Consider the following 1,057,859-nt stretch of genomic DNA (forward strand, 5'->3'; position numbering starts at 1 on the left):
AATTTAGAAGCGATATAACTGCGTGATTTTTGCTTGGGAATTCTCATAAGGTTGCAGTCAGTATATCGGCCAGGGCTGCTGTCTTCCAAAGGCTATACTGAGCTGATGGATCCCACTCCAAAGCAGTTTACTCACATGTGTGGAAAGATGCTGTGGGTTGTTGGCAGAAGGCCTCAGTTCCTCACCATACTGACCTCTCCATAGAGCTGCTTGAGTTCCCTCACAATATGGCAGCTGACTTTTCCAAGCAAATTATCCAAGAGAAAGAAGTGGAAGCAGCAATGTCTTTTATGACCTACCCACAGAAGGCACAATCCATCACTTCATTCGCATTTTGTTTGTCACATGGATAAACCCAATAAATATAGGAGGGCACTACAAAGCATGACTACAGGAGCAGGAATCATTGGGGACCATCTTGGAGGATGGGTACACATGCGGCAAGTAGAGGTGTAAGGAGGGGCAGCTGGTCTGGTATAAGGGAACCTAGGAAGGCATCCTTGAGGAAATGATATCTGATTAGAGATGAAAAAATAAAACTATCTCAGCAAAGAGGAAGAGGGAAGAGTGTTCAGCAGAGGGAACAACCTGTGCAATGGCCCTGAGCTTGGTGCATGGGAAGCCAGGCAACTAAAACACAGGGTTCCATTTGGCTAGAGCTTAGAAGGGGCTTTGAATACCAGGCTTCATCCTGAGGGCACTGGGGAGCCTTTGGAGGGTGAAAGGAGAAGATAGCCCTGTGGGTGTGGTGGGCCTCAAGTCTGTTACATCCCTTCAATAGTGGGCGAGTCTGGGTAGGTTTGAGATAATGCTCTGGAGAGATGAAAACAGAACCCCAAGTGAGCCCTGGGATATACTGTACTCTAGAGAGGATTCAGTTTAGGGTTAGAGTTAAGTTAATGTTAGAGTCAGAGCTAGAGAACTGGAGAGAGGTCACCAGAGGCAGCAGATCTGTCTCAAAGGTCAGCCCCCCACTCACTTGCTGGCTTATATGATCTTGGGCAAATCACTTACCCTCCATGGGTAACAATCAGTGGGCCTCCATTTTCTCATCTGTAAAGTAAGAATAATAGTAGCACCAGCCTCATAAGGTTGTTGGGGGTGTTGACTGAGAAAAGACATCTGACACATGTATCCACTCAGTAAAGTCTAGTGCAGTGAATGAGGCCTCCATCTGTGTCAAAGATCTTCTCTCCAGGACCTGGGATCCCTTCACCCCCTTCTTACTACAAACCTTCTCCCCTACTTTTCAACACTACCTGAGATTCTGCTCCTGAGGGTCTTACTGCCTCCACCACATTGGAAGCCCCAAGGAGTGGGCAAAGCCAGACTCATTCCCCGCTTGTGGATGGACCATCCCTCTGACAGCGCAGTGCTAAACCCGGTGAGTTTTCTGACTCCACCATTCTCATTCCCATCATGCTGTCATTTTCATTCCTAGAAATTATTACAACTTGTATATTTTATTTAGCTAGTTGTGTACTTTATAGGTTTTGTTGTTGTTGTTTTGTATTGCTTTATATTTTCTTCTTGCTCTTTTTCCCCCAGAATGAACACTCTATGAGGTCAGGAACTGCCTGCCTTCTTTACTTCTGTAGCTCCAGCACCAGCACAGCACTTGACAATAAAACCCAGCAGATAAAAGCAAAGAGTCTGGGCCAGGCTTCCTGGGTCTGAATCCCAGAGCTGGTGCTATCTAACTGTAGAGAGACAATTTGGACAACACAGTGTCTCAGTTTTCCCCTCTGTAAATGGGGCCAATAATAGTAGCGATCCCATGGCTGGGCGCAGTGGCTCACACCTGTAATCCCAGCACTTTGGGAGGCCGAGACAGGTGGATCACTTGAGTTCCAGACCAGCTGGCCAACATGGTGAAACCCCATCTCTACTAAAAATACAAAAATTAGCCAGGTGTGGTGGCAAGCGCATGTAATCCCAGTTACTCGGGAGGCTGAGGCAGGAGAAGCAGTAGAACCTGCAAGGCGGAGGTTGCAGTGAGCCAAAATAACGCCATTGCACTCCGGCTTGGGCAACAAAAGTGAAATTCTGTCTCAAAAAAAAAAAAGTAGCAATCTCATTAGGAGGATTAAATGGTACTATGGGTAAAGCACTCAAGAACAGTGCTGGAACATAGGAAGTGCTATATAAGGGTTTGTTTTATACGTAGATATAGGTAGATGTAGCTAGAGATAAAATGGTAGGTGTTCAAGAAATATTTGCCAAATTAATATGCTAAGTCTAGGAACGGGACAAAGTCCTAACTGGGGCAGAGCCTCAGATAGGGACAATGACACTCCCAAGGGTAAGTTCCTTGATCTGAACAGAGAAAAACTTGGAAAGCTTGGAAGCCAGAGGCAGCTGGGAAGGGCAGCTGTAAGCAAAGGCCTGGTGGGGTGGGGCAGGGGCCACAAGAGACCCTCCATGGAACCCCCACCTGGAATAGCCAGACCGAGTACTAACACACACTGAACAGCTAAATCATACATTATTGATTTGTCAAACGTATTTGCATATAAATAAGCATGATCATTCATGGAGGCCCGAGCAGTGGCACCTCCCCTCAGTGCCATGATTACAGATGGATGGCCCTAGTTAGACACGAACCAGGGACGCTGCTACCCCTGCCGCAAAGTCAGCGGCTGATTTAAAACTACATTTATTGGAGCATGTAAGTGTGACAGCCTAGTGGTGAGTTTGGGATAATTAGTCTAAAAGACAAGATAAACGACTCCTAAAACTGGTATTGTGACGAAGATCCCACCCTACCCCCCCGCCACAGCCAGCTCAGCCCTGATGCCAAAAATACAGCCGAAGATAATTAACTAGGAAATGTTAACAGGCAGGATTATGTTCCAATTGCATTTTCCAGAGGACTTTAGAATTTTACACCCAAGTTGATTGTGTTCCCCTCCCCCTGGTGATTAGGCAGGAGAGGCGGATTCTTAGCTAGAAGCAGAGGCTGGGTGGGGTGGGCAGACAGGCCCAGACAAGGTCTCTAAGGCCAGGCAAGCAGGTGGCTCCAGTCAGCCTTCCCCGAGCCTGAACCGAGATGGATCTGCTGGGTGAAGCACGTTGACCCGGGTAAATTATATCTGCCATGTTAATTCATTCCACGTGGGAGATCAGCCATGAGCTCAGAGGCTGGCATCGGCTGCCTCTGATGGATCAAGGGACCCAGCTGCTCAGACACAATGCTAGAGACTTGTCATTGCGGGGGAAACACGGCTTGCTAATGCTTTATTTTAATTGTCCTAAATTACACTTGAAGATGCACAGCCCAGGAGGCCAGCCAGCAAATATCAAACGTTACCTTGAGGATCTGCTTGGCCTAGAGAGGAATCTGCAGTCCTAGGACTGGGGCCTCACCGCTTTGCTGATACAGAAGAGAGAGCCACTGCCTTTTGGTTTCACCACCTGCCTCCCTGCTCCCAAGGAAGGGGTAGAGAATGCCCTGAGACCTCTGACGCATCCTATCCATAGGTTTGAGGGTTCCTTCTCTGAGAGTTAAGTCTAATGGACCTAGACAGAAAGAGGGGGGTGGGCCTTTGGAGTTTGTTTGAGGCAATCAAAGAAGAATCTAAAAGGAAGGCAGCACAGCAGAGGAAGCCATGGCAGAAGATGTCCTCGTCCTAATCCCCAAAACCGTACATGACAAAGGGGACTCTGTAGATATGATTAAAGATATTGAGATGGGGGGAGTGAGTGAGAGTGATTGCAATGTCATTGCAAGGTCCTTAGAAGAGGGCCAGGGAGAGAGATGAAAATGCTATTAGTCAGCTGGCATTGAAGATGGCACTGAAGGTGCAGGTGGGCTCCAGAAGCTGGAAAAGGCAAGAAAACAAAGGGTGCAGCCCTGCCAACACCATGAAACAAATCCAGGAAGACCTATTCTGACTGCTGATCTCCAGACTGTAAGATTATAAATTTGCATTGTTTTAAGCCACTTAGCAATTTGTCACAGCAGCAATAGGAAACTAACATGGAATCTCATTGTTCTCAGCCTGGCCTCACCACATCCTGGCTGTGTGACTTTGGGTAAGTGGCTGAACTTCTCTCAGCCCCAATTTCCACATCTGTAAAATGAGGATTATAGAAGAACCTAATTTGTGGGGCCATTGTGAATATTAAATGAGCTAATGCCTGGAAAGTGCTGAGCTCACTGCTCAGCATATAGCAAGAGCTCAGTAAGTAGCACTTACTGTCGTGGCTGTCGTTGTCGTTATTGCCCCTTGCTGCTCTTTCTGAGACCCTGCAGTGAGGATAAAATTAGTAAGATAATACACATCACCAAACTAAAAGTTTCTTTATTCATCTAGTATTTATTGATCGTCTTCTATATGAAAACTATTCTATCAGGTATTAGGAATAAAATAGTGAACAAAAAGGGACTTAGCCCCTGCCTTCATGGAGTTTATAATATTGTAGGGGAGATGGACCTTATCATATAATTATATTATGAATAAAATATAATGTTATATGTTATATTTATATTGAATAATCTCCCAAACAAGTGCTAAGATTGAGAGATGCTAAATAAATACATATGGAGAGATGTGTCTCATCAGGGAATTCATGGAAAGCTTCCTGGAGGAAACTGACCTCAAAAGTTTGAGTAGAGTTAGTGCTTTGAGAAGACAAGGGTGTGGGAGGAAGGACTCTGCCTACATGTCTGGAGTCATGATCCAGCTTCTGGGGTATCTGGGAGGAGTTTAGTCCAAATAGAATGCCTGCAGATGCCCACGATGGCAAGTCCTGGGAAGGTAGAATGGCCCTCGCCACAGGCAGTCCAAATAGAGGTGGCATGATCAAGTGTGGCCTTGAGCTGTATAAGGTGAGTCTATCCCTTAGGTGCTGAATCCCTGTGTGATTCCGAATACCAGGCTGGAAATATCACCTCGTACCTTGTATGTGGGCCCTGACCGTGAATGCAGGGGTATATTCTGCCCTTCATCAGTCCAAAGCAAGACACATGGCATAGTCTAGTTCAATGGAGCAGGTAAGTATACCTCTCTCATGGACATGGAAAGGAGGGAGGGAAGAAGGAAATATTTTCCTGACCACCGTGTAATCTATCACATGCCTTAAAATTCTGCCTGGGCATAGTGGAGTACTCCTCCCTCCTTGGGATAGACGGGAAGGTCTAAGGACCACTCCTCATTCATGCACAAGATTCTAGGCCTCGGACCTCCACTCTGTGTATCTATCAGCCTTTCTGCATACCACATCATTTAGATAATGACTCAGGATTAGCCAGATCCCAAATCCCCTGGTCAGTGCTTGTTTCTAGGTGTGGATGTTCACCACCTAAAAACCTAGGCCTAAGCTGGACTGCCAGGCACATAGCAGCTATGCAAGAATGATTTGTTGAGTAAATGAATGAATGCATGAATGAATGAACAAATGCCCAGCCCACCCCTTGGACATCATTCGTTGGTTTATTTGATGCCTTCTATCTATCAGACCTCCATTTCTGCTGTACACGCAGCTTGGGCAGAGATATTGTGACATAATGTAAAACCCACCCACCCCAGACAATGACTGTGCAAGCTCCAGACCCTTTCTTTCTCGGCTTTCACAACAGTGGCCACGGCGTTGGCAGAAATTCCAAAACAGCCTACAAAATGTGGATGTGGGAGACCATATCCCCAGAATGTTTTGCAAAAAGCAAATATTGTGACAAACAATTGGAAACATGGTACATTTATCTGCACTTGCAGTAGCTGCTCATATGTTCACATTAAAACAGTTGAAAATGTATAATTAAAAATCTGTTTCAAAATGCAAAGAACATGTAAAAATAGTTTATCCATTCACAGATTAAAAACAAAAACAAATAAGTGTGAGTCATGAAAAAAAAAAAGAAAGAAAGAAAGAAAAGAAAGCAAACTCCAACAGGATGCAGGCCCCAATGAATGGCGGCTGAAACAAGTCTCACAGTATACATATGCCCCATCACCCCCAGTACAGAAACCAGGGGATCTGAGTTGAACCTGTATCCTTTTCAATTTGCATAATTTGATGCTTTAGTTTCTCTATGTGAGAGGAGTTGTGGGAAAGAATAGTAAGTGAATATCGGGTAAAAAGTCCTCTGCACAGAGCTCAAGACCTAGATGAGGCACACGGATCCAACCTTCTAGCAGTAGATACAGACAAGCATCATGGGGAAAGCAGATATTAAATTAAAAGCATTTTTACAACATCTCCACCTCCCAGACTGCTAAAATTAGGCTTATCTTTGGCAATTCTGATTCTCTTTCTCTCTTGCCATCAGAGGGAGGTTCTGAGTCTGCCTGTAATTTCCCTGGCATTTTTTTTTTTTACTTACATTTGGGAAGGAAGGAAACACCACTTAAGAGAAAAAGAAGGACTTGAGAGAGAAAGGGGAGTAACTAGAAAGCCAAGAGCCATGAGTGGTTTGGCCTTGAGAGAATTTTAGTTGGGAGTTAATTATAAGAGAAACAAAGAGAAGCCTCTAGGCAGCTATGGAGGGAAGGAGAAGTTAAAATCCAGAGAAATGAGGAAAGAAAATCTTAATGTTACTGTGAATTATGATTTGGATCTTCTTTGACATTCTTTAAGAGATACCAATAAAAGATTTAAATTGCTCTAAATTCCTTTGATTGCTGTATGTGATTCTTTGAATATGACACCATGCTGGCACTGGACCACATGGGGCCTTGGTTTTATTTGGGTTACATGAGTAAATATGCATTTAATCTACCCTGTGAAACACGCTCTGACAGAGGTGTGGACACAGTGCTTTGAGAATATGAGAATAAGGGAGTCCCAGAAGAGAAAAGAAGGTTTCCCAGAGGAAGTCATGTTTGAGTTGAATGCAAAGGAATATGTTCACCTTATAGGCATGAATTGCAAGGGCATTTCTGGTAGAAGAAATAATATCTGCAAAGAAACAGAGTATTCGGGAGAAAGTGAAAAGTCTAGTGGGGTGAAGAAGAAACCAGAAAGCTCTGTGGGTAGACAGGAGCTGTATGGTGAAAGGGCTCAAATGCCATTAGCAGAATGGCCTTTATTCTGTAATCCACAGGCCTTTATTCTGTAGTCATGGTTTTGAGTGTGGACGTGACATGTTAGAGGTTTTACATTCATTTAACACTCTTGCCAGAGACACTGGACCCCTAAAGCAGCCTGACCTCTTCTGAATCCCATCCCCAGGAGTCACCAGGAGAAATGGAATCAAGAGTGGAGCTGACTCCAGAGGTTACAAAGGCACTGGCAAGAAGTTCACAGTTCCCATTGAAGAGAAAGACGCACTGAGGAAAATAACGAAGCCATTTGTCATCATCTGAATTCATGTGCGGGAAACACATTTGTTTCCAAGGAGCGTGTTCCACAAACTTGTTTAAATGGAAATGGACTTGATTTCAACAGCAATGCAGCCTTGGTGGCAATATGATGTTTTATTTTATTGTTTGCAATTAGTGACAAGTGAGGAAAATATCCAAATCACTCCACATCGCACAGGGTGTGTGTTATCCAAGTACTCAGCTCTGATGAGAGGATGGGGGCTGGGGAGATGTAACCATGAAGAACTTGAACCTCCAGAGAGGAAACTGAATGAAGTGCGTGGAGTCTTCAAGCTCTTAACCAGTGCAGAGGCATTATTGAAAGACAGGAAGTACAGCTGACTTTTGGGATGTAGAGAAAACCAGTGAAGGAAATTTCCCCCAAAGACAGGACAAGCCAGGAGTCAAGGGAACCCAGATCAGCTGCAACACAGGAGGAGCTTTGGGAAGAAATTTCCTATGGTTTGAAAAAGAGAGACCTCTGACTTCTCCATTCACCAGCTGGTAAAAAGGCCAGTGGTCACTGTCCAGTATTGCCTAAGGCAGAGTTCCTCAGCCTCAACACTATTGGCATTTAGGTTTGGATAATTCTGTGTGAGGGGTGCTATACTGTGCATTGAAGGATATTTATCAAAGGACATTTTGGCCTCTACCCACTAGATGCTAGTAGCACTCCTCTCCAGTTTTAACAATCAAAAATGTCTCCAGACACTGCAAATGTTCCCAGAGGAACAAACCACCTCCCACTGAGACGCTCTGGCTTGACTTCAATTACCAGTTCTGAATCTTGGTTGAGTTGGAAGAGGAGTCCAGGATTTTCAAGAGAAAGTTTTGTCCAGCTTAGAAATGCTTCATTCTGAGGAATCTGAAGATCCTCAGCCTACCTCAACAAAGCCCACCATTGCCTTCCCAAAATGGACCTGGGGAGCAGGAGAGCTCATTGTCCCTTAACTTTGATCTGCCCAGGACTTCAAGAAAAACTAAAGAAAAACTATGAGATGCCATGGGGCCATGGAATGAGCCTGGACTTACAGTTCTATAGGCCTGGGTTTGAGCCCAAGCTCCTCACTTTGTCACACGTGGTCTGTCCTTTGCTGACCTGGACACTCCCCTTCTCTCCATGCTCTAGCCACACTGGTCTGCTGAAAACTCCTCATATATCTCCCATCCAAGTATTAAATCAGGCCTGACCCTGCCTAGCTTCCAAAATCAGACAAGATCAGGTGTGTTCAGGGCGGTATGGCTGTAGGCTTCTCATACATCTCACGTGCCACCTCAAGACGTTTGCACATGCTGTTACCTCTATCTAGAATACTCCCCTCTCCCCTATTCCCCACACTAGACACACACACACACACACAAACATACACACAAAAACACACCCTAGCTCATTCACTGTACTCATTCTTCAGGTCTCAGATTAAATGTTACCTCCTCACAGAAGCTTTCCCTGATTCCCTGGACAATTCGGTACCCATGATACACACTGCACCTGTACTATTCACGATTAAAGAACTATTGGTGGGGGGAAAAGTTGAGGGAATTTGGGGGAAAGAGAAAAAGAAGTAAGCCTAAGAGAACCTGCCCAAGAAAGAGCAAAGGAAATAACTCCACTTTAAATTTTAAAACCATAGAGATTAAAAGACAGATCAGCGGCAACAGGAAGGTTTTTCCTTGTTGTCTGGCATCTGTGTATGTTCATAACTGCTTTCCTTCTGGTATGGAAATAGACCTGCCTAACCTTCCAGATGCGAAAGGGGGATGGCATCTGCATAATCTTATTTCATGCTTGTATCAGCCCCAAGTGATAGGGGCCATAATATTCCCATTTTACAAATGGAGAAACTGAGACCTCAGTCTGTACTCTCATTCGGAATGTATGTAATCTTCCCAGAACTGTATCACTCATGAGCTGAAATTTGGATCCAGGTGCATGAAGTTCCAGAGCCTGTGCTCCTGGCCACCTATAGTGTGAGCCCAATGAACCTGGCAGCCAGGAGGGAATTGGCCCAATGCTGGGCTGGGGCACGAAGGTGACTTTCAATAAATATTTACTGAATGAGCAGAGGCAGCAGTGGGATTCACTTCGGGGAAAGTTGAATCCAGCCTGTGTGCAGCGGAGCTCAACCCCCGCCTACCCCACCCCACCACCACCGCCCCACCCCCGCTCACTTATCACCATGTAATTGAAATAATGCCTATCGACAGAAACTCACAAACAACTGCTCAATTTTCCTCAAAATTCAATTAAACTTCGTTTATTCTGGGGATCGATCCAATTAAAAGAAGGAAAATTTCAGATGGTCTGAGCAACACCATCCATCTTCAAACACAGTGTCTACCCCAGTGATGTAATAATTTGCCCAATCAATGCTTTAAAAGCATTTAGCAGTCTTGATAATGAACTTTTGTCAAAATAGCCTTGCAGAGCAATAAGTGCCTGCAGATTAATATGAAGTCATAAAGGGCTAATGCCTTGGGGTGGAAGGGGGATGACGACATGAATCAGTGGGAGCTGTGGGCTGGGGCATCATCCTTCCACACCTTCTCAGAACTAGGTATGAGCAGTTAGCAGGACCCAGAAAATGCTGAATGTACTTCCTTGTTTCTGCTCTGTCTGCAGGTTCCTCTCCCCTCCACAGTCTCAAGACCCAGACTCCACCAGCCAGGTCCTGTGATGCTCAGATCACCCTCAGGGCATTTCAGGCACCCCACTGTATTGGAGAAAATGTCCAAAGGGAGGAAGCTTTGCTTGGAAGAAAGTCTGCCTCTTGGCCATCTACCATCTCTGAAAGCTCTGGCTTCAAAAATGGTCTTTGAGCTGCAAGAACTTTCTTTTCTCTTACCCTTTTTCTTGGGGTATTCAACTTACTAGCTGTGTGACCTTGAGCATGTTACTTAAGGTCTCTGACCTTTTGTTTCTTCATCTGTAAAATGGTGATGATAGCATTTGTTGAAGCTCAGAGGAGGGAGGTTGGGTTGGATTTCTGGGTGACAAAGATGCAAAGATTAAAAAGACCCAGGCTTTATCTGTAAAGACTTTAGAGGCACCAGGGGAAAAGCAGGTGAAAACAACTACAAGGCAAGAAGCTAGCACTGTTAAAGATGTCTGAAGCCAGTACTAGAAACAGTGCCCAAGAGAGGGCTTCACCAAGGCACTGCAGTTTGAACAGCTTTTGACCAAAGAGCAGGTATTTGCCAGGTCAAGAAGAGAAAGGAAAGGTGTATAAGCTGAGGGGGCTGCAAGTTCAGAGGCCCAGAGTCATGACAAGGCTTCCTCAAGGTGCACAGAAGGCCCAAGTCAGAGTCAGGAAACAGAGAGGAGCAGGCTAAGCTAGAGCTTTGAAAGTCTCATCAGCTAGGCTAAGGAGCTTGTCCTTTATCCTTAAAGAAATAGGGAGCCACGGAAGGTGTTAATCAAGGGATTGATATGAGGAGAACAGCACTTGGAAAAGTTCAATCAGGCGACCTTGAGAGGGATGGGCTGGTGGGGATGAGACAGTCAGAATGGTTTAGGTGAGCCATGATGTAGCCAGGGTGGTGGAACCACACAGCTCCACTCCCCTAGGAATTCCCCCAACCACCCTCTCCCCACACTGAACACACCCACCCCAAATTCCCTGTTCCCAACCAGTGTCCACATGCCCCCAGACAGGAAGCCCAGGAGTCCCTCTACACACCTTCCTTTTCCATTCCCCGCAATTTCTAGAATTTCCTCAGAAATCTTCTGCCTGAATGCTAGATCCTGTTTGGACAAACATGGTTTCTCATCCCAAAAAGTTAAGCTCACTTTAGTCCCCCACGAGGCCCCCTTCACTCTTTCAGAGGAAGGTCAGGGTACAAAGTTCCTTGCAACCAGACAGGGGCATGCCCAGAGTTGTCCATGGTACTGGTTGTGTTGGTTCCAGAAGAGGAAGGGAAAGGTGTTTCCCAAGATAGGTCAGAAACCTTCATGTGGAGTTCGAGGCATTCCCCTCCAAAATCAGTCACTTCTGGGGAAGCTGGGCCAGTCTGAGCTGGGACGGCCAAGATGGGCTGAACTGGGTGATATGGTTCGGCTCTGTGTACCCACCCAAATCTCATCTCAAATTATAATCCCACATGAAGAGGGAGGGACCTTAATTCCCACATGTCGAGGAGGGGAGGTGATTGGATCATGGGGGCGGTTTCCCCCATGGTGTTCTCGTAATAGTGAGTGAGTTCTCACGAGAGCTGATGGTTTTATAAGGGGCTCATCCCCTCTCACTCTCTCTCCTCTGTCTCCTGCCACCTTGTGAAGAAGGCGATTGCTTCCCCTTCACCTTCCGTCATAATTGTAAGCTTCCTGAGGCCTCCCCAGCCATGGAACTGTGAGCCAATTAAACCTCTTTCCTTTACAAATCTTGAGTCTTGGGTATTTCTTTATAGCAATGTGAAAATGGACTAATATACTGGGCAAGTCCCTGGGCCTTGAAGTGGTCCACAATTCATCAGAGCCTGCCCCGCCTCTCTCACTCCAGCCCTCTAGGCTGGGGCTACCTTGCGGGGTCTGTGCACTGATGTGGAGAACAGGATACAGCTCCAGCCTCCAACACCAGCAATTCCTTCAGCATCTCCTCCCCACGCCTGAACTAGCCCTTTAAAAACCAGAAGAAAATATCAGGGGCTGGCTGGTGCTTTAAAAGCTGGGGATCTGGGTGGCCAAAGGAATGAAACTCCTGCTCCACTCACCGGAAGTCACTGCTCCCCTACGGGATGCCAGGCCCTGACCTGCCATCACAGAGGCTCCAGATTTGGAAAGAGGAGGATTAAGAATTAAAGGGGGGAGAGGGAAGGGAACTTGTGCTGCTAGATCACGGGGAGTATTAAATGATCCCAAGTCCAGAAATGCCTTTTCAAAGACTTCTGCCATTAGGACTTAATATTAAATTTACTCCTTCTGTGCCTTAAAAAATAGCTAATTTTTTTTTTCAAAAGGTACTTTTGATGCCAAAGGTATGGCTTAGGCTGAAAGGCACCAGCACATCAAACATCATTTGGGGGATTTCAAAGGGCTGTTTCAGCAGGATCCTGTTCTCTTCGTCCCCCTCCTCGGCTGATGAAGTTTCTGAGCCCCCTGAAGTCGGATCTTGTGTTCTTGGCTATCAAAGGCCCCAGCAACATTGCGTCTGTCTGTCTGTCCCAGTGAAACTTTTGCAAAGAAAGCCTCCCTTTTACACAGAGATCTGAGGGCAGAATAAAAAGGATGCTGATTTGCGAGGAAACAGGAGGGAAGCCCTGCTGGGCCGATAGGAATCTTTTGACTTAACCGAGGCCAGATTTGAATACATTTGGCCCAGACAAGGGGGTTTGGGATGGAAATCCATTACTTTGGAGAAAAGCTTCACAGGGTTTCAAAAGGAAATATGTTAATGTTGGGAGAAATCATTTGTGTGGGTTTGTGTGTGAGTGTTTCAGATGCCCCCAAGTTTAACATCGCCAACCAGGAGCAAAAAGCAAGAGCCGTGGAATTGAGTCGCCGCTGTTCAGGGGAGGCATAAGGAGCTGGAGGACTGGGTGGGCTCGGCAGCTTCCCTGGTCTTGCCCCTGCACTCCTCACCCAGCTGGGACTAGGGTCTGAGACTCAGACCGACGGGGAGCCCCAGCCTGAGGCACAGTGCTCAAAGGGCTTCCCTTTCCTTAAGATCCCACTCAGAGTCTCAAGGCCAATGCTCACAGAGATCTCCCAGATCATTCCCAGTGTCCAGAAGCAAAGACCAGAGCCTGAGAGGGGAAGGGCATTGTCACAGAGGCTTTGCGGGTCAGGCCTCTGGACTCGAGTCCCTGGCCCACATGGCTTCTCCCCATACCTCTTGCTCAACAAGCATTTGATCTGCTCTCTGAGGACTGCACCTGGGTGACAGTTTATACTTCTACTCATGGCACTCCGGAAATGAAGTGCCTGTCACACCCAGCCCTGAGGACAGGGATCCCTGTGGCCTGCCTTGTTCAAGGCCCCATAAAAACAGAATAATTACTATCAGATAATTAGTCAGAAATTTCCCCCTGTGGTTTCAAGAGACAGTAGCCCTGGATTCAGGAGCCGTGAGTCCTGGGCTCAGTTTGGTCTCCCTCTGGTCCTCACTTTCTTCCTCTGCCAAATGAGGACAACTCCAGCAGTCCCGTCTCTACTTTGTAAGACCACTGAGAAATTCCACTTAGGTCAGAAATAAATGCTGTGAGCAGGGAGTCCCCAGAGCAGGGCAACAGGAGCCTCTCCCACCCTCCAGTAGGCTCAGACACAGCAGGAAAAACGGAGTAGGTTGTTTTAAAGGCTGTTCTGTGTGGTTGTAGCAAGTGCACCTGAGTCGCTAAGAAGCCTTGCATTCTCACATCAGCCCTGGAATTTCACCACAGTTTCAGGGCTCTCTTCTTCATTAGGAAAATGGTTGATAGAATTTGCAGATGAAAAGAAGCCTAGGGACTTGTTTGTTTGGGTGGAGATGAGGGATGCAGTGGGAGTTAGAATCTGGGGCTGCCTGATTTGGACTCCCATCTGAGCTTATTTTACCCAAGGAAATGGGGGCCAGCAAAACTCAGCACTTGAATCGGAGCATTGTCCTCCCGCTGCAAAAGAGAAGAGAAAAAAGAGAGACGATAGCTCATCGTTAATGGTCTTGAATTAAATTAAATTAGTTGAGCCCATCTTGGCTGCTTCCAGCCAGGCAGAGAACGGGGCTGCTGGGGAGGAGCCTGGAGGTTCCTTTTGCCTCACAGTCCAGTGGCCACCCATAAAGCCATTGCTGACCGTGCACTCTTCCCTCCCGCCGATCGCTACCCCCTCCCCACCACTACCAGCAGCTCCAGGCTGCAAAGTGTCAAACAGGATGGTGATGGGACCACTGGGATAGGGGCGGCTCCCCAGAGCCTGCAATCTTTGGAACATTGTCATCGAGAAGGTCACCATTATCAGGAGAAGGAGGGCATCCTGAGCTCAGCCACAGGCCAGACTCCCATATTTCCCTTTCCACCTTCTTGCCCTGAGCCAGAGAGGTAGCAAACATGCACATTGGTGCCCGAGTCAAACTCACAAACCAGAGTAATGCCTGATAACATGGTATTTGAGTATAGCAGCCCTGGGCAACCCAGAGCTACCAGAGTATTGTTTGGGTTCATGGGCTGTCCAAGGCTCTACCATGTTTGTTTGAACACACAGGACTATGAATTCTCTCTCTGCAAGTAGTCCAAGTCAGGCTGTGGCCTTCCATGACCACATCAGTTCAGTTATCATTCAAGGGATGCAAACTTCCCATCAGGTAGCACAAGGCAATTTAATACCAGCAAAGGGGCACAGGGCTGAGAATCTGCGGGGTGCGGGGGGCATGGGTTTCCTGTCACAGGATGGCCCACTTAGCCATATGGGACCCTGTGGCTCAGGACTGACCCCCCAGAGACATATTGAGCTCCCTGACTCAGGATTGTCACACTGGGGCATGCTAAGACTTCCTAACTCAGGCCTGGGCCCCCAAGTCACACTAGGACCCTTCACTCAGGGCTGGCCCACTACAGCGAGCTGGGACTTCCCCAAGACCAAGCAGAACATTGGCTGCTCAGCCCAAGGCTCGGAGGCCAAAGAGCATCCCCAGAATCCCTGCGAGATAGGACTTTTAAATCTATTTATAGATAAGGAAGCTGATACTTGGAGAGGTCAAGTAGCTTGCCAAGAGGACACAGAGCCTAAACAGCTTTCAAGTAATGCCAAGAGCTAACCTCAGAATGCGGTGACTAAAGCTTTCCATGAGATTCCTCCTACCATCTTCACAACTTCCATGAGGCAGGACTAGTTTTGTCCAGTTTTGTACACACAGCAGTTGAAACTCAGACCGGTCGAACCACATTGCCCCGTCGCACAGCTGGAGCTGGAATCACAACCCACAGCTGCAGAGCCCCAGCAGCCAGGCATAGTGGTTAAGAGCCCAGACTTTGGAGCCAGCCTGCCTGTGTTCAAGTCCTGCCTTTATCCATTTCCCAGAGATGTGACCTTGGATGAGTTCTTCGACAGCTTCTCAGTTGCCCTACCTAATGGAAATAATCTTTGTAATATAGCAACGGTCAGGATCTATAATTGATATTCACAGAACACTTCCAACAGGGCCTGCTAGGTACCAAGTTGTGAGTTTGTTAGATGAATCTTTCTTCTGTACAACCATGATTTCACTCATTCTGTACATAGGAGGGTTAAAACTGGCAAACTGGAGGTCCCTCCTCTCCAGGCTGCCCCCTGTCCTCTTGGGTCCAAGGTCCAGCAGAGGCACACTGCCAAAAGGTGCCCCAGACCCAGCACCTGTAATGCTTCTGTCAGAGCAAACGAGGCTATTAACTGACGAGCTCTGTGATAGAATTGTCCCGTGTGGTATTTATTATAGGGTCCTTTCCCTGAGACCCCCCAGGGAGAGAATATTAAATATTTAATGCATGCGATGCTGCTCGTTTTTCATCCCCACTTCAGCACTCAAGTCAGCTCCAGTCTGGGGGAGAGCCAAAGTCCACCAGCCTGGCCCCCTCATGCCTTCCCTCCTCCCACCCACTGCCCCTCTCTCTAGGGCACAAAGCCAGACACAGCCTGGGATGGGAATGTAATGAGACCCCCACCCCAGGGACGTGCAGCTGAGTCCCACGTGAACCCTGGGAAGGGCTCCTCCATCAGTCACCCTGGGCTGGGGGGCCTGCGGAATGTCAGGGGAAGCAGCGCATCTCATCTGAAGAGTTGCGATTTGTTGGTCACCAGAGCTTAGGAGCCTCAGAGCACCCTGCCTGCATCTCCTCCTCTCCTCTGCACACATTTCTGACTCCCCCACCCACCTGCCAGTTCTCACTCACCACATGCACGTCTGCCAGAGGCTGCTTCTGGCTGCGGAAGCCTGCTCAGCCAGCAGGCATGAGCCAGAATGGCCAGAGAGACCAGAGCATACCTGCTGTCGACCAGTGATATACAACGAGATGGTGTATGAAAACCCCAGCGTCCCATGCCTTTCGTGTGGGATAACTCAGGGATGTGTTCTATGCTGATCCCTGAGGTCCCTGGTAGAGCCCCACAGCGGCCACTGCCCATTAACACACCCTATCTTCGTTCCTTTTCCTCTCGGCTCTCATTTCCCCTCTCTCCTATACATGCATCCTGGGGTCACCTCCCAAATAAACTTCTGCACTCAAATCCTTGTCTCAGGGGCTGCTCCTGCAGGAACCTAAATGAAGACAATGGCTTGGTCGGGTTGGGGACTTACTAGAGAACATAGGAGGGTACATCTCAGGGGAGGGTACATCTCAGGCATGTACTTATTCTCTCATTGAGCATCTACCTGCTCAGGGTCAGGCCCCGTGCTGGGGCTGGGGACACAGCAAGGACTCAAATCTGGCTCTTGGACCCCATGTGCTCCCAAGATGACTGGGGCACTGTTATGAGACACTAGCCACAGTGCAGTGTGATCAGCACGCTCTACCATCACCCCTGGCCATGCAAACCAGCCCAAGTGATGCCACATGAAGATAAAGTCGTGTTTTCATCTCAGCTCATCCCTTAGTGGAAACATCAAGCTCCTGTACAAATGAGTACATTGACCATCGTGGTCCAAATACTGAAAGGGATCCTGTCAATCATATTCATGTGAATTTTCCAGCTTTCCTTCTTCCTGTCTTTCTTTTCTGGGTGACCTCCACCCATCTGTGTTGCACATGGGTGCTGGTGGCTGGAACAGTGTGATCTCGGGTGAGAGGATAGGGCATTTTATAAGCATCAAGGCCTGAGGGTGGGTGCAGGGAGGTGAATTTTCCATTCCCGGAATGTTGACCAAAGGTATGCTCCCGGGCATCAGGCCTTGTGCTTTGGACTTCACTGTACATTAAGGACAGGGTGGCTGAGGGGGTCCAGCATCTGATGGGAGAGGGAAGGAAGACCTAGTGATCAGGGGAGGGTAGGAAGCTCAGCATTTTACCTCCATGATCTGTAATCCTCACAACAGCCATGTGCAGGGCTATGGTTTCCTTCCATTTTACAGATAAGAAAACTGAGTTCCAAAGAGATTATGACTTATCCAAGGCTACTCAGCTAGGTATGCCTCAGAGTTCATTACATACCTTCTTCCCTCCTCTGCAGCCTGGGGAAGAAGAAAAGAAGCCCATCTTGGATTTTGTCCTGAGGACAATGGGTAGCCATGAAAGGACAAGGTCAATGTTGCATTTTGGAGCCATCATGATCTATTTAGCCCATCCCCGCTGCCAGGCTAGGGGTCTATATAGACCCATCCACTCCTCACCCCTGCCCTGGTCAGGACAGGCTCTGGGTTGAGAAGCTGAGGCCTGCAGGGGCCACTACTAGGATGGAGAGCACAGCCTCGCTCTTCCTTTGGCAGGGATTTGATCTTGCAGGGACTCCTGCCTGGAGCAGTCTTCCTCCCTCTTAACCCCTTTCCCTATGGCTGGCTCACTATCAAGTTTCATTATCAGCTTAACTGTCACCTCAAAGAGTGTTTCCCTGACCCCTGTTGTGGGTTGAATTATGTCCCCTGAGAAGGTTTGTTCAAGTCCTCATTCCCCCCACCCCCTGAACCCATGAATGTGACCTTATTTGGAAATAGTCTTTGAACATGTAATCAAGTTAAAATGAGGTCATATGGGGTTAGAGTGAACTCTCATCCAATGACTGGTGTCCCTACTAGGGGAGGGAAATCTGGGTGCAGAGACACAGTGAGAACACCCTGTGAAGATGGTGACGGAGAGCCAAGTGATCCTGCCACAAGCCAAGGAAGGCCTGGGGCCACCAGAAGCTGGAGGAGGCAAGGAGTCTCCCCTAGAGCCTTCAGAGGGAGCATGCTGACTCCTTGATTTCAGACTTTCCGCCTACAGAACAGTGAGGGAATCAATTTCTGTTGTTTTAACTCACGCAGTTTGTGTTACTTGGTTAGAGCAGCCCTAGGAACTAATACAGCTGCTCACTAAGGCCAGTCTCCCTCATCTTCCCCATCACACATGTTCCTCTCTTCCCTCCTTCACCCCTGTAATAACAATCTACAATGATCATTATTGCTGTGTTATGTTTATTATCCATCCTACTCACTAGACTGGGAGCCCTAAGAGGGGAGAGGCCTTGCCTGTCCTGTTCTCTGCTGTATTCCTAGTGCCTAGCCCTGCGCCTGTGACATATAGTAGGTGCTAAATAAGTGTTCACTTATTAACAGAGATTTAATGAATGTCTATCATGTGCTAGCACTGCTCTAGGTGAACAAAATAAAGAGTCCTATCCTGGCACTTACATACCATATTCAACAAGGAACATAATAAGTAAGTAAGCTTATAGGCTATTAGAAGATGATGAAGTTCCATGGACAGGGAGAGGAAAAGTAGGGTGGGATAAGGGAGATGGGGCATTGGGGTGGAAGAGAACAACCTGCAAAATTAAACAAAGTGGTCTAGAAGGCCTTGCTGACAGGTGGCACTTAAGTAGATTTTGAAGGAGATGAGGGAGTTGGCCATGTGAGATTCTTGAGGAAGAACATTCAGGCAAAAGGCACAGTCACTGCAAAAGCTCTCCAGCTATGGGAATATGCGTAGCACTTCAAAGAACAGAAAAGAGGAAAAGAGGTCAAGGAAGGTGGAACACAATGAGAAAAGGGGAGAATAGCAAGGGAGGAGGTCAAATATCTGTTGGCTGAAGGAAGGGATGGAGGGAGGGAAGGCAGGAGGGATGGGTATAGGGATGGGTATAAAGATGGGTGGATGGATGGATGGATGGATGGATGGATATGGACAGATGGAAGGAAGAATAGAAAAAGGGAGGAATGCTTCATATCTGGGAATCAAAAGCAGGGACTAACTCTGTCTTCTGGCCATATGTTAAGTCAGTAACTGACAATAAAGGGGACCCTACCCAAGAAAAGTGGCCAATTGCAGACCAAAAGAAGTCAGTTCTCCACACCCTTTATAGCCATAACACAGCACTACAGAACAGAGATGAGGATGCCTAAGAAAATTGACTTTAGTTTCTTGGGGACCCAGGATCCCCAACGAGGGCTCCTTCAGAGCCTGGGATCTCACCCACCCAGATGGCTGGAGCCCCCACGTACAAGGCCTCAGGCGCTCCCTTAGAGCCACAAACCATGAGGCTGAGCTGGCTGAGACTCCTGACAGCTAAAAGTGGATTTATTCCAAATGTATCACTAATGAGGCACTTTTTGATACAGAGGCCCTGAAGGTTGCCCATAAAATTCATGACAAACCACTGAGATATGAAATGGAATCAAGTTGGTTTCTAAAAATTAGGAATTTCCCCTTCGTCCTCCAGCTGCAGCTCCAGCTGGATTGGGTCAGCTCCCCAAGGGGCCTGCAGAGCAGGCCCATTGCTAAGAACCCCCTGGGTGAGGCCCAGAGGCCCGGAGTCAGAGGAGTCCTTTGTCCGCACAATCTGCTCCTTATCTTGCTCCACCCATCCCCATCCTGCCTGTTCTAGGAAACTTTCCCAGCCCTCCAGACAGGGCACATTGAATGTGTACAGACTTTAAGGCTCATGGTTGCTCTTTCCCTACCTGTCTCATCTGTCTCCCCCATGGGACACTCTGGCTCTCTCCCCTGCCCTCTCAGCAGCACTCGGCCCAGCTTGCCGCTTGGCCTTGCAGCCTCTTCTTTTCTTGCTTTGTGTGGCATCACACAGGCCTGGTTCTCCTCCTGTTTCTCTGGCTGCTCCTTCTCCACCTTTGCCAGTGCTCTTTGTTCTACGATGCAACTTCCAAGTGTTGGAGCACCCAGGGCTTCACCTTCAGCTTGCTCTCACTCTCCCTCCATAAATTATCTCATCCATTCTCAAAGTTGAAATATCATCAGTATACTGACAACTTCTTTGTTTTTGTTTTTGTTTTTGTTTTCCATCTCTGGTTCCAGCCTCTCCCCTGAACACCAGAATTCCATCTTTATGTGGACTTCCAAAAAGCATTTCAAACTTAACATGGCCAACACAAAACTCTTGATCTTCTGTTTCCTATCTCAGTAAATGGCACCACCCTATCCACCCAGTTGCTCAAACCAAACACCAAGGAATCTTCCTCAATTCCTCTCTCTCATTTTCCCTTAGCCCTCACATCTGCAGGTCTTCTCTGCTCTTGTTCTACCACTCACCTTGAATCTGGTTGCTTCTATTCCACGGCTTCCACCCTGAGCCAGGCCTCCTTCCTTCTTCCACTCCAGCTGCCTCCAATTCACTCTCCACCCACCAGCCAGAGAGCTCATCTAAAAATGTGGACTCTGCTGCTGGCAGAAGAAACAGCAGCAACTGTGCACATGCACAGAGCCCCAGGGACCCTCTGGGAAAGGCCAGATGCAGGCTCTCCAGGAAGAGACCCAAGCAGCAGTCCAGCAAACAGCCTGCCACCTCCACACTCTCTATATGCTAAGAGGCAGGAGCTGGTGCTGCCCAGAGCCCAGCACATCCTAACTGCTGATTACCAATGACAGGTTGAAGATCCCTAATCCAAACATCTGAAATCTGAAATGCTCCAAAATCAGAAACTTTTTGAACGCCAACACCACACTCAAAGAAAACGCTCTTGGGAGCATTTTGGATTTCAGATGTTAGGTTAGGGGTGCTGAACTGGTAAGTATACTGCTAATATTCCAAAATCAAAAAAAACAAATCCAAATCTGAAACACTGCTGCTCCCAAGTCAGATAAATGATACTCAACCTATAGTTTCATGTTCACTAATAATAATATAACTCTGCCTTTTGGCTCCCTTTGCAATTTGCAAAGTAATGCCAGGGGCATTACCATCATGACTCCTTCAGCAACCCCCTGGGATCAGTGTGATACCCCCAGTCACAGTGGGGGTCCCCACAGTGTCAGAACAGGGACTGCATCCCAGGTCTTCCAAACACAGGTTCCAGAACCACTCCCACCAACCCACCCATGGGGTCTTCTTGAAATAAACACTTCCATTACCATCATAAAACGTCCCAGAAATTCCACTGTTCTGACACTCAAGTGGCAGCTTCCAGTTAACACGGGGAATATGGGCAAAAATCCTTTGTCAGTTAGCGGGTCCCAGTTTGGGTTTGGGAAAATCCTTAATGTCCATCATTCTGCCCAGTGGTGCTATACTCAATCACACTGTTCTAGAAGAGTCTTATCTGAGCGAAAGCTGTATTTTGAGTTCAGCAGTGGAGCCCCTGTTTCACTCACTCATTCTCATCATTCTTAACCTTGATTACACCTGAGAATCTTCTGGAGACCCCATGCCCAGAGGCCACTAATCTGTTGGCCTGTTGTGGGGATGGGCTTTTATATTTTCTAAGTACCCCAGGTGATTCTAAAAGACAGCCATAGTTGAGAACCACCAACAGTTGATCCATAAACACATATGGAACACTGGTTGAAGGCTAGGCACTGGGTGAACAGAGATGTCCTCCAAAAAAAGCTTCTACCTAGTATGGAAAATATAAAGGTAAACAGATGATTCAAATGAGCTCATTTCAAGTGTTTGTTTTTGTTATTTTTTTAATTTAACAAACGTTTATATCACTGTCCAGTTGCTAGGCAATGTTCTAGGCACTTTATAAATTTACAAATTTAACCAGTTTAGATCTCAGACCTTAGAACAGTGGTGAAGGTATTATTACTATCCCCATTCTCCAGATGATGTAACTAAGACACATGGAGCTTAAGTAACTTAGATAAAGTCACAACATCTCATCAGTGACTGAGCCAGGGTTCTGACCCAGAGAACTGGACTTCATGTTTCTAACCACCATTCTCTGAAGGCAGTAGTTCCCACCTCATAGTAGAATTTGTGCAGGACACAGATTCTTGGCCCCATTCACCTCCCCTCATACCCCCTCCACCCTTAGGTTTTGGTTCAATCAGCTGAGATGAGACATGGGAACATACATTTTTTTTTCACATGTCCCAGGTGATTCAGACACAGGTGTCCTGGGGACTATCCTCTAAGAAACTCTCTTATTAAATAAGGTGTGGTGGTTTTAAATTGTGTCTACAAATGCTATGACACTCCCTCTAAAAAAATGAACCCTCCCCTTAAGAATCAGCTGAACTTAGTGACTTGCTTCTAACAAACAGAATACAGAAGAAATGATATTAAATAATATGTGATAAGTGGCTTCCAAGAGGAAGGGGCAGAACAAGGGCCAGCCCTTGAGCCAGGTGAGATATGAGAAGCACCAGGATGTACCATGCAGAGCATAAGAGACACTGCGGCTTCCTCGTTGCCCTCTCTTAGGCCACTCATTTTGGGGGAAGCCAGCTAGCTGCCCTGCTCTGAGGACACTCAAGCAGTCCTATGAAGGAGCCTGCATGGAGAGAAACTGAGGCCTCTTGCCAATAGCAGTACCATCTTGACACCCACATGAGTGCACCGTCTTGAAACTGGTCCCTCCAGCCCATCTGGCCTTCAGATAGAGTGACCATACATCCCAGCTTGCCTAGAACAGTCCTGGTTTATCCTGTTGACTGTGCATTCCATGCAATTTACCATTTGTCCTGGATAAAACTATCCTAGTTTAACCAATGGTAAATGATATAGTTATCCTGTTGAGGAACCCAAATTGCAGGCTAAGGCATTTGGACTTCACCCTGGAGGCTGTGGGGAGCCATGGAAGGGTTTTAAGCTTAGGAGTGATCTCATTCCAATTGTGTTTTAGAAAGATCCATTTGCAGAAAATGCACCAGTGTGCGGGAGGAACTGGTATGGAGGGTGGACTGGTTTGGAGAATGGGTGTGGAGGCTTGACCAGGGGAAAACAAGATGAGAAGCCAGGGAGGAGATAAACACAGTCCCTCAGCCAGAGTGGTCAGTGATCATGACCGCCTATATGAAGGCTGGAGCAGTGGAAGATGGGGTCACAGTAAGTTTAGGAAAACTTAGGAGATATTAAACAAACTTGGCTGCGGTAAGAGACAGAGAAGCAGCAGCCAGGGGTGATTCTGAGGCTATCAAGGGGGTATGGCCCCCACATTTCAGAGCCCAGAGCTCTGTCTAAAAATAGCTCTCAAATGAGTCACCTCAATTGCAGCCAACAAGGAATTGGCTGGTTTGTTATTGAATTGCAGGATGTTTGGCCAAACGGACTGAAACCATGTGTAGCCTTGGCTCGAGAAGTTCCCACTGGACCCAGTCTCTTGCTAGGGGCAGTGCCATAGCCCTGATGCATGCATAATCTCACTTTCTTCTCACAACAAATCAGCGAGAATGCCATAATTTCTTCTCATTTATCAGGCCTGATAGAAGCTGCCAAATGCTTCTAGAATGTAGGCTCTGTAGGCGGCGCAGCCAGAATTCAAACCCAGACCTCCTCAGATATTTGGTATCAGCTGGAAAGAGGTTTTTTTGGGTAAAATCCCTAGAAACATTCTCTTGCCTCCTTCCAGCTGGGATACATTGGCTGAACTCGAGTCACCCTCCTAATAAAAATTCCATGTTCCATCAGCAGAATGCTTCCATCCCAATTAGATCAATTTTCTCTAAGTAGCAATAAATGTGCTTTTCTTTCAGAGGCCAGCCCGACACATTAAGTAGGCTTGGGGCAGCCATTCCCCAAGCCTCTGGCTACGAGTGTGTGGGGTCAGGGGTCACAGCACCACCACCTCCAGCTCATTAGTGGGGCCCATTCATCTTTGCTGGGACACCAGCACTCAACATGGTGGCAGGGCTCAGGGTGGGGGTGTGTGGGCAATTCATCAGGGACTCTGGTTCGCCAGAGACAGGAGCAGAAAAGCAGGCCTGCTCACAGGCCGGCAGGAGCCCTAGGCCCAAGAGCTGAGAACCGGAGCTGCCTGGTTAAAGGTTAACCTGGTCTAGGATGTCTGTCTGTAAGGACTCACAGCCAGCTTGTAGGGAAGGAAGGGCCCAGGGCAGGCTCCTTTCAGATGCATCCGGCTCCTGCCTGCTAACAGTTTCCCTTCCGGCCAACTCCCCAAGCCGATCCTTGAAATCCATCTAAGCAAGGCCTACAGGGGCCTGGAGAATGATACTGTCACTCTCCTGTGGTGCGGGGACCTGCCTGGAATAGGCCCTTTGATTTGCAAATCCAGACACTGGAAATGGGAGCCTAAGAGAGCCCCACTCTATCCTGCCCTGCCTGGGCCACTGGGCCTGGTAGAAGCTTGACCAAAAGAATGAGACCTCTCAACTTCCCCAGGACTAAAGCTCAGCCTGCATCAACCTGTGAACCCACACACACAGCCCAAGTCACCCTGAGCCAAGCAGAACTGCAGCTCTGGACATGGGATTCTCAGAGTGGCATGGTAGTAGTTTGCTACGGATGCTGTATTGATGTACCACAAACTAAGTGGCTTAACAGATATTTATTCTCTCCCAGCTCTGGATGCTAGAAGTCCCAGATCAAGGTGCCAGCAGAACCATGTTCCCTCTGAAGGAGCTAGGGAAGGTTCTGCTCCAGGCCTCTCTCCCAGCTTCTGATAGTTCCCTGGCCTGTGACAGCATAACTCCAATCTTCACCTGGCGTTCTGCATGTGTGTGTATGCACCTGTGTTCAGATTTCTCCATGTGTGGTGTGTGTGTGTATGTGCATGTGTGCAACAAGGTCTTGCTCTGTCACCCAGGCTAGAGTGCAGTGGCACAATCTCAGTTCATTGCAATCTCTGCCTCCCAGGCTCAAACAATCCTCCTGCCTCAGCCTCCTAGGTAGCTGGGACTACAGGTGCATGCCACCATGCCTAGCTAATTTTGGGGGTTTTTTTGTTTTTTGGTTTGTTTTGTTTTTATTTTTTGTAGAAACTGAATTTTGTCATGTTTCCCAGGCTGGTCTCCAACTCTTGGGCTCAAGTGATCTGCCCACCTCCGCCTCCCAAAGTACTGGAATTATAGGTGTGAGCCACTGCACCCAGCCCAGATTTCTCCTTTTTCATAAACACACCAGTAATACTGGATTAGGGGCCCAACCTACTTCTGTATAACCTCATCTTAACTAACTACATCTGTAAAGACCTTATTTCCAAATATGGTCTCATTCTGGGGTACCGTGGTTAGGGCTTCAACATATGAATTTGGGGGTACATACAGCCCCAAAGAGCCCCATTAACTCTTCCCCCTTTGGGCCATGTGAGAGGCAAGCCTCGGGGATCCTCATTCATTTGGCAAATGTGTATTGAGCACCCATCAGGCCCAGTGCAAGGTACTAGGGGTACAGTGGTAAGCTGGTGTCTGCTCTGTGGGTTCACAGGTGGCAGGGGAGACAGGGACAATCAATTACAAAAGCAACTGTACAATTACAAATTGTGCTAGGAGCTCTGAAGCAGAGGTGTGAGCAGCTACAAAAGTGCAGAACCAGGTCACACTCCAGGTAAGAAGTCGAGCTGGGGCTGGCATCACAATAGTGTAAGCATCCTCAGCTTCCCTGGGCTGTTCTGCAGTGCAGCTGACCCCCACCCACAGCTCCTCCTCTCCTGGCTATCTGGCCCCTTGGTTATCTGGCCCCAACCCCTACCCAGCCTGAGGTCTTTCCTAGAAGCCAGATTCATGGCATCTGAGCAACCTGCCCAGGAACCACCGCTGGAGGTAATCTTTCTGCAGAGCCCACGGGCCTGGCAGAGGTCTCCCTGATTGACACTCACCCTGGATGAGCCATCCTCTCAGCAGCAGCTCATCCTTCAGCCTTCCAGGCTCTTGCAGCTCCAGCGGCATCTCAGTTCAGCCCTGGGACTCCAGCACAGAATACACATTCAGATAATGACCAGTAGGTCTTGGACCCAAATGTCACCTCCTCATGGAAGCTTTGCTGACCTGACTCCTCCAAGCCCAAACAACTCCTCAACATCCCCACCTCAAATGAAACTAAACAATGGATTACAGAATTAGCTGTTCTGTATCTGTCTCCCCTAGAGACTGTAAGCTTTACAAGAACTGAGACAACTTTCTCATCCACCTCCATATGCCCCAAATCCACCCTGTGCCTGTCACATCATGGTGTTTTGTAAACGTGAGCTAGGTAAATAAACAAAATAATTAATTATTTAGTCAACCTCCTACTTCTTTCTACCAAAACCACAAATTGAGCCACGGGCTTGATGCAAGTCCACGGAACTCCTGACAGTACCAGGAAAACAAAGACATGGAATGAGAGAGATTGTGTTCAGGATGGAGGGAACAGCTTGAGCAAAGACAAGAGAGGGAGGAAATGCTAAGTGGGTTTGGAGTGAGTATTTGGTTTGGCCAGAGCAAGACTCAACTGTGCATGGCCTTGAATGCTGGACTTAGGTGGTGGTTACAGGGTGCCATGAAGGTTTTTGAGAGGTTGTGGCATGATCAGACTTGGGCTGTGCTGATGCGGAGAGCAGGTAGCTCCACAAGAAAGTACAAAACGTGGGGCCAGAGATCAGGAGAGAAGTTTGGGCGAAACCAAGGTTCAAGAGCTGTCCCACAAAGAAGGCAACTGAGGTCACTGAGGGAGAGCAAAAAGAGGGGTGAAATTGTACAGAATCTGGGGACAACTGTAGTGCAGAGAAGATGGGTTCAGGAAGGGCAATATGATCAGGAAAGCAGAGGAGTGACCAGAGAGAGGGGAAGAAAGCCAGGCCTGCCCAGCATGCTTGGAGGGAGGCCCCACCTTTCCTCATGTCCTTCTGTCTGCCCACTGTACGGGGCAGGGAGAACCAATTTCAAAATCTGACCCCATCAAGAACCAGCTGTAACACCTGGGCAAGTGGATGTACCTCCAGAAGTCTGTTTTCCCATCTGAAGATTGGAGCTGGACAAACTCAACCTGCTGGGGTATAAGGAATGTGACACATTGAAATATTATTGCCAGTCCCAGCACACAGCTGCCTCCTGGGTTTTCCAGCAACACGGTCCTGGTCCAAATCAGCAGCATTTCCCAACCTTTGCATTGTAGACATTTTGTGCTGCATGAGTCTTTAATGCCCACATGCATTGTAATCTTTTTTGTTTTATTTTTGTTGTTGTTGTTGTTGTTGTTTGTTTGTTTGTTTTTGAGACGGAGTCTCGCTCTGTCCCCCAGGCTGGAGTGCAGTGGCACGATCTCAGCTCACTGCAAGCTCCGCCTCCCAGGTTCACGCCATTCTCCTGCCTCAGCCACCCGAGTAGCTGGGACTACAGGTGCCCGCCACCATGCCCGGCTAATATTTTTTTTTTTGTTGTATTTTTTAGTGGAGACGGAGTTTCACCATGTTAGCCAGGATGGTCTCGATCCTGACCTCGTGATCCGCCCGCCTCGGCCTCCCAAAGTTGCTGGGATTACAGGCGTGAGCCACCGCGCCCGGCAATGCCCACATGCATTGTAGGGTGTTAAGCAGCCCCCCTTGGAACAAAAAATGTCTCCAGTCATTACCAAGTGTCTGACCCCTAGGGAGCAAAATTGCCTCCAATTGAGAACCACTGGTGTAAACCATGAAAGCTGTAGGCAAGTGTCTCCTACTGCCTCTGTTTCCCAGAGGAGGTCCTATGTGCCCATGCCCTCATGCATTCAATCAACAAACATTCTCTGAACCCTTTTTCTATGCCAGACTTGTGCCTATGTGCTGGGCCGTGAAGACGGCACTGCATAGAACAGTGATCCTGCTTGCAGGGATTTTACAGTTACTGAAGGAAACAATTTTGATACAATGAGATCTCTCAGCAGGGTAGGCAGGATAATGGCCCCCAAAGATGTCCATGTCCTCATGCCCAGAGCCTGTGAATATATTACTTTTTATAGCAAAAGGCACTCTACAGGCGTGATTAAATTAAGGAACTTGAGATGGGGGATTATCCTGGATTATCTGAGTTGGCCCAATGTAATCGCAAGGTCCTTGTAAGTGAGAGGGAGACAGGAGAATCAGAGTCAGAGAAGGAGATGTGATGGAATCAGCAGTTGTCCGAGTCAGAGAGATGAAGCTGCTATACTGCTGACTTTGAAGATGGAGGAGGGGCCATGAGCCAAGGAATGCAAGTGGCTCTAGAAGCAGGAAAAGACAAGGAAACAAATTTTCCCCTAGATCCTCCAGAAGGAAGGCATCCCTGCCAACACCTTGATTTTAGCCTAGTGAGGCACACTTCAAATATGTGACTCCAGAACTGTAGTCTGTGGTCATTTATTACAGCAACAATAGGAAACTAGTATTCACAGTCACACCATTAAGCACAGGGAACTGTAGGATCTCAGGGAAAGCAACAGGGCTGCCACGTATAATTATCCAGGTAGCACACTGCCAAAAATTTGCCAGCTGAGGAGATGAACGCGGCTGAAATTTGGCCCACACTCCACTTGCCAAGCCGTGAGCCCTTATGAGGACTGTGTTTCTGAGACAAGGAGCATCTTTTTCCGATGTACATACAGGCATTTTTCATTTGCTAAAAGATGTGTCCACCCAGGCTTGGGGAGGAGGTCTTTCCTAATTTGCACAAAGGAGCTACCCAGATAACTATGGCCCTGGCAAGAGACTCTGACTCTTCCTGGGATAGTCAGAGAGGCCTTCACAGAGGAAGTAACATCTGAGCTAGATCTTAAAGAACAAACATGGAGCCTGTAATCCCAGCACTTTGGGAGGCCGAGGCAGGCAGATCACTTGAGGTCAGGAGTTCAAGACCAGACTGGGCAACATGGTGAAATCCCGTCTCTACTAAAAATACAAAAATTAGCTGGGTTTGGTGGCAGGCACCAGCAATCCCAGCTACTCAGGAGGCTGAGGCAGGAGAATCACTTGAACCTGGGAGGTGGAAGTTGCAGTGAACCGAGATCTTGCCACTGCACTCCAGCCTGGGTGACAGAGCTAGGTGACAGAGTGAGACTCAGTCTCAAAAAAAAGAACAGACGTGGAAAGAAAGTAGAGCCATTCTACGAAAGAGAATAGCACAAAAGTCTGTAGGGGCCTGATTCACTTAGAGGAAGAAGAAGGAGCTCCACCTGGCTGGAGCATCAGGTACATGGAGGAGATGATTGGGAGATGCAGAGTTCAGCTTGGGATGTGCAGAGTCTGAGGGGACTGCGGAACACTCATGGAGTGATGTCTAGGAGGTGGCCAAATGCCCATGCCTGGAGCTCTGGCAACAGGGCTGAGCTGCTCCACACCACCCTCCTGATGCCATTCCAGGGAGCCCACCTTGGACCAGACTAAGGCCCCCATCCCACCAGCCCAGCCCCAGGGACTTCTCCCTGGCTCTCGGGGATGCCTGGCTGTTCAATGACTTGCTTTTAGGGTCTAGTAGTGTCTGTCCCTGCAGTGGCTCCACTTCCTAGCACTTAACTCTAAGACAGGTATTTATGGTGCCTTGACCTTCCCTAATATATTGCTACAAGGTAACGTGGGCCAGTCCTGCAGTTCTGGTCATCCCATGGCCCCTCCCTGGGCCTGAGCAAAGAACAAGAAAAAACCATCAAGCTGGTCACGAGGTTTGCGATACAAATGGCAGTGAGTTGTTTTCAGGAGGCAAATGGGCCCCCACAGACTAATGGCTTTCAGTGGCTCCCTCCCCCTCCCTCCCTGAGCTTCCCCCGCCCCGGTCCAGAGCTGGCCCAGCTGGGAAGCTGCAGTTGCTCCAGCCACCCCCACCCCCCAGCCCTTTTGCTGACAGTATAACCTTCAGGAACCTGAAATTCCTGAGTGGTCCCCAGAGCTCCATGCATCTTGAAAGAAAATTTGTGTAATGTCATTTCAGGCTGTCCCTAATCCAGAATTATTGAGGGGGGGCTGGGACCTGGGAATTGCCTCTGACACTTGACAAATACTCAGCTTTGTGTAAATGGACAGGCTCCTGAAATAACTGCCTTTGGATGTCATATGAAGAGAAATTAATTCTTTATTAACTTCCGCAATGATAATCTAATAAACCCATCAGGCCTCCAGGCCCCAACATTTAAAGAGCTTGGTAGTTTGGATGCAAATGTCTCCTGACCCCATTTTGTCGGGAATATGTTCATGGAGAGGAGGAATAATTGACTCTAGAGGTCAGATGTCAGCTCAGAGTCAAAACGAGTGACTTTCATGGCTCCACACAGACCTGAGACTCAGGAGGTTTGGCCTTTCCTGTGGCCACCAGCTGTTCTGGATTTTCTGCGATGGCCCTTAATTTCAGGTATTCTGTCCCTTTGTTCCCCAAAGAGCATTTGTTCTGGTCAGACAACAGTCTCTGGTTTTTATTCAGATTGTGAGGTCACCAGAGCCCTCACCCGCCAGTACCAAGGGGCCGTTCATATATTCTTTAACTCTTAGGTGCGGCCAGGTGCTGGAAGGAGGAATGCAAGGCTTCTGTCCCTGGGGCTTATGGTCCAGTGGGTCCGGGGGAGGGAGGAGCAAATAAAAGAATTAATTGAAGTTATAAATTGAGGGCACAGTGGCTCATGCCTGTAATCCCGGGAGCTTTGGGAAGCTGAGGCAGGAGAATCACTTGAGGCCAGGAGTTTGAGACCAGCCTGAGCAATAAAGCAAGACCCAATCTCTACAAAAAAAAAAAAAAAAAAAAATTAATTGGCCAGGAGTAGAGTAGCTGTAGTCCCAGTTAATTGGGAGGCCAAGGTGAGAGGATTTCTTGAGCCTAGGAGGTAGAGGCAGAGGCAGCACTGAGCTATGATCAAGCTACTGCACTCCAGCAGCCTGGGTGACATAGCATGACTCTTTATTCTCTCAATTAAAAAAAAAAAAAAAAAAACTAGGGGAAATGGTATGAGGGCAAAGGATATCTCCACTTCTCCTTAGAGCTGAGCCTGGATCTCAGTCACCACGTGAGTCCACAGTGTGAGCAGGCAGCCTGGCCAAAAGGGCTCTTGGGTCCCTCAGGCCAGGCCTTTCTGGTGAAGTCCAGGCTCCATATCCCTACCATCAGCACTGACAGAAACAGAAATCTGCACGTCCATCCTGGAGGCAGGAGAAGGTGACAGGAGGTGCAGGGGCCTGCCAGGGCAGAGAAACCAGAAACCCCCAGAATGCCAAGGGCAGAAGACCCCAGCCTGATCTGGTGTCTGACTAGTCCCTGTTTGCACACCTCCCACAATGGTGCACTCATTACTGCTCAAGGAGGCCCCCTGGGAAATGAGTGACTGCACAAGTTCTTCTTGAACAGACCAATGTGTGTGTGTGTGTGTATATATATCTTATATGTAAATATACATATATGTAATTAGCACATAATAAAGCTATATCACAAACTAGTGAATAAATGAAGAATTATTCAATCTGTGATACTAGAACCAATGGTTTAACCATACGGAATCCCACAGAGATTTAGAAACTCAGTAAAAATGTAGCAAAAAAACTAGAAAAAGAAAATGTATATGAATGACATTTGAGAGTAGAAAAAGGATTCTCTAAGCATTAAAACACTCGAAGAACTCACGAAAGAAAAGATAATGAATGTGACTACATAAAAATTTAAAATTTCTCTCTTATAAACTTGAGCATGATAATCAATACCACTTCTTAAAAGGGGCAAAGGTCAAAGCAGATAATTCACAAAAGAAGAAATACAAACAGCCAATATACATGTGAAAAAAATGTTCAATCATGCATATAATCACAGAAATGCAAGTCAAAACAGCAATAAGATGCCATCATTCACCTATCAAATTGATTTTTTCTTAATTGCAATGATATTCAGTGCTGGGGATGACAAGATGTGCACTCCCTCACATTGCTGGAAGAGGCGCAAATTGTTACAACCCTCCTGGAAATCAGCTTTCTAACATGTATCAAGGACTGTAAAATTCTTTCTACTAGACTCTTTAATATACAAAGAGCATGGTTTCAAAAGGAGGGAGAAATGGTATAGATTAAGAGAGACTTGCAAGTTGCATCAACCAAATGAAAAACGTGGACTTTCATTTGGATGCTGATCCAAACAAGCTGGCTCTAAAGAGACATTTTTTGAGATAATTGGAGAAAATTGAACATGGCCTGACATTAGATAATATTCAGGAATTATTGTTCATTTGTGTAGGTATGTTAATAACATTCTGGTTATGTTTTTAATAAGTTATTTTACCTATGGAGAAGTAAAACAACTTTTGCAGGAGAAATGATACAACATCTGGGACTTGTTTTAAAATATTCCAACAAACTGGGGAGGAGATGGATAAAACATGATTGTCAGAATGTTAGTAATTGTTGAAGCTGGGTGATCCATGATGGGGTAGGAGGGCCCATTATACTATTCTCTCCTATGTATAGCCAGAGCTTTCCTGTAATAAAAGATATTTTGAATATGTCAGTTGAGCCAGCCATCCTTCTTTGAGATTCTATCCTCAAGAAATTATCAAAGATCTGCACATAATTTGCAATTTTAAAAATATGGAACCAGCCTAAATGCCCATCAATTCATGAGTGGATAAAGAAATGTGGTGTATACCATGGAATACTATGCAGCCATAAAAAAGGATGAATTCATGTCCTTTGTAGGGACATGGATGAAGCTGGAAACCATCATTCTCAGCAAACTATCACAAGGACAGAAAACCAAAAAACGCATGTTCTCACTCATAGGTGGGAATTGAACAATGAGAACACCTGGACACAGGAAGAGGAACATCACACACCAGAGCCTGTTGTGGGGTAGTGGGAGCAGGGAGGGATAGCACTAGGAGATATACCTAATGTAAATGACAAGTTAATGGGTGCAGCACACCAACATGGCACATGTATACATATGTAACAAGCATGCACATTGTGCACATGTACCCTAGAATTTAAAGTATAATAATAAAAAAAAAGAAAAAAAGAGATGTGGTGTATATGTGTGTGTGTATACACACACACACACACACACACACACACACACACCATGGAATGCTACTCAGCCATAAAATGGCGTGAAATAATGGCATTTGCAGCAACCTGGATGGAATTGTAGACTATTATTCTAAGTGAAGTAACTCAGGAATGGAAACCCAAACATCACATGTTCTCACTCATAAGTGGGAGCTAAGCTATGAGGATGAAAAGGCATAAGAATGAAACTTTGGGGACTTGGGGGAAAGGGTCAGGGGAGGTAAGCAATAAAAGACTACACATTGGGTACAATGTACACTGCTCAGGTGATGGGTGCACCAAAATCTCAGAAATCACCACTAAAGAACTTATTCATGTAACCAAACACCACGAGTTCCCCCCAAACCTACTGAAATTTAAAAAAAATAAAATAAAATGTTAATTTCACAATAAAATGTGAAAAAATATGCAGAAATTTTTTAAAAATGTGCACAAAGATTTATGTACATAGATACAAATGAGAAAACTGGTCATGAAAGCAAAAAAAAAACAAAAAGAATCAGTTATAAGCAAAATATCCCATAACAAGTTATGGTACAGACAAAGAGCTGAATATTAAGCCACCATGATAAAAAGATATTTTTAAAATATCAGAAAATGCTCATGTGTTAAGTGGGGAGGAAAAAAGCAAGATACAAAATTGTATATTCACTATGATCCCAATTACCTTTAAAATGAATATAGTTGTGCATTTTTTAAAAGGCCAAAATGTTAACTGTGGTCATCTTTGGGAGGTATAATTACAAATGATTTTTATTTGCTTCTTTAAACTTTTCTCTATGCAATAAGGTGGAAAAAATGTAATTATCTTAAGACATGGTGCCAACATTCCTCTTAGGAAAGAAACTAAGTTGGAGAAACGCTTTGATGAGCACATGGGCTAGAAGCTGAATCCCTGAGGCCTGGACCATGGGGAAAACTGATGCCAGGCCAAGCTTTGTCTCAGGGTAATATTGGCAGGGGGGACCCTAGGAAGAGGGGAAAGCTTGGAGAACATAAACCACCAGGAAATGCACAGAATTCCTGGCAAGTACACTGAATACCCTCCCCTTACAGAACGGAGCAGTCTAGCTCATTTCACCTGGAACTCTGAAAGGTAATGTCTCTCTCTCTACACCTTAGCTGACATCTCAGTAACCTGGATGTTCCAAGTTCTCTACAATAAGCAGGCATTGCTTCTACAATCAGAAGAAAGCAGTGTTTTATTTTTCTTTTTGAAGGAAAACAAAGTTTTCTTTTTCCCAAGCTGGAACTTGCCTTTCTGGAGCCACCCCCTATTGTTATTACCTGGAACTATCCAGACCAAGTCAGCGCTGTCTCTCACCTGCAGCCTCAGTAGTTTGAAGACAACATTCGCTTCTTCTGTCTACTCTAGTTCCTCTGATCATGTGTTGCTAATATTGCTGTGGTTCTGAATCTCCTCCCGAGGTTAAGTTATCTTCTCTAGGTGAGCTCTAGGAAACCTGGATCCTGTTTAAATTCTAGTACATACACCTGAATACAAGACATCTGACCAGTTCAAGGTAAAAAGTAACTATCACCTCCCTCAAACTAGGCTCTATACTTCTAATGATACATCCTATAGCTATATTACATTATTACTGACTCATATTATGTCAATTATTAAGCTACTGTCTACCAGCTTCAAACCTACCCTTCCAAGCTCTGCTTTCTGATGCTAGAACTGAGACTCTGTAAACCACATTTTTTCTTGGCCAGAAGGCTTCATGTCAGGCTTAGCCAACAGGGGCACTAGAGGGAGACTGGAAGGCTGAAAGAGGAAGAGGCATGCTCCTTCATGCTTCCTCTCTGTTCATGGTTTAGCTCCTGTTCCAGGTAGCTTTGTCTCAACGTGCTACTTTACCCTGGCAGCAGCATTTAGTTCCAGCAACTGAAACTGACTTCAGTTTTCAGTTTTTCAACCCTTGCAGAACCAGTCTCATCACGTCCCCCAAAAGACACCAGCACTTGCCAGCTGGCATTTCCTCCTCAGAGGTCTGAGTCCCAGCTCCTTGAGGCTCTTCCTCCCAGTTTCTAACTTTTAATAATACCAACCTCTTCCCTTTGTTCCCTCAGCCCTCAATGGCTGCTTCCTGCAGTTGCTCTCTCATAATATCTCAATGTGCAAACGTTTTGCCTTTTCAGCTTTCTGATGACAAATGGTCTTTACACAAAATTCTTCCTGTTAAGATACCTGGTGTGGTTTCTGTCTCCTGATTGGACCCTGACTGATACACTGCTGCTGAGTCTCATCTTCCCCCACTGTATACCTAGTGGGTGATTTTCTAGATGCAACTGTTAGATTTCCTCCTGGTAGGTTTTAACATAGCTTCAGCCTGTCAAGAGATGGTCAGATCCTAATCCTGTCTTCCAACGTGTTTACTATCCCTTCCAGTATCATGTCATCTACCAGTGTGATTAACCTATGCTAGAGCCCTGATCCACATCACTAATTAAAACACCACCTAGGGTGTTTTAATTACAGGCATGGTGGCTCATGCCTGTAATCTCAGCACTTTGGGAGACTGAGGCAAGTGGATCACTAGAGGTCAGGAGTTCGAGACCAACCTGGCCAACATGGTGAAACCCCATCTCACAAAAATTAGCGGGGCCTGGTGGTGGGTGCCTGTAATCCCAGCTATTCTGGAGGCTGAGGCAGAAGAATCACTTGAACTCAGGAGGTAGAGTTGCAGTGATCCAAGATTGAGCCACTGCACTCCAGCCTGGGCAACAGAGCAAGACTCTGTCTCAAAAAAAAATAAAAAATAAAATAACACCCAGGACAGAGGCCTCCGTAAACTGAAGAACTCCCTCACTTTCCCCCAAAGCACCCCCCAAGAGGCTTTCCTCATACCTGGATACTAGTGAATCACATCAGAGCTGAGAGTTCTAGAAAGCCTTGTGTGTGTGAATCTTCCTGACACTGCAATGACAGTGAGTAGGGCCTGGCTGGTGTCAGCTGTCATGGCCTAGGCTCCCTCTGGAGAGGATGGATCTCTACAGTGAGAACCTGGTGCATCACCTGGAGAGCCACACCCTAGATCTGGAACAACTAGGCCCCCTTCTCTTGGAATTCACTGACCCAGGTCCAGCGTTCATGCTCCTCACTAATTTCACAGCAAAGCAGCAGTGCAAATAATAGCAAAAGTCTGTTTTGTAAATTGCATCAATTATATAATTTTCCCAGGAATGATTTTTACATATAATTAGCTCAAATTGTCTTACAAAAACTAAAAGGAAGTTGCATCCAAAAATAGCACATGGGTTTTGGTTTACCTTAATTAGAAATGCTTCCTTTAAAATGGAAATAAGCAATCTTGCAAATCAAAGAGGCTCCAAGGTCAGGTTTGGGGACCCCAGAATCTCTTGGGGAATCCAGGTGGTTCTTGGAGGATAGATCTTCTTGGAAAGAGGTTTTTTATTTAGTCAAGAGACGGTCACTCCAGGTGGTCTCACCTCTGGTGTTGGGGAGCAAGACTCTCAGAAAGAAAAGAGACATAAATCATTAGCACACACGCCCTTTCTTCCAAGCACTATGCTTGGTCTAGACCCCTCCACGTGGCTTATATGGTCCTCACAAAGACCCTGCATGCCTTAAAACTGAGGCAGCTGAGTTTTCTGGGGTTGCCATGTTTGCCTAACACTACAAAGGCAGGAAGTGTCAAGGCCTAGAGCGCAACCCAGCTTTCCCCCATCCTTCCTCTCTAAACTGCCGTGATAACCACAGAATATCAGTGGCTTTGCAAAATGACATTTATTTCTCCCTCAACAAAAGACTCCCAAGGGTATAGCTGACTGAGCAGCTCTCCAGGAAGTTATCCCCAAGCAAGGACTCCAGGATCCTGGCCCCAAGTCCCTCTTTTTTTCTTTTCTTTTTTTTTTTTTTTTTTTTTTGTGCGTGTGTATGTGAGACAGGGAGGGTCTGGCTCTGTTGCCCAGGCTGGAGTGCAGTGGCATGGAGTTTACTGCAACCTCTGCCTCCTGGGCTCAAGCAGTCCTCCCACCTCAGCCTCCCAAGTAGCTGGGACTACAGGCACATGCCACCAAGCCCTGCTAATTTTTGCATTTTTGTAGAGATGGGGTTTCGCCATGTTGTCCAGGCTGGTCTTGAACTCCTGGGCTTAAGACATCCTCCTGCCTCAGCCTCCCACAATGCTGGGATTACAGGCGTGAGCCACCATGCCCAGCCTCCAAGTCCCCTTTATGTCAAGGCTGTGTTCTCTGAGTCCCATCCACTCAGCCAATTAGACAGGAAAGGAGACAAAGTGTGGAAAGGGCACATTCCCTCTTAACTACCTCTGCTCAGAGGCAGCACCAATCTCTTCTCCTTACATTCCATCAGCAAGAACTAGTCAGACAGAAGGGGCACTTGAAACAAAGCTAGACAACATTCCCAGAGGCCCCTGAATCTGAGTAGGTCCATATGACTAGTTTTTGCTAGTGGAATATAAGCAGAAGAGATGGTCACTGGTGAGCCTCAGACATCTCTGCTCTGAAGCCCACCATAATAACCAGGTCTTACCAGTTCCTTCCCCCAAGACTGCAGCCTGCTTCCCTTCCCTTCAGTTCCCGGCTGGATTCCTGGCCCAGAGCCAAAGATAACTCATCCCTGTGACGGCATGTCATCTCTGTCTGTGACAAGACCTCATTCACCCTTGGACAAAGATGGCTTCTGGCTTGGCCCAGACCAGGCCTGCCACCAACCACCCTTGGGCATTTGGTGGGGCCAGGTTCCTGGTCCTCACCCACTACCTCTCCACTCCTCTGCCCTGCTTCCATCCCACCACTGAGTTCTGTATCTCTTTACTAGGGCTACTGTAAAAAAGTACCACCAATTGAGTGGCTAAGAAACAGAAACTTACTGTCTCACAGTTCTGGAGGCTAGAAGTTTGTGAACCAGGTGCTGGCAGGGTTGACACCTGGAGTGCAGTGAGGGGGAATCTATTCTGTGCCTCTCCCCTGGCTTCTGGTGGTTTGCTGGCAATTTTTGGCATTCCTTGGCTTGTAGATGCATCACTCTGATCTCTGACTTCAACGTCACATGGTGTTCTCCCTGTGTCTTTGTCTCTGTGTCCAAATTTTCCCTTTTATAAAGACACCAGCCATACTGGACTAGGCCACCCTAATGACTAATGATAATAATTTTAACTTGATTATCTGCAAAATCTTTATTTCCAAATAAGGTCACATTCACAGGTACTCTGGGGCAGGACTTCAATATCTTTCAAGGGGTATAATTCAACCCATAACAAGACCCCGGAACATAGTAGGGTCTTGTCTGAAGATGCCTTGACAGTCCTGGGCAACCTTACCTACCTAATAACCAGACAGGAGGAAAAAGTGTTCCTCGGACAGAAACACTCCCAATCTCCTATCCCCAGGCTTGGAATGTGAGTGGTATGGACAGCAGGCACATGAGAAAAGGAATGCAATAGCCCCTCAGAGCCCTGCAACATCATTAGCCTCATGATGATTAATAAGTATTAATAAGTTATTAATAAAGATTAATCAGGACCTTTCCCAAGAGCTACAGAGGAGGCTGGCTAATAGCACAAAACAAATAAATGAAAACAACTAGGAGAAAACCTGAGTTTTCACCAGCCTGAGAACCAAGTGGCTACTTCTCACCTCCTGGAGCATGTGAGCCCCAAAGCAGACTGAGATATAAATCCTGCTTTGCCACTTTTTGGCTGAAACATTTTGGGCAGGCTCATCTCCTCCCCCAGGGTTGGGTGAACATCATATAAGAGGTGTTGCACCACATGAGTGCTCTGTAAGCATTGGTCAAGTCTTGGAGGCAAGGCCTGAAGCTGGAGCCTTGCTTGCTACAGCCGATCCCTGAGCCACGGCCACCCCAGGCCCAGCTCAGCCTGAACAGCTAAGCAGAGGAAGCAAGCCCCAGATGGGGAGGGCAGCCTCAGAGGTCTCCATCCCTTAGAGAATCTGATGGTGGTGACAGACCCAAATGGTCAGCAACAGCAGTGACAATGATGGCTCAACCCACTCTCCAAGAGATCCCTATGTGCCAGGCACCACAGGAGGCAACTGCTGTTATCACCCTCACTTTACAGAGGAGGAAATTGAGGCTCAGAGAGGTTACAAGGCTTCTCTTAGATCACACAGATGGGGAATGATAGAGTCTTAGGATATGACTTGACACAGAGGCTGGACAAGACTTCTTTCTGCTCACCCATGCCTGCCAAGGCCTGAGCCAGTAACACCTATAATGGACACAACATGGCGATGGAGTTGATAACACACACACATGCACACCTGGATTTCAGAACATCTTTAGGGACTAGGACCACATCCCTGCTGTATCCTGTTTCACTTTTCTCCTGATGCTCCTAGAACCTCCCCTTTTGAGGTTCTCAGCAAGTTTATATTTGGGAATAATTGTAACATAATTTGATAGATAATTAGAGCAGAATTAAGTTAAAAAATGAGTGTTTTTAACTACTCATACATCCCCATGTCATTTAAATAATTCCTAATATATCCAAGCCACTTGCTTCGTGCAGCACTGATGTGTATTGAACTGAGGATAATGAAATACGGGATGGAAGAGGGAAAATGCTATTTCAGAGTCTGAAGATCACCAATTAATGACATGAAAAACCAAGAGGGACTCTGTTCACTTAATGTCCCCTGTGTAGGACACAAATGCAGGACCCCCTAGCAGGCTCCCTGTTCAGTGCCTCCAAGGCAATCATGACAGGCCAGAGGGACCAGGTGGAAGGGAAACGGCAGGGGCAGCTCCGAGAGACCGAGCTGCCTCTGTGCTCCCCCGACCCCCCAGCAGGACCAGCCATTCTTGACATCCCATCCCTCTGCAGTTCTGACACAGCTCTTCCCATAATGCCTCTACTCATTATCCAACACACCTACTGTTTTATGCTAACACTGAGATCTTGTAACAAACTCAGAAGCCTTGTCCTACTAAAATAATGCATCCACTCAACCCCTCTATTCATCACGGTGCTGGAGCCCTGAAGGATCTGGTCTCCATCTGCACTTCCATCTAAGGCCATTTGCCACTCACTCACTCTCACCTCACAAGCTGTCTTTTAGTTCTTCAAAGACTGGAAGCTCTAGGGCCTTTGCATGTGCTGTCACCTTCCAACCCCCTCCCCTATATAGACACACACACACATACACACAACATCCTCCTCTTGTTTTCCCACTTTGGCACCACAGCCCAAGTGCTGGGTATGAACTTGGTATCCAGAAAATTCTTTGCCCTGAAGTTCTCCAACAGCACAGTCCCCAAGAAAGACAGTTCAAGTTTGGATTTTCTCCCAAATGACCTCTGAAGAGGGGATTTAACTCATAGGATCTGAATTGGCTTCCTCTCCCTGGAGAGAGCCTGGCTCAGGGACAACTGGAGCACACCACAGCCCAGGATGGTAAACCAGGCAAGTGGTTCCTGCCCAGGAACACTACTGTAAGCCCTGTGCTGCCTCATCTGCCATCGTCCAGGTGCCTGCCCATGGCTAGGGTGTAGCACCTTCTTGCAAAGCATCCCACACTGCTCCCCCTCCTCCCCAGCTCTCTGAACCCTGCTGAGGTTTGGAGTCCCAACACGATTGTCCTCACTGACCTTCCCCTCTGGTCCTTATTGGCCTAGGAGTTCTGGCAAGGACCTCGGGGTTCAGTAACCACATTCCTGTACAAGCATCAGAGCCCGGCTCACACTCAAAACACTGCACACCTTGAGGACAGGCTGGCTCCTCCATTGCTGGCCCCTCTGTGCACCAGAGAGACCAAGGACTTGGAGACAGGCCCTGTCTCAAATGTTGGGTCCTAAAGACCAATGAGCACATCAGACCTCATTGTCCTGATTCTTGGTTCAGAAAATCTCACCACACTGGTGTTCTCTCCAGGTTTCCAGGCAGCAAAGTGGAGAGGCTGGGAGCTCAGACTTCCAAACCAGACTTCAGATCCAGGCTCTCCCACTTACTAACTTTGTGTCCTCCGGTACATAACTTTACTCTTTGTGCCTGTTTCCTCACTGGTAAGTGGAGGTACATGGTAGTGCCTGTGTCCAAGAGTTATTGTGAGATTAAATGAATTCACATTAGGGTCATCAACTGTTCTGTTTTGCCCGGCACTGTCCCAGATTTAGCACAAAAAGTCCTGAATCCCAGGAAACTCCTCAGTTCCCAGGATAGCCACCTGAGATAGAGAGAGAGAGTAAGAGAGAGAGAGAGAGAGAGAAGATACAGTGCCCGACACATGGTAAATACTAAATAATTTTCTTTTTAGTTTGAGCTAAATGTCAATATACCACTTAACAAAATGTGCCCCTCCCTTGCCCCACATCCCAGCAGCCTCACAAGATTGATTTGGGGACTAACCCAGTGCCTGAAGCTGGCTTTTCCAGGTCCCTGTGTGAGGCAGACCCCTTCCCACTGGCCCAGGATGCCTGGAGGGGTCCCCATGCCCAGGAACATCCTGGCCCATGGCTCCCCTCCCCTGGTACCAGAGTCTTTCTGCTCCAAACAGATGGGCCCCTGCGGGGACGCCTCCGCACCCTCGGAAGGGCCGCTGTTTGGCCAGGCCCCAGCCCCTTTCACACTCAGGTAAAACTTTAACCACAGGCCTTTGGCGGCATTGCCGGGCCCTGCGCTCCCATTCAGGGCATGATAAATGACTGCTGTCACCGTGACATGAATGCTCATATTGAAAAGCCCTGCTTTCTGTCTTCCTCCCTTTCAGGCCGCCAACTTCTCCTCTCTTAAGTCGCCGGGCGTCACTCACATGTCACCCTGTCCTGAATGCCTCCCAATCTGGCACCCCTGCTCCCTCTGCCCCTCGATTCCCACCTGCCCCACCCCTGCCCCTTCCTCTCTGGTCTCCTGCCCCCCCCCCGCCTCCATTCTCTCATTGCTCCTCCCCATCCTGCAGAGCCCCCACCCCACCATTTCCTCCTCCTTCAGTCCTGATTTGCCCATCCCCATCTCCGGACAGGGGAAGCTCACACTCTTTTCCCCATCACTGTCCCCACAGCCGATAACCACACACAAGCCCTCCACCACCGTGTCTCACCATCACTCTCCATGCTAGAGTTGCCTTGGCACTGGCACCGCTGATGCCAACCTACAGGGAAGGAAAGTGACACCCAAGGGGACCCCTAAAAGTAAGTAAGAGAGCAGATTCACAGTGCCCTAATACAGTGTCAAGACAGTGTGCTATTGTGTCTGTGTGAATCCGTGTTGTATTTCTCTGGGAATAGGAAACAAAGATTCCATCAGATCCCCCAAAATGGACCAAGAATCACTTCTCAGAGGCTCTGCTCATCCCATAAAGGCTTGATGAACACCTATTGGCACTGGAAACACCAAATTAACTCCACATCGTGGGGATCAAAGCCATGCTGTTGGGACAGGGGACACCACAACTCTGATGCCTCAGCCCAAGGGGTTTCTTTTCTTCACCAATGAGTTCAGCTGCCGTAAGAAGATCCACACCAGTACAGCCCAAGACAGCTGGGGACAAAACCCACTACAGAAGGAAACATTGTGTGGCATTGTTGAAGCCAGGAAAAACTGCTGGGTTTTTTGTGGGGGGGGGGTGTGGGCGGGGTGGAAAACTGAAATTTGGGGGTGGGAAATGGCTGAGTGTAGTCTTGTCTGAGCCAGTGTCCTGAAAAGCTCCAGCATCCATCAGTCTGGCAGCCAAGGAAGCTAAAGATGGTTCTGCCTGGCAGAGTCTGCCCAGTAAGCTACCTCATTTGGCATGTTAAATATAAAGGTGTATTTTGGCCAGGCATGGTAGCTATCACCTGTACTCCCAGCACTTTGGGAGGCTGAGGCAGGCGGATCACTTGAGGTCAGGAGTTGGAAACCAGCCTGGGCAACATGGTGAAACGCTGTCTCTACTAAAACAAAACAAAACAAAAATTAGCTGGGTATGGTGACACATGCCTGTAATACGAGCTACTCAGGAGGCTGAGGCACGAGAATCGCTTGAACCTTGGAGGTGGAGGTTGCAGGGAGCTGAAATCGTGCCACTGCACTCCAGCCTGGGTGACAGAGTGAGACTGTGTCTCAAAAAATAAAAAAATAATAATAATAAATAAAGGTTTATTTCATTCCGTAAATTGCTGATCATTTCATCATGGAGATGACTTTCAAGTGGCTTTCACTGTGGTAACAAATGGAACAGCAAGGCACTGGGTATCAGAAGAGCATGGTAGCCTCCTGTATGCCAGGGTCCCTCAGGACCACCTTCCAAGTGCATTTCCAATTCCACACCTACCCTGGGGGCCCAATGCCCAGGGCTGTCTTGAGACATTTTCATGTTAGGAACCCCTGTGCATTGTGAGAAATGCGTGCGAGCATACAGAAGGCCATTGCTAAGTCTTCTGTTTCCCAGAATTCACTGAGTGTGGGAGGAAAGGCAGAGCTCCACTCATTCTGCATAGGATATCCCCTCTACCTCAAAGAGAAGAGCCACCCTAAGGTTAAGGAAGTACCAGACATGGGCCTACACAGGACATGGGTAGCCACACCTGGCTTGCCAAATGCAGAGCTGAGGCAATGGATTTAGTTCCATGAGAGGCTGTATTAGTCTGTTCTCAAGCTGCTAATAAAGACATACCTGAGACTGGGTAATGTATAAAGGAAAGAGGTTTAGTTGACTCACAGTTCCACATGGCTGGGGAGGCCTCACAATCATGTCAGAAGGCAAAGGAGGAGCAAAGTCACGCCTTGCATAGCGGCAGGCAAGAGACAGAGCATGTGCAGGGGAGCTCCCCTTTATAAAACCCTCAGATCTTGTGAGACTTATTCACTGTCACAAGAACAGCACAGGAAAGACTTGCCCTCATGATTCAACTACCTCCCACTGGGTCCCTCCCGTGACATGCAGAAGCTACAATTCAAGATTTGGGTGGAGACACAGCCAAATCATATCAGATGCCCTCCAAATAAGACTCTAAGGTCAAATATACTAAGGAAGCACCACTTGCTAATATACCTTTCTTAGAGGGTCACAATGAACATTATTGTTCAGAACTTATTCAGAGTTCTGAGGGATCCTGCAGTAAATAAACCTGGATGACCCAGGGTTTCCCTGATTTACTTGACTCTCTTTGTGCAGAATATCCATCGATATTCCTAGAAATATTGTCTTCTCCAAGGCGCATTACCTACATGACCTCACTCTATACTGATAATACCTCTAGGAGGTGGATATAATTATTAACCCATGAGACAGATGAAGGTAGTGAAACTCTGGAAGATTAAGTAAATTACATAAGGTTCCACAGCCACTAACTAGCAGAGCTGGGATTTTTCTGATTGCTAAGCCGATTACCTGACCATTTGATTCTTGAGGCATGTGAGGATGAACTTACAAAAAGTAGACACCATCCTAAATTAGAAGCAATGAAAGGAAGTAGCATTTTCTCAATTTGGTGGCCTCTGTGGTGTAAGACAAACATAGGATGTGCTCAGTGTCAGAAAGGGAGAGAAGGTGGGAGAGGAGGAAAACTCCACTGCTGGGTCCTGAATACTATCATAATCTCCCCCAAGGATTTCTGAATGCAGTTGTCCCTACCAACAGTTTCCTCTACTGAGCATATTCCCAGGTTGCTGCAGCCTAGGGATTTGCCTAGCTTGTGATATATTTCATGCACTGGTTTATTCAACTTCCTGATGAAATCTGAGGACCTCCAAACATAGACCAGCTTCCCTCACCCAGCAGCAGAGGAGACAGGAGGAAGTCAGAATCAGAAGGAGCTAGAGTCAGCCATCAGGGGACAGGAGGGTTGGGTTGGGCCCAATCTCAGAGACACTACAAGAATCATCTCTCAAGGTTTCCACCTAACGCACCTCCAGAAAGAGATACCAAGTAGCCTGCGCCAATCAATACGTGGCAATCTATCCTTACTTTAAAGCCACCACCTCCTCTCTCCCTTTTGATGATACCACTCAATCTCAGAGACAGAGTCTAGCTGCTTTAGGCTCTTTGGTCCTTGACATCATTAATTTCCCCACTGAATAGGCCACTTTGAATTTGATCATTTATTACTTGCAGCCAAAGGCTTTCTGACAGACACAGATTTTTAAACAGATTGTTATGACACAATGTGGCAAGTGCCATAATCAAAGTATTCACACAGTTTTCTGCTGAGACAGCAGAAAAAGAGAAATTTGGCTTACTTGGTTTGGGGAGGATCAAGAGAGGTGATCCCTGAACAGAATCCCCAAAGAAGGTTTGTTCACAGGCAACAAGGCAAAGAGGCAGGAACTAAGAAGGGGATGTTATTGAGCACCTACTACATAAGACCTTCAGGTACATTCTGCCACTGAGAAAACAGAGAGTATGTACCCTCCCAAGGGGTCATCACTATTAATTGGCTGAGCCAGAATTTGAGTCTGCTTGATTTTGAAGTCCCTATTCCTACATGCTGTCTCAATACTGCCGACCAACAACAAAATGGACATTCACTACTACTGTGAATGGGTCTTTAGTAAAGAGACTCTCACTCTGATAGCATCAGGAACTGCGACTGAAAGAGGAAAGGTCCTTAGAACCTTCTGGAAGTTCTGCAATTGAGCCTAGAAGGTGTTTTCTACAAGCACAAATTCCTTGGGCTTCTAGGGACTTTGAGATCCTCAATTCCAAGTATTACCTTAAAAACTTCTGTGATTTTTTACTTCATTCTCAATGCCCAGTCTCCTGTAGAATTTTACTGTGGAATTTCAGTGTTTTCCTTTAACTCTTTGTGCTAGAATAAACAGGAGCTTTGGGGAAAACAGATCTATTTTGAAGTTCTGCTGTACCACTTGATAGCCTGGGTAACCTCTTGACATTGGGTAACCTCCTGACATTGGGTAACCTCCCTCAGGCCCAGTGAGTTGGTCACTTGATGCTGCACAAATTATTTTACCAGCTTTTTATTTCCTCAGCTGGGAAATGGGGATAATACTCCCAATCATGTAGGACTTGGAGAATTAAATGAGATAATGACTGGCCCATAGAAGTTTCTAGATACATATTAGCTTCCATCTTCAGTCTACAGTCTTTTCTGCTTACCTTCTTGAAGAATATGTCAAATCAAAGCAAACAATCTGCCCAGTTTGGCTCATCAGGATATCCCCAGGCAAGGGCAATGTTAAAAACATTTAACAACCAACACCCCCGAGGCATCAATCAATCGTACTGTACGCCATTGGTACAAGGCTACAATAAACACTGCTTAAATATTTCCCCTTTTCCTAAATAAAAAGGGAATTAATTCTCTCTCCTAACTACACATTCTCTGCCTAGAAATGAAAACTGGCCACCCCAGGGCTGCTGACCAGGCTAGTGTCATGATTATAAATCTGGGATGGAGCTCAAGCCAAAAAATATTAATACCTTGAGCCAAATAATAGTAATAGCTAGCATGCACTGTGCTCATGCACTTTACATGCATGAGAATGTAAATGTATGTATACATTACATACATTCCTTCTTCATCCCCATAACCATCTCATGGAGTAGCTATTACCATTATCACTATTTTGCAGAGGTAAAAATTCAGGCCCAGAGATGTAAAGCAAACTGCTCACAGCCACAGAAAGCATGTCAGTGACAGGTCTGTCTGGCACTAAAGTCCATACTCGTAAAGGTGGGGCACTATTGTCTAAATTTCTCCATAATTGAAAGTCCAGCCCTTCAATGCCCCCCATTCTTTACCCCATAGCTGTGTACCTGGTTCTCAAGTCACACAAACTCTTCAGAGGCAGCACCCATTTCTGTAGATGTTCATGTCTTAGGTCACATTCTGCACAAGCAGACTCTGAGATCTGAAACAAACACTTGGGTGCAAGTGATGTATTAGAGAAGTGCTCCCCAGACATACTGGTAAGGGATTGACAGAAAAACATGATAGGAAAGAGGAAGAAGCCAAGCAAGGTGTAGTCCCAGACAAAAATCCCACTGAGGGTAGCTTCAGCCTATTCACAGGGGAGCTCTACAGAGTAGGTTACACAGCAGGGTGGCCCTGATCCAAGGCAAGAGAGCTCCAACAAGAGAATAGGTGGAGATGAGGGTGAGGACGGAAACTGTAAACTCCCGGGAACATTCTGGCTCTCTGTTTATGTGAACAAAGTGACTCTAATAGCCCAAGCCAATTTTCCAAAGAAAAGAGAAGACACAAAGGCTAGCCATTGAGAACATACCCAAGTCAGGACAGCAGGTGGGGATGTGCACTGAAACTGATGACCTGTACAGAGCATCAGCATTGCTACAGTCAAACAGCCTGAGGATGCACACTGCTGTGTTGAAGTCCTTCTGCTTTCATGACTGCAATCCTTGAGCTGAGTTGACAGCATAAATTGGAACATGGGCTCAGCTCTCAAACACCAGAAAGAGTGGGTACTTTCTCGGACAGGCTAGAACTTTTCCTCCTTCTGGATCATGACAGCAAATGGGTCTCCTCAGAGAGTGACCTGGTGCTAAAGGGTGACCCAACGCCTAGACTGATCATTGTGGGTAATTTTATAGACTTTGCAAGACCCCCTGCAACTGAAGTCATGATTGCAGTGCTGTTATTGCTGATTTTTATATTATTTTATTTAACAAATTAACTTCTATTTCCAGAGTACAACCTCAAAAATGAAACCTTCAGCCTTCTCTCTTGCCAAGTAGATCTAGATTTCTATTACAAAAACATATCTTGCATCACTGGGGAAAAAAAAGCCTTGACAATTCTGCTGTGTGTTTTCAATGCCATGTTTTTGTACATTCAGGTATCAGCTTTTAGGAAAATCAATGCAAAAAGGGGGAAGACTTAGCAAACTTGAACCTAAAATGAAAATTTCTTCTTTATTATTAGTGAGTAATCACTCTCACATTAGTGAATTAACTTTAAACTATCAGGCTTAAGTACTGACTAACCCTCAATTGATACTTTAAGTTGTATTATAGTTACTTTCAAAAGTAAAAATATAAGTAATAACATATATATTCAATATTATATATCTTGCATATACCATGATTAATAGTATTTTTTAATTTTTCAAGCTTGCTGTTTTTAAATGCTAGTCAGGGACAAGGTCAGGGGTGGGGTAGGGTGAGCAGGCATCAGATTGCAAAGGTCCAGCCAGGTCACTTAGATCCTGGGCAATATCCCAAGGGTTGAGTCTGGTAAACACACAGCATCTATCCTGTTCAATAGAAAAAAAAATCATTTTGGGATGTGTTAGGTTTAGGGCTCAAATAAGCATTCCTGAGTTCTTCCTGTTCCCTGACCCAGCTGCCACAGAGAGATAGCCAGAGCCCCAAATCCAGATGGAATGGAACCAGGCACTCAGTTCATGTCCTGGTTACCAAGAATCTTGACCAATCCAGCTCCCTGTCTTCTCCAGGGCCTTCTTCCAAGAGTGGAGAGGGGTCCTCCCACACAATCGCAAATCCCAGCCACTCAGCATATCCCTGAGGCTTGGAGAACCATGGGTTTCATTATGAAAGAGTTACTATGTACCAGATCCTCTAAAAAACAGCTTCCAGACATTATTTTATTATAATTGCATAGTGACCCTGAGAGGCAGGTATGGCAGGGACTGTAGTGCAAAATTCATGTGCTCCTCTACATTTCCCACCCTCTCTTGCAACTAGTGTGGGATCATTAGACTGAGTTGCAGCCTGTGAACTGCAATGGAATTGATGTCCACTTCCCTGACCACTCTCAGGCCTAACCACAGACTTAGAGGTCAGGAAACATTTTCTGTAAAGGACTAGTTGGGCAATATTTCAGTCTTTGCAGTCCGTATGACCTCTGTCACAACTAGTCAACTCTACCACTGTCATATGAAAGCAGCCATAGATAATATGTAAACAGGTGGGTGTGACTGTGTACCAATAAACCTTTATTTATAAAAATAAACTGGAGATTCAATTTGGCTCATGAGTGTAGTTTGCTGATCCCTGCCTTAAAACCTGGCTGGCTTATTTCACAGGATACAGTGGGGAAACCTGAGGGGGCCCTATGGAAAGACAGAGCCACAGAATTAAAGGGCCTGGTTCCCTGAGTCACTGCTATAAAGTTGCCTAACCCGTATTATACTGCCACAGAAGCAAGAAATAACATATTGTGTTAAACCACAGGGATTTGGGGACTGTTTGTCACAGCAGCTGCACTGATTAACCCGACTAACAAAATAGGTTAACTGTTCCTTTTTGACAGCTGTGGGAAATGAGGTTCAGAGGGGGAAAGGATCCATCCAAGTTTACAAAGCAAAGAAAGAGTAGAGCCAGGGCTTAGGACGATCAACTCATCCTGGCATGCCAGCATTTGCCTGGTTTTAGCACTGAAAGCCCACATCCTGGGCAAACAAGGTCACCTAGCTAGTCACCCAGCCAGGACTCAAACACAGGCCTGTCTGGCTCCAAAGCTCGTACTCACAGACCATGAGGAGGGCTGCTTTCTGAAAGGAGGTGGAGTGAGGCTCAGCTTGGCTCAGCATGATTCCTGCTGGGAGGCCCCCCACCCTGGTGTCCGCTCCAGGTGTGCTAGAGCTTGCAGGTGAGCATGGAGCCTGTCATCTTCTCCCTGCAGGCCTCAGGCTTTTTCCCCAAAGGCAGTAAGTCAGGCATGAATTTTAAATATATACCAGCTTGAGTATAGACGTCAGGCCTGACATCTATAAAATGGCACTAAATCCTGCTTTTATGAGCTCTTGCTGCATTCTGCTGAGTGTTTTATCACACTCACTGGAAGTCTACTGAGGGGAGTTAATAACCCAAAAACTCTGGGGCCTGCCTGTCTCTGGATTCAGAAGTGGAACCCCCAGCTGTGGATTTTCGAGATGTTAGCACTTGCACTAAAGATGCCAGCACCTCCAGATACCTGTGCTCTGCCCTGCCTAGGTCCTTCCTGCTGCTCAATTTTAGCCCCAGGCTGGTGACTTAGGTGGTTGGGGAAGGACTCTCTGAGAGGGCAACCTTTGGGCTGAAACCTGAAGGTTGAAAAGAAGATGGTCATGCTAGAAATGAAGCGGGAAAGGCCAGGCACAGTGGCTCATGCCTGTAATCCCAGCACTTTGGGAGGCCACAGCAGAAGGATTACTTGATGCCAGGAGTTTGAGACTAGCCTGGGCAACAAAGTGGGACCCCCATCTCTACAAAAAATCTTTCAAATTAGCTGGGCATGGTGGTGTGTACCTGTAGTCCCAGCTACTCGGGACGCTGAGGTGGGAGGATCACTTGAGTCCAGGAAGTCAAGGCTGCAGTAAGCCTGCGCTCCAGACTGGGCAACAGAGAAGACCCTGTCTCAAAAAGAAAAAGAAATGAAAAGTGTCCCAGAGACAGAACAGCAAAGGCTAAGGTCCTGAGTCCCGTGACACCTAATCCAGACAGAGAAGGCTTTCCAGTAGAGGACTGCAGAGAACCAGGACACATCCCTGAAGAACCACAGCCTATAACAGATGTCCAAAAGGGAGACCTCAGCAGAACAGTCAGAGAAGTGGGAGGGAAGCCCAGAAAGCCAGGAATCATAGGTGCTAAGAGAGGGGAGCATTTCAAGGAGAGAGAGTTTGGTGGCATCAGATGCTATGAAAAACCTAATTTAAAAAGCACAGAAAGAGGTCCCTTGGCTTTGGCAATGCCAATGTCACAAATATTTAAGTGCTTACTGTGTGCTCCAGGGTCCAAGCTCCAGGGAAGCGACGGTCAAATAAAGCAGTAGTTTGGGGGCAGGGAGGGTAGGACAGAAAATCTACAAGTAATTCCAATGACACATGTTCTGTTCTGTAGGATCCCAGAAGTGGGGCAAAGTAACTCTACCAAGGAGTTGAGAAGATTTCTGAAAAGTCAGACATCTGAGTTGGGCTGTGAAGGTTGAATAGTTTACTACTAAGGTGATGAGATAGAGGAAATATCATGGGCAAAAATATCAGAAAGATATGTTTAGGAAACCAAGGAAGTCCCTTAGCCTAGGGGAGATGAGGCTGAGATAATTGGGAGGAGATAAAGGACCTCCAGCCCTGCCAAGAAGTTCGGGTTTATTCTCCAGGCAACAGGGTGGCATGGAGGGAGACGTCAGATTTACACTTTAGAAAATAATTTCTAAAACCCTGCACACTATGGTGTGTGCCTGTAATCCCAACTACTTGGGATGCTAAGGTGGCGGGATCACTTGAGCCCAGGTGTTCAAGTCCAGCCTAGGAGAGCTAGTGAGGCCCTGTCTGTGACAGAGAGAAAAATAAAAGAAAAAAAATAGTTTCTGGCTTTGAGTCCCATCCCCAGCTCTAACACTAAGCGGCAGAGTGACGCTAGACGCATCCCTTCCATCTTCTGGGCCTCAGTTTTACCCACTTTGAAGTGAGAAGATAAGACTATCCGTTCCAGTTCTTATGATCTGAGGGTTCTGTGGTCCTTCCCCAACCACCTGGGCACCCATGTAAGAGTCAGCTGTTCTGAAAGAGCCTTTTGTTTGTCTGCATCTGATACAAATAAATTCATCGCTTAGGTTCCAATTTCAGAGTCATAATTTGCCCAGCACTTTTCAGAAGAGCAAAATGACTCTCAGGGTCAACCATGCCACCAGCGTGTCTAAGAGGCTTTTTCCCAATTCCCTGGTGAGGATGAGAAACAAGGACTCCATCGTGACCCAGGGGAAAGGCTGACATTTGGTGAGATGTCTGTATTTAACTCCCACTGCTTGACATCTGCTTTCAATTAATCTGCCTGTGTTAAGAGAGATGCTGCCCAGAGCATGCGATTCAACCTCAGTTCTGGAGGGGCAGAGAGAAGCAGTCACAGAGAGTGAATGCAGATCCTAGCCACCCACTGCCCCCAACCCACACCCTCAGGGGCTCCCTGAACCCCCAGGACCACCTGGCCTGCAGGCACCTGAGGGCCTACTTCACTCCCACTTCACAATTGACACTTCAGCAATACCAACCGGGACACATTTGAAGGACTAAAAGAAAGTCAAACTGAGGTCACTGGAGACACTGACAAGAGAGGACAGTGGCTTAGTGAGGGAGGCAGGGGCCAGGTCACACAAAGCCTTATAGAGCATGTGAAGGAGTTTCTGTTTTTATCCTGGGTCTGATTAGAAGTGACATTGTTAATTTGCATATTTGAAATATGTCTCCAGGTGCTTCATGGAGAATCGGTTGGACAGAGGAAAGATTGGGAGAGGAGATGGCTTCAAACTGCACTGTCCAACTCAGCAGGCACCAGCCACAGTGAGCACTTGAAAGGTGGCCAGTGCAATTGAGGAAATGAAATTTTTTGCTACAGGCTTCATTTTTTATTTATATTATTTTTGCATGTATGTAAAGAGGCACAAGTGTAATTTTGTTACATACATACATTGCATCATGGTGAAGTCAAGGCTTTTATGGTGTCTGTCACCTGAATAATGTATATTATACCCATTAAGTAATTTCTCATCATCCACCCCCTCCCACCTCCCAACTCCTTTGAATCACCATTGTCTATCATTCCACTCTCTACATCCACGTGTACACATTTAGCTCCCACTTATAAGTGAAAACATGAGGTATTTGACTTTCTGTGTCTGAGTTGTTTCACTTAAGGTAATGACCTCCAGTTCCATCCATGTTGCTGCAAAAGACATTTATTCTTTTGAATGACTGAATGGTGGAACTGAATATTATATTTTATTTAAATTAATTAAAGTTAAAGTAAAATACTTAATTCAGCTATTTTAAAACTTTGAAGTATGTTTGGAACAACCTAGGTACATAATTCTACTTTCTCCAACAGTAAATGTTATGAAATCTAAATACGAATAAAGTATTTTCAATGGAAATTTATCATCCAAATTGAAATATGCTGTAAGTGTAAAATGCACAATGGATTTCGAAGACTTAGGACACAAAAAGCAAAAGAACAAGTATTTCAATCATAGTGTATATTGGCCATGTTAAGATGGTAATAGTTTGAATATATCATGTTAAATAAAATAGATTATTAAAACTAAATTAACTTGTTTATTTTTACTTCTTTAAAATTTTGTCACAAGAAATGTAAGCTTTTATGTGTGGCTCTCGTTGTGTTTCTATAGGACAGCACTGAGTTAGGAGGAAAGATGGTGATTTAGACTACAGTAATGATAGATCCGAGATATGTTTTGTAGGTCACATTGGCAGATCTTGCTGATAAATTGGATATTGGGAACGAGTGAAGGAAGAGGAAGTACCAGAGATGATGGCTAAGTTTCTGGCTCCAGCACTTAATTGGAAGATGGTGTCATTTTCTTGAATGAGGAAGACTTGGGGAGGAAAAGCTGGGGTAGGGGTGGGGACTAAGGGTTCCTATGGGACATAGTGAGTTTCAGATGCCTGTAAGATGCCAAGCGGAGAGCCGGGCATGGTGGCTCATGCCTGTAATCCCAGCACTTTGGGAGGCTGAGGTGGGTGGATCACCTGAGGTCAGGAGTTCAAAACCAGCCTGGCCAACATGGTGAAACCTCGTCTGTACTAAAAATACAAAAATTAGCTGGGCATGGTGGCATGCACCTGTAGTCCCAGGTACTTGGGAAGCTGAGACAGGAGAATCACTTGAATCCTGGAGGTGGAAGTTACAGTGAGCCGAGATCTTGCCACTACACTTCAGCCTGGGCAACAGAGAGAGACTCCATCTCAAAAAAAAGATGCCAAGTAGAGATATAAAACAGACAGTTGGATGCAGGGGCCTAGTATTCAAAAGCAAAGTCTGGGGAGAAGATCTAAATTTGGAAGCAACCACTTGGAAAAACTAGGTTTCTCCTCTGTTTATGCATTTCACAACAGACAGACAGACAGACAGATGGACAACAATGTTAATGCACTCCCCTGCTCTCCAGTTACAGTAAAATCCTTCTGAATATTCAAATGTTCCCTGGAGCTTTGAGTCTTCTCTGTATTTCACGAGCCACCAGCTCTCTCTTCTTCACTCCTCCCTCCCACCCCCCTGACTCAGATAATCCCTTCCTTGGCTCGCCCACCCCCAAAACTTGCTGGGCAAAACACTGTGGCAAAGACACCCATTGCAGACAGTCAGTAGCAGCAAGCTATGGGTCAGGATGTTTGCACAAATGCTTCACAGCATCATTTATCTTGAGGGATGTCAACTCGAAAAATGTTAGTTCATGTCACTGTCAGGGTAAATGCCAAAAATTAGCTTTCTTTCATCAGAAAACGGAATAATTAACTTTGCAACTGTTTCCAAAACTGCTAATTAATGGGTTTTACCCACTTGATTTGTCAGGCTACATTGCGAGCTGAACAGCAGCCTGAGCCCCTGGAGGATTCCCATCCTCCCCTTCTCTCTGTCCCTGCAGAAGTTGGAAGAAGTTACAGGTAAACAAGTAGAGAAAAGCAAGACCAGAGGAAAACGCTGCTATTTTGGAGTCGAGAGTTTTCCTTTGCCTTTCAAAATCGGTCTCCTACCACTTTTCTTTCCCACATCACTCCAATGGGAGGTCAAAATTCCCCAGTTGATCTCAAAATTGTGTTGCTCAGCCTTAGCGGATGGGGCAACCATCTACCTGTCCCCAAATCTGGAGGTCAAATCAGATTCCTGCCTGTCTCCCTCCACAAGGTGGTGGGCACAGGGGTTAAAGACAGGCCTTGGAGGCAGAGGGGGCTTTGAATGCCAGCTCTGATTCTCACCAGTTGTGCAAACTTAAGCAAGACACTTCCCTTCTCACTATCTCAGTTTCCTCATCTGTAAAACGGGATTCATGGTAGAGTGATGTCATTGAGTGGGTGAACGCTCCCAAATCTTACTCCACTATACCAAGGCTATATATCCACACCTTTTGCCTTTTAACTTTGCAGGGCATCCCATTGTGGGAAGTGTGGGGTACTTCCCTTTGATTTTTTTTTAATTGTGGTAAAACACACATAACTAAATTTACCATCTTCTTCTTCACCAGGCTGCTATAATATTGGCTACTAACAGTGTTCACCTTTTCTGTGGAATTGCCATTGGCTAAACAGGATCTGTCAGCTTGGGGCCAGTGATGGATTAGCAAGGGAGGAGTGTATCAAAGGACTTTAAGGTGGCACCAATGTTGGGGTGCCATCTTTCCTCCAGAGCTCTCCATGGAACCAGGCTGAAGCTTATGTCAGGCTAACACCTCATCTTTACTCAACTTTCTTCTGCTTGATCATGCTTTCTTAACTTCCCTTCTCTTGAGAGCAGAGCCCAGTAAAATATTTTCACAATAATCCTCATGAGCAGTAATAAATAGTTACTGTCTTCTTTGTTTTTGTTTTTGTTTTGTTTGGGGTTTTCTGAGACAGGGTTTCCTAGGCTGGAATGCAGTGGCATGATCACAGCTCACTGCAGCCTTGACCTTCTGGACTCAATCGATCCTCCCACCTCAGCCTCCCTAGTAACTGGGACTACAGGCATGTGCCACCATGCCCTGGTAATTTTTATATTTTTTGTAGAGACAGGTTCTTACTATGTTGCCTAGGCTGCTCTCAAACTCCTAGACTCAAGCGATCCACTCACCTCAGCCTCTCAAAGTGCTGGGATTATAGGCATGAGACACCACACCCAGCCAATGGTTGTTGTTGTAAGCCACTGAATTTTGAGGTGTTTTGTTACAAAGCATTATAAACTGACACAATTAGAACACATGAAATATGAAATACTATCCAGCCATTAAAAATGATGGGAGCCCTATGTATTGACTACAAAACATGTCAACAGGCAGTTTTCTGGGGGAAAAAAATGATCACAGGAAAGTTTTATAGCAGCATTCTTTTTTTTTTTTTTTTTTTTTTTTTTGAGATGGAATCTCACTCTGTCACCCAGGCTAGAGTAGAGCAGCACAATCTCGGCTCACTGCAACCTCTGCCTCCAGGTAAAAGTGATTCTTGTGCCTTAGCCTCCTGAGTAGCTGGGATTATAGGCATGCACCACCACGCCCAGCTAATTTTTGTATTTTTAGTAGAAACGGGGTTTAACCATGTTGGCCAGGCTGGTCTCAAACTCCTAACTTCAAGTGATCCACCCACCTCGGCCTCCCAAAGTTCTGGAATTACAGGCGTGAGCCACTGGCATCCGGCCTATAGCAGCATTCTTTTTGTTAAAGAAAGTTAACACATGCTTCCATGTGGATATTCAGTGTCTAGCAGGGTCTTCAAAGGATGAACAGTGTTTAGTCCCTGTGTGGTGGGACTATGGACAACATATTACTTCTATCTTTGCATTTATTTTATATAATTTCATGTTTAAATGGAACTTCGGTTTTATTTGAATTAAAGTTGTTTAAACAAAAAAACAAAAAAAAATTTTTTTTTTTTGAGACAGAGTCTTGCTCTTTCGCCCGGGCTGGATTGTAGTGGTGCAATCTCAGCTCACTGCAACCTCCGCTTCCCGAGTTCAAGTGATTCTCCTGCCTCAGCCTCCTGAGTAGCTGAGATTACAGGTGTGTGCCACCACACCTGGCTAAATTTTTTGTATTTTTAGTAGAGGTGGGATTTCACCGTGTTGGTCAGGCTGGTCTCGAACTCCTGACCTCAAATAATCCACCTGCCTCTGCCTCCCAAAGTGCTGGGATTACAGGCCTAAGCCACTACACCCAGCCACAGTTTCTAAGTGTATAGTTCAGTAGCGCTAAGTATATTCACACTGTTGTGCAACAAATCTCTAGAACTCTTTATCTTACAAAACTGAACCTCTATACCCATTAAACAGCCCCTTATTCCTTACAGGCTTTGCTGATGAAAATCCATTCTTTGTTTCATTCAGTGTACATTTGTCACACACCTCCTACATCCCAGGCATTCTTGTAGGCCTCGGGGATATAGCAGTGGATAACACAGACACCATCCCTACCCACCTATCACTTGCTTTCTTGTCAAGGAGATGGGCAATAAAACAAACAGATACATAACAGAAACCAAGTTAGAAGATAAGTACTATGAAAATAACAAGAAGAGCTAGTCATATTGAGTCCTCACTAGGTACCAGGCATTATTTGAAGTGTTTTAAGTGAATTATTTGGTTTAATACTCACCACAGTCCTAAGAAGCAGTTAGTATTATTATAATCCCCTTTTGACAGAATTAAAAGAAACAGGAGGGAAAAAAAAGATTAAGCAATTTGCCAGTCACACAAGTGGGGACCAGCAAAGCTGGGATTTGAGCCCCAGAAGTCTGACTCTGGCACTCCCCTGCCAAACAATTAGCCATGCCGTCTTGCACTTATTCATTTACTAATGTTTGTGAAGTGCCTATTCTGTGCCAAGCCCTAGAGATCTGTGTCAGTGAAGGAAACAGGCAAAAATCTCTGCCCTTCATGATCTTCCATCCAATCAAGTGTGGGAAGGCAGACATTAAGAAAATTCAAAGATTAAATTATGTGGTATATTGTAATACTGCAAGGGGACAGTCTGTGGAGAATAATAAAAGGAAGTCACAGGCACAGGTGCTGCCTTTTTCTTTTTTTTTTTTTTTCCGAGATAGAATCTTACCCTGTTGCCCAGGCTGGAGTGCAGTGGCGCAATCTCGGCTCACTGCAACCTCCACCTCCTGGGTTCAAGTGATTCTCCTGCCTCAGCCTCTGGAGTAGCTAGGACTACAGGTGTGCACCACTATGCCTGGCTAATTTTTGTATTTTTGGTAGAGATGGGGTTTCACCATGTTGGCCAGGCTGGTCTCGAACTCCTGACCTCAAGTGATCCACCCGCCTCAGCCTCCCAAAGTGCTGGGATTACAGGCGTGAGCCACTGTGCCCGGCCAGGGCTGCTCTTTTAAGTTGGTCAGGTTGCTACTTAGGATGTTCCAGGAGGGCCTCTCTGTGGAGGTGGCTTTTAAAGAGACTTGAAGGAGATGAGGGAATCATTCATGCAAGTCCTGAGAGAACAGCATTCCAGAAGGAGAGAACAAACAAAGGCAAAGACCCAGAGGCAGGAACATGCCTGGTGTGTTCAGGGAATAACAAGGAAGCCTGCATGGCTGGAACAAAGTGATCAAGAAGATAACGAAAAGAAATGAGGTCAAAAATAGTGCAGGACAATTTATGAAGTTTTAGGGCCAAAGAAAATGACTTTGATACATGGAGAAGCCTTAAATGTACATTACTAATTAAAGGAAGCCAGTCTGAACAGACTACACACTGTATGATTCCAACTATATGACATTCTGGAAAAGGCAAAGCTATAGAGACAGTAAAAAGATCAGTGGTTGCCAGGGGTTCGGGAGGGAGGGAGAATTAGGTGGAGCTCAGGGGATTTTTAGGAAACTCCTCTGTATGATACTGTCACGGTGGATACATGACATTACGCATTTGACAAAGCCCATACAATGCACAACACAAAGCATGAACCCTAATGTAAACTATGAACTCTAGTTAATAATAATGCATCAATATTGGCTTATCAATTGTAACAAATGTACCACACTAATGCAAGATGTACGTAATAGAAGATGTGGGGAGGGAAAGTGGAAATTGGTATACGGGAACTCTATTTTCCACTCAATCTTTCCATAAATTTAAAACTACTCCAAGCCATGAAATCTATTAATTTTTTTAAAGGACTGGATTTTCTGTGAGTGAGATGGGGAGACATTTGAGGCCAGGAAGCAGACTGACAATGGACTTTGCTCTAACAGGATCCTCTGGAGGATCCTGCTATGCAGAGAGTACACTGAAGGGGCCAAGACTGGGGCAGGGAGACAAGGAGGAGCTGTTGAAATAGTCCAGGCAAGAGACAAGGGTGTTTTGGACCATGGTGGTTACTGTCACCAGGTCAGAAGTGGCATGGATAGAGCCAACAGGATTTTCTGAAGGAATAGAGGGTTAGAGGTTAGGGTGGAAGCCCCCACCCGCAGTGGCCTGTGGCTTACCCAAGGCAAAATGAACACGTACTTATGGTGCCCAGACAAAGTGGAAAATAGCCTGGATGAATTTATCTCTAATTGCATATTTAAAAGGGCTATTAAAAAGCTTTTTTAATTTCCACATGCATGTGAGCTTTGAGGTTTTGAGTTCATTATTGTTTTTACTCTGAACTGCATATGAACAGGGGCTCTTCCATCTCTCAGTGCATTGGACCTCTAGAGGTCCCAATACCACACTGCCTAAGGGGTACAATCCAGGAAAAGCCACCACAGTCACCATCATGGCTGAGGAGGGGCCATGAGTGGTTGATTGTCTCATCCTGAATGCAGAAGGCTTCCACACAGGTCTGTGCCCAAGAAGTCAAGGTTCTGGGGTCTCTGTGAGCCCCTAACAGTCATCTGGTCCAACCCTGCATTGTACACGTGAAGTAACTGAATCCCAAGAGGTGCAAGTCACTCTCCCAAGTTCCCTCAGCCAGGTAAAGGCCAGAGTTGGGGCCTCCTGATGCCCAGATGAGAGCTCTGTCCTCCTGCAATTTGCTGTGTTCATTTCCTGTGGCTGCCATAATAAAATACCACAACCTGGTGGCTTAAAACAGAAATTTCTTCCCTCACAGTTTTAGAGGCCAGGAGTCTGAAACCAAGGTGTTGGTTAGGGTCCCACTCCCTGCAGAGGCTGTAGAGAAGGATCTCTTCCTCACCTCTTCCAGTTCATGGTGGCTGCAGGAGTTCCTAAGCTTGTGGCTGAATCACTCTGATTTCTGTTTTCATATTCTCTTCTCCTCCCTGTGTCTCTCCTCAGGGTATCCCTTATGGACACTTGTCATTGGATTTGGGGCCCACCCAGATAATCCAGGATGATCTCATCTCAAGATCCTTAATAATATCTGCAAAGATCCTTTTTTCAAATAAGGTCACATTCACAGGTTCCAGGGATTTTACATGGATATCTTGTTGGGGAGGTAGGTCATTTTTCAGGCTATGGTTGTCAATGCCCATAACATGGATTAAGCTCTCTAGCTGCCAGTAGCCACCCACATCACAGGAGGGAGAGAATGGCTCATGTGCCCCCAAAGACCTAGCCTCAGAGCAGTGAGACCCGGGCTCCTTCCTCACAACTGAATGTGTGGTACACAGATTCTTGGGTGGCCCCATGATCCCCCCTCTTAATGTTAAGGACTTTGTGTGATCTTATCCCCTTGAGTGTGGGCAGGACTCTGCCTTGCTTCTAACCAACAGGATACAGCAACGGTAATGGTATATGTGTGATTGCATGTGCATGACTGTGTTGCATCAGATTGTAATGCCTATCTTCCTAAGAGACTCTCTCCCCTGTGGGATTTGAAGAACAAGGCTGCCATGTTATGTGCTGCCTATGGAGAGGGCCACATGGCAAGGAATTAAAGTAACCTGTAGATGACAGCCAGCAAAGGGGCCAGCAAGAAACTGGGCCCTCAGTAAGCAGCCTGCAAGGAACTGAATGTTGCCAACAAACACATGAACCCAGAAGTGCATCCATCCCCAGTCAAGCTTCACATGAGACCACAGCCCTAACCAACCCCTTGATTGCAGCTTTGTGAGACCCCAGTGTAAAGGGCCCAGCTAGGCCATGCCCTGACTCCTGACCCAGAGAAACTCTGAGATAATAAATGTATTGTTTTAAACTACTAAGTGTGTAATAATATTATAATAGAGCAACAGATAACTAATGTGGAACCTATCATGGTCTCCCCAAGCCAACTCCTTCAGATGATTGCCATTCCACTCACCCATATGCCAAAAACCTGGGTATCACCTGGGGCTCTTTCTCCTCCTCTCAGCATTCCCCCTCCACATCCAATCCATCAGCAAGTCTTGGCAAGTCTTCCTTCTAAATGTCTTCCTGTCTCATGGAAAATTACCTTGATGCAATGGTGACCCCTAAGAACACCATCAGGTAACTAAATCAGAGGCCATGGAACTGAAAACCTCACAGACTAAATTGAGATGCTCAACTCACACCATTCATTAACCAATTAAAACCCAAAGTCAAACAAAATCAAGGAGGCAGGGCATGGTGACTCATACCTGTAATGTCAACACTTTGGGAGGCTGAGGCAGAAAGATCACTTGAGTCCAGGAGTTCAAGGCCAGCCTAGGCAACATAGTAGAGACCCTTTCTCTACAAAAAAAAAAGAAAAATTAGCCAGGTATGGTGGCACATACCTGTAGTCCCAGCTACTCAGAAGGCTAAGGTGGGAAGATTACTTAAGCCTGGGAAATTGAGGCTGCAGTGGGCTATGATCACACCACTCCACTCCAGACTGAGTGAAAGAGCAAGACCCTGTTTCAAAAAAAATCAAGAAAAAAATGATAAGGTTGGTTGGCTCATTTAGAATTGGGTACACACAAGTAAGTGGAAGGAACAAATGATCCTGGATCCCTGGGGTATGCAACATTCATGTGTCCTGTTTCTCTCTCTCCCTCTCTTTCTTTGTCCCCCTCCCCATACACACACACACACACACACACACACACACACCAGCCTGCCCTGCTGAAGTATGGATTTGGAGGAGCAGTGTTGAGGTTTGAGCAAGGGAGCATCCAACAGATAAAGATGCCCGGGGCCAATCACACACAACTCTACTGGACTGGAGAGACCTAGAAAAATACACAGTCTTGGCCACTGCTGTAGTTTGATCACTAGCCTGCCATACAGCCAAGGGCTTTATCTGCATTTCTTGGATGGAACATACGTAGGGCCAGAATGAGACTAGGATTGGTGACTCCAGTGGGTGGCCAATTTAGGGACGACCTAGCTGTCAGACTAGCAGTGACACCATCACAACTTGGTCTTTTCACCCATTTCTATTTACAACACTCTTATTTGTTTTGCCATAGAAGTCATTTAATCTATCTATGATTAGTAAGTTACTAACATTCTTACTATCTATCAACACATTTAACATACCTTATGAATTCTGCCTGAGTTGTGTATGCTTAACACTTCCTCTAAATTTTGTCTCTATTTCATAAGCTCCTAGCTTATGAACCATCTATGCTGAACACTTCTTAGGAGGTTCATCCATCCTATTTGCTTTTCTTATCCTTTATAAAAGAATTACATATTATCATGTAATGCAGCAAACGCGTGTTACACTTCCCAAACCATCCACTTTCTTGCAACTCCTCTGCCTCCACCACAGTCCAAGCTGCCACTTTCTTTCAACTGCAACCTCTTAATTGGTTTCCTGCTACTACACTGACCATCCCCACAGTATCCGGAAGGTGGCTTCTAAAAGGGAAATCTCTTTCTGTCCAGCCTGGCCATAAAGCATAAACTCCTGAATGACATTAAAGCCTATGATGATACAGTCACAACGCCCTCTCCTCTCACTTCAAGTCCCGCTATTGCCCACCTCCCACACCATGCACTCTCAGAACCAGCCCTGCCTCTGCACATGCCCTGCCTAGAATGAGCTCTTTCCAATGTTCCTGCTCAACTCCTACACTCCAATCAAGACCCAGCTCAGGCATCACCTCCTCTGGGAGCCATTCTCTGATTCTCTCCCCAGTAAATATTCAGGGAGGAGACAGGCAAGGAGAAGAGAGGACGAAGAGAGAGAAGGAAGAATGGAGGAAAGCCATAACCATTCCACTATTAAATGGAATAAATCCAGAAGTAATAATTGCCCTCCCCCTCAAGGTATTTAAATAAGACTGAATGACATCTAGGAAAAATAATTGCAGAAATTGTTCAAACACAGAATATGCACTTGCACCAGAAACAATCCACAATTTTTCCTTGGAGTCCGGGTGTTCCAATTATCTTTTGGGGCAAAGTAAATGACCCCAGTGCTTACTGGCTTAAAACAACAACCATTTATTATGTCTCATGATTTTTAGGCCATTTTTCTCCTCTGTGGCACTGACTATGCTCACTCAGTGGTATTTAGCCAGCAGCTGGGCTGGGCTGAAGTGTTCAAGACAGCATCATTCACATATGTGCCTTTTGGCAGGAGCCAGGAGTCTAGGCTCAGCTGGGTGTCTCCCCTCTGCATGTAGACTCTGGTCTGTCCAGCATATCCAACAGCATGGTCAGACATCACATGCGGCATCTCAGGCTCCAGGAGACCAAAGTAGAAGCGGCCAGTCTTTTTAAAAACGGCCGAGTGCTGTGGCTCATGCCTATAATCCCAGCACTTTGGGAGGCCGAGGTGGGTAGATCACAAAGTCAAGAGATCAAGGCCATCCTGGCCAACATGATGAAACCTCATCTCTAATAAAAATACAAAAATTAGCTGGGCATGGTGGCACACACCTGTTGTCCCAGCTACTCGGGAGGCCGAAGCTGGAGAATAGCTTGATCCCGAGAAGCGGAGGTTGCAATGAGCCGAGATCGCACCACTGCACTCCAGCCTAGGCGACAGAGTGAGACTCTGTCTTGAAAAGAAAAAAAAAAAAAAGGCCCAGAACTGGCATGGCATCCCTTCTTCAACACTCTATTGGTCAAAACATTTAGGGGCCAGCCCAGCTTCAAGGAAGAGGGGAAACAGACCCCACCTCTTAATGAGGACTGTCAAAAAATCTGCAGCCATCTGTAAATTCCTGATGTGGAACTGAAGACCACATCTCCAGAAAGCCTCACCAGGCCTGGGAACAGTCCAGACAAAACAGCCACTGAACCCCTGACAACAGTAACTATGAGATAATATATGTTTTTTGTTAGTTAAACCCATTTCATTTGGGGATAATTTTTTTTTTTAATGGAGTCCCTTTCTGCCACCCAGGCTGGAGTGCAGTGGCGCAATCTCGTCTCACTGCAACCTCCACCACCCAGGTTCCAGTGATTCTCCAGCCTCAGCCTCCCAAGTAGCTGGGATTACAGGTACCCGCCACAATGCCCAGCTAACTTTTGTATTTTTAGCAGAGATGGGGGTTTCGCCATGTTGGCCAGGCTGGTCTCGAACTCCTTGTGTCCGGAATTGGTAGGTTCTTGGTCTCACTGACTTCAAGAATGAAGCTGCGGACCCTCGCGGTGAGTGTTACAGCTCTTAAGGTGGCGCGTCGGGAGTCTGTCCCTTCTGATGTTCAGATGGGTTCAGAGTTTCTTCCTTCTGGTGGGTTCGTGGTCTCGCTGGCTCAGGAGTGAAGCTGCAGACCTTCGCGGTTAGTGTTACAGCTCTTAAAGCAGCGTGTCTGGAGTTGTTCGTTCCTCCTGGTGGGCTTGTGGTCTCGCTGGGCTCAGGAGTGAAGCTGCAGATCTTCGCGATAAATGTTACAGCTCATAAAGGCAGCATGGACCCAAAGAGTGAGCACTAGCAAGATTTATTGCAAAGAGCAAAAGAGCAAAGCTTCCACAGTGTGGAAGGGGACCCGAGTGGGTTGCCAATGCTGGCTCGAGTTGCCAATGCTGGCTCGGGCAGCCTGCTTTTATTCTCTTATCCGGCTCCACCCACATCCTGCTGATTGGTAGAGCCAAGCGGCCTGTTTTGTCAGGGTGCTGATTGGTGCGTTTACAATCCCTGAGCTAGATACAAAGGTTCTCCACGTCCCCATCAGATTAGTTAGATACAGAGTTTCGACACACAGGTTCTCCAAGGCCCCACCAGAGCAGCTAGATACAGAGTGTCGATTGGTGCACTCACAAACCTTGAGCTAAACACCGGGTGCTGATTGGTGTGTTTACAAACCTTGAGCTAGATACAGAGTGCCGATTGGTGTATTTACAATCCCTGAGCTAGACATAAAGGTTCTCCAAGGCCCCACCAGAGCAGCTAGATACAGAGTGTCGATTGGTGCACTCACAAACCTTGAGCTAGACACAGGGTGCTGATTGGTGTGTTTACAAACCCCAAGCTAGATATAAAGACTCTCCATGTCCTCACCAGACTCAGGAGCCCAGCTGGCTTCACCTAGTGGATCCCGCACTGGGGCTGCAGGTGGAGCTGCCTGCCAGTCCCGTGCCATGCGCTCGCATTCCTCAGCCCTTGGGTGGTTGATGGGACTGGGCACCGTGGAGCAGGGGGTGGTGCTCGTCAGGGAGGCTCGGACCGCACAGGAGCCCATGGAGTGGGTGGGAGGCTCAGGCATGGCAGGCTGCAAGTCCCAAGCCCTTCCCCGAGGGAAGGCAGCTAAGGCCCGGCGAGAAATCGAGCACAGCGCCGGTGGGCTGGCACTACTGGGGAACCCAGTACACCCTCCACAGCCACTGGCCCAGGTGCTAAGTCCCTCATTGCCTGGGGCCAGCAGGGCTGGCCGGCTGCTCCGAGTGCGGGGCCCGCCAAGCCCACGCCCACCCGGAACTCCAGCTGGCCCGCAAGCGCCGCACGCAGGCCTGGTTCCCGCTCGCGCCTCTCCCTCCACACCTCCCTGCAAGCTGAGGGAGCGGGCTCCAGCCTTGGCCAGCCCAGAAAGTGGCTCCCACAGTGCAGTCGGGGGGCTGAAGGGCTCCTCAAATGCCGCTAAAGTGGGAGCCCAGGCAGGGGAGGTGCCAAGAGCAAGCAAGGGCTCTGAGGACTGCCAGCATGCTGTCACCTCTCAATCCCCCCTCTAAACAGGACACCCCAACTGCTGTTGGGAATTTGGCTGATGACCGCTCTAGCTACTTCCTGCTGCATAGGGGCGAAGGAGGGGCCCTGCACTTGTGGTGTCCTTCTGAGGGAACTCAGCTTGCAGGGAGGTGTGGAGGGAGAGGCGCGAGCGGGAACCAGGGCTGCGTGCGGAGCTTGCGGGCCAGCTGGAGTTCCGCGTGGGCGTGGGCTTGGCGGGCCCCGCACTCGGAGCAGCCCACCAGCCCTGCTGGCCCCGGGCAATGAGGGACTTAGCACCCGGGCCAGTGGATGCGGAGGGTGTACTGGGTCCCCCAGCAGTGCCGGCCCACCGGCGCTGTGCTCGATTTCTCCCCAGGCCGTAGCTGCCCTCCCGCGGCGCAGGGCTCCAGACCTGCAGCCCGCCATGCCTGAGCCTCCCACCCACTCCATGGGCTCCTGTGTGGCCCGAGCCTCCCCAACAAGCACCACCCCCTACTCCATGGCGCCCAGTTCCATCGACCACCCAAGGGCTGAGGAATGCAAGCACATGGCGCGGGACCGGCAGGCAGCTCCACCTGCAGCCCCAGTGCGGGATCCACTAGGTGAAGCCAGCTGGGCTCCTGAGTCTGGTGGGGATGCGGAGAGTCTTTATATCTAGCTCAGGGATTGTAAATACACCAATCACCACCCTGTGTTTAGCTCAAGGTTTGTGAATGCACCAATCGACACCCTGTATCTAGCTGCTCTGGTGGGGCCTTGGAGAACCTGTGTATCCAAACTCTGTATCTAACTAATCTGATGGGGACGTGGAGAACCTTTGTATCTAGCTCAGGGATTGTAAACGCACCAATCAGCACCCTGACAAAACAGGGCACTCGGCTCTACCAATCAGCAGGATGTGGGTGGGGCCAGATAAAAGAATAAAAGCAGGCTGCCCGAACCACCATTGGCAACCTGTTTAGGTCTTCTTCCACACTGTGGAAGGTCTGTTCTTTTGCTCTTTGCAATAAATCTTGCTAGTGGTCACTCTTTGGGTCCGCGCTGCCTTAAGAGCTGTAACACTCACCGCAAAGGTCTGCAGCTTCACTCCTGAGCCCAGCGAGACCACGAGCCCACCGGGAGGAACGAACAACTCCAGACGCGCTACCATAAGAGCTGTAACACTAACCGCGAAGGTCTGCAGCTTCACTCCTGAGCCAGCGAGACCACGAACCCACCAGAAGGAAGAAACTCCGAACCCATCCGAACATCAGAAGGGACAGACTCCAGACGCGCCACCTTAAAAGCTGTAACACTCACCGCGAGAGTCCACGGCTTCATTCTTGAAGTCAGTGAGACCAAGAACCCACCAATTCTGGACACATCCTGACTTCAGGTGATCCACCTGCCTCGGCCTCCCAAAGTGCTGGGATTACAGGCATGAGCCACGGTGGCTCCCTGAGGATAATTACATAGCTGTAGATGCCAAATACATTCACCCTTTCCAAAGCTGTCCTTCCATCCATATTCAAGACAGTGTCCTGGAAGGGAAACATCCAGGGACAGGATGTGTGATGGATTTCAGGATAAGAGCCTAAAGTTAAAGAATTTAAGAAAGTTATGAGACCAGATCTTCAAAATCTACTATCTCGGAGCCAATTCTCATTCATATACGCACGTAACAAATATCTCTGAGTTCCTACTCTGTGCTGCGCGTTAAGCAAAGTGCTGGAGATAGAAGGGTAAGCAAAACAGACATGGTCTCTCAAATCACAGGTCTCTTTAAGAATACCCCAGTCTGGGTCCTTTCTATATCCTGTAAGTTTCACTCCCAGGGCAGCTACTGCCGGATGAAAATGGGCTCTGGGCCAGGCCTGTAATCCCAGCACTTTGTGAGGGTGAGGCAGGCAGATCACCTAAGCTCAGGAGTTTGAGACCAGCCTGCCCAACATGGTGAAACCCTGTCTCTACTAAAAATACAAAAAATTAGCTGGGCGTGGTGGTGGGCACCTGTAATCCCAGCTACTCAGGAGGCTGAGGCAGGAGAATCTCTTTAAACAGGGATGCAGAGGTTGCAGTGAGCCGAGATCACGCCACTGCACTGCAGCGTGGGAGACAACAGCAAAACTCCGTCAAAAAAAAAAAAAAAAGAAAGAAAAGAAAATGGGCTCTGGGCACCTCTAATAATTCACAGCCCCTGTCCCTAGCCCAGCCTGCTCACTAGTCTTGCTTTCCTTCTTGGCTTCTGACTTGGCTCATTTCATGTTACCCATTGCTTGGACCTAATACGCTGGCTTTGGGCTTTTCTAGCAAACCACATTCCCATTCACTTTCACGTTCCAAACCAGGGCCAGGCACAGTAGCCGCGACCTTAGCATCGGCCCTAGGAGTGACCCGGAAGTCCATGCCACCAGTCCAGAAGTCATTCCGGACTCTTCTTTCCTGTGTCTCCCGGTCCAGTTCTTCCTTCCGCTGAACGCTGAGAAAGTCGTCCCTGGGCGGGGGAAGCTGGCTCTTTGCTTCCCCTCGGGCCCATGAGCCATTGTCCCCAACCAGCGAGGCGCATCTTAGAAGCACCATCTCCTCGGGCTCTTTTCCTGCTCTGCCTGGATTGGGCTCATTTACTAAAAATTAGTTGGGAATGAAAAAAGCCCTTAGTTTATTAGCGTGCTATTATTCCCCTCCCACCATGCCCCTGCAGCATGATGGATTGCCTGGTGAGGGGACGCAGCCCCAGCCGGGGAGTGAGCAAGCTCTGCTCGGTCCCCGGCGCAGACAGATGGGGAGGCCGAGTCCTGACCATGATTGATTAGCTCCGCAAAGCCTGTTGAGCGGAGTTCCATCAAGATTGATGCTTTCTCCTCATAACAGCATTTCCAAAAAGTTTCTATTACATTTTGATTATGTTTATAGAATCTCGCTGGTCCGGGGGAAGATGCAATCTCGTTCGTTCCCAGTATGTGTCTGCGTGGGCCGCCACAGCGCCTCACACAGCCCTGCTAGCTTGGCCTTTGCAGAGTGACCTCACTTTCTGGTCAGGAGGAAGGACTTGGGTTGCCTCCCACCATCAAGGTGGAAGAAGCTAATGTCCACTCTCCCAGTGCCCAGAGTTCAGTCTCACGGCAGTTCTGGTTTTCGAAGCCCAACCATTTCAGGTGTTCTCAGGCCTGGGCCTGAAGGTAAAAGAGAAAATCAGAGCAAAGGCATTTCCTGAGATCGGCAGGCTGTTGCGGAAGAGACTGGGCAGCCCTCATTTTTCTACGTGGTTCCCAAGGACACAGTAAGACCACGTCAAATGCGTGGCAAAATATATGTTTAAATATTTATGCAAATGCATTTATTTATGTGTGTCTGTGTGCGTGTGTCCCATTTTACCCCACAAAGGATTTGAATGATGTACAAGAAATGTGGAAAATGAATAAAGAACAAGAATTCGGACCAGGGAAATGCAAATCAGGCTAGAATATCAAGACCAAAAGGAAAAACTAAATATATATGCAACATGTAAGATGCCACAGTCTTTATGCTTGGGCCTTTAAGTTGGTCTGAGTTTCCTGATAGTCAACGTGAAAAGGGAAATAAAATTGGTTACTTAGTTCTTTTCTAGCTGTTATTAATAAAAGAATTTTCAGAAATGCCAGTTCTTTGGGGGAATCTTAGGGTTTCTTCCAATTTTATTCTAAAGGAAATTTTGTACTAGAGAGTTGTAAATAGAAGACTACAATAAATATGTTAAACCAGTACTGACATTTTGGGCTAGATAATTCCTTGTGTGGGGGCTGCCCTATGAATCATAAGATATTTAGCAGCATCCTTAGTCTATACTAACCAGATACCAATAGCGAACCCTCTTCAAGTTGTAATAACCAAAAATGCCTCCAGATACTGTCAGATGTATCCTGGGGTTTGCTATTGCTAGATTTAACAAGAATTCAGAATGCCCAGTTAAATTTGAATTTCACATTTTTTAAAATGAATAATATTTTAATGTAAGTATTTCCCAGGCAACATTTGGATATACTTATACTAAAATTATATTCTTTTTTATCTGAAATTCAGATGTAACTAGCCATCCTGGATTATGTCAAGTAACCCCACCTGATGGGCCACATCCTCAGTGGGAAGATCTCCCAGGAACCTTTCAAACATGATGCACTGCAAGGGGCTTACTCTCCACATCATGTTTTTTAAAGTGTAACAATGTGAAAACATGTTTTTCTTCAGTGCTTCTTTTTTTATTTATAGATAACAATAGTTTGCCTTCTGTTTTATATCTTTTTAACTATAAAATTTAATTGTGATCTATCTTGCAAATAAATGATATACTTTTGAAAAAATAAATAAATAAAAATTTAAAACTCCAGGCCTTTTGCAGTGGCTCACACCTATAATCCCAGCACTTTGGGAGGCCAAGGCACAAGGATGGTTTGACCTCAGGAATTCAAGACCAGCCTGGGCGACAGAGTGAGACCCCATCTCTACAAAAAAAAAAAAAAAAAAAAATCTAATTGAGCACCACTATGTTAAACAGTGCCCTCAAAACAGCCCTTTGGGGTAATAATGTAGCCAGAGAATTCCATAAGACTGGGTCTTGTAGTATCCACAGAAGAAATCAAGGGCATAACTCTACAATATAACTTTAAAAGAGCAATTCTGCACAGTTCTAAACAATATTATCCTTCCACAATATTTTTGACGATCCTGCTTGATCCAGTGTTAAAACCTAGAGACACTTTGCTGCAACCTCCCCCTAGTCTAACTGCCCAGATTCCCTTTGCAAAAGGCAGTGAGGTGAGTCTCACCTGATGGTCCCAAATGATCCCATGCTGGTGCTGCTAGTTTCCTTTGGCCACTGGGATTACAAAGTAGACTCAAGCAATCTCTAGAAATTACCCATTCTAGGGTTACTCGGTTGTAAAAACTGGCTAGACATTTGGAAAATAGCAGTTGGATCCCTTCCTCATCCTTTGTACCAAAATAAATACCAGATGTATCAAAATTTTTAAGCATGAAACAATGAAATCAGATTAGTACTAGAAGAAAATGTGGGATAACTTTTTGGAATTGCCAGGATAGGAAAGGGCCTTTTGTGTCACCTTCGGGACACAAAATCCAGAAACGATGGAGTAAAAAAAGATTGAGAGATTTTACCACATTTTTTAAATGTAAGTCTCTGCATGGCAGACAGAAAAACGAAGACTAACGAAGTTGGGGAAAAATACAGGCCATATAAAGGAGGACTAATGTCTCCATTACACAGAAAGTTCCCAGAAAAAGAAATTCAAATGGCTTTTAAAAACATGAAAGAGTGATCAACCTCACTCAGCTACAAATTAAAACCACAATTAAAAATCTATTTTTATCAATCATATGGGCAAAGATCAAAACGTCTAATAACATGCCATCAGTAAGAATGGGGGGAAACAGACACTAAAAGAGTTGTTGGAAATACATGCTCACTCTTGGAAGGCATTTTGGCATTGTGTATTCAATTTTAGCTGTGCAGTTTCACTTCTGATATTTACTCCACAGATATGTATGAGTGCAAAGATGTATATATAAAGTTAGTCATTAAAGTGTTTGTTAGCAAAATTTGTGAATAAACTAAATATCCACCACTACAAATTTTCTTAAATAAATTATGGTACATTCATGCAAAGAAATGCTATGCAGCAGTTTTACAATATAGAGTGGCTATAGAACAAGAAGTAGTAAGGAATGATCTCCAAGATATAATGTGAAGTGAAAAAAAAGAAAGTGCTGAAGATGTATAGAGGATAGTAAGACAAAGTAGATAGATATATAAACGTGCTTTTCTTATTCATATATGTGTGCTTATGAAGCAATACACAAGAAATTGGTTATATTGATTGCCTCTGGGAAGTGAACATAAGAAACTGGTATGAAGAATGAAAACAAGATTTACTTTTAACGAATACTTTTTTGAATCATTTGGATTGTTTTAACCATGTGTATGTATTAACTTTTCAAAATGACATCAACTGATCTTTGACAAGAGCACCAAGAATACACAATGAGGAAAAGATTATCTTTCCAATAAATGGTGTTGGGAAGACAGGATATCCATGTGTCAAAGGATGAAATTGGACCCCTATTTTATACCATAAAAAATAAACTCAAAATGAATTAAAGATTTAAACATAAAGACTTGAAATTGTAAAACTACTGGATTAAGAAAATGTGGCACATATACACCATGGAATACTATGCAGCCATAAAAAATGATGAGTTCATGTCCTTTGTAGGGACATGGATGAAATTGGAAATCATCATTCTCAGTAAACTATCGCAAGAACAAAAAACCAAACACCGCATATTCTCACTCATAGGTGGGAATTGAACAATGAGAACACATGGACACAGGAAGGGGAACATCACACTCTGGGGACTGTTGTGGGGTGGGGGGAGGGGGGAGGGATAGCTTTAGGAGATATACCTAATGCTAAATGACGAGTTAATGGGTGCAGCACACCAGCATGGCACATGTATACATATGTAACTAACCTGCACATTGTGCACATGTACCCTAAAACTTAAAGTATAATAATAATAAAATAAAAATTAAAAAAAAAAAAAACTAGAAGAAAACATAGGGGGAAAGCTTCATGACATTGGTCTTGGCAATGACTTCATGGCTATGACACCAAAAGCGCAGGCAACAAAAGCAAAAATAGAAAAGTTGGACTACATCACATTTAAAACTTCTGCCCAGTAAAGGAAACAACCAATGGAGTGAAAAAGCAATCTATGGAATAGGAGACTATATTTCCAAGCCATATATCCGAGAAGGGGTTTATTTCCAAAATATATAAAGAACTCTTATAACTCAACAGAAAAAAAATAGTACAACTGAAAAATGAGCAGCAGCCGGGTGCGGTGGTTCACGCCTGTAATCCCAGTAATTTGGGAGGCTGAGGAGGGCAGATCATGAGGTCAGGAGATCAAGACCATCCTGGCCAACATGGTAAAACCCCGTCTCTATTAAAATACAAAAAAAAAAAAAATTAGCCAGGCATGGTGGCGCGTACCCGTAGTCCCAGCTACTCAGGAGGTTGAGGCAGGAGAATCGCTTGAACTCAAGAAGCAGAGGTTTCAGTGAGCCGAGATTGCACCACTGCACTCCAGCCTGGCAACAGAGTGAGACTCCATCAAAAAAAAAAAAAAAAGGTAAAGGACTTGAACAGACATTTCTCTCAAGAAGAAATACAAATGGCCAACAGGTATATGAAAAGGTGCTCAACATCACTAAGCATTAGGAAAATACAGACTAAAACCACAATGAGATATCACTTGACACCTGTTACAATGGCTATTATCCAAAAAATTGAAAAAATAGCAAGTATTGACAAAATTGTGGAGAAATTGGGCCCTTGCACTCTATCGGTGGGAATGTAAAAAACAATTTTTAAATTTAAAAATGCCCAGCTTAACTTAAAATAATTTATCTTATGGAAATAACCAGACAGTTGCTAACATTTGTACTCCAAAATATTTATTGCAATATCGTAATAAAAAATTGGAGATGACTTCAGTGTCCAATAATAGACAATTGGTTTAAATGATATATGATATATACATGCAGTAAGACCACTTTGTAACCATTAAGAATCACCGTCATAAAGAATGATTTAGGGGCCAAGCATGATGGCTCACACTTATAATCCCAGCACCTTGGAAGGCTGAGGTGGGAGGACCACTGGAGCCTAGGATTTCTAGAACAGCCTGGGCAACATAATGAGATTACAACTCTACACAAAATTTTAAAATTAGCCAAGCATAGTGTTGCATGCTTGTAGTCCCAGCTACTTGGGAGGCTGGGATGGGAGGATTGATTGACCCTGGAAGGATGAGGCTACAGTGAGCCACGATTGCACCACTGCACTCCAGTCTGGGCAACAGAGCAAGATTCTGTCTCAAAAAAAAAAAAAGGGAATGACTTAGGATATGAGAAAATGATCATGATATATTATTAAGTGAAAAAAAACAAGCACAAAATCATATGTACAATATGATCATGATTGTTTTCAAACACACACAGAGATGTTTATGGGATAGGAGAGATGTTTTCCAAATGTTAGTAGCCATGTTCTCTGGGTGGCAGATTTGCAGGTAATGTGTATTCTCTTCTTCATACTTTTCTATATAGTCCATAATTTCTGTGAAAAAATATTAATTTTATAATTAAAAAGCATTCAATATTATATGAAAGGGAAATAAATTCCCACTGGCCCTATGCTGAGATGAATGCCAAGTTCCTAGTCCCTCCATGACGCTTAGGGTCAGCTTTATTTTTTTAAAAAAAAAGGGCTAGGGCTAGATTCCAGTGGGGGGACTATTTGGGACACAGCATAATTTTGGCTATAAGAGTCAGTGATCCCAATTGGAAGGCCATATTTCAGTCCCATAGGATCCACATGATAAAGAACATGGAGGGCAGAGGTCCTGAATCCTTGATACTACCTGGAATTCTTTCTACCTATTTTTGGCTAAAACCACTCTTTATTTCCAGCAAAAGCCTCTACGACCTCCTCCAAATCCACCAAACCTTCAAAGCCTGCCACATCCAGGAAGCCCTGTCTGATACCATCCCCTCTGCCGACATAGGACATAGTGTGGACATCTCTCCCCAGCCCCTAGTTATTTACTATACTGTAAAAATATTTTAAAATTATTAATCACAGCTGTGGCTGGGCACGGTGACTCACACCTGTAACCTGTAACCCCAGCACTTTGGGAGGCCAAGGCAGCCAGATCACGTAACGTCAGGAGTTTGAGACCAACCTGGGCAACATGGTAAAACCCCATCTCTACTAAAAAACAAAAATTAGCCAGGTGTGATGGCAGGAGCCTGCAATCCTAGCTACTCAGGAGGCTGAGACAGGAGAATTGCTTGAACCCAGGAGGTGGAGGTTGCAGTAAGCCAAGATTGCACCATTGCACTCCAGCCTGGGGGATAAGAGCAAATTTCCCTCTCAAAAAATAATAATAATACAATAAAATAAAAGTATTAATCACAGCTACCATTTACTCAGCACCTCATTTTGCACCACATGCTATGCAAAACTCTTTACATTTATTAGGTCATTCAACCTTTATAACAACCCTACGATGAAGCCTCTATAAAGTGTATAGTTGAGCAAAATGAGGCACAGTGGGACCTAGTTCCTCACTTAGGGTATCTCAAACAGTAATGGCACTACCAGGATGCAAACTAAGTTCAGTGATTTCAAAGACCATAACCTCAACTACTATGAGATGCTGACTCTTTCATGGTGTGCCTCTCAGAATCAGAGATATTTTTCTACTGGACAGGCCCTGCCAAGTACCCATTTCTCTTGACAGCAGCAACCAAACTTGCCTTGGGAAATCGTCCTCTTTTTGTGCAATATTTCCGGGACTGTCATTCAAGATGTCCCACCTGTCCTGGTCACATGACCCCACCTGAGCCAATCAGGCTTATTGTCAGAACTTTGAGCCTAGAATAGGTGATGCAAGAACAGAAAGGTCAGTGGACCCTTGAGCCAATTGGTCATTAACCCATGATTAACTGGACTCTATCCCCAGAACCAAACCTATTGACCTCACATGCTGCAAAAAATTCCTGGTTTTGTTTAGATTAACCAGAGTTTGCTCAGTTTAGCTTGGAATCAAAAACCCTACCTAAAAGGACTAGTGTCTGAAGTATATAAAGGACTCTCAAAATTCAACCATAAAAAACAAAAATTTTCAACAAAATACTAGCAAACCAAATTCAGCAACATGTAACCAAGTGACATTTATCTCAGAAATGCAAGATTGGCTTAATGTACAAAAATCAATCAGTGTAATACACCATATTAGTAGAATAAAGGACAAAAATCACATGATGGTCTTAATAGATACAGAAAAGGCATTTGACAAATCCAGTACCTTATTATGATTTTTAAAAAAATACTTCACAAATTAGAAATACAAGAGAACTTTCTCAACCTGATAAAGGCCATCTATTTTTTTTAATAATCCACAGCTAACAATATATTTAATGATACTTAATGGTGAAAGATTGGCTGGCTTTCTCCTAAGATCAGGAATAAAATAAGAATTTCCACTCTTGCCACTTCTGTTCAACATTGTTCTACAGGTTCTAGCCAGAGCAATTAGACAAGAAAAAAAAAGACATCCAGATTGGGAAGGAAGAAGTAAAACTATCTCCATTCACAAATGACATGATCTTATGTAGAGAGAAAATTCTAAGGAGTCCGCTAAAGAAATTGTTAGAGGCTGGCCACAGTGGCTCATGCCTGTAATCCCAGCACTTTGGGAGGCCAAGGTGGGAGGATCATCTGAGTCCAGGAGTTCAAGACCAGCCTGGCAACATAGTGAGACCCCCCCACACACAAGAAATAAACAAAATTGGCCAGGTGTGGTGGTGCATGCCTCTAGTCTCAGCTAATTGGGAGGCTGAGGTGGGAGGATCAATTGAGCCTGGGAGCCAAAGTGGCAATAAGCCAAGATTACACCCTTGCACTCTGGCCCAGATGACAGAGTGAGACCTTGTCTCAAAAAAAAAGAAAAAGAAAAAGAAAAGAAAGAAAGAAACTGTTAGAACTAATTAAGGAGTTCAGCAATCTTGCAGGTTACAAGATCAGGATACAAAAATCAACTGTATTTCTACACACTTGAAATGTATGGTCCAAAAATGAAATTAAGAAAACAATTTCTTTTACAATAGCATCAAAAAGAATAAAATACTTAAGAATAAATTTGACAAGAGAAGTTACACCAAAAACCACAAAACATCATTGAAAAAAAGATGTAAATAAATGGAAAGATGTAAAAAAAAAATGGAAAGATACCTGACATTCATGTATTATAAGAAGTAATATTGTTAAGATGACAATACTCCTCATATTGATCTCTGGAATCAATGTAATTTCTATCAAAGTCTCAGTTGTCTTTTTGCAGAACTTGACAAGATGATTCTAAAAAAATAAACATGGAAATGCAAGAATAGGCAAAACAATCTTGAAAAAGAAGAACAAAACTGGAGGACTCACATCTCAATTTCAAAACTTACTATACAGTTACAATAATCAGGACATTATGGATCTAACATAAGGATAGAAATATAGACCAATGAAATGGATTCTGAAATTAAGAAATAAACTCTCACATTATGGTCAACTCATTTTCCTGAAGGGTACCATGACAATTCAATGGGAAAAGAATAGCCTTTTCCAAAAATGGTGCTGGGATAACTGGATATCCACATGCAAAAGAATGAAATTGGGCCCCTACCTCACACCACGTGAAAATTAATTCAAAATCAATTAGAGACCTAAATGTAAAAGCTAAATTCATAAGAGTCTTATAGAAAACATAAGGAACAAATTGTGTCCTTGGATTAGGCAATGGTTTCTTAAATATAACACCAAAAACCCAAACAACAAAAGAAAAATAAATTGGAGTTCATCAAAATTTTAAACTTTTGGCCAGGCATGGTGGTTCATACCTATAATCCCAGCACTTTAGGAGGCCAAGGTGGGTAGATCATGAGGTCAGGAGTTCAAGACCAGCCTGGGCAACATGGTGAAACCCCATATCTACTAAAAATACAAAAATTAGCTGGTCGTGATGGTGGGCACCTGTAATTTTAGCTACTCAGGAGGCTGAGGCAGGAGAATTGCTTGAACTCTGGAGGCAGAGGTTGCAGTGAGCCAAGATTGTACCACTGTACTCCAGTCTCGGTGACAGAGTGAGACTCAGTATCAAAAAATAAAATAAAATAAAACTTTTGCACATCAAAGGACACTATAATTAAAGCAAAAAAATCCCCATAAGATGGGAGAAAATGTTTGCAAATCATGTATCTGACAAGGAGCTTGTATTTAGAATGTATAAAGAACACTTACAAATTGAACCCCCAAAAGCCAAATAAGCCAATCTAAAACCAGGCAACGAATTTGAATAGACATTTCTCTAATATATGCAAATGGCCAATAAGCACATGAGAAGATGCTCAGCATCATTAGTCATTAAAGAAATGAAAACCAAAACTACAATGAAATACTACTTCGTAACCACTAGGATGACTATAATCGAAAATGTGAAAAACAACAAATGTTAGCAAGGCTCTGGAGAAATTGGAACCCTCATACATTGCTGGTAGGAATGTAAAATGGTGCAGCCACTCTAGAAAATATTTTGGCAATTCCTCAAAACATATGGTTATCATAAGACCCAGTAATTCCACTCCTAGGTATATAAGCAAAAGAATTGAAAACACAAAAATTTGGCCAGGCACAGTGGCTCACACCTGTAATCCCAGCACTTTGGGAGGCCAAGGATGGTGGATCACCTGAGGTCAGGAGTTCAAGACCAGCCTGGCCAACATGGTGAAACCCCATCTCTACTAAAAATATTTTTTTTAAAAATTAGCCGGGCATGGTGGCAGGCACCTGTAATCCCAGCTACTCAGGAGGCTGAGGCAGGAGAATCACTTGAACGTGAGAGGCAGATGTTGGAGTGAGCCAAGATCATGCCATTGCACTCCAGCCTGGGGACAAGAGCGAGACTTTGTCTCAAAAAAAAAAAAAAAAAAAGAGAACCCAAAAATTTAAACATAAATGTTCATAGCAGCATTATTCATAATAGCCAAAAAGTGGAAACAATATAAATGTCTACTCACTGGTGAATAGATCAACGAAATATGGTATAGCCACATAATAGAATATTCATTCATCAAATGGGATGAAGTTCTGAAACATGCTACAACATGGATGAAACTCAGTGAAGAAAAGCAGATACAAAAGGTCATGTATTGTATGATTCCATTTATATGAAATGCCCAGAACAGGCAAATCCACAGAGACAGACAATAGATTTGCAGTTGCCAGGGGCTGCAGAAAGAGAGGGATGGAATTTGACTACTAGTGAGTATGAGGCTTCATTCTGGAGTGACAAGATGTTCTGAAATTAGATAGTGATGATAGATGCACAACTTGCTGAATATACTAAAAACCACTCAGTCATACACTTTAAAAGTTCATACATGAACTTTATGGTATGTAAATTATATCTCAATAAAGCTGTAATTTAAAAAAAAAGAGGGAGAGACTGCTCGAAAAAATAAAAAACCTCACCAGTAAAAAAGTAAACAATCAAATTAAAAAATAGGCAAAAAACACAGAGAGACATTTCGCCATGGAGTACATATGGGTGGCAAATAAGCACATGAAACAATGTTCAATATCACTAGCCACTGGAAAATGCAAATTTAAAACACAATGAGATATCACTACACACTTATGAGAGTGACTAAAATAAAAAATAGTGGCAACACCAAATGCTGGCAAAGACGCAGAGAAACTGGATCACTCACATATTACTAATGGGAAGATAAGATGGCACATCCACTCTGGAAAACAGTTTAGCGGCCTGTTATAAAAACTAAACATACTGCCAGGCACGGTGGCTCACACCTGTAATCCCAGCACTCTGGGATTACAGCAATCTTGCACGTTACAATATCCGCCAAGGAGGGTGGATCACTTGAGGCCAGGAGGTCGAGACCAGCCTGGCCAACAAGGTGAAAGCCCGCCTCTACTGAAAATATAAAATTAGCCGAGTGTGGTGACGAGCACCTGTAGTCCCAGCTACTCGTGCCACTTCACTCCAGTCTGGGTGACAGAATAAGACTGCACCTCAAAAAAAAAAAAAATACAATGACCATACGACCCAGCAATTACACTCTTAGGTATTTATCCCAGAAAAATGAAACTTTATGTTCACATATAAGTAAAACTGTATAAAAACCTGTACTTGAATGTTCATAGTAGCTTTATTAGTAATAGTCAAAAACTGGAAACAACCTGGATGTACATCAATAGATAAATGGTTAAACAAGCTCTGGTATATCTGTACCATGCAATAGTACTTAGCAATAAAAAAGGAATTAATTATTAATAAACACAACCTCAATGAAGCTCCAGATAATTATGCTAAGTAAATAAAGCCAATCCCAAAAGGTTATAACTGTACAATTCTATTTATATAGGATTTTTGAAAAGACAAAATTTTAGAAATGGAGAGCAGATTAGTGGGGGCTGGAGAGCAGGAGGGAGGTGGGTGTTGGTATTAGAGGGCAACATGAGAGATCCTCATGGAAATACAACTCTTATGTATAATATTTTGACTGCAGTAGTGGATACACGAACCCATACATGTAATAAAATGGTATATAACCAAGTACCCACACACACAAACACAAGTAAAGCTGGGGAAATATTAACAAGTGCTTTGTATTGTATCAATGTCAATATCCTAATTGTGATATTGTATTAAGTTTAATAAGATGTTACCACTGGGGGAATATGGGTAAAGGATACACAGGGTCTCTGTTACTTTTTACAACTACATATGATTCAACAATTGTCTCAAAATAAAGTTTAATTTTAAAAACCTCTACCTGGCTGGCTGGCTGGGTGTGGTGGCTCACACCTGTAATCCCAGCACTCTGGGAGGCCAAGGCGGGCGGATCATGTGGTCAGGAGTTCAAGACCAGCCTGACCAACATGGTGAAGCCCCGTCTCTACTAAAAATACAAAAATTAGCCGGGCTTGGCGGTGGGTGCCTGTAATCCCAGCTACTCAGGAGGCTGAGGCAAGAGAATCACTTGAACCCAGGAGGCAGAGGTTGCAGTGAGCCAAGATTGCACCATTGCACTCCAGCTTGTGCGACAGAGCAAGATTCTGTCTCAAAAAACAAAAAACAAACAAACAAACAAAAACCTACCTTATATATGATAGAAAGAAGGAAGGGAGGGATGGAGGAAAGAAAAGTAAATTCATTTACTATGGATTTACCTTGTTTCAGAATCCAGGCTCTTTAACATGTGGCTGGAGATAAATATTATCATCCCCATTTTATAGATGATGAAACTGAGTCTCAGAGAATAACTGTCTCATTCTCAAAGATATCCTTTGAGAAGTCAAGAGTCAAGCCCTGCTCTCTGTCAGTCTGCTGTCATGCTTTAGCCAAACACAGCCATCAATCAAATGTAGGCAAAGACTGCTTTACTCAAGAGGAAATTGAAGCCAGACTGTAAGATGCAGTCCACAAAATTCATGATTTCTTCCCCCACCCCGGCTCCATCTACTTGGTCCCTTTTTCATATGGATTGGGTTTTTATTTCTGCATTTATTGCACACACAAATTACAGATGAGAGCATCGACTACACAAGTCATTACTCAGAGTAGCATCTTCCCAACTGCCACTGGACTAGGACCGAACAGCTTGTGGTTAATTTGCTATATAATCACTGCCTGTGACGGGGGGCAGGGCTGAGCCTGTGCTAATATTAGGAAAAGGGAAGCTGAGTAGAGAGGACTCCTGGGGCATGAAGAGTGAGGGTGGTATCAAACCAGGGAAAAAGGAAGAGTGCTGGTGGGGAGCAGGAGGAGGGGGCCCTACCCCACTGAGAGACTCCAAGAAGGATCTGCTCCTCTGCCAAGGAATAGAAGTGCTCCGTCCCATTCATCACGTCTGCATGGAAGAGCTAACCAGAATCCCAATTCTCCTAACCCCTGCCATTTCCTGGCCGCTGCCACTGCTGCCTCCTCACCTCAGAGCAGGGATATTTGTATACCACGCTGCATCTGCTGGGAGGGACACTTATAGAATGGTTCATGGGCAGGAGGAAACTTACCAACAGGCGGGAGTTACAGCCACCATACTAGCGTTCTAATAACTCAATATGAAAAATGGCCAACAATCCAATAAAAAATGGGCAAAGGATGTGAACAGGCTTAGGAAACTTAACCTCTAAATAGACAAAAAGACGTTCAACCTTCATCTTAATAAAATGTAAATGTCAATTAAAACTACAATGAAATACCTTTATTTTTACCTATCGGATTGACAAAGATCAAAATGTTTGATCACACACTGTGCTGGCCAGACTGTAGAAAAACCAGCAGTCCCAAAGGTTGGTGGGAGTGTAAATTGGCACAGTTTTCATGGATGGCAATTTGGCACTCTCTTTCACAATTTTTGATGCACATACCCATTGACCCATAAATTCTACTGCTCTAAAATGTATTCCACCAGACATACTTGCATATATGTATGCAAAGTTGGATGTACAAGGCTATTCAGTGCAGCACGGCTTATAATAACAGAAGATTGGAGACAGCCCGAATGTCCATCAAGAGGGGACTGCTTAAATAAATTGTAATAGAGTCATACAATGGGAATCTTTATGGCTGTTAAAAAAGAATGAGGCAGCTTTCTATGTATGGATATGAAACAATCTCCAAGATATATTGTTAAGTGAAAAAAAAAGCAAAGTGCTAAACAGTGTGATTAGAATGCTGCTATTTGTGAGAGTTTTTTAAGAATACATACACATATACATCTATGCTTATATATGCAGAGAATCCCTCGGAAGGATGACATTATTTGCAATATTTGATTCTGTAGAAGGAAAAGGGTTCTCAAGGCTGAGAACAAATAGAGAGGGAGGCTTGTTTTTCATCATTTGCCCTATTTACTAATTTGGTCTGTAGTGAATAAGCACATGTCACCAATTGTAATTAATTAGTAAGAGTTGTACTTTTAATCCTCTCTTGGTTCCTCCTGCCCAAGAATCAAATCTTGGCCTAACACCCAAGGCCCTTCACAGTTTGACTTGAGCCTCTTCCCCTTCATTTCCTGACATGCCACACCTAGCACACTCCCCTCTAAGCACACTGAATTTCTCAACTTCCTCCAAATGCACCTTGCTTTTTCACACCGCCAGGACCTTTACACCTGCTGTTTTCCATGTCTGAAATGTCCCTCCACACCCCCACTTGCTTTTTTTTTTTTTTTTGAGATGGAGTCTCGCTCTGTCGCCCAGGCGGGAGTACAGTGGCGCGATCTCGGCTCACTGCAACCTCTGCCTCCCACGTTCAAGCGATTCTTCTGCCTCAGCCTCCCGAGTAGCTGGGACTATAGGCATGTGCCACCATGCCCAGCTAATTTTTGTATTTTTAGTAGAGACAAGGTTTCACCATATTGGCCAGGCTGGTCTCAAACTCCTGACCTCGTGATCCACCTCCCCTTGGCCTCCTAAAGTGCTGGGATTACAGGTGTGACCCACCGCACCTTGCCCCCCACTTGCTTTATACAATCTTACTCATCCTTAAAGACCCAGAACAATCATGACCCCCAGAGTGTGGCCTTCCCTGACCTCACCAAAGAGAGTTAATCCCTCTCCTCTGCACTCCCACAGCACCCTAGACAGGCCTTCATAACTGGCGTGGCACCTGGACAAGAATGAACTTACCTCTGACCTATTTGCAAAAGAGGGCTGCTGATTTGGTCTGTCCCCACTGGGCGCCAGCATCTGCCAGCAAGGGTCTGCACAATGTATGTATACGATGTGCCCACCTCCCCAAAGAATGAGAAACAGAGCAGACTCTCACAGCATGGTTCAGGAAAAAAAGGTCCCCTGGACCCACAAGTGGAGACCTCAATGCACATCAACTTATTGAAGGCTCTGAGCAACTATCTTAGTTTGAGCTACCATAACAAAGTTTCATAGACTGGGTGACTTATGTACAGCAGAAATTTTTTCTCACAATTCTGCAGGCTGGAAGTCCCGGATCTTCCATGGTGCCAGCATGGTTCTGGTGAAGACTCTTCCAGGGTGAAGACTGCTGACTTCTTGTTGTATCCTCACATAGTGGAAAGGGCAAAAGAGCTCTCGGAAGTCTCATTCATTCAACACTAATTCCATTCATGTAGGCTCCACACTCATGACCTAATCACCTCCCAGAGGCCCAACTTCCTAACACCATTGCTTTGAGGATTAGGATCTCCACATATGAATTTTGGGGGGACATAAACATTCTGTCCATAACAGTAGTTCTGCAAGGAAACCAAAGCTGTTAAATGTATTTAGCCAGCATACTTCTCACTTTCTAACCAAGAATTTATTCCCTTGGAATGCCTATTAACATCCCATGGAGCTATTGTTCTATGGGCAAGAAAACTTTTGTGAAGTGTTGATCTATAGAAATGCCTACAGGACTTCTCTAATTCAGAACTTTTGGCCAGGTGTTGTGGCTCACGCCTGTAACCCCAGCACTTTGGGAGGCTGAGGATCACCTGCAGTCAGGAGTTTGAGACCAGCCTAGCCAACATGGCAAAACCCTGTCTCTACTAAAAATACAAAAATTAACCAAGCGTGGTGGCACACACCTGTAGTCCCAGCTACTCGGGAGGGTGGAGCACGAGAATCACTTGAGCCCAGGAGGCAGAGGTTGCAGTGAGCCAAGATCGCACCACTGTACTCCAGCCTGGGTGACAGAGCAAGACTCTGTCTCCAAAAAAAAAAAAAAATCAGAACTTTACATGGACAATAATGGGATCTGGAATGTTGAAACTCATCTTGAATGAGATCTCCATGCAGTCTGCTAACCAGTTAAACTATAAATCCCACAGTTTTAATAAATGCAAAGTGTTTCCAGTTTAGTAGCCCAGTTGCTCCTTTCTAAGGAATTGGTGACTTCCCAAGAAATAGAGGTTAGGGAATGTCTCCACTGGTTCAGGACTTCTCTGACTCTTGTTTGCCATTAAGGATGTTCGGGATCTGGTGTTGTTTAGTAAATATCCCATCCCACCTCTTGCATGGGAATAGTCTCTGCCTTGCATCAGGGCTTTTAACTCCATTAAATCCAATTGCAGAAAATTCTCAGACTCAGCTACTCATCACACTCACTCTTGGCAGAGTTTTATCTCTGTGGCTCCAGTTATATCTACTCTCAATGTCAAAAGGGTCAAGAACAATCTCTTCCATCAGACACTGAACAGGACCTGCCTCCAGTTTCATTCACTCAAAAATGGGGTCTCTCTTCTTCCTTCCTTTTGATCTGTTCCAAGTGTCTCCCTGCTGAGTGTCATGGGAAGGGACTTGGTGCCCCAGTGTTTTGGTTGGAAGATTCACTTCCAAACTGAATCCAACTTGAAGAGGCTTCCCCACTAGGCAGAGAGGGTGAACCTTAGGTGCGTTGAGGGTATCACTCCCTTTCCATGCGTCTTCAACCTCAGCCTCCATTCTTAACTATTCACCCTAACCACATGCACTCCACTTCTCACTGCACCCAAGTCTCCTCTGGACTCACCATCCTGGCTATGGTCTTGCTAAGCTTGTTAGAGTTAACCTTTGGCCTTTCTTTTCAGCTTCCTCGCCAAGCCCCCTTTTTGATAACTCTGGGGAAATGCCCCACTTGGCCCAGCCATCCAGGCATACAGCTCCTCAGTGCAGACTCTCATGGCTTCAGAGTACTCTGCTTCTAGACAGGAGGTGGAAGAAGAAAGGGTGGAGAAGGTAGATTCACTTCTTAATCTCCTCAGCCTAAAATCAGCCCAAAGTCTTTCTGCTCATAGTTCACCAATGAAAACTAGTCATGTGATCCCTATGATATGAAAGGGAGTCTGAGAGGTATAGGTCCTGTCTGGGTAGCTGCCAGCATGAACCCTATTCTATTAAAGGGGAAGCATGATCTTTTGGAGGTCAGCTAGCCACCTCTTCCTCACTATGTCATTCCTGATGTTGATGATAGAAGTAATAATAACCAATGCTATTGGCAATAATAATAACTGCTCTTCTGCATTAAGCACATCCTCTGACACAATCTTTGTGCTGAGAGTTTTCCAGGCATCATGCTACTCACTCTTCCATCCTTCCTGTGAGGTTAGAAGACTTCTGCTTCAGATTCTCTAAGAATGAGGTCAGATCCTGTTCCACTCTGCACTCAGTAGACATACTCATGCCATGGTCAACTCTCATATCTATGCCGTAGAGGCAGTCATGCTACCTGCCCCTCAGACCCTGAGAAAGGAACAGAGGCCATCAGAAGGGAGTTTCTGCTCATTTGAATTATATGTCACAGAGGCTAAGACCCCACCAGGTTGACAAGCTAGGCCTGGGTTCTGAGTCTTTTGAAAATTCCCTGTTGGGGAAGCGTATCCTCAGCCTGCTTGAACTCACCTACTGTGTGCACCCCTGCAACTGGGCTAACCATCAAGAGCCCCCCCCCAGACAGGGGAGATCCAGCCAGAAAAGTTGTTACCATCTTCACTCTCTGTGGCCTCCTCTTCCTATATCAGGAAGTCGCCAAATGGTGACCATAAAAATACATCTCCCCTTTTTCTACGGCTTATCATCAGGGGAATGAATGAGGACCCACGTCATCCAAAGACCTGAAGGCAGGTGGGAGTTTGCCTTTATACTCAAAAGCAAGAGCTGATTCCCTGTGTCTGCACTTATTGGGCCAATGATGCACACAAATATTACTGCATTTTACAGATGGAGAAACTAAGGAGTGACTATGTTAAAGTCAAGAGTATGCAGTAGCGGAGCTGGGAAAGATGGCTGAAAGGTGGGTTTGGCTCAAGATAGGGGCTCTCAAAGCACTTTGCCTGAGTACCTTGAGCTTCCTACTCAGATGTGTTGAGTCCACACCAATACACAAGTCTTGGGCTTGAAACCCTTCCCAGGCAGATCAGAGGAAGTGGGGGAGTGGTCTGCAACCTAGAAGCAGCTGCACAGGCAGCAGATGGTAACGGCTGCCTCTCAGATGGTTTTTTGTCACATAGCTTTTTTTCTTTCACATTATGAATTTTTTTCTGAAATCCTCTAAAAACATTGTTTTTATAGTAACAGAGGTGGCTGTATGTTTCTGAGAGATCCAGATCCCACACTCAGTCTGTCAGCCTGCTGGGATCTTTGCCTTTGTGACATATGAATAAAGTAAGTTCAAGCTCGCTGCTGCAAACAGTCCCTGGAGGTGGGCTGCCTCCTCTTCCCAGTAGCTAGAGGAGCCCTAGGATTCTGGAGAACCGAGCCCCAAGACCATCTTGTCCCGAGTCCCAAAGATAATGGGCAGTAATCCCAGGAGAGCAAGGATACAGAGGGACAAGGCCCCTAGAGTGGGTGGGAGTTCTGGGCTCCAAATATGTGTGAGTCTTCATAGGAAGGAACCAAGAGCAGCATAACCTCAAACAAGTATTTAACCTCTCTAAGCCTCAGTTTCCTCATCTGAGCATACTGATGCTGTCTACCTCCTGAGATTGCAGGGAGAACTGAATTATGCTTATGAAAGGGCCTAGCACAGCACCTAGCTCCCACTGTTTTCTCAATAAAGACTGGCTTTGATAATTATTTTGTTTGATAATTATTTGGTAATTATCCTAAGCCACAGGATAGGAAAAATAAGCAATAATGCAAAGACCAGAGATGATGAGAGCCTCAAGCCCAGATGAAGGGGTCATGGGTAGACAGACTGAGTCAGAGAGGTCCTTGACCTTACCCAGCAGGAAGGAGGGGCTATTCCCAGGTGAGCCAAGGCTGTGAAGAAGGACTTTGGCCTCTAAACCTCATGCCCAGTTTGGCCCCCACCTCAATTCTTGTTCCCACTGCAGAGAAATCTTCTTGCACAGCCTGGCAGGTTGTACCTTTTAATAGAGGAAATACTGGAAACATAGGTGTGACATTTCCTATCCTATAAATATGCCCTCTACTCAGAGCCAGATGATACTGAGAAGGACATCCTTCATGCTGCTACACAGCATGTCTGTAGCCTGTACAGAGGGAGTGGGGGTGAGGGGGCCCAGTGAGGCATGATAGTTGACCTCATAAGCAGATACTTTTCATGGGGATCAAGCTGTCAGTTTTGCAGGGGGACCTGGGAACTCTCAGACTGGGGGCATTGATTCCAGGAGCCTGGATGCAATCCACTGACCTACAGACGGACCACAGGATGTGCTGCTCCCTGGTGAGTGGGCTTGAGGGTATGCTGGCCCCTTACATGACCCTTGGGTCAGGATACGACCCTCAGCTTGTGCTGGACTTTGAACTACCAAATCCTATGGGTCTTCCAGATGATAAAGCCTCATTTAAACAGAATCTTTCCAACATCCCAATGATTGGAAGATGATGATTCTCATTTTACAGAGATAGAAAAGAGGGAGGGTGAAAGACGGAAACATTCTTTTTTTTTTTTTTTTTTTTTTTTTTGAGATAGAGTCTCACTTTATTACCCAGGCTGGAGTGCAATGGCATGCTTAAGAATCACTTCAGCCTCAATGTCCTGGGTTCAAATGACCCTCCCACCTCAGCCTCCTGAGTAGCTAGGACTACAGGCATGCACCACCAGGTCTGGCTAATATTGTGTTTTTTGTAGAGATGGGGTTTCACCATTTTGCCCAGCTGGTCTCGAACCCCTGAGCTAAAGCAATCCACCCATCTTGGCCTCCCAAAGTGCTGGGATTACAGGCATGCACTACCATGCCCGGCCTCATTCATTCCTTTATTTATCCAACCAATTACTTCAATATTGATAATCTAATATATTCCAGGTACAGTGCATACACTCAGTACAGTACACTGAGGCATAAAGAAGTAAACAGGGTAGGCAATGCCCTGCTCTCATGGAGCAGGGAGATAAACAATTAAATAATCAAATAAGAAATATGTTATTCATTATTTAATGTGACTGTGCAAAGGATATGGGGTAGGTTGAATGACTGGCTCCAATTCTCCACCCCTCTATGTATCAAGCTTTTTCAATATAACATTGCAATCCCTCCCATCCATGGACTTTGGCAAATTTGGGCATTGTTTTGGCCCATGAGATGTGAGTAGTCACGACATAAGCAAGAATCTTACATGAGCTTGTACAAGGAGGCTTACCCTCTTACACTTTAGCCATAGCCATGAGAACATACCCTGCCTAGCCTGCTGATCCCAGGAGATGAACAAGAAGTGGATGAGAGCTGAGCCACCAACCCATGAATGAAATAAATACTTACTATTGAATGTCACTGAGATGCTGTGCTATTTTTGCTGTTGTTACACAGCAGTAGCTTAACAATGTGGAGCATGATTAGAGATAATGAGACAGGAAGGTAGGCAATAGAGAAAGACTGAATTTAGATGGAGGATAAGAGATGAGTCAGTTTCGCTGAAAAAGAAATATTGAAACAGAAATATGAGTAACTCATAGATACACAAGAATGCAAAAGTGGGGAGAAGAGCTTCACAGGCAGAGGGAATAGCATGTGCAAAGGCCCTGAGGTAAGAAGGAGCAGGATGCATTCCAAAAATTCAAAAAAGGACAGGGAGCAAGGAGGCCAGGGAGCAAGGGAGAATGTGGTAGCAGATGATGAGATCAGAAAGGAAGTTGAGTAAAGGACCATGCAGACATATAGCATGACATAAAGTTTGCATTTTATCTAAGGGCAGTGGGAAGCTAATGAAGGGTGTTGAGCATACCAGCACCTGATAAAAATTCCTTCCACTGCTGAGTGAACAATGGATTAGGGGTAAGACAAGAGTGGGGAAAGGGATCCAGGGAGGAGGCTGCTGCAGCCACCAAAGTGGCAGGTGTTGGCCCAGGATTGGCAGGGTACTGTAGAGATAGAGAAAAGGGGACAAAGGCAGGGTGTGGTGGCTCACACCTGTAATCCCAACATTTTGGGAGGCCAAGATGGGAGGATTTATTGAGGCCAGGATTTCAAGACCAACCTGGCCAACATAGCAAGACCCTGTCTCTATAAAAGAGAGAGAGAGAAAAGGGAAAAAATCTGAAAGGTACTTTGAAGGTAAAGGTAACAGGACTTTTTCCAAAAATAGGCCTACATACACATGTCAGTTGACTTTTGAAAAACGTGCCAAGTCAATTAGATGGAGAAAGAAGGCAGAAAAGAGAGAAAAATCAATCCATAGTTTGTACCATAATTAAAAATTAATTCAAGCCCAGGCTTGGTGGCCCACACCTGTAATCCCAGCACTTTGGGAGGCCGAGGTAGGCGGATCACCTGAGGTCAGGAGTTCAACGCCAGCCTGACCAATGTGATGAAATCCCATCTCTACTAAAAAAAAAAAAAAAAAAAAAAAATACAAAATTTCGCCAGGCATGATGGCACACGCCTATAATCCCAACTACTGGAGACGCTGAGACACGAGAATCACTTGAACCCTGGAGGTGGAGGTTGCAGTGAGCCAAGATCACGCCACTGCTCTCCAGACTGGGTGACAGAGCAAGATTCCATCCCCCAAATATATAAATAAATAAATAACTCAAAGTTGAGCATAAAGTTGACTTCATTGATATTGTTTAAATTTCTACTTCAGAAAACACTATCAAGAAAATGAGAAGAATTAGAGTGAAAGCAAAAAGACTTCTCTACAGAATGAAAGAAAATATTTGCAAATCATGCATCTCATAAGGTTCTAATGTCCAGAATATATCAATAATTCTTACAACTCAATAATAGAAAGACAAACAACCCAATTTAAAAATAGGCAAAAGATTTGAATAGATATTCTTCAAAGAAGATATACAAATACCCAAGAAGCCCATGAAAGCATGCTCAACATCATTAGTCATTAGGGAAATGTAAATCAAAACCACAACAAGATACCATTTCACACTCATCAGGATAGCTATCATCGAAAAGATGAACAATAACAAGTGTTGGTCAGGATGTGCAGAAATTGGGACCCTCATACATTACTGGTGAAGCTGCTTTGGAAAGCAGTTTGGCAGTTCCTCAAAAAGTTAAACATTGAGTTACCATGTGACCCAGCAATTCTATTCCTTGGTATATACACAAAAGGAAAAAAAAAAGTTCTCACAAAACTTATATGCAAATGTCTGTAGCAGCAATTATTCCTAATAGCCAAAAAAAATTGAAACAACCAAAATGCCAACCAATTGATGAATGGATAAACAAAATGTGATTTATCCATACAATATTCCTGAATTTAATATTCAGCAGTAAAAAATAATGAAGTATTGACACATGCTACCACGTGGGTGAAACTTTAAAACATCATGCTAAGTGAAAGAAGCCAGTCACAAAGGATGACATGTTGTATGACTCCATTTCTATGAAATATCAAGAATGGTTAAATCTATAGAGATACAAAGTAGATTAATGTCTTCCAGGGGTTGGAAGAAGAGGGGAATGGGAAGTGCTTGCTAATGGGAAGGGAGTTTCTTTGTATTTTTTATTATCTCATAGTAAAGCTTTAATAAACATCAGTTTCCATCCTCCCAGTTCTAGCCAAATTACTTTAATAAAATATATCTGTATATACAGTTTTTTCAGCTTTTATTTTGGATTCAAATTTGGTACATGTTCAGGTTTGTTACATGGGTATATTGCATGATGCTGAGGTTTGGGATATGGATGATCCCATCACCCAGAAAGTGAGAGGTAGAGAACCAATAGGTAGTTTTTCAGGCCACATCTCCTCTCTACTCGAGTGGTCCCCAGTGTCTATTGCTTGTGATGGCATTTCATCGGGGGCGATGAGAATGTTCTGGAATTAGAGAGTGATGATTGTACAACTGCATGAATATACCAAAAACCACTAAATGGTATGCTTTAAATGGGTGAACTGTATGGTACATAAATGTATGGTACATAAATTTTATCTCAATGAAGCTGTTAACCAAAAATAAAAGAGCATAGACCTAATGTAAAGCCTAAAACTATAACTCTTCAGAAGAAATATAGGAGAAAATCCTTGTAAGTTTGAGTGAGGCAAAGATTTCTTGTATATGACATCGAATAAGAAAAACAAGTGATAAGTTGGACCTCATTAAAATTAAGAACTATTATTCTTTCAAAGAAGACACTGTTAAGAGAATGAAAAGGAAAGCCATAGGATGGGAAAAAGTGTTTGTAAATGACATATATGATAAAGAATTTATATTCCAAATATACAAAACTATCAAAACTCAATAATAAGCAAAACAGCCCAATATTTTTTAAAATAGGCAAAAATTGTGAATAGACACTTCCCCAAAGAAGATATTGGGATGGCAAATAACCACATGAAAACAAGGTTCGACATCATCACTCCTTAGGGAAATGCAAATTAAAATCACAATGAGATAAAATGAAGTATTCTGTCCCCCACAAAGACTTGTACACATATTTCCACAGCAACATTGGTTGTAATAGCCAAAAGCTGGAAAAAATACAAATGCCATCAACAGGTGAAAGAATCAACAAGAAGCGGTATACCCATACAGTGGGATACTACCCAGCAATTAAAAGGAATGAACTACTGACACATGTAACAATATAGATGAGTCTCAAAGTAATTATAATGAGTTTAAAAGTCAGGCCAAAAATGCATACTGTATAATTTCATTTATATAAAATTCTAGAAAAAGCAAACTAATCTGTAGTGACAGAAAGCAGAGTGGTGGTTCACTAAGGATGAAATACACGGGAGAGGTGGGAGGGGCAGGAGGGAGAATATCAAAGGATCATAAGGAAACATTGGGAAGGGATGGATATGTTTATTTATTATCTTCTGTGTGGTGATGCTCTCCCAGGGGCATAGGCATGTGAAAACTTTTCCAGTTGTGCATTTCAAATACGTGTATTTTATTGTATGTCAATTGTACCTCCATAATGCTATAAAAAAATTAATAGGACTTGTTGATGAACTGGATATGGAGGTGAGAGGGGGAGAAATGTCAGGGATAACCTCCAGGCTTCTGGCTTGAGTCAACTGTTGGATGGAGGGGCAGTTTCCTGACGGGAATGTTCAAAAGAGGACACGGTTAGGGTGCCTTAGCACATGGCAGAGAGGTCAAGAACAGAGTTTTTGAGATGTGAAATTTGATGTCCCATTGAAAATGTACAGAATGTGGTTGTGAATCTGAGCCTGTGGCTGAAAAGAGAGATCATGGTTCAAGAAAAGGAAGAAGGGGCCAGGCACAGTGGCTCACATCTGTAATCCCAACACTTTGGGAAGCCGAGGCGGTCAGATTGATTGAGGTCAGGAGTTTGAGACCAGCCTGGCCAACATGGTAAAACTCTGTCTCTACTAAAAAATACAAAAAATAAAAATTAGCCGGGTGTGGTGGCGCTTGCCTGTAGTGCCAGCTACTCGGGAGGCTGAGGCGGGAGAATTACTTGAACCTGGGAGGCGGAGTTTGCAGTGAGCCAAGACAGCACCACTACACTCCAGCCTGGGCAACAGAACAAAACTTCATCTCAAAAATAAAGGGGGCGAGGCGGGGAGAGGGAACTCATGCAGGGAAAACCGTGAGCCAAGACATGGAGGATGGGAACAAGGGGGAGGAACAGAAAGGGAGTCCTTCACTGGGGTGGGGTTAGGGCAAGAAGCAGTGAGCAGAGAGGGAGCCCCCAGGTGGCTGTGTTGGGACCTGCTGGATTCACAGGGCAGGGAGGATGACAAGCTCTGGGAGTCCTAGAAAGGGATTTGATTTGAGGTGTTGGGACAGGAGAAATGAAGCCATCAGCTTTAGAGCTGCCACATCCCGTTGGGACATTCCACAGGGAGCTGGATCCTGGGATCTGGATGACCAAGGAGAGATGTGGTGCAGAGAGGGATCTAGGGCTTCCCTGGCAAGAGTATGTTGGCCCAGGAGGAGTGGGGGTGGTGGAAGAGAAAGATAGAGATGCAGGAGCTCTCAGAGAAGCCCCAGGAGAGTACGTGAGAATGGAGACGGCATCAGGCTAGGGGCAAAGTAGGGTGACAGCCAGACCCACGAAGTCCCCAGAGGTCTTACAGGAACATCTCAGGGCAAGGACCCAGAGCAGTGTGTGCCAAGGGCTGGTCACCAGAGCTGAAAAGGGAGATAGCCTTGGAAGGAGGGAGATGTGCTGGTCCCTACAAGGCTCTGGCATATACATCTCCTCACTGAGTGCTCACAACTCCTTTATGAGATCACCGTAATCATCTGCATTGCACAGACAAGAAAACTGAGAATCAGAGAGGTTAGGAGACTTCTCCCAAGGCCACGAACCTTGTATCTCATCCACATCTGGGGGCTCACACGCTCTTTTTAGGCACTAGGGTGCCCAGAAAAAGGTTCACAGGGGCCACCAAGCACCAACTAATGACCCCCAGGGTGGCTGTGCACAAGCATGTCTGAGGCAGTTAGATGAAGGAGGGAGCGCAGCTAATTGCCCGTACAAATTAACTCTAATGTGGTCGGCATCGACATACTTATCTTTCTTTAATTACATTAATCAATTAATGAAGAAGATGGCTTCCTCTTATTATGATTTCCAAGGCCCATATGTTCTCGGGAGTCCAGCTGGAGTTGGGCTTCTTCTCTGTCCCTGGCTTGAATGGAGAACTGAGTGACATCAATAAGAGAAATTGTCCCCCAGGCCTTCTCCACCCTGAAGCTGATCTTCAAGATGGGAGAGGTAAGAAAACAGAAGCAATGATCCCCGGAAATGGTAACCAATGGGAGAGGCCTAAACTCCTTGACTCAGCATTCAAGGCCCTTCTCCAACATTGTTCATGGTTCCTTTGACCCAGGTTTATCAGCCTGGGCAGACTGATTTTCTCTGAGCTGCCCTTGCATCCTCCAGCGTCCAATGCATTCATGCCATTTCCTCTACCAGGAAGGCCAGCTCCCATCAGTCAGGGTCCAGGTCAGTCCAGTGGGTTTGTCACCTCCTCATGAGAACCCTATAGAAGGCCTACCCTGCAGTAATCTCCTTCACTTGTTAATTTTTTTCAGCTTTATTTAGGTATAATTGACAAATTAAAATTGCATACTTTTAAGATATATAACTGGATGTTTGATATACATACACATTATGAAATGATTACCACAATCAAGCTAAGTACCATACCCATCACCTCACTTGGTTACCATTTTCTTTTCTTTTTTTTCCTCTGTGTATGTGTGTGTGGTGAGAACACTTAACATCTACCCTCCCAGCAAGTTTCAAATATGCAATATAGCATTGGTCACTATAGTCGCCCGGCTCTACATTAACTCTCCAGAACTTGTTCATCTGGCATAACTGAGACTTGGTACCCCTTAACCAACATCTACCCCCAGCCCCGGGCAGCCACCATTCTACTCCCTCCTTCTATGTGTTCGGCTGTTTTAGATTCCACATGTTAGCGAAATCTTACAGTGTTTGTCTTTCTGTGTCTGACATTTCACTTAGCATAATGCCTTCCAGGTTCATTCATGTTGTTGGGAATGACAAGATTTTCTTCTTTTATAAGTTTGAATAATAATTCACATTTATTATTCACATTTTCTTTATCCATTTATCTATTGACAGACATTTAGGTTGTTTTCATATCTTAACTACTGTGAATATTGGTACAGCCATAATGGAAGACAGTATGGAGGGTCCTCAAAACATTAAAAATAGAGCTACCATATGATCCAGCAATCCCACTTATGGGTGTATAAGGAAATAAAATCAGTATTGCAAAGAAATATCCTCACTCCCATGCATTCATTTTTCATTCAACAAATATTTACAGTCCCTCCCCTTGTGTAACTTCTAAACCTTCGGGACAGACAGACACTAAACAGACAAATAATTACATAGACTGGTGGTTCTCGTCCACTAGAATCATCAGGGGAGCTTTTAAAAATATGCTGCTCACGTGGGCCCAGTGGCTCACACCTGTCATCCCAGCACTTTGGGAGGCCAAGGCAGGTGGATCACTTGAGGCCAGGAGTTCAAAACCAGCCTGGCCAACGTGGCAAAATCCCATCTCTACTAAAAATACAAAAATTAGCCAGGCGTGGTGGTGCAAGCCTGTAGTCCCAGCTACTCGGAGGCTTGAACCCAGGAGGCAGAGGTTGCAGTGAGCCGAGATCACACCACTGCACTCCAGCCTGGGTGGCAGAGCGAGGCTCTTTCTCAAAACACACACACACACACACACACACACACACAGAGACACACAGACACACACACACACAAAGTGTGATGCTTAAGCTTCATCCCAGAAAAACTAAAGCTGAATCTCTGAGGGCACAAGCTGGGCATCAATTATTTTTTTAATTGCCTAGGTAATGCTAGTGTGCAGTCAGGCTGACATGCTGGCATGGGGGATAAAGGAGGGTAATTGTAAGGAGGGTAATCTGCAATGCTGCCACCCGGGCTTGCTTTCCCTAGAGGTTTTGAAAGTATGATCAGTCAATTGTGTTTTTTGTAATTATTTATTTAAATAAGATAAACTTATATTAGCCACCCCGTCTTCCATGTATAAAGAAGTCACAAATTACTTAGATCAGTGCTTCTCAAACTGTAGCAAACATCGGAATCACCTGGAGGGCTTGTTGAACCAGATCACTGGGCACCACTTCGAGCCCAAGAATTTGCATCTCTCACAAGTTCCCAGGTGACACTGATGCTGCTGGTCTGGAAACTCCACTTTGAGAAACACTGAATTGGAGCAAGGTTTAAAGAAATTCAAGTGGTTGAGCACCTTCCTTCCTCACTAAACATCTGCTGTTCACAGACTCTGTTTAACCAAACTCTGCTGCTTTCTCGCAAGCTGATGTAGAAAGCCTTCAGATCTCCTTTGTTAGGAGAAGAAGCTGTGAAAAATCATACCTCTCCATCATACATGTGCCTGTTTTCACTGCAGGATGTTTCACAACCACATTGCTTCAGAGCAGGCAACTTCTCTTCTTTAACTGCCAATTTCTCATCACAGCAGTGGCTGTCAGCATCAGCATCACTGGACACCTGTTAGACATGCAAATTCCTGGCCTACTCCAGGCCCACTTAATCAGAAACTCTGGGAGTGAAGCCCAGCAGTCTGTGAACTAGGAAATCACACAGGTGATTCTGATGTACTCTCAACTATGAGAACCACTGGCCTAGAAAAAAACGTGTTAATTGCCCCTTCGAATTCTTCAGGATCCTATTCACTCTGATTATTTGTATCATTTCTTTCATAAAAATAATAATAATTTGCTTCCATTTGTCAAGTCTTCCTATGTGCCAGGGACTGTGCTAAGTACTTTACATTAAAGATCTTATTTAAACCTTGGAACAACCCAATATTCATTATACTATTTTATAGATAAGGAAACTAAAGCTTGGAGAGGTTGAGAGTTCGGCCCACCTGTTAAGTGGCAAACCCAGGAAAACACTGCTCTCTGCCCCACCCCGGTTCATCTTTTCCAAACATTAGGCATTGTATTAAGTGTGTTCTCACACTGCTATAAAGAACTACTTGAGACGGGGTAATTTATGAAGAAAAGACGTTTAATTGACCCAGTTCTGTAGGCTGTACAAGAAGCATGGCTGAGAGACCTCAGGAAACACAATCAAGGCTGAAGGTAAAAGGGAACAAACATGTCTTACCATGGCGAGCAAGAGAAAGAGAGTGAAAGGGGAAGTGCTACACACTCTTAAACAACCAGATCTTATGAGAACTCACTATCACAAGAACAGCAAGGGGGAAATCTGCCCCCATGATCCAATCACCTCCCACCAGGTACCTCCCCCAACTTTGGGAATTACAATTCGACATGAGAGTTGGGTGGGGACACAGAGCCAAACCATATCAGGCACTTATCACACCCATATGGCTGTGGTTTATACCTCCATTGTAGTGCTTTCCCCCAGTCATAAGATTTGTTTAATATCTCACTACTTTTTTCTACCCAAATACCTGCTTTTTAAAGCTAGTGTTCATTTTCTTAAAAAAAACTAATTGTTGAAATGTTTTAAAATCATCTGTTTGCTGCCCTAACTGATATCATGCATTTTTCTTTTATGAAAATTGTAAAGCTCAGTTAAATGTTTAAAATGCAAAGAGCAGACACCCAAGTTTCCTTACTGGAATGAAATGTAAATGGAAAGTGGCACTCCACAGGTACAACTACCTTAAGGTCCATATTGCTTAAAAGAGTGGAACTCAAGAGCCAGGAGCCATGACTTGCACCAGTAGTCCCAGCTACTTGGGAGGCTGAGGTGGGAGGATTGCTTGAGACCAGCTCAAAGCCTCAGTGAACCATGATCATACTACTGCACCCCAGCCTGGGTGACAAAAAAAAGAATGGAACTCAACGTGAAAAGTATGTGACCTCAAGTCCAAACAGTCATTCTCCAATACATTGGAAGCCTATTACTCACATCCGAAGGTGTTTTAATCAGCCAGTCAACCCGTTATCTACCATGTGGATGAAGTGGTCAACGTGACTCACCTGGAAATGTGCTACGGGATAGAGATTATTCCAAAACATGGCAATAACTACCTGGTGTCTTCAGCAGGAGTAATGTGCAACTACTCTGTGTTACAATCACAGACAGCCTACGGTGACCAACAGGCCCCAGTTTGCCCAGGACTGTCCCAGTTTTGACACTGAAAGTTCTGAGTCCCAGAAAACAGTTGGCCACCCTAACAGCACCATGCTTGACTCACATCAAGGTGCATGAGAAGGAGTTTCTGTTTCCCTTTGGCCAGCCAGGGGCCTGGGTCTAGGGCTCCCATGGGGCAGGACACTCTGGCCAGGATCAGTGTCAAAGAACTGCCTAGCAGAAGGAATATGTCTTAGTTCCAGCTGCTCTAGCAAAATACTGTAATCTGGGTGGGTTTAAACAAGTATTTATTTCTCACATTGCTGGAGGCTGGAAATCCGATATCTCTCTTATACCCTCAAAGAGAGAGCTCTGGTGTCTTCATCCCTTCATAAGGGGCAATGAATCCCATCAGGATATTTTTCTCATGTCCTAACTACTGCCCTAAAGCCCTGCCTCTTAATACCATCATATTGAAGATTTAGTCTTCAACATATAAATTTGAGGGGACCCATTCAGTCCATAGCAGGGTACTTGGGGACAGAAGGGAAACTAGTCTGAGCAGTGACCACATTTCCTCCTAACTGCCCTCCCCTCCCCCAGGTAAACTCCAGATGATTCTGGGGCAGGAGCTCCACCCCCACGTATCAACCTCTTCCTCCAATAGAAACAAAGCCCAGGCCAGTCCTCTGGGATGGGAGGGAGGGGACATCAACAGAGGACAGAGACAGCTGAAGACTCCATTCCTGGCTTCCTCTCGGCTCTCCTGTGCCACAGAAGGCAGAGAAGGTGGGAGAAAATGTCCATCCAGCCCTAAAACCCTGGGCCTCCTGAGCTGGCTGGGCCACCCTGCTGCCCACAGTGGGTCCACAAAAGCAGGGGCTTGGCAGCTGAGACGGTGAGCTGATGAGGCCACCCATGATAGGTGGGTGCTTAGTGCACACCTAGACAATGTGTAAGTGCTCAGTGAATCTGAGCTGTTTTTAAGCAGCTATCGCCCACTGGGACCCAGGACGTGCAGAATGGGCTCATCCTCCCTCCCTCCGCCTCTCCTGTTCCCATTGCAGCCCCACCTCTTCCATTGCTGTGTGGCTGAGAGTTACCCTGAGTGTCAGTTTTCTCATCTACAAAATAGAAAGAGTAATAGTCCCAACCTCACAGAGTCTCCCTGGGGAGTAAATGAAACAGGGTGTGTAGTAGCCTACTTTGGACGTAGTAAAGGCTCAGTGAGATCATCATTGTCATTCCTCTTATCACCAAGGGCACCCAGGGGTTGGGGAGGCACTGAGGCAGGAAGAGGAGGGGAGGGTCCCACATCCTTCCTCAGCCTCGAAGCAGGAGGCCTGAGCTCCATATCCTATTTGTTCTTTCCACAACACCAGTGCCGACTTCTCCATTAGGCATTGTAGCAATTCAGTGTCCACAACATTTTAGAGACCCACAGAATGTTCTCATTTCCTTCAAAATCAAGTAAAATATAAACTTTTAGGTTAGACAGACATGTTTCATTTTCTTCTTTCATCAGAAACAAATAGAATTTTTAGGACCCATGAAAATCTATTCTTGTGGGAGGGGCCCATGAAGGCAGAAGCGTCTAGGGCCCACAAAAGTCACAATGCAGCCCTGCTCAAAAGACAAAAACAAAAAACTGTGCCTGGGCCGGCCGCGGTGGCTCATGCCTGTAATCCCAGCACTTTGGGAGGCCGAGGCAGGCGGATCACTTGAGGTCAGGAGTTCGAGAACAGCCTGGGCAATATGGTGAAACCCCGTCTCTACTAAAAATACAAAAATTAGCCGGGCATGGTGGTGGGCACCTGTCCCAGCTACTCGGGAGGTTGAGGCACGAGAATCGCTTGAACCCAGGAGGCGGAGGTTGCAGTGAGCCGAGATCATGTCACTGCATTCCAACCTGGGCAATAGGGCAAGACTCAGTCTCAAAAAAAATAAAAAATAAAAATAAAAAAATCCTGTACCTGCCTTTTTTTCATCCCCACTGCTGCACCCGTCCTAACTCAACCCATGTCCACCTCTCACCTAGACAATGACCAGAGCCTCCCAGCAAGTCTCCCAGCCTGTCTCTGAAATCCTTGTATCTGTCCTCCACAGAGCAGCCAGCATGATCTGTCGAAATCACAAATCTGACCTTGCCTCCTCCCTCCTGAAAACCTGCTGTGCCTCTGGATTGCCCTCAAGACAAAAGTCCAAACTCCCCTGCAAGGCACACAAGTCCCCAGGGGGCACTCAGCTGCACTCTCCTGCACGCGCCCAGCCTTCCTGCTTTCACACCTCCACACCTTTGCACTTACAGTGCCCTCTACCCAGAACACCCTTTCCCCCGCAAACTCCTAACCATCCTTCAAAGCCCAGCTCCTCTCAGAGAAATTCCACTCATTTGTCATATTGTGATTTTGAGTGAATATCACCTCGAGGTCAAGGACTATGTTTTCTTCCTTTTCATCCCCCCAACCACCTCCCCAGTGCCTAGCTTACAGCGACTGTCTGGCAGTGTTTATTGTTCCCCTGAGGTCATGGTCAGCATCGGGGTGCTCCTCTAACCCACTGCTCCCTGCCCCGGCACCGCTGCAGTCCTGTGATTTCCAAATGCCAAGGGAAGTTCTGTGGTCCTATTCATCTTTTCCTTGTCTGGCAGGCTGGGAGTGCAGCCCCTCTGGGGCGCACAGACAGCAGAGTAGCCCTGAATGGGTCAACCTTTCACCAACAACACCCACCTCAAATAAAAGCCATCAGCTTGCCAGGATTGGAGAGGAAGCTTCAAGTCCCCAAGAAAAACCCAAGGGCCATGTTCAGAGACTTGGCCAGAACTGAGCCCTGTTCAGCCTTTGTCTGTGTGTGACAGTGTGCCTCTCTGTGCCTCAGTTTCTCCATCTCATAACAGTGAATTGGTCTAAAGCCTCGAAAGAAAGGGTTCTTCCAACTCCGGCTGCACAGCCTCTTCCAGGGCCTCCCATCAGCCCAGACCCAGTTACCAACGCAGAGGGAAGAGTGCCACCTACTGACTCCCAGCCTCCCTCCAAGACACTGAGCCACCAAAGGAGTCAGCGGAATGTGCAAAGCTCAAAGTGAGCAGTTGTCTGCATTCTCCCTTTGCAGAGCCGCAGCAACCTCCCCTTTCATGGGGCCAAGGGGCACCCCTCCAGCCTGGACAGAGAGCTTTAGCTGCACTGCTCACCCCTGTTGTCCTCTGCTCCAAGCCCTGGAAAGCCAGGCGCCTCCACGCCATCCTGCATCTGTGCCAGGCCCAACAGCACGGTAGCCCCCGGCTGCCAGCCCCCCTCACACTGGGCCGGCGGCTAGAGGTGGAGAACAATGATCCCTATTGTGACTAAATTTCCCCCTGAAGATCTCATTCAAGATGTTAGAGTGAGCGATCATAAAAGGAATTAATAGTTGATTCGCTGTATAATTTCCTAGTTCAATATACTTTAGTGCAGCAACTAAATGAGGCGTCCCGGCCGTTCAGTGGGGCCAGATAGCGACTTTATCACTGGGATCTCAGGCTGAGGAATAAAAGCAATTCTTCTGAAGTAATTGCGTCTAATTAAAAGAAACATTTAAAAAGTGTAACCAAAAGGAATTCATTTCAAATGGAAAATTAATGCTGAAAAATAGCCCTGAGCTCTCTTGTCGCAGCTAATAGCCAGGCAGCCGCAGAATAATTAAACTGTTTTGAAATGTCGATACCATCCTCATCGGGAGAAGATGGGCACGGCTGAGCACATCCCGGGCATCAGCAAAGAGGATGGCTTCCAAAGACATGGCCAGCAGTTGGACTTGAGGTCAGCCACAGGCTTCCAGGTGGGGTGAGGCCCAAGTCACCACAGACAAGGCAGGAAAAGGTTTGTAATACGGTATTTAATGAAGGAAACCCCACTTCCTGGATATCTGAGCACCCCACTGACTCTTCAGAACAACCCTGCAAGTCAAGTATCATTAGTAGTATTATCATCATCATCATCATTGCCATCATCAGTTCAAAAAGGAGACTCCTTGTGACTAGCTACCTTGTCTAAAATCACAGCCAATATGTATTAACAGCAATCAGGATTTGAACTCAGGTCTGCCTGGCTCTGAAGTCCACATCAATTCCACTACACTGGATGTTAGGATTCAGCATCAGGAAAAAGGCTGTGTGTTTTCTAACACTGTCATTCTCAGTTCTGCCTGCATTAGACTCACCTGACACCCCCCTGAGGAGCTTTAAAAAACAGTCCCAAGCCAGGCGCGGCGGCTCACGCCTGTAATCCCAACACTTTGGGAGGCCAAGGCGAGCAGATCACAAGGTCAAGAGATCGAGTCCATCCTGGCCAACATGGTGAAATCCCGTCTCTACTAAAAATACAAAAATTAGTGGGTGTGGTGGCACATGCCTGTAATCCCAGCTACCCGGGAGGCTGAGGCAGGAGAATTGCTTGAACCCAGGAGGTGGAGGTTGCAGTGAGCCTTGATCACACCACTGTACTCCATCCAGCCTGGTGACAGAGCAAGACTCTGTCAAAAAAAAAAAAAAAAAAAACCAGTCCCAGACTCTGCCCTCAAAGACTCTGCCTTTATTGATCTGGGAACAGCATGGGGATGAGCATTTTTTTTTCGAGATAGGGTCTCGCTCTGTTGCCCAGGCTGAAGTGCAGTGGTATGATCACAGCTCTCTGTAGCCTTGACCTCCTGGGCTCAAGCGATCCTCCCACCTCAGCCTCCCAAGTAGCTTGGACTACAGACACACACCACCATGCCTGGATAATTTTTTTCTTTTTAAAGATGGTGTCTCACCATGCTGCCCAGTCTGTGGACATCAGTTTTTTGTTTTTTTTTTTTTATGTTTCCCAGGTGACTTAACTGTGCAGCTCGGGTCTAGAACCATTAGTCTAAATCCCAGTCATCAGGCACCCTTCACCCCATGAACATTCCCTGAAATTTTCCTGCTCACTTCCCCCGGGGAGTTTTGCCTCGTGAAAAATCGAAGGGTGAACACTTCCCTTACAAGTTTGCAGCCAGGTTGAAATGAACTAAAAGAGACTAATTGAGAACCAGCACTTAGTACATGCTAAATAAATGTTAGTTTTGAAATGGGGGGCAGCAAGAAGTAAGAACCCAAGATGAAATCGTCCTAAAGGAGTCCTGAAGCAGACCCCAAGGGAAGGTTCTTGGACCTTGAGCAAGAAAGAATTTGAGGCAAGTCCATAGGGTAAATTTAAAGCAAGTTTATTAGGAAAGTAAAGAAATAAAGAATGGTTACTCCATAGGCAGAGCAGTGGAATGGAATGCTTGACTAAGTATACTTATAGTAACTTTTTGGCTATATGTTTAACAAGGGGTGGATTATTCATGAGTTTTCCGGGAAAGGAGCAGGCAATTCCTGGAACTGAAGGTTCCTCCCCTTTTTAGACCATATAGGGTAACTTTCTGAGGTCCCATGGCATTTGTAAACTGTCATGGTGCTGGGGAGGCATGTCTTTTAGCATGCTAATGCATTATAATTACCGTATAAGGAGAAGTAAGGACGACCCGAGGTCACTTTCATGACCATCTTGATTTGGGTGAGTTTTGGCCTGCTTCTTTACCACAAACTGTTTTATCTTCAAGGTCTTTATGACCTATATCTTGTGCCAATCTTCTATCTCATCCTGTGACTAAGAATGTCTAACCTCCTGGGAATGCAGCCTGGTAAGGTCTCAGCCTTATTTTACTCAGCCGCTATTCAAGATGGAGTTGCTCTGGTTCAAATGCCTCCGAGAAAATGTCTACCAAGCATTAACTATAGCTTCTAACTCCGTTAAAACCTGGGGCCAGGTGTGGAAAACTAAATCTGAAAAGTTTAACAGTGAAGATGATCTGGCCAGAAGGTTTATATACCAAAGTGAATTCAGAATGGGGGAAGATCACACTAGCTTTAGCACCAAATCTTACAGTTTTGTTTACAGTTACTTGAACTAGGCTAGGAGTTGCCTTCAATCAGTGATTATGGAGCATGCTTTAATGAACTAGAAGAACAATTCGTAATCCATGAGTTGTTTATTATGCTGAAAGACACTCCTAAAGACCTTGAGAATGTTCCCTAAAAGTTTGTCCCCCAAGTAGATTTAAACATGCACCTAAACCTTATTTACACCCTTATGATTTTCAGAAAACACCTTCTTTACACATATGCAAAGATCCCAGTGCCCCTTTTCTGAATTGCAAATACAACCCAATTTCCAAAGATCATCAGCAAGCACCATCTGCTTCATTATGGCTAAACCCCTTAAAAGGGAACCCGGGGTCTCTAAGGGTGATGGAGGACTTGGGATGAACCACTCATAAGAAAAGCATCATCTTACCTTCTGATGAAATGGTGCTTATAGTGACCACAGGGGATTGGCCAAGGCTGAGGGATTTTCCCAACATTCTGAGGTTTTTTTTGTTATTTCTTTGCCTGAGGACTTTCTCTGTCCACAAAAGCCACTTTGTCCACCTCTGTGGCATGCCAGAAGTGCCACACACACACCCAAAGCAGCTCTCAACCAATGCATGGTGAAAGTCGGTGGACAAATGCCCCAGCTCCCTCACCTCATGGGTGGAATAACTCTATGGTGTAGTCCATACAGACTGCCACAGTTCCCCAGCACGATTAAGCCTCAACCACCCCGGGAGCGCTAACAGGATGATGGCCTCTTTATTGTCTGCCTTCTCCTCCCTGTCTCACTTCCTCACTCTCTTAGCTGTATTGCCTTTTATCTCCAAGATAAACTGCTTGCATTTGAGTCAATATCTGCTAGGACAGGGGTAAGAACAATACCTTTGGGACCATTGGGTTAGCAGTTGTGGTGGAGATCCACTCCAGTATGGCCCCTGTGCCTGCTGCATGAAAAGAGGATGGGCTTTTGGAGCAGAGATGCCTAAGCTCCAAATCTGGTCCAGCTATTTACCAGCTGTGTGACTTAGGGAAAGTCAGAGAGCCTCGCTGAGCCTCTCTGTCCTCTAGTAAGATATGGGAATAGTAATGGGAGCCACTGCAATCAGTTGTTGAAAAGATGCATTGAAATTCTGCAGACTAAGCCCATGGCACAAGCAGGTGTTTATTCAAAAAGTATTAGTAGATTTATTCCATAATGGGCTCTGAGTGTGGCACAGTGAGGTGTGCAAAGGATGAGGCCAGATCCCCCTTCCTGGAGCTCCCAGGGAGATCAGATGTAAGGAGATTAGTCATGATGTTGCCATTTATGCTGGGAAACTCACGGGCTGGGGGCAGCTGGGGAGCTGCACCAAGGTCTCCAAGAGTCTAGCTGTGTGGTCCAATAGGAAGCCACCAACCACATGTGGCTATTTAAATTTACATTAATTAAAATTAAATACAATGTAAAATTCAGTTCCTCAGTCTCACTAGCCACATTTCAAGTTCTCAGTAGCCACATGTGGCTCGTGGCTACCATGTTGGGCAGTGCGGATCTAGAACATTTCCACCATCGTAGAAAGTTCTGCACTGGCCTAGTATTGACCCGGAATTCAGATCTAGCACTGTCCTTGCTGGCTGTCAGATTTGGGCATAGGTCCTTTCCTCCTTGAGCCTCAGTTTCTTCTCCTGTGAAATGGGCTGTACTAATCATGTCACTCTAAGCAGCGCGGTTATTGCAAGCACCAAATTAAAAGTTTTCGTGAAACCACTAGACAAGCACCTTGTCTGGAAGACTCTAGAAGCATAAATAACGTTGACCAAATCTACTTCAGCATTTGGTCTTGCCTTTCTTCATCTTAGATCCCGGGGTCCCGAACCTCCCTGTTTTTCTACCTGGGCCCTCACCACACTCCACTTCCATCCCCACTCCCCAATCCATCCTCTGTGATCACTGTCCCTCTCATCTCCAACTCTGCCCACGCCTTCAGGCAATCAGCACATAGACTAAGTCCTTACTGGGGTCTGCACAGACAGAACCAAAGGCTTGGACACATGAAGAGTGGAGATCAGGGAAAAGGCTTTCCTGGGCTCTAAGAGATGAGCTTGGAAAAGGGATGTCCCTAAAGGCATGTTACTAAGTGGAAGAAGCCAATCTGAAATGGGTACACACTGTATGGTTCCAACTATGTAACATTCTGGAAAAGACAAAACTATGGAGACAAAACAATAAAAAGACCAGAGGTTGCCAGAGAGGGATGAATAACAGAGCATGGAAGATTTTTAGGGCAGTGAAACTATTGCATATGGTACTATAATGGTGATACAAGTCATCAGACATTTGTCAAAACCCATAGAATAGCCAACACCAAGAGTGAACCCTCGTGTAAACTATGGGCCCTGGGTGATACTGATGTGTCAAGGTAGGTTCGCTGATTGTGACAAATGTCCCACTCCCAGCAGGATGTTGATCGTGAGGGAGCTTCTGGGTAAGGGTGGGGGTAGGGGAATGTGGGAACTCTGTACTTTCCACTTAATTTTGCTATGGACCTGAAAATGCTCTAAAAGAATAAAGTCTTCTTTAAAAAAAAAGATGGAACTGACTTTCAGTACCTTGGTCCAGTGAAGATGCCAACAGCAGTAACCAGTTAGAGGATGGACGAGCCATCATTTGGGGGGCAAGTGAAAAAGACACATTCCAAGGCTCAATAAAAAATACATTTTTTTAAGAATGCAAAAGAAAAGATCCTGCCAGAGTGGAAGGGAGCAGCACTTAGCTTAGATCTGTGGCACCCAGGATGCCCTGGGACCCTCCTGTTCTTAGCCACACCCCAGCCTGACCCTACAAAGTCAAGCCTTGCAGGGTAGAACCTTCATAATCTTCCAGCCATCATAGCCCCTGTGCCTGACACTTTCATTTCTCTTTATTTGCTCATTCTCTTCCTTCCACCACACCATGCTCAAATCATCCAAAACTTTCCCTTTATCACTGAGCCTCCCTAATTAAGCTAACATTATTAGAAGGTTGGGAAAAAAAGAAAAAGAAAACCCTCCCAAATTCTCTTTGCGTTTCAGTAGCTCTTTAATATGCGAGGCAACGAGAGATGAGCTGCTCCTAATTGCCAGTCCCTGGAGTAGCCAGTCAGAAAATGAATTGATGCGTTTTTTCCTTATGAACAATGCATGTAGCACAAATTGCAGTGGCCGTCACCAGAGATTTAATTACAAAATATCATTACTTTCACACATCATTTCAGATTTGGCCTGATCAAATCAAAGTTAGGGCGAGAGGGAGAGAAAACTGCACTCTTAGCAGGGACATTCATTCAGGGGTGGCTGCAACGCGGGTGGGAATTGGCATTGTCGAAACTTCCTCGGGGCCATTGCAGGGGAAGCAGCTGCCAGAGATGTCTATGCAAAGGGACGTTTCTGGGATTCAGGGTTTCAGCAGAGTGGAGGCTGTGGGCCTGCAGGAGGGGCCCCAGGGCGTGAGGAGCATCCCTCAAGGAAGAAATCAGGCTGCAGAGAGTCTTAGGACCCTGCAATTCAAAGGAGCTACAGAAAGTCCCTTCATCAGTGGCTCATGTCTCCAGTTCATTCATTCCACAAATATTTGTTGAGCACCTAGTGTGTGCCAGATGCTGCGCCAGACCCTGGGGAGGCAAAATTGTCAGCAAACAAACGTGGTCTCTGCCTTCAGCAGGTTCACACTCTGGTTGGGAAAACAGATTTGAATCGAATAATCACAGCATAGTGAGAGACAAGAGGGGTAGTGGAGCCCAGACTCTCTGGAATTTGAATTCCTGCTCCATCCATCCATCAGCTTACACTCTGAAAATGGAAAAAATATAAATAACACGAATCCCTGTTCCATCCTTTAACAGCTGTGTGACCTTGGCTTGGTCACTCAGCCTCTTGGTGCCTCAGCTTCCTCATCTGTGACATGGGGAAAATAATAGACTGGGTGCAGTGGTTCACATGTAATTCTAGCACTTTGGGAGGCTGAGGCAGGAGGATTGCTTGAGGCCAGGAGTTTGAGACCAGCCTAAGCAATGTAGCAAGACTCTGTCTCTACAAAAAAATTTAAAAATTAGCTGGGTGTGGTAATGTGTGCTTGTAATCCCAGCTACTCGGGAGGCTGAGGCGGGAAGATCACTTGAGCCCAGGAGTTCAAGACTGCAGTGAGCAGTGATGGTGCCACTGCACTCCAGCCTGGGTGACAGAGCAAGACCCTGTCTCTAAAAATAATAATAATAATAGTACTTGCCTCAAAAATGTATTGAAGATTAGATGACTTAATATTTATAATACACTTGGAGTAGTGCTTGGTATATGGTAAGCTCCATGTAAGTGTTTGTTAAATGAATACAAACTTAAAACTGCAACTGTAAAAAGCAAAGTATGTCATATTCTGAGAGTCTATAATAAAAGGATTCAACCTAGCCAGGGAAATCAGGAAGGGCTTGAGCTGAAATGCAAAGGAGGGGGTACATTAATTAAGGGAAACACTAAAGTAGAGTAGTCTTAGCAGAGAAACCAGCACATGCAAAAGCTCTGTGGCAGGAGGAAGCATTTTAAGGACAAGGCACTGGAAAAAAAGGCCAATGTGGCTGGAACGTGGTGCAAGCTAAGGATGAGGAAGTTGGTAGGGCTAGTCCATATAGGGCCTTGTAGGCCATAGTCAAGAGTTTGGACTATAAAAATTACTCGTGAGCTTTAGAATCTTCTCTCAGCTAGCTTTAGTTGAGATAGATTTATTGCAAAGGTGGCCCAAATTTTTTCCTTCCCTGTACCCACATCCCTTCCAATGAGACTTTACAGCTCCTCCCATCAAGAGGTGAAGTCTATTTTCCCATCCCTTGAATCTGGGCTGGCCTGGTGACTTGCTTTGCCTGATAGAATGTGCTGGAAATGACACCGTGCCAGTTCCGAGCGTGGGCCTCGAGCAGCTGGGCATGATTCTGCTGCTTTTCCTGGAACCCTGCTCAGTCACCATTAGCACAAGTTTGGCCTAGCCTGCTGGAGGGTGAGAGACCACGCAGAGCATAAATGAGTCATCCCAGTCAAGGCTGTGCTAGATCAGCCAAAAATCAGTAACACATGAGGGATCCCCAGCTGAGAGTTAGTAAAACTGTTCAGCCAAGCCCAGCAATGATCAGCAGAACCACCCAGCTGACCCACAGAATTATGAGTTACATACACAGCCATTGTTTTTAACCACAAAGTTTTAGAATGGTTTGTTACACAGCAGTAGCTAACTGATACACACATTGAGGGGTCAGGAGCATGGTAAGAAATGAGGGGGGTGGGGACAAAGAAAGGAAGAAGAATTAGGAGGAGGAGGAGAAGGAGGGAGAAAGAGACTATAGCAAGGTGTAATGCTGACACATCCAAGATGTGCACAGAGCTCTGGGAGCACCTAGGAGGAAGAACTTAGTTCTGCAGGGAAGAACGAAGAGCCACAGTCAGGAGAGGCTTTCCAGACGACAAAAAATGAGCACATGTCTGTCCAGGGAGGACAGGCGAGAGAAGAAAGAACATGGGCAAAGGCATGGAGTCATGAAAAGAGAGGAGGCTTGGTCAAGAGCAGGGAAAATGGTTGGGGCAGCCATGGGCCCTGGGCACGTGAGCATCAGCCTTCTATAGGCCATGCTAGGGGCAGAGCTAAAGGTGTAGCACCAGCTAAGGAGCACCCAGCTAGGAGGAGGCTGGAAGGACCTGATATGAACACTTGCTGTGGTTGCAGAAGATGGGGTGAGGGATTTGGACAGAGAGTTCCAGGATAGATACAACCACAGCAAGGGGGGACCAGGAAGCAGGGATCCTCAAGACCCACATAGCTCTTGGAAGTGGTGTAGGTCACAAGGGCATCTAGGACCCCACAAGCCAAGATCATTTCACGACTGTGTGGCCTTAGGCAGGTCTGTCCTCTCTGAGCCTGGCCTCTCGGAGGTTCTACCGAGGAACTCATAAATGAAGGCTGGGAAGGCACTTTGTAAACCAAACCGTGAAGCCCATGCAATTGGATGGGGTGGAGTTACTCGCATTCCTCATTCGGTGTATTTCCTCCGGTTTTATCCAAAAACGGAAGTTTTCCCAGAAAACCATGCATCAGTCAGAATCCCAAAGGAAACAGGTAGTAATTGAGGAGGGTTTAATTTTTTTTTTAAGTGAGCAAAACACCAGGATGGTGCCACACTCCATGAACAGCAACAGTGGGGAACCCTTACCACACCAAGGCCTGCAGGGACAAGGAGGAGAGCAGTTAGTGGGGGCTAGGGAGAGAAGGGGCTGCCAACAGCAGCTGCAGCTTCAGCCACCAACCTGGTGGGGAGGGAGCTGGAGAAATAAATGTCCCAAACCTCACTGTCCTCCCACCCTCCAGTCTCCGGCTAGAACCTCCCATTGGTTGAACCCATTCCAGAAGTTGGAAGCTTGTAATACACTCATAAGTCAGACCCCAGGGCCAGAGCAGGGGGAGGAGGTGGGCAGAGGACCTGGGTGAGCACAGAAAGACATCAGCACTACCTCCATAGAGGGTGTGTGGGAGGAGAAGAAAATAGGCTCTTTAAGACCTAGCAAGACATAGGCCAGGGACAGGATTCAGCGTCTCCAGAAGACCACCTCTGTGTCCAGGCCCTTCTCCAGGCTGTCTCCATTTCAGTGGTTCTCACATTGGAGTCTGGGGACCCTGGAGGCCCCTGGAACCCTTTCAGGGGGTCCACAAGGTCAAAACTGTTTTCATAATAATGCTAAGATATTATTTGCCTTTTGACTCTCATTCTTCCATGGATATATGGAGGAGTTTTCCAGAGGCTACTTGATATAGCCACAATTACCTGAAAAGACTATTAAAATCCTTCCTTCTTTTTCTAACTGCATATTGGAATGAGACCGGATTTTCTTCATACCCTTGAACCAAAACAACTTATCAGAACTTATCAGATTGAATGCAAAAGTAAATATGAGGCCAGGTGTGGTGGCTCTTGCCAGTAATCCCAGCACTTCGGGAGGCCGAGCGCGGCAGATTGCGTGAGTTCAGGAGTTGGAGATCGGCCTGGGCAACGTGGTGAAACCCCATCTCTACTAAAAATACAAAAAAAATAGCCAGGCTTGGTGGTGCATGCCTGTAGTCCCAGCTACTTGGGAGGCTGAGGCATGAGAATCACTTGAACCCAGGAGGCAGAGGTTGCAGTGAGCCAAGATCAAGCCACTGCACTCCAGCCTGGGCAACAGAGTGACACTGTCTCAAAAAAAAAAAAAAAAAAAAAAAGTAGATATGAGACTCTAAAGATTTGCAAAAAATAGAGTACAATGACACTCTTCTCACATTCTTCTTACTTTAGAAAATAGTTATTTTTCAATAAAAATGTTATTTATGTTGATATGTATTGGGCTTATGATTGTTTAAGTCAGTAAGTAAATTTTTTTTAATTTCTAATATAATAAATATTGATAGAGCTCACATAGAGAAAAAGTTCATGGTGGGGGGGGTCTTTGACAATTTTTAGGCACATAATAGGGTCCTGAAACCAAGAAGTTTGACACCACAATGCTCAGAAAAACTCTCTAAGGAAGTTCCTGGTGTCACGCTCTTGTTCGGGAAGAGGAAGCTGAGGCCAAGAGAGGGGATGACAGCTAGCCGGGGTTACACAGCTGGTTGGTGGCTCAGCTGGGATTCAAATCTGGGCTGTCTGGCACCAAAGCACGCTCACACTCTCCCCATTGCCCCTGCGGCAAGAAGCCACAGGAGCAGTGGATGGTGGAACAGCACCTGGCTTCTGCCACCTCTTCTAAGAAGGGAACTTGACAGGGATTGATTGATCTCAATGATCAGCTACAAATGGTCTCTACACGTGGCCATGTTAATCAGCTCCTACCAGCCAGGATCTGACCAGTTTGAAAGGTTTATAGCAACAATGTGGTGCTGATTTATTTCTCCTTAATAAAAAAGTGATCAAGTGAAACCTGCATCTATCATTCTATTTATCACTCGGGATGATTTATTGACTAATTACACTTGCAGTGGCCGCTGGCTCTAAGTATGGACGATGGGGGGAGGTGGGGTCAGTCCGGCCATCAGTGCTGCCCTGGACACGTCTGCCGCCTTCCGTTCCAGCCTTGCCATTCACATGTAGGCAAGAACATGCTCTCGAATATGGATGTTCAGACTCTGAAGGAAGCGGGAGAGAAGGGAGAAAGGGGTAGGTGAGAAATGGAGAGATTGTCTGGTCCCAGCCATTTGCCCCTTCCTGCCCCTTTATCCATGGAGAAGACACGGTGCAGAGAGCAGCAGGCAGGGTCGCCAGGTAAACACGGTTGCTCAGTTACTTTCAAATCTCAGATAAACAATGAACAATTTTTTAGGGTAAGAATGTCCCAAATATTGCATAGATGTCATGTAAAACCTGGCAACCCTGGCCCCAGGGCCATGAGGGACCTGGTAGAGTATTGAGCTGATGTCACTATGAGAAGTTCCAGTGTCCATAACCATAGCCCAGTCTCACTCTGCACGCTGCTCTCCCCCTGCTCAACCCATGGGCGTCCCACTAGGGGCTCTGGGAAGATGTGACTTCTCGGAGCTGGTGGGCAAATCACACAGCCTTGCTGAGCCTTATCTGCAAAACAGAGGCTCCCAGCCTGTCCCAGTTCTTCCCCTTCATGCTGCACAGGGCTGATGGGGATGGACAAGTCTGTCCCTTGCCAGCTACATGGTGGAGGGCCTATGGCAAGGGCTGCCATTGGGGCTGGCAAGACTGGGCCCCCATCCACCCTAGGAAGGTTGAGTTTCCTTTAGTCCTCTTGAAGACATAGTAACTATAACTCAAAACTTTTGTTTGTATCATTTTCCTTGAAACCTTGGCTTTGAGCTAGGAAAGGACAGAGGGTCAGCTGGCACAGCCTTTGTGGAAAAGCGCAGTGTATCTATCAAAGTTAAAAATAAGTGGATGTTGTGGCCTGTAATCCCAGCACTTTGGGAGGCTGAGGCGGGCGGACCACCTGAGGTCAGGAGTTTGAGACCAGCCTGACCAACATGGCGAAAACCCGTCTCTACCAAAAATACAAAAAAATTAGCCAGGCGTCTTGGCGCGCGCCTATAATCCCAGCTACTCGGGAGGCTGAGGCAGGATAATCGCTTGAACCTGGGAGGCAGAGGTTACAGTGAGCCAAGATTGTGCCACTGCGCTCCAGCCTGGGCAACAGAACAGGACTCCATCTCAAAATAATAACAATAATAAATAAGTGCCTGTTGTATTTAAAATAGAAGCACTATATGAGGACTTAGTAAATCAATCAACCAATAACTACCCCTTTGACATAGCAATCCCACTCCCAAGCATCCAAACCAGGGAATAACAAGGATGTTTCTATTAATACCGCCAAGTCACAAACAACCTGAAATCAATCTAAAGGGGATGAGATGGATGGACTGTGATGTAGTCAAAAGAAGACACAGAAGTCATCAGAATGAGAGAAAGATATTGCCTAACCTGCAAAGATTTCCAAGATATATTATTATTATTAATCATTATTATTATTAGAAAAAAGCAAGTTGAGAACGTTCCAGACCAGGATTCCTCAACCTTGGCACTACTGACATTTTGGGCCGGATCATTCTTCGTGTTGGGGGCTGTCCGGGGCAAGGCAGGCTGTTTAGCAACACTCCTTTAGCACTCTACACACCAGATGCCAGGAGCACCTCCCTCCCCAGCCATGATGATCAAAAATGTCTTCAGATGGTGTCAAATGTCTCCTGGGGAGTAAAATTCCCTCCCCATCCCGCTTTCCCACCCCCCACAGTGAGAACTGGTCTAGACAGCATTGTCAGGAATGTTTACATGAACCAAAGTAAACACCTAACTAGAACTTCTATAGGAACTTAGGTAAATGTATGAATGCATAGCAGAAAGTCTGAAGGGAGTCTCCAAACTGGGAGCTGGGGTTGTCTCTGAGGAGGGAATTGGGAATTTGGGTGGGGGGGAAGAGAGGGATCTGGGGAGACCTTTGCTTTTGTTGTATGATCTGCATGTTTGACCATGAGAATGCATGCATCTGTTCAGTACTTTTTTGTTCTTTGTTTGTTTTCTTTGAGAAGGAGTCTCACTCTGTCGCTCAGGCTGGAGTGCAGTGGCGCCATCTCGGTTCACTACAACCTCCACCTCCCGGGTTCAAGGAATTCTCCTGCCTCAGCCTCCCAAGTAGCTGAGACTACAGGTGCCCACCACCACGCCCAGCTAATTTTTGTATTTCTAGTAGAGATGAGGTTTCGCCATGTTGGCCAGGCTGGTCTCAAACTCCCGATCTCAGGTGACCCACCAGCCTCAGCCTCCCAAAGTGCTGGGATTACAGGCCTGTGCCACTGCACCCAGCCATCTGTTCAGTACTTTCATTATAAGAGAGAAAGGAGGAGAGGGAAGGGAAAGGGAGGGAAGGGGAGGGGAAGGGAATCAATGGGAAAGGAGGGTCAAGAAGGAGAAGGAGAGAAGGAAGGAAGGGAGGGAGGAAGAGAGGAAGGAAGGAAGGAAAGAAGGAGGGAAGGAAGGAAGGAAAGAAGGAGGGAAGGAAGGAAGGAGGAGGGAAGGAAGGAAGGAAGGAAAGAAGGAAGGAAGGAAGGAAAGAGGGAAGAAAGGAAGGAAGGAAAGAAAGAAGGGAGGAAGGGAGGGAGGGAGGGAGGGAATGAGTGGCAGAAGCCAAGTCTGCAGTTGGGAAATCATGGGACGTGCTGGCTTTTCCTCTCTGATCCTCAGTGTCCTCAAAGAGAAAGGCACAGCATAAACAGGTCTCTAAAGACCCCTCCTGCCCCGTCCACTGTTGAAGAGAGCCCCAAGGTGACCTGGCCCCCTCCCTCCCGGCTGTCCCTCCCACACAACCCAGTTGTTGCACAAAGAAAAGAAGTGCTTGGGGCTTCTCCTCCCTCTCAGCATCTCTGATTATGCCTCCCTGCAGGAGGAGGGGAGGTTGGGGCCTGGTCAGCAGCCCAGCTCCACACCGAGGACTTGAGGACTCGCTGGAGCTTGATTAAATAATTACACAGAATCTACTGAGTAATCATGCCCGTCTCAAGAAGCAAGGAGCACCTTCAGAGGGAGGTCCCATTAGTGATTTGGGGGCGTGTGAGTGTATTTGTCTACTGCCTATGATAAAATTATCATCAGAAGGCCTCATTTACAAAATGCATCCCTTTCCCCCATCTCCTTCCATCACCTCCCAAACCCAGAGATGTGTATAATGTAATCCCCATTCCACGGCAGAGGACAGGGACTCACGAGCTTTGGGGCTGGCTCAAGGTCCCAGCAGCAGGGGCTGGTGGCAAAGGTGGTCAAATACCAGAAAGTGCACACAGAGTGGGGACAAGGCTCAGGACTGAAACATTTTAGAAGAGGTTTTGTTTGTTTTTTATTGTTTTGTTTTGTTTTCTCGCTAGGATTATTTCTCTCCTTTCAGTTTTTGAAAACAAATCTAAAATCAGCCATGGGAGCCTCCCTAGGTCTTGCTGCCAAGAAAACAGCCGAGCATGGAGGGTGAGGGCTGGGACTCACTGCGGCCGCCCTCATTTCCGATTTACCCAGGCCAAAGGGGACTGCCAGGTGGAGAGGGGGAGCCCAGGCCATCCTGGGGCTCTGTTCTCAGGCCTAGGGGCCAGGATCTTCTGTAAGCCACCCACCCCCCAGCTCCAGGATAAGGACACCCCTTCCAGCCAAGCGCCTGGTTTAATTGGGAACGGAAATAAACGGCTTACAAGAGGCTACACCAGGGCTCTCTGTGGCCCACAGGGCCTGGTCCTGAGATTCCTGCTGCCTGCATGGCTTGGCCAGCTACCCACGCCAGGCCCCGTTGACTCATTTACACTGGAGCAGTCCAAATTCATCAATAATGATTTGTCTCTCTTCAAGAAGAGGCTCGCAATCAAAAGGCCATTAAAATTAAGTACTGGAGGAGCGGGGGCCAGGGAAGGGGGAGGGGGAAGAAAAGGGGGAGGGGTGGGGCCAGGCGGAGCTGAGTGTGAATCTCCACTGGATGTGGACACTTTCTTGTTGCGGGACCTTGGATGGGTCACGTCTCGTCCTGGTTTCCTCTTCTCTGAAACAGAAGGGCAGATATGGCTACAGTATCAGTGACACTGTGTATGGAAACACCCAGCAGGAAGAAGCACGAAGTGACCCTGCTATGAGGCTTCCAGCATTGGGACACATGGGGAAGGTGATGGATACTGAGCAGGGGTAATGCCAGCCTGCTAGGTCAGATCCCAGGGCAGCTACCCCTCACTGCCCAGCTGTCCTAACTCCAGCCCCTGAGTAACTACCCATTGCCACCTCAACTGGGCTCAACACCCCAGGGCAGGGCCACAGCTCGGCCCTGCTCTAATCTCTGGGCAGGAGCAGCAGAAGCATCAGGACACCCAGGACAGCCCTAGACCTTGGAAGAGGCTGGACCAGACAGGGCTCCCCAGCCCTCAGCAGCCTCTCAGCCCTCAGCCTTCCCCCTGCCATCTGGAGCATGGCATCTCAGGATGCCTCAGGCACAGAGAGGCGACCCCAGTGTCCCACACCCACCAACTGACCCTCCTACTGCCCTGGGTGTTAAGAGGCCAACGTGCAGCCTTCTTTTGGGCACCCAGACAGCTAACATGGAGTCCTATGCATGGGTGGCTGAGAAATGCACCACTGTCCCCACCCTGCCTTTCTCAAGAAATAAAACACAAACAAGAACAAAGAAAGAAAGCAAAAGGAAAAAAAAATGGAATTCTGCAGCCCATCCCACAAGGTCCAGGCCTTCCTTGGGAGAAGGGGAGGTGCCAAGAACTCCAGATGTGTTGATCCCTGGGTTTGCACAGCCATCTGATTCTTCTTGAGGACAGGAAATGAAATTTTACAAAGGTGCCCATTATGTGCCAAGCGCTTGTTACTTCATAGAACAACCACAAGGATACCACAAGGTTGGTATTAGTCATTCTTGTTTTTAAGGGAGAACTCAGAAAGATGAAAAGCCTTGCCCAAAATCACGAGTCTCAGACCCTCACGGTGCCAAAGCCAAGATTCAAGCCCAGGAACAGCAGATCCTGACTCGATTCTTCCTCCACGCTTCCACATGGCCACCCGAGCACCTGACTCTAGGTCCAGTTCCAGTGTGGGCTGGAAGGAGCCTCTCCATGCTGATGCCAATCACAATCATGGCCACTACTTCCCATGCGCCCCTGGGTGCCAGGCTGCAGCTCCAAAGGTTGGAGTCACTCCATCCTCCCCAAAACTTAACGAGGCCAGGATTCTCATTCCCATTTCACAATGAAGACGCTGAGGCACAGCGATGTTAAATGACCTGTCCAAGGTCACAGGATAAAGTCATGGCAGAGCCAGGTCTCCACCTGATGGGCTGAAAACCGCACAAGGGCCAGGGTAGTGCCCAGCTTTGCTCCCACCTGGGCCCCACAGAGTGACAGCTCAGCAAGTGTGTGCTGGATGGGGAGACTGGTAGAGGGAGGGAAGGAAGGATGGACAGGTCAGCACAGCCGTGGAAGAGAATGGCTAAGAGGTGACACTCAGAGCCAAACTGCCAGGGCTCAAACCTCAGCTTTGCCACTTTTTACCTGCAAGTTTCTTAATTTGTCCCTACGTCAATTTTCTTATCTGAAAAATGCAGATAATAATAGTTCTTACTAGCTAGGGTTCTTAAGAGAAACAAGTGAGTTCATATGGAGCCTGGGACATGGTGGGTGCCCTACACTATTGTGGATTAGTGGAGGACAGGCAGGTCTAAAGCCGTGGACTGGCGGCAGCCCAACCACAAGGTGTCCTCATGAGGCCTCCAGTGAGGTCAGCCCCACCCTTGCACACTGAGAGTGAGCGCCTCCTGAGCACCTCGCTGGCCTCACCTAAATCCCTTCCAACCCTGGTCAGCCCATGACTTTCCATCTGGGCTTCCCCAGTCCCGCAGGGTCCAGTTGCCCCAACCCAGAGGACAGAGACGCTCAGACCAGCCCCGAAAGCGTCTCCAGCCTGGTAACAGTGAGCACCCCATCTCTGAGAGGTTAAAGCAGAGTGGGACGGCCACCTGGGGACCTGCAGACAGGCTTCTGGCTGGGAAGGAGACTGGAAGCCACTTTGAAGCTTTGTGCCGGCTGAGCATTACCGGCGCGAATGGCCACAGCGCCACCTGGTGGAAATATAAGAAATGACCTAAGGGGCCCCAGAGGGTGGAACACAAGCAGCATCCTCTCCGAGTGGGACAGGCCCCAGCCCAGGTGCTTCTCACAACAGGGGTACTTGGACATTCAACAAATAAATGAGGCCCCAATACCAAGCACTTTGGTGCGTTGTTTTCACGCGCTATACCATTTAATTCTAACAACACTCTAAGGAAGGCATCCTTACCCTTTTTACAAATAAAGACATTGAGCTCGGAGATGCAACGTTTATTTGACCAAGGTCACACAGCTAGCAGTGGCAGAGTCAGGATTTGAGCTCTCGAATTCTGACTCCACAGCCTGCCCTCCTAATTGCTAAGCCTTGGGGGATTCCATGAGAAAGAAAACCAGCACCCCTCCCCTGTCCCACCCCTTCGTTTCATGGAGCTTACACCTAGTCAGGGGAACAGACAGAAATCAGAAATTCACTGACTAGGTACCGTGTGTCAGGCACTGGGCTAAGTTCTAGCAATACCGTGGTGAAGAGGGTGGTCAGGGTCCCTGCTCAAATGAATCCTGTGGGGAAGAAGGACATTAACCAAATAATCACACAAATATGCGACTATAACGGGAGACGTAAAGGAAAGATTTGGGTTCTGAGACCCACTGACCAGGCACCTACTGCGCTGAAGCAGTAACATACTGAGCTGAGAGCTGAAAGGTGACCAGGACTTACCCAGGAAAAGACGCACTTATTCATTCTTTGACAAATGAAAGCACTGTGTGTTCCCCATGGTGTTTTCCTCTTTTGTTACAATAAATAAATAGACTGTATATACGCTATTGCAACTTGCATGTATAAATAATAGACTGTATATATGCTATTGCAACTTGCTTTCTAAGTCTACATAGTTTTTTGGTTCTTTGCATGGCAATACACAGAGATCATTTGTTTTAACTAAGGAGGCTGTCACACAACTGACATCTGCCTTATGCACCACGATGTATTTATCTGTGCCCCTGCTGATGACACTTGAGTTGTTTCCAAATTTTAACTCCTACAAACTGCTACAGCCACATCCTCCAAGTCCATAGTCTCTCAAAGTGCATGCATATGAGTTCCCCTGTGGTAAGTGCCCATGTTCCCTTTAATACTTGTCAACATCATTTTGCTGGAGAAGAGAAGAAAAAAAAATTTTTTTTTTTTTTTTGAGATGGAGTCTCACTCTGTCACCCAGGCTGGAATACAGGGGCGTGATCTCGGCTCACTGCAACCTCCACCTCCCGGGTTCTGGCGAATCTCCTGCCTCAGCCTCCTGAGTAGCTGGGATTACAGGCACACGCCACCATGCCCAGCTAATTTTTGTATTTTTGGTAGAGATGGGATTTCACCCTATTGGCCAGGCTGGTCTCAAACTCCTGACCTCAAGTGATCTGCCCACCTCAACCTCCCAAAGTGCTAGGATTACAGGCACGAGCCAGTGCACCTGGCCAAAAATAATTTTCTATTACTAATAAGTTTATACAAAAACAAATTCATTCACTAGTTCATTTACCCCAGCTGAAGCCAAGTTAAGGATCTAAAACACATTTGCCAAAATGCTTCCCACTTTTCTATAGGCCTTATTCTTTCTTCGGTTTTCTTTTATAATTTTTCTAAGACACTACTTCTTAAGAGATACATGTAAAGGGTTCTAAATTTCATTTCTTAAAAAAATCACCTGTCTCATAAACATTTTGCATTCCTAATTTCAGGATTTCAGCTGACCACTCCATGGCCTTCAGGCTGGCTCATCTGAGGGTTAGTGGCACCTCCATAGTTACACCATATAACTTGCAGACACATACCTTCTTACAGATAGGTGAGGACTGGGAGGAATGGCCTACATTTCTTTTTTTTTTTTTCAACTTTTATTTTAAGTTCGGGGTACATATGCAGGATGTGCAGGCCTGTTACGTAGGTAAACGAGTGCCATGGTGGTTTGTTGCACAGATCATCCCATCACCTAGGATTAAGCCCAGTATCCATTAGCTATTCCTCCTGATGCTCTCCCTCCCCCCACCCCATCGCATAGGCCCTAGTGTGTGTTGTTTCCCCCCAAGGTGTCCATGTGTTCTCATCATTCAGCTTCCATGTATAAGTGAGAACATGCGGTGTTTGGCTTTCTGTTCCTGTGTTAGTTTGCTGAGGATAATGGCCTCCAGCTTCATCCATGTCCCTGCAAAGGACGTGATCTCGTTCCTTTTTATGGCTGCATAGTATTCCTTGGTGTATATGTACCTCATGTCTTTGCTGTTGTGAAGAGTGCTGCAATGAACATACGTGTGCATGGTCTCTTTATAATAGAATGATTTCTATTCCTTTGGGTATATACCCAGTAATGGGATGGCTGGGCCAAATGGTATTTCTGCCTCTAGGTCTTTGAGGAATTGCCACGCTGTCTTCCACAATGGTTGAACTAATTTACATTCCCACTAACAGTGTAAAAGCATTCCTTTTTCTCTGCAATCTCGCCAGCATCTGTTGTTTTTTTACTTTTTAATAATAGCCAGAATGATTTAAGTCGATATCCAAGGGTGGACCAGTTCCCATGTTTCCCAGCCTGTGAGGAGTCTCCTGTGAAAATCTGAGCTAGCCAGCACTATATTTCCCATCGATGCCCATCATGTGTTATGGCCCCTGACCTGGGCTGCAGGTGCCCGAGTAAACTGAAGGTTTCCAGGGTGTCAGGTCTAGAGGAGACATCGTCAGCACTGACCTTGAGGCCTGTGAAGCCCATGGTGGTCTCTTTGGAGGAGGATGAGGGTTAGGGCAGGGTGGCTGCCCAGTTCCCAATAACAGCCCTTTTTCTGGAATTGCCCTTGATTCTCAGAACTATGGTGAACCTGGCCAGTGCTAGGATAGTGAAAGGCAAAAGGGACTCTATGGCCCAAACTTGCCACCATCTCTACCAAATTTATTCTCTGGGCCCTCTCTATTGTCCACTTTGTCAGGAGCTGAGATGAGCTGAGCTAAACAGGGTGGAACTGAAAGTCGAGACCCCAAGAGAGGAGGCATCTGATCCAACAGCAGTTCCGAAATCTGCCACCAGGTAACAGCAGAGCTCCTGCTCTGTCTCTGGTCTCTCACTGGCATGGGGTCCCCTGGGACTCTGATCTGCACCCAGGCTTGGCCTTGAGGGTCCTCTGCTTGTCTCAACTCTGCAATTCATTGTGAGCCTCCAGTCCCCATCAAAAAGCACCACTAGCAGGATAAGATTCTGTGGTCTGTTGGGGCACAGGGACTGTCTTGTGCCCCCTGGAAGTCTGTTTCCAAAGGATCCTGTTCATTTCACAGGAGGCCTAGGGCAGGGCTACCAGGCAGCTCTGGAAAACCCAGGAGACAACACAGGGCAGCTCAGGTTGCCACTAGAGAGAGGATTCTAGAGCCCAATAAAGTGTCCCTGCTGCTGTCCCCTCATCTGTGGCCACAAGGCCTTGAACCCCGACTCAGATTCACTCCCTGCAGCCACAGGCCTGAGCCCAGCCCAGCCTGGTAAGCCGTATTCTGAAATTGTTAAAGAAAAAGATGAAGGCCTGAGGGCTCGCAGTCTGGGGCCATGTGCCAAGCCCTGCCTTCTCCCGTGCCCATCATTCCAAGCAGCTCTGACCTCACTGAACTCAAACAAGGACTCCACACCCCAACACCCAATGTACCAGCACAGGAGTCTCCCTGTAAGGCCCCAGATTTCTGGATGAGCATAGACCCATCTGATGGCCCCTAGGAGGCTGTTTGTGGCCTGAGTTCTGGTTTGGCACCCTATCCATGATCAGGGCGGACCAGCCTAGGTGGGAAAATGAGACCTGGAGAGGTTGGAGACCCTGCCCAAAGCCTGGGGCCTGAAACCTGAGGTCTGGCAGGTTCCTGGCTCCACACTCTCACAGCTCCCTGTGACAATCCCTTCATTGCGCACATCACAATTATAATTCCGTGATGCATATGCTTGCATGGCCTTTTAATGTCCTGCTACCCGCGTGACCTGTAAGCCCCATGAAAGAAGGGACTATGTTCACTCCTGTAACCCCTTGCAACTAGTGCAATGCCTGGCACACAGTAGATGCTCAGAAAATAACTGGAATAAGTAAAATAATAAAGGGACATCCTCCTAAAGGAGACCTTAAGACATTTATAAAATGTTTTACAATTTACAAAGCACCCCCCACAGTTTTCCAGTTTCATTCTCCCCACCACCCCGTGAAATAGGTACTATTAGGCTGGGTGCAGTGGCTCACACCTGTAATCCCAGAACTTTGGGAGGCTGAGTGGGTGGATCACCTGAGGTCAGGAGTTCGAGACCAGCCTGGCCAACATGGTGAAACCCCGTCTCTACTAAAAATACAAAAATTAGCCAGCCATGGTGGTGGAAGCCTGTAATCCCAGCTACTCTGGAGGCTGAGGCTGGAGAATCGCTTGAACCCGGGAGGTGGAGGTTGCAGTGAGCCAAGATCGTGCCATTTCACTCTAGCCTGGGCAACAAGAGCGAGACTCTGTCTCAGGAAAAAAAAAAAAAGAGAGAGAGAGAGAGAAATAGGTACTATTATTGCCCACATAATGCAGTGTACTCATTTCCTATCTCTGCAACAACGAATTAACACACACAGTGGCTAAAACAACACAAGTTTATTTTCTGACTGGAGGTCAGATGTCCAACCCAGGCCCTATGGGCTAAAATCAAGGTGTCAGCAGGGCTGTGTTCCTTCTGGGAGCTCTCAGGAAAATCTATCTCCTTCCTTTCTCCAGCTTCCAGAGACCACCCATGTTTCTTGGCTCATAGTCACTTCCTCTAGCGTCGAAGCCAGCAATGTCACATCTCTCTTACTGAAGCCAGAAGAGGTTCTCTGTATTTAAGGATGCCTGTGATTAGGTTAGGCCTACCTGCATAATCCGGGATAATCATACATTCCAGACATTAGGATACACACATCTTTTTTTTTTTTTTTTTTTTTTTTTTTTTGGTGGTGGTGAGCGGGGAGAGATGTTATCCTGCCTAACACACAGAGATTCACAGAGATTCATAAACGGAGAGGTGAATTAACCAGCCCACCTCGCCCAGCTTGTGACTGAAGTGAGATTTAAAGCCAACATTTTGGGGCTACAGAATCTGAGCTCTTTCTCCCCTTTTCCAGAGCCAGAAGGGAAGGACACAGGGGCCCAGTCTCCATACAGTAAATACACATTTTATTTTATTTTATTTTATTTCATTTTTTGAGACAGGGTCGCACTCTGACCCCCAGGCTAGAGTGCAGTGGTACAATCACAGCTCACTGCGGCCTCAACCTCTGTGGCTCAAGTAATCCTCTCACCTCAGCCTCCTGAGTAGCTGAGACTACAGGAACACACCACCACACCTGGCTAATTTTTTTTTATTTTTTTGTAGAGACAGGGTCTCACTTTGTTGCCAACACTGGTCTTGAATTCCTGGGCTCAAGCACTCCTCCTGCCTTAGCCTCTCAAAGTGCTGGGATCACAGGTGTGAGCCACTGTGCCAGCCCACACTTTTATTTATGATTAAAGAGAAAGAAAAAAAAAAAGATGCGCTTGTCTGGAGGGTGAGGCCGTGTGGGAAAACTTTTTATTTGCTTGCCTTTATTATCATTACTTTAACGGTGTATTTAATAAATACAACGTTTTCAGCTAGAGGGAAAAAGGAATTAACCCAAGTCATTGGTTGAGTATGAAGGCATGGAGCCCCCACGGCCCTCCTCGCTGCAATTAAGCAAATGGCCAGCAGATGGCGGGGCATGCTCACAGCAGGGCCTTGCTCTCCGGACCATCTCTTTTACGGGCCGCCGAGCAAAGGTCTTTCTTTTCTCTTCTTCAAAACCCACTCTACAAGGAAATCTTCAGAAACATTCCAGCAGGCAAGACAAGGGCATAAAGGCCAGGGGGTCCCCCAGCCTCAGGACAGCAAGTGTGGGGACGTGCCCTACTGCATGCCCCATCCCCTGAGCCAGGAACAAAGACCAGAGGTCAAGCCGGCAGCAGTTGAGGAAGAGGGTCAGGCGTGGCTGTGTGTCCCGAATTGGTGGGTTCTTGGTCTCACTGACTTCAAGAATGAAGCCGCGGACCCTTGCGGTGAGTGTTACAGTTCTTAAAGGCGGCGTGTCCGGAGTTTGTTCCTTCTGATGTTCGGATGTGTTTGGAGTTTCTTCCTTCTGGTGGGTTCGTGGTCTCGCTGGCTCAGGAAAGAAGCTGCAGACCTTCGCGGTGAGTGTTACAGCTCTTAAGGCGGCACGTCTGGAGTTGTTCGTTCCTCTCGGTGGGTTCGTGGTCTCACTGGCTTCAGGAGTGAAGCTGCAGACCTTTGCGGTGAGTGTTACAGCTCATAAAGGCAGTGTGGACCCAAAGAGTGAGCAGCAGCAAGATTTATTGCAAAGAGTGAAAAAACAAAGCTTCCACAGTGTGGAAGGGGACCTGAGTGGGTTGCCACTGCTGGCTCAGGCAGCCTGCTTTTAGCTGCAGGGCAGCGGAAGGCAGGATCAGCTGGGTTACAGGACACTTAGGATGACCGGACACTTTACACGCTTTTACACACATTTATCATTACATCTCCTCTTCCTTGTGGCCCAGTATGGCACCTGGCATCAAAAATACTGAACTGGCTGGGAAGATGGTTGGTAGCAATGCCAGCGCAGTTTTTGAACCCCTCCAAATTTCTACATAAAAATAAGCAGGTCAGGTCAGGCGCAATGGCTCACACCTGTGATCCCAGCACTTTGGGAGGCCGAGGCAGGCAGATCACCTGAGGTTAGGAGTTTGAGACCAGCCTCGCCAACATGGCGAAACTCCATCTCTACTAAAAATACAAAAATTAACTGGGAATGGTGATGCACGCCTGTAATCCCAGCTACTTGGGGGGCTGAGGCAGGAGAATCCCTTGAACCCGGGAGGTGGAGGTTGCAGTGAGCTGAGATCGCACCACTGCACTCCAGCCTGGGCAACAGAGTGAGACTCTGTCTCAAAAATAAAAAATAAAAATAAGCAGGTCAGATTAGCAAAAGCAAAACCTACAGACAATGTTCGCTTAAAATTAGATGATAAGGTATCCCCATGAACACCAAAACACAAGCGGGGAAGCACAGCCCTCCCATAGCCACCTACATGTCATCAGGTCCCCCTACGTTCCCCCAGGGAGGCTTCCTTGGTTTAGATTCTGGCCCTTGGTGCCCCATCCAGCAGCCAACAGAGGGAAACAAGGAGCCCTCTGATGGACTTAAGAACAGGAGAATCCCAAAAGAGCCAGCAGGTATTCACGAGGAAGCAAGGAGGGACAACTGGAGACAGCAGCAGAAGCTGGGAGGGTCTCGCCCAGTCCGGGAGCAGGTGAGAGTCAGCAAGGACTAAGGGACTGCAGCGGTAGAGCCTTGAGAACCCTCAACACTGACCCACTTGGCTTCCCTTCCAGGACAGGATCACATAGCACTGAGCATGGAATCAAAATGGAGCAGGATCTGGACAATCAAAAGGAAGGAAGGAGAAGGCCAGGCGTGGTGGCTCATGCCTGTAATCTCAACACTTTGAGAGGCCGAGGCAGGCAGATCACTTGAGGTCAGGAGTTCAAGACCAGCGTGGCCAATGTGGTGAAACCCTGTCTGTATTAAAAAAAACAAAAATTAGCCAGGTGTGGTGACAGGTGCCTGTAATCCCAGATACTTGGGAGGCTAAGGCAAGAGAATCGCTTGAACCAGGGAGGCAGAGGTTGCAGTGGGCTGAGATTTTGCCATTGCATTCCAACCTGGGTGACAGAACGAGTCTCTGACTTAAAAAAAAAAAAAAAAGGAGAAAATTCAGATAGAAGCAGAGGGAGGAAATTAAGTCAAGGAACCTCAGGAAGCAAGCCATCACATTTTTGCACATGAAAACCACAGGAGAGGGTACTCTTGAAGTTGGAAACGCCATTCTGATCATCTCTTTCTTCAAGTTTGGGAACACTAATTCCACATAAAAACTAACAATGGAAAAGTCTTGAGGCCAAATCCCATGCAAAGTTAATTTAAGCAAAAGGAGAATAGGGAGCAAAATGACATTCCCACAAACAGAAAAGGCATGCCAGCAGGACATATCTCGGAAGAGATCAAAACTGTAACCTTCTATTTTAAAATGACCTAAAATTTCAATTATGCACAATGTGAAAGAACAACATAACTGAGAATTAGAAACTCATATAAATAAGGTGACACAAATCAGAAAAGAATTAAAAACTTAAGAAAAAAAATTTCAGGAATGAAGACTAGAAGGAACATAAGAGCAAACTGATGCAACTTTAAGATAATGCCTTAAAAGAAAAAGGTGAAAAGGAAGAAATATTTTAAATCAGTAGGAAATGAACGCTATTTTCTAAAATCGTCTAGAGAAAGTGGCAAATATTGAAATTAGGCAAAGAAGTTCCAACGTATCAATAATAAGAGTTCTTGAAGAAGAAAACCAAAGCAAGAGGACAAGTAATAAAAACAAAATCAAGAGAACTTACTGAAATTTTTAAAAATTGAAGTTACATATTGAAAGCACATACTGCATACCTGAAAATATCAACTCAGAATAATCAGACATATTCAAATAAAATTACAGACTTTGAGAAAAGTGGGGTGGTGAGGGGAGAATCCTTCAGCATCTATGTAAATAATTGACTTATAAGGAAAAATCAATTATTATCAGACTTCTCAAGAGCAATGCTTTATACCAAAAGAAAGATGTTACATGTTTAAGATGTTCAAAAACAAAGAATATGTTAATAATTTTATGTCCAGCAAAACTGACTTGAAAGTATAATGGGCAGAGGCAAATTGTTATTAGCATGAAATAGAGGATATTGTTCTCATGGGCTCTTCCTGTAAACGTCTTAGATCAAAAGCTTCAGACAAGCAAAATGACTAGGAAGACAAAAAATGAAATTTAAAAAACTGGTAATGAACGTTAAACATATAGTTACTTATGCAACTAAGACTAAATGAGAATTGTAAAGGAGAAAATATAGCAGGTAATGGCTATACACCCTGACAATGTAGCTACAAGACCACTTTTTTTATTTTTAATTTTTGTGGGTACATAGTGGTTTGGTTTTGTTTTGTTTTGTTTTTGTTTTTGTTTTTGTTTTTGTTTTTGTTTTGAGACAGAGTTTCACTCTGTTGCCCAGGCGGTTGTGCAGTGGCGCAATCTCAGCTCGCTGCAACCTCTGCCTCCTGGGCTTAAGGGATCCTCCTGCCAAAGCTCCCAAGCTGGGACCACAGGTGCACACCACCATGCCCAGCTTATTTTTTAAGGTTTTTTTGTGTAGAGACAAGGTCTCACTATATTGCAGGCTGGTCTCGAACTCCTGGGCTCACGTAATGCTCCTGCCTTGGCCTCTCAAAGTGCTGGGATTACAGGCGTGAGCCACTGCACCGGGCCATAAGTGTATATATTAATATTTGTGGCTTACAGAGATATTTTGATAGAGGCACACAATGTGTAATCGTCAGATCAGGGTAAATGGAGTATCCATCACCTCAAGCGTTTATCCTTTGTGTTACAAACAATCCAATTACTCTTTTAGTTATTTTTAAATGTACAACTATTTTTTATGATAGTCACCCTGTTGTGCTAGCAAATAGTAGGTCTTATTCATTCTTCCTAATTTTTTGTACCCATTAACCATCCTTCTACTCTGTGTCTCCATGAATTCAATCATCTTAATGTTTAGCTCCTACAAATAAGCAAAAACATGCAGTCTTTTTTTTTTTTTTTTTTTTTTTTTTTTTTGCAGCAGAGTCTCTCACTGTGTTGCCAGGCTGGAGTACAATGGCATAATCTTGGCTCACTGCAACCTCCGCCTCCCAGGCTTCAGCGGTTCTCCTGCCTCAGCCTCCAGAGTAGCTGGGATTACAGGCACGCGCTCCTGAACCCAACTAGTTTTTTTTTATTTTTAGTAGAGATGGGGTTTCACCATGTTGCCCAGGCTGGTCTTGAACTCTTAACCTCAAATGATCCAAATGATCCACTTTGGAAGCCTCGGCCTTCCAAAGTGCTGGGATTACAGGCATGAGCCACCGCACCTAGCCCGAAGTTTGTCTTTCTGTGCCTAGCTTATTTCACTTAACATAATGACTTCCAGTTCCAACCATGTTGTTGCAAATGACAGGATACCATTCTTTTTATGACTGAATAGTATTCCATTGTGTATATGCACCACATTTTCTTTATCCACTCATCTGTTGATGGATTGCTTCCAAATCTTGACTATTGTGAATAGTGCTGCAGTAAACATGAGAGTGCAAATATCTCTTTGATATACTGATTTCCTTTGTTTTGGGTATATACCCAGCAGTGGGATTGCTGGATTGTACGGTAGCTCTATTTTTAGTTTTTTGAGGAACCTCCAACTTGTTCTCCATAGTGGTTGTACTAATTAACATTCCCACCAGCAGTGTACAAGAGTTCCCTTTTCTCCACATCCTCACCAGCATTTGTTATTCCCTGTCTTTGGGATAAAAGCCATTTTAACTGGGGTGACATGATAACTCATTGTAGTTTTGATTGGCATTTCTCTAATGATCAATGACTTTGAGCACCTTTTCATATACCTGTGTGCTATTTATATGTCTTCATTTGGGAAATGTCTATTCAGATATTTTGCCCATTTTTAATAGAATTATTAGGTTTTTTCCTATAGAGTTATTTGAGCTCCTTATATATTCTGTTATTAGTCCCTTGTCAGATGGGTAGTTTGCCAATATTTTCTCCCATTCTATGGGAGGTTTTTTGAGGGTTTTTTTTATCATGAAGGCTGTTGAATTTTATCAAATGGTTTTTCAGCATCAATTGAAATGATCTTATGATTTTTGTCCTTCATTCTGTGATTCTATGATTCTATGGGTTGTCTATGATTCTATGGGATTCTATGATTCTGTGATTCTGTGGGTTTCTCTTCACTTGTTGATTGTTTCCTTTGCTGTGTAGAAGTTTTTTTTAACTTGGTGTGATCCCATTTGTCCATTTTTGCTTTAGTTGCCTGTGCTTGTGGGTTATTATTACTCAAGAAATCCTTTACCTCTCCAATGTCCTGGAGGGTTTCCTCAGTGTTTTCTTTTTGTGGTTTCATAGTTTGAGGTCTTACATTTAAGTCTTTAATCAATTTGGATTTGATTTTTCTATGTGGTGAAAGATAGGAGTCTAGTATCATTCTCCTGCATGTGGATATCCACTTTTCCCAGCACCATTTATTGAAGAGAATGTCCTTTCCCCAATGTATGTTATTGGTACCTTTGCCAAAAATGAGTTCACCCTAGATATATGGATTCATTCGGGAGTTCTCTATTCTGCTCTACTAGTGCATGTGTCTGTTTTTATGCCAGTACTATGCTGTTTTGGTTCCTATAGCTATGTAATATAATTTGAAGGCAGGTAATGTGATTCTTCCAGTTTTGTTCTTTTCGCTCAGGATCGCTTTGGCTATTCTGGGTCTTTTGTGGTTCCATATAAATTTTAGGATTGTTTATTCTATTTCTGTGAAGAATGTCATTGGTGTTTTGATAGGGATTGCATTGAATCTGTAGATTCCTTTGGGTAGTAAGGACATTTTAACAATATTGATTCTTCTAATCCATGAATATGAAATATCTTTCCATTTCCTTGTGTCCTCTTCAGTTTCTTTCACCACTGTTTTATCATTTTAATTGTAGAGATCTTTCACCTCTTTGGTTAAGTTAATTCCCAGGTATTTTATTTTATTCGTGGCAATTGTAAATGGGATTAATTTCTTGAATTCTTTTTCAGGTTGTTCGCTGTTGGCAAATAGAAATGGTACTGACTTTGGTATGTTGTTTTTGTATCCTGCAGCCTTATTGAATTTGTTTATCAGTTCTAATAATTTTTTGGTGGAGTCATTGGATTTTTTCAAATATAAAGATTATATAATCTGAAAACAAAGATAATCTGAATTCTTTCTTTCCAATTTCGATGCCCTTTATTTCTTTCTCCTGTCTGATTGTTCTAGATAGGATTTCCAGTACTATGTTGAATAACAGTGATGAAAGTGGCCATCCTTGTAGTGCTTCAGATCCTAGAGGAAAAGCTTTCAGTTTTTCCCCATTCAGTATGGTACTAGCTATGGGTCTGTTGTATATGGGTTTTATTATGTTGAGGTATGTCCTTCTATACCCAGGTTTTTTGAGGGTTTTTATCATGAAGGGCTGTTGAATTTTATCAAATGCTTTTTCAGCATCAATTGAAATGATCTTATGATTTTTGTCCTTCATTCTGTGACATGATGTACCACATTGATTTATTTGCATATGTTCAACCATCTTTGCATCACTGGGATAAATCCTACTTAGTCATAAGGAATGATCTTTTTAATGTGTTGTTCAATTTTGGTTGCTAGTATTTTGTTGAGGATTTTTGCATTAAAATTCATCAGGGATATTGGCCTGTAGTTTTTGTTTTTTGTTGTTGTTGTTTGTTTGTTTGTTTTGATGTGTCTTTGTCTGGTTTTGCTATCAGGGTAATTCTGGCCACATAGAATAAGTTTGGAAGTATTCCTCCCTCCTCTATTTTTTGGAAGAGTTTGAGTAGGATTGGTATTAGTTCTTCTTTAAATGTTTTGTAGAATTTAGCAGTGAAGCCATCTGGTCCCAGGATTTTCTGTGCTGGGAGACTTTTTACTACAGCTTCTATTTCATTACTCATTACTTGTCCATTCAGGTTTTGTTTTTTGTTTTTTGTTTTTGTTTTTGTTTTGAGACAGAGTCTCGCTCTGTCACCCAGGCTGGAGTACAGTGGCATGATCTCAGCTCACTGCAAGCTCCCCCTCCCAGGTTCACGCCATTCTCCTTCCTCAGCCTCCTGAGTAGCTGGGACTACAGGTGCCCGCCACCACACCCAGCAAATTTTTTGCATTTTTAGTAGAGATGGGGTTTCACCGTGTTAGCCAGGATGGTCTCAATCTCCTGACCTCATGATCCGCCCACCTTGGCCTCCCAAAATGCTGGGATTACAGGCATGAGCCACCGTGCCTGGCCAGGTTTTGGATCCTCATGATTCAATCTTGGTAGGTTGTATGTATCTAGAAATTTATCCATTTCTTCTAGATTTTCTAACTTATTAGCATATATTTGCTCATACTAGCCATTAATTATCCTTTGAATTTCTGCAGTATCAGTTGTAGTATTTCCTTTCTCATCTCTGATTTTATTTCTTTGTCTTCTCTCTTTTATTCTTCAATTGTCTGTCTAAAGGTTTGTCAATTTTGTTTATCTTTCAAAAAAACTTTGTTTTGTTGATCTTTTGTATTGTTTTTTGTTTGTTTCAATTTCATTTATTTCTGTTCTGATTGTTAATATTTCCTTTCTTCTACTAATTTTGGGTTTGGTTTGCTTTTGCTTTTCCAGTTCTTTAAGATGTATCATTAAATTGTTTATTTGAAATTTTTCTTCTTTTTTGATGTAGGTGCTTGTAACTATAAATTTCCCTCTTGGTACTGCTTTCACTGTATCCCATAGATTTTGGTATGTTATGTTTCCATTATCATTTGTTTCAAGAAATTTTCTGATTTCCTCTTTAATTTCATCATTGACCCACTGGTTATTCACGAGAATATTGTTAATTTCCATGTGTTTGTATAGTTTCCAAAATTCCTCTTGTTATTGATTTCTAGTTTTATTCCATTGTGGTCAAAAAGATACTTGATATATTTTTCAAATTTTTTTAATGTTTTAAGATTTGTTTTGTGATCTAACATATGGTATATCATTGAGAATGATCCATGTGCTGAGGAAAAGAATGCATATTCTGCAGCTACTGGATGAAATGTTCTGTAAATATCTATTAAGTCCATTTGGTCTACTGTACAGATTAAGTTCAATGTTTCTTTGTTGATTTTTCTGTCTGGAAGATCTGTCCAGTGCTAAAAGTGGGATGTGGAAGTCTCCAGCTGTTATTGTATTGGAGTCTATCTCTCTCTTTAGGTCTAATAGTATTTGGTTTATATATCTGAGTGCTCCAATGTTGGGTGCATGTATATTTACAATTGTTATATCCTCTTACTGCATTAACTCATTTATCATTATATAGTGACCTTATTTGTCTCTTCTTATAGTTTTTGTCCTGAAGTCTATTTTGTGTGATATAAGTATAGTGACTCCTGCTCTTTTTTTGGTTTAAGAGGCATGGAATATTATTTTCCATCCCTTTATTTTCAGTCTGTGTGTGAAGTATGTTTCTTGTAGGCAACAGATCATTGGGTCTTATTTTTTTAATTCATTCAGCCACTCTGTGTCTTTTGATTAGAGAATTTAGTCCATTTATATTTAATGTTATTGATAAGTAATGGCTTACTCCTGCTATTTTGTCATTTTTGTTCTGTGGTCTTCTCTTCCTTCTTTCCTTTTTTTTCTGTCTTCATTTTAGTGAAGGTGATTTTCTCTGGTGATATGATTTAATTTCTTGCTTTTTATTTTTTGTGTATGCATTGTATGCTTTTGATTTGAGGTTACCATGAGGCTTGCAAATACTATCTTATCACCCATCATTTTAAGCTGATAGCAATTTCATAGTGCTTGCATAAACTAATAAGCAAAAAGAAAACTAATAAAGACTCTACACTTTAATTTCATCCCCCTGCTTTTAACTTTTTGTTTCGATTTATGTCTTACTGTACTGCCTATGTCTTGAAAAGCTTTTGTAGTCATCATTTTTACTGGTTCATCTCTTAGTCTTTCTACTTAAGAGCAGTATAACACACTACAGTTACAGTGTTATAACATTCTGTTTTTCTGTGTACTTACTATTACCAGTGAGTCTTGTACCTTCAGATGATTTCTTATTGCTCATTACTGTCCTTTACTTTCTGACTGAAGTATTGCCTTTAGCATTTCTTGTAGAACAGGCCTGGTGTTGATGAAATTCCTCAGCTTTTGTTTGTCTGGGAAAATATTTCTCTTTCATGTTTGAAGGATATTTTCATCTGATATAGTATTCTAGGGTAAAAGGCTTATTTTTCTTCAGCACTTTAAATATGTCATGGCATGCTCTCCAGTCCTGTAAGGTTTCTACTGAAAAGTCTGTGGCCAGACATATTGGAACTCCATTGTATGTTATTTGTTTCCTTTCTCTTGCTGCTTTTAGGGTCCTTTATTTATCCTTGACCTTTGGGAGTATGATTATTAAGTGGCTTGAGGTAGTCTTTGGGTTAAATCTGCTTGGTATTCTATAACCTTATCATACTTAGATATTGGTATCTTTTTCTAGGTTTGGGAAGTTATCTGTTATTATCCTTTTGAATAAACTTTCTACACCTATCTCTTATCTACCTCCTCTTTAAGCTCCGTAACTCTTAGAGTTGCCCTTTTGAGGCTATTTTCTAGATCTTGTAGATATGCCTTATTCTTTTTTATTCTTTTTTCTTTTGTCTCCTCTGACTGTGCATTTTCAAATAGCCTGTCTTCAAGCTCACTAATTCTTTCTCTGCTTGATCGATTCAGGTATTAAGAGACTCTGGTACATTCTTCAGCATGTCAATTGTATTTTTCAACTCTAGACTTTCTGCCTGATTCTTTTTAATTATTTCAATCTGTTTGTTAAATTTGTCTGATAGAATTATGAATTCCTTCTCTGGTTTTTCTTACATTTCTTTGAGTTTCCTCAAAATAGCTATTTTGAATTATCTATCTGAAAGATCACATATCTCTGTCTCTCCAGGATTGGTCCCCACGGGCTTATTTAGTTTGTTTGGTGATGCCATGTTTTCCCGGATGGTCTTGATGCTTGTGGATGTTTGTCAGTGACTGTGCATTTAACAGTTAGGTATCTGTTGTACTCTTCACAGTCTGGGTTTGTTTGTACTTGCCTTTCTTGTGGACAGGTACAAACAAGCCCAGACTGTGAAGGACAAGTATTGTGGAAGGACAAGGCTTTCCACGTATTCAAAGGGACTTGGGTGTTGTGATCTAAGTGTTTGGTCACTGCAAATGCATCTGCATTAAGGGACACCCCAAGCCCAGTAATGCTGTGGTTCTTGCAGAGTTGCAGAGGTACCACTTTGGTAGCCTTGGATAAGATCCAGAAGAATTCTCTGGATTACTAGAGATTCTTGTTCTCTTCCCTTACTTTCTTCCAAACAAATGGAGACTTTCTCTCTCTCTCTCTCTCTCTGTGCTGTGCTGCCTAGAGCTGGGGGAGAAGTGACACAAGCACACCTGTGGTCACCATCACTGGGACTGCGCTGGGTCAGACCTGAAGCCAGTGCAGCATTAGGTCTTGCCCAAGGCCTGCTGTAACTGCCACCTGGCTACTGCCTATGTTTGCTCAAGGCCCTAGGGTTCTACAATCAGGAGGTGGCAAAGCCAGCCAGGCTTATGTCCGTCCCTTCAAGGCACCCAGTTCCCCCAGGCCCCAAGCAGGTGCAGAGATACTGTCTGGGAGCCAGAGACTGGAGTCAAAAAGCTTAGAAATCTACCTGCTGTTCTATTCTACTGCAGCTGAGCTGGCACTCAAACCACGAGACATAATCCTTCCCACACTTCCCTCCCACTTCCATAAGCAGAGGGGCCTCAACCTGTGGCCATCACCACGACAGGCCCATAGGACTACTGCCAGTCTACCACCAACGTTCACTGAAGACCCAAGGGCTCTTCAGTCGGCTTGTAGTGAATGTTGCCAGGCCTGGGACTCATCCTTCAGGGCAGTGGGTTTCCTTCCCACCCAGAGCAGGTCCAGAAATGGCATCTAAAAGGCAAGGCCTGAAACCAGGGACCCCAAGAACCCTCTTTATGGTCTAGTCTACTGTGGCTGAGCTAGTATCTAAGGTATAAGACAAAGTCCCCTTTACTTTTTCCTCTGCTTTACTCAAGCAAGTGTTCTCACTATGGTTCTCACCATAGCCACCACAGCTGGAAATGTGCTGGGTCTCACCTGAAGCCAACATGTCTCAGAGTCTCAACCAAGGCCTATGGTAGATACCAGGGTATCGCTGCTGGTTCTTCAAGGTCCCAGGACTCTTTAATCAGCAGGTAATGAATCCTGCCAGGACTGAGTCCTTCCCTTCAAAGCAGTAGGCTCCCTCCTAGCCTAGGGTGTGTCTAGAAATATCATCCAGGAGCTAGGCCCTGGAATGGGGACCTTATGACCCTAACTGGTACCCTATCCTACTGTGGCTGAGCTGGCATCCAAGATGCAAGACAAAGTCCTCTTTACTCTTCCCTCTCCTCTCCTCAAGTGGAAGGAGCTTGCACAGCTGCAAGCTGTGCTACCTGGAGTTGGGGGGAGGGTGGTGCAAGTACTCCCTTAGCTGCCTCAGCTAGTGTCTCAGTAGGTCATGTGCCCCCACCATGTCCACTGACTCTGAGCCCAGCTCAGCACTAGGACTTGCCTAGGAACTGCAGTCCTTGTGACCTTGACTGCCATTCAAGTTTATTTACAACCCAGAGCATTTTACCCCCATGGTGGTAAGGCTTGCTGAAACTCAAGTTCCATCCACTGGGTTGGGCAATTCCCTTGGGCAATTACCCTCTGGCTAGGGCTGGTCTAAATACTCTCTCCATCATCAGCTGTCAGCTGAGTTCAGTTCGGTTTTGCTTTCACTGTGACAAAGCAGCATCAAATTCAATGCAATGTCTCACAATAGCTGCGCTCTCCCTCTTCCAAGCACAGAGATTCTCTCTCTACGCCACAAAGCCACTGCCATGGGATGGGGACAGGTGGCATCAGCAACTCAAGACTGTCTTCCCTACCCTCTTCATTGCCTCTTTCAACAGTATGAAGTTAAAATCAGGTACTGTGAGTGCTCATCCAATTGTTGGTTCTTATGATGAAGGTGCTTTTTTGTGTGTAGATAGTTGTTAAATTTTATGTTCCTGTGGGGGATGGGGAGATGGAGCCTTCTATTCAGCCATCTTGCTCCACCTCCTACAACGGCAGTCCCCAACCCCCTGGCCATGGACTGGTACTGGTCTGTGGCCTGTTAGGAACCACGCTGCACAGCAGGAGGTGAGCAGCAGACAAGCAAGTGAAGCTTCATCTGTATTTACAGCCACTACCCATTTCTCATTACCGCCTGAGCTGCACCTCCCATCATATCAGTGGCAGCATTAGATTCTTATGGGAGTGCGAACCTTATTGTGAACCGTGCATGCAAGGGATATAGTTGCGGGCTCCTTGTGAGAATCTAATGCCTGATGATCTATCACTGTCTCCCATCATCCCCAGATGGGACCATCTAGTTGCGGGAAAACAAGCTAGGGCTCCCACTGATTCTACATTATGAAGAATTGTATAATTATTTCATTATCTATTACAATGTAATAATAATAGAAATAAAGTGTATAATAAGTGCAATGTGCTTGAATCATCCCAAAACCATCCCTTACCCCAATCTGTGGAAAACTGTCTTCCACAAAACCGGTCCTTGATGCCAAAAAGCTTGGGGACCACTGCCCTACAAGACCACTTTTAAAATAGGAATAATGGGAAGACCATATTCAAAAAAAAAAAAACTTTTTAAACTGTTTCCAGTAATTATTTTGTTGATGCTATTACTGCTGTCATTTTGAGACCATTGCGTGTGTAATGTGGGATAAGGAAAATAAGCAATTACAGACTGTTTTAATTCTATCATCTCCTGTATTATTGAGGATCTGATTCTCAATATGGAAGAAAGGAGAGATGTAATATAGAAAAGATTAAGTGAAAAACCTAAGTGTGAATTGGAATTATTAGTATGAACACAGGGTGCTATCCTCCTGGTTTCTGGCTGAAAGGTGTGTGTGTGATAAAATATATTTCCTAATGACCAAATCAGTAGCCATCTGCATCCCTAGCATCCAGACAGTGGTCATGAAACCCTATTTTCCATTTAAAAATAAAACGGGGCCCGGCACAGTGGCTCACGCCTGTAATCCCAACACTTTAGGAGGCCAAGGTGGGTGGATTGCTTGAGCCCAGGAGTTCAAGACCAGCCTGGGCAACATGGAGAAACCCCTTCTCTACAGAAAATACAAAAATTAGCTGGGCATATTGGTGCATGCCTGTAGTCCCAGCTACTCAGGAGGCTGAGGTGGGAAGATCAACTGAGCCCAGGAGGTCAAGGCTGCAGTGAGCCGTAATGGCACCACTGCACTCCAGCTTGGGTGACAGAGTGAGACCTCATCTCAAAAAATATATAAAAATAAAAGGACTTGTAGTCAGTTAATATTTATTCAGTATTTCAATCTTGTAAATATAAATATTTACAAGTAGGTTTCACTGTCCTCTCCTGATGGATGACAAAGGGAAAACACAGAGAAGAAAGCAGTTTTCTCAGGGCCACACAGCTGCTAAACTGCCCAGCTGGGCTTGAAACCCAAGTGAGGTTCATCTGTTCATTCAACAAATAGTTGCTGACACCTGCTGAGTTTACTGCTAGGGAAACAGCTAAGTTAAAACAGCCTGACTTCCCATCCACCTGCCCTTCCTGTGAGAAAGGGGAAGATGGACATGCAAGGGACACTTGCTGGTCTTGGTACCCACTTGGGCACAGCCCCAGCACCTGTCCCCTGTGCAAAGCCGATGTGCTGCTCTCAGAAGTGGTAGCTAAGCCCACGCCCTTTCACCCCCAGCTCTGAAGATGACAATGCATTCAAATTCACCAGATCACCCCCAGCTCTGAAGATGACAATGCATTCAAATTCACCAGATCACCCCCAGCTCTGAAGATGACAATGCATTCAAATTCACCAGATCACCCCCAGCTCTGAAGATGACAATGCATTCAAATTCACCAGATCATCTAATGAAGTTTCACTTCTGTTTCTTAGCACCTCCCTGACTCTTCTGTTCCCTAGAGTGGAAGGAGGGTCTGGGAAAGGACCTTTGCCTGAAACTAAGAAGTCAACATGATACCCCTCAATATCCCACCTGGGAAGGGAGCTGCCAATGAGCCGAAGCAGATGGGGAGGAGATGAAACTGGGCTATCAGCTTTGCAGGCTGGAGCCCCCTCCTGTATCTGCCTTATCTTCTGGTATCCCCAGCACTTGGCCCTTGGCCTTGTAGAAAGCAGGAATGTGATACATGTTTGGTGAATGAATGAGTGAATTAATTAATTAATTTAATATATTAATTTGTATCTATTTCAAATAGAGTCTGAAGCTCAATTAATACTTTAAAAATACAGCTGGGCATGGTGGCTCACACCTGTAATCCCAGCACTTTGGGAGGCCAAGGCGGGAGCATCGTCCAAGAGTTTAAGGCTAGCTTGGGCAACATGGTGAAACCCCATCTCTACCAAAAATTTAAAAAAAAAAGAATTAGCTAGGCATGGTGGTATGCGCCTGTAGTCCCAGCTACTCAGGAGACTGAGGTGGGGGAATCACTTGATCCTGGGAGGGTGAGACTGCAGTGAGCTGAGATCACGGCACTGCCCTCCAGCCTGGGTGACAAGGTGTGGCCCTGTCTCAAAAATAAATAAAAATAAAAATACTATATAATCATTCATTCTAAAACAGAAGTTATAATCATGCCTATCCCTAGGGCCATTGGGAAGATTAAATCCATGAATAAATGTAAAACACTTAGACCAGCGCCTGGCACATACCAATCCCGCAATAAGCTATTCATGTAAACTGAGAGTAGGTTGTCCCACTCCATGTGGGATTAGGGGTCAGTGTAGGACCAGGGTCAGAGATCAAGGGGAGAATCACGCAAAAATTTAGTATGAAGTTAGGATTAGAGGACCAGTTTGTGTCCACCCAGCAGTCAGATTTTTTAGTTACCATCTATTTGTTTATTTATGTCCCACATTGTTCCAGGAGGAGTCAAGGCAGCTTTCAGGAATTCTAACTACAGAAATCAAGAAAGAGAAAGATCAAAGTTACTATGGACTGAATGTTTGTGTCCTCCCCAAAATTAATATGTTGAAGCCTAATCCCTAATGGGATGGTATTAAGAGGTGAGACCTTTGAGAGGTGATTACGTCATGAAGGTGGGGCTCTCATGAATGGGATTAGTTCCCTTTTAAGAAGAAACATAAAAGGAAAAAAAGAAAGAAAGAAAAAAAGAAAAAATAATAAAAAGAGAAGAAACGTAAGAGAGACCTCTCTCTCTCTCTTTCAATCAATCAATAGCTAGATCTCCCCCTCTCTACCATGTGAGGATACAACAAGAACACAGCCCTCTGCAAAGCAAGAAGAGTGTCCCCACCAGATACTGAATCTTCCAGCACCTTGAACTTGGACATCTCAGCCTCCAAAACCATGATAAATAAAATTCTGTTATTTCAGCCACCGAGTATGTGGTATTCTGTTATAGCAGCCTGAACTAAGACGAAATGGAGGTGTTACTCCCCAAGGGTACTCATGCTGGCACCCTGAGGCCTTCTCAGCACAGAGCTGCAAATGGGCAACCAAATCTCAGGCCTTGCTGGTCATTCTGAAGGTCACACTGACAGCCTATGGTCAAGCAGAGCCAGCTGCACGAAGTCCTGGTAAGAATTCCATGAGATCCCCCATGCAAAGTGTTGGCACAGAGTAAGTTCTCAACACATGTTGCTATTGCTATCAGTGCACAGGCTGAGGTGAATGCGCAGCGAGCAGCAGGGACCAGCATTTTATCACTGGCCAGAGCAGTGCATTCTCTCCCCATGAGCAGCCCTGGATTCAGAGCCAGAAAAAGTGGATGTTCAATGGCATCAGATTGGGGGAGCCAAATAAATTCCACGGGGCCACCCTGACCAGCAGCTGTAGAGATACTGGAAGTCTGTTGGCTACAACCCTCTCTCCTCGGAATGTGCCTGGACAGGCTCTGGCAGCTCTGGGCTCTGAATGACCAAACCCCAGCCCACCAGACATGACTTTTCCCTATATAGCTGGATATATTTGGCTAGATGAGGACAAGTCCACAAGGCATATTTCAAATGTGGAGTGTGTGTGTGTGTGTGTGTGTGTATGTGTTGGGGGGTTGTATTCAGTTCCCATTGCTGCTGTAACAACTTAACCACTTAAACAATACATAGTATTTTACAGTCCTGCAAGTCAGAACAGGGCGAAAAATCAAGGTTTCCACAGAGCCGCATTCTTCCTGGAGGCTCTAGGGTAAAATGTGTTCCTTGCCTCTTCCAGCTTCTAAAGGCCGCCCACATTCCATAGACTTGTGGCCCTTATCCATCTTCAAGCCAGCCATTGAATCACTCTAACCTTTGATTCTACTTTTTGTTGTTGTTGTTGTTGTTGTTGAGACAGGATCTCACTCTGTCACCCAGGCTGGAGTGCAGTGGCGCAATCACGGCTCACTGAAGTCTTGGCTTCCCGGGCCCGTGTGATCCTCCCACCTCAGCCTCCCAAGTAGCTGGACTTCAGGCATGCACCACCACACCCAGCTAACTTTTTGTATTTTTTGTACAGACAGGATCTCTCTGTTTTGCCCAGGCTGGTCTCAAACTCCTGGACTGAAGCAACCCACCTGCCTCAGCCTCCAAAGTGCTGAGATTACTGGCATGAGCTACCATGCCGAGCCTTGACCTCTGACTCTATCATCACGTCTCTTTCTCTGACTTTCATCCTGCCTTCCTCTTATAAGGACCTTGTGATTACACTGGGCCCAGCCAGATAATCCAGGATCATCTTCCCGTCTCAAGATCATTAGCTTAATCATGTCTGCAAAGTCCCTTGGGCCATGTTAAGGTTAAAGTGTTTGCAGGTTCCGGGAGTTTTGATGCAAAATATCTTTGGGGGCCAAGCTTCTGCCTGCCCCAGGGGCCTAGTGTTATAAACTCTTAAGATGCTGTGAATCTCCTGCCCTCTGCTCTCCCAAGAGAGGGACTCTGGAGCCAAAAAAACATTTCTAAGTCCAGAAAGAATTTTGGCAAAATGTCCCATCAGAAGATAAAGGAAAGGGGTGAATTATCTCTTTGGGTCTTTCCAGACTGAGCAAGATATTATTCACCTGTGTTGCCCATCCGGGGTCCAGGGTAAAAGACAGCAGCCAGTATCCAGCTTCACCTGCTGGGAGTAACCCAGGCCACGAAAGACTTCTTACCTCCTTGCTCACTTGTGATTCAAAAGGCCATTTCTTTACCTCCTGAGATGGCCCAAAGAAGCAATGGCCCAGGGACCATTTTGGGGAGCTGCCTTCTAGATCTGCAGAAAGTATAAAATGGTTCCAAGCAAAGAAACACTGGACTTCCCGGGGTTCCAGATCCACCTTCCACATCAGAGCCCCAATTCCCACTTTAACTGACTTGCTGGCACTGTGTCTCTCTGTGTGCCCCAGAAGAAATTTCTTCCAAATCTTAATAATAGGAATAGGCATTTTCTCTGGGGGGAAACTGTTCTGCTTTTTACCTGACAAGCTTTATGAATCATGTGATGGATTACATTTCCCTTTTCACAATGGCTGCTAGGAAGCTCAGAGTCAGATTTGTGGCCCATGGTTTCCAACTACCTAGGAGTCTATAAACTGCATTGCTTGCACTAACCTCTCCCTTGATTGCTCTTAGCTTTCTTCTCCCATTTCCCCTTTGTCCCTGTTTCTTCATCCCCCTATTTTTTACTTTTTACTCTTGAAATTGTTAGTCCTTGAGATGAAATAGAAATGAGGGTGACAAGATTGCCTTTGAGAGTTAAATGCAGTTAAATGTTGTTAAATGCTGGGATCAGCCAAGCCTGTCCAGAGCAAAGAAGTGAAAAGTCTCCAGGTGGAGACAGAACAGCTTTCAGGTACCAATGTTTGATTGTAACCTGGGTTTGATGTGGTCCCTAGCAGGGTCTCCATTCCCCAGTCTGTCTTCCTCTACACACTCCTGCCTAGTGATTAATAGACCAGGTTCTGATCTTGGTATTTGACCACTTCCTCCTTCAGACTATGAAGGTTGACCACTTCCAAGGTATGTGTTTCCTGTAAGCAGAGACAAAAATCAGCCTGTCATTTAAATAAGAGAAAATGTATGACTTTTAGCTAAAATAATTGTTTTGGCCAGGTGCGGTGGCTCACACCTGTAATCCCAGCACTTCAGGAGGCTGAGGCAGGTGGATTACAAGGTCAAGAGTTCGAAACCAGCCTGGCCAACATGGTGAAACCCCGTCTCTACTAAAAATACAAAAATTAGCCAGGCATGGTGGCAGGCGCCTGTAATCCCAGCTACTTGTGAGGCTGAGGCAGGAGAATTGCTTGAAATCGGAAGGTGGAGGTTGCAGTGAGCCGAGATCAGACCACTGCACTCCAGCCTCGGCAACAAGGGTGAAACTCTGTCTCAGAAAAAAAAAGAATTGTTTTACAAGTATGATACTTGATTGGTTGCCAGTTGTGGAGGCTTCTGCACACTGGCAGCTGGAGAGTCTCCTGGTCATTTCTGCCTCATCCATCCTGCATGGTCTCCATGCCTCGGAGCCCAGACACAGTGCCAACAAGTCAGGTAAAGTGGGAATTGGGACTCTGATGTGGAAGGTGGATCTGGAACCCCGGGAACTCCAGTGTTTCTTTGCTTGGAACCATTTTATACTTTCTGCAGATCTAGAAGGCAGCTCCCCAAAATGGTCCCTGGGCCATTGCTTCTTTGGGCCAAATAAACAAACACTGTGCTCAGCAAGATCAAGACAAAATTCAGCAACTAGTTTCCTAAAGCTGTGTCTTATAACTCTCTTCAATTAATACTCTGTGTGTGTGTGTGTGTGTGTGTGTGTGTGTGAATATAATATAAATGTATGTGTAGGTATATACACACTTCTAGGCACAGAAATGCCTACCTATGTTCACCAATGGACATATGCTACAAGAGTAGTACACTAGTATACTCTTGTATATTACTCATGTATATATATATATATATATATATATATACACATAGATATAAAACAAATAATGCTAAATCCCAATTTAGCAAAAAAATTACTTCCTATTGAATCTTCCAAGCTTAAGTGCAACAAAATGTCTGATCAGATAAGAGTTTTTGGCTGGGCACAGTGGCTCATGCCTGAAATCTCAGCACTTGGGAAGGCTAAGGTGGGTGGATCGCTTGAGGTCAGGAGTTCAAGACCAGCCTGGCCAACATAGTGAAACCCCATCTCTACTAAAAATACAAAAATCAGCCAGGCGTGGTGGCATATGCCTGTAATCCCAGCTACTCGGGAGGCTGAGGATGGAGAATCACTTGAGCCCATGAGGCAGAGGCTGCAGTGAGCTGAGACTGCCATTGAGCTCCAGCCTAGGCGACAGAGTGAGACCCTGTCTCCAACAAAAAAAAAAAAAAAAAAAAAGAGTTACTAAGAATAAGCAGTTAAGTGATAGAAGGAGTCCCTTATGAGTTTATGAATTTGAGAGATTTACAAATTTTTGCTTAAATGACTAAAATCTTTTATTTGGGTTTTAGAAATGTTGAGCTGGATCCCTTTTCAGTGTCAATTATAAGATAGCAGGGCCAGTTCCATTAAAATCCCTTCCATTTATTAATAATAAAATCAATACATCTGCACATAAGCTCATCTGCATTGCAGGCCCATCCAAGAGTGATATCATCAGTACACATCATCCAGAAAGTCTACAGTAGAAAAGACAAAAAGTCTAGAATGAATACTGTAATGGTATGGAACAACTGGAATTGGCATACCCTGAGTGGGGCATGTAAATCGGTATAACTACTTCGGAAAACTATTTATTAGCAACTAATGAAGCTAAATCAATACAAAACCCATAACCCAGCAATTCCACTTCTAGGTACAGAGATGCCTAAGCTCTGTTCACCAAATGACATATGCTACAAAATCCATGGCAGCACTACTTACAATAACCTTCAAATGGAAGTACCCAAATGCTCATTGACAATAGAATAGATAACTAAGTTGCAGTATAAATTCACACAGTAAAATACAGCTATCCCTCAATATCCATGGGGGATTGATTCCGGGACTCCCACAGATACAAAAATTCAGGAATTCTCAAGTTTTTTACATAAAATGGTGTTGTATTTGAATATAACCTATGCACATCCTCCCATAAACTTTAAATCATCTCTAGATTGCTTATAATACCTAATACAATGTAAATGCTATGTAAATAGTTGTTATACTGTGTTTTAAGAAAATAATGGGCCGGGTGCAGTGGCTCATGCCGGGTGCAGTGGCTCATGCCAGCACTTTCGGAGGCCGAGGCGGACGGATCACGAGGTCAGGAGATCGAGACCATCCTGGCTAACACAGTGAAACCCTGTCTCTACTAAAAATAGAAAAAATTAGCTGGGCGTGGTGGCGGGCTCCTGTAATCCCAGCTACTCGGGAGGCTGAGGCAGGAGAATGGCGAACCCGGGAGGCAGAGCTTGCAGTGAGCCGAGATGCACCACTGCACTCCAGCCTGGGTGACAGAACAGGACTCTGTCTCAAAAAAAAAAAAAAAAAAAGAAGAAAGAAAGAAAGAAAAGAAAAGAATGACAAGGGCTGGGGGTGGTGGATTATGCCTGTAATCCCAGCAACTTTGGGAGGCCAAGGCAGGCAGGTCACCTGAGGTCAGGAGTTCAAGACCAGCCTGGCCAACATGGTGAAACCCTGTCTATACTAAAAATACAAAAATTAGCCAGGCATGGTGGCAGATGCCTGTAATCCCAGCTCACTGGGAGGCTGAGGCAGAAGAATCACCCAAACCTGGGAGGTGGATGTTGCAGTGACCCAAGATTGCACTACTGCACTCTAGCCTGGGTGAAAGAGTAAGACTCCGTCTCAAAAAAAAAAAAAAGAATGACAAGAAAAAAGTCTACATGTTCAGTATAGATGCAACTTTTTTAAAAATGTTTTTAATCTGTGGCTGGTTGAATCCATGGATGCAGAATCCATGGATACGGGGGGCTGACTGTGCACACCAAGTATAACCAATCAACAAGGACGCATATCAATGTGGATGAATTTCACCAACATGACATTGGGCAGAAGAAGCCAGACACCGAAAAGAATATACACAGCGTGGCCAACATGATGGAAACCCTGTCTCCACTAAAAATACAAAAAATTAGCTGGGCGTGGTGGCGCACACATGTAGTCCCAGCTACTCAGGCACGAGAATCACTTGAACCTGGGAGGCAGAGGTTGCAGTGAGCCAAGATCATACCACTGCACTCCAGCCTAGGTGACAGAATGAGACCCTGTCTCAAAAAAAAGAAAAGAATATACAGTATGATTTCAAATATATAGAAGTTGTTACCCTTGGGGAGGTAGCGAGTAGAAGGAAGTATGAAGATGAAGGTGTCTGGGATTGCCAGCAATGAGCATTGGTTGCATGGATATGTTTAGAATGGAAAATTCTGAATATATGTGAACCTTCCAAAAAAAAGTTTTTAAAGTTGTATCAGTTCATTACAGTACAAATGTAAAATTAGGGGAATTGTTTAGGAGTACCCCTCTTAGACCCCTAATTAGGAGTTGGAGGTCTCAGTCTGTGACCAGGATTAGAGTTCGTTCTATGGCTGGAATCTGGGCTCAGCCAGGATAAGGTTCTGTGTGGATCCAGTACTAATCATCGCTGCATCAGGGCTCTGCCTGGCAGGAGGGCTCGGGAGCCTTTGCTCTGTGTCCACAGCTCGACTGCTGCCGTTCCAGGATCTGACCACTTGATGTCTCCACTTCACAAATTGCCAAGTGAGGAAAGAGCTGGATAGAGCTGCCTAGACACGTACCGGCCCTGAGCTGGGATAGGTTGGAGGCCATAGCTCAGGGAAAGACTTGGAAACTGCAGAGAATGAATCCAAGTGGCAGCAAAGCTGGCTGGGCTGGGGCTGGGGTCCAGGCCCCATGCAACAAGGGCAGCCATGGGGACCACAGAGGCAAGTCCAGCTCAGAAGCCCCCAGCTTTGCGCCTATCTCAGCAGCACTGGTCGGTCATTCATTCAGTGCTTCATGAGCTCCCGCTCTGAGGAGGAATCAATGGAATCAATGGAAGGAATCACTGAGGAATCAATGGAAGGCAAATAGGGCACAGTCCCTGGCTTAATGGAGCTCACAGTCAGGCATACACCTCCTTTCTCCTTTCCATCTTGTCCCTGCCTAGCACGCCCAGCTCCCTCCAACCCAAAAGAACCTCCAATATTAGAATCTGCCCCCCACCAACTCCTCAACCAGGATCCCATTTTTCTTCTTTGTTGTCTGTCTCCCCGACTAGGGCAGATGTCTAAGGAGCAGGGCTTTCATCTGCCTTGTAGACCCTGGTGATCTCAGGGTCAGGCCCAGATGACCAACAAATATTCATTGAATGAAACTTGGATAGCAGTGAGGTGTTCACATCATCTCTACAGAAACAAACAGAACAGAGCAGGGAAACTTCCTCTGGGTCTGTGGCACCCAGCTCCCCAGACCTTGCAATTCTGGAGGAAGCCTCAGACAAGGCTTTTTGTGGGGTGGGTGTGGGAACCTGAGTAGGACTGAGAGCTGGAGGTTTCAGGGCTGGGAGGGCTGCATGACAGAAGGTGCTATTAGCCCAGCTCATGAACACTGAGCAGTTCCACTTCCCCCTTTTCAAAGTAAGCATGGTGGGGGAGGGAAGAGACAGGCCTTGTATCACCCCTTGATAGGCCCAGGGACCTAGCTATTAAAAACAGGAAATATGAGCCAGCAGAGAGTAAGGAGGAACTAACTGGGGGTGCCCTGTCTGCCTCCAACTACAGGGAGCCTGCCAGCTACCTTAATTCAGTCTAGGCAGATGACAGAGAACGAATAGACCAGCTTGACTGAAGCCTCCTGAGAGCCTGGGAAGGAGACCCAGGACATGAGTCTGGGCATGACTTTGGAGGAGCAGGTTGTAAGAAAGGGGATAAAGAGCTAGAGCTGCAGGCAGCTACTCCCTAGAGGAAGGAGGAAGGAGCAGAAGCCTGAGACACAGACTTGGATGGCCGTGTGGATGTGAGCAGCTGTCCAGGACCTTCAGAGGACCAGTTTGAGCCCATTTATTGGGAACCAAAAATGAGGATATCAGGATGGACCTCCAGCACCAGGGTTTACACTCTGCCACCCACTATGCACGGCCAATCAACATTCCCAGCACTGTCCAATAGAACAGTGCAATGCTGAAAATTTCTATAGCTAGGTTTTCCAATTTGGTAGTCATCGGACTCATGTAGCTAGTGGCTACCATATTGGACATCAGAGCTCTAGCCCCATGTGTAAGGTGAACAAAGAGCTGCCTTCCAATATTTCTTTTATTCCCTCCCACTCCTTCCATTCTTTCACACCCTCCTCTTGTGCCTCAGGCTATCAGTCAATAATTATATTGTAACGAGTTGAATTTCATAGGCCATAAGCTCATGTAAAATGAATATATAAAGTAACTTATTTTTGTATAACTGAATTTCATTTCTATCCCAAGTGCCCATCCAACCTAATGGCAGAGATTTACTGTAAATAAGTTCAGGTTAAATGTGGTCAAGTGACTGCTTCCTCCCTCTCTTCCTCCAGAGTGCATCTAAGTCTCTAGACAGGTCAGAGTGTGTAGCCAGCACTCAAGCATTGGGAAGAGGGGCATTTGGAGCCTTAGGGCCCACTGTCTATGCTAGGATTAAACTATCAGTCCTTGTCCTATTCATTTAATCTTCAAACTTCATTTCTGGGTTCTTCGATTCTTCCCTTTCCTGCAGGGGCAGTAGGAAGAGCTCCAGAATCCCTTCTTAAAAACTTATAGCAGCATCTAACTCTACTGTTCCACCTGTCCACATATTCCCATACTTTCTATCCCTTTGCTAATAAAAATAAAAGCAGCTAACATTTATTGAACATTTTCCATGTACCAGGAAAATTCTAAGCACTTTATTTATTTATTTATTTATTTATTTATTTATTTATTTACTGAGATGGAGTCTCACTCTGTTGCACAGGCTGGAGAGCAGTGGCACCATCTCAGCTCACTGCAACCTCCACCTCCTGGCTTCAAGTGATTCTCCTGCCTCAGCCTTCCAAGTAGCTGGGATTATAGGCACCCACCACTATGCCTGGCTAATTTTTCTTTTCTTTTTTTTTTCTTTTTTTTTTGGAGACAGGGTCTCCCTCTGTCGCCCAGGCTGGAGTGCGGTGGTGTGATCTTGGCTCACTGCAACCTCCGCCTTCTGGGTTCAAGCAATTCTCCTGCCTCAGCCTCCCAAGTAGCTAGGACTACAGGTGCCCGCCACCATGTCCAGCTAATTTTTTGTATTTTTTTTAGCAGAGACAAGGTTTCACCCTGTTGCCCAAGGTGGTCTTGAACTCCCAAGCTCAGACAATCTGCCTACCTCAGCCTCCCAAAGTGCTGGGATTACAGGCATGCGCCACCATGCCTGGCCCTAATTTTTACATTTTTAATAGAGACAGGGGTCTCACTATGTTGGCCAGGCTGGTCTCGAACTCCTGACATCAAGTGATCCGCCCACCTTGGCCTCCCAAAGTGCTGGGATTACAGGCATGAGCCACCATGCCCAGTCTATTCTAAACACTTTAAAACAACTAGCCCATATAGTCTTCCCAACAACTCCCTGAGGTAAATACTGTTATTATCCCCATTTTGCAGATCAGAAACTGAGGCACAGAGAGGTAGTGTGAAAAAAGCTCACACAGATAGTATTCTTATTGAGGCTGTGGATGTGTTAACTAGCTTGACTTAATTCTTCCACATTGTATTCATACATTATAACATCACTTTGTACCTCACAAATTTATACAGCTATAAATTGTCAATTTACAGTGAAAAGAGTTTTGATAGATTTTGCTATTTAAAAAATAACTAATAAAAAAGAAAGCATTCTTGGGCTAGGATCTCAAAAGCCAGTATTACAGATGCATTTACTTAGCAATACAACTTCCATGAGTCAATCCCAAAAATACTCTGGCAAATGTCTGACACAAGCCTCTTTGTTACAGCACTCATTGTAATAACAAGGGGCTAGAAACTACCCAAACATCCATCAACAGGGGATTATGTGAATAAATTATGATATATTTACACAGTGGAATACTATGAAGCCATAAAATGGAATGAGAGCTATCTTTGTATACTGTAGTAGAGTGATCTTCAGAATATATTGCTAGGCTGGGCATGGTGGCTCATGCCTATAATCCCAGCACTTCAGAAGCCTGAGACAGGAGGATCACTTGAACCCAGGGGTTCAAAACCAACCTGGCCAACCTAGTGAAACCTTGTCTCTGCAAAAAAAAAAAAATTGAAGGAAAATTAGCCAGGCGTGGTAGTGCACGCCTGTGGCCCCAGCTGTTCAAACGGTTGAGGTGGCCAGATTGCTTGAGCCCAGGGGATTGAGGCTGCAGTGAGCCATGTTCACAACACTGCACACCCGTCTGCGCAACAGGGCAAGACCCTGTCTCAATAAATAAATAATAAATAAAATATAAAATGTATATACATATATTATATATATATAGTTAAGTAAAAGAAGAAAAGTGTATGGCTGCTAGCATTTATGTACAAAAGAGGGGAAATCAATATATATATTTGCTTATATTTTTTAAATAAAAGAAAAGAACTTTTTAAAAAATGACTCTCGATGAGAAAGGAAGACATCAGAGTACAAAGAACAAGTATAGAAGCTAGAGTTACCTGAATATACTTATTTTGAAGATTTGGCTATGGAACGATGTAAATGTTCCACATAATCATTAAAACAAAATGGAATTTTAAATAAAGTAACCCCTAAAATGAAAGCAAAATGAAATGAATGTATCAAACTATGTATTAAATTGATGGTATAAGTGCTCAGAGAAGAATTATTTCAAATGACTTTAAACATAGTAATTTGTACATTCCCATCAGGATATACCCAAAGGACAAGAGGAACTGCCAAAAAAATTAAAGTTTTTAATTTTTTTTTTTTTTTTAGATGGAGTTTCGCTCTTGTTGCCCAGGCTAGAGTGCAATGGTGCGATCTCAGTTCACCACAGCCTCTGCCTCCCAGGTTCAAGTGATTCTCCTGCCTCAGCCTCCCGAGTAGCTGGGATTACGGGCACGTGCCACCATACCTGGCTAATTTTTTTTGTATTTTTAGTAGAGACGGGGTTTTTCCATGTTTGTCAGGCTGGTCTCGAACTCCCAACCTCAGGTGATCCGCCCCCCTCGGCCTCCCAAAGTGCTGGGATTACAGGCGTGACCTGCCATACCTGACCAGTTTTTAATCTTAAAATGTTTTCCATAATCATATTATTAATATAAATTGTTATTTTATACATTATAAGATAAAGCAAATAAATCTAATATTATTGCCACTAAAACCAACATTTTCAGCATAAGAAAAAATATAAACATAAAAGAAATAAAAATGCTATACCCTAAATTGAAATTTAAAATATCAGTATGAACTCAAGATCTCTTAAAACTTTTTTTCTCTAGCTCTACCCACTAAAAAGGCCTAGAAACAATTACCACTGCAATAACTATGAGCACCCCTAGAGAAAAGGTTGCAATATCAAAATACCATTTCCCACAAAAGAACCAGGGCTCCTAGGAGAAATAGCTGATTCAAGGTCTGGAGCAAAAAATATACAAGATGAACCAAGAAGACTTTTTCATTCCAGAAAGCAATAAAGCTATAGTGTCATGTCAAAAGGGCTCAGAAGCCAATGTCTTGAAGAGGCTCTTGTTGACCAAAGATGAGGCAATTGAAGCATCAGTAGGATCTAAAATAAAACAGATTCAAAATCCATAAGTTTATAATGATACTCAAAAAAAGAGAAGTGATAGATTGGCTAATTATCCTGATTTGATCGTTACACATTGTACACATGTATTGAAATATCATACTGTACCCCATAAATATGCACAACTATTATGTGTCAATTACAGGCAACTTATTTGCTATATTTTCCTTGTTTTTCTGAATTTTTTTTCTGAGCTGGAGTTTCATTCTTGTTGCCCAGCCTGGAGTGCAATGGTGCAATCTTGGCTCACTGCAATTTCTGCCTCCTAGGTTCAAGCAATTCTCCTGCCTCGGCCTCCCAAGTAGCTGGGATTACAGGCATGCGCCACCACACCCAGCTAAATTTTTATATTTAGTACAGACAGAGTTTCACCATGTTGGTCAGGCTGGTCTCGAACTCCTGACCTCAGGTGATCCACCTGCCTCAGCCTCCCAAAGTGCTAGGATTACAGGCATGAGCCACTGTGCCCAGCCAATTTTTTTAAATAAGTAGGTATGGAGCCATTCTTGAGTCAAGACAGTAACAGCAGTAGCAATCTTTTTATGATACTTATTATCAAATTATATACTTTAAGAATGAGCAGTTTATGTTATGTAATTTCTTTTTCAATAAAGCACCTAAGAAAGCAAGAAAGAAAAGGGAGGGAGGGAGGGAAGGAAGGAAGGGAGAGAAAGGAAAGAAAGCAAGAAAGAAAGAAAGAGAGAGAAGGAAGGAAAGAAAGGAAAGGAAAGGAAGAAAAAGAGAGGAAGAAAAAAGAAAAAAGAAAGAGGAGGGAGAGAGGGAGGGAAAAGGAAAACTTCACTGGATTCCCTTTGAGCATGTTAGGACACCAACTCATTATTTTGAAAATAGGTAAATAAAGGGAAAGAATCAAGCACCTTTTCTACTTTTTCTGTATGAACCGTATCTCCTTGTAACCAAATAATTGGTGAGAGAAAATTTCTCCTTACAGAATTATTTCAGCTAAGTAATGAGGAAAAAATCTAAAGAATTTGAATTTTGCATTTTGTACTTTACACACTTTAAGGAAACAATGGATCTAGGCCATGATCGTCAATGCCTAGGAATCGCACAGAATGAGACAAATATACTCAATGTGCCTCCTGGTATAGGTACACAATATTACCTATGAAGCATTCTTGCTAAAAACACTTAACCTGACTTTATTAAGATACTAGTCACATGAACTAGAAGTCAGAGGAATGTGTTAGATCAGCGGTCCCCAACCTTTTTGGCACTAGGGACCATGCCGTAGAAGACAATTTTTGGGCTAGAAGACAGTTTTTCCACAGACAAGGGAGGGAGTCAGGATGAAACATAGAAGACGATTTTTCATAGACTATTTTTTCCACAGACAAGGGAAGGGGTCAGGATGAAATTGTTCTAACTCAGATCATCAGGCATTACTTAGACTCTCATAAGAAGCATGCAACCTAGATCACTCACATGCGCAGTTCACAAGAGTTCGCACTCCTATGAGAATCAAATGCTGCTGCTGATCAGACAGGAAGCAGAGCTCAGGTGGTAATTCGAGCGATGGGGAGCAGCTGTAAATACAAATGAAGCTTCGCTCAGTGGCCCACCACTCACCTCCTGCTGTGTGGCCTGTTAGGAATCAGGCCGAGGACCAGTACAAAGGATTGGGGACTCATGTGTTAGATGACACCACAGGGATGCAATCCACAAACCAGAAGATAGAAGACTCTACAAGATAAATGCCATATATATATATATATATATATATATTTTTTTTTTTTTTTTTTTTTTTTTTTTGAGACAGGGTCTCACTCTGTGGCCTAGGCTGGAGTGCAGTGGTGCAATCTCCGCTCACTACAACCTCCACCTCCCAGGTTCAAGTGATTCTCCTGCCTCAGCCTCCCAAGTAGCTAGGACTACAGGCATGTGCCACCACACCTGGCTAATTTTGTTGTTGCTTTTGTTTGTTGTTTGGGGGGGGGGGTGTTGGTTGTGGTGGTGTTTTTATTTGTTTGTTTGTTTTTTGGTAGCAACGGGTTTTCACCATGTTGACCAGTCTGGTCTTGAACTCCTGACCTCAAGTGATCCACCAGCCTCAGCCTCCTAAAATGCTGAGATTACAAGCATGAGCCACCCTGCCCAGCCTCTTATTTCTTCAATAAACGAACTGAAGACAGAGCAAGGGAAAATCTCTCCAATCCTGCTTATTCCACCTTCCACACTTAAAAAAGAGAGAAAGGGAGAGCCTAAAGGGTAAAAGAGACTTAATTATTACCAATCAGTGGATTGTGTGGACCTTGTTTGGATCTTGTTTCAAATAAACACATTACATGCAACAATTGGGTATACACACACACACACACACACATAGACATATATATATATATATATATATTTTTTTTTTTTTTTTGAGACAGAGTGTAGTTCTGTTGCCCAGGCTGGAGTGCAGTGGCACCATCTCGGCTCACTGCAACCTCTGCCTCCCGTGTAGCTGAGACCACGGGTGCATGCCGCCATGCCCGGCTAATTTCTGTATTTTTAGTAGAGACAGGGTTTCGCCATATTGGCCAGACTGGTCTTGAACTTCCGACCTTAAGTGATCCTCCCGTCTCGGCTTCCCAAAGTGCTGGGATTACAGGCATGAGCCACCGTGCCTGGCCAATTCAGTATATTTAAACATGGACTGGATATTGGATTATATTAAGAATTGTTGTTGGTTTTTTTTGGTGTAATAATAATAATTGTGGCTACATGTTTAAAGTTCCTTTTTTAGAGCGACATGGAGAAATGTTTACTGATGAAATGATATGATGTTTGAGATCTGCACAGAAATTATTCCATAAAGGAGAGAGTAGATGGGCATATAATTAAAGAAGTTTATCTGGCCGGGCGCGGTGGCTTACACCTGTAATCCCAGCACTTTGGGAGGCCGAGGCAGGTGGATCATGAGGTCATGAGATCGAGACCATCCTGGCTAACATGGTGAAACCCCGTCTCTACTAAAAATACAAAAAAAAAAAAAATTAGCTGGGCATGGTGGGGGGGCGCCTGTAGTCCCAGCTACTCAGGAGACTGAGGCAGGAGAATGGCATGAACCCGGGAGGCGGAGTTTGCAGTGAGCTGAGATCGCACCACTGCACTCCAGCCTGGGCGACAGAGCAAGACTCCGTCTCAAAAAAAAAGTTTACCCATAAGTTGATCACTTTAAGTTGGGTGATGAGTATGTAAGGGTTCATTACATTATTCTCTTTACTTTTGTAAATGCTTAAAATTTCCCATACTAAAGAGGAGAAAAAGCTAATATTTGCTTATTTTCATACTTTCTGCACTTCTGCTATAAAAACCACCTCCAAGGCCAAAGGAACCAGAGAAATGTGATAAGATAAAAGGCATTATACAAAAAAAGAAATACATTGGCTAGTACTTCAAACTACTTAGAAACAGATGTATAGACCAATGAAACAGAATAGAGAGAACAGAAATAAATCCCTACAACTACAGCCAACTCATTTTTCAACAAAGGTGCAAACAACACACATCGGGGGAAAGGACAGTGTCATCAATACATGGTGCCAGGAAAATTGGGTATTTATATGCAAAAAAATTAAACTAGACCCCTACCTTTCACCATATACAAAAATCAACTCAAAATGGATTAAACACTTAGATCTAAGATCCAAAACTATGAAACTCTACTAGAAGAAAACATGGGGACACATTTTTTGACATTGTTTTGGACAAGGGTTTTTTAGATAAGCCCTCAAAAGCACAGGCATAGGCTGGGTGCAGTGGCTCATGCCTGTAATCCCAGAACTTTGGGAGGCCAAGGTGGGCGGATCACGTGAGGTCCGGAGTTCGAGACCAGCCTGGCCAACATGGCGAAAACCTGTCTTTGCTAAAAATACAAAAACTAGCTGGTGGTAGTGACATACACTTGTAGTCCCAGCTACTCTCAGAAGGTTGAGGCAGGAAAATCGCTCGAACTCGGAAGGTGGCGGTTGCAGTGAGCTGAGAGCACACCACTGCACTCCAGCCTGGACGACAGAACAAGACTCTGTCTCAAAAATAAAGTACAGGCATCAAAAGCAAACATAGACAAATGGAATTACATCAAACTGAAAAGCTTCTGCACAAAAAAACAACGCATGAAGAGATAACACACAGAGTGGGAGAAAATATTTGCAAACTATACATCTGGTTAATATCCAGAATATATAAGTAACTCAGACAACTCAATAGCAATAAACAAAAACAAAAACAAAAAACAAACCAAATAGTCCAATTTTAAAGTGGAAAAAAGACCTGAATAGACATTTCTCAAAATAAGAGTTACAAATGGCCAACAGATATTTGAAAGAATGCTCAACATCACTAGTCATCAGGGAAATGCAAATCAAATCCATAAACAGATATCATCTCACTCCAGTTAGAACCATTATTATCAAAAAGACAAAAGACGAGTGTTGGCGAGGATGCAGACAAAAGGGAACCCTTACACGCTGTTGGTGGAACTGTAAATTAGTACAGCTGTTGTAGAAAACAGTATGGAGGTTCCCCCCAAAATTAAAAATGGAACTACCATATGATCCAGGAATCCAACTACTAGGTATACATCTAAAAGAAATAGGCTGGGCCCAGTGGCTCATGCCTGTAATCCCAGCACTTTGGGAGGCCGTGACAGGTGGATCTTGAGGCCAGGAGTTTGAGACCAGCCTGGCCAACATGGTAAAACCTTGTCTCTACTACAAATACAAAAGATTAGCTGGGTGTGGTGGCACGTGCCTGTAGTCCCAGCTATTTGGAAGGCCGAGACAGGAGAATCACTTGAACCTGGGAGGCAGAGGTTGCAGTGAGCCGAGATGGCACCACTGCACTCCAGCCTGGACAACAGAGTGAGACCCTGTCTTGAAAATAAAATAAAATAAAGGAAAGGAAAGGAAAGGAAATCAGCATGTCAAAGAGGTATCTGTGCTCCCATATTTATTACAGCATTATTCACAATAGCCAGTGTATGGAATCAACTTAAGTGTTCATCAATGAACGAATGGATGAAGACAATGAAGTACATGTAAACAATGGAATACTATTCAGCCATAAAAAAGGACTAAATCCTGTTCATTTGTGACTACATGGATGAATCTGGTGACTTTATGTTATGTGAAATAAGCCAGACACAGAAAAACAAACTGTATGTTCTTATCTGTGGAACCTAAAAAAATCGATCTCCACTTGGCACAGTGGCTCAAGCCTGTAATCCCAACACTTTGGGAGGCCAAGAAAGGAGGATTGCTTGAATCCAGGAGTTCAAGACCAGCGTGAGCAACATACGAAGACTCCATCTCTACAAAAAATTTAAAAATTTTTCTGGGTAGGCGCAGTGGCTCATGCCTGTAATTCCAGCACTTTGGGAGGCTGAGGTGGGCGGATCACAAGGTCAGGAGTTCGAGACCAGCCTGACCAATATGGTGAAACCCCATCTCTACTATAAATACAAAAAAAATTAGCCGGGCATGGTGGCAGGCACCTGTAATCCCAGCTACTTGGGAGGCTGAGGCAGGAGAGTTGCTTGAACCCGGGAGGCGGAGGTTGCAGTAAGCCAAGATCGCGCCACTGCACTCCAGCCTGGGCAACAGAGCAAGACTCTGACTCAAAAAAAAAAAAAATTCTGGGTGGGGTGGTACATTCCTGTGGTTCTCAGCTACTCAGGAGGCTGAGGCAGGAGGATCACTTGAGCCCAGAAGTTCAAGGCTGCAGTGAGCTGTAATTGCACCACTGCACTCCAGCCTGGGTGACAAAGACCCTGTCTCAAAACAAAAAAAGAATTTTTGTTTTAAATCTCATAGAAGCAGAGAGTAAAATAGTGGTTACTAGAGGCTAGGGAGGGATTGGTAGAGGGAGGAGGAGGAGAGGTTGGCCAATAAGTACCACGTTACAATTAGGTAGGAGAAATAAGTTCTGGTGTTCTATTGCACAATAGGGTGACTATAGTTAAGAATAATGTACATCTCAAAATAGCAGAAAAGAGGATTTGAAATCTTCTCGCCACAAAGAAACGATAAATGTTTGAGGTGATGGATTTTTTAATTACCTTGATTTGATTATCATAGTGTATATACGTATTGAAACATCACATTGTACCCCATAAATACAATCATTATGTGTCAATTAAAAATAAAATAATTACAGGTGTGAGCCACCATGCCCAGCCTGAAGTGCCCTATTGAACATATGAGTCTAGAGCTCAGACTATCTCCCTCTCAGATACCAAACAACCCTTATTTATTTCACACTGGTCTTCTCTTTATTTTATTTTATTTATTTATTTTTTTTTTTGAGACGGAGTCTTGCTCTGTTGCCCAGGCTGGAGTTCAGTGGCATGATCTCGGCTCACTGTAAGCTCTGCCTCCCGGGTTCACACCATTCTCCTGCCTCAGCCTCCCGAGTAGCTGGGACTACAGGCGCCCGCCACCACGCCCAGCTAATTTTTTGTATTTTTAGTTGAGACGGGTTTTCACCATGTTAGCCAGGATGGTCTCAATCTCCTGACCTCATGATCTGCCTGCCTCAGCCTCCCAAAGTGCTAGGATTACAGGCGTGAGCCACCATGCCTGGCCCCACACTGGCCTTCTTTCTTTTCCTGAACAGGCCAAGTTTCCTCCAGCCTCAGGACCATGGCATTGCTATTCCTGTTGCCTGGCATATTTCTCCCCTAGATGGCCACATGACTAGCTCTTAAACATTCAGATCTCAGGTCAAATATCATCTAATGAGAAAATCCTTGCTCGGTCGGGCATGGTGGCTCACGCCCGTAATCCCAGCACTTTGGGAGGCTGAGGCGGGCGGATCACCTGAGCCCAGGAGTTCTAGACCAGCCTGGCAAACATGGTGAAACCCCATCTCTACTAAAAATACAAAAATTAGCCAGGTGTGGTGGCAGGCCCCTGTGATCCCAGCTACTCGGGAGGCTGAGGCAGAAGAATTGCTTGAACCAGGGAGGCGGAGGTTGCAGTGAGCCGAGATCGCACCATTGCATTCCAGCCTGGGTGACAGAGTGAGACACTGTATCGAAAAAAATAATAATAATAAAAAAGAAAAAAAAAGAAAATCCTCGCTCAAGACCCAAGCTAAAATCAATATAAGGAGTGAGCCAGGGATCCACATTGGTCAGATTTTGCTGTGACAATGATGCATAAAAGACAACTTCCAGAAGCCTGGTGCTTACAGCAGTAAACATTCACTTCTTGCCCAGGGGTCTGTGGGTCAAGCTGGGGCTCTGCAGGGCTTTCTGGGGCTAGCTGGGCTGGGCTCCAGGCTTTGGGGTGAGTAGGTGGCTGTCTCATATATCTTCTCATTTGGAGTCCAGGCTGAAGGAGCCTCCACTGTCTGGGACTTGTGGTTCTCATGGCCGAGGACAGTTGCTCAAAGGGATGAATGGAAACACTTTGTGCCTTGGGCCTGGCCCCTGTGACTTCCACACATATTCTCATGGCCAAAGCAAGTCACGTGGCCAAGTGCAATATCAACAGGGTGAGGAAGTATATTCCTTCCGTGGTGGTGGGGGCTGGGGAAAGTAAATATTTGCTGAACAGTAATACAATCTACCAAATCACCCAATTCTTTTTTTCCCCCAGATGGCTATGTTTATTGAGTCATCCCTCCACATTCTTATGAAATACCATCTTTTACAAACGAATGAATGAATGAGAAATGTGCCTTTCAAGGCAGGAGGAGCCTCCCCATGCTTCAAATGAGAAACCTGAGGCTCAGAGAAGGGAGTGAGTCACCCAAGGTCCTAGAAACCACCTGTGGCAAGCCCAGCCTGTCGGGCTCCTCAGTTCACTTCTCTACATACAATAAATGAGGCAGGAAAGTGCAATTTTCTGGGCAGTGAGGACACATCACCCGTCCTGCCCTCCCACTGAGGCTTGTTGACAGGCCCATAATCAGGAGGCAAGTATACCAAAAGGTTTCCTTGCTGATTCAATCTCGGGGCTCACTCTGAAACCAAGTAGGACCTTGATTTGTCATTTCCGGGTCTCCGAACCACAAATGTTAAGTACGTATTAAATGAGTGAGTCACTGGTCCTGTGGACATTTTAATTGCTGATTAAGTGTTCCATGAATTCTGGGTCCCGCCCCAACTGTGCCTGCCCCTAAGGTACAGACAGTCACCTCTACTTCTTCGGGGACCTGCAGTGTCTAACACCGACTAGGGTACACAGTGACACTCAAAAATGAGGCATAGGCATATAGGCCGGGCATTGTGGCTCACGCCTATAATCCCAGCACTTTGGGAGGTCGAGGCGGGCAGATCACTTAAGCCCAAGAGTTCAAGATCACCGTGGGCAACATGGCAAAACTCTGCCTCTACAAAGAAAAAAAAAAGTCAGGTGTGGTGGTGTGCACCTGTGGTCCCAGCTACTTGGGAGGCTGAGGTGCTAGGATTGCTTGAGCCCAGAAGGCAGAGGTTGCAGTGATCCAGGATCACATGCCACTACACTCCAGCCTGGGTGACAGAGTGAGACCCTGTCTCAAAAAAAAAAAAACAAAAAAAAGGTATAGGGCTTAGGCAAATTCTGGAAGGACATGCCTCAGATAAACAGTGGGCAACCCTTTTGAAGCAAGTTTACTTAGAACTTTAACTCTCTGCTTTCGGTCTTTATGTAGCATTTGAACACTCCACAATCAGTATAGATTGCTTCTATAGGCGTGAGTATAGGTATGCTTCTGATTGCACAGGTAGCATTCAGAGAACCAATCTGAAACTGGTCTAAGTCCATACTAGTGTGCAAAAAGCAATTACTTGCTGATTGGTTGGGAAACTCCTGAAAATCATCTTCCTCCAGAATCCTTCTCCCACACATTATCAGAAGCCTGCTTTCAGAAACACTGAGTCAATTCTCAACCACTCCTTCAGTCAGTAAGCCCGGGAGCACCTACAGCACGCCAAGTGATGAGTGAGCCACCAGGGTGACAGGTGATAGGCAGGGAAACAGGTGGTAGCCAGAGTCAGTGGGGCCTGCATTCAAACCATTGCTGACATAGATGGCACTGGACCATGGGCCAGACACTGTGCTAAACGCCCCACAAGGATTATCACGTTTAATCCACACGACAAGTTGATGAGGCAGGCACTATTATTATCCTGTTTGACAGCTGTGGAAACTGAAGTGCAGAGAGGCAAAGGAACTTGCCCAAGGTCACATAACTAGCAGATGGTGGAACCGACATTTGATTCCAGAGTCTGTGATCCCCACTGTGACCCAAAACTGCTTCCCACTAGGAACTTGTCCAGATTCCACAGGCAGTAAGTGACAGTCAAAATTCAAACTCAGAAAGGTTCATCAGCCTCCAAAGAATATTGTCTTAACTGATAAGACGTCCTCCCTTCCAACTCCCTCCATTTCTGGATCCAACACCAACATGCTGGGTGACCTTGGGGAGCCTCCCTGACCTCAGTTTTCATGGCTGCAAAATGGAAAGAACACTGCTTACCTTAAGGAGCTGCAGAGGGGCTTTTATGCGAAGACAGTTCCTCCTGTAGAAATATGGTAGGCACTCAGTTGAGATACATCTGTGTTCTTTCTGGTTTCCAGGAGTTTGGGGCAGTTGGACAAGTGGGCACTGGAGCAAGTCTGTGTGATAAGCTCTATGACTGAGAGTGGACTAAGTGCTGGGCCAGAGGCTGCACATGGGATGGAAAGCCAAGGGCTGCTGTGTACCCAGAAAACTCAACTGAAGGAACACTGGAATAAACAACCCTCAGAAGGAGGGAAGCTTTGTTCGTCATCTTTCCTGTTTTCCTAGTCTGGCCCAGTTCCAAAACCTCTTCTTAATCGTGTCAGGAGTTTGGCCCAGTGCCCCAGGAAGGAGCCGCCAGGAGGCTTATAGTGAGCCAAGTCTTCAAGGAAGTGATGTCTTCTGTAAGTCAAGAGAAGGCAAGAAACTTTCTGGGAGAGAGAAGGAGATAGGGACAGAAACAGGGAAGCGCTCAGCTGGAAGACCCTTCCTTGAAGAAGTGGAGAAACTGAGGCTTAGAACAGAGCAAGGTTTACTGATTGTGCTGGTGGCACGGTTGGGGCAAGTAGCTTGTCTTCCTTCCTCCCAGGTCAGAGTCCTCTCCACTGCATGTATTGACTGTTCACCCCCTTCCTATTCTAGGACTACCCAGGCAGGGGGAGCTGCCTTCACTCACCCTTTCCCACTACTGCTTCCAGAAACATCTCCCCATCACTACACTAGGGACTTTGTAAGCACAGATGTGGGACCCATGAGTACTACAGAAGGAAGCAGAAGCTGCAAAGACCTTGGTAAGTTCGGCCATGCGGGAAACGAGGATGACAGACCCTCTGAAAGAAAGAACCAGTGCTTCCCAACACCTACTGTGTGTCTGTGCAATGCCAGGCACATCCAACATGTCATTATGGGATCCTTGGGCTGTCACTTCACCAGCCAGAAACCTCTGTAGCCAGTGGTGCCTTTGCCAGAGTTTTGCTCAGGCTCATTGCGCCCACTTGGCCTGGCAGGCTATGCTCAGCTCGTGCTAATGGCCTGGATCCCCTGCCTGCCAAGGGCGAGCGGAGCAGCGAGGATATGTGTGAGCAAGCAAGCGTGGGGTCCAGCCACTGTGCACAGCCAGGAACAATGGCTGTGGTGGAGTGGGCAGCTCCAGGTGCCAGCATGAGTGCTGGCTTCTTACGAGGCTGCAGCTGGAACAGGCATCCTGCAAGCAGCTTCCACTGCTGCCACTGGGGAATGCAATGGTTCCTGGGGGCTTGGATATGTCAGGAACCAGACCCCCAAAGAGGGTGTCACAGCCCTGGCTCAGGGAGCTCCTAGGTCTGGGGTCCCCGAAGGGCCTCAGCTCTTCTCCCCTTCTTCTTACCCACAACGTGGTGAGCAAGAGGTGTGTTTCAGCCGTGTTTGTGTTACAGCGCTTTCAGCCCTGCCATTCAGGAGGTCCTGAGTTCTTGTCCCATGCCCGGGAAGAATGAGGTACACAGACAAGTGGAGGGTGAGCAAGCTGAAGAGCTTTACTGAGCAATAGAGCAGCTCAGAGGAGACTCACAGTGGGTAGCTCCTCTCTGCTGCCAGGGTGTCCCATTAATGTTCAACTTTAATGTTCAGCTCTCAGCAGAGAGGAGCTACAAGACCCTGGAATGGGTAGCTTCTCTCCGCAGCTGGTCATCCTGATGTCTGCTGAGCTCCCAGCAGAGAGGAGACTTCAGAGGGGATAGCTCCTTTCTGCAGCTGGTTGTCCCAACATCTCTCTGAGTCTGGCTGAGTCCAGGTTCTTATGGGCTTCAGAGGGGAGGAAGTGTGTGCTGATTGGTCCATGGTTGGCCATGGGCAGGCCCAGAAAAGGCACCATAAGTTCCTACTCCAATCTGCAGGACTGGCAGCCTGGCCCCCAGGCTTCAGGCCTTCCCAGGATTGAAGGTGGGGCTTCACCAGGGACCCACCCCTTTTTGTCCAGAGCCTATCTGCCTCCTGCCACTGTTCATAGCACCCAGGCTGTTCAGGCAGAGGGGCACCTGCAGGCCAGTGCTGAGCTGCCCTCAGCCCTTCCTTGGTCTCCCTTCCATGTTAGTTTGTGCCCAAAGTCTGAAGTGGGCCAAGGTGGCAGGGGGCTGGTGTGTCAGTGCTGCCCCAAGCATGCACACACCCAGCTGGGTTGCGACAGTGCCTGGGATCAGCCTCAACTTTGCTCTGAAATCGAAGCAGGTGCCAGGAGCAGGGAAAGGCCAGGCAGTGGAAGCAGGCATTTCTGAGCCTGCAGGGGCAGGGGGGCCTTCCTGGGCCCCCAAGAGTGCAGAGATGCCTGGGTCTGCAGCCCTGGCTTGGGCAGCTGCAGCTGCGCCCAAGGAGCATGAAGCTTCCACCCTGTCAACTCAGAAGACGGCAGGGCTTCTGCCTGTTCCCGGCTCCTGCTGGTTCTGTGGAGCACCTCCCCCACTGCAGCCTGCATCATGGCAGTGGCCACTCTAGACAGGCCACCACTGCCATCAATGTTACATAATCTAATCATCACACTAACTCTGGGAAGTAGATTACATCCCCATTTTGCAGATAAGGAACCTAAGGCTCATAGGGGAGACATTTCCTGCCCAACTCTATCTCCAGCCCATAACTGTCTTCCAACCTCTAAACCTGGCTATCTACTTTGTCTCAGATATTCCTACTTATAACCCCACATGCTTCTCAAAGTCACCTTGAACTCATCCTCTTCCCCTCCCATAGATTTCTGGTCTCCCATCATAGCCTTACTACTCAGAACCCCAGATACTAATGTTGACTCCACCCTCTCCCCTATTTCTATCTCCAAATAGCCTGGGATTAGTGGTCCCCATTCCAAGTCTATTTCCTAGACATTGGCCTTCAATTCAAAGGGATGTAGCATAGTCCAGACTTTTATCATCTCCCTCTTAGATAACTTCAACAGTTTCTGTAAAAGCTCCTCTGCCTCCAGTTTATCCTTCCATCCATCCATACCCCACTCAAAATGTCAGGGGCAATCTTTCTAAAATGCAAATCTGTCTAGTCTCAACCAGCTGAAAACTCTGCCATGGCTTCACAGTGCCCTCAGGATAAACCCTTTACAGAGGCTTGCCTGGCCCTAAAAGTCTTGGCCCTTGCTGCCTTCTCTGGGGTCAGGTTGGGTCACTGTCTACCCTCTGCCCCTGAAGCCTTGGACGTCCTGGAATACATACAGTTCCTCTTTCACTTCAAGGCTTTGACCCCTGCTGTTTTCTCTGCCTTCCTCCAGCTAACTCCTTCTCATCTTTCAGGTCTCAGCTTAGTCACCACTTCCTGACCACCCTGCTCTTAGGCTTCCTGAGCTGCCCTTCCAGTGAATCCCGCAGTTCCCTTATACTTCCTACACTGGGTTACCCACCCCCTCCTTCTCACATTCCCCTGTACAGCCCAAAACAGCCTTCCCCAGCAGCACAGAACACTGGGGCAGCACTCTCCAATGAAAATACAATGCATGCCACGTGCATAATTATAAATTTTTGGGTTGGGTGCGGTGGCTCATGCCTGTAATCCCAGCACTTTGAGAGTCCGAGATGGGTGGCTCAAGTGATCATGGTAAAATCCTGTTTCTTTTTTTTTTTTTTTTTTTTTTTTTTTGAGACGGAGTCTCGCTCTGTCGCCCAGGCTGGAGTGCAGTGGCGGGATCTCGGCTCACTGCAAGCTCCGCCTCCCGGGTTCACGCCATTCTCCTGCCTCAGCCTCCCAAGTAGCTGGGACTACAGGCGCCCGCCACTACGCCCGGCTAATTTTTTGTATTTTTAGTAGAGACGGGGTTTCACCGTTTTAGCTGGGATGGTCTCAATCTCCTGACCTCGTGATCCGCCCGCCTCGGCCTCCCAAAGTGCTGGGATTACAGGCGTGAGCCACCGCGCCCGGCCGTAAAATCCTGTTTCTACAAAAATACAAATATTAGCCAGGCATGGTGGCATGCATTTGTAGTCCCAGCTACTCAGGAGGCTGAGGTGGGAAGATTGCTCGAGCCTGCCGTGAGCCATGACCATGCCACTGCACTCCAGCCTGGGTGACAGGCTGAGACCCTGTGTCTAAAAAAAAATAAATAAAATAAATCAATTTTCTAGTAGCCTCTGTCTCCCAGGCTCAAGTGATTCTCCCACCTCAGCTTCCAAGTAGCTGGGACCACAGGTGCACATCACCACACCCAGCTAATTTTTTGTAGTTTTGATATAGATAGCATTTCGTCATGTTGCCCAAGCTAGTCTCAAACACCTGAGCTCAGGGGATCCACCTGCCTCAGCCTCCCCAAATGCTGAGATTACAGGTGTGAGCCATTGTGCCTGGTCTCTAGTAGCCACATTTTAAAAAGTAACAGTAAATAGATGAAATTAATTTTAATAACAAATTTTAACCCAATATTTCAACATATATCAATATAAAAAGTATGCATATTTCATTTTATTTTTGTACTAAGAATCTGAAATCCAGTGTATATTTCACACTCACAGCACATCTGAGTTTGAACTAGCCACATTTCAAGTGCTCAGTAGTCCTGGGTGCTAGCGGCTATCAGATTAGACAGTGTAGTTTTAGAGGATGCTTACAGCTAACTGGCCTATGTCCTGTACTGGAGGACATTCATTCTGAGAAAAATTCATAGAAATTTTCCTCTTTGGAAAAAAGGATTCTAAGTCAGACCGGTCACTGACAGAGTGAAACAGGGTTTTTAATTCTTTAGGACCTCAAGAGTCTTCTCTGTGCTAGTGTGAGATGTGATACAGACCAGAGAACATGTAACATCTCCCCAGCTTACTTGAGCTCAGAGCTCTGTTTTCATAAAGATTTCTGGGGAATGAGATGTGATAAAGACCAGAAGAGCGATATAGCATTTCCCCAACTTATCTGAGCTCAGGGTTCTGTTTTCATAAGGCCTTTCGGGGGATTAGTGTCCAGTGGAATGTTCTTTGGCAAATGTTGATACAGCCACATGCCTGACTCAGTAGATCCCAGGATCCCCACAGGAAGAATGTAGAGTTGAGGAAGTCTGCCTCAAGTGCCTCAGCACCTGAGACTCGATTACTGAATTGACTAAACTAATTATGGGAGGCCATATAGGGCAGGACTAGAATTAGTGAGCAAAAATTGCAGCATATTTCAGCTCAAACAAGGATTTTTTTTTATTGTGTGTGTATGTGTGCGCACACATGCGTGTTTTTAAAAATTTAAATCTAAGTTGCCAGATCTGTCTAAAAAATGCAATATGTGGCCTTGTGAGATGATGATTTCTCTGTCACTCATAATCAAGGAGTGATGAAGGCTAGAGTTCTTTGTGGGGTAGGGGGCTCCTAACCAGAGTCTCTAATTTTTTTTTCCAGAACTTAAAAAAGGTAAGAAAAAAAGCAACAATGGGCAGAGAACTTGAGCATCAGAGGAACTGATCAGACATGCTCTGGACCATTTATTAAGAGCACACTTTGGGATTCTGGAGCCTTCAGTGGAAGATTGGTTTATAGCCAAATCCCTTTTGAGGCTACAGATTCTTGGTTCAGTTCAGATGATTTTTTTTTTTTAGACAGTCTCACTCTGTTGCCCAGGCTGGAGTGCAGTGGCCACCATCTCAGCTCATTGCAACCTCTGCCACCCAGGTTGAGTGATTCTCCTGCCTCAGCCACTCTAGTAGCTAGGATTACAGGCATGTGCCACCATACCTGGCTAACTCTTTTGTATTTTTAGTAGACATGGGGTCTCACCATGTTGGCCAGGCTGGTCTCAAACTCCCATATCTGCCCACCTCAGCCTCCCAAAGTGTTGGATTACAGGCATGAGCCACTGCACCTGGCCTATATCACACTTTGATAAAAGGTTTTAAGGCTGGGTATGGGCTGGGATTACACCTGTAATCCCAGCACTTTGGGAGGCTGAGGTGAGCAGATCACAAGGTCAAGAGATTGAGACCATCCTGGCCAACATGGTGAAACCCTGTCTCTACTAAAAATACAAAAATTAGCCAGGCATGGTGGCACACGCCTGTAGTCCCAGCTACTCAGGAGACTGAGGCAGGAGAATCGCTTGAACCAGAGAGGCAGAGGTTGCAGTGAACCAAGATCGTGCCACTACACTCCAGCCTGGCAACAAAGCTAGACTCCTTCTCAAAAATAATAATAATAATAAAAAAAGGGTTAGCCATGCTACCGAGAGGCCCCTAACCACCCACAGACAGACAGACAGACTGCAGATGGAATCAGACCAATCATCTCAGAGCCTCCAGGTGCCCATCAGTAAGATGCCTGGAAGGACCTGGAAGCTGAGGCCTTTAAAGGTTGGGCTCAGTGTCTCTATGTCAAGCACGGGGCCTGGTACAATGTAGGTGTTCAAATAGTTGTCTCCTTCCTTCCTCATACCTGGATTTTAGGTGTGGCAGTTCCAGAAATGCCATGGCCTGCGTAAGAAGGGTCTGGAGTGCCTCATTTAAAGCTCACAAGGATCACAGAGGCTGGCACAGCTGGGCTGAGAACAGAAGGGGAAACGAAACCCTTTCATGGCTCACATATGCTCAAGCAACTACAAAGAAGCCACCTGTGGTCAGCTGAAGAGTGGATGGGGGAGAAAGAGGGAGCTTCAGAGAAGTGGGGGTGGTGGTGAGGAAGAAGGTTTTTAGGTGGTAGAAGTGGAGGAGGTCAAAGAAAACAGCAGTTAAGAATCATAGGCAATACACCATAGGGTGAGGGTAGGGGTGGGGAAGGTAGGTTTTGGGTGGTGGAGATGGGAAAGGTTAAAAAAAAACCACAGTGGTTAATAATAGGCAACACACCATCCATCGTGCGGAGGAAGAAACCCTGGACTTAGAATTATGTGATTTTGGCAAAACATGTAACCAAGCAGCTCTCTCATCTGTAAAAATGGGACAATAATAGTTCCTTTCTCTTGGGGTTATTGAGAGGTTGAAATCAGTTGATGCATGAAAAATGTACAAATCTTGCTGTTGCTGTTAATAATAACAGTATTGATAATACCGTAGGAAGAAGCTTCTGCTTCTGAAAGGAGACCAGGTGGACTGATTTGGGAACCAAAAACAACCAGAAATCTAGAGGGAAGGGGAGAAGGCAAGGAGAGATCTTGATCTAGGTGCACCAGAACTTATATGCAAAATGCTGTTTTTAAGTGCATAGGTATTAATATTTATTAGAGGAAGAGATACCATAGCCCACATCAGCTTCTCAAAGGAGTCTATCTCACACACACACACACACACACACACACACACACACAGACACACACACACAATAGTTTAAAAATGACTGATCTAGAGAAATTAAGAGCCAAGAGAAAGAAGCAGATGAGACAAGAGGCCCACAATCATCCATGGTTGGAATGAGCCATCTCCATGGACCTAAGACTTGGGATCAGGGGTGGCGGAAAGTATAAACAGAAGAGGCAAAAAAAAGAGTTTGTTGGAATGAAGACTTAAAGAACCAAGTCAGCTCACAGTGGGAATGGAATGGGGGTTAGTTCAGCTATCACATGGCCCAGAGCAGGCTCACAGAGGCTGTTGGCTGAAGGCTGGGTGAGTGGATGGATGGGCAGGGAGCCCGACCCAGCAGCTGAGGATTGGGGAAACTAGGGAGGCAGACTGCAGATCAGGAGGCAAGGCATAAGAGAGACCTTGACTCTAGAAGACTGGCAGGGATTGACTGGAGAAATGATTTCCGTTTGCCTGGTGTGATGGGAAAGAACTGTCAGCCAGTGTATACTTCTCCCCATCTAAAATACTTCTGATTCTGTGGGTGAGGATTTGCAAGAAGGCACTCTGCCAGGGGGAGGGACTTAACTGTTGGCTCTGTGGCTGTTTCAGGAACACTCTAGGGCAGAGGGGGGTGGGGTGGGCAGAGACTTTTCTTTTTGAAATTTGTGAGTTTGTACCCTGACTTGCCCATTTCATTCATGTATTCATGCAACAAATATTTCTTAAGCACCTATTATGTGCCCACCTTTCTGCCAGGTGTTGGAGATGCAACAATAAATAAAAGATAGAATAGTCCCTGAACTTAAAAATCTTACATCTAGCTGGGTGCCATGGCTCACGCCTGTAATCCCAGCACTTTGGGAGGCCAAGGCGGGCAGATCATGAGGTCAGGAGATCGAGACCATCCTGGCTAACACGCTGAAACCCCATCTCTACTAAAAAATAAAAAAAATATTAAAAAAATTAGCCAGGCGTGGTGGTGGGTGCCTGTGGTCCCAGCTACTCAGGAGGCTGAGGCAGGAGAATGGCATGAACCCAGGAGGCGGAGCTTGCAGTGAGCCGAGATCGCACCACTGCACTCCAGCCTGGGCGACAGAGCAAGACTCCATCTCAAAAATAAAATAAAATAAAATAAAATCTTACATCTAGTTGAGGAAATGGATAATGAGAGTGCAGTATGATAGGTGCTGAGACTGGGGCCATGCGCAAGTTGCTATAGGAACAGAGGAAAAGGGCACTCATACTTCCCCAAGCCTGTCTTCTTTTTATTTATTTATTTATTTATTTATTTATTTATCATTTGAGACAGAGTTTTGCTCTTTAGCCTAGGCTGGAGTGAATGGTGTGATCTGGGCTCACTGCAACCTCCACCTCCCAGGTTCAAGCCATTCTCCTGCCTCAGCCTCCCAAATAGCTGGGATTACAGGTGTGAACCACCACGTCCAGCTAATTTTTATATTTTTAATAGAGACGAGGTGTCGCCATGTTGGCCAGGCTGGTCTCAAACTCCTGATCTCAGGTGATCCACCCGCCTTGGCCTCCTAAAGTGCTAGGATTATAGGCGTGAGCTACCACACTCAGCCTTAAGCCTCAATCTTCTTATCTGCAAAGTGGGAATCATGGCCGGGTGCGGTGGCTCACACCTGTAATCCCAGCACTTTGGGAGGCCGAGGAGTGTGGATCACCTGAGGTCAGGAGTTCCAGAACAGCCTGGCCAACATGGAGAAATCCCATCTCTACTAAAAACACAAAAAAATTAGCTGGGCGTGTTGGCTCGCACCTGTGATCTCAGCTGCTCGGGAGGCTGGGGCAGGAGAATCACTTGAACCCAGGAAGCAGAGGTCACAGTGAGCCAAGATTGTGCCATTGCACTCCAGCCTGGGCAACAAGAACGAAACTCCATCTCAAAAAAAAAAAAATGGGAACCATGTTATTCACTATAAGGAGTTTTCTGGTACATTCCAGGCCTCTGCTTGACACATATTAGGAGCCCGTTGCAGCCCATAATTCATTTATTCAACAAATGTTAATTGAGTATCTTATGTGTGTCAGGCACTTCTGTGGATGGTAGAAATGTGGCACTAAATAAACTGAGAAAGCCGGGCACGGTGGCTCATGCCTGTAATCCTAGCACTTTGGGATATCAAAGCAGAACACCTTTAAGCTCAGGAGTTCGAGACCAATCTGGGCGACATAGGAAGACTCTGTGTCTACAAAATATAAACAATTAGCTGAGCATGTTGGTGCACACCTGTAGCCCCAGCTGCTCAGCAGGCTGAAGTGGGAAGATTGTTTGAGTCTAGGAGGTCAAGGCTGCAGTGAGTCATGGTTGTACTGCTGTACTCCAGCCTGGGTGACAAAATAATATTATTTTTGTCTCAAAAATAATAAATAAATAAATAAACTGATAAGAATTGCTGCTGTCATCAAGATTACATACTACACGGGGAAAACAATAAGTAAAATATTCCGTAGGCCAAATGGTGACAAGTGCATTGGAGACAAATAAAGCAGGGATGGAAAGAGGGAAGAACTGAGGGAAGGGGGTTGTAATTTTAAATAGAGTAGTCAGGGCCTGTCTTAGTTTAGCAAGGATCTGAAAGAAGAGAGGCACTAGGCCATGGAGATATCTGGAGGAAGGACGTTCGAGGTAGAAAGATCCACAAATGAAAGGGCTAATGCTGGAGAATGAGTGGTGTGTGATAGGCTTTTACAGAGCCCAGAGTGGCTGGAAAGAGGTGACCAAGGTGTACAGCACCAGCAGATGAGGTCAAGGGAGGCCTTGGAGGGGAGCAGGTGTGGCAGAGCCTTGGGGCCATTGTAAGTCTTTGACTTTACCCTGAATGAGATGGGAGCCACTGGAGAGTTTTGCGCAGAAGAGTGACAGGATCTTACGTTTTGTTTTGTTTTGTTTTGTTTTGTTTTGTTTTGTTTTGTTTTGTTTCAGGAAAGAGTCTCACTCTATTGACCAGGCTGGAGTGCAATGGTGCAATCTTGACTCACTGCAACCTCTGCCTCCTGAGTTTAAGCAATTCTCCTCCCTCAGCCTCCCAAGTAGCTGAGATTACAGACATGTGCCACCATGCCTGGCTAATTTTGTATTTTTAGTAGAGACGGGGTTTCACCATGTTGGTCAGGCTGGTCTCGAACTCCTGACCTCAGGTGATCCACCCGCCTCAGCCTCCCAAAGTGCTGGGATTACAGGCATGAGCCACCGCACCCGACCTTCTTCTTTCTTTCTTTCTTTTTTTTTTTTTTCTTGAGATGGAGTCTCACTCTGTGGCCCAGGCTGGAGTGCAGTGGTGCAATCTCTGCTCACTGCAGCCTCAGCCTCCTAGGTTTAAGCAATTCACCCTGCCTCAGCCTCCCAAATAGCTGGGACTACAGGCGCCCGCCACCACGCCTGGCTAAATTTTTTGTGTATTTAGTGGAGATGGGGTTTCACCATGTTGGCCAGGCTGGTCTCGAATTCCTGACCTCAGGTGACCTGCCCACCTCAGCCTCCCAAAGTGCTGGGATTACAGGTGTGAGCCACTGTGCCCAGCCCTTTTTCTTTTCTTTTCTTTTCTTTTCTTTTTTTTTAACTGACAAGGTCTCCTCTGTCACCCAGGCTGGAGTGCAGTGGTATGATCATAGCTCACTGCAGCCTCAAACTACTGGGCTTGAGATCCTTCTGCCTCAGCCTCCTGAATAACTGGGACTAGAAGCATGTGCCACCAGGCCCAGCTAAATTTTTAAAAATGTTCGTTGAAATAGTATCTCACTGTTGCCCAGGATGATCTTGAACTCCTGGCTCTAAGTCATCCTCCTACCTTGGCCTCTGAACGTGCTGAGATTACAGGCGTGAGCCACCATGCCTGGCCAGGATCTCAAGTCTTAAATAGGACCACTCTGTTTTAAAGGATCACTTGTTCTGACTATATACCATGAGATGACAAACATAGAGCAGAGGACACCAGTTAGGAGACTCCCACATTAAACCAGGTGGAGATGATGGCAATTTGGGCTAAAGTGAAAGCAAAGGGCATGGTGAGAAATGGTTAACATCAGGATATTTGAAGGTGAAGTCAACAGGATTTGTTGACAAATTGGATAAGGGGGAGTAGGCAGGCAAAACAGAGTCAAGGATGCGGGGCGTGGTGGCTCACGCCTGTAATCCCAGCACCTTGGGAGGCTGAGGTGGGCAGATCGACAGGTCAGGAGTTCGAGACAAGCCTGACCAATATGGTGAAACCCTGTCTCTACTAAAAATACAAAAATTAGCTGGGCATGGTGGTGTGCAACTGTAGTCCCAGCTACTCAGGAGGCTGAGACAGAAGAATTGCTTGAACCTGGGAGGCGGAGGTTGCAGTGAGCCGAGATGTTGCCACTGCGCTCCAGCCTGGGCAACAGAGTGAGACTCTGTCTCAAAAAAAAAAAAAAAATAGTCAAGGATGACCTGAGCCATTAACTATGATTGGGGAAGACCAAAGGAGGAACAGGCTTGAGAGGAAAGATAGAGGGTTGATTTGGGACACATTATGTTTAAGAAGCCTGTTGGAAGTCCAAATAGGAATATTAGGTAGGCAGCTGGATACATAAGTTTGACACCTGGGGGCAAGGCCCTGATTTTAGGTATGAACTTAGAACTTCTCAGTATATAGTTGGTATTTAAAGCCACAGGAGTGAATAAGATAGTGAATCAAGAGGACAAAGGAAAAAGGTCTGAGGATTGAGCCCAGGGGCTATCCAACATCCAGCAGTGGGGGCCTCACCTGCTTTTAATTTGGGGGTTCGAAGGCTAGGTTTGAACATTCTGTAAGGACTTGTGCAAATATTTTCCCTAAGTTCTGTCTCCCCCTTTGAACCCAAATGCTCACCATGAAGGGAAAAGTCCACAGAAGAAAAAAAAAAAGTTTTAAATAGATTGTTTAAATTATTAGGTTATGTTTTCCAAAAATAGAAGGAAAGCTAAGTTCTGGGTCAGTGGGAGAATTTAGAGTTTTTAGCATTATCTTTCTCCCATCAAACCCTTAAGGCTGGGCTCCCAAGGAAGAGTCTTCCTGGCTTTCCAGCCCTGAGGGCTCTCTCACAAGGTCCCAGAACTCTGTATTGTAATTGTCTATTTTCTCTACCTCCAGGTGGAAGCCATGTTGAGTTCATCACAGAACTACTAGCCGGGCCTGGCACCAAATAGGCATCAGGGAATGTCAGTGGAACTTGACTGCAGAATCTGATGAGGAACTTCCATCTTCCTGGGCTCTGAGTGTCTTTCTCTAGTTCCACCACCAGAGCTGGTGTCTGTTCTGCCAGGCCCCTTTCCAGGCACCCATAGCTGATCCTGGAAAGGTAGGGACAGACCCTGTAGGCCTGGACTCTGTCCTTTGGGAGGAGAATATCCTCAGGGGCCTGCATGAGCCATCCTGAAAAACTAGTTCTGTGAGTCAATCCTCAAGTGAGTTCCTGTGGGAAAGGTACCAGAATCTTAGAGGTGAGGTTGGAAGCAGCTTGTCACCTCTTAGAGGCAAAGAGGGGTGTCTCCTCCGAACGGACCTCACTCTTTATCTGACCCAGAGTTCCTGGCATATCAACTGTGCTAGTACTTTGTCAAGGGTGCTGGCATGAGCCAAAAGGCCCTGAACTGGAAATTGCAGACCCTCCTATTAGACATGAGTGTGTCATGTCCATCATAAACAAAGAAACAAAAACCCTCTCTTAACGCAGGCTACTTTAGTTGCTGCATTATATTCTGCCTACTGTTTGTAGCTAAATCTCTTGAATGACTTGTTCAAACTTGCTATCTCCACTTCCTCACCTTCTATTTCATTCTTAACTCAGGTCCATTCCTAAAATAAGGCTGTCCTTCCAGGCCCTCCCAAATGATGTCATCTAGTGTAATTAACTCCAGGTACTACCATGATACTAATAACCTGCAGTCCCTCTCCTGAGCTCCAAACTCACGTATTCAGCTGCCTATTAGACATCTTGACTCAGCTAACCCACAGACACTTCAAACTCAACATGTACAGAATGAACTCATCATCTTTCCTTAAAACAGATCCCAAGTGTTCCCTGTCTTTGTGAATGCACTGCCATCCTCATCCTTGACTCCCCCACTCCCTTTCCTTTGTATATATAATCAGTCACTAATACATCAACCCTATGTCATGAATATCCCCGAAACACATACACTTCTCTCCATCCTCATGGCTTTTTTGCTGATCAGGGCCATCATCATCATTTTTGCCTCAATGATGACAATAACCTCTTAACTGTATTCTAACAAGCTTTGTGTAGTGTTTTGTTCTGTTTTAGAGACACGGTCTCACTCTGTCACTCCGTAGAGTGCAGTGGCATGATTACAGCTCACTGTAACTTCAAACTCCTGGGCTCAGGTAATCCCCGCACTTCAGTCTCCTGCCTAGCTAGGGACTACATGTGCATACTCCCATGCCTGACTAATTTGAAAAACATTTTTGCGGGGAGAGATGAGGTCTTGCTATCTTGCCTTGTCTGGTCTTGAACTCCTGGGCTCAAGCAATCCTTCCACCTTGGTCTCCCAAAGCATTGAGATTACAGGTGTGAGCCACCATGCCCAGCCAAGCCTCAAGTCTTGAATACTTTAAATCCATTTTCTTTCTTTTTTTTTTTTTTTTGACAGCGTCTTGCTCTGTTGCCCAGGCTGGAGTGCAATGGTGCAATCTCAGCTCACTGCAACCTCTGCCTCCCAGGTTTAAGCAATTATAGGTGTGTGCCACCACACCCAGCTAATTTATGTGTGTGTGTGTGTGTGTGTGTGTGTGTGTGTGTGTGTATTTTTAGTAGAGACGGGATTTCGCCAAGTTGCCCAGGCTGGTTTCACACTCCTGAGCTCAGGCAATCTGCCCACCTCAGCCTCCCAAGGTGCTAGGATTACAGGCATGAGCCACCATGCCTGGCCTGTAGGTAATATTTTCTAAAACACATATTATGTTCCTCCATTGCTCATAGCAACTCTCAGTGACTTCCCAGTGCTATGAAGATAAACTGCAAATGCCTTAGAGACCCTGCATGAACTGGGCCTTGCTTACCTCTCCAGCTTCATCTCTCACTACTCCTCTTCACCCTCTACCCCTTAGCCATACTGAATTACCAGCAGTTCCCCACATAAACCCTGCTCTTTCCAGTTTCCAAATTTTTGCCCATCTGTTCTCTTGGCCTTGAGTGCTTGTCTCCCTCACTTGCCTTCTTTATTCTCCCCAACCTTTACCTGGCTGACTTCTGTTTCCATTTTGAGACCTAAGTTTAAGTGCCATTTCCACTGGAAATCCGTGCCTGACTCTGTAATTCTGGATGGCAGTTCTTCTAAAGGGCTCCTACCGCAAACACACTGTACTTTATCCTCGAGGCACTCATCACAGTAAGTGACAATTACTTGTTCCCTTCTCTGTCTCACCCACCAGACCTGAGCTCCTTGAGAGCAGGGGCCTTGTCTTTCTAGTTCACGGCTGAATTCCTAATACTAGCTTAGTACCTGGCTTATAGTTGATTGTGTGTGTGTGTGTGTGTGTGTGTGTGTGTGTGTGTGTGTGTGTGATGCAGGGAAGCCAAAGAAGGGTCAGGATGCAATGATAACCTGGGGAAGGAGGGACAATTACAAAGGAAAGTCTTGGGCAGATTCCATACAGGTAGTAGCCACCAATGGGATGTGGAGGACAGGATCAAGGGTTAACTCAAGAGGCTTCAAGGTTCTGAGCCTGAGTGACTGGGAGGAATAGAGCTATTCACTAAGCAGAGACCATAGAAGCGAAGGGCAGTTTCAGGAGAAAAGCTGAACCCAGGACCAAAGGGCTGTGGGGGTCATCAAGTGGACACATGAAATAGGCATATGGGTAAATATTTCTATGGTTCTAAAAAGGAGTCAAGGCTGGAGACATTCATTTAAGAAGCTACCTGGCCAGGCACGGTGGCTCACGCCTGTAATCTCAGCACTTTGGGAAGCCAAGGTGGGCAGATCATTTGAGGTCAGGAGTTTGAGACCAGCCTGGCCAACATGGTAAAATCTCGTCTCTACTAAAAATATAAAAATTAGCCAGGTGTGGTGGTGGGCACCTGTAATCCCAGCTACTCGGGAGGCTGAGGCAGGAGAATTACTTGAACCTGGGAGGTGAGGTTGCAGTGAGCTGAGATCACACCACTGCACTCCAGCCTGGGCAACAGAGTGAGACTCCGTCTCAAGATAAAAACAAGGCTACCAAGATGGGGGCATATAGAGAGAAGACAAGTGTGATGATATAATCTTGGGGATCCATTAAATTGTGCTGAAAGAAGAGAGGGAGAGAGAAATGGTATTTGGACAGGTAAGAAAAAAGCCAGGAGAATTAATGGTCATTGGATCCAAATGCAAAGGACCTCAAAGAATGTGCTCATCCACCTCATTGAGTGTTGCAGGAAGGTGGAGAAGAATAGGCTACTCTACTTGGAAACTAGGAAGTCCCTGATTAGAATAGAAGCCAGACCAACAGTGTTAAAGGAATGAAAAATAAAGCAGAAAAGGCAGCACATGTAGACTGTCCTTTCTGAATCTTTCAAACACAGGTGAGGGCAACAGTGACCTAAGGACAACTTGGGAAGCAGGTTAGGGGTTCTAAGACTGGGCTCCATACACACACTGCTTAAGTTCAAATCATAGCCCCAACACTCAATAGCTGTGTGACTTTGGGCAAGTTAACTTACTTAACTTTCCTAAGTCTCAGTTTCCTTGTCTAAAACGGTGGGACAAGTAGCCCCTGTTTCATATGGTTATTGCAATGATTATATGAAAATGTATGTGAAGCACTCAGCACAGGGCAGAGACGTGGTAAGCAACCAATTAACGTGAGACATGAATTTTAACAGGGTCAAGGAGGAAAACTGGGAGGAGGAGAAGTTGCCATGCAGGAGGGAGAGAAGATGCTCGGGTGAACTAGGCTTTGAGGAGGTGGAAGGGAGGGGACTGAGGACTTGGAGGGCTTGTGGAGAGGGAGGATGGGGAAGTAGGCCTTTTCAAAACCCAACTTTGGCTAAAGGATCACCTGCTGGTTACTGAATGAAGCAGCTACTTCTGTTCCATTTTCTTGGGGAGTCATGCTGAGGCATCTCTAGGAGCTTCTCTCACTCCTAGAATCTTCCAGTGTTTCCTGGAGCCTGGTCTCTGCCTCTATGCCTCCCACTGCCTGCTGGTTCTCTAGCTGGAGGCAGCTGGACTCAGGCAGCCGCAGGATGTCCCAGCAGCACACATTGGGAGAGGGGGATTCAGAGAGAGCTGCTTCACAACTTCTCTTTGGGCTATACCCTTGACACAGGCCAAATCCTTCTGTCCCCGTCACAGGTACAGATACTTTCTATCTTCAGGTATTCCAAATGATCTTCCATGATTAAGGTTGCTTCTGAAACACAATGGTCTCCCTGGACCTCCGAGCTAATCTGCCTATTTCCAGTGTCAGTTCCACCAAACTGTTCCCCCTCTGCTGCCTGTGATTGTTCTCATACCTGTTTAAAACCCTGTCATAATTCACCTTGCAGTATCTCCACCAGAACTGGGAGGGCCTCTCCCACCTGCCCAGCCTACATTGGTTATATCTTCACTTTTACCCTCTGCTCCATCCTGACCAAAGCTATGGCTCTGCATATATTGCCTCTCTTCTTGCAATATCTTTTCTTCTCTTCCACGGGCTAGCAACCCCTCATCTTTCAAGAATAGTGTCCAACTAGAAACCTTTCCTAATATTGCCCCCACCACCACTGGTGAGTTGGATGTGCTCCTTTACTCAAGAGTTCCCACAGCAACTGGTGGCTGGCCTCCTCTTCCCTATTATTCCTTATACCTTAGTGTTACAGCTGGAGAATACCTCTGTCTCATTATCAGACTAGGCACTCTTCCAAAATGAGGATTAGGTCTTATAAATAGCTGTATCTCTAGGGCTTAGTATAGGACCTACCAACCTCAAATAGGTAAGTAGTACCTATTTGCCTTCATTCCTCAGGGAATACTGGTTGAATGAATAAATGTCCTCATTTAGGATGTATTCTGGCAGGAAGACAATGGAGATGCAAGTGGACTACTTTTCTTGCCCCAAGCCACATGGCCAGGATCCTACATCTTTGTTGCTTGACTGCCTCTCATTTCATAATTCAAGAGTTGCCAGCTTTCTTATTGATACTGACCTTTTTTTTTTTTTTTTTTGAGATGGAGTTTCCCTCTCGTTGCCCAGGCTGGAGTGCAATGGCGCAATCTCGGCTCACTGCAACCTCCACCTCCCAGGTTCAAGCAATTCTCCTGCCTCAGCCTCCCTAGTAGCTGGGATTACAGGCGTGCAGCACCACGCCTGGCTAATTTTGTGGTTTTAGTAGAGAGGGGTTTCTCCATGTTGGTCAGGCTGGTCTCGAACTCCCGACCTCAGGTGATCCTCCCGCCTTGGCCTCCCAAAGTGCTGGGATTACAGGCGTGAGCCACTGCGCCCGGCCTGATTCTGACCTTTTTATTCCACACATCTCAACTGTTGCTGAGCTGTTTCATTCTAGGAGGCAAAGAGCTTTTCTGGTTGTTCCTGAGATCACCAGCCTGAATCTCCTTTCTTGAGCACCCAGCAGTTTCTTTTCCAAGGGTATCGGAATCTTGAAAGGGCAGCAGATTCTTAGGCATGGGCGGGGAGAGCTGCTAGAAGACATCACTGTCAAAGAATTGGCAAAGTCAAGAATGTGCCAGCATCCAAGGGTCAAAACGTCAGGTGGGACATCCTGTTCCACAGCATGATAGCCCCAGAGGGGGTGCCAAAAGGATGACAAAAGCCTTGTGAGTGCCCAGGAATCAAGTAGAGATTAGGACCAACCCATCAGAGTGCAATTAAGCAAAAGGGGGAATCAATTTAAAGGTGCCAGAACAGGAACCATGCAACCAGGCTTCAGGAGAAAGTAGGAACGAGGGTCCTGAACTTCATTCATCAGGGTCCTCTCTCTCTCTTTTTTAAGACAAGGTGACACTCTGTCACCCAGGCTGGAGTGCAGTGGCACGATCTTGGCTCATTGCTGCCTCAGCCTCTCAGGTGTTCCTCACCTCAGCCTCCCTAGTAGCTGAGACTGCAGGCACACACCACTATGCCCAGCTAATTTTTGTTTGTAGAGACAGCATTTTGCCATGTTGCATAGGCTGACTTCAAACTCCTAGGCTCAAATGATCCAGCCGCCTCAGGCTCCCAAAGTGTTAGGCTTACAGGTGTGAGCCATCTGGCGGGAGGGACTTCTATCTCTTATCTCTTCTCTTCCTCCACCCACTTTCTCCTATATCCTCCCCCACTTCCAGGTTTCTCTGGCCCTTCCAACAGCAAGTATCGCCAGGAGCAGCTCCCTAATCTACATACTACAGATCTATCCACAAGAAGACAGATGGAACCACTCTTTTCTTCTGAATTCTAGAACCTTAAGGAAGTTAACCTGAGTGGCTCAGCTTGGATCAAGTGCCCATCCTGGTCCAAACAACTGTAGCAGCACATCTGTGTATTTGTGTATCTTGTTCCTCCATAATCTTGCAGTCCGGGGAAAGTGTGCAGATGGATGGGTCCCTGAAAAGCAAGAGTTGTTTAGACAACGCTAGAGGTGTTCAGTTCTGGGAGACAAGAGTTGGGCCAGGTTGATAACTAGCCTAAGAGAGTCGGAATCAGATGAATAAGAACTAGATCTTGGGTGACAACCTAGATCAAGAGTCTTGAGGTTCAGTCATTTCAAAAAGCTCAAGTCTCATTGCTTCTTGGCCTTCTGGCTAAGATCATGTGCAGTATCTGTTCTTACCAGTTTAATATCTGATACATCCTCTATCTGAGGATAATATAATAAATAGATTTTTGGAGCAAGGAGATGGAATAGGAGCTTGCTCTGTCCACTCTACACATTGGCCTGGATTGCAGTACCTCCAGGAATGGTGCACCCTCTCTACCACCCCCAAAAAGCCCAAGTCTCAAGAGGTAGTCTGGAAAAAAGTGTTTTTGGATTTACCTACATTTTTTTTTCCAAGATGGAGTCTCGCTCTGTCACCCAGGCTGGAGTGCAGTGGCGCCATCTTGGCTCACTGTAACCTCTGCCTCCAGGATTCAAGCAGTTCTCCTGCCTCAGTCTCCCAAGTAGCTGGGATTACAGGTGTGTGCCAACCATGCTCAGCTAATTTTTCTATTTTTAGTAGAGACAGGGTTTCACCATGTTGGCCAGGCAGGTCTCAAAGTCCTGACCTCAGGTGATCTGCCTGCCTTGGCCTCCCGAAGTGCTAAGATTACAGGCGTGAGCCACTGCGCCCGGCCTAATTTTTGTAATTTTAGTAGAGACGAGTTTTCACCATGTTGACCAGGCTGGTCTCGAACTCCTGACCTCAGGTGATCCACCCCCGCCCTCGGCCTCCCAAAGTGCTGGCACTACAGGCATGAGCCACCGCTCCTGGCCGGGTTTGCCTACATTTTGGAGATGCTGCACACCATGTCCCTCTTTTCAAGAGTCACGTAAGTATTTACATATGGAAGACCCTGAGAAGGCACCTGGGAAAAAACCTGTTTAACTGTAAATATAATAATGTATGTATTTGTATGTGGAGCTCTTCTTTTAGTGGATTATCTATAAACCGTCCACTGTTCCCAATGCATACTTTGGAGACAGACCTACACTACCAGTTTTCACCTGCTAGTTATTTTTATAAGGGTTGGGATGGTCCATGAGTGAACAGTCTTGATTTAAAGCAGTGTTTCCCAAACCTCATTTATTTGCCTATAGCCTTCCTGGAGTTTGTCTTATATGTCCGCTCTGTGCACTATTCCTATATGTTTTTATGTAAATCAATCACTTTTTTAAAAAGCCTCATCCCAGTTATATCCTTAAAACAATGGTTATTTTTTCTCATACACATCGAAATACATATCTATTAGAATTAAAATGCTTGTCCATGCACTATCAATAATCTCCTCAAGTACCATATGGTGGGGACATGTGTTTGAAGTGTTAGGAGTCAGGAGTGGTCTCTGTAAGACAGAGTAAGTCAGTCAACCTCTGAGCACTGCCAGCCACACATGCTGGCAGAGAAGTTCAGCCTGTGACAAGACTGCCCGGATATTTCCATGTCTGTGCACGGGGATGTCCTCGGTCTGCCATTGTGAAGTCTGTGCTGTTTTCATGCCTACCTAGTCTTCTTTGGAGGGGCCTGGAAAGCAAATGCAGGCTGGGTACAGTGGCTCATGCCTGTAATCCCAGCACTTTGGGAGGCAAAGGTGGGCAGATCACGAGGTCAGGAGTTTGAGACCAGCCTGACCAACATAGTGAAACCTTGTCTCTACTAAAATTGCAAAAATTAGCTGGGTGTGGTGGTACGTGGCTGTAATCCCAGCTACCCGGGAGGCTGAGGCAGGATAATTGCTTGAACCCAGGAGGCGGAGGTTGCAGTAAGCCCAGATGGCACCACTGCACTCCAGCCTGGGTGACAGAGACTCCATCTCAAAAAAAAAAAAAAAAAGAAAAAAAAGCAAATGCAGATTCTCCCTGGGAAACGGGGGGTTGGGAGAGTGGAGTAGTGTGGATGCATTGTTATTCCTGAAGGCCGTCCTCAAATTATCTTGGACTCACTGCAGCAAGCAGATGCCTCATCTTCTGGCCAGGGATTGATCCTGAGATGGGAAGAGTATGAGAAGAGACACCAACAGCAAGGCAAAACTGGCTCTGGCAGCTTGCTTCAGAGAAAGAGTATAGCTTTGGAGTCAGGCCGACCTGAGTATGAATCCAAGACTCAGCACTTACTAGGTGCCTGCCCTCAAACCATTATTTTTTGATAGTCATTACATACCCACAATGATCACCATGGAGTGGATGAGGAAACAGGGACTCAGAGAAGTTAAACAACTTGCCTGATATCACACAGGTAACAAACAGCAGAGCAGAATTCAAACCTAAGTTGATTTGACTTCCAAATGTGTGCTCCTAACCAAAGCAGGGTAACCTGCTTTGATTTGCCCATTTCTTGAGCACCTCTTCTGTAGGAGGGCCTGTTGCTGGGTGCTGGGAATTCAGTGGTAGGCAAGATGGACAAGATTCCCCCCTCTCACAGACCTTGCTTGCTATAGGGGAAATAGACAGGAAACCAATTACTACATTTGTAACTTAATAACAAGTGTCATAAGTGTTACAAAGGAGATAGATACTATAAGGCACCTTTTATTTTTATTTGTTTATTTATTTTTTGAGACTCACTCGCTCTGTTGCCCAGGCTGGGGTACAGTGGTGCGGTCTCGGCTCACTGCAACCTCTGCCTCCCAGGTTCAAGCGATTCTCCTGCCTCAGCCTCCCGAGTAGCTGGGATTACAGGTGTGAACCACCACACTCTGCTAATTTTTGTATTTTTAGTAGAGACAGGGTTTCACCATGTTGGCCAGGCTGTTGTTGAACTCCTGACCTCAAGTGATTGATCCACATTGACCTCCCAAAGTGCTGTGATTACAGGCGTTAGCCACCGCGCCTGGCCTATAAGGCACCCTTGGTCAGCCAGTGGAAGCAGGGTCAGTAGTGCGCCGGAGAGTCACTTTGAAAAAGTGATATTTAGGTTGATCTTGAAGCATTCACAAGATGTGGTAAACACATCTAATGGTAAACATGTGATGGTAAACATTAGATGTGATAAAGATACTGATGGTCCACTGGATGAACAGTTTTCATATTTACTTCCAAATGATTTCATAGATATTATTTCACAGATAACACTTAGGATGAAGGTAAATAAAAAGGAGATCAATTAAAATATGAAATAATAATAGTGAAAGTGGTAATAGATGTGGCAATATCCACAAAGGAGTAATGGTTAGATTAGCATATTGAGAAGATCACTTTGGCAATTGTTGGAATGCAGTTTACGAGAGGGCCAAGAATGGAAGCAGCAATCCCTGTTAGAAGTGTAGTGTTTTGGAGTGCGGTGTTTTTTGTTGGTTTGTTTTTTGTTTTTTTTAAACCAGGTCTCACTCTGTTGCCCAGGCTGGAGTGCAGTGCAGCCTCGACCTCCTCCTCGGGCTCAGGTGATCCTCCCACCTCAGCCTCCCGAGTAGCCGGGACTACAGGCACATGCCACCACACCCCGCCAGTTTTTGTATTTTTTTGTAGAGTCAGGGTTCTGCCATGTTGCCCAGGCTGGTCTTGAACTCCTGGGTTCAAGTGATCTGCCAGCCTCGGCCTCCCAAAGTGCTAAGATTACAAGTGTGAGACACCACCCCCAGCCAGCACATTGTATTAATCCAAGCAGGAGAACGCAGACTTCAAAGGCTTATGGGCAGCAGAGAGAAGTAGATGAAGCAAAGAGATGCAATCAGCGGGACTAGTGGGAAATGAGGGAAAGGAAGGTGTCAGGATGGGGCTTTTTCTAGCTGAGTGGAGTTCAGTTCATTCCCAGAGAAGCTTGAGAGGTATCCAACTATAGATGCAAGGTAGCTGGCTGTTGGTCCCTTGTCTTTAGGACAGTTTGACTTTTGTAATACAGGCGACCTCACAGAGCTATTGTGAGAATTCAGAGCTGGGCACAGAATAGATGCTCTATAAACGGTAGTTCTATTCCCCATTTGCCCCGTCCTCCCAGCATGCCAGGGATACAGGGGCGGATAGAGACAGGTTCAGTTCCCTTTGGTCTCTTGCATTCCCCCTTCCCTCAGCACAATTCCTGGGCTCATAGCGGATGCTCAATAAGTATTTGTAGAATGAACCAAAGAAATCAGACCCTTGGTGACCCAGGGCTACATGTACTCGGCGGAAAACTGGGGTTAAACCGGACCCTTGGTTGGTTGAAAAATTAAAATAATTTTTAAAAAGTGGGCGTGAAATAATCCAGAAGTTGGAGGGCCTGGACAAAGGCTGGGGAGGGGACTCCTCCCACCAGGCGGCCTCAGGGTCGGCTTAGCAAGAAAGGAGGCGCTGGGGAGACCTCTGGGGTCCCAGCTGCCAAGGTACTCGCCGCTCCAAGGAGATGCGGACGCCGGATACCAGCTCTGCCCAAGATTGCTGGGTCCCGCCGCGGCCTTTAAAGGCCCACCACGTGGCTGCGCGGCCAGCCCTGGTCCGGAGGCGGTGCCCGGGTGGCGCCTGCGCACTGCCTAGCAGAGGGGCTGGGGTTCCGAGAAAAAGCGTCTGGAGAGGAAGGGGAGGCTGCTTGGGGTGGGACGCCGTGGGAGGAGTCGGCTCCTTATGCAAATCACAGCGGAGCGCGCACGGTCCGGAGGCGGGGCTTGCGATGCAAAGACAGGTCCGTCTGGCGAACAGCGAGGGGGCGGGCCGCAACCCTCTGCCTCTTTCCGCGAGCGCTGACGTCGCCGACGTGTTGTTTAAAAGCGGCCGCGCAGGCGCAGTGAGCCCAAATGCGAACTTAGGCTGTTACACAACTGCTGGGGTCTGTTCTCGCCGCCCGCCCGGCAGTCAGGCAGCGTCGCCGCCGTGGTAGCAGCCTCAGCCGTTTCTGGAGTCTCGGGCCCACAGTCACCGCCGCTTACCTGCGCCTCCTCGAGCCTCCGGAGTCCCCGTCCGCCCGCACAGGCCGGTTCGCCGTCTGCGTCTCCCCCACGCCGCCTCGCCTGCCGCCGCGCTCGTCCCTCCGGGCCGACATGAGTGGGGACCACCTCCACAACGATTCCCAGGTACGGCCCGGCCTGACCCTGGCGGCCCCGGACCCCGGCCTGGCCGTCCCGCGACCCCCGGCGCAGGCCCCGACCCCAGCCCCGGCCCGGCAGCTTTGACAGGCCGGAGCCCCCGGTGAGGGGCCGCCTGCCGGAGTAGATCGGCTCGCTAGGCCGCGAGCGAGGGCCGCGAAGTTACAGTTCGAGGCAGGGATGGCTGCCCTCTGTGGCCACCCCCGGGTCCCCGTCCTCCCCGGGGGCGCAGGGTGAGCCAGACCCCGGCCGCGCGCGCTCGCCGCCGGAGGGGTTAAAGTGGCTGTTGTTTGATATTCTCTCCTTTTCTTTTTCCAGATCGAAGCGGATTTCCGATTGAATGGTGAGTGTGCCCCCTGCGCCGACTCCGGGGCCCCCCAGCCGCCGGCCGCCTCCCCCGCGCCCTGCCGGTGCCGGGCAGAGGACAGACATGGCGTCCCAGAGACTAAGTCCCGGCTCCTCGCTCACCGGCCCCATTGTTCCCATCGGGCCGCCTCTTGACCCCCTTTCCGGGGACCCCAGCTCCTCCAGATCCCGGCCCTCCCAAGAGGGGACAACGGAGACCCCGTGTCGTCCGCCACCGGGCCTCGGGCGGTCTTTCCGGGCCGGGATTCCTCCCGGGAAAGTCGCCTTGTCGACGGTCGGGACTTAGTCTCTGCGCCATTTTCTTTTTCTCTCTCCTCTCCTTTCTGTGCCTGTGTCTCTTTCTCTCCCTCCCTCGGCTCTTTCCTTGAGCTGCCCAGAATGAGCTTTCTGCAGAGCAAAGCCGTATAAATCACATACTTCACCAGAGAGGGAAGGCTGGGGGACTGAATTATTATTTTTTAAACTTTATTTTGGGGGTTATTCCCTTTATGCTTCATGTTTGTTTCCTTTTCTGCTTCCAGAATGAAAGATTTCCTTAAGCAACTGTTAATTTTTTTTTTGATAGGCTGTTTATGATAGGAATTATGGCTCTAAAACTAAAGCCACGCTTTGTGGAGTTCTTTATATTTCCAGGTTGTTTTTCCCAAGTTACGTTCTTTGCAAAGGTAGCAGTACCTCCCTAAAGAAAGTTTGCAAGTTCTCTGTGGGTCACCCAATGTAAATGTTGGATTTTTAAAAAATTATGTTAGTCACTGGAACTTTTCATTGTGGTCGAGGTTCCCAATGCAGTGTTTTTCTGGAAACGCAGTTTAGTGTACTTGTTGGAAGGAAAGATTGTTGAGCATCTCTTGTGGACCTGGTGTGTTGGCCTTTTCGTTTGGGTTGTAAGGAGGAAAAAAAGATTTTATTTATTGAAGCAAAGAGTGTCCAGTACCCACCCCTGCTTCCTGTTCATTCTTTTTCACGAGCCACTGTTTTTCAGGAATCAAGAACTGGCTTTTTTTTTTTTTCCCAATTCTTTATGTTTTTGAACCCTTTTCAGCCAAATCAAGGCATTTATTCTTACTGTATTTCCACTTCAGTTACCCAGGGAAGAGTCCTCCAATAAAAAGCTCATCCTTGCAGGCTTTCGAACAACCCTGTTGAAGGAGAAGTTACCTTCTGTAGTGTGCTGGGAATTCCCACTGATTTTGATGGTACATAATCCTGCTCAATTGAGTTTGGGTTCCGGGAACCTCTCCAATGGGAGAAGTTGATGAGTAGGTTTTCTAATGTTGTAATCAGCAGTCCATCATGTTAGCCTGCTCTACTGAGAGCAACCTTATGTTCAGAGTTTGAAGTGGGGCATCCAGCAGGAGATGGTACTCAGCCAGGAGAGAATCTGGTTTAAAGTATGGCATTTCTTGAGCACCAGATATGTGCCAACCACTGTGCTTGGTGCTAGAGCTGATCCTGTAACCATAACACTCCCTTGCTCTCAATTCAGTCTATTGGGGGAGACATAATTAGTTAATTATAAGGTAACTACTGGGGCATATGTGTACCCAAAATGCTTTGAAGTATAGGGGAGTTAATTTTGTCTGAGGGTGGGGAAATTTCTCAGAGGAGGTGACTTCTGAGCTGGGGGTTGTGGAAGACTGGGCGCAGAGAATTGTCAGGGGTTGGAGTGTTTCTTAAGTACGTTTAACCAACCTATCACGATTTTAAAAGAGGGAGGAGGTGAGGCCTGCAGTTTAGAAAGCCACAGTATAGACATGTTTCTTTGGGATACAGGAGCAAAGAAAGGATGTGCAGGTGAGGATGTAAGAAGTCCTTTTGACCTTGCTAGAGGAAGGTGGGATCTTTAATATGGAATGTGTTCTTTTGGCTGTCAGGCTGGGCTGAGTAGGTAATGTAAGTAATGAAACAAAGTTTAGCCCTTTCTTGTGAGAAAGTTAACTTACATGGTTCTCACCTAAGTCACGTGAATGATTGTGAGCTGGCTAGGTTATTGATCTTTACTGACATTTTTATAGAGGCTGAAGTAATCTGCGTATGTTGACTTTTAGAATGTGTTGGCTCACATTTAATAGCAATAATAGCTAATATTTATTGAATACTTACTGCCAGGCATGAATCTCAGCTCTTTCCATGGATCATCTAATTAAATGTAATCCTTGGAAGGACCCTTGTGAGTTAGGTCCTGTTATTTCTGTTTTGTAGATGAGGAAACTGAGGCTTCAGTGTATTTACTAGCTTGCCCAAGGGCTGTGAGTTGGCCACTCTAAATCCCATGAGCTGAGCCACTATGCTAGAGTGATACTATATGATACTAGCATGAAAAAATAAAAAGCCACAAATCTCTATTTTCTTACAGAGCTGAAAAAGGAGAGAAGGAAGGATTTGATAATTTGTCATTTGCTTTTTATCTAAACATGCTTTTTGAAGAGAATCTGCCACCATAAAGTTCTGACATTGGTGTAATTATTCTTTGTGAATATTGTCTGGAAGATGTGGTGTTGGTAACTATGCTTGCTATCTCAAGTAATACATTGTTAACCAGTGATTGATTTATGTAACTATGAAAAAAACTTTAAAAAAAGTAGAAATCAATGTTTAATTATGCCCAGACATGTCATTATTGAACTTTGTATTAAGAGATTGTTTAAGCGTGATTTTAAGAGGGCCTAACCCATCTTACAGATTAACTGTACAAGTTCATATATTAAAATCAAACGTCTCTCATTTTGCCTGCCCTCATCCCCTAAGATATAAAAGATTCCCCCCCGTCCCCCCACTTTGGAGCTCATTCTTCGCAATATTTAAAATTGTAGCTCTTTGCATGTAATTTAGAACATTCTGACCCATACTCAACTGCTGGGAGACTCTGTTATTTATATTTAAAATGTTGACAGTGAGTTAGGAATTTGGAGCAGAAACCATATCTAAGTCTAAGTGAAAAGACTTCCTAAGTATTGGTAGAACTAACTGTAGTGGGGCTGAGTCATTATTACAGTACTGTACAGGCTGCGTAGCTATCTGTAGAATTGATAATGGTAATACCAGGTTAAAGTGTTAGCGATTCTTCTGCTGTTTCAGAGGTCTTGAAGTTTTTGCCTGTCTGCTATGGAGATAGGGAGTTCTCCCCCATTTGACCCCCTTAGCAAAGCACAATACTTGGCTCCATCAGTCTTTAGTCTAAGAAGTGATATATAGGATCATGGTTTGACATCATCTTGTGCTGATTCTGGTTGGCTTAATGGAATCAAATTGGATGAAGGTAATTAAATATGAATTGTTTCTGATGCTAATAGATAGTTGTACTTCTGTCTGTTGGGTATGGGTTGGGATGGGCGGTAGCATAGCTGATTGCGGTGGGGGAATTTCAGATAGCTGATGATGTGGCTATCTGAAAATTGCCACTACATTTTTAAAACTGAAAAGTGATGGTACCGCCAAATGAAATCTGCAGCATCCTCAGACTCAATCAGGAAATACTTAAGCATTATGCTCCAGGGTGGTTTTCTTCCCTTACATTGCAACTGGACTCCTTGAGGCACCTTTTTAGAATTAGTGAGCCGCTAGGATTTTTATACTATGCTTTGACATAAAAGAAAGTTGCTTGTCAATATGTGTTTTTTTAGTTTACCAGCATATCAGATCTCACAAACAAATTTTAGGCTCGGATTGGATGTTTCTAGTAAAAACAAGAAAATCCAGGCATCACTAAAAGAATCAGAAATACGTTGTGGCTTGAAAGGTGCAAACTAAATAATATAGCTAGCAGTAACGGTCACCAACTCCTGCTTTTCTTTGGTTCAGTAGATAGAGTAAAATGGAAAATAGGAAACCAAGGTCAGTCCCCAAATCTCATTTTAACCAATAGCAGCAAAAAAAAAAAAAAAAAAAAGGAATTGAGTCTGACTTTTTCCCCTTGCTGTCAGCATAAAGATGGGGAATTGAGAGAGTTGGAAAGACATTCATTAGTTTGTTCAGATTATTAAATAACATGTCTTAAAGTTTATATTCCAAAATTGGGCTGTGAGGTTTTTTTGTTTTGCTTGTTTTCAGTGCATGTGTGGGGTGGGGAGGTGCAAAAAAATGTTTGCCTTCTAATATACAGCTTTGTTGTATATTAATTATATAGTAACAGTTGTCCCTGCTGCTAATGGTATGGAAAATGATTCTGTTGTGCTTTCTGAATACATATCATTTTAGAAGTTTCAGATTATACTAAAACCATGTTATTTCATATTAGTTGGACATGAATGCATATTTATATGACACATCATTATCAACTTTTGCCTTTTGCCATCTTTTTAGTGCAAAGTAAAACTGATATTCTTCAAATCCAAAGTCGTTTCCTCAGAAGTGTGTTTTGTGAGGGATTGCATCTTTCCCATGTGAAACTGTGTCGAACTCCAGTAAACTGTGTTTGCTTGGGAAAATGAATTCAAATGTAATTAGTTTGAATGAAGCTGTGGAAATGTTTGAAATGAGTATTTTGACATTGGACCTGGAGGTTTAAAAAAAAAAACCCTATTGAAAGAATAGTAAAATATATTGGATGTGGAGGTGAGAGTCAGTTGAGTGAATTTTCTGTGTTGTATGGTTTAGATTATCTGACTATCCCTTAATTATTTTGAAACCATTAACTTTGGATAATAAGGGCATTTAGGCAAACAGTTGACACATGGATTTCTTAAGGTAAAAAGTTTAGAGACTTCCAAACTAGTCCTTAAGAGGCGAATGGGTATTGTGTTTAAAGGAAGCTTTCAGATTGTGTTTAAACTTCGAGTAGTAATATTTGGAACTGTCTTTTCTCCCTATTTCCATGCCTCATACATCTCAAGTTTGAGCAGCAGCTTTCCATCCCCATGGCTCCAGGCCAATAGCTGCAGTAGAAAATCTAAAATAGAGGCCAGGGTTGGAATAATTAGCATTTTGCCAACCCCCACCCTCCCTGCCACCTGCCTATCTAGATGTGGACAGTATGTGCTGTGTTGATAGCATAGGGCCTGGGAAGGGTGGAGAGGGATGTAAATGAGGGCAGGGTGGACAAAGTTTGATTGGGGGTTGCGGGGAAGCTTGTAGAGGAATGTCTGTTAGATATTGATGGTATTTTGGTGGCGTTATGAGAAATGGCTGATAGTTTGCTGAAATGATTTAATAGTAAATAGATATTGTTGAACATTTTCTGTGTGTATAGGAAAGATCCTAGATATTTTTCACACTGGGAGAGAAGTGATGTTACTGGTATCTCATGCATATCTCTGGAGTATATAGATCGTAATATCAACTTTGGCTATCTGTATCGAAGTTTGTATTAACTGTCTTTATGTGTGTCATTTATGTCTCTTAACGTTTAGTAAGAAAGAAATTCCAAGGAAGGTAGGCAACTTTTAATTTTAACTTCTTTCCTTTACTTTTTTTTTGGGCGGGGTGGGGGGCAGACAGGGTTTCTGTTTGTTGCCCGGGCTGGAGCGCAGTAGTGTGATTGCAGCTCACTGCAACCTCTGCCTCCTGGGCTCAAGCGATCCTCCTACCTCACCCTCCCAAGTAGCTGGAACTACAGGTGCATGTCACCACGCCGGGCTAATTTTTGCATTTTTTGTAGAGACGAGGTTTCTCGCCATGTTGCCCAGGCTGGTCTTGAACCCCTGGGCTCAAGCAGCCTGCCCACCTCAGCCTCTCAAAGTGCTGGGCATGAGCCACTGTGCCTGACCCTTAATTTCTTTTTGGTAGGTATTCATTTTTCATTTGTTGTCTTAAGCTTCTAGTTTCACTCACTTACCTGTCTGCTAAATTTTTCTGAAATGTGTAATAAATGTTTTAATTTACCATCTCCCTTCTACCCTTCCCATCAGATTTGGGGTGGGGAGGCATCTCTACCAGGCAATTAATTCCCCTCTGAGCCTTTGAAATTAACATTTTTGTTTCTGTGGATTCAAGGAGCCTAAAGAACACAGTTCATTAGCATTCCTAAGAAACACCTAGGTAAGCTCCAACAAAAGATGTTAAAGCAATCAGTATTTTTAGGGACTTCAGATCTCCTGTATTTGTTGTTGTAAATGATGATGTTGGGAAAAGAATTTAACAGATCCCTGGGTATTCTGACGTTTTCCTATATTTTAAGAACGAAACCGACCCAGCCAGCTTGTGGTCCCATTATTCTTTATATTGTTTTTCTTAGCACACGCTAGCAAAGATAGATGCCTAGGACTTTTCTTGGCTATTGGAGTTTATAGAAAAAAAGTTCTTTGTTGAAGGTTAGTCCTCCACCAGAATAATACACCCTTTTTCCCCTTAGTAGAAGTCCAAATGTTAATCTTGCTATCATATATGTATGAATGCCCAGATTTATAAAGCTTTGTAGGTATATTACTGATTGTGCAGGAGACTAATCTAGGAGGCTTCAGGATCATTGTCATTTGTGGATCTCATTGGCTAAGACCTTTTACTTAACCTGACTCCAGTAAGGTAGCCCCTTTGTTTCCTTGTAGTTGACTATGTGAGCTCTTGCCAAGCAGCAGAAGTGGGATGAAGGGAACTAATTTTGAAAACTTATTAGGCACCACATTTTTATGTGCATTAAATCTGAATTGAATAAAGATAATATAGATTGCATAGGCTTATGGGGAGAACCAGAGACCAGGAAAGGAAACGTTTTTTTCTTTTTACCCTTTATGCCTTTTCATGTCCCCTTTTTGATAACATGCTGCCTTGGTCCAGATTCTGGAAACCCCACTCAGGCTGTAATTGGTAAGCTTCTAGTACAGATGTCAGAACCTGCCCTTGATTATCTGCTGTTAGAGATAGCTTGGACCCTTTGTATGTGGAATGTTAGGTCTAGGGGAAGAGTGGGGGTGTGAGGAGACAGCTGTGGTAAAATAGAAAATTGGTGTAGGATTCCGAAAAATCGAGATAAGTCCCTGTTCTTCCTATGAAACATGATCTGACCACTGAACCTTGTTTTCTTATCCATAAGCAAGGATAATATTTATGTTTCACAAACTGTTGAGAATTAGATAAGTATATGAAGGTGCCTCTCTGTCCTCATTGTAAAATGTAAACTTTGATGAGACAGCCTCTATTCTCAACTGGATCTTTATTTTGAATGTTAGGTTTGAAATAGTGATTGATGTTGGGGAGTCTGTCTTTCATTGGTATTCCCTGTTAAAGTTTTAAATCTTCTTGACATTTACACAGTGAATTGTAACATGTAACTAGTGTTGTTGAGTCTTTACCTAATTGAATCAGCAGAGCCTACACTGATGTCTTCCAGTTACAAAGCGGTCACTGTAAAGTAAAAGGTGTCTTCATATCTAGGTTTGGGCTGAGAAGGATCCAATTGTATATCTAGTTCCTACTTTTCTTTTTTTTTTTTTTTTGAGATGGAGTCTCACTCTGTTACCCAGGCTGGAGTGCAGTGGCGCAATCTCGGCTCACTGCAAGCTCCGCCTCCCAGGTTCACGCCATTCTCCTGCCTTAGCCTCCTAAGTTGCTGGGACTACAGGCGCCCGCCACCACGCCTGGCTAATTTTTTGTATTTTTAGTAGATACAGGGTTTCACCGTGTTAGCCAGGATGGTCTCGATCTCCTGACCTCGTGATCCACCAGCCTCGGCCTCCCAAAGTGCTGGGATTACATGCATGAGCCACCGCGCCAAGCCTAATTCCTACTTTTCTAAGAATGTTTACAGCAAAGTGGTCATTGCCAAAGGAACTTGTAGCAGTACAGAAGATGGGCTCAGAAATGAAAGAAGTCTATTGATGTGACTAATTTCTCAACCATTTAATAGAATTATGGATTTTCTATTAAAAATAACTTGACCCTTTTCGATGCATTTAATAAAATGCCAAGTTCATTATTTGTTAATTTTTTAAAACCACAAAATTCAATATGTCTTGTGTCAGCATATTTTTTCAAAGGCCACTATTTTACTTCTCCCCCAAAACGTTTTTAAATTAAACAGAGAACTCTCAAAGCACCTGAGAATTACTTCAGTTTTTCATTTATTCAAATAGTTGCTTAAAGTGACCAACTTGGTTTTCTTTGAAATAGTAATTCTTGGGAATAAGAATACCTTAAATAATATAATAAAGCTTATGTGTGAGAATTTAGTACCAAATGCCGTGTTAACAGTTATGCGTGAGTATAGGCATTTGGGAGATTCCATGAAAAAATTTGATAAAGTCAGTAGAAATTTCAGTAATGGCTCATAAGTCTAGCTAATGCTGAATATTGAATTGCCTTGAATTTGTTTTTTTGGAAGTGTTACTTAAAGGAAATAAACAAAAGTCATTTAAGGATGTGTTCACTAGTGTTCATTAGGTTTAAGCCAAATGGATCTTAGTAGAGATCTTACGCCATTCAGCAAAAGGATTATCACAGAAGCATCACAACAGGCGCAGACTTAAATTCAATTAAAAGTAGGCAGGAGGACATAATTTTGTTGTATAGAAATTATGGAATAGGGCCTAATTTTAAAGAGTCTTCAAAGATAAACATATCAGGAAAAATATAGCTCATAAAATATGGGGAAAAAAATCTGGGAAGATGAGTATTTGTTAATGCTCTGTAGCTCCATTGCCCTCAGTATACAAGGAATGTGCCCACAATAGGGTTGGATTTAAAAGTCTTCAAAGCTTTGGTCTCTTTTTCTTTCGTTTTCCTCTGATACAGAATGCGAATAGTCTCCCGGCCTCCAACCCCCTCTACATCCCCACCACCCCATAATAGAGACTTAAAGGGAATTTAAATTCGAGTTCTTGAGCTTCTGCTCAATGGCTAGGTCTTTGAACAAGTTAATATCAGAGCCTTAGTTCTTCACCTATAAAGTAGGTTTAATACTTACCTTACAACATTGAGGATTAAAGAGCATGAGAGGATTACTTTATGAAAGGTGAAGCTTAGAACAGAATTTTTAGTTCCTTGCCAATGCTAAAAAACAACAACAACAACACCTTTTTCAGAAATTGCTTTATTAGGCTTTTGTACAAAGGGAACATCTTTACTTTCTTTAAATTTGCACATATATCTATTGTGAAATTTTAACCAAGCTGGAGGGGTCACTAGGGAGCATTGAGTATGATACTATTGCTGTAAATCATAGAAAGGCTGGCTCAGGAGGGTACTGACTTGCTTTGACTTTGCGGCAACTTCAGTTGTCCAGTGACAAGGCTTGCTGCATACACACCACTTTGTTTGTTTCTCATACCTTAAATTGTGGATTAAAAATCTTTGGGGCAGGCCTGGAGGCTCATGCCTATAATCCCAGCACTTTGGGAGGCCGAGATGGGCAGATCACTTGAGCCCAGGAGTTCAAGATCAGCCTGGGCAACATGGGAAAAACCTGTCTCAACAAAAAAAATACAAAAATTAGCCAGGTGTGTTGGTGCATGCCTGTAGTCCCAGCTACTTAGAAGGCTGAGGTGGAAGGATTGCTTAAGCCCCGGGAGGTGGAGGTTGCAGTGAGCCGTGAGCATGCCACTGTACCTACCCCGTTTTGGGCAACAGAGTGAGACCCTGTCTCAAAAAAAAAAAAAAATCATCATCATCTTTGGCAGTGATTAACTTTCTCCTTTCACACTTGGGATGGTGCAATATTTGGCATCTACTTAGGAAGCTAAAATTTTCACGTTTAATTGTAAATGGAAAAGTTTAAGTTGCCATATTCATTCATACAAACATTCAGAAAGTGAATATTGTGACTAGACACAGATGAACAAGACAAACCCACATGCCTATCAGGATGAACTTTGAAATTAGTACGTTGTAGGTATATACAGTCACTTCCTCTGTTGAGATTTTTCATTAGGCCTCAGTACAAAGGCTGCTGTCATACAACATGAATGGGGACTGGAGGTACTTTCTGGCAGTTAATATTTCACTATCAGTGCAAGAGAGTGACGTCTCCATTTAGTCCTAATCGTGAGTTTTTCCCCCCTTAAAGAAATTGGAGACCTAGGACCTTGGATTTCCAAAGATTTCCAAACTCTTATTTCTTAAAATGTTACAAAAAATGGTTTTTTTTTGTATACCTATATACCCATTAAACTTTTTTGCCTGAAATAGGCAAAAAGATTTAAGTTCTGTGTATTTATTTCCTGTTATCTTTTTGTATCAGACATCCATGTTGCATGAATTTTAGAAAAATAGTTTTCAGCTGGGCTTGGTAATGGCTCATGCCTGTAATTCCACCATTTTAGGAGGCCGAGGCGGGCGGATCACGAGGTCAGGAGATCGAGACCATCCTGGCTAACACGGCGAAACCCCGTCTCTACTAAAAATACAAAAAACTAGCCGGGCGTGGTGGCGGGCGCCTGTAGTCCAGCTACTTGGGAGGCTGAGGCAGGAGAATGGCATGAACCCAGGAGGCGGAGCTTGCAGTGAGCCGAGATTGCGCCACTGCACTCCAGCCTGGGCGTCAGAGCGAGACTCCATCTCAAAAAAAAAAGAAAAATAGTTTTCACATTTCCTGAGCAGGTAGGTTGTCGGAATGGCTAGAGATGGTCACATTCTGTGTGAGAAATCATGTGACAATAGCTAATTCAAGTATTTGAAATAATTTAAATCCTTGAACTGAATTGATTGAAATAAAGTATTTAAAATCACCATCTTCACATATTTGAAGAACTAAAATCTTAGAGAATAAACTCTACTTAAAGTCCTGGGAAACTAATTTTATGAAACTATTGAAATATTATTGCCCCTTCCTAATCCATGAAGTATCTTGATATGGGTAATACATAAAAGCTGTTAAAGCTCTTCAGAGAAAGATGCAGAGTACATAGTGGTATTACTTACAGTGGTTTGAATACTAGAAAAGTGATCGGGACAAAATGTTAGACTTACTGTGCCTTAATCATACAGTCAGTGCATTTTTGCAGGAATGGATGCAATGTAAGTAGTTCTTACTATTTAATACCAGAAATGAAGAAACAGTAGCTTCTTAGGAATTGATTGTGGCTCAGGATCTATTTCTTAATTTTTAATGCTTCCACTTAACCAGGAGAGGAAAGGGAGGAGAAGGAACACAAATTTGTTAGTCTTTATAACTACTGGCTTGTTACACTTGATTTCCAAACCACAAGTGCTCCAGGGCCAGGCACCCCACACTGAGAAGTCCCTAAGAAGTGCATTTATTGGAAATTTGATTTTTAAAAAAAACCTCATCTCTACTAAAAATACAAAAGATTAGCTGGGCCTGGTGGCGCATGCCTGTAGTCCTAGATACTCAGGAGGCTGAAGCAGGAGAATCACTTGAACCTGGGAGGCAGAGGTTGCAATGAGCCGAGATGGCACCACTGCACTTCAGCCTGGGAGACAGCGAGGCATCGTCTCAAAAAAAAAAAAAAAAAAAAAGACCATGTTAGGTTCTGTTTAAGTAGTATTTCTTATACCCTGGAATGAATGAATGCCTCTTAGTCTTTAGAATTTCATAAGGTTTAGCTAGGTATACTCAATACTTCTCCATTTTACTACATATTTTTAGGAAGGCACTAGGTATTGTGAACTCCTTGAGAGTTCTAAACATCTCAGAGCCTGTTTGAGTATTGATGGCATAGTCACAGATACTCCATTTCCTTTCTAGGGAAGTCTGCCTGCATTACCACGTAACCCCAAGCCAGAAGTGTAACCACTTTTCTCTGACTTGCATTGAGCTTTTGTTATCCTCTTTTAATATTTCATTCTGTAGTAGTCTGTATTTATGTGTTTTCCTTATTAAGAAGTGGCCAGCACTTTGGGAGGCCAAAGTGGGTGAATTGCTTTAGCCCAGGAGTTCTAAAGCAGCCTGGGCAACATGTCGGGACCCCGTCTCTACAAAAAAATAACAAAAATTAGCCAAGCATGGTGGTGTGCACCTACAGTCCCAGCTACTTGGGAGGCTGAGGAAGGAGGATCAGTTGAGCCTAGGAGGTTGAGGCTGCAGGGAGCCATGTTTGCCCTACTGTGCCCCAGAACGAGACCCTGTCTCAAAAAAAAAAAAAAAAAAAAAATTAAGAGCACTGTTTCATCCTGTATGGTCAATACAGATGCTTTTACCAAATGTTTCAGTTGTGAAGTGCAAACTCCTTTCTCCCCCCAGCTGGTTGAAGATCAAGTGGGAGACTTTTGAGAGCTTAACAGTAAGTTTTCCTTGTTTTTCTCAAGCTGATATGCCTAAAAGTCACCTGGGGATGATTGGTGAAAATACATATTCCTACTCGTACACCTTGAAGTTGATTCTATAGTGGAAGGTACTGAAAATCTGCATTTTTAATGTATCTTCAACAATCCCAAATGATTCTGACTAATGCAGGTGACCCATAACCTCCTTTGGAGAAGTTGATCTATCTGAACTTTACTATCTTATTTGGCTAAAGATCTATATTTTGCTTCATTCAATTACGATACTCCACAGGTTAAGGTATAAAGCTTACAGGGTGATGATGATGATGATGATGATTATTATTATTATTATTTGGAGACAGAGTCTCCCTTTGTCGCCCAGGCTGGGGTGCAGTGACACGATCTGGGCTTGCTGCAACCCCCACCTCCTGGGTTCAAGCGATTCTCCTGCCTCATCCTCCTGAGTACCTGGGATTACAGGCACACCACCACCACACCTGGCTAATTTTTGTATTTTTAGTGGAGACGGAGTTTTGCCATGTTGGCCACGATGGTCCCAAACTTCTGGCCTCAAGTGATCCGGCTGCCTCAGCCTCCCAAAGTGCTTAGATTACAGTAGTGAGCCACCGTGCCCAGCCAAGATTACAGGATATTTTTAAAGGACCAGAACAGTATTTTTTAATATATGTTTATAAAAGCTTGATACTTCACTCTAAGTTATAGTTTCTACCTTTCAGTGAGCATTTACCAAATAGCAGATATAGTTAACTGCCTTTGCAGCTGTTTTACTGTGTGTCAGAATCCTAATCCTTTCTCCTACTTCAGTGTTTAACAAGCCATTTAATTCTGATGTTACTTTTTCGGATTGGGTGACAAGCAGAGCACAATGAGCAGGGTTTGTTTTCATACTAATACTAGGATGGTTAAATCAGGACTTTAGAAAGTAAGTGGAATAATTTAGTGGAATACTGAAAATCCAGTCTGTGGAGCTCACTGCCTTTAGATTAAATTAGTTGGGGACTTCAGCTCCTGATGGTACTGATTGAAATGGAAGCATTTGAATAAAGCAGTATAGTTGACGCTTGAACAACACGAGGGTTAGGGATGCTGACTCCTATGCAGTCAAAAATTCGAGTTATAACTTTTGACTCCTCGAAAACTTAACTAATAGCCTACTGTTGACCAGAAGCCTTACTGATAACAGAAACAGTCAATTAACACACATTTTGTATGTTATATGTATTATATACTATGATCTCACAATAAAGTAAGCTAGAGAAAAGGAAATATTAAGAAAATTGTAAGGAAGAGAAAATATATTTACCATTTATTAAGTGAAAATGGATCATCATAAAAGCCTTCATCCTCATTGTCTTGTTGAGTAGGCTGAGGGGGAAGAGGAGAGTTTGGTCTTGCTGTCTCAGGAGTAGCAGAGGAGAAAGAAAACCCTCATGTAAGTGGACTCAAGCATTTCAAACACATATTGTTCAGGTGTCATCTGTGGTTCTCAATGTGTGGTTTCCTGATCAGCAGAACTGCATTGTTTGAAAACTTGTTGGACATGCAGATTCTCGGGCCTCACCCATACCTACTGACTCTTAAACTCTGGGAGTAGGGTCTTAGCCATTTGGGTTTTAATGAGTGTCTACCAGGTGATCAGATGTGCACTGAAGTTTCAGAACCAATAGAATAGAGCAAGATACCAGTTTTGTAGTAATTCAACCTCTTAAGCAGTATTCCTTGTTCTTTCACAAGGAACCATGTATGGAGTTCATTACTTGTGCTTTCTTACAGTTGTGAAGTTGGAGTAATTCATAATCGGGGGAGGATCTTCTGGAGTATAAAAAAATTTAAGGAGCAGTTATATGATTAACACCAGAAAGGTTTCTTGTATTTCTACTGAATATATGCCACTTCAGTAGGAGAGGTGTGTTCAGTCTTATTCTTTCTACAGCTAGTGGCCCAGAGAATGGCCTGCGCATTTCAAGCCCTGTCAATGAGAATTGTCTAGACAAAGAAGGTCCCTTGGTTGAATTAGTAATAGGATACATGAAACAATGTGTCAGCACACTTAAAGTCTTTATGGCCAGACAAAGTATGGTCTTAGTGTGTTTGGAGGCCCCTGACCATTGGAAACAAAGGCAGTTTAGGCTGAGCTGTGGATCCGCACGTAGGCCAGAGGTTTGTAGTCACTCTCACTCTTCCCAGGCATTAAGCGTTCCTTAATGGAAGCAAAGGAGGACAAGCCTACAGGAATGGGCCTGCCCTAATTGAGCTGGCCTGAGAAGATACATTTTCAGGTTAGACAAGTCCTTTTTCCCTTTTAAGTTCTGCCTCTTGGGAAAGAAGATGCATTTGTAGTGCAGGGATGTCCTTGTGAAAATGTGACTTGTTATAGAGCAGTATTTGAAATGCAAGTGCCCAGCCGGGCGTGGTGGCTCACGCCTGTAATCCCAGCACTTTGGGAGGCCGAGGCAGGCGGATCACCTGAGGTCGGGAGTTTGAGACCAGCCTGACCAACATGGAGAAACCCCATCTCTACTAAAAATACAAAATTAGCCAGGCGTGGTGGCAGACACCTGTAATCCCAGCTACTCGGGAGGCTGAGGCAGGAGAATCGCTTGAACCCTGGAGGCGGAGGTTGCAGTGAGCCAAGATCATGCCATTGCACTCCAGCAGGGCAACAAGAGCAAAACTCCTTCTCAAAAAAAAGAAAAAAAGAAATGCAATTGCCCATCTTAAGGGTCTTGTACTAGTTAATTACTTTCAGAGATAAGTAAAAAAATTCCAGTGTTGTCTTCTATTAAGAGAGCAAAGGTAGTTAGTAAAAATGGGATTTGTTTGCCCTGCTCCCGAAGCTTAAAATAATTGCTCTATCTCAGTTTTGTCTTATGCTTCGGCAGACTAATAACTTCAGTTGAAATGTTTTCTGGGCAGGTGTTCATTGAGGGCCTGATTCTCCAGAGGTTCTGTGCAGAAGCAGGCTGCTTTGAGATAGCCAGCTTAGCCAGGCCTGGGAACCACACAGAATAGTGCAGTACCATGTAGGGAAAAGTCCTTGACTGGGCTGCAATAGGCAGAGTGGAGAGTGCTAGGAAGCAGAGTATTTTCCTGGATAATTTCATCCAGTAGAACTTTTTGTCATGATGGAAATGTCCTATATTTGTGCTGTCCAATATGGTAGCTATTAGCCATATGAGGTGTGTCTGTGTGTGTGTGAGTGAGAGAGAGAGAGAGAGACAAGAGTCTTGCTCTGTCATTCAGGCTGGAGTGCAGTGGCGCGATCTCAGCTTACTGCAGCCTCTGCCTCCCAGGCTCAGGTGATTCGACCCTCAGCCTCCCGATAGCTAGGATTACAGGCGTGGGCCACCACGCTCAGCCAGTTTTTTTGTATTTAGTAGAGACGGGGTTTTGCCATGTTGACCAGGTTTGTGTCAAACTCCTGGCCTCTAGTGATTCACCTGCCTCAGCCTCCCAAAGTGCTGGGATTACAAGCATGAGCCACTGCACCTGGCCTATATGAGGTTTTGAGCCCCCTTGAAATATGTGGTAAGTGGGACCAAAGAACTTAATTATTTTATTTTATTTTATTTTAATTTAAATATAAACTAGCCAATAGTGGCTACCATATTGGACAGCTCTAGATAAAATTTAGGTAAGACCCAAGAGATTGTGGTTTAGATTCTGCTTGGAATATGAGTGATTGGGGCTCTTGGAATTTAAAAATCCAAAGACACGTGTGAATTTGATGTTATGAGTTTGAATAACAGCCTTCCTTCAGTATGTCTACATTGTTTTATCCTGACTGACATTGTAAGTCCTAAGAGGACTTACAACTGGTAAGTAAAGTTGTGTTTACCAAAGCAGTTGGAAGTTCAGGCAGTTGTACGTTTTATTTGACCCCTTAGAGCTAAACAGGTGAAAATTTCAGGTCCTTTGGATGAAGTAAGTTCTCATTTTATCTCAGCAACCCTATGAGGTAGGTTATGTCTGTTGCGTAGTTGACAAAACAGATGAACTTATATTTATGTACACCTTTATGGATTAGTAGCCTTTAAAATGGTTAGTTTTATCCCACAACTTCATTTGAAATTGTAAGTTTCTAGCATGTTGCCTATAACAAGAAGGTAATTTATTTCTATTTGTTAAATTGTTATCAGTAATAAGTCAATATCCTACTATAAGTGGTAGAGAATCAAAGATTGTAGACTACCAAATAGCACCCAAGAGGCTAATTCATGCAAGGTGTTGCTTATAGTAAAAGCAGATCAGAACTCAGCTGCTGTATGCCATCTGGGGTTATCTTCTCACTTGCACGCTCATGACCAGTGTAGGCTGCATCTTATAAGTAATCTGGCTCACAGTTAGCTAGACATATATTAGTCTGATGGAACAAAATCCGATTGTAGCTTTGACCACTATGAGGACCACTGTCATATAAGGTCTTAGATACCAACTTGAGTAAATTGCTTAAGGACTGGGAATAGATCCAGATTCCTCCAGGTTTAGCTTCAAGTTGTGATCAGTTTTCGTGGGATGCAAGGAGAAAATGAATAGGAATGAAATAAATAGCTGATATTTGAACATTTTTAATGCCCTAGGCAGCGTCTTAAGAATTCTAAGCTTTCATTTATCAATCCTGAGGTAGTTAACATTACTATTTCCAGTAATGTTCACTGGGCCAGTTTACTTTTGAAGAAATTGAATCTCACGGTTTAAGTAAAGTAACTAGCTCAAGGCTATATAGTTATAACTAAGCCACAGAGCAGGGAGGCTAATCTAGGCCTACCTCATGCCACAGCCTGAGTTCTTAGTTGTGATACAAAACAAGGTAAAGGGGGACCTGGGGTGACTTAGTTGCCTCCTGAGAATTCTGGGCTGTGGTGGAATTACCCATCAGACTGGGGGCGCCCATCTCTTCACTTATGATGTGTCCTTAACAGACTAAATGCAGGCTCTGCTGCACTTTAATGTAATTCTTTCCCTATTAAGGGAAGCTTGCTTGCCTTTGCAGCAAAGCCCCCTGGATAGTTTATTTTTTAGCAGTTCAGCTTGTGCTTGGACCCAGTTGTTCCAGAAATCAGTAAAACCTATTTGAGTATTCAAGAAAAAGGATCTTTTTGTTAACTAAGGATTAACTAGAAACCTTATTTTATAAGGGTTCCTGAAGTCTGCTTATTTACTAAGGAATTTCATCAGAGGTGGTTAGCATTTTGTGAACAAGTATGATGTTGTTCCCACTTCAAGGGGAATAAATAACAAATTTAACCAGCTTGCTGCTTAAGAAGCAGAATTAGCAGTGGGCCAGTCATTGGCCTCTCTTCAGAGTTCTCATGTGACTCACTTAGTTTTGCAGAGTGAGGTAGATTTTAACCACTTTCAAGTCAAGTTGATTGGCCATTCATGAGCTGTGTGCAGGGAGAGAAGAGAGACGAGAACAAGTTAGCAGAAAGCTGAGGTGTGTTAGACGGGAGTTGTAGGTAAGTCAGGGAGGATATTCTTCATTTAGACCCTGAGCTTGAGTAAGACACCTTTCTACAGGAGACATTGCGGATACTTTCTAGTTAGTACTAGCGCAGTGTTCTGCAAACTACACCTGCTTTTGTGTGGTCCACGAACTAAGAATGGTTTTGTATTTTTAAATTTAGGCATGTGCCACATAACAAGATTTCTGTCAACAATAGACCACTTATATAATGATGGTCCCATAAGATAGAAGGTGGTATTTTTACTGCCTCTTTTCTGTGTTGCAGATACGTTCAGATACACAAATACTTAACACTGTGTTACAGTTTCCTACAGTACTGTAACATGCTGTACAGGTTTGTAGCCTAGGAGCAACAGGCTATACCATATAGCCTAGGCGGTAGTAGGCTATACCATCTAGGTTTGTGTAAGCACACTATGATGTTTGCATGACAAAATCGCCTAATGACACATTTCTCAGAATGTAGTTGGAGGAAAAAAATTGAAAGGAGAGTATTACTTCATGACACAGGAAAATCATTTGAAATACAAATTCCAGTGTCCATAAATAAAGTTCACTAGAATGTGGCCATGCTCATTCATTTACATGTAATCTGTGGTAGTTTTTGTGCTACTGTGGCAGAATTGAATACTTGCAGTGGAACTTGAATGGGCTACAAGGTGTATTTAGTACCTGGCCCTTCACAGAAAAAGTTTGCTGACCTGATTGAATGTGCTTGTGTGTATCACAGGAAGCTCACCAGGACTCTTGGTATGTAGCCTCTAGCTCCCAAAGGCATCTGAGCCCCACTGGCAGGACTCAGTTACCTGTCTCTGTCTAAGCATGACTCCACCCATTAGCGTCCAGACAACGAAGAAAACTTCTATTTTAAAGAGCTTGACTAACCCCCTCCTTATTATCTAAGTTAGAGTAGCTGTGCCACCCCTTAAGTAGCTTTTCCTTCTTCCTTTCAAATAGGGGTTGGAAGAGTAGCAGGTGAGAACAACCTCTTTCTTCCTCAATTGTAGAGACTCAATAGTCTAGGCTATAAATTAAAAAAAAAAAAAAAAAATTCCCCAGAGGCTGACTCAGCACATGCCTGCCTTTTAAAGGAACAGAGAGACCCAATTGGAATAGAAACTGAAAATAAAATCAGCAGCACATGAATTTTTGTAGGTGGCTCGTATTTGCTATTAATATTGCTCAGAAGACTCAGGAATAAGAAATAATAATGCAGGGTTTCTTCAAAATATGGTTCTGGACAGTGGATTATAGTTACCTGGAGAGCTTGTGTTAAAATATCTGAGGATGATTCCAAGTACCAGGGCTTATACACAGGAATACTTGAGAACCACTGCACTCAAGCATTTAAAATTTTCCTTTTACCTAAATCCACATGGGCCAAGACAATTTTTAAAATTCATAGAATTCATGTGACCAGACGTAAGGGGTCAATAAAGGTCATTTTATAGATCAGAAAACTGAGACCCAAAGCTGAGAAATAAGTTATCTAAAACCCCACCAGGACATTGCATTAAAGGAGTTGCTCTAAGCGTGTCTTCTTACTATTAGAAAGTGAAATTGACTTTTAAATCTGTCACTTAGTTTTTGGCATAATAATAAAACAATGAACAGTCTGTTCTGGCTCTAATTGCGCCTAGAATCTCCAGATCAGAAGACCTTCTTGTAGATCAAGTAACATACTTCTCTGAAAGACAGTTTGTCGGTCCTATCACTGAAGTCTGAATTATTTTTTTGATTTTTAAATATAATTAATTGGTCCCTGGAAATGAGAACCAGAGGAAGATAAGAAGATGAACTTGAATTTAAGGACCATAATGGAAGGAGTGGGATGGGAAAGAAGGCTGTAAAATAAGACAGTGGTTGTGGAGAGACAGATTAAGGTAAGGAGAGAAGGTTGTAAAATAAGACAGGAAGGGGTTGTGGAGAGACAGATTAAGGTAATTGTGGTGTTGTAAAGCCATAAAAGAAATTTAAATGCGGAAGTGGCCTGGAAGAGAAAACATTCTCTGATCATTTAACCCTTTTGTGTGTGTGTCAGTTTGAGGCGTAAAGTAGACGAATAGCCTCCTTCTTGTGTGTCTTTTCCATGGCAAAGCCTTTAAGGATAATAGCTGACCACTAATCTCACACAGCTGCTGATGTTTAAGAACCTAATTCTTGAAGTGTTTTTAAGTCAGTTTGTGGCATTTCTTCTGAACACTTGGGCACTTTGGAAATTGTAGTGACAGGTTTTAGAAATTTGAAGTTGTGTTGCAGAGGTGATAACAAAATTGGGTCTTTGAGCAACTCTGAGTCTTTTAATGCAGTGCACTTCTAAGTTTCCGATGGTATTTCCCCAAGTTTTGAATATTGAAAAGAAAGACCACACTTTGCAAAATAATTGGCAACTTTCATTTAATTCAGTTTGACCCTGTCTTGAACTTGGTCTTTGTAACTTCTTATGAGGGTCTTTTCCAACGGTAACATTAGAGGCTGATTCTGGAACTTCATGGAGGCAAGTCCAGTGAAACTTGGGCAGTTAGGGGGACCCTTTCCCTCTCCCTTTTCAAAGTTACTCAGTCAGCAGCTGCTACTGTTGGGATGGCGCGGTCAGGTGGGTATTATGCTTATTATGAAACTTGATGAGGGCAGGGACTCAGTTTTGGGGCTGAGTTGTATTTCAACACTTAAGTGGCACTCAGTAAATACTTGAACAAATGAATATTGTGAATCCCAACTTCCTTAAGGACAGAAGAACTATTTATACTTGTCTGCCATCTTCTTAGCTAGAGATTTTTTTTTTGTTTGTTTTGTTAGCTTTCAAGTTGAGGTCCCTAACAGGGGAATCCCATAGTTTCAATGATGAACAGGTCCATGACAAAAATTCTTGTTTATATGCAATACACATTTAGGGAGAATAAATGGTCATGTGGACTTTAAAAATTGGAAATGTTACTAGTCTCTTCTCTCATTCTTTTGTTTTGTTTTATGTTGAGGCAGAGTTTCACTCTTGTTGCTTAGGCTGGAGTGCAATGGCACGATCTTGGCTCACTGCAACCTCCGCCTCCGGGTTCAAGTGATTCTCCTGCCTCAGCCTCCCAAGTAGCTGGGATTACAGGTGTGCATCACCATGCCCGGCTAATTTTTGTATTTTTTAGTAGAGATGGGCTTTCACCGTGTTGGTCAGGCTGGTCTTGAACTCCTGAACTCAGGTGATCCACCTGCCTTGGCCTCCCAAAGTGCTGGGATTACAGGCATGAGCCACTGCTCCCAGCCCTCATTCATCAGTTTTTTAAGGGTTTCTTTAGAGCTGAATCCTCCCAGCAGTTTTCTTTCCTTTTGAATTCCAGAGCTCTTTGGGCCTTTAGCCAGAAACAGTCTCTGTCCTGCTTACTTTGAAAGGCTGTTAACTATGCCCTGGAATTTTGGAAATGTTCTCCTTGAGAATTGCTGTAAAGTAGTGATAAGGACTCTTCTGTAGGCTACAAATTGAAACCAGCCACCATTAAGATGGCTCACAGACAGGGTGTCCTGGATTGAAACTGGACCAACGTTGGTATAGTCTGAATTTGAGGAGTAAAAAGAAATATGCCCTTCCCTCTCCCCTAACAGTTGGGGAATACTTGTTTTTACTCCTCAACCATTCCCCTTTTAATGATGACAAGTTTTCAGGCTTTTTCACTGCCTTTAGTTTTGCATTAAGTTCCTGGGAGATTCACACACCCCTGATATTTACTGCACTCCTGGATGCCAGTTTTTTATCACTCAAGACCAGCTTGTTATCTGTCCTAGACAGAAGCCATCTTCTTTTAAAAGTATTAGAACATACTGGGTATAGAGTGTTAAAGAGAATGTTGATTTTTTTAAAACTTCTGCTTTTGGGGATGTGATATGGGTTTGAAAGTCAGGGAGGAAGTAGAAGATGTAAGGGTTTGCCCCAGTACAAGAGTTTTAATAATGAGGTGATAAATATTTTCTTTAAATAATTTATTCACCCATTGTGTTCACTCAAGTGGTTCTAGTGTTCACTTTCCTTATGCGCTAGTTGTATATTTGTATGTCAGAGAAGAGCAGAGATTATCTTTGACAGAAGTTATATTGTGAGTGTCTTTTTGGAGAAGGTAGGTTTTGATTGTGTAACTATGCCACACCTCCATTCCCCATACACTTGACTTGATGATTATCTTTGAAGGAGGAGCCCATCATATTATACAGCTGCCCTAAGTCTCAAATCTATCATCAAAAGGCAGTGTAAAGGGGACTGGCTCAAAACATGGCAAAGAGTCTCCTTTATATCAGAAAGCTCTCTGCCTTTGCTTATAAGGCAGCAAAGGACTCTTCTTCCTGCCCTGATCTGATTACCCTAAAAGCTTTAAGATCATGGAATAGTTGATAAAACAGTCAGTATTCTGTGCTGATGACTTATCCTTTTCTCCCTTAAGAAAGAGTAAATGTTTTTGCTTGGATTGAGTTTAGAGACACCAGATAGAATAAGATTGGCAACACTGTTAGCCACCTGCTGACCACAGCTAAACAGGCATATGTGCTTCTGCATGGGGAATGCTATGGCGTTAACAGTGCCTTCCTTAAAACCTGTAAGTTCGTTAGGCTTCCGGGTACCAGGGTTGTTAGAGTAGGCCACAGTTTACTTCCTTTTTCATAAGTGCTTTTCTTTCCTGGATCTCAGTATAGGAAGGAAAATCAGACAGCATTTCTCAGTTGTTGGCTCGGTGGGCATTGTGAATGGGTATGGTTGCTGCCTCAAATGCACATATACAACCTGAGCTAAGTTGTATGAAATGATTGAGTAGGCTGACTTCAGTTCTATGTAAATTAATCAAGGAGAAGGTTTAGGAATGGTTGTACCGCATTGACAGTTGTTAACATGTTTATAATTTCTTGGAGATTAGCCAGGAATTCTGTTACAACTACACACAAATATTGATTGACTTTCAAAATAAAATTCTTTAAAATCACTGAAATTTTCTGAGCCCAAGTTTCTTCATCTGTAAGATAAGCAAATTTACTAAGGTCATGGGTATCTAGTACATGATGGACAGAGATTTGAAGCTCTTTACCACTGATTTATGCTACCTTCTCATAGATCTAGTAGTTAAGTGACTTTTACCCAAGGTCATACACTGAGTGATAGAACAAGGATTTTGAATAAGATATTTTTCACTGTTGCACTGGTCTGCTTTCTCCAGCTTCCTTCAGAGGTCCCTAAAGGGGACCTCTGTGCTGCTCTGCAGTGCCTCTATCACATTAGGGTTTGGTCATGGTCTTTTGTGCTCATCATGTTTGAACATGTTTATCAAAGTATTTTACAGACTTGGTTATTTCTTCCCCTCATGTAATTTGTGTATTTGTCTGTTTTCCCTATGGAGAATGAACTTTTTATCTTATATATGCCTGATGTGACATTGATTTGGCCACTTGGGGTTGACCTTGTACTTGGTTTCCATATCTGCAGCTTCATTGTCATTTTGGGTTTAGGCCAGCTTTCAGGAACTTTTTAACAGTTGGATCAAATTTTGTTGGATTCATTTGATACTGAGTTTCTTATTCCTGTATATTTTGTTTCCTTTCTATCTAAGCAGAGAACTAGGACTCTAGAGTTACAAGAAGTTAGAGTATATCTATAACTTTTTTAAAAGAAAAAAAAAGGACCAGGCATGGTGGCTCACTCCTGTAATCCCAGCACTTTGGGAGGCCAAGGCAGGTATATCACTTGAGGTCAGGAGTTCGAGACCAGCCTGGTAAACATGCTGAAACCCTATCTCTACAAAAATACAAAAATTAGCTGGCCATGATGGTATGCACCTGTAATCCCAGCTACTCGGGAGCCTGAGGCAGGAGAATCTCTTGAACCTGGGAGGCGGAGGTTGCAGGGAGCTGAGATTGCACCACTGCACTCCAGCCTGGACAGTAGAGTGAGACTCTGTCTAAACAAACAACAAAAAAAAACTCTGTTTTGGACACATGACTTTAGGGAGATAAACATAACTCTGGGATTTTATTTTTTAATATGCTCCTGAAAACAGTCAACTCTCCCATTTCCTAGCTGGGAGAAGTATGTCTCACTTAATTTTGCTCATTCAGGAGAGGATGAATTTTTCAGCAATGATAGTAATAGCTGGCTGTTGCAACTCATTTCTTGCTGCAGCGTAGCACATCCACCAAGAATGCCCTTTCACCTTCCTTTGTCTTGCCAACTCCCTCTTAGCTTTCAGTAAGACTTGGCTCAAACTGCATCCTCCAGGAAGCCTATGTTAACTCCTAACTGCCACTCTTGGATCCAGGGTTTTTATTTCATCTTGTTCGCTGGTGGAACCGGGCTGTTTTATCTCATTATATTACTCTTCACTTTGAAACAAGGAGGCAGTTAACCTAGATTCAGTATTTTTACTCTTAGACTTTTTTTCCCCCAAAATGCCCATAAATTAAGCAATCTTACTGCCTTACTGCGCTTACTGAAAAATAGCAGCACAGCAGAAAAATAGAAAATCTTGCTATCATGTAAGAGATGTGGAAGTAATGGTGCCCACATGCTTCATTTGGAAAATGTCTATTACCTTTATAAAGAGTTTGTATAGTTTCTAAATACAGGAGCATTATGATGCGATAGAAACTGTTACTTTAATGTTAATTGACGTTCGAAAATTTGAGTTTCAAATGTTTCCTAAAACATTTTTTCTTAACCCTTTTGCTATTCCATTGATCTGCCATTCTACATTCTGCCTCCTTTGTTTCCCTGTCACTTATTAAAAATACTGCCTCTTAACTTTGTTGTCATCCACTTATTTCTCTAGATACACCTTGGAGTGTTTTTTCAGGCTGAATTGTTAGGCATGGGATTGCTGGGTTTAAAGAGGGAGTGTGTGAGTTTGTTTGATTTTGCCAAATTCTTCCTTCATGGGGGTTATACCAACTAGATGCACCTTATTTTCAGAGATGGTAAAATGAGGCAAAAAGTATCTTAGATTTGAGGAAATCGTTACCACCCAGAGTTGTGAAACTTAGAGGTGATATATGTAATACTGCCTTGCACAAAATATACATTTAGTAAAGGATACTGATATGGTTTGGCTGTGTCCCCACCCAAATCTCATGTTGAATTGTAGCTCTCATAATCTTCCTGTGTTGTGGGAGGGACCCGGTGGGAGGTGATTGAATCACCCGGGCAGTTACCTCCATGCTGTTCTTGTGATAGTGAGTTCTCATGAGGTCCGATGGTTTTATAAGGGGCTTCCCCACCCCGCCCCCGCACCTGCCCCACTTTGCTTCACACTTCTCCTTGCTGCCATCATTTGAAGAAGGACGTGTTTGCTTCCCCTTCCACCATGATTGTAAGTTTCCTGAGGCCTTCCCAGCTCTGCAGAACTGTGAGTCAATTAAACCTCTTTATAAATTACCCAGTCTTGGGTATGTCTTTATTAGCAGCGTGAGAATGGACTAATACAGATACCTAGATACCCATTATTATCTTTTGTGAACTGGGACTATTTCTCTATCGTAAGAGTGGTAAGAAACTTGAGTTGAGATAGTGTTTGAAAGCACGCTAGCATGGTGCTGGCACCCGTATTAGTGCCCTTTTCTCTTGTGTGCCTTGGGCAGCCAGCTACTTGAGATTATATCTTAATTACCTTAATGGATTGTAAACTCCTTGAGGGCAGAGTCCTTGTCTGGTGAGTCTTTAGCAGGAAGCTTTGGACTTGAATATATTTGGTTTTAAATTGAATTAGTCTTCAGAATATATTTCTGAAACAGTAGGAAAAGGATTTCTTTTTTTTCTTTCTTTTTTTTACACATTAGCCCTCAACTCCTGTGTAATGCTACCTAACATCTATTCCTACAGTAGGAAAAGACAGAGACACTTTCCTTTTGTCTGTCGGAAGCTTCTTTACTTAAAAGCTTTTTAAACCCCAGGGAATACGTTAGGTAACAATAGCAAAAGATGTTGATTCCTGTTCTATCTGTTTAACTTATCTGTCCTTAGGGAGTAACTCCAGTTAAATTACAGTGAAAGGAGTTAGTTGCCATAAGTCTTCTGTTTTATCAAGATTGCTTTATTGCAGGGGGCTTCCTCCCATGTCTTCATCTAGAATTTTCACTAGGAATTAAAATATTTGTTACTAGAAAGCATTAGTTGGCCTGAATTCACAGTGAATTAGGTTTTCTGATGATTTAATGTGCACTGGTTTGCATCTTTCATATCTGTCAGTTAAATTCAACACATTTCTTTTTGCACTTAACAGGTGCTTGAAGTGGCAGGGTCCTTCCTCTAAAACATTTTAAATAACACTAGTAGATGAATTCCAGTTAAGGGGAAAAGGTATGTGCTGAAAGTAATCTTCAAGGCCACAGTATGTTCTCTCCAAACACATGTTTTCACCACGAGGGATGTAGATCTGTGTGCCCTTATTGGCTTTACTTTTTCACTTACTGGCATCTCTTCTGACCAACATCTTTAGTCAGATGTCCCACTGTTACCTTAGATACAATATGGCTCAGGCTGGTCCATCATTTCTCCAGTATTTTTCACCATCTTTATTCTGTACAAGTTTCTTGTTTTTGCCAAGGCCCCTTGTTCCCCCAGTCACCTGGACGTAAAGACTTTCTCTGACTCTTTATTACACTGCATTTATTACACATAGTAGTGAGTTCCTGGAACTGGGTTCTACTTCCATTTTCCCAAATGTGCTTTTACATTTTTTCCTTCCTTCTTAGTTCCTTTGCTGTCACTTTTTTTGTAGATTGCTTCAGAAACCTCTAACTATTTATTTTGCTTTTACTTTTATCTCTTACTATGCCTTAACACAAACCCTCTCTTGGAACTAGGCCAGTCTTCTTGCCATGCCCTCACATAATAACACAAAAATGAAGGGTTGGAAAGGAAGAAGCTTAAAGATAATGTTTAACTTATGAAAAGTTTCAAGCATACACATAGAGAAATATAATGAACTCCCATGTGTCTGTCACTCAGCTTCAGTAATTACCAACCTTTTGCCAGTTGAATTTTGTCTATCCCCGTATCCCTTGGTGCTCCCCCAACCACCACCACCAGAGAGTATTATAAGCAAATTCCAGGCATCGCTTACATGGAAGTACTTCAGTATTCATCTTTAGAGATTCTTTAATCTGTCAGTTTACCTACTGCAGAATATCTCTACAGTTTCCCTTTCAGTTGGTTATTTAGTTTGTTTAAATGCTTTTGGCGTTCAGAAGGCATCCCATTCTTTTAGTGGTTAGTTCTTTTGTACTGACCTCAATTTGCCTCCCTATCATTTCTCAGCAGTAATATAAATTTATATTTACTCAGAAATTACAAATTTACTGAGTAAATTTATATAATACAATATAATAGTCATTAAGATATTTGAAGAAGTTGCCATGTAATACACTTTTTGACACACCTTTCACAGCACACATAGCACATGTAATAACTTTTATTTGTGTTTTAGAGAGAGGGTCTTGCTCTGTAGCCCAAGTGGAGTGTGGTGATGTAATCATAGCTCCATCCTTGAACTCCTGTGCCCAAGCAGTCTTCCCACCTCACCCTCAGAGCAGCCAGTATTACAGGTGCACCAAGATGCCCAATTAATTTTTTAAACAGTTTTCGTAGAGACAAGGTCTTGCTATGTTGCCCAGGCTGGTCTCAAACTCCTGGCCTCAAGTAAGCCTCCCACCTTGGCCTCCCAAAGTGTTGGGATTGTAAACATGAGCCACCGTGCTCAGCCATTCCTTTAAAATAGGAATACTTGGGGTTCAGATCTTTGACCTAGGTCTTATTTGTATCAATGAGATTAATGAGCCACAGCCCCGAGTTTCTCACCAGACATTTTTGATTTGCATTTTTAGACAGCAGTTGCTTTAAAAAACTTGGGGACCTGGCTTAAAATCAATTTTGAAATTTTGTGCATTAAAAAAAAAATGTGGCCGGGCGCAGTGGCTCACGCCTGTGATCCCAGCACCAGACTTTGGGAGGCTGAGGCAGATGGATTGCCTGAGCTCAGGAGTTCGAGACCAGCCTCGGCAACACGGTGAAACCCCATCTCTACTAAAATACAAAAAATTAGCCGGGCATGGCGGCATGCACCTGTAGTCTCAGCTACTCGGGAGGCTGAGGCAGGAGAATTGCTTGAACCCGGGAGGCTGAGGTTGCAGTGAGCCGAGATCACACCACTGCACTCCAGCCTGGGTGACAGAGTGCACCTGTAGTCTCAGCTACTCAGGAGGCTGAGGCAGGAGAATTGCTTGAACCCGGGAGGCTGAGGTTGCAGTGAGCCGAGATCACACCACTGCACTCCAGCCTGGGTGACAGAGTGAGACTCTGTCTCCAAAAAAAATAAAAAAAAAAAAGTTATTGGCAGACTGTTATCTGAAACCTGCCTGGAATTACTTTCAATTTATCCTTTACTTAATTTCCTTTTTAAGTTTAGAGCTTTTTAGTGATTTAAGCAAATTTTCCTATGTACACTAGTATTTGTCAAGATAAATTTTTAAAGCTTGGTCCATTTTTTACTATAAAAGTAATTGTGGGGAAAACTAGAAAACAAGATGAAGTATATGCACAAAAACTCAAGTTACTCATAAATTGACTACCCTAAGATAACTGCTTTTAATATTTTGATGTCTGTATTCCAGTCTTCTTCATATGTATTTATGCGTTTGTTGAATTATACACAGAGTAGTTTTTTTTAATGTGATGTCCTTTCCATACTCTAGGGCTGTATTAGCAGATCTTGATGTTCTGAAGCTTGTTTATTGCATCTGGCCTGCAAACAAAATTAATTGACACACATGCTTTATTCCAGATTGTGGTGCTATTACATGTATTGTCATTATTATGATTTTAGCCATAAGTGTTTGGTTTGAGGCAGAAGTAGTGGGATATTGCTGTCAAGTAAACTGGGGCCACTAACCTTGTGGGAATCAACTTAGCATTTTAAAATTATAGACTCGAGGTTTTTAGAAGAAGCTGAAGGGTTCTGTATGCTGCATGGAAGATTGAGTTCAAATCCTACTTCTGACACCATATGATATTATTTTTCCCATCTCTGTAGGATGGGAATTTCTTACAGTTAGTACTACGGTCATGCAGATTTCTATTTTCCCAGGGCCTGACACAGAATAGATGCTCAGCAGATTATGACACATGTGGCTTCTTTTGCTGTGAGCCAGTCATGGGATGAAGACACATTGCCTATGCATTATTAATTGATTGCTATAAAACATGTTGCCTCAAAATATAATAGCTTAAAACAACAGACACTTATTTTCTCATGTAGTTCCTGTGAGTCAGGAATCCAGACATAGTTTATCTGGGTGGCTTTGGCTTACCATCTGTAGATTGCAGTCAGTATGTCAGCCAGGGCTGCAGTCATTTGAAAACTTAATTTAGGCTAGAAGGTCCACTTCCAGGATGGCTCATTCACATGGCTAATTGGCAGGAAGCTTAAGTTTCTTACTACATGGGCCTTTCCAGAGGGCTTCTGAGTGAGTACATGACAGTGTGTCACTGGCCTCCCCCAGAGCAAGGAGAGAGCAGGAAGGAAGATCTAATACCTTTTATGGCCTAGTGTCGGAAGTTGCCCCCTCACAATTCCACTTCATCTTGTTTGTTAGGAGTGAGTCACAGTGTCCAGCCCACACTCAAGGGGAGGGGAATTAGGCTATACCTCTTGAAAAGCGGAGTAACAAACAATCTTATAGTCAAGATTGTGTTTGTGTAAGGTTAGAATAGAGGGTCCGGAAATAGACCTATAATTATATGACCGCTCGAAAACGCCAAGACAATTTAATGGGGAAAGGGCCATCTTTTAAAAAATAATGCTAGGCTATTCACAGTAGCAGAAACATGGAATCAACCTCAATTTTCATTAATGGTAGACTGGATTAAAAAAAAGAATGTGGCGCATGTACACCACGGAATACTGTGCAGCCATAAGAAGAACGAGATTGTGTCCTTTGCAGGAACATGGATGGAACTAGAGGCCATTACCCTTAGCAAACGTAACAGAGGAACAGAAAACCAAGTATTGCATGTTCTCACTTATAAGTGGGAGCTAAATGATGAGAACACATGGACACATGTAGGGGAACAGCAGATACAGGGGCCTTTTGGAGGGTGGAGGGTGAGAGGAGGGAGAAAATCAGGAAACATAATTAGTGGGTACTAGGCTTAATTCCTGGGTGATGAAATAATCTGTACAACAAACCTCCATGACACGAGTTTACCTATATAACAAACCTGCACATATACCCCTGAACTTAAAAGTTAAAAAAAAATGGTGTTAGAACAACTTGACGTCTTTATTGATTAGAAAAAAATGAACACTGGCCCTTAACTCTGCAAAACTGCTAGAAAATAAATAAATAAATAAATAAATAAATAAATAAATAAATAAATAAATAAGGTGGTGGTGGTGATATGCCCTTGTAATCCCAGCCATTCCAAGGGCTGTGGCAGGAGGATTGCTTGAGCCCAGGAGTTCGAGAGGAGCCTGCGTAACATCGTGATATAAGAAAATGAGACTCTTTCCCTGCCTTTCCCTGCAAAAGAGAGAGAGAGAAAATCTGTGTAGCCCTTGAGTAGGCAACGATATCTTGGGGCACAAAACATACAGACCCTAAAAGAGAAAATTGATGAAGTGGACTTGATCAAAATTTAAAACTTTTGCTCTTTGAAAGACACCATTAAGAAATAAAAACAAGAAAATGATGGGGAGAAAATATTCACAGTTCGTATAGCTAACAAAAAATTGGTAATCCAGAATGTATAAAGAGCTCTTACAACTAGGTAGTAAGAAGACCAAGAAAGATTTGAGCAGATACTTCACCAAAGAAGGTATATGAGAGGCCAACAAGCACACCAAAAGATGCTTGTCATTAAACATCATTTAATCATCAGAAATATGTGAATTGAAACCACAGTGAGGTACCACTCCACACGTGCTAGAATGGCTAAAATTAAAGACTGATAGCAGATATTGGTGAAAATTTGTAGCAATTGGAATGCTAATGAATTTTTGATGGAGATATACAATGGTACAATTTGGCAATTTCCTGTAAAGTTAAACATACATTTTTTATATTACCCAGTAACTTTTCTCCTAAGTATGTACCCAAGAGAAATGAAAACATGTCTATAGAAATATTTGTATATGAATGTTTGTAGCAGATAAATAATAACCAATGCCTGGAAACAACTAAATTGTCCAGCAGGTGAATGGGTAAGTTACAGTATATCCACACAATGTAACACCACTCAGCAATAAAATGGAACCAACAACTGATATATCCAACAATGTGGATGAATGTCACAAATGTTATGCTGAGAGAAAGACATCAGACACAAAAAGAATAAATCCTATATGATGTTATTTACATGAAATCTAGAAATCTAGACAAATCTAATATACAGCACGATCAGATCAGTGCTTCCTTTGGGCAAGGGGTGGAAGATGGGGAATGACTGGGAAGGAGCACGAGGGAAACTTTCTGAGATGATGGACTTGTTCTAAATCTTTATTGTAGTGGGGATTGCACCTGTGGGTGTCTTTGAAATGTTTATTATTACAGTTATTTCTTAATATTTGTAGGGGATTGGTTCCAGGACCACCCCACCCCCTGTCCCTAGTATACCAAAATTTGCAGATGTTCAAGTTTTTTTGTATATAAAATGGCACAGTATTTGCATATAACCTACACAATCCTTATATATACTTTAACTCACCACCACATTACTTAGATTACCTAATACAGTGTAACTATATAAATAGTTGTTATATTGTGGGGGGATTTGTATTTTTTTGGTTGTATTGTTATTACTATTTTTATTTTTCCTTGAATATTTTCAGTCTGCAAATGGTTGAATCTATGGTGCTGAACCTGTAGATATGGAGGGCTGATTGTATTTTATTGTTTAGACATTACACCTTATTAACATTCATTTAAAAACATCTGTTGAGGTTTGGATTTTTCAGAAGTTATAACATCTGATCTTTAGAGTCAGTGTTCAATACTATCCCTTTGTTATCATTTATAGGTCAGGCTTAATAGTATTATGTCTAGGGAGAAAAACGCCAAACTGTGGCTTCTTTCCACAGAATAATTGGCTCTCATTTCCTTATCCTCCCCATATTAGTAACTTGTCTTGATTGTAGAAGCAGGCTAATGGGAGCTTTGTCTGGGCTTCTTTGTGAAAGCTTTTTTTTTCAGTGGCATGTGCTATTATGCCTACCATGCCATTTGAATCCTGTCATTGTACTTCTTGACCAGCTTGTCAAGGTAGGCATACAGAAGATAGCTCATGACTCCTGTTAACTGACTCATCTCTTATGGTTGCAGATTCTCATAAACACAAAGATAAACACAAAGATCGAGAACACCGGCACAAAGAACACAAGAAGGAGAAGGACCGGGAAAAGTCCAAGCATAGCAACAGGTAAGGGTGGAATCAAGCAAGTCCCTCATCATTCAGCAGTGGGTTGGCCATTGCTTGGCTTACCTGGAATAGGTCTTAACTTGAGCTACATGTAAAGATAGCAAAGTAAGTAGAAACTGTATTTGATCCTAGAGTTGCTATGAGGATGGCCATGATTTAGGCCTTAAATGGGATGCCATTGTTCAGATCAAGATGTATAAAGCAAGTATGTTTAATTTTCTTTTAATATATACCTCATTAAAAATACAGTTGTTCACTAAGATAGGTAAGGATTCATTGTGACACATGATGGCATTTAATCAAGTCTGTAGCAAGCTTGCCTTGATAAAAGGTAACTGGATTGGAGACCTGATTTTTTTTCTTCTTTCTATATTTTAAAGAGTTTACATTAAAAATTCTTAACTTGGGCTTCCATGGTCTGTTAGCCCCTGAAATTATATGCAAATGGTTGAGTATATGAGATTTCCTGGAGAGACTATTTGTAGCTTTCATCATGTTATCAGAGGAGTTCGGCTCCCACAAAAGCCTACAATCACCAATATGAATGAAACTCAATAGTGCTGCCTTTTGGGATGCAAGCCTCAAGAAGATGTTTCTTTTGTTCATTTTGCTCCCATTTTTTTGGTGTAGGAGGCAAGTGGTTAAATCTAGTTATTGAAAATGAGGACTTGTACTTCCATTCTGATTTAAAGACAGTTGTTGGTGAGAAAGCCATATGGTATTCCCATTCCCATAGTGGCCTGAGCTAGGTTAGGGAATGTAAAGATCTGTCACACATTAGAACAAGTGTCTCCATTGTAGAGTTCTTAGAACTTCTTTATTAACTTGTCTGATTGTCTGTAGACAAGTTAAAGTGAGAATTGCTTTCTAAGTCTGTTCTTTTTCGCGAATCATTAAAATAACCAGATTTAATTTTCTCTATTGGGGACATTTCTTTGGGAATCATGTATCATGCCTGTGGCCTTTTTTCCCTATCCCTCACTTATCTCTTATCACTTGATCATCTAGTTTCCATTTTCATTATTCTGGTAAATTTAATCTCAGTAGTTGAATCTACTCTACATCTTTTCTAGTTTATAGTTGTCTAGCTTATGTTAATATCTACCGTACAGCAAAGAATATTGCCAAGGATAAAGAAGTTCATTGCATAATGATAAAAGGGACCCATTAGGAGAACATAGCAGTTATAAATGTTTATCCACTAACGTCACAGCCTCAAAATACATGAAGTAAATCTGATAGAGCTGCAAAGAGAAATAAACATTCATAATTATGGTCAGAGATTTTACTATCTTTCTCAATAATTTTTAGTCCAAATAGAAAATAATTAAGGATATGGAAGACTTGAACAGTATCAACCAACTTGATCTAATCGACATTTATAGGTTTTTCCCATCCAACAATATTAGAATTTTCTCTTTTCTTTCTGTCTACTTTTCCGCTTTTAATTTTTTTCAGGTTTTATTTTAGATTCAGTGGGTACATATAGGCAACTTTGTTACCTGGGTATATAGCTGTGATGCTGAGGTTTGGGTACAAATGATCCTGTCACCCAGGTACTGAGCATAGAACCCAACAATTAGTTTTTCAACCCTTACCGCCCTCTCTGCTCTAGTAGTCTCCAGTGTCTATTATTGCCATCTTTATGTCCATGAGCACCCGATGTTTAGCTCCTGCTTAAAAATGAGACCATGTGGTATTTGGTATTCTGTTCTTGCCTTAATTTGCTCAGGATAATAGCCTCCAGTTGCATCCATGTTGCTACAAAGGACATGATTCAGTTCTTTTTTTATGACCGTATAGTATTCCGTGGTAGATATGTACAACATTTTCTTTATCCAATCCATCATTGCTGGGTACCTAGGTTGATTCCATGTCTTCCCTATTGAGAACAGAGCTGCAGTGAACATGTGTGTACATGTGTCTTTTTAGTAAAATGATTTGTTTTCTTTTGGATACATACCAAGTAATGGGATTGCTGGATCAGAAGGTAGTTGTTTTTTTAAGTTCTTTGAGAAATCTCCAAACTGCTTTCCCTAGTGGCTGGACTAATTTACATTCTCATCAACAGTGTATAAGTGTTCCCTTTTTTCTGCAGCCTTGTGAGCCATCTGCTGGTTTTTGATTTTTAATAGCCATTGTGGCTGGTGTGAGATGATATCTCATTGTGGTTTTGATTTGCATTTCTCTGATGATTAGGGACGTGGAGCATTTTTTCATACATTTGTTGGCCATTTGTATGTCATCTTTTGAGAAATGTCTGTTCATGTCTTTTGCTTGTTTTTTAATGGGGTTACTTGTTTTTTGCTTGTTGAATCATTTAGGTTCCTTATAGATTCTGGATATTATACCTGTTAGACGCATAGTTAGTGAATATTTTCTCCCATTCTGTAAGTTGTCTGTTAACTCTGTTGATAGTTTAATTAGATCCCATTTGTCAATTTTTGCTTTTGCTGCAATTGCTTTTGGCATCTTTGCTATGAAATCTTTGCTCGTTCCTATGTCCAGAATGGTATTGCCTAGGTTGTCGTCTAGGGTTTTTAACAGTTTTAAGTTTTACATTTAAGTATTTGATTCATCTTGAATTGATTTTTGTATGTGGTGTAAGGAAGGGGTCCAGTTTCAGTTTTCTGCGTATGGCTAGCCAGTTATCCTAGCATCATTTATTGAATAGGGAGTCTTTTCCCCATTGCTTATTTTGGTTGACTTTCTTGAAGATTAGATTGCTGTCGGTGTGTGGTTTTATTTCTGGGTTCTCTGTTCTGTTCCATTTGGTCTATGTGTCTGTTTTTGTACCATTACCATGCTGTTAGTGTTTCTGTACCATTACCATGATGTTAGAATACATTCTTTTTAAGTGCACACGAAATGTGCCAAAATAGCTCATACTTTGGACCCCACTCTCCTTAAACCATCTTCTTTGGCTTTAATGCTTCCATGCCTCTCCATCTTTCTGGCCACCTTTTTCACCTCTTTCTAATGCACAGTCATTCCTTAACAGTTTTTGGCTGTCTTTTCTCTGCTACCTGTTTTGCTGTTTATCCTTATTTCACATTCCATATTTGGTCTTGTGAACTTCTTTTCAGTTCCTTAAACATAGCATGTTTTCTGATGCCGCTAAGCCTTTAAACATGCTGTTGGTTCTGTAATACTCTCTTGCCCCTTTGCTGTCATTCTTTTAGTTGCAGCTCAGACTTGACTTGTTCCAGGTATCCTTTCTACCCTCCTTCTCATATTAAATGCCACTTTTGTGTGCTCTCTGGTGCCTTGAATATATTCCTAGTGTAATAATTATTATATTTAATTGTGTCTTTACTTTTCCCTATGGCCTCCTGGACTCTAAAGTCCCTGAAAGCAGAATTGGGATCTTTTTTGTTTTTTCTGGGGTGGGGCGGGGGGCTGGTTTTTTGTTTGTTTGTTTGTTTGTTTTTTGAGACGGAGTCTTACTCTGTTGCCCAGGCTGGAGTGCAGTGGTGCCATCTCAGCTCACTGCTATCTCCACCTCCCAGGTTCAAGTGATTCTCCTGCCTCTGCCTCCCAAGTAGCTGGGATTAAGGTGCGTGCCCCGACACCCAGCTAATTTTTTGTATTTTTAGTAGAGACAGGGTTTCACCATGTTGACTAGGCTGGTCTCAAACTCCTGACCTCAAGTGATCTGCCCACCTTGGCCTCCCAAAGTGCTAGGATTACAGGTGTGAGCCACCACGCCCAGCCTTTTGTATTCATTTTGCATCCTTCAGGCTTAGTATGGTACCTGGCAGATAGCTGGCACTTACTAGTCTATATTTATTGAATTAATGAGTGGATGATCTATGGGTACATTAATTCCCATCTCTCTTTCTTCTCACGTACTCTTAATCTTCTATAGGATAGTTATTAAGTCACTTTGGCTTATCTCATTTTTCACACAATTGTGTGTGGTAAAATAAACATAACAAAATTTACTGTTTTAAAGTAGCATTTAGTACATTGACAATAGTATGCAACTGTCACCACTATCTCCAGAACTTTTCATCATCCCAGTCTTTGAATTCACTAAATAATAACTTTTCATTCTGTTCCCCTGTCCCAATATCTTTCTACTTTGTCTTTTTTTCTCTTTCCCTTCTACCTTTTATCTTTATGAATTTGCCTATTCTAAGTACTTCATATAAGTGGAATAATACAATATTTATCTTTTTTAAATCTGTTCTATATTCCCTTAATATGTTTTCAAGGTTTATCCGTATTGTAGCGTATCAGAAATTCATTCTTTTTTATGACTGAATTATATTCCATTGTATGCCTGTAATCACATTTAAAAAAATCCATCTGTTGATGGACACTTGGGTTGTTTCCACCCTTTGGCTACAAATACATGTTTGAGTTCCACTTTCATTCTCCGGGGTGTATACCTAGGAGTAGAATTGCTAGATCATGTCCAACAATGGGTGGCTGCCTGCTATGTTTTTACTGTGCTAATTGATGTGGTGTGAAAAAAAAAATTAGATAACCTTTGACCGTGAACAGTATCATCTGAGGAGGTGAGAGACCTGCTTACAGATCAGATGAAGAATGTTGATTTTTATATTACTAGGCTGTAAGAAGAAATTCCAAAAGACTTTAAGAAGAAAGAGGTTAATATTTAAAACATAAGCTTTTGAAAACTTATCTTCTCTAACACATTCTACTTTGTTTTGGGAGGAAAGATACAGTAAAAGTGACATAAAGGGCTTTGAGACATATAAGTTTGGCCCTGTCCTGTTTTACAAAAATCTTCTCTTAAAAAAAAAAAAGGGATGTGATTTTTTTAGAAGAAATCCTCATCCTTGTACATCCATTTAAGTCTCGTGATCTTGGCTAGGTTACTTAACCTTCTTCAACTCAGTTTCTTCATCTTCATCTTGATACATGCTTCACAGGGGAACCATGGGAGTCAATAAATATAGAAGCTCTTCAGTTGTGAACTGCTCTACAGATGTGCAGAGATGACACTTTTACATCTATTTAAAAGCATACTTTTCCAAGATCATATTGTAGGTAAATTCAATAATTTGTTGTATGTACTTTTGTGCCTCTTTTCTTTTCTTTTTTTTTTTTTTTTTGAGACAGTCTTGCTCTGTCGCCCAGGCTGGAGTGCAGTGACACAATCTCGGCTCACTGCATCCTCCGCCTCCCGGGTTCATGCCATTCTCCTGCCTCAGCCTCCCGAGTAGCTGGGACTACAGGTGCCCGCCACCATGCCCCGCTAATTTTTTATATTTTTAGTAGAGACGGGGTTTTACTGTGTTAACCAGGATGGTCTCAATCTCCTGACCTCGTGATCCACCTGCCTCGGCCTCCCAAAGTCTTGGGATTACAGGCGTGAGCCACCGCGCCTGGCCACTTCTGTGCCTTTTAATATTTTCTTCATTCCTATAAAAATAGAAGCCTTTTTGCCAAGAGCTATTGGAAAAACCTGGCCCGAGTTTCTGTTTACATATGACATGACTAAATCTAGCCCTTGGTTTCTTATTCACATGAGTAAATTTTAACAGTTTAATCAGATGATCTGTTGTAAGCAAACTTTTAAGTACTTCTTGTTTTGATGTCTACTGACACAGTACCTCTTTGCAACAAAGCAAGGATATTGGTTATATTCCAGTAAAATTATTTTATTATTTTTTTTGAGATGGAGTCTCACTTTGTCACCCAGGCTGGAGTGCAGTGGTGTGATCTCGGCTCACTGCAACCTCTGCCTCCTGGGTTCAAGCGATTCTCCTGCCTCAGCCTCCCGAGTAGCTGGGACTTACAGGCGCCTGCCACCACGCCGAGCTAATTTTTGTATTTTTGGTAGAGACGAGGTTTCACCATATTGGCCAGGCTGGTCTCGAACTCCTGGCCTTGTGATCCTCCTGCCTCAGCCTCCCAAGGTGCTGGGATTACAGGCTTGAGCCACCACACCCGGCCTCCAGTAAAATTTTATATACACTGTGATCCTTTTAAAGTACCTCTGATCTTTTTAAATAGTTTAGGGTTTCTTCGATTTCTTCTGTAGCAGATTAAAGAAATCTGGGGGATTATTTAATCACATCTGAACCCCAGAATAATTAGTATTTAGCATGTTCTGTTCCAAAATGCTTTCATTTATTCCAATCCTTGCTAATCAATTGTAGCTAATTTTGTGGCCATTTGTTAGGAGAAAACAAGTGTTTCAGATGTGTTTCTGTGTCCCTTCCTTCTCTGCTAGATATTAGCACCAATCATTTGTCATCAGGCTATACTTAGGACCCAAGCCCAGGAGGCATTTACTGTCCTGTGCAGTAGCAATACTGCAGACTTGGAGTGGGAGAGTAGCCATTATGTGCAGAAACAAAATGGGGCTATGGATCCACATCCCAGAAGATGCCATTTGGTTTCCTCTTTATTGTCCTCATGCAAGGTGCAAAACAAGGGAGTAGGTATTAAGAATCATTTCATCTTGTCTTCTCTTTGTGTGGACAGGAGTCTGAGGTCACATGCTCTAAGTCCCACAGTGATGTGGTAGCAGAAAGAAGAGGATGTGAGACCAAGGATCCTGAGTCCCCACTACATTATTCCTTCCAGTGAAAAATACCTCCCTGTGTAAAAAGAGTTAGTTTTGTAGCTAAACTGTCTGTTTAAATACAAGCACCCCTTACTTGTATGCATATGGTAGGCAGCTCAGGTTTAAAAATGTCAGATCACCTCAGGCACTGCCTTTATCTCTCTTTGTCCCCAAATCCCTGAAATCTTTGGCACTGAAAGTATTAATGTCATCAAATTCTGAACCTATGAAAACTTCATCTCTGTCTTTCTCTTGTCTGGCCTGTAACATGACAAGAACAGCTCACACCAAAGTTAGAAGATAATTTCATCAGTCATCACTTATCTCTTGACACTGCTTCTTTCTGTTAGCGTTAATATTTTGCTCCTCAGATCCTTTTTCTTTTTTTTTGGAGTCAGGGTCTCATTGACTGCTAAGCTTGGGCGCGGTGGTGTGATTATAGCTCACTGCAGCCTCCCTGGGCCCAAGGGGTCCTCCCACCTCAGCCTCTTGAATAGCTGGGACAATAGGCATGCACCACCATGCTTGGTTAATTAACTTTTTTGTTTTTAATAGAGATGGCGGTCTTGCTATGTTGCCCAGGGTGGTCTGGAACTTCTGGGCTCCCACATTGGCATCCCATAGTGTTGGGGTTACAGGCATGAGCCACCATGGCCGGCCCTCTTTTAAAAAATACATAAATAATCTCAAAAGGAATACTCTTCTAGATGCCAAGGAATTACGTAGCTTGTAGGATCTCACGAGCTACCTTTCTTAAAGGGTTACATTCTTATCCATTGTTTATCTTTAATAGTAGATCTCTTGTATAAACAGAATATTATTAAAAGCAATTTGGGAGGGGGGCTTGATTTTAGAAAATAAGAGAATCGTGTGAAATGAAATTCCTCCTAGTTTTCGACTCTGTGCATCTCTTGCCAATTTTAAACCTGGCATTCACACTGGAGTGACAAATTTGTGGAAAGCAAGGGAAGACAGAAAACTGCTGTAAAATAGCAAGGGAAGTACTTTTCCAGCCATATTGGCAGTGCTATTCTGTACTGTCAGTGTGAGAAACATCTGAGAATAAGGATGCTTTTGGCTTCTGCTTTCCTTTTAGTTCCAAATCCTACCTGAATTGTAATTGAGAGAATGTAGGATTTTAGGAATATGCACTTGAATTACGCATCTAGTTCTCAGATTAGGGGAGATTTTTCTGAAATTAATAAAATTTAAAAGATATGTTTGCTGCTTTCCTTGTGAGTGGTTTGCCAAAGCCCTCCCTTTGTCTACACATCACTATATCATCCTGTCTGTGGGAAATGGACAACTAACATGGGTAGGCAGAGAAGATTGAACAGTTTGGAAATGAGGAAACTCAGTACCACCACCATTCACATGGGAGTCAGTATGATATATTGAATAGCACACTAAGATAAAAGTTAAGAGGCTGGGTTCTGTCATTTATAAGCTACGTGTCGTGATCCAAGGTGCTTAACTTCTCTGGGTCTCATTTTCTGTTTTGGTCAAGGGTTGATAACAGTACCTGCTTTATCAATCTTTCAAGTTTGTTTATGCACATGACAGCTCTTTGGGAACTGTAACATACTAAATAATTGAGATAATGATGGTGATGATGATAATTACCGCAAAGCCTAGTATAATATCATGCAGATAAATTGGAGCTCTTGAGTTTGGTAGTTGAATCTAATTCAGTAGTTATTGATAGCATTCAATTTGGAGCCCTGATATTTTCAATATTATATTTATCCCTATCATAGTACGCCATAATCATTGTTTTTAAGATTTCATGGTGGAGACAGCATTTGAGCTAGCCATTCAAAGATGGTTAAAATTTTGCTAACGGAAAGTAATGGTTAGAAAGAAAAACATAAGCAAAACATAGAGGCATTGTAGTATATGCTTTGTTCTGGGAGGAATCTAGTTAGGTGGGTTACACAGGGTGGAATAGTAGAAAATGAGACCCAAAAAAGTGGCTTGAGGCAAAACTATTAAATGCCATTTCAAAAAGTTGGAACTTGTTACTTACACTAACTAAAAATCGGGGGGAAATGTTGGGACTCGATTCTGAGCTGAGCAAGAAGCCACTGGAAATACTTGAGCAAAGTGGATATAAGACTTAGCTACAAATGACATGAAGGGTCTAAGAAAAAGGGTTCCTGTCTTGGATAACTGGGTGGCTGTTCACGCTATTAATAGAGACAAAGAACTTAAGGGAGGAATGGGAGTTAGAATGGGTATCGGTTTTGCCATCTTTGGGCACATCCTTTTATCCTCTCTGGCCTGAAAACAAAGGATTAAATAATTTCTAGGAAATTACATTTACCTTGAAGTTTTGATACTTCTATAATATAAAACGCCGGAGTCCTTGTGATTTTGTTTAGAGATATATAATCGGCATTGTAGTGTGTAATGATGATGGACATTAAGGAACCCTTGTTTCTTAGTGCCTTTTGGAAACTGGCTCATTTCAGAAGCTGCGCTCTTTTCCCAGAGGCAACTTTTGAAGTTACTTAAATATTTAATTTAACAAATATCATTTAAGATTTAACTGTCTACTATCCTTGAAAGGGTCATGAGTTTCCCTCCTAAACCAAGACTTTGAAGCTCTCTGTGCTGTCTCACAGGAATCCCCATGATCCAACTTCATGTGACCTGCAGAGGTCTGCTGCCTTGAGGAGTAGACAGGTAGCTGGGCTGTTAGTGGCTAAGTCCTTTTCTCAGAATATGTGGAGGCTCCTTCTACCTTTAACAGTGCTTTTTTGCTTTGTTTGGGAAGTAACAGAGTAGTCAAGTGCATGACCCTGGAGCCAGACTGCCTGAGTTTAAATCCTGTTTCTCTCTTTAGAGGTAGTTCCTTGGGTGAGTTACTTAACTTGTCTGTGCTTCAGTTTCCACATCTGTGAAATGAAGATACCAGTAGTTACCTGAGTTTTGTTACCGATATCAAATGTGCTTAGATGAGTGCTTGGCACTGGGTGCTACTCAAGTATCTGTTAAATACTTTTATGGGGGATAGAGGACAGATTTAAATGGTTTCCCATAGCCAACATTCTAGCTTTCCAGAATATCAGTATTTTGTTGTGGTAGCGGTGGTCTTTTTTCCTAAAGAAACAGTGCTTCGCCAGAAGGGAGACATTGTTCCCTACTGGCTCCCTACTTCCACCGTTTCTCCCACTCTTCTATATAAGTGCCTTAGAGAAACTCTGGTCACCCTTTTCTGTGGTCTGCTTAGCTCCAACAAGAATCATAGACCAAAGGTTTTGCTGTCATCACTTTAAAAATAGTGTAAGTTATTTTTTTCTTTCCTTTTTTTAAATTTTTTTTTTTTTGAGATGGAGCCTCAGTCTATCGCCAGGCTGGAGTGCAGTGGCGTGATCTCGGCTCACTGCAGCCTCTGTCTCCCTGGTTCAAGTGATTCTCCTGCCTCAGCCTCCCCAGTAGCTGGGATTACAGGCATGTGCCACCACGCCCAGCTAATTTTTGTATTTTTAGTAGAAATGGGGTTTCACTGTGTTGCCCAGGCTGGTCTCGAACTCCTGACCTCAGGTGATCTGCCCGCCTCGGCCTCCTGAAGTGCTAGGATTACAGGCATGAGCCACCACGCCCAGCCAGATTATTTTTTCTTTAGTGGAATTCAGCCAATTGAAGCATAACACATGGCATGAACACTCTGGAAAGGTGGCTTTGGATCTTTCCATTTGTTCTCTTTAGCGCTGACTTTTGCTTTCTAGTCCCTGCTAGTGTGTTGGAATCTTACCCCATACAGATGCAAACTATGAACCAAGAAGTCAGCATCTATGCCTAGCCAATAATTGGTTGTTTTCTCGTTCAGAGTTCCTCATGCCCATGGGGTAAATTCATATTTCATCCATAAGTGTGACCATTGCAGAAGTTCTAGGACTGCTACTGTCTGTATTTTTGTCCTTCAGCATATCCCAGACTAAACTTACTCTTAAAATATGTTTGTCCAACCTTTGGTTTCCTTCCTATGGTTGATATTAAGCCTTTCTTCTACTCTTAGAAGACAAAATGGGGAGACAAAAAAGGCAACCCTGAAGGTTTTTATCCTTTCAGGGTATCTAGCATTTTTCTAATTTAGCCCTACTGAAGTTTCTTCAGTAATTAATCATCTGTTTTTCAGCCTCTAACCTGGCTAATATTATAGCCTACAATTGTACTTTTAAAGCCCTTTTGTGACTTTGACATATTGTGTCTATTGTGTATGGAAAAGTAGCAGGATCAGTATGAAGATAATACAGTATCTCTTAAAACAGGCAGCCAGCAAATGAACTTTCTGCATTGGTCAGAATTTCCATCATTTCACTGTTAATGAGGAAAGTACAGTTCTTTAGCTACCATGAAAGTCAAACATATCCTAAGCCTTTTGGAAAAAGACATACATGTTAGAAAATCTCAAATGGATGAGTCAGCCTGACTGACCCCACATTGACTCCATTTTATATGCTGGCCAAATCCTGTTTCTGACTTTCCTGGCACAGCCCTGGACATGCTTCTGTATCATAGGACTTGTTCCCCAGCGCCTTTGCTACTTCCTTCAGGCACATTCCTAGGAAAGATTGGCAGTGGGGTTTGCTCTTTGCCAGCACTCCTGCCGGTTTGGGGGTTATGGATGCCAGGTTGGGCTCCAGGCACTCTGCTCTCCATTTGTGGAGGCAGGGACGGTAACAGCACCTGACAAGTAGGGATGATCACATTGTATTCAGAAGCCTGGTGGAGCTCTATAAACCCAAATTTCTAACAGTCTCCAATGTAATGCCCTGTAATAGAAGCTGTCCTTAACCCTCAATCATCTGTATTCAGCTAGTATAAAAATGCAAATCTGCTCTTATGCCTAAACAGTTAGGAGTAGAGGAGACTTGGCTTCCTTTGGAAAGTCAGGATGATAGCTTCATCCCATTCTGGTTTTTGTGATTAATTGTGACCTACAAAGGGGTTTACTACTCTAGCAGGAACTTTGAATTTCCTATATACATCTCTTTCTGGTTAGCAGGCAGAGGAAATATCGTTGACTTTTGGCTTCCTGGCAAATGTCTCATTTGCCTTGTCATTTGTTGATTCCTTTTCCCTGATCTCTGTTTGGTGTGATAATGTACAGCAAAGCTGAAAACCGCAGGGCTACATGTACACTTGTAGGTACCTATGTTGTGATTGCCAAAAGGCTCAGAAAGCCAGTTTTCTAGTGAAAATGGCTAACATTCTAAGAAATGCTTTCACTGAGAAAGAGAACGGGTCAGGGGAAGGTGGAACTTAAAGGAAGATGGAGTGTTCCTGAATTCAGATTCCTGAATTAGCCATTTATAGTTTCATGGGAAGACAATGAAAAAAAAAAAAAAGAAAGAAAGAAAAGAAAAGAAAAGAAACAAGCAACCCCAAAGGTTTTTATCCTTTCAGGTATCCAAACATCTTTATTCTAGAAAGTTTCTCCTCGATGGTAAAATAAAGCTAGGACCTTATAGCAAGTCTCAGACTCACCATGGCTGTTTCTTAACACCAGTATACCTTAAGCAGTAGGTATCAATTTAGTGGAAATATAAGGGTATTGATATGTAGTGGAGGCTGCTCTGAACTTGGAGGTGGAAATACTAAGTTTAAATCCCAGCTTTTCTTTTAACATTGCAACTTTGAGAAGTCTTTTAACCATTGTCTCCTGTTTGTATCAGCATGAGGGGATAGATAATAAAACCTGCCTCACAGGAGTGTTGTGAGAATTGAGTGAAATAATGTATGTGAAAATACCAAGTACAATGCTTGCTTAGAAAGTAGAATTTTGTTTTGCCATCCCCTCCCCCACTATAGTTGGCAGGGCAGGGGGAGGCAGTATATTCATCCATCAATATTATAGATGCAATTGTTCCCAGATGTTTTGCTTTTAGGCAAAACCTTGTATAGATGACTGTATACCCTCTTACAGTTGATGCTTAATAAAACAAAACTACCATGGTTTTATAATGGAATGGTAAGCTCAAACATTTTGCTGGTAGTATAAAAACCAAGTGCCTGTGATTACCTATACATTAACTCCTGAAGAATCAATTATAATCTCAGCAACCTTGCTCTTTGACCATTCATTCTAAAGCTTGGCGAAGTTAATGAGAACAGATAATAGGAGTGCTAATGCAATTGGAAGACTTTTTTTTTTTTAAACAAAGTAAGGAAGGGATACATTTTTAAATAAAACATTGCATTTTGGTAAAAAACACAGATTATGAGAACACATTGAGTTAGAGGAACATCATATTGATTCCAAGAACAAAAAGCATGGTGGAGAAATTTTGTAACCATGCAAATCCAGTGTGCTCTGTTCTCATGAGTTAAAAAGAATTTTCCTCCTATAGAAACTTGTTATTTAAATGTGTGTCACATGTAAATAACAGTCTAATGAGAGCAATATAGAGGGAGAAATATGTAAGCAAGGGAAAGTGGGCATTGTTTTGTTTTTTTTTTTCTCCATCTATTTCAATACTTGGGTCTTTCCTAACCTATAGTGTGTCCTGTTTCTCCCTGGCTAGATTTCTTAAAGTTTCTGCCTATTCATCACTCAAGTACCTATCTCAAGTTGTAGCTACTTTTGTGTGCAGGGTGTAATAGCAGATGTTCTCCTGATCTAGATTTTGTTGCTCTGCCTAACTGCATGCCATCATTTGTTTCTCCCTTTGTGATCTTCTACTGTAGTCAAGTGTCCCTTTAGAACAAACTTCATGGGATGGACATAGCCTAATGAGCTCATTGCTGATGAAGTCTTTTTTTCCTGTGCATTGGTTAGTGCAGTAAGCAAGGCTCCTTAACTGCCTGTCCCAGTGTACTGAAAAATAATAGTGTTCTCTCACCTTAAACTACAACTTGTGGTTTTTGCTTATTGCTTCTTTAGTCTTTGACCACATGCATGTTTTTACATAGTTGCAGTTATTTTATTATATTCCTTTTTCTGTCATAAACACTTTCCAAATGTGTTTGTGGTACTCAAATTATAGCTTAGCAGTTAAATAATTTGATATATTACAGTTTCCCCTCTTGTTAGGTGTATCCAATTTTGGGGTTTGTTTGTTCGTTTTTGTTTTTTTCTGTTGTTGTTGTTGTTGTTTAAGGGAAGCACCAAAATAAACCTCTTTTTAAAATTAATTAATTAATTTTTTTGAGGCAGAGTCTCGCTCTTTCGCCCAGGCTGGAGTGCAGTGGCACTATCTCGGCTCACTGCAAGCTCCGCCTCCTGGGTTCATGCCATTCTCCTGCCTCAGCCTCCCGAGTAGCTGGGACTACAGGCGCCTGCCACCACGCCCGGCTAATTTTTTGTATTTTTAGTAGAAACGGGGTTTCACTGTGTTAGCCGGGATGGTCTCAGTCTCCTGACCTCGTGATCCGCCTGCCTCGGCCTTCCAAAGTGCTGGGATTACAGGCGTGAGCCACCGCGCCCAGCCCAAAATAAACATCTTTATATGTAATGTTATTTCCCTAAGATAAATTTCCAGGAGCTTGATCCCAGGGTAAGAAGCTATGAACATTTTCATGGCTCTTGCCTTATAATGTCATATTTTGCTTTTTAACCTTTAACAAAGAACATTCCTATGCCCTTGCTTTCAGATGGGTCTTTTCTTATTGTGAGGAAAGGGCTAACGTAAGTCCCATCTAGAAGTGACTAACTTGCCTAGTTAAAACTAGAAGGAAATATCCACTGTATTGGGCTGTTTACTCCATAAACCCTGGCTTGGCTACATGTGTGGTATGTTTCAAGTCTGGCACAAAGCCACCAAACACATTTTTGGTGAGTTGGTTTTAACCTGCTCACATCAGATATGAATGCTGAAGTTGGAGCTTTCATTATTGTTTTTGTGCTGGTAGAATGTTGCAGAAATACACAGGGCTGGCTGTGTATTCTTAGTCACTTTAAAAAAAATGTCCTGGTGTGTCTAGAATGATGGTTTCTGTTCTTTGCAAAAATAAAAACATCAAACAAGATAAAGTCCGATGTAGCCAAGACCCTCTACTTGAACCTTCTGTCGGTACTGTTTGTTTAAGTACTGTAAGTTTCCACGGTTCATGTTATCTTAGGATATCTTGTGAAACGAATCCTTGTGGTCCCTACTCTGGGCTAACGCTTTGTGACTTAACTTTTTACAGTGAACATAAAGATTCTGAAAAGAAACACAAAGAGAAGGAGAAGACCAAACACAAAGATGGAAGCTCAGAAAAGCATAAAGACAAACATAAAGACAGAGACAAGGAAAAACGAAAAGAGGAAAAGGTACAGAGTTTTCTAGTAGGGGAGGAAGGAACGTGGATGCACTTTTGTTTACCTTTGAAAGCAGATATCTTAATTGCATAGTAAGATCCCTTGGTCTTGAAGTGAAAGGTTTCTTGTCAGGAGAATTTAGAGCAAACTGTAGTCTTAAACTATAAAAACTAAGCCTTTTACCACCATATGTTTCACAGTGGCAGATCTGTCCATATCATTACCTTTTTTACTTTATATTGCCAATGAATACATTGAGAATGCATTAGGGAAAATTAATTGTTTTTGGGAGAAGGCCTAATGCCTTGATGGTCTTCTGTTCATTAAAGGTTCTTCCCGAGTGAAAATTTAGTGATGCTGGTGTCTTTTGTGGCATTTGGTTCCAGCATAACCAGTGCAAGCCTTCTAAAAATGACTAGGCTCACCCAGCTGAGAATGAATAGTACTCTGTATAGTTTTAAAAAGAGATTGTTTTTATTTTAGCTTTGAAAAAGTAATTTTTGTACTTGGTAAATTCAGATACTATGAAATAAGGAATATGGTGAAGAAGACATCTCTTCACCCCTGACTCACTGTCTCCCATCCTTCTCAGAGGCAACCGCTATACTGATTATGTTTTGTATTCTTCCATAGATACTCTGTATATCTGTATGTGTGTGTGTATCCCTTTGTGTGTATATATGAAGATTTTTTTGAAAGATAAATTTTCTGACGAATCTAGAAAGCAGGAAGTCAAAGGGGAGGGGGTCATGAGTATACTTTGCCTAAGTAATAGAAGACAGGGCATAGACTACTTTTTTGTTTGTTTGTTTTTTAAATAAAGATGGGGGTCTCACTGTGTTGGCGGGGCTAGTCTCGAACTCCTGGCCTCAAGCAGTCCTCCAACCTCATCTTCCCAAAGTGTTGGGATTACAGGCATGAGCCATCACATCTGGCCCAGTTTATATGTTTTGTTTGTTTGGTTTTTGCTTTTGTTTCCTCTCTGCACTGCCAATGGCAAATTCTTGAGTAGTGGAATGTATTTATTGGGGAAAAGAGACCTGCCACCACTTAAAAGTAAAAAGCTGCCATTTTTAAGGGAAACCTTTCTCAGTGAGTTGGACAGTTTCACCCAGAAGAATTGTTAAAAACGAGTTTTGGACACATTTCAGGACCTTTAGTTCATCTGTTCAGTTTTGGTAACATAAGAGCCAGCTTGTGATCATGATGTCCCAGGAACTGATGCTACATATTCTCAAAAAGAGGTTTCTTCAAATTTAGTCCTTTCAAGGTACTAGTTACTGTTGTTTTACTTTTCAGGTTCGAGCCTCTGGGGATGCAAAAATAAAGAAGGAGAAGGAAAATGGCTTCTCTAGGTAAGACTTTGCTGCTGCGTGGGCTTCCCTTTCTCTGGGTGGACAGCAGGCCAGCTGCCTGTGTTGTAGTGTTGTCTGAGTTAACCCAAAACCCACTGACCTGGCCATCTTGATGGTTCCCAGAAGCTCAGCAGTGAGAAGACTCGGTCTAAGCCAACCTGAGCCTTTCTACAGTGCCATATAGTGAGACTGACCAGCACATTTTCCAGAAGGTTATTTCGAATAGAGAAGGTTGACAGGAGAGATTTTTAAAAATTGAGATTTGACTTGCATATCACAAAATTTGTATTTTAATGGTATACAGTGTACCATTTTTTTTTTTTTTTTTTTTTTAGTATATTCACAAGGTATTGCAGCCTCTTCACTAATTCCAGAACATTTTCATTTCTCTAAAAAGAAACTTCATATTCAGTAGCGATTATGGAGTTTTCTGAAAAATCACTTAGTCTGATTTCATCATTAGTAATATTGGGAGGCTTATATATAAAAGATCATTTGACCTACATGTTAGGGATGAGTGTAGATTTGGGTAGAATTATGTTATCTCTTTTCTAGAAGGAGAGGAAAATGCGCAAAATCTAGAGGTTACTTCCTATACTGTTTTTACCTTTATAATTTTGTTTTCCTCAGCCTCAATTTCCTAAAATAAGCCCAGAGGTCCCCTCTAGTTTCGAAACAACTAGATGTTTATTGTTACATATTCTCACTTCACTGAATGACAGAAAGGATTTATTAGAAATGGTTGTAAGTGTTTGCATTATTGACTGGGACAAAACACTTTGAGAGTTTTGCTTCCTTGAATCTTTGAACTTTCAGTTTCATTTGTTAAAATTTTTGACAATTGTGCCTGGTACTCTGGGGTCCTTTAGACAAGGAGAAAAGCAGGTGCCCTCTTCAGGCATGTTTCATAATTGTTCTAGGAATGCAGAATAATACAATTCAGGAAGCATTAGAGCTGCAAGCTGCCCTAGGAATTTTGATTTCTGAGATAAAGTGACTGAGGAGGCACTGCTGGGCTAATCTCTGCCAAGAGACTGCCTTGGATTTTTATTAAACTGATATGAATAAATTTTTTGGACTTGGTGCATAGTCATGAATTCATTTTCAGACTTTTTGGGTTAGAAGATTAGGAACACAGCCTTCTTTGAGGCAGTGGTCTCTATGTTCACTTTGCTGGACTCCTTGCTGGCTTGTGTATATGTCTTTGTAGAGAATCCAGATGCTTCACTGGAATACAGTTTTCAGGTAAATTGTTTTAGGACTTCTTCCTTCAGACCTAAGTAACCCTTCCCACAGTTTTTGTCTTCAGTGTGACAAACTTAGGATCTAGCATTTACTTAACTAGTTGGGTAAATGATAGGCTTTCTTTCCTTCTGGACCCTAGGGTCTGTGTCAGTATTCAGGCAGGAGGGGGAACAGCTGTAGAAGCTGGCATTTGGTTAGGGTGCTAAAATAAGTTCTTTAAACATTCAAATTCTATCACAAGCAAGGGGACCCAGTATGCTTTTTTTGGTCGGAGGTACTCTTGAAACCCTGTGAATATACTTTGCAGTGGGGTCGGGATTCTTAATCCTTGGATCCCTCCACAGGGGGCAGCTGCATGTAAGGAGGCCATTTCTTGTACTAAGTTAAGGCAGTGAGGTTCTGAAGAGATGTGCCAGGCCAGGGAGCATCCCATGGCTGCAGTGATTGCTGGGCTCTATGGTGTTTTTTACTTGTTCCTTCTCTGTTTTGGTTCAAGATGTTTGTCTCAAAGGATTGTCTTTTTATATTTATATTTTGAAGGTAAGATCTTAACAAATAGTAGTGAGACACTCTTCTGTATATAAAGTAAACCTAAGTTAGGACGTTGAACAATGAATAGATTTGGCATAGGATACCTTCTGTTTATTCTGGTTTAACACGTGCCCTACTTTTGTTGTAATGTTGTCAGCTTGGTTATTTTTCCATGTAGCTAGATATACATGTACGTTATTGCCACATTTTTAGAACTTTAAGGTACTAAGTTGGGGAAATCAATGTTTATTCCTTTCCTTGTAAAAGCTGTACTTTAGCTTTTAGAGTACTGGAACAATCAGTTCAGATTGTGGGGTCAAATATATGGTAGGTTTCCATGTAAGGCAAGAAAACACCTTAGGTTTATTTCTGGAGTGGTTCGTGCCATGCTGGCAAAGATAGCTAAGAAATAGTGAGAAAGAATTCTGACTTAGAATAAAGAGTCTTGATCCCAAATCCTGATATTGCCCATTCACCTGTACAATGAGGACAAATACTATCTACTTCACAGGATTGAAGTGAGAAAAAGTGCTCACAGAACATCTTCATGATATGTACGTGGTTATCCTTATTTCTGTTAGCTTCTTTTCAACGAAATGACATATTCCTTCTTTGTATTAATAGAATACAGATGTTCTAGCACTCTGACCAGCAATTTTTTTTCTCTTTAGTCCACCACAAATTAAAGATGAACCTGAAGATGATGGCTATTTTGTTCCTCCTAAAGAGGATATAAAGCCATTAAAGAGACCTCGAGATGAGGATGAGTGAGTATTTTCTTAAAACTTTGACTTTTGAAAACAAAAAGGAGGAGTTTAAAGAATAAATGTGATGTGTTTCTTTATAATACATATAGAAACTGCATTAATTGGCTTTTACTCATTTGGAATTTGTGATTAATGGACTGATTTCTCTGAACTATGAGAAGTAGAGTTTGCTAAACAAGTAGTATACCCAAGGCTTACATGAAGATTATATAAATTTTTATTACTGAAAAGGCAATAGATATTTATTGTAGAAATTTCAAATAATACAGAATTCATGAAGAATAAATTATTTAAGTTACTTAAAATTTCTTATTGCCTACCACAGATAACTTAAAGCAGTTTCTCTTAGACCTATTCCTGTCAGACATTCTAAGTGAAGTTTCAGTGTGTAAAAATAATAAAACTGCTCATAAAACGGTCGAGGCTTACATGTATCTCTTTCCCCAGATTCAATGAGATTAAATTATATTCATTATTTTCACTCTTATATAGCTTACTATGCTATTGTTATAGTAGAAATTGGATGGAAAGGGAGAAGGGAAATACTTAGTGAACTCATTTGTATTCATTCAATATAGAATTTCTTTCCTCCACATTCCAGTGAGTTACTGCTATGTGGTAGCTAGTGTGCTGTGTGTTTGGTTCCCAAACTTTCATCTTTTATTTTTATTTATTTTATTTTATTTTTTTTCCCAGACTTTCATCTGATAATGATATTTATTTCTGCATATATCCCCCCACCCTATTTTGCTTCCAGGCCGGTGTAAGTGGTTTGTTTTGTTCTATATAGGGCTATAACTATTACTCTTTGGTCTGACCTTCATTATTTTCTCTATTTCTGTTAGTCTTGACCGTAGAATGCCCAGCCAAGAATAACAGTGATTACTCTTGCCATGGAGGCATCCAAGAGTTTGTAGGTCTCCTATGAGTGAGAACTCCTGAATCATAATTATGTTAACTGTGTATTCATGTTCCCCTTTCTAGTGCTGATTATAAACCTAAGAAAATTAAAACAGAAGATACCAAGAAGGAGAAGAAAAGAAAACTAGAAGAAGAAGAGGTTAGTAAAGAGACTTAGGTCCTTTGGGGCTTGAGTTTGGAAGTGGGAGTTTTCCAGTAAGCAACTTCTTAAGACAAATGAGTTTTAGATATTTATTGGCTTGTTATAACATTAGGGAAAACAAATTTAATAAGTGGTGGCTGTGGCACTGGTAGTTTTAAGATCTCTGTGAATCCCCACAGTGTCTTAAGTTAACCACAACCAGCAGTGATTCTGCTCTCAGCCTTCCTGGGTGTCTGTCTACCCACAGCTAGGCTGCCAACAGATGTTCTTCCAAAAACTATGTCATCTTCATATATACAGAGGCAGTGTTAACAAGAAACCACATTTTGGCTTATAACCCTGAAGAAATTTCCCTAAGAATTTTTTGCTGATCATTCACTTTAGGTAACCATTCCTATCTAAAGTTCTTTAATGGGTACCCCTTTGACATATAATTGACACCCAAACTCTTTACTGCAGCTCCTCCCAATCTGGCCCCTGCATCTTGTGTCTCTCTTCATCTTGTGCCTCTTCTCTAGCTTACTTGTACCAGTCACACTAGCCTCCTTTGTTTCTTTTCCACACCAGATTCTTTCAAACTTCCGAGCTTTACGTAGCACCTGCTGTTCCTCTATCTGGAACACACATGCTCCCTTCTTTATCCTTTTGGCCTATAACCTTCCTCAAAAAACTCAGTTCCGTTTAAATGCTTTCCTAAATGTTCTTGTTGATGCTTGTGGTAGATTGAAAATAGAATCATATGCTTCCTCCTTTTGACACTTTTGAGTTCTTGTACCAAAAAATTGTTAGCAGGTAATTCAAGAAAAGATGTCAGAAATTCACAGGGGTCTTAATGATGCCCTCCCCTAAGACAAGAAGGGGTTGGGTGAGTTCTTAGCTCTTATGCTACATTTGAGGTTAGCCACTGTCATGGGCAAAATGGGATCACAAATGTAAAGTGGACAGTTTGAAGTACCAGCAGTAAAGAGAATGATAGTGAAGGGGCAGGGAGTCTTAAGAGGATAATCTATCATAATAGAATGATGTTAATAATCACAATTAAATGTAATAGGTGCTTACCATGTGCCAGGCACTCTTCTATATATGTATCATTTCATTTAATCCTTACAACCTGAATAGGTTGTTACATCCCTATTATCATCTCCATTTTGCAGATGCAGAAATAGAGTATAGAAATATTTAATCATTTGCCTGAGGTCACATAGCTACTAAGGTGGAAAAGCCAGCATTTGATCCCATGCAGTCTGACTTCAGTGCCAGCACACCAGCTACTATATTATCCTACCTCCCCTGGGACTTTGCTGATGCTCTAATTCTGCAAGGAGGGAGAAGAAAGGTCTTTAATGAAATCATATGAAGACCATTAGTGAGTGAGTTGAGCCATAGAGAGATGATCAGGTCCTGAATTTAGAAGGTTGCCGTTTTTTTGACAACTAGTCTATTCTTGGCCGAAGTTCAAATTAATAAGCACTAATTCAAGGAATTGAGAGTGAAATGTTAAGTAGTGATTATGGTAGCCAATCACTCCACTTGCATATACCAAATCAGTACAGACTAGTCAGTAAAGGAATATAAAACTTGAGTTCTCCAAGTGTTTTTTTTTTATGTTTATATTGCATTTATGCAAAAATAATACTCTGAGTTTGTTAAACCATTGGGAAAAAAGAACAGTTGACTTCATTTGTTATTATTCTATTTAGCAGCCCTACCACATAGGGGGAAAAATGCTGGCTGAAAGACTGAATTAATACAATCTTACTGTGGCAGGGACCCCAGATGGCAGAATCTGTCATTAAACCTCACTCGCCAACTATAGTTTTTTTGTTTTTTGTTTTTTTCTCTTGTTTTTGAGAATTGTTCTGAGGTCTCTTAGTGACTGACACCCCAATTTGAGGCTTGAAAACATACAATGTAGCCAGTAGTTTCCTGATGGGACCAGCTGGATGCCTGCTCAGAAGCTGTTTAGAGTATCTTCACTGAAAAACATTTCCCTTTCCTGTGGTGTGTTTCACCCTAAATAGTAAACATTATCTGAATTAATGTGATCCTGTAGTACCTTCTCCCAAACATACCCACATATTTATATTCTCCGTGCCTGTTTTAAAATATGGATGGTACTGTAAGCTTTCCTCTTTTTTCTATTCCTATCTTGATTGCCATCCTATTATGAGGATCTAAAATGTTTATTCCAGTTATTCCCATAAGTCACATTCTGTTATTTTTCTCATAAAGTTAGGCTCTTATCATAGTTAATAACAGCTATATGACCTTGATCAAGTGACAAAATATGTTTCAAAGTCCTTGATTGTAACTGGAAGTGGTTAAATGAACCCATCCATACACTTTCCAGCTGTGCCACTCTTTAATTGATTTTAAGATGGTTCAAAACCACCTTTCATTGCTATATAAAACTTGTTGAATAAAGACTGAATAAGTAGTTAAATTATGTTGAATAGGCAGGACAAAGGAAAATATTCTTCAAAAGAGTTCAGATTCTGAGTGGGATCTTCACTTGTTGAATATTACATTTTTGTTTGGGTTTTGTGTGTATGTTTTGAGATTCATCTCCTGTATTGGTGAATTGTGCCTGTTTAGGTTTGATGCCCGTTTATTGTGTCACTGTGATCAGCTCATTTACATTCAGAGTTCAAAGAAGAGCCATAAAGAAATACCACCATAGGAATTGGTGTCATTTTAGAACCTATCAAATACTTGCTTACTGCATCATGACTTTGTGTATACAAGCAGCAGCGATAGTACTATACTCCACTAAATCAACTGGGAATTTTCTTTCATCCTGAATACTAAATATCTAATGCAAAGCCCCGTCTAGCCGTTATTTGATTGTACTGGAAGAGGTTTAAAGATGAGTAGGATTAAACATAAGTGAGGAAAATACACTCGGATTACTCTCTAGAGCAGTACTTTTCCAAACTCCTTTGAGGTTAAAAAAAAAAAAGTTTCCCAGTCTCTTCCCCTGCAGAGTGTTTTTTAACTACTTTCTCAAGTAGTTGTTTGTCAGGAAATTTTAGGAAATACTGCTGTAGAACAGAGCACCAGTACATTGTTATTCATCTGTCAAATGAGAGGAGTACTAAGATCTTCTTTAGTTCTAATACTCTATGATTACAATTTTTCTTCCTCATGGCTCCCAAAAACTGCCTCCAGAAGTGTGATCAGTCTTTATTTAAGTGCTTTCTCACCATGTTTCTTTGTAGGATGGTAAATTGAAAAAACCCAAGAATAAAGATAAAGATAAAAAAGTTCCTGAGCCAGATAACAAGAAAAAGAAGCCGAAGAAAGAAGAGGAACAGAAGTGGAAATGGTAACATCTCAGCACTGGGTTAAAATGCCACCTTTTTTATTGCATATCCTTACGAAGCAAGAGTATTGAGTTATTAAAATTAATATCCTGATATTTGGGGGGAAATACTTTAAACAATTTCTCTAGAGTAACTTTCTGAAGTAAGTTTTCCAACTTCTAGTGAAATCATTAACTGGTTCTAAATCTATTGGATCTCAAACTGGTTTCCACCACTGTGAACAGAATGGACTGTAGAAGCAGACCTATGTATAGGTGGGAATTTAGCATACGAAGAGAGTACAGATGCATTTAAAACCATACGGAAAGGACAGATTATTATGTAAGTCGTGTTGGGAAAACTGCCTGTTCAACAACAGAAGAAACCTCAACAAGAAAACGTGGGTGAATATTTTTATAATTGTGCAGTAGTGAAGATCCTTTGAAGCAAGACATAACCAGAGCCATAAGGAAAGGTGTTTTACATTTGATACATCAAAGTTCAATTTATGGCAGGTGGACACCTTCATGCCATTTAAAAAAAAAAAAAAAACTCAAGGCAAAATATTTGCAATACAAAGGGCTGATATTCCTAATATGAAAAAAAGCTCTTTTAAAACAAATATGAAAGGAATGATCTAATCAGAATGTGAGGAACAGTCAGTTTAGTAAAATAGTTAATAAGCATCTAAAAATGTGATCAACTTCATAAGTAATCAAAGATGCAAAAAAAATGATAAATCTTTTTGTTTAATGCCTCTCAGATTGGGAAAGATTAATAAGTGAAAATATCTAGAGTTGCAAATGTAAGAAAACAGGCATTCGCCTTCCCTATAGGAGTGAAAATTCAGTCTTTATGAAGGACAGTTTAGTCATAGCTGGTTGCTCTTGAGAAGTGTATTTAGGTGGAGAACTTTTCTACTTTTGCTGTTTAGAATCTTGAAATAAACATGTTTTTAAAAAATACTTATTTCTGTTAACATGTTCTATTTAACTACTATACCAGCAGTACATGATTTTGTGTTTATGATGAAAAAACTCAAATGATTGACAGATTTAATAGTTAGAATAAAAATCAAAGTCACCTTTACCTGTCTTCTCCCATTCTCATTTTCCTTTCCAGCTTTCCAGCTTTGAGGTAATCACTGTTCATAATTTGATGTATAGCCTTCCAAACCTGTTTATGTGCCTTTATGGCTTTTGTAATTTAGAACTTTGATGTCCACAGCACCTCTGAGGAAAGGGAGAAAGAGCACTGACCAGGAAGGTGGCAGAGGGAAGGAGAGCCACAGTGGCAGAAATGTGGCCACACGGTGACAGCTATGTGATTCGCATGTTGCTATGGCATCATGGGATTAAATGGGAAGTATAGAAAAGGAATATCACAGAGCAGAGCAACCCTGCCTCTTTCTAGAGGTCAGAGTCAGAAAGTAAAAGGCCAGGCACAGTGGCTCGTATCTGTAATCCCAGCACTTTGGGAGGCCGAGGCTGGTGGATCACCTGAGGTCAGGAGTTCGAGACCAACCTGGCCAACATGGCGAAACCTCATCTCTGCTAAAATTACAAAAATTAGCCGGGCGTGGTGGTGCGCACCTGTAGTCCCAGCTACTTGGGAAGTTGAGGCAGGAGAATTGCTTGAACCTGGGAGGCGGAGGTTGCAGTGAGCTGAGATCACGCCACCGCACTCCAGCCTGGGCGACAGAGCGAGACTCTGTCTCAAAAAAAAAAAAAAGAAAAAAAACCCCACATGGGTTTATTTTCCTCATTTTTATTTCACTTTTCTTAAGAACTAATACATTTTCAGTGATCTTGACCTTTAAGAAAATGATTTTTAGAAATAAAGTGATTGTGTAAATTAGAGGTTATTATTGGGAGTTAAGAGAATGGTAGGTTAGTAATTCATCAGTCAGGGTTCTGTGGTAGTTACTCAATAAATGCTTGTTAAATGAACAAATACATTTCCTTATCAGGAGCTCCCTGCTGTCTCCCCTTTACTTCGGAGCTTTGGCTCTTTTTGGGATCCAGGCAAGTGCGCTGGGTCCAGCCTTGTATGTGTAGAATTAGGTGCCCTTGAGGGGTTTAGGAGCCTAATTTTGCTTTTGTGGTTGAAATCCTTATCAGTGTTGCCACACATTCACTCTGACAGACCATGACTTTTGGTTTTTATTCTTATTTTGGGTTAAAGGGGAACTGGCTAGTCTTTAACTAAAAGTTGTTTTTTGAGGAATGAGCAGACTTTGCTACAGCTTCTAACGCATGCATTTCTCAGGTGTGATGGTTAAACCTTGCACATTCTTTTCAAGCACAGTGCTTGAATGGCACACCGAGTTTTTGGTGTTGAAAATATGAATGAAGAGCCTCTTAACTGATAGCTAGAGGCTGTGTATCATACTCTGAAGTCAGTTATCCAGTCCTCAGTGACTGCCACTGATGACCTAGTCGGGGAGTTAAATGGCAGATACCCTTATTTTTACTATTCCTTATGCTATCCTACTAAAAGAAGTACACACTTTACAAGCTTGACAAATTTGCAGATCTTTTTCTTCCCTCGTAAGTCCGCAGACCTGTTTGTCTTTACCAGAAAAAACCACTTACTCTGATCTTTATCTCCCTCCTTTGGTAATTGTTCAGTTGGAAAAGGTCCAGGTCCCTCAGGGTTTCTTTGCTATATCACGTTATCTCCATAGAAACATTGTTATAAGTGGTGGCAGTGTGCTTGGGTTCATACATGAAATCCTGTTTATCCCAGATGTCCTGATTTTTAACTGTTGGCCATTGTAGCTGAACAGGGTTTCAGCACTGTTGGGTTAATTAAGTACACTTTTGTGTCAGGGCTGACCTGGGAATATAAGTTGCCAGTTAATTCTCAACAGATGATTCTTCATAAAGAATTACCTGGCGAGTTTATTGCAGGTGTTAGGTGTGACTTTAAATGGAGTTTTCAATCTCTTAGCAAAGGTAAAATGCTGTGATGAGTCAGGACTATAATGTTTTAAGGAATTAGTGTTGCAAGACCAAGACTCATAAATATATGGTCAATGATAGTGGTAAGAAATTTATGGAATATGGATTATTGACATTTTGCTCAAACCAGAAAAACTTCCCTTAATTTCAAGGATTAGCATTCAGAAGCTACAGCATCTGACCTTTATTTCTAAATTTAAAAAAATTAAATATGAGTTTTATAGCATACTGTGAAGTGCTTGTTAACTGCAAGGGAACTTGATATCAAACAGCACATGGAGTTTACTTTCCTGTCTTTATATTTCTAGCACTTTTCCACCTTTCCCCCTTCAAGCAAATTTTATTATTAAATTGGTACTTGATTATTCAAGTCAAGCTGCCAAAGGGAAGCCATTTCGATGTCTAAGTACATGTTTTTGTTTGTTTATTTGTTTTTAAATTGCGGGGGGCGGATATATGCACTCATGGGGAGGCTAAAAGGACAGAACTGTTTGCTTTTATTTGTATAATAATAGCTGTCAGCCCAGTCACATGAGCTTACTGAAACAGATATTCTGTCTTTCTGTTTAAACTGAAGTTTAGTGTTGTGATTTGCTGAATCTCTTAATTTGCTTAAATGGTAAAGAAGTTGCTGTGGGTCTTCAGGATACACATGTTGAAATAGGAGTCGTAAAAACAGTTTGGAGTCTTGATTTAAAAACACTGTAGGGCCGGGCGTGGTGGCTCACGCCTGTAATCCCAGCACTTTGGAAGGCCGAAGCGGGCAGATCACGAGGTCAGTAGATCGAGACCATCCTGGCTAACATGGTGAAACCCTGTCTCTGCTAAAAATACAAAAACAAAATTAGCTGGGCGTGGTGGCGGGCACCTGTCGTCCCCAGGTACTCAGGAGGCTGAGGCGCGAGAATGGTGTGAACCCTGGAGGTGGAGCTTGCAGTGAGCGGAGATCACGCGACTGCACTCCAGCCTGGGCGACAGAGCGAGACTCTGTCTCAAAAAATAAATAAATAAATAAAAACACTGTAGTCGATGAGAAGAATGGTGCCAAAGTCCCAGGATAAGGGAAAGGGTGGCGTTCGGAATCTCCTCACGGTTACTCTGTGACTGCTGCAGACAGGCTCCTTGCAGATGCTCTCATACACCTACATATATATATATTTTCTCTATTTGGAGAGTAATAGACTGTAGGATTGGGTGGTTTCCTGCATTGAGATCCTTCTATTAATATATCAATGACTCTGCCAATTTCATACCTGAAAAAGTGGTAGGTTAGTTATAGAAGATCTTTAATATTCCTTTGAGGTCTAAGATTCTGTTAAATATTTTTGTTTAAATTGTGTAAAATACATATGACATAACATTTATCATCTTAACCATTTTTAAGTGTACAATTCGGTGGCATTAAGTACATTCATATTGTTGTGCACCATCACCATCTCCAGAACTCTACATCTTGCAAAACTGAAACTCTGTAGTTATTAACAATTCCCCACTTCTCTGTTGCCCCAGTTCTTTTTTTTTTTTTTTTTTTTTTGAGACAGAGTCTCGCTCTGTCGCCCAGGTTGGAGTGCAGTGGTGTGATCTCAGTTCACTGCAACCTTCGCCTCCTGGGTTCAAGCAATTCTCCTGCCTCAGCCTCCCAAGTAGCTGGGATTACAGGCTCCCACCACCATTCCCGGCTAATTTTTTATATTTTTGGTAGAGACGGGGTTTCGCCATGTTGGCCAGGCTGGTCTCAAACTCCAGACCTCAGATGATCTGCCCGCCTTGGCCTCCCAAAGTGCTGGGATTACAGGCGTGAGCCACCGTGCCCAGCCTATTCCCCCAGTTCTTGGTAAGCACCATTCTACTTTCTGTCTCTATGAATTTGACTACTTTAGGTACCTTGTATTAATAGTCATACAGTATTTGTCCTTTGTGACTGACTCATTTCACTTAACAGAATGTCAACGCTCGTCCATATTGTAGCATGTTTCAGAATTTTCTGACTTTTAAAGGCTAAATAATATTCCATTGTTTGTCCTGCATTTTGTTTATTCATTCATCTTTTGATGGACATGGGTTATTTCTGCCTTTGGCTGTTGCAGATAGTGCTGCTGTGAAACATTCGTGTACAAGTATTTGTTTGAATATTGAGTATATTCCTGGGAATGGAATTGCTGGGTCATGTGGCATTTCTGTGCTTAACTTTTTGAGGAACTGCCATACTATCTTTTCCACATTGGCTGCACCTTTTTACGTTCCTACCAGGACCACACGAGGGTGCTAGCTTCCCTACACCTTCACCAACACTTGTTATTTTTTGTTTTATTGCCATCCTTATGAGTATGAATGGTATCTCATTGTGGTTTTGATTGGTATTTTCCTAATGATTATTGATGTTGCATATTTTTGCAGGTGCTTATTGGCCACTTGTATATCTTCTTTAGAAAAATGACCATTCAAGTTCTTTGCCCCACCCCCACGTGTTTTTTTTTGTTTTTGAGATGGAGTCTTGCTCTGTCGCCCAGGCTGGAGTGCAGTGGCGCAATCTTGGCTCACTGCAACATCTGCCTCCCAGGTTCAAGTGATTCTCATGCCTCAGCCTCCTGAGTAGCTGAGATTACAGGCGTGCACCACCACGCCTGGCTAATTTTTTGAATTTTTAATAGATACAGAGTTTTGCCATGTTGGCCAGGCTGGTCTCGAACTCCTGACCTCAAGTGATCCCTCCGCCCGCTTTGGCCTCCCAAAGTATTGGGATTACAGGCGTGAGCCACTGCGCCCAGCCCCTATTTTTAATTTTATCTTTTTTTTCCCCTCCACCTTAAGACTGAGACTTTGCCCATTTTTTTAATTGGGTTGTTTATTGAGATGTAGGAGCTGTTTATATATTTTGTATGTTAACCCTTTATCAGATACATGATTTACAAATATTTTCTCCTATTCTGTGAGTTGTCTTTCACTCTCTTGAAGTGTCCTTTGATGCACAGAAGTTTTTAAGTTCAGTGAAGTTCAGTTTATTTATTTATTGAGACAGAGTGTCTCTCTGTTGCCCAGGCTGGAGTGCAGTCACGTGATCTCGGCTCACTGCAACCTTCACCTCCCAGGTTCAAACGATTCTTGTGTCTCAGTCTCCTGAGTAGCTGGGATTACAGGCGTATGCCCCCATGCCTGGATAATTTTTGTATTTTTAGTAGAGACGGGGGGGTCTCGCCATGTTGGCCAGGCTGGTCTCGAACTCTTGTCCTCAAGTGATCCGCCCACCCCAGCCTCCCAAAGTGCGGAGATTACAGGTGTGAGGTACTCTGCCCAGCTGCAATTCATTTATTCTTTTTGTTACCTGTGTTTTACGTGTCATATCCAATAAATCACTGTCAAATCCAATATTGTGAAGCTTTTCCCCTATGTTGTCTTCTAAGAGTTTTATATTTTTGCTCTTATATTTAGGTCTTTGATCCATTTTGAATTAATTTTTGTGTATAATGTAAAGACCCAGTTTGATTATTTTGCCAACACTATTGTTGAAAAAACTGTTCTTTCTCCATTGAATGGTCTTAAGCATCTTGTTGTAAATCATTTGACCATATATGTTGACTTTGGTTTTATAGTAATACCATTGTTACAATATGGTTTGATACATGTAATTTTTATTTGATGTTTCTGAACTTTGTTTAAAATATTGGACTTGTTCCATGGCTGAATGATTGATAATAAAATAATAAATAAAATATTGTACTTGGAAAGTAAATATGAGGGTAGTAAGTTAGTTATCTATTCGAGTAAAAGAAACTTGAGGCATAGCCAGTTGCAATTTGTGAGCCTGAGTTGGATCCTGGTCTATAAAATAAATTTAGATAAAATAGGGAAGTTTTTAATATGGACTGGGAATTAGAATTATACTAGGAGATTATTTTGTTAGATGTGATAATAGTTTTGTGGTTATGTGGAAGAATATTATTTTTATAGAGATACTTGCTGAAATATTTAGTGGTGAAGTATCAAATCTGCAACCAACTTTGAAAATGGTTCGGCCAAAATAGGAAATGTAGCAAATTATTAACCTTTTTTTTTTTTTTTTTTTTTTGAGATGGAGTCTCACTCTGTTGCCCAGGCTGGAGTGCAGTGGCACAATCTTGGCTCACTGCAACCTCTGCCTCCTGGGTTCAAGCAATTCTCGTGCCTCAGCCTCCTGAGCAGCTGGGACTACAGGTGCGCGCCACCATGCCCAGCTAATTTTTGTATTTTTAGTAGAGACGGAGTTTCACCACATTGCCCAGGCTCCTGACCTGGATCACGACCTCCTGACCTCGTGATCTGCCCGCCTCGGCCTCCCAAAGTGCTGGGATTACAGGCGTATATGGTGTTTATTGTATTACTCATTTTTTTCTTATGTTCGACCATTTTAAAAATACATTTTCAAAAAGTTGTTCCCACTGAGCTTTAGATTCACTTATCAGTGTTTGCTAGATAGTTCCAGGTAATGCGTAAGTACCTTAAACTCAACATGCCCCAGTTAAGCTATCATTTCCTAGTCGTCTTCCTTTATGTCCTTTCTCATAGGGTTGTTTTCTCCTCTACCTTCCATCTGACGTCACCACTCTGAGGAGGCCTTTTCCTTACAAACAATGTAAACAATCCCTCTGTCATGTATGCCATTGTGGTAAAACAACTGTTTACATTTTCAAGTCCCTCACTTGTTACTGAGCTCCTTCATTGTTGATCTCTTCTGTCCAGTATTCTTAAACTGAGCTGTTGAAATGTATTTTCCTTTATTCACCACAGTATTTCATCTTACTTGTGAGCGTTGGCTTTTTCAAAATGAGAGACACTGGTTCTTTTGATCCAGGCCTTGAATGTGAGGCCCAGAAGTCATTCCAGAGCACTAATCAGTTGAGCGGATAATTATTTGGCATTTAATCAGTGATGATCCCCATGTTAGACAAGGCGATCACTAAATGAGGCTGTGCTTTGTCTTTTAAAGGTGGGAAGAAGAGCGCTATCCTGAAGGCATCAAGTGGAAATTCCTAGAACATAAAGGTCCAGTATTTGCCCCACCATATGAGCCTCTTCCAGAGAATGTCAAGTTTTATTATGATGGTGAGTTGTTTCAAGGTTCTTGATTCTTGGCCAGGAAAAGAAATCTGCTTCTATTTAGGGATAGAAAACAAGGAAGGATCCTATGTAATAGATAATCCTTTTTATTTCATTTTGTTTTATTGCCATGCAATTTTGAGGAAGGGGCATCAGGTGTTAACTCTTAAAGGCTCATTTGCTGCTGAAAAAGTGCCATGGAAAAGGGGCTATTCATGTCTTCCCTACATAGTCCAAAAAAGGTTTGTCAACATGGCTAACAGTGTGTGGTCCACAAGCTGAAGGTTTTGATCTGAACTTCATTTCTAGGGAGCAACTCTTCGCAAGAGTTATTAGAAAAGCCTCACTTGAATGGTAGTATTTTATGTTAGCAATATAACAATGCAATCGGACAAGCTGCTCATCACTAGAAACAGTATTAGTATATGGTCGAGGATTAATAGTCTGCCATCCATCTCTAGATAGGGCTGGTAGGCATCTGTCACCTATTCTGTGTAGCATAACACTATGCCTTTGATATATGTGCAATCAAGTCTGATGAGCTGCTTTAAAGAAATGCCCTGCCTGGGTCTCTTAGAACCCTCAGAATTGTCCCTTATCTGTCGTTGGTATTTGTATCCTTGGGTTTGAAGGATTTGAGGGTAGCCTTTGACATGCCTCCTGTTGGCAGTGTAGCAGTATGTAGATGGTAATAACTGATTTTCTTCATTCCATGAGTTTTATCCAGAAATGGTTAGAGCATTGTTCCTCATACCCTTATGTGCTTATGACTCACCAAAGTGGATCTGAGCCCATTTAACAGTTGTGGGGTGGGCTTCTTTTCCCTTTCCCCACCGTCCCTCTTCTTCTTTCCCCTTTCCCAACCATCCTTCCCTCTTCTGTCCCCTTTCCTGACAGTCCCCCTTCTCCTTTCCCCAGCATTCCTCTTCCACCTCCACTTGTCTTACCACCGTCTTTTGGCCACTGTTATTTCACCACCCCATTTCTCCACCATTTTTCCCACCCTCAGCCCCCCACTGTTTTCTTCTCACCCATCCCACCGCCCGCACTGAAAAGAAAAAGTTCTGGGGTGGGATTGAGTACTTCTGAACCAAGTGGTCTGCTGACCAAACTTTGAGAAACACTGGGCAGGATAACTGCTGAAAAGCATCAGTGGTGAACACTCAGGCATTCTGGTGCATCTCTCTTCCCACCAGTAGTGGCCTTAGGTCCACCAATGCTTGTAGGCCTAGGTAGTAGTTTACACTAAAGGGCTGGGTCTGCAACTGAAGAAAGTGCCAAACTTGGCAAGCTGAAATTTGTTTTTTAAAATGCCATATTTATTAGCCAAGTGTGGTGGTGCACGCCTGTAGTCCCAGCTACTCGGGAGGCTAAGGTGGGAGGATTGCTTGAGTCCAGGAGGCAGAGATTGCAGTGAGCCTAGATCGTGCCACTCCCCTCCAGCCTGTGTGACAGAGTGAGACCCTGTCTCAAAAAATAAAATAATAAATAAATAAATAAAACATATTTATTGAATGTATTTGTGGTCAGACACCAAGACCCAGCAGTGGATAGTACTACTGACTTAGACCCTGATCTTGGGGAGTTTGCAGCCTAACAGGACTCCATAATCTCAGAGGCAAATGCTTATGTTATGTAAACATTTTGACCTGTTGACCAGAGAGCCTAAGACAGTTCTTTCAGCCCTCACGCTGGTCATTCCTGGAGACTCTTAACTATAACTCAAAGCCAAAACTCCTAATTAAGAGAAAGGGCCTAGAACCTTGAAGAGCACCATCTCAAAGCGTAGGTATTCCGTAGGCCTGGTCTGGACTTACCAAGAGCTTTAGGATGCTCAGCTGGTAAAGCCTCACTTTGAGGTTCAAAGTGATGGGAGGGAAAGCTAGATTCCCTAGTCCTGTGGTTTCTCTTCCTTTTCAAGATAGGAAGCAGAGGCCTGGTCTAGTTCACAGGTTGCCATAGTCCTTTCCTCCCATTCTTGCCCAGTCCTCCTTTACAGGATCCTGCTTTAGGGCTCCAGCATTTTCTCAGCTGGTCCTCTGCTGGGATTTCTTCTCTTTGATTGTGTGAACTCTTACTCTGCAGTAAGTCAAGAAGTCATATTTGACTTTACTTCAAACTGATACAGTAAGTGCTGCCTACTCTCTGGGGAGGAGAATTCTTAGACTCCTTTAGAACTTGCCAGGGAGGTGGGGCATGGGCTAGCTGAAGCAGTGAATTACTGCCTTCTCTGAGGACCTTCAGTTTACAGCTTTGATTCAGCAGTTTCCTTTTCCTGGAGCTCAGCCTTTTCCACAAAGTGTTAACATTGCCAGGAACCTTCCAGTCATCCTCCCACTACTCTGATGCAGGGAGCCATCATTTCATCTTTTGACAGCTCATCTAAAATAGGAGGAGTCACAGTTGCTTCTCCCTCTATTAGGACAGAATTCAGTAAAACAGCCCAAAATCTCATTTTTTTTAAATTTATTTTTATATTTATTTATTTGAGACAGAGTCACACTCTGTCACCCAGGCTGGAGTGCAGTGGCACAATCTTGGCTCACTGCAGCCTCCACCTCCAAGGTTCAAACGATTCTCATGCCTCAGCCTCCCAAGTAGCTGAAATTAACAGGCACGTGCCACCACACCTAAGTTTTGTATTTTTAATAGAGACAGGGTTTTACCATGTTGGTCAAGCTGGTCTGGAACTCCTGACCTGAAGTGATCCTTGCACCGCCTCCTAAAGTGCTGGGATTACAGATGTGAACCACCATGCTCAGCCACATTTTTTTTTAAATGGTGTTAACAGTTTACATTTTTTTCTTGCCATTTTATTTCATTTATTTTATTCCTAATGACTTAATGTTTTCCTTTATATTGGAAACATGTTACAGTTTTCTAAAGAAGTTCAGGGAATCTTTTAATACACAGCCTATCTTCCCCGAAGTGTCTTTCTTCCAAAGCAGAAGCTTGGGGGTTGATGGGGGCAGCTGCGCCACCTGTTGGCCTTTTAAGTTAATGGCGTCCAAAGTGGGTTCTTTCTATTATAACTGTTTCAATATTGTGCTACAGTTCTCTACACCCCTGCAAAGTCAGATTGCATATCATTATGAGATAAGATGTCTTCTGAGTTTTGAAATAAATGGATTTCTGGTTAAATTTTAGTTTTCTATAAAGAATGTGGGCAGCCTTGGTGAATTATTAATACCTGTGTAATAGTAAGGTGGTGGAATTATAGTTAACCTCATTTTAAGTATAGCCAAATGCTCTTAGTATAGCATGGATTGGTTCGAGGTGATGTTGTAAAGTTGGATTTTTAAGAAAGAATGGAAATTGGCACTAAGAGTACTGTCAAAAGCATTTGTTTGAAAAGTGGATTAAATTCCCAAGTACTTTTCTTTCATTGCTTTATTAACTAAATCAGGTATATAAAACCCATAGGCCCTATTCAGATTTTCTTTACCAGTTAGCAGCTTTCATTGTGAAAACATCTGAGTCCCTTTAGACAGCTTTTTGTTTATTTGAGACAGTCTCAGTCTGTTGCCCAGGCTGAAGTGCAGTGGCGTGATCTTGGCTCACTGCAACCCCTGCCTCCTGGGTTCAAGCGATTCTCATGCCTCAGCCTCCTGAGTAGCTGGAGTTACAGGCTCCCACCACCACGCCCGGCTAATTTTTTATATTTTTAGTAGAGATGGGTTTTCGCCATGTTGGCCAGGCTGATCTGGAACTCCTGACCTCAAGTGATCTGCCTGCCTCAGCCTCCCAAAGTGCTGGGATTACAGGCATGAGCCACTGCTCCCAGCCCCTTTAGACAGCTTTTACATAAACAATTGGATACACCAGGAACCCCAGTCATCCCTTGTGCTGTGGATGCATCCTGGTTCCCTGAAAGAGGCAGCATCATGGTACCCATGTTCCAGAGCAGTGTGTCGCAAACTCTAGTGTGCATCCAAGTCTTGTTAAAAATGCAATTTCTGTATAGGATTCAGTAGGTCTAGGAGGGGGCCTGGGATTCTGCATTTCTAAACTCCCACATGATGCCAATGCTGCTGGTCTGTGAACCACTTGTTGAATAGCAAAGTTCTAGAAGAAGGTCTTATTAGGCTTTTCATATGGGAAATCTGGGCTTGCCTAGTATGGATATATATTTTTTTATTCATATTCCACCCACCTAACTTTGAAGAAGAAAGATGCCTATTTCTTTTCCCCACAATTCCTTTCTTCCACTCCCTGCCCTATCCCTTCCTCCCCTTCTTGAACAGAGGCTGCTTAGCTTAGCAGTGGCAGGAGTCCCTCTGAGGATTTGATTTTTAAAAACCATTGAAGAGGTGTAAAGGACCCTGCTTGCTGAAAGGAAAAGGAAGAGTGACTGGGCCTCCCCCAGGTCATCCCTGTCCTGAGCAGGCACCTGGGAACAATTAACTGGCATAGTCTCCAGAGAATGACCCAGGTAAATATATGCTAAAGAGAAGGAGAATTTGTACAAGTAGATATAAATCAGTATGTTGTCTTTGTTGTTGTTGCTACTATGTGTCACCAGACCTTTATATACCATGAGAAGGCAAACCATTATTAAAGAGAATTCGCTAGCCCTGGGTATTTATGCTTAGAACATGAATACTATACCTCACTTTTTGGAACCACTTTTTTCTCTAGGTAAAGTCATGAAGCTGAGCCCCAAAGCAGAGGAAGTAGCTACGTTCTTTGCAAAAATGCTCGACCATGAATATACTACCAAGGAAATATTTAGGAAAAATTTCTTTAAAGACTGGAGAAAGGTACTGTAGCCCATGTGTTAATATCCTAGTACCTTGCAAAACAATCAAGTACTAAGTAATAAATTATCATTTTGCAAAACATTTCCTGATGTAAAATTTGAGTTGTATGGATTTTGTTGTATTTAAACTTGCGTATTTTTTGTCTTCATTTACTATATTATGTAGGGTTTCTGTCCAACAAGAGTACTTGTATATCTTTGCTATTGGCTCTCATGTGATGGCAGGTAGGTGGGGGTTATCAGATTAGGCCAAACAGAAAACCTCAACTCCAGTTGCGCACAGGAAAGTTTGTCGCTGCAGGACTGCCCCGTGTCTGCTGTTGCAAAGAGAAATGTTAATCTGATGTCCCTCTCGCTGTTAATTCTTGCTCATTTATTTTAGGTACTTTCTACTCTTGAAACCACATATACTATATTTGCCTAGGTGATTTTTTAAAATCTCATTATTCTCAATTTGGATAATGTGGACAGAGGCAGCAGTAAAGTTTACTTCCTGAACTAGCTCAGAAAAAGCAGACTTAATAAATGAATAGAATAGGGGTAATGTTTCCAAGAGAGAATCAGTATGGGATTTCAAACTTGTATTCATAATGCCTGGGGGCTGTGTGCCACGGAGTCTAAGAAACCACATAAGAATTCATTTTTTTCCATGATAAGTCATTTTAAAACATTTTAATATTAGTAAGTACATATTTTATAATAAAGTAATACAACTGTATTTTTTTGTTTTTTCAAAATTCATTAATTGAGATTGGCTACTTCCAGAAACCTTTGACTGAAAAAATGGTGCTTGGGTGTATTTGCAAAGAAACCCAAGGACTTATTAGTGTATTTTCGTTGTTTTTCTTTCATCTCCCCATTTTCTTTTGACTAGGAAATGACTAATGAAGAGAAGAATATTATCACCAACCTAAGCAAATGTGATTTTACCCAGATGAGCCAGTATTTCAAAGCCCAGACGGAAGCTCGGAAACAGATGAGCAAGGAAGAGAAACTGGTACTACAGAATTTATTAAACCTCTGGAGAATTCTGGAATTGTGATTGGTTCATTTAACTTTCTTCTTGGTTCTTATGACACAACATTAACATCAGTAATTTCACATCATTCTATGCTAAAGACTTAGAGTTCTCAAAGTCTAAATTTTCTTAAAGGTTTTAGTTAGACTGAAAATTGTGAACAAGTACTTTGCTCAGTAGCTCTGTACAGGAATCTTGGTGCTTCAGTGACCTAAAAACCAGTCAGTAACTCCAGCCAATAATATAGTAATTAAGGATGGGCAGACCTGTCCCACAGTGGCTACTGGATATTAAGGATTTAAGACAGATGAAATCATATTGGCCATGTACCTCCCTGCTCTTTGATCTATTTTACTCTGGAATCTTGTGATGCTCATCCATCTCCATCTTCCAGCCTTGGCCATCCTCATTACTGAAGGATCTTTCTGGTATCCAGCTGGGATGTCATTTTTCTTCTACAGGCTGCCTGTTTTTGTAAAAAAAAAAAAAAAAAATTTATTGGAACCAGCTGCCTCTACTTGTCTACATATTATCTACGGCTGTGTTTATGCAACAATGACAGAGATGAGTAGTTGCAAAAGAGAGTAGTTGCAAAAGAGACTGTGTGGCACTCAAGCCTAAAATATTTTCTATCTAGAAAAAGTTGTCAGCCCCTGAACTAAAGGAATCCAGGCTAGAATTTCATTTTTACCAATCGGAAGTCCAGAAGTTAAGGATTTTAAGGAATTCTTTGCACTTCAAATTCCTGTAGTTTCAGTATTTTAAAGGACTTGCGTGTTTACGTAATTCAGACCATTGTATTGATATAACTCATTGTTTCATGGTACTTATTTGGTCACTAGTTTAAAAATTAATGCATTACTATAAGAATGTTAATTGCATCAGACTTTGTGTCTCAGGTAAATCTTATCCTCAATATTCCAAGTTAGTGAAATTTAGTATATTATTTACTTCAGGGGCATTTTGAAACTTAAAAGATCACTTTGGAGCTTTGTTCTTAGAATATTGATCCAAAGATAGATTTTATAAACATCCCCTTGTCAGAGCCTCTGCCAAGGACACCTGCTGCCAGCAAGGTCTGAATCTGTTCCCACCCACAAGGCAGCACAACTTAGTTAAACTGAATCAATAAGTATATAAAACGCAGAGTCAATAGAGGGTAAGGAGGCTCAAAATCTCCCCCACCATCCCTCACCTTTTTGGAGCAAGGATCATAGTATAGAGTGTATATACCTGTATACCTACAAAAAAATTAGTGACAGATCTGTCTGAGCTTAAAAACCCACGTTTTTAAGCTGTTTAACTGCTGTTTAATTAAATGGCTTGAGCTATTCTTTTATGAGGCTCTATCAGAGACTCTTCTCCATTTCCTGTTTTGATAGTACTCAGTAAAACAGTATGAATTTTTAAAGTACATTTAAAAACACCCAAATAACATTTACAAACATATATCCTTTAAGACACAAGAATCAGTTTTGAATCTAGTTGAAATCAATCCTTATAGGCAGATCTTTTTGGGGAATTTTATGATATTTAAGTTTGAGAAAACCACTAGAGGTTTTCCTTTATTTGAATTTATTTTTTAGTGATTTTTCAGACTTTCCTCTACCTTGACTTAGTCTCCCACAAGAGATAAAATGCATTAGTAGAGAACAGCAATCTGAATCTATTTTGAGTACTTTCTTGCTGTCTTCCAGAAAATCAAAGAGGAGAATGAAAAATTACTGAAAGAATATGGATTCTGTATTATGGATAACCACAAAGAGAGGATTGCTAACTTCAAGATAGAGCCTCCTGGACTTTTCCGTGGCCGCGGCAACCACCCCAAGATGGGCATGCTGAAGAGACGAATCATGCCCGAGGATATAATCATCAACTGTAGCAAGTGAGCTCGCACTTCATCCTATGGGCCAAAAAGGGGGTGGAGGGCGTCCTTTATTGTACTTGGGAATATTTCCCAGGTTACACAGGACTGTTTGGGAAGGGAGATACTTAAGAGCAGGACAGTATTTCATGCGTAGGTCTCCAGATGTTTTTGAGGTACAGTTGTCTCCCCTCATCCACAGGGGATATGTTCCAAGACCCCCAGTGGATGCCTGCAACTTCGACCCAATTGCTGTCACTTGGAACACATTTCTGTTGATGTCTTCCACCCCCAAATTTAATGTCTTTTCCATGTTTATTAAGTACTTATCACATAGAGTGGCTATAACTTTTGCAGTCTGAGGCACAACAGCAAAACTAGCACGACTTTCTTTTTCCTTCTTCACAATTTCACAGATGGAAGGTTAATTCTTACCTTAGATCTTAGCAACTTCACCATACAGTTTTTTTTATTAAGTCGATAATTTCCACCTTTTCATTTAAAGCACTCTGTGCAGCTTCTGTATGGCATATCCAAATTGCCAACATCACCACTTTCACACTTTGGGGCCTTTATTAAGTAAAAGAAGGATTACTTGAACACAAGCAATGTAAAACCATTAAAGTCAACCTGATAAATAAGGCAGCTACTAGGTTACCCATGGGCAAGTGACATATACAGCATGGTATGTTGTATATATGGTTCACGCATCCCAGGTGGGACTACAAGAGATTTCATCATGCTCCTCAGAATGATGTGCAATTTAAAACTTACAAAATGTTTATTTCTGGAATTTTGTATTGAATATTTTCGGATGACAGTTGGCTGAGGGTAAGTAAAACCATGCATAAGGTGGGACTACTGTATTGACTGTTAAGAAGGAAACTTGGAAAATTATGCTCAGCAGATAGGTCCACTTGGGGTCATGAAAGGTGAAATTATTCCTCACATCTTATTTCACTATCCTCGTGCTCTGTTATTTCCAGAGATGCCAAGGTTCCTTCTCCTCCTCCAGGACATAAGTGGAAAGAAGTCCGGCATGATAACAAGGTTACTTGGCTGGTTTCCTGGACAGAGAACATCCAAGGTTCCATTAAATACATCATGCTTAACCCTAGTTCACGAATCAAGGTAAGGGGATAGTTGAGAGCTGCACTGGTTCATGGTGCTGATAACCTTTTTTTGTTGAAATGTAACGTTCTCGTCCTCTAGAATCACTTTGACAAATTAAAAATCCTCCCCATTGAAAGAAGGCAAGTACTTTCATAGTTAGCATTATGGTGATCTTCCTACAGTGCCTCCATTTTTTTGGTCACATTGTAATCTTATTTATTAATTCACAAATATTTACTGAAATCCCAAATGTGCCCCACACAGTATACATTTGATGCTAGGAATTATGTTGGTAAACAAGATAGACGTAGGCCCTGCCTTCATATTGCTTAACGTCCAGTGGTCAGAATGTGTTGAAGTATGGTGATTGTATATTGGCCTCTGCAGATGTCTTCTACTTCCTCACCTCTCTTGGTTATGAGAAGGGAATGTAGTTTCTGTATATCCTGAAACAAGTTGTAAAATCTAATGTCTTACATACTTCTGGCTTCCTGCAGTCTCATCTGGGTAGGTTCACCAGGGCCAAATGAAATGTGTGTGAAAGCACATCATAAAACTGTGTTACATACCTATGCACTGTTATTTATTGATAGTGTTATTGCAAGGAGATAACTGCCTTGGGGGAAATCAGTTTTTGTTTGCCAGATAGCTATGTATATCTAGCTTTGGAGAGTCCCACGAACTTCTTCCCTCCAACATACTATGAAATATAAACCTAACAGAGACAAAAACACAGTCAAGGAATTAGTTCTATGTAGACTGTTAACTGTTTTATGTGCAGGAGACCTGGGACTAAAGACCTTCTTGATCCTCGTTCATAGGTTATAACATCTGTTAAAATGTGAAAGCCACAGCTGAAAAGGCTATGTGAATAGGCAAGACTAAACTGTACATTTTCTGGCTTGTAGCCCTGTGTTCTTCTGTATATCACTACTTTTCTAATGAAAAATACCTGTTTATATATTTTCTCCAATTATAAAATATACTTTTCTGGCTGGGTGTGGTGGCTCAAGCCTGTAATCCCAGCACTTTGGGAGGCCGAGATGGGCGGATCACCTGAGGTCAGGAGTTCGAGACCAGCCTGGACAACATGGCGAAACCCTGTCTCTACTAAAAATACAAAAATTAGCCAGGCGTGGTAGTGGGTGCCTGTAATCCCATCTACTTGGGAGGCGGAGGCAGGAGAATCGCTTGAACCTGGGAGGCAGAGGTCGCAGTGAGCTGAGATCACGCCACTGCACTCCAGCCTGGGCAAGAGACTTAGACTCTGTCTCAAATAAATAACTAAATACATAAATAAAAATAAAATGTAGTTTTTGTAGTTTAGATAAGTACAAAATCAGAAAGCGAACACTTATGTTGAGCAGACTAGTCATTTAAAGAAACATGTATTCCTCTTCTGAAGTATCGCAAAGCTGTATATATGGCTACAAAAGCAGAAAAATAATAGTTTTAGCCCTTAAGGAACTTATAGGCTGGTGGGCAAATCAGGTAAGAATTCAGTTGTATTAGAAGAAAGATAAAAGTAAAATGCATTAGATAAACAGAGGAGTTATTTGCAGCACCTTAGAGATCAACAATAACTTTATGAAGAAAAGTAGGTTATGGTTGGGTCTTAAAAGTAGTATTTCAAACAAGAGAGAACTGTGTCGTGGACAAAGGGGAGGGTGGTAAGCAGAGTATGTTGAGGATAGGGGTTGAGAAAAGGTGTGATAAAAAGAATTATCAAGTGGTGACAGTTGCACAACATTGTGGATATACTACTAAATGTCACTAGTGGTAAATGGTATCAATGCATATTTTACCACAACTTAAAAATGATCAAAATAACAGAGTTACTATTAAAAACATTTGCACATAAGTTAACATTTGGATCTTCTAAGCATACCGCACATACATATACTAATGCCACCATTTATAGATGAGTAAATTTAGTCTCTGGGAGGCCCAAAAATTTGCCCAAGATTCAGTGGCTAGTAACTCTAACTTAGATCTTCTTAGAATGTAACTTAGATCTTCAGTCTCTGCATGCTTTCCTGTGACATCCACTGCTAAATGTGGCCAGCTTTAAATGCCATGTTAAAGAGACTGAGCCCTTAAAGGACTTTGAACAGTGGAGTGTCTTGAACACAGCTTCACTTCAGCAAGATTTACAGGCATTATATGTAAATCACATCAGTAAATATGAACTGTTATAAATGCTGCAAAGGAAAAAGTACAGGGTGCCATCTGAGAGTATACCAGGGTACCTGATCCAGCCTCTGGGGTTCAGGGATGGCCTTTCTGAAGAGGTAACATTTAAAGGATAATGTAAAGAAAAAATTTTTTTAAATTAGTACCTGAAGATCTGGCTGGCCTCACTATATAGCTTCCTCTCCTGCCTCTTTCTTCCCTCAGAACGACCAAGCTCTTGCTCACCTCTGGGATTTCAAAAGGCTACTTTATTTTCTCTATTAGAAACACCCATTCTCCTATTCTTTCCAGGGATACAATCCTATTCATCCTGTAAATCTCATCTTAAATGTTAACTCTTCAGAAAGGCCATCCCTGAATCCTAGAGGCTGGATCAGGTACCCCGGTATACTCTCAGATGGCACCCTGTACTTTTCCTTTGCAGCATTTACAGCAGTGTAAATCTACTGGTGTGATTTACATATAATGCCTGTAAATCTTGCTGAAATGAAGCTATGTTCAAGACAACTCCACTGTTCAAAGTCCTTTAAGGGCTCAGTCTCTTTAACATGGCATTTAAAGCTGGCCACATTTAGCAGTGGATGTCACAGGAGAGCATGAGGAGCATACGCTCTAAGAAGATTGAAGAGTTACTAGCTGTTGGATCTTGGGCAAGTTTTAGGGCCTTTAAGTTTAAAAGGAAGCCACCAACCTGGGATTTAAAGAGGGAAATGACACCAGATTTGTATTTTGGAAACTCGTTACATAATTGATCATTCTGACTGCTGCTCTGCGGAGACTGGATTGGACACAAACAAGAAGTAGAGAGATCAATGGGAAGCTGTTGCATACTCCAGGCAAGAAACAGCGATGACTTAAGACAAATGATGGCAATGGGGATGGAGAGAGGTGACAGATACATAATGTATGCTGAGTACTTGTACAGGTAAGGATTAGAGTTAATTAATTGTTGGAGCCTCTCTGAGGGCTGAGATCCTTGTTAGATAGACCAGGTGAAATGCCTCAAGAGCAGAGAGCCAGTCAATTTTATTCCAGACAATATCCAGCTAACTGCTATACACAATAGACATTTGTGCAAGTTTCTGGATGATGATCATGGTAGTGAACCTAAAAGTCACCCAGAGTTAGACTCTGAACCTTATGCTCAGGAGAAAGTGCCTGACTTGAACTGCAATGGGATCCCAATAGGAGTCATTAAAGGCCTGGAAAAGTGGTGCCATTAGGAGAAAAAGAAATGATTTCTTGAGCTTGCTCTCAGTTCTCTTTTAGGCTGTCTTGTACTCAGCAGAATAGTGAGATCTTCAAAGGTTGGGGTTTGATAGTGCCTTGAATAATTTTTAACTTTATATTGCCAGCGGAAGAAGCATTCTCTTTTTAGATTTAAAAAATGTAGATACAAATATTAGGGGTTTTATTTTTAGTGAAACATTTCAAACATACAGGAATAGATAATTATGTAATGAACACTCGTATGTCCACCATCTGGCTTTGTAAAATCTTAAAATTATGTCTTATGTGCTCAATTGTTTTATTTCATAAAAGATACTGATAAACATAGCTGAAGTCACTTGTATACCATTCACCTTCTTCCCTGTAGATTACTATGAACTCGGTCTTTTTATTCTCATACATATTTTTTGTATTTTTGCAGTATATTTATGTGTTCATAAACAATATGTAATTTTACAATATGTAACACACTAGTAACATACTAATTTAAAACTTGTTTTTAGTTTACAATATGTTGTAAACTATTGTAAGCTAAAGACATATTGTACAACCTATTGTAAAATAAAAACAGGTTTTAGTTTTAAATTAGGTATGTTACTGGGATCATTCTGCAACTTGTTTATTCCTCTCCAGCTTTGATTTTGTGGTTTTATTATCTTAACCTACACTTTTAATTAATCCATTTTATTTGTTACATGGTATTCTATTATATCATAAAAACTTATCTATTCTGTTGGTTTTTGTTGTTGGTCATTTGAGACCATGTCTTCGCTCTGTCACCCAGGCTGGAGTACAGTGGCGTGATCTTGGCTCACTGTGACCTCTGCCTCCCGGATTCAAGTGGTTTTGGTGCCTCAGCCTCCTGAGTAGCTGGGATTATAGGCGTGTGCCACCATGCCCAGCTAATTTTTGTATTTTTAATAGAGACGGGATTTCACCATGTTGGCCAGGCTGGTCTTGAACTGACCTCAAGTGATCTGCTCACCTCAGCTGCACAAAGTGCTGGGATTACAGGTGTTAGCCACCATACCCTGCCTCTATTCTCTTGTTAAGAGGCATTTAGCATGGTTATACAGTCTCTTGCCCTCATAAACAGTGCTGGAAGAAACACATGTTTCTTGTGTATATGAATGAAAATTTGTTTTATACATTAGATATTTCCAAATTGTTCTCTTAAGTACTTCAGTTTACATCATTACTCTCCTCCTCCCTCCCCTCCCACCCCCACCCACAACAGTATTCCTCTTTTTCCATATCCTTGCTAATGTTTCTAAAGTTTTGCTTTTTACATTTGGGTCTTAGATCCACTAGAATGTATTTTTGCATTGGGATGAAGTTGAAACCTAATATATTTTCCAAATGAGTAAACTGTTGTCACAGAACTATTTAGTTGTATTACCTCCTCTCTTGTATATCAGATATATCTACATATATGTCAGACTGTTTCTGGGCTGTCTGTCCTCTTTAATTAGTTCGTGTATCTGTTTCTGCATCAGTAGCATACTGTCTTAACTACTGTAGCTTTATAAAGTCTATTGAGTAGGACAAGTTTGTTTCATTCTTCAAAATTGCTTTGGCTATTCTTGGCCCTCTGCTGTTTCATATTAACTTTCAGATAAACTTGTCAAATTCTAATGAAAACTGTTGATAAACTTGTTGATTAACAAATTCTAATAAAAACTGTTGAGATTTTTATTGGAATTGCAATACATTTATAGATTAACGGAGAAAGATATTGACAATACAATTGAGTTTCCAATTCACGAACATGTTATACCTCTCCATTAATTCATGTCTTTTGAATGTATCCACCAATATGGTTTTGTAATTTTCTTCATAAAGGTTTTACATTTAAAAAATTCTTATTTTTAAGTGATCTTATAGTTTTTATTGCTAATGTGAATGAGATTTTTTTCCATTATGTTTCTGTTGGTTATTCCTGAAGTGGTAATGCTTATAATTTTGGGGTGTTGGTCTTGTATCTGGCAGCAGATACAAGAGGTGCTCAGAGTTGTTCAGGGTTGCTGAACTCTTAGTTCTAAAAGTGTCTGTCATTTGGGGTTTCTATGTAGATAATTTAATTATCTATAAAAACAGTTCTTCATTTTCAGTTCATATATTTCATATTTCTTTAAGTTTTAATTTTTATTTTTAAACACAATTATCCATAAAACCCTAACCCTTTCCCTAGTCAACAGCAGTCACAGCCAAATGTTTTATTAATTGCTATACTCAGTGTTTCTTGTATCTCATACCTTCTGGGGTTTCTTGTCTTGTTGAAATACACCCTTTAATGTTTCTTTAGTGAAGACCCAACAGTGGCACTCACTCACCTTTGTTTACCTGAAAATTTCTTTATTTTCATCTTAATTCATAGTCTGTCTTTTCTCCAGTCAAGGAAGTGTCTTATAGGGAAGATTCTGGTTTCACTATGCTGTATCCAGGGATATATATGTATTTATAGATAGACTTTTAATCTGAGGACTAATGTATTTTATCCTACAGTATTACCAATCATTATTTCTTCCATAACTTCTAGACCATTCCTTTTGTACTTCTTTTTTAGAGTCCTATTAGATGAGTGTTGACACTTTTCAATCTAGACATCTTTTTTAAACTATATTTTCATACTCTTTGTCTCTTTAGGTCTGATTTTTTAAGTTCAGGGGAATATTTCATTTTGGGTGAGTTGTAGCACTCACTTCCAATTCACTAATTCTAATTATATTTAATCTACAAGTTATTCCATCTATAATTTATTTCAATTACCACTTTTTGTTTTCAAAATTTCTAATTTTATATCTGATTTTGTTTCATTTTTGTTTTATAATTTCATGTTCTTTCTAGATTTTACATCTTTTTATGCATACTAAACATACTCACTTGAAAGTCTTTGTAAGATTGTTCTATAAAATGTTACCTGAAGTGAATTCATGTGCTAATTACTGTTGGCAGTTTTTCTGAGCCATTTTCCTTGTGTCTTTTGAAATTTCTGTTTGTAAGCCCTTTTAACTGGGAGGTGTTTTTTGCTTATGTACTGTTCTCTTTTCTTTCCCTTCTTCTCCTTCTCTGTTCATTACTTTTTGTCTTGGAGGGAGTCTCTTAGCCCAGCTCAGCCCAAGCTAATAAGGCCCCTGACTTCAAGTCCCCCCTTCTTGCATGGAGCAAGAAGTGATCCTCCTGTCTCAGCCTCCCAAAGTGCTGGGTAGGCGTGAGCCACCACATCCAGCCTAGAGCACTTACATTGCTACATATTTGGAGCAAACATAATTAAAGTATGACTTACTGTGACCCAGCAGTCAATAACAGATATGTTTTTGTAATAGAATGTTGAAGGGTGGTAACTGGTGGTTTTACTTCATGGAGGGCTTTAGGTCGGCTATATGGGAAGCTGCCATCATGATGCTTTTGTTCTACACATTTCTGCTCAGCCTCCAGAGATGTCTCCTATTCTAAGAGTCGTCTTTGTTTACTCTTGTGTCTATATTTTACTTACTTAATTCCCTCACATAATAGTGTATCATTGTATCCCATCTGTGCTCTATCAAGAAATGTAGCACAAGCATGATGTGAACTATGAATTTTCGACAATTTAAAAAATTAAAGGAATCATTCAGGGGTAAAAAGCACAAAGTTGTAGAACAGCTGAAGTGTGTTCTTTTTATGTATCCTGTCTTTGCCCCCTTTCTGGAAACTTGGATTGGCCTACTTGCAGTCACTGTCACAGTTACACTACTTCTAGCCTCAAAGGTCATTGAAAGGATTGGGATTTTTGAGAACCACAATAACACTTGCTCTAGGTACTGAAAAGGTTGTCCTGAACTCATTCATATCTTTTTATGTTCATCCCAGTTTGTTTTTGCTTTTCCCCCCAGGATTTTGATTACACAGACATCTTGCAAGCATATTTCCATTCTTTCTCTCCCACTCTGTGCCTGGTGCCCGTAGGATCTGAAATAGCATTGGAATGACAGCTAGCCTTCTGGAACCTGCAGTTTCAACCAAAGAAACTCTGATTCCAGATAACCCAGGAGTTTCTTATCCTGCATAATCTAGGAGTTTACAAAAAGGCTGCTTATGGGTACTCACTGCTAAGTACAATCCACTGCCAAGTTTGGAAGCATTACCTGCTCTCACAACCCAGGGAAAGTAGCCCTTAGTAAAATTCAGGTTTTTTCAAACCAGCCTTAACCTTACAAACAGAATTTATCATCATGATTTTTCTTTCAAATGCAGTACAGCAAACTTTAGGATCAATGTTGACATCGTATTGCGTTTAGTCCTGTTAAAATACTCTCAGTGCCAAATACACACTTCTGCCTTTTTTCTCTTTAGAGTCTAGAATTCTGTGGGGTTCCAAAAATGTATGTGCTTACAACCTTTTATATGTAACCACCTAGGGATTAAAGGGCTAAATGTGAAGGAAAGTATCTTTACAATATTCATCTTGGGAAGCTCTCATTTTGGTGAGTTCTATTAGAGAAAATAAGACACAAGCTCATTAAAAATATATATATATTCTGAGCCTGGCATCTTGGTATAAAATTCAAAACGTTTTAAATCTATTTATTAGTAAGACTAACATAGACCTAAGTGTGAAGACTAAAATATTAAAGCTTGTAGGTGATATCATGGTTGAATATGACCTTAGAGTAGATTCCTTAGGACAGAAAAACACCAACAAGAGAAACAATTGACTAAATGGACTTCATTAAAATTAAAAATTTATGTTCAACAAAAGACACTGCTAAAATAAATACAGAATTTACAGACTAAAAGAAAATATTTGCAACATGTTTATCTGAAAGGGCTTATATCCAGACTATACAAAGAATTCCTGTAGCTCCATAATAAAAAAACAGACATCCCATCCGCATAATAAAAAGAGCAAAAGACTTGAACATATACTATACAAAAGAAGATACAGGAATGGTCAATAAATAAGCAAATGAAAGAGTGCTCGACATCACTAATTATCAGTGGAGTGAAGATTTAACCACAGGGAGATACGAATTCCAGTTCTAGGTATTTTTACCTCAAGTGAAATAAAAACATTTATCCATGAAAAAACTTGTACAAGAATGTTCATAGCAGTGCTCTATTCATAAGAGTGCAAAACTGGAAACATCCCAGAATAGATAACACATTATGGTATAGTCATAGAATATACTATATTTATCAGCAGTTAAGAAGGGAACTACTTATGTATTCAACAACATGGATGAATCTTAAAAACATGGTTAAGGGCCAGGTGCGGTTGGTGCATGCCTGTAATCCAAGCACTCTGGGAGGCCAAGGCGGGTGGATCACTTCAGGTCAGGAGTTCGAGACCAGCCTGGCCAACATGGCGAAACACCGTCTCTACAAAAAAATACAAAAATTAGCCGAGGGTGGCGCACACCTGTAATCTCAGCTATTCAGGAGGCTGAGACATGGGAATCGCTTGAACCTGAGGGGTAGAGGTTGCACTGAGCCGAGATTGCATCACTGTACTCCAGCCTGGTGACAGAGCGAGACGCTGTCTCAGAGGGAAAAAAAAAAGTTAAAAAGGCAGACAGAGGAGTCTATATTGTATGATTCTATTTATATAATCTAGACTAGGCAAAATTTATCCATGATGATAGTAATCAGATTGAAGGATCAGTGGTTGCTTGGTGGAAATTGACTGAGAAGGGAAATAGTCATGTAAGAATACTGGCAAATGTCCTCTTCCCCATTACAAACGTCTGAGAAAGTTACTAGAAAACAGAATCCAATTTGCCTTCTCACCCCCAACTTTGTAATCTTGAATCCAGATCCTGATTCCACCCAACCACTCTGCTGAATGGATAGCAGCTATATTAGAGAGACAATATAGTGGGCCTACTAGTTTTAAAAAGTCATCCAAAGAATGTCATCTACAATCAGTTAAATTAGATTTTTACCCATTACTGAAGTGTGATTGAATTAGGGAAAGAGGAGAGGTGGTCAAAGGCAGCCTTCTCCAGTGGATTCCTTGTCTTCTTGAGATGGTTTTGTGAGACCTTGCCTGGAAGACCTAGGTGGATAGTTTATTTTCTAAAAGTAGTCAAGAAAGCTTGTTCAGGGCATTGAACACTGCAGGGACAAGCATACTTCTTGGAGGCCAGCCATCTCCTGCTGGATCTAAGCGGGGTGGCTTCTGCCTCCACCTCCATCTCAGCTTATTTGAGAGAATCCTAGATCCTTGGTGCAGAAGCCCAGCCAGCCTGTGAAGAAAAGTTGGTCTGGTAGTATCCTGTGAATGACGTGCGGGTTGGGTTTTTCTAAATCTCGTTTACCTGACTCCTACCTTACATTCCAGTGGTGTGACTAAGGAACTGAGCAAACGTAACCCTAGGGGACTTTGAGACAGGCTTTGGTAGTCCATGTGCACTAGAGTGAGGGGAAAGAGGCCACTCCAGAGTTGGGTACTCTACTGTTGAAGGTGAGCCTTTTGTGTCCAATTTTTCCGTGCATGTGTAAGAACAGTTGTCATGGAGATTTACTACTGACTTGTGCATGAGGACAGCTTATATCTCACCTTTTCTTATTCACCCTGTTAAATGTCAAAATGTACTAAGACTTAGGTATTTTTTCTGTGTCACCAACTACTAAATCACCCACCCATGATAGCAGGTAGTTACTGAAACTCTTGTAGCCAAACAAGTGCATAACACTGGTACACATGATGTGAGAGTGCAGATGACTCCTTAGCTTAACTGTGTAAGCTTTTAATTTCTGAGTACTTTTAGGATTGAGAAGTGGAAGACATTCTTGCTCTAGGTATCTCATGCTTCTGCACACCCAGAAGGCTGGTTGCGCCCCCACCCCACCCCCCGCCCCCTTTTTTTTTTTTTTGATAGGGTCATGCTCTGTTGCCCAGGCTGAAAGGCTGGTTATCTTCACCACAGGTCTTATGTCTCAAGGACCACGGGTCCACGTCATAGTCAGGAACCAGGCATGTGTGGGCAGAAATCACTACCACTTTCCTTTGTTGCGGGTGGGGAAATTAAGAGCAGAGATTCTTGGATTCTTAAATTCCTTCTCTATGTTTATGTCATCTAGTCTGTTTTATGCTGTTTTATGTAATTCCCTGCTTCTGGATTTCTTGAATTTTTTTCCCCTTCTCACTTGTCATAATTGGCTCTTGCTTGTGAGTCTATTTTCATTCAGCTTGGTAGCAGAAGTCTTCTTCACTATTGTTTAGATTCAGTTTTCACATGGTTTTAGTAACCCTTCATTGGGTTTAGAATCAACTTTTAACCCTTCCACCAAAAGCTCTTATTTTTTTAAAGGCTTCCCAGAAACATAGTTTCTCTCAATCTCATCAAGAAATGCTTTTAAATGCAGAAGTTAGAAAATGGTGAATAATTATGGCTGTTCCTGGAAGTCATTGTGTCCTTAGTAATTACATGTTGTAGTCTTTGGTTCTGCTTCTTTGACAGCTCCACCACACTGTAATTTAATGGAATTCACTTAGATTTAATGGAATTCAGTCCTGGTAGAAAACTGCTATTGGGTCACAGAGTTGGCAGCAAGGCTGTGAAATTGATGTGGGAATGGGGGTGATTATGTGCTTTGTGTTGACAGAAGTTAGTTTTTGGGACATCCCATGTGGGTTTTTCCCAGGAACATAAACATTTTAGAGAATTAGAGCTAGAAACTTTCTTCTGGGAAAGCCTTAGAAGTCAGTTGTGCTTGGCAGTGAGATGGGACAATGTGCATTCTTAACAGGTTAAATGTGCCAAACTCTCTCTTCAGTACTATTCTTTTTTACGTTTGCTTAAGGTCAAGTTCCTGCTCTTTTGTTCAAAGTCTTGCTTTGTCACCCATGGTGGAGTGCAGTGGCGTGATCTTGGCTCACTGCAACCTCTGCCTCCTGCGTTCAAGCAATTCTTGTGTCTTAGCCTCCCTATTAGCTAGCTGGGATTATAGGCTTGCGCCACCTTGCCTGGCTATATTCAAAGTCTGTCTTTACTACACTGTCCCAAAGTAATCTACATTTGGGTTTGGGTCTTTACAGGGTGAGAAGGACTGGCAGAAATACGAGACTGCTCGGCGGCTGAAAAAATGTGTGGACAAGATCCGGAACCAGTATCGAGAAGACTGGAAGTCCAAAGAGATGAAAGTCCGGCAGAGAGCTGTAGCCCTGTACTTCATCGACAAGGTGAGAGCATCTTCCCATCGGCATTGTCTAGTGTTGAGCTTAACAAAGGGAGTTTCTGCTCTGCCCCAGGCCCTGTGCCACATACTGTATATCACAACTCAACATACATATATTTGTATGTAAAACTGAATCAAAAGTTGCACAAAACAATGCTTAGCCTTACTGTGAGCAGTAGATTCTGATCTTTTTTTAACTCTATTTCATTCCTTTAGAAAGTTGGTTATAACTTATAAAATTGTTTAAATAAACCATGCAGGTATCACCATTATATAGTTTTAAAGACCACGCTCTAGAGGAGATCAATTTCTTGGTACTCACGAGAAGAAAAAAAAGTTCATGTTTTTCCCCCAGTCTTGTATTTTAACATAAGTTCTGAATTGTCTCAAAATTCACACTAGCTTTTTGAGTTTGATTGCCCAGAGTAGCAGCACTCCCTCATTTGCTGCCTTATTTAATTTTTTTTTTCCTTTTCTCCATCCCTATTTCAGAGGACAGAATAGAAAGAAAAGGAGCATGAATATTTAACATCCCTATAGATTTCATAGTGAGTGGGGGAGGAAGTAACACTGCAGAATCCAGAGTTCCCAGGCCATGCTGACTGATGCTGTGGCTTCAAACAGAATTGGGAGGCTTCTGTTTTGGATGCCTAGAAATTGCATAAGGGTCAAAAGGCTGGGCGCAGTGGCTCACGCCTGTAATCCCAGCACTTTGGGAGGCCAAGGCAGGTGGAACACGAGGTCAAGAGACCATCCTGGCCAATGTGGTGAAACCCCATCTCTACTAAAAATACAAAAAAAAAAAAAAAAATAAAAATTGGCGTGGTGGCGGGCGCCTGTAGTCCCAGCTACTTCGGAGGCTGAGGCAGGAGAATGGCATGAACCCGGGAGACGGAGCTTGCAGTGAGCCAAAATTGCGCCATTGCACTCTAGCCTGGCGACAGAGCGAGACTGTCTCAAAAAAAAAAAAAAAAAAAACACAGAACGAAATTGTGTAAGGATCATGTCTCTTCCATTCATGCTCATCTTTTCTTTCTTTCCTGGGCAGCTTGCTCTGAGAGCAGGCAATGAAAAGGAGGAAGGAGAAACAGCGGACACTGTGGGCTGCTGCTCACTTCGTGTGGAGCACATCAATCTACACCCAGAGTTGGATGGTCAGGAATATGTGGTAGAGTTTGACTTCCTCGGGAAGGACTCCATCAGATACTATAACAAGGTCCCTGTTGAGAAACGAGTAAGTTAATGTACCTGTACTGTCTGACTTGTTTTCCATTATTCAACAAGCATGGGTTGACTGCTTTTTTGTGTGCTTTGCACTTTGCTGGGCACCAGCAAAAGTGACTTGAGACAGGCAACATGGCACATGCCTGTAGACCCAGCTATTCAGAAGGCTGAGACAGGAGGATCACTGGAGACCAAAAGTTTGAGGCTGTAGTGTGCTGTGATCACACCTGTGAATAGCCACTGTACTCCAGCCTGGGCAAAATAGTGAGACCTTGCCTCTCATATTAAAATAAATAAAAATAAATGACTTGAAAGAGGGGAGAGGTATTATTTGATATCTTGTGTACCTCCTTTTAGTCACTGTTCCGCCCTGTGCTACCTTCCTGGTAAGGAGTGGCCTTCTCCTATAGCAGTATTCAATGGAGCATGCTGTAGAATAGGCCCTTAGAGCAAACTCAGCATATGATTTAACTATATCTTAGTATCCCCTGGTCATGTGGTACATTTGTCACTTTTCATCTTTGCTCAGCCTTTCTCCAACTCCTGACTGAGTGAAAGGTTAATGTTAGTCCCCAGATCTCTGAGCCCATCACTGAAGAGGGTACTATAGCTCTGTAGTCCCAACCTAATCTTTTCCATAGTATTGGGCTTGAACCAGAGACTTACAGTGTGCAGGATCCTAATAATCCAGCCCACCAGCAGTCCTCTTCTTATAAAGACACCTCTTCTCATAAGGACACCATAATCAGTAATCAGGTTTTGCTGGCTGTGGAAGTACTCTGGACAGATTAGATAACAGTATGTATCAATGTAAATTTTTGAAGCTGATACTGTGTAAATGTAAGGGAATATCTATTTTTAGAACATACACACTGAAATGTTTAGGACCATATTATAAGTAAGTACTTATAAATGTACTTTAGGACCATATTATAAGTAAGTACTTATAAATGTACTTTAGGACCATATTATAAGTAAGTGCTTATAAATGGCTCAGAACAAACAATTATGTATATATATCTGTAAATATACACATGGAGAGAGTGAGCATACATGCACACTGTGCAAATGATGAATGGGGTAAAATGTTAACAGTGAATCTCGGTGACGGATGTATGCGTGTTCCTTGTGCCTTTTTCTTTGCAAGTTTCTTTAAGTTTGGGGTTATTTCTAAAGTTAGGATTTTTTTCAAGAGTAATAATTAGGATTCACTTATATCTTTTAGGTTTTTAAGAACCTACAACTATTTATGGAGAACAAGCAGCCCGAGGATGATCTTTTTGATAGACTCAATGTGAGTAGATGAAGCACACAATGTTGAAGGGAGTCCCAGCCAGAGCCTCACAGTACCTAAAGGGGAGGGTTGCTGGCAGATGACTTGGGCTCTCCCTTTAGCCTGGCCTGCTCTGTGGCATCCCATACACTCTCTCTTCCTCCCTCTGAGTCCACGGTGAATCTGTAGTCAAGAGAAGACACATCTGCTGCAGAACAACTGCTAAAGCACTCAGGGTGGGGGGTAGATGAGCCCTACCTTTTATCCTTCCCTGCTCCTGCAGAGCTTTCCCTTCACTGAATGCCCAGCCACCCCTGCTGGAGACCCAAAACCTGTCCCTGATATCTTAATAGGGAAGGAAAAATTTGCTTTATTGGTTTGTTAAGCCCACCAACCTGGGCCAGGCTTGGTGGCTTACGCCTGTTATCCCAGCACTTTGAGAGGTCAAGTAGGGCAGATCCCTTGAGGTCAGGAGTTTGAGACCAGCCTGGGCAACATGGCAAAACCATTATCCAGGTGTGGTAGTCCACACCTGTAGTCCCAGCTGCTTAGGAGCCTCAGAAGGATTGCATGAGCCCGGGAGGTGGAGGCAGCAGTGAACCGAGATTGTACCACTGCACTCCAGGCTGGGTGTCAGAGTGAGACCCTGTCATACACACACACAAAGATTGAAATACTTCATAGAGAGGCATCATGTAACCCTGTATTCTGGAATTCTTTTCCTCTTTCCCTAACTTCCCACTTGTAGGGCAATAAACTTGACAAGATTGTGACTGCACTGGCATAAATTACTCCTAGGGCTGCCAGAAGGAGCAGGTAGTATAGCTTTGACCTAAATCTGTTGCTTTGTCTCCTCCAGACTGGTATTCTGAATAAGCATCTTCAGGATCTCATGGAGGGCTTGACAGCCAAGGTATTCCGTACATACAATGCCTCCATCACGCTACAGCAGCAGCTAAAAGAACTGACAGCCCGTAAGTATTGCTTGGCCAGATAGGGCCCACACCCCTACTAATGGTATCCGGTGACCTTGCTTATCTAAGGCCTAGAGTCAGTTCTACTTTTTTTCCCTACCATTGTGGTCAGACACTTTTTCCCTTTAGACCTCTAGTAGCGAGATAATGCTTTGTTGTATAAACATAGGATCAATGCTGTTTCCCCCTTCCCACCCCAACTTCAAGATTAATTTCATGGAATGCTGACAGCTTTTCACCTGCTACAAAAATGCCTGCATTTGTGTTTTATACATATATTACTTAAAAGCCCACAGAGTGAAGACAGTGCTGTGATGTTCTGTTAAATTGGAGAGAGTAAAGTTGTCATGGTTACCAGAAAAATACAGGAACAAGTCCTTTCCTTGAGGTTTCTGTCATTTTTTTCCCATAAGAGAGTAGATACTTTCTATAGCTGATTTTTAGAATATTATCACCAAGATCCACGGGCTTTTTTTTTCCTGGAGCCCAGTCACTATTGAATTTCCACTGCCCTCTGTAAATACATCAGATGGCCTTAGAATATGAACCAGAAAAGCCAGAGGTAGGTATGTTGAGGGTCAGTATTTTAAGGTGGTATAAAGAATGCCACACTATACAAATAAAAACAATTTTTTTGGATGGCATTTTTAATTTTTCTTTTTAAATAAGATACTACCAGGCCATGTGCAGTGGCTCACACCTGTAATCCCAACACTTGGGTAGCCGAGGCAGGAGAATCACTTGAACCCAGGAGTTCCAGACCAGCCTGGGCAATGTAGTGAGACCTTGTCTCTACTAAAATTTCTAAAAATTAGGCAGGTGTGGCGGTGTGCACCTGTCATCCCAGCTACCTGGGAGGCTGAGCCCAGGAGTTTAGGGCTGTAATGAGCTACGACCATACCACCGCACTCCAGCTTGGGTGACAGGGTGAGACGCTATCTCTAAAATAATAATAATAACCATAATAATACTACCAACTGTGGCTTAATTTTTTTTTTTTTTTTTTTTTTTTTGAGACGGAGTCTTGCTGTCACCCAGGTTGGAGTGCAGTGGCGCGATCTCGGCTCACTGCAAGCTCCGCCTCCTGGGGTTCACGCCATTCTCCTGCCTCAGCCTCCCGAGTAGCTGGGACTACAGGTGCCCGCCATGTCGCCCGGCTAATTTTTTGTATTTTTAGTAGAGACAGGGTTCACCGTGTTAGCCAGGATGGTCTCGATCTCCTGACCTTGTGATCCGCCCGCCTCGGCCTCCCAAAGTGCTGGGATTACAGGTGTGAGCCACCGCGCCCGGCCAAAATTTTTAAACTTTTAACGTCCCTTCAATTCCTCGTTCTGTTCTGGCTACATTGGGTGGAGAGGTGGGGAGGTAGGAAGTGGCCAGTATAGAACTTATGAATATGGGCAACAAACCATAGTAATATCAGCAGCACCTATGATGAGCATATGGGTGGGGAGGAAGCAAGGAGATGAAGGGTCCCTAGCCAAGTTCCCTGAGTAAAAAGAAAGGTGTAGATTTTATTATATTACCTAGACTCAGAGTTCCTCTTGTGATAGGAATTTACCCAGGCCAAGCTTACATATAAACTTCCTACTATCATTTTCTTAAGACTGTTGACTCAAATTTTGACCTTAGTCCTTGGGGGCAATTTGAATTAATCATCTGAGTAAGATAAGAGCCAGCAAAATCATGGGGACGAGGCACTGGGGGAAGACATACTGTGTGTTCACTTTTGGTGTACAAACTGACCCTCTTGCTACCATGTTCCTTTCTTTACAGCGGATGAGAACATCCCAGCGAAGATCCTTTCTTATAACCGTGCCAATCGAGCTGTTGCAATTCTTTGTAACCATCAGAGGGCACCACCAAAAACTTTTGAGAAGTCTATGATGAACTTGCAAACTAAGGTATCTTGGATAAAATGAAGGGAACTGTGTCTGCTGTGGGCAGATTATCTGCGAATGAGAGGATTCAGGGCTGAGATATCAGCAGGCCAGTGCTGGGTCTGTTGTAGAAGGTCTATGCTAAAGATAAACAAATGGAAATATGATAGTAGTTAATCTCTGATCAAGATACTGAATATCAGAGTATCCATTATTCAAGAAATCTTTATTCTACGCATAGAAGTTCTATACTGGCCACTCCCTATTTTGAAAAACTAACTTTGGTGTACATTCTAATTGCTAATTACTGTCCTTATTGTACATGAGGAAAGTGGATTTAAAGAGAGTCTTCATAATTCCTTGCTACAGCCCAGAAATACAGCCATTTCCAAATTAGATTGTTTCAAATTGAAAAGATGATGAAACAATTATATATTTAAAGTCTTTCAAATCCTAGCATAGCTATTTTTATTTTTACGCATTCCACATGAATCATATTTTTATATAGTTCATCATCAAACATCTGTTGAATACTGGCCGTGTGCCAGACAACTTGCTGCCCTAAAGGGAAAGACTGGTGTGCAAATAGGTGCTATTCCTTGTCCCTGAGCCTCTTTCCTCCTCCTAACTCCGCCTGGTACTGAGCTTTTAAACCATAAGGCACTTAACATTTGATGATGAACATTTTTGTGTTAGCAGTGACTTCATAACTAATTCATCCTAACATGGTGGTCCACAGTGAGAATTTGCAGATATTTCATTATAGAACAGATACACAGGGTTAAAAAGGAAACAAATTATATTGAAATACAGTTATCAAAATACATTTTAAAGTCCGATAATAGATGTGCTTCCTTATTAAGGTCTTGAGGTGGCCTGTAGTAAATTTCAAGGTAGTAATTAATTAATATCAATGATACTTTAAGATTTCTGCAGCAATTCAAATATGAAATGAAGATGTCTAACATCTATTGATGATAAAGTCATAAGTGCTGCTGCTATTACTATGGTTTGTTCCCCATATTCATAACTGAAGAAGAAATACTAAATTTCAGCTAGAAGCTGGGTGCAGTGGCTCACACCTGTAATCTCAGCATTTTGGGAGGTTGAGGTGGGAGAATCACTTGAGCTGAGTAATTCAAGACCAACCTGGGCAACATAGTGAGACCCTGTCTGTATTAAAAATTTAAAAATAAATATAAATAAGTTCCAAAAAGAGGTTATTGAAATTATAGATTTTTTCTCATCCAAGTTCATGGAATTCTATACTTGTACAACTGGAGTTTAAGAACTACTACTGTGGAATGAGACTGCATTTTAAGGCCCAGAATATTTTCCATTTGTTGAGATTTCCTTAAGATAAGTACCCATGAGTAATATAGCTGGTTCAAAAGGTACACACAACTTATAATTTATGCTACAGATGCCATCTGGCTTTCTTGAAGAGACGTACATGTCCACAGTGAATGAGTATACATCCATAGACCTTTGATTCCTTGGATCATATGATTGGCAGGCAAAGAACTCTATAGACGGCCCATCCTAGCAGCTCACATTTGCTGCCACTCTGTTAAATGCTGGTCATCTGGAATTGTTTATTCTCCTCATGTTATCATTACAAGCCAGAAATAAAAGCATGAATATTCAGGTGCTGTTTACCTAATTCAGGAAAACCCCTCCCAGGAGCATGAGGAGGTCTTTTGTTGCTCTCGCTCTGGAACCGGGTTTGGGCAGCCCAGGCTGCCTGCCAGATGAGCCCTCCAAACCCAGGATTCCTCTCCTGTGTGCCCACAAAGCAAACACACGCCCCTGTTTGCCAAGTGAATCAATGGAGTCTTTGATGCTTTGAGAGAATTTGACATAGCCTGCCAATTTAGCATTCACAGAAATGGTTAAAAGATCATGGTTTGCTACATTTCTATCCTAAAAAGAATCTGGCTAGTGGTGTCTGTGATGCTTTTGTATATAGAATCAGTCCCCTCAGTTTGGCTTTGGACAACATAGATGTTGGAAGTAAGCCATTCATAGTAAAACATATTTAGTGATCCTCTCACAATGGTGGCCTCTGTTTCCAATCTTGGGCTGTGTGTATCTAACAACAAACAATTCCAGGTTCAGTGAGCAGCCCAGTGTGTGTCAGACATGTTATTTACTCCGTAGAGGTTGTCTTCACCTCACATAGATGACCATAGGTATGGGGTTCTCCTGCCCTCTGAGTAGCGTGAGCTCAGTGACAGGGGCTCTAGCTCCATGTTGTTATCCACTGCTGTCTCTAAGCAGGAATCTGAGAAGAACTTAGATTCACCAGGGGTGCTTCAAAGATTCTAACAAGCAAGAAAGGCTGAAACTGCCCTTGTCTCTTCCCTTATAGATATGGATTCCATGAGAGTTCACATGGGGAAAAAAGCTCCACAGCTAAAAGTGTTTTCACATCCATTGAGTGACAACTAAGGTCCTTCCCACCTCAGACTTCTCTCCTTTTTTTTTGAGACGGAGTCTCGCTCTGTTGCCCAGGCTGGAGTGCAGGGGCATGATCTCGGCTCACTGCAAGCTCTGCCTCCCGGGTTCATGCCATTCTACTGCCTCAGCCTCCCGAGTAGCTGGGACTACAGGCACCCACCACCACGCCTGGCTAATTTTTTGTATTTTTAGTAGAGACGGGGTTTCACCGTGTTAGCCAGGATGGTCTTGATCTCCTGACCTTGTGATCCGCCCTCCTCAGCCTCCCCAAAGTGCTGGGATTACAGGCGTGAGACACCGCGCCTGGTGACCGCTCTCCTTTTAAAAACAGAATGCCAAAGCTAAGCCCTGCCATGTCCTGGTTTGGGACAGACTGGCTGAGCTGTTTGGCTTCCTGGGTGTCTTTTAATTGCCAGTTTGTAGCCCCTTGAGTACTCTCTTCAGTGCATCCATTTTCCTTGAGAAGCTGGCACCGCCTTCCCAGAGTACTGGTGGGATCTGAGGAACGAGCTGGGGTTGCCCAGTAGATGCAAGTATCCTGCTTCAGTTTCCTAAAGAGGAGCTCCTACAGTGTTCTTAGAATGAAAGCTAAGAACTGGCACAGGATCTATTTGATAAACAGCTGTCATTTGTAGCCATCCTCCCAGATGTATGACAGCAGAGTGTTCTCTGATGGAAAGATCAGCACCCAGATTCCCAGCCCCAGCGGGTTCCTTTCCCTGAGCCCCTAGGTTACTGCCCTGTAAAACCCTTGTTTCTTTCCAGATCACTGAAGAACAAATAGTTGAATTCACTAGTCCTTGTGCATCTTCTCCCTGCCTTCATGAAGCCACCCTTGTTTTTTTTTATCTGACAAACCACTGACAGAGACAGCCTGGTCCAGATAACATCTTGGTTTCACCTTCTCAGGTGGAGCCATTTTTCCTCTACAGCTCATAACCTTACCACTATTATTTCCCCTAGATTGATGCCAAGAAGGAACAGCTAGCAGATGCCCGGAGAGACCTGAAAAGTGCTAAGGCTGATGCCAAGGTCATGAAGGATGCAAAGACGAAGAAGTATGTACCTGGTATTGTGAAAGTTGGGGCTGGTAGAGAAAAGTGTGCAGCATCTGTCAGGGCCCCTGGGGCCCTGGCTTTTCGATGGTTTCTGAGAAATGTCTTTTGGAAATCTCTATACTAGGGCTTTTATTGACTCAAAGTGGCAGGATGGGTACAGTGTGCTCTTGTCTAGAGCCCAGGCCTGGTTCTTGAGGACTTTGCTATTCTTCTAGGGTAGTAGAGTCAAAGAAGAAGGCTGTTCAGAGACTGGAGGAACAGTTGATGAAGCTGGAAGTTCAAGCCACAGACCGAGAGGAAAATAAACAGATTGCCCTGGGAACCTCCAAACTCAATTATCTGGACCCTAGGATCACAGTGGCTTGGTAAGTGTTGAGCCCTCCTTGAGCTCCTGCTGCTAGCTTAAGAAAGGTGGAGGGGGTTCCGAGAGCACTGGTGGCCTTCACATGCCATTCCTAAGCTACACACTTTAGTCCTCTGGGGAAACTTCTGGCTTCAGCTGTGTACAAGTTACTCTGGTTGCTGAACCTTGTCTGTAAATGCATTGCAACATTCTGGTTGCTCCTAAATGGTCAGTGCTGTTACACTGCCTTGTAGTGTATATTTTTAAGAGGCAGGTGCCATCCCTATTCCTAATGGAACTTTAGGACAGGAATGGAAACTCTTAGCTTCTGGAAGAATAGGAAAGAGCCCATCCATCTCTACACTTCAACAAAACTTTTCGTTGAATTTTTTTGCAGTTGAAGGTAGGAACAAGAGATAAAGATGAGAATACAGATCTGAGCAACTTACACAGAGAGGCAGAGGGACCTTTAACAAAAGCAGATAAATACTAGGTTTCTCTGTGTGTCACACACAGTGTCACATAACATCTGAAACAAGTGGCTTTGTTATGGAAGATGTTTAGTTTGAGCTGTTAAGTTCTGAGCATAGGTGGAGATATCCTCCCCTATGGCACTTGCTAGTCCGGGCTAAAGTTTCCATCTAGGTCTTTTGTACCTCTTTCTGCTCGTTTTGCCTTGTTTGGTGCTAGAGATTTGGTTAGCTCTTAAAAGGCAATATAGTATAGTGGTTAAGAACATGGAGAAAAACTGCTTGGGTTCAAATTTCAGGTCACTTACCAGCTAGCTGTGTGAGAAAATCAGTAAATTACCTAACGTCTCTGCCTCAGTTTCATCTGTACGTTTTTCACTTGTACATCTGCAGAAGCACCTACTTTAGAGATCACTGCCAAGATTAAATGAGTTGATCACATAAAACCTTTAGAACATGCTTGGTGCACTATTAATTTGCATCCTCACTAGACAGATGTGAAAGAGAAGATGGAACATCTGACCCTGGGCCTCAGATATGGGCCATTGCTGAGTCACCCTAATCCCCCCCTTATTTCTCCTTTGTTTGCAGGTGCAAGAAGTGGGGTGTCCCAATTGAGAAGATTTACAACAAAACCCAGCGGGAGAAGTTTGCCTGGGCCATTGACATGGCTGATGAAGACTATGAGTTTTAGCCAGTCTCAAGAGGCAGAGTTCTGTGAAGAGGAACAGTGTGGTTTGGGAAAGATGGATAAACTGAGCCTCACTTGCCCTCGTGCCTGGGGGAGAGAGGCAGCAAGTCTTAACAAACCAACATCTTTGCGAAAAGATAAACCTGGAGATATTATAAGGGAGAGCTGAGCCAGTTGTCCTATGGACAACTTATTTAAAAATATTTCAGATATCAAAATTCTAGCTGTATGATTTGTTTTGAATTTTGTTTTTATTTTCAAGAGGGCAAGTGGATGGGAATTTGTCAGCGTTCTACCAGGCAAATTCACTGTTTCACTGAAATGTTTGGATTCTCTTAGCTACTGTATGCAAAGTCCGATTATATTGGTGCGTTTTTACAGTTAGGGTTTTGCAATAACTTCTATATTTTAATAGAAATAAATTCCTAAACTCCCTTCCCTCTCTCCCATTTCAGGAATTTAAAATTAAGTAGAACAAAAAACCCAGCGCACCTGTTAGAGTCGTCACTCTCTATTGTCATGGGGATCAATTTTCATTAAACTTGAAGCAGTCGTGGCTTTGGCAGTGTTTTGGTTCAGACACCTGTTCACAGAAAAAGCATGATGGGAAAATATTTCCTGACTTGAGTGTTCCTTTTTAAATGTGAATTTTTATTTCTTTTTAATTATTTTAAAATATTTAAACCTTTTTCTTGATCTTAAAGATCGTGTAGATTGGGGTTGGGGAGGGATGAAGGGCGAGTGAATCTAAGGATAATGAAATAATCAGTGACTGAAACCATTTTCCCATCATCCTTTGTTCTGAGCATTCGCTGTACCCTTTAAGATATCCATCTTTTTCTTTTTAACCCTAATCTTTCACTTGAAAGATTTTATTGTATAAAAAGTTTCACAGGTCAATAAACTTAGAGGAAAATGAGTATTTGGTCCAAAAAAAGGAAAAATAATCAAGATTTTAGGGCTTTTATTTTTTCTTTTGTAATTGTGTAAAAAATGGAAAAAAACATAAAAAGCAGAATTTTAATGTGAAGACATTTTTTGCTATAATCATTAGTTTTAGAGGCATTGTTAGTTTAGTGTGTGTGCAGAGTCCATTTCCCACATCTTTCCTCAAGTATCTTCTATTTTTATCATGAATTCCCTTTTAATCAACTGTAGGTTATTTAAAATAAATTCCTACAACTTAATGGAAACTTAAGTGTCTGCCTCTTTGTTACAAAGGGCCTCAGGCCAGAGTTGGGGCTGGGACTTAGTGTGGGATGAGGTCTCACCACTCAGGTCAGCAAGAGTAGATTCCTCCCAGGAGCAGATGAGGCAGGGCCTGGCCTGGAAAGGAGTGTTGTGTGCCTGTCCTGCTGCTGTGGGTGTGGGTTAAAGAGGATCCAAAGTCCATATCCTTAGATAAAAGACAGGAAAGGAAGGAAGGGTGCAAAAAATCCACAGTAAGAGGTGTGGTGCAAAGACAGCATCGGAGGCCTAGCGTAGGTAAAGTATATTGAGCAGGATGTTGCAGCTGTATTTGAGTCAAAAGTTTTGGAGAGCTTTCCATGTGTACTGGCCAGAAGCAGAAGGGAGCTGCTTTAGGTTTTTTCACGTGGCTAAGCTTACAATCAGGATGGGGAGAATTAAGGTTCCAGATCCCAGAAGCCCCTTCCCACATGGGATGCAAACTTCTCCCTGCATTGACTGCTTAATTGAAAAAGGCAGTGTGGTGTGGTCTCTGACCACTTTCTGGTGCTCCAGTTACCCTAGCTGGCTATGGTCTCTACAAAAATTGTTCCTTTGCTCATCCTAAATTATAGGTAAGTCTGGAATTCAGAATGAAAGTGAGGTCTCTGTCTAGGTCAAATGGACTGCAGGGAGCAGGAAGGCCAGAAGGGTCAAAATTGGTAAATTAATGGAAGGGCCCTGGGCCCTCTAGCTTGTTAGCACGAGCAGGTAGGTGTCTTCGGGGAGGCGAACCCATAGTCTCTGTTCTCCCTGAGGCTGGAGGCAGGGCTGGTACTAGGCCCACAACAGAGAATCCTGGAGGTCCTTGGCAGCCTGTATTTTTATTAACCAGTGAAAGAGGCAGCATTCACCCCAGGGAATAAGGGAGGTTATGTAGCCATCACTGCTTTGGAGCAGAGAGACTCCAGCCAGGTGTTTTTGAATTCTGTGTTGAGGTAGCTGGGCCACTGAATGTAGGGAATACAACAGAGAGGCTCTTTTGGTACCCATTTGATACACTGTGGCTGGTAGGTAAGTAGGTTGGTGTAAGTGGACCTCAGATGCCACAGCTAGGGGACAACCTTTGGTCCAAAACTAGAAGTCAGGTAAGGAGGCCTTGCAGGCAGAAGACCTTGCTGATGAACAGGAAGTAATGCCTACCTCTCTGGCAAGGACCTCTCTTGCAAGTCTGAGGGCAGATGCTGGGCAACAAGATGCTGCTCAACACAACTAAGAAGGGCATCCCAGACAGTGGCAGCAGGCCTGGGAGACCAAAGCCAGAGAATGGGAAGCTGACCTGGCCACTGGGGATGAAAGAAGAGGCTGAACAGGTAAGTGGGGGCCAGATGTAAAGGACCTTGAAGGATGCTTAACCCAGGAGTCAAGAATAAACTTATCCACTTGCCTAGTCCAGTAGGTTTTACTTCCAGCCACGTCCAAGAACAGGCCAGATGGGCAGGGTCTGAGAAACTCCCTCCCATCAGGCCTTTCTATGATGCCCGAGTTCGGTGTGGGCAAAGGGCTTCCACGTGCTACCCAAGCCAGATATCTCTGTGCTGACTTGGCTTTTCTCCTCTCTTACCTCACCTTCATCTCCCATCCCCCAAATCTGGCCAGCAAGTCCTGTCTCTCCATTCTCCCTGCCAAAAGCTGTCAAATTTCAGACCTCTGCTACATTAAAACATGAAAAGTAAAAAACCTTCACAACCCTCAGCCCTTTCCAGCCACTACCTTTCCCTTTTTTCCCAAACAAGCACCTGCAATAAGTCATCACCATCCAGTCATTCCCCCACCCACTGCAACTAGCTTCTGTCCCATGAGCCCACAATTCCTTCTCTTCACTCTGACCAATGTCGCCAATGACTAGATAACCAAACCAATACATGGGCTCTCCATTCTGCGTCTTAGAGTCTTTGTGGCACTGGACACTGTTGACCACTCCTTCCATCATTTTGAGGGTACGATGATTTTTAGCAACTTTGCTGAGTGGTGCAACTATTAACCATGTCAGTTTTAGAACATTTTCATCTCCCTGTAAGATCCCTTATGCTCATTTACAGTTAATCCACATTCCCACTCCCGGCCTCCACTAACCTTTCTAAATTTGCATTCTGAACATTTCATGTAAATGGAATCATTCAATAGGTGACCACTACCTTCTCTCTGATTTTCACAATGCCACCCTCTCCTGGTTTTACTCCTGTCCCTATCAGGCTTTTTCTGAGTCACCTTTTCTATCAGGTCCTAAGTGCCATGATTCTTACTTCAGCATAGCTGATTTCATTTGCACCTAAAGGTGATGACTTCTCTTTCTCTCTAGCCTAGAGCCCTTTTCTAAGCTCCAGACTCACATTATCAACTACACCTCTGCAGGGCATGTCTACGGGCACCTCAATCTCAGCGTCTCTAGAACTGAGCTCAGTACCCACCACCCCAAGCCTGTTGGGCCTGGGCTTCACATCTCAGGGAAAGGCACCAGATCCTCTGTCCCCCAACCCAGAAACTAGGGTAGCCACCATCCTTCACTCCTCTCGTTTCCACACCCAGTAAATTACTCCAAAATCATCTCCTCAATACCATAAAATTTATTTTCTGAAAAAATTTTACTCCTTAGAAATTCTTCAAATAATGAGACACTATCAACTTGTTTTGAACCAAAAAGCACTTTTTAGAGAAAACACATTACCCTGAAATGACCTCAGTCAGGCCAGTTTTGGATGCTTATAAGTAGTCCCCTGACAAAAATCAGTAAACAAGGAGACAAAGAAATTTAACACAGACTTAGTAATTTTCACAATCCCAAGAATTCCATTCAGACAAGCCTCTTAGAAATCACTAAATAGCAAAGACTTTTTTAGATTTTATAATTGTACTGTGTGTGTGTGTGTGTGTGTGTGTGTGTGTGTGTGTATACACACACAATTTTTTTTTTTTTTTTTTGAGACGGAGTCTAGCTCTGTCACCCAGGCTGGAGTGCAGTGGCGAAATCCTGGCTCACTGCAACCTCTGCCGCCTGGGTTCAAACCATTCTCCTGTCTCAGCCTCCTGCCACCACGCCCAGCTAATTTTTGTATTTTTCGTAGAGATGGGGTTTCACCATGTTGGCCAGGCTGGTCTCGAACTCCTGACCTCATGATCTTCCCGCCTCAGCCTCCCAAAGTGCTGGGATTACAGGCGTGAGCCACCGTGTCTGGCCCACACAAATGTTTTTAAAGGAGTCTTTTAGGCCAGGAGCAGTTAGCTCATGCCTGTAATCCCAGCAGTTTGGGAGACCAAGGCAGAAAGATCACTTGAGCCTCGGAGCCCAAGGCTGCAGTGAGCTATGACTGTAACTGCATTCCAGCTTAGGTGACAGTGAGATTCTATCTATACACACACACACCACACAGTCTTTTAGAAAAATTGAGATAGTAATGGATAATAAGAGTTGAGGTTTGGGTCAAAATAATATGGGAGGGGTTAGTGGGTAGAATTTGGCATGAAACAAAAGTGGCCACCAATTCATTATTGAAGCTAGATGATGGGTATGTCGGCATTCACTATACTATACACGTAGACACATTTGAGATTTTTCTTTTTTTTTAATTTTATTATTATTATACTTTAAGTTTTAGGGTACATGTGCACAATGTGCAGGTTAGTTACATATGTATACATGTGCCATGCTGGTGTGCTGCACCCATTAACTCGTCATTTAGCATTAGGTATATCTCCTAAAGCTATCCCTCCCCCCTCCCCCCACCCCACAACAGTCCCCAGAGTGTGATGTTCCCCTTCCTGTGTCCATGTGTTCTCATTGTTCAATTCCCACCTATGAGTGAGAATATGCGGTGTTTGGTTTTTTGTTCTTGCGATAGTTTACTGAGAATGATGATTTCCAGTTTCATCCATGTCCCTACAAAGGACATGAACTCATCATTTTTTATGGCTGCATAGTATTCCATGGTGTATATGTGCCACATTTTCTTAATCCAGTCTATCATTGTTGGACATTTGGCTTGGTTCCAAGTCTTTGCTATTGTGAATAGTGCCACAATAAACAAACGTGTGCATGTGTCTTTATAGCAGCATGATTTATAGTCCTTTGGGTATATACCCAGTAATGGGATGGCTGGGTCAAATGGTATTTCTAGCTCTAGATCCCTGAGGAATCACCACACTGACTTCCACAATGGTTGAACTAGTTTACAGTCCCACCAACAGTGTAAAAGTGTTCCTATTTCTCCACATCCTCTCCAGCACCTGTTGTTTCCTGACTTTTTAATGATTGCCATTCTAACTGGTGTGAGATGGTATCTCATTGTGGTTTTGATTTACATTTCTCCGATGGTCAGTGATGGTGAGCATTTTTTCATGTGTTTTTTGGCTGCATAAATGTCTTCTTTTGAGAAGTGTCTGTTCATGTCCTTTGCCCACTTTTTGATGGGGTTGTTTGTTTTTTTCTTGTAAATTTGTTTAAGTGCTTTGTAGATTCTGGATATTAGCCCTTTGTCAGATGAGTAGGTTGTGAAAATTGTCTCCCATTTTGTAGGTTGCCTGTTCACTCTGATGGTAGTTTCTTTTGCTGTGCAGAAGCTCTTTAGTTTAATTAGATCCCATTTGTCAGTTGTGGCTTTTGTTGCCATTGCTTTTGGTGTTTTAGACATGAAGTCCTGCCCATGCCTATGTCCTGAATGGTAATGCCTAGGACCTCTTCAAGGAGAACTACAAACCACTGCTCAATGAAATAAAAGAGGATACAAACAAATGGAAGAACATTCCATGCTCATGGGTAGGAAGAATCAATATCATGAAAATGGCCATACTGCCCAAGGTAATTTATAGATTCAACGCCATCCCCATCAAGCTACCAATGACTTTCTTCACAGAATTGGAAAAAACTACTTTAAAGTTCATATGGAACCAAAAAAGAGCCCGCATCGCCAAGTCAATCCTAAGCCAAAAGAACAAAGCTGGATGCATCACGCTACCTGACTTCAAACTATACTACAAGGCTACAGTAACCAAAACAGCATGGTACTGGTACCAAAACAGAGATGTAGATCAATGGAACAGAACAGAGCCCTCAGAAATAACGCCGCATATCTACAACTATCTGATCTTTGACAAACCTGAGAAAAACAAGCAATGGGGAAAGGATTCCCTATTTAATAAATGGTGCTGGGAAAACTGGCTAGCCATATGTAGAAAGCTGAAACTGGATCCCTTCCTTACACCTTATACAAAAATTAATTCAAGATGGATTAAAGACTTAAACGTTAGACCTAAAACCATTCTTTTTCTTTTTTTGAGATGGAGTCTTGCTCTGTTGCCCAGGCTGGAGTGCAGTGGTACAACCTCGGCTCACTGCAACCTCTGCCTCCCAGGTTTAAACAATTCTCCTGCCTTAGCCTCCTGAGTAGCTGGGATTACAGGCATGTGCCACTTGTAATGCTAATTTTTTTGTAGTTTTAGTAGAGACCGGGTTTCGCCATGTTGGCCAGGCTGGTCTCGAACTCCTGACCTCAGGTGATCTGCCCACCTCAGCTTCCCAAAGTGCTGGGATTACAGGTGTGAGCCGCTGCACCCGGCCCAGCCACCGTACCTGGCCAAGATTTTTCTTTAAAAATGTCTTTTTTATTTAGACACAGGGTCTCACCTCTGTTGCCCAGGCTGGAGTACACTGGTGTGATCATAGCTCACTATAGCCTTGAACTCCTGGGCTCAAACAATCCTCCGACTTCAACTTCCTGAAGAGCTGAGACTACAGGTGCATGCTACCATGCCTGGCTAATTTTTTTATTTTTATATTTTTAGAGACAAGGCCTCACTATGTTGCCCAGGCTGGTCTCCAACTCTTGGGGTCAAGCAATCTTCCTGTCTCAGCCTCCCCAGATACTGATATTATAGGTGTGAGCTACCATGCCCAGCAGAGATTTTTCATAACATGTTTAAAGCAATACAGTAACTGGTTATTTTGAAGATTATTAGTATATATCCATAGAGGAATTGAGGGGGGAAAAGCAACATCTTAATGTTATACTAAAAGGTAATTATGCTTAGGTTACAATTTTCAGTGATAACATCACATACTAATTCAGAAAGTATTCCCTTTGCAGCAACATGGATGAATCTAAATAACATTATGCTGAACGCAGACACAAGAGTACATACTGTATGATTCCATTTATGTGAAATTCCAGAATAGGCAACACTAATCCGTAGTGACAGAAAGTCAATCAGTGGTTGCTGGATGGGGACAGAGGAGACTGACTGCGAAGGCGCACCAGGAAACATTTTGGGGTGGTGGAAATATTCTCTATCTTGATTGGGTGGAGGTTACATGAGGGTATACATTTGTCAAAGCACAAATTTTACACTTAAAAATGGATGTATTTTATATGTAAATTATTCCTCAACAAAAATTATTTTTTAAGTAAAAAAAAAATCTAAGTAAAAAAAGTTGGCCGGGCACGGTGGCTCACACCTGTAATCCCAGCACTCTGGGAGGCCAAGGTGGGTGGATCACCTGAGGTCAGGAGTTCAAGACCACCCTGGCCACGGTGAAACCCCATCTCTACTAAAAATATAAAAAATTAGCTGGGCGTGGTGGTGCGGGCCTGTAATCCCAGCTACTCGGGAGGCTGAGGCAGGAGAATCGCTTCAACCCGGGAGGCGGAGGCTGCAGTAAGCCGAGATCACACCATTGCACTCCAGCCTGGGCAACAAGAGCGAAACTCCGTCTCAAAAAAAAAAAAAAGTTGTTTGCTCTCTCTCTCAACTTAGAAGGGAGGGAAAGTGATGATATGCTTTGAGAGATTCTATTAGATGACTCAAAAAGCGACTCATGGTGAAAATACAGAAATCCAAGATTCATGTGAAGAGTTGAATATAGTTTACTGAAAATGTGAGTGTGGGGAAAATCAATGTTCGTGAATCAATATATTGTTTTAAATATGTGATTTAAAGTATGTACCTGTAGCTAAATAAACTATTATATGTGGACATTTGCATCTCTAAAAAGTTTATATTTTAGTTGCAAAAAAAAAACAACCCACAAAACAACTTGGAGTGACCCTATGATGAAAATGAGTGTTTGCCTTGTATCTGGAGTGGCCATCTCTTTCAGGCATATACAGTCTCTCACTTTGCTCTATCTCCACAGACACTAACAGGTTTCAGTAAAGCCAAGTGTCCCTTCTCAGTGCTCCAATGGCCCCCATCACACTGAATTGTCATGGTCTGTTGGCATTTCTGTACCCACTGCTGGAGTGGGAACTTGTTCTGACTCAGCTGTGCTGTCTTAGTGCTCTAGAGGATGCATCCGTGAAGCGTGTTGCAAGGAGGAGAGAGAAAAACAGAAAAGTGCAGGTCTGCCCTGGCCTGGGCTTTCCCCTTCTCTTCCTTTATTGCCATATGTTGCCTCAGTGATGCAGTCACAGTGTCCCTGCCACCTTTCAGAAGAAGATACATCTGCAGCCCAGCTGGAGAACCTCAACATCTGGGTCCCACTATGGGGGCCAATCAGCAGAGATACACCAAGGTCAATGGAGACAGCAGTCCCTGGGAGCAGCCGAGCCAGGTGTGATTTTGCCTTGAGAGAGAACACGAGGCTCTTGAGGGACAGATAACACAACCCAGGTGAGGAGGAAAGCAGGTGGACATGACCTAAGAAGTGTGAGGCCTGATGACTAAGTTGGAGCCACAGATAGATTTGGGGGCCAGGGGTCAGGAGCCTAAACAGCAGGTTGTGGGTGGAGTTCAAGGTGCACTGAGGTTAGTTCTTAGCAAGTAGTACTGGCTGTGTGCTGAGGTGCAGGCTGGCTCACAAACCCAGAGGAGGGGCTGTTCAGATGTCTAACACGAGAAACTGAGTAAAAATTAAAGAATGGTTTAGGCCAGGTGCAGTGGCTCACGCCTGTAATCCCTGCACTTTGGGAGGCTGCAGTGGGTGGATCCCCTGAGGTCAGGAGTTCGAGACCAACCTGGCCATCATGATGAAACCCCCGTCTCTACTAAAAATACAAACAATTAGCTGGGCATGGTGGCACGCGCCTGTAATCCCAGCTACTCAGGAGGCTGAGGCAGGAGACTTGCTTGAACCCGGGAGGCAGAGGTTGCAGTGAACCGAGATTGCGCCACTGCACTTCAGCCAGGACGACAAGAGTAAAAAAAAAAAAAAAAAAAAATGGTTTAAAGAAAAAGGACAATGTTTTACACATGGATCAAATTAGACACTGCAAGACTATAAATCTGCACCCTTCTAATGTGAAAAGGGCTTCACTGAGCTATACTTGTATATTATGCCCTCGATATTCACTCAAGGCCATTACAAGGAACAAATGAAAACGGCATCAGCATTTGCTATTAACCAGTTGAGAACATTCTCCACTATTTCAACTAAATAAGTATCCAGGTGAGAAACTTCTTTTATAATTTAACCCCAGAAATTTTTTTTACTCCAAAGAACCAGTTAACAGAATAGAAAGTGTTATTGTTTTGGCTATCAGGAAGCTCAGCCATGTTTAATTCTCAATCACATCAGCTACATTAACCCATAAACCATATTATCGTCCTCCTCCTTATAATCTCATCTCCTATTTCTATATTTTATTCTCTATTTTTAAGTACTCAAAACATTTTTAAAGGGCTGAAAAAGAATACACTTGTGGTAGACATAGCAACGTGCCACCCAGATCCCCTTCAAAGAAGGACTTGTTGACCCAACTATTGGGAGAGCTGTCAGCAGAAAATCTTCAGCTGTCAGCCCCTCGAAGATCATCTTGGCTGCAGAGTGCCATCTGGCCCAGGCTAGGCTCTTCCCAGGACATTACAACTCCTTTCCAGGCTAGTGCCAGACAACAGAGATCCTGGGAGTTGGCTGAGACTGTCATCAGGCCTGCATCTCAGTTTAGTTTTCCCTGTGCCCACTCCTGTTTCTTTCCAGTACCTCCCAGAGTGTTGATCCCAGGGCCACTCCCCAATAAACATACTGCACACTAACCTGTCACAGAGTCCACATCCAAAGAACCCAACCTGTGACAGCACCAAATCAAAAGAGACTCAGGAGGCTGAGGCAGGACTGCTTGAACTCGGGAGGCGGAGATTGCAGTGAGCCAAGATTGTGCCATTGCACGCCAGCCTGGGCGACGAGAGAGAAACTCTGTCTCAAAAAAAAAAAAAAAAAAAGAGAGAAAACATATCAGGTAGGGGTATTTTACAAAGGAGAGAGGATATACAATAAAGTGTTCATACATACATGGGAAGCAAAACAGCACTGACTCTGGGGCCAGACTACCTGGGTTTGAATCCTGCCTTTTAGCTCTGTGCCTCAGTTTTTTCATCTGGAAAATGGGGATAATAAGAGCACTTATAGGGCTGTAATGAGGAAGAAATGAGACAATGTGGATAAAGCAGTTCCATAGTGTTTACTATATGTCAACCACTGTTCTAAGTGGTCATTTAATAAACAGCTGTGAGGCCAAACCCACAGGTCCCGAGGGGCAGTTGGGCTGGGACTCTCCCCAGACTCTGGGCATGGGCACAGGTACAGTGTAGGCCAGGGCATGCTGAAGCATGCATGTTCACAGAAATAGGCCTGAGCAGGGCTAGCATGGGTGACGTCACAGGCGTGTGCTTGTGTGGGTGCTGGGCTGCTCCTCCCAGACAGCGCAGCTGCACGTATTGCCATTCACACCCACGCACCCATATATATGCTGAGCTGGGGGAAGCCCACACAGACCACACCCTCTGCATGCCCTGTTTTTCCTGCACCTCCTTTGGTGGAAGGAGGCACCTGAGGCCTGGGATGCTGGCCCAGAAGTCCCAGGAGGAAATGGGTCCTGTTCCCTGATTACAGGCCTGGCAACGGGCTGAAAACTCAAGCTCTTGTTGGCAGGGATTTCTTGAGCCCCTAGAGGTCCAGACCCAGAGGCAAAAGTAAAAGCAAGGAAGCCTTACCCTGCATGTTAGGAAGCTCCCAAAAAAATGGAGAAACGGATGTAAAAAGTGCATCAGAGCCCACAGGCTGCCGGAGTCAGCACAGTAAGCTCAATGAGGGCTGCAGCACTTAAGAGGGTGCCTCCTGTACAAAACAGGATCAGACAGCCAGAGAGGGGCCCCATTCAGCCCCCGTCTGCCTTCCTGGTCTCATCACTCCCTGTCCCCTCCTCAGTCAGGAAACTCTAGCTTTGTAACCCTAAATTCAACAACCTCTTCCTGGCCTCAGGGCCTTTGTACATGCTGTTACCTCTACTTGGAATGTACTTTTCTCCAACCCACCTTTAATAATTCACCTCGCCATCGACTCACTTCCTTTAGACCTCTGCTGAGGTCTGAAGAGATCTCGACCCAATGTTTTTCCTTCTAGCCCTCATCATAATTGTCTTTATGTAACAGAGTGTTTATTTAATGTCTGAACTCCCAGAGAGCTGGCGCTGTGTCTCTCTTGTGCTCCTCATGTTGTCAATGCCCAACACAGAGAAGAGCAGGGTCCACAGAACTTCAAGCCTAAGCCAGTTCAAGCCACACTCTGTGAGCACTCACGTTCTGCTGGATTCCCTGTGCCCAAGGCCAGCGGTGAGCATGCCTCCCCTCACCCATGCTGATTAACCAGATAGCCTCCATGCCCACTGACTACTGACCACCAGGACTTACCTAAGCCAGTGGATCTCCTGTGAGGCAGAAAACTCATGGAGTCAGGCCGACTTGGGTTCTAGTTCCCACCTAGTCATGTTATGTGGCTTTGGGGCAAATTGTAGAACTTCTCTGAATCTCTGTTTCCTCATCAGTAAATTGTGGACCATCATTCCTGATTAGAAGATAATTATGAGGATCAGGTGTGACCACAGGTGCACACCTTCAGCACAGGGTCTACGCTAGCTCCGTCCCGCCCACGTAAAGACCTGCCACTAGGTGGCAGTCCATCTCAGCTACCCCACCGCTCCTTACTCCACAGAGGCTGGCTAGGACAAAGGGTCTCAATGTCATGCTGAATTCTGAGCTTCTTAGGGGACGCACTTGAGGAAATCAACGTTAACACACAAGTTTCCACTACAGCAAGACAAAGTCAGAAGCAGCAGCCCCAGGTCACTATCCAGCTGAGTGGGTTGCCTGAGCACACGCTCTTACAAACTCTAGTCTAGTCCTACTATCTCACAATTCCCAGGAAGCCTGGCTCTTTCTCTGGCATCAGCTGGAAGCTCTGTTGGGCTTCTCACCTCTGAAATGCAGTAAGTTGTCCTGCTGTGCCTGGCAGCCGACCCACTGCCTGGCTCAACATGTCAGACAGGCTCCACCGCGACCGTGGGTGTCCTCAATTTTGGCGGTGCTGACAAGGGTAGATAGATTGCAGGGGTGAGTTTCAAGAATGGCTTCAGAAAGACAAAGAGTATGAATTATATTCCATAACCAGAAAAAGGCCTTGTGGCTGGAGAATGGAGAGTGAAGGATCACTTGTGAGAGATGAAACTGGTGAGATGGGCAGGTCATATAGAACCTGCTAGGCCAAGCAGGGAGTGTGGATTTTAGGTGCAATGGGAATTCACGGAGGGTTTTAGCCTGGATGTAGGGGATCATGATTTAATTTCATTTTAAAGATTTAAAGCATGATAAATCCAGGCAAAACCAAACTGATAGATCCAGGCAAAACCAAACAAGGTGAGTAGTCTGGGTGACAGGAGATGGGGCCTTCAGCTTGTGGGCTGAGTGACAAGGTCTTGATGGATTGGAGGTGAGGCAAAGGGAGGAATCAAAGTTAGCTGCAAGGTTTTTGACCTTCCAACTTAGAGAAGTTTAGCGCCGCGTTCTGAGAAAGTGAAGACTGTGGAAGGAATCGTTTGGGGAGGGAAGGCGAGCTGTCTAAGGGGGGGGGATGTGGAACATGCAGTGGGATGCTGGGGCCTGGAACGTAGGGGAGATGCAGGTTTGGAGTCACCGGTGCCTGTGTTGTTGGGCAAAGCCAGGGGAAAGGTCAGGTCGCCTTGGGATCTGGCCTAGCACTGAGTGCAGAGGAAGAGAAGCTTCTGAGATCGAGAGGCAGCGGCTACAGGAGGAGGAAGAAAGCAAGGCGGGGAAAACCAAAGTTCAGGAGAGCATTTGCAGGAGGGCGCTGCGGGGTAGGGTCTGAGTCGGAGCCCCGAATCGGACTCGAGTCCTGTCGCGTGGGGACGGAGCGTGCAGAGGCCCATGCGAGGGACAGACACAAAGGCCCTGGGAGCTGCAGGTCAGACCACTGGACAGCGCGGCCGCGGACCTAACGCCCCTGTAAGGGGTGCTCACGCTTGGGGGGAACTCTCCGAAAGAGAGGACCACTGAAAGCCACCCTGGCAGCAGGGGCGGAACAGACAGACGTGGGTCTGGCCGTCGCCAGAACTGCCTGCGGACCAGCCCCGCGCTGCCGGGGGGGCGGGACATGTCGGCTGTCCATCAGTGCCCGCGACCAATCCGCAGGCAGCCCCGCCCCCGCCCCTCCCGGGAGAGGGCGCGCGGAGGACCCGCCGCCGCCGGTGTGAGGCGGCCCGTCCTGGCTCCCTTGTCCGGGAAGCCCGCCCAGGTAACTGAGTTTGGCCGGGCATTCCCGGAGGACGCGCCATCCCCTCACGTCCCGTCCCGGTCGCTGCATGGGCGGTGTTCGGGACGCGGGGGCTGCGTCTGTGCGGGACCGCGGGGTAGCGGCCGCCCGTGCGAGTACGCCTGACTGACGCGCCGGCCGCCGGGCCTGCGGCCTGTGGGCGGGGCTGCCGTGCGTGACAGGGCCGCTCGTGGCCGCCGGGCTGTGTCCGGGGCCGCGTGAGAAAGCTCTGCGGGACTGAGGGCTGGGTGGGTCGACCGGGAACGGCGCGCGCTCCCGCCGCCATCGCGCCTCCGTCCCCGCCTGCGGCCTGTCTGGGGGTCGCGGGGCGCAGGCGCGGCGGGCCGACGGGCGGGGGTCCTCCCCACGGGTGCGCGGGCGCCTTTGTTCCCGGCGCCGAAGCGGGGTGGGGCCTCAGGGCAGCCCCGCCCCGCCGCGCTGAGGCCCCGCCCCGTGTCCGCCTGCAGGAGCCGCCGCCGGGTCCCGCTCGTCTGCCGCCTCAGCCTCAGCCCCAACCTCAGCCGCCGCCGTTGCGCTTGCTCCCGGGCGGTCCTGGCCTGTGCCGCCGCCGCCCCCAGCGTCGGAGCCATGGCGGGCGCCGCGTCCCCTTGCGCCAACGGCTGCGGGCCCGGCGCGCCCTCGGACGCCGAGGTGCTGCACCTCTGCCGCAGCCTCGAGGTGGGCACCGTCATGACTTTGTTCTACTCCAAGAAGTCGCAGCGACCCGAGCGGAAGACCTTCCAGGTCAAGCTGGAGACGCGCCAGATCACGTGGAGCCGGGGCGCCGACAAGATCGAGGGGGCCAGTAAGTGCGCCCACTTCCTGCCTGGGCCCGCCCCGCGCGGGGGTCGTGGGAGCCCGGCCCGACTGCTTGCACCCCGGCCGGCCGCCCCAGCGACTTGGGCAAACTTTCGGGCCCTCCCAGACTCCCTCCGGGCCCCGCCCCCGCTTCGTCTCGGGTGGTCACTGGGGGCGGGGGGCATCCGGGTCCTCGGTCACCTGACAGGACACCCCCCCTCCCCCAGCTGGGGGGAGTGTTCCAGGCGCTTTGCCCTGAGGCCTAAAAATCCTCGCGGGCTGGAGACCTGCGGTGCAGGCATCGGGCCCCCCAGACCCTGGGAGTGGTGGCGGCGTCGGCGAGGGGAGCTAAGGCAGTGGCCCCCACCCTGCACGGGAACCTGGGGCCTGACCAGACGGTCCCCGCCCACTCTTTATCCAGAAAGAGCAGTCTGTGAAACTCTCCGGGCCCCCAGGCTGGGCTCTTATTTGCAAAGGAATCTTTGGGTTCCCTAAGTAGAACTTAGGCAGATGTTGGGTAGGGCTGGTCTTGGAGCAGAGCTGGGCCTACTCATCTCCCTCTGGGGGAGAGGGAGGAAGGTGGTCTTGTTTGGTTTGGAGAAGCCTGAGAGAAGCCAGTGGCTGGAATTTTTTTTTTTTTTTTTCTGCTACTTTTGTCCCAAAGCTGGGTTTTGGAGGCCTATGTGGGTGGGCAGACACTCAATGCCAGGGCAGGGACTCCCCTTGCCCTGGGAAGCACGTTCCCAGGAGATGGGCCCCATAAAGGCCTGCCCCAGCGCCTTGGAGTCAGGTATTCTTCTCAGGAGTGCAGCTAGTTTGTGAGTCTAGCCCTTTGTCCTCTGTCCGGTGGCTTCAGGGAGCGGGAGCGGCTTCTCTTAGTTTCCTGCCTTTTCGCCTTCCCAGGCCTGAGCTTGGCTGCTTTTGCGCTGGTCTCTAGTGGGAGGAGGGAGTTGGGGGATTTTGAAAAACCCCAGATCTTTGAGAGTTGTTCCACTTAGCGCGTGCCTGTGCTGTGGTCGGATGGGCACTCTGCTCTGCCCTCCATTCCCCCGCCTCTCAGTGTGAAGAGATGGTGTGTCTGCAACTCTAGACTGGGTTGCTTCTTGCAGGGACCCCCGGAGACTAGGGTTAGAGAGACCCAGGCTCAGAACCAGGTCTGTGTGAAGGAGGGAGATCAGGAAGTGACACCCCAAGGGGGGGTCCCACAAACCTTCTTGGGTATGGTGTGCATGTGTGTAGATAGTTGAGGAGATTGGGAGGAAGGAAGGTCTTGTGGTGAGGCAGCCAACCATCCTCAGCTACAAACTCCAGATCTGACACAGATCTAATGCAGCTGCTCAACTTAGAAATGGCAGCCCCCTTCCTCAGTGCCCCCACTGACCCTGTCAGCCATTGGGAGAACATTTTAGTGACTTGAGAGCCTGTGGATTCCAAAGTAAAGGAAGAATCGACACTGCAAAGAGCTGAGATAACCCTGGGAACATCACTCAGGCATCAGGCTCCAGGCATGGTCCCCTTCCTTACTCCCTATGCTGTGTTGAGTTGGTGGCACTGGCTGGAAGTTCTCAGAGATCTCCTGGGTAACAGACTGCATTTTAAACCACGCATATTAGCAGGCAATAAATGTAGCACAGTGGTTGATGGCAAGTCTGGATTTGAAGCCCATATATTCATTGTGTGTTTCCCGGCCAGTTACTTACCTTCTCTGAGCCTTGATTTCCTCATGTGTAAAATGGGGGTAATAATATATCCAGTATATATGGTTGCTCCAGGATCAAATGAGACAATTCATATAAAACATCTAGCATTGTCTGACACATAAATGTTTAATAAATATGAGCTGTTATTAGCAATAACATTAACAATAGACCGTGGCTGCCCTTCAAGACCCTGAACTGGGAATGGTGAGGGGGTGAGGTGTGGCTATAGGTGAGGATGAAGGTGCAGGAAGGGAGGAGGACGGTGACCAAATTCACATTTCACTTAGATTGCTACTCAGAAAAAGGCAGGAAACAGTTTTGTTTTGCCCCAACCCATGTGCCCACTCACCCACCCACCATGTAGAACAGTGTTTCTGTAGAGAAAGTGTTTGCAGTTGTGCACATTTGACTCCTGGGTGTGACCTTTCTTGTTTGTAAGTTGGGGCCTGAACAGAAAAGAGGGGTGCAGAGAGGGGATGATTTATCATGCCTCATGTATTTGGGGGATGGAGGCAGGCATACAGAGGACCTGATAACCCCCTACCCAGGGGTGAGCAGGTGGGTCAGCCAGAGGTGTACAAATTCAGTGATCTCATCAGTTAGCTGGGATTTAACAGGCCTGGAGAGTAGGCAGAGGATGTAGGAGGACCCTGGCTTTTGGATTTTGGGGGCTCAGATTGAAAAGAGCCTGGATGAAAAGTCTGGTCGATGCTTGTGTGTTCAGACTTAACTAATGGAGGCTTCCACTGAAGCCGTGCCCTGCTTCTACCCATTCGTGGGCTCTCCTTGTTGGTGGGTTCTGATCCCTGCGGCCTCTGAGGAGGTTGGACTGCCAGCCGGGTTTTCTGCCACCTGGACTCTTGCCCAAGCACCTCAGGTATCTGGCCTTTCCTGCTGACCCTACCAGGGTACCAGCAGTGCCTGAAGCCTGGCCTAAGAGAGAGACACTGTGCTACCTTCAGGGTGTTGGTAGACCTGAGGGAGAGACAGTGTGGTTTAAGGAGCACTCATACTGATATGTAAGACCTTCTTCTGCCCTGACTCTGTGCCCTCTCTTGTCAGCAGTTGTGAAATGGAGCTGACACCTCCTGATTTCTAGGGTGGTCATTTGGCTCAAAAGCGGGGTGGGGAAGTGCTTAGGTGTTGACAAGTTTGGTTGTCCTGGTGGTATGACAGGAACCAGGTTGGTGTTTGGCCTTTTATGTTGCAGATACTGACATAAATGAATAAAATGCAGTTATGTAGAGTTCCAGCTGAGTGCTATTGAGACCTTTCGTCCCATTTTACAGATGAGCAAATGGAAATGGAGAATCGTTTGTGCCCAAGGTGTTGTGTCAGTGTGTGCCAGGGCCTCAGCTGGGGCCAGCTCACTAGTCAGAGGCTGACTAGCAACCCCAAGCCCATGTTCCCTGTGGTCCACGTGGCTCCTCTGTGAGACACCTTTGTGCTCAGACCATGCATTACAGGGCAAAGACCACTTTGGCTTTTGTATCCCAAGACAGCCTCAGCCTCTCTAGGCTCTGGCTCCACACTTTTTCTTCTGGTGTTTTCTGAGTTGAGATGGTTCAGACTCGTGTTTAATGAGGTTGTCCATTTGAGGGTCTTTGTGGGCCCAGTAAACACTGGTGTAGACACTGTGGAGGTACTCTGAATACTGGCTGAGCATGTCCATGGGGACTTCTGAGGCCCCAGGCTTCTGTCTTTGGCTGATCCTTCACTAGATACTTTTCTAGATGCCAGGCCCTCTGAGGTGAAGGAGTATGGGTGCTTGCTTTTAGGGAAATGAAAACAGGCAATGACAATTGTGAGCAGTACCTTTGATGAAGAGGGTGAGGGTGGCGGAAGAAAACAGCTAACTGCCTTGATGAGGCAGGCGGGCTCAGAAGGGAGGTAGTAGTGGAACCAGCTGGCTGGGGCTTGACCCCTGTGGCTGGGGAGCAGACCACACCAGGAGGCCTGCTCCGAGGGCTAGGCCCACAGCACGGGAGAGGGCAAGGCCCAGGCCGGTGTCATCAAGGGTTTTCTTTGTACTGGCTGTTACTCCCAGTGGGAGAGGGGCAGGAGCACATGTCCGGATCTCCAGAGCTAGCCATCCCTGCCTGTGTATTTCCTGTCTGATGTAGTTTTTTCCAAGGGAAGTCAGACCTTTTAGTGTTTCCTCAGCACCCCAGGCTTGCCCCGATGTGTGGGTTTCCAGGCCCCCCCGCCCAGCTGGGATCCTCTGTTTCCTGTGAACCTAGGAAAAGGGCCTGCTTCACAGATAACTGGAGGAGCTGAGCACACCCAGTCCTGGGACCCACAACACCTCCAGCTTCTCTCCAGACTCTTGTGTGTGTGTGTACACAGATGCACAGGATTCAGTTGGAGTTTAGAGATCTTGGCTACCAGCTTTGCTCTGGGTAGCTTCTTGGAATGAGGCACATTTATTAATATTTGCAATAAGTATTATTATACCTCCCCATTTGCCCAGTGCTAGGCACCAAGGATTCAAAAGTTTATTGAGACATGGTTTGTGCCATTGATGAACTCTTGGAAAAGACAGATGTAGAGGCATATGATTATAACCCTGTGTGTTACATACCATAATATAAAGGCCTCTACCAAGAACTGTGAGGAGCTCTGCCAGGAAGGCATTAAAGGAGAGGTGACCTTTGAGGTAGGCCTTGAATTACTGAGGCACCTGTCTGTGCCGAGGCTAAGGAACTGGGAATCACTCTGTGCAGGGGTAGGGAACAGATATGGTGTGGTAGAGAGGAAGCTGGGACTGGTTGGAGACAGCTATAGCCCTAGTGTGCCATGTCCAGCAGATTACACTCAGTCCTGGAGGCGACGGGAGTCAGCGGAGGCTGTTGTGGGACTGACTTGCCTCTGCCTGGGAGACCACAGTGGCAGTGGTTTGTCAGGCAGGTGTTGGGGAGGGAGGCCAGTGAGCTCCTACGGTTTGCACAGTTTGCAGGAGAGAGCTGCTGAGGGCCCAGACAAGACCTTCTTGCTGAGGCAGGGTGGGGATGCCATGGTGGTAGATGGGAGAAGGGCTGGGTCTTGAGGGGTGAGACAGAGCTTAGTAGTTAAGCATTTGGGCCCTAGACTCTGCTTGAATTAAAATCCTGTTGTGCAGCTTACTTGCTCTGTGACCTTAAAGCATATGACTACCTCTCTGGGCTGCTTATCTGTAAAAAGGATAGTATTAAATGGCATTTATTTTATAAGGTTTTTGTGAGGATTTGATGAGAACCTGTATAAAGTGCTTAGCACCTGTATAAAGTGCTTAGCATGGAGTGTGGCACAGTGTAAGTGCTTACTACGTAGGATCCCTGACAGGACAGAGATGAGGATTAAGTTCTCAGGAGGACCTGGTGGGGAGGAGTTCGAATGCACCTGCTGTCCTAAGGGGCTGGTGCCTGGCCACCAAGCCCTTTGATTCAGAGGCAAGGAGGCCCGCCCATCCTCTCTTGCAGCTCTCAGCAGTCCCTCTATTGTCAGGGCTCTTTCCCACTGCTGGTTTTGCAGGGAGACAGGGCAGTTGGCTGGAAGCAGCTGCTTTGGGTGGTAACCCCTTCTGTAGAGTGAAGGTATGATATTGTCCTATTTCTAAGTGCCTAGCCCAGGACGCTATCTGGAGAGATCTTGTCTTTGAGGAAGTGCTCTAATGCCACAGCCTCGATGTGGTAGGGCCTGCCTCTGCTGTCACTGTTCTGTGTCAGTCTCCGTTAACTCACAGCATCTCTTCTTACTCTGTGCCTTTTCCTGTGGGATGTGGCTTCAAGGAGACCACAGATGATAAGTTGGAGGAAGGGAGTGAGGCCTGAGATTGCAAAGGTGTGATATTAGGAGACTGATTTTTCCCCCTTTCCACTTGCTTTGTTAGAACTAGAGAAGTCACTGCAGACTGTGAGGAGAGTCCTAGGAGAGATGGGTGTGGGATAGGAGGATGGGAATGTTCTGGTGCCCCTTGTAGAGTGCCTTGTTGAGAGGAGCATGGGAACAGTGCGTCCTTGGAGGGAATCTCTGAGAGCAGCATGTTTACAGGTGGCAAGACTCAAGGTGGAGCCACGGGTGAGGAGTGGCTTCAGGCTACCATTGACCAGATAGTCCCACCTTGCTGGTAATTGAGCTGAAGTGCCTGGAGATTTGTGGCTAGAGCTGGTCAGATTTGGGTTCAGGTCTCAGCTCTTACTGTGACCTTGGGCAGATTACTTTTCCCTGTCTGAAATTGATCTTTAGCTGTAAAAGTAATTTCTCCTCACAGAGCTGTATATTAATAATAAGGGAGATTATATATAAGAGTAAGAGATTTTATGTGAAAACTACCCAGCACAACATTTGTCACTTAGTGGCCACTTAACAGTATTCATTTCCTTTACTCTCACCTTTGTTAACCACAGAGCTCCAATCTTTTCCACCACTAAGCTCGGCCACAAGTGGCTGCTCCAACAACCTGGGCTAGGAGTCTGTTTCCTACTTGCTTTCTGTGTTCCTTCCCTGAGTCTGTACACAGAGGACTGGGGCATCAAAAAACTCTGGAATTGGAATAGCATATTGGGAGTTCATGGAACATTTTCTCACCTGTTGTATTGTTTGAACTTCACAGCAGCTCCATGAATCCATGGAGGGCAGGAGTTACTATCCCTCTCTTACAGAGGAGAAAACCAAGCCCTAAGGGTAAGGTCACATAGCAAGTTCATGGCAGATCCTAGGATTTCAGATTCCTGCTATAGTATTCAGTTTATTCTCCCATTCTGGGGAAAATGATAATAGGATGGACCGTTCTATAGGAACAGAGGGTTATTTTGTTTTGTTTTGTTTTTCTTCCCTCTGGCCACATGTGTTTGACCAGCCTAGACTTCCATCTGTGGACAAGCTGGACTCATTGCCTCAATTTCAAAACCCGTCCTGCACTCATCCTTGCCACAACACCGGTGTCGAGATGCTTGGCCCACCCAGACCTTTCCCACACTCCTACATGGGGGTGAATGTAGCCGCTGATTGGGGGTGGGACACAGAAGAGCCTCACCCTCTTGACTTTCTGGTTTGTGGTGACACTTCCGCCTAAGCTTCTACAGAACATGGGAACCTGGGGCTCCATGCCCCAAATATCCTGAGAAGGGCTTTTCCAGGATTCTCTATGACAACTCAAGAGCATGCATTCATTCATGTGCTCTTTAATTTGTCATACATTTGTTGTGGGCCTTGCTACTGTGTGTTGGGCACACTGAGCTGGATGTGATTACTCCAGCCTCTGACTTGTTCATGGTGGCAGTAGATCTCTAGCGTGGTTTGTGTTCCATCTCACCATACCTACTCTCCTTAAAAAAAAACAAAAAACTAGCTTTCTTGGGCCTCAGTGGCTCATTGAATAAGTGAGAGACGACTTGTGCTTCCCTGGCTTTAGACTCTGGCATTTGCTAACTGTGCCAAGCACTGTGGAGACCAGTAGTGGACATAAGGTTAGGGTAGATACAGCCAGAAAGGAGATAAATAGGCAGACAGATAAAATTCTTATAGGATTTGGTGAGTTCTATGAAGGAAATAAGGCAAGAGGCTGCTCTGTCAGGGTAGGTGAGGGTGTGCTGTGATAACAAATGATGCCCACATATCAATGGCTGGCAACAAGGAAGGTTAATTTCCCCTGTTTGCTATGTGTGCTAACCTACACCACCGTCCCTGGAGAGTGGCCTCAGTGGTTCTGGGTGAGGCCTCTAGTACAGAACCTGAACACCCTGGGCAAACTAGGCTGGAGAGGGATTTGGAGTATGGAGGTTTAGAAGGAATTAATTTCTATGACTTAGGATGCATGTGGTGAGTGTGGCTTTGCTGTTGTGGTAGAGTAGAGTGCTGCCTGTGTGGGTCAAGAGACTGTCTTGGCTGACATCTTTGAAATAGGTATATTTGTGTGGCCCTTGCCTAATTGTCATCTCTGCCATAGCTGCCCCCGCCTTCCCCACCAACCCATGGCCCTACTTGAGCTGCCTGCTGAGCCTACTCTGTTGTGGCCACAGTATCCTCCTGCTGCCCAGAGTTTGAGTTTCTCGCTACTTCTGCCACTCATCACACTTGCTTCCCAGAGCTTTGCTGGGTGTGCTGAAGTCTCCAGAGAAAGTGGGGAATATGGGTGCCTAGAGACTTCTAGGGGGTGTTTTCAGCCCCTAGAGAGTAGAGAAGTGTGAGAAGGGGTTGGTCCCCGAATATTCTGTAGTTTTGGGGAAGAAGCAATGGGGACAGTGGAGTTGGTTGCCTTAAGAGAGGCTATGGTCCCAAGAGATGGGACTTGGAGAGTCTCTACTTGCATTCCTGGCTAAGCCCTTAATATTCTCGCACCCCTCCTTGCAAGACTAGTTCCTTTTGAGGTGGTTCTTGGCTAGCTTTTGAGAGGCTGCAGTGGCTGTGTGCCCAGGCTTAAGTCCTAGCTTTCTCCCCACTCTTTACCTCCTAGGAACCGGGCCCATCCTGGGGGAGGCAGGGAGGAGCTCCTTTTTATAGTCCACATGTAGGCTTTGTGTATAGGCTCTGCTGCTTCCTTCCGGCCCTGGCCCTTCCTGGTGTTGGCCGGTGGCCCTGGCTTCAGCAAGACTCAGGATGCAGAGTAAACGGGGCAGGGCGTTCTCCTACAGAAGACTGGCATCCCTTTTTACTGAGCCCAGGCCTGGCACAGAGGAGGCTGGAGTTAGGAAGCAAGAAAACGAGGTGACCCAGTCCTTGATCCTGAGAAGCTTGTGATCTGGACCATGCAGAAAACCGCTAATGCCCAGGGCTGGCAGGAGACAGCTGTGCCTAAAGTGCTGTAGGCTGGGCCTGAGGGCCAAGATGGAATCGCTTTTCTCCCTGTAGCAGCCCATCCTACCCCCTGGGGTCCCTCCACCTGCCAGCTGGCACACAGGTGTTGGGTAAAGCATCTGTACAAAGGCTGTGAGGGGCCTGGGCGCAAGGCAGCAAGGCTTGGGTACGGAGGAGAGTGGGTGGTCTTACTGATGTTCTGGGCCCTGACAGTGAACAGCTGGCCAAACTGGTGAGGAGTTGGGCCATGGCGAGTTTGGCCACTTGTTTGTGTGTGTTTAGTTCTTCCTGGGCACAGGTGGGGAGTTCACTTTGGGGTTGGCTTCCTGTTTTCTTGGACACCTGGGGATATGGTTGAGTTAAAATGTTCTGAGGGAAATGATTGTTGAGGGCATGGGCTTGGGTCATAGTGTCCTTGGCTTGGCCTTGCCCATGGTAGGAGTCGGGTATTGACCACACTGGGTTCTGGCTGTGTAGGTGTGGATGTGTGGTGGGAGAATTCCAACCCCACCTTGACTTCAGCCTAAGGCCCAGAGAGTGTGGGCCTGAGTTCACAGGGTGACTAACCCTAGGAAGGAGTGAAGGAGAGCTCCAGTTGGCCATAGGTCCCACAGGTTTCTCAGCTTACTTGGGGGCAGGAGGTGAGCTAAGGAATACAACTCCATTCCCTCAGTTGGGAGGTTGGGCAGCGATGGGGGCAGGGGTGATGGTCCTTCTCTGAGGCACTGAAGACCCACTTTATGGTCACCCTATTCTGCCTGATAGTCCACCACCTGTTTGGAGGCAGCTCCCCTCTTCCTGCCCTAGTCACTTCCTCCACCTTCAACAGTAATTGAGTATAATGTGCCTGTGTTAGCTTGTCCATCCTAACTGGGACTGTGGCCTTTTCTTGGGCGTTCTTAGCATATCTACCAAGGAGGTTGGAAAAGGTAACATATGTCACTTTGTTAAGGATTTTGCTGAGGGCCTTTTGAGGCCAGCAGTGAAACACAGAGCATTCCCTCCAGTGAGAACAGAATGTCTGTTGCCAGACTGATCACAAGAGGATGGCCTGGTTCTGGCCTGAGAACTGGTCTACACCGGAAGCATGAAGCTCCATACAATCATGTGTGCTAGTAAAGTTTGGGCAAGCAGCTGTCCTAAGCAGGTAAAACGATAGGTTATTCAACTTCAACTTCAGAGAAAGAAATCCAAGGTAGCCATCTCTCTCAGTAGGGGAGGTGAGTTCAAAGAATTTAAGCTGGGCTGGGCACGGTGGCTCACGCCTGTAATCCCAGCACTTTGGGAGGCCAAGGTAGGGGGATCACGAGGTCAGGAGTTCAAGACCAGCCTGGCTAAGATGGTGAAATCCCATCTCTACTAAAAATACAAAAATTAACCAGGCGTGGTGTCAGGCGCCTGTAACCCAGCTACTCAGGAAGCTGAGGCAGGATAATTGCTTGAACCCGGGAGGCAGAGGTTGCAGTGAGCCAAGATCGCGCCATTGCACTCCAGCCTGGGTGACAGAGCAAGACTCTGTCTCTTTAAAAAAAAAAAAAAATTTAAGCTGGGCTTTCTGGGCAGGCAGTGAGTGAATGAGATCCCTGGCACCTTGGAGTGAGATCAGAGTCTAGATCACTCACTGGGGCCCTGTTTCCCAGGAAGCAAAAAGGGAACAGGAGAGTGGCTTGGCTTGGGCTGGCATGGCGCAAAGGGAGTGCAGCCAGATGCTGTGGCGGCTGGGTCAAGTAGCTCTAAAACAGGAGAGCCTAGTGGGTTCTGCTGAAGCAGGATGTCTCAGCAAGCAGGCCTCTGACCTGACGACTTCCGGTCATTATTTAGAACGTCTCCAGCCCCACAGATTTACTCTGTTGGAGGCTTAAGGACTAAACCAACATTTACTGTCCAAGAGGTGGCAGTAACACAGAAACCAAAGAGGCAGGAACCAAGGTTGGGGTGGTGAGATGTCATGGGGTTCAGGGAGTGGCAGAGGGGAAGGCCTCTATTCTCCCTTTCCCACTTGTCTCCCTACCTCAGCCCCTGTTGCTCTGACGCTTCCCCCACCACTATGAGTCCTAGGCCCCTGTTGTTTCCTTGTAGGAGGGAGACCCCAGATTTTTATTTCTTCTCCCAACCCATTCCATTTCCTCTCCCTTGTGAGAGGGCTCTGCAGAGACAGGGCAGCAGAGAGAGACTTGGAGATATGCTGGGCTGTGGTCAGGAGGGCCTCATTTATCTAGTGAGCAGGAACAGGTTATATAGCAGTGATGCTTTCATAGTATTTTTCTTGAATAAGGTCCCCAAAACCTTATTAAGTTCCTGGTAGGCATGGAGCATTGAAGATGGCAGACATGGTGCAGTCTCTCAAGGAGTTTACGCTCTAGTGGAGAAAACAATCAGACAGCCTTAAAATACATGTATGGCTACTATAATAAATACTGTGAAGCAGGAGTGCACCACGAAACCTGGAGTCCTCTCCATCCTCCCCTTCTGTCTGTGCTGGCCCTGCTTGGCCACTTCCAACAAGGATTCTGAGGCATTACAGAGCACACGTCTAGGGTACAGGCAGTCTTGGCTTTGAAGTATTGTTGGCTTTGCCACTCACCAACTGCCACCTTAGGTAAGTTAATTAACCTCTTTGTGCTCAATTTCCTCACTCGGGAATTGGGGACCCTAATACTTACTTCATAGTGTTATTTGCAAGTATAAAATATAAGGCAGTTTTTATCGTTGTAAGGCAGTCTTATCAAGAGCTTTATGCAATGTCTATGCAAAGTAAATATGCAAGAAATTAGTGTTAGGATGCCAGATGCTGCTGTTGCTCATCGTCTCTTCCCACCCAGCAGAGGTAGTAACTACTTCATCCTCTACTTCTCAGCTTCTTATAGTATTTGTCTGTGGACTCTAACGTAAGCTATCTAGCATAATACTCATATCTAATTTTTCCTTCCACATTCAAGCTCCTTGAGGTACTTGTATTCCAAGTATCTAGTTTAATGTCTCTCATGTAGGTGCTCAGAACGTATGGTTAATTTTGAATAATAAAGCCAGTGGGACTTCTCAGAGGGCTGGATTGGGGGCTGGTGAGAGAAAAGGAGATGCGAAGGATCATTCTGAAGTTTGGAGTTTGGGTACCTGTTTGAATGGTGATGCTCTTAGCTGACCCAGGGGGTATGGCAAGAGGCCTTGGTTCTGGTGAGAGAGAGAAGACAGTGTTTGGTTTTGAGGAGTTGTCTTTGAGACGTTTTGAGATGAAGAGTGGGGATAGCAAGTAGGCAGCTGAATTGAAGGATCTGAAGCTTAAGAGGAGAGGACTAGGCTAGAGACCTGTTTGTGAATTATCTGTACATAGGAGGTAATTAAGGGTGTGGGCATGGCTGACACTGATGAGGAAGAAGGCAGAGCACCGGAAGAGAGGACCTTGACCTGAGCCTTGACCAAGGCCATTGCTAAATGCAGGTAGGCCTGTAGCGCACAAAGAAGCATGAAAACCAGGCAAGGTTGTGCAGGAGAAATCAAGGGCAGAGCTTCAAGGAGAGAGGGCGTGATCAACCATGTTGATTGCTCTGAGGTGTCAGGAAGGAGGACCATAGATAAGTGATTTATGGGTCAGGCACGGTGATTCATGCCTGTAATCCCAGCTCTTTGGGAGGCCAAGACTGGCGAGTCATTTGAGCCCAGGAGTTCAAGAACAGCCTGGGCAACATGGCAAAACACCATCTCTGCAAAAAATATAATCAGCCTGGCGTTGTGGTTTGCCTGTAGTCCCAGCTACCTGAAAGGCCAAGGTGGGAGGATCACCTGCACCTGGGGAGGTAGAGGCTACAGTGAGCCCTGTTGGTGCCACTGCACTCCAGCCTGGACAACAGAGTGACTTATGGGCCAGGCATGGTGGCTCACACCTGTAATCCCAGCACTTTGGGAGGCCGAAGTGAGAGGATCACTTGAGGCCAGGAGTTTGAGACAAGCTTGGGCAACATAGTGAGACCCCATCTCTATAAAATATAAAGAAAAATTTTAAAAGTGACTTATACCCATTGCTCTGGTTCTCCAAGTAGCCTGAGTGTACTATGTGGGGGAGCATTTTATGAGGGACTTTTGAGGTCCTGGGCATCCCTGAGACATGGCCCTGGTGGGTCCCCAGTCTCTCTCCTGTAGCTAGGAGCCTGGCATACACAGGCCATCTAGAAAGAACTTAGGCAGCATCAGTCTGCAAGGGAGGCAGAGTTTGGAGCACACTAGACTCCTGACACAGAGGCTGACCCATGGCTGCCTGGAGAATCTTCTGGGCTTGTGCAGAAAAGTTGGGGAAAGCCACCTTTCCCTACTGTGGCAGTCAAGGCTTGGTATAGGCCATCTTCCCTCCCTTCTCATCCATGATACTCTGAATGCCCTGTTTGTGGAACTTAGTGGACTCCTGCACCTCTGTCTTGGTTTCCATGAACCCCTCTGCCCAATGTGTGCTTGTCAGCCCTCCAGACCTGGCTTTTACAGAGCACTCCAAGACATTGCTCTACACACACTCAGCTCCACAGACACCTCCCTGTTGTTCTACTCGTTGCATGACCTCATAGTTATCTGCTTCCCCATCTGTTTCCTCCATCAGGCAGGGGTTTTCTCAAAGGCAGGAACTCAAATGCCTTATTGATCTCTGTTTCCCTAGGACCCAGCCCAGGGCCTGACATGGAGTAGATAGATGCCCGATAAATGTTTGATCAGATGATGGAATGAATGACTGCATAAGCCGAATAGATCACTGCTGAGTGCTCTTCCAGCTTTAATTTCTCTGGGTGGGACCTCCTTTCCCTTCCTTCCTTTGGATTCTGTTCTTACCTCTGAAATAGGTGAGATTAATTTAGAGTCCTAGGGAAGAGGGCTGCCTGCCTGGATGGTACAAAGGCTGGCTGTGGCTGCTCTGTGTTTCTCTGTATACCCAGTGTCAGGGATAGCAGCTGCTGTGGGGACACTGCAGAGTGTCCCAGTTCTGCCATGACTCACCATATGACCATGACAAGACCCTTTGGACCCTCTGTTTCCTCATTGTTTCAAAGAGATTTGTCTAGAATCTAGACCAAGCTTGTCCAACTCGCTGCCCGCGGGTCTGGTTTGAAGGCAGCTGCTGCACAGTAATGGGAAGGACAGTAAGCCCCACCATCGCCTTCCCTTTGCCATATAACCCTGTGACCTCAGAAGTCCCTGAACCCAGATCCTTGTTTGTAAAATGGAAAGGGATAGCTACCCACCCCTCCACTTTGACCTTCCTTTGGTGGCAGCCAGATGTGCTCAGGGAAACCTCAGATTTGTGAGTATGTTTCTACTGAGAGGCAGGAGGAGGAATATTATAGTCTCAGGAAGAGGGAGGAATGAGAGGGAGAGGAGAACTCTCACCCTTTCCACAGGCTTTGGGCATATGCAGCCAGCTTGGAAATGCTGACCATCCTGTGACCTGGCTACTATTGCATCAGGCTTCCTTCCCACCTGTGTCCAGGTCCTATCTTTGTCTCTTCTTTGGCTACCTCCATCCTTTTCCTTCAGAGCTGCAAAAACCTTGCCAAAGCCGTATGGTCCTGATGGGTGCAGAGCCCCTGTGCCTCTGGCTGCCTGTGAAGGGGGATCTGCAGTGCAGTGCCTGCCGTACCCCACAGGGAGTTGTATAGGAACCTGGGGATGGGGTGACTGAGGTAGGGGGCCAGAAGTGGCCCAGATGATACTCACTTCTGCTGGAACTTTTCTTTGTCCATCTTTCAGCATCCTCTGGTGGAGAAGGCTTAGCTCCATTAATGCTCTCCTAGGTCCTGGCTGTGTATTTTCTTTGGTATGGGAGTGGGGAACTGGGAGGGACTCATCTGTTTGCCACAGACTACATGTGGAGAGGGTGATTGGTGAGAGGTCATTTTGGAGATCTACACACCTCTTCTGACCCCTGGGACCACTCTCCTGAATCTCCTCATGGTCTTGGCTTCGGGCCCAGCAGGGCGTGGGTGCTCGGCATCCTGCTGCTTTTACTGTTTTTCCCAAAGCTCTGTTAGCTTCCCGTGGTTCCCACTGGCTATAGGAATCTTTATGTAAGGACTTCCCAGTGTTTCCAGACTGTATTTGCCCCCAGGGGTCACATTCCCCCCAACTATGCCTGCTGCTGCTTTTTCTGTTCCCGTTGTTACCTCACTGACCACTGCATTTTCAGTATTTGTTGTAGCCCCTCAGCCTCTGTGGCCCACTGTGCCACCTCTTCCAGGAAGCCATCCTTGATACCATCTTTCTGGTACCATTTTTGAGCATCTGTGGCCTTTGCTGCCTGTTAGATAATTAGCTCTGGAATCTAACTCCCATGTGTTTACTCCTGCTCTTAAGTACTCTGAACATTTTGAGGCCTCCCCAGGCCCTGGGTTTGTGTTGGACTGGTAGGGAATGGAGAGAAGAGTCAAATGTGGTTTCTTCCTTGGAGGAGCTCATAGGCCAGTGGCCTAAGACACCAGGGAAGCACCAGCAGGTGTGACAAGTGGTGACACACAAGAGAGGAGGGGGCACCTAGTGTGCCCCTGGCCTGGGCCTGGTGGGGGCTTAAGTGAGGAGGTAGGAGTGGCTTGTGCAAAGGCTGAGGCAGGAAGGAGTATGGGGAGACATGGGCTGGTGTCTGTGTTGTGTTAATTGGACTTGGACCCTTTTGAGGAGGGCTGGGCTTTCCCTGCCTTCCTCCAGTGCCCTCTGCAGAGTGGGGCACACAGGCCTTGAGGGGTTCTGGGGTCCACAGGCCACAGGTGGGGGTAGTAAAAACCCCCAGAAGGGAAGGAACCTGTCCAGGAAATCTTCGCTTACCTCTTTCAAGCTCTTTAGATTTTAAAGAGACCTTTCATATTTACTATGAGTTGCAGTTTTTTTAAGTTACAAAATTTCTTTACTCCATGCATGTTTAAATGGATAGTTTTTGCTACCATTTACATCAATTAGCTTACACACTTTGGGTTTTGTGTTTTTGTTTTGTGTTTTTAGAGAAAGGATCTCGCTTTGTTGGCCAGGCTGGAGTACAGTACTGTGATCATAGCTCATAGAGCTTCCTACTCATCTGCAGCCTCAAACCCTTGGGCTCAAGTGATCTTTCCCACCGCCTCCCAAGTAGCTGGGACTACAGGCATGTGCTACCATGTCTAGCTAAGTTTTTTTAATTTTTATTTTTTGCAGAGGTGGGGTCTTCCTCTGTTACCCAGATGGGTCTTGAACTCCTGGCCTCAAGCAGTCCTCTTGCCTCAGCCTTCTAAAGTGAGCGTATGCACTTTATAAAGGGAAAACCCTCTCTGAAGAGAAATATTTCAGACAGGGCATGGTTGCTCATGCTTCTAATCCCAGCACTTTGGGAGGCCGAGGCAGGCGAATCACTGGAGGTCAGGAGTTTGAGAGCAGCTGGCCAACATGGTGAAACCCCGTCTCTACTAAAAATACAAAAATCAGCTGGGCATGGTGGTGTGCATCTGTAATCCCAGCTACTTGGGAGACTGAGGTATGAGAATCACTTGAACCCCGGAGGCAGAGGTTGCAGTGAACCGAGATTGCACCACTGCACTCCAGCCTGGGCAACAGAGCGAGACACCCAGACCCAGAGAAATATTTCAGTGAAAGCATGTTTCATGTTCAGAAATTTGGGGTACTTTTGGTTATGGTTTTCTTGGCCATATCTTCATCATTTGGTGGGTTTAGTTTTCAATATGTCCTCCTGTCCCTTTCTGATTAAATCACTTCTGTATCTCTTACCTCATTGGCATCTCACTGTAGTCCAATGAAGGAGGTGCCAGGAGTGGTGATTCTATTTTGCAGATGAAGAAAATGAGGCTCAGAGAGATGGGTCCAGGCCTCCTGCCCACCTTGCCAGTGCTTTTGTTCATAATACCTCTCTACACCCTTTTTGCCTGCTGAGCGGTTAACAGGCTTATAAATTTGGGGGACCTCTGTCTGTTGGGCTATTTGGAAGTGGCTTTTTTGAGCACAGGGGATACTAGGACACAGGTTCCAACAAGAAACTTAGGTCTAATTTAGGGTCTTGGATTTGATGATTGGGCTCCCTCTCCCCCTTCTAGGGCCTGCCATGTGTCTGCCCCCTAGGGCAGGATTGGCTGGCTCTCACTGGCTGTGCTCTGAGGAGCCCTGCCTTTGCTCTTCTCTTTCTCTTCCCTAGGGTTCCTGCTGTCCTTGAACTCTGCCGGGGCAACAGGAATACTGCCCTTATGCACATCCTCGTGGTGGCCAGACAGGGTGGTTATCCCACTTTACTGGACAGGAAGAGAGCTAGTGGCAGGCCTGTGACTTGGCCTGATGTCTCGGGGGAGTCGGGGTGGGAGCAAGAGTCAAAGACAGGAAGCAGCCCTACCTTCAGAAGAGCCAGGCACACAGATGGGTCCTTTGTGGTTATTGTCTTCTCCCTTTCCCAGGTTCCAGACTGGCTGCCCGCCATATAGCTTGTCCCTTCGACAGCACCCTCTCTCCCCACTCAGTGGATTGGGTGCTGTCCCAGGGTGGGGGCTTACTCTCCTGCAGAGGCAGGTTCTCAGCTGGCCCTGAGGGTTGTATAGCTTCACAGCTCCCAGAGTGCTTGGGCATAGGGTGGCTCAGATGAGGAAACAGGCTCCTCTTTTAAAGGGAAAGCAACTGCCATTACTGGCATGTCCAAAAGGGGGATGCTGTCCAGGACTGCATGGCCCAGAAGCTCCGCTCTGAGTAACTGCTGGTCTCTAATCTCTGTGGTCTCAGGCCAGGAGTCTGTCCCTGGGCTGAGAAGGGAGGGGAGAAGAGGGAAGAGATGGAAAAGGAACATTGCTCTTCCCAGTCTCCCTGGCCTCGTCATATAACCTTTTATTTTACAAATTCAGTCTTGTGGCATTTTGCTTTAATGCTTAGAGCTGGCCCCAGGTGCCAGGCAGCAGGCACATTTCCTTCTGCCCAAAAAACAAAACACACATGAATCTGAGGTTGGGCGTGGTAAGGGCAGGCCAAGGCTGACCGTCCTATGTGGATATCTGTGAGGTAGTGTGCCTACATGTAAGGGTCTGTTGTGGGTCTACTCCCACGAAAGCCTTCATCTTACGATGAACCAGAGAGGACTGCAGACTTGCCAAGGCCTAGCTATATGCTTGGAGCCAGGATTTGAAACTTGATCTTTGGGGATGCACGTGCCTCAGACTATTGGTGAGTGTGCTGGTGGGGCACTGCAGGCTCAGGAAGCAGCGTGTCTGCATATGCTTATCTGTACACAAGTCTGTAAGAGTCCCCCTTCTCCCCATACAATGCCCCCATCCCTGCCAGGCTTCTTTTTGAGCTGGCGAAATAGCTGCTTGTATTCTTCTCTTCATGGATCATCTTTATTTCACCCAAGTTTGGGTTTGCACCTAGTGGAGCCTTGGCAAGTGGCCTTATTTGTCTCCACTACTGCCAGCTTTTGTAGGCTCCATGTCAATGGCACTAGGCACACAGGTAGACAGGTGGGCTGTCTCCAGACTTCTCTATTACCAGCACTTCCCAGCATGGCCCTCACAGCAACCATGTGAGGTAAGAGGAATTTCCAGTTTCCTGATGGGGAAACTGAGACCAAAAGAGTGAGGGACTGCCAAGGCCTCATAGCTAGAATTTAAGAGCTGTGTGGTTCTCCTCACTAAGCTGGGAAGGGGATGGTCAGGGAAAGCTTCTTGAAAGAGCAGGAGAAGGCAGATCTCCATCAGGGCAGGGAGCAGAGCAAGGCCCCAGGATTCTGCCTGGGGCACCAGGAAGCCTGGCTTATGAGAAGGTTCTCAGTCCTCAGAGCTGACATGTGATATACAGTCCAGGCACAGGTGTGTGTGGTCCCTCATTACTTCAGAGCCCCTTAAGAAAGACTGAATCTATTTCTTCATCAGAGTTTGTGAGCGATTCAATATAAGGGACTAAATCCCCCTCACTGCCCCAAGCAGCTTATCTTGTCACTGTCTACCATAGCCACATTTGGAATGGTAATGCCCAGGCCATTCCTGAAGCCCAGGCAGCATTCACTGTGGGCTTGGGGACATGGTGCCATTCCTGAAGCCTGGGCAGCCATCACCATGGGCCTGGGGACGTGGTGCTGGGCAGAATGAATATGCTGCAGCCCTGATGGGCTGTGCTGGCTGGGCTTTGCCTTCTTGGGTCAAGGCGAGCCTGGGCATTAGGCCTTTGTCATTATGCTATACATCAGGCTTCTGGGCTGCTACTTGTGGGATCCTGCCCTTGTTCTCAAAGAGTTCCTCCTTCTCACTGCCCCATCTTCTTCATAGTGACGGCCTCTTCGTACCCCTGGCTTTTCTTTTCCCCAGAGTTCCCCTGAATGTTGTCCTCTCATGGTTCTGAGTTGGGGAGGAGTGCTAGGTCATGGATTTTTGGGTATAACGTGTGACTTTCCTACTCCCCTAAGTAGTTCTCCCCTTCTCAAGCTCCTAAGTTCTGGGAAGGTCTCTTTTCCTGCCCTCCTGACTAATGGCAGAGAGGTCTGACCCAGACTGTGCCAGACTGGATCATTCGCTCTGTCACCTGCCACCAGGGCAGAGGCCATTCCTCTCTGGGGAGTCTCCTTGTGAATTTCTGGGGACCAGCTCTGGCTCTCTCAAGAAAGAGGATGCTGCCATATTTGTTCTGGGAGGCAGGAAGATGAAGGGTGAGGTTGGGAGGTAGCACAGGATGTGGCTTTCAAGAACCTAGTAGAGCATCTCACTGTGCTGCCAGGGCCAGGCTGGTGCCTTCTTACGGAAGACAGTACAAGGGATCAGGTGTGGCCAACAGGAACTTGGGAGCATTGGATGCCTGGCGTGGAGCTGCGCTATGCTTACCTGGTTCCTATCTCAGGCACCTGTTCTGCCTTCAACTGATCTCAATGGAAATATGTGCAGGAGTGCAGGCCTGTTGACTCTGTGTGTGTGTGTGTGTGTGTGTGTGTGTGTGTGTGTACAGTCACACTCACCTTTGCAAGAAGGTGTGGGAGGGGGATGACAGCAGCTCCACACCGGAAGAGCAGACTGGTTTCTGTTTCAAAAGGCAGAGTTTGTGGTTGTTCTGCAGTTTCTGATCTAGCCATTTCCCCTGATGGAAGCTCCTCCTTCTGTCATTGGAAGCCCTGTGTTCTCGGTTAGGTCTTTTATGGCCCAGTTCTCCCTGCCCCTGTTTCTACCCGAGTATAACTGTTCATTTTTGTTCCCCATCCCTATTTGGTTTTCCCTCCTTCTGCCTGTGTACCTGCCTTTTTCATTTCTTCAGTCATTAAGCAAGCCCTGGAGGGGCCCTGCCTGGCCTTAGGTATGTGAGCATGTATGTACGTGTTTGTATGCACGAGGCATCAAGTGTATTAGTACCACAGGAAGGAGCTTCTCAGTTGGGCCCTTGGTGGAAGAGAAGGGAGCCGGGGAGGTGGACATTTCCAGACTAGGAATCAAGATGAAATAGGGATGGGAAGCAACAGCTATTCTTGCCCTAGGTGTGGCTTAGTGTGGATGGAGCAGAGAGGGTGAGAGGGCAAAAGCTGGGGAGGTAAATTCCTGAGCCCTGTCACAAAGAGCCTTCAAGGCCATAGAAGGTGTTTGTTGTTTGTTCTCCTTAGACTGGCAGTGGGCAGCCTCGGGAGGGGCTTGAATGAGGTCTAGGGGGGTCAGAATAATGTTTTATGAAGAGCCAGAAGACTGGGGAAGGATGGCTGATGGGTGAGAACCAGGGGTCAGGGAAAACAGCAGAAAAGGCAGGACTCTCAGCTGGAGGACAGGCTGGAGGGGTTTGCTGAGGGGACAGGTGGTTCCAGGTAGAACCAGAAATGTGTCGGGGAGCTAGGGTTAGGGCCAGAAGCAATGCCCACTGTTCCAGGTGGGATAGATGTGGAGTTTTGTGACAGTTGCTAGAGGGACAGGACAGGAAGAGAGCATCTGGGGGAGTTGGGCCGTTAGGACATTCCAGGCAGGTTGGTGTGCAGTTCGGGCTGGAAGGGCTCCTGGGGTGGGGGCTGGCCAGGCAAATGCTGGCACTGCATCTGGCTCCGAAGTTACCAGGCCAGTCTGGGTTTAGAGGATTTTAAGAGGCTTCAGAGCTTGGGGAGTACTCAAAGAAAGTCATAGCTGTTGGCTAAGCCAAGCTTTTTTCCTTTGACCTAATCTACCTTAAATCGGTGATTTCTGGGCTGGAATGTCTGCCCTCCAGCCAGCAGGCAGCCCCTCCCTGTGCTGGAGAGTGTGTCAGAGCCTGTGCACCTTTGCTGAGGGAGCAGAGGAGTCCATTGGATGGGCCCCCTCCATGTCCCACATATAGTGCTGGGTGTTTCTAGCTGTTACGACTTTTGATCTTACCAACATCTTTCTGATGCTATTGTGTTACTCTTATGTTACTCTCTTCACAGGTGTAGCAGTGAGGTCAGAGTGGCTGTCACTTTATTGAGATCACATAGCTAATGTGAGGTAGAGCTAGGATTTTAGTTCAGCCAGTCTCACCCAGAGCTCGTGCATGTTTTTTCTACCACCCTGCCTTCTAGAGAAACTCAGTCAAGCCCTTTGCTTTACACATGGTAAAACTGAGACTCTGAGAAGTTAAATAAATTATTCATCATTGCCTCAAGTTTTAGTGGCTGAGGGCAGGTCATCTGCTATTCAAGCCCGTGTACCTCTCTGACTATGCCTTGTGAAGGCCACGGGAGCATGCAAGGGCCTTGGATAGCTAAGATAAGGAAATGGTCCCAGGCAAAATGGTGGTCTGGGTCCAGGATGGTTGCTGCTCTTGGACAGCCAGTGCCTTGGTCAGGGGATGGGGTGGGGATTAGGCCCCTTGCTGAGACTTGTGTGGGGATGGCTTTAGCAGTTAGGCATTTCAGGGATGCACCAGTCCTCTGGGCCAGAGCCTACTTTCTCCCAGGGATCCTGAGGCCCATCTTGACCTACCCAGCCCTGCCTCTGGGACTTTATGATTTGATTTGTGTGTACCTTGTGTCAGGAAGTGGTCCTCATGAACAGCCTTGGGTCCCTATTTCTTCTTCTGGAGTCTAGCTCTTTTGCAGGTCAAAATGTCTCAGTGAGGGAACAAAGATAGGGAAGGGACACCCCACAGAACCACCTTTCCCCCATATAGCCCTCTCTGACATCTCAGCCCTTACTTAGCAAAGGCCTATCCCTAGACTCAACCCAGCCCTCTTATTACCAGAGTGACTGAGTGGTCTTGGCTCTGCCTCTGGGGTTCCTCCCTGAGAGAGAGTGTAAGAATGAGGAAACCAGGCTGCCCTCCTTTCGGTGTTGACTCTGGGAGACCCCAGCTTGATCTTGGCCTCTTTGCTACCTTCCTAGTTGACATTCGTGAAATTAAGGAGATCCGCCCAGGGAAGACCTCACGGGACTTTGATCGCTATCAAGAGGACCCAGCTTTCCGGCCGGACCAGTCACATTGCTTTGTCATTCTCTATGGAATGGAATTTCGCCTGAAAACGCTGAGCCTGCAAGGTGGGAGTTAAGGGGGTAGAGGAGGTAGAGGATAGTTAGGGGAATGCCTGCTGGCTCCTGCCCAGTGGGAGGTATGTGCCCTCGGGGCAGCTATTGATACCTTGCTCACAGCCACATCTGAGGATGAAGTGAACATGTGGATCAAGGGCTTAACTTGGCTGATGGAGGATACATTGCAGGCACCCACACCCCTGCAGATTGAGAGGTAAGAACCACTCCTGAAGGGGTTAGGGCTGGGAGCATTAGGGACCAGGGGGACAGGGACAGCAGACCTTTGTGTGCCCAGACATCTCCCAGGCCTGACTGTAGATGGAGAAGTGGCCCTCACCTCAGGCTTCTCTCTCCAGGTGGCTCCGGAAGCAGTTTTACTCAGTGGATCGGAATCGTGAGGATCGGTAAGTACTGAGCTGTGGCTGTAGCCCAGCAGGGTGGGGATGGGCATCCAGAACCTTAGCCAGGCCTCTAAGTAGCTGCCCGGAGAGCCAGAGGACCCAGGGGACCTTAAGTGGGGCCAGGAGGGTGGGCAGAAGGTTCTGCCACGTGTAGCTTTCTGCACAAAGTCCTCTGGTGGCCTTGGTGTGAGCTGGTGAGAGGAGCCAGCCACATGCTGTGTGCCCTGCCACTATGGGCAGAGACTGGATGTGTAGAACTGGCTTTGGGTGTCCTGGAGGTGAGGGTGGCCAGTAGCGTGTGAAGGGTGCCCTGAAACTCTGGCTCTGAGACCTGGTATGGCAGCCAGAGGGGCCAAGGAGAGAAGGGGGAGCAAAGACCAGATAGTGTGGGTGCTGCACCATGGTGAGGTCCTTTGACCTGAAAGAAATGGGAAGCCATGGAAGGGTTCTGAGGAGAGGAGTGATGTGACCTGACTTGGGTTACTCAAGATCACTCTGCCTGCTGTGTGGAGAGCTCAGTTAGGAGCTGTTTCCACACTCCAGGTGAAAAATGAGAGGGCTTGGATCATGATGGTAATGGTAGGAAGTGGCTGGATTTTGGCCATGTTGTATTTTGAAGATAGCGCCAGAAAGAATGTCCTTAACAGATTGATTTTGGGGTGTGAGAGGCATTGAGGATAATAGTATGCTGTTTGGCTTGAGCAACTGGAAAACAGAGTCACCATTGACTGAGATGAGAAGATCATGGGACTAGCCCATTTGGAGGGAAGCTTGGGTTCAGTTCGAGGCATGTTAAGTTTTCTGATGCCTATTAGCTGTCCAGGGAGAGATGTTGAGTAGGCAGGTGGTTAGAGTGAGTTTAGGTACATACACAGTAGGGGCTACAGATTTTAACTTGGGAGTATGTAGATAACACTGAAAGCCACAGGGCTGGGTGAGATCACCTAGGGGGCAAGCAGACCAAGAAAAGGGCAGGGTCCAGTGGCTGATCCCAGACCACCCCCATATTAGAGATTGGAGGGGTCAGGGACAACTAGTGCGGTAAGAGGAGAACCCCCAGAGTGTTGAGTTCTGGCAGCCCAAGGAAGAAGACAGTGGTGAAATCTGACCGTTGACCCTTGGATTTAACATGGTGAGAAGAGCGGTGTCACCCTAGCGGTGAGGGGCTCAAGGGAATGAGAGGGAGCAAGATGACTCTTGCAAGGAGTTTTGCTATGGAGGGGAGCAAAGAAGAGGGCAGTAGCTGGAGAGCTAAGCAGGGGCAAGACAGGTGTTTTTGGTGGAAGAAGTAACAAGCTGTTCGTATGCTGATGGGAAAGAGACCACAGAGGGCAAGATCGGTGATGCAGGCAGTTGCAACCAGAAGGCCTCTGTTTCCTCACTGGAAAACAAGGACCCTGATAGCACCTACCTCCTGGGTGACTGAGGATCAGAGGAGGGGGCGCCTATATAGAGCCAGCCCTCCCTCCGCAGTGCTTGATCCACTCAGTGTGGCGCTCAGCCCCCTCGGGGAATTTTGGTGCCTCCTCCCAGGCTCTTGGGGCCCAGAGGAGGTGGTCCCACCCTCCCCTCCCCTCCTTGACACCACCTTCCAGGAGAGAAAGCCCCCCCCTTCCCCCTTCTTGTCCATCCTGTTGCCAGGTCCAGCAGTGTCCCCAGCCTCACATCCTGGGCAGGACACCCCTGGAGAGCAGGGGCGCTTGTTCTCTCAGTTTCTTTCCTGGAGCCAGGCCCTGTCTAGCCCCAGGAGGTGCCCAGTTGCCAGTCATTGTATTTGGTGGAGCATGCACCTCCTCCTTCCTCCCTCTCATGGGTTAGTGGGTTCTGAGGACCAAACTCCCAGCATCCCAGTGGGCAGCAGGTAGGGACCTGCTGCCATGCTGCCCCCAACAGGGAAGTTGTGAGTGAGCCCTGCCTTCTGTCTTGGATAGGCTGACTGCCACCTTGGCACAGGCCTCAGCAGTGCCGGTAGGAGGGGAGGCCTGGAGTGTGGTTTTTCTTCCTCCCATGCCTGACCCACTTTACTGAATCTGTTCACATCTTCCTTGCCAGAATTACAGGTTTTTTTTGTTTGTTTTGTTTTTGTTTTTTTTTTTTTTTTTTTTGCTCAGATGAGGAACTGAGGTCCAAAGAAAGGAAGGGACTAACCTCACCCCATGGGTTCTGATCCAGTCTTGCCCTCAGGCCTCCAGGTTCCCAGAATAGTGTTGTTTACCTGTCCAGCCCCAGGTGGGCTCGACCCACAGGTCAGAGGTCATGAGAAGCTGGATGAGACCACTGGGGATGTCCCTGTTTTCTCAGTATATCAGCCAAGGACCTGAAGAACATGCTGTCCCAGGTCAACTACCGGGTCCCCAACATGCGCTTCCTCCGAGAGCGGCTGACGGTAAGTGCCACCCAGGGCTGTCTGTAGATGGGGGCAGGGGAAGCCAAGAGCCCTTCAGCTGGGGGCCTGACTGCCTGACTGGCACTCCTGCTCTATACCATGCAGGACCTGGAGCAGCGCAGCGGGGACATCACCTACGGGCAGTTTGCTCAGCTGTACCGCAGCCTCATGTACAGCGCCCAGAAGACGGTGCATGAGCCACCTGCCCTCCCTCAACCCCTGCCCCTGCTCTTCCACCCCACACCCCAGCTCTGCCTGCCTCAGCCCTGCTGCCCTGCTTAGGGGCTTTTGGGTGCCATTTCTCCAGTTCTTCTCCTCTTGAGGCCTGCCCCCATCTGCTGCTCTAGCCTGCCTTCTTACTAGCCCATTTCCCACATGGCCTCCCAGGGGTCTTGCCCTGACCAGGTTCTGTTTCCTGCAGATGGACCTCCCCTTCTTGGAAGCCAGTACTCTGAGGTTTGGTTTGGAGTGGGGAGGTGGGGTTTTCCCTGGGCCCCCTTCATCTCTCCACTGGGCGATTCTTGATCCAGGTGGGAGGCAGTGGGAGTAGGGAACCATGCTGGACCATTCTGGGAAGCTGTGCTGGCTGGGAGTTGGGTTCTGCCTTCCGTGGGGCACCTTGTTGTCTGTTGACCATACTAGCTAGCTTACCTTCTCTCCCTGCAGGGCTGGGGAGCGGCCGGAGCTTTGCCGAGTGTCCCTTCCTGAGTTCCAGCAGTTCCTTCTTGACTACCAGGGGGTATGGCTGGGCTGACATTGGCCCAGGCTGGTAGGTTGTGGGGGGCTGGGCTCATCCCTGACTGGAGGCTTCTCTCATCCCCTGCCCTCCCTACCCCATCAGGAGCTGTGGGCTGTTGATCGCCTCCAGGTGCAGGAGTTCATGCTCAGCTTCCTCCGAGACCCCTTACGAGAGATCGAGGAGCCATACTTCTTCCTGGATGAGGTGAGCCCGATGTTTCACCCATTTTTTGTCAAGAGAATGAGTAGGGGTGACCAGGACCCCACCCGGGCTCCAGGAGCTAGACGCTCCTTAGGGATGCCACCTTGTTTCTACCTACTGTGCACCTTGCCCACCCCCAGTTGGGACAGAGCACTCTCTCTCCTACCCCCAACCTACCATCTTGGGTTGGACAGGGCAGGGACTCACTGTCTCTTCCCTTCCACATGTTTCTGGACAGTTTGTCACCTTCCTGTTCTCCAAAGAGAACAGTGTGTGGAACTCGCAGCTGGATGCAGTATGCCCGGACACCATGAACAACCCTCTTTCCCACTACTGGATCTCCTCCTCGCACAACACGTGAGTGTGGCTCCTTCAGGCCCACCCAGCTTCTTCCCCAGGAGGGCCCATCTGACCATACCTACCTGCCTCTCCTTGCCTATCCAGGTACCTGACCGGGGACCAGTTCTCCAGTGAGTCCTCCTTGGAAGCCTATGCTCGCTGCCTGCGGATGGGCTGTCGCTGCATTGAGTGTGCGTGGGGTCCAGGGCTGGGGGAGGGAAGATGGGAGGCCTGCCCGCTTGACCATGGTGATGTTGCTCCCCAGTGGACTGCTGGGACGGCCCGGATGGGATGCCAGTTATTTACCATGGGCACACCCTTACCACCAAGATCAAGTTCTCAGATGTCCTGCACACCATCAAGGAGCATGCCTTTGTGGCCTCAGAGTGAGTCGGAGGCTGGATGACCCAGGGGTTAACTTGGCTCCAGGTCTCTCGTTCTAGAGGGACAGAGGGCAGAAAGACTCCTCAAATGCCCTGTCCCCTCTCCCTCAGCCTTTCATCTTTGTCCTTCCTCTTGGCCTCTCCTCGTCACCTGCTCCCTGCTTGAGCTGTTGCTTCCCAAGTTACACTTTCTGTTTCCTACGTGTTGGGCCCACTCTCTTCTTCATGGGTCCTTTAGACTGTAGAACACATGCTCTTCTCATCTTCAGAAAACATGCCCTGGTTTCTTTAGGCCAGTGTCCTGCCAACTCCTTTGCCCTCACAGCCCAGAAGATTGTCTCTGTTCCCTGTGTCCCATTCCTTCAATTCTGTTTACTGCTTAAACTGTGGTCACTGGTCTCCCTTAGCTCACCAGGGCTCTAACAGCTAACTTTGGAGGCTTCTCCTCTCTCCTGGCCTCTTTGGTGTGAAACATTTTTCTTGCACTGCTGAGCAGCCTCCATAATTGGGCCAGCTCGGGACTGCATCAGTTGCCACCCTTTGGTTTCCACTGCTGCCACAGCTGTAGAACCCCTCTCTGCCCCACCAGTGGCTATGGCCTGCCTCTTTTCTGGGATAGTTTTTACAGACAAGAAGCCCCCAGGCCCTTGGCTTCCAACAGCTCACTGTGAGGGGCTACTTAGACCCAGAGAATTGCAGAATCTGTTTCACTGTGCTTGTCCCCCATCCCGCAGGTACCCAGTCATCCTGTCCATTGAGGACCACTGCAGCATTGCCCAGCAGAGAAACATGGCCCAATACTTCAAGAAGGTGCTGGGGGACACACTCCTCACCAAGCCCGTGGAGATCTCTGCCGACGGGCTCCCCTCACCCAACCAGCTTAAGAGGAAGATCCTCATCAAGGTGGGGTGGCGGGCTTATTGCGGAAGCCCCACACTTCTCAGTGCCTTGCCCAGGCCATGGCTTCAGCTGTTGGGCCTAAACCTGGGTGAGGAGGTGGGGTGAGGACTGGGGTCTGCATTGCCCTGTTCTGGTTGCCCCTACAGCACAAGAAGCTGGCTGAGGGCAGTGCCTACGAGGAGGTGCCTACATCCATGATGTACTCTGAGAACGACATCAGCAACTCTATCAAGAATGGCATCCTCTACCTGGAGGACCCTGTGAACCACGTGAGGACTGGGCCAGGCTGGGGGTGGTAGGCCAGTGGGTGTGAGGACCCTGGCTCACAAGTCCCTCTTTGGTCTGTTCCAGGAATGGTATCCCCACTACTTTGTTCTGACCAGCAGCAAGATCTACTACTCTGAGGAGACCAGCAGTGACCAGGGCAACGAGGATGAGGAGGAGCCCAAGGAGGTGAGGAACCAGCTCAGGTCTGGGGGCTGGGCCAGGTCAGGCCTGGGCCAGGGTCACAGTATCTTTGCTGTTGCCTTCCCCTGACAGGTCAGCAGCAGCACAGAGCTGCACTCCAATGAGAAGTGGTTCCATGGGAAGCTAGGGGCAGGGCGTGACGGGCGTCACATCGCTGAGCGCCTGCTTACTGAGTACTGCATCGAGACCGGAGCCCCTGACGGCTCCTTCCTCGTGCGAGAGAGTGAGACCTTCGTGGGCGACTACACGCTCTCTTTCTGGTAACACTTCCCATGCAGATGCGTATGTTCAGTCAGCGTGTGTACACAGACATCACATCACCCAGAGATAATCAGTTAACATTTGAGCCTTTGATCCAGGACAATAATTAGGCTTTACATGGAACATAATTTCACCTACATACACACACACACTCTCTGTCTCACCCCCCCCCCATACCCCTCCCTTTTCGGTTCATTTGAAGCCCACACCTTTGGTTCATGTGACTGCCCACACCTGAGCTCCTCAGGAGATTGGCCTCCCTCCTTGAGGCTCCCTCCTTGAGTTCCACCCTCATTTGGGGTGGAACTTGGTCTTTGGGGCCCTGGCCTGTTTTCCCCAGCCTCCCTCACTCTGTGTCTTCCACAGGCGGAACGGGAAAGTCCAGCACTGCCGTATCCACTCCCGGCAAGATGCTGGGACCCCCAAGTTCTTCTTGACAGACAACCTCGTCTTTGACTCCCTCTATGACCTCATCACGCACTACCAGCAGGTGCCCCTGCGCTGTAATGAGTTTGAGATGCGACTTTCAGAGCCTGTCCCACAGACCAACGCCCACGAGAGCAAAGAGTGAGGGAAGGGCCTGGGGGCGGACAAGGCAGGGCAGGGCCATGGGTGGTGCTGGCCGGGCCTGACTCTGCCTGTTCTCAGGTGGTACCACGCGAGCCTGACCAGAGCACAGGCTGAGCACATGCTAATGCGCGTCCCTCGTGATGGGGCCTTCCTGGTGCGGAAGCGGAATGAACCCAACTCATATGCCATCTCTTTCCGGTGAGGGGTGTGGCACTGGGTTGTGGGGCCTTGCTTGGGTCTGAGCTGCCCTGACCCTGTGTGACTGTTTTGTCCTTGTGAAGGGCTGAGGGCAAGATCAAGCATTGCCGTGTCCAGCAAGAGGGCCAGACAGTGATGCTAGGGAACTCGGAGTTCGACAGCCTTGTTGACCTCATCAGCTACTATGAGAAACACCCGCTATACCGCAAGATGAAGCTGCGCTATCCCATCAACGAGGAGGCACTGGAGAAGATTGGCACAGCTGTGAGGGGGCTGTGGTAGACGGGGCATGGCAGGGGAGGCAGGAGAGACCCAGAATCTTACCAGTCTCTGGATGTGTGTAACAGCAAGACCTGGTGTGTTGTAGAAGTTCGTGGGAGGGCCCCTGACTCCAGCTGGGAGCCACAGTGTGGGTACCAGGAGGGTGTCTGCAGGAGGGGACATCTGAGCAGCATCTTTAAGGATGGGGACAGGCACATAAGCAGAGGGTTCCTCATGAGTCAAGATGTGGAGTGAGGAGGTTCTGGGGCTCACACTGGGAGAGGTGCACACAGTGGAAACTCATCCACCTGGGCTTGGCCTGGACTCTGTCCTAGGGCAGATGAGATGAGGCTACCCAAGAGTGGTTGTGGAGCCTCCGCCTGGTGGATGGTATGGAGGGCAGAGCCACAGGAGGTGAGACCAGTGAGGGAAAAAGTCAGGACCCATGGCAGCACAGCTGGTGATAAGGGCCCTGGACAGAAGGAAGGGGTCTAGGACCAGAAGATCAGTTGAGAGACTGCTGTCGTCAGTAGACAGGGCTGGCTGGGGAGAGAGAGGCCTGTTGTCCACTGGCACCTGGGACTCAAGTGATGGAGAGGAGCGGCAGGAGGAATGTGGGGAGTGGGAAGGCTTTTCCTGACTTTGGGCTCAGCAGTGAACCAACAAGCCACTGAACTAAAGCACTGAATATGGGTAGTCTGTGAAGGGCCCACCTGCACATAGCTCAGAAATACTTGGGAGTTTGGGCATTTAGGACCTGAGAGATTTTAGAATCCTGGGCTGGGCCTTACATGTAAGAATGTGAAGAAAGGAAAGGGAACAGTGAGGCCGGGCCTGAGGCCTCTGAAGCCGTCTCTACTGAGGTCGAAGGATCCCTGTGGATCAGGTGCAAGTTTGCTGCACTGGGGGAAAGGGAAGCTGCTCCAGAAACCAGTAGCTGCTTTCTACCTCTGGGCTCTGGGGCATTAACATATCCCATTGTGTCCTGTTTCCAGGAGCCTGACTACGGGGCCCTGTATGAGGGACGCAACCCTGGCTTCTATGTAGAGGCAAACCCTATGCCAACTTTCAAGGTACAGCTCAGGCCTCTGGGCATAGGAAGCTGGGGAGGGTCCCCAGCTGCTTGGGGCTTCATTTCTGTGTTCTGGGCCATCTGTGGTCTTTGTGGAGAAGTGGTGGTTGTGGTTTTCCGAGGCCCAAGAGGTTGTGAGAGATGTGTGGTTGGTGAGCGACCGCAGGTCTCCCAGGGCCGACCCACTCCCTAGCCCCTACCCCTTAAGTCAGCAGTGACCCTTTAAACTGCTCCTGTGGGTGACCCCTGTTTCCTTCCTGGGCAGCAGCGGGGTAGGAGCTGGGAGGCACACTGGCCACTCATTCCCCGGCCTCATGGAGCCCTGTTACACAGGTTCTTTTTTGTTTTGCCTTTTTCTCTAAAAAGGCCTGGGCCCTATTTCTCACCCCCTCCCCTCCACAGCCAGGGGACCTGGAAGGAAGTTTTTCTTTCCACTTCACAGATGAGTGGTAGGGTCCCATCCAGGCCCCATATGCTTCCAGGTCCCGGGGAGGCACTCAGGGCCACTGCAGACCCTGCCTTCTTGGCCTGCCAGCCCTGACTCCTGGGAGCGGATTCAAGGTTCTCCCTGTGGCCCAGGGTGGGGCTTAAGGTTCCACCTGGGTCCCGAGGTATTTCACTGGCAGAGGCCCTGCCTCTCTGATCATATCTGTCCTGGAGCTTCCCTGCAGGGCAGTAACAAGAACTATAACTAGGGCCTGTTGATGGCAGTGTCATCTCCCACTGGCCTGACCCCAGGCAGGGAAGCCCAAGCACATGTGTGTGTGCACATGAAGCCCCAGGTTGGCAGTGGCAGGGAGAGCCTTTCTGCTCTGACTGGTGCTTCTCACCTCTGCAGTGTGCAGTCAAAGCCCTCTTTGACTACAAGGCCCAGAGGGAGGACGAGCTGACCTTCATCAAGAGCGCCATCATCCAGAATGTGGAGAAGCAAGAGGGAGGCTGGTAAGCCAGTGGTGTGGTAGGCCCAGAGTCCAAGGGCCCCAGTGGAGCTGGGGCCCCAAAGACATGCATTTGTGATGTGCTTGTCTCCTGTGTGCACCAGCAGTGCCTGCCTCACCCTGGCTTAGGCATGGGAACCCCTACCAAAGGATACCCTCCTCATGGGAGTTCGGGGTGGTTGCTGGAGGTCAGCACCCTGTGGCTCCCACAGGTGGCGAGGGGACTACGGAGGGAAGAAGCAGCTGTGGTTCCCATCAAACTACGTGGAAGAGATGGTCAACCCCGTGGCCCTGGAGCCGGAGAGGGAGGTAAGACCAGAACCACCTGAGTAACAGCATTCCCTATTCCCAGATTCTCCTTGGCATGCCCCCATCACACAGTCCCAAGCACGCACGTGCATGCACAGACACCTGTCACATGGGCTGGTCGCACAGCCCATGTGGCCATGCACGTAGTCTCCCATATACCTGTGCTACATTTGGCAGTCACAGGTACACCCACAAGATGTATTTGTCCCATGCACACGGATATCCCCTCACACACATATGCAGTAGCCATGCTGACCATTGGTGGGCTTTGCTTCCCACAGCACTTGGACGAGAACAGCCCCCTAGGGGACTTGCTGCGGGGGGTCTTGGATGTGCCGGCTTGTCAGATTGGTGAGCTCCCATCTGTTTCTCTTGCCCACTGTTCCCTAGGGTGAGATTCTTCTTTGTATCTCTTTCCTGCTCCTAGGGAGGAAGCTGATGGCTGAACCCCAAAGTCTGCCCTCACTCCAAGCTCTCCCCATGCTCTGGACATCCCCTTGACACCCTGGGCTCCCTTTGTCACTGTCAGCTTTGACCCCTGCATGTTTACCTATGCCAGGCACTGGGGAACCCGTCAGAATCAGCAGAACAAAGTTGATGCTGCTGGTTGGCTGACATCCCCAGGCCTAATGGGTTGTACCACAGGGATGTGACAGAGGCTTGGAGATGGGGTGGAGAGGGAGACACGGCCTGAGGAAGAAGCATGAGTCAGAGCTGAGTTGGAACACTGGCTCCACCACAACCAGCAGTGACTTGTTTGAGTTGTAGCGTCGTCATCTGTCAAATGGGCCAGCAGAGTAGTCCTTCCCCTCATGGGGTGTGGGAAGGAGGAAATGGGATGAGATAGAACTCATTTGAGCCAGTGCCTGCGGTGTGGAGTGGGGTGGAGGGGGTGAGATGTCTATTCCCAGCTGTTATCTGCTCTCGCCCTCCCAGCCATCCGTCCTGAGGGCAAGAACAACCGGCTCTTCGTCTTCTCCATCAGCATGGCGTCGGTGGCCCACTGGTCCCTGGATGTTGCTGCCGACTCACAGGAGGAGCTGCAGGACTGGGTGAAAAAGATCCGTGAAGTGGCCCAGACAGCAGACGCCAGGGTGAGATTCTGCTGGAACCTTCTGGGGGGCAGTGTGTGGGCCCGTCAGGCAGCTGAGGCCTCCAGCTCCCAGCACAGGCCCCCTCAGAGCAGTGGGGCAGCCGATGGCCTATGCTAGATAGGCCACAGCCCCTGCCTTAGCTAGGGATTGAGAAGAAACAGACACATAAGATGCAATGTGGTGTGTTTAGGTTGTGTTGAGTTTGAGATACTGATGGGTCGTTGAAGTGGGTCTGCTTAGTGGGCAATTGGATACACAAGACCAGAGGTAAGAGGAGAAGTCCTGGGCTGGAAGCAGGAGTGGAGTGGGGGCTGAGGCATAGAAGGGATGAGGTGGTGTCGCATAGGAAGAGAACTTGGGATGGATTGAGAAGCTCCATATGAGAAGGCATGGGCGAGGAAAGGAGCCCAGGAAAGGCAGGTCAGACAGACTGCAGGCCACTGGTGAGGGAGAGGGTCTGCTGTGTTGAGAGCTACAGAGGTAAAGACAGGAACGATAAGAACTTGCAAGTGCCCTTTGGATTCAGCAGCAGCTAATAGCCCTTGTGAGACTTTTGAGCTGCATCAGCAGCATGGCTGGCATTAGATGGCAGTGGGCAGCAGGGAGTCTGGAATGGCAAAAGCAGAGCCTTTGTAGGGCCTGTCCTTGAGGGAGAGAACAGGTGACTGGGGTTTGAGCAGGCTCTCATGCAGATGGCTGAAAGGAGCGAGCAGCGTGTGGGAGGAGATGGAGCCCAAGCTTAGCTGGTAGGACCAGCCTTCTGGAGAAGGTGGCCTCTTCCCCTGAGCCTGGGGGAACAGAGAAGTATTCTCAAGGGTTAGGGAATTCCTACTTGGTGGCCCTTTCACCAAGTGCATTTGGTAGATGGGTCTGTAGCTGCTTTGGAGAGGGCACCCGCAAGCCAAATAGAGAAGGGATAGGGTGCTTGCCAGGCTGTCCCCTAGAAGGAAAAGGTGCTGGCATACCAGGTGGTTGAAGGACTGGATCTGGGGGTCTAGGCTGAAAAGGGAAGAGTCTGAATGTAAGAGCCACTGAGGCCGGGCGTGGTGGCTCACGCCTGTAATCCCAGCACTTTGGGAGGCCGAGATGGGCAGATCACTTGAGGTCAGGACTTCGAGACCAGCCTGGCCAATATGGTGAAACCCTGTCTCTACTGAAAATACAAAAATTAGCCGGGCATGTTGGCCGGCACCTGTAATCCCAGCTACTCGGGAGGCTGAGGCAGGAGAATCGCTTGAACCCGTGAGGTGGAGATTGCAGTGAGCCGAGATCACGCCACTGAACTCCAGCCTGGGCGACAGAGCAAGACTCTGTCTCAAAAAAAAAAAAAAAAAAAAAAAGCCACTGAAAGAAAGTCCTCCAGGAGAGGATGGGTTGGGGTGCTTGTAAGTGGGCTTCTGTAGAGATTTGGCATGGAGATTTGCCATGAAGAGTGGGTGGTTATATTTGAGTTGGGGGCGCTGAGGCAGTGAGGATCATCCTTAGGACACAGATGGAAACCAAGCCAGGGGCCTGTATCCCCAGTGCAGTCACAGGTAACACAGAAGAATCATTTTTACCCCAGCATGAGGCTGGGTAATAAATGGTCAGAAAGTGTCATTTGGGAGTGTGGCCAATTCCAGGATCCCTGGAAGGTCACTGGGAACATGGGTGGTGATGAGGAGTCTGTATCCCCCACCCCCCCTAAGAGGGTTGGAGGGCAAATGTGTCCTCTGGGACAGAAAAGAGGAAAGATGATTTCAGGATGAGGCTGAGGACAGAGCTCCCTCATTTACTGTTGGGTGTGGTGTCTGGAAGGTACAGGGGAAGGTGGGAGAGGGGCCCAGAGCACCTGCAGTGTGGGCATGCCCAAGGTTGGCAGGGGCTTCCTTCTCCTGGGCAGGGCTGTAGCCTGGGGCTACAGGGCCTTGTGTGTGTCACCAGCTCACTGAAGGGAAGATAATGGAACGGAGGAAGAAGATTGCCCTGGAGCTCTCTGAACTTGTCGTCTACTGCCGGCCTGTTCCCTTTGATGAAGAGAGTAAGGGCCAGGGCCCAGGCGGGGTGTGCATGTGCCTGGAGGGCCTGGTGGGTGCAAAAAGAGTATTTAGGTATCCCCCCAACACTTCCTGGGTGGGCGGGCTCTGTAAGTGTTTTCCCTGTTTGGCCCAGAGATTGGCACAGAACGTGCTTGCTACCGGGACATGTCATCCTTCCCGGAAACCAAGGCTGAGAAATACGTGAACAAGGCCAAAGGCAAGAAGTTCCTTCAGTACAATCGACTGCAGCTCTCCCGCATCTACCCCAAGGGCCAGCGACTGGATTCCTCCAACTACGATCCTTTGCCCATGTGGATCTGTGGCAGTCAGCTTGTGGCCCTCAACTTCCAGACCCCTGGTGAGGAAGTCCCCTGTGAGGAGGGTGAGGAGGGGCACTGTGGGGCAGCTGGACTGGAATACACCATAATCTGCCTCTTCCAGACAAGCCTATGCAGATGAACCAGGCCCTCTTCATGACGGGCAGGCACTGTGGCTACGTGCTGCAGCCAAGCACCATGCGGGATGAGGCCTTCGACCCCTTTGACAAGAGCAGCCTCCGCGGGCTGGAGCCATGTGCCATCTCTATTGAGGTGGGTGCTGCTCATCTGGGCTTCAGGGTAGGAAAGGGGCTGCTTGCCGTTGGAGTCTGTTTATGTTGAGTTCTCCAAAAGTAGGTATTTTCAGGCATCAAGGTGGTCAGGGTGGGTGGGGCCTGAGCTGAGTCTTTGAAGGGGTGAAGATAGCATGCAGTCACTGTATGCATCTAGGACGTGCAGAGCCATGGTGTGACTTGTTCTGATGACTTGTTTTGTTCTGATGAGATCTTTTTTTTCCCTAAGGGGAGGTCATTTAAAAGATTTCTGTGTTAAAATAGTAATGGATTTAACATGAAGTAGATTGCAAAACTCACATGGAAATTTTGGCTAAAGCTCAGACTTCAGATAAACTACAGGCAGCAGCTGCTCTGGACAGCTTAGGGTCCCTGATGTCGTGAGGGACTCCATGGGCAGTGTCCCGGGGGCCCAGCAGAGGGCGCGCTGCCTCCACTCCACAGATGCTGACTGAGCCTCCGCAGTGGGGAATTGGAGGGAGCAGGAAGGACAATCCCAGGCCCTTCTTTGTCTGCCTACAGGTGCTGGGGGCCCGACATCTGCCAAAGAATGGCCGAGGCATTGTGTGTCCTTTTGTGGAGATTGAGGTGGCTGGAGCTGAGTATGACAGCACCAAGCAGAAGACAGAGTTTGTGGGTCAGTCTGTCTTCCCAGTCATCCTCCTCATCCTGCTGGGGCACTGCAAGCCTCTCCCCACCAGTCATCCCATCCTCTCCCACGGTGACCTGAAGCCTTTTGTCGTTGCCTTCACAGTGGACAATGGACTCAACCCTGTATGGCCAGCCAAGCCCTTCCACTTCCAGATCAGTAACCCTGAATTTGCCTTTCTGCGCTTCGTGGTGTATGAGGAAGACATGTTTAGTGACCAGAATTTCCTGGCTCAGGCTACTTTCCCAGTAAAAGGCCTGAAGACAGGTGAGGACCATTCCTGGAGGCAGTGCCCCTGCAATCTTGCTGGCAGGGTGGGGCTGGGCCCCTTGCTCTGTCCCTCGTGGGCTGAGGGCCAGGCTTTTCCTCCTCCTAGGATACAGAGCAGTGCCTTTGAAGAACAACTACAGTGAGGACCTGGAGTTGGCCTCCCTGCTGATCAAGATTGACATTTTCCCTGCCAAGGTATCTGCAGCAGGGGTGGGCTGGCCTGGGGTAGGTGGGAGGAGAGCCAGGCAGCAGCCTCTAGAAGTGCAGAGGAGTCATTGACCCTCTTGTGCACCTGGCTTCGTTGAAGCAGGAGAATGGTGACCTCAGTCCCTTCAGTGGTACGTCCCTGCGGGAGCGGGGCTCAGATGCCTCAGGCCAGCTGTTTCATGGCCGAGCCCGGGAAGGCTCCTTTGAATCCCGCTACCAGCAGCCGTTTGAGGACTTCCGCATCTCCCAGGAGCATCTCGCAGACCATTTTGACAGTCGAGAACGAAGGTGAGGAAGATGGAGGGGTGCTAGAGCCAGGAAGGCAGTGGCTAGGTCCTCCTTCTTCAGTGTTTCTTTCTCCTGGGTAGAAAAGTTGTAATATTGTCTGGCATTGGGCTGCAAGGCCCTGCCTGCCAGTAAGGACACTCTTCCCTTCTGTCCAGGGCCCCAAGAAGGACTCGGGTCAATGGAGACAACCGCCTCTAGTTGTACCCCAGCCTCGTTGGAGAGCAGCAGGTGCTGTGCGCCTTGTAGAATGCCGCGAACTGGGTTCTTTGGAAGCAGCCCCCTGTGGCGGCCTTCCGGGTCTCGCAGCCTGAAGCCTGGATTCCAGCAGTGAATGCTAGACAGAAACCAAGCCATTAATGAGATGTTATTACTGTTTTGGGCCTCCATGCCCCAGCTCTGGATGAAGGCAAAAACTGTACTGTGTTTCGCATTAAGCACACACATCTGGCCCTGACTTCTGGAGATGGATCCTTCCATCTTGTGGGGCCAGGACCATGGCCGAAGCCCCTTGGAGAGAGAGGCTGCCTCAGCCAGTGGCACAGGAGACTCCAAGGAGCTACTGACATTCCTAAGAGTGGAGGAGGAGGAGGAGCCTTGCTGGGCCAGGGAAACAAAGTTTACATTGTCCTGTAGCTTTAAAACCACAGCTGGGCAGGGTGAGAAGCTAGATGCCCCTGCAGTTTGGCCCTGGAGCCAGGGCAGAGGAATGTAGGGCCTGCATGGAGAAGGGTTCTGCCCTGCCTGAGGAGGAGGACACAGCACAAGGGCACATTGCCCATGGCTGGGAACATGACCCAGCCTGAAAGATACAGGGGATCATGTTAAAAATAGCAGTATTATTTTTCGTCTCAATGGTATTGTAACTAAGTTATTTACTCCTCCTGCTCCTCACCCCTGTAGGGAAACCTTGGAGAGGAGAGTGGCAGGTGGGCTGCCTGCTGTGTTAAGAGGACTTAGTTTGTGATGTAAGGCACTGTCAGGAATGGGGGGCGGGCCAGGGTGGGAAGAGAAGAAATAGCAGAGCCTATTTTGGTGAGGTTTTTTGTTTTTAAGTCAAAGAAGACTCAGTATGCTTTCCCTGAGGAATGAAAAAGGGATTGAGGAGTTGCCTGACTCCTGGGTGGGTGGGGTACAGGCAGTTAGGTGCTGAATGAAGCTGCCATCCTTGCTGCAGCTTCTAACTGGTAAAAAGATCCAGGGATGGAGATGGGAAGGTTAGAAAGGCAGCCCTCACCTCTGAGGACAGAGGCCGGGGTCCAGGCCCGTGGGCGCAAAGGTGCCTCATAGCATAGCCAGCATTCAGCACACACAAACCTACTGCCCACATTTGGGCTCAGGGTTGGCCATTTGCTAGTTCTGCTGCCCTCTTAAGATCTGACTGCCAAATAAATCATCCTCATGTCCTTTTTCCTTTGACTTGTATGCTCTTTCGGGGGCTCAGGAAAGCCTGTTGCATGGGACATGCTCACTAGAAACAGTCGCCAGATGATTATTCTGCAGTAGAAGCAGGTAGGAAATTTCTGGAAATTTCTCAGGTTAAGCAGCAAGAGCTGTAACCCCTCCTCTGGGCTAACAGGAGTTGTGGGTCCACTCTCTCCTGCCCACCCTCTGAGGGTGTGTCTGAGCAGAGTACATCCTGCCTGGGTTCTTTGTGGCCAGCCAGTTTTGGTGGTGAGCTGGAAACAACCAGAGCCCCTTTCCAGTTCCACAGAAACCTCTCCTTTCAAAAATGTTGCATTCAGTTCGTTAACACTGCCAGGTGCCATTCTGATTGCCTCTAGGACTTGGCAGCTGAAATCTCTGGGCCCTTTCAACACAGTTGAAAGGCCCTTCTCTTCCTGAAGCTCTGTTTCCATAGTTGGCTGTGCTGGGATGGAACAAAAATGACGCCACACAAAAAATTTAAGATAGATCCGGTTCCGTGGATGACATGAACTGATGATAGCCAGTATCAAACAGCGATAGTGCTCAGGTTCTTGTGTGACTTTCTTTTACAGCTTCACAGTCCCAGTTCATAGAGAGGAGGGTGGCTTTTTCCCATACACAAGAAGGTGGTGGGTGGGAATTCACCTGGGCCCTCATGATCCATGTTTCCTCTCTAGGTTTTTATGGCCTGGAGAGAAAGGTTTCCTATCAGAGAAGGAAGAGGACTGTGTAGGCCCTTCTGTTAGGGCCCATCCACGTTGGTTAGGACGTCCTTGGCGTGTTTGTTAGTGTTGACCCTTTTAGTTTTCATCAATACGTATCTCTATTTGCTGAACAAGTGTCTTTCTGGAACACAACCTGGGGAACAGACAGCTCTGCCTTTCTTAAGGCAGCTTTGTAGACCTGAGGCTCACCTCTCTTGGGCTCTGTAAGACATTGCCTTTGCCTCACTGCAAATGTTTTGATTGTTCTTCCTAGTGGAAAACGTGCCAACTCTCAAGCAAATTTAAAGATCATTTTCACTTCAAGATTCCTCCAGACCTGACAAATGTTGATTGACCCAGAAGGCAGAGTGTTTGTTGGTGGGGAAGACCCTTACTTGGGGCCGAATGCTTTGGCATCAGGAGTTGTTTGCCCCATCCCATGCATGCAGGCCGTGTCCCTACAGTGCGACAGCTCAGGGTTATGACCTGTGGAGTCTCAACCCTAACAGCACATTAGCACCACTTGGGGAGCTTCTGAAAAATACTGGTACCCGGGGCCTTAGCATAGGTATTGTTCAAAACCTCTCAAGGTGATTTAAATGAGTAACAAGGGTTGAAAAACCCTGATTTTGGCAGCACAAACCAAAAGAGCAGGCAGGGCCGGGAGAGGGAAGTCAGTGGTACCAGAAGGTAGATGGGCTCCCTTGCAGGCTCCTTGTTCTCCTGCCATCACCAGTAGAACCTTCTGGCTGACAGACCAGGGACAAGTAGACTGGGTTCAAAGTGACAGACCTTTCACTTTCAACAGCTTTGGCTCAGCAGACATGTACACATACAAAGTAGAGCCTACAAGGTCAGGGGCATTCTGCCCCCGCCACAGGACTAAAGACTGCCCTGCGGGAAGATGGCAGGAGCAGTTTCTGACCTCAGTTGAGTATCTGTGGCCATGAGCAGAAAAGGCAGGGGTCTGCCTCCTGACCAAGCACATCTTGAACATCACCTGAGAGCTTGAACATCACTAAGGACCTAGACACTCACTTGTCTTTCAACTTGAGCCCATCACTCACCATGTGAGTTCTGTTGAGGGTGGGTAGAAAGCAAATAGGTTCAGGTTATCCCACCAGACTAACTCGGTGAATGAAAGGATCATGCCTTCTTCACATTTTAATTAAATGGATCAAGCACAGTCTCAGACTGCAACTCCTGTCTTCTCTGGGTACTTTAGTAATTCCCAGGGGACTTGTGCTTAGGGGTTAATCTAGGCATTCTGTTCCCTGCCTGGAGGAACCCCACAGCAACCCCCCTGGCTGGCCGCTCCTGCGAATTCCACCCATAGTATCCCAAGTGAGTCACTGCCTGAGTCTACCCACTACAGCATTCAGCTGATTGGCTTTGCCAGTTGCATGCCAGTTTGGTCTAGTTTCCAAGGACCTGGTTTTTGGGATTCAACACACACAGCTGCTTCCCCATGACATAAGCTGGACTCCTATTCTGGTGTCCAGAATCACTGCCTGGCTCCACTGTAGGTGATTTCATTTCAAAGGACCCTTTTTCCTTCTGTCCCAGGCCTTCAGGGCCACCCCAACAAAATTCAAATGCTTTGGGTCTTAGAAGCTGGGGCTTTAGTCTTTTTCCTCCAGAAAGCCCCTGGGTCCTTATGCATATTCCCTAACCCCCGACACCGCCCCAGCAAATGACAGGCTATGCTTTTCAGCACTCTCACAGGAAACAGAAAAGAACTTGCCAGTGTCCTCTCACCAGATGATACCAGGTTTGACTGTTTGCCTTTGTCTATTTAGCATAATTTCTAAAATATCATAGTTTTCTCATGTAGAAGCCAGTGTGGTGATCTCAGCAATGCAGAAGACAGTGAGTTGGAACTTCTCTGGTGAGCTGAGGGAAACTGCCCCACTCATCCACTGGAGTTTAAGATCCACAGAAGTGGGCAAGAACAAGTGAAATGTTTTTGGCTTTTTTCCTGACTCCCCCACAAAATAAGTCAGCAGATGTGAAATATATTTATGTTTTTATTTAGGAATAATCAAAAGGTTTGAAGTACCATTGAGGCCCATTTCAAATTGTACAAGCAATTTGTCCGTGTTCCCCTCCCTTATCCAAATCCACAGATACAAAATCTAGGAAATGTGCAATTTGCATCTTAGAAATAGCAGCATCCCCACAGGGGACCTCGTGAGGCCTGGAGATTCAGCCCCAAGAGGGCAACCCCACTCCTGCCTCAGCACGACCACAGTCCAAACCGAAGTTAAGTTCCATTTTTTTGTTAAAACGTTTACCCAGGGTAAAGAATTCCCATTCTACCCAAGGCTTAAGTGATAGAGTATGCTGTTTTCTCGGTTTGGTCTCTCACACCTGGCCATGGCAGGAGATGGGACCCTCTTGCAGAGTTTGGCTAAAGTTTCATTGTGCCTCAAAACAAACAAAAACAGGGCAGTTGCCTCTTACTTGTTTAGCACCAAGATGATCACCTTTTCAGCCATCTCTCCTGACAGCAGACTGCTCAACAGTCACTCCCCAGTCTTATTGCCCAGAAGTCCGGCCACAGGGAACAAGGCTTTGTGCTGAAGACCAAAATGCAAATGGGTGCTAGAAAACCAGGAATCAAGACCTTGTCAGGAGGCATCTACAGGCCTTTGGCAACCTCCCTGACTTCCACAAAGGCTGCCCTCAGTAAAACTCAATGAACAATGGCCAGCAGGGGAGAAAGGAAGGTGGGCGTGTTTTCTCTTTAATAACAATTATGGCACAATCTGACCCTCCTAACACTTCTGAACAAAGCAACTGCTCAGAAGCACAGCGGGAACCCTCTACACAGGGGTGACTGCTTCTCCCCTGGCCCCGACCCAGTCTAACCGAGAACAACCGGATTGCTGTGCTGGGTCCCTGCTGAGGAGTAGGGACTGGCGCTCCTCACTCCTGCTGACAATCTCATGTGGGGCTCTGGCCCTGTTCCAAGCAAACTGCAAGAACGAGACCAAACAGTATGGGCAGGAACCAGGGATGAGTGACAAGATCTCCCTAAACAAATTACAGGATTCATAGGTACCATGTAGATTTTTCTTTTAAATGTATTTCTACTCAGGTTTGATTCTTGGGAAAGACCAAGCACTTGTAGCTCTCTATTCAGTGACTAAACAACCTGACATTTCACTTTTAACTCCAGTCACATTAAGTTTTTTTTTTTTTTTTGAGACGGAGTTTCGCTCTGTCGCCCAGGCTGGAGTGCAGTGGCACGATCTCAGCTCACTGCAACCTCCACCTCCCGGGTTCAAGTGATTCTCCTTCCTCAGCCTCCTGAGTAGCTGGGATTACAGGCGCGCACCACCACGCCCGGCTAATTTTTGTATTTTTAGTAGAAACGGGGTTTCACCATGCCGATCAGGCTGGTCTCGAACTCCTGACCTCAGGTGATCCGCCTCCCTTGGCCTCCCAAAGTGCTGGGATTACAGGTGTGAGCCACTGCGCCCAGCCAAGTCACGTTAATTTTGAATCATCCACTTACGGAAAGGAACAGAAGTTAAAAAGCATTAACCAAGAAAAACTATTCATTAACACATACAGGTGCTCATGTGTGTGTGTGCACGCGCACATGAACACACGTTTCAAGCCAGTCTCCTGAAGGAAGAGGCACTAATGGCAGGTAAATGCTCAGGCTCCTCTCAGTACCCTGGGGCTCACCGCCTATCCAAGTGGACAGCAGGGAAGGTGCCTAGAGTCCCCACCAGAGCGGCTGCCTTCCTCCCTTCGCTCAGCTGCCAGAGCAGCCACGAAAGCCAAATTCTCAGGGCTGTGGAAGCTTTGGACCAGCAACAACAAGCTAGTACCTATATGTTCTTTATCATCCTCAAAGTCCTGCGAACCCAAAGATAGAACTTTCAGAAATTGAGGAAGGGGGTGCTTTCCCCTGTCCTTGTCCATATGGTAACCAGGGTCTGCCTAGTCTCATCCCCAGCCTCTGGGTTCCCTCCCCTGCTCTAGACTTCAGGGCAGTTAGAATGGATGACTCTGCTGGATCTAGAGCTAAATAGAAACTTCTTTGCCATAGAAACTTCTCTGTTGAAGGACTGCGTCCCCATTCAAAGAGGTCAGATTTGTGGGCAGGCAAGAGCTCAGGAATGAAGAACCAAAAAGGAGGCTCTCAACCCCTCTCCAAGGCCAGACGCTCTCTGTACTCCCATTAACTTCACAACCAAGTGCAGACGCTCGGTGAGTTCAGAGACCACTTGGTTAGCCCTGCCCCACCCCTCCTGGTGTGACCTGGCACTGGGAACACACAGATTGCAGCAGAAACCTGTTGGTTCCATTTGCACTCAGAGCAAACCAAGCAGCACCTTGATTGCCACTTTTCCTCCAGCCACTCTGTCAAAATCAAAACTGGTTGCCTCACCAGCCCTGGTGTGGCATGGCCCAACCATGTCCCTGCCGCCCCACTTAAATGGCCAGAGAAAACTACATGGTGGGTAGATGAGGTTGAAGCCTTGCTTGGGGAAGGGACTTGAGCACAGGAGAAAGGCTTGAGCTCCACAACTGCCCATTTGCTCAGACAATGGAGCTTTTCTGAGATCAAGTGCTCCCCAAACTACATGGGAGTAGCCCCCCGTGGTCTGGGCAGGCTGGCTGAGAGAGGTCTGTGCTCTCAGGTAAAAGGAGAGAAGGAAGCTGGGTCAAGAGACCCTGAAGAGGAGGGTCCGTGTCTGGAGTGAGGGGAACTGAGCCCTGCTGGCTACCTGACCTGGGTGGGCTGCTGGCTTTGCCCTGGAAGACTTGACTATGTGGGCCTTCATGTGTCTAGAGGATTTTTCTTCTCCAGCATATAACTACCTTGAGAATGGATGTGATATGTGAAAATTTAAATTTAATACAAAAGCACATCTGCAAATGGTGAGTCAAACTGGTGAAATCTCCCAGGTAAACTCTGAGCAAGAAAAAAGAGAAGATGACTTTAGGAAAATCCTAAACGAGGTTTGGTTTTAAAATTTTCTTCTTGGCTGGCTCTCCTCTCCTGCAAGTTGCCTTTATCCACTTGGGGTGTGATATCTGAACTGAAAAAGCTGCACCAATCTGAGGATATTGGTCCAAAAAGAGACAAGAGACCACGAGGCTCAAGCAGAGAGCATCCACACAGCATCCAACCAGAAAGGCCAGTGTCCTTCCTCCATGAAAGGCAGCCAGGGACAGATGTCCCAGAGCCAGGAGAGAGAGGGAGAGAACACAGGACCTGCCCCTAGGCCACTGACTGAGCAGGATAAAACCCACAAGGGCACATCTCAGGCTACGGAATAGAGAGATTTCCTGGTGGGACGGCCTCCCAAGGCTAGCTGGAGATGAGACCACTAGTACATGTGTGAGCCCGCAAGGCACTACCCAATGTTCTGTCCAACTTCCTCCTTGTGCTACTAGAGAGCACAGTGTGGAGTCCTTGTGTCAAGGTGCTTTGGTCCACCTGAACAGCCACCTGTCACTCAGCCAAGAGAAAGGAGCTTTAAGTTGTACAATCACTACCAAACCCCAAGGCCCTGGCAAGCCATCCAACTAGGGCGTTCTTTTTCAGGAACCCAAGATTCTCAAAAATGACACTCCTCCCCTCCCAAAATAAAAAAGCTCCTTTATAGTCAAAAACGAAAACAAGTAATCAAAATATACAAAGCATATGTATCAAATTTAAATTTCCTTTATCAGAATGATCATCTGGTTTCACCTTTGAGAACTCGATCTACAACCCCATGTAAAAAACAAATGGGTACAAGACATCAGCAACAAAAAAACACTAAAAGATGATTTTACTATCTCTGACGAGTCCAACTGCATACAGAGAAAAGGGATAAGATTAGCCACTTTTTATAGGCTTTTTCTTCAGGAGAGACTAACCTCACCCAACTCTCAACTCTGCAGCCCACAAATGCCTTCTACTGAAGGCAACAACACAATTTAACCCTTAGGCAGTGTGCAAAACCACAGTGAGCTGTCCTGTGACAGGGCTACATACCTGGCTGCTGCCATCCCACATCCCCCACTGCCACTGGGCTAGTGTGGGTGTGTCTCTGTGCACGACTGGCTGGATTCAGGGTTTTGCCCCCAAACCCTTGAGTACCTCCTACAATGTCCCTTTAAGCACCTGCGTGATGACTGCCTCCCTCATCATCGCTTTTGATCATCTTTCAAGGATAAGGTCCAGAGCATACTCACTCACTCTCATCCAACAGCAGAGGAAGAAGGATCTGTCCAGACTGCTGGGCTCCTTACATGGGCATTCTTGCCTTTTGTAGTGTAGCCCTGGCTGTTGGGCAGGGCTAACATCTATAAGAAAAACATACCAGGGCAGGCAGCACTGTACTTTTCCACCTGAAAGATGAGCTAGTGCCCATGGCTGGGTCACTGTAGGTCCTGCATGAACTTGTCCACCAACTGTGTTTTGCTGTTTGGGTTGTAAATTAACCGTGAATACAAGTAACCAAGAAAATCCTCTCCACAGACCAACTCTTCAGCCAGTGCATGCAGGGCTCTGGAGGTGATGCCAGCAGGATCTGGAGGTGAGGCACTGGGTGGTTTCTCAGACACCCGGAGATGGCTTCAGCCTGGGCCGCCCCAGCTGCCTAGTGCACTGGTGTCCCTCCAACACAGGCTACTCCCCCAACACCCATGTGCCACCAAGTTTCTCAACTGCACACGCCAGATGCGCGTTTTACGAGAATCAAATGAGTATTTATACTGTATATGTGTGTGTGTATATATATATATATAAATTAATCTGCACGTATATAAACACTAAAAGGAGAAATTCCAAGTGTCTGTTCTCTGAAGGAAAGCAATCACTCGCCATTCTTGGCAATTCCTCAAAGGTTTTTGAGACCAAACATCTTTACTCCCCAAATTAAGAATACAAAAATAGGCTGCAAAACTTGCCAAGTACTCACAAGTCCCTGTTTGAGACAAATAAGATGTGGTCCCTATTGGGACAGGGAGGGCAGAAGATGACACTTTAGAAGAACATGATTTTGGTTTCAAAAGCAAGACCTCTCCTGGAAGGCAGAAGGGGCCACCGCCATGCTTGTCCTTGGAGCCACATGAGCACGGTGCCCTGCCAGGTCCAGTTCCCTGGGTAGGGGAGAAGGACGGTCCCTAAAACACCACCAGTGCTTCTTGCCCAAAGCCCTTGCCCTCTCTCTGGGGTCTTCTAGCACTGTCACTCTGCCCAGCCCAGGAGGTGTCTGTGCCCACGAAGCCTGGTACTTGTGGCTTGGCACTCTGGGAAGCAGGTGGTTTCTAAGAAATGAGCGGAGCTACAGGTGGACAGGTCTTTAGTTCGCCCCTCTTTACCAGCTACTCTCAGAGCAACCGGTCTTGGGGAAATTGAGGATTTACCATTTAGAACAGCTCTGTAAGCAAGTTTTCTAATTTTCAAAGGCACCATTTCCTGTAATTTTCTCAATTCAAAAAAGGACATGAGGGTTAGGCTAAAGTAGAGTTCTTGTTTCCAAGTTTGGGGACATAAATATAAAACTTTAAAAGCATCCTCACAAGGACCAGTGATGCCCAGCACCCTTGGGCATGCATCCAGCACACCGGCCAGACCCTGGGGTGGGAGCCACGGGCACTCTGGGTGTTCTGCCAGGGATCTCTGCATGCAAGTCTTTGTGCTAAAGACCACCCTACCTCTGATAATTCCAAGAAGTCAACAAATCCCTCCAGCCTTCACCCTTACTAATGGGCCAGTGTGTTATTCCTTCCCAAACCATAGGAGGCTCTGAAATGAGTGTGGAGAAAGGGCTCTGAAAACCGCAGTGGTCAAAGCTTCAGGCTGTGGCTATAGATTTCCACTTACGTCCCTACCCCATGTCTTTTTTCCATCTTTCTCTCACTCCAAACATGTCTAGATTAAAAAAAAAATGCAGGCACATAGGTCAGCACATTAGGCTTAACAACAAATGTTTCTTTAGTTGATCTGATAACTGAAAAGTTATGGTCCATGATTCAAACTCCCATGAAAAAGCAGAATTACGGTAACAACTAAAGAGAATGGTAAAGCATCCAACGCTAATCACATTGCCAGTCCATTTTTTGAACTGAGGGTTACAGCAGGTTCTGCACTGAGTAGCCCACAAGGCAAAGCAAGCCTGACATGAAACGTAGCCGGTCATCACTTAATGCAGCAGAGATCTCTTCAAAGGTACTGCTTCCTTGAGGAACACAAAGGGGGCACAAAGGGGTTCCAGACGTAGCTTTGTGCCTATAACTTCCCTGCCTGACTGTGGAAGGTGAGGGGCACCTGTGACCCAGCAATCCCCAGAGAACAGACACAGGTCATTTTTAGAGATGACGTAACTGACAATGCACTGCTTGGCTAACCAAAGTTTCTACGTAATGACAGTGTTGATAATCTGATGTTTTATTTAACATATAGAGGTGGATGTATATGTTAAAAGCTTGATTCTGTGTCTATGAATATGACTATGAACTCTGAACTATTTTATCCATTGGAAGGTAAAGGAAAGGTCCTACATTGTGGGAGGAAGAACTGATGAGAACCCCATCTTGCTTGCTGCTTGCTTGGTGGTGGGCAGGCCGAGGGTAGCGGCAGGCTCTGGGCTGTCTGCGAGGATTCTGGAAGCTCTCCCAGGTGCCCAGCAGCCGGGCATGGGAACGGCATGTGGCAGCAGAGAGTCGGGTTTGGCTCTTCCACGTGGCAGGCGGTTTCCCAGACTGGCCAGTCCTTCACATTAATCAGATCAAATTCAGTCTGTTTCTGAGAAGAAAACACATGCCTGTCACTCTACGGCAGCTGCCACCACCTGCCCCCCAGGCAGCCTGGTCCTTGCTATACCAGGGTGGCATCACTGGCTTTGAGGACCTCTTAATTCCATGAGCAATGAATGGCCTTCTGCCACCCACTCCCCCACCCTCCAGCCTGAGGGAATGTGGGTTAAGGACAGGATGCTGGCTCAACCTTGTAAGGCCATCAGACTCTCTGAGAGACCCTGCTAAACCCTAGGCCTAGCAGCAGGAGCAGTGGTTTGGCCTCTCCAGGCCCACTAAATCCCCCTAGCTCCCCAGGCTTCCGCCACCACCGTCTCTGGAGTCCTGTCCTAAAATGCTTCATCCTGCCCTCTCCTTCCAGGCTCTCCAGAACATACTGTTCCAATATAATAGCAGCTGGGTCTAGTTCTGATATGTATTCTACTGATGTCTTCACTTCATTTGTAACTTGCAACCCTAACATCAAAGTCAAAGTAAGGCTGATATCAGAGAGGTTCATCATCTGTGATTCATAAAGAAATGGTCCTTAATTGCAGCTGGCTGAGAAAGCCATGAGAAACCAGGTACAGATAAACAGATTGGCCCTTCCTGTACCCACAGTTACCTGTCTCAGACAGAAGAGAACAATGCCAATGGCAATGGCCACCCCCTGCCATTCCTGCTCTGTCCCACAAAGGACAGCAACATGTCACTTTGTGTTGGATTTAGTAGCTGAGGGGAGCCAATGCTTGTCATTCAAATCCACTCATCACATTTCCATGTTGACTTTAAGAAAAAAACCATGGTAAAATATAAATAACATAAAATTCACCATTACGACAATTTTAAGTGTACAATTCAGTAGCATTAAGTACATTTACAATGTTATAAAACCATCACTCTATTTCCAGCAATTTTTCATCATCCTAAACAGAAATTATATATCCATTAAACAACAACTCCCCATGTCCTCCACCCCTTAGGCCCTGGTAACCTCTATTTTACCTTCTATCGCTATGCCTTTGCCTATTTTAGATACCTCATGTAAGTTGAATGGTACAATATTTGTCTTTTTGTGTCTTGACATCTCACTTAGCAAAAATGTTTTCAAGGTCCATCCATGTTGTAGGATATATCAGAATTTTATTCCTTTTTTGGCTGAATAATATCTTACTGTATGTACACACACATTTTCTTTATTTATCTGGTGGTAAGTACTTGTTTCCGCCTTTTGGCTACTGTGAATAATGCCACTAAGAACACTGATGTACATGCATATGTGAGTCCCTGTTTTCAGTCCTTGGGGCGTATACCTAGGAGTGAAATTGCTGGATCACATGGTAATATTCTATATTCACCTTCTTGAAGAACCACAAAGTCGTTTCCCAAGGAGCTGTACCATTTTATATTCCCACCAGCAATGCACAAGGGATCCAGTTTCTCCACATCCTCCCAACACGTTGTTTTCTCTGGGTGTGTGTTTGTAACAGCCATCTTAAGTGTGAAGTGGTATCACGCTGTGGTTTTGATTTGCATTTCCCTAATGCCAAAGGTTCGTCTTTTCATGTACTTATTGGCCATTTGTATATTTTCCTATGAGAAATGTCTAAATCATTTGCCCGTTTTTGAATTGGTTTTGTTGTTCAGTTTTAGGAGTTCTATACATATTCTGAATATAAATCTCTTATCAGATGTATGATTTTCAGCTCTTTTCTCCCATTCTGTGGGTTCTTTCATTCTTTTAACAGTGTTCTTTGAAACACAAAAGTTTTAGATTTTGACGTAATCCAAATTATTATTTTCTTTTGTTGCCTATGCTTTGAGTGTCATACATAAGAAATCATTGCCTGGCCAGATGGGGTGGCTTGCACCTGTAATCTCAGCACTTTGGGAGGTTGGGGAGGAATGCTTGAAGTCAGGAGTTCAAGACCAGCCTGGGCAACATAGCAAGATCCTGTCTACACACACACCCACACACAAAATAGTAATAATAAAATTAGCCAGGTGTGCACACTTGTAATCCTAGCTACTCAGGAGGCTAAGGTGGGATGACTGCTTGAGCCCAGGAGTTTGAAACTGCAGTAGGTTTGATTGTACCACTGCACTCCAGCAACAGAGCAAGAACCTGTCTCAAAAAAAAAAAAAAAAAAAAAAAAGTAATAATTGCCTAATCAAAAATCTGGAAGGATTCTATTTTCTTCTAAGTATTTTATAGCTTTAGCTTTTTTTAGTTCTTTGATCTATTTTAAGTAAATTTCTGTATATAGTACAAGGTAAGAGTATAATTTCATACTTTTGCATGTATATATCCAGTTTCCCAGCACCTTTTGGTGAAAAGACTGTCTTTTCCCATTGAATGGTCTTTGCACCCCTGTCAAAAATCAATTGACCATTACGTGGGGATTTCTGGGCTTTTTATTTTATTCCATTGGTTTTGTATGTCTCTCCTTATGCCAGTACCACACTGTTTTGATTACTGTAGCTTTGTAGTACAATTTGAAATCAAGTGAGTGTGACTCCTTCAACTTTGTTTTTTCTCAGTTTGTCTATTTGGGGTCCCCTGAGATTCTATATAAACTTTAGGATGGATTATTCTTTTATAATTGATAGTTTACATATTTATGGGGTACATGTGAATATTTTTTACATGCACAGAATGTGTAATGATCAAGTCAGCATATTTAGGGTATCCATCACCTTAGTATTTATTATTTCTGTGTGTTGGTAATATTTCAAGTCCTCTATTCTAGCTACTTTGAAATATACAATATGTTGTTGCTAACCATAGTCACACTAGTCTGCTATTTAACATTAGACTTTGTTTCTTCTATCTACTATAAGTCTATACCCATTTACCAACCTCTTTTCATTTCCCCCTTCTACTCTCACACCCTTCCCAACCTGTGCTATCTATCATTCTATTCTCTATCTCCATGAAATCAAGATTTTTAGCTGCCACATATGAGTAAGAACGTGTATTTGTCTTTCTGTGCCTGGGATATTCCAATGAACATAATGACCTCCAGTTCTATTATTTTTTGTCTTTTTAATAATAGCCATTCTAACTGGGATAAAATGACATCTCATTGTGGTTTTGATTTGTATTTCCCTTTTGATTTGTGATGTTGAGTGTTCTTTAATATACCTATTGGCCATGTGTATGTCTTCTTTTGTGAATTGTCTATTCATGTCTTTTGTCCCCCCACCCACCCCCACCTTTTTTTTTTTTTTTTGGACACAGGATCTCGCTCTGTAACCCAGGCTCTGGAATGCAGTGGCACAACCACGGCTCACTGCAGTCTCAACCTCCTGGGCTCAACTGATCCCCCCACTTCAGCCTCCTGAGTAGCTGGGACTACAGGTATGTGCCACTACACCCGACTAATTTTTGTAGAGATGGGGTTTCACCATGTTGCCCAGGCTGGTCTCAAACTCCTGGGCTCAAGTGATCCACCTACCTCGGCCTCCCAAAGTGTTGGGATTATAGGTGTTAGCCTCTGTGCCCCACCTTTTGCCCACTTTTTAATATGATTTTTTGTTGAATTCCTTATATATTCTAGATATTAGTCCTTTGTTGGATGAATAGTTTTGCAAATATTTTCTCCCACTCAACATATTGTCTCTGTGCTGATTATTTCCTTTGCTATGCAGAAGATTTTTAATATAGTTCCCTTTGTCTATTTTTGTTTTAGTTGTGTTTTTGAGGTCTTAGCCATAAAATCGTTGCTCAGACCAATGTCCTGAAGTGTTCTGCACTGTTTTCTTCTAGTAGTTTCATAATTCAAGGTCTTATATTTAAATCTTTAATCTGTCTTAACTTTTGTATATGGTGAGAGATACAGGTCCAGTTTTATTCTTTTGCTTATGGATATCTAATTTTCCCAGCATCATTTATTGAAGAGGGTGTCCTTTCCTCATTGCATGTTCTTGGCACCTTTGTTGAAAATCAGCTGGCTGTAAATATGTGGCTTTATTTCTGGGTTCTATTTTCTTTTCCTTTGGTCTGTGGGTCTATTTTTATACCAATACCATGTTGTTTTGGTTACTATAGCCTTGTGATATATTTTGAAGTCAGGTAATGTGATGCCTACAGCTTTGTTCTTTTTGCTTAGGATTGCTTTGACTATTTTAGCTCTTTCGTGGTTCTGTACAAATTTTAGGGTTTTTTTCTACTCCTGTGAAAAAATCACATTGGTATTTTGATAGCAATTGCATTGAATCTGTAGATTGCTTTGGACAGTGTGGCCATTTTAATATTAATTTTTCCAATCCATAAGCTTGGGATGTCTTTCCATTTGTGTCCTCTTCAGTTTCTTTCATCAGTGTTTTACAGTTTTCCTTGCAGAGATCTTTCACTTCCTTGATTAAATTTATTCGTAAGTATCTTTTTTTATTTTTGGTAGCTATTGTAAATCAGATTACCTTCTTGATTTCTTTTTCAGCTATTTTATTATTGGTGTATAGAAACTCTGATTTTTGTACGTTAACTTTATATCCTGCCACTGTGCTGAATTTGCTTACCAGCTTTAAGAGTTTTGGTGGAGCATTTTTGGTTTTTCTAAGTATCAGATCATGTCATCTGCAAAAAGGGACAATTTTTCTCTTTTCCAATTTGGATGCCTTTTCTTTCTCTTGCCTGATTTCTCTGGCTAGAACTTCCAGTACTATGCTGAATAGGAGCGGTGAAAGTGGGCATCCTTGTCATGTTCCAGTTTTCAGAAGAAGGATTTTCAGCTTTTCCCCATTCAGTATGATGCTAGCTGTGGGTTTATTTATGGCCTTTACTATCTTCTTTCTATGCAGTTTTCTGAGTGTTTTTTTTTTATCATGAAGCAATGTTGAATTTTATCAAATGCTTTTTCTGTTTATTGAGATGACCACACGATTTTTGCTCTTCATTCTGTTGATGTGATGTATTGCATTAACTGAATGGTGTATGTTAAACCATCCTTGCATTATAATTTTTTGAGACAGAGTTTCGCTCTTGTAGCCCAGGCGGAAGCACAGGGGTGCAATCTTGTAGCCCAGGTGGAAGCACAGGGGTGCAATCTCGGCTCACTGCAACCTCTGCTTCCTGGGTTCAAGCAATTCTCCTGCCTCAGCCTCCTGAGTAGCTAGGATTACAGGCATGTGCCACCATGCCTGGCTAATTTTGTATTTTTAGAGATAGGGTTTCACCATGTTGGCCAGGCTGGTCTCAAGCTCCTGACCTCAGGTGATCTGCCCACCTTGACCTCCCAAAGTGCTGGAATTACAGGCATGAGCCACCATGCCCAGCCAAGGATTATTGATATGTGAGGTTTTGTTATTGTTATACTGTTGTTTTCTAGTTGTTTTATATATTTTTTTCCTTTTTCTTTTGTTTGGCATTGTACTCTGGTAGTTTTCTGTAGTGGTAGCATTTGAGTCTTTTCCTCATCTGTGTGTTTGCTTTGCCAGTGAGTTTTATACTTTTGTGTGTTTTACATAGTGTTAAATGTCATGTTTTCACTTCCATGTTTAGGACTCTTGTGAGCATTTCTTGTAGGGCCAGTCTAGTGGTGATCAATTCTCTCAGCTTTTGCCTGTCTTGGAAATACTTTATTTCTCCTTCATTTATGAAGGATAATTTTGCTAGACATAGTATCCTTGGCTTACTTTTTTTCCCCTTCAGCCCTGTCAACATATTATCTCATTTTCTCCTGATCTGTAAGGTTTCTGCTGAAATCCACTGTTAGTCTGATGGGGCTTCCTTTATAGTTGCTTACACACATTTCTCTTGCTGTCCTTAGAATTATCTGACTTTAGAGAGTCTGACTATAATGTGCCATAGAGAATACCTTTTTGCACTGTATCCATTTAGAGGCTATCAGGGCCTCCTATATCTAGATGTCTAAATCTCTTGTGAGATTTGGGAAGTTTTCACCTATTAATATTATTTCATTAAATAGGTTTTCTCACTCTTTCATTTTCTCTTAACCCTCTGGGATCCCAATAATTTAGATATGTAGTTGCTTTATTGTGTCCCATATGTCACAAAGGCTTTGCTCATTTTTTATTCTTTTTTATTTCTGAGTTATGTCAAAAGACCTGTGTTCTAGCTCTAAGACTTTTTTTTCTGCTTGATCTAATATATTGTTGAAGCTTTCAATTGTATTCTGTACTTTGTTTCATGAAGTCTTCTATTCCAGCATTTGCTTTTTTATGACATATATCTCTTTGATAAAATTATCATTCATTTCCCAAATTGTTTTTCTTTTTCACATTCTCTTACATCTCATTGAGCTTCCTTACACTCAATAATTTGAATTCTTTTTCTGGGATTTTGTGAGTTTATTTTTTATTGGAATCTATTGCAGGAAATTTATTGTGTTCCTTCTGAGGTGTCATATTTCCTTGCTTTTTCATGTTTGTGTCCTTATGTTGATATCTGCACATCTGGTGTAACAGTTGTTTCTTCTAATTTTTTGCATTTGCATTTGTAAGGGAGGACTTTTTCCTAGACGTATCTATGGTGTTGTTTGGGTAGGACACTTTGGCTTTGATTCTTGGTATGTGCAGTAGTGTAGTCTCTGTATGATTTCTTTGGCTATAAATAGCATCAGTGGTATCTGTGATTTCCTCAGTGGCTGAGTAGTTACTAGTGGAAGCTATGGTAAAATTTTGCTAAGGACTGGAATGCCAGGTGGGCCATTCTCCAGGCACCAGTGGTAGCAGCAGTGGACAGAGCATGCCTGTCTTTGGACCTCAGAGGAGCATACAATGGCACCAGTGTTAGTGGGTTCAAGCAGGCTGATTCTTGGGCTTTCGGGTGGCTTACTCAGATGTCAGTAGTGGCAGCAGTTCCCAGGCATGTGATCAGGTTCTCAGGCCCCTGGGCAGCTGGCGTGGCATGGGAGATGGCAGTGACAGTGTTGAAATGACCCTCTGGGTCCCAAGTGATATGTGCTTGTGTTGGCAGTGGCTGCAACAGGCTGGGCGGCCCATTCTGCAGGCCCACAAGTGGTACATACAGGTAGTAGTGGCCAAGTGGGTAAGCCCCAACCTCAGGTACCCAAGAGGAGTATTCAAGTGCCAATGGTGGTGGACTAGGCTGGACAATCCCCCAGCCCCTAGACTGTGTGCTCTGGCCACGGAGGTGGTGGTGTAAAGCCAGGCTGGGCAGTCTCATCTTCAGGCTCCCTATGATGTGTGCAGGTGCCAACCAAGGTGGGCAGGTGCAGGGCAATCCCTAGGCCACCTTCAGAATGCTTGGATAGGGAGTGGCAGTGCTGTACTACTACCTTCCATTGGAGAGCACAGGGTTGCTGGCCAGTGGGGAATGCATGTGCCACTCACACCTCACTCAGCTCCAGTGGCACTTGTGCCTCAGCCCCTGCTATGGTAGCTGGCACCATAGTTGTACCTCAGCCACAACAACAGGAGCACATGCCTTGTAGTGCTTCAGCCCCAGCTGCAGTAACCCAGTCACTTATGCCTCAGCTCTGGGGAAAACAGTCTGCAGTTCTCTTACACCTCAGCCCTGGCACTCAGGGACTCCAGGACAGTGTACAGTCTTTTGGGGGGTGGGCTTTAAATGGCATCTTGCTGTAGCTGTTTTGTTCTCAGGAAGTGTGGGGGACCCAGTGCGAGCTCCGTTCTGGAGCAGTTCCATTGAACAATCTCCTGGCACCTCCTATGTTAAGTTTCAGGGACTGCAAGGGCTGAGGAGCTCTCCCGTGGCTAGAACTGCAGAATCCTTTCATGGTGGAAATGTGGACCACTGAGGGTCTCTCACTTACCTTTTCCCCATGCTGGGGGGTCTCTCTCAGTTCCCAGCCAATCCCAGCTGAACAGGCTGCCTTGCTTCTTTTTCCTTCCTTACTTTGTTTCCTGTCTCTTTTCCGTGAATTCCAGTGTTCTGTCTTGGATAATCTATTCAAAGTGTGATTATCTACTCTCTATTTTTGTTCTTAATGGAAGAGGCGAGTACAAAATGCCTCTAGTCAGCCATTTTGGTTGGGTCTTCCTGGATTTTCTTATTTCTGTAAAAATGCGACTATGCTTTTGATAGATTTTACATTGACTCTGTAGTTTGCTTTGGGTCACGTCTACATCTTAATATCAATCCATGAACATGGGATATCTTTCTATTTATTTAGGTTATCTTTAATGTTTTTCAGCAACATTTTGTTGTTTTCAAGATACACTTCTTTGGCCTCCTTGGTTAAATGTATTCCTAAGCACTTTTTCTTTTTGATGCCCTTGTAAATGATACCATTTTTAAAATTTTCTTTTCAGATTGTTCATTGCAAGTGTATAAAAATACGACCAATTTTTTTAGACAGATAGGGTCTCACTATGTTGCCCAGGCTGGCCTCCTTGAATTCCTGCCTCAGCCTCCCAAGTAGTGGGACTACAGTTATGTCACTGTGCCCAGCTAAATACAAATGATTTTTTTTGTTTTTATATCCTGCAGCTTTGCCAAGTTCATTTATTAGCTCTTAACTATTTTTGTGTGTGTGTGGATTCAAGTTTTTTTTTTGTTGTTGTTGTTGTTTTTGTTTTTTTTTTTTGAGAAGGAGTCTCGCTCTGTCACCAGGCTGGAGTGCAGTGGCATGATCTCGGCTCACTGCAAGCTCTGCCTGCCAGGCTCAAGTGATTCTCCTGCCTCAGCCCTAACCCTGAGACTAAAGGCACATGCCACCATGCCCAGCTAATTTTGTATTTTTAGTAGAGACGGGGTTTCATCATGTTGGCCAGGGTGGTCTCGATCTCTTGACCTTGTGATCCACCTGCCTTGGCCTCTCAAAGTGCTGGGATTACAGGCGTGAGCTACCACAACTGGCCTCAAGTTTCTACATATATGATCATGTCATCTGTGAACAAAGATAATTTTACTTCTTCCTTTCGAACTTGGATCCTTTTATTTATTTTTTTTGCCTAACTGCTCTGGCTAGAACTTCCAATGCTGTTTTGAATAGATGTGGCAAAACTGGGCATCTTTATTTTATTCCTGATCTCAGGGGAAAAGTTTTCGGTCTTTCCCCATTGTTGAGTATGATGTTAATTGTGGGCTTTTCATATATGGTCTTCATCATATTGTCATATTCCTAGTTACTGAGTGTTTATTGTCATGAAAGCAAGTTGACTTGTTAGATGCTCTTTCTGCTTGAATTAGGATGATGTGTTTTATTCTCTTTATTCTTGTAATGTGGTGAATTACATTGATATTCATGTGCCAGGCAATCCTTGCATTGCAGGGATAGATCCCTCTTGCTCATGAGGTATAATCCTTTTAGTATGCTGCTGAATTTGGCTTGCTATTTTGTTGGGGATTTTTGTATCTATATTCATAAGAGATATTAGTCTGTAGATTTCTTTTCTTGTAGTGCCCTTGTCTTGCTCTGGTGTCAGGGTAATGGTGACCTCATGAGTTAAGAAGTGTTTACTCCTCTTCAATTTTTTTGGAGGAGTTTGAGGAGAACTGGTGTGTTAATTCTTCTTTCAATATTTGGAAGAATTCACCAGGGGTCCTAGACTTGTCACTGTTGGAATGTTTCTGATAACAATCTTCTTACCAGTTATTGATATATTTTGGTTTTTTATTTATTTGTCAGTTGATTTTGGGAGAGTGCGGGTTTCTAGGAATTTCATCTAGGTTACCCAATTTATTGGCACATAACTGTTAATAGTAGTCTCTTATAATATCATATTCATGTGAAAATATCTTATATTCATGTGAAAATGTAACATCCCCTCTTTCCTTTCTGATGTTAGTAATTTAAGTCTTCTCTTTCATTCTTATTTAAAGGTTTGTCAATTTTGTTTTTTCAAGAACCAACTTTTGGTTTCATTGATTCTCTATATCTGCTCTAACCTTTATTTCCTTCCTTCTGGTAACTTTGGGTTTCATTTGCTCTTTTCTAGTTCTTTAAAGTGTACATTTAGTTTACTGATTTGAGATCTTAAAAAAAGTTTTTTTAAGACATGGGGTCTTACGCTGTCACCCAGGCTGGAATGCAGTGGTGCAAGTATAGCTCACTATAACCTCAAACTCCTGGTAAACAATCCTCCCACCCCAGACACCTGAGTAGCTGGCACTACAGGAACATGCCACCACACCTGGCTTATTTTTTACTTTTTTGTAGAGACAGGATCCCACTTTGTTACCCAGGCAGGTCTCAAACTCCTGGCCTCAAGTGATCCTCCTGCCTTGGCCTCCCAAAGCACTGGGATTATAGATGCAAGCCACCATGCTCGACTGAGATTTTTTATTTTTTGAGAAGGAGTTTCGCTCTTGTTGCCCAGGCTGGAGTGCAATGGTGCGGTCTCAGTTCACTGCAACCTCTGCCTCCTGGGTTCAAATTATTCTCCTGCCTCAGCCTCCCAAGTAGCTGGGATTACAGGTGCCTGCCACCATGTCCACCTAATTTTTGTATTTTTAGTAGAGACAGGGTTTCACTATGTTGGCCAGGCTGGTCTCGAACTCCTGACCTCAGGTGATCCACCCACCTTAGCCTCCCAAAGTGTGGGGATTACAGGCATAAGCCACTGCGCCCAGCGTAAGTTCTCTTTTAATGTATGCATTTACAGCTACAGATTTACCTCTTAGGATTGCTTTCACTATGTGTCATAAGTTCTGGTATGCTGTGTTTTCATTTGTCTCAAGGTATTTTTTACTTTCCCTTATGATTTCTTTGACCCATTAGTTTTTAAATAGTGTGTTAATTTCCACCTATTTGTGTATTTCCACTTTTTTATTTTCAATGTCTAGTTTCATTCCACTGTAACTGGAATGTACTCTGTATAATCTCAGTTTTTAAAAATGTATTAACACTTGTTTCATGGCTTAACATACGGTTTATCCTGGAGAGTATTCCATGTGAATTTGAGAAGACTGTGTATTCTGCTGTTGTTGGGTGGTATTCTGCTTATGTCTATTTGGTCTAATTTGCTTAGAGTGTTGTTGAAATCCTCTATTTCCTGATTGATCTTCTGTCTGGTTTCTATATCCATTATCGGACATGGAATATTAAAGTCTCCAACTATTTTTGTCTTTCTCCCTTTAATTCTGTCATTTCTGTTTCATATGTTTTGGAGCTCTGTTAGGGGTATATATATATATAATATATATAAATAAATATATAAAAATAAATATATATTTATAATAAATATATTTTTATTTCATATATAAATATATATCTTATAAATATATATATTTATATAACATAAATATATATTTATATATATTATATATTATATATAATATATATTTATATAAATATATATATTATATATAATATATTTATATATAATATATATTTATATATTATAAATATATATTATATATTATAAATATATATTATATATTATATATTATATAAATATTATATATAATATATATTATATATAATATATATAAAAATATATATATTTATATATATAAATATTTTATCAATATAATATCCTTGTCTCTTGTAACCTTTCTTGATTTAACATTTATTTTGTGTGCCTTTTTCAAAAGAGGACACTGGAGGTGAAGAAGGAAGCTCTTGACTCTCCTAAAGCTGATCCCAAAGTGAAGGCTTTGAAGGCCAAGAAGGCAGTGCTGAAAGGCATCCACACAGCCACCAAGAAAAAAAAAAAAAAGATTCACACATCACCCACCTTCCTGTGGCCCAAGACATTATGACTCTGAAGACAGCCTCAATATCCTCAGAAGAGCACTACCAGGAGAAATAAGCTTGACCACTATGCCATCATCAAGTTCCCAATAACCAGTGACCACTGAGTCTGATGTGAATTAGATAGAAGACAACAATACACCTGTGTTCACTGTGGATGTTAAAAGCCAAAAAGTACCAGGTCAGGCTGTGAAGCAGCTCTATGACACTGATGTGGTCAAAGTCAACACATTGATCAGGGCTGATGGAGAGAAGAAGGCGTATGTTCAACTGGCTCCTGATTACAATGCTTCTGAGGTTGCCAACAAAACTGGGATCATCTTGGCTGAGTCTTGCTGGCTAATTCTAAATTATATATATATAACATGTTATACATATATTTTATATATAATTGTATATATTTAAAATACATATATATTTTATATATAATTGTATATATTTAAAATACATATATATTTTATATATAATTGTATATATTTAAAATACATATATATTTTATATATAATTGTATATATTTAAAATATATATTTTATATATAATTGTATATATTTTAAATATATTTTATATATAATTGTATATATTTAAAATATATATATTTTTTTTCTCCAGAAAAAACAGATTATTTTGTCTGGTGATAATATAGCCACCTCAGCTGTCATATGGTTACTATTTTCTAGGTGTATCTTTTTCTATCCTTTTACTTTCAACCTCCTTGTGTCCTTATATCTAACATGAGTCTCTTAAGACAGCATATAAACACTATTTGTTTAACTCCAATCTGCCAATCTTTGTTTTTAATAGAAGAGCTTAATCCCTTTACATTTAATGTGATTACAGATCAAGGATTTACTTCTGCCATTTGGCTATTTGTTTTTAATATGTCTTATATGTTTTTGATTCCTCAATTCCATTACTACCTCCTTTTGTATTTATTTGATTGTTCACAATGTACTGTTTTGATTCTGTTTTTACAATGCACTAATTTGTTAGTTTTACTATTTAGACAGATTACATCTTACATTCTATGCCCATTAATATAGATTTATAATTTTTTAATGAATTTGTCTTTTAAATTATAAAGCACAAAGAGAAAAAGTTATAAACCAAAAGTACAATAGTACTGGCTCTTATATTTACCTCTAAAGTTATCTTAACTAGTGCTCTTTTTTTTTTTTTTTTTTTTTGTGATGGAGTCTTGCTCTGCCCCACCCAGGCTGGAGTACAGTGGTGCGATCTCGGCTCACTGCAAGCTCTGCCTCCCAGGTTCAAGCGATTCTCCTGCCTCAGCCTCCCAAGTAGCTGGGATTAGCACCACCAGGCCCAGCTAAGTTTTGTATTTTTTGTAGAGATGGGTTTTCACCATGTTGGCCAGGCTGGTCTCAAACTCCTGACCTCGTGATCCACCCGCCTCGGCCTCCCAAAGTGCTGGGATTACAGGTGTGAGCCACGGCACCTGGCCTATTTTTTCTTATGGCTTCAAGTTTCTGTTCAGTATCCTTTCATTTCAGCATGAAGGACTCCCTTTAGCATTTCTGGTAGGGCATGTCTACTAATAATGATCTCCTTCAATTTTATTTGGAAATGTCTGGATTTCTCTTTCATTTTTGAAGAATAGTTTTGCCATATACAGAAATCTTGGTTTAGAGGTTTTTTTTTTTTCTTTTTTTCACGACTTTAGATATGTCATCTCACTGCCTTTGGGCTTCCAAGATTTTTGATGAGGAATCGGCTGTTAATCTTGTCAAAAATTCTGTGTGACGAGTTGCTTCTCTCTTGCTGCTTTCAAAATCCTGTCTTCAGGTTTTGACAATCCTAATATAACATGTCTTGGTGTGGATCTGAGTTCATCCTGCTTGGATTTTATTGAGCTTTTTGGATGTGTAGATTCATGTCTTTCATCAGATTTGGGAAATTTTCTATCATTATTTCTTTAAATATTCTTTCTGTCCCTTTTCTTTTTCTGCGATTCCTATATGAGTATATGAGTATGAATATACTAATGAATATAATAACTATATGAATATATGAGTACATTAGTATGCTTGATGATGTCTCACAGCTCTCTCAGGTTTTTTTTCCTAAATATTTTTTTTCTTTCTTCTCCTTTGGATAATTTCAATTATTTTCTCTTCAAATTCACTGTTCTCTTCTTTTGCATGCCCAAATCTTTGTTGAATCCCTCTAGTGGGTTTTCCATTTCAGGGATTATACTTTTTAGCTCTAGAATTTGTTTGGTTCCTTTTTATAATTTCTATCTCTTTATTGATATTCTCATTTTGTTCATGCATGGTTTTCCTGATTTCCTTTAGTTCTTCGTCCATGTTTTCCTTTAGCTCGCTGAACATACTTAAGATAGTTGATTTAATGTCTTTGGGTAATAATTCCAATGTCTGGACTTCCTCAAGGATGGTGCCTGTCAATTTTTTTTCCTGTGAATGGACCATGGTTTTCTATTTCTTTTTATGTTTTGTAATTTTTTGTTGAGAACTGGACATTATGAGTATTACATTGTGGTAACTGAGAATCTAATTCTGTCATGCCTCAGAGATTGCTGATTTTTGCTTATTGAGGGCTGGAGCCAACTATTTGTGACTTTTCCAACTATTTTTGTGAAGTGTGTATTCTTTGCAGTATGGGGTCAGTGAAGTTTCTGTTGTGATATCTCTGTGGTTAACCAGTGACCTAAGATTTCCTTAAATATCTGGCTTGCCAAAAGGAGGAATAAAGAAAAAAAAAAATAGGTACTGTCTCTTTAAATCCCCTTGTGGCTAGAAAGCTCCCTCTGCCCAAGGGCATTGAGACAATGATCAGCCTCTGCACTGGCCCCCTCAGTGATTAAATGCAGTAATCAGAAATCAAAAAACTCTTTTTTTTTTTTTTTTGCAATGGAGCCTCACTCTGTTGCCCAGGCTGGAACGCAGTGGTGTCATCTTGGCTCACTGCAACTTCTGCCTCCCAGGTTCAAGTGATTCTCCTGCCTCAGCCTCCCAAATAGCTGGGATTACAGGCACTCACCAACATGCCTGGCTAATTTTTGTATTTTTAATAGAGACAGGGTTTTACCATGTTGGCCAGGCTGGCCTCAAACTCCTGACCTCAAGTGATCCACACCTCAGCCTCCCAAAGTGCTGGGATTACAGGTGTGAGCCACCACACCTGGCCACAAAAACTTGACTTTTGGAGGACAAAGTTGTTATTGCCTACCCTGGCACCAACAGTCTGCACCAGGAACATTTTCCACAGTTGCCTGCTGCAGAGCTTGCGGATGCTGAAACAAAAAAAAACCATCAAAATTTGTAAGCCTCTCCATCAAGCTCTTCCCTGGATGTTGCAAGTGTTCAACTAGACTTCTGAGTCCCAAAACAGTTGCTTGAGACAATTACTGCCAGCTCAACTGCTTTGGTGGAGGAAAAGATTCCTGGTGCTGCTACTGCCATCTTCCATAACATCATTCTCCATGTCAGCTTTCGTAATCAACTTGTTCAAACATCCTCATCTCTCTTGAGCATGACACCCTGGCCTACTGGTATATTACAAGAAGCACAGAGCTGGGTATAATATAAGGACCAACTTACAAACTTGGACAAAGACTTGTAGGAGAGACTACCTGCTCTGCATTATAAAAAAGTTAAACTAGCCATAAAAACCTGTTGTTCTGACTCCAGGGTGTGCCATCAGCTACTTTATAAAGCAGGCTGTGAGCTGTGGGCCCCAAAGGAGGGGAGTGTTTTGTTGTTGCCGTATTGAAAACATGGCTGGAGTTGGAGGAGGCTGTAAGGGAGCCAGTGGCCCTTGTACTCCTACCCTAAGTGCTGACCAGGGCTTTGGGCTCCACCAGGTGTTTGCTCTCACTGTGGGCTTTGTGGAACTGGATTTTGCCTTAGTATGTTAATATGAGAAGAACAGGCTTTCTGCAAATGCTAAACAGATGGATGACATGGTACTCCCCGCCCCCAACCCACCAAATTATGGGCCAAAAAGGAAGTCTCTTTTTCCTTAATTCAGTAAAGAAACAATAGCATAACTATGTTTCAAACTGTTGTGTTCAAATGAATTTAAAATATTCAGAGAAAGAAAAAGAATTTTGTCCTTTTTAAGACATCCTAAGTAGAAAGCAACTGGGGTGGAGGAGCTGGGATTTGCCAGGCCAAAATAAACAAACAACAATGGTTGGCTATTGTATGGAAACAATGCAACACCATCCAGGAAATTCTGTGGGATTTCTGAGGGATAGGCCACTATGGTTGGCCCTGGGGATGAGGTACCAAACACAAGGCCCCACACTGAGGCAGCTCATGCCAAAGTCACCACGGAACCATCACATTGCCCAACACCACAAATAGTGTCTCCTGTACCCCCTCCCACATTGCCAACTCAGCTAGCAATGCTGCCATTTTGGAACCCCCAATCCCTTCAGCTTCTACAATACTCCGCCCTCCTGGCTCTCACCTGAGCTTCTGGCTGCCCTCTGATGGGGTCTCTAATGAGAACACAAATGTCAAAGGGTAAGGAGGGAAGGGAGAGGCTGGGAACTCAGTGACCAGGAACCTAGAAAATCAACACGTAATAACATGACTTGTCTGTGGCTTCAAAACTATGTCTTAAATAAAAATAATCTTCTATGATACATTTTGCTTTCGAGTACAATCCAGAGAAACTGAGGAACAAAATTCAAGCTTTTGATTCCATGTATGTCAAAGAAGGAAGGTGATTTTCCATTATACTAAACATTTCTTCTACATCAGGCATAACCAGAGAAACACAAGACTTTCATCATCAGAAAAAAGCACATTATGTATCTAAGGACAATTAAAGGCTCTCTTTCCTTTTCATCAATTTGAGCTGAATTTCAACTCATGTCCTGTTGCTGTCTCCTACCCAGTGGCTGTGGATCTGCCCGACTCAGAGGATGTTTTGACCTGTTCTCCTATTGCTAAGAAATGGCTAGAAAAGCTTGGACCCCTTTAGGGTCACCATGTTCCTTCCCCTGCGCAGGTTTTTAAAAACACATGAAACAAAAAACAGCTCTCAACCGTTTATCATATTATATTCCTATGGCTTCTGCTGCTAGTTGTCCTCTGAAGCAGCCAGGCGGTTAATGCTGCTGCCAGGCAGCCTTAGAGACAGCAGATGCCCCTGTGCAGTAAATTCAGTGCCCAACCATAAGTGCCTCCTCCCCTTACCCACACAGGATAGCCATGGCCCCTGTGGACTCCTTACCGAGCTGACGTCCAGCCTGGGGACTCGATGTGTCAAAGGGCTCTGAGCTGGCCTCAGGGACACGGGGCTCCCACGACTCACTGTTCTCAGACACCTCTGAATAGGTGTCACCCATCCCTTTGTGAACTGCTGTGAGCTCACCAGTACCAGGGCCCTGGTCCTCACTGCCTGTGTCTGCCACGGCTCTGGTCTCCTCCCCCATTTTCTCAGCAAACCACTGCTTGACCTGCTGGGAGCTCATCTGGGTCTTGTCACAGAGGTTCTGCAGGTCCTCTTCATACAGCATCTTGTGTGTCATGTAATAGTCCTGCAGGAGCTCCCGGTTGCCAGGGGCAATGACCAGTAGCCCTGGTGGGAAGTTGCCTCGCTTATAGTCTTCGTACCATTTGAGTTGGCCGTTCTTCAGTGCGTACCTGCTATCTCCAAACCAGCGCACCACCTCTGGCCGTGGCAGACCCGTCTGGGCCATGATGGAGTCATAGTCCTGGTTGCTTGGCCACTGTGTCTGGACAAAGAGCTGCCGCAGCAAGTGCCGCTGCTGGGCAGTCTTTTTGCAGCTCACTTTGCCTGGGAGCTGCTCTGCCAGTTTGTTTGACTCATCATCCTCAGGGTCACAGGCACCCAGCCCTGGAATCTCGTTCCTGCCATTGGCTTCAGTGACCCTCAGGTTCTTCAGGTTGATTTTAATGGGGCTGACTTTGCGCTCTGCCAAGATATGGCTGCTGGGCATTTCCAGAGAGCCATTTTCACCAGAGACCCTTAGCTCACTGGCCAAATCCTCTTCTCCACCCTCATCCTCAGCAGCCTCCTCTTCCTCCTGAGAGGCATTCTCCTCAGCCTTCTTGGTCTCCTCAGCATTCACTTTTTTCCGTCTCTCTGAAAACCAGCTATCAATTTCTCGTCGGGTCATTTTGGTTTCACTTCTCAGGCGGTCCAGTTCCTCATCAAGAGGAAGAGGGTTTTGTGCAAAACTGCTCTCCAGGGCTCTGAGCTGCTCAGGGGCTCTCTCCTTGTATTTGGTTGGTGTGAAGTCAGGAGTCTGGTGCCAAGATTGTCGTTTGGCAGAAGGGTGGGTTGCTAGTGTGGCTGTTGTCGGAATGCAGGTTACCTCAGGGACCTTGGACGATGGGGAGAAGGACACCTCTGGCACAGAGTCAATGATGATGGAACTGTGATCTCCAGGTATCATCGCTCTGGAGCCCTTCAAGTTCCGGCAGTGGTATCTACGATCACTGAACCATTTCCGCACCTCTCTGGTACTGAGGCCCGTCACTTTTGTGAGATGTTCAACTTCGCTCTGCCCTGGGAACTGGTTCCGACAGAAGCTCCCTTTCAGAGCTGACAGCTGTTCATGAGATTTCTTATTTTTGTAGATGCTAGCATCAAGGAAGGCTTGGGAGGTTATGCTGGGGCAGGCCGTGAGGAGCGACTGGGCCGCATTGACCACCTTCACAGCTGACGTTGTATTTGAACACACAGTGTTAATGGGTGCCACACCTGGCTGCTTGGGGACGGATGTCACCGTGAGGGGGAGAGGGGAACTTGTTGCTTGCAACCCATTGGCCATCAATGGCTGAGTGACCAGAAGTCCCCCTCCTGTACCCTCTGGCTGCCCCACAACGTGACCTGGAAGAGCGGCCTGGATGAGATGCTGGACATTGCCAGCACTGGCGACGAGTGGGGTATTTAGAACCGTAATTGTGGGCTGAGGCACAGACTGGATGACTGTATTGAACATCTTTTTCCGGGCATCCTCAATCTCCTCAGGGGACCAGCTGATCCCCTGCTTCAGCCTTTGGGCTGTGAACCAGATCTTGAGCTGTTCTTCTGGATACTTGGTCACCACAGTCAAATAGCAGAGCTCGGCTTTGGTGGGGTAGGGGAACTTGTGGAAGGAGTTCTTCAGGAAGCTGTTAGAGTCCATGGCTGCATTGTACGTTGGAATGCTGCTCAGGGGGATCATCACTTTGGGAAGGGCCTTGGCCGTGGGCAGTGGCTGGTGGACATGGTGTTGGGCATGCACTGGGGGCTGCTGCTGGAGGGAGAGGAACTGTGCTATGCCAGCTGGCAAAACTGGCACTGTTCCTATCAGGGGCCCGTTGGCGGCATGGGGGTTTTTTGCAGAGCTGGCAGATGCCTGGCTGACTGGAACTGCCCCATTGATGAAGGAATGGTCCCCCTCTCTCACCTCCATTTCTCCAGTCGACAGCTTTGGTAAGGCCTCACCCACAGGCTGGCTAGGGACATTCTCCTTGAGTGTATGAATTTTTTTGGCTTCAGCTTTGCCTTTCATTATCTTCATGATTGGAGTTTTGGTAATGATGATTTCTGCCTGTCCATCAGCCCCTTCAGCACTGGGCTCACCCGCTAGGTCAGGAGTGCTGGTGCTCTCAGGGATGCTCTGCTCCACAACCACATGATTGTCTGGCTTGGCCACGTTCCACACAAAGCTGGCTTCCCCGGAGTGACATGTGGCATTGTGCAAGGAAAGCCCCTCAGGGGTTTTTGCCAGAAAACTGCACCCACTGCATACAAAGGTTGGGTCTTTATTAAAGTCTGTGTGCTCTGAGTTCATATGTCCCACAAATTGGGTCATGTCATGGGATCTGAAATCGCAGTATTTACAGGAATATAAATAGCCATCTAAAGTGCTCCGATGCCCATTGGCCAGTGTAGAGCCATCAGTACTGCTGGGGTTCTGTGCTGCCTCACTGCTGGCAGCAGATGCTTCTGGGGGCAGATCCTGCTGGGGTCCTTCAGGCAAGGTCTCAGCGGGCTGGGCCTCCATGCTGGCATCTTGCAACACCACAGTCTTCACTGGGATCATGCATGGTGTGGTGGATTTCCTCTTGCTGGCCATGGTGACAATCACTGGGTGATCAGCAGTTGAGAGCTTGTCCCATAAGGGGCCTAACAATACAAGTTCCAGCTTCTCGATGAGGGCCAAAGAAACAGTTTCTAAATGCAGCTTTTTCAGTTGTTTGCAGAAAGCAGGTTTTCCCTATTCAATCTAAGGAAAGGGAGAAAAAAATGATTAAGTTCTCTTAAGTGCTTTCTGTATATTTCTCGGATACCCAGACACATTCCACTGCTTGCCTTCTACCATCTAGGTCTTTTCACAGTAAGTTTAATCAGCAACTTGGATATGAAGTCTAAGTTAGGAACCCCCTAATGACAAAAACTGGACCCTGAAGAATGACCTGGGGATGGTCCAATACCAACTGATAGACTTAAGCAACGTATTTTTGTTTCTTCCCCACCACCCCCTACATATCCCTGCATTAAGTAATTCAGATTAAAAAACAAAACGCCCTCTTTTTGGACCTCCAAATTAATTCTGACCATGTCAGAGTGAGAACAAAAGATCCTAGTGTAATTCTTGTTTACATTTTGGACCAACACGCGGTTTTCTTTTCATAGCCTTCCCGCATATGAGAACAAGATGACGCCTCTGTCTGTCCCAAGCCAGGCCCAGGGACCAAGTTAGCTGCAGTGTGTGAACGGAAGGGGTGGGGTGGGCGGGGGTGGCTAGGAAGACCGGCTGCTGTAAGAGCCAGGCCTCTGTAGCCTTTCCTTGCCTGCCGCACTTATTCCAGGCCACAGAAAAGCGATCACCTTACAGTTACTGGCTGTTATGTATCCCGGACCACTGTTACTGAGATGAAACCAAAGGTCAGAGGGTCAGGGAATCCACAGAACCAGTTTGTGGCCCAGCAAGCTATACATTTTCTGTGTACGACCACTCAAAGGGTGGTCTCACCTTGAGATCTGAGAACAGTTGGACTGCCTCCCCAAGTGGGTCCCTGACCCCTGAGTAGCCTAACTGGGAGGCACCTCCCAGTAGGGGCCGACTGACACCTCATACAGCTGGGTGCCCCTCTGAGATGAAGCTTCCAGAGGGAGGATCAGACAGCAACATCTGCCGTTCTGCAGTATTTGCTGTTCTGCAGCCTCCATTGGTGATACCCAGGCAAACAGGGTCTGGAGTGGACCTCCAGAAAACTCCAACAGACCTGCATCTGAGGGTCCTGACTGTTAGAAGGAAAACTAACAAACAGAAAGGACATCCACACCAAAACCCCATCTGGACGCCACCATCATCAAAGACCAAAGGTAGATAAAACCACAAAGATGGGGAGAAACCAGAGCAGAAAAGCTGAAAATTCTAAAAATCAGAGTGCCTCTTCTCCTCCAAAGGAACGCAGCTCCTCACCTGCAATGGAATAAAGCTGGATGGAGAATGGCTTTGATGAGTTGAGAGAAGAGGGCTTCAGACGATCAGTAATAACAAACTTCTCTGAGCTAAAGGAGGATGCTCGAAGCCATCACAAAGAAGCTAAAAACCTTGAAAAAAGATTAGATGAATAGCTAACTAGAATGAACAGTGTAGAGAAGACCTTAAATGACCTGATAGAGCTGAAAACCATGGCATGAGAACTACATGACGCATGCACAAGCTTCAGTAGCCGATTTGATCAAGTGGAAGAAAGAGTATCAGTGATTGAAGATCAAATTAATGAAATGAAGCGAGAAGTTTAGAGAGAAAAGAGAAAAAAGAAACGAACAAAGCCTCCAAGAAATATGGGACTATGTGAAAAGAACAAATCTACGTCTGATTGGTGTACCTGAAAATGACAGGGAGAATGGAACCAAGTTGGAAAACACTCTTCAGGATATTATCCAGGAGAACTTCCCCAACCTAGCAAGGCAGGCCAACATTAAAATTCAGAAATACAGAGAACAACATAAAGATACTCCTCGAGAAGAGCAACTCCAAAACACATTAATTGTCAGATTCACCAAAGTTGAAATGAAGGAAAAAATGTTAAGGGCAGCCAGAGAGAAAGGTCGGGTTACCCACAAAGGGAAGCCCATCAGAATAACAGCGGATCTCTCGGCAGAAACTCTACAAGCCAGAAGAGAAGTGGGGGCCGATATTCAACATTCTTAAAGAAAAGAACTTTCAATCCAGAATTTCATATCCAGCCAAACTAAGCTTCATAAGTGAAGGAGAAATAAAATCCTTTACAGACAAACAAATGCTGAGAGATTTTGTCACCACCAGGCCTGCCTTACAAGAGCTCCTGAAGGAAGCACTAAACATGGAAAGGAACAACTGGTACCAGCCACTGCAAAAAACATGCCAAATTGTAAAGACCATCAATGCTAGAAAGAAACTGCATCAACTAACGAGCAAAATAACCAGCTAACATCATAATGACAGGATCAAATTCACACATAACAATATTAACCTTAAATGTAAATGGGCTAAATGCACCAAGCAGACCTAACTGACATCTACAGAACTCTCCACCCCAAATGAACAGAATATACATTTGTCTCAGCACCACAGCACACTTACTCCAAAATTGACCACATAGTTGGAAGTAAAGCACTCCTCAGCAAATGTAAAAGAACAGAAATTATAATAAACTGTCTCTCAGACCACAGTGCAATCAAACTAGAACTCAGGATTAAGAAACTCACTCAAAACCGCTCAACTACATGGAAACTGAACATCCTGCTCCTGAATGACTACTGGGTACATAACGAAATGAAGGCACAAAGAAAGATGTTCTTTGAAACCAATGAGAACAAAGACACAACATACCAGAATCTCTGGGACACATTTAAAGCAGTGTGTAGAGGGAAATTTATAGCACTAAATGCCCACAAGAGAAAGCAGGAAATATCTAAAATTGACACCCTAACATCACAATTAAAAGAACTAGAGAAGCAAGAACAAACACATTCAAAAGCTAGCAGAAGGCAAGAAATAACTAAGATCAGAGCAGAACTGAAGGAGATAGAGACACAAAAAACCCTTCAAAAAATCAATGAATCCAGGAGCTGGTTTTTTGAAAACATCAAAATTGATAGACAGCTAGCAAGACTAATAAAGAAGAAAAGAGAGAAGAATCAAATAGACACAATAACAAACAATAAAGGGGATATCACCACCGATCCCATAGAAATACAAACTACCATTAGAGAATACTATAAATACCTCTACGCAAATAAACTAGAAAATCTAGAAGAAATGGATAAATTCCTGGACACATACACCCTCCCAAGACTAAACCAGGAAGAAGTTGAATCCCTGAATACACCAATAACAGGTTCTGAAATTAAGGCAATAATCAATAGCCTACCAACCAAAAGAAGTCCAGGACCAGACAGATCCACAGCTGAATCTACCACAGGTACAAAGAGGAGCTGGTACTATTCCTTCTGAAACTATTCCAATCCACAGAAAAAGAGGGAATCCTCCCTAATTCATTTTATGAGGCCAACATCGTCCTGATACCAAAGCCTGGCAGAGACACAACAAAAAAAGAGAATTTTAGACCAATATCCCTGATGAACATCGATGCAAAAATCCTCAATAAAATACTGGCAAATCGAATCCAGCAGCACATCAAAAAGCTTATCTACCACGACCAAGTTGGCTTCATACCTGGGATGCAAGGCTGGTTCAACATATGCAAATCAATAAATGTAATCCATCATATAAACAGAACCAAAGACAAAAACCACATGATTATCTCAATAGATGCAGAAAAGGCCTTTGACAAAATTCAACAGCCCTTCATGCTAAAAACTCTCAATAAATTAGGTATTGATGGGACGTATCTCAAAATAATAAGAGCTATTTATGACAAACCCACAGCCAATATCATACTGAATGGGCAAAAACTGGAAGCATTCCCTTTGAAAACTGGCACAAGACAGGGATGCCCTCTCTCACCACTCCTATTAACATAGTGTTGGAAGTTCTGGCCAGGGCAATCAGGCAGGAGAAAGAAATAAAGGTTATTCGATTAGGAAAAGAGCAAGTCAAATTGTCCCTGTTTGCAGATGACATGATTGTATATTTAGAAAACCCCATCGTCTCAGCCTAAAATCTCCTTAAGCTGATAAGCAACTTCAGCAAAGTCTCAGGATACAAAATCAATGTGCAAAAATCACAAGCATTCCAATACACCAATAACAGACAAACAGAGAGCCAAATCATGAGTGAACTCCCATTCACGATTGCTTCAAAGAGAATAAAATACCTAGGAATCCAACTTACAAGGGATGTGAAGGACCTCTTCAAGGAGAACTACAAACCAGTGCTCAACGAAATAAGAGGACACAAACAAATGGAAGAACATTCCATGCTCATGGATAGGAAGAATCAATATTGTGAAAATGGCCATACTGCCCAAGGTAATTTATAGATTCAATGCCATCCCCATCAAGCTACCAATGACTTTCTTCACAGAATTGGAAAAAACTACTTTAAAGGTCATATGGAACAAAAAAAGAGCCCACATTGCCAAGACTATCCTAAGTCAAAAGAACAAACTTGGAGGCATCATGCTACTTGACTTCAAACTATACTATACTACAAGGCTACAGTAACCAAAACAGCATGGTACTGGTACCAAAACAGAGATGTAGACCAATGGAACAGAACAGAGCCCTCGGAAATAATACCACACATCTACAACCATGTGATCTTTGACAAACTTGACAAAAACAAGAAATGGGGAAAGGATTCCCTATTTAATAAATGGTGCTGGGAAAACTGGCTAGCCATATGCAGAAAGCTGAAACTGGATCCCTTCCTTACACCTTATACAAAAATTAATTCGAGATGGATTAAAGACTTAAATGTTAGACCTAAAACCATAAAAACCCTAGGAGAAAACCTAGGCAATACCATTCAGGACATAGGCATGGGCAAGGACTTCATGTCTAAAACACCAAAAGCAATGGCAACAAAAGACAAAATTGACAAATGGGATCTAATTAAACTAAAGAGCTTCTGCAAAGCGAAAGAAACCACCATCAGAGTGAACAGGCAACCTACAGAATGGGAGAAAATTTTTGCAATCTACCCATCTGACAAAGGGCTAATATCCAGAATCTACAAAGCACTTAAACAAATTTACAAGAAAAACATCAAAGAACCCCATCAACAAGTGCACAAAGGATATGAACAGACACTTCTCAAAAGAAGACATTTATGCAGCCAAAAGACACATGAAAAAATGCTCATCATCACTGGCCATCAGAGAAATGCAAATCAAAATCACAATGAGATACCATCTCACACCAGTTAGAATGGCGACCATTAAAATGTCAGGAAACAACAGGTGCTGGAGAGGATGTGGAGAAATAGGAACACTTTTACACTGTTGGTGGGACTGTAAACTAGTTCAACCATTGTGGAAGACAGTGTGGCCATTCGTCAAGGATCTAGAACTAGAAATACCATTTGACCCAGCCATCCCATTACTGGGCATATACCCAAAGGATTATAAATCATGCTGCTATAAAGACACATGCACACGTATGTTTATTGCGGCACTATTCACAATAGCAAAGACTTGGAACCAACCCAAATGTCCATCAATGATAGACTGGATTAAGAAAATGTGGCACATATACACCATGGAATACTATGCAGCCATAAAAAATGATGAGTTCATGTCCTTTGTAGGGACATGGATGAAGCTAGAAACCATCATTCTGAGCAAACTATCACAAGGACAGAAAACCAAACACCACATGTTCTCACTCATAGGTGGGAACTGAACAATGAGAATACTTGGACACAGGGTGGGGAACATCACACACCACGGCCTGTCGTGGGGTGGGGAGAGGGACAGCATTAGGAGATATACCTAATGTAAATGACAAGTTAACGAGTGCAGCACACCAACATGGCACATGTATACCTATGTAACAAACCTGCATGTTGTGCACATGTACCCTAAAACTTAAAGTATAATTTAAAAAAGAATTATAAGTAATCTTCACATATGCTTTTAAGTATTTTTTTAAAAGAAAGGAAAGAAGAAAGAAGAGGAAACCAGAAACAAATAATCATTACACTATCCAGACATTACATAACATCCCTTACCTGTGAATTTAGATGTATTGAACTTTTAATAAAATAGATTGACTTCACACTTTTAAAATGCTAAGAAAGAAAACAGCTAAGGCAGAAAACTAACCTGAAAACAAAACCAATGGTTTTATATATAAAAGACCGAAATTAAACAGTTGATAACTCAAAAAGAAATAATAATAATAATTGTTTCACAGGATGCCATGAGAAAAGGGATTCTGTGAGCCCTATTACTAATATAGAATGATAATCATCATTATTACTTTTCGTTTTAGCAAATCATAATGCTCTAATGACTAAAACAATAGTAATTCTAATACTAAAATCAAGTTATCAGTATTTGGATTTGATACAAAGATGTAAAGAAAATTAAAATATCTCTATTCAAATTCTCAGTAAATAAACACGGCTATTTTATGATGAAAATAATTTTTAAAACTTTGAAGGTGAGGGTAAACATAAACCCACTCTAACAACTTCTCACCCCTTCCCCCACCAATTTGAACTGGCATGCACACTTTTTTACTTAATTTTTAATTATAAAGATAAAATGTAATTTAAATAAATTTAATGTCTATAATTTGGTATACCTTCTCATTTAGTCCAGATATTTTATTCATATTTTTATCACAATGAGCACACATTTGTGCTTTTTTCACCAAACATTACGTTATAAACCTTTTTGTTACACAAGCTTCATAAGTTTAACATTTAATAGCTACCTAATAATGTACCACAATGAATTTGACTTATCCACCCCTGCTGTTGAAAAGCATGCCAATCTCATGGGTGACAGTGAAACAAACATCTCTGGGCATACAGGATGTTTTTCTTCTATCAAATTATTTCCTGAGGTTAAGTGCACAGGAATGGGCTTACCATCTCAAAGAGCATCAACATTTCTAAGCTCCTTTGTATATATCATTGGCAAACATTTTAAATCAAGTGCTTTATGATCCCAAATCAGGGAAACTAAAAATAATACAGTTATGGACCCAGTGAGCAAATCAGATTTTCAGACAAGTTATGGAAGACATCAAGTAGAATATCTGAAAGCACAAACGACAAAAGAAAAAACAGATAAATTGGATGTCATCAAAATTAAAAACTTGCATTCTTCAAAGGTCACCATCAAGAAAGTGAAAAGATAGACAATCCACAGAAAGAAAAGGTTTGCAAATCATCTATCTGGTAAAGTATATCCAGATTATATAAATAACTTACAACTCAACCATAGAAAGATAATTTTTAAACGGGTAAAGGATTTGAATAGACACTTCTCCAAAGAAGATATACAAATGGCCAGTAAAGCACATAAAAAACTGCTCAACATCATTAGTTATTAGGAAAACACAAATCAAAACCACAATGAGATACCACTTCACACCCACCAAGATGGCTGTAATTACAGCGACAGATAACAAGTATAGATGAGGATGCAGAGAAACTGGAGCCCTCACGTATTGCTGATGAAAATGTAAAATGGTATAGCCACTTTGGAAAACTGTTTGGCAAACAAAATGTTAAATATAGAGTTGCCATAAGATCCAGCAATTTGGCCGGGCGCAGTGGCTCACACCTGTAATCCTAGCACTTTGGGAGGCCAAGGCGGGCGGATCACCAGAGGTCAGGAGTTCAAGATCAGCCTGACCAACATGGAGAAACCCCATCTCTACTAAAAATGCTAAATTAGCCAGGCATGTTGGTGCATGACTGTAATCCCAGCTACTCAGGAGGCTGAGGCAGGAGAATTGCTTGAACCTGGGAGGCGGAGGTTGCAGTGAGCCAAGATCATGCCATTGTACTCCAGCCTGGGCAACAAGAGCTAAACTGTGTCTCAAAAAAAAAAAACCAAAAACAAAACAAAACAAAAAAAACAAAACACCAGCAATTTAATTCCTAAGTATATACACAGTATAAATAAAAACATGTCCACCCCAAAATATGTACACAAATGTTCACAGCAGCATTATTCAAATAATGGCCAAAAGGTGGAAACAACCCAAACATCTATCAGCTGGTGAATGGGTAAGTAAAATATGATATATCCATACGATGAATTCTTCAGCCATGAAAAGGAATGAAGTTCTGATGCATGCTGCAACATGGATGATCCTGATGCTAAGTGAAAGAAGTCAGACACAAATGTCACATACTGTATGATTCCCATTTATATGAAATATCCAGAAAAGGCAAATCCATAGAGGCAGATAGTAGATTAGTGGTTGCCAGGGACTGAGAGTAGGGGAGAAGGGGGAGTGGCTGCTAATGAGTCACCAGGCAATGAAAATTGTTCTGAAATTAGATAGTGGGGATGGCTGCACAACTCTGAATATGATAAAAACCTCAGGAAGGACATCGAAACCAAGAAAGGTAGAGGACAGTAAATTATAGCACTCAGTTCTATAGAAGAGGGTCAGCATTTACATTTCTAAGGTTTCAATATAGGTGACACAGTTCTGTGCTACTTCCTGACTCACCTTGGTAATATTTACTGTGGCCCTAGAGAAGCTGAATGGCAGTGCCTGTGAACATCAGGTTTGCCAGAGGAGAGGGAAGAGAGATGCAGACCTACTACCTGGAAGTAGCAACAACACAAAGGAAAAAGAGCATGAGCACACCAGAAGGCCAGGCAGCAGAACTCAGGAGAAGCTAACTGCAGAGCCCTAGCAACACAACACAAGCACTCCAGGCACAGGGCCAGAACTGCTATTTGTAATGGGGACTGGGATTCACTGAGGAAAAGGTATATAGTGTTCCTGGTATTTTACTTACTAAGGCTGAGAAGTGGACAACATGAAGATGGATTTGATTTTTGGCAATAGTCCCAATGTCATTCAAAATTAAGTCTTGGCCAGGCACAGCAGCTCACGTCTGTAATCCCAGCACTTTGGGAAGCCAAGGTAGGAAGATCATTTGAGGCCAGGAGTTCGGGATTAGCCTGGGCAACATAGAAATTGTAAAAAATTAGTCAGGAACAATGGTGTGTGCCTGTAGTCTCAGCTACTCAGGAGGCTGAGGTGGGAGGATCACCTGAGCCCAAGAGTTCAGAGTTACAGTAAGCAAGGATCATGCCACTGCACTCCAGCCAGGATGACAGAGCATGACCTTGTCTCTTAAAAAAAGAAAAATTAAGTCTCAAATTAGCCCTAAATTATCATTCGAATAAATGACTAAGAAGGGTACCACTGCTAACCATGTTCTGGGTAGATGGACCATTGACTATAAGCAATTACAAAAAAGCAGTAGTGGCAGCAGTGGCAGCCACAGCCAGTGTTTACTGAGTGTTTCATATTGTTGGAAGTGCTTTTATACACATCCCCTCATTTCACTCATAATAAACCCAAGAAAAGGCACTATAATTATTCTCATTTTACAGACAAGAAGGACAAGGCTCAGAAAAGTGCAGTGACTGCCTGGAGCGCACACAACTGGGAGACGACAGAAGCTGAATAAGAACCCAAGCAGTCTCGCTCCAGAGCCTGCAACTTCAACCACTCCACACAGTGAGCTCTCTGAGAAACCTCCAGATTGTTGCAATAAGGGCTACAGACCTCTTGAAGTAATATTTTCCTCCAGCATTTATTAAGAAAAAGTTCAAACAAATGGCAAAGTTGAAAGAGATTGACAGTGAACACCCATATCCCCACCACCTGGATGCTTACTAAGGTGGCTGTTTTTAGCAACATTACCCATTTAGGTAAGCTTGGGTTTATTTGTTATGTATTTTTAAAGGGGTTAAAAATGGTGCTTAAACAGCAAAGTTCTAATTATCTAGAAAATCATTCATCCAAAAGACACTCATGGAGCATGTCTGATAAATGAGGCACTACCATGTGGAAACATGCTATTGTCTAAGTCAAGCCCTAGTGAAGTGAGCTGATAGAAATGTAAGGTGCGGCCAAAAGAGATTCAGAAGGAAAGGCCAGGTGATGTTTGCATTTTGTCATTTTTGTACAATCCTTTACATGCCCCATCTTGAAACCTTCTGCCTTGTAAATGGATCTTTAAATGGGGCCAGAGCAGTGGCTCACACCTATAATCCCAGCACTTGGAAGGCCGAAACGAGTGGATCACTTGAGGTCAGGAGTTTGAGACCAGCCTGGCCAACAACATGGTGAAACCCCGTCTCTACTAAAAACACAATAAATTAGCCAGGTGTGGTGATGTGTGGCTATAATCCCAGCTATCGGGAAGCTGAGGCAGGAGAATCACTTGAACCCAGGAGGCAGAGATTGCAGTGAGCCAAGATCGCACCACTGCACTCCAGCCTGGGACACAGAGTAAGGCTCCGTCTCAAAAAATAAATAAATACAAATAAAAATAAAAATAAATAAATGGAAAAATAAAAACAAAAGTGCATAACTTTTTTTAAAAATCTGTCTTTGGGAATTGGTAATTGCTCAATTCACTAAATTAGCAAAGCTATAGTTAATAGCCACTATATTTCAGCACTGCAGTATACATATGTGAGTTTTTTAGATAAAAATCTTAAAGTGTTTATCTTTAAATTATAGACTGAATTAGGAACTTTAAAAAATTCTGAGGAATGAATTGGAAGAACAGTAAGAATTCAATGAAGGAATTCAAATACTTAGAAAGTAACTCTTGACAGACTCTTCCAAGCGTTATGATAGTCAGCCTGCAGCCCTCTTGAACATATCACCCAGTATTTATCATTAAAAACGGAAATAGGCCAGGCGCGGTGGCTCACGCCTGTAATCCCAGCACTTTGGGAGGCCAAGGAGGGTGGATCACAAGGTCAGGAGATCGAGACCATCCTGGCTAACACGGTGAAACCACGTCTCTACTAAAAAAAAAAAAAAAAAAAAAATACAAAAAAATTAGCTGGGCATTATGGCGGGCGCCTGTAGTCCCAGCCACTCAGGAGGCTGAGGCAGGAGAATGGAGTGAACCCAGGAGGCGGAGCTTGCAGTGAGCAGAGATGGCGCCACTGCACTCCAGCCTGGGCGACAGAGCGAGACTGTCCAAAAAAAAAAAAAAAGGAAATAATGGTAGAAGTTGACAGAATTACAGAAACATAACTATAGTGGGAGATTTTAAGATAATATTCTAAAGATCAAGTGGACAAAGAAAAAAGATGTAAAGAATGTGACTACTATGAGGTTGATCTGACAGACATGAATATAGTCTTGAGTATTCTATAGTAATTGACTTCACATTCTACACCATGAAACACATTTAAAAGTTACTCGTGATGTATAACAGACCATAAATAAACCTCAACCCATTCCAAAATAAAAATTCATAGGTAGCATTCCACTATTTAGTGCTAGCAACAAAGACTTACTTTGAAATTTATCCTTTTTACTTTGTTTCAAATTATGCTCTAAGTGGAAATTTCTCTCTCGGAAAGAAAGAAAAGTGAAAATCCTTCCTATTCACCCCCAGAGATAAACCATTGTTAACAGTGCAGTATATATGATTTCAGGCATGTTTCCTAGGCATAGCTTACTATAATTAATTCTTTTAAAAAACCAAAAATGGAATTGTATTTTTACATCCTATTTTGACCCTGAGTTTTCGTCTCACAATTATTTAATTTCAATATCTTTCCATGTCACCATCTCTAGTTTACCTCAGTCTTTTAAACAACTTCAGCATTCTAGGTTATGGATGCATCATAGTTTATTTAACCATTCTCCTGATAAGAGACATTTGCATTTCTCCAGGTTTTTAACTATTACAATGACTCGGTGACCATCCCTGCACATATTTTTATACATTTGAGAATTTCTGAAATACTGAATTTCTTACAAGTAAAATTGCAGTAGCATTTAAAATATTGTTAGCAAAATACAAAATTGTCTTTCAAGTAAACTGTACTGATTTTCGCTGTTACCACCAAAGAACTGAGGATGCACTCACTATCACTGCATATTCTTGCTATTTTCAGTCTTTGTTAATTTGATATATAAAACACTAATTACTAGTATTTGGAATCTACATTTCTTTATGAGCAAGGCTGAATATCTTTTCACATGTCATTGACGATTTTGTATAAAATTATCTTTTGTCCATTTTCCTATGGGATGTCAAGTGTTCTCCATATATTAAGAAAATGGGCTATTCTTTACCTGTCATAGATGAAACTGGGGTTTCATCTCCATTTTTTGGAGCCCATCTACCACAGGAGGCAGTAAATGACATTAAAGAATTACTGTTAATGTTGCTATGTATGATAATGGTATTTCAGTTATGTTACAAACAAAAGTCTTAATCAGTTGGTGATGCACACTCGAATATTTATGGGTAAAATAATTTGTTATATAGGATTTACTGGGAGGAAAAACCCAACCCCCTAGAAAAAAATGAGGGATGGGTAGAAATACATGAAATAAATTTGACCATGAACTTATAATTGTTCAAGTTGGGTTGGGATATATATGGCTCATATATATGCTCTTATGTACATTTGACATTTTCATAATTAAAAAAAAATTAAAAGCTCGAGACATATTTTAAAAAGAAATCTTGTATCATAAATGAAGCTTAAATTTATATTTTTAAAAAACATTCTGTTTTAAATGTTTCTCTCTTCCCTTCCTTTGGAAAATGCTGACCTTGGAAACAAAAATCAGATGCAGCCACCCACCCTACTGCTGCCCAAGCCAATCCTAAGTAAATCAGTTGGCTTGCTGGGAAGTTTCCATGACCGAAAAGAAAACAGAATTCACTTCAATTTCATCATCAAAGTCCACGAAAGCTTGCAAAGCACTTCCATATCCTTCTCAATCCATCCTCATAGTCTCCTGAATTGGTTATTATTGGCCTTCCCTCATTGTAGTATTGAGGAGCTATCGAGCAAGAAAGGGGAGGTGATATGACCAGTCACACACGACATATTTTTGGCAGAGCCAGATATTCTGATTCTAAATTCAGTGTTCTCTTTTAGACTATATTCATTCTGAATACCAACTAAACAATACATCCACTACCTGTAACTATTTTGACATTTTTTTCTTACAGAGGGTTCGAAGATTTTACAACCTGAACTATTCTAGTGTTTTGTTTTGTTCTTTAAAAAGGCTTGACAATGTAGTCCTAGCTACTTGGGAGGCTGAGATGGGAGGATCTCATGAGCCCAGGAGTTTGAGGCTGAAGTGAGAGCTATGGTTCCGTCATTGCATTCCAGTAATGTGGGCAACAGAGCAAGACCCTGTCTCCTAAAAATGAAAAAAGAGGCTGGACCAGTGGCTCATACCTGCAATCCCAGCACTTTGGGAGGCCAAGGAGACAGGATTGCCTGAGCCCAGGAGTTTGAGAACAGCCTGGGCAACATAAGGAGACTCCGTCTCTACAAAAAATTTAAAAAATAGCTGGCATGGTGACACGCATGCTTGTAGTCACAGCTAATTGGGAAGCTGAGGCGGATGACTGCTTAAGCCTGGGAGGTCGTAGCTGCAGTGAGTTGGGATTATGCTACTGCACTTTAGCCTGGGCAACAGAGCAAGACCCTGTCTCTAAATAAATAAATAAATAAATAAATAAATGGTAAAAAGGCTTGACAGTTATTATGATCCTTAGTATTTATAACACTTTTATACCGTCAGAAGAGGGTCTGTATTGCTTACTCTTATGTATTAATAGAGAACTCTTTTAACATGAGGCTTGGTGATTAGACCACGGTAAGTCAGTAGGACTCTATAACAAAAAGAACATGTGGAAAACTGTCCTTCCTCAGGAATGTGTGTGGGCAGGACCTTGGCAGTCCAGTAAGTGGATGTGCTGGTTGCAATTGTCAGATTTCTGCTGAAAACAAAAAAGTTACAAAGAACTCAAGTCTAAATCCTCAAATGTCAAAGCAATGTCAAGCCCAGAGCTGGCCTCAATTTGCCCTCTGGTTACTTAAGGGTCACAATAATTTCTGCATTTAGTAATCACCATCAGCCAAGGGCTCAAGGCTAGAGCTCTCTACTTGTTTTTCCCCCTCAAACAGTGCTGTTTTTTTTTTTTTTTTTTTTTTTTGAGACGGAGTCTCGCTCTGTCGCCTAGGCTGGAGTGCAGTGGCGCGATCTCGGCTCACTGCAAGCTCCACCTCCCGGGTTCACGCCACTCTCCTGCCTCAGCCTCCCAAGTAGCTGGGACTACATGTGTCTGCCACCACGCCCAGCTAATTTTTTGTATTTTTATTAGAGACGGGTTTTCACCGTGTTAGCGAGCATGGTCTCGATCTCCTGACCTCGTGATCCACACGCCTCCGCCTCCCAAAGTGCTGGGATTACAAGCGTCAGCCACCGCACCTGGCCTTCCCCCTCAACTCTTATTTTTGTCTAATCACCAACAGAAATAGCCCACTCTAGTCAGATATTATCACCTCTAAAGTAAACATTAATTTGTTCTTTCTCAAGCTCAGAAGGTGATTGTGATATAAATACAAAGGCCTCAGAATTAAAGAGACTTTAGAGATCATATATTCTAACCACTCACCTTTGCATGAATTTTACCTTAAGTACCACTACCAGGTGGTTAGGATGGCCTATACCTGAAGATCTCCAAAGATAGGGAGCTTGGCACTTATTGACACTAGAAAGATGTTTGAAATGGTTCCTTGTAGTAAGCACCAAAAACAACAAAACCTTCCTATAAGTTTTATTTGCTAAATTTGTTTTTTCTCTCAAATAGAGTTGAGGACTTACTATGTGCTAGGCACTGGGTATACAAGGATTTTTGAAAAGATGCTAGCTAGCCCTATAACTCAAGAAGCTAACAGTCTGTTGTGGTTATTAAGCTATCCACCAGGGCTCTGGGCCTTGCCCTCCACTGGATGCATTGAATTTCCCTGCCTACCTGAAGTTAGGTGAAACCAATGAAACGTGAACAAATGTGTCACCTCCAGGGGAAAAGTTTTATGAGAAAGTATAGGCTTTGCCTCACTATTTATTCTCTGGCCTGCAACTGGTTATGTTCCAGATGGCGGCTACTCTATCAGCCTGAGTCCTAAAAGAAGAACAATAGCTGACCTGCCATGTACATGCAGTATGAACAAGAAATAACCTTTGTCACTTTAAGCTACTGAGGTTTTTGGAGTAGCTTGTTACTGCAGCCCATCCTCACTGATACAGAGTCTGAAGACAGACAAACAAAATCATCAGCAAAATGATCAACAAAGTCATCAACAAAATGATCAACACCAATCAGACAATAAGCTGAGTGTTGTAGTGGAAGCATGCACAAAGTTCTGTGGAGCATAGGAAAAGACTTTCTACCCACCTCTGTCTTCCGGGGAACTTGGGGTAAGGCCTCATAGAGGAGGTTGCTTTTGGATTAGAGCTCGAAGGATGAATAAATACTGCCAAGTAGATAAGTTGAGAAAAGAGTGTTCTAGACAAAGGGAACACTTTATACAAAAACCGTAGAGGGAGGAGAAAACATGGCATGATTGGAGAGCTAGAAAGGATTCAGTTTTGCTATTGTACAAATCTGAATGTGGTAGATTTCCTATGAAGCTACTACAGCCGAAGCTTTGGGGACCCTCACTTCACTTGCACAGGCACCTTCCAAAGCCTCTATCTAACTTTATATCTTTATAATTTTATTCTTAGATTTTTTTCTTAGGAGGGTCCCCTTTACTAATGTTCAAGTTCCACAAAAGCTGGATCTGCTTGTGATGGATCAGGTTGCAGGAATAGGAGGTGATTCTAGGTATACAAACAAGATATTTGACTTTCTATATGATACAGTTTTTTTTGGTTTTTTTTGTTTTGTTTTGTTTTTGTTTTGTTTTGTTTTGAGGCAGAGTCTTACTCTATCACCCAGGCTGGAGTGCAGTGGTACAATCACGGCTCTCTGCAGCCTCGACCTCCCAGACTCAAGTGATCCTCCCGCTTCAGCCTCCCAAGTAGCCAGTATTACAGATGCGTGCCACCATGCCCAGCTATTTTTTTTTTGTAGAGATGAGGTTTCGCCATGTTGCCCAGGCTGATCTTGAACTCCTGGACTCAAGTGACCCACCCGCCTTAGCCTCCCAAAGTGCTGGGATTACAGGCATAGCCACTGTGCCCAGCCGACACATTTTTCAATTGGAAAAACGTGATTTTTTGGAAAAAAAGAATCATGTTCCCTAAAAGTCTTCTTTTCCCCTAAACCAATAATCCTCAGTTCCTGTACTTTGTGTGACTGGGACAGAGACTCCACACCACTCTCCACTGTTCTTCTCTGAATGTGCTCTTATTTGTCTATAGCCTTCTCAACAGTGGCATCTAAATCTAAATCTAATTCTCCAGATGTAGTCTGAGCGTATTTATCACCTTCCTTAAACTTACTCATGTCATATTTAATCTTTCACAAAAGTTTTTACCCAAACGATGCCACATTATTTATAATGTGAGATTCCCCTGAAAAATATGGATCAATGCTCTTGGATTTAATCCACAGCACCAGGACTTGTACCAAAATACAATACCTGCTTGTTTCAATTTAGGTTTGGCAGAATTTGAGGAACAAGTTTGCAGAGAAAAGATAGTCAATTCATTTAACAAATGTTTACTAAATGCCTTTTCTATGCCAGACATGCCAGAATATGGGGAAGACAAAAAAAAATAGATAGAAATCTCTGCCTTCCTGGAATTTACATTCTAGTTTGGGGGAGAGAGATAATAAATAAAATAAGAAAATGAAATTATGTGTCAGAGCAAAAAGTGGAAGAAAAGCATAGCAGTGAAAGGCTGAAGAAATGTGGAGCATGGCAGGGGTGAGACTGCAATTTAGATATACAGTGGTCAGAAGAGAACTCACTGAGAATGTGACACTGGAGCCAATACTCAGAGGTGTGGAAGTGAGCCATCTGGGTAAGTGAGGAAGCACACTCCAGGCACAGGCATCAGCTGGTGCAAAGACCTTGAGGTGAGAATGTGCCTGACATGTTCAAAGAACAGCAAGGAGGCCAGCAGAGCTGGGCGGCGGTAGTAGAGAGACAGTAGTATGAGACAAGGTCAAAGAGGCTGTGGTAGGGGGCAGGGAGGGGATCCATGCAGGTCCACTGCCATGATCTGAGTCTCTCTGAAATGGGCAGTGCCAAGAGAGGGCTTTGAGCAGAAGGTTGGCGTCATCCGACACGTGTCCTTCAGCATGGCTCTGCTGGCTATGTTGAGAACAGACTGTAGGAAAACACAGTGGAGAAGTAGGGAAACTTGTCAGACATCAATCTAGGCAGGAGATGACAGCAGCATGGACCAGGATGGTAGAGATGGAGGTAAGAAGAAGTGGCTGGATTCTGGATATGTTTTGAAAGTAAAGCCGAAAAGACTTCCTAAAGGAATGGATAGGAGGATGTGAACATTGTAGCCACGGGAATCAAGGATGACTCCAAGATTTTTGATCTAAGCAACTAGAAGGATAGTGTTGCCATCAACCAAGATAGGTTTAAACCTGGGAAGCTTTGTGAAAAAAGCAAAGCAAATCTGTGCTGCTAAAACTAGAAGGTCCTTTTCCAGGGGAAAAACTGGATTGAACTGGTTTGGTCACAAGTGTTGTAGGAAATTAATGGGTCAGACTGCTAATGAGCAAAGAGGCTGTGTAGTGCCAATGTTCCCAATGAAAAGACTCTGGTCTTTGCCAAAAGCTGCTCAAATCTACAGAGAAACTACAGAAATGGGGGTTGGGGGGAGGCTGGGACCAAATCTAGGGTATTATAAGAGCCAAGTAGTTAGAAATTGCACTCTCTGAGGTGTGAGACAGCGCCTTTCAAAGTTAAACATGTTACTTTAAATGTACTTGCATCCTAAATGTTGTTCCAAGTACTAAGTAAATTACTTTATTAAATTTAAAACTAAACAGTAAAAAAGAAATTGTTCTGGATGTGGTTTTACTTCTGAGATTACATTTGTTTTGTTTTAATTGAAATTTTCCAGTGTGGGCCAGATAGTTTACAGGCTGAATAGCTTGCAGGCTGGTGAGCTCACTTGAATTTCTCAAGAACATTTGTTAAAAAAAAAAAAAAAAGAAAGAAAGAAAGAAAAATTCTCTCTGGCTGACCACTGTGGATAAGATGTTCCTTTTACCTCTTCCAGGCTTAGTCTGTATTGATGATTTTCTTCAATGGCCTCACTACAAAGTCCAGCAAGATCTTACACACAAGAAAAAATGCTCAATTTCACTCACAGTAAGAGAAATACAAATTAAAATTACTCTGATTATTTTTCTTTCACTTACTTTGGAAAGGCTTGAAACATTGGATAATAATATCCTGAGTTGGCAAGGGTTTGCAGAAATAGGCACTCTCATACACTGCTTGCTGGAGTGAAAATTGGTAAGACTTCTATTAAGAAGTATTTAACAAGAACAAAATTATAAAAGCTCATTCCCTGACTCACCAGATTCTGCCTCTAGGAAGGCAGCCTGCTGATATACTTTGCACAATGGTAAGTCATACATGTATAAGGTAATCTACTATCAGCATGGTAATGGCAAAGGACTGGAAATAACCTAATCACTCATCAACAGGAGATAATCAAATCAATTATGGCACACTTATACAATGGAGTAACACACTTGTGAAAAAGAACAAGGGAGGTGCTTTTTATGCTGCTATGGATTAACCTTCAAGCTATCTTGATATATGTTAAGTTTTTTAAAAAGCAAAGCACAGAATAAAAATTATACGCTAGAAATACCTCGAGAAAAATATGTGAGAAACTAATAATAGTGTTTGCCCCTGGCGAGGGGAAGAGGGAGATGTGTTTGAGGGAAGCTTTTCCCTGTAGCCCCTTTTAAATTCTGAACAATGTTAATGTGCTATGTATTCAAAACAAAAAGTTAAAAATTGAATAAATACATAAGTGGAAAAAATGTTAGCATATTTCCCAAAATACATGGGTTGTTACAAATAACAAGTGAGAAAGTGAGAAGCTAATGGCGTCAGAGTAGAGGTCCTTACAGAGTATGTAACTGGGTCAAATACCAAGTAGTGCTCCTTTACATTTCAAACTTCTAATAGCTACAGATGAGCTTTTGGTGTAACTTCTGTAGGGGTGCATGTGAGCACTTCACTTAAAACTATATATTATATATTGCATTTGCCTCTGGCCATAAAGCCATAGTTCAAAAATAACTTAGAGATATCCAATATACAAAACAAAAAATAAATAAATAAAAGAACAAGCAAAACAAAAAAAATACCCAAAATGGAGGAGTGGGACAATATATGCAGTCCAACTTCTTTCCTAATTAAAAAATCCTGCAGCAATCTGTTATCCAGTCTCCAACTGAGTATCTCCCAAATGTGGGAGCTAATTATCATTTATGACAATTTATTACAAAGCCCCTTTCTTAGTTGGACCTGGTTCCCAGCTTTTAGATTTGTCTTTTGGACATAAATCAACTCTTTTTACTACATGACGCATCAACTCTCTTTTCTATATATCAGCTTTTCACACAGTTGAAGATCATTTCCTCTTTTAGTATTTACTTCTGCAGCTAAGTGTCCTGAATTCATTGCACATTCTCTCTATACATTCTAATTTGTCTGCATTTCTCACAAAATGTGGCAATTAGAACTGAACAAAGCATTCAAGATGTAGCCCAACCAGAAGAGAATTAAATGGAAGCTGTGTTTTCATCATCCTATTACCATGACTAATACAACCAAAAACTGAGCTAGATACAAGTTCTATTCTCCCCCTCACAGAGGAGGACTTTGAGGTGAAGTGACCCAGTGGGACAAGGAAACACTGCTAGAATTAAGGAGGATTAGGATTCTTTCATCACAAGGCCATTTGGATACACGTTTTCAGACACTCATTTATAATTCCAACAGAGGACTTCTGAGCTATCTTCCCCTTTGCCTCTTTGAAATCTACCTTCTTAAGAAAGGAATGTTAGACTTTCTCTGAACATCCTATCTAAATGTCTTTGGGGGCTCCCCCAAATCCAAGCTGAATTATTCTCTATCACAGCATCCTAATTGTTTCTTTCATAACATTTATCAAAATTTGTCTGGATCTTCATCTGATTCTTTTCCTGCTTATTGTCTTTCACTTTGGCTAGGCTGTAAGCTCTGTAAGTAAGGTCAGGGCCTATATCCACTGTTTCCGTAGCATATAGCACAATGTCTGGCACATAATAATCGTTTTCAGTGAGTGAATGGGTGAATAAACGGTAGCTGATAATGGAGTTAAGACTCTAACATCAGACAGAGCCCTAACACTGTGGACTGTGTATTCCTGGGCAAATGACTTAAGTCCTCACAATCCATTTCCTCATTGGTAAAATGAGGAGCTATTAATACCTACCTCATAGACCTGACATGACATTCGGTGAATTGATAGGAAGTACACAAAATGATTTAGCATGCTGTCTGATATACAGGAAACACTCAATAAATCATAGTTACTGCAGCTACTGCTACTGTTCTAATTACCACCACATCCCACTCAGAGGCTGGCCACTGAAGGATGACAATTAACTGTAACAGCTAGAGGTACATCAGCTGTTTTACCCAGCCTACCTTTCTTTCTTTTTAAAAAATTGTGATAAAAAACACATAACATAAAATTCATTGTCTTAACCATTTGTTTTTTTCTTTTGAGATGGAGTCTCACTCTTGTCGCTCAGGTTGGAGTACAGTGGCGTGATCTTGACTCACTGCAATCTCCGCCTCCCAGGTTCAAGCGATTCTCCTACCTCAGCCTCCTGAGTAGCTGGGATTATAGGCACCTACCACCACGCAGGGCTAATTTTTGTACTTTTAGTAGAGACAGGGTTTCGCCATGTTGGCCAGGCTGGTCTCGAACTCCTGACCTCAGGTGATCAGCCTGCCTTGGCCTCCCAAAGTGCTGGGATTACAGGCGTGAACCACCGCACCCAGACTGTCTTAACCATTTTTAAGTGTACAGTAAGGTAGTGTTAAGCACATTCACATTGTTGACCAACAGATGCCCAGAACTTTTTAATCTTGCAAAAGATGCAAATACTATACCCATCAAATAACTATTCCCCTTACTCTCTTCCCCCAGCCCCTGGCAACTACCATACTACTTTCTAAGAGTTTGACTACTTTAGTTACCTCATATAAATGAAGTTATATTTCAAGATGTAGCCCAACTAGAAGAGAATGAAAAGCAAGCTGTTTTCATCATCCTACTACCACTACTAATACTACCAGAAACCTAGCTAGCTAAAAAAAGTACTTATCTTGGGCTGGGCGCGGTGGCTCACACCTGTAATCCCAGCACTTTGGGAGGCCGAGGCGGGTGGATCATGAGGTCAGGAGATCGAAACCATTTTGGCTAACATGGTGAAACCCCATCTCTACTAAAAATACAAAAAATTAGCCGGGCGTGCTGGCGAATGGCATGAACGCGGGAGGTGGAGGTTGCAGTAAACTGAGATCGCGCCACTGAACTCCAGCCTGGGTGACAGGGCAATACTCTATTTCAAAAACAAAAGAATTTCCTTTCATTTTAAGGCTAAGTAATATTCCATGATATGTATATATCATATTTTATTTATCCATTCATCCACTGATGGACATTTAGGTTGCTTCCCCCTCTTGGTTATTGTGAATAATGCTGCAGTGAATATGGGTGTGCAAATATCTCTTTGGGATCTTATTTTTTATTCTTTTGGGTATACACTTTTTCTTGTTTAAGCTCTCCACAATCCTATGATGCTGGCAGAGCAGCAGAAATCACAGGAGTCATCAATTCGTCTTTACCTTTTTTGATCCTGTCATCAAATTATCTTCCTCTCAAGCTCACTCCCTAGTCCTTTCTGATAACCTCCTGGTTCCTCTATTTTCAAGTGAATTCAACAGGTCAAATTTAAAATTTATTTTACTTGTCCAAAAGGGAAGGAAGCTATTATACCTTTCCTATCCCTTTCTGTTGGAAGAACTCTAGGTTCCTCATCCAGAGAAGGGTACTGCCCCAGGTCTGAGCAGAATGAAGCTGCAGGTACTCAGGGTCTAAGCCCCCTGGAACAATAGAGGGCTATGGCTCTACCTTAGTCGGCCCAGGACAGTTTCTAAAATGTTTCCTTTATGAGTACTGTTTTGAATGCTGTTAATATTTCATCAGGAAGTATCAGTTTCCCTTGACAGGTAAGATTAAGTCCTATTCACTGGGTTGATCAGCCTTATCATTACAGCCAGGATATTTCTCTGCAAATCCCCTTCCAATCTTATGCTGCCCAACTAATGGGACCAACTGGATTTGCTCAATAAAGTTCTGTATTTTCCCAGAGCTCTTCATTTTCACATTATTGTCCTGGGGTGGGGGGCAGCAGAACAGAGATGTTGACAGCCAAATGGAAGATGCATTGGGAGGCTTCTGAAGATACTTGTTCTGTCTTTGAGAAACCTTAGAGCATCAAGGTGAAGCAAAAGGAAAGGAGAGGAATAGTGCTCAGTACCTGAGCCTTCTCTAATCTAAAACGCAATAAAGTCAATCATAAATCCTGAAAATGAGAGTGGCTGTGATGGTGCAAAATATAAAACTCCAACAACTATTTATCAGGAATGAAGTACATATATCTCCCTATTCGCATCTCAGCCTTCCTCCTGCAATATGTGAGTGAGTGTGCATGAACCCACACTCACCAGTGATACACTCAGGAGAGTACTGGGGAAGAGTTAACTTCCGCTGCAAGATAGTTAGCATATTTATTTCCTTTCCATGAGACTTCAGGAGCCTAAATCAGAAGTTTCTAAGAGCTTCTCTTGATGTCATATATTCTGAGAATGGATACATCTAAGAACTGATGTAATGTGTCTGCCATTATGAATTTGGTAAAAGTTCTATTTATCTGTTTTTAAACAAAAGGACTGCTTTAATGTTACATATTGGTTTGTTATTACATATTGGCTGGTTATTTGTTATTGGTTGTTTCTATGACACACTTGGACAAGAAAATTTCTAGTCCAAGTATATCATAGTGGTATTACTTGAGACACCACTTAAATCTCATAAAAATAGAAAAGATCCCCTAACTGGCCTCTCCCATCTTCCCCCTCCCCCATGCCAGACTGCCTCTGTCCCACTTATTCAACTTCCTTGCTCATCAATCTTTGGTGCATTGCAGGCCCCATTCCTTCCTCTCCTTCTGCCCAAACCACTTGCACCAAGGTCATCAGTCAAGTGGCTCTTTCCTACTCCTTCAAGTCTCAAACCACTCAGGACCCAAAGGAAGTTAAGACCCACACCTCTATAACCTCTCCAAAGGGAGCAAACTCATGCCCAGGACTTTGCAATCTCCTCTACCCAAGAGATTTCCAAATCACCCTTGCCAGCCCTGACCTATCTACCAAGTTCCAAATCCATTACTTCCAACTGCCATTGATCCCTGCAGGTTTTAAAAAACTACATGCATAAATTTCTGGCTCCGTTGACCCTGGCACTCACCCTTCCAAAAAACGAAACAAGCAAATAAAAAATATAGCCTAGGTCTACTTCCTAAATCTTCATTTCACCTCTCACCATTTGTCTTAGTCCGTTCGGGGTGCTATAACAAAAACATCATAGACTGGATGGCTTATAAACAACAGAAATGTATTTCTCACAGTTCTTGAGGCCAGGAAGTCCAAGATGAAGGTGCTGGCATATTCAGTGTCTGGTGAGGGCCTACTTCCTCATAGACAGACAACTTCCCACTGTCCTCACATGGCAGAAGGGACCAGGGAGTGTCTGGGGTCTCTTTTATAAGGCCACTAGTTCCATTCATGAGAGCTCTATCCCAGTGACCTAATTACCCTCCAAATGCCTCACCTCCTAAGACAATCACATTAGGGATTAAAATTTCAACACGTGAATTTTAGGAGATACATTCAGTCCACTGCACCATACATCCAGATTTCCAAGCATACTTATTTTTTTCCTAGTTTCCTTTATTCACATCTCTCTTTTCTCTTTTCCCACATGAAATGTTAATGGTCTCGGAAGCACTTAACATCTTTTCTTGGTAGAGGGACTTTTAGAAATTGTGGTAAAATACACATAACATAAAATTTACCATCTTAATCATTTTTAGGTGGAGAGTTCAGTAGCATTAAGTATTAACACAGTCACATTGTTGTACAACCATCATCACCATCTGCCTCCAGAACTCTTTGCCTTATAAAACTGAAACCTTACACCCATTAAACAATAACTCCCATTTCCTGCCCACCCCTGACTCCTGACAACTACCATTCTGCTTTCTGTCTCTGTAGATTTGGCTACTCTAGGTATTTTACATAAGTGGACTCATATAGTATTTGCCTTTTTATAACTGATCAATTTAACTTAGCATAATATCCTCAAGTTTCATCCATATTATATGTCAGGATTTACTTCCTTTTAAAGGCTGAATAATATCCCCCTGTATGTATATACAACATTTTATCCATCTATCAATGAACACTTGGGTTGCTTCTACCTTTTGCCTATTATGAATAATGTTGCTATGAACATGGACATACAATCTCTTTGAGTCCCTACTATCAACTCTTCTGGGTAACTACCCAGAAGTGGAATTGCTTAATCACATGGTGATTCTATTTTTAATTTCTTGAGGAATTGCCATACTGTTTTCCATAACAGCTGCACCATTTTACATTCCCACCAACAGTGCACTGAGTTCCCAAGAGTTCTCCACATTCATGGCAATATCTGTTATTTTCTTTTTTTTTCTTCAGAGTTGCCATCCTAATGGGTGTGAGGCTGTATCTCACTGTGGTTTTGATTTGTATTGCCTAATTATATTAACGTTGAGTATTTTTAATGTGCTTATTCATTTGTGTATCTTCTTTGAATAAATGTCTATTCAAGTCCTTTGACCATTTTAATCAGGTTGTCTGGGGTTTTTTGCTGTTTTTGTTGGGTTGTAGAAATTCTCTATATGTTCTAGATATTACCCCTTTATTAGATATATGGTTTGCAAGTGTCATGAAGCTTTTCTCCTCTGTCTTCTTCTAAGCATTTTATAGTTTTAGATCTTTTGTTTAGGTCTTCGATTCATTTTGAGTTAACTTTTATATATATGGTGTAAGGTAAGGATCCAACTCTATTATTTTCCATTAGATAGCCAGTTTTCTCAGCACCATTTGTTGAAAAGACTGTCCTATTCCCATTGAAAGGTCTTGGCATCCTTGTAAAAAATCATTTGACCTTATGTGTGAGGATTTGTTTCTGGTCTCTCCATTCTACTCCATTGGTCTATATGCCTTCATTAACAATTTTTAATATTAAATAGATGTTGAAATAATATTTTGCATATATTGGGTTAAATATATTCTTAGATTTTTTTTTTTTACTGTTTCAATGTGGCCCATAGGACACTTATCACGTATTGGCTCTCATTGTATTTCTGTTGGACAGCACTGCCTAGATGCTTCAGACTGGAGCCACCGGGCAGTGTGGAGAGCAACAGCTAACGTCATGGGATTAGATGATCATCTGAAAGCTCCTCTCCTCTTGTGTTTATCATTATAGTACTTAGGGAGCAGGATATCACTGTGGCTGAGAATTGAGGCTTCTGAGTCAGGCAAGTCCAGGTTTCAAGACCTGCCCTGTCCAACACAGCAGCCACTAGCCATAGGTACTCATGTATGTACTGAGTATCTGAAATGTGGCTAATGTGAATTGAGATGTACTGTAAATGTAAAATACAGACCAGATTTCAAAGACTCAGTACCAAAAAAAGTAAAATATCTAGTTAATAACTTTTATATCAATTACATGTTAAAATATTAGTATTTCTGATAAATTGGGTTAAATAAAATGTATTATTAAAATTAATTTGACTTGTGTTTCTTAGTAGGCTATTTTTTAGATCAAGTTCACAGCAAAACTGACCAGAAGGTATAGATATTTCCCATATACCCACTGCCCCACACATGCATAGCCTACTCCATTATCAACATTCCCCACCAGAATGGTACATTTGTTACAACTGATCAATCTACACTGACACATCATTATCACCCAAAGTCCACAGTTTACATTAGAGTTCACTCTTGGTGTACATTCTATGGGTTTGGACAAATTTATAATGATATGTATCTACAATATTATAATATCATACAAAATAGTTCTACTGCTCTAAAAATCTTCTGTGCTCTGCCTGTTCATCCCTCCCTCCTCCCTAACTCCTGGCAACCACTGATCATTTACTGTCTCTATAGTTTTGCCTTTTTCAGAATGTCATATAGTTGGAATCATACAGGTATGTAGCCTTTTTGGATTGGCTTCTTTCACTTAGTAATATGCATTTAATCTCCCCCCATTGCTTTTTATTTTTTGACTTGTTAATTTTGATTTTTTAAAAATGTGGCTCCTAGAACATTTTAAATGACATATGCAGCTCACCTTATGTTTCTGCTGAACATTTCTCAGCTTGGCATGGGCAGTTTTTCTCAGCATGGCATCTTCCTGTCTTTCCAGTCACTCAAGTCCAAGCCTGGTTGTACTTGGTTTGCTGCAACCTAAACACACCAGCCTCCTTGCCTTCACACATACTAGAGTTCCTTCATTAGAGTTTTCTTTAACCCCCTCCCTCACCTGAAGACTAATTCATGCTCAGACCCAATTCAAATACGACATCTTTAGTGAAGCCTTTCTAAACTTCCACTGTACCTAAATCATTTTTTATAGCACATTCTACCTTATAATTTTTTTGTATGTGGCTGACTTTCTCTCCAGATTGTGAAATCTTTGAATTAGGCCCCATGTTTTGTTCATCTTTGGGTCCTCAATCCTTAGTACAGAGCCTGACACATGGTAGGCAATCAGAGATGTTAAGTTAATAAATGAATAAAATGCAGGAAAATTAACATATCCTCTAATAAGAGATAACATATTCACTTAGAATCAAATAGCTTAGAAAAGAACCTCAAATGCCATAAACAAGGGTGTAAAATTCTATCAGCCAACAGCTAAAATTATTCACAAGCTAAAATTTGTATTCAGTCAAAGCAACACATTAATCAATAATATTTATAAAGTATATCACAGTGAAAAGATGGTAAAGCACCTCCTAATGGTTAATGATAGTGATTGGCCTGGAGATGTGGAAACTAGCTATGGAAACTAGATGGTTAAAACAACCACATTCCGTACCATTAGACGCTGACAGCCCAGACCCCACCAAAATAGAGGCAGTGAAACAGCCTTTGAAGTTGTTTTCAAAGGAAGCCACCAAGATGATTAAAGGGTTGGAAAATGAGATTTATGGGTAATGGCCACAGAAACGAAGACAATTTTGCCTAGGCAAGAGAAAAGGCCGAAGGGTGACTTAATAACCATCTTCAATCATTGTTATTACACAGAGAATGATGACCAGATGGTCTCCATTTTCACCAGAGAAAGAATATTGAAAATGGACTTACGCTGCAGCATAAAAAAAAAAAAAAGGTCTAGTTTTAAACAAAGAACTCAATGGTTAAGAACTAGTATACAGCAAAGCAGACCTGGGGAGTGTGTGGTGTAGCCATGTCTGAACTCATCTGTTATGCTGGGAAAGCAGCAAGTGGGTAGGGTGTGTTCAGGTCTTCAACAGTCCTTTGTTGAGGGCAAATTCTCAACTGGCTAGTCCTCAAATGAATCACGTAGCATACAACCACAGGAGTGGAAAAGAAAGAGATATGAAAATTGAAACACAGCACCCTCTGGTGTACATAGCTGTCTTCTAATCTAGGAAAATTCTTCTTTTTTTTTTGAGACGGAGTCTCGCTGTCGCCCAGGCTGGAGTGCAGTGGCGCAATCTCGGCTCATTGCAAGCTCCGCCTCCCGGGTTCACGCCATTCTCCTGCCTCAGCCTCCCGCGGGGGACTACAGGCGCCCACCACCTCGCCCGGCTAATTTTTTGTATTTTTAGTAGAGACGGGGTTTCACCGTGTTAGCCAGGATAGTCTCGATCTCCTGACCTCGTGATCCCCCCGCCTCGGCCTCCCAAAGTGCTGGGATTACAGGCATGAGCCACCACGCCCGGCTGGAAAATTCTTGATATGTATCAGTATTTTTCAAAATGTAAGCTCCAAACCATGACAGAGTCAGGAGAAACTTACACAAGGCTGGTCTTAGGGTTCGTTTAATCGCTACATCCATCTTTATCAAGCACCTGCGATGCATTTCTCCCTGTTACCAGGAGGTACCAGGAAGCCTGTTACACAAGCAACCTCAACTTCTGCCTATAGCAAACTTGGATTCTTCCCAATCACCTTTTGAATGCTGAATTCAGACTCTGATACAACTAGCTGGCACATGACCATGCAATGCTGAGACATGATAACATCTGCCAGATAATGTGAATTTTGCCCTGTGTTCAGGAGTACATTACATATAAAAGTTAAGCAACACCTAAATGGGGGTGTTCCCTTAGACATTCTCCCTGCTATGTTGTGGTGTATACACCCTTCTTTACTGATCTCTGTCTGCCAAATCCCAGCCGGCCACTTTTTACATCCTCCTAGGCTTTATGCTGCAAAACCTTCCTAATATCCTTTTAAGTACAAAAGACATTCAATGAGCTCAAAAAGTTTGAGACCCAATCAAGAATCTTTTGCAGCCCTCTCAGTATCTTTAGCCATCTTGTTGCCAGATGGGAACTTCATTCACATGACACACATACTTCCTTCATGTGACTCACCATTGCTAAGCAACTGGTATGTCCTAGGTGAATAAAACATATGCCCTGTGTCTGAGATTCACAGTGCAGTAGGGGAACATGGATAGATACGGGTGTAAATAGATCAGCTGAAGCATGAGTTGAAGCTCAAGGCTCTACATGCCAAGAACAGAGGAAAAAGGCAATGGAGAGACCGGACAAGAACTATCAGGACATCAGAACAGAACTTACATCCTGTGAGAGCAGGACTTATGCTAAAAACAAGTCTTAAAGGATGAAAAGAAGTTGTCCAGGCAGACAAGACAGGAATATGTATCATCCTAGGCATAAAGTCCCAAGACATGTCACCTTTTGAAGAATGGAGCCATGTGGCACACTGTCCTCCAGTCCCAAAGGTCTCCTTGAAGAGACATGAAAATCCCACCTGAAGAACTCACCCTTGCAGATTGTACATAGCACAGACCTAAATGGCAACAAACAAGCAAACAAAAAACGCAGTACAGACTAGGCACTGATCTGATGGAAGCGAGACAGGCTGGAGTAGCAAAGGGTCTGACTAAGAAGCTTAGGAGGAATTCCTCTGATACCCTTCTTGGTGCCCCCTCCCCAGCAACATCTAACAGCCTCACTCGGGCCCAACTTCCCTGTTGCACTGGTGGCACTGCATTGCAATTGTGGGTACAAGATTCCTCCCCCACAAAACTGTGGGCTGAGGCAAGAGTTCTACCTTTTTATTACTACGCCTCTGACACTCAGCACATATGAAGCACAAGCAAAATTTGATGACTAAGCTAAGTAATTAGTTCATATGTGTGATTAGGGTTTGAAAGGGCAGAACCTTGGACCTATGATCCCAAATACCTTTGTCTATCTAGTTCACCTGGTTTTGTTCCTCCTCAGAAGCCATCTATCCTCCTTACCTTGGTTCATGTTTTCCTATCTCTCCATTTTATACACATAAACCAACTCCTACCCTCAAATCAGGGAAAAGGGACAGATATTCCTGTCCTCAAGTTAAGAGTGACCTATGTCAAAGTGAAAAACAACTAAGCCAAAAAGGTAACAGGGAACTGGCTTCTTGAGCACTCAGAAGAATTTGAGATTACTGCCTCGCGAGGGAAAAAGGGAAACCCAACCCGATTACAGTGTAAAAATAGGTCACTGCTTGAATACAGCCCTTTGGTTACTGGCTGCAAGCCCCTTTTTGCTTTTGACTCCAGTGTCACAAGAAAGTGGCAGCATAGTCTTAGAATAAGGGCTCCACAGCCAGCTGGCTGCTCGGCCAGGCCTTCCTGCTGGCATTCTAGAAGCAGCATGCAGGGCCAGGCACCTACTGGGGAGCTCAGTAAGCCTTTGTCACTGCTGACATGAAATACAAGAGTTGGTAAGTTTCTTTGGTTTTGTTTTGAACAAACTGGCAGATAGTTCAAGGTTGTCCTTGTAAGTCTCTCTCACTTGCATTCAGCTATACATTGTTTAGTAGGAAATGAGTATAGTTCAGCTAGTTCACTTATCCCCATGCCAAACCAGCAGGCAGCCTCTTTTCCATGAGAGACAGTTATAATTTTGAATTATTGTAATGCTGTACTTGCAGCAAACTCGGTGTGTGTGTGTGTATGTGCACACATGGCTGGGAGTGGGGGGTAGTGCCAAAATGTTGGTTCTATGGCAAACAACAACAACAAAACAAACAAACAAAAAAACCGGCTGTGTATAGCTAAAAAACATGGCCAAGAAAAAGGTAGAATAGAAAACATGTTTTATTATCCTGATACTAAAGCCTGGCAGAGACACAATAAAAAAAGAGAATTTTAGACCAATATCCCTGATGAACATCGATGCAAAAATCCTCAATAAAATACTGGCAAACCGAATCCAGCAGCACATCAAAAAGCTTATCTACCATGACCAAGTTGGCTTCATACCTAGGATGCAAGGCTGGTTCAACATATGCAAATCAATAAATGTAATCCATCATATAAACAGAACCAAAGACAAAAACCACATGATTATCTCAATAGATGCAGAAAAGGCCTTTGACAAAATTCAACAGCCCTTAATGCTAAAAACTCTCAATAAATTAGGTATTGATGGGACGTATCTCAAAATAGTAAGAGCTATCTATGACAAACCCACAGCCAATATCATACTGAATGGCAAAAACTGGAAGCATTCCCTTTGAAAACTGGCACAAGACAGGAATGCCCTCTCTCACCACTCCTATTCAACATAGTGTTGGAAGTTCTGGCCAGGGCAATCAGGCAGGAGAAGGAAATAAAGGGTATTCAATTAGGAAAAGAGGAAGTCAAATTGTCCCTGTTTGCAGATGACATGATTGTATATCTAGAAAACCCCATCATCTCAGCCCAAAATCTCCTTAAGCTGATAAGCAACTTCAGCAAAGTCTCAGCATACAAAATCAATGTGCAAAAATCACAAGCATTCCGATACACCAATAACAGACAAACAGAGAGCCAAATCATGAGTGAACTCCCATTCACAATTGCTTCAAAGAGAATAAAATACCTAGGAATCCAACTAACAAGGGATGTGAAGGACCTCTTCAAGGAGAACTACAGACCACTGCTCAATGAAATAAAAGAGGATACAAACAAATGGAAGAACATTCCATGCTCATGGGTAGGAAGAATCAATATCGTGATAATGGCCATACTGTCCAAGGTAATTTACAGATTCAATGCCAACCCCATCAAGCTACCAATGACTTTCTTCACAGAATTGGAAAAAACTACTTTAAAGGTCATATGGAACCAAAAAAGAGCCCGCATTGCCAAGTCAATCTAAGCCAAAAGAACAAAGCTGGAGGCATCATGCTACCTGACTTCAAACTATACTACAAGGCTACAGTAACCAAAACAGCATGGTACTGGTACCAAAACAGAGATGTAGACCAATGGAACAGAACAGAGCCCTCAGAAATAATGCCACATATCTACAACCATCTGATCTTTGACAAACCTGACAAAAACAAGAAATGGGGGAAGGATTCCCTATTTAATAAACGGTGCTGGGAAAACGGGCTAGCCATATGTAGAAAGCTGAAACTGGATCCCTTCCTTACACCTTATACAAAAATTAATTCAAGATGGATTAAAGACTTAAATGTTAGACGTAAAACCATAAAAACCCTAGAAGAAAACCTAGGCAATACCATTCAGGACATAGGCATGGGCAAGGACTTCATGTCTAAAACACCAAAAGCAATGGCAACAAAAGCCAAAATTGACAAATGGGATCTAATTGAAGAGCTTCTACAAAGCAAAAGAAACTACCATCAGAGTGAACAGGCAACCTACAGAATGGGAGAAAATTTTTGCAATCTACCCATCTGACAAAGGGCTAATATCCAGAATCCACAAAGAACTCAAACAAATTTACAAGAAAAAAACAACCCCATCAACAAGTGGGCAAAGGATATGAACAGACACTTCTCAAAAGAAGACATTTATGCAGCCAAAAGACACATGAAAAAATGCTCATCATCACTGGCTATCAGAGCAATGCAAATCAAAACCACAATGAGATACCATCTCACACCAGTTAGAATGGCAATCATTAAAAAGTCAGGAAACAACAGGTGCTAGAGAGGATCTGGAAAAATAGGAACACTTTTACACTGTTGGGGGGACTGTAAACTAGTTCAACCATTGTGGAAGTCAGTGTGGCGATTCCTCAGGGATCTAGAACTAGAAATGCCATTTGACCCAGCCATCCCATTACTGGGTATATACCCAAAGGATTATAAAACATGCTGCTATAAAGACACATGCACATGTATGTTTATTGCGGCACTATTCACAATAACAAAGACTTGGAACCAACCCAAATGTCCAACAAAGATAGACTGGATTAAGAAAATGTGGCACATATACACCATGGAATACTATGCAGCCATAAAAAATGATGAGTTCATGTCCTTTGTAAGGACATAGATGAAGCTGGAAACCATCATTCTCAGCAAACTATCGCAAGGACAAAAAACCAAACACCGCATGTTCTCACTCATAGGTGGGAATTGAACAATGAGAACACACAGACACAGGAAGGGGAACATCACTCACCAGGGCCTGTTGTGGGGTAGGAGGAGTGGGGAGGGATAGCATTAGGAGATATACTTAATGTTAAATGAAGAGCTAATGGGTGCAGCACACCAACATGGCACATGTATATGTAACAAACCTGCACGTTGTGCACATGTACCCTAAAACTTAAAGTATAATTAAAAAAATAAAATAAAATAAAGAAAATATGTTTTATTAACAAACAGCATATTTTATAATGGCGGTGATCAATATTTATTAAACACAAGGTTCTAGAGGGCTCTTCTGGTAGGATAATTCTAAGAAAGAGGTTCCAGATGTCAACTTACATATTCCCTTATAAAACACAGCCCTGGCTTACACAGTATCTGGTGTACATGTCTCTTCTCTCCAATGAACTATAAGATCTTTGAGGTAAGGGTTCAGTGCTGCACCACTCAGCTACACTAATGGCAATGTGCACACAGTGAGCACTCATTAAATACATCAGTTACAGTTCACTTGCAGTTGCTTGCTTACTACCAAAAACCGGGGTCAATCATTATAAGCATTCCCATCCAACACCCAATTTGTTGCATGGGGAATGAACTTCAGTTTGGGTCCCTTGCTATTAAAGCACTCAATACCCATTATTTGTTTGCATTTATGTCGAACTCATAGATGCAGGATCTGAAAAGTTAAATGAAGCTTAACATAGGCATCCAAATAAAATTAATTAGAATTTATATCTCAACTATTTCTAACAGAGTTTGAGTAACAAGACTCAACAGAAGGAAAACAGGGTAATAACAGAGACTAAGAGGGAAAAAAAGGAAGGCAGCAGGGAGTGAAGGCTGGAGAAGAGAAGAAGGAAGGAAAAGAAGGAGGGACAGAGGGTGGAAACATCTATCTAAGCAAGAGCTTCTTCCTCAAGTCAAAAATTTCTGCAAAAAACAACATCTTTTTGGACAAATTTACATGATGCTTCTAACATCTGCTCATTGTGAAAAATGCAGGATAAAAACCTACAAATTCAGTATTTTTAGTATTTTTATCTAAATTTATATTTCATCAAAACAAGATAAATTTGAAAAATATTAATACATATATAGGCAAGACATTTCCTTACTTTGCGGAAATATGCTCACATAAATAATCCATTCTTTGCCAAAATAGAGCCCTTCCAACACCTGTTCCCCAATCTCCAAGGCAGGGTCTTGGTCCATGGGTTAGAATCACTAAAACACACAAAATACAAGGAAATGTATCTATTAAGCACCATTTGGATTCTAAGATGCAAGTAAGAAACCTAATTTGAAAGGGCTTACATAATAAAGGTGGTTTGCTGGCACATGCAAATGGAAAGTTCAGCGGCTTCAGGTTGAGTTTGAGTCAGTTGCTCTATGATGAAAACAAGGGCCTATTTTCTCTCTCTTTTTTTTTTTTTTTTTTTTTTTTTTGGGAGACGGAGTCTTGCTCTGTCGCCCAGGCTGGAGTGCAGTGGCATGATCTCGGCTCACTGCAAGCTCCGCCTCCTGGGTTCACGCCATTCTCCTGCCTCAGCCTCCCGAGTAGCTGGGGCTATAGGCGCCCACCACCATGCCCCGCTAATTTTTTTTTTTTGTATTTTTTAGTAGAAACGGGGTTTCACCATGTTAGCCAGGATGCTCTCGGTCTCCTGACCTCGTGATCCGCCCGCCTCGGCCTCCCAAAGTGCTGGGATTACAGGCGTGAGCCACCGTGCCTGGCCAATAAGGGCCTATTTTCTTTCTTTCTACTTCGTCAACCACATCCTAGGGGTAGCTTCCCTCGTGACAGCAAGGTAACTCCAGCAGCCCCAAGCTTCATGTCCCAAACATCCAGAAGGACACAGAGAGAGGGCCGTCTTGGGGAGGTCTATCAGAAGACTGAAGAGCCTTCTTCCCAAAGTCCTCAGCAAGCATGCTGGTGGCCTGCACAGGTCACATGCCCAGCCATGAACAAACCTCTTGGCATGACTGCCACTGGGTTAATCACTGTGCAACAGGTGTGGGGTTTACCTGACTGGGCTTAAACAATCAAGATCCATCCCTGGAGCTGGGGGTGGGACCAATCCTTCTCCTACCAGAAGACAGAAACAAACATTCCCTGTTTCCTATGGAAGGGACTGGGGAGGGAGGGAGAAGAGACATTGTGAGAAGGGGAACAATTAGAATGCCCTCCACCCTTCACCTGGCACTGAATTTGACCCTGTGATTCCCAGTATCAAGGGAAAATATGGAAATGTATTTTAAGTGACACTATTTTTATCGTTTAACAAAGACAAATGTTTATTCTTATACAGAGATAAATTCTTTTGAAGGGAAACCCAAGGAGAAGAATGTCTTGGAACTGTGTTTAAGAGAAAATAGGTAAAGCAGGAGGCTTAGTTTGGAAAGATGCAGTCACACTCAATAGGCCATTCCTTTTTTTTTTTTGAGACAGTCTCTTGCTCTGTTGCCCAGGCTGGAGGGCAGTGGCGCCATCTTGGCTCACTGCAACCTCTGCCTCCCAGGTTTAAGCGATTCTCCTGCCTCAGCCTTCCAAGTAGCTGGGACTGCATGTGCATGCCACCATGCCAGGCTAATTTTTGTATTTTTTTAGTAGAGATGGGGGGTTTTGCCATGTTGGCCAGGCTGGTCAACAGGCCATTCCTACATGGATCCTCCAGAAGGCAGAGCATGGGACAGTAAATCATATCATAATCCAGTGAAGTTACTTTGGCAGAGGGCTGAGATGATATAGCTCAGATGCTTTCCCTTCAAATCATCGAACTTACTGCAAAGAGTAGTAACTCACATATCTTAGAACCCCTTTTTTAATGTTTATTTTTGTAGGTACATGGTAGGTATATATATTTATGGGTTACATGAGATATTTTGGTACAGGCATGTGACGCATAATAATCACATCAGGGTAAATGAGGAATTCATCGCCTCAAGTATTTATCCTTTGAATTATACTGTTATTTGTAAATGTACGATTATTTTCTACAATAGTCACCCTGTTGTGCTGGCAAATACTAGGTCTTATTCAATTTTTTTGTACCCACGAACCATCCCTATTTCCCCCCCGTCACTCACCCTACTACCCTTCCCAGCCTCTGGTAACCATCCTTCTACTCTGTATCTCGATAAGTTCAATTCTTTTAATTTTTAGCTCCAACAAATAACTGAGAACATGCAAAGTTTGTCTTTCTGCTCCTGGCTTATTTCACTTAACATAATGACCTCCAGTTCTATCCATGTTGTTGCAAATGACAAGATCTCATTCTTTTGTATCGTTGAATAGTACTTCATTGTGTATATGTACTACAGTTTTCTTTATCCATTCATCTGTTGATGGGCACATAGGTTGCCTTCCAAATCTTGGCTATTGTGAATAGTGCTACAATAAACATAAGTATGCAGATATCTCTTCGATATACTAATTTCCTTTTTGGGGGTATATACCCAGCAGTGGGATGGCTGGATTGTATGATAGCTCTATTTTTAGTTTTTAGAGGAACCTCCAAACTGTTCTCCACAGTGGGAAATTACATTCCCAGCAACAGTGTACAAGGTGTCCCTTTTCTCCATATCCTCACCAGCATTTGTTACTTATTGCCTGCCTTTTGGATAAAGGTCATTTTAACTGGGGTGAGGTGATATGTCCTTGTAGTTTTGATTTGCATTTCTCTGATAAATGATGCTGAGCACTTTTTCCTATGCCCGTTTGCCATTTGTATGTCTTCTGAGAAATGTCTATTCAAATCCCTTGCCCATTTTTAATGGGATTATTAGATTTTTTTCCTATCGAGTTGTTTGAGCTCTTTATATATTCTGATTATTAATCCTTTGTCAGAAAGGTAGTTTGCAAATATTTTCTCCCATATTGTGGGTTGTCCCTTCACTTTGTTAATTGTTCCCCTTGCTGTGCAGAAGCTTTTTAACTTGATGTGATTCCATTTGTTCATTTTTGCTTTGGTTGCCTGTGCTTGTCCAGGTATTACTCAAGAAATCTTTGCCCACTTCTGTTTCATGGGTCTATGTGTCTGTTTTTATGCCAATATCATGCTGTTTTGGTTACTATAACTCTGTGTATAATTTGAAGTTAGGTAATGTGATTCTTCCAGTTTTGTTCTTTTTGCTCTGGATAGCTTTGGTTATTCTGGGTTGTTTGTGGTTCCAATAAAAATTTTTGAATTGTTTTCTCTATTTCTGTGAAGAATGTCATTCATATTTTGATAGAGATTGCATTGACTCTGTAGATTGCTTTGGGTAGTATGAACATTTTAACAATATTTATTCTTCCAATCCATGAATTAGACCCCTTATGTATCATATTTATAAAAGTAAGCTCAAGCACTTTAAAATCATGACCTCTAGAGTGTTTTAAATTACTGTCATTATCAGATTATCCTCTGAGTGTGCATGTGTGTGTGTGTACATGTGTGCACCTGTCATTATTTCAAATTTTAAAATATTTGAGTGCTACTAGATGCTCAGCTCTAAGAGACAGGGTACAAGGAGGAAGAGTTCAAAACTATAGTTGTCTCTGCCCTCAAGAAGTGTAACAACTACTACTACCATCAACTGGATAAAATTATAGGATGTCAGGCACTGTGCTTTACATTTATTTTCTCATTTAATTTGATCCTCACAATAACCCTATGAGCTAAATATCAACTTGATTTTCCAAATTGGGAAACCAAGGCTTGAATGGCTAAGTCATTTGACTCAGTCACACAAGCAACAGGCAACAGCAAGGATTCAAAGCCAGGTACTCCCAATTCCAAAGCCTAGATTCTTAACCACAGCACATCTGGCTGACAAGAAAACACAAACATCCATTAAGGGTGAGGAGTAGAAAGAGTATATTTACAGTGAAGAGCTAAGTCCTGAGATATGGAGTAAAGTGGCTTAGGAGAAATCAAAGAATGCAAATAGGGTGAGGAGGAGCCACATACACAGCTGTTAGCTTTGTGAACCCTGTGAACACTGATGCCTAACTGATCAAACACAATCTGTCTGCTGGCCTCTGACCCATGATCTACTAGTGTACTATGTCTTTAGCCACTGACAGAATGGAAAACCAATGACGTTTTGACAGGCCTTAAGACCTTTCAAAGTTATCTCCAAGGATGGAATCAGCTCTTTCCCTGATGTGGACAGACTTCTATTCTGTTCTAGACATAAGGCCATATATGGAGGAAGTTTGAAATCCTCTGGCCAAATACTAGATAGTACTTCCATTGTTTAATAATTAAGTGATTTTTATAACCCTATCCCTAAGAGCATATGGCAATTGTCTTTGCCCACAGGATCAACTGTCACTAACCTTTTAGCTTGGTGGAAAAAGCTAAATGTCTTATAATGTCTAAAAAAATGTAATACCACTTCCTCTGTGCTTGTCTCCATGTACCAGGAAGTCGTGGGTCTAAGTGGATGTGGTGTCCCTCTCATGCCTCAGCAGTCCCTTTACAAAGCAGCAGACTTCTGGGTACCCAGGTCGGGGCAGACCTCCCAACCTTCAGGGTATGCTTCTAGGTTCCCAGTGCTCCAAGAGAGGGAGAAATACTTCCTCTATAAAATAATGGGGAGTCAGAGGCATATGGGATTTCCCTTTGCTTCCATGAAATTAGGAGAAAGCACCAACACTTTCTAGTAATTCCACAGTGAATAGGATGTGCTACCAGCCCAGCATCAGTAGGGCTTCTCTTCATTCTCAAGAAGTGTAATTACCTGACGTGGCTGCCTGGAATTAAGATTGCCGCTATCAAGGTAATAAGAAACAGTTCCATTCTTCCCCATGAGCCAATTATTATCAGGGTCACATCTGGAACCTTGGCTTCATTTTCCCGATTCAATCCATATTTGAATGACCACTATGGACCAGGTTCTATGCTAACATCTCACTGACTCAAACAGTCTTAGGAAATGGATATTATTTCTGTCTTACCTATGTGGAAGCTAAATAAAGCTCAGGAAAGTTATATCTTTTGTCACAGAGCTGGACAATTATAGTTGGATACCAGACTGAATCTCCTGACACTATGTTCTGGGCTGACTCCACTATGTGCCACTGACTCCCGTAGTGCTGAGGTTTGGGGCCTTATAATATTATTATTATAATAACAATACATGGGATTTCAATGGTCATCCTCATAATCAAGCTCTTACTCTACTCTCAAAGGAGAAAGAACATATCATGTTGAAGGGGGCTATTAGAAGGCAAATGTGGTAAGTGCTGCAATGAATGGACACAAGCAGTTTAGAAACCCTATGACGAGGATCAACTCTGACTGGAGTGAGGATGAAGGAAAACTTAAGAGATGTGAAGCCATCCACTGGGGAGGAGATGCTTTTGAGGTTAACAGAAGCTCTTAAACACAGAGTTGGAAGCAGGCAAACACTAAGGGATTCGTGGACCACCTCTTACATCAGGGTTTCTCAATCTTTTTATTGACATTTAGGGCTAGATAATCCTATGTGCTGGGGGGCTGTCCTGTAAATTGCAGGATATTTAGTAACATCCCTGACTAGATGCCCACTAGATCCCAGTAGAGCACACTGTCCCCAGGTCATGACAACCAAAAAGTCTCCAGACACTGCCAAATATCCCCTAGGGGACACAGTTATCCCTAGTTGAGAACCAGTGCCTTTGGTGAAGATGTGCCAGAAACTGGGGATTGGCTAAATGCGGAGGCTGGGGAGGTGCAGAGCAAGAACAGGAAGCCATGAACCAGATAGGAAAGAGGGACAGATGTGTGACTCAAGTCCTCTCAGCAACTCCCTCAGGTATGGACTCTGACTACCTTAAAGCAAACGGAGGGTCAGGCACAGTAGCTCACGCCTGTAATCCTACCACTTTGGGAGGCTGAGCCAGCAGGATCACTTGAGCCCAGGAGTTCAAGTCTAGCCTAGGCAATAGAGTAAGGCCCTGTATCTGTTTTTTAAAAAACACATATTTAAAAAAAGACAAATGGAGGCAAATAAGATCCCATGATGAGGGCCCTTTGATGAATGTCCAGTAGGACCCTGATTGGGAGTAGGACATTTATAAGTGGAGAGGATGGATTCTAGACCCACGCAGCTTGGAACAGAAAAACCCTTACTCTCTTTCTCCTTTCAGTAAATCAAAGAAAGAGAAGACAACCAGGGGGAATGCTAATAGAATAGTCATAATGAACCTGGAATTCCCACGCCCATTTGGGAGGATTGGAGAGGAACTGGATAAGGAGAAATACTGATGTGTGTTGTGTCTGTGACTGCAGTGCCATCCTTACCTTCTCGGCCATCTCCTATTCCCTCACCTCTCACCCTTGGAAGGGTTTTGGCCCAGGAAAAGCAAAAGGAGTTGGGATACTTACTTCAGGGAGGGAGGAAGGAAAGAAAAGAAGGGAGTAGAGATGAGAGAATTCTGAGGTTCAAAAGATATCTATTGACAGTGTTCACAAAAAGGACCATGTTTCCCAGTAAAAAGAAAACAAGGTAAAGCTGAGGCTGGGGATGGGGGTTGAGGAAAGGGAAGGGGCCTACAAGTAAATGTTTACAAAATGCCCACTGAGTGTCAATTCTGGGCAAGGCACATTGCATGAGTCACCACCTTCAATTTTCACAGCATCATGTAATACCTATATATGAAGTGGTTATAACAAGCTCCTTTCTATAGAGAAGGAAAGTGAGGTTCAGAGGCATCTTCACAGACTGAGGGGACTCCCAGCGTGGCCAGGGGCTTGTTTGGCAGACTCCTCCATGCTGTGCCTCCTCACACTTCAGCACCCACAGCCTCTTGCCTCATGCAAGCTGTAGCTGCCTGCTTGTCTGTTTGCTCTGCAACATTAGAGCAGAGGGGCTCTAATCTGTGTCAGGTGCTGTGCTTTGAGTTCTGTGACTCTAGTATTTCCTTATGTGCCAGGCACAGGCCCCAGTGATACAAAGAAGGGAGCAAGAGTTAACGCTGAGGTGAACAAAGGACCCATGGAAGCCCAGCTGTGTGAATTTACAGCACAACTAATGAGCACACCCAGTTACATAACTGCCTCTCCTGCTCTGCTCCTATGCTCAGCAGCCACTAGAGGAAAGCAGGGCTGTCTTTCTTTTCCTGTGCTATATATAATTCCAACTGTTTGGGCAGGGAAATGTGCTACAGCTCCACAGCTCAGTTACATTAGATCTTAATTTTTTCTTAAAAACCTAGCAATTTCTAACAGTGATGCCACAAAGATAATAATACAGTAATCTTAAGATTGAGATACTTTACCCACATTTCCTGCACTTTTCTACCTTGAAAACACTCATTATTTCTGGTTCCACTTTGAGAAGCAGCAAGCAAGGAAAGGGTGAAAATGTGAGATGCTGAAGAGACAGCTTGCAACATTCCATAATTACAGCCTTCAATGCTGGAACCTCAAGTCTCCAATATCAAATGGAACAGTACTTCCCCTTGGTATCTAACTAGGAGCTGATCCATTAACCAGGAATATATTTTTGATATAGAGTAGGCCAGTTTTGTTTCTGGTTCTTTTGCATCTCCTTTCCTAGGCCCTAAACACAGACTCCATGACCTCATGACAGTAGAATGAATGCTGCATAAAGAGAATCATTCATTCGTCCTGGGACTTCACTGAAGATGATTTTTGCTTAGTAAGCCTCTTCTTCAGATATAATACTAAAAGGTATGTTTTCTGAGACCTATTAAAGCACACATTTACTAAAATTTACATTAAGTTCATGTCAGTCCTAAAAGGTTCTCTAATTTCTGAAAGCCATAGTCTGTTATTCTAATGTGAATTGTTACACACACATACAGACACACCTTGAACATTTTAAAATTACATTTATTTAAGCATACTCACTCACTCATACTTTTTGCCAATTTGGTTGGGCTTTCCCCTAAACCAATTCTTCTAAAATGGTGAGACTTTAACAAATAAAATGATATAGCTGATATTTTCATAGGGTAATAGGTTAAGAAGAAAAAAATCCAGGCTTTTGAAATACTAATTGTATTAGCATTAATACTAATACCTAGGCCAGGCGCAGTGGCTCACACCTGTAATCCCAGCACTTTGGGAGGCTGAGGCAGGTGGAACACTTGAGGTCAGGAGTTTAAGACCAGCCTGGCCAACATGAGGAAACCCCATCTCTACTAAAAATACAAAAATTAGCCAGGCGTCGTGGCACATGCCTGTAATCCCAGCTACTCGGAAGGCCAAAGCAGGAGAATCACTCGAACCCAGGAGGTGGAGGTTGCAGTGAGCCGAGACTGTGCCACTGCACTACAGCCTGAGGGACAGAGCAAGACTCCATCTGAAAAAAAAAAACCAAACAAACAAACAAACAAACAAAAAAAACTAATATCTAAATATTAGCAGTACTATGATTTATAGACATGAACTCTTATAAAGAGTATGTATATGGCTGGGCATGGTGGCTCATGCCTGTAATCCTGGCACTATGGGAGGCTAAGGCTGGCAGATCGCTTGAGCCTAGGAGTTTGAGACCAGCCTGGACAACATGGCAAAACCTTGTCTCTACAAAAATACAAAAATTAGATGGGCATTGTGGCGTGCGCCTCATGCCTGCAGTTCCAGCTACTTGGCGGGGCTGAGACAGGAGGATTGCCTGAACCCAGGAGGTCGAGGCTGCAGTGAGCCAAGATCATGCCACCGCACTCCAGCCTGGGTGACAGAGGGAGAACCTGTTTCAAAAAAGAAAGACTTGCTTAATACTGGGCAGCTCAGTTATAGCAAGTACTAGTCAAGGGTGGCATGTCACTGTGTTCAGAGTTGGATGAACCTGGGTTCTAATCTGGACTCAGCTACTTCCTAGTGTAGGTCATTTGGGTCTTGGGCAAAGTATTGAACCTCCCAAACCTCAGTTCTCTTTTGCACAATGGAAATCATCTGAATATAGACAAGATAGGGCCCACTATAAAAATTAAACAAGATAGTCTGTGTGGAAGTATCTTTAACAGGCATTAAGTGCCTGTTAAGTGTCTTTAACAGGAGAATTAAGTAGCATGTTCAGGCTTTTTGCCTCCTTCCTCTTCCCCTCCACTCCCCAGTGACCAACTTGCACCCTGAGTAAGGTTTTGCAGCACCATCCTTCTCCTGTGGCTTGTAAACCTCTGCAGTAACTTCAGCAATCTACACTGCCTGCACCCTGCCCTCCCTGTATGCTCCCCTGAATCACAACCATATTTGCCTTTCTAGAGCACATATCATTGTCTTCAGTGATTCCCTGCAGGACAAAGTCTGCCCACTTCAGCCTGGTATCATGATCCTGTCTTAGTCTGGTCCAACCCACCCTTTCTGAACAGTTCCTTACAAACCCACATCTTCCTACCTCAACTCTGCCTAGGCCATTCCCCTGCTTCAAGCTCTTACAGAGCCTCCCATGGCCTACAGTATAAATTCCTAACTGTTTCAGGTGGCATTTGAGACCGATGGTATCAGGTCCCTGCGCCTCTCCAGTTTCACTGTCTGCTACTCGTTTCCCTCCTTATACTTTACACCCAAGCGTAAATCTACTTATAGTACCTGAAACCCCATGCTGGGTCATCACTCTTCAGCTTTACATATACTCCTCTCTTTGACGAGAATACTCTTCTCATCCATTTGGCAAATTCTTCAACAGACTTCAAACCTCTCTCAAATGCCTCTACTTCTGTGGTACAGTCTGTCCAGAACTGTGTCTTGTACATTTTTCTACTACTTTGCACCTGTGCCTGTCATACAACGATTTCTCCAGTTTCTCCGGTTTTTTTTTTGTAATTCACTGACCATTATTAATGTCTTCTCTGCTAAAAGTATAACAACACTCAGCTTTGCACAGAGCAGTTACTTGGGAAATGTTTGCATTGCTGAACACAGGCAGCTTCCAATCTCATGGGAACATCAAATGAAATGCAGAGGATACATGCTATACAACACAGTCAAGAGGACTGAAAGCAGGCAGCAGGAGAATTCCACAATATTCCTGTTTAAAATGTTAAAATGTTGGTGGCTGCCAGAGCTCAGGAAAAGAAAATTTTTTTATGTGGTTACAGCTCACTCTAACGAGTCAATTACATTGACCTAAAGCCCATGGTGCTCAAAACTGTATTTCTCTCTCCAAAACCTCATTCTTTTATAAAGCTCCCTCCTCTGTGGAATGAATGTGGGCAATCGCTTTTGCAGTGTTTGACGATGCCAGTTTATGGCTATGTTTTTCTGTTCACTGAACTGGCTCATTTCTTCAGGAGAACAAACTGTTCTCCACTGAAGCAGGAATTGGCTGGGTTCTAACAAAAAGATTTTTCCCCCCTGACAGTGTTTTTGCAAAAGACCCAAGTCAATTTATAGCCAAGTAACAAAAGGTCAGAAAGGTTAGTCAAGCAATGGGCGTAATTCCTGTGTGTCACAGCCAATAAAGGAAATGGGTGGGGATAAATAGTATGCAATTTTAACCTGAAATTATTTGTGCAAAACTATTCTTGTAAACTATACAAAATTACCCATGACTTCCACTATATAGGATTTCTCACTCTGATTTTTTTAAAGGTACATTTACTTTGGAAGAACTGAGATGACCTCAAATTCCTCATTCACAAATGGAAAATGTTAAAAACTTTCTTCACACTAATATAAGAAAAACTTGGTCATTGTTTTGCAGCCCTGAAACAGAATTGTTCACATAAAAAAAAAAATCTCATAGTTAAGTCACAATTAAATACAATTTGCATGACTGAATTTAAAATAAATTGCAAAATTCCCTTGCCAAAAGGGAAACAACATTGACCAAAAGGATAGGTCAAGAAAAGACCCTACAAAAGTGACAGTTCCTCTGTTTTAATCATGCTAAAAGTATAACAAACTACTGCATTATTCAGTGAGCATAAGAACAAGAAAAGCCTGCCTTTAAAGCAGACACGAAGAACTGACATCACCAGCCAAGCAAGCGGAAGGCAGATGAGTAATAGCCTGCACTGGGCGGCCAACCAGGCCCAGGCCCATCAGTCTGTGGAGTAAGAAAGCCTTTCAGATATCAAGGTCGTTGGGAGGCCTCCTTCCCCCAGTTCTCCAATACAAAGTCTAATCTACTCACCATTTAAAACAATCTTAGCATCCAAAAGATGAATGGTTAAATAGAACCCTGTCACCGTTCAGACAAGATGGTCTAAACCCATTTCTCTCCCCACCTCCTTGTAAGCACAACTGTAAATCCTGAAAATAACACAAAAGGCAACCAAAGGAGAAGTCTGAAAGAAAAAGGAAGGTGAATTACTTAGGGACCCAGGATTGGAGGAACAACATAGCAGCACATCTTATGACCACACCCCCATTCAATAGAAGAAGGTGGCCGAGGGTGTTTCCCAACCCCCAACCTAGCAACAGAGGGCAGCAGAGGATTGAATGGGAGTTCTGCCGACAATACCAAGCCAGCTGGAAGCACCAACAAGGGGGATAGCTCAGGACCCCACTAACAATAAAGCAGTCTGGGGAAACACTTTTCCCCCCAACTACAGGGCCCCCAGGAAGCAAGCTGCATCCCAGCAGGATGGAGACTCCCTCCTCTACCTAGATATCAGGCAGCATGGCCTGGGGAAACTCCTTACCCCCATCAGACAGCACCAACAGGGACTAGTGGGAGCCGTGGCAGCACCAGATAAACCAAGTGGACCAAAAGAGTACTGCAAAGGCTCTGAAAAGTAAATCATCGTTGGAACCACAAGAGTAAATCCCAGCTCACATGCTGCATCTAAACACTGTGACCGCCTGCTAAAATGGAAGATTTAAATAGGACCCAGACTCTCTTAATAGACAAAATGTCCGAAGTAGATTTTAAAAAATCACCTGTTGGCCAGGCGTGGTAGCTCATGTCTGTAATCCCAGTACTTTGGGAGGCTGAGATGGTTTAATCATTTGAGGCCAGGAGTTCGAGACCAACCTGGGCAACATGGCAAAACCATGAAGATGGACTGAAAACAGACAGAACCTCCAACACTTATGAAACAATAGCAAAAGATCCAATATTCATATTATCAGAGTCACAGGAGAGAATAAAAAGAAGGGCTGAAAGAGTATTCAAAAAGATAATGACTGAAAATTCCCCAAATTTGCTGAAGGACATAAACCTAGATTCAGAAGGTGAACATATCCCAAATAGGATAAACTCAAAGAAATCCACACTAAGACACATCTTAATTATATTTCTGTAAATTAAAGACAAAGAATAACTCTTGAAAGCAGAGAAAAACAACATACTACCTATAAGGGAATATCAAGCGACAACAGGTTTCTTATCTAAAACCATGGAGGCCTGGCCGGGCACACTGGCTCACGCCTGTAATCCTATGACTTTGGGAGGCCAAGGCAGGCAGATCATTTGAGGTTAGGAGTTTGAGACCAGCTTGGCCAACATGGTGAAACCCCGTCTCTACTAAAAATAAAAAATAATAACAAATAAAATTAAAAAATAAAACCATGGAGGCCAGAAGGAAGTGGCACAACATTTTTATGGTTAAAGGAAGTTTTTCAAACAGAAAGGAAATGATTAAAAGAATTCTGAAGCATCAAAAGGGAACAGAAAACAACAGAAAAGGCAGAAATATGGGGAGATATATATATATATAGATTATCCTCCTGTAGTCCCAGCTATTTGGGAGGCTAAAGCAGGAATATTGCTTGAGTCTAGAAGTTCACTTCTACCCTGGGCAACATAGCAAGACTCTGTGTCTTAAAAAAATTAAAAATTAAAAGGGGGAAGGTAAAGGGACCTGAATGGAAATCAGGTTTCCACATTTCACTCAAAGTGGTAAAATACTGATCATAGTAGACTACAGTAAGTCACATAGGTATACTGTAATACTCAGAGCAACTGCTAAGAAAATAATACAAAGAAATACACTAAAAAAACTATTAGAAAGTCAAGATAAAAACCTCTCAAAATGTTCAAGTAACCCAGAGAAAGACAAGAAAAGAAACAGTAAATAATAAATGGCAGATTAAAGCTCTAATATGTCAATAATTAGCTTAAAGATAAATGATCTAAATACACCAACTAAAAGGCAAAGACTGGCAGAGTAGAATAAAAATACAACCCAACTATATGCTGTTCACAAAAACTCACTTCAAATTCAACAAAATAGTTAAGCTAAAAGTAGAGTACTGTCTATAGAATAGATAGAATAGCAATGCTTATTTTACATTATGCTTATCATTTTTGATACAGAAAAATATTTGGATAAGACATGATAAATAAATACATAAATATCCTAAAAGTGAGATACAAAATATATATATATATATAACATGGCTTTACACTGTATGTAAGCAATTTCTAAATTAATACCTAAAAGGAATGATATCAAGATATCACTAAGGGAATCTCAATTATCTTCATTATTCTTTCCTATGTTTTTCAGATTATCTACAATAAGAAAGAATGGCTTTTATAACTTAAAAAATGTTGTTTTTTCCAAATAAAGCAGTCTATTCAAGATAACTGTATTGCTGCCTAGGGAGGAGGAAATAGTCTTTATCATTGCTAGCCACCATTAATGTGGATCTTTCTACTGGTGAGTTGGCTGTCTATACCTGCCTTACCCTCCAAAAGACCAGAGGCACAGGGCAGAAGGCCTGAAAGACCAGGAAATGTCCTCTTTTCAGACTTTGGGTATGGGATCCAGGGAGGAGGGGCTGGGAGTGGGAAATGAGAAGTTAGGGAGCAGAGGGATAGGGGACAGGGGCTAGAGAGAAGACAGTACAGACAGTAGAGCAGGACTACTGGATGCCTGCCTCACTTCTAGTGGTTTCCAGAGTCATTGCTCTAGGTCTTCTTAGGCCTCGCCACTGAGCTAGTTCCTGTGTTTTCTTAATCCATCACCTGAGACCATGTGAGTACGTCTTAGTCCCCTATGGCCCAACAGAGCCAAACCCAGGTGTCATCCCGCGATGCTGGTGGCCACAGCCCAGAAGAGGAAAGTCTTCATTTTATACTGCCAAGTAAGTCTAACTGTAACATGCCCATCTTATTTTTCAGTTTCTCTCTAACTTTATCCAGGAGTCTTGTGACAGCCTTCCTACCATATAACATGCCCAATCCCTTTTCTGGCATTTTAAGTAAGAAATTCTAAAGTAATCTTCAGTTCTTCCTCACCCATTACTTATATATACAATATATTATTATAAAGGAGACAACACAGAATATAGAAGGCAGATTTCTAAGGTCCCCTATTAGAGGTTTATAATTCTTTTATAAAATGTTATCTTTTCTCTTCCTCAACACAACAAACGAACCCCATTAAAGTCAAAACTGAAAACTCTGGCCAGGAGTCTGTTATATGTAAGATGCCTCCTTGTTGATGTTGCTATAGTCCTAATTAACAGTCGACAGGACATTTCAAGACTTCTCACTCTTATCACCAGTCCTGGAAAAGTTGTCTTTTTCTATAACTGAGGACATGGAATCCCATCTCTAGGGCCACACAGGATAAACCAAAGCCAACCTTGACCTTAAGGAAATTTGTAAGGACTGCAGGACTATTTTAGTGCCCCCACCCTTGCCATCTCTCATGGTCAAAGTACCAACAAGAAGAGGAAACACAATTTTGCAAATACTTTAGCGTATATTATTTGAGACCACATTCACAGTTAAAATAAGCTTTTATTTTACCTGTTGTCTTGGTTTTTGGGACTACAGTAAAAAAAAAAAAAAAAGTATGGACTTGGAGTAAAAGTGTCCCTATTACTTATTAGCTGCATAGCTTTGTAGCCTCTTTGTCTATAAAATGGAAATAATTATGTATATCTTTTGTGAGGACTGAATAATGTATCACTTATAAAAGTTCCAGGTGGTCTCCTGGTTCCATTTAATATTCCTACCTTGGTTTCTTTTTTCCATCTACTTCTCATTTATGTTTTCTTCTTGTATTTTATGGACCAGAGTGAGTCACTTTAAATTCTGGTAGAACAGGATGCCATATGAATATACAATATAAAAATAGTAGATATTCCTCTGGGGAGTAGGGGTGGGCACTGACTGGGAAGGGACATGAGGAAACTTTCTGGGTAATGATAATATCCTTCTAGGTGTCTGGGTTTTATAGGTGTATCCATTTGTCAAAACCAGGTCCATATACAGTTAAGATTTAACTACAATAAAATGCACACATCTTACTTCCAAAGAAAAAACCTATAAACAAATAATTACCTCTACTTAGCGATAAAACATGCTGAAATAGTGAGGGGGGAATGCATCGAAAATACTATGACAGATGACTAGATAGAGGGAAAGCAAAATCAGTAAAATACTGATGGCTGAAAACTGGTAGTGGGTATATGGTTGTTCATGGTAATAATCTTTCAATTTTGCAGTATGTTTGAAATTTTTCATAATAAAATGTTGGAAAAAAATTCCTACCAAAAAAAATGGAAGGTACTCAATACTTGTTAGTTCTCAGCCAGGCGCAATGGCTCATGCCTGTAATCCCAGCACTTTGGGAGGCTAAGGCAGAAGGATTGCTTGAGCCCAGGAATGTGAGACCAGCCTGGGCAACATCGCAAGACCCTGTCTCTACTGGAAGGAGGGAAGGAAGAGAGGAAGAAAACTTTAATGCCATGAGGGGGACACTGCAAAAATAAAAATAAAAATACTTGTTAGTTCCCTTCTCAAATCCTATCCCTATTGTTATTCATCTATTTGCTTATTCACCCATCAACACGTACTAGGCACACACTCTAGCATTGCCTGGTACAAGTTGCTTAACCCCAGCTCCTCTGCATCTCAGTTTCCTCATCTATGGAATAATAATTACAAGTGCCTCACAGGATTTTTGTGAGGATTCAGTGAGATAATAAACATGTAGCACTTAGCTCAGTGCCTGCCACACAGTTGGTGTTTGAGAAGTGCTAGCTGTTATTATGTCATTATAGCATACAATAAGGAGCATGGGCATCACAGCAGATTATTCCAGTATCAAGTAATGACTAGAAGCCCTGACTCCTGACTGCTTGGCTTCAAATGCCAACTCTACCACTTATTACCTTTGTAGCTTTGGGCAAAATTCTTAAGCTGTGTCTCAGTTTCCTCATCTGTAAAATAGGAATAATACATGTCACTCTCATAGGGTTATGACAAATGCAATTATATTGCTTATATTATTTTGCTATATATGCATATATGGCTTAGCCAGTAGCTGAAACAGTGTAAACACTCAATTGATGTTAGCGAATTCACTATGCTGGATACTCAGAGGACATAATGATGAATGCCTAAGTCCCTGACCCCTCAAGGAGTTGATAACGCAGGAGACAAGAAAGCAACGTCAACAGAGGGATCACAAAGCAGCCTATAATGAATGTGTGCTACAGGAAAGGTACTACAATGGGCAGGCGATACCCGAGGGAGACTGATAATAGTGAGGAAGACCAAAGAAGACTTCAAGGGGAGAGTGGCATTGATGAACTGGGACTTGAAGTCAGAAAAGGGGAAGAAAAAGCGTGTTAAAGGACATGGTATAGCCACCCTACTAGAGTTTAATAAAAGGTAGGTCAGGGTGGTTTGGAAGATTCATGCCTGGAAAGGTCAAAAGGATTTTGAAAAAATGATATATATATATTTTTTTTGACATGGAGTCTCGCACTGTCGCCCAGGCTGGAGTGCAGTGGCGCCATCTCGGCTCACTGCAAGCTCCGCCTCCTGGGTTCACGCCATTCTCTTGCCTCAGCCTCCTGAGTAGCTGGGACTACAGGCGCCCGCCACCATGCCCAGCTAATTTTTTGTATTTTTAGCAGAGACAGGGTTTCACCATGTTAACCAGAATGGTCTCGATCTCCTGACCTCGTGATCCACCTGCCTCAGCCTCCCAAAGTGCTGGGATTACAGGCGTGAGCTACCACGCCCGGCAAAGGATCAACTATTCTTACACTCCACCAGGTTCGTAGAGCTAAGTCTTACAAATTAATTATATCAACCAGTAACTTTTCCTTGATTTTTCTAAGAAATAAATACTACTCATCATTTATCCACTGCACTCTTTATATAGAGAAACAAAGAATTCATAACCATAACCATTTTACCAACAAGGACATATCTACTAAATAATACGTCCCAGAGCCTCTAGAGGAAGGGCCAGGGAAGAGGCTACTAACACTGTGGTAGAATCGAGTGAGTTAGTGCCACTCTAGTTGTTTCACTACTTTGAGGTTACAACTTGGAATCTGACTCAAGAATTTAAATTCAGGAAGGGAGAGGTGTCCATGCAGCAGAGAAGAGTTGGCTCCCTTTGGCCACTGCCAGCTGGCCATGCTGGGCCTCAGAGATTACTATGCCTTGGTAAACACATTTCTGATTTCTGTAGGCACTGAGCAAACTCACTAAGCCTTACCAAAGTGTTTTCAACATCACAGCCTGAAAGAAGTGGCTAGGACAGGGGCAGGTTTTGTGATTAAAGGCACCAAATGCTACTTCAAAATTATGTAAATTAAATATATAAAGTATTAATGAAAACATTTTTCAACACTGTTGGAAATTAAAATAGTAACAATTTATTTTTACATTTAACTTCAAGGGAAAAATAAAAAGCAAACTTATTTTGGTGTAAACCAAGCCTTTTTAGCAGAGGCACCTTTGAGTGAGGTAGGTGTGCTGGCTGATTTAGGCTCGGAGGAACAATCTCCTTGTCTGTGAGCTCCATGAGGACAGGGACCATGACTGTCTTGCTTACTGCTATGTTTTTAGGGTGTAATACAGTGCCTGGCATATAACTGTTGCTGAGAAATACCCACTGACAGAATAAGACTAGTCTCCAGCTTTGTAAATTGAGAATTTTTTTATATTCATTAAGAGACTATTCAGTTCTTAATTAGGTGAGGGTAGAACTGACTTAATACCAACTAAACTCGATGGAGACAAATTAGATTTTTTCCCCTCATTTTTAGAAGGGGTATAGCTTTCTAGGAGCCTCACTATTCCCGTAATTTACCCAGAGCTGTCCTATCTTAATATCAAAGCATCTAGGAAACAGAATCACTAATCAGGTTGCTGCATAAGGAACAAATTTAGAGCCCCTTCGGAGGTTTTCAACCTGTGTATCTAGCATGCCCAGCCTTGCAGCAATCAGAATGTCTGCCCCAGGCCAATATGGCATTTCCCTTCACGGACAGAGCCAGGTGTACTCAGAGTCCCACACTCCAACTCCTCCTAGACTCCATGCAGACTTCCCGTCTGCTGTCCCTTTGCACCATTCTTCATCTAAACATGTTATAAAACCCTTAGCTTTTGCCATTTTTAAAATAGATTTAGGTAGTGGTGAATCTGGACTTTTAGCGTCCACATCATCTAAATAGTGTACATTGTACCCAATAGGTAGTATTTCATCCCTCAGCCCCCTCCCACCTTTTGGAGCCTCCAATGCCTATTACTCCACTCTATATGTCCATCTGTACCCATTGTTTAGCTCCCACTTATAAGTGAGAACATGCATAAACCTCTAGCTTTTAAGATTTTTCTGTGTATAGTGCTTCAGGTTGGCTGCTTCCTAATGACAAAGGAAGGACCTTCAACTACAAATGCCTCCAGAAGATTGTGTGGTCACCTTCACATGGATGTGCACCAATTTTCAGGCCATCTTGGCCTCAGCAGCAAACACTGAGGCAACATCTTCAGAGAACTTAAGGCTACTAAGTGGTATCTTGGGACCTGTGATTCTCTATAAAGCTGGTTTGGAATTTCTTTTTTCCAGTAAGTGCAGTATCTTGCATTGACTAATTTTCTGCTATCATAGCCTCATAAAATGTTCATGAAAATCTCTCATCGTAGCTTTCCACTACTGTACCCTTTAAAAAGGTCTAGGAAATTAAACATATTGGAAAATGAGCCTATAGGCAGCACTGTGGACAGTCATCATTCATATTTTACCCACTTATAGAAGGGGATTTAACCCTAAGCTTTCTTTCATATTCTTAATCCAGTTTCTACTCAGGTCCAAATTCATTCTCTAACTCCACAATGACTCTTAAAAGTGAGATAGAAAATAAGATCTTGTCAGGATTTGTTTTCTTTTCTTTCTTTTTTTTTTTTTTTTTGAGACAGAGTCTCACTCTGTTGCCCAGGCTGCAGTGCAGTGGCGTGATCTCAGCTCACTGCAACCTCCGCCTGCCAGCTTCAAGCAATTCTCCTGCCTCAGCCTCCTTAGTAGCTGGGACTACAGGCACACGCCACCATGCCTGGCTAAGTTTTCGTATTTTTAGTAGAGACGGGGTTTCACCATGCTAGCCAGGCTGGTCTCGAACTCCTGACCTTGTGATCTGCCCACCTTGGCCTCCCAAAGTGCTGGGATTACAGGTGTTAGCCACCACGCCCAACCCTTTTTTTTTTTGAGACGGAGTTTTGCTCTTGTCAGCCAGGCTGGGGTACAGTGGCACAGCTCACTGCAACCTCCACCTCCCAGGTTCAAGTGATTCTCCTGTCTCAGCCACCTGAGTAGCTGGGTTTACAGGCACCCGCCACCATGCCCAGATAATTTTTGTATTTTTAGTAGAGATGAGGTTTCACCAAGTTGGCCAGGCTGGTCTCAAACTCCTGACCTCAGGTGATCCACCCGCCTCGGCCTCCCAAAGTGCTGGGATTACAGGAGTGAGCCACTGCACCTAGCCAAGATTTCTTTTAAAAAATCATTTTGAGCTAATTTTAGAGTTACAGAAAAGTTGCAAAAATCGTACAGAGTTTCCATATATCCTGGCCCCAGCTTCCCCAGTGTTAGCATCTTACATAACCATTGTATATTTACCAGAACCAGAACTTTAATATTAATACTATTAACTAAACCAAAGACCTTATTCAAGTCGTACCGGTTTTTTCTACCGATGTCCCTTTACTGTTCCAGAATCCTATTCAGAATCCCCGCTGTATTTAGTTGTTATTTATCCTTAGTCTCCTGCAGCCTGTGACAGTTCCTTGTTCTTTCCTTATCATTCACGTTCTTGACAACTTTTAAGAGTATTAAACAGTTATTTTGTTGACTGTCCCTTGATTCGGGTTTGCCTGATGTTTTCTCATGATTACTCTGAGGTTATGCATTCTTGGCAAAAATACCACAGAAATGATGTTGTGTTCTTAATACATCATATCATGGGGCTCATGATGTTGATATGTCTTATTGCTGGTGGTGTTGGTCTTGACCTCTTGGTTAAGGTGGTTTCTGCTGGGTTTTTCCACTACCAATTTATGACCTCTTTCTTTATAGTTAATTAACACGTTGAGGTAGTTTGAGATGATGCAAATTCTTTCAAAGCTTTCCTGAAGGACTACTGGCTCCCTCATTCACAAACCTGCTCACTCTGCTTAAAATTTCCAAGAGATTAGTTGATATGATTTCCCCTAACTATTTCTGCCACACAAGCAACTCTGATTACTTTTGTTTGTTCAGTGAATTTTACTTTTCTTCTGCTTATTAAAAAAAAACCACATTTTCATTGTTTAAAAAAATATAATTGTGGAGCTCTCATAACCCCACCTTCAGAGATTAGCACTATAGATAATTTGATGTATATTCCATATGAACCTTTTTTCCTCTTTTAATACCAATGGAGTCAGATACCATGAGCTTAAATCACAGTTCCACCATGGACTTTGGGCAAGTTGCCTAATTTTGTGTGCAGGTAATTCTTTCTTTTTGGGAGGCCAAAGACTTCTTTGTAAATCTGATCTATAGACTCTCATTCTCAGAAAATGCACAATATATTGTACACACGACATTTTGCATACAACTATAGGGACTCACAGACTAGGTTAAGAACCCCTATTCTATTTATCACCTTTGATCCACAATTCTGTTTCTGGTAATCTAGCCTATAAAATACTTGCACATACAAACATGTACCAAAAACATTTCATGTAGTGCTAGTAAAAAATTGGGAATAATTTAAACATCCACCAACAGGGAACTGGCTAAATTATGATGACTCCACACTATGGAATACCCTACAAAGAATGAAGTAGATACATGTGAATGGACATAGAAAGACTCCCATGATATACTATTAAATGAAAACATTTCAGGACTTTGCATGACTCCATTTTTGGTAAGATGAAGGGAGAGAGGGATGGAGAGGGAGGGAGAAAGAAGAGAAAAAGAAAAGAATTAGGGAGGGCATGAAACCTATATATATGTAAATGCATAGAAAAAAATCTGGAAAGTTTCACAATAAACCCAACATCAATGACTCTGGGAGAATAGGATTATCGGGTGAATTTTATTATTTATTTAGTCTGTAACTATTATATTATTTGAACTTTTTACAAAGAGTACAACTTTAAAAACCCCAATAAGATTTTTAAAACCCTCTTCATAGGCAACAACTCTGAATGAATATAGATTTTAAAATGTTTAATGACTGGCAGAAATAATTTAATGATAAAAGAATAACCAAACTGATAAGAATTTTGCCCAGAATGGAATGATAGTTCAAGATACACATGACACAAAATCAAAGAGTTAAATGAGAAAAACCTAATGAAACTCTCCATGGATACAATAATGTAATTTGCTAATACTCATTTCTAATAAAAATACTAAGAACAAAAGGCATATAGGTAAAGAAAGATGATATAAAACATCTCTCTAAGCCAAATGTGAAAAAAAAAAAAGGCAATAAAAGACAGGCCACTTTTACCATCTTAAATAGTTTTGAAGTTCTGGCCAATGCAGCAAGACAGCTGAAATAAGGTAGGCATATATATTGCATAGGAAGTTAAATATGTTATCTACAGATGAGATGATTGGACAACTACAAGAGCAAAAATAGAAATTTTTGGAAGAGCTTTTTGTAAGGTAGAAATAAAACTTTTACAAACTGTTTTTAAGAGACATCACTTGAACAATGCCATGGGGTAGATGAGGTCACATAGTGGACACTTGAACTCCAGATGTCACTTCTGGACCAAGGTTAAAATTGTTCTTTGTTGAACTCCTTAAAAACTTGAGGGAATACAACCCAATTCCCAAGATTTGCCTACTTCTAGTTCATCAAGTAAGGCTCCAACAGCCTGAAATCTATCACTATTTGTGTGGTCCAAATGACAATGAGGAAGAGGTTATCTCTCGCACCATTTTTCCCTAGAACAGTAACAACAATGGCAACACAAGCAACTAACAATGGTGGAACACACACTGGACACCTTTCTTTCTAAGCACTACAAGTGGTAGTTCATTTAACCTTCACAACAACCCTTGGTAGTAGATTCTAATTTTGCCTCCAGTTTACAGATGAGAAAATTGAGGCACAAAAGAAGCTAATAACTTGCCCAAGGTTACTCAGCTAGTAGCTGGTAGAGCCAGGAGTTAAACTCAGGCAGTCTGGTTCCGGGCCCATGCTCTTAGCACTACACAATCCTGTTGCCTAAGAATGCACAGGCAAATTGTCATCTACAGGAAAGATACAATCTATGAATTAGAGTTCTGGAGGAAACTGAATTGAACAAAAGATTCAAATGACAGAAGGAAACTACTTTCAGCATGGAAAGACCTGAAAGAAGAAACAAGAAGGCACTCCCAGGGTCTCACACATCATTAGCAAAGAGGATCCCTGGGACATGACCTGGAAACATCTGAAAACAATGTGAGAAGGAAGAGAGAAAAAAAACTCCAAGTAAACAAGTTAACAAATAGATTACATGAAGGGGAATCTAGTAGAGTTATTTTTTATTTTTTTAAATAACAGAAGTCTAGAAATGAGACAATCTAAGATATAAAACCTCAAAGAAGCTCAGCAAATCAGAATACCTCAAGCTGTCATCTGTAAACAAACAAAAATGATGCCACCCCCAGACCAAGTGGCCTCATCATTCATCTACCAAACTGTTTCCTAGAGTGGTAGTCAAACTGCATTTCCTTGCCTCCTGACTCCAGAGGGAGCTGACTTAGGTTGTGTGGGAACTGAGCATGCTGGCATTGCTGGCCACTGCCCCTGAAGGAAAACACCTCTTCCACACCACTTTTCTGTATCTCCTCTACTTCTTTCTCTAGCATGGATGTGGCATTTGGGCCTGTTGTGAAGACTAAGCCAGCCATCTGAAAAAGCTCTAGCCACCCCATGCTGGACATGTATTACAGTGCTCAATATGTTCAATTTCCTGAACATAAAGACTGATCTTTGCCAACAGCCAATCCTAAGGCCTTTTAATTTCTGTACATGCTGTACTTGAGGGATTTTATCTCTCTTCTTATGGCTTTGATATCCTCCTTGGTACAAGTGAGTCTCACACCTTTATCTCCAGCCCCAACATCTCATCTGAGTTTCTGATCAATATTTCCAACTGCTCCTAGATATGTTTTCCTAGACATTCAACAAGTCCTAAAATAAACTTTCCCCTGCTTCTCTGCAAATTAGTCTCTGCACCCAATCCACACCCTTTATGCCACTCCCCAAGTTGGTCAGTAGTTCCACCATCTATCACCACCTTCCCTAAAACTAACAAACAAAAACTCCTCTGAGGCATGCCCTAATTCCCAATCTCCACCATGGCAGGCATTGGTAATTTTAGATTCTGCCCCGAAATTCCTCATATCTCCTCTTCTCCATCATCACTGCTATCTCCTTGCTCAAGTTGTTCTCACCTCTTATCTGGACAACTGCCACAGCTGCTTAACTGATTTCCCTCCCTGCAGGCTGTGCTTCACATGACAGCAAGAATTATCTTCCTAAAAAATGAACTAGAACATGGCACTCCCTTGCTTTAAACCCTCTGGTACAGACCACAGGATACAAACTGAAACTTGTCGCCCAACATTCAAGGTGCTTCAGAATCTGGCCCCAACATCCCTTGTCCAGCCTCATCTCCATCATCTCCAGCCACTATCCCAAGAACAGGGTGATGTACCTGTGCACCTTCAGACTTTTGCCCTCTCACTTTATCCTCTTTCTCACAAAGCCCTGCTGGTACATACAGTAACATTTAGCTCCCAGGGTGCCTGCACTGACTCACCAAACACCACTCCCTCTCTCTTTCTCTCTCTCTCTGTATCCAGTACACCTGACACATCACATCTTTTGCCATTGTTGGCTGATTTGCACATCATGCCACCTCATCAACCTTGAAGGCAGGGACAGAATTGCCTTTACTTTTGTATCTCCTGCACCCAGCTCAGGATCTGTTGGCTCAGAGTGAGACCTCAGTGGTTGTTAACTAACTGAATCAAAAAATAGCAAAATACTTATGAGTACCAGGCTGAGGCTCAGAAGAATTAAGACACTTCACAGAACAAACATTAAGGGGTGAAAAAAAAATTGGAGAGATAGGGTAGATAAGGAATAGGAAGAGAAGATGCCAAAAAAGGGGCAAATTAAATTTCCTTATATGGAAGAAAAGGCAAGTTCTTGCTTTTGCTTTGATTTTAGTAAATAAATTCAGAAAAATATGTTTAGCACTAAGAGATTTGAAAGATTGTTCACCTTTAAAATTTGTTTAAAAGCTAAAGAAAGCAAAGAATGTTCTGTAATACAGAAGACATAATGGAGAAGAAACAACAAATACAAAAACAAAGAAACATACAATATACAGAAAACATAATACAATAGCAATAATAAATTAAAGAGTATAAATTCCCATATAAGATATAGAACCTTCAAAGATAAGTTAAACAGACAAAATCCGACAACATTCTGTTTGCAAGATAGGCTATGAAATAATGATAATGAAGTTGGAAAATGTAACAAAATCATTACATAAGAAATTATAGACCACGAAAAAAGAATAGAGAGCAGTATTGCTTTCTGTGCTACCGAAAAATAAAAATAAAAACTAAATACACAACTAATAATCTTGAGAAACAAACAGAAGCATTAGAGGAATTTTTTTTTTTTTTTTTGAGATGGAGTCTCGCTCTGTTGCCCAGGCTGCAGTGCAGTGGCGTGATCTCGGCTCACTGCAACCTCTGCCTCCCGGGTTCAAGCAATTCTCCTGCCTCAGCCTCCAGAGTAGCTGGGACTACACGTGTATGCCACCATGCCCGGCTAATTTTTGTTTTGTATTTTACTAGAGACGGGGTTTCACCATGTTGCTGAGGCTGGTCACGAACTCCTGAGCTCAGGCAATCTGCCTGTCTCAGCCTCCCAAAGTTCTAGGATTACAGGCATGAGCCACCACTCCCGGCTGAGGATTTTTTTTTAAAAAAGAAATAAATTAGATATTTTGAAATTGAAAACCAAAAAACTTTTGAAGGATTCATAAGAAACTGACAGGAGCTGCTGCCTAAGAGAGGGGAGCTATTTGGCCAAGGAATAACAATGAATGGGAAACTGACTTTTCACTACATCCTTTTGTATTTTTTAAAGTTTTATATTTCAACTAAAAGTTGCTGTGAATAGACTAAAATTGATACTACTGGCAAGTGCAAAAAAAGGAAACATAAAATTGGAAAAACAGGACACAAAAAGAAGCAATAAAATTGTAAGAGAATATGTGTGTTAATAAATTTGGATAAAACTAAATAGATGAGTTTTTAATCAAAAATGTAAAATTCTAACACTGGCAAAAATAAAATACCTAACCAGACCAACATCTTTTAAAAATCAAATAACTAGGCCAGGCGCGGTGGCTCACACCAGTAATCCTAGCACTTTGGGAGGCCGAGACGGGCAGATTGCCTGAGCTCAGGAGTTCGTGACCAGCCTCGGCAACATGGTGAAACCCCATCTCCACTAAAATACAAAAAAAAAATTATGAGGCATTTTGGGGCAGAAATCCCAGCACTGTGGGAGGCCGAGGCGGGTGGATCACGAGGTCAGGAGTTCAAGACCAGCCTGACCAACATGGAGAAACCCCGTCTCTACCAAAAATACAAAAAAAAAAAAAAAAAAAAAAAGTTAGCCGGGCATGGTGGCACATGCCTGTAATCTCAGCTACTTGGGAGGCTGAGATGGGAGAATCACTTGAACCCAGGAGGCAGTGGCTGCAGTGAGCCAAGATCACGCCACTGCACTCCAGCCTGGGCAACAAGAGTGAAACTCCATCTCAAAAAAAAAAAAAAAAAAATCAAATAATTATACCCCTAAAAAGTAGTCAATTCTTTCAGTCTCCAGGAACAAATGATTCATGTTATAGAAATCATGCCAAAAATGGATCAAGATATAGGTTATCTAATTATTCTACTAATCTGACCCTAAAACTGGCTAAAAGAAACGGAAAGAGAGAAAACTATACACAAAGCACACAAAGCTCACTCCGAACTTACGCTCAAAAATTTAAAAGAATAGTAAATAGAACCTAGAAACAGATTTTTAAAATTTTTATTTGTGTCAACAGAAATAAAAACATTCATTTGTTAAAATCTAACACCTATTCTTAATTTTAAAATTCTAAAACTAATAATAAAGGTATATTTTCTTACCCTGATTGAGTACCTATTTATTGAACCAAATGTCAATTATACTTCAAGGGAAAAAACAAACTATGCAGTCATTAAAAATAAGCGCAAAATAAGCATTTTATCATCACTATTAACACAGTATCAGAAGTTCCTTCCAACAAAAAGCAACATAAAAATGAAGGAGAGACACAAATACAATAAAGGCAGATGTTATATATACTTTTTAAAAAATATAACACCATTGTAAACTTATAAAACCCAAAGGAATCACTGAAGTCATTACGATAAATTTTTTTTTTTTTTTTTTGAAACGGAGTTTCGCTTTTGTTGGCCAGGCTGGAGTGCAATGATACAATCTTGGCTCACCGCAACCCCCGCCACCCGGGTTCAAGCAATTCTCCTGCCTCAGCCTCCCGAACAGCTGGGATTACAGGCACCCACCACCACGCCCAGCTAATTTTGTATTTTTAGTAGAGATAGGGTTTCTCCATGTTGGTCAGGCTGGTCTCAAACTCCCGACCTCAGATAATCCTCCTACCTCGGCCTCCCAAAGTGCTGGGATGACAGGCGTGAGCCACCGCGCCCGGCCGTTACGATAAATTTAAAGTGACCACAGTCATGATCAGTACAGAAAAACTTATAGTATTCCTGGTCCTCAAGCTTGAGTGCACATGAAATTCATTGTGCAGCTTTTTAAATGTTGATGTCCACACCTCCCCCAAGACAAATTGTCTCAGAGTCTCTGAGGGTGAGACCAGGGATTAGAATTTTATAAAGCTTCTGAGGTGATTTTAATGTGTAGCCAAGTAGAGATGCCCACTACTATATACTTAATTACCTAAATATCTTTAAAAATACAAAGTAAAAAAGTATTACTATTAACCGTTCATAATATTCACAAATGGGTAGAGAAAGACTGCCATAAGGAACAAATGTTCAAAAGAAGAAACCTGAGAAAAGACATAGCTCCTGTACAAATGTCTCTAGTCCACTGCAGTTTAGGCAAAAAGGTGGGCAGTTAATACCAGAACCAGTGGAGGGGGACAAGACCCATGGCCACAACAGAACAATGGTAGCAATAGATAATTATTCTCTTTCCAAGTGTTACTGAGGTAGGAGGCATGTGTGAGGATTTCATAGAGGCCGAGGTACTCTAGGATTACCTGCATACCTGTATGAGGTCATATGTAAGATAAATTTCTAGAAATGCTGTATTAATTGCTGAGTCAGATGGTATGTGCCTCTAAAAGTGAAAGATTAATTTTAAAAGACTTTAAAGGTGAAAGAGAAAAAGCATGACGTGTAGAATAAACATCATACTTCATAGGTAGAAGCAGAGTGGCAGAAATGAGGTAAGCTGGAGTTAGTCAAGATGGCTCAGTGTCACCAGGTAGTAGGTACAGAGACTGACATATAAGAAAACTCTCAGTGATTCCAGTTCGCCTTTGACCTTCCCATTAACCTTCCCCCACTGCAACCTCCAGTCATATGCAATGTCCCCATCCTACCAGTTATCTAACTCCACAGGCATTGCTAGGGCCCACCTGTTCCCTCTATCCTGACCATAATATTCTTCTTTCAGGTCACCTCTCACCTGAACCACTGTAACTCTTTTTGTTAATCTCCCAATCTTTCTTTTTTTTTTTTTTTTTAGATGGAGTCTTGTTCTGTCGCCCAGGCTGGAGTGCAGTGGTGCGATCTCGGCTCACTGCAAGCTCCGCCCCCCAGGTTCACGCCATTCTCCTGCCTCAGCCTCCCGAGTAGTTGGGACTACAGGCGCGCGCCACTGCGCCCAGCTAATTTTTTGTATTTTTAGTAGAGACAGGGTTTCACCGTGTTAGCCAGGATGGTCTCGATCTCCTGACGTCGTGATCTGCCTGCCTCGGCCTCCCAAAGTGCTAGGATTACAGGCGTGAGCCACCGTGCCCGGCCTTTTTTTTTTTTTTTTTTTTTTTTTTAAGATGGAATCTCACTCTGTTGTCCAGACTGGAGTGCCGTCTCGGCTCACTGCAACCTCCGCCTCCCGGGTTCAAGTAATTCTCGCACCTCAGCCTCCCAAGTAGCTGGGATTACAGGCGCCTGCCACCATGCCTGATAATTTTTTTTGGATTTTTAGTACAGATGGGGTTTCACCATATTGGCCAGGCTGGTCTTGAACTCCTGACCTCAAGAGATCCACCTGCCTTGGCCTCCCAGAGTGCTGGGATTACAGGCGTGAGCCACCGGCACCTGGCCTAACCCTCCCAATTTATTACCATCCAAAGCTTTCCTAGACATTAGTTTAATATTTTATGTCTTTTTTTTAGTGTAAATATCTAATCTGCCATTTATATTCCTAAAGTGGCTATAAATTACCTTCTAGATCAAAGAGCTATGTTTGACAATGATTTTTAAGCCCCGCTGTTTAGCAGGCTTTTAACATACAGTTTAAGATACTTCCTCCACAACATTTTCCCTGTTAATCATTTTCAATCCAATCACATGATCTCCAAATCTACTTAATCCTCCTAACGTAAGCATTCTTCATTCATTCACCCAACAAATACTTACTGAGCATCTATTGTCCAGCACTGGTTTAGATCCTGGGGATAAAGTTCTTGCCCTCAATGAGGATTTCAGGCAGGGAAGGTACTGGGTGTGAAGGGAAGGCAGGGAGACAGCCAATCAAATTTATCTACAGTGGCTGGATGGTGATAAATGCTATAGAAAAAATAGAGAAGGATAGAGTGATTCCAGGGTATGGTAAGGTATCATTTTCAATTGAGGGTACCATACAAGGCATCTTTGAAAGTTTAACTTTGGAGCAGAAACCTGAAGAAGGAGGGCAGTAGCCATTTGGCTATCTGGGAGAAGATGATTCCAGGCAGAGGGAACAAGAACAATGGCTCCAAAGCAGGAATATTTCTGGGCAGACTGAAGCATGGCCAGCAGACCAGTGTGATGAAGCAGTCAGTATGAGAGTGAGCACTAGGAGATGTGTACGTAAGAAACTTGTCTTATGACATTTTTGGTTTAGAGGATTGATATATAAAGCCACTAAACAGTTTTACTCAATTTTAAGACTCAAAGTTAAATAATGATCAAGGTAGACTACCCAAGATTACGCCTGCAGCAATCCATTACTGAAGCATAGGGAAGGTGCCCACCACAAGACAGAAAGTTCCAGAAGTTACATTTGTGGGAAAATTCCCACGGGCTGGTGGTCCCCAGGCTTGTGAAGGAGGAGAGAGAGATGTTGCCATGGAGTTGCCTAAAGAAGTTGTACAGAACTTCCAGCATCACACATCATCAATGACTCTGCCTCCATTTCTTTCTCTCCTTCTAAAAATTTCTATTCAGCTTACTGGACAAAGTTTCTTAATAATGGAAAATAATGTAAAAGACATGCTTTATTTAAACAGCTTACTAAGGCATATCTATTTCATCAAATGAAGGCTCTATTTACAATGATTGTTTGCTAGTGTGCTTTGCTTTCCGTATTAAGTTTAGCATTAAAAAAAGTTTTCCCAATTTAAATTTTAATATGTTTTGTAACTGCTTTTTAATAGTCTACTGTGAATATATGTCCATCATTAAATACACTAGATCATTTTTTAAAAGGTTTCCTATTCCACAGATCCCAGAGATAAGTGTAGTGTCACATATATTGTAACCTGAGAATATGGCTTGAATAATTGGTATTCAAATTAGTTTTCTAGTTTTTCAAGTCAATCAAGTGTATGTTCTGCACTCAAACTAAAAGCTGACACTTTGACTCACCCTGCACATCATAGAGAGACACAACACAGGATACTCTTATGATCTCAATGGTCAACCTATAACAGATTCCTATCAGATGATCAAAGAAATCATCGAAGTTGTAGATTCAATGCAGATTTTTAGATTAATCCAAAAAAGAATCATTTGATCAAAGACTTCAGCAATAAAAAACAAGGGAGGAGAAAATAATGTTTAATAGCAATGCGAAGACTAAATATAAAGACTTCTGCATTACAAAGTTGTGGTAATTAATGTAGCAAGAAACTTGTGAAAACTCAGAAGCATGCTATTTACCCAAGAAACATACTTTTTCCTTACTTCATTGTTTTTTTCCAGTTTCCCTCTTCACTTTATGCAGTCCCACAAGCATCTCTAAAAGGTCACATGTTGCTTCTGCAGTTGCATTTCAGTCCTATAAAAGAAGCAGCACATCATCACTTTATGAGAAAACATTTTAGGAGGCTGAGTTATCCAATCTCATCAGTCTCCCTTCCTAATTCATTCGCACTAGAACTATACATAAACAGAAAAACCAGTGAGACAAAGGTGAAAAAGAGGTTATCAAAATACAAACTAGCAATTTGAAACTATTAAAATTCCTAGTAGAAATAAAGCAAACTCAATGGTCTCTGATAACAGATCAGAACAAAATCTGTAATTTTAACGCTCTTTCCACCAATGAGTTTCCATGTCTCTCTCCCAGCTAAGTTTGAGACAGCTTGGCAGAAATAATACTAACAGATGTGTTGCTTTGTAACTTCAAGGATGTGCTATTTTCTGATGTTCTTCCATTCGGGTTTTCCTGGTGTGGATTCTAGAGGCACAAAAATGGCTCAGACTGTGAGTTCCAGGCCAAGGAACTGTTTTCATCTCTGTCTCTGACCATTATTACCCCTATTTCATCATGGCACTTTCGGTAAATGAATGAGACAGTAACTATGTTTTCAACAGACAACCAGAGATGCTTCATGGGATCTTAAAATTACTTGGGAAACAGCTGTAAAACCACTACTTTTGAGTTCTTATTTCTTTCTTGAAGAATTATCTTTGATTGAGATGCCCATTAGCAGTAAAATGGTCCCAAAGCGAGTATACCAGAAGGTCTCAGAACTTCCAACAGACGTGTAGGCATTGTACACTAGACTCTAGTGTATCATGACTAGAGCATCATGACTACGAGCATCCATGAATGTACACATTTTTTTTGCCCCTCAAAAAAAAAAAAATCCCTCACCCAAGTGGCTTAACTTCTTAACACCAGCATCTTATGTCTTTAACATACACATATCTAGCTTTACACTGCATCAGGGATTGTTCTAAGATCTTTAAATACATTAATCCAATCCTTACAATGATGCTATGAGGTTGATTCTATATTCTAATCACCCAGATAAGGAAACTTGTTAGGTAAATTACCTAAAGAAAAGCATTATGTTAAGGCCGGGTACGGTGGCTCACGCCTGTAATCCCAGCACTTTGGGAGGCCGAGACGGGCGGATCACGAAGTCAAGAGTTTGATACAGCCTGACCAACATGGTGAAACCCCGTCTCTACTAAAAATGGCCGGGCATGGTGGTGTGCGCCTGTAATCCCAGCTACTCAGGGGGCTGAGGCAGAAGACTTGAACCCAGGAAGCAGCAGTTGCAGTGAGCCGAGATCGCACCACTGCACTCCAGCCTGGGCAACAGAGCGAAACTCCGTCCAAAAAAAAAAAAAAAAAAAGGCCGGGCACGGTGGCTCACACCTGTAATCCCAGCACTTTGGGAGGCCGAGGTGGGCAAATCACGAGGTCAGGAGAGCGAGACCATCCTGGCTAACACGGTGAAACCCTGTCTCTACTAAAAATACAAAAAAATTAGCTGTGTGTGGTGGCAGGCACCTGTAGTCCCAGCTACTCGGGAGGCTGAGGCAGGAGAATAGCGTGAACCCGGGAGGTGGAGCTTACAGTGAGCCAAGATCACACCACTGTACTCCAGCCTGGTTGACAGAGTGAGACTCCGTCTCAGAAAAAAAAAAAAAAAGTATTATGCACTATGCTGCTGTTCATAGTCAGGGGTACCTGGGCAAATATAACTGTGCAGTAAGCTACAGTCTCATCCATCTATTTCACTTTTTCTGCTTCTGTCCTGGTATGCCTAAAGTAGCTCAATGTCTACTGAATTAGCTCTTGAAAATTTCTCCTTATTAATAATTTACTGAGAAACAACTTCTAATTCTCCCTACCTTAAACCTCATCTTTGCTTATTTTTTGAAAATTATCCTTTGGGAGGCTGAGAAAAAGGATTGCTTGAGGCCAGGAGTTCAAGACCAACCTGGGCACCAGGGTGAGACCACAGTCTCTACAAAAGTATTTTTGTTTTTTGTTTTTGAGAGAGAGTCTCACTCTGTCCCCAGGCTGGAGTGCAGCGGCACTATCTCGGCTCACTGCAACCTCCGCCTCCCAAGTCCAAGCATTTCTCCTGCCTCAGCCTCCTGAGTAGCTGGGACTACAGGCACGCGCCACCACACCCAGCTAATTTTTGTATTTTTAGTAGAGACGGGGTTTCACCATGTTGGCCAGATGGTCTCGATCTCTTGACCTCGTGATCCACCCACCTCAGCCTCCCAAAGTGCTGGGATTACAGGCGTGAGCCACCATGCCCAGCCTACAAAAGTTTTTTTTAGAAAAATAGCCAGCATGATAGATATTTTCCTATGCTTGCCAGATCCCTTCTAACTTTAAAATTGCAACACCCTTACTCAACCAAGGCATTAGAGTTCAGTTGATTGGTTGATTCAGATGATGCCAAAAGCTATGGGTTCAATCCACTATAAACCAGTTAGCTTTGTTTGCTTCACATCTACAGATTTTTAGTCTGGATGGCATATTTTGGATCATAAGAGGAAGCAGGTAGGAGTGTGGAAGACAACATTTGCTGGAGAAAAAAGTCTCCAAAAACAGCACTGACTGTGGGCCAGAAGCAACAGCCTCATTCATAAAAAAAAAGCTTCATAATAATTGGCAAAACACTTCTAGCTTTCTGAGTAAGACGCTCTTCTCAGATCATTTGCCAGAATATAGCCTCAAGCTCCTCCTTCGAAAAACAAAACAGATGAGATACAAATAAAAAATTAATGTTTTTCGTTTTTGCACAGGCTCTGCTTGACTGATCTGAATACAATTTTCTTATTCCTGACACCAAGGTCACTGACAATAAAAAAAAAATTGAAATGATTTTAGAAAGTATTACAAAAATCTCTAGGAGTGTAGCTTACAAAATCACCAGAAAAACTTGACTGCAATTCCATAAGTATGTCTTAGATTCTTTTACAATTCCTTTAAATTTTCATAAAACCAAAAAATTATTCCATCTCCAAATAGTTATTTTAAACAAGCTTTTTCAAATTAAATGAAGGAAACAATATCAGACCAATGTGGTCTGATAAATTTTAAAACAACCCAGACCCACTCAAGGTAGAAGCTTTACCAGTTTCAACAAATAAAAATGAAAAAGTAAAACTATATTCTTTAATTGTTAGTTTAGGGAGAAACCTCCTTGGGATCATCTGTTTTCATGTTTTCCTGTCCAGAGCTGGAAAGAACTTCCCAATGTACAAAGCACATGGGTTCCAACAGTCACAAGGTAACTATGACAGCAAAGCCACAGTTATCTGTGAGATCACAGAAATTATATGATGTAATTTTAAAAATTGAAAATTCATATAACATTAACCATTTTTAAATGTACAATTCAGTGGCATTTAGCACATTCACAGTATCATGCAACCATCACATTTACCATTACCTTACATTACTGATGAAATATTTTCATCACCCCAAAATGAACCTTGTACTCATTAAGCAGTCACTTCTATTCCTCCTCCTCCTCCTCCTCCAACTCCTGACAACCACTAATATGCTTTATGTCTCCATAAAATTACCTCTTGTGGATATTCCCTAAAAATGCAATCAAACAATATGTGACCTTTTCGGTTGGCTTTCTTTCACTCTGCATAATGTTTCAAAGTTCATCTACATTGCAGCATGCATCAGTACTTCATTCCAATTTATGGCTGAAAAATATTCCACTGTATATAGATGCACATCTTGCTCATCCATTCATTCATTGATAGACATTTGGGTTGTTTCCATCTTTTGGCTATTGTGAATAGTGTTGCCATGAACATGAGTGTACAAGTATTTGTCTGATACTTGTTTTCAATTACTGGACATATAAACAGGAGTGGAATTGCTGGGTCATATGGTAATTCTATACGGAACTTTTTGAGGAACTACTACACTGTTTCCCACAGTGGCTTCAACATTTTACATTCCCACCAGCAAAGTACAAGGTTCTAATTTCTCCACATTCTCATCAATGCTTGTAATTTTGTTTTTGTTTTGTTTTTAAAGTATAGACATCTTAGTAGGTGTGAAATGGTATATCATTGTGGCTTTGATTTGCATTTCCTTAATGACCAATGACCCAGGAAATCTTTTCATATGTTTCTTGGCCATTTGCATATCTTTACAAAATGTCTATTCAAGTCCCTTGCCCATATTTTAATTGGGTTATCTTTTCTGTTGTTCAGTTGTTAAGAGTTTTTCGTTTTGTTTTGTTTGTTTTTTAACAGATTTGCAGATATCTCCTCCCATTCTGCAGGTTGCCTTTCCACTTACTTGATAGCATCCTTTGCTGCAAAATTTTAACATTTGATGCCATCCAATTTGTCTATTTTTTCTTTCGTTGCTTGTGCTTTTGGTGTGTTTCTAAGAATCCATTACCAAATCCAAGGTCATGAAGATTTACCCTTATGTTTTCTTCTAAGAGTTTATAGTCTTAACTCTTATAATTAGTTATTTGGTCCATTTTGAGTTAATTTTAATATGTGTGGGGTCCAACTTCATTCTTTTGCATGTAGATAACCAGTTGTACCTGCACCATTTGTTAAAGAGATTGTCCTTTCCCCAGTGAATCATCTTGGCACTGTTCTCAAAGGTCACAGATGTACAGGTTTATTTCTGGACTCTCAGTTTTATTCCACTGATCTATATGTCTATTCTTATGCTTATACCTATTTTGATTATTGTAGCTTTGTAGTATCTTTTGAAATTGGGAAGCATGAATACTCCAACTTTGTTTTTCTTTTTCAAGATTGTTTTGACTATTCAGGGTCCCTTGCAATTCTATATGAATTTTAGGATCAGCTTTCCTATTTCTGCAAAAATAGGTACTGGAATTTTGGTCAAGATTGCACTGAATCTTTACATCACTTTGAGTAGTATTGCCATCTTTAAGTATTCTAATCCATGGATGTCTTTCCATTCTATGATGTAATTTTAAGGTTATTTTAAAATGTCCTTGATAAGGTGATACACTAACTTCTTTAGCTGTCTGTATCGCTATGGTAATTTACTAATATCCTGGAGTATGTCACAAATATGAAGTTTATACTTGCCATTGGTAATCCAAAATTCATACTCCAGAGAATGAAGGTAAATTATGTAACGTCTGTTTTGTTTGCTTTGGGCTATGGAAAAGGTCAGAACTTAAGGATTTTCATTTTCCTGATTTATAATTAAGTTTCATTATCTTCAGTTCCCAGTAGAGGAACAGAGATGCACGAAGCTTATTTGTTCACTGATAAGAGTTAAGTTGTTTAACAGACTTCGCAGAACAGTATCAGGAACTCTTTTTCATGTAGTTCAAATCCCCCCAAATTGATTATGTCACATTAGCTACTTCGCCAAAGATTTTGCTCACAGAAGCTTGAGAGTCAGAGCTTAAAGTATCAACTGTAGTTGGACAGGGTGTCGGTTGGAGAGGAAGGGTTTTACAAGTCTTTAAAAATTTTTGGCTAAAGTCTGTGAGAGAACAATCACTTGATATTATAAAGGTAACTTGAGCTGGATACAATCTGTTTTTTGCTCACACATCAAAATTAGAACTGAAGATAACACAATAACCCAGGAAAAATCACTGTGGAGTTTTCTAAGACTCGCAATTGCAAGGAAAGTATATATTCCCCTAAAATAAATACTGGTTCATTTGAAACCAGTAGATTATGAGTCTGAGTGAGGGGCAGTGATTGCCTCAGTAGTGATGTTTGGTGTCAACTTTTCAAAGTTTCAGTTTGCACCTCCTGTCAATGTATAAGCTACATGAAACTCATAGTCCAAGGTGATCCAGCAACATCAGAAAGGATCTTAAGAATCAAACTGGGCCAGGTGCGGTGGCTTAATGCCTGTAATCCCAGCACTTTGGGAGGCCAAGGCAGGTGGATCAACTGGGGTCAGAAGTTTGAGACCAGCCTGGCTAGCATGGTGAAACCCTGTCTCTACTAAAAATACAAAAATTAGCTGGGCGTGGAGGCGGGCACCTGTTAATTCCAGCTACTTGGGAGGCTGAGGCAGGAGAATCACTTGAACCCAGGAGGCGGAGGTTGCAGTGAGCTCAGATTGTGCCATTGCACTCCAGCCTGGGTGACAAGAGTGAAACTCCGTCTCAAAAAAAAAGAAAAGAAATAATCAAACTGTTTATAAATACCTTCAGTCAGAAAATACCATCTGTTGAAATAAACCAGCACCAAATCGCAGGAAAAAGAAATCCAATTCCATATATTTTGCGATCTATAATGAAACTAAAAGCAATAAAAATATCATCTGGCAGGTGCTCAGGGTCAGTGCTTTGGCAGAGCATGTTAGCTAACGTAAAATTTGAATTTCTGAGTCAATGTTTATTTTTTGTTTTCACCAGGAAGTTTAAGTTGAAGAGGGCAAGGGAAAAAAAAATAGGCCCAGGCAAGAAATGGGGCCCAGAAGGTAACCAGGTAAAAACCTGATGCAGTGACGCAAAAGATAGACAACAGTCCAGTGATGACGAGAACTGGGTTAGGATAGACATAGGGTGGACTCCTGCTGGCTGAGTCTGATGCCAAGCAATCAGCACAGTGAGCAAGGCTGGTCAGCATAACATCCGTAGGAGACTCACTCTCATGGCATGAGTTTTGCCACAAATTCTTCCAGAACTGGAAAGCCCTTCTAACATGGCAGATGGAGAGGACTTCCTATTCTTTGGTCTTACCACTGCCTGATGAGGGTCCTATCTTTAGGGCTCACACAATTTCCCATCTTCTAAAAGTGTCTTCAACACGCTAACTGAATGACTGTACTTCTCCCTCTCCATTTCTTCAGCTCTAGTTGCACTCAGTTAACCTGAACTCTGTGTGAAGATTCAGAGGACAGAAGAAATACAAAAAATAAAAATAAATTTATAAAAACACTAAACAAACAAAGATTCAGAGGATGGGTTGGATACAGAGGCAGTGTCCGAAGAAACAGGATAAAGGCCACATTCTCTTTGGTTGGTGGTGGCATAGAGGAAAATGAACTCTACAAGGAATGAGATAGGAGAGGAGATGCTGTGCCCTGTCTGTCACAGAAAGAGGCATCCTGGGCCCCTCAAACCCAGAGCTGAGAATTCCTGTTCTTAGGGAGTATGCTCAATACCTGAATGTATGATAGCCACTTGAGTCTGTGGGATTTTTTTTGTTTTCCAGTTATCAAGTATGTCCCCCAACCCCACCCTTAAAAGTCTGTTTTTCTTTTTCTTTTTTTTAAATGTAGCTCATGTTGGAAAAGCAGTCAGGGAAGTACTTTAAGAGTATATCCTAGTACTCCTTAGCCTGAAGCCTCTGTAAAAGGGAGCCCAGATAAGGCACTTTGGGAAATTTGCTGCAAGGCTGCTGGGGAGAGGAAGCGCCCTGCCTCACTCTCAGTATAGTCAAGGCTCAGCGTTTTGAATAACCTCTCGGTCTCAAAACAACTGCTGTGATTTGATCCAATGTGGTAGTAGCTCTCTGGGTCTCTAATTGGGTTCCCCGAGCTCTCTCAATGCTTAGCTCTTTTTTTCTTTCTGTAAAGGGAGTTTTCAGTTAATTTGCAGGCCTGCCGTTCTGTGCCCAAGAGCTGAACTCTTGAGGCGTCCGCCTGGGACTTGGCGGGCTCACTTTAGTTTTGTTTTCTGTTCTCTTTGTGGTGGTCTTAGTTATAAGCGCCTGGAAACATGCCCTTAACTGCAGGGCAAGTGCTTGCTTCACAAGCCCTGCTAGACAGGAAAAAGGAGGAAGAAAGCACACTGGGGTTTATGACATAGCTACAAACTATCCTCAATTTTTAAATAGCCAAAACCTGGACACATCCTACATACCTGTCAGCATAAGAATAGATTTTAAAAATTGTGATATTCACACAATAGAATACTACTCAGCAAGAAAAAGGAGTATGTTTCTAACACACATCATGGATAAATCTCAAAAGCATGGTGAGCAAGATAAGTTAGATATAAAATAAAATGTGGAGTTCTAGAAAAGACAAAATTTCTGGTGGTAAAAATCACAATAGAAATTACCTTTGAATGGTGAAGACAGACAAGACAGCATGAGGAAGGAACTTTTCTAGAGTGGCAAAAATGTTCTGTATACTGATTGGGAGTGGTGTTTACATGAGTATAAACATTTGACAAAAAGTTTACCAGGCAAGGTGGGGTGTACTTGTAGTCCCAGTTGCTTGGGAGGCTGAAGCAGGACGACTGCTAGAGCCCAGGAGTTCAAGGTCAGCCTGGACAACATAGCAAGACCCTATCTCTTACAAAAGAAACAAACTTATTCAACTATATACTTTTTTAAAATGACACAAACATTTTTGTAACATTTTTTAATGGCACGAAGTCAGTTTTCCATCATGTTGCATCTACGTGGCTAATATTTTGAGAAAAAGGTATATTTTTAAAGTATTTGATACACTCAAATATACCTCTTTAAACAAACATAAATCTCTTCAAAGTAGTATATAAATTTATATTGAGTTCAATTAATTCTTAAGACTGAATTACACAGAGAATTCTCTCAAATTTCTCTTGCCCTACCCTCCATGTTAATTTTTTTTTTCTTTTTTTTTGAGACAGAGTCTCGCTCTGTCGCCCAGGTTGGAGTGCAGTGGTGTGATCTCCGCTCACTGCAAGCTCCGCCTCCCGGGTTCATGCCATTCTCCTGCCTCAGCCTCCTGAGTAGCTGGGACTACAGGCGCCCGCTACCATGCCTGGCTAATTTTTTGTATTTTTAGTAGAGACGGGGTTTCACCATGTTAGCCAGGATGGTCTCGATCTCCTGACCTCGTGATCTGCCCGCCTCGGCCTCCCAAAGTGCTGAGATTACAGGCGTGAGCCACCACGCCCGGCCCCCTCCATGTCAAATATTTTAAGCATGTTTTAAATGCAGAAAGTATAGTGTAGGGGATGGAAAGATTAATTTAAGTGTGGAAAAAAAACTCCCCTGATTACAAGAGCAATACACTTTCAATAAAAGCAAACTGTAAAATACAAAGAAGTAGAGAAGATTATAGCTAGGGGAGGCTGGGTGTGGTGGCTCACGCCTGGGATTGTACACTTTGGGAGGTCGAGGTGGGCAGATCACTTGAGGCCAGGAATTCGAGACTAGCCTGGCCAACATGGTGAAACTACATCTCTACTAAAAATACAAAAATTAGCTGGGTGTTGGGGGTAACACTTGTAGTCCCAGCTACTCGGGAAGCTGGGGCAGGAGAACTGCTTGAACTAGGGAGGCAGAGGTTGCAGTGAGCAGAGATTGTGCCACTGTAACTCCAGCCTGGGTGACAGAGAGAGACCCTGTCTTGAAGGAAAAAAAAAAAGATTATAGTTGGGGGAAAGCTCATGTAAGCCAAAACTATCCACTACCAAAAGATAAGCACTGTCAACATTCTGATGCACATGCACAATTTTAACCATACTGGGATCATACTGCACATATTGGTATTTTTTCTCACTTAAATATAGGTCTGATAAACATCTCTCATGTTATTGAGCATTCTTTGCATCTTTTATTACTACTGAGGTTAAATCTTTTCATGTGATTAGCGGCCATTCATATTTCTTTGTGGAACAGCTTGGCAATTTAGAAAATAATGCCAATATTTTCCTGAATATACTTATTGTAGATATATGGAAAATACAGAAGAGTATAAGACTATAGAGGAAAAAATTCACATAATTCAAATCATAGAAACAATCACTGCTGCTAATTTTTACTTTTCTCTGCACAGTTTTTTTTTGTTTTTGTTTTGAGACGGAGTCTCCCTCTGTCACCCAGGCTGGAGTGCAGTGGCATGATCTGGGCTCACTGCAAGCTCTGCCTCCCGGGTTCATGCCATTCTCCTGCCTCAGCCTCCTGAGTAGCTGGGACTACAGGTGCCCGCCACCACGCCCGGCTAATTTTTTTGTATTTCTAGTAGAGACAGACAGGGTTTCACCGTGCTAGCCAGGATGGCCTCAATCTCCTGACCTCGTGATTTGCCCACCTCGGCCTCTCAAAGTTCTGGGATTCCAGACGTGAGCCACTGCACCCAGACTGTTTATTTTATAACATCTTTGTAAATAAACTATTGTCTTCACCCATGATTACTTCCTTGGGATGGACTGCCAGAATTTGAATCCTGGGTCAACGAGTATGAAAGTTTTAAAGGCCCATATTGCCAAACTGCACTGAGTATTGTACAACTTTGCATTCCACAAGAAGTATATAAGAATGTCTATACTTTTACATCCTTGTTAGCATTAAATTCTCTTTCTCATATATAATCCTCACCCCTTATATACTCCCCACCACAACCCCCGCTCCACACATACACACAAAAACACACTTCACTAATTTGATACATGAAAAACAGTATCTTACAACTTTAAATGCATTTTTTTTTTAACTAACAGAATGAAGTAGTTTTTCATCTGGTTAAACCACCTCAAGTTCCTCTTCTGTAAATAGACAGCTAAATTCCTTGAATGTCTGATACTTTTCAGAAGTAACCAAAAAGTATTTGAGGACTTCTTGTTCATCATAAATAATGATTAACTTAGAATGTACTTCTCCCCTCTCTTAAAATGACCAATATAAAAGACTACTTATTAAAAGAATATATATTATAAAAATACAAGAGTAATAAGTTCACAGCAGCACAGGATAAACAGGAAAGACACCATCAGAATAGCATGAGGACTTCTGGGCCAAAGGGAGGGGAAATGCCATCAGGACTGACTGAATGACAGCAATACTAAGACGTAAAGGAAATTTCAATTTGAACCAAGCAAAAGAAGGAAACTCTAAAACTGTGAATATAACCATAGAACCCTAGGGGGGAACAAACTCAAATTCAGAGATAAGTGAAGCTGGATGTAGAAGTAGAAGTGAGCCCAGGACTGTCAGGAGAATAATTAGAGGCCTATGGAACAGCTGCATCCTCCAGTGTTCTCAGAAAGGCTAAGGTGTGAGAACAGCTCTCTGTAATAAAGTGGAGGATCAGCTGTGGGGGAACCACCCACACAGGCGCTGGGACTACAGAATGAAGAAACAGCACCACAAATGACAATGCACACACCCACCCAGAAGGCAGCTGACTGAATCCCTGGACGTATATCCCTGGTACTTAGCAGGACCAGCACTCCTGTACTCTGAATTTACTTCTGGAAGAATAATTCCCACTTGTGCTGAGAGAACCCACTACAGTTACCACTCGGATCACACAAAGAGTTCTCAATCCTGGATGCACATCAGAATCATCTGCTGAGCTTTTTAGAAATACCAATTGCCTGGGCCCCACCGCAATGCAACTGAATCAGTATTTATAGAGGGAAGAGGGATCTAGGCATTTGTATTTAAATATTCTCCAGATAATTTAATGTGCCCTTAAGTAATAACAAATAAAAACAGCAAAGGAAGCAGAAAATAATTGTAGTATTCTCTGAAAGATCTATTAAGATACCATTTCAAAGATCTATGGAGATACTAAGGGAGAGGAACAATACTAAAAAGTTATTAGTGGGGAATAAAAAAACAAAGCTATGTTTTTCTGTTTTTTTGTTTTTTGTTTTTTTTAGTAGAGACGGGGTTTCACCATGTTGGCCAGGCTGGTCTCAAACTCCTGACCTCAAGTGATCCAACCACCTCGGCCTCCCAAAGCGCTGGGATTATAGGCGTGAGCCACTGCACCAGGCCAAAAAAATTTCTTAATCCTTCAACAGAGGTCTGAATAGCAAAAGGGGCATAACCAAAGACAAAAGTAGTGATTTAGAAGATCAAACTGATGAATTCTCCCAAACCAAGAAATGGGAAATGAGAGGGGAAAGGAGGATAAATCTAGATGATCCAATATGTCTAACCCTTTTTTTTTTTAAAGGAGAGGACAGAGGAAAAGAAATTACCAAAGAAATAATAGGACCAAACAGATCTGAGTTAAAGAGATCTGAGCATTAGGTTGAAAGGGTCTGCCAAGTTTACATGATGTATAACAATATTGAAAAAAAGTAAATGTAACTTGGTGAAATTTTTAAATTACAAAATAAAGTTGAAATCTAGGAACATGCTACAGTTAGGAAGCATGCTAACTGTAACAAAAGGAAAATTGTATTTGCACCAGACTTCTCATCTGCAATTTCGGATGCTAAAACACAAATGAAGCAATTTCTACAAAGTTTAAAAGGAAAAATAATTTTAAGCATAGACTCTCATATATCCCTAAAACTGTTACTTAAGTATGAAGGCAAAATAAAGTTATTTGGGTATATACAACTGCTCCATGAAGTTCACCACTGTGTACTCTGGGGGTAAGTAGGAAGAGACTCAAAGGTGTACTGTAGCAAATTAAATTTGAATCCAAGAAATAAAAGATGACTTGGGATACAAGAAGCAGTGCTGAACAAAGAAATAGGTTTAAAGCTCTACTCCACAATTATCGATAAAATACACATTAGGTGAAGTGCAATTGCTAATAAGAATTATTGAAAGAAAAAAGATATAATGTAGAAAATTAATGAAAAACTTTGAAAAATAGCTGGGAGTAGGAAAGAGTAGCAGACATAAAATCTTTCTTACTTGCGGAAGAACCATAGATGGTAATTAAATTTTGATGCTTACAGAGAAAGTTAGGTTCAAATAAAAGGATGACTTCCTCCAGGAACTGGAAGGATGGTGGTGAATGGAGGCGAGCACAACATGAGGTTAATTAGTCCACAGCCATGTCACATATCACCTTGCAAACAGTGATGGGTGTTTAAACATTTTATCCTAAGTGCAATGGGAAGCCATTTAAAAGTTTTAAGCAGGGGAGTAACATAATTGACTTATGTTTCCAAAAAGATCACTTTGGCTGAAATGTAGAGTGGATGGGAGTGAGTAGCAGCTGAGAGAGAAGGCAGAAGGCTATTGCAGAAGTCCTGGGCTATGATGACAGTGGCCCACATTAGGGTGCTGGCAGGGAAGATGGATTCCCTATGTGTTACAGGTAGAATCGGTAGTCCTTCTTGTGGATTGGGCATGAGGGACAGAGTTGTTAGGATGACTCCCAGGTTCCTGACTTTAACAACTAAGTCCATGAAGATGTCATTTACCCCAAGATGAAGAAGACCAGAAAATAAATATATCAGCAAGCTGTCAAAAAAATATTAAGTACCCTTTCAGTGCTTGAGCTCGAGACTAATTTTTCATTTAAATTCTAGATCCTGTGGTATGCTGCAAATGCCAAAGGCAATCACTTAACTTCTCATCTTCTCTACCAAGTAACAATCTTCCTCAACCACATATTTTTATGCGTATTTAACACTGGAGAAGTAATGTCTTAGAGGTCCATTAGACACAATTCATCTTTTTTTTTTTTTTTTTTTGCGAAGTCTAGCTTTGTCACCAGGCTGGAGAACAGCGGCGCTATCTTGGCTCACTGCAACATTCGCCTCCAGGGTTCAAGCGACTCTCCTGCCTCAGCCTCCTGAGTAGTTGGGATTACAGGCATGCCCCATTACACCTGGCTAATTTTTTGTAATTTTAGTAGAGACAGGGTTTCACCATGTTGGGCGGGCTGTTCTCGAACTCCTGACCTTGTGATCTATCCATCTCGGCCTCCCAAAGTGCTGGGATTACAGGCGTAAGCCACCGCACCCAGCCCACGATTCATCTTTCGATGCCTCTAATGAAGTCCACCTTTAAATGGTGGCCAAATATCAAGTCTAAAACCCAGGTACGTTGCATGAAATTGAACTGGGCAAACAAGGAATCTAATAAAATACATGACATCTCATGTCTGTTTCTAACATTTCCTAAAGATAATTATTTTGATCAGCTAGAGACTGGTACACGTAATAACACTAAAAATTCACTGCATAACCAAAGGCTTTCACAACTCTTTATTGTTTTATTTATTTATTCATTTTTTGGAGACAGGGTCTTGCTCTGTCGCCCAGGCTGGAGTGCAGTGGCATGATCTTGGCTCACTGCAACCTCCGTCTCCTGGGTTCAAGCCATTCTTATGCCTCAGCCTCCCAAGTAGCTGACATTACAGGCATACCCCACCATGCCCAGCTAATTTTGTATTTTTAGTAGAAACAGGGTTTTTGTTATGTTGCCCAGGCTGGTCTTGAACTCCTGAGCTCAGGTGATACACTCGCCTTGGCCTTCCAAAGTACTAGTATTACAGGTGTGAGCCACCATGCCCGGCCTCAAAACTCTTTAGACATCGCCATCAGGGTGCATGTGTGTGTGCATTCACATGCCAGTGATTTTCTATACCCTGGAAATGAGAGCCCTCTCCTCCACATCTGTCCAGCTGTGGTAGAGCTTCCCAAAGTCCATAATGCAGGGTTTCAGCTCTCCACTAACTATGCAGTTGAATGACTTCCTATAAAAACAAGGTCACACACCACTAAGGGCAAAAGCAAATGCATCTCCTGGGGAGACAGTCACTGAACATTAACATCACTTTTATCGGGCCAGGTGTGGTAGCTCACGCCTGTAATCCCAGCACTTTAGAAGGCTGAGGCGGGCAGATCACGAGGTCAGGAGATCGAGACCATCCTGGCTAACACAGTGAAACCCTGTCTCTACTAAAAATACAAAAAATTAGCCAGGCATGGTGGCATGCGCCTGTATCCCAGCTACTCAGGAGGCTGAGGCAGTAGAATGATGTGAACCTGGGAGGCGGAGCTTGCAGTGAGCCGAGATCGCACCACTGCACTCCAGCCTGGGCGACAGAACGAGTCTCCATCTAAAAAAAAAAAAAATCACTTTTATCTATGGTCACTGTGAGTCAAAGACAAACATGAGGATCACACTCTCCAGTCTCCAACCTAGACTGTCCAGAACCCAGCTCCTCTTAGGAACAGTAATGGATAATTACTTTCAAAAGGTCTTGAGTGGAGAGAAGATGAGGAGAGAAGAGAAAACCTTTTTACTCTCTGTACTTCTGTATCTTTTGGAGGGTACAAGTATTAATATATATGCATTGTGTATTATTTATGTAATTTTAAAAAAGAAAAAAGGAAAGGCTATTAAACAAAAATGTCTTTTTCTCAAACCTTTGTGATAGAATGAGTTAGCGTCCCCAGAGTAATGAGAAAATTGCACTTGCTTCATAATGTTTCAATTACCAAATAAGGAACGCCTATTACCTAATTACTTAAGAAGGAATACAGCTGTTTACCAAATAAATGCATTTATAAACATTTGGGTACTTACAAGGTGCCAAGCAGCATGCTATCCTAGACTCTCTCCTCTTCTCAGGCCACTCACTTTCCTTGCTGATCTTCTATTCTCCAATTGCTTCAAGTCCCATCTTACATGCCAACTATCCCCAAAGCCAGCTTTCTCTCACCACAGAGCAAGCTGCCCATTAGGTATCTCCTCTTGGATGGCCCACTACCTCCTAGGTTCAACATGTCCCAAACCAGAATCATCATCTCCCTTAGGCCTGACCCACTCCCTATGTTGCCCATCTCAGTGTATACCCAAGTGCCCAACCCCTCACCTTTCACCAGTATCCAACAATGGCCAGTTCTCCACTTCCTAAATCTTCAATCTGTCTGTTGGTCCCTACAGTTACATATTTTCTCAAAGGACTAGCCTTTCTCATCAAGACCCCAGCCTTGAAGCTCTCTGCAATCATTTTCCTTACTGTTCCAGGTTTAATCTTTCTCACTAAAAATCTGATTGATTGCTCTCATCCTGGAAAGTTTTCGGGAGCCCTTCATCAAACCCTCAGCATCAAATCTAGGGATGTTATGATCTGGATCTAAGCCTTTATCACCTCTCCAGCCTCATCCTCCACCAAACTAACCACCCCTCTCTCCTAAGCTCCATCCTACCCCCTACACAGCATGCTCTCACTAGCTATGCTTCATTACTTTAGGGTCCTAGATACAAGCATTCACTTGCCTCATAGTTTTTCCCCTTACTATCTGGTACACCTTTCTTCCTCCATATACTTCCTCTCCCATCCCTTGACTTCGTACACTCTTACTGGTCCTTCAGGTTTCAGCGTAAACACTTCTTTCTCTAAGAAGCTTTCTCTAACTACCCTTGCATCTCCCCACTGCAAATACTGGGTCGATGATCCTTCTGCTTGCCATTCTGTTTTATCCCTCTCATGGAACCTAACATGCTAAACTATAATTTCTTTTTATTCCTCTATATCCTCACTAAACTGTAAATTACTTGAGGTGAAGGGTTCTGTCTGCCACTCTTCTCCATGGAAGGCATTTACATCAATATTGGTATATGAATGCCAACTTACAGAATAAGCATCTCTGGACAAATCATTTACTTACTGAAGCCATTTCAATAGAACCCTGAACTTTTTTAAGGCTAAATATTCAGATTCCAGAGGAAATAATACTAATGTTGGTGTTAGGAAGCCCATCTTCTAAATGTTGCTGCTATCACCTGTGTGGCCTTCGACATGTCAGTTAACTTGTTTGAGCCTCTGTTTCCCTGTTTATAAAATGAGGGAGCTGAACTAGTTCATTAAAATCTCTTTTGTTTATAAAATTCTGTAATAGTAAATGCAGCAAGGCATCATTGTCAAATTATTTTCAAGAGAAGTCCAGTTTAATTTACTGTATCAATAAACTGATACCATTTATCAAAATAAAGTAATCAAAACTGGGTAGAAGAAGGGAGAAAACAGTGTAGCAGTTAGAAGCATGAATTATAGGGTCAAAACTTCCCAGGTTCTTGTTTTAGCCGTGCTGTTCACTAGCTGGTGTTATCTTGGCTGTGCTACTTAATAACTAGTGTTATCACAGAGTTACTCAACTTTCATAGCATCAGTTTCTTCATTTGTAAAAGAGAAATAGCAATAGTGCCTTTCACACAGAACTATTAAGGATTAAATGAGATGATACATACAAAAGGTTTAGCATAGTATGCCTAGTACAGAGTAAATGATCAATAAATGCTATTATCATTTTAAACTATCAGCGAAGAGTTCTTATATTGACAAGGATGAGAAACATTATAATAGCATCAGAGTAGTAGTCACTGTTGAGAATGCACTTTCTTGAATACTTGTAAAGTCTCTTTTCAATTAAAAATGCAAAAAATTATAAAGACAAATAGAAAGCACGCTTACTCATTCCCATTACCCAAAATTAGCCACTTATTATTGAAAACATTAAAAATACTTTCAGAAAGATGGCTACTGTCAAGTTTATGAATTGTATCATTGCTGCCTGACTCCTAATCCTTCCTTCTGCATTCATTTTTTGTACTTCCTAAGGGGTTTTTTAGCAATGGTCAGTGAATGATAAACTTCAGTCTTTGAAAAAAGCCATTTCACTCACACTCTTGAATTATAGTTAACTTGAGATCTACTGATAGTTTAACTTGATATCACACTCTTGCATGGCAGTTTATTCTCAGTTGACAGTTTTTTCCTCAAAGCACTTTGTTCCATCGTCTTTCAGCCTTGATTGCTGCTGTCGAAAAGTCTTCTGTAAGTCATACTTATTATAGTCAAGATTCCTTGTAATTCTTATATGAGAACTCTTGGAATGTTGCTACTCTTTCCTTCTCTCTATTCTTTTCTTATCTCTGCTCAAAACCCTCCAATGGCTTCCCATTTCAGAGTACAAACAAAAATCCTTTCCATGGGCTAAAAGCCCTGCATGATCTATCTTCCCCACTCCCATTACTCTATAACCTCATCTCTTCTCTTCTCCCCTTGATTACTCCACATCTCTGGTAATCACAGAGTTTTGCTCTGTGTCCCCACCCAAATCTCCTCTCAAATTGTAATTCCCACATGTCAAAGGAGGGACCTGGTGGGAGGTGATTGGATATGGGGGTGGTTTCTCCATGCTGTTCTCATGATAGTGAGGGAGTTCTCTCACGATACCTGATTATTTAAAAGTGGCAGTTTCCCCTGAGCTCTCTCTCTCTCCTGCCACCTTGTGAAGATAGTGCCTGGCTTCCCCTTCCACCATGACTGTAAGTTGAGGCCTCATCAGTCATGTGGAACTGTGAATTAAACTGCTTTTGTTAATAAATTACCCAGTCTCAGGTAGTATCTTTATAGCAGTATAAGAATAGACTAATACACGTGAACTCTGTGCTATTCCTCAAACATGCTGCTGACTTGAGGCCTTTGACTTACTATTCATTCTGATTTGAATAACAGGAATCAATCATTTATCCCAGGAATCCACACCTGTTCCCTTTATCTTCCTCAGAACTCTGCTTAAATATTACTGTTTAGAGAGGCCTCCCCTGACTACACCACCCCAAGTAGCAGTCAGACTCCCATTCTATCATTCTCTATTCCCTTATTCTGCTCTATTTTTTCTTTACAGCATGTATTACCATTTGACACATTATATTTATTTATAATATGTCTTACCTTCTGTGTTAGGCAGGCTCTAAGATGGCCCCTAATGATCTCTGCGTCCTGGTATTCATGCTTTTGTGAAACCTCATCTCCTTGAGTGTAGGCCAGACTTACTGACTCATTTCTAACAAATACAGCAGATATGATGAAATGTCACTTCCAAGATTAAGTCATATAAAGACCATGACTTCCATCCTGGGTTCTGTTTCTTACTTTCTCTTGGATCATGCCCCGAGGGGAAGCCAATACACCAAGTCATGAGGCATCCCTATAGATGGGTACTTATGGTGAGAGACTGAGGCCTAGCAACAACCATGTGAGTAAGCTTGGTAGTGGGGCCATCCCTGTCCTGAATCAATCCTTTAGATGAGACTGCAACTCCAACCTACAGCATGACTGCAATCTCATGAGAGACTGTGAGCCAGAGGTACCCATTAAGCCCTGCTCAGATTCTCAACCCATTTCTGTTACATAACAGGTATTTGTTGTTTTAAGATGCTACTTTGAGTCATTTATTATGTAGCAATAGATAATATACTCTCATGTGTAAAATATAAAATATCATGGGATGTATTAAGAAAGACACCACTCTATATGCACTGTGATGATATAACCAGCCCTTTAAAATCAAATTTGGAGTAAAGCAAGGACTTCATTTTATTATTTATTTATTTTTGAGACAGGGTCTCACCCTACTGCCCAGGCTGAAGTGTAGTAGCACAATCTCAGCTCACTGCAACCTCCACCTTCTGGGCTCAAGCGATCCTCCCCACTTTAGCCTTCCAGGACTATAGGCACATGCCACCACACCTGGCTAATTTTTGTATTTTTTGCACAGATAGGGTTTTGCCATGTTGCCCAGGCTGGTCTTGAACTCATGGCCTCAAGCAATCCACCCACCTTGGCATCCCAAAGTGGTGGAATTACAGGTGTGAGCCACCGTTCCCAGCCTTTGACTTTAGAGCCACTCATTCATGAATTTGAAATCTCCATGGTGGTAGTGACTTTTTGCTGAATACTACCATCCCTTTTGCCTAGAAAAGTTACAGGCACACAGTAGTCACTTAATAAATATCTGCTAAATGAATACATGGTTAAAAATTATATTCTATAATGTTTATTACAAATTTAGAAAATGAAAAGATCTTGAGATGTTTCCCTAGGCAATGCCAAAATTTACTTGAAGGGCAACACACTGGTGGTGCACAGGCAGAAACCAGCCTGCAGAAGACAAATCTTAGCTAGCCAGAATGATATTTTGAAAAAAATTTTATGACAAATAGGGCCCAAAAGTTTGCCATATATGTAACTACCACTCTTGTCTTATAACTAACAAATTCCTACCTTTATATTATATGTCTATGACCCCTGGTCTATAGTTAGTCATTCTCCATCACTAGAGGTGTTGGAAAATAGCTGCAGGCATTTTCATACTATAAGGGTGGGTATCCTAAATTATCTCTAAAGTGACTTTGAATTTCAGGACTCTATAATTTCATTCATTTAATTGTATGTGTTTTGCAATTATTTAATACTTAGATGTTACATTGAATAGACATATATTTAGAAACTTTTTAGAAGAATCAGCCAGTTTTAGACATGCTAATTAATGGAATCTAACAAATAGTTTTTTCTTTTTTTGAGACAGGGTCTCACTGTCACTCAGTCCGGAATGCAGTGGCGCAATCATGGCTTCCACGGCAACCTCAACCTCTTGGGCCCAAGTGATACTCCCACCTCAGCCTCTCAAATAGCTGGGACTATAGGCATTCATGTCATGTCCAGTTAATTTTTTTTTATTTTTTTGTAGAGACAGGGAGACAGGGTCTCACTTTGTTGCCCAGGCTGGTCTCAACTCCTGGGCTCAAGCAATCCCCCTGCCTCAGCCTCCCAAAGTGCTGGGATTACAGGCATGAGCCACAGCACTCAGCACAAATATTCTTGAATATATAACCATTTTCAATAATTACCAGGTCATTGGTAAATAACTTTGTCAGGTGTGTTGTTTAATGTAACTATGCCTCCCATTTCTAGTTCATGAATGAGTGGTTCCAAAGTCACAGTCAAACAGAGAAAAATAACGGTGCTCCTTGTTTTACTCCAAATTTGAATTTAAAGTGCTAGTTACATTATTGCACTGGTTACAGAGTAGTGTCTCCCTCAGTACATCTCATTTTATTCATAACGAAGGCATCTGTCTTCCTTTTAGGTAACATGCCAAGGATGCAATCTTATTGTACTAATAAAACGTTTGGCTATGTCTACCAAACATTTGAAAATTTGTCCATTTCCTTTCAGCAGCTTTAACAATGTTATTTAAGACTGTCACTTTTTTTTTTTTAACATAATCCAAGGTGCCAATGAAAGCTCTCTGGCCCCTAGATTACAAATGCCACCGAGAAATGATCCTGTCTTACTTGGTTCATGGCCATATTCCAAGTGCCTAGCGGAAGCCTGACAAATAGTAGGTGGTCAATAAAAGATTGCTGAAAACATGGAAATAACTAATTTGAATTATGTAAGTATGCACTTCTATCCTAGTTGTAGTTTCAACAAAAAGAAACCTAGAAACTAAAAACTAATAATAACGCCAAACATTGGGGCAACATTAAAATAAGAGGCTTTCAAGATAACCAATTTGAAAGGAAAGCATTCATGTTTGACAAAGTTCCATTATGGTTGTTAGAAAATCTGCTTAGTCTGTAGTCACTACTATGAATTTTATTAAAAGTCACTAGAACTCCACAGTCTTCCTTTAAAAAGACTAGCTCTAAAGAGAAGTAAAAGATGAGTAACAGTTTGTGTTATTGAATGCTGATTATGTGCCAGGTACTATGCTTGAAACCTCACACATTTCTTACTATTTATTTATTTATTTTGCCAGTACAACAGAATAGATTTTATTTCTCTTAGAGACAGGGTCTCACTCTGTTGCTCAGGCTGGAGTACAGTGGCTATTCACAGGCACAATCCCACTACTGATCTGCATGAGAGTTTTGACCTTCTTTGTTTCTGACCTAGACAGGTTCACTCCTCCTTAGGCAACCTGGGGGTTCCCTGCTCCCAGGAGGTCACCATATTGATGCCAAACTCAGTGTGGACACCCGACTGGCATAGCGTACTACAGCCCTAACTCCTGGGCTAAAGCGATCCTCCCACCCCAGCCTCCCAAGTAGCTGGGACAATAGGCACATGTTACTGCATCTGGTCACTTGTTTCATTTAATCCTCACAAACATTGTATGAAGCAGAATCTGAGTTATCTCTGTGTCTGATGAGAAAACAGATGCAGAGAGGTGAAGGGACCTGCCTTAGGTCATACAGCTACTAGTATGCAGTAGGAAGGCAGGTATTTCAACCCAAGCTACTGATCTTAACCATTTGGCTACGATGGCAGAGCCAGTTTCTTAAATCATAAAATCTCCAGGACAGCTTCAAGGTCTAAATGATCATGTGGAAAAGTGGCTACAGGGACTCAGTTAATTAGTTACCATCTCCTCTCCCACTTTCTTCATCTGGGGGCCTCCCAACCTGGCTCCTTAGGCAATGCTAACTTGTAGTTTGGGACAATAAACAGTGACCCAATAATTTGCTTCCTCCCTGCCTACAACTTTGGGGAGCTTTAGGATATTTTAAGCAATATGTGGTATTGTTTGATGAAGCCCACTGAAAGGGAAGTAAATATGTTGCTCAATTACAAAGTAATTGGGGAAGTTAAATACATTGCCTCAGGTCATACAGCTAGTAAGTGATGGAGCTGAGATTTGAATCCAGACATTTTTCCCCACACGGAGCTGAGATGTGAACTCAGACTTTTTCCCCCATGCAGTGTTCTTTCCACAACCGAAAGAGAAGCTGCATAAATTCAAGGTCAGTAATCCATATAGAAAGAGAAGATCAGAGAACAGAAGTCACAACAAATCTTAAAAATATGTGGAAGTAGATGAGAAATGCTGCCAGAGAAAGGCAAATTCAAAATGACACAAATGTTGCAGAATTAGGATTACGGCAGCATCTCTAAGAAGATGCTAACACCATGTTAGTACAGGATTGGAAAGGGTGGCTGCATCAACTTTTTAAATCTCTTCTAACGAAGACGCAGTAATTATGATAGAAATGACTACACTCTTCTTTGTTAATAATTCAGCAAGCACAGAGCATAAGTACCATATGAAAGCTGTGGTTACATAAATAAAAGATTGATGGACAAGAATATATATATACTATATATTTTGTGGGTTTGGAATATATGTGTGTATACGTATACACACATACATGTATGACACACGTGTTTGTGTATGCATATGTATACACACACAGATATAAGTTTATATATGTATATATTCAAAACCTACAAAAGTTTTTGTATGGGCCATCAATTAAAAGTAAAGCATGAATCTAAAAAAAATGCATTTTTGAGCAATCAGGGAAATTTAAATATAGACTGAGTATTAGATGATATTAAAGAACTATTGTTATTTAGGGGTAAGTTAATGGCACTCTAGTTGTTTTTAAGTTCTATCATTCAAGCCTGGCAAGGTGGCGTGCACCTGTAATCCCAGCTATTTAGGAGGCTGAGGCTGGAGAACCGCTTGAGCCAGGAGAGTTCAACACCAGCCTGGGGAACACAGCAAGACCTCATCTTTAAAAAAAAAAAAAAAAAAAAAAAAGAGTTCTATAATTCAATTACTATTAATACATCCAAGTCATTTCATTTTCAATCTGGATTGAATATTGGCATTATTGCTTATTTTTTATGAAAATAGAGCAGCTGAATTGTCAGTGTCAAAGCTTTGGGGTTTTTTGCTGTTGTCTTTATCCTCCGATTGGGACTTTTGAATTTAATGTCTAGTTACAGGATTCAACTTTTGTGACACATTAGGAAGACACTGTCTCTAATATTTAGGAACCAGAATTATCTGAACATATTAATCAACAGTATACAGAACTGTCCTGTCCCACTGACCAGGTCACAATGAGCTCTACAAAATAAACAAGTGCAAATGCTTTGTTGTCTAAACTTCTTTACTTTCTAACCAATGCTTAATAGTAATTTTTTTTTGAAATGACCAAAAAAGTATGGGTCACAGTGCTGTTTGCCATGTACAAAGGGCAAGAGAAAAGCACCTCTCCCCTAAGCTAAAAGATTAAAAACTTGGAGAAAAGGGAGTTCAGGTGATCACGAACTCTCTACTCTGTGTTTCTACAGAACTCACTTGCTCATCTACGATTCAAAAGCTGCCCTTTGCATGAGTACCTTTCAGTTTAGGAATGTAATTTCAACAGTGCATCCATTTTATCCAAATTCCAATAGAGTAAGAAAAAAATTGGATGCTCCATAACATTTCTTATAAAAGAATTTTATCAGTAACACTGTACTTTCTAGCCAATGCTTAAAAAACTGTTGACTGTCTCTTTTCTGTAACTTTCTGGTATGTGAGAGTATCTCAGATTAATAACTCAAAAAAACAGTATACACAACCACTTTATCAGATGTCCAGATGACAAGAAACTTGAAAAGATACTAAGTATGTTGGGTAACAGCTTGTCTGGCTAGAATAAAAGGTCCAATTGAACATACACAGAGGTGTGCCACCATTTGGAAGCTGGCAAGACAGCCCTGCTGTTGTTTTCTTCATCTACCTAGTGAGATGGGAGACGCACGTTTGATTATAGGGTGTCAAATACCGGCATCAGATAGTATCTGCTGGGGGCTCTGATGGGTACAGCACAGCTACCCAAATACCAAAGGATTTGCTTTCATGAACAACTTTCCCCAAGAACTGTGCCCTGCTACTCAAAAGATGATCAGGGAGACCCACAACATCAGCACAAGCTTAGAGAAAACTTGTTACAAAGGCAGAAGCTCTGCCTCACCCAGACTTTCTGAATCAGAATCTGCATTTTAACCAAATTCCCAGGTAATTTGTATGCACATCACAGTTTGAAAAGCATGGATTTAGAGGATTATTGTCAGTTTGGAAGGAGGTTTCCACAAAACTCTTCCTTGGGCCCCTCCTGTTCCTCATTTTTACTGATGAGTCACATAAGGATATTGAAGAACCCTCATCAAATCCCAAGTAACACTAAACTAGAAGGAAACAATTGCAAAAGCACCTCTTGGAAGAGACCAGGCTTGACAGCTGATCACGTAAAAGAATATAAACAACCAGAGATTTGCTAAAGAAAAAAAAAAGTAAGGCACACTTGAGTATACTGCTACAAATCAGACCACTTCTAGAGAACTAGCTATAAGTCTGGTCACACATTCTAAGTGACTGACAGTGAACTGTGGTCACACAGTTTGGTGAGAAACAAGGAGGGAAAGGGATCTGGAAATTCTATCGAAAAGAATGGCTGAACTGAAGGATCTTAAACCTGAAGAAGAGGTGACAATGTGGGGACATCATGGTCATATTCACACATCTGAAAGATTGTCTCAAGACATTTCATTCTACAAATGTGTTTTTGAGCATCTGCTATGTGCCAGGCACCATGCCAGGAGCTAAGGATACAGAGAGTGAAAACCAGAACAGATCTCTAATTTTCTGATGTTTCTTGCCTAATGGAAGAAACCTGCCTGTTTTTCCAGAAAGCACAACTCCAGACAATCAAAGGCAAGTGGAAGGACATGGGCACCATTCAAGGAAGCCCCTTCTGGCCAGAAGGCTACAGCTTTGTAAAGAAGTGAATAGACAAAAGTTCCGAGGCTCCCCAGGGCTGGAAAGAATGAGTTAAGAAAGGATGACCACCTCCCAGGGAGTAGTAGCTCAGGGGACTAACAGGCCAATGCTAATATTCCAGGGCTAGAGGATGCTTGGGGTCAATGACATTAATCCAAGATTTGTTTAGAATTATGCTACATTCAATTTAGCTGACAACAAAATTTTTAAAACTTAACAATTTAGAATTAACAGCTAAATTTTGTATGTAAATGATGTCATACCTTAAACTTATGAGTAAATGATGTCTAAGTTCTCATTTAGTAATAGTTTGTTGTTGTTGCTGTTTTGAGATGGAGTCCCACTCTGTCTCCCAGGCTGAAGTACAGCGATATGATCTCGGCTAACTGCAACCCCTGCCTCCTGAGTTCAAGTGATTCTCCTGCCTCAGCCTCCCGAGTAGCTGGGATTACAGGCACCCCCCCACCACACCTGGGTAATTTTTGTATTTTTAGTAGAGATGGAGTTTCAACATGTTGGCCAGGCTAGTCTCGAACTCCTGACCTCAAGTGATCCATCCACCTCAGCCTCCCAAAGTGCTGGGATTACAGGCATGAGCCACTGTGCCCAGCCTTAGCAATAGTTTTTAAAACCTAAGATTTAATAAAAATCCACATTATTTATTGATTGATTTTTTGAGATGGAGTCTTGCTCTGTTGCCTAGGCTGGAGTGCAGTGACACAATCTCTGCTCACTGTAATCTCTGCCTCCTGGGTTCAGGCGATCCTCCCACCTCAGCCAGACCATACGCATGTGCCATCACACCTGGCTAATTTTTATATTTTTTGGTAGAGATAGGTTTTCAACATGTTGGCCAGACTGGTCTTGAACTCCTGACCTCAAGTGATCCATGCGCCTCGGCCTCCCAAAGCGCTGGGATTATACATAGGCATGAGCCCCTGCGCCCAGCCCACATTAATATTTTAAGTAAAAACTCTGTATTAATGACTTATTTCAATTGTACTCTTCTCTCAGCTATCCCTCAAACTACTATATTTCCAGTTCCTTGATGTAGCTTCAGAGTTGCTCATTCCACTCCCAAAATTATCCTAAAGAAATAATTCCATTTCTTCTTCCAGAAGAACAAAAGAGGGAGGGGTGGGGAAACTAGTTGCCTGAGATGCAAATAAACAATATTTATAAAGAAAAATAATACATAAAACACTTCAGTAGAATGCAATCCTTTTCATAGAATGCAGCAAGGCATAAAAAATTAAAAATATATAATAAGACAATATTTAAGGTAAACTGAGAAACTATCATATATAATTATGCAGGTTACATAGCAACATGGAAAAATGCTTACAATGACATGGGAACAATACAAACTTGTATAATTCTAGCCATATAAAATTATGCATGCATGTGATCAAAAAGTAGGAAAAAAGAAAATCCAAGAATTTTCTAGAGTATTAGAATTCCCTTTTTAAAAAATTTAAACTTTCTATTTCACTGTTGGCTGTACAATACTTTTATAATAAATTTATCAGGAGCCAGCCAGGCGCGGTGGCTCACGCCTGTAATCCCAGCACTTTGGGGAGGTCGAGGCGGGAGATCGAGACCATCCTGGCTAACATGGTGAAACCCCATCTCTACTAAAAATACAAAAAAGTTAGCCAGGCGTGGTAGCGGGCACCTGTAGTCCCAGCTACTCAGGAGGCTGAGGCAGGAGAATGGCCTGAACCCGGGAGGCGGAGCTTGCAGTGAGCCGAGATTGCGCCACTGCACTCCAGCCTGGGCGACACAACGAGACTCCGTCTCAAAAAAAAAAAAAAATTATCAGGAGCCAAAATAACTAACTCATTACAAGTGTAAGAATTTGTACATTCGCAAGAAATGAAATAGTAAAAGGTGACACACACAGTTTGATCTTCTCGTTCAGTTGGTTGTCCTTTATAATGCTATTTAAGTTCATAAACAACCAAAAAGTAAAGATAATGAGATTCATGTTATTAAAAGTGCCTAACATTTGTGGAAAGCAAAAAGGACTTTGTTCAGCAACTGCCCATGAACTTTGGGTAAAAGCAAAACTAAATTTCTGGAGTCTATTTTGCTTTTCACCTTATTTGATCTCACTTAACATCACTCATGCCAAGTTGAGTTTTTTTCCTCTTCTTTTCCCTTCTCCTCAAGTTCATAAAGTAAAAAAAAAAAAAAAAAAAAAAAAAAAAAAAAAAAAATACATGGCAGCTCTGTTACAGTCCTCACTGTTCTCCCAGCAATACTATGTATGAAATGCGGCTTTCTGGAATGGGCCACAGAGAAAGTAAGATAAGAGAAATATCCAAATACTACCTGTCACCACGGGGATCACCAGGACTGAGTTGACTTAGGGCCAAGAGATCTGAGCTCAAGTTTTCCACATCTATAACATGGAAATAATACTACTTGCCCCAAAAGGTGATGTCACAAGAAAGTCCCTAGCACATGGTGATGCTCAAGAAATGCTCATCTCATCCTTTTTTCCCCACCTTCTGCCACACACGTGCACATGAGCTCTGCCCATTCTAAAACTACAGGGGTCCTTAAGTCTACTATTTCCCAGATGCCCACTCCAACTTTCTCTACCCTGCTCTCTGTCTTGGCAGGCTAATCATTATGAATCACATCAACAGGTCCCTATGACCTTGACCTCTGATTGGGTTTAGCCAATGCTAAGTCCCAGAAAGAGATCGGGGGAGGAAGGGAGAAGCGAGGGAGGGAATAAAGTTGAGAATTCATTCTACTTGTGGCGTATGCATCCCTCAACCAAAATTCACTGCTCCTCTCAAGGTAGCCTCTTGACACTTGATAATGACAATCTCTTCTGGCTCCTGATAACTACTTTCATCCATTTTCATCCATTTGTCTCTTTGGAGCTAGGGGTAGTAACAGCTCCACCATCACTATAAACCCTGGTTCCTGCACTATCCCTTATGGTTTTCTCTACATCCTGCCCATACCTCTTGAAGTAAACTCTCTTGGAATTATCCTAAGTTGAGAATGCCAACTTTTCCTGTTGGGACTCTGACAGATAAAGTTCTGTCTATAGAATTCCAGAATCATTTATATCTTGAATCAACACAAGGAGAATGGCAGTTCTGGGGTTTCAGATTGAGATGCACATGCAGGCAGGATCTGATAATTCTAAAATACTCCCAAGTATTGATGATTCAAAACTCCCAAGGCTAGCCTGTGTTCCCCCAATAGGCCTGAGTTGGTCCCACAGCTGAGCCATTCTCCTCAGACCCCAGAGGAATAACATCAGCTTCTAAACCCTTGGGACCCTGTGAATTGACAAGAAGTTCTAGGCACCCCCATGTTTTAAATCTTCAGTCCAGCCTCAGTCAGTGAGTCCCAGTTTTATCTCAAACTAATAAAGGTGTCCAAATTACCAATCTCTCAGAGACTGGGGGAAGGGGAAACATAGCAGCCTCGCAAACATCCCATCTTTCCTATTGTGCCATGGTTTCATGTGGAGTTAGAAAATAGAGCACAAGAATGGACTCTCCAAAACCAAAGGGTTGTGTTAGCCTCGGATGGAGTGGGAAAGAATATGAAGTAACCCCCCTACACACACCTTTCTCTCCTTTCCAATTCCCAGAGCAAGTGAGGAAATGGGGACCTAGTTACCCAGGGTAAGTAAGTATGTAAGGCAGAGCCAGGACTGAATAAAGGCAACTGACTGCCAGTCCAACTTTAATGACAACGGCCATATTTTCTCCCATTTGGTCTGTGCTGTCCAGGTGTCCAAAGGCGAGTTAAAGGAAACACCCCTCAGTTGAGTCCTAGCCCACCATAATGTGTCAGACTTTTACTGGTTTAAGATGCACTTACAAGGTCTAGAGTGGCCCTAGTCATCCTAAGACTGAAGAACTCACAGAAGTTTCATCTATTTCTATTGAGTCTAAAGATATAGAGCTAAGGACAGCCTTAGCTGTCAGCACCCGCCATGTGCAGAGGGCTCTTCCAGATGCCCTGGTGAGTTAAAAAGAGTCATCCAATTCTTTTTTTTTTTATTTATATTTTAAGAAGACCAGAGAAGTAAATACAAAGTACAAGAGAAAGGAACTGTACACAGAGCATTACCCAGCAGGAAGGCATTAAAGCAGCAGCATAGTGGCACATTAGGAGCTCGTTGCTCTGGGTCACACTGTGACATGTGAAACATGGAGCATGCCCCAGCCTTTCCAAACCTCCATTTCTTCATCATTAAAATGAGGTCAATAACACTATCCACTATTAATGACACTACTATTAACACAGGGTTAATGATACATGTAGCAGTCCTTAGCACAGTGAGTGACATGCTATGAGGGCTCAATAAATGCTTGCTTTTATAATCAGACCAAACTGAAGTTGGTTAAGTCTCCTCTAGCTGGAAATCAAATTCTACAGCCTTACTGGCATCTTACCTGCACCCTAGGGCTTAAAAGCCTTTGTTTACTTTTAGAGGAAGTATATTACAATATTAACAAATGTAACAAAACATAGCAGTAAAACTATGCTAGTAAGATCACTGAGCTAGAAATACTTCATTGAATAGATGTTTTAGAACCTACATTCAGAGGGGAGTTCCATGAGAGTGGGTGTCAGCCAGGAGTAAGTTTAGTAAGGGACTGAACCATTAAAATGCTAACAAAACCTCAGGATAATTCATTAGGATCACAATATGCAGACTAAGGAGGAAGTTTACATCTGAAGAAACCAGGGATCCAGAATCTGAAGAGAGGGACTTGGGAGATGAAAGTGAAGAAAGCTTCTTCAGGTACTTGAAGGGTTGCATATGTTATATATGATGGGAAAGACTAAGGAAGTCCAGTGGGTCAAGAGTCCCAGGACAAATATTGTGGCTTCCTATGAGGAAGACTGTTCTTGTGCTAACCAAGAGGTGTCCCCTACGTAAGATGATGAGTTGGCATCTCACCAGTGGGCATACTGGAAAACCCTGTGGTCACTTCCTACCTGAAAGTCTGCAATCCTAATGTCTTATTTGGACACCAGAAATAAACATAATTGGGAATCAATAGAGTGCAGCTCCTATGTGCCAGCATTTCTCACCCTGCTAACAACAAAACCTTCAGAGAATAATATAACAGCTCAAATTTAGTCTGCTATTACATTTACTTGGGCAGTCTTATTCCATTTGAGAGGCATTCTAGTTAAAGGTAAATAACAACTCTATAATGTTTTTTCTTAAAGATAAATTAATCAGCCCAACACTATATCAAAAAAGGCACAAGGATAATCTGTCACATGATTTTGAGTAATTATGCTAAGGGTTTCATTTAATCAAAGGCATCATTGCTTTTTTGCTCTGCTAGGCTCAGAAAACTAAACATTGAAAAAAATCAAGAAATATTCTAAAAATCACAGCCACTGAGAAGAAAGTGATTCAACATTATATTTTCTTTGTTCCACCTGCCAAAAATGATAGAGTGAATTTGGAGCTGAGAAAGACAAAAAGAAAAAATTCAAGAGTAGAAAAAGACATATGAAAGACAAGCATGAGGCTAGGTGCGGTGGCTCATGCCTGTAATCTCAGCACTTTGGGAGGCTGAGGCAGGTGGATCACTTGAGGTCATGAGTTCGAGACCAGCTTTGCCAACACGGCGAAACCCTATCTCTACTAAAAATACAAAAATTAGCCAGGCATGGTGGCAGGCACCTGTATTCCCAGTTACTCAGGAGGCTGAGGCAGGAGAATCGCTTGAACCTGGAAGGCAGAGGTTGCAGTAAGCCAAATATTACACCACTGCATTCCAGCCTGGGCGACAGAAGGAGAAGAAGGAGACTCGGTCTCAAAAAAAAAAAAAAAAAAAAAAGCCAAGCATGAGAGTTTAGTGACATTAACCACCCAAAACCTTCCTGAAACTCCAGATGTATGATTTGTATACCTAAGCATATAGTGCAGTCTCCACCCGCGTTTTCTTTTTCCTTCACCACAATGAGTTGGGTAGCAGGAGAGAAGGATATAAAGGCAGAAGCTCATCTTTCATTCAGTCTATTTGCTGCCTTTGACGGCTATCACAATTCAGCACACAAGAATGTTAGTGCTCATCACCATGGAGGCAATTGTAATGTCAAACCCAGAACTGTGGAATCACAAAATATGAGACACATGTAACAGGCTTTGGGATGGGAGGGTAGGAGTGGAGATCCAAATTACCAGGCAAGAAATTCAAGGCTTCAGAAGCCCTTTTGAAGCAATTCAGATTCTTAGTCATTTTTTTTTCCTTTCAGAAAATTGAGACACTGATTATTTCTAGTTAAATTAATCTGTTCATAGAATATATTATACCAGAATTCCAGCCTTCAGACCCAGTGAGAAATGAATGCACTATTAAAGGATATACAATCAAGTATAGATACCTTCATTATAAAGTGTGGCTTTCACCTGAACTGGAGAAAGCAATCTTTGTCCTAGATCACGCAGTATTTCATTGTAACTCTATCCCTCAAGCACTACTAGACTGGGGAGACAAGTCAACAGGGTGCTAAGTGCTATCACAGAGGTAATCTACTTTATGCTCCAGGAGAAATGGAAAAGGAGAAGTGGCACCTACCCAGCCCGAGGGGTCAGAGAAGGCTTTTGGAGGAGGGGCACCTGAGACGAAGCTGGAAAGGCAAGTAGTGTTGGCCTAATGGGCAGGATAGGGTTTATTCTATGCAGAGGGGCACAGGGGAAGCCAGGAGGACCAACTGGAAACCCAGAAGACTGGGGAATGCTAACATTTCAGGGCTGGCCTAAGGACTTGGGGACCAGAAAGGGGCCACAGAATGATGGGTCAGAAAGACAGACGGGCCAGAAAGACAGAAGGGCTAAGGAGGAGGGCCTTTCAAGGCAGAAGTCGCTCACAGTGTGAAGGAACGCAAACCAAGTCAGACAAGGGCTAAAAGGCCTAGACTTAGGTAACCACAAAGGGCCTAAGGTGCCCTTTGCCTGAGACATTTCAGGGAAGTAAGTGGCAGTGACAGAGGCCAGAGTACAGAGGGTTAAATTGCAGGAGGTGAGGAAGTAGAGACCATGGATAAGGCTACTCGCAGGAAGCCTGGCTAAGAACAGGGAGTGAGCTAACAGGAAATACTGGATCAAATTGTATTTTCCAGCCTGAACCTCTTCTTTAAGCTCCAGACTTTCATCTCCTCTTGAATTCCTCCTTTTCCCCCACCGACTACACTCAATTTATATTCTGGCCTCCCCACTACCCATTCTCCATACAACAGTCTGGGTGGTCTTTTTAAACTATAAATCAGGCCATCATACCACCCCATACTCAAAATATACAATGGCTTCTCACTGACCTTAGAATAGAATCTTAATGCCTTGCTATGCCCTGTAAGTTCTTGAGTGATATGGGACCTGCTTTGCGCTCCAGTATCTTCTCATACACCTCTCCTCCTCTTAGTCTTGTACCAACCTGGTCTCCTTTCAGTCCTTGAATTCATTAAGAACAGTCCTGCCTTAGGATTTTTGCCCTTCCTCCTTTACCAGGAACTAGTCCTAGGCCCCCAAGCCCTTCCCAAGCTCTGTCCATCGAGGCAGGAGCCTCTTCATTCCCTCCTGTGTTTGCACAGGTCCTGCCTCACCCTTCTCAGAGCTCCCTCCACCATTTTGTGCAAATAAACACCCACACACCCCAAAATCACCTCCCATCCAGCAGATGCAGGCAAAGGGTGAGTTACCTATAAAGGAACAGGCCAGGCCGGGCGCGGTGGCTCACGCCTGTAATCCCAGCACTTTGGGAGGCCGAGGCGGGCGGATCACGAGGTCAGGAGATCGAGACCATCCCGGCTAAAACGGTGAAACCCCGTCTCTACTAAAAATACAAAAAATTAGCCGGGCGTAGTGGCGGGCGCCTGTAGTCCCAGCTACTTGGGAGGCTGAGGCAGGAGAATGGCGTGAACCCGGGAGGCGGAGCTTGCAGTGAGCCGAGACTGCGCCACTGCACTCCAGCCTGGGCGACGGAGCGAGACTCCATCTCAAAAAAAAAAAAAAAAAAAAAAAAAAAAAGGAACAGGCCACCGCAAGTGCTCTTCCAACCCCGTGCCCAACGGTTTACCTCAAATCAACTTCTTCAGAGCCCAGGTTTTCCAGCCCTCCCAGTGGGATGTTTCCTGGGTCTCACTAGTAGGGGCTTTGATGTCAAAAGACCCAGGCCCTAGCTCATTTCTCTGCTGCCAATTAGTTGTGTGCCCTTTATCAAGGCACCACTGCATCAATTTTCTTATCCTAAAAAAGATAAACAGTGTCTCCCTAGCCTTTAAGAAGCTCACCACAAAGGTGTACTAACACCCCAGTTCTCAGCTCCCTCTTCCCTGACCCAGGGACCTCTCTCCCACCTTTGCATCACTTGCCTTCTTTACCAGGAACAAGTCCTAGGCCCCTTGGCCCTTCCCGAACTCTGCCCATAGAGGCAGGAGCTTCTCCATTCCCTCCTGGGGTTGCGCAGGTCCTGCACCTCACTCTTCTCAGAGCCACCTCAACCATTTTCTGCAAATAAACACCCACACACACCCAATTCACCACCTATCCAGTAGACAGATGCCTATTCTCAACCATCTCTCTTTTAGCCTTGGTCACTAGCTCCTATCCTAGGCCTGGTATACAAAAGCCTCCCAATCATGCCCTCTCACTCTCTTCTCCAACACTGCTGGCAGGCCACTGACACCCAGGGCAACCTGGAAACCATGGTTTGAAGATGGCAGAGCATCATTAGTCTGGGCCCCCTCCATCCCCACAGGTGACTGGATTTTAAATGAGCACAGAAATGTCTACTGTTTTAAGCCACTGAAGTTTCTGCAGGGTTTATCTATTACAGTAGCTAGTGTTTCTCTACACAATACAGGCTGAATTAAAATGGCAGCTGGAGAGAAGGGAGAGGACTCTAGTGGTAATGAAGAAAGCCTGGAGCTAGGATTAGGCATAGCCTGACGACCATCTCCATTTCTGTATTACTTATCCTCTTCAAGTACTTTAAAATATGTTTTCTCATTTGACACACTTTCATCAATACTATTGTTATTAACAATTCACAAATGAAAAAAATGGACTTAGTGAAGTTAAGGTATGTCCAAGATCCCATAGCTGATAAGTGGCGAAGCCAAACTGGACACAGGACCCCTGACTCTTAGTCTAACAGCATCTTCCCTGCAGCATCTAATCTCTCAAAGCCACATTCTAGTGCCACATCAGACACACTGAACTAAGGTACAAGGGTGCTAGAATGAAACAAAAAGGATAGGTAGTCTAGTAGAACTGATAAAAGGCAGATTGTGGAGGTCTTCGTAAATATCAGACTGTGGAGTATAACTTTTATTCAAAACACAATGAGAAGCAAAAATCAACTCCCACTTCCAAGCTCCACACAGTAATTTTATATTTTACCTGCCTTCAAAGACCTTACTGCATCATCTACCCTTGGCTATCAGTGGATACCAATGCTCCACTTTACACAAAAAAATAGAAGCTTTTACAAGGGCAAAAATTCCAGCCCCTTGCCTTCTATAGACTTCTCTGTATCCCCAAATAGCCTTTCCTCTTTCCACACAGTCAAATGAAACAGGCACTCCTCCTCTGGCAATGCTACTGGCCATCTCCTGTGCATGCCCCTCCATCCACAGAAGAGACCCTGTTCAAGCACTTATCCTTTCTCTTCCTGAATCTCTGATTTTTTTCCTTTCTCCTGGCTCCTCCTTTCCTCGGCCTCTGAACATGCTAGAGCCCCTCTCATCCTAAAATCACCCCTTCCTTGGGAAGCCCATAGCCCCCTCTTATCCTCACACTTCCTAGCTGAGCTCTTTTAAGCATCAGCAGTGAAAATGCATCTCTACTTCATTACCATGGATTCTCTACTCCACCCCCACCCAAGGTAATGTGGTGGTGGGATGCTGAAACATTCACCTCCAGTGATACCTCTTAAGAGCTAAATCCAATGGACAACTTCCAACATTTCTCTTACTTTACCTTTTCATGGCACTTAACACTGCTGTACTCCCACCTTCTTGAAATTATCCCCTGCCTTAGTTTCCATGGCCCCATTCTCTCTTGATCTTCCCCCTGTCTGTCTACTCCTACTTGGTTTCCAGTATAGTCTCCTCCCCTCTGCCTCCTCACTAAATGTTGGTATTTCCTGGGGTTCCATCTTTATACTTCCTCTTACTCTACATACTATACTTTCTGTTTGAAATCATCCACAGATATAACTTCAACTGACAGCTACACACTGGAGACTTCCACAGTGTGTAGCTGTGGAAGTGTAGCTATATCTCCACAGTCCAGACCACTCATGTGAGCTCTCCACAATCTGGCTACACGTGCCTGCCAGTATTTCCACCTGGATTCCATGGGTGGAATTCCAGCTCAAACTCAACATGGCTAAAACCACAGCAAGCATCTTGTTTACCATGCTTATTCCTCTTCTTACTGCATCCATAAGGAGAGCATTTATTATTGTCTCAGTAAGGGCTCTACAGAGAAATAGAACCAATATGAAACAACTATATATATGTGTGTGTGAATGGATATCTGTATGAATACACAGTCATACTCACACACTAAGATTTATTTTAAGAACTGGCTCACGCAATTGTAGGGCTGACAAGTCTTAAATTTTGGGCAGACCAGCAGGCTAGAAATGGAGGCAAGAATTGCTGTTGCAGTTTTGAACTCCCCTACTCGAACAAGTACCCAGGAGACAGGTACTCTCCTCTATATCCCCAGCATCTTACACAGACTTGACACACAGCAGAAGCTCAGAAAGTGTTGGCTAATGGCCAAGTGGGTATAAAGTGAGATGTTATTAAATGAGAATGGGACAATAGGATGAATCATCATGGGGAAGAATCAAGACTTGACCAAGGACTATGTTACAAATCAAGACATAGCCCTTCTGGGGCATTCATTTGCCAGAATTACCGCATCACTACACCCATGACTGAACAAGGACCATTACACAGATAGAAGCATATCCATTCAATACTATATTTGAATGTCTCAACAACCCTGTTAAGTTGGCATGGCAAAGAAAAGGTCACATTTTATGAGTAAAATTGAGGTTCAAAGATTAAGGGTCTTGTCTAGGTTGCTACAAAAAATACCTACAACGAAATGTCTTAGTTGTTCAGTGATACGCAAGGTAAGAGGGAACATTAAAACAACAGAAAGTTGGCTGGGAGCGGTGGTTCATGCCTGTAATCCCAGCACTTTGGGAAGCCAATGCGGGTGGATTGCTTGATCCCAGGTGAAACCCTGCCTCTACAAAAAATACAAAAATTAGCCAGGCATGTTGGTGCACACCTGTGGTCCCAGCTACTCGGGAGGCTGAGGAGGGAGGCTACTTGATCCCAGGAGGTAGAAGCTGCAGTAAGCTAGGATCACACCACTGCACTCCAGTCTGGGCAACAGAGCAAGGCCCTGTCTCAAAAACCAACCAGCTGGGTACGGTGGCTCACGCCTGTAATCTCAGCACTTTGGGAGGCCGGGACGGGCGGATCACGAGGCCAGGAGATCAAGACCATCCTGGCTAACATGGTGAAACCCCGTCTCTACTAAAAATACAAAAAATTAGCCAGGCGTGGTGGCGGGCGCCTGTAGTCCCAGCTACTCAGGAGGCTGAGGCAGGAGAATAGTGTGAACCCGGGAGGCGGAGCTTGCAGTGAGCCGAGATCGCGCCACTGCACTCCAGTCTGGGTGACAGAGCGAGACTCTGTCTCAAAAAAAATATAAATAAATAAATAAATAAATAAACCCCAACCAACGACCAAAAAGTAACAGCTCAGCTCAAAACTCCTTATCAACATAAACCTGCAAAAAGTAATCTTCTACTATTTACAAAGAATACTTTTTATTATAACTATTGTTCTGATTTTTGTACTATATTGTGGTATGTATTGTATTATTAGAATTATATATCCATTGTTGTAATAAAAAATTTCTGGTTATATAGTAAATATCCAGAAGCACTGTTTTCTGAAATAAAGCCAATATGTATTAAATCTACGACTTTAAAGATAACTATATAGCCCTAGGTACCACCTAAGTAGCTGGTTTCCTTATTTATTAATATACATTAGAATTAGTGAAATGTTAATATTCAGTTCAAGCATTGTATTTGGGGATGCGACGCATTCTCTGAAGCCACAGAGAAGTGAAAATACTCCATTAGTCATTCTTGTTAAAGAAGACACGGCTGATTACTCCCAACTATATTTGCATATATAGTAACTTGACCTTTGCAAAGCTCTTTTCTACGTGGTCTCATCCAGTCTTAGAAAAATCTTATAAGCCAGGGCAAATCCTTTTTATTTTACTTGACAGAAAATAGGGTCAAATGCTTAAGGTCATGTAATTGATAAAAGGCAAAAGTGGGACTAGACACCAGGCCTTTCTTCCCCAAAGCCTACAGTCATTCTATAAAGCTCTCATGGCTTTCTGGCCATAGGTCCACTAGACTGTGAGTACCACAGAAGACCATGTCTGATTTGCTCTCCATTGGTGTCCAGCATAGTATCTGACACATAGTAGTCACATAATAAGTATGTTATTTGGTGAATTACTGAAATCATTTTCTTAAGTGGCTTTAGTTACCTGTATGGTAAAATGGGGCCTATAGCATTGCCAAATATCTTGGCTTTTTAAATGGTATTGTCATTATCAGGAATAAACAAAAAGGAAATGCTATCTTCTGTGAACTATATATGTTGATTCCCAAGGGGATCAAAATTCTGGGCCAGGGCCCCATTTCAGCACAAAAGGTAGCAAGTAGTATGTTTTTCAGCTTCCTGGAAAATTAAGAGTTGAATGGAGGGGTCAAGTGGAAGAGCCTTAACATGGGAAAGGAAAAATTGAATGCAAGATTTCAGGCATAACGATGACCACCTACAAGGCTAGCACAATGGTCCAGCTATAGCTAACCTACCATGGCAAGAAATGGGCTTGCCAAAGGAGTGTGAACTCATCCAGAGAGTACACACACCAGTGAGAGAGAATCCACTCCATGGCAGGAAGACATAGCTTTGAGGTAGGCCAAGCCCAGGAACCAAGTGTGCAAAGGTCTAGGGCAGAAAGAGCCACTCTGGACATGGCTTCACAGGCTTTCTGTAAAACCATCTGTGCTTAGCCACCTAGAGCAAGGCAGAATGAGGAGCAGCTGACCTCCTTTGGTTTACTGTGGCCAACCCCACAGGGATCTACCGACCACATTGACAACCACCCCAGAGAAAGATACCCAGAAATGAGATGGTGAGTATTCAAAAGTCCTGTTAACCTGGCAGACTATTCATTTCCTATGAAGGCCTCATTAACATCATTTAGAGCTCTATTTTCCCTCCATTTTAAACCATATATTCAAACATATACATCCCATTATCATTCTGGTTTTCTATTCACTACCATACCACTATATATCCCATTCTTTCAGATCTCTACTATGATCCCAAGATCATTTTCAGCTATGCTTCCATAAAAGCCCTTCTCCACCAAATATTCCTTAATGCATCACACATTAATTACAGAAACAAGGTATCCAAAGCAATTGAGTCATTTCAGATAACTGAAGGCTAATTCATTAAGCACCATGTTGTAGTCTTGCTAAAATAAATGATGCCTTAGTAAACATAAAATATCAAATGTAATTTACTAGTTCCAAAATTTTACTCAAACTTCAAGATCCAGTCTGAATACAAACATTCCCTTAAAGCAACCTCCAATCTCCTCTTGCCACCTCCATCCACCACTAGAAATAACCTCTCTTTCATCTGTGATCCTATAACATTTTGATTATATCTCCTTCACAGCACATAGCATGGTCTGCTTGAGGTTAGAGATCTAAATGCACCTCGACTTTTTAAAAAGTTCCTTGAGGACATGGACCCTCTTTTCAACTAAGGTACCTAGTTCACAGCAGGAATACAAACACTTCACAAGATGAATACCTTTAGTGACTTAAACATTATAAAGAGCACCGTAATACAGCAGAGCCTGCAAGGGTTCCTGAGCTCTGACGGGAGGAAAAGTGTGACATTAAAGAACATATTATCACCATCACACTGATCGGTTGAGTATTCCTCAGCTTTAGAAGAAAATGTTTTTCTAAAAGGGAACAACACTCTGAATTCCTTTTTTTCTCTAAAATGGAATCACTTTTTACAAATCTCAACTTGCAAAATGAAAGTTCTGGTTGAAATGGCATTGCTAATCCTCCACGGCCACATTTTCTAGGCCTCATGATGTACATTTGACTAGCTCCCTGTAGTTCACTGAGGAGAGGAGACAGTGACTGGAAGGATGTGGTAGGTGACTGGAATGCAACTGAGGTGCTGCTATTCACCAGTTTGAAAGCCAGCCTTCTCAGTCCAAGAGGAAATAAGAAATGGAACACATGATTGAGCAAATCAAGTTTTAGGCTCAAGGTCCATAGCAACCACTTCAACAGTGCTGACAACATTCTTTTCCCAAAGCTTTAGTGTTTGGGTATGATAAACCAGGTGGTATAGTGTTAAGTAATCTAAACAATGCAACTCAAATTCAGAACCTCTTTAATAGCAACAGGGGGAGTGTAAGTGGTCAGCCAAGAATGACTAACTCCAAGTTCCCTCGTGAGCAGCTATTCTTTTGCAGGATTCCTCTCCTTGTCATGGAAAGAATTTTCCCAGGGAAAATAGGGAGAATGGGGCAGTAAGGCTACCAGTATCATAATATTAAATATCTAATCATATAGACAACCCCTTGGGGATAACAACTGTTCTTAACTTTGGCTTGTTGAGTAAAACTTTGTTTTTAAATCCAGTATCTTCAGAGACAGAATTGTGCACATAATTTTACAAATACCTAAAGCACTAAGCATGCTGGTTTATGACGGAAAGCTTTCTAAATTGCACAACTTCCTTCTCAGCCTTTCTGAACAAACTAAACCCTAATTCGACCTATTCCTGTTGAACATGATAACAATTATAATCAGTTGATGTATTCAGAGACCACCGAGGCAAACAGGTTATGTTTTTCTCTATAATAAATGTCTCCAAACAGCTATACTTTGAATTATTTTATAGAGCATTTCTGTTTCTGTCATTACTAGCTGTCCCTTCCTGCTGTTGTCAGTGTGTTTGCCTCTGATAGAGCATTCTTAGTTCACTGTTTCTGATATCAGATGTATCAGGAAAGCCAAACTCTTAAGTGTCATGGGCTAAGGTTCCCTCCCACCAGTCCCACCTTCTTCAGACCCAGGCAATAGGCTTCCAGATGCCATGTTCTTAATCACTACAGCTGCATTTCCCAAACTTGCCTAATTATAAAGAATTACCAAGTGGGGAGGGTGTTAAAAATACACATTCTCAGTCTCCTCCTACTAAAGACTGTAGTTCAGTGGGCCCGGGATAGAGCCTGGAATCTGTTTTTTTAACATACATCCTCATATGATTTTCATGAACACGTTTAGAAACACAATACTACATGCCTCTAGTGCTGCCCTCTTGAATTGGGATTCCTTCAGAAGTATAATGAACCTGGGCCATGGCCGACTCCTTCCTGAGAGACCTGGCAACCAATAAACCTTCCAGGTCACTACTTTTCCATCTCCCTCGGGTAAAATCCCCTGATCCTTTCAGATTCCTGCAGGGTAACCACAACATCTCATTGCTGGGATCTCCAACCCCACCCCATTTGCTGAAGATTCGGCCCACTTTCCTTTTCTCCATCCTAAATATCCTACAATCCTTCTGATGGCTTCTCTGACCACACAGATGGCTGAAACAACTCTCCAGCCTCTCAGTTACTTGACCTCCTTGAATTCAGCCTTCTTCACTGAGTTCACTTCATTTCAGTCACTTATATCTGTAGCAAAACACAGGAATCTGTCATGCCCAGTAATTAATTGCTCCAACTCTGAAATCTTCCACTCATGCGTCCCTCTCTAGCCACATCCTATTACTCCATCACTCCACACACCCATTCCTTGACTTCAACAACACTGGTCCTTTTCTCCTCCCCATCTAGCCTAGATACCTTTAGCTATCACGTTAGTCACCCCCTGGCCAATATCCCAGTTCCTCTGCTCCACTGTCTTTCTGCCACTCACCCCAGCAAACCCCAACCCTGGCTCAATCCAACTATATGCCTTCTTTGCTCCTAAAACCAGGCAGCTGAATGCTACCAGTGCCCCAGTTAATCCATGGTCCTATCTCAGTGGAGCCCTGCATACTGCCTGGAGATCATGGACATTGTCTCAGGTTCATTACCCACTCTTCTTGACCTCAATGGTATGTCAAACCTTGTTTTCCTCTGACCTCTTCCCATTTATTCTTAGCAGACCTCACCTCTATTTCACAGAGATGATAACCACCACCAGACTTGGCACTTGCTCATAAGGCATCCCACCAGAAAATATAACTGTGCCCAGATATTCCAACATGCGAGCTGTCAAGCCCATTATGCTTAAACTGAGTCTACTGTTCACTTGGTTATTTGAAATAAACTCCCTGGTGGTAAGCATTACTGACGTAAACAGTATGCTGGTGAATATCTTTCTAGTGCAAAAAAATAAAATAAAATAGTATAGCCAGCTTCTTGAAAGATCTCTCTACCCTGAGAATACTTCTAAAGATGGGGAAGAGGTTTTTTTTTTTTTAAAGAAAGCTATCTTACTTCACAAGCATTTAACAAGCACAAATCCAAACATACGTTGTCATACATCAATAGAATAATTATAAATCCCAACCCAGATAGTTAATTCTGATTTTTTTTTTTTTTTTTTTTTTTTTTGAGACAGAGTCTTGCTCTGTCACCAGGCTGGAGTGCAGTGGCGTGATCTCGGCTCACTGCAACCTCCCCCTCCCAGGTTCAAGCAATTCTCCTGCCTCAGCCTCCTGAGTAGCTGGGACTACAGGCACGTGCCACCACACCAAGCTAATTTTTTGTATTTTTAGTAGAGACAGGGTTTCACCATGTTGGCCAGGATGGTCTTTATTTCTTAACCTCGTGATCCGCCCGCCTAGGCCTCCCAAAGTGCTGGGATTACAGGCGTGAGCCACCGTGCCCGGCCAATTCTCTGATAATTTTTATAAATTCAAAACTACGGTCAGTGAAAGAACACTAAGTTAGTTATTGTCTGTCATTCACTCTTATCCAAACTCTAAATTGTTGATGAGTTTACAAGTCTTTTCTTGAGGATTTTTTTTTCTCCTTATAATAGTAATAGCTAACATTGATAGTTTTTTGTGTATAATTCTGCTCCTCAAAAGATCCTATGAGATAAGAACTATTATTTTTCTCCATTTACAGCTGAAAAAACAGACTTAGACATGTAATTTTCCTCAAGGCTTACAGCTAGAAAGTGGCAAAGGTAAAATTAGAACACAGAGCCTGAAAGCAAACTATCTATATGCTTTGGCATAGTGGTTATTAACAGAAGCTTCCCAGGAGAATATAACATCCTAACCCAAGTGTTCTTATTTTTAATGCTCTCATACATGCTTAGAAAAACAAGAGAAACCATCAGGGATTAATATTGCAGCATATTTCATATTCATTCATTCCTGCATTCATATCAGAAGGCAGTAATGAATAAGGGGGAAGGTTCTAAAGTCACATCACATAGATTAAAATCCTAATTCCACCATATTCTTAGCTATGTAACTTTAAACATTACTTAAATTCTCTAAGTTCAATTTTCTCAACTAAAAAAACAGAAGTGGTAATATAATTACCATCATCACCATACTGGGTTCTCCCGAAGATTTAGAGATAATGTGTGAACACACATAGCAATGGACCTGGTACATACGAATTCTCGAAAAAAGTAGCTATTAAAATAACTATTCAAAATGTTCTGAGGCCCTACACCTACTGGACTCTGGGCAGAGCACTGGGTGCTAGGACTGTACCATATACAGGACAAGGCTGTCCCTGCCCTCCTAGATCTTGTAGTCTCTATTGGGGGAGTAGACAATAAAGAAGAAAACAAAAGAAGGAAACATATAAATGAAGTGCTATTGAGGGGGTAAAGCCAGCTGGACTTCCTGGGTCGAGTGGGGACTTGGAGAACTTCTTTGTCTTACAGGAGGATTGTAATATGCACCAATCAGCACTCTGTAGCCAGGATTGTAAAACGCACCAATCGGCACCCTGTAGCTAGCTAGAGGTTTGTAAAACGCACCAATCAGCACTCTGTAGCTAGCTAGAGGTTTGTAAAATGGACCAATCAGCACCCTGTAAAATGGACCAATCAGCAGGACATGGACAGGGACAAATAAGGGAATAAAAGCTAGCCACCCCAGCCAGTAGCAGCAACCCACTCGTGTTCCCTTCCAGGTTGTGGAAGCTTTGTTTTTTCGCTCTTCACAATAAATCTTGCTGCTACTCACTCTTTAGGTCCATGCCATCTTTAAGAGCTGTAACACTCACCACAAAGGTCCGCAGCTCCTTTCTTGAAGTCAGCAAGACCACAGACCTACCAGAAGGAATGAACTCCGGACACACTATGAATTTTAGTGAAGTGCAAGCAATAAATGCACATGTGCTGAGATAGAGGACAATGGGGAGGAAGCTACTATAGAAGTGGTGATCAGGGAAGGCCCCTCTGAGGAGGAGATGTTTTAGCTGAGACTGGACGTTTAAGGATCTTTCTATGAGACAAGTGGAGGTCTTGAAGAGCCTGTACAGAAGAGGAGAATACGGCATGTTTGAGGAACTGAAGGTGTTCAATCTGACAAGCATGGCAAACAAGGAGGGGAGCCTGGAGAGGGAGCACGTCAGAGTAAGTGTGGATGCGAGTCCAAGTGCAGTGGAAGCCACCAAGCAGGGGGGTGGCATGCTTGGGTTTACTCTTTAGTAGGATCACTCTGGCTGCTGTGAGGAAAATGTGCTAGAAGAAAGCAACAGTGGAAGCTGGGAGACCAACCAGGAGACAGGGAATCATCCATCTGAGAGAGGTGGGTAGGTGAATTAGGAAGATGGAAAAAAGGGAGGGTTTGAGATATTCTAGAGGCTAGGCCAAAAAGCCATACAGATGGGTTGCATGTGGAGTGAGGAAATGAGAAGAATCACAGACAACTTTCAGGTGTCCAGCCTGAACAATGAATAGACAGTACTAACTAACAGTGAGACGGAAGGCTGAAGGGGAGAGTAAGGAAGGGTCAGGAATGAGGAATACAAATTTCGAAGCTTGAGAGGGAGATTGAGAGATCAGTTCTGAACCTGTGAAATTTGAGATCACTGGGACAGGAAGGTGGTAGCTAAAACTGCAAGTCTGGAACCAGAGAAAGGGTGGGGAGACGTAACAGAAAGAGTCATCTGCATCCAGGGGGTTCTAGGGTCCTGGGAATTGATGAGATCATTTAGAGAGAGAATATGATGAGAGAAGGGAGGTAGCAGAGCCAGAAAAGAAAAGAAATAATCAAAAATCACGTTGATAATTTAAAACTGAACATGGTAACACAGCCCACACAAACATAGAACTGGCTCAAATACATGCTCAATCAATACCTGTGGAACAAGTAAAAATAAATTCTTAACACATACTTTTAGGCCTTTTTTTTTTTTTTTTTTTTTTGAGATGGAGTCTCACTCTGTCGCCCAGGCTGGAGTGCAGTGGCGAGATCTCAGCTCACTGCAGGCTCCGCCTCCTGGGTTCACGCCATTCTCCTGCCTCAGCCTCCCAAGTAGCTGGAACTACAGGCGCCCGCCAACACACCTGGCTAATTTTTGTATTTTTAGTAGAGACGGGGTTTCACCGTGTTAGCCAGGATGGTCTCGATCTCCTGACCTCGTGATCTGCCCGCCTTGGCCTCCCAAAGTGCTGGGATTACAGGCATGAGCCACCACGCCCAGCCTCCTTTTAGGCCTTTAAGAAAATAATTTTCATTTAGGATTCCCCCCTTACCACCACCACTACCAACTTCTTGTATATTTGGAGGATAAGAAAAACAAGTTTTTGAAGGTCTCTGTTTGGATTGTGTTCAAGGAGATCCTTTTTCTTAAAAATAAGAAGCAACTGTTTTTTTCCAAAAAGTCACTAAAATGAAAAGTAGTCTACCTGAAATTCAAACCTTTGAAAAGCTTACGCTCACATTACGACTTCTCTGTAAAAATTCTACCCCAAGATACAATTTTCCCATCCTCATAAATTAAAATGCAATTATACATTTTACTACAGATGTTTCATCCTGAAAGATGAAACTGGTACTTTCAAACAGTTCAAGAGTCACAGGAGAGATGTAAAATTGCAAAAGGTCAAGGATTTATTTTAAAATGTTAAAAAAAAATTAAGTATACCTGCTAGGCCATCCAAAAACTGATAAGCAGGGAGAGGAAAAGGACAGAATTGCCAGAAAAATAAGTAAATATGTAACAGCTATTCCCCAAATGAAAACACATTAAAGCTATAATTATATCTCTGGGTATCTGTTGACACAAAAACCCCACTATGCTCTTGAGGCTTACACTATCACTATCAACTACCAAATTGAAATCACAGCTGTAAACATAACTGGGAAACTTTATACTTTTCAAAAATATCCAGTGTGACACAGGGATAACGCATAAGAAGGAAAGCCAACAACATTTGCCAAAAATGTTCCTTCCCTCAATTGTTCAAGTTAAATCAAGACCGTAATTCTTTTTAAGACCACAGCCTCACTTTGTAAAATTCTTCTCAGATATAGATGAGAAAGAAATATCCTGACCTTTAAGAGATTGTCATTTTAACTCATGACACAGCTACCTAGAAGCCTAGAAGGCTACCAGCAAGGTCATATGAATAGATGGATAATGAGCATTCATTCTTTCCTTCATTCATTCAACAAATATTAAGTACCCACAATGGGCCAGGTGCAGTTTCTGAGCCCTGAGGATATATCGGTGAAAAAAAAGTCTCACACTTCAGGGTTAATGAGGGAGAGAGACAATACACCAACAAATAAATATGTATTACCAAGTGGTGGTAAGCAAGGCAGGATAAGAACAACAGGGAAATGGGGTGTATTTGATAATGCAGTCAAGCAAAGCCAGACAACCTAACTTTTGAGCAGAGACCTGAAGTAAGGGAGTCAACTATGTTAATATCCAGGGACCAGAGTTCTAGGCGGAGGGAACAGCAAATGCAAAGGCACTGAGGCTGGAGTATGCTTGACTTTTTTGAGACAGAGTCTCGCTCTGTCTCCCAGGCTGGAGTGCGGTGGTGTGATCTTGGCTCAATGCAACCTCCGCATCCCGGGTTCAAGCAATTCTCCTGCCTCAGCCTCCTGAGTAGCTGGGATTACAGGCACGCACCACCAGGCCTGGCTTTTTTTTTTTTTTTTTTTTTTTTTTTTAGTAGAGACGGGGTGTCACCATGCTGGCCGGGCTGGTCTCGAACTCCTGACCTCGTGATCCGCCCGCCTCGGCCTCCCAAAGTGCTGTGATTACAAGTGTAAGCTTGATGTTTTTAAGAAACAGCAAAGAGATCTGTCTGGCAAGGCTCGAAGTGAGGATGGTTGTTCGGAAGAGGGTTAGCCTGGCAGGCCACAGCAAGGCCTTCAGAGTTTACTTTAAGACAAAAAGCTATTGGAGGGCTCTAAGCAGAGGACTAACATGATCTGAATTTTTTAAAGGATTGCAAAGAGAAACACAAGTTCCTACTCATAAAACAAAGATGTATCTCTCATAATCTAGTTATAAGTCAAAGAAAAAAAGCATAGAATAAAAGTTGTGTAGTATGATAGCATTTTTGTAAGAAAAAACACGTATACATGGGAACAAGGCTAAAAGGCTTAATACCAAATTGTGATTTACTATGGTTTGTGGGATTATGGGGTTTTTTTTGTTTTGTTTTGTTTGCAATGCTTTTCTTTGTTTTTCAAGTTTTCTGCCTTAAACATGAATTACTTTGGTAATTTTTAATGTTATCTTTAAAAAGAAAAAAGCACTCCACCATGAGACTTCCCTTGTCTGAAATCTTACTTCAATATGAAAAAAAAAAAAACAAACTCAAAACCAAAAACCAAAACAACATGGGGAACATTTTTTTCCAAAAATTACCACACTTCCCATGCAATGTTTGCCTGTCATGAACCACTGCACAAATCAAGCCCCGCTCAATGTATCAAGGTCACAAAACCAACTTGGTTAATATGTTGATCATTACATAGTGGCTCTGTCCTCTACAGCAACTTTGATACCATCTTTCCAAGGCAGCAACAGAAGGGCCCTTTTCATTCATTTTCTATGTGTCTTTGATACTATTTTGCGCTTCTGGATTTTTCCACTGTATGTCTCTTAGAAACAAATTAAGCTCGAATAAGTTGTTCCAGCTAATGAAGTGCGCTTTTGGCTCCTTCTCCGTGGTTCAGAATTATCCGGCAAAATACCAATTGTTTTAGGATGCATTTTCTCTTAGTTTTGAAATATTGCAATACTAAGTTACCACAAATAAAGAGCATTGAGATAACAACACACAAGAACGTGTATAAATGGAAACTACTGTAATCCTTTTTTAAATTAAGGACGTGTGGACGCCTCATGAATAAACATTTAGGATATCTGGATAAATATATACTATGTGTTCACATAGATAAAAACAGAAAGGAGCATTCCTTCCTACCTCACTCCCCCACCCCAAGTCACATAAGTTTCTCGCAGGGCACAAGCCCAGGGCAATCACTGCTCAGAAATGTAAACCATGCAACTCAAAATGACTCAAGCCCTCAAACACTCCCCACCTAAGTCCTACATCCCATCCACTCCTCAATCACTTCCAACAGGCTTCCCTGAATGAAAATCCCAAACTGGGAAGGCTTAACAAGCTCCAAACTCCACTCACACGCCACTCAGGGAATCCGAGGACCTGGGGCCCACGTGTAGTGTTTTCGCGTGGGCAGACAAGGGTCCCAAGATTCAGGGTGCTACTGTACCCCGAGTGGTTCGAGTCCTGGCTCTGCCGCCTTCACTGGTCGAGCTGACGCTCTTTACACCGGGGGCATGGGCTGCCACATCCCAGCAGAGTGCAAGGGCCCTCGGGCGTGGACGCAGGCGGCTCTCGGGTGCACACGCGGAACGCACACTCGGGCATGCACTCTCACACGGTCAGGCGGGCCTGCGCGAACGCCCCCGCTTCCCCTCTACCACCCCCTTTTGCGCCTTCTACGATGGTGGCACGCGGGGCTACCCTGACCCCTAGGACCCCTGGACGCCCGCTCCTGGAGCCCGGGGGGTGATGACAGATGGCGGAGGGCGGGGCTCCGGGGGGAAGGGGCGGAGCCTCTCAGCATGGGGGTGCTGGCGGCTGACAGAAAGACCAGGGGCAGCCGGCGGGAGGGGGCTGACTGAGACTGCGGGCCGGCCGCGGGCCAGGCGTGGCGGGAAGGAGCTCGCGCAGACACAGGGTCTGACAGGCAGAGAGAGATACAGACACCGGGGACTGACAGCCGCGGGGGCACGCGGGGCCGGCTGGCCGTGGCGGGCGCTCACCTGGCAGCGGCGGCGGTGGCGGCGCCCGCGACCGGGCCGCTCTTCCCGCGCTGCGGGCCTCCCTCCCCGCGGCCGGGCGGGCGGCCGGCGCAGGCCCCGCAGAGGCGGCGGCGGCGGCGACGCCGGAGCCGCGGACTGCTGAGCGGCGGGGACGCAGCTGCACCAACCGACTCCGGGCCGCTCGGCTGGGCTCGGCCGCTCTCGGAGGCGCTCGGCTCTGCTCGGCCTTGCACGGCTCCCCTCGGCCTTGCTCGACTCGGCTGGGGGCGTGGCCCAGGCCCCCCAGTCCGCCCAGGTCGCCTCTGGCGGCCGCGGGGCGGGGCTTTCGAGCGGGTGCGAGCCCCCTGACGTCGCGGGGAGCGGACCTTGCCCCCGGCGCATGCGCCAGCACTCCTCCTCCCCCCTCCTCCCCGCCCCACCGTGTGGAGGCTGAAGAAGACGGGGAAGGAGGCGCTGGGGGCGGATGCTGCGGTCCCAGAGGTTCCTGGCTTTTGTACTCCATATCCTGCTCTTTCCAGAGGACCACTTAAAGAAGGTCACACCAGGTTACACTTTCAAAAGGATGTGTGTGTAGGCTGGCAGGGGCTCTCGCTCCTGTCTGCCCCCACTCCTCCAATTCCAGTGTTTCCCAACAAGCGTCGACTAGGAGTGGTCTTTTATCCAACCAAGGGTTCACTGCAATTTTTAATATTTTCTGTTTTCTTAAGAATAATAACAAAAAAACTAACTCTTGATCACTGTTTTAACATTGAGTCTTCAAGTACTTGAACTTTCAAACATCAGTCAGCCTCCTCGAGTCCACTAATACCGTCCTTTCTTCATAGCTGTTGTATAACCTGTAATGCCTGGGATGGGGTTGGGTTCTTTCCTGAATTCTCGTCACATGATCCAGGCACCTTTTTAGTTATGGAACCAAGTCTGCAGCAAATATGCTCAGAAAGTGGCTCCCACCTTTAGAATCCAGTGATTAGTAAACAGCAGGAGCTCTACGGTCTTGACACACCTGGATGGGAATCCCAGATCTGCATTAATCTAGCAGGTTAATAATTGTCTGAGTGACTTTGGACGTGTTAATCTCTCAACTGTAAAAGGGCAATGAAACATGAGTAAATCAGTAGAAATATTAAAAGGGTTAAATGACACCACATATAAAGATTTCTGCACAGTGCTTGGTGTTCAATAAGTAAGGCTGCCTTTAACTTCAAGTAACTTTAGAACCTTCAGATCCTGAAAACCAGGGAGCATATACACAAGTGTGAGCGATGTGTCCAAGTAAACAAGTCGATAGTCAAACACCCATACGTGGCACCTTAGCTTGCTCCTTTCACAACCTTCCCTACCTCAGTTCATGTCAACTCCATTCTTCTGATGACTCCAGACAAACCATTGGAGTCATCCTGGACTCCACTCTCCCTATCATATCCCACATGCAACCCATTAGAAAAGCCTGTCAGCTCTACCTTTAAAATACCCCTTTTCCTCTTTCCTGGAATATTGTAGTAGCCTCCTGCCTGTTCTCCACGATTCCACTGTGCTCTCATGGTGCCTTCTCTCAACACAGAAGCCAGAGGGATCCTGTTGAAACCTAAGCTCAAAAGCCCCCAGAAGGTTTCCCATCTCAGAGTAAAAGCCAAAAAAAAAAAAATATGGGGGCAGTGGGGTGGAGAGTGGGACACAGTCTCACTCTGTCTCCCAGGTTAGAGTGCAGTGGCCCCATCACAGCTCACTGCAGCCTCAACCTCCCAAACTCAAGCAATCCTCCCACCTCAGCCTCCCAGGTAGCTAGGACTACAGGTGCACGCCACCATGCCCACCTATTTTTTTCATTTCCAAAATGTGGTTTTTTTCCCAAAGGCTTCCAAGATCCTATGTGTCTGCCCTTCGTCCACTTATACTCTCCACCTCTCTAACTGCACCTCCTTCCACTCGGCCTCCTCATTGCATGCCAGGCACACTAGCCTCCTTCTTGCTCCTGGAATATGGAGGCTCACTTCTACTTCAGAACCTCTGTACTTGGTGTTGCTTCCTCCAGATATCAGAAAGGCGTGTGCTTTCCAAGTTTCTACTCAAAAGTCACCTCCCCAGACTTTCCCAGACCACTCTACTAAAGTATCAAGTCCCAACTCCAATCACTATCCTCTAAGCCTGCTTTACTTTTCTGCCTAGCCCTTCTAACCTGAATATCATCTATAATATCTCTGAAGGTGGGAACTTTGTTTTTCCCATCTTCAACATCTAGAACATGGGTCGACATGTTCAGGTACTCAATAAGTATTTCTGGGATGAATGAGAATGTATATAGGTTATACTGCTCCAATACAACTTCATTTATTCAACAAACTTTTCTGAGCATCTATTTTGATCCAGGCACAGTGGGATCCTGAGAAAAATGAGGTATTCTCCCGACCTTTGAGGAACAGTATTTCAGAGGAAACAGTCATGTAAAAAAAATACTTCTGGCCGGGCACAGTGGCTCACGCCTGTAATCCCAGCACTTTGGGAGGCTTAGGTGGATGAATCATCTGAGGTCAGGAGTTCGAGACCAGCCTGACCAACATGGTGAAACCCCATCTCTACTCAAAATACAAAAATTAGCCAGGCATAGTGAGGCGCACCTGTAATCCCAGCTACTTGGGAGGCTGAGGCAGGAGAATCACTTGAACCCGGGAAGCACAGGTTGCAGTGAGCGAGTTTGCAGCATTACACTCCAGCCTGGGCAACAAGAGCGAAACTCTGTCTCAAAAACAAACAAACAAAAAACTTCTGGGAGAAAATATGTAACAAAGATGGATGTGCCAACTGCTTTGGGAAGCACAGAGAATAGCATAATTAACAATATACAGGAGAGTGTGGGTAGGCTTCCCAGAAAAGGTGACTTTGGGGCCACATCTAAAGAGTTGTTGAGACAGAGATTCCAGGCAGAAGAAACAGCCATTTAATACCAGTGTTGGGGGGTATGTCACAAATGATATTTACACACAGAGGCATATTACTTTCCTTTAAAAAAAATTAAGCAGATTTCAGGTAATCCCTATAATAATGTCATTTGCACTCACATTCTAATGAGCTTTCTCAAGCAGTAAGGAAACTGCTAGTATAGTTAATGCAATAGTTACCACCTGACCTCTGTTTTATTGGAATGGGCTACACCTGTGAACTTTTTGTGCCAGGGTCCAGAGGCAAAGAACTATCTGAAGTTTGCTGGCTGCAAGGACCAGAAACCCATCAGACCAATTCAAGGAAAATAAAAGGGGACTTTATCTTTAGGCTTTGGGTGGGATGGATCTCACAGAGGCCAAGGGAAATAATTAGCTGGGATTTTGGATGGGCTGGAAGCAGAGTAAGGGGAGCCAGTATGACTCCAGCAAACTTGTTTTCTCTGCCTCCAGGTATTAATAATACAATGGGAAATGTGTCTACCAACCTCTCCCAAGTATGAGATACAATTCCAACTACCCAGAGACTAAAACTCCCTAATCATTCTAATCACAAAATCATGTAGAAAAGGCTCTAACTGACCCAACTTGTGGTAGGTACTCTCCTCCAGAACAGTCATGCCAGCTTACAGGCATGAAGTTCACCAGGAAGCCACCTCTGTGAATCAAGAAATGGCCAATTACCAGGAAAAGGGAAATTGTTTCTAGCTGAGGCGGTATCTTGAAAGAAGTCCCTCACAGAACTGCTGGTTCCACATAGTGGCAAAACCCCTGGGAAACATTTGGTAGTGACACAGGAAACAATTGTTGAGTTCTTGATTTCTGCATAGTAGGGAGGCCTTTTTTAAGTGGCAATAAAAAAAAAAGTTGTTTTTTTTTTGTTGTTTTGTTTTGAGACTGTGTCTTGCTCTGTCACCCAGGCTGGAGTGCAATGACATGGTCTTGGCTCACTGCAACCTCTGCCTCCCAGGTTCAAGTGATTCTCCTGCCTCAACATCTCAAGTAGCTGGGATTACAGGCGTGCACCACCACGCCTGGCTAACTTTTGTATTTTTAGTAGAGATGGGGTTTTGCCATGTTGGCCAGGCTGGTCTCGAACTCCTGACCTCAGGCAATCCACCAGCCTTGGCCTCCCAAAGTGCTGGGATTACAGGCATGAGCCACCATGCCTGGCCTGAAAGCTGTTTTTTTCCCAGCAAAAAAGGGGACAAAAACTGGGATGCTCTCCATAAGACCTCTGTAGGCACATGATAGGATTGTACTTCCTTACAATAGCTTGGATTTGTGAATAGCCATGTGACTTTCTTTGGTCAATAAAATGTGAGTAGAAGTACAGTCACACATTGCTTAATGACAGGGATATGTTCTGAGAAATGTGTGATTAGGTTATTGCTTCATTGTGCAAACATCATGCAGTGTACTTACACAACTTAGACGGTAAAGCCTACCATACTGAGGCTATATGGTATAACCTATTGCTCCTCGGTTACAAACCTGTACAGCATGTTACAGTACTGAATATTGTAGGCAGTTATAACACGGTGGTATACATCTGTGTATCTAAACATATCTAAACATAGAAAAGGTACAGTAAAAGTAGGGTATAAAATATTTTAAAATGGTACACTTGTACAGGGCACTTATGAATGGAGCTTGCAGGACTGGAAGTTGCTCTGGGTGAGTCAGTGAGGGAGTTGTGAGGGAATGTGCAGACCTAGTAAATTACTGTATGCCACTGTAGACTGTATACACACTATACACTTACTGCTAAATTTTTTTTCTTGAGACAGAGTCTCGCTCTGTTGCTGAGGCTGGAGTGCAATGGCGCCATCTCGGCTCACTGCAACCTCTGCCTCCTGGGTTTAAGCAATTCTCGTGCCTCAGTCTCCCTAGGAGCTGGGATCACAGGTGTGCACCACCATGCCAAGCTAATTTTTTATATTTTTAGTAGAGACAGCGTCTCAATATGTTGCCCAGACTGGTCTCAGACTCCTGGCCTCAAGTGATCTGCCTGCCTCGGTCTTCCATAGTGCTGGAATTACAGGAGTGAACCACTATGCCCGGCCATACTTACACTAAATTTAGTTTTTAAATGCTTTTATTTGGCTAGGCACAGTGGCTCATACCTGTAATCCCAACACTTCGGAAGGCCGTGGTGGGAGGATTGCTTGAGGGCAGGAGTTTGAGACAAACTGGGCAATACAGTGAGACCCCCCATCTCTACAAAAAAATGTAAAAATTAGCTGGGTGTAGTGGCACATGCCCATAGTCTCAGCTACTCAGGAGGCTAAGGTTGGAGAATCACTTGAGCCCAGGAGTTTGAGGCTGCAGTGACCTACGATCATGGCACTGCACACTAGCCTGGGTGACAGATGGAGAGCCCATCTCTTAAAAAAAAAAAAAGGAAAGGAAAATAAATAGGTAAAAAAAGATTTTCTTTAATAATTATCTTTAGCTTACTTTAACTTTTTTAGCTTATTGTACTTTTAAATATTTTTAACTTTTTGACTGTTTTGTAATAACACTTAGCTTTTTTTTTTTCTTGAGACCATCTCGCTATGTCACCTGGGCTGGAGTGCAGTGGTACAATCTCAGCTCACTGCAGCCTCAACCTCCCAGGCTCAAGCAATCCTCCCATCTCAGCTCCCCAAGTAGTTGGGAAATAACACTGAACTTAAAACACAAACCCACTGTACAGCTGTACATTTTCTTTCTTCATATTTTTGTTCTGTAAGCTTTTTTTCTTTTTCCTTTTTTTCTTTTTTTGAAACAGGGTCTCATTCCAACGCCCAGGCTGGAGTGCAGTGGAGTGATCTCAGCTCACTGTAACGTCCACCTCCCGGGTTCAAACAATTCTCCTGCCTCAGCCTCCCGAGTAGCTGGAATTACAGGTGTGTGCCACCATGCCTGGCTAATTTTTGTATTTTTAGTAGAGACAGTGTTTCACAATGTTGGCCAGGCTGGTCTCAAACCCCTGACCTCAAGTGATCCACCCGCCTTGGGTTCCCAACTATAAGCTTTTTTCTATTAACTTTTTTTTAACTTTTTAAGCTTTATTGTAAAAAGACGTATTAGCCTTGGCCTACACAGGGTCAGCATCATCAATATCACTGTCTTCTACCTTCATATCTTGTCCCACTGGAAGCTCTTCAGAAGCAATAATATGCATGGAGCTGTCAACTCCTATGATGAAAATGCCTTCTTCTGGAATCCCTCCTGAAAGACCTGCCTGAGACTATTTTACAGTTATTTTTTATAAGTAGAAGGAGTACACTCTAAAATAATGATAAATAGTAAACACATGAACCAGTAACATAGTCATTTATTACAAGTATCAAGTTATTTGTATTACCTGTATCATGTACTGTACATAATTGTATGTGCTGTACTTTTAGACAACTGGCAACACAGGTTTCTTTACATGAGAAGCACCACAAACCTGTGACTAACGTGTTGCACTCTGATGTTATGATGGCTATAAGGCCACTAGGTGACAGGAGTTTTTAGTCTCCATTACCATCTTATGGGACCACCACTGTACATGCAGTTCATCACTGACTGCACGTACAGTGTTGCACCATTGTATATGCAAAACATCATTGTGTGGTGTATAATTCACCATACATCACTCCCAGGTCCAAAGCTAAGTCTTGAGATATTTGTACCCCCATGTTTATAGCAGCATTATTCACAATAATCAAAAGGTAGAAACAACTCAAGCATCTATTAACAGATAAATGGGAAAAATATGGTATATACATATGAAAGATTATTTAATCTTTAAAAGGAATTAAATTCTGACATGCTACAACATAGATGAAACTTGAGGACATTTTTCTAACTGGTTAAGTAAACCAGTTAGAAAAAGGCAAATATTGTATGACTCCACTTATGTAAAATACCTACTATAGTCAAATTCATAGAGACAGAAAGTAAAGTGGTGGTTGCCAGGGGCTGGGGGGAAGGGAGAATTGGAAGTTATTGTTTTATGAGTATAGAGTTTTGGTTTTCCAAGATGAAAAGAGTTCTGGAGATTGGTTGCACAACAATGTGAATGAAGTTAACACTAGTGAACTGTTCACTTAAAAATGGTTAATACAGGGCCGGGCACGGTGGCTCACACCTGTAATCCCAGTATTTTGGGAGGCCAGGGTGGGTGGATCACTTGAACTCAGGAGTTCAAGACCAGCCTGGCCAACATGGTGAAACCCCATCTCTACAAGAAATACAAAAATTAGTCAGGTGTGATGGTGCTCACCTGCAATCCCAGCGACTTGGGAGGCTGAGGCATGAGAATTGCTTGAACCTGGGAGGCAGAGGTTGCAGTGAGCTGAGATTGCACCACTGCACTCCAGCCTGGGCAACAGAGAGAGACTCCATCTCAAAAAAAAAAAAAAAAAGTTAATACCTAGATTTATGTAGATTTATGTAGATTTTACCGCAGTTTAAAAAAAATAAATAAATCAAATGGGCCGGGCGGCTCATGCCTGTAATCCCAGCACTTTGGGAGGCCAAGGTGGGCAGATCACGGGGTCAGGATATCAAGACCATCCTGGCCAAAATGGTGAAACCCCATCTCTACTAAAATACAAAAACTTAGCTGGGCGTGGTGGCATGCACCTGTAGTCCCAGCTACTTGGGAGGCTGAGGCAGGGGAATTGCTTCAACCCAGGAGGCGGAGGTTGCAGTGAGCTGAGATCACACCACTGCACTCCAGCCTGGTGACAGAACCAGACTCCGTCTCAGAAAGAAAGAAAAAAAATCAAATGGAGATAATAAAATGGAATAAAAAATACTTGGCTACTCCAAAAGAAGGACAAAAAAATTAAACAGGGACAAAAGCCAGGTAGGACAAATAGATTTTTTTAAATAGCCAGATTATATACTTAAATGGTTTGAAATCATATCTGTAATTATATTAAATGGGAATGGACTAAATATTCTAGCAAAAGGGGAAAATTAACAAACTGAAATTAAAACAAACAAACAAGACTCAACTATTTGACGCTGGCCAGGTCTGGTAGCTCACTCCTGTAATCCCAGCACTTTGGGAGGCTAAGGCAGGTGGATTGCTTATGACCTAAATACACAAAATAAAACTATAATCATGGCCTGACATACAGAAGATACTCAATAAATATATCTTGAATGAATGGGTGCATATATGTGATATGTTGCTCCAACTAAACTTCACTTATTCAATGAACAGCCAAACCAATTTTTTTGGATATGGACTTAAACATGAAAGGTAAAACAATAAATTTTAGATGATAACATACAATAATATCTTCATAACCTCAAGGTAGAAAAAGTTTTCTTGGCCGGGCGCAGTGGCTCAAGCCTGTAATCCCAGCACTTGGGAGGCCGAGGCAGACGGATCATGAGGTCAGGAGATTGAGACCATCCTGGCTAACATGGTGAAACCCCATCTCTACTAAAAATACTAAAAAAATTGCCGAGCATGGTAGCGGGCGCCTGTAGTCCCAGCTACTTGGGAGGCTGAGGCAGGAAAATGGCGTGAACCCAGGAGGCCGAGCTTGCAGTGAGCCGAGGTCGTGCCACTGCACTCCAGCCTGGGCAAGAGCGAGACTCCGCCTCAAAAAAAAAAAAAAAAAAAGAAAAAAAGTTTTCTTAAACAGAACAGAAAAAGCACTAGCCATAGGAAAGATCGATAAATTGCACTTTTTTTTTTTACAATTAAGAACTGTTCAACAAGAGACATCACTAAGAGAGTGAAGAAGCAAGCCACAGATTTGCCATGCACATAACAAAAGTTTTATATCCAAAATATACAAAAACTACTATATAGACCAATAGAAAAATGGGCAAAAATAGGCTCTTCACACACACACACACACACACACACACACAGACACAAATCCAAACAGCCAATAAACATGTAGCAAGTGCTTAGCCTCATTAATGATGAAAATGAAATACAGCGAACAACTACTACAGATCCAGGTGGCTAAACATTCCAAGTCTGACAGTAACAACTGTTGGTGAATGTATAAGGGAAGCTCTTATACATTGCTGAAGGGAGTGCACTTGTATAAACATTTTGGAAAACAGTTTGGCATTATTATTTTTTTTTGAGACACAGTCTCGCTCTGTCCCAAGCTTGAGCGCAGTGGCGCGATCTTGGCTCACTGCAGCCTCTACCCCCAGGGTTCAAGAAATTCTCCTGCCTCAGCCTCCCAAGTAGCTGGGACTACAGGTGTATGCTGCCATGCCCTGCTAATTTTTTGTATTTTTAGTAGAGACGGGGTTTCACCCTGTTGGCCAGGATGGTCTTGATCTCCTGACCTTGTGATCCACCCACCTCAGTCTCCCAAAGTGCTGGGATTACAGGCGTGAGCAACCGCACCCAGTAGCATTATTTTAAGTTAAGCATAGGCATAGCTCATAACCCAGAAATTCTGCTCCAAAATACATACCCATGAGAAACACATGCCCAGATACAGCAGTAGACATGTACAAGAATGTTCACAGCAGCATTATTTATAATAACCCCACGTTGGAAACAACCCAAATGCCCATCAGTAGCAGATGGAATAAATTGTGATATATTCACTCAGCAGAACACTACAGACAACACTGAAAATGAGTGAAGTATAGCTGTGCACAGTACCATGGAAGAATCTGATAACGAGTGTGAAGCCAGAGAAGTCACACACACATCTTAAGACTGCCTTTCTATAAAACCCATAGCCACACAAAACCAAACATGTCCCTCCCCCACAATCCCCCACCACTCCTCTACTTATGAGACACAGAAAGAGTGGTAATAGAGACAGATTTCATGGTAACTAGTTAGGGAATCACCATTTTGTACCCAGGCACAGAAAACCAACCCCCTACTGGAATATCTCCTGCATGCAGGGATGAGGAGAGAAACTGGCCTTCGAGGTGAGGGAATTCAAGGAAGTGACTGACAGCTCTCTGCTGTGGGGATAGAGAACATTATTACGGTCAGGCCACCCTTCTGTTAGAATCCATTGTGATGACTTCAGTGTTACTTTTTTTTTTTTTTTTTTGAGACAGGGGCTCACTGTCACCCAGGCTGGAGTGCACTGTCACTATCATGGCTCACTGCGGCCTCGACCTCCCGGGTTCAAGTGATCCTCCTGAGTAGCTGGGACTAACGCAGCACCATGCCCAACTAATTTTTCTATTTTTTTTTGTAGAGACAGGGTTTCACTATGTAGCCCAGGCTGGTCTCAAACTCCTGGCTCAAGTGATCCACCTGCTTCAGCCTCCCAAAGTGGTATGATTACAAGTGTGAGCCACCATACCCAGCTACAGGGTTATTTTAATAAAGTCACTGAAAGTTAGGGGGTCATAATGACCCATTTATAGCATGCTAAACTTTCATCAGGCACTGGAGGCCACGATATGGGACAACAAGCAATTCCTGAGGTGCACTGCACATTAGCAAAAGAAGGCCATGCAGCTCTGGAAAGATTCTCAACAATAAACATAATTAAGTTTGTTGTATGTTCCTCCAGATTTTTTTAGGGTATCTAAACGTTTTTTATTATAAATATGGTATTATATTACATGTATTGTTTACCTTTTTAAAACTTAACAGTAGCTGCTAAACATCTGTTAAACATATTTTAATACATAGAGACCTACTTCATAATTTAGGGGGTGATGGAAACTTCATAATTCTGGGTGTGATTAATATACTTATTACCTTGATTGTGGTGATCATTTCACAGGTACACACATCAAAACTCAGTGTACACTTTAGATATGTGTTTTTTTGTTTTGTTTTGTTTTTTGAGATGGAGTCTCACTCTGTCGCCCAGGCTGGAGTGCAGTGGCGCCATCTCTGCTCACTGCAAGCTTCGCCTCCCGGGTTCACGCCATTCTCCTGCCTCAGCCTCCCGAGTAGCTGGGACTACAGGCGCCCGCCACCACGCCCAGCTAATTTTTTGTATTTTTTAGTAGAGACGGGGTTTCACCATGTTAGCCAGGATGGTCTCGATCTCCTGACCTCGTGATCCGCCCGCCTCGGCCTCCCCAAAGTGCTGGGATTACAGGCGTGAGCCACTGCGCCTGGCCTAGATATGTGTTTTATTATACATCAATTATACCTCAGTAAAACTGAAAAAAGGTTGTGTTTTAAATCTCTCCCCACCGTTTTTTTTTTTTTTTTTTTTTTTTTTTTTGGCACGACAGGGTCTCACTCCTCTGCCCAGACTGGAGCACAGTAGTGTGATCATAGCTCACTGCAGCTTCCAACTCTTGGGCTCAAGCAATCCTCTTGCCTCAGCCTCCAGAGTAGCTAGGACTACAGGCACGCACCACCATACCCAGATAATTAAACAAATTTTTTTTGTACAGACAGCCTCTTGCTTTGTTGCCCAGGTTGATCTCAAAATCCTGGCTTCAAGCAGCCCTCCCTCCTTGACCTCCTGAAATGTTGGGATTACAGGCATGAGCCACCACGCCTGGCCTTGTGTTTTAAATCTTTTACTGTTTTCTTCCACTTAACACTATAAATTCCATCCATGCTGTTTTATGTCTATTTCATGTAGAATTCCAAGGTATGTATCCACAACATTTTACTAACTCATCCCCTAGTTCCTTTGCCTCTAGTTCCTGTATGCCATTAACACTGTAACAAATAACCTCCTGCTTGTCTTCTTGCGGATCTGAGCAAACTTTCTTCAAAATGTATTTCCAGGCATGAGACTGCTACACTACTGAGCCCTATGCATACTTAATTTTACTCAGAACTACTGGCTTATTTTATAGAAGGGCTGAGCAAGTTTATATTCCCACCAGTCCAATCTCTTCACATGGGTTTCTGACCCTTCGCGTTGCAGTAACACTGAGACGATGGATGTTCATTCCTGGTGCCCCGATTCAATTTGAAATTGACTTCATGGTCACTGACAAATTATTCTTCAGGTTGTGGCAGGGCTGAGGCCATTTCCTAGTGACTTAACAGATGGAATTTGTTCTCTATTTTCACTTGCTTTTTAAATGTTTTCGGGGAGGGGTGCCTGTTAGAGACAGGAGCACTACAGACTGTCTTCCCTAGGCACTCCCTGGCAGCCTTCTAAGTCCCTAACTACATGGAGAAACTGCCTTGGGTCAGTGTTTTAAGCTGCAAGGAATGTTGTGACTCAGCTAGTCGTTCAGGGACACCTCGATGAACAAGGCCACGGGAAGGAAGTCATTACACAGAGAGCTGGACTGTAAAAACCAAAAATACTCTACACACCAAACTCTAGAGCAGTGCAGCAGTACATCCCATGACTCAACGGGACAGCTTCTGCCACGTGGCACACAGCTCCGGATATGTGGTGCGCAGCCCTCACTCGCGGCTCTGCTGCCGCTCTGAGCTGCTTGGAAAGTTGATGGGGTGGGGAAATCTGTGACTGTATTCTCTCTCCACCCCCTCCACTCTGACCATTGCTCCTCTCATCAGCTCCCCCTCTTCCTACTCCTTCTTTAACCCTCTTGCCCTGCAAAAACAAAAACAGCTGGAATTTAGTATTTCACACATGCTGGCAATTTAGTGGGGACACATGGAGGTCAAAACGCTGGCACTCTAGGAAGACCCTACTGATCAGGCAGACACTGGGCAACAGGTCATATCACCTGGGACAGGGTCAAGAGTACTGGGCAAAGAGGCAGCCCCAAGGAACAGAGACTTCAAGGTACAGGCAAAACCTTTAAAGATGTGGACATTCACTCACTAATCTTTATCAGAGACCTACTATGTGCCAGATGCTTTTTGTTTGTTTCTTTGAGACGGAGTCTCATTCACTGGAGTGCAGTAGCACCATCTCGGCACACTGCAACCTCCACCTCCAGTTCAAGCAATTCTCCTGCCTCAGCCTCCCCATGAGCTGGGATTAGAGGCATGCACCACCACACTTGGCTAATTTTTATATTTTTGGTACAGACAGGGTTTCACCATCTTGGCCTGGCTGGTCTTGAACTCCTAGCCTCAAGTGATCCACCCGTGTTGGCCTCCCAAACTGTTGGGATTACAGGCGTGAGCCACCGTGCCCGGCCCCAGACTGTTCTTAGGAACTGTCAGTGAAGACAGATCAGATGTCTTGTCCTCACGGGGCCTGCATTCTTTTGGAGGGAGACACACACATACCAGACATCCTCAAGAAGTGAATTAGCACTCAAGGAAGTTGTTAGGGCTACTGGAAAAGATTAGAGCACAGAGAGGTGTCTGGGCATGGTCAGGGTAGACTTCATGGACATTGGTGTGGTCTTGAGGTTAGTGAGGGAGCCAGCCAGGTAGGCATCTAGGGAAAGAAACTTCTGGGCAGAGGAAACAGCCAGTGTGCTTTTTTTTTTTTTTTTTTTTTTTAAAGAGAGAGTCTTACGCTGTCACTCAGGCTGGTGTGCAGTGGTGTAATCACAGCTCTGCAACCTTGAAATCCTGGGCTCAAGCGATCCTCCCATCTCAGCCTCCCAAAGTGTTGGGATTAAAGACATGAACCACTGCATCTGACCAAGTATACTTTTAAGTGTACTCAATAATTGGTTTCCTTTTCCTCATCTATAACAACAGTTTCTACCTTTTGTCCAGCTCCTGAGAGCCTTGAGTTCTAATCACAACAGCCCCTCACTCCCAGTGGCAGCCCTTCCATGCAGCCTCCCCTCTCTAGCCCCACTCTGCCTGTTAGCATCTGCAGCCATGGTGCAGGCCTAGTACATGGATGAGTTCCCAGACTGCTGGAGGCAGCCCCACCACCCCGAGCCCCTGGCCACCCAGTGGGCCAGAAACAGCCATGCTGGCTCAGGGTGCACTACTAAAGCTGGACACTGACAAATGAGAGAATGATCCAGAATTAGAAAAGACTCAAAGAGAGAGAAGCTACTCCTGGATAGACATAATAACCATATGTAAAGATAAATTACCAAATTATGAAGAAAAGATTAAGGTGTTTTATGGGGAGCATTTACACTTGGATGATCGGATCTGTTACATCCCGGGTGGCAGTGGATACTTTTGATATGACAGATAAAGAAGACAAGTGAATCTACATCTTCATGGAGAAAGGAGACATAACTCTCCCCACAGGAATTCGTCACCACCTCACTCTGGATGAAAAGAAGTACGTGAAGGCCATATGGCCATTCAGGGAGACCCAGTGTGGACAGCATACAATGGGCCAGCTGACCATTTCAATGTCCAGGGACAATACATGAAATTTCTGGCACAGACAGCATAGCAGGGCTCCCTGAGAACATGTACTTTGTGAAGGTCCTAAACGTAACTGAGCACAAAATCATTTTTCTCTTTGCTTTTATACGGTAAACTTGTCTTTCCTTTGCAAGATTATTTGATCAGAATGTTTTTTATCTTATTTTTATTTTTTGAGACAGAGTCTCACTCTGCTGCCCAGGCTGGAGTGCAGTGGCATGATTCCAGCTCGCTGCAATCTCCACCTCCCAGGCTCAAGTGGTTCTCATGCCTCAGCCTCCTGAGTAGCTTGTATACAGGTGCACATCATCACACCCGGCTAATAGAAACAGGGTTTCAACATGTTGGCCAGGCTGGTCTCAAACACCTGGCCTCAAGTGATCTGCCTGACTCAGCCTCTCAAAGTTTTGGGATTACAGGCATGAGCCACCGTGCCTGGCTCAGAATATTTTTTAATGAAAGGAGCAATAAAACTGATTTTTACATGGAAGCAACTGTGGAAATGAAGACAAGTCACCTTCGTTTTGTCTAATGCAATCAAGACTAGTGGTTCAGTAGCCCTGTGTTAGTACATGCACTCATCTTTAGTCCAAATGAGAGTTTCATCTCCCAAAATGTATCTCCTTAGATGTTCTATCTGGACATGATATTGTGCCTGCCTTGTAACAAGGTGCAATGGTAGATAACCAGATAGAAGACACTTTTTTTCTCCCAAAATTATACACTGAGGTGGGGAATTATACACATAGAGGGAAGAGCTCTTATGTTAGGCGACACATTCTGAGTTGCTTATGCCACTTTCTTGTTCAAAATAAAGTCATTGCTGGGCGCGGTGGCTCACGCCTGTAGTCCCAGCACTTTGGGAGGTCGAGGCGGGCAGATCACGAAGTCAGGAGATTGAGACCATCCTGGCTAACACGGTGAAACTCCGTCTCTACTAAAAATACAAAAAATTAGCCGGGCTTGGTGGTGGGCGCCTGTAGTCCCAGCTACTCGGGAGGCTGGGGCAGGAGAATGGAGTGAACCTGGGAGGTGGAGCTTGCGGTGAGCCGAGATTGCTCTACTGCACTCTATCTAGCCTGGGCTACAGAGCAAGACTCCATCTCAAACAAAACAAAACAAAACAAAATAAAGTGACTGCCTCAATTTTATGCTCATGGCTTGGCATTATCTTATATTCAAGTATATATGGTATTTTGCCTAGCTTGTTAAAATCACCAGTTTAGATTCTTTGTGTGACTGTATATGTATGTGATTAATGTGTATATTATCTGTGTTGGTATTTTTTTCAGTGCGAGTTGTCTAGGTTCTTTCACAATCAAGATTTTAACAGAATTAGTATTTTAAAATTTATCAAGAGAATTAGTACGTTATTTTTCTACTCAATTCTAAGACTCTACTCAATTCTAAGACACAATTATGCCTAGTTCGTTATAATCATAGAAAAACCCCAAATAAATTTCATGTTTTAGAAGGTCAGGTTGTTTTCTAAGTATTTTTCTAAAACTGGATGAAAATTTTTCATGTTAAAATTAATTTTTCATTACTTTCACACTGGTCTTGGGGGTCTGTTTCTCACTGCACAGAGGAAAGTCGATCCTTAAATGTTATTATCATGGTGCCTGTGTACATTTTAATCCTGAAATTATTAATTTTAGGATTAAGGCCAGGTGCAGTGGCTCACATCTGTAATCCCAGCACTTTGGGAGGCTGGGGCGGGTGGATCACATGAGGCCAGGAGTTTGAGACCAGCCTGGCCAACATGGTGAAACCCTGTCTCCACTAAAAACACAAAAAATTAGCCAGGCATGTGGCACACGCTTGTAATCCCAGCTACTCAGGAGGCTGAGGCAGGAGAATCACTTCAACCCAGGAGGCAAAGGTCACAGTGAGCTGAGATCGCACCACTGCAGTCCAGTCTGGGCAACAGAGTCTCTATCTTTAAAAAAATAAATAAAATTGTAAAAAAGGATTAAAATGTAGACAGGAACCATGATAACATAAATATCATAGGGCTTTCTTCTGTCAAATTTTACTCTGATAAAGTGCTGATCTGATTTTTTTTTATGGATTCATTTCTAAATGGTCATTGTAAAATGCAACTTCCTTCTTCTTGGAGACAGGGTCTTACTCAGTTGCCCAAGCTGGAGTACAGTGGCATGATCACAGAATCACAGTTCACTGCAGCCTCAACCTCCTGCTCTCAAGCAATCCTCCCACCTCAGTCCGCCAAGTAGCTGAGACTACAGGCACGTGCTACCACACTCAGCTAATTTTTTTTTATTTTTTGTAGAGTCAGGGTCTCACTATGTTGCCCAGGCTGGTCTCAATCTCCTGGGCTCAAGCAATCCTCCTGCCTCAGCCTCCCAAAATGCTAGGATTACAGGCGTGAGCCACCACACCTGGCCAAAGCAGAATATTATAAAATGTAACATAATCACAGGAGTGATATTCCATTACCTTTGCCATATTCTATTGGTTAAAAGCAAGTCACAGGTCCTACCCACACTTCAGTGAAAGGGATGACACAAAGGCATGAACACCAGGAGGCAGAAATGCAGGGGCCACCTTAGAGTCTGTCTGCCACTGAAGACAGTAACAATGGATCTGGAATCTGAAAAATGAGTTGGCATCAACAATGTGGACAGAGGGAGGGAAGAACTGTCCAAGCAGAGAAGGGGCAGGACGGTGAAAGCAGATGGTGTGTACAACTTATACAAAGGGCCTAGTCTAGTGACTAGCAATACCGTATCACTCTCCTGCTCAATAATCATTGATAGCTCCCCAGTGCCCATGGTTTTGCCCCATATTCAAGGTTATCTCCTTGCATTCGCTTTGTCTTCAATACCCATGCCTTCACTCACCACTTCCACCCACTTAGACTGCCTATTGCCTCCTATATTTACCCCATCTATATATAGTTCAAGGCCCAGCATAAACTGATATTCTGTAAACAATATTTCTGAATATCTAAGTGGAGGGCACTGTGCCAGATCCTCTTGGAGTTGCAAAGCTTAAGACATGGTCCACATGCCAGATGGAGGGCGGGTGGGGGCAGAAGGTACACCCCAAGAAGAAAAAGAATAGGAGGTCCCTTTGTTGAGGATCAAACCCATGGGGCAGTTGGGAAATCCTGAAGGGATTTTTAGGCCACAGAAAGCTCCACTTCCTACATTGGTTAATGATCTTTCAGGATTCCTCTCCAGGCTAGAAATTACAAACAAATTCCAAAAAGGCTGCTAAACTGACGTCTTTCCGGGAGTCGGGAACCGCACAGTTGCAATCTAGACAAGCCGGGTCACTCCTCATCTGGCACAAAAGGTACCTTTAGCAGGAGCTGCGGATGGCAACAGAAGTCTCCTGCCCTCCAGCCTGAGGGTCCCTGATAACATCCAGGAATTGTTTCCATTGGCTGGGAGGAGAGGCCCCCAGTGGCTGTGCACAGTTCTGGCCACATCCTCAGGAGAAGGAAACAAGGAAGGCAAAAGCAACCCAGCCAGGGACACAGAGCAGGAACCTCTCCAGCCGGGGGCGGAGGGGGCTGCTCCCCCAGCTCCATCTCTCACCTAGCCTAGGAAGGAGCTGCGCTTGGACCCGGCAGCCCCGACCTCGCAACCACGTACCTGCCCACTGCTCACTGACATGGCTGGGGGTTGAGCAAATGTCTTGAGAGCAAAAGCTCCTGGATTGAAGGAAGTGGGGAGGCCTGGCACCTCCTGGGTCTCTCTTCACACCCCAATTTCCATCTTCTCCAGCATTTACTCCACCTGGAAGGCAGAGGCTTTACCCTCAGCACTCACTACAGCGTCTTCCTTCGCTCTGAGGGCAGGGATTTTATACCCTTCCCACCTCCCAACCTAAACTATCCCCAGGTGGCTCAGCCTGGCCTTTGTACAAATGAGTCCCTGCACCTGGATCACTGTGCTCACCTGTCTTCACCTAATTCCAACTTACTTTTCCACTCTCTGGAAAGCATTCTCTGACCCTTCCCACCCCACTATGGGCTCCTGGGCTTGCCCCACCTCAGGTTTCATCATCTTATATTGCAATTCCCTGGCTGCTGGTCTGTTCTTCCCCTCCCCTCCCCATCCTCTAAGACTATGGGGCTCCTGCAGCATCTCTAGTGCCTGGCCCAGGCATGGTGCTCAGGAAGAACACAATCACCCTGTTGTCCTCTGTTCCTCTGCCGGGATGGGAGAGTCTGGTAGTCACTTTATCTTTTACAGCAGCAGGTCTCAGACTAGAGTGAGCATCAGAATCCACTTGGTGGTGCAGGCAGGGAGGGACTTATTAAAATACAGATTCTGGGCCCTACCCCCAGAGTTTCTGATTCAGTAGGTCTGGGGTAGGGCCTGAGAACTGGTATTTCTAACAAGTTCCCAAGTGCTGCTGCTGGTCCAGGGACCACACTTTAAGAATCACTGTTGGGGCTGGGTGCTGTGGCTCACGCCTGTAATCCCAGCACTTTGGGAAGCCAAGGTGGGTGGATCACTTGAGGTCAGGAGTTCGAGACCAGCTTGGCCAACACGGTGAAACTCCCTCTCTACTCAAAATACGAAAATTAGCCGGGCATGGTGGCACGAACCTGTAAACCTGTAATCCCAGCTACTCAGGAGGCTGAGGCAGGAGAATCACTTGAACCTGGGAGGCAGAGGTTGCAGTGAGCCAAGATTGCGTCACTGCACTCCAGCCTGGGTGAAAGAGCGAGACTCCATCTCAAAAAAAAAAAAAAAAAAAAAGAATCACTGTTAGCCTGGCATGGTGGCTCACGCCTGTAATCCCAGCACCTTTGGGAGGCCAAGGTGGGTGGATCACTTGAGGTCAGGAGTTTGAGATCAGCCTGCCCAACATGGTGAAACCCCGTTTCTACTAAAAATACAAAAATTAGCTAGGCGTGGTGGTGGGCGCCTGTAATCCCAGCTACTTGGGAGGCTGAGGCAGGAGAATTGCTTGAACCTGGGAGGCAGAGGTTGCAGTGAGCCAAGATCACACAAATCCCCATCTCAGGGTGTCAGTTTCTTCACTGGTAAAATGGGATAACTACTGTCCCCATTATCCTGGGTTTTGTGAAAATCCAATGAGATAATGCAAATGAAGAACTCATGCACCCAGTAGGTGCTCAATAAATGTTAGCGATCCCTCCTGGGAGTAGGCAGGAGACATGGCAGGCAGGGAAAGCATGAACAGGAGCAGAGATGGGAAAGGTCCCAAGCAGGTCAGCTGGGCTGGCAGAAGAGCCAAGGCCCAGCACAGCAGCCAGGGAGTGTCCTGTAGAAGTAACTGGGAGCCACGCACAGTTCTGGAGCTGGGCAGTGACAGGTGGAAGCTGAATGTGGCAACATGGGGCAGAGGCCATTGCCGGCAGCAAGTCCCACGTGCTGGAGACTTGGCTGTTTGGCTAGACATAGGGTTGCCAGATTTAGCAAAGAAGATAAAGTATGTCCAGTTAAATTTGAATCTCAGATGAATAATGAATACTTTCTTTTAGTATAAGTATGTCCCAAATATTGCTTGGGTATACTTATATTAAAAAGCAGTTGCTGTGCATCTGAAATTCAGATTTACATGAGTGTCCTTTATTTTTATTTGCTGAATCTGGCAATCCCAACTAGACACCAGTTGCCTGCCCCCCAGCCCTTAGTCCTGCATGCAGTGGGAGACCCAGCCCCAGGGTCCACTGCCTCCCTTCCCACCTTCAACAAAGCCACCAGGAGTGATTGATGAGCTGCTCCCAGAAGCCAGTATTGCTGCTCTGAGTGATCACAACTACAGGCCTGGGTAAGGGGGCCCTCTCACCTCATGCCAGGTTCACCCAGCAAGAAAGTAGAGGGGCACAGTCACTAACCACTGGGTCTGTAAATTAACAAAGCACATAGGGTGAATGGAATGACTCATCCCAGGACTTTGAGAGGCAGAGACAAGAGGATTGCTTGAGCCCAGGAGTTCGGGACCAGCCTGGGTGACATAGTGAGACACCCATCCCTACAAAAAATTTTTAAAAATTAGCTAGATGTGGCTGGGCACCGTGGCTCACGCCTGTAATACCAGCACTTTGGGAGGCCCAGGCGGGTGGATCATGAGGTCAAGAGTTCAAGACCAGCCTGGCTAAGATGGCAAAACTCTATCTCTCCTAAAAATACAAAAATTAGCCAGGCATGGTGGCAGGCACCTGTAATCCCAGCTACTCATGAGGCTGAAGCAAATAATCGCTTGAACCTGGGAGGCGGAGGTTGCAATAAGCCGAGATTGTGCCACTACACTCCAGCCTGGGCAACAGAGCGAGACTCTGTCTCTAAAAAAAAAAAAAAAAAAAAAAAAAAGCCAGGTGTGATCATGCATGCCTGTGGTCCCAGCTCCTCGAGAGGCTGAAGTAGGAGAATTGCTTGAGCCCAGGAGGTCAAGGGTGCAGTGAGCTGTGATTGTGCCACTGCACTCCATCCTGGGTGACAGAGCCAGACCCTGTCTAAAACAAAACAAAAAAACAATAAAACACATAAGCTACCAAATTCTGTAAAGAAGGAAGTACCACCTGCATTCTTGGATTAATGAAGAAACAAACAGCTGCCAGTGATATAGGCTCATCCGATGAGTATACCCAAGCAGAGGAAAAAATGGCCTCCACCTTCAACCCCAGAAATGGGCAAACACAAGTGTCCATGCTGCTTGCACCCTCAGAGAAAGCCCTGGAGATGGTGATGTCAACCACAAGCTAGAGTGGGACAGTCTCTGCCTTATTCAGTTCCATTCAGTGTTAGAACAAGTCATACTAGCAGAGGCTGTTCTATCTGCCTTTCTTCTCCTACCCTCATCACCAAATCCCAGATGATTGAGAGTTCCAGAAACGAGCCTGTCAGAAATGCAATTTTTCTTTTTCTTTTTTTTTTTTTTTGAGACAATGTCTTGCTCTGTCACCCAGGGTGGAGTACAGAGGCGCCATCTCAGCTCACTGCAACCTCCACCTCCTCGGTTCAAGTGATTCTCCTGCCTCAGCCTCCTGAGTAGCTGAGACTACAGCTGTGCACCACCATGCCTGGCTAATTTTTTTTTTTTTTGTATTTTTAATAGAGACGGGGGACCGAGCGCAGTGGCTAACGCCTGTAATCCCAACACTTTGGGAGGCTGAGGTGGGTGGATCACGAGGTCAGGAGATCGAGACCATCCTGGCTAACACAGTGAAACCCTGTCTCTACTAAAAATACAAAAAATTAGCTGGGCATGGGGATGGGCCCCTGTAGTCCCAGCTACTCAGGAGGCTGAGGCAGGAGAATGGCGTGAACCCGGAAAGTGGAGCTTGCAGTGAGCAGAGATGGTGCCACTGCACTCCAGCCTGAGTGACAGAGCGAGACTTCATCTCAAAACAAAAACAAAAACAAAAAAACAGAGATGGGGTTTCACCGTGTTGGCCAGGCTGGTCTCCAACTCCTGACCTCAGACGATCCGCCCACCTCTGCCTCCCAAAGTGCTGGGATTGCAGGCGTAAGCCACCTCACCCCAGCCGCAAATGCAATTTCTGCAACAACCTTTATATCAACTTTTTTTCCTCTAACAATGAACAATGAAAACAATTTGTGCTCCATCTTTAAAAATGTGTGACACAAAAATTTTTTAAATAAAAATAAATATGTGATAAACATTCCTGAATGCCTAGTGTGTGCCCTGGCGCTGTGCTCTGCATTTAATTTGGATCAGCAGTTCTCAGCCTTGTTTGTACATTACAACCAACTGGAGAGGTTTTTAAACTCCCAGTATCCGGGGCATCAGTATTCGTCTAGGGCACAGTGATTCTAACACACAGTCAAGGTTGAGAACCACTTATTTAATTCATCCTGTAAATCCTCACAATAGAATCCTGCAAGGTAGCTTTTATCACCACCTTTGCCGATGAAATTGAGGCTCAAAGAGGTAAATTGATTTCGGCATCTGTAGCCCCAACCTGTGACCTCTCCTTCCTTCCTTCTCGGGCTCCCTTCAGGGATTTCCTGATGTTACAGAAAATGGTATGTATGACGCTGCCCTCCTGGCCACCTTGACATAGCTCTGCTCCCAACAGGGCTCTTCTGAGATAGCAGCCAGACACTACCTGGGATCAGGACTGATACTAAATGACTTCTGCCAAAATGAGGACAACTGAGGCCAGTCACTTCCAAACAGGTTCTGTCACCCTGAGTCAGAATAATGGCAGCTACCTCTCCTCCTCACCGCCCAGTCGTTTCTAAGCCTGGCTCGTCGCCGTTGCTGCTCCGCCAAGCCTTTCCTCGGTGCCCTCTCTCTTTTAGAACAAATTACTTCATCTCCAGGCCCTTCTCAGGGCAGCTTCTTTGCAGGGGCCATAGGGCGTCGGAAAGGTCTTTGGTCCAGGAAAGCCGCGAGCCACAGATCCAAGAGGAAAAAGCCGTTCCCGGCCCGGGCCTTGCCCAAGGCACGAGAGTAAATGCACCTTCCGCGTGCCTCGGCGCACCTGGGCTCACCTGTCCCCTCCCGCAGTGCCTGCAGACAGGGAGGGAGCGCGGCTGGGCCAGAAGGCTGATCACCGCCTGCCCCCTGCTGGCCAGTGTCAGTATTGAGCCCGCTGCCGCTCGACCAGAACGTCCCAGGGATGGAATGAAGGTGCGGGCATTTATGGAGCGCCTGCTGTTTGTCAGGCGAGGTACTGATAAGCGCTGGAGTGTAAGGATGTACGTGACCTGCTCTCAGAGTTCAAATTTAAATGAAGAGATATACATTAATCAAGTAGTCATTCAAGCAAATATGAAATTACAACTGTGGGCTATGCGAACAGATGACGCGAGGGGCCTGTCCAGTCTGGGAGATACGGGTGGGTTCAGGAAAAGCTGCCCCCAGGAGGGGACGTTTGAGCGCCAGGAGCCGCGCAAAGTCATTTCATGTCATCTCTAAAATCCTGCAAGGCGGCTTTCCCCCTTGACAAAACAGGAAATGGGATCAAATTGAGGAAGGAATTCACCCAAGATCACACAGCAAGCTGGAAGCAAATCTGGGAGGAGCTAGGTCCGCCCCGTTCCGAAATCCACACTTTTCTGGAGGTGGGGCAGGCGGTGGCACAGGGACTTGGGGCGGGGTCTGGTGGGCGGGGCATGAAGTCTGGCCCCGCCCCCGCCTCCGAGGCCAAAGGGCGCCCTGGGCGGGGATCGGAGCAGGGGCGGGGTCTTTCCAGGGAGTGGAGCCTGGGCAGATTGGGGCCTGTGGAGGCCGCACTAGGATCGTAGAAGGAGTGGAGCCGTGCTCTCACCCTGTCTTAGAGGACCCGGAAGCGCCAAGTGACTGAGGGCCGAAGACACTCACCTGTGGAGCCTGTGCACGTAGGTAGAGGCGGCGGCTCTGAGTCCAGGAGCTCCAGTGGGCAGCTCCCCAGGTAGGGCCCAACTCGGGGGGAGAAGAGATGACCCTCTCCCCTCCCGCCCTGCCCATCTGTCCTGCCATCCTACATTCCTTCCTTCCTGTCCGCGGGCCTGGGTCCACCCCTAGCTGTAAGATGGGGACGCAGGGGTGGAGGGACTGGCCTCATTTTGTCCCTTTTTCCCTGGCCCAGCGGCTGCAGGCCCCCTGGACACCCAGAACGTAGAGTCTGGAGAGGAGACGTCGAAACCTCCCAGGGGAGGCTGGCCCAGCTTTACCCCAGCCTGACTGTGTGACCTTGAGGAGGACAGCCACTTTCTCTGGTACCCAGTGTCCTCAGTTGCAAAACAGTGACTGGCCCTTGCCCTGCTTGCCCTGAGACTGGGCAGATCAGATGCTGTAGCTGCTGGGGGCTGGGGTGGCGCTTTCTCTCTACTGGGGCACTAGGAGTGCTTACTCTCCTGCTCCCTCTGGTCCTCGGTGGAGAGCCACACCCTTCATCCACCCAAACCTGGGAGCCCCGAGGGCTGAGAGCCTAGTCCTAGGGCAGCTTGCTCTGGCTTCCCTGTGCTAGAGTTGTAGTCTAGCCTGGAAGGCCTGTGAACATCCCCAAGGTGGGGTGTGAGGCCTACGTGGAGTGCACATGCTCGTTTTGCAAATAGTGGTGCCACCATTGTGCATGGCCTTGAGTGCCAAGTTAAGAAGTCCAAACTCCGCTGGGCGCGGTGGCTCACGCCTGTAATCCCAGCACTTTGGAGACTGAGGCGGGTGGATCATGAGGTCAGGAGATCGAGACCATCCTAACACGGTGAAACCCCGTCTCCACTAAAAATACAAAAAATTAGCCGGGTGTGGTGGCACACGCCTGTAGTCCCAGCTACTCGGGAGGCTGAGGCAGGAGAATTGCTTGAACCCAGCAGGCGGAGCTTGCAGTGAGCCAAAATCATGCCACCGCACTCCAGTCTGGGTGACAGGGCAAGACTCCATCTCAAAAAAATAAATAAATAAAAGAAGTCCAAACTCTCAACTGCTGGCAGGGGCAGTTCATCAGAGTATGACCTGCAGTGCCCACAGGACCAGCCTGCATGAGTGGGGCTGTCATGATGCTGCTGCTGATAGGTGTACATACAGGTTTTTATTGCATTCCAGGGCTTTACACAAAGTCATTAGTTACTCACACGTGCCTGATGTTATTCCCATTTTGGAGGCTGAGACTGAGGGTCAGAGAGATGAAGTCACTTGCCCATGGTCACAGCTAGCAAATGGCGGAGTGGGGATCAGCACCCAGATAATCTGGTGCCTTTTCTCCTAATGTCCTGTGGCCACCCGTGATCTGGGCATCTGGTTATAAAGTCTTAACCTAGGACAGCTGGAGAAAGGAGGGGCTGGATGAGCAGGAAATTGGGGGAGAAGATTCAGAGGGCTAGGGAGGGAGAGAGGGGTAGTGACTAGTCCTAAGGGGTATTCGGCTTCCTGGGAAGGTGTGAGGAGTGAAGTGGCTGATTTTAGACATGTTAGTTTGTGGGTGGAGGGTGATAGAGGGGAGCCAAGCAGAGCTCTCCTCTGTCTGGAAAAGAACAAGGAGGTAGAGCTGGGTCCTGGGAAAAGGGGGTGCCTAAGGGATAGGTGAAGACAGAGGCGGGCTCACAGAAGGCCCCCAAAATGCTGAGCAGGCAGATGTGGGGGGGCTCACTGGAAGCCCCCAAAATGCTGAGCAGGCAGATGTGGGGGGCTCACAGAAGGCCCCCAAAATGCCGAGCAGGCAGATGTGGGGGACATCCATTGGTGAAGTGGGGGGAACAGAGAGAGGAGAGAATTCTGGACTCCCGTGACATTAGATCTGAGGGAGATGGGTCTAAAAAACTGAGGCCTTGGTTCACAGAAGGGGAAACTGAGGCCAGCCAGTTACTTGCCTGAGAATACTCCAGGGCTGGATCCGAGTAGGACCCCGGGTGCCATCTCTGCTATTCGGCCCTTTCTACTAGATCGTGGTTCTCAGCTGGGGGCAATTTTGTCCCCCAGGAGACATTTAAAAATGTCTGAAGACAATTTGGCTGTCACAACCTGGAGCTGCGGGGGATGAAGTGCTACTGGCATCTAATGGGCAGAGACCAGGGATGCTGCTGAATATCCTACAGTGCACCCACCCACCCCCCAGCAAAGAATTATCTGGCCCCAAAGGACAGTAATGCTGAAGCTGAGAAACTGCACTAGGGCTTAATAGGGCAGAAAGCTCAGGCTTGGGCCTCCAGCTGGATGGACCTTTGCCCCAACCCCGGCTCTGCCCCTCCCCATGCTTGCTCCTTAATTCCTGGAAGCCTCTGGAGTCCTCTCTGCTTTTCCTGGGCACAGTGGTTTAGAGGTCTGCCCACCAAGTGTCTGTCACCACTCTGTCTCCCCAGACCTGTATTCAGAGTTTGGCATTAGGTAGGGAGAAACCAAAGTGGAAATGTCCCATCTAGCACATGGCAGGTGCCTTGCAGATAAACTTGATTTGAGTGACATCTTAGGGGTCCAGGGAGTTTCATTTCATCCCATTTTCACTTTGGCAATTTGAATTGTGTCTTATGTTTGTGACGCTCTGACATAGACTGAAAGAATCCACTGCTTCATCCGATGTCCTAGGATGGGCAGGATGTGGCATTATCTGAGAAATGCTGTGGAGGTGGGGGTCTTGTCGTTTAGGCTCTTCCAAGAGTAGACTGTGGACTGGGAACACAAAAGCAGTTCCTTTCAAACACATGAAAGGCTGCAGGAATCACCTCGGGATCCTGTTAAAATGCAGATGCTAGGCCAGGTGCAATGGCTCACGCCTGTAGTCCCGGCACTTTGGTAGGCCAAGGTGGGAGGATCACTTGAGTCCAGGAGTTTGAGACCAACGTGGGCAACATAGTGAGACCCTGTCTCTACAAAAGAAATTTAAAAGTTAGCCAGTTATGGTGGTACATGCCTGTAGTCCCAGCTACTCAGGAGGCTGAGGCAGGAGGATCACTAGAGCCTGGGAGGTTGAGGCCGCAGTGAGTCATTTTGGTGCCACTGCACACCAGCCTGGGTAACAGAGTGAGATCCTGTCTCAAAAAAAAAAAAGAAAAGAAAAGAAAAGAAAAATATGCAGATGCTGATTCAGTAGGGCTGAGTTGGGCCTAAGTTTCTGTTTCTAACAAGCTCCCAGGTGATGCTGATGCTGATGTTTGTTGCTGGTGCATACCACATTTTGAGTGCAGGGCATTGCAGGGCTGTGCAGAAGTGGCCATGGGCCATGCAACCAACTCTTGGGTGGTTTGGAAGCATGGAGTGGAAGGAGACCATGCTCTAGAGTCAGGAGAGCTGGATATGAGTCTTTACTCCCTCTCTCCCCTCCCTATACCCCTTCTATGGCCTGTCAGCTTAGAAGAGCTTGAATAGTTTCCTCACCTGTAAAGTCACTTAACCTTGGGTAAGTCACTTAGCTTCTTTGCTAAGTGGTCTTGCATGGCAGGCTGTCCTCCAGGGGTTCTGACCCAGGGTCTGAGAGAAGAAAGTGCTCTGTAGAGATAGGACAGTCTGGGTCTTGGCAGGCAGAGGGGCAGCAGGCCACTGGCCTGGCCAGGAGGGCAGGGGTGATCACCTGAAGCTGCTGGGGCAGGCACTGTGCCAGCTTGGAGGAGGCTCTCATCATAGCCCTGTTTTTTCTCTGAGGCCGCCTCAGCCTCCTGCTTTGGGCTTACCCAGGCCTGTCTGGTGTGGGAAAGCTGGAGAGACCGGTCTGGCTGGGGGAGGGAGCAGCTTCAGTGGGCTGAGGCCAGCCCAAGGCCTGATTGTGGGTCTGAGCGCCTAGCCAGCTCAGCCCTGGTCTGAGGAGCTGGGGTTAGGGTTGAAATTGGGGTCTGAGAACTATAGCCTGGACACCGCTGGGGTCAGGCTGTGCATGGACAGGCTTCCCACCAGGGAAACTGGGAAGGAATTTGTAGTTTGGGGCCTTAAGCCCCCAGCTATAGGGGATGCTCTGCCTTGAGCATCTGACCCCAGGAATGGGGCTGAACAGAGCCTTGAGTACCTGGGGTGCTCCCACCCTTGGTCCCCCATAAGTCAGCTACAATCGCCCAGCAAGACACCTTCCAACTCACAGGACCAGCAGATAGCAAGACAGCTGAGCCCATTTCTCAGATGGAAAAGTGGAGGCTCCTTCGTTCCCACTTCTTGGGAAAAGAAGAGTACTCATTAGCACAGTCACCCATTATCCAGCAGGGCCCTGGGCCTGCTATCTAATGAGGCTGCCCCCTCTTCCCACCCCCTCCGTTTTCACAGTTGGACCATCCCAGTGGAACCACACAAACCTGGGTTCAGATCTCAGGTTCCCTCCTTCATAGTTATGAGGCTCTGGGCAGGTCACTCCACCTCTCTGAGCCTCTGCTGGCTCATCTGTAAACAGGAATAATGACACCCGCTCAGCCAGCCCCACAGGGTTGTTGTGAAGATGAAATGAGCCGTACCCACGGAACACTGTGGTCATTATCATTAGTCATGGCATTTAGAGGCACGAGGCAACTGGGTATTGTTTTACCTTGTGCCCTATTTTACAGATGTGGACATCGGCACTTGGGGAAGGAGGCGGCTGCCCAAGGGTCCCTTAGCAGGGCAGTGGGCAAGCTGGGGTTAGACCCACATCTACAGGTGTACCTCCCATCGCACAGCTGCTGCCATCTGTGCAAAGGCACTCCAAGGCGTGACACAAATGTAAACTTGGGGGTCTGTGTGGTCAGGCTGCAGGAGCTTCTTGTGGAGGAGCTGGAGCAGACCTTTGTGCAAGCCACTGCCTTTCTTTGCCAGCACCAGCCATGAACTACGTGGGGCAGCTGGCGGAGACGGTGTTTGGGACGGTGAAGGAGCTGTACCGGGGCCTGAACCCAGCCACACTGAGCGGCGGCATTGACGTGCTGGTGGTGAAGCAGGTGGACGGCTCGTTCCGGTGCTCACCCTTCCACGTGCGTTTTGGCAAGCTGGGCGTCCTGCGGTCGCGGGAGAAGGTGGTGAGTGCTCAGGCTGGCTGAGGTGGCTACTGCAGAGTGGGCTTTTTAAGCTGGGGCAGCCACTACAGTCCCAGGACAGGACCTGGGGCCTCCCTTAGGTGGGGATCTGTCCTCTGGACAGGCTTCCCTTCATTTGTACTTTCTTTGAAGGTTTTTGGGTTGATTTGGGGGTTTTGGTCTGGGAGGGTTCACAGTTAGTTTCTCATGGAAACAGACCAGTAGGGCTCATCCCAGTGCTGGGGCCGTCAGACCTGGCTCAGCTTACTAAGACCTTACCTGTGTGTTCTTGGTAAGTCACTTCATGCCTCTGAGCCCAGTTACTTCACCTGCACAAATGGATATGATTTTATCGGCCTAATGATGCTGGTGGGACAAGTCAATAGCAACTGATAATACTGTCTCAGGGCCAGCTATGTGGGAAACACTCAAATGTTAGTTTCTCTCTCTTAATAAATCCACTTCAGGCTGGGCATGGTGGCTCACGCCTATAATCCCAGCACTTTGGGAGGCCGACGCTGGTGGATCACCTGAGGTCAGGAGTTTGAGACCAGCCTGGCCCACATGGTGAAACCCAGTCTCTACCAAAAATAGAAAAATTAGCCGGGTGTGGTGGTGGGCACCTGTAATCCCAGCCACTCCGGAGGCTGAGGCAGGAGAATCGCTTGAATCCAGGAGGCAGAGATTGCAGTGAGCCAAGATTGTGCCATTGCACTCTAGCCTGGGCGACAAGAGCGAAACTCCGTCTCAAAAAATAAATAAATAAATAAAAATAAATAAATAAATCCATTCCACCTTCACAGGGCTCAGGCAAGCACAGCAGAGATTTTTGTTAGCAGCAAGGTCTAGGGTGTGAATCAAGATTCACACTGAGGCAACTGTGACGTTTCCAGGATCCTAATAGAAAAGTGTAGCCTATGGGAAATAGTATATCTAAGAGGCTAGTAGCTTGGGTTGTAGACTCAGCCTTTTTGGCTTCATAAGCTCACTTGCTGTGAGGCTGCCTCCTAACCAATTACTCAAACCCCCAAAGCCTCAGTTTCCTCATCTGTAAAGTGGAGGTAATGATAGGAGCTACTGCAAGGGGTTGCAGAGATTAAATGAGATAATCTATAGAAAACACTCCACAAAGGGCCAGTACACTAAAATTCCCACCATTGTTTATGCAGCCAATAACCTGGGGGCTGGGGACACAGCGATCACAAGAGAGACCACGTCCCTATTCTTATGGATGTGAGAGACAGAGGGAAGAACTTGGAAACCAGGCAATACACAAGAAGACCGAGACAGTGACAAGTACAATGAGGCTCAGACAGTGGGGCAGTGTGAGTGAGGGAGAGATGGGTAGGGAGCTCAGTGAAGGCCTCTCTGAGGAAGGGGAGATGCAGCAGAGCCCCCCTTCGTGGGGAGCAGCCAGGCACTTGAGGTCCGGAGGGAGGGAACCCCAGCAAGTATGGTGTTTGGGGCGGCAAGGAGCCACTGGAGGACCAGCCAGGAGGCCTGTGGTCGGAAGCATGGGCGTGAAGGCCCATGTCCCTGCCACCGCTTTCCATTTGCAGGTAGACATTGAGCTCAATGGGGAGCCTGTGGACTTGCACATGAAGCTTGGGGACAGCGGGGAGGCCTTCTTTGTTCAGGAGCTGGAGAGCGATGATGTGAGTCTGCCCTCCTAACAGCACCTGCCCCGCCCACCCCTTTCCTGTGCCTCTTCTGGGCAGAGCCTTGGGATTTGTCACCATCCTCGCCCTTCCCCGGGAGCACCCCACCAGCAGAGGTCTGAGGCAGGGGTATCAGTTGGGGCTGGCCTCTGGCACACGTGATATGCTGTGGGGGCCCAGAGGAAGAGGCCAGGGTACCAACTGACTCTATTTACTGGGAAGTTGGGGAAGGTTTCTCAGAAGACTGGACCCCTGAGCTGGGCCCCTGTGGGATGAAAAGGAGGCCTTCCCCAGGCAGCTTGAAGAGGAGGCGGGAGCTGAAGAAAGGGGCTGGGAAGTATAACATCTGGCTTGTCCTGGGTCTGGTGCCAGCTCCGTGTGGCTGGAACCTAGAAGTGTGTAAGTGGTGGGTGTTCGCACAGGGGAGGCAGGGCCCAGCAGAAGCCAGCAGAGGAGTTGAAACAGAACTTGAAAAACTTTGAGTCCCTACTGTAGGCCAGACACTGTGCAACAGACTCAGATGACGGGTGACCCCTGCCTTCAAAGAAAGTTCCAGGCTGTTCTGGGAGCTAGACACATAAACAATGGATGATGAGCCGTTTGGTCATTGCAGTGAGGGATGTTGGGATTGGGAGAGGGATAGTCAAGGCTCCTTCCTGGAGGAGGAGACATATGGCTGAATCTTAAAGCAGAAGTAGATGTCTGCTGTCATAGACTTGGGTAGAAGAGGAGATCAGAGGCCGATGCCAAGATCTCTGCCTGGCCTGCCAGGGTGGCAGGTGGCTCTGTTGGGGACCTCTGAGGCCAGCAGTGGCTACAGGGCCAGGCTGGTGCCTCCACACCTGTTTTCCTGACCCTAAATGAGCTCACTCCAGGGCTGGGACCCAGGCAAGGCTCAAGATGACTGTGTGGTGAGCGCAGCCCCACTAGGGTCAGCCCCCGACCTCAGTTCTTGGTCTGTTCCACAGGAACATGTGCCTCCCGGCCTGTGCACCTCACCCATCCCTTGGGGGGGTCTGTCTGGCTTCCCCTCGGACTCCCAGCTGGGCACTGCCAGTGAGCCTGAGGGCCTCGTCATGGCAGGCACGGCCTCCACTGGGCGGAGGAAGAGGCGTCGCAGGAGGAAACCCAAGCAGAAAGAGGATGCAGTGGCAACTGATTCTAGTCCAGAGGAACTGGAGGCAGGCGCTGAGAGTGAGCTATCCCTGCCGGAAAAGCTGAGGCCAGAGCCCCCAGGGTGTGTAAGGACCAAGGGACTTGAACCCCAGTTTGGGGGTTCAAGTGCTGTTTCCTCTGCTCATGCTGTGTGACTTTGGGCAAGGGCCTTGACCTCTCTGAGCAGTAGTTGCTTCACCTTACCAAGCCCCTGATGTCCAGGCTCTCATGCCTGCCTGGGGCATCCTGCCTGATCAGTGACCATTTCCTTGTGGCCCCTTAGCAGTGTCCAGTTGGAAGAGAAGTCTTCACTGCAGCCCAAAGACATCTACCCCTACTCGGATGGCGAGTGGCCCCCCCAGGCCAGGTAAGAGTCCAGGTGGGCTGCAGGCCAGGACTCCAGATCAAGGTCTGAGGTTTCCATTTGCATTTTTCCTGATGACTAATGACACAGGACCCATTTAATGTGTTTACTAGCCATTCGTATTTTTCCTTTGTAAAGAGTTCAAGTCTTTTATTGATTTTTTTAAATTGCGGTAAAATATACATAACATAAATTTACCATTTTAACTATTTCAAAGTGTATACAGTTCAGTGGCATTAAGTACATTCAGTGTTGAATGACCATCACCACTATCTAGTTCCAGAACATCCCATCCCCCAAATGGAAACCCTATGCCCATTAGGCAATCCAGCTACAACTTTGCCATCTTCTTTTTTTTTCCTTCCTTCCCTTCCTTCCTTCCTTCCTCCCTCCCATCCTTCTTCTTACTGGATTGTCTTCTTCTTGTTGATTAGTATAAGTTATTCATATATTTGTATACTCTTTAGATCTTTACATATTCCTTATATATTATGGATTCAACACAGGCATAAATATAGGTTGCACATATTTTTTTCCCTGGCTGGGGTGGGCAGCAGCGGGGATGGGTAGGCAGGCTCAAGGCCTCTCAATATGTCTCCTGCAGCCTCTCAGCAGGTGAGCTAACATCCCCTAAGAGCGACTCGGAGCTGGAGGTGCGGACCCCGGAGCCCAGTCCCCTAAGAGCCGAGTCCCACATGCAGTGGGCCTGGGGGAGGCTGCCTAAGGTGAGTCCCTCTGTATCAACCCCAGGCCCGGCCTTTCAGGGGCTCTGTGGCCCCCATGGGTCAGGGTTGGAGGGACTGAAACTCGGGCCACTGCCCCAAAAGCTTTGTGGGGCATGGGCCTTACCCTGGCCCACATCTTCCTCCATTTGTTCCACTAAAGGTGGCCAGAGCTGAGCGGCCCGAGTCCTCAGTGGTCCTTGAAGGCAGAGCTGGGGCAACCTCTCCTCCTCGGGGAGGACCCAGCACTCCCTCTACCTCTGTGGCTGGCGGCGTGGACCCTTTGGGACTCCCAATCCAGCAAACAGAGGCTGGTGCCGACCTTCAGCCTGACACAGAGGATCCCACTCTAGTGGGTCCCCCTCTCCACACCCCAGAGACAGAGGAAAGCAAGACTCAGAGCTCTGGGGACATGGGCCTCCCTCCTGCCTCCAAGTCATGGAGCTGGGCCACTCTGGAGGTTCCAGTTCCCACCGGGCAGCCAGAGAGGGTCTCCAGGGGGAAAGGTGAGTGACGCTGGGTCTCTCCCACTGCCTCCCTGGCCTCGCTCTGTCCCCTGGGTGGGTGCTGGGACTTCAAGTACATTTTGAGCACCTGCTGTGTGCTAGGTGCTGTTCTTGGCACCAGCCTCATGAAGCTCACAGTGCAGTGTGGGAGACAGATGCTGCATGTGTGGAAGGGCGTGCCACAGGCATAGTCATTGGTTGGAATGGGAGCTGTTTAAACCAGGTGGTCAGAGAAGGCCCCTCCGAGAAGGTGATGTTGGAGCTAAGACATGGATAATGAAGATTCAGCCAAGTGAGGAGCAGGGGAAGGGAATTCTAGGCAGAGGAAACAGTATGTGCCAGGGATGTAAGGCTGGAGAGAAGTTTCATGTCCAGAAACTGAAAGCAGCTGGCGTGCCTTGAGCAAGAAATGGAAGACGGCCGGGATAGGAAGTTGGGGAGATGAGCAGACTCAGATGGCTCCAGCTCACAAGCTCAGGTTTATCTAAAAGTGCTAGGAAAGCACGAGACCTGTGCTGTCCAAATCAGTAGCCACTGGCTATATGTGGCTATTTAAAATCAAATTAGGGACAGCATGGTGGCTCATGCCTGTAATCCCAGCACTTTGGAAGGCTGAGGTGGGAAGATTGCTTGAGGAGTTCAAGATCAAGCCTGGGCAATGTAGTGAGAACCCATCTCTACAAAAAAAAAAAAATTTTTTTTTTAACTAGCCAGGCATGGTGGCATGTGCCTGTAGTCCCAACTACTGAGGAGGCTGAGGCAGGAGGGTCACTTGAGCCCAGGAGTTCAAGGCTGCAGCGAGCTATGATCATGCGATCACACCACTGCACTCCAGCCTGGGTGACAGATAAATAAAAATTAAAAATTAAATTAAATTAATTGCAATTAAAATATAAAATTCCATTTTTTTTTTTTTTGAGATGGAGTCTCGCTCTGTCACCCAGGCTGGAGTGCAGTGGTGCGACCTCGGCTCACTGCAACCTCTGCCTCCCGGGTTCAAGTGATTCTCCTTCCTCAGCCTCCTGAGTAGCTGGGACTACAGGCACATGTCACCACGCCCAGCTAATTTTTGTATTTTTAGTAGAAATGGGGTTTCACCATGTTGGCCAGGATGGTCTCGATCCCCTGACTTTGTGATCCACCCGCCTCAGCCTCCCAAAGTGCTGGGATTACAGGTGTGAGCCACCACGCCCAGCCTAGAATTCCATTTCTCTGTCACACGGTGATCACATTTTAAGTGTGCTCAATAGCCACATGTGGCTAGCAGCTAATATATCAGGCAGTGCAGACATGGGACATTTGTATCACTGCAGAAGGTTCTGCTGGGCAGCACTGCCTTAGAGAATTCAGAGTCAGAGGGCACTTACTGTCCACACTGCTGAGCACATGTCAGCTCTACAGATATCCTCTCTTCAACTCTCAGGCTCCCCAAAGAGAAGCCAGCACCTGGGCCCCAGTGACATCTACCTGGATGACTTGCCCTCCCTGGACTCTGAGAATGCAGCGCTTTACTTCCCCCAAAGGTGCCTGGGTTCTGGATGCCAGGGTGTCTTGGGTCTGGGCTCCTGGGGCCAAGGGTCCACTATCAAGGGCCTGTGAGGAGGGAGGACCCATCTCCCGCCCTCCTCGTATTCTTGTCATTGTTGGCCCCTTTGCCTGCAGTGACTCTGGGCTGGGGGCCAGAAGATGGAGTGAACCCAGCAGTCAGAAGTCCCTGAGGGACCCCAACCCTGAACATGAACCTGAACCCACTCTGGACACAGTGGATACAATAGCACTGTCCCTCTGTGGTGGACTGGCTGACAGCCGGGACATCTCCCTAGGTATGTTCGACCATGGCCAAGCCCTTTTGAGGGCTGGTGCTGAGCCCAGAGGATGGGGAGGGCAGGGAAGACTGTGAGGGTGGGGCAGTAGAGGTGAGAGGCTGGGCTTCCCTGCAGCTCTCTGCCCTGTGCAGTCCACACTCCGCCAGCAGGGGCTGGACCTTCCCAAGTCCCCATGAAGCAAAATGCTTGACGCTAAGTTGTGAGTTATCCTGTGAATCCTGGGGTGGGAACAGGTGTAAAAACCACAGGTAGGGAGGAGCACTGCCAGGTTACAAAGCCAACCGACAGGAGGTGAGCAGCAGAGTGGGGAGCACCAGGGGGCTGGGGCAGCGGGTCACATGGGATGTGCCAGCCTCACCCCTCACTCTGCCTCTGTGCCCAGAGAAATTCAACCAGCACAGCGTCTCTTACCAGGACCTCACCAAAAACCCCGGACTTTTGGATGACCCAAACCTAGTGGTGAAAATCAATGGAAAGTAAGTCCCAGAGCTGGGGCTGCTGGCAGCCGGAGAGTCATTTCCCTCTTCACAACCCTGCAGCTGCTGCAGCTTGATGCCCTGTTCTGTCTCTCTAGGCATTATAACTGGGCTGTGGCTGCCCCCATGATCCTCTCCCTGCAAGCCTTCCAGAAAAACTTGCCCAAGGTAATGGTTAGAGCACCACTGCCCCTGCTGGGGAAGGTAGCCATAGACTCAGGGCACGGAGACCCTTAGCAAGGAAGTGAAGGGTGAGCAGAGATGGGCCTGGGAGCCAGGGGCTAGCTGGCTGCAAGACTCACTCTGGGAGAGGCGACACACGTCCCTGAAGCCTTGCCTCACCCTTCCCTGGTTTCCTGGCCGTGGCTGAATCCTGTTGTATTTAAACTTGACTTCAGAGGAGCTCAGGACAAACCAGAGGGGAAGAAAAATCCAACAGATGCTTAAACAAGGACATGTCTTTAGCAGGAGGCCTTTGCATCTGAAATATGGGGAAGCCTTTGGATCTGAAATACGGGGTTTGGGAAATGGAAGTTGCACCCTTCACCTTGCCTGAAGACTATTCCTCCAGGCTGGGCTGAAGGGTGCTTACTTTCTTTATCTGCACACATTTCTTGAGTACCTACTATGTCCCAGGCCTAGGCTGGGGACAGTCATGAATAAACGAAACAAAATTATCCCTGCTCTCAAAGGAAGACGAAGTTAACCAAAGACTCATCCAGATGAATATAATTCAGTCCTGAGCACTGGGAAGGATGGGTGTGCAGTGCTTGCAGAGCCTATGGCAAGGGGGTTTGATAAGCAAGTGCCCGCTGTGCAGAGATTGAAGGATGGGTGGGCCTTGAGCTGGCCAGGGGTGGGGAACAGCATGTATGATGCCCAGAGGGGGAAAGGAATGAGGGTATGCCTAGCCTCTTTACTCTTCCCAGAACCTCTTCCCTGGTCTTCCCAGCCACCTTCCCCTACTCATGGAGGATGGTGCCCTCCTGGGCAGTGCCAGCCTGTGCCAACCTGCACCTGCCCCTCTGGGAGCAATCCAAGGCACCACACTGACCTGGCATGGCCTATTGTTCTTGGCTTGCCCAAAGAGCATCACTAACAGATGTTGACAGCTGTCACTGCCATTGGGTGACAGCTTTGTCCTCTGGCTGGTACAGGGTCTGAGGTAGGACCCAGAGTCTGTGGGAAGGAAGAGGGTCCCTTCCCTGCTTGGATCTCCTCACCTTACCCAGACAGACCCACCGCTTGAGGCCCCTGAGAGACCCCTACCCCACCAGCCTGTTCCCAGCTCAAGGGGGCCCCCTGGCTATTCCCAGCCCAAGCCCACATCCTCCTGACTTGGGTCTGTAGGATGCTGGTGTGTCCCCCAGATGGGACTTGGCCTGGCCTCTCCCTGGGGTTATCTATAATAGCATAGATCTAATCAGCATTTTTTCACAAGGTCAACTTGCCCCCAACCAGACAGTTATGGTAACATACAGAAAAGGGGGTTGTTCATGGAATAGGATCACCAACCTTAGGAGGTTGCCTGGGGCAGTCTTGGAGGTTGAGGGGAGTACCAGCTAAAGATTGTTCTCCCTGCTGCCACTTGGTCACAGCATAGGGAGTACCAGATCTTGAGAAACTCCCAAAGCATTGCTTTTAACTACTCTAGTAAAGGAATGGATCCACAAGATTTGGAGGCCAGGCTGAGGCTGGGTTAGAGCTAGGGACCGGGGCTGGGGGCAGGAATAGCCCTTGGTCTTTTGAGTATAGCTCACCCAAGTCATTGCTTGGAATCCCAGGATGGAGGTGAGCACACTTCCTTGGCCTCCAGATGTTGACAGCACCTTACCCTAGGGTTGGCTCAGACTCTGGGCTCATGCGTGGAGGGTCCCAAGAACAACGTAAGGTAGGAGGTTTATGTGGTGCAGGAAACACTGCCATGGCTTTCATCTGCCCACAGAGCACCATGGACAAGCTGGAGAGGGAGAAGATGCCCCGGAAGGGTGGGCGATGGTGGTTTTCCTGGCGACGCAGGGACTTCCTGGCCGAGGAGGTGGGTGGTCACAGTCGAGGGCCAGGGCCAGGGCCAGCACAGGGCGGGAGGTGGGATTCACTAATGGATGTTCTTTCCACAGCGCAGTGCCCAGAAGGAGAAGACTGCAGCCAAGGAGCAGCAGGGGTGAGTGAGACCCCCTATTGGGGCTCTGCAGGGGGAGCCTGGGAAAGATGGCCCTGGGTGCAGGTGGGTGGCAGGGAGGAGCCAGCACCCTGTCTCCAGCTGTGGGTTTTTTTTTTTGTCATTCCTCAAGCACCAAGCACTTCTTTTTTTGTTGTTTTTGTTTGTTTTTGAGACAGAGTCTGGCTCTGTCACCCAGGCTGGAGTGCAGTGGTACGATCTTGGCTCACTGCAACCTCCACCTCCCGGGTTCAAGCGATTTTCCTGCCTCAGCCTCCTGAGTAGCTGGGATTACAGGTGCCCGCCACCACACCTGGCTACTTTTGTATTTTTAGTGAGACAGGGTTTCACCCTGTTGGTCAGGCTGGTCTTGAACTTCTGACCTCAGGTGATCTGCCCACCTTGGCATCCCAGAGTGTTGGGATTACAGGCGTGAGCCACCGCAAGCACTTCTATACCTTTTCTTTCTCCTGAGAAATGGCCCCATTTTACAGATGGGAAAAATGAGGCCTAGAGACACATTTCCTGGCCAACAACCAGGAAATGGCAGAGCTGACACAGGTCCTCAGGCTCCTGCCCCAGACAAGGGGATCCCTATTAAGGAGGGGCAGGGCCTCTCGCAGCCCAAATAAGCCAGCTGACTTTGTTTCTTTTCCACATCTGAAGTGACCCAGCTGCCTAAGGCTGGGTGGAGAGTAGCTAAGGATGGCCTGACTGAAACCAAAGCAGGTGGGGTTGGGAATAAGCCCAGAGATACACTTTAGGTATTTCAGGTAAATATCTCCAAGGCAGACACTGAGGGCTGGCAACCCTGGGTCTCGGCACCCTCTGCTGTCACTTGGCTGGGTGGAGACTGCCAGCCTGCACCCCTGTGTCTGCCACCACTCCAAATGGGTTGCACCTAGAGGGAGGGATCACTGATACCCTGGGTAGGCCCTGGCATGGCGGGGACAGGTCCAGCCTCCTCTTGGCATCTCCCGGGAGTGAAGGCCCTTTGGCTGGAGGAGATGGCCTGAGAGCCAGTGTGGTCCACAGGGAGAAGACAGAAGTCCTGAGCAGTGATGACGATGCCCCAGACAGCCCTGTGATCCTGGAGATCCCCTCCTTGCCACCCTCCACTCCACCCTCCACTCCTACCTACAAGAAGTCCCTCCGCCTCTCCTCCGATCAGATCGTAAGTGTGGGTTGTCTGTGTGGAGGTTGGGGAGGGGCTGAGCTAATTCTGTCTTAGAGTCCCTCAGGACCTGGCTGAGAAATGGCTCCAGGGAGCCACATGTTCACCAAAGGCCAGAATCTATCCCCTTGGGAGCCTCCCTGATGGCCTCCACTTGAATACCTCCAAGGGCAGGGCGCTCACTTCTCATGACAGCCCATTTGTCTGTCAGACACCGGGAAAGCTGTCTCTTAGGTCCTCCTAAGATATCAACCTGTAGTGAGCCAGCAGGCTCTAGGTCAGCCCTTGGAAGCAACACTAAAAAGAATCAAATGCTAATGACAGCCCCTCAGATTCTGGCAACCCTTGGCCCCAAGTCACCTCTTCTCTAAGCTCAGTAACTGGTGGCTCCTGGAATAAGAACATATTTTCTTCATGGTTGTGGCTCCATGGTCAGGGAAGTGTCCAGGAGGGGCTGACCAGCCAGTACAAAGCAGCTGCCATCTGTCTGGTACCCTGGAGCTCACACTCAACTCAGGGCTTTGGTGGGAAGCGGCCCTGATCCTTCCCTATGGATCAAGTACAGGGTTAGGCCTCTCCTTAGGACAATGTTGACTCAGGTACCCTGGCCCCAAGGAGGGGCTTCCTATGGAGATCCCCACAGGACCCCCATCTATGGAGGGGGGTGTTTTCCTGCCAACAGCAGTCCCAGCCTTGGGGCTGGCCTGGGAATCCTGGGCAGGGAGTCATGGATGCGGCTTTGTGGGTTACATCTCAAAGGGGAGTGAAGGGAGGCTAGGGCTCCTGTGGCCTGCACTGGACAGGGCCCTGATCAGCATGGCCACCCTCTGCCCACATGGATGTGTCTGTGCATGGCTATCTCTGATGAATCCAAGAAGCATCTCTGAGCTGGGAGGAAGAGGAGAATGAGAGGCCCGAGGGGATCGGAGGCCACGGCGTAAGGGGAGAGGTAGGCAGTGCCTGGCTGTCATCAATCACGACACACCCCCCTTTGTCTGGCCTCAGCGGCGCCTGAACCTGCAAGAAGGTGCCAATGATGTGGTCTTCAGCGTGACCACTCAGTACCAGGGCACCTGCCGCTGCAAGGCCACCATCTACCTGTGGAAATGGGACGACAAGGTGGTCATCTCTGACATCGACGGCACCATCACCAAGTGAGGCCCACCCAGCTGTGGGAAGGGGAGGGAGAGGGGTTGTGGACTCGCCTCCCTCTGTGCTGGGTGTGGTGGGGAGTGAGAGGAGCCCTCCCTTCCTGGTGGGCCATCCTGGGGCTGGAGCTGGGCCACGTGGAGCTGCCTTGGAGTAACCCTTCCTCTCTCACTCTAGGTCAGATGCTCTGGGCCATATCCTGCCCCAGCTGGGGAAAGACTGGACACACCAGGGCATCACCAGTCTCTATCACAAAATCCAACTGTGAGTGCCTGGGCTGGGGCTGGGGCTGAGGCGAGGCCCCCAGCTCTAGAGAGGGAGTGACAGGACAGGACATCTTGGGGACCAGCAGGGCCCACAAGGCAGGCTGCCAGGGCAGGTGCCTGGAGTGCTGAGACCTCTCTATTGGCCCGCAGTTCTGGGAAAGGCTCATCCCCTGGGGCTGTGTTCTAGGATCAGGGCCCACCTACTGGCCTGCAGCCGGAGGGGAGGCCCTCTCCATCCTGGTCCACCCAGGCCTCAGGACTCTGTGCACCGTCCAGCTGAGTCCACTGCCTGGCCGTTCTCTTCAAGTCCCCTCCCTGCAAAGGTTGGAACATCAGAGTCCCACAGTTGGGCTGGGCAGGCTAAAGCCAGAGAAACAGATGGGGGCTGGCTGGTCTCTGATGGCTCTATGCCACCCTGTCCCCCACTCTCAGAAATGGGTACAAGTTCCTGTACTGCTCGGCGCGGGCCATTGGCATGGCGGACCTCACCAAGGGGTACCTGCAGTGGGTGAGCGAGGGGGGCTGTAGCCTCCCCAAGGGCCCCATCCTTCTGTCTCCCAGCAGCCTCTTCTCTGCCCTCCACAGGTAACCACCCCTACACATACAAGCCCGTGGCCCCCTGGTGGGGAAAGGCAGGCCCACTGCCAGGCCAGCCTTAGCAGGCTGGCATTAAGCTCTCAGGTGGCAAGGAGGGTGGGGTCAGACCCCCCATCACCTGAGCCTGCCATCCCCTCTGGCTTCTTCCCTACTTTGGCCCCCTTCCCTGCTGTGGTTCTGGCCACCCCAGAGAGGTGATCGAGAAGAAACCAGAGGTGTTCAAGGTCGCCTGCCTGAGTGACATCCAGCAGCTGTTTCTGCCCCACGGACAGCCCTTCTATGCTGCCTTTGGGAATAGGCCCAATGTGAGTGTGTCCCCTCCACTCTGCTGAGCCACCTCTCCCCAGCTGCCTGCAGGCCTCCATTCCATGGGCCCCTCCTGTCTCCCACAGGATGTCTTTGCCTACCGGCAGGTGGGCCTGCCTGAGTCACGCATCTTCACAGTCAACCCCCGGGGAGAGCTCATCCAGGAGCTCATAAAGAACCACAAATCCACGTGAGGCTAAACCCTGCCATGTTCCCCATGCCCTACCACGTCCCCCTGCCCTGGCTTCTCCCTGGGCCCCAATTTTACCTCTTACCGGGGAGTCTGTCCCTTACTCTGGGACAGACCCATGGCCAAGGCCATCGTTTGGTGGCAGCTCAGGCTCAGTGCTGGCCCCCTTCTGCCTGTAGGTATGAGCGGCTTGGTGAAGTGGTCGAGCTCCTCTTCCCACCTGTGGCCCGTGGCCCCAGCACAGACCTGGCCAACCCTGAATACAGTAACTTCTGCTACTGGCGGGAGCCACTGCCTGCTGTGGACCTTGATACCCTGGACTGAACCTGCCCTGGCTGGCTCCTCCTCCCTGGCCCGGCCCAGGACTGGCTAGGTGTCCTGGGGTATAGGAGGGTGGGAATTGGAGTGTCATGGGGCAAACCCACTGAAGGGGAAGGAGGAGGCTGCAGGTTGGTTGGCAGCTAGAGAGACTCCCCCATCTTCCCCGTCATATTTTTGCCAGCTAAGCTGCAGCTGCTCCAGGCGTCAGTGTGGCACTGTCCTGGGGCAATTAGCTTGTCATCTGGGCCCTTGCAGGGTTCTTTTTTTTTTTTTTTTTTTTTTTTTCCTGAGACAGGGTCTTGTTCTGTTGCCCAGGCTGGAGTGCAGTGGCATGATCTCTCGGCTCACTGCAACCTCCGCCTCCCGGGTTCAAGCGATTCACCTGCCTCAGCCTCCCAAGTAGCTGGGATTACAGGCGTGTACCACCACGCCTGGCTAATTTTCGTGTTTTTAGTAGAGATGGGTTTTCACCACATTGGCCAGGCTGGTCTCGAACTCCTGACCTCAAGTGATTTGCCCACCTCGGCCTCCCAAAGTGCTGGGATTACAGGCATGAGCTACCATGCCAGGCCTCCTTGCAGGGTTTTCTATGCCCTTGATATCTGTCTCCCTGTCAACCTGGGACCTTGCTGTAAGTCTTGATAGGACAGGGAGAAGAGGGAGGCCCTACCGAGGCTCGAGGCTTCAGTGAAGGGTGACAGCAGTGGGAGTGTGGTACAGCCTCTGGAAGGACACAGTGTTCTCCCCGCCCCTTGTCTGGGAGCCAGGACTGTACCCTCCGAAGCCAGACATCACTGCCAACATATCCCCCTTGCTGGTGCCCTGGCATCTCAGCACATGACACACACCCACACCTGCAGGCTGTGGTTCCGGCTTGGCCTGCTCCCCGTCCGGCTGCTGCCGCTGCCTCTCTCCAGACCTCGCTTAAGGACAGTCCCAAACTCAGCTGGGGCAGGTGTTGGCCTGAAAGTCCTCCCCCAGCCTCTGCTGGCCAGCTTGGTGCTCACAGCTGCTGGGTAAGCTCTTGCCTAAGGAGCTGTGGGAAGCAGGGCTGATGCCCCAGCAACCTCTCCTCCCACTGTCTTTGAAGAAAGTAGCTTTAGACCGGCTAAAAGCTTTAATCCAGAGCCTGCCCTACTCTGATAGTACCAGAGTGGAGGGCAGAATACCAAATGTCCAGGAACCAAAGGCAGGGCTGTGGGGACCTGAAGAGCAGCACAGTGGGGCCCGTGCTGCTGTGGGGGAAACTGAGGCTGGGAGCCTCAGCAGAGACCGGTGTCAAGAGTCTCTGGGAACTGCATAGGCCTGAGGAACATGCATTTTCAAGTTGTCCATTGATGGTTTCGTACCTGAATTTCTCACCTTTTGTGAACATCTTGGGAGGGTGGGGGTTTTGCAGGGGTGTTAAAAGCAAGGCTTGGAGCCCCTTTCCTCCAGCTGGTGGCTCCTTCTCAGGGCCTGGCCTCATTCAGGCCACTTTGTAGAGAAATGCCCTGACCTCGCAGGAAGGATTTCCCCACCCCCAAGTGGAAGGAAGAGGACAGTGTGGGCACCAGAGGGCCCTGGAAACATCTTAGGGGAAGGAAAGGAAAAGGATAAATTTGGAGTGGGGGGTCTCTAAACAGATTGCCTGGATTCCGTTCTTTCCTGGGGTTCTACAGCTGCCTAAGCCCTCACCTTGGGGGAGGATCAAAGGGAATAAAGAGAACTCTTGGCTGAGTCTTTGTGCTTCTGTTCTGTCCTGAAGGACACGTGAGGAGCCAGAAACATCTGGCAGCCTCTGGTCCTTAGTTCAGATACAACATCCATGAAGCTGCCAGGTGTGAGGAGAGTTCCAGTGGGCATCACCTTCCTGCACAAACCTAGTCCTGATGGCTGCGAAGAGAAGCCGAGGGGACAAGGAACAGAAGCCACCAAGGGCTGTGGACTGTTGCTTGTGGGCACAGGGCAATGCGGACAGGCCACTGGCTGTGGGCCTGTAGGTCTCTGCACAGTTGCTGAGGCTGGTGCTGACTGCCTGCAGGGTCCTCTCAAGGCCTTACATACGGACACTGATCAAGGCCAGTTTGCCACAGCAGCTGCCCCTGCCAGCCATGCTCAGGCCCTGCAGCTGGCTGTCCAGACACTGATTTGCTGACAGTGGAATGTGAACTCTCTCAAGTCTACCCTGGCCTTCAAGCATGACATCCTTGCCTTGACCGCTGTCCGGAACTGTCCAGTTTCTGCAGCACTGTGCATGGGTTTTGGTGGCTGGGACAGCCACGTGGAGGATTCCCTCAGTGGCCTCCTTAGTGCCATTTGGGCTAGCCAGGGAAGGCTGGAAGGCGCTGCTGGATAAGGCTGGGCTCTGGGGTGATGTTCCCCGAGTTGGTGGGATCTAGGGGTTGGGTCCTGGCCAGCCTGTCTAGTTGGCTTGCCCTGGCCGCACCTGCTCAGCCAGCTGGGCCTGGCAGTCCAGTAGGTCATCCCGGAGGCGGGCAATGTCCTGCGTGTGCTGGGCCAGCGTACGATTCAGCTGGTCCACATGGCTCCACAGGCCCTCTCTGGGCCTCAGTGGCTCAGTGGGCAAGCTGTCCAGGCCCGCGGCCAGCAGGCCCAGCCTCCTGCACGCACCCTCCACTTGTGCCACCCGCTGGTCAAAGTGTCCCACTGTGTGCTGAAGTTTCTGGGCTGTGTCCTGGCAGCGGCTCAGCCCACTGGCCACCTTGGCCACACCAGCCTTGAGTTGCTCCAGCTCCCCACGCAGGTTCAGGACCTGCCTGTGGCCAGCCTGAAGCCTGGAGCCTTGGCTGCTGACCTGCTCCTGGATGGCCTGGACTTCGGCTTCCACCTTGCGTTCCCGCTCATCCAGGGACGTGTTGGCAGCCAAGAAGGCATCAGAGTACTGGCTGACAGAGTCACTGAGGCCTGTGAGCGACTTGCTCACTGAGTTCAGATTGACCTTGAGCAGAGTGATCTCGCCTTGAAGTGAGCTGCCCGTCCCTTCTGCCAGCTGTCCCTGGACCTCGGCCACAGTGCCATTGAGCTGCTGGAGCAGTGCTGCGTGGCTGGCCACCTGGCGTAGGAGGGCCTCGCTCCGGCTCTGCCAGGCCTTCACCTCTGCCACGAGGCTGTCCAGGATGGCTGAGGTGGTGCTCGGGGTGCACGAAGTCTCCAGTGAGACCAACCGTTGCTCTAGCACAGCCAGCTCTGTCTGTACAAGGGGCCGAGCTGACCTGCCCGGAGAGGCGCTGTCATGGCTTAGCTCCCCAGCCAATGTTGCTAGGCGCTCCTCGAGGCTCTGCACGCGCTCTTCCAGCATGGTCCCAAAGCCGCCCACTCCCCACCCCCCCATGTCCAACCTCAGACAGCATCCCCTTGCTCCACCCTCTGTCCCATTGAGCGTCTCCAGACCCTCAAGCAGCCCGTCCACACCTCCCTCGAGCATGGCAGCAGAGAGCCTCGTAAGCTCATCCCCGGCCGGGGCACCGGGGCCCCTTTGGGTCTCGGTGACTGCCTGCAGGGCCCTCTCAAGGCCATCCATACGGGCATTGATCAAGGCTAGTTGCCCACAGCAGCTGCCCCTGCCAGACACGCTCAGGCCCTGCAGCTGGCTGCCCAGCTGTGACAGCTCCTGGCGCAGGGCCAGCTCCCGGCCATCAAGGCTCTGGTGCAGCCTCCGGCTGGCGGCCTGACCCTCCTCACATTGCCGCCGTACCTCCTGCACCCGCAGGTCACACTCACTCTGGACGCCTTGCAGCTTCTGCTCAAAGCCATCCAGCAGGCTCCCCCAGAGTCGGTGCAGCCGTCGGTCCACGTACTCCTCCAGCAGGGCCAGGGAGGTGAGCGGGGATGGTGGGGCTTCCCGCAGCCGCTGCAGGTGGGCCTCATGGCCAAGTGCCAGCCCATGCACCTTGTCTAGAAGCTGCACCTTGGTCTGAAGAGTGTTGCTCACCTCTGTCACCTTGCTTAGGATCTCGTCTAAGGGAGGTGTTAGTGGCCCTCTGGCTCTGTCTCCTGGGCCCACAAGCCCCTCAGGGATGACCCCAAAGCCCACAGGGACAGCAGGAGCCCTGGGGCCACCAGTCATCCTGTTGGGATCCTCGTGGCTAGCCACCAGGCCACTGAGGGTACCATATGTTTGAGCCAGGCGCTGGACATCACCCTCCAGGCGTTCCAGCCGCTCACCAAACAGCCCTGGGCCTTTCCTTCCTGGGAAAGAGAAGAGAGCCCCAGGGGCATCACTGGCCTCACCCTCTCAGCTTGTCACAATGCCAGGCCACCCAAGAGACTTTCTGTTCTTTTTTTTTTTTTTTGAGACAGAGTCTTGCTCAGTCGCCCAGGCTGGAGTGCAGTGGTGTGCTCTTGGCTCACTGCAAGCTCCGCCTTCCGGGTTCATGCCATTCTCCTGCCTCAGCCTCCCAAGCAGCTGGGACTACAGGCACCCACCACCACGCCCGGCTATTTTTTTTCTATCTTTAGTAGAGATGGGGTTTCACGATGTTAGCCAGGATGGTCTCGATCTCCTAACCTCGTGATCCACCCGCCTCGGCCTCCCAAAGTGCTGGGATTACAGGCATGAGCCACCGCGCCCAGCCCAGACTTTCTGTTCTAAGCCTACCTTCTCACTGGGCATAACTCCCTCAGCTTTATGGTGGGGTGAAAGTGGGGCTTGGGGCTTGCCCCTCCCCATCCATGCCGGAGCTCAGCCAGCCTGGGATCAGTCCCCTCCCTGCCCCTGCCACTGAGCCCAAGAAACCCAATCACCTTGGAGGGTCTCCTTGGGCAGACTCACCATGAGGGCTGGGGGCTGCTCTGCTGTAGGAAGGGGGCCTGGGGCCTGGGTCCAGCTGCCCTGAAGGAATCTGAGGCTCAGGCTCCAGCTGGGGTGAGGCAGCCCCATGGTCCGTGAGGTGCTCAGGGCAGCGTTTCCCAGTGAAGCCGGGACAGCAACGCCAGGCGAGGTCTGTCACTGTCTTGTAGCCAACCTTGTATTTGGGTCTGAGTACTGTGCGGTACCTGGGCCAGGGAGGGCAAGAGAGTGGGATCCTGCACCTGAGGGCTGTGCTTCTCCCCCTAGCTGGCACTCAGGGCCGCCCTCAGACACTTGCATAAGGCTGGGTATCTCCCCACCTCCATAGCACCCCCAGGGCTGTACTTTTTCTGTGCTTAAGGTGACAGGGGTGGGTAAGGGCAGGCCTTCCTGAAGCTCACAGTCATGTTAGGGAAGGATGCAGGTAGAAGTCCCACCCATCCTGGTAGCTTGGAGAGAAGCAGGAATTTTGCCCCATCCCTCCCAAGACCACTTGGACCCCCTCTAGCTCAGGCTGCCATGAGAAATTCCACTCAGGCTGCAGTAGCACCTGGGAGAATCAGACACAGCCCCAGCCCTCCCTGTGGGCAGGGAGGGGCACTGCCCTGGAGCTGGCGCTGGCAGCCCCCTCACTGCCCTGGGGGCCACTCTTGGCTCCTACCTGCTCCCCTTAGTTCTTTCCACTCCTCTCTAGCCTGCTCCGGGACCTCGGCTCTGGTCAGAGAGGCAGATGGACGGGTACCTCTGATTGTGAGCAGGGAAGGGAAGGTCCAGGGTACAGGCAGGCTCGCGAGGGTCCATGCCCTCACTGTTCAGCCACGTACCTGTTCACCCACTGACACACCGGAGACAACAGGTTTGTTTCCACACACACACGTGAACCTCTCCAGGTACAGAGCTGTGCATCCCATGTGCGTGCAGCCCTGCTGCTCCGGCTTCCTCTCCCTGCCCCATGGCCTGCCTCCTTGTGGTCACCACAGTCCTCCCTGGGCCTGCCAGGCCCCCCTGTGGCATCACCCGTTGCCTAAGGGGCCCTCTGCTCCCTCCTCTCCCCTCACCTTCTGCCTCTGTCACTTCCTCCTAGCCTTGTGCTGCCTCTGCCCCCAGAACCTTCCCCTTGTCCCTCTGTGGTTCCTGGGCTCCAACCCAAGCCTGCCCCTGTCTGTGCGGGTGATGCTCTGCTGCAAGCCCAAATCCCTGGGGTCCTCCTTGGCACCCTCTTTTCTGGGGCCGCCTTCTACTCTGGCCTGTATGGGGGCTCAGGTGGGCTCTCTGGAGTCCAAGAAGCCCCTTGTGGAGTTGGCAGCTGCTCTCAGCTGAAGGCAGGACTGGCGCTTGTGCCAGGGGATTCCAAGTGTGTAGGTGAGGAGTGCACTTACGTGACTGTCCCGGGGCACTTGGGCCCCCATCTACACTGCCGGTATTCAGCCTTTACGTAGCTCTCCGCTCCCTCCTGTAGGATGCAGGTCACATTCCTGTGCACCACATAGGCACAGAGGGCCCTACAGGAGAAAATGGCACCCCTGGAATATCTGGCTGAGCGAGGCCCACAGAGGCGCCTACCCTCCCACCTCCATCTGTGGGCCTCAGCAGGACTCCAAACTCCCATGTCTCTTCTGTCTGTTCTCTGTGTCCCTGGGAGCCAACGCCCTTGGTCTGGGGTCCAGCCCCGCTGCTGGTCTCTGATTCCAGCCTCCGTGATGGGTGGCCCCTGGGCTAAGCACTATTTGGAACCAGGAGCCTGATGTGGCTGCCCCTCCCTGCGTGGGGAAGAGGCCAGCCCGGATTCTCCCTCAAGTGCCCTGCCACACCCCCCCATCCTTCGCTGATTCCAAACTCCTTATCTTGGCATTTAAGGCTTCCGAGTCCCCACTCAGTGACTCCTTTGAGAGCACCATGTCTTGTCCTTCCTCCCTGCCTGGCTCCCGGGGAAATCCACCTCTCCTCGTAGTTTTGCAGCCCCTGCCTTTGGTCCTGTTCCCTTACTCTCAGAGCAGTTCTTGTACCACCTCCTCCAGGAGGCTCGCTGTGATGTACCCAGGCCCACTGAGTGTCGGTACTCTTCCTCCTACAACAGCTCTCAAATTCAGCTAGAATTCAAGTTCAGCCAGCACCCCAGGCAGAGCCTCCAGCCCACTTAACTGAGGCCAGTTCGCAAGCCACTGCCCACGAAACACCAGAAGCTGAGGCGGGGAAAGCAGGCTCCTTGATGAGCCACAAGGGCTGAGGAGGTGGCTGCCTGGCATAAGCCGACCGCTGTGGACGGCTGTGCCACAGCACAGGCCCGGAGCCAGGAGCCCGCTCTGGCTCTGCAGCCCGGCCACGCTGGGGCTCCCATGGGGTTGCTGGGGCCAGGCTGACTGCGAGAGGGCAGCGGCCGCCCGGATGCGCAGCTCTATCTCCTACCTGGCCGGGCCAGGGGAGAGAAGGGAGGCCCGGGGCGGGGGAGCCCCGCGTGCTCAGCGCGCGGACCGCCTTTCCTCCTCTCCCTCCACCTGGTCCGCTCGCCCGGAGTCTGCACACAGCGCAGCTGGAAAATGTTACTTCGCTGGAAAGGTTTCCGCTGGCACTGCCAGGATCCCAAGCCGCCGCGCCAGGCCCCCTCGGTTCCTTTTTCCTCGCCAGCCCCGCAACCTCCCGGAGCGTAGGGCGCTCGCCTGGGCAGGGGCTCGGCCCCGGGCGCCGCCCCCTCTGTGCAGCGGCCTCGGGGTGCCCGGGGCCTCGACGCCCCCCGCGGGTGCGGGCAGGTGGGAGCGGCGACGCGCGCGGGCCCATCCCTCCCTCTTCCCGCCCGCCGCCCGCCCGCGCTTACTTGTGCGGCCCCGGGCGCAGCCGCGGGCGCCATCCCGTCGTGTAGAGACTGTAGCGGGAGGCACCGGGCGGCGCAGGCCGCGCCAGGAGCGGGGTGCCCCTGGCCTGCGCCCCCGAGAGCAGCGCCGCGACGGCGCACAGCCAGACGAGCAGGCGGCGGCGGCCCATAGCGGCCCCCGCGCCTCTGCCCGGCCCCGCGCGGTGCCCCCCGCCGGGTGTCCGCCTGCAGCGCCGCGCCGCCCCCGCCGCTGGTCGGCCCGGGTCCCGCCCCGAGGGTCCCGGGGTCCCCTTCGGCCCCCGAGCTCGCTGGCCCGGCCGCCTGGCGCTTCGCGGCGGCTGCGTCCCGCGGAGTGGCCGGCGCTGCTAGCGGCTGGGGCCGCGGAGGGGAGGCGGGAGGCGGGCTCTTTGCGGATTAGCATAAACTTGGGGCCGCGCCGCTCGCCGCCGCCAGCCCCTCGCCCCAGCTCCGAGCGGACGGCCGAGGAGCCGCCTGCGAACAGGAGGTTCCAAAGGGAGCAGCCCCAGGTGGCAGGGGCGCAGGCCGCCGCGCCCTGGGAGGCCCCCCGAGCACACCAGCCACTCTGTCGCCTGCGGGCACGGGGCGAGACGCAGAGAAGCGGACCCCTGAGGCCAGCCTGGGCGTGGACTTTCCAGGAGTCGTCCACCCTCAGGATACGCTTGTCTTCAGAGTCCGTGTGAACCCGGGAACTGCTCTCCAGGGCTCTGGAGCCGAGATGGCCGTGACTGGGGGCACAGCAGCACCACCTCCCCCGCCACCTCTTTGGAATAGACCCCAGATCATCCCCGTTTGCTCGCTCTGCCTCCTGGCCCCATCATTGCCCGGGAACCTTAGTTTGATAACTCCGCTGACCTCTCCCCAGGCATCCCACCTCCCCCTTACCCCGCAACCTCTGCCACGTAGCCTGGTGGCCCGGTTGCACCTCTGGTTCTCTGGAGGCGCCTGTGTTGCCTCTCTGTCTTAGGTATGGGTTGCACCGAGCCCGAAAGGCCTATCACCGCCCCAGCCCAGCCAAAAGTGCTGTGCTTTTCGTGCAACTGAAGCTCTAAGCCGGCTGGTCAGAGAAAATCCTCAGGTCTTTCTCACAAGGCACTGCCGCGGTGAAGCCAGGCGTCGTCCACATTTTGCTTGTGAAGTTGACTCTTGGAACCCAAGAGTTGGGTTTTATCGTCGTCCTCATTCAGTATCACCTTGCTAACTCTCTAACCTGCACAGAGTCCTTCTGATTCTGTCATCAGAGCGGTACTTTCCTGGCCTTGTCTCATCCACACCGGTGGCTACAGCCGTCTGTGTCTTTGCCCCAGGAGCTGATAGGTGTACAGAACTCTGGGGCTTGCTTGGAGAGACCTCCCTCCAAATTGACCTTGAGATATGAATTAATGCCTTTTGGATAGGGTGATGGTTATCAAGGATACTGGAAGGGGCAGCTCCGAAACCCACATCTATTTCCTGCCCTTAGCTTTAGTGGCTTTTGGGTTCTGTGGGGCGGACATCTGACCCCAGCTAGGCCCATCCTGCTTTCCCCCAGGCTTTGGAATCAGAACACAGAAGCTGAAGGAATCCAGCTTCCAGGTGTAGGTTGTGTGAGTTTCTCAGGGCTGTGGTAACAGCCACAGACTCAGTGGCTTAACACACAGAAATGTATTCTTGCACATTTCTGGAGGCTAACTCCAAAATCCATGGGCCAGCAGGGCAATGCCCCCTCCAGTGGCTCTGGGGAGAAGCCTTCCTTGCCTCTTCCAGCCACTGGTGGTTCCTGGCAATCTCTGGCGTTCTTTGGTCAAGGATTCTTTGTAGCAGCATCACTCCAGCCTCTACTTTCCCTCCGCATATCCCTCTTCAGGTGACCTTTTTTTCTCTGTGACTGTGATCTGTGTCCTTTCCTCTTCTTTCTGTTTTTGTTTTTTGAGCCAGAGTCTCGCTCTGTCGCCCAGGCTGGAGTGCAGTGGCGCGATCTCGGCTCACTGCAAGCTCTGCCTCCCGGGTTCACGCCATTCTCCTGCCTCAGCCTCCCGAGTGGCTGGGACTACAGGCGCCCGCCATAATGCCCAGCTAATTTTTTTGTATTTTTTTTTTTTTTTTAGTAGAGACGTGGTTTCACCGTGTTAGCCAGGATGGTCTCGATCTCCTGATCTCGTGATCCGTCCGCCTCGGCCTCCCAAAGTGCTAGGATTACAGGCGTGAGCCACCGCGCCCTGCCTTTCTGGTTGTGTTTTTAAATTTGAGACAGGGCTGGGCGCGATGGCTCATGCCTGTAATCCCAGCACTTTGGGAGGCCGAGGTGGGGGGATCACCTGAGGTCAGGAGTTTGAGACCAGCCTGGCCAATATGGTGAAACCCCATCTCTACTAAAAATAAAAAAATTAGCCGGGCGTGGTGGCGGGCGCCTGTAATCCCAGCTACCTGGGAGGCTGAGGCAAGAGAATCACTTGAACCCTGGAGGTGGAGGTTGCAATGAGCCGAGATCATGCCATTGCACTCCAGCCTGGGTGACAAGAGCGAAACTCCATCTCCATAAATAAATAAATAAATAGAGACAAGGTCTAGCTCCATCACCCAGGCTGGAATGCAGCGTCGACCTCCTGAGCTCAAGTGATCCTCCTGCCCCCACCTCCTCTGTAGCTGGGACCACAGTTGTGCACCACCATGCACAGCTCATTTTTAAAATTTCTGTAGAGATGGGCTCTCACTTTGTTGCCCAAGCTGGTCACAAACTCCTGAGCTCAAGTGATGCTCTCACCTCAGTCTCCCAAATTGCTAGGATTCTAGGCGTGAGCCACTGCACCCAGCCCAGCCTCCTCTTCTTATAAGGACACCAGTCATTGGATGTACAGCCCAACATAACCTCATCTCAAATGATTACGTCTACAAAGACCCTATTTCCAAATAAGGTCACATTCTGAGGTTCCAAATGTTCATGAATTTTGGGAGGGGCACAATTCAATCCACTACAGGGGCACTTGGCTGGTAATGATAGGAGAGACCACGAGAGCTCTGGGGGAATCATGGGAAAGGGAGAAAGAGTGTGGTCAGGGGAGAGAGGGGCAGAGTCAGGGGCTATGTGGTGAGTAACCATCTGGGGACAAGCTGTGACTTCCCTATCTGCTTCCAGTAGTCCACCATTGGAGCTAGCTTGAATGGGTTTCTGATCCCAGCAACCAAATGTGCTCTACAGAGAGAAACTTCTCTAGTCATGAACTGTAGAAATGATCCCTGAAAGTATAGTCTTACAGCAACCACATGGTCCCTAAGACAGCCTTTCACTCTCCCTATAAAAGCACCGAATGTGCTATTATATGCTCCAACCTCTAAGAGAGATGTTATGAACCATTTTGCTGAGGGCAAGATACACCATATCCCCAACAAGCTCTTGATCTTGTAACCACTGACTTTGCGCTTTTTAGGAAGTGAGAAACATCTGAGCCAGCTCCTCATCCTAGGCTGGGTGCTGACTGCCTGGCAGCATTGCCCAGCCTGGCTCTGGGAGGAACTCCCCCACCCCAGAGGCTGTGATCTTTTTCCAAGTGGTCCCACCCCTTCCTCTCACTCCCTTCCCCAGCCCCAGATGTGGGGCCCAAAACTCACAAGGAAGAGGCTGGACCCTGTTTGAGCTTGGAAATATCCACGTCATAGGGGCTAAAAGGATAGCTGGACCCCACTTCCCCCTTTCCCAGGTGGCTGACATCAAACACCATGCTCCCTCTTTCACTGCAACAGTTTTGGGATCCAGGATCTGGGCCCCATTCTAGTGGGGGTGGAGGACCTCAGTACAGGGAGATGCTCAGGGTCTTGGCTGGATCAGGCCAGAGCGGGGGTCCCCCCATAGACGATGAGGCCACTTTGCATCTGCCAGACAGGAAACCTAGGGAGGCCAGAAGCAGAGGAGGAAAGGAGGCAGTCATGTTCCTCTGACTCAGACTGGAGTTTCTACACCTGGATGGAAACGGGCCATACACGGGAGTGGGAGTGCAGTTTCAGTTCACAGGGACATGCACAACCACACCCAACCCATCCCCCATACCACTATCATGCATGTGCATGAGTTTTTCCTTTCGTACAGATGGGGTCTCACTATGCTGCCTAGGCTAGTCTCAGACTCCTGGCCTCAAGTGATCCTCCTGCTTTGGCCTCCCAAAGTATTGGGACTGCAGGGGTGAGCCCTATGCATCCTGCCTTTCTTTTCTGTTCTTTTCTTTTTTTTCTTTTCTTTTTTTTTTTTTACGGAGTCTCACTCTGTTGCCCAGGCTGGAGTGCAGTGGCGTGATCTCGGCTCACTGCAACCTCTGCCTCCCAGGTTCAAGCAATTCTCCTGACTCAGCCTCCCAAGCAGCTGGGATTACAGGCACATGCCACCACGCCTGGCTAATTTTTTGTATTTCTTTTTTTTTTTTTTAGTAGAGACAGGGTTTCGCCATGTTAGCCAGGCTGGTCTCAAATGATCCGCCCACCTTGGCCTCCTAAAGTGCTGGGATTACAGGCATGAGCCACCACATCTGGCCTTTCCTTTTCTTATTGAGGGCCCAGCACATAAGAGTATTAAAAACCACACAAAGTTGTATGGGATGCAGTTCCCCTAAAAGAGACAGAAATAGAAAGCACTGAAGCTGCTGGCTTTCTGGTACAAGCTCTTCCTGCTGCAGATGGACCCCTCCTGCACAGGGACCACAGCCCTTGAAGGCACCAGCCCTAAGGTGCAGCCCTTTGTCCCTGACCATCTCCCTTACCCTCTTTTTTTTTCTTTTTTGAGAGTGCACAGCTAGGCCTCCCTGCCCACAGAGCCACATTTGGAAGTTCTGTGCAGCAAGGCTCTTTGCCCAGGCTCACTTTTTTCTCCACATCATCACCATCAGCATTTTGATTATATCTGCACCATCATAAAAGGTTATACCAAATGCACATGAGTTTCTGAGGCAGGGGTTTGCACTGACCCCATCCAGCTAGGCAGAAGCAGGGCTCGTCCAGGATCCTAGGGGGGATAGATGTGCAGCCTGGAGGCAAGGTCCTGGAAGAGTCCAGAAATCGTGGAAACTGGGCTCTGTAAAGCCTGGACGGACTTCCATTGAGTGAGAGTAGCTTAGGAACAGCTTAGAAATTGTGACTGCTGATGGACTGTCAACATGGACATATGCAAACCAGATGCAACATTACGCAAATTATATACAAAATACATGCACAGGTCTCCCAACTATTGCAAATGCCAGATATGGTCCTTGAGGACCCTAAGTTTAGCTGAGACCTGTTGTGGGGCAGAGAGATCACCCTGGACTTGCCAGTTTCTTTTTTTTTTTTTGAGACTGAGTCTCACTCTGTTGCCCAGGCTGGAGTGCAGTGGCGTGATCTTGGCTCACTGCAACCTCCGACTCCCAGGTTCAAGTCATTCTCGTGCCTCAGCCTCTGGAGTAGCTGGCACTACAAGCGTGAGCCACCACGCCCAGCTAATTTTTGTATTTTCAGTAGAGATGGGGTTTCACCATGTTGGCCAGGCCGGTCTTGAACTCTTGACCTCAAGTGATCCACCTGCCTTGGCCTCCCAAAGTGCTGGGATTACAGGCATGAGCCACTGCACCTAGCTAGGACTTGCCAGTTTTCTTATGGTGGGCAGGAAGGGCTTTGCTCCAAGGTGGTTCACACACTGTGGGGAAGAAATCAGGCAAGGAGTCAATTAGACTCAGGTTTGAATCCCAGCTCTTCCACTCACAAGTTGCATGACCTCCCTTGAGTCACTTCACCCCTCTGAGCCTCTGCTTTCCTATACGAAAATGATTATTATGAGGAATAGATGAGAACTTTGGCCAAGGCTCCCATGTGCACAGTCGTGCACATAACAGACGCCCAGTGAGTGTGGCAGGGCTCTGCACAGAGTCCTTTCTTGGGGGTTGGATATCTGGGCCTCCTTTCTAGTCACTGCAGTAGCAGCTGTGCCCCCTCAGGCTGTGGGCAGGACCTTCTTGCAAAGCAGCACATGCAGCTCTGGGTTTGGAAAATGTCAGTGCTTGGATGGACCAGGAATCCATGTACCTCTCACTCGTCAAGAAATCTGGCAGAGGTCACACTCAACAGGGGTGCTGTGGGTACCCCAGCCAGACTCCCTTTCCCTGGTCAGTGTACCCATGAATCCCCTGGCTGCAGGTGTGATTACTGGGAATGCTCCCAGCTGCCCCTTCTGTGAATTGCCCTTGGCTGAGGAGTGACTGGCTGATAGGGTGAAATGGTTTGGCTGTGTCCCCACCCAAATCTCATCTTGAATTGTAACTCTCACAATTCCCATGTGTCGTGGGAGGAACCTGGTGGGAGGTGATTGGATTATGGGGGCAGGTCTTTCCTGCACTGTTCTCATGATAGTGATTCAGTCTCACAAGATCTGATGGTTTTAAAAAGGGGAGTTTCCCTGCACAAGCGCTCTTTTCTTGTCTGCCGCCATGTGAGATGTGCCTTTCACCTTCCACCATGATTGTGAGGCCTCCCCAGCCACGTAGCTGTAAGTCCAATAAACCTCTTTCTTTTGTAAACTGCCCAGTCTAGAATATGTCTTTATCAGCAGTGTGAAAATGGACTAATATACAGGGGGACAAAAAAGGCAGCCTCCTCGCCTCATGGTGGACAGCCCAGTGTTAGTTTATGTTGCAGAGCCCCCTTGGTCAGGCCCCTCTAGACTCTACCTGGGATCCATTCTTGCTCTATTTCCATCCTCTCCTGTTTTCCTACCTCCCTTATGTATCTCTCCCAGGAGCCCCCTTGATAAATGACTTATAACTAGATCCCTGTCTCAGGATCTGCTTTTGTGGAACCCAACCCAAGAGAGGGGGACAGACCTGCATGCAGAGGGGGACATGAACTTGTATAGTCAGGAACCATAGGGTAGCGTGGGCTCACAGAGGAAGAAGTGCCTGGGTGCCTGAGCTTGGGGGAAGGGATCAGAGGGTGTTTCACAAAACAGGCAACACTAGAGTTCACCGCACGGGGAGAAAGCACCGTGGGTGGTGGGTGCGGCATGTGCATGGCCTGGAGGCAGGAGAGAGCCTGGTATGTATGGGGAACCCCGCAGAGCTCTGGGTAGCCCAGGCTCCAAGAGAGGTTGGCAGGGGCCAGACAAGAGGGGCCTTGAATACCCCAGTGAAAAGTCTGGACTTTACAGCTGGAAACGATGCATGCAGAACTGTCGGGAAAAACATCCTGTGGCTGCAGCTGTGTGGAGCAGACACACGAGGTGGGGTGCCGGTGGGGTGGCCCTGGCAGCTGTCAGCCACCAGGCTAACAGGGACCGAGGGATGAGGAACAGGGCTAGATTCTAGAGGCTTTCAGGACAAAGGACTAAAAGGCCTTGGTGGCTAATCTGGGGCTCTGGGTGTGGGAAGGAGTCTAGAAGGTACCACAAAGAGAGGAGACAAAACATCAGGGCTGAGGCAGGGTTGAATGAGCTGTACAGGGCAGGGGTCTGCATTCCCTGTGCCCACCACAGCTAGAGCCAGGCTGAGCCTCCAGTTGGAAGGTCCGGACACTGACCAGAGTATGTGGCACAGCTGGCCTGACCCCAGTAAGGACCTGGGGCTGCCCCTTGCTGGAGGGGCTGGCCTCCAGGCCTGATTAGGACAGGGATGGGGAGAGGCTGGGGGCGGGGGAGTAGAGTGCAGAGCTGCTCAGGCATTGATGCGGGGGTGTGGTTGCAAGGCCCTGGGAAGGGCTCACCATCAGCTCTCCTCTAACTCTTCTATTCATGGACACCAGAGTAAAAACTACACAAGATTACCCACTGGTGATGGGGGAGGCAGGCTTGCAATGCAGGGTGTGTGCAGAGAGGCCAAAACAAGCAGGGGAGGGGGCTACCCTCCATGGGGGGAAGGAAGGGGAGGGTGTTGCCATGGAAGACTCATGCTTGGACAGGCAGAACCTGACCTTCACCCAGACACTGTCCTTATCTCAGACCTGCTCTGCCTTAATTCCTTAATTTGCTGGGACATTTGCTGGGCACCCGGTGCTGGAAGCACAGACAGGTCGGCTCCAGGCTCTGTGCTCAAGGCATCCAGAGGGGCAGAGGTGGATGAGAGTTAGAGAAGCCCCAGGAGGGGCCAGAAAGGGGCCTGGGGAGGTGAGAGGGGAAAGAGCATCCATGGTGGGAGACACATGCTCCAATCAGAGGGAGGGGACTTAGGAGGGGACATGGCAGGAGGGGAGAGGGCTGCGTGCAGGCTGAGGACTTGAGGAGGCTGGGGGTTGCTGCATTTTGATGCTTGGCCTTCAGCCCCTTGAATCCACTCCAGACCACTTCCTAGTGCCACTGCCATTGTCTATTTCTGAGTCGAGCTCCAATCCAGACTGGCAGTCCTGGATGCGGGGGGCCATCTCTTGCCCAAGTTTGCCAGATGAATGGACCGTGGGTGTTAGATGGGTCATTCTGTAGCCATGAGGAGATGGCACTAGGCAGGCTGGCACTGGCATCCAGGCAAGAGATGCTGGAGATGAGAGAGGGTGGGCATTTTGGAGAGAGAGTCACCAGCCTTCAATGAGCTGGCTGGAGAAGGCTCAGGGCTAAGGTCAGGGTCATGGGCCCCACCCTGGTGGGGCCCCAGGATTCTGTCTTATGCTTAGGGCTAGATGATATATCTGGCGTCTATTCAAAAGGGGTCCCTGCCAGGGCCTGACCTTCTGACACCCCTTTCCCCTCCAGAGCAGCCCAGCCTTCTCCTTTTGCCCGGGTCCCACCCACCTGCCCTTGCCATGTGACCTTTGAGGCCTTCCCCAGGTTGAGTCTTTGCAGCCAGGGCTCCCACATTCCTGGCTATGCTGGTGTTGGCCAGCAGCCCTAGTTCCTTTGGGAAAGAGCGGACAGGAGGCTCCCATGGCGGGGACTGTATCCTTTCCTTCCCTCCCTTGCCCCAGGGGCTGCACTGGGATTAGGGTATCTTCCTCCCTGGCCATATCACCACAGTCCCACCTCCAGTCACAGTCTCCCCTCCCCTCCCTCTCCCTCCCTCTCTCCATCCTCCTCCTGTTTCTCTGGCCTCATGAAGAGCCCCATCATCCCCCAGCTGCCCACCATGGAGTGGGTGGTTGGTAGTGCCAGTTAGGTGGCAGTGCAGGTGCCTGAGCCAGGGTGAAGGCTGGAACCATGTTGGTGAGGATGGAAGGGACCAGCTGAAAGTATCCAGGCGATGAGGCCTTTTGACTTTTGAGGGGCTCCAGGATGACTACAGGTTTCTGGCATGGGGGGTCTCTTTTGCTGAGACAAGGACAGAGGGGTACACCAGTCTGGAGGGAAGCCACACTGAATTGGAGGTGCCTTCAGGTACCCCGGGGGAGAAGGCTGTCTGGAGGGCAGCAGGATATGCACACTGTTAAGGTGTCCCATTTGTTGGCTGCCCCTTTGAAGCTGGGGGCAGGGCAGGGGGCCAGAGCATACTGTAGTGCAAGGTCAGAGGCCCACCCTACCCCACTGCTGTCCAGGGCTCCTGTTAGAGCCACAGGGAAGTCGCTGACTGGCTGTCCTTGTGACCCCTCCTCCCAGATAGCTGATGAAGGCACTTGGTCAGAAGGCACGGCTGGCTGAGGCCACAGCCCCTCTGCTGCCCCGAGGCCATCCTTCCCTGTTCCACGGGCCTGGCACTTCCCAGGCGGCTGCCGCACCACTGACCACCCTTCCAGCTTTGGGTCCCTCGTGGGTTTTTCGTCCTTTCCCCCATCCCTAGCCTCTCTTCTCACCATCTCCTTCCCAGGGACCCTCCCTTTCTCCTCCCGCAAACCTCATTCTTCTCCTTTTCCCATAATCAGGAAGAGCTTTGATTGCCCATTATACCTGGAGCCCAAATTGTCAGCAGGAGAGAAACGGGTTTCCCCCACCTTGAGGGCCTGACCTTAGACACTCAAGTGTGCCAGCCAGGGCAGCATTCCTGGGAAGAGAGGGGAGACGTCTAGGTTCCAACCAGACGAGAGTCACCCTCCCCAGAAGAATGGGCCAAATGACTCCTAATACAAGGGAAAATAGAGACAACCCCCCAAAAAAAGTTTTACAACAAAACCAGCTGAATGTTCAAAACCTGCCCCATCTCATTTCTTTGAAATTGGAGAGAATTTAACTCATCAGCAAAAATAAAGGCAATGGGAATGAAGAGATCTCCAAAGGAGTTTGTAGGCCGGGCACAGTGGCTCACGCCTGTAATCCCAGCACTATGGGAGGCCGAGGCAGTTGAATCATTTGAGGTCAGGAGTTTGAGACCAGCCTGGCCAACATGGTGAAAGCCTATCTCTACTAAAAATACAAAAATTAGCCAGGGATGGTGGTGCACACCTGTAATCCCAGCTACTCAGGAGGCTGAGGCAGGAGAATCGCTTGAACCTGGGAGGCGGAGGTTGCGGTGAGCTGAGATCTTTGCATTGCACCCTAGCCTGGGCAACAGAGTGAGACTCTGTCTCAAAAAACAAACAAACAAGCAAAGGAGTTTGTGTGGTGTAAGAAGAAAACTGGGGACATTTAAGGCGAAAACTAAGGAAAATGATTCAGTGAAGGAGATCAGAAAGATGTGGTCAGAGGAGCTGGAGGAGGGGGGTGGAAGAGGAGGGGAGAGAGAGAGGGAGAAAGATGGCGGGATGGCGGGGGGAGACAGAGACACAGAGAGAGAGAGAGAGACACCAGCCAAGATAAGAGAGCAAGAGAGGGAGGAGTTTCCAAGAGACTCAGAGAAGCTATAGGTGAAGAGTTGGAGTTCACAACCCAGAGGGAAGGTGGTGGTGCCCTCTTCTTGGACCAAGTTGGGTGGAAGCAGGGTGGAGGTGAGGGAGTCATGGAGTGGAGGCAGTGACTGTGGGGAGGGGGCAGGAAGAAGTCGAAGGCAGCTGAAGGAGAATGAGTGAGTCCAGGGAAGGGTAGGGTGCTGAGCTGGAAGAGCTGAGATGTTTCTAGGCAAAGGGGAGGGAGCCAGAGAGAGGAAAGCAAGGCCCCTAGCAGGCAGGACCCAGGCTGGAGGGAAGAGGGGCAGGAGGAGGAGGAGGCGGCAGACAGGCTGGGAGGCAGAGTACCTGCAGGTGTGGCGGGGGCTGACGGGGTGGCAGGAAGCAGAAATGACCTCTGCTTATTGGTCTGAACGGGAAGTGAGGTTTTCTCCTGAGATCTGGAGAGAGGATGGAGGAATATTTAGATGAGGCTGAGGAGAAGTGAAGGTTTGAGGACAGGCTAGACCATAGCCTCTGCGGTGGCTGCAAGGCTCTGGTGACTGCCCCTTGGCCACAGCCCCCCAGCAGTTTGAGGGTGGGGCCAAAACGTTGCCTACAGGGGCCTGTCCAGGGCTGTAAGTGTGGATCTAGGGAGGGAGAGGGAACCTGGTGGGAGTAAGGATTGCTGCTCCCCAACCAGTTTCCTAGGGAAAACCAAATTTAGAATCAACAGAAACATGACTGGGCTTGGTGGCTCATGCCTGTAATCCCAGCACTTTGGGAGGCTGAGGCAAGTGGATCACTTGAGGCCAGGAGTTCAAGACCAGCCTGGCCAACATGGCAAAACCTCGTCTCTACCAATAAAATACAAAAAATTAGCCAGGCGTGGTGGCACGTGTCTGTAATCCCAGCTACTCAGGAGTTAGAGGCATGATAATTGCTTGAACCTGGGAGGCAGAGGTTGCGGTGAGCCGAGATCGCACCACTGCACTCCAGCCTGGGTGACAGAGCAAGAGACAGTCTTGAAAAAACAAACAAACAAAAAAAATCAACAGAAACCTGGCAGGGGCTTCGGAATTGTAAAATGTGACTATTTGCTTTGTGGCAATGTAAAAAAAAATCACATTTTCACTGGAAAGAAGAACAAAGGAAGAAAACTGAATGTCTGGGAACAAATTGATGCTGACATTTCTCTACCTTGCTGGTGTCCACCTGCCCACGTGCCTGGCTTGTTTATCGCTGTGCTTACAAATATTTCCTACTCTTTACTTCTTGACATCTTGACCAAGGTAACTGTGATGAGGTAAGACACAGTCTGTTGTCATTTTCCAGCAAGAACTCACCCAAGGAGTTAAGTGATGGCCCAGAGTTTTCCAGAATCACTATCACCTGGCACTACAATAGAGGCAGAGAGCGAATGATACTGTCCAAGACAGGTGTCTCTTACCGTGTGAAGATAAATGCTGGTTGATATCGCCCATTAGGCCGGGTGTGGTGGCTCACGCCTGTAATCCTAGCACTTTGGGAGGCCGAGGCAGGTGGATCACCTGAGATCAGGAGTTTGAGACCTGCCTTGCCAACATGGTGAAACCCCGCCTCTACTAAAAATACAAAAATTAGTTGGGCGTGGTGGTGCACACCTGTAGTCCCAGCTACTCAGGAGGCTGAGGCAGGAGAATTGCTTAACCCGGGAGGCGGAGGTTGCAGTGAGCCGAGATTGCACCACTGCACTTCAGCCCAGGAGACAGAGCAAGACTCCATCTCAAAAAAAAATTATAGGAAAAGAAACCTTTTGATCAATGAAGATGAGTGGTGATCTTTGCAAAAGTGTACAGATTCTAAATGGAATGCTGGGGAAAATAAAAACTGATACATTACAGGGTTTTATATCTGTCAATGTATCCCCAGCTTTTAAAAAAGGAGTCATTGGACCCTAGTGTTAGGTCCACAGGGATTCAATATGTTATGGCTCCCCTTTTGTGTGGTGTGTGTTCAGAAGTTTCCATAATTGACCAGCCTGTAATCCCAGCACTTTGGGAGACTGAGGCAGACCGCTCACTTGAGGTCAGGAGTTCAAGACCAGCCTGGCCAACATGGTGAAAACCTCTCTCTATATATACATATACATACATATATATATGTAAAATATATATTATATATTATATATATAATGGTTCCGTAATAAAGTCTTAAATTTTTTCTTAAAGATGGAACAATTGACAATAGACACCTGTCATTCTTCTTTTTCCCTTCTTATTTTGGAAGCTCTGCTAGATGCTGCTGTCCGCAAGTACTGACCTTGCCTTTTCTGATTTTCATTAAAAAGAAACTCATAGCAACAAGGTACCAGTTAATTCCTCTCACCAGAGAGCTCTTCTCCCTGTTTCTCCTCCCTCAGGCAATAGGAGATATGTAAAATGCCTTTTCAGGCTCCCTTTCCCCTCCTCAATGCCTAACTTTGCCATCATTCAGCACTTTCCCTTTAGGGAAATTCTTATTGCATCTCTCTTCTGTTTAAAAAAATATACTTATTTAGCCCTTACATTACAAATTCCATCCTATCATTATTTATTCGGAGGTAATTGTACATGATTTGGTCAGCTCACGGCTCACCACAGGTTCCTCTTTTCTTCATCTCCTTGTCTCCAATCTGATTCATCTATTTCCTGATTAGATTCCTTTCTATGGTATTTCCCCCATATGGGAAAATTATGTGGACCTTTGCATTTCTTCTATCCTAGGAAGGTGAATGGCAACCTGGTTGGTTTAGGAGGCTTTTCTCTGAGTGGTCTGTGGAGGTGATTCATATTGGTTTCTAGCTTGCAAATAAGATGTACGATTTCAGTCTGATTCTCTTCTTTCTATGCAACTTATTTTCTCATTAGGGAAGCTTGTCTGAATTTTCTCTTTAATCGTGGAATTCAGGAACCTTACCAGGCTATGCCTAGATGTGTGTCTTTTTTCCATCATTCCTGCCTGGAACTCAATGAGCCTTTTAATCTGCAAACCCAAGACGTTCTTCAAACCACGGAAAATTTTCTTTCTCATTTAAAAATGATTGCTTCTCTTCTATTTCTTCTTTTTTCTGAGATTTTTATTCTTATTTTCATCATTCACCTATTACAACTCCTGGATCTCTCTCCTCTGAGGCGCTTTTAGATTTTTACTTTGGGTTTTGCATTATCTCTTCCACATGGTTTCCTCTCCTCCAAGTCATTTTAAATTGAAAACGATGTTTCTTCGTTCAGGAAAGTATTTGATTTCACCTTTGACTATTTTATTTTATTTTTGAGATGGAGTTTCGCTCTTCCACCCAGGTTGGAGTGCAGTGGCGTGATCTCGGCTCACTGCAACCTCTGCCTTCCGGTTTCAAGCGATTCTCCTGCCTCAGCCTCCTGAGTAGCTGGGATTACAGGCGCCCGCCACCAGGCCCGGCTACTTTTTTTATTTTTAGTAGAGACGGGGTTTCACTATGTTGGCCAGGTTGGTCTCGAACTCCTTGTGATCCGCCCGCCTTGGCTGCCCAATGCCTTTGATTTTTTAAAATGTGAGCTTATGGTTTTGTTTGCTTTTCCTGTTATGCAAGTTGTGGTTGGTCTCCTCTTGCAGTGCTGAGTGAATTGCAGGCTCTTCCTTCCTGGCCGCTGGATTCCCTTAGGTGCCAACTGTCTTTCTGCCTTCTTGCAGCCCTAATCATCTCCAAGGCTCAGATCCAGCTGACAAATTGGCTGCACCTCTCTGTATCCCAGGAGAGAGCGCTCTGCTCATTCTGCTGCTCTGCATCCCCGTCTCCCAGCCTCGGGGCAGGGAGGGATTCTGCAGGGCCTCCCAGGACCACCCAAAGCTGCTGGCTCTGCTCTCCTCTGTGCATCCCTGCGCCAAGTTCTCTCTTTGGAGCCTTGGAGATCCCATTCTCACCCAGGGCTCTCTCTGCTGCGGGTCCCTACTGTCTGCCCCAGAGGGAGACTAAGTCCTAAGCCAGAGCTATCAAGACAAAGGCCCTGTCCAACCGACCAGGCCTGGCTGCTGGCTGACCCAGGAGCTCTGCTGTGGGAGCCCATTGGATATTGGAAAGGAGGGCAGCAGGGCGGTCAGGCTGCCTTCACCCTGGAGGTTTAATTAAAGAGAAGTTCTTGGGTTTCATGATATTGAAGAGATGACTGGGATCAATCAAAAGTTTACTTATACTTGCAAAAGTATATCAGAAAAAAATAAAAAGCAAAATGGAATGGATTTGAATAAAATCAGTTTTTTTTAAAATTTACTAGGTCTATGATGATGTATCTAGCATGCATAGAAAATTGAGTGACATTGAAGGAGTTCTGAGGAATTCCGCACATTTTTTTGTTGTGGTAATTATAGCATTTTGTGAGGAAAAGAATAAACCTTGGCTGGGTGCGGTGGCTCACGCCTGTAATCCCAGCACTTTGGGAGGCCGAGGCGGGCGGATCATCTGAGGTCAGGAGTTCAAGACCAGCCTCAACATGGAGAAACCCCGTCTCTACTAAAAATACAAAATTAGCCGGGTGTGATGGTGCATGCCTGTAATTCCAGCTACTTGGGAGGCTGAGGCAGGAGAATTGCTTGAACCTGGGAGGTGGAGGTTGCGGTGAGCCGAGATCGCGCCATTGCATTCCAGTCTGGGCAACAAGAGTGAAACTCCGTCTCAAAAAACAAACAAACAAACAAACAAACAAAAAACAAAAACCTTAAATGCTCTCAGTTCTCTCCTTGGCACAACACCATGTACCCACCAAAAGAGTTTTCCAAACCTTTGGACGTGGGTGAAGATGAAGTGTGCAGGGAACAGGGTGATTTCTTTTTTTTTTTTTCCTTTGAGACGGAGTCTTGCTCTGTCACCCAGGCTGGAGTGCAGTGGAGCGATCTCGGCTCACTGCAACCTCCGCCTCCCAGGTTCACGCCATTCTTCCGCCTCAGCCTCCCCAGTAGCTGGGACTACAAGCGCCCGCCACCATGCCCAGCTAATTTTTTATATTTTTAGTAGAGACGGGCTTTCACCGTGTTAGCCAGAATGGTCTCGATCTCCTGACCTCGTGATCCACCCGCCTCAGCCGCCCACAGTGCTGGGATTAGAGGCGTGAGCCACCGCGCCCGGCCAATTTCTTGAAAACACATTGGACTGGGCGTCACGGTCCATCTTCAGCTGCCGATGAAGAACTTTCAGATACCATTAGACCACAGGAAGTTGTAACAAATGACTCTTCAGCTCTTGCAGGTGAGCGAAGTATACAATTGCTATCACTGATTCCAAATTTGATTTTATCTTTTGTTTTACTTTCTTTTAACCACATGATAAGTGTCCCAGGATTTTTTTCTAAAGAGCTTCAAAGTGAAACTGTAGACATTTTCTTTGCCTTTAAAAGCCAAAAAAGATCACCATCTGAGAGAAATTATGAGCCTTTCAAGGCCACCTGGGACAGAGTGGAGAAATGATGCCAAAAACCAATTCCTAAGGACTTCAAAGTTGAAAAATGTTTCCTTCAGAAGAAAAGAACTGCTGAGATAAAACAAATGATGGCAATTCCAATTATGCATTTTTCCTACTTTCTCATAAGAAAAGTATTAAATTAATGTCTCTTATGAAGGATGGGTTCCTAGATTACATTTAAAGTTACAGTTTCATAGAAATAATCATATTGAAGTGAAGCAAATTTCTGAGCAGTCCCATTCAGTTGAAATAAAATAATACACAGAAATAGTCAAACACGTGCAAAATGTGTGCAGCCTGGAAGCACTCTGAATCCCACAATTCAGAGTGTGTTTTATGAAACTCCAAAAGGATCACTTCTGCTACGATTGTATCAACTTAATTGATCTTGGCAGCCTGATGATTTGACACTGTCTTCACTACCCTGCTCCTTAGTCTCAGCGATTACAATAGCAGTGCAGAAAGCTCATTTTCTACTCTTAGTGACTTAGAAACCCGCTTCTGCTGCTCTGTCCAGTGACAGGCTCTGGCCCCAACAGCTGCAGAGTGAGACAAATCACATCGAATGTTTCCTGAGTCTTTCCTTTTCCACCCTGATACGGTTTCTTCACCCAAATCTCATCTTGAATTGTAGCTCCCGGGAGGGATGGGATTGGGAGGGACTGGGTAGGAGACAACTGAAACATGGGGGTGGGTTCCCCCATACTGTTCTTGTGGTAGTGAATAAGTCTCACGAGACCTGATAGTTTTTTGTTTTTTTGAGACAGAGTACACTCTATTGCCCAGGCTGGAGTGCAATGGCGCAATCTTGGCTCACTACAATCTCTGCCTCCCAGGTTCAAGCGATTCTTGGGCCTCAGCTTCCCGAGTAGCTGGAACCATAGGCACGCACCACCATGCCTGGCTAATTTTTGTGTTTTTAATAGAGATGGGGTGTCACCATGTTGGCCAGGCTAGTCTTGAACTCCTGGCCTCGTGATCTGCCCGCCTCGGCCTCCCAAAGTGCTGAGATTACAGGCATGAGCCACTGCGCCCAGCCAAGATCTGATGGTTTTACAAGGGGAAACCCCTTTCTCTTGGTTCTCATTCTCTCTCTTGCTTGCCACCATATAAGACATGCCTTTTGCCTTCTGCCATGATTATGAGGCCTCCCCAGCCACGTGGAACTGTGAGTCCATTAAATCTCTTTTTCTTATTACCTAGTCTCAGGTATCCCTTTGCCAGCAGTGTGAAAAGGGACTAATACACACCCTGAATTCATTAGTTCATTCAGTCTTCAAGCAACCCTGCAGGAAGAAATCACTAGTCCCATTTGCTGTAGGAGGAAAGTGGGGGTCAGAGATGTTAAGTGACCTGCCCAAGGTTGCAAAGCAAGTAAGAGTCAAACCTAGCCTGATTCCCAAGCCGGTGTAATCACTGTGTTCAGTTTGCAGCCAAAGGGATGAAGATCTGAGGCTCCTGTGATATCATGGATCATCTATATTTGCTGAGATAAAAATGATGTGCTACTAATTTAATCTCATCTGTAAGAACTTTTCTTTCCCAGAGTTATGATGTCTTTTATCAGGATGGTTAGACATCCACGTATGGTTCCGAAGCTCCTGCTGAATAGGGCGGGCCATGGAATGTCTGGTTTGTTGCTGGGATGGCATAAAGGGCATACACTGAAGTGAAATGCTGACAAACCATTCCTCTGTTCTTAAAAAAATAAAAAATGTGCCTGGCTAAACAAACTGTGGAATATTAATATAATGGAATACTACTCAGCGATAAAAAGGAACAAGGTACTGATTCTTGTAGCAACATGGATGAATCCCAACAGTCTTACACTGGGCAAAATAAAAAGCCTGACACAAAAGGGCACAGAGCAAATGACTTTATATGAAATTCTAGAAAAGACAAACTTAGTGTATTATTGTGCTAGGGCTACCATGACAAAGTACCAAAGACGGGGTGGCTTAAACAGCAGAAATTTGTTTCCTCACAGTTCTGGAGGCCAGAAGCCTCTATCAAGGTGTTGGCAGGGGTGGTTTCTTCGTAGGCCCCTCTCCTTGGCTTGTAAATGGTAGTTTTCTCCCAGTGTTTCCACGTGGTTGTCCCTCTGTGTGTATCTGTGTCCTAATTTCCTCTTCTTATAAAGACACCAGGCATATTGGATTAGGTTCCACCCTAAGGATCTCATTTTAAGGTAATCACCTCTTTAAAGACCCAACCTCCAAATACAGTCACATTTTGCAGTACTAGGGATTAGGACTTTAACATATGGATTTTGGAAGAACACAATTAGCCCACAACACCTAGACTATGGTGAAAATAAGCAGAATAGTGGTTGCCTCTGGGAGGAGTGTGGGTTAGGGATATACTAGGAAGTGGTTTGGGAGACTTTCTGGGGTTGATGGAAAATTGGATTTGGTGATAGGGTTTGGGTTATAAAAGTTATCTACATTTGTTGCCCGGGCGCGATGGCTCATGCCTGTAATCCCAGCCCTCTGGGAGGCCGAGGTGGGTGGATCACGAGGTCAAGAGACTGAGACCATCCTGGCCAACATGGTGAAACCCTGTCTCTACTAAAAATACAAAAATTAGCTGGGCATGGTGGCACACACCTGTAGTCCCAGCTACTCGGCAGGCTGAGGCAGGAGAATTGCTTGAACCCAGGAAACAGAGGTTGCAGTGACCTGAGATTGCACCACTGCACTCCAGCCTGGCGACAGAGCAAGACTCCGTCTCATAAAAAAAAAAAAGAAGTATCTACATTTGTCAAACTCACTGGAATAAAACATGTAGTCCACATGGTACATGGAATAGTACAATTTATGCATTTAATTGTCTGTTAATTTTGCCTCAAAGAAAACCAGAAACAAATATTGAACTCTAGTTAATAATATGCATGCCTACTGTTAAGGGATAAAGTGTACTGCTGTCTGCAAATAGCTTTTGAATTGATGGCTGGGTCTACAGATGGATAGATATTTGAAAATGCACATATAGCAATCTACCAACAATTGCAGAATTTAGATGGTGGATTCCCTGTACAATTATTATTATTATTATTATTATTATTATCATTATTATTATTATTATTATTGAGATGGAGTCTTGCTCTGTCGCCCAGGCTGGAGTGCAGTGGCGTGATCTAGGCTCACTACAGCCTCTGCCTCCCAGGTTCAAGGGATTCTTCTGCCTCAGGCTCCTGAGTAGCTAGAATTACAGGTTCCCACCACCATGCCCGGCTAATTTTTGAATTTTTTTAGTAGAGACGGGGTTTTGCCATGCTGGCCAGGCTGGTCTCAAACTCCTGGCCTCAAGTGATCCACCTGCCTCGGCCTCCCAAAGTGTTGGGATTACAGGCTTGAGCCACTGCGCCCAGCCCTTTCTTTTCTTTTCTTTCTTTTTCTTTTTCTTTTCTCTTTTTTTTTTTTTAAGACAGGGTCTTGCTGTGTTGCCCAGACTGGGGGGTAGTGTTGTGATCTCAGCTCACTGCAACCTCCATCTCCTGGGCTCAAGCGATCCTCCCACCTCAGCCTCAAGAATAACTGGGACTATAGGCGTGTGCCACCACACCCAGCTCATTTTTGTATTGTTTTATAAGAGTTGGGTCTCACCATGTTGCAGAGGCTGGTCTTGAACTCCTGGACTCAAGCGATCGGCCTGCCTCAGCCTCCCAAAGTGCTGGGATTACAGGCATGAGCCACTGTGCCTGGCCTCATTGTATAATTCTTTCAACTTTTCTGTATGTTTGAAATTTTTCATCATAAAGTGTTGGGGGGGGGGATAAAATTTCCATTTGAAAATATTAGCTAGACATTTCTCATAAAATCTTTCTTCATTGCTAGATCAAGGTTGCCACGAGACTATGCCAAGTCAATTGTCCTTGTGTCCCCCACCAATATGCCCAGGAAGAAAGAGTAGGGAGACAATTCCGAAAGAGGCCTTGAGGGTGCTAGGGAGTTCTAGGGACTAGCTAAGGCGTTTGGGCTCTGTGTTTGAGGAAACTGAGGCTCAGGCTGTTTTGCGTTGCTGTTTAGAATCCAGGGAAGTCCAGGATGTTTTTTCTTAAGCCATGTTGGGGTGCTTAGGCTCAGTGGAGAAGCGGGGCATGGCCATATGAATGATATGCAGTTGGCAGCACATAGTAGGCACACAAGTGTTTGCTGAATGAATATTTACATGAAATTGGAAAGGAGCCTTCCAAAGATGGAGCCAGCAGGAGACAGTGAAGTTGCCTGTGCGGGCCGGGGGAGTCTGTCTCTGTCTCTGCCCCAGCCCACCTCTGGCCTGGCCTGAGTACCTTGAGAAGTGGGCCCAGGAGAGGCCCCTGGATCCCTGGGTTCCTGGACAGCCAGGGTGAGGGCGCTTTGCCACATTCTTAGGAGAGAGCACATCCAAAACAATTTCTTTTTCTAAAAACTCAGTGCTAACGGATTCCAGATGTCCGTTTGTTATATAATGGGGTTTGTTTTAATAGCGTCAACTTCCAGATGTGCAGCCTGGAATCAAGAAGCCCATTGGCCCCCTGAGGACACTGTGAGCCAAGCTGAGAGCTGCCCGGGGGAGAGACATGGACGTGCAGAACCAGGGATGGGAGAGGAGCCAGGGTGCCTTCTTGCTGCCCACTGGGCTGCTCACCTGCCCTGCAGCTGTCCCCAGACTGAAAGACAGGAAGGGTGTTCCCGCTTCCTTTTTTTTCAGTCCTGACTCTGAGCAGGGGCTCCCAGGGGACAATCATAGACAGGCAGCTTGGGGAGGGTCTGCTTTGGAATCTGGTTCAAGCAGGCCTAGCTGGATGAGCCTGGAGAAGTCCTTGGCCTCCCTGTCTTTGAATGGAAAATAGAATAACGCCATTCTACCCAGAGAGGTCATTGTGCAAAATGAAATGAAGTAAGCAGCACAGCACGGGGCTCAGAAAGCCTTGACTTTCCCTGAGTGGAGAGAACAGGGGCCCAAGTCACCGAGCATCCTCCCCTACTCCTCTCAGCAACACGGATGCCCCTGGGCAGCACGGGCTGCATTTTCCCTGGAACACTGGAAAAGAGCCAAGGTGGGGAGCTCACCACCTCCCCCAGTGGCTTGTTCCATGGCCCTGCAGCTCCAACGGATAGAACATTCTTCCGTTCACTGAGCCAAAGGCGGCCTCTGTGTGACCCCCAACTGGTCTGAGTTCTGCTCTCTGGAGCTCTGCTGAGCAGGCCACACCCTCTTTCACCTGATACCCTCGAGTATGGGAAGACAGAGACCGAGTCTCCCAACCCTTTTCCTAGTAGGCAGCTGCAGTTATGACATCAGATGGACGAAGATTAAGATGCTCTAAGGAGAGATGTTCAAAATCCCAAACAAGAAAAGTCTCAACGTCTGGGGGAATGATTCTGTGGTTCTCCCTGTGTAGATGTTAATAAAATCTGTATGCCTTCACTCCAATTCAAAGAGAAAAGGGCCAGGCTCACGCCTGTAATCCCCACAATGGGAGGCCGAGGAGGATCACTTGAGCCCAGGAGTTTGAGATCAGCCTGAGCAACATAGAGAGACCTGTCTCTACTAAAAATAAAAAAATTAACCAGGGGTGGTGGCATGTGTCTGTGGTCCCAGCTAATTGGGAGGCTGAGGTGGCAGGATCACTTCAGCTCGGGAGGTCGAGGCTGCAGTAAGCCATGATTGTGCCACTGCACTCCACCCTGGATGAAAGAGCAAGACCTTGTCTCAAAAGGAAAAAAAGAAAAGTCACAAAATCTGAATGCAGTCACAGGGGTGAGGTGTCCACAAAGAGATAAAGTCATCATCTTCTCCAAATGAATCTATACACACAATGCCCTTCCAACAAATTTCCAATCAAATTGGTGGGGGTAGGGAGAGGGTGCAATATAAAGTTGAACGTTAAGTGTAGAATACTCACCATGTCTCCGCAGATGAAAAACATTAAAGCGGGACTTACCCTCTCAGCTGTTAAAACACAGGTAACACTAAAATACATTGAACATTATGGTACTTGTGCCGGCGCAGCAGAGAGGGAAATGGCACAGAAAATGGAAACACGAGCAGTAGACCCATCTCCATATGAGAATGTGGAATGTGGCAAAGAAATGCATGTCACACTAAAGCAAATAGGAAATTTCAACAGTGGTTACCTTTGGGGAGAGGGACTTGGCGTGGGACAGTAGTGAGTGAGAGGGAAGTGTTCACTTTTCATTTTGTATCTTTTAGAGTTGTTTTATTTTCCAACCTTATATATTTTTGTTTGTTTGTTTGTTTTTGTTTTTGAGACAGAGTCTTGCTTTGTTGCCCAGGCTGGAGTGCAGTGGTGCAATCTTGGCTCACTGCAACCTCTGCCTCCTGGGTTCAAGCGATTCTCCTGCCTCAGCCTCCTTAGTAGCTGGGACTACAGGCGCACACCACCATGCCTGGCTAATTTTTTGTATTTTTAGTAGAGACGGGGTTTCACCGTGTTAGCCAGGTTGGTCTCGATCTCATGACCTTGTGATCCGCCTGCCTCGGCCTCCCAAAGTGCTGGGATTACAGGTGTGAGCCACGTGCCCTGCCATATGTATTCTTTTTTTTAAAAAAAGCCAACATATATATATACCTATATATACACACACGTATACATATATACACACATATACATATATATGCATATATATATATATATATATTTTTTTTTTTTTTTTTTTTTTTTTTGAGACAGGGTCTCACTCTGTTGCCCAGGCTGGAGTGCAGTGGCGTGATCTCAGTTCACTGCAACCTCCTTCACCTGAGAAGCCAACATGTTTTTATGCCAAAATATGTTCCAGAGGTTTTGATCCCTTTTGGGTTTTCTCTTTTGAATATTTCTGCACTTAAGAGAAACCTAGTAAGTGTTATAACACGAATAATAATAGGATCTATAACAAATGATGAACAGTTATTGCCTCTACCTCAGGGAGGTAAAAGGGGAGGGCTTTTACTTCCTTAGCCATACATTTCCACACTTCTCATCCCCCTCCTGCTCGTTCCTCTTCTTTTTTCTGGATAGCATGTATAACTTTAAAAATCGAGGAGAGGGGGGAATTGAAAATTTGAAAAAAAAAAAAAAAACAGGGCAGAAATGATGGATTACTTAAGATGTGGGACTGGACAACTGGCTAACAATTTGGAAAAAAGTTAGATTTCTACCTTAAATCTAAATATACTGCAGATGGCTTAAAGATTTAAATGCTAGAAGGTAAACCATAAAAGAATCCGAATACTTACACAATTTTAGGATAGGGGACAACTTCCTAAGAAGACATCATATGAACAGACTGATAGATTTCATGACATAATAATGGGAGGCTTCTTTCTAACAAAACATAATAAAATAAGGTCAAACTGTGAAAAAAAAGACAAACAATATTTAACAGAGGATCAAGCATTTTAATATAGAAAAAGCTCTTACAAGAATTCCTGCCTCATAATTGTTTTCCCTAAGCCAAGAATGGGGGGGAATTTGACCACAGTGAAATCAGGGTTTCTAAGGGCAGGAGGAAGGTAGGAGGGGAGGGGCTGAACGGAGTTTTCAGGATGGGGGTGGACAGCTCAGGGGGACAGCTCCAGGGCCAGGGTTGGGTGACCTCCATGTGGCAGGGGTTCCCCACTCTCCCTGGCATTCACAGTCTTATCTGGTGCCAGTCACTTCCCCAGCCAGCCTGACCTCCCTGCCTGGGACATTTAACATTTTGCCATCTTCCTCACACATCAGGCATTTCCCTGTTTCCATGACTTTTGCAAATGCTGGTCCTTCTGCTTGGCTCACTCTCTTTCATCTCTACCTGAAAAAAAATCCAACTGCTCCTTCAAGGCTCAGCTCAAATATCCCCTGTTCTGCAAAACTGTCTTTAATCCATCTGCCCCCACTGCCCCCAAGGAACTCCCCTTGGGCTCCTATGGCAACTGCCCATCAGTCTATTCAGCACTTACTATACAGCATTGTCATTTTCTGCTCACTGGCTCACTCTAGACAGGGAGCTCCAGGGACCCCTTTCCCCTTCTCCAGGTCCGGCAAAGAGCAAGTGCTCAATTAATATTTCATGAACAAATGCATCGTACTGTGAGTGACAGAGCAGGGCAACTGAACTGACACTAGTTGAGCTTCAGGTTCAGTCCATTTCTTTTATATTTTTTGAGACAGGGTCTTGCTCAGTCACTCAGACTGGAGTGCAGTGGCATGATCATGGCTCACTACAGCCTTGAACTCCCGGGCTCAAGCAATCTTATCACCTCAGCCCCCTAAGTAGCTGAGACTACAGGTATGTGCCATTGTGCCCGGCTAATTTTTTATTTTTTGTAGAGATGGGGCCTTGCTATGTTATTAAGGCTGGTCTCAAGCTCCTGGCCTCAAGAGGTCCTCCTGCCTGAGCCTCCCAAAGTGCTGGGATTATAGGCATGAGCCATTGTGCATGACTGATTTATTTCCTAAAACAGCATGCTTTTATTTAAAATAAGGGCAAGTTATTTAACTATGATGCAATTAAGAGAAATAATTATGTATAATTCAATTATGATGCAATAATTTATCATAACTGCATCATAGTTAAAAGATGCCAAGTTACTGTAAGATCAGAAGACCTACGCTAAGGCACAGTGGTACGTGAATGCACTTGAACTATTGAAAGCCGCTGTCAGACTCCACAATGGCTTTCATTTTTATTTATTTATTTATTTATTTATTTATTTTATTTATTTTTTATTTTTATTTTTGAGACAGAGTCTCGCTCTGTCGCTCAGGCTGGATGGAGTGCAGTGGCGCGATCTCGACTCACTGCAAGCTCCGCCTCCCGGGTTCACGCCATTCTCCTACCTCAGCCTCCCGAGTAGCTGGGACTACAGGCGCCCGCCACCACGCCCGGCTAATTTTTTGTATTTTTAGTAGAAACGGGGTTTTACCGTGTTAGCCAGGATGGCCTCAATCTCCTGACCTCGTGATCCGCCCGCCTCAGCCTCCCAAAGTGCTGGGATTACAGGCGTGAGCCACCGCGCCCGGCCCATTTTTAAAACATTTATAAACAAAAGAGGTTTAATTGACTCATAGTTCTGCATGACTGAGCAGGCCTTAGAATCATGGTGGAAGGCAAGGAGAAGCAAGGCACATCTTACATGAGGGCAGGAGGTGGCGGGGCAGAGAGAGAGAGCGCGCCTCAATGGCTTTCAATAGTTCAAGTGCATTCACACCAGGCGCATTCCTGCGCTTGAGATTCCTAGCATCAGCCAGGAGCGGCTTAGTGGGAGAAAGAGCTGCGACGGTGATGATAGTGACATTCCAAAGTTTTGTGGCAACATGAAGGAGGAGGTGTGTCTGCGCTTGCACAGTGACTGCAGCCCTTGGGCAGATGTGGAGAATGTGTGAGGCTAAAGGCTCCCACGCAGCATGGGGCATGGGGAGCCTGAATGTAAGCCCCAGGGCAGGAAGTTTTGCCTATTTGCTCACCGTGTAATCTCCAGCATCTAGAATAGCATAGTAGGCCTTTGGTAAATATCTGTTGAATGGAAGGACTAAAATTAGTTCTGGAAGTGTCTGGGGATGGGGCTTAAGTTACCTCTGCAGGGTCTCCAAGGCTAAATCCTTTTCCTGAGTTAGAAAAACAGGGCTGTTCTCACTGAAGTTTTGGCCTTCAGAGTGTGATGAGGAGTGCAAAGGGGCACGGGGCAGCTTCAAGGACAGGGCTGGGACCACAGAGGGTGAGAAAAGGGCACAAGGGAGGAGGGGTGCTCCCAAGATGGCAGCCCCTAGAGATCTGGGCTGGGTCTTGCTTTCCTCCCTGGGGCCAGTGCAGCAGGAGAGGGTGCTGGGTAGGGGTGCTGGGGGCTGAGAGGACCAACCCAGCTTCACCAGGCCCAGAAGAGAAGATGCACACAGGGAGAAGGCAGCTGTATGCAGTGGGCTCAATAAAGAGGATTTGGGCTGGGCGTGGTGAGTCATGCCTATAATCTCAGTGCTTTGGGAGGCCAAGTGGGGAGGATGGCTTGAGGCCAGGAATTCCAGACCAACCTGGGCAACACAGCAAGACCCCATCTCTATGATACATTTAAAAAAAAATTAGCCAGGTGAGTGGTGCACACCTGTAGTTCTAGTTACTTGGGAGGCTCAGGTGAGGGGATCAGTTGAGCCCAGGAGTTCAAGGTTGGTTACGGCAAGCACTCCAGCCTGGGTGATGGAATGAGAAATGAAACCCTGTCTCTAAATAAATAAATAAATAAAAAGATTTGCCTCTGTATAACAGGAGTTTGAATTTAGGGCTCAAAAAGTCAAGTACATTCTCAAAATCACTCAGAGAGTGACAAAATCAGGATTCAATTTCACATCTTTCTAATTCCAGAGCCTGACTTTTTTTCACTCCGCTAAAAAAAGTGACGTCACAGGCACATGGCAGGCATGGAGCCCCAGGCGAGCCAGGTCTCAGTCTGGGTCAGTGTAGCCCCAGGGCTGGGATCAGAACCACAGTCGTTCTGGAGACAGGGCCAAACTAGGGTTAGAGGTCAGGGAGGCCAGGCCTGAGAACAACAGGCTTTCCGGGCTTTGTGCCCCCAGCCAGACACAGTGTCCTGGGATTGGTGGCAGGGCCTGCTGGAGCCCCCAGCTCCCTCTTTCCACCCCCCATCTAGGGCCTGGCCTGACCTTCCTCCCCAGGGCAAGGAACTGGCCTGGCTCTTATCCTGGAGGAGGCTGCAGCTGCTCCTGCAGCCCTGGTCCCAGCAGACAAAGGCGCTTTCTTTCCTAGTACAAGGTCTTGATTGCATGTTGCCCTGGATCCAAAAGTTCCTATGGAGGAAGCAGTTTCCTCCCAGGGTGTGTGTGTGTGTGTGTGTGTGTGTGTGCACGCACGTGTGTGCTGGGTTTCAGGGAGTTGGGCTGTCAGGGAGTGCAAGCCCTCTCCCAGCCTCCTGGGTTTAGCCTGGCATTGCTCAATCTGCATCCTTTGTGTACATCTCTAAGTGTCTATGCATGTGTGTGTACGTGGTGGTGTGTGATTGTATGTATGAGCATGTTTGTGCATGTCCCTGCAGCTGCAGGTGCGACTGCCTAGTATGTACCTGTGCATATTTCTGTACACATCAGCACATGCTTATACACAGTCGCAAGCCTACGTATCTGTGTAACTTGTGTCTGTGCCCACATGCGTTTGGGGGTGTATGCATATGTTTCATGTGTGTGTCTACATGAGACACCTGGTACCAGGTCCCTAACTCTGCTGCCTCTGGCTGTGCCTCCCCACACCCTCTGCTGCTGTGTGGGGGCTCTGCAGTATGCAAGTCCTCCTAAAATAGCCCCCTTTCTTCTTCCCAACCCCCGGCCCCGCCTCTGCATTTGTCTGGGAACAACCTGGCCTCTTTCAGCTCTGGGAGGAAGACAGGTTTGTACAGCTTGGCTTGGCCCATACACTTTCCAAAACTCTCTGGCTCCCAGCCAAACTCTTTATAAAAAGGCTCATGGGGAATAGCCTAACAGGAAGGTGGGAACTCTGCCTGGGGGGCTCAGGAACCCTGCTCCAAGCCCCAAGATTAAATGGGAGCATCAGTCAGCTGAACTTCAGCCAGAGACGGCCCTGCAGCCTGAAGGTGAACTTGGTCAATGGACCCTTCACCCCCAAAGATGGGGACACAGCATCTCAAGGTCTCATGTCCAGGGTGGCAGAGCTCGGAGGGGTCCCAGGGCTCAGGCAGCTCAACTCCCCATGGGCACACTGGAGGGAGAGGCCCAGAGTGATGCCCCAGACCAGGCAGGAGCTGAGCCACTTCCTAGCATCCTGCAGCCCCAGGCCCTGGTGACCCTGCCATGGATAACCCTGGGTCTGCCTCTTCTGCAGGGAGGTGGGTGCCACTGCCAGACTTCAGAGTAGCAGGCTCTGAGCCTGGCTGGCCCTTTTGCTCAAGGCCTCCTGAGTCCATATCACAAAGTCAGTGTTTGAGCACAGGGTTGGTTTACCCAGCACTTGCCTTACTTGGGGTGCAGGGGACCTCAAGCTGTTTCTCCTAGTCCCACTGAGGCACAAGAGAGGGGCTTTCTGTACTGCTATCTCCCCTACTGGGGCTCAACCCAGTCTTTTTTTTTTCTTTGAGACTGAGTCTCACTCTATTGCCCAGGCTGGAGTGCAGTGGTGCAATCTTGGCTCACTGGAACCTCCGCCTCCCGCGTTCAAGTGATTCTCCTGCCTCAGCCTCCTGAGTAGCTGGGATTACAGGCACGCACCACCATGCCTGGCTAATTTTTGTATTTTTAGTGGAGACGGGGTTTCACCATGTTGGCCAGGCTGGTCCCGAACTCCTAATCTCAAGCGATCCACCCAACTCGGCCTCCCAAAGTGTTGGAATCACAGGTGTGTGCCACCGTACCTGGCCTCCACTGGGTCTTAAGGGTGCCCTAGGGTGAAGATGGGAGGGCAGTCCAATGGGTAAGACCCTATCTCAAGTGGATGCTCAGGGCACAGGTGGCACCCCCCTCACTGGTCTGTCACAGGAGACACAGGGGCTGCTGCTGGAGATGCCACAGCCGTGTGGGAGGGGCAGGCTGGTGGGGCAACTGAGGAAGAGGATCCCAGAAGCCTGGGTTCAGACATGGCTCCAGGGGGCTCCTGGGTGCTGGAAACAGACGAGACACCCTCAAAGAGGCTGGTTCCTTCAGTCCATCCCCACTGACCGCTGCCAACCACCCCTTTCCTCTTCCCTTCAGAAACCTTTTTCCAGGCGGGAGGGATGGTAGCTGGGAAGCTTTGCTCTTATCTGGCATGTGCCCAGGCCAGGCACCGAAACTCAAAAGCCAAGCAGAGAATCTTTTTTTGTCTGCTTCCGATTGTCGTACCTTGTCCCTGAGAGACACTCATGGACCAGCCCAGCTTGAAAAGGAGCCAGAGAACACAAGAAACAACCAGTAACTCCAAAGAAAGGTCAGGGTTTCAAGAACATTGTGCCCCCCCGGTTGACTGTGCAGAGCAAGTACCTCTTTGGATGGAGGTTTTATTTCTTTGAACTCTTGTTCCTTACAGAGGCTGGGAGTGGTTGGGCCCACAGGGTGGGGGTGGTGGACTCCTTGTCCTTGGGCCTGTTTTGGGGATGCTGGGTTGCGCACTGGGAGTGGAGTTGGTGGGGGCTCTGAATTCTCCCACGCTCAGTCTAGGGATGGGAGCTGCCTCTTTCTTCCCTCATGGGATGCTAATTATCCTCAACTTGTCTGGGAGAAGAAAGGAAGTAGCTGCAGGGGCTTAGCCAGGAGGAACACCTGCTCCCCTGCCCCACCGCCCTCCAGCTCTCCCTCCCTCCCTCCTTCCCTCTCTCTCAGATGCACACCAACACTAGGAGTATCCTTATATACGTATGTGCTGCTTCTTGACGGGGAAATTTGACAAGGGACTGGGGTGAGGGTAGGGGTGTCTTCTACCTGGGGAGGCCCAAGGGGCTGCGGCTGGGGCTTTCCTCAGCCTCATACAATCCACCGCCCCGCCCCCAACCCCTGCCCAAGGCACTCACGGTGCCTTGTGCCTCCGGGCTCTTTGCCGGTCTGGAAAGTCTGGGATCTGTGAATGGAAAAGCCTGGGTCAGAGCTGGAGTGGGGAGTGGGTGGGGGTTGGGAGCTGTGTCTACAGAGTTTAGAGTTTTCTTGGTCTGAGCCAGGAAAGAGTCTAAACACCCAGCAGTGCTGAGTCCTTGCCTGCCCTGTGCAGCGTGGACCTTCCTCGGCCCAGCTCTCCTGCCCTATGCAGGCTTTGGGAGTCCCTGAGGATTTTCAAAGAGCCCCAAGGCGCTGGGGACAGAGAAAGGTGAGGCCAGGTTGTCATCCTGAGGGGGAACAGGCACACACAGCCAGCAGGGGCCTGATGGTAGATGAGACCAGGGTGACGTGGCAAAGCTGCTTCAGTCTGGCCACAGCACTGCATCGACCTGGACTCTTGAGCCTCTCCTAGTGTCCTGCTTCTGAGAGCCAGCTGGACATCTCAGTGGGGAACAGGACAGTCACTCTCGAGGCAGGAGGATCGCTTGAGCCCAGGAGTTCGAGGCTACAGTGAGCTGTGATCACACCACTGCACTCCAGCCTGGGTGACAGAGGGAGATTTTGTCTCAAAAAAACAAAAACAAAAACAGACAAACAAAAAAGACTCAGTGTGAAGAGGGGAGGGGGACAGGGCAACTCCAGTGTTTCCTCCAAAGTGAAAGTATGCCCTCGGGTTTGGAGGCTGGCCCTCAAGAAGCATGCCCAAAGCCAAGGGCTTCTTGGAAGCATTTTATCTCAAAAGTAGACATGAATCTTATATTCCACTATGTGATTCATTTTTATACAAAACCATGTTGGAGTTAATATGAAATATATATATATATATATATATATGTATGTGTGTGTGTGTATTTTTTGAGATGGAGTCTCACTCTGTTGCCCAGGCTGGAGTGCAATGGTTCCATCTCGGCTCACTGCAACCTCTGCCTCCTGGGTTCAAGCAATTCTCCTGCTTCAGCCTTCCCAGTAGCTGGGATGACAGGCTCCTGCCACCACACCTGGCTAATTTTTGTATTTTTAGTAGAGATGGGCTTTTGCCATGTTGGCCAGGCTAGTCTCGAACTCCTCACCTCAGATGATCCGCCCGCCTTGGCCTCCCAAAGTGCTGGGATTACAGGCATGAGCCACTGTGCCTGGCCATATGAAATATTTTAAATGAGTTTTTGCATTGAATCTATGAATAAAATTGATGCTGCAGGATGGGGATCGACAAACTTTTTCTGCAAAGGATCAGACAGTATAATAAATATTTTCGACTTTGCAGGCTGTGTGGTCTCTGTGACCACTGCTGTCGTAGCCCAAAAGCAGCTTTGTATAGACAATACACAAAGGAATGAGTATAGCTGTGTTTAATAAAACTTTATTTATGGCCACTAGAATTTGGATTTGGGATCTTTTTTTTTTTTTTTTTTTTGGAGACAGAGTCTCGCTCTGTCACCCAGGCTGGAGTAGAGTGGCGCGATCTCAGCTCACTGCAAGCTCTGCCTCCTGGGTTCACAACATTCTCCTGCTTCAGCCTCCCGAGTAGCTGGGACTACAGGCGCCCGCCACCACACCCGGCTAATTTTTTGTATTTTTAGTAGAGATGGGGTTTCACCGTGTTAGCCAGGATGGTCTCGATCTCCTGACCTCGTGATCTGCCTGTCTTGGCCTCCCAAAGTGCTGGGATTACAGGTGTGAGGGGATTATTTTTATGTTCATGAAATATTTCCCTTTGATTGTCCAATTATTTATAAATGTGAGTCCTGGTTCTTGGCTTGTGGGCCGTAGCTCTCACTCCACCCTGGGAAGAAAGCGTGTTGGGCCTGTGGCTCCACATGCAAAGCCAAGGCCTGAGCAAGAACACTAGATTCTGGAATCAGACCCATCTCTAAATTCTTGTTCTTCCTCATTAGTTATGCCACTGAAGGCAGGTGACAACCTACCTGAGCCTGGTCCTCTCCTGGAGAACGTGTTTTGGAATGAGCTCACAGAAGGCCTGCACAGTAGGTATTGACTAAGCAGTGCTGTGGCCACCTTTAGTGGTGCATGTAGCTGAGCTGCCTGGGTAGGAGGAAGGTCATGGCCAGCAGATGAGTGGGTGAGATGTGCCTCTTCCCCCTCCCTAGTCAGCTCCCCCATCCTTTTCCCCAGGTCATTCTAGCTGAACAGTTGTCCTACTCCCTGCCATCCTTCTTTCCACCTTCCAAGATTGGACACTGCTTCTCATGGGGCTCCTTGGCCCTGGGCTGGTGAGTCCAAGCACTTAGACACTTACTCCCTAGGATAAGCCCCAGCTCAGAGGCCTCCCAACACCAGCACTGCGGGATGGGAGGGAAAAACTGAGGCTAACTGCCTCCCCACTGGCCTCAGGGATGGTAGCTGCAGTGCAAGGGCCAGAGCAGCCTCTCTCCCCTTGCTCATCATTTGTGCTTAGTGCTATTTTATGAAGCTGCACTCTAGAGGGATGGCCTGCTCCAAGCCTCAGACTAAAGATGCCCAGCTCCCCTCCTGGTCAGTTTACAGTTCTGGGTTTACTCCTTCTGAGTTCCCGAAGCCCAGCCCTGACATTTTCCAGCTGGATGATTGGGCAAGTTACTTAGCCTCTTTGGGCCTGGGCCTGTTTCCTTGTATGTATGAGGATAACCTCATAGGGTTATTGCGGGGATTAAGAATTTGGCCATAACATATGTAGAACAAATCCTACTCACAGGAAGTGCCTAGTAAATAGCACACTATTGCTACTAAGTAAGGTTACCAGATAAAATACAGGCTGTCTGGTTAAATTTGAGTTCCAGATAAACAACAGATTTTTTAGGCTGGGGGTGGTGGCTCACGTCTGTAATCCCAGCGCTGTGGGAGGCTGAGGTGAGAGGATTGCTTGAGGCCAGGAGTTTGAGACCAGCTAGGGCAACATATCAAGATCCCATCTCTACAAAAGATAAAAAATTAGCTGGGCATGGTGGCTCATGCCTGTGGTCCCAGCTACTTCAGAGGCTGAGGAGGGGGCGTCGCTTAAGCCTGGGAGTTTTGAGGTTGCATTTTTTTTTTAGAGACAGGGTCTGGCTCTGCTGGCCAGGCTGGAGTGTAGTGTTGTGATCACAGCTTCCTGCAGCCTCAACCTCCTGGGCTCAAGTGATCCTCCCACCTCAGCCTCCTGAGTAGCTGGGACCACATGCACACACCATCATGCCTGGCTAATTTTTCAAAATATTTTTTGTACAGATGAGGCCTCTGTATGTTGCCCAGGCTCAAACTCCTGGATTCAAGTGATCCTCCCCCTTCAGCCTTCCAAAGTGCTGGAATTACATGGTGAGCCACCACACCCAGCCAAAAATATTTAAATAAATTTAAAAAGGGAAAATTTTTAAAAGTGCATATACCAAATACTGTATGAGATATACTTACTCTAAAAAATGTCTACATGAAATTAAAATTTAACTGGGCGTTAACTTTCCCTCCTAAATCTGGCACTCCTACACTGAGGGAGGCTCCACAAACCCAGGAACTTTCCTGTTCCCCAGCCCCAAAACAGCCCCCACATCCCTCTAGTCCACCCAGCACAATGCGCTCATGCAGAAAAACCTTCTTTCCTGCGGGCAGGACAGAAAGCTGGTTTCCCACAGTGCTCTGAGACCAATCCCAGATCCACTCTGTACTTGCCTTGGGACTTGGAACAAGCTCTTCCTTGCCCCTTCCTTATCCTGTTTTTCCAGTGAGACTGGTAAATCCTCTTGCTGGCTATCCAGAAGGAGTAAAAGACCTATGATTCAACAGAATCAGCAGTATTAAGAATCTAATTGATTGGGCCAGTGGCTCACACCTGTAATCCCAGCACTTTGGGAGGCCGAGGCGGGCGGATCACCTGAGGTTGGGGGTTTGAGACCAGCCTGACCAACATGGAGAAACCCCATCTCTACTAAAAATACAAAATTAGCCAGGCGTGGTGGTGGGCGCGTGTAATCCCAGCTACTCAGGAGGCTGAGGCAGGAAAATCGCTTGAACCCAGGAGGTGGAGGTTGCAGTGAGCTGAGATTGCACCATTGCACTCCAGCCTGGGCAACAAGAGCGAAACTCCATCTCAAAAAAATAAAAATAAACAAAGACTCTGATTAATCATTTCAATGAACCCCATCAACAGCCCTATTAGTGCAAACTATCATTATCCCCATTTTACAGATGAGGAAACAGACTTGGAGAAGGGTGTTCCAAGTGGCTGTTCCTCCCCTGCAACTGGCCCTCATTCTAGGTCTTCCCATTGTCCTCCAAGGCTTGGGCTGAGCCAGAACTCAAACCCCAAGGCCATCTAGGAGGCACCAACTTGTCACAGCCATGCTCAGACTCCATGTCCAAATTAACCTCATCAGCTTCCCAGAAGGAGCCAGCGTTGAACTCACCCTTTTCCCTATTCCCTATTTTGTCCCATAGATACCTTGCTGAGTTTGGATTATGAAAGTGGCCACAATGCCCACCACTAGGCAGCCAAGATCTAAATTACTGGGCTGGGTGAACCCTACTTCTGACCTAATAAATAAATCCTGTGGTTTCCAGAAGAGGTAAATGAACAATACTTCTTACAAGAGGCCATTTAAGGAATCTGGTGTAAATGAATCTAGCATCAAGTTTTCCAGAGGGTGTGACACTTATTTGAGTGTTCTGTTTTTCCTGGTGCCAATTTTTCCGAGTGTAATTTCTTCACTTTTGGTTTCTGAGATAGAGGCCCCAGAATGTTATCACGAAAGGCAAAATTGGGGTGCTGTCTCCCCAGCTGGTGGGACTGCGGGGTCTAGCCCAGCTCTGCTGTTCATGATTGACAAGATAGCTTTGGCAGCCTCTCTGCTGGCTTTCAGGAGGCAAATTCGATGTTGGCATCCCTCTACCCAGTGCCCAAGATGCTGTGAGGACAAATGAGGTCACTAATGGCAAACACACACCAACAGTAGTCCAGTGTGCTGAACCAACTATTCCTATTCTGCCCTTGTACAAGGTAGTATTTCCTGGGACAGTGTTTTAGGTAAAAAATGAAACCAAGACCCTTTACTACTTATTGTTTAAGTTATTATGAGGGCTCCCTATATCTTGATTAGAGGCCTATAAAACCTAAGGCCTTCCTGTAACAATGCCCATCCATGCTTCAGGCCATTCATGCACCCATCTGATGGTGCTTAGTTGGGACCCAACAAGATGAGGCTGCGTCAGTCTCTTGCTCAGCCTTCAAAGAGGCTTTGGCACTTTCCTGCCAGCCTCATTGGTAACTTCTGACCCACCCCTTTTGGGGTTGAGACACCATGCTCAGGAGCACAGAGTTCTGAAAAACCTTGAGAATTTCAGCTACCCTGGTGATCCTGTGTTTTATGAGCCTACTCTAACCTATGCAAATCTAGTTCCCCCATACATTCCAGGTGTGTGATTGAGGTGGGACTCTTGGTACGGAGCTTAAGAAGTGGCACTGGGGATGTACCAGCTGAGAGCGTTCAGGCCTCCAGTCTGTGGAGCAGGATGCTGTGCTGCCAATTCCTTTTTTTTTTTTTTTTTGAGATGGAGTCTCGCTCTGTCGCCCAGGCTGGAGTGCAGTGGCATGATCTCGGCTCACTGCAATCTCTGCCTCCCAGGTTTAAGCGTTTCTCCTGCCTCAGCTTCCTGAGTAGCTGGGATTACAGGCGTCTGCCACCACGCCCAGCTAATTTTTGTATTTTTAGTAGAGACGGGGTTTCACCATGTCGGCCAGGCAGGTCTCGAACTCCTGACCTCAAGTGATCTGCCTGCCTCAGCCTCCCAAAGTGCTGGGATTATAGGCATGAGTCACCTCGCCCAGCCCCAACTCCCTTCTAGGGCATGTTTTAACCACGTGTTCTGGTCAGTTGGTCAAGAGACAGGCCAAGTCAACCCTCATGATGAATATTCGACAAGCCCTCAGTAGGGTGCCCAGCACGGATCAGACACCTCGGAAAGGCGATGGGCATACCATGTACTCATCAATGCCCCAGGCAGCAGGAGACACCCAAGTGCCACTGAATTCCTCAAATACAAATGTGACTTTTAAACTTTTTCTTTTGTTTTTAAATCCAGGATCAAGACCACAATTTATTATGTAAGACATGGGGTGAAGAATGGTCAAGGAAAGTTATGGCCGTGAGTGACATGGAATTAGATGAAAAGGCTCAAGTTTGCTGAAGAGAGTTTAAATTTGGCTTTTGCTCTTGGAAACGTCAAAATAATCATAAGAAGCACTTGTGCCTTACAGAGCAAATAATCCACAGAGTGTCATATTCATTTTGCAAACAGGGTCACAACAGCAGTCAAATAGAAGCCTGAACACCCAGAGAGTTAACATACAGATTCCATAAGGATAACAAGGGATTGAGCATGCTGGTGGGTTTTTAAGTCAGATCCACATTGAACCCTGTGACCTACCGGAGGTTATAAGTGGAACCCGGGGAAAGCAGCTTTTCCATACAAAACAACAACAACACAACGACAACAAAGAAAACCAGACTCTGCTGGATGTCTATAATACTCATTTGCAGTAAGGCTTTCAAGATACAGGAATTTTTATAGCATTTGTATTTTAAGGATTTAGGGCAAATACATTTTTTTTTCTACTTGATAAAAAGAAAATTAGTACTTAAAAGGTTCAAAAATATATTGATTGAGTTATTTTTCTTACATAAATAAATTATATTGATTTTTAGGATTTAACAGCTGAAAAAACCCTTTCTGCTTCCACTGGAGGCAAAACTGAACAAAATGTTAGTTAAATAGAGAGAGCAGCATTTCTAAGAAATCTGTGGTCAGCATTATAGACCATCTATGCTACAAGGATGTCATTAAATAGGATTTGTTCAATTACTGGATTCTTCTTCTATGATCAGTTATAGAATTTCTGGTTTATATCTCTGATTCATAAAACTGGGACTCCACTTTTTGAAGATACATCTGATTGATTTTTTTCAGTCATGATTTAACAGACTTCTTTGAGATGCTCATTTTAACATTTACATAATTTATAATCCCAAATGTATAAAAGACAATGAAAAAAGCATCATAAATAAATAATGCAAAATGAAATAGTTATGTCAGACTTTTGGACCTTCTGATAAATTAGCAAAACTGTAACAGAAAAAGTAAAAAATACAGTAAATTGTGACAACAAAAAGTGAAACTGGTACTAGTAACACTTGCAACATTTCCAAGGGTCCTGCGCAGCCCTGCGCCCCCAGAGTACTGAACCATGAGCTTACTTCAAGTCTCAGAGTGTGAACTACCTGTGAAGAGTGAGACCATCAGAAGGGACGTTAACATGAAGGTGAAAGGACATGGGGAAGTGCTGCTTAGGCAGTTTCTTTCTCAGTTCCTAAACATGGAGAAGCTGAGGAAGAAGAGAAAATAATGTTGACTTGCAATGTAGTTTCGATTAACTGATAATTTGGAATTTGGGTCCAACTGTAAGATATAAACAGAATGGAGAAATTAATGGAGAAGTAACTTTTCATAGCTGTATTATAAAGGGTGGCACACATTTGACAGCCTCAGACACTCTTGATCAAAGGACCTACTAGCAAGTGTCAAAGTGTTGGGCAACTGTCTTCTTGCAGGCTCCAGAAAGAACCTTATTCTTGGTGAAGGAAAGCCTGAAGTGAAAATCCATTCGGTCCTGGTGCTCTTTAAACACAGAGAGGCAAATTAATGGCTAGAGAAATCTGTAAGCGAACCAGGTGAGAGCAGAGCGCTAGCCGTGTGCTTGTGAAGCAGCGTGTAGCTCTACGGAGCGCGGGTCCTTGCCCCACCCCCGTCGACAGCAATAACTCATGGTGGGTAAAGCTTTCTCGCAGCAAGAGGAATCTTTTCACTGGTGAGAGGGATGTATAGAAAATAATGCCTAGTCAGTCAGTATTTCTTCTTGCTGCAGGTGTCTGAAAAACCACCAAGGGGGAAATTATATTACTACCGGTAAGGTTTTTGTTTTTTATAAAGAAATGAATATATGTATTTTCAACCATTAGTTATATACTTCTGTCTATACTACTCACTTAGTAATCATGATAAAATAGGGAAATATTTTAACTCAAAAATATGCACCAGCACTTCCTTTTTCTGTGCTTTTTGGTTCCCTGTGACATTCTTCCTGTGCAACCCAGCTCACAGAAAAAGAGCTCCTCTTTGTCTCTGTTCTTCCACCCTTCAATGGTAAAACCCTAGACAGCTTTCTTTTGCCATTTTTCCTCCTCAAGTGAGTGGGAAACTTGGAAGAGAAGGGGGTAGGGCGTGTCACCAAGTACTGTATTAACTATGATTGCTGGAATGAACTGGATAACAGAATGAGAATTCTGTGCCTCCTAGACTAGGTAGACAACACTTATCTAATGAAGTGGTGAGACCCTGCAACTATTAACATCTGTTACCATAGTTCTCAGACAGGAAATCAGGTACGTAATCTTACTTATGGAAACACAGGTTCTTATGGAGGTGAAGTGAGGGAAGTAACAAACCTTTATGGGATAAGAAACTTACAAGTCACAATAATTTCTTAAATGAAAAAAGTTCTAATTGGTGTCGTTGTTGGAGTCTTTGAGTGCCCCCTCCCCAGCCTGTGCCCCATGTTCTCTCTCTGCGGGCAAAGGGGCACTGGGTTCGGCACAGTTCTCATCACCGCTGGGCTCCCTTTCACAGCTGGGAGCAGGCTCTGGGTGGGAGTTGGGGTTGTCCCCCTTTGTCTTCTTCTTCTTCCTCTTCTGGCTCTCCAGACCTACTATTTCCGAGTGTCTGGCCTGCTGCATGGCTGGCAGAGCCATGCCCATACCAGGGGAGAGGAACATGGATGGGTAAATGAGTCCAGGAGATACTCCTGGGATGAGAAATGGGTTAAAAGCCACAGGACTACTAGTAGTTATTGCAGGTTCAGACTGATCAGAAAATGGACCTGGACCAGGCTTGTCCTCAGCTAAAGTGTCTGTTTTCACATCATGGCTACTCGGCTTGTCTTCCGCAGTCTTTTCAGTCACTGCCGTACCACTTTTCGTTGTGCTTGATAGAGACGCCGGAGCAGTGGAAGTGCAGGTGGTTGCCATGGGTGGACTGAGGAGTCCCCCAACACCAAACATCTGGGGCACAGCAGCCATGCCTGGCAGCATCATGGGCAGCATGCTCAGGGTACTTTTGACCTCTTCACCTGTTGGCATCGTGGCAAAGCCAGCTGGAAACCCCACCAGCCCGGTGAGGGGGATGCCTGGCATATTTCTCATGTTCTGAAGTCCTACCAGGTCCATCCCAGCAATCAGTCCATTCATGAACAGTGGCCCCATTCCAGAGGGAGAGTCTGCCACAATGGAAGGAGCCTTCAGGAGTTCGCTCCGAGGCCGCCTCCCCCTCCTGCGGGGGCCCGTATCTCGAAGAATAGGCTCAGCCAGAGTGTGATTGAACTTGTTTTCTGGAAGAAACCCCTGGAAAAACAAAGAAACACAAAATGCTGAAGGCAACAGGATGGCAGGTGGTCAGCTGAGGGTGATGACCAGGGCTCTGCACTGGCCTGGCCTGTCTCCAGCTGCACGAAGGGTTCCCAGTACAAGGAGCACCTCCCGCCTACTTGTGCAGCTCTCTGGCCTGACTGTACCTGACAGGCTTCTCCCTCAGCAGCTGAGAACATTTTGTGGCATGGGCACAACTAGGGCACCTGTCACTGCCCAGTGGTAATTCCAACATGCTGACTGGCAAAAGTGGCATCCAGTCTGTGAGAAGCTGGCAGAAGAGAGTGGGGAGCTGGAGAAAGCACTAAAAGTGCTCTGGTTCTCGGTGAGACTGTTATGGCTGAGACCCCTTCACCAGATCCCAACACTTGCCTTCCTCTTGACACAGGTTTTTATTGAAGCAACAAAGCAGAATATGTAAGACAGGGTTTTAATCCCAAGTTTAAATCCTGACTGCAACCTCCTAGCTGTGGGACTCAGGACATGTCAGTTAGCCTCTGAGTTTAAGTAAAAAAGGACAATGGTACCTATCTTTAGAGTCACGGAAAGTGACGTGTTTAATACATTACCTGATCCATAGGAAGCAGTGCTTGCTAATGGCACATTACTTATTTATTGTGTGTATGCCCCACTCCTCTCTGAATACAATGGGATGTGTACATGTTTGCTGAAGAAATGAAGGACTTCTTGAACACTGTTGGGGAAACTGCCACCAAAATAAGTGGTGGTTCTCCCTAAGGGAGACCATCTATTTTTTCTCTATTTGGAGGTTCACTCTCCAATTTTCTTAATTAGCAGAGAGTTCTGCAGTAAAGCACTTCTGCTCCACGTGGACCACACTGTGACAGGACCTGGGCCCTCAACACGGGTGATCTGGCATCTGCACTGGACATTCCCATAACCCATCAGGATGGCTGAGCTGCACAGAATCCTGGGGGAGGGCAGATTGCTCCAGCAGCATCAGCGAGCGGAAGGCAGCACGTGGAAAGGAAGGCGCAGGCTGCAGCCCCACACCCTCCTTCCTGAGAGTGGAGCTCAGGAGCTCTGCAGGGCAGAGAGGATGCAGCCAGGAACCTGGTCCCTGGAGCGTAAACAAACCACTGCAATTACGATGGATCTTTCTCTGAATTTATAATCCCTAGAGATTGAGAGAATTTCTTCCCACAGATGGGAAGCGATTTCTTTCAGGACTTAGTGCCGCAGTCCCTGCGCCCCTGGAGAACTGCATGCCTTTCTCTCTCTCGACTGCCCTCCACACCTCACTGCTATCAGCTAGTTTATCAACTAGTACATGCCCATGGTATTAAAAAAGGTGAACTGTACTTGTGCAGTTCAGCAGTCTCAGCGTTTCCTCACCCAGGGGAGGTGTACAGTTTGAGGACAAAGCCCTCCCCTGCTGGCACCCTCCCTGACTGCCTGGGCATCTTCTTACGGTTCTTGCTACAAAGTCAGTGCTGTTTTATCCCCTTCCCTTTGATTACAGCAATGGTGAAGCAAAATGTTCAGAGTGGCTTCAATGGATCTTGTCACACTGGATTCCACTGAGGTCAATGGTCACCATCAAGGCCGGAATGCGCAGCCTACGGAGCAGCATGAGACAGGAGAGCTCAACAGTGAGGGGTGAGGCCTCTGGGCTGCTGAGGCAACTCCCAGGGCTGCACCTGCGGCCTTTTCAGGATTCTCCTTTGGAATACCTTCCCTTCCACTAGAGTCTGCAGAGTGGGGGGTGGGGATGTGACAAGCAGCAGCTGAGGCTCCACCAGCCCACAGCCTCCTTGTCTGTGGGAATCAGAGGCAGGGATCTGGCTGTTGCTCTCACTGGGGTACACTCTTGGGGTGCGAAAGGAGATGTGGGTCCACCAAGAGACACCAGAATGACCAGAAAAACCCCACAGAACGCAGAGAAAGAAGCCAGGGAAGCTGAGGATATCTCTGGGCTGAGACTGGCCACCAGGCCTGAGGGCAGTTAAGAAATCTATTTACAATCTGCCTAAGGGCACCTACTTTTAACTTTAATTTGGCAGCCCAGGCATTTCCCATTTTTCCCACTGCCTCTCTTCTCCATAAACTATGAAATAAGCAAATCCTTAGAAGACCCAGCAGATTTTTATTTAAGGGGCAGCTGTAACCTTAGCTGGTGGTACTGGTTTCAGGTTCTCATGGGCTGTAAGAACACACGTGTGTGGTGGGCCCCAAATGAGCAGCAGCTGGACTGTGTTGGTTCCCACACTAGTGGGCACTCAGCAGCGAGGGGAACGGCTGTCAGAGGCAGCAGGGAAGGCGGTGCTGATAAGAGGATGAGCAGCAGAAGAGTGCGAGACGCCACGAAGGAAGCACTGATCACGTGTCAGGCACTGTACGAAGGGCTTCAGCAGCATCTCAACAAATCAGTGAATCAGCCCTGTGGAGTCAGTACTATCATCATGCCTGCTTTACAGAGAATTTACAGATTCATAGATGTGTGAAAACGTGCATATCTGAATGTTTCTGAGTCCCCAGAAATATTTTTTGAACTCCTACACCTGTCCTTCAGTTTCCCAAGAATATTAAAAAAATAAAAAATAAAAAAAAAACCCAGTTCATCATAGACAAAAAAGCTTCATGATGGCAACTTTAAGAAAATTCTTCTCAAAAAGCCTTGGTTTGCATCACAGAGCTGGAAGAAACCCCTGAAACTGTTATATTTAGTCCCCTTCGTTTTCACAAGCTGGGGGTGGGGGTGGGGAGGGTACAGTTGGTCAGGGACAGAGCAGGTGAGAACACAGGCCCTGTGGTTCCCAGCCCAGGCCTCTTTCCACAGCACACCACACCCTCTCTTCTTCCCAGCATGACCTGCCACTTGCAATTTGCTAGGCTGGCAACTGCACACTCTGGCTCTAGGGAGGATCACTGGGGACGCAATTCCTGGCTGGTTCCTGTTTTGAAAGAGAGACAGTAGGACTTGATGGGTCGGGGCCAGGCTAAAAGGATAATTTCTCACCAGTCTGTCTTGAGCTCATCAATGCAAATCGTCTCATTCTGGGCCAGCCACTCTGTCTACACAGCACAGTCTCAGTCCCTTGCTGGCATGGCACCACAGCCCAGGGTGCTTCAGCCAGGGTAACCACAACTTGACCACATATCTTTCTGAGCCCTCTTCCTGCAGCCTACCCACAACCGAGAGGCAGAGAAAGATACTGGGGAGTGTCTTTCCTTTACATCCACAAATGTGCCCTCATAACTCCAGAGAGAGGGGGCATATTCCACCTCAGAGGTCTTTCTGTTAGGAAGAAAACAAGCCCAGCACTTGATGAATGGTGCCTCCTTCTTCTTTTCAAGCAATCTGCTATAAATCAGATCTTCTTTAACATGCTTTGAGACCCTCCTCAGGGGATCTAGGACCAGACTATGCCCCAGAGGACCTTTGGCCACCTTGGCCCTGGCCCAGTAAGTGCAAGTAGCACTCTCAGGATCTGGGATGTCAAAAGCATCCTTTCCCTGCTCTTGCTGAGAACCATGAGTGCAGACACAATGGTGGGTCCTTTCAGAAATGAGAACTTGCTTAGAAGGCACAAGCTAATCTTTCTTCCCCTCTAGATGAGGAGAATAGCAGCAGAAATGCCCCGAGGATAAAGAGAACGCTCTTCATTTGCAGCAGAGCAAGAGCGCTGGCAAAGGAAGTCAGCTTTAACCATGTCCTGTGGAGGAGTCACCCCAGCCACCAGCTGCTGCCCACTCCAGTCAGGTGCCCCTCCCAGCAGCGCGGCGACCACACACAGCGGCCAGGCGGGCTTTGGCAGCTCTCCCTCCTGGTAATTATACCCTGGGAGCAAACCTGCTTCCCCTTCCAGGAAAGGCCTGCGGAGGGGGCAAAGGGAACAAGGAAAAGGAGCTTCCTTATGTTCAAGCACACTGGAGGCAAATCTGCTTTCTATCTAATTGCACAGGCATTCCAGCCTAAGAAGAACATCCTCATCAATGCATGGTGGCATTATTCCAACTCTAAAACTTAACTCTGGGTGGACTTAAGAGAAGGTGGTGACCAGAACTTCCTTTCTCCTCCGAAGGTTAGTACATTCATCCAACAAACGCACGCTGGGTGAAAAGAGACCTAACGACAAAATGCGACGTGTGGCTCTTCATTTAAAAATCCTAAAACCAAACCAAAACACAACAACCAGCTCTAAAAGACATTTTTGAGATAACTGGTGGAATCTGAATATAGACTAGATAACAAGTATTATTAATATGCATGTGTAATAAGGGCAATAATTATGCAGGAAAATGTTCTTTATGAGATGCATGCTGAAGTATTTAGGGGTGATATGTCATGTCTGCAATTTACTGTCAAATGGCCCAGCAAAACCTCAAAACTATACACATACAGGTAAAACCAATATATACATATGTAACTTACATATATAAACTATATTAAGTATATGTGTGTGTATACATATATTTAATGAGTAACCACTAGGTAGTGGGCATTAAAAATTGAATCCCACAACCTTCCATGCAGCCCGCGCAATGATAATTCTGTGGACACCACCCGTCCAAACCACAGCACGTGTGGCAGAAGGGCCATGTGAGCTCGAAGGAAGGGAGGAGGAGTTCCTTGTGAGATTTAAATCTATTTCTAAAAAGAGGGGTAGGGTTTCCGCTATAAATGTTTCAAATTACTATGCTGATATCCTGTGCCCCAAGGTGATGGTAATAGGATGCGGGGGGTTTAGGACGGTGATTAGGTCATAGGGGTCGAGCCCTTATGAATGGAATTAGTGACCTTATGAGAGCTGGCTGTCCCTTCCTCCATGCGAGGGCACAGTGAGAAGACACCAGTCTGGATGATGTGGTATGGGGCCTCACCAGATACCCAATCTGTCAGTGCCTTGACCTTGGACATTTGGGTCTCCAGAACTGTGAGAAATAAATTTCTGTTGCTTATAAGCCTCCCAGTATTCTGTTATGGTAGTCGGAATGGACTAAGGTTCTATGGCAAAGAAAAAGGGTACAGTGCACCCTAGAAGGCCCTGTCCCAAGAGGAGCTGCAGGAGATACACGGGTGCCCCTGTTCGGAAGGCTGAGCTGCCCGAGGTCTTCTTCTTGCCTTACTGCAGGAAAAGGGCCTCCGAGGCAGGGAGTGTGTTTATTTAATAAAAGAGGCTAACACATCTCTGGGAAGAGGCTGGCTTGCAAGAACAGCTTAGAAATGGGTTTTCTGGCAAAGGGTCAGCATCTGTAGGGAGGGATGAACACTAATTTCCAAGGAACATGAGGGAAACTGTTAGACACGGGGAAAGAAACAAGCAAGCCAAGGGGGAACCACATGGCTCTTCCTGAGACATCTCTAAAGCAAGAGCTCAGAGACTACAACAAAGCAAGAACCGGAGATCTTCCCTTGATGGCGTATCTGAGACACCGTGTGCCGAGACAAAAGGAGAAGGTGGGAGGCAGCGTGAAGGGGTGAGGAAAGACAGAGGGGACACAAACAAAGGTGAACTAGCTCGTACTGCTCACGCAAGTGGAAGAAAGTGAGGGAAGAGTCCTAAGAAAAGGGTAGAAGGGACATTTTCTGAGACTAAAGCAAGAGGGGAAAAAAGGGCAGCTTCTCCAACGTGACAAACTGTCTAGGGCCCAAGTCTCCCCCAAAGGGGCTGTGGTAGCAGATGGAGATGAGCAACGGCCACTGGTGGAGCTACTAGACCAGCGGTCATCCAGGTGACACTCTTGAACAAGTTCCCTGAGAACATTAAATGCCAAACTCTTTCTGCGAGAGGAGGAAATGACTAGGGTGGGCGGTCTTTTGGAGCTATAAAAAGAAATCACATTCAAGCAATCCCACCGAGAAGGGAATTCCTACTCCAGGAAAGATGTAGCTGGCAGAGTACTTAAGAGAAGGCATTCAGGAAAGCTTGAGTTTATGGAACAACCTGGGAAAGGCAAAAGTCCCCATGAGCATCTTCAGGAGCTCCCTATTTGGGCAGAAAGTGCTTTTAGGAGGCTAAAAGCACATTTATGTATAATCTGCCCAAACTCAACACATTTTCAAGTTGAAATGTTGTTACTGCCCTCTAGAGGTTATGACTTTTGTAGTCCAAATTTGTACTAATCTGTAAACTATAATTAACTCGGATTCGTTATACTAGAAGTATTCTGCAGAAGTCTTTGAAGTCCCTTCCAGTGTCATGATGCTATAATAGGAAAAGGGTAGTGCTTAGAGGCAGCTGTTTTTCATTGCCAGTGAGGCTGGACCAGGAAGAAATGTCTTAAATGGTAGCCAAAAAAACCTAAATTAGGAAATGAAAACTTCCAATAATGAGTTTTGTTCACTGACAAAGGTTAAAATTTCTTTCCCCTCATAACTCTACAAATAGGAGAAACAAAACACAAACCCAAGTTTTGGCAATGGTTTAACAAACAATTCTGGAGGTAAGGGTTGAAAACAAATGACCACTGGGAGTCACAGAGCGCTCAAAAATGCCACAGCACCATTTCTTGCTGCTAATCAACTTCCTGTGCTGGCTTCTAGTCCTCTTGAAAGATGTCTCCCAGCGAACCCCTTCCCAGCTGGGGCTTTCTCTCAAGTATGTAAGGCACGGCTCAACCAGGATGCTCCTCCTGGCCCCACACTCACGTGGCCTTCTTCCTTACCCTCAGTCCTGGCTCCTTGGGGATGGCAGGAACTCTCTCTTCCCCGCTCAGGGAGCTGACATCTAATTTTCCAGGTTCTTTACAGCGTGGCCTCCTCTGCTTTGGTTTGTCTGAAAAATTCTAGGATGAAAACGGAGACCAATATTACAAAACATGCTATCCCAGATTCTTCTGATGAGGCTGATGCTTTTCAACTGGTTTTGCTATTGTTCTCGTCAATGGTTGTCTGCACAGGAGCTGGCCAGGTTAAACTAAAGGAAATAGCCACCTGGCTTCACCTAGGCTTTCTCTCCTGAAGCACCAGTGTTCCTACAGTAATCTGGAAAACAGGCTGTGTGGGCACCCCCGCCCTCCAGACTAGAACACCTGAGCCGATTCACCAGGCTGCCAGGGCCCTGTTAATCCCTGGCCTTTTCCTCTTGATCATTTCCTTGCATTCTCTTGTCACTGCTACTTGCCTGGCTGGTTTCGCCTGTCTCTGGAGGGTGCACATCTGTGAATGTGTTCTCCTCTTCCTGTGCGCTCTCTACCTACATATCTTATTAGTTAGGCGCACCCAGGACAAAGACAGTGGTGGGGTAGATGAGCAAGTGAGAAGAGAAAAACCAAAAAAGACATCTGTGCTCGAGTCCTCTCCTAAAAATGTCTAGTCTGAGGGACTTAGGACAAAGACAGTACGATGACTTGAAGGGAATGTCCTAAAGCAGAATAACCATAAAACTAAGGACAGACCGTCCCCCAACCACCGCAAATGGAATGTACATAAAACTAAGGACAGATGGTCCCCCAACCACCACAAATGGAACGTATTAACTTGAAAAGAATTCAAAGGAACATTTTCATAGGTGGCAGAGTTTATGCAACCTAAAGATTTCTCTATGAGCTTATGATACTGTGTGGCAATTTTTGTGGGGACAGCGGATAAGTTCTGTCCTCTTAGGATTTTGCATGTCTACTTTTTGGCATAGTATTTTGAGATGGGCTATCATTTCTATTACTGAAGAATTTAATCAAAATTTAAACTTAAAAACAAAAGTCCTTTAACATGATGTTGTCAGCTGACAGATTTCTCCCAAACAGCTCCCAACTTCCTGGTTGCCCTCAGCATGCTTTCATCAAAAATAGCAACAAGTCAGCAGGAAGTAAACAGTGATCTCAGGCAGTACCAACAAACACTTACTGCCCCAAAGCCAGGAACTTCTAAGGAGTAGTCAGCCTGCTGCCTTAGCCAGTCAAGCAGACTCTTGCTGGGAATGGATTTCTCGGCTTGGCTGCTGGCTGCCGTAGCTGGCTCAGGAGCCGAGGTGGCAGGCCCTGGCCCCTCAGGGTGTGTGGTGCTCAAGGTGGCCTGCCCTGGGTCTTCATGGACTTCCTGGATGAAGGAAAAACGAGTATGTATAATCACGACACAATGAAAATTAGTTTCTAAAGAAAGAAAACATGTAAGGTGTTATTTGAATCACTCCACCTATTTCCACCCTGATATTACTCAGCTGGGGTGCCTGAATTAGAACCCTACACACACCACTGACCCACGCCCACATAAGCTCTTGCAAGTGATTTGGTGTTCCCTTCACCTGAGCACTCCTCTCCCGCTCTTGTCCACTTGGTACACTTTAACTCCATCCTGACTGCCGGATTCAGTTTTCCTCCTCTGTCACCACTGCCCACTGTCCCAGGCAGCACTCACTGCTCCAGCTCCTGTCCCCACAGCACTCGGTTCCTAGCTCTCTCACATAAAGAAAACGCCATACCACAATTTACTCACCCTCTATAGTTTGAATGCCTGTCTTACCTCTGTTTTACTAATGCCTATAATGGGGTCTATAACAATGACCATGCTAAATAAGTGTTTGCATCAATAAATTAAAAAAATACTCTGAGGACAAGGGGGAAAATTTTTATCGGTCATTCCATTGGAATTCTATGATCATTATAGAGAAACTATGGTGTTGCACATCTAAAAAAGGTAAAAGACTTCTTAAAAGCTTGCAGGATTGAGCAGGGAAAGAACGTGTCACTTCAGCTTCCCAGATTACTTTGAAAGTCTAAGAGGAAGACATAACCCAAGCAATATGGCTTAGCAGTAAAGTTCTCAGCCCCTAGAGAAAAAGGTCCTTGGTTTGGTTTCCTGCTTTGTCACTTACTAGCTGGATAATCTTGGGGAAATTATTTAATGCTTTAAAGCCTTATTTTCCTCACCTATAAAATGGGAATAACAAAGCCCATCTTCAGAGTGGTTGTGAGGAACAAACAAGATAATCATGTAAAGCCTTGAACATGGTAAGCAGTAGGCACTCAATAAGTACTAGTTATTATTATTGCTTTTAAAATAAGAAAACATAAAATGTGATTCCTGTTTTGGAGCTCAGAATCCAGTAAATGGGAAAACCCAAAATACAACATGAAACATTAAACAAAGCGTAAAAGGGATCTCTCTTGGCCAGGTATACGGTTTCTGACCTTTTCTGTTGTTTGCAAATGATTTCCTTTGAGTTTGGAACAAACTGTCTTAGCATGATCTCCGTAAATCTTCAACCCTCCGTGGTAGATGCTGTTGCCCCACTTTACACAGGAGCAAAGTGAGTCTCAGTTGTAGCCCAATATCACCCAGTAAGTCAAGCAGAAGAGCCAGGATCACATTCAGGTAGCCCTGACTCCTGTTCTTTCTCCCATACCCCAGTCTTGGAGAGCCTCACTACCCCGGAGAAAAGCCGCTGCACACTCAACCCTGCCATCTTGCTCTGCCGTGCCGTCAACAGTGGCTCTTCTGAAACCCTGGAGGAGCGGGGTTGTTCCTATTTGAAATGGCAAGACCTCCTGGCTCATTTCTCCAGGCTGTAAGCAGATTAAGCGCCATTAATGAGTTAGTAACTATCTAGTTCTACAGAAGATGGAGGGCATCTTATAATGAGAGAAAATAAAGCAGGACAACCGAAATAGAGATAAAAGATCCACAAATTATTTTGCGTCTGAGGAAGAAGGGTTTGTTTCTCAGTGTAGAAAGGTAAATGTTTTTAATCTAATGACCTCAATACCCACCAAGATTCCCGCCTGAAGTGTCTGCTCCTTCAAAAAGATGAGGTCCATCCCTCCTTCAACATGTTTCCGCCTCCCTCTCCGCCTCCTCGTGGCTGCATCATCTCTTCTGAGGCTTCCATTGACAATCTGTCCAGTCACAGGATGGATCAGGCCAGCTTGCAGAATCCCAGACAAGTCCATGCCAAGGGCTCCCTGAAGTGAACTGATAGCCCCAATCTTAGGGGTGCTGGCGCTCACTGGGAAAGGGGATGTGGCTCCTGGGGACCCCTCTGATGAGCAGGAGAGGTCCATAGCTGACTCCCCATGCCAGCCATTGAGGATGATAGGGGTGTGCCCGTGGGTGGCAGAGAACTGCTCCAGGCCCCGAGCCTTTGCATCCCTCTCCACCTCAAACTCATAGGGACGCCTGTGCTTTTGTTCATCCTTTGTGAATACTGGAGCTAAGAAGCTCTCCTGTGAACACACAAACAGCAAGAGAGGTCTGAATGTCACACAAGTGGCTGAATGCTAGCTCTTTCTCCAGGCCTGATTTCCCTAGGCCTCATATTGTTTCCAATCATCTTTTTAGGAGTTCTTCTAACTCAGGCCTCCTCAAACCTGAACAGCTTGTTAAAATGCAGATTCTACTTCAGTGGGTCTGAGGTAGAGCCTGAGAATCTGCTTTTTTAACAGGTTTCCAGGTGCTGCTAAAGCTGCTATGCTAGTCCGTGAACTACATTTGGTGTTGCAAGATGATAACTCAGAAATGCTCAACCTCACCTGTGCATCAGAATCACCTGGGAAGTTTAAAACAACTCAGTACCCAGGACACACTCCAGACTGAATAAGTCAGCATCGTTAGCTTGTCACGGTCCCCAGCTGATTCCAATGTGCAGTTGAGCATGAGAACCAGCTAGTTAATAATGTATCTCAAAACTCATCACCCCCACCAAAACGCTCACTCCTGCCTTGATTTCCCTAATTTCTATCAGCTTCCATTGTTAGAGCTCAGTTCTCTAAGGGTCAACCACACTGTTCCATTCATGCTTCCCTTTCCTTATATATTTATTAGTCATGGGGTCATCTTTGCCAGTTCCCCCCTATCTTTGTATCCACTCTGAAACAACCGGGGTCTAGAACCTCTCTTTATCAGTTTCCTGCTTGGCCCCCCTAGCCAAGCTGTATTCTACTCCAAGTGAGCTGCAAACCTCTGCTTTCATCATGCCTTCTCCTGCTCCAATACTTTTACTAGCTCTTCACTACATACAGGATAAAGTCTAAATTCCCCAATCAACACTAATGGCTTGGCAAAAAAAAACCCCTATCCACTCAGTAAATACTTGCTGAATGAATGAACTCAACAGAGACGTGGAACACGCCCACCATTCTTTGTTTTGTGGTCACTCCATTCTTGCCGGCTCACCTTGTGGATCTGGGCCGCCAATGCTGCGCCGTTGCTGAAGCTGTGTTCTGCTGCTTCCGGCTCTGAGAGGCTGGTTCGAGAACCAGCACTGCTGGTTAATACCGGGGTGGGCAGTGTGCCTGAGGGCTCATACTGCTGGCTAGAGGGCCACTTCCCCTTTAACACCACGTGGCAGATATTATCTAGGCGGTTAATTATCACGCGGTCCTAGAAAAAAGGATAAAGCTCTGATGAATAAGGATCGAGTTACCTAAATTCACAAAATCCTTTGAGATCAAGGGTTAAGCTTTTCACCAGAAGGAGTCGATAAGAAAAGAGCACACTCAAACATACTCACTTTATAAGGCTTAAAATAAAAATCATAGTCTGGACAATACAAATTAAAGCCATCGTACTATAAATAAGAGGACAATTTGACACCTTCATCTTACAGTCGAATTAGTTAAGCGCATGTATCTTTAATGTTCAAATGCTACATAACTAATATCTTTTAAAGGTATTAAACATTTCTGAGTTTCTTGTTCAGAACTATTTCTAAAAGGGTTAAAAAAAGCAATTCAAAGCTGGGAATGGTTTGGGGGTAGGGTGGGAAACGCAAGCTCTGGGGTACCTTTGGCCACTCAGAGAAGGAATAGAGAGTTTTCTCCTGTAGCAGCTGAGCAATAGTGGGAGCTCGAGCCTCCTGTAGCTCATCCCCAATGTCTCCTGTGATGCCCGATGTTGAGCTCTTGCTCTCCTCTTCAGAGTACTTCCCTGGATAATCTGGGAAGAGGTTAAAAAATTAATCAGGCACTTAACTATAGTAGTGAGATACTAGTGATCTGAGAGATTAGGATATCCTCTTTTCCTTTTGCTTTTTAAATTAGCTCATTCTGTGCTATTTTAAATGGAATATTAATTATGATATCTTCTATTTCCAGGAGAACCGTATCAGTTAAGCCATAAAAGCAAATCCTGCTCTGGGGCTCCCAAGGCAAGTCTTCTAGTGAGCATTTGCATCCATATCCCAACACAAGAAAAGAGAAAGGAAATTTTTCTTGTGTATCCAAGAGTGAAAGAGATGACTAACCACAAAGAGGCTTCTCACTTAGTGTAGTGGTCAAGGGAAAGCTGAACATTCTAACACTTTGAGATCTTTGAAGGGACAGTCTATGAAATGTAACACGGCAAGACGGTGATTAATATGAGAAAGGATGAAAGTCATGAAGCTTACAACAAAGGTAAGACAGACCTGATTCATGTAAAAAAAGATGCCAAGAAACTCAGAACATTTCAATTACTTCACTCATGGAAAGAAATGGACATGTAACTTATTCTTTCAAGCTTCAGTAATGGTGAAAGTTTATCATCAATGTGTCAACGTGAATGGATCTTCAAAGATCCACTTACAGGAAATGAACAGACAATGGAAAAACACCTAAGGCAGGAAAAGTTGTTGACCTCTTTCTTGGTTAAATGACAAGGAGCATCCATCCTTTGAAATGTGGCTATTTCACTTCTCAATGTGCAACAAGTCTCCTAGGGAGCTGCAGCGACCTGACCATGAAAAACAGGGCCTTGCTAGGCCTGGTAGACTCAGGATAAGCCAGACAGATACCGCCCAGGTCCTCAAGATTCTTACAGCCCTATGAGGGAAGACAGCCAGGAAAGAGGTGACAATAAAGGAGCAACTAAAATTATCAGCTGTGATAAGTACTATCAAGGGAAAGAAACAAGACGCCATGATAGGGAACAAGAGGGAAGAACCTACTCAAGTAGGTTGTTAGAGAGTCTCTCGGAGGAGGGAGCTCCCATGAAGATGAGGAGGCAACAGGGAAGGGTATTGTGGACATGCTGAGGAACGAAGTGAGGGCCAGGAGGAAAGCACAAAGATGAGGCTAGAGGGGTGGAAATCATCTAGAACATGCTGAGTCCTCTAGGCCAGAATAGAAAATTTAGATTTTATTCTAGATTCAATGGGGGACCACCACTGAAAGGTTTTAAGCAGAGGAGTTGAATTTAAGTTTTTTTTTTTTAAAAGCAAAATCATGTGAGACAGAAAACCTGGAAAAAGCCAGGAGACCTGGGGGCTGGCCCTGACAGGTGTACCAATTAATTACTGCTCCTTCAGGACTGTAGATTTCTAGTCTCGAAAGCAGGGCTAATCCTCTCTGGCCTACCTGTCCCACACCTCATATGTGTGGAGGATCCCTTCCAGGGTCTGCAAAAGCACTTTTAAAAGCATCAGTGAAAGGGACTCCCACCCACGCGTGCACATGATGCTCACCAAAGCTTATTAAGGTCACTGCTCCCTCTACTCTGACTTAGCAAGGCTGACGCTGCCATCAAAGGACACCAGTTCAGGAACATAATTTCTCCTCTAAACCATACTTATCTTTACCTTGTACTCACTTGATTGCCTGGGTTTCCAAGGACTGATAATTTGGTTATTTTTACCCGCAACAGGGTTCAAAAAGCAATGTGGGTTTTATAATTCAACACATGGCAGCAATGCTTCGTGGCCTGCCATGAGGAGGATCAGGCATAGTTGTAGACTGGCTCCTTCTGGGTTGGCTGGGGTTACAACTCTATCAAGCTACTTTCAATTTGGCTTCTCGGTTTTTATCTTAGCTAGTATGTAAATTTTAATTTGGGTTCAGACTCTTCCCAAGAGTTCTGAATAACTAAAACCAAGACGAGGAGTTTAAAAATAAAAAGCTAGATAACCTGAGGCTGGGTGCAGTGGCTCACGTCTGTAATCCCAGCACTTTGGGAGGCTGAGGCAAGTGGATTGCTTGAAGCCAGAAGTTCAAGACCAGCCTGGCCAACATGGTGAAACTCTGTACTAAAAATACAAAAATCAGTCAGACGTGGTGGCACACACCTGTAATCCCAGCTTGGGATGTTGAACCCAGGAGGCACAGGTTGCAGTGAGCTGAGATTGCGCCACTGCACTCCAGCCTGGGTGACAGAGCAAGACTCTGTCTCAAAAAAAAAAAAAAAAAAAAAAAAAAAAAAAAAAAAAGGCTAGATAACTTGAGGGACTTAGCTTAGCTCCTCTCTTTCCCTCTTTAACATAAAATCAGTGCTCCAGAAAGGGACAATGTGTCTGTCTACACCCCTCAGCACCACAGTGGACCAGGCATGAAAGGAGTTGTTTTTGGTTTTTTGTTCACCCTAATAGGCCTTCTTGGATCTGAAAAAAATTAAAACTACAGCTAACAATCATTTTGTTGCTGTTGTTCCTCAGGATCCCTGATCACTGTATGTCTATTCTTGCAAAGCCCATAGAATCTCAGGGTCACCTAGATTCTTAACATTTTGAAATTCCTTCTAGCTTAAACCCTTATATAAGATTTCCCTATAGGATCAGATCTATTTTCTTCATTGTTGTAAACTTTTTATTTCTGTTGAGTTACTGAAAGGAATCTAAATCAAATGCACTGACCTTAAGCCACACAGTTTTGACAATGACATGAATAAATGGCTTTTTTGCTCACCTTAACAAAGATCAAATTTATTTGTATTTTTGTTCAGTTCCTGAAAAATTAACTGCCCCTATATTAAAGTGCAAGTTCCTAACATCCCAAGGCTGTTCTACTTTAGCCAGTTTGAAGCACCTTATCTAGGGGAAGAACAAACTATTTCCCCTTAACACCATACATAGCATCTATTGAATGAAAACACACAAGCCCCTGCCCAAATTATATGAGTGAGGCAGCCAAACTGCTATGATTGTCTATGATCTTCAATTTTCTACAACATGACCACAGTTACTAAGCTACTCGAATTTTCAGTCCAAGGCCTATGACCTTTGGTGAGGGTAGGCAGGTCTGTTTCAGAAGCTGTAAAAATATGAAGCACTCTCTCCCCTAAAACCCAACCCCCCGTCGTGTGTGAACTAGTTTATCCAAAATGCCACAAGATCCTACATACTGTACCTTGACTATGGCAGTTTCCGTCTCTATCATAATCATCTTTATTCTCAAAATCCATGTCTTCTGATTTGAGCTCACTTCCTTCAAGAGGATATGTGGGGAAAACGTTTTGCCCCTCTGCACTTTCTTTCCAAGGTTCTTTTAAAAGCTCATGCTTCACTTTAAACGGCTGTGATGGAATAGCAGTGGGTTCACCCTCCATGGCGATAGTATTGGTTTTACTTTTGAACAGATCTGGGATATAAGCCTTGGGTTTCTCGATTTCAAATTCATCATTCTCGAGGCCATGCATCCACCTCTCCATGTGTTTGCAGTGGCACTGACAGGCTGCTGGAGCGGGGAAAGCCCTCTGTAGCCCAGGAGTCTGGTTTGCCACCTCTAAGCTTCCTTTCTTGGTTTCATCTTGGAAGCCTTGGTTCTTTTCCCTTGAGATGTTAGTAGTGGGCTCCGTGAGATGCAATACCTCTGGCCTTTCCCCCATGCCTACTGCCATGGCTAAGTTTTCCTCCTCGTTTTCCTCCTCTTCTTCCTCCTCATCACTGTGGTTCTGACTCAAAATCAATTTACTTTCTAAGCTTTTGTTTTCCAATAAATCAATTAATTGCTGATCTGATGACAGGTTTCTTTTGGAGTCACAGACACTAAGACTGCACATATCTACAAACCCACTTTCATTTCCTGGATTCAAGGAAGGGGAAGCTAAACACTTGGCTTCCAGCTGGCCAATGTTTTCAGGTCTCTGTCCTGCCTCACTGCAGCAGAGCTCCCCTTCCTTTGAAATAGACATCAACAAATGTTTTCCATTTTTGATGTTTGCTTGAGCTACTCCTCCTGCTTCTAAGCTACCCATAAAAGTAGGGCCAGAAGCTATTTCTGCCTCAGGGCCACCAGACTGGCAGTTCCCATCTTTGCTTATTGAGATGGTAATAACATCTTTTCTAGATTCAGTATTGGTACTTGGGCTCTCCTGAAAAGAGCTTGGTTCTTGGCTGAGCACCTTCTTACCATACATCATGCTCTCTAAGGACTCAGGCAGCAGACTTTCATCATGGTTGATGGAAATGACATCCTGAACTTTAGAAATAAAGTTTTCACATGTCACATCAGGCAGGCTGAGATGATCATCTCTGCTTTCTACTCTCACTAGATTTTCAGGTTCATTTTCAAGGGACTCTGAAGTCCTACTCATTTGAGAATATGTAAGAGATTCATATAACTTGGAGTTGGTCTGGTAAAGGCAACAGAGATTTCCTGGTGCCTGGGTGCCAGATCTTTTATGCTGGGCATAGTTTCTATAGGCATCCAGGAAGGACAGCTGGGGGTCGTTCATGATGTAACAGTCAGTGCGGTTCAGCCCATGTTTGGCAGTGCCGATGAGCAGGTCTCGATCATGCTTCCCACACTCCCACCAGACTGGGAGGTAGAGGCTGGGCCTGCACAGCTGGAGGCGTTCATGCAGCTGAGGGCACTTGAGCACTTGCTCTCGGACTTTCCGTAACAGTTCAATGCGGTACAGAGTTCTTGCAGCACGTTCCTCAGTGATGGGTTCAACGTAGATGGTGGTATCTGGGGGACCTGGAGAGAAAGGGAAATAAAGCCTATCACTGAAGGTGACCTCAGACACTCCCCGCCCACCTGAGCCCCTGCATCTTTGGTCTTGGAGTTTAGCTCCCTGGCTCCTCAGCATGGCAGTTTCAGGTGTGTGAGCCCTTGCCAAAATAGGAAACTGAAAAAGAATGGAAGGCTTTTATGAAACAAGGACAGACCCAAAGGGTGTGAAAGAAGAGCATAAAAATTCCAGTTCTGAAAACAGTATTAGTTTCCTTTAAATAAGCATGTACTAGGCCAGGCATAGTATAGTAGTAGTTCACACCTGTAATCCCAGCACTTTGAGAGGCAGAGGCTAGGAGGATCACTTGAGGCCAGGAGTTCAAGACCAGCCCGGGCAACAAAGTGAGACCCCACCCCCCATGTCTACAAAAAATAAAAAAAATTATCTGGGCATGGTAGCATGTACCTATAGTCTGGCTGCTTGGAAGGCTGAGACAAGAGGATCTGGGAACCCAGGAGTTTGAGGTTACAGTGAGCTGTGATCATGTCACTGTACTCTACACTAGGTACTTTATACACATCTCTTAGTTCTCATGAAAATCCTACCATACCATCATCATGCCTGTCCTATTTCAAGGATAAGGAAATTGGCTCAGATAAACTACCTTGCTCCACGTGACAGAACCAGGATTTAAATCCAGGTTTTGTCAGTGTGACTCCAAGGTCCACCATCTTTCCAATATATTCAGCTCCCTGGCTTGGATGACAACACTTTAGCCCTGCCATATAGGAGGCAAAGGCTGGTATGTCTTGTGCGTGCTGCCATCAGCCCTGAACCCACACTGAGTAGGCTCAATGGTTGCTTTGGCTTTCCTAAAATATTGTCCCATGATCCAGAGGAACTCCATCTACAAATACGAGGCTACAGGGAGGCCTGAAGGAAGCTGTTGCAAGTGCCAACCATGAAGACATTTTTCAAAAGGGTTCTCTATTGCATCAGGGGATATTTAAATGACAGCCACTTACTTTCTATAGTTACAAGTCGACATGTGAGGAAATACTTAAAGTTATTAAGACTTAATCTAAGGAAGGTGCAAAGTTCAGAGTAGGATAAATCTGAACATGACTTAAAAAAAACCATGACTTTAAAAAAACCCTTATACTTTGGAGAAAGTGGTTGGCAGTCTTCCAATATTTCTGTGATGTTTTAAGCTGAATTTCAACTTTCACTGAAGTTACATCATTTTGGGAGAGAGATTTTATTTTATGAGGTGGACCCAATTAGAAGTTCATGAATTTCTAAAAGCCACTCATCTTTACCTAAATTCCTCATGTAGACTCTAGTTTTTATAGGTATACCTAAAGTAATTCTGCAATTTGAAAATCAGAATGTTCTTTCCTTGTATCATCTGACAATATACTGATAGTTTTCTCACCGCCATCTTTCCATGTGGGTAGACGACAGACATTCCGGCACATGGCCACAAAACTATAAAAATACTGTTCCAGGCTCTCATCCGACTTCTTGTCCAAACGGGAAATGATGCGGAACTGTGTCCAGTCAAAGGTTTTCTTTTCTTGATCGTAAACAACACCAAAGGAAGACACTGTTCTATAGAAGTCTGCTTGTTCTCTCCTAGTCCACCTTGAGATTTAATCAGAAAGGAAGAGTGAGCTCTTTCTTCTTTTTTTAAAGCCAATAACTGCTTATTGAGAGCCTACTATGAGAGCCCATAAAGTCAAGAAAGGAGGCAGAGCTGGTTTGTCTCTTTTATTATTTTTATTTAAGTTAAACTGGGCTGAAGGGCTTATAATGAAAACAGCCTATTATCCAACTCCCAAAGAGGTAATCACTTCCAAATCTTTCAGCTCTTTCTTCTGGTATTTACCTCCCTATTTCTAAACCAGGTATACACTTGCTATCTCTTGATTCATCAATTTTAGGAATCACCTAGTTAACTTCTGCCTGTAGATGATGAAGATTTTTAAAATACTATATATGCTTAAATATCTAGCCTTATTTTTTTTTACCCGTATGGCAATATAGAAGCAGAGAATCCTGAAGGGATGTTCCAGACCATTAAATTCAACCTCCTTATCTTACTGGTGTCCCGAAGGGAAGTGACTACTTCAGTGACACAACCCCTGCCTCCCCATCTCATATTGCTTTTCTTTGTGGTTTTATGTAGGTAGGTTGTCCATGACAATTATCTTCTCTGGGACACAAAGGTCCTCTAGTCTTTATATCCTATACGAGTAAGTCAATGACTTAAGGGAGGTGGATAATTATATACCACCATAGCCATTATGAGGGGCTCCTGGGCAGGGTGCTCTCCAATCCAGAGGGAGTCTAGCTAGGCATGGGGGTAACAGGGTGAGGGGTTAGAGAAAGAGTGAGAAGCAGGGAAGAAGTGGCTCTGGTTCTTCTCTTTAGAGATGTGCAAGAAGGAAGACATATATTCCTTGAACTATCGAATTTCATAAGTCAGGAGTACAGAGAAGTAATTAAATTTGTTATGCAGTCTTCTTTTAATTCATGGGGTGTTTCATCAGAAAGAGAGATATGACTCAAGGAATTGCAGCTTTGTTGATACCTTCTGGTGGCATCATTTCTAGCCTATGCTGGCCTTCTGTAAGCCTTTTAGGGCTTAATTCTCAGATGGGCAAGTCACTGCTGGTAATTTATTCTTTCCTTCTGGGCTTGTATTTTACGGTATTTATTGCCCTGGAAGGCTTGATAAGGATTTAGCTATAATAAGACAGCTTCAGTGCATACTGTTCCCTTTGTTACTAAAATAATTAGGGGGTCTGAAATGGTCTGACACATTCCATTGTGGTGTTTCTAAACCACATCCCCAGAGACTGGGGTTTAACTTAGGAAGAGTGTCAAGTTAGAAAATCATAAAAATCTGGAAACTGTAAAGACAGGGTGTTCCTAGACCTCATCAGACTCCCATCACCATGATACCATCACAACTGAAGGCTGAATGTAATGAATTCTGGAGACAACCTAACTTCACATGAGAACAGAAATATACTCGCCCTCCAAGCTACCGGCTTTACCTTTTGAAAACTTTACCCAGTGGGTGGCTGAGCATGCCCCTTTGGCCACTGGCTTTTACCTCTTTTGGGCTTCCTTGTTGATGAGGTCCATTTCTGAGGTTCTCCTGAACATCTCTTCCTGAACCCAATATCCTTGGTTACCTGGTCCCAGAATTTCAGGCCGGCACAGTTCCTTGCGGTTGCAGCGCTGGTAAACAGTGACCAGACGTCTGAGACGAGCTGTGAGGGCGGAGGAAACTGGCCAGGGCGATTTGTCTGGGTCGGAGCCATCCTGGGCTTCAAACATCAGTGAGGATATTAGTATTTACAAACAGAACTAAAACAGGAGTGACTGTCTTTTGGTTTTGTTTAAATAAAAACAAAGCTGACTCAATAATTTACTCAAAGTAGTTACTGTTTTAATAATTGGCCCAGGAGCAAGGCATGACTGGAAGGGCTGCAATTTTGCCTTGGATACAGCTTATGTTGTGGTCAATTAATTCTGTTATCTCTCAAACACAGAAGTGTCTTTTTGTGGTGGCAGAAGTTATGTGAGGACTTTGCTCTAAAGCACAGGAATGAGCAGATCCTTTGTTGCCTGCACCTTCCAATTACCAAAGCTCCTCTCACGTCTGAATTCAGAAAATTCAAAAACCAAACCAAACTAAACCAACCCCCACAACCTTTCTTTAAAAAAAAAAACAAAAAAAACAAAAAAAACCCGATGTCATCACAATTCCTTTTTACCTCTCAGACCTTATTCTAACTGAAGATATTAACATTTACTTCACTTTCAAATTTTAATGCCAGGTAGAGGAAGCCAGAGCCATGCTGAAGCTCCATGTGTGACTCTAGGGGAGTTTGATGATGGTCAACTTACTTGGCTTTTTAAAAGAGCCTCCTTAAAAAACTACTTATTAATTACATATAAACTCCACGATAACTAACAAACTAAGACCTTACTTTCCTATGCCTTCAGAAGGACATAGTCTCACCTGCCCGGCTGTCATCCTTCTTTTCGCTAAAAACGCCATCACCTCCATCACTGGAACTCTCCTAGGGATAAATAAAGCCATCCCATCAGCAAAACTGCAGCTTAGAAGAAACCAGCTCAGAAAGTCTTGAAACGGAAAGAGTAAGCATCACGCATAAGAGCTGTCCCCTGCCCATGAACAACTCAGACCAAGATAGGACCTGATAAAGCTTACTTCTGTACAATCTTAAAAGAGCCAGAAAGCAGTTTATTTAAAATAAGTTTTTTTTTTCTTTTCCTGGAACCATGTGGAATGCTTCTGCCTGTAGAGAATCGGCTTGAGCAATGATGAACTGGCACGCTCTCTCTGGCAATTACATTTTACAAGTACTATTTTAGTTGTGAATTTAAATATTTGCCTTACCATCGTCACTTGCAATTTAATACTGTCATTTCATTTCACAAAGGTTGTGCCTGCATTTCTGTTCTTTTGCTGTGAAAAAGTGTCATGCTCATGTTCATTATGGTTAGCTTACTTCACAGCAACAGACACTATTTTCATAAAACACTACTGCTCCAGACATGAAACCTGATGGCGCAAAACCCCAGGAATTTAAAATTAAAATCATGACTTGAGCTCTAAGTGAATCTGGAGTAATATCACAAGCACTGAGCTTGCCCAAGTCGGTGTATGTGTCAAACCAGCTTTAATGAATTCCTTCGCAAATCCTTCTTGGTCTCAGGAATGGAACTTTAAAAACTCCTCATATGTAATTCAGGTGGGAATCTGAGGGGTAACAGAAGTGACTGTGCTATTTTTCAACTGGACTCTAATTTCAACACTAAAACTTACTATATTTTGACTAGCATCTTTTGACCTGAATGACAGTACAGAACAACCTCAGGATTCAAGACTTTGCTATTTTAGAGCACAGGGTCAGAAAGAAGGGTCAGCAAACTGCGGCCTGCAGACTTTCTGTGTGGCCCTCAAGCTAAGAATGGTTCTTACGTTTTTAAAGGGTGAAAAAAAGGGAGGAAGAATATGCAACAGAAGCCATATATGGCCTTCTAGCCCAGGGTATTTACTATCTGGTCCTTTACTTGCTACTTCCTGGAATACACAACATGGTAGACCAGTAATCTAGTATGGTAGGAAAGGAGACACCCATGACTGCCAACAGTGAAAATTCAAAATGCTCTTTTGGGCCCCTGATACGACGCAAAGAACAGGAGCCCATTTTCTGAATGAATTTCTCTCTTACGCAGAACAGCGTTAACAGCTAATATTACGGAGAACTACGTGTTAAGCATTGCACAAAACCTTTTACATGGCTCATCTCACTTAGTTATCAGCACTGTCTCATGAGATAGAAACCATTACTATGCTCATTTTACAGATGCAGAAAACAAGCCCTAGAAATGTTCAGTAACTTGCCCAAGGTCACACAGCTGGCAAGTGGCAGAGCTGGGATTCAAATACAGGTAATCTGATTTGAGAGCCAACACTTTCAACTAACAAGCTGTCTAAAAAAGGACAAGAGAGTCTTAGATGAAAATTTGTCTTGGAGAGTGAAAACATATTTATAACAGAAGTGGGGAACACTAGCTAACCTCCTTTGCCTGGGCCAGAATTGTCTCCTGTTATCTAATGTTAATGAAGAGTGAAAACCCAGGGCTGATCTACTGTACCATTTTGAAGTGGCAGTTAAATATACCATTTTATCTTATACTACTATTTAGGCAGTTAAAAAAACAACCTACTATGCCTTATATAATTTCCTGCCAGAGAGGACTTTTTAAATATCCCCACAGTATCTGTGAAGATCCTTTGAATGCTGAAATGTATAAGTGTAGTACTTCCAGCTGAGAAATGCTCTACAGTCTACACAACACAGGTGGCAGGCCCCAGAGCTACCATGTTCCTTCGTGCCATGTAGTGGTGGCTGACATGGGCATCATCATACCCCAAGTCCATGACAACAGGCTCCCAGCTTGGTGTGAGGCAGGCATACAGCAAATGCTAGCTTCCCTTCCAGTCCACCTAGTAGTTTCTGTTGGTACAGTTAGTAAACATGAATAGTTTTAGGCAAAACTTTCAAGTAAGGAAAGCTTTGAGCATTCATAGTGTTTTTCTGTTCCTGTCCTCTCTTGAAGGTACTTCCTCTCTCTAGAAATGACAGAATGAAGAAGACCTAGTTTGTTAGTAGCTCAAGTGAAAAAGATGTCAGACTTTTAGTTAATAATCCGTTTAATGTGAGTGTGTGTGAGGTGCTGTAGCAGTGACAGTCCTGAGCATGCAGAGGCCCTGCATCTGAACTATGTAGTCTAATGTGTGCTACCTCAATTTCTGCTTACATGATTAACTTGAAAGAAATGTTCATCTTCAAAGAGGTATGAATCATCTCACAGAGAAGGGCCCCAGAGTGCTGACAAGAATGTCAACAACACAGCAAACTGATTGGTTACAATGTGCAATTTCTCCATCTTGAGGACACACGTGGTTTGGAGTCCCATGATCCACTGCTCTCTGGTCTCGGGCAAGTTGTTTTGATCTCTCTCAAGCTCATTTCTTCTTTTGCAAAATGGAGAATGGCATAAACTTCAGGTGGAAAGCAGATATACCTCAAATGCCATTAACACAATATTCAAGGATTTTATTATGGAAAGACTGCAGAATGTAGAAAAAGAAGAGGGCAGGGGAGATAGCACTCTTGTGTCCCCTGGCTGTATGGCTTTTTTGCAGCTGATTAAAACTGAGCTCCCTCGTCTCTACAATGGGCATAAGAATAATGCCTAACAGATGGGGAAATATGCTTTGTAAGTGTGAAAGTATACACAAATACTAGTATTTGAGTTCACAGAACCCTCAAACTCCTAACTCACAAGAAGAAGGTGCTTGTTCAGTTCCTAATTAAACTTTTGGAACAATGGAATTTGGCCATTTTAGGCATTAAATTTTCCTGCAAGTTCTTGGCCATGACTTCATCCTTTTATGTACTGACCTCATGGTTTAGAGAGCACCTGAGATGTCACAGCCACCTACGGTAGGAACTGTGGCACAGCACGGACATGCATGCTTTTGACAGCATAACTACAATGATGAAAATTGTGCTGTTACTTATTGCTATTTCTGTTAAAAGATGTGTTACTCTCCCCACATACTGGCTGTGATAGAGAAAGATTTTGTTTACAATTTCAGGCTCCAGACCATTCCAACCCAAATATACTTTCAGACTAACTGCTTTAGAAGGTTTCTGTAGGTTCACTGAATCTGGCTGCACGTGACATCTGTAATGATTTGCCAATCAAAAGTGCTACTGGTATTAAAACAGAGGGTGGGGGAAGCTGTAACTTAGATCATTTCAAATCTCCCTTCAAATTCTAACATTCTATGACTCTCTGAACGCCACATTTTAAGAGGACAACAACCATAGTGTGCTCTGGAAGGCGCTGGAATAGCAAAGGGTCTGGATATGATATGATATGGAAAAATATAGAGGAACTAGAGGTATTTCACCTGAAAAGAAATTTAAAGAAATTAAGGTCATGAGCTGGTCTCAGCAATTTAAAATTCTATCAGAGAGGGGAAAAACAACAGTTTTGTTCTTTGTAGTACCATAAAGAAAGCTAGATGGAACCCATGGAACCAGCTGGGAGGCAGATTTCTGGTGTGGTAAAAAGAAGTATCATCCAACAATAAAATAGACTTCTTTGGAAGGTGGCATGTTCCTCTTGTTTTCCCCATGAACTCCCCCCTGACAGCCCCGCTAAAGAGGGAACGCCACACTGAGACCACTCAGGCTTGTGCCAGGGCTCCTTGCAATGCTAAGACTCTACCAATCTACTAAACGGTTGCCTTTCTATGCCTAGGTCTGTTGAATTCAGGGGAACTGCTCTAATGAACAGGCTCTTTTTATACAATGCTTTGGGCTTCTTTAACTCTGCCTGAGGACAGAGCTGGGAGAAAGAAACACCCAAACAGTGTCTTCAGTGCAGGAGGTAGGGAGCAAGCGTGAAGCAGGGTGGGCAGCAGGCCTGGCTCAGATGCCGGCCATCCCTCTATGTGTGTGTGGTTTTAGCATGCAGACTAGAAGTAAAGGTGAATCCGTTTATAATCTGTCCACCTCAGAATCTGGGGAAATCCACTCCCCATTTCAACTGCTTTTAATGATATTCTATACCCCAGGTTTTAAGGATATGAAGAGCAAATCATAAATGTGTTAATTTTGTAAATGAATACAAAAGTAATTCCAGAGTTTAACTCTAATATATAAGAGCGCTTAAGTTATTTTTATTGATTCTGCCATGGCCCTCCAGTGTCCTCCTAATTGATTAGCTAAGCATGTCCAGTTTAATGTCAGTGGCTTTCAGAGGCTGGCCTCTTCATATGAGCTACTGCTGGGAGGAAGGGGCATAAACCCACACCTGAATTACTCTCTATTGTCTGGACTACGAAAAGAATACTTGACTACAACAAAGAATACCGGAATATCTAGAGAATTACAAGTCTTAGCTCTGTGATCTAGTGGTTGTGAGAATTTGGTCAAGTCCTTTAACTTTCAGGGAGGGCCTAAAGTTTCCTCAGCCCTCAAATGAAGACAGGGTGAGGTGAGGATCAACTTAAATAAATGGAGTAACTGGTTTGAAAAGAGTCAAGTTCCATATGAGAATAAGGTATTATGTTCATTTCTTTGGTACTTGAGTTGTTTCTACAGGGAAAACGCATCCCAAATTCCAGACAAAAGCAATAATATAAACTAAGGACTGGAACAGCAGAACATGAATTTTTTTTTTTTTTTTTTTTTTTGAGATGAAGTCTAGCTCTGTCGCCCAGGCTGGAGTGTGGTGGCTCGATCTTGGCTCACTGCAACCTCTGCCTCAGCCTCCTGAGTAGCTGGGAGTACAGGCGCATGCCACCACACCTGGCTAATTTTTTATATTTTTAGTAGAGACAGGGTTTCACCATGTTGACCAGGCTGGTCTCGAACTTCTGACCTCGTGATCCACCCGCCTCAGCCTCCCAAAGGCTGGGATTACAGGCATGAGCCACTGCGCCTGGCCCAGAACATGGATTTGAATTGTCAAGATGAGAACCTAACTTCCTTCATGTTACCGGGGTCTGAGGCTTCATGCTGATTTGCTTCAATCCACTGCTTCTCAAACCTTGAGGACACAGGGAAATGCATCTTTGAAAAATTATTATTATCTATTTTAAGAAAGGGATGAAGCCATTGTTACTGTTACAGGGGTCAGAGCTGATGGAGGCCAAAGTAAATAAATACCATACATTCTGCAAGCTAGAATCAACAGAAGAGAATGGAAAATAATGGATAATTTTTGGGTAGTGATCAGGAGAAGAAGAGGGAGGACCCTCGCAGGGGAGTCACTTGGGGACAATGCTACAGTAACTTCTGGGATCCAGAATCCATAACATTCTCTCTATTACTCAATGCTAGAGAAAATTTGGTCATATGGTGCTGGGGCCCAGGTAGGGTTTCAGTCTACTTATGCAAAATCTCAGAAACTCATTTTAAAAATGCAATACAGACTGCCGCTTCTGGGATGCATTTCCCTATTCTTTAAGTATAATTAAACCCTCTGGATAGTAAATATGAAACAAGCATAAGAAAACTCTGAAAGGTGAAAAAAAGAAAGGACAAACTAGAGACCTCAGGACTCAAGGAATGACATGATGAAAAAACATGCTTTTTTTTTTTTTTTGCTTCATATATCCTAGATTTGGAGGTAAAGAAGCGGGCTACCCGGAAATGGCAGAGGCAGACAAAAAAGGCCCTCAAAAAAAACCTTCCGGGCGCGGTGGCTCACGCCTGTAATCCCAGCACTTTTGGAGGCCAAGGCGGGTGGATCACCTGAGGTCAGGAGTTCGAGACCAGCCTGGCCAACATGGTGAAACTCTGTCTCTACTAAAAATACAAAATATTAGCTGGGCATGGTGGCATATGCCTGTAGTCCCAGCTACTTGGGAGGCTGAGGCAGGAGAATCACTTGAAGCTGGGAGGTGGAGATTGCAGGGAGCCAAGATCATGCCATTGCACTCCAACCTGGGCAGCAAGAGTAAAACTCCGTCTCAAAAAAAAAAAAAAAAAAAGAAGCGAGGTGGCTTCCTGCTCTCTCTAGTTAAGGACTAGGAAGAGGTAGGTTAGCAGGTTAGGGACACAGAAAATATTAAGACAATAACTGCTATACCCCAGCCCAACAATGCAGAAGAAACTGTCTCAACTCTACCCATGGCAACAACGGCTGAGTGGGAGCTCAGACTTCTACTTTTTCCAGGTGGTAATAGGGTACCCCATTCCCTTGCTGGGCTGGTATCAGAAAAAGCTAAGCAGGAAGTCAGGACTTTCAACCCTGACAAGTAGTAATGAGGTTCCCCACCCCTACCCATGGTGGAGCTAAACTTCCATTCCTGCTCAAAGTAATGAGAAACATCCCCTTTAGGGGTTAATGGGAGCAGACTGGGAACATGAATTTTTGCTTCCACCTCACAGAAACAAGGTGCCCCCCCCGACCTCTGTTCCCCTGCCAAGAAAGGTGCTGAAAGAGAACGTTTAAATAAGATCCAGAGTCTCACAATACAATGTCCAAAATGTCCAGGTTCCAATAAAAGATCACATACCAAGAACCAAGAAGACCTCAAACTGAATGAAAAAAAGACAAAAGTGGCCAATGCTGAGAGGAAAGATCTTAGAATGATCTGACATAAGAATTTAACAGTCATCAGTGAGCCATTCTGAACATGGCCCACTGTTCAGAATGAAACAGTGAAATGAAATGAAACAGAAAGTTTCAGCAAAGAAACAAAGATCCAAATAATATTTGGATTCAAAGGGAAATTTTAGGTTTGAAAAGTACAATAAACTGGAACAAAAACCAAAACCAAAAATGAAAACCCAAAACCCTCAGGAGAAGACTCAACAGCAGAATGGTGGAGGAAAATAATCAGTGACCTCAAAGACAGAAAAATGGAAAGTACCCAATGTGAATAACAGAAAAAAAAAAAAAATGGACAGAGCCTTAGAGACCCACAGGTCTATAACACAAGATCTAATTTTCATTTTATTGGTTTCCCAGAAGGCGAGGAGAAAGAGGACAGGGCAGAAGAAATACTTGAAGAAATCATGGCTGAGAATGCTTCACATTTAGCAAAAGACAGAAATCAGATTTAAGAAGACGAGTGAATTCCAAATAGGGTAAACTCACAGAAATCCGTAAGCACATAAAATCATAAACTTCTGAAAACTAAAGACAAAGAAAAAATCTTGAAAGCATCAAGAGAGAAAAGACACATTACCAATAGGGGAAAAACTGCTTGAATGACAGATTTCTCATCAGAAACCATGGAGGCCAGAAGCAAGCGGCAGTACCTTAAGAGCTGAAAGAAAAAAACTATCAACCCAGAATCCTCCATTTGGTGAAAATATCCTTTGGGAACAAAGGGGATATTAAGACATTCTCAGATGAAGAAAAACTAAGAGAACCGTCTGACAGTTCTCTAGACTACCTTAAAAGAAGAGCTAAAGAGATTTCTCTAAAAAGAAAGAAAACAATAAAAGAAGGAACCTTGGAACACCAGGAAGAAAAAGAACACAGTAAAAAAAATATGGGTAAATATAGCATATTTTCCTTCTCCTCTTGAGTTTTCTAAGTGATGTTTGACAGTTGAGGCAAAAATTTTAACATTACCTGATAAGAAATGGTTAAGACAACTATATTATAAATGGAAGAGGGTAAAGGAACAAAAATGGAAGTAAGGTTTCCACACTTCACTTAAGCTGATAAAATGATAGCATTAGTAGACGGTGATACATTACATATAAATATATGAAACACCTAGAAGCATTAAAAAGCTACAAAAATAAAGATAAATCAGAATAAAATCATACAAAATACTCATGTAAACCAGAGGAAGGCAGGAAAAATAAAAAATCAGGGAAAACAAAGAGAAGACAATAAAATGACAGGCTTAAGCTTTAATGTATCAATAATTACATTAAGTGTAAATGGTCTGAATAATATCAACTAGAAGACAGAGACCGGCAGAGCGTATTAAAGATTATGATCTACCTGTATGCTATCTATAGGAAACTCACTTCAAATACAATAAAGGCAGGTTAAAAGTAAAATAATAAAAAAGTTATATTTATGCAAACATTAATCAAGGGAAAGTAGCCATATTAATTTATCAGATAAAGTACCCTTCAGAGCAAAGAAAATTATCAGAGTCAAGAGAAAGACATTATATAGTGATAACAGGGTCAATCTGCCAAGAACATGTAATTCTCTCTATACATTTTTTTGAGACAGAATCTCGCTCTGCTGCCCAGGCTGGAGTGCAGTGGCGTGATCATGGCTCGCTGCAACCTCTGCCTCCCGGGTTCAAGTGGTTCTCATGCCTCAGCCTCCTGAGTAGCTGGGATTACAGGCATGCACCACCACGCCTGGCTAATTTTGTATTTTTCGTAGAGATGGGGTTTCACCATGTTGGTCAGGCTGGTCTCAAACCCCTGGCCTCCAGTGATCTGCCTTCTTTGGCCTCCCAAAGTGCTGGGACTACAGGCATGAGTCACCGCGCCTGGCAAGAACATATAATTCTAAATGTGTATGCACCAACCAGAGCTGCAAAATATATGAAGCAAAAACTGATAGAGCTGAAAGGAGACATAAATAAATCCACAATTATAGTTGGAGGCTTCAATATTCTTCTCTCAACAACTGATGAAACGACTAGACAGATAATCAGCAAGGATACAGAAAAACTCAACAACATCATTGACCAACAGGACCTAGTCAACATTTATGAAATACTGCATCCAATAAAACCAAAAGCATGTTCTTTCCAAGTGCCCATGGAACATATACCAAGATATACCATACACTGGGCCATAAAACAAACTTAACAAATTTAAAACAACTGAAATCATATAGAATGTGTTCTCTGATTATAACAGAATCAAACTAGAGATCAATAACAGCAAGGTAATGGGGAAATCTCCAAACACTTGGACACTAAATAATAAACACCTAAATAATTCATGGAAAGTCTCAAGGGAAATTAAAAAAAAATACATTAAACTGAATGAAAGTGAAAATACAACACAAAATTAATGAAACATAACTAAAGCAATGCCGAGGGAAATTTACAGCACTAAATGCATATATTAGACAAACAGAAAAGTTTCAAATCAATAACAAAGAAACTCCCACCTCAAAAACCTAGAAAAGGGCTGGGCACAATGGCTCATGCCTGTAATTCCAGCTCTTTGGGAGGCCGGGGAGGGAGGATTGCTTGAACTCAGGAGTTCAATACTAGCCTGGGCAACAGCAAGACCCTGTCTCTACAAAAAAACAGAAAAATAGAAAAAATTAGCTAGGTGTGGTGGTATGCACCTGTGGTCCCTACTACTTGGGAGGCTGAGCTGGGAGCATCACTTGAGCCTGGGAGGTTGAGGCTTTAGTGAGCTATGATTGCATCACCACACTCCAGTCTAGGTGAAAGAGTGAGACCCTGAGTCAAAAAAAAAAAAAAAAAAAGTAAATGCAGAGGTATATACAGTAAGATTCAGTACTGTAAAAACTCAATGAAGATGTCAATTCTCCCCAAAGAGATATAAAGGTTTAAAGCAATGCCTATCAAAATCCCAGCAACAGTTTCTGTGGATAAGATTATTCTAACATTTATATGGAAAGGCAAAGGAACAAGAAAAGCAAAAACAATTTTGAAAAAGAAGAAAAAAGTGGGAGGTATCTATCTATCAAATTTTAAAACTTACGGTATTGCTACGGCACTCAGGATTATGTGCTACTGACAGAGGAAAAGACAAATAGATATATGGAAAAGAGCAGAGAACTCAGAAATAGAACCCACAAATATGCCAAACTGATTTTTAATTTTTTTTAATTTTTTAATTTTTTGTAGAGACAAGGTCTCACCATGTTGCCCAGGCTAGTCTTGAACTCCTGGGCTCAAGGGATCCTCCCTAAAAAGAGACACTTACAGGGTGGGAGAAAATACTTGCAAACTACGTATCTGACAAAAGACTAGTATCTAGAATATATACAGAACTCTAGAAAATCAACACTAAAACAATGAAATTAGAATATAGGCAAGAGACATAAACATTTCACTGAAAAGGATATACAGATGGCAATTAAACACATAAAAGATCTTCAACATCATTTAGCCATCAGGGAAATGCAAATTAAAATCACAACAAGGTATTGCTACACACCTACCAGAATGGCTCAAGAAAATAATAGTGACCACACCAAATGTTGGTGTGGATGGAGAATACAGAGAAAGCGGATCTCTCATGCATTGCTAATGGGAATGTAAAATGGTACAGCCACTCTGGAAAACAATTTGGCAATTTCTTAAAAAACACAACATGTAACTATCATATGACCCAGCAATTACACTCCTGGGCATTTATTCCAGAGAAATGAAAATGTATGTTCACACAAAAATCTATATGCAAATATTTACAGAGGACTTAATAGTCAAAAACTGGAAACAACCCATATGCCCTTCAGTGGATGAATGGTTGAACAAACTCTGGTTCTTCCATACCACTGAATACTACTCAGCAGTGAAAAGGAATGAACTGTTGATACAGACAACCACCTAGATGAATCCCAGGGAACTTTTCTGCATGAAAAAGCCAATCCCCAAAGTTTACATACTGTATGATTCCATTTACAGAACATTCTTAAAATGACGAAATCATAAAAAATAGAGAACAGATGAGTGGTTGCCAGGAATTTAAAGAGGGGTGAAGGCAGAAGGAAGAGGATGTGGTTATAAGACAGCAACAGGATGAATCTTTGTGGTCATGAGAATGTCCTGTATCTTGACTCTATCCATATCAGTATCCTGGTTGTGATATTGTACTACAATACTGCAAGACGCCACTACGAGGGGAAACTGGATAAAAGGTATATGCGATTTCTGTATTATATTTTGTGACTGCTTCTGAAATATACAGTTATCTCAAAATAAAAAGTTTAATTAGAATAAAAATGCAATTGCAGTCTGTGTATTTTAAGTTTTTATAATAAAATGTTGGGCAAAATGCAATGTAACTGTAGTAATGCAATCAAGTTCCCCCAGATCACTACCAAGATAGGGATTTCTTTCTTAATATGAAAGACGGTGTAAATGACCAATACTGCACATTTGACTCACCGTTTGTTTCTGGAGGCCATCTACTTTGTCCTCAGCATTGTCTTCTTTATCTGTGTTGCCTCTAAATAAAAGTAAAAAAAGGCATCACATACTACCTAGGTCCCCCTTATCCACAGTTTCAGTTACCCTGGTCAACCACAGTCCAAAAATACTAAGATATTTTGGGGGAGAGACAGGGCGAGAGAGAGAGATCACATTCACATTACTTTTATTACAGTATATTGTTATAATTGTTCTATTATTATTGTTGTTAATCCCTTACTGTCCCTAATTTATAAATTAAACTTTATCATAGGTATGTTTATATAGGAGAAAATACAGTTTATACAGGGTTTGGTACTATCTGAAATTTCAGGTATCCTCCATGAATAAAGTGGAACTTCCAAGTCAGCCGTCTGTACCCATGGAGGATTGGTTCTCAGATCCTCAGGGATACCAATATCGGCAGATGATCAAGTCCCTTGGTTGGCCCTCTGGATCTGAGAGTTCTGCATCCACAGACAAGGAGGGCTGACAATAGATCCCTTCTTCTGAAGGCATTCCAAGCCTTAGTTTTTCCCTCCCTTGTGGGAGAATTCAAGAGACACTGAGAATGAGAGAAACTATCACCAAACAGTTATCACTTCTACAGGCAAGGACCTTTATTCAACTGAGACTGCAGCATGAGGCTCCAGCCTCACGTCTACTCAGGCAAGTTCAGAAAAAGGTAATTCCTGCCCATCAAGAGTCATCTGAACATGTGACTCTGATAAAAGAACACACTCTAGAAACTGAAGGCTGTGCACATCAAATGAGGCCTAATGTTGCAACTCCCTGGTCACAGTAGGATGAATCTTCCCACAGAATCACATTTGGCGAAAGTCACTCCTTGGCTTGGAAGGGAGCTCTGCTGCCACTGGTTAACAAGGACATTTTCCCCTTGTTACCATCAGACCCTTGATGCTAGCTCAGCTGCCTAATGTCTTCTCTTTTGTGAGCTTAACTACTGCTGATGCCTACCTGTTTTTCATGATTCTTTTAAAAACTGACTTTGAGGGTGGGTGCAGTGGCTCACACCTGTAATCCCAGCCCTTAGGGAGGCTGAGGTGGGCGGATCACCTGAGGTCAGGAGTTCGAGACCAGCCTGGCCAACATGGTGAAACCCCGTCTCTACTAAAAATACAAAAATTAGCCAGGCGTGGTGGTGGGTGCCTGTAATCCCAGCTACTTGGGAGGCTGAGGCAGGAGAATTGCTTGAAACTGGGAGGTGGAGGCTGCAATGAGCCGAGATCATTCCACTGCACTCCAGCCCGGGTGAAAGAGTGAGACTCCATCACAAACAAACAAAAAACCCCCAAAAAACTGCCTTTGAAATATTTGCGTCCCAAATATTCTTGTCCTTGATGCTCAAGTCCTAGAGGCAAGATAAGCTCCTTGCTTTACCACTTAACCGTAGAAAGAAAAGCCACCCCACAAAAAATAGCCTTTATGCCACATTCAGGCGCCCATTCAGAGAGTGTTTTCCCTGAATCAGTGAATGAACATGAGAATCACCAGTCATATGGGCCTCTGTTAACATCTCCCAGAATGCATCTCGGTTATCTGTCCTCAAGAAAAATGCTGGGGCAGCTGAAGTGTTCATCAGGGGTTAAGGACAGATGGAAAATGCACTGCACACTTTTCTTGGCCTGAGCAAATAGTTAGGGGCTCCTGGCAGTGCCACATTCTCAGGTCTGGCCACAGACCTGGGCAATGCAAAGCAGTATCTGCTACTTTTGGGGAGAAACTAAGAGATAAATGCTAAGAGATAAATGCTATGTTTTGGCCGGGTGTGGTGGCTCACGCCTGTAATCCCAGTACTTTGGGAGGCTGAGGTGGGTGGATCACAAGGTCAGGGGTTCAAAACCAGCCTGGCCAACATGGTGAAACCCCATCTCTACTAAAAACACAAAAATCAGCTGGGCATGGTGGCACGTGCCTGTAGTTCCAGCTACTCAGGAGGCTGAGGCAGAAGAATTGCTTGAACCTGGGAGGCGGAGGTTGCAGTGAGCCAAGATTGCGCCACTGCACTCCTGCCTGGGTGACAAAGCAAGACTCTATCTCGGGAAAAAAAAAAAAGCTATGTTTTCAAAAACATATATATAATTTGAAGAACTACAATTTTTAGCTGTTTAGTTTTCCTATGTATTTATGTCAAGAGTAAATAAAAATCAGTCAAAGGAGAGGCCTTCCATCTACTTTTTTGCACACAGTCCATGGACAAGCTGAAATGTCATGGCCGTCAAGGAGCGGCCCCTAAATCCATCTTGCTCATGGACTATGCAATCCTTAGACAATACTGGATCTGAGGAACTGCAGTTCAAAGTCAGGAAGGCTGTACTTGTTTCTGTTCTTAGCTATTCTGCCAGGCATGGGAGGTCTGAATTCTCCCACAGGAATCCTCTGACCAGACAAGGGATGGACATGGTTAGAAAGCTGGGCAGGCTTTTAGAAAGGTGGGCAGCCTGGGAAACTCATGAGGAACAGGAACCGGTATTTGGTTCAAAGTGCTTGGAAGTCAAAGAGCAGGTCTGAGGTAGAGTAGGGTGTAACCAAAGTAGCAATTATGGAAAACAGCGGCAGTGTGGCAAGGTGTAGGGAGATGCCAGATGCTGAGGAAGAGATAAAGAGTGCTGGGTTTATGAGGAAGGGGTCACAGATCAGTGGCATGGCATGTCACATGAGGGCTGGCCTACGTGGCTTCTCACCTTTCAGGAATGTCTGAGGTCCCATCTGTAACACCCTGTTCTGCAGAAAGGGACTTCTCATCGGGCATCCCAACTTTCTCCAGGAAGCAAAGTGCTGGGTCTGCTCGCATGGCATTGTACCTTTCATAACCTGATCAAGAGTGGTGAGAAATGCCAGAAGTCATGTTAGAACTCACAATATTTGCTTTGGGCACTAGTCTTTTTGTTTTCCTTATTTAGTAAAGAACAAAACAAACACAAAAAAATAATTATTTAAGATTAATGAGATCCTATAAGACTATCAGGGAAAAATCCTGGTGCTAAAGCGGACACCTTTGAGTAGTGTTTGACCAACAAACAATGGCTTACGGAAATACTCAGTGTCCGTGAAAAGACAATTGTATAGATACACAATTCTGTTTGCTGCTTCCCGTCAGCTGGTTTTGCAACTTCTTCCCCCATCCTCAACTCTGGATACCTTGTTATATCCTTTATGGGCCTTGTTTTCTTACAGCTCATTTTTATCCCATGTGTTAGAAAGGGAAGGTGAACATGATGGATGGCAGGACTGAAATATAAAGAGAACTACGATGATTGTTTATTGCATTAAGACAGACCTGTGGCCTCTGTATCACAAACTCAGTACAAATCTTAATCCACACTGGCCAGGGCTTTGGAATTACTCCTCATCACACCCCAAAGTTAACAACAGACAGTGTTTTGACCCAGAAGAGGGGCCTCAAAAAGGAAGCAAAACAATTTTAAAAACCCTGATTTTGTTTGATAAAGTCCATGTGTGAGGATTTATTTTATTGAACCTAATGTACTCTTAGAATGAGACAGCATTTGGCCACATAAAAGGCAGAGTCCCCATCAGAGGAGATGGAAGAGCTGAGTGTAAATGAGAACCAGCCTGGCTCTTAGGAACAAACCTGATTTAACTGTGTTTGGTATTTCATTTCTATTTTGGTTTTTGTTCTCGTATCACTGTTGATGCAGTTGTATCCTTCAAGCTGTAGGTAGCACCTGGTTCTTTTCCCTGAGGAGCTGTGGGTAGCTGATCTTTTAATCCACAGTGGCTCTCCTGCCATCTCCATGACAGGTGCTGCCCACATGAGGTACCTGGCACGAGAAGCTCTGCAGTGCCTTATGTTCTTTACTCACTTACTCCTTATGGCAATGACTTGATTGCTCTAAGTCTCTCATGAGGTCGTGAGCTTCCTAGGAGCAGAACCTGTATCTGTTTTTGCTCATCATTATATAGTCAGTACCTAGCAAAGGGCCTGACACTGTACAGACTCAACAAACAACTGACCAGATGAGTCGGTTTTGCCTAGATTCTTTTCTCTTCCAATCACTGTTGTAGGAAGAAGAACCACTCTCACCCTTTCCCCACGTTCCTGCCCCACCTCACATCAAACAGAAAATTCCCCAATACTCCTGCTTTTAAGGAGGTTCCAGTCAGTTTCTCCACCTGCTTCTCATGAAGAGAGGGGTAATTTAAATGACAGGTGAGATGGTGAAATCCTTCCCTTACTGTCCCCTTACTACTGAGGGAGGCCAACTGTCCAGGAGTATACCACCTTCACACTCTGTGCTCAGGCATGGAGCAAGCTGCGACCCTCCCTGACCTGGGCAAGCTTCTATTCTGTAGACTTTCTCTTGTCATGTGTGGATCTGAAGCCTAGAGACAGATTCAGTATTTTTATTTCTCAATTAGCTGTGAAGCTGGAGGTGAGGAAGAATGACTCTTTCAGTCCCCTAGAAAACCCTAACAACTGTCCTGAAGAGAAGCCAGTAGGAGCTGCAACAGCAATACAAAGACAAAGAGCAACGTGACAGACCCATGAGGGGGTGTCGGCTGCCTGCCTCTTTTCACTTTTAGTCTATAAGCTGCTCTCTAAGAATATCAACAGAAATACTAAAGTCTGTATGTCAAGGAAAATTTCACACATCCAGGCTACCTTGGAGGGGCAGCAGTCACTCAACTCAACTGAGCTGTCAAGAGCATAATTTAGAATAGGTTTGCCACAGAAATCTTTTTGCTGCAGGCTAAAGCTCCAACCAAAAACTAAGCCAATGCTAATGGGGTCAGCTTGGAGATCGATCTATGGCTATATTCAACTCATTTAACAGGGTTACAGCAGGCTATGTCTGGAGTGGACTAAAAGATCCACAATCCCAGGCATGGTGGCTCATGCCTGTAATACCAGCACTTTAGGAGGCTGAGGCAAGAGGATTGTTTTGAGTCCAGGAGTTCGAGCCCAGCCTGGTCTGGGCAACATATGAGATCCCCTCTCTACAAAAAATTAAAAAAAAAAAAATTAGCCAGGCATGGTGGTGTGCACCTGTAGCCCCAGCTACTTGGGAGGCTGAGGTGGACAGATCACCTGAACCTGGGAGTTCAAGGCTACAGTGAGCTGTGATCACACCACTGTACTCCAGCCTGAGTGACAGAGTGAGACCCTGTCTCTTAAAAAAAATTCACAAAACCTCAGTCAATGAACAGTCATGTGTTTCTTAACAAAGAAAATGGTTGCAGCTCTACAGCTCATACTTAACCAAGGCATGCAGGTGAAGTGGAGCGGGCTTCCTGACACAATATCCCTGAAAAGTGAACACTAGACAGACTGGCTTTCTGAAAATGGCTAAGTATCACATCTCCAGAGCTGCTGAGTATCTGAGAAGCTGTCACCTGGTAAGACATGTTGTGTGGGCTTGGTTATACTGTGATAAGGGCGAAGGTTAGAAAGGGGTGGTCAGATGTGTTACCTAGATGAGGACATGTCTAAGCCTAAGCTCATGGAATAGGCAGCACCCAGGCAGGGGCAGGATCTGATATGGACTCTGGCGGGTGCCAAAGAGGATGGGCCCATGAGGCATCTGTCCAACCTCATCTAAGTTGACTCCAATGTAACCATCCAACTAAACTGATCTGGCCCTATGCAGAGTCTGCATTTATGGCTTAGGCTCAGTCTCCTAGCACTGAAAACAGAGGCTTTTTCTTCTCTTGTCTTTATAGCATTATCTGCTAAACTCATCCTGTACAATGAGACACTTCAGACACTGCACAAATCACCTTCAAGGCCTCTGCCCCTCAGCTGTAACTGTAAATTCCAAGTTCACCTCAACTGACAATCTGTGAGAATCTGAATGGAATTGAGTGATGAAGTGTCATCTTAACATCTCACAGGTGTGATCAGCAAACACAAATTAATTTATACTCCCCAAAACTGCTTCAACGAGCAGAAGAATTTGGGAGCGACCTTATGTATCATCTGGGCTGACTCTATCTCCAATATGAGACTAAGAGATCAACTGATTAATCCCAATACCCTGAACAGTGATTAGGGATTAGGAAACTAGAAGGTAGGGCACCAATAATAACCTGTCTTTTCCAGGTGAGAAGGCATCTTGGACCTCCTTAGATTCCTGTCCATTTTTACACATTCTAAGGCTATGTCCTTCACGTGAGAATTATTAATTATATCTTCCTGGTGAGTTGTATCTATCATCATTGTGTAATGACCCCCTTTCTTCCAAATTATGCTTTTTGCCTCACAGACTGTGTGTGATATTGATTTGCCTTACCGGGTTGTTAGTATTTTCTGGGGATGTCTTGTTTCACCTCTTGGATGTCAACCTCACTCTGTCCTCTAAGTCTCATCTTCTCTTTCATGTCTTCATCTTCTTTATCACTCAGGGATCTGTTTCTTTAGCTCTGCTTTCTTGGACCACAGAGCTTTTTCTTGCTTCCCTTTCCTGGAGGGGCAGCCCTTTCAAAGTCATGTTTTCCATTTCTGTGGGTATTAAAAACCCAGTCCTTCTGGTTCACTGTCATATTGGCCCCTAAGCTTTCAGTTCTGGCTTTAAATGACTTCTGCATTTGGGGACTTCCCTTATTTCTTCCAAGTCCTGATCCACCTTGGTTTTCTGTATGTCTATGGTGGGTGTGTTGGGGTGGGGGAGGAAGAAGTAGCAGCATGTAAATTCTACCTGCCATACTTCTGGGACTTCAGATGTGTTCTCTTTTCTCAGCATGTTGTTGCCATGCAGGGACTTGGCAATGTGCCCTAAAACCACCACTGAAATGAGACTCAGGGTCACTAGGCCTTCCCCCACAAACCAAATTCAGATGCTCTGGAATCTGGCTGCCTTTAGCAGCCTACTGTCTTCTGGGGTCCTTCCAAAACTAGGTTAAACCAAGTCTGGGTTGCACTGCGGTACCTTGTGACTAACAGGGAGATCACGCACTTCCTTCTACTTTGGAGCTGAGTTCTATCCCTGCACTGTCCAACAGAGGAGCCACTAGCTACATGGGGCTATTTAAATTTAAATTAATTAAAAGTACATAAAAATACACTTGCTCAGTTACATTAGTCACATTTTAAGTGCTCAATAGCCACACAGGGCTAGTGGCTTCCACAGCAGACAGTGCAGAATTAGGGCATGTCTATGATTGCATGTAGTTCTACCGGACAGCACCGCTTTAGCCTAACCCCGGCGGTTTGACAAAGGGTTCTCAGCAGCACTGCACCACCTGAAGCCTGCATTCTCAATACCAGTATCCAAGTTTTGAGTGGATTCCAAATTAAAATATGTATAGGCATGGTTGTTACTTAAATATAGCTGGTTAGCCTGTAAAAGTTGAAGAATTCCCTTTAAAGAATACGTATTAGAAAGTTAACAACCTTCCAAAGGCAGAGTAATATGGGAGAGTGGAATAGCACCCAGCACCTATTATGTACCAAGCACTGTTCTAGGTGGTCTACATTTAATGTAATATTTAATCTTTAAACAACCCCTAGGTAGGCTGTTTTGATACTATACCTCCTCCATTGTATAAGTGAGAAAATAAGAGAAGCTTATGACTTGCCCAATGTCACACATTTTAGTAAGTAGTGGAGTTGATAGCTAAAGCCAGGTATACCTAACTCTTTTCACTTTAAACCTTGCTCCTCATTTTAAAATTTCTGTTGATTCACCTGGCAGGGAAAGTGTGTATCAGGCATACTATGGGTGACTATCACTTGACACTTTCATCATTCATTTTAATGGCTGGCAGTTGGCTGAAAGCAAGGGCAGTTGTTTCAAACACTGCCAGAGGTGAAGAAAGGGAGCACTTACTTCAGTTTTTCCAAGTGTTTAAAAAACCTCTCAGTCCCCTTTAGTGGCTCAATTACCACATTTTTAAAAAGACAGTCTATGCTATCTTCTATGCTTAGTTTTTAAAATGCCAGTGGGGTAAAAGATACACACTAGGAAGATGTAGATTATCGAGAATGACCTTATAATTCTGCATATATAAGAAATGCTGAAACTTAGCATTTCCCGCCATTTATTTACTCCTTCATTCAAGGTGTCTACTATGTGCCATGCACTGGGACTATTAGAGGCAGTCCCATATCCGACAGCATGGACAGGCGAGGGAGGAAGATATACACCAAACAGGTTCTTTGTGGCCTGAATGTTCCTCAATAATATAAAATTCGCAGTATTATTGTGAGCCATACATTCATCTGGTGGAAATTCCAAGAGGGCAGCTGTGAAGCTCTACTTTTTAAGATGAATGTGTAACAGAATGATAGAGTTTTGCAGGAACATGCCGAGCTTAGTTGGAGGGGCTGAACTCATCCTTCCTGGGGGAAACTGATACAGAAGGGAACGCCTTCAGAGAAATACACACCATGCTTGAACACGCCAATGAGAAGTGACTTATCGGCTTCAGCATCCCACCAGTCCACTGGGATCTCCATGTAGTCGATGTCAGGCAGAGGTACATCCAGCTCCCTAGGGAAGGAAGGGTGTAGACTCAAAACAACACAAAAGCTACTGGTCCAACCCTGGTATTAGGCCACAGTCCTACTGGCATGCTGAGATGCTAAAGTAACAATAAACAAAAGGGTTAGGAAGGCTGTGGGTCATTGTTTCTCAACCAGGGCTTTGCATGAGAATCACTTAGGCAGTGATTTAAGCATAAGTACTTGATTTCCAGGCTCTACCTTTGACAGACTGACACAGTCTTGAAGCACCTCTTGGAGAACGCAATGTCAGTTGGTCCAGGGTGGCATCTTGGGATCCATATGTATAGAGTTCTAATGTGCACCTTATGTGAACCACAGCAAAGGCCATTGATATATTGGACATCTGAAGGTAGAGCTTCCCCAAGAGTTGAATTCATACATGATTGTATGTTTAAAATAGTGCCCAAATCATCGTGGCTCAGTATGTTGCCTCAACAAGTAGAGATCTTACGCACCATTTAAGACCAAGAGTCCACACTGGAACAAGTCGGTATATCAGGAGGGCCTTTCAGAGGGTAAGTGCCATAACAGGTGGCACCTCCTGGCAGTGGTCTATTAGATCAAAATTGATCAAAAACTGCATTGTTCCTGGCCAAAGGGATGCACATAACTCACCCCAGGGCACAGACATGCAGGTGTTAGCCCCTCTCTGAGTTTCTGTAACGTGTTTGGAGAGCTCACATAAACCCTAAGTTCACTGTCTTCATTCATCTGAGTACAGTCCTCGCTCTTTAAGGCTTTGAGGTTTAGGGAATAGCATGCATCTGGATGGCTTCTCCCTCCCCCTCCAGCTGCCTCTGAAGTTTCTTCTTCCGTCAGACTCTTACTGTGACACAGGACCGAATGCTCCCTACTAGTCCCAGCTCCCTCTGTGGGGATAGTGTTTCCTGACCCCCACCTTTCCAGGGATCCATGGCTCTGCCTGCCCAGTGCCATGGCTGAATGACTTTTATGGGATGAACTGCTGTTCATGCCTCATGGCAACTTCTCCACAAGAAGGTATTCAACCTGAAGAGCAGCAGTAAGAGACAGAGGAACGCAGAGGAAGGAAGAGGGTGGGCAGCAGACTTACTCTCTCTGTGTTCTACCTAGCTACCACCTATGACTTCCTACACATGACAGCGGTAAGTTCAGAGTACTTCTGCCAGGTAACACTTGATGGATATTATCAGGTGGAATTCTGCTGCATTTATACGACTCAAATTGAACCTGTCTACCAAACACACAACCTCCCCATCCCTGCTGGAAATTACAATAGTGACTCTGAAAGGCATAGAAAGTGGTAACAGTTGCTGAGGAGCCTGGCTCTGATTACAAGTTGCCCCATGGGTCGGGTTGTCTATGTCCCTCTCTCTCTTACTTTAGTGCTCCTATGACCTCTACAGACACTAGCATTGCTCAATGGAAAGCAAGAGAAAGAAGAAACCACGGCCCCAGGTAATCTCAACACAAAGTCCAAATATCAGCACTCTTGGTATTCTGTAGGAATGACAGGTGTGCACAGGGCTAGCAAACTGCACCTGGTGATCCCATTTATAAACTGGGGCTTTCTGACAGCTTTATTAAGTGGAAGCTGAGAACCTGGTAGCCTCAATCTTGGAAATCTTGGGATACTCCCACAGGATTCTATAGCTTTCCAAACACTAATTTGCAAAACTAACATGCAACAAAATGAATAGGCCGCACATATTATTAATATGATTAGCAAATAAAGAAAATATGTATATGAGTACTAAGGCAAAGAACAGGATGGTGGGTAAAACTTCCAGTCTATACATGTCAGATCAGTAACCGACACTCGTTCTACAGTAAATGACTGTTTTAAAAGAAAATTTATAACACTTTTGAGGGAAATAAAATGAACTAACTCACCAAAAGCTAGGTTTCTAAGAAATGGTTTTCTCCTTTATTTTATTTGTAGATGACCTGATGAATTGTCCTTATTCTACTTGCCTGTTCTCCCATCTGGGACACCGGTCCTGGGCAGGGGGTAGGAGGAACATGGGCCTCTTTAAGCACAGGCAAGTTTGGCCAGCTCCATGAATAGGCATTTTATGTCAATTCTTTAACGTTGATATGTTAAGTTTCATTTGCTTTACCTGGCAGGAGATCCTTCAAATGCTTTCTCAGCTGCTTCTCCCAGTATTTCAGCTTTTAGGTAGTACAGCATCCGGACTCGCAAAAGTACTCTATGAAAGGTGAACACATTAATGCAAACAAATTAGAACCCATAACTGTCTGTGAACCACATCCCCAAGTTAACACTGGGAAATTCTGGGCATTCCCATGTAGTTAATATTATGAAGTAATAGAAGAGAAGGCACTAGAAAAACAAAACATTATGGCAGACATTATTATGATCATTCCTATTTTACAAAAAAAAATGACCACATCAGTTATCTGTTAGATCATCCTGTGAGCCACAGGAGGCAGCAGGAACAGACAGCTCTTCTCATCTTTAAGAGTACTCACCCCTTCCATGTGGCCACAGTGACCTCTTAGGCAGAGGTGGCTTCCGAGAGGCCAGCTACTGAAGAGTGAGCAGGGTGAACAGTGGTGTTTTCAAACAGTTTCACTTGTACACAGTTAAATGAATAAATGAATAAAGGCAAGTGTCTATTTTTCGTGGCAATATGTCTTCTCTTCTGAGGTGCTCAATTCATTTTTATTCTGTATGGACCACACTCAGGCTCCAAGGGAATGCATCAAACATGTCTCAGACAAAGCAATTAAGCAAGTATTTGCTGGGCAACTACTATATGCTCTGCATCATGCCGGGTGCTATAGGTATATAACAAAAGTAATGCCTTTCGCCATCGGATGACCCTTGCCCACAAGCCGTTATCGTGCTCTTGGGCATCCCGGCCTGCAGAGTCATGAGCCAATACCCAGTCTGTGGTATTCTGTTATAGCAGCAGAAAATGGACTATGACAAAGGGGTAAGGCCTCTGAGAAAGCATCATTTCTACCTATTAGATCTGGGTAGAAAGTGCCACTGTGGGCTCAAGTTGTAGGTGGAAACACACAAAGTTAGAACTTATAGATTGGAAAGAACCCTTATTATCTCTGGTATAACATTTCTCATCTCAGCTGTCAATCAACTCAAATAATTCTGAGAGTATTTTTTTTTTTTTTTGAGATGGAGTTTTGCTCTTGTCGCCCAGGCTGGAGTGCAATGGCGCGATCTTGGCTCACTGCAACCTCCCCCTCCTGGGTTCAAGCGGTTCTCCTGCCTCAGCCTCCCGAGTAGCTGGGATTACAGGTGCCCACCACCACATTCGGCTAATTTTTTATATTTTTAGTAGAGATGGGGTTTCACCATGTTGGCCAGGCTGGTCTTGAACTCCTGATCTCAGGTGATTCACCCGCCCCGGCCTCCCAAAGTGCTGGGATTATAGGCGTGAACCACTGCACCCAACCTGTTTGTTTATTTATTTATTTTTAAAGCCCAGAGAATAAGAACTCTTAAAAATTTACAACCACTGCCAATCCTTAATTTGTAGATGGTCGTAGCTGTCAGCTTTAGTAAAAAGTGGAACAGAATGTCAGAGTCCTGCCTGCTGAGACTTAGCTCAATTAGAGTAGGGCTTTCCTGAAAATGTCTGTCTCCCTAAGACAGGGAGAGCTGTTTCCATTTCTATAAAGAGAAACAAATGTGTTGACGTCTAACAATATCTGCAGCATGAGAGAACAGAATTGAAAGCCAATAGTATTCAATTCTCCTCCAAATGGAAGGGAAATCAATTCAGAGGATGGATGGACAATTCCTTATAGCCAGCCCCCTCCTCCAAGCTGGTGTCTGAACTCAAAGGGACACACAACTGCAGCAGGTTTGTAACACCCTTGGTTTAGCCAAAGAAAACAATCCATTAATATTTTGGGTGGCGACATATCCTTTTTTCTTTTTAAAAGTATTTTACTGATGTGAAATATACTTCCATAATGTGCACACTGCAAACATGTATAGCTTAATGAATTCCTACAAACAAAACATACATGTGTATTCAGCATCTAGATCAGGAAGCAGAATATTCTCCCTGAAGTCCCCTTGGTATTCCCTTACAGTTACATCCCATCCCCAGTGGATAACCATTATCCTGTCTGCTTTTAGCTTAGATTTGAAGCAGTGCTTTTTAACTTTTTAAAGGTTCTTTTGATGACAATTTCATGCCTAAAATAATATAGTACTAATAATAACAACACTTTGAGTGCTTACTGCTGTCTCTGAAGAGCTTGTACTTTTGTGTACATTAGTTTTTATTACAGTATTGGGCATGAGACTTATCTTCAAATATTTGAGGTGATCAAGGGAAAGGATTATACTTTATCTGTAAAAGAAAAAAAACAAAACAAAACACCCCACAACCCAACAACTACAAAATCATTAAGAAGATGTTATAGGGAGACGGGAAAACCCAAGCAAAAGCTCTTAACCTATAAAGTAATAAACTCTTGATTACCAGAGGTGTGCGACCGGAGGCCCTCACACTGCCTACCAGGAATGCTGGGAAGATAACTCTTGCATGACCTTGACATGAATTAGATCATTTCCAAGGGTCAGATACATTGCACAGTGGTGCAAATATCCACATGCAAACTTGCCATTGTTTTGTCGCTGAATGCCCCAAGTCCCCAAGACTAAACTAAATATGAACAAAGTTTTGTTTTTCAATCAGTTTTTTTTTTTTTTGCTGTCTCCATCCCACCCGACCCCAGCTGTTAGCCTACAGATACAAAGCATACTATCTCAAATGCATGCCTATCAAATAACTGAAGGCCATGAATGGCAACAGCAAACTGGAAGAGGTGGCTGAGAGTGGCAGCGACCAAGGCCACAATGTTCTGCCCTTGTTAATGTGACCTCAGGGGCAGAGGATGACCTGACTGGTTTTTGAGAGTCAAAATAGAAAAATCCTCAGGGGTATATACAATGCAGTGGCAGAGGGGCCAGGTTCTGCGGGAGAGCAGAGGTACTGTTAAAGGAGTTATAGGAGCTGTAACATGAATTCTGAGCCAGCTTAGACCACAGATAACACATCCTGTCTTTCTAGACCTTGCACAGAAGTAGCACAAGAGCATGAAGTGCTCTCCCTGTGGGGTTCCCAGGAATCGAAGCAGTCTGAGCCGGGCTGCCACCAGGGTATGGGGAGGAGGGACACTCACTTGTTGCAGTGCTGTTTGAGGTGTTTCTTATAGCCATCATCATGCAAGACCACCTCGGGGTTGCAGGTGGCTAGCCAATCTGCATCCTTTAGCTCTGGGATTAGCAACTGGTTCTTCGTCTTCTTCCCCTTCCTCCCTCTGGGGACTGGGGCAGATAAGCCTGAAACAGAAAGACAGCATAGGGCAAGTGGATAGCCAAGGGGGGTGTTACACACGGGTTTTAGAAGAGCTGGGCTGGGGTTTGTTAGAACAGAGTTGGGCTGTGCTCTGGATGGCAGACCCTACTCCTTAGCCCACAGGTGGTGGTGGTAGGAAGGAAGGCCATGCACTTGGTCTCCTCCTTAGTAAACAAATAAACTCCAGGACCATTTAGTTTGTCAGTAAGATTTCCCAAGTACCCTGTGAGGATTAAGAAAGGTGTAACATAACCTGTGCCCTTTGGGAACTTACAACCTGGCTGGGAGAAAAGGAACATTTGACCTAAAACTTCAAGGGGAGCCTTAGCCAAGGATAGGGAAGGAATGTAGCACAAGAAAAGGCACAGACAGAGGTGGGACAGGGACAGGATGGTGAAATGCAAAAGGCAAGTCACTGTGCATCCCTAATTCAGAGGGGGAGTCTGTGTGAGACTCAGGTTAGTGGGCAGGACCAGATGTGGGAAACTTTAAGAGGGTCCAGTTGTACTTCAACAAAATATCACAGGTAACACTGGGAGATTCTGAGGCAGAAACGAAAGCAACATCTTTTCCCACTGGTAACATTCTGAAAAACACCCGAGAAAGAGAAGTCCCCCAAAGCACAGCAATACGGCCCCGCAGAGGAAGAGGGGATGAAGTGCATGGGAATCGTGCTTCTTAGGCATGGCCCTGCCACCTCTCACCTGAGTGGTTCTGGAGGGTCTGGGCTTGCCCATCTTTGGTAGGTGTGATCAGTTCCCAAATGAAACTCTTGATCTTCTCGTCCCCCTTATAATGCTTGACACAGTACACCAGGAGGGCACGGCAAATCATCTCCATGTCCTTCTCGTTCAGATGCCACTTGAATCGGCCATGAGTCAGGATGTCCTTCCACCGGCCCCAGCTGACAGTGGACATACAGACAGGTGTTGGAGGGAGAATGGACCAGGCCATGCAGGCAGCCTCCCCACAGGAGGAGAAACAAGAGCCATACATGCTTTTTGTTCTCTGTAGGTCTGTTAATCATCCCAAGGGCTTTGTCCCGAAAGGCCTTTGAGGACCACCTGACTGTAGCACACCGAATATCACTAAAGTGACCTGGACGTTGGACACTGAGAGCTTCATATGGCCACTACAATGTTAAAAAGGGAGGGACCAAACTACTGGGAGCAGGGAATAAATTTGGAATCAAAAAGAGTCCAACAGCACTATTCAAAAGCAATGATGAGCTCATGGCAGCTGAACCTTTGATTTCTACCAGAGCCAAAGCCCTGCACGAATCATGCCTTGGCGATAACATGTGTTGTGTGGACTCCTTGTATATCCTTGCGGGGTGGGAGGAAGCAGGAAATCAGTACCAGACAGCAAATTAGGACCAGAGATTTGTTGTGACAGGCATATGAGAAAATCATGGCATGTCTGCATTGTGGTTGCGGAGCATACGGTGACTGAGACGGATTCTGGGCAGAAGGCACAGTTCTCTCTTGCTCCAACAGATCCCCCTTTGCCCTATAATTCCAAAGGTGACTGGAGAGACATCCTAGACAAATCTCAGGGACTGAAAAACAGAGGGGAACAAACAACAATAACAACAAAACTAAGCAGAGCCAATACCCACCCAAAGATGAGCAGGTTCTTCTCTACCCGGAAGCACTCCGCTCGGAGGTAGCGCCTGGCTTTGTCATTGAGGCGCCTGGATCTCGTGGGCCTTTCGTCTGAGTCGCTGTCTAACTCTGAAAACTCCATGAGCTCGTCTTCCTCAAACGAGTTGTAGTGTTTGGTCTGCTTTCTCACGCGAGGTCGGTCGATCACTAAGCTTTCCTAGAAATGGAGAGGACTACTGGGAAGAAAGTCCTCTTTTCTCTACTCCTTTCACAAAGCATAAGTGTATCCTCAGGACACATTTGGGATAGAACCATGCCCCGTCTCATCCTCCAGCACGAAGGGCTATTCCCAGCACACCTGCTGTCTCCATGACCACAGGACAAGCAGAGAAGATTCTCTGGGACTTGCTCAAGTTGATGTGCTCCCTGGCCCCCAGTGCTGCTTGTCACCATCTGTTGTTTCTGCAGTCATTCTACCCGGGGTGTGGGCAGGCAAGGCCCCCCCCCAGTGACCAAAGTGGTGTCGGCTCTAGCCAAGAAAGACTGGAGTAGTGAAGACCCAGCTGTTCTGCCCAGCATGCAGAGAGCAGTCTGCACTCTGGAGACAAGACAAGCTAGAGAATTCCATCTGCTCAGCAACTTTCTGAAGACAAACGCATATTCCTGCTTTATTTATCTGCCTTCGACTGGTTCTATCCACTAACCTTTTGCCTTTCACTGACAATACCATCTCCAGCTCAGGAGCCTCGGTCATTCTGATGGTTCCCCTGGCTATGTGTCTTCTCTAGTCTCCATTGCTTCCTGCTCCTCACTCCTTCCCCCATACCTCTTCCCCAAGCCAGGCCAGCCTCCTGACTACTCCTCCACACAGCCCAGATAACAAATGTCGTGTTATCCCTGCTCTGATCACCGTGCTTCCCAACACGGAAGGCTCCAACTGCTTCTGCCTGGCTACAGGGCCACAGTGCTTTCTCCCCTTGCTTGGACCCAGTGTCCTGCACACACAGTAGCTTCTTGATTGCGACACTGTGAAACACTTAGAACAGGTTACTAAAGGGGACTGCAGGATCTTCTTAAAAGAGGAAAATCAGCATTTCTATTTATAGGAGAAAAGAGGGTGGATTAAGCAACCTGTGGTCGTTCTGGCTGGGTGCTGGTTACTGAATTAGCTAGCTACAAGCAGGGACTGTCTCCTGGCTTTGTGGAACCATGAGAGTTCAATACTCACCTGAGAAGACACTCATCCTGAAGTGAGGTGACAGGGTCAGAGATGAAGGACGGGAAATCAACATTTAAGGGGTGCCTCACAGTGGGCTGGGCACTGGTGCCAGTTATACCCACAAATGTTACCTTGTAACCCCACAGTGTGGGCCTGACCACCTCCTCTTCTACTAATCTCAGCGGGGGTCAAAAGCTTCATCCGAAGGCATACTCTGGTTTCACTCTCAAGTCCATTCTCTTTCTCATGTTCAGAATTAAGAAAACATGAGACACTGAAAGAATGGAGGTAAAGCCAACAAACTTTTGTCATGCTTTTTCCCTCTATTATGTGTGAAGTTTCTCTCACAGAAAGTGTTGAAATACAAATAAAATAGTCACATGCCAGGGATAGAATGTTGGTTTGAGGCAGAGGCCTGAACTTGACCTGTGTATCCAGTTCCAGTTCTAATTGCCTTCATCTAATTTCCCAGGTGCCCAACAGACTGAATGGCCATTTAAAAATGACAACAGTTAAGATTTATTGAGTGATGTCTATGTGCCAGGCATATTTTAAGCATGGTACAAATACCATTTAAGAACCAAGACTCAAGAGTAAATAATGACTTGAGCTGTGTAGGAATTTATTGTCATGTATGACATAAGTGAATGTTCCATGGAATAAAATATTATTTTGCTGTACCTTTTCATTCTTTGCTTCAGTGTCTAGTTCAGCTATTTTAGCCCATTTCTGCCAAAAGTTAGGATCATCTAAGGAAATATCTGTTCTGTTTCCTGAAGCCACAAAGCTAGCCTGTGAAGAAGACAAGAATTAATAAACTGTGCTTGAACACAATACAAACTAATAAAACACCAGTGTTACTTCAAGAGAAACCTAAGTATATTATCTATTTGCATTCAAAATCAAACCCTTAACAGAGCTTCCAAAATGAATTGAAAATCTCAAGGCTATTCTTTTTTTACCTTTTATTTTAAAAATTGGGTGAGGAAATCATAATTTCAACTGAAGGGATCATTTTTTTTTGGAGCTTAAGCTTGGAAGCAGGAAGGCAAACCCCGGAAGACAATGGCAATGTGACACTTGGTGTCTAGTTTCCTATGAAAGAGTTAACACTTAAAACTTTTCTAGATTTTTCTTTCAGTGCAACAGTTACCAAATGTCTGCTATGGAAAAGGTATTAGGCTGGGCAGTATGAGGTGTAGAGACAAGGGATGGTTCACCCATATCCTCCTTATAAAACACTGAACGTCCCACTAAAAAACTTTCAGGTGTCACCAAACAGGAGATTTAATCAAACAGGTCACAAAGCTCACACAGGAATCAGCAGTGGTTGTGGCTAGGGAAACCTGAGAGTGATCTGCTAAGTTTTAAATCCAGTGGCCTAAACAGCAGAGAAAAGAGGCACCCAGACTAGAAGCTGGGAATTTTACGTAAAATCTCTTTCCCATTAAACAAACAAACAAATTGCTTGAGTTTGGGGAATGGAGTGTTCACTGGAGCTTCCACTCTCTATCAGTGATCAAGAAGTGCTCTACAAGGGAATCAAGATGTCCACTGGAAGGTTTCAGAGCAGTCCTTGCAAACAGAGCCAACTGAGAATAGGAGTGTTTATTCTGTCTGTTAAAGATCAGCTCTCAAAGGTGAGGAGTGGTATTTTCTTGGTATAGTCCCTGACTCCCTATTCAGACTTCCTTCCTCTAAGGATCTATATCTTTAGATAGTCACGCAGACTAAATGTGCAGCCAATTTCTAGGATTTGCATTCAGAGAAACAGAAGCCCTGCTAATGGGTTTCAGAGAATAAACATTTTTTTTTCTCTCCCACCCCCAACAGCTCTGGAGAGAAGGCCCTGTACCTTGGCAAAAGTGGACCCTTTCCCCTCAGACTGGATGGTGATGGTGTGCGTTCGCCTCTGCAGAATCTGGTCTATGTCTTCTTCACAGAACTTGGAGCCTTCATCTTCTTCATCCATTAAGGCTCCATAAGCACCTTTCCGGAGTAGGTCCTCCACCTCCATTTTTGAGAGCTGCTGTACCTGGACAGGTCACCAAAGGCTACTCACAAAGTGGAAAATGTATAGGAGAAAAACAGCCTCAAATCTGGTTTTTGTGATTCAGTGCATAGTTCCTCCATGAACTACATGTTAGAACAAAGGACGTGGGCAACAAACTTCAGCTAGTGAAATCCCAGATGCGATACTCTGGGGAGGGCAGGCAGACAGTCCTCTATAGGCAGCTCTGAAATAAAGCTCAGCACATGATCCAAGGTCCCTAACATTCTTCAGGATGTTGGTTATTATCAGATGTCACAAGCCACTATAACTATGCATCATTGAAGATGGTACTTTTGACATCTTTATATTTTAGTTAGAGCTTGTATCTTTAAAAACCTCCAGATGTACCAAACAAGCAGAAGAACAATGATTTATTCATTATTAAATAAATATGTATATTAGTATTGTAAATGAGGTCATTTCTCAACTAAAAAAAAAATGATCCCATGATAAATGTGATCTTCTCAAAAAAAACAGGAAATGGGGTCCCAAACACCCTTTTCTGGTTCTAATTAAGAATCTGGTTCTCTTTATATCAATCACAAGAGGGAATTCCATGACTCTCTGCATGACTAACTTGAAGTATTATACTTAGCAACATATGCATAGCTAAGAGGATATGGAACATCTGGACTAAAGACAACTCATTTAGAAGGTTTAAGCATCCAATCTTTGATGCCCTGAGCCCAGAGATTAAGGAAATATTCTGCTTTGTTTGCCTATACTTTAAGATACTTTAGGACAATTTAAGAATCTTAGCTGTAATTCTTATGCCCCCAAAGGGGGAAAAATATTTTAACTGCCTTATTTTAAGCTGCTAATTTATTCATTCATTTACTGACCATCCAGCACTTTATGTTTTTAATATGCCGAGCACTGTTAGGGGCCGAGGGGACATAGATAAAATTGGTCCCAGTACACTCTCAAAGCTCAAAGTCTGAGGTATGAGATAAGGCACAGTAACAAATACAATGTTAAGATCTACTGGCTTCTAACGGGCACAGTTAAAAACTCTGTTTACTGAAATGTTACACCAAGCTGGGCAATCCTACCTCATAACTGCTTCTACGGATTTCCTTTAACCACCCAGAAAACACAGACACCTGACTCTTAACGATGCCCTGTTGTAGGGAATTACCCAATAATGATGTGAGGGCTGGCTCAATGCAGCGAAAGTGAACCCTTAAACAGCTGTAAGAAGAGAAGCCTGTCTGGGCTGTGCGACCAATGTTCCTTAAGACTCCAGAGCAGGCCCATCACACTCACCCCATTGGTGCCGCCCTTTCGGTTGATGTCCTGAAGAACAGCCTTGTCCAGCCCCAGCTTTAGGCTGGCCTTGTCAAACATCTCGCGCTCGTAGGAATTTCGAGTGATGAGGCGATACACCTTCACAGCTTTGCTCTGGCCTATGCGGTGACATCGGGCCTGAGCCTGGGAAGAAGAAGAGTCATATGCATCACGTCACCGTATGTATAAACGGCAGCAACCCTGGGAATAGGGGAGTGCTTAAATGTCATGTGGTGTGAGTGGCCAACTCTCGGTTACAAGTAACAGGACTGATTTCAGAACAGAATTTATACCCAAAGGTTGGCTGCCACCCTCCGTGGCCACTCATTTCTTCTCCCATTGTGTACTGACTACTGCGTGCCAGGGATAAAGCAATGAGAAGGACATGGTGTCCCATCCTGTGCCCCCGCCCTGCTGTGGTCTGTGCAAGGCAACTTGTGAGTGGCACACATTCCCAGGATGCTGTCCTGTCCTCTTGGAAGATATGCTTCAGAGCTGGTAGCACTGAAAATTTATTTTTAAAATTTTGCTACTGAAATTTTCAAACATAGATCAAAATATAGGGAAGTATAATGACCTCTTACGGACAATCTCGTTTATTTTTACCACACTCCACCCTCCCAGATTGTTAGGAAGTAAATAAATCCTAAGCATCATACTGTTTCATTCTTACATATTTCAATACACATTTCTAAAGATACAAACTCTTGTAAAATATATATTATTATCATTGTCACACTTAAAAACAACTGCATTTCTGCTGTGTCACTGAACAGGTACCTTTATTTCCTGTATTTTCTCTAAACTAGGAGTTCTACCTTGGAACCTGATCAGCTTAAGATTTGAGCATCTGAATGTACACCAAGAGGCAGATGGTATCTGGTCATCTTTCTTTTGAATTGATGATCATTGCCTAGATCTGTTAATTCATCAGGGGCTACCCTAATGTACAGTTCATATAGGAGGGACAAGCTAAATATTTGATTCTCTTTATTTAATCAGTTTCCAAAATAACATCCCAAAAAGTGACCAATGAAATTTTTTTTATTACTTCTTTATGGGATACAATGAAGGCATGCACTTAAATATATCTGCCATGTTTTACTGCACTGCAGTTATTATTCTTATTGCTGTTCACATTTGGCTCATGGGAGCCTCTCTAAGTTGGCTCCTGAGTTCCTTCAACATGACCTAGTCAAATGTGGAAAAAAGGAAGACGAGAATCAACTCTGCAGTATTTGAATGGACTGAAGGTATCAGTATGAACTCATGGTTAGGTGTATATGTATATATACACACATATACATACACATACTCACACAGATATAGAAATAGGTATGGATATGTGTACATTTATGTTTGTATGTTATATCAAAGACTGGTAGTCTTTCAATAGTTCCCTTGCTTTCAACATATTCCACACTCCTCTTGTACATTTCCTGTCCAGACCTGGCTTCAGCCATTTTGTTTCCAGAAGTCCTAGTCTCTTTTAGCGGGAATGTTTTTTCTCCCTGAGTAAGCAAGCAGAGGGGTGATTACTGACACTGAGAGGAAGAGGTGGCCATGCCATGTGAGTGAGCCCTGCAGGTATCACTGGACACCCCAGGTCCTTCCTTATCTTGGCCCAGAGCAGTAAGACATGTGGCCCTTGCTCCTCTGTGAGTTAGTGGCAGAGCAAGTCTGGAGCCTTGGACTTCTGCTCCTGCCCCGTGATCTTGATCCTGGAGTCCAGAATTGCAAGCAATGGGTCCCCTGTGTCAGAGGCCAGGCTGTTTGAGTTGGATTTGAAGTTACTGGGCCCAGAGAAAGGGGTAAGTCTAAGCAGGAATCCTATGTTTGCCCATAAGGGACTCACCCAGTGCCAGAATCCCTGGATATGGAAGCCCCCACCCATGCCCTGCCCACATTCTTCCCCTAACCTCATGGCTGAAAATGACACCAGAATTCCTATACTTAGTACTAAAGCGGCCCAAACACTAAGAAGCCCAGTAAGTACTGGGACAGAAGAGAGGCCACTGGGGCGGGGGTACAGGAAATGGCCATCAAAGCAGGGCTAAAGGAGGGTGGATCCCAGGCACCTCCTGCCACTTGGCCCACTGTGTTACAGAGGTCCTCCTTGCAATAAGAAAGCTTGAAGTTCATCTTGGTGCCCAAAATTTGCATATTTCTGTGATACGATTTGGCTGTGTCACCATCCAAATCTCAACTTGAATTTATCTCCCAGAATTCCCATGTGTTGTGGGAGGGAGCCAGCGGGGAGGTAACTGAATCACGGGGGCCAGTCTTTCCAGTGCTATTCTAGTGATAGTTAATGAGATCTGATGTGTTTATCAGGGATTTCTACTTTTGCTTCTTCCTCATTTTTCTCTTGCCGCCGCCATGTAAGAACAGCCTTTCGCCTCTTGCCATGATTCTGAGGCCTCCCCAGCCATGTGGAACTGTAAGTCCAATTAAACCTTTTTTTGTTCCCAGTTTTGGATATGCCTTTATTAGCAGTATGAAAATGAACTAATACAGTAAATTGGTACCAGTAAAGCAGGGCGTTGCTGAAAAGATACCCGAAAACGCGGAAGCGACTTTGGAACTGGGTAATAGGCAGAGGTTGGAACAGTTTGGAAGGTTCAGAAGAAGATAAAATGTGGGAAAGCTTGGAACCTCCTACAGACTTGTTCAATGGCTTTGCCCAAAATGCTGGCAGAGATATGGACAATAAGGTCCAGGCTGAAGTGGTCTCAGAAGGAGATGAGGAACTTGTTGGGAACTAGAGCAAACGTGACTTTTGTTACATTTAAGCAATGAGACCAGTGGCATTTGCCCCTGCCCTCGAGATTTGCGGAACTTTGAACTTGAGAAGGATGATTTAGGGTATCTGGTGGGAGAAATTTCTAAGCAGCAAAGCATTCAAGGGGTGACTTAGGTTCTGTTAAAAACATTCAGTTTTATAAGGGAAGGAAAGAATAAAAATTTGGAAAATTTGCAGCCTGACTATGCGATAGAAAAGAAAAATCAATTTTCTGGGGAGAAATTCAAGCTGGCTACAGAAATTTGCATAAGTAACAAGAAGCCTAATGTTAATCCCCAAGAGCATGTGGAAAGTCTTTAGGCCATGTCAGAGACCTTCATGGCAGCCCCTCCCATCACAGGCTCGGAGGCCTAGGAGGAAAAAGTGGTTTTGTGGGCTGGGCCCAGGGTCCCTGTGCTGTGTGCAGCCTAGGGACTTGTTGCCCTGTCCCAACTGTTCCAGCCATGGCTGAAAGGGGCCAATGTACAGCTCAGGCTGTGGCTTCAGAGGGTGAAAGCACCAAACCTTGGCAGCTTCCACGTGGTGTTGAGCCTGAGGGTGCACAGAAGTCAAGAATTGAGATTTGGGAACCTCCACTTAAATTTTAGATGTATGCAAATGCCTGGATGTCCAAGCAAAAGTTTGCTGCAGAGGTGGGGTCCTCATGGAGAACCTCTGCTAGAGCAGTGCGGAAGGGAAATGTGGGGTCGGAGCCCCCACACAGAGTCCCTACTTGGTCACTGGCTAGTGGAGCTGTGAGAAGAGGGGCACCATCCTCCAGACCCAGAACTGTAGATCCACTGACAGTTCGCACTGTGTGCCTGGAGAAGCCACAGACACTCAATGCCAGCCCAAGAAAGCTGCTGGGGGAGGGAGGCTGTACCCTGCAAAGGCACAGGTGTGGAGCTGCCCAAGACTACCTCTTGCATCAGCATGACCTGAATGAGAGACCTGAAGTCAAAGGAGATCATTTTGGAGCCTTAAAATTTCAATGCTCCGGTGGATTTTGGACTTCCATGGGCCCCCTTTGTTTTGGCCAATTTCTCCCATTTGGAATGGCTGTATTTACCCAATACCTGTATCCAAATCATATCTAGAAAGTAATTAACTTGCTTTTGATTTTACAGGCTCATAGGCAGAAGGGACTTGCCTTGTCTCAGATGAGACTTTGGACTGTGGACTTTTGGGTTAATGCTGAATGAGTTAAGACTTTCGGGGACTGTTGGGAAGGCATGAAATGTGAAGACATGAGATTTGGAGGGGCCAGGGGCAGAGTGATATGATTTGGCTGTGTCCCCATCCAAATATCAACTTGAATTGTATCTCCCAGAATTCCCACACTGTGGGAGGGACTCAGCAGGGAGGTAACTGAATCATGGGGGCTGGTCTTTTCCATGCAATTCTCACGATAGTTAATGAGTCTCATGAGATCTGATGGGCTCATCAGGGGTTTCTGCTTTTGCTTCTTCCTCATTTTCTCTTGCCGCTTCCATGTAAGAAGAGCCTTTCGCCTCCCGCCATGATTCTGAGTCCTCCCCATCCATGTGGAACTGTACGTCCAATTAAACTTCTTTTTCGTCCCAGTCCCCGGTATGTCTTTATCAGCAGTGTGAAAATGAACCAATACATCCTGGTTTACCAAGTTGTTCTTGGGGGCAGGAGGGAAGGCAGAACTTGTTCTCCACTGTCACTTTCTTAGACTCAACAATCCTGGTCACTTCCGGGGAGACCCAGACCCCACTGAGGAAGGAGCACATAGCTGGCAGGCAAGAGCTTATGTGTGAGGCCACCAAGCATGGGCAACAGAACAGACCCTGGGGTCTCTGTGCACAGCAGGGCCACCAGGAAGACCAGAGCAAAGGTCTTCATAGCATGGGAAAAACTAACTTTTCCTCTCTCTTGCCAGGCTGCAGGGCAAGTGGCTAAGAAACAGTCCAGCCATAGACAGGGGTAGAAAACTTACAGACAACAATCTGGATACCCTAGAGGTGGTCCCTGCTACTAGGGATGATCATGGTTTCTAGTGCCTACTCAGTGGGCAAATATAGGAAGTGTTTGTGTGTGTAGAGTGTATATAAACATATGCATATATAAGACAAAATACATCATGAGGTCATACTGATATTTTTAGTTCAAATTATGATTGAAGAATTTTAGTTTCATCAACCTCACATCTGTATTTCTTTAATCATGTTGAAAAACTCAATTTTCAACCACATCAATATCAGTACTCATTTGATTTGTCCCACAATATAACATTTTCAGAAAACCAATACCATTACAACTCACTCAAAACATAATTACCAAAAAATTTCAAGATTTTTCTCTCCCCAGCCACTTAGGGATATATCCTGCTAAGTATGTATAGTGTTTTAAATACACACTTGAAAGTAGGTTTATTTTCTGTAGTTGCAAGGTTAGCAATCCTGAAACTACTTTCTGTTTAATCTAGGTTTCAGCAAATGAGTAAAGATACCGGGGGTAGCAGGAGTAAGGGCTTTCACTGTTGGAGAAGGAAATTATAAATATGGAAAGGAGGAAAACTAAAATAAACTCTGTGGTGCTAGAATGAATTGGAGGTATCAGTATTAACTCATGGTTAGGTGTACATGTGTATTTATATACACACATACATATACATAAAGGTACAGAAATAGATACGGATATGCATGTTTACGTATGCATTTGTGTCTATACACACATATACAAATGAATGCATATATTTACACATATGCATATTTATAGTCTCTCTTTCTGTGTGTATTCCAGCTATGTCCACTGAGAGGGCCTAGAAGAAACATCATTGCAGTAGCAATGAACACACCCAACTCCTGAATCTTGATTGCTAAAAACCATTACCTATACAACAGAGCCACAGTGTGCTAGAGAAATGGCTAACTGTAGTTAGGGCTGTGGTAGAGAAAGTATAGACTAAGCCTGAAACATATTACTGTGTCAGATGTAAGAAATTACTCAAAGAACGAGGGAGACATATGAGAATAACACTTAAAGCTCGAAGAGACTCCCACTGGCTAAGTCTAGAACTATATGAACAGAACATCGAAATAAATATAGTAACAGATTATAACTCACTAAATAAAAAAAGAACCCATGTATTCATATTGACATAAAATAAATAAATGGGAGAAAAAGGGAACACTCTTCCTTATAGTAGAATGCTAACTAACCAGTGCAGAGCGACAGTTAGAAAATCATCACTTTGTAACCATCATAGTGATGACTGATTCAGCCAAAAATAATCAATGGATGCTAAAACCAATGGGTGATACTTTGATGAGGAACAGGTACAGTTCCAATTTATTTCTCCAAAATTACTTATTATTTTCAAAGGGAAAAACAGAAACTTTATAAGTGGAGAAATCGGACAGATATCACTGTACTAAGTGATCAAAGTTACCATCATCAGACAAATGGACACCATGTTATTCCTGATGTGATATATTGAGATGGCTGTGTCAGTTCTGTAGTAGTACTAAACCTAGATCCAATCCTGAGGAAATACAGACAAATCCAAACGGAGGGACAACCTACAAAAAAACTGGCCAGTACTCTTCAAAAACTTGAAGGTCATAAAATAAAAAGAAAAACTGAGGAACTGATCCAGATTAACTAAGACTAAAGGGACATGACAGCTAAAGGTAATGGGTGACCCTGGATTGAATCCTGGACTGGGGAAATGACAGCTATAAAATATGTTGAAACAAATGATAAGACTTGAATATGAACTGTGGATTGGAGAATAGTATTTTTATATCTTGATTCTGAGAACTGAACTGTGAATATACAAGAGAAAGTCCTTGTACTTAGTGAAATACACACTGAAAGTATTTAGGGGACAAGGGGGTACAATGCCTGCAACTTACTCTCAAATAGCTCAGACAAAAAGTGATGTGTGTCTATGCATGTACTCAGAGAAAGAAAGGGACAGAGACACAAAGGAGAGAGTGAGAAAGGGCAAAAATGATAGAGTCGAGGCAAAATGTAAACACAGCTGGTGAATCTGGATAAAGGGTACACTGGAGTTGCAAAATGAAATTATATAGAAATAAAAATGTATAAACATATGAAATACAGACCCTTGAAATAATCCTTTTCTGTGAGTTATAAGCTATTCACTTGATACACAGCTAGATTCAATTGTTTCATTTTGCTTTTGAGTTTTAGGAATTGATGTTTCCCCCTATTAATTTAACCACACTGAAGCAGGTCGTGAAGAAAATAACTAAACTAAGCAACTTTGGCAAATAGTATTCTGATTATATACTGTAATACTAAAGACCAAAAAACCCACTATAGACCAACATTATATTCTGGTAAATGTATTTTTCACAAAATATGGGTTAGCAATTCTAAAACTACTTGATGTGTATACTAGGATGGAATAAATGAATAAATATACTGTGTTATGATAACAAGGTCCAGGCTTCATCCTGCCAGAGAAAGAAGTTACAAATAAGGAAGAGGAGGAGACTATAATGAACCCTGTGATGCTGCACTGTAATTAGAAAATTCACTATGGATGAATATATACAGAATAAATATAGCTGTGTGGTATGAGTGCTTGCTTAAGTATGCATACATCTGTTTCCTAGCTCCATGTGCACAGAGGGTCTAGAAGCAATAACAATCTAGTAGCAGTGGGCATACCTAGTAGCCAGAGTTTGGTTTCTAAATGCTGTTCTCAAGTAAAAGAAAGCAAGGATCGTTGGAGAATGGTCAATTCCAACGTGGGGGCACGAAAAATGTAACATGGACTTGAACCGTAAGGAAGCACTCAAAAAACAATGGGAGCATGTCAAAAAAACACAGAAGCCAATGTAAAGGAGCTACCAACGGCCAAATCTGGACAACCTGAAAACAAAATAAATAGAGTAATGGATTATAAAATAAAACAAAATCCACAAGTCAATACTGATATAAATAAATGGGAGACAAAGGACAACTTCGTTATAATAGAATTCTTACTAATAAATGTAGAAGGGATGATGAGAATAGAAAACTACCATTAGCTAAACACCATGGTAATAATTTACTGAAAGCAAGAACCATTGATGGAAGCTAAAATTAATGGACAGAAGTAGGATGAAAAACAGGATAGAGTCTCAAAATATTCACTCAGAAGATACTAATTTTTAGAGATAAATACAGTTATTTTATGGTGGAGAAACTTGGCAGATGGCACGTTAACCAAGTAATCAAAGTTACATCACGAGTAATAAGATGTATTCATATCACGCATCCCCTGATACAATGCACTGAGGAGGACATAATATGATTTCTATGGTACTCTTGCCTAAAATGCATAACCTCGTATCTCACCATAAGAAAACATCAGGCAAATACAGACTGAGAACAGTCCACAAAACAACTGGTCAGTACCCTTCAAAAGTGTCAAGGTCATGAAAGATAAGGAAAGACAAAGGAATTGTCACAGACTGCAGAAGGTTAGGGAGTCACAACTTCTAAATGGAATGTGGATACTGGGCCAGAAAAAAAATATTTCTAGGAAACTGAAGGAATGAATATGAATAAGGTCTGTAGATTAGTTAAAGAGTATCATATCAATGTTGCTTTCTTGGTTTCAATCATTATACTACGGTTATATAAAATGTCAACATTAAGGGAAGCTGGGTGAACTGTACATTGGAATTCTACATAATTTTTGCAACTTTTAAAAAAGGTTAAAAAAATTAATTTTGTTTTAATAATGAAGTAAAATGCTTAAAATGGTTCCAAAGTCAAATACACAAAACAGCATATTTGGAAAAACCAGCTTCTTTCCCTGTCCCTTCCATCCTGTTCTCTAAAGGTAACCATTTAAAAACAAAGTTTGTAGGCCGGGCGTGGTGGGTCACGACTGTAATCCCAGCACTTTGGGAGGCTGAGGTGGGTGGATCACAAGGTCAGGAGTTCAAGACCAGCCTGGCCAACATGGTGAAACCCTGTCTCTACTAAAAATACAAAATTAGCTGGGCGTGGTGGCGCGTGCCTGTAATTCCAACTACTTCGGAGGCTGAGGCAGGAGAATTGCTTGAACCCAGGAGGTGGAGGTTGCAGTGAGCCGAGGTTGCGTCACTGCACTCCAGCCTGGGTAACACAGCAAGACTCCATCCCAAAAAAACAAAAACAAAAACACACACAGTTTGTTTTAGTTTTACCCTTGGTAGGGAAGGGACAGACAAAGACACACAGCCTTTTAAGATAAATGCTAGCATACAGTACAAATTTTTTCCACCTTATTTTTTTTCCCCGCTTAACAATATATCCAGGGTACAATCCAGGGTATAGCAGGATATAGTGATAGTCTTCATTCTTTTTTCAAAGCTGAATATATTACAGTTTATTCAATTAGTCATCTATTGCTGAACAATTCAGTTGTGTAGTCTTTAGCTATTATAATTCGTTGCTGGACCTTCTTTCTGTATCTTTAGCGGTAGCAAATCTCTGCTACTGGGAGGTTTGATGAATGATTCTGCAAATTAAGGAAGTGATCATGGTGAACAATATGGTTTATGAGACCTTCAAGATAGTAATCTTATACGGCCCTTAAGTACTGACCCTGATTTCTTTTTCTGGCTCATATGGTGTTGAGGGTAAATTACAAGAGGGAGCTGAAAAGTTCTGAGCAAAAGATCTGATGGAGGAGCCCTGCAGACACTGCTAATGGCCTTCGTAGCATCCATCTCTTTCTTGCTCACTGCCAGAACCCTGACTCTTGTACAGGGCAGCAACATTTTCAACCGAAACTACTCCCAGCCTCCCAGGGATGGCCAGGTAACACAGTCCTAGACAATGAGGTGTAACAGAACCTCCTGAAGATATGTGCCAAAGTTCTGCTTTCCTGTAAAAACCAACATGCCTGCTTTCCTTATTTTTCCTTTCTGAGATGGAACCAAGAGGCTGTAAACCACACATACTGAGGCCAGTGGAGCAGAAAGACAGGAGGAACCCGGGACTCCGATGACACTATGATGTCACCTCACTAGTCCTCAACTGCCTACCTCTGGACTTGTTAACTGAGAAAAATAAACCCCTGTTTGGGAGAGCCGAGGCCACAAGCAGCTAAATTACATAGAAATAAACATGTTCTCCCCCAAGATGACTTACCTGAAGGACAACAGGATAAGTCCCATCACATTTAAGAGACTCATCATTTTACAGTCAAATCTCAAACCATTCTTTATTTTCCTAAGAGAACTCAATAAAAAAAAACATGAGATAGAGAAAGAAACATTCAGAACTAGGGCCAGGAACTCAGATGAAGTCCAAGGGAAATGCATCAGCAAAGGTATACATATAAAAACCTTTGGAGTAAAACACAACTAGGGGGCAGTGGTGCTATAATCCCCCAGCCCTAATCCCTGGAGAAAATTATAGTGCTCTAATTATAGTGCTCACAATTTCTTCTTTATTTTTTAATACATTTGGGGTGGACAAAAGCCAAAGAGAAATGAATAACGACGTTCTGACAATGAAAAAAAAAAAAAAAAAAAAAAAAAGGCTGGGTGTTGTGGCTCTCGCCCATCTTCCCAGCACCTTGGGAGTCTGAGGCAGGACTGCTTGAGGCCAGGGGTTTGAGACCAGCCTGGGCTGTCAACATAACAAGACCCTCTCTGGGGTTAAATCTGTCAGATAAGTCAGTCAAGAACTAGCTGAGAACAGGAAGGACAGATGAATTCACAGAATGGGAAAGGGGTGCTTTTGGGCAACAGAAAGGAGTTAAAAAAAAAAAAAAAAGAGGACATTGACAAGGAGAGGCAGCGGCGTACTCAAAAGGAACGTGACTCATTCTATTTAGGACTGGTGCTGTGTAATAAGTGCCTGTCCCATCCTGTGCTTCAGACGTGCCGCCTATTCACATCCCACTCTACATGGTCATACTCTTTGTTTTGTCTGGAATATTCTTCCTTCTTATCTCATAATTTTAGATCCTTTTCATTATTTCTGCTCAAATGTCATCTTCTTAAAGAAGTCTTCCTAGACCACTCTTTCTAAATCAGGGCAACCAACTCCTATCATTCTTTTTTTTTTTTTTTTGGGAGATGGAGTTTTGCTCTTGTTGCCCAGGCTGGAGTGCAATGGCATGATCTTGGCTCAGTGCAACCTCCACCTCCCAGGTTCAAGCGATTCTCCTGCCTCAGCCTCCCAAGTAGCTGGGATTACAGGTGCCCATCCCGACGCCTGGCTAATTTTTGTATTTTTAGTAGAGACAGCATTTCACGATATTGGCCAGGCTGGTCTTGAACTCCTGACCTCAGGTGATCTGCCCGCCTCGGCCTCCCAAAGTGCTGGGATTACAGGCATGAGCCACCGCGCCCAGCCCCAACTTCCATCATTCTTATCCCCTTATTTTATTTTCTTTGCAGTAAATACTGCTTATCTGTAATTATCTTATTTTTCCTCATTTATTGTCTGCCTATCCTACTGAAATAAAACTGTCAGTCTAGCTCACCAGTGTCTCTCCAATACTTTAAGTAACACCTGGCATGTCCCAGTGATCAAGAGATAGTCACTGAATAAATGACTACATAGTATAGTATTTGTGTATACATTTACAAATTATTACTTTCTCATAGCAAAGAAGACTCAACAGGTGCAATCCTCCAAACTCCAGACACACGTACTGTCAAGAAACAGGGGATGTAGGTGGGGCGTGGTGGCTCATGCCTGTAATCTCAGCACTTCGGGAGGCTGAGGTGGGTGGATCACTTGAGCTCAGGAGTTCAAGACCAGCCTAGGTAACATGTTGAAACCTCTTCTCTACAAAAATTACAAAAATTAGCCAGGCATGGGGCTCATGACTATAACTCCAGCTATTCAGGAGGCTGAGGTGGGTGGAGGCTGCGGTGAACTGACTTCGAGCCACTGCACTCTAGCCTGGATAACATAGCGAGATCCTGTCTTCTGAAAACATAAAATTAGGTAAGAAATAGGGGGTGCAAGCAATGTGGTGGCAGCAGAGGAAGAGGCACAGGGGTCCAATACCTCTTCCCCTCGGAGCAGTGTGGGAGTTTCCTGAGTCCTGCTTCTGGCGATTGTGGAAAGGGCCTGTCTCCTCACTCTGGACTCCCAACTGACTTCCAAAATCCTGCAGACATGCAGCAGCTGCATTATCTTGTGGCTGTGCTCTTGGCCAGGACATCTGCTCCCACACTTTCTGAATTCTGCCTTCAGGGACCTTAGCAGCAGGAAGGACGCAGAACTGTGCAGCCCACCGTTGTTATCTTGAACCCTCTTCAACCCTAAGGATCTCTTGCCTCCAGATGCAAAAAGTCCCCCAGAGAATAAGAAGCAGAAGTATCACAGAACAATGGAAGAGGAAGGTTTGTGGTCTCTGAGGGGAGCATGATAGCATGTTATTCCCAAGAGGTCTGCCTTTGCCTTCAGGGGTAGCAGCAACAGTGGCCTACTCCTAAGAAGAAAGAAGACAAAAACCCAGTTTTTCCTTTGTCTTTCCTTCTCAGGCTACTGTTATCGTCCTGTGCCACTTCTTAACCTTAGGTGTTATGGGAAACCTAGACAACACTTGCTGCTGCTGATGTGCCAGGACTAAATTAGAGCCTCTGTCTTCTAAATGATGGTGAGAAAAGGCAAACTGATAACCTTCAATTTTGTACACACATTGATGCGAATACAGACATATTCAAGGTTTGAGAGAGGGTGTGGCACTTACCTGACTCTAGATAAGATCTCCCCATTAAGGGGACGTAAAAATTGGTTTTCCTTTTAATAGTCCAGATAAAACAGTAATATTGCTAAGATCTCTCAGTGCTAACTTTAATCTCTTTTGTTATTCCTAAGTAGTACCCAGTTTCTATCCTGGATCCTAATGAACCTGTGCCTTCATTTTCTGGAAAGCAAGAGGAGGACAGGAGGATTTGGGAAGAGGAACACAATGATGTCAGCGTCCCAGCCTCCACACTCTCTCTGGAGTAAATATTCTATATTTATAGCACGTGGGTGCAAGGGCAAATGCCAAGGGGCGTGGGAATGTGTGTGTTTGTGTGGGGAGAGTGCATCATTCTGTGGACAGTCTCCAGCCCTCTTGCTTTTGGAAAGCCCTCTTGCTCTCTTCCTCATCACACCAAGCAAGCAAGAACCTTGCTCCATCTCTGTGGGAGACACAGAATTTGGACCTTCCTCTCTCTATCACATCTTTTTATAGCCCACCAGTCCCACTAACTAATAGCCACTCTTCTAGTCCCCTGTCCTAAAACTGCTCTACATTTCTCAATTCCTTCATCTCTACCTAGACTGGCTAGACTTTAAAAAAAAAAAAAGGATGATTCCTTCCGAGTTGTACACATGTTCTCTCTCACACAGTAACCTTTTGCTGCATTCTCCTTACGAACTCCCACCCTGCATCTTCCACCTTGGATCTTCCTCAGTGCTGGTCTTCTTCGTTTCTTCATTCAGGCTGAGCATTAGAGGAAGTTCAGAAACTGACTCAACACACTAGTAAAGTTCACACTATCCAATTTCAGTTTGGACTTCACTGCTATTCCTTAATTCATCTCTTGCCAGCTCCCCAGCAGTGGACATTGAGAACAGCTACTCCAAAGCTTCTCCCTTCATCCAAGACCCTTATTCTGGACAGTCCCACCCAACTTCCCTGGTTGCTACACATATAAATCAGTCACCTCAGATGACTTTGCCTTCTCCACTAGGTTTGACTATTCACGTTCTTGCTTTTCCCATGGCATTGCACCTATTCAACTGGTAATGTGTAGACTTCACCTAGGTGAAGCATGGTCATTCCAAAATGTTTGCCTCTGGCCATGAGCTGTTGCCAGCCCCATGCTTCCACTGATCCTCCTGGATATCGCTTCAGGCATGTCCAGCCGAGGTGTCCTCAAACTGGCCATTCAACTTTGGTTTCCTGTGCCACTATTCTTCCAGCTGCCATGCCTCACAGTCAGGTGAGCATCACAAAGAAGCCGAGAACTTTGTAACTGTCAAGGACTTAAGAAATCATGTTTTGGGGTTGGCAAAAATCTGAAAAGGGCCTGATAGTAAATATTTTAGGTTTTGTTGGCTATGAGGTCTCTGTTGCAACTACTCAATTCTGCCACTGTAACATGAAAGCAGCCACAGATTATATACTTACAAACGGGTGTGATTATATTCCAATAAAACTATTTTTAAAAACAGGCAGCAGGCCAAAAGGCAATCATTTTCCACCCCTTAATCTGTATAATTGTCGTAAGTAGGTTCTTGATAGTGAGCTGATCAAATATTAGTTTTTGCTTATTATTATTTTAGTGTTGAGTGTGTTACTCCTTTAAAAATGGGTTATTCATTACATCCAGCAACTCATATTCAGCCATCTTTTCACCAGTAGAAAGATGGTAAGCTAGTTATAATCACTGGTTTTCTTTGAGATCACTGGTTTTCTTTGAGGTTGCATGTTGAACATAGTTTACTTTATGATGTATACCATGAAATATTTTCAGTTTTTTTTTTTTTGAGACCGAGTCTCGCTCTGTTGCCCAGGCTGGAGTGCAGTGGCACAATCTCGGCTCACTGCAAGCTCCGCCTCGTGGGTTCATGCCATTCTCCTGCCTTAGTCTCCCGAGTAGCTGGGATTACAGGCACCCACCACGCCTGGCTAATTTTTTTTTGTATTTTTAGTAGAGACGGGGTTTCACTGTGTTAGTCAGGATGGTCTCAATCTCCTGACCTTGTGATCCGCCTGCCTTGGCTTCCCAAAGTGCTGGGATTACAGGCATAAGCCACCGTGCCCGGCCATTATTTTCAGAGTTTTAACCATCACTAACTTAATTTAAAGCACTAGTTTTCAACTAGTAGGCTGCTTTCTTCAAACACAAGTTTATGTGGAAACTCATTAAATGAAAAAGACAAAGGGCCGGGTGCAGTGGCTGACACCTCTAATCCCACCACTTTGGGAGGCCGAGGCGGGCGGATCACCTGAGGTCAGGAGTTCAAGACCGGCATGCCCAACATAGCAAAATCCCATCTTTACTAAAAATACAAAAATTAGCCAGGCGTGGTGGCAGGCCCCTGTAATCCCAGCTACGCAGGAGGCTGAGGCAAGAGGCAAGAGAATCGCTTGAACCTGGCAGGCAGAGGTTGCAGTGAGCTGAGATTGCCGCACTGCATTCCACCCTGGGGGAATGGAGTGAGACTCTGTCTCAAAAAAAAAAAAAAAAGAAAGGAATAGACAAAGCAGCAACTCTGTAGGAGTGGGTGGGTAGAGAAGAAGCCCAGACACCCATTGGCTTAGTGCCCTCTTCCCTGCATCCCTTCTCTTGCAGTATCCCCTAGAGTACCTCTTGAATCCTGTCAAACAGCAGCCTCCAAACTTCTTTTGATCAATCACCTGTATTATGAAAAAGGTTTTGAGCCACCCACCCACCTTCTTCACCACATACCCATAATCCTAGTGTTAGTAAATATCTCAAGATATATGCGATATACACTTAAGATGAAGTTCTTCATTAATGATAATGGCTGTAAATCTATATTCCATATTGTCTTATTGACAAGTTAGAATCTTTTTGGCTGACTTCGCGTCCCATATAGTTAGAATGCCATTGTTTTTACTTTGAAACAGGGTTGATGAAGAACTCCAAACTGGACCCTGCCATTTTCTTGCTTGTTTATGTTAGCTTTCAAAAAATATATCAACTCCAATCTTTGCAGTAATCTTTTAAAGCCACCGGTTATTTAGTTTGGCTAAAACCAGAAAATAGAATCCATAAAGCCACTTAACTGGACACATATAAACTCTAATGTGTTGCACTGTGTGGAGAACAAAGGAACTAGTGAGGCTGCCACTGTTGCCCCTGCCACACCATGGAACTTTCCCACCCCTCTGGGTTAACTCGTTTACTGTACATGACACATGACCATCTTAACCAACAAACTGAGTGAAAATGCCCGAATCGTCTACATATCAAGAATTAGAGCATTAGTCAAGATTAGTATCTTTATTTCTGATAATAATAATAATTAGTAGTTCTAGTCTATATCTGGAGGCTACCACTGTGAAACATCATTTGATTTAACGGAAAGAACCACACTCTCTAATTAGTTGGAAGGGTCGACATTTACTTTTCATTCAGTTTCACCCCCTGACCAAGGCCCTAAGCCTGTCATCCAGCTGACACCATAGCATAGAGCATCACGGATGCTCTGTAGCCAAGCCAGGCCCTATCATGATGTTCTGGGATCCAGGGCAGCTAAGGTAAACAGCAATCATCCTAGTGGTTACCTGCAAGTCATTTTGTGGGTTCCAGTCAGAATCAAATATGATGCAGGTATCAGCAGCTGTGAGATTGATCCCCAGGCCTCCCGCTCTGGTGCACAGAAGAAAGACAAAGCGGTCTGAATCTGGCTTACAGAACCGGTCGATGGCTGCCTGGCGCAGGTTTCCCCGTACTCGCCCATCAATTCGCTCATAGGTGTATCTGAGGGGACCCAAATGAACGAAAGCCCAGGCGTTAATCATGACTTCAATGGAGAACAGCACAAAATGCAGGAAGCTGTCGACTGATGGCCTTAAATCCCTCACTTCTAAATTTGGACCAAATGACAGCAGTCTAGAAGGAATCCTGCCCCCTACATATGCAGCAGGGCAGACACTTAAAACTGTATTGCAAAATGCCCCCCTCTCAAAACAGAACAAAACAAAAAAACAAAACAAAGCAAAAAAAAACCAGCTGTAAACTAAGAAGGACTAGAAGAATTAAATCATAAAATACCGATCCCCATAGCCCAAGCAACTTATTCTCTCAAGTATTCCCAGTTTATACTTAAATTTAAGCATAAGACCAGGAAAAACAAACAAAAGCCTTTCCCATCTACTTTGAGTAGTGCTCACAAAAAGGACTCAGAGTTTTCATCAGTTTCCAGCTACTTTAGGGTAAACCAGAAATGGTAAGAAGATTAAACTGTGAGGCAGTCCTTTTATGTCACTTCTAGCCTACCAAGTTCCTCAAAGCTTTGGAGGTACACAGCAAAACCTCCAAGTTTATAGCTGAAACCAAGGTCTTCTGGACAGTAGTACATTGCCAAGCATAAATCACAGGAAAGGTTTTTGAGGTGTGTGTGTGGGGTGAAGGAACTGATGAATAGTTAGAGGAAAATAAAGTAGGAAAGTAAAGCTGAGTATCATTGAGAAGGCATACAACTGTGTGGAAAATCAAGAAACAGGGGTGGAGTGCATGGTAGAGGTAAGGGTAAAAGGAAAAAGAATAAGAAATGAAACTGTTAAGGGAACATATTACCCATGCCCATCTAGAGGGAAAACAGAAGAGACCTTTACGTTGGAGATCATGGGATTAACACAGAAGATATAGCAGCAATCTGGACAGCTGCTGGGCGTCTTATTCTTTTCCTATTTACCCCTGACAACATATGAATTAACAAGGGGGATGTTACTCTGGGCCCAATTTTGACCCACAAACATGAACTGGTTAGTGAAGCAGAAGTAATAGGAAACGTGTGAGAAAAGAACCAAATCACCCCAAACCGACAACAGCCAAGACCATGAATCCTGGCAAAATCCTATCAGCAGCCCAGAATTTGGGAAATCAGATCTCTAAAACTTACATAAATAAGCAGGAAGAAAATAAGGATAGATAACCTAGGGGTAGATAATTCTGTGTGAGGATGGCTTTGGAAAACTAAATCTGGCAATATGATCTTGACTTCCTTGAAGAAAAGAAAAAGCCATGTAAAGAAACCACCCAAGGAAATGTACATGAAGAAACCTGACCAACTCAGACTTATAAGGGACATGTATAAAGCAAAGAAACAAGTCTGAAAATGCTGTCTCCCTTTTATAAAGCCACAATACAACCATACCTAAAATTAAGGGTACAATTTTTTGTTTCCTCTTTATTTAAAATTATAATACACTCAAGAATAATAAATGAGAACTACAGCAGCAAATGAAACAGGCGGTGGTGATAGGATTGTCATGAAGGCAGACTAAAAAGATTTTGTGTCATAGACAAAGGCTAAGGATTAGATGTCTGAATTCTATAGATTTAATTATCACCATTATTCCTAACAACCACAATAATAATATTAGCAGCAAATTCTTAAGTGTCAGTTCTGTGCCAAACCCTGTGGTACATGCTTGGTACACATCATTACATTTAATTCTCACAATAGTCCTATGAGGTAGTTTCTATTATCATCCTCATTTTACACTTAGGAAACCTAAAAACAGAACAAAACAAAAATTCATACAAGTAACATATCTTGCTCAGTCATCTAGCTGGTTAAGTGAGTTAAACCCACATCCATTTGACTTAAAGCTTTCACACTGTACCTTACATTTCAATGCAGTAGGACAGAAAGGTTTTCCTAAACACTTAAGAAGAGAAATGGAGAATACATAAGGGACACTAGTAAACTTTGGAAGCTTGTAACTCTAACAGGAGATGGAAACAGAAACTATAACTAGGTATCAAAACATTTTTGATAAATCAGTGCTCAGGATCTGTAACAGTTACAGAAGTTTAGCCATGTATGTGATGCAATAGAGGAAGCACAATACTTGGAGTCAAAAACAGGGTTGAGATTCAATTAAAGAACAGCCATTTCCCCCCCTCTACCCTCCACCACCAACACACATATGAATGATTAATGCTGCAGGAAAAGACTCCATGCTCTTTGAAAAAACACCCCTAGTCATCAGAGTTAGATACCACATAGATCAGAGTGAGGCTGGGAATTAGCACAGCCTTAAGGGGGAGGGGAAATCAATACATAGTGATGATACAGCTCAGCCATCACCTAGGGAAACCGTTCCCATAAAATTAGATAAGTGTTTTTGTGTATTATAATGTAACAACACTTTTAGAACTTTTAGAACAAGATGAATGGAATAATTCTCTATCACTTGTTTAGTTTTGAGGGAGTGCTCTCAAAGAACACAAAACTTAAAAAAAAATTGAATTATTTGAGCTCCTCCCTCACTTTTGAGCCAGATCCTCTGGCCATGCCCTCATTCCTGTGTGAGAGTCTGGCATGAAATTAAATGGGAACAAAACCAAACTGACAGCTGGAGAGGCAAAGAGGCTCAAGAACAAAGAAAACCTTGAGGGCTAATAAGTCTGAATGAAGAAATCAGACATCATAAAATTTTCCACACTGAACTTCAGCACAGCAATTAACCCTCTGTGACAACTGTATTTTTAACAAGATCCCTAGGAGTTGATATGGTTCAAACTGTAATTCTGAGTCACTATCAAATACTATCAAGTATCAACAAGCAGCAGGTGGCACCCTGGAAAAAACCTCTATGTGACTGGCCAGGAGTAGACTGACATGTTTTTGGCACAAGAAATGTTGACTTTAGAAAGGCCTGAAGGGAAATGAACAACTTTCTGGTCTCCCAGCAATAATCAACTGGAAAACATGAAGAGTTAATTTAAAAAAAGAAAACCAAAAAAGCAAAACAAAACAAAACCAACACCAAAAACCATTCACAACAGTTACAAGCATATAAAATACTTAGGATTTAATTCAGTAAGAAATATGAAGGCTTGGTAACATAACACTAAGGGGCCATGCTTTGTTCACCATTATGACTGTAATACCTACAGAGGTTCTAGCACAATGCAAACACTTTACAAATATTTACTGAGACAATAGTGTATATGAAGGACCCAAGTTAAGTGTAGTGAAAAGCATGTTCTTTGATTTTGCAAAGATGTCAGTCTAAAAAAATAAAGAAAGAAAGAAAAAGAAAAAAAAAAGCTAAAAAAATCCCAACACACGAATATATGTGTATATATAAACATGTAAATGTGTATGTATGTATACATACATCTATACATACACACACATTTTTCTGGAGTTAGGGGCTGGAGCAGACAGAGACAGATAAATAAGCCAGGTATGGTGGCTCACTCTTGTAACCCCAGCAATTTGGGAGGCCAAGGCGGGAGGATGACTTGAGGCCAGGAGTTCAAGAAGAGCCTGGGCAACATAGTGGGACCTCACCTCTACAAAAAAGAAAGAAAAATCAGACAGGCATGGTGGCCAATGTGCCTATCGTCCTAGCTACTCAGGAGGAGTAGGTGGGAGGATTGCTTGGGCCCATGAGTTCAAAGTTGCAGTGAGCTATGATCACGCCACTGCCCTCTAGCTTGGGAGACAGAGCAATACCCTGTCTCTAAATATAAATAAATAAATAAATAAATAATTCTGAAGTTCATCTGGAATATTAAATATGCAAAGGAATAAAACTACTGATCAAAAGACTAGAAAGGCTAGACATTTATCCAGTATACATAATATCTCCCTATATTTCATAGAATTTTATGAGTCAGGGAAATAGACTATTTTACTAAACAGAAAATTAGAAAATTCAATATATTTGGAAATAAATGAAAATAAGACTTCGATTATATGCCATTTACCAAAATTACAGAAGGGCTAAAGACTTAAATGAAAAAAAAATCAAATAATCCAGTTAAAGATTATGAATTTAACATACACATTTAATTCTTTGATCTCTCCAAACCTCTAGTAAAATGACAGTAAAGGATGTTTTAAAAAGGTATAATCCCTTCCCCAATTAAATCCACCAAAAGAACAGAAGTGATAAAATTCTGGCATCTGGAAAGTCGTATTTGATTTGAAGAAGGCAGAATCCCAGGCAAGACACAACCTAATTTAATAGTGCAGAACACGTGACGGGATCAAACATTGGTGGCACTAGGTATCCCCGAAAGCAGGGACGCAGAGTCTAAAAACAGGGAAACTGGTGGAATATTTGCTGAAGTATTTACTTAGCCTCTAGATCACCTACCCCAGCCTTGAAGAGGGTAAAATAAAAGATCTTGATCCTCTCTACTCTAGAAGATACTAACCACAGTTAAAAGTGAATGTACCATGCTGAAAAGGGGAAAAGAGACAGAGATAGTGGGAGCCCTTACTCTTTCTCACCCCTCCCCCACAATTAGCTCTAAATACAGTCAAGTTTCCACCTATAGGCAGGGGAGAGTAAGAGGAACAGGACCTCAAAATGCTGATATAGAAGGGTCCCCAATGAAAATGGTCCAGCCAGATGCACAGTGCTCCCATATGGAAAGTGAAGTGCACAGTCAACAAGCCTTGCTCACATACTCAGAGCTTCTGGTTGGCTCCACAGTGCCCCCCCATCTGATGGCCTAAGATATCAGACATGAGGCTGATATGAAACACACAGCCTCTGCTTCTGGTAAGGAGGAGCAAGGTCCTAACACACCAACCCTCTAGCAAATGACAAATTCTGGACAAACTATAAAAACCAAAATGAATGAACAGAAAAACCTACCTGAGGGCACTGGCGAGTTAACAAAAGCAGACAGATCTTGGAGAAGAATAGAAATTTGTGGTTTCAGCCAGAGGGGAGGCCACAATTATGGTGGCAAGGTGTTGATCAGCTGTAATTGATAAAAGCTGTTGTCTTTCTGACACACATCAGGGGAAGGTACCTAGGGCAACTAAGACTGCCAGAGAGTGAGAGGGGACCCCCAGAAAGCAGAGAAATAGAGATGGGAACCCCAAACTCTGGGTATAAACTCTGCCCAAGTTTCTGGCTGACTTCTGACTCACACTTGCTCGGGCCTGATTGTGGTAGTCTGAAATGGGAACTACTGTCTACCAGACACATTGACAGAGTTTGCACTTTGAGCACAACCTAGTTAACTGCTTCCAAATAAAACCCATCAACATCTTCAGAGCAATATAACAGAATTCTAAATCTCTAGAACATAATATTCACTAGGGCTAGGGAAAAATTCAGTTATTCTCATTCTCAAGGGAACAGGCAATTAACAGATGTCAACGTCAAACCTACAATGTTATAATTCAGACAAGAACTTTAAAGCTGCTATTATGCTGACGCTTAATGAAGTCAAGGAATGTTAAGTAATGAATAAAAAGAAAAGAAAACTCAGCAGAGAAACAAAACGTTAATAAACATAGAACCAAATGGAAATTTTAGAACTAATAAATAAAGCATAGAGTGTGCTTAATAAGCATGATGGAGATGATAAAGAAAAGTCAGTGAACTTGAAGACAGATAAAAGAGAGAGAAAAAGGGTTTTTAAAAAAACAGAGCCCATGGACTTGTGGGGAATTATCTCAAGGTCAAATAAACAGGTAATTAGTCTCACAAATAACCAAGAGAATGGGGCAAAAACAAAAAAGAAATTGAAGAAATAATGATCAAAAGCTTCTCAAATTTGATGAAAGACATACATTTACAAATTCAAGAAGCTCAGTAAGCAGGATGAATCCCAATGATCACAGTTAAACTGCTGAAAACCAAAAATTAAAAAGAAAATCTTAGAAGTAGCCAGAATAAATTAATGTATTGCACACAGGGAGCAGCAATGTGAATGACTGCAGAACTTTTCATAAGAAACCACGGGGACCAGGGCACAGTGGACTAACACTGTAAAGAGCTGGAGGGGGAAGAAAAGGAAAAAAAAGTGAACCTAAAATTCTAATATGAAAGACAGATACAAACAAATGGGAAAAAATATGACTTGGAGAAAACAGATGAAGATAAAAAAATTCTATCCTGATAAGCCTTAGAAAGACAGGAGAAGACACTGTACTTGTGAAATAACCAGTGCTATTAAAAATGGAAAAATTACAAAAAATGTTCTGTGAAATTAAAAAATATAATGAAAGATAAAGTCAAGAAAATTCCCCAGCATCTGAACTTAGATTTCAGATGGGAAAGATCTATTTAGTATCCAGCACCAATGAAGCAGTTCACTGTAAAATTTCATAGGACTGGGGACAAAGAGAATACATAAAAACTTCTAAAAAGAACAAACATAACACATACACAGACTAAGAATCCTACAGGCTTCGAACTTCTCAATGGCAACCCTGGAAGCTAGAAGACAGTGGATTAACACCTTCAAAATTCTGTAGGGAAATGATTTACAACCTAGAATCTCAAATCCTGCGAATAGATTCCTTAAGAATGAGAGCAGAGTAAAACATTTTCAGACAATGTCTCAAAATTTACTTATCATTCACCCTTTCTCAGGAGCTCCTGGAAGAGGTGCTCCAACATGGAATCCACCAACAAGAAGATCTGATTTAAGAGGAAAAAAAAGAAAGCTGTCAGCATGAGAAACAAGGCAGATCACAGCTGACAACTGTGTACTCTGTGGGGAACAGCAACAGGCCAGGGAGGAGGAAGTCAGGAGGCCCCAGAAGGTATGGCCTAGAGAAGAGGAAACTGATGTGTTGGAACATAACCAGAGATTTAGACAACCAGGGTAAAGTTTGCTGCTGAATTATAATAGGTGTATAGAAAAATAAGCAATCAAAAAGATAATTTTTAGTTTCAGAGAAAATAAAAACTGTACAAAAATGAAAAGTAAACAGCACATGACATAACTCAGCTGTAATTTCACATTTTCCTAAGTCATAATAAACAACAAATATTAACCTAACTCAAAGTATTATGTGGCATACTGGGAAGATGAGAGGACAGGAAGTTGTATACATGACGGTATGAGGAGCAGTGAAAGAAGGCTAAACATTCATCTTCCACAGTGAGAACGGATAATACCTACAACTGAAAAATATCAAGAAATTACAACTAATATCATTATTTAGATACAGCTATAAATACCAAAAGAAATAGCATAAAGAGTTGAAAGTAAATGCTTCTGGGATATGAGAAACTGGGGGAAGGTAGAGAGTGAATTAGCAAATAATTTTTCATTAAGTGTAATAGAATGATATGGCTCTTTAAATTATGTGCACATACAACTTTAATGAAAATAAAAACTAAACTAAAAAGAGAAAGGCAATGATAATATTAAGGCCAGAAGAACCCTGTTGGATGCAGCTTGGGTGAAGAAGCCATAAACATGAAAAGAAGAGCTGGGTATGGTGATCTATGCCTATAATCCAGCTACTCAGGAGGCTGAGATGGGAGGACCACTTCAGCCTAGGAGTTTGAGGCCACAGTGACCGAGCCACTGTACTTCATCTTAGGTGACAGAGCGAGACATTGTCTCAGAAAAAGAAAAAAAAATATATATATATATACACTTCAGAATATTTATATGGGTCTCACGGTTAAGATGAGAGAGAAGCCTTTTAAAGCACATTAATTTAAGCTTAAGTTCAGGCCTAAAAAAGGATTTAAAGTTGTTTTAAGACAAAGATTTGACTATTATAAAATTTAGGACATCAAAAAATAAAATAAATGAAAACCCATACTCATAAATAAAATTAAAGAACAAAAACAACACTGGGGAAAGTTTTTGCAACAAATTCTTATAAATAAACAAAAAGTCAAAGACCAAGAGAAAATGCATGAAAAACATGAATACACAATCCACAAAAATGAAATATAAATAACAAATATGAAAAAATACTCACTCTCATTAGTAATCACAATTACAAATTAAAGAGAGAATAATTTTGAATTACTGGATTAGCAAAGATTAAGAAGTAAAAACAATATTGATCAGAATATGGAAAAAAGCATTCTCATATGATATTTTGGAAAGGAATATAAATAAAACACTCTTAACTAGAGGGCATTTTGGAAATACTGAGTGTATCAAATGTTTTTAAAAATGTGCACTGACATTTATCCTAAAGAAATAATGAAAACGTTAAGTACTTTAAAGGGATATTCATTTATAGAGTCCCTTAAAATGCTGAAAAATTGGAAATGTTTAAAATAGAGTATCACATAGATCATTAAAATTTTGTTGTAGAAAAATAAAGAAAAAAATTTCATAATATATTAAATAAAAAATAAGAGTTACAAAGTGCAATGTAGAACAGCACTGCAATTCAAACAAACAATAAAGCTAAACATATTTATGCAGAAAAAAACAGACTGAGAAGATAACCCCCAAGATGAATGGGGAGTTGTGCAGGTGGTAGTGTTACATTATTTCCGCATTTTCAAGAGAAACTACAATCTTAAGTAATTTGAACACAAAATGAGCAATAAATAATAAAGAGAAAATAGCATAAAAGAGAGCTAAATAAAGACTTCTGTACTTACCAAAAGTCTGTTATATACACCTTTACTCATTTTGGGGGGTTCTTTTTTAAAAATCTGCAAACTAACAGTTGTACATATTTTAAAGAGTAAGATAATATAAGAAGCAAATGCTCTGGCAATAGGCTCCTAATCTATAGTGAATTGAAAGCTACAAAACTGCTTTGCAAGTTTTGATTTATTCATGTAATACAAGTCTCAAGAATCCTTTACATAGAAATCTCTCCTATAGAGCTCTGAGGAATTATTTTATTGTCTAATCAGACTTTGAAGAATCATTTATGTTACATTAAGTGTCAGCATACCCATAGTTTAATTTGTCATTTCTTTTAATCCTCTTGCTATAAAGTACATGTAATGTACAAGGGCAAACAGAATGTTAAAGAATAAGAACATCTGTTAAGACACCCGAGATTTGCTATGAAAACAAGATTTTCTTTAGACTTAGCAATGCCTAGGCTACCAGTTTCTATGATCTTGAAAGTCTTTTATCATTAAGAATGAATTTTTAAAAACTCATTTGTCATCTTCAGATCATTGATGTGTCACAATGACGGAAAATCTAAAGTAATACACATGAGGTAACAAATGTAGTTTCCATACAGAATCCAAATAACCCACACAGCACCACAGACTTTTTACTTGCATGAGGAATGTAACTTAGATTCAAGGAATTCTAAGAGTATGAACAAGAAAATAAATTGGGATGCCATAGCCAGTGCATCATAAAACCTTAAGAGGGCTTGCTGAGAAAGGACATAAAATATCCCCACATTCTTTCTCTGTGAGTTGCCAGTTTATGCTCTTTCAGGAATTTGATATAGTGATGATTTCCAGGATATATTTCTTTCACCATTATTAAGCAACAAAAATGTAAATACATTATTTTCTTAGCCCTTTCTAATGCTATTTGAATTATTTCCTCCAACTAAAGTGAATATAAATAAATATGTGGAATTTTTTTTTTAAGCAAAGCAAGGACTGTACATCATAGGTCATGAAATTTACTCTTGACAGTTAAACTTGGGTCCATTTGGTCATAAAATTTAACTCTGAATTTCAGTCTATCTTTAAAAGGAGATTCCTTTCCTCCGTTTTTGAATGTTTTGTGTTTAAACAAAATTTTTGAATGGATCAAAAAAATATCAAAGGAAAGGAACTGTCCCATTGTTGAATGCAGAGCTTTGACACAAGTCTCACCTTCTCTGGATGAGGTAATCTTCTAGGATGTCGAGGCAGCGCACCATCTGGGAGAAGATGAGTACTTTGTGGCCACCTGCAATCAGCTTAGGGAGTAGTTTATCAATCAACACAAGCTTTCCTGCTGCCTGAATCATGGCCTGCAGCTGAAAGTCAGGGGCATCAGGGCTGTGGGTTTTTCGGAAATCTTCTAGAATTTTCTCCTCTGCTCCTGAAAAGGAATGGAACAAAACTATTCCTCGGACAGAATATAAGGATAAAGGTTGTACTCTGCTTTACAGATCCTGGGAAAAATGAAGTGAATTCTTAGGTCCTAGACCAGCAGTCCAGTGAGGAGATGCTGGGTGCACTCTTTGGTCTGTGCCTTCAGCAGAGGGCTCTGCAGTGGCAGCAGGAGAGAATGCGGGTGCTCCACTCTCCTGGGAAGTCTCACCAAGTAGAGAGAGGATCTGAGATACCAAGTCCTAAGCTGACTCACCCAAGTAAAGAAACCTTCCCAGACAAGAAGGACTTTCATACCTCTTGACATCACAAAGACTGTAAGATAATCCAAGCCACATTTTGATTTTAAAATTTCTCCAAAAGTTTCATAGTAAAAAAAAATCCTCCCAACATTTTCTCTAACTAGTTTGGTTAACTGTTAATTTGTCTACAGAGAGTTTTAATCTCATTGCAGCACTTTCACTGATTCAACTAAGTAACACATTTCCCTGTCCCCAAGTAGAAAGTGTGGGCCAGACTTTGAACAAATAAAGGGCAGCAAACTGGTGAGTGATATCCATCTTCTGCCCGGCAGAGTACATGCTGTGAGGCAGCTTGTTGGCAGAAGTTAAGTTCAAACCTTGGCTCTTGGTCCTTAGTAGCTATACCACTTAGGCAAATTCATCAAGCTCTCTGAATCTCAGTTTTATACTCTGTAAAAAGGTGAGAATGCGTACATCCTAGCATATAATGAAAATTCAATACATGAGTTATTTGATTATCATTAGCTTCTCGCAGAGGTCATGGCAGTCCTGAGTTACTTCCTAGTGCCCCTGACTCACCATTGATCAGGTAGGGATGGTTACAGCACTTCCTCAGCTCCATCATGGTGTTGATGAGATTGGGCATGTTGTGCTGATTTGCCCCCTTGGTCAGGAAGGAAAAGTTCTTCTCGAGGATGGCACGGTAGTACTTTTTCTGGATATTGGTCAGTTCCACCTCAATGATCGTCTCTTGTTTGGGAGCAAGGTTCTTTTCCACATCATCTTTCAGCCGCCGAAGCATCATTGGTTTTAGGATAGACTGCAGTTTCTTTACCTGTCCAGGGAAATGAGACCTAGTTACCTGCCTCAATCCCAAGTTAACGATTACTGGGGTATTCCAACCTTCACTCTAATTTCTTGAACATTTACCCATAGTACTGTGGTAGTAGACTAAAAGAAAGATTATGATCGACCCCTGAAAATGGAGAGTTTATAATAGTACTGAAAGGGAATAAGGGATATGATTTTAATTCACAAGCAATTACTGAGAATCTAGTGGCAATCTCAGAAGATAAAAAGGGAGAAAGGTATAAAAGAGTACCTATTCTCTAGGATGGAGAAAACATGTCTCTCTGTCATTCTTTCTCTAATACACACACCACATGCACAGTAATTACCTGAAGAGTATTTTAAATTATGTTCGGAGGTATGAGTGATATATTACAAGGAAACTTAGACGCTGAGAGAATGGAGTAAGAAGTAGAGATGATCTGGAAAACAATTCCTCCTATACCTTTTAAGTAACAATAGCAGCATACATGCTTGGGTGTAGCAGTATGTAAAGAACTAATGTTATAGGTGACATCTACTCTATCATGGAATCTGTCACATCAGGGGCACTTTAAGTCTGATGGTGTTCTTTGCTACAATTTGTCTGTTCTTCCCCTAAAAGCACAGGCCTGGACAGCAGATCTTTATGCAACTGACTGCACCAGCAAGGTGACTTGTTCCCCCTCCCAGTGAGACAATGACAGACTGAGGGATTCAAAGTCAAAGTACCTGAGTTAACCTGGAGCTAAAACATGATACCGGTAAGATTAACTCTGATGGTAAAACAAAATAAGGGAAGATGAAAGTGCAAAAGAAATCACGTTTCAAGTCAGAAACGGCTGTTCAAAAATTTAAAAGGGGTAGACTCTGCATAAACAAGTTGTGTGCTGCGAGATTGCTTCCTGAAGAAATATAAAGTGATTTACAGAGAGTGATTTAGAAGAGTTACTTACAAAAGCACATTTTAGACAATGATGAACATGCTTTATTTTGCAAACAGATGCTTTCCAGAACGTTTATTTACTGTGTTTTAAAATACAGACATCTCATAGAGCAGAGATTAGAGTAGTGGTTACCAGGGACTGGGGGGTGGGGCGGGGTAGGGAGGTATTGTTCAAAGGATACAAAATTTTAGTTAGACAAGTGGAATAAGTTCAAGAGATCTACTGAACAACATGGTGACTACAGTTAATAACAATGTACAGTATTTCTGAAGATTGCTGAGAGTGGATTTTGAATGTTCTCACAAAAAGCATGTGCTAATTAGCTCTATTTAGCCATTCCACCATGTATACATATTTCAAAACATATTGTACGTGATAAATACATATTTTGTCGATTAAAAAAATAAAGCCAAAAAATTTAAAATTAAATTGTTATATATAAATATTAAAAAGAAGTTTTGATGTCATTTTTATGGTTTTCTCCTACCTAACTCCAATCTTAATCTTTTTATGAGACTTTCATTTTTACCAACCAAGGGTACTTAGAAATCGAATCCCCCATATGGGTAAGGAATTACTATATAAGAACCTAAAGAGAAAAGACACAGCTAGCTGATTGTTAAAGATAGGGACAAATGTCAATCTGCCACATGCTGGGTTCAGCTTTTGCCCTTCTCTTGGTTCATACCTTGAATCATTTAGAGTTTACTATATGCCAGACATTGTGCTGGTCAATACAACAAACACAACTTGGGAGAAGATGTGGGCCTTGTCCTCAAGGAGATCTTTTGTCTAGGAAGAAGAAAAAATGCATACCACAAATTAAGTGCAATGGGAGAAGAGGATGCATTTCTAATGGTCCAAAAACGGAGAGAAGGTTAGAGCTGGCTTTTGAAAATCAATAGATAGGGCAAATGTAGGAATTAAGTTTGATTATTCACTGCTCTGATGCAAGCCTGACTTGCATCAGAAGTAGGAAGAAAGAGATTGGAACCCCAGGGTGTACGCTTGACATGTGGGCAAAATTCCCAAACCTTTTCATTCCCCTCATTCTTTGCCCCAACCCACTTACACACCATTGCTGGATTAATTTGGCAGAGCTAATTATGTCATTCCTGTAATAAGGTCTTGCATGGCTTCTCTGTTACCTACTGAATTCTTCAAACTACCTTTCAACATCTTCCCACAATATAACCCTAAACACTTCTGCTTATATTTTCCAATTCATCCACTCTGTTTTCAGTTTAATCAGATGTTTCCCCACTAGTGAATAACTACCATGACTCTGATTATGCTGGGTTTTTTTTTTTCTATGCAGAGTGGTTACCACCTCTTCTCTCCACACCTGTTAAAAGCTGCCCATCCCTCAAGATGCATTTTCAAATTGTACTCTCTCCCTAGAGTCTTTTCTAATTCTCAAATAGATGTAACCTGTCTCTCCTTTGAAGGACCACCTCTACTATTTGTTCCTCTTATGGCACGTACATTTGTCTGGGTTATTTCTATAATCCCTAGTGGAGATTCTATAATCCCTAGTAGAGTATTTATTACTATCAGTTGTTTTTTATTAGCTTTGAGTCCAACAAGGTAGACTTGGAACTGGACCTTGAAAACTGCAGAAATGCAGTTGATCTGGACAAAAGTGGACTTATCAACTACTCCAGGTATGTGACTGCCTTCTTTTCCTCACTACCTGTGTATTGTGCTGTATGCAAGAAGATGGGCCTGGGAACAAGTTGCAGATTTTGAAGGGAAAAGGATGAAGGATGAGGGAAGCAAAAGAAAGCACCATGCTCCTGAGACCAGAGCTGTAAGCAAAATCAGCGAACGCACAATATGTGAAATTAGTGAAGCAAGGAGGCCCGATACACCAACATAAAATATTTTGGGCGCATAAGATATTTTGGGTATGGACCCATCTATCCTCTGGGGCAATAAGAACTGCTAATAATCAGCGTACCCGCCCCAACATACACAAACACATAAAATAAAGGAGGTAACGCTCATTTTACCAGGAACGTGACAACTTGCTAAATCCTGGCCCCATAGCATCCTGCTCTTTTCTTGATGAAGATAACGATCACACTGTCTCCTCAATTCTTTGGGTCCCTAATTACCTGCTCCTCTGTTTTCAGATCTCCAAATTCCTCCAAGAAAGCGGTCTCTGAAGGAAACTGTGATGGCTCCAGAAAATTTAACAAACTGAAGAGCTCCTCCACAGAGTTCTGCAAGGGTGTTCCAGTGAGAAGCACTTTATGTTCCTGCGCAAATTAAACATACATGATGGACAGTGCTTGAGCCATCAAAATAGTGCATTTTCGTGGGGAAAATTAAGCCAGGGCATTGAGTGCTCAATTTGGGGCAATTCTGATCTGCTTTAATGAAAAGATAATATGCCATCATAGGGGTACAGTCAATAAACGAATCAACCTTCCTTTCACATCACTGATTCCAGCAGCACGTTCATGTTAATTAAAGCAACTATTCACTCATTCACTAAATATTATTGAGTGCCTCCCCACCAGATACTGGGCACTGTGCCAAGGCAGTAATGTTAAAAGGGCATCATCTTTGGTACCAGTTCATTTAGGGGCCTGGAAACCAGCCAAAACACCTTACATTTCCAAGTCATATATTTCATGGTATTTAAGAGTCCTCCTAAGTCTATGGAAATCAATCTGTGGCAAAGGTCAAATTGTTGACCCAGTTTGTAACCAAAAAATCTTAATTCCTATACTATTGCAGTTATAGAGACCAAAAAAGAAAATCTAATGTAAAACGACTAGGCAGAAATAAGTTACATGCAGAATGGCTAAAGAGTGTTTCCTCCAAGCTGAACAAAAGGAACCTGTGTTTATGTAAAGAGATGCTAACTCTCACCAGGGCCATAAGCTTTAGACCCTCCAGAAGTTTGCAGTTCCTATTCTTCAGTCTGTGGGCTTCATCAATTATCACACAGCTCCAGTGAATCTTCTTCAACTCTGGGCAGTCTGCTAGGATCATTTCAAATGTTGTGATGACGACGTGGAACTTGAAGACTCCTGAAAGGGGGTTTCCCTGAGGATGACACAACCAAAGTCAAAGCTTTACACCATGGCTATAGAATTCTGCTAATATCTGCTGGACTACAGGAGGCAGCACTACAGATGCTGGGGCCTAGGTGAGAAGACAAGCACTGCTTTTCCTCATGTGAGAAAAGAGAATATAAGAATTAACGAGCTAGTTAGCCAGAAGGCCTCACACCATCAATGAAACAGAAGCGAGACAACATCTGCCCTCACAAAGGTGAGAAGGATGGGCAATATGGAAGGCACAGCAAGGGAGCATTTTTATTTATTAGCTGTCATGATAAGGAAATCAGATAGGTGTTGTTCACAAGTCCCCAGCCAGGAGTCCATCTAAACCATGCATAGTTTGAATGCCCAAAGGAAACTCTCTGCTATTTTTCAGACTTAATTTCACCTTATAATTTGAGTTCTAGCACAGATTGAAGGTAATGATTCTGATGCACCTAAGACAAGCGCTACTAGGCAGGACACAGCTTTGTTTTTCAGACTGTCTTGGTGTTGCCATCACATTTCAAGAGCAGAGCTGCATCATGTTAGAGCACTTCTTAAATGTCTTCCAAGTGTCTCTGCTGTTTTTGAAACCTCTGGAGAGACCACTGGCTTTCCTCTGATTGAAATCGTTTAATTTTTACCTTAATTATAAAAACCAATGTGCAGGACAAACACACAACTATATTCAGCTAAGTGACAGCACTTAAAAACTTAAAGAGAAAATGTTGCTGTTGGGTTTCTAATGATTTGAAACCTATTTTCTCTTTATCCTTCTCTGTCAAATCTGTTAACCTCCTCTCCAAACTCCCTGGCTGGGAATCCATTCTCTGTATAGTAATTCTTTTGCTCACTTTCTTCACTGAACACATAACAATTCAGATAAAATCTTCTGCATATAAAAGTAACTTCATAAACCAATAAGTAAGTCAAACTTTCAGTGTCCTAAAAAAGGTATATCTCAGAGTTTAGACAGCATGCCCTACAATCCTGTGTTGTATCATAAATTAAAACGAGCTACCAGGGAGAGCAGGAGTCAGCCTTGACAAACATATTACAAAGTCATTCCACATTAATACAAGATGCAGGGCACTGGAACTTCTGAAGATAAGTGACAGAAAGGCTGTTCTGAGCTTAGGCAGTCCCTGGGTCTCTGATCTCACGTGAGGCTCACCTGGGCGTCTCTGTACACCATTTCATACTGCTGGATCATCTGCCTGCTGATCTGGCTGCCGTGGTACACAATGGCATTCATCTCTGTCCATGTCCGGAACTCCCGCTCCCAGTTAGTGATGGTGGAGAGAGGGGCGATAATGAGAAAAGGGCCGTGGATTCCTCTCAGAAATATTTCTGAAAGGAATGTGATGGACTGGATGGTTTTCCCTAGGCCCATCTCATCAGCCAAAATACAGTTTTTTCTGCAGAGAGTGAGAAATATAGGTAATTCATTATCAATATAGGAAACTTATAGAGGCTGGTTATAACTTGAAAAGATGCTTCACATACCTGTAAGATTATCATTGAAGGCTTTATCATCATTTCACATATTAAACTGAGGTTAGTTATTATTATTATTCCTACTTTGCCTACTTCCAAAACAGAACCATGCTAATTTGGGAGAAAATACAGTCATGTGTCACTTAAGGATGGGGTCACACTCCGAGAAACGCATCACTGCGTGACTGTTTCATTGTGGGAACATCATAGAGTGTACCTACTAAACCTAGATGGTATAGCCTACTACATACCTAGGCTATGTGGTATATAGCCTATGGCTTCTAGGCTATAAGCCTATACAGCATGTCATTGCAGTGAATACCGTAGGCAATTGTAACACCATAGTAAGTATTTGTGTATCTAAACATGTCTAAACACAGAAAAGGCAAAGTAAAAATAGAGCAAAATATAGATTAAAAGTGGTATACCTGGCCAGGCGCGGTGGCTCACACCTGTAATCCCAACATTTTGGGAGGCCAACGCGGGCAGATCACCTGAGGTCAGGAGTTCGAGACGAACCTGGCCAACATGGTGAAACCCCATCTCTATTAAAAATACAAAAACTAGCAGGGCGAGGTGGCAAGTGCCTGTAATCCCAGCTACTAGGGAGGCAGAGGCAGAAGAATCGTTTGAACCCAGGAGGCGGAGGTTGCAGAGAGCTGAGATCACACCATTGCACTCCAGCATGGGTGACAGAGCGAGGCTCTGTCTCAACAAAAATAAAAAATAAAAAAATAAAATGGTATACCTAGGTGATAGGTTGACAGGTGCAGCAAACCACCATGGCACACATTTACCTATGTAACAAACCTGCATATCTGGCACATGTACCCTAGAACTAAAAAATAAACATTAAAAAACAAAAACAAAAAAGGTATACCTATACAGGGGACTTACCATGAATGGAGCTTATAGGACTGGAAGTTGCTCTGGGTGAGTGAGTGAGTGAGTGGTGGGTGATGTGAAGGCCGAGGACATTACCGCACACCACTGTAGACATTATAAATACTGTACACTAAGGCTACACTCAATTTATTTAAAAATATTTTTTCTTCAATAATAAATTAACCCTAGCTTACTGTAACTTTTTTACTGATGAACTTCCAATTTTTTAAAAAACTTTTTGACTCTTAAGTGTTATTACAAAGAGTCAAGAAGTTTTAAAATATTTAAAAGTTTTTGTATAGCTGTATATTCCCATATATATATATATATATTCCTATAAATATATATATATATTTTTTGGTTTTGTTTTGTTTTGTTTTTTGTTTTTTTGGTTAAGGATTTAGAAATAGAAAACAGCTTTAAAGGATATTCTGGATTTTGTTTCATCTAGATTGAGCCCACCCTTTTGGTGTGGCTGGCCAAAAAAAAAAGGCACAAAGTCAGTGATGTCTAAAGATCATTCCTTTTGGTTGGAGAAACAGCTGACAAAAATAAAGTAAGTCTTGGATGATTAATGTGCAAAGACTACCACCCTAAATTGATGGCCATGCTGCTCCCTCTCACCAGTCTGCTACTGCGACTCTAGGTGTTCCAGGCTAAGGCAATAATATACCTCTGGGTACAAACATCTGGGCTGGTTTTGGTTCCTTACCTGTTATACCAGTTAAAAAGAAGCCAGTTCATCCCTTCCAGCTGGTACTCCCGGAGCTGGTTACTGTTCTTATACTCGCGAGACTTCTCAAGTTTCTGCCAGGAGTCTGAAGCAGGCCGCTCCTAGGGAGGAAAGCAAACAGCATAATAGATAGAGAATGATGTTTTAGGAGCATAACATGGATACTAACGAGGACAGTGGTAAATCTCACTGTCCCAAGGCTGGTTTCAAACTATAGTTATTACCTTCTGAGTAACGTATAGGTTGGGGGAACTAAGTAGGAGTCAGGCTGAGAGAATGGTTAGGAATCCTGATTGCTTCTAGATAATAACTTACAATTAGCTTCAGAATGAAACTCTCCCTGCTTTCTATCTGGTCCGTCACTGCATTACACCACACACCACAATTAGCCTGGTGCTGTATTTATTTATCCATGCACACACATGCTTCTTCCATTAGACTGTGAGCTCCTGAGGGCAGGGCCTGTACCTTGTTTCTTACCATATCTCACACAAGAATCAACCTACAGCAAATGCTTAATAGATGACTGACAAGTTGAATTAAAAGCAGAAAACAGTATTTATGGGAGAGGGTTGAAAGAATAATAATCAACCATGCAAACAAAACACTATTAACTATGTAAGTTTCTAATCACAGTTCTGCATCTCGAGACACCTCTATCTACCTTTCATATGCCAAAGAAAACAAAAACAAAACACTGCTCTTGAATGGACTCCTACAGGGACCTAAGTTTAATGTTCCGAGTATCAACCTTCCAGTGATGTAAAAGCAAGAAATAATATTAATAAGGAACTGGATAACAGTTTTTCATATAAAAATGGCAATGTTTTTTTAAACAGAAACTGATCATTCCAGCCTATAGCCATATTCTTTAACAACTGATTCTCTTTTCAAGTTAGTTACACCTTAATAAAGCTCTGGGCTGGGTGTGGTGGCTCACGCCAAAGTAATCCCAGCACTTTGGGAGGCCAAGACAGGCGGATCACCTGAAGTCAGGAGTTCAAGACGAGCTTAACATGGTGAAACACCATCTCTGCTAAAAACATACAAAAATTAGCCAGGCGTGGTGGCACACGCTTGTATTCCTAGCTACTCAGGAGTCCAAGGCAGGAGAATTGCTTGAACTCGGGAGATGGAGGTTGCAGTGAGCTGAGATTGTGCCACTGCACTCCAGCAACAGACCAAGACTCCATCTCAAAATAAAAAAATAAATAAAAGCTCTGATCCCAACTCCCCTCCTTTTAATTGTTGGATAATCTATATACTTCTCAGGCGCCCTGGGAGATCTTGGCAGTTGAGTGGTAATAATCCAGAATCAGAAAAACAAATAAATTCAATAATGTTTATCAAAAACCTATGTTCTCTCTGTGGGAGTCACAGGGATCTGCAGATAAAGGACAGTTCTTCCACTTAATAATATTCCAGTTGAGTGAAGAAGGGAAAATCAAAGAAAAGAGGTAGCTGATGAAGAGATAAGAAACAGGAAAGATACTACTGAGCTTCTCTTGCACACCAGCCATTACTTACAAATTTTATTTTACTGACTCCATACAACAGCCGCACACCAAGAAATCTAAGCCAATATCAAAGCTTCTTAAATGTCACATACATCAAAATAGACCTGAGACCTAAAGGTGACAAGGGCGCTGGGAAAGTTCGATCTGGGGTGGAAAACACTGAATTGAGGGTTCAATGAGAAGTAACAAAGGTAAAATACCACAGAAACCACCTAGGAACAAGCCAGGTGGACTTCCATGATTGCAAAGTTCATAAAATTACATGTTCCGAGAAGTGCCAGAGAGAGACAAAACTACTTTACCACATGCTTAATTTCAGGGAGAACTTGAAGAGATTCAAATTCTTTAACTTTTGCAGGATCTACATCTTCCTCTAGCTCCCACGTGCTTTCTTCATATGGTAGTGAGCACCACTTCACCAGGTAATGTGTTACCTCCTGGTGGGAAAACAGGAAAGAAACTTAATGTTCTATTAGGTTAAAGGAGTCAGTAGTATCTGCCAACCTCTGAAAAACCACCCTACGTGACTAGACAGGAATACCACTAAGACAAGGGTCACATGTTAAAACAAGTGAAATACGTGGAAAGAAGGGAAGATGCTTCAGGAGAGGCAAATACCCACCTCCCCTGTTTCTGCATCCTTGGTGTGGGCCACCTCCAAGATGCGATCAACTTCTACATAGTCTGGATTGAACAAGTCTTCATCAGGCTAACACAAACAGAGGAGAACAGTTAGGAAGTATGTCCCCTTGCCTCAAATCCAACACCTAGGGTGTTATCTCTAAGTGATCCCTACTCTAGGCCCTATCAACAAACACAAAAAGAAAGGGTTTGCTTAAGAATAAAAGTCACGGCATTTATTCACTGTCTCCAAATCCTGCTCTCCATGACTAAATTTAAAGGATCTAACCATCTTAGTGGCTACACCCTAGCCAGGTAATAATTCCCTGTTGGTCATTATAGCAATGTACAAAAATCAGCAGAAGGGTTCCCTTTTCCTTACTGGTCCTTATTTCAAACACAGCCCTTGGCAACTAGGAATTACAGTTTCTTTTTCTTAATAACAACAATAGTTAACACTGGCAGGGGGCATGAGGGAAGCTTCCTGGGTGCTGACAATGTTCTATTTGCTGATCTAGGTAGTAGTTACACAAATGTGTTTACATTGTAAAAATTCATTGAGATGTATACTTTTATCTTTATGCACACTATGCTTCAAAAAAAGTTTACTACAAAACAACAAGAAGCAACATATAGAAATACTTAAGGTATGTCCAGAGTAATGCTAAGTACTTTCATTTAAGCTCCAAAACTACCTTACGGAGTAGGTACTATAATTACCTTACAGATTAGGAAACTGACTCAGAGATATTAAGTAATGTGACCAAGTTGACGGAGCTATGTTAACTGGACCGTTCACCCAGGTCTTTCTTACCCAGAAGCTGAAGCCCTCCTCCAGGAGTGCTGAAGAGCTCTTACTGCCACTTAGGCTGCAAGGCACTTTTGGGGCTAATTTCATCGTCTAATCAATGCAGGATACTTTTTACAACATCCCTGGCAAGCCTCTCAGATTCAATTATTCCCAACTAAGAAATTTACTACCCTTCAAGACCTGATTCACTGTCGAAACAGCTTTATCTCTACCTCTTTAGGAGTAGCATCATGATCTTTATCATTAGTAAATTATAACTTAACTTCCTTCCTTATAACTGTTGCTCATTGGCATGAACTGCTTCCTTTACAGCAGCAATAAGAGGATTCTTTCCTCTCTCTTTAGGCTCTTCAGCAATCCCCTCCCTATCTGGGTTAAAAAAAAAAAACCCAGTTTGTTCAACAGTTCTTCATATACCGTTTCCATCTTAATGATACGAAAAGCTAATACTTATGGAGTAGTGCCTATGAGCTAAACACTGCTATAAACATTGTGTCCTTTATTATTCACAATAGTCAAGATTACGGAAACAAGCTAAGTGTCCATCAAGGGATGAATGGATAAAGAAAGTGGGGTGTATATACCTAGACAATAGAATATCATTCAGCTTTAAAAAAGAAAGAAATCCCATCATTTGCAACAACATGGATGAACCTGGAGGATGTTATACAAAGTAAAATAAGCCTGACACACAAAGACAAATATTGTATGATCTCACTTATATGTGGAATATAAAATAATCAAACTCATAGAAGCAGAGAGTAAATGGTGGTTGCCAGGGATGAAGGGGAGGGGAAATGGGGAAGACATTGGTCAAAGGGTATAAAATTTCAGTTACGCAGGATGAATAAGTTCTGGAGACCTAATGCATAGCATGGTGATGACAGTTAAACTACTGTATTATATATTTGAAATTTGCTAAGAGGATAAATCTTAAGTGTTCTCACCCTTAGGGGGGAAAAAAGAAAGAAAAAAAACCCCCTACTTATGTGAGGTGATGGATATGCTCACTAGCTTGACTATAGTGGTTATTTCACAATGTAAACATACGTTAAAACATCAAGTTGTACACCTTAAATATAATTTTTTGACAATTATACTCCAATAAAGCTTAAAACGGCAAGAAAACTATCATCTAATCCTTGCAGGTATTCTGTGAGGCTGATTCTATCAGGAGTCCTGCTTTTTCCTATGATACTGAGTTTGAAAGAGCTTATGCCATGGCCTGAGGCCACCCAGGTGTGTGTGAGGCTGGGCTGGGAGGGGCAGTTTGACTGCAGAGCCCAGGCTCTTACCATTGTGCAGTCCGCTCTCCACCTATGCCCCATTCCCACCATGACAGTCCTCTTGCAGCTGCCCTCAGGTTTTGCAAAGTCCCTCACTGAATCCTGGTACCCAAATGAACATAGCATTTAGGAATGAAAAGGGCATGGTACAGCAGGACTGTTCTATTGGTGCAGTCTAGGATTAGTAGGATTCGTTTACTTTTTAAACAGCCATGTCCTACTCTTGACACGCAGTAAATGTGTAGTTAATTGAACTGGCAATATGTTTTCTCCCTAGAACTGCTACCCAGTCATTTTCCTCATTTCAGAACCAGAAAGATTCCAAGAACAATGTAGGATATTACATTTATTCCTACATTTATTCATCCTACCCTGTCCAGGCAAACCCAGGCTGATCCTGACATTTATTCTCTCAGTATTGGATCTGGTTAGAACGTCTCCTGGGTGTTCAGGAGTTAGGATTTCATCAGGAGTCTATCTCTGCGCATGTGGGAAGTTGCAGGCTCTTGGAGCCTGAGTTTCCTCCACGTGTGCTTTAGCTACCTCATAAAGCAGCTGGAAATAATGGATACAAAGCTCTATTCAAAACTAAGTTACTATTTGTATCACAAAAATATTTACCCAAGTTACTAACAAATATGTTGAATAGGTCAAGACCAAAGGCAGTGTTGAACTACTCGTCAGTATTATTCCTCCTTAATTTCATGTGTTCCAATCTTCTCAAGAGCCTTTCCTTCCCACAAGAATATGAACTCTTGTTGCATTATTTCTATATATCCCAGCACAGTTTCCTCTATTCTCGGCCAAGGAAAAACCACTACTTTGGGAATAGATCAGAAAACAGACACAAAGGGCTGTGTAGGCTCTATTACAGGGTTTAGTCTTTATTCCAAGAATAACACATTAAGGTTAAGGTTTGTGGCATTTTCTGATATATAGCATTATAGATTTGTTTAATATTAAAATCCATCAGTCCTTCCTCTTGCTATAGGTACAATACTTAGAAATTCCCAAGTTTACATAAATAAAATTATTTATTTGTTTACTTTCTCTCACTTTTAGATTTGTTTTGTTTTTTACATTCAAACTTTAGGACCTTCTGAAATGTCCTTTTTGGGTTGCAGTGGGTTGAGGGAGCAGGGACAAAAGAATTGTGTGCGTATTCCTCTCACTCTAGCTATTTATTAGTATTCAGACCAAGATGCACGCCGTTATGAGTTGTCAGTTTATAAGGTTTGATCCTTAACTTTGGTGGATAGTTTTCTTTGACTTGAATCTAGACTAGTTTTGTTGCAAATCAGCACACATTTATCAATTTGACTTGAGCAACAGATCTGTATAGGAATTTAACTTGGACTTAGAAACGTAAACACAGTATTTACTGCTGCAAGAAAAGCAGCAGTCAAATGAGTCAGTAAATATTGCTTCACCTCCGTAAAAATGTGCTTCATCTGGGCTTGTTTATTCCTAAATCGCTTGATCTTCTGTGCGATGCGAGGATCCTTTTCGAGCTCTTCCATTGTGGCCCATTTACAATGTAAGTAGGAACTATCCAAAGACATACAAATTGTCAGGCAAGCACATAACTAGCAAATGATCGAGCTTTAAGGTGTTCAATAAACACGGTGACCACCTAACACAGAAATAGTAAAATGGTTTATTGTGAAACTGCTGGAGATTGGGCTTAGAAAGACCTTCCCCTTAAGGGCAACAACAGAAAACAAAACAAAACGGAGTAATTCCAAGCAACTGATCTCTCTGCAGCTTCTAGAGAAACTGGCTGAGAACAGAGGCAGGGCAGCTGTGGGCAGGTTATCATTAACACACATTAGTGAAAGTGGGTCTGTAGCAGAAAGGAAAATATACAAGAGGGGAAAAGAGCATATGCTACAGGAGAGTGGTTCTCTACCCTGGTTGCATATGAGAATTGCCCAAGGAGTTTTTAAAAACACAACAATCCTTGGGCCCCACTGAGTCTGAGCCAATGGTCTTGGGTGGAGCAAAGGCTTTAGAGGTTTAAAAAAGCTCTCCAGGTAATTCTGTGTGCAGCTATAATTGAGCGTTACTGCCTAAGGTAAACTTGAGTCAGCCAAGACCTGTGGGTCATGCCTTAGAGGCAAGACTCTGAAGATGTAGAAGATAATAAAGTCACAAGAGAAAAAAAGTTTTATTCATATAAAACCCAAATACAGAGAATACTTTAAATAGACGTACAAATTTCTATACTTAACGTAGAACAGCTCCAAGTCGAACGGAGGTTCTCCTGGGTGAACCTGTAACAAACAGCAAGCAGTTATCAGCCCAGATCCCAGGCAGATCACCCTTACTGAGCCAAAAGAAAACAGGTAATCAATATCTCTGCCTGATTTCCATAAAGATTTCTTAAGGCATATTTTCATTTTCCCAGGCCTTTTCCTGACACCTATTGGTCAGGTTTTCCAAAGGTGGAATACACAGCTGCAAGGTAAAAAACTGATCTTCCTGATGTCCTTCCAAGGTCTAGGCTGGGACGGCACTCAGCTGATAAACCCAAACTGGCCCAGGACAATGAGAAATGTCAGGACCAGAGCCTGGTGTGGAAGTGACTACATTCATCTCTGGCACCCCACTAACGCTTCACTTCTGAAACACCAATGGTAGTCACTCTCCAAGTAAGGAAGTTTACTTTCATAAATTCTTGAAGTAAAGATGAAGCCGTGCTCTCACCAGCACCAACATACTCTAGCACTCCAAGAATTTCCTATAGGAGATTCCTACAATGGCCCTGAGATGTCTGAAGAAAAAAACCCCCACGTTTCCATTAGGACTCATATGGGTGTGTATGTGTGTATGTATGTATGTATGTATGTATGTATGTATGTGTGTGTGTGTGTGTGTGTGTGTGTGTGTGTGTGTATTTTAAATAGAGAAAGGGTCTCACTATATTGCCCAGGTTGGTCTTGAACTACTGGGCTCAAGTGAACCTCCGATGTTGGCCTCTCAAAGTGATGGGATTATAGGTATGAGCCAATGAACCTGGCCTCTATTAGGACTTTTTGTCCATCTCTTCTTCTTGGCCCTCTGCTAAATTGTGGTGGGCTACAGCAACTAAGGGATATATGGCTTTTGCTAGGATCACAATGGAGGAAATCATCAGCTTGAGCCATTCTAGATATTTTAAGAGTTTTATGTCCTAAAATGCTCTACAGGGGTAAAAATAAGTGTTGGCTAGCCAGACAATATTCTTGCCTAGCTCTCACTCCAGCCAATAATGGTCATTCTAGGTTCTCTAGCCAAAAATCTCTTCACAGAAGATGTAATCTGTGCTAATGATATAAAAGCTAGAAACATGAGCCACCAACCTCCTGGACAGTCTTAGATGCCAGGATCTTCTCAATGATGTTTGCATCATCTTCTGGAGGCTCCTGGGGACAAAGATAAAAAAAAAAGAAAATTGCTGGAACCACAGAATCCAAGAAAACAATTCTGTAAGAAATACTACAATGGGTACTACTTCATTCAAAAGTTCACCTTTGAGTACCAAGGCCTCCCATCAGGCCACAGAGTGGTCAAAAGGTCACAAGCATTTTGCAAAGCTAGAATTTAAAGTGGTGGCTTCTAAGCTCTGGACACAACTCTACAAGAGCAGAGAAGTTTTTCAGATGCAATTTCAGATCTGCATTTAACATACCTAAAATTGGTCCTCAGATTTACCTTCTTTGCAAAACTACCTACATGTTGCTGCATACAATTTTCAGAAAGCTCTAAGAGTATGGGGTCTTAAAATTAGTTCTAATATCTACCAGCTATTGACTTTAGGCAAGTCAATTAATACCTCCTAGTCTCCAAATATATTAAAATAGGAGTTAAAAATACATATCTCACTGAATTAGTGGGAAGATAAAATAGTATTACTATTGGAAAAATGTTTTCACATACTATTCAAAATCAAGGTATAATTATTCTCTATTAAATTGTACCATCTTTCCCCTTTGTAGCTGGAAAAGGCTGTTTCACTGATCATCCTTTGAACGTAAATCCCAACTGAAAACCTAAATTCCTTTTTACCCTAGATAACCATCAACACTTCTATCCTCCAATCTCCATGAAATCTCTTTCTACAGAGTATTTATAGTTAAAAACACAAAATGTTTAACATTCTTTCTAGAACCTCAAGCAGCATTATTTCTCAGTGGTTCATATGCACAATGACCTTTTCAGATCTATTACAATATGAGACTTAAAACACCATATGAAAAGAACACTCATCACAACAATGAAACTGCCAAATTCGGTATTCTGGGTTCCTGGCTGGAACGTCCCAGAAGGATGATTTGTATATCTTCAGTCTACCCATTCTAGGGTGTAAAGCCATAAAATTATAGAAAATATCTCTTAAGATCTTAAATCAAGCTTTTCCCAGGAAAGTGATGATGGGTTAAAAGAAATGAGGAAGGCATATGGCAGAAAAGAATTATGGAAATCAGCAAGCAGGCACAGGCAGATGTTCCCAAAGGTTACAAATATTTACTAAGCTCTCTCAGACACATGGCATTGTGCTAGATGCCATACAGAAGTTAATCCAAAACCACACACGTCCCTTCTCACCACTCAACAGGAAGGCAAGTAAACTATAATTACCATACAATAGAAGAAAGGGGTGTGAATACAGACTATGCTTTTGTTTCTCTGTTTAAGTATTTGCTCTGCTTGGTTCCTAAATATAGATAGGTGGCAGGGAGAAGGTGGCAGTTCACTGTTTATTGCTGTCTTCTCCCTTTACTACATAAACCTTCAGAGGGCAGGGATCCTTGTTTTATATACCGACATAGCTAGACCAGGAAATGCATAATCAATAGGTATTTTTTGAATGCTAAATAACAAGCAAGAGGAAAAGAAAGAAGGAAATACAGTGAGGAAATAAAGGGTCAAACTCTCTGAGGCCACAGAGTAGAGACAGCTATTTTTCTTGATTTATGTCACTTAATTTAAGAAGTCTCCCCCATCTCCATACACTCAGACTTACATACTGTCAGGACGGTAACAGCAAAGGGCCAAAGCTAGGTGTGCATTAATGAGCAGCAAGGACCACTACCACTGATCTTGCAGCCAACTAACTAAAGTCTGACTATGGCGAGTGGGCAGTGAACAGGTGCTAGGTTAAGAGAAACTAGACTAATGAACCAGCTTCCTACCTCATTTCCTTCCTAAATTTTTATCCCACATTATTTATGGAGTGCTTTTAGTTTATGCACTGGCCTTACAGAAGTAAATGAGATATGTCTAGTCTTAATCATGAAGGAACTATCAGGCATGCTAACAAAATGCTTAGTTACTGAGGTATGGCATACTTGTAGTATGCAGAAATCTGAAGTGTACATCTTGACGAATTTTTACATACAGAAATGCACCTATATAACTACCACTCAAGATCAAGTTTATATAATTTTTCCAACACTCTGAAAAATCCTGTGCCCTCACTGTAAGTAACCAATATTCAGACTTCTACCACCGTAGACTGGTTTTGTGTATTATTAAACCTCATGTAAATGGAATCATACAGTATGTAGTTCATTCTTTTTTAACACTGTGAAGTATTTTGTAATATAAACTATCCACTCTACTGTTGAGGAATATTTGGTTTGCTTCCAATTTTTGTATTACACAAGAAATCCATATAAATTATGTCTTTTGGTGGAAAAATATGCTCATTTATCTTGGATATATAACTAGGAGAAGAAATACTGGGTTATGGGGTAGGTAGATGTCTAATTTTAATAAATATTGTCAATAAATAAATAAATAATATTGTCAAAAATTTTCTCAGTGATTGTAAAAATTTTGACACCTACCAGCAAGGTATGGGAGTTCTGGGTGACTTGATAATGTCAGTCTTTAGCATGTTAGCCATTCTGGTGGATGTGTAATGTTGTCTCTTTAATTCACATTTTCCTGATAACAGAGGATGCTGTGCCCCTTTTCATATGCTTACTGGACATTTGGATATCCTCTTTTGTGAACCTCCTATTCAAGTCATTTGCCTATTTTATAAATTGTTCTTTCTAATTTATTTTCAAGAATTATTTTAAATAAGAGTCCTCTCTCAGATACACAGATTACAAACATTTTCTACCAGTCTATGGTTTGCCTTTTCAATCCCTTAATGTGTCTTCTGAACAGAAATTCTATATAATCCATTTTATCAATCTTTTCTTTTATGAATAGTATTTTTGTGTGCTGTTTAAGAAATTTGTATTGCCACCAACATCATTAAGCTACATATGTAATTTAAAATTTTCTAGTAGCCACATTAAAAAAGTAAAACAGGTGCAAGTAATTTTAATATATTTCACTTAAACCAATATATCTAAATTATCAATATGTAATCAATTAAAAAATTAAAAAATATGTTAATAGTCATTTCATACCAAGTCTTCAAAATATGGTATTTTATATTTATAGCACATCTTAATTCAAACTAGCTACATTTCAAGTGCTCAATAGGCACATGTGGCTGATAGGGTCCATACTGGACAAGGTAGTTATATTTTGTTCAGCTGGTCTATTTGACTATCCTTATGGCAATACTACCCTGTCTTCACTCCTACAGCTTGATTACAAAGTCTTACAGTTAAATCTTCCAATTTAGTTCTTTTTCATGACTGTCTCAGGTTATGTTAGATAGGTCTTTAGCATTTTCATATGAATTTCCACCAATTAAAAAATGCCCTGCTTAGTTTTTGACTGGGTTTGAATTATAGACATCTTAGCAGTATTAAATAACCATATGTGGCTGGGCACGGTGGCTCATGCCTATTATCCCAGCACTTTGGGAGGTCGAGGCAGGTGGGTCACTTGAGGTCAGGAACTCGGGACCAGCCTGGCCAATACAGCGAAACCCTGTCTCTACTAAAAATACAAAAATTAGCGTGGCGTGGTGGTGCACGCCTATAGTCCCAGCTATTTGGGAGGCTGAGACAGGAGAATCACTTGAACCTGGGAGGTGGAGGTTGCAGTGAGCGAGACCATGCCACTGCACTCCAGCCTGGGCGACAGAGTGAGACTCCATCTCAAAAACAAAACAAAACAAAGCAAAGCAAAACAAAACAAAACCCATATGTGCTACATCTATTTGTTTAGGTCTTCTTTTTCATAGCTATGTTTTTAGCATAGACGGCTTGTGTATTTTTTGAGTTATTCCAGGGTATCTGATAGGTTGATGCTATTATAAATGGGATTTAATAATTATCCTTTCCTGATGTTATGTCGCTAGTTTATAGAAATAAAAAATACGTATTTGCATATTGTCTTTATGTATCCATATTGCATATTATCTTTATATATCCAGCAACTTAACTAAACCTACATTTATTATTTCTAATGATTTGTTAGTACATTCTGTTCAATTTTCTACATATGCAGTCACATCATCTACAACTAATAAAAAAGTTTTACTACTCCCTTTCTAATCTTTTAACTTTTTATTTATTCTTTCTCTTTATTGTAGTGGCCAGGTCCTACATTGTATTTCTGAGTACAAATTATGACAGTGAAATATTTTTCTTACTCTCAAATTCAGGAGAATGCATTCAATATTGTACTACTTAATACAATATTATCCACCAGATTTTCTCTTGTGGCTTTTAAATGTTCTCTCAGTCTTTGTTTATATAGTTTAAGATATGCCTAGGTATGGTTTTCTTTTTTGCATTTTTCCTGCTTTAGAGTTATCTGATTTTGAATCTACTGGTTGATATCTTCCATCAGTTTAGGAATTTTTGGTCATTAGTTATATCGTCAAATGCTACTCTGCTCCAATCTCCTCTATCCCTAGCACTCCAATCAGAAATACTTTGAACTTTCGGCTGGGTGCAGTGGCTCACGCCTGTAATCCCAACACTTTAGGAGGCCGAAGTGGGTGGATCAACTGAGGTCAGGAGTTTGAGACCAGCCTGGCCAACACGGTGAAGCCCCATCTCTACTAAAAATACAAAAATTAGCTGGGCATAGTGGCGCACACCTGTAATCACATCTACTTGGGAGGCTGAGGAAAGAGAATTGCTTGAGCCCAGGAGGCAGAGGTTGCAGTGAGCTGAGATTGCGCCACTGTACTCCAGCTTGGGTGATAGAGTGAGACTCTGTCTCAAAAAAAAAAAAAAAAAAAAAAAAAAAGAAATACATTACAACTTTTAACTGCATCGCACTTGTCTCTCTTTCTTATGCTTTTACCTTTTGCTCTGTTTGATTCATTCTTTTTCCTCTATGTGCTTCAGAAATTTTCCATTGATCTGTCTTCATAGTCACTCCTCTTCTGCTGCATCTAATCTACTTATAAACCTATCCACTTGGTCTTGAATTTTATAAACTGGATTTTTCATTCTACACTGCTATCTGATTTTCTTTATAGATGTAATTCTCTGTTGGAAGTCTTCATTTTAAAATTCATCTTGTCCATCTTTTCCTCTATTTTCTTTTTTTTTTTTTTTTTTTTTTTAGACAGGATCTCACTCTGTCACCCAGGCTGGAAAGTGCAGTGGAACGATCTCACCTCACTAAAACCTCCACTTCCCAGGCTCAAATGATTCTCCAGCCTCAGGCTTGCAAGTAGCTGGGACTACAGGCACAAGCCACCACACCCAGCTAATTTTTGTATTTTTTGTAGAGAAGGGGTTTTGCCATGTTGCCCAGGTTGGCCTCGAAATTCTAAGCTCAAAGCAATACTCCAGCCTTGGTCTCCAAAAGTGCTGGCATTATAGGCACGAGCCACTGTGCTGGCGCCCTCTATTTTCTTTAACATTTTAATCATAGTTATTTTAAAGTTCTTTCCTCCTGCCAACTCTAATATCTGGATCACCTAGGGTCTGCTTCTATTATATGATTATTCTCTTAATTTTTAGCCACCTTTTCCAGCCTCTTTGAATGTCTAATTTTTTTTATTTTATGTTGGACACTGTGGATAAACAAATTGTAGCAGCTCCAAACAATATTTTCTACTACAAGTATTTCCCATTTTCTCTTAGACAACCAGGGCGAGGGGGTGGTCCCTTTGATCCAGTCAGAGACTGAGTTGGGTCAGGACTGAGTTACTGTTTTAAGATTCAATCCACCTCTTATTTTACTGTTTTTGGAACATGAGTATCCAGGGTCACTGACTGAGAGATTGGCAGGTCTTTTTTCTCTTGAGCCCTGAAACATGCTCTATGGAGGTTTTGAGCTTAGTATTTTAGTCTTCTACCCCATGCAGGTTAAAAGTCCGACAAATATCTTAAGCAAGAGTCAGTATTTTGTGGTAGGTCCATTCCTTTAGTGATTTTTTTGTCTCGTAAGTACCACGCAACTATGAAATTTCAATCTGCCTTCTGTCTGAACTCCTAGCTTCCTGGGATACCCCAGAATTCAGCAGAAGTCTCTTGAGGAAATCCCCTTGCTTTGGGGATTTCTTTAGTTTCCAAACACTCCACGAGCCCTGTATATTCAATCCCCACCAGGGTCAGATGGTTTCTCTTCTATCCAGAACAGTCTCTTTTGTTTGGGCCAAACCTGATCCTCGGCCCACTCCCAGAACTGAGAAATGCCTCCAGAGAAGAAAACAGCCAGCCATCGTCAGCCCACCTCCGGATGACTCTTACTGTCTGATATTTTAGTTCATCTAATTCTTGTTGTTTCCATAGCTATTTGATGCCTTTAAAAAGAGCTTTTTGTAATTTATATATATATTTTTTCCAATATTAACTCTTATTACCGGAGCAGTCTAGGGCCTAGTTTTTGGATTTCTTCTCTTTTCTATCTGTATTCATTCTCTTGGTGATCTCACTCAGTCTCAGGGTTTTAAATACAGGCATCATCCAGCTCAGAACCTCTCCCCTGGCAATAGCCTCATATACATAATTCCTATATGCCATCTCCACTTGAGTATCTCAGAGGTATTTCGAATTTAAAATATCCACTCACTAAACTCCTATCCAATCCCCCTTTCCTACCCCTCCTACCTACAGTCTTCTCCCACCTGAGTTAGAGTAAATTATCCTTTCAGATACTCAAACCAAAAATCTTGGTGTAATCCTAACTCTTCTCTTTCCTTTCCATACACCATATCTGACTGGCCTAGAAATCTTGTTGGCTCTATCTTCAAAGTATGTCCAAAACCCAATCTATTTCTCACCATCTCCATTGCTTCTAACCTGATCTGTACCACCTTCATTTCTCACCCAGATTATTCTCAAGAGTCTCCTAATTTGTCTCCCTGCTTCAGTTCTTGCCCCACTAGTCTATTCACAACCTAACATTCAGAATGACCCTTTTTATTATGCTCCGCTTACACTGCTTAAAACGCTTCTCTTTTAACTCAAAGTAAAACTAAACATCTTCCAATGTCTACAAATCCTACAGGGTTCCTGCCCACCCTCCCACCTCATCTGTTATGTTTCAGTTATCCTTGTCCATTCTTCATGCATACCAAGCATGCCTCTACCTCAGGACTTTGTATAGACTATTCCCTCTGTCTAAGATGTTCTTCTGCCCTGCACAACTCCCTCTCTCCTTTACCTCCTTCAATTATTTGCTCAAATATTATACTTTTAGTGAAGGCAACTCTGACCACCCTATTTAAAACTGCAATCCTCACCCTGAATTCCATATCACCCTTATTCTAATATATTTTTAGAATGGCACTTACTGCCATTGATGTACTAGGTAATTTTCTTATTTAAGGTTTATTAACAGCCTCTCTCTATTTACTTCTACTCTTTAGAAGTTTTGACCTTGGTCCTTTGACCTCCCATGCCGTGTAGGTTCAAAATCTGGCAAACACTGGAGGGAGAGACCAGTTGTGAATTTGTTGCAAGCTCTTCCACGAGGGCAGGAATTTCTGTCCCTTTTGTTCCTTGGTGTTATTTCCAGAAATTAGATAGTCCTTGGCATATAGTAGGTGCTCAATAAATACTTCTGAATAAATAATGTTAGGAGATTTTGCAATAGAATATGATAATAGAAGTAAAAAGCAAGTACTATGAGAACACAGAAGCCAGAGCACTTGGGTGAATTAGAAGAGGCTCTGGAAATGATATGACGTATGAGTTACATCTGTAGGCAAGCAGTAAACTTTCATGACTGCTGACTACTTTCCCCACCTGCTCCTAAGTCTGTATATCTCAGACTAGCAAGCAAGCATCCACACATGTACATACACTCAAAGGAACAAAGTTCTCTTCTTTACTACTAGACTGCTTCAAATATTTTCTTATTTTTACCTACCATGAAGAATAGATAAAAATGGTTTCTGATGATAGGATTTTGATTACAATTCAGAATATTTAACTAGGACCAAATCTAAAGAAACTTTAATACATGGATGAAGAAAGCACAGGACTTTGAATACTAAAAGAAGTCAGGGTTTAAACACTCTTCATCATAGGAAATTTTCAAGTGAAAATTAAGGAGTTTGAAGTAAAATTTCAATTTTTTTTTTTTTTGGCACTGTTAAAAAAGAGGGTAAGCACTCATGTTAAAGAATCAGTAGTGATCATCCAAATATGGAAAACGGGTTTTTATTTTATCCTAATGAAACGAAAAGGGAGCAGCCTTTCTGAAATACACATCGAAGTAGGAAGGGAGCTGGAAAATCAGGATCTTTTTTTTCCTGAACAGAGATTGTGCGTAAGTACGATCATGTGTGTATAAACACTCAGTGTATACAGATACACACAGATATAAACTAAATCTGCTTGCCAGACACACTTCCATAACAACCATCTGTTCTCAACTGCTTGGAATTTCCTTAAATTATCCTTCAAAGAAGACCATTTTAATTCATACTCTTTTTATGTCAGAGATTTATATAATCTTAATATTTTATCCTTAGGGAAAAATTTCAAAAACTTTTAACCCTATTTACCTTCAACCTCAGCCAACTACCTCTTTTACTTCTATTTAGCAAACCATAAGGAGGGAGCCTAACAAGAAACAAATCATGTTTCAAACCACAGTATTTACCAAGTGCCATGGAATATACAAAACCAGTATCAAGCTTGATGCCCAGTTTCAAGGGGATTACACTCATTCAGGGAAGACAAAATAAACATATCTGTCTTAGAAATATCCCAAGGTAAATGCTAATTGGTTAAACAGTAACTACAGTCCAATGAGAATTCAGAAAGTGAAAACAGCATGGATTTCACAGCATAGGTGAGGTTTTAGTTGGGCCCTAAAGAACAGTGGCTCATAAAAGAGGACAGCAAAGAGAAAGGTAAGATGAAATGAGAGATGAAAGAACAATCATATAGGATGTATGATGCATATTTAGAATGCTAAGTAACCTGCCTTATTAGAGAGAAAGCATTACACAAAATGAGGAGTAGTAATCAGAGTAAACAGGTAGTGTGTAGCCACATCTTTAAAAAAAAACACACAAAACACAGGAGTTTTGATCTAACACGGGAGTTAAAAAGTAACCATCTTGGATTTCGTGAGCAGGAGACTGAGAAATACCAGCAATTCCCCTGGTATTTTGGGAAAGTTATCCTGGTATCCGACTGGGGAGAGCAGAGACTTGTGGCAGGGAAACTACAGAAGTGTGTGCTGCAGTAAACTGTACACTGGGCTCAGCACAGGGGGTGGCAGCAGAAACCAAGAGGAAACAAATACAGGAAACAACCTAAAGACAGTGTGGGAATTGGTGGTTGTACCCAGTGAAGAAATGGGAAGACTCAAGAAATTACCCACCCAGGCTGAGCTGACAGAAGCCTTATGATGAACGGCCCCAACAGACACTTCTGCACCGAGTCTCACATGCTGGCACGAAGCTACGGCAATGTCAAATAGCAGCAAGGAGTCTCAGAAAGGAGCCCTTTCTGAGGGTTTAAGTGAGACAGAGATGAATACCAGTGAGGAAAAAATGCCAGTATAAGGAAATGGAGGAAACAAAAGCCTGGGAGAAAAGAAAAATCTCTTTCCTTTCTAATACAGAGGCTTAAACAAATCATACCAGTTTATATAATGAGTTTTAAACATATTTATTCACTCACTGAATAAGTTATTTGATAAGTTCAACTAATTAGGTCTTTATACTAGCTACTAACCAACAGAAACATACAGTTCTACCTATGCTAAGCAAAAATTACAATAAATTAAAAAGTGATGCCTGTTTTTGCAAAACTCTGCAATCTGATTAGGGGAACAATCAGGAGTGATCATCAAAACAGTATGGCAGAGGCACTGAAAATCAGGACCATCACAGGCTATGAATAAGTGGTGCAACGATCCCAGCTCAATCTAGACTTAGGGAATAATAATTATAATAGTGAAAAACATTATCAAACAGAAGATGGAAAGTGCCACTTCATCTGAATAGTTCCTGGGAGTAAATGTAAATTTTAGTTTATTGAAACTCTCCTACCTGAGAGGCACATAGGACAAAAAAAGATACAAATCCTACACTAACATAACTCATGGTTTAGAAGAAGGAAACAAAAAACTTGGCAGGTGTTCGAAGGACAATGACAGTTAAACATATTAGAGTGCCCTAAGAGCAAAGGGGAGGGGCACTTATCCCCAGCTCGGAGGAGCAAGGAACTTTCGGGAGGAGGAAACAACTGAGCTCAGCCTGCCAGGTATAGAAAAAGGCCTATCAAAGAAGAGTACACTGTACGCAGACACAGAGCACAGCACAGGAGAGCACCACGAGCCAAAGCCTTATTCAAATTCAAGTCCTTCTGTTCCAAAAGGCAAAATCACACAAACCACCCAAACTGCAGGAGGCAAAAACTGAGACAGGCTTGTCAACAGTCTTTACATTGTAAAGGCACTGCAGAATTCTAAAAGTTTGTGTTCCAGACACCAAAATCAGTTTGACAAAGAATAAGAAAATAAAGAGTCACATTTAGGATGGAAACTTACTTCCTGCCCCTGAATCCCATGCTTGGGATTGTGGTATGGAGTGCAAAGCAGAGCTGTGATAACATGCCAGTCCTGAGCTAAAGCGAATCCTGTGTAAAGATGTTTTCGCAACTCACCACTTGGTAACCAATCCTGAGGTTGTGATCTGGGGCTGGGACAAGGGCCAGCAGTCACAGAATTGCGTTGAGCACACTGAGAAGATACTGCACAGATCTGCAGAGATGGCAGTGGGGCCATTCTGGTGCTGACTCCATCCCCTTCTCTGCCCTGAGCTAAAGCTAGCAGGCAGGCAGACACCCACCCAGAGGGCCCCGGGAGAAGGATATAGGAAAAAGCCACCTCTTCTTCAATGATTTTCTGTGCCACTGCATGTGCCTTGAGATTGCCTGGAATCCTAGATGAGATTCAAGGCTTTCAGGCTTTTCGTTAGCGTGGGAAATCTTTGCTCAAACTTCCTCAGGAAGCCCAGTATGTAAAAACAGTTTTAAGTGGAGCTGTTTTGGTTCTGCAGCAACGAGGACTCTACAGAGCACCAATTTTGAAAATCACTCGGTAAGCCGATCTCTCCAGTCCCCTCACTGGTTGTGTAGCCTGCCCTGCATGCTAGGCCAGGCCTTGGCTCGGAGGCCAGCCCCACATGGTCGCTTCTCTGAATGTCAAAGCCAAAACCATGAATCAGGCCTCTCTCTTCCTTAAATTTAGTAAATTTTTTTGAGATATAATTCAGATTCTAATTTATGTTTCTCCATATATAAACCCTCTGTTTGCTACATCCTTAGAAGAAACAAAAGAGTCTTAATAAGATACATAACATTTCCTGAATTATTTCTGTTAGTTAGATCAGCTACTGATGCCCTTCAGGTGCCAGGGGAGAAGTCATAACAACATCTGAAATATGATTAATGGCTTAGGCCAAATGGCTACTAGGAGAAAATAAAATCCTGTATAGTGTTTTAACTACCAAACCAACCATAACATCCCCAAGGAATGAAAACCCCATTACAAAGCAATACAATTCTATCACCTCATGGCAGTCTTGCAAGTGCTATTTTTAACTATTAATATTTGCTTGAAAAGTATTATAGTGACAATATATCAAATTATTATTCCTACTAAGTGTTATATTCATTAGTTGGGTAATGAATATAACCATGACATGAAATCAACTGTTATATGCTAGTCACTGATTAACTGCTGCTATGTAACTCTGACCTGGATCGTTCTGGGCTTCAGTTTCTTCATTGTTAAAATAGGGACAATAGTCCCTGCTCCCTGCTACTTTCCATGCAAACACAGAGTGAAAGAATAAGCGGAATTATATGAAAATGCTTTAAGTTGGAGGCAAGGTGGTCGAGGAAGATTAAGTACTATCAGTTTCCATAAGACACACTAGCATCCAGGAGGAACGACAGATATTTGTGCTGCTACTGCTCCATACAGTGTGAATTCTGCCAAGTCAGCAACAGTGACTCCATAACAACAGACAGCCGTGTCCCAGAATGTGCTCTTGGCAATAATGCCCCTCCTACATGCACAGCCTGCTTCTTCTCTTGCTTTTCATTTCTTCTCTATAAGCTCCTTGGCACAGACCTCTTTTTTTCAACATTTAACCCTTCTCTCCTTTCTAGTACCTCTGTATTAAGTGCTAATACTATCATCTTCTTCCTTGACACTGCTGTCAATGGAAACTGCTAAAATGCAAATATAGTGGTCCTACTCCTCTGCCTGAACTCATCAATGCCTCCTATCCCTTGTCCAATCTGCAGGATAAAAACTAAAAACCTTAGGTGATACTCAAGGCCCTTCATACTGTGACTGCTCCTATCTCTCAGTCCTCCTCTCTCACCACCCCTCAAATTATACCCCAGCATCCAGCCAAGATTATCCATTTGTCATATCACAGCCTGCGGTGCCATTCAGTTTCTGGGGTTTTATAAAGTTCATGTTGGAAATGTTCCTCCTAAGTTCTTGTCTTCTATACATCTGACCACTCCTTTCCTGTCCACTCCTGCTTCTGTTAGCCTCTGTACCCAGCACATTCTTCTAGACTTGCAATACATGCTTGTTGAATTAGAGTTCCAACAGTAATTACTAGTTCATTTGATCTCATCCACTTAACAGCGATTTATTATACAAAAGACTTTTACATTTTTTTTTTCTTTGACACAGTCTTGCTCTGTCACCCAGGCTGGAGTATAATGACGCGATCTTGGCTCACTGCAACCTCTGCTTCCTGGGTTCAAGTGATTCTTGTGCCTCAATCTCCCAAGTAGCTGGGATTACAGGCCTGCACCACCATGCCCAGCTAATTTTTTTTTTTGTAGAGATGGGGTTTTGCCATGTTGCCCATGTTGATCTCGAACTCCTGGCCTCAAGTGATCTGCCTGCCTCGGACTCCCAAAAGTGCTGGGATTACAGGTGTGAGCCACAATGCCCGGCCAAGACTTTCACATTTTAATGAGAGACAAGTAAAACAAAATCAGAGATCAGACACATTCAAATGCAATTTGTGTTGTGGTAAGTGCTTTAAGGAAGTACACAAGGGGCTGAAACAGAATATCATTGGGATGAGGGGCAGGAATCTACTTTAGATAAAAGATCAGGAAGAACCTCTCTAAGGAGATAACATTTTAGGCAAAACTGATAAACCAGTCACGTAAAGCATCCCAAGCAGAAGGAACAACAGAGGCAAAGGTCTATGGGTAGAGAAGAACTGTTAGTTCAAGGCATTAAAAGACAGCCAGTCTTTTGGCTGGAGAGTAATGAGACAGGGAAAAATTGTTTATCTAAAAAAATGAAGAATTTGGCAAAACAAGGCGAGAGTGTGATCGTGGAGGGTCCTGCTGAGCACAGTAAGGAGTCTGAATGTCATTCCCAATGCAACAGGAAGTCAATCGAAGGCCACAAGCAGCAGTTAAAATGATCTGACTTATGCTTTAGCAAAGGCCAAGAAACACGTCTGTCATCTAGGTCAAAATGACTGTCCAGCCAAGGTCAGTAACCTCATGCAAAGGCCATACCTCCGCCTGCCAGGCCAGTGTAGAGGCTGAGAGTGCAGATGTTCGACCAGCTCCAAGAACAGCAATTGTTTCCCCATCATCATCCACCACTTTGAAGTCCAGGTCCTCATTGTATTTTCTGCGCTTTACTTGCCTTCCCGAGCGTCGTTTCTGTAGGGCAAACACACCCGTCAGAGAAGCTCTCTGAGTGAAAGACAACAGCCTACACAAGAATACCCTCATCTACATTTACTAACATGCCAAGGAGTGCTTTCTTGCCTTACAAAAGAAATCTTTCTTAAATACAACTCTTTTAATAAAAGGACTAAATTCAGTCAAAATGGGATCTAGCTGAGTAGGGGACAGAACAAAAGCTCAATCTCCAAATTGCCATGATCCACTAAAAAGAAGGGGTAGTGTCTCATAGTCCAGTAAGATGTGTTTTGTTCATCAACGGTAGTGACTTTCCCCCTTTCAGAATCCACTTCTCCTCCAATAAAACAAGGATGGGAGCTGAACTCTACCATCTTTGGGGTCCCTTCCAGCACTTGGTGGAAGCACAGATTTTATGACATGATGACAGTTTTATTGTTTTTGCTTAAATTCACCATCCTTACCACATACTTCTAAAAATGTAGTTTGAAAACTAATTAGTATCAATTTTTTGGATTTACTTTGAGAATCTCGTAACACTTCTTGAAATGCAGGGAGACATCTTAAGTGTGACAAAACAAGGTCCCTAAGTCACCTTGAGTGTGATGATCTAAGGATTCATCTCTAATTAAGAAGCTGTACCTTTTAATAATCAACAACAAAACAGCCCAGTGGCTTTCTACAAATAGAGCAGCATACAGTCCATCTCTACATACTAATCATATCTCAACAGTAGAATCACTTCAGGGAACCATTTATCAGCCAGCTCACTCTCAAATATTTAAATCTTAAAAAACAAAAGCAAAAGCAAAATCCCACCTCTCTTTTCTTCTAAAAGATACCTCCTGAGTGTCTCTCTTCTGTTCCTATCACTTCTTCACTAAGTTACCTCTATGATGTTTTACTTTATATGAGGGATTCCACATAAAAACCTCTCCCCAACACCACATACAGATCACCATTCTACAAACACCTAATTCCCTGCCAAATCCCATCAACTCAACGTGCTTGGCTCCTCTGCCAATCTAGACACTTAACAGCCACCAGCCCCAGTTTATAGGCAGTGAGGAGTCTGCTCTGACACCAGACACTGCTGCTTATTAATACTATGACATTACTAGCTGTCATTTTCCTACAGGGAAGAGCAGTGAGAAACCCATGAAGGTCCAGATGATCCTGGAAGGTATAGTACGTCAGTCTTATTCTAAATGAGCCTTGCAGCAGAGTGGCTCAGATAAATTGCTAAGAATATCAGAGGAAACAAAGCACTTTCAAATATTAGACTTCATGCTCAAGAGAGGTTCTCAACTCAGAAAATCCCTAACACTGTCACGGGCACATTTTGGTATATTTTCAGGAATCTGGTTTAGATGGGCAACTCCTTGTTTCCAAGTTTGGCCAAACCTTCCTTACTTGTTGGCATAATGGATACATTTCTGACTTTCCCAGCATCTGGGATTATGAAAATATCCCTGTACGGGCTGGCCTGGCACTCTGAGCACTAAATGCATTACCTGTATGGCAAAAGAGGCCTTACCTAGCTTGGCTCACAACTTCATTTTCCACATCAACTCCCTCTGCAGCCTAATATCCTGCTACCTTCCAGGAATGAGGCAAATACCACTAAAAAACTGGGATATCATTAGTATACTGATCGGGCTAGGGCAAAAGACTACAGTCTACCTGCTCACCCACCAAAACGGTAAAAGCCCAGCCCAGGGCTAGGGAGTGTGCTAGAGAAAGGCATAGAGGAGCAACACGATCAGTGTCAGCCAGATCCCATCCAGGAGCCGTAATCTCCACCAGGCCTCCCGGTCACAGCTGTACCTGGCTGTCTGTAGACTCAGTGGACTCCTCAGGACTCCGCAGAGATGGGTTCGTCAGGCCCTGATCCAGCTCTAAACTCTCCACTGTAGTTTCACTTTTCCTTTTTCCTTTCTTCTTTTTCTCCACTGGGGTTGGTCCTTGCTCCTTGCTACAAGGAGAAATTCAGAATTAAAACTGTTGGGCAGTTTTTAAAACTAAGATTTCTCATGTGATCAACGTCATGAAATCACATCCTGGAATTCTAGGACCAGGGCAGGCTTTAATGGGGAATCTACAAGAGTTTCTTCCAAGAAATAAACAGAAACATGGAAATATCTACATGGATCAATGCAGAATTCACTTTATTACACCCCATCATGACTATTATAGCTACAATTAATATGTAAGAAATAATATGAACATCTCCAAAAACTTCACTTTCAGTTTATACAAATGTCTTCTCTAGGAAGTTCAACTGCTTCACAGATACTAAGAATCATCAAATTACAATCTCCCTTTAAGTTTCTTAGGAAGAGACATCTCCCTAATCTGTCACCAACCTCTATTGAGTACACGCTGGACCTGGAGTGAACACTAGGCACTCAAAAATGAAGAGAACACTGCCTCTGCCCTTGACAAGCTTACAATTATGAAAATCCTACAGTTCACCTACAACCACAGCCCAAGGCAGTACATGAATGCTTCCTCAGAGAGGTAGAGATGGGCCAAGTCCATCCACCCTGCAAGGCCCTGCTAAGATGGCAACATTTTCTCTAAAAGGCCTTTCCTGGCCTTCCTAGCTGGTAAAATCTCTTTCCTACACTCCCAAAGCACTTCCAACTATACTTTGCTTAAACGACCTTTCACCAGAATTAGTTGTTAACTACAATATGAGGCTCAGAATTCACATAACTAAATACAGTGCCTGGATCCTCTACAGTTGCTCAATAAACATTTGCTATCCTGGATAAATGAGTATTTTATGCTTCTCTGATCTCTCTTATCAGACTCGAAGTTCCTAGAGGGCAGTATGTGCTTGACTATGTTTTGTATTCCTCAGAGTGAGTAGTCTTATGCTTTATGCATAGTAAGTATTCAATTAATATTTAAGCAAGCCTTAAAACTGCTTTTTAAGCAATGGATAGATGGATGCATTAATGAATGGCTATGATTAACTGTGAATGGGGAGATTTGAGAACATGCATTTGAGCAGAGATACATATATGTGCACATATAAAAACATAATTCTGACAGACAGTAGTAGGAATAACAATAACTAATGATTGCAGCTAATACTTTATATAATAATTACTATATGCAGGCACATTCTTTTACATGAATTATTGCCTTTGCTCTTCACAACAGCCCTGTAAAGCAGATGGTAATTTTTTTTTTTTTTAGACGGAGTCTCGCGCTGTTGCCCAGGATGGGGTGCAGTGGCGTGATCTTGGCTCACTGCAACCTCTACCTCCCACGTTTAATTCTCCTGCCTCAGTCTCCCCTGTAGCTGGGATTACAGGTGTCCGTCACCACGCATGGCTAATTGTTTTTGTTTGTTTTCAGTATTTTTAGTAGAGATGGGGTTTCATCATGTTGGCCAGGCTGGTCTAAAACTCCTGACCTCAAATGATCTGCCTGCCTCAGCCTTCCAGAGTGCTGAGATTACAGGTGTGAGCCACCACACCTGGCCAGCAGATGGTATTCTTATTCTCATTTTATCTTGAGGAATCTGAGGCATGGCGAGGTTAAGTTAGATTTCCAGGGCAACAGGGTTAGTAAATGGCAGAGACAAGATGTGAACCCGAGTGGAGTCTGTGCTCTTGATCATAGCATTCTTGGGGAATAGAACAGTGTTTTGGATACATTTAGTAAAAGATAGCTGGCTCTGTGTCTGGATAACAGGGCAAGTGAACAGAAGCACTATGTGATGGAGCTCAAAGGAAAAATCAAGGGTGCACCAGGCCAGGAAGTTTAGACTTCATTCTGCGTGAAAAGGGCCATGAAAGCAGGTCCAGGAAAGAGGGAATGAAGCCTTTCAAGGGTGGAAATGCTTTGAAAGGCCCAGCAGGAGTAGAACCAGGAAGTCTCGGCAAGTGACAGAAAGTGGGGAACAAGAAGAGCCAACACTGGTACTTCCCATCAGGAGAGTTAGTAGAAAGTTTGGGGAAGAGAAGGAAACTGGATGACCTGGCTCAGAGGGGTGATCAAGCACACGAACCAGCCAGTGCTGATCGCTCAATCTGCCTGCTTCCCTCTTGAACACCCGTCACCCTTCATATGTCCCTAACCAGGTCAGCACAAACTCTGCCCAGCTTCTATTCCCCAGGCTGGAGACGGGCTTGCCTACCTACCAGGAAAGTTCATGATGAAAGCTATTTGCAAACTAACACAGGAACAGAAAACCAAATACTGCATGTTCTCACTTACAAGTGGGAGCTAAATGATGAGAATATATGGACACATAGAGGGGAATGACACACACTAGGGCCTTTTGGAGGGTGGAGGATGGGAGCAGGTAGAGGATCAGGAAAAATAACTAATGGATACTAGGCTTAATACCTGGGGGATGAAATAATCTATACAACCAACCACCATGACATAAGTTTACTTATGTAACAAACCTGCATTTGTACCTCTGAACTTAAAAGTTAAAAAAACAAAACAAAACTATTTTGATCCAACCTAAAGAACTGAAACTCTAGGGGTCATGCCATTTTTGAGGATTACCGATTTTTAACAAGGGACTTGTACCCTTAAGCAGGGGAAAAAGCAAAAGTTCTTCCTTTTCTTATCAGTTCAGAAGAGGAGACTCAGGTAAAACAGTTTTAAAAGATGCTAAATTTTCACATGAGTCTTTATCTCATGTTATGTGGCTCCTCATTAAGAAAACTGCATAGCAAATTACATTCTACAAAGTACTTATGAATTCCATGTCTCATCCCAATCCCATGAGGGAGCCAGGACAAATAATCCCCATATTCCAGATGAGGAAAACTGAGATTTAAAAGCAGCAAATGCCCCAAAGTCAGCAGCAGGGCAGAGGCTTACGCTCAGGTCAGCTGAGTCACAGGGTATTACTTTTTCATACCAAGTCATGTATTTTGCCTCTTTTTTTCTAAAATCCCAGTCTCCCTTTTAGTAAATGTAAAAACTTCAAATATCCTTTAATGTTATTTGAATCTCAAAATAATGGTTTAAAAAATCAGCAACATTCCAATGACCCAAATATATAAAATTCACAAATTCATAGATGTTGATAGTTTTTTATAGCTCTCTTAGAAAAAGGTTTCTTTGACACAAATTTAAAGAAAGCTTACAATATCCCAAAAGTCACCCTAATAATCACATGCTCAGTGGCCTCTGAATCTTCTGTACAATCTTAAATCTTTCTTTCCAGCATTTGAAATCAATTTCATCTACTTACTAAACGTAACTTCATTATATTAGAACACTGTCTGTATATGTTTAACCTTCATTTTAAATATTTATTGTGTGTATATGTGTGTGTGCGTGCGCGCGTGCCCACATGCTAGAATCATGTGCTTCACTGTGGAACATCATACTCAAAGCTAAACCAAGCCCAAATCATAACTAAGGAATAGAACTTCCTCAAAATATGACACTTCACTAGGAGACTTGTGTGCATTTTGAGCAACATGTTAAATGTTGAAAGGAGGGGGGAATCATGGTGAAGCACTTTCCAAGTCAAGCCTGAGGCGCTACTAGATTTTCCCAGACAGAAGCTGGGGGTTAGGTAGCCTGGAAATACTTTCTCAAATATTTGTCAGTAAAATAGGAAAATACCGGCAGAAACGTGCTCCCTTATTTGCAGGTAAAGAAGAAGATACTCTACTTGGGAAATCTTCAAAGTGATTTTTTGGAGGTTACCTTTGGCAAGACAAGCCATTTTAAGTTCCAAAAATTCTTTCTGGAGCTCTTCTGATAAAGTCAAGTTTCAGGAAGAAAAGATTCCCTGAAAGCTTACAAGTGGGATCTTCAAATAGGATATTAAGAAAATACCATCTGAATTCATCCTCTAAAAAGACCAGATAAGGTATATATTTCTGCTCTTTGGAAAAAGTTTTAAAAACCTTATGCTTGAGAGTTTTATCAACTGAAGACATTTCAATCTCCAAACTGCTATACCTATAGATGATTTGGCCCATGAATATTTGTTTGCTCCTTGAAGTTCCAGGTTCTTCAAAAATAATGGATAGGCCAGGTGTGGTGGCTCATGACTGTAATCCCAGCACTTTGGGAGGCCCAGGCAGGCAGACTGCTTGAGCTCAGGAGTTCAAGACCAGCCTGGGCAATATGGCGAAACCCCGTCTCTACAAAAAAATACAAAAATTAGCCGGGCATGGTGGCGCAGGCCTGTGGTCCCCGCTACTTGGGAGGCTGAGGTGGGAGAATTGTTTGAGCCTGGAAGGCAGAGGTTGCAGTGAGCACAGATCATGCCACTGCACTCCAACCTGACTGTCAGAGTCAGACCCTGTCTCAAAAACAAACAAACAAACAAACAAAAACAAAGTGGATAAACAGGATCTAACAAAACTACATATGCAAATAATCTTTGACTCAGCAATCTACTTACAGGAATGTAATCTAAAGATATATCACACGATATAAAAACACATATTCATGAGGTTATTTATTACAACATTTTTTGGTAATTGTAAAATAATGAAAACTACCTATCTAAACATAAATGACTGAATAAATTAGGATATATACAATGTAATACTAGACAGCTATAAAAACAATTAAGAAAGAATTCTACAAACTGCAGGAAACAATTCCCTATTTAATAAATGGTGCTGGGAAAACTGGCTAGCCATATGTAGAAAGCTGAAACTGGATCCCTTCCTTACACCTTATACAAAATTAATCCAAGATGGATTAAAGACTTAAATGTTAGACCTAAAACCATAAAAACCCTAGAAGAAAATCTAGGCAATACCATTCAGGACACAGGCATGGGCAAGGACTTCATGACTAAAACACCAAAAGCAATGGCAACAAAAGCCAAAATTGACAAATGGGATCTAATTAAACTAAAGAGCTTCTGCACAGCAAAAAAACTACCATCAGAGTGAACAGGCAACCTACAGAATGGGAGAAAATTCTTGCAATCTACTCATCTGACAAAGGGCTAATATCCAGAATCAGCAACGAGCTCAAAACAAATTTGTAAGAAAAAAACAACCCCATCAAAAAATGGGTGAAGGATATGAACAGACATTTCTCGAAAGAAGACATTTATGCCGCCAAAAGACACATGAAAAAATGCTCATCATCACTGGCCATGAGAGAAACGCAAATCAAAACCACAATGAGATATCATCTCACACCAGTTAGAATGGTGATCATTAAAAAGTCAGGAAACAACAGGTGCTGGAGAGGATGTGGAGAAATAGGAACACTTTTACACTGTTGGTGGGACTGTAAACTAGTTCAACCATTGTGGAAGTCAGTGTGGTGATTCCTCAGGGATCTAGAAGTAGAAATACCATTTGACCCAGCAATCCCATTACTGGGTATATATCCAAAGGATTATAAATCATGCTGCTATAAAGACACATGCACACGTATGTTACTGCGGCACTATTCACAATAGCAAAGACTTGGAACCAACCCAAATGTCCAACAATGATAGACTGGATTAAGAAAATGTGGCACATATACACCATGGAATACTATGCAGCCATAAAAAATGATGAGTTCATGTTCTTTGTAGGGACATGGATGAAGCTGGAAACCATCATTCTCAGCAAACTATCACAAGGACAAAAAACCAAACACCGCATGTTCTCACTCATAGGTGGGAACTGAACAATGAGAACACATGGACACAGGAAGGGGAACATCACACACCGGGGCCTGTTGTGGGGTCGGGGGAGGGGGGAGGGATAGCATTAGGAGATATAACTAATGTTAAATGACAAGTTAATGGATGCAGCACACCAACATGGCACATGTATACATATGTAACTAACCTGCATGTTCTGCACACGTACCCTAAAACTTAAAGTATAATAATAATTAAAAAAAAATTCTACAAACTGATAGGCAATGATTTCTAAAGATATTTAAGTGAAAAAGGCAGTGTTAAAAGAGTATAATATGCTACCTTTTGTGTAAGAATAAAGGGAAAATAAAAAAGCATGTACACATCTATTAATACAAAAAGAAACAGAGGAAGGGTAAACAAAAAACCCCACAATGTCTATCTACCTGCAAGGGGTAGGGGAGAGAACAGTAGCAGGGATACAGGAGGGAGTGACACTTCTCTGAGTATACCTCTGTACACAGATCTGCCTTTAGGAAATCTGTTAAAGTTCTACATATTAAAACATAAAAAACTAAAGATGAAAACAAGCTGAAACAACTGAATCCATGTATGTTTAAAACAAGTAGTATAACTACACCTCACAGAGAATAAAACCCCTTCCATTAATTGATTAACACAGCATTTGACTACATATTCTCCACTTCTGGGGGAAGGGGAAAGTATAGCAAACCAATTCTGAAATTTTTTTTCTTGGTAGTTAAATGGTGAAGTGACTCTGAAACTATTTCAGATGTGGCATAGGATTAAGCAAACGAGTGAACGTATTGATGTTGGGAACTGGCAAATATGAAATGCTATAAGGCAAGGGAGATACTGTCAGATGAATCTCAACTGCAGGCATCATCAGTTGAACTCATGACTTCTATAACATGTATGAACACAAGCATGTATATGTGCATGTGTATATATACACATATAATATGTGTGTAGATATATGTATATATGTGTGTACATATATTCATATGTGCGCGTTTGTATGTATTTTCCCCCTAGTTTTGACAACAGAAAGGGCCTAAGAGCAAAGATGCCCTATCAGCAATGAGTACACCTAACACTCAGATCTTGGTGTTTAACACTGAAGCTCCTCACAGAAATGGCTGATTCCAAAGCTAAAGCAGGGAAGACAGACGATGAGCCCGAAACATCCTGCTATGTCAGAAAGTAAGAGGGTGTTTAGAAAAATAAACATGGCATGTCAAAATGACAAATAAGTTAGCTTGAAGAGCTTTCGTTGCCCAAAACTGAGACCATCTGAACACCAAAGTAATTGAGGACAGTAAAGAATTATAAGTCACTGAAAACAATAGGAATCCATACCAATGAGACATACATAAATAATGAATAAGGGATAAGGGGGAGCTCTTGTTTACTACAAAATACAAATGGTAACTGTAAAGGAAGTGGTAGTTAGAAAATAATTTTGAGGCTGGGTGCAGTGGCTCACGCCTGTAATATCAGCACTTTGGTAGGCTGGGGCAGGAGGATGGCTTGAGGTCAGAAGTTTGAGACCAGACTGGCAGCATAGTGAAACCCCATCTCTACAAAAAAATCGGGAAAAAAAATCAGCCACACATGATGGTGCATGCCTGTAGTCCCAGGTACTTGGGAGGCTGAGATGGGAGGATTGATTGAGCCCAGATGGTTGAGGCTGTAGTCAGTCATGATTGTGCCACTGCACACCAGCCTGGGTGACAGAGCAAGACCCTGTCTCAAAAAAAACAAAATAACAAACCAAAAAAACCCATTTTGTAACCAACGTAGAAAAGATGCGCATGGTGCAGAATCATCAAGGGATGCTAAATCTTGGGAGAAAGATGTGAAGAGAAGCAGGATATTTGCATGATCTTAAAATGTCTCCCTGCAGATTACTTATTAGTTATAAGGGAACGAAAAGAATAACTAGACAATGGTTACAGAAGAATAAGAACTTAGGAAAGACACACTGATGTATTTAGGGACAAAAAGGCCTGACATACGTAACTTGTTTGCAACTGGTTCAGGAAACATGCGCGCACGCGTGCGCGCACACACACATACATAAATAGATATTTATTGAAATAAGTTTATAATATAAGTATATATACATATATACACTTTAAAAAATAATTTATCTTGACATACGTCTATTCCACTGCAGAAGTGGATACTGTGTTTGGCATCTTTTCTTCTGACAACCAATACTGATTCCTAGACTATAAAAGAGCTCTGGCAGAAGGTCAGACTGGGCTATCGTACCCTATTCTTTTTACCATGGTGATTGGTCCAGGATGGACACATGACCCAGCCAGACTAATCTGGGAGTCCTTCCTTTAAAATATATATATATATGCAGGAGTGGGTAGGAAAATGAATCTTTCTTCCTAGGTCATGAAGTTGTTAAGCTGTAAGCCCACAGCTATGGGCAGCCATGATTCCAGCCTTGAGAGGAATGCATTTGCAAAGAATGGAGTGGCACCCAGACAGGCACAGGGGGTCACTGAAGACAAACTGCCTTGGTCTCAACTAAACTTCCTGGTTCTGATTCCTTAAGCCAGTGAACCTCATCATCATTTTTTTCTAACTTAAGCTAATTTGATTGGGTTTATGTTACTTGTAACCAAGAGAGTTCTGAATAATACAAAGGCCTAATACTCCCACCAATTAATGGCACAGGAGCTTGAATCAAAGCAATCTTATTTCTATAATCCTCTTTTTTATTAATAGCTTTCAGAGTTAGAACAAACTAACTTGCAAGGAAAAAAAGGAAGAAATAACATTTTTGAGAGTCAAAGTAACTATTTTTTATTAAAACTTGATTTTACAATCAAACATATCTCCACTTTAAAGAAAGTACCTACTATGCATTTATGACATGCAAGAAACTCCCAATCAGTTATATCATACATGTAGGACAACTATTAGTTATAACCATCAAAGCTTTTATCCTGTCTTCCACATGGCTTCATCAGCCAAGAAGATTTTGTGCATCTTTACTTTCTGTAGTTTGTCCTAGAAAAAACGTGTTTTTTGTTTTTTGTTTTTTTTTTTGCTTTCCAAATAGGAAATTTCATTATCATATGAAAGCACTAGGATTTCTCAAACTTTCTCTTCAAGCATATCTCCAGTTTCTAACCTCCAGGTTTCTTTGCTAGAACTGAGAGTTAGGAAGTGAGTGCTGAATCTGAGTACGAGGAAAGATATGGGTACATGTCACGACATCGTACTACTATGAATCTTTTATGGCTCTGTCCCCGTGGACTCCAGGTATTGAAAGCTCTTATCTACTAAGATGCATTAATTCAAAATGATTCATCTTCTCATTTTAAAATTAAAACCTTATAAAATATCCATCAGAGCCTTACGGAAAGAATGCGTTACTACTACAGCCACCGAAAATAGCTCATGATCCCAATGACTGCCTCCAAAGACATGTAGAGTCTCAGAAGTCCAGTCCAGGAACCACTACTCCACTCCAGCAACAATGCTTCAGAGAAGCTTCCAGCACTGACCTTCCTATAGGCTTTGATCTTCTTCCCAGGAGTACAATACTGAAAACATGGATATCACCTTGAAAAAGCTCATTTGCACACTTGATTCAGCTTTTCCATAATACCGGTATTAACTGAGTCTACATAGAAAACTGAGTTGGTATTGATTTTTTAAAGATACTAGTTAAAAGAAAAAATATAAAAAGACCCTAATTATTTTGGTACAGATATAATCTGCTGTAGATAAACTGTGAACTAAATCTGCCCTGTCAGTCCCTTTAACCGTATCATCAACACCTTCAAAATGGAGATTAGAGAGGTTTGTGATATTGTCCTAGTAAAAAGGAAACAAAAAGATTACTTCCTCTTAAGATGAAAAAGCAGAGTTTTACCAAGTAGTCCTATCAAAAGTAATAAAAGTAACTGAAAATAAAAATTCAGAAAGTATAGAAGAGTTTCAAATAAAAAGTATAACCCATCCTCAGTACACCAAATCCCCAGAGAGGATCACTTTTGACTGATGCCTCTCTAACCCCAAATACGCTCATGCTTCTAGTTCATTATTTATCAACATTAAGCAATGGCTACTGACATCCTGATAGGAAAGTTGATGAATTCAGATCTCATATACCTCCCCTGTTGCTGTCCCTACTCAGTATTTTCGTTGAACTCTCTTAGTGGAGGCAACCACACTTTAAATTTTCATTAATTCTTTGCTTTTCTGATTGCTCCTCTGTCATGACCCATTCTTGTGTTGCAGACAAAATAACCTCAATCTGAGGATGCTAATTTAAAATGTGTTCATTCTTTTCCTTGAATTATTTCTTCTGATGACAGTTGTTCTTTTCTTTCTTCCTTTTCCTGCTTTATGCTGCTCGTTTTCCTCTACGGTCTTGGGGTCTTCAGTAGACTGATTTCCTATTGAAAATCAACTAGGCTGGTAATACAGGTGCCTGGTGAGGCTCTCCTCTGCTGCCGAGTAAACTGCTTTCTCTACAAGCCTCGCCCCTGAATAGGAAGCCTGGCCTAGGACACCGTACACATGGCAAGACTTGTCAAGTGGCTGTCCCTCCCTCCACTTTTTAGGGTATGGGCAGGGAAGGGCAGAGAAGTTAGTGCCCTGTGCCCCCTTCCTGTGGGTGTCATTCCTTATATGGAGCCCTAGCCCCTTCCCCAGGGCAAACTGCCCAATATCCTTAGAGTAATTGCCTGAGTTCATCCTGGAGCTGACAAACCACACAGCCATTCTGCAGACAGTCCCTTAATCAGCCACCTCCGCTTCTGGCCTGCCTCCAATCCCTCCTCCAGAGCTGCCTGCTCCATTGCAAGGAGGAAACACCTCTATGTTTGCTGCAAACACAGCGCCTGCCTGAGCTCTGAGCTAGGACTCCCTCCACACCATTTATCCACCAGTATGATCCCACTGGACTTCTTTGTCCAGAAATTCAGTAATAGCTCTCATCTGTGAAATATTTCTTCCCCTCTGTTCTTCCTATCATTTCAGTAAGATTTGGATAAGAAGTGAAAATGAAAGCAGGCTGCGTGTACCATCTTAAAATCTGGAAGCCCCTAAAAAGAACATTTGTTTAAATGTCTTTTGGTCTTTTTGCTTTAAGCCTTTTCTCATCTATTAATTTCTTTAATAACTGGATCAATACTCATCTCTTCCAAGGGACTCCCCAGACCAGAAATGACATACTCTTTACCTTCTAAATCCTTTCAGCTACTCTGTATGCAGTTATATCAGGTTTTTCATTTGTTTATATTTTTGCCTGTGTCTTGAACACTTGTCAAGGTTGCTTCTTGTGAAAAGCACCTCAAATTCATAAAAGTACCTCAATGACTAGTCTCATAGATACTTCTGTGACACTTTGCTTCCTTTCCCTATAAAAAAACTCATAAAGCAAGACACAGAAGAGGCAATAAAAATATACTGGATAAATGAGTAGGCATTTATCAAGCATTATTATTTAGTAACTCTTTCCTTACAGATTTGGTAAAGGTCTACTATGCACCAGGCCACAGAGTAAGCACTTCTGATGCTCTTAAAAAAAAAAACAAAAACCCCAGAAATAAAGACTTAGTGCAAAGCTTCCAAGGTGGGTCTCTGACATTACCATTTAGATTTCTTCCCTGGTTAACATGAAGTCCAATGGGTTCCAAGCTCAGGGTCTCTACTGAGGACTCATACACACCGTTATGTCTTCTTTATTCTAATAAATGGTCACAATGTAAAAACAAGTCTCCCAACAGAAAGAACCCCACTAATGTAATCTCTTGAACCTGAAATTAGCCTCAATAAAGATCTCTCTAAACAGATAGCTGATTGACCTTCAAATAAATGAGAAAGAGCCACCAGCTCTTGTGAGGAGGAAAGGTAGTTGAGTTCTACTACTCTTCCTGCACCACACAGTTATCAGCTGACTCAGCGGCAATCAGGCAGCTCAAATGGTTATATAATCAGAAGGCCTGGGGTTTAACACTTCGCAGAAGCAATCATCACAGATGAAAGCGAAAAAAGGTAAAATGCTGGATTTGGGAGAAAAATCTGCTCTGGGCTGACAAACCAAACAAATGGGGATGAAAAACTGAAACTGGGGCTGATCACACCAACCACTTCTTTTCCTCTTTTTGCTTTTTCATTCCTAGCAGACGTTACATATAAAAACTTACACAGGCTCCACTTTTCCTGTGATCTTTCACCTGGGAAACATGTTTCTCAAAGGATAATCTAAGAATCAGCCACACTCTAATTACCTGGGAGAATTTTGAACTGCAAATTCCTGGGTTCCACCCCAGACCTAATCATTCTCTCTGGGGAATCCACTTTTCTAACAAGCTGTCCAGGTAGTTCCCTAGGCACAGCAAAGTCTGAGGACCAGAGATCCAGGTAGATAGACCTCCACTTGGGCCAGCACATTGACTAATTTCTTGACTTGCAAGAAAGAATATGAACCATTCTCATATGTGTGGAAATTCCAAAGCTCATCCTCTGCCCTCACCAACAACATGAACACCAAAACTCAAGACCCTAGCTTTTAAAAGCAACATTCAGGCTGGGCACCATGGCTCATGCCTGTAATCCCAGCACTTTAAGAGGCCAGGCAAGCAAATCACTTGAGGACAGGAGTTCAAGACCAGCCCGGCCAACATAGCAAAACCCCGTCTCTACTAAAAATACAAAAAATAAACTGGGTGTGGTGTCCCAGCTACTCGGGAGGCTGAAGCAGAACTGCTTGAACCCGGGAGGTGGAGATTGCAGTGAGCCGAGATCACACCACTGCACTCCAGCCTGGGCGACAGAGCGAGACCCTGTCTCAAAAAAAAAAAGAAGCAACCTTCAGCTCAGTCAAAATGCTTGGCTCCCTATGTGAGAAAGGGCAACCTAAAGAGCTGGCTACAGACCTACTCCTCAGATACTCACTCCCTGGATATAGAGTAAAAGAATCAGAAGGCTTCATACACAACTGAAATGGATCATCTTTCCTGCTCACTCGGCTGTGCCTTAATGCCACGAAGCTGACTTTTTACTAAAGGCTATTTCAGGAAGAAAAAAATGAAATTCACAGGCATTTAGAAGCATTAGATGCAAAAACTGTTGTTGAGCACAGATCTACTGCATAACAGTTCTTGCTATAATCTGAATTTGTCCCCCAAAATTCCTGTGTTGGAAACCTCATGTCCAATGCAGCAGTGTCGGGGGTTGGGGTCTAATAAGAGGAGATCAGGTCAGGTGGCTCTGGACTCATGAATGGATGAATATTGTTATCACAGGAGTGGATTCTCTTGAGAGTAGCCCTCTCTCGTTAACATTTCATCCTCTCTTGCTCCTCTCTCTGCCTTTGGCCACAGGATGAGGAGCTGCACACAGGTCCTCCCCAGATTCCAGTGCCATACTGTTGGACTTCCCAGTCTCCAGAATGGTAAGCCAAAGAAATTTCTGTTCATTATACATTATCCAGTCTGTGTATTCTGTTATAGCAACATAAAATGAACTATAACAGTTCCCTAATAAGAAATTTCTTTCTCAAATGGTAAAAACTTAGCTTCTCTGAGAAACTGGCATGTTGCTTTTCTAAGGCCAAAACATTATATTCAATATAATGAACAATTTTGGGAACAATATATTCCCAAAGCCCTTATTAACATTTCATGACCCTACATGACCTGACCCCTGCCTTTCTGATCCCCTCCTCCAGCTATACCAGCCATGTACAGCTATGTATGCATAGGTATGTGTATATGTTTGTATGTATACACATAAACGTACATCTGTGTATGTCTTCTTAGGCAAGTGGCTCCAATCCTCTCTGGAATAAGGCACTATAATTTTAAAAATAGTATAAACATATGAGTTATACCAAATGAAATTTTAATTTCAGAGTCAGGAAAATGACAGAGCCTAACTTGGCTTCCTGAAGGAGCTTTCTTTCTTGCTTAAGTTTTACACAATAAAGGAATGAACTAAACTCATACTCAAAAATAATTTAGAGAATTAAGCCAGGTTTGGTGATATATATCTGTAATCCCAGCTATTGGGGAGACCCCATCTCTAAAAAAAATAATAATAATAATTTGGAGGGAAAAGAATAAATACTAGTTTCAATTGAAACTTCTCCTATTTAAGAATTTTAGGCTTTTATCTCTTAAGCAATAAATGAATACTGATCACTATTAATATCATCCTTGAAAAGGAAAATTTGCTAGACTCTACCTATCACCTGTTTAGAACAGACATGTTCAATAATCTGCTTGTTGCCTCTCAAATGCAAACACAAACAAAGGAAAAAGTTGAAGACATTTTAGTCCTTGAAAGGATACCATGGAGTATGCAAACTGAAATTCTATAGAAGAGGGACCATTTCCTACAAATAAAAACCAACTTCTCTGACACTGAAATCTCCCCACGTCCATTTCTGATCTTCCTTAGCAAAACATAAAAGACACACGGCTATGGAGAGAAAAGTCGGTTTTACAGTCAGGTGAACCTGGAGTCAAATCCCAACAATGGTGCTCACTAGTTTTGTGCCTTGGACAAGTTACTTAACTTTTTGAACTTTCATTCAATTATAAAATGGATATATTACCTACTGTTATATAACAATAGGAGTTATAAGATACCTTATACAGGTCTTATTTTCAAGGAGAAGAGCTCTATCCATTTATTCTTGGTATATATACATATACATATCTTAACTTTTGTTGAGGAAAACAAGTCACACATACCTGAAAACCACAATTAATGACGGGAAAAGTAGCCTGTTTTAGAGGCAAACATACAAGACTGGGAATCAGGCCTGAGATTATAACACACATCTGTGAATGACCTTAGACAAGTCACTTCTCTGTGGGTCTCCGTTTCCCTGGCTGCAATACAACAGGGCTATGGAAGTTCAGAGGGGACACACAGGTACACTGGTTTGGGGAAACTCTGATATATATCTGAACTCTGATATATATCTGAACTGAGACTTGCACTCAGACCTGAAGAATGGAAAGGACTTGGGATACTGAGAGAAGGGTAAGAGCTGGGGAAATACCAAGAGCAATCCAAAGGAGAAGTGGGTCAAGGACCTTTAAGAACTAATGAGATTAATCGAGTTGGCCAGGTATAGCGCCAGAGATGGAAAGAGAGGGAGATGTCAGACCCCAGAGGGTCTGAATAACAGAGGAAGGAGTCTGGATTTTGTCCTGGAGGCAACAGGAGCAATCAGGGGACAACAGGAGCAATCAGGGGGCAACAGGAACAATCAGAAGATTCTAAGCGGTTATAAATTGTTGAGGGAATCCTATTTCCCTGCCTCCATGTTTTCATGAGGAAAAGCATATTTTATTCCCAAGGACTGAAAAATACTGGAAATATATTTTCCACCCTTCTTCAAACTTATCTCACTTCCCCGACTGGGGAAATACCCAAATAGCAAGACTGGAAGAAGGAATGGAGCACACATGGCCCAGCACCACCACCTCTGCTTCCGAGTGCCTGCAGTGCTGGCAGATAAACTCAAGTGAGAGAGTAACAGCAAGTCTGATGGTGGCCACAAGCTAACAAATGTTTTTCAATCCAGTTTACCAATAACCGAGCTGATAAACGAATGCCCATTTCTATTGACTATTTCTCAACTGATTTAGAATTGAAAAGGGAGAAAAGGCGATCTGATTTACCACCACCACCACCACTGTTGCCAACATAAATAAAGGGGCCAACAGCAGGGCTTCAGAAAGACTAGCCAGGTGGCAGCTGGCAAGATGGACTGAGGGAGGAAAAGGCCAGAAGCCCGTAAATCAGTTGCGGAGCTAATCCAAGCATTAAGTGAGTCATTTATAACCATCAAGTATTACCAGGGTCTAATCGATACCTGCTCAAATCAAAACACGTACTTGAGCCAATCTGCAAGAGTAAATCAACGAGAACAAAAAACTAAGGCTTAATTACTAACATATGCATATATACATATGTGTGTGTATATATATACATGTATTTTTAAATCAATTAACATGCTTCATATGTAAAATTGCTTCTGCCTACCAGTAGGATCACTAATTAAAGGAACCAAAACAATTTTACAAAGATATAAAAGAGAAGCAATCAAAGGCTAACCAGTCCAGAACCCTGGAGTACATAGAAGAATTCTATTATGTTACAGATCAATGTAATATAACTCTAAAATAAAGAGAAAGCTCATGTAACTTGTCCACATTTTTAAAGAGATGATCACTTCTGTCAGCCTCCTCTAATAGGGTGTCTCTTGGACTTCTAAACCTCAAAAGGTTCTGCTGTCTTCTAAGTTAGCAGCCTTTGAAAACACTGCCAAGCACTTCTCCAACTCACTTATATTTCATACAGCCTAATTAGATCAAATCAAGTTGCGTTAATATTGCTACATTTATATAACAAAGACTGTACATTTTCACTAGACAGAATCCTGATTTTGCCTATACATTTGGCATCCAACACTTTGTTAAATGCCTCCTTATTCCCCCAAAATGGAATTTATGACAATGTTTGCATACTCATCACTTTGTTTCAGACCTCATACAATGTAAACATGAATTCCTTAAAAAAGGAGGAGTTGATAAAATTGTAAACATCAGAAACCAGTGGCTAAGTGGGCTCAGACACCTATGGCTTTCTAATGTCTTCTAGATACAAACCAAGACTTCTTATTAGGGCTATAAAACTCTCCTCTAATCACCCTAAATTCTCAAACACAATCTTTATGCCTTATTATTCTCTGTAATAATAATAAAAAAAAGTTGCCACACTAGCTCATGTCTGATCCTCCTTCTTTATATATGCTATTATCCCAAAGTACCACTTCAGTTCCTCCAAAGTAATCTGGAAATGAAAATTATTTGCAGAGGCTGAACAGTCACTCTGCTACTCCATCCACACACTGGAGACTAGAGTATGCTCACTAGGTTCACTAAGAAACAAATCCTGTTAAGGTTTTAGTTAGGCAGAATCCTGAGTTTTGTCTACCTCTCTCTTGGCCGTCTGTAAGGTATTTTATGGGCATTTTCTGTAACCTACATTCCTGAGATCCCACCCAAGTTTCTGTGGTAGATGAAAGATGAAATTCCCTGCCAGACAGAAGGGAGTGAACATTATGAGGCAAAATTTTAATTTGGATTAAGAAACTATCCATCTGGTCCCAACAAGCTGTCCTTCTGAAAAAGAACTGAACCATATAGTAAACTCCACGTTGCAACACACACCACTTAAAATGCATTCTTAAAATTACCTCCTTCATGCCTGACCAACACAGGTGTGATGGCCTCATTACTTTATGTTTTGTTAGTATCCACATCAGTCTGTGTTTTTTTATGAGTGCTCTTGGTCTAAAATAATAGATACATAGATAAATATAATTAACCTTCCCTTGCACTTAGATTTTAGACATGTAAATTCCTTAAGATAGGAGTCATGTATTTGGTGTTTCCTCAAAATTCTAAATATAAAGTTCTCCACAAGGAATTTAGAAACAAAATGAGAAATATAATATTTGCATATGATGACAGATACGGAATTCCCTGCACAAGGAATGCATTTGCTGTCTTGATAGGGTCTATACAGTGAATCTGTACCTATGCACTCTGGTCTCTCTGTAAGTCATTATGGTCTCCTCTGGTCTCATTTACTCAGCATTTCCTAAGCACTTGTCAATGTGTCAAGCACTGTGCTAGACAATGAACTAGATAAACAGATCAGGAATGGTCCTGCACTCAGAGCTTGGAACCTAGGGGAACCTAGTCAGTCCTCATCTATCTGGAAATCTGTGCATACTGACGGCTCTCTCAGGCTTCCTGCACCACTGATTCCCGTGACTGTGCATCCTCCTCATAGCAGCTCCTCTGCCACTCTACACGACTGCTGTTCCAAAAATCACTGCCCCCTGTATCACACCTGGGATGTCACTTCCCTTACACCCTGTGCATGTTAACATTTTAATTCTTTTTAGTCCAAAAGGAATGGCAAGAAACTGCATGGTCAGTATTAATTAAGGTTATCTTTCTCTCATTAGGAGGTAAGAAAAGTGGTTCATTTTTGGCTGAAAGCTAATATAGACACAAAGAACATATAAACATGGGATATAGGGGGTACATCTACACAGCTAGCAACTAAATAATGCTAAGTACTAAGACCAAAAAGAATGGTTGGGGTCTGAAGGGGGTGGGGAATTCTTGGGAGTATCCTAAAAACACAAATGTCGTTTTTGAAATACCACGACTTTAGAAATGCAATGAGAAAACAGCAACCTCCAAGGACAGCCCCTTGCATTAGCACCAAGGGGTTACCCCTGCTCCCCATCCTATACAGGTGAGATGTGAAGCTTAGGCCCACAGGAGTGCAGCAGGGTTATGCCTAGGGGCTTGGGCTAATGCCAAAGGCAAATCGTTCTGCACTGGCATAGGCAAGTGCTCAGAGAAGGGAGAAAGGAACGTACCTGGCCTTCCTGGACTTCGTCCTGGCTGCAGAGTCAGTGCAGCTCCTCTTCTCTTTGGCCTCCTTGGTGCCCGAGGCCTCCCGGGGCTTCCGTGCCTTCTTTGCCCCATCTTTTTGCTTCGGCTCCTTGTGCTCCTTGGCCTTCTTCGGCTCCTTGGCCTTTCTGGGTTCCTTTGGCTCTTTCGGTTCTCGTTTCCTCTTTGGCTTGGGCTCTCTGTCCTTGCTTCCCTTTGCTGCACCCTCTTGGTCTCCTGGCTCCTTTTTCTTCCGTTTCTTCTTCACTCCAGTACCTCCTCCTCCACTGTCCTCCATCCCATTATGGGATGTCATTTTCCTAGGAAAAAGGGTAGCAGCTTCCTCTTCAGCAGTATACAGGTCCTTCTGAGGCAGACAGTGACTAGCAACATCTTCAATTTTCTCTTCTTGATCAGTGCTGCAGTCAAATGGGGATGGAGATTTGTAGTCAAAATTGACAGAGGCATCAGACATTGGGGAGTGATTCAAAACTTTTAAATTTGACAACTGTAAAAGAAAGAGAAACAAGCATATTACCCTTCCAATTCATGCTTCAGACAAAGAGAGTTACCCAGTTTGAATACATGGATTTGCTCAACAAATATTTACTGAGTTCCCACTCTCTGTTAGTTCCTATTGTGCTAGGCCTTGGAGACAGAGTGGCAAACAGGACATACACGGCCTTTACACTTGTGGAGCTGTGCCAACGTGTTGTTAGCATACTAAATCAGGATCATTCAAAGGTAGGCCTTTGATTTTAACTAAAAATTGTGCTGTTCTGTATGATCATCTAATCTAGCCACCAGACTGAGCACCAAATAACCTTTAGCCACTTGCAAAAACCAAACTACCTGTATAGGAGGAAGTTTTATGGTGATAGATGCCATTAGAAAGGATGTGTCACAGGTGCTCAAGGCATCCCTAAAATGGAAGTTGCAAAGCTGTTTTTGAGCACCAACAAATAAAAGTACAGCCCCCCAAAGTGACCACTTTTTAAGAAAACATCCCTTTGGGTTTAGAAGTTATATCTCATTCTTTCAGGTCTGGTGTTGCAAAAAATATTTACAACTTCACAACACAGCTAAGGTTGGTGATAGTCGGTAACAATGTGGGTGTTAGTTTCAAGGAACAGCACCTTCTCCTTGGTCTGGAACAAAGAAATAACTTAAGAAGAGCCTGGGAGGGACAAGCAGGCTTTCTAAGAAGACAGTTACAATCATCTTTGCATGATGGCTTAGAAACAGCACCATTTGTGAGGAACCTGCTCTCTTAACAAGAGGCCTGGCATGTGCTAAAGGGCACAGACAGTTGCCCAGGTGGCATGGTTTCCCTTCAGTATGCTGGTTACCCAATCTGTGCTCAGACTTCCTGGCCCACCCTGGTAGTTACAGAGACTGTAACATTCAGCTGCATATTCCCCCTTCTGTTTTTCCAGTTTCTTTCCCTAGTCCAATGCTCCCAAACATAACACTGAGAATCCCAGGAGAAAAAGATGAAAGAAAGGAAAGATTTTTGGGGGGGCGGGGGGCAGATCTTTATCATATCAATACAGTCCAGCCTCATAAGCCTAAATACAAAGGGAATTGGTCATTCTGACAGGACTCACTACTTTCAAAAATAAATAAATAAATAAATAAAAGGAAAACAATTCAGTTTGATGATCTCATTGCTGATTGAGCACTTGAGATGGCTTTGGAAAAGGAGGAGATAAGTGGACATAAAAGGAATTTAAAATCAAATACAAAAAAAATGGTTAAGGTGGTAAATTTTCTATCATATGCTTTTACCACAATTTTAAAAACTGTTTTAATGGGATACAAGGCAAGAAGAAATCCAGCAGTGAGGTGACAGGTATCCAGGTAAAGCTTGGCTCCTGTGAAGTGCAGAGCTGTCCTCGGAAGATTCTTGAATTCTGTGCCAAGGATGCCTGGCCCTCAAGGAACAAGTTTTTGCTTAGCATGCAAGGGTGTACAGACTGAAAAAGGATGAGTCACAGGTTTCTTAGGCTTTCAAAGATAACATAAAAGATCTACTCCCACCGAGGCAGCTCTCTGAAGGTCAGAGTGAGACCCTGTCTTTTCAGCTCATATCTCATGTCCAGGACCCTTTTCTGAAGGACAGGGGTCCCCAAAGAAGCTAGAAGCAGGTGGCAGTAAGGGAGCATTCAATCCTTAGGCAATAGCAAGAGCTGCAGCTAACATTTATTGAAAACATGCCATATGGGTACACTAGGGCTTCTGCAAGGCATGTTTCATGACCTGTAATCTTTATAACAATCCCACAGGGTCAATATGAAGATGCCAATTTTGTATACAGAGAAATGGAAGATTAGTGATGTTAATTGATATGCCCAAGGCTATATGGCTACTGAGTGCAGGAGCCTGGATTTGAACTTTCCATCTGGCCAAAGCTCACACCCAATTCATTGAGCATTGTATGACCTCCTGGGGAACTACAATGATTGCTAGGCCATGAGACCAGCATGATGGAACTTGGTTAGAAATGTTAAATGCAGCCAGGCATGGTGGTTCACACCTGTAATACCAGCACTTTGGGAGGCTGAGGTGGGAGAACCACTTGAGGTCAGGAGTTAGAGACCAGCCTGGGCAATAGAGCAAGACCCTGTCTCTACCAAAAAAAAAAATTTAAAACATTTGCCAGCAGTGGTGGTGCACACCTGTAGTCCTAGCTACTTAGGAGGCTGAGGCAGGAGGATCACTTGAGCCCAGTAGTTTGAAGTTACAACGGGCTATGATTGTGCCACTGCACTCCAGCCTGGGCAACACAGCAAGACTCAATCTCTTAAAAATAAAAATAAAAGTTAAATGTGATGGCATATGCAATCACTTTGGGAAAGGTCATGCAGTTCTTGATGAAAAAGCAGATATTAGTAATAAAATATATAAAATTATAATTGAAAAGTCTACCAGAAATGTTTGTATTTTTAAGGCACCTTGTTGGGAGCTTTGAAAACATATTTGCTGAAGATTAAAAAATATAAGACAAAAAAATTTCTTTCATGTGTCTCAAGGTCAGCAAGGGAAAGGCAAAGAGCTGAAATAAAAGCTTTGTTTCAGCTTCTACCAAGGACATTAAATTACCACTTTGAAACTGGCCCTAAAAGGAACAGGTTGAAGATGATGGGCCACAAGGTGCCAAAAATATTTTACAAATTATAACAACAGTTTAAATAGAGACAAGAATCTAGGAAAACAGGAATGAAATGGACAGGTTCCACTGGTAACACATGCAACAATGCTAGCTCATAAACTGCACTGTTAGTAAAAAACTCGTTTCTGTGATTCAAAATTATCAATCCACAATATTCCTGGAAAAGACACTTAAAGACTTGAATCTAGATAAACTGGATCAGGTCAGTTGAAAAGGAGCTAAGAACTAATGAAAAAATTATGGCCCTGGGCAGTGGTTCCAAACAGAGGTCCATGGACAAACCTTTAACAATTATTCAAGAACTTGAAAGTCAAAATAGATTCTAATTAAGAAAATCATCCAGAATAATGAGCGTATCTGCTACAGAATCTTCTTCATCAGTTATAACCATTTCTATACCTTTTCAACAGAAAGCCTTGAAATAATATGCTAAAACTCAGGCAACAAAAACCATTAAATTTCAGTACATCAGGTTAAAAAAAATTAAGCATATTTCACTGTATTTTTTTGTTTTGGGTCAGGAAACATATATTTCTATCTGTAAGGAATCCATACATGGATACCTGACAATCATTGCCTATAAGCTGCTTCCAAGCTAGTACTGTTCTCTATCCAAGCTCCTGAGGAATAGAGAGAGAGCCTTTCACTCTTATTCATATAAACAGTATTTACTGGCCATTTACAAGTTTCTTTAAATATTGGCATGGCAAACAGGCATATATAGAGATGTGAAGGTTGAAAGGGAAGATACTCTCCAAGTTGTGATGACATTTCCCTCTCCCAAATTTAGGATGATTCTTTCTTTGAAAGAAAAATTAAATAAAGTGATAATATAATACTATTAGACTTCCCCCAACTTTTCCTAAAAGTTGCATATTTTATGTGAAATATAGTAATTAAGGAATTTAAATATTTTTCATTTAAAACTTTAATACACTTATCAAAATTAATAACTTTTGCACTTTAAAGAATATTATCAAGAAAGTACAGTTGGCCCTCTAAATCCATGGGTTCTGCATCTATGGAGTCAACCGAGGATTGAAAATATTTGAAAACAAACAAACAATTAAAAATGACAATACAACAATAAAAATACATATTTAAAAACAATATACTACAACAACTATTTATGTAGCATTTGTGTTGTGTTAGGTCTTGTAAGTAACCTAGAGATGATTTAAAGTGTATGAGAAGATGTGTATGGGTTATATACAAATACTACACCATTTTAAATAAGGGACTTGAGCATCCTCAGATTTTGGTATTCATGTAAGGCGTTAGAACAATCCCCCATGGACGCTGAGGAAGAAGTGCATAAAGAAAATCCCCAGAATAGGAGAAAATATTTGCAAATCATTTATCAGATAAGGGTCTAGTGTCTAGAATATATAAAGAATTCTTACAAGTCAATAATAAAAAAGAACCAAATTCAAGGCCACAACGAGATACTATTTTATACCCACCTAAGATGGCTATAATAAAAAAGACAAGACAACAATAATTTTGGCAAGGATACAGAGGAATTGAAACTTTCATACATTGTTGGTGGGAATATAAAATGGTGAAGCCACTTAACAGTGTGACAGTCCTTCAAGAAGTTAAACACAGTTAGCAAATGATCCAGCAATTCCATCATAGATACACACACACACACATATACACAGAATTGAAAACAGGTGTTTAAACAAAAACTTACACACAAATGTTCACAGCAGCACTATTCACAATAGCCAAAAGGTGGAAGCAACTCCATCCATCGACAGACGAACAGGCAAACAAAATGTGGTATGTCCATACAATGGCATATTATTCAGCCATAAAAAGGAGTGAAGTGGGGCTGGGTGCAGTGGCTCACACCTATAATCCCAGCAAAGGGGAGGCCAAGGTGGGCGGATCACATGAGGTCAGGAGTTCAAGACCAGCCAGGCCAACATGGTGAAACTCCCTATCTACTAAGAACACAAAAATTAGCCAGGTGGGGTGGCATGCGCCTGTAATCCCAGCTACTTGGGAGGCTAAGGCAGGAGAATTGCTTGAACTTGGGAGGCGGAGGTTGCAGTGAGCTGAGATCGCGCCACTGTACTCCAGCCTAGGTGACAAAGTGAGACTCTGTCTCAAAAAAATAAAAAATAAAAAAATAAAAAAGGAGTGAAGTACTGAAACATGCTACACCATGGATAGACCTTGAAAACAGGCTAAATGAAATCAGCCAGACACAAAAGGCCACATATTGTATAATTCCATTTATATGAAATGCTCAGCAAAAAACGAACTCAAAGAGACAAATTGGGGGTTACGAAAATGTTCTGAAATTAAATAGTGGCGATGTTTACACAATCTTGTGAATATTCTAAAAACCACAAAATTGCACATTTTTAAAGGGTGGATTTTATAGTATGTAAATTACATTTTCATTTTGAAAAATCCAGTACTAGGACATACCAAAATTGGTGCTCTCAAATATTGCTGGCAAGAGTATCAACTATTAAAAGCCTTTTTTTGCAGGACAGAGTAGCAACATGTAGTGAATTCTTATAATTTTATGTTGCCTCAACATCCATTTTGGATGTACACTGGACTTTCTCATACCAGAAGTGGAGCTTGTTCAAGCTTGATACAGTTTCTACCCTTGACCCTGCCTCCTCCCAGTTCCTCAAGGTGGTCAATCCAGATATCTGCCTTTTACAACTGCCTCCTGGTGACCACCCACCTATGGGACAGCCACAGAGCCTACCTACGTGTCTTGCTCCACTGACCCCATACCCTGCATGGACTGCCCAGATACGCCGCAGTGACTCCACTGAACTCTAACTGCTTGCTCTAAACCCAGCAATTAGAACTCCCTGCAGGAAACCTGCTTGGGTAATGGTTAACCGCCTGGACCCTAATGAAGGCTTTGATCCATGGGTTGGTTCATCTTTCTTTCTTGCTCCCCACACACTGACTGAACATGCGTGCCCTGGATAGCTCTTCGCTTCTCACTGGCTCTGTGAGGTGTGCTGCTCTCTTCTCTCTAGGATCTGCAAGTAATAAAACTGCTTCTGTTATTTCATGTTTTGTTATGCTGTCTTCTCTGTATCTCACCTGACTGACACACATTAACCTAACTCTCCTCCTGATCAAGGCTCTCCTCGAGAGTGGTTATCTTGGTAGGAATAAAATGGACCCAGGACACAGGTTAGACAAGAGCCACAAGGTGTCTGCCAGTATAAGTAAGTCTTCTGTGAGAGGGACACCTGGTCACTGGTCACTTGCATTAGGCTGCCCTTCAGGATAGAGAAGTATCCAGTGAAAGGCACACTGTAAACACACACGACCACCCCACTGGGGCCCCATGAGGGCAGTGCTAGAAATTACAGCCACTGCCCAGGGAGTGACCTTAAGACCAAATTAGATAAAAATACAACAAAACAATACTAAAATTTTAATTGTGGATATCCTTTTAAACAGGGCAACTTCTCTTCTAGGGCATAAATAAAGGAAACACATAATAACTCCAAAGGATTATATATAAGAATATCTGATACACAATTGTGTTTAATAGAGAAAAAAGCTATAATAACCTGTTTGCCAATCTTTAGGAAAATATTTAAATTAATAGTACACCCATCATCTGGAATAATACTACGCAACCATTATTATACGGAGGTTTAAAAGACATGAAACATGTCTACATTTGGGAAGCAAAAAAAGAAAACCTATGGTCTAATCACATTTTTGTTTTTAAAAAATACTATACGAATGCTAGCTTTTTAAAACAATTTTTTAAAGTCTGCAAGGGCACAGACCAAATGTTAACCATCATCATGTCTGGGTGATACGACTGTGGGCAGCTTTCACTTCTTTTTTGTTCTTTGTTTTTACCTGTCTCCCATGAGTAGAATGTAAGCTTCCAGAGGCAGTGATTCTGTGGTAGTATCTAGAAAAGTACCTGGCTTATGGTATAATTCAATCCTGTGGTTACTGAATGAAAGAAACAGTTATCTACAATTTGGAAAAGAGAAAAAGGGAGTCTATAGAATTGTACATGTAAACAGAAATGGCAATAAATATCTGTGCATAGAACAACTAATGGAAGGAAAACAAAATGTTAATAGTAATCATCTGAGGCTATGCAAATTTGGCTGTTTATTTCTAATAGACATCTACGATTTCAATAATGAGAATGTATTACTTTCATGGTATTTTTAACAGAAAAACTTTCATATACATGTAATAGAAAAATTTTACAGACTTCTATAATAAGCGGGAAAAACTGTTTTACCAGACAATCCATGTTTCTCCCAATCATAAGGATTCAAGAATCAAAGGCAGAATGAGAGGTGTCAGCACTGAGAGATTACATTTGACTGAGGTGCAGGACAAAGTGTGCACTTTGCACCTGGGCTGGAAAGGCCACCACAAACCCTTCATCCAGCTGTGCTTCCTTGCACCTCCAACCCAAGTAGTGAGCAAGGCCTCGCTGGCTCCTGCTGCTGGCTGGCTTTGGAGTCTTCTATCTTCTCCAGCAGGGAGAAGATGGTGTTCTGTGTTAGAAATTAGCTAAACATAAAAACGAGTAGAAAAGCTCATCAAAATTTGCAACCTTCTATGTTTTTTTAAAGTTCAAATAATAAAAATGAAAATTCAAAGGAAGTGGTAACTGTTTCTATTAATAAATCAGTTTGTGGACAACATTTCAGGTAGCTAAAGTTATTTCCTAATTAAAATTAGGATTGTTTTATTTTTTTCACCTTCACTTTCTTCTGAAAGATTTTTTTTAAAACAGGCATTTGACTACAGAACATACTAAATGTAGAAAAAAAAAAAAAACCCACATGTCCTCAGCTTTTATTTTGCTGCAATTGTACTGGAACTTATCCACTCAGCAAAGACATCTGTGTGGAATTAGCAAGACTGACCAGAGTGGGGGCAGGAACAATGTCTGTCCGATTGTGCATTTGTATGTCTCTTTCTCTCTTTCTTTTTCTGCATTTAGTATACAGTCAGTCCCCGACTCATAATGGTTTGATTTATGAATTTTCAACTTTATGATGGGTTTGTCAGGACATAACTTCATCGGGAAGTCCAGGAACGTTTCTATTTCAATCTATCTCTACTGAGGAGTCCTGTGCTTTAGGTGACAAAGCAGGTACTTTGATCCTGGTGTTCTTCACATAGTCACAGCTGGTTAGACAGTTCAGTTGCAGGTATTTAAGGATAATTCAGGTGCAGAAATCCAGTAGGTTCTTGGATAATTTTCCAAGAAAAATTTCTACAAGAATGAATTAGACTGCCCAGCAAGAATAAAGAGAGAAGAGAAAACAGGACCAAATCCTGACACACACTAACGTTTCAGGATCACCAGAGGAAGAAGAACCTACAGAGTGAGAAGAAACAGTGAGATAAGTGAAGTTGGTGGGAAAAAATGTAAGACTGAAAGCAGGGTATCCCTGAAGCCTGAAGAAGAGAGCATTTCAAGACAGAATCATCGCAGGTGTCAAACGCTGCTGAGAAGCAGGTAAGTGAAGCACTAAAGAGTGGTCAACAGATTTGGTAATGTCATTTTTTCAAAACCTTTCCACCCCCAAATACTTGACTCTGTCGTTTTTAGTCTCCACCTCTACTTCCATATTTTTGCAATTAAAATGGGGAGACGGGGACAGGAGATACTTTTATGATGTTTCAAGAGTCTTAGAAATTTGAAATCTCTAAATATGCCGTCAACCTAATTCTTGTTAACTCTAGGCAGTAACAAAAACTGTGGGCTAGTATATGGCTAAATTTAGATGCTGACAGGGAAGAATTAGGAGGAGAGAGGGAAAATAATAATAAGTGCCTGTGTTGTTTTTGGAAACTACTTTTATTTCCAACTATGGCTTTGGGTAGACCAAAACCTCACAGTAACTCAATTTCCTAATCTGCCTAAGTGGAATGATGTTTGCTCCACCAACAAAGGCCAGGAGATACATCTTTTAGAATTATTTGGTGATATATTCTAGGACAAGTAGATGCTGAACAGAATCTAGTGGGGTGAATAAGACTATTTTCCTACCTCTTCATTCCTGGCCCACATGTAGTTTTACAGTAGCTTTGGGCTACCAGAGGCCCTAGGCCCAAAACTTAGGCCAACTCTGCTCCTACCCCTGCCACATAATAAACCAGGACCCCGGCCTAGAGTTAGAAAGACTGTATTCGGCTGGGCGCAGTGGCTCATGCCTGTAATCCCAGCACTTTGGGAGGCCAAGGCGGGTGGATCCCAAGGTCAGGAGATCGAGACCATCCTGGCTAACATGGTAAAACCCCGTCTCTACTAAAAAATACAAAAAATTAGCTGGGCATGGTGGCGGGCGCCTGTAGTCCCAGCTACTCAGGAGGCTGAGGCAGGAGAATGGCATGAATCTGGGAGGTGGAGCTTGCAGGGAGCCGAGATCGCACCACTGCACTCCAGCCTGGGCGACAGAGCGAGACTCCGTCTCAAAAAAAAAGAAAAAGAAAGACTGTATTCATGGATAAGGAATTGTTCTTTTATATATCTCAGCCTTGTAGTCACAATGACTCTAACCACCCAGAATTGTTCTGATATTTTACACATAAAATGGATGCCAAGGCCAGGCACGGTGGCTCACGCCTGTAATCCCAGCACTTTGGGAGGCTGAGGCGGGTGGATCACAAGGTCAGGAGATTGAGACCATCCTGGCCAACATGGTGAAACCCCATCTCTACTAAAAATTCAAAAAACTAGCTGGGTGTGGTGGCGTGTGCCTGTAATCCCAGCTACTCAAGAGGCTAAGGCAGGAGAATTGCTTGATTCCGGGAGGTGGAGATTGCGGTGAGCCAAGATTGCGCCACTGCACTCCAGCCTGGTGACAGAGTGAGACTCTGTCTCAAAAAAAAAAAAAAAAAGGATGTCAATAATAATAATAGTTAATTTTACTAACAAATGGGTATTAGGAAGATACTAAGCTTATTAAATGTATCACCAAAACAACCTTAAGATAGAGGCATATTATGACTCCATTTTACAGAGTAGAAGCCTAGAGAGGCTAAATAACTCAACTTGGTCCCACGGCTAGTAAGTGGTAAAGCTAAGATTTGGGATTTGACTCCCATTTCAAGGGCCATTGCTTTTAATCACTTCACACTGTCTCGTGTACTGGATACAACAAACTTAGAAATAAGAATCAGCAAGAACCTCTAACCAACCTCTATTTTGTTTCCATCACCCATTCCCCAACACACCTGTATCTCTCCTCAACCTTTCCCCAGATGACTTTCAATTCACTAACTTTTCCTCTTCTATCCATTTCTTCATAAATCCACTTGTTCTCCAGATCAGATGAGAAACATATCAAGAATAAACAATTTATTAAGTGGACATATATTAAATAAATGTAGTAGGACATATATTAAATAAATGATGTCTAAGACTTTTCAGCTTCACCCAGAAGGGTCCCAAGATGAGGGTCATTTTAAACATGGACTTGGCAGCTACCAAAGATCTACAACCACCATCGTAAGAATGTAGTTTGTTAGCAGTAGACATATTTCTTTTATCCTTACAAAATGAGAACGTTTTATTCTCAGTATCTAAATATTACGTAGTTCCTGGATAGTAAGTTCATGATAAAGTTACAAACCATATCAAAATGAAAAAGACGTTCCTGTTGCACTTTTGGTTTTTTCATAATACTTTAACCCTTTGGGCTAGTTTTCCCAAGGATGAATCAAAGTTATGCAGAGCGGCCAGGCACGGTGGCTCATTCCTGTAATCCTATCACTTTGGGAGGCCAAGACATGCGGATTGCCTGAGCTCAGAAGTTTGAGATCAGCCTGGGCAAAATAGTGAAACCCTGTCTCTACTAAAATACAAAAAATCAGCCAGGCGTGGTGGCGGGCGCCTGTAATCCCAGCTACTCAAGAGGCTGAGGCATGATAATTGCTTGAACCCGGGAGGTGGAGGTTGCAGTGAGCTGAGATTTTGCCACTACACTCCAGCCTGGGCAACAAAGCAAAACTCTGTCTCAAAAAAAAACAAAGTTAGGCAGAGGAAGACGATTCTTCACAGTCACATCAATACTCGTTATGCGAGCTAAAAATGTCACAGATCCAAATCCTTCATCATCACTTTGAAGCTGCTTCAAAAACTTGGTCACCAGAGCTTCCCAGACTCCTCTGGTCAAGACAGGAGACGAGGCAATTCCATTAGTTGTTTTTAAGTAGCCTTTTTTATGACAGTGTTTTCTACATGTAAACTTACTAGACTTACAGCTTCTTTATGCATAGGATTTTAAAATTAGCAGCTTATTTCCATTAAAATTTTGTGTCTGTCTCATAAATGCTAGTGACGTATTTGATAACATTAGTAACATGAATTAAATGAACCACAGTGCAATTTAAATATTAAATTTTAATATTAACATATAATTAATCATACTATAAATATTTTAATGTTAATATTTTATACTAATTAAAATATTAGTATTTTAATACTAAAATATTACACAGTAATATGATTACTATATAATCATATGTACTGTTATGATACTATATTATAATAATCATATTACTGTGTATGTATAGTAATATTACTATATCATAGTAATATATGATTACTATGTAATATTTTAGTTAAAATTGTGTCAACTTACATACAATTTACTTTGGTCTTATAAATACCATAAATAAATGTACTGGCAAACTATGATTCTAGTCAGGATGGGCCTCTGAGGTCGAGTTCAAACTCCCATCTCATGCTTTCTAACATACAAGCAAAGAATTAGGAGAGAGAGAAAATAATAACTAATAAGTTCTGGAGACAGGGAGCTTACTGCTTACAAGGCATATGGCACAGCTACGCAGCTCAACTTCTCCGGATGTCCTTCTTTATATGAAGCCTATCCTCCTCTAACTCTCCCCACGTGTCCCATTCTCTTCCACAGGTCCAGCAATAGACACATTTAACTCTTTTCCACGTGATGCCCTTAAGTCTTCATTTCCTCAGGCTACACAGTCCTAGCTTCATCCACAGCTCACATGAAATAAATCAGCGTTATTTTGCCATCTCAGTGACTTTATTCTGGCCTCGAGTGTATGTTTCAGAACATAAAGTAAGAATAATGAAAAAAATATATTAAGATATGTTCAAAGAGGGGAAAGCATTTAATGCTCAGACTTCTTTTCCTTTTTGGAGGAGGGAGGAGAAAAGAGGTGGATAGGTCCCTTTTAAGTCCTTTTGAAACATGATTCTAGGGTGAGGCTCTTTAGTCATCTAGGCTAGTTATTGGCCCAGATGATCTTCAGACCCTCTGCAGGATGAGGCCAAAAAGTCTTAAAAGTAAATTATTCACTCAACCATATTATCAACTTTGCTATTCTTCCTCTTTCACTATTCTAAATTATGGATCATGATTTAGTGATCCATACTACTAGTAAACTGAGTCCTCATCTCTCCCTAGAGGATTTCTGGGACCAATTCTTTTGGGAATTATTCTTTGTCCTAGTTCACCCTTGGTCACCACCCAAAATTCAGCACCACACACTAGGCCTTTCCTTTCTCCCTTCCCACCACGTCTTTCAACTTCCCAAAACCACCTATATTACTCTCTTCCCTCCTAAGCTTTCCTCCTGAGGACCCTGAAGCAAAAAGCCTGAAACCTAGCTCCCCACAGAAGACGCTGCCTCTTTTTAGAACACTCTCAATTTCTTTGGTGGGGCTGACCTTCCCTTGGCCCCCATACTCTCCAATTCCAGAGCATGATCTTCCACCACAAGGTAAAACTCTGGCTCTTCCGAGGCATATTTCATCCCCTGGTTACATTAATGGTTTGTAACCAGGCTAGAAATTTCTTGAGAAATTGCTTTAGTTACTACTGAACCTGACCCCAAGTAGAACGCAAATATTTCTGAACTAGTATTAATAAATTAATGCTGAAAAACTCAACAAATTGTTCAGTGAATAAATTATACCCATATTCACTCCAGGGAAGAAAATAAGGTCTAATAATCTGAAAGTCTTTGAGATTCTCACAGTATATCTGAAGAAAACTCTTCCCATCTTTATGTTTTCTAGAGGACCTAAGAATGAAGGGCTCTGCTTACCCAACTCTTGGCATGGGGTCAGGAAGCAAGATTCTCCCGTAGTTACTCAAGTCAGCTCCAAGCCGTCATCCTACTTATAATATTATGTATTTCTATTGCATTCATTGCTTATTAACTGTCTTCTACACTGGATATGTGGTCCCAAAGCCCTCTTACCCCTTAAGATGACACCTGCCTGCAGACCATATTATACATTACATAATATTTATCATTTTTTATGTTTTTCCCAGTGCCAAGCAGGAGCTGAGATGAATAAAAATCAATATTCCTATATCATTGTTTCGTTGTTGCTAACATTAGGATGTGCCCTCTTGCAAAGAACTATTTACAACCATATTATACATCAATAGTGCCACATAGGTTTTCAATGATTAGAGTTCACATTTTATTTTTATAATTTTTTTCTGCCTAATAATGCTTAGTCATCTTAAGAATTAAAATAACGTATTTCTTAGAAGCAGTTTAGTTCTTTTTAATGTAGATAAAAGTCTATAGCTCTCCTGAGTGATTCACTTTTAAACGTTTTATTAAAATCTGTTTTTCTCACAACGATTCTTTAGGCAAAACAAAGTCAATCTCTAAACCCTTTATTCTGGGCACATTACTCCTATTATGCCCTTTCTGGTTAATAAGAAGCACGATTATTTATTACTGAGTTTTGATTTAATTTGTAAAAATCTACCATCTCAATTTACCTTGGTAAGATTTTGAACAAAGAAATGAGGAATATCAAGATCAGAGTGTATTTACATGCCATTTTTCTCCAGGGAAGAGGAAAGTGAATTAATAGGAATGAGGGTTTTTAAAAGGTGGATGTTTTATTTGCTGCTACTTCTAACACCTCAGAATCATGGTAAAAGACAAAGTTTGATGGTTACTTTTATTGTTAAACTGAAAGATTTCCTTGCCACTGACAAACTAAATACCAAGTACTCGACGAATTACCCCACTTAATCCTAATCTTATGATGTGAGGCATGTTATGATTACTTCCATTTAAATGACAGAAAAACAAGGCTGGCTTTTGTCTTCCAGCTCAAAGGAGGCCAAGGTGCAACTTCTTTCAGTCGTCCTGAATCGGATTCATCTGACACAAGCTGCCTCCACCATGCTGCTGAAGTTTGACCCCAATGAGATTAGAGTCGTATACCTGAGGTGCACCGGGGGTGAAGTCGATGCCATGTCTGCACTGGCTCCCAGGATAAGACCCCTGGGTCTGTCTCCCAAAAAGGTTGATGATGACATTGCCAAGGCAACTAGTGACTGGAAGGGTCTAAGGATTACAGTGAAACTGACGATTCAGAACAGACAGGCCCAGATTGAGGTGGTACCTTCTGCCTCTGCCCTAATCATCAAAGCCCTCAAGGAACCACCAATAGACAGAAAGAAACAGAAAAACATTAAACACAGTGGAATTATCACTTTTGATGAGATTGTCAACACTGCTCGACAGATGCAGCACCAATCTTTAGCCAGAGAACTCTCTGGAACTATTAAAGAGCTCCTGGGGACTGACTACTGCCCAGTCTGTGTCTGCAATGTTGATGGCCACCACCCTCATGACATCATGGATGGCATCAACAGTGTTGTGGTGGAATGCCCAACTAGTTAAGAAGCACAAAGGAAAAATTTCCATAAAGGTTCATTTGACAAGGCTGAACTTACCCAAAATTATACAACTAAATCGTAAGGTCAGAGTTTCAATCCTGTTCTATGGAAATCAAAGCTGAAATTCACTCCAGAACATGAGCCTCTTCTCTATTAGGCACTGAATTCTCCATCCTGGAGCCTATATATTGCTTTAACTTGAACATCATTTTCTATTTTCATTCTTTGCAACTTCTTGCAATTCAGTTATCAGTATGGCCTACCATCAGTATTTATAAGAGGAGCAGGATCAAGTCTTTCTGAAAGTTGCTCACTTCTGTAACCTGCTTCTCTATCCTATCTAATATTAACTTTTAAATGAAAAATCCTGTTCTGTTCATCAAAATTACCATGAGGTCCAAAACAAAAACCCATCCAACTGAAGCTACATAACAGCTGGCTAACATACCAAAGGTCTTAACATGAACCAGTAAAATCTCACAAGAAACCAGAATTCATTTTGGTGGAATCACTAAAGAATGTTTTGATTTAAATAAATGCTTATCTCCTTACACCTTATACAAAAATTAATTCAAGATGGATTAAAGACTTAAATGTTAGACCTAAAACCATAAAAACGCTAGAAGAAAACCTAGGCAATACCATGCAGGACATAGGCATAGGCAAGGACTTCATGTCTAAAACACCAAAAGCAATGGCAACAAAAGCCAAAATTGACAAATGGGATCTAATTAAACTAAAGAGCTTCTGCACAGCAAAAGAAACTACCATCACAGTGAACAGGCAACCTACAAAATGGGAGAAAATTTTCGCAACCTACTCATCTGACAAAGGGCTAATATCCAGAATCTACATGAACTCAAACAAATTTACAAGAAAAAAAAAACAACCCCATCAAAAAGTAGGCAAAGGATATGAACAGACACTTCTCAAAAGAAGACATTTATGCAGCCAAAAAACACATGAAAAAATGCTCATCATCACTGGCCATCAGAGAAATGCAAATCAAAACCACAATGAGATACCATCTCACACCAGTTAGAATGGCGTTCATTAAAAAGTCAGGAAATAACAGGTGCTGGAGAGGATGTGGAGAAACAGGAACACTTTTACACCATTGGTGGGACTGTAAACTAGTTCAACCATTGTGGAAGTCAGTGTGGCGATTCCTCAGGGATCTAGAACTAGAAATACCATTTGACCCAGCCATCCCATTACTGGGTATATACCCAAAGGATTATAAATCATGCTGCTATAAAGACACATGCACACGTATGTTTATTGTGGCACTATTCACAATAGCAAAGACTTGGAACCAATCCAAATGTCCAACAACGATAGACTGGATTAAGAAAATGTGGCACATATACACCATGGAATACTATGCAGCCATAAAAAATGATGAGTTCATGTCCTTTGTAGGGACATGGATGAAGCTGGAAACCATCATTCTCAGCAAACTATCACAAGGACAAAAAACCAAACACTGCATGTTCTCACTCACAGGTGGGAACTGAACAATGAGAACACATGGACACAGGAAGGGGAACATCACACTCCGGAGACTGTTGTGGGGTGGGGGGAGGGGGGAGGGATAGCATTAGGAGATATACCTAATGCTAAATGATGAGTTAATGGGTGCAGCACACCAACATGGCACATGTATACATATGTAACAAACCTGCACATTGTGCACATGTACCCTAAAACTTAAAGTATAATAATAATAAAATTAAAAAAATAAAATATTTTGGGTCCATAAAAAAAAAAGCTTATCTTAAAGGATGCTTAAAAATAAACAAATGTACAGATTGCTTTAAGAAATATAAACCTGCTCACATACCACAAATGACAATAGTTTTGAGGGTCTGGGGTTCTCTTCAGTAATGTATTCTTTGAGATGGAATCTTGCTCTTGTCCAGGCTGGAGTCCAATGGTGCAATCTCGGCTCACTGCAACCTCCACCTCCCAGGTTCAAGTGATTCTCCTGCCTCAGCCTCCTGAGTAGCTGCGATTACAGGTGCTCGCCACCATGCCTGGCTAATTTTTTTGTATTTTTAGTAGAGACGGGGTTTTGCCATGTTGGCCAGGCTGGTCTCAAACTCCTGACCTCAGGTGATCTGACTGCCTCGGCCTCCAAAAGTGCTGGGATTACAGGTGTGAGCCACTGCATCCAGCCAGTAATGTCTTCTTTTTAACAGCAGCATAATATTCCACTAGGTGGGTGTGCTATGATTTGAACAGTCCCCTTTTTGACGGATGTGTACGTTCTTTTCCATTTTTGCTATCATACATGAAACAGCAATTTAAGCCTTTATACACACAGTTTTGCACACCTGAGTATATCCACAGGATAAGTTCCTGGTACATCGAACTGCATTCCATGTAGCGTCTGCCTATCAGCTGACAACTCTTTGAGCTAGGACAGATATAAATCCAGTTTGTAGGCAGTATTTAGTCACTGCTCTTCTTGTTATCTGGCAGCAGATGAATTAACTAATTCCCCAAACCAACCTAGCCGTTGAGGACAGACCAGGGGGTAGTCCTTGTAACCATAACCCTAACCCATAACCCTAAGTTACCCTATTATTAGACTAGAGTTCCCTAGAAGCAAACTGGAAAGGTAGGAGTGGCTAGTCTCACCCAACCTCTTTGTTACAGAGTCCCAGTGAAAAGCAGGGATTTAGATACCCCAATTCCCAGGCTGTCAATCAATTCTGTAAAAGAAAAACCAGCCCAACAGAAATAGCCCATTTCCAAGAGACACAGACAGGTCTCCCATCTGACCTCCCTGAGTGAGGTCTCAGAGTTCCTTTGAATATGTTATACTCATGGCATAGCAGTACCAACCAAGGAAAGAGATCCTGGCAAGATAAATCACTCTCCATCCCACACGCCCTTCAAAATACCAAATGCCAAAGAGTTGATGCTCCCATTCTTCCAAATATTTCACTATTCTCTCTAGGGGGAACCCATCCACAGATCATTATAAATAAGGATTCTGTAAGTAAGAATGCTTTTAGTTTAACCAAAAATCCAGAAGGATAAATATATAAAATATAAAGAATTGGTCACATCTCTCTTTCAGAAAAGACTCAGAAAGCTGTTCAAAGGGAGGAAATGTTTCTCTTCTACTTGGCTAATTTGAATAATATTCTGATATACAGTTTTCATTACATTTACTCCTACGTGAAGATGAACTGAGCAACAAGAAAAATCCATATTATTAAGTCATTCAGAACAGAGCTCTCAGTTACTATAATACAGGCAACAGGGAAAGTACCAGAGATTAAGGGATAAGCCAACACTGCCAGTGTCTCCCCTTGTTGAAAAAGCACCAAGATACCCGGATGCATTCACTTAAAAGAAAAGTGATCACTTACCTGCTTCTCTTTTTTCTGTATTTTCATTTTCATCTATTGAAGGAAGATATTTATTTCTGTAAAACATTTTTAAAAAGGCAAAGATTATGACAAAACCCAAAATAAAACATTTTCAACATCTCCAGATTACTGTAACACACAAGGAAAACAAACAGGGGATTACTTCTGCAGAACATTTATGTCCAACAACCTCCAGAGCCGTAAGTGTACACCTAATTAGATCTAACTCTGTTAGACCCTAATTTATTGCACCCAATAAAATGAAGTCAAAAAGATATTGTCTTTGTAGATTAAATCAGTTATAAAAGATGTTGGCATGTATGAAAGTTAGTGGTAACCAATAAAGGAACAAAAACAATAACATGCCTTTACTGAGAGGTATTAGGAGATGGGAAGGAAGTAAGGTAAGCCCTCATCCCTTTTGGAAGAAAACAATCAATGATGTCTACAATGGAAAAATCAAGAAAGAGAAATACAGACAATAAAAAAGAGCTAAGAGTTCAATGCAGTTCTCTCTAAGGAGTGAGACAGGATTTGGTATATTATTTGACGATTTAAACCATGTACATTTATTACTTGAAAAAACAATTCCATTGCAATATTTCATACGATTTTTTTTAAAGGACTGATTTTACTCTATCCAGGACATAAGCCCCCATCCCCACTGCAACCATAATGTCCTTGACAACACTGAACTTCTCATAAATGACTTGTGAACACCATAAAAGCCCAGTAATTGTCTTTAGAGGTACAAAAGTGTGTCGGGGCATTTCAGGGAAAAGAACAAACCCTAGTCTAGGAAACCCAGAATTTGGGGCTGCCTGCATCACTAACTAGTACTACTGCCTCAGATCTGAAGCTCTTACCTTCCTCATATACAAACAATACAAGGATTATAGAATCTCAGGCTTCTAGTTCTAGCCGGAATATAAACACTGCTTCCTATTTTTTGTTGACTTTGATTTCCTGTTCATCCCACACAACTACAGAACACCACTCACTCAGAAAACCAAATTACCCATAAGTTTCCTAATTATTTCTCATATCCAAATGAATGTGATGTGTAGGCATTAAGTCTTAATAGAGCTTTTAAGATTAGAGCTTTAAGATTAAAGTGAGATAAGTATTTGAGGTGGTAGATATGTTAATTAGCTTGACTTAATTATTACACATTGTATTCATAAATGATGACATCACTGTGTACCCCATAAATATATACAACCATAATTTGTCAATTTGCAATTTAAAAAAGATTAAAGTGAGATAGTTCCAATTCTAAGTAAGTTCATGGCATGTTGGACGCAAACAGAAAAATGAAAGACATGATTCCAATCATCCTTGGGACCGCAATTACAGTTTATCATTTTAATGTCTGTCAATTTAGATTTTTCTCCCTCTAAGAGTTAGAGGCATTTTCTATTAAAAGAACCACAAAATGCCATGGAATCTGTCCTAGAGAGACATGTCTACCAAGGTACTGCTGTTTGCAAAGAGTGCAGCGGCCAAGGAGGTAAGTAGTTGGAAAGCAGGCATGATCGGGTGCTAAGGTGAAGGGGAGGAGGGTAGAGACTAACTGGCTAAATCAGGGAAAGGCAAGTCCAGTTAGTAAATGGTGCTTCTAAGAATCAATGCAAGGGTTAGTGTTTGATAGGACAGTTATTTACCTGAAGAATCCATAAATTCCAGATAAATGGTAAGTGCTCTGAACCAACGCAGTTAAAATTTAGAAAAAAATTATCTCCTAAGCTTCATTACAGTGGAGTCAGTTGTAGGTAAATTATGTTAGTACAAGTTTATCTCCTTTATCTCTATTCTTTAAATTATCAGACCCCAGAAAACTGACATTCTTAACCATCACAAACTGCCACAAAGTCAAAAATAAAGAAGTTTGGGGGAAAATTCCAGCTAATAAAAAAGGGTATTAACAATAAGACATACGTGTAGAAAGTAAAGAGTTTCCTCTTCAAAGTTCCCCTTCTTGTTAAAGAATGAATCATAAGTGTTAGAAGTAGTAGTTTCTTTTAAAGACTACCTTTCTTCAAGCCTCCTTGGTTTGGGCTAATAACTCTTTGTCAGGCCCTGTCCTAAGTAACTGTTGGACATGCTCACAGGCACGTTCCAGCTCATAGCCTATGCCCATTCCTTATTTGGAAATGTTATTGCTTCCTTAAACCTTTCATAAGCAACTTCCTCTCCTTCTTTGTTCTTCCCCACACTTACCTATTTAGGAAAGTTTTAGGCTATTAGCAAATCGGGTATTAGTTTAAGAGCGTGAGGTCTAGCTCCAGCCAATGGATGCAGGACACGGCAGTGAGGATGATCCAAATGTGTAAGGGATAAATACATCTGCTTTTCCTTTGTTCAGGTGTGCTCTCACCATTGTTTCATCTGCGATTGCGTACCCTTTCTGCAGAAAGTAAAGATCGCCTTGCTGAGAGATCTTTTGTCTCCGTGCTGACTTTTCTTTGTGGCACTGATTATTTCTAACAATTTTGGTATTTCTAACAATATGTCTCAAATAAAATTCTGCCCAACAAAATGAAATCATTAAAAATTACAGAAAGGTCAGGTACAATGGCTCACACCTGTAATCCCAGCACTTTGGGAGGCCAAGGCAGGCGGATCACTTGAACCCAGGAGTTTGTGACCAGCCTGGGCAACATGGCAAAAACTTGTCTCTATAGAAAATACAAAAATTAGCCAGGTGTGGTGGCTTCCACCTATGGTCCCAGCTACTTGGGAGGCTAAGGTAGGAGGATCATCTGAGTCTGGGAGGTCCAAGCTGCAGTGAGATCACACTACTGTACTCCAGCCTAGGTGACAGAGTGAGGCCCTGTCTCAAAAAACAAACAAAACGAAACACTACAGGAAAACTCTACCAATGTTAATAAAAAATTACTTTTGTAATGTATAAAGAACTGATACAATTATGATGCAGCAGGGACATCAGAAAGCACAATTTCTGATTCACTACCACAAACTAGCACTGGAATAAAAACAAGCAGGGCACCTAACACTGCCAGGAATGTGGGAAAACAGGTCCTACTTATAATTGCTAATGGCACTTTTATTTTTTATTTATTTATTTATTTATTTATTTATTTTATTGATCATTCTTGGGTGTTTCTCGCAGAGGGGGATTTGGCAGGGTCATAGGACAATAGTGGAGGGAAGGTCAGCAGATAAACAAGTGAACAAAGGTCTCTGGTTTTCCTAGGCAGAGGACCCTGCGGCCTTCCGCAGTGTTTGTGTCCCTGGGTATTTGAGATTAGGGAGTGGTGATGACTCTTAACGAGCATGCTGCCTTCAAGCATCTGTTTAACAAAGCACATCTTGCACCGCCCTTAATCCATTTAACCCTGAGTGGACACAGCACATGTTTCAGAGAGCACAGGGTTGGGGGTAAGGTCACAGATCAACAGGATAAGAATTTTTCTTAGTACAGAACAAAATGAAAAGACTCCCATGTCTACCTCTTTCTACACAGACACGGCAACCATCCGATTTCTCAATGTTTTCCCCACCTTTCCCCTCTTTCTATTCCACAAAACCGCCATTGTCATCATGGCCTGTTCTCAATGAGCTGTTGGGTACACCTCCCAGACGGGGTGGTGGCCAGGCAGAGGGGCTCCTCACTTCCCAGTAGGGGCAGCCGGGCAGAGGCGCCCCTCACCTCCCGGACGGGGCGGCTGGCCGGGCGGGGGGCTGACCCCCCCACCTCCCTCCCGGACGGGGCGGCTGGCCGGGTGGGGGGCTGATTCCCCCACCTCCCTCCTGGACGGGGCGGCTTGCCGGGCGGGGGGCTGACCCCCCCACCTCCCTCCCCGACGGGGCGGCTGGCCGGGCAGAGGGGCTCCTCACTTCCCAGTAGGGGCGGCCGGGCAGAGGCGCCCCTCACCTCCCGGATGGGGCGGCTGGCCGGGTGGGGGGCTGACCCCCCCACCTCCCTCCTGGACGGGGCGGCTGGCCGGGCAGAGGGGCTCCTCACCTCCCAGTAGGGGCGGCCGGGCAGAGGCGCCCCTCACCTCCCGGACGGGGCGGCCGGCCGGGCGGGGGGCCGACCCCCCCACCTCCCTCCCGGACGGGGCGGCTGGCCGGGCAGGGGGCTGACCCCCACCTCCCTCCCGGACGGGGTGGCTGCCGGGCGGAGACGCTCCTCACTTCCCAGACAGGGCGGCTGCCGGGCGGAGGGGCTCCTCACTTCTCAGATGGGGCTCCTCACTTCTCAGATGGGGCGGTTGCCAGGCGGAGGGTCTCCTCACTTCTCAGACGGGGCGGCCGGGCAGAGACGCTCCTCACCTCCCAGACGGGGTCGCGGCCGGGTAGAGGCACTCCTCACATCCCAGACGGGGCGGCGGGGCAGAGGCGCTCCCCACATCTCAGACGATGGGCAGCCGGGCAGAGACGCTCCTCACTTCCTAGATGGGATGGCGGCCGGGCAGAGACGCTCCTCACTTTCCAGACTGGGCAGCCAGGCAGAGGGGCTCCTCACGTCCCAGACGATGGGCGGCCAGGCAGAGACGCTCCTCACTTCCCAGACGGGGTGGCGGCTGGGCAGAGGCTGCAATCTCGGTACTTTGGGAGGCCAAGGCAGGCGGCTGGGTGGTGGAGGTTGTAGCGAGCCGAGATCACGCCACTGCACTCCAGCCTGGGCACCATTGAGCACTGAGTGAGCCAGACTCCGTCTGCAATCCCGGCACCTCGGGAGGCCGAGGCTGGCGGATCACTCGCGGTTAGGAGCTGGAGACCAGCCCGGCCAACACAGCGAAACCCCGTCTCCACCAAAAAAATACGAAAACCAGTCAGGCGTGGCGGCGCGCACCTGCAATCGCAGGCACTCGGCAGGCTGAGGCAGGAGAATCAGGCAGGGAGGTTGCAGTGAGCCGAGATGGCAGCAGTACAGTCCAGCTTTGGCTCGGCATCAGAGGGAGACCGTGGAAAGAGGGAGAGGGAGAGGGAGACCGTGGGGAGACGGGAGAGGGAGAGGGAGACCGTGGGGAGACGGGAGAGGGAGAGGGCACCTTTTTTTTTTTTTTTTTGAGACAGTCTCCGCTAATGGCACTTTTAACTGTTTCAAGCTTTCTGAAGAGCACTCAGGCAATGTGCCACTAGATCTATGAACGTTTTCAATCCTTTTATAGGCCAGTTCCACTTTAAGGAATATCTCCTAAGGCCATAAGCGGGTAGGAAATGAACCTGACCCCTAGGGGAAAGGTCAGAGATGAGGTGGGTGAAATGTGAAAATATCACATCAGCCTTGGCTAGCCTCTGAGGCAGAGAGAATGTGCATGTGAAATCTGAATGATGGCGATGTTACTGTAGAGTAACTGTCTAGTTCACTGAAAGCAGACTCTGGCAAATCTCATGTTACTGTCAAATCATTTCTGGCACCCCAACAGATCACAAAACACACCAGCATGCTGCCACCCCACAAGATAACAAACGTCATCAACATCAATAGGTGTTCAATAAGCATTTATTGATTTGTCCTTCTCCAGACAGCACCCCATAATTTATAAACACCCTTAAATTATCTCTACTTTTTAAATCTTTTTAAAGGCACACATTAAAAAATACATAAAACAATGTCATCTTTTTGTAAGGCTAAATTTTATGTACTAGGAATAGATGAATAGATACACCCTAAAGCTTGTACTTCTGCACAATGCTGGAAATGGCTTTACAGTCTCTGCTGCCATCACTCAGAAGTTCTGACTAGATCCTTCTGGCTCAATAAAGAACAAATCAAAATGTAATTTCAGGGTCTCAATACTTAATTAGAAACATAATACAGATAATTCTACAGATAACTCCGTGTGGGCAAACCAGAAAACTTGTCAACAGCGGAAAATATCAAGTGTATAACTTCTGAACTGGGGAAACTGGTGGGAAGCTAGTGGGACTCCCGCTCTCCTTGCTGCATTATGTATGAGTGCTTCCGTAGGAGCACGGCATTTAATTATCTTCACAAGAAGGTAAGCTGCTAATGATGTGAAAACAAACAATATAAAAGCTCCCATTCCTCTTATACTCACCCATCTAAGGATGCTCCTATTAAGAAAAATGGGTGCCAGGTTTCAATAAGAACATTTTGAAAGTTTTCTTTTCTTTTTTTTTTTAAATTACTATCTCTCTCTCCAGTCCAAAAAATCTGCAACAGTGCCTGTGCCATTTCCAAGTTCCTCAGTGTTGTGTAATAGTAACTTTTAAAAAATAACAAAAAAATCAGGTTCACCCTATTCAACCATTTATTCACAGAAATGATTTAAATTCACTATACCTTGAGAACTCTGCCATACTAACAATCCCTGCTCAGTCCAAGGGTCGACTGCATTACAAGAGTGTGTGTTTTTGCAAACACAAACAAGTGCATACCCAGCAGACCCCTACCAAGGTCCTTCATATTCACAGAAGATGAGAGTAGACTCAACTGAACACAATAACGATGGAGAATTCTGCTGTTAACAGGCCCCTATCCCCCACCACTCTATCAGGCACTTTGAGACAGAGTATGTGGGAAGCAACTCTAAAAATGAGACCCACCTCAAATTTTCCACAGTGAACATGTATTTTTATAATCTACTCATGCCCATCCTCAACCTTGAGATTGTTTCCTATGAACCACTCTAACAACAGCAGGCATAAATAGGGTATACCATGGGGATTTTAGGAATACGAATAAGGACACAGAGAGTAACTCATCTGGGAAGAGTGAGATAATCAAGAAAGCAGAGATGTCTTGAGGAATGCCACCTTCCTTAAACCCCTGCCCAAATACCTCTTATCAAGACTCCTGACCTCGGAGGCAGTCCAGTGGGTAAGAAATCCCCCAACTTCCCATTTCCCCACCTTACTACCCTCCACGCCCACAAACTGGACACATGTACCTTTCTCTATTGCCAGGTGTGAGCAGTCTACAGGAGGTACTTTAATAGCAAGGGGTTGAAGTACCAGAAAGCAGTTTGGATCTGGGCTGTAATGACGACGAGACATGTGAATGTCTTCTCCCCTGTAAAATGCTGACAACATGTGCCTCAGAGGGCCTCAGGAGAATTAAAAGGGATGGCAATCTATGGCGTCTGCCACATGGTGAAGACTAGCTATAGGCAGCTATTTGTGCTACCTGTCCTTATGGTCATCCCTCCAGTGTCACAGGAAGAAGACGTAAATGACGAAGAAGATGTTTTAATGATGTAAAAACAAACAATATAAAAGCTCCCATTCCTTCTTACACTCACCATCTAAGGATGCTCCTATTAAGAAAAAGGGTGCCAAGTTTCAATCAGAACATTTTGAAAGTTTTCTTTTTTTAAATTACTCCTCTCTCTCCAGTTCAAAAACTCTGCAACAGTGCCTCATCTCCTGGGGACAAGTAACCTTTCCATCTGTATTTGAGATCCACCCTCTCTCCCCCTTCTCAGTCACCTCAGTCTCTTGATTACCTCCCAGTTACTCTTTCCTCATTTCATTCAGGACTCTCCTCAAATATCACCTTAGCAGCAATGCCTTCCCTAGCCAGCCTACAGAAAACAGCACCCCCACCTCCCACCCACCACCACTCTGTTACTCTCTTATTCTAATTTCATTTTCCTCCACCAGGTACTTATTACTCCCTGATATTATATTACAGTAATACCTTACTTAATGTCCAGACTCTTGGAAAAAGCTACACCTTTCAGTGGAACAACGACTTTAAGTGAAACAACTTAAGGCAGGTCCTCTAATCAACATTATTTCATTACAATGTTGATGAGAAAAAAAATTAGTTTCCTTAAATGCTGTTTTGCTTAAAGTAAGGACTTCCTATGTATCTATTTGGTTTTAAGCTTATTGCCTGTTCCTGACACACACACACACACACACACACACACACAAAGTAAACTTTGTCTTGTTCATGCTATACTCCCTGAGTCTGGAATAGGATTGAGCTCCTAGCAGGTGTGCAATAAGCATTCTTTGAATGGAAGAATCATTTCTTCTCCCTAAGTTATCACTAAATGTCTCCCTTTGTATAGCTCTCCTCCTCTCAAGAAAGAAACAGGTTTAACTCTATCTCAAAACAGTAACAACATGAACAAATCCTCTACACACCTGAAAGTTCACTTCCTCCCATATTACTTCCCTAAAGCTGTTCTTGACAATCACTCCCTAGTTACCAAACCTAATGGGCATTTTTAGGCTTTGAGTGCTTTGCAGCATTTTAAACTATGGACCATTTCCTCTTCTTAAAATTCTCATCTCACTGGTTTCTTGATCCCTCTGATTGCAGGCTTCTAGGCTTAGCTTCCTCCCTAGAATCCTCCTATTATAAAACCCAATCCTTAAATATCACTGTTCCCAGGGTTCAATGCTGTCAATACCAGAAAGGCTCCCTGAGTTTTCTACTCAACTCCCAAACTTCATCTCTTTGCACAATGACCACTGCACATTTGCAAATCCAAGCCCTCCTCTTGACCTCTATGTGGCTATATCCAACCACATCCTGGCCAGTTCCTGAGACATTCCACAGGTACCAACAAAGAACCCCACAACTCTTCCAAAACGAAACTCAGTACCACCTTTACACACACACACGCACACATACACACACACACACACTCTCTCTACCTGCTCCTGTGTTCCCCATCAGAGGTTAATGTCCTGCAACCTGCCATGCCACCCAGCCCAGAACTGAGTTATCCTTGATTCCTTCCCTTTCCCGTAACTCCTTTAATTCCAGAATCCCTTGGTTCCTCTCCAGTCGACTCCGGTTTATTCCCATATATTTTTGTTGTCATTTTTGCCTGAAACAGCCTCTTAAGTGCTTCTCTATTTTCCATGTCTCCTACCCTCACCCCCATCACCCTCATTGCTACCAACAGTATGTTTTCCTAAAGTGCAAACAAAATCAGATGCTATCTCTTCAGTGGGTATTGTGTCTTAAAAAAAATAAAAACATATTCCTCATAACACAGAGCCCTGCATAAGCGATCTGGCCTCTGGTTCTTGTCTACTGCTCTGACATTATTTCCACCATTCATCCAACTATACTGAACACCTGTGGGTTCCGACTCCTGCCCTGCTCATTCAGGTCTTATTCAGGCCCTGCCTTGTGTGGTCTCATCCTTCAAAATTCAGATCTGGTGTCATGTTCTCCGGGATGTCTTCCCTGACCTGCCTAAATCTCATAAGCATCTTGTGATAGGCACTAAACTAAAGCAGCTGTATCACCATGTTATTATCATCTTTTACCTGTCTGTGCATGCCATTAGCTGTGGAGGGCCCAAGCACCCTCCAGGGAGGGACCCTGTCCTGCAGTGTAGCACTCAGTGCCTGACATTTGGACTCTTCAGTGATTACCTGTGGAATGAGTAAGTGAATTAATGGGAAAGCTGTGTTTACTGAAAAGGCTTTGAACTACTTTCAATGTAACTAGTGACCTCTTTTTTTTTTCCTCCTAATCCAATCAAATTTCTCAGTATTCTTCCTTCACACCTTTTCAAATACATGTACTTAGCTTAAGAATTCAATAGAAATATAAAGCCTAAAACAAATAAAAAAAAAAACAGTCCCCGATTCTACTCCCCACTCCTGATTCACTATTCCCAGAGGCAGTCATTTAAACTTCAGCTGTTCCTTCTGCTCCTTTCCATTCTATTTTAAATAACATGGTTATTACTGCTATTAGATTTTCTTTTCGATTTTAGGCATTATTTTATTGGCTTCTTCCTATGGAACAGGAGTCAGCAAGTATTTTTATAAAAAGGCCAGATAATAAATATTTTAGGCTTTGTAGGCCATATGGTCTCAGTTGCAACTACTCAATTCTGCTGTGATGTGAAAACAGCCATAGACAAATATGCAAACAAATGGGTATGGCTGTGTTCCAATAAAACTTTTTTTCAAAAACAGGAAGTCCTCCTACTATAGAAGATGAAGTGTTATCTTCCCAATATAGTTATTATCACCCTTATTTATTAAATCAACATTTAATTCACAGCTAAGCCATGAACTATACTTTGCTGAAACTTTGTGTCATTTTTTTCCCTGAAGATAATAACTACCTCATTTAAAAATTTGCATGGTTTTCTATGAATCACTAACTTCTCCTAAAATGCTCCTCTAAAACCTTGAAACTCCTTTCAATCTAAGCTCAATGTTCTTCTCTTGGGTCATTATAGGTAGAGTCCTCCATCAGGAGTCCTTCATCATTGTCTCTAATCTGCCTCCTGGGACTTCTCCTCACCATCCTCCCAGAGACTCACTCCCTCAGTCTCTCTCCATGGTGGACTCCTAGGTTTCTCCTCTCTAGGTTTACACTCTCATTTTAGTGAAGCACAACATCTAGTAATGCTCTAGAAAATCCTAAAAATGAGATGTAAGTTTTTAAGACCTTCATGTCTGAAAATGTTTCTATTCTATCTGGATGGACTGGTGGGTTGCAAATCACAGGCTGGAGGTCAATTTCTCCTTGGAATTTTGAGAGCACTACTCCATTGTTCTATTCCTTCCACCACTTATTTTGAAGAATCTGAACAATTCTGATTTCTGCCCATTTGTATGTGACATCTCTTCCTTTTTGGAAAGCTTTTAGAATCATCTTTTCAAAATGATGTGCCTTGGGGCTATTTTCACCCATGAGGTTAGGTACCTGGTGGATTCTTTCTCAATCTGGAAACTGTCAGATTTTTCAGTTTTGAGAATTCCTCTGGTATTATTTCTTCATAATTCCCTCCCTATTGTTTTCTTTTAATGGAACTCATGTTACTATTTGAATGATGGACCTTCTTGGCTGTACCTCTAATTTTCTGTCTCATTTACAACAAAACAAAAAAAAAACTCTTCATGTTCTACTTTCTGAGAAGTTTCCTCAACTTTCTCTTTCAAGCCTTCTTTTTTCTTTATAGCTAATATGTTTTTAACATTCAATAATTCTTTTTTGAGTGTGCTCTGATATTTTATTTTTATAGTCTCCTAAACTCATGTCAACTAACCAATAATGGAAGGGCATTCAAATGACAAATGGTTACTCTTTTCTTTCAAAGATGACCCTGTGGTCTAGTGGAAACATTTCTGCACAACCAGAATACTCAAACTAGCATGAGGAAAGGCTTCTGTAACAGTTTTAAGGATTTCTCATATATTCAAGCTCTGGCTGAGAATATTTTTGCCTTAAAGGTGCCAGAGCACCAAAATATACTGAGGGTTTGATTTTTTTTTTTTGTATTATGAATTCTTTTAGATGCCCAAAAGTTTTCTTTGAAACATACGGCAATTTGTAAATTAGATCAACTTCGGTGAAAAATTATCTTTTGTGTATAAGTCAGGCAAAAGAAAGTCTGTATAGGTAAATTTCTGATGTTCTCTACTACAGGCTAGAGAAAACCTATCACCTTAAACTCAAGACGACATGTCAAAAAATATCCTTATCTGTAAGATTAAAAGAGGGCCATGAGGACAGGGACCGTATCTATTTTGACTATTGTCTAACTAATATTAGCATAGTATTTGATAAATTAGTAAATATACTAATAGCATATATGGACTTATCAATAGTGGGTCAAAAGAGAAAGATCTTACACACAGCTGTAAAGCTTGGACTAAAAATCCATCTCTCCAAAAATGTGAACACCTAACTTAAAATATCTGCCAAATATTACTTGTGAGAAGGCACTAGTACTGTCATCACTTCCAAACTGAGGAAGCTCTGTGCTTGGCCGGTCTGAAAGGATGCATTACCATCATTAACATTAAGACTCTACTCCTCAAAAGAAGTGTTTTAAACATTCAACGAATTAATTTTAGAGTAAAAGCTCTGTTACCCTGCATGTGGGTAATATAAGCCAAAAGGCAAATCAACAGTAGTGATTTTAATCCTTGTCTGTGAGGAGATGGCAAAAGCCAGTAGTAGAAGTGACAACAACCTCCTAAGAAACTCTCACTACTGAACCAAGAGTATTAGGAAAGCCCATTCTGAGAACCTTCCTGTGGGCCAGCTGCTGAATAACAAGGCTTTTACTCACTGAATGACTCTCCTCTGGCTATTCAAAGTAATTACTATTAACTTGAAGCAGTATCCTATGTTGCTATAATTCCTATAACCTGTTTTACCTGAGATGATATAAAGGTATAAACTAAGGAAGCTTTCTATAGTCCAGAAATACCTCAAACAATGCCACATTCGCACAATCAGAACTGAATGGGATCTCTGAGGTCACATGGCCAAACTCTTTGATTTCAGTGATGAGTGAGGCACATTCGCACAATTCAAGAGGAGAAATACCAACTCCAGTTCATCTTCCTTGGTCAGAAAAAAATCATTTCTAAATCCTAATCTGCTCATAAAAATCAATTAGCTTGATAATAATTACTATTAAGAAGAACAGTAGAAGCAAGTGGCCAGACCCTTCTAGAGCTATCATATATCACATTGTAAGGTAAAATCTGACTGTACTTTTTTGTTGTTGTTGGTCCCTATGTCATAATGTCAATTGACCCAGATCAGGAATGAACACAGCTGTGAACACAGGACTGAATAAACCAATTTCTTGACAGCCAAGCCCATTCAAGCTTCAGAGCCCTGAAAATTCAAGTCATAATCTTATGGGGGAAGACAAAGGGTTTTACAAACAACACTCTATATATTCAGTTTCAAGAGGTCTCACCAGTAACACAAGAACTTTTCACTCATTACATTTTAATGTCTTTTGTGGTAGAACAGCAGTACCTGTAGACTTGGGAGTGAAGATATCTGGGTTCTGAACACAAGCGTTGTGGGATTTGGGCAACTTATTTGATCTCCCTGGGTCTCAGTTTCTTCATTTACAGAACTGGTACAAAAGCCAATCATATGAGACTGACACATGGGCTAAAAACAAAAAGTTACTCTGTTAACATTGAAATGAGAAGCCATCTACAAAATAGCTTAAACATGTTTTGGGGCGCTAAAAATGATCTAGATGACATTTTCTCTTCCCGTTTTCCAAAACAGCATATAAGACACAAAAAACTCACAACTCCCAATGTAAACTCCCTCTTGGGGGTATTTTAAAAACAGAGTTATAAAAAAGAACAAACTACTTATACACACAACATGGATGAATCTCAAATGCATTATGCTGAGTGAAAGAGGACAAATTGAAAAGTCTATATACTGTATGATTTCATTTATATGACATTCAAGAAAAGGTAAAATTGTAGGAACAAAAAACATACCAGTGGTTGGGGTTGGGGACAGGAGAGGGTCAACTATAAAGAGAATTTTAGGGGATAATGAAACTGTTCTATATCTTGATTGTGATGTTCATTACACAACGGTATGCATTTGCTGAAACTCAAAGAATTCCTCACCAGAAAGCGGACATTTTTCCGTGTGAAAAAAGTTAATAAAATTTTTAAAAATCTTACTTAAAGGCTATGTTAATCCAAAGTTAATGAGTAATTCAATTAAAAAATTGTTTTCTAAACACCCAACATGTATAATGGGTGACCAATAGGTGAAGAGGAATCAGCAAAGGCAGGTGAAGTTTGGGGCTGGAGATAAGTGATGGAGAGAGGCTCTCAAAATGCCTGGCTAGGCAGTTTGAATTGAATCTTCTATGTAATGGGGAGCCATTAATTGAAGATTTCTGAGAAAAGGACAAAAATTATCAAAGTTTGTTTGATGTAAAGATTCATCAGGTAGGAATAGGTAGGGCAGGCTTGGGGTCCAAGAAGACCAGTGAGTCATACCCAGGTAGAAGTAACAGTAAACAGCAGGCTAGCAAATAAAACAGAAGAGAAGTCATGGAGTCCAAGAAAATGAAGATAATGGATTTTTTTTTTTTTTTTGAGATAGAGATTCACTATTGTCACCCAGGCTGGAGTGCAGTGGCGCGATCTCAGCTCACTGCAACCTCTGCCTCCTAGATTCAAGCAATTCTCTGCCTCAGCCTCCCGAGTAGCTGGGATTACAGGTGCCTGCCACCACACCCGGCTAATTTTTGTATTTTTAATAGAGACGGGTTTTCATCATGTTGGCCAGGCTGCTCTTGAACTCCTGACCTCATGATCCACCCGCCTCGGCCTCCCAAAGTGCTGGGATTACAGGCGTGAGCCACCGCGCCCAGCTGGATTCTTTTTAAGTGGCCTAAGATGCTAGAATGCTGGTATTGGCAAGAGGCATCAGGGCACGAGAAAGAGGTAACTTTTGGGAGAGTAGATGGATAAGTTCTATTACAGACAGGCTAAATTTGAAGGAAAAGTGAAGACTGAGTCACAGTGAGAAAGAATCCAAGGCTCAGGCAATGTAATCCTTTTATCTTAAGATAATGAAACTTAGGGTTAGAGCTGTCAAATGATCTGCCCAAAGCTTCACATTGACTCCGAAGTACAATAATTAGATTTCCTGGATTCCAATTCGGCTCTCTTAGTACTACATCAAGCTGCCTTGCAGACAAATGAAAATAATAAAGTGAGAGATCAGGACTGGAAATGTTCTATTTGGGGCGCTCAGAGAGTGGGCAGAGGTTGGAAAGGTATTCTACAAATACAACAGTCTAGAAGTGCAGCAGTAAAGATGAAATGAAATTAACAAAGGCTGACCAATGATAAATATCATTCTATGGAAAGTGGGAGAACAAGTACAAAGAGAATTCTAACTTTTCTAGCCTGGGAGACTGGGAAGATGATATTAGTACCATTAAGAGGGAAAAACAGTCAACAGGAAGAGCTGGCTCCATGGAGTAAGACAACGCATTTGGTTTTAGACATGGTGACTCTGCTGACATCCATGAGAAGCAGTTCTCAATAATGGCTGAAGCACATTAAAAAAAAATTCACTCCCATCTCCAAAAGATTCCAATTTAACTGGTCTGAGGTGACACCCCACATAATTTTCTAAACTCTCTCAGATGACTCTAATAGGCAGCCAGGTTGGAGGACCTCTACTCTGGAAAAACATCCGAGCAGAAACTCAACCATGAAATCACTATGCCATGTACTCTCCCTGACAGATTGCATTTTCTAGTACTTATTAGAGAGTAGGTAGGGGGAAAAATGAAGGGGCAGTGAGATAGTGAGGGAAGGGATAACTACTAGCTTTTGGGGGGAATGGAAAAAAGTCTCCAAAGTCCCACACAATGGTTTGTGTGGTGTAAAGCCTAAAATTCAGGCCCAATATTATGTGCTGCCTTGGTATCTGAAACTGGAAAGACCTCCAATGGTCTATCCCCAAGTTCCCTTCCCCACTCTGCTCCTGTGGATAAGGTCCCCTAACCAAACCTCCATCCTTACTGAGGGGACCATGTGCAGTTCCTTCTTATGCCCAAGTAGAGGATTTCCATTTCTTGCCAGCCTGTAGAATTACTCATGCAAGTCAATCACATCCTCCCATGGGAACCAGGGGTCACCCCGTCCTCTTGGTACTACAAAGCCTGCCTCCCATAGACCCTGGATGTTCACCCTTTTCCCAAGTACAATCCCTGTGTGGCCCTGGGTGGTGTGTGGTGTCTCCTCCCGCAGGCTATGAGTGTACGTGAACAATAAACTGCTGCTGATCTCATCTGCCCAGTGTTAGGTGTACTGTGCTTGGTCATCCCTATAATCCTGTGTCAGGAATCTCACACAAATGGGGTGAATAGGAGGTAACTAAAGCAAATAGCATCATGAACAAGAGGGCCCAACCGTGACCAAGGACACCTGGTTAGTTTCAACTTATTTCTCTTAGCTAACTAACTAGTTCCATTATATGGTGAAGGCCACATGGGACAGAATCACCAGTTGCTGCTGGGCTTGCACTATGGCCTACACAGCTCTTAACTGTCTTTGTTGGATGTTGTCATCTCTTCCCACCCTAAAAGGCACTTGTCCCCAAGATAAGACTCTGTTGTTAATTGACTGTACCCTGGTGTGATGCGCCATCAGGTCTGGCCTATGTGTGGCAGGTGTTCTCTGAGGCTCCTGCCTGTAAAGTGGTAACAACACAGTGCCTTAACCAGTAAGCACTTAAGTCCCCCTTATCAAGGGTCAAGCTACAGCTCTTCGGTCACTGTGTCTAGCCTGATGACCATCACTGGCCACTTGGGGCAGGCATACACACACTGTTTATGATTGTGTACCCCAGGAACAGGCTCAGGGACAGCTGTTAAGTTTTTGGAAAGGGAGACCACCACCCTGGGGGAGACTTAAGCATGGCTCCTTGGTTGTGTAGTTCCAGCAAAGGTAGTGGTGGTCTTGCCTGTCTCCTGTGCTGCTGCTTCCCTTGCTGTTGTCATGTACACTCTCCTGATCCCCAAGTAGGTATCAGTGTGCACGTCCATGGTGGCTTGTGGTTCAGGTACTGATGAAAAAAAAAAAGGGGGTGAGCATTTGGTACCAGGCCCTCCCAAAACACAGGAAGAGAGAAGTCAAATGCTCTTCCCATGTGAAACTCTTAACGTGCCTGGGCTCTGCTCAGTTCTGCTGCTTACCAGCATGCCAAGGAGCTAATTTTATGTTCACAGGGCTCAATAAGCCCCATCCAGGCCACAGACAAAATGACCTTGCTGGATGTGGACTCCAACCCAGGAAGATTGACTGGCACTCCCTGAAGGAACACAAGGCTGCTATGAGGCGGGCTTGCAGGCTCCTAAACCTCTCCCTGTAACTACACAGATGTCTACAGCATGAGTGACTGGATGGAGACAAACACTGAAAATCATACTCTACATGGCTAAAAATCCAAAATATTCTGAGAAAATATGTAAAGAGAAAAAAGAATAAAAGTAAAAAAGCAAGGCTGTAGCAGAGGATGGTTTCAATCCAAGGGTGAAGTACACAGAAAGCAATTAAAATAGCTTGATAAAACTATCATTTAAAAGGACCATATAAGCACATTTTAGACAAGATAGATAGATACTTCAGATAATATTACTTGATACAAGGAAACAAAATATTTCAAACAAATAACTCATATAATTAAACACAGATAAAATCTTGAGGGATATAACCGTACATAATTCTGTTTAAATTCTTTATCTACATTCATATAGCCCTCCATTTGAATTCTGAATTGTTAAACAAAATTGTTTTGGATCAATTTATGGTAAGGAACAAAGTTTATCTGATAGCTATCCAAGATGGCAGGGAAACAAAGTAAACACATTAACAAAATTATAACAGACAATACTTAGCAGAGAAAAGTTTGTACTTTGAGATAATTAATAAAAGAAAAACCACATATTTATGGTTGCCCAGGCTCAGCACTCTTCAATCTACAGAAAACAGAAGAGTTGGCCCAAGTGGCAAGTCAATCTATAATTGGAAAACAGCTCCTCAACCAAACCTGTGGAATTCCTAGCAATAAAAAGATGGGCTTCCTCCTATAACTCTGCTGTATTAAAGTAAAATTTTTAAAAACCCAATATTTTTCCAAAGTGTTTTTTTCCCTTTGTTTAAAGAGAAGACACATAATGGATTCTGAATCTGACACAAATTCCTTCCATTCAGGTTTTATGGATGAAATGCTAAAACCTACTTCCACATCCTACATCAAATTACCTTTGCAAACCAAGAAGGATGCTGCACCCTGATGGCTTCCACAGTCATTTCTGCCTCCTAAGAGCTGTTCAACTCTGGCACCTCCTGCACTTTCCTTAGGGTCTGAGAATTTTTGTTTAATATAAATTGAGAATGTTTTTCAAACTCTGGATTTTTCAAAGATGAGTATCAGTTCTTAATCCCCTCCCACTTCCAATTCCTCCTTCCTAGAAGCCTAAGAGGGAGGGAGTACTGAGGTAAACACAAAACTAGTCTGTTGGGGAAAATACATAGAGCAGGACATGGCATGAGGTGACCAAGAGGTATGGAAAAAGTTCTCCTTGCAAAAGCAAACAGAAAGCTCTGGGTGAATGATGAGGCAGGTGGCTAGCAATAGGATCCTCCTGCCAAACAAAAAATGTCCTGGTTCTCCCAATCTGGTTGTAGTACACTAAAAGCAGAAACTGCAGGCAATAAGCAGAATATTTAGGAGGCCACTTTAGGCCAACTTAAGCCCATCCACAAAAATCTGTTAACACCATCTACACCATATGTGATTCATTTAATTTGCCTACAAATTGGTACAGACTTGGTCACCTACTTTAAACTCATACTATATTAGCAAACCACTACTAACTTCTAATACCTAAATAAAACTAGTTGTTTGCCTAAAAGTGAAGTTTTCAGATTGGCATGGGGCACTACTTTAGGGGGACTGGTCTGAGAGATGACAGAATTCATGCCCAGAATGAGCACAAGAATCACAGAATAAAGCCTGTTTGTTTCTTGGTAAACAGTACCAATATCCAGATCAAAAAGTAACCATTTTATAACATAAACTTAACTTCTTACCATGTATCACCTCCTGCATATACAGTCAGCCCTCCACATCCTCAGAATTAAAGATCAAAAATATTTAATAACAATAAGGCAATTAAAATATAAAATTTTTAAAAATATAAAAATACAACTTTTTAAAATACAGTACAACAACTATTTACATATAGCATTTATACTGTATCAGAGATGATTTAAAGTATATGGGAGGATGTGAGTAGGTTATAGGCAATTACTATGCCATTTTAAATAAGGAACTGGAGCAACCTCAAATTTTGGCATGGGATGGGTGTCCTGGAACCAATCCCCCATGGACACTGAGGGACTACTGTATTTATGTTACCTGTTCCAATGTTCCCTTCCATCATCAGTCCAAGCACTGAGAACCAGCTCCAATGGCATGATTTAAGGTTTTTCTAGATACAGATGACCAGTTTGGAGTACAACAAATTTCCAAACTGCCACTCTAGAATACATGTGCAGAATGAGACTCATATCTTCAATCATAGGCACCTTTTCTCAAGATGTTAAATTTGAAAATGACAGTCTTTACTGGTGGCAGTACAAGCCCAGACTAATAATAAAATGAAATAAATTAAAAGTCAGTGAACTCTCATTAGGTTGAATATGAAACCCAAGTATCAATTCTTAAAGGCTCATCAAAATCCTCAAGGAGTTGGTGCAAAGCTGGGTATCACAGACAAGTGATGCAGGCAGCCCTCAAAGAGAGGAATATAAAATAATAACACTCAGAGGGCCAAGGAACTGCCCAGATTCACCTTTGTGAACTCAGTATCTAGGACAGACCAATAATGTAAGTACAGTACACATATACTAGTTGGGCAAGTAGGTGGAATGAATTTATATATGAGGGGCCCACTGGCTAATTTCACCACTTATGCTGTTTTCTTCCTTCACCCCCAAATGACTTAAGGGTTAAAGATTATAAGGAAACAATTTTTACAAGGCAGTCATTCTAGATTCTCAGCCTTCTGTGATATGTTTGCAGTAACTCTTGCCCTGGCCAAATCCTCTCTATGTACAAGAATACCACCAGCTATTGAAAGCACAAAACAACCTCATATGCTGTATACTGGGAGATATCAAGCTCTGTCCACAAAAGTGGAATTAGACTAATGTGACTCACTTTAACAACTGAGCTTTAAGCAGCTGGCTCCACTTTGAAATTCACCCTAAATTCTGTTCACAGTGTAATGCCAGAGTTTCTTAACAACCTCTGTTTTCTGTGAACATGAACTCTTTCTAGATTCCATATCCATCCCTTGGATCCAGATTCAACTGCTAACTTGGTAGATTCCTTAGCTTCTGCTCTCAGAGTTACCTACTCCTGAACAAATAACAGTACTGAGCTGCTTCTGCTTGAAGCTTTTAAAAGCTACACACTGAGTCTCTCCTATCACCACCAGTTCCCAAACAAGTCTACAGTTGTTGTTATCATTAACTCCTATATGGGAGTTACAGTGGGATTCCAAATCTCTTAGTGAAGAAAAAGAAGGTCTGGTGATTTGTCAGCTGTGAGAAGGATATATCATGACAAAGATAAAAGCAAAGACAACGCTTACAGAAGACAGCAGTGATATTTTATTTAGACCAAGAACAAAGAGGTATCTGTGAGGCCATAAAAAAGCTTAGAAGTTGCTGCTTAAAGTCTTGGTAAGAAGAATGACAGCAAAATGAAGAAGTGTAAGTTGCTCTACTGACGGCTTCAGAGTTACCAATTTGATACCAAAAGAAAGGAAGTCTGGCCATTAATTTTTTTTTTTTTTTTTTTTTTAGACAGAGTCTTGCTCTGTTGCCCATGCTGGACTGCAATGGCACGATCTCAGCTCACTGCACCCTCCACCTCCCGGTTCAAGTGATTCTCCTGCCTCAGCCTTCCGAGTAGCTGGGACTACAGGTGCCGCCAACACACCTGGCCAATTTTTATATTTTTAGTAGAAACGGGTTTCATCATGTTGGCCAGGCTGGTCTCAAACTCCTTGGCCATTAGTATTTTTGTTGAATGAATTAGATATCTATTTTTAGACATTAAGTTAGACAACCTTCATATGGTTTTTAAACATTAAAAAAAAAAGGATGAGATACCCTGGATTATATTTCCTCTATTCTAGACTGGATCTTGTTTTAAAGCTTTTACTTTTTGAATCAGGTTACACCATATTTTAAATTTTAATGAAATATAATAGACATTATAATAGAAAGCACAGCTCTTCACAAACTGCACACAGCTGTGTAACCAGCATCCCCATCCAGAAACAGAACATTAGCACTACAAATCCATACTCCTTTCAATACTGCTTTTCCCCAAAAGTAACCACTAGCCTGACTTCTAACAATGTAGATTAGTTTTACCTGTCCTGTGCCTTATAAAAGTGGAATTATGTAATCTGTGTTCTTGTACTTAGCTATTATTTAGTCAATACTCTTATATTTGGCTTCTGTGCCAGTTATCAATTTATTGCCTCTTAACTCCAAACTCACCCTTCAGTACTAGCTCTGTAATAATGGACTGGACTCTCCAGAATTCCTCCTTTACAGAGCACATGATGCTAAACCTGGTCAGCAGAGGCAGCTGGAGGGACAACGCAGGAAGAAGGGAGCTTGTCTTTTGGGTTCAAAAGCGCTGTGCTTTTGCTGTTCTTGCTCTTGCTCCAAGGTCTAGTGTAAGTATGTGGGGACATATGGTAGTGTTCTGCCTACCACATGCACAAAGCACAAAGCACATGGTCCCTCAGTGACACCAGGCCTGGTGACCACCTTCCTGTGCTCCTGTAGACACGGACAGCAGGGACTCCAGGCCTCACACACACAATAGCCTCCTGATGGCCTCTGCTGGCTTGTATCCCAGAGAGTTGTTTCCTGCAGCCCTCCTAAAAAGGATGCCATGTACCACTTCCCTCTGCATGCCCAGCTACCAGGCCTGGCTCATCTGGAACCCAAAGCGTTGTTTAACAGGGCCTTCCCAATGCGGACTCTGCATGCCTCTGCACCTTGTAGCCACAGCGGCACCCAACTCCCTTCTGCATGCCTACCCATCAGGTTTGGTTTCTTGCTTGCCCAGCAACTGTGTATTAACTCTGGCCCAGGCAAGCAGGGAACTCCTCTGCCACCCAATGGGCTACAACCACACCTTTACCAATTAAATCTGAACCCTAACCCTGGGAAAAAGGTCCTCTTATCCCATTCAGAGTATAAATAATTATCTGAAGTTATTCAACTTTAATAACTAGGAGAGCTTAGATCTGTACTTGGGACAGTATAATTCTAAAGCTCAAGACCCTTTTTTTTTTTAGACTGAGTCTTGCTCTGTCGCCCAGGCTGGAGTGCAGTGGCACGATCTCGGCTCACTGCAAGCTCTGCCTCACGGGTTCACGTCATTCTCCTGCCTCAGCCTCCCGAGTAGCTGGGACTACAGTCGCCCGCCACCACGCCCAGCTAATTTTTTGTATTTTTAGTAGAGATGGGGTTTCACCATGTTAGCCAGGATGGTCTCGATTTCCTGACCTCGTGATCCACCCGCCTCGGCCTCCCAAAGTGCTGGGATTACAGACATGAGCCACTGCACCAGGCCAAGACCATTCTACTACCACCAATCTAGAACAGATTAAGGACATTTCACTAAACTCTTCTAAATTCTATGAAGTTTGAGGCAGTGTCATACTCGCCACTACCTTTCATTACCTAGTATAGTGCCTGGCACACAGAAGGTGCTCTGTAACTATCTGATGAATGAATGAAGATCTTGACATTGGAACTACCCATTTTATGCAACCTAAATTCTCAAATTCCATGATTTTTAGCCTCCATGTATTATGTTACACAACAACCCTAACTGGGAAAACAATATTGCAGATTATTGTGATTAAACCATGTAAACATCCAGACCAAGTGACAAAGAAGGGCTAAATTCTGAAAGTTCCAAATTAGGAGTAAGTGATACAAATATCTGTGACCCAAGAAAGAGGGTTAAGACCTATGATCTAGTAAGGAAGGTAACACTAGCACACAAGTAACTGGAGAACAATGCAAAAAGAAAAAAACAAAAACAAACATCAAGACCTAAGCTTTAAAAACCTAAGAGCCATGCGAGTTAAGAGACTGTATAATATCAATGAAAGTTTGACAATCTATTTCATAAAGTAAGCAAGGACTGGAAGTGAAGACAGAGAAAACATGGGTAGTTCACTCTACATTTCACCACGGGAGGGGTCTCTGACCATAAGGCAGCTCTAGAGAAATCAATTCAGGTAAGGGCTACTGCAGCCCCCAGATCCAACAAACAAACTCCCAGCTCTGGGCCTTTAGAGACCACAGGGAAAAGGGCAAGAGTGGATTCCTGATCCTTATAAGCACATGGGTAAAAGCAAGGACCCATCACTCAATGTTCAGATAAATAGTGGATCTAACTTTCTCCTAAATGCAGGTCGGCAATGCCCTCAGGCAAGCAAATGTTATTTTTAGCTATCACTACACTGAAAAGGGAAAGAGGAAGAGGGAAGGGAAGTGGGGGTGGGGGAGGAAGGAAGAGAGGGACAGGGGGTGGGGAGAGGGAGAGGCAAACCATCTAAAATGTAAATTTTATGTACTTCTTTGTATGTTATTGTTCAATAAAAAGTTTACCAAGGGAAAAAAGTGAACTGTTTTTTCATTCTCAAAGATGACGTGGGAGCTCCAAAATGCCAGCATGGGTCCTACCTATACTTGGAGATAATGAAATCATCCCCTAGTTTTTTCTTCTCTGGGATAAATATACCAGGTTCCTAGCTCCTCTACTTGGGTATTATTTAGTCACTCATACATTTTCTGCTCTCTCCTGAACCTTCCATGTTCTGTATACTCCTTAATTTACAAAGTCAAAGCTGAACTAAGGTACTTTATCAGGTTAAAGTAGTATGAACCCTCACAAATATTCATCAAAATCAAGTCAAACCTTATGATGAAATACTAAAGGCACTCCTGTTAACAAGTTGGGACCAAGACAAAAATGCCAGCTATCAGTGAGTCTAAAGAATATGCAGAACGATTATGAGGTAATATAAACTGGAAAGAAAAACACAAAATTCTTATTTATATATGATGTGGCTGTTTTATCTTGTAAGCCCTTAAGAAATAACTTCAAAACCATGAGAACCAAGAAAAAGAGTTTATAATGAGGTAGGAAAATAGGGTCTGGAGGCAGGGAACCTGAGGCAGGGAACCTAAGGCCGATTCACGCCTACAGCTAAAGCCAAAGGAAAACCCCAACTTTCCATACAAACAAAAGGATCGAAGGCTACACCCTTTGCAAAGCCCCCTCCTTTTCCATGTGGCCCAGGGAAAACCGATCAGACATTTGACTAGGAGTGTAACTTTGTAACTTCACTTTAGCCTCTGATTGGTTGCTTTCCCCAATCAATCAGGTGTTTGCATAGGAATGTGACCTTTGTAACTTCACTTCAGCCTCTGATTGCAGGCCACTACTTCATTTACATAGCGTGTACATCAAGTAATCAATGGGAAACCTCTGGAGGGTATTTAAACCCCAGAAAGTTTTGTAACAGGTCCCTTGAGCCCCTATGCTCAGCCTGCTTCCACCCTGTGGAGTGTACTTTCGTTTTCAATAAATCTCTGCTTTTGTTGTTTCATTCTTTCCTTGCTTTGTTTGTACATTTTGTTCAATTCTTTCCTTGCTTTGTACATTTTGTTCAATTCTTTGTTCAAAACACCAAGAACCTGGACACCCTCTACCGGTAACAATAAGATGGCCAGTAAAAATATATATTTATACAAACATCAATAACTTTGTGAAAAGAAACCTCAAGCTTTCTTCACATATGCACCTGCTATGGTTCATGTCATAAATACCAAGTGAATACCAACTGGCTGCAACTGCATACTTAAGAGACTGGTGCCAAAGGAGGGCCCATCCACTCACACAGACCAGACATGAGAAGTCAACCTTCCAGAGGACAGTTCAGCCCCACACTGGAACCGACCCCAACAGAAAAACAAAAAACAAAAAACACCATTAACGCACCCAGAATTGTGCTAATATGTCCAACATAATATTCATCTTGAATTTCCACTACACCAAATCCAATCATTTCTCAAATTTCTCCCTTTCATTGTATGGTTTGTCCCTCCGAGGAGCTGGTCACCTCACTCAACAACCAACATGAGAAGATATACAGGACAGTCATTAATGAAACTAAAGAATCAACTCTTTTTCAACTATAAAGTGAAGCCAAAATAAAAAAAATCCTTTTCTAAAGATGCTATGCCATAAAATCCCATAATTCTATGACTCATTCCCTAAAACTACATACCATGAAAAAAAACTTTGGGAAATGAATTATTTTGAAGAAACAGTAATATCATCTCTATTTACTGAGTTATTTATTCTCTAGATGAAAAAGAAAGCTTCTTTTAATATAGAGGAAAAATTAATTCTTTTTTTTTCTTCAAGCAAAATTTACTAAAAAGGAAAAGCTGCACAGAAGTCAGGAAAATGATTCAGGAAATGTTTTTGCAGGAAGACACAAACATCTTTACCAAAACATGTTAGGTACTTGAAGAAATTCTCTGTACATGAAGAAAATTAGCCCTGTAATAATAATTACCAAAATAATATACAGCATCAATATTTGAATTTGTAAACAGAATAAGTAAAAGTAAGAAATACGTTGTCTTTAAGCTCATCCCCACTATATATGTAGCGAATCAATCCCTTGAGGCCTTTACTGTTAAGTTTTACCACTGGCACAGGCCACCTGAAACTTCAAACACAGGCCAGGCGTGGTGGCTCACATGTGTAATCCAGGTACTTTGGGAGGCCAAGGCGGGCAGATCACCTGAGGTCAGGAGTTCGAGACCAGCCTGGCCAACATGGTGAAACCCTGCCTCTACTAAAATACAAAAATTAGCTGGGCGTGGTGGCATGCACCTGTAGTCCCAGGCTGAGGCACAAGAATCACTTGAACCCAGGAGGCAGAGGTTGCAGTGAGCTGAGATCGCACCACTGCACTCCAGCCTGGGCGACAGAGCAAGACTCTGTCTCCCCCCAGCAAAAAAAGAAACTTCAAACACAGACTCAAACACACAAGATGAGTACACCTCAGTCAGCACCAGACCTGAGGACGCTCCCTCATCTTTTTCCATTTTATCCCTATCAATAACATCCAACTATTCAAACCATCAGATTGTTATTACAATGTTCAGATTCTTGAGGATGTAGTCATGTTCTCACCCACACAGATTAACCTCTTATCAGACCAACACAAAAGAAGGACCATCCAAACATAAAAACAGAGAAAGAGAAAGGTGGTTAACTTTTTTGTGAAAAACATGCCTGCTCAAATTATCTACAACTCCCATCTGAACTAACATTTGGTAGAATAAATACACATGCTAAAGTAAAAACAGAATGAGGGACAGAAAAGGAAGGAAAGAGAATTATTTAAGAATTTGTTAAAATATAAGATACATTACTTCAACAACAACAAAAAATCACTAAGCAAAGAGACAGCAGAAATAAACTTAGAACGAGAGAGTCTCTATAGTATCTCCTGGCTTGGTTCTACAGAGACTTGTGGCCGCTATTTATCATGATTTGGAGAATTTGAAAAATTGTTTCTTTGGTATTGGATACCAGCTATTTGGCTTTCTGCTCCAAAAATAGCCTGAAAATATATAGCTAAGATTTATCTGGGTGGCCGCTTTGTAACAAGCAGCTTTAACTTCAGTGCAAATAGAGTCCAAAGGTCAGAGTGGTATCCTGTGTGAATCTGTGACCTCAAGCTGTCTGCTACGTTTCTCTTGATTTTTCCATCTACTCTGACCTCAAAGATTCTCCTATAGAATCTGGGGGCTATTTCTGCTCTAAGGTCAAGTAAAAAGATTCAAAAAAAGGTTATACATTAAGAAGGACTTTCCAAAGGGAAAGCGCTAAACATTTGCTCCTTTACGTGGACATGTAGTGTGTGTGTGTCTACACACACTACACATATGTGTAAACAAAATAAATATATGTGTAGCAAACACAATAAACAAAACAAATATATGTGTAGATTATTGTATGTTGAATAAACAGATTATCTTCCAAGGCTAGTGGGTCAGTACACTTCAGTTATTTTTCTAGTAATAGAGACACTAGACAATCCATTCTCTCCCTCTCTTGGAGTACAAATTCTATAATCAACTGTCTGGGTTCACATCTTAGCCCTTGCTAGTTGTTAGCCACACAGCCAGAGCAAATCACTTAACCTCCTTAACTCAAGTTTTCCCATCTACAAAACATGACAATCATATAAGGATTAAATAAATTAGTAGATGCAAATTACAAAGTACAGTGTCTGGCACATAGAAAACACTACATGAGGTTAAATATTGATATTTAAACAACAGCCATCCTAGGTTATAGAAAAAATACGTGATAACAGCAGTGAGAATAAATGACCTATATGGATTTCAGTCTTCACCATGATTCATACTCCTCAACCAAATAAACTTTAGAATTTTATTTTCCTTTATTGAAGGAGCAAGCCCCCCACGCCCCCAATGTAGCCAGAAACCACAAATGCATAATGCAGAAACACGACTCTAGATCAAAATCTGTTACCATAAAACTGTTTAAAAATAACACATTCAAAAACAAATAGAGGAGCACTTAATTTAGCAAACTACAACTTTTAAACATTCTTATCACAATGATACCTCTTTTACAAGGCATAATCACATAAAAAGATATGGTGTATAGCGAATAAATGAATTTCCTCACAGTTTTTTAAAAAAGTTTTTTAATAAAAAATTTCCGTGTTACTTATTAACAAGATGAAAGTTTGCTCTTCTTACAATGTAGCAATAGTGAAATAATTATTTAGGTAACAATCACCAAGGAATGTTAAGTTCAAACCAATTAGCTGGGCGTAGGGGCAGGCGCCTATAATCCCAGCTACTCGGGAGGCTGAGGTGGGAAAATCACTTAAACCCAGGAGGTGGAGGTCGCAGTGAGCCGAGATCGCACCACCACACTCCACTACAGCCCGGGCAACAGAGTGACAAAGTGAGACTCCGTCTCAAAAAAAAAAAAAAGAAAGAAAGAAAGAAATTTTCTATAATAAAAAAAAATTTCTTGCTGGGTGCAGAGATGCACACCTGTAATCCCAGCTACTTGGAGGCTGAGGTGGGAGGATCACTTGAGCCCAGGAGCTGGATATCAACCTAGACAACATAGCAAGGCCCCCATTAGAAAGAAAAAAAAAAAATCTACTTTGGGAGGCCAAGGCAGGTGGATCACCTGAGGTCAGGAGTTCGAGACCAGCCTGGCTAACATGGTGAAACCCCATCTCTACTAAAAATATAAAAATTAGCTGGGTGTGGTGGCATGTGCCTGTGATCCCAGCTACTCGGGAGGCTGAGGCAGGAGAATCGCTGGAACCCGGGTGGCAGAGGTTGCAGTGAGCCAAGATTGTACCACTGCACTCCAGCCTGGGCAACAGAACGAGACTCCATCTCAAAAAAAAAAAAAAAAAAAAAAAAGTGCCAGGTGTGGTGACTCACGCCTGTAATCCCAGCACTTTGGGACGCCGAGGTGGGCTGATCACGAGGTCAGGAGTTCGAGACCAGCCCGACCAACAGTGGCGGGAAACCCCATCTCTACTAAAAATACAAAAATTAGCTGGGCGTGGTGGCTCACGCCTGTAATCCCAGCTACTGAGGAGGCTGAGGCAGGAGAGGTGCTTGAGCCCAGGAGGTAGAGGTTGCAGTAAGCCAAGATCACAACACTGTACTCCTGCCTGGGCGACAGAGTGAGACTCTGTCTCAAAAAAAAAAAAAAAAAATCTTAAAAGGCTAAAAGAAACAAGAGACAGGAACTCATAACCAGTCCTAAGTCTGGCCACCGTCCATGAGGCATGAAAAACTGCAGAAGGCCTACATCTGTAAAACACAAAAACATCTGATACTAGTGGTCTCTAAAGACTATACGTGAGATGTTTTAAGCATACCTCCTTGTCAGCAGAAATTCTCTGCACATTCCTATGGAGGTGTGCTTTCCACTAAGCAATGAAAATCTATTATCAAAGTATAAACAAGATGTCTTGATACCAAACTGAACTTTTCCAACCTCCTTACCCTTAGGAAAATTATTCAAAGAAACTGACCACTAAAACATGTTTTTAAACATGATATATATATTTCTAAGAGTTCAACAGCTTGCCTCTTTCTACTTTTCAAGCTTTTCCAACACTCATATATTTTTATACAATCAAAGAAATAATCTTTAGTACAATAAAAGAAAAAAATTGGGTTTTTGTTTTGTTTTGCTTTTTAAAGTACATTTACAGCAATCTCTTCTCCATTTCCACTATTCCCAACTTAGGTCAGGCTATTATCACCTCATACTTGGTATCAGTGTAGTTAAAACATTAACTGACTATATCATAGATTCATAGGTCAAGTGTATCACCAATTTCCTTTCAAAACTTAAGAAAACAGCAGTCTACTACATGTATAGAAGATGGCACTGTTCGAATGCTATAAACTACTATTTTGATAAAGGGGTTCAGCAGGCAATACAGGCACCAAAGCTATGCAAAGAGTGTTTATGTTTTGCTCTGTAACTGTCCTTTGTATCCTTTCTTGTTGGGTAAAGAAAATAGTGAATCCAAAATATTGTACCTTAACAATATTTTCCCAACAGCTGTCTGCCAAATATGTCTTACCAGGCTAAACTCACCTTTCTGTGACTCCCTTCTTTGCTTTACACATCTCTTGATTGGCTCACCCCTGTAATCCTAGCACTTAGGGAGGCTGAGGATGGCTTGAGCCCAGAAGATCAAGACCATACTGGGCAACATAAGGACGCCCCATCTCTAAAAAAAAATAAAAAATTAGAGAACCCAGGTGTAGTGGTGCATGCCTGTGGTCCCAGCTACTTGGAAGGCTGAGACAGGAGGATTACATAAGCCTGGGAGGTCAAAGTTGCAATGAGACGTGATTATGCCTGGGTGACACAGTGAAACCCAGTCTCAAAAAAAAAAAAAAAAAGGAAAAGACAACAAAAAATACATCTATTGAACATGTTTTGGCCAATAATGGTAAAAAGGAGACACTATAAAAACAACAATAAATGATGTCTTACCTTTAGGTAAGAATGAATATAGTTTTAACATACAATTCAAAATAAGCTATAAAATGAAGTACATTTGGTTGTAGTGAAAGCTAATCTGGGAAATTTATTTCTCTATTGATCTTATTCCCCTAGGAATAGGGCAGATTGTTCCTAAGGTAAGACAGAAGAGACAACATTATTGCTAGCAAAGTTGAAATTAATCAGCTCTGCTCCCTTTCTGCTGTTAATATTCCAAGCAAAGGTGGTTACTTCCTTAATTAATACAGAAGTAGTAGTTATATTTATCCACACTGATAGATGGCTTTCCACTGTTAAAGTCCTTCTACTCAAAGAACTTATCTTCTAAGAACTTAAAATTGGATTTGTCTAATATTCACTGTTAATAATTAAGGTAGAATGCAGCAGCTAACATTTACTGCATTTTGTCTTAATCATCATAATCATCCCATGAGATAGGTACGGTACTATTATTGTTCCCATTGTATAGATGAGGACATTGAAGCACAAGACGGTCAAGTAACTTGCCAAAGATAACAGATCTAATAAGTAGCTAAGCTAGGATTCAAATCCAGGCAGTCTGGTTGCTGAGTCCACATTCTTAGCTGCACATGATAGGCCTGCCATAATGAAATAATATCACCATTATCAGCTGACCACGGTGGCTCACACCTGTAATCCCAGCACTCTGGGATGCCGAGGTAGGCGGTTCACAAGGTCAAGAGATCGAGACCATCCTGGCCAACATGGTGAAACCCTGTCTCTACTAAAAATACAAAAATTAGCTGGGTGTGGTGGTGCGTGCCTATAGTCCCAGCTACTCAGGAGGCTGAGGCAGGAGAATTGCTTGAACTCAGGGAGGCGGAGGCTGCAGTGAGCCGAGATCATGCCACTGTACTCCAGCCTGACGACAGAGCGAGACTCCATCTCAAAAAAAAAAAAAAATCACCATTATCACCACTTGAAGTTTTCAAGGAGCAAACTGAAAAAGTAAATCTACTAGTACCTTCTTCTAAAATCCATTAGTCACATTAAATCCTGTGAAGAAATATTTAATGAGCATCTGCTGTATAGCCAGCATTGTGCTAGTAGTAAAGGGAATACTGGAGAAGCAGAAGACAGCTATTCCCTCAAAACCTTATTGTCAAGGTAGGGACACAAAACATACATGGATAACTAGGAGAGAAAATGTATGTCTTCTCTGTATAAAAGCAACTTCCTCACAAATTCATCCATGGCCAGCCCTCACTTCTTACTTGAGTGCATTTTTAAGATACATCACAGTTGACTGTGGAAACACAGAGACAATCTTCCCAAAAACTGTTGGTGGGAGGGGCAGTGTGGGTTTCTAAGGACTAAAAATCATTAAATAATCTCAACTCAATTCAATTACTTAAAAAAAAAACCTACACCTAAAATGTAGTTAAAGAATCTACATATCCAAATACTAACAAAACACTACCTGCTTTTAAGAAATCAGTCTCATGAGAAAGACAAATCTGCTAACAAATGTCATTTGATGCAAGAGCTGATATAACTAAGGAAGAGTTTCGGACACGGTGAGTAGAAATAAAGGAGTAGGCAATTCCAAGGGGAAATTCTTGATAACATAAATCTTTAGGGTATTATAAAAGGAAACAATATGGAAATGTGAAACTTTATAATAATTGAAAATAGTAAAGTCATACTCCAAATCCTGTAACAGGTGCTGAATATTCTATATGCACAAATATGACTCCCTGCAAACCCCAATACCAATGTAACAGTAGTAGTCTCAACATAAATATTTAATGTCCATCTCAGTCTCTATTGTTCTACAGTAATGTCCACCAGTCGATCAAAAACTATAAGGCATATGAAAAAGCAAAAGCAGGGAAGAACCCATATCAAAAGACAAACCAAACAAGAGAGCCAAACTAAGAAAGATGACCAAGATGTTGTAAGTATTGGAGAGGAAATTTAAAATAACAACAATTGATATGTTAAAAAATTTAGTAGACAATATGTATGAACAGATGGCAAACTTCAACAGAAAGATGAAATATGTGACAAAGAATCAAATGGAAATGGTATAATTTTTTTAAGTCATCAGAGATTTAAAAGTTCCTTTGATGGGCTCATAAGAACACTCTACACAGTCAAGGAAGTAATCGAACTTGAAGATAGGTCACTAGAAATCACCCAAACTGCAACAAAAACGGGGAAAAAGAAGTGGAGGGAAACACAGAAAGAAGGCTGGAGAGCTGTGGGATATGATCAATGGCATCATATACATGTAACTGGAGTCCCAGATGGCAGAAGGGGATAGAGGGACTGACGCAGAAACAGTATTTGGCAGGGGGGAAAAAAAGGCTAAGAATTCTCCAAAAATAAAGTCATCAAATCACAGCTCCAAGAAGCCCAGAGAACCCTACAGAATAAATATAAACAAGCACACAAATAAATATAATAAATACAATAAAGAACACACATTGAGACACTTCACAGTTAAATAGCTAAAAATCAAAGTTAAACAGAAAATCTTAAATGCAGCCAGAGGGAGGAAAAAGACATTACCTTGGAAGAAGAAAATTAAAATAAAAAATTCACCAGACTACTCATCAGATTTTTTGCAATCCAGAGGACAATGGAGTAATTCTTTAAAGTAATGAAGGAAAAAAAAAACACACCTCACAACGCAGAAATATCTCCCCAAAATGAAAGCAAAACAACCAGTTTTCAGATAATTAAAAGTTAAGATAATTCAATGTCGGCATACCTGCACTACAAGAAATGGTAAACGAAGTTCTTTAAGTAGAAGGTATATGACACTGAACAAAAATGAGGACCTACATGAAGAAGTGGATACCTCCAGAAATGGCAAAAACAGAAGTCAATGCGAGATCTTTTTTTCACATTTTTAATCATTCTGAAAGATAACTGCCTAAAGCAAAAACAGTAGCAGTGTATTGTAGAGATTATAAAAAATATAAAAGTAAGATGTATGACAATATCATATAGGATGAAGAGGAAAAACTGGAAATATACTGTATTGTTAGGATCTCATACTATATGAGAAGTAGTATAATATGGGAAGGTAGGTTGTGATGTATCTTGTAAATCCAAGGACAATCACTAAATTTTTATAAAAAGGTATAACTAATACATCAATAATAGAGATAAAATTGAATTTTAAAAAACCCTCAATCTAAAAGCAGGAATAAAGAGGAAAGGGGAAACAGGTTAGAGACAAATAGAAATCAACTGGCAAGATAACAGACTTAAATTCAACCATATTAATAATTATGTTAAATGTAAACAGTCTATACATACCAGTTAAAAGGCTGAGATTATCACAATACCCAGTTATATGTTTCTATAAGAAATCCATTTTAAAAACATAGATAGGTTACAAGTAAAATGATGGAAAAAGATACCAAGCACATACTAATCAAAAGAAAGCTAGAGAGGTTACATAAATTTACACAAAGTAGATTTGAAATAAATATTGAAAGCAATAGAGAGACATCACATAATGATGAGTTAATTCATCGAAAAGATATAACGATCCTTAATATGTATGCACCTGACATCAGAGCTTAACAGCATACGATGTAAGAATTCACAGAATTGTAAGGAGAAATACACATATCCATAATTAACAGTGGACTTAACACTCCACTTCTGGTAATCCATAGTGTGTAGAAAAAAATTTCTATCTAGAAGATACCAATAACACTACAACCAACTTTACCTAATTAACATTTACAGAACACCTCACCCTACAAGAGCAGAATATACATTCTTTTCAAGTGAACATGGAACGTTCACCAATACAGCCTATATTCTTGGCCATAAAACAAACCTCAACAAATTTGAAAGAATTAAAATTATATTATCCAACTACAAAAAAATTAAATTTGAAATTAACAGAAAGATATCAGGAAAATCCATAAATAAAAATAAAACACATTTCTAGACAATACATGGATCAAAAAGGAAGTAACAAGGGAAACCAGAAAATACTTGGAATAGAATCAAAATCAAAACAACATGAAAATTTACAGAATGCAACTTAAACAGTGCTTAGACAAAAGTTTATAGCATTAAAGCTTGTATTAGGGAAGAAGAAAGACCTCAAATCAATTAAACTTCCACCTAAGAAACTAAAATTGGAGACCAAATTAAACCCAAAGGAAGCAGAAGAAATCATAATGAACGAAAATCAATGAAATTAAGAACAGAAAAATAAGTCGTGAAAAGGAAAGAAACCAAAGCGAGTTTTTTATAAACCTCTAAGTAGAATGATCAAGTAAAAAAAGGAAAAAGACACAATTTACCAGTATTAGGACTCAAAGAGGAGACATCATGAGGTATACATTAAAGGAAAATAATGGAATATTATTAGCAAATTTCTGTATATAAATTTGAACTTAGATAAGTTGAATAACTCCACAAAAGTGAAAGCTACCGAAGCTCACTCAAGAAGATATAGAGTAGCCAGGTGTGGTGGCTCACGCCTGTAATCCCAGCACTTTGGGAGGCCGAGGCAGGCGGATCACCTGAGGTTGGGAGTTCAAGACCAGCCTGACCAACATGGAGAAACCGTCTTTACTAAAAATACAAAATTAGCCAGGCGTGGGGAGCATTCCTGTAATCCCAGCTACTCGGGAGGCTGAGGCAGGAGAATTGCTTGAACCTGGTTGCAGTGAGCCAAGAGGTTGCAGTGAGCCAAGATCGCACCATTGCACTCCAGCCTTGGCAACAAGAGTGAAACTCCGTCTCACCAAAAAAAAAAAAAAAAAAAAGAAACAGAGAATTTGAACAGTCCTTTACCTATGAAAGATGGTAAATTTACAGTTAAACGCCTTCCAACAAAGAGAACTCCAGGCGCAGATGACTTCGCTGGTGAATTTTACTGTATTTAAGGAAGAAATAATATCAATTTTACATAAACTCTTCCAGAAAAGAGAAAAGGAGGGGACACTTCCCACCTCATTTCATGAGGCCAGCATTACCTTGACATCAAACGCAGCAAATACAAGAAACCATCAACCAAAGACAAAGATCAAAACAAGTGACATTAAACTCCTTAACAAAGTACCAGCAAATTGAATCCTGCAATATATAAAAAAGATAATGAGAGACAGGACTAGCTGGATTTCCTAGGCCGACTAAGAATTCCTAAGCCTAGCTGGGAAGGGGACTGCACCCACCTTTAAACACGGGGCTTATAACTCAGCTCACACCTGACCAATCAGGTAGTAAAGAGGGCTCACTAAAATACAAATTAGGCTAAAAGCAGGAGGTAAAGAAATAGTCAAATCATATATCGCCTGAGAGCACAGGAGGAGGGACAATGACTGGGATATAAACCCAGGCATTTGAGCAGGTAGTGGCAACCCCCTTTGGGTCCCCTCCCATTGTATGGGAGCTCTGTTTTCACTCTTATTAAATCTTGCAACTGCACACTCTTCTGGTCCGTGTTTGTTCCGGCTCAAGCTGAGCTTTCGCTCCCTGTCAACTACTGCTGAACGCCGTCACAAGACCCGCCGTTGACTTTCACCCCTCCGGATCCGGCAGGGTGTCCGCTGTGCTTCTGATCCAGCGAGGTGCCCATTGCCACTCCTGATCGGGCTAGAGGCTCACCATTGTTCCTGCACAGCTAAGTGCCTGGATTCATCCTAATCGAGCTGAATGCTAGTCTCTGGGTTCCACGGTTCTCTTCCGTGACCCATGGCTTCTAACAGAGCTATAGAACTCACTGCGTGGGCCAAGGTTCCATTCCTTAGAATCTGTGAGGCCAAGAACCCCAGGTCAGAGAACAAAAGGCTTGCTGCCATCTTGGGAGCGGCCCACCACCATCTTGGGAGCTCTAAGAACAAAGACCTGCTGGTAACAATAATACATCAAGATCAAGTGAGATTTATCCTAGGAATGCAAGAGTGAGTCAATCCTCAAAAACATCAGTCAATATAATTCACCGTATCAACAGACCAAAGGAAAAACCCCATGGTCATCGTGATACACAAAAAGCATGTAACAAAATTCAAAATCCATTTATGATAAAAACTCTCAGCAAATTTGGAACAAAAGGTAACTTCCTCAACTTGATAAAAGGCATTGACAAAAAACGTATAGTTAATGTGAATGAATTATTTTCCCTTAAATTCAGGAACAACACAAAGACATCTAATTTCATCACACTGACTCAATATCATGTGAGGAGGAGGAATCCTAGCCAGTGCAATAAGACAAGAAAAAGGAACAGAAGCCATAAAGAGTAAACAGGAAGAAATAAAATGGTTATTTGCACTTGACATAACTAATCATAACATAGAAAATTCCAAAGAATCTATAAAAAGAGCTTCTAGAACTATAATTTAATAAGGTCATAGGCTATAAGATTGACATATAAAAATCAATTACATTTCAACATACTATCAAGAAACAATTGCAAATTAACATTTTTTAAAGTACCATTTAAAATAGTGTCCAAAAAACATACTTAGAGAAATACTTAGAGACAACTCTAATTAAGCATAGCCTTGTAATTGTTATAAACTAACTTTAAATTGGCCAATCTCTTCTGTTACAGAAATACTATCTGATAGCCTAAGTAGCCTAAACCTTCCAAATGAGCTGACTTATTTTATTCTTCTCTTTGGAGTTGATAAGAGAATAAGTCAGCTTATTCAGGATTTTGGAATAATTAGCAAGCCTTTCAGATGAATCAGCTTTCCTTTCAGTAGAGGGTCTCTTCTCTCATGCTTTTCATTGACAAAGGTTCATCCCAAGAGTTCACACCATAAGGTTAGTATCTTGGAACTAGGAAACAAAAAAATGGTATGCAGCCTCAGAAAATTAAAAGCTTGCAAAAGTAAAGTTCTCTCTGGTAAGTGGGGAACTGATCACACTGAAAACTGACAAGCTTTAATACTCACTTCCCAAAGTAAGTCATAATGACACTAACGTGTACAAAGGATAGCCTCCTATTAATAACGCAGTGACACATCTAACTGACCAGAGTTGGACTGCCTAACCCAAGAGCAGTCAATGCCTGAACAGGCCAGCAACTGATGACATTTCTGTAGTGAAAAACAAACCAAAAAAAACCCAAAAAAACCCTGCTGGGCAAAATAGACTCTCTCAAATTTGAAATGGAATGTACCAAAAGAATAAAGCATTAAGCAATAGGAGTAAACGCTGAGAAGTCATGAAATTCAGAGACCCTGGAGGAGCCATGAGGGAGGGACCTTGGGCATGGAAAAAGTAAGAGGGAGCATAGTGTATAAGCAAGCAGAAGCTATAAAGTAGAGGCAGGTAGCAGCAGGTAGGATGAGGAAGCCAGTAGGTGGGAAAAGAAGGGTGAGGCTGACCCATAGGGAGTGGTGTAAATGGCAAAATCCTAGAGAGACTATCCAAGAAAACCTGCTTATGAAAGCCCCTGGAGTTGTCCTGGATCCAGCAGGATAAATGTGTTAGTCATCATCTATTGCCACAATAACGCTGAACAACAGACCACAAAATCTCAGTGTCATACAACAATAAGAATTTTATTTTCACTCAGGCATCTGAGTTGCGCTGGCACTGCTTTAAGTTCAGGTCGGCTCAGGTGGCTCTGCTGTATGGTCTCACAATGAGAAACAGGCTGAAGAGGCTGTGGCAATTCAGGGTTTTTCTTCTCATAGTCATGACAGAGGCACTAGAGGATAAGCCCATCAGCCCAAGCATACTACTAACCTCTGCTTTTGTCTTGTCCACTAACATCCCACTGGGCCAAGGTAAGTCATATACCCATGCCCAAAATGAAGAGGCAGGTACAAAAACCCATCTCACATGAGGTTATGGCAGGGTAAAGACGTAGAAAACTACTACAGGAGAGTGAGGAATTGAGACCAATGATTCAGTCTCCTACACTACTCCACACCACTTCTCTAAGCTAGTTAGGCCTAAATCTTTGTACCCTGCAAACTAAAAGAGTCTAACTAAACAGAGAGAGCAAGAAAATTTTCTAGGACCAAAGACATGCTACTCTAGCTCCCACTCTCTAATGCAATGTCATCTAAGGACCCTGATCTCCCCTTTCTCCCCTTATAGGATATGGTCTAAAATTATTTTGTTGAAATATTTCTAATCAAAAGGTGATTGGGGGGATTCTTAAGAAAGCCAGGAAAAGAGACACAACAAAAAAAGAGAATTTTAGACCAATATCCCTGATGAACATCGATGCAAAAATCCTCAATAAAATACTGGCAAACCGAATCCAGCAGCACATCAAAAAGCTTATCCACCATGATCAAGTGGGCTTCATCCCTGGGATGCAAGGCTGGTTCAACATACGCAAATCAATAAACGTAATCTGGCATATAAACAGAACCAAAGACAAAAACCACATGATTATCTCAATAGATGCAGAAAAGGTCTTCGACAAAATTCAACAGCCCTTCATGCTAAAAACTCTCAACAAATTAGGTATTGATGGGACATATCTCAAAATACTAAGAGCTATTTATGACAAACCCACAGCCAATATCATACTGAATGGGCAAAAACTGGAAGCATTCCCTTTGAAAACTGGCACAAGACAGGGATGCCCTCTCTCACCACTCCTATTCAACATAGTGTTGGAAGTTCTGGCCAGGGCAATCAGGCAGGAGAAAGAAATAAAGGGTATTCAATTAGGAAAAGAGGAAGTCAAACCGTCCCTGTTTGCAGATGACGTGATTGTATATTTAGAAAACCCCATCATCTCAGTCCAAAATCTCCTTAAGCTGATAAGCAACTTCAGCAAAGTCGCAGGATAGAAAATCAATGTGCAAAAATCACAAGCATTCTTATACACCAATAACAGGCAAACAGAGAGCCAAATTATGAGTGAACTCCCATTCACAATTGATTCAAACAGAATAAAATACCTAGGAATCCAACTTACAAGGAATGTGAAGTACCTCTTCAAGGAGAACTACAAATCACTGCTCAACGAAATAAAAGAGGACACAAACAAATGGAAGAACATTCCATGCTCATGGATAGGAAGAATCAATATCGTGAAAATGGCCATACTGCCCAAGGTAATTTATAGCTTCAATGCCATCCCCATCAAGCTATCACTTTCTTCACAGAATTGGAAAAAACTACTTTAAAGTTCATATGGAACCAAAAAAGAGTCCGCATTGCCAAGTCAATCCTAAGCCAAAAGAACAAAGCTGGAGGCATCACGCTACCTGACTTCAAACTATACTACAAGGCTACAGTAACCAAAACAGCATGGTACGGGTACAAAACAGAGATATAGACCAATGGAACAGAACAGAGCCCTCAGAAGTAATACCACACATCTACAACCATCTGATGTTTGACAAACCTGACAAAAACAAGAAATGGGGAAAGGATTCCCTATTTAATAAATGGTGCTGGGAAAACTGGCTAGCCATATGTAGAAAGCTGAAGTTCGATCCCTTCTTTACACCTTATACAAATACGAATTCAAGATGGATTAAAGACTTACATGTTAGACCTAAAACCATAAAAACGCTAGAAGAAAACCTAGGCAATACCATGCAGGACACAGGCATGGGCAAGAACTTCATGTCTAAAACACCAAAAGCAATGGCAACAAAAGCCAAAATTGACAAATGGGAAGTAATTAAACTAAAGAGCTTCTGCACAGCAAAAGAAACTACCATCAGAGTGAACAGGCACCCACAGAATGGGAGAAAATTTTTACAATCTACTCATCTGACAAAGGGCTAATATCCAGAATCTACAAAGAACTCTAACAAATTTACAAGAAAAAAACAACCCCATCAACAAGTGGGCAAAGGATATGAACAGACATTTCTCAAAAGAAGACATTTATGCAGCCAAAAGACTCATGAAAAAATGCTCATCATCACTGGCCATCAGAGAAATGCAAATCAAAACCACAATGAGATACCATCTCACACCAGTTAGAATGGCGATCATTAAAAAGACAGGAAATAACAGGTGCTGGAGAGGATGTGGAGAAATAGGAACACTTTTACACTGTTGGTGGGACTGTAAACTGGTTCAACCATTGCGGAAGACAGTGTGGCGATTCCTCAGGGATCTAGAACTAGAAATACCATTTGACCCACCCATCCCATTACTGGGTATATACCCAAAGGATTATAAATCATGCTGCTATAAAGACACATGCACACGTATGTTTACTGCAGCACTATTCACAATAGCAAAGATTTGGAACCAACCCAAATGTCCAACAATGATAGACTGGATTAAGAAAATGTGGCACATATACACCATGGAATACTATGCAGCCATAAAAAAATGATGAGTTCATGTCCTTTGTAGGGACATGGATGAAGCTGGAAAGCATCATTCTCAGCAAACTATTGCAGGGACAAAAAACCAAATGCTGCATGTTCTCACTCATAGGTGGGAATTGAACAATGAGAACACTTGGACACAGGAAGGGGAACATCACACACCGGGGCCTGTTGTGGGGTGGGGGGAGGGGGGAGGGATAGCATTAGGAGATATACCTAATGTAAATGACGAGTTAATGGGTACAGCACACCAACATGGCACATGTATACCTATGTAACAAACCTGCACAATGTGCACATGTACCCTAGAACTTAAAGTATAATTTTACATATATATATATATACACACACACACACACACACACACACACATATATATATACATATATATATAAAAGAAAGCCAGGAGATTGGGAGGCCAAGGTGGGCAGATCACTTGAGGTCGAGAGTTCAAGACCAGCCTGGCCAACATGAAGAAACTCCGTCTCTACTAAAAAATAAAAAAAATTAGCTGGGCATGGTAGCGTGTGCCTATAATACCAGCTATTCGGGAGGCTGAGGCAGGAGAATCACTTGAACCCGGGAGGCGGAGGTTGTGGTAAGCCAAGATTGCACCATTGCACTCCAGCCTGGGCAACAAGAATGAAACTCCAAATCAAAAGAAAAAACAAAGCCAGTAGACATGTCTAGAAAATACGGCTGCAACCATTCAAGGATTTTCACAGATGGAAGGTGCCGATAAAACATACAGACCACTCCACTAAGGTATAAAGAATTTCAAGGCTGGGCGCAGTGGCTCACGCCTGTAATCGCAGCCCTCTGGGAGGCCAAGGCAGGCAGATCACAAGGTCAGGAGATCAAGACCATCCTGGCTAAGACAGTGAAACCCCGTCTCTACTAAAAATACAAAAAATTAGCCAGGTGTGGTGGCGTGTGCCTGTAGTCCCAGCTACTCAGGAGGCAGAGGCAAGAGAATGGCGTGAACCCAGGAGGCAGAGCTTGTAGTGAGCCGAGATCGTGCCGCTGCACTCCAGCCTGGGCGACAGAGTGAGACTCTGTATCAAACAAACAAAAAAAAAGAATTTCAAATCAGACTCCCGTGAGTCCAATGGTCACAGGTTCCCAATATCCAAAGCTTTTGAGTACTATCAGCATTTTCATGGTTTAAAAAACAAAACAAAACAAAAAAAACTTTTGTAAGTGGTATTCTCTACCTAATTTCTTTTTTTTAAAAAAAGGACATGAACCACACACACAAGAAAAGTGGGTAAAGTCAAATCTAAGTGTAGAGTAGAATGAAATGGCAGAAAACAAAATAGAAAAACTTGGAAAGTTAACACATTTAATTTGCTGGAGTAATAGGTAATGTTTACTGTCTTAAACGAGAGTCTTTTGAGAAAGATAGTTTTCCTCAAAAATAAGTAAAATCTAGATATACTTTTGAACTATGATCCATTTCAAACAATTAATTTACTCCTTTTTAAAAGTATTAACAATGACACAATAGTAGTACTTCATTTAAAGACAACGAGTACACATATTCATACAAATAGAAACTGGAGCTACCATGCACACTACATTTGCTGCTGTTCAAAGATTTAAAAATGCCTGCTTCTGACCTAGACTATCCTGGCAAAATCTAATTAGTGGTCAAGAAGTCCATGACTAAGGGAAGGAACAAAAAGGCAATGGAACAGCACTGGCATTAGCAGGGATGCAACATGAGAACACCCGGGGATGCCATGACTTCCCAAGATTCCCTGTTTTACATTAGGCTGGGTCTAACACCAGAGGGTGTGAGCTAACATACCTTAGTACAAACTCTGTGACACATACCATTATAATAAATACTATTACACTGAAATCAAAGATTTCCAGTTCTCAGGTATCTAAAACGTGCCCCTCCAAAACTCAATTTAAGAAATAATTTAAGAAGTGACTATGTAAAAGCACTTCCTTAAAAGACTTCCTTAAACAAGAAAGAAAAAACCTATCCCTCCACCCTCTTTGTGGCAAAAACAACAGAAAAATCAAAATACAATCCTTCTACAGAAAACAATTTCTTGCCTCCAAGGAGAAGATTCAGGCATTTTAAAACAGTTCTTTGGTATCCAAATGTTTTGATAAGGAGAATGCCAACACTGTTTAACTCAGCCCAATCAAAAAGGGGGGGGGGGGTTAAATAGTAAAAGAGGGATATGGTTTGTTCATCACTAGAATAAATTCAGAGTTATAAAAGTTATGAAATTATCTCCCTTGTGATGCTCACATGGCCTTTACACTTTGGTTTCTTTACTTCTTAGTCTCTATTTTCAGCATTAATTTATGAGAACACACAAGGAGTTAAGCTATACTACCCAAAGGCTTTCTGTATGCACAGACCCAAGCCACTAAGAACTCAGAGATGGCACTTTAAAAGCAAGCCCAGCACCCACAGGGGTCCCACATGACTTTGGCCTACAACACTGCTACCTGCTGATATTGCAGCTCTTCTAGCCTGTTTTTCTCTGGTGACAACCCCCCAAAAACCCAACTCTTAATATAATAAGTTTTGAAACATGGGTGTTATAAGCTGCAGTGTCTGACCCCCAAATTCATATGCTGAAGCCCTAAACTCTATTTCCTCAGCATGTGACTGTATTTGGAGATAGGGTCTTTAAAGAGGTAAGTTAAAAGGAGGCCATTACTGTGACTTCTAATCCAATATGACTGGTATCCTTACAAAAAGATGAGATGTGGACATAGATAAACACAGAGAAAAGACCATGTGAGGATATGGCAAGAGGCAGCTATCTACAAGCGAAGAGAAGAAAGAAACCGAACCTGCTGACATCTTGATCTTGGACTTCCAGGCACCAGAATTGTGAGAACGTAATTTCTATTCTTTAAGCTATCCAGTCCGTAGTATTTTGGTATGGCCCTAACGAACTAATGCAATGGAGAACAAATTTTGCTTAAAAAAAAAAAAAAAATCCCATGATCAAGAAGAGATGCTACTTCTAAATCTACCCTTATGGGATTTTTGATGGCTTAATGGAACACCTCAATTCATCTCAATTATTGAAAAAAACACCACATTCATAATAAGCATCCCTATAGTTTTTATCTAACCTCATAAAGGTGTTCCACAGTATCAATAGTAAAGCACTGTTGGAACCTTTTTACCTAGCTGCAGCTCACTTCCACTCTTTGCCTTCTCCACTATGGTATTTTCAGGACCATATGCTAAAGTGGTCACATCCCATGGCTCCAGCCTAAGATGGAAGTCAAACTTATATGACAATGTTTTCCTCAAAATTTCTTCCCAAAGTGATGTTTTTGGCATTCTTACACCAATCTAAAATCAAAGTACTGGTACTGCAGGTCTCTGAAGACATTGTGCTCCACTTCACACCTCCACATCTGTGCACGAGCTATCATGCCCTTTGACTATCTGGAAAACTCCTAATAATCTTTTAAGAATCAGAAGAAACTCACCACCTCTATAAAGTCTTTTGAAAACCATTTTCACCACCTAAAAGTTGACCTACCACCCATTGTGATTATTTGTGCCAGAAACAATAAGTTCCTCTTCAAAGCTTGCTTGGTCTTTCTTGCTCTGTACACAAGCCCTTCCTGCTTAATCTGTAATGAACACTTGTTTCTCTGCTTAATCTATAACTAGCAAATCTCTGACTCTGTAAACAACCCTTCCCAACTAGTTGGTAATGGACAGCCTCTCCCTTCTCGCCTAATTGACCTTATTCAATTTCAAACACTAGCCAATCGGGTCAGCTTAGACTGTGTGGTCCAACTCCACCCAATGGGGGAAAGGACACAGGAACTGTGTTAGGGATAAAAACCCCTGCCCTACCCTGCTCAGTGTGTTCTTGTGATCGGACAGGTGCAGGTAGCACCCTTCTGCAGAAGTAAATGTGTCTTGCTGAGAAACTTTCTAAGTGCTGGTTTTTCTTTGTGGCACTGAGCACTTGTCTCTAACAATTTGAGGGATCGTCCAGGATCCCATTCTCCTCTGGGGAAGGGTCTCTGATCATCTCTTGTGAGGAGATGTGTCCCACTGCCTTGTTGCAGTGGCCTCAGGGGTGAGGGATCGAGACCCACCTGGTGTGACGAATAAACCCAGACTCTCAGCAACGCAGGAGGAAAGGGCCTACTGATACTGTGGCGACCCAGTAACTGTGCACAGACCAATGTAAGAAAATCCATGGGGCAGTGAAGTACTTCCTTGGTGGTCAGGACACCCTGGAAGTTGAAAGTGTGTGAATGAGATGCAGAATTAAGTCTGAAGCAAGTGTGGAGTCCAGATTTGCAGTTCTGTGGTCACCTCATACAGCTTAAGGTGGGGCACGCCTTTCCTGTCGGGGGTTTATACCAACCCACCAATGCTAAGAGGGACCTAAATTCCCATGAGGGAAGCGGCCCAAGAAGGATGAAGGGAAGGCAAAGGAGTGCAAGAAACCTCCAGTGGGGTGGTTGAGCCTCCAGAGAAAGGGTGCAAGAAATCTCTAGTAAGAGAGGTTTAGCCCCACACATGCAGGAAACTCAGGGAAACACCTAAAACTTCCAGGATGGGAAATAACCCAAGCAGGACAGGAAATATAAAGGACTAGACAGACAATAAAATTCCCTCTAATAGCCCTCCAGGTCTCATGTTAAAATACTGTAAGGGTAATGAAAGGACTAAACATTAGAAAAAGCAACAAATGATAAAATATTGTTGTTTTATTTGGACCAAAGAACCCACCCTTGAACCCTCAGTTTGCTTTTTTTTTTGGCCAGTTTGGGTCAAATGAGGATTGGATTTGTCAACTTCTAATAGAATATGTCAATGACAAAAGTCCTGTCTCCCAGGAGGAAATAGACTATGCCCTGTGCTGGCGGCAGGGGCCTGTCCTCCTCTACCCCCTAAAAGCTACAGGAAATAAGCCAAAAGCTACCTCCCCTGAAAACAGAATCCCTACCCCCAAGCAGTCTAACACCACATGGGACCCTTTAGACAACCTTCCCCCACCCACCGCTCTGCCCCAAGCTGAACACTCAGTCCCTCCACCATATAACCCTGCCCTGCGGGCCCCGTCACCCCACATTCCTATGGAGTAGTCGCCCAAACATGCCCCTCCCTCAGAGAAGCTCCAACGAGAAATAGAACAATGCCACAGGGACACTCACAACTTCCCTTTCCTCTCCTAAAAGGAGTCTGCCCCAACCCTTTTTCCCTTAAGAGAAGTGCCACGTGGAGGAATGGGAATTGGCTTTGTAAATGCCCCCTTAACTAGTTTAGAGGTCAGAAACCTGAAGAGGGAACTTAAACCACTATTAGATGATCCTTTTGGGGTCACGGATCAAATTGACCAATTTTTAGGACCACAAGTATACACTTGGGCTGAGTTAATGTCCATCTTCAGTATTCTCTTTTCGAGGGAGGAAAGAACCATGATCCGCAGGGCTGCTATGATAGTCTGGGAGCACAAACATCCTCCCGGTCAAAATATCCCTGCAGCAGAACAAAAATTTCTGGCCCAAGACCCGCAATGGGATAATAACAATGCAGCCCACCGAGAAAACTTGAAAGACCTTAGGGAAATGATAGTTAAAGGGATTCAGGAATCAGTGCCTTGAACCCAAAGTATTTCCCGAGCATTTAATATACAGCAGGGAAAAGATGAAGGGCCCATGGAGTTTTTAAACAGACTCAAGGAACAGATGAGAAAATATGTAGGCTTAGACACAGAGGATCCCCTTGGGCAGGGGATGTGAAAGCTCCATTTTGTTACTAATAGTTGGCCAGATATCACAAAGAAATTACAAAAAATAGAGAACTGGAAATGGAAAGATCGGCCTATAGAGGAACCTTTGAGGGAGGCCCAAAAAGTATATGTAAGAAGGGATAAAGAAAAGCAAAAGCAAAAGGCAAAAAATCATGCTGTCCGCTCTACAACAAAGTACCCGAGGGTCCAAAACCTGTAAAGAACTTAAGCCCCCACTCACTAGGCCATATAAAGGGTATGTAAAAGCAAAGCAAGGAAACTTAAAAACAGGGAGAGAAAGAGGGCAAAACAAATGTTTCAAATGTGGAAGAATAGGTCACTTCAAAAGAGAATGTCCCAAATGGGAAAAAGAAAAAGAAGTCATCCCACTTACGGCCTTTGAAGAAGAATAGGGAGGTCAGGGATTCTGTTTCTTTTATCTCAAGTACCACCAAGAGCCCCTTATAAATTTAGAGGTGGGACGTAAATCCGAACTGCTCCCCGGAAAGACATCAGCTTATCTCCTTATGAAATGTTTTATGGGTTGCCTTATTTAAATTCCACTACGGACCTCCCGACATTTGAGACAAAGGATCAGTTTCTTAAAAACTATGTATTTGGTCTGTCTTCTACCCTTTCCTTTCTCAGGACTCAAGGCCTCCTAGCGCAAACTCCACCCCTTGAATTCGCAGTTCACCAACACCAACCTGGAGATCATGTCCTTATCAGAAGTTGGAAAGAGGGAAAGCTCGAACCCACCTGGGAAGGACCCCTTATCTAGTGCTCCTAACGACTGAAACAGCAGTCTGAACCACTGAGAAGGGGTTGACCCACCATACCCGGGTCAAAAAGGCATCGCCCTCTCCAAAGTCAAGGACCATCATCCCAGGACCAACCCCCATCAGAGTAATGTTAAAGAAAAAAGCCTAATCTGTCTATCCTTTTTTTTTTCCTCTTCTCTTTCCCTTAGCTACCCCACATCTCATTATTAATATAAACGCATCAGAGTCACCGCAAATCATTACTTTTGATGCTTGTCTTGTTATACCCTGTGGAGACTTGCGAAGTCAAAGGCAGCTCTCTACTTTGCCCTTCTTGGAAATTCTCAGACTGGGCAGATTCTATTAACTGGGGAGTTCCCTTAGACTTGGGATATTATTTTTAAAATTCTGTTAACTGGGAATCCCGTCCTCTGCAAACAGAGCGTCTCTGCCATAGCTGGTCCAATGTTCTATGGACTACGAAAAATCAGGGTTGGACCTCCCCAACAAGTCTCTGTGTATCCCTAAAACTATACAATTGTTTCACTAAAGGAAGCCCCCCCACCAATTGCCAGCAAAACTAATGTAATCCAGTACAAATTTCCATTACTATCTCAATTTCCCAAAATTCCTCCCTTCATTAAGTCGTTTCTAGGGTATGGGAGCAGAGGTCGCAGGGGCAGACTCTACAGGATTTTTCAAAATTAGTTTCGTTGCCTCGTCATCCCCTCCGCCCTCTCCTTCAAACCTTCTAATCAAACTACTAGTCTCTCCCTACAATGCAATGGCTCCCAAAGTAGCCACTGTAGAAGTTAAAGATTTAAAACCCACCCTAGCTATTGAAACAGGGTACCAAGATGCAAATGCCTGGCTAGCACGGATTAAATATTCCGTCCGCAAACTAAACAAAAGCGACTGTTAACGCTTGTGCAACGGGCAGGCCAGAAACCCAAATCATCCCCTTTCTACTTGGATGGTCCTCCGACCAACAGGGTATGAGCTGTATGGTATCTCTCTTCCAAAACCCCACAGCCTGGGGCAATAAGGCATGCCAAACTCTCTTGCTGTTATTCCCGGAAGTTAAAAGCCCTGCGGGTCAGCCCCCAAGGGCCATCTGTCCTCCAGGTACCAATGTCAATTTCACCTCGTGTCTCTCACAGCAAGGGGAAAACTTGGCATTCCTTGGAAATCTAGCAAGATGAAGTAAGCCTAAGCCTTTCTAGGAGCTAACCAATCAGTCTGCCCTTGTTCATCCCCAAGCAGATGTATGGTGGTACTGTGGTGGACCACTATTGGGTACTCTGCCAAATAAGTGGGGCAACACTTGCGCCCTAATTCAATTGGCCATCCCACCCTGGCATTTCGTCGACTAAGCAAAAAGGACAATCACAAAAAAAGGAGTACTCCCTACGGGTCCTCTGACCCTTACATTTACATAGATGCCATCGGAGTTCCACGAGGAGTGTTAAATGAATTTAAAGCCCAAAATCAAATAGCTACAGGATTTCAATCTATATTGTTCTCATGGGAAACTGTAAACAAAAGTGTAGACTGGATAAATTACATTTACTATAATCAACAGCAGTTTGTCAATTATACTAGGGATGCCATTAAAGGAATAGCTGAACAATTAGGTCCTAACAGCCAAATGGCTTGGGAAAACAGGATAGCCCTGGACATGATATTAGCCAAGAAAGGTGGGAGTCTGTGTCATGATTGGGGTCCAATGCTGTACTTTTATCCCTAACAACACAGCCCCCGATGGAACAATTACAAAAGCCTGGGCCTTACCACCCTAGCAAATGAATTAGCCGAAAATTCTGGAATAGATTACCCCTTCTCTGGTCTCATGGAAAAATGGTTTAGAAAATGGAAGGGACTCATAACCTCAATCTTTACCCCCCTTGCAATTGCTATAGGTGTACTCATTCTTGTAGGTTGCTGCACCATACCTCGTATTTGTGGATCAGGGCAAAGGCTTATAAAAACAGCCCCCACCAAAACCCCTCTCGATTCTCCCCCTCCCTACTCGGATAAGTTCCTACTCCCAGACAACCAAGAGGAGCAACAAAGCCAAGATATGTTACAAAAATTTGAAGAGGAAGAACTATAAACTCAAGAGGGGGAAATCTGCCAGACACAATAAGTTCCTCTTCAAAGCTTCCTTCGTCTTTCTCTCTGTACACAGCCCTTCCTGCTTAATCTGTAATGAACACTTGTTTCTCTGCTTAATCTATAACTAGCAAATCTCTGACTCTGTAAACAACCCCTCCCAACTAGTTGGTAATAGACAGCCTCTCCCTTCCCGCCTAATTGGCCTTATTCCATTTTAAACACTAGCCAATTGGGTCAGCTTAGACTGTGTGGTCCAACTCCAGCCAATGGGGAAAGGACACAGAAACAGGAACTATATAGGGATTTAAAACCCTGCTCTACCCTGCTCAGTGTGCTCTTGTGATCAGACAGGTGCAGGCAGCACCATTCTGCAGAAGTAAATGTGCCTTGCTGAGAAATTTTCTAAGTGCTGGTTTTTCTTTGTGGCACCGAGCACTTGTCTGTAACATTTGTGTGTCTGTCTCCTTCAATACACTGAAAAGTCCTTGATGGCAGGAACTGTATTTATCTTTTATCTGTAAACCCCTGTAGAGTGCCTGTAAATGTGTACTGAATAAATGAATGCCACCAACAAATCCAGACCCAACCCTCAATGGCACAAATCATATGTTATAATCAATGCCTCCCAACAATTTGAATCTCACAGATATACTTTGCACTAAAGAAGCCAGATACGAAACAGGACATTTTGTATTATTCCATTTGAAGTTCAATAACAGGCAAAACTAATCTTTGTGACAGAAGCCAGAACTAAGCGGAGTAGGGTAGAGTGAGGGGGGGGTCTTATCCAGGAAGGGTCACAAGAGAACCTTATGGAGTGTTGGAACAGTCTCTATGTTGATCTGAGGGTGGCAGTTACACAGGTATATACATATCTAAAAGAATAATCAAGCAGTATACTTGAGATTAGTACCATTTACTGAAATTTATCTTGTATTTCAAAAACCCAAGTTCTATATATGGCCCTCATCTGCCTCAACCCCCATCCAAACATCAATGCTCAATAAACATTTGTGACTGAACGCCTAAATACTTTCTAAATAACAACAATCAACTACACTATTTTCATATAAGGGAAGAAAAATCTAGTCAAGCAATTGCAGTCAAAGTTTTGGGCTGGAGCTAAGCTAACCACCACCATCACCTCACACAAACAAGAAACTTGCTTCTGTCCAGAGTTGCAGTGTGCCTACAGGTGCTGCATGGGTAGCATTTGCCCCTCCCTATGACTGGCTGGAAACATACCCAGCCCCACTGTTGAGGCATAGGATCCCAATGGCATTTCAAGTCACTAGGAGAAAAAAGTGGAATTTTACAACTGAAGGCTCTATCACATCAAAAATCTAGACACACTGGCAATAAAATCAGAAGAAAACCTCTGCCCACCTTTCCAGGAATTTTCACTTAATCTTTCTGTGACTGTTACCTGCCTGACAAACTCCTATTCATCCTTCAAATCCCAACTCAGATGTTAACTCTTCTGGGAAGTTCTTCCTAACCTCCTCACCCTCCTTCTATGTTCCTTTTACTGTTCTATTACTTTGGTTCACTTCAATTTAAATATTGGTCATGTTTATTTCCCCTGAGATCACATTTGCCATTCTAGCACGAAGTACATGGCAGGGCTCTTTAGAAGCATGAAAATGTCTGTTGAAGTGACTTGAAACACGACTACTACTGGACATGCCTTACAATTTATATGCCCAACTCTAGAGTCCCAAAATAAGTGGTATTTCCTAGATAAGGCACAGTCTGTACTTATGAAGAGGGAGTGAAAAAACTATAAATATTCTCTAGGACAGTGTTATTTTTAGTATTATGGTCACCAGCCTCTAAGAGTGAACTTCAAGGTAGCAACCTGGAGACTAAATGACTCAAAGATTATGGGATCTGCCAGGAAAGGTATGCTCCTGAAGCTATGGTATAGCAGATATGGTCCCAGAAGCAGTGGGTTCACTCGCTTCAAGGCAGGATCTTCAATGCCCTGCATTTATATAAATGTCAGAACAAGTAACTGTGCAACCCCAAACAAGTTACTTTACCTCCCTGTGCCTCAGTTTCCTCATTGGTAAAATGAAGGTAATAACAGAACCCAAAATTTCATGTGGTGTTAAAGGATTAAATGAGATGATACAGTGCCTGGCATATCGTGAGCACTCAATAAATGTTTGCTCCAATTATTTCACTGCTCTGGGACGGGACAGGGATCCCTCAGTTTTATTTGGTCCTGTCATATTCCTGCCCTACCTGGCACCGGCACCAAATCTCTTCTCTGAGCCTCTCCACCCTGGCTTCCTTGCTTGCACAGCTGATTACCCTCACCACACAGGGCCTCCCTCTGGCCATGAACACAACCCAACAAAGCAAAGCTACACTGCATTCTTTAGTCCCTCTCCTCTTCCACTTTCCTAATGAAAACTTAGTTGTTTCCTATTTCATTTCCGTGGTGCTCTATCTCCTTTTGGTTAGCAGATTAATGAGAGCAAACTGATCAAATACCCATGTCCCTACAGTCACTCTCTCAAAGATTCTCATGAATAAACTCAGTTAAATAGAGTAACATGAATTACAAGAATTTCAGGCTCTACTGTCTAATGAGACAAAGCTTCCTTTCCGCTACCCCCTCCTCTCCCTCTCTCTTTCTTCCTGGCAAAGAGAAGAGGGGATGCTGGCACCACAAACCACAAAAAGAAGGTGCCCATTTCACCTTCCTATGAGGCAAGCCCCTTGGTTGACCACCAGAGCAGTTTTACCTGTGGGCTTACCCCAGCCTTCATCTCACACCAAGGAGTAAAACTGCCAGTTTGCTCAAGTTTAAGGGTGTTTAACGAAACACAGTCCAGTGACTGCAGTGAGCACAGTGGTTCAAGGCTGGGTGCTGGCCTGCCTTTCTTGCCTCCCTGGTGGACAGTCTCTAATCCAACTGTGCCTCTGCACTGCTCCTCGCACTGTCATGCTTTTACAAGTCAGTGGGGTCATCACCAGCATTTCTTTTTACATTAAAAAAACCCAGAATTTTAAAAGGACAATTTTATAGCATGTAAATTATATTTCAGTAAAACTTTTTTTGGAGACAGGGTCTCATTCTGTTGCTCAAGCTGAATTGCAGTGGCATGATCATGGGCAATCCTCCTACCTTTGCCTCCTGAGTAGCAGGATCTACAGGTGCACACCACCACACCGGGCTAATTTTTAAAATATTTTGTAGAGATAGGGTCTCAATATGCTGACCAGGCTGGTCTCGAACTCCTGGGCTCACGTGATCTGCCTGCCTCATCCCCTCAAAGTGCTAGGATTACAGGCATGAGCCACCGTGCCTGGCCAAAACTATTTTTAAAAGATTAGAGAATAGAAAATCGAGTGCATCACAAGTGGTGAGAGTAAATACTGAATATTAAAATATTTGAATTATGCTGGGCATGGTGGCTCATGCCTGTAAACCCAGCACTTTGAGAGGCCAAGGTGGGTGGATCACTTGAGGTCAGGAGTTTGAGTCCAGCCTGGCCAACATGGTGAAACCCTGTCTCTACTAAAAATACAAAAATTAGCTGGGTGAGTGGCAGGTGCCAGCAGTCCCAGCTCCGTGGGAGGCTGAGGCTTTGAACCTGGGAGGCGGAGGTTGCAGTGAGCCAAGATCATGCCACTGTACTCCAGCCTGGGCAACAGAGTGAGACTCCATCTCAGAAAAGAAAAGAAAAAAACCTTTGAATTAACAATGCAAACATATACACGTGTGTGTACTAGGCACAATATAGTGTTTTTATCACTATGAGTTATGGTTGCAAGATTACAAAACTCTAGTTTCAGCAGTCAGGAGCTGGCCTAAGGTAAATTCCTTGTGTAAGGAGAGCTAGCAAACCCTTTGGAATGCTTCATTTCAAGGCATTAAGGTTGAGAAACATTGAATTTAAAAAATTCATTTTGGGCTGGGCACGGTGGCTCACGCCTGTAATCCCAGCACTTTGGGAGGCCAAGGCAGGTGGATTGCCTGAGCTCAGGAGTTGGAGACCAGCTTGGGCAACATGGTGAAACCCTGTCTCTACTAAAATACAAAAAAATTAGCTAGGCTTGGCGGTGTGCACCTGTAATCCCAGCTACTTGAGAGGCTGAGGCAGGAGAATCACTTGAACCCAGGGGAAGCAGAGGCTGCAGTGAGCCGAAATCGTGCCACTGCACTCCAGCCTGGGCAAAAGAGCAAGACTCAGTCCCAAAACAAAACAAAACAAAAAAGAATTCATTTCATGAAGCCTAACTCCCAAGATTCTACATCCAGCTGGAAATGACAGGGTTAGCAAGGCCTTACCCTGGGTTCACCTATTCCTGTGTGCATGTGTGCGCATGCGTGTTTGTATAGGAAGGGTGGGGGTGGGTAGGTAGGGGGTGTCAGGGAGAACAGGGGCTGCTAAAGAATGTGATCCTCATGTTCCTAGGCCCCTGGTTGAATATCATCTCATTCTCCATCCCATGCTTAACAATCCAACGAGTGCCCAGGTTTACACAAAAAGATGCTGAGTTCAGTTTTGCACTTGGACAGGCAGGTGGAGCTGCTGAGTGTATGGCTGGAAATAAAGGTTTGGATCACAGGAGAGGGTTGGGATGGAAAAATAGATTCTAGAGTCATCAAAAGTTGAAACAACAAGAAAGAATAGCATGCCCAGGAAGGAGTATAAAACTAGAAGGACATAAGACCAATAAGATATGACTGAGGAATAGTTAAAGATTAGAGGAGTCCTTAATAGTTTTTTAAAAATTAAAACCCCAGGAACTACATAATGACTGGTCATGAAAATCAGTGGTCCTCAAGGAATAGCAGAAGATTCCTAACTCTTCAGGTTGCAGATGTCTTAGAGTTGGCTATGAAAATCATTTCCTAGTCTCATTAATACTATCACAATTTCTTAACTAAGCATGTGGGTGACTCAAATGGCCTTAATCCTAAAACGGAAAATAACTGTCCAGATAAAGCCTCTCCAAGTCTCAGGAAGATTTGAACAAACACGTCTGCACTGGATGTGAGGTTCCACTTTAGAACTCTGCCACCCATCTTCTCTAAGAAGACCAATTCCCCACCTGTGGCGGGGAGCACAGAAAGAGGTAAGCAGGGAAGAAGGCTCAGGAAGCTGGGCCACACCATTTTCCAAGGGTTTTCATTTCCATTTCTGGAATCCTCGGACTACCAGGTCAAACTAATTGATACTGAAAGGTATGGGCACATGACTACGTAATACAATGCAGGATCCTTGACTGGATCCTAATGGGGGACAGGGAGTTGGGGGTGGGGAGGCTACAAATAACATTTTCATGGGAAAATTTTAAAAAGGACTGCATATTGGGTTTTACATCAAGTTTCCTGAGTGATATAATTACACTGTGATTATTCTATGTAGGAGAATGCCTTTTTCCTTAGGATAAATATGTAAAGTATTTATGGGTGAAGCATTACTGTGTCTGTAAGTAACTCTCAAATGGTATTGTCACAAAAAAAGTCATATATAGAGAGACAGAAAGTTATAAAGCAAATTTGTCAAAATGTTAATAACAGGTGGTTCTAGGTGAAGGGGGGATGGGTGTTCATGGTATTGTTCTCATACCTGTCTGTAGGTTTGATACTTTTCAAGATAGAAAGGACTATAAATCCTTTAAGTATAAAAAATGTTTTTAATTTCTACAGGTTCCAACTCCCTTCCATTAGAATGGAGAACAAAGAGTTGACTCAAAAATGCCTCAAAACATTCTTTAATACTATTCCCATTCACAAATAAAGGAATTTATTTGCCAAAGAGAAACTGAATTTCAAGTGCACAAACCAAGTCAGCCTCTATCCCACACTGAGTTCCTGAGTTATTATATAAATTAACACAAGTTAGATGTTATTTTTAACATAAACCTTCCATATGTTGTTGGATACTTTACCTGAATTCTTTATTTTAAAGGGTGTATTAGTACTAAGGAGTTTTACACAAATACCAAGGGTTAATGGCAAATTTACTTATTTATAGCTAATACAGAGAGACAGCATGGATAAACCACATGTAAGACTTATTGTGTAAGACTTATTGTTTTAACTAGTAAATTTTAATTTTAATCAGAACTATTAGTAAAATTGACAAAATTTCATCTCTATCTACTTTCATTCCTAAAGAAGATTCTATTTAATAACAAAAAGGAAAGAAGTGAAATGAAAATATCCAAAGTACTCAAGTATGAATACTTGACCAAATGAAAACTGACTTTAATGCAGGCAAACAGTTTTTGAGAACCTACTATGTACAAACCTCTATGAGGAATTCAAGGTACAAAGAATGGGCCATGCACCCATGAGGACCACAATTTTGTAGGAAAAGACAAACATTTAGAACACTGAAGGAAAAGAATAATGGTTGACTCTGTCTCACCTTGTCCCAGCTGCTAATGCCTCAATTCAAAGACTTATCTCGGCCGGGCGTAGTGGCTTATGCCTGTAATCCCAGCACTTCGGGAGGCTGAGGCAGGCGAATCACGAGGTCAGGAGTTTGAGACCAGCCTGGCCAATATGGTGAAACCCCGTCTCTACTAAAAATACAAAAAACTGGCCAGGTGTGGTAGCTCACGTCTGTAATCCCAGCACTTTGGGAGGCCAAGGCGGGCAGATCACGAGGTCAGGAGATCAAGACCACCCTGGCTAACACGGTGAAACCCCGTCTCTACTAAAAAACAAAAACAAAATTAGCCAGGCGTGGTGGCGGGTGCCTGTAGTTCCAGCTACTCAGGAGGCTGAGGCGGGAGAATGGCGTGAACCCAGGAGGTGGAGTTTGCAGTGAGCCGAGATCGTGCCACTGCACTCCAGCCTGGGCGACGGAGCGAGACTCTGTCTCAAAAAAACAAAATTAGCTGGGTGTGGTGGCAGGCGCCTGTAATCTCAGCTACTCAGGAGGCTGAGGCAGGAGAATCACTTGAATCCAGGAGGTGGAGGTCACAGTGAGCAGAGATCGCACCACTGCACTTCAGCCTGGGCAACAGAGCAAGACTCCATCTCAAAAAAAAAAAAAAACTTATCTCCTAGTCAGTCCACTGCAATAGCCTCTGAATTCCTTACTCCATCAGACCCCTCTAAAAGAGTAGTTCTCAAACTCAGATACGCACTGGAATCACCTGGGAAATTATCAAAAATCCAATATCTGGGCCTCTCCTTCAGAAAATCTGATTTTACTGTTTGTAGCCTGGGTACTGGTATTTTTATAAGCTCTTCAGATGATTCTAATACACAACAAAGTTTGAGCACCACTCAACCAACCTCTGCTGCTGGAGTATAGAGTACAAACCACTTTCCTGCATTAAAACCTCTGATGACTCCTCACAGCCAACACAAACCCAAACAACTCACCACGATCTTTAAAGCCTTTCTCAACATCTCCAACCTATCCCTCCTCCAGCCCCTCACCTACCAGTACTCCATGGCTCTCCACCATACTCCAGCCAGAATGAACTTATCATTTGCCTCTGAGCCCCCAGCAACACATTTCTTATGCATAAAAGGCTCTCCAAACTCACAAACACTAATCTCAGTCTCTGATTATCAAACTCCAAATCAATTTTCAAGTACCCATTTAAAAGGTCTTCCTTTCAAAAGCCTTAACCTACTCCCCTGGCTTAACGGTTGATCCTTCTTCTTGAGTCTTAACAAAATTTGGACATAGCTCTAATCTGACATTGATCATGATGCTTGTAGTGGCAGTTTACCTTTCTGTCTCTTCTAACACAAAGTGCATTCCACAAAGGGAGAGATCATGTGCATTCCCAGGGCACGTGAATGACTGAAACACAATGAATTTTCAATAACTGTTTGCTAAATAAATGGGCATCACACACTTGTGGAATAAATGAATAATATAAGAAAAGACAAAGGCAATTCAATATGAAATGCCCAATTAGTTACAGAGGGAAAATCTAACCCAAGAAGTGCTGTGGGGAGAGAGATTGCTTCAAGCTGATATGGAAAGAGAAGGCTCCATGAAGACACGGGTCTTGCTCTCAAGTCTCATGGAAGGAAAATATCTGGATGGGCCAAGAGGGAGGGGCAGAAAACAATAAGCATGGGAAACAGTACAAAAGTAGACCATTCCACAGGAAAAAAAAAAAAAAAACACCTCATTAAAAAAGCTCAGTGCTTTAAAGCAAAGGTTTACTTGCTTACACTATGTAATCATTACATATTTCTTTAAAAAGAAAAGGTATCTGCCTAGAAGGGACACACATCACTTCCACTGAAATGTCAATATCCAAAGCAAGTTACACAGCCATGCCCAATTTCAAGGTGTGAGAGAGAATGTAACCCTACTATGTGTCCTTAAGGAAGAGAACCAGAATACTGGAGTCCTAATGACCACACGATGAAAGAGTCTAGCACCATACCTGGCACATAGTAAGCACTCAGTGATTGACAGCTATTATTATCATGATTACTGAGGGATCTGGGGAAAAAATCTATCCTAATAACCCTAAGTCATATAAGCACATGTGAAAAACATCTTATGCACATTATTTAAAATAAAGCAAAGGTTAATTTACAAGCATTTTACCGTGATAAAAGGGAGGGATATGCCAAAAAGTTTCCATTAAGCAAAAAAATAGTAAACAAGATTTACCAAAATAGTACAACAAGCATTTTACCGCGATATGAGAGAGGGATGTGCCAAAACGTTTCTAGTAAAGAAGAGCTATTAAAATACCCATTCTTACTAATTTAAGACATGTAATATTTCACTGATAGTATCTTTATTATTTTAGAGAACATTAAGAAAATTATGGAGCCTTTCACATGTTCACTCCTAATCTCAGAGCACAGCTATCCCATATTTCCCCCATGAATTTTTAAGGGAAATTCTCCTACGTGGGTTTTCAGGACCCTAATCCTTGGAGGTTAAGGGAAAAGTCCTATACAGCAAAATGAAAATTGAATTCTAATCAAGGCTTGACCACAGATCAGCTCTGTGACCTCACAAATATTTACATGACTAGGACCCCATCCCATTATGAATAATGAAAATGGATAGATGTCTTCAGAAGTACCTTCTAACTCTACTCTTCTGCAATCCCGACAAGATAGAAAGTAGCTTTGGTTTCAGAGAATCTAGTAATGATGGTGACCTGTGTAAGACCCGATAACACTTAAATCTGCCACAACCACACTCATAAGGGCAACAACAAAACTTAGTTCAAGAGTAAATATGCAACACAGTCAAGAACACACAGGGAGAGCTCTGCTACATGAAATGCTGCAGACACAAAGTGCAGATAAAAATGGACAGAGTGTGGTTATTTTGTGTGTAGCTTATGAAATCACAATATTTTAGTAACATCTCATACAGCATTCCAAGGACAAGTGGCAGTGATGAGAACAAACCTGAAGTAAGGAACCTCCAAACCTTTTAAGCTTAGGATCTGTCCAACTATCAGATCTAAATTTCAGCACACTGGGCTTTCCACTTCTTTAAAACCCTACAGCAAGAATTCAAATACATGCCCAGAGAGCTGGGTGCAGTGGCATGTCTGTAGTCCCAGCTACTCAGGAGGCTGAGGCAGGAGGATCATTTGAGCCCATGAGTCTAGCCTGGGCAACGTAAGAGACCCAGTTTCTATAAAACAAAAACAAAAACAAAATACATGCCCAGAGATCTAGAACTTGACATCCTTAGAAGAAAGTCAGACAAAAAAGCCAAAGCAGCAAGTTACAAAATGTTGTGCCCCATAATCAGTGACACTTGTGTCAAACAGAAGCACCTGCCCAGACAACCTACCGCCACTCACTGCTTTGTGAGTATACAACCACCCTTACAACAGAATTAATGAGAAAACAGTGCTGATCTGTAATGAACACCAAGGAGAGACTATATAGCATTAACTCATGCCATAAACAAAACAGACACTGCTGCATTATAAATTTTGCTACACTGGCAGCCCTATCCGTGATTTTTAAGGAACCTTCCAATTTTAATGTTCTGTGAGTCTATAAACCACATAGGACACCCGTTACTGTCTCTCATGCTTCAAGAGTCACTGCCTAAATGACTAACAATTTCCTGCTTGAAAATCTAAAACCTGGTAAATATATCTAATAAAACTGCTGTATGATTAGACTCACTTTGTTACGACTGGACAGTATTTTTAAAGCTACAACTCTGCATGTGGATCTGTGTTTCCTTTTTTTTTCTTTTTTCTTTTTTTTTTTTTTTTTTTGAGATGGAGTCTCACTCTGCCACCAAGGCTGGAGGGCAGTGGCACGACCTTGGCTCGCTGCAACCTCCGCCTCCCGGGTTTAAGCGAGTCTCCTGCCTCAGCCTCCCAAGTAGCTGGGATTACAGGCATCTGCCACCATGCTTGGCTAATTTTTGTATTTTTAGTAGAGTCAGGATTTCACCATGTTGGCCAGGCTGGTCTCGAACTCCTGACATCAAGTGATCTGCCCACCTCACCTCCCAAAGTGTTGGGATTACAGGCATAAGCCATTGGTGCCCGGCCTATGTTTATTTCTACAGTAATTTCCTCCTTCTTGTCAATCACAACATAATTTTCAATTTTGCAATAGATTTTGATGAATATACTACAATCAATCTTATCATTGATTTTTAGGAGTTTAAAATTTGTATTCCCCATTTACAAGTAGATGGGGAGAGGAGACGGAGAATATGCAACCCCGAATGAACCAAAGAAATTGCTTCTATTAACAAATCAATTTTTAAACATATTGGAAAGGGAGGAGAGGATAAGACTCAGTCTTTCAAGGGAGGCTTGGTAAATGTTATTTTAAAAAAACAAGATTCCCTTCATAAAGTTAATTGATAGGCCGGGTGCGGTAGCTCACGCCCGTAATCCCAGCACTTTGAGAGGCCGAGGCGGGCGGAATACAAGGTCAGGAGATCGAGACCATCCTGGCTAACATGGTGAAACCCCGTCTCTACTAAAAATACAAAAAATTAGCCGGGTGTGGTTGCAGGCACCTGTAGTCCCAGCTACTCCGGAGGCTGAGGCAGAATGGCCTGAACCCAGGAGGCGGAGCTTGCAGTGAGCTGAGATCGCGCCACTGCACTCCAGCCTGGGTGACAGAGTGAGACTCCGTCTCAAAAAATAAATAAATAAATAAATAAATAAATAAATAAATAAAGTTAATTGATAGATAAACCTGAAATACTTTGTATGGTAAAAATATCCATTACTGGTCTAAAGTAATGGGAAACCCTATAGTCAGTAGTTTGTATTGAGAACAGGAGAACTACAGTGTTATACTTAAAAGCTGCCTATCTTCAATCTTAGTATGAAAGAAAAAAGCTTCAAAAGTCATGTTGAAAGACATCATGCATGTTAGTAATAGACAGGAAGGGTCATAAGTCCCCGCTGGAACAGCTGCCTTGCTTTTTGTAAAGCCTTACAAGACACATCTAAATTTATTCTCTGATCTTACTATTTTCTGAACATTCAAATCAACTTTCAGATAAAAATAAAGAGGCAAATATAAATAGATAAATAACTATCAATTTTTATTATACGGCTTGCTTAGACTCATTTTAGGTTAAAGGACAATCTTGTTTCCTATTATATTTTCCTTCACAGACACAGAAAAAAATCCACCTTTGCTCCAAAAAGGGTAGAAATGCTAAAGGGTCTAGAGCTGTGCTGTCTAATACTGGTACGACTGGCCATGTATGGCTATTTAAATTGAAGCTAATATTAAATAAAATTTAAAATTCTCATCCTCGGTCATACTAGCCACATCTTAAGGGCTTGAAAACCATCAGTGGCTAGTAGTTCCCGTGCAGATATTGGACACCTCCATCATAACAGGAGGTTCTACTGAACAGTGCTGATCTAGAACAATGTTTCTCAAATTTTGATGTGCACAAAATCATCAGCATAGCTTGTTAAAACACAGACTCCTGGGAACCCTAGGTGGTCTATTTCAGTAGGTCTGGAATGGGGCCCAAAAACTTGCATTTCTTTTTTTTTTTAAGACAGAGTCTCACTCTGTCACCCAGGCTGGAGTGCGATGGCGTGATCTCAGTTCACTGGATCTCAGTTCACTGCAACCTCCGCCTCCCCGGTTCAAGCGATTCTCCTGCCTCAGCCTCTGGTGTAGCTGGGATTACAAGCACATGCCGCCATGCTTGGCTAATTTTTGTATTTTTAGTAGAGACAGGGTTTCACAATGCTGGCCAAGCTGGTCTTGAATTCCTGACCTCAGGTGATCGACCTGCCTCGGCCTCCCAAAGTGCTGGGATTACAGGTGTGAGCCACCGCACCTGGCAAAACTTGCATTTCTAACATGCTCCAAAGTAATGCTGAAGTTTCCCAACACTTTGATTAGTGAAGAAGTAGTTTTTGGTTTTGCTCTTTCCCAATCTATGGCCAAGACTTTCATAAAACACCAGAAAAATGAATTTCCAGGAAAAAATAAACAAAAAAGGACTACAATTATAAACTGTTTTTATAATTAGATTCAACAAACCATTTTTCTAACCATCTGCTATAAAAGCATCTACATGCTTCTTTTCAAGTTCTGTACTCACCTTGTCAGACAGGTAAGCAGACCACAGATCTGCAGGAATCTGTAGACTACTTTCAGTAGCCTGATTCACAAGAGCTTATTTTTTTACATTTTTACACTTATCTTTCTGGAGCTGGTCATTAATGACCTCTTTCATATCCTCTATCATTTCCTCAATGCATTTTTACAACTCAAGGCAAAACTGTTAATTCCATTAAGCAAAATACCCCTAAATCCCTTAAGTGATATTATACCAGGTTTGCTTAAAGAAGCAATCTAATGGTGTCATCACTTACAATGTGATCTGATTCTATCACAGGATCAACAATAATGATGGCTTAACTTTTTCATGCAAGCCCATAGTTGAATTTAGACTGCCAGCAGTGCAAGAATTTCTAAGCCAAAATACACAATGAGCTATAATAAAGTCTCTGTGTTAAATTATGTAAAATTCTTTCCGTAAATAAAATCTATGATCTAGACTTAGCTTACCAGACATAATCCTTCAAAGTATTTCTTAGAATACTGATAGTTTTTCTTGGACCCAAAGTAGATAGAGTCCAGATATATTTCTTTACTCATATACACTTAAGGAAGGAACAAACCAAATAATCAAGTCAATGCCCTTCGCAATCTGCCTAAAGCTTAGGTATTTTCCCTAATCTAATTATTATTATCTATTATTAAACAAAATAAACTGATTTTTCTTCTATTCAACTTCTGGTCTGGCCCAACAAAAAAAATCTCCAGAATAACTTTAAGTTTGACCACCTCCTAGAGTTACTCTCAGAATTTTTTCATTACTCTAATATTGTTTTGGCAATTTGCTTGACTTATTAAGTAAATAATAAGGCTCTGAGAACTTTAATATAAAATCCTTTTTATATAATAACACCTGGTTTTATATGTATGTTCTCTGTAAAATTTTTAGCAGTCTAAAAATAAGCTTTTATGTTCAACTACACATTATTTTAAGGAAGAACTCCACTAAAAATTAGCACTAATGGAAGTTGCAAAGCATTTCATAAAAGTCTGGGGAATATAAAAAAATGGAGGGCTTCTTTTAATTCTTCTTCTTCAATGTAAGAAAGAAAAACCCTTTTCCTCCTAACATATTGAATGAAGCAATAGCAGAATTAGTAAGAAGCAGTATTCAAAGCAAGAAAATGTCAGGCACATTTGCCATGGCCTCCCCTCTAGTCCCATCTGCAGAGGCAGATGTGTGAAAAAGAGAGGCTGAGGACCCTCTAAGAGCCTCCATGTCTCCCACTCCAACCTTTAACTCTATCAGGCTGCAAGGGCAAGGGCAACGAATGGCTTCCATGTGATCATGTGATCACAGCGAGGGAAGAATTTGGGGGATAACCCCAGGGAATGCCTGAATGCTGCCAGAGGGATGCAGTTCTTCCCCAAGCCCAGGCCAAGTGATCAAGGCTGAGACTGCTAAAGGACAAAAAAGGTCCAAAGAAGTCAGCATCCAGGCAGAAGATTTTGTTCATGCAAAGCAGTTGTTCTAGAATGACCTAAATTAATGATCCTTAGTATGTTTTGTATGCTGGTGGAAAGGTATGGCGATAGGGGTATGAGAGGCACAGATCCGTTTGAGAATCATAAAAAACAATGGATTGTCCGCCTATAAAATACGCAGATGCAAACAAAAATTTGCATACTATTTTGGGGCGTTCACAGACCAGCCAAAGACTCCCTAGGGGTCCACGAACTGCAGGATAAAAAGCTTAAACCTTTAGGTAGGAAGTAAAGATGTCTGTTACTACAGTAGCTGGAACTTTTAACCTGAAGCCAGGCTTTTACATAAAAACAATCTTAGAGTATAAAAAAAAAAAAAATCTAAAACCAAAATACCTTGGTCACATAGTATATAAGAAAATCCAAAATATATTAAAAATTTAACTACTTGATAAAGAATAACATATTTGATCCATAAAATGCGATCAGCGACTATCCCTTATAAGTATCCTCAATAAAGGGGTAAAAAAATGGAAATCTCCCTTTACTTATTTAGAAAATTCAAATATGCATCCATCACTTTCTACTTATGTTTGGATTCCTGTCCTGGTTATCTTACAATTCTACTTCCCAGCATCCTGAAATTTTCAAATACTGTCTTAGTATATTAAACTCTTTTGAAATAGATAACAAAAGCACCATGGGAGTCCGTTGAAAACTTAGGTTTGTTCCTTGCTAAAATTTCTAAGTCCTTCATTATGACTATAAAGAAAAAAGGTTCATCAATTCAAAAAAAAATCCTGATTCTTCAAAATAGGAGCTATTTAAGTTACATCATATACACCCCATTACAAATTCTAAAGGTTGCAAAACAGAACAGTGATGGCAAACAACATAATGAATAAATGTAAGAGGATGCACAGAATCACTATTTACTGACTATAAAAACCAACAAATACAGGTACTACAGGCAAAAACAAACATTTTTCTTTGGATTTTATGCAGATGATTTAGTTCAGAAACAGGGACAAGCATGGATATTTTAAAATAACTCCATTTTACTACCTTCAGGACTTTTATGGAAGTAACAGAATTTCTCATGAGGGTATCAACGCCTCCACAACATGAACCAAAGAAAAGAACATTTTGGCAAAGGAAAAAGTGACTGCGTTCTCCCTCTGCACTTCATGGTTATTACTGTACCAGGGTACACCTGAACTCCTAAGTGCCCCAGGAAGACCACTCCTACTCCATGGAGACAAAAGTGGGGAAAAGGGTGTCCTCACTGTATTCCAACACTCCTCTTCAGTGACAAATTCCTGAAACGGAAAAGTAAAAATGGATGCACGTGTAGAACTTAGGGAAGGTGTGTTAGCTAATTAACCTAACACCATACCACTAAAATACAACAGTACGCTTGAGCTTTTAAAAAAAATCTTTAGAGAGAACTACTGGTGAAAAGGACATGTATTGGATACAGATGATCAGGGTCAAATTCTGGCTCTATCACTGACTAGCTTTATGGCCTTTAATAAATTACTTCATTTCTCTGAGCTGCAGCCCAGTCTCACGAAGTGGCTATGAAAACAAAGATATTTTTCCCAACTCTGTAGCCCCAGTATCTGGCTGAGTACTGGACAAACACCAGGTATTCAATCAATGCTAGTTCTTTTTGCTCCACTCACAAGCATGTCACATTCCATTGCAAAAAAAAAAAAAAAAGTTCTCTAGGGAAGAGGTATCTCAGCTCTGGCTATCATTTTATGTATTTCAAAGAGTTTTCAATATAATAACCTGGTACAGGAGAATGCAGGCAATCCTATGGAATTCACTCCACCTTTCACTTGAATTAAACTAAAGCTCTGCATGAGCAATGAAGTATAAGAGAATCATTAAATATGTATTAAAAACAAAACTATTTCAAGCCTTCTTATACCAGGCGGGGAAAGGGGAAGGAGGGAAGTAGAGTGCAGCCTCCTCAGTTGATATGTATATACTGTCATTGTCCTATACCAAAGATATTTCTGCAGGTAGAATCTTTGAATCCTTAAACTTGTTCAAAGAGATTCAGAACATGGGTGGTCCATGAGTGATCTCATTTAGTAATTACCAATTAAAGTCTTTCCATGAAAAACATAGGCACCTACAGGGAGAATCAAGCCTGATGTTGTGGAACCTCATGGTATAACACAGGAAGACATAACCACAAACGCTGCTTCGGGCAAAGCCATACTTCCAAGAAAACCAAAACATTTCTTCAAAACTTTTATAAACCAAGGAGCTCTCCAACACATAGTAGCCCAAGGGCCGCCTGTTGTTTCTGATAGGTTTTCTGCAATTTCACAGCAAAATCACAAATAAGATGTGGCTTCTAATGAGATATGATTCTGCTTCAGGTTTTCTTTGGTATTTGAAATATACAAAAAGTAAATCAATAAATACAAAAACATAACTGCCAAAGGTTCTTCCAGAAATGCAGCAGTTAGTCGTATTTCTCCCACTTCACTTCTAACTTGTCTTTCAATTTTTGTGTGGTTTGCCTTAACTAATACACTGATGAGTTCAGAGAACTTCCCCAACTACATGAATAATAAATTATAAAAATTATAAAGATATAGAATATTTAAAAGTTGTAAAAATGATCATATTGAAAGAGTTTGCAGTGCTATTAAATGTAACAGAAGAGCTAAATGTGAAAAGCAAAGAAATAGCTGCAGAATAAAAAACGTGACTCCAGGAAGACTGTGATACCACACTGAAGCACAACTCAATTTCGCAACAGATCTAGATTTACTTCGCCCATGGCCAGACTACACCAAGAACAGTACTATGGTCTGGTTACTATTAGAGAGACTCCAAAGCAAACAAAACGGTGGGGAAAGATGTGTGCAGGATAGCTTTTAGTCACCCACTAATCAAGAAAAATGTTTAAATTCAAAAGAACTTATAATTCATCTATGAAATCTGCCCTGGAACAAAAATAACTCCAAAATTAATAATCTTACCACTCCGCATTTTCCCAAGGCCTTTGGTTATAAAGATGCATTGCTTATATGAAACCACCTGCTCTGCTTGGCATAAATCATGTTACTTGAGGATTCATGCCTAATCATTTTATCAAACACAGATCTCAAATCTTCTTTCTGTTGCCAGAGAGCCATAAAGTTCACAAAAACTCTCTCTCTGAGGTTGCCAACCTGATTTTCCAATTTGGCTGACAGTCAAACTCGACTGTGCCATGAAATCAATGGGACAGACCCCCAATAAGTTACACAGCTCACATCAGCCTAGGGAGCAAAACCGAGTGGTCTGCCCCGGTGTTTTTTCCCCAAACGCCACAAACATATTTCCACAAAGTACATCAAAATTGGGGGCCCATTGGGATGGTACTCTTACATACCATCTGGGAAACAATAATCAAATTTCAGGCAATATTTCAGACATCCTGAAAACTGTAAATATTTAAAATGTGTATTTTCTGTGTTCGTGGATCTGCCAGCAGAAACGAGGAGTTTTCAGGGGGTGGGAAATAAGGCACACACACAGCCCCAGAGAGATGCTCAGAGATGCCAAGGATTCACCAGAAACCTTGGCCAGATTACTAATGGTCCATAAACCCTAATTTGGAGAACAGGGTCCTACGAGCTCAAAATTGAATTATACTGCCTTATTAGATCCCACACGACTGAAACCACAGTCACATTAGTCATAACTGGAACTAGGAATACTTTATGTACACAAATATAAAGTGCCTGCTTATGCATTTTTAATTGTATCAAATAAAACTGAAGCTGCAAACAAACTCAAATTTCAATTATCTCACTAGTGAGGGGATTTCCTAATAACGCCTTTAAAAAAAACCAAGTAGCTGCCAACCCTCTGCACATCCGATAGGCATGTCCCTGGAAATCTGGGCGCAACGGACTCCGTTACTTCTCAACAGCGAGGAAAATAAATACCTTGAAGAGGACAGATAGATCTTTTTTTAAAGCTCCAACATGCGATCTAATAATGCACAAAACTTGGCAGCGGGGTTGCAGGACCCCTCCTGGGCTCCAATTTTCGGGGCGAGTGCGCGCTAGTGCGTAAGAAGGGGGCGGAGGGGGTGCGCGATCCGAGGCCGCGCAGGGGCCCCCGCCCCCTCCCGGAACAGCAGCCTGGCACCAGCCCACCCTCCTCCACCCCTGCAAACAGACGCAGGACGCGAATAGAGCAACTTCTCCGCGGGGGCGGCGGCGGGAATAGCGGTCACCCCCGCCCCGCCCCAGCGCGGCTGGGCCCGGGGGTCCCACCGCGCCCGCCCCGGGGGGGGCCTCGGCACGCCCCGCCCCCGCCCGCCAGGCCCGCGGCCGGGGTCTGCCCGGACCCCCGCCCCTGCGCGCGGCCCGCAGCGGCGCACTCCCAAGGACGGCCGCCCGGCCCGAGCGAAAGCGGGAGCGGGAGCAGTAGCCTGGCGTGGCAGAGGCCGCCCCTCTCCCCAGGCCGCAGGCCGCCGCCTGCCCTCCGCCAGGCCGCCCGCCCGCCGGCCCCGCTCGGACCCCAGCCCGGCCGGGCCTGGACGCCGCCGCAGCCCCTCATCCCGGCTCCATTCATAGGGGCACCCTAACCCGGCCGGCGGGGCGGGGCCGGGGACCCGCGGACAAGGCCGGTCCGCCGAGGCCAGGGAGGAAAATAAAAAGTTAAGAGAAGAACTTACCTAAAATGGCTCCTGCAGCAGCCAAAATACAAACAGCTATTATTTGGTGAAGTTTAGCTCAGACACCCTGCAAGGACACCCTAACCCATCTCGGGCCCGCCTTCCCTGTCGCGCCATTGGGCTTCGCCGGTCCAAAACACAGACCCATTGGTCATCCCGGCTGCCGCTCAGACAGAAGCCCATTTCAAGCTTGCTTGCAGGGGCGAGTGATGGGCTCGCTCCATTGTGCTCGTATTTGCATGGATGTGATCGCGGCCTTGATTGGCCGGCGCTGAGACCGCCCCGCCCCCTGCCTCGTGCCCCCCGCCTTGGAGACGCCGCTGCGCTCGGCCCCGCCCCCCCGGGACTAGCGGCAGGGCCACGGGGGCGGGGCGGGGCCGGGGTCCCGCGGGCCGAGGGGGCGGGGCGGGGTCCTGCACGCTGCAGATCGCAGGCAGGGGGCGGGGACCTGGCGCGCTCGGGCGCCGGCGGGGGTTCAGCGCCCAGGTGGAGGTCTCTCAGGTAGCTGGCTAGTGATCTGGAAGACCCGGGGCTGGCGTCTCCGGGGGTGGGGGAGGATGTGGCTGGGGTCCCGCGACACAGGGGTTCCGCAGGGGCCGAGGCCACGCGGGCAGATGCAAGGAGAAGCGAGGGACCCGCAGGTCAGGAAAAGAAGATCCTGAGTGGCCAAGCGAACGGAGCAGCCTCCACCCGCGTCTTCTGCCGCTCAGCCCGGCTCCCTGGTACTCCTGGCTCCCAACGGGCTTCTTCCCAAGGCCCAGCGCACCCGGGAGTTTTCCAGCCCCGGGGACCCTGCAGCGCCTTGGATAGATCTCCGTGAAATCAGGTGTCGAGCTATGGTGCATTTATTTTCGGGCCTGTCGCCCCTACCATCCTTGTAGCATCCTCAAGGACAGGGCCCAGTGTTTGGCAGAGATTCAACTAATTGTTACACTCTCGAATTCATTCGTTAGCAGGTAATCTTTGAGTGCCCACTAAATTCCAGACATTGATATAAAACGGGATATTGCGGTCAACAAGACAAAGCCCTTGCTTTCATGGAATAGGCGAAAGACTAAATACAAGGGGTAGGTAGTGATAAATGCTGTAAAGAAAATAGATGGAAGAAGAAGGGAAATTAGACCAGGGTTTAGGAATTAGGAAATTCCTAAATTATGAAAGGAGGTATGGAGAGTTTGCCCTGCCTGGCTGAATACTCTGTATGGCGTCTCATTACTGCCCCCTCCCACCCTAACCTTGGCAGTCACCAGCCCTCCTCGCGCCCTGCTTGCCCATCGTGTTTTCTAAGCACCCACTAAAAAACTGATTGGATTCTGACTGTAGAGGCTCATTCTACCTCAAAGCAGAAATGATCTGAGTCTGATGATTCTAAGAGCAGTTTGTGGGATACATTTAGGATAAGCACATTTTGACTGTGTCAGGGGCCATGATAATGATTTAGCAGAGGCTTACTAACTCCAGAGAGAGAATATTTTTAGCTTCTTTGAAATCCCAGTTTTCTGATGGCTTTCAGCCTGTGGCCCTAACTCTCTTCTGAGTAACACTCTTCACTTCTTGGCAGACACAAGAGATTTCTCCAGCTTGAAAACAGAGGCAGCAGCCCCCTGCTGCCTATCTCTCTCATCTGTGTGCATTTCTGTCATTTGACTCAAGGCTGGCCAAGATGTCTTATGGTCTTTCTTTCTTGTCTTTCTTCCTCCCTTAAACAGATATTTATTAGGCACCAACTATGTTCCAGGTATTGTTCTAGACACAAGGAATGCAGCATTAAACAAGACAAATAATATCTTTGCCCTCAAGGAGCTTACAATCCAGTTGAGGGTGAGATAGAGAGTTACGCATAGATCCTGAGGATCTCCAATTTTGCCAAGCTGCTGGTGAGTGAGTATACTGAGGGCTACTCGCCTGCTGCTGCCTCTTGGGGACAGCATGCTTGACCTTCTGAACCAGCTGCTTCAGGAGCTGAAGCTGAAGCTGAGGTAGGACCAGGCAGCTGGTAGCCACAACCTCTCCAGCTCAAACACCAGAATCACAGGTTCCAAAGCTCTCAACAGTGCCCATGGGAGTCTTGGCTCTCATGTCTTGAAAGAGTTTGGGAGCAGAGTTGTTGTTTTTTTTGTTTTGTTTTTGAGACGGAGTCTCGCTCTGTCGCCCAGGCTGGAGTGCAGTGGTGCGATCTCGGCTCACTGCAAGCTCTGCCTTCTCGGTTCATGCCATTCTCCCACCTCAGCCTCCCAAGTAGCTGGGACTACAGGCGCCCGCCACCACGCCTGGCTAATTTTGTTTTATTTTTAATAGAGACGGGGTTTCACCATGTTAGCCAGGATGGTCTCGATCTCCTGACCTCGTGATCCGCCCGCCTCGGCCTCCCAAAGTGCTGGGATTACAGGCATGAGCCACCACGCCTGGCCAGGGAGCAGAGTTTTATCAGACAGTTTTGGTGGGTCCTATGTGGGAGTCACATGGCCCTCCCTTTGCATAATAAAGTCTCTTGCCTACAAAAATTGAAATAACATAAATGAGGTGGGACTCTAGACAGAGAGAGCAGTATGTATATACCAATGCAAGAGGCAGCCTGGGGAGGTGTGAGAGCAAGAGGAAGATGGAAGGTGGACTTGTCAGTAATTGCTGTTCTTAAACATTGAGAAAAGTCAGTAGCACATAAGAAGTTAGATATACACAGAGACACAATATTAAGTCACCAAAAAAGAAATCAATAGAAGTATATGACTGATTCACAAATAAGTGGGACAGGTACAAGCAAAGGAATGGTCTGGGGACTACATTTAGGAGAAGTGGCAGGCTTGACCTTATCCAGTGAGAATCAGGTCTGCAGAACTGAGAGGAGTTAGTGGAGTCTGACCCAAGGTACTTCACCAGGAACCAGTGGGGAGGAACTGAAGGGGAAAGGGAAACAGAGACAGCTAAGTTGCTTTTAGCTATACCCATTCATGGCAGTGTCTTCGCCTGCGTCTCCAGAAACAGAGCCTGATTCTACAGGGCAGGAGTAAAGCAAAAGGAGTAAAGTGGAGGCGAAGGAAGAGCCAGTACCAGGATGGTTATTAATCTGGCCTCCACTAAGTATGGCTGATTGCTTCTGCTCAAGGGATTATCCTCTGAGAAATATAAAATGAGTCTCAGAATAGCCTATGGGAGGGGGAAGGGAAGGAAATTTATCCATCAGCTCATCTCATTGGATAAAGACTCATACCAGTTGTTCATGCATAGGTGCCAAGTGGGCTTCTGCAGTGTCCCAAAACTCAGTGTCAACAGGGAACCTAGCAAGAGGCACATGGCAGGGCCACAAGGCAAAGTGCTGTCAGGGTGCAGCTGTGTGAAGTCAGATGGTGCCCACGCAGAGCTTGATGCCACAGCAGCTGCTGGAATGAAAGATGATTGATGCTACAAGGGTGATGCCAGTGATGCAAAAATTTTTGTACCATATAGTGTGCCCCATTTCCAAAGGGCCCCAGAAAAGCAATCCTTGAGAGCTCTGAAGGGAGCCACAGAAGGGCTTCCAGCAGTTCTGGAACTTTCTTATAGTAACTCCACAAAAGAAGAGTTGCATCCCACCCGAATCTGTTCTCTCTTGCTTTCATGCCTGTGTTCACTTGTCTGTTTCCTCTATTAGACCATGAGCTTCTTTATTGTTCTTGTTAATATATCTGTGACAGGAAAAACAACTCTTTTCACCAGCCCATTTCATTTTCCTCCTAGGCTCATAAAAAAATTACATTTCTCAGTAATCAGGTAGGCCCATGTGACTGAGCTCTGGGTAATGGAATCTGGACAGAAGTGGTAAATATATCCCATTTCTGGACATCCCCCAAAAACTCCCGTGAGATCTTTCAAACTTCTCCTTTCCTCATTCCTGGCCAGATGCAAAAATATTGAGTGGAGGACTCAGAGGCCCCAGAAAATGGCAGTGGTGGCTCACTGCATGGACTAGAACGTCTGTGCTCACTTGCACTGGATTGTGTTGTAAGCAAGAGATAAAATGTCACAGTGTCAAGTCACTGAAATGTGAAGGTTGTCTGTTACCTGTCTGATACAGTACTTGTCTAACTTCATGTGATTCCGTGTCACTCCAGGGCAGGGACTGTGCTTGTAACTCAAGCACAATTGCAATGCGTGGCACATAGTAGGCATTTCTTGAAATATGGACAAGAGTGAATGAGCTGATACTTGAGCCTGGTCTTAAAGATCAGAGGTAGAATGCCAAGCAAGGTGGCAAGTGGAAAGTGTTCCATGAAGGAGGTGTAGCATGTGTAGAGGTAGAGAAACTAGGGAAAATAGAGTCTGTTCTCAGCCCAGCAGAAGGGTCATGGATATGGTTAGGGTGAGGCTAGAGAGAAGGCAAGGGTCAGATCACAAAAAGTCTTGTATGTTACATGAAGGAGTTTGAAATTTATCCTACAGGAATCATTCAAGGATTTAAAACAAGAATGTGATGTCATCAAGTTTATCTTTAACAAATATCTCTCTAGCTACCTGGAAAAGGATGGATTAGAAAGGGAGAGTCAGAAATACAAAAAATTTTTAAAGCAGCATTTCATTCTTCCCAAGTTATTTGTCCCATAAGATGTTCCACTAAAAAGAGGTTTTGGGGACAAGTTAGTTTGGGAAGTTGAGTATACTGTAGCCCCTCCTGGAGGTTCTTGGAGATTTCTGTTCACATATTAAAAACCCTGAGAGGTCCTACATTAATGAAATCTGTTAAAGTTTAATGTAATAGTTCTCAAAATTATTTGACCACAGAACCCTTTTTTCATTGAACACCTATTAAAACTGGTATCACGGCCAGGCGCGGTGGCTCATGCCTGTAATCCCAGCACTTTGGGAGGCCGAGGTGGGTGGATCATGAGGTAAGGAGATCGAGACCATCCTGGCTAACATGGTGAAACCCTGTCTCTACTAAAAATACAAAAAATTAGCCGGGCATGGTGGTGGGCGCCTGTAGTCCCAGCTACTTGGGAGGTTGAGGCAGGAGAATGGCGTGAACCTGGGAAAGGGAGCTTGCAGTGAGCCGAGATTGCACCACTGCACTCCAGTCTGGGCGACAGAGTGAGACTCCATCTCAAAAAAACAAACAAACAAAACAAAAAACAAAAAACAACAAAAAAACTGGTATCACTTAGGACTCAATTTGGCTGCATAAATATGAGAAAATGATATAATAAGATTAAAGTTTATTTCTGTCTTAAATAAAAGAAATTTGGGAAGCAGGCCGTCCAGGGGTGGCATGGCAGCTGTCCGGTACCTTCAGGAATCCAGGCTTCAATGTTTTTGCTCCATTATCCTTAGCTTTCATTCCCAAGGTCACTTCATGGTCCAAGATGGCTGCTGGAGCACCAGTCTACATGTCCTTGGAAGGAAAAAGGAAAGGCAAAGTGGAAAAAGTGGAGTTGAGTCCCTTAAACAACCTTCCTGGAAATACTACACATTTTACTTTTGTCTCATTGTCCAGAACTTGGTCACATGACCATGCCAAGCTGCAAAGGAGGCTAGGAAATCTGGTCTTTTATTTTGCTTTTCTATGTGCCAAGTTAAAAATTGGGTCTGTCACTAAAGAGTTGAGAGACTCAACTAGCAGTTTCTGGCATAATGCCCCACAGAAATAATGTTCCACAGAACCTAAATTGGGATAAAATGACTAAGTAAGGAGATTGATTTTTTAAACATTTTTAGCAGCTTTATTGTGGTATAATTCACATACCATACAATTTGCTTACTGCAAGTATACAGTTTGACGATGTTTAGTAAATTTATACAGTTGTGCAACCATCACCACAATCCAGTTTTAGAATATTTCTGTCACCCTCAGAAGTTCCTTGTTCCCTCTTGCTGTCAATCTCCACTCCCACCCCCAGGCCTGGGAAACCATTGATCTGCTTTCTTCTTTGGAGTTCTGCCTTTTTGAGAAATTTCGTATAAACAGAATAGTACAATATGTAGTCTTCTGTGTCTGGCTTATTTAATGTAATAATTGTGTGGTTCATTGTGTTGTAGAGTGTTTTGTCAGTTTGTACTTTTTAAAATTGCTTGAATGGCATTCCATTGTCTGCATATGCCACTCCATTGTCTGCATATGCCACCTTTTATTTATCACTTACTAAATGATGGACATTCGGATTGTTTCCACATTGGGACTATTATGAATAATGCTGCTATAAACCTTCAAGTAGAAGTCCTTGTGTGGACATATGTTGTCATTTCTCTTGGGTAGATGCCTAAGGAGACTGGTGTTTAAAACTGAATTCGTTCACTGAAAAGACATTTATTGAGTGCCTATTACTGACAAGTATTGTGCTAGATGCCAAGGATACAGTAGTGAATAAAATTTGACACAAACTCAGCCCTCATGGAGCTTGCAGTCTATAGAAGAGAAAGGCATTAGTCCAGTAGTCATGCGAACAAACGTAACATCACAGCAGTGGTAAGTGTGTGCTATAAAGGAGGGGTATAAGATGCTGTGAGAGATTATGCTAGAAGGATCTGCCTTTGTCAAGGAGGTCAGGAAAGCTGCCCTTGAGCTGAGTTCTGAAGTGTGTGAGAATGTAGTCACTCTGATTTCTGTCTTTCAAAGTAATATCTTAAGAAGCCATATACTTATTTCCAATAATGCTGCCCTTGCAAACATGTCTGAGCCAGTTTATAGACACACTGGTCTTGGGCCTATTTGTGCTTAGATAAAGTCTCTGTGTTTTAATCTCTCAGAGTTTTTGAAAACTGTGAAGCAAGCACAACGCACTGTCAGTAAAGGTACCTTTTCAGTCATCTCTCTCTCTCTCTTTTTTTTTTTCTTCAGAGACAGGATCTTGCTGTGTTGCCCAGGCCGGTCTCAAACTCCTAGACTCAAGCAATCCTTCTGCCTTGGCCTCCCCACACACTGGGATTACAGGCATGAGTCACTGCTCCCGGCCCATCTCTTATATTATTTTCTGTATGTTTGAAATATTTCATGATTAAACATCTTAAAAATATCCTTTTTAGTTCCCTTGAGAATTGTACCTGCCAAGCAGCCCAGCCTGTCTTGTCAGACCCTGACCTTGTTCTCTCTCTGTGGGAAGAGGAGACATGATCAGAAGGTGATTTCTGGAACCTGGAACTGAGGGGATGATGCTAATAGCCAGTATTCTGGAACTACACTGGTCCAATCCCTGTATCTCTACTGTAGGGGTGAATCTGCCACAAGGCATCCTCCTGCCAGAAGCTCCATTCTCCAGCACAAAGCTGGATAAGACTAGTTAAGCCCACAGGCTTTGAAGCCCTACAGATGTGGTTCAAATCTCAGCTCTACCACTAGTGTCCTTAAGAAAGTCACTTAACAGGCCAGGCATGGTGGCTCATGCCTGTAATCACAGCACTTTAGGAGGCTGAGGTGGGTGGAACACCCGAGGTCAGGAGTTTGAGACCAGCCTGGCCAACATGGTGAAACCCTGTCTCTACTAAAAATGGAAAAATTAGCTGGGCTTGGTGGCACACACCACTGTAATCCCAGCTACTCAGGAGGCTGAGGCAGGAGAATTGCTTGAACCTGCGAGATGGAGGTTGCAGTGAGCCAAGATTGTGCCACTGCATGCCAACCTGGGTGACAGAGTGAGACTCCATCTCAAAAAAAAGAAAAAAAAAGAAAGTCACTTAACTTACAGTTTCATGATTCCAATAATAGGGTTGTTGTGTGGATTAAATGATTCATGCAAAGTGCTTTGCACATGGCAACTGCTCAACAAATTGGTTATTAATATATAATTATCGCAGCCTTTCCTCTGCCTCCCATTTCCCCGTGTTCTGTATAGACTTTCCCCCTTTGTCGACCTGCAGGTTTTGAAACATATTAATTCCATTGATTTAACTGAAGTCAATCTCTGTTCTTGTGTTTGGCTTGGGGAACCTTCTGTCTTTTGGAGTGCCTTCTACTGATATATGGCCTCTACCCCTCATGTATTAATCTCACTGATTTAACTCTTACAGTGCCACAGAGCTCTCACTCTCACCCATGTATAGCACTACCGCTATTTTGATTTTTTAAATCCAAGGTTATATATAAAAATGACTGTGGTCCCTTTCAGTTACTATGATTTATGGAAAATCACACCTCAAATGTTCTTGGGCAGGATTTTTCAAAAACGCTGGTCACGCTACCCTGAAACAGCTTCGTAAATCCTTCATTCTTGCTCAGCAGTGTACTTTCCTGCAATGACCATTAGACAGTTTCAGCCATAAAAACTTGCTTAAGGCCGGGCGCTGTGGCTCATGCCTGTAATCCCAGCACTTTGGGAGGCCAAGGCGGGTGGATCACTTGAGGTCAGGAGTTCGAGACCAGCCTGGCCAACATGGTGAAACCCTGTCTCTACTAAAAATACAAAAATTAGCTGGGCATGGTGGTGTGCGCCTGTAACCCCAGCTGCTTGGGAGGCTGAGGCAGGAGAATCACCTAAACCTGGGAGGCGGAGGTTGCAGTGAGCTGAGATAGCACCATTGCACTCCAACCTGGGCAATAGAGCAACGCTCTGTCTCCAAAAACAAACAAACAAACAAACAAAAAAAAAAAAAAACAAAAAAAACCACAGCAACAAAAAAGTTCTTAAGCTTTTTACTAAGCCTCAAGTTGCTGTAGAATCCTTTTCTTTATGTGTGCAATTCTACCATCAACATTACTGACCAATTTGGTGAGGCTACCGTCTGAAAACTGGTAATAAAAATAAGCAACACAGTTTTACATACTAGAAACAAAAAACTATAGTTTTAAAAAATTAATTAGTTTCCATGTTTTTGCTGAGGTGAAGCATGGTAACTGTCCTTCCAGTTGGCCCCCAGTGATACTCACTTGCTGTGATTCAAACCCTTATACTGCCCTCTCCTGTACTGAATAGACCTGATTTATGTATGTAACCAGTAGGATATTGCAGAAGTGACAGAGTGTAACTTCCAATGCTAGTCATAAATGGCATTGCAGCATCTGTCTTGCTGTTTTGGGTAATTTGCAATGGGAAGAGTCCATTGTCATGACATGAGGACATTCAGTCAGCCTTATGGAAAAAGTCTTTGTGGCAAGAACTCAAGGCCTCTTGTCAGGAACCATGTGAATGGGCCATCTTGGAAGTAGATCCTCCATGCCTAGTCAAGCCTTCAGATGAGACTGCATCCATCCCCAGCCAACATTTTGACTGCAACCTCATGAAAACCTAAGTCACTCTCAAATTTCTGACCTATGAAAACTATGTGAGATAATAAATGTTTATTGTTGTTTTTAAGCCACCAAGCTTTGGAGATAATTTGTAATGCAGCAATAGATAACAGTATTTCCTTGGGTGATACAACTGACAGCCATCATTAAGTTACTGTATATTTAAAATGTGCTTTGTATAAATTTGCCCCACATTTTAAGTGTTTTCTTAACATATGATCTACATCCAGATATTTTAGGTTATTCTATGACTCATTTCAGTCCCATTCAGCAAACATGCTGTATTAGTCTGTTCTCACACTGCTATAAAGAACTACCTGAGACTGGGTAATTTAGCAAGAAAAGAGGTTTAATTGACTCACATTACTGCAGGCTGGACAGGAAGCATGATTGGGGAGGCCTCAGGAAACTTACAATCATGGTGGACGGGCAAAGGAGAAACAAGCACATATTCACGTGGCGGCAGGAGAGAGAGAGAGAAAGAGAGAGAAAGAGAAAGGGGAAGTGCTACACACTTTTAAACAACCAGATCTCATGGGAACTCATTCACTATCATGAGAACAAAAAGGAGGAAATCTGCCCCCATGAGTCAATCACCTCCCACCAGGTCCTTCCCCTAACATTGGGAATTACAATTCAACATGAGATTTGGTTGAGGACACAGAGCCAAACCGTATCACTTGCATTGCCTACTTGTATCAAAGCCTGTTCGTAACAGAAAACTCCAGATCAACCATCAGCAATTTGAACGAAACTGATGGCAGTAAGTTGTTTTTCTCCATCCAATTCCATTTATTGTGAATGATTCTTATGCTTTCATGATTGTAGTTAAATCTCTGGATGCCAGGAAGTCCAGCTCCTACCACTTCTTTTGCTTCTTTTTGGAATATATGCCAGAAGGGAATAAAGTTGAAGAGAATGATGCCCCCATGTTACTAAAACATGCACTGTTACATTGACAGTTCATAATAGCTAATTTTATTGCATAATTAATATGAACTAAGCACTGCTTTTAAAATTTTTAAAAATAATTTCAATTTTTATTTTAGATTCAGTGGGTACATGTGCAGGTTTGTTACATGTGAATATTGTGTGATGCTGAGGTTTGGGGTGTGAATGATCCCGTCACCCAGGTGGTAAGTATAGCACACAATAGGAGTTTTTTCAGTCCTTCCCTCCTTCCTCCCTCCCACCACTAGTAGTCCCCAGTGTCTATTGTTCCCATCTTTATGTCCATTTGTACCCAATGCTTAGCTCCCACTTATAAGTGAGAACATTTGGTATTTGGTTTTCTGTTCCTACATTAGTTAGCTTAGGATAATGACCTCCAATTACATCCATGTTGCTGCAAAGGACATGATTTTATTCTTTGTTATGGCTAGATAGTATTCTATGGTGTATATGTACCACATTTCATTATCCAATCCACCATGGATGGCCATCTAGGTTATTCTATGTCTTTGCTCTTGTGAATAGTGCAGTGACGAATGTATGAGTGCACATGTCTTTTTGGTAGGATGACTTATTTTTTGGGGGGTATACACCCAGTAGTAGAATTGCTGGATTGAATGGTAGTTTTGAGTTATTTGAGAAATCTCTAAACTGCTTTCCACAGTGGCTAGACTAATTTACATTCCCACCAACAGTGTATAGGTATTCCCTTTTCTCTGAAGCCTCGCCAGCATCTATTATTTTCTGACTTTCTAATAATAGCCATTCTAAGTGGTGTAAGATGGTATTTCATTGTGGTTTTGATTTGTGTCTTGATGATTAGTGATGTCGAGGTTTTTTTTTAATATATGTTTGTTGGCCACTCATATTTCTTCTTTTGAGAAATCTTTGTTCATGTTCTTTGCCTACTTTCTTTATTTTTTGGAGGCAGGATTTCATTCTTTTGCCTAGGCTGGAGTGCAGTGGTGCGATCATGGCTCACTGCAGCCTCAACCTCCTGGGCTCAAGCAATCTTACATTAGCCTCCCGAGTAGGTAGGACTACAGGCATATGCCACCACATTGTAGTTTTTTGTAGAGATGGGGTTTCACAATGTTGCCTAGGCTGGTCTCAAACTTCTGGGCTTAAGTGATCTGCCTGCCTTGGTCTCCCAAAGTGCTGGGATTATAGGCCTGAGCCACTGTGCCTGGCCCTTTGCCTACTTTTTAATGGGGTTGTTTGTTTTTGCTTTCTTGATTTGTCTAAGTTCCTTACAGATTCTGGATATTAGACCTGTTTTAGATGCATAGTTTGCAAATATTTTCTCCCATTCTGTAGGTTGTCTGTTTACTTTGTTGAAAGTTTGTTTTGCTGTGTGAAAGCTGTTTAGTTTAATTAGGTCCCACTTGTCAATTTTTGTTTTTGTTGTGATTGCTTTTGAGGACCTAATCATAAATTATTTTCCAAGGCCAATGTCCAGAATGGTATGTCCTAGGTATTCTTCTAGGATTTACTTATAGTTTGAGGTTTTACATTTAAATATTTAATCTATCTTGAGTTAATTTTTGTATATGGTTAAAAAGTATGGGTCCAGTTTCATTCTTCTGCTCATGGCTAGCCAGCTATCCCAGCACCATTTATTGAATAGGAAGTCTTTTCCTCATTGCTTATGTTTGTCAGCTTTGTCAAAGATCAGATGGCTGTAGCTGTGTGGCTTTAATTCTGGGTTCTCTATTCTGTTCTGTTGGGCTGTGTGTCTGTTTTTGTACCAGTACCATGTTGTTTTGGTTACTGTAGCCTTATGGTATAGCTTAATATTGGGTAATGTGATGCCTCTGGCTTTGTTCCAAGCACTGTTTTAAATGCTTTACATGTATAAAATATTTAATTCTTACAAAGAAAAAGTTATTACCCTCATTTTACAAATAGTAAAACTGAGGCACATCACTGGAAGGAAGGCTGCAGAGTCTAGAGCTATCACCATCTCTGTCTGTCAGCCACAAGCCCAGGTGCCAAAGTGCAGCAGTAGCTGCCACACAAATAGCAGTTCAGTCCAGTGTCCTAGCTTTCCTAGGCTCCCGCTCTAGGTATCACAAGCAAAAACAAGGCTAGGATTTGACAGAAGGAAAAGTGAAAAGAAAGCACCAACAAAGCATACAAACAAAAACATTTACAGAACACAGATGCTGTGATGGTTAATGTTATATGTCAACTTGACTGGGCTAAGGGACGCACAGATAGCTGGAGAAACATTTCTGGGTGTGTCTCTGAGGATGTTCCCAGGATAAATTAGCATCTGAATCAGTAGACTTAATAAAGAAGATTGCCCTCACCAATGTTAGTGGGCATCGTCTGTTGAGGGCCCAAAGAGAATAAAAATATGGAAGAAGAGTAAATTCCCCCTCTCCTTGAACTGGGACATTGGAGTTCCTGGTTCTCAGGCTTTGGATTCTGAAAACTACACCTGCACTCCCCTCACCTCTACTCTCTGTTCTCAGGCCTTCAAGCTTGAACTAGGAATTATATCATAAGATCTCCTGGTTCTCAGGCCTTTGGACTCATACTGAATCAAACCTCTGGATTTCCTGGTTCTACAGCTTGCAGATGGCAGATAGTGGAAATATTCAGCCTCCATAATCATGTGAGCCAATTCCCATAATAAATCTTCTTGTGTGTGTATGTGTGTGTGTGTGCATGTGTGCATGCTTGTGTGTGTCCTTTTGGTTCTATTCTCTGGAGAACCCTAATTCAGATGTCTTATAGTAATTTTAAAAGATGACGCCAGGCGTGGTGGCTCACGCCTATAATCCCAGCACTTTGGGAGGCCGAGGTGGGCGGATCACCTGGGGTCAGGAGTTTGAGACCAGCCCGGCCAACATGCCAAAACCCCGTCTCTACTAAAAATACAAAATTTAGCCTGATGTGGTGGCGGGCGCCTGTAATTCCAGCTACTCAGGAGGCTGAGGCAGGAGAATTGCTTGAACCCGGGAGGCAGAGGTTGCAGTGAGCCGAGATTGTGCCAGTGCACCCCAGCCTGGGCGACAAGAGTGAAAATCCGTCTCAAAAAAAAAAAAAAAAAAAAAGAACAGGACCGGGCAGGCACGATGGCTCACACCTGTAATCCCAGCATTTTGGGAGGTGGAGGTGGGTGGATCACCTGAGGTCAGGAGTTCGAGACCAGCCTGGCCAACATGGTGAAACCCCATCTCTACTAAAAATACAAAAAAATTAGCCAGGCATGGTGGCAGGTGCCTGTAATCCCAGCTACTCAGGAGGCTGAGGCAGGAGAATCGTTTGAACCTGGGAGGTGGAGGTTGCGGTGAGCCAAGATCGCGTCAATGCACTTCAACCTGGGTGACAGAGTGAGACTCCGTGTCAAAAAAAAAAAAAAAAAAAAAAGGATGAACAGCAACAGCTTAGCTTTACTGGCTTAATGGTTCTCCAAGTGTGGTTCCTGGACCAGCAGCAGCATCTAGGAACTTGGTAAAAATCCAAATTCTTGGACTCAACCCAAACCAACTGGATCAGAAAGTTTGGGGGTGGGGCTAGAAGCCTGTGCTTAAATGCATGCTGAAGTCTGAGCTCCACCGACGTAGGGGACCCAGCTGTGGCTAAATCTGGGCTGTGTGACTCAGAGCCCATGACAACTCTGGGGAGTCATTACAGCGCCAATTTTGGAGTCCAACAGCAACAATGAAAGATATTCTAGCCAAAAAGAAACATGACTGTCATTCCTTCATAGGAATGGAATAAAGCAGGGATCTTCAACATGCCTTTGATGCCCCCTGTCAAACACAGATTCCTGGGCTAGGATGAAGGGTATCCACCTAACTTAACTTGAAAATATGGATTAAGTGCCAACTGTAGTGGATGAAAGCATGTTGAGAGGAGGCTGAAAGAGGCCAGGTCACTTTAGAGCAAATTAGGTAGTATAATATTCACTAGCTGCTATAATAAATATACACACAAAAGAATAATGGCTCCAACAAAAAGAAGTTTATTGCTTGCTTATATAGTACTTCAAGGAAAGTATTTTCCTTTCTTTCTTTCTTTCTTTCTTTCTTTCTTTCTTTCTTTCTTTCTTTCTTTCTTTCTTTCTTTCTTTTCTTTCTTTCTTTCTTTCTTTCTTTTCTTTTCTTTCTTTCTTTCTTTCTTTCTCTCTTTCTCTCCCTCCCTTCCTTCCTTTCTTTCTTTCTTTTTTTTTTTTGAGACAGAATCTCACTCTGTCACCCAGGCTGGAGTGCAGTGGCGCGATCTTGGCTCACTGCAACCTCTGCCTCCCCGGCTCAAGCGATTCTCCTGCCTCAGCCTCCTGAGTAGCTGCGATTACAGGCACATGCCACCACGCCCAGCTAATTTTCGTACTTTTAGTAGAGATGGGGTTTCGCCGTGTTGGCCAGGCTGGTCTCAAACTCCTGACCTCAGATGATCTGCCCGCCTTGGCCTCCTGAAGTGCGGGGATTACAGGGGTGAGCCACCATGCCCAGTCTAAAGGAAAGTATTTCTGGTTGACAAGTCACAATCCTCTACCTAGTGATTCAGGGGGATTCCTTCTACGCCATAACTACATCATCCCCTAGGGTTTTGTCATCTTCTGCATCCAACTAGCAAGAAGAGATTGTGGTTAGGACACACCCCCTTTTAAAAAGCCTAGAAATCACACATATCACTTCTGCTTATGTGTCATTGGCTAGAACTCAGTTACATGGCCACACCAAACCACAAGAGAAGCTGAATAATGTAGTTTGTATGTACCCAGGAAGAAGAGGAAATGAATTTTTGATGAAGACATAGCAAGATCTTTTATCAGGAACAGAGTGGGATGATAAAAATAACTGGATTTTGGGCTCCAGTTATTTAGATAGATTTTTAAAACTATCTGTTTTGTTCTTCTCCAGTATTCTCAACACCTGACAGGTACCTTGCAGAGCTCAGCAAATGTTGGTTGAATGATGGAAAACACTGGAAAAATGATGGGAAATGGTGTCACACCTGTTTCTACTTCTCCCTCCATATCCATGGAGAAATTCTGGCTAATTTACCACCTTCTTTCTTGCTAATCCTGTACTTAACCCCCAGAATTCCTATCAACTCAGAGCTCCAGGCAGACATTATTATTATTATTATTATTATTATTATTATATATTGTTTTGAGATGGAGTCTTGCTCTGTCACCCAGGCTGGAATGCAGTGGCACAATTTCAGCTCACTGCAACCTCCACCTCCCTGCTTCACGTGATTCTCCTGCCTCAGCCTTCTGAGTAGCTGGGACTATAGGCACCTGCCACCATGCCTGGCTAATTTTTGTATTTTTAGTAGAGCCGGGGGTTTCACTATATTGGCCAGGCTGGTCTCAAACTCCTGACTTCAAGTGATCTGCTTGCCTTGGCCTCCCAAAGTGCTGGGATTACAGGTGTGAGCCACCGCGCCTGGCCAGGCAAACATTATTAGTCAACTAGGAATGGCTCACAGTATGAAACCTAATTGGTATCTTGGGACATTGACTTTTTGCTATAGTCATTTCATCTGTAAAACTGGTATGAGCCCTGTGTAGGCAGTTTCTCAGAGGTGCCTTTTTTAAATTATTATTTTTTATTTTTATACACAGGGTCTTCCTGTCACCCAGGCTGAAGTACAGCAACATGATCATAGCTCACTGCAGCCTTAAACTTCTGGGCTCAAGCGATCCTACAAGTAGCTGGGACTACAGGTATGCATCACTGTGTTGTCTAATTTTTTATTTTTTATTTTTATTTTTGTAGAGATAGGGTCTCACTATGTTTCCCAGGCTCAAAGTATAAACCTTTTATGTATAATTCACTGATGTCCTAGTGCTGGCCAGAGCTTATGTTTATAAACCAGTGATCTTACATTGTTGAAATGTTAGTTCCTTCAAAATCTTTTGACTCAGGGCTCTAGAATCATCCAACTGTTGAGGAGTGATATCTTCCCAGACCAGACTGCTGATCAGTCACAAGGAATTGTCCTTCCTCATTCATTTCTGAAATATTATTTTGGCCAAGGTTCTGATAACATCACATTTTCCATTACATTTTTCTTGAAAGGTTTTGAAGTAGTATAAACTATGCCCTCATGGGCCAGTGTTGAGCTCCATGAAGGAGTCTCAGCACTTCTGCATACCCAACAAATGAATGGTACCTCCAGGAGAGGAGCTGGGCCACTCTAACTCACCCAAACAACTTCACTCCAGTTTCAACTTATGAGCTTGATGGATTCTTGACCTTAAACATGTTCAGAAATCTAGCAGTCATTTAACCATGCTTCTCAGTGGTCACGTCTTGACATGATCACTCATGAGGTCTATGGCCAGTAATTTGTTACTAATTGTATATAAGTCACCACAGTCTGAATGATTTGCCTTCTTTAAAAAAAAATAAATAGGAGGCTGGGCGCAGTGGCTCACCCCTGTAATCCCAGCACTTTGGGAGGCCGAGGCGGACAGATCACCTGAGGTTGGGAGTTCAAGACCAGCCTGACCAACATGGAGAAACCCTGTCTGTCCTAAAAATACAAAATTAGCTGGGCATGGTGGTGCATGCCTGTAATCCTGGCTACTTGAGAGGCTGAGGCAGGAGAATCGCTTGAACCCCGGAGGCGGAGGTTGCGGTGAGCTGAGATCGCACCATTGCACTGCAGCCTGGGCAACAAGAGCAAAACTCCGTCTCAAATAAATAAATAAATAAATAGGAACAGTTATTCTTATAATAATGTCATTCCTATTCATTTGCATTCTGACATGCTCTCCTGAGCAGCAGGGCAGAGGGAGGCATTTTAGCTGAGCACTGGGAATTTCACACCATCCTCAGTCTAACTTATCTACATCTCAGCCTGTGATGAGAGACCATTAACAGTTTTGACAACTATAAATTATGGTAGTGTTTGTGAGTGGTGATATTTATGGTTACTGCCACTGCTTATCCTTTTGCTTCAGTAGTATATGCCTTCTCACCTTATTACTAGTACCTGTGAGGGGAAAGCCTGGGGAAAAAAACAAAACTTGTTGTTAAAAATAAAACTGGCCATATTTGTTTAGCTTTTTTCTTATATAATGGCAGTTTTTGAGCTCTTTAAATTTTTTTATTATTCAAGTAGTTGCAAAATGCTTTTATGACCATCACACCACAAATATTTTACAGAACTATTTGTCTTACTTCCTTGGAAAAAATACCCAGCATAGATTGTGAGGAGTATGGGTTGCATCTAAACCTCTTCACAGAGAGGGAGGGCGTGTGGCAGAAAAGATACTGGGACACACAGTTTTAACCCAGTACCTCCCTACACACTCACATATTGCAGGGTTACCTATTGCCCTCACTCCTTCTGGGCATAACCAGGAGAAAGGCATATCTGGGTCAATACAGACAAAGTCAGTACTGGCATGGCTCTGTAAGCTAAGTAAGATTCTGGAAAGATCCATTGGCATACACCAGTACAAAGTACCTCAGGCAAAACCGAGTCAGGGTTAGGAGCTACAATCAAATAAAAAGATGATTGAGAAGAAATGACAAAGATCCAGGCAGAATGATCTGTTTTGGTAAGTTGGTCCAAATTGTGGAGGGAGAGAGAGAGAGAGAGAGAGAGAGAGGGAGACAGAGCAGAAACAGGGACAGAGAGATGGAGAGAGGGAGAAAGAACAGGGAGAGAGAGAGAGACAGAGAAAGTGTGTCTTTGTGGTCTTAGAAGGGTACTGTTTATTATAATTGAAGGGTCAGAGGCAAGGCAGATAAGGGTAGCTCATGAATGATTAGATGGAGGGTTGAATAAATGGATAAATTGATGCATGGATGGTTGGTGAATGAATGAATGGATAAATGGATTTAATGAAATTAGGATGGATGGCTGATGTTACTGATAAATGAATGGTGGGCAAGTGAATGATTAGTTAGATGAATGAACAAATAAATGGACAACTGGATTGGATATACGTACGGATAGAAAGATAGATAGACAGACAGATAAATAAGTACATACATACATACATTGTGAGTGAATGGATGACCAAAGTGATGGATTGGTGGATGAACACAAAGATGTATTAATGAATGAATGGAAAGATGAATGCGTAAATAGATGGACGTTATGGTAGGCAGAATAATGGACCCCCAAAGATGTTCATATCTTAATTACTGAAACTTTTAATATGCTAGATTGCATGGCAAAAAAGAATTAAGGTTGCTAATCATTTTATCTTGAGATGGGTGAGATTACCCTGGATTATCTGTGTGGGCCCAGTGTAATCCCAAGGCTCCTTATAAGTACAAGTGGAGCAGAAGGGACAGAGTCAGAGAGAGATGTGAAGATGCTATGCTGCTGGCTTTGAAGTTGGAGGAAGAGGCGATGAGACCAGGAATGCAGGCAAGCTCAAGCAGGAAAAGTCAAGAAAACAGATTCACCCCTACAGCCTCCAGAAGGAATACAGTTCTGTCAACACTTTGGTTTTGGCCCCTTCAGACACATTTTAGGCTTCTGACCTCTAGAAGTAAAAGATAATAAATCTTTATTGTCTTAAGCCACTAAGTTTGTGGTAATTTGTCACCACAGCAATAGAAATGATTGAATACATTAATGGGTAAATAAATGGATGGAAGATAGATGAATACTTGGATGATTAAATGGATGAATGATAAATGGATAAACACATGGTTGGGTGATGGAGAGAATGGAGGAATAGATACATGAATAAATGATTGGTTGGCTAGAGGAAGGAATAAGTGAATACATGGATACATGGATGGAGAAATGAATAGATAGACTCATGGGTAAATGAAAGAATAGGTGGGTGGATTGATGGATAAATGGATATATTCGCACACAGAGAGATAAAATGTGTTAGATGTATAGATACATGGAGGGATGGTTGTCTGGTGGATTGGTAGACAAATACATGGATTGATTATTGGTATGATGAATGATTAAATAGATATATGAATGGGTAATCAGTGAATACATAAATAAGTAGATACTTGGTTAGAGATATGATTAGATAGATGGGTATTTACGTGTGTATATATGCATAAATACATAAAAAGCCTTTCATGGCCGGGTGCAGTGGTTGACACCTGCAATCTCAACACCGTGGGAGGCAAGGCAGAGTATTGCTTGAGGCCAAGAGTTCAAGACTAGGCTGGGCAACACAGTGAGACCCAATCTCTACAAAAAATTTAAAAACTACTTGGGCAGGGTGCTGCGTGCCTATAGTTCCAGCTACTTTGGAGGCTGAAGAGGAGAATTGCTTAAGCCTGAGAGTTTGAGGCTGTAGTGAGCTATGATTGTGCCACTGCACTTTAGCCTGGGAGACAGGGCAAGACTCTGTCTCTAAAAATAAAAAAATCAAAAATAAAAAATAAGCTGGGCGTGGTGGCTCATGCCTGTAATCCCAGCACTTTGGGAAGCCAAGGCAGGCGGGTCACCTGAGGTCAGGAGTTCAGAGACCAGCCTGGCCAACATGGTGAAACCCCATCTCTACTAAAAATACAAAAATTAGCTGGGTGTGGTGGCGGGCACCCGTAATATCAGCTACTTGGGAAGCTGAGGCAGGAGAATTGCTTGAACGTGGGAGGCGGAGGTTGCAGTGAGCCAAGATTGCGCCATTGCTCTCCAGCCTGGACAACAAGAGAGAAACTCTGTCTCAAAATAAATACATACACACATACGTACATACATACATACATAAAATAAAGAAAAAGAAAAGTATCTCATGCTTAGAGACAAACACTATCTTTGACATGAAATGTGGATATGCTGGAGATTAGGGGAGTTTCCAGTTAGGAAAGGAGACATCCAGATAAACTGTAAATTGTGTGTAAAGCTCTGAACGTGGACTAAGCCTCCATTCTCCAGGATGAACCAGTTAAAACAAGGGACCTTTGCACTTGATGGTTTCTCTATCTGGAATATAATACTCTTCCTTTAAGTAATTAACTTCTAATTCCCTGCATCACAGCACAAGCATTGCTTTCTCAAAGGAGCCTTACTAAATATACTCTTATAGTATTGTGTACCTTTGCTTTGGAGCGCTTATTAAATTAGTAGTTTTGCCTTTATTTGTATGTTCATGTGATTAGTAACCATCTCCTCTATTAGACTATGAGCTGCATAAGGACAGAGATCAAAATATTTTTGCCTACCATTTTCTCCCCATCTCTTAGGTCATACCTGGCACATGGAAAAGTACCCACTCAGCACTTTTTTGAATGAATGAAAACCTTCCTGTGGCATTCCCACTCAGGAAAGATCCTGATGGGTTGCTAGGGCATTATTAATACTATGGCAATGAAGTCTGGCTTTCCTGATGGAAGACTTTGACAGGGAGAGTATTTCTCCTAAATGGAAAAGCCAACCAGCAGGTTCAGGACTCCCTCTTCCTAGAGTCCCCTCTGCCTCCAGAGAGACCAGAGCCCCTGTCTCTGGGCCAGGTCAACCAACTCTTTGCTTTCACTCAGATCCTCCTCACTTGGCTGTCCTTGAACCAGCATCCTCTCTGACTTGACGAGGTTCTAGCCATCTCCCATCCTGAACTCCGTCAGTTCCAGCTCCAGCCACCTGCCCCTGCCTTGCTCTAGGCTGGTAGATTCGGAAACCCTACCTCTTACCAAAGGCTAGCACATCCTCTTCTGTCACTCTGATCATCCTTCTCTTTTCTCATCTCCAGTTAGTTTCACTTTGATCTTTTCAGTTATCTGCTAGACTTCAGTTTGAGTTTTGTGATCTGTTCTTCCCTTCTGTACCCAGCACACTAGGGATCTAAGAGAACTGCACTCAAATCCCAACTCTGCATGAACTAGCTGTGTGCCCTTGAGCGAGTTACTTAACCTTTCTGACTCTCAATTTCCTAATTCATGAAATGGATGCAATAAATCTATGTCCCTGGGTGGTTAGAGGGGATTAAACAAGATGATACACATGAAGCATCTCGCACAGTGACTGGCAACAGTAGGTGATAATCAATTATTAATTTCCTTTCTTTCTTCCTAGGTTTGTCTCTCTTACTTCTTCCTGCAGCACAATAGCAATCTCTCTTTCTATTTTTCCCTTTTCTGTCTACAGAATGTTTTCTAGCCCTCATAAAAATAGCAGCACATGAAATGAAATTGCACAGTATTTTTATATCTTCCAAATAACTCAATTCAATTATAGACTGGTCAATTTTAGTTATTTGAGCATTACCAAAGCATCTGAAACTGGTAAATAAAGTTCTGTATTCACATTCAGAAATTAAAGAGCTAAATGGATACTTTGGAGAAGCATAAAGGAAAGATACTTTCCTTGAGGCTTAAGACCTTATATGGAATGTGTCAGCCTAAAGCTAATCCTTCTGGCTAGAAGACAATGCACAGGAAACCCTTATAGTTTAAATTCAACACAGCCGCAATGAAGCTAGTGGAAGAATGAAGGCTCACATTTTCTGGGAAGAGGAATTTGGCAGGAGGTCCCTGTGTGTTATCCACAGAGTCCTCACGTGCATGATTTAGTGCAGGAGATCTGAAAATTCAGAGAGAAAGGGAGAAGTTAATGGGAAAGAGGTTATCAACTTATTACTGGGATGGTTACTAGAATAATTGGATAATAGTTTGAAGCTCCCTAAACTAAATGGAGATTTCAAGACAGGGTCATAATCAAATATTACAAATGCAAGCACATAAGAAAGCAGACAGTCCAGGGTTCAAATACGGGCAGCACCAGTTTCTCGACTTTATAATTTTGGTAAAGTTACTCCATCTCTCTGGGCCCCTGTTTCTTCATGTGTAAATTAGGAACTAAGATTGTATACATCAGCCAGGCGTGGTGGCTTATGCCTGTAATCCCAGCACTTTGGGAGGCTGAGGCGGGCAGATCACCTGAGGTCAGGAGTTTGAGACCAGCCTGGCCAACATGGAGAAACCCCCGTCTCCCCTAAAAATACAAAAATTAGCTAGGCATGGTGGTGTGCACCTGTAATCTTAGCTACTTGGGAGGCTGAGGCAGGAGAATCACTTGAACCTGAGAGGCAGAGGTTGCAGAGAGCTGAGACTACCCCACTGCACTCCAGCCTGGGCAGTACAGAAAGACTTCATCTCAAAAAATAATAATAAATAAAAAGATCGTATACATTACAGAAGTGTGTGGCTGTTGAACAGTTCATTAAATGCACCAGGAACAGTGTTGGGCACCTAGCAAGTACTTAATTAGGGGGTAGGGTTGATTCTGAATTATTATTAGTTATGGAGTTTCTGGCACATTTACCTTCACAGCTTATTATTGAGAAAGGTATTTGCACAGTAATGGAAATGTTGGGGGAATTATCTCTAAGAAAAGGTGGTAAGACTAACATTTCTCAGCAAGGTCTGGGTGAATTACAGCCTAGAGTCTGGCTATCAGACTTATAGCTCAAAAACCTGATTTTTTTCAGTACTGAGAAGAGATCTATCTCTAGGGCAGATTCATACTAATCAAATTCATTAGGCCAATGTTTTAACCAGATCATAGTCAATTAATTTCCAATGAGAAATACAGCTTTTGAAAGGACCAGAATACTCAGGTCAGTGTGATCATTTTCTCCCTGGGCTCATACCTATTGGGAAGCCAAATCTTCAAAGACAAACTACATAATATAAAACTTAGAGCTAGAGAAGTGAGACTTAAGAGATCTAAATGTAAAGTGGGTTCAGTCTAAGCTAGCCCAAGCCAGACATCTCATATTAGGGATAGCCTTTCCCACACTGTATATTGTGAAACTTTAGCCTCTTTGCCAAGCCAAAAATGGAAAACATTCATTGATGATTTTGACTGCATAAAAAAATTTTAACTTCTATACAGCCAAAATAACATAAACAAAGTCAAAAGACAAATGACAAACTAGAAAAATATTTATAACACATAGGTCAATCAAAAGGTTAAAATCAAATACATAAAGAGCTTTTTTTAAAAATTGGTGAAAATTTTTTATGCACCGATTAAAAAAAGACTAACACTGTGTCAGAAAAATGAACAAAAGGTAGGTATGAGTAATTTACAGAAAAAGAATACAAATGATTTATCAGTTGTGCAAGGAAGCACACTGCACTTACAGTGAAATGCTTGATAAACTTTGTCAAGCTGATAAATGGAAGTTATATTTTATTATTGTTACAATTCACCAATTTGGTTAATGAAATTTATATGTGTATGGCTGTGTATTTTTATGTATGTGATATTAAATTTGTAATATGATTAATAGCTATTAATATATATTTTTATTAATTACATCTATCTTTTGCCTATTGCTCTATTGGGCTATTCTTCCTCTTATTGATTAAAAGAGCTCTTTATATATTCAGGTATTAACCCATTATGCATGTTAAATAAAGCCTCCTCCCCTTCTCTGGGCTTCTTGAGGCAGGTTCATGGGAGAGAAGCAGAAGATAATTCCCTTTAAATGAACATCCAATATGTACCAGATTCTTTCACATGGATTATCTCATTTGTCCTTAAAACATTCCTAGGGAGCAGGTGCTGTGATTCCTACTTTATAGCTGAGGACCCAGTGGCTCAGAGAAACTGAGTAACTTGCTTAAGGACATACAGCTAGTAAGCTGTATTTGAACTCTGAACCTAAAAATGTGCTCTTTCCTCTTGGTCATGCAAGTGGCTTCCCAGAAGGCTCCCAGCTCTTTTGACCATCACCTAATCTCTACTACAACATCTGGGGACCCAGTTGATGTTGCCCCAGATCATACCTGAACCAATACCAACTGGGCAGGGGCTCCATCAGAAGCAATGGGTAGGTTAAAGTTAGTCATACTGCCCTTGTTCCAGCATCCTGTGTGTTTGGGGTTGAGTCCTGGACATCTGAGTACCCACTGAAATGCAATTCCCTCTTATTTTTTGCTTAGTTTCCCTCTCTGCCTGAGGTCAGACCAGATTTTCCTCTTACACTTAAAAAAAAAAAAGGAACTCAAACTAAACAGCAGCAAACCATCTCCCCTCCTTAAGAGGAGGAATTGTAATTTGATTGGTTTAAGTGCTAGGTGGGATCACTAAAACCATATCCAGGAATAAGGTCTTTTCTTCTGCCTGCTGTCAACATCTGCAGCATTTGCACTCAATGTATTAGTCCCACCCAGTTACCTACAGTGCCCCAAATAGGCTTTGCTCTAACACGCCTCCATGCCTATGTATGGACTACTCTTTCCCACCTAGCAAATGCTTTTACCTCCTTCAAGTTCCATCTCACCTCTGCTATGGAGAACCCTCAGACCCTCCTTTCCACTGTGAAGGACCCCCAGGCCCTGCTTTGAAAAAAGGCAGAGTTAAGTCCTCTTCATCTGTGCTCCACAGCTTCTGTGCTCACCTCTGCCACTGCCTTGACCATGTTTTTGTTGTTGATGTTTGTTTTTTAGAGACAGGGTATTGCCCTGTCACCTAGCTGGAGTCGGCTCCATCATAGCTGACTGAAGCCTCAAATTCCTAGTCTCAAGCAGTCCTCCTGCCTCAGCCTCCTGAGTAGCTGGTACTACACAGGCACACTACCACACCTGGCTTTTTTTTTTTTTTTTTTTTTTGTAAAGACGGAGTCTCCCATGTTTCCCAGGCTGGTCTCAAACTCCTGGGCACAAATAAGTGATCCTCCTGCCTCGGGCTCCCAAAGCACTGGGATTACAAGCATGAGCCACCATGCCCGGCCCCTTGACCATGTTTTGTGGTAGTTTCTGTTTAATGTGTCTGGGGGATTCCCCACTGAACTCAAGCAGGGATTTCCTTCAGAGCAGGAGCCATAATCAACCATCTCTTCATCTCCGGAGCCCAGCACAGGATAATGAATGGATGAGGATGCCTCTGAGTCTGAGGTCTCTCCTTCCCACCTAGCCTATGCCCAGACTCACAGAGCTGGTTTCTGCTTTGTATCTCACTTTGATTTGCTTGTCTGAGTAATTTGCTTCCTTCCCCAGCTCTCTAGAAAGATTGCTTCCATCTCAATCTTGCTATGAGGGCCCAAATACTTCTTGATTTGTATCACCTGCTTCTGGTCTCCTTATCACTATTTCTGGCTGCCTGTTGGGAGAATCTTGAAGCCTGGGCTTCAGTGACAACACTGTAACCTCTTAAACACTTTCTGAGCTGGTAGAGTTCTCACAGCCCCTGTCCTGTTCCTGGAGTAAGTACAGGACCAGGCCCTAACCCTCCCAGCCCTCTCTATGGTCTTATGGGCATGAGGCCAGGCCTCTTCATGACCGTAAGACTCAAACCTTTGTTCCAGCTTCACTCCTATCAGTCTGCCCCTCCTACACCACTCCAGGCACGCAGAAGGCAAATCAGCTGAGTCACTCTCGGCCAGGAGTTCTGCAGCATCACAAGAGAAATCAACAGAGCAGGAGGAAATTGGCTTATTTCACAGAGAGGCACTTGGAGCAACCAGGCAGCCCAAAGCCCCTGGGAAGCCAGGCAAAGGACCACCTAGGTCATAACTGCATCCTCTCTGCTGTTGTCACTCTTTGGAGAAAAGTGTTTTCAGGACCCAGTCCTCAGACCCATTCACACCTGAGCCAACTCCATCAGAGGAGAGGGAGGATGGGACCTTACCAGGCTATGGGGTCTCGAAGGTGAGCTGCTGGAGCAAGGGATGGAGGACTAGTAAGACTGTTTGTTCTAAACTCTAGGGGAAGGATGTTTGAAGGTTGTTGCTGAGTTAGTCTTTAGAAACTTACTGACACTCACCTTGGCCAGCCCCAAAGATTACTGAGACATAATTCCTGCCCCAGATGGCTCATAGTCTAGCAAAAGAGGATGTTAAAGCTTTCTAGGTTGGGATCTTGTAGAGGAAAGAAAATACAAGTAGAGACAGAGAAGTACAAACAAAGCCCGCTGGTGTGGAGTGTAGTTGAAGGGAGAGTGCATTGGCCAGAGAGTTGGAAGAGCTGATTTCATTTTTTGAAATACGTATTGAGAAGTTCAGATAGTTGCGGTACGATGGGAGTGGAAGGAGATGAGGCTGGAGAGGTAGGTTACAAGAGGGGACTTGGTTTGGAAGACCACGTCTCTACAGTGGAACATTTACTGAGTTAAGGAACACAGGTTGAGCAAGCAGACCTGTGAGTGAAGATGACATGCTTAGGTTTGCCCAAGTTGAGGCTGAAATGCAGAGTGGGCTCCATTCGCTCTGTGTTTGCCACATCCTTAGTCTTTCTGAGGAAGGTGGCTCTAGACCTATAGTCCTCATACAGGACTCTCTATGAATAGTAATCAGCAGATTTAATCACATCCTCGTTTGGGAAGTTTGGATCTAAGAGATAAACAGCAGAATGGCCTGGAAGTTGAGAGAAATGCAGAAAATGGGATCACACCTGTAATCCCAGCACTTTGGGTGGCGGAGGTGGGAGGATTGCTTGAGTTCAAGATTAGCCTTAGCCGACAGTGAGACCCTGTCTCTACAAAAAAATATTTTAAAAAAAGAGCTGGATGTGGTGGTATGTACCTATAGTTCTAGCTACTTGGGAGGCTGAGGCAGGAAGATTGCTTGAGCCCAGGAGTTTGAGGCTGCAGCGAGCTATAATCATGCCACTGAACTCCAGCCTGGGTGACAGACTGAGACCCTGTCTCCAAAAAGAAGAAAAGAAAAAGCAGCAGCAGCAGTAGCTATGGGGTTTTTCTCGTGCTGTTCTTGTGATAGTGAATAAGTCTCATGAGATCTGATGGTTTTATAAATGGCAGCACCCCTGCACGTGCTCTTTTGCCTGCTGCCTCCTAAGACATGCCTTTGTTCTTCCTTCGCCTTCTGCCATGATCGTGAGGCCTCCCCAGCCATGTAGAACTGAGCCCATTAAACCTCTTTGCTTTATAAATTACCCAGTCTTGGGGATGTCCTTATAGCAGCATGAGAACGGACTAATACAGATACTTAGTAGCCAAAAATAGTAAATATCCTCTTCTGAGATCAGTTAGGTCTCCCTCCAGCCTAGGTCAATAAAATCCTTCACATTATTCAATCCAGCACAATCAGAGGCCAGAACCTCAGAGAAAGAAAGTGTGCATTGTTTGGGCTTATTCTCTGGGCTCATATTTCTTTCAAAGGCTTGGGGAGAAGGGATGGGCAGTAGTCGCTGTGGCAGGACAGGTTTCAGATCTCAGGAATTTTGGGCATCCTCCAAATTCCATTATCCCCAACAAGACTCAACTCATCACAGTTGGCAAACAACCCTGGCCAAGACAGCTCCAAGTTGAGAACTGAAGGGTGAGTAGCTGATAGGCAAGTGAGGGGAGGTGGTTAGAATATTCTAGGATATGCGAAGGCTTGATGCATTTGGGTAACTGAAATCGATTCCATATGGCTGGGAAGGTAAGCACAGGAAATACTGGGATGCCATGAACTAGAGAGGAAGGTGTCTTAGGGAGTTTGGATTTTATACTGAGGACAGAGGGATGCCATTGATGTGCTTTAATCTGGGGAATATTAGTTTCATGATGATGACGGCTTTGTTTTGCTCACTACCATATCCCTAGCACCTAACACTCCATAGGTACTCAGCAAACAACTGGAAATGAATGAACGGATGACTGCTGTGCAGAAAATGTGTCCAGAATAATCAGTGAGGAGGTGACTATGTAGTCCAAATATTAAATCACAGGTGACCTGGGCTGTGGGGATGAAGAGAAGTGCACAGATTCATGGCATGTTTGGGAGGTAGAATAAATTACATGCTGGTACGGGCATAGTGATGCTGATGGTGGGAAGTGTGGTATCAAGGATGAGATCCTGGTTTCTAACATAACAACTGAATAGCTGAAGGTATCATTACCTGAGATACAAATGACTGGAGGGGTAGGTCAACGGTAGAGTAACAAATTCATGTGCCAACACATTTAGCTTTAGGTGTCCATGGAACATCCAAGTGGAGGCTTCAGCTGTTGCCAGTCTTTGCCCTGGAGAAGCACACCTAGACCCAGATGGATCACAGGTGGAGCTTTAGCCTCCCCTCTGGAGAGCAATGCCAGGGTCTGTGCCAGCAGGGGCACCTGAGCCCAGTGTGCTGGGACCCTGACCCAGTCTCTGCTCTTGAGTCTGCCATTCAATATCTGTGAGTATGCATTATCAAGGGCCTACTCTGTGCCTTCTCCTGACATTCCCCGCTCCCCCTCCCATTCCTAGACTCATCATTTCATTAGTACTGTAGGGAGGATGGCCAGCATTGCTTTGATGAGGACTGAGCCTGAACACTGCACCAGAACTGCTTTCTCAGAATTATATAAGCTAGGACAGAATGCAGGAGCCTCGATTTCAGACAGCACAGACTGACAAAATGGAGTGCTCAGATCATGTTGTCTTGCTTGTGTAGTTAAAATAGCAAAACTAAACTAAAACAAATCGCCTAACAAAAATGTTTATTTATACACATTCTAACACCTTAGATAAGAAAAAGAATCCTGTTTTATCATTGCACTGTTGTCATGTCACTGCGTCACTCCCCCTTCTCTGGGCTCTGATGTGAGGCCAGTCTGCCTTACAGTCATCAGCAGCAAGGAAATTACAGAAGAGAAGGCAGAAGGGTTGGGGAAGAACTTGGTGATTTGAGTTCGTAAGTCACCAAGTGGTAACTGCCCTGTTTCTTCTCTCGTGTCTCTGGGGCCTGGATGTTTGGGGGTGCTGGGCATTGCTTCTGCCTGTGAAACTGCAGTTTTGGGGTTACTGTATCCCTTCTCCCTACAAATTTCTGTACAATTTATGAGTACAAGACAGTGTCATCAACACAAACAGTAAAGAAAGAAACAGTCCTGTTGATTACATAGAGAGCACGATCAAGATACAAAGCGTTTTCTAGTCGAGAAGACTTCCCTATTGTGTTTTGTGTGATAATATATAATTTATCACACAAATTTAATAATTTAATAAGGAATTAAAATTGTGCATACCTTTTGAACCTTGATATACACATATTACATGCTATTTATTTAAATGCTAAAATCGTTTTATTCTAAACATTAAATAATACTTTAGCAAATATAATTTAAATAATGAGGCAGGTGCTGTCCGCATTCTGTGTCCTCTCAGATCCGTTCCCTGTCCTCCTTCTGCTTTGCTCTGTGCCACAGTGAGACCGACCTCCCAGCCTCCTTTCTTGGGCTCCTCTGCCAGCTGGGTTACAGCTAGCTTGAACATGGGAGGCAAGAGATGGGAGGACAGGAAGAAAGGAGACCCCCAGGTGTTTCTCCCCGCCTCTGCCACAGGTGGCATCTTCAGCAGTTGCTGCATCTTCTTCTTGACTCCAGCTCTCATCAGATGTGCTTACCATGGTCCCAGTTTGCTCCAGTGACCCTAAACCCTGAGCACCAGTAACATCACCTCCTTTTGTCCTTACAGCCTAGGGCTGGTAGGGGTTTCTGCTATTGCTAAGCTCTGAGTTGCTTCACCATCTTCAGTTTGGCTTATCAGCTCTTCTGTCACTTGGAAACCCAAATCTCAGCATTAAATTGCCTGTTTTCAATACTTTGAATGGTTCTGTTTTCCATTCTGTTGAACCCTGCCTCATAAATGCAGTGTTATTTAAAAGGGATCACGGATGGAGGATTTTTGTTATTTAAACTGAGAATGGCCACTTTCTGAAAGAAGGTGCAAGGAATCAGAAGCCAAAGTTTGCCTGGATCTTGTAGGAATATGGCGGGGGGCGGGGGTTGGGGGAGGATCTTGAGCTTCCTGGCTTTAAAATTAACAGCTTTGGGGAAAGGATACCCAGGTGGCAGAGAACGATGGTGAAAGGGCCATCCCTATCCAGTAGTACTCTTTGGTGTCTAAGAGACAGACTTAGGCTAACTTAAGCAAAAAGGGATTTATTGGAAGACTATAAGAAAAGTCACAGAATTGTAAAGAAAGCTGAATAGGTCAGCTTTTGGAAAGAGGAAAAAGGGCATCTCAGGGATCTAGGGAGTAGGAATTAGCAGTCCTTTTAGGAAGCTTGGATGGAGTAGCTGTACTATAAGGTCATCACTTTCATTCCTGGATCATTCTGCTCAAGATTCAAAATCCAGAGAGGGAAAGGGTCCAATGGGTTCAGCATAAATTAAGTGCTTGCTATTGCCCAGGGGAGAGCAGGACCCCGAGGTTATGTGCAATGCAGGCAGAGATTCCCCCCAAAGAAAGAACAGCTTGAAAACTGTGCTATTTGCACCCTGGGCCTACCATAAAAATCAGAAGTAGGGAATGAAGAAATGGCCCAAGGCAAGTAGAATAATCTTCCTCTACAGCCAAGAAACTAGCCAAGAACCCAAATGGTGGTTAATCTAAGGATCCAGTGGCTATACCTTGAGACACTGGCTGGGGCCCAGATGATCCATGTGGACTTGCTTCCACTTTTGTGCCAAAGACAGCTCTGCCTGCCCCCAAGTAACTTGGGACCCAACAGGACTAAACCAGTCAATTCTGGGGATGGATGAGATGGGGATGCAGTGGGGGGGACAGATCCTCAGACAGGAGGCCAAAGCGTAGGACAGGGATAGAACCTACTCACTTTGTTCTTAGGGTATGTTAGAGGATAACATTTGTTTGTACTCAGAGCTCTTTAGCAAAGAGTTATTTAACATGCGATGTCATTGTCCCTGAAAGCCACACTCAAGAAGCACCCAAGGGCCCTGGTCAATAAAAAAAAATCTTATCTTCACTCTCTATGGTGGAATTGTTGGGCGAAAGCAATGACAGCATGAAAGGGATTACGAATGTTTTACTGGGATCAAGTGGGTATCAGCTGTGCCCACACATGGGGGTATGGCATGTCTGGGTATGTCTGTATTGAGCTTGCCAACCAGACATCAGTTTGCATAAGGGCTTCTTGGGAGAAAACTCACCCTTAACCAAAAGGAAACCAGAGAACAAGCTAACCTAGTAAATGGGGCCCTCGTCTTGGGCAATTCTAGTTCAAAGAGGAGACTTCCATTCAGATTTGTGTTCAGTAGGCACATGTCTGAATCTTAAGGTGGTGGTGGAGGAGGGAGACAGAGAGGGGAGACACACACACACACACACACACAGAGAGAGACAGAGAGAGAGAGAGAGAGAGAAAGGGGAGGGATATAATAAATTCTGAAATTTGAAAAATGAAAACATGCTATAAGTGGGAAAATTGGAAGAGTTGCCACACTAGATACTTGGTCAAGCCCTGCCTTCAAGCAGTTCAGCTGTGGATCTGTCATTGATTCTCAAGGCCTGGCATCTTGTGTATCTCAGCATTTTTGGCAGTGTCTGGAAGAAGAGAGCATAACTGAGCAGATGCAGCTGTGCTCACTGGAGCGTGGGTGGAGCCAAAGAAGAATATACCTGCAAAGCTTTCAGGATCACCTCCCAGGCTTGTAAATACGTGGGCCCCTGAATTATCTGTTGTGAGGCTGTTATCTAGAAGCAGGGGTTTGGGGTTTGAAGCTAGGGTCGAGAACCATCAGAATACAAAGTACTGGAGAAAGAACATTCCAGGCAGAGGGAATGGCAGGGCATGGAGATCTTAATAGCCTGAATACGTCTTGTAGTACAGGCCCAGTTACTCTCATTTGAAAAATGTCTAGCCATCTTCATCTCGGTGGTGAATCTGCAGTGGAACTACCTTGGCTGGTACTTGCATCCATGTTAAAGAAGCCCAGTTTTTTAAAGGCTGAGTATGTGGTTCAACCTGGGGGCCGGCTGGCCTCTCTCCCTCCTTCTGAATGCTTCCCTTCCTTCCTTTGTCTGTGTCCCTTTCTCTTTCCCTCATCAGTCCTTTTCTTCTGTAAGACCAGTGCTTTGCAGTAGCTACCTTCAGGAAAGCTGATGGTTCATGCCTTCCAGGAGAGAAAGTTCACAAATTGCAACATGGTTTTGTTTTTGTTTTTTGTTTTAAAGCTGAGCAGCAGGATCACAGAACCTGCAGGTTTGCTGTCTGCTCAGCAGGACAAAGAGAGCAGAGAGAGGAACATGAAAACCAAGCGGACCAGAAGAAAGGAAAACATGAAGGAGGCTCATTTAAAGGGGGAGGAGACTTTGCTTAAGATGCTGGCTTGGGGGAGGGTGACTGCACCAAACATGTGCTGTTTCCAGGGTCCAGATGGTGTCATTTGCCCTGCAAAACAAGTAATAGACAACATGATTTTGATGCTCAGAAATAAATCTGTGAGTAAGTCATTTGGGGGAAATGATGCCCATGGCTGTTATACTCACAACAGAAGAGATTCAACTACATTTGAAAACAACTGCCCTGCCTTGCTGGCCTCTAGTTCATTTAAATGCTGTATTTACATTGTTACCAGCTGTATTTGCACAGCTAGAACTTCCACCTGCTTGATAATTTACTTAAGGTACATATTGTATTTACATGATATAGACCAGAGTAGGGAAACTGGTCATACCTGTTTGGGGCTGGAAAGAGCAGCAGCTCATCTGAAATTTTCATCTTGGCAGACCCACTGCCTTTGCTATAGGTGCTGGCACATAGTAAATACTGTATAATAATAATAATAATAATAATAATAATAATAATAATAATAATAGTTAACTCTCATGGAATGCTTTAAGGTATGGAGAGTTTCTATAACTTACCCACAGTTAAACAGCTATTCATGTACTAAAGCCAGCATCTGAACCCAGGCTGGATCTGGATGTTTTAGTACTGGTTGTTCTTCAGCATAAAGACCCCTGCTTCAAGATGGCAGATTGAACAAGTGCAATTGATTACTAACCCTCTCTTCCAAAACCCTACAAAAACAACACTGCAAGAAATTGTAAAATGTTTAAATGTACGAAGATAAAGAGTGTGGGAGAGCAGACATATCCCTATCCCTAAGCAGCAATACAATTTTAGAAGCTGGAAAGCACATGAATGAATGGTGGCTGACTTCGCAGACCCAGAAAGCTGAATCCTAAACTGGCAGTGAGAAAAGCCAAGAAACAGCAACCTGATTTCATGGCAGAAACTCCCCAAGGCTCAGGAATTAGTGGCACCAGATGGGGCTGAAACAGGAAGATTGGTTCAAAGTCTGATATGCAGATTCCTAGATCCTTTCTTCAACCCCAGCAGAAGATTGCATGTTTATTTTCTTGTGGAGGTAAAAGAGGGCTTCTGAATCGGGGGTGCCAGGTACAATTGAGGGCTGGGATATTCCCTGATAATAGTAGGGAAATCAGATTTAAATTTGCATACTGACTGTGAGATTCCCACCATTTTCTTCTCTTCTCTCACAACTGCTAGAATGCTTGTAACCAGAATTATTACCCTTGAGGCAGGAGAGTGGGAGACACTTTTCTCTGGGAAATATGACCAGCCTGAGAAGGCGGACCTCACAAATGGATCCAGGAGGATCACCAAACAGTGAAGCCCATAGACCACATGCCCAAGCCAAGTGCAAAGAGCTTTTGATTGGGTTTTTAATGCTTTACTCTTAAGCATGACCAGGCAACCTAAACACTTAAACCTAAGCCTAACCCAAACATCGAATTATCCAAGCAACTATTACAGAGCAAAAGGGGCTTTCTGCCTGATGCACTAGAAGCCATTACTAAGACGCCGGGCTTTTGAGAAAAGAAAAGATTTTTATTGTAAGTTGACTAACAAGGAGACAGGAATCCAGCTCAAACCTGTCTCTCTGCGCTGGCTTTCAAGCAGTCATTTTATTAGGAAAGGTTTAGGGAGTGAGTTCTGGGATTAGCAGGTGATTGGTGGAAGAAGAGGGGAGGTCTGGACAGTCCTTGGGCATGTGCAGTTATCTTTTTATGCTACCTCATGGAGCACATGTGCAAATTTGGGGGGAGTTAGCATGAAACATGTGGCGGAAATTCAAGCTGCGATTCAGCAAACTGGTTCTGCACAGATTCTAGTTGGCCATATTGGTTCCGTTTGATTCCAGCCAGTTTTGTTATCTCATAAGCAGAGGAAAGTTCAGCATTTCAGCAAGTTATTTCTTTTCTTATCTGTTGTTCTGTGCAAACTCAAGAATTTCTGTTAGTCATTGAACAGAGAGAGCCGATGGAAGGAAATTATCAGAGAAATAACTGAAATCTATTGAAAATAATTGAAATATTCCAGAAAAGAAAGGCATGAATTTCCAAATTTAAAGATTCCAAAGAGTGGCCTACATAAACTCTGGAGATATTTCCATCTCAAGTCACATCTTTCTTTTTTTTTTTTTTAGATGGAGTTTCACTCTTGTTGCCCAGGCTGGAGTTCAATGGTGTGGTCTTGGCTCACTGCAACCTCTGCCTCCCAGGTTCAAGTGATTCTCCTGCCTCAGCCTCCCAAGTAGCTGGGATTACAGGTACCTGCCACCACGCTTGGCTAATTTTTGTATTTTTAGTAGAGACAGGGTTTCACCATGTTGGCAAGGCTGGTCTTGAACTCCTGACCTCAGGTGATCCACCTGCCTCGGCCTCCCAAAGTGCTGGGATTACATGCATGAGCCACTGTACCTGACCCAAGTCACATCTTTCAGAAGTATCAGATCACTGGTGACAAAGAGAACATCCCCAAGTATTTGAAGAAAGGCTCCAGTGTGAAAGATAAAGACGCACACTACTACATGCAATTTTGAGGAATTTGGGATGATGTAGGAAGAAGATGGTATTAGACACTGCACTCATGAAGAAAAGGACAGGATGTTATGAAAGGGGGGATGATCATTTTAAAAAAGAGGCTGTCAGAATGAAAACAGCTGTAATGGAACAGATAAAACTATTTTCCTTGGATATTTAGTGGATCTTGCCCCATGGTGTTGGATCTGCCACTTGAGAAGTCTGATGCCATTATGGTTTTTGACATTTTCTATGAAAGTTGCTTTTACTCTCTGGAAGCTTTTAGCATCTTTTCTTTGTCACCAGTGATCTGATGCTTCTAAAAGATGTGACTTGACATGGAAATATTTCCAGAGTTTATGTTGGCCACTCTTTGGAATCTTTGGAAACAACTCATGCCTTTCTTTTCTGGAATATTTCAATTATTTTCGATAGATTTCAGTTATTTCTTTGATAATTTCCTTCCATTGGCTCTCTCTGTTCTTTATTTTTGGAATTCCAATTATTCACTTGTTGTGCCTTCCTCATTGGTGCTCAAGTTCTCTTATATTTAGGCCAGGTGTGGTGGCTCACATCTGTAATCCCAGCACTTTGGGAGGTTGAGGCAGGTGGATCACCTGAGGTCAGGAGTTCAAGACCAGTCTGACCAACATGCTAAAACCCCCATCTCTACAAAAAATACAAAAATTAGCCAGATGTGGTGGCAGGCGCCTGTAGTCCCAGCTACTCAGGAGACTGAGGCACAAGAATCGCTTGAACCCAGGAGGCGGAGGTTGCAGTGAGCCGAGATCACCCCACAGCACCCCAGCCTGGGCAATAGAGCAAGACTCCATCTAAAAAAAAATCTCTTATATTTCCTCTGCTATTGGTTACCTCTTTAGCTGTTTGTCCTTCAAAGAGATTTCCTTATTTCTAGGCGAATCCTGGAGAAGAAGCCCCAGGAAGTATGGACTGGAAGACTGGGGAGGCAGGCCCTCCAAGAAGACAGTAGCATCCCCTGATGTGGCATCCACCTTCCTCTAGTGTTTGAGATGTGGGTGCGACAAGTTGGCATTGGAAGGAAATCCCTGTCTGGCTCTTGTGCTACCGTAGACCTGGAACCCTGGAACAATGCTCTTGTCTTTAGCCCCTCTTCTGCTTTCCCATTGTTCAAGCCAAGCCTTTTCCATTTTGCCTCTACAATGGAATCTAAGGATAGAGAATGGGATAATTGGGGATATGTGATTGTCTCCTGAATCTGAGCCTATTAATATATCCTTCTAAAGGCATTGTTCCTACTGACCACCCCAAAGAACTGGATTCCATGAGTGTCCAGCAAGTGACTAAGATTCCAATTTAGGCCTTCTCTTCTAAGAGCCAGTACCTGGATAAAAGGCAAAATTCAACCTGATAGTCTCTTATAGCAGTTTAGGGAACCACAACTTGTCAGGAATACAGGACAGCAGGATTTTTGTTAGGCCTCAGGTAACACACCGCTGCCTAGGCCTTGCTGCGTCCTGGGATGCCAGAGGACTTGTTTCCTTAGCTACAATCATCATGTGACAAGAACACACAGAGATTCGGAGATGTTGCTTAGCAACCATGCTGCACCTGCTGGGGCTCTGGGCCAGCAGCTTGGGCCAGGGAGCCTGGCTTTGAACTTGGAAACTCCCATAAGGGCTGTCAAAAGGAGGAAGACCTAATTTGGGGAGACTGTTTTGGCCCTGGGCTTTTGCAGAGATGGTAAAGGTACAGATGGAGAACTGAGGCTGAGGAAACTGGCTTTCCCATAGTAATGGAGAAGGGTGGTGGGCGTGGGAAGAGCAGGACTAGTGGGCAGAGACAGACTGTTGGGCTGATGTGGGTAGCAGTTCCCTGCCTGACCTACCCTAGAGAAAATCCTTTTGTCTCAGAGGATGGGTGTTCAGAACCCTGAGGAGGGATATGCCTGGCTCAAGAACCAGTTCCATAGGGCTTCTTAGGGACCTGAATCAAGCCAGAGGATCTGTTCCCTAAGAGTCAGTCCAAGGAGAATTCCCTTCTGGAAGGGAGCAGAGTGCTTCACAATGGGTGACATTGGTGGTGGTCAGGGAGCGCAATGAAGTAGTATCAGAAACTGGGCTGTTCAACCACAGGGCCACTGGGGAGCTGTCCATGGTTTGGGGTAGGCTCCTCACCAGCTCTGGCTGTCTCTCTCACTCTCTGCCAGGGCCCAGTTGATTTGATAGGCTGTGGAGTCAGATTGCCTAGATTTGAATCCAACTTCCTCTCCCAGGGGAAAGGGACTAAATTTTGTGTTTCAGTTTATCTGTCTGTACAATGTGGATGGGGATCTCAAGGACTGTTGTAAGGACAAAATGAGTTAATCACACTTCTTGGCATATACTAAATGGCCAGTAAAACTATCATCACCCTCATCCCCACCCCAATCCTCACCCCCAGCAACTGGCCCAGGGGACAAAGTCTATGGCCAGGTATTCTCCAATCTTTCTTGATACCCCTGGAGCACATGGGAATAAATAATGGCGAGAATCTATACCCTCTGCATTTGCAGATGGGAGGAGCATTCCCCTCCCTGCTTGCTGAGGATTTGAATATCCTTAACCAATTGACTTTGTTTTAGTGAACCAAGTACTCCTCCAACCCTTGATGCCCCAAATACCCTAATATCTTCACTTTGGTGCTGCTCATATTAAAATTGTACATATAGCATGGCACTTTAGGAGGCAGTGAGATCATGGGTTCAGGACTTGAGCTCAAATCCCAGCTTCTGTTATATCCTAACCACGAAATCTTGAACAAATTTTATCTCCTCTCTGAGCCTCAGTTTTCTCATCTCTAATACAGGGAAGTGATAGTACCTAACCTTCTTAGTATGAGATATGCCCAGCTCTTGATAAATGTTAGCCATGTTACCAAATTTCTCTCTTTGTGGCTTTATGAACTTTATGAACTGGCTCCAAGTGAGAATGTGAGGACCAAGGGGGCTAGTAGATTCCAACTGTTCCCCTAAGGGGAGAAAGGGAGGAGTTAAAGAAGCTGATGGTTGAAGTGCCCCCCTCCTCAATACTCCAACATGGGACTGGCAGCTGCAATAGCATCTTTGTCCTCCTGTGTTTGGACACTGACTATTCTGCTATCTGGTGCTGAGGGAATCCCAGCCAGCCTGCCTTAAGCATTCTCCCTACCCTCCACTCCAGCCAGTCCGAGGTCCCTCAACACTCCCCCTCTCTCTAAGCCATGTCAAATGCTGGCGCCTGCCCTTCCTCCTTTCTCAAATGAGCTTGTTCCCCAGATGACCCTACAGCTGCATGGTTCTAAGATTAGCTGGATCCTGCATTTGACTCTGATAATTAATTACCCAAATGGAGAAAATTGAATAGTTAACTGGTTCACAGGAAGATAATTAGCTTTTCTGAGCCCCTGTTACAGGCAAATAAAGAGGAGGATTGTTTCTCAATTGCCTTCATTAAAGGGAGTCCCTCTCACCCAGGAGCCCTGACCCAGAGGCCCTTGGGGGCCCTGAGGGGTTCTGTAGTGCTCCTGGTGCTTTATCTCAAAATAGAGAGGCAGCTGGTACAGTGTAGCCAGCACAGGCTTCAGACTCTAAGCAAGCTTGGGCTCAAGCTCCGCCTCTACCATGTATTACCTATGAGACCTTGGTATTGCAGTACAACCTCTCTAAGCCTCCCTTTCCTTATCTGAATATGGGAATAATGCTGTGTAACTCACAGTGGTGTTATAAGCATTAAACTACATAATGTCAGTAACATGCCCTGTTCTGCACTCATTGATAGATTTTTTCATTGATAAAGTTCTTCATAAAGTTTATTGTTCATTGATGAAGTGTTCATTGATTGGGAACCATTTTACCATGTCATGATTGTAGCTCCCATCATAGCATATGCTCCCATATCATGGAAACAAGGGAAACACATATGAAAGCCAGGAGAACAGCAAATCAAGATTAAATCGAGCATCCTATGCTGATTGGTGCAGGGTCTACACACAGGGTGGGGAAGATTCATGAAGGTCTTCTTCAGCCTGTTCAACTTGTCTTTGTACTGATATTGGCTCTGCCCTTTGATACTAGGCTTTCTGGGTCACCATGTGGTCACTCTTCTGTCAGCAGCAATCCCTCACCAACCCTCTCTCAAGCACAGAGACTCATCCCCACCTACTTGACTGCAGTCTTTCTAAAATTTTATTTACTCTGCCCAAGCCCAGCTCCCTGGAGTGTTTATCACTCTGACACGTTCAGCACATATAGATACGTATGTAGAGGTTAAGAGCATGGGCCCTGAGCCAGACTGCCTGAGTTCAAATTCAGCTTAGGTACCTACTCTGTTACTTACCTTGTGCCTCAGTTTCCTCATTATAAAATGAGGTTGATAACAATAGTACCTATGTCATAGAATTATTATGATTAAATAAATGTGAAGTGTTTGGAGTAGTGCCTTGTAAGTGCTCACACGTGTTATCTATTATTATTATTCAGTTCTGAAGCTGGATTAGGACAAGGAGAGGTCTACAGATTGAGGAAAAAAGGCAGGGCCGGAGGCCTTCACCTGGCTAGTACAGGGAAGTGATAGTACCTAACCTTCTTAGTATGGGATGTGCCCAGCTCTTGATACGTGTTAGCAATGTTACCAAATTTCTCTCTTTGTGGCCTTATGAACTTTATGAACTGGCTCCAAGTGAGAATGTGAGGATCAAGGGGGCTAATAGATTCCAACTGGTCCCCTAAGGGGAGAAAGTGGGGAGTTAAAGAAGCTGATGGTTGAAGTGCCCCAGCTGAGTGGACTCAGAGGCAACTGGACCCTCTCCGCAGGGACGATTAACTCCTGGGTAGCAATCTCACATTCTTTTAGGTAATATGTTGTACTTCCTCATTTCTGCTTAAACCGCCAACAATTCTTCCCATAGTTTCACTCTCAGCTAATAACTTTGCATCTTGTTTCACTGAGAAAATACGGGTCATTAGAAAAGAGCGTCAACAACCTCCCCCACCACGTTTACTTCCTGCCAGGGCTCTGTCCATATATTCAGTTTTCTTTTTTTTCTTTTTCTTTTTTTTGAGACAGAGTCTTGCTCAGTCGCCCAGGCTGGAGTGCAGTGGTGCAATCTTGGCTCACTGCAAGCTCCGCCTCCCGGGTTCACACCATTCTCCTGCCTCAGCCTCTCCAGTAGCTGGGACTACAGGCGCCTGCCACCATGCCCGGATAATTTTTTTTATTTTTATTTTTATTTTTAGTAGAGATGGGGTTTCACCATGTTAGCCAGGTTGGTCTCGATCTCCTGACCTTGTGATACACCCGCCTCAGCCTCCCAAAGTGCTGGGATTACAGGCGTGAGCCATCGCGCCCGTCCCATATATTCAGTTTTCATTGTTAACTACCTGTGTTCTTTTCCAAGGCCAACATTTTACTTATTGCTAGATCCCATTCTTTCTTGCTTACTCAAGGACACTGCTCCAGCATTTTTCCCTCTCTTTCCTGAATCATCAGTTTTTTTCTCTCTACTGGAACATTCACATCAGCATAAAAACATGCTGCTATTTCTTTATTGTGGAAAAAAACAAAAGCAAAACTCTTTATCTCACAATGATTCGAGCTACTACCTCATTGCTTTGCTTCCTTTTGTAGCAAAACCTATTGAAAGAAGTCGTTGTTGCTGTTTTTAACAATTGCTGCCTCCAATTCTTCCTCTCACATTCTTTCTTATTTTCTTTCCTTTTCTTTTTTTTTTAGACGGTGTCTCACTCTGTTGCCCAGGCTGAAGAAGACCTCCATGACTCTTCCCCACCGTGTGTGTGGGAAGTGCAGTGGCATGATCACGGCTCACTGGCTCACTGTAGCCTCAACTCCCAGGCTCATGTGATCCTTGCATCTCAGCTCTTCGAGTAGCTGGAACTACAACCACCCACCACCATGCCTGGCTAATTTATTTTATTTTGTTTTATTCTACTTTATTTTATTTTATTTTTGTAGAGACAAGGTCTCATTATGTTGCCCGGGCTCGTCTTGAACTCCTGAGCTCAAGTGATCCTCCCACCTCGGCCTGCTAAAGAACTAGGATTACAGGCGTGAGCCACCATACCTGGTCCTCCCATCCTTTCTTGAACCCACTCCAATCAGTCTTTCACATTTACCACTCTAGCAAGACTGAATTATCAAGATCACCAATTGCCTCCATATTGCTAAATCCATGGTCAATTCTCAGTTCTCATCTTTCTTGACCACGTGGTAGAGAGAGGTTAGCTGTTCCAAGTCTCTTCTTTCTCCTGGGCACCAGCTGGATCACATTTTCCAGACTTATTTGTAGCTAGGTGTGGTGATATTGCTGGGTTCTGACCAGTGGAATGTGGGTGGAAGGGATTTATGTAACTTTCAAGCCTGACCCACAAAACCTTTCTGTGCTGGAGGTCTGCCCTCCTCTATTCACCTTTTTCCACTCTACTCCTGCCTTAGGAGCCTAACCACTAGATACTTTATCAATGAGCCTTCTGGTTTCTGACTGGGTCAAGTCAATCAGAGGTATCTGTAGGAGACTGGGAGGAAGAAGGAGAATGAGGTCAGGGTACTTATTCCCTTGGCTTCCTCTCTTTAGGGTTGCTTTGAATTGGCCACTTCCTTTACTGAAGCTTCAGTTAGGCATCTCACCCCACATAGCTCTTCCTCTCTCCCAATTCCACTAACCATTATTTTCTCTTGCCTCTTCAGACCCAGGGGTGGTAAAAGCTCCTACTGTCAATCATCTCTGGGTTATAGCAAATCCTTTGATAGCTTTCCTGCCCCTGCTCACACCTTTATAAGTAATCTCTTTATTAAACCTTTCTCAAATTTGAGTGTGTCCTCTGTTTCTTGCCAGACTCTAACCAATGCACCATCCTCATCTCTCACCTCCATTTACTGGCTGGATAGAGTGACCTTGGAAGCCACAAATTGAAGATAAGGATCAACATAAGACCCTGACTGCTGTCATGGAGCAGAGAGCTGCTGTTTCCCTCCTTTCATCCTTCCCCTCTGCTGCTGAATATACTTCACATGAATGAGAAACAAAGTTAGGTTGTTGACACCACTGAGATATGGGGATGTCTCTATTTCAGCATCTAGTTTGACTTGACTATTATAACCTCTCTGCAGCATCCTGGGCAGCTGATGATTCTTTGCTCCTGGAAACACTTTCTGTGCTTAGCATCCATGACATTGCATTATCCTGGTTTTCTTTTCACTCCAACAACTACTCTTTCTTGGTCTTCCTTGTTGGCTCTTCCTTATCTCCCCATCTAAATGTTGAATTTCCCCAGGCTCAATCCTTGGTACTCTTCTCCATATCCAGTTACTTCCTGGTGACTTCATCCAATCCTCATGGCTTTAAACACTCCCCAGTTTAGATCTCCAACCCAGGCTTCTCCCAAGAACTTATGGCTCATACATCTAACTGCCTGCTTGACATCCTCTTTTAGGTGTCTAGTAGCATCTCAAAAAGAATACATTGAATTCCAGACTTCTTTAAAACTTGCTTATCCTGTATCTTCCCTCAAGTCAGCAAATAGCAATTCCATGCTTCTGGTTGCTCAGGCCAAAATCTTTGGAGTCATCCATGACCAATCTTTTGGTTTCTCATCCTGCATTTAATTTATAAGCAAATTCCATCAGCTTTAACTTCTAAATATACTTAGAATCTGACAAGTCTCACCACCACCTCTACCATTGGTGAGACAAGAAGTAAAAGATAAAGTGCTGTAATGGCCAATAAGACTCTACGTGATCTGATTCCATTACTTATCTGACCTCATCCCCTGCTACTCTTCCTCTCACTCCACTCCAGCCATATGGACCTCCTTGAGTTTCATGAAGCTACCAGCATACTCCAGCCCCAAGGTCTTTGCACTTGCTTTTCTCTTACCCTGGAATGTTCTGATCCCAGATAGCCATGTGGCTCATTCCTTTGACTCCTTTAGGTCTTTGCTCAAATGTCAACTTGTCAGGGAGGACTTTCCTGACCGTTCTATGGCAAACCCCTTTCCCTTATAAGACTGTCTACCCCATCTTCCTTTTTTTTTTTTTATAGCACTGATCACTATCTGATGTGCTGTACATTTTACCTACTTATTGTCTGTCCCTTCTTGCCATGAGAATGTAGGTGCCTTAATTGTAAGGATTTCTGATTGTCATGCTCACTGCAGTATCTCTAGCACCCAGAACAATGTCTTGCACATACAAGTATTTGCTATATAAATGGATTTATTTCTCTTGAAATGTTAAAAGGGTGTCAGCTGGGCACGGTGGCTCACACCTGTAATCCCAGCACTTTGGGAGGCCGAAGGGGGCGGATCACCTGAGGTCAGGAGTTCGAGACCAGCCTGGCCAACATGGCAAAACCCTGTCTCTACTAGAAGTACAAAAATTAGCCAGGCATGGTGGCAGATGCCTGTAATCCCACCTACTCAGAAGGCTGAGGCAGGAGAATCACTTGAACCAGGGAGGCGGAAGTTGCGGTGAGCCCAGATCACTCCACTGCACTCTAGCCTGGGCTACAAGAATGAGACTCTGTCTCAGAAAAAAAAAAAAAAAAAAAAAAAAAAGTGTCATCTGCTTCCCAACCTTGACTTACATGATTTCAGAGCTCATTCCAATATCGCAGCCTCATGAGGCACCAGGCTTCAAGGAAAAGGGAGAAAATATATGGAAGCAAAACCATCCTATCATATCATAGTCACCTTTATTATTACTGAATCTCAGCCTTGAACTCATTGGAATGTGAAGTCTTCTGAGAAGGAATCTCTTCCCCAAACCCTATCCAAATCTGCCTGGTTCCTCTCTCAGACACAGATCTACAGACCAGAACTTTCAGAGAACTTATCCTCTTATCTTAGCAGATATAAGACTGTCAGGGCCTTCTGTAGGGAACATACAGCAAAGGAATGGGACAAGCACAGTTACTTTTAGGACCATTTGAACTGGCTTTAGAGTGGAGTTGAAAAGCAGTTTTGAGGAAGAAATCTGTACCCCTAAGCCTCAAAGGATGGTCATTGGATCTCATTTAGCTTTGTTTCACTAGAGCAGAAACTAAGTTTCCCCCTAGGAGCCCCAAGAACATATTACTCCTCAGGTAGATATTCTGCCAATCAAAGGGTGGAAGCAGATATCCCTGGGAACTCACCTGGGAAGCCCGCATCATATAGAAGTCAGGGTAGTTCTTTACTGACTCCTAATAACGTGTTTTAAGCAGAGAAATTGTATTATTAGATTTGAAATCTAGAAAATATTACTTTGAAACACAAAAGGAAAGAAAATCATAACAAAGCAGAGGTGACTGTGGAAGCTGGTGTGAAGAATGGGTTGAAGAGAGATGAGAATGAATAGAAGGAGACCCGGAAGTTGTTTGCAGCAATTCAAATGTGTGGAGAGGGTGGATGGGGTGATCCAAGGAAAGGCAATGCAAGTGAGAATGGAGAAAAATGGGTGAGTGAATTCAAGAAATGGTACTTTATTTTCTTTCTAAAAAGTGACCCTAATGCTATAACTCTTTATTTTACAGTTCTTTCACAGCTGTCTATGTCTTCCAGGGTAAAGCACAGTGCTTAGTATGACTCTTGCTCATTGCCATGTGTACCATAAGCTCCAGCCTTGCTGAAAGGTTTTTCGGTATCCCATAAGCACTAGGGGAGCTCAGGCCCTCAAATATTTGCACAAAAATTCCCCTTAGGCCTGGCTGACCTTATTTCCTAATGTTCGTTCTGTGGCTTCTGCCCCTACCATTAAAATACTATCACTAAGTTTATCAATGACGTTCCTGTTGCTAAATCAAAAACATGTTTTTGAATCCTTATCTTATTTGATCTTAGCTGAACTCAACATTTGGCCACTTCCTCCTTCTTGAAATATATATATGTATTTTTCATTTTTATAGTATGTGCTTAGCACTATTCTGAAAGCCAGGGATAGAGTGTTGGCAAAGTAGACATTATTCTTGCCTTTAAGTAAGATGTGATGAGGTCCAATCAAGGATAGAAGTGTAGGAACACCAGCAATTGAAGGAGAGGAATAAGAAATAAGAAACATGGGCTGTTATTAGTTATCATCGTCTTGGAGGTTCTAGAAAATGCCAAAAATAAACGAAATGGCTAACATAAATATTGGAAATAAAGAGCTAAACCTACTCCTTTTTTTCTGTTGTTATTAACAAGAAAATGCAAGAGGTTTCAGTAGAAAAAAAAAGAGTATATGAATAAGATAATTTGATGATGGCTTGTTAGAAGGTAAATATACAAAAAAGATCCATATATTTTCTTTAGTCTATCAATAAATACTTAGAAGTGGGATGGGAAAATGTTTATAATAGCCTCAAAAACTACAGAATAGTTAAGAATATATTTAACAGGAAAGGCACAGGAAAAACTATATAAAAACTCTAAAGTTTATTGAAAGACATAAAAGAACCCAATAAAAAGTTTACCATGTTCTTGGATGGGAAGGCATAATACAAAAATTTTATATATCAATTTATTGTAATTCCATTTAGAATCCCATAGGTTTTTGTTTGAATTGAATAAAGTGAGCTTGTTCTATGAAGGAATAAATGGATGATAATTATGAAAAGAAGACATAGGAGTAATATATTGTCAGATTTGATTAATAGTCTGGGAAAAGCAAATTGAGGTAACACCACTTTATGTCCACCAGACTGCAAAAAAGTAAAAAGGAGCTATTGCGGGTGGGGATGTAGCAAAGTGTCTCTCATACATTGCCAATGGAAATCTAAGTGATGCAGGCTTTCTGGAAAGCCTAGTAATAGCTATTAAAATTTAAAATTAATATATCCTTCACCCAGCTAGCCTACTCTTAGGATTCTATCTCTTAGAAACAAGAGCACCAGTATGCAAGGATGTAGATGTATTGCTTGTTAATTGTGAAGGGGAAAAAAAAACCCAGAAAGAAAGCTAATGCCCACTAATGGGAGAATAAGGGCATACATTTTGATACTTTTTTTGAAGCCATCAAAAAACATGAATTACGCTGGGTGTGGTGGCTCACACCTGTAATCCCAGCAATTTGGGAGGCCGAGGCGGGTGGATCACCTGAGGTCCGGAGTTCGAGACCATCCTGGCCAACATGGTGAAACTCCATCTCTACTAAAAATACAAAAATTAGCCGGGCGTGGTGGCAGGTGCCTGTAATCCCAGCTACTTGGGAGGCTGAGGGAGGAGAACTGCTTGAACCCAGGAGGTGGAGGTTGCAGTGAGCCGAGATCTTGCCATTGCACTCTAGCCTAGGCGACAGAGTGAGACTCCATCTCAAAACAAACAAAAAATGAAAACCATGAATTAGAGCTATACCAATGAACATGGATAATATTTCACAATGTATTGACTGAGAAAAAACAAGATGAAGAAAGGTTTTTTTTTTCTCCCAGAAAACAATGACAGAAAACTGTATAAAACTTATGTGTGTGTACGTTTGTTTGTATAGGTCTGAAAATAATTATATAAGCATGGGGGGAAATACGAAGGGTTATTTTAATAGTATTAGATTCACCTATGAGCAAAGAAAGCCCAAAATAACAATGGCTCAAATAAGATACGTAGTTCATTTCTCTCTCATGTTAAGCTCCGTGTTAATCTGGAGCTGATGTGGTTTCTCTCTTTCATGAAAATCTCTGGAACCCAGGCTCCTTCCAGCTTTCTGCTCTGCCATTACTAGAATGTGAACATCTTGAAAGTCCAGCCTGCACAGTTTCATCCTCAGACTTCACGTTCCATGTAGCAGGTTAGAGAAAGAGGAAGGAGAAAGGGTATATGTAAATTGTCTCTTAAAGATTTCTGGATGCGCAACAAAATGCTCCCATTGGTCAGAACTTAGTCACATGAACACATCTAGCTGCAAAGGAGAATGGGAAATGTAGTCTTTATTCTGTGTGGCTATGATCCCACCCAAAAATTTCGTGACGCTTTGCACGCATGCATTCTTGTAGACAACTTAAGAATCAGTCTTTCAAGTTCCAAAAATAATCCCCTGGGTAGTTTGACTGCAACTGTATTAAATCCATAAAGTGATTCAGGGAAAGCTAACATATTTATACCATGTAATGTGGTATACCTCTCCAACTTTTTATCTTGTTTGGAATATTTTAGAATTTTCTTCATGTAAGTTTTCTGTATTTCTGGTCATAGTTACACACAGTTATTTACAGTTATTGTTGCAATTATGAATGGAAGTTCTTTTTAGTACAATTTACTAAGTGGCTATTTTTGGAATATAAGAAAGTCATAGATTTATATTTCTTGTATTGAACCAATTTATTGACCTTTCTTATTAATTTCAGTAATATTTTCTGTTGGGTTTCATGGATTTTCTAAGAAGAAAAGACTGTAGCCTGAAAATACAAATAATTTGCTGTTTCTTTTAATATGTATTTCCTTTGTTTTTTTCTTACCTAATGGCACTGTTCTGAGACTCCAGAAACATTTTGATTAATGGCAATAATAGTGAGCATCCCATTTAATAGAAACGCCTCCAGTATTTGTTTAATGTTTTACCATTAAGTTTGCTGCTTGTGGCTTCTGATTTTAAAAAGTGTCCCTGGGCCCTCTGTTCTTTGCTTAGTAAGGTGTTTATCATTATTTTTGTCATCACTGTCATTATTATCATCATCTGAAATGGAGGTTATACTCTAATTAATGCATTTGGGCATATATTGAGATGATCATATGGTTTTTTTCCTTTCACTATCTGATGTATTACAGGATGCTTAGTTCAACAAAGATTTCTTAATGTTGAACCAATCATTCTTCCTGAAATAAACACTACTTGGTCATGGTACATAACTCTTTTAATATACTGCTTGGTATGACTTACTAATATTTTATTTAAGACTTTCATACCAGCAAGTGCTTGGTTAGATTTTTGCATTATAAAATGAAATTGGATCTTTTTTGATGCTAGTTTAAATATCTAGTTTAAACAACATACAAATGGTATTTTTAATAAGATTTCCTAGAACCTACTCATAAAACCATCTGGGGCAGAATTACCTAGGGGCATAGATTATTTACATTTTCAGTTTTATCAATGGATTTTAGTATAGGTTCCTTTTGTTTTGTTTTAGTTTTTAGAGGTATGTACTTGCTCTGTTACTCAGGCTGGGGTACAGGGGCACTATGATAGCTCACTGTAGCCTCAAACTCCTGGGCTCAAGGGATCTTCCTGGCCCAGCCTCCCAAGCACCTAGGACTGCAGGTGCTTGCCATTATGCCCGGCTGATTTTTTAAAACATGTTTTGTAGAGACAGGGTCTCTTTGTGTTACCCAGGCTGGTCTTGAACTCCTGGCTTCAAGAGATCCTGCCACCTCGGCCTCCCAAATTGCTGGGATTACAGGCATGAGCTACTGCATCTAGCCTATATAGGTTTCTTAGAATCAATTTTAGGAGCTTATATTTTTATGGGATACCATTCATTTTAGGTAAATGTTCAGGTATATTAACATCAATTTTAACATAAAATTTTCAAATAGCTTAATTATTCTTAATATGTGGAGATAAAGACCCTACTCCTGAGCCCTGGCATTGTGTTACTTGTGATTTATTTCTTAATTTTTGCTTATGCTTAACAGTAGTTTTTCCTTTTCTTCTTCATTTTCGTCTTTTTAAAGAAGAAGCTTAGTTTTATTTATCAAGTCTGGTTATTTTGACATCTTAGCTTTTATCTTTAATAATTCCTTTCTCCTAAAATATCGATGGTCTACCCTCATACTTATTGATAGCTTTGCTAAGAGAATTCTAGTTCAAATTTTTTTACAAAGAAATAAAAAAGTCATTGCTCTATTATAATAAGAAATGAGATAAAATTGTTCATATCAACAATGTGTTACATACCCAGCGCTGTTGAGTGTGTGAGTAAAAGCCACTTTCAGACACCACTACTGAGAATGCATGTTGGTACAACCATCTGGCAGGCAATTTGACAATATGTATGAACACTTAAAATGGGTATACATTTGAACAAAAAATTGTACTTCTAGCAATTTACACTTGGGAAATTAACTAGATCAGCAAACAAAGATGTATTTACAAGGATAGCCTTTAGAGTATTATTTCTAGTGGTTAAAATTGGGAGATGGATTGAATAAATGATGGCATAGCCATATAATAAAATACTACACAGTCATGAAAAAGAATGTGATAGGTGATGTTTTAAGTTGATATCAAACAGCTGGTTAAACCACAGAAAATATGATTCCATTTATGTAATTATATTACATATAATCTGGAAGTGTGAAGTGTGGCTATTTCTGGAGACAGGCAGTAGATCTTTAACATTCACCATTTTGTGTCATTCTTTCAATAAATATGCCTTATCAGAAAAAAATAATTTTCAGGAAAGAATTCCAGCTGCTTACACATTCTGGATTATATACCATAAGGATTTATTACATGCTATGCTGGGTAGCAGAAGCGATGAGGAAAGGGAGGGTTAGTAGGGTTCTACACTTGGATGGTGAAGAGAAGGTAATGTTTTTGCCTAGAGAACGTAGAGGATTGATGAAAGTTTCTTCCCCCTCACCAGGTAGTAGACACTTCAAGAGATAGGGGAGGAGTCCCCTGGAAACCGAACAAGGGCTGGGTGTCGTGGCTCACACCTGTAATCCCAGCACTTTGGGAGGAAGAGGCAGGTGGATCATGAGGTCCGGAGTTGGAGACCAGCCTGGCCTAAATGGCGAAACCCTGTCTGTACTAAAAATACAAAAATTAGCCGGGTGTGGTGGCGCATGCCTGTAGTCCCAGCTACTCAGGAGGCTGAGGCAGGAGAATCCCCTGAACCTGGGAGGCAGAGGTTGCAGTGAGCCAAGATTGCACGCTGTACTCCAGCCTGAGCGACAGCGTGAAACTGTGTCTCAAACAAAACAAAACAAAACAAAACAAAACCATAAAAAACCAAAAACAAAAAAAACCAACAAGGAGGCAGGACTCTTACTGTGCCCCAAGTTGTCTAGACCTTTTGGGTTTCCTCCAACCCTGAGATCCTGCCTCAGCTTGCTTGCTACGTGTCCTCAACATCTGTCACAAGTGTCCTAAGCTTCTGCCCTTTGAGTCACCCACAATTCCTAAATGTACCTTGCATCTTTGTATCTGTCTGCTTTTCCTGATGTGGTCCTTCCTAAGGAACAGAATATTCCACTTCTCTAGAGAAGAACAAATACCCCTTGGTTCTTCAAGATCTGGTTCATGGTAGATTAGATTATTATTCAGCAAATATTCACTGTTTCTCACTACATATCCATGGAGGAATGTTCTTCCTTTCATCTTGACTTTGAGCTTCTCCATGTGACTTACTTTGGCCAATGGGATGTTAGTACACATGATGTGAGCAAAGGCTTAAAATGTGCTTGCATGTTGGGCTTAGTCTCTTGCATGCCTATTTTTTGCCATGATGACCAGGTAGCCACAGGTACAAGGAGGCCCCAAATGCATGGAACAGACTTGAGCCAAATACATGGCCTGGAGTGCAGCCTGTATAAGCCTAGACAAAGTCAGAGTCAATGCATAGCAAACCTCCAGTCACCTGGATGAGAAACTTACAAATATGTATTGTTCAACACTGAGGTTGCTGCAGTGTTTGTTATGCAGCAGTAGCTGCCAGATGCATAGCTTTCAAGGTCTCTTGCCCTTTATTCTCTGAGTTCTCCCCCCCAAATCCCACCTATAGTACAACTGCTTAAAAGCTGTTATTATACTATATTATGATTATCTGATTGATGTGCTTGTATCCCACATTAGATTATGAACTTCCAAGTGGACGTAAATGTTCTGGGAGAACTTTGAGGAGCTAAAAAACACCTGCCTTGACACTTGTCTTACAGCTAAAAATTGTGATTATTGAGCAAGTTACACCAAGATCTGTGAGCATATATTGCAGCAAGTGAAAAACATAATGCTTGTTTTCATGTTGTCTTTGGGTAATAAAGAGGGGCCAGTCCATTCAACCTATCTTAAATGAGGTAAAAGAATATGGGTGGGCACCATGGCCCACGAATTCTACCCTAGGAGAGGAGTAAAAGAGGCCCAGACACCTCCTTTCTTTGAAGCAGTGAAGTGTTCTAAAAATTACAGGACATCTGAAGCTGTTTAGATATTTTAAAAAAGGAGAAGTCTCAACCAACAGAGACTGAAGGCGGTGTAGGTGAGTGTTCAACGTTGCTTGGTACTGTCTGGGTAAAGAACAAATGGGTGGTGGAATGATCTTTGATCACATTCTGTCTCATAGTACTTAAAAACTTCCATTTTATTTTTGATTTTAAAAATACCAAATACTAAAATTGAGCCCATAAAAAGGACGGAGTCGCCCATGATTCTGGAAAGGCTCTAAATCGCCAAGGTGTGGTCCAAGGTCATTACTAGGCTTGGCACATGTGTTGATGAACAAATTGAGAGATACATTAATATTGAAGTTTGCAGAAAGGGGATTAGGTCCTTAAGAAACCACTTGATCTGCAGAGATATTCAGAATGTGAATGTCTTCAGGGACCCTGGAAAAACACATGACCCCATTTTAAATCTGAAATTGTATGATCTCAAAGAAGTCCAGTTACATGTATGACATTGCTGTAAAAAGTGTTTTTCCAAATATACCTGCAATAAGTCTTAAAAATGTCTGTACCCTTTGACTTAACAATGCCATATCTAGGGAGTACAGCAGCCTGAAGGAATTAATCAGATATGTAGATAGAGATCTAAAGTAATGTTGATTACACGGTTATTTATAATAGCAGAAAACAGTGAACGTGTTAGTACAAACTATATTGAGAAACGTGAGTTTCTGTGGGCACTGCCAAATTTGCTGTGTCATCTGTCTTCAGAGACATAGACCAATTTAATTTAAAGAGGCCAGGACTGGGAGAAGGGATAGGCAGAGGGAAAGGAAGATGTGGTGAGAGACAGAGGAAGGAAGGGACAAGGAGGGAGGCAGGAATGGAGTCAGGGAGAGATGGAGAAAGAAACAAAAACAGAGACAGGGACAGAGACTGTTGAGTGGTATGTGATGAATCAATGTCTGTGCAATAAAGATTCAAAAGGGAGAAAGAGTCAGAGACAAGAGTGGATTCAAAGGCAGGTCCCCCACTCCCTGTTTTCGTTAGAACTCACCGGCCCTGGAGCACCCACTGTTAGGACCCAGGCCACACGGAGGGGACAGCTAGCAGCAGGGCTGTGGAGTGGGAGGGCAGGCAGGAGCAGGGCTATCAGCACAGGCTGCTGAGTCACCAGTGGTCGGGGAGAAGGGAGGAAGTCCCAGGCTATGCTGGCTCTGTTATGGGCTGGGGGAGCAGGGAAGGGGCTCAGGTCATAGGTAGGGGGAAGGATGCTGGATGCTGTGTTCTAAGCCCCGAATTATGGCATTATGGGTGTGGAATTCACTTTCTAATTGCATTACCCACCTTCCATTAACTCCTGTGTTTGCTGTGGGATCCTGTTAATGGATAATCATTAGGAAATCCTGTTTTAGGGTTATAGATGCCTTTGGATAGTTTCTTAGGATGATTTGAGAACTTACCCCTCAGTAATTATTTCAAGTTGATTATTTGCATGCATAATCCAGATCTCAGGGGACATATTTTATTCTTTTCAACCTCTTGGTGGATTGGTGTGTGAGGGGGGTGGGAGTGGGTGGGTGTGGCATGCTCATGGTGGATAATGTCCTTCGGTGGCTCAGAGTTTCTGCTGCCACGGACTGAGTTCAGTTCGGTGGCTCAGAGTTTCTGCTGCCACGGACTGAGTTCAGTTGGAGGATTGCTTTGCTTTTCCATCCCGCTCTTCTGTTCTGCACTGCAGCATCCCAAGCAGCCTTTTCATTGGATACCCTTGCCCCAAACCTCACACCCACACAGTCTGTGTGAGCAGCAGCCTTGCTGAAGGCTCGGTGCAACAGACAGCTTTCACACCCTGCCCAGCCCTTCTCCACCACACACTCCCAGCTCCCTCCTCTCCTTACCACTCCAGGTTCCCTTCAGAGGCCCAGTTCTCTGCCTTGAATTTAAAGAAGCAGTTGAAGTCTCCATCCTTTCCTCACCTCGGAGTCTACCTTGTTACACTCACAGCATCCTTAACGTGACTGATAAACAAAGGGCTACCTGGTTTTTCAATTTTTTAGTAGCAATGAACCAGCAAGGACTCTGAAATAGGAGGCTGTCTTAGGTTGAGTTTTTGGAAGCAGACTCTGAGAAGAGGATTCCTATAAAAATTATTTATTTAAGAAGTGTTCCTAGAAAAAACCAGTTGGGAGTGGGCGGGAAAGTGGGACCAGGAGAGAAAGAAGGCCAGGCAAAGGAACGGCAGCAGGCAGAGTCCGGGGAGGGCTGCTTTGGCTCAGTCTCTCCTGGGAACTCAGCAGACACCTTCCAGTTACCCCCACCAGGGAGCAAGAGCTGGAGGATTGTATTCGTATGTTTGTCAGTCACTTGTTAAGGGCTGTCCCAGGGGTATGTTAATTTCCAGGCTCTTCACCAAGAGATGCAGGTGCAGGCTGTTGGGTGTGAAGGCGCATGGGAAGCTGGTGGACACAGTAAATGGTCCAGGGATCTAAAGGGGCTATGGGCGAGGCACCAACAGTGTCTGCCGTAAGTCTTTCCTTCTTCCCTCCCTTACTCAACTTCATGAGTGGAAAGACAGTTGTGTGAACAATTTCCTCACTGATGTGGGTTCTGCCACTCTGTAGAAAACAAAAGCAGCTTGGTCAGGTGAGGTGGCGCACATCTGTAATCCCAGCACTCTGTGGGGCTGAGGTGGGAGGATTGCTTGATGCGAGGAGTTCAAGACAAGCCTGAGCAACATAGGGAGAGCCCATCTCTACAAAAAGTAGAAAAAAAAAATAAATTATCCTGGTGTTGTGGTGAGCACCTGTGGTCCTAGCTACTTGGGAGGCTGTGGCAGGAGGATTGCTTGAGTCCAGGAGGTGGAGGCTGCATTGAGCTACGATAGTGCTACTGCACTCCAGCCTGGAAAAGAGAGAGACCTGTCTCTAAAAAAAAAAAAAAGCAACAGCTATACTGGAGCTGGCTTGCTTACTCAGGAGGACAAGAGCTACTCCAGGCCCTTCTCCCATTTTCTGACTCCTGTCTGGCATGACTTATCTCTCAGGATGACTGCAGCTTGGGCATCAGAAGAAAGGGGTGAGCATTCACATCAAATCAGGGGTCCGTTCCTCAGAAATTCCACGTGGAGTTGCTCAGCTCCCCTTCTAGATGGGGGCTTCTCTGGTTATCTCTGAGAAAATGCCCCAACCCCACGTCACAGAGCCCTGGGTGCACAGGAGCTACCACACTGTCCTCATTCAGAACCTGCCCTATCTGCCCTGAGTTTGCTAGATGCAAGGGAGCAGGCAACTTATCCTGTTTGAGACACAGCTCTCCTGTTTGGGGCTCTCTGCCCCACACTGGAAGCAAGGTAGCGGGTGTAGTCATTAACCAAGTCCTGCCCTTTTGGGGATCCCTCTGACTGGGGATGGGAAATCTGCTGTTTTCCTCCTTCAGGAACTCAACCTCAGGTCCTGGAGTCATGTCCACCTTGACTCCGGGAGTCCGAGCTGGGGCTGCTATTGTGAACTCTGCTATGCTGGGCTATTTCTCAATAGCACTCAAGATTGCCTCCCTCTCCTTCTTCCCCAGCCTTAACTCCAGTAATGAGGGAATGATGTGGGAGAGGTTTATCCAGATCTTGGCAATCAATGCTTTTCCAATAGACTTTTGCTTGCTCTGAGCTGGATTCTCTTTCCCCAGTTCAACAGCACCTTCCTTAGCTGCTTTTTGTGAAAGTGTCACTGGTCAGAACACACATGCAGACAATTCCTCTTGACTTGCCACATAACTGAATATTGACTGTGTCAGGCAGTCGGCCAGTGGTATGGAGGCCCCTGAAAACCAGAGGCTGCTGCAGACATCGAGTGAGGCCCACAGACTGCCTGCAGTTTCTTATGCTTCTCCCCTCAGGTAGTTGCCCACCTTCTAACATCTCTGCCTCATGGGTAGCGACATTAAAAACATATGCCTTTATATCTTCTTTCTCTCAAAGCCTCAAAATGACAGTGGAGAAATGATAACAAATAAAACCATAAATGTATAAGGACAAAGAGTTTTAGAGAGGATATAGAAATAGATCATGAATGTCAAGAAAATTTTGGAAGGTGATCAATTAAGTCAGTGGTAATTTACTTAGAAGAGCAGAGAAAGTTAAAATTTAAACCTAAAAAGGGGGGTGGTACCCAGTGAAAAGAAGCTAGAAGATTTTTTACTGAAGTATCCCTATTGAAATATCCCTGAAGATGGGGATGAGTGTGATGGACCAGTTAAAAAGGAATTATTTAGGCAGATAGTAAGGGTAAGGAAGTCCTCGGTAAGCTTTTCCTTTTAATGAAAAGCAGCCTCCAAATCATTTTCTTTTCTAACAAAGAGCAGCCAGTAAAATCAAGCTGCAGACATAGAAAGGCAGGCTAGAAGCTTGCATGGGTGAATGCTGGCCATTGTGGCAATAGGAAAGGGGCTACCTGGGGACCAGGTATGTTCAAAATGATGACTCCATCTTCCCTTTTGCTTGCCAACCACGTGTGCAGTCGGGAGCAGACAACATGGCCCCGGGCAGACAAAGACTCCATTTGCATAAAGAAGATTAGGGTGGGGTGGCCGGCTTCCCCACATGCGATATAAACATCACACTTGGTCCAACCAACCTTAGGGCCCTTTCTAAATCAGACACCGCTTCCTCAAGCCTGCCTATGAAACCCTGTGCACTCCGCCGCAGGCCAGAAGTTCCGCTTGGGCGCCTCTCTCTCTTGCAGAAGAGAGAGCTATTTTCCTGTCTCTTTCTTTTGCCTATTAAACCTTCACTTTTTTTTTTCTTTTTTGAGACGGAGTCTTGCTCTGTCGCCCAGGCTGGAGTGCAGTGACGCCATCTCTGCTCACTGCAAGCTCCGCCTCCCGCCCGGCTAATTTTTTTGTATTTTTAGTAGAGACGGGTTTTCACCGTGTTAGCCAGCATGGTCTCGATCTCCTGACCTCGTGATCTCCCCGCCTCAGCCTCTCAAAGTGCTGGGATTACAGGCGTGAGCCACTGCGCCCGGCCGCTAAACCTTCACTCTTAAACTCACTCCTTGTGTGTGTCCGTGTCCTTTATTTCCTTGGCATGGGGCAATGAACCTCGGGTATTACCCCAGACAATGACAAAGCTTCAAGGGGTGGGGCTGAAAAATAGAAGAGACATCTTGGCTATCTGTTTGAGGAAGCAGTGAGGCTCCCAGATGTCTACCCCATTTCTACACAAGCCAGGCAACTATCCCCCCTATAGCTGGAGGGGATGGGACGTTCAAATGAGGAGATGCTGGCGTTTGGGGATGTCAGGTGCAGTTGAGAACAGGGAACTATACTGAAAATGGGCACTAAATGGACACCTACCTGTGGATGGCAAAACCTCCAACTCGCCTTCCCTGCTCAGCAGCCAGCATGATGGCAGAGCTTATAGCCTCCAGGAAGAAGAATGGAAGATTCCTCTGGGGATACTGACTAGGCCAAGAGAAAAGACCTACTAACATAGGTTTCTCCAGTGAAACAGCTGGGTCCCCACCTGATCAGCCTACTGTGAAGTCCACTGGCAGATGAGCCTCACCCATACACACAGAACTCGAAATTAGCATTTTGGTCCCTTTACTATTATGTCTGAGTAGGTAGATTAGCATCACTTGACATCAGAGGGGAGCTTTAACATGAAAGACAGAGGCATAAATGAACCAACCACCCAACCAGCCACAGTAGAGGAAAACAGACTGCAGAAAGCAAAATGAAATTTCAAGAAAATCCTAAACCTTGTAAGTCTGGTATCTATGAAAACTATGAAATAGTAAGCTATACAAAGGAATATATAGCTGGGCATGGTGGCTCATGCCTGTAATGCCAGCACTTTGGGAGGCCGAGGCAGGCGGATCACCTGAGGTCAGGAGTTTGCGACCAGCCTGACCAACATGGAGAAACCCCGTCTCTACTAAAAATACAAAATTAGCCGGACGGTGGCGCATGCTGGTAATCCTAGCTGCTTGGGAGGCTGAGGCAGGAGAATCGCTTGAACCTGGGAAGCAAAGGTTGTGGTGAGCCGAGGTCGTGCAACTGCACTCCAGCCTGGGCATCAGGAGCGAGACTCTGTCTCACACACACACAAAAAGGAATATCCAAAGAATAAAAGCTCTTGAAAATTCAAAATACCATCTATTGGGTAATATGCTCACAACATGGGTGACAGGATCATCTGTAACCCAAACCCCAGCATCATACAATATACCCATGTAATAAACCTGCATATGAACCCCATGAATCCAAAATAAATGTTGAAAAAAAGGAAAATTCAAAATATGATAGCAGAAATCTTAAAAAATCAACGGATGAATTAAAATATAATTTGAGGAATTCTCTGAGATAGTAGAAGAAAAATATAAAGAAACAGAAAATGAAAAGAAAGAAAAGGTAAGAAAATTCAAGGCTTAGACCAGAAGATCTAATAACTAAGTTTCACAAAGAAGAGAGAAAACGAGGGAAAGAAATGATCACATTTGTAGACAAGATAGAATTTTTAAAGAGGGAATAACCTAGTGCCTGTTGTTGGGAAAATACATAACTAAATTGTGGTATCTTCACACAGCAGACTGCTACGCTGCAATAAAAAGGTAGTGAACCAGGTGTATAGGTAATTCTTAGGAACAATGCTGAATGAAAGGCAAACCATGGAAGAGTGCTCTCTCTGTGCAATGCCATTTCTATGACGTTCAAAATCAAGCAAAAGTAAGTGAGGTATAGATTAGCAATGCATACATATTTAGTGAAGCAATAAAAGGAAGCAAGATAATTGGGGAAAAAGTCATGAGGGTGATTATGTAGCTGGTAGGGGGCGAGGCATGGCAGGCAAGGGAGAAGATGGAATGAGATTAGGAAAAGTCAGTACACAATGGTTCAAGGCATTGGTCATGTTCCATCTCCTAAGTTGGGTGCTAGGTTCTTGGGAATTTGTTTTACTATGTTTCATAACTTAAATTACCTGTATGTTAAGTCTCTCTCTCTCTCTCTCGCTCTCGCTCTTTCTCTCTCTCTCTCTCTTTCACACACACACACACACACATCCCAAATAATATAATAAAGTCTCCCTGAATTAAGGATGTGAGTTTTCAGATTAAAAGGGCCTAACAGTCCAGTGCAATGAGGGAGAAAATACTACTCCAAAGCATATGTGAAATTTCAGAGCATCAGAGATAAAGACTATCATAACAGCAGGAAAAATAGCTCACATACAAAAACTAAGAATCAGAATTGCGTTGGTGTTCTCATTAGCAAGACTGGAAATGGAAGACAATAGCCCTTCTAAGATTCTGAAGGAACAAGGTTACTACCTAGAATTCTAGACTCGACAAAGTAATATATGAGAGAGCAGAAGTAAGACACACTCAGACAAGTTAGACCTCAAAAATTTTATCTTCCACCTACCCTTTCTCAAAATGAGAAAATGTACTCCACCAAAAAGAGCCAGTAAATAGAGGAAATCATGGAAACCATGGAAACACAGATTCCAATACAGGAAAGAAACAAAAAGAATATAAAGAATGTTAGTCCAAGGAAGTCCCCCCAAAACTGCTGGAAGTAGGCATAGAGCACAAGAGATCCAGGTTGGAGAAAAACAACAAGAGATCTCCAGGAGAGATTTCTCCATGAAAAACATGCACGTGGTCAGTTTCCTAATATTTCAGTGTACTGAGACAAGATTTACAGTTTTGTGTGGCAGTTTTAAGAAACTAAGCCCCAAACAAACAAACAAAGCAAGAGAGAAAAGAAAAGAAAAAGGAGGCTATTTATTAAGTCCGAAAGTTGTGCAGGAAAGGATATATAAATATATCATGTGGCTCGATAGCATGTAATAGTTATGTAATTCTGATAATGTGAAATATTGACTGAAACAGAAACTATAATATATATGGGAAAATAAAGGCAAGTGGAAGTATGTTTACAGGAATTTCTAAAGTGAAAAGAATCAACCAAAATAGAAGTACAGGCTATATAACTCTGAACCAAAACTAGATGAGCACAATAGAAGACAGGTAATTACAGCCACTTTCACTCATCAGCACAGACACAACAGTTCTAAAGAAAATGTTAGCAAGCTGAATATGGCAGAATCAAGCTGGTCTTACTTTAGTAATGCAAAATCAATCCAACTTAAAAATAATGTATTAATATAAATCATCACAATATAGACTAAAGGAGAAAATCTACATGATTATCTTGATAGGCACGGAACAAATATTTGATGAAACTTAGCAGTTAAGTTAAAAACAATCTTAGCCAACTAGAAGTAGGAAATTTCTTTAACTTGATGAAAACCCTCTAATAATTTACATCAGATAGAATGCATAATAATAAAGTTTTAAAAGGATTCACTTTGAAATCGGGAAGATGACAAAGGTGTCCTCTAATACCTTTCTATCCAACATTGTATTTGGAGAGCCTAGCCAGTGAAGACAAGAAAAAGAAATAAAACTGCGTCACCCTTAAAAGAACCTTTCTGAGAACATTGGGCCCACCTGGATAATCCAGAAACCTCTCTGCACCTTAAGATCCTTAATATAGTCACATATACAAAGTCCATTTTGTCATGTAAAGTACCATAGTCACAGATTTGGGGGATTGGGACATGAACATTTTTGGGGGGCTGTTATTTTGCCTATTGCATATGACTCACATCACTTCCATGTAATTATTCACAGGTTATATGATTGTTTACATAGAGAAAGCCAAGATAATTGACAAAAAGGCTTTTAGAATCAATAGGAGAGTTTAGCAAATTGATTCAATTGTTTTCAAGCAGTTCAGACACAGAAAATACAATTTTAAAAAAGATGTCATTTATAACGTCAAGAAAGAAAGGATAAAGTACCTTGCAATAAAGCTAACAAAAGAGGTTTAAAACCTTTATGAAAAAATTCTAGAAAGTGATGAAAAAATCTTAAGTATAACCTATTAAATAAACAGAAAAACATATTATGAACGTGGACATAAAAATGTAATATCATAAAGATGTCAATTCTCCACAGGAATATATAGATTTTATTGCAGTTCTCTTTTTATTTTATTTTATTATTTTTTTTGAGACAGAGTCTCGCTCTGTCACCCAGGCCGGAGTGCAGTGGCACGATCTCGGCTCACCACAACCTCCTCCTCCCAGGTTCAAGTGATTCTCCTGCTTCAGTCTCCCGAGTAGCTAGGACTACAGGCGCTCCACCACGCCCAGCTAATTTTTTGTATTTTAGTAGAGATGGGGTTTCATCATGTTTGGCCAGCTGGTCTCGAACTCCTGAGCTCAGGCAATCTGCCCACCTCAGCCTCCCAAAGTGCTAGGATTACAGGTGTGAGCCACTGTGCCCAGCCGACTTTACTGCAGTTCTAATCAACATTCTAACATTTCTTTGGAACTTAAGCTGATTCTAAAATGTAAATAGAAATGTATAAGAACAGATAAGACACAGTGAGAAGTAGAAAATGGGTGGACTCACCCTAGGATACAACAAGACATATCAAGTATGGTAATTAAGGCAGTATGGGCCTGGCATCATGGCTCACGCCTGTAATTCCAGCACTTTGGGAGGCTGAGGCAGGCAGCTCACCTGAGGCTGGGAGTTCGAAACCAGCCTGACCAACATGGAGAAACCCCATCTCTACTGAAAATACAAAATTAGCTGGGCTTGGAGGCGCATGCCTGTAATCCCAGCTACTCAGGAGGCTGAGGCAGGAGACTCACTTGAACCCGGGAGGCCAAAGTTGTGGTGAGCTGAGATCGTGCCATTGCACTCCAGCCTGGGCAACAAGAGCGAAACACTGTCTCAAAAAAAATAAATAAATAAATAAAAGAAAAAAAGAAAAATAAAAGGGTGCCATTGAAACAAAGATATGTAACTGGACCATCAGAACAGAATACAGAGCCCAAAAACACACCCATAGATTGATATCTGATATAAATGACACAGCAACATTGCAGGTAAGTGGAGAAAAGATAGGCTTTTCAAAAAGTGATGAGTAATTAGTTACTCATATAGAAAAAATAAAACAAAATTGGAATTCTCAGACCAAATAAAATTCCAAGTGGAATTCAGGAACCTAGTTAGAAAACTTTTAGAATGTGGGAATATATCTACGCTCTTAGGTTAAAGATTTACTAAAATACAAAAAACACAACTCATAAAGAAAAAGGTTGATAGTTAACATCAATGAAATTAGAAACACCTGAGTTCTGAAAACCATCATTAACGTGGTGAAAAGGTGATGGGCATGGTGGCTCATGCCTGTAATCCCAGCAGTTTGGGAGGCTGAGGTGAGAGGATTGCTTGAGGCCAGGAGTTCGAGACCAGCCTGAGAAACATAGTGAGACTCCATCTTTACAAAAAAAAAAAAAAAAAAAAAAGAAGAAGAAAGAAATATCTAACTCCAGATTGGGGGAAAATGTTTGCAATATACATAATTGACAAAGGATTTGAATCCAGAACATATAAATAACTCATAAATCGATAATTTAAAAAAAACTGGAAAATGGGTAAAAGTCAAACAGGTAAATCTTAGAATAAGAAACCAAAATGGACAATAAATATATGAAAAGATAATCTCATGAAGAATCAGAGAAGCGCACACTAAGCCACAATAAAATACCATTTTAAATCCATCCAATTGGGAAAATGGAAAAGTCTGACAATTTCAGATGTTGGTAGCCAGATGGAGCAATGGGAACTCTCATACACTGCAGAAGTAAGTGTAAATTGGCAAGAGCACTTTGGAGACTCAGCAAGCAATATCTAAAGCTCAAGGTGCTTATGTCCTGCAACTCAGCACTACCATTCCTAACATGTACAAGAGGAGACATTTGCAAGAAAGTTCATTGTAACATTGTTTGTAACAATAAAAAAAGAGAAAAATCACCCAAATGTCCACCAACAGGCAAATGGGTACATACATTGTGGTATATTCATATAATGAGACAAAAAGAAATTAATGAACCAACAAAAGAAATTAATGTACAACAAAAGAAATTAATGAACCACAGCTAGATGTGTCATTATGAATTACTGTCAAAAACATAATGTTAAGTTAAAAAAACAAGTTTCAGAAAGTATTTACCATTTTTATAAAACTTAAAAACATGAAAAGTAATATATATTTTACAATAGAGACATATATCTATTAGGCTGGTGCTTTTTTGTTTTTCGAGATAAGAGTCTCGCTCTGTCACCCAGGCTGGAGTACAGTGGTGCGATCTCGGCTCACTGCAACCTCCACCACCCGGGTTCAAGCGATTCTCCTGCCTCAGCCTCCCGAGTAGCTGGGATTACAGGCATGCACCACCACACCCGGCTAATTTTTGTATTTTTAGTAGAGGCGGGGTTTCGCTATGTTGGCCAGGCTGGTCTCAAACTCCCGACCTCAGGCAATCTGCCTGCCTCGGCCCTGCAAAGTGTTGGGACTACAGGCGTGAGCCACTGCGCCTGGCCCGAAAACTGCAATTACCTTTGCAGCAACCTAATAGCAAAAGTATAAAAATATGTATAGGAATAACAAATACCAAATTCAGGATGTGGTTCCCTTTTGGCAGGAAGGAATGAACTCAAGGAGGGTAACACAGAGCTAAAACTGTAGATTTAATGCTTTATTTCTTAAGTTGGGTGATGGGTATCATTATTATTTGGACTATTTGTATAATTATTTGTATTATGTGGAATGACATATGTCACTGAAGTAGCATCATATGCTTATTCAGAAACATAGAAGGAAAGGAAGCAGGAATTGGGAGTTGGGAAGTGAAAGAAAATATAGGGGATTCCTGTTTTTTTAAATCTTGCCCTCCTGGTTGACCTTTTAAACTATATATTGTTACTACTTCAAAATAGTCAATATCGTCAAAATAATGAAAATTTGAGCCAGAGAGTAATATATGATATGCTTCTGGAAGATCTCCATTTTTTGTTATTATACTTTAAGTTCTAGGGTATATGTGCACATCGTGCAGGTTTGTTACATATGTATACATGTGCCATGTTGGTGTGCTGCACCCATTAACTCGTCATTTACATTAGGTATATCTCCTAATGCTATCCCTCCTCCCTCCCCCCACCCCACAACAGGCCCTGGTGTGTGATGTTCCCCTTCCTGTGTCCAAGGGTTCTCATTGTTCAATTCCCACCTATGAGTGAGAACATGCGGCGTTTGGTTTTTTGTCCCTGCAATAGTTTGCTGAGAATGATGGTTTCCAGCTTCATCCGTGTCCCTACAAAAGACATGAACTCATCCTTTTTTATGGCTACATAGTGTTCCATGGTGTATATGTGCCACATTTTCTTAATCCAGTCTATCATTGTTGGACATTTGGGTTGGTTCCAAGTCTTTGCTATTGTGAATAGTGCCACAATAAACATACGTGTGCATATGTCTTTATAGCAGCATGATTTACAATCCTTTGGGTATATACCCAGTAATGGGATGGCTGGGTCAAATGGTATTTCTAGTTCTAGATCCTTGAGGAATCGCCACACTGTCTTCCACAATGGTTGAACCAGTTTACAGTCCCACCAACACTGTAAAAGTGTTCCTATTTCTCCACATCCTCTCCAGCACCTGTTGTTTCCTGACTTTTTAATGATTGCTATTCTAACTGATGTGAGATGGTATCTCATTGTGGTTTTGATTTGAATTTCTCTGATGGCCAGTGATGATGAACATTTTTTCATGTGTCTTTTGGCTGCATAAATGTCTTCTTTTGAAAGTGTCTGTTCATATCCTTTGCCCACTTGTTGATGGGGTTGTTTGTTTTTTTCTTGTAAATTGGTTTGAGTTCTTTGTAGATTCTGGATATTAGCCCTTTGTCAGATGGGTAGATTGCAAAAATTTTCTCCCATTCTGTAGGTTGCCTGTTCACTGTGATGGTTGTTTCTTTTGCTGTGCAGAAGCTCTTTAGTTTAATTACTTCCCATTTGTCAATTTTGGCTTTTGTTGCCATTGCTTTTGGTGTTTTAGACATGAAGTTCTTGCCCATGCCTATGTCCTGCATGGTATTGCCTAGATTTTCTTCTAGGGTTTTTATGGTTTTAGGTCTAACATTTAAGTCTTTAATCCTTCTTGAATTAATTTTTGTATAAGGTGTAAAGAAAGGATCCAGTTTCAGCTTTCTACATATGGCTAGCCAGTTTTCCCAGCACCATTTATTAAATAGGGAATCCTTTCCCCATTTCTTGTTTTTGTCAGGTTTGTCAAAGATCAGATAGTTGTAGATGTGTGGTATTATTTCTGAGGGCTCTGTTCTGTTCCATTGGTCTATATCTCTGTTTTGGTACCAGTACCATGCTGTTTTGGTTACTGTAGGCTTGTAGTATAGTTTGCAGTCAGGTAGCGTGATGCCTCCAGCTTTGTTCTTTTGGCTTAGGATTGACTTGGCAATGCGGACTCTTTTTTGGTTCCATATGAACTTTAAAGTAGTTTTTTTTCCAAGTCTGTGAGGAAAGTCATTGGTAGCTTGATGGGGATGGCATTGAATCTATAAATTACCTTGGGCAGTATGGCCATTTTCACAATATTGATTCTTCCTACCCATGAGCATGGAATGTTCTTCCATTTGTTTGTGTCCTCTTTTATTTCGTTGAGCAGTGGTTTGTAGTTCTCCTTGAAGAGGTCCTTCACATCCCTTGTAAGTTGGATTCCTAGGTATTTTATTCTCTTTGAAGCAATTGTGAATGGGAGTTCACTCATGATTTGGCTCTGTTTGTCTGTTATTGGTGTACAAGAATGCTTGTGATTTTTGCACATTGATTTTGTATCCTGAGACTTTGCTGAAGTTGCTTATCAGCTTAAGGAGATTTTGGGCTGAGATGATGGGGTTTTCTAAATATACAATCATGTCATCTGCAAACAGGGACAATTTGACTTCCTTTTTTCCTAATTGAATACCCTTTATTTCTTTCTCCTGCCTGATTGCCCTGGCCAGAACTTCCAACACTATGTTGAATAGGAGTGGTGAGAGAGGGCATCCCTGTCTTGTGCCAGTTTTCAAAGGGAATGCTTCCAGTTTTTGCCCATTCAGTATGATATTGGCTGTGGGTTTGTCATAAATAGCTCTTAGTATTTTGAGATATGTCCCATCAATACCTAATTTATTGAGAGTTTTTAGCATGAAGGGCTGTTGAATTTTGTCAAAGGCCTTTTCTGCATCTATTGAGATAATCATGTGGTTTTTGTCTTTGGTTCTGTTTATATGACGGATTACGTTTATTGATTTGCGTATGTTGAACCAGCCTTGCATCCCAGGGATGAAGCCCACTTGATCACAGTGGATAAGCTTTTTGATGTGCTGCTGGATTCGGTTTGCCAATATTTTATTGAGGATTTTTGCATCGATGTTCATCAGGGATATTGGTCTAAAATTCTCTTTTTTTGTTGTGTCTCTGCCAGGCTTTGGTATCACGATGATGCTGGCCTCATAAAATGAGTTAGGGAAGATTCCCTCTTTTTCTATTGATTGGAAGACAGAGTCTTGCTCTGTTGCCCAGGCTGGAGTGCAGTGGCACGATCTCCGCTCACTGCAATCTCCACCTCCTGGGTTCACACCATTCTCCTGCCTCAGCCTCCCACGTAGCTGGGACTACAGGCACCCACCACCATGCCTGGCTAATTTTTTTGTATTTTTAGTAGAGACGGGGTTTCACTGTGTTAGCCAGGATGGTCTTGATCTCCTGACCTTGTTATCTGCCCACCTCGGCCTCTGAGTGTGCTGGGATTACAGGCGTGAGCCACCGCGCCTGGCCTGGAAAATCTCCATTTTTATGACTTTTTCATTTTTAATTTTTTTTAAGAGACAGGGTATCTGCCAGGCACAGTGGCTCATGCCTGTAATTCCAGCAGTTTGGCAGGCCGAGGCGGGTGGATAGCTTAAGCTCAGGAGTTCGAGATCAGCCTGGGCAACATGGTGAAACCCTGTCTCTACAAAAAAAATACAAAAATTAGACCGGTGTGGTGGCAGGCACCTGTAATCCCAGTACTTGGGAGGCTGAGGCAGGAGAATCACTTGAACCCAGGAGATGGAGGTTGCAGTGAGCCGAGATCACACCACTGAACTCCAGCCTGAGTGACAGAGCGAGACCCTGTCTCAAAACAAAACAAAACAAAAAGAGACAGAGTCTTGCTCTGACGCCCAGGCTGGAGTACAGTGGTGTTATCATAGCTCACTGCAGCCTATACTCCTGGGGTCAAGAGATCCTCCTGCCTCAGCCTCCTGAGTAGCTGAGACTAGGAGGGTGAGCCACTGTGCTGGGCTAAGATCTCCATTTTTAGATGCTTTATCTCAGTGTATTCAAAATATGGTCCTTGGACAAGTGTGGGTTGGTGATCTGGTCTGCCATCAACTAAATAGAGAACTGAGCCTAAGTGTTTGGGAACTTTTACTGCAATTTTAGAGTGATTTTATTTATGCTGAATCAATAATTTAAAAAGTGAGACTTGTATTTTGTATTCTATAATTTACTGTATTATCATTTTTTTCTAGAAACAAACTCTTATTTCTCAAAAGTATTGGTTGAAACAAATTAAAATGAACAAAAAACCAACTGGTTTTGCACAAGTAGTTTGAGATATATTGCTCTATCTTACTCAAAATTGATGTGTATGTGATTTCTTTTTCTATAATGTGAAGTTTTTTTTTTTTGTTTTCTTCTTTGGGGATCTTGTGATCTACTCCTAAAATATTAATGTCATGTGGGATTCCAGAATTGTTTTGTTTTGTTCCAGATATTTGCCTTGCATATATAAAGAAGATGTGGCCATTCTTTGCATGCTGTTTCCCCAGAGACACATGTAAATGGAGTTGTAATTTCCTGTTGGTAAACAGCAAGTATTTAAATTTAGAATCAGGTGGTAAGGTTGATATGTAGACGGGTAATAAATTGAATTGCCTTCAAAGCGATACCTTTTCCAGTTAACTGTTAACTCACCAGTTTACTGCTTTTCTTTTCTTTCTTTTTTATGCTTCATGAATTTGTGTGTCATCTTTGTACAGGAGCCATGTGCTAATCTCTGCACTGTTCCAATTTTAGTGTTTGTGCTGCTAAAGCAAGCACGGCTTTTCTTAATCGTATCAAATATTACATGGTATGTGAAAACAGTATATATCTGGCTTGAGGTATTTCACTGATGACAAATGGACCTCATGTTATAGAGGAATGAAAGATATAAATTAATAAAACATGATCATGATAAGAATAAAACCAAACTAAATCTCCTCTCCAGTGCTTGGCAGCACACTCCCGGAGAGGGTTCAGGCTGTGCGTGGCCCCCCAGCGGTGCTCAGAGATGGCTTAATGGCCTCGGTGACAACAGGAGCCCAGACTGCATAAGATTCTGCCTCTGCAGATGCAGAACAGTAGGGGCCTCTGATGTGCTCAAACATCTGTTTTGGATCTCCATTTCTCCTCAAGAAGAGACTACTTTTTAAAAATTATTTTTTTGAAGCTGGATTACTTACTGATTTCCAGAGTCCTCTTACACCTGCCACTTCTCAAGGGAATCCTTTGGGCATAATCTTTTAATCTTTCTGGAAAGCTAACAAAACATTACCTGTGCCAGGCCTTCCACCAGGAACACCCCATTCTTTCCATCATAGTGCTTTTTAAAGGACTTTATCATTTGTTCTCTGGGTTCATTTAACTCTTAACTTACACCAATTTAGCATCTTTGCTGTATTTCCTTGCTATTTCTTATTTCATTCTTTACATGTTATGTTACATTTCTGTTTGAGTCTTTACAGTATCTTCTTTCTTACCAACTTGTCTTTCTAGAATATTCTCACAATTAATGTTTTGGTTTGTTTTGAGGTAGGCGATCAGCAGGACTTGTTTTCTGAGCACTGGTCAGGACCCTGTCTATCTAAATGGTAGGTAGCAAAGAAACTGCCCAAAGCCAGGTAGGACCAGCAATTATAATGCACTTGCATAAGACACTTCTATCAGTACCATGACAGTTTACAAATGCCATGGCAATGACCTGGAAGTTATCTTATATAATTCTGGGAACTCTCTTCCCTTTTTCCGTAAAGTTTGTGAATAACCCACCCCTTATTTAGCAAATAATTAAGAATGGGTATAAATATAGGTAGCCAGCAATCCACAAGTGCTACTCCAGACCAGTCTGTCTATGGGATGGCCCTGCTCTGTCTATGAAGCAGTCACTTGGCTGTACACTGTTGCTCAAATAAACTTGCTTTCTTTCATTGTCAGCTCACTCTTGAATTCCTTCCTGGGTGAAGCCAAGGATCCTCCTGAGCTGAGCCCCAATTTCGGGATTTGCCTGTATCAGCCTGGTGACCCAGATGGGACAAACAATGGGAACAAGATGAATGGGACAAAGTGACTCAGTACAGATCGGAGTTGTGGAGCTGTAACACTATGAAGCTGTAACTCTAGGGCAGTTTGCGCTGTAGAGCTGCGCCTAAAGGACTCTTTTCAGAGCCATCATCTTTCCTGGCAACTCACAAGACAAGGGAACCTGAGGGAAACCTTCACCCAAACCCCAAATAAAGACAGATTAGCACCATTTGACTTCCACACACAAAGGTCAGTCTTCCCTTTGTTCCCCCTCAATATTGACCTTTTTGGGTGAGCCAGGAAATGGGAACTGAGTCTCTGGCTTGGTAGCTCATTGTCCCCCATCATCTGAGTGTCCCGAATGGCAGCAGGCCTGGCATGTCCTTGTCACCCTTTCTCCTGGACCTTCCTTTTTCTCTTTAGTGGCTAATGACCGCCATTTTACTTTTACACTTATTTTGTTGTTGCATTTGTGGTCTTTCCTTTAGATATTTGGGCAATTGTTTCTGTTCAATGTAAGGCAAGACACTTTCCGTGTTTGTTTTTAACCCCTTCTTTTCTAATTTTGAGAGGTCCCCTGTTGTCCTGACTCTGGGATGCCTGACTCTGGTGTTGAAGCCCTAGACTCAAGCGATCTGCGCGTCCTGGCCTTTCAAAGTGCTAGGATTACAGGTGTGAGCCACTGTGCTCAGCCATGTGCCTTTTTCTTTGTCTGATTTGACTTTACGCAAGGAGAAATTTGGTTGGTTTTCAGAGGATCCAGGAAAGTTTACGGAGAAATTTGTTCAGTTGATCGTGTTCTTTGACTTAACATGGCATGACTTGCAAATATTATTGTCTACCTGCTGTACTGCAGAGGAGAAACAAAGGATTCTGGGTACTGCTCATGAATATGCAAATGGAGTGGCAACTGGTAACTAAGGTCATGCCATTTATCATGTGAGGGGAGATGCAGCTCTAGATCTGGTCCCTCAGTGGGATTACCAGAGGGGTTCCCAAGATCTTGAACACAGAAATCACATGGTAACTTGTTTAACAGTAGGTATGGAAAAGTGTGTGGTTAAGCTAGTTAATTACAACAAGGTTAGAGAAGTAACTCCGAGGAAGGACAAAAATCTCACTCTATTTCAGGACAGTTTGGTTGAGGCAAGCAGGAAATATGCTAAGTGTAGACCCAAACTCCCTGGAAGGGTGAGCTCTCCTAGGTATGCATTTAATTACTTAATATGCCCCTGGCATTATGAGGAAGTTACAAAAGGCAGAAATGGGACCTCAAACTCCCATGAGTCAACTCTTGTACATGGCCATTGGGTTTACAACAACAGGGACAGAGCAGAGGAAGCAGAGAAAACCAAAATAAAAAGCCAAAAAGCCCAGTTGTTAGTGGCTGCCTTAAGCCACCTGCTGCCTCGAGGTTATTCATCCCAGGGAAGTGTTGCAAGATCGGTGTCTGGGCTGCCCAGACGATAGCCCCCAACTTGCTGGCCCCTGAGCCAGAATCAGTGTGCCTACCATAAGCAAGAGGGCCATTGGAAAAGGGACTGCCTCAGGCTCCAAGGGGAATCTGGGCCACTCAAACCCATAATGGCCAAGACAACAGAGAACTGACGGGACCTGAGGTTCCCCATGGCTCCCACTGGACACCTTACCATCTCCACAGAGGAGCCGTGGGTAACTCTTGATGTGGCAGGTAAGAATACTGAGTTCTTATTGGATATGGGAGCAGCCTTCTCAGTTCTGACCCATTTCTCAGGGCCACTGTCTTCCTACTCTTGTACCATACTGGTGGTACAAGAGTACCACCTTATACAAGGTACATGATTGATAGCCAGCCAAAAATTAGGAGATTCACCCATCCCCTTGGTTGCACTGTAGGCGATCATATGTTTTCCCACATGTTCTAGCTTATGTCTCAGTGCAGTATTCCTTTACTGGGAAGAGACTTACTTTTCCAATTACAGGCCACAGTTCAATTTGGAGAGCCCCACAAAAAGGCAATAGGCCGGGAAGGGGCACTACTTCTAGCTCTAAGTGCTTGACTTACTACAGGTAAAGAAAAGACCTTCCTTCCACCGCATATTACTTCTCAAGTAGACTCTTCTGTCTGGGACAAAGAAGTTCCTGATAGAGCTGTTAATGTTTTACCCATGGGAAAAACAATATCCTTTGAGACCTGAAGCAAAAGCAGGGATACAGCCCCAGATAGAAAAGTTTCTAAAGTAAGGATTATTACAACCCTGTCAGTCCCCATATAATACTACCATCCTGCCTGTAAAGAAACCAGGTGAGAAATACAGATTTCTTCGGGATCTGAAGGGAGTTAATGAGGCATTAGTTCCAGTCTACCCAATAGTTCCTAACCCTTATACAATATTGACCTAAGTCTCTGAACATGCTAATTGATTCACGGTATGAGACTTAAAGGATGCTTTCCTTTTTATACCTTTGCGCCCAGACTCCTAGTATATTTTAACTTTTGAATGGACTGATCCAGATGCTCATGCTACATCTCTGTTTACCTGGAATGCCTTTTCCCAAAGTTTTAGGGTCAGTCCTCATCTCTTTGGGGATGTATTGGCAAAATAATTAAGGGAACTACAGTTAATGAATTGATCCCTCCTAAAATATGTGGATGACCTATAAATTTCCAGCCCTACTAGGGACGACTCTGATAAAAATATAATTCAGGTCCTTACTTTCTTGGGAAAATAAGGGTATCGGGTATTCTCCCACAAGGCCCAGACTTCTGTGCAAAAGGTTAAATACCTGGGATACATGCTTATTCCTGGAACAAGGACAATAGCCAGGAATGAAAAGAGACCACTCTGGCACTGCAGCGCCATCAGACTAAGAAACAGTTAAGAACCTTTTTGGGAATGGGTGGATTCTACCATATCTGGATTCCCTGGTTTGGGGTCATAGCAAAACCACTCTATGAAGCTCTAAAAGGGAATGATCACGAGCCTTTGAACTGGGATGGAACCTGCCAACAGGCATTCCTAACCTTAAAAGAAAATCTGGGAATGGCCCATGCTTTGTGACTCCCAAACTTAGAAAAACCTTTCACTCTCTATGTGGCTGAAAAACAAGGGACAGCTTTGGGTGTTCTAACTCAAAGGCTAGGGAATAATCCTAGACCAGGGCTTATTTTTCTAAAAAGCTAGATCAGGTGGTGGCCAGATGGCCAGGATGCTTGTGAGCTGTGGCCACCACCATTCTATTGGTAGAAGAAGCCAGGAAGTTAGCCAGGCACGGTGGCTCGTGCCTGTAATCCCAGGACTTTGGGAGGCCAAGGCGGGTGGATCACGAGGTCAGGAGATCGAGACCATCCTGGCCAACATGGTGAAACCCCATCTTTACTAAAATACAAAAAAATTAGCCGGGTGTGGTGGCATGTGCCTGTAGTCCCAGGTCCCAGCTACTCAGGAGGCTGAGGCAGGGGAATTGCTTGAACCCAGGAGGCGGAGGTTGCAGTGAGCCAAGATCATGCCACTACACTCCAGACTGGCAACAGAGCAAGACTCTGTCTCAAAAAAAAAAAAAAAAAGCCATGAAGTCTTCCTTGGGACAAAAATTAGATGTCATTACTTTCCCTCCTCAATCAAGTACACTAGGTCCTAGAGCAAAAGGACATTAATGGCTAACAGGGAGTCAGTTGCTCAAATATTAGATCCCTCTGTTCCACACCCAAGAGTTTACCCTTAAAGTATGTCAGGTTTTAAATCCTGCTACTCTGTTGCTGGACTCAATGTCCCGAGAACGGAGGAAACCATGGAACAGACCTACTCTAGCAGGCTTGACCTTAAAGATAAGTCCTTTCCTAACCCTGATGTTAAATGGTTTACACACACACATACACACACACACACACACACACATATATATGCACACACACATACTTTTTTTTTGAGATGGATTCTCACTGCGTAGCCCAAGTTGGAGTGCAATGGCATGATCTCGGCTCACTGCAACCTCCACTCCAGGGCTCAAGCAATTTTTGTGCCTTGAATCAGTAAATATATTGACTCAAGTCTTTTCCCAATCAGAGAGCCCTAATTAGAGTGATTAATTCCACTTTTTTAGCAGAAGTGTGAGGAGGTAAAGCTTTGGCCTCAATAACTTCTTGTTGGCCTGCCTTCTTTACTCTCTCATGAATAAAGCTACTCCCATCAGTAAACCATTTAACATCGGGGTTAGGCAGGGACTTACCTATTCTGGAATAGCAGGGGCTATTCCGGACTATAAAAAGGGCCACCAGGGCCTGTGAACTCTGTGCCTGTAACAACTCAGGAAGCCACCCTATACCCCCACCCCTACTCAAGCCTGCAATGGGGAAGACTGGCAAATAGGTTTCACCCAGATGCCACCGTATACAGAGGACTGAAGTATTTGCTAGTACTTATAACAATTTCATCAGGCGGATAGAAGCTTTCCCCACAAGGACAGAAAAAGCACTGGAAGTGTCCACATTGTTATTTTAAAAAAATCATCCCAAGTTTTGAATTACCAACATATTTGCAAAGTGATAAGAGACCTTCCTTCACAGCTAAGGTGACCCAGCAGGTTTCCTCAGCCTTAGGCATTATCTATCATCTTCACTCCTCCTAGAGGCCTCAATCCTTAGGTAAGGTAGAAAAAGACAATCATGTTTTAAATAGGACATTAGCAAAACTGTCAGGAGACCTCAGAGACCTGGGTATCTCTCCTTTCCATGGCCCTTTTTTGCATAAGGATGGCTCTGAAGGGAACCTTAAAACTTAGCCCATTTGAAATGGCCTATGGGGGGCCCTTTTTTAACTTCAGGCTTCCTGTTTGATGAGGAGACACACAGAATGCTTACTCATATTAACTTAGACCAGGTTCAAAAGGCCCTTCAAGAATATGGAAATAAGGTATTTCCCTTTTTCACAAACGAAAAAAAATAGCTCCCCTGTTCAACCAGGAGACAGAGTCCTATTAAAAACTTGGGAAGAAGGATCCCACGAGGATCAATTATAACCAAAATGGAAGGTACCCTACCAGGCATTGTTAAGCATCCCCACTGCTGTTAAACTTCAGGGAGTCACTAGATGGGTACACTTGTCCAGAATTAAACCTGTTTCTCATAAGTCCCCACAGGCACAAGAGGAGGACACTATGCCCACAAAATCAGTAGGAGGCAGTGACAGAGGATGGACCTCCATCCTTCTACAACACTTTACGATTAAAGAGGAGTATATAATCTCTGAAAGGGTAATGAGGTAGCAGATCAGCAGGGCTTGTTTTCTGAGCACTGGTCATAACCCTGCTGATCAGGACAGGATGTAGCAAATAAACCAGCCCAAACCAGCTAGGACTAGGAGTTTTACTACATTCGCACAAAGACACTCCCACAAGTGCATGACACTTTACAAATTCCATGGCAACATCTTGAAGTTACTTTATATGGTTCCAGGAGCTCCCTGCCCCTTTTCTAGAAAGTTTGTGAATAACCTGTTCCTTATTAAGCATATAACTAAGAGTGAATATAAAGATAGCTAGTCCATGAGTGCCACTCTGCCTATGGGATAGCTCTGCTCTGTCTACGGAGCAGCCATTTTCCTGTACATGTTGCTCAAATAAACTTGCTTTCTTTTACTGTTGGCTCACTCTTGAATTCTTTCCTGGTTGAAGCCAAGAACCCTCCCAAGCTGAGCCCCAGTTTTTGGGTTTGCCTGCATCAGTTCTACATTTCATTCTCATGCCATTCTAGTACAAACATGAAGTGTAGGGGTGAGGTGGGAGGCAATAAAGATAGTCCTTCCAAAGCCTTGTATTTCCACCAGGACTCTTGGCAGCGAATCCCTTTCCTCTATTGGTTAGCCTCCTTCCCCACAGTGCTGCAACCAGCTGGTTGTATTTAGGGCTTAGTTGAAGTCTGAAACCTTGATTTTAGTGGCACCAACCTGTGAGCTTAGGAGATGTATTCCTCCCCTCCAGTTGCACCTAGTAGACCCAAAATTAGACAACTGTATTAATTCAGGATTTGAGGTTGTTACAGAAGGAAATAAGGCAGGAGAGGATTCTTAGGATCTAAGTTGGCTAGGAGAAGAAATGAAACTAGGAGAAGACTAATAGAATGCAGAAGGGTCCCAGGACTTAAGTTTCTGAGGGACAGTCATGGGTGAGCACAAGGAGTGTGAACAGGTAGTGAAAAATGTCCTCAAAGATGAGGCAATCAAATGACTTGATTAATGGTTTATTCCCTAAGGCTCTAAAGCACATGGAATGGATCATTTTGGCTGCTGCAGAAACCATGGGTAAGAGAACATGGTGAGGTCCTATAGAGCCTACCAACCCAAGTCAAGGAGAGCCACAAGTTTCAGTGTATGCAAATATGAGGTCAGCGCCGGTTTGGGGAATAGGAAAGACGCAGGGGCTGTGTCGACTTTTGGAGGCCAGTCCAGAAGTCGAGTCCAGGCGATGGTAGGAGCTACTCCCCAGACCTGAGCACCTCTCCTAACAGCAGCTCAGGCAAAGGCCACGTCTCGGAACAGTTGGCTGCACAGGTCACGTGACGCGCCCCTAGCCCGGCTCTATTTGGCTGCAAGAGCGCTCTGTCGCCTGCCTCGGACTCTGTTTCCCAGAAGTCTTCCTGGAAACTACATTTCGCAGGGGGCTTTGCGGCGCCTACTTCCTCCTGGCTGATTAGATGGGACTGGTGCCGTTGGCCGGACGTTTTTGGGAGCTTCACAGGCTGATGGGGAAGGGCGAAACCTGCTCGATTAAAACAACCCGCATTTCGAGGCGAGGAAGCGAGTCACGGCTCGGCCCCTCCCTTTGTGAGGAGAACCAGGCCCGCCTCGGGGTCCCCTGGGCAATGTAGTAACGTGAAGGTCTCCGAGTCCCGCTAGCACTCCCGGGGCGTGGGGGTCCCAAGTGGGACTGGAACCACCGCGAAAGAGGCGGGGCTGCGCGGATCTTCCACACCAGCTCCTCCCTTCCGTCAGGGGGTGCTGCGCATGAACGTTTTCCCATCTCTACCTCTTGGTTATCCCTCAGCAGAGATTCTTCTTTTACTCTGTACAGTTTTCAGCATCCCTCAAGCTGATATTTCAATTAAACAAATTTTAGAATTCTGAGAAATGGCGAAATAATGTAAAAGAAACAAATGATATTGGCCCTAAATTATCCTCCAGCCCCTGCTGCTCATCGGACACTTTATGAGGTTACAAAGGACCATGGCGCTGCGCATATGGGGGATCCATTTTACCCACCGTACTTAGATCAGGCTGTGACTTCCGCCCTCGAGGAGCGGCTGCTGCTCTACCGGGTGTGCTCATTTAGCCCTAGCGTTGTTTGTGCGTTTGAGGACATTCGCTGAGCCAAGCTGCAAGGGTGTCGTTATCATTTTACGAGGGGAATACGGAGAGCATGGTGGATAAAAGGTGGTTGACCTGCCCAGGCTATACAGCTAGAAGTGCCGTTAGAACTTGGTACAGGTGGAACTGATTCTGATACTTGTCTCAAACTGTTACCAGTGGAGGGTGTTCAGGTTCTTGGTGTCTTGAACAAATAATTGGACAAAACGGCACAAACAAAGCAAGGGAATAATGAAGTAACAAAAGCAGAGATTTATTGAAAACGAAAGTACATTTCACAGGGTGGGAGCAGGCTGAGCATGGGGGCTCACGAGCGCTGTTATAGAATTTTCTGGGGGTTAAATACCCTCTAGAGGTTTCCATTGGTTAGTTGGTGTATGCCTTATGTAAATGAATAGGTTAAAAGTTACAAAGGCATTGTATGCCCTATGTAAATAAAGAGGATATTTCGGCGGGGAGTTGTGGCTTACACCTGTAATCCCAGCACTTTGGGAGGCCAAGGCGGGCGGATCACCTGAGGTCAGGAATTCGAGACCAGCCTGGTCAGCATGGTGAAACCCCATCTCTACTAAAAATAAAAATAAAAATAAATTAGCTGGGCGTGGTGGCATGCGCCTGTAATCCCCTGGTGGCTGAGGCAGGAGAATCACTTGAACCGGGCAGAGGTCACAGTGAGCCGAGATCGCGCCGTTGCACTCCAGCCTGGGCGACAGAACAAGACTCAAATAAATAATAAATAAATAAATAAAAAGGATGTGTCTTATCATAGCTGAAGTGTTTCATTTGATTTAATTCTAGCAAGTCCTTAAGTTCCCTGCCTCCAGGCCATATTCTGCCTCAAGACCTATCCTGTTTACTTCGTGTAGCATTAGTTTCTTTTTCCCAGGTTTGCTGCTACTTACTTGGTTAAGCCATGATCATCTCGGCTGTACTCACAGTCTCATAAATCCGGTGTTTATTGAGTGTTAGCACCGTGCCAGGCAGTGTGTTGAGTGCTGGGACATGGTGTTGAACAGGGGCAGACACAACCTTACCTTCATGGTGTTTACAGCCTAATGGGGAAGACAGTTACTGATCACATAATACAAATAAGAATAAAATGTCAAATTGCGATAAATAGAACACCCCCACCCCCAGGATGCTACAAGAGAGAATAATGGAGGAAAATTGATACATTAGATTGATTAGGGAAAGAAAGAAATGTTTGGTCTGAAATGCTTGAAGAAGGCTGAGAAGAAGGAAGCTGTGTAACAGCCAAGAGAAGAGTAGTCCAGGCAGAGGGATCAGCAAGTGCAAAGGCTCTGAGCGGGGAAGAGCTTGGTGTTTTGCAATTCAAGGAACTCAGAGAAGTCCCTTGTGATTGGAACACAGTGAAGTAGGGGAGAGTGGAACAAATTGAGACTGGCTTTCCTTTTACCAGTCTTGCCTCTTCTTTTCTTTTCTTTTTTTTGAGACAGAGTTTCACTCTTGTTGCCCAGGCTGGAGTGTAGTGGCACAATCTTGGCTCACCGCAACCTCCACCTCCCAGGTTCAAGCGATTCTCCTGCCTCAGCCTCATGAGTAGCTGGGATTATAGGCATGCGCCACCACGTCCGGCTAATTTTGTATTTTTAGTAGAGACGGGGTTTCTCCATGTTGGTCAGGCTGGTCTCAAACTCTTGACCTCAGGTGATCCACCCGCCGGGCCTCCCAAAGTGCTGGGATTACAGGTGTGAGCCACTGCACCCAGCCTAGTCTTGCCTCTTCTAAACCATATCCACACTGGCAGTATAGGAATATTTTCAGTACTCAAATATGATGACTTGACTTTCCTTTAGAGGCTTTGTGTCCCCTACAAGTTTTAGCTCAAACTCCTCAGCACAGTGCTCAGAGACCTTCGTAATTGGATTTACCTCACTTTCCAGTCTTCCTTTTTTGCAAGTTCTGTTATCTCTGCTTGGCATGCCCTCTCCTATGTGCTTGCTGATCAGGCAAACTTCTATTCACACTTTGTCTTGGCTGAAATATCATCACCTCTGTGCTCTCCTTGTGCACTCTCAATTCACTTCTTGTCCCCCTGCTGTGTAACTACTGGTTTGCCTACCAGTCTTTCCCAAGAGACAGTGAGCTCCTCCTCTTGGGGATGTGTTTTCTATCTTTGTATGATGCAGAACACAAGGCCTGGCAGTTGCTCTTTTCTTTCTTTCTTTTCTTTTTTTTTTTTTTTGAGACGGATTCTTGCTCTGTCGCCCAGGCTGGAGTCCAGTGCAATGTCGGCTCACTGCAACCTCCGCCTCCCGGGTTCAAGTGATTCTCCTGCCTCAGCCTCCCAAGTAGCTGGATTACAGGCATGCGCTACCACGCCCAGCTAATTTTTTGTATTTAGTAGAGATGGGGTTTCACCATGTTGGTCAGGCTGGTCTCAAACTCCTGAACTCAGGTGACCCAAAGTGCTGGGATTACAGATGTGAGCCACCACACCTGGCCATTGCTGTTTTCATAACAAATATTCATTAAGAGAATGAGTGGAACAGCTAGCCATGACTAGCCTCCACTTGTCACCTGATGAGAAGGTGACATGTGGTTCTTATCCTTGGCAGAGTGGAAATTAGCATCCAAAAGGACGCAAGAAGAGATGAGTAAAAAATCTACACTTACCCATGAGCCAGATACTGTCTCATCCACTGTCTCATTTAATCTTTGTGACAATCATAGTTCTCAGTTTTTGCTGCTAAGAAAACTGGTGCCCAAAGGCTCTGCCTAAAGATTACCCAACTAGTAATGGAGAACCTCGGTAGGAAATTGGGTCTTTCTGATCTCAAAGGTTGAGCCCCTCAATATTCCTTCTGTTCTTTTTGCCCCATCTGGCACCCGTTACTAGCACAGAAGCCCGGAAAGTTTAAGAAACAACTTCTGTCTCTGGTGTGTCATTTGTACCTCTGAGGACATCAACTTGGAACAGCCATTGTACCAGAGTTCTGTCTTTTCCAGGAATCAGTGACTCATATCAGTCTCTGCTGATATCAGCTGCTGAAGGGCTTAGGAGAACTGGTAGGACTCAGAGGAGCAGAAAATCCAGGAAAGGGCACTCTTGGCCAGTGCTGTTTAATAGAACTCTTTCAGATGAGTAAAATGTTCCATATTTGTGCTTTCCAGTATGGGAATGTCTCAAGTTCCTTTTTAGACAGTATCTCCAGCCCCCTCATTGGTTCCTGACTTCAGGCTGTTTCCAAGACATTCAACTTGAGACTACAGATCCCTGGGCTAGGTCTTCAAGGGCCCTCCAGATCCAAGCTATGCCTCAGTTTTAGCTGAAGTTGTGTCCAAGAACACAGGTCAGGGTACAGGGAGATGGGATACGTATAGCTCCAGACATGGCCAGTGCATTGTTGATATTGCCACCCCAGCAAACTGCCTAGAACTTGGCCCAGAGCAGATGCTAGGTTAACATGGTAGATGAGTGAATTTACTTTCTCTTCCCCAGATTGGGGCTCCCTCACCTACTGCCATTGGCTTCTGGAATCCTTCTCTATCATTGTGAACTGATGACTTGCCACATGGTGAAGATTAACGAAGCCAGTGCTTTGAACCACCACCCTGACATTTTGGGGGTAGGTCAGGGGGGTAGCTACAAAACCAGCTAGTAATAATTCATTGAAAATATGCTGGATCCAGCATTTTTATGTAATGACCTCATTTTTCTTGTGAAACCCTGTGTGCAAAATGAAAGCCCAAATGAGCATCTGCTATATACAGTTAGGAGTAGGGTGGTGCTGGGGAAAGAGGACTGATCTAGGAGTTACCCTGGACCTGGGGCTCATAGGCTGTATGACCTTGAACAAGATGCTCAATGCTTCTGTGCCCCAGTTTTCTCTCAAGTAAAATAAAAACATTGGACTCTAAGCTTCTTTCTACAGTTAATGTGAATGTTTAAAAAATGGCTGGTCACATCTGTGATCAACCTACATTAAGCACCTTTCAAGTGATTACTTGCTTCAATTAGGTCCATTTTCATTGTTTACTTTTACTAACAGTTTTTTTTCTTAACCCTTCCACTTCCAGTGCCTTCCTCATTCTTCACTATTTTTTGATTGTTTCTTCAGATTCTGATAAATCATCTTCATTTCCAGCCATTGAATCACCTGCTCCTTGGCCCTGCCTAGAGGCTCTTTAATCCTCAGCAGTTTCAATTTCCTGACAAAGCACACAGAGGGGGCCCGGTCTCCCTCCTCTTCCCTTGCCCACTACTCACCACTCTCCCATCTAAAACACATCTGAAAAATCAGGGAGGTTTCTATTCTGGCAGTTGTCTCTCTCACCACTAGATGGCACATGCAGGTCATCAGTCTTTTGGGCAAAAACTAATTTTATTGTGTATTTAAACTCCATCTCAATCCACAAAAGCTTTGAGGGGAATTACAAAAGTACAAAATATACAAAAGGATAAGACAAAAAGTTGAGGTAGCTGGAGAAAATAGAAAACAAGTGGAAGAAATAACTCCAGGATGACATTAGCTCAAAAAGATCAACACCAGCAAAGGCTTACACATTTGGCTCCGAGCTTCCAAATGGCCAAAGTAAAGAGGGAAATGTGAGTGGTAATAAAATTCTAGATTTTATGTGAGAAAAACAAATATTTGGGAGAAGCTCAACTTTTCCTGACCCTGAGACCAAAGAGATATTTTTCCCGTGGGTCAGCTGACTGAACAGTGATGCAATACAGCGGTGACTTAATTGGAGCTGTTTCTTATAATGTCCTTTTATGCAGGCCTATGGCATGACGCTCAAGTATAATTGAGGAAAAGCAGTTCTACTGGGCTTAAAACATGAGTTTCCAGGACAGAGTAAATTCACTGTTTGTTGTGGGCCTCCGTAGTTTGAAACAGTGAAATCTGCACACCTCCCTGTTCCAGAGTTTAGGTGGAGTTTGGGGGAGAGGGGGTTCTTCTTGGAGACTGTGGTAAGCAGTTTCTAAGAGGGCCACCAATGATCCTGCCTCCTGGTTTTCAAACCCTATCTGGTCCCCTCCCATGTAGCAGCAGTAATGGTCTGTGTCACCAGCAGAATGCAGGAGAAGCAGGGCCGGGCATAGTGGCTTATGCCTATAATCCCAGCACTTTGGGAGGCCGAGGCAGGAGGATTGCTTGAGCCCAGGAATTAGAGACCAGCCTGGACAACAAAATGAGACCTCGTCTCTACAAAAAATACAAAAACTAGCCAGGCATGGTGGTGTGAGTCTGTAGTCCCAGATACTACGGAGGCTGAGGCGGGATAATTGCTTAAGCCCAGGAGGTTGAGGCTGCAGTGAGCTGTGTTCATGCCATTGCACTCCAGCCTGGGTGACAGAGCAAGACCCTGTCTCGAACAAACAAACAAAAACAAAAACACCCCACCAAAAACAGAATACAGGAGAAATTATGGTATGTCACTTCTCAGATCAGGTTAAAATACATCATAGCTTCTCTCTTGGTCTCTCTGTCTCTGGTTTTGTCTCTCTCTTTCTGTCATGCTAGGGAAAGCCAGGTGCCATGTCATTAGGAGTCTTGAGAGACCCATGTAGTAGAGAACTGAGCCTACTGTCAACAGCCAGTGTCACCTTATTAGTCATGTCAGAGTACCACCTTGGGAGCAGATCCTCCAGCCTCAGTCGAGTCTTCAGAGACTAAATCCCTGGCTAACACCTTAATGGCAAGAAACCTCATGAGAGACCATGAGCCAGGCCATTCAGCTAAGTCACACCTTGGCTCTATGAGATAATAAATGCTTGTTATTTTAAGCTGTTAAGTTTTGGTATAATTTGTTAAGCAACAATAGATGACTAATACAAAGGCCAATAGAAATCCAAGGTTGCATCAAGGATAATTTTACATGGGTAAGTCTACTTGGTTTCAGAGACCAAGAGAATATTTCAGAAGCAACTCAAGTGGGCATTATTTTTAACTTTTAGTTTAATTTAATTTAATTTTTTAAAAGACAAGTCAAATTTCACAGTGGGGCGTTGCATAGCAATCTTAGTGACACTAATGTTAATAAATTTGGATGACGTACTACCCTTGGACCAGCCCATGGGGGCTTCAAGTCTGATAGATATGGGCTCATATTCAGTCTGTGAATGTAGAAAGACAGAGGTAGAGGGATCCATGTAAAATGTCTGCAAAGGAGATTTCTCTGAAGAAGGACTGTGGGGGCAAGGACTTCAACTTCCTTATTCATGGTGACATCATCGGTGCCTAGCACAGAACCTGGCACGTGGTAGGCTTTCTACAAATCTTTCTTTTCTTTTTCTTTCTTTTTTTTTTTTTTTTGAGACACAGTTTTGCTCTGTTGCCCAGGCTGGAGTGCAATCTTGGCTCACTGCAACCTCTGCCTCCTGGATTCAAGTGATTCTCCTGACTCAGCCTCCTGAGTAGCTGGGACTACAGGCACACGCCACCACGCCTGGATAATTTTTGTATCTTTAGTAGAGACAGGGTTTCACCATGTTGGCCAGGATGGTCTTGATCTCCTGATCTCATGATCCACCCGCCTTGGCCTCCCAAAGTGCTGGGATTACAGGCATGAGCCACCCCGCCCGGCCTACAAATATTTCTTTGATGAATCTATGAGTGGTGAGCTACAACCTTGAGTGAGCTATTCATGTATCTGGGTAACCATCATTTATTAAGCTCCTACCATGTGCCATGTACACGATGTTGGTTAAGTCCCAGGGAACTTTTGTGTCATATACAGATTCAAATCCACTTTGTGCCCCCCACTGCACCTTCTCTCACCCTGTGTTTTCTCCTTGAAACTCTTTATTATTATTACTATTTTTTCTTTTTTTTTTTGAGACGGAGTCTCACTCTGTTGCCCAGGCTGGAGTGCAGTGGTGTGATATCGGCTCACTGCAAGCTCCGCCTCCTGGGCTCACGCCGTTCTCCTGCCTCAGCCTCCCAGGTAGCTGGGACTACAGGCGCCCGCCACCATGCCTGGCTAATTTTTTGTATTTTTTAGTAGAGATGGGGTTTCACCATGGTCTCGATCTCCTGACCTCGTGATCCGCCCGCCTCAGCCTCCCAATTTTTTCTTTTTTTTTGAGACAGAGGCTGGCTCTCTCACCCAGGCTGGAGTACAATGGCGCGATCTCAGCTCACTGCAACCTATACTTCCTGGGTTCAAGTGATTCTCCTGCCTCAGCCTCCTGAGTAGCTTGGATTACAGGCACCCGCCATCATGCCAGGCCAATTTTTGTATTTTAGTGGAGACGAGGTTTCACCATGTTGGCCAGGCTGGTTTTGAATTCCTCCTGACCTCAGGTGATCCACCCGCCTTGGCCTCCCAAAGTGCTGGGATTACAGGTGTAAGCACCCAGCCGAAACTCTTTATTACTTGTGTAGAGATTGTGCTTTTGCTTCCACACTGAACGGTTCTCATGGAAATAGTGTTCTTAATCACCATCACAAGTAATCTGGTCGCTGTTTTTCCAGTATGAGAACTAGAGTTGCTCAGGACATTGGGTTTATTTTGTGCAATTTTGTCTTGGGGCCTGTGCTACTGCTTTTTTTCCTCTTTGTTTTTGTTGAAAAGCGACTTGAAATGATTGGTGAACTAATACCAGTTCAATTGTACTGTGATGACAATTTTTTTTTTTTGAGACATAGTCTCTCTCTGTCACCCAGGCTGGAGTACAGTGGCACGATCTCAGCTCACTGCAACCTCCACCTCCCAGGCTCAAGTGATCCTCCCCGCTCAGCCTCCCAAGTAGCTGGGACTGCAGGTTCATGCCATCACACCCAGCTATTTTTTGTATTTTTTGTAGAGATGGGGTCTCCCCCTGTTGCCCAGACTAGTCTTGAACTCCTGGCTTCAAGCGATCCTCCTGCTTTGGCCTTGATTACAGGCATATGACAACTACCTGAATCTATATTCCCCTCTTCACACTGACTTTGGTGCTGTGGTTAACCAAATGTTACCGTAATGGAGATACTTTGGGTGTGAAGGAGAATCAAACAGAATGATTTGCCTCAGACCTTGTGTCCTCCCTTTCAGTAAAACATTCCTTTCTCCATGGTTGGCCCTGCACTACTTCCTTCTTCTCCCTCCGCATAGCTATTATTTATTGCCTACTCCATTCCCATCACCAAGTTCCACAAGTGTTATGTGCATTACTAAATCTGGGCGGGGAACTGTGAATTGCCTTGCCATTTTTGTTAGTCAGCTACTTTGAGAGATGGACACCAAGATGGGATGAAACATGCAGTTGTTTTACAAGGGGAAATGCTTGTGTGAAAGGAAGGAGGGAGGGAGCTAGAGAAGGCCAGGAGAGCCACCAGCCCCAAGAAAAGGAGAGAGGGAGAGAAGCCTGGGTTGTTGGCATTCTGAAGGAAGGAGCATTCTAACAAAGGTTCTGCAAAACCCTCAGGGAGTCCTTGAGCCAAAGTCAGCTAGCAAAGGAGTCTCTTGTCTGTTAGGACTGGGTCTGACTCTGTACTCAGCACTCCGTCATTGGTGGGGTGCATCTCCAGGGGAGGCGTGGCCAATGGATTTTAAAGCACAGCAGCTGGTGCCCTCAGCTCCCTGCAGTGAGAAGTTTGCAGAGGCACATTCTTGTGACTGAGACACCAATTTTTTTTTTTTTTTTTTGAGACAGAATCTTGTTCTGTTACCAAGGCTGGAGTGCAGTGGCATGATATCAGCTCACTGCAACCTCTGCCTCCTGGGTTCAAACGATTCTTGTGCTTCAGCCTCCCAAGCAGCTAGGACTACAGGCGCACACCACCTTGCCCCACTAAGTTTTGTATTTTTAGTAGAGATGGGGTTCCTCCATGTTGGCCAGACTGGTCTTGAACTCCTGACCTTAGGAGATCTACCTGCCTCGGCCTCCCAAAGTGCTGGGAATACAGGCGTGAGCCACTGAGCCTGGCTGAAACACCAATATTTATTTTCCTCTTTTTTGTTTTTTTTTTTGTATTTTTTTTTTTTAAATAACAGAAGCCTGATTTATTTGGGGTGGCAAAGACCTGATATTGAATGAAAAGATCCTAGCCTTCTTTGCAACTAGGTGTGGGCCTGTGTCTAAGTTCTGATCAATGCAATATAAACCAGAAGTATCACGAGGACCTTCCAGATACTCCCCTTAAGGGGATCTGGCCTGCCTGGGTGGTGAATCCCTTCTTCTCTTCTCTTTACCCAGGGCTATAGACAAAATGGCTGCAGCCTCAGTTGCCATTTTGTGTCAAGAGGCAATGTGTTACTGATGAAAGGGCAGACTAACAGCAAGACACTTTCCTCCCAGACCTCATACCCGCTCTGGATTGCTTACCTCTAGACTTAGACCTGAGAGAAAAATAAACCCCCTTGTTTAAGCCATTGTTATTTTGTTTTTGTTATAAGCAGATAATTCTAATCCTATTTAGTACGGTATCTATTCTTCACAACAGCTCTGCCAGGCAGGCACATTTATGCCCATTTTATAGAAAGTGAAGCACAGAATGATTAAGTGTTAGAACCTAAATTAGACCCCAGGGTGGCACTTAGGATAGTTTTAGCTGTGAATAACTGAACAGAGTTTCTCAGTCTTCTCTGAAGATAATAATTGCCTGGGGAGCTTGCTAAATATATATAACAGACTGCTGGCCTTCCCCGTGGACATGCTCGCTCAGTAGGTCCAGGTTAAGGCCTTGGGAAGCTACTTTATCTCAAACAAGCAGTCCAGGCTCTCTTTATCCTCAGGAAGCCCATGTGAATCCTAAGGTGGATGAAGACCAAGAGCAGGCAGCTCACACAGTAAGGAGGTAGATACTTTGCCTTAGAAGACTTCCGTGAGCATAGGAATCATTTGCAGAGCTTGATAGTATCATTTGTGGAGATTTCAGATTCTGGGCTCCAGTTTTTATTTTTAAAAAGTCAGTACATCTTTCATGGAACCTGGGCTTTTGGATTTTTGTAAAGCTCCCACATGAGCCTGTTGCATGTGATTCATAGAGTCCAGCTTGAGGGACTCTGGCTTAATAGGAGCACAGGCATTGGAGTGTGATGAACTGGGGTTTGAATCCCATTGCTGCATTTATTTGCTGGATGACCTGTAGCAGGCTAATTAAGGCTTCTGTGTCTCAGGTTTTACCATTTTTGAATTGAAGAAAAAATTATAAGGCTTACCTCGCAGAGTTGTTGTAAGGATTAAATGAGATAATTTATGTAAAACTCTTAGCTTTGCATAAATATGCTCTCAATAAATGGTGGCTATTGTTATTATCATACCCCATGCACACATCTTGCAAACAGTATGGGCACAGAGTTCTATTACTATGGAAAATTTATACAAATCTTCAGGGAATCACGATTCAGCGAAGGCTGGTACAGGGAGCTGGGACTCCCCTTTCTCTCCCCAGCGACCTCTGGCCCTGAGAGTGAGTGACCTGCCTGTGCATGCAGAGATTGAGTAAAGTTCTTACAGGATACACTCTTATGTCCCCCAGCAGCCACCTTCTACTCTCCTTTTTTTCTCTCTTCTTTCCCAACCGGTCTGTCCAAGAATTACCGTCTACACTCAATGGCTCAATTTTCTCATTTCCCATCCCCTTCTCCATTCACTGCAGTCTGAATTCTGCTGTCACTGCTTTACTGAAGTGACTCCAAGAGGCCACCAGTGGCTTCCATGTTGCTAAATCCACGGGTTCTTTTAAAGTCCTCATCTCGTTTGAGTCCTCTGCAACTTTTGCTGCTGCTGTCTGCTTATTCCTTCTTGGAACTTTTCTCTCTTGGCTTCCAGGACTCCATTGCTGTTTCTCCTTCTAAATCTGTGATCGCTTTCTTTAGCTTTTATGGAACCTCTACCTCATCCATGTCTTCTACAGCTCTGTTCTCTATCATTTTGATCCTTCATTTGCTCTTAGTTCCTTTTTTTCTCTGACCAGAGCCCACTATCACTGAACTCTTCAAAGTTCGAGGTATTAATAAATTATCTGCCTTCTTAGGATATCCTGGTCTAATGTGACCTTTTCCTTCTTTCCTCCATGGGGCAGCTTAAGACAGGCCCAAGGAGTGTGCTCCAGTCTCCTTCACAGGTGTTCCTAGGAAGCTCAGCAACACCCATTAAAACAGAACGTGGATTTCCTGTAGATTAGGCCCCGGGGAGACACTGAGATACCCTTGTTTCCAGTTATACTGCTGGGGGAGACAGAGTCATTCCATCCATCCCCTTAGCTCAGGCCTTAAGGCCTTGTGTCTAGGTCTTTGTTCTGCTGACACCCAGTGCCTTTCAGAGGAGTTGGGCCCATTCCTGACACTGACTTGATAGACATTGGGCCTTGCTTTTACCTTTGTGGTTTTGGCTTTCTCATCAATGAAATGTGAAAATTGGACGACTCAATTTCGCATTGAATAACCCATTATTTTTGATTTAGAAGTGACTCTGAGGTCACTTTTAACTCTCTGGCACCATCATGACCAGCTTTTTCATCAATTGCGCAACCTTAATACCACTCCTAGGACTCTCCTACGGAAATCCTCTCCCAAGTTCATGAAGACGTATGCCTACAAGAACGTTCACTTGTATGAACCCAATTGCTCATCAAGAGGGGACTGGTTAAATAACTTATGAAAGTACTTGCTCTGGGGCTGTACTGCTCAAAATAGATAGCCTGTTGTTTGTTACTGGTCTGCTAGGAGATAAAGAACTTGAGCCAGAATGTAAATCAATGACTTTATCAAGAGTCTTTCTGACAAAATATATATATATTTACAGTTGACCCTTGAACAACATGGGTTTGAACTGCACAAGTCCATTCATATGTGGATTTATTTCAATGAAAGTTACACCGAATATGCCTGCCTGTCCTACCTCCCTTTCCCCTTCTCCACCTCTTCCACCTCTGCCACCTCGGAGGCAGCAAGACCAAAGTTTCCTTTTCTTCCTCCTCCTCCTCCTCAGTCTACTCAGTGTGAAGATGGTGAGGATGTAGACCTTTATGACAGTCCACTTCCAACTAATGAATAGCAAATATATTTTCCTTATTTTATTATTTTATTTTCTCTAGCTTAGTTTCTTGTAATAATACAGTATATAATACATAAAACATACAACATATGTGTCAATCGACTGTTTATGTTGATCAGTAGGTTTCCAGTCAACAGTAGGATATTAATAGTTACATTTTGGGGGTAGTCAAAAGTTATGGATGGATTTTCGATTGCATAGGGGGATGATGCCCCTAACCCCTGCGTTATTCAATGGTCATGGGTATATATCAACAGAAATAAACAGTGCGCTTAGAGACGTAATTGATTTGCATTCTGGTGCAAGCTCCTCCCTTATCTTTTCTCAAACCAGTAGCAAACAGTCTCTGCACTGGTAAACAGACCAAACTTTGAGTAGCATTGCTAAAGTGTAACAGAAATGAGCTACGGATGTAGAGCAAACAATGTCTAAGATACATTGTTTGTTTGTCTCACTCTGTCTTCCAGTCTGGAGTGCTGGATCATATAGCTCACCGCAGCCTCAAACTCCTGGGCTCAAGTGATTCTCCCATCTCAGCTTCCTGAGTAGCTGGGACTGCAGGCGCATACCAGCATACCTGGCAAATTTTTAATTTATTTTTTGGGCAGAGACAGGGTCTTGCTATGTTGCTCAGGCTGGTCTCAAATTCCTGGCCTCAAGTGATTCACCTGTCTCGGCCTTGAAAAGTGTTGGGATTACAGGTGTGAGCCACAGTATCTGGCCAAAATACACTGTTAAAAGAAAAAAGTATGCTCCAGAACAGTATGGTGTTTTCAAAAGCAATGCTCTAGACAAAAAGGGGTATATAGGCACAGAGATATGTTGGTAGATGCACGAAACATTTCTGGAATAAGTCCTAAGAAATAAACAGTGTTTACCTCTGGGGAGTGCAGCTGGGAGTCTGGGGTGAGAGACCTCTTTCTTTGTTGTATATCCAATCTGCTGTACAGTAGGTACTCCCCAGTACAGTATAGTGGCTTGGAATCTGTCATCCTGATTAGTCTGTGCCCTAGTTGCAACAGTCATTAAATATTTTGAATGTCACTCCTTTTACTGTTTGAACAACAACAACAACAACAACAAAACGCACAAAAACCAAAAAATACTACATGCATGCATCACTTTCTTTCTTTTCTGTTTTTTTTGAGACGGAGTTTCGCTCTTGTTGCCCAAGCTGGAGTGCAATGGCGCCATCTCGGCTCACTGCAACCTCCATCTCCCAGGTTCAAACCATTCTCCTGCCTCAGCCTCCCGAGTAGCTGGGATTACAGATGCCTGCCACTGCGCCCTGGTAATTTTTTGTATTTTTAGTAGATATGGGGTTTCACCATGTTGGTCAGGCTGTTCTTGAACTCCTGACCTCAGGTGGTACACCTGCCTCGGCCTCCCAAAGTGCTGGGATTACAGACATGAGCCACTATGCCCGGTCATCACTTTTGTATTTAAAAACAAACTAGTGGCTGGGTGCAGTGGCTCACGCCTATAATCCCAGCACTTTGGGAGGCCGAGGCGGTCAGATCATGAGGTCAGGAGTTTGAGACCAGCCTGGCCAACATGGTGAAACCCCGTCTCTACTAAAAATACAAAAAATTAGCTGGGTATGGTCGCACACACCTGTAATCCCAGCTACTTGGGAGGCTGAGGCAGGAGAATCACTTGAACCCGGGAGGCGGAGGTTGCAGTGAGCTGAGATCGCGCCATTGCACTCCAGCCAGGGCGACCAAGCAAGACTCCATCAGAAAGAAAGAAAGAAAGAAAGAAAGAAAGAAAGAAAGAAAGAAAGAAAGAAAGAAAGAAAGAAAGAAGGAAAGAAAGAAGGAAAGAAAGAAGGAAGGAAGGAAGGAAGGAAGGAAGGAAGGAAGGAAGGAAGGAAAGGAAGGAAGGAAGGAGGAAGGAAGGAGGGAAGGAAGGAAGGAAGGAAGGAAGGAAGGAAGGAGAAAGAAAGAAAGGAAGGAAAGAAAAGAAAGAAAGAAAGAAGGAAGAAAGAAAGAAGAAAGAAAGAAAGGAAGAAAGAAAGAAAGAAAGAAAGAAAGAAAGAAAGAAAGAAAGAAAAACTAGCTATAGAGAGAACACTGATCTCCTAGAGCCCCCATTTGCTGAATAACAAGCCTCCTTGTTTCATTTTTCACAAACATTTCTTCCCTCTGTTCTCTCCACTGGGTCTATGAACAAGGGTTTGCTCTCTGTCGGTGCTTTGGCGTTCTTCTCCTGCAGATATATTCACAAGAAGTCATCTTGGTTCACAGCCTCATGATGAAGAGGGCTCAGGGGCCAGAGGGCTGATTATGGTTCTAATTTGCAATTATACAGTGATTTTTCACACTGCTCATGAATGCTGACTTCCTCCCTGTTTGGGTTGGAGAGTTAGAGGGATCTGATTTGATTGAAGCAGTATAGGCTGTGATTATCATAAGAATTTGGCATAGTAAATTGAATTGGGAAGTATTGGGCAACAAATGTAAATTATTTCCTTTCATTTGTCACTCCTACACAACTGTATATTTACTGTTTGTGGCTGACCCTGTGTAGAAAAGTGAAATGACTTAATCCTAATGCCTTTGAAATGGGAACTGTTGAGACACCTGAGTGGTCTCTTTGAATTCAAGATGCAAACAGATTGCGCTGCTGTTTGGAGGGAGCATGGAGCTGAAACAATATCCCTGGAGTCTAGTAGTTTTTTTTTTTTTAAGTTCAAGTGCTCTAGGCCCACCTACTGTGGTTCTAGATGGATGTTTTAAATATTTGCATTTTAAAATATTTTAAAAACTCTTATTTCTGTGTAATAAAAAAGTTCGGCCAGGCGCAGTGGCTCATGCCCATAATCCCAGCACTTTGGGAGGCCGAGGTGGGCAGATCACCAAAGGTCAGGAGTTTGAGACCAGCCTGGTCTACTTGGTGAAACCCTGTCTCTACTGAAAATACACAAAAAAAAAAAAAAACAACAGCTGGGTGTGGTGATGGGTGCCTGTTATCCCAGCTACTGGGGAGGCTGAGGCAGGAGAATTGCTTGAACCTGGGAGGTGGAGGATGCAGTGAGCTGAGATCGTGCCACTGCACTTCAGCCTGGACGAAAAAATGAAAACGTTGGCTTGCCTTTGTCCTGGGTTCTTAGAAGGTAGATAACCTGTAAATAATTGGAATTTTCTGATTGAGAAGAGTGTCTTCGTTTTTCATGGTGGACCTCAATAGTTTAAGCTAATGAGATGACTCAATATGGGAGCGGGCCACACTAGGAAGAACCATGGTGTGATTAGAGGGATGGGGTTTTTAGCCATGTGATATCACTCCTCAGAGGAAGAGGAGACGGGGCATAGCCAATGATTCAATCGATTGCTCCTACAAAGTAAGACCCCAATAAAAGCTCTAGACACTGTAATTTAGGTGAGCTTCCCTGATTGGCAATACCTTGTGTATTGTCACATATTAATGTGCGGGGAGGGCAATAAGCCCTGACTCCACTAGGAGAAGACAATGGAAGTTTTGCATCTGGAACCCTCTCAGACCTTGGCCTATGTATTCTCCTTGTGGCTGGTTCTGATTCATATCCTTGTGCTATAATAAAACTACAATTGTAAGTACAGAACTTTCCTGAGTTCTGTGAGTCATTCTAGTGAGTTATCAAACTTGAGGGGGTAACGAGCACTCCCGAGTTTGTAGCCAGTTGATCAGATGTGAGAGTGGCCTGGGGACCCCCAAACTTGCAGCTGGTGTCTGAAGTGAAGGCAGTCTTCTGGAGGATTATACCCATGGCTTGTGAAGTTTGGCCTAACTCTGGATAGTTGGTCTTAGAAGTCATTGCAATTTCTTTAACTTTTTATCTTGAAAAATTTAAAACTTAAAGAAAATTTGCAAGTGTAGTACAATGAATACCCATATACTTTTCACTTAGAGTCTCCAATTTGTTAATGCATTCCCATATTTGTGTCATTTCTCTTTCTGTATATACTTTTTTTTTTCCTGAACCAATTGAAAGTTGCAAACATGTCATCCCTAAACACTTCAGTACATACCTTCTGAGAACCAGGACATTCTCCTACATAATTCCAATAGCATGATCACTCACAAGAAATTTAGCATTGATACAATAATATTATCTAATATGTTTCTATTTTCCCTATTGTCCTTAAAATAACCCTTATAATTTTTTCCTTTCAATTTAGGAGGATCCAGTCAAGGGTCATGTATTCCTTTGGTTGTTATGTCTCCTTGGTTTCCTTAAATCAAGATTCCAGAACTGTCTCCTTGCTTTATTTGTTTTTGAGACAGAGTCTTGCTCTGTTGCCCAGATAGGAGTACAGTGGCACGATCTTGGCTCACTGCAACCTCCACCTCCCGGGTTCAAGCAATTCTCCTGCCTCAGCCTGCCCAGTAGCTGGGATTACAGGCGCCTGCCACTGTGCTTAGCTAATTTTTGTATTTTTAATAGAGACGGGGTTTCACCATGTTGGCCAGGCTGGTCTGGAACTCCTGACCTTTCAGGTGATCCACCCCCCTCGGCCTCCCAGAGTGCTGGGATTACAGGCGTGAGCCACTGCGCCTGGCCTGTCTCCTTGTTTTTTTGTTTTTTTTTGAGACAGAGTCTCTCTCTGTCGCCCAGGCTGTAGTGCAGTGGCGCGGATCTCGGCTCACTGCAAGCTCCGCCTCCCGGGTTCATGCCATTCTCCTGCCTCAGCCTCCCGAATAGCTGGGACTACAGGCGCCCGCCACCGCACCCAGCTAATTTTTTGTATTTTTAGTAGAGACGGGGTTTCACTGTGTTACCCAGGATGGTCTCAATCTCCTGACCTTGGATTACAGGCGTGAGCCACTGCGCCCAGCCTTGTTTTTTATTTTAATTTAATTTAATTTTGTCTGTAATGAAATTGACGCTTTTGAAAGGGCCACACTACCTGACTTGTATATTGTAAATTGTAATCTCAATTTGTCTGATTGTTTTCTCGTAATTAGATTCAGATTATATATCCTTAGCAAGAATACAAACTATGTAGATGATGTGTTGATGAAAAGTTTGTACTAGTGTGATGTCAACCAAGATGGCAGAGTAGAAGATCCCTTGGCATCACTCCTCTCAAAAAAATACAACTAGAAACTATTCAAGACCAGAATACCACCCTGAGTTCACCAACACACCAACACTTGGAGGAGAAGTGGAGAAAACCCTGGACGAACAGAATTGAGAAAATCTGTGACCGGTAAGGGAAGTCATCATTTCAGACTGTGCTGTCCCCTCCCCTAACCAGGCAGAATGCTACGGACAGAGAATTTCCCCCAATCCATTGTTTCAAGAGTTAGAGGAGGGAATTGGGGGTGGATGTTTGATCTCTCCATGGTCTGGGAATCTTCAAGGGAAGTCCACTCTGGTCCTGTCCCATGGGAACCTTTGGGAGTGCTGGGAGGGCTGAACCACCTGGGATGACTTAGAGACAAAGAGCAGGATGCCGATTGCAGCACTGGCACTTGGATCTTGGTGGCTACTCTGTGCTCTGATTGGTGGGGATGCCATGTTGAAGAGACTGGCTGGAGTCATAGTGCTGCAGGGGCACAGTCCATGGAAAGGCCCAAATGCCTGGCTGGATTTTCCACAATGCCCAGGTACTTGCAGAAAGCGTTTCCTTGGCCAGGAGACAACTAAAAGGTCAGGATTAAGTTCCAGTACCTGCTTAAGTCTTCCCCATACTGAGAAACTATGGCAGGGTGGCCATATAGTTCTGGGGCAACATTTAGCCTCCTGTGTTTACTATAAGTTTTCCCTAGACCAAGAAACAATGACAAAGCAACAATTTAGCTCCAGTGCAGTGTTTTAGTTCTGGTGCTTGCTGTAAGTCCTCCCCAGAATGGGCAGAAACAACAGGCCAGCATTTAAATTCCAATACTAAGTAGTAAAGGTCTAAAACAAGCAAAGAACACCTGCAAAAACTAGAAGAGGTGCCTGTTTCCTCAGATATGCAAACATCAGTGTAAAGATGTAAAGACTGTGAAAACTCAGGAAAATATGACATCACCAAAAAAAACCAACAAAGTTCTAACAACAGGCCCAGAAGAATTGAAGATCTATGAAATGTGAGACAGAGAATTCAGAATCCTCTTAAACAAGTTAAGGGAATCATAAGAAAATACAAATAGAAAATTAAATAAAACTTGGAAAACAGGGTGGGTGTGGTGGCTCACACCTGTAATCCCAGCACTTTGGGAGGCCGAGGCAGGCAGATCACAAGGTCAGGAGTTCAAGACCAGCCTGGCCAACATGGCGAAACCCCGTCTCTACTAAAAATACAAAAATTAGCCAGGCGTGGTGGTGCGCACCTGTAATCCCAGCTACTTGGGAGGCCGAGGCAAGAGACTCACTTGAACCCAGGAGGCAGAGGTTGCAGTGAGCTGAGATCGTGCCACTGCACTCCAGCCTGGGCAACAGGGTGAGACTCAGTCTCAAACAAACAAACAAAAAAACTTGGAAAACAATCGAGGAACAAAATTAGAAATTTGACAAAGACATAGGAATAATTTAAAAAATCGGATAGAAATTCTAGGAATACAGACTAGAATAACTGAACTGAAAAACGCATTAGATAGCTTCAACAGCAGACTTGATCAAACTGAGGAAAGAATTAGCAAGCTTGAAAACAAAATATATGAAATTATCCAATCAGAGGGTAAAAAGAAAGGTTTGGACTGGAAAAGAGAAAAAGTACATCAGCAGTGAGGTGCAAGCATATCACACACGGCACATAGAAGAACTGCATGGGCCAAGGGCCACAACTTGTGGTGGAGACAGTTTTACAGAGCAGGAATGTTGGAGTTACCTGAGGCTCATTTCTTATTCTCCTTTTTCTTTTTCTTTTTTTTTTCTTCAGCTGTGACTCCAGACATGATTCAAAGAGGAATTTTGCAATATCATTTCTGGGTTTTACGGAAACTTACTTTACCTTTCTGTGTTAGGCTCTTAAAGCACTGTGTCAACCTTAAAAGGACACAGGAAAGGGCTTGTCACTTTTCTGACACCATCTAATCCCAGCTCATTCCAAGGCTAAGAGGGTTCTCACATGTCCATCTCTAGCCCAGCCTGCTTCCCTAAACACAGTCCTGATACTCAGCTACTTACTTTCATCTCAAAGGTGGTCTCAAAGATCCCTCATGCTAACATGTTCAGCATTCAACTCTTGAGTCTCTACACCAGTCCCCTTCCCCCCAGCATGAGTCTACATCCCCATGAGTCTACACCACCACCCACTCAGTTATGTGAGCTAGAAACCTGGACATCATCCTTGATGCCAGCTTCTTTTCCCCCTCCTCCTGTAGCCAGTCCATCACCAAGTCCCGCTGTTTTGACCACCTAAATAATGATCAAATCCATTCATTCTCTCCATCTACTCTACTACCAGCTTAGTCCAAGCCATGATTCTACTACACCCTCCTAGCAGATCTCTTGGCTTCCACACAGGCACACTTCTGAATCTCATCTCCATACAGCAACCAAAATATCTCTTAAGAGTGTAAATCTGATCACCTGTCCCCCTACTTAGGACCCTTTAATGGATTCTTACTGCTCTTTCAAAAAAGAAAAAAATCTTTTCTCAGGCTCCTGGCCACTGTCCATAGCATTCAAGTATACCATTCTTCCTCTTGCTGTCTGCACTGCTGCTACACTGTCTTTCTGTTTCTTAAACCCCAAACAATTCCTCTCCCTTCCTTCTTCCCAAGACACACACACACACACACACACACACACACACACACACACACACACTGATTCCCTTCACGTGTGTTCTTCCTTCATGTCTTTGCTCATCAGTCCCTTCACTCATGGAAGCCCCCTCTTATACACTCTTAGAATACTCTATTTTTTACTCTGAGCTCTTATTACAGATAATATTTCTACAGTTGTTCAACATTTCATTCAGATCTGCCTTTCCTACTTCCAAGCTCCAAAGGACAATGATCACATCTGTCTTCTTCCTCTGGGTAGCCTTATCACGTAGCACAGTGCCTGGCACTAAGTGAACTCTCAATAAATATTTGGGGGTGCATGAATCATCTCTAGAAGGCCCAGTGAGAATTCCAAAGGGCATGTGCACCCATGCAAACATTAAGGAATTTATTCCGTACTCTCTTATAATCTTGGTAAGTTTGATAAAATATTATCTATTTTATCTGCTCAGTCTGACTTCAAAAGTCCATGGGGGAAATTTTTATTTCAAAGCACTTCCTATACTTAAACTTTTGAAAAGGAAGAACGACTAGTATTTCTCCCATATTTCCATTCTGTCTTGAGCCATCTAAGCTCAGAGGCTGGCCAAGGCAGCAAATGAAGTGAGAGGCCATTGATATGCAAATATGATCATTATCACTGAAGGCCACACCCCAGAACTTGATCTCAGCGCTTTCACAGCCAAAGCCAATTTACATTAAAAAAATTAATTTTCCAAACTTGAATTTAATTTCCAAAGCTAAAATGCATAGAAATTAAACTACTAAAACATTGCATTTTCAATAGAACACATTGCTATTTTTTGGAGTGAGAGTTGGCTGTCTTCCAACAATTAGGTTCTGTTTGGCTTGTGAAAGAGGTTCTGGGTTGTTAAGGATGGATACTCTTGACCTTGGACTGACCTCTGCAGTTTCCCTGGAGCACGGACAGCCAAGCAGTAAAGTAGATGCTGGTGGAGATATTGCTACTGTTTTTGAGAAATGGAAGCTGAGACCCAGAAAGACTATGTGATATATTGAAGACTCAAATCCAAGTCTTCAGATTCTAAGTACTGAGGTCCTTTCTCAACATTTTCTCTTAAAATGTTTGGCTCTTTAGGGCAGAGCCCAGACTCACCAATGCCACACATGCCTCCCATTTGCCTGCTAGACTTTAGAGCTTTGGAATGGATCTGCAATCTCATAGAAAAGAGGTAAAGCAAATTCCTTCCAGGTCATAGCAAGAGGGTGGGGTGTCCTTTAACTGTCCTGATGCCTAAATTTGGTTTTACACAAAATCCCCAAGATGCTGTAAAATCACTTTTGTAGCTGGATGCCAGGGTCAGAATTGATGACTTGAGAGGCAGAGGAGCAGAGCTTCTGCTATGACCTCAGGAAAATGAGATGTGGCTGCTGAAGCCCAGAGCTTGGCTCCCAGCAAACCTCAGCCCTGGTTGCCAATGCCATCTCCCACTGCTGATGGATGATGGCCCACTGGCTCCTGCACCTGTGGATAGCTCTGATTTCTGCTTTCAACCTGTAGCCACGTAGCCTTTGGATTAAAATATTGTCCTCTGATTCAGATGATTCTTTTCTTCTCTGCAACAGGGCCACCGTAGGACATATATAGTAGTTAGCAGTGCAGGTTTTGCTGTTCACTAGCTCTCTGGTCTTTAGCAAATGACATCTTTTTTTTTTTTTGAGATGGAGTCTCGCTCTGTCTCCCAGGCTGGAGTGCAGTGGCACCATCTCGGCTCACTGCAAGCTCTACCTCCTGGGTTCAAGCCATTCTCCTGCCTCAGCCTTCTGAGTAGCTGGGACTACAGGCACCCGCCACCACGCCTGGCTAATTTTTTTTTTTTTTGTATTTTTAGTAGAGACGGGGTTTCACCGTGTTAGCCAGGATGGTCTCAATCTCCTGACCTTGTGATCCGTCTGCCTCGGCCTCCCAAAGTGCTGGGATTACAGGCGTGAGCCACCGCTCCCAGCCACAAATGACATCTTTGATCCTTGGTTTCCCCTTCTTTATTAATAGACTCTGTAAAGAAGGTTTCCTGTGCGCTGGTTACCCACTGGTCTGAGTTTGGTGAGACAGAACACCCATGCTCACAACAAGTTAAGTAAACAAGCTTATTACTTACAGATAGGCAGGCAGCAAGGGACAACAGAAACCGAGGATTCATTGCCACCCAGTCCTCCAAGGTTCAGGAAAGCTGCCTGGGTGGATGGAGTCTCAACTGCATGTGCTCCACTTTCATAGCAGCTGAGGGACCTCAGAAAGCAGCCCACACTGAGTTTTATACCTCGGGGTTACAAGACCCTCTGGGCTAAGCCTGGAAGGACATCTCATTTCTAGGGAGGGATTGGAACAGAGCCTGGACTGTCCTGACCAGCTCCCCTCTTATCTCAGGATGTTTTATTTCCAGCATGTCCTGCAGTTATTCTTGAGAACTACAGATAAGAAATGGGGGGAGAACTGTCTTGGTCTAAGGCCACCCAGAGAACTGTGCTGCAGATCCCACATCTAGAGTTCTCTTGAGGGTCAAATGAGATATCATAATGGGAAATGCTTAGCTTAGTACCTGATATGTAGCATTTTAAAAAAGGTAGTTATTAAGTTAGAAAAGGGACTATCTGCAGGATCCCTGCATGGGAAGAATGCATGGGGACACTGCATGCAGATGCTTAGGAATGCTTTGTGACAAACAACATCATGGGAGGTGGCAGCTCAAGAAAGTTGATCATACTTGTGCTTTTGAAACCTTGTGAGCAGTGTTAAAGCAGAAATATGAAAGGGAAAACCTTTACATGACAGCTTTCTATGTTTTATTGACATCCTGGCTAAGCTGGCTCCCTGACCTGGGTCTGGTTGATTCAGAGCTGGTGAACAATCATTATCTTGCACAAGGATGCACTAGGAAGGACCACACTCTAGCCCAGCTGGTCATGCAGTCATGTTGGGAAGTGCTGGTTGGCCCAGGGAAGCCATTCCTGATGGATCAGAGGAAAAGGGAAGGGAGAAGTAAATATGAAAAGAAGCTCAAGCCCAGGCTATGACCAGGAGAGCCAATCCTTCATTTGGAGCGCCACTCTTTCTTTGCCCAGAAACCTGCAGGTACATGCAAGTCCCTGGGAGTGGCTCCAGGAAGCCCCCCTCGGGCTCTATGTTGCTTTTTTTGAGTTAGACTCTCTGGCATAGACTTTGTCTTTGAAAGAGGATTTGTAAGTCGCTGTTTATTTATTCTTTTACTCATTCATTCCACATTCATAGAGCACTGGATTAGTCAGGTTCTCCAGAGAAATAGAACCAACAGAAATAGAACCAAAGACATGCATTATAAGAAATTGTCTTACATGATTATGGAGGCTGACGTGTCCCAAGATCTGCAGGGTGAGTTGGCAAGCTGGAGGCTCAGGAGGGCCAATGGTGTAGTTGTGGTCTGAAGGCTAGCAAGCTTGAGACCAAAAAAAAGCTGATGTTTAAGCTCTAGCATAAAGGCAGGAAAAACTCAAAGTCCAGTTTGAAGACTGCTGAGTAGGAATAATTCCCTCTTATTTGGGAGAGGATCAGCCTTTTTTTCTATTCAGGCCTTCAACTGATAGGACAAGGCCCACTCACACTGGGGAGAGCCAACCTAATTTACTCAGCTCATTGGTTTAAATGTTAATCTCATTCAAAAACACCCTCACAGACACACCTGGAATAATGTTTGACCAAATATCTGGGCACCCTATGGCCCAGTTAAGTTGAGACATAAAATTAATCATCACAGGGACCAACAATGTGTCAGGCATATTCCAAGACACCAGGGACACAGCAGAGAACAAATAAACATGAGCCCTGCCTTCATGGAGTTTACCCTTTAGAGGGAGGGTGGATCAAAAATCAAGTCAATGAATAAGACTTTTAGTGAAGGATGAGCATTATGATCAAGGGTGGCTGTTTCATTCTGGTGATCAGGGAGGACTTTTCTGGGCAGGTGACACTTGAATGGAGACCTAATTACATAAAGGAGCTGGCCATAGAATGTGCTGGGGGTAGGGGGGTGTGTTCTAGGCAGGGGAGTAACCAGGCAGGACTGAGCTTGGTGAATCTCAGGAACAGAAGGCTGGTGGGGGGAGCATGGTTCCGGGTGGGGGCAGGGTAGGGGTCAGTGGGGGACCAGAGAAGGCAGAGGACAGATCATGCAGAGCCTGTAGGCTGGGGAAGGAGGCTGCGTGTTATTCATTCGGCCTGCTGACTCACCCCAGTCCTTGGCTAGGACAGCAACCCTGCTGAAGGACCAGGATCTAAAAGTGTCCCTTCCCTCAGCAATGATGCCCACACTTCTGTGCCTTTGCACAAGCTGTTCTCTCTGCTGGGATGCCTTCCCCACGTTCTCTGTCCAGAGATTGCCCAGATATCCTTTAAGACCCAGCTTACATTGCACCCCCTCTCCAAAGCCTTTCCAGGATTTTCTGGGCAGTGAGCCAGCCTCTCCTCTGTGCAGCCATAGTCCTTTGTAAATACACTAATGCTCACATTGATTAGCTGCATTGTCATTTTATAGTTCTGAGCCTCTCTCATCCTCCTCTGCTTGTCAGGGCCAGTGTCTAATCCTCTATCTGTCCCCAGCATCCAGTCCATATTGACCATATGAATGTGTGCTGAAGGTTCTGATTGAACCTTAGGGCTGGCTCTCTCCAGCTTCAATCTTCCTTGCCATCTCCTCCTCCCTCCTTAACCCTCCATCTGTGTTACTCATGGCCAAGCTGGACGGGGAGCTCTAAACCTTGTCGGATCCACTGCAACAAGTTTTGGGCCTTGGAAAGCCTGCATTAGAGCTTTAGAAATAGACAAATACACATTGTCCTGTCCAGAGTCCCATTTCCAAGGTGGAGATTCATCAATATTTTTGGCCACTCAGCATCTAATCCTTCTTCTTCAAAACATCTGACTTCCTCTGGGAGGATCATAATAAAATCCCATTATAACTCTTTTATGTTCCGGGGCTGTTCTAAAAGCTTCACATTTGTTAACTCAGTTAGTCCTCATAATAGCCCTATTAGCTGAGGGCTATTATTATCCCTATGCAAAAGGGGCATAGGGAGGTCAAGTAATTTACCCAGGGTCACACAGTAGTGACAAGCAGTCTAGTGACAAGCAGTCTAGCCCAATCCTTGCTCTTTACCATGACTTTACTGCCATGGTGTGCAGACTTGATTTGCTCTCCCACTGCAGGATCTAAGGGTCCTACCATTTCTTCAGTCAAATCCTTCCTCTCATATCCTAGTAGAGCCAGAGGGTGGGCAGATGGCCTAAATTAGTCAAGATGACTCTTCCAGGACTTGAAGTTGAAAGGATGTAAAGTGTGAAGATGCAGCAGCTGTCTTGGAACCATGAGGGTCACATTTGGTTGAGAAGGCAGCTGAGAGCAGAAGGTGAATAGAGATGAGTGGAGAGGCAGTGAGAAGTGGACTCTAGCTGTATTAGTTTTCTATTGTTGTTGTAACAAATTACCATAAACTTAGCAGCTTTAAACCACACAAATGTATTATCTTACAGTTCTGGAGATCAGAAGTCTGAAATGTATTTTACTAGGTGAAAGCCAAGGTGTTGGCAGGTGCCTTTGTGTGTTTGGGCAGCTATCTTAGTCTGGGCAATTTATAAACAACATAAATCATTACTCATACTTCTGGAGGCTGAGAAGTCCAAGATGCTGGCAGATTTGGTGTCTGATGAGGGGCCTGCTCCCTGCTTCAAAGATAGTACCCTCTGGCTGTGCCCTCACATGGTGGAAGGGACAAACAAATTCCTTTAGGCCTCTTATATAAGGACCCTATCCCCTAAAACCATCACCTTGGGGGTTAGGATTTCAACATATGAATTTGGGTGGACACACATATTCAGACATAGCAGCAGAGCTCTGTTTCTTCAGGAGTCTCTAGGGGAGAATGTGTTTTCTTGACATTTTCAGCATCTGGAGTTCCATTCCTTGGGTCTTGGCTTCTTCTTCCATCTTCAAAACATAGCATCTTCAAATCTCTCTCTGCTTCTATTGTCACGTGACCTTCTCTGACTCTGACTCCTTCTCTGTCCTTCTTATAAGGACCATCGTGATTACATCGGGCCTGCCCAGATGTCCAGCATAACCTCTCTATCTTGCGATCCTTCACTTAATCTCCTCTGCAAAGTCCCTTTTGCCCTATCAGGTAACAATCACAGGTTCCAGGGATTAGGACATGGACATTTTGGGGACTGTTATTCAGCCTGCCACACTGACATCTTCCCTGCTCAGCCACGCCAGGCTGGCAGGGTGGCCCCCATGGGGAAGAAGTGTTTTTTTCAGGATTCCTTGCTTGTGCCAGTCCCAGGAGGCAGAACATACAGTAGCAGCGATGGCAGTCACCTTCCACTACAAACTCTGGAGTTGCAACTGTGGTTCAAGGACAGATATTTCTCTGAGAACCATCTCCTTGGGCACAGCAGCAGAATTCCATCTGCTGCAGAGAGCTTACCACATTCCCAGAACCTCTAGCTGAGCCTCATATCTTTTCTGAGAGGCAGCCTGGGCTGTGTTTACTCATGGATGTATCCAGGTGGAATTGTTACTTCCAGAGAAGATCAAAAATAGGAGCTTGGTCTTCAGATTTTCCTGTTTCTCACTGTCCTTGGAGAAAGAGAAATCAAGGAGGTTGGAGACAGGCCTTCCAAAGGAGCTAGAGGGAGGGGCCCTGGAAATGTCATGCTGGGCAAAAGACATAAATATTCCTTTTTTTTTTTTTTTTGAGACCGAGTCTTGCTCTGTCGCCCAGGCTGGAGTGCAGTGGCGTGATCTCAGCTCACTGCAAGCTCCGCCTCCCGGGTTCACACCATTCTTCTACCTCAGCCTCCCGAGTAGCTGGGACTACAGGCACCCACCACCACGCCCGACTAATTTTTTGTATTTTTAGTAGAGACAGGGTTTCACCATGTTAGCCAGAATGGTCTCGATCTCATGACCCTCATGACCTTGTGATCTGCCCTCCTTGTCCTCCCAAAGTGCTGGGATTACAGGCGTGAGCCACTGCACGGAGCATAAATATTCTTTTATTAAAGTAACACTATCAATAACAATAATATTTAATATGCTTGAAATTAAAATTAAATTTGAAAATATTTTAATTTAATAAATATTAAAATTTAAAAATGTATTGTCACTGAGTGGTAAGCACTTAATTTACATTATTATTTATTTTATTAAAAATAATTGGCCAGGTGCGGTGGCTCACACCTGTAATCCTAGACCTTTGGGAAGCTGAGGGAGGTGGATCACCTGAAGCCAGGAGTTTGAGACCAGCCTGGCCAACATGGTGAAACCCCGTCTCTACTAAAAAGTTATATATATATATATATATATATATATATAAAACTGTATATATGTGTGTATATATATATAAAACTGTATATATATGTGTATATATATATATATATATATATATATATATATATATATATATACAGAAATTAGCCAGGTGTGGTTGTGGCCATCTGTAATCCCAGCTACTTGGGAGGCTGAGGCAGGAGAATTGCTTGAACCCAGGGGATGAAGGTTGCAGTGAGCCAAGATCGCACCACTTCACTCCAGCCTAGGCCAAAGAACAAAACTTCATCTCAAAAAATAAAATAAAATAAAATAAAATATGTATAAGAAGATATGCTATAAAAATATAAGCTCTCTTCTTACCCCAGTCTGTTTCTCTCCTCAGAAACATTGTTTCTTGCACATTCTTCTAGAATTTAAAAAATCCATGAGCAATCATATATGAGACTGCTCTTTAAATAAAAACAAATGGCTACATTTTATACATCTCATGCTGTTTCTTGTTTTTTTTTTTTACAGGGAAGGATATATCTTGGCAAGTTTTTTCATTTTATCCTAAATAGATCTACTTTATTTTTTTAAAGTGACATGTTTTTTTGTTTTGTAGATGTGCCATAATTTATTAAAACACCTTCCTTTTGAGGGATATTTAGGTTGTTCCCAGTCTTTTGCTCTTATAGAAAACCCAGAAATAAAAATCCTCCCTGTATTCCGTTGCATACAGGTATAAGTTCGTAAGTAGAATAAATTCCTGTGAGTAAAATTCCTAGGTCTTCTCTCTTTAGTCATAATTATCCTATGAAGCAGGTATTATTATTATTTTCACTTAGATGGGGAAATAGCAATACTGACAGGCTAAGGTAACTTGCCTAATGAATTATTGGTTGAGATTGGATTAAAGCATACTGAGAACCTCAGTCTTCTAGGGGCTCTAGACTTCTTGATATTAGAAAGAGTTCTAATTTTTTTGCTCAGGACCAAATGGGAACCTGTGTCCTAGTTGTGTGAATCAGGATAGGGTAGGTTATGCTGCTGTACAAATCAATCCTCAAAGCTGGTGTTTGAACAAGATGAAAGTTTATTTCTTGCTTCTGAAATGTCTGATGGAGCCTCTGGGTGCTCTCCTTCCTCTGGTGATTCAGCCATTCAGGCTCTCTGAGATACCTGCATCTCAACACATGATTATTTGACATCCCTGCAGCAGGGAAAGAAAGAAAGAGGGCCCTAGAAGGTATACCAGCTCTTACCTACATGGGCTAGAAGTGATGCAGTTTATATCTGCTCACATTCCATTGTGATAGGAACCCAATATCTGGATTCAGGGTTGGGGGAAAGAGGAGCCACCACTTAATTCCCAAGAGTCACTGCTTCACATCTTCATTAATAGAAATTTATTTTACTGATGGATATCATTGGTTTTCTACCCAACAGCCTTTCTTTGATTCTTCTCTGCTAAGAGAATCTTGATTCTGCTCCAGAAGAAATGTGCCCCGCTTCAGTCCTCTTACCTTTTGATAGTGATTGGTCTAGAAGTCGACATGTGACTCAGCTTTGGTGAATAGAGGAAAGGGATGTCCGCTGGGGCTTCTGGGAAACTTTACTTCCTAATAAGATAGAGCAGCCATTTAGTTGCAAGTCTCCTTCCTTCCTGCTTTGTGCATTAACTTGCAAAGATGTTGAGGCAGCCATCTTGATATCCTGAGAGCAGACATGAGGATGAGTGGAAAGAGCCCCAGGAGTGCTTTGATGACTCTTGAAGACATTGTTGAGTTACCCCTCCCCCAACATATATCTGAACTTCTTAAGTAAACAATACACATTCTTATGGTTTAAGCAGTTTTTAGTGACGTTTTCTGTTACTTGCAGCTGAAAACATTCCCAACTGGTACAATGCTGTGCCCTTTGCTCGATGCTGGGGAATGGAGCTGAATTGTGTATATCTCCTGCCCTCAAGGAGCTCACAGTCCAGTGGAGAAGCACCTCATGGGAGCAATATTTGGGCTTGAATGAAATGTGCTGATAGTGTTGAGCCGGGAAGAAGTAGTGGTGTGGAAGGGTCGGGTGCCTGGTGAGTGGTCCCACACGTCCTTCTGTCCTGTCATTCTTAGTCCCACAGGACTCTCAGGACATGAGCCTTGATTGCCAGGAAGTGGGCAGCTTTCTGTCTTTGAAGGCAGGGGCTCACTTTTCAGAGAAGCGTTCCTGTTACACCAGGGCTACAAATTAACACATTATTTTAGGCCATTTCTGGACCATAATTTTATCCTCCCCTTAGCGATTTACTGCATGCAAATTTTCCACTCTATGCAAATCACTCACTTTACGGAAATCATCTATCATATGTTCCCAAGCCCTAGCACCTGCACCAGGAAGAATTGGATGATTCAGTCCTTGGAGCATTAAAGTGCAAACACTTAACTCAAAGAATCTCTTGGGGGATAGTTGAGCGTTGGATGCCAAGATCAGCAGCCTCTGCAGATAGCCTGCTTAGCTTACAGGGTGTGCTGAACTCTGCTGCCTCCCCTCACCCCTCTTCCCTAGCTACTTACAAGCCCCTTCCAGGTGGTAATGACTATTTGGAGTAAATATTTTGATGTGACAGAATGATTAAGTCCAGACTGGCTCGGCAAAGAACCTTAAGGCAATTAGGTTTCCCAATCAGTGTAGGTGGGTACATCTGTGTGCCTGGCTGAGCTCAGACAGGTGCTGTAAGAAGCTTGTTTCTCTAATAGGCTTCCTCGGGGAAGCAGTGGCTGCTTAACCTTGGATACACATTGGAATCACCTGAGGAGCTTTAAAAACTATCCAGGCCCGGTCTCGCTCTCCCATATTCTGATTCAATTGATGTGGCAACTCAGGTGTGGGGAGTTTAAAATAATCTTGCCAGGTGATTCAAAGGTGTAGGCAAGGTTGAGATGCACGGGCCTGGACAGGAAGGCGGAGGTCTCTGCATGGCTCTGGCTCTGCCGATGACCCTCTGCATGACACTGGGCAAATCCAGATACTCTGCCCTCTCTGGGCCTCTACTGTAGAGCTGTCCAGCACTGGGTCTTCCCTGCAGCGTCACAACCAGAGTCAACACTTGGCATGGGTGCTGGGTGAGTGCTTGATTAATTAAACTAAAACAATAACTTAGTAGCGGTTTTTTTTTGTTGTTGTTTTTTGGAGATGGAGTCTCGCTCTGTTGCCCAGGCTGAAGTGCAGTGGCATGATCTCGGCTCACTGCAACCTCCGCCTCCTGGGTTCAAGCGATTCTCCGGCCTCAGCCTCCTGAGTAGCTGGGACTACAGGTACACGCCGCCATGCCTGGATATTTGATTTTGTATTTTTAGTAGAGATGGGGTTTCACCGTCTTGCCCAGGCTGGTTTTGAACTCCTCATCTCAGGCAATCCGCCCACCTTGGCCTCTCAGAGTGCTAGGATTATAGGCGTGAGCCACCGCGGCCGGCCTAGTAGTAGGTTTTAAGAATAGCTTTATTGAGGTGTAATTGACATACAATAAACTGCATTGATTGATTGAGGGTCTTGCTATGTTGCTCAGGTACCTCAGCCTCCCAGATAGCTGGGACTATAGGCACATACCACCATGCTCAGCTAATTTTAATTTTTTTTTTTTTTTTTTTAAGAGATGGGGGTCTTGCTATATTTCCCAGGCTGGTCTTGAACTCCTGGCCTCAAGTGATCCTCCTGCCATGGTCTCCCAAAGTGCTGGGATTACAGGCATGAGCCACTGCACCTTGCCCCTGCCCATACTTAAGTTGTACAATTTGATGAATTTTGATGTATGTATACAAATATAAAACCATTACCACAATGCAGGTGTTGATATCTGTTAGTTTGCGAGGGCTGCCATAACAAAGTACCACATACTGGGTGGCTTAAACAACAGAAATTTATTTTCTCATAGTTTTTTTTTTTTTTTTTTTTTTTTTTGAGATGGAGTCTTGCTCCGTCGCCCAGGCTGGAGTGCAGTGGCGCAATCTCAGCTCACTGCAACCTCCACCTCCTGGGTTCAAGCGATTCTCCTGTCTCAGCCTCCAAAGTAGCTGGGATTATAGGCATGCACCACCATGCTCGGCTAAATTTTGTATTTTTAGTAGAGATGGGGTTTCACCATGTTGGCAGGCTGGTCTGGAACTCTTGACCTCAGGTGATCTGCCCACCTCTGCCTCCCAAGGTGCTGGGATTACAGGCAGGAGCCACCATGCCCGACCATGTTTTCTCATAGTTTTTAAAGGCTGGGAAGTCTAAGATCAAGGTGTCAGCAGGTTTGGTTTCTTCTGAGGCCTCTCCCCAGGACTATCTTCTCCCTGTGTCCCCACATGGTCTTCTCTGTGTCTATACAGGATTTGGGCCCACCCCAGTGACCTCATTTTTACTTAATCACCTCTTGAAAAATCCTGTCTCCAAATGCAATCACATTCTGAAGTACTAGGGGCTGGGACTTAACATATACATTTTGGCGGGGTTGGGGGTGGGACACAGCTCAGCCCATAACAATCTATCGCTTCCAAAATTTCCTGGGGACTCTTTGTAATCCATCCTTCCCTCCCCACTCCACCCCCATCTCTGAGCAGCCACTGATTTATTTTCTGTCACAAGAGATTAGTTTGCATTTTTCTTGGAATTTTATAAAAATGGAATCACACAGCATATATTCTTCTTTTGTCTGACTTTTTTTTTTCCCACTCAGCGTAATTGTTTTGCGAGTCACCCACGCCGTGGGTATCAATAGTTTGTTTCTTTTTGCGGCTGAGCAGCATTCCATTGTATGGATGTACCACAGTTTGTTTCTCACTCACCTGTTGATGGACATTGGGGTTGTCTCCAATTTTTGGCTATTGTGAATAAAACTGTATGAACATTCGTGGACATTTTTTAGGTATATAAGGCACATTTCCACATATTGTCTCCTAATTCTCGCCACAATGCTGCAAGGCAGGCAATCTGATTCTCAGACTATGGATGGGCGAACTGGAGCAAGACGTGGCTGTCATGCCACATAGGAAAGGATTGGGTTTGTTTATTGCACATCTCCAGTGGCCAGACAGCACGATCTTAATAGATGTTTTTCCCTTGAGTGAATGAATAAATGAGAGTGAAGGATTTGCCCAAGGTTGCCCAGTGGGGTCTAGAAGGTTGGTAGCCTTTCTCTGTGCACAGAACTTGTATTTAGCTCTGAGAAAACAGCATCATCTCTGCAACTTCTTCCAGAATGGGAGCCACAGCACCTGCAGTTGCTTTGGGTGTGATCAGGGGTGGGGTGGGACCTGCCATTCAAAGCAGCCTTGAGGCCGAATCTCACAGGTTGATACTGTTGAATAGTTCAACTGAAAACCGAGGGAACAGAAGCCTGGCTGTGCTCAGATGGACTCTGGTCAGAACATGGCGAGGGGGCTTTATTATTCTGAACCCCAGAATAGGTGAGTGATGGCCAGTCAGGACTGAAACCCAAGCTCCTAACTCCCAGCTCAGACCTTGGTCTCCTCACCTTCTTTGACTGCTGATGCCCTTCTGAGCCTCCAAGAACTGTGAGATGCAAGCAGGTTGTGGTGTGTGTGTTGCTCTGCAAACCATAACCTCCTGAGCAGGCAGGGGAGTTGTTATGATACCTTAGGTTTGGGTATTTGTGACCACACGATTGAGCTATGATTCAAGAAACAAAAGGAAATCTTCACACAGAAAAACTTTCCCAGGACACTGCTGACAACTGAGTCCCTCTTCTGCTCTCCCTACGCCAGCTGGTGGCCCCAGCATACAGCCTTATATTATTGGCCTCTTCTGTGGGCACCATGCAGTAAAGAATCTAGAAACTTCTCTGTACAACTTCTAATTTAATCCCTTCAACCCCTATGGGAGTTAGCATTGGTCTAATTTTATTGACAATGAAACTCTGGCTCAGGAAAGAAAAGGAGCTCGCCCAAAGTCTCCCAGCTAGAGAGTAGCAAAGATGCCTCTGGAAGCCAGGATTCCTGTGTCCAGCTGTACAGCTGTACAGTCAGTCCTAGGACACTATTTATTTTTCCTAGGACTTTACATGCTGTTACAGCCAACTCACTCCTGGTCCCAAATTGGGGACCCTGTGTAGTCTTCCCTATCAAACAAATAGCTGGTTTCTCAGGCTATTTCTCCGACCCTCAGCAGGCAGAAGAGCTGGGGCTCTCCCTCCCATCCCCAGGGCCGTGTAGGAGGCACAGCACCACCCGAGGGGCCCAGCCAAGTAGACAAGAAGAAACTTCACAACCCATGCTTGACAACAGGAGAGCCACCTGCCAGAGGAAGGGGCCTTGGCACCTAGTGGTCTTGTTATTGGGTGGGGCCGCTGAGTGGTAGAAATTAACAAACAGCAATTGAGGATGGGTTTGGAAACTCACAAACCAGAGAGTTCCAATCCAGGCTCTGCTGTTTTGTGTGACCCTAGAGCACCATTGTTGGGCTTCTGAGGCTGTGCTGCAAGCAGATGTGGCCAGGCTAGGGCCCCAGGAGAAGCCATCAGACAGGGAGCCTCAGATTGGACTGGCCCTGTCCCACAGGCAAGACTGCCCTGCTTTGTCCAGGTTGGACACCAAAGGCCAAAGTTACCTAGAGGAGCATGAGAGTTTTGTGAGGATGGGTGTCCCAGGCTGTGTTCCACACAGCTGTTCTGGCACCAAACCCTCTGGGGTCTGCACAGGCTGGAATCCTGCCCCTGCTACCGTGTCCAGAATTGGTTCCTTCCGGTGGGTTCTTGATCGCCCTGACATTAAGAATGAAGCCACGGCCCCTCGTGGTGAGTGTTACAGTTCTTAAAGATGGTGTGTCCGGAGTTTGTTCCTTCAGATGTTCAAATGTGTCTGGAGAGTATTCCTTCTGGTGAGATCGTGGTCTTGCATGACTTCAGGAGTGAAGCCGCAGACCTTCACAGTGAGTGTTACAGCTCTTAAAGGTGGCACTTCTGGAGTGTGTTCCTCCTGGTGGGTTCGTGGTCTCACTGACTTCAGAAGTGAAGCTGCAGACCTTCACAGTGAGTGTCCTGGCTCATAAAGGTAGTGTGGACCCAGAGTGAGCAGCAGCAAGATTTATTGTGAAGAGCGAAAGAACAAAGCTTCCACAGTGTGGAAGAGGACCCCAGCAGGTTGTTGCTGCTGGCTCCTGTGGCCAGCTTTTATTCCCTTATTTGACCCCACCCACATCCTGCTGATTGGTCCATTTTACAGAGTGTTGATTGGTGCGTTTTTACACAGTGCTGATTGGTCCATTTACAATCCTTTAGCTAGACACAGAGCGCTGATTGGTGCGTTTTTACAGAGTACTGATTGGTGCGTTTATAAACCTTTACACATAGAGTGCTGATTGGTGCGTTTTTACAGAGTGCTGATTGGTGCATTTACAATCCTCTAGCTAGACAGAAAAGTTCTCCAAGTCCCTGCTGGGCCCAGGAAGTCCAGCTGGCTTGACCTCTCACTACCTCTCCAAACAAGTCTCCTGCCAGCTCCAGTGTCTGTGCAGGTTGTGGGATCTCCTGAAGCTGGGATCCCTGAGCTATGTGGCAAGAGCATGCCATTCCTCACCTGTTCAACTCATTCCTTTCCCAGGATCTACTGGGGACCAGGAGTGAGTCCTGATGCTTGGCAACCCTGTGCAGTTTTTCCAGCTTCCTCCCCATTTAGCCGAGGTTCTGCAACCTCCTTCTGTCCACTCTGAATGCTTCCCCTCTGGAGACTTGCTTGGAGTGTGCCAGTGTTCCCCATGTCCTGGTCTCTTGGTGGGAGATGTTGTTCCTGGCTGTGTCTAGTTGGCCATGTTGGCTCACCTGAATATTGACTTTGGACTTTTGAGTTGATGCTGGAATAAATTAAGACTTTGAGGACTATTGGGATAGAATAAATATATTTTGCATGTGAGGACGACATGAATTTTGGAGGCTAGGGGCAGAATGCTATGGTTTGATTGTGTCCTCCAAAGTTTATGTTTTGGAAACTGAATCCTCAATGCAGCAGTGTTGGGAGGGGGGCGCCTAATGAGAGGTGATTAGATCATAAGGGCCCTGCCCTCATGAATGTATTAATACCATTATAGTGGACATGGGTTCCTGATAAAGGATGAGTTTGGCCCCCTTCCCCTCTTACTCTCTCACTCTTGACCTCTCTTGCCCTTCTGCTTCCCATAAGATGACACAGCACAAGGGCCCTTGGCAGATGCCAGCAACTTGATATTGAACTTTTCAGCCTCCAGATCTGTGAGAAGTAAATTTATTTTCTTTATAAATTACCCAGTCTGTGGTATTCTGCTACAGCAACACAAAATAGTTTGTCACCAAATAGTAAACGGGACACAAAGGACATAATCACAAAGAAGTCAAAATGGGGACATTATTGATTTAATTCTTTAGTGTTAAAAAATCAAGCTTTTAAAAGAGCCTTTCAATCAAGCATATTGTGCAGTTCCAAAAACCCCCGCAGGGTGAGCACAGCGCCTGCTGTTCCATTCCGCATTACAGATCTGCCGTCTGCTCGTGTGTTCCTAGGACAGTGTTGCATGAGGAGCTCAGTAAATCCCTAGGTGGGCATCAGAACACCCCCAATGGGCCCCACAATTCTTTCTTATTTGGAGTGTGGCACGTGAGCTCTTTGCGACTGTTCCTGTACCCCAGTCACCAACAAAGGCCTTCACGTGGCTGATCTAAAACATATTGGATCAAGGATGAATGGAAGGTCCTGGAGCCAGAGGGGAATTTTCCTTGTCTTCCAGAATGACTGGGGTTGCTGGACTTCCTGAGCCCAGGGACTGACTGGCAGGGTTTGCTGACAGTTGGCATGCTCTATGAAGAGTAGAAAGGATAATTCCTCTAAGCCAGCCTGTGTTGGGGCTGTATAGAGAACAGCTGCTCTCAATCCATGCCTCTTATGGGGTACCTTCAGCCTGTAGTCCTCTGACTGATCCTCTGATCTTGTTTTAGGTGCCCTCTGTCCCCTACATTCTCATTTTGGCTCCACATCCAGTTCCCATCCCAAACCTCAGTTACTCACTTTGATGCTTGGCTTGATCTCACCCAGCTTTTCTCCAGGATATGACTTCTAGCCTCTGTACTGGCTACATATACCACTTCTACCAGAAGCTCCCTCCTCCCCAGCACATAGGATCCAGGAGTCAGGACCTCTTTAGCTAGGGAAGCTAGTTGGTTTTGACTTAGGTCCTGATTCTAGCATTTATTATTTATGTGCACATAGGCCTGCTACTTTGTCTTCCTGAGTTTCAGTGAAAGGAGGGGAAGGCCATCCCTGATGGTCACATATGGACACTGTTGAGTAAGAGCCAGAGTCCCAGACCTCAGACCCCAAAGCCAACACAGGCTCCAGTTCCCTTGATGAAGATATTTCTTTCCATCTCAATTGGGAATGTCTTTCTCTTCCACCCCATTTCTTTTTCAGGTAAGGATGGGCCATTTTCAGAGCTGGCTTTCAGTAATGATGACCTTTCTAGCTGTGTGACCTTAGGCAAGTCTCATGTTTACTGTCTATATTTCAGTTTCGTCATCTATAATATGAGAAATACAAAGGAACCTATCTCAGGCTGTGTAAGGTAATACACTCACAGGTTCTGGGGATTAGGATGTAGATATCTTCAAGGAAGTCATGATTCTGTCTACTTCAAGGCCTATCTGAGCTTGCTAAGTTATGTGGTTCCTTAAGGCCTGTGGCCTTCTTTCATTCTCCATGTCTCTGCCATTCTCTCCCATCAGCTGGGTGCCTGACAGTTGACTTGTCTCAACAAATCTTACTTGTATCTGCTTGAGTGGATAGAGGTCCTTTGGTATCCGGCATCTTCCCAAATGGCCCAGGTGCCAGGATGGCAGATCTTTAAATGATATTCTTTATGGGCCCAGAAAACATATGTATTCCTCTGATTAGATTTGGAGGCCAGCCCCTGTCCCTTCTGAGCTTTGCTTTCTCTGCTAGAAGTGGCTTTCATTTTAGATGCTTACCAGAGGCTTTCGCATTGTCAGATAACTGGGAATCACTATTTGGATGTCATGGTGTACATGTGCAGTTAGGAACCGGTACAACCATTTGCCCCTGTGAAAGCAGCAGCCCCAGGATAAAGCCAACATACAGAGCTGGGCACAACCTAGGGGATATGGAGAAATGGAGCTTGCGCCCTAGATCAAGCTGATCTTGAAGCCCACATTACCTTCCTTTTACATGAGCCAGTACATTTTTCTTATTAGTTAGGCCAACTTGAGTTGTGTATGCAGCTGTTATGTATAGCTGAAAGCATTACAAATGATAAAATGTGAAGGAGCTTGTATATTTCCTCATGGCTTCACCATGTGAAGATTGGGGATTCACGACATGTATTTATCTCCTCCCCCTCCTGAGACCTAACTATAGAAATGAAAAAGGAAGAAAGTCATGATGATGCAGAGAATGGGAAAAGATCATTAGTGAGTAAGATAGTTTTTTTTTTTTTTTTAATTATACTTTAAGTTCTAGGGTATGTGTGCACAATGTGTAGGTTTGTTACATAGGTATACATGTGCCACGTTGGTTTACTGCACCCATTAACTCATCATTTACATTAGGTATTTCTCCTAATGCTATCCCTCCCCCTGTCCCCAATCCCATGACAGGCCCCAGGGTGTGATCTTCCCTGCCCTGTGTCCAAGTGTTCTCATTGTTCAATTCCCACCTATGAATGAGAACATGTGGTATTTGGTTTTCTGTCCTTGTGATAGTTTGCTCAGAATAATGGTTTCCAGCTGCATCCATGTCCCTACAAAGGATATGAACTCATCTTTTTTATGGCTGCATAGTATTCCGTGGTGTATATGTGCCACATTTTCTTAATCCAGTCTCTCATTGATGGACATTTGGGTTGGTTCCAAGTCTTTGCTATCGTGAATAGTGCCGTAATAAACATACATGTGCATGTGTCTTTATAGCAGCATGATTTATAATCCTTTGGGTATACACCCAGTAATGGGATCCCTGGGTCAAATGATATTTCTTAGTTCTAGATCCTTGAGGAATCGCCACACTGTCTTCCACAATGGTTGAACTAGCTTACACTCTAGTGAATATGATATTTCAAGAAAGTTCTGGAAGAAGTAAAGGACATGGCAGATGGCACCTGAAGAAGTCACTGCTTAAGTGCATAAGTTCTGAAGACACCAGGTACAGTAGTGTAAGATGGAGATGCAAGGCTGAAAATGGGCATTGTGTGTGTGTGTGTATGTGTGTGGCATACACACACAAATATATACACATATATACACATTCTTTCCCCCTAATTCAGAAAAATCAAGCAAAGAAATAGAGGGTTCTTGTAAAATTGACTGGTCTCAGTGAAGTGTCCCAAATGTCTGGCATCTGGGGTAGGCAGACTTATGCATTGAACACAGTGCCTAGAGCCCCAATTCACTCAGGGCTTCCCAAAATGTTTTAATTATTTTAAACTCAGAAAAAATGAGTATAATAATAATGAATATGTAATAATAAAATTGACCTGGAGTATTTCATCTTTATACCAACTCAGTCATAAAATATAATTTAAAATAATATTTTTCTCAAGGAAGGAGTACAGAGAGTTAAAAGTGCCTGAGGCCCAGAAACATCATAATGTGGCCCTGATCTGGGACCCCCTAGTATGAGGATCACTTTCCAACCCATCACCCCAAAGTGCAGCCCACCAGTCACAAGCCCTATCTGTGTTCAGAGAGCCCAATCAGATTTTTAGAACCTTGCCATTAAAAATGAGGTGAGAGCATATCCCAATCTGTGACTGACTCGATTTGAATAGCAGTTAAAGGTGGGTGAGGCTATATTAAAAGCTCTAGGACCCAATCACTGCAGGATTCCCCTTGGTGTGTGAAACGGACTACAAAGCCAAGGTCCCATTGACTACTAGAGAGGTTGTCAGGTTAGTGCAGGTAACCTGAGTCAGAAATAACTCACATGTTCATGCAATAGACATTCACTGGACTGGGCCCAGCGTTGAGTAAGAGATGGGTCCTGTCTTCAGGTGTGCCCAGTCTTCTTAGGGGTCCAAAGACCTAACCTTATAAGACTGTGTCATCAGTGCCCCAAGACAGGTGTGTGCCTGGTGTCATGGGGCTCAGATGGGGGATTTGGGAAAGATTCACACATGAGGAAATATTTGAGTTGAGTTTTAAAAATTGAAACATTTTGACAGATGACAGGGGTGGGAAACTTTCAGGCAGAAGGAACAGTGTGAATGGATGCTCAGAGGTGCGGAAGGCCATTGTGTGTTGAAGGAAAGACATACGGCTGACCAAGGCTGAAGTGACTATATAGTGTAATGGCCAAGTGCATGGACTGTAATTCTTCCCTACCTGGGTTCAAACTCCAGTCCTGCTATTTCTTAACTGTGTGAATTTGGCACATTTCTTAAATCGATTTTTTAGCTTTCCCATATGTAAAGTGGAGAGAATCATAATAGTACTGTTGAAGCAAACTAAATATGGTCTGAGAAGGACTCCGTGCTTCTCTATTTGAGTCCTTGTGGATGAACTGTAGCCTAGCTTAGTCAGACAAGATTGAGAACCTAACTTAGGAGCATGTGCCTGTAACAATAACTGAGTCTTGGCCAATCCCAGGGCCGTGCTTCAACCACTCAGAGGGCTAAGTTTTCAAACTGTGTTCAAATGAGGCAAACGCCAACCTGGAACCCATCCAGCTGTTTCTGTGCCTCACTGCCGATTTCTGTACGTCATTTCCCTTTTTTTTGTCTATAAATCTTCTTCCACCATGTGGCTGCACTGGAGTCTCTGTGAATCTGCTGTGAATCTGGGGGCTGCCTGATTTGCGAATCATTTGTTGCTCAGTGAAGTTCCTTTAAATTTAATTTGGCTGAAGGTTTTCTTTTATCAGTACCTACCTCAAAGGACTGTTTTCAGGATTATATCCTGGAATAAAGTAAATGCTCTATATGTTACCTATTATTGTTACCCCCACCCGTTTGGATTGTGGAAGTTTCTTCTGTCTCCCTGATGGGCTGTGAGCTCCTCGGTGGTAGGAGCCACACCTTCCTCACCTCTGCCTCTTCCATGGGACCTAAGGCCATGTAAGTGCTTGCTAAAGGCAGATTGAATTAAATGGGCCTCTGAAAGGGTGACATATATAAGCAATTATGATTTATTTTTCTTCTAAAGAAGGAAATAGAAAGTTCCTTTCCTCTGCTGGTGATGACAAATTTGCATTGCTTAAAAATGCTGATTGGAGGAAGGCAGGCCACATTTATGGGATGTCCACAGTGTCCACATCCCCAGCTTCATTTACTCCTTCCTACAACCAGTGGAGCAAGGTTTACATACCCATTTAATAGAGGGGAAAACTGGGGCCCACGGTCACTGAGATAAGTGTGATACAGTCAGAATTCAAACACCTTCTGGCTTCTAGAACTCTGAGAAATAAATCTTTCTTGTTTATAAATCACGAAGTCTATGGTACTTGGTACTTTTTTTTTTTCTTTTTTGAGATGTAGTCTCACTCTGTTGCCCAGGCTGGAGTGCAGTGGCATGATCTTGGCTCATTTCAGCCTCCACCTTCCAGGTTCAAGCGATTCTCCTGCCTCAGCTTCCCGTGTAGCTGGGACTACAGGTGTGTGCCACCACACCCGACTAATTTTTGTATTTTTAGTAGAGACGGGTTTTCACCATGTTGGCCAGGATGGTCTTGAACTCCTGACCTGAGGTGATCTGCCTGCTTTGGCCTCCTAAAGTGCTGGGATTACAGGCGTGAACCACCACACCTGGCCTATGGTACTTTGTTATATCATCCTGAACTAAGACTCCTTCCCTGGAAATTTGCTCAAGCTCTTGGGAATGGAGGGCTAAAGGAAAGAGCCTGGCCACTCATTTGGGAGGGGAAAAATAGTTGCTAACACAGACGGAGGGAGAGACATCCCTATCCCATTGAAGGTGGCTGTCCTGTGGGAAGCCTGCAATTGCTGACTGTGACCACTAGATGGAAGCATGGAGAACAGTGCCGGTTACAGTCTGGGTGGAATTTGACCTGTGCTCCCCAAGCAGGAGCTGTGCCTGGGCTTCCATGGATGCTCCAGAGAAAAAGCCCCAAGCTGGCCTGGCCTCGCAGCGTGTGGGCTGCTGCATGGAACAGGAGTAGTCAGTTGGTCCTATGTTCCCAGCTCAGGGACTGGCCTCAAGATTCACTGGGCTGAATGCTGGGGTTCCATTACCCTTTTGGATTTCATGGCTCCTGGCTTCCCTCTGCTCACTGTCGCCACCACTGGGCTCAGTCCATCCATGGGGAACATCTATTAGTGGAGAAGGGCCAAGTAATTTATTTTTTTGGATATGTGTGTCCACACTGCTTGGAAACAAAATTGTAGCTTCCTGTACTGGCCAGATTCTCTGTCCTTGGCCCTCCACAGTGGCTCGTCCCTGGTCAGGGTCCCAAGCGGCCACCCCCGATCACCTAGAGTTTGGCAACTCTTGGAAGACTAGAGCAATGGTCTGGTCTTGATAATTTCATCACATAAAAGGGCAGGGAACACATTGCAACAAAGTTCACTCCCTGCTTCATTCCCAGAATAATGTGTCTGTAAATGAATTAGAAGTGGATTTGACACGTATTTTCAATGAAAAGGTCAAAGACATTACAACTGAAAACACTCCTCTCTGTGTAGACAGGCCTGCTAGTGTGTCACAAGGCTCTCAAGGAGAGAGGGGGAAAGACTAATGCCCATGGGCCATGCAGGTGGCAGGGGCTTCGTCTACTGTCTCTCTGTGAAGTGGACATTCTAATTATTATTTCTACCTTACAGTGGAAAGTGTGGCTCAGAGAGTGTATTTGTTATCTATTGCTGTATAACAAATTACTTCAAAACTTAGTCGCTTGAAATAATAAGCATGTAGTTTCTGAGTGTCAGGAATCTGGGAGTGGCCTAGCTGGGTGGTGCTAATTTTAGGTATCTCGAGGTTGCACTCAAGATGTTGGTTTGGGCTGCAGTCATCTGAAGGCTTGACTGGGGCTGGATACTCTGCTTTCAAGATGACACACTCACATGGCTGTTGGAAGGAGGCCTCAGTTCTGCATCATGCAGTACTGGTGAGGCCTCCACAGGAGGCCTGAGTGTCAGTTTAGCATGGCGGTTGGCTTTTACAAGGGCTAGTGATCCAAGGGAGAAGGCGAAGACACATGCCTTTTTATGAACTAGCCTCAGAAACTACACATCATCACTTCTGTCATATTCTATTGGTCGTGCAGACCAACCATGATGCAGGGTGGGATGGGACTCCAGAAGGGTGTGCAGATTGGTAGACAAGGATCTTTGGGGGCTATCCTGGAGACCGGCTGCTACCAGAGAGCTTAAGTAACTTGGCTATCAAATAGACTGAAATTCACTTAAAGTTCCCACTGTTCTTTTGTAGTAGGGGCAGAGGCCTTGGAGAGACATTCGGATAGGTGAAAGAATCAAGAACTCATGCTTTGCCCACTCTACTGAAAAAATTAAAAAATGCTGATAATACTATTTCTCAGGATATGGGGAAATGGACACTTTCATTCACTGTTCAAAATTTAAATTTTTCTTTATTTTGACTCTACCACTCTTCCTTTAAGACTCTATCCTATAGAAATATCTACATTCGCACATATATGCAACATATATACATATATAACTTTTTTAAAAAAAACCAGAAGTATCATTTATTATAGGGAACAATTGGAGATAAATCTGGGATTGATTAAATAAAAATTATATGTCATTCTAGTGAAATATCTGATAGCCATGGAAAAGAATAAGGCAGATATATATGGAAAGATTGTTGAGTGAATATAGCATGTTATAGAACTATATAGAGACATAGTAGGATTCCATTTATGTATATGCATATAAGACATATACATATATGTATGTATTTTTATTGTTACTATAAATATAAAAAAAAAAACCAAACCATTAGCCATGGTTACTTGTAGGAGGTGGGACTTTGGGAGGGGCATGTGTACTTTACACTCTTGTCTGTAGTTTAAATTATTTCCATAGGTTCTTTTCACATCTAAATAACTTGATAAAATTAACATTGATACAACATTATCTACAGACATTGTTTGAATGTATCCAGTTTTTCCAGTAATGTTCTTTTTTTCTGGTGCAGGATCAGCGCTCTCCATTGCATTAGCTATGTCTTCCTGGTCTTCTCTAATCTGTAAGAGGTTGTCAGATTTTTATTTGTGACTTTCATTACCTGACACTTTTGAAGAGTACTGGTCAGTTACTTTGTAGCATGGCCCTCAATTTGGATTTGTCAGGTGTTTTTTCATGGTTAGATTGAGATTATGCATTGTGGCAAGAATATCACAGAAGGGACGTATTGCTCTTCTCAGGGCATCGCATCACTGATGTTGATATATCTTATTACCTGTGATATTAATGTTGATCTCTTGGTAAAGGTGCTGTCTGCCAGGTTTCTTCACCATTAAGTTCCTATTTCTCCATTTGTATTTAATAAGTATCTTGTTTGTAACAATTACATGGTGGTGTTTGCCTGATGGTGATTTTCTATTTCCATTATTCCTTGTATTTATTAGTTAGTGTTCTTCTGTAAGGATGAGCTGTCCCTATCCACCAATTTAATTATTCAGTGATTTATATTTATGTCAGTATGGAAAATAGCATATTAAAATATGTTCTTTATAAAATTAATATAAACTAAAAATCTTGAATGTCGAGTTACCATTTTTCAGAAAGAACAAATAATTTTTGGTGAAAGGATCCCCTGTCATGCAGGGCAGAGAGAGCAGAGCTTTCAGGAAGAAGCCCAGTCTTGGGACCATAATAGAATTTGAGCCTGCTTGCAGCATAGAGATCCTTAATTTCATTTCACAGATGATGAAATGGCTCAGAGAAGTTGAATTGGCAAATCATGCTGTAGCCAGGCTTAGGATCTATGTCTGTTTGATTCTAAGACTCACGTGCATTCCACCATCCTCTTTCAAACATCAGGAGGGGGTGAACTTTAAGGTCCCTTTCAAGTCTGAATTTCTACACCTATGAAGTCTCCCAACCATGTGGACCTGTGACCTCATCTTCCCTTCCTTAGGGGACTCCAGCCAGAGACTTACTGCCCTGGGGGAGCCTCAGTTGCTGTTCTACAGACCCAGCTTGTCAGAACCTCAAAGATAAGGCTTTTAAAGAACCTTTCAGCTCTTCCCCAACTAAGCATGACTCCATACAACTGCGGTTCTCATCTGCACATAATTTAATTCCTCTTCAGCACAAAGAGATGGTAAATCAGTTGTGCATGTGTATGTGTGTGAATGTGTGTGTGTGCACGTGTGCATGTATGGATATATATGTGCGTATTGTGTGTGGGGGGTAGTGAAAGGGAACCAGATAACCACACTTAACACTGGGGGTCAGTTCAAATTGTTCCCAGCAATCAACTCCCAGCAGGCTTGTCAATGCAATGCTTGAAGGCTTTCGTTCTGAGTTTCCTGGAAGAGAATTGAGACTTTTAGTTTTTAGCTTACCCATCATAAAAGAAGCTCTATTCGACTCCTTGTTCTACATCACACACACCACCCCTGTGTCCTTCCTAGCACTTTTTCCAGGGCACTAGTATCTCAGTAATTATTTGAGTTATGTTGCCTCCCCTACTAGACTATATGCACTATAGCAGACAGCGACCATATTTGTTTTCCTCATTGTGGTACACCCAGTGCCTTGTATAGGGCCTTGCACATAACAGGCACTCAATAAATATTTGTTAAATAAACGAACAAATCATTTAGTTCAAAAAATCAGTGTTTCCTTTGATGGGCAAGAAAGGCATGCTTGTGTAGTGGAAGGCCTGTGAAAAGCATAGTTTTTCCTTAATCTGCACCTGTGTATTGCATGTTAGTTAGCTCAGCAAATGTACATTTTCTCTGGGAAACTTCTGAAAACACAAAGGTTACATGCCATTGAATCCGTGCTGAATTTGGTGATTGATTTTATGTTTTTTTGATCTTTATAAAGGTTGGGCAGTGGATCAGGTTGTTAAATAGCAAAGCAGATATCCTTGTTAAGATATCCAAAGGTGTCAATTCTCAGAAACTGGGTTTACACACCCAGTGAAGGGCAGACACAGCCCGGTGGTGTTCTCCAAAGAGCCACAAGATGGTGCTGCTGTTGCTCCCCAGGCCTGGCCTTTTTGCTCACGCCTGTAGCCGCTGGAATAATTACAGTAAAAAGCTCTTTATAAGTTAGAAGTGATTGCCCGATAGAAACTCTGCTCGAATTTTGGCTAATGATGGAGACTTCTCACAATGAATGCTTTTGAAGAAGGCCTCAGTGAAAGCCTTGCATTCTTGGTGTATTTTCCAAAGGCACCAATTGAGAGAAGGAAAAATGGCTGGAAATGGCAGCCTCCTCCCCAAGAACCACCAGCAGACAGTGAGCCCTCCAGCAGCAAGGCTGGATTGATTGGCTGTTCTCTCAGGCATAACTCTGTCTCCAGTGGCATTTTCCCTCCTGGCCCTTTGAATCCTCTCCCACGGATCCAAGTTGTCTGTTAGCAGTTGTATCATTGAGCTGGGTTCTGTTCTAGCTGCTTGAAGTCTCTGATTTAATTGTAATGGGCTAGGCATGCATTTGTTCACTCATTCCTCCATTCATTCATTATGCATCCAGTACTTGCTGTGTGCCAGATACTGTGCTAGAAACTAGGAAAGCAACTGCAAATAAGGCAGCCAAAGATTTGGACTTGAGTTTTCCCCCGACCTCTGCTCTACCCTGATCCAGCCTGATTCTGGCCAGCCCTCGCCCATGGTGGAGGGACTCCTTTTCCCTCTGCCTCATTTTCCTATTGGGTCTATGCCTGGGTCTTGTACAGTTTGATGATCTGAACTGTAGCTTTAATACTGACTCTGAGAGAATGCCTAGGAGCCCTGCCTGTCCTGGACACCTTATCTGCTGGACAAAGAAACTGATCTGAGTTTGGGTGACTAACCAAACCTGTTTTCTTGGTACTGAGAGGAGAGATAGTCATGGGATGCAGAACTTTCAGTTTTAAGAAAAGTACTGATGAGTTTCCCAGGATGTGAGACTTTCAGTGCTAAAACCTGAAAAGTCCTGGGCAAATTGGGGTGGGTTTGTCACCATAGGTCAGCTTCCCCACCACACTCCTGACAGGCCTGGCCTCCTTGCCTCTCTCCACCCAGTGTTTCTGAGGTCCAAGCTACTAGACTGAGAGGCTAATTATTAATATAACCCCTGCCTGTCCTGTGCTTTCTGGTCACCTTAGGGGTGACTAGCAGGATGCCTGGGGAGGACGGGGGGAGCATGTCTTAGCATGAGCAATGACCTTGAACAAGTCACTTAACCTCTCAGCCTCCATTTCTTTTATTGTAAATAGGTATAATTATCCCTGTCTCAGATTTCTTGAGAGGATTAAGTGAGTTCATGCATATAAAGTATCAGGTATAAACCTAAACATGTGGGCACAGCCAGATGTCGATGATATAGTGAGTGAAAAAAGCAATGGCAGAAAGATACATGGAAGTAAGTCTGCAGCTGCAATCTGGAGTGCAGAGCACAGGGCAGGTTGGGGTAGGGTGGTGGGGAGTGTGGCTGGGCCTGGCAAGAGGTGAGACTGAAAAGGCAGTCAGGGGCCAGTTCCCGGAAGGCCTTGAAAGCCTCTCTGAGGCTTTTAGATTTTACTCTGATTGCAGTAGAAGTTGCTGAGGGATTTTAGGCAGAGGAATGACCAGATAGGTTTGGGTTTTAGAAAGATGCCATTTCCTACTCATGGCTGTTGTGTGGATATAATGGTGGTCACTCAGTAGCTGCCAAAAAATATCCCCCTTTTTCTTATTATTGTATTTTTCCCCTTACAGTCTCCCTGGTCCCTTTACCTCATTTATGTATTCAGCAAATCTCTTTATTAAAAAGTTCAACTTTTATTTTAGATTCAAATGGTACATGTGCAGGTGTTACATGGGTATATTGTGTGATGCTGAGGTTTGGGGTACAATTGATCCCATCATCCAGGTAGTGAGCATAGTACCGGACAAGAGGCTTTTCAGCCCCTGCCCCCTCCCTCCCTGCCCCCTTTTGGAATCCGTAGTGTCTATTGTTCCAATCTTTGTGTCCATGTGTACCTAGTGTTTAGCTCCCACTTATGAGTGGGAACATGCGGTATTTGGTTTTCTGTTCCCATGTTCGTTCGCTTAGCATAATGGCCTCCAGCTGCAACCACGTTGCTGAAGGGACATGATTTTGTTCTTTTTTTATGGCTGTATAGTATTCCATGGTGTATTTGTGCCACATTTTCTTTATCCAATCCACCGTGGATGGGCACCTAGGTTGATTCCACGTCTTTGCTATTGTGAATAGTGTCGTGATGAATACGAGAGGGCATGTGTCTTTTTGGTAGAATGATTTATTTTCCTTTGGATATATACCGGTACTGGGATTGCTGGGTTGAACGATAGTTCTGAGTTCTTTGGGAAACATCTGAACTGCTTTCCACAGTGGCTGAACTAATTTACATTCCCAGCAACTGTGTATAAACATTCCATTTTTCCCATAGCCTCACCAGCATCTGTAATTTTTTGGCTTTTTAGTAATAGCCATTCTGACGGATATGAGATGGTATCTTATAGTGGTTTTGATTTGCATCTCTCTGGTGATTAGTAATGTGGAGCATTTTTTTCATATGTTTGTTGGCCATTTGTATGTCTTCTTTTCAAAAGTGTCTGTTCATGTCCTTTGCCTATTTTTTGATGGGGTTGTTTTTTGCTTGCTGATTTAGGTTTCTTACAGAGTCTCAATATTAGATCTTTGTCAGATGCATAGTTTGTGGCTATTTTCTCTCATTCTATAGGTTGTCTGTTTACCTTGTTGGTAGTTTCTTTTGCTGTGCAGATGCTGTTTAGCTTCATAGGGCCCACTTGTCAGTTTTTGTTTTGTTGAGATTGATTTTTGAGGTCTTAGCTATAAATTCTTTGCCATGAGCGATGTCCAGAATGGTATTTCTCAGGTTTTCTTATAGGATTTTTATAGCTTGAGGTCTTATATTTAAATCTTTGATCCATCTTGAATTAATTTTTGTATATGGTAAAAAGTAGGGGTCCAGTTTCATTCTTCTGCATATGATTAGCCAGTTATCCCAGCAGCATTTATTGAATATAGAGTCCTTTCTCCATTGCTTGTTTTTGTTGACTTCATCGAAGATCAGATGGTTGCAGGTGTGTGGCTTTATTTCTGAGTTCTCTGTTCTGTTCCTTGGGTCTATGTGTCTGTTTTTGTACAAGTACCATGCTGTTTTGGTTACTGTAGCCTTATAATACAGTTTGAAGTCACATAATGTGATGTCTCTGACTTTGTTCTTTTTGGGTAGGATTGCTTTGGCTAATTGGGCTTTTTAAAGAGTAGTTTTTTTTCTTTCTGTGAAACATTATGTTGGTGGTTTGTTAGGAATAGTGTTGAATCTGTAGATTGCTTTGGGCAGTATTTTAATAATAGTGATTCTTCCAATCCGTGAACATGGAATGTTTTTCCATTTGTTTGTATGATTTCTTTCTTCCTCTTCCCCTTCCTTCCTCCTTCCCCTTCCTTCCCCTTCCTGCCTTCCTTCCTTCCTTTGAAACAGGGTCTCACTCTGTCACTCAGGCTGGAGTGCAGTGGCACAATCTTGGCTCACTGTAACCTCTGCCTTCCAGGCTCAAGCGATCCTCCCACCTCAGCCTCCTGAGTAGCTGGAACTACAGGGGCATACCATCACGCCCATCTAATTTTTGTACTTTTTTGTAGAGATGGAATCTTGTCATGGTTGTCTAGGCTGGTCTCGAATTCTTGGGCTCAAGTAATCCACCAGCCTTGGTCTCCCAAACTGCTAGGACTACAGGCATGAGCCACTGCACCTGGCCCATCTATGATTTCTTTCAGAAGTGTTTTGCAGTTCTCCTTATAGCGCTCTTTCACTTCCTTGCTTAGATGTTTTCCTAGGTGTGTGTGTGTGTTTATATTTTTTTTATGGCTATTGTACATGGAATTCTTGATTTGGCTCTCAGCTTGAGTGTTACTGGTATATAGAAATGCTATTGATTTTTGATTTTTGTACCCTGAAACTTTACTGAAGTTGTTTATCAGTTTTAGGAGGCTTTTGGCAGAATATTTAGGGTTTTCTAGGTATAGAATTATATTGTCAGTGAAGAGATTTTTTAATTTTTTAATTTTTTTTTGAGATGGAGCCTCACTCTGTCAGCCAGGCTGCAGAGCAGTGGTGCGATCTCAGCTCACTGCAATCTCCACCTCCCCAGTTCAAGTGATTCTCCTGTCTCAGCCTCCTAAGTAGCTGGGATTACAGGTGCGCGACACCATGCCTGGCTAATTTTTGTATTTTTAGTAGAGATGGGGTTTCACCATGTTGACCAGGCTGGTCTCGAACTCCTGACATCGTGATCTGTCCACCTCGGCCTCCCAAAGTGCGGGATTACAGGTGTGAGCCACTGTGCCTGGCCAAAAAGAGATGATTTGACTTCCTCTTTTCCTATTTGGGTGCCTTTTATTTCTTTCTCCTGCTTGATTGCTCTGGCTAGAACTTCTAATACAGTGTTGAATAGGAGTGGTGAAAGTTGACATCCTTGTGGTGTTCTAGTTCTTAAGGAGAATGCTTCCAGCTTTTGCCCATTCAGAATGATGTTGGTTATGGGTTTCACAGATGGCTCTTACTATTTTGAAATATGTTCCTTTGATGCCTAGTTTGTTGAGAGCTTTTATCATGAAAAGATGTTGAATTTTATTGAAAGGTTTCTCTGCATCTATTGAGATAATCATATGGTTTTGTTTAGGTTCTGTTTATGTGCTGAATCACATTTAAAGATTTGTGTATGTTGAACCAACCTTGCATCCCAGGAATAAAGCGTACTTGATCATGGTGAATTAACTTTTTGATGTGCTGTTGGATTCAATTTGCTTGTATTTTGTTGAGGATTTGGTCTCTATGTTCATCAGGGATATTGGCCTGTAGTTTTCTTTTTTTGTTGTGTCTTTACCAGATTTCGGTATCTGGGTAATACTAGCTTAGCAGAATGAATGAGGGAAGAGTCCCTCTTTCTCAGTTTCTTAGAAGAGTTTTGGTAGAGTTGGTACCAACTCTTCTTTGTACATTTGGTAGAATTTGGCAGTGAATCTGTCTAATCCAGGTTTTTTTTTTTTTTTTTTTTTTTTTTTTTTTTTTTTGAGAGGGTGTCTCCCTCTGTCCCCCAGGCTGGAGTGCAGTGGTGCGATCTCCGCTAACTGCAAGCTCCGCCTCCCAGGTTCACGCCATTCTCCTGCCTCAGCCTCACGAGTAGCTGGGACTACAGGTGCCCGCCACCAAGCCTGGCTAATTTTTTTTTTTTGTATTTTTAGTAGAGACGGGGTTTCACCATGTTAAACAGGATGGTCTCGATCTCCTGACCTCGTGATCCGCCTGCCTCAGCCTCCCAAAGTGCTGAGATGACAGACGTGAGCCACGACGCCTGGCCTCCAGGGTGTTTTTTAGTGGGTAGGTTTAAAAAAAAATTACTGATTCAATTTTGGAACTTAGCATTGGTCTGTTCAATGTTTCGGTTTCTTCCTGAGTCAATTTTGGGAAGTTGCATGTGTCAAGGAAATTATCTACTTCCTCTAGATTTTCTAGTTTGTGTGCATATAGGTGTTCGTAGTAGTCTTTGAGAATCTTTTGTATTTCTGTGAGATTGTAATGCCAGTCTTGTTATTTCTGATTGTGGGTGTTTGGGTCATCTTTCTGTTTTCCTTTGTTAGTCTAGCTAGTGGTCTTCTGATCTTGTGTGTCCTTTCAAAGAACCAACTTTTGGTTTTGTTGATTTTTTTTGTATGGACTTCTGGATCTCAATTTTGTTCAGTTCTGCTCTGATTTCAGTCATTTCTTTTCTTCTGCTGGCTTTGGGGTTAATTTGTTCTTGTTTTTCTAATTTCTCTAGTTGTAATGTTAGTTGATTTGAGAGCTTTCTAATGTCTTAATGTAGGCATTTAGCATTATAAGTTTTTCTCTTAACACTGCTTTTGCTGTGTCCAAGAGATTTTGGTATGTTATATCTCTATTTTTATTTATTTCAAAAAGAATTTTTTGATTTCTGCCTTAATTTTGTTGTTTACCCAAAAGCTGTTCAAGAGCAAGTTGCTCAATTTTTGTGTAGTTGTGTGAATTTGGAAGATCTTCTTGGTATTGATACCTATTTTTATTCCACTGTTGTCTGAGAGTATGCTTGGTATGATTTTGATATTTTTGAATTTATTGAGACTTGCTTTATGGCCAAGTATATGGTTGATTTAGAGTATGTCCCATGTGCAAATGAGAAGGATGTATATTCTGTGGTTGATGGGTGGAGTGTTCTGTAGATGTCCATTAGGTCCAATTGGTCAAGGGTCAAATTTAAGTCCAGAATTTCCTTGTTAGTTTTTTGCCTCAGTGATCTGTCTAATGCTGTCAGTGGGATTTTTGAAGTCCCCCACTATTAATGTGTGACTGCCTAAGTCTTTTCGTAGGTCTAAAAGCACTCATTTTATGAATCTGGTTGTTGGGTGCATATGTATTTAGGATAGTTAAGTCTTCATGTTGAACTGAACTCTTTATCAGTATGTAATGCCCTTCTTTGTCCTTTTTTTTGCTGTTGCTGGCTTAACGTCTGTTTTATCTGATATCTGATATATCCATCTCTTTCCTTTGAGCCTATGGGTATCATTACATGTGAGACGGATCTCTTGAAGACAGCAGATGGATGGATCTCATTTTTTTAAATCCACCTTGCCACTCTGTGCTTTTTATATGGGGTATTTAGACCATTTGCATTCAAGGTTAGTATTCATACTGAGGAATCGATCCTATTGTAAAGTTGTTAATGTGTTGTTTTGTAGTTTCCATTGAGTAGTTGCTTTATAGAGTCTGTGGGCTCTGTACTTAAGTGTGTTTCTGTGGTAGCAGGTTTTGTTCTTTCTTTTACATGTTTAGAACCCACTTAAGGATCTCTTGTAAGGCTGGTCTAGTAGTAATGAATTTCCTTAGCACTTGCTTGTCCGAGGAAGATTTTATTTTTCCTTTTAGTTATGAAGTTTAGTTTGGTGGGTATGAAATTCTTGGTTGGAGTTTCTTTTCTTTAATAATGCTTAAAATAGGCCCCTAATGTCTTCTGGCTTATAGGGTTTCTGCTGAGAAGTCTGCTGTTAGCCTGATGGAGTTCCCTTTGTATGTGATCTGACTTTTTCCGTAGCTGCCTTTAAGATTTTTTTCTTAAGATTGAACAGTCTGGTGACTATATGCCTTGGTGATGCTCATTTTGTATAGTATCTTGCAAATGTTCTCTGGATTTCTTGTACCTGAATACCTACATCTCTAACAAGATTAGGGACATTTTCATGAATTACTCCTTCAAGTATGTTTTCTGGGTTGTTACCTTTTTCTCCTTCTCCCTCAGGAATGCCAATAATTTATAGGTTTAGTCATTTTATACAACCCCATACATCTTGAAGACTTTGTTCATTTTAAAAAACTCTTTTTGTGTATTCTCTTTTTCATTTAAAAAAATTCCTGGGTTAGCTCAAAGGACCAGGCTTCAAGCTCTGAAATTCTTTCTTCTGTTTGATCTAGTCTATTGACAGAGTTTTCAGTTGTGTTTTGATATTCCTTAACTGAATTTTTCAACTCCAGAAGCTCTGATTAATTTCTTTTAAGATGTTTATCTCTTCCTTCATTTCCAGGATTGTTTTACAGGTTTCTTTACATTGATTTTAAACCTCATCTTGAAAATCATTGAGTTTTATTGTAATCTATGCTTTGAATTTTTTATCTGACACTTCTGGGTTTCAATTTTGGTTGTGGACTATTGCTAGAGAGCTAGTGTGATCCTTCGGTGGTATCACAACATGCAGATTTTTCACGGTGCCAGAATTCTTATGCTGGTTCCTTCTCATTTGGAGATGCTGGCACTTCTAATTTTTGTAATAATTTTCGTGATGATAGGCTCTCCCCCTTTTTCTTTCCCTATATTACTATTGTTTTTTTTTCTTTCCCTTTCTCCCACCTTGCTAGAGGGTATGACTGTAGGGCATGTTGGATAGGGTTTTTTTGGCTTTGCTTCTATGGTCCTATGCACTTCCACCAGTAGGTTTTATACTGGACTGTGCATTTCAGCATGTGGGCCAATAGATGGCACTTATGGGTGAGAGCTAGCATGGTGCAAGCAGATGGGTATGTACCTGATCTTTGATTACTGTGAGATGCTCTCTGTTGTTTTAGGTGATGGGCTGGACCACAGAGTGCTCCTTGCCATGTGCTTCCTCTTCCATGGGGTAGGGTGACACAGCTAGGCAGAGCTGGAGCCCTGGCTTGCCCAATAATATCCCCGTGTTGAATGTAGGTACCTTCCTTGATGAGGGTGGCTGGGAGGAGCTCCTAGTGAAATGAGCTGAGGTCTCTGCATGGGGGTGGGGTGGGGGGCTGCACCAGCCCCTCATCCTTGATAGGCAGGAATGTGGACTGCTCTTCTGTCTCACTCCTGTTCCGGAGCTCATGACTCCTAAATCAGATGCACATCATAGCCTATCTCTGGACCACAGTGTGGTTGAGAGCCTTGGGGATTGACTAATTTGTGATTGTCTGTGGGAGTGGTTTTGGGGCAGAACTTCATCACTCAACCTAATGCTCTGTGGCTCCCCTCTTCTCCAATGTGATAGTGCTACTTCTTTGTGGAAGAGGATGGGGAGCTCTGTCTTTGGGCCTGTGCAGGGGTTTGTTGGTGGTGGTGGCATTGGCTGGTTAGGCCAGTCTAACCTCAGGCTCTGGGGGAAAGGTCAGGTGCCAGCAGATCTGGAATGGATTAGGTAGTTCTCTAACTCCCTGGCCCCCAGATGGCTGGGTGGACAGAGTGTATAAGTCCTGATGGGGCTGGGGGCTCAGGTACTGGCTGTGATGGGAAGGATTGGGCCAGTCCCCAGGTCACTAGCTGAACTCTCAGTTGGTGTGAGACAGGGTGCTTAGGTGGTGGGAGCTTGAGGGAAGCTCATAGGTTGTGGGGGTAGGGTTTTAAGTAGGCCTCTGGGCCAAAGCTGAAATGCTCATGCAGGGCAGCGTGGGTGCACTAGAAGCCAGAAGGCAGCAAGCCCCATTTGGGAGAGGGCAGGGAAGGTGGGGGGATCATGAGGAAAGAATCTGGCTGCTTCTGTAGGGCAGCTGCTGGTGTGCTGGAGGCTCCAGTAAAGGCAATCATGCTTTTTGTTCTCTCCCCAGCCTGTGGGGAAGTAAGAGTGGGGATCCCAGTGCCAGGTCGATGGCTGAGGGCCAGTCAGTTGCCTCTGGGAGCTCCACCCTAGAGAAGCACAGAGCCGTGGCAGATAGGAGTGATCAAGCAGGGGTGGGTGGCTGTGCTGCAGGCCCAAACTGGGAGACCCTGCCTGGTGAGGAGCAGTAAGGGCATGGGATCGCCCGGAAAACAGTCTGGCCTCTTCTCTGTAGGGGAGCTGCAGCAAGCTGGAGGCCACAATAGCTCTCTGGCTCTTTGCTCCCTCCCCAGCCTAAAGGCAGTACAGCAGGCCTGTAGGGTTACCTCTGGGAGCTGCTTCCCAGAGAAATGCAGAGCCATGACTGGCCAGAGTGCTCAGGCAGGAGTAGGGTGGCTGTGCTGGCGACCCAGGCCAGTGGGCCTTGCCTGGTGAGGAGCAGGAAAGGTAGGGCCTACAGTCCTGCTGCTCCTCAGCACCGTGGAGGTGGTCCCTAACCTAGGGCTTGTGAAAAAGCCAGTCCTTCCTGGTTGGAGGGGCTATGGCAGCTGGTGTCAGGGTATTCAGGGATCCAAGACCCCTGGGGCTTCACATGGGCTTGAGCAGTGGCTCTGCCCAGACTCCAGGTGGCTCTCTGTGTTCACCTGGAGCCCTGGGGAGGTCATGGGAGATCTCCAGTGCACAGGATTGCAGAGGTCTGTGGTGGAAGTGTGGGTCCCTGGGGGGCTCTTGCTCACTCACCCTTTCCCGCAGTAGGGAGCTTCCCATGGCTCTGTGTTGATCTCAGGTGGGTGGCTGCCCTACTTTACTCTTCTCTGCTCTCTGTGAGTCTTGATGCCTCCTTGATGAATCCCAACGTGACCTCCTGGACGATCCATGTGAAGAGCTAGTGTTCAACGCCACTTTGTCTCCTCTCTGTGAGAGTGGTGTGTACTAACTTCTTCTAGCCAGCCATCTCAAGTTCTCCCTAGCAAATCTCTATGAACACACAATCATTTAGGACTGCAGTTGAACTCCTAGCCTGCCTCTGATAGAGCCAACCCAAGGCTGGTCTATAAGATACTGACAGCCCTGGTCCCCTGGGTCTCCCAGGCTGCCTGCAGATGACACAGTGATAGGGCCAGTGGGGGTTGAGGGAGTGACCCAGACTGGGGACTGGCTTCCTTGCCTCCCTGAGCTGCCATTTCCTTACATCTGGTGAACTCTGAGCATGCGCCTTGATGAACACTGCTCTAAGACTTTAGAACCCTCCCTGGCTTCTGAGTCTTGCTTTTCTAGATTCTTGATGCTGATTCCTACTCTGGGAATTGCCACGGGGACCAGGCCTGGGGACTGGGGAAGAGTGGCAGCACCAGCCTTGCCGAGGGTCATGGCTACCCTGGGAATTCTTCTCTGGGCAGAGTCCAGGGGCTTGTACCCTGTCCCTGGTACCACTTAACTGTTGGCAGCAAACCCTCTCTCCACCTTTTAAGCTGGCAGGACTCGCTCATGAATGCTTTGCCTGCGGGCCCATAATCAGATAAAAGCATCAGTGAGATTTGTGGCCTGTGTTCAGCCCCTCCCCTGCTCCTTCCCTGCTCTGACCCAGCTCTATTCCCTCCACTTGTTCTGTATTTCCATGGGCCGGACTTCATCCACAGTTCAGGTGTTGACAGTCATTGCCCTTGCACTTTAACCCACAGAGTCTGACTTCTTTTATTATTCCTGTTGTCTTGGTAGAAGTTGCTGCCCAAGACCTGTCTTTAAAAATTGCTGTTCTGGTGGCTCATGGTCACCCAGGACAGCCAGACTCTTGTGAGGGATGTGTGTATGAGTGTTGGGTGAGGAAGGGGCTTGGGTGAACACAATAGGACTTCGTAGAAGCAAAATCAAGGTTGGGCCAGGTCAGTATGAGGGGTCCTGACCTCTGATAATCAGCCCACAAGGTGGAAGCTATGGGGGTCCTAACAGAACTTACCCAACTGAGCCACTCCTAGGGCGCCAGAAACGCCATGTTTAGGATTCAGCCAAGTTGGGAGCCAGAGATGTGGCTGTCAAAGGTGAGAGTAGGTGGCTAGTTAAAGGTGACACTGGGAAATTTTGTCAAATGTTTTATTGGTTCAGCAGCATCTTTGCCCTTAAAGATGATGCTTGGGGGACAATGGATGGTGACAGCTTTAAAATCCTTCTACCTAACTTGCCTGCAAATAACTGAAAATTCAGTATCCTTGTCTTGTGCGCCTAATGAGAGAGTTGTAGCCTCGGTGGGGAGCGGTCCCACCACAACTAAAAGACTGAGCTATAACATGGCAGCTGACTGAGGCTGCTGGGAAGGGCAGCAGGGGTCAGCATAACTGAGAATAGGGATGACCACCAAGAAGAGCATGAGAGCCACCGTCAGGGTCCTCCCAGGGGAGGGGAGGGACCCTGGAGCTGCCTAAGACAGAAGGAAAAAGAGAATGGATAACCACACAGAAGAGACAAGGCTTGCTCTTCCCACAGAAGCGCCGCCTGCTAGTCGTGGCTACCCCACACCAGGCAGCCTGCAACCCCTGTATGGGCTGCAGCTGGACGGAGCTGCTGTGGACATATCTCTATTGAACTGCTGCTCTGCCATTGCAGACACAGAGGGTTATGCATCATAGGGAAAGCATGGAGAAGTAAGTGTGGGCCCCTCTGACTTCCACGGATGAGGCTGATTAATCTCATAAGTAGAAAAAGCCTTGCATTTTGTCATCTGTAAAGTCTTTAAAAAAAATCCTTGTTCTGAAAATAAAGTGAAATAAACACATACAGTGTATGTGGTACAGGGTCTGACTCACAGTGAGTGCTCTGGTTTCAGACACACTGAGCTCACGACTCCAATATTTGTTTGATAAACCTTGGCCTTGGAATCATCTGCTGGGCAGAGCCCACCAAGCTGCCCCTCTGCCCTGTCCTGCACAGCATGGCAAACTCAGTCTCTAAACTCATGAACATTCATGGATGTGCCACTGCTAGTAATAAATGGCAATAGTGCACATTCATGGGGCATTGTGTAGTGTGTTTATATCTGCTATGGTGTGAATGCATCCCCCAAATTAATGTGTTGGAAGCTTAATCCTCAGTGCAACAGTGTTGGGGGCTCAGGCCTCATGGGAGGGCTCTTTAGGTCATAAGGCTTCTGCCTCATGAATGGATTAATGCTGCTATGAAAAGAGCTTGCAGGAGTGAGTTTGTTCTCTTCTGCTTTTTTGCCATGTGAGGACACAGCATTCATCTCCTTTTTGTCCTTTCACCTTCTCCTATGTGAGCACATAGCAAGAAGGCCCTCACCAGACACCAGATGCTGGTGTCTTGATCTTGGACTTGGCAGCCTCCAGGACTGTGAGAAAGCCATTTCTCTTCTTTATAAGTTACCCAGCCTCAGGCGTTCTGTTATAGCAGCACAAACGGATTAAGACAACATCCATTACTCTAATTTAAGCTGCAGCAAATTTTTGCTCAAACAAAGATAGAAGTTATAGGTTAACTAGAAACAAACCCACTTTTATAATCTTTACAATAACAGTATTGAAAATTATCCTCATTTTATAGATAAGGAAACATTTATCCAACAATGAAACGGAGTGTCTTCTGATACTTCCCCTTTTCTCTTTGTTTCTCTAAGAACCATGTTCTTTATTCATTGCCACTGTCCATGTTAGTTCTCATTTGGAGAATTGCTACAGTCTCTTTTTTGTTCTCACTGCCTCAAAGTTCCCTCCTCCATCCTACTGTTCACTGCAATTGCTCCAAGACTAAAAAGTAATCATGCTACGCCTCTGCTTAAAAGTGAAAATTAGGCCGGGCATCGTGGCTCACACCTGTAATACCAGTGGCTTGGGAGGCTAAGGTGAGAGGATTGCTGGAGGCCAGGAGTTTGAGACCAGCCTGGGCAACATAGTGACGCTCTGTCCCTATAAAAAATAGAAAAATTTAGCTGGGTGTAGTGTGTGCACCTGTAGTCCTGGCTACTCAGGAGGCTGAGGCAGGAGGATTGCTTGAGCCCAAAAGTTTGAGGTTACAGTGAACTACCATTGTGCCACTGCACTTCAGACTGGACAACAGAGTGAGACCCTGTCTCCAATTTAAAAAAAAAAAAGGTGCAAAGCAGTCCCAGTTGTCCCCTGGATAGAGTCCACATTCTTTAGTGTGATGCCCAAGACTGTCCTTTGTCTGATACATGTCAACTTTTCCAGAATTATTTCTCATCACACCTTGCCCTGAACGCCACTAACATTCTTTCATATATGCCAGGGTAGACTTTGCTCAGCCTGAGCCTATACTGGTTTATCTATTTAATTTTTTATATTTTTAGAAATAAGAACTCTTGGAGCTTTTGAAAAATAACAAACTGAGCTCCATTTTCAAATTAATTAATTTCTGTTATCTTCAGTTATTCCTTCTGTTCCCTCTAGTTAGGATTACTTGATTGTTTTAACACCCCGTTCTGCTCCCCACTCCAGGTGGGCTCAGCCCCCTTGGCAATAGTGAGGGTAGGGAGAATATTCAAGCAGAAGTTTTTCTTGCTTATTTTGATCCTAGGCTTTGTTTTCTTGGTGCGTGGTTACCTTTATGTACCCACATTGACTAGTAGAACTGTCAAAGCTGGGTGTATGTGAATTTTTACCTGCACTGACTGATGACAGGAGAGTCCATAGGGTAGAAGTTAGTCTGTAGCACCCCACAAGTTTTGAAACCTACCAAGTTGGTTTCATACTTTATAAGACCTGAAATCCTCTTTTTTTGATTTTCTTTTTAAAATAATTCCATTTAGGTCCCTTCCTGTATTTCTTCTGCAATTTTTCTATTTCCACCTACACGGAACCATATAAAACCATATTAAGTAGGCATTTCCTGTTGTTTCTTCAGTCATTCTACTTTAAAATGAGGGTCGTTGTCTTAGACAACCTTGTTTGTAGTCCTAGGCAATCTTGTTTGGTACCTGAGGGATAATCATGAGAAAATGACAAATCTTACAGTAATATACATATTTGTACAAGTGTGCAAAGATGTATGAGTAAGAATATTTATTGCAGCAGTGTTTGTAATATCCAAAATTGTAAACAACTGAAATGTCAGTCGAGAGGGAGCTTGTTAAATGCATGTGATTACAGCCATACAACTGAATATCATGTTTCCATTGAGAGAAGCCTATATGTACCAATATGGAGGGTTACCATTTATATGCTTAGGTGAAAAGAACAAATTTTATGTAAAGTACAAAAGTATGATTCCATTTCTGTTAAAAAGAGATTATTATATACATATATACCCTTCATAGCCTGGAAAGTTTTTAAAGGAATATTCGCCAAATTGTAAAATTAGTTAAGGTATTGGTTGAGGGGTGGTTGTAGTAGGGAATGGAATTACAGAAGAGAGGACTTCATAATCTAATTTATATATTCCTGAATATTTACTTTTATCTTTACAAAAACAATGTGTTACTTTTATAATCAGGAAAAAAGCTTTAAAATGTATATCTTCTGAGATGCAACTACAGCAATTATAAGTGGAAAATTTATTGCCTCTAATGCTAGAATTTCTAAACAGAAAGAATGAACATGAACTTATCGATAAATAAAATATGAGTAGATTTCACACTGGTTTAGGAATAAATGGACATAAGTAAAAAGTAATCAAAGCACAATTAAATAGAACAAATACAGGGACACAGATTAATTTTGACACCAGCTGGAGCCAGCAACACATCTAGCAAATCTAGCATCTATCTAGTTATGCTTCTGTGAAAAACATGGTTTGCAAAACCTTTGAAAGGAGCAACCAGGTCTTATAACTGGTGGAGCATGTAGCTCAGTGCGGTTTTGATTTCTGATTTTTGTTTGAAACAAAAGTTGTTCAGGAGACAGGATGTTTCTTACTAATTAGGCTTCCTTTTTTTGTTTGTGTCAACTTTTGTGCCATTTTTTGTTACTCAATTTTATGGTATTTTTGAAGAATGTGTTATGTGCTATTTCTTTTTTTCTCCTTTATTTTTAAATTTCAATAGTTTTTGGGGACAGGTGGTTCCTGGTTACATGGATAAGTTCTTTAGTGGTAATTTCTGAGATTTTGGTGCAGTCATCACCCGAGCAGTGTCCACTGTACCCATGTGTAGTCTTTTATCCCTTACCTCCCTCTTGCCCTTCCGCCTGAGTCCCCAAAGTTCATCACATCATTCTTACGCCTTTGTGTCCTCAAACTTAGCTTCCACTTATAATTGAGAACATACAGTTTTGGTTTTCCATTCCTGAGTTACTTAGAATCATGGTCTCCAACTTTATCCACTTTGTTGTGAATGCCATTATTTCCTTCTTTTTATGGCTGACTAGTATCCCATGGTATATAGATACCATATTTTAAAAATCTACTCATTGGTTGTTGGGCATTTAAGCTCGTTCCATATTTTTGCAATTACGAATTGTGCTGTTATAACCATGTATGTGCAAGTGTCTTTTTCATATAATGATTTCTTTTCCTCTGGATAGATACTGAGTAGTGGGATTGCGGGATCAAATGGTAGTTCTACTTTTAGTCCTCTAAGGAATCTCCATACTGGTGTGGATTTAGTAAGTTTTCTTTAGAATTAACTTCTGTAAACAATCTATGGGGCCTTAAAATGTATGCTTGTTTTTGAGCATATATTTTGAGCATACATTTTGAAGGTGTAGAGTTTGAAATTTATCTATTGGATAGACCTTATAAATTTTATTAATCAGGTCCTGTGCAGTTTTGATTATTTTTAGTCCCCTTGATCTGTCCTGGGATAAGAACTGTGAGTCTTTTTTTTTTTTTTTTAAGTTCTCCTTGTATTTACAACAGTTTCTGTATTACATATTTTGATGACACATGCTACTTAGTGCTTGAACGTTCAAAGTATCTATGTTTTCATCATGCAGTACTATTTTTATTATAATTGGCCCCATTCTTCCAGTTTAATATCTTTTTTTGTTTTTTTTGAGACAGAGCCTTGCTCTGTCACCCAGGCTGGAGTGCAGTGGTGCAGTCTTGGCTCAGTGCAACCTCTGCCTCCTGGGTTCAAGCAATTTCTACTGCCTCAGCCTCGTGAGTAGCTGGGACTATAGGCACACGCCGCCACACCTGGCTAATTTTTTGTATTTTAGGGTTTCATCGTGTTGTCCAGGCTGGTCTCGAACTCCTGAGCTCAGGCAGTCTGCCTGTCTTGGCCTCCCAAAGTACTAGGATTACAGGCATAAGCCACCATGCCCGGCCTTATCTTTTTACTTTGAATTCAAATTTGATATTATCACAAAAACATTGATTGCTTCTTTCTTTTTCTTTCTTTCTTTTCATTCTCTTTTCTTTCTTTCTCTTTTCTTTCTTTCTTTTCTCTCTCTTTCTCTCTCTCTCTCTTCCTCTCTTTCTTCCTTTCTTCCTCTCTTTCTTTCTCTCCTTCTTTCCTTCTCTCTCACTCTTTCTCACTCTGTCACCCAGGCTGGAATGCAGTGGCCCGATCATGGCTCACTGCAGCCTCGACCTCCTGGGCTCAAGAGATGGTCCCACCTCAGCTTTCCAAGCAGCTAGGACTACAGGCATGTGCCACCACACCCGGCTAATTTGTGTATTTTTTGTAGAGATGGGGTTTCACCGTGTTGCCCAGGCTGATCTTGAACTCCTGGGCTCAAGCGATCTGCTTGCCTCTGCCTCCCAAAGTGCTGGGATTACAGGTGTGAGCCACTGCACCCAGCCAATTTCTTTTTTATATAACAATTGTATTGGGATATAATTCACCTACCATATAATCTACCAGTTTAAAGTGTACAGTTCCATGAGTTTTAGTATACTCAGAGAGTTGTGCAACCATCACCACAATAAATTGTGGAGCATTTTCATCATGTCAACAAGAAAACTACCCACCAGCAGTCACTCCCCATATTTATTCCAATCTCCTGAGCCCTAGGCAGTCACCAATCTACTCTCATGTCTATAGATTGGCCTATTCTGGACATTTCATATCAATGGAATGATATAATATGTGGTCTTTTGTGACTGGCTTCTTTTATTTAGGATGTTTTCAAGGTATATAAATGTTACATCCATGAAGTAACAGTGCTTCATTCCATTTTATTATGGAACAATATTACATTATATGGGTATACCACATTTTATTTATTCATCACTTGATAGACATTTGAGTTGTTTCTACTTTTTGCTATTATCCTTGCTATGCTCATCCATGTACAATTTTTTTGTGTGGTCATGTTTTCGTTTCTCTTGAGTATATACCTATCTTTACAAAAATAATGTGTTATTTTTATAATCAGGAAAAAAGCTTTAAAATGTGTGTCTTCTGGGATGCAACTACAGCAAATGTGGGTGGAAAATTTATTGCCTTTAATGCTAGAATTTCTAAACAGAAAGAATGAAAATGAACTTCTAGACATATAGAATTGCTGGGTCACGTGGTAACTGTCTAAACTTTTGAGGAACTGCCATGCTGTTTTATTGTCTTCTGTTTTCCAAAGTGGGTACAACATTTTACACCAGCAGTGTATGAGGATTCCAATGTGTGCACCTCCTCACCAATACTTATTATCTGTATTTTTGATTATGGACCATATAGTGGGTGTGAAGTAGTATCTCATTGTGTTTTGACTTGCATTTCCCCTGACAGCTACTGATGGAGTTTTCACAATATAAATTTTGTAATTCTTTTGTTAAATATCCCCTCAAATATTTTATTCTTATTGATGCCATTATAAATAGAATTGTTTGCTTAGTTTTCCTTTTTGGGTTGTTCATTGCTAATGTATAAAAATACAATTGATTTTTGTTTTCATTTTTGTTTGACTTCCAACATTTATTTTAAGTTCAGGGGTACCTGTGTGGGATGTACAGGTTTGTTACATAGGTAAATGTGTGCCATGCTAGTTTGCTGCATATATCATCCCTTCAGCTAGGTGTTAAGCCCAGCATTCACTAGCTGTTCTTCCTGATGCTCTCCTCTGACAGGCCCCAGTGATTGTTGTTCACCCCTATGTGTCCATGTGTTATCATTCAGCTCCTACTTATTAGTGAGAACATGCAGTATTTGATTTTCTCTTCCTGTGTTAGTTTGCAGCTCCATCTATGTCCCTGCAAAGGACATGATCTTGTTCCTTTTTATGGCTGCATAGTATTCCATGGTGTCTATGTACGACATTTTCTTTATTCAGTCTATAATTGATTGGCATTTAGGTTGATTTCATGTATTTGCTATTGTAAATAGTACTGCAGTGAACATACACTTGCGTGTCTCTTTATAATAGAATGATTTATATTCCTTTGGATATATACCCAGTAATGGGATTGCTGGGTCAAATGATATTTCTGCCTCTAGGTCTTTGAGGAATTGCCACACTCTCTTCCACAATGGTTGGACTAATTAACACTTCCACCAACAGTGTAGAAGCATTCCTTTTTCTCCACAACCTTGCCAACATCTGTTTTTTTTTTTTTTTTTTGACTTTTTAATAATGGCCATACTGACTGGTGTGAGATGGTATCTCATTGAGATTTTGATTTGCATTTCTCTGATGATCAGTGATGTTGAGCTTTTTTTCATGTGTTTGTTAGATGCATGTATGTCTTCTTTTGAGAAGTGTCTTTTCATGTTGTTTTCCTACTTTTAATGGGGTTGTTTTTTTCTTGTAAATTTGTTTAAGTTTTTTGTAGATGCTGGATGTTAGACCTTTGTCAGATGATGGATTGCAAATAGATTGTTTACTGTGATGATAGTGTCTTTTGCTGTGCAGAAGCTCTTTAGTTTAATTAGATCCCATTTGTCAATTTTTGCTTTTGTTGCAATTGCTTTTGGCATCTTTGTCATTAATTTTTTTCCCATGCCTATGTCCTGAATGGTATTGCCTAAGTTTTCCTCTAGGATTTTTATAATTTTGGGTTTTACATTTAATCTTTAATCCATCTTGAGTTGATTTTTGTATATGTTTAAGGAAGGGGTCCAGTTTCAATTTTCTGCATTTATTATATAGGGAACCCTTTCCCATTGCTTGTTTTTGTCAGGTTTGTGAAAAATCAGATGGTTGTAGGTGTGTGGTCTTATTTCTGGGTACTCTATTCTGTTCCATTGGTCTGTGTGTCTGTTTTGGTACCAGTACCATGCTGTTTTGGTTTCTGTAGGCTTGTGTAGTTTTAAGTTAGGTAGTATGATGCCTCTGGCTTTGTTCTTTTTGCTTAGGATCATCTTGGCTATTCAGGCTCTTTTTTGGTTCCATATGAATTTTAAAATAGTTTTTTCTAATTCTGTGAAGAATGTCAATTGTAGTTTAATGGGAATAGCATTGAATCTATAAATACAATTGATTTTTGTATATTGATTTTATATCCTCAAACCTCGCTAAACATTTATTAGTTCAAATTATTTTTCAGTGGTTTTCTTAGAATTTTCTGTATATAAGATTCTTTCATCTTAAATAGAGATAATTTACTTATTTTCTAATCGGGATGCCTTTTTTTTCTTTTTCTTGCCTAATTGGTCTTGCTAGAACCTCCAGTACAATGTTAAATATAAGTGAACATCCTTGTCTTGTTCCTGATCTTAGGGGGAAAGTATTTAGTCTTTCATTATTTACTATGATGCTGGCTATGAGTTTTTCATAGATGCCCTTTATGAAGTTGAGAAAATTCTCTTCTATTTCTTGTTTATGAAGTATATTTATTTTGATAAATATTTGATTTCCCTCCATCTCTTGAGGTGATCATTTGGTTTTTGTCCCTTATTGATATGGTACCTTACATTAATTGATCTTCAGATGCTAAGCCAACCTTGTGTTTCTGAGATAATTGTACTTTGTCATGGTAATATGATCCTTTTTATATATTGCTGGATTAAGTTTGCTAGTGTTTTTTTGAGCATGTTCTGTGTCTATATTCATTAGAGCAATTGGCCTATAGTTTTCTTTTCTTATGATATCTTCATCTGGTTTGGGCATCAGGGTAATGCTGGCCTCATAGAATGAGTTGGGAAATGTTACCTCCTCTTCTAATTTTTGAAGGAGTTTGTGAAGAAATGGTTTTACTTATTTTTTAAATGTTTGGTAGAATTTACCAGTAAAGTCATGTGGGCCTGGGCTTTTCTTCGTGACATGTTTTTAACTTACGAATTCAGTCTTTTGACTTGTTATATATCTACTCAAACTTTCTATTTCTTCTTGAGTAAGTTTTAATAGTTTGTCTGTTTCATATAAGTTATCTAATATGTTGGCATACATTTGTTCACAATACTACCATGTAATCCTTTTTCTTCCTGTAAGGCCATTAGTAATGTCTCTTGTTTCATTCTTGATTTTAGTAACTTGAGTCTTTCTCTTTCTCTCTTCTATTTTTAACTAACAGTTTGTCAGTTTTGTTCATCTTTTCAAATAATCAACTTTTGCTTTTGTTGATCGTCTTTTAAAATTTGCTCTTTCACTAATTTCTACGTAACCTTTAGTACTTCCTTCTACTTGCTTTGGGCTTAGTTTTCTCTACTGTTTTTTGTTTACAATTTTTACCTGAGAGCTCTCCCTTAATGAGAAATTTGCACTCAAATGCCCATCTCAAGCTCTGCTCCTAGGAAACTTGACCTAAGACATTCCAGGCAGAAATTTCCTCTTACCCCAGCATTTGGCCACTCTTTCTCCAGCTCCTTCTCTCATCTCTGTTTCTCCCTACTTTCCCAAATGTAGTTTAATGGTATAGACTTCCAAGGCCCAGACCTTAGGACCATAAAAGACCCAATTTACTTCTCCTGGGCTTGAGAAAGACATGCTTCTCTTAAGTAGCAGAAGCCAATAATAAGGTTGAGTTTTCTTATGCTGCTACATTAAATCCTTAATATAACTCTCCCTATTATATTAGGAGGTCACATGTTCACTAGCTATTTTTATATCTTTTGTAAGTTATCACTTTCTGTTATTTACCATTTGTTTGGTAATTTATGTCTCTATGAGTAATGCTAACCTTTTGTCTGTAACAAACATATGTTGAAAATATTTTTCCAAGTTTATTTATTGGTCACACAGAAGGTTTATGTTTTTTTTTTGTTTTTTTGTTTTTTGTTTTTTTGAGACAGAGTCTTGCTCTGTCACCCAGGCTGGAGTGCAATGGTACGATCTCAGCTCACTGCAACCTCCTCCTTCTGGGTTCAAGCGATTCTCCTGCCTTAGCCTCCCAAGTAGCTGGGATTGCAGGCACCTGCCACCATGCCTGGGTAATTTTTGTATTTTTAGTACAGATGGGGTTCCGCCATGTTGGCCAGGCTGGTCTCGAACTCCTGACCTCAGGTGATCTGCCCGCCTTGGCCTCCCAAAGTGCTGGGATTACAGGCATGAGCCACTGTGCCTGGCCCTACATTTTTATGTAGTACAATCTGTCAGTCTTTCCTGTTTGGTTTCTGTTATTGACGTGATGATTTAAAAATGCCTTCCCCATCCTGGAGTTATAAAACTATTTACCTAAATTTCCTTATGGTATTCTTTTGCATACCCTTTTTATTTTTACATCTTTGATTGATTTTTTTTTGTGTGTGTAAAGAGTGAGATAGGCATCCAGCTTAATTTTTTCTCCAAAGGACTAGTAAATTGGGAGAGGTGTACCAGAGTGTTTTCCTAGGTCTTGATTCTATGATAGTAGCCATGTGAAGTTAAGTAAGTTAATTCCCTTCCCCAAGCCCTATTTTCTTATCTGTAAAATGAGGATAAAATGGCAGTTATCTCACAGCGTTGTTGTGAGAATTACAGGAGAAACTACATGTAAGGCATTGCCTGCACTTAAGTGTTAGCTATTTTTATTATGTAGTTCTAGATACTAGCTATAGATATTAGCTGTTTTTATTATGTGGCTCTGTTCTGATAGCTGTGTGATATCTCTTCTTCCTGCCCATTTCTATGAGAGTTTTGTTGGTTCAAAGAGTTCTTAGAAACATTTGTTCCCTAATTAAAAATGGAAAATTATTTGTACAACCTCAAATGCCCTCAAAACAGATAATAATAATAATAAAAATAATAATAGTAATAGACAACGGCTATTTTGCACACACATATGGGAACAGTGGGAGCAAGAGATGTGGGTTTATGTGTTTTCCTTGACTACAAGTTGTAAAAGCCAAGAGAGCTCAAGAAGAGATCCAATCAACATCACCTCTTGCTCAAATGTAAATTGCAAAAGAAACTCAGTTGCAAAGTGCCCAAGCATATGCTCAGATAATTTCCAAAGTTTGTTTTTAGTTTCTACATTGGCAAGAGAGCAAGTACTTTTCTACTTCCAGTGTCTTCAGGGGCTGGAGACTTCTCTATTTCCTCTTTTGCATACACTTGGCCTATCAATTATTTAATAATCAATTCTCCAGCACACTTCCTATTGATTTCCTTTCATTTTGAAGTTTCCTTTTTTTTTTTTAAATTATACTTTAAGTTCCAGGATACATGTGCAGAACATGCAGGCTTGTTACATAGGTATACATGTGCCATGGTGGTTTGCTGCATCCATCAACCCATCATCTAGGTTTTAAGCCCCACATGCATTAGGTATTTGTCCTAATGCTATCCCTCCCCTTGCCCCCCACCCCCTGACAGGCCCCAGTGTGTGATGCCCCCCTCCCTGCGTCCATGTGTTCTTATTGTTCAACTCCCACTTATGAGTGAGAACATGCGGCGTTTGGTTTTCTGTTTGGTTTGTGTTAGTTTGCTGAGAATGATGGTTTCTAGCTTCATCCATGTCCCTGCAAAGGACATGAACTTATCCTTTTTTATGGCTGCATAGTATTCCATGGTGTATATGTGCCACATTTTCTTTATCCAGTCTATTATTGATGGGCATTTGGGTTGGTTCCAAGTCTTTGCTATTGTGAATAGCGTTGCAATAAAAATGGATGTGCATATGTCTTTACAGTAAAATGATTTATAATCCTTTGGGTATATACCCAGTAATGGAATTGCTAGGTCAAATGGTATTTGTGGTTCCAGATCCTTGAGGAATTGCCACACTGTCTTCCACAATGGTTGAACTAATTTACCCTCCCACCAACAGTGTAAAAGCATTCCTATTTCTCCACATCCTCTCCAGCATCTGTTGTTTCCTGACGTTTTAATGATCGCCATTCTAAGTGGTGTGAGATGGTATCTCATTGTGGTTTTGATATGCATTTCTCTGATGACCAGTGATGATGAGCCTTTTTTTTTTTCCATATGTTTGTTGGCCACATAAATGTCTTCTTTGAGAAGTGTCTGTTCATATCCTTCACCCACTTTTTGATGGGGTTGTTTGTTTTTTTCTTGTAAATTTGTATAAGTTCTTTGTAGATTCTGGATATTAGACCTTTGTTGGATGGATACATTGCAAAAATTTTCTCCCATTCTGTAGGTTGCCTATTCACTCTGATGATAGTTTCTTTTGCTGTGCAGAAGCTCTTTAGTTTAATTAGATCACATTTGTCAATTTTGGCTTTTGTTGCAATTGCTTTTGGTGTTTTAGTCATGAAGTCTTTGCCCATGCCTATGTCCAGAATGGTATAGCCTAGGTTTTCTTCTAGGGTTTTTATGGGTTTAGTTCTTACGTTTAAATCTTTAATCCATCTTGAGTTAATTTTTGTATAAGGTTTAAGGAAGGGGTCCAGTTTCAGTTTTCTGCATACGGCTAGCCAGTTTTCCCAACACCACTTATTAAATAGTGAATCCTTTCCTTATTGCTTATTTTTGTCAGGTTTGTCAAAGATCAGATTATTGTAGGTGTGTGATGTTATTTCTGAGGCTTATGTTATGTTCCATTGGTCTATATATCTGTTTTGTAACCAGTACCATGCTATTTCGGTTACTGCAGCCTTGTAGTTTGAAGTCAGGTAGCATGATGCCTCCAGCTTTGTTCTTTTTGCTTAGGATTGTCTTAGCTATACAGGCTGTTTTTTGGTTCCATATAAAATGTAAAGTAGTTTTTTCTAATTCTGTGAAGAAATTCAATGGTGGCTTGATGGGAATAGCATTGAATCTATAAATTACTTTGGGCAGTATGGCCATTTTCACAATATTATTTTTTCCTATCCATGAGCATGGAATGTTTTTCCATGTCTTTGTGCCCTCTCTTATTTCCTTGAGCAGTGGTTTGTAGTTCTCTTTGAAGAGGTCCTTCACATCCCTTGTAAGTTGGATTCCTAGGTATTTTATTCTCTTTGTAGCAATTGTGAATGGGAGTTCACTCATGATTTGGCTGTTTGTCTGTTATTGGTGTATAGGAATGCTTGTGATTTTTGCACATTGATTTTGTATCCTGAGACTTTGCTGAAGTTGCTTATCAGCTTAAGGAGATTTTGGGTTGAGACGACAGGGTTTTCTAAATATACAATCATGTCATCTGCAAACAGAGACAATTTGACTTGCTCTTCTTGCTATTTGAATAATCTTTATTTCTATCTCTTGCCTGATTGGCCTGGCCAGAACTTCCAGTAGTTGAATAGGAGTGGTGAGAGAGGGCATCCTTGTCTTGTGCTGGTTTTCAAAGGGAATGCTTCCAGCTTTTGCCTATTCAGTATGATATTGGCTATGGGTTTGTCATAAATAGCTCTTACTATTTTGAAATATGTTCCATCAATACCTAGTTTATTGTTTTTAGCATGAAGGGGTGTTGAATTTTACCAAAGGCCTTTTCTGCCTCTATTGAGACAATCATGTGGTTTCTGTCATTGGTTCTGTTAATTTGATGGATTATGTTTATTGATTTGTGTATGTTGAACCAGCCTTGCATCCCAGGGATGAAGCCAACTTGATTGTGGTGGATAAGCTTTTTGATGTGCTGCTGGATTTTGTTTGCCAGTATTTTATTGAGGATTTTTGCATTGATGTTCATAAGGGATATTGGCCTGAAATTTTCCTTTTTTGTTGTGTCTCTGCCAGGTTTTGGTATCAGGATGATGCTGGCCTGATAAAATGAATTAGGGAGGAGTCTCTCTTTTTTTATTGTTTGGAATAGTTTCAGGAGGAATTATACCAGCTCCTCTTTGTAACTCTGGTAAAATTTGGCTGTGAATCTGTCTGGTTCTGGGATTTTAGTAGACTATTAATTACTGCCTCAATTTCAGAATTTATTATTGGTCTATTCAGGGATTTGACTTCTTCCTGGTTTAGTCTTGGGAGGGTGTATGATGAACACATACTTTCTACCGAAAAGAGCTGAACCTGTCAGTATCTTATATTAACATCATGTTGCTGTGAAGACAGAGTCCATGCTTCTTATCATGATGTAAATTCAACTCAGGGAGAAGTGTCTAGTCTTTATAGTATATTACAGGGTAATTATAAGGCAATAACTGGTTCTCTGGTAGTTGAGGCAGGGATGGATATTGTACAGCAGAGGCTGCTCCACCCTGACACTGGAGACACCTATTGTAAACAGACAGGGGCTGGTGTTCTCTTGCCATTGTGCACTGTGATTATAGAAAGTGTGGTAGGCACTGTGAGTTTCCAAGTGAAGATGCTGTAATGGGGGATGATATGAGTTGAAGGCTAAAAAAAAAGTGGGGTATGACTTGTGTACAACTAAAGAGAAAAGTTGGCAAAAAGGGAAATGTGAAAAGAAAGACTAGCACTAATGTGAGGTAGGAAGCCAAGGCTCTAGGAGACAGCCTATGGGGGAACAAGTGGAGGTGGGCTTCTGCAATGCTGAGGCTCAATACTGCAATGCTGAGGTGGGATTCTGCAATGCTTGAGGCTCAAGGACCCTGCTTGAAGATAACTACGGGGCAGCCTGGGTTAACAATGCTGACTTAGACAGCTCTTTCTTCCATCCTTCTCTGAGACCAGAGGGGATGGGTACTGGCAAATTCGGGATCAGAGTAGGGGTTCTTAACTTGGGGTCCATTGAAAAGTCTTTGATAGAATTCTGGGAGTCTATGAACTCAGAAGGGAAAAATATTACGTTTCTATTTTCTCTAATATCTAATTGAAATTTACCATTTCTTTCAGTTACTGAATGTAGGCACCAAATTACAGTAGTATTAACAGTGTCTGTGACTTTGTTACCAGTAAAAAAAAAATCACAGATATTTTAATTTCACATTAGAGTCATTGCAGATACATCAAACATCATTCATACTCACTACTTTGAAATTATGGATATTATTAGGCCCTCTGATACATCTCGTTTAATACATTAATAAAGAAGCCCATATATTCTTATAGCATATTTTAAAAACATTTTGATGAGTGTATTTTAATATTTTTGGTTTCCTGTGTCACCCATTGTTTTTTATTTTGTGCATTTAAAAATAGTATTCTGAGAAGTGATTCATAGGCTTCAACAGATTACCAATGTAGTACTTGAACAAAAAGGTCAAGAAACACAAATGGATAGGAGGAATGAATATTGTGAAAATGGCCATACTGCCCAAGGTAATTTATAGATTCAATGTCATCCCCATCAAGCTACCAATGACTTTCTTCACAGAATTGGAAAAAACTACTTTAAAGTTCATATGGAACCAAAAAGGAGCCCACATTGCCAAGTCAATCCTAAGCCAAAAGAACAAAGCTGGAGGCATCACGCTACCTGACTTCAAACTATACTACAAAGCTACAGTAACCAAAATAGCATGGTACTGGTACCAAAACAGAGATACAGACCAATGGAACAGAATAGAGCCCTTGGAAATAATAGCACACATCTACAACCATCTGATCTTTGACAAACCTGACAAAGACAAGAAATGGGGAAAGATTCCCTATTTAATGATGCTGGGAAAACTGGCTAGCCATATGTAGAAAGCTGAAACTGGATCTCTTCCTTACACCTTATACAAAAATCAATTCAAGATGGATTAAAGACTTAAATGTTAGACCTAAAACCATAAAAACTCTAGAAGAAAACCTAGGCAATACCATTCAGGACATAGGCATGGGCAAGGACTTCATGACTAAAACACTAAAAGCAATGGCAACAAAAGCCAAAATTGACAAATGGGGTCTAATTAAACCAAAGAGCTTCTGCACAGCAGAAGAAACTACCATCAGAGTGAACAGGCAACCTACAGAATGGGAGAAAATTTTTACAATCTACTCATCTGACAAAGGGCTAATATCCAGAATCTACAAAGAACTTAAACAAATTTACAAGAAAAAATCACCCCCATCAACAAGTGGGTGAAGGATATGAACAGACACTTATCAAAAGAAGACATTTATGCAGCCAACAGACACATAAAAAAATGCTCATCATCACTGGCCATCAGAGAAATGCAAATCAAAACCACAATGAGATACCATCTCACACCAGTTAGAATGGCGATCATTAAAGTCAGGAAACAACAGGTGCTGGAGAGGATGTGGAGAAATAGGAAGACTTTTACACTGTTGGTGGGACTGTAAACTACTTCAACCCTTGTGGAAGACAGTGTGGCAGTTGCTCAAGGATCTAGAACTAGAAATACCATTTGACCCAGCCATCCCATTACTGGGCGTATACCCAATGGATTATAAATTATGCTGCTATAAAGACACATGCACACGTATGTTTACTGCAGCACTATTCACAATAGCAAAGACTTGGAACCAACCCAAACGTCCATCAATGATAGACTGGACTAAGAAAATGTGGCACATATACACCATGGAATACTATGCAGCCATAAAAAAGGATGAGTTCGTGTCCTTTATAGGGACATGGATGAAGGTGGAAACCATCATTCTGAGCAAACTATTGCAAGGATAGAAAACCAAACACCGCATGTTCTCACTCATAGGCGGGAATTGAACAATGAGAACACACGGACACAGGGTGGGGAACATCACACACTGGGGCCTGTCATCAGGTAGGGGGAGCAGGGAGGGATAGCATTAGGAGATATACCTAATGTAAATGACAAGTTAACAGGTACAGCACACCAACATGGCACATGTATACATATGTAACAAACCTGCACATTGTGCACATGTACCCTAGAACTTAAAGTGAAATAATAAAAAAAAGGCCTAGATGAAAAAAAAAAAAGATCAAGAAATGCTGGGTTAGATGGTGCAGAAGGGGTAGATAGCTAGGGAGACTCTTATCTTTGGAACCTAGAGGGAGGAGGTTGTTGTCAAAGAGAAAATTGAGAGCATGCTTTGGGAGGTGTAAGGACCCAACTGCCTGGACTTTTGACCATGCATTGCTGCTGTAGTTTGTTCAGGGTGGTCCTCAGGTCTGCGCTGGCTCCCTGGGCAGATGATGGAGCTGAAAGAACATGAGTCTCAGGGCCTGTTCAAGGCTGGTGGACCTAGGTCTGGAAAGATAAGCTATGGTAAGAATGCTGCTTGCCTGATTAGTCTCAGATTGTCTATCTGATAACTGAGTTGGCAGTTCTGAGATTAAGAGCTAGGCTTGCCGCAGACCGACTGGGTCAGCGTGGACTAGCCATGTAACTTTTTTTTTTTTTCTTTTTGAGACAGAGACTTGCTCTGTCGCTCAGGCTGGAGCACAGTGATGCGATCTCAGCTCACTGCAACCTCCACCTCCAGGGTTCAAGTGTTTCTCGTGCCTTAGCCTCCCAAGTAGCTGGGACTACGGGCACGACTAATTTTTGTATTTTTGTAGAGATGGTGTTTCGCCATGTCAGCCAAGCTGGGTCTCGCCATTTTGGCCACTTCTCCATGTTGGCCTGATCCATGGATCACCCCAAGTGATCCACCCACCTCGGCCTCCCAAAGTGCTGAGATTACAGGCGTGAGCCACTGCACCTGGCCCAGCCATGTAACAACTTCTTTTTTTTAAAGATGGAGTCCTGCTCTGTCACCCAGGCTGGAGTGCAGTGGCGCAATCATAGTCCTGCTCTGTCACCCAGGCTGGAGTGCAGTGGCGCAATCATAGTCCTGCTCTGTCACCCAGGGTGGAGTGCAGTGGCGCAATCATAGCTCACTGCAACCTTCGCCTCACAGGTTCAAGCAATTCTCTTCCTCAGCCTCCTGAGTAGCTGGGATTACAGGTGCACCACCAGGCCTGGCTAATTTTTTGTATTTTTAGTAGAGACAGGGTTTCATCATGTTGGACAGGCTGGTCTCGAACTCCTGACCTCAGGTGATCCTCCCGGCTTGGCCTCCCAAAATGCTGGGATTACAGGCGTGAGCCACTGTGCCCAGTAGCCATGTAACTTCTGACCTCTAGTTTTCTCATCTCTAGATTGCCATTCATTCAGTTAATATTGATTAAGCTCCAAGCACTGTGTAGGAGGCTGAAGCCTCTACAATCATTGAGTGGATTAAATGAGATGCTGCGTCCGAAAGCACTTTGAAAAGAGATGCTCCCATTGAATCAGTTCCTTTTAAAGTTACCCATATTTTCTGCTCTTTAGTCAAGTTGCCTGTTGAAGAGAAGAGACTTGGGTCTTTCCAAAAAGAGTCAGCCTAGGGAGTTTGCAGCTCCACTGGGTCGACCCTTCCAGTCACCCTGACAATGCAGGGTAAAGCGTCAGGACCAAATTCCAGAGAGTTGTTTTTTTTTTGCCAGATGAGACCAGACTGCTGAATTCGGTTAGAGCTTTCAGCCTGGCTAACAGGGTGTGCATGGTTATTTATGCACTGAAGTGCTCTGATAATTAAGCTCATTCAATGTCACAATGATTGGTTACTTAAGAGGCCTGAATCATCATAAGTGAAGACTGTCATTTGAATGTATGTCACACTGCTTGACTTAGAAGTACAGCACAGTTTATTGCAAGAAGGCCAAAGGAAAAAAATGTTCATGTGTTGAAGGCAAAAGAGGCAGGTCAGGGCAAGTGGGCCAGACCCTGCTGTGATCCAGAAGGCACTGGAAGCCTTCAAGGATACCCTTTTCTCTTGGTAGAACAGAAGAGGGCATGCCAGCTTTTAAATCAACACAGTTCTACCTTCCCAGGTATAGGCCTTCTGGAAACAAGATTTTAGGTCATCACTAAAGGTGACAACCTTTGCTGATCATACCTCTTACATTGTCTATCTTCCAACCTTGGCTACCAGCCCTACTTTTGGGAGTTTGACAGCTGAGGCCTTGCAGAACCTGTGAACTCACTGGTGCGGCGATGGCCACGGAAGAGCTGATTCTAATTGTAAAGACAGCAGAAGGTGAAAAGCTTGGGCTCTGGCTCTAGACTTCTCATATCCCACCATTGCACTGACTGGCTGGGTCACTCTGGCTAGTTGCTTAGCATCTCTGAGCCTTTTTCTTTATCTCAAACATAAGAATGGCAGTAGCTATCATACTGGATTTTCTGAAGATTAAAGAGAGAATGATTCTTTTTTTTTTTTTTTTGAGACGGAGTCTCGCTCTGTCGCCCAGGCCGGACTGCGGACTGCAGTGGCGCAATCTTAAAAGAGAGAATGATTCTAAAGCACTTGGCTCCATGCCTGGTCTACAGTAGGTGCTAAATCAATGTTAGCTGTTGTTACTACTGGGGGGTTGCTGTGGATGGAAGCAAACTTGTCAGACCCTCCTGGGTTGTGTTGCTTTCCCCAAACCCCCTTTTCTTCTGGCATTGTGTCTTCTGCTCTGATTGGCGCCCTCTCTCTATTCCTAGGAAAATTCTTGCACATTTTTCTCTTGGTCCTTTAGTTTAAAAACTTGGCTTGCGTTTCCCCCAAGAGCAGAATAAACAAATCTCTTTTATAAGGCTGTAGGATTCTGATAGGAAAGTTCTTCAGAATCTTGAACAAGGTCAGGAAATGTCACCTTCTGACTTCAGTGCTTGGAAAATTAGCATAAGGGAGGCAGGGGAAGGAAGGAAAGGACTTGGCCACTTCTTAAACTGAAGGGACGATTACATCACTTGTGAGTGGCATGTTCTTGGATACATGGTTTAACCTGTCTGAGCCCAGGGCTGTTGTGGCTGAGACAGTGCTATGTCCACCACAAACTCTCCTTTCTATGGTATGGTGTTGGTGTTTTCACTGAGGGGTGCCTGTCTAGCCAGAAATTCCACATTCCACCTGCACTTCCATTTAAGTGAGGCCACTTGACCAGTTCTCCCCAGTGGGATGTGAATGGCAGCGATGCATCCTTTGTGAGCTGAGGCTTTTAAGAAGCTGGTGAGGCTTCCTATGCTTTCTTTCTGCTTCTGCTGGCTAGAAACAAAGGACACTGAGGCCCTCGGGGGATGGTAGAGCCACAGGAAGCACCCCGGGTCCTTAAATCAACATGCGGAGGAAAGCCAACGGCCAGCCATGGATACTTGCATTGGACTTTTAAGTGAATGAGAGGTAAATTTCTATTATGTGAAGATATTGCAAATACTGGGTTTATTTGTTATAATAGCTAGTGTTATTCTAACTAATAAAGCCATCGTATAAAAGGGGTGTACTAGTTTGAAGTGCTTCACAAACCCAGGTTGCAAATGTCGTATTCATTGATGTATTCATCTGTTCGCTTTCAAAAATAAATATTTATTAAGCACATTCTGTAGGCCCTGCTCTAAGTGCTGGAGATACAGTGAAGTGCAAGACAGATGAAAGCCCTGCTCATATAAGGCATTTACAAATATAAGGATGATGAAAATAACCTCCTTCCCCTCTTCCCACACTGGTGATATTTCATCTCCATCAAATACTTGCTTCTAAACCATGCTCTTTCCTGCCTCCATGCTGTTGGAGAAGTGTTCTCTTCCTGTGAACTCCTTCTCTTTATAGACCCAGCTCTCCCGTGGGCAGCCCCTGAGGAGAGGAACTCCTCAGGCCAAGGCAGCAACTCCCTTCTACCTGTCTTCCTGCCCTGACAACAGCATGAGCTGTGTTGTAGTCTGTTTGCTTTTTTATGCACTGATTTCCCTCTGCAGTCTGTGACCTCCTTCTCATCCACCTTTGTATTTTAGACTATTGCACAATGCTGGGCATACAGCAGGTGCTCGCTGAATATTTGTAGAGTTAATCTGAATATAAAACCACCAGAAATGACTATTTGGTTTTGTCAGGAACCTGCAAAATGCATTGTGTGCGTGTATTATTTTTATTTTTTTGAGACAGAATCTCCCTCTTTTGTCCAGGTTGGAGTTCAGTGGCTTGATCTTGGCTCACTGCAACCTCTGCCTCCCGGGCTCAAGCGATTCTCATGCCTCAACCTCCCAAGTAGCTGAGATTATAGGCATGTACCACCATGCCTGGCTAATTTTTGTAGTTTTGGTAGAAATGGGGTGTCACCATGTTGGCCAGGCTGGTCTTGGACTCCTGACCTCACATGATCCACCTGCCTCAGCCTCCCAAAGTGCTGGGATTACAGGGATGAGCCACTATGCCCGGACTGCATTGTTTTGAAAGCAGCTTTTGTTTAGTGTCAGTGTCTAGAACACCAGCCCCTTTCACTCTGTGCATATGGTGACTGAGCTGATTTCATTTAGTATGTGCATAAATACTCTTATTTCTCAGATACAAGGCAAGATTTCTTTGTTTTCTTGTTTGTTTCTTTGCTTCCCCTGGTTGCAAAACATATCCTCTCTACCTCCTGGCAAATCTGACAACACGTCCTCAGACTGATGAAACAGAGTCCACTAGATCCTCTTGATGGGGGCATGAGGGTTTGGGTAAGGGTGGGATGAGGTGAGTTTCCATCTGTGAATTCTCAGATTTTGCTCTTTATTCTTCAAATTCTCATCAGACTGACAGCCAGTGATGCGTGGGTGAAGATAAGACCATAGCTGAGAAATCTCTTCCGTTTATGGCAGAGGTCATTTCATTGACATTCCTTGGAGAACCTTATTGCAGGAAGATAGGGAGGAAGAGAAGAGAGCACCCATTCTGTGAGCACCCTTATCTGTAAAAGGTCCCTGGTGTCTCCCCTTTGGGCTGGAATAAAATGAGACTTTAGTTATGGAAGAGAAGAAAGAAAGTGGTTTTTATGATAGGAGGAGGCTGAAGAAAGGGAAGCAGGGTGAATGGCGTATACTCAGGGAGGATCAGAGGTTTGAGTGGAGATAAATGAACAAAACCATCTTGGAGACCAGATTTTTCAGAGGATGGGGGCATGGAAGAGACCATCAGTTCTTTGGGCAGAAGTAGAGGAGTTCCTCTGCAATAGGAGAGGGGGATGTTAAGGGGATTAGCAGTGTTATCTGTTTTGGGATGCTGAAGGATGTTTTGCCCCCTTTAAATGGTGATTGATCTGGGAAAGACCCCAATATATGAAGCAGACCCTCAGGAGTATAGGTCTAAAGCCCCAGGAATGCTCACCACACCTGGGAGGCTCTGTTACTGGGAACAGTGGTGCTAATGAGAAAGTCAATCATGCCTTTTGGGGTTACTGCTATTGGTGGCCTGCTCAGAGCCCCTTTATTGGGAGGTGTGCCCATCATCCCTCAGCTACTGGGAGTGCTGTAGCTAATGGTTTCTACCTAAGAACTTACCTAAGAATTGGCCCTGAATGACTGAAGGTATATCATCTGGCAGTACCTGGGAAGTTGGTCCCCCATCTCCTTGGTGTGTCAGTGACTGATACAGGTGCACAGAATGTCAGCTCCTTGCCTTAAGGCAGATCAACACTGTGGTGTGATTTATGCTCCAGAGCTCCCAATGGATCAGGCCAAGGCTAGATTTTACCCCAAACCCCATTCTTACTGGACTCTTCCTTCCCTCTTCTACTTCCTTCCCTCCCTTACGGATTTCTTCTGACAACTTTACCTTGATACAACACCTGCATCTGAATCCCTATCCCAGGTTCTGCTTCCAGAGGACTCACCTCAAGACTCAACCTACTCTGTGCCAGGTTCCATGGTGGTCCTCACAACAACCCCCTGGGGCAAGACTGCTTCCCTCCTGCCCCACACTGCCCCCTTGGCCCAGAAGGGGCTTCCAGGCTCCTCTGCAGCCCCCTCACTGGTCGCTAACCCTACTGCTTAGAGCTTAATGTTCACTGGGCCACCTCTTGCTAGTAAGCAAGACCTCTGCATGCCAGTGAGCAGTGTCTCTGTTCTGCCTGCCCCTGGGAAGTGGAGACTGGCTATTCTTGCTACATGACTGGTAGGGTCTGTGGACTCAGTGTTTGCTTGGAAGACCTGGTCACATAGATTTCTTTCCATAGGTGAGCATGCAAAGCCCAAGATTTAGGTTTTGGGGCAGGAGGGTAGGGGGCTCACTCAGACCTGGGGACTTGTTTGTGACCTCCAGTTGCCCTTTGTCTAGAGAAGTTTGTATTTGAATACTGCATGTGTGCTCGAAGCTGGGGCTGTTTCTGTTCTGTCTGTGGACCCTTAGGTGTCTGTTCCTTGGCAGAAATCCAGGAGGGGATGAGGAGTGAACGGTGGGGCTTAAGCATCAGCCCCCTACCCCTGAACCCCTGACAAGCCCTGCAAAATAAATATTAAGATTCCTGTTTGACTAGAGAGGAAACCAAGTCTTAGAAAGCTTAGATGGCCCGAGGATGAAATTTAGTATTGTCTGAGGTGGAATTTGAATCCTGGATTGGCTAGTTCCAAAGCTCAGGCTTTTTTTTTTTTTTTTTTAATCCATACCAGAGATTGGCAAACTACAGGTGAAATCTTGCCCACTGCCTGTTTTTATGACTAAAGTTTTATTAGAACATAGCCATGCTCATCTGTTTAGATTAGATTATGGCTACATTTGGGCCACCCTGGCAGAGTTGAGTAGTTGCAACAGAGACCCTATGGCCCACAAAGCCTAAAGTATTTGCTGTCAGGACCTTTGCAGAAAATGTTTGCTGACCCCTGCTCTGCACTCTATTCTCTCAGGGAGTGTTCCTTTTAGAGTCCAGGGAGCCCAAGACACTGAGGGGTGGAAAGATACCTGGTCTTTATATCCAAAGCTCTGGGTACAAATTTTGACTGTGTAACACTAGTCAAGGCATCAGTAGACTTGACTTCTCTTAGTCTTGGTTAATTCATCTTTAAAAGGGAGAGAAGAGCAGCCCCCAAAAATAGTTTTGTTTTGAGGATGAAATAAATGAACAGTGATAAATAATGATTTTAAATATTTGAGTTGAAATAATCTGTATACCAAACCCTCATGACACACAGTTTACCTATATAACAAACCTGGTTGTGTACCCCTGATCCTAAAATAAAAGTTGAAAAAAAGGTTACCGAGTGCTTATTATGTGCCAGGTCCTTCACGTACATTATCTCTTTTAATTCCTATAAGTGTCCAGTACGTGGTAGACATTCAATAAGAAGACATTGAATGAATGAGGTAGGTACTTATTATTCCCATTTCTCAGATAAGGAAATAGAGGCTCAGAGAAGTGAAGCAACTTCCCCAGGGCTTGGCTGCCTGTGATGGCTGGATTCAGCACAGGCATGAGAGAGGAAGGGCACTGTGTTCCTGCTGAAGGGGAGGGTTTTTCTCTTCCTGGGAAAACTTGTGGTCTTTGGGGCTGGTTTCCACTGAAGGTAGTGAGTATTGCTTTCTCTCAGCTTCTCCTCCTTCAATTTAATCAGATTCTATTCTATCCTCTTCAACTTCCCCTACATTATGTAGCAACTGGGATTGTCAGCAAACCCATCATCTTGTTGTTGTCAGTAAAACAAAGATTATCTGCCTCAGAAAAGTGAACACTTGGGAGTCATAATTATGGGAATCACTTGTAGTTTGGGTCCATTTGAATGTGTTTGAGCCGCAAGCGAAACAGATAGTGTGCTCGAAACCTTTTCTAGTTGTGGCCCTGGTTATTTTTGTCCTGCAGAAAGAAGTAGAACTGTCACTCTACCTGCACAGGGCAGACAAAGCCACCTCTCTCACCAGCTGCCCCTGACCTTTGTGGACAACTGCACATGGAATGAATAGAATCCTGAAAACTTCTCAGGAGTTTAATAGCTTCAATGAATAAAGAATTTTGGTTCCAGGAAAAGGAAAATAAACTGAATTGATTTGAGGAAAAATCATTGTGTTAGTTTGTGTTTCCCTGGATGCAGACTCAGAAACAGAGATAGCGAAGAAAGTTTCCTTTTTGGGATTGGATTCCAGAAAATGCAGTGGGAAACACTGGGAAGTGAGACAGGGAAGGGAAGTGATATGGTTAGGCTTTGTGTCCCCACTCAAATATCATCATGAATTATAATCCCCATAATCCTCACATGTCAAGGGTGAGACCAGGTGGAGGTAATTGAATCATGTGGCCGGTTTCTCCGATGCTGTTCCCGTGCTAGTGAGTTCGTTCTTACTAGATCTGATGGTTTTATAAGTGCTTGGTTGTTCCTTCTCTGTTCATTGTCCTTCCTGCCGCCTTGTGGAGAAGTGCCTTGCTTCGCCTTCGCCTTTCACCAAGATTGTAAGTGTCCTGAGCCCCCCACCCCGGCCGCCCCCAGCCATGCTGAACTCTGAGTCAATTAAATCTCTCTCCTTTATAAATTACCCAGTCTTGGGCAGTTCTTTAAAGCAGCGTGAGAACGAACTAATACAGGAAGGAAGTCTATGCAGGATGTGTTCTCAGGTAGATGACCACCTTGGGCAAAAGAAGATTAATTCCACTAGAGAACTCTGAGAGCCAGAACAGAACTGCATAATTATCCCCCTCAAGGGGTGAGAGAGCTGGGGTAGTTAGACACCCACTTTCATCAGCCATGGGTTGAGGTATGGCATTTTCAGTTGGCTTTGCTGGCAGACCGCAGAGATGGAAGTTGGTTGGCATGCCCTGAAATGGTGAGGCTCCAGGAGACATGGGTGGGACCCCTTCAAGAACTGCTACAAACTCCTGCTCTGAAATCAGACTACCTGGATTCAAACCTCCGATGTTCCTTCCTATTTGTTATGTGACCTTGGGCAAGTCACTTAAGCCCTTTAGTCTTAGCTGTTGAATAGAAAATATGATAGTCCAGACTTTACCAGGTGGCTGTGAAGATTAAAAGAGATAAGGCATGCAAGACACTTACAGGGTACCTGGCACAAGGCAAACACTCAACAGACTTTAGCTGTTATTTGTAACTAGTCTATTTATTGTACTGAAACTGACTGGGGGAACATTCAGACCTAGACGATGTTATGGGGAAAAATAGACAAGAAACAACAACCCAAGGTTTTATCCAAGAGCTATGTGATGTAGAGTGTGACCAGTGGACAGCATTGTATATTTGGACAAATATGAATATATAAACTTTTGAGTTGTCTTTCGGATATTAGCTTGTTTATAGGAGGATCCTCTGCGCAGTTGATGAAGCCCATGTAGCTGGAATCAAAAGCTTCTGTACCCATGGGCTGAACTGGTAGTAGCAAACTGACCAGGGAATTAGAGCATGACACCCAAGATAGTGGGAACCAGCTGAGATGCAGGTCATAATCATGATAACAGCAGGTAACATTTACTGAGAATTTTCTGTGTCAAGCCATGTGCAAAACACATCACCAGATTATGACATTTTCTCATCACAATAGTCCAAGGTGGTGTCCCTGTCATGACAGCCTGCCTACTCTCCTTTCAGAGTGCATGTTAAAATAACCTCTCACTGCAACCAGTGGATTTCCCAGTAGTCTCTCTTTTTTTTTTATTTTTTTCTGGAGTCCGGCCTTTCATAACAAGCCCCCAGGTGCATTTGGAGTTGCTACCTGTAAATGTGGCAGGATTTCTCTTCATCAGACTTTTGTCCCTGTTCTCTTCCCTGAAGAGCAAACATGCTGCACTAGAAGGAATCAGTGGCTCATTGTCACTGGCAAAGCCGAGGCAGTGGGAGGACCATTTTTTCTCTGGGTTCAGCAACCCTCCTAGTGGTTAGCAGACAGCAGCATAATGGCCAGCCAGTGTGAAACTGTGCAAATTGCCTCATAAATAACTCGTAATGCACAGGCAACAGGGAGAGGCCATAGCTCATGGATAAATGACTCCCTGCCATTTCGGGGTATTAAACCAGGGATAATCCGGACCTCACCATGGGGATTCATTAACTACTATGGGTTTCCCGCACGCAAGCCTGCTGGGACTCAGGCCTGCTTGGTGCTTCTTGTGGCATCATGATGGGGGCAAAACACTTCCAAGCAGGGCCATGAGAAAGAGAATGTAAGTACCTTTAACAAACCAGCCAGGGGTGAACCCTGTAGGAGCCAAGTATTTTCTCTGTGGAACTTGCTTTCTGAAGAAATCTCTTTGAAGCGCAGAGAAAAACATAATAACCTTAACAATTAACATGTATTGGGCATTTACTCTGTGCCAGGCACTGTGCTAAGTCTTTTTTTTTTTTTTTTTTTTTTTGAGATGGAGTCTCGCTCTGTCGCCCAGGCTGGAGTGCAGTGGTACGATCTTGGCTTACTGTAAGCTCCACCAGCCGGGTAGCTGGGACTACAGGCGCCTGCCACCACACCCGGCTAATTATTGTATTTTTAGTAGAGATGGGGTTTTGCCATGTTGGCCAGGCTGGACTTGAACTCCTAACCTCAGGTGATCTGCCCACCTTGGCCTCCCAAAGTGCTGGGATTACAGGCGTGAGCCACCGCACCCCTGTGCTAAATCTTGTGTAACTCCCACAAACATTCCATTGAGTGGATACTATTATTATTAGTCCTATTTTCATAGAGGATGAAGTGATAGCTCACAGAGGTTTAGTTATTTATTTTAGGCAATATAGCCAATATGTGGTGAATGCATTAGTCAGCTTTTGTTAGGTTGTGGTAACAAATAGTCCACCAGTCTCAGTGGTTTAAAATCACAAGAGTGTTTTGCTCCTATTTTATGCCACTCATGGATCAGCTGCTCTCCTTTACCTGACTTTATTACAGGATCCAGGCTGAAATAGTAGCCTCTATCTGGGACATACTATTCTCATGGCAGAAGAAGACAAGAGCAAGAAAACTGGTGGAACTGGCCATGGCTGTGAAAGCTTCTGCTCAGAATGGGCATATATCACCTCTGCTCACATTTCATTGATCAAAGGTGGTCATATGGCCAAGCCTTCTTTCAATGGGGTGAGGAAGTTTACTCCTCACACTGGGAGGTACTGCAATGAATGACAATTGGGGAGAGATATCTAAGTCTCTTAGAGGAAAGGCAGAGATCAGAGAATAGTAATATAATCTATGCAGCTGAGTGAGATCAGATCTTTGTGGTTTTACATTTTGTGCTCTTAATTTCTGCCCTTTGCTGAATTTGGAGTTGGGATACTTGGGCTTGAGCACCACTCTGCAGTGAGAAACTCTGTGACTAAGGGCAATTTATTTCCCTCTCTGGGTCCCAGTTTCCCTGCCTTAGTTAGATCCCCCAGAAGCAGACGCAGAGACAAGGAATGAAATGCAAGTAGTTTATTTGGGAGGTAATAAGAGGAAGCCCCAGTAAGAAAGGAAAAGTAAGATAGAAAAAAGAAGGAAGGTAATAAAGTATGTTACCAAGCAGGTTACCCTCAGAGCAACCAGGGCAGAATTCTGCTAAAGAACTGTGGGGATACACACCTCAGAATTATCCTACCCGAGGGGTGAGGAACCTGGAAATTTACTTACCAACTCCCAGGCCATCATTGGTTGAGGGCTATTTCTGAGACCATTGACTCTTCTGCAACCAGATAAAAGCCTTTGGAGCAGAGTTATAAGTTTTTGTAATAAGCATCTTTTGGCATACAGAGGTGAGCCAAAGTCCCTATCTATGCAATGGGTGGTGTTGGCTAGAAACACTTCAATGGCTCTTCTACTTTTTGTCCCCTGTGCCTACAGCCCTGCCTGGCATGGGGTTAGCATGTGGGCAGTCTGGTTGAGTGTGAGGATCATGGGCAGTTGCATTTTCCCTCCATCTTCCTATGAAACCTCATGCCCCACCACTGGCTCTTCCTCTTGCTTTTCCACTGCATGCAAACCTTGGCTCTGCAGGATGTTCCATCCAACTCCTGCTCTTCACAAATGTGTCTCTTACCCAACGTGCTGCAGTTCTTACTGCCTGCTCGCATTGGGCACACTCTTTATTCCCGGTACTATGCTTTCCATGGTCACAGGGAGGCAGCATCAATGATGTCCTCATTTCCCTGGCATCTCTCACTCTATGCAAAATATCCTTTTGCTTTGCACTCTGCCACCCCCTTTGCTGTCATCTTTGTTCCAGTACTAACCATCCTCCCCTGACCCTATCAAGCTCCATTCACCTAAGGCTGGCTCCCAGCCTCCCTCCCTCTCTGAGCTACCAACCACCTTGGCTTCTCCCTTGTCTATGGGGTTGATGCATTCCATACCTACAGTTCTTGTCCCTGCTTAGTTCAGACCACCTACATCTCCCTCCACAACTCAAAACAACCTCTTCAACCAGTCTCCTACTGCATTCCTACATACACTTCCAAACCCCTAAATTTCTGACTTCTAGTTCATCAATACTTTGGCCAAGCATTCTCTCTAAAATATGATTGGGTAGGGAAGTAGCCAAATGTAGTAGTTAAGAATGGGAACTCAGAGATAGACTGTCAGGGTTTAAATCCTAGCTCTGCCACTTCTTTCTTATGGGAACTTGGGCAAGCCACTCACACTCTCTGTGCCTCAGTTTCCTCATCTGCCAGATCTACCTCATAGGGTTGTTGCCACAGACCACCTGGCACATAATGATTAGATCACCACCTGGCACACAGTAGTTACGGAATCACTGTTTGTTAAATACATTGAATTTGCAGGTGATGTCTGTTACCTGCTTCAAAGCCTCCAAATTCCCAGTCACCCAGAGGGTAGAGTCTGAGCTGTCCAGTCTGGCACTTGAGGCCCTGGGTAGTTGGCCTCTACCTCCCTTTCCAAAATCAACCCCTCAGTTCCTTTTTACCCCACATTTTATGACTCAGCTGTTTCATATCTCTGAGTCTTTGCACGTGCTGTTCCCTTTGCCTGGTATGCTGAGCCCTGTCTTGTTCTGTTCATTTCCTACTGACTTCTCAGGAGTGCCCTCAGGCTTTGCTTCCCCTGGAGAGCTTCCGGGTCTACTCGGATAGAGATAATTGCCTTCCTCCTTGTAGAAACTGGGCACTGCCCCTGTTTCAGGGCTGAGACCAGAGTGGGATGAGTGAGTTTGCTTCAAAAGTGAAATTTAAGGGGGCATTCAAAAACTCAGTAATCAAGAGAGAATATTTGAATATTAAAATAAATCCTGTGTTAGTTTGCTGAGGATGATTGTTTCCAGCTTTATTCATGTCCCTGCAAAGGACATATATTCATTCTTTTTTATGGCTGCATAGTGTTCCATGGTATATATGTGCCACATTGCATGTTGTCACTCATAAGTGGGAGTTGAACAATGGGAACACATGGACACAGGGAGGGGAATATCACATACTGGGGCCTGTCGGGGGGTGGGGAGCAAGGAGATGTGGAGCATTAGGACAAATACCTAATGCATGTGGGGCTTAAAACCTAGTTGATGGGTTGATAGGTGCAGCAGAGCACCATGACACATGTATACCTATGTAACAAACCTGCATGTTCAGCACATGTATCCCAGAACTTAAAGTAAAATTGAAATAAACAATAATAAAATCAGTGCAATAAGTCTAGGTTGAAAAGAGCATCAACATTTTAAACAAAGATGAGATCTAACCTGTTCTCATGAGACTCATGCCGCTTGCCTGGCCTGTTGGATCCTGGGCTAGCCTGCTGGAGATTGAAAGATCATGAGGAGGTGAGCCCAGTTGTGCCAGCTGAGGTTATTCAGGTTATTCTAGACTAGTTTACAGCCAGCTGACCTCATACCTGTCAGAGGGCCCAGCCAAGGTCAACAGAGCCACCTACATGACCCACAGCTGAAGAAGACACCCGAGCAAGCCCCACTGAGCTGTAGACCTGTAGACCTGTGTGCAATACCAATACTTATGATTTTCAACTACTACGTTTGGGGATGATTTGTTACACAGTGGTAGCCAACAAATACACTTCTTCTGGCCACAGAGCCTTTGAGCATACTTAACCTCTGCCTGGAAAGATCTCTCTTCCCTAGGCCCCTTCATTCCTTAGGCCTTCAGCTAGTGCTGCTGCTTTAGAGAGGCCTTTCCTGACTTCACTATGTCAAAGCTCCCTCCTCCAGGCTCTCCTTTTACTCTGTAACTCTCCATCTTTGCCCTTCACTGCAGTTCTACTGCATTTATTCATGTGATTGTCTGATGTCAGTCTCACCTGATAGATGGCAAGCTGCATCAGGGCAAGAATTATGCTTTTTAGGTCTCCATTGCATTTTGGCCCATAGTTGGTGTTTGATAAATGTGCTGAATGAATACATGAATGAATGGGTTTATTTTGAGACAAAATTTGAGAGTGTGGATCAAGCCCCATGATTTCTCTGCCTTTTACCCAGTGACATAATATGTAAAATGGATTCTGATGCAAAGGTCATGGGCCTCTCCTGGGGGCGCCCCTCCACCCCTGTGCATCATAGCTCTTCTCTCATCTTCTGAGCAGGGTTTGCCAGCAGAACATAAACAATAATGTGAATGGCACTCTTGGAGTTGAGCAGCCCTGCACTGAGTGTAGTGGAAGCACGTCTGGCTAAGCCAGGGCTAGAGTAGTGCAGATGGGAGGATGTGGACATGACTTGATGAGGGCAGCAGCCAGGGATGGGCTAAAAGGGAGGGTTGGGGGGCCTCCCTGAGGCCCTCTCTCTGATTACCTGGTATCACTCCCTTCACACTGTAGGCCTCCTTCTGGCAATTTAAGATTCTGCCCCAGGCTCTGGTGGCCCCGTGGAGCAGAGGATCTGATGCCTGGTTTCTTGACCTCCATGTATCATGATTCCTAATTCATCCTTGCTTCTCAGTCTGGGAAGGCAATATAGGCTAAGACTGTGGACCTTCAAGCCACACCCGCCTGGGTTCAAATCCCAGCACAGCTTTCTACTAGCTGTATAGCTTTGGGCAAGTAATGTAACTCCTTGCCTGTAAAATGGGCTCATACCTACATTATAGGCTGTTATGAGAATCAAACTGAGCTGGAGTGGGTTAAAGCACAATAGTGCTTGCTACATGGTACGTAGGATATCAGTGTTTTTGTTTTCCTTTGATTTGGCTGGCCTGAGGCCCTGATGTGAGGCTAATGGTCCCAGCACATCTAACCAGGCTGAGCATCCTGTTTCTTATTGGGGAGTGCCATGTGGCTCCAGGTTATGTCTTAGGTGAGCTCTGGTCTCTGTTCTTTGAAAGGCTTGCTTTGCAGGAGAAATGTCCTTGGGCAAGAAGCCGCTCTGGTGGGGCTGTCTCCCAGATACACACATGTGCATGTACACACACACACACACACACACACACACACTCCTGCGTAGCCCACTCCAAGGCACTCTATGAGCCTTTCACTCCTTGTTCAGCCTCATCAACACCTTATTATAAAATCCTTTTCCAGCACTCTGTCCAAAGGTCATCACAATTATAATCACTGCTGTAATTATGTCCAAACTCGTAGCCCCCCACTGGGGAGTGTGGGAGCACTGTCACCAGCCTAAGAGGCCCAGTTCTGTGAGGCCTGCTTGTCCCACCCTGCCACACTGGGAACAGCTATGCTGTCCCCATAGGGATGGCAATGGTAGTGAGGCTTGCCCTGTACCCTCAGAGATGCTTCCTTTATTCAAGCCACCTGTGCCCCACCTATGCCACCCCCCTGGAGTGCCCTCTATTCCCAGGGAGGGCCCTGCACAGAGGCAGGTGGGCGGGTGTCACATGGGTAGGGGAATGACAGTTTTCCTCACATCCTCCCTGATGCTCTTCAGGTGTCTCTCCTGCTGTTCCTGACGGGAGTGCAAGCTAAGTGAGAGATGAGACAGGGGTTTTGACAGGAAGGGCCTCACTGGGTGGCAGGATGGAGGTGAGATCCCTGTGCTGATGAACAGGTTATGTTGTGTGTTCATGCGACAGAATCAGACACATGCTCATTTTGCAGGTTGTGCAGAGAGGCCTGTAATCTCCAGAGACTCCTCACCTCAAAGTGCTTTGCCTATTGTTATGGCTGAACCGTGTCTTCTTAAAACTCATGTGTTAAAGTCCTAACCCCCAGGACCTCAGAATGTGATTACATACTCTGATGTAGAATCTTCAAAGAGGTAATAACTAAGGTTAAATGAGGTCATTAAAGTTCTTCTAGGCACCTTCTAGTTTTGAGCAACCTTAACATGAGAGTGGCCTGTGATGCTCCCGGGGCCTCCTCTGCCCAACTCACCAAGATTGGCTAGAAATAGGGGTTGGAGGGAACCTGGGAAGTGAGCCAACATTTCTTCTTGTGCTGTGATCCGTGCTATTCCTGGTCTCAAATTCTCTTTCCCCTCCACATTCTGCAGTGCCTCACTTTGCCTGTCTGTGTGCTGCTTACATGGATACCCATATTTTTAGGGGATAAGCACATTGACAGGGAATCAGCAGAATGCAGTAGAGGCAGGGATGGAGGAGAAAACAGAGCATGAGCAGGCTGTGCTGAAGGGGAAGGTTCACCTGAACCCCAGGAGATGCTGGGAGCCAGTGGTGGGTCTCACAGGTGCCTCAACTTTGGCCTGTGGCCCAGTGGGGAAGGGTATGGGGGTCTCCCCCATGTATGGAAAGTGCCATGCTGGTGGCTTACCCCTGAGGGGCACCTTCCATACCCCATGGCTCTGACACAATGTGGCTTCTAAGCCAAACACCTAAAAGGTGTTTAGAAGAAAAGAAGTCTGTGTTACGGGCAATATTGCACCCCTCTGTAAGGCTTTGCCAGCCTTAGAAGTCTCTGTAGCAGACCTCATCTGCAGCTAGAGACAGAACTGAAATAGGACGTAGCTGAGATACCTGGGTGTAATTCCGGGGGACACCACCCGGTACAGGGGAAACTTTGAAGACCTAAATCTTCTTCAGTAGTTTATATAGTAGTTCATATGGTCTCTATATAGTCACTGTCGTGTATATAGTCAAAGTGAGAAACTGAGTGGTGAGACTGTGACTCACTTTTACTCCCAGACAGGTATGGCCTGAAATTTTGGCAAATATTAACAATGGTTATAAAAACAGCTCATTAGGCATTTGTGATGTACTTAGCAAATGCATGCCCCAGGTAATGTGTTAATGTTTTCCATGCACTAAGACATTTATTAACCTTCATAACAACTGTATGCAGGAGGGTTATTAGCCGCTTTTTAATAGAGGCTTAGAGAGGTTTCAGTCACTTGTACAAGGACAGTGACCCAGGAAGTGAAGAAACTTGTGCCAGTAAGCTCAATGTCTAGCTTGAAAGTCCATGTGTGCAAGCTCTTTGCAATCTCTGTTACTGCAAAGCCTGCAAACTGAGCTACAGCATGTGGGAGGACTCATAGTCCCTAATGACACTAATGTGCCTACCATGTGCCAGCATTACGCAGTCCACATAGTTTATTTACTCACTGTGTAACAGGCCTCGGAGGCAGGTAATCATAGCCTCATTCTGGAGATGCAGAAACTAAGATTCAAAGAGAATAAGTCACCTGCTTGTGAATAGTACAGTTGGGATTCAAGCTCAGGCTGACACAAAAGCCCCCTCTTTTTAGGCTTATTTTAGTTCGAATAATAAGAAGTGTGTGTGTGTTGGGTAGTTTGCCCTGAGCTCCTGACAGCCTGTTTGATTTCAGCGATTTCCAGAAACACCTGGGAGTACATGACGGTAAGGCAGGATCTGGGCATCCTGCTGGTGCTGTGGACAGAGGCTTCCTATAGCAGCCCTGAGAGTGCACACCCAGCCCATGTGTGGGAGGGCAGAGCTGGTTCTCTCTCTGCTTTATTGATGTGGAGTGAGTTGAAGGTTATTGCAATGAATAATAAATGAGCTATCATAGAGGAGCCGATTATTCCGAAGTGTTACTGATGTTTGTGTTGATAAAAATGAATAAATGGCTAAGTGTTTGCAGGGAATGGAAGAGAAAAGGCATAAAGAGGAAATTCATATGTGCCTCTGATAGTTAGAAACAATGAGTCTTGAAGCAGAGGCAATCATGGAATGGGATAAAACAGCTTTGTGATTTGTTATGTAGGGAAAATAATGACAGAATCTTTCATCTCTGGCCATGTTGGCTGCAAAGTGGCAATAGACATTGGCTTTGAACAGAGGAGATAAGAGACCAAGAGAAAAAAAAAGTTCAGAACAGTGAATAAAAGAGCCAAGTTGTGGCTTGGCTTTTCTCCCAGAGACAGAGACATATGAGGAAGGACAGGGCTGCAACCATTTCAGCCTCTCTGTAGATAGAAGAAGAGGGCCTGACTGGCCCCAAATGGGGGTGGAGGGGCTTCTCCCAGGATTGAAAGCCAAGATCACATGTAAAAAGATCATGAGAAGTCAAATTCAATGGATGGGGGTCAGCCAGGTGTGGAGTAGCTCTTTGGTACAGATGACCCTACTCCCGGGTACAATTCCTGTCAAGCTGGCCACAAATTCTCCTCTTTCTTTACTGCTCAGAAAAAGCATATCAGAATGCAACAGAGTGAGAATGATGCTATGTCCATGATTCCCAAACTCTGTGCTGAGAGCACCTCAGTAAACTTAGAGGGTGCAATGGGATATTTTTTTTTCTTTTTTTTTTATTATACTTTAAGTTTTAGGGTACATGTGCACATTGTGCAGGTTAGTTACATATGTATACATGTGCCATGCTGGTGCACTGCACCCACTAACTCGTCATCTAGCATTAGGTATATCTCCCAATGCTATCCCTCCCCCTCCCCCCACCCCACAACAGTCCCCAGAGTGTGATATTCCCCTTCCTGTGTCCATGTGATCTCATTGTTCAATTCCTACCTATGAGTGAGAATATGCGGTGTTTGGTTTTTTGTTCTTGCGATAGTTTACTGAGAATGATGTTTTCCAATTTCATCCATGTCCCTACAAAGGACATGAACTCATCATTTTTTACGGCTGCATAGAATTCCATGGTGTATATGTGCCACATTTTCTTAATCCAGTCTATCATTGTTGGACATTTGGGTTGGTTCCAAGTCTTTGCTATTGTGAATAATGCCGCAGTAAATATACCTGTGCATGTGTCTTTATAGCAGCATGATTTATAGTCCTTTGGGTATATACCCAGTAATGGGATGGCTGGGTCAAATGGTATTTCCAGTTCTAGATCCCTGAGGAATTGCCACACTGACTTCCACAACGGTTGAACTAGTTTACAGTCCCACCAACAGTGTAAAAGTGTTCCTATTTCTCCACATCCTCTCCAGCACCTGTTGTTTCCTGACTTTTTAATGATTGCCATTCTAACTGGTGTGAGATAGTATCTCATTGTGGTTTTGATTTGCATTTCTCTGATGGGCAGTGATGATGAGCATTTTTTCATGTGTTTTTTGGCTGCATAAATGTCTTCTTTTGAGAAGTGTCTGTTCATGTTCTTTGCCCACTTTTTGATGGGGTTGTTTGTTTTTTTCTTGTAAATTTGTTTGAGTTCATTGTAGATTCTGGATATTAGCACTTTGTCAGATGAGTAGGTTGCAAAAATTTTCTCCCATTTTGTAGGTTGCCTCTTCACTGTGATGGTAGTTTCTTTTGCTGTGCAGAAGCTCTTTAGTTTAATTAGATCCCATTTGTCAATTGCAATGGGATATTTTTAACGTTTGGAGGGAAACTTGATATCCTCCGGACATCACGGTAATACCAGCTCTGCTAATACAGTTTCAACTTTAGGTTAAGCTACGTTCCTTTTGATGACATCATGTCTTTGCAAACAGAGGCTTTTAGTCATTGCTGTGGTTAAAATAAAGTATGGTATGTAAACCACTGTAGAGCAGGCAATGAAGATCATGGTGTCTAATCTGATTCCAAGGTTTAAGAAGTTGTGTAGTGCCCAACAAATATACAGATCCCATTATTAAGTAATTATAGTTATTTCAGAATGAAATAAAAATATTTTTTAAATCAATTTATGTGATTGTTTTTTGACACATAATTATACATATTTATGGAGTACAGTGAGATTTTCAATACATGTATACATTGCATAATGATGAAATCAGGGTATCTAGCATTTCCATCATCTCAAACATTCATCATTTCTTTGTGGTGAGAAGATTCAAAAATCCTCTTTTCTAGCTACTTTGAAATACAGCATATGACATTGTTAACCATAACCACCCTCTGGGAAATAGCACACCAGAACTTATTTCTCCTATCTGTGACTCTCTACTCATTAACCTATCTCTCCCTTCTTCTCTTCCTTCTACCTTCCCCAATTTCTGGTAACCACTATTCTGCTTCCTGCTTCTATGAGATCAGCTTTTTTAGATGCTGCATATGAGTGATATCATGCAGTATTTATCTTTCTGTTTCTGGCTCACATCACTTAACACAATATTCTCCAGGTTCATCCACGTTGCCACAAGTGGCAGGATTTTATTCTTTTTTTTATGGCTGAAATGTATTCCATTGAGTATATATACCACATTACAAAAAATCCATCTGTCTATTGATGGACACTTGGGTTGATTCCATATCTTGACTATTGTGAATAGTGCTGCAGTAAACACGGGAGTGCAGCTATCTCTTCGATACTCTGATTTCCTTTCTTTTAGGTATATACCCAGTAATGGGATTTCTGGATCACATGGTAGTTCTATTTTAATTTTTTGAGGAACGGCCCACTGTTTTCCATGGTTGCTGTACTAACTTGCTGTTTCATCAGCAGTGTATAAGTTCTTTCTTGAGATCCTTGCCAGCATTTGTTATCTTTTGTCTTTTTGATGATAGCCATTCTAACTGGGGTAAAGTGATATCTCATTGTGATTTTAATTTCATCTCCCTAATGATTAGTAGTGTTGAACATTTTTTCATATACCTGTTGGTCATTTGTACGTCTTCTTTTGAGAGATGCCTGTTCAGATTTTTTGACCGGTTTTTTTTTTTTTTTTTTTTTTTTTTTAAGATGGAGTCTTGCTCTGTCACCTAGACTGGAGTGCAGCGGCACCATCTTGGCTCACTGCAACCTCCACCTCCTGGGTTCAAGCAATTCTCCTGCCTCAGCCTCCCGAGTAGCTGGGATTACAGACACACGCCACCATGCCCGGGTAATTTTTGTATTTTTAGTAGAGACTAGGTTTCACCATATTGGCCAGGCTGGTCTCAAACTCCTGACCTCATATGATCCACCCACCTCGACCTCCCAAAGTGCTGGGATTACAGGCGTGAGCCACCACACCCAGCCCTTTTTGCCCATTTTTAAATTGGATGTTGTTTTTTGGCTTTTGAGGTTTTTGCATTACTTATATATACTTGATATTAACCCTTATCAGATGTGTAGTTTGCAAATATTTCTATAGTTTTCCTCTTCACTGTGTCGATTGTTTTCTTTGCTGTGCAGAAGCTTTGTATTTTGATGAAATCTCATTTGTCTATTTTTGCTTTTGTTGCCTGTGCTTTTGTGTTCTTGACAAAAAAATCTTTGCCCAGACTAATGTCATGGAGGATTTATTCTAATAGCTTATAGTTTTAGGATCTACATTTAAGTCTTTAATCCATTTTGAGTTGATTTTTGTATATGGTGAGAAATAGGGTCTAGTCTCATTCTTCTGCATGTGAATATCCAGCTTTCCCAGCACCATTTGTTGAGTGGTTCTTTCTCCAATGTGTGTTCTTGGCACTTTTATCAATCAGTTGCTGTAAGTACGTAGGTTTATTTCTGGGTTCTCCATTCTGTTCCATTAGTCTGTGCATCTATTTTTGTGCCAGTACCATGCTATTTGGTTACTATAGCTTTGTTGTATATTTTGAAGACAGGAAGTGTAATGACTCCAGCTTTGTTCTTTTTGCTCCAGATTGCTTTGGCTATTTAGGATCTTTTGTGGTTCCATATACATTTTAGGATTGTTCAATATACGTTTTAGGACTTTTATATTTCAGTGAAGTACATCATTGGTATTTTGATAGGGATTACACTGGATGTGTAGATTGCTTTGGGTAGTATGAACATTTTAAACAATATTCTATCAATCCATGAACATGGATGTCTTTATATATGTTTTCTTCAGGTTTTCATCAATGTTTTATAGTTTTCATTGTAAAGCTTTTTCACCTCCTTGGTTAAACTCATTCCTAGGTGGGAGGCTGAGGTGGGATGATCACTTCAGCCCAGGAGTTTGAGACTAGCCTGGGCAACATAGTGAGACTTCCACTTCTACAATTTTTTTTTAAATTACCTGGGCACGGTGGAGTGTGCCTGTAATGTTAGCTACTTAGGAGGCTGAGATGGGAGGGTCACTTGAGTCTGTGATGTTGAGACTGCAATGAGCCGTGATGGTGCCATTGCACTCCAGCCTGGGTGGCAGAGCAAGACCCTGACTAAAAAAAAATTCCTAGGTGTTATTTTTGTGGTGATTATAAATGGGATTGATTTCTTGATTTTTTTCTGGATAGTTCACTATTGGTGTATAGAAACACTATATGTGCATTGTTTAAAAAATCAGCTACTGTTAGGACATACTTATTAAATTGTTTAGCTCTAACTAAAGATGAGGTATTTCTGTTAATCATGAACATGAAAAAAATTGTGGAGACACTAAGGATCCTGTCAACAGGGAAAGTGGGGGGGAACTTCTGTTAGGTCCTAGCAGGAAACCAATGGCACACTCAAACTGGATAATTTAAAGAGAGTTTGAGAAAGGAATTTTTTTCAAAGATGTGGGAAAGGTATAGAGAAATCACAAGGAATAGGCAGTATCCTGAGGTTAGTACTGGGGAGAGGGAATTGGAAAAGTTGGGAGGAAAAAAGAGGGTGGGAGGGAAGAAGTGGTTATTACAACCTGTAGATCATGCTGTGGAGAGAGGCCTGTCTCACAGTAGTAAAGAGCTTCAGCTCAGCAACATGGTCAGCTTCAGTTCTTGGCATAGAGATCTGGGAAAAGAGGTGCCCTGACCTCACTCTTATCCTTCCCTCTCTCCCAGTTTCTGCAGGTGTTCCCCACTGGCCAAGCCCAGGAGAGGGCAAGGGAGCCTCTTGACATAACCACAGGACTTAGCTTCCCTGGTACAAAAGAAGGTGGAAGACTAGTCCTGGAAGGGCAACCAGGAGCAATCCAATATATTATGATACAGCTAAATTTGAATCTGCTGTTGCTTATACAAAGAATAGTGAATCCTTCTCAAGCTTCAGAATCAATAAGAACACGCATTTATCAAGCACTTTACTGTGTGCTCTGCTGAGTTAAGCACTTTACAGGCATTATCTCATTTAATCCATAAACAACCTTACCAAGTAGATTCTATTGTTCACTCCAAAATGGAAGATAGAACAAATACATGGCAGCATTGCTGTGAAGAGGAGAGAAAATGAGGAGGAGAGAAAATGCATCAAGGTAACTTCCTTCATGTACATAGTGGGCTCAGTCAATGGAAAAAAAAAATTTTGTTTGCTTTTTTGAGACAGAATCTCACTCTGTTGCCCAAGCTTGAGTGCAGTGGTGCAATTTCGGCTCACTGCAACCTCCACCTCCTGGGTTCTGGCGATTCTTGTGCCTCAGCCTACCAGTAGCTGGGACCACAGACATGTGCTGCCATGCCCAGCTAATTTTTTTTTTTTTTTTTTTTTTTTTTTTTTTTTTTTTTTTTAGTAGATACAGGGTTTTACCATGTTGGCCAGACTAGTCTCAAACTCCTGGCCTCAAGTGATCTGACCACCTTGGCCTCCCAAAGTGCTGTGATTCCAGGTGTGAGCTACCATGCCTGGCCATCAATGGAAATATTTTTTGCTATAATTTTTTTTTTTATTAAAAAATCTTTCCAATAGGGAAGAAAAAGTGTTGGCCAACTAACATAAAGGTATTTCTTTCCTTGGCACTTCCATTTCCCAGTCAAAATTCACAAAATGGCCTCTGGCTCTTGCGAGTTAGATGAGTGGTCATTAACATTCTGGATTCCTCCAGAATCCAGTTACTTTTGTGTTTCCCATTCTGCAGTGTGGTGGATGAAACCAATGCCATGGTGGCCTCACCAAGGTGCCACATCCCACAGAGACCAGGCTGCAACACTGGCTTGTCATAGTTATGCCATGGTGGCTCTCAAAGGATCCCCACGGGGAACACCAAAATCACATCATGGTGGCCTTTTCCCTACTCATCAATAACATCAAGGTCTTGGGATAGAACTTTCTCAATTCTAACTTTTTCTTCCATAAATTTTCTTTAAACTGAGCCAAAAATGAATGAACAATAAACATTAATGGGAAATTTTAAAATGTGATTTTTAAAGGAGTGTTTTATGTATTGTTACTTTTTTGAGATGCAGAAACCTGCATGCATATAATATAGCCATATTTTCTGGTAGTAAAGTTGTTGCTGACTCGTGTGACAGAATTAAGTGCATCAATTTTTTCTTGTGGTTATGCAGAAAGCATCCCATCTTCCCAATGTCTGAAAGAATTTGAAACTACTTTGATAGAAAAACTTGCATATGGTATAAAATTTAGGCTCTAGGAACATTGTGAGCATTACCACTATCATCATCATCACTGTCATCATCACCTCTGTCATCATTATGAAGATCATTTCTTTCCAAGGGAATCAAAATGTGTCCTCTGTGTGTCTTCGCTACATTATATTAAGCAGTGGTTCTCAAAGTGAGGCTTCTGGACCAAGCAGTGTCAGCAAATGCAAATTCCTAGGCCTTACCTTAGAAAAACTGAATCAGAATCTCTGGGCATGGAGCCCAGCAATCTGTGTTTTGATAAAGCCTCCAGGTTGAGAACCATTGTTTTTTAGTAATTCTTACACAAGCCAGTGAGATAGGAGCCACTGTTTCCATTTCAGTGCTATGAAAACAAAGGGTGAGAGAATATTGCAGTTATTAAATGGTGAGACTAGAGCATGGATTGAATTCTTCCACCTCTAGGATGAGTCCTTATCCCAACATCACTCTTATATACATAACTAATGAATCAGGAAACTGTGCGTCCACTCTTTTGTGGAAGATATATTAATAGGTAAGGCACAGTTGCCAGAACTTACTCTCTTAAGAAGATAAGGCAGGAAACGCTTAGCAATTAAATGCTAAGTGGCATCATTTCCAATGTCATAGGTTTTTGGTGATGAAAGAGGTCACTGTGGGCTGGACTGAGTGGTGTCCCCTGGAATTGTTCAAAGTACTCCAAGTTGCTAAGATCTTGATCAAATATCTCTAGAAATAAGTGGTCTTCAGTTAGGTCTGGAAGGACAAAGTGGATCTGGCTGGCTGGTGGAGGAGGAGGAGGTCAATAGTTGATTAGCAAATGGACAAGAAGGGTGTGACTTTCTATTGTTAAAACAGGTTAAAGCTGAGAAGCAGCAGCCAGCAAAAGCCTTGACTGAAAGATGAGCACCTTGAGACCTCTTACTGCAAAATAAATTCTGTAGATTGCATCTCCACCTGTTGGTTGGGATACTGATTCTATTCCACTATGAGGAGGTAGCCATTTCCTTCCTAGCCCCTCTCCAATTTACTGCTAGACCAGGGGTGGCAAACCTTTTCTATAAAGGGCCAGGCAGTAAACATTTTGGTCTTTGCGATCCATATGGTCTGTGTTGCAACCTGTCAACTCTGCTACTGTATGAAAGCAGCCATGGGCAATATGTAAATTGATGGGCATGGCCGTGTTCTAATAAAACTATATTTGTGGACACTGAAATTTGAATTTTACATACTTTTCACGTGTCACAAAATATTCTTTTGATTTTTTTTCAACAATTTCAGTGTAAAACCCATTCTTAGCTTGTGGGTCATATAAAAACTGGTGGCAGGCCAGATTTGGCCTATAGGCTATAGTCAGCTGATCCTTGTACTAGACCATAAACCTTACAAGGATAGAATCTTTTCTGCTCACTATCATATACCCAGGACCTGTCGCAGTGCCTCATACACAGTGGCCACTCAAAAAAAATCTGTTGAATGAATGAATGAATGAATGAATACAGTCTGTCTATTCTCCTTTGTTTCCTCTTCTCTGAATTTGTCCAAAGAAAATATGAGGTAAGGAAGCTGAGAAAGAGTAATCAGAAGGTATCCAATGCCTTCTCTTGTCTACATCTTAGGTAGGAATTCACAAAGCTTCTGATTTTAGTGAAAAGAAAGATTAAATAAAAGTCTCTGTAAGGGCTTTAGTTGTCAATCTGCCCTGAAGTTCAGAAATACTAAACTCAGAGCTCAAATATGCCAAGAATGTTTTTTTTTTTAAGCCTAAGAATAAATCTAGAATTATAAAGTTGTTTCCTACTTAACCCCAGAGGGTACACTGAGATTAAGTATAATTGTTTATAGTTGTGAGTTAGTAAGGATGTGTTCATAATGCAAAGAACTGCGTGGTTTTAAATGTTCTAAGTTGTGCATTACTTTAAAAATATATGGTAACGAGATATGAATAATTGGTGTTTGGTGAGGTTGAAGTTTCTGTAAAATGTATTTCAGGCTGTGCATTGGAGCTGTAAAAGTGCAACACTGACACCTTCCATGAAAAACCAGGCGGGTGCTGGAGGCCATAACTGAGACAGTGTTGAGCATGGAGGAACAGGTCATGTCAATGAGCTTTAACCAATAAAGCATCTTGGAAACATCTGAGAAATCAAAAATATGACTTGCAAAGGGTGATTATATACATGGGGAGGATAACTAGGAAAGAGCCTCAAAGGCTAGACCTTCCTTCTGGGATAGGGGAGGAGGATATATGCCCTTTGGGAAGAGAACAGAGCTAGCTAGGCACTTCAGATCAGAGCTGTGGGTGCTAACAACTAATTTGTGCTGGTTGAAACTTACCATTGTCCAAGACCTTCCCTTTCTGGGTCATTCTTAACAATTACTATTATACTTTAATAATTCAATATAGAGTATTTATATATATGTGTGTATATATATATATATATATATATATATATATATATATATAACTTTTTAAATAGAGCTTAACTGGATGGAGACATTCACTGTGTTGCTGAAATCCCTTTTATTCAGACCATGATTCCGTTATTGTTTATTTTTTCTGCTTTTCCAGCACTCATTACCTCCTTCATTGTAATGGGGGCGGGCCTCATCCCTCTGCCTCTTTCCATTTAACTGAGGCGGCTCTCACCCTCTGGACCAGGCAAGGGCACATGATCTTGGGCTAGCCAATCAAAACATTTCATTCTTCTAGCCATAGTGATTGGTTCAGGAATGAGCATATGACCTAAGCTAGACCAATGAGAACCATTCCCAGGTCTTTCCTGAGCCCACTGATTAAGTAGTTAAGCTTCTAGGCTGCTAACTGGAAGCTTCTGTTGGTGACTTCCTTGAGGGAGGATTTTTTTTTTTTTTTTTTTTTTTTGAGACAGAGTCTTGCACTGTCACCCAGGCTAGAGTGCAGTGGCATGATCTTGGCTCACTGCAACCTCCGCCTCCTGGGTTCAAGTGATTCTCCTGCCTCAGCCTCCCGAGTAGCTGGGATTATAGACATGTACCACCATGCCCCGCTAATTTTTGTATTTTTAGTAGAGACGGGGTTTCACCATGTTGGCCAGGCTGGTCTTGAACTCCTGACCTCGTGATCCACCTGCCTTGGCCTCCCAAAGTGCTGGGATTACAGGCCTGAGCCACCGCGCCTGGCCTGAGGGAAGGACCTCTTGAGAAGGGAGGTATCACAAAGATGGCCACTGCCAATTTACCTTCCCTTGTGGATCTTTTGCTTTCTAATCTTCGCTGTGGTGGGGAATAATCTCTACTCAAAGTGTTTGGTGGATTACATGAAAAATACACAGCAGGTATTTGGAAGCATTTCCATCTTCCTTTCTTCCTTCTTTCCTCTTTTTCTCCTATCTCTCTTTTCTTCCCTCCCTCCTTCCTTCTCCCCAACCTTACCTTCCTTTCAAGGAACTTTCCCCAAAGGGAGATTATTTAGGTACAGGCTTGGCAACTTTTTCCCAGTGACTTCTCTTCCATGGGACTGGGGCAGCCACGGGGCAGTTTCTTGAAGGCTTCAGTGAAGGTGAGATTTGTAGGGCTTTTGTGATCACCTGGAGGATGCAGGGCTGAGATTGGTAGAGGGTGGAGGTTAAAGGAGCAGATCCTTTTTGGCCATGAAAAAGAACTTTCTAACCAAAGCATTTTTCAATAAAGGCAAGAGCATCTTAGGTGGTGTTTCCAACCTGGGGCATCCAGCCAAGGATTAATGGCCATCTCTCAGTGTATTAGGATTCTCCAGAGAAACAGAATCAATATAATATGTTTGTGTGGATGTATTTTAAAAACTAATTTATTTTAAGGAATTGACTCACATGATTGTGGAAGCTGGCAAGCCCAAAACCTATAGAGTAGGCTGGCAGGTTCCAGGCTACCCTGGCACCCAGGGAATAGTTGATATGGCAGCTTGAGTTTGAAGACAGTCTGGAGGCAGAATTTCTTCTTCCCCAGGGTACCACAATCTGTTTTTTCTTAAGGCCTTCAACTGATTGGATGAGGCCCACTTACATTACAGAAGGTAACCTGCTTTACTCAAGGTCTACTGATTTAAATGTAAATCTCATCTGAAAAATACCTTCACAGTAACATCCAGACTGATGTTTGACCAAACGTCTGCGTACTGTGGACTAACCAGGTTAACATATAAAATTAACCATCATGAGTCTACCCTTGTCAACTTCGTGCCCATTCACATTTCTGTAAGTCATTTTAATCTCCAAATAGAGACAATAACAAGATTATGCTTCTGCCTAACATGATACAACCGTCCTGTGTGCAACTGAAAACATGCTAACCCTTTCTCCGGAAAATACAAAGTCTTTGAGTGATACTTTTCTTCATGATATCCCGTAGCTTAAGTACTATGATGTAAAGTTAACAATACGTAAATACCGTGATATAAAGTCAACACGTTACATGACAAGGGGAGAAAAAAGGGAAGAAAACAAAGATATTTGCTTCTTACATACATGCAAACTTTCCATAAAAAATAAGGAATAAAAACTCATGATAATTATGTTTCCCATTTCTATAGCTGGTCACAGCTGGTGTTTATAACTACCTTCTTCTGTCCGTTCTGTATTTCCTTTGCCCTTGACAAGCACCTCAGCTAGTTGTGGCTTTTGACTTGCTGGGGTGACTCTAACCTTCATTTCTGAAGGGTCCAGGTCATTAGTCCTAGGATGGGGTTGTTACAGTTTTGCACTGACTTTAATCACAAGGCATGATAATACTAAGTGATGCTCTCAGGAATCTCTTATATTCCAAACACACTCTTCCTTACCTACATTGTGGAATAGCAGTCCGATTTCCCCTTGGTAGTCAGGATTAATCAGCCCAGCCAGCATAGTAACTTTCTTACTTGCTGTTGCTTCAGAGGCAGGAGAATCCCAGAGTAGCGGTTTTAACTTCTAGTTCAACAGGATTGTTGGGTCTCCTGATGAAAGTGTTCCTCCCCTTAGAACCAGGACCTCTAGGCCAGCATAGCATAAGGTTGCAGAAACAAGCAAAAATTTTGATAGTGGGTCACTAGGGGAAATCGTGAGTGGCGTCACTCTCATTCCCACTCCTGGATTCCTGAACCCATGAATTCTGGCTATGGGAGAAACAGCACCATATATTGGACACTGATTCAGAGCTTCTACAGCCTCCTGGGGAACCCTGCCCTAGCCTTGCAAGGTATTGTCACCTAGCTGGGGCTGTAACTAAACCTTCAAAAGTTCATTCTACTATTCTGTCAAGCCAACTGCATTAGAATGGTGGGAAACATGGTTAAACCAGTGAATTTCATGAGTGTGGGAAGTGAGTTCCCTGATCAGAAGCAGTGCTGCGTGGAACACCATGATGGTGGATGATACATCCTGTAAACCCATGGATGGTAGTTTTGGCAGAAGCACTGCATGTAGGGAAGGCAAATTTGTATCAAAAATAAGTTTCTATTCCAATAAGAAACAATTCTGCCTCTTCTGTGGTGGAAGGGGTTCAGTGTAATCAGCCTGTCACCAGGTAGCTGGCTGATCTCCCTGGGAAATGATGCCATCTGGGGAGTCAGTGTTGGTCTCTGTTGCTGGCAGACTGGGTATGCAGTGATAGCCATAGCCAGGTTAGTCTTACCGAGTGGAAGTCCATGTTGCTAGGTCTGTGCGTGACCTCCATCTCTGCTACCATGACCACTTAGTTCATGAGCCTGTTGGGCAATATCAGGGGTGTCTTGGGAAAGAGGCTGACTAGTAGCCACAAAATGGGTTATCCAATCCACTTGACTATTACAATCTTCGTCTGCTGAGGCCACTGTTTGATGAGTATTCAAATGGGACATAATTCCTTTAACATTTTTTGCCAATCCAGAGAGGTCTATCCACATACCTCTTCTCCAGACCTTGTCCTATTTTCCAATCATGGTCAAGTCCCTTACCTTATAGCGAAACCATTGGTCACAGCCCATGAATCAGTACCCAGCCACACATCTGACTATTTCTTTTTCCAAGTGAAATGAACAACCACGTGTGCTGCTTGAAGTTCTGCCCACTGAGAGAATTTCTCTTCACCACTGTGCTTCAGGGATGTCCCAGAGTGGGGCTGTAGCACTGCTGCTGTCCATTTCCAAGTGATGCCTGCATATCGTGCAGAACCATCTGTAAATCAGGATTATTTTCTTTTTCTCTGTGAAGGGATCCTATGGAACTCCCCATGAGACACACTCACATTATGGAGGGTAATCTGCTTTACTCACAGTCTGATTTAAATGTTAATCTCATCTAAAATACCTATTCACAACAACATCCAGACTTATATTTGCCCAAATATCTGGGTACCATGGCCCAGCCAAGGTGACAAATAAAATTAACCATCACGATCAGGGATGCAATAGAGGGGGCTTCTGTTCAGGGAGGCAGTCTGGACTAAGCTTCCAAGAGGACTTCTGGCTTGCAAATTGCAATCTCTGATTTGTTCAGCTAATGCTACCGCCAGGTGCTCCTCCCTTCAGTGTGGACCTAGAAAAGGTATTCTTTCTCTATGGCAGTGGTTCTTAAGCTCTTCAGTGCATGAGAATCACCTGAAGGACTTGTTGAAACACCAATTGTGGGGCTGCATCATGAATTTCTGATTTAGCAGTTTGGGGATGAGCCTCCAAATCTGCATTTGTAACACATTCCCAGGGGTTGCTGATGCCGCTGGCCCAGGGACCACTCTTTGAGAACCCCTCTCCTATGGGTTCACTAATTTCATGAATGATAACTGGTGTATTGTTGAAAAAGCACCAGGCTAGGAGATAGGAGACCTGAGTTCTTGCCACTTGCTACTTCATCTAGCTGTGAGTATGTGGGCAAGTCACTTGCCCTCTCTGGGCTTTCCTCATCCCTAAAAAGAGACAAGTCACTGGTGTCTATCTTTTTAGGACAGTGGGCCTCCTTCAATCAGCTTTCCTTTTGGTGGGCACCATGATTTTGAGGGATTATTTTTTCCCCAGAAATACAATGTGTATTTAAATAGTAGCCTGGGTAGACTGATTTATGGCAAATACCTAATTTTCTTTGGTCTTTTTTGAAATAAAAACAGTAGCTCAGGGATCTCTGCATCCATAACCACTAAATTAAATGATATTTACAATTTCCTCTCATAGCTCAAAGAATGTGACGTTCGAGAACAATCAGGACACAATGCCAAGCCTTAACTTTTGGGATGATTATGAGCTTTGGTGCCTGCTGAGGTTGCCAATAGCTTGTTGAGGATGCTGTCTGGGGCATTTCAGGTTATTAGCTGGGAATTTGACTACGTGGCTTTCGAGGTTTCTTAGCTCTAAGACCATGGTTTTCGGCCCCCACAGACTCTTCCAGGTCATCCCTTGGGGCCCACAGTTGAGAGTTTAGAGTTGGTGCTAATTCAAAGGTTTTAGGGTTCATCTTCCAGGCATGTTCTTCAGGAGGAGCATTAGCGTCTCAAAGAGATTAACGAGTTAAATGAGTGTAGGTGCTTCCTGTTAGACTTTTGTTAAGCAGAATGAGCTCAGATGTGTCCTATGTTGATAAATATATCACCTGAGCCTCACACACCCAGAAGGGATGACTGCTGAACATCTGGGCCTCTGCTAGCTGCTGGAATCCCTGCCTATGCTGGTTGGCAACACCTCTGTACTCACATCTTTTCCAGCTAAGTGAACGGTTAGCTTATGCTAAAAACACGTGTGAGTGTGATCATTTGTGTGCAACGCATGGAGTCGAACCGCTACCATTTGGTAGGGTGGGGGAGGGGAAGGTTGCTGTTTTGAATATGCTTTTCTTTGAAAGCATGAAAAACCAAATGTGTCTGTGAATTGGAGTACATTTTAGAGACTTTCCCTATACATTCAAGTTCATAAGATCCTTTTTTATACAAGTGTTTTCTAAGCACTAACTGCCTCCCAGGTTCAATGTGAACTCCTGAGAAAATGTCATTTTGGCCCCAGTTCCTCACAGTTGAGCAAGGCAGCCAGTCTAAACAGACATTAACGGAAATGCAGAAAGCTAAAGTGGGGACTGATGAGGAAGAAAATTACCTCCCTGGGGGCTGTCAGGAAAAGCTGCTCTTCAGACCAGCTAAATAGCTAACTTTGGGACTGATACAAGCAAGGTAAGCCTTTCAAATGGGAAAATCAATGGATGTTTTAATGCTGGCTCTTTGAAGGATGTGGTACTCACCAAGCCAAGGAGGGGAGCATTTCCAGCAGAGGGAGCAGCATGTACAAACCGCCAGTTGTTTTGGATGGGTCAAGAAGCCGTGTAGCTGAGTATGGAGGGAAGCTGGGGTAGGTGAGAGTGAGCACAGGAAATCAGGAAAATCAAGACCACACTGCAGCATTTCTTTTGTGTCATGCTACAGATGTGTCATACTAGAGAGCAGTGATTCTCAAACTTGAGCATGCATCAGAATCACTGAGAGGGCTGTGGACACCCAGATTGCTGGGTCCCATCTCGAGAGCTTCTGATTCAGTAGGTTAGAAAACATGCACTTCTGGCTGGGCATGGTGGCTCACGCCTGTAATCCCAGCACTTTGGGAGGCCGAGGCAGGCAGATCACTTGAGGCCAGGAGTTTGAGACAAGCTTTGCCAACATGGTAAAACCCCGTCTCTACTAAAAATACAAAATAGCAGCTGGGCATGGTGGTTCATGCCTGTGGTCCCGGCTACTTGGGAGGCTGAGACATGAGAATTACTTGAACCTGGCAGGCAGAGGTTGCAGTGTGCCCAGATTGCACCACTGCACTCCAGCCTGGGCGACAGAGTGAGGCTCTGCCTCAAAAAGCAAAAACAAAAAAAAGCAAAAACCATGCATTTCTAACTGCCCAGATGATGATGATGCTAGTTTAGGGACCATACTTAGAGAATCACTGTTTATAGAGTTTGGATCTCTGAGCAATAGAGTATTCCTGAGAATTTTCTAAGAAGGAGTATTACAAAGTCAGACATGCATTTTGGAAGAAGCATTATGAAGAAATTGTGGCAACCATGCTGGAGTGGGTAGTCAGGGGACGGGCAGGTCAGTTACACAGTGGTTGAAATGGTTGAAGCAACTGAGAATGGGTGAGGCCTGAACTAGGTGGTTTAAAAGTGTGAGAGGTGCTGGGTTTTCAGCCTGGAGTGTGGGCTCCATCTTATCAGCCTATTCTGGCATTGAGTTTCGCCCTCCTGGCCTAGTGAGTCATTCTGCAGGTGGGATCACTGAGGCTTTGAGTCACGTGCCAGGTCATTCAAAAGGCAAAGCACTGTCTCTCAATGAGAGGCAAAAGATAGTATTTTTACCCAAATTCTGCAGGATGATCTATTGTGGTTTTCATTTTCTCAGCACATTTTATTCAATTTTACTAGGTCATTTAGCAAATAATTTTAATTTTCTGCTTAGATCAGAATTTCAGAAAGTAATGTACTGTTGTACTATTAATGGGTCCTCTAATAAGCTCCACTAGAATGCAATTTGCAAATCATTCACAAACATAACTGTCACTCTGCCTGGTTGTCAATTAACACACTCCTCTGTCATTCTCCTTGAGAGGGCCCAGAGATTTCTGGGAGACTCCTGTACCTGGCTGGGCCTCCCGTGAGCCTCTGTGAAAGGGGAAAGCAGATAAGGGAGTCAGAACTCATTTCAATGTTGAGCTGTGGCACCTGCTGCATTCTTGTTTCCCACTGCGGGGCAGCTGGTTCCTAATCTCAAAACTGAATCGCACCTTGGGTTGCATGGATCAAGTAATTGTAACAACTTAGCAGGTTAAACATCCAGGCATGTGGGGATTTCAGCTGCAGGATGGTGGTGGATGAAGAGTAGGAGAAGGAGCAAAATTTACTAAACACAGCTTTATGCCAAAACTGCATTAGGACATTCTTTTTATTGATATTATTTTTAATACAAATAATACATTAATACAAGTTTTTTTGGCAATTTATTTTAGCAATAAATAATTTGCCTCTTACTCTGCTAACAAGTTAAAACAGGGGTTGGCAAACTATGTCCATAGGACAAATCTATCCCACAGAGTGTTTCTGTAAGTAAAGTTTCATTGGAACACAGCCACATCCTTTCAGTTACACATTATCTATGGCTGCTTTCCTCCTGCAATTGCAAAGTTGAATAGTTGTGACAAAGCCTCACGAAGCTGAAAATATTTGCTGTGTGGTTCATATATATATATATATATATATATATATATATATATTTTTTTTTTTTTTTTTATATTATACTTCAAGTTCTAGGGTACATGTGCACAACGTGCAGGTTTGTTACATATGTATACGTGTGCCATGTTGGTGTGCTGCACCCATTAACTTGTCATTTATATTAGGTATATCTCCTAATACTATCCCTCCCCGCTCCCCCCACCCCACAACAGGCCCCGGTGTGTGATGTTCCGCTTCCTGTGTCCAAGTGTTCTCATTGTTCAGTTCCCACCTATGAGTGTGAACATGCAGTGTTTGGTTTTTTCTCCTTGCGATAGTTTGCTGAGAATGATCGTTTCCAGCTTCATCCATGTCCCTACAAAGGACATGAACTCATCATTTTTTATGGCTGCATAGTATTCCATGGTGTATATGTGCCACATTTTCTTAATCCAGTCTATCGTTGTTGGACATTTGGGTTGGTTCCAAATCTTTGTGATTGTGAATAGTGCTGCAATAAACATACGTGTGCATGTGTCTTTATAGCAGCATGATTTATAATCCTTTGGGTATATACCCAGTAATGGGATGGCTGGGTCAAATGGTATTTCTAGTTCTAGATCCTTGAGCAATTGCCACACTGACTTCCACAATGGTTGAAGTAGTTTACAGTCCCACCAACAGTGTAAAAGTGTTCCTATTTCTCCACATCCTCTCCAGCACCTGTTGTTTCCTGACTTTTTAATGATTGCCATTCTAACTGGTGTGAGATGGTATCTCATTGTGATTTTGATTTGCATTTCTCTGATGGCCAGTGATGATGAGCATTTTTTCATGTGTTTTTTGGCTGCATAAATGTCTTCTTTTGAGAAGTGTCTGTTCATATCCTTCACCCACTTTTTGATGGGGTTGTTTTTTTCTTGTAAATTTGTTAGAGTTCTTTGTAGATTCTGGATATTAGCCCTTTGTCAGATGAGTAGATTGTAAAAATTTTCTCCCATTCTGTAGGTTGCCTGTTCACTCTGATGGTAGTTTCTTTTGCTGTGCAGAAGCTCTTAAGTTTAATTAGATCCCATTTGTCAATGTTGGCTTTTGTTGCCATTGCTTTTGGTGTTTTTGAGATGAAGTCCTTGCCCATGCCTATGTCCTGAATGGTATTGCCTAGGTTTTCTTCTAGGGTTCTTATGGTTTTAGGTCTAACGTGTAAGTCTTTAATCCATCTTGAATTAATTTTTGTATAAGGTGTAAGGAAGGGATCTAGTTTCAGCTTTCTACTTATGGCTAGCCTGTTTTCCCAGCACCATTTGTTGAATAGGAAATCCTTTCCCCATTTCTTGTTTTTGTCAGGTTTGTCAAAGATCAGATAGTTGTAGATGGCTATTATTTCTGAGGTCTCTGTTCTGTTCCATTGGTCTATATCTCTGTTTTGGTACCAGTACCGTGCTGTTTTGGTTACTGTAGACTTGTAGTATAGTTTGAAGTCAGGTAGCGTGATGCCTCCAACTTTGTTCTTTTGGCTTAGGATTGACTTGGCAATGTGGGCTCTGTTTTGGTTCCATATGAACTTTAAAGTAGTTTTTTCCAATTCTGTGAGGAAAGTCATTGGTAGCTTGATGGGGATGGCATTGAATCTATAAATTACCTTGGGCAGTATGGCCATTTTCACGATATTGATTCTTCCTATCCATGAGCATGGAATGTTCTTCCATTTGTTTGTGTCCTCTTTTATTTTGTTGAGCAGTGGTTTGTAGTTCTCCTTGAAGAGGTCCTTCACATCCCTTGTAAATTGGATTCCTAGGTATTTTATTCTCTTTGAAGCAATTGTGAATGGGAGTTCACTCATGATTTGGCTTTCTGTTTGTCTGTTATTGGTGTACAAGAATGCTTGTGATTTTTGCACATTGATTTTGTATACTGAGACTTTGCTGAAGTTGCTTATCAGCTTAAGGAGATTTTGGGCTGAGATGATGGGGTTTTCTAAATATACAATCACATCATCTGCAAGCAGGGACAATTTGATTTCCTATTTTCCTAATTGAATACCCTTTATTTCTTTCTCCTGCCTGATTGCCCTGGCCAGAACTTCCAACACTGTTGAATAGGAGTGGTGAGAGATGGCATCCCTGTCTTGTGCCAGTTTTCAAAGGGAATGCTTCCAGTTTTTGCCCATTCAGTATGATATTGGCTGTGGATTTGTCATAAATAGCTCTTATTATTTTGAGGTATGTCCCACCAATACCTAAGTTATTGCATGAAGGGCTGTTGAATTTTGTCAAAGGCCTTTTCTGCATCTATTGAGATAATCATGTGGTTTTTGTCTTTGGTTCTCTTTATATGTTAGATTACATTTATTGATTTGTGTATGTTGAATCAGCCTTGCATCCCAGGGATGAAGCCCACTTGATCACAGTGGATAAGCTTTTTGATGTGCTGCTGGATTTGGTTTGCCAGTATTTTACTGAGGATTTTTGCATCAATGTTCTTCAGGGATATTGGTCTAAAATTCTCTTTTTTTGTTGTGTCTCTGCCAGGCTTTGGTATCAGGATGATGCTGGCCTCATAAAATGAGTTAGGGAGGATTCCTTCTTTTTCTGTTGATTGGAATAGTTTCAGAAGGAATGGTACCAACTCCTCCTTGTACCTCTGGTAGAATTCGGCTGTGAATCCGTCTGGTCCTGGACTTTTTTTGGTTGGTAAGCTATTAATTATTGCCTCAATTTCAGATCCTGTTATTGGTCTATTCAGAGATTCAACTTCTTCTTGGTTTAGTCTTGGGAGGGTGTATGTGTTCAGGAATTTATCCATTTCTTCTAGATATTCTAGTTTGTTTGCGTAGAGGTGTTTGTAGTATTCTCTGATGGTTGTTTGTATTTCTGTGGGATTGGTGGTGATATCCCCTTTATCATTGTTTATTGCATCTATTTGCCTCTTTTCTTCTTTATTAGTCTTGCTAGCGGTCTATCAATTTTGTTGATCTTTTCAAAAACCAGCTCCTGGATTCATTGATTTTTTTGGAGGATTTTTTGTGTCTCTATCTCCTTCAGTTCTGCTCTGATCTTAGTTATTTGTTGCCCTCTGTTAGCTTTTGAATGTGTTTGCTCTTGCTTCTCTAGTTCTTTTAATTGTGATGTTAGGGTGTCAATTTTAGATCTTTCCTGCTTTCTCTTGTGGGCATTTAGTACTATAAATTTCCCTTTACACACTGCTTTAAATGTGTCCCAGAGATTCTGGTATGTTGTGTCTTTGTTCTCGTTTGTTTCAAAGAACATCTTTATTTCTGCCTTCATTTCGTTATGTACCCAGTAGTCATTCAGGAGCAGGATGTTCAGTTTCCATGTAGTTGAGCGGTTTTGAGTGAGTTTCTTAATCCTGAGTTCTAGTTTGATTGCACTATGGTCTGAGAGACAGTTTGTTATAATTTCTGTTCTTTTACATTTGCTGAGGAGTGCTTTACTTCCAACTATGTGGTCAATTTTGGAATAGGTGTGGTGTGGTGCTGAGAAGAATGTATATTCTGTTGATTCGGGGTGGAGAGTTCTGTAGTTGTCTATTAGGTCCGCTTGGTGTAGAGCTGAGTTCAATTCCTGGATATCCTTGTTAACTTTCTGTCTCGTTGATCTGTCTAATGTTGACAGTGGGGTGTTAAAGTCTCCCATTATTATTGTGTGGGAGGCTAAGTCTCTTTCTAGGTCTCTAAGGACTTGCTTTATGAATCTGGGTGCTCCTGTATTGGATGCATATATATTTAGGATAGTTAGCTCTTTTTGTTGAATTGATCCCTTTACCATTATGTAATGGCCTTCTTTGTCTCTTTTGATGTTTGTTGGTTTAAAATCCATTTTATCAGAGACTAGGATTGCAACCCCTGCCTTTTTTTGTTTTCCATTTGCTTGGTAGATCTTCCTCCATCCCTTTATTTTGAGCCTATGTGTGTCTCTGCACGTGAGATGGTTTTCCTGAATACAGCACACTGATGGGTCTTGACTCTTTCCAATTTGCCAGTCTGTGTCTTTTAATTGGAGCATTTAGCCCATTTACATTTAAGGTTAATATTGTTATGTGTGAATTTGATCCTGTCATTATGATATTAGCTGGTTATTTTGCTCGTTAGTTGATGCAGTTTCTTCCTAGCATCGATGGTCTTTACAATTTGGCATGTTTTTGCAGTGGCTGGTACCAGTTGTTCCTTTCCATGTTTAGTGCTTCCTTCAGGAGCTGTTTTAGGGCAGGCCTGGTGGTGACAAAATCTCTCAGCAGTTGCTTGTCTGTAAAGTATTTTATTTCTCCTTCACTTATGAAGCTTAGTTTGGCTGGATATGAATTTCTGGTTTGAAAATTCTTTTCTTTAAGAATGTTGAATATTGGTCCCCACTCTCTTCTGGCTTGTAGAGTTTCTGCCGAGAGATCAGCTGTTAGTCTGATGGGCTTCCCTTTGTGGGTAACCCGACCTTTCTCTCTGGCTGCCTTTAACATGTTTTCCTTCATTTCAACTTTGGTGAATCTGACAATTATGTGTCTTGAAGTTGCTCTTCTCAGGGAGTATCTTTGTGGCGTTCTCTGTATTTCTTGAATTTTAATGTTGGCCTGCCTCGCTAGGTTGGGGAAGTTCTCCTGGATAATATCCTGAAGAGTGTTTTCCAACTTGGTTCCATTCTCCCCGTCACTTTCAGGTACACCAATCAGACGTAGATTTGGTCTTTGCACATAGTCTCATATTCCTTGGAGGCTTTGTTCGTTTCTTTTTTCTCTAAACTTCTCTTTTCACTTCATTTCATTCATTTGATCTTCAGTGGCTGATACCCTTTCTTCCAGTTGATTGAATTGGCTGCTGAAGCTTGTGCATTCATCATGTAGTTCTTGTGCCATGGTTTTCAGCTCCATCAAGTCCTTTAAGGACTTCTCTGCATTGGTTATTCTAGTTAGCCATTCATCTAATCTTTTTTCAAGGCTTTTAACTTCTTTGCGATGGGTTCGAACTTCCTCCTTTAGCTTGGGGAAGTTTGATCTTCTGAAGCCTTCTTCTCTCAGCTCGTCAAAGTCATTCTCTGTCCAGCTTTGTTCCATTGCTGGTGAGCAGCTGCGTTCCTTTGGAGGAGGAGAGGCACTCTGATTTTTAGAATTTTCAGTTTTTCTGCTCTGTTTTTTCCCCATCTTTGTGGTTTTATCTACCTTTGGTCTTTGATGATGGTGACGTACAGATGGGGTTTTGGTGTGGATGTCCTTTTTGTTTGTTAGTTTTCCTTCTAACAGTCAGGATCCTCAGCTGCAGGTCTGTTGGAGTTTTCTGGAGGTCCACACCAGACCCTGTTTGCCTGGGTATCAGCAGCGGAGACTGCAGAACAGCGAATATTGCAGAACAGCAAATGTTGCTGCCTGATCGTTCCTCTGCAAGTTTCCTCTCAGAGGCGTACCCGGCCGTGTGAGGTGTCAGTCTGCCCCTACTGGGGGGTGCCTCCCAGTTAGGCTACTTGGGGGTCAGGGAACCACTTGAGGAGGCAGTCTGTACCTTCTCAGATCTCAAACTCTGTGCTGGGAGAACCACTACTCTCTTCAAAGCTGTCAGACAGGGACATTTAAGTCTGCAGAGGTTTCTGCTGCCTTTTGTTCAGCTATGCCCTGCCCCCAGAGGTGGAGTCTACAGAGGCAGGCGGGCCTCCTTGAGCTGTGGTGGGCTCCACCCAGTTTGAGCTACCCCGCAGCTTTGTTTACCTACTCAAGCCTCAGCAATGGTGGGTGCCCCTCCCCCAGCCTCTCTGCCACCTTGCAGCTCAATCTCAGACTGCTGTGCTAGCAATGAGGGAGGCTCCGTCGGCATGGGACCCTCCGAGCCATGCGTGGGATATAATCTCCTGGTGTGCCGTTTGCTAAGGCCATTGGAAAAGTGCAGTAGGGTGGGAGTGACCTGATTTTCCAGGTGCCTTCCATCACAGCTTTGCTTGGCTAGGAAAGGGAATTCCCTACCCCTTGTGCTTCCCAGGTGAGGCAATGCCCCGCCCTGCTTCGGCTCACGCTTGGCGGGCTGCACCCACTGTCCTGCACCACTGTCTGACAAGACCCAGTGAGATGGACCTGGTACCTCAGTTGGAAATGCAGAAATCACCCGTCTTCTGCGTTGCTCATGCTGCGAGCTGTAGACTGGAGCTGTTCCTATTCGGCCATCTTGGAACCCATCTCTGCTATGTGGTTCTTAATGGAAGTTCGCCTAGTTAAGGATATGGACTCTCAAATTTTTTATACTAATTTATATAGCAGACGTATTCACAGACTCTATTTCATTTTGTATATAATTGGGATTACACCATATGCATTTTTCTGAGACGGTTTTTTTCCTTTCGATTATATGCCTTGGGGATCATTCCATGGTAGAATATTATTTTATTTATTTATATTTTGTGGCTACATAGGAAGTTATATTGTAAATATCTTATAATTTATGCTTTCTTTTTTGTATTTTTGTCAATTATCTTCATTGTTTTTTAAAATAACTATCTTATTTTGGAATAATTTTAGATTTACAGAAAATTTGCAAAGAGGAAACAGTTTCTATACCCATGTCACCCAGTTTCTCCTAATCGTTAACAGCTTATTTTACCATGGTATATTTGTCATACTAAGAAACCAACATTGGTACTATTTATTCATTTTTAATTATACAAGTAACGCATACAAAAATCTTTCTCTTTGTGAAAATAGGCAGAATAGGTTCAAATTCCCTTTGCCCTGCCATCCTAATCTCAGGACCTTTATTCCAATCCCTGCCCCAACTCTATTTGGTATTTATCCTTCCAGGCTTGTGGTAGTCCATTTTGTATTGCTCTAAAGGAATACCTGAGACTGGGTAATTTACAAAGAAAAGGGGTTTATTTGGCTCACAGTTCTACCGTCTTTATGAGAAGCATGGCATCTGCTTCTGGTGGGGTCTCAGAAAACTTGGACTCATGACAGAAGGCAAACAGGTAGTTGGCATATCGCATGGCAAGAGGGGGAGCAAGAGAGAGGGGAGGAGGTGCCAAGCTTATTTATTTATTTATTTATTATTATACTTTAAGTTCTGGGGTATATGTGCAGAACATGCAGGTTTGTTACATAGGTATACACGTGCGATGATGGTTTGCTGCACCCCATCAACCCGTCATCTGCATTAGGTATTTCTCCTAATGCTATCCCTCCCCTAGGCCCCCACCCCCTGACAGGCCCCGGTGTGTGATGTTCTCCTCCCTGTGTCCATGTGTTCTCATTGTTCAACTCCCAATTATGAGTGAGAACATGCGGTGTTTGGTTTTCTGTTTGGTTTGTGTTAGTTTGCTGAGAATGATGATTTCCAGCTTCATCCATGTCCCTACAAAGGACATGAACCCATCCTTTTTTATGGCTGCATAGTATTCCATGGTGTATATGTGCCCCATTTTCTTTAGCCCGTCTAACATTGATGGGCATTTGGGTTGGTTCCAAGTCTTTGCTATGGTGAACAGTGCTGCAATAAACATACGTTAACCCCATGCCAGGCTTTTTTTTTTTTTTTGAGACAGAGTCTCTCTCTGTCACCCAGGCTGGAGTGCAGTGGTGCAGTCTTGGCTCACTGCAAACTCCGCCTCCAAGCTCTGCCTCCTGGGTTCATGCCATTCTCCTGCCTCAGCTTCCCAAGTAGCTGGGACTACAGGTGCCTGCCACCATGCCCGGCTAATTTTTTGCATTTTTAGTAGAGACGGGGTTTCACCATGTTAGCCAGGATGGTCTTGATCTCCTGACCTCGTGATCTGCCTGCCTTGGCCTCCAAAAGTGCTGGGATTACAGGCATGAGCCACTGCACCTGGCTTGCCAGGCTCTTTTAAACAACCACCTTTTGTTTGGACAAATGAAGTGGGAGCTCACTTGTTACTGCAAGGACAGCACCAAGACATCCACGAGGGATCCGCCCCCCTGCTCCAAACACCTCCCAGTAGGTCTCACTTCCAACATTGGGGATCACATTTCAACATGAGATTTGGAGAGAACACACATCCAAACAGCATCAGGGCTTTTCTATAAGCATTCACTACACACACAAACACACGTTGGCAATATTGAAAGTACAATCTTTTTTGTGGTTTAAAAATATAAACAGTATGCATTTTTCTCTTCAACTTGTTTGTTTGAGATGGGCTTTTGGGGAAAGGATGAGGCTTGTGTGGTGAGCTCAAGACACATGCGCTGACATTATCTTAGTGTCCCTGATGTTTGGTGAGTGGGATGCAATTACAGGAGTCTTGAAATTGAGGCTGTACACAGAGTCAGGCGTGGTGGCTGAGCTATGAATCTGGGCTGGGCTGCCATTTGGTTTAGAGAAATTTCCAGTGACTGGGAGAGGGGATTGTACCAGGTCTAAGGCCTACCTACAAGCAGAGGGGCTGGTAAAGGAAGTTCAGGCACTTTGGGGAGTGAAGGCCCAGGGAAATGAGTTAACTCCATGCAGAAGGCACCCCTGGCAGAGGCTAGTATGGGCTAGGCTAGTACTTAGTGGACATTAAGTTGTGCAGATCTTCCCTGAGCATGTGGCTTTGAGTCTTAAGAGAGTGAGGTCAACTTCAGCCCCTACCTGCTGGTAGACAGGACTCCTAATGTTAACCACACCTTGATATGGATGGGCTGCAGCTAAGCTTCCAGATTGACGATCCTTGTTTTTTGTAGCTGAGAAGGGCTGGGAAGGGAGAAGGCTGATAGTTCTGTAACTTACTCTTGTCTGTCTGGCAAAGTCTTAACTGTTCTTAAAAACTGAATTTGGACTTCTGCTTTTGGGAGGATTAAGTAGATATGCTTTTCCCTATTTCTCTTACTAAGTCCAATTAAAAGCTCTTGGACATTACATGTAAAATACCAGAAGACTGAAAAGTAGAAAGAAGAAGGCAGACAGGCTAGGCACCTCAGAATCTGAGAATGATAGGGTGGTGAGTTCTCTGGGTTTTCTTTTTGCCTCATCCACCCCAGTCTTGGAGCTGAAAAGGTTGGTAATCTGGAAATGCCAACAGGCACAGAAAAAACCCCACAACTCCAACAAAAACCTGCTCTCTCTAGCCAAAACACCAGAACAGAAGTAACCTAACAAGACAGAAAACTTTTAACAACTGTTCTACTGCAGCAAAACACCACAGAAAAGAACCATGGCCCAACCCCACCCATGCCACCAAGGGTCAGCTTTGGCCTAGCCTTCCCTTCTGGCAAGGCTGTGATGAGGCACCCCAATATCCCTGCTGGAGTGGTGTCAGAGAAGGCCGAGTAGTAATCTGGGCCTTTGATCTCTGTTGGCTGATAATGAGTCCACTCACCCCTCCCTCCACAGTTTCAGTGGAGACCATATATGGAGTGCGGACTTACACCCTCACCTGGCAGCAGCAAGGTTTTTCTTCCTCTCTCTGCTGGGGTGGTGTCTGAAGGGTTGAGTGGAGAGTCAGGACTTTCACCATTACCCAGGACTAACAAGGCCACCCCTACTGCAGTTTCAGTGGAGACCATGTGGAGATCCAGTATTCCTACTACTACTCAGCAAGCAGTATCAAGAAGTTCCCTACCTTTGGTGTCAACAGAAGCTGAGTAGAAACCTGAACGTCCATCTACAGCTAGCAATAATGAGAGGTATGGGATGGAGTGCCCCTCCTTTTGCACCTGCTGGAGTGGTATCAGAAAAATCAGTTAAAACAGAAGGCTTAAATAAGATCCAGAATTTCTGAAAATAATTTGAAAATGTCTAGGTTTCAACAAAAAGGCATGCATCATACCAAGAACTAGGAAGGTCTCAAACTTAGTGGAAAAAGATGATCAATAGATGATGCTAATACTGAGATGCTGGTATTATCTGACAAAGATTTAAAGCAGCTATCAGATCCTTCAGTGAACAGTTATGAACATTACTGGAACGAATGAAAAAACAAAAAGGCTCAGCAAATAAACTGAAAGTCTCAGTAAAGAAATGGAAGGTGTAAAGAAATAAATAGAAATTTCAGAACTGAAAACACATAAACTAAAATACAAACTCAGTGAATGGGCTCAATAGCATAATAGAGGAAAGAATCAAAGACCTATAAAACACAACAACAGAAATTATTCAATCTGGACAACACAGAAAATGACTGAAAAAAGTGAACAGAGCGTCAAGGACCTGTGGGACTATAACAAAATATCCAACATTCATATCACTGGAGTCCCAGAATGAGAGAAAAAAGACAGATAAAAAATAATGGTTGAAATCATTCCAAATTTGGCAAGAGGCATTAGCTACAGACTCAAAAAGGTGAGAAAGCCTCAAATAGGATAAACCCAAAGAATCCCACACCAAGAAGCATCATAATTAAGTTTCTGAAAACTAAAAAAGTGAAGACATCTTGAAGGCAGTAAAAAGAAAAACAACACTTTACCTATGGGGAGAAATAATTTGAATGACAGCAGATTTCTTATCAGAGACCGTGGAGTCAAGAAGTAAGTGGCACAATATTTTTCAAGTGCTGAAAGAAAAGAACTGTCAACACAGAATCCTATACCTAATGAAGATATCTTTCAGGAATAAAGGGGAAATCAAGACATTCTCAGATGAAGGGAAAGGAAGATAATTTGTCATAAGTGGCATAGCCTAAAAGAAAGACCAGAGGAGTTTCTGTAAATAGAAAGGTGATAAAAGAAGGAAACTTGGTGCATCAGCAAGAAGAAAAGAAAATGCAAAAATAAGCAACACATGGGTAGAAACAAGAGACTTTTCTTGCCTTGAGTTTTCTAAATTATATTTGGGAATTGAAACACATTTTATGTTTTTTATTTATTTTATTTTACCTTTTTTTTGAGATGAAGTCTCACTCCATCACCCAGGCTGGGAGTGCAGTGGGACAATCTCAGCTCACTGCAAACTCTGCCTCCTGGGTTCAAGTGATTCTCCTGCCTCAGCCTCCCGAGTAGCTGGGATTACAGGCATGCACCACCATGCCTGGTTAATTTTTGTATTTTTAGTAGAGATGGGGGTTTTGCTATGTTTGCCACGCTGTTCTTGAACTCCTGACCTTAAGTCATCCGCCTGCCTCAGCCTCCCATAGTGCTGTGATTACTGGTGTGAGCCACCATGCCCAGCCTGAAACAAATTTTAAAACCCTGTCTGTTGTGGTTCTAAATGTATGAGGAAGAAATATTTAAGACCATTATAAATAGGGAAATAAAAGAATATAAAAGGAAATCAAGTTTCTACACCTCACTCAAACTGGTAAGATGATGACATCAGTAGACTTATAAGTTATGCATATGTTATATTTAGAACAACTATTGAAATTATACATGGAGACACACTCAAAAATACCATAAACAAATCAAAATGGAGTTATAAAAAGTGTTCATATCGCTCACAGAAAGGCAGAAAAGAAAAAACAGAAATGAAAATCAGAGAAAACAAAAAGCAAAATGTCAGACAAGCCCCAGCATATCAACAATTACAATAAATATAAATGGCCAAAGTATGTTTCATTCTGCTGAAGCAATGGCTAGAGTTGCCCCAAAAGTGGTAGCAAAGGAGTCCCCACAAGGGAGTACCCCCAAAGTATCCCAAGATGGGGCCAGTTGGGATTCCAAAGAAAGAAGCATTAAATGCCAGGGTGATCAGTTCAAGGCATTTATTAGGGGAACTTACAGAGCACTACAGCATATCCTCAGGTGGACAGTGAAAGAAAGGTATGTTATACCTAGGTATGCCTATGCCAAGAGGATCAGGGCATGGAGTTCATATGAGGATTTAATTAATTTGGCTCAAGGCTGGGACCAATTTCTTTCAGTGTTTTAGGCAACAACCTAGATACCTTTATTAATGCCTGGGAATGTTCAAAGCCTTGGCTTCGGTTCAGCCTTGCTGGGAAAAACATGCAACTGGCTGGGTCACAGAGCCAACAAGGCACTCCCTGTTTTTCACTCAGAATGCACAAAATGGGGGGAATGGGAGACCCTACAAAGTACAACAATGAAAAGGCAGAGATTGGAAGAATGGATTAAAAACATGACCCAACTATATACTATCTACCAGATGCTCATTTAAAATATAACAATGTAGGCAAGTTGAAAGTAAAAGGATACAAAAAGATATATTAATAAAAAGAAAATAGGAGTGGCTATATTAATATTAGATAAGACAGACTTCAGAAGAAAGAAAGATACCAGAGACTGAGAGGGACATTATATAATGATGAAAGTATCAGTCCACTAACAACACATAGCAAAGGGTAGTGTCATGTTGAAGAAACGTGTCTATGAAAATTTAAAGAACAACAGCAAAACCATATCTACTAAAGCTAAACATATTCCTATCCCATGAGCCAGCAATTCCAGTCTTAGGCACAAGCCTGAGAGAAATGTGTGTGTGTGTCCACTATGCACCAATGGTAAAGAAGAACATGCTCATGATAGTATTATTTACAACAGCCCCAAACTGGAAAAACACCCCAAATATGTAGCAACACAGAATGGACATATAGATTGTAGTGTATTCAACATTGAAATACTATACAGCAAGGAAAAAGAATGGCCTCATATGACATGCAACCACATGGATGGCTATCAAATGTTATGTTGAATGAAAAAGGCCGGGCACCAAAGAATACATATATACTGTATGATTGCATTTATATGAAGTTCAAAAGCAAGAAAGGAAAATTAATCTATGGTATAGAAGTCCAGTTAGTGATTCCCTCTGATTGTAAAGGGGCACAGGAACCCTTCTGGGGTAATGTATTATATATTAATCTCAGTGGTGGATATGTAGGTATATACATAGGTCAAAATAAATTCACTCTTTTTTTTTTTTTTTGAGATAGAGTCTCGCTCTGTTGCCCAGGCTAGAGTGTAGTGGTGTGATCTCGGTTCACTGCAATGTCCACTTCCCAGGTTCAAGTGATTCTCATGCCTCAGTCTCCTGAGTAGCTAGGACCACAAGCATGCACCACCATACTCGGCTAATTTTTGTACTTTTAGTGGAGACGGGGTTTCACCATGTTGCCCAGGCTGCTCTTGAACTCCTGACCTCAAGTGATCCACCTGCCTTGGCCTCCCAAAGTGCTGGGATTATAGGTGTGTGACACTGTGCCCAACCAAAATTCACCAACTCTTCAGATTTGTGTCTTTTATATATATATTAAAAATGTAAAAAGTTACAATACAAGCCAGATTCTGGTCAAGTAATATTAATTATTTACTTTATGCCAGACACTGAGCTGCAGACTTGCAGTACACATGACACTGGGCACCTGCCTCAGTTTCTCTTCTGCATTATGATTTCTTTCTGAATCTGGGTGTCTCTCTAGTCATTGACTGGGCTTCTGCTCCATTCTTGGTCAGCAGTTCATGGATATCCTGTTTTTTTTTTTTTTTTTTTCCCATGAATATTGCTTCTGTTTGAGGTCTTCCCATTCCAGCCCCAGAACTGGGTCCTTAGCCCAATCACTACAGCTTGAACAGACCACCTGGGACATTCAGCCTTTTGTGGAGGGCCCCCAGCTCAGCTTGCTGCTCCCACCATCTCTGCTTTCCCTCATTTTTGCCTCTAGGATTCTCCCAGTCTAGTACCTGCACACACATTTGCTGGATGGATGTCCCTCTAGATGATGATAAACACCTCTTTATGGCACTTTGCAGAGCTGCTCTCTCAGCGATGGGCATCAGCATGAGTATAGCTGAAAGCTGAGACTACTTCTCTTATGTCCCCTCTCACTTCTCCTCTAATGAGCCTCCCTAATTTTAAAGGTGCTATTTCCTGGGTGGTTAAAGGAAGATGAGAGTTTTATTAAGGAAAATGCCCAAGTATCATCGTTGCTAGGGAATCCACCTGGGAGTCTTTGCTGCAAATGTGCCTGTTTGTCATTTCATGCCTTACTTGGGGCACTGACTTTGCTGCCAGGAATACCAAATCTGTTTTTCCTAAGCCACCACTGGGACAGATAGCTGGGAAGATGACCCCACTAATAGCCCATTAGTATACAAATTCAAAAATGATTCAGCAGTTCAGGGATAAGAGCTCCATGTGGGTGCAAACACATCCTCAGGCTTGGCTGGGGCACAAGATTGCAGCCTTGGTCTTCAGCAGGCAAGGCCAGGTGCTTTGCTCCTGAAACAAATGGATCAATGTGCTGGTTATTGCTAACAAAGTACTAGTTGGGCCCATTTGTGGGTTAAAACAGCCATCTCTAGACTGGTGGGCCCAGGATCCTTGTTCTTAATTGATTTCTCTTGCTTTTCTTGTGGAAATGAAGTAAGAAGTTGCTTATTAACCAATTTACTTTGACCATTTTCCATTCCTTAACCAACCTGCAATAATTCGTAGCATTTCTGGAACAAAAGCAGCAGAGGGCTCCTCCTGAGTTAATATTGGTGAATTACGTGTCCAAGATAGAATGGTTTTTGGTTGTGCAGGTTAAGAAGTAAGCCTTACATGCTGCAGGGTGTTGGCTATAAGTAACTGCTCCTTTTATGGAAGTCAAAGAATGCCTATCTCCTGGCAGTAATCTGTTCCCTGTTGCCAAGGTACCAGGGCACTGGGTATAACTTCAGGAGATCTGGGTTCTGGTCTCAGCTGTAGCATTTTCTGCCTTATAACCTTGGACAAGTCATAGAAAGAAATGTTCTAGAGTTGAAAGAGCTCATCTATGGCTCAACCCCTCTGTATCAACTTTGCTTACCCATGCTGTCTTTGCTTAGATGTTTCCAAGACTCACTACTGAGAAGCCTACTTCAATAGACAAATTCTGAATATGAAACATAAAATGGAGTTTGTTCATTCTTTTATTAATTGGATGTTGGCTGTACTTGTAACCACATCTCCAGGTTCACTGACCTTGGAGCCCATGGATATTCACATCTTATCCATTGCATGAAGGCGGTCTCTGTGGAATCTTTCTAGAAACTTGTAAGACGGGACTTGTCCACAAATTAGACTTGCTCAGTGTGGCTATCAGGGTTGGCCAATCTGGAGCTTTGTATCTGCATTGGAGTGGGCAACGCAGGCCTTCTGCCTTCTGCTTCCACATCACGGCCTTGAAGTGCTGGGTTGTGTGCAGGAATGAATGACCCTCTTCCCGTTTTGTGCTGCACTTTTTTGTTTGTGTCTTGAAGATGCACCTTCTGTGCCCAGATGTTCATCACATCTTCAATGAAGGCATCTCTTTTATCTTCCAACCTTGATTTTTCTTTCCTCAGGGGCTCTGGCCTGTATCCAGTCTACCTTTGCCCATTTCTTCCCTCTCCCCCAGTGAAAGAAAATGTCTCCCTTCAGCCAAAACAATAGCCACCGTGCAAGAGGCTTGGGCAAGTTGTCTTAGAGAGGAGGGAATACTGTCTAAGCTCTGCTCCCGAGAAGCCACTGACTGTCAGCTCTGGCTTGGTGGACTGGACACTGTAGTAGTGAGTAGAGTGCCCAGAACAGTACTTAGTATAATAGGCCCTTGGTAAGTGACAGCCAATATGGCAGCCTCATTCCCATCTCCCAGGCCTGGTGTAAGATAATGTAGATCCTGACGTATGGACAGGATCAAAGGCAGGAGGTGTCCTGAGAACATGAAGTGGGCCCAGGATTGGAGCAGCCTGGAAGAGGGGAAGACTCACTCTGGGAAGCTCCAGCTTGCCTTGTTCCCAGCAGAAGCAGCAGGTGGAGCAATCGGCAAAGATCATTCCCTTTCTCCCTGTGCACATCTTCCCTCTAGAAACCACTGCAATTATTATTATTATTATTATTTTTTGAGTTGAAGTCTCACTCTGTTGCCCAGGCTGGAGTGCAGTGGTGCGATCTCAGCTCACTGCAACCTCCGCCTCCTGGGTTCAAGTGATTCTCCTGCCTCAGCCTCCTGAGTAGCTGGGATTACAGGTGCCCACGACCATGCCTGGCTAATTTTTGTATTTTTAATAGAGATGAGGTTTCACCATGTTGGTCAGGCTGGTCTTGAATTCCTGACTTCGTGATCTACCTGCCTTGGCCTCCCAAAGTGATGGGATTACAGGTGTGAGCCACCGCGGCCAGCCGAAACCACTGCAATTCTTGAATCTGAGTCCAGCGGGAATGATGCTCAAGATTGGGCCACTATCATCCAGAGACTGGCCTCATGGAAGATGTGACACTGGAAAGAGCTATGAGTATGGGTGAGCCATTCTGGGGCTTGTTGAACTCCAGGTGAGGAGGTGAGGAACCAGGATGATGGCCTCACATCCTGCTCTACTCTATCTCACTCCATTCTGGGCTGATACTCCCAGAAGCTCTGGCAATAGGGTCTGGTGCTAGGTTGGAAGGCTATGTGGCTTTCTCAGGGGGGCCAGAGAGAGAATCTAAAGTTGAGACAGGATGCAAAGCCTAGAGCTGGGAGATGGGGTGCAGATTATTGAACCAGGAGCAGGTTGAACTGTGGCATGCATGGTAGTTGAGGGTAAGCTGTTGAGGACCAGGACAGCGAAGGGGCAAGATTGTGTTGGAAGCTTCTTTGTGCATTCTGTGGGCAGGAGTCTGGGTCAGCCTGAATGGTTATTGGAGTCATGTAGGGATGGGCGCTTTCATCTGATTATCCTACAATCAGATGGATTTGATTCTGCATGTTTCCAAAGACCTGCTGGATACCCCCACATGCACATCCCATAGCCAATTCCATTTTATGTCTTGATGGTATATATTCTGCCCTTTCTCACATTTTCTGTCCTGGGAACGGCACTACCATTTACCGAATTGCCCAAGGCAGAAACTTTTCCCTTCCTTACCATTTATAATGTCTTCTGGTCTGTTTTTCTTCCTAAATATCCTTGGAGACTATCTCCTGTCCTCCCTACTCATTGCCTTTATGTCAGTCAGTTCTAGTGTTTTCTCCCTGGGGCACAACATCCACGGCTCCCGAGATCCTTCTGCTTCTGCCCAGCAAATCCACCTTCCATGGGGTCCCATTTCTATATCCCAACCTTAGGCATGCCACTTCCTTACCTAGAATGAATCCTTGATGTCTTCAGGGTAATGTTCAGACCTTGCAGGACCCACAAAATCCTCCACATGAGTTGCTGAAGTATCTGGTACTTTCTCCCTCCACTTTCCCCCATGGCTTCCTCTTCCACCTTCTCATCATAGTGGATAAAATTTATTGAGCATTTATTGTGTATTGGGTCCTGTGCTTGGAGCTTTACAAATATCTTGCTGATTCAAAGAACAACCCCATCTGTAGGTCTTGTGCTTTGACCACCACGTGGAACCCCTCCCTGCTCTCCAGCTCTGCAATGCCCCAAAGCTCCATGTCTTTTGGAAGGTATACAGACTTTGTATCAGATTTACTTTACTTAAATCCTCACTCAGAAGCTGTGTTACCTTGTGCATGCTATTTAGCTTTTCAATGCCTCAGTTTCCTCATCTGTAAAATGGGAGTAATGATGGTACCTACCTTGTAAGAGAGCCCACTGCAGGGGGTTGTTGTGAGACATGTAGGAGAAAATACCTGTAAAGGGCTCAGCCTGGTACCTGGTGTGCCTGTAGTACTTAACAAATGCCGAGCGTGACACCGCGTGCTTTGGATACCCTGTCTTCCTTCTGGAAGAGTCCTACACCAACCAGACAGTCAAGTCACTGCCATTCTTCAAGGTCATTCTTTCTTCCCAAGATCTTGTACAACTTCCGCAGGCTGGAAGAGGCACCCTCCCCAGTGATCTTGGAGGGTCTGTGTTACCTCTAACATAGCACTTACCTCCCTGGGAGCAGTTGGGGTTTTCTTGTCTCTTGAGGGCAGGATCTGTCCTTGGCCATCTGTGTGCTTAAGGGCCAAGAACAGCATTTGACACAGAGCTGGGCTCAGTGAGTGCTTGCCAGTGGGCAGGAGCTAGCAAGTGTTCGTGAGATCCTGGATGGTGGAGGAGTGCCTTCCACGTCAGCTGTTTCACGGTGTGCCCTGTGCTACAACCTGACGTGTGACAGGAGAACTTAGGAGGCCTGTCACACCTCTGACCTCCTGACAGATTTAGTGTAGGTTGGGGCTGTCTGTATCTCGGATCTCCCCCCATCCTACCCCAGCAGTAGAGTCACATTTGCATACTGCAGCCATGATCAAGTTAAAAGAATAGTTGAGATGAAAGGAGCCAAAAGCCAGGTCTCTTGGGCAATTTCTCTGGTAATGCAGGAACAGAATTATCCAAGGAGTGATTGACAAATTAGAAGCACTTTGCACCTAATTTTAATGCATTTGGCTCCTTGAGAGGAGGAATATGTTAACTTAAAATTATTCACCTTGCAGTAGCTTCTGTCTTTCAAATCAAAATCAATCTTCATGTGGGGTACTAAATCTTAAGGAAACAAATTGCTTTCTATGGTACATTGCTTTCTTTAAATGGCTTTATTTGGAGGGCCAGCTGAGCAAGTTAATTTCAGTGGCACAGCTGGCTGGCGATTGTGGAGTAGGCATTCTCCCATGTAGTTGGAGGGAGCTTGGTCTGGTGCTCATTAACCACCCTTGGATTAAAGAAACAGTGAGTAATTGGCACATACATAGGACCATGGGGTGGAAATTAAAACAGTTTCGAGACCCAAGTTGTTGTGTTGATGTACAAGAGTTTGAACTTGGTCCTGGGAATATCCTTTTTTTCTCTCTCTCAGTGGCTCCCAAATAGCTGCTTCTGTACCTTAGGGCCACGTTATCTCTCTCATCAACCATTATGGAAACCTATTCCTGGAAAAGGACCACATAGACTCATTCACATGAAGGTGATCATAACTGATGGCAGCTTGAATTGTGGTATAATCTTTAATTTTTTTTTTTTAATTTCAAAAGAAGATGAAGCCAAAGCAGTTAATCTCGAATTAGAAATTTTTTGGCAAGAACTGGTGAGTGGAGACCTGCTGCCATCCCCAAGGGAGCTGCCTCCCCTAGAATCATAACATTCTTTAGCAAGAAGGAAATAGAGGTTTTTCTAGTTAAATTTCTTACAGAATGCAGAAATTTCATTACAGAATACTTTAATAGTTGTTCATTCTTTGCTTGAATGCCTTTTGAGATGGGGCACTCATGGCACGAAAAAGCAGCCCATTTTATTGTTGGGTACTTCTGATTTTTAAAAAGTTACACCTTATTTTCAACTAAAATTGGGCTCCCTGAAGCTGCCACCATAGTTCCGCACTCTAGATTCCAGATGTCTTCTAAATGACAGCTCTTGCCGGGTACAGTGGCTCACACTTGTAATCCCAGCACTTTGGGAGGCTGAGGTGGGTGGATCACCTGAGGTCAGGAGTTCAAGACCAGCCTGGCCAACATAATGATACCCCGCCTCTACTAAAAATACAAAAATTAGCTGGGCGTGGTGGCGGGTGCCTGTATCCCAGCTACTTGGGAGGCTGAGGCAGGAGAATCACTTGAACCAGGGAGGCGGAGGTTGCAGTGACCCGAGATTGCACCACTGCACTCCAGCCTGGGTGACAGAGCGAGACTCTGTCTCAAAAATAAATGAATGACAGTTCTTCACATGTTTGAGGATAACTCCCTAGTCTCATACTTCATAACATGTTATCTCTTCTTAGGGTTAAACATTCCTTATTCTTTGAACTGTCCTCTCACTACATAACTTTCAGATTTGGGTTCTGGCTATTTTCCTTGGGACATATTCCAGTTTGTTCCCATTCTTCTTAATATGCGGTTAATGCAGTTTCTCTTAATGCAGCCTGGCTTTTAGGGAGGAGATTATCTCTCATCCACAAAGCTTTGAAGCTGAGTCTGCCCATTCTGTGGCTGTGCAGACGCTTTCATGGTCTCCCAGGCAGGACTTTGTCCTTAGCCCTGTTAAATTTGATTTGGCCTATTCTGGTTATCACTCCCTCCATCCTATGTGTCTTCTATCCCTCTCAGCAACTTGCCATTTTCACATTTGATGAGCTTTCTTCCTGACAGTCTCTCTGATGAGATGTGAAAGGCTATTAAGGATAATTTACTTAGAAGTAAGAGGCGACAGTGGTGGCAGCAGTTTTTTAAAAAACAACTCATTTTATAAGTCATGTATTTAAAATAGAAACACAAGGAAAATAACAATTACCTATAAAAAGCTATTTTTTGCATATGTCCTTCCCTATACACATTTATCCAAGGATTCATATTGTATATTTTGTTTTTTCACTTAGGAATATTTTCCAATGTTACTAAGCAGTCTTCTATAAGTCCATTTTTAATGCCTCCCTTATACAGGAAAAATGATAATTAATCACCTATTGTTGGGGATTTAGGTTGTTTTCCAATTTTTCCATCTTGTGAAACATGCTGCTAGGTTTTTGCACTCATCTGTGATAAGTTTCTAGAGATGGAATTGCCGAGGGCAACAGGTGGGTACAGTTTTTGATATTTGTTGTCGAATTGCACTTCAGAAAGATCATGCCATATGAAACATACTATTTTATATTTCTAAAAGCAGCATGTTGAAGATTTTGCTTCTGCAGTTGTTTCAAGCAGAGTTCTTGGCAATGTGGACAGTGCTTGGTAGTAACACATTCAAAGAGAAAAGGTACCCCGCTTTTAGGAACCCCAAATTAGAGCAATACTGATGGAAAGAACAATAGAAGGGACCCAGGAACAGAACAAAATGCCTAACTTAAAATTCTGTTTTAAACATTTATTTCTGTTTTCTACTTTGTTATGGAATATGCTTTTTATTTTAGGCTGCCATTTTAATAACGTTTACTTCTTTAAAGTAAAGACCAATATGGTGAAACTCCGTCTCTACTAAAAATACAAAAAATAGCTGGGTGTGATGGTGTGCACCTGTAGTCCCAGCTACTTGGGAGGCTGAGACAGGAGAATTGCTTGAACCTGGGAGGTGGAGGTTGCAGTGAGCCGAGATCACACCACTCTACTCCAGCCTGGGTGACAGAGCAAGACTCTGTCTCAAAAAAAAGAAAAGGTCAGGTACCTTCAGAAACTGATACCTGAAGGTATCTTTTCTCATTCAAGCCACATGATAGGATTTGCCAGGATGTGACAAATATTTCAAAATTCACACCCCAGATCCTGGGATCTTTGACACAGTAACCTGAAGATTCCTTGTGTAAAATGTACCAAAATACCTGATCAATTTTACTCAAAACAAGTACTAATTTCTGGTTGTATTTGTAGTAGAATCAGCTTGAATAGTTTTTAGATTCTTGACATATAACATAGTTAAGTGGATCCTCCAAACTGATATCTGATTTTTTAAACAGTTTTGCAAAAGATGTGGAATACACTGATTCCAACTAAATATAGCAGGTCCAATCTCTCAAAGATTGCATATAAGGCAATCAGACAGCTGCTGTCAAAGGAACTGATGCTTCTAAAGTTCCAAAGTACGTCACTAAAATCTAAATCACTTCCTCACACATATACAAAACTTTAGAATTCCATAGGGAAACAGATATTTATTTTAGCCATAAAACTCTAAAGATGTTCTAATTTGTTGTCCATCTGACCACAAAGGCGTTGTATAGCAGCTGGTTTTGCAGTTGGTTGCATGTGACAGAAACCTGACTACAGTGTTTTAACCAAGCTGGAGTTCATTTCTTTTACATAACAAGAAGTCCAGGGCTGGTGCAGCTGCTTGAAGAAGTTTCCAGGAATCCAAGTGCCATCTAATTGCCTGGTCCATCATCTGTGTAATGAGATTTTTTTTATCCTCCTGTTTGCAAGATGTCAAGTAGATAGGGGAAAAGCTAAAGCTGTGTGCAAGCTAATTCTGTTCCTTTTTATTTAAAAAAATCTGTTTTCATCTTACTGCCTCAAACAAGGTCCACAGGCTACCTCCTAGCTGCAAAGGAGTCTGGAAATATGAAATGTGAGTATTTTTAAATTGAGGTTATTAATAAGGTTGAATGGGGAGAATGTGTTGGAAAAGTATTAGTCTCGGGACTTGAAGTCATTTGTCTTAATTTCAGCTCTCTCACTTGCAGGGTCTGCAAACATGAACAAGTCACCCTTTTATCTTTGGCTTCAGTGTATCATCTGTGAAATGATGAGGTTGGAGAAAATGATCTTGAGAGCCATAGGGTACAGGAGCTGGTTCATATCAACTTATGGGAGCTGACTGTGTACTTCTCATCCCAACTCTGAGTTCAGCAGTGTCATGTTGGTGGCCTGAAATTGGCATTAGTGAGAGTATTTTACACCATGGAAATTAGCAAATGCTGCAAATCAGGGTATTCCCATCCACTCCCTCCCTAAGAAGTTTGTTAAACATTTACCACTGTCTGAGAGGCCTTCCAGTATTAACAGCCTCTGGATATATCATTTCAATTTTATAAATCAGAGTTTCAAAGGGCAATGAGACCTTACTCCAGAGACTTCTAAGCCTCACCCATTCATTTTTCTGTTTTATGTCTCTAGGTTTCTCATATCGTCCCCTTCTCCATTTCCTTCAATCCTTGCTTTCTGCTTTTTTACCTTCTCCTCACTCTGTCTCAGAGACCATGTCATGAAATTTAGAAACAAGTTTATTTGTTATGACTATACACCAGGCTTTTGTGTTTCTGATTGTCAAATGAGAATCTGTCAAATGTCTAATGTGATATGCATTTAATCTAAATATTTAAAAAACAAACACCACTTCTTTCTTTCCACCATTACACCTGAAGTTGATTTTTACTTAAGTACAACCCTGAATTACTTTTCTTCCTAGTGTATTTTTTTAATGATCAAGGATTACTTTTAATCATCTGCTAATCAACAATATGATTAAGTATTTTTTCAATTTTGTCGACAGCACAGAATTGGAAATTGACTTACCAAAGGCTTGGTTGCCATCTCATCAGAATCATTAACAATTTTTATTGTGGAGTTTTTAATTAAACTTTTTATTCTGAGATAATTGTAGATTCACATTCAGTCGTAAGAAATCATACCAAGAGATACAGAGTTGTGAGAATAATACAAAGTTTACATTCTGCCAAACTGTGGTACAATATCATAACAAAGATACTGACACTGATATATCCTAGTGCATCTAAAATTTTCAATCAAATATTTAAGGTTCTGTAACATGGTTTTGGATATGAAAGGGAGTGTACCTCCCACAAAGGAAACAATTATTATTATTCTTTTATCTTTTAAAAAATGTTATTTTAATTTTTGTGGCTATATAGTAGGTATATATATTTATGGGGTACATGAGATATTTTGATATAAACATCCAATGTGTAATAGTCACATCAGAGCAAATGGGGTATCCATCAACTCAATCATTTATTCTTTCTTTGTTCCAGAAACAATCCAATTATATTCTTTTAGTTATTTTAAAATGTACAATAAATTATTGACTGTAGTCACCCTATTCTATCAAATGCTAGATCTTATTCATTCTATCTAACTATATTTTTGTTTTTGTCAACCTTCCCCACTTCCCCTTCACCCTCTAACCCTCTACTACCCTTCCTATCCTCTGGTAATCATATTCTACTGTCTCCATGAGTTCAATTGTTTTAGTTTTTAGCTTGCACAAGTAAGAGAGAACATGCGAAGTTTGTCTTTCTGTGCCTGGCTTATTTTACTTAACATAATGATCTCCAGTTCCATCCATGTTGTTGCAAATGGTAGGATCTCATTCTTTTTATGGCTGAATAGTACTTCATTGTATATATGTACCACATTGTCTTTATCCATTTGTCTGTTGATGGACACTTCGGTTGATTCCAAATCTTGGCTATTATGTGTAGCACTGCAGTAAACATGGGAGTGCAGAAAACTCTTCAATATACTGATTTCCTTTCTTTTGGGTATATACTTAACAGTAGGATTGGTGGATCATATAGTAGTTATATTTTTAGTTTTTTGAGGAACCTCCAAACTGTTCTCCATAGCAGTTGTACTAATTTACATTTCTAGCAACAGTGTACAAGGGTTACCATTTCTCCACATCCTGGCCAGCATTTGTTATTGCCTGTCTTTTGGATAAAAGCCATTTTAACTGGTCATTGTAGTTTTGATTTGCATTTCTCTGATGATCAGTGATGTTGAGCACCTTTTCACATACCTGTTTGCCATTTGTATGTCTTCTTTTGAGAAATGTCTATTCAGATTTTTTGCCTTTTTTTTTTTTTTTTTTTTGAGACAGAGTTTCGCTCTTGTTGTCCAGGCCGGAGTGCAATGATGTGATCTCGGCTCACCACAATCTCCGCCTCCTGGGTTCAAGCGATTCTCCTGCCTCAGCCTGCCAAGTAGCTGGGATTACAGGCATGTGCCACCACGCCCGGCTAATTTTGTATTTTTAGTAGAGGTGGGGTTTCTCCATATTGGTCAGGCTGGTCTTGAACTCCTGACCTCAGGTGATCCTCCTATCTCGGCCTCCCAATACAGGTGTGAGCTACCGTGTGTGGCCTTTTTGCCCATTTTTAAATTGGATGATTAGATTTTTTTCCTGTAGAGTTATATGAGCTCCTTATATATTCCAGTTATAAATCCCTTGTCAGGTGGATAGTTAGCAAATACTTTCTCCTACTCGGTGGGTTGTCTCTTTGTTGATTGTTTCCTTTGCTTTTTAACTTGATCCAGTCCCATTTGTCCATTTGCGCTTTGGTTGCTATGCTTGTGGGAAATTACTCAAGAAACCTTTGCCCAGTCCAGTGTCCTGGAGAGTTTCCCCAGTGTTTTCTTTTAATAGTTTCATAGTTTGAGCTCTTAGATTTAAGTGTTTAATCCATCTTGATTTGATTTTTCTATATGGCAAGAAATTGTCTAGTTTTATTCTTCTGCACATGAAAATACAGTTTTCCCACACCAAGGAAACAATTGTTAGGCCCACAGCAGGTGCCAAGGGGTCCAGCCAACTTCCTTCTTCTGTTTAAATCTGTCCCCATCTTTTCTCTTCCCAGCATTCCACAGCTGGGTCTTTTCTTGCTCAAGTTGGATGAAAAACAAAGTCTAATATCTTATTCCTCAAAGACATGGTTTTGAGAACTAGCAGCATGGGTACCACCAGGGAGCTTGTTAAAAAAGCAGAGTCTTGAGTGCCACCCCAGCCCTACTGGATCAGAATTCGCATTGTAACAAGCTCCCAGGTGATTCTCAAGCACATTAAAGTTTGAGAAGTTCTGATTGCATGTTCTCAGTCATATGTGAAAGCTGAAAAAAGATGATATCATAGAAATAAAAAGTTAGAACAGAGGATACTAGTAGCTGTGAAAGGTAGGGGAAGGAGAGATAGGGAGAGATTTGTTAAAGGATACAAAATTACAGCTAGATAGGAGGGTAAGTTCTAGGGCTCTATATCGCTATAGGGTGACTATAATTAATATTATATAGTTTAAAATAGCTAGAAAGACATTGAACAACCCCAACAGAAAAAAAAGGTGAATATTTGAGATGATGGATATGCAAATTACCCTGATCTGATCACTACACATTATTTGTATGGAAACATCACTGTGCACCCCATGAATATGTGTAATTATTATTTGTCAATTTAAAAAATGAAAGAAAAGAAAGCAAAGATAATACAGCCTTTAAAAAGAGAAGTTTTGGTGTAATAGATTACTGGGCTATCTTCTAAGTCAGACGCATCTTTCTCTTGGGGTTCTCTAAAGAGGTCCACCTCCAATTCTAAACACCTCCTCATCACGAGAATCTATCACCAGTTCTACGGAGAGAACCACAGAGTCAGTAGACCTAGGTTACCACCGTCTTCTATCAAGTCTCTCTCCCTCATTGAGCCCAGGGAATGTAAGGATGAGAGATTTCCCTCCTTAGGACTGATCCATATTCCAGTAAGCCCAGGGTTCCGTCTCTGAAGGGGTGATTAAGGGAGGAAATCTGGCAGCCTGTGAGAGTACTCCTTCATAGCTACCTTGAAGGTGGGAGACATTGTCTCCATTCTTGCTTTGTCATTCATAAATTGATCAAGCTCTCCTAGTCGCATGAAGCCGTTTCTTCTTCTGGCCTTCCGTTTTTTAACTCTTCTGCAAAGAGAGTGAATGAGAATAAATGTTTGATGGCTACCTGCTTTGTGTCAAGTGTCAAGGGCTTTACTTAAGTGATCTCATTTAAATCTTGTCTCCCACTGTGTAAGGTAAACCCTATCACATCCCTTTTGCAGTCTTGAATAAAAAAGAGACTTAAAAAAAAATACTTTGCCAAACATCATACCTAAGTGAAAAGATGTGATTTTCCTCTGATTTGATTTTGAGGTTTCTCTCTGAAGAATGGCTATAAATTCTAGTCCTGTCCTGCTGGGGCTCCAGGGGAGGTATTTGTGGATGTTTACAGAATGCCTTTCATGGGATGCTTCTTCCCAGTAGACAGCCTAATGCCTAAGCGTCCAACCTGTGACCAGGTGTTCCTCTCACAGGAAACTTGTTTTGTACTTGCAGACACCCTTGTACCTCTTGTCTGACGTGTTCATTTTATTCCTACCATGATAGCCACTCTCTAGGAGAGCCCTGACATGGAAAGAACTTAGGTTCAGATTGTGGGTCAGGTGAGACATAGAGGAGACAGCACAACCAAACAAATGTAATAACACAAACAGTTTTATTACTCGCAGCTCCCAGAGAGAAGAGAGCAGCACACTTTGCAGGGCCAGTGGGAAGACGTGAGCTATCCAGAGCGTGCATGCTGAGCCAGCAGGTGGAGAGAAGGAGGGAGGGGGAGGACTTGTTTATAGGACCCTGGGATTGACCATTAGGGTATTTTTGTGGTCAGCCACTGTGGGATGTGTTGTGTTCTGAATCAGTGAAATGAGGAACAATAGAGTATATCACAAACCACATAGGGAGGGGAAGTTTTAGGTAAGGCAAAGGGAATTGGGTCCAACTGTGTTTCAAGTAACTTATGTCGAGCCTGAAAATAGATGCCAAGGCAGCAACTACATTAAACAAATTTATGACAGAAGATAATTATTCTGGGTGGGTAGACCCTGAAAAAATTATCCTTCCTTGGATAAAATCAAAGAGCACTTCCTCTGACCTTGGTCTTTTTAACTTCTCACCTGATTACAGCTACTGGGCTTTCGTTAGCAATCTTGTCCATGCCCACAGCATTTGAGGTTAAACTAAGTACTTTCTGCGTTCTGTTTCATTTAGTCTTCATAAGATCCCTGTAATATTGCTTTTATCCCATTTGTCAGATGAGGAAAATGGAAAATGAGACCTGCCAGAGGAGCGAAAGAAGTTGTTGAAAATCTCGCAGAAACTATGTAGGCAATACCCACTAGGATGACTATAATAACAAAAGACAGATAGTAAGAAGTTGGAGAAGATGTGGAGAAATTAGAACCCTCATACACAGGTGGCATGAATGTAAAATGGTACAGCCACTTGAGAGAAGTCTGACAGTTCTTCAAATAGTGAAACATAGAGTTACCATATGACCTAACAATTCCAGTCCTAGATACATACCCCCAAATGAAAGAATACTGCCACAAAAACTTGTATACAAATGTTTATAGTTTATAGAAGTATTCATGATGGTGATCACAGCAGGAGACAGACAAATTCCTAGGCAGACAGAGATGGGTCCTGGTGAAACCCAACCCTCAAGCCAAAGACAGCCTGAAGCCTGAAAACTAAGCCATTTGCCAAGCTGTGGGTGGCGGGAACAAGCGAGAGCTGCGACATTTCTTGGGGGCTTGGACCTTGGGACTCCCCACGTGAGAGCTGTAACACCCCTTGGGGCTCCACAATTGCTGGCATCTCCAAGTTTTCGGGCACCACTGTGTTCCCCTCATCTAGACGGCAGAGTCCAATCCAGAGATCGCTTGCGGTACACCCAGTCCAGGCGCTGGCTGAGCGTGGATCCTGCAGCAAGTGTGGGATCTGGGCCAGGATGCAAGCGGAGTGCAGCCTGCCAGGCCCAGTGGGCAGAGTGAGCCCAGCAGGCCCAAGCAAGGCCCTAGGCAGTGGTCATGGCGGCCACAGAGATTTTCAGCTGGGGAAGGGGCACTCAAGGAATTCTGTAACACTGTAACCCTCCCTTCCACTCGCTGAGCGATGGGTGAGAAAAAGCTGCTGGGTGCCATTTCCTCTCGCTCACTAAACCACAAAAGCTGTAATAATAGCCCCAGATGGAAACAACCCAAATATCCATCAACTGATGAATAGCTGAACAAACTGGCATATCCATACAATAGAATATTATTCAGCCATCAAAAGGAATAAAATATTGATAGATGCCACAACATGGAAGAACCCTGAAAGGATTATGCTAAGTGAAAGAGGCCAGTCACAAAGGATCACATATTGTACAATTCAATTTATAGGAAATGTCCACAATAGGCAAATCTATAGAGATAGAAAATGGATTAGTGATTGCCTAGGGTTTGTGGGGTGACGGGGAGATTGGAGGACAGTGAAAGCAAGGGATTTCTTTGTGGGGTAAGGAAGTATTCTAAAATTCTGGTGATGGTTTCACAACTTGAATATATTGATAGCCATTGAATTATATAATTTAAATGGGTGAATTGTATGGTGTGCAAATATCTCAATAATGCTCTGAAAGCAAACAACAACAACAAAATGAAAATAAAAAACAAACGTGAGAGTCAGTGATCCATCCAAGGAATTCCCTAAATGTTCTGCATTTCTTCTATCAAACTCCACCAAGCTGTTAAATCAGTGGTTCCCAGCCCAGGATGTGCACTGATACCCTGATGCCTAGAGCCCCTGATGAATGACAGCAGAAGCTTGGGGCGGACCTGGACATCAATATATATTATAGCTCCCAGGTAATACCCCATGTGCAGCCATGTTTTTTATGGAGAAGCTTTTCTACCACAAGTCTCTGTTCAGAGGCTGTGATCTACATGGAATCTAAAAGATTTGGCATGAAATTTTGATCAAAGCAATTACCTATATGCTTTTTCAGTGGAGGTTGTCTGAGGTGTAGCAGTCAGAGAAATTGAACTGTCAAAAACGAATATAAGAATAATAAGAGAATATTTCTTCTTCATTGGACACCCAAGATGAATAGCAGGTAAAATAAAATTTTAAATTAAATTGAATATGTATACGACTTTACTTTTTTGTTAAAGGACTATAACATGAATAATGAACATATTAAAAAGAGAAGACCAGACCCTCAATTTCTTTCAATAATGTTAGTGTTGTATATCCTAGCTTGAATAAAACACATTTCATTAAAACACCCACACGGTTCTGCAATGCATTATGGATGGCCTCTCTGGAGAAATCTTACATGCCTTTCAATTTCGACATAGTGATATGGTAATAATAAAAGTCTTTGGCATATAATTCTGCAGGTATTTTTACAATTCTGAGTTTTGCTGATCAAAAGCCAGGGTTTACCTCACCTGGGTTCTGACCTGCAGTAGATTGGGAGAAGTGAATGGGGCAGAAAGGATCATTTTTGTTCCCCATATTTGTGGGGTTGTTGTATCAAAAATCTAAATATAAATGTATTTGAAATTGTATTAGTTGAGATAGAGTTTCAGCTGCTCTATCAAACACTCAAAATGATAGTGGCTTAATAAGTAAGAAGATGGTTTCTCTCTCCCATAAAAGTCCAGGTGAGTGTGGCTGCTCTGTTCTTTGCTAGGGCTCAGCAACCCAGGCTGTGTCTGTGTTTGCTTCTCCTTTCATTCCTAACATACTGTCTCTCTCCATATGGTCCAATATGACCCATCACTCCCACCACCATGTTTGCTGTGGGAAGAGAGAAAGGAAAGAGCAGAGCCGGCCTCTTCTGTCTAAAAACAGGAACTGGAAGTGGCACATGCCACTTCTGCTCACATCCTGTTGGCCAGAACTTAACCGTCTTAATCATATGACCTCATCTAGCTACAAGGGAGGCTAGGAACTGCAATATTGATTTTAGATGGCCAAGTGTCCAACTAAGAGTCAAGAGTTTCTATTACTATAGAAAAAGGAGAACATGGGTATTGGGGAATAATAAGCAGTTTCTACTGAAGGAAGATGCAAGGGCCTATAATATCATGGATATTATAAAGGTAAAATGAATTTCTTCCTTGCAGTCATCTAGTACCATCTCTCCATCATCTAATGAGGAAATAGGTCTATTTTAGTGCCTTTGCCTCCTCCAATCCTCATTATCACAGGGTCCTACTGACACGTAGGTTCAACATAAATTTATTAAAGGCCCACTCTGAGTTGAGTGTATAGTGGACCTTTAGGTGCTCATGACAATCCCATAAGATAGCTATTATATCTATTTGCCAATGAAGGGAAGATGACTCACAGAGGTTAAGCTACTCTCCCAAAGCCACACAGCTGACTGAGGTTCTAGTATCTGCTGGGTCTATACTGGGGGACTTCCTATATTAGGGACTTCCTAGTTTTCTTCCTGCCTCACAATGGGGCAGGGAGAAGACTAGGAAGTGCTCCCCAGAAGATAGTGAGTTAGGTCTTTAAGGAGACCACACCAGGGAGATGGGGGAGGAGTGGGGTTTAGGAGGAGGGAGCAGCAGGTATGCAGGGCATAGCAAGGCACTTCTGTAGGGCTACAAGCACTTCCACAGGTGGAAAAGTAGGATGTATAGGGGAGTAATGGGGATGAAGTAGAAGAAACAGGCAGAAGCCAATTGAGAAGGACACCTAAATGGCCTTTTGTAGCCAAAGGAGAGTCCTGAGGGGTTTTAAGCAGGAGAGTGATGTGGTCAGATTTGCCTTCTATAAATCTGCCTAGAAGTGAGGAGATCAGCTGGGACTTGACAAGATTTGAGCAAGGAATGAACACCTCAATGGTGCAAATTGCGTCTTAGGGAAAGAGTCAATAGATACGAAGAGTTAAAATTATAGTTCTGATCTTATGTGAGGGTGAGGGAGAGACACAATTACAGGACAACTCCTAGGATGACCCAGGGTTTATGGTATGGATGACTGAGTTGATGTTTTCACTTATGAAGAAAGATTTAACTAGTTTCTCTCCAACTGCAAAAATAATAGTTCTAAACATCTTCATGGCAGAAGACTGTACAATTAAGAAATTTATGGGAAAAATAGAATGGGGGGACCAGGGTAGTTAAAAACGTATGAATGTTCTTATAGGTACATTTTACACTTGCAATATTAAGGTGATAATATCCTGAATAAAGATAATGTCAGTGACAGTTTTTGTATCTTAAATTGGCAAAATAGCATTAATAGTTACTGTATCATTAACTTCCACCTACTATGGCTCTCTGGAAAATTTTGGTATCATCCTTCTGTATAGTTTTAATGGAATATGGATTTGTTTTGCTCTGTTGAAGATAATAAGCATACCAAGAGACATTTTCTTTTAGTGCTTGAACCTCCATCCAAATGCTTAATGCCTTTCTGATTTTAAGATTTGGACTGCCTAAGTCACCCTATCTAAGTCATGACTCAAAAGTAATTACCAAGTCACATATAAACATGATCGAAAATTCACACAGCTGCAGGAGAGAAACAGAGAAAGAAGTCCATCCATGCACACCAGAATTTTGAGTAAGTGGAGATTGCTCCAGGGGAGGGACTGCTGCTGGTCAGGAGGAACCTGGACTGTAAAGGTAGAAGTCACTCTTGTTTCTTTCTGGTTGATTGTGCTTCATGCCACAGCACCTGTTCATGTGACTTCAGTTGTGTGCTCAGTCCTTCATCCAGGTAGGTCCCACTGAAGTGGACAGAATGGGAGAGGGGCAGCTTGAGCTGCATTCTCAGGGTCTTGCCTCCAAAGCCTATCCTGGCTGAGCTGGCCTGACCTGATGTTTGAGCCCTGATCATGGCTCACCTGCCTTGTTTCTCATAAGTGGAACTTCATCATAAAGGAAGGGGAACAGCTTGGGCTCTGCCATTTGCTGACTGCGTGACCCTGGGTGGATGGTTCAGTTGCACAGGCTGTTCTCTGGGGTATTTCAGGAAAGCCATAGCTGTAGACTTTTTATGTAAAAGCAGTTCAGGGCTGAAGTACAGTGGGACTTGAGGCAAAAGTGGCTAGTGGACCTGTCCTGGACCTGTATTAACATGGCAGACTCTCCATCTCTCCATTTTTAGTTTCCTTATATGTGCAACTCCAATGAAAAACACAAGCATTTTCTAAAGATGCATTTATTCACAGTTCATATGAGATTAAGGAAAGTTCACGTGTCCATACCAAAGAAAGAAAAATAACCATATGAAGTTATATCAGTAGATAACACAAGAAAATATTGATGTTCACCCTGGTTTTATAATGCATATATTATGGCCAAAAAAATACAATACATTCATCCTACCTTCAAAAGGCTTAGTGAGGCTAAGGAGTTACAGCATTGTGATTCTTTGGTTATTGTCAGAAACAAATGCTTCTGTGACTCCAGTGTAAGCTCTTATCTCTTGTTGAATTTATAACTAATTCAGTTTGTTTTGACACCACTACTGGTATTCTTCAAGAAAGTTTTTGTTAGTAGCAGGGAGGAAAAATATGTCACATACCATAGAAATCATTGGCAAAGCCATGCCGATGCAGCATAGCAGATGGGAGGCAAGGATTGGGTGGGTGGGAGAGTGAGTGCTCCCGAACCCGAGGGGGTTATTGGAAGGATTAAATGAGGTGATGTCTGTAAGATGTCTATCTTGGCGACTAGTATATAACAGTGGCTCAGTAAATGGTGTCTATGATTAGAATTATTTTTTCAAGATCCATTCCTTACTTCAATCACCAGTTTGATACTTAGTCTCAACCCTTAATGATACAAATAGACATAGCCAGCATTCCCAATCCCAAATTCTTTGCCAGTTTCTTAAGAAAGCATACTGTAGCTCCACTTTTGAAGATTTGCAATGCATATTTGAATAATAAAGGCTCTGAGAAGTCCTGCATGAAAGAAACTTGTTGACTTTTGTGTTGCCTTGTATTTTCCAACCTTTTCAGACCCATTTTTTTTCATGGACTGCCTATTGGCAGTTTTTGGCACAAGAATTCTATGGAACACCCTATGGCAAAATGATAGTCTCACACCTAGCATTTCTTCGAGGTAAAGAATTCTAGACAGTGAGTCACTGAAAACTTTTTAGGAGAAAAATTAAGTTTTCTTTTCCTCATCAATCAAATTAAAGTCACTTGATTTTGTGAACAGTGTTTTGTGACAGATGAAGCTATATATTCAGACTTGACTGATGTTACTGATTTCTAGCCCTGGAGGTCAAGGGAGAGGCAAGCTGGGGTAAGACAACAAGCTACAGATTGGTCTGGGCATTGCTTGGCAATTATCCTTAAATTATTCTTCACACCAAAGTTCACACTCGCGTTTACTCAAACTCATCTTCTTTGACTCAAAAACAGCCATAGGAAGTAGGCAGGATAGGAAATGACCGATTCCATCTTATATCCAATGAAACTGAGATGAGCAGAGGTGAAGCAATTTAAGGCGAAAGAGCTAGAAGTAGAACTTAAGTCTCCTGACTCAATTTAATTCTACAAGCATTTATTTAGCACCTACTATGTGCCAGGTACAGTGCTTAGATTTTGGGAGTACAGGGTGACAAAATCAAATATTCTGCAGAATTTAGAAGAGACATGTAAAATAAGAGTTACAACATAATGTGAAAAGTGCAATAGTAGACACAGGGAGGATCAGAATGGTGAGGGAAGAACAAAAGAAAAGGTGGTTTATGAACTGGGTTTTGAAGGATAAATAAGACCTTTTCCCCAGGAAAACAAGCAGGGAAAGACAGAGGATATCGCTATAAAATTGTTAATGTCCCTCTCCCCGATAACCCCCATAGCAGGTGATGGACCTTAGAGGATATTAGTTGTGTGTGTGTTGTGTGTCTAGGCTCTGAGATAGTAAAATCCTGAGGATTTCCCCTTCATTCCTTTCTACTTATTTTTGAACAAAGTTGGAGGCATAAATGTTTTGCAAGGACCGCGTCGCATTACAGCATGACGATGGATGGGAGAAATTCATCTATGAGGTTAAAGTTTACAACTTTAATAAATCAAATCTCTTAAACTTGCGATTGAAAAACTAGCAAAAGGGACAAGATTCTGGCTTCTGGCTGCCCACAGTTCTATTTCATTTGCTGGCTGGGGAAGGCCTTTTCCCTGGGGCCTGATTGGCAGTGACTCCTGCAGTGTTTCAGCCCAAAGTTCCCTTTTCTTGATTAATGTGATTTTCTATGTTTTCCTGGTAGCTCAGAACCAATGAAGAGCAGTGATCTGGGAAACCACCTCCTGTGATTCCCTTTGACAGGGTTCTCAGTGGAACAGAACAAGTAATTTTGGTTGGCATCCCGGAAGGTTGCCTTTAAGCAGCAGCAGTGGCAGCAGCCAAAGGAGCCCGATACCACCTCACCTGGACCTTCCTGCAGTGCAGGAGGCTGGGTGGTGTCAGGATCACTGAGCCAGATACAACTAGGTTGTCTTTGGCTAAACTGGTGTGCTTTTGCAAGCATGTGTAGATAGATTCCTATTTAAAAGACATCTCACCATGAGAAAAAAGTCAGAAGGCCAGGGCAGTGGGAAAATGATCAGTGCATCTGAGGATTATGAAGGGGTGATGGGTACAACCTACAGTTGCTCATGGATATTTCTTTTCCTCCCCACAGAGGGACAAGAGGATAGGTAACAAGAGGCCTCCAGGTGCCAGGCAGCAGTGGCTGTACTTTGTTTCTCTGTGGATGGAAAATATTCTGCAACTCAGGGAGGTGGCCAGAGACCAAAGGACTGCCTGAAGCTGGGCAGCAACACAGGAAGGGTTGCTTTTAATTAAAGTTCTCTTTGTTTTGTTGCAGCGCCTAAGAGGTTGGCGTCTGAGAATTTTGTCCTTTACCTTCTTAGAAAGGACTCTCAGTCTTGGCCAGGTTTGTGAAATGTTTTCTTGTAAGCACATCTTCCTACCTAAACTTTGAAAGGGAGGATTTATTCAGCTTTTGAAGGAAACTGGCTAAAATTTGGTCAGATGACATCAGCCCTGCCAGCCAGCCTGGGTATGCAGGTCGTTCCCCATTGGACTCTCTCACGCCTTCAGATGCATTTTGTACATGCCTTCATCTTTCTCTGTGTCCTGCGAGGCTGACATCTATAGATTGTTTAACCTGCGCTCCCTTATCTTCTGGCTTCTGCTTGGGTTTGGCCTATAAGTAAAGGAGAGAGGGTAGGAACAGAGAGATTCGGGCACAGATTCCGGATTCCCTCTCTGCCTGCACTGGTGCGTGCCTCTGGCTGTGGTTACACTCTTCCATGTCTACTCCTTGGTTGTTCCCACCACACTGGGCTTCACGATTGCTATGGTTATATCCTCCTCTTGCTTCTTCAAGCCAAGGACAGCAAGACTCTAGCTCTTGCTAATTTTGGGGTGTTTTTTTCATCCTTTTCTCCCCACTTAAATCTTTTCTTAAAAAGTGAGGTGAAATCCACATGACATGCAATTAAACATTTTAAGGAGTACAGTTCAGTGGCACTTAGCACATACACAATGTTGCATGAAAACCTTCTCTCTCCAGTGTTAAAACTTTTTTTTTTTAATCAACCCAGAAGGACATCCATTAAGTAATCACTTTCCATTTCTCTCTTCTCTCCATCGCCTGGCAACCACTAATCTGCTTTCTCTCTCTCTGGGTTTGTCTATTCTGGATATTTCATATAAAAGAAGTCTACAGTATGAGACCTTTTGTGTCTGGCTTCTTTCACTTAGTATAATGTTTTTGGGGTTCATTCAAGTTGTAGCATTGTTAATACTTCATTTTTTTTTTTTTTAGATGAAATTTCACTTTGTCACCCAGGCTGGAGTGCAGTGGTGAGATCTTGGCTCACCGCAACCTCCCAAGTAGCTGGGATTACAGGCGCCCACTACCATGCCCAGTTAATTTTTGTATTTTTAGTAGAGATGGGGTTTCACCATCTTGGCCAGACTGGTCTCGAACTCATGACCTCAAGTAATCATCCCACCTCAGCCTCCCAAAGTGCTGGGATTACAGGCGTGAGCCACTGTGCCCGGGCTCCATTTGTTTTTATGGCTGAATAATATTCCATTGTATGGGTAGACCACAGTTGCCTTTATTCTTAACTCTGTAAGCTGGTGGTTCTCAAAATGTGGTCCTTAGACCAGCAGCATCAGCATACTCTGGGTACTTGTGGGAAATGCAAATTCTCAAGACCATCCACTCCACGAAACTCTGCGAGGCAGGGCCCAGACATCTGTTTTATAACAAGCTCTCCAGGTGATTCTGATGCCTGCTCAACTGTGAGGCCCACTTCCATAAGTAGCCTCTTGATTAAGGTCTCCTCATTTAAAGCATTTGGGGTGAATTCATTTCCTGCTGGGACCCTGATGAATAACACCTCCAGCTGGGGTAACTGACATCTGTTTCTTGTGTGTTTAGTGCTGGGCACACTAGAGCAGGGCAGGGGGTAGTTTTAACAACCTTAGTTCTAGAAGTAGATATAAAGCACATGTTCTAAACTGGCTCCCAGAGTTCCCCAGTGGGCTTATGTTCTGGTTGTCTGGAGTGGAAACTTGCTTTATAAGACACCATTTTTTTGGCCGCCTTCCCCTTCCTGTTTGATTTCACCATTCTCCTACTGGTGCCAGTTCTTCCTGTAGTTACTCTCCATCCCCCATGCCCCTACCCTCACAAAGAAACTACTTGTGCTTGAATCTTTATCTCAGGGTCAGCTTCCAGGGGACCCCAACCAAGATACCACATAATTGACCATCCTGAAAAAATGGCCAGTGTGAATACGGGTAGGAGATTTTTTGATTCAGATAACACTTGTGCTGTTACAGCCCTGAACTGATCGAGGAAGATTATCTTTGGAGTAATGTGGGCTAACTGTGACATTTATTTCTGTTAAATCACTGTCTGCTCCCAGCTACTTGGTGAAGGAAAGCACATGGCCCTGTTTGGGATTCACCTTGAATGTGTGTCTAACTTTGCTTGTTCTGGGTTGCTACCATAGTAACAGGAGTAATTAACCTGAATTTCACTCTCTTGCTCTCTCTACACCACCTCCCCTCTCCCCTACTCCAGTTCATTCTGGATTTGCTTTGAAACATTTTAGTGAAGCAGTTAGAATGCCTTCATCTACCTTCATCTGCACATCGATGATACCCTTTTCCTGGTTTTATCAGGCTGCTTGTTTTTGTTGTCTGTACATCCATTTCTTTGGGGATGAAGCACATGCATGGTATAGCTCAGGCATTTAAACAGGGTTCAGCAATTATAAAACACAGAAGTGACATCAACTGGGGGCAGTGTTTGGGCTTCCTTTGTCAACTCAGAACATCTGTTTGGCTCATGGGGGCACCTTAGTTTATTGCTGTCATTAAGAGCTGTCAGTCAGAGGAACTGAGACCTGCACTTCCCGCTGAGGTGTTGAATATTAAAAACTTACATTTCCTACCAAGGGCTCAGTCCTATTTCACTCTTTTTTTTTTTTTTTTAAAGTAAGTTCTTAATTTTTGTTCATAAGTGTATACTGTGTTCTAGGAGACATTCAAGAAGTAAATGACTGGTCCTTTTTGGTGGACACTTTTCACCCAAAAGAAAAAAGAATGATAAATTTAACAGGTTCCTGTGATAATCTATGCTGCATCCCTTTAGCCTACCTGATTTTAGAAGTGCCATGGTAGACAGTTGCCTGTAATTTAGTTGTCCCACATCAAAGTTGTGCTGTGATATCTCTTTACTGTTTCTTCAAAACTTCAAAAGCCTGCTTAGCCTTGTTCAGGGACAACTCAGATGTGTATGGGATGTTAGCATCCCAGATACAACCCCTGAGCAATAGGTTATCAGAGTTGGTGGACAAATGTTCTGCCTCCTTGTGCTCTGATGGGACAATTCTGAGGCACATTCTAATAGCTCTTCGGAGGATATCAGAAGGAGTTGAGCACCAGTTGCCCAATGAGGCTGTCAGCCTGTCCTCTTTTATTCATTTATTTTTCTGTGGCTGACACTATTGATTGCAGTTCAGGTTTCATGGAAAGCAGCTTCCAAGATGGGGATAGCACGCTGGAAATTTACTGAAGAATGCCTTTGGGATCAACCACTGTAGAAGGGAAGGGAAGGAAGCAGGATCAGACAGCAGTAGAAGTTGGGCTGGAATGCAGCAAGGTGCCTCTGAAGGTGAGTCTGGCACCCTTTCTATTCTCACCCTGGATGAGCTCCTCAACTCTCATATTCAACAATTGTTTATGTAATTCTGATTTCTAATCCACACTTCCAACTCTCATCTCTTATTCAGGTGTCTGCTCCTCTACTCAGTAGCACCTGGCCATGTGATAGGTTGTTGGAAATATAAATGAGTCAGACATTGTATTAGTCAGGGTTCTCTAGAGAAGCAGCACCAATAGGCTATATAAATAGATTAAATAGACAAAGATTTATGATGGATTAGCTCATATGATTATGAAGGCTGAGAAGTCCCACGATCTGCCATCTGCAACTGAAGGCTCAGGAAAGCTCGTGGTATAATTGTAGTCCAAGCCCTTAGGCCTGAGAACTGGGTGGCTAATGGGGTAAGTCCCAGTCATGTCTAAAGGCCCAAGAACCAGGGGTACTGATGTCCAAGGGCAGGAGAAGATGGATGGCCCTGTTCAAGTAAAGAGAGTGAATTTGCCCCTCCTCCTTGTTTTTTTGGTCTTATCTGGACCGTCAGTGAATTAGATGATGCCCAACCACATTGGTGAGGGAGACCTTCTTTACTCAGTCTACTGACTCAAATGTTAATCTCTTCTGGAAACACAGTCACAGACAAACCCAGAAATAATGTTTTACCAGCTTTCTGGGCATCCCTTAGCTCAATCCAGTTGACAGATAAAATTAAACAGCTTAGACATGATGCCAGATCTGGAGGAATTGAGTCTTGAGGGGGTTGCAGAACACAGAAAAAAGTCTTTACAGTATACCCTGTCAAATTCATGGAAATATAGGAATTAAAACAGGTTGGGGTGATGGGAATATTTTAAGCAGCGAGCCGAAATCACAGTGCGTAAGTTGTGGCATACAAATCAGAGAGCAGACCTGAAGTGTTATAAGATTGAGGCTCAAAGGAGACAAATGTTGTTACAGTTTTAGCATCTTGGGACCTTGGAGGTCAGCTGGCCCACCTTTACCTGAGGTCTGGCTCTTCTCCACAGAATTCTTGCAAGGTAATCATCTAATCTCGGCTTAGTTTCATTGCTGTATCTAGTGATTTTATGCTCTCTGACTGGGGAGTAGAGATAGATGGGAGCACTTCCTTGTAACTTTGCCCATTGACTCTGGTTTTACCTATGCATCTCTGCTTCTTCTTCCATACAACAGCCCTTCATATTTGAGCTGGCCCTTTGCATATTCCCCCCAAATGAAAAAAAAACCTTGGATTCTTTAGCCATTTATCAAATGGCATCTTGCAGTCCTATCAATTCTTCCTCCTAAATATCTCTTGAGTCTGGTTTCTTCTCTTTACTTCCATAGTCACTTAGCATGGAAAATAGGACAAACGACCTTGTGGAAATTAGTATCAATGGCTCTATTTTTAATCTTCCTCTTCTCTGGCCTCGATGACTACAGCAGTCTTCTAGCTGGCCTCCTCACTGCCATTTTGCCCTTTCCACTTCATTTTTACTGTCAGCAGAGCAGTCCTCCCCAAATGAAAATACGACCATGCCATATTCCTGTTTAAAACCATTCAGCAAATTCTCAGTGCCCTTCATAGAAACAATGAAAATCTTTAGCATGCCCCTGAAGGTTTGCAATGTCTGGCTCTTTCCAGTCACAGCTCCAGCCTTCCCCTTGGCAACTGACATGCTAAGCGTTTAGAAAGTATTTTAGCATCTTGATTATGACATGACTTCTCTGGTCCCAAGGCTTCATGTAGATGGTTCCCTCTGCCTAGAATCTGTTCCTCTTATCTACCTGAATAACTTCTGCTCATTTTTCAGGTCTGAGATTTGCAGTAACTTCATCTGGTAAGCCTACACTGAGTGGCTACCCACCTCTTTAGGTTAGGGCTCTGTGATAGAACCAAACCAACCAACCAACCTACCTCCCTCCCTCTGTCCTTCCCTCCCTCCCTCCCTCCGTCCTTCCCTCCCTTCCTCCCTCCGTCCTTCCCTCCCTCCGTCCTTCCCTCCCTCCCTCCGCCCTTCCCTCTCTCCCTCCGTCCTTCCCTCCCTCTGTCCTTCCCTCCCTCTGTCCTTCCCTCCCTCCGTCCTTCCCTCCCTGCCTCCCTCTGTCCTTCCCTCCCTGCCTCCCTCCGTCCTTCCCTCCATTCCTCCCACCCTCCCTCTCTCCCTCCTTCCCTCCCTTCCTCCCTCCCTCCCTTCCTTTCTCTTTCTTTCTCTTTCTCCTTCCTTTCTTCCTTCCTTATTTTTTTCTTTCTCTTTCTTCCTCCCTCTCTCCCTCCTTTCTTCCCTCCCCCGCATACAGTAAATTAGGCCCATTTTTATCATATAATAACTCAAAGTTATATAACATCTTCACCATCAGAAAGGCTCCCTCATATTTCCTTTAGTATATACTTCTCAAAAGCAACTGCTCTTCTGGCAGCTATCACCATAGATTCTTGCTGTCTTTTAAACCTTGTATACCTGGCATCATACAGTATTCACGTTTTGCATCTGACTCCTTGCGCTCATCCATGTTGGTTCATGTGGCAGTAGATTATTTTTTCCTTCCTGTGTTATTCCATCTTGTGATCCATTGTATGAATATGTCATATATTTGATCATTCTATGCTTGATGAACATTTCAGTTATTTCCAATTGTTGGCTATTATGCATATTGCTGCCATGAGCACACTTGTTTTTTGCTGAACACGTGTGTGTTAGTCCATTCTCACACTGCTATAAAGAACTACCTGAGACTGGATAACTTATAAAGGAAAGAGGTTTAATTGACTCACAGTTCCACAGGCTGTACAGGAGGCAGGTCTGGGAGGCCTCAGGAAACGTACAATCATGGCAGGAAGCAGAGGGGAAGCAAGCATGGTCTGCACATGGCGGCAGAGAGACAGTTAAGTGGGAAGTGCTACACACTTTTAAACAACCAGATCTTGTGAGAACTCATTTACTATCACGAGAACAGCAAGGGGGAAATCCACCCACATGATCCAATCACCTCCTACCAGGTCCCTTCCTCAACACTGGGGATTACAATTCAACATGAGAGTTGGTTGGGGACACAGAGCCAAACCATATCACATGCATTTTTTTCTTACCTTGTGATCAATTTATTTATTTATTTATTTATTTATTTTTTGAGACGGAGTCTCGCTCTGTTGCCCAGGCTGGAGTGCAGTGGCTCGATCTCGGCTCACTGCAAGCTCCACCTCCCGGGTTTATGCCATTCTCCTGCCTCAGCCTCCTGAGTAGCTGGGACTACAGGTGCCCACCACCATGCCCGACTAATTTTTTGTATTTTTAGTAGAGACGGGGTTTCACCGTGTTAGCCAGGATGGTCTCGATCTCCTGACCTCGTGATCCACCCGCTTCGGCCTCCCAAAGTTCTGGGATTACAGGCGTGAGCCACTGCACCTGGCCTGATTTTATTTTTTGAAATACTTGCTGCCTCTTCCTTCTGGGCTCTTCCTCACTGGAATGATCCTTGCCAGGAGGATTTTACTTTCTACTCAATTGTCACAAGAGCTGGCCTTGTGACTTGCTTTGTCCAGTGAAATGTGATAGAAGGAATGTATGCCACTTTGGATTAGATTAAGAGTCATTGCGTGGTTCTGCTACTGTGATTTTTCCCCCTGACACGAGGTTAGCATACAGGCTGACATACAGAAGAATGAAACTGGATCCATATCTGTCACCATAGGCAAAAATCAATTCAAAATGGCTTAAAGAATTCAATGTAAGACCTGAAACTATAAGAAGACTAGAAGAAAACCCAGGGAAAGCTCTCTTGGACATGAGTCTAGGCAAAGAATTTATGACTGAGACCTCAAAAGCACAGACAATAAAACCAAAAATAGACAAATGTTACTAAAGAGTGGACAGCAAAAGAAATAATCAACAGAGTGAAGAGACAACCTGTTGAATGAGAGAAAATATTTCTAAACTATTCACTCAATGGGAGAAACTAATATCCCCTATATACAAGAAACAGAAGAAAACCAAATAATCCCATTAAAAAGCAGGTAAAGAACATGAATAGACTTTCTCAAAAGAAGACATACAAATGGCCAAGTAGAAGAAAAAATGTTTGACATCACTAATCATCAGGAAAATGCAAATTAAAACCACAATGAGATATCATCTTACTCTAGCCAGAATGGTTATTATTAAAAAGACAAAAAATAACAGATGTTGGTGAGGATGCAGAGAAAAGGGAACTGTTATGCAATGTTGGTGGGAATGTAAACTAGTACAGCCATTATGAAAAGCACAATGGAGATTTCTTGAAAACGTAAACATAGAACTACCATTTGATTCAGCAATCCCAGTCTCTTGGATATCTACCCAAAGGAAAAGAAATCAATGTATCAAAGGGATACTTGCACTCACATATTTATTGCAGCACTATTCACAATAGCAAAGACATGAAATCAACCTAAGTGTTTATCAATGAATAAATGTATAAAGAAAATATGCTATATACACACAATGGAATTCTATTTGGCCATAAAAAAGAATGAAATTATGTCATTTGTAGCAACATGGATGAAATCAGAGGTCATTATCTTAAGTGAACTAAGCCAGCCACGAAAAGACAAATATTGCATGTTCTCACTTATATATGGAGCAAAAAATTTGATTACATGGAGGTAGAGAGTGGAAAGATAGATAACAGAGACTGGAAAAGTGAGTTGGGAGATGGGAGAGGATTAAGAGAACTAGATTAAAAGGTACAATCATACAGTAAGATAGAAGGAATAAATTCATTATTTGATAGCAGAGTAGAGTGACTATACTTAAAAAAATATAGTATTCAGGTGATGGACACTGTAAATACCTTGACTTGATCACTATACCTTACATACATGAAACAAAACTTCTCATGTACTCCATAAATTTGTACAAATAAAAAATAAACAACAGCAAGAATTAATACAACAGACTGAAATAGAGGCTGGTCCTCCATTCTGGGTCCTAGGATGAAGAACAGGTGGAAAGAGCCACAGCTGACTCACAGTGGACAACAGTGGAGTGAGAACTAAATATTTATGGTTACAAGCAATTAGAACCTGGGAATGTTTTGTAATTTCCACAAAATTTTGTCTAAGTTGACTGATCCATCGCCTTTCCTTGTATTCTCATAGCATTTTATAATTCTCATCATAAAATGGCACAAATTCCAGTGAAGTATCTTTTAACCTGCTCTCCACTTGACCCCCTTCTACCACACCCCAACCTGTAAGGGTGGAGACTGTATATGTCTTGGTCATTCTTGTAAACCTAGCACCCAGTACTTTGATGAATGAATAGTAGGTTTTCAACACATATTCATTCAATGGAATGACTTTTAACCTTTTGTTGATGGGAAAATCAATTTTCCTAGGTGTGCTTACCACACATAGTGGCCTGGAATGGAGCACCATTTCCCTTTGTCTTTAACTTTTAACAGTTGGATTATGTGTCTCGATGTGAATTTTTGGGGATTTATCTTATTTGGTGTCCCTTGTGTAGAACACCATTTCCAAGTATGTTCTCCTTATTGAGGAGAAGATGATAGCTCTAATCTCCCTTCCTAAGGACAGGCTACTCCTAAATATATGGCTTAGGTGACATTAGTCTTTGATAGTGACATCTCACTGTTGGTCCATGTTGACTTCACTGTAGACTCAAACTCTGGAATGTCTCCTTGTGGCACTACTACTAAGCCAGTTTTCTCACCCTGGTTTGGGGCAGGTTACCCCTGGTGTACTTATTGATCACCATTTCCCTCTGTCGATATGCCTACTCTCACACCTTTCTCTGGAGTCTGAGTTTACTTGTTTGTTTATTTCAACCATGCCTTCCTCACTGCTTTCTCATTTCCCATATCTGGTTGTTCTATCTCAGCCTGTCCTCCAGAAACCCCAAAATGCTCCATTTCAAATCTTATCACAGACCTCTGTCCACTTCTGATTGACATGGGCATTTATCAGCTTCCAGCAAATTGAACTTCATTGTGCTACAGTATAAAGGTGTCAGAGTGAGAAATAGCCTGGTAAAAAATTAGCACTTGCAATTTTGAGCAGATGCCAGTATAACTTTTGATTTAGTGATCATATTTCAGATTCTGTATTTTCTTATTGATTGTAGATGTTCTTTACATTTTCTGGGTATTCATTCTTGGTTGGCTATGTGAATTATAAACAGCTTTTTCCACTTTGGTCATTTCACTTTGTTTATAGTATCTTTTTGGTTTTTTTGCTACATACAGTTTTAATTTGTTGACCTTTATGGTTGACGATTTTATGATATGTGTTTGTTATCTTTTGTTTAAGAAATTCTTCCCAACCATGAGTTAAAAAAAGTGTACATTTTCTTCTAAAAATATGTATTTTTAATTTTTAATTGATACATAATTTTACATATTTATCGGGTGAAATGTGATGTTTCAATACATGTGTACATTATGTAACTAGCAAATTGGGGTAATTAGCATATCCATCACCTCAGACATTTATAATATTTCTTTGTGATGGTAATATTCAAAATCCTCTCTTCTATTTTGAGATATGCAATACCTTTTTATTGACTATAGTCACCCCACTATGCAATAGGATACCAGAACTTATCCTTCTTTTCTGATTGTAACTTTGTACCCATTGACCAAACTCTCTCCATAACCCGCGCCCCTCACCCCCACCCCAGTCTCTGATAACCACTGTTCTATTCATTACTTCCATGAGATCAACTTTTAAAAATATCTGGCATATGTAAAAATTGTTTCACATTTTGGTCTGTAATCCATCTTCATTTAAAAAATTTTATGTGGTATAAGGCAAGGGTGTAATTTTAATTTTACTCTTTTCCTTACAGAAATAAAATTATTCCCAAACTTTGAATTGCTATATGGATATATAATGCTGTTATGTACTTCATTCATACTCATATGTTCCCTATTCTTTTGCAAGAAACTGTGGTTTTATTCTTGTATCAAGACCATACTGCCTCACTTATTATATCTTAATAATATCTTTCCTATCTTTTCATGTGAATCCCTTTTGCTTGTTTTTCTTTTTAAAAACTGTTTTTGCTGTTCTTGGATTTTTACTCTTACATGAAAATATTAGCACAAGTTCCATGAAAAGTCCTATTTGGATTTTGACTAGAATCACGTGGACCTTATAAATTAAATTGTAGAGAACTGGCATTCTTATAAATCTTCCTTCTTATCATATTATAATTTGCCATTTATTCAGGTCTCCAAAAAGTGTTTCAAGGATGCTTTGTAATTTTCTCTGTAAAATGTCACACTTTGTTTTCTTAGATTTATTCTTAGTTGTTTTATGTTTTTTGACTAATGCGTATACTGTTTTTAAAATTCTGTATGTATTTCCTAATTGGTGATATTTGGTGTATAAAAATAACTGCTGGAATTTTTATAACTTTGAACTTAAGCAATTGAATGAAAATATGTATTCTAATCATTTTTAGATTCTCTGGGATTTCAGGGTAGCAGTCATATTCTAGACAGATAATGATAATTTTGCTGTTTACTTTTCCAATCTTTATACCATGTATTTTTTTTTTGGTCCATTTAATTGACTAGGATCTTCAGAAGAACAGAAAGGGTATGTGTATTTGTGTTTTGTTTCTAATTTTAATGGAAATTCTTTTGAAGTTTAACCATGAAGTCTTATTTTTACTGTAGCTATTATTATCATTATTATTATTTTAGATATGTTTTTAGGTTAAAACCTATTTCTCATTTGCTAAAATTGGAGGATTGGCTGTTACATTTTATTGAATACTTTTCTGCAACTATTTAGATAATAACATGTCTTTATATTTTAATATGCCTATGTAGTATATCACATTTTCAAAATTTTTAAAAATCTTTTTTTATTATTATACTTTAAGTTTTAGGGTACATGTGCACAATGTGCAGGTTAGTTACATATGTATACATGTGCCATGCTGGTGTGCTGTACCCATTAACTCGTCATCTAGCATTAGGTATATCTCCTAATGCTATCCTTCCCCTCTCCCCCCACCCCGCAACAGTCCCCAGAGTGTGATGTTCCCCTTCCTGTGTCCATGTGTTCTCATTGTTCAATTCCCATCTATGAGTGAGAACATACGGTGTTTGGTTTTTTATCCTTGTGATAGTTTACTGAGAATGATGATTTCCAATTTCATCCATGTCCCTACAAAGGACATGAACTCATCTTTTTTATGGCTGCATAGTATTCCATGGTGTATATGTGCCACATTTTCTTAATCCAGTCTATCATTGTTGGACATTTGGGTTGGTTCCAAGTCTTTGCTATTGTGAATAGTGCTGCAGTAAACATACGTGTGCATATGTCTTTATAGCAGCATGATTTATAATCCTTTGGGTATATACCCAGTAATGGGATGGCTGGGTCAAATGGTATTTCTAGTTCTAGATCCCTGGGGAATCGCCACACTGACTTCCACAATGGTTGAACTAGTTTACAGTCCCACCAACAGTGTAAAAGTGTTCCTATTTCTCCAGATCCTCTCCAGCACCTGTTGTTTCCTGACTTTTTAATGATCGCCATTCTAACTGGTGTGAGATGGTATCTCATTGTGGTTTTGATTTGCATTTCTCTGATGGCCAGTGATGATGAGCATTTTTTCATGTGTCTTTTGGCGCATAAATGTCTTCTTTTGAGAAGTGTCTGTTCATGTCCTTTGCCCACTTTTTGATGGGGTTGTTTGTTTTTTTCTTGTAAATTTGTTTGAGTTCATTGTAGATTCTGGATATTAGCCATTTGTCAGATCTAAAACACCAAAAGCAATGGCAACAAAAGCCAAAATTGACCAATGGGATCTAATTAAACTAAAGAGCCTCTGCACAGCAAAAGGAACTACCATCAGAGTGAACAGGCAACCTACAAAATTGGAGAAAATTTTCGCAACCTCCTCATCTGACAAAGGGCTAAAAATCATTTTAAATTCCTGGCATAAATTCTACTTGGCTATATTTTATAATTTTTAGAAAAATTGGATTCAATGGACTTTTTAATTTAGGATATTCATATTAAAATTTATAAATAAAATTAATCTATTTTTTCTTATACTATCTGTAGAAGATTGTATTATCATTCACAATTATTTAATTATACCTTCCCTGTGAAAGGATTACATATTCTCAGTGTGACATATAATGCCTCCTGGTGGCTGGGGTATATACTTCATGCTCCTTTGCCGAGTTTGACAATAGGATTTACTTGACCCAATGTGTGTGTACATTGCTTTGTGTCAATCTCACATTTTTTTTTTTTTTTTTTTTTGAGACGGTCTCACTCTGTCACGCAGGCTAGGTAGGACTAAAGGTGCATGCCACCATGCCTGGCCAATTAAATTTTTTTTTAAATTTTTTATTTTAGAGAAGGGGTCTTGTTTCTTCCAAGTAGAGGGTTTAGGGAGCAATATAGTTATTCTACTAACTCTCTGGGTCTTTTTCTCTTTCACAAGAGCAGACATGTTCCGCATAAGGAATATTCCTTCAGTTTGGGCCCTTGAATGTGGAAACAAATGGGACAGGGCTGAGCTTGGAGCACAACCTCAGCTGACCTGCAGCCCACATGGAATATGAATGAAGAATAAATCTTTGTTTTTTGTAAGCCCCTGAGATTTTGGGTTGTCACTAAAGTAAAGCTGACTAATGAATTATCCATACCTGGTTTAAGAATCAAGGTTAATGCAGCCTCATAAAATCATTCTTCTTCCCTGAAAGCATTTATATAATGCAGAAATAGTCTGTTTCCTTAATGTTTGGTAAAATATGATTGCACAGCCCTCTGAACCTAGTGCATTTTTTCAGGTGGAGAAGAATTTCATCAAATGATTCAGATTTAAAAATAGTTATTGGCCTATTCAGGTTTCCTATTTTTTTTTCCTTACATCAATTTTGGTAATTTATATTTTTGTAGAAAAATTCCTTCTGTATCTATGTCTTATGTCAACAAAAACCTGTTTGTGATAATTTTTATGATAAAAACAAAATTTATCTGTATTTTATCATCTAATGAGAATATTATTTGTGCCTTATTTCTTTTTCTTAATCAATGTTATAATAAGTTTGTGTACATAATTAGTACTTTCAGAGAACAAGCCTTTTTATTGTCAGAAATTTTTGTCATTTGGTCAAAAACATTTTATCAAAACATCTACTTTTTCATATTTCATTAATTGATGCTCTTTTATTTTTTTCTAGTTTTTGGAGTTTTCTTCCTAGTTTTAAAGATGAATGCATAGTTCATTTATTTTCGGTATTTCTTAAATTAGCATTGTAAACTTGGCTGCCTATAGCAGAGACCTGAAATAGCTTAAATAGATGAAAGTTAATTTTTTTATACTTGAAAATTTAGAGGGCAGGCAATCCAGAGCTGGTAGGATAACTATACTTTGCAGAAGTAAAGACCCAGGATCCTTCTACTTTCTTGTTTATGGGGTATTGCTTTTGTCTACCAGCTGCAAGATAATTTATCTCTATGCTTATGCTTCAGCCAGCATGAAGGAGGAAAGGGATAAGAAGGGCTTCCCTCCCTTGAAGATATGATCTGGAGGTTACATGCCTCATTTCTGCTTGTATCCCATTGGTAAGAACAGTCCTACAGCCATATAAAAGAGACTTGCAATTTAGCTTTTATTCTGAGAAGTCACATGTCCAGCTAAAAATTAAGGGTTCTCTTACTATGGGAGCAAGGATACTGGATACTGGATAAGGGGTATAGTGTCTGCCACAGTCCACTCCTTTGGTATCCAGACATCCATGTATACCTATCTTCTCAACCATTCCGATGCCAAAGGAGACACTCTAAAATTCCTTGCAGTTATTAAATCCAATTTGAAATCTAGCATACCTTCATAATGTACAGTTTTCTCCATCAGGTCTAGATGTGGCTCCTCATGGTACAGTGGCTTAAAATGTAAAAGGTAAGTTATCTGCCTATCATATACCCAATATACAACGACAAAGCAGGAGCAGGAAAGCAACAATAACAAATCCCTTTTGGACAGAGAAGAAAGTGAATACACAACTGCCAGTGCTAACAATAATCAAACACCATTGCCCATCCAGTGGCCTCTGATTATCCTCTTTGGAGGAACTCTTTAGATCACCATCCTTTGTGTTTTCTGGTGGTATGTTTTTGTCTGTTCTTTCTTGTGCATTATGCTTCCTGGTCGCATGTGAGATGGGCCATGCACAGTGGGTTCTCCTTGTGAATCGAAAAGCTTTTGTAGCCTGCTTTTTGCTGGTCCATGTCAAGTCAATTCTTTGTCAAATATTGACAATTAGCTCTCTTGTTTAGAAATAGATTCTTGAGCCTGAAGATTCTTGTGTTACTCTTTAAATTTGCTTTGTGCCTTGTTGATTGTCCTGTCTCTAACTTAGTGGCAGCTAACTAGTGCATCTGAAACAAAAACTTGTGTGGGAAAGACACTTCTATTAATTGAATCCTTTCCTCCAGGCTGGCTACAATTTTCTGGCAGGAGCATCTTTTAAAAGAAGGTGTTGATAAAGTCATGGGGCCATGGTATTAGCACCTGCTAAGTCTGGCACTACAGCGCCATCATTCTTAATAGCTGCATTTTGGGTATATAGAAGTAATTAGCCTTTTCACTCTGAAAAGCCCCAAACGACCAGACTCCTGGTCAACTTAGGTTGTAAACCACAGGCAGAGAGTGCTTTAGTGCTATATTTTCTTTCATCTCTGTTAGCACACTGGCTAGCTTTTTTTTTAAACAGTTTTTTAAAATATATTTTTTAAATTGACAAATTGTGTGTGCTGAGGACATTTAAAATCTACTCAGTAATTTTCAAGTATACAATACATGGTTATTGATTATTATCACCATGTTGTACAATAGATCTGTTGAACTTATTCCTCCTTTCTAACTGAAACTTTGTATCCTTTGATCAACATCTCCCCAGTCCCAGCCCCTGAGCCCCTGGTATCACCATTCTTCTCTCTGCTTCTGAGTGTGACTTTTTTAGATTCCACATATAAGTGAGATTATGTAATACTTGTCTTTCTGTGCCTAGAATTATTTCACTTAGCATAATATCATCTAGGTTCTTGAGTTTGTATCTCTTCTTTGGGATTTTGCTAAGAGCCACAAAAACCAGTCGTACCAACATTCTCTATATATTACATATTTAGATTGGTGCAAAGGTAATTGTGGTTTTCGCCATTACTTTTGCTTGCACCAAGCACCAAGAGAAATGTTGATCAAAGGATACTTATTCTTATAGCACTATAGCCTCTGAACCTATGTTCTATCTTCCAAGGTAAAACATTATGGTTTTGCCAAATGTTTTGCCACTGCATAACAAGGATTATCAACTTTCCAACCTGCTGTATCTGAGTCAATACTACTTATCACACAGTGAGTATTCCAATGAGACACCCGTTTGTCTTTCTTACGTTCAGCACTCTACTTTAAGACACCAAAATTAGCTGTATATGTGTTCAACAGCAATAGTGGGTTTCACAAGATAAATGTTTGCTTCTCATGTGAGATACTGGAGGTAGACAGTCCAGGCCTGCTGGGAGGAGTTTGTGCTCTATGAAATCTTGAAGGATCCAGGGCCTTTCAGTCTTTTTGCTCCACCATTCTTAAGGTGTTCCCCTTGCCTTATGACTCTAGGAGCACTGCCAACTACAGTGCTCAGTGTGTTCCGGTTTGCCTGGGACTTTCCTGGTTTTAGCACTGAAAGTCCCATGTCTTTGGAGACCCTTCAGTGCTGGGCAAACTGGGATGGTTTGTCACTATTCCGTTTCCACCCCAGCTGGCCATAGTGCAATATAATTCTGATGCTACCACCTAGAGTTAGCCTCAGATCTCACAAGTTAAGGTCTCAGTCTCGTACTAGACTCCTGTCACTTCAGATGCCAGCCACAATTGGGGGCCCCAGGCTATCTGCACTTCTAACCAACTGGCTATCAGTCTGGGAGTCCCCCTGCCCCAGGTTTGATAATTTGTTAGAATGATTCACAGAATTCACTGAAAGAGCTAAATTTATGATTACAGTTTTATCATAAAGTATACACATAGGGAAATCTAGAAGGCTCCCCAGTGCAGCACTTCCATGCCGTCTGCCTGTGGAGTTAGGGTGTGTCACCTGCCCAACTCACCAGTGGGTGCTCCAATCAGGAACCTCCTCTTAGCTTTGGTGTCTACAGTTTTCACTGGGGTTTCATTATGTAAGCATGATTGATTAATTCATTGGCCACTAGAAGTGATTGTATTCAAACTCAATCTCCATCCCTCCTTTCCCTCTCCAGAGGATGGGTGGCTGAAAGTTCCAGCCCTCTAATTACATATTGGATTTTCCTGGTGACTAGCCCCTATTCTGAATCCATCTAGGATCCCACCATAAGTCACTTCACTAGGGTAATAGAGACACTCCTATCTCCCAGGAAATTCCCAGGGTTTTTTAAGCTCCATGATAGGAATCAGGGACAAAGACTAGAAAAATTATTTGTTATACCATAGTCAGTCTGCTGGCATCATGTCTATGTTCCAATCAGCGGGACAGTGAAAAGTGCCAATAAGGCAGTTTGAAGACATGACCAGAAAGCTGCACATGTGACTTCTGTTTCAGCTCCTTGGCCAGAGCTTCAACACTGGCCATGCCAACTACAAGAGAGGCTAGAAAATGTGGTCTTTATTGTCAGCAGCCACGTACCTAGCTAGAAAGCAGAGGTTTTATTATTATAGAAAAGAGGGAGAATAGATATTGATGTAGAGTTACCAGTCTAAGCCATGTTTATTTGGTAATTGAAGGCAGTGCTTTTTCTTTGATGTCTTGCTTCAGCTCTATCCTACAAGATTGGCATGCAGTATTTTCATTGCTTCTCAGTTCAAAATACAGAGTATACTGAATGCATATTGCTTTTGCAGCATCATAAAGTCTAAAAATCGTTAAGTCAAACTACTATAAATTGGGGACTTGTCTGTATTTTGTAATTTCTCTTGTAATTTCCTCTGTATACCATGGGTCACTTAAGAGTGCTTTTTAACTCACCAAACAATATTTTCCATTTAAGTAAGCATTTTCTTGATTTCCAATTTAATTCTGTTGTCATAATATAATGTGGCTATATGATATCAATTCTTTGAAATTTATTGTCTTTGTGACCCACTACATTATCAGTCTTTGTAAGTTTTCAATGCATGCTAAAGAAAGAATATAGTCTGTATTGGCTGATGGCAGTTTATGAACCCTCATCACTATTCTGGTAAAAAGTTTATATCTCTATCTTTTTCTTTAAAAGTAGAATCATATTGTATATAGTATCTTGCAGATTTATTTAAACATGTAATAATGTATTTTAAACATATTTCCATATAACTACATGTGACTTGGAGCACATCTTTATTTATCAGGATAAACTCCAGTGGGAGACTGTCCTTCAATGGTATGCTTTTTAAAAAGGGTTCCTCTAAATTATTGCCATGATTATCAATTCGTCCTCCTCCCACCAACCCCTGAGAAGGGTTAAACCAATTTTCGCTCCCTTCAGTCCTGTAGAACGTTGCCCATTTCTTATATCCTCTCAAGCATTATTATGTATTATCATATTTTTTATCTTTGCCGGTGGTCAAGCTGCTTCCTTTTGCTGATGAGACGGAAGCTTGGATATATACAGCAGCAGGCAAAATAAAGCAGAGTGAGATCCAGGAGTGGATCCTGCCTCTCATTTCCTGCCCAGGACAGAGTAGGGAGAAGCGATAAAATCCAGCTGTGCTTTTCTCTTCTACATTCAGAATTGTGAGTTCCAAAATTTTTTTTTACCCTGTCCAGCACCAACTTGGCTGAAATTTTGTGAATGATATGTCCTTCTCCTAAGGGGTGAATCAAACCTGCCAATATCTGTGCCTCATGCAGAACACAGAGCTTGACAATTTTTTTTTAAGCCAAATGTGTTTTCTTAGCTGGAAGTAGGAGAAAAATTGAGATTCTCTTTCCCTGGTTGTGTAGCTCAGCTGGGTCCTAGTAGCTCTGATCTCTGCCAAGATGTTTTTAGGATTTCCTTTCAGAAAATGGCAGTTACTGGGACCACCCACCTATCCTGGGATGCAAAGAGATGTAGCTACTTGAATACAGAAAACAAAATTACAACTGAACTTTTCTAAAATTTACTATTTATTTAGTTTTTTTTTTAACTGACACATAATAATTGTACATATTTATGGGATACATAGTGATGTTTTGATACATACAGCATGTAGTGATCAGATCAGGGTAATTAGCATATTAATCTCTCAAACATTTATTATTTCTTTGTGTTGGGAACATTCAGTATCCTCCTCCTAAGCTATTTGGAAGTATGGAATATATGATTGCTAACTGTATCATCCTACAGGGCTATAGAACACTAGAACTTATTCCTCCTATCTATCTGTAATTTTTTATCCTTTAACAAGTCTCTCCCACCCTTTCTCCCATACTTCCTTTCTGATTCCAGTTGTAGCCTCACAACTACTCTGTGTGTAAAGAATGACAATTGCTCCCCTTTTAAAGATGAGGACACTGAGGGTTAAAAAAGCTAGGGAACTTTTGTTGGTTTGCATAGCTAGAAAGAGGCCTTCCCTGACCCCCTTGAAGAGGTAACCTGCGGTTCCCTCAGTTGCTAGCCACGTTGCTCTATTTTCTTAACATCACCAATCACAGTGTGTAATTATTGCCTTATTTATTTGTTCGCTACTATGGTAGACAGCCTCCTCACTTCTCAGTAGTCATGCCATTTTGTAGTCTCCTCCCATGTTGAGTCATGCTGGTCTGTGTGACTAATAGAGTGTATGGCTGAGATGGTGATGTTTGATTTCCAGTGCTAAGTTATAAAGGGCATTGCAGCTCTGCTTTGCTTAAGGAAGCCTGCTGCCATGTCATGGGGATGCTCAAATATCCCATGGAGAAGCCCACATTAGCAGTAACTGGGTCTCCTACTAACAGCCAGCATCAGCTTGCCAGCCATATGAGTGAGCCACCTTGGAAGTGGATTCACCAGCCCCATCAAGCCTTCAGATCACTATAGCCCCAGGTGGCTCGAAACACAATCTTATGAGAGACTCCAAGCCAGAACTGCCCAGCCAAGCTACTCCTGAGTTCCTGACCAACTTGTGATCCCACTTGAGATATGGAATTAAAAATGTCAGAGATAACAACTGTGTATTGTTGTTTGAAACAAGTATTGCATAATTTTCTATACATCAATAGATAGTTAAGATACTTGCTCATCTATTTCCATGGATAGACTGTAAACTCTGTGAAGGCAGGGCCCCTGTCTCTCTCACCACTCCCACATCTAGAAAAATGTCAAGCACACAGCAGCAACTTAACAAAATATTTAGTGAATAAATGAAACACTCAAAGTAGTAGTGAGAGGATTAGAATCTTGATGCTCTCATCTCACCTTCTAGCATTTTCCCACAATACTGTATTGCCTCTCTTCCCTTGCAGAGTGGAGCCACATAGCCACCTGGGGGGTGGGCTTTTTCCTGTTGCCTACAGAGCAATTCATAGTTAATTAAACCATTGAATAAACAGAATAAGGGAGGATTTAAAAGTAATGAGCTGACAGCCCAGTGTGCATTATGCTGGGCTGAAAAGAGAATTTAATTTAGAGAAGAATTATGCACAGGCAAAAGAGCAGTCCGTTAAAACAAAGCAACTGTCTGGAAAGAGATAAAATAAAAATAGGTTCTGCATCCTGTGAAATAAATAGCAAAACCACACACATTTGGGGCACTTTGGAATCCTCAGAGCTGGGATCTCATGCAGAGTGGGACAGGGAAACACTGGGCAATGCAGGCAGGAGGGCAGAAGTGGTTTCCTCCAGTTCTCCTGTGTGGGTTGCAGGAGGTGTCTTGCTGGAGCATAGTTCTTGTCATAGGATTTTTTTGCTCACAACCCACTTGGAGCTTCCAAAGAGCAGCCTCGAGTGTTTGATCCAAGGATTCAAGGGCTAATATTTTATTGAGAGGTGTAAGGAACTTGAGTGGATAAGAAGGGAGGTAATCCAGGGAAAGAAAGGCCAAAAATAATGAACCCTTAATCCAGCTACCACAGTGGCAATTGGAGCTTAATCCCCTGGGGGAAAACACGGAGAGACTTTTAAAACACACATCTCAGATTTATCCCAGACAAAGGGTGAGAGAGCTGAGGTACTTATACTCCCATACCCATCAATCATTAGTTGAGGGCTGCTGTATGGGCCAGGTAGGTGAGTGATACGGTTTGGCTGTGTCCCCACCCAAATCTCATCTTGAATTTTAGCTCCCATAATTCCCATGTGTTGTGGGAGGGGCCTGGCGGGAAATAATTGAATCATAATGGCAGTTCCTCCCATACTATTCTCATGGTAGTGAATAAGTCTCACGATATCTGATGGTTTTATAAGAGATTTACACTTTTGCTTGGTTTTCATTCTCTCTTGTCTGTTGCCATGTAAGACATGCCTTTTGCTTTCTTCCATGATTGTGAGGCCTCCTCAGCCACGTGGATCTGTGAGTCAGTTAAACCACCTTTTTGTTATAAATTACCCAGTCTTGGGTATGTCTATCAGCAGCATGAAAATTGACTAATACAGTGAGCAAAGTGGCATACCCTGTAGGCAGGCCTACGATAAAGATGCAGGTGTGTCCTCTGTTGTGCACGAAATCGTAAGGGGGTCTGGAGGATTATGGGCAGAGCATTGAAAAATTATTTTCCACCATCCCAATTCCTCAAGAACTCTAAAAATTTGGCCCCTGGACCCCCAGATTCCAAATACCCAAGAGGTCCTCTTTGACTTCTTATTACACACCTCTGTCCCAGTATAAAAGTCAGTTCCCAAGTTCTGGCATTTTTCCATCAACTTTCACATGCTGTTCATTCTCACTATCTTAATTCATTTACCTAGATTATTCATTCACTCTGCCAATAATATTTGCTGCCCTCTCAGCTAGGTGCTATATTTGATTCACAAAGTGAGCAAACACAGATGTGGAGGTCACAGACTGGCCTTTAGAATCCATATTAACTTGTTAACATGTTCCCATAAAAAACAACTTGTAGTGCAGGACTACCCCAAACTCCTCAACTGTGCAAAGCACCCCATTATGGTAAGTGCTAGGGGGAAGAGTTTGTAACAGGCTGATCTAATCTCATCTTGGGGTATCCAAGAAGATTTCTCCAAAGAAATGATGTTTAACAGATAAAGAAAATTATCCTGATTCTGATGAAAAATTATGTAATTGGTTGTTTAATATCTGCCACACCTTACTGAAAGCTCCATGAGAGTAGGGATCATGCCTGTATTAAAGAAAAAATAAAAATACAGAGATGTTGGGAGGCCAAGGCAGGTGGATTGTCTGAGCTCAGGAGTTTGAGACCAGCTTGGGCAACATGGCAAAAACCGCTTTCTACTAAAAAAACAAAACAAAAAAACAAAAAATACAAAAAATTAGCCAGGCACGGTGGTGCACACTCGTAGTCCCAGCTACTTGGAAGGCTGAGGCATGAGAATTGCATGAACCTGGGAGGCGGAGGTTTCAGTGAGCTGAGATCGTGCCACTACACTCCAGCCTGCGCGACAGAGCGAGACTCTGACTCCAAAAACAAAAACAACAACAGAAAAAACAAAAATGAATCTGCGAATTTAACATTTTATTTGGGAATCACAGAGTTGCAATTCAGGGCATATGCACAGACAGGAGGTCTTTGGTATGTCTGAGGAAAAAAGGAAATGTTGGGGGTTGTATTAAAAAAAGAAATGTTATGTATTCTCTTGAAAGGCAAGAGAATTGGCGCTAGAGAAATTTTGAGAGCTGGCAAGCTCTGACTAGCGAGTGATGGTGGTAGGTAAAACTAGTCTCAGAGTCATAGCACGTCATTTCAGCAGATACTAGGTGAAACTGGTCTTAGGGTTACAGCGGTCATTTCAGCAGCTGGGCTTGTGGAATATTCCATTTCTTGGAGCAGGTGCTATGTGCCCCAAGTCCTTTCCCCACCTGGCCTCTCTACTCTGATTTAGTTGGCTACGACAAGAATGACCCAATTCATGCAGTCAACTTTCACATTTCCTCCTTTTGATCGAGATCTTTTTATAAAAGCATTGCTTGTGAATCATCTTGAACTTAGGCTTAATTGTTTCTCAGTGCCAGGATGCACTTTTCCTGGCTGTCTCTGTCCCACACTGGGGGGAAGGCATGGGGGCTATGTAAGGCACCCAGGTCACATTTGAGTAATAAAGAGGCCAGAAGAAAAACTTTTTGTCTTAAGGCAGGTTTGTCTGGGGTGTCCCAGGGAAGCAGGGAAGGGGCTCAAAGGCCCTGAGTGTGGATTCTGCATGCCATAGCACCAGGGGCCAGTGATTTCCCTGAGGTGAATCAGCTTTGAGTCTCACTTCTGACACCAAGTAGGTCAAAGTCAAAAGTACACAAAAAAGTCTCTAAACTTAATGTTTTATTTGGGAATTACAGAATTGCAATTTGGGGCATTCATACAGACTGAGTGGTCTTTAGCATATCTGAGGAACAAAGGCAAGGTTGGGGGTTTTATTAGAAAGAGAAATGTTCCATATTGTTCTGAAAGAAAGCTCATTGGCACTAGAGAAGCTTTTGGGAGCTGGCAGGCTTTTATCTGGTGATTGAGGGTGGCAGGTAAAACTAGTCTTAGAGGTATGGAAGGTTGTTTCAGCAGATACTAGGTACTAATGGTCTTACAGTTGTTACAGCAGGCCATTTCAACAGCTGGGCTTGTGGAAAATTCAATTTTTGGAGTAGGTTGTCATATGCCCTGAGTGCTTTATCCCCCTGGCCCCTCAACTTTGGTTTAGTTGGGTATGACCAAAATCACCCAATTTGTCTAATCAACTTTCACACCTGTCTTCTTCAGTGCCATATCCCTGGTACCTAGCACAGTGTCTGGCACACAGAGAGTACTCAAATATTTGTTATACAATTGAAATGTTTAAAGTCCTACTTGGAAAAAAATAGTTACATACTGTATTAGATTAGGTTAAGCTGAAGTAACAAATATAACCAAATATATAATTGTTCAACACAATAGAATGTCTTTTTCAACTTTTTATTTTGAAATAAATTTAAATTTATAGATAAGTTTCAAGAATTGAACAAAAGAGTCATATACTCTCAACTCAGATTCTTCAATTGTTATCATTTTACCATATTTGTCTTATTTTTCACTCTGTCACTGTATCATCATCTCTCTCTGTCTCGCTCTTAGTACAGTTTTTCTGAATCATTTGAAAGTAAGTTGCAGATATCATGGCCAATAACTCCTAAATAATTCAATGTGTATTTCTCCAAAACAAAGACACTCTTTTGCATAGCCTCAGTAAAAATGTAAAATCAAGGATATTAACATTGATATGGTGATACTATTCAATCTGCAGACTCATTTAAATCATGCCGGTTGCCTCGATAAATGTCTCTCATAAGCACCCTTGTTTTTCTGGTCCAGAATTTATTCAGGGTCATGCATTGCATTTAGTTGTGATGTCCCTTTAGTCCTCTTCAATCTGAGGCAGTTCCTCAGGTTTTCCATGTCTTTCATGACTTTGACATTTTTGAGGAGTACAGACCAGATGCTTTCCGGAATGTCTTTCAGTTTGGCTTTGTCTGATATTTCTTCATGGTTAAATTCTGATTATATGTATCTGTATATGTTAAAAACCATGAACTCACACTGATGCCTCCAATTCCAATCTAACTCCCAGCCTCCCTTTTTTCCATATTTGTATCTCTCTTCTCTGACAGTAAGAAATCTGGCTTCCATTCTTCTCAATCTAGTCACTTAATTTCTCAATTCCCCTGTATATAATCAATCTCCTGATTATGCAGACCATCTCCTTTGCCTTGATCCCTACACACTGGTCAGAATCATGGGCCATGTCCTCCTGCATTTCTTTGTGGGTCTTGCTGGACAAACTCCTCCCCACCTACAGTCATACAGGCATGAGGATTCCAGGCCTTAATCTCCCTGTGGCCATGCAGGGTAAGGGGGCAGTAACATTGACTCCAGGCTCTGATGCTATTGCTACTAGATGTTTATGTTTTGCTCACATAACAGTCATGGGCAGATGAAGAGTTTTAGGGGGTGGCCCCCTTCTCATGGTCATTCAGGCAGGATTCATTCTGATAGAGGCTCTGTTGCTTTCAACATGTGGCTTTCAGGACCACTGTGATACTTTCTCTCATTCTGCTGGAAGGAGAAAAGAGCATGGAAGGGATAGGTGGAAAGTTTCTATAGAATACTCTGAAAGCTGCAGGCATTCCTTCCACTTATATTCCATTGGCTAGAACTTAATCACATGGTCACACCTCACTGCAAGGAAGGCTGGGAAAAGTTGTCTAACTGTGTTTAGAAAGAAACAATGTATTTGCAGCTTCAGTTTTAAAAGTAGAAGGATTTCATCCATGGGCTCCTAGTGTCTCTTTCTATGTGTAGGGATATTTTCTCCCACTCTTAGATCCCAAATTCTTTCTCCTATTATCCTTTTTTCCTGTGAAGTTACAAGTATAGTTTAATATTGACAAATAAAGTGACAGTACACTTCTCTCCCTCCTTTTCCTAAACTTTCTCATCCATATTCTTTTTCTGATTAGGAACCACCACCTTAGTGGGGCTAAGATTTCAGAGTGGCCTCTGTGAGTTTTCACTGCAAACTTGCAACATTTTCCTATCAATGTCTCCCTCAAGAGGGGAGGCTCTTTAATCCGATGAATTCCTTGTGTTGGGAGGGTGTGCATGGAATGTTGCCTTTGGAATTGCCTTTTAACTTTATTTTCCTGGTTTAGGAAGCATGGAAAAGATATTGACAATCTGGAATTGGGAGTTACAAAGTTCTGAGTTCAAACAGTGCAAAGCACTGTTCACTGGCTGTGTGACTCTGAGTGAGTTAATTCACTTTTCTGACTCTTATTTTCTTACCTTTAAAAAATATAGTTCTTCATAGGGTTGCAGCAAGGATTAGATAACATAATATTAATAAAATGCTCAGCACAGTGCTTGGCACATGCTAAGCACTCAATTAAATTGTAGCAGCTGCTATTCTTCTTCCTCTTTCAGTTCATTTATTCTAAGAAGGTTGTTGGAATGTGCCACCCACACAGCATTCTAATATGTTGTTCAAATACATGGATTAAAAGTTATGCTGAAAGCCATATTCTAACCTCTGGCAGGCAGTAATGACCTGTCCACAGCCATGGGCCATGCAAGCATGCACTCACCTGGACATGGGCAGGGGTCTGCACCAGGCCACTCTCCTTTCTGAGCACCGAGTGAAGGCATCACAGGATCCAGTTGCAGAGCAGGAGCGCAGCCTCCCTGCAGGGTCAGCACCTGAGCAAAGGGTCTCCTAATCAAGTCTTAGGCAATTAAGAGGGCTCATTGTCCCTCTACATTGCTGGCTCATTAGAAGGTATATCTTTCAGGACACATGAGAGGGCTCGGGCAGGGCAATGTCCTCCTATTGGACAGACCACTACTGCCAGTCTGGACTAGGCTCTGACAAGTCCCAAGGAGGTTGTCAAAACCTCCTCTGAACTGAGAACTGAGGACGGGAACCAGTGTTTCCCAACAATCAGCCATCTGAGCAGATCCTGCTCCTACCTTGGAGCTGGATCCTGTGTCTCTCCTCCTTGTCTGCTTCCCCCGTAACCTGGGGGAGAGAAGAGAAGGCTGAGAGAGGACGTGGAGAATGAGAATGCTAGTCCCTGTTGCCATGTGCATTAGCACATGCTGTGCTGGAAGTCTCCTTGCATCCTTGGGTGTAACCCATGAGATGTTCAGAGATCATGAGGTTGATTAACAGACTATATTCTGTTTACCTGGGCTGACCTCCTCAGCTTTGTGTGTAGGGGGAAAGAAAGGCCACTGTATTTGGTCCTGGCTTAATGGTGTGGTTTGGGCTGATGACTCACCTTTCCTCCATGCTGGGGGCTTCTGTGCAGACAAAGCGTCAGACAAATTAACCTTGTAGCCTGACTTGAAATTGCCTTGGCCACTGACAGTTATACTGAGCTGACTGCAAAGACAGGATCTGCTGCTTTGTGAACCTGGCTGTGTTGCCATGGATACCACAATCCCGCTATCCCTCTGACTCTCTGGGGTTAGGAAGTATCCATTGGGAGTAGAGGGGCCACGCCAGGCTGGGGGAAGGGTGGGTAAAGTGGTGGATACCAGGTTTCAGGAGGTGAGATTAGGTGATGAACTGGGAAAACCCCACTTCCTGAGGTAGGAACTAAGTCCCCATTTTCAGCCGGGCTCAGAACTGAGTCCCTGGAACTCTTTCTTTTGGAGAGACTCCCTTCCCCACCGGATTCCAGAGCTGGCTGGGACTAGGATAGTAGTGGTATTCGCCTAGCAGAAATCATCAGTTTAGCTTAGCCAAGGAAACTTTCAGCAGAATGGGATCCTGGATAACTGTAGCCTTCAAATGAGTCACTGGTAGCAGAGTAGCGGAAGGGCTTGTGGGCTGTGAGCTGTTCTGCCCTGACTTGGGCAAATCTGTACTCCAGTTCTCTTACCTGAAAAATGGAATGAATAATCATAATGCAATTCCTGCTTACCTTATGAGGCTGCTGTGAAGGTGAAAAATTAATATTGGTGTGTGAACACACTTTATAAACTTTGCTACCCTCTGACATGGGTAATCTGCACTTGAGTGCCATGATGGTTGGTGGTGGTGGTCCCTGCCCCTGCTATAAATCCAGGTGCCTAATCTGGAGACTGAAGGCTAGCTTGATGCATCCTTCAGCTCCTGCTTTTCCTATTTCTATTTTCCTGTGTTATGGGCCAGCACCCCTACCCTCTCCTAAAGTATCAGCTCTGTCAGAGTTGGGGACCATGCCTCATCAATTTTTGCAGCTTGGTTCCCTCCACCCCTTTCCTACTCCGTGCCTCTCTGGGATGAGTACAGAACCTGATTCCTGGTGGGAACATGCAAATCATTACACATGTAGCATTTAAAAAATTATCTCAATGTCTCTGGCTTTTGTCTTTTTGTGTTTGGGGGGCATTTCCAGAAGCAGATCCTGAGAAAAAGATTCAAGGGCAAGTAGTTTATTTAGGAGTTGATCCTAGGAGCCACCAGTAGATGAGTAGGGGAAGTGGGGTAGGGAAAAGAAGTCGAGTCCTGATGGCCATCTTCTTTCCTCTGCACCCAGGGTTGGCAGACCAAGACCCATGGGCCCAATCCAGCCCACCGCCTGTTCTACAAATGAAGTCTTATTGGAGCATAGCCAGTTCACGTATTTGTGTGTTGCCTGTGGCTGCTTTTATGCTACAGCAGCAGAGGTGGGGGAAGGTAGCAGAGATGGTATGACCCACAAGGCCTAAAATCTTTACTATCTGTTTCTTTATGGAAAAAGTTTGCTGACCCTTGCTGTAAACAAAAAGCTCTAGACAAATGATTCCTCTATTTTAAAGAGGGGTCATCAGAATCCAGTTAGTAGCATGGTCCAGCAAGTTATCACCGTGTACAAAGTGAGTGGGGCTCATCCCTGCTGGGGACACTGGGAGCGAGTGTAGGGTATGCCTCAGTGTTACCCCACCCAAGGGGTGAGGGAGCAGGGACATTTATCTCTCAGTGCCCATCTGACCCAGGGCTGCTGAGGGGGACACTGAGTGCCAGGATTGGGCTGTAGTTCATAAGCTTCAGTGAATGTAAGGAGCACTTGGAGGTAGAGGGAGAACATGAGAAATGCAGATGCAGGCCTCCAACCAGGAACGGTCTCATGTGGTGGGTCAGAGGTGGGGGTGGAAATGTGCATTGCTAAGAAGCCCTCTTTCACCCCGATGGGCAATTCTGATGGCCCCTCTTTAATTTAAGACAGAGGGATCATTTGTCTAGAGCTTTTTGTTTACAGCAACGGTCAGCAAACTTTTTCTGTAAAGAAACAGATAGTAAAGATTTTAGGCCTTGTGGGTCATACAGTCTCTGTTGCCATCCCCCAGCTCTGCTGCTGTAGCATAAAAGCAGCCACAGACAACACGTAAACACATGAATTGGCTGTGCTCCCGTAAGTCTTCATTTGCAGAAACAGGCGGTAGGCTGGATTGGGACCATGGGTCTTGGTCTGCCAACCCTGGGGCTAGAGGAAACAACAGGGGCATCAGGATTAGATTCAGGTTTACATCCTAGCTCTGCCTGCTGACTAGTCGTGTGACTTTTAGGTGGGTCACTGACCTTCATTTTCTTCCTTTGGACAATACAGATAATAATTTCCATTCTCGAGAGTTGATTTGAGGAGAAATAGCATATACATTACTACTGACACATTGAGGGGCTCACCCATGGCAGATTTCTCTACACCCCGCTCCTCTTCTTCCAGGCATGAGAGTCCATGCCTGCATACCTGATTAGCTTGGTGGTTAATGCACGAAGGGAGCAGGCTGAATTTATAAGCTTAGTTTCATGTGACTTCTCATAACTGCCATGATCCAGGGCCACTGAGAAGACCTCCCTGGAGCAGGCCATCAGCTCTGGGTTTAACGGCAGGCAGAGAAGCTACAGGTGAGAAGAGCTAGGTTTGGAGTCTGATGGTGCCTAAGCTCTGAGCCACACACTATTCTACAAGAGTCTTAACTGCTCAGTTTGGCTCTGAGCTGCCTGGACAAGTGGGAAATTGTGTCAATGTCGTGATTCATAGAGGCCACATAGTAAACACAAACCAGCTGCTTAGGAGAGTGATGCTCTTCCTACTAATAAAAATGAGAGAGATTTCTCCTACAGGCTCTCTTTGTGAACAGGATTCTTAGCCCTGTCATCAGAGCAAAGACAATATTGGGTTCCATGGTGCTTTTTCTTAAGTCCCTTAGTATAAGGAAGTGGCTAAATGCCAGAGTGCAGTTCAATAAAAACAATACTGTGAGGGCCAAAACAATGTGTTTCCTTTATTCTCTGATGGTATGGCTTAATTCAAAGGCAGCACTTAGAGTACCTGGAGGAATGGATGGTCTGACGCTTTCAGACACTCCTCCACAAATATTGAGCTCTTGGTGAGGTCTGAGTGGGAGCGAGCTGGAGGTCAGGTGTCTGGGTAGCCGCTATGCTATGAAGCCCATTAAGGGTAGAGCTGTGTGCTTTCGACTGTCCACTGTCCTGAGGGCAGCACTGATGGCCATTAATGAATGTCGGGGAACTTATCAAGGATTCATGCCTGAATATAATGCCACCCCATCTCCCAAATGAGATGGGCCTAGGGCAAATCTAGGAGCCAGATCAGGGTCTCGTACCACCCCTATACTTTTAGTCTGGAAGGGTTTTTTTTTTTTGTTTTTTGTTTAACTAACTACCTTTTTCTATTTTTTTTTAATTTTTGTGGGTACATAGTAGGTATATATATTTATGGGGTACCTGAGTTGTTTTGATACAGGTATGCAGTGTGAAATAAGCACATCGTGGAGAGTGGGGTATTCATCCCCTCAATCATTTATCCTTTGAGTTATAAACAATCCAATTACATTCTTTAAGTTATTTTAAAATGTACAAAAAATAATTAGAAAAGAATGAACGAGACCTACTTTTCTATAGCACAATAGGGTAACTATAGTCAATAATAACTTAATTAGCCTGTAAGACTTTTAATGGGGCTTATTAAATGTTCAGTTCAGTTCAGTCATAAAAGATTACAAAATATTCTAATTTCAAACAGCATAATCTTTCAGAGATCTTTTCAAGATAAATCGGTTTTAAAATATGTAAATGCATTGGCTTGTATCAGTTAGCTTTTACTATGTAACAAACTATCCAAAACTTTAGCGCCTAAAATCAGTAACCATTTGCTTAGCTCACAATTTCACAGCTATGTAGGGCCCAGCTGAGCGATTCTTTTGGTCTCTGCTGGACTTAGTCATGTTTCTGCAGTTGACTGCCAGATTTGCTGGGAGCTGACTGGTCTATGATGGCCTCAGTTGAGATGGTTTGTCTTGTTTTACATAGTCCCTCATCCTCCAGCAGGCTAGCCCAGGCTTGTTCACATGGTGTCTGGGTAGGATTCTGAATAAAGGACTATGAAGGCTTCTTGAGGCCTCAGCTTGGAATTGGCACAGTTACTTGTACCACATTCTTTTATTTTACCTTTTTAATTAACCTTTTTGTTTCGAGATAATTATAGATTTACATGCAATTATGGGAAATAATAGATCTTCTTACTGTTGATTTTTTTTAAAAAAGAACTCTATGTTTTAGAGACTAGTCCTCAGTCAGATGCGTAGTTTGCAAGTATTTTCTTCCACTCTGAAGCTTGTCTTTCTATCCTCTTCACATGGTCTTTCATGGAGTAAAAAACAAAATTTCTTTTTAACTTTTATTTTAGGTTTGGGGGCACATGTGAAGGTTTGTTACATAGATAAACTCATGTCACAGGAGTTTGTTGTACAGATTGTTTCATCACTCAGGTATTAAGCCCAGTACCCAATAGTTATATTTTCTGCTCCTCTCCCTCCTCTCACCCCCACGCTATCAAGTAGACCCCAGTATCTGTTGTTCTCTTCTTTGTGTTCATGAGTTCTCATCATTTAGCTCCCACTTATAAGTGAAAACATGTGGTATTTGGTTTTCTGTTCCCGTTTTACTTTGCTAAAGATAATAATGCGGGACCATCCATGGTCCTGCAAAGCACATGATCTCATTCTTTTTTATAGCTGCATAGTATTCTGTCATGTATATGTGCCAAACTTTCTTGATCCAATCTGTCATTGGTGGGCATTTATGTTGACTCCATGTCTTTGCTATTGTGAATAGTGCTGCAATGACCATTTGCGTGCATGTGTCTTTATGGTAGAATGATTTATATTTCACTGGGTAAATACCCAGTTAAGGGATTGCTGGGCCAAATGGTAGTTCTGCTTTTAGCTCTTTGAGGAATCACTATACTGCTTTCCACAATGGTTAGACTAATTTACACTCCCACCAATAGTGTGTAAGTGTTCCCTTTTCTCTGCAACCTCACCAGTGCCTGTTATTTTTTGACTTTTTAATAATAGCCATTCTGACTGGTGTGAGATGGTATCTCATTGTAGTTTTGATTTGCATTTCTCTAATGATAAGTGATACTGAGTTTTTTTTCATATGCTGTTGGCTGCATGTGTACCTTCTTTTGAAAAGTGTCCATGTCCTTTGCCCGCTTTTTAATGGGGCTGTTTTTTTTTCTCTAGTAAATTTGTTTAAGTTTCTCATAGATGCTGGATATTAGACCTTTGTCAGATGCATAGTTTGTGTTTTTTTTCCATACTGTAGGTTGTCTGTTTACTCTATTGATAGTTTCTTTCACTATGCAGAAGTTCTTAAATTTAATTAGATCCCACTTGTCAATTTTTGTTCTTGTTGCAATTGCTTTTGGTGTCTTTGTCATGAAATCTTTGTTCATTCCTATATCTAGGATGGTATTGCCTAGGATGTCTTCCAGGGATTTTAGAGTTGTGGGTTTTACATTTAAGTCTTGAGTTGATTTTTGTATATAATGTAAGGAAGGAGTCCAGCCTCAATCTTCTGCATATGGCTAGCCAGTTATCCCAGCACCATTTATTGAACAGGGAGAGAAAAACCCTATAGTCTTGGCCCCAATGCTGCTTCAGCTGAGAAACAACTTCAGCAAAGTTTCAGGATACAAAATCAGTGCACAAAAATCAATCACTAGCATTCCTATACACCAACAACAGCCAAGCTGAGAGCCAAATCAGGAAGGCAATCCCATTCACAGTTGCCACAGAAAGAGTAAAATGCCTAGAAATACAGCTAACCAGAGGGATGAAAGATCTCTACAATGAGAATTACAAAACACTGCTCAAAGAAGGAAGACACAAACAAATGGAAAAACATCCATGCTCATAGATAGGAACAATCAATATCATTAAAATGACCATACTGCCCAAAGCAATGTACAGATTCAATGTTATTCCTATCAAACCACCAATGACATTCTTCACAGAACTAGAAGAAACTATTTTAAAATTCATATGGAACCAAAAAGAGCCCAAATAGCCAAGGCAATCCTAAGCAAAAGAAACAAAGCTGGAGGTATCACGTTACCTGACTTTGAACTACACTACAGGGCTACAGTAACCAAAACAGCATGGCACTGGTACAAACACAGGCACATAGACCAATGGCACATAATAAAGAGCACAAAAATAAGGTCACACACCTATGACCATCTCTGATCTTCAGCAGAGTTGACAGAGCAAATGTTTTCAATTCTGATTAGGTTCAACTTATCAATTTTGCCTTTTATGGATTCTGCTTGTGATATCAAGTCTAAGAACTCTGTCTAGCTATAGGTCCTGAAAATTTTCTTCTATTTTTCTAAAGTTTATAGTTTTATGCTTTACATTTAAGTCTGCTCTCCAAACCTCAGTTATCTTTTCATATAAGTTATTTTAAGTTAATTTTAATGTAAGTTGTAAGAATTTGACCAAGATTAATTTATTTTTTTGCCTATGGATGTCTAATTGCTCCATAATAATTTGTTGAAAGAGTTATATTTATTCTATGTAATTGCTTTTGTACTTTGTGAACAATAAGTTGAGCATGTTTGTGTGAGTCTGTTTCTCGGTTCTCTGATCTATCCATTGATCTGTTATTTACCTCTCTGTAAATATATCATACTGTCTCGATGACTAGAAATATAATAAGTCTTGAAATTGGGTAGACTGATTTATATTGCTTTATTCTTCTTTTACAAACTGGTTTAGCTATTATCATTCCCTTGTATGTTCATGTATATTTTAGAATAATATTGCCTATATCTACAAAAAGTCTTGCTGGGATTTTGATAGTAATTGCATAGAATCTGTATGTAAACTTGAGGAGAATTGACATCTTTACTATGTTGACTCTTCTAATTCAACATGATATATCTCTCCATTTATTTAGGTTTTCTCTTCATCACAGGCTTGTAGGTTTTGCAGTACTAATCTTGTTCATGTTTTGCTATAATTTTTTAAACCATCAATCATAATTTAGAAAACTCAAGGGGAAAAGGGAAGTTTATTGTAATTATTCATTTTGTTCCTTCTTTGCTGATGGCTCAAGGTTTCCTCTTTTATCATTTCGTTTCTATTTAGAGAAATTCTTTTAGCCATTCTTTTGGAGTAGGCATGCTGGTGAAAAATTGTCTTAGTCTTCCTTCATCGAAAGATATCTTGATTTACTATTCCTTTTTGATGTATATAAATTTCAGCACTTGAAAATCCCAGTGCCATTTCCTTCTGTCTTCCATTGTTTCTAATGAGCAATCCACTGTCATTCAAATTGATTCCCTATAGATAAAGTATAATTTCTCTCTCATTGCTTGCAAGATATTTCTGTCTTTAGTTCTCACATTTTCCTATGATGTGAATTCCTTCAAATTTATCCTGTTTTGAGTTTGCTCAGCTTCTTGAATCTGTAGGTTTATGTATTTTGCCACATTTCAAAGGAAAAAAAATCAGCAATTATTTCTTTGATTACTTTTTCAGTCCTGCCCTCTTTCTCTTCTTCCTAAAGTCAAATTACATGAATGTTAGATCTTTTGTTATAGTCCCACAAGCCTCTGAGGCTCTGTTTTATTGTTGTTGTTGTTGTTGTTGTTCAATTTTTCTCTCTGTTGTTCAGACTGGGTAATTTTTATTTTTATAATCTTGTAGTTCACTGACCCTTTTTTCCTTCTCTTTTATTCTGCTGTTGAGTCCATATATTGAGCTTAAAATTTCAGTTGTATTTTTTAGTTCTAAAATTTCCTTTTGGTTTGTCTTGAGGTCTTTTTTCTTGCTTACACTTTATATTTTTTCATTTGTTTTAAGCATGTTCATAATTGTTTGCTTTTTTTAAATTCAGTTTGAGATATTCCTGGTTTTTGGTACGATGAATGATTTAAAAAAATTAAAATCAAGACAATATGGGTATTATGAGACTTGGGATCCTATTTAACTCTGTTTTAGCTGGCTTTCTCGGGCAACACTCCACTGGGGGAAGGGGATGATGCTTTATTAATACAAGTTTGGAGTAGAAGCCTAGGTTTCCTGTATAGATTCCATTGACACCTGGGTTCGTCTCCCACATTCTTTTGGCCAGTGCAAGTTACAAAGCCTACCTAGATTTGAAGACTGAAAAAATGGATACTACCATTTTTTTGGTAGAGCTTCAAAGTCATGTTGAAAAAGGACACGGACACAGGGAGGAAAATAATTGTGGTCATTTGCTTTAGTGATTATGGATATGGCTACTAGTTGGTAATGTTGGGAGCAGCTATGAAAAGACTGGTTTCGTTTGGGAATAGTTGAACTAGGTTATTTCTTCTGGCAGTGATTTGATAGCAGGGCCAGTTTTCCAATACACATTCTTTTAGTATGTGACAACGAAACCATGTTATCAATTTGTAAGGGAACATTTATCTTTTATTGCCCTCTGTAGCTGGTAGACACAAGCCTGTCTCATCTAAAGGCAAATTCACATTACTGAAATACAAGTTAAAGAGAAAGGTGGCTAGAGCACATTCTGTTTTGTTCCTCACTGAGAATTTTAGTCTCACCTGTTAGGACTCTTTCTATTAATTCTCCATCTCACATTGGTATTAGGGCCTGATTCTATAGAAGCATCAATATCCAGGGGTTGATACTTAGCTCATGTAGCCCATGACCAATTTCCATCTATAGAGGAAAGAGCAATAAAAACTGCTGAAAATCTTATGTTGTATTACCAAATTTTTCTATAAGATTGTCTTACCAGACTGTTATACAAGGTGTTAGAGTATATAACAATAGTCAGTAGTAGAATGAATGGGCTCAAGTGATTACATCTCCTATAAAACACTGGCTTGCAAAGATGAGCGTGATCCCTGAGGCTGATCCCCAGCTGCCCTCATTGCTCATTAACATAAGATACTCCCACCAGTACTAGGATAGTTTACAAATGCCATGGCAACAAACCAGAAGTTACCACCCCTTTCCCAGAAAGTTAGAAACAACCCACCCCTCAATTTGCATTGACCTGTTCCTTAATTTATATGCAATGGAATGTGGACTTATCTGAGTATAAATACAGTTGCCAAGGACCCATACATTGCCTATTCTTGGTGTACTGCCTATGAGTTAACTCTGCTTGGCAAGGAGCAGTACTGCTTAATGAAAGATTACTGTCTAACACCACGGGCTCACCCTTGAATTCTTTCCTGGGTGGAGCCAAGAATTCTCCTGGGCTAAGCCCCAATTTTGGGGCTTACTTGTCCTGCATCATTCCCTTTGATCGTTATGACCCAGGCATCTCACCATGGCCCATCAGAACTCCCATAATCTTGTCTTTCCTGTTTTCCTAACATACCTCTCATATCTTCCCTATACACATTAGTTTTCAAGAATGTTTTCTTATACCTTAGAGTGCTCTTCTGAAGGTGTAAGTGGAGTATTTTTCCCCCCTAAGTCTTATTCAATTCCTACTTAGTTCACAAGTGATACCCTGATAAAGCCTTAGTGACCCACCATGTGGAATTAACAACCTTTTCCTTTGTGTTCGCCCACCTTGATTTTCCACCATTGCTCCTATAACAGATTGCATACTTCTCCATTTCCATGCCTGTTGCCCCCTTTTATAAAGTGAACACCTCTAGGGCAAAGATTGGGTCTTCACATTTCCTTCCTTCCTTCCTTCCTTCCTTCCTTCCTTCCTTCCTTTCTTTTTTTTTTAGATGGAGTCTTGCTCTGTCGCCCAGGCGGGAGTGCAGTGGCACGATCTTGGCTCACTGCAACCTCCGCCTCCCGGGTTCAAGCAATTCTCCTGCTTCAGCCCCCCGAGTAGCTGGGACTAGAGGCGCATGCCACCACACCCAACTATTTTTGTATTTTTAGTAGAGACGGGGTTTCACCATGTTGGCCAGGCTGGTCTTGAACTCCTGACCTCATGATCTACCTCCCTTGGCCTCCCAAAGTGCTAGGGTTACAGGTGTGAGCCACCGCGCCCGGCCCAGGGTTCTCACATTTCTAACACAGTGATGGCCACATGTTTATTGACTAGCCAAGGATCTCTTGACCTTGATACGGTTTCCTCTGAGGCAACTCTGGACCCTCCACTACACAGAGTTCTGAAACTGTAGTGCCCCAGCCCTTCCTGGGCTTCGCAACCAGTCTTCCTTCTGCCCTAACTCTGTGTCCCAAGAAGGGGCACATGCCTTTTAACTACTAGCAAAGCTTTGCATACCTTCTTAATTAAATTTTTCAGATCAGTTCCTAGAAGTGAAATTACTGGTTCAAAGTAATTTTACAGCTTTTGAAATATATTATCAAATTACCCTCCAGAAAAGTTTATTTACTATTTCCATTTCCTTGAACATTTGCTATTACTCAATATTATCATTAAAAAACCCTCTCCAATTTGCTGGTAAAAGCAATGTTCTCTTACAGTTTTCTTACTATACTCATATGGGTATTTTACAATCTTGGACCTTATTTTTATGTCCTAAATTTCCATTCATGGATCTTCAGACATTGATGTAAGTGCTTTCTTCTCTCTTCTTGACTGTTCCTGGACTCCTCAGAGTTTTGTCGGGCAGGTATGCAGCTTGGGCTTCACACTAGCTTCAGTCTGTGTGTCCAGCTCTTTTTGAATCCTCCACCCAACCTGAGTTGTCATGCAGTGTTTTGGGGATCTCCTACCCCTTTGTTCATGGTGTTCTGTTCATAGCTACTGGGAATTCCTCCATGTCCTAAAATTTTCATGCATTAAGCCTGCTCTGGGCTGAGCTCTTTGTCTTGTTTGGTATTAGGGGGAGATTAGAAATGGCCTCCACAGGTGGTGAGCAGAGCAATAACTGGGAAAACAAGCAAGATCAATATCTAATCCTGTGCAGTCAGCCAACCTTTTCAAAGCCTCATCTGTATTGATTTCTGTGGGTGACACTTCCCTTTCTTGGGTAATCAGTCCCTTTTCTCAGCGGGTGAACGAGTGAGCAGTACTTACTCCTGCTTTTGTAGAAGCAAGGGTGGCTGCTTAACTCTGAGCTGCTGGAGAGAGGGAGGGAGGCCCAGAGTGGCTTCCTTTGAACCAAAGCCCCTGTGCGGTGGCCTGGGTGATATGGGTATTTATCTAGTCACATTCTTGTTCTGGATTGAAGGCTCTTAAATCCGAGGGGACAGAGAGCTGTGGCTTAGCAGAAACGTGGTGGAGAAAAGGTCAGTAAATTCAATGGAAGCGAATGAGCTTTACTAAACACCCATTATGACTTCCAGTGAGATAAGCATTATCACCTTCATTTTAGATAAAGAGTGTGGTTCAAGGAAGACAAGTTACTTATTCAAAATCACACAATTGGCAGTGTCAGAATTTGAACTCAGAAGACACCAAAGTCACTACACAACACGATATCCTACACCCTTGATCTGAGGACCCAAAATCTAGTGTCACATGGTCCAGAAATACCTGGATGAATCTCTTGCGGGGCATCGAGAAGAAACTGGGGATGTATACATTTTGGAAAACGGGACATGTCAACAAATCTGAAGGACGATGATATACAATAGAAGTGAGAATTTTGTTGTTGCTGCTTCAAAGGGCAAAAGTAGGCTGCAAATGTGAAAGCCACAGGAAGGCAGATTATGCTTCCCTAGAAGGAAACACTATGCAGCTGTGTATTGTTAACAAAGGAATGGGTTGCACTGAGATCTTCCCCAACACAGAAGTACATTTCTGCATAACTCTGTACTTCTTAGTATGCTGTTTCTTCATCCTGGAGTATTGAGTGAACTCCTATTCATCCTTCAGGACTCAGCACAAATGCCATTCGTCCATGCACCCATCCATCCAAAAGTATTCATTGAATGCTATATGCCAGGAAATATATTAGAAACTGGGGATCCATGATGAGGAAGACAGGCATAGTTACTGGCTTCCTGGGTTTACGTTGTGGAGTGAATCTCTTCTCTGTGTCTTTGACACATGCCTACTGAAGAGCTCTCAGTTGAGCCTCCTCTATGGCCCCACGATACCATGCTTATGATTTAACATGGCAGCCACCATCCCATATGTAATAATCTGTTTGAGTAGACCCTGTTAGTGCCCTATACGTATCCATTGGGATCTTAGTATGGTCATGTTTGTTGCCTGATTTCCAATTGCCCGAGGCTTTCTCTGGCAGCCAGAGCCCACTCTGCTAGCAAAGCACAGCAGGCCAGAAGTACCAGACAATAAACACTCTCTGGGAGAAGCCCTCAACAAGTGCGTTATGGGAGTTGGTGGATGTATTAAGCATCCTAGATCTCTTAACCCTCAGGTGGGATAACTGTAAGGTGTATGCTTTACCCTGACTCTGAGTTCCCCATATGATTAAGATCTGGTTGTCTGCAGTGATCACTGGTTGATAATGCACCCTATATTATCATTGGCTGTCTCCTTTTTCCTGTTTCACTTTCCCACTTTCCTATTGGAGTTTCCAGAAATCATTTCCTAAACAAAGTCGTTGCCCTTGAATCCTCTCAGCATCTATTTCAAGAGAAACACAAATAAAGGCATTGTTAATGGGTAATAGTGGTTAGAAGGGAAAAGAATCATAGCAGAATAAACATATTTCTAGTCCAAGCCAGTGATTGTGGCATACACATCACATATGTGGTACGAGATTTTGTACAGATGATGGCATAGTTTGTATTTTTGTTTAGTTAGCAATAAAAAATGTGTGCACTGTGTCCTTTTATCTTGGAACAATCAAGGACAATCAAGCCCACCCAAAGAGATGAAGTGAGGCAGAGCAGAGAACCAGCATTTGCTTTGATGTCTGGCTGTCCCACAAACTCTGAGCTTCAAGCAGGGAGCAGTCATATTTTCTTCACAACTATAATCCATAAGCCTGCAAAAGACATTGATTCAAAACAGGCAGCAACAATGCAGAATTGACTTGTAAATTCAAGTGGTTCTGTTTATGAGTTTCACTTTTCACCACCGTATTTAACGAGAACACCACCACAACCAACACAATTTATAGGCAATTTTCTGTGGGTCAGGCATTATGGTTGATGCTCTACATACATTTTCTAATTTAAAAATCCCAGCTTGTGAGGTGGTTCCATGGTACAGGTGTTAATGCTGTGGCAGTTGCTGGTGACGCCCTGCCCCATCTCCCCTTGGCCCATCTGAGTTGACCTGCAGCTGTGATTCTCATCACTATAACAGCTCTTCACCTCAGGTGCTTCCATCTCTCTTCTGTGCCTCAGGGTTTTATCTGGCATTATGGGAACTTGCTGTGTAGTACATAGAGAGAATCTGAAAGTAGAAGTTAAAGACCTCAGGGGTAGCCATCAACCAGTGAGAGAATGGAGTAGGCAGATATTCTGCCCCAGCCTCCCTGTCCTGCATGAAGGTTCTGGGGGCACATTTTACATTATTTCTTGGAGTACTTCCTGTGGGACTGGGCTCTAGTGGCTCACAGCAGGAACCTGCTCATGAACATATGCTTGATTGGCTTTCCCTGCTTCACCGCTTCCTCACTGGCTACAGAAAATCACCAGCATCCAAGTCCTTATCTCAAGGTCTCCTTTGAGGAACCCAAGGTAAGACAACCATCATTTTACAATTAAGAAAACTGATATTCAGAGAGTATAAGTGACTTGATTGTGGTTGCTCAGTTAATAAGTGGTGGACCCAAGATTTAAACCTAGATCTATCTTGTCTATGATCATTCAGTTCTATGTTATATCCCGAAATAAAGACAAAAGTTTTATTCAACTATAAAGGTTTCTATAGTCATTCACAAGCACTTACTACATATCAGGTTCTCTGTTAGGTGCTAGAAATAAGGAGTGAATAATGGCAGTGCCCAAATGTCCAAGCATTTTAGAGTCTAATAGAGGAAGAAGTTTGGAAGTATAAATAGCAAAAAAAAAAAAAAAAAAAGCTGCAGAGAAGAGAGCCTATCGGAAATATTCCAGTTCAGTAGCTCAAGAACACAGTGGAAAAGTCAATGGTATAATTATTAATCACCTCTACAAGAGCAATAACTTGGTAATTATATTTTTGTATGTTCATTAAGCATTTAAACCTAATTTTTATACACAATGGGGTTATAACATGGCTGTATTAGTAAGTTCATTTTGTATTCACTTTCCAAAGATGTTAACGCTCATTTAATAGTTTGGTAATTTGTCTGTGTCATCCTAAATTATTGGCACAATCTTCATTGGAGGAAGAAGAAGTATTTCTGGAAGCCCAGTGTACCTTTGATGGCTTGTGGATAAAAACTGGGCCGCTGTAAACTGTCACACACAGTCTACACTTAGTCCAGGGAAATATATACACCCTCGCTTTTTCATGAGATAGTATCAGAAATCTCCAAGGTATGTCTCATCAGTCCTTCACAATGGCCCCTTCGGTGATCATATAGTACCTGTCATTTTCCTCCTCTCCTGTGTTAGCTCATTGTGATCCCATCTCTGATGATGCCCAAAGAGCATTGACATCACTGCATCAAAACCCTGCATGCTGATTCCTGCTGAAGTGTTGTTGATGCCTAAACCTGGGGACCCATATATAGACTGTCAGTCAATACCTTCCCCTAGGCCGTCAAAGCAGCTGACAACTTGTCTCTCCATGCCCTGTCTCTTGAAGAAATCTTGGCTGTCCTGCTTTTGACTGGCATGCTTCCAAGGGGGGATTACCTGCCAGGACTTTCTACCTGAAGAGTAAACCCCATGTGTCCTCATTTGCGAAGTGGGATAGGATCTATCTTCAGGTCTGTAGTAGACACTCTTTGTGTCCCACCGATATCTCTGGCTCTTACCATTTCTGTGCATGTTTGCCTAACTTTTCATTGCCAGTACATGCATTTCTTTTCCTGGGGTCTCTCTTTGGCTACCACAAGCATGACAGCTCAGAAATGCCAAGGAACTAATTCCTGGGAGCAGCCTTCAGCCAGTGACTAAAGGGAGTTATTGTATAAATATCCCAGCTCCTTCACTCCTCAAATGGGAGAATTCTGCAGTTCAAGTTCAACACAGTATCTCAGAGCTCCCCAGTGGTATTGAGCTCTAATTGTCCATGGTGGTTCCTGCTTGTGACACCACACCTTTTTACTGCCTTCTTTCCCTTCTCTGTCCCACTTTTCCACTCCCCTACCAGTGTGTCCTGCAATCACCTCCCAAATAAAGAACTTGCCCTCAGATTTTTGTCTTGGATGCTATTTCTGCAGGAATCCAAACTAAGACACGGGGTTGCCGTAAGATTAAATACCATGTGTGTGTATAGCTCTTAACGCAGTGTGTATACATTAGTCACTAATACTTGTTGAATAAATAAGTGGATATATTTGACTCTGTGAAGTCTTTTTTTTTTTTTTGAGATGGAGTCTCACTCTGTTGCCTAGGCTGGAGTGCAGTGGCGCGATCTTGGCTCACTGCAACCTCTGCCTCCTGGGTTGAAGCAATTCTCCTGCCTCATCCTCCCAACTAGCTGGGACTACAGCTGCGTGCCACCATGCCCGGCCAATTTTTTGTATTTTTAGTAGAGACGGGGTTTCACTGTGTTAGCCAGGCTGGTCTCAATCTCCTGACCTCATGATCCACCCACCTCGGCCTCCCAAAGTGCTGGGATTACATGCATGAGCCACCGTGCCTGGCCATCTGTGAAATCCTACAGTTTTACCTGTTGTTATTTCTTTGTGGCCCCAGCTCTACATTTTTATGACTCCTGAATTCAACTTCTGTGCTTGTCTCAATTTATTAAGAACAGTTTCTAGAGTTAAATAAGTCTGAATCTACTTGTTACTTGTTTTCTTCTGATAATACTAGATTATAAAAAATTCATGAGCTTCAAAAGGCAATGTCCTATGAGTTACATGAGAGATCCATAACAAAAACATTCACACATTTAAAATAGCATGAGCTCCAATTAACATATAGCACACGCATCCCAGTAACAACAGCTGTACATCTGCTCGGAAGAAACGAATTTGGCTCATCTACCTAGTCTGGGCTTTGGCTCGTGTTTGCATAAAGACTCATAGGCCAAACCCTGATTGTCTTATCCTTTGGAGGACCACCAAATTGCCATGCCTTTAAATGCCTTGCAACTGGACTTTTACCTTTAATTATATCATAGATCCAGACTGATGCTCCACAGGCTAACTCTGGATAGAAGATATGTTTTGTTTGGTATAAAAAATGTAGTACAAATTCAGCCTTTAAAAATTGAGAAATTTCAATGAATATATGGATTCATGGTTCCTTTTGAAAATATTGAAGATCTAGTAACCCTGGGTCTGAATTTCCACAGGGCACCATAAGCAGCTGGTGCTAAATATTCACTGTTCCTTCTCAATGGGGCATTTCGGCATAAGCTCTTTTGAACTCTTACGTCTGCTACAGTCCTCACCATTTCCTATTCTCACCCATCTCAATTCTTTCAATTACATTAACTATGTTTTTATTCATTTTTGTTGGTGACCATGGCTTTTCAGAGATGAAAGGAAAACAGAACTCTTTTTATTTTGTTTTCTCTTCCCACCGCCTTTTTCTTTTCTTTATATTTTGAGGCTCAAACACACACACACACACACAAAAGAAAAAACCCTACTTGCTGAAACAGGTCTATAGTTTCAGAGACCTTAAAAAAGGATTACATTAAATTAACACTTTAGGACCCCAAAAATAAACTACACTATAATTATGTTCTTCACAACTTAGTTATAGGATTAATTAATTCATGGTATATTACGTGATAGGGCTTGGTAATGGGACAAAAGATTAAAGCATGATGAATACTTGTCAGTTGGCTCTGTGAATGAATGTATAACAAGACAATTGAAGATAATAGAAAAGTGGTTTTGGACACCTTTGGAAATGGAGGACCTGAGATAAATGGTCTTCTTGACCTGTGCAATCATAATCCTTCTTTTAAACACCTGGTTTATAGTCACCAATTTAATGTGACTATTCCTTATCTTTATTCTGGGACACTTCCTACTCTCCTCGGACTCTTGGATAAATTTAGTGCAAAAAAAATCTCTTTGGACAGACTTGTGGTTAACAAAGTATAAAAGAGGAGGGCCTTTTAGTATATCTGTTAGATGATTACGTGTTCTTCCTCTTTGGGTGGAAAGATTTTCCCTCCAAGCAGCTGCATGCTGAATAATGCACAAAGGTTTGGTCTAGTCAGGAATGTTAAACACTTGTTTATCTGTCTCTTTATTCACCACATCCAGGGGGGATCAAGACAAGAACAAACACACTGCTTTAGGAAATTAAATCCACTCAGATTGGTGTAAAATTCCTTAACATCAGGTGGTCTCAATAAAGCTATGTTCTTTCAATTTATCCATACTCTTTTCAAACTCAGCATGATCCCAAAATATACAATATTGATGGTCTTTAAACATAGTAATTCCCAGCAAATCCCACTGTGTTCTGAGTAAAACTGATCAGATCCTGCACATGGATTAGGTATGCCATGTCTGTCTTTCTTAATTTTATATTCTATGGCGATTTGGCTCCCAAATCATGAGCACACTGTCAGATTTAGTGACCAAATTTCTCATCAATGACAGGCTTGATGACACTCAAATATGTCATTCATTTCTTCCTCATTCCAAAATACACCAACATTATATATCATCATTCACCCAATTTGACTTATAGGCTATTTTTAAAAAATCATTCTCATTCTGTCCAGACAAGGTTGATAATTCAACTGGAACTTACATCCACAGGAATTTAATAATTATCAAATTTGGAGGAAAAATTAATTCCCAGCTTGGTCTTTTCCTATTTTAATGCTGGCCAGTTTTTCTGAAATTTTTCTGTGATTGTTTTTTAAAGATAGGATAGATTTTAGATCCAATTTAACTTTCAGTTTATCAGCATACTGTTCAAAGAAAATGAATGTAATTTTTAAGTTCAAATTCCTAGTACACTAGAGTGTGGATTTAAACATTAGACAAACGCAGCACTAATAAAAACAACAATTTTCCCTTGGCTATAATGCCAGCTCTTCAGCTTTGGGAAGGGATCACAGTCACCCTTCTTTGCCTTATGCCTGGGCTAGCTTTCCCAATAACAAGTAAATAGAACCAGGCTCTGCAGCTATGCACATATCTTCCAGAAAATGTCATTTCTTCATCTTATTTCTCCAGAATCCCTCTGAACCAAACTCCTGAATCTTCTCTTTGCTTTATAGGGAGCTTTTCAGTTCCTTCATACTCTATGGGAAACCAGCAAGCAATACATGAAAAGTATACAAAGGAAAAAAATCAAATTTATTTCTATCACCACCCCCTCCCACTCCCACTTTTCTCCCTAGAGGAGACCAGGGTCAACAATTTTATATGTTAATTTCTGATCAGAGGACGAACTTCCCCCATCTTTTCTTACCATGTTCTATTTAGATACTGCTAATTCTTAACAAGTTGAAAAATGATGTAGATATAAAAGCCAAAAGACCAATTATTTGATGTGAGAGTAACCAGGTCACTGTCAACCTGTTTTGAGATAGCATAGACCTGACTTAAACGTAGTGTGTGTGTTGTTTTATCTTGAGGGATTCATATGTTCCCTTCCTCCCTCAATTCCATTTGCTCCTTTTAGGACTCGCAATCTTCATGCTTTGCTACATTCCTCTTAACTTCATAAATATGCTAAAACTCAGAGCCAATCAGAGCTTTTCTATGTGATTGATAGATGGATGCTTTTGGACTCTGGGCATAAATAAGGTTGAAATTGCAAGCGGTCATCTTTCCCACCATGAAGAAAGAGCCTGTCTGAGAAAGAAGACAAAGACCTTGTAATCTGGTGCCAGAACCTCTGCTGGACTTTCCAAGTTGCATGAGCCAATACATCCCCTTTATTTAATGTAAGCCAGTTTGAGCTGGTTTTCTGTCACTTGCAATTGAAATAGTCCTGATGCATATGCAGAATATGTCATGGTTCTTGTAAACATCTAATTGTAAAATTTTTTCAAACATGTGTATGAGACTGAAGCATCTACATAGACTGAAGCTTCATGAAGACAATCTGTCTTCATGTGTACTGATTCTGGATAACATAGAGGAAACTGCTGAAAAAGATAATACACCTGCATATGCAATCCATGGTACTGCGACAGCACATAACAGAACATAACCTGATGTGGAGATGTTCTGGAAAGATGTCCTAGAGATGGGAAAAAATGGGAAGCTTTCCAGGGTGAGCTATAAGAAAGTGGGGTTCCAGGTGAGAGCTAGGTTCACTTCAGTGCAGAAGAGGAAAGAGAGTTTGAGGGTATAGACACATTCTTCATGGTTCAGAGGGTTCTGGGTATTGAATTGGAAGGGTTTGGGTGAGACAAGAACAATATGGAATTAGGGAAGCAGAGAGAGAAGCATAGAGCAGTGTGGGAATATACATATGGGAGAGGAAAGCTAAGAAGGACTCACTAATACAATCAGAAATGTGAGATATGGGGAGTATTAATGAACCATGGGGTTTCCCAAATATTTTAGCTTGGGGTGAAGGGACTGGTGGTTGGCTCAGTCTATAGGCATTAAGTGTAACTCTGTGGCCTTGGGACAGTCAAGTGCTCATGTCCAAAGATGTACCCTTTGATTTTTTGTCCATCCATCCATCCATCCATCCATCCATCCCTCCATCCCTGAATCCCTACATCCCTCCATCCATTCCTCTATGCATCCATCCATCCATCCATCCATCTTCTCAACCATTCATCCTCTCATTAATCTGTTTAACCATTATCCATCCCTGAACATTTATTGAGCTCCTGTCATGTGCCAGGGCTTATGTTGCTTGTCAAGGAGAAGGAAGAAAAAACAAGGTTTTTATCTTTTGGATACTTCAGTCTGTGATGTAAAAAAGATACGTAAACACATCATTGCAATACCTTTTGCTAAGAGCAACAACAGAAAGGATTTTACAAAGTGCCGAGAGAAGGCATGTTGGTTGTGAAGATTAAATGAGATTAAATGTGTGAAAAGCACTTTGTGAGCTATTCAAATATTAGTCATTATAATCTTCATAACAGCTCTGGTAGACTGGCTTGGATTATTATCCACTTAAAATTTTTTTCTGCTATAAAAATACCTAAAAGTTCCACTACAAGTTACAAAATAGAGAAAATAAGAACTCATCCACATTTATGGTGCTTCAACACTGACATTGTTTTACATGTTGCTAAGTGTCATTAGTGTCTTTATTCCTGGAATTTTATTTTTTTTCATACAACAATCATGCTGTGATATGGTCTGGCTGTGTCGCCACCCAAATCTCATCTTGAATTGTAGTTACCATAATCCCCATGTGTCGTGGGAGGGGACCCCTTGGGAGAAAATTGAATTTGGAGGTGGTTACCCCCATGCTTCTGTCCTCATGCTAGTGAGTTCTCACGAAATCTGATGGTTTTATAAGGGGCTTTCCCCCGTTTTGCTGGGCACTTCTCCTTCCTGACATGTGAAGAAGTATGTGTTTGCTTCTTTTCCTGCCATGATTGTAAGTTTCCTGAGGCCTCCCCAGTCATGCTGAACTGTGAGTCAATTAAACCTCTTTCCTTTATAAATTACCCAGGCTTGGGTATGTTATTAGCAGCAAGAGAATGGGCTAATACATGCTGCATATATCATGATTCGGATTGTTTTCTCTTTAAATTAAATTGACTACGTTTTCCCATGTGTAAACCTGTTTCATGGGTCACATCTATGCAGGAGGAGTGGGAGAGGTCGCCATGGTAAGAGTTGACATGTCTCTGTCTCAGCCTCAGCCTAAACCCCACCTTCCTGGTTCCTCATGAGTTACTGGGACCCTTCATAACAATGGCCACATAGATTCCCTGTCCCTGTCATGGTCTTCTCTGCCACTCTAGACATGGAGCTGTGCCTGGTATTGTGCCATATTACTTTCTCCTTTATTTTTTTGCTGACTCTGTAAAGCCTCTGTATGTCTGCTGATGAGAAGCTACCTTTCTGTCCTGAGCTCTGTCCCCATGGCGAAGGGAGAATGTACTTTTGTATCCATCTGAATCGCATTGGTGGATCACTTTGTGCCTACGTTAGATGTCTAAGGTTGGGGGAGATCCATACTTACCTCTACTTCCTTTTTAAAAAAAATTCTCTCTTAATGATAATCCAATTAGACTCTCATTCTCATCACTGTGCCAGTACAGCTCATGTTAAGGTGACCAATAACCTTCATGTTTCCAAGTCCAATGGCTAGTGCTAGTGCTAGTTATTATCTTACTTGACTTAATAGCAACATTTGAACAATTGTTTACTTATTCCTCCTTGAAGTGTTTTTATTTTTTTCACTTAACTTCCAAGATACCATACTCCTGATAGCTCCTCCTCAGCCCCTTTTGCTAGTTTCTCCTCATTTCCTTGACTTCTAAAGGTTGGAATATCCTAGGACTCAGGCCTGCAGACATATTCCCTATCTACATTTGCTACTTAGGTGATCCCACTCAGTCTCATGGCTTTAAATACCACTATAGGCTGATGACTCCCAATTTTATCAATCCAACTTATAGCTTTTCTCTGACCTCCAGATCCATACTTTCAACAGACCATTCATCATTTCCATATGGATGTCTAACAGGCATCTTAAACATTACTTGTCCAGCCAACTGATGGTTTTCTCCCCTTGCTTGTTCTTCCCATGATCTTCCCTATTTTAGTAAGTGACATGTCTGTTTTTCCAATTGCTTTGGCTAAAAACATTGGTTGGAGTCATCTTGACTGTCTTTCCTTTATGCCCTGTATTCAAATCACCAACAAATCCTGTTCTCTCTCCTTCAGAATACATCCTGAATCTAAAGCTAACCACTTTTCACTACTTTTCCCACTATCATCCCAGTTTAAGCTACCAGCGCCTTTCACTGGGTTACTGAAGTTGCCTCTTAACTGCTCTCCTGATTTGGCCTTTGTTCCCCTGCAGTCTGTTCTCAACATGGCAGTCAGAGTGATTTTATTTTTAAATTTTACAACTCACATCACATCATGCCACTCCTCTGCCCCCCAAACCTTCCATTGGCTCCCATCTCATGCACAGTAAAAGCCAAAACCTTGCTATGACCACAAAAGCCAATACAGTCTGGGCCACTGGCCTCATCTCCTATTATTTTCCCTTTTGCTCATTTTTTTTTTTTTTTTTTTAGAACCACTAGCTTCCTTGTGTATTGGTTGTTCCTCCAATACACTGGCACACTCCTATCTTGGGGCATTTGCTGTTTCCTTCTGCCTGGAATGCTCTTTCCCAGGGCACATGGCTTATTCCTTTCTTCCTTCAGATCTCTGTCCAAATGCCACTCCCTTAAATAATTTGTCTCTGTTTACCTGTATACCATAGCAACTCTGTCCCATGCCTAACATGCTCTGTTCCTTCTGTTTGTCTTTTATTAGACAAATCACAAGCTGACCATATCCACATCTACACACATGTATATTTATGTTTGTTTACTACCCACCTCTCATCCTAGACTCAAAATCCCGTGCCATGAGATCAACGGCTTTGTCTCTGTGCCCATGGCACTTACAGCGATAGCTGGCATATTAGTACATGTTTCATAAATACATGTGTTTCCTGTTGCCAACTCTTATGATCTCCTCCTATGACTAGGAATGTGTTCTTTGTAGCCCTTGACTCCTTTCCTTTAATGATGTAAAGTAATAAAATGGCCAACTTACTCACTGAGCCTCAGTTTCCTAATCCACATGATGGATCTGATAATAGCTCTCACCTTATAGGGTTGTAAGACAGAAATAAGGTATTGCAGCTGACATCCTCAGCACGTTGCCTGGTTCACAAAATAGATTTTAATGATAATTCTGAACACTATGGAGTCAGATGAATCAGGATTTAAATGACTTATATGCAAAGCACAAATCAGGATTTAAATGACTTATATGAAAATCACAAAGTAAATGCTATCTAAGTATGAGGTCTAATAATAATTACATTTGATTCATTTTCAAGAGTTTTTGCAGTCCAAGAAAAATGACAACTTCCCTTAGTCTCAATTCCTTATCTCTACTATAGAGATGAAGTAGCTGTTGTGACAATTAGTAAGATACAGCATGTAACATGCCCAAACACTGAGGATGTTTGTTAACTGTTTCCCTACTGTGGGACAATCAGATTATTTCATCTGGAAAGCCATTGTAGACAATGCTGTGATGCACATCTTTGTGCATAATGGTTTTCATATATTTCAGATTATTTCCTTACCTTGGAATATCAGGATAAGTATTATTGAGTAGAAACTTCTAGATATTTTTATGGTCTTTGTTACATAAGCCAGATGGATTTCTTATCCTCATTTTGCAGAGTGACTCTGAGCCTTCAGGTTACTTGGCTACTAAGTGTCAGAATTAAGATCAGAGGGCTGGGCGTGGTGGCTCATGCCTGTAATCCCAACACTTTGGGAGCCCTAGGTGGGTGGATCACCTGAGGTCAGGAGTTCGAGACCGGCCTGGCCAACATGGTGAAACCCTGTCTCTACTAAAAATACAAAATTCAGCCGGGCGTGGTGGTGTGTGCCTGTAATCCCAGCTACCCAGGAGGCTGAGGCAGGAGAATCGCTGGAATCCAGGAGGCAGAGGCTGTAGTGAGCCAAGATTGTGCCATTGCACTCTAGCCTGGGCGACAGAGCAAGACTCTGTCTCGAGAAAAAAAAAAAAAGATCAGAGCGCACTCAGGGGCTCACGCCTGTAAGCCCAGCACTTTGGGAGGCTGAGGCAGGTGGATCACATGAGGTCAGGAGTTCGAGACTAACCTGGCCAATATATTAATATATTAATCAAATATATTAATATAATTTCTCTTGTTTCTTTCACTTTTCAAAATGGAAAACCAAATATCATATGTTCTCAAAGTGGCAGCTAAGCTATGAGGATGCAAAGGTTTAAGAATAATATAATGGACTTTGGGGACTTGGGGGGAAGGGAGGGAGGGGGATGAAGGATAAAAGGCTACACATGGGGAAAGTGTACACTGCTGGGGTGACGGGTGCACCAAAATCTCAGAAATCATGACTAAAGAGGTTATTCATGTAACAAAAAACCACCTGTACCCCAAAACTATTAAAAAATGTGGACACTAGAAAATTAAAAGTTACATATATTGCTTGCATAATAGGGATAGTGCTGTTCTAGATGCTATAATTATTAACAGATGCTATAATTATTAACATTTATTGACCATTTATGTGCTAGTCACAATGCTAAATGTTTGCCATGAATTATTTTATTTTCACCTCAAAACAACTGTTTTGCAAATGAGGAAACCAAAAATTAAGTAACTTGCCCATTCAATTATAAGCAGAGCAGGTGAAATAAAACTTGTATCTGACAAGCCCAGAGGCAGACTGGGCACTTGGAGCCAAATTATCTGAGAAAAAGTGCAAGAGAGTGGACATACTTAAGCCAAACTCATGGGAGACATGAGAACTCTTTACAAATACTTCAAAGAGGCCGGCGTTACAGATCACGCCTGTAATCCCAGCACTTTGGGAGGCCGAGGTGGGTGGATCACAAGGTCAGGAGTTCGAGACCAGCCTGGTCAATATAGTGAAACCCTGTCTCTACTAAAAATACAAAAATTGGCCAGGCGTGGTGGCAGGCACCTGTAGTCCCAGCTACTTGGGAGGCTGAGGCAGGAGAATCTCTTGAACCTGGGAAGCGGAGGTTGCAATGAGCCGAGATTGCGCCACTACACTCCAGCCTGGGTGACAGAGTGAGACTCCGTCTCAAAAAAAAAAAAAAAAAAAAAAAAAAAAAAAAAAAAAACTTCAAAGACTGTCATGTGGGTGGAGAAATAAACATTCCAAGTGGCTCCCAGGGGAGGAGCTTGATGATTCTCAGATGGTTGTTTCCTGCCAATGTTTTTCTTCTGAGCTCCAGGGTCATAAATCCAAATACCTTCTCGACTCACCCAGTTGCATCTCTCTTAGGTATTTCTTTTTTTAAAAATTAATTTTTTTAAAGTTCTGGGGTACACAGGATGTGCAGGTTTATTACATAGGTAAAAGTGTGCCATGGTGGTTTGCTGCACCTAACAACCCATCACCTAGGTATGAGATCATGTCCTTTGTAGGGACATGGATGAAGCTGGAAGCCATTATTCTCTTAGGTATTTCAGGCTGAACATGGCCAAAGCTTGTTTTGGTTTCTTTCCTTAAAAGCTTGTTCCACCATTAGGGTTCTAAGCTCAGTAAATGACATTGACATGCATGTGAGTTCCCATGATAAGAACATGGGCACCATCAGGGACTTCTTTCTCTTCTTTGCCCTGGACATCTGCAAACTCCTCAAGAGTTGAAAAAGCATACCTTTCTTGTTTCTCTGTTTATATTGGTTATCTAAGGCTGTGTAACGAATGCCCTTCAAAATTCGCAGCTTAAAACAATGAACTTTACAAGCTCAGTTTCTGTGGGAGAGGATCCAGGAACAGCTGAGCTGGGTCCTCCAGTCTGGGTCTCTCAGAAGGATTTGATCTGATGCTTCAATCAAAGCATCAGCTGGCGCTGCGGTCATCTGAAGACTTGCCCGGAGCAAAATCCACTCCCAAGTGTGCTTGTGTGGTTATTGGTAGGATTCATTTCCTTGTTGGGCATTGGCTGGAGGCTCCTCTCGGCTGTTTGCCACATGCGCCTCTCCATAGGGCAGCTCATATCATGGCCCCAGCCTTCTGTCAGGGTGAGGGAGAGAAGGCTAGGAAAACGGAAAGAGGCTTTTGTAACCTAATCTCCAAAATGATATCGTATCATTTTTGCTACATTTATTAGAAACAACTCACTAAGTCCAATCTACATTCAAATGGAAGGATTACATTAATATCCAATGCACGAATGCCAGGTACTGAGGGTCATTGGCAGCATCTTGAAGCTGTCAGCCACATATCCCAACCATGACTGTGATCAGCATACTGTTGGTCATTGTATTCCATTGTTACCGCTGTAATATCTTGGCTATTTCTTTCTCTGCAGCCTTACTACCTCTTTTGTGGTTCATTGTCATCTTTCACCTGGACAGTTGCAAAAGCCTCTTGGCTGGCCTTCCTGCCTTCTGTCTTCCTTCTTCCATCCATGTCCCGTTTCTGGCTTTGTGGCTGAGGCAGGAATGGGTGATGGTGGTGTGTGGTGAGCAAGGAGTCTAGTTCCAGACTGGTCCATTAGAGCATGGGTGGGTCCATTTGCAGAGTTATTACAGTCCAGGTCAGGTATGAGCCCCAGAGGCATGTTCTGGGTGGTGAGGAAGAGGACAGGTAGGAGTGACGAGAGTCTGAGCTTTCACGAGGAGCCTAAGAACCCTGGCTACAGGAGCAGGGGCTTGGAATAGAGGCCCAAAGCAGAAGGCAGAGCTCTGAATGTGGCTTCTTATTGGTGGTTCCATCTTCAGAATGCCATTCTGTGACTGTGCCTTGGAACCGGAATTGGGCACCAGTTGTCACCATGGGCCCTGTTGCACCAGGCAGGCTGCCGCTGGCCGCTGAGTGACCACTTGGTCCACTGCAGCCTCATGCGCCATTCAGCAATATCATTCCTTCCATGCCTTCCACCTGTAGAGACAGAAGGGGCGAGCCAGGAGCAGGGCTCTCCCAAGGCCTCCTTAGTGGCTGTGAGAAATTCGCTGATCTTGTTGGACGTGTCTTGCCAGAGTCTTCTTTCCCTTTGAAACTAAACTTGCTCTATTTTTAGAAAGCACAGAATAGCAGAGAGAACACAGGGTCTGGGGCAGGCAACTCTAAGATTGGAGTCTGTCTCTACTACTGATTACCTGTGTATCCTTGGGAAGTTATTTACCTTCTTTGAGCCTCAGCTTTTTGGTCTGTAAAATGGGGATAGCAAAGCTTACCCCATGAGATAAATATGAGAAAACATTCACAGGTGCATACAGCACAGTGCTTGTTCAATAGCGGGAAATCAAATCAAATGGTTTGGGAAGAGAAGTATGCAGAGCACATAGGGGCTGCCTCAGAGGTGGGTTCTTCAACCACACAGGTGTTGTGGATAGGATCCAGGGCTTCAGGGATGAGAAGCGGGGATTTGGCAGAGAAAGCTGTGGCTGATGTTTCTGGGAGGCAGATTTTGATTCCACACAATGAAAAATTTTCTGCCTTTCAGAGCTTTCCTGAACAAAGTTGCTTTCCTATGGAGGAGGTGAGTTTCTTGTCCTTAGAGGTGTTCAAGCAAAGCCAGAATGGCCACTTGGTGGGGATGTTGCAGAGGGGATAAAATATCAGGGCGATGCTTGCAAGAGAAGATTGCTAAGGTCCTTTCTAATCCCTGGGAATTAACATTTAAGAGAAATCTGAATGTAACAGATATGACATAAATACATGACAGCACTTTCTTAGCTGCAAGTCAGTGTGAGGAAAGGGGTGGTCATTGGATTTCCAAAGGCTGGGGTTTGAAGGCACTGCTGATTTAGGAAGGAGGTGGAGCCACAGCTCACATTTGAAGGGACCTCCTGCAGCTACAGAAATTACTCTTTGGAATAGACAAAGGACATATTGCAGGCAACCTGTGGTTTGTAGCATAGCTGGGGAAATCAGCATCCCAGGAATGGTTGTTACCCACCACTTGGACAGGAAATGTCACAGACAAAGCCTTGTTTTCTGCTGCAGGAATTAAAGTTCAGAGGCAGCTGCAAGAAAATCAATACCAAGCTGCTAAACCCTTAATGAACGACAGCAAAAGGCTGATGGTGTTGCCTAAAACAGCTTTTTTAAAGCTGCTTGTCTGGGGTGAGAGTGTTAACAATAATTGATTGAGCTCCTATGAGGTGTGGTTTCCAGGGTGCAGCTGCGCAATGTAGGGAAATGCATGTTGGATCCAGGAGCAGTCACCACGGGCTCATGTCTTGCTTGGAAGCTTAGTCATCGGGTTACTGAGTCAGTCATTAGTGTTAGCAACTTGGGAGTCCAGTTGTTAGGCCTATATGCATGCAGCCACTCCTCTCCACACCCCACTGGGTCGGGTCCTCTGGCAAAAGATCAATAGCCAGATCAGAATCAAAGTTCCTGTTTTAGCCATGATTGAACAAGTGCTCCAGGTCCCAATTCATTGCCCTCTGGGAGAAGCAGAGCTCGAGAAACTTGTTCTGGCTGCTAGGCTTAACTAGGCTTCCTGTTTCCTACTCACTTTTGCTTAAATCGGAGGTTTTTTTGTTCTGTTTTGTTTTTTTCAAACAAACCTATAACTCGACAGAGAAAATGAACAACCTGGCAGAAGGGAGGGCAAGGGTATATGGCACACCACCCATCGGTGAAGTGGAGCTCAGTAAATGCCACCCCCTGAATGACCCCATTAGCCATTCCTCCTCTCCAGGGGGCTGAAAGTGTGGGTAGAAATTTCTTTCTTCAGGACCTAGGCAGAAACTTAAAGCGTTAAGAGAAAAGATGTTTCCCACTGGGCCATTTAACTTGTCTTATTTCCCATTTCCCCATCTATCAAGTGGGCACAAAATATCCTCCCTGTTTTCTGTACAGGGTTGTTGTAAGAAACAAATCAAATTACATCCATACGAGTTTGTGGTAAGCCAAATTGCTTCCTCCAATCAAATGGGATGTAGTGCTTTTGTTTGCGACCTGGAGGAGGAATCCCAAGGACAGAAGAAAAAACAGGGAACTGTTGTTTTGATTAACCCCCCTTGAATCCTCACAGCATCCCTGTAGGCAGATATTAACATTCTTACTTTATTTTATTTTTGAGACGGAGTCTCCCTCTGTCACCCAGGCTGGAGTGCAGTGGCATGATCACAGCTCACTGCAGCCTCGACCTCTTGGGCTCAAGCAATCCTGCCACCTCAGCCTGTTGAGTGGCTAGGACTACAGGTGTGTGCCACCATGCCTAGCCAATTTTTTTGTTATTTTTCGTAGAGATGTGGTTTCACCATGTTGCCCAGGTTGGTCTTGAACTCCTGGGCTCAAGCGATCTGCCTATCTCAGCCTTCCAAAGTGTTGGGATTATAGGCATGAGCTACGGTGCCCAGCCAACACTCTTGTCTACAAATGAGGAAACTGAAGTAGGGTAATCAACCATCCGGGCTTGCCCAGAACTAAGGGGTTTTCTAGGACATGGGACTTGCAGTGCTAAATCCTGGAAAGTTCTCAGCAAACCAAGATAAGCTGGTCACCCCAAACTCAAGTCCAGAAACTTTGAGTGACTGTCTTAAACCCCAAGGCTGTTGAATATCATTGTTGGATTGGAATGCAGGATAGTTACCCTAGTACTCATGTTCTTTCCTGCACCCCTTTCTGCTAACACTCTCATTGGGCCGACAAAATATGCACATATGAATGAGTTGCAGGCCAAGAAGATGTGCTAATCAATGTCATGGGGTTTCACAGGAAACAGAAAGCTTTGCTACGAAGGGGTGCTTTGCTGTGATACCTTAGATCTCAATCTTCAGTGGTTCTCTTTTAAGGGTTTGCTTAAGAAGATACCTAAGTTGGGTATGGTCATAGATAAAGTCCTGCTTTATAAGCCAAGTGGCACATTGACTAACATCTTTATTGTGATTTTTAAAATCTTGTTTGGTGGCTCTTAAACTTTAGTACCAGGGCCGGGTTATTAAAGAGGCACATTTGTGGGGCTGCCATCAGCTATCCTGATTCAGTGTGTCCTAGGAGGGGCCCAGTAACTGCATCTGGGTGACCTGGTTAAGTCATCCCTTCCCTCTGCTCTTCCTGGAACTATTGCAACACCCACGTAACTGGCCTCCTTCTCTGTAAAGAATCCATCAGTGACTTTCCATCAGCTCCAGAAGCAACCCAAGCTCTTTAGCCTGGCTGACAAGGTTCTCCAGGGGCTGGCCCCAGGGTCCCTTACAGCCTTCTCACCTGCCAGACTTGGCCTGCTCTCTGGACTCCCGCAGCCTTGATGTGCAGATAACCTGGCTCACTGTGCCGCTGCTGCTTCCCGGGGTCCCTCTTCATTGTATGGCTCCTCCTCCTCCCCATCTTTAGGCATTGACTTTCTCCCACTCTTTCTCCAAGATGCCGTTCAGGCATCCTCAACTTCAGGAAGATGCCCCTGGCTTTTTCCCACATGCACTGCCCTCATGGAGGGGAAATGCACCTGATGGCAATAACTTACACATACACTGAGAATGACCCTGTGTGGCAGACACACCTGAATATGTGTTCCAAGTTAGAGAATCTGGGAGTGGCCAACCTGGAGATTTGTTCGTTGTCTCTGAGGAACATCTGAGCCCCACCTGTCCTGTGGAACACTGGCAGTACAAGGGATCGAGGCCTCAGTTTGGGGTTGAATAAAGGTTGACAGGTGTAAGTTGTTAGGGAAAGGGTGCTAAGTGAAAATGCTATATAAACTCCATGCCTTTTGCAAGTGGCTCCAGTTTTTCTTCCCAGCCCACCACCACTGGGCTGTGTGGTTCTCTTGTCCAGCCCCCAACCTCTGTACTTTCTCCCCTTTATGTAAGCCCCCAATAAAACTCTATGTCTCATTCGCTGGCTCTGGGTCTCTTCTTTGGCCTCTTGAACATGGTGCCATCCCACTGGAGTCAACAGGGGTTTGGCAAAACACCCACCCACTTTAGGTGGCCTTCGGTATCATTTGAATAACCCATCAGGGTCTGCCTTTCCCACTGAACCGTGAGTTTCCAGAGGGCAGAAACTGGTTCTCAATTCCTAACATAAGGACCCTAAAGGTGCTTATTGAAACAGATCAGACCAGGGTGGAGGCAGGAGGCATTGTTTACCTGGCATTGGCTCTGTGAGCTCCCATAAGCCATCTGTGGTACTGATTACCCACTCTGAGCACACCAGATCAAGACACAAGGCACTCAGCAATACTGCAAACATTAGTTTCAATTGCTGGGGTGAGAAGGGATTAGGGAATAGCAAACTGACAACCTGGCTTATTCTGAGGGCTAAATTAGGAACAAGATTGGCATGCTAATGGGAAAAATAGTGAGCCTGAGAGGTGGTGTATATTAGAGGGAATTTGGGGATGTGACATGGAGCTGCTAAAAGTTAAAGTCAGGCGACTTAAGGTTTAGAGATTAACGGCTGCTCTTGACAGAGAGGCCACTTGGTAGAATCACACTCTCTTTGTCAGTCCTTATCTCAGTATTTAACTGTAATAAATTGGTAAACTCCCTAATGGCAGGAACTTGCCTATTGCCATTGTATTAGTGCCTGGCACGTAGTAACAGCACAATAAATTTTTGTTGAATGAATGACCACTCTAAATACTGCTTTCTGCCTCCACCTTCCACAGGGAGGTCCGATCTACCCTAATCTTTTAAGCCAATTTGCCTTTCTCTGTCCTATATCCTTGCTGCGCTAGGAAAGCAAGCCCCACTTTCAGGCCATTCTGACTTCTCTATCTTTGTTCCAGAACTGCTTGGGCTCTGGCCTCTTCTCTGGGGTAAGGACCTGGGTCCTGCCTCTGGCCCCAGATCCTGGGCTTCTTTGTGTTATTTGGCATCTAGACCTGGCCTTGCCCATGTTTATGGGCTTGGTCTGCATCTGCCACCGATATCTCAGGTCCAGTTCTGGCATTGATGTTGTGGAAACTGCCATCTCTACTGGCTTCTTGGTGGGCCCCTGGCCAGGTCAGCCCCAGCCCTTGTGAGAAGAGGACAATGACTTCTTGCAATTGCTGATCCCAGTCCCAGCCCCTGCATACCTTTCATCTCAGGCTGCCTTCCACCACTGTCTTTAAGATGTTAGAGTGGGCTGGCTCAAACCCTTGGCATCCCGGGGTGGGCCCAGTATGGCCCTCCTCTTTGAGAGTTGAAAATCTTCACATTTATTTAAGAAAAGTCCTAGGTTTGGTTAGAAAAATAACAAACAGAAATGAGGTTTCTAGAGGCCTACCAAAGAAACCTCTGATTGGGCTGGATCAGAACAGGCCACTCTGGAGGAATTATAGTCCCAGTGAATGTTGTGTGTGTGAGTGTGCATATGTGTGGTGTACATGGTGTGGAAAGCTGTGTGGGGTGCATACATGGGGTATGTATGCTGTGTATATGTGTGTGGCATGTATACATGTTATGTATATACATGTGGTATGTGTGCATGGTATATGTGGTATGTATACATGTGGGTTGGTATGCACAGGCCATGTACACATATGTATACACACGTGGGTGTATGTGTGGGGTGTGTACATGGTGTCTACCCCTATGTATATGTGTGTGGCATATGTGTGTGTGTGTGTGCCCATGGTGCATATGTGTGTGGTGTCTATCAATGTTTGTATGTGTGGGTATGTGTTATGCAGAGTGTGTATATGCATGTGTTGTATGTAGTTTGTGTATACACATGTGTGGTATATGTATATGTGGCATGTATACACATGTGTGGTATGAATGTATGGGGTATACATGGTCCATATACATATGTGCTGTGTGTGCACGTGGTCCTGAGGTCCTGGCCAGGGTGGGGGCACGTGCAACTCAGAGATGTTTGAGCAGGACATGGCTTGAAGTGTATGTGGGAGCCAAGGTCTCTGGTGGGGGAGGTAGGCAGAGCCTCGGAATCTCGGAGATGGAGACAAAGTTGTGGTCAGCCAGGGGAGCAGGAGGCCAGTTGATATGAAATGACCCAGAGCGAGGCCATGGGCAAGGGGGTGCTGGCATCTCCGTTCTCGGAGCTGTGTGGGCTGGGTCCGCTGGCTTCAAGGGCAGCTCTGGCAGGGAGCTGGGCAGTGCACGCCTCTGCTGACCATTGTCCACAGGCATTTATTAGCATGAGGCAGTGCCAGGCCCTGCATGAGGTGCTGAAGAGAACTGACAGATGAGGTTCCTGTTCACAGAAAACAAATATGAGGACTGAGAAGCTGGGGACGGTGGATGGGGAAGAGGGATGGGGAGAGGAAAGGAGGGAAGGAGAGGCAGAGATTCCTGGGGCTGGGATGGAACACAAAGGGTAGAGGCTGTCCAGCTGCTTGGACTGAGGACGGGGAGGATCACACTGGAATTACAGACCTGTGTTCAATTTGTTCCAATTCTCCCCGTCAAAACAGAGGTCATTTCTTTGAGTGATTATTAAAATACTCCAGTGAATCTGGAGCCCCCTACTGGGTTTGTTGGTTTCCCCAAGCTACCGAATCTGGTTCCCCACTCACTATCATCTGGACATCCAGTCGGCCCACAAATCCCAGACTGCTGGGGAAGCCGTATTAGGTTATTTGGGAGATAGGAGCCTCCTTTTCCTTTCCTCCCCCCACATTTCAGTTCCTGATTTTTTTTTTTTTTTTTTTTTGCCGTGTTAGCAAATTTGATGGATGGTGGCAAATGCTTGAGGATAAAATACTGTAATCAGGAAAGTGTCCCCTCCCTCCCTCCCTCCTCCTCTGTCCCTGGATCTGGTGCTGACCGTTTTTGTGGAGTCAGCAGATGGATGGATGGCTTTTGCTGATGCTTTGCTGGAGTGATAGGATGTGTGGCAGGAATAACCCTGCAGGCTCCTGAGAAAAAGAAAAACAGGAATAGCTCAGGGAAGTGGGGGAACTGAGAGGGAGAAAGGGGAGGGGAGAAAATCGGAGTGAACTGGAGATCCCTGCTGTGGCCCTGCCCACAGTGTCTGATGGTCCAGACCCTATTACCCAAACCCCTAAGTTGAGCAATGGCAACAGACTCTTACCTGGTGCCTTCAGCTCCAGGCTCAACCCCCTCAATCCTTTCATCTGGCACTGTGCCATAATGATCTAAGGAACAAATCCCCCATAGTCCTCCCTCACTCACTCTCACACCTTCCATGGCTCCCTGCTTCCCATCAAATCCTGTGCAAACACCACAGTCTAGCATCAAAGGCTCTCTTTGACATCACTGCATCTATTAGCACCCCATTTTGGATACCCTTGCTATTGTCCAGTTTTGCAAAAAGTTATTCTTAAACATGGCTTTCTGGCCTTTGTGTGACTATACTCTTATTTCTTTCCCCATATGGTCTTTTCCTCCTATTCTCCCATCTTAGCCTTTGGAAATCCCATCTGACCTTTAACTCTGACTGCAAATGTCATATTTGCCATGCTGACTTTGTAAGTCCCCTTGTCAGGTAACATTCTGTCACCTGCTACAGCGCTTATTTCTCAAAACCTTTTGTTAGTATTACTCATGTTCATGTCTGTCTTTGCCATTAGATTGTGAACTTGTGAGGACTGAGCCAGATTTCTCTCTCCGTGGTGGTCTGTCCTATCTCATGTTTAACAGGTACACTGTGTTTAGTTGAAATTTGTTGAATTCAAGTACAGAATTGCAAAATATTCTACTTGATAAGGCAAAATTAATGTTACAGCAGTTTGGTGCAGAGTGTACATTTGCTGAAAACTGTTGTCTTGTGGAAGGAAGGATAAGAATCTGTTTTCTAGAGGACTTTTGAGCTTGTCTTCTGAAAGCCTTTCTGTCACAGTTTGGTAGCGTATCAGTCAGCTTTTTCTATGCTACAACCTCAAACTCTCACTGGCTTATAACAGACATTTATTTTCTTGCTTGCAGGTGAGTTGATCAAGCTAATCTTGGCTCCAGGTCATGGCTTGGGTTCAGGTCTGAGTCTTATAGTTCCTTCTTCTCCTTGGATTAGTAACTCCCTGGAGTGTGCTCTTCTTATAATGGATTCCAGGAGTGTCAGAGGCCAAACCAAACCCTAAAAGCATATTTGTAGCCTCAGTTTGTGTTATCTCCACAATCCTATTGGCCACAGCAAATCAGATGGCCAAGCCCAACATCAATGGGCTGAGGAAATATATACTGCTGAGGTAGTGGTAGGAGCTGCAAAGTCATATGGCAAAAGGCTTGGGCGTGAAATTCTAATAAGGGAGGGGGTAAAGAATTGGAGATAGCAATCCAATGTACCTCCAGTGATCTCAGGGTTGGGGAAGAAAACCCCTACAGAATGGGTACAAGAACAAAGAACTTAAGGATAAAGAGCAGACATAGGAGCAGTAGTACATAGTTTAAAATGCGAAGGTCGATATTTATGTCTATGACCAGATTGGAACTTGCTAACCATCTGTTCATGATGAAAACCCTTAAACTCTCTGAACTTCATTTTCTCCTGCCACAAAATGGAGACAAAAGTACAATTACTATACTTATTGGGAGGGGAGCTTGTGAACAAGCAGGTGAAAATGCTTTGCTAGCTGAAAGAGCCCAAGTAGGGGAAGAAGCTAATGGGAGCAACTGTCCCCAGTGGTCAGGGAAGGTGGAGAAGATGAGAGAGGTTCACGGCAGAACAATGCAGGAACCTCGGTCCATCTCAAGTCCACCTGCTTGGGGCATCAAATTTTCTGCCCCAGCCAGGCAAGGGCTTAGCCCTAAGTTATGTGTTCTCACACACACCTCTGAGCTCTGCCCCATCAAAGTGCCCATCCCCATCTCAGATTCTGGGTTTCACCCAAACCTATGTGAACAGTGTGGATAGGGCCTCTAAGAGTGGCTGTAAGGATCCAGCACTAAAAGCAACAGCATGGTGCTAGGCACATGGCACAGGCCCAATACTGAAACAAAACAATACATTTACCAAATGAATGTGGATTAATGCACACATCTGTTTCAGACGTTTTCTCACTCAGTACAATTGACAGAAACGCCATCCATTCATCTCTTGCAGGCATCCACCAGGATGTGGAAATTGCTTAGATTAACTTGTTAAATCCATCAAAATGGTGTTTATTAAAATGGGATTTTATGTGTTGACCACATAAATATTCATAACTTTATGACAATGCCCAAACACATACCACTGCTTCTGCGTCCTCGCCACTCTGCCAGGAGAAAACATCACGTGACAACAAAACGGAGCCCGTGTTATTTACCTGACAGTGTGTTCTGATACCTTGGAGCAGGGCTCTGCCAAGCAGGGGTTTTTCTGACAGACAGTATGCAGCTGCTATTCCCTTCCCCACTGTCCTCTGCAGAGCTAGCTCATGGCCCATTTTCCCTGCTGTTCCTAAGCACACCAAGTACTTGCTTTATCCATCAAACTCAAGTCCTTTCTTTCAGGAGAAAGAAATCGATAGAAATTGATTTGAAAATGTCAAACCTTATCAACTGCTAACTGTCACTCCAAGCCAGATATTTTAAGGATGGTGTAGACATTTGAACTCACCAAGGCCCTTCTCCTGGCTCTGAAAGTCTATGGTGCCACCAGTCAACCTCTAAATAGTCTCTGGGGGCCTATTAGAGAGGGAGGTGGCATAGCGCAGTGGCTAAGTGTGTAGGCTTAGGAGCCAGACTGCTTGTGTTTAAATTCTGGCCCCATTATTTAATGGCTGTGTGGCTTTGGGAAGGTTATTTAACTTCTCTGTGACTCAGAAGTCTCATTTTGCACCTTAGGATAATAATAAGATATACTTCATAGGGCAGTGAGAACTAAATGACAACCTGTGTAAGCCACTTATAAAATATGGAGAATGTTATAAGTGCACCATTAATAGTAATCACTATTTATTACTTATATGCCACTTTGCTAGGCATCGAGGGTTATAAATAAGGCCAGTTGGGAGAGGCAAGGCATACACAAGGCAAATGGGGCACCTGATACGTAGAGACTGAAGTCTGAAGTCCTGGGTTTGAATATCAGTTCTACCACTTACTTCTCCATGATTTTGAGCAGTTTCCCTGGAACTGTTTCACCTGTAAAATGGCAGGTGAAAATCACAGTGATTGACAAGCCAGCTTGTTGTATGTTTCTAGTTAGAAAACCACTTTGAGACTAGAAAAGCACAGTGTATTTGTTAGCAATTTTATACCAGCGAAAGGTCATTCTGTAACATGGAGTGGCAAATGCTAAATGCCAAATGTGTAGGACACAGAAAGGTTCAGCATCAAGAGAGACACTTTGGGCAGAGATTGTCATAAAGGGCTTACGAGGAAAGGTGGGATTGAACTGGGCTTTCAGAGGAGGCAGGCTTTGGAAAGTCCAGAAAATACTGCCTGGCATATACGAGGCCCAACTTTTAGCAAACAGAGATATAAGCTTAGGAGAGGTCTTGATTTAGCAAAGAGGAATTCTGAAGTGACTTCTTTTTACACTTGGGGAAGCATCTGGATTATTACAATCAGGTGTGTTACCTGATCTGGGTGTTAGTAACTTCCTGGATTTTGCAAGGAGCCTAGCTCAGGGTGGGCAAAAGTTGAAGAGGAACACAAGGTAGGAGTTGATGGAGTTGGCCAGGTGAGAAATGATGGTGGCTTGGGCTAGGAGATTATAGCAGTGGCAATGGAGAAACCCAGACAGAGGCAAGATCTTTTTTGGAGGTAGAGCTGTCAGGACTCACTGATGTATTCATTCAGTTTATTAATTCAGCTGTTCTAGGCTCTGGGGATATAGCAGTAAACAAAACAAACAAAAATATGCTTATATAGGTTAAGTACTGGTGGGAGGTAGAATGCAGGGGAAGAAAGGGGAGTAAAAAGGATGATTCCCAGGTTTCCTGCCTGAGGGGATGGAGTGATATTTGCTTCATAATGCGATTTTGATGCCCTTTGTTACAAGTTGCTAAGGGGCATCATCTTGCCTTGATTTATCCAGTTCCTTCTCTTCTTTGTGAAGCTCTGGATCTTCTTCTTTGTTCTTTGTTCCATCATCTGCATCCTACTGCCAGGGACTAATGGGAGTCAATTCTCAGTGTCTATTAATATGCCGAAAGGTTACCTTTTATATAATCTCTTCACATACCTGTACAGTTCCATCTATGATGTAGATACACATGGTGCTGGGTTTAAGTTTCTTTTCCCTTGTTATACTCTGCAAGGTGCTATTCACAACCAATTAACCCCTTTGCTCTCTTGCAGGGATGGGAGGACTCATATCCTGCCCTGCATTGAGTAGCATGTGGTAGCTCCCTGGTTGAATCTGACTTTAAAATGATCCCACTTGGACAGGTGATCCAGCTTTCATTGCACTTGCTGCATGCCATGATCCAAACCCTTCTTTCTACATTTTACTACATAACTTTCTATATTTTACTACATACGTCTTTTTGACCAGCCAGTGTTGGACGAATTGAACTAAGAAGAGACAGAATTCTAGAGGAAATGTACAACTGGAACAAAGATACAGAGGCAGGAAATTCCAGGCAGAGTTTGGGGCCCGCCTGATGATGACAATCCATTTGAAGACTATGCTTGGGATGTCCTGTGGAAGACAACTAGTGCTTTTTTGAGTGTCTAATACCAGCTGGTGAGCCACTTTCATCTCCCTGCTGAGAGAATACGTGGAAGAAGCCTCTCACTTAGAATTATAAAGGATCCTAGTGAACATAATTTCAGCAATTACCAATGTTCAGTAATTATGCTAATGCTGATTCACAAAGGGCTGTTATTTGCTCAGCATGTTCTGTGCACATTATCTCTTTACCTGACTAACAGTGTTTTCTCACTGCAGTTATGGTTTGCTTGTCATGTTAAGTGATGTTTGCATCTTTGAGCTTGTCAAGACACTAGGATTAGAGCCAAAGTCTTGTTCCCACCCCCGTTACGAAGATTTTCTTGTGGGCCTCTTGATGAGAATGGAAGGAAAGGGGAAAAAGCAAAAAAGAAGCAGAAAAAGGAACCCTATTGACTTGTGGGGAAATTATAGTTCAGAGGCGAAGTGAGTTACAGAGAAACAGAGAGCTAGGATTTGTATCACTATCTTTCTGATTCCTGATAGGGCCTCTGGTGATTAGGAAGGTTGAGAGCTTGCCTGGTCTCCTCTATCTGTAACACAACAACAGTGCGTTTTTTTGGCTTGAAATGGTCATACCATTCTGAGTTTCTGCTTCAAGTTGTAAGAGTGCTTAGAGATTATCTAGGACAGTGATGCTCAAAGCGTGGTCTTTAGACCAGTGGCATCAGCACCACCTGGGAATTTGTTAGAAACGCAAATTCCCGGGTTCTATGCTAGAACTAGATTCAGAAGCTCTCAGAGTTTTTGTGTTTTAACACGGTCACATATGTATTTTTTCCTTGAGATGGAGTCTTGCTCTGTTGCCCAGGCTCACTGCAACCTCTGTCTCCCGGGTTCAAGTGATTCTCCTGCCTCAACCTCCCAAGTAGCTGGGACTACAGGCATGTGCCACCATGCCTCACTAATTTTTGTATTTTTAAAAATAGGCACTGGGTTTCACCATGTTGGCCAGGCTGGTCTCAAACTCCTGACTTCAACTGATCCACCTGCCTCGGCCTCCCAAAGTGCTGGGATTACAGGCGTGAGCCACCGCACCCAGTTGGTCATATGTGTTTTAACAAGCCCTCCAGGTGATTCTGATGCATGTTCAAGTTTGAGAAGGATACGCTAGGCCTTTGATACTGGAATTGTGGGCCATAGACCAGCAGCATCAATGTCGTGGGAGAGCTTGTTACCAAAGCAACATCTCAGGCCACACCCAGACTTACTGAATTGGAGTCTGCATCTTAGAAGATCTGCAGGTGATTTATATGCATGCTGAAGTCTGAGTATCACTCATTCTACTCCAAATGCTTCCACTTACTGTTGACAAGAGGCAAAATGACTGGTAGATGTTGCACTAAGTAGTGACAGAACCAGACTGCTATTACTCCTACTAAATAGCTAACATTTATTGTGTGCTTTGTGAGCCTTGGAGCTGCTTTTGTTTAAAGAGGGCTTACTATGTGCCAGCATTGGCCCCTGGACTTTTAAAAAATTACTTTCTTTAGAGACAGGTTTCACTCTGTCATTCAGGGTGGAGTGCAGTGGCATGATCATAGCTCACTGCATCCTCAAACTTCTGGGCTCAAGTGATCCTTCCGCCTCAGCCTCCCAAGTAGCTGGGATTATAGGCTTGTGCCACCATGCCTGGCTGGCTTTTCCCGTTTAATTCTCACCATATCCCTTTGAGGTAGGTATAAAAATCTGCTTATCTGGAATGGGTATTTGGCTAGATAACTGAAAAAAATCAATTAAGGCAAGAAATCATACAAATTATATACACTTTAAGCATTTAATTTTAACTTAAGCATATAAGTGTACATGCATTCATGAGTCTTTTGATGTGGGGGGTCCAGGTATTTTCCTTGAGTACCCAGGTTTCCTTTCTGCTGAAGTTTACATATCAACGATGATCCCTAACTTAACTTGCTTTGAAGTGGGCAAGAATTCAACCTGTGAAGAAATCTGAGGGCAGGAATCCTTCTAGAATTTTGTTTTCCCCAAACTCCGAATTCTGTAGAATTTTTTAAAAAGTTATTTGCCTGTGCACAGTATTCAAACACAGTTTTCATAGATGCATAGATTCTTATATATAATATTTAATTAAATCTGTGATTATAGTAACAAGTATAAATAGCGTTAGCACGCTTGGAACCAATGCAAGATTAAACAACTCAGCTTTTAGAAGCTGCAGCGAATGGGTGTGTCAGAGAGTAGCTTATTAGCCCTGAACATTCTAGTGCCATGGGTTTGGTCAACGTGTCTTAGAGAATTGGCAATGGTGGTTGAATACCAAACAGCTGAGCTCTTAACACATGTTATTATCACTCTATGAGGTTCAGAAAGGTTAAGGACTCTTCTCAAAGCCACATAGCTAGAAAGAGCTGGAGCTGGGAGGTAGACCCAGCCAGCCTGCATCCAGAGTCTCTACTGAACTCCCCTGATTGTCTGTTTAGGTAAAAAATGATAATCAGTCTTTTTATCTTGACAAAGTATAAACACTTCTCCTTTTTATATAACTATAAATACTTCTCCAAATACACGCTTCTTCCTGCCCTCACTGTCCTTCTATCCTTAATTTAGAAAGAAAACTTGGTGTTCTTGACAGATGAGCAATTGAAATGGATGCATTAATTGATTTAAATGTCCAAGCATCAATATTCTCTGACAAAACATTGTCAGTGCACAGAAGACCAGTTAATGAAGAAAATAACCATGGAAGGGGGAATCAATTAGACTGAAAGTTTAGTTGAACCCTTTGATAAAGCATCTGTAGGTAGCTAGGTAGCATGCATTTCTCCTTCCCTCTGTTATGTCCCCATCCTCTCCCATACACACCTCTTATTGTGTAAAGCATTATACATCCAGTGAAATACTACACCTTATGGTCCTAGTTCTGTTATTATTCCTGTGCACCATCTCCTTTGATGTGACTCATTGCTGGTTACTTGCCTTCCATGCCCTATATGTAAAATGGGGGTAAGAATAGTACTTGCCTATCAGAGCTGTAGAGAGATGTAAATGGGAAATGCTTAGGACAATATCAGATACATTGTAAATGCCCAGAAAATGGTAGCTATTATTGTTTTTCCAACCCTTTTTCCCTAGGGAAAAGATAAAAAAGACTTAATCAGACATAGCTAAGGGAAAGCATTCTGTTTTAGCTCTTTTGGCCTTCTTTTGTAATCCTAGTCCAGTGCCCACAAGGCTCAATAAATATTTGTAGAAAGTTGAATAGATGAATCGTAGGTCAGTGTTTT

The 1,057,859-nt window shown here is 43.5% G+C and overlaps 7 protein-coding genes, 5 long non-coding RNA genes, 2 other non-coding genes and 9 pseudogenes across 85 annotated transcripts, besides 61 other annotated features; 10 read left to right on the top strand and 13 right to left on the bottom strand.

The window, feature by feature from the left end:
* RNA5SP484 (RNA, 5S ribosomal pseudogene 484) lies at positions 8,445 to 8,555 on the bottom strand (annotated as a pseudogene).
* Positions 27,763 to 27,966: a silencer, noted in NCBI's record as "fragment chr20:39502077-39502280 (GRCh37/hg19 assembly coordinates)". NCBI's record gives its function as "represses an EF-1alpha promoter that drives an FKBP-Casp9 reporter gene in an ReSE screen in phorbol 12-myristate 13-acetate-treated (for megakaryocytic differentiation) K562 erythroleukemia cells {active_cell/tissue: K562(+PMA)}" and the evidence as "EXISTENCE:reporter gene assay evidence [ECO:0000049][PMID:32094911]".
* Positions 47,229 to 47,288: a silencer, noted in NCBI's record as "silent region_12911". NCBI's record gives its function as "represses an Ori minimal core promoter by ATAC-STARR-seq in GM12878 lymphoblastoid cells {active_cell/tissue: GM12878}" and the evidence as "EXISTENCE:reporter gene assay evidence [ECO:0000049][PMID:35858748]".
* Positions 51,745 to 51,918: a silencer, noted in NCBI's record as "fragment chr20:39526059-39526232 (GRCh37/hg19 assembly coordinates)". NCBI's record gives its function as "represses an EF-1alpha promoter that drives an FKBP-Casp9 reporter gene in an ReSE screen in K562 erythroleukemia cells {active_cell/tissue: K562}" and the evidence as "EXISTENCE:reporter gene assay evidence [ECO:0000049][PMID:32094911]".
* Positions 115,262 to 115,893: an enhancer, noted in NCBI's record as "H3K4me1 hESC enhancer chr20:39589576-39590207 (GRCh37/hg19 assembly coordinates)". NCBI's record gives its function as "activates a minimal SCP1, AML or CMV promoter by ChIP-STARR-seq in primed H9 embryonic stem cells {active_cell/tissue: H9 hESC(primed)}" and the evidence as "EXISTENCE:reporter gene assay evidence [ECO:0000049][PMID:30033119]".
* On the top strand, positions 135,039 to 179,722 carry LOC100128988 (uncharacterized). 2 transcript variants are annotated; one of them, NR_145524.1, is made up of 4 exons: positions 135,039 to 135,247; positions 160,225 to 160,373; positions 173,436 to 173,521; positions 178,095 to 179,722. It is a non-coding gene; the product is annotated as an uncharacterized LOC100128988 (long non-coding RNA). The 2 variants fall into 2 exon arrangements; NR_145525.1 differs by lacking the exon at positions 173,436 to 173,521.
* Positions 145,091 to 145,180: an enhancer, noted in NCBI's record as "active region_17881". NCBI's record gives its function as "activates an Ori minimal core promoter by ATAC-STARR-seq in GM12878 lymphoblastoid cells {active_cell/tissue: GM12878}" and the evidence as "EXISTENCE:reporter gene assay evidence [ECO:0000049][PMID:35858748]".
* Positions 145,241 to 145,400: an enhancer, noted in NCBI's record as "active region_17882". NCBI's record gives its function as "activates an Ori minimal core promoter by ATAC-STARR-seq in GM12878 lymphoblastoid cells {active_cell/tissue: GM12878}" and the evidence as "EXISTENCE:reporter gene assay evidence [ECO:0000049][PMID:35858748]".
* Positions 145,421 to 145,470: an enhancer, noted in NCBI's record as "active region_17883". NCBI's record gives its function as "activates an Ori minimal core promoter by ATAC-STARR-seq in GM12878 lymphoblastoid cells {active_cell/tissue: GM12878}" and the evidence as "EXISTENCE:reporter gene assay evidence [ECO:0000049][PMID:35858748]".
* Positions 149,940 to 159,800, bottom strand: LOC105372621 (uncharacterized). Of its 2 annotated transcripts, XR_007067586.1 has the most exons (3): positions 159,559 to 159,800; positions 151,534 to 151,634; positions 149,940 to 150,066 (listed from the first exon to the last, which is right to left on the bottom strand). It is a non-coding gene; the product is annotated as an uncharacterized LOC105372621 (long non-coding RNA). The 2 variants fall into 2 exon arrangements; XR_936724.4 differs by lacking the exon at positions 151,534 to 151,634.
* Positions 151,337 to 151,911: an enhancer, noted in NCBI's record as "OCT4-NANOG hESC enhancer chr20:39625651-39626225 (GRCh37/hg19 assembly coordinates)". NCBI's record gives its function as "activates a minimal SCP1, AML or CMV promoter by ChIP-STARR-seq in naive H9 embryonic stem cells {active_cell/tissue: H9 hESC(naive)}" and the evidence as "EXISTENCE:reporter gene assay evidence [ECO:0000049][PMID:30033119]".
* Positions 157,587 to 158,786: an enhancer, noted in NCBI's record as "P300/CBP strongly-dependent group 1 enhancer chr20:39631901-39633100 (GRCh37/hg19 assembly coordinates)". NCBI's record gives its function as "activates an origin of replication core promoter dependent on BRD2, BRD4, P300/CBP, MED14 and CDK7 cofactors, with strong dependence on P300/CBP, by STARR-seq in HCT116 cells {active_cell/tissue: HCT116}" and the evidence as "EXISTENCE:reporter gene assay evidence [ECO:0000049][PMID:35650434]".
* Positions 165,868 to 166,027: an enhancer, noted in NCBI's record as "active region_17884". NCBI's record gives its function as "activates an Ori minimal core promoter by ATAC-STARR-seq in GM12878 lymphoblastoid cells {active_cell/tissue: GM12878}" and the evidence as "EXISTENCE:reporter gene assay evidence [ECO:0000049][PMID:35858748]".
* Positions 166,168 to 166,217: an enhancer, noted in NCBI's record as "active region_17885". NCBI's record gives its function as "activates an Ori minimal core promoter by ATAC-STARR-seq in GM12878 lymphoblastoid cells {active_cell/tissue: GM12878}" and the evidence as "EXISTENCE:reporter gene assay evidence [ECO:0000049][PMID:35858748]".
* Positions 178,531 to 178,717, top strand: RNU2-52P (RNA, U2 small nuclear 52, pseudogene; annotated as a pseudogene).
* Positions 182,847 to 183,198: a silencer, noted in NCBI's record as "fragment chr20:39657161-39657512 (GRCh37/hg19 assembly coordinates)". NCBI's record gives its function as "represses an EF-1alpha promoter that drives an FKBP-Casp9 reporter gene in an ReSE screen in phorbol 12-myristate 13-acetate-treated (for megakaryocytic differentiation) K562 erythroleukemia cells {active_cell/tissue: K562(+PMA)}" and the evidence as "EXISTENCE:reporter gene assay evidence [ECO:0000049][PMID:32094911]".
* Positions 182,884 to 183,178: an origin of replication, noted in NCBI's record as "Prom amplicon; peak of nascent strand synthesis detected by quantitative PCR of size-fractioned DNA". NCBI's record gives the evidence for it as "EXISTENCE:fractionation evidence [ECO:0000100][PMID:12004060]".
* Positions 183,148 to 278,813, top strand: TOP1 (DNA topoisomerase I). The gene is made up of 21 exons (NM_003286.4): positions 183,148 to 183,426; positions 183,757 to 183,781; positions 215,720 to 215,816; positions 230,497 to 230,620; positions 231,908 to 231,963; positions 234,411 to 234,506; positions 235,491 to 235,566; positions 238,788 to 238,894; positions 246,798 to 246,913; positions 251,546 to 251,667; positions 252,541 to 252,663; positions 254,382 to 254,569; positions 255,535 to 255,679; positions 267,108 to 267,251; positions 268,296 to 268,481; positions 269,697 to 269,765; positions 270,604 to 270,718; positions 272,495 to 272,622; positions 276,022 to 276,116; positions 276,332 to 276,481; positions 277,521 to 278,813. The coding sequence occupies exons 1-21, from the start codon at positions 183,394 to 183,396 to the stop codon at positions 277,621 to 277,623; spliced, it is 2,298 nt and encodes a 765-aa protein (NP_003277.1). The 5' UTR covers positions 183,148 to 183,393; the 3' UTR covers positions 277,624 to 278,813.
* Positions 183,419 to 183,488: a silencer, noted in NCBI's record as "silent region_12912". NCBI's record gives its function as "represses an Ori minimal core promoter by ATAC-STARR-seq in GM12878 lymphoblastoid cells {active_cell/tissue: GM12878}" and the evidence as "EXISTENCE:reporter gene assay evidence [ECO:0000049][PMID:35858748]".
* Positions 207,455 to 207,749: a silencer, noted in NCBI's record as "tiled region #14849; HepG2 Repressive non-DNase unmatched - State 14:Gen5'". NCBI's record gives its function as "represses a minimal TATA promoter and a strong SV40 promoter by Sharpr-MPRA in HepG2 cells {active_cell/tissue: HepG2}" and the evidence as "EXISTENCE:reporter gene assay evidence [ECO:0000049][PMID:27701403]".
* Positions 212,046 to 213,245: an enhancer, noted in NCBI's record as "P300/CBP strongly-dependent group 1 enhancer chr20:39686360-39687559 (GRCh37/hg19 assembly coordinates)". NCBI's record gives its function as "activates an origin of replication core promoter dependent on BRD2, BRD4, P300/CBP, MED14 and CDK7 cofactors, with strong dependence on P300/CBP, by STARR-seq in HCT116 cells {active_cell/tissue: HCT116}" and the evidence as "EXISTENCE:reporter gene assay evidence [ECO:0000049][PMID:35650434]".
* Positions 237,011 to 238,630: a mitotic recombination region, noted in NCBI's record as "NUP98-TOP1 recombination region recombines with the NUP98 intron 13 (TOP1) recombination sub-region of the nucleoporin 98kDa recombination region". NCBI's record gives the evidence for it as "EXISTENCE:nucleotide sequencing assay evidence [ECO:0000219][PMID:12874791, PMID:10959088, PMID:11979559]".
* On the bottom strand, positions 252,320 to 292,326 carry PLCG1-AS1 (PLCG1 antisense RNA 1). Its single transcript, NR_109889.1, has 7 exons — positions 292,040 to 292,326; positions 290,028 to 290,137; positions 289,465 to 289,618; positions 287,813 to 287,971; positions 255,498 to 255,615; positions 254,984 to 255,118; positions 252,320 to 253,150 (listed from the first exon to the last, which is right to left on the bottom strand). It is a non-coding gene; the product is annotated as a PLCG1 antisense RNA 1 (long non-coding RNA).
* Positions 265,723 to 265,802: a silencer, noted in NCBI's record as "silent region_12913". NCBI's record gives its function as "represses an Ori minimal core promoter by ATAC-STARR-seq in GM12878 lymphoblastoid cells {active_cell/tissue: GM12878}" and the evidence as "EXISTENCE:reporter gene assay evidence [ECO:0000049][PMID:35858748]".
* Positions 286,411 to 286,460: a silencer, noted in NCBI's record as "silent region_12914". NCBI's record gives its function as "represses an Ori minimal core promoter by ATAC-STARR-seq in GM12878 lymphoblastoid cells {active_cell/tissue: GM12878}" and the evidence as "EXISTENCE:reporter gene assay evidence [ECO:0000049][PMID:35858748]".
* LOC124904903 (translation initiation factor IF-2-like) lies at positions 288,169 to 291,839 on the bottom strand. The gene is made up of 2 exons (XM_047440629.1): positions 290,028 to 291,839; positions 288,169 to 289,618 (listed from the first exon to the last, which is right to left on the bottom strand). The coding sequence occupies exon 1, from the start codon at positions 291,663 to 291,665 to the stop codon at positions 291,084 to 291,086; it is 582 nt and encodes a 193-aa protein (XP_047296585.1). The 5' UTR covers positions 291,666 to 291,839; the 3' UTR covers positions 288,169 to 289,618; positions 290,028 to 291,083.
* Positions 288,324 to 288,503: an enhancer, noted in NCBI's record as "active region_17886". NCBI's record gives its function as "activates an Ori minimal core promoter by ATAC-STARR-seq in GM12878 lymphoblastoid cells {active_cell/tissue: GM12878}" and the evidence as "EXISTENCE:reporter gene assay evidence [ECO:0000049][PMID:35858748]".
* Positions 288,574 to 288,623: an enhancer, noted in NCBI's record as "active region_17887". NCBI's record gives its function as "activates an Ori minimal core promoter by ATAC-STARR-seq in GM12878 lymphoblastoid cells {active_cell/tissue: GM12878}" and the evidence as "EXISTENCE:reporter gene assay evidence [ECO:0000049][PMID:35858748]".
* Positions 290,384 to 291,168: an enhancer, noted in NCBI's record as "H3K4me1 hESC enhancer chr20:39764698-39765482 (GRCh37/hg19 assembly coordinates)". NCBI's record gives its function as "activates a minimal SCP1, AML or CMV promoter by ChIP-STARR-seq in primed H9 embryonic stem cells {active_cell/tissue: H9 hESC(primed)}" and the evidence as "EXISTENCE:reporter gene assay evidence [ECO:0000049][PMID:30033119]".
* Positions 291,139 to 292,128: a silencer, noted in NCBI's record as "silent region_12915". NCBI's record gives its function as "represses an Ori minimal core promoter by ATAC-STARR-seq in GM12878 lymphoblastoid cells {active_cell/tissue: GM12878}" and the evidence as "EXISTENCE:reporter gene assay evidence [ECO:0000049][PMID:35858748]".
* Positions 291,139 to 292,758: a biological region, named in NCBI's record as "H3K27ac hESC enhancer GRCh37_chr20:39766267-39767051".
* On the top strand, positions 291,869 to 331,952 carry PLCG1 (phospholipase C gamma 1). Of its 6 annotated transcripts, none has more exons than NM_002660.3 (32): positions 291,869 to 292,184; positions 313,932 to 314,084; positions 314,196 to 314,289; positions 314,432 to 314,479; positions 316,778 to 316,862; positions 316,968 to 317,051; positions 317,284 to 317,318; positions 317,529 to 317,601; positions 317,704 to 317,805; positions 318,041 to 318,159; positions 318,247 to 318,332; positions 318,407 to 318,527; positions 319,259 to 319,427; positions 319,571 to 319,693; positions 319,776 to 319,877; positions 319,965 to 320,152; positions 320,520 to 320,720; positions 320,802 to 320,921; positions 321,005 to 321,185; positions 322,178 to 322,255; positions 323,093 to 323,196; positions 323,405 to 323,501; positions 323,783 to 323,852; positions 324,438 to 324,595; positions 326,519 to 326,615; positions 326,747 to 326,971; positions 327,055 to 327,203; positions 327,746 to 327,860; positions 327,978 to 328,139; positions 328,249 to 328,337; positions 328,450 to 328,637; positions 328,793 to 331,952. In NM_002660.3, exons 1-32 carry the CDS (start codon positions 291,968 to 291,970, stop codon positions 328,833 to 328,835), a joined length of 3,876 nt encoding a protein of 1,291 aa, NP_002651.2. In that variant the 5' UTR covers positions 291,869 to 291,967; the 3' UTR covers positions 328,836 to 331,952. The 6 variants fall into 6 exon arrangements, with proteins under 6 accessions (NP_002651.2, NP_877963.1, XP_005260495.1 ...); NM_182811.2 differs by having other exon boundaries at positions 328,453 to 328,637; XM_005260438.3 differs by having other exon boundaries at positions 327,746 to 328,139.
* Positions 291,953 to 292,737: an enhancer, noted in NCBI's record as "H3K27ac hESC enhancer chr20:39766267-39767051 (GRCh37/hg19 assembly coordinates)". NCBI's record gives its function as "activates a minimal SCP1, AML or CMV promoter by ChIP-STARR-seq in naive H9 embryonic stem cells {active_cell/tissue: H9 hESC(naive)}" and the evidence as "EXISTENCE:reporter gene assay evidence [ECO:0000049][PMID:30033119]".
* Positions 292,249 to 292,508: a silencer, noted in NCBI's record as "silent region_12916". NCBI's record gives its function as "represses an Ori minimal core promoter by ATAC-STARR-seq in GM12878 lymphoblastoid cells {active_cell/tissue: GM12878}" and the evidence as "EXISTENCE:reporter gene assay evidence [ECO:0000049][PMID:35858748]".
* Positions 292,659 to 292,758: an enhancer, noted in NCBI's record as "active region_17888". NCBI's record gives its function as "activates an Ori minimal core promoter by ATAC-STARR-seq in GM12878 lymphoblastoid cells {active_cell/tissue: GM12878}" and the evidence as "EXISTENCE:reporter gene assay evidence [ECO:0000049][PMID:35858748]".
* Positions 292,907 to 292,986: an enhancer, noted in NCBI's record as "active region_17889". NCBI's record gives its function as "activates an Ori minimal core promoter by ATAC-STARR-seq in GM12878 lymphoblastoid cells {active_cell/tissue: GM12878}" and the evidence as "EXISTENCE:reporter gene assay evidence [ECO:0000049][PMID:35858748]".
* Positions 300,180 to 300,680: an enhancer, noted in NCBI's record as "H3K4me1 hESC enhancer chr20:39774494-39774994 (GRCh37/hg19 assembly coordinates)". NCBI's record gives its function as "activates a minimal SCP1, AML or CMV promoter by ChIP-STARR-seq in primed H9 embryonic stem cells {active_cell/tissue: H9 hESC(primed)}" and the evidence as "EXISTENCE:reporter gene assay evidence [ECO:0000049][PMID:30033119]".
* Positions 300,681 to 301,181: an enhancer, noted in NCBI's record as "H3K4me1 hESC enhancer chr20:39774995-39775495 (GRCh37/hg19 assembly coordinates)". NCBI's record gives its function as "activates a minimal SCP1, AML or CMV promoter by ChIP-STARR-seq in primed H9 embryonic stem cells {active_cell/tissue: H9 hESC(primed)}" and the evidence as "EXISTENCE:reporter gene assay evidence [ECO:0000049][PMID:30033119]".
* Positions 311,753 to 311,902: an enhancer, noted in NCBI's record as "active region_17890". NCBI's record gives its function as "activates an Ori minimal core promoter by ATAC-STARR-seq in GM12878 lymphoblastoid cells {active_cell/tissue: GM12878}" and the evidence as "EXISTENCE:reporter gene assay evidence [ECO:0000049][PMID:35858748]".
* Positions 312,399 to 312,919: an enhancer, noted in NCBI's record as "H3K4me1 hESC enhancer chr20:39786713-39787233 (GRCh37/hg19 assembly coordinates)". NCBI's record gives its function as "activates a minimal SCP1, AML or CMV promoter by ChIP-STARR-seq in naive H9 embryonic stem cells {active_cell/tissue: H9 hESC(naive)}" and the evidence as "EXISTENCE:reporter gene assay evidence [ECO:0000049][PMID:30033119]".
* Positions 323,349 to 323,404, top strand: MIR6871 (microRNA 6871). Its single transcript, NR_106931.1, has one exon. It is a non-coding gene; the product is annotated as a microRNA 6871 (primary transcript).
* Positions 327,841 to 327,890: an enhancer, noted in NCBI's record as "active region_17891". NCBI's record gives its function as "activates an Ori minimal core promoter by ATAC-STARR-seq in GM12878 lymphoblastoid cells {active_cell/tissue: GM12878}" and the evidence as "EXISTENCE:reporter gene assay evidence [ECO:0000049][PMID:35858748]".
* On the bottom strand, positions 332,781 to 472,057 carry ZHX3 (zinc fingers and homeoboxes 3). 25 transcript variants are annotated; one of them, XM_047440042.1, is made up of 9 exons: positions 454,292 to 454,446; positions 423,305 to 423,409; positions 421,789 to 421,938; positions 408,914 to 408,961; positions 393,924 to 394,030; positions 393,014 to 393,122; positions 356,383 to 359,392; positions 355,612 to 355,710; positions 339,502 to 340,303 (listed from the first exon to the last, which is right to left on the bottom strand). In XM_047440042.1, exons 7-8 carry the CDS (start codon positions 359,240 to 359,242, stop codon positions 355,661 to 355,663), a joined length of 2,910 nt encoding a protein of 969 aa, XP_047295998.1. In that variant the 5' UTR covers positions 359,243 to 359,392; positions 393,014 to 393,122; positions 393,924 to 394,030; positions 408,914 to 408,961; positions 421,789 to 421,938; positions 423,305 to 423,409; positions 454,292 to 454,446; the 3' UTR covers positions 339,502 to 340,303; positions 355,612 to 355,660. The 25 variants fall into 25 exon arrangements, with proteins under 25 accessions (NP_001371252.1, XP_047296000.1, NP_001371254.1 ...); NM_001384323.1 differs by lacking the exons at positions 355,612 to 355,710; positions 408,914 to 408,961 and adding an exon at positions 368,060 to 368,225 and having other exon boundaries at positions 332,781 to 339,527; positions 423,316 to 423,409; XM_047440044.1 differs by lacking the exon at positions 355,612 to 355,710 and having other exon boundaries at positions 332,781 to 339,527; positions 356,609 to 359,392; positions 423,316 to 423,409.
* On the top strand, positions 351,012 to 351,483 carry RPL23AP81 (ribosomal protein L23a pseudogene 81; annotated as a pseudogene).
* Positions 444,606 to 444,903, bottom strand: RN7SL615P (RNA, 7SL, cytoplasmic 615, pseudogene; annotated as a pseudogene).
* Positions 471,577 to 471,866: a silencer, noted in NCBI's record as "silent region_12917". NCBI's record gives its function as "represses an Ori minimal core promoter by ATAC-STARR-seq in GM12878 lymphoblastoid cells {active_cell/tissue: GM12878}" and the evidence as "EXISTENCE:reporter gene assay evidence [ECO:0000049][PMID:35858748]".
* Positions 471,877 to 472,326: a silencer, noted in NCBI's record as "silent region_12918". NCBI's record gives its function as "represses an Ori minimal core promoter by ATAC-STARR-seq in GM12878 lymphoblastoid cells {active_cell/tissue: GM12878}" and the evidence as "EXISTENCE:reporter gene assay evidence [ECO:0000049][PMID:35858748]".
* Positions 472,437 to 472,486: an enhancer, noted in NCBI's record as "active region_17892". NCBI's record gives its function as "activates an Ori minimal core promoter by ATAC-STARR-seq in GM12878 lymphoblastoid cells {active_cell/tissue: GM12878}" and the evidence as "EXISTENCE:reporter gene assay evidence [ECO:0000049][PMID:35858748]".
* Positions 484,171 to 484,220: an enhancer, noted in NCBI's record as "active region_17893". NCBI's record gives its function as "activates an Ori minimal core promoter by ATAC-STARR-seq in GM12878 lymphoblastoid cells {active_cell/tissue: GM12878}" and the evidence as "EXISTENCE:reporter gene assay evidence [ECO:0000049][PMID:35858748]".
* ADI1P1 (acireductone dioxygenase 1 pseudogene 1) lies at positions 485,448 to 487,567 on the top strand (annotated as a pseudogene).
* Positions 488,391 to 488,617: a silencer, noted in NCBI's record as "fragment chr20:39962705-39962931 (GRCh37/hg19 assembly coordinates)". NCBI's record gives its function as "represses an EF-1alpha promoter that drives an FKBP-Casp9 reporter gene in an ReSE screen in HepG2 liver carcinoma cells {active_cell/tissue: HepG2}" and the evidence as "EXISTENCE:reporter gene assay evidence [ECO:0000049][PMID:32094911]".
* Positions 494,759 to 494,808: an enhancer, noted in NCBI's record as "active region_17894". NCBI's record gives its function as "activates an Ori minimal core promoter by ATAC-STARR-seq in GM12878 lymphoblastoid cells {active_cell/tissue: GM12878}" and the evidence as "EXISTENCE:reporter gene assay evidence [ECO:0000049][PMID:35858748]".
* Positions 494,969 to 495,128: a silencer, noted in NCBI's record as "silent region_12919". NCBI's record gives its function as "represses an Ori minimal core promoter by ATAC-STARR-seq in GM12878 lymphoblastoid cells {active_cell/tissue: GM12878}" and the evidence as "EXISTENCE:reporter gene assay evidence [ECO:0000049][PMID:35858748]".
* Positions 495,147 to 514,908, top strand: LPIN3 (lipin 3). Of its 26 annotated transcripts, none has more exons than XM_011528997.4 (21): positions 495,147 to 495,328; positions 495,506 to 495,635; positions 500,122 to 500,321; positions 501,878 to 501,973; positions 502,945 to 503,213; positions 503,415 to 503,498; positions 504,100 to 504,220; positions 504,381 to 504,723; positions 506,147 to 506,246; positions 506,386 to 506,546; positions 506,932 to 507,025; positions 507,124 to 507,193; positions 508,971 to 509,063; positions 509,146 to 509,189; positions 510,222 to 510,360; positions 511,366 to 511,514; positions 511,687 to 511,773; positions 511,963 to 512,283; positions 512,563 to 512,677; positions 512,765 to 512,868; positions 513,048 to 514,908. In XM_011528997.4, the coding sequence occupies exons 3-21, from the start codon at positions 500,130 to 500,132 to the stop codon at positions 513,190 to 513,192; spliced, it is 2,727 nt and encodes a 908-aa protein (XP_011527299.1). In that variant the 5' UTR covers positions 495,147 to 495,328; positions 495,506 to 495,635; positions 500,122 to 500,129; the 3' UTR covers positions 513,193 to 514,908. The 26 variants fall into 26 exon arrangements, 22 of the variants coding, with proteins under 22 accessions (XP_011527299.1, XP_047296340.1, XP_047296342.1 ...); XM_047440384.1 differs by having other exon boundaries at positions 512,208 to 512,360; XM_047440386.1 differs by having other exon boundaries at positions 503,418 to 503,498; positions 512,208 to 512,360.
* Positions 501,361 to 501,884: an enhancer, noted in NCBI's record as "H3K27ac-H3K4me1 hESC enhancer chr20:39975675-39976198 (GRCh37/hg19 assembly coordinates)". NCBI's record gives its function as "activates a minimal SCP1, AML or CMV promoter by ChIP-STARR-seq in primed H9 embryonic stem cells {active_cell/tissue: H9 hESC(primed)}" and the evidence as "EXISTENCE:reporter gene assay evidence [ECO:0000049][PMID:30033119]".
* Positions 512,381 to 512,988: an enhancer, noted in NCBI's record as "H3K4me1 hESC enhancer chr20:39986695-39987302 (GRCh37/hg19 assembly coordinates)". NCBI's record gives its function as "activates a minimal SCP1, AML or CMV promoter by ChIP-STARR-seq in naive H9 embryonic stem cells {active_cell/tissue: H9 hESC(naive)}" and the evidence as "EXISTENCE:reporter gene assay evidence [ECO:0000049][PMID:30033119]".
* Positions 512,989 to 513,596: an enhancer, noted in NCBI's record as "H3K4me1 hESC enhancer chr20:39987303-39987910 (GRCh37/hg19 assembly coordinates)". NCBI's record gives its function as "activates a minimal SCP1, AML or CMV promoter by ChIP-STARR-seq in naive H9 embryonic stem cells {active_cell/tissue: H9 hESC(naive)}" and the evidence as "EXISTENCE:reporter gene assay evidence [ECO:0000049][PMID:30033119]".
* On the bottom strand, positions 514,288 to 521,144 carry EMILIN3 (elastin microfibril interfacer 3). Its single transcript, NM_052846.2, has 4 exons — positions 520,794 to 521,144; positions 519,361 to 519,483; positions 517,964 to 518,187; positions 514,288 to 517,380 (listed from the first exon to the last, which is right to left on the bottom strand). Exons 1-4 carry the CDS (start codon positions 520,958 to 520,960, stop codon positions 515,594 to 515,596), a joined length of 2,301 nt encoding a protein of 766 aa, NP_443078.1. The 5' UTR covers positions 520,961 to 521,144; the 3' UTR covers positions 514,288 to 515,593.
* Positions 519,881 to 520,382: an enhancer, noted in NCBI's record as "H3K4me1 hESC enhancer chr20:39994195-39994696 (GRCh37/hg19 assembly coordinates)". NCBI's record gives its function as "activates a minimal SCP1, AML or CMV promoter by ChIP-STARR-seq in primed H9 embryonic stem cells {active_cell/tissue: H9 hESC(primed)}" and the evidence as "EXISTENCE:reporter gene assay evidence [ECO:0000049][PMID:30033119]".
* A 2,794-nt stretch (positions 521,145 to 523,938) lies between the features above and the next one.
* On the bottom strand, positions 523,939 to 524,040 carry LOC124904985 (uncharacterized; annotated as a pseudogene).
* On the top strand, positions 536,685 to 537,409 carry LOC100419859 (zinc finger MYM-type containing 1 pseudogene; annotated as a pseudogene).
* Positions 545,999 to 546,664: an enhancer, noted in NCBI's record as "NANOG-H3K27ac-H3K4me1 hESC enhancer chr20:40020313-40020978 (GRCh37/hg19 assembly coordinates)". NCBI's record gives its function as "activates a minimal SCP1, AML or CMV promoter by ChIP-STARR-seq in naive H9 embryonic stem cells {active_cell/tissue: H9 hESC(naive)}" and the evidence as "EXISTENCE:reporter gene assay evidence [ECO:0000049][PMID:30033119]".
* CHD6 (chromodomain helicase DNA binding protein 6) lies at positions 556,409 to 772,703 on the bottom strand. 16 transcript variants are annotated; one of them, XM_047440546.1, is made up of 39 exons: positions 772,666 to 772,703; positions 718,337 to 718,477; positions 714,862 to 714,969; positions 705,631 to 705,686; positions 687,376 to 687,896; positions 669,131 to 669,278; positions 667,172 to 667,321; positions 653,621 to 653,683; positions 652,494 to 652,552; positions 651,710 to 651,827; positions 648,184 to 648,270; positions 647,864 to 647,998; positions 646,024 to 646,145; positions 644,104 to 644,347; positions 642,754 to 642,930; positions 641,991 to 642,134; positions 638,678 to 638,933; positions 637,635 to 637,845; positions 627,648 to 627,843; positions 611,590 to 611,754; positions 610,126 to 610,305; positions 608,952 to 609,062; positions 607,066 to 607,268; positions 606,152 to 606,351; positions 605,272 to 605,431; positions 602,208 to 602,297; positions 599,991 to 600,094; positions 594,326 to 594,455; positions 591,600 to 591,660; positions 580,419 to 580,479; positions 579,504 to 579,720; positions 577,818 to 578,026; positions 574,834 to 576,405; positions 571,524 to 571,675; positions 570,914 to 571,120; positions 569,512 to 569,964; positions 567,650 to 567,841; positions 566,470 to 566,589; positions 556,409 to 559,815 (listed from the first exon to the last, which is right to left on the bottom strand). In XM_047440546.1, the coding sequence occupies exons 4-39, from the start codon at positions 705,661 to 705,663 to the stop codon at positions 558,919 to 558,921; spliced, it is 8,148 nt and encodes a 2,715-aa protein (XP_047296502.1). In that variant the 5' UTR covers positions 705,664 to 705,686; positions 714,862 to 714,969; positions 718,337 to 718,477; positions 772,666 to 772,703; the 3' UTR covers positions 556,409 to 558,918. The 16 variants fall into 16 exon arrangements, with proteins under 16 accessions (XP_047296502.1, XP_047296505.1, XP_047296501.1 ...); XM_047440549.1 differs by lacking the exons at positions 714,862 to 714,969; positions 718,337 to 718,477 and adding an exon at positions 707,851 to 708,037; XM_047440545.1 differs by lacking the exon at positions 714,862 to 714,969.
* Positions 579,313 to 579,554: a silencer, noted in NCBI's record as "fragment chr20:40053627-40053868 (GRCh37/hg19 assembly coordinates)". NCBI's record gives its function as "represses an EF-1alpha promoter that drives an FKBP-Casp9 reporter gene in an ReSE screen in HepG2 liver carcinoma cells {active_cell/tissue: HepG2}" and the evidence as "EXISTENCE:reporter gene assay evidence [ECO:0000049][PMID:32094911]".
* Positions 587,049 to 587,098: an enhancer, noted in NCBI's record as "active region_17895". NCBI's record gives its function as "activates an Ori minimal core promoter by ATAC-STARR-seq in GM12878 lymphoblastoid cells {active_cell/tissue: GM12878}" and the evidence as "EXISTENCE:reporter gene assay evidence [ECO:0000049][PMID:35858748]".
* LOC124904904 (uncharacterized) lies at positions 614,068 to 621,886 on the bottom strand. Its single transcript, XR_007067587.1, has 2 exons — positions 621,521 to 621,886; positions 614,068 to 620,885 (listed from the first exon to the last, which is right to left on the bottom strand). It is a non-coding gene; the product is annotated as an uncharacterized LOC124904904 (long non-coding RNA).
* Positions 701,661 to 702,292, top strand: RPL12P11 (ribosomal protein L12 pseudogene 11; annotated as a pseudogene).
* Positions 721,572 to 721,766: a silencer, noted in NCBI's record as "fragment chr20:40195885-40196079 (GRCh37/hg19 assembly coordinates)". NCBI's record gives its function as "represses an EF-1alpha promoter that drives an FKBP-Casp9 reporter gene in an ReSE screen in K562 erythroleukemia cells {active_cell/tissue: K562}" and the evidence as "EXISTENCE:reporter gene assay evidence [ECO:0000049][PMID:32094911]".
* Positions 772,011 to 772,230: a silencer, noted in NCBI's record as "silent region_12920". NCBI's record gives its function as "represses an Ori minimal core promoter by ATAC-STARR-seq in GM12878 lymphoblastoid cells {active_cell/tissue: GM12878}" and the evidence as "EXISTENCE:reporter gene assay evidence [ECO:0000049][PMID:35858748]".
* Positions 772,421 to 772,680: a silencer, noted in NCBI's record as "silent region_12921". NCBI's record gives its function as "represses an Ori minimal core promoter by ATAC-STARR-seq in GM12878 lymphoblastoid cells {active_cell/tissue: GM12878}" and the evidence as "EXISTENCE:reporter gene assay evidence [ECO:0000049][PMID:35858748]".
* Positions 772,841 to 773,260: a silencer, noted in NCBI's record as "silent region_12922". NCBI's record gives its function as "represses an Ori minimal core promoter by ATAC-STARR-seq in GM12878 lymphoblastoid cells {active_cell/tissue: GM12878}" and the evidence as "EXISTENCE:reporter gene assay evidence [ECO:0000049][PMID:35858748]".
* Positions 804,374 to 804,891: an enhancer, noted in NCBI's record as "NANOG-H3K4me1 hESC enhancer chr20:40278687-40279204 (GRCh37/hg19 assembly coordinates)". NCBI's record gives its function as "activates a minimal SCP1, AML or CMV promoter by ChIP-STARR-seq in naive H9 embryonic stem cells {active_cell/tissue: H9 hESC(naive)}" and the evidence as "EXISTENCE:reporter gene assay evidence [ECO:0000049][PMID:30033119]".
* Positions 824,441 to 824,585: an enhancer, noted in NCBI's record as "145 bp enhancer 172 fragment used in the MPRA reporter construct". NCBI's record gives its function as "activates an SV40 promoter by MPRA in K562 cells {active_cell/tissue: K562}" and the evidence as "EXISTENCE:reporter gene assay evidence [ECO:0000049][PMID:23512712]".
* Positions 824,508 to 824,518: a transcriptional cis regulatory region, noted in NCBI's record as "NFE2L2 motif; enhancer activity is reduced when this motif is scrambled". NCBI's record gives its function as "necessary for full MPRA enhancer 172 activity {active_cell/tissue: K562}" and the evidence as "EXISTENCE:site-directed mutagenesis evidence [ECO:0005528][PMID:23512712]".
* Positions 828,186 to 828,325: an enhancer, noted in NCBI's record as "active region_17896". NCBI's record gives its function as "activates an Ori minimal core promoter by ATAC-STARR-seq in GM12878 lymphoblastoid cells {active_cell/tissue: GM12878}" and the evidence as "EXISTENCE:reporter gene assay evidence [ECO:0000049][PMID:35858748]".
* On the bottom strand, positions 839,312 to 839,417 carry RNU6-1018P (RNA, U6 small nuclear 1018, pseudogene; annotated as a pseudogene).
* LOC124904905 (uncharacterized) lies at positions 846,861 to 848,501 on the bottom strand. Its single transcript, XR_007067588.1, has 2 exons — positions 847,662 to 848,501; positions 846,861 to 847,394 (listed from the first exon to the last, which is right to left on the bottom strand). It is a non-coding gene; the product is annotated as an uncharacterized LOC124904905 (long non-coding RNA).
* Positions 847,296 to 847,505: an enhancer, noted in NCBI's record as "active region_17897". NCBI's record gives its function as "activates an Ori minimal core promoter by ATAC-STARR-seq in GM12878 lymphoblastoid cells {active_cell/tissue: GM12878}" and the evidence as "EXISTENCE:reporter gene assay evidence [ECO:0000049][PMID:35858748]".
* Positions 847,646 to 847,865: an enhancer, noted in NCBI's record as "active region_17898". NCBI's record gives its function as "activates an Ori minimal core promoter by ATAC-STARR-seq in GM12878 lymphoblastoid cells {active_cell/tissue: GM12878}" and the evidence as "EXISTENCE:reporter gene assay evidence [ECO:0000049][PMID:35858748]".
* Positions 848,086 to 848,325: an enhancer, noted in NCBI's record as "active region_17899". NCBI's record gives its function as "activates an Ori minimal core promoter by ATAC-STARR-seq in GM12878 lymphoblastoid cells {active_cell/tissue: GM12878}" and the evidence as "EXISTENCE:reporter gene assay evidence [ECO:0000049][PMID:35858748]".
* Positions 853,536 to 853,830: a silencer, noted in NCBI's record as "tiled region #13693; HepG2 Repressive non-DNase unmatched - State 22:ReprW". NCBI's record gives its function as "represses a minimal TATA promoter and a strong SV40 promoter by Sharpr-MPRA in HepG2 cells {active_cell/tissue: HepG2}" and the evidence as "EXISTENCE:reporter gene assay evidence [ECO:0000049][PMID:27701403]".
* On the bottom strand, positions 866,805 to 866,926 carry LOC124900463 (small nucleolar RNA SNORA26). Its single transcript, XR_007067766.1, has one exon. It is a non-coding gene; the product is annotated as a small nucleolar RNA SNORA26 (small nucleolar RNA).
* Positions 924,075 to 924,369: a silencer, noted in NCBI's record as "tiled region #432; K562 Repressive non-DNase unmatched - State 21:Repr". NCBI's record gives its function as "represses a minimal TATA promoter and a strong SV40 promoter by Sharpr-MPRA in K562 cells {active_cell/tissue: K562}" and the evidence as "EXISTENCE:reporter gene assay evidence [ECO:0000049][PMID:27701403]".
* Positions 1,042,954 to 1,043,590: an enhancer, noted in NCBI's record as "H3K27ac-H3K4me1 hESC enhancer chr20:40517268-40517904 (GRCh37/hg19 assembly coordinates)". NCBI's record gives its function as "activates a minimal SCP1, AML or CMV promoter by ChIP-STARR-seq in primed H9 embryonic stem cells {active_cell/tissue: H9 hESC(primed)}" and the evidence as "EXISTENCE:reporter gene assay evidence [ECO:0000049][PMID:30033119]".

Source organism: Homo sapiens, chromosome 20, assembly GCF_000001405.40.
Source record: "Homo sapiens chromosome 20, GRCh38.p14 Primary Assembly".
Taxonomy (NCBI): Eukaryota; Metazoa; Chordata; class Mammalia; order Primates; family Hominidae; genus Homo; species Homo sapiens.

Excerpts from the sequence above, each read along its gene's own strand:
- PLCG1 (XM_005260438.3), top strand. The coding sequence starts at position 291,968 with ATGGCGGGCGCCGCGTCCCCTTGCGCCAACGGCTGCGGGCCCGGCGCG. Across the intron at positions 292,185-313,931 it reads CGACAAGATCGAGGGGGCCA|TTGACATTCGTGAAATTAAG; the intron begins GTAAGTGCGCCC and ends CTACCTTCCTAG. Across the intron at positions 317,052-317,283 it reads TGTACAGCGCCCAGAAGACG|ATGGACCTCCCCTTCTTGGA; the intron begins GTGCATGAGCCA and ends TGTTTCCTGCAG.
- LPIN3 (XM_011528997.4), top strand. The coding sequence starts at position 500,130 with ATGAACTACGTGGGGCAGCTGGCGGAGACGGTGTTTGGGACGGTGAAG. Across the intron at positions 504,724-506,146 it reads GAGGGTCTCCAGGGGGAAAG|GCTCCCCAAAGAGAAGCCAG; the intron begins GTGAGTGACGCT and ends TTCAACTCTCAG. Across the intron at positions 511,774-511,962 it reads CTCTATCACAAAATCCAACT|GATCAGGGCCCACCTACTGG; the intron begins GTGAGTGCCTGG and ends GCTGTGTTCTAG.
- CHD6 (XM_017028099.3), bottom strand. The coding sequence starts at position 688,276 with ATGGCATCTATCACCATAAAACTTCCTCCTATACAG. Across the intron at positions 579,721-580,418 it reads GAAGGATGACAGCCGGGCAG|CCCAGGATGGCTCCGACCCA; the intron begins GTGAGACTATGT and ends TGATGTTTGAAG. Across the intron at positions 576,406-577,817 it reads ACCCACATGGAAAGATGGCG|GTCCCCCAGATACCACCATC; the intron begins GTGAGAAAACTA and ends CTTTCTCTCCAG.
- LOC124904903 (XM_047440629.1), bottom strand. The coding sequence starts at position 291,665 with ATGGCGGCGGGAGCGCGCGCCGTTCCCGGTCGACCCACCCAGCCCTCA.
- ZHX3 (NM_001384325.1), bottom strand. The coding sequence starts at position 359,242 with ATGGCCAGCAAGAGGAAATCCACCACACCATGCATGATCCCAGTGAAG. Across the intron at positions 355,711-356,382 it reads CCAGGCTGGACGTCAGCTCG|GTTCCTGGTCACTGAGTTCC; the intron begins GTAAGGAGTCCA and ends TTGATTTTCTAG.
- TOP1 (NM_003286.4), top strand. The coding sequence starts at position 183,394 with ATGAGTGGGGACCACCTCCACAACGATTCCCAG. Across the intron at positions 230,621-231,907 it reads AAAAACGAAAAGAGGAAAAG|GTTCGAGCCTCTGGGGATGC; the intron begins GTACAGAGTTTT and ends TTTACTTTTCAG. Across the intron at positions 238,895-246,797 it reads GAGGAACAGAAGTGGAAATG|GTGGGAAGAAGAGCGCTATC; the intron begins GTAACATCTCAG and ends TGTCTTTTAAAG.
- EMILIN3 (NM_052846.2), bottom strand. The coding sequence starts at position 520,960 with ATGGGCCGCCGCCGCCTGCTCGTCTGGCTGTGCGCCGTCGCGGCGCTG. Across the intron at positions 519,484-520,793 it reads CTGCGCCCGGGGCCGCACAA|GGCCCTCTGTGCCTATGTGG; the intron begins GTAAGCGCGGGC and ends TTTCTCCTGTAG. Across the intron at positions 518,188-519,360 it reads AAGTGCCCCGGGACAGTCAC|GTACCGCACAGTACTCAGAC; the intron begins GTAAGTGCACTC and ends TCCCTGGCCCAG.